This window comes from Hyperolius riggenbachi, chromosome 2, assembly GCF_040937935.1.
Source record: "Hyperolius riggenbachi isolate aHypRig1 chromosome 2, aHypRig1.pri, whole genome shotgun sequence".
In the NCBI taxonomy this organism is placed as follows: Eukaryota; Metazoa; Chordata; class Amphibia; order Anura; family Hyperoliidae; genus Hyperolius; species Hyperolius riggenbachi.
The window spans coordinates 487755409-488818106 of NC_090647.1; the positions used below are offsets into that span (position 1 = coordinate 487755409).

The window sequence follows — 1062698 nt, forward strand, 5'->3', positions numbered from 1 at the left end:
CCCATACCCTTTATAACATATACACAGGAAAGAAGAAAGGAAAATCTTTTTTTTTCATTTATCCCCCAAACATACCGCCTACCCCGGCTATGCCAAAACACCCTAAAATGCTCTATCAATATGAAAAAAAAAATCTGACTTATGAGCAGCAGTTGATGTATAAAAATAACCTCATGGCCTCCAGACCTAAAGAGGAACTGTCATGAAATCCCTAAAATTTAGAACACAAAAGTTAAGAAGTACATTTCTTCCAGAGTAAAATGAGCAATAAATTACTTTTCTCCTATGTTGCTGTCACTTACAGTAAGTAGTAGAAATCTGACATTATCGACAGATTTTGGACTAGCCCATCTTCTCATAGGGCGGTTCTCAGGGTTTTTTTTATTTTTAAAAGCACTTAGTGAATTGCAGTTGCTCCGTCTAACTGCCAAAATAGTGTACAGTGAGCTGGCCAGCATCTTTGTATTAATCATTTTTACAGAATGTCCTTATAAAGTATAAAGGCCCTACTGATAATCCCCCATGAAGAGATGGACTAGCCCAAAACCTGTCGATAATGTCAGAATTCTAATACCTACTGTAAGTGACAGCAACATAGGAGAAAAGTAATTTATGGCTCATTTTACTCTGGGAGAAATGTACTTCTTATTTGTATGTGTTTTACATTTTAAGATTTTTGCGACAGTTCCTCTTAACAAATAGTTCTAACATTTCTATAGGCTAACGGCTCTACCATTTATTTAGTGTGAAATACAACCTATTCTCCTATACATGGGACTTCCAATCTCTCCTTATTAACCAGAATCAGTATCAGTCCCTTAACTACATTATGTACATTTATTAATAAAAAAGACCCTGTATTGTTTATTGGACATCTTACTACAGCACAGCTGAATCTAGGTCAACCTCTATACTCCACTTTTTTCGTATGTCATCTCAAACACTGTACCGAGATGGGGAATGTCTGAGCAATCCTGTTCAGATCGCAGTATCATTATATTAAAAATCTATAATTCAATTCCTGAGCCTCAGCTGTGACAGAAGACCAATGTGTATGTAGGTGACTCACACCCATGTTTCTGTCTTGTTCTTTTCCCAGTATGTACACACTAAAAATTTCTGGGAATTCCCTTAGGCTGAATGATTTCATAAGCCTTAGTAAGAGCGTGCATGTTGTTTTTCCCCATGTAAATCTTTTGAAAGTGGATTTGCTTTCTCACAGCATCTTTGAAGCTAGGGATGAAGTCTATAACAGTGGGATATCTAACCTTACTCATATTTAAACAGTAGAGAACATGCTGCAGCTCAACACAGTAGCACACTGGATGGCTGTGAGTCTGTGACAAACAAACTGCTCACCCTCAGCCGGTCGGCCGTCCTCCATTCCTCCTTAGTCAGGACAACAGTGCTACCTGCTCCCTTCTGCTGTTCAAATGAAGCTGCTGCTCTCCTGCCTCCCCCATGCTCACTCACTGTCAGACTCCTCACACAGCACAACAAGCTGCTTTTCCCCAATGATGACCTTTTCACTAGAGATGGCCCGAACCTCCGATTTTCGGTTCGCGAACTTCTGAAAAAAGTTCGATTCACAGGAACTTTTGAGAACTGCAATAGACTTCAATGGGGAGGCAAACTAGGAAAACTAGAAACATTTATGCTGGCCACAAAAGTGATGGAAAATATGTTTCAAGGTGTCTAACACCTGAGTTTTTCAGTGACTACAAGAGGGAAATTTTTTTTCAAAAAGACATTATAGTTTTTGAGAAAATTGATTTTAAAGATCTCCTTCTGACCGTGGGAAAATTAAACACCCGCCGACTTTAGCGGCTAATAGCAAAGCCCCTTTAAAAGCTAGACACACCAAAATTGCTGGGAATGTTAAGTGGAATAGTGGGAACAAGAGGAAATTTTTTTTCAAAAAGACCTTATACTTTTTGAGTAAAACTATTTTAACCACTTGAGGACCACAGCCTTTCTACCCCTTAAAGAGAATCTGTATTGTTAAAATCGCACAAAAGTAAACATACCAGTGCGTTAGGGGACATCTCCTATTACCCTCTGTCACAATTTCGCCGCTCCTCGCCGCATTAAAAGTGGTTAAAAACAGTTTTAAAAAGTTTGTTTATAAACAAACAAAATGGCCACCAAAACAGGAAGTAGGTTGATGTACAGTATGTCCACACATAGAAAATACATCCATACACAAGCAGGCTGTATACACCATTCCTTTTGAATCTCAAGAGATCATTTGTGTGTTTCTTTCCCCCTGCAGCTATCTTCCACTGAAGTGTCAGGCTGTTTCTTCCTGCAGAGTGCAGACAGCTCTGCCTGTATGTAATTCCTCAGTATGTGAAAGCCCAGCCAGCTCAGAGGACGATTTATCTAGCTTGTAAAAGAGAAGAGAGAAGCTTCCCTAATCTAAATAATACACAGGCAGTGTGCAGAGAGGGGCCTGGAGGGGGGAGATGCATCACAGAACCACAATACTGAAGAACTTGGCAGCCTTCCAGACACAGGCTGACAAGTCTGACAAGAGAGAGATAAGTTGATTTATTACAGAGATGGTGATAGTAGAACGTGCTGCAGTAAGCCAGAACACATTAGAATAGCTTTTGGAACTTGTAGGATGATAAAAAACAGGATGCAATTTTTGTTACGGAGTCTCTTTAAGGACCAGAGCCTTTTTTTCCATGCAGACCACTGCAGATTTAACGGTTTATTGCTCGGTTATACAACCTATTATCTAAATGAATTTTCCCTCCTTTTCTTGTCACTAATATAGCTTTCTTTTGGTACTATTTGATTGCTGCTGCAATTTTTAGTTTTTATTATATTCATCAAAAAAGACATGAATTTTGTCAAAAAAATGATTTTTTTAACTTTCTGTGATAAAATTTGTCAAATAAAGTTAAATTTCTGTATACATTTTTGTCCAAATTTATTGTGCTATATGTCTTTGATAAAAAAAAACAAAAAACATTCAGTGTATATTTATTGGTTTGGGTAAAAGTTATAGCGTTTACAAACTATGGTGCAAAAAGTGAATTTTCCCATTTTGAAGCATCTCCGACTTTTCTGAGCACCTGTCATGTTTCATGAGGTGCTAAAATTCCAGGATAGTATAAATACCCCCCAAATGACCCCATTTTGGAAAGAAGACATCCCAAAGTATTCACTGAGAGGCATGGTGAGTTCATAGAAGATTTTATTTTCTGTCACAAGTTAGCGGAAAATGACACTTCGAGACAAAAAAAAAAGTTTCCATTTCTGCTAACTTGTGACAAAAAAAAAAATGAAATCTGCCACAGACTCACCATGCCCCTCTCTGAATACCTTGAAGTATCTACTTTCCAAAATGGGGTCATTTGTGGGGTGTGTTTACTGTCCTGGCATTTTGGGGGGTGCTAAATTGTAAGCACCCCTGTAAAGCCTAAAGGTGCTCATTGGACTTTGGGCCCCTTAGCGCAGTTAGGCTGCAAAAAAAGTGCCACACATGTGGTATTGCCATACTCAGGAGAAGTAGTATAATGTGTTTACACACAATTGTCCCTTTACAGAGAGATTTCTCCCACACAGCATGGGTATGTGTAAAAATACACCCTAAAACACATTATACTACTTCTCCTGAGTACAGCGACACCACGTGTGTGGCACTTTTTTGCACCCTAACTGCGCTAAGGGGCCAAAGTCCAATGATTACCTTTAGGGTTTCACAGGTCATTTTGAGACATTTGGTTTCAAGACTACGCCTCACGGTTTAGGGCCTCTAAAATGCCAGGGCAGTTTAGGAACCCCACAAGTGACCCCATTTTAGAAAGGCAACACCACAAGGTATTCTGTTAGGAGTATGGTGAGTTCATAGAATATTTTTTCTTTTTGTCATTTTAGGGGCCCTAAACCGTGAGGAGTAGTCTTGAAACCAAATTTCTCAAAATGACCTGTGAAATCGTAAAGGTACTCATTGGACTTTGGGCCCCTTAGCGCAGTTAGGGTGCAAAAAAGTGCCACACATGTGGTACCGCTGTATCCAAGAGAAGTAGTATAATGTGTTTTGTGGTGTATTTTTACATATACCCATGCTGGGTGGGAGAAATATCTCTGTAAATGACAATTTTTGGATTTTTTTACACACAATTGTCTATTTACAGAGATATTTCTCTCATTCAGCATGGGTATGTGTAAAAATACACCCCAAAACACATTATACTACTTCTCCTGAGTACGGCGATACCACATGTTTGACACTTTTTTGCAGCCTAGGTGCGCTAAGGGGCCCAACGTCCTATTCACGGGTCATTTTGAGGCATTTGGTTTCTAAACTACTCACGGTTTAGGGCCCCTAAAATGCCAGGGCAATATAGGAACCCCACAAGTGACCCCATTTTAGAAAGAAGACACCCCATGGTATTCCGTTAGGTGTATGGTGAGTTCATAGAAGGTTTTATTTTTTGTCACAAGTTAGTGGAAAATGACACTTTGTGAAAAAAACAATAAAAATCATTTTCCGCTAACTTTTGACAAAAAATAAAATCTTCTATGAACTCGTCATACACCTAACGGAATACCTTTGGGTGTCTTTTTTTCTAAAATGGGGTCACTTGTGGGGTTCCTATACTGCCCTGACATTTTAGGGGTCCAAAACCGTGAGGAGTAGTCTGGAAACCAAATGCCTCAAAATGACTGTTCAGGGGTATAAGCATCTGCAAATTTTGATGACAGGTGGTCTATGAGGGGGCGAATTTTGTGGAACCGGTCATAAGCAGGGTGGCCTCTTAGATGACAGGTTGTATTGAGCCTGATCTGATGGATAGGAGTGCTAGGGGGTGACAGGAGGTGATTGATGGGTGTTTCAGGGGGTGATTAGAGGGGAAAATAGATGCAATCAATGCACTGGGGAGGTGATCGGAAGGGGGTCTGAGGGGGATCTGAGGGTGTGGCCGAGTGATCAAGAACACAAACGGGGCAAATTAGGGCCTGATCTGATGGGTAGGTGTGCTAGGGGTGACAGGTGGTGACAGGAGGTGATTGATGGGTGTCTCAAGGTGTGATTAGAGGGGGGAATCGATGCAAGCAATGCACTGACGAGGTGATCAGGGCTGGGGTCTGAGGGCGTTCTGAGGGTGTGGGTGGGTGATTGGGTGCCCTAGGGGCAGATAGGTGTCTGATCTGATGGGTAGCAGTGACAGGTGGTGACAGGGGGTGATTGATGGGTAATTAGTGGGTGTTTAGAGGAGAGAACAGATGTAAACAATGCACTTGGGAGGTGATCTGACGTCGGGTCTGCGGGCGATCTGATGGTGTGGGTGGGTGATCAGATTGCCCGCAAGGGGCAGGTTAGGGTCCAATCTGATGGGTAACAGTGACAGGTGGTGATAGGGGGTGATTGATGGGTGATTGATGGGTAATTAGAGGAGAGAACAGATGTAAACAATGCACTTGGGAGGTGATCTGACGTCAGGTCTGATGGTGTGGGTGATCAGATTGCCCGCAAGGGGCAGGTTAGGGGCTGATTGATGGGTGGCAGTGACAGGGGGTGATTGATGGGTGATTGACAGGTGATTGACAGGTGATCAGTGGGTTATTACAGGGGGGATAGATGCATACAGTACACAATCTGGGAGGGGGGGTCTGGGGAGAATCTGAGGAGTGGGGGGGTGATCAGGAGCCCCCAGGGTGCAGTTAGGACCTAAACTATAAAAAAAATAGCGTTGACTGATAGTGACAGGTAGTGATTGATGGGTGATTAGGGGAGTGATTGGGTGTAAACAGGTGTCTGAGGGGTGGGCAGGAGGGGGTCTGAGAGGTGCTGTGGGCGATCAGAGGGAAGGGGGGGCAGGATCAGTGTGTTTGGTGCAGACTAGGGTGGCTGCAGCCTGCCCTGGTGGTCCCTCAGACACTGGGACCACCAGGGCAGGAGGCAGCCTGTATAATACACTTTGTATACATTAATAATACGACGAACATTTGTATAGCGCTTTTCTCCTGTCGGACTCAAAGCGCTCAAAAGCTGCAGCCACTGGGACGCGCTCAAGAGGCCACCCTGCAGTGTTAGGGAGTCTTGCCTTGAACTCCTTACTGAATAGGTACTTGACCTAGCCAGGATTCAAACCCTGGTCTCCCATGTCAAAGGCAGAGCCCTTAACCAGTACTCTTTCCAGCCACCTGGATAGAGTACATAGTGTATTATACTCTTTGTATGCGGCGGTGGTGGGGTTAACAACCCGCCGGCGCTTCCGAACGGCCGGCGGGTTGTCGTCGCGGGTGGGCGGAGACAGTTGCCGAGGGAGGCACGCGTCACCAGTGACGCGATCGCTCCCCGGGCATGCCGAAAGGACGCAATGCCGATGCGCGTATTGCGGTCCTTTCGGCGTCCACTTTGCAGCCGCCCATCGGCTGTGGGCGGTCGGCAAGTGGTTAAAGTTTCAAAGAAAACAGAGTTGATTCATTAAAAAAAGAACCGATTCATTAAAAAGAACCGGATGATTCATGATTCAGTATAGCTTAGAATGTGTCCTGAGCAGGATGTATAGCTGCCGGCTCCTGCTGTACGTGCAGGTGAGGAGGTGGGGAGAGACAGCAGGAGTCGGCAGCTATGCGTCGCAAAGGACGCATTCTCTGCTATGTGGGGGGCGTCGGAGATCTTCAATCAACTTAATTGAAAATTGCAAGATAAGAGGATACTGTATTCGTTGGATCGTCTACTGAGGGTATTGGCGTGGGAAATTTATTTTAAAGGTACAGGTAAGTATTTATGGTTAATTTAGAATAATAAAATACTTTTCTCGTGGTTGTATTTTTATTTCATTTAACCCTTTGTGGAAATGGGTAAGGGGTACTTTTTACCCCATCCTCATTTCTCCTGGGAGGGGGGGTGGGCATCTGGGGTCCCCTTCTTAAAGGGAATCCACAAGTCCGCTTGGAATTGCACACCACTGTCGAGGTGCTGGATCGTAATAGTATACAAAAAACATCCAGATGATCCGCACACTCTGAATGAACCAAGTTCAATGTTTTAATTCAAATAATGTGACACATGCCATTCCACAAACCACCGACGATTCGTTTCGGGGCCCCGTGGGGTCCCCTTTGTCAAGGTAACAAGCACAGAATGGTCACCATTCTGTGCTTGTTACCTTGACAAAGGGGACCCCATGGGGCCCCGAAACGAATCGTCGGTGGTTTATGGAATGGCATGTGTCACTTTATTTGAATTAAAACATTGAACTTGGTTCATTCAGAGTGTGCGGATAATCTGGATGTTTTTTCCACTTCTTAAAGGGGACTCCCAGATGCCACCATGAACCCCCCCCCCCAGGGAGCCCCCACCTCCTTCTAGGGCACCGGAGGTGGGGAAGAGCCCCTTGTCCATGGATTGGACAAGGGCTCTGGGGGGGAGGGGAAGGCTTGGCCACCTCCCCCGGAGCCCCCACATAGCATGGACCATGCGGGCTGGTATAGCTCAGGGTGCGAGGCTCCAGTCGGCCGGGGCTTCGCATTCTGGCTATCCCAGTCTGCATGGGGGACAAGGGGTTACAGAGGCTCGGGAGGGGGGACCCCACGGCATTTTTTTTTTCAGATTTCCCACACTCAGCACATAAAAATAATAAAACGGACTTTCGAGGCCACAAATGTGAAAAAAGTTAAATACCTTTTCATAATCCAGATCCATGGAGGACACCATCCGCGCCCTCCCATTCATTCCGCCATGGCTCCCGCAGTAATATTGGCCCCGGTCTGGTCCCGACCCTCTAAACGGGTCGGGTTCTCATTCCCCCCCCCTCAATATGGCCGCCACAGATTGCCGCGGCTGCGCAGTCCGCATAGACACAATGCGGCTGTGCAGCTCTAGGACCTCCTCCCGCCACATCATCAATATGCGTGCATACATCGGACGCATAAGGAGGTGGTCCTAGAGCTGCGCAGTCGCAATCGTGTCTATGCGGACTGCACAGCCGCGGCAATCTGTGGAAGCCATATTGAGGGGGGAATGAGAACCCGATCCATTCAGAGGGGTCGGGACCCAACCGGGGCCGGTATTACTGCGGGAGCCACTGCGGAATGAAAGGGAGGGTGCTGATGGCGTCCTCCATGGATCTGGATTATGAAAAGGTATTTAACTTTTTTCCCATGTGTGGCCTCAGAAGTCCTTTAAATATTGTTTCCTGCTATCTTTTTAACATATCCTGCAAATTTGGTGTTGCTAGGATGTTAGGGGCCTTTGCTATTAATTGCTAAAGTCAGCGGGTGATAACCAACCAGAGTTATAGGGGTGCAAAAGTGCTGAATTCTGCTATTGGCTTTTATTGGGCTCCCTATTTCACTTTCAAAAATCCAATTTTCTAGCATTCTGACGAACATAAATCACAGCCATGGCCGTTACCAAAGTCTGAATCTCACGACATGTCTCACGCAGGTAGAAGGCATATTGTTGTACTTGCACTCCAATGTTGGGTTCCCTACATCTCTGCAAACCAGAGTTACGGGGGTGCAAAAGTGCTAAATTCCCCCATAGGCTTTCATTGGGCCTCCTATTTCACTTTCCAAAATCTCACATTTTTTCAAAGGGCGATGGCTCAGCAGTAGCACATTTTCTAGCATTGTAGGGACTCTTAGGGGGATCACGATTGGTGAGTTTCGAGCCCCTAGGCCAAAGAGGCCTAGGGTCACAAAAACCTGTTCATTTGGGCACTGTTAATGGTAGTCGATTCTGACGAACATAAATCGCAGCCATGGCCGTTAGCAAACTCTGAATTTCACGACATGTCTCATGCAGGTATAAGGCATATTGTTGTACTTGCACTCCAATGTTGGGTTCCCTACATCTCTGCAAACAAGAGTTACGGGGATGCAAAAGTGCTAAATTCCCCCATAAGCTTTCATTGGGCCTCCTATTTCACGTTCAAAAATATCACATTTTTTCAAAGGGCGATGACTCAGCAGTGACACATTTTCTAGCATTGTAGGGACTCTTAGGGAGATCATATCTGGTGAGTTTCGGGCCCCTAGGCCAAAGAGGTAATAGCCTAGGGTCACAAAAACCTGTTTATTTTAGCAATGTTAATGGTGGCGATTCTATTAGATGCCTGCGTCATTGTATTTTCCGGCTGTTACACTGCCATGCATTATTTCTGATTCACGTCCTTACGTACGTGTATTGGAAATTATGACTGAGGACATCTTGTGGCCAAATAGTAAAACTACATCACAACATATTTTATTTAATAAAAATTCCTACACTTACATTTAAAATTAACTATTTCCCTCCCACACTCCTCCATAGTACTCAAATATTTTATATAGACAGTATATATATATATATATATACTGTCTATATAAAATATATATTATATATATATATATTAAAAAAAAACACATAAAAAATACATAAATAGTTGCCTTAGGGACTGATTTTTTTTTTATATTTATGTCAAGGGGGTATATAACTGGTATTTTTTAATTTGTGAGCTTATAAATAGTGATGGACGCAAAACTGAAATATTGCACCTTTATTTCCAAATAAAATATCGGCGCCATACATTGTACTAGGGAAAAAATGTAAACGTTACAATAACCGGGACAAATGGACAAATAAAATGTATGGGTTTTATCTAGTGTTGGGCGAACAGTGTTCGCCACTGTTCGGGTTCTGCAGAACATCACCCTGTTCGGGTGATGTTCGAGTTCGGCCGAACACCTGACGGTGCTCGGCCAAACCGTTCGGCCACATGGCCGAACTAAGAGCGCATGGCCGAACGTTCCCCGAACGTTCGGCTAGCGCTGTGATTGGCCGAACGGGTCACGTGGTTCGGACCCGAACGCGCTCTGATTGGCCGAACTGTCACGTGGTTCGGGTAAATAAATACCCGAACCACGTCATATCTCCGCCATTTGTCTGTGGGTTTAGCTTTGGGTAGGCAGGCAGGGTAGTTCGCGCTCCAGCCACGCTAGCCAGGGTCCCCCCTGTCATTGTGTCGCTGCTGGGAACAGTAGTACACCGCTCGCTCAGCCACACTATATAGCATTCTGTTTACTGCCACTCTGTGTACCTCGCTCAGCCACATTATATAGCATTCTGTTCACTGTTCTGTGTCTGCTGGGAATAGTGGTACACCGCTCGCTCAGCCACACTATATAGCATTCTGTTTACTGTTCTGTGTCTGCTGGGAATAGTGGTACACCGCTCGCTCAGCCACACTATATAGCATTCTGTTTACTGTTCTGTGTCTGCTGGGAATAGTGGTACACCGCTCGCTCAGCCACACTATATAGCATTCTGTTCACTGTTCTGTGTCTGCTGGGAATAGTGGTACACCGCTCGCTCAGCCACACTATATAGCATTCTGTTCACTGTTCTGTGTCTGCTGGGAATAGTGGTACACCGCTCGCTCAGCCACACTATATAGCATTCTGTTTACTGTTCTGTGTCTGCTGGGAATAGTGGTACACCGCTCGCTCAGCCACACTATATAGCATTCTGTTTACTGTTCTGTGTCTGCTGGGAATAATAGTACACCGCTCGCTCAGCCACACTATATAGCATTCTGTTTACTGCCACTCTGTGTACCTCGCTCAGCCACATTATATAGCATTCTGTTCACTGTTCTGTGTCTGCTGGGAATAGTGGTACACCGCTCGCTCAGCCACACTATATAGCATTCTGTTTACTGTTCTGTGTCTGCTGGGAATAGTGGTACACCACTCGCTCAGCCACACTATATAGCATTCTGTTTACTGCCACTCTGTGTACCTCGCTCAGCCACATTATATAGCATTCTGTTCACTGTTCTGTGTCTGCTGGGAATAGTGGTACACCGCTCACTCAGCCACACTATATAGCATTCTGTTTACTGTTCTGTGTCTGCTGGGAATAGTGGTACACCGCTCGCTCAGCCACACTATATAGCATTCTGTTTACTGTTCTGTGTCTGCTGGGAATAGTGGTACACCGCTCGCTCAGCCACACTATATAGCATTCTGTTTACTGTTCTGTGTCTGCTGGGAATAGTAGTACACCGCTCGCTCAGTCACACTATATAGCATTCTGTTTACTGCCACTCTGTGTACCTCGCTCAGCCACATTATATAGCATTCTGTTCACTGTTCTGTGTCTGCTGGGAATAGTGGTACACCGCTCGCTCAGCCACACTATATAGCATTCTGTTTACTGTTCTGTGTCTGCTGGGAATAGTGGTACACCACTCGCTCAGCCACACTATATAGCATTCTGTTTACTGCCACTCTGTGTACCTCGCTCAGCCACATTATATAGCATTCTGTTCACTGTTCTGTGTCTGCTGGGAATAGTGGTACACCGCTCGCTCAGCCACACTATATAGCATTCTGTTTACTGTTCTGTGTCTGCTGGGAATAGTGGTACACCGCTCGCTCAGCCACACTATATAGCATTCTGTTTACTGATCTGTGTCTGCTGGGAATAGTGGTACACCGCTCGCTCAGCCACACTATATAGCATTCTGTTTACTGTTCTGTGTCTGCTGGGAATAGTAGTACACCGCTCACCCGCCACTGTATAGCATTGTGCTCTGTGTCGCTGCTGGGAATAGTGGTACACCGCTCACCCGTCACTGTATAGCATTGTGCTCTGTGTCGCTGCTGGAAATAGTGGTACTGTATAGCATTTCTGTACTGCCACTGTACTGCTGCCAGTCAGCGTGTACTGTAAGGATAAGTGAAATGAGGAAGAAATCCGGTGAAAGAGGGAGGGGCAAGGGAAGAGGTGTTTCCCCTGACGGTTCACGTACAGGCCACAGGGGAGCACCCAAGAAAACCCACTCAATACCGCCCATGTTGTCCAGGACAACAACCCTCACAAATCCAAAAGAACAGGACCAGATAATTACTTGGATGACCTCTCAAGCGTCCAGCAGTGGGTTAAGCAGCACCAGCACATCACGCACGAGGTCCGAGTCCTCAGCCAGTTACAAGGAGCCAGTGGGCACAAAGCTGACACAACCGGCAGCGACACCACGCACACAACTGCCAGATAACCAGTCCGATGAATTACCTCAGGACACAATGGGGTATTCGCAGGAGCTATTCCCAGCCCAACAAACTTCCACCTTTCAAAGGTCAATGGAGGAACAGCCAGAAATGTTGTGCCTGGATTCACAACCATTAACTGTGGGAAATGCACCGCGCACTGAAATACAAGGCGAGTCCGAGGAGGACTCGGAAACCCAAATCCCAGAGCAATTTGGGCAGGAGGGGTTGCAATTGCAGGAGGTCGGCCGACAAGATCTGGAAGACGACGTTGGAGTGTGCTGCGCAGAGGTTGTTGTGGGGAGCTCTACTCCACGGCGGCGGCCCACAATGACATATGACGAGTTTAAGGAGATGGAAGAGGAGGGTATGGACAATGTGGACAGAGACCCAGATTTTGTTTGTGAACGAGAACATCGCCGTCGTAGCAGCAGCACAGATGAGTCTGTTGAAGAACCCACTGCTGCACGAGTTCGCCTTGTGCCACAAGGTAGGCGGCGCGCAATTTCAGGCACCACAAGCGTGGAAGTTCAAGTGAGAGGCAAAAGAGGAGCAAACAGAAATCGCCAGCAAGGAGGTAGGTGCTCCAAAGTCTGGGCTTTCTTTGAAGACTGCACTGAGGATGTTACCATGGCGATTTGCAAGGTGTGCAAGACCCGCCTGAGCAGGGGGAAAAGTATTAACAACCTCTCCACCACCAGCATGAGCCGTCACATGCTATCCAAACATCCCACTCTGTGGGCAAACGCGTCAGGACAGGGTACCAGCAACAACACTGCCTCCCTTGGGTTCACCAGACTCACCACCAGACCCGCCTCAGCAGCAGCAGTAGCCCAGCCATTGCATGGTTCACAACATTCACAAACATCAGACGACGCTGACACTGTCACTTTCCGGAGTAGTGCTCTTGAGGTCTCCCAGTGTTCATCAAACACAACAACCAACAGCCCTTCCGAGTGCAGCGCTACGGTTCAGTTGTCTGTGTCGGAGATGTTTGAGCGCAAGAGGAAATTGCCAGCAAATGACCCCCGGGCCGTGGCAGTAACAGCCAGCATAGCCAAGCTTCTGGCCTGCGAAATGCTGCCATATCGAGTGGTGGAGACAAACAGCTTCAAGGACATGATGTCAGTGGCCATCCCACGTTACGTGGTTCCCAGCCGCTACCACTTTGCGCATTCTGCAGTGCCTGAGTTGCATGAGCACGTGGTCAGCAAAATAACCCGAAGCTTGAAGAATGCCGTTGCCTGCAAGGTTCACCTCACCACTGACACCTGGACGAGTGCGTTCGGCCAGGGTCGATACATCTCCCTTACCGCGCACTGGGTGAACCTTGTGGAGCCTGGCAGCGATTCCTCACCTGCTACGGCACGGGTGTTGCCCACGCCACAAACAGCTGCACCGCCGTCCCTCCCACTGGATAACAACAGCAGCACCTACCTCTCTGACTCCTTCTCCTCCAACGCATCTCAAAGCTGTACCTCATCCGGAAACGCTAACCCAGCAGCAGTAGGATCGTGGAAGCAGTGCAGCACAGCTGTTGGCATGCGTCAGCAAGCGTTGCTGAAGCTAATCTGCCTTGGGGATAAGCAGCACACAGGGGAGGAAATTTGGAGGGGAATAAAGGAACAGACGGATTTGTGGCTGGCACCGCTGGACCTGAAACCGGGCATGGTTGTGTGTGATAATGGGAGTAATCTCATTCGCGCTTTAAGGTTGGCTAAGCTGACACACATCCCTTGCCTGGCGCACGTGATGAACCTAGTAGTTCAGCGGTTCCTGAGGACATACCCAGGCGTGGACGATCTTCTGTTGAAGGTGCGTCGAGTGGCCAAACATTGTAGAAATTCCAGTACTGCTTCGGGGGCACTCGCCAAGATGCAGGAGCGCTTCAATCTCCCCCACCATCGCTTGCTGTGTGATGTCCCTACGCGCTGGAATTCTACGCTGCACATGCTAGCCTGCTTTTGCGAGCAGAAGAGTGCAGTGGTCCAGTACATGACGGCGCAGTACCGAGGCGCATCCGGCCAGCTGCCAAGCTTCTGTGGATCCGATTGGGCCAACATGTTGGACCTCTGCCAAGTCCTCCAAAATTTTGAGCAATCCACGTTGCTTGTGAGCAGTGACAACTCTTCAGTCAGCATTACCATACCACTGCTGTGTTTACTGAAGAGGTCGATGTTAAAAATCAAGGAAACAGCTGTCATGATGCAACTGGGGGAATCTGAAGGAGAAAACGATCAGCGTGATGGTACCAACATCGGGCCATCCGCCTCAGGGAACGCTGGCCCCAGCAGCTATGACGAAGAAGAGGAGGAGGAACAGCTGGAGTTGGAGCAGGAATTTCATGCCACCACTGACGAGGGCCAGAGCGGTGCACGTTGGACTTCCACAATTCAACGCGAATGGTCAGCAGAAGCAGACCAGGAGGAAGGTGACGACTATGATGCATCACAACAACTATCACAACGCTCACAAGAGGATGATGAGGATTCTGGTAGGACTCTGGCACACATGGCTCAATTAATGCTAGACTGCATTGAACGTGACCCACGCATTGTGCGCATTCTGGACAACACCAATTACTGGGTTTATACCCTTCTGGATCCACGGTACAAACACAATGTTCCAAAACTGCTTGAAGAAAGAGTCAGACAGGTCAAAATGGAAGAATACCAGCAGGCCCTTGTGGAGACTTTAGAGAGGAGATTGACATCCTCCCCCTCCTCTAGCCAGTTGTACGCAGACAGACTGACTTCCGCAAACCCAGGACGACCAGGAGGGCAGCAAACAACGCAAGCCGCAGCTAGTACCCAAAAGGGAACGGTATCGGCAGTGTCCTTGGAGTGGGAAAATTTTCTGACACCCATGCAGCAGCAGCCCACTGAACAGCAAGCGTGCAGATCCACCTCCAACACCGATCGCCTGGAGAAGATGGTCAAGGACTACATGTCAGATGACGTAGCTGTGTCGAACAATCCATCTGCACCCTTCAACTATTGGGTATCGAAGCTAGACACCTGGCACGAACTGGCAATGTACGCAATAGAGGTGCTGGCTTTCCCGGCAGCCAGCGTTATGTCGGAACGCTGTTTCAGTGCTGCCGGAGGCATCGTCACAGATCGGCGTATCCGCCTCTCTACAGAAAATGCAGATCGTCTGACTCAAATTAAAATGAATCAATCCTGGATTGGAAATGACTACACAACACTCCAGGACCCCAACCAAGTAACATGACCAATGAACATCTGGGATGGTGTAGCGTTTCCGGTCCCTGTTTATTGAACCTCTCATCTGTATTACATTTATGACTGCATGGCGGCAAAAAGCATTGCTGCTATATCCGCACGCTTTTTGTCCTCATGCAAGGCCTGGGTTGTTGTGTCTCAAAAACCGTGGCCTTCTCCTCCTGCGCCTGCTCCTGTTCCATCACGTCTGCTGCTGCTGGGTTAGCGTTGCTGCGTGGTCCCTGTTTATTGAACCACTTATCTTTATTACATTTATGACTGCATGGCGGTACAAAGCATGCTATCCGCACGCTTCTTGCCCTCATGCAAGGCCTGGGTTGTTGTGTCTCACAAAGCGTGGCCTTCTCCTCCTGCGCCTCCTCCTGTTCCATCACGTCTGCTGCTGCTGGGTTAGCGTTGCCGCGTGGTCCCTGTTTATTGAACCACTTATCTTTATTACATTTATGACTGCATGGCGGTACAAAGCATGCTATCCGCACGCTTCTTGCCCTCATGCAAGGCCTGGGTTGTTGTGTCTCACAAAGCGTGGCCTTCTCCTCCTGCGCCTCCTCCTGTTCCATCACGTCTGCTGCTGCTGGGTTAGCGTTGCCGCGTGGTCCCTGTTTATTGAACCACTTATCTTTATTACATTTATGACTGCATGGCGGTAAAAAGCATGCTATCCGCACGCTTTTTGTCCTCATGCAAGGCCTGGGTTGTTGTGTCTCACAAAGCGTGGCCTTCTCCTCCTGCGCCTCCTCCTGTTCCATCACGTGTGCTGCTGCTGCTGCTGCTGGGTTAGCGTTGCCGGTCCCTGTTTATGGAACCTCTTATCTTTATTACATTTATGACTGCATGGCGGTACAAAGCATGCTATCCGCACGCTTCTTGCCCTCATGCAAGGCCTGGGTTGTTGTGTCTCACAAAGCGTGGCCTTCTCCTCCTGCGCCTCCTCCTGTTCCATCACGTCTGCTGCTGCTGGGTTAGCGTTACCGGTCCCTTTTCCTGGAACCTCTTATATGTATTACATTTATGACTGCATGCCGACAAAAAACATGTTACCTGTGCAAAGAAAACAGACATTTCCCGCATTTAAAAGACAGTTTTCCCTTTGAAACTTTAAAATCGATTTTCTCAAAAACTATAAGCTCTTTTTGCTAATTTTTTTTTTCCTCTTGTACCCACTCCCAAGGTTCACATACCCTGTAAATTTGGGGTATGTAGCATGTAAGGAGGCTTTACAAACCACAAAAGTTCGGGTCCCCATTGACTTCCATTATGTTCGGAGTTCGGGTCGAACACCCGAACATCGCGGCCATGTTCGGCCTGTTCGGCCCGAACCCGAACATCTAGATGTTCGCCCAACACTAGTTTTATCCACTGTAGAACGTTTTATTTTAACACTATAAAGGCCGAAAACTGAGAAATAATGAATTTTTTCCATTTTTTTTCTTATTATTCCAATTCTTCACAAACAGCAGCAGCCTTCCCGGCCGCTGCTGCCATATAGGGAGATGAAAGGCCAGCTGATTGGTGGAGACTTCCAGGCAGTGACGTATGCACCCTGCCTTCTTAGGACGCAAGCGGAGTTACCGCTCGCGTCCTTCACGGCTCCCTGGCAATGTCTGTGACGTTGCAGGGCCGCCTTCCTTTCAAGTTCCCCATCAGGTCCGCCTGACCGATGGTTATAGACATCTTCTTGCAGCATCGGGCAGGAACTGATTCGTTGCGTTCAGGGAGACTGGATGTATGACACAGGTGGGCTGTTTTTGAATCTATTGGATAGACTACGGTGAAATAAGTTCCCCATCAGGTCTACTTCATATATAGTGAACAGAGATTGGCTAGTCAGTACATTAGCCTGTGATTGGTTTATGCTAGATGATGTGCTATATGATTCAACTGTGTGTGAGTCATATTGAGATTGTCATGGCTTGATAAAGGAGCACGCTCCAATGCTCCGAAACTTCGCTTTTGTACTAGGTACCAGATGACAATCTTTAATAAAAAGTGAAAGAGCATACTGATGGTGCCAGCTGCATTCTTGTGAAGAATACACTCAGATGGTTACTGAGTCAGCATTGGCACATGGATTGAATACTTGTGGGTTATGCATTTCTTCACCAAATGCTGCGCTTATTATTCCAATTAAAATGTGTTTAGATAAAAATAATTCATAGCATAATGTACCTCCCAAAGAAAGCCTAATTGGTGGCAAAAAAACAAGGTTTAGATCATGTCATTGTGATTAGTTGTAATTAAGTTATTGACGAAAGAATGGGAGGAGCGCTGACAGATGAAAATTGCTCTGGTCCTAAAAAGTTAAAAACCCTCGGTGGTCAAGTGGTTAATAGCTTACAGTTCTCCTTTAAAAGGCATTTTATTAGTAAGGCATGGAAATATTACGGAAAGTTAATTGCATATGGGCCATTTGATCCAATATAATTCACTTTTTCTGGCTGTATAAAGGTAAGAGTAATTTCACCGTATGTGGCTTCACAGACTTTGGCCGCCAGCATCCATGAAGTGTCTCTCTGCTCTACAACCAATCACTGTCACAGTACAGCAAGCCACTCTCACATGAGGCTATGAGCAACAGGTAAAACTATTAGACATTCAGATAGCATTAAAATATGTTATTGACCAATTTTTTTATTGTAATTTTGAGAGGGTGGTTTAATGCTGACATTTTATCCAGAAGAAAGAACAGGTTCCGGGCATCAGATAAGCTCAAAAGGTTTTTACCACTTTATTTCTTACCCATCACAAACAGACACATACAAGTTTGTAAGCGCCCTGACAGCCGTTTTGCGAGACTAACTCACTTCCACAGGTGGTCTCTGGGGAAGCGAGTCAATCTGGCGTAAACGGCTGTCAGACCGCTTACACATCTGTATGTGTCCGTTTGTGATGGGTAGGAAATAAAGTGGTGATAACCTTTTGAGCTTATCCGGTGCCTGGTACCTGTTCTCTCTTCTGGATAAATTGGATTGCACTTTACTTCTTGAGGTACAGCAAGTCACCCACCTCCAGAGGTAGCCAGCCTGCATCTAGTGCCGATCCTCCATCTCTTTGCATGTTGATCTTAACGCTGACATGTTTGTGCCCTAAAATATGTATTAGCAAGAAAGAGAGTTACTGGATATGTGAACCGGGGAACGCTTTATCCCTAATCAATTAAATACAAAATGTAACCTCTCTTGCTTTCTATGATTTATGGTTGTGATCTATGATTGGAATACTCTTAATTGGGTATTCATGAACATGTGATACAATTTTTATAGCGACCAACTAAAAACATGTTTGACCTCATGGTGGCAACTGCATGTAGACATTCACCCATATCTCTCTTATATCAATTCTAAAGAGAAATCTAGTGTATTGCCCATAATAAGTGGCTTTATAAACCAGGAGAGGACGGTCATGCCCACACCCTGATGAAGCTCTGGGTTTGGCCAAAACACACATAAGTGGGTGGAGGCACTGAGGTATCCAATAGGGTGCCTGCCCCTTTCTGGATAAGTTTGTCACATGGGACTGTTTGAAACTTTGGTAGAGATGGTTGCACATACTGTATCTCTGGCTTGCTAACCGGGCAATGGACAGCCAAATCTACATTCTCCTTAAAGCTGGGTTAATGTTTGATTCTACATCCATCAAAAGAGGCTTGAGGAATCTGCTTTTAAAAGTGCTGAGCAATATTTTATCTACCATATTGGCATTGAACTGTATTTATTAAAGTGAACCTGAGGTTAGAATGTTATGGAGGCTGCCATATTTATTTTCTTTTAAGAAATACCAGTTGCATGGCTGTCCTGCTGATCCTCTGCTTCTAATACTTTTTAGCTATAGACCCTGAACAAGCCTGCAACAGATCAGGTGTTTCTGGCAATATTGTCAGAACTGACAAGATTAGATGAGTGCTTGTTTCTACAGTAGTGTAATTCAGATACTACTGCAGCCACATAGATCAGAATGGCTGCCAGGCAACTAGCATTGTTTAAAATCCAGCCTCCATATACTTTTCACCTTGGGTTCACTTTAAGTGTAGCCATACAAGTGTTTGTTGGAAGCATCTTTCCTCTCCCTGATTTACATTCTGACATTTATCACATGGTGACATTTTTACAGCTGGCAGGTGATGTCACTGGAAAAAGATGCTGCTTACTTTTTTGGCAGTTGTAAACAGCTGTTATTTCCCACAATGCAACAAGGCTCCCACAGTGTGATGGCAGTACCTCAGTGCTGTGAGGCGCTGACATCATTTGTGGGAGGGGTTTCACCACAAACTGAGCCATACAGAGCCCCCTGATGATCCGTTTGAAAAAAGGAATAGATTTCTCATGTAAAAGGGGATATCAGCTACTGATTGGGATGAAGTTCAATTCTTGGTCACGGTTTCTCTTTAAATCATTTTACGTGTTTTGTATATCAGGTCACATTTGTGTAATAAATGTTAAGCTTTAGACTGAAAGCTCCTGTTCTTTATCCTTTTATAGCATGATAAAATATTACAATGACGTTCTTTAGAAAATTGCAATGTTAAACATGGAATGCATATTGAGGATTTTCATTTTTTTTAATTAGTAAAGGGAACCTGAGACGGGGAGATTTAAAAATTATGCATACCTGGGGCTTCCTTCCGCCCCCTCCAGGTTGATCGCTCCCTTGCCATCCTCCTGTCCTGTGCCATCTGGATCCTCCGCAACTCCTGCTGGAAAGTCTGGGGCATAATGCACAGGTGCGCACGCACGCCTCCGTTACGCTACTGCGCAGAATGCTCCCAGCCACAGGAGTGCTATGGGGGAGCATTCGTGGCCAGACTGCACCTGCGCCGAATGGAGGACTTTTCGGGGGCGATTTGCAGAGCATCCAGACAGCGCGGAAGAACGGCGAGGGTGTAATCAGCCTAGAGGGGGCTGGAGGAAGCCCCAGGTATGTATAATTGTTTTTAAATCCCCCCATCTCAGGTACACTTTAAGCATTACAAATACTTACGTGACATGTTTTTAGTGTTTCACTTGCTAGTTTGACTGACACAATTTGTAACTACGAAAAAAAACTTCACTTGCTGTAGTGCAGCGAAAGTACGATAGCTCCAAAGAGAATAAAGCATTGCATACTACCTAGATGGTTCAAGCATATGTACAGTCCCCCCACACAACCTGATAAATTGTTTCCCAGGAGTATTAATTCTATTATGTTAGACAGGAAAGTTTGCTTTGATATGACTATGATGAGAATGATGTAGATTAACCACTTCCGTACCAGCAGTCTCTGTCCCCTTAAGGACCAGAGACTGCGGGTAATGTACAACAGCACTTACCGACAAATACCGATGAATCGGCGCAATAATCCGTCGCTCCCGCCAGTCACGCCGTTCTGTCCTCGCCACAGACTCCTCTCTCTGCCGTCTCTATGACAGCAGAGTGCTGTGCGCCGTGTCAGGAGCTGCTTTCATTGGCTCCTGACCCTGTCAATCAACTTAAGCCAATGGGATTGGCTTACCATGATGACAGGGGCAGGAGCCAATGAAAACGGCTCTTGACCAGCTCACAGCACTCTGCCGTCCTACAGAGTTAGCGAATTGCGGCGGGTGCAGAGCGGCGAGATCGGCGGGGACACGTGATGTACTGCGATGTAGAGTCTACATCCAGTCAGGGTCACAGCACCATCTGCTGGACGTAGATTCGTACTGCGTCGGTCCGGGAGAGTTTAATGTTTTTGTTTTCACTATTGTTGTTATTGTTTTGCTGTAGATGAGACAGAAACATGTGAGGAATGCGCTGTACGCAGGCGGCACAGTGAAGTAGTAGATAAGCACTCTTGGCTGGAGTGCTGGAACCAAAGCCCAGTCAGGGCACTAAGTCTAAAGAGTTTGTATGTTCCTCCCCTGTCAGTGCATGTTTCCTCTGGGCACTTTTATCACAGGCCCCCTAGTAGCCCGGACCACTCAAAGCCTTCCAATGTATTTCAACCCACAGACTGTTCAACCTCTTGGACATAAACAATGAGCTGAAACAGCTGGAATTTGGCCACAGACAGGCTAGAAGCAAGCTTGTGAGTTACAGTAACACAAACTACACACTATTTCAGGGTACAAAGCTGCCAACACCTCTGTAGAAGGACAGAGGACCTACGCTCACTGATTCTAAGACCTGCAAATAAAAACAGTTAAAACACACTAATCTGGCTATACGGACAGTAGTAGCTCTTCAGAAAGCTAGGATTCATTCTGTGTGGCTGAATAGTAGATGCAGCTGAGAAATAAATTTAATTTATAAAATTAGAAGTCTTTTATTAATAAATGCAATATAAATAATTAATATACGGTATACAGAAAATAATTAAAAATAACGATTAAAGAGAAAAGTAACCCAGTGTAAAATAAAAAGGAGAGAAGTAAATAAATACTTAAGTTCAGATGAAATATGTCCTTTTGTGGAAGCAAGTTAAAGTCCTTTGTTTCAGACCAGAGTTCAAACAAGATAACCGCTAGCTCACTCCTCAGGCTAGTAGCATGCTTTCATGATAGTGGTAATATGGAGGACTGAAGTGGAGCGCCAGCCAAGTCATTTTCAATGAGCCAGTTTTTCGGGCGGGATCTCGGGGTCGACCCCTAGGCTGGATGGGGTGTTAGTTATCTTTTGGGCGGGATGTTTGAGTCCAACAAATATGACATTTCCCATATTTCCTCTCACGCTCCTCCTACACAAATAACAATCAAAGATTTGTAATCCTTAGAATATGACAAATCCTATGATATTAAACATTGCTACCGTGGAATGTACAGTTCCTGAGAAGTTTAATAACTTAATCATAGCTTACCCCTGTGCCTCAATATTGGTATCAAATGTTCAGCAAAATGCCACAACCCAAATGATACAACTCCTATAACTACTCTAGGTATGGTATTCTTTACACAAGCAAAAATCATATACTACATTTATTTCCAATCTGCTCTCAGCGAAGTTAGCAAGTCTGATCTCCTGCCATGTCAAAGCTTTTGTTGGCTTCCTCTACTGACAAAATAGCCATTTGTTTCTGCTGCTGGCAGAGCTTTCACACCTCTGCTTCATTGGCCATGAGGAAACTCCTTTTGAACCAGTTAATTAAAAACAAACATTGCCTTAGCAGAGAGCAAACATATTTCATGAAAAGAAGGCTCCATATCAGCTGCAAAAAAGGCCGAGACCCCAAGGCTCTGCAGTCTGCTAGGACTACACATTCAATTTGGATTGTCCCGTTAAGGGGGCCATACACTAGCCGACCAACTAACCAATTGACCATCCAATTTGATTATTATAATCGAATTGGATGAAAACTGATGCTGCCAAGTGCATGCCGAACCGACAAAGCGACCAATTTCAGGACAGAAATTGGCTGCACGGTTGATCGCGCAAGTTGGAAAATGTCGGGCCGAAGTTGGTTGCGAACGAGCGATGAGACGACGAAACCTCCGCCGCTGCCACCGCAATGTATAAATGTATGCAGCGTAGTGCATTTATACTTTACCTGTCCGGTGTCAGCCTCCACGTGGTTTCCGTCCATCTCGCCGGGTTCCGCATACATGCCGGCGGCGCTATGTCTGACGTCACAAAGGCGCACCACTAGCGTGTATGCGGCTTATCCGGTGAGATGAACAGACACCGTGCGGAAGCTGCTACAGGACAGGTAATGTATAAATGCACTACACTACATACATTTATACATTTTGGGGGCAGCGGCAGGGCAGACGTGGCGGCTCATGCTGAAATCGGACGGGAATCGGCCTGTAGTGTATGGGCAGATTTGACTAATCAGATTCAATTAGAGATAAATTTGTCTCTTGGTCGAATCTGCCCATATTCGTTCTAATGTATGGGCACCTTTAAACACAATCGGTGCAGAAAACCAATTGTGATTGCGTTCTTTATGGCTCTTCTGTGACACCTCTGGTTTCCTCCCATTTCCAAAAAACAGATAAGTTGATTGGCTTCACCCTAAAATTGGACCTAAAATTGGAGATAGGACCATGGTAGGGATTAGATTGTGAGCCCCTCTGAAGGACAGTTAGTGACAAGACTATACTGTATACTCTGTAAAGCGCTGCAGAAGAATTCAGTGCTATATAAATGATACATAGTAAAATAATAATAATATACACTTGGCTATCTATAGGCTGTAAGTTCTGTAGTGACTTTTATCACTGCTAATTATAATTTTGTCTCCTTGTAAACAGACAAAGAAAGTGTGTGACTGATCTTCTCTATCAGGGGTGTAACAATATGGGCCGCAGCCCCTGCACCCGCGGGGGAGTGGGCCCTCCCTGGGGCCTGCTCAGGGCGGTTTTGGAAGGCTGGAGGGGTCGTAGCATGAGGGGAAAGCCATGGCCACATATTGGCGGAGAGGGGGGACAGTCCCCCCCTCACCTCGGGCTCTCCCCTCTGCGCTCCCCTCCAGCATCAATAAGAGACTGTGCAGGCGGCGGGCAGGAACACATACCTTCCTGCGTTCCACCGTGGATGTTCCTTGCTCTAGTCTCTGACGCTACTTCCTGTATAAACAGGAAGTAGCATCAGACACTAGAGTGAGGAACATCTGCGGTGGAACGCAGGAAGGTATGTGTATCTGCTGCTGCACAGTCACGTATTGATGCTGGAGGGGAGCACAGAGAGGAGAGCCCGAGGTGAGGGGGGGACCGTCCCCCCTCCCGACCGATGTGTGGCCATGGCTCTCCCTTCATGCTGCGACCCCTCCAGCCCTCCAAAACAGCCCTAAGTGGGCCCAGGGGGGGAGGGGTAATCAGAACTTGTGTAGGGGGCCCAATGGTTTGTAGTTATGCCCCTGTTCTCTATATTCTTAAAGCCCCAGTCTTTGCATTTTTTATTTACCGTACTTAATAAAATATGCATAAAAACATTTTGTATAAAAATGTGTCGTTTTTGCAAAATAAAGGAAAATATCTCCTCCTCGGAGACCAAAAGCTGTCTGCTCACTCCCAGTCAGTTTGAAGCACTTCCAGTTAAGTCCCAAGGGCAGGCTGGTGATCGGTCCTGATTGCTATACCAAGCTCCCCCTTCCCTACTTTCTACCTACACTGACTCATAGCCTAATTCAGTCTGACTGGTGATAGGAGAAGGCAAAGAGTCATAAGTGGATGTAAAAACTGAATCTGAAGAGCTAAGCATTAGGCCCGGTTCCTATTGGGCTAAAAAATGGTCCATTTAGCAGACCGTAATGAAACAGACCCTAACAGAGGTGAATGGATCCTATGTTATTTAGTAGAATTCGTTCACATTGCTCCATTCAAACAAATCCGCTCACCCCATTCCGCCAAACGCGACACAAGTTTGGGTCTGCATCAACTTTTTCGGGTTCAACTCGTCCAAGGGTGCCTCTAGCCATTTTGTCACTCCAGGCGAGAAAAACCTGTGGCGCCTCCCTCCCTCCCCCGTGGTGACCCCCCCCCCCCATGAAAAGAATTGTAATGTGGCAATGTTTCACCAAAAAATAATCGTAATGCGGCAGGGTTCCACCAGAAAATAATCGTAATGCAGCAGCAGTTAACCAGAAAATAATCATAATGCAGCAGCGTTTCACCAGAAAATAATCGTAATGCATCAGCATTTCACCAGAAATTACACGTATTGCGGCAGCGTTTCACCAGAAAAATACATGTAAATGCGGCAGTGTTTCACCAGAAAATACAGTTTGGGTCTGCATCAACTTTTTCGGGTTCAACTCGTCCATCGCATTGACTACGCTCTAATGGAACGGAGGGTCACAGATGCAAAACTGATGCCTTTTAAAGACTGATTCATTCCTTGAATCAGTTTTTCATCCATGCATGTGTGAACCGGGCCTTGGTGTTGTATTTTTTACTTTGTAAAACATAATGTTCCTAACAAAATGTTTTCAAGCGTAATCAGTTTAAAGGACCACTATCGCGAAAAACTGTAAAAATACATTTAAACACATACAAGTAAGAAGTACATTTCTTAAAGTAATCATCAGCGAAAATAAAAAAAAAATTCACTTTACTTACCTAGGGCTTTCTCCAGCCCCATGCAGCCGACTGTCCCACGCTGACCACTCCGCTCTCTGCCGCCGTTCCGGGCTCCCCGCATGGTGCAGAAGCTGACCTTGAGGTCGTCCTTACTGCGCCTGCGTGAAATCGCTGCTGTCAATCACGGCCATGTTGCGCCTGCGCAGTAAGCCGCGGACATAGTGAGCTTGATTGACAGCGGCGCTTCACACAGGCGCAGTGAGGATGACCTCGAGGTCGGCGTCTGCACCGCGAGGGGAGCCCAGGACGGCGGCGGAGAGTGGAGCGGCCGGTCAGCGTGGGACAGTCGGCTGCAAGGGGCTGCAGAAAGCCTCAAGTAAGTAAAGTGGATTTCTTTTATTTTCGCTTATGATTCCTTTAACCATTTCAGCCCGCAGGGATTTTTCACCTTATGCAACAGAGCAATTTTCACCTCCCATTCATTCGCTAATAACTTTATCACTAATTATCACAATGAAGTGATCTATATCTTGTTTTTTCCACCACCAATTAGGCTTTCTTTGGGTGGTACATTTTGCTAAGAATTACTTTTTTCTAAATGCATTTTCACAGGAATATAAAGTAAAAAATAGAAAAAAATTATTATTTCTCAGTTTTCAGCCATTATAGCTTTAAAATAATACATGCTACCATAGTTAAAACCTATGTATTTATTTGCCCATTTGTCTCAGTTATTACAGCATTTAAATTTTGTTCCTATCACAATGTATGGCGCCAATATTTTATTTGGAAATAAAGGTGCATTTTTTTTCAGTTTTGTGTCCATCACTATTTACAAGCTTTTAATTTAAAAAAAATGTTCATAATGAACCCTCTTCACATGCATATTTAAAAAGTTCAGACCCTTAGGTAAGTATTTATGTGTTTTGTTTTGTTTTTAATAGTAATTTTTTTTTCATTAAACATTTTCTTTGAGTAATTTTTGGTGTGGGAAATAAACAGTTAATTTTAAAGGTAATTATGTGTGTTTATTGTATTAAAAAATGTATGTAGATGTAGTTTTACTATTTGCTCACAAGATGGCCACAGTGAGATTTTTTTTCTTTATAGTCCTTCTCGCTTCCAGGAAGCATGAGGAGGACGGGAAACTTTTTTTTTTTTTCAGAAAAACCGCGGCCTCTGATAAGAAGCCATCGGTTTTTCTGCTGGGGATTTAGATCAATGAATGGGAACCATGTTCCCATTCATTGATCTCTGGGCTACCGGGGGAGGCACGGGAGCACTCCGGCGTACGATCGTGCGCCGAAGCGAGCAGCAGCAAAGCAGCAACCGCCTGGATGTGAGGATCACGGACTGGAGCACGAAAAAAAGTAGCAGCTTAACCGCAATTACATTACTTGACAAGATACGGGTGTTCCAATCCACCGACTGAAGGAAGCGGTCGCCCATTGCTGCAGTTCATGGGGGGTTGGGGCACTATAGAGAGTAATGGAGGTTGATGGTGCAGGCGAAGAGTTCCTATGCCCTAGTGTAGAAGGCCCGAATCCTCCTCCCAGATAGGAGACGGCTGAATAAGCGATGGCCTGGATGTGTGGGGTCATTTGCAATCCTCTGTGCCCTAGATCACAGTCTGGAGCTGTAGAGGAGGTTGAGTGGTGGGATGGGTTTCCCGATTATTTTCTCTGTTAACTTGATAACCCTTTGTAGCTTGTATCTGTCGCTGTTTGAGGAGCCAGCATACCAAACCCGAATGGATAAGCATAGGACAGATTCTATGGTGGCAGATTCTATGGTTAGCTGTCCCAAATATCATCCTCTGAGCCTCTGTCTGCTGTCAGGTTTGACAGCCTTAACAACTCAACTGACTCAAAACAGACTGATTGAATACTGCGTTCTGGCAGTTCACATTTATCCATTCAAATTTTGGACGGGACGGAGGATAACCCCTTCACTACTATCACTACTCTATTGTTAAATCGTTCATTAGCTCGATTGATGTCTCATAGTGTGACAGAGTGTGTGCTCCAGTGCTGCTGGGCCAAGGGCTGTACACAGTGATAAGCTGTTCAGTGATTAACCCCTTCACTTCTATCACAACTCTATTGTTAAATCATTAATTAGCTTGATGTCATTTGTGTGACAGTCAGTCAGTGTGCTGCATGCAGCTGCTATGTGTCTGTGTGTGTGCTGTGCACAGACCAGGCCAGCTGCTGCCTGCTGGCCAGGTATTAGCCTTAAGTACAGGTTACGTTAGGGATTAGGGGATAGGATTACTGCCTTATTGTGTAGTTAGTACTGTAGTACAGCAGTCAGTACTAGTAGTTGTTAGAGTAGTAGTATCACTGTGTTAGCTTTCTACAGAACTGCTGTGCTGTGAGCAGTGCCAGTGTGACAGTTAGTGTGCACTAGTGTCTTCTCCTCTGCTGTCTGACCGTCACTCGGCACTTGGCACGTGTCAAGTGGCACTTGGCACATGTCACGTGGCATGTGGCACTTGGCACGTGTCACGTGGCTCTTGGCATGTGTCACGTGGCACTTGGCACATGTCACGTGGCACATGCCACGTGGAACTTACCACGTGTCACGTGGTACTTGGCACGTGTCACGTGGCACTTGGCACGTGTCACTTGCCAAGTGTCACGTGCCAAGTGACACGTGACACTTCCGAATTGATCCGCTGCTGCTGCTGCATTGCCCTGCTCCTGCTGCCTGTGCAGCTCCCACCGCTAGGCCAGGGTGCCACAGGCCACTGATACCACCTATATTTAACCCAAAACACAATTGCTGCATAATTTTTTGGAGGTGTCTTGGCTGAAAACTGTCATGTCCCAGTTGTGCGGTTGGACTTTGGACACAATGTGGGCTGCACGACCGCTGTCTGGTACCTAGGCCTAATGTTAATTGACAGCCATTTTTTTTTGGGGGGGGGGGATTTTAAGTCCCCCCAATCATCAAAAATAATGATGCTACATGCCTCATTTACCCTTAAAAACATTTTAAAGCAATTTAGAGGGCGCTTCCGGTTTTTCTATCCGGATATCCGAATCTGGCCTGATAGCCTGGATAATGCGTTCAGATATCCGCATGAACGCGGATATCTGAACGTTCGGATTCGGATATCCGATCCGGATCTGGATATCTGGGTATCCGGAACAATTCGGATTTTAAAAAGTACTATCCGAGCACCCCTGCCAGCAATCATGGTAAGCTCCCAATATCAGTCAGCAGTCATGGACATCCCACAATATTGTCCAGCAATCATGGGAAGCTCCCAATATCAGCCAGCAGTCATAGTCATCCCACAATATTGTCCAGCAATCATGGGAAGCTCCCAATATCAGCCAGCAGTCATAGGCATCCCACAATATTGCCCAGCAATCATGGGAAGCTTCCAATATCAGCCAGCAGTCATAGGCATCTCTCAATATTTCAAACACTCAAGTCCAGAAGGACATAGCCCTATAGGTACAAATATAAAAGCGTGTAACTTTAATTGGATACATAACATTTTAAAAGTTGAGATTCCACTGTTGTAGATGCTCTCTTGTGGAGGTATCAAATGATTCACCTCGTCACGCTGGGGGGGTCGTCGCTTATCCCCCTGGGTCCATGCAAACACTGCAGAATCCAGGTGTAGCTATCCCCCAACTAGGCTGGTGCCTACACAATTAATGGGTATGCAGATGGGACAGGTAGGACACTACCTACTGTTCAGTGTGTAGGAACAGATTGGTGTGAACACCTAGAGTCTAGTCCCCCTGCTATCCCATATATAATGGGTGGGTTTACATAAAGAAAAGTTAGTGCGAGGTGCTGTACATAGACTTTACCAGGCGTCATTCCTATAGAAACATTATTTGGGCCAGTGTGGGTGTATGAATAGAGTTTCAATTTGAAACTCTATTCATACACCCACATAACATAATGCCAGCTTGCCTTCATATTTTTATGTGCATAGAAGAAAACTTAGGGAACTTAGCCACTGTCATATAGGAGTACCAGAGACCAGTTACAAACACTTGGATTGTATTCGCCCTCCTCTAATAACCCCCACCCTGTGTATTTATCATTTTGTTGCTTGCGTGGAGATAAAGCTAAATTTCACTGTTTGCTCTACATTGCCACTGTGGAGGACCAGTTATGTTATTTATATGGTTATATCTTCCTTTAGATCATAAAATGGTATTTGACCTTCTTGTGTGTGCTTTTATCTGGCGAGTCACGTCCTGGTTGGAGTGACGTGTGACCTCTGAGTCCTGTTAGGATTTTTTTCCTCCAGTTGTGAGGTTGGTGAAGACAGAGGCATTTTGTGCAGTACATGTTTAACTTATATTTACTTTATTACGCATTGATTTTTGGTTTGTTATTTCAAGTAATTTGTCTCAGGCTTTTTCCTAGTGTAATGATGCATTTATAGTATTTTCTTCTTTATATGCAGAGTTTGGGTATGTTCTTTTAGGGCTGGGATCCACTAGCGCGTTTTTGGCAGCGCTTTGGGATCGCCAACAATCGCTGGCAAATCCCCAAAACGCTTTGCCAATAAAAGTGAGTGGTGGGGAACACACTAGTGCGTTTGTGAACAGGGGTAAGCCTTTTGAACGCATTTGCGCTCAATGCTAAGTATAAAAGCACTTCAAAATCACTTTTGCTTAGCAATTTTGCAGCACTTTGGGGGCCAAACGATTACGATTGAAATAAACTTTATTATACTTACCAGGTGTCTGGATTTCCTGCTTTCATCCACCCCCTAAAGGAAGCGGTCACAGGCACTTCTCTGATTGGTCCTAGAGAAGCACCTATGAACTCTTCCTTTAGGGGTTGGGGCTCCAGATGGAAGTCGGACACCAGGTAAGTATAATAAGTTTTGTTTAAAAAAAAAACCAAGAACAAATGAATCAATAATTGGAAATGCTGTACAGTTCACTGTACAGTGCTTCTAAGCGTCAGGGAATTTCAAGCAGAATTACACTAGGAATCGCTGCACACAGCACTGCTGAAATGTTAAAGGGCTGTAGCAATTTCTAGTGGGTTCCAGGCCTTAGTTGAGGTCTGCTTAGTTTTGACATGAATATCTGCAGTTAGCGTGTTACCAGTAAAAAAAAGTCCTTGTTTGAATCCAGTGAAGCACTATAAATCCTGGCACAGATGTCTGACCTAGTTTCCATGTTTTGATTTTTAATTTGTTAATTGCTGTAATATCTTGAATTTTTTTTTGTAATTCGTTATTCATAAAATGTCCGTGTAAAAGGGTGCAGCTACATTAAGCATGGGAGTGGGATCTGTTCATCGCTTCTTAATGCCAGAGATATAGAGATATTTAGTAAATAACAATTTTTTTTTTAAACTTGATGCACATTTTGTTGTAGTTTGTATGCAGCTTGTAATGAATCCAATCAAATGGAGTTGCTAATATTTTTAATTTTGGCTCATTTTAAACCACATACAAACAACAAAATTCCCATTATAGAGACAATGAAGTCTCGTTTTTTACCTTATTTTCTTATTCAGCCTTATTCAGCATCAAATTCTAAGCTGAATCTCCGCATCCCCGCAGAACAAATTATTTATAGCCCTGAAATTGCCCTGAAAAGGTCATCGACTTTGCAGGTCGTAGATTTTGCTGCCCGGGGGAGGCAGAGCTTTGCGCAGTAGCTCTGCCTCTATTCCAGTCAATCTCCACCAATCTCCACCTCTCCCCTCCCCTCTCAGTGAAAGAAGACTGAGAGGGGCGGGGAGAGGCGGAGATTGACTGGAGTAGAGGCAAAGCTCCTGCGCAAAGCTCTGCGTCTACCAGGAAGATGAATGATGCAACCTGTGAAACTTTGCAGGGCAATTTCAGGGATATAAATAACTCATTCTGCGGGGATGCGGCGATTCAGCTTAGAATTTAATGCTGAAGAAGGCTGAATAAGAAAATAAGGTAAAAAATGGAGACATCAGTGTCTCTTTGACTCAGAAAACTTAGCATCTCATTGATTTTCTCTAAAGAGGAAGTGCGCCATATGGCTGAATTGACCCATCCTACACTCTGCTGCAGCATCAGTGAGCTGAAAAAGTGATACGTACAGGCAAGATTTGTAGAAAGGCCAAATGGGCCCGGGCCTAGGGCAGTTGCTTCCCAAGGAGGCATCAGGACTGCAAATGTAAGAGGAGCCTGCAAATGAAAAACAGAAGCTGAGAATGGGGAGCAACACATGCAAAAGCTGTTGCTTAAAGTGTACCAGAGATGAATAATACTTACTGTTTTATACATACCTGGGGCTTCCTCCAGCCTCATCCGCACGGATCGCTCTCATGCCCTCGTCCTCTGCTGCCTGCAGCTCCGGTATCAGGTCCCGTTAGTTTGGCCAGTCGAGGCCAGTCTGCGCAAGAGGAAGTGCGCTCTGGAGCCGCTGGAGAGATACATGAAAAGTGCACTTCCTCTTGTGCCGACTGGCCAAACTAACGGGACCCGATAACGGAGCTGCAGGCAGTGGAGGACAGCGGTGTGGGAACGATCCATGCAGATGAGGCTGGAGGAAGCCCCAGGTATGTATAAAATGGTAAGCATGATATATCTCTGGTTTCCTTTAAGGAAACTGTCAAAGACTTGGGGGGGGGGGGGGTAACTGCTGTACGAGGATGACAATTATGGAAGAGGTGGCGGCACATGGAATGAAAGGGGGCAACTGCACATGGAAGAAAAGCCAGAAAACAAAATTGCCTGTGGGGCAGGAGAAGTATAAATCCGGCCTCGGACGTGTAGTAGCAGGTTTAGGTTTGTCCACTAATACATCTGATGCTTTCTGCAACATTAAAGCACACCTGAACTAAAAATCAGATCGGAGTGAGGTGGTGCTGAAAACACAGAGACAATGGGAGCCCAGGTAGCACAATATGTCACTGGTAAAGAAATAGGGTGGACAAAAAAGTGGTACTCACAAAGGTGTGTTGCAGCCAGGGCAACTAACTACAACAAGCAGATGAAGAATCATAAACCTGTCTCCACACAGATGGAGAGGAGCTCCGTGATCTCGCTCTACACAGTTCTTGGCACCCCTATTGGCCTGAGGAAGTTGGCATAGACCCACGAAACTCGTTGTCAGTGCAAATAAACTATATTTGACATATTAAATTAGTGTCGTCATAGAGGTAAGTCACCTCTCTTATTTTATTTTAGTTGTATTTAATATAGTTTTAAATTCATATGGCTGCCTCCTAACCCTCCTAATTGAAAATAGTAAATAGAACTTTTCTGCAGTCTCATATTATTATTTTCATTTTATGCAGCTATAATGTGAAGTCTAAATAGCAGCCATGACAGTGTGAGATAGAATCTGGCTAATTTGGCTCCCAGGGGAGAAATTTAATCAGCATGTTTCATCAGGAGTCTTTATGTAGTAAGATAAAAGAGCTCTGCCTACTATTTACTTTTTAGAAGAGAAAGGGCGGCATTTGAATGCTGTTTGACTGCCTCATTTGCATAAATAAAAGCACTGTTATGTCTTATAACTCAAGAAAACTAGAACGTGAACACAGGAAAGCTCTGAGCTGGCTTGGTACTTCTGCATGTACCCATGTTTATCTCATCTTGGGGTTGATTCACAAAGATTACTTATTTTTCACCTTAACTGTAAGGAGTGCTAATGCGGGAGATAAACAAATAAGGAGAGATAATTCATGGGATAAATAGATAAGGACTCGGAGAGCTAAACCATGATTTAAGTCAGTTAAGGAGAGTTATACAATAAATTAAGTCAGTTAAGGAGAGCTAAACCATGGGTTAAGTCAGTTAAGAAGAGCTAAATCATGAGTTAAGTTAGATAAGGAAAGCTAAACAGTGATTAACTCATTAAAGGAGAGATAAATTGTGAGTTATTAAGTAAGGTGAGATATTTTAACCTCCCTGGGGGTACGCAGATGCAGTGGCTGCGTCCGCGGGAGGAATTTTTCTTAAAGGACTTCCGAGGCCAAAATCTGCCCCCAAAATGTAAAAAAAGTTAACTACCTGCATGACTTTGTATGGCACGGAGGATGCCGTATGCGCCCTCCGTGCCGTTCCGCCGGGTCCCCGCCTCTCAATATGACCCCGAATGGCTCCCGACCCCACGGCCAGGGTCGGGCTCTGCTGCCTGTATAAAGATGGCCGCCGGCCCTGGCCGCGGCTGCGCACTCCGCATGGCCGCTACTGTGGCTGCGCAGCACTAGGGCCAACCCCCCGATCCACGCAACAGGAAAAAGCCTGTTGCGTGGATCGTAGGGTTGGCCCTAGTGCTGCGCAGCCGCAGTAGCGGCCATGCGGAGTGCGCAGCCGCGGCCAGGGCCGGCGGCCATCTTTATACAGGCAGCAGAGCCCGACCCTGGCCGTGGGGTCGGGAGCCATTCGCGGTCATATTGAGAGGCGGGGACCCGGCGGAACGGCACGGAGGGCGCGGACGGCGTCCTCCGTGCCATACAAAGTCATGCAGGTTGTTAACTTTTTTTACATTTTGGGGGCAGATTTTGGCCTCGGAAGTCCTTTAATAAAAAATGTTTTGTATTAGTTAGCTAGCACTAGGCTAGCCAACTATGTGCGGCAAGTCCCCCGACACCAGTCTGACTCGGTCCCCCCCTATCGCCGCCGGTAGTATTTACCCGTCCGCGATCCCGCGAGAGCCGCAGCTTCCCAGTTAGCTTTACTCGTCGCTATGGCGACGATCGGACATGACGTCATGATGTCATCAACGTCATGACGTCATGTGCAGTCCCGATCCTCCCCATAGTGAAGCCTGGAGCTGATTGGCATGCTGCGCTATCGTGGGATCCCTGGGGGTATGTATTGCGGCAGCGATCGGGGGCGATCGGAGGGGACCAGAGGCACTTGGGGGGCATAGTTAGCTAGCCATGTGCTAGCTGAAGAATATAAAACACATTTTATTAAAAAAAATCCTCCCGGGGCCATGCGATCCCCTGCGGCTGCTAGCCCGACACTGTGTCTGGCTTACCGCCAGGGAGGTTAACAGAAAAGCTTTGTGAATCAGGCCCCATGTTACATGTCCATTCAGGTATGCTTTAAAGTGACTGTCCATTTGTGCATACTTTACCGATGCTTTCAGCAGGCCCAATTAATTTTATCAAGTCAGCTACTGATCTATTGACCCATATAAGCTAAAAAAGAAGAAAGGACCCAATGCAATTACTTTTTAGAGAAAATATATACATTTGTAAATATGCACAATTGCTTCAAAAGTCACACAGAAAATTTAAATAGAATGCAAAATGTTACATACTGTAGTACAAACAAGCCCATGGTAGGGATGAAGTTTCGTGAGAAGCTATACTATACACACGTGTGTGCGATAAGGGGACTGTGGCAGAGAGGGTCAAGTAACCTGTATTGCCGCCACTTGCCACTGCATGCTGCACTCCATCTTCCTGACACTTCCTACTTCACAGCAAATGTTGCGGTTGTGACGGAGGAAGTGTCAGGAAGATGGAGCACAGTGTACAGTGCAGTGACAAAAGGCGGTGAATGATACAGGTAGAGATAACCCAAACTCTTCTGCCGGCGAATAGTTTGTAGCAAAAAACGCATGTTCGCTTTCGCCCCCTCAGGTGAACACTTGATGTGTTCACCCCGCCCCCTATACATTATAATGGAGCCCAACAATGTATTAGCCCTAAGAAGGGCTTAGCTATTGAGGATAATGTGGTAGCAGCAAGAATCTGCACTAAGGACACAAAACACAGGCCTACCTAACTCTCTCCCCGTCAGCAACACACTGTCCCTCATCTGCCTAGCACAGAAGCCAAACACAGACTACAAAATGGTTTCTATGCTGGCTTTATGATAGGTGGAGGGGGCAGTCCAGGTGGGAGGGAAAGCTGATTGGCTGCCATATATCTCCATTATAATGTATAGGGGCGGATTGAACACGCCATGAATTCGCCTGAGGCAGGCAAATGCGAACACCCCTTGTTCGCCGCAAATTATTCTCCGGCAGAACAGATCAGCCCATCTCTACTTGCAAGGAATGGGGGGAAACAAGAGTTGGGTAAGTATGCAGTATGCATACAGGCTTTTAACTTTATCCCTTAACGTGAACCCAAGCCAAAGCCGGGTACACAAAATCAGATACTTACCTAAAGAGAGGGATTGTCCACTATGATCAATGGAATTCTCTGTCCTCCATTCTGAAAATGGCAATTACCCCTTAACAGCATCCTGGTCAGCACACTGTTAAACTGTAATATCGTCCACTTGAGCTATAAGGAAGCATGAGCATTACCTTGCTCATCACTTGTCCTTTCAGTTATAACTGACAGCAACTATTTCATTTCTGAAAAAATCTTCTCAGACCAGGAAGAAATCCTTGTAGGAAGAAAATGGTGAGCTTCTGAGAGGAACTGACAGCGAGGTAAATATGTAATAGTAATTTGCAGGTTCATCATGTGTTTATTTTAAATAATTTCCTCAGTTCAGTTTCCCATTAATACTCCTAAAGATAGCACAAATATAAGATAATGTAGAATTGCTAAACAGTGTGTTCAGAAACACTGGCTGCATTGTCTGTTTGCATACATTGTGTGCTTTGCTCAGTCACAGTGGGGATTTATTCTGATAAGTTAATTATTTTTTTGCATCAGACACAGGTGGACTTTGGCCCTCAGCATATTGTTATTCTTTTTTACTTTCATACAGCCTCTTGCTTAGAGGCCATGCTGGGACCTGTTCTCCAGCCCATGGCGTAGCTAAGGAGCTGTGGGCCCCAATGCAAGTTTTACATGGGGCCCCCCAAGCCCTCAGTGACTGAGGCGCTACATCTGCTATTGACGAAATTCTGTTTTGTCCCCACTTGTATTGCCTGATGAAGCGGGCTGGACCTGCAAAACGTGTTGCACTGTTTTTGGGGTACCGTATAATAAATGTATTGATTTATATGAAGACAGGATCTCGTGTCTGCTTTTGGGAGGCAAGCCCACCACTTCCTCCAAGCAATTTTTAAAAATGTTATTGACTTTTATCCTGCTGGCACCTCTGTTCTACATACAAATTTCTCATAATTGGATTCACCTGTGTGTGTAGGTCAAGGGTCACTGAGCTTGCCAAGGCAATTTGAGTTCCAATAATTAGTTCTAAAGTTTTTGGAATCAATAAAACGACAACAGTGCCCAAAATGTATGCACCGGCCTAATGTTATTTAAACAATTATTGCGCACTTTCTGTAAATCCAATAAAATTCATTTCACTTCTCAAATATCGCTGTGTGTGTCTCCTATATGATATGTTTAACTGATATTTTTTATGGTAACAACTAACAATTTAAACAATGTTGCATAAAGTTTCGCATTCCACTGTAGGTGCGGGTTTATTGCAATTGCCATAAAAGTGGAATTTACTCCACCAAGGTGTTTCTCTGCCATGCTAGTTAGGTGAAGGCTGAGTGCTTCTCCGGCTCTAAAGCAAGCTTGCTTATTTTATGGAGATGAGTTGGTAGAAAGTTGTTCACATGCTTTTATATAAGCCTGTTCTAATGCTGTTCCTGTGCTTTCCATTTTTTCCTACCACAAGTTAGACTGATCATTTGTCCCCTTAGGACCGCTTTGTGGGCTTCCCTAATTATGTAATCAAAGGACTCTAGGGTTAAGTGAGAAATAATCTTTTATAATGTTGTCAAGGGTAGAGACCATGGAGGGATCCAAGAGCAAGGACTGGTTAAGTGACCATCTCATTTTTAAAGGCCTAGTGATTATAGAAGAAAGGGTGATAGTTATCATATTGTGATCAGACCAGGAGATTGGTTTCATATGGGTGTTAGTTAGCTGCGGGAGCAGGGTAGTGTGGATAAAGCAATGGTCTATCCGAGACTGTGAATGATGGGGTGGGAATAAAACGTGTATTCTTTTTTATCAAGGTGCATTACCCGCCAGCAGTCAGTGAGGAAAGAAAAATTTAAAAGCTCTTCAAATCGCTTAGCATTTTGGATATCCGTGGTGCTCGGGCAGGGAGTATTGAAGTTATCATGGTCTAAATGTTGGCGGAGGCATAAATTAGAGTCTCCACAAGCAACTTCAATGTCTTGGATGGTGCCAAGAAGGATGAGATATCTACCATTTGGGTACTTAATTTCTCTTTTACATATAAAAGTAACGGAGCTCCTAAAAGCTCCTAAAAGCTTTGAGGATACCTCTGTGTTTAGTGAGGGCACTGGCAGTGTAGAATTGGGGAAATGTGCGATGCATGTATTTAGGAACATTCTCTGTTGGGAAGTGTGTTTCCTGCAAGCAAAATATATCAGCATGGGCAGCAGGGAAGTGGGTTAAGGCCTTGGATCTCTTGATTCCATCACAGATCTGAAAGCTGAAGCTTCTAATTTGTTCAGCGCTCTACTGACACAACTTGACCAGGCAGCCCTCAAAACTGTAAGGATACACCGCACACTCACTAGGCCGTGCAACTTGGAATTACCCAGAGATGTTATACTGAAACTAAAACAGGAAGACACCTTAGACCTGATTCTTGCTGCATCTCAGAACCCTTTCCCTCGGCTGGATGTCCCTGCAGCAGTACAAATATACCGTATGTGGAATATATTGTTATTTTACATGCAAATTTGTTGGCATGGTGCATATTTAAGACATGTTATAGGTTTAGATCTTTTTTTAGACTCATTAGTGGCATGATTTGACTTTTCTCTCGGGATCCCCAGCTTGTGTAATTTTGAAACAAATATATGTGGACATCGCTCCCTCCACTATTCTAAAATGGAGATCATTCCAACCAGTGACCCAGGCTCTAAAACAACCCGCTAACCGCTATCAATGGGGATTTCCCTTCTATGCAATGGGGAGAAAATGAAATGGTCGCGCATCTAACCAAGATGCACCTGATAGATACTCACTGCATAGGGTTAAAAAGCCTCTCAAAGGCACAAGTGTGCTCATTGCAGTGAAACAGGTGCATTAAGAACTAATGCATCTCACAATAAAAATAATGGAAGCAAATCCATGCGTTACACATTATCCGGGGACCTTACCCTTCATGATATCGTTCCAGCATGGAGGCCGTACCTACACCTGCAAGTCTTTGGATGATGCACAAAGAGTTCTGATCCACAGGGGCTTTTCGCATGATCTTTATGCCCCACAAGCTTTGCCTCAATGCTCTCCATGGCCTGCACGAGTCTGGACTACTGCTTCTTCGTCTAGGCGTCCGACTCTGGACATGTGAGTAACGAGCAGGTCCCTGTTTCCCTGCCATTGACTGCTTTGATTTGACGCACAGCAGCGTTTTAAGGACAGAAATCACATTGCATTGCTAAACTGGAGGCCTAAAGTGCTGTTTTGTTTATTTTTCAAATTCTTTTTTATTGTGTTAAAGAACATATAAACAATAACACAAAAACACAGAAAATAAAAATTGTAGATCATGACAGCATCAAAGATGTAAGAATATACAGTCCTCCAGTACAGTTCATTCGTACATAATTACTTGAATGTTTGCAGCAAGGTGAATACAGGTGAATATTCACAACAGTAGGAGGGGGGGGGGACACAGCAGAATCACCAAAGACAGGCATTGAGATACATAAAACTTAGGGAAATATTATAACATATCTATAACTTGAGGAGTGATATCCAGGTTAGCAGAAACTGATTCCTCAGAGTCAAGCCAAGGCTTCCAAATCTTAGAGAATTTAGAGACGGCACCACGTCTCTCCCAGGTAAGTTTGTATAGAGGAAGGGCTTGATTAATTAAGCGGATCCAAGTTTGGAGGGAGGGTTCCAAATTGCTTTTCCACTCTATAGCAATAGTTGTTTTCCCATAAAAAAGGAGATACCTCATTAGGAGCGTCTTGTGTTTATTTAGAGGAAGATCCCACAATACACCCAAGATGCATACCTTATAAGATAGAATACAGGGGAGACTCAATTTTTCTTGCATGAAAGAGAGGGTTTTGGACCAAAAGGCCTGAATAGACGGGCAGTCCCAGCACATATGCTTAAAAGAACCAGGGGTGTGGCCACACCGCCAGTAGGCGTTGGAAATGTTAGGTGAAAATTTACTCAATCTGATAGGAGTGAAGTATATCTGGTGAAACCATCTCAGTTGGATCAGCTTATCTCTAGAGGGAATAACCGTTTTGACATAATTTTCTTCAAAATCGGCCCAATCATCAGAGGAGATCGCCTCTCCCCAATCTGCCCACTTATCCCTAGCTTTATTTATTCTGTGAGAGTATTTAGATTCAGTAAGATTGGAGTAGTATCTAGAAATAAGTTTAGAGGGATCATTAAACAGGAGCCATTTTTCAACAGTACCTGGGGAAAGACATACTTCGGAGCTGCCAAATTGACACAGAGCAGCATGGCGAATCTGAAAATACCGAAAGCGAGCACAACGTGGAAGATTAAACTCTAAGGCCAGATGGGACCATGTTTTGAGGCTATTATTATGAAAAAGCTGATTGACATATTTAATGCCTTTAGAGACCCAAAAGCTAATATCTTGCATAACTGAGAATTCAGTGAGATTAGAGTTACACCAAAGTGGAGAACTAGGAGAGAGAACCTGTTTGTTATCTCCAGCAATCTGTTGGGCCTTGTGAAATGTCTTAAGGGAGAAGGATAAAATATCTGTGCCCTCCCCAGAGAGGGGACTACCCCAATAAATAAGGTTGCAGAGGGCTTCATATGAAGAGGCACAATCAGCTTCAGCATCTAGAGCGGAGTCATTTCTTATACTATGTACCCATCTAAAGATGTAGGAAAGTTGTGCGGCCAGGAAATACATTTGAAAATGTGGTAGAGCCAATCCACCTTTACTTACTGGAAGACGCAGAGTATCTAAAGCCAGTCTAGGAGACTTCCCAGCCCAGAGAAAGGATTGAACCAATGAGTTCATTTTGGTAAAATATGACATAGGGATCCAGCATGGAGCCATCAGAAGGATATATAGGATTTTAGGAGCAATGATCATTTTTATAAGATTGACTCTACCCAACAGATCCAAAGGTAGGTTGTTCCATCTCCTAAGTTTCTCATCGATATTAGAAATAATAGGGGAGAGATTATTACTAATATAAGAATTGTTGTGCCTCGCAATCGTTATCCCCAGATATTTGAAGGAGGAACAAATTTGAAGGGGAAGGTCTGGGGGTAAATTATTGATAGATTCTTCGTCCACAGGAAAAAGGAGAGACTTTGACCAGTTAACCCTCAAGCCCGACAGCCTAAAGTGCTTTAAAACATCTTGTAAAAGAAAGAACCGAGAGCCCAATATAGTGTAGTATGTTCAGGCAGTTGATATAATTAAATGAGTAGAGTAATACTCACAAACCAGGGTTACCTCCAGGCAACCACTGTAAATGCAGGTGAGGATATTGTCCTGTCCCCACTCAGGAGTAAGAAGTCGCACTCTGTAGACTCAAGAAAAAATTAAGGGGTATCCCCCTCCACCAAGGGTGGATGTTCAATGTGTAGTAAGAAGGACCAGAGGCGCCAAAAGGATAAAAACAATGATTAAAATGCTTAAAATAGCTTGGGAGGAAGTGGTGGGCTTACCTCCTATAAGCAGACACAACAAGCTGTGTATTCAAAATAAAGGGCATTTATTGGTACACTCCAGGGTTTAGTTGCAACGCGTTTCGCAGGTTCACACCCGCTTCATCAGGCAAAATGTGACAGGAGTACACAACAGCAGTCCGTCCAGAATACACCTGGCGCCTCGTTTAAAACATCTTGCATGTGTATACATCAATCAGATAGTGTAATTAGTGTACTGCTTCACACTGAAAGACCACACTCACTGTGTAACGCACCACAAACAGCTGTTTGTGTAGTGATGGCCGTGCTGGACTGGTGCGCACCATGGCCAGAGTGCAGGCTGTGGCGGTTTTCAAGCCCATATGGTCGCTGGGCTGAGGTAGTTCAATGACAGAACAACAGTGACTGTCCAGTTGATCTAATTTGGTCTGTCCACAATGAAGCAACAACCTTATTATCTTGGGTCAAGTGCGCCCCCCAACACACTCATATAGCCAGTCATTGCTTCATTGTGATACGCAAGCCCCTTCACCGTGGCAAGGTAATGATCACAAAGGGGAATTGACACATGTACATGCCTTTTGTTTTGCTGTTGCACCACAAAAAATTATTATTGTTTGTGGTAACGGCCACTGCTAGCAGCTGCCTTAAAAATTCAGGAATCCACCTGGAGTCCTGGACCTTGTTGGTGGTGGCGGAGAAGGCAGTCAAGTGGCCTGCAGGCAAAGATGCTGTGTGGGGACTGAGGACCGACTTAGTCTTGGGACAGGCAGTCACACGGCATGCAGGCAGAGATTCTGTGTGTGGGGACTGACTTACTCTTCAGGCAGGCCTGATCGTGCTTTGCAGACCAGGCATACATGGTCAGATGGACTCTTGACCCAATGCTGTGTGCCAGAGATGACACCATTTGCCTTTCAACATCACGGTACAGTTTGGGTATTGCCTTTTTTGAGAAATAATTTTGGCCTGGTGTCTTCCACTGTGGTGTGTGGCTTTGCTTTTGTGTGCTGCTTTTCCTTAGGTGGTCATTCCATTGCAGTTTGTGCTTTGTCATCATGTGCCTTCGTAAGGAAGTTATCCCTACGTGGGTCTAGGTCTTTCCACGGCTCAATTTTCGGTGGCAGAGAGTACAGATGGCATTGCTCTCATCTGAGGCAGACAAACAAAAAAATTTCCACACCACTGAGCCTTGGGATGATGGCACTTTGGTGGCTGCTGACTGAGTGTTAATTGGTGTGCCAGAATCAGAGCAGGAGGAGAAAGATATGTTACCATTCCGTGTGGAAGCTGAGGAAGACCCAGCTAACATTCTGAAGTATCCTGGCTTCCCCTGACGGCAACAGCACAGCCGAACTGCACCAGCTGGCAGCAGATATCGCGGGCTCCCTTCCGGTCCCAGATATGACGAAAAGCGGACTCGACAGGGCAGCTGAGGCGGCACAGAAGCTGGCCAAATTTGAACATGGTGCAGGCCAAGATGGCGCTGCTCCGTTCCAGCACGCTGATCCAGCAGCAGACAGCAGCACGGTCCCACCAGCTCCTGAGGCGGATACAGAAGAGACGGCAGTCAGCTCACGCACCAGAGGGGGACAAACTGTGAGTAAGGACCAAGGTCCTAAACAACGAAGGGGAAAACACAAACAAACGAAGGGCAAGCAGGCACAGTCACCTAGCGTGGAGGAGTCAGATGTGGAGGAGGGGAAACCCACTAGAACTGAACTTTTAGAGGCCATTAAAGCCACGCAATTTAGTGTAACCACAAGGCTGGACACTTTACAATAAGATCTTTCTCTAGTAAAACCTGACCTGAGGAATCTACGTGAAAGAGCAGCAGAATCTGACAGGAGGATCAGTGATCTAGAGCAGTGGTTCTCAACATTTTTTTGGTATGTACCCCTTTTAAAACCCTGTACTCACCAAGTACCCCTAGCATAGTAAACATTATCACAAGTACCCCTTGACAAATATATATTTAATCGTAGTACATGATAACTGGTTCTAAACCATTTCCAAGCATTTACCATTGCTTTTAATTAGCTAAACACTAATTTTGGTGTTGTTTAAATAAGATTTATCATTTTCTAAAACCCTAAATTTGTTAATCTTGGTTAAGTATATCAAGCCCGAGTACCCCCTGGAACCATCAGAAGTACCCCCTGGGGTACACGTACCACACGTTGAGTACCTAGGATCTAGAGGACACTGTCAGACCTATACAAGCAGCACAGGGTAACACCCAAAAGATTACTGCTCAACACACTTTGAAAATTGGTGATTTAGAAAATAGATCACGCAGATCCAACCTCCGTTTTGTTGGTTTTGCTGAAAAGTCAGAATACAATTCCTCTGAAAGTTTTCTAGAAGAATGGCTGAAACGCTCGATTCCTAATATGGAGTTATCACATACCTTCTCCATTGAGCGAGCACACAGAGTTCCTGGCGGCCCTCCAAAACCAGGTGCCGCACCCAGACCTATGGTGGCAAAATTGTTAAACTACAGAGACAAAGTTAAAATCTTGCGAAAAGCCAGAGTGGCGCCAGCCCTGGAATTTAATGGCTCTACTATATCCCTCTACCAGGACTTTTCCTCTGTGCCACTTACATGGCGGTGAAAGTGGGACTCAGAGCCAAACAGATGTTATATACCATGATGTTTCCTGCAAAGCTCCGGGTCCAATACCAAAATGAAACTCTCTTTTTTACTACACCGAGTGAGGCTGTTACATGGATGGAAGGGCAGGGAATACCTATTCCTATCTTGCCGGAAAGAAAGAAAGAAACGATAAACACTCCATATAGGATAACGGATATATGTCTTGTTTACTCTATGCAGTTATTACCTGCATTGTTATACCTAGATATGTTAACCTCCTCAGCGGTAAGCCCAAGCTGAGCTCGGGCTAAGCCGCCTGCGGAGGATTTATCAGCCCCTGGTGGGGCGATTTGCACACTTTTTGCATTGTTATACGCAGCTAGCGCTTTGCTAGCTGCATGTACATCGCCGCTGCTCCGCGACAATTCGCCGATACCTGCCGCGTTAGAGGGCCCTCCCCCTGAGACCTCTTGCGCAGCCTGGCCAATCACCGCCAGGCTGCGCTAAGGGGTGGATCGGGACTCCCGCAGACGCCATGACGTTTATGACGTCATCCCGATCGTCGCGATGGCGACGGGGAAGCCAAACAGGAAATCCTGTTCTGAACAAAATTTCCTGTCTGCTCTGATCACCGGTGGCGATCGGAAGGGGTGGGGGGATGCCGCTGCCCAGCGGCTATCATGTAGCTTGCATGATCTAAAAAAAAAAAATGTATATAGACTCCTGTGCAATTTTTGCCTCTGCCTTCATATTTTATACTGGTGCCTGGTGGTGATTGTAAAGTTGTCAATCCTGGTTAGTTACTGCATTTGCCAATTTGCCAGGCATTGCCTTTTTTTCAGTTTGAATATTGGTTTGTAATTTAAGCACAATGCATTTGTATTTATGTGATGATAATGTCCTCTTGTGGTCAGTGTTTATATTCTACTATAACATGCTGAAGTTTATACACGCAGAAATATGTGTCTTTGACATAGAAGCTGGTATCTACCTTCTCCAATATAGATACCTAAATTGATTATTAACCTCTTGAGAACCGCGGTGTTAAACCCCCCTAGTGACCATGCCATTTTTTGTTAATAGGGCCACTGCAGCTTTAAGGCCAAGCTGCAGGGCCTCACAACACAGCACACAAGTGATCCCCCCCCCCTTTTCCCCCCACCAACAGAGCTTCTTGTTGGTGGGGTCCGATCCCCAGTATTATTATTATTATTATTTGTAAATAAAAAAGTTTATTTCTTTTTTTTTTTTAACACCCTGCCCAACCTCCCCCTGCTGGCCAATCATTGTGATCGGCTGACATAGGTTTCAGCCTATGACAGCGGATCACCGCCGACACTCTCCTGCTAGCCCCATAGAAGACTGTTCACGCCAATCGGCGTGGAGCGGTCCTGGGGCTGCCACACTGTTGACGTCAATTATCGTGGAGCAGTCGGCAAGTAGTTAATCACACTGCAACAAATAGCTATCACCATTACACGTGCGTTAGTAATCTGCGCTGTATAAAGTCACGGAAAGTAGTTCTGTGATTTGTCTGATTGGGTTGGACACATAGCGGTCAGTGCAGACCTGGGGCTGTGTAGCTGAAGAGGAGATCGCAGCACCAGTAGAGTAGCACTGCCACTCAGCCATCCTCTTTTGCTGTCGTCAACAGCAAAGAGGATGTTGCAGGAGGAGTAGGAGGAGAAGGAGAGGAGGTAGCAGCAGGCCTGCCTGCAAGTCATGGAGGTGTCACAACTAGGTCTGCTGCACAGCCACGTACTCCCTGCTTGCCAGCGGTCACCAGGTTGATCCAATGGGCTGTGTAAGTAATGAACCTGCCCTGACCGTGCTTTGCAGACCAGGCCTCCATGGTCAGATGGACCCTTGACCCAATGCTATGTCCTAGAGATGACACCACTTGCCTTTCAACTTCATGGTACAGTTTAAGTATCACCTTTTTTGAGAAATAATTGCGTCCTGGTATCTTCCACTGTGGTGTCCCAATCACCACAAATTTTCGGAAGGCCTCAGAATCCACCAGCTGGTATGGTAACAGCTGGCGAGCTAACAGTTCAGCCAAGCCAGCTGTCAGACGACGGGCAAGGGGGGTGACTGGCAGACATTGGCTTATTCCGCTCAAAGATTCTCTTCACGGACACCTGGCTGCTGTGGGGAGGGGAGCAGGAACCGCTCAAGGTGAGAGTGGTGGAGGGTAGCTGTGAAGGTGCAAGGGAGAAAGCGGCTGAAAAAGATAATGCACCTGAAGGAGGAAGAGGAGAAGGAGATTGGCTTTGCTTTTGTGTGCTGCTTCTCCTCAGGTGGTCATCCCATTGCAGTTTGTGCTTACTCGTCTTGTGCCTTCGTAAGGCAGTAGTCCCTACGTGTGTCTTGGTCTTTCCATGGCTCAATTTTCAGTGGCAGAGAGTACAGATGGCATTGCTCTCATCTGAGGCATACACACAAAAAAAATGTCCACACCGCTGAGCCCTGCGGTGATGGCTCTTTGGTGGTGGCGGCCGACTGAGTGTTAAGCGGGGTGCCAGAATCAGAACAGGAGGAGGAAGATATGTCACGCTTCCGTGCACAAGCTGAGAAAGATGAGGTGTTCTGTGTTAAATAGTCAACTTCGTCCTGAACACTGTACTTTGGTCGAGGGCCACACGAAATCACGACAGCGCGACCTCGAACAGACCTGTCAGGTGGCCTGCCTCTGCCTTTTGTTTTGTCCATATTGGGGGGGATGAATTGAAAGGTATGCACTGACTTGACTAATACAATGTGCAGTCACACAGGTGCAGTTAACAGGTATGCACGGAGTGGTATATCACACTACGTGCACTCACGTACGTAGGTGGGTGCACTGAACACAACAGGAACAGGTAGGTATATGCAGTGATGGGTATTACAAATGTGCACCTGTCACACACACGTACCGTGAACAGGTAGAGTGACTGGTGGTGTTAAATATCACACGGCGTGTGCTCACGTAGGTAGGTGACTGCACTGAACACAACAGGTAGGTATATGCAGTGATGGGTATTACAATGTGCACCTGTCACACACAGACAGGTACCCGACAGGCACAGTGACACTGTGTGCGCTCACGTAGTTGGGTGGGTACACTGTGAACAACAGGTAGGTATACAGTGGAGGAAATAATTATTTGACCCCTCACTGATTTTGTAAGTTTGTCCAATGACAAAGAAATGAAAAGTCTCAGAACAGTATCATTTCAATGGTAGGTTTATTTTAACAGTGGCAGATAGCACATCAAAAGGAAAATCGAAAAAATAACCTTAAATAAAAGATAGCTACTGATTTGCATTTCATTGAGGGAAATAAGTTTTTGAACCCTCTAACAATAAAAGACTTAATACTTAGTGGAAAAACCCTTCTTTGCAAGCACAGAGGTCAAACGTTTCTTGTAATTGATGACCAAGTTTGCACACATTTTAGGAGGAATGTTGGTCCACTCCTCTTTGCAGATCATCTCTAAATCCCTAAGGTTTCGAGGCTGTCTGTGTGCAACTCTGAGCTTGAGCTCCCTCCATAGGTTTTCTATTGAATTAAGGTCCGGAGACTGACTGGGCCACTCCATGACCTTAATGTGCTTCTTCTTGAGCCACTCCTTTGTTGCCTTTGCTGTATGTTTTGGGTCATTGTCGTGCTGGAACACCCATCCACGACCCATTTTCAGATTCCTGGCAGAGGGAAGGAGGTTGTCGTTCAGGATTTCACGATACGTGGCTCCGTCCATTTTCCCGTTAATGCGATTAAGTTGTCCTGTGCCCTTAGCAGAAAAACACCCCCAAAGCAAAATGTTTCCACCCTCATGCTTGATGGTGGGAACGGTGTTTTAGGGGTCATAGGCAGCATTTTTCTTCCTCCAAACACAGCGAGTTGAGTTAATGCCAAAGAGCTCTATTTTAGTCTCATCAGACCACAGCACCTTCTCCCAGTCACTCACAGAATCATTCAGGTGTTCATTGGCAAACTTCAGATGGGCCTGCACATGTGCCTTCTTGAACAGGGGGACCTTGCGAGCCCTGCAGGATTTTAATCCATTGCGGTGTAATGTGTTTCCAATGGTTTTCTTGGTGACTGTGGTCTCTGCTAATTTGAGGTCATTCACTAACTCCTTCCGTGTAGTTCTAGGATGCTTTTTCACCTTTCTCAGAACCATTGACACCCCACGAGGTGAGATCTTGCGTGGAGCCCCAGAGCGAGGTCGATTGATGGTCATTTTGTGCTCCTTCCATTTTTGAACAATCGCACCAACAGTTGTCACCTTCTCTCCCAGCTCCTTGCTAATGGTTTTGTAGCCCATTCCAGCCTTGTGCAGGTCTACAATTTTGTCTCTGACATCCTTGGACAGCTCTTTGGTCTTTCCCATGTTGGAGAGTTTGGAGTCTGCTTGATTGATTGATTCTGTAAACAGGTGTCTTTTATACAGGTGACTAGTTAAGACAGGTGTCCTTAATGAGGGTGACTAATTGAGTAGAAGTGTCTAACCACTCTGTGGGAGCCAGAACTCTTAATGGTTGGTAGGGGTTCAAAAACGTATTTCACTCAATGAAATGCAAATCAGTTGCTATCTTTTATTTAAGGTTATTTTTTCGATTTTCCTTTTGATGTGCTATCTGCCACTGTTAAAATAAACCTACCATTGAAATGATACTGTTCTGAGACTTTTCATTTCTTTGTCAGTGGACAAACTTACAAAATCAGTGAGGGGTCAAATAATTATTTCCTCCACTGTATGCAGTGATGGGTATTATAATGTGCACCTGTCACACACAGACAGGTACCGGACAGGCACAGTGACACTGCGTGTGCTCACGTAGGTAGATGGGTGCACTGAAGTGAACAACAGGGAGGTATATGCAGTGATGGGTATTACAATGTGCACCTGTCACACACATAGGTAGTAACTGAATGTGCTGGGACTGGCAGTGGCACACACAGTAGGAATTATCAAGGCTGTCTATGCAACACAAGTGTCTGTGGGAAACACACACACACACACACACAAAAAAAAGATCACAAGAACAAGATTAGCTCTCAAAAGAGCTGTTGAGTGGTGCTTTCTTAGCAATAAGAATAAGCAAGGAGCAAGCTAAGAAGCCTACAAGAACCTAACTAAGCTTTCCCTATAGGTCTCTGCACAGCAACTCTCCCTTCTCTAATTACTGCAGGCACATAAGTGAGTCCAATGCCTGATGCTGCCTGCCTTTTATAAGGGGGGGGGGGGCTCCAGGAGGGAGTGTAGCCTGATTGGCTACAATGTGCCTGCTGACTGTGATGTAGAGGGTCAAAGTTGACCCTAATGGTGCACTATGGGGGCGAACCAAACTTCCGGAAAAGTTTGCGGTTCGCCGCGAACCACCGAAATTCGCCGGGAACCGTTCGCCAGCGAACAGTTCGGGCCATCTCTAGTGCCTAACCCTAACGCCCCCAGTGGTGCCTAACACTAAGACCCCTCCTCCCCCCCCCCCCCCCGCTTGTGTTGCCTAATCCTAACCCCCCTGTACCCCCGAAACAAAAATCTCAGCTATAAAAGGGCGCCCTTTTGTAGCAGAATCAAAAACCTACAGTAGGGTGCCCTTTTGTAGCCAAAAACTTTGTAGCTGAATAAAAAATATGGGCTACAGTAGGGCACCCTTTTGTAGCGGAAAACCTTGTAGCCAAAAAATATGGGCTACAAAGGGGCGCCTTTTTGTAGCCAAAAGTAGCCAAGTAAAATATGGGCTACCAAGGAGTGCTGGCTTGTAGCCTATATCAAAATTCGGGTGCCCTTTTCACCACATTGTAGCCTATATTTGCAGAAATAACATTGATGTCTATGGAGGCACCCTTTTCATACAGGCAGCTCAGGCAACCTTTTCAACTGATCCCCCTTTCCGCCAAGTAGGTGATAACAACAGGAAAATAGTTTCTATCCAACACTATGCACTATCTAACACTACAGTACGTTCCCTTGATATGCAAAAAGGTTTTGCCCTATCTCACAGCTATTCTCACTAAATATGGCTTTTCCCCTAAATTCCTTGGTGCTATAAAAGCTCTAAACTCTTACCCACATGCCTCTTTGAAATTACCAGCGACCTCTATGCCACTTTTTCCAATACTGAGGAAAACATGCCAAGGTTGCCCCCCCTCACCTGCCATCTTTGCATTAATCATAGAGCCCTTAGCTAATGCAATAAGAGATGATCCTATGATTCTGGGGATCACAATTGCTAGTAAGGTCTATAAAATTAGCCTCTTTGCGGATTATGTTTTATTGACGCTCATGAGTCCTCACACATCAATACCCAATCTACTGGAACTCCTCTCTGACCTCTCAGCCTTCTCTGGATTTCACCTTAAGAGGAACTGTAAGTTCACAAACCTATATAAATAAACATACCACATTGATCCTTGTCATGTCCTTGCCCCCTCTGTGCTTTTTTCTCTGCTCCCCATTGCTATCCTGGCTATAAATCAACAGTTTTAGAAACTGTTAATAAACAAGACAGGTGGCCGTGACCCCAGAAGTGAGCAGCATGCTCAGTGAGTTGTGCCTGCTCAAGCGTGTCTGGAATATGACTCCTGAGTCCTCACAACTGTTATTCTGAGCCGTGTGTCTGGACTCTGCACTCTCACAGCTTTTCTGCAAGTGATAGCTCCCTCTGGCTCGCAGATACACTGTGAGCAACTTCCCCATTTCAACAGAGGCAGTTCCTTCCTGTTCTCCATCGATAAGCCTTGACAAAGCAAAGATAAATGGGTACAGTGGGGAGAAGGGGGAACTAGAAGAGGCTGCAGTAAGACACACCACATCCACTGGCGAACGGAGGGGGCTATTCCGGGTGTCTGGAACACCCTCCCTGCACTGAGCTGTGTATTCAGCCAGGGAAGCCCGCATAATATAAACAGCCTCATTCTCCCTACCTTCTTACTTCTGGTGCCTACCTCCAGCTAATAGAATGAGAGAGGCAGCCGAGCTTCCCCCACAAGAAGATGCAGCCTGCAGTGAGAGAATGTTGATTCTGGAGTCTCCAACTCTCCACAGCACAGAAGTGTCAGACATGATGCAATTAGAGGGCAGGCAAGCTGGTAAATATGCACAGCATGATGCAGAGCTTGCCTGGACTCAGGGTCTGTGGGCAAACATTTGTCTGGTCTTTTCCCATTGTTATAATGACTGCATGTGTGGATAAGGTGTTAAACAAGTTGAAAAGTTTTTGACAGTCCCTAGACTCCAGGAGGGCTTCTTTCTGACTTGTGTGGGAGACTGGCAGGGACAGGAGTCCGATTACAGGCAAGTTACCTGTCTGATGTGGGACTACAATACAGATAAGTTCTCTGCTCCATCTCAGGCTATTCTCAATTTTTCCACTCCTCCTCTCTCTGGGCTAGTGCAACGCCAAAATGACAATAGCAATTGCTAGCCATTTGTGAGTTCGATTTTGTGAAGCGATTTTCAGAGCGATTTTTGAATGAATCGCTCAAAAACATGCTACATGCAGTATACGTGCGATTTTGAAAAAGTCACAACGCTGCTGTGAGAACACTGTCATAGGGTAACATTAGCCAAGCGCTTTTCAAATCACTGCTGATTTGAAAAACGCTCAAAAACACTCTTGGTGTGCACCAGCCTCCTTCATTCACCTTTGTTTCCCTCTTCCCCTAGTGCTATCTGTGTCTTCTTGTCATACAGGAAAGCTAAATAAAAGTGCAATTCTGGTGAGGCAAAATATTATTATTTAGTATTTATATAGCGCCGCCATCTTCCACAGATGCATATATCCCTGCATCATATGGGTATCGCTTGCGCTATGTGACACTATGTGGCATATTCCACTGAATTGTCCAAACTAAGTCTATCTCCCGTTCCTCTCTCAGGGAGTTGTTCCAGCGCTGTACCCCGTTCAAATTTGCTGCTACCAGAAGCCCTCAGAAACACTTGTGTCCTTGAGTACTTCCAAAGATAGGCAGCTCCGTAATATGCCAGCGCACTTTTGTGCATGGGCAGTATGGAGCCACCTGTATTCGGAACCACTCGAGGACATAAGTACTTCTGGACCTTTGAGGAATCCCCCCCTTAAAAATCCTGCATTTGCCCCTGACATCAGTACAGGTATTGCTACATGTAGGATATTAGAAATAAGGGTGTAAATTGTGTTAGAGTCTCTTTCATTTAGACAAATCAGAGGTCATCTTGACAGCTATGCCAACACAAAAAGGGAATATTTAGCTTCTTCTCTAAACCTAGCTTATCAGGATAAATTCATTAAGTATCTGATGAAGAACCCCTATGATCTTTATACAATTAATTACCCTAGTACGTTTTCTAAACATGTTAATGATTTGCAAACATGGTCTAAGTTTAATATATCTCTGTCAGGAAAAATACATTCCATTAGAATTATACCACTTCCGAGAATACCGTACTTTATTTGTTCTGAGCATTGCCAATTAGAGTGCCCCTGGGGAACATTGCAAAACTCTAGGAACAACGTGCACACTTCCTCTGGAATGGCAAATGTCCCAGAATTCATAGAAAAATTCTTACTATGCCAAAATCTACTGGTGAAGTGGGCATGTCTCTCCTAGTCAATTATTTTAAAGCCTTGCAGATAGCACAGCTTACTCTAGTTAACACAAACACTCACGCTCCCTTGTGGGTTAGGCTAGAATCTGACCTTCTGTCAACCCTATCACTCAAAGCAATAATGTGGGCCAGACATATTAATATATCTACGATTAGACAGCACCCCCTGACATCAGTCCCATCTCTATCTCTATGGAATGCCTCAAGATATAAATACTCTCTGCAATAAACTCTCTCCCCGTCTCCCTGCTGACGGAACTCTTCCAGAATCCTGGGTTTGAATGTGGACATTCCCCAGGAGTATTTCACTGGTGTTCAACTTATAAACTCAACACAGTCAGCAAATTTGTTCAGCAATACCGATTTATGTCCAGTAAAGATTTTATCTCGACCTTTCACCCACCGGTTAAAAAAGTTTTTAGAATTAACCACATTTTTCACTTTCTCAAATCGCTGGCTAGTTCTGGGCATGCCCTGACTTATTCGTTCTTTGAAGTTTTTGTAAAAATAATCCCCTGGAGAAGGGCGTAATTTCACTACTTTACACAGTACTGAAGGACCCCAAGCTATCTGACAAACCTTCCTTTCTTCTTAAATGGGAGGCAAATTCTAGAAGAGTTTTGTCACTTAAAAGATGGGGACATTGTTGCCAAATTAAATACAGCATGTATTACTCTACTCTTAAATGTTCCATAAAACTATTGCACCATGCCTATTATACTCCCGAGGCTTAATAAGAGGGACCCATCTAGGTTGTCTCTATGCTTTCGAAATTGTGTAACTGAGGGAACACTATGGCATACTTGTTTGGTATGCTCTAGAGCACAACACTACTGGAGGCTCATCTGGAAAACTAATAAAAAGAATAGGTCACATTCTCAGGAACTGAATCTTAGAGAGGAAGCCATGCAGGAGAGATTGCCAGGTGAGTCGTGGTGCAGCCTGGCAGGCTATATCAGAGTCCTTCAATCTTAAAGCACTTACAGGATTACCTCCATGATGGCTTACAGTCGTAAGTGGCTTCTCAGTCTGCCAATATCAGCCAGCAATCATAGATTGCCCCCAATATCTGCCAGCAGTTGTAGGTGGCTGCCAATATCTGCCAGCAGTCTGTAGGTGGCCCCCAATATTTTCCAGCAGTCATAGGTGACACCTAATATAGTAGTTATAGATGGTCCCCAATACAGTGGCTTGCAAAAGTATTCAGCCCCCTTGAAGTTTTCCACATTTTGTCATATTACTGCCACAAACATGATTCAATTTTATTGGAATTCCACATGAAAGACCAACATAAAGCGGTGTACACATGAGAAGTGGAACGAAAATCATACATGATTCCAAACATTTTTTACAAATAAATAACTGCAAAGTGGTGTGTGCGTAATTATTCAGCCCCCTTTGATATGAGTGCAGTCAGTTGCCTATAAACATTGCCTGATGAGAGCAAATGACTAAATAGAGTGCACCTGTGTGTAATCTAATGTCAGTACAAATACAGCTGCTCTGTGAGGGCCTCAGAGGTTGTCTAAGAGAATATTGGGAGCAACAACACCGTGAAGTCCAAAGAACACACAATACAGGTCAGGGATCAAGTTATTGAGAAATTTAAAGCAGGCTTAGGTTACAAAAAGATTTCCAAAGCCTTGAACATCCCACGGAGCACTGTTCAAGCAATCATTCAGAAATGGAAAAAGTATGGCACAACTGTAAACCTACCAAGACAAGGCCATCCAGCTAAACTCACAGGCCGAACAAGGAGAGCACTGATCAGAAATGCAGTCAAGAGGCCCATGGTGACACTGGACGAGCTGCAGAGATCTACAGCTCAGGTGGGAGACTCTGTCCATAGGACAACTATTAGTCATGCACTGTATAAAGTTGGCCTTTATGGAAGAGTGGCAAGAAGAAAGGCATTGTTAACAGAAAGCATAAGAAGTCCAGTTTGCAGTTTGCCACAAGCCATGTGGGGGACACAGCAACCATGTGGAAGAAGGTGCTCTGGTCAAATGAGACCAAAATGGAACTTTTTGGCCAAAATGAAAAACGCTATGTGTGGCAGAAAACTAACACTGCACATCACTCTGAACACACCATCCCCACTGTCAAATATGGTGGTGGCAGCATCATGCTCGGGGGTGCATCTCTTCAGCAGGGACAGGGAAGCTGGTCAGAGTTGATGGGAAGATGGATGGAGCCAAATACAGGGCAAACTTGGAAGAAAACCTCTTGGAGACTGCAAAAGATTTGAGACTGGGGTGGAGGTTCACCTTCCAGCAGGACAATGACCCTAAACATAAAGCCAGGGCAGCAATGGAATGGTTTAAAACAAAACATATCTATGTGTTAGAATGGCCCAGTCAAAGTCCAGATCTAAATCCAATTGAGAATCTGTGGCAAGATCTGAAAACTGCTGTTCATAAACGCTGTCCATCTAATCTGACTAAGCTGGAGCTGTTTTGCAAAGAAGAATGGGCAAGGATTTCAGTCTCTAGATGTGCAAAGCTGGTAGAAACATACCCTAAAAGACTGGCAGCTGTAATTGCATCAAAAGGTGGTTCTACAAAGTATTGACTCAGGGGGCCCAATAATTATGTACACCCCACTTTGCAGTTATTTATTTGTAAAAAAAAATGTTTGGAATCATGTATGATTTTCGTTCCACTTCTCACGTGTACACCAGTTTGTATTGGTCTTTCAGATGGAATTCCAATAAAATTGATACATGTTTGTGGCAGTAATGTGACAAAATGTGGAAAACGTCAAGGAGGCCGAATACTTTTGTAACCCACTGTATATATCAGCAGTCATTTATGGTCCCTGATATCTGCCAGCAGACATCCTTGGCCCCCAATATCTGTCAGCAGACATCCTTGGCCCCCAATATCTGCCAGCAGACAGAAATGACCCCCAAAATTTGCCAGCAGTCATAGGTAGCCTCCAATATCAGCCAATAGTCATAAGTGGCCCTCAAAATTAGTCAGTAGTCATAGGTGGCCCCCAATATTACAAGCAGTTATATATTGCTCCCAATACCTTCCAGTAGTCATATGTGGCCTCCAATATCAGTCAGCAGTAATTGGTGTCTAAACAGGAAGCAGCGTGTGTATTCGCATCTATGCAGAGAGAGGAGACAGGCGGCGAGAGAGCAGCGCTTGGAGCCAGGGAGGTGAGTTGTATACAGCGCTTCCTGGCTGCTCGCTCTGCATCTGAGGGGGGAGCACGGAGGGTGCCCGGGAGAGGAGAGGGAGGGAGAGGTCGGGCTGCCCTCCCCGCGGCTCCGGCTCCCCCCTCCATTATAGGGAACAGCTACCTATCTAACCTATCCTGGGGGCACCTACCTAATCTAACCTACGCTGGGGGGGCAGCTACCTATCTAACCTATACTGGGGGGCACCTACCTAATCTAACATACACTGGGGGGCACCTACCTAATCTAACATACACTGGGGGGCAGCTACCTATCTAACCTACACTGGGGGGCACCTACCTAATCTAACATACACTGGGGGGCACCTACCTAATCTAACCTATACTGGGGGGCACCTACCTAATCTAACCTACACTGGGGAGCAGCTACCTATCTAACCTACACTGGGGGGCAGCTACCTATCTACCCTACACTGGGGGGCAGCTACCTAATCTAACCTACACTGGGGGGCAGCTACCTATCTAACCTATACTGGGGGGCAGCTACCTAATCTAACCTATACTGGGGGGCAGCTACCTATCTAACCTATACTGGGGGCACTTATCTAACCTGTATTGGGGGCACCTACCTAGCTAGCCTATACAGGTGGCAACTATACTGGCTACCTATATTGCAGGCACCTACCTAAAGAACCTATACTGGGGGCACCTACCTATCTAACTTATGCTGGAGGCAACTATTCTGGCTACCTATATTAGAGGCACCCACCTAGCTAACCTGTACTGGGGCACCTACCTATCTAACTTATACCGGGGGCGCCTGCCTATCTAACCTATACTGGGGCCAACTATACTGGCTACCTATACTGGAGGCACCTACCTAGCTAACCTGTAGCGGGGGCAACTATACTGGCTCACCTATGCCTGGCTACCTATACTGGGGGGACCTATACTAAGTGCAACTAGACCTGGCTAACCTATACTGCGGGCACCCATACCTTGCTCGGGGTGGGGGGGGCGCAATTTTTACACCCTCGCCCTGGGTGCACTTTAGCCTAGAAACTGCACTGGTGCTAGACCATTGGTACGACCAAAATGCATGACTTTACATTTTTCAACATTGAATTTCATCTGCCATTTATGTGCCCATATAGCCATCCTATCCAGATCCTGTTGCAATATGACACTATCTTCCTGAGAGTTGATGATTCTGCACAATTTTGTATCATCTGCAAAAATAGCAACATTGCTCACTACTGCATCTACTAGGTCATTAATAAATAAATTGAAGAGCACTGGACCCAGAACAGACCCCTGTGGGACCCCACTGCTAACAGTCTCCCATTTTGAGTACGATCCATTGACCATAACTCTTTGTATTCTGTCCATTAGCCAGTTCCCTATCCATGCACACAGACTCTTCCCCAGTCCTTGCATCCTCAACTTTTGCACTAGACTTTTGTGGGGAACAGTGTCGAAGGCCTTTGCAAAGTCCAAGTATATCACATCTACAGCATTCCCAATATCCATATTAGCATTCACTACCTCATAAAAGCTGAGCATGTTAGTCAAACAGGACCTGTCTTTAGTAAACCCATGTTGATGCTGAGAAATAAGATTATTTTCTACTATGAAGTCATGTATAGTATCTCTTAGTAACCCCTCAAATAGTTTGCATACAACTGATGTTACGCTTACAGGTCTATAATTTCCTGATAGAGAAGATGATCTGTCACAAATGTCCTTTTGTAAAAGATCCATTATTCCTCCTTCCAACATATCGCCGGCCTACAGGATTCGCTTGTTGCTTTAGAAACCCCATAAGTTATTCTCGTCACCTGTTAGTAGTTTTATTGGCGTGCTGATGTGTGCAAACCTACAGCTGCTAAACAATGAAAGAAAAAGAAATCCATGTAATATGGAGATATCTTTGTTATGATATTTTGTAATTTCCATATGTATATTGATATAAATTTACTGTATCATTTCTCAATTTCTGATTGGTCCTCTGCCCATGTACGTGGATACATTCCAAGAAGCCTTCTCTATGGGAACCGTAACCACATATTGTCAAGCTTTGCTGAAGTTTTGGAGGGATCCAGTAACAGATGTAGGCGTGTTTGAGTTACTCCAGGAGGAAATATTATGTACCGTTCACAAAAGACAAATACATGCCGAAACTGGTAACATTTATCTCTGCAGTTGCAAAATTATAGTAAATAAATGTGTTCCTTCATAGGCAAGCAGGCCTAGGTTTCCATGTGTCATAGATGGACTCCTTGTTGAAACAAGACACCGAGTGATCTACTGATGCTGGGTAATGAGCTAGGACATTCAGAAGATGTGCACAATACGCCTCTTGCACCATCTTGCTACTAAACCAGCTGTCTACAAATTCTGTTTCCTGTTTATGAGGATGTCTTGATGACGTCCCTGGGGAACACGTATCAAAGAACTATGCTGATGTAATGATCTGCTTAGCTGTCTGCACAGGCAGACAGCTTTTTGACCATTCTTTAGGTCTGAGTGTTGCAGGTCTCTGGAAAAGAGACCTGTCTTCACTCTGCAAGTTGCAGAGTTGCTCTGCTGGTGAGGAATTTTCATCCACTTGTCATGCAAATTGCTTAGCTACTTCCTTTGATGGCTTGCAGTATAAATGCCATTTCCTCCCAGAATTCCCGGCTGGTCATGATAGTTTGTTCCAGCTAACTTGCCTGGAGTCTCAGCCCTCTGCTCATTGTTGGCTATTATTGCTAGCTTAGAGTAAATACCTTTTGGGAGTGCTCCTTGCATTCCTGTTTAGTGCAGTCAGGATTGTGTATATTTGTACTGCCTATTCTGTCGTGTCTTGTTCTTGCGATTGGTAGCGAATCGTTCTGTCTTTCCTTTGCGATTGTTCTGTCGCCGCCGGCGGCGGACAGAGGACTGATCTGTCTGTTTGGATCGCACTCGCTCTTGCGGAAGAGCAGTGGACCCTTTCAGTTCTGTTCCCGTGTACGGATCGCACTCGCTCTTGCGGGAGAGTAGTGGATCCTATCTGTCCTATTCCTGTGTACAGATCGCACTTGCTCTTGCGGAAGAGCAGTGGATTCTTTCAGTCCTGTTCCTGTGTACGGATCGCACTCGCTCTTGCGGAAGAGCAGTGGATCCAATCTGACTTGTTCCTGTTGTCTGTTTGTCTGGAGCAAACGCTTGCTGTTGCCTGAGGTAAGGCAGCCGATTAGCAAGCATTCCTGTTGTTTGTTTGTGTTTCTAGGTTCATTTGATAGTTAGGGTTGGCGTGTTTTGTCTCTGTTGCGCTTCTCGTGCGGAGACCGCGCCATTGACGTGTTTTGTCGCTGTTGCGCTTTTCGTGCGGCGACCACGTTTAGATAGCGCGTTTGTTATTTTCTTTGGCGTTTTGATCATTATTGTTTACTGTGTCTTTCTTACTACGTCTATGCTCTGCCTTTATTCAGTCTTGTGTCGCTGTTAGCAATCGCCATTCGTGCGATTGCTTTCCCACTTGGTTTTCACTGTTGTGTGTTCACTGTCGCCAGGTGGCGACTAGATTGGTGGACATACATACATTCTATCTCTGTGCTTACTCAGTCTTGTGTCGCTGTTAGCAATCGCTATTTCTTGCGATTGCTTTCCCAGTTGATCTTCATTGTTGTGTGTTCACCGTCGCCGGGTGGCGACTGGATTGGTGGACATACATACATTCTGTCTCTGTGCTCACTCTCTTTCACTAGGGGCTATCTTGCCCTGTATTGCTTCCTCTCGTACAATTCCTGTCTGGCATCTGTGGCAGTGCAGAGGCTTTATTCCTCTGCACTCCACAGCTCCATCTGCCAGTGGGAATTCCTCCTCTACAGGTGCATTGCACCACAGCTGGGTTCTGTTATTCAGACGTTTGTGGAGGATTTCCGTAGTGTCGGTGCACATCTTGTGCGCTGACCACGGAGATAATTCCGCAATCGTTACAGTATGACCAGCCAAACCGAAATTCCCAGTGTAGAGGGAATTTCCAATTTGTATGATTTTGTCAGTTATGGTTCTTATACCTTTAAGAGGTTTAAAAAACTGGACTCTGAAACTAAAGAGGACTTCCTGTCTGAATGTGTAAGATTCTTTTCTGAATCCTACCTTTCAAATTACTGATCTATCCACATGGGCTCTCCAATTGGCTCATGTTCTATTGCAGGGGGATCTGTTTTCGTGGGCTTATGAGGTTTTGAAAAATCATTCCTGGAATGATAATCCTTATCAGTTCCTTACATTGATTTTTTTCTCATTGGTTTAAAATGCCTTGTTTGCCAGTTGTTCTTGATGAGTGCGTATCTGCTAATCAGTCAGCTGTCCTATCCCTTCCATGCAAAACCATTCAGTGTGACAATCAGTGTAATGTTCCTATGTCTAAAGCTACTGAATGTGAAATCTCTGAGTGTGTGAACATTGACCTTGTGCAATCTTAACCTATACATGTTCCTGTTACTGCTTTGGTTACTAAGCGTATGCAGGAGGAATGTATTGACAGCTCTTTTGCATTTAAACAGCAGCTGTTCAAAGCTGCTAAAAAGGGAGAGTCTAAAAAATGCAAATATCTGTGTGAAACACTTCCTTTGGATGTTGTCAATGGAATTGTTCAGCCTGTGTCTAGAAAAGCTTCCCAGCTGAAAAATCCATTGCCCATAGCAAAAGCATATGTGGATCCGGTGATAGGCAGAATTATTCAGTATATTAAAGGAGTAAAAAAATCTATGCATGTTCCTGATTCCAACCCGTATGAGTGTTATCTTGATACAGAGTTGTTTGAGCCTCCATTTGCTCCGTGGGAGATTGGGGCTTTGATTGAGGAGTTCGAGATTGATTGGAAGGCGTTTCGCGATTTTTACATTGCAAAAAGCAAAGAGATTCTTAATGCTTGTGTTGATTCTGTGTACACTTTGATTGAATCTGATGAGTGTGAAGAATGTTTTGTGGATCCGGTGATTTGTGTGTGGCAGACGATTTTGGATGAATTGCACACACACCAACCAATTGACTCCAATAAAGAGACACCGTTATCAGATGATTGTTCCTGCCTTTCTGGGGTAAAGCAAGTGAGTTTAGACACTGTGCGATCTGAAATGAATGGGTGTACTACTGTGGTTGACACCTGTGTGAATTCTGAAAGATTCTCTCCTGCTTGTGTGGAGTTTGAATCTGTGCGATCTAGTGCCTGGTTCTCAGGCGTTCCTGCAGATTGTGATCAACATGAATGTGTCAGTTTTGTCAAAGATATGTGGGATCCCTTGTCATTTAAAAACAGATCTTTTTCTCCCAGTAGTTCTTTAAGATCTTCCATCTATGATCCTGCTATGGGGAAAATTCTTAAACTATGCAAACTCAAGAGTAATGTTAATATGACTGATAAAATTCCTCATGTTGTTGTCACTACTTCTTCTGCAAATAAACCTCACTCTGTTCACACCGTTGAAAGCTCGTTGCCAGATGAAAATTGTTCCAATGTTTCTGTCTTGAACACCTTGCAGGTTGGGCCTCAGATTGCGGAAGCTCGCGCTTTAGAAGCTTCAGTTTCACAACCAAAAATGATCTTAGATGCGCACATTTTGCGTTCTGACTCCTCGGATTCGACATTGTTAGCCGAGTCTAAGGGTGAGACAGCGCTTTGGTTGTGCGAATTTGATACTGAGGGATCTTTGCTTGGTCCAGAGAATATTTCTGTGAGCCTACCCTGTACCATGAATGAATCTATGTTGTCCACTCGCATTGACATTTGTAAGTCCCTTTCTTGCTCTGAAGAAAGTACTGACTTCCCACCCTGTACTCTGGATGAGTCAATGTTACCTTGCAGAAAATCTCCTGCAGGGAGCCCAGAGGCTCGTCTAGGTATTACAACTAGTCTCATCTGTTTTTCTGCCATTTCAGAATAGCAGTCTGGTTTGACTGCTATGAAGGATTCTGCCTGCAGTGGAACTAGACTCAGGGAGTCAGTGTTGGTTCCACTAGATATTCGTGTGCCTCCTGGTCATGAAGATGAAATTCAGTCCCAGCGTATGGTAAAACCATCCCTGAGACATCTGCCCTGTCCGCGGAATGTATTTGATGTTCTGCTCTGTAACATGGATAGTTCAGAATCCTTGATTACTTTGTCAGAAAACTTGGGAAATTATGCTCCTGAGATTTTGTTTGATGTTTTGGAGGTCTCCGAGTTCCTCCCAAAGGGTGCAGAACTTTTGGGAGATGCCTCCTGCCCCACAGGGCCGTCTGAGGTATTGCCCACTTCAGTGGGCATTGCTGTTATACTGACTACTTTGGCCATGCGAAACGGTCGTTAGGCCGTGCACCTCTTGGCACCCACCTCCGCCACCTCCCACCAGCACCCAGCTAAGTATCAAGATACCATGTTGGTTTGTGTCTTTCACTGCTTGATCAAATTGTTGTTTATCAAGTTTTGCTGATGCACTATATACCCACTTGATGCGATACTATTTTTTGAACATTAAACACTATAGTGCCAGACTTCCTTCTATGCCTTTTTTCATTGCTGCAGAACCGTTTCCCTTGCCGGTCTTGAGCACATAGTGTACTGGGTATCTGTTGTTGATTTTGGCTTTATAGCTCTGAGTGCCTGCCAGCTCTCCCACACACTTGTACCAGCTTTTTGCTTTTTGGTATTGAGCACCGGATATGTCCAATACCGAAGAGGACAGCCCCCCTGAGGATTTGGACATTGCCGATCAACCACTAACGGTCCATGGTGATAACGTTATAGCAGGGAGGTCAGATCTCACCAGTTTTTTCACCAACACTGGTGGATCAAGCGGTTCTAACAGTTCTGTGGGTGCCAAGGTGCTGGAACAAAATCTGAGGAGATTATGTGAGAGAGAGGTGGGAGTCTTTTGGACGGTCACTACCTTGGAGAGGTACAAGGGAGAGCAATTGGTGGCCAGGGGCTTTAGGAGGTATCAGGAACCCTCCGAATATAAACAGGATCCGAAGTTTGTCGAAGCTTGGAAGCAAGAATTTTTGGAACATTCAGCTCGTCTACAAGACATTGTTCTAAATAGAAGCAGGATTGAACTTAATCTACTCACCAGTGCTATTTCAGAAAATAAAACAGAGTTCAGTAAGCTAGTATCTGAAGAACACTTTAAAAACTCAGTTGACAAAATCGATAAAAAGCTAGCAACAGTACAAGATAATATTAAAGCACGAAAGCTACAAAAATTCCTTCGTGATAAAGAAGACTATAAGTTTGGAAGAATCTTTTCCTGGGCACAACTTTACGGTTCCAAACCCAAGGCGAAACCTAATTCACCTAAACAACCAAGGGGTTACTGGACCACTGATTCTGAGTCAAGTGGGGAAGACGTCCCTAATCCGCGCCCCAAGCATACCCCAAAGAAGAAAAAACCTCAAACCAATCCAGCTGGTGCCCCTTTAGGCGGCGCATCAGGAGAGGAAGAGGGAGAAAAGGGCAGAAGGGTGACCTGGGAAGACAAATCGAGAGGAAAAAACAAGAAGAGGAAAGTAACCTACTAGAAACCATGCCTTCTAACATCAAGACCAGTGTGGTAAATCTGACCACTGTAGAATTACCAGATGGGGTGGAAAGCTTACTCAACAAAGGCCTGAACTTTTCTTTGACACAACAATTCGACTACTCTCGATTCAAGGTGGATCTTTATAAGGGAATCAGGAAACTGAATATCCAACATTATTTTGGAAAAATGAAGGCAGAGCAGCCCCTGTCCTTAAAAAACCCAGAAGAATTTGATATGAAATCAGTAGGAACACTTGGTTTCAGCACTATGGGCTCATGGAAGGAGACACAACTTGAAGAAATCACAGCTCTGAATGAACTTCTGGTTGATTCAGCATTGGTTGCTGTACCAATGACTGAAGATATTAAATTTAAACCATGCAAATCGATTATGCCTTTTCCCACTCAAGCAGGTTCCTGTATTGACCACTTTGAAAAACAAGTAGACAATGATATCAAGGCCTTGATCTACCCCACAGTAACTCCCAATCTATCCCCTGTTGAAAGTAATGCTTTGCGGTGGCTGAGAAATCGTCCTGATCTCACCATCCGCAAAGCTGATAAAGGGGGATCAGTGGTAATTCTTTCCACTGAGAAATATAAGATAGAAGCCATGAGACAATTGTCCGATACCTCTACCTACAAACCTCTTAAAAAAGACCCCACTATGAGCTACCACTCTGCCCTAAGATCACTTCTTAGAAGAGGGGTTGAAAAAGGCTTTTTGACCTCAGCCTTGGCAAACAACCTTCTCCCTACCTTCCCAGTCAAGCCTGTTTGGTATTGCCTTCCGAAAATACATAAGTCCCTGACCGATCCCCCAGGCCGACCAATTGTCTCAGGCCTGGGGGCGGTCACGGAAAGGCTGTCACGATACCTGGACCACATCCTCCGACCTTTGCTGCATTATATCCCCTCACACCTCAGCGATACTATTGATGTTTTAGAGGGCCTGGAGTCCTCATCGTGGTGCAGAGGGGATCTGCTGGTGACTATTGATGTAACCAGTCTCTACAGCAGAATTCCACACACAGATGGCATTGGTGCTGTGAGGATGTACCTTGACAGAGAGTCCAACAAGGAGGCTTCTCACAACGCATTTGTGTGTGAATGTCTGGAGTTTATCCTTACTCACAATGCCTTTATGTTTGGGGACACTTGGTACCAGCAGGTCTCAGGTACGGCGATGGGGACCCCAGTAGCTTGTACCTATGCCAATTTGTTCTTGGGAGCCTGGGAAGAAATTTATATTCATTCCCCCAATAATCCTTTCCGCTCGGCTCTGAGGATGTGGTCCAGGTATGTGGATGACATCCTGACCTTTTGGTCGGGAGATATTCCACTCTTGCAGTGCTTTTTAGAATATCTAAATCACAACGAGGTCAATATGCTCTTCACAATGGAATGGTCAACAGAAAGCATTTGCTTTCTTGATCTGGAGTTGACCGTTACAGAAGAAGGCATATTGACAAAGAGTTACCGAAAACCCACTGCTTCCAATACCATTCTGCACCGCAAGAGTTACCACCCACAACATGTAACAGATTCTCTCCCCTATGGTCAGTTTCTGCGACTGCGCAGAAATAACACCACGCTCCAGGATTTCCTTAACCAAGCTGAAAATCTAAAACAGAGGCTTCTGAACCGAGGCTATGATGAAAACAAACTTAACCTAGCCATTAAAAAAGCTCTTGATAGAGATAGATCTGACCTTATAAAAAGGAAAAAGCGAGTCAAGTCCACTAAGGGAACAGGAGTCTTCTCTTTTGACTTTTCACCCATGGCCAGTCAGATCAAATGGGCTTTTAGTAGGAACTGGTCCCTACTTTTAGAAGATCCACTCCTGAAAGAATCCTTACCCTCTCAACCTTTAATCGCTTTTAAGAGAGCACCAACTATTGGTGACCTTTTGGTACACAGCGACTTTCGCGAGCATCCACAGCGCACTTGGCTGAATGATCTCACCTCATCTGGTAATCATAAATGTGGCTTTTGTAAAGCCTGCCAGTTTATGAAAACCGGTAAGTCTTACACTTTAGGTTCGATCCATCATAACGTTTCTTTTTTTGCCACATGCAGAACCAAATTTGTGGTTTATGCTTTGTGGTGTCCATGCAAACGTTTTTACGTCGGCAAAACCACCAGAATGGTGAAGGAACGCGTCTTGGAACACGTTCGCCTGCTTCCCAAAAACAAAGGTTGCCCAAGGATCGTCGAGCATATGTCGACTTTCCATCAAAGCAACCCCAATCTTTTGTCTTATGCATGTATCGACATTTGCAATACTCCTCGCAGAGGAGGCGATAGAAAAAAACTCTTGCTCAGACAAGAAGCGCTCTGGATCCTACGCACGGATGCTATGGGTCCTTTGGGTCTAAATGACTACGTAGATCTTGCATGCTTCCTTGATCCTTAGTTTCTCTCCGTGTTCCTGGTTGGGGATCCTTTGTGCCCCCACCCCTGGCCGCCACTTGTTGCCCTTTCATCCCCAGCACGGCAATTTACATCCTTTGATATAATTATTCCTAATCGCCCTTCGATGAGCATTATTAAATATTTAAATTCATTGATATGTTTCTTTATTTTAGATGGATGCCGTGTTGGGACTGAATCAATTACCTCTCTTTGGAATACTGTCCACTGCTCCCACTTCTACTCTCTCTAGTGTACCCACCTCTTTTATATCACCCCTCCCTCTTGCTCACTTTCACACCTTTGGGTTCACTATTCCTCTATTCACCCAATCCCCCTCCGGTGCTATCAACTCTCCTTCCTTGCCCCACAAGATATTGCCATAATACTCTAAGGCTAATAAGCCTGATATGAGATAATTTTCCATATCTAGTCCTGCTAGGCCTTTGCCATATCTTGCCTACTGATGGCTGTTTACCCTGGGCCTTTCTCTGCTCGCCTTTGACGAGCGGGTGGGCTAAGGGTTTTTTATTGCAACCACCGGTACGCATGACTTGAGCAACGTACAGTAGCTCCATGCGATGCAGGTACTTTTTTGCATGCTATTTGGATAGCACGTGCTTGCGTCATTTTTGACGCTTGTGCGCGTCGTTCTTACGCATTTACGCGTTTCTTCATGCGGCATATCCGCGTTCTGGGAGCGTTGTGCGAGCTGTGGGTATGATGAGTCCGCGTGCGCTTACGTCATTTTTGACGCGTACACGCGGCCTTTGCATGCGTACCATTTGCGTTCCACAATGCTCTCAGGTCATAGGGCATGAGTTTTGCAACTTCCGGAGGGGGCGTGGCTTATAACGGCGGACCGGAAGTGCTGTTTACTGCACTTTTAAAAACGCTCCGCTGCCTTTCCAGCACTGTTGCACATTTCACCTTTGAGAAAGCCTGGCGCAAGCCATGCGAAACGGTCGTTAGGCCGTGCACCTCTTGGCACCCACCTCCGCCACCTCCCACCAGCACCCAGCTAAGTATCAAGATACCATGTTGGTTTGTGTCTTTCACTGCTTGATCAAATTGTTGTTTATCAAGTTTTGCTGATGCACTATATACCCACTTGATGCGATACTATTTTTTGAACATTAAACACTATAGTGCCAGACTTCCTTCTATGCCTTTTTTCATTGCTGCAGAACCGTTTCCCTTGCCGGTCTTGAGCACATAGTGTACTGGGTATCTGTTGTTGATTTTGGCTTTATAGCTCTGAGTGCCTGCCAGCTCTCCCACACACTTATACTGACTACTTTTGCAGCTCTTGTAGAGCTCCAGTTATGCGTAGTCAATGATGAGTTCTGGTTAGATACTATTACAGTCACAGAGACTTCTAAGTCTGAGTCCAAGTCTTCTTTTGAAAGACCAGTACTTGTGACCACTACTCGTGATGATTCTCTGCCCGGTCCTGGTTTTGGTCTTGTCGTGATGGACTCTGAGGTTGGCAGTTCCTCGTCATGTCCTGAGGTTTCTCTTGTGCTAGTGTACCCCGATGCGCTCTGTGAGCCAGAATGCCCAAGTGTGTCTCAGTTACCAGCATGCTCAGATGCTTCCTTGGTGGAGACATGTTCTGATATTGCCTGCCTGCCTGCCTGCCCAGAAGTGGTCCCTGAAAGCCCTAATCTTGAGGATTGTCCTGGTAATCCTGAATCCGAAATTGTCATAGGTTCCATAGGGGTTCTTGATAGTTCTCCATGTGAGCCTGCTGAGCATTCTGGCCTCTTGGGATCTCTGCGGAGCTTCAAAGTGTTCTGGGAGATTCTGGGAGAAATTTTTGTTGGTACCCTGGATGGGATCAACAGTGGCTTCTCTGTTGAAAGGGACACTTCGAATAGGTATTGTGGCAAGTTTGGTAATTTTGGACGGTCCCTGGAAGGTGGTGGGTATTGCTCGGAGAGTTTCGATGGGTTCTTCTCTGGCATTCGCGGTTCTGATGGGTGTAACACTGAGACTTGTAGTACTGATGGGCATGTTTCAGTAGGTCCTGCTTCCGATGAGTTCAGTATCGGAGGATTGACTCTGGAATTGGGCCTTGTCGGGCTGCCCCGGCCTTCATGAGTGTTCAATCAGACTGTTTTGTTGGAAATATCAGTTTTGAGGGACGTCTGGAATCCGTCCCTAGAGGGGGGGGGTACTGTAATGATCTGCTCAGCTGTCTGCACAGGCAGACAGCTTTTTGACCATTCTTTAGGTCTGAGTGTTGCAGGTCTCTGGAAAAGAGACCTGTCTTCACTCTGCAAGTTGCAGAGTTGCTCTGCTGGTGAGGAATTTGCATCCACTTGTCATGCAAATTGCTTAGCTGCTTCCTTTGATGGCTTGCAGTATAAATGCCATTTCCTCCCAGAATTCCCGGCTGGTCATGATGGTTTGTTCCTGCTAACTTGCCTGGAGTCTCAGCCCTCTGCTCATTGTTGGCTATTATTGCTAGCTTAGAGTAGATACCTTTTGGGAGTGCTCCTTGCATTCCTGTTTAGTGCAGTCAGGATTGTGTATATTCGTACTGCCTATTCTGTCGTGTCTTGTTCTTGCAACTGCGCTGTCGCCAGCGGTTGGCGGTAGCGAATCGTTCTGTCTTTCCTTTGCGATTGTTCTGTCGCCGGCGGCGGACAGAGGACCACTCTATTTGTTTGGATCGCACTCGCTCTTGCGGAAGAGCAGTGGACCCTTTCAGTTCTGTTCCCGTGTACGGATTGCACTCGCTCTTGCGGGAGAGTAGTGGATCCTATCTGTCCTATTCCTGTGTACGGATCGCATTCGCTCTTGCGGAAGAGCAGTGGATTCTTTCAGTCCTGTTCCTGTGTACGGATCGCACTCGCTCTTGCGGAAGAGCAGTGGATGCAATCTGACTTGTTCCTGTTGTCTGTTTGTCTGGAGCAAACGCTTGCTGTTGCCTGAGGTAAGGCAGCCAATTAGCAAGCGTTTCTGTTGTTTGTTTGTTTGTGTTTCTAGGTTCATTTGATAGTTAGGGTTGGCGTGTTTTGTCTCTGTTGAGCTTCTTGAGCGGAGACCGTGCCATTAACGTGTTTTGTCGCTGTTGCGCTTTTCGTGCAGCGACCACGTTTAGATAGCACGTTTGTTATTTTCTTTGGCGTTTTGATCATTATTGTTTACTGTGCCTTTGTTACTATGTCTATGCTCTGTCTTTACTCAGTCTTGTGTCGCTGTTAGCAATCACCATTCGTGCGATTGCTTTCCCACTTGGTTTTCGCTCTTGTGTGTTCACCGTCGCCAGGTGGCGACTAGATTGGTGGACATACATACATTCTATCTCTGTGCTTACTCAGTCTTGTGTCGCTGTTAGCAATCGCTATTTCTTGCGATTGCTTTACCACTTGATCCTCATTGTTGTGTGTTCACCGTCGCCGGGTGGCGACTGGATTGGTGGACATACAGTACATACATTCTGTCTCTGTGCTCACTCTCTTTCACTAGGGGCTATCTTGCCCTGTATTGCTTCCTCTCATACAATTCCTGTCTGGCGTCTGTGGCAGTGCAGAGGCTTTATTTCTCTGCACTCCACAGCTCCACCTGCCGGTGGGAATTCTCCCTCTACAGGTGCATTGCACCACAGCTGGGTTCTGTTATTCAGACGTTTGTGGAGGATTTCCGTAGTGTCGGCGCACATCTTGTGCGCTGACCACGGAGATAATTCCGCAATCGTTACAGCTGACCTTTATAACTATATACGAAGGTGTCTTCTGATGCAAGAGAGAATCATTTTTTGGGGGGCCTCTGATTATACATGGACTTTGTATGTTCTCCTATGTGGTGTGATCAGCACCCATGCAAGTATAGAAGTGAAGTGTCCAGACCTGGCCGTTCTTCAAGTGAACCTCCAGACTAAAAATCTACTCAGCTGCACTGAAAAGGATTGCTATTTCTTTAACAGTTTCAGCATCAGAACTTTGTTTTTCATACCCAACCCTCATTTTTAGCTACACAGAAGAAAACTGCTCGGGCATTTTTCTCCTGATGCCGTGCAAAGAATGATGGGATTTCTGATGTTGTTGTTCACCTTCTGCTGCTTTGGCGCAAATTTATTTTTTGAAATTTTGAATTTGAAATGTGAAGCCTAGCGTGCGCAGCTGGGAGAGATGATCAGGCCACAGGACAGTTGGAACTGTGTCTCCAGCTCCCTGTCACCTCCTTTCAACCAAAAAGAGGGCTGCCTGCCTGCCCCCATGAAACAGATGGCTGCCCCCATGAAATCACAAACCACTTTTAAAACAGGGTGGGTAAGAGATTATATTACCTATCTATTTTAATTAGCATAACTAATGTAACTTAATGACAGTATGTTTGTTTAGACTGAACTTCCCATTTCTGTACCTCTTGAATGGTAATGCATGATTCCACAAAATGGGTCAGCGCCTCCAACAATTATAGCTCTCTCACATGTAAGCTGGCAGCAGCCCTGCACAGTTTGACACATTTTATGGACTTTTAAATGGATACCTAATAAAGAGAGCTATATTTTACATGTGAGAGAACTACGGTATAATTGTTGGAGGTGCCGAACCATTCTGTAGAATGGTGCCCGCAGTGCAGACATGAAGCATTAGTCTACGTGACGTGACTTGTTCAATTCTCACTGTGCAAGCACATAAAAAATGTTGGTATTATATACAGTAAATATGTGTTAATTATCATACTAATCCACAGTACTTATGTTTTTACTGGTGTGTGAGATATAATACCATGATCAGACAGATTTTTCTTCTGCTCTTTAGCGTTAGCTGCATTTGTCCATCCTTTCATTACAAAATAAGCTAAAGAAAACAGGAAGTGACATCACATCTGAGCTTCTGTGAAAAAGAATACAAGTTTTATTTCAAACTTTATTACAAACTGTGATCGCAATATCCGGGTGGCGATAATTCCCGAGGATATTCAGTGCAAAGTCTACCATGTCCAGTCATTCATATGGGAAAAGGGACATAAAGTGCCGAAATAAAGGGCTTAGAAGAGAATTTGGAGTCTTCATGAGGAGTGCCAACTTGTATGGTTCTCAAGTATGCTTCAAGGGGACAAATCACAGTGGAGTGACTGAGTGCCAATCGCGTGAAACCAGCTTAAACAGTCTGAAAGGAAAAAAGAACCAATGAGATTGTACTTTACAAGAAAAGTTAGATAATAATTGCCAGCATTCTTCAGCTAAACCTGTAACTATTCAGAGGAAACAATATTTCACATTTTAAGAATTAAGAATCAAGTATGTACTTTATCTTTTTTCATACCTCCCAACATTTTGAGAGAAGAAGGAAGGACACTTTAAGACACGCCCTTGCCACACCTCTAATCACGCCCCCACCACACCCCTCGTCATGCATATCACAAAGAATTCCAAAGCAAAAGATGCAGTTTTATCATTCAAAACACACTAGTCCTCTTTATTATCATTAAAGGGGCACTATGGCAAAAAAAATGTAAAATGTAAAATATGTGCAAACATAACCAAATAAGAAGTACGTTTTTTCCAGAGTAAAATGAGCCATAGAATACTTTTCTCCTATGTTGCTGTCACTTACAGTAGGTAGTAGTAATCTGACAGAAGTGACAGGTTTTGGACTAGTCCATCTCTTCATAGGGGATTCTCAGCAAGGCTTTTATTCTTTATAAAGATATTTCCTAAAAAGGATTTAAACAATGATGCTGGCCAGCCTCCTTGCTCGCTACACAGTTTTTTTGGTAGCTGGACAGAGCAACTGCCATTCACTAAGTGCTTTTGAAAATAAATAAAGCACAGAATCCCCTATGAAGAGATGGACTAGTCCAAAACCTGTCACTTCTGTCAGATTTCTACTACCTACTGAAAGTGACAGCAACATAGGAGAAAAGCAATTTATGGCTCATTTTACTCTGGAAAAAATGTACTTCTTATTTATATATGTTTGCACATATTTTACATTTTACAATTTTTCGCCATAGTGCCCCTTTAATTTTCCTTCATTTTAACATTTAGAATAATATATCAATTTAAATGATGGGAATAAAGTTTAGAGTCAGTTAAACACATTTTTAGCAGAAAAAATAAAAATATTCACTTAGACCTGTACATCAATCTGCAAGAGGGACACATGAGGGGGAAAGAGGGACAGGGGGTTTGGTTCCCAAAGAGGGACTGTCACTCTGAAAGAGGGACAGTTTGGAGCTATGCCTTTTTAGTTCAACTCCTAACAGTCTGCACACAAACACAGAAAAAACTTTTTTCGACAAGGCATTGCATCATTGAAAGCTAGGACATAATGGACCGGAATTGCCAAGGACAATATGCCTGCAGGGGCTTAACTAAGGTGCATGCCTTCAATCCACAAAAATGTAGTGGGGACCATATTTAAAAAAAAAATCTGCCCTCTGCAAGTGTGGCCTCCTTATGTGACTCCCAACTTAAAGTGGACCTGAACTTTTGCTCAGGACTGAAGAAATACATAGAGGAATGCCCCCTGTATGTATTTAGAGATTTTAGCCTCTTTAATTCCCCCTCATTTGTGTCTAATCACAAGTTGTAATCTGATTTATCCCCTGTGTTACATGACTGCCAAAAGCAGAGATGGCAGATAAGGCCATTTGAAAGCACAGGAGGTTAACAATATGTCTGCTTCCATGAATCAGGAAGTAGAAACAGTGCAGATCTATTTTAGGATTTGTATCAGCTGTAACAAAGAAATGTTTTTTGTTTAAAGGTCATTATGCTATTGCGTATGTTTTAGAGCAGAGAGGACATTCTGAGTTCAGGTCCACTTTAATGAGAGCAACACAGCATGCACATACATATGTTGCCAGGGCCCTGCTGCCTCCTTTTTACTCTGCAGCACGGCAACATACACTGGCTTTCCTCCATAGGGCTGTGGTGTCACATGACATGAAAAGGGGCCTTGCAGAGGAACACTGGCATACGCTGATACACTGCAGAGTGAAGAGGAGGGAGCCAAGCTGTGCCAATGTGTTTATGTGCATACTGTGCTGCTCTGCATAGAGAGGGGATATAATGACCGCCCCCCTCCCTTTAGCCCCCAGACTCATCCACTGATTACTAGCAAACTTTGGCACTCCTATTTCTCAGATGCTGTCAGCCACAAGAGTGACATTATTTTGGAAACTTACAGCAGTGTGTCCAACTACTCTGTGGGATTTGTATGTCCTAACTGGTTTGGTTGCTCTTCGGAAAAATGTGTAGTTATGATCAACAAGGGGTTTGGAAAAACCATAAATTGCCTGAACTAATAATGGCCTCCATGAGGGTCGAGATGCAGAATGGGAGTAAAGAAGGCACCCCAATAAGTCTAAAATATTTAAAAACAGTTTAAGGTAAGAGGTACTTGTCACAGACGAACCTTAAAGAAACAAAATCAATCGGTTTTCTAATTTTGATTTACGGTACAATCCAGATTGCATGTCTAGGAGTAGCAGAGAGCAAAAGCCTTGGGACTACCCTATTCAAGTGACTGCCATCTTCTCTTCTGGGGTGACAATGTTTTTTTCTTTCATTACCTAGCAGTTAGGTGTGAACTCTAACATGAAAAGAATCTTCCTTCAGCAGGCAGCTCACACAGAGGTGTGAACACCGACTTGAAAAGAAACATTTGGTAATACACTGCAGAAGCAAACTTTCAGCTCACCATGGGGGCAGCCAGATTGGAAGCAAGAGTCCTGGCTATATTTAATATCTATACTTTCTTATTTTGTCCTTTAAAGAGATACTGTACTTGTGATCTATATGAACCGTATATCATTTTACTGCTAACGTCTGACCGAGCATTCTCATATTTCATTTATGAAGCTGACATAACCAGCCCCCAGTTATTAAACTTCTCGGCATGTAAATGTCGCACACTATTCATGTCTGGTATTAATGTGAGCCATATTCTTTGGGGATTGTGAATTTGCTATTATTATTTGTGTGCAATGAACGGGATCTGAGATATGGAAATATCATATATTTTGAATTTTAGTTCCCCCAAATGTATGGAGCCAATTCATCTTAAGGGCAGGGGCTGTACCCTGAGATCCGCCCTCAGAGCAGGTCTGTATAAAAGAAACAAAACACAGCAATTTCAGCAAAGAGTTCTCCATTTAACACCACGTATTGAAGAGCAGGTTAGTATAAAAGGAACACAGCAATTTCAGCAAAGAGTTCTCCATTTAACACCACGGATTGAAGCTAGAAAGAGAACCCACGGCTAACTTCGCTGAATTCTGAAACAAATGAACTTTGAATTTCTTGGTTTTCCACACGAAGGACATACCTCTTCCAAAAACTTTAAAGAGAACCTGAACTGGAAAGTCAAAATAAACATAAACACATCATACTTACCTTCTGTGTAGTCTACTCATTAACCTCTTTCTCCTCTCCTGTGCCCTGTTTGTCCACTGTGATCAATGGAATTCTCTGTACTCCATTTTGAAAATGGCCATTACCCCATAACACAGGAGTCAGGAACCTTTTTGGCTGAGAGAGCCATAAACACCACATATTTTAAAATATAAATCTGTGAGAGCCATACAATATGTTTCAAACTGGGACAGTGCGCATGTGCAGCAGAGGGCCATGTTGCACTGTTACCATGGTGATGTCTATACAGTTGATCCTCAGGGCAGCGGAAGTGTCAGACACATCTTCAGCTTCTTTTGGGTTTCAGCAACATCAGCAATTTCCCCGAGAGCCAGACAGGAGAAATACCGACTAACAGCGCGTACAATTAGCTAGCTGACTTGGGGGTTGATTCACTTTGTAGGACGAGATCTCCGCACTTTGGCCCAATAGACTGCCTGTTAAGTGAAAGGCAGCCTATTGGGCCAATCAAAGTGTGGGGATCTCGTCCTACAAAGTCATTGGACCTGACAGGTCCAGGGTGGGGCAATTGGAGCAGGTGTTCGTTTTGGGGTAGCGCGAGTAAGTTAGTAGTGCATCCTACAGCATTAGTGTACATACTTTGAAAATATTATATGCTCTGCCACACTAAGCTGCGTTGCTTGAGCAGTGCAGCTTAGTGAATCGACCCCTACTGATTTGTATGTGAGCCAGATGCAGCCATCAAAATAGCCACCTCTGGCTCCCGAGCCATAGGTTCCCTACCCCTGACATAACAGTTTCCTGGTCAGCACACTGTTAAACTGTAATATCACCCACTTGAGCCATAGGGAAACATAGACATTACCTTGCACATTCAGTTGTAACTGACAGCAGCGGATATATAACTGACAGCAACTGGTATATTTCAGTTTTGACAAAATATTGTCAGAACTGGAAGGGATCACTGTAAGAGGAAAATGGTGAGCTTCTGAGAGGAACTGAAGGTGTGGTTAGTATGTAATAATCATTTGCAGCTGCGTCATGTGTTTATTTTAAATAATTTTACTCAGTTCAGGTTCCCTTTAAGTATTCACTTTCTTTGGTTTTGGCTCTTTTCCGTTTACCTGTGGCTACCGTCTCCATAATTGTTACTTTTAATAATTTTCGGTATATGTTAAGAATTTTATTGCATTTACAACAAAGGACTTAGGGTAATTTTTTTAAGCACGACAGAAAGAACCCTAGCCTTTCTGAAGATTCGCTACCTGAATTATTGTATTGTCAGACCAGAGTGTTTTAACAATTTCATTCGCAGGTTTAGAATGGTCAGTGCAGGTTCTCTGTCCTTCTACAGAGGTGGTGGCAGCCTTGTACCTGAATTATTGTGTAGAAAAGTGTGTTGCTCACACGTTCCTTTCCGGCTTGTCTGTTTGTCCATTTCCACCGTTTCAGCACATCAGTTGAATCCACAAAATTGCATTGTCCATGTGTTGAAGCAGATTGGGAGGCACTGAGCAGTCCGGCCACTGGGGGGCATGTGACAGTACTTACCTCAGGAGATGAGAAATATGTTCAAGTTAAAAAAAAAAAGGTAATTTTCTTGAAGGAACACAGGACAGGACAGGAATACTTATCGTAAAACACAGTTCACTGAACTAAGGAAGAGGGTTTTATACCCATGAAATGCGTTGTCCATGTTTTTTCAATAAAATAACCTCTTCTTACATAAACTATGTCTCGTCTCCTGAGGTTCATTTCTCTTACAAGATGAAGTTTATATTTCTTCCACATGATGGCAGCAAAACACCAGTTGATAGAACTCTAAAGCCAACCCGTCAAAAGAGAAACATACAGACCACCAAGAACTTTCCACTGAAATGCTTCCATCTTGAGATAATTATTTTGACAATAAAAGTTTTGAGGTCACTGACATAAGCAGGTATGTAGCTTAGGAGTTTAGGCATTCACAAATATCAAATTATTTTAGCAGCCAAATGAATGCTAATAAAATATATGTTCCTTATGCTAAAATATGCTTGTGGGATGCTATCTATCTATCTATCTATCTATCTATCTAATTGTAGTTTCACAAGTGTTAAGCTGGCCATACACTTATAGATTTTCACCCAATGCTCCAAAACAATCAATTCCTTATTAGAAGAAATCAATTCCTACCACACACAGCATATCTATTTTCAATAGATTCCAGCAGAGAATCTACTACATATGGATGTAACCGCAGCATTCAATGTAGTGCAACGCTATGGACCATCAATCTACCACCGCTCCTGCCCCACCCCCTATAGACCTAGATTACCCTTCCTGTCCGATCAATACTTTCAATCGATATTTGGTCAAAATTTAAAGGAAGAAGTGATCAAATCTGCAGGGAATCAAATGGGAAAATTGATGTATGAGCACCTTTAAAATAACCCAGGATACACATATACTTTAGATGGTATATCCCCTGCGCACACACATATACTGGAGATGGTATACTGCGGCATACGTACATGCTGGAGATGGTATACCACCTGCATCCTCGCGTGCGCACACACACACACACACACACACACACACATATATACACACACACACACACACACACACACACACACACACACATATATATACACACACACACACACATATATATACACACACACACACACACATATGTATACACACACACACACACACATACACACATATATACACACACACATACACACACACACACATATATATACACACACACACACACACACACACATATATACACACACACACACACACACATATACACACACACATATATACACACACACACACACACACATATACACACACACACACATATATACACACACACACACACACACATATATATACACACACACACACACACACACACATATATACACACACACACACACACACACACACACATATATACACACACACACATATACACACACACACACACACACATATACACACACACACACACATATATATATACACACACACACACACACACATATATACACACACACACACACACACACATACACACACACACATATATATACACACACACACACACACATATATATACACACACACACACACACACACACATATACACACACACATATATACACACACACACACACACACACACACACCACACACACACACACACACCACACACACACACACACATATATACACACACACATATATATACACACACACACACACACACACACATATATACACACACACATATATACGCACACATATACACACACACACACACACACACACACATACACACTGCTAATTACAATTGAAAACTAATACTTATCAATATTAAACGACAAAAGAAAACTTTGCTGTCCTGATGTACAGTATGTTACAGCATTCCAAAGGCAGTGGATTTTACTTTAAAGGGTTACTGCAGTGAAAATAATTCTGCACTGCATGGGGGGCTATTCCTGTAGCATGAAGATCTCACCTGAATAATGACCCAATGACAGCGCTGACGTCTATGATTCCTCTTCCTCTGCTTCCTCTTCCTCTGCTTCCTCTTCCTCTCCCTGCTCATCATCAGCCTCCCCTCCCTCCTGGGAACAGAATTACAAGGAAATAAAGGAAGCAGTTAATGCAGGCCGCACAAACTCACTAGATCCTGATTGGGAGAGGGATAACTGGCAGCTTGGCCACATAATCCTACAGCATCCTGATTGGGAAATGGATGAGTGTCAGCTTGGCCACAAATCCCTACTGCATTCTGATTGGGAAATGGATGAGTGGCAGCTTGGCCACAAATCCCTACTGCATCCTGATTGGGAAATGGATGAGTGTCAGCTTGGCCACACAATCCTACTACATCCTGATTGGAGGAGGGACGAGTAGCAGCCTGTCAACACAGCCCTACTGCATCCTGATTGGAAGAGGGATGAGTGGCAGTTTGTCCGCACAATCCTATTACATTCTGATTGGCAGAGGGATGAGTGGCAGCTTGTCCGCACAATCCAACTGCATCCTGATTGGAAGGGATTATTTAGCATCCTGTCAATACAACCCTACTGCACCCTGATTGGATGAGGTGGTATGGATTAAAGACATAAGGCAGCACTCCACCACTAGACTCAGGTAAAAGGACGAACTCATCAGCAAAGTATAACATGGGAATTAAGGTATTTAGGATCATTTGTTAAGGATTCATTTATTCTGTACATTACATGACTAGTGGGAGAGAGAGAGGAAGGCTTTGGTGTCAAAAAACTTTCCCTGGAAAATTTAAATAGAGATAAACTAAAACTAAGACTTGGGAGGCCACTTAACATTCCTATCAGAGAGCAGTATGCCCTCACTTCATCTTTTGACTCAGTATTGTGTCTTCACTGTGGCTGGCACTGGCAGGCTGGAGATTGGAACTAGCGATGATCGGAAAGAGCAAATTCCGTTCTGCTGCAATCCGCGGATTCCGCCAGCGCTAAATTCCGTCGCTATGACATTTCCGCCGGAATTTTGCAAAATTCCGCCGGAAAAATTAAAGTAATCGCAAATGAAACCTTGTTTATGCTAAATGGTAGCCCATAGCACCTGTTGGCTATTCCCCTATTCCTTTTTCTTCCTCCTCCTCCTCCGGAGGAGGAGGATCTTGTCTTCCAGGGAATTGTAAGATGTCAAAAGCCAGCTCACATACATTGGCCAGGAATCGAACCCAGGTCTAGTGGTTGGAAAGCAGCTCTCCTCACCGCTATACCACCACCAACACTACATGCTGAAGCCAGCCTAGCATGTACCATTGTGATATATCCAAGAGAAAAATGAGCTTGCTTAGGGATTTGTAGGATGTCAAAAGCCAACTCACATACATTGGCCAGGAATCGAACCCAGACCTAATGCTTGGAAGGCAGCTGTCCACACCATTATACCACCAACACTACACACTACAATGCTACATGCTGAAGCCAGCCTAGCATGTACCATTGTGATATACCCAAGAGAAAAATTAGCTTACTTAGGGAATTGTAGCATGTCAAAACAAAAGCCAGCTCACATACATTGGCCAGGAATCGAACCCAGGCCTACCGTTTGGAAGGCAGATATCCTCACCATTATACCACCAACACTACACACTACGGTGCTACATGCTGAAGCCAGCCTAGCATGTACCATTGTGATATGGTAGGCTGGCTTTAGCATGTAGCATTGTAATGTGTAGTGTTGGTGGTATAATGGTGTGGATAGCTGCCTTCCAAGCAGTAGCCCTGGGTTTCATTCCTGGCCAATGTATGTGAGTTGGCTTTTGACATCCTACAAATCCCTAAGCAAGCTCAGTTTTCTCTTGGATATATCACAATGGTACATGCTAGGCTGGCTTCAGCATGTAGTGTTGGTGGTGGTATAGTGGTGAGGAGAGCTGCCTTCCAAGCACTAGACCTGGGTTCGATTCCTGGCCAATGTATGTGAGCTGGCTTTTGACATCCTACAATTCCCTGGAAGACAAGATTCTCCTCCGGCGGAAGAGGAGGAGGGAAAGTTTGGGGGGAATATGTAAGTCTGTCGAGCAGAAATTATTTTTTTTAGGTAGAAATCCGTTTGGAGGCAAAAAAAAAAGTGCATTCCGCGGAATTCCACATTTTTCCGCGGAAATTCCGCCATAGCGATATAGCAATTCCGTTCTGTCGCAACGGAACCGGAATCACCAAATTCGGTCTGGAATCGCGGAAATCTTAATTCCGCGGAATCCAGCGACCATCCCTAATTGGTACCATGTTGTGTTTGGCAAGTGCAACTGGTCACAAACCTTCTTTCCTCTGTCCCCCTCCCAGCTGTCCTGATAGTAAGGTGCGCAAAAGGTGGATCAGCGCAACACCAGGCCGCCTCCGAATGGCCTCCATCAGAGATGCGCTGAGCCCCCCCAGGAACTACAAACGCACCTTGAACCCAAACAGAAGCTCTGCATATACACCAAAAGCATGGCTGTTAAGTGGGAGCAGCTGTCCAAAAACGAATTACATTAGTACATAGCAAGGATATGAGCAGCGCTACTTAAAAACAGACTAGTGCCTACCTGCAAAAGAGTGCAAGCCCCACTTGTGGGGTCGAATACACACCGAGCATACACATGACCTGTCTACCACTAGAGGAGGATGTTGGTTTCCATTAACAGCTTGCATGCAACCTATTAAGTGCTCGTCCCTCCCACTGCGAAGAAGTCAATCCTCCATGGGAGGGGCCTAACACTAACTAAATCCTAACCTATGTATATGCATAGCATGGGTGCGGCTAATCAAATAAAATAGAAAATTTAAAATTGCAAGTGGGGCTTGCACTCTTTTGCAGGTAGGCACTAGTCTGTTTTTAAGTAGCGGCCTGGTGTTGCGCTGATCCACCTTTTGCGCAATTTTAAATTTTCTATTTTATTTGATTAGCCGCACCCAGGCTATGCATATACATAGGTTAGGATTTAGTTAGTGTTAGGCCCCTCCCATGGAGGATTGACTTCTTCGCAGTGGGAGGGACGAGTACTTAATAGGTTGCATGCAAGCTGTTAATGGAAACCAACATCCTCCTCTAGTGGTAGACAGGTCATGTGTATGCTCGGTGTGTATTCGACCCCACAAGTGGGGCTTGCACTCTTTTGCAGGTAGGCACTAGTCTGTTTTTAAGTAGCGCTGCTCATATCCTTGCTATGTACTAATGTAATTCGTTTTTGGACAGCTGCTCCCACTTAACAGCCATGCTTTTGGTGTATATGCAGAGCTTCTGTTTGGGTTCAAGGTGCGTTTGTAGTTCCTGGGGGGGCTCAGCGCATCTCTGATGGAGGCCATTCGGAGGCGGCCTGGTGTTGCGCTGATCCACCTTTTGCGCAATTTAAAATTTTCTATTTTATTTGATTAGCCGCACCCAGGCTATGCATATACATAGGTTAGGATTTAGTTAGTGTTAGGCCCCTCCCATGGAGGATTGACTTCTTCGCAGTGGGAGGGACGAGTACTTAATAGGTTGCATGCAAGCTGTTAATGGAAACCAACATCCTCCTCTAGTGGTAGACAGGTCATGTGTATGCTCGGTGTGTATTCGACCCCACAAGTGGGGCTTGCACTCTTTTGCAGGTAGGCACTAGTCTGTTTTTAAGTAGCGCTGCTCATATCCTTGCTATGTACTAATGTAATTCGTTTTTGGACAGCTGCTCCCACTTAACAGCCATGCTTTTGGTGTATATGCAGAGCTTCTGTTTGGGTTCAAGGTGCGTTTGTAGTTCCTGGGGGGGCTCAGCGCATCTCTGATGGAGGCCATTCGGAGGCGGCCTGGTGTTGCGCTGATCCACCTTTTGCGCAATTTTAAATTTTCTATTTTATTTGATTAGCCGCACCCAGGCTATGCATATACATAGGTTAGGATTTAGTTAGTGTTAGGCCCCTCCCATGGAGGATTGACTTCTTCGCAGTGGGAGGGACGAGTACTTAATAGGTTGCATGCAAGCTGTTAATGGAAACCAACATCCTCCTCTAGTGGTAGACAGGTCATGTGTATGCTCGGTGTGTATTCGACCCCACAAGTGGGGCTTGCACTCTTTTGCAGGTAGGCACTAGTCTGTTTTTAAGTAGCGCTGCTCATATCCTTGCTATGTACTAATGTAATTCGTTTTTGGACAGCTGCTCCCACTTAACAGCCATGCTTTTGGTGTATATGCAGAGCTTCTGTTTGGGTTCAAGGTGCGTTTGTAGTTCCTGGGGGGGCTCAGCGCATCTCTGATGGAGGCCATTCGGAGGCGGCCTGGTGTTGCGCTGATCCACCTTTTGCGCAATTTTAAATTTTCTATTTTATTTGATTAGCCGCACCCAGGCTATGCATATACATAGGTTAGGATTTAGTTAGTGTTAGGCCCCTCCCATGGAGGATTGACTTCTTCGCAGTGGGAGGGACGAGTACTTAATAGGTTGCATGCAAGCTGTTAATGGAAACCAACATCCTCCTCTAGTGGTAGACAGGTCATGTGTATGCTCGGTGTGTATTCGACCCCACAAGTGGGGCTTGCACTCTTTTGCAGGTAGGCACTAGTCTGTTTTTAAGTAGCGCTGCTCATATCCTTGCTATGTACTAATGTAATTCGTTTTTGGACAGCTGCTCCCACTTAACAGCCATGCTTTTGGTGTATATGCAGAGCTTCTGTTTGGGTTCAAGGTGCGTTTGTAGTTCCTGGGGGGGCTCAGCGCATCTCTGATGGAGGCCATTCGGAGGCGGCCTGGTGTTGCGCTGATCCACCTTTTGCGCAATTTAAAATTTTCTATTTTATTTGATTAGCCGCACCCAGGCTATGCATATACATAGGTTAGGATTTAGTTAGTGTTAGGCCCCTCCCATGGAGGATTGACTTCTTCGCAGTGGGAGGGACGAGTACTTAATAGGTTGCATGCAAGCTGTTAATGGAAACCAACATCCTCCTCTAGTGGTAGACAGGTCATGTGTATGCTCGGTGTGTATTCGACCCCACAAGTGGGGCTTGCACTCTTTTGCAGGTAGGCACTAGTCTGTTTTTAAGTAGCGCTGCTCATATCCTTGCTATGTACTAATGTAATTCGTTTTTGGACAGCTGCTCCCACTTAACAGCCATGCTTTTGGTGTATATGCAGAGCTTCTGTTTGGGTTCAAGGTGCGTTTGTAGTTCCTGGGGGGGCTCAGCGCATCTCTGATGGAGGCCATTCGGAGGCGGCCTGGTGTTGCGCTGATCCACCTTTTGCGCAATTTTAAATTTTCTATTTTATTTGATTAGCCGCACCCAGGCTATGCATATACATAGGTTAGGATTTAGTTAGTGTTAGGCCCCTCCCATGGAGGATTGACTTCTTCGCAGTGGGAGGGACGAGTACTTAATAGGTTGCATGCAAGCTGTTAATGGAAACCAACATCCTCCTCTAGTGGTAGACAGGTCATGTGTATGCTCGGTGTGTATTCGACCCCACAAGTGGGGCTTGCACTCTTTTGCAGGTAGGCACTAGTCTGTTTTTAAGTAGCGCTGCTCATATCCTTGCTATGTACTGATAGTAAGGTGACCACTTTGACGCCAACCCAGCTGGTTTTGCACAATGGAGTCCACGGAAAGGAGAAAAAGGATTCCTGGCCCCATCCAAAGTCAGTGTACTGTTAAGTGGATAATATTCTCTACCTGATGAGCAGGTTTTAGTGCCGAAATTGAGGCTGATCCTACCATTGATTATACAGTCAGGAGGGGTTCCCAAATATCTCCAGTATGGTATAATCACAAATGTATTATTGATTGGGGTATTTTAGTGCCGATATTGCATGTGTTTTGTAAATACACTTGTCTTTCAAGCACTGCCGTTTCTAATTTACCTCCTCTGCTGCTGGTTCCTCTGCTTCTTCCTGTAGAAGTAACACAAAACAATATCAAAGGCTAACAGTACAGGCTAGTGAAATAAACCATTATTACAGTTAAATATTTATTAAAAAAAAATATATTAAATATATTTTTAAATAAAGCCAGTGCCTTGACCTGTTTTACACTAGTGTCCTATAACTGTCTCCTGCACAACAACACTCACACTGTGCTGAAAAGCACTGTGTAGTCCCTGACCTGTCTGTATTGGACAGGACTGTAGTGAAGCAAAGGAAGGTCGTAGCGCTGGCTGTGCCGTGTGGCTACAGCAGTCAATAGCACAGGAAAGGGTGGACAAAAATATTAATGTAAACCTGTGAGTGTAAAAAACTAAAAAGTTGAAATGGTAGTAAATACACATTTATGTGTGAATTCACCCTGCTCTAAAATGTAGCTTTTAAAAAAAATGCCAATTAATCAGCTGTTGGCAACTCGTCTAAAGCCTCCTTCACACGGGTGGCTGCGAACGGAGCAATCTCCACCTTTCAGACGCTCGCATGGATGTGCTGGGCGCTTGCTTTGTGCTCAGCATGTCAACTTTGGAGGTGTTTTTTGCTGAGGAGTAATTGCTTCACATCATGGCAATTTTATCAGTACCTATCCTGTTTGCATAGTATGGGTTGGGCAATTAGTGCAACCTGCGTTTCTTAGCTAAAGGTGGCCATACACTGATCTATATGGCCAACAGAGAGATCCCTCTCCGATCATAATCTGATCAGAGAGGGGTCTATCAGCTCGAATCCCTCCACACACTACATACAAATTTTCAATCAATTTCAGCATGAAATGTTTGAAAAGATGTACCTGCTTGCCCCCCTTCCCCCCAGGCCATGTAGCCCACCTGTCCACATCACGGTTCTGGTATCTGCTCCTTCATCATTCCCAAGTCCCAGGGTATATGTGTGATGTAATGCAGATGCTGCTGTTACGGTTTCTGGGATTTTCTTTTTGTATGAAACTGAGAGTAGGATAAATTTAGAAGGCCTACAGGACCATTTACCTGCTTCTCCTCTGGGCTGGTTACCTCTTGTGCGTTCTCAGCTACCTCTTCTTTCTTTTCAGCCTCAGTGGAGCCTTCGCTGCTTCGCTACAGATGAAAGGAATACACTGGTCAGTATCAAGCAGCATATAATGTAGTAACAAAGAACCTGGTTTGCTGATGCTATCTGTATGTGGGTCAACAAAGGCCAAATGTGACAAGTGCATGGAGGATTTTGTGAGTGATCTCGGAGCAATCGCATCAGTGGCTGCAGAGCCAAATCACGATCGCATTGAAATTGTGAAATTTGCAAAGCGCTCATAGTGGGTCCCTAGCCTAATACTTTTAACCACTTCGCATCCAGAACTTTTTTCCCACTTATGGACCAGACCAGTTTTGACAGTTTAGCTATGTCCTTATTTAATCAGAAATAACTTTATCCCTACTTACTACACAGAAATGAAATATATATTGTTTTTTTCAAGACAAACGAGGCTTTCATTGTATGCCATTTTTTTCCCTTGAACAATTTTGTTTTCTATGAATTTTAATGGGAAAACAAAGAAAAAAATAGAAAAAAACATTTCTCAGTTTTACCGATTCCAGTTTAAAAATAAAAAGTGCTACTGTAGATAAAAAACACAAATTTTGTTTGGCTATTCTTACTGCTTATCACAAAACTAAGATTATGTTCCAGTCACAATTTATGGTGAAGATATTTGATTCTGAAATAATGCTACAGAGTATTTTTCACTATGAAATCAGAAAATAAAAGTATTTTTAATAGTAAAAATCATTCTCATTAGCTCAGGAAACATATATTCCCGTTCACCAATTATTGCTGCATGAGATCTACTGACTTGTGGATAAAGTGGTTAAACACAGACCTTAAACAAGCATGCAGATCAGGTGTTTGACTGAAATCTGACTAGATTAACCACATACTTGTTTCAGGTGTGAGATTCAGATACTACTGCAGCCAAAGAGAATAGCAAGATGCCAGGCAACTGGTTTAACCACTTCACCACCAAGGGCTTGATTCACAAAGCCGTGCAAACAGTTAGCACGTGAAGTGCCGTTCGCGGACTTTTGTGGGCGCAAAGTGCAGCGATTCGCGCGATCGCGGACTTTTGCGTGCATAATTTGCCAAATTGCGTGCGCAAAAGTCCGCGATCGCGCAAATTGTGGCACTTTGCGCACACAAAAGTCGGCGAGCGGCACTTCACGTGCTAACTGTTTAGCACACCCGTGCTAAACAGTTTGCACAACTTTGTGAATCAAGCCCCAAGTGTTTTCCCCCTTAAAAACCAGAGCAATTTTCATCTGTCAGCGCTCCTTCTATTCATTCGCCTATAAAGGTGGCCATACATCAGGCGACTTGGAGGCCGATCGACCATCCAATTTGATTATTATAATCGAATTGGATGAATATCCGTGCTGCCAGATGCATGCCCGGCCGACAAAGCACCCAATTTTAGGACGGATATTGGTTGCATCGTCGATCATGCTGCAAGATATTGGGCTGAAATGTGTTGGTCGAGTGTGCGGTGGTACAGCGGCCGATTTTGTAATGAGCGACGAAACAAACGTGCCTCCACACGGTGTCCGATCATATCGCCAGGTTCCGCATACACGCTAGCGGCGCATATAGTCTGACATCAGCCGCTAGGGTCAATAATTCATAGATTTTAGCTCTGGCATACTTCAATGAAGGTGTCATTGAGCAGAGACATTGAAAAGGTAAAAACTAAAAAAAAATAGATTTTAATATAAAATAAAACTGTGGGATGTCTAAAAAAGTCATTTTTCGTAGAAGGATAGATACAAGTGTTTTTCTCATCATTTTTTTCCACCTCGAATGTCCTTTAAAGAAAAACATTTCTTTGTTACAGCTGATACAAATCCTGCAATAAATCTGCAGTGTGTCTACTTCCTACTAACATCTTGTGTTTACAAATTAGCTGCTCTACCGTGGCTGATGAGATTACTGAGCTGACACAGCTGAGAGATCAAATTACATTTATGATTAGTCACAGATGAGGGGGAATTAGACAGGCTAAACTCTCTAAATACGTACAGGGTGGATTTTTCTATGTTTTCTTCTGTCTTGTGGAAGAATTCAGGTCCACATGTTAAAAAATCCTTTGTTAGTCTCTGATAGCTACTTCCTGTGAACTACAAAGTCCCACTTCCTCACATCAACTTGTTTTCTACTGTAATACAGAAATGCTGGGAAGCATAGCCTTGGCATCTACTGTTCCTAATATTTTAGGTGTCACATGATCCTCCCTGGCTGCCTTGCCCAGCAGCTGAATCCAGAGAGGACAGGAAGCTGTACTGCACCTCAAAGCACATTTGGTCATACAGTTTCCTCCTACACACTATTTAGATTCACTCATCACCCTGATTGCTATTACAGTTTGTTTCAGTTACGCGTTAATCTGTGCTTATGCTAATGCCACTGCAATATAAATAGTACTGCAGCATGTATCAGCAGTGACAAATAACAAAAACACATCACAAAACTGTCACAATGCTCAGGAAAGCATAAATGAAGAGATTTGATGCTGTTATGATATTTCAGCTTCCAAGGAAAAGGTGCACCAATATTTTTTGTAAACACTGACTCATCAGCTTTGCAAAGTTGTTTTCATATCAAGGTAATGCTTCTTTCCAAAGATAGAGGATGAAATATTTAAAATGATACCTTAGTAATAGGAGCACAGCTCTCTAACGATGGAAAACGGAAGAAAGATTTGATGATAAATGTATATGACAAAAAAATCATGTACATGAATGGTAACTAAGTGTGTGTCACATGCATGGCTGTGCATCAGGGGCGTTGCTAGCCCCAAAGATCAGTGGCACGTGCCCCAGATCTATTCAGCGGTGCCCTGGATGTCCCACAGGTAGAGTCAGCTGTGGTGCCTCAATGGCGAGCATGCTGGGAGCTGTGGTGCATCAATCGGGGGTATGCAGGGTACTGTGGTGCTTCTATGTGGGTATGCTGGATGCTGTGGTGCCTTTATGGGGGCATGCTGGATGCTGTGGGGCCTTTATGGGGGCATGCAGGGAGTTATGGTTCTTCTATGGGCGCATGCTCAGAGTTGTGGTGCCTGAATGTGAGCCCCGTGGGAGCGTGAGAAGGGGTCCACTAGAAGGTCAGGGAATGCTATGGGGGAACTGCCAGATAACCATGGCGGCAAGCCAGCCCGCCCAGCAGAAAGCCAGACCAGCCAGCACAGAAGCCGGGTAACTCTGCCTAGTTGTTTAAGTGACACTACCTATTTATGTGATATGCTGCATTTTTTTGTTTTATTGTAGAGGGGGCTTCATTCAACATTTTTCTGGGCAGGCCTACTTAGATCGCTGTTAATTTCCTGTCAATTTAGCCTCAACCATGACCGCACCCACATTCTGGTGCATGGCCACACCCATTTTCCGTCTGGAGTGCCCAAAAGTGCCCCGGATCTCTTAGGATCCTAGCCACGCCCCCGCTGTGCATTGACATGACAGGTGAGCCTGAAAAAAAAAATCACCACGACCATGGAAGAGCGGGAAGGACATAACATGGGGGGGCAGGTGGAGGCGCGATAGGACGATTTCCAGTAGATTTCATGCTGACATCTGTTGGAAATTTGTCTGCAGTTTGTGGGCAGGCAATAGATCCCTCTCTAATCAGACTCAATCAGAGCGGGATCTATCTGATGGTCGATCAGGTGACCATTGTCTAATGTATGGTCCCCTTCGGGGAGAATGATAATCCACCTTCCAACAGGGGTCTAGTCCTGGGAAAAGAGGTGGGAGGAAATGGGCGTGGTCAAGCATAAAGTGGGCGTTGTCATGGGTGAGGCCAAATATACATGACCTTAGCAGTGATGTAAACGGTCTGCTGGGGAAGTTTGAGCTCTACCGTAGTGTATCCCCCCAAAATAGATGTAATCTGACAGCATTTCACCAAAAACACAGATAATATGGAAGTGGTTCCCCCAAAATAGACAATGTGGCAGCAGCAATTCCCCCAACATATACATAATTTGGAAGCAGTTCCCCAAAATATGCGAAACCTGGCAGCGGATCACCCAAAATACACGTAACACCCAAAATACATATAATTTAGCAGCAGTGGTCCCCCAAATACACACAATCTGGCAGCAGTTCCCCAAAATACATGTAATCTGGCAGAAGCCGTTCCCCTAACATACAGTACACATAATCTGGCAGCTGTTCCACAAAATACATAACAGCGGGTCCACAAAAATGCAGATAATCTGACAGCAGTTCCCCCAAAATAGGTACCCCCAGCATAGGTAGCCAGGTCTATAGGTGTCCCCAGTATAAGTAGCCATGAGTATAGTAGTCCCCAGTATATGTAGCCAGAGGTATAGTTGCCCAGTATATGTAGCCAGGGGTATATGTGTCCAGTATATGTAGCCAGGGGTATATGTGCCCAGTATATGTAGCCAGGGGTATATGTGTCCAGTATATGTAGCCAGGGGTATATGTGCCCATTATATGTAGTCAGGGGTATATGTGCCCATTATATGTAGTCAGGGGTATATGTGCCCAGTATATGTAGCCAGGGGTATATGTCCCAGTATATGAAGCCAGGGGTAAATGTCCCAGTATATGTAGTAAGGGGTATATGTCTCACTATATGAAGCCAGGGGTATATGTCCCAGTGTATGTAGCCAGGGGCATATGTGCCCAGTATATGTAGTCAGGGGTATATGTGCCCAGTATATGTAGTCAGGGGTATATGTCCCAGTATATGTAGTCAGGGTTATATCTCCCAGTATATGTAGTCGGGGTTATATCTCCCAGTATATGTACACAGGGGTATATGTCCCAGTATATGTAGTCGGGGTAATATGTCCCAGTATATGTAGCCAGGGGTATATGTCCCCAGAATAGGTAGTCAGGTATCCCCCAGCAGGAGGGAAGCAGCGCAGTGGAAGGAGAGCTGTGAGCAGCATGGGGAAGGGGGGCCATCTCCCCCCTCCTTCCCTCACCTTGGGGCTCTCCATCCCCCGCTCTCCCCTCCAGAACTAACGTGTGGGCGGCTGGCAGCGGGCGGGACTTACCTCTTTCTCGTTCCAGCGCGAGCACTCCACTGCCGCTAGTCTGGTCTGGTCCAGACCAGAGCAGCGGCACGCAGATCTGGCGCCGGAATGAGGAAGAGGTAAGTCCCACCCGCTGCCAGCCGCCCTGCTCTGCTCTCCTCCACAAATGCCAGGGTGGACGGCGTCCACCCTCTGAAAAAAGCAAGTGGACGTCGTCCACCCGCATCCACGCACCACTCGACCCCTGCCTTCCAGACACTCACAGCACCTTATGAACAGCAGAAGCACATATCTGCATCAGGAGGTTTGGAAGTAGTTCAGTAAATGCTTTAGAAATATTGAGTGAATGTTATCAGTAATGTCAGCCACACCTTGAAGTATAGAATATAGCCTGTGAGCCTGGGCACGCCTGATCGCTACTCCCAGGAGCGAGTTTACAGCTTATGCTATCTGGCCTCTGGCATTTCACATCATATGATCTAACCATGTAACATTTCAAAAAAATGCTGAAATGTAATATTAATCACTAATGTATACATTGGTTCTAAACAATGTACAGTTACTTATTTAAAGGACCGCTGTCGCGAAAATTGCAACATTTAAATACATGTGAAAACATACAAATAAAAAGTATGTTTCTTCCAGAGCAAAATGAGCCGTAAATTACTTTTCTCCTGTGTTGCTGTCACTTTCAGTAGGTAGTAAAAGTCAGAACTGACAGGTTTTGGACTAGCCCATCTCGACATGGTGGGTTCTCAGGGTTTTATTTATTTTTAAAAGCACTTTGTGAATGGCAGTTGCCCCGTCCAACTGCCTACAAAGTGTGCAGCGAGCAGGGAGGCTGGCCAGCATCTTTGTATAAATCCTTTTCAGGGAATGTTTTTATAAAGAATAAAGTCCATGCTGAGAATCCCTCATAAAGAGATCGACTAGTCAAAACCTGTCAGTTCTGTCAGATTTCTACTACCTACTGTAAGTGACAGCAACATATGAGGAAACTAATTTATGGCTCAGTTTACGCTGGAAGAAACCTACTTTTTATTTGTATGTGTTTCCATGCATTTTAAATTTTAAAATTTTTCGCAATAGTAGTCCTTCAACGTATGGTGGTTTTTAAAACTTTTTAGTTACAGAGTACCTAGTGGGCTCATGGTGAACCAGAACTCCTAGGAGTGTGTAATGGATTACAATGGGCCTAAAAGCCCTCTTACTAAAATGGTATGGAAAACAAAAGTTTGCTTTCTTAAAACAGAAAGAATTTGCGATAATTCAGGCTGGAGTGAGCTCCGAGATGTCTCCCACGATGCATCACTGCTGAATATATGCAAATTACACATTGTTGTCCCTGGAAACTAGCCACACCTGCATACAGTCTGTAGGTATGTTGGATTATTGTGGCTCTATAATATTAACAAGGTGACACATCATTGCATTCCAGCGGATCTGGAGGTGTGGCTAGCTTCCAGGGACAACAATGGATAATTTGCATATTTCAGCAGTGATGCACTGGTCGGGATACGGCACACCACTGGCTGCAAATCAATAGTTTAACACCTGATGAAGGATTTTGATCCGTAACATGTAGGGAACTTGTTCCTCAATACGTAGCAATAGGGATGATCACAGATATGCAAATTTTTCCAACTTAATGCAAATTTAAGCAAATTCTTATGCAAATATATGCAGCTTGAAAATGGACCAGTCAATTTAAACCTGGGTTTAAACTGATTTGCAGCCAGTAGTGTGCCATCTCTTTACTTTACGTTTCCAGGGCTGTGTGAGCAATCCGGCCTGAGACTTGGCACTGGCCTGTAGCCAGGTATATATACCTGAGGAGCTGTTGTCCTTGCATTACATTGTGTGGCTGCACTGGGAGACATATCAGAGCTCACTCCAACCTGAATAATCACAAATACTTTCTGTTTTAAGAAAGCAAACTTGTTTTCTAAAACGTTTTAGAAACACACACAAAAAATAAATACACATAACACTTTAACAAATGAATTCTATCGGTAGTAAAATGATAGAAATATCGGTGTGCTTTTCTGTGTAAATTTATAGAATAAGAAAAAAATTTAAGCAAAAAAACAAACAAACAATAAATGTTAAAAATAATCAAGTCTGATTTATTAAAATGGAAGATTAAAACACAGTTGCATGTTTTATTTTACCTTCCTAAATAACCAAATACTGGACCCCCATACACCAAATACCAAGCATCTTCCTCTACAGTGCCATGTGACCTCACCTTCCAATCCAACTCCCTATGGATCTAAAGCAACCCTGAGTTACTTTGGTTGCTGTCACGACTCTTCCTCCCTGCAGCTGAATGATTGATAGCAGGGCCGGATAGCAGGGCCGGATTTACCAAAAGGCACTGTAGGCACGTGCCTACAGGCGCCTAAGTGTGACCCACTGACACTGCATATACAGCCCTGTCTGTCGCAGCTGGCCACCGCTAATTGCTATACTGTGCTAGGCTCAGCACATTCAGTGCCTAGTGTGACTGCTGCACATTGTATTTTAATACCAGTCACTGCACATTGTTATACCAGCAGTCACTGCAAGGTTTTCACTGCACCTGTGTGACTGTTGCACATTGTATTATAATATCAGTCACTGCATATGTGTGGCTGCACACTGTTTTATATAACGGTCACTGCATACCTTTCACTGCATCTGTGTGACCGCACGCTGTTTTATATACCAGAAGTCAGTGCATCCATTTTCACTGCACCTGTGTGACTGCACATTGTTATACCAGCAGTCATTGCATACCTCTCACAGCACCTGTGTGACCACACGCTGTTTTATATACCAGCAGTCAGTGCATCCATTTTCACTCCACCTGTTTGACTGCACATTGTTATACCAGCAGTCACTGCATACCTTTCACTGCCCCTGTATGACTGCACATTGTTACACCAGCAGTCACTGCCAGGGCAGTTTCTAGGGTCCTTGGAGACCGGGGGCACCTATGGGCACCAGGTGGGGAGGTATATGGCAAAAAATGGGCGTGGCCATGATGTGAGTGGGCGTGGCCATGGGTGGGGCCAAATGTACATGAACTTAGCAGCGGTGTAAGCTACAGATAACGGGCCTGCCCATCAAAATATTGGATGGGGCCCCCTGTCCTTTATTTAGATAATTTACAATCAGTATAGGCATAGATCAAAGATGTATACGCACATACAATTTTGATTGGTCAATCATTGACCCCCAATTTTACCACCCCCGTGCAGTAAGTAGGCCAACAGACAATGAATTTTATGAACAGAGCTAAAATTGGCTAATCAAAATTGTATGTGTGTACCAGGCTTTACAGCTAATACTGTACATACTGAAAGTAGCAGGGATCAGCATACAATACAGCTGGTTTACAATCAGTAAAGGCACAGAGTAACACCTTACACTGTACACACTGGAGGTAGATCAGCACACAGTGCAGGCACTAGAGAACAGCGTATACTGTACATACTGTAAGCAGCAGAATTCAGCACACTGCAGCTAGCGTGCCAAAAATATGAGGATCACGTTGTGCGGCGTGCTTATCGCGCCGCACCGAAAAATGGGTGGGCCATGGACCAGAATATAGGTGTGGTAATGGGTGGAGACAAATTTACATGAACCTAGCAATGGTGGGACATTAGATTAGGACAGTGGTGGCGAACCTTTTGGAGGCCGAGTGCCCAAACTGCAACCCAAAAGTCACTTATTTATCGCAAAGTGGCAACAGCAATTTAAACTAAATACTGTACAAACGTTTTAACTCATACATGAACATTATGGAAAATCCAAGTTGAAAATAAACTGTGAAGATAAACAATTTCATCCATCCTACTCCTGAAAAATGTATTCAATTTTTTTTAGAACCTCCCAGTTTTATTTTCTGTTTTAAAAAGCTAAAAAAGTAGGTTTAATGCTATTGTCTCATATGATAAGGATTCAGCTTTTCCCATAGTCTCGCAGTTAGCAATCATGTGACCCCCAACAAGACAAATTCAGCAATCGTGTGGGCCCCAACATGACAAATTCAGCAATCGTGTGGGCCCCGACATGACAAATTCAGCAATCGTGAGGCCCCCGACATGACAATGCAATGCACCCGCCCAGGCGCGGCCCTGCGGGCACCCCTGGGGAAGAGATCCGTGAAACCCCAGTACAGATTGGGGGCACGTGCCCCCCCAAAATAGGGCTAGTGACACCTCTACTGCATACCTTTCAATGCACCTGTGTGACTGCACATTGTTATACCAGCTGTCACTGCATACCTTTTCACTGCACCTGTGTGACTGCACATTGTTATACCAGCAGTCACTGCATACCTTTTCACTGCACCTGTGTGACTGCAAACTGTTTTATATACCAGTCAGTGCATACCTTTCACTGCATCTGTGACTGCACATTGTATTATACCAGTCATTGCACCTGTATGACTGCACATTGTTACACCAGCAGTCACTGCATACCTTTCACTGCACCTGTATGACTGCACATTGTTACACCAGCAGTCACTGCATGCCTTTCACTGCACCTGTGTGACTGCAAACTGTTTTATATACCAGTCAGTGCATACCTTTCACTGCATCTGTGACTATACATTGTATTATTCCAGCAGTCAGTGTATACCTTTCACTGCATCTGTGTGACTGTACATTGTATTAGTCAAGTCAGTGCATACCTTTCACTTCATCACCCCTCAATATGTACAAAACAACAGGCAGAGGCAGAGCCAGAGGCAGGCCACTTGGCAGGTCTGTTCGAGGTCGTGCTGACATGATTTGGTGCGGCCCTGGACCAAAATACAGTGTTCAGAAGGCATGTGCCATCAACTCCCAAGATTGTCAGGACGTAGTTGACTATTTAACACAGAGTACCTCATCTTCCGCAGCCACCAGCCCTACTACTAGCACCACATCCGCTCCATTTGACAGTTCGCAGGAGTTATTTGGTGGGGAATTAACTGATTCACAGCCATTATTGTTACAACAACATGAAGGCGCTAAGCAAGTTACACTACACCTCATATGTCTGAGTTACGTATCACTATGGACGTAAGGTGTGAGGATGATGAAGTACCTGCTGTTGGTGCAGTTTTTGAGATGTCTGATACAAGAAAAGCTGTGGAGGATGATTATGATGATGACAATGATGATGATACTAACATGAATGTCACGTGGGTTCCCAATAGAGGAGATGAACAGGGGGACAGTTCAGAGGGGGGGTCAGAGAGGAGTAGGAGGAGACGAGTTGCTGAAAGAAGCAGAGGGAGCCCGTTGTCAGAAACAGCTGGTGGCAGTGTCCGGCGGCATGTATCGCCACCTATGGAAAGCCAGCCAACATGCCCTTCAATGTCATGTCCCTCACCTGCATCAGTCAGGCTACAATCAGGCCTGCTAAGCATAGGCTTATCAGGCTTACTATATAAATGCAACTCTCAGTCGATTAGACCTTGGTCGATTTATGCACCGGTATTTCAAAGTACACCGGTTTCTAAGTACAAAGAGAACGACCGAATTACACCAGAATTAAGACATTCACCATGCACCTCTACCCTCAATCTACTTCTCTGGACTGACATCATGTTTTTGTGTTACAGGTATGATCTGCGCTTATTTGAACTATCGATTTTACTGCAATCCTTCTGTGAACGCAATCTAACTCTTATGGTATGATCTGCGCTTATTTGAACTATCGATTTTACTGCAATCCTTCTGTGAACGCAATCTAACTCTTATGGTATGATCTGCGCTTATTTGAACTATCGATTTTACTGCAATCCTTCTGTGAACGCAATCTAACTCTTATGGTATGATCTGCGCTTATTTGAACTATCGATTTTACTGCAATCCTTCTGTGAACGCAATCTAACTCTTATGGTATGATCTGCGCTTATTTGAACTATCGATTTTACTGCAATCCTTCTGTGAACGCAATCTAACTCTTATGGTATGATCTGCGCTTATTTGAACTATCGATTTTACTGCAATCTGTGAATATTCTGAAGTTCTGTAATACTTTGCATTTTACTATAGCTAAGTGACTGGCTTTGTATATTCCATGAATTAGTCTGCTCTCCTCTGGCTCCATGCTAATTTGGCCCCAACACCTATAGACAATCAAGCAGCTTCCTGCTTAATTACCTGAGTTACTGTGATCTGCTACAGGCTGAGCTCTCATTCCCTCACCTGCATCAGTCAGGCTACAATCAGGCCTGCTAAGCATAGGCTTATCAGGCTTACTATATAAATGCAACTCTCAGTCGATTAGACCTTGGTCGATTTATGCACCGGTATTTCAAAGTACACCGGTTTCTAAGTACAAAGAGAACGACCGAATTACACCAGAATTAAGACATTCACCATGCACCTCTACCCTCAATCTACTTCTCTGGACTGACATCATGTTTTTGTGTTACAGGTATGATCTGCGCTTATTTGAACTATCGATTTTACTGCAATCCTTCTGTGAACGCAATCTAACTCTTATGGTATGATCTGCGCTTATTTGAACTATCGATTTTACTGCAATCCTTCTGTGAACGCAATCTAACTCTTATGGTATGATCTGCGCTTATTTGAACTATCGATTTTACTGCAATCCTTCTGTGAACGCAATCTAACTCTTATGGTATGATCTGCGCTTATTTGAACTATCGATTTTACTGCAATCTGTGAATATTCTGAAGTTCTGTAATACTTTGCATTTTACTATAGCTAAGTGACTGGCTTTGTATATTCCATGAATTAGTCTGCTCTCCTCTGGCTCCATGCTAATTTGGCCCCAACACCTATAGACAATCAAGCAGCTTCCTGCTTAATTACCTGAGTTACTGTGATCTGCTACAGGCTGAGCTCTCATTCCCTCACCTGCATCAGTCAGGCTACAATCAGGCCTGCTAAGCATAGGCTTATCAGGCTTACTATATAAATGCAACTCTCAGTCGATTAGACCTTGGTCGATTTATGCACCGGTATTTCAAAGTACACTGGTTTCTAAGTACAAAGAGAACGACCGAATTACACCAGAATTAAGACATTCACCATGCACCTCTACCCTCAATCTACTTCTCTGGACTGACATCATGTTTTTGTGTTACAGGTATGATCTGCGCTTATTTGAACTATCGATTTTACTGCAATCCTTCTGTGAACGCAATCTAACTCTTATGGTATGATCTGCGCTTATTTGAACTATCGATTTTACTGCAATCCTTCTGTGAACGCAATCTAACTCTTATGGTATGATCTGCGCTTATTTGAACTATCGATTTTACTGCAATCCTTCTGTGAACGCAATCTAACTCTTATGGTATGATCTGCGCTTATTTGAACTATCGATTTTACTGCAATCTGTGAATATTCTGAAGTTCTGTAATACTTTGCATTTTACTATAGCTAAGTGACTGGCTTTGTATATTCCATGAATTAGTCTGCTCTCCTCTGGCTCCATGCTAATTTGGCCCCAACACCTATAGACAATCAAGCAGCTTCCTGCTTAATTACCTGAGTTACTGTGATCTGCTACAGGCTGAGCTCTCATTCCCTCACCTGCATCAGTCAGGCTACAATCAGGCCTGCTAAGCATAGGCTTATCAGGCTTACTATATAAATGCAACTCTCAGTCGATTAGACCTTGGTCGATTTATGCACCGGTATTTCAAAGTACACCGGTTTCTAAGTACAAAGAGAACGACCGAATTACACCAGAATTAAGACATTCACCATGCACCTCTACCCTCAATCTACTTCTCTGGACTGACATCATGTTTTTGTGTTACAGGTATGATCTGCGCTTATTTGAACTATCGATTTTACTGCAATCCTTCTGTGAACGCAATCTAACTCTTATGGTATGATCTGCGCTTATTTGAACTATCGATTTTACTGCAATCCTTCTGTGAACGCAATCTAACTCTTATGGTATGATCTGCGCTTATTTGAACTATCGATTTTACTGCAATCCTTCTGTGAACGCAATCTAACTCTTATGGTATGATCTGCGCTTATTTGAACTATCGATTTTACTGCAATCTGTGAATATTCTGAAGTTCTGTAATACTTTGCATTTTACTATAGCTAAGTGACTGGCTTTGTATATTCCATGAATTAGTCTGCTCTCCTCTGGCTCCATGCTAATTTGGCCCCAACACCTATAGACAATCAAGCAGCTTCCTGCTTAATTACCTGAGTTACTGTGATCTGCTACAGGCTGAGCTCTCATTCCCTCACCTGCATCAGTCAGGCTACAATCAGGCCTGCTAAGCATAGGCTTATCAGGCTTACTATATAAATGCAACTCTCAGTCGATTAGACCTTGGTCGATTTATGCACCGGTATTTCAAAGTACACCGGTTTCTAAGTACAAAGAGAACGACCGAATTACACCAGAATTAAGACATTCACCATGCACCTCTACCCTCAATCTACTTCTCTGGACTGACATCATGTTTTTGTGTTACAGGTATGATCTGTGCTTATTTGAACTATCGATTTTACTGCAATCCTTCTGTGAACGCAATCTAACTCTTATGGTATGATCTGCGCTTATTTGAACTATCGATTTTACTGCAATCCTTCTGTGAACGCAATCTAACTCTTATGGTATGATCTGCGCTTATTTGAACTATCGATTTTACTGCAATCCTTCTGTGAACGCAATCTAACTCTTATGGTATGATCTGCGCTTATTTGAACTATCGATTTTACTGCAATCTGTGAATATTCTGAAGTTCTGTAATACTTTGCATTTTACTATAGCTAAGTGACTGGCTTTGTATATTCCATGAATTAGTCTGCTCTCCTCTGGCTCCATGCTAATTTGGCCCCAACACCTATAGACAATCAAGCAGCTTCCTGCTTAATTACCTGAGTTACTGTGATCTGCTACAGGCTGAGCTCTCATTCCCTCACCTGCATCAGTCAGGCTACAATCAGGCCTGCTAAGCATAGGCTTATCAGGCTTACTATATAAATGCAACTCTCAGTCGATTAGACCTTGGTCGATTTATGCACCGGTATTTCAAAGTACACCGGTTTCTAAGTACAAAGAGAACGACCGAATTACACCAGAATTAAGACATTCACCATGCACCTCTACCCTCAATCTACTTCTCTGAACTGACATCATGTTTTTGTGTTACAGGTATGATCTGCGCTTATTTGAACTATCGATTTTACTGCAATCCTTCTGTGAACGCAATCTAACTCTTATGGTATGATCTGCGCTTATTTGAACTATCGATTTTACTGCAATCCTTCTGTGAACGCAATCTAACTCTTATGGTATGATCTGCGCTTATTTGAACTATCGATTTTACTGCAATCCTTCTGTGAACGCAATCTAACTCTTATGGTATGATCTGCGCTTATTTGAACTATCGATTTTACTGCAATCTGTGAATATTCTGAAGTTCTGTAATACTTTGCATTTTACTATAGCTAAGTGACTGGCTTTGTATATTCCATGAATTAGTCTGCTCTCCTCTGGCTCCATGCTAATTTGGCCCCAACACCTATAGACAATCAAGCAGCTTCCTGCTTAATTACCTGAGTTACTGTGATCTGCTACAGGCTGAGCTCTCATTCCCTCACCTGCATCAGTCAGGCTACAATCAGGCCTGCTAAGCATAGGCTTATCAGGCTTACTATATAAATGCAACTCTCAGTCGATTAGACCTTGGTCGATTTATGCACCGGTATTTCAAAGTACACCGGTTTCTAAGTACAAAGAGAACGACCGAATTACACCAGAATTAAGACATTCACCATGCACCTCTACCCTCAATCTACTTCTCTGGACTGACATCATGTTTTTGTGTTACAGGTATGATCTGCGCTTATTTGAACTATCGATTTTACTGCAATCCTTCTGTGAACGCAATCTAACTCTTATGGTATGATCTGCGCTTATTTGAACTATCGATTTTACTGCAATCCTTCTGTGAACGCAATCTAACTCTTATGGTATGATCTGCGCTTATTTGAACTATCGATTTTACTGCAATCCTTCTGTGAACGCAATCTAACTCTTATGGTATGATCTGCGCTTATTTGAACTATCGATTTTACTGCAATCTGTGAATATTCTGAAGTTCTGTAATACTTTGCATTTTACTATAGCTAAGTGACTGGCTTTGTATATTCCATGAATTAGTCTGCTCTCCTCTGGCTCCATGCTAATTTGGCCCCAACACCTATAGACAATCAAGCAGCTTCCTGCTTAATTACCTGAGTTACTGTGATCTGCTACAGGCTGAGCTCTCATTCCCTCACCTGCATCAGTCAGGCTACAATCAGGCCTGCTAAGCATAGGCTTATCAGGCTTACTATATAAATGCAACTCTCAGTCGATTAGACCTTGGTCGATTTATGCACCGGTATTTCAAAGTACACCGGTTTCTAAGTACAAAGAGAACGACCGAATTACACCAGAATTAAGACATTCACCATGCACCTCTACCCTCAATCTACTTCTCTGGACTGACATCATGTTTTTGTGTTACAGGTATGATCTGCGCTTATTTGAACTATCGATTTTACTGCAATCCTTCTGTGAACGCAATCTAACTCTTATGGTATGATCTGCGCTTATTTGAACTATCGATTTTACTGCAATCCTTCTGTGAACGCAATCTAACTCTTATGGTATGATCTGCGCTTATTTGAACTATCGATTTTACTGCAATCCTTCTGTGAACGCAATCTAACTCTTATGGTATGATCTGCGCTTATTTGAACTATCGATTTTACTGCAATCTGTGAATATTCTGAAGTTCTGTAATACTTTGCATTTTACTATAGCTAAGTGACTGGCTTTGTATATTCCATGAATTAGTCTGCTCTCCTCTGGCTCCATGCTAATTTGGCCCCAACACCTATAGACAATCAAGCAGCTTCCTGCTTAATTACCTGAGTTACTGTGATCTGCTACAGGCTGAGCTCTCATTCCCTCACCTGCATCAGTCAGGCTACAATCAGGCCTGCTAAGCATAGGCTTATCAGGCTTACTATATAAATGCAACTCTCAGTCGATTAGACCTTGGTCGATTTATGCACCGGTATTTCAAAGTACACCGGTTTCTAAGTACAAAGAGAACGACCGAATTACACCAGAATTAAGACATTCACCATGCACCTCTACCCTCAATCTACTTCTCTGGACTGACATCATGTTTTTGTGTTACAGGTATGATCTGCGCTTATTTGAACTATCGATTTTACTGCAATCCTTCTGTGAACGCAATCTAACTCTTATGGTATGATCTGCGCTTATTTGAACTATCGATTTTACTGCAATCCTTCTGTGAACGCAATCTAACTCTTATGGTATGATCTGCGCTTATTTGAACTATCGATTTTACTGCAATCCTTCTGTGAACGCAATCTAACTCTTATGGTATGATCTGCGCTTATTTGAACTATCGATTTTACTGCAATCTGTGAATATTCTGAAGTTCTGTAATACTTTGCATTTTACTATAGCTAAGTGACTGGCTTTGTATATTCCATGAATTAGTCTGCTCTCCTCTGGCTCCATGCTAATTTGGCCCCAACACCTATAGACAATCAAGCAGCTTCCTGCTTAATTACCTGAGTTACTGTGATCTGCTACAGGCTGAGCTCTCATTCCCTCACCTGCATCAGTCAGGCTACAATCAGGCCTGCTAAGCATAGGCTTATCAGGCTTACTATATAAATGCAACTCTCAGTCGATTAGACCTTGGTCGATTTATGCACCGGTATTTCAAAGTACACCGGTTTCTAAGTACAAAGAGAACGACCGAATTACACCAGAATTAAGACATTCACCATGCACCTCTACCCTCAATCTACTTCTCTGGACTGACATCATGTTTTTGTGTTACAGGTATGATCTGCGCTTATTTGAACTATCGATTTTACTGCAATCCTTCTGTGAACGCAATCTAACTCTTATGGTATGATCTGCGCTTATTTGAACTATCGATTTTACTGCAATCCTTCTGTGAACGCAATCTAACTCTTATGGTATGATCTGCGCTTATTTGAACTATCGATTTTACTGCAATCCTTCTGTGAACGCAATCTAACTCTTATGGTATGATCTGCGCTTATTTGAACTATCGATTTTACTGCAATCTGTGAATATTCTGAAGTTCTGTAATACTTTGCATTTTACTATAGCTAAGTGACTGGCTTTGTATATTCCATGAATTAGTCTGCTCTCCTCTGGCTCCATGCTAATTTGGCCCCAACACCTATAGACAATCAAGCAGCTTCCTGCTTAATTACCTGAGTTACTGTGATCTGCTACAGGCTGAGCTCTCATTCCCTCACCTGCATCAGTCAGGCTACAATCAGGCCTGCTAAGCATAGGCTTATCAGGCTTACTATATAAATGCAACTCTCTCAGTCGATTAGACCTTGGTCGATTTATGCACCGGTATTTCAAAGTACACCGGTTTCTAAGTACAAAGAGAACGACCGAATTACACCAGAATTAAGACATTCACCATGCACCTCTACCCTCAATCTACTTCTCTGGACTGACATCATGTTTTTGTGTTACAGGTATGATCTGCGCTTATTTGAACTATCGATTTTACTGCAATCCTTCTGTGAACGCAATCTAACTCTTATGGTATGATCTGCGCTTATTTGAACTATCGATTTTACTGCAATCCTTCTGTGAACGCAATCTAACTCTTATGGTATGATCTGCGCTTATTTGAACTATCGATTTTACTGCAATCCTTCTGTGAACGCAATCTAACTCTTATGGTATGATCTGCGCTTATTTGAACTATCGATTTTACTGCAATCTGTGAATATTCTGAAGTTCTGTAATACTTTGCATTTTACTATAGCTAAGTGACTGGCTTTGTATATTCCATGAATTAGTCTGCTCTCCTCTGGCTCCATGCTAATTTGGCCCCAACACCTATAGACAATCAAGCAGCTTCCTGCTTAATTACCTGAGTTACTGTGATCTGCTACAGGCTGAGCTCTCATTCCCTCACCTGCATCAGTCAGGCTACAATCAGGCCTGCTAAGCATAGGCTTATCAGGCTTACTATATAAATGCAACTCTCAGTCGATTAGACCTTGGTCGATTTATGCACCGGTATTTCAAAGTACACCGGTTTCTAAGTACAAAGAGAACGACCGAATTACACCAGAATTAAGACATTCACCATGCACCTCTACCCTCAATCTACTTCTCTGGACTGACATCATGTTTTTGTGTTACAGGTATGATCTGCGCTTATTTGAACTATCGATTTTACTGCAATCCTTCTGTGAACGCAATCTAACTCTTATGGTATGATCTGCGCTTATTTGAACTATCGATTTTACTGCAATCCTTCTGTGAACGCAATCTAACTCTTATGGTATGATCTGCGCTTATTTGAACTATCGATTTTACTGCAATCCTTCTGTGAACGCAATCTAACTCTTATGGTATGATCTGCGCTTATTTGAACTATCGATTTTACTGCAATCTGTGAATATTCTGAAGTTCTGTAATACTTTGCATTTTACTATAGCTAAGTGACTGGCTTTGTATATTCCATGAATTAGTCTGCTCTCCTCTGGCTCCATGCTAATTTGGCCCCAACACCTATAGACAATCAAGCAGCTTCCTGCTTAATTACCTGAGTTACTGTGATCTGCTACAGGCTGAGCTCTCATTCCCTCACCTGCATCAGTCAGGCTACAATCAGGCCTGCTAAGCATAGGCTTATCAGGCTTACTATATAAATGCAACTCTCAGTCGATTAGACCTTGGTCGATTTATGCACCGGTATTTCAAAGTACACCGGTTTCTAAGTACAAAGAGAACGACCGAATTACACCAGAATTAAGACATTCACCATGCACCTCTACCCTCAATCTACTTCTCTGGACTGACATCATGTTTTTGTGTTACAGGTATGATCTGCGCTTATTTGAACTATCGATTTTACTGCAATCCTTCTGTGAACGCAATCTAACTCTTATGGTATGATCTGCGCTTATTTGAACTATCGATTTTACTGCAATCCTTCTGTGAACGCAATCTAACTCTTATGGTATGATCTGCGCTTATTTGAACTATCGATTTTACTGCAATCCTTCTGTGAACGCAATCTAACTCTTATGGTATGATCTGCGCTTATTTGAACTATCGATTTTACTGCAATCTGTGAATATTCTGAAGTTCTGTAATACTTTGCATTTTACTATAGCTAAGTGACTGGCTTTGTATATTCCATGAATTAGTCTGCTCTCCTCTGGCTCCATGCTAATTTGGCCCCAACACCTATAGACAATCAAGCAGCTTCCTGCTTAATTACCTGAGTTACTGTGATCTGCTACAGGCTGAGCTCTCATTCCCTCACCTGCATCAGTCAGGCTACAATCAGGCCTGCTAAGCATAGGCTTATCAGGCTTACTATATAAATGCAACTCTCAGTCGATTAGACCTTGGTCGATTTATGCACCGGTATTTCAAAGTACACCGGTTTCTAAGTACAAAGAGAACGACCGAATTACACCAGAATTAAGACATTCACCATGCACCTCTACCCTCAATCTACTTCTCTGGACTGACATCATGTTTTTGTGTTACAGGTATGATCTGCGCTTATTTGAACTATCGATTTTACTGCAATCCTTCTGTGAACGCAATCTAACTCTTATGGTATGATCTGCGCTTATTTGAACTATCGATTTTACTGCAATCCTTCTGTGAACGCAATCTAACTCTTATGGTATGATCTGCGCTTATTTGAACTATCGATTTTACTGCAATCCTTCTGTGAACGCAATCTAACTCTTATGGTATGATCTGCGCTTATTTGAACTATCGATTTTACTGCAATCTGTGAATATTCTGAAGTTCTGTAATACTTTGCATTTTACTATAGCTAAGTGACTGGCTTTGTATATTCCATGAATTAGTCTGCTCTCCTCTGGCTCCATGCTAATTTGGCCCCAACACCTATAGACAATCAAGCAGCTTCCTGCTTAATTACCTGAGTTACTGTGATCTGCTACAGGCTGAGCTCTCATTCCCTCACCTGCATCAGTCAGGCTACAATCAGGCCTGCTAAGCATAGGCTTATCAGGCTTACTATATAAATGCAACTCTCAGTCGATTAGACCTTGGTCGATTTATGCACCGGTATTTCAAAGTACACCGGTTTCTAAGTACAAAGAGAACGACCGAATTACACCAGAATTAAGACATTCACCATGCACCTCTACCCTCAATCTACTTCTCTGGACTGACATCATGTTTTTGTGTTACAGGTATGATCTGCGCTTATTTGAACTATCGATTTTACTGCAATCCTTCTGTGAACGCAATCTAACTCTTATGGTATGATCTGCGCTTATTTGAACTATCGATTTTACTGCAATCCTTCTGTGAACGCAATCTAACTCTTATGGTATGATCTGCGCTTATTTGAACTATCGATTTTACTGCAATCCTTCTGTGAACGCAATCTAACTCTTATGGTATGATCTGCGCTTATTTGAACTATCGATTTTACTGCAATCTGTGAATATTCTGAAGTTCTGTAATACTTTGCATTTTACTATAGCTAAGTGACTGGCTTTGTATATTCCATGAATTAGTCTGCTCTCCTCTGGCTCCATGCTAATTTGGCCCCAACACCTATAGACAATCAAGCAGCTTCCTGCTTAATTACCTGAGTTACTGTGATCTGCTACAGGCTGAGCTCTCATTCCCTCACCTGCATCAGTCAGGCTACAATCAGGCCTGCTAAGCATAGGCTTATCAGGCTTACTATATAAATGCAACTCTCAGTCGATTAGACCTTGGTCGATTTATGCACCGGTATTTCAAAGTACACCGGTTTCTAAGTACAAAGAGAACGACCGAATTACACCAGAATTAAGACATTCACCATGCACCTCTACCCTCAATCTACTTCTCTGGACTGACATCATGTTTTTGTGTTACAGGTATGATCTGCGCTTATTTGAACTATCGATTTTACTGCAATCCTTCTGTGAACGCAATCTAACTCTTATGGTATGATCTGCGCTTATTTGAACTATCGATTTTACTGCAATCCTTCTGTGAACGCAATCTAACTCTTATGGTATGATCTGCGCTTATTTGAACTATCGATTTTACTGCAATCCTTCTGTGAACGCAATCTAACTCTTATGGTATGATCTGCGCTTATTTGAACTATCGATTTTACTGCAATCTGTGAATATTCTGAAGTTCTGTAATACTTTGCATTTTACTATAGCTAAGTGACTGGCTTTGTATATTCCATGAATTAGTCTGCTCTCCTCTGGCTCCATGCTAATTTGGCCCCAACACCTATAGACAATCAAGCAGCTTCCTGCTTAATTACCTGAGTTACTGTGATCTGCTACAGGCTGAGCTCTCATTCCCTCACCTGCATCAGTCAGGCTACAATCAGGCCTGCTAAGCATAGGCTTATCAGGCTTACTATATAAATGCAACTCTCAGTCGATTAGACCTTGGTCGATTTATGCACCGGTATTTCAAAGTACACCGGTTTCTAAGTACAAAGAGAACGACCGAATTACACCAGAATTAAGACATTCACCATGCACCTCTACCCTCAATCTACTTCTCTGGACTGACATCATGTTTTTGTGTTACAGGTATGATCTGCGCTTATTTGAACTATCGATTTTACTGCAATCCTTCTGTGAACGCAATCTAACTCTTATGGTATGATCTGCGCTTATTTGAACTATCGATTTTACTGCAATCCTTCTGTGAACGCAATCTAACTCTTATGGTATGATCTGCGCTTATTTGAACTATCGATTTTACTGCAATCCTTCTGTGAACGCAATCTAACTCTTATGGTATGATCTGCGCTTATTTGAACTATCGATTTTACTGCAATCTGTGAATATTCTGAAGTTCTGTAATACTTTGCATTTTACTATAGCTAAGTGACTGGCTTTGTATATTCCATGAATTAGTCTGCTCTCCTCTGGCTCCATGCTAATTTGGCCCCAACACCTATAGACAATCAAGCAGCTTCCTGCTTAATTACCTGAGTTACTGTGATCTGCTACAGGCTGAGCTCTCATTCCCTCACCTGCATCAGTCAGGCTACAATCAGGCCTGCTAAGCATAGGCTTATCAGGCTTACTATATAAATGCAACTCTCTCAGTCGATTAGACCTTGGTCGATTTATGCACCGGTATTTCAAAGTACACCGGTTTCTAAGTACAAAGAGAACGACCGAATTACACCAGAATTAAGCCAGAAGAGACCAGAAGGAACAGACACAAGACTTTAGCAATCTGATTCACGGTTAGTGCAACAATGTTGTCTCTGCTCTTCATGGTTAGCCTGCTTTACCCTGCTATTCTCAAATCTGTACACTCACTGCATCCTCCTGCTGTCAGCAACACGCTCTACATTTCTCCCTCTCTTTTATCATCTCCACAGGTTGCTTCCCACGAAACTTTCTTATTTATACAACCGCGCTATACATTTCATACTCCAACTACCCATAAATCTAAATCCCACCCTATCCTTCGCTCTCTCTGCCTCCTATTACTCCTTGCTGCAGGTGACATTTCACCAAACCCCGGACCCTCTCTGCCGGTTCGCTCCTCACTCTTGCACACTAATCGCACTGCTAACAGCCAACCACATGCACACCGAAACTGCCACAACCTTATTAATATTCCTCTTCTCCCCCCTCCTCCCCCACCTATCTCTGCTGCTCTCTGGAATGCCCGCTCAGTCTGCAACAAACTTCCTTTCATCCATGACCTTTTCAATTCCAACGCCTTCACCTTCTTTGGGGTCACAGAAACATGGCTGACGCCTTCTGACACGGTCTCACCTGCCGCCCTCTCTTATGGGGGATTCCACTTTAGTCACACGCCTAGAAGTGGGAATAAACATGGCGGTGGTGTGGGCATTCTTTTCTCTGATAGATGCTCCTTCAAGCCACTCACCCCCATTCCTTCTCTTTCTCTACCTTCCTTTGAAGTCCATGCAGTCCGTCTATACTCTCCCTCTAACCTCCAGATCGCAATAATCTACCGCCCTCCTGGCCCTCCTTCCTTCTTCCTAGATCACTTCTCTGCATGGCTCCTCCAGTTCCTGTCCTCCGATATCCCTACCATCATTATGGGCGACTTTAACATTCATGTTGACACCAACAATTCTGCCGCCACTAAACTTCTGTCACTTACTTCCTCCTACGGCCTGTCTCAGTGGTCCACTGCTCCAACTCACTCTAATGGTCATACACTTGACCTCATATTCACTCGTCTCTGTTCTATCACTGATTTCACTAATTCTCCTCTCCCGCTCTCTGATCATAACCTACTAAACTTCTCTCTCTCCTCCTCTCTTCCTACCACCCTGCCTCAAGCACGCTCATATACACGCAGGAACTACCGCAACATAGACATGCAATCTGTCTCTGATGCCTTGGCACCTCTCCTCACACAACCATTCACTGACCCTGACTCAGCAGCTGCACACTATCATTGCTCAATCACGCAAGTCATGGATGAAATCGCACCCCTCACCAATGTCCGCCCGCACCGTGTCAGTCGCCAACCCTGGCTGACCAAAGCTACTAAACAGCTAAAGGGGTGCTCTAGGGTAGCTGAACGCCGTTGGAGAAAAACTAATACTAATGAGGATTTCATTACTTACAAAAAAGAGTTGAACAAGTTTAAAACCGCTCTCTCTTCTGCAAAACAATCATACTTCTCCTCCCTCATATCCTCCCACTTGCACAATCCAAAGCGCCTGTTCAGTACTTTCAACTCCCTTCTCCGTCCACCCCCTCCTCCTCCTTCTTCATGCTTATCAGCTGAAGAATTTGCAACATACTTTACAGATAAAATTGCAAAAATCCGTAGTGTGTTTTCCACGCAGACATCAAACTCCATCTCCACTCCTCTTGTTGACTGCTCTCTTTCCAGTTTCTCTCCACTCTCTGAACATTTGCTCTCTTCCCTTATCTCCAAATCCCATCTAACCACCTGTTCTTTGGATCCTATCCCATCACATCTCATTCCACAGCTATCCACATCCCTCATCCCTGCCCTAAAATCGCTGTTTAACCTATCCCTCTCCTCCGGAATTTTTCCATCCTCACTCAAGAGGGCTGTTGTAACACCACTACTTAAAAAACCATCTCTAGACCCCACCGAACTTGCTAACTACCGCCCAGTGTCACTTCTTCCATTTGCATCTAAATTACTTGAACGCCACATCCATGCTGAACTAAGTCAGTATTTATCTGCAAATTCCTTGCTCGATCAGTTCCAATCTGGCTTCCGGCCAAACCACTCCACAGAAACAGCACTCACCAAAGTAGCTAATGATCTCCTCACAGCTAAATCCAAAGGCTATTATTCCATACTCATCCTTCTAGATCTGTCATCAGCATTCGACACTGTCGACCACACTCTACTCCTACAGATCCTTTCATCTATAGGAATAAAGGACCTCTCTCTCTCCTGGATATCTTCCTACCTGTCTGGAAGGTCTTTCACTGTTTCCTATTCAGATCAGGCCTCCTCTTCACATCCTCTGTCTGTAGGGGTACCTCAAGGCTCTGTCCTCGGTCCCCTCCTCTTCTCCATCTACATGCACGGTCTTGGTAACTTAATCAGCTCATTCGGTTTCCAATACCACCTATATGCAGACGATACACAACTGTACCTCTCGGCCCCAGACCTTAACTCCCTCCTCACACGGGTTCCCGACTGCCTGTCCGCTATCTCCTCTTTCATGTCCTCTCGCTTCTTAAAACTCAATATGAATAAAACTGAACTAATAGTCTTTCCACCATCCCTGTCCACCCCTTTGCCTGATATTACAATAAATGTTAACAACACGTCTATAACATCAGTTCCCAAAGCACGGTGCCTGGGGGCAGAGCCGGGACAAGGTCCTCCAGCACCCAAGGCTGAGACACCAAAGTGCGCCCCTCTATCCCTCCACCCCAGCCGTCACACACTGATTACTATTAGACTAAAAGGCACCCCAGGGCCCCCAACACCTTAATCTCTAGTTATCTGGCTTGTAGTCACTTCCATGTATCTCCTTTTCTTATTTCTTTCTGCTTCAAACACAATTAGGAATGACAGCTGAATGAATTGTGTGCCCCCTCCTACACTGCGCCCTGAGGCTGGAGCCTCTCCAGCCTATGCCTCGGCCCGGCCCTGCCTGGGGGTAATATTTGATTCTTCTCTCTCATTTACTCCTCACATTAACTCCCTAACCAGCTCCTGCCATTTCCAACTGAAAAACATAGCACGTATCCGACCTTTTCTCTCCCATGACACAACCAAAATGTTAGTACATGCTCTTATTATATCTCGATTGGACTATTGCAATATATTGCTCGGTGGACTTCCAACTAACCGACTATCACCGCTCAATTCTGTACTGAACTCTGCTGCTCGACTCATTCATCTCTCCTCTCGCTCTTCCTCTGCTGACCCTCTCTGTCAAGCTCTTCACTGGCTACCAATTAATGAGAGGATTCAGTTCAAACTCTTAACCATAACCTACAAAGCTCTCCACAATCTCTCTCCCCTGTACATCTCCTCACTAGTCTCCAGATACCAACCCAACCGCAATCTCAGATCTGCACACGAGCTTCTTCTATCCTCTTCTACAATTACCTCCTCACATTCACGTGTACAAGACTTCTCACGTGCCTCACCCCTCCTCTGGAATGCCCTTCCACAACACATCCGCCACTCTCCCACCTTTGAAATCTTTAAACGCTCCCTCAAAACCCACCTTTTCCGACAAGCATATTCTCTAGCTTAGGCCATGCACCCACTAAATAACCTAATTACGCACTGCCTGTACATATACTGTATACTTCCCCCACCTCTTGTTTCCACCCCATTCCTTCAGATTGTAAGCTCGCAAGGGCAGGGCTCTCACCCTTTTGTGTCATGGAATGTTATTAATTCAATTGCTTGCACACTGTTAGAAATTTATACATTTTAGTCATCCTGTTAAATCAAATTGTAATCAGCAGTGCTGTATCTTGTATCAGTGTTTATATTTCCATGTATATCATTGTCTGTATCATTATGTATCCCTTGTTTGTTTTCTTACATTGTACAGCGCCACGGAATATGTTGGCGCTTTATAAATAAATAAATAATAATAATAATAATAATAATGTCAGCTGCTGCCGCCACCACCACAGTGCCATCATCCCAGGTCTCAGCGGTGTGGAAATATTTTTGTGTGTCTGCCTCAGATGAGAGCAATGCCATCTGTACTCTCTGTACTCTCTGCCACCAAAAATTGAGCCGTGGAAAGACCAAGACCCACATAGGGACAACTGCCTTACAAAGGCACATGACGAAAAAGCACAAACTGCAATGGGATGACAACCTGAGAAAAAGCAGAACACAAAAGCAAAGCCACCCTCTGCCTCCTCTTCCCCCTTCAGGTGCAGCATCTTCAGCCACTTTCTCCCTTGCACCTTCACAGCTACCATCCTCCACTCCGCCTCTCACCTTGAGCGGTTCCTGCTCCTTTGCCCACAGCAGCCAGGTGTATGTGAAGGAAATCTTTGAGCGGAAGAAGCCAATGTCTACCAGTCACCCCCTTGCCTGGCGTCTTACAGCTGTCTTGGCGGAACTGTTAGCTCGCCAGCTGTTACCATACCAGCTGGTGGAATTTGTGGTGATTGGGACACCGCAGTGGAAGATACCAGGCCGCAATTATTTCTCAAAAAAGGCGATACCCAAACTGTACCATGATGTTAAAAGGCAAGTGGTGTCATCTCTAGCACACAGCGTTGGGTCAAGGGTCCATCTGACCACGGATGCCTGGTCTGCAAAGCATGGTCAGGGCAGGTACATTACTTATACAGCCCATTGGGTCAACCTGGTGACCGCTGGCAAGCAGGGAGTACGTGGCTGTGCAGCAGACCTAATTGTGACACCTCCACGGCTTGCAGGCAGGCCTGCTGCCACCTCTTCTCCTTCTCCTCCTACTCCTCCTGCTACATCCTCTTCGCTGTCGTCCTCTTCCTTCTCGGCTAAGCGGCAGTGCTACTCTACTGTTGCTGCGATCTCCTCTCCAACTACACACCCCCAGCTCCCCAGGGCCTATGCTGCATGCCAGGTATGACGGTGTCACGCCATTTTGGACATGTCTTGCCTCAAAGCGGAGAGTCACACTGGAGCAGCTCTGGAGTTCATTCTGAGTGTTCTAAAAATACACATTGCCAAGCACGTCTTCTAGCATTATTCTCCTGACTGTATACATAGCAGTGCTTCATTGTGTGCTATATTATAATATCACCACTAGATGGCAGCGGAGCTCTAGCACTTTCTCCTCTGCGTAGGAATGTAATGTATATCAGGTAAGGTGATATTTATGAAACCTTCAGGGCTCCTTACAGAGAGGTTTATGGCTGTAACAGCATGCTGCTAAGGCTCCAGCGGCCTTCTCTCTTCCTGCAGAGGCAGCTCATGTGATCAGGCCAGCGAGTGACATCGTGGCCATGGATCCAATTATCTGTACTGCAGCTTAGCTCGGTCAGTGAAGCACAAGATGGAGGCCATCTGTCAACACTGAGGCCTCCATATTGTCCGGTTTGTTTGTTTTAGATTTTGTTTTTTTAAAACGTACCAAGTTTATTACAACAGGAGGAAATGGCAATGCTTCCAAATGCATAATACTAATTTTATTGAAGAAAAAGGGCATTACATAATATGTCACAGCAGGTAAAAAAAACTGGTGCGAGCTGTCATAGATAATAGTAAGCAGTCATTGCCAAAGGCTCACTTTCAGGCTGGGTTCACATATTACATAGCGTGAAAAAATAGCATTTTAGGATGGTGCTTTGCGATTTTCTATTACATTTTTACAGCGTTTTTTGGTGCGTTTTCAGGGGGGGGGGTTACGCAGATGCGTTTTTCATGCGTTTTAATGCATTTGCGGTTCGCTAATGTAAAATGCATATGCATTGTGTGCGGGTTTTTTTGTATCTATGCAAATCACTATGAAGACAACAGGAAGCAGAAACACATCAGATCACACAGAGATCTTTACTTTTTAATTAAAAACGCATGAAAAACGCAATGCATATGCGTTACCATAGACTTTCATTATGTGCGTTTTGGCAGCCAGCCTGCGTATTATGCAACACTACCAGCGTCTGCGGAACGCATACTGTACAAACGCATCTTCTTCTGCGTCCCATAGACTAACATTGCTGCATAAAACGCAGCATTTCCCGCTACGCTAGCGTTTCTGCTATGTGTGCACCCAGTCTCAAGGATACATTGAAAAGGCACTCATCATTGGTAAGGGGGAGGGAATCACACGTCTGAAACACGTATCAAAGAAAAGAGAGAAGGTCCGCAATTATCCACAGCGACTGCTTTATTGCTAGACGTATCCAGAGCTCCACAGGAATCACTCAGCTGAGATGTTTCGGATGTCTAGCGATCATAGCTGATCAGAGTGAATTCCTCCCCCCCCCCCCCCCCCTTCCCATATAATGAATACAGATTTTTAATGCCCTTGCTACAGTTGGTCCGCTTGTAATATTGATACATTTTTTAAATAAATGCAGCTTGTTGTATCATAGATAACCTGCAGATTCTATCAGAGTGATCTAATCTACCGGTTAAAATCGATGTGTGTATGTCTAGATTTAGCTCTCAAACATCTAGCAAAGCCAGGCATCTAAAGGCTCATACACACGCTCAACCAAAGTCTTTTAAATGCACGATTATCAAACAACTTGAAGAAGTTGGACAACTTTTGTCAAGACGACAAGGCGTTATCACTAGGGAAGCTCGTTCGGATTCCGCGGAAATACAATTTCCGCATTTCCAATTGGAAATTGCATTTCCACATCAGAATGCGGAAATACAAGTGCAGTAGGCGGATTTCCACGGAAATCGTAGAAATTTTTGCGAAAATTTTTGCCGAATTTAACATCGATTTTTCTCAAAAACTACAAGGTCTTTTTGAAAAAAAAAATTTCCTCTTGTTTCCACTCTTCTGTTTAATATACCTTGAAAATGTTCTAGGACTGGTGTTTCTAGGACCTATGGGGGCTTTGCTATTAACCGCTAAAGTCGGTGGATTTTGACTAATATAAAATGCAGAAAATCTGCATTACCTGATATGCAGTCATTTTAAGCCAATCAGAAGACTCAGATTGAATAAGCCACTCAAAGAATGCAGAAATTTCCGCCTAAATCCACATTCTCTGATTGCTTCATTCATTCTGAGTCTTCTGATTGTCATAAAATTACTCCATATCAGTAATGCGGATTTTCTGCATTTTACATTACAGTCAAAATCCACCGACTTTAGCGGTTAATAGCAAAGCCCCCATAGGTCCTAGAAACACCAAATTTACAGGGTATATTATTCAGAAGTGTGGGAACAAGAGGAAGAAAAATTCAAAAAGACCTTGTAGTTTTTGAGAAAATTGATGTTAAAGTCGTTGGAAATTTCTGCTATTTCCGCGGAAATCCACATTGGAATGCGGAAAGCGTAATCGGTAGCGGTAATCTGCAATGTCGGAAATCGTTTTTATGCAGTCGGAATTTGGCATTCCCATCATCCCTAGTTATCGCTAATAAGAGGCAACCAACGACTGTTGGATTGACTTGAGCTGCATCTTATCGTCTTATTGGTCATTGGTCGCCTCTTATCAGCGATAACGCCTTGTTGTCTTGACAAAGTTGTCCAACTTCTTCAAGTTGTTTGATAATCGAGCATTGAAAATACTTTTGTTGAGCGTGTGTATGTGGCTTAATGTTAAAGCCAGCTATATAGCCTTGTGCTGCATGGAGCAATACAACACTAGTGAGGGCAGCAGATCAATTGTAAATTAGATTTCTGCTGAAATTTGATCAGACGGTGCAAGCTCATAAATGGTTACTACTCTTTGATTTCTAGTTGGGGAGGACAGATTTGCATCACATACAATAAAAACATTTATCTACTCTGTATTGCCTATGTAGTTATCTTACTTGTTTTTGTCCCGAGGTAATGTCTACTGTATAAAAATCACAAGTCTTTCTCCTCACCTTCAGCAGGCCCAGAAACTGCCACTCCAATGGATGTATTACATCAAATTCAGTAAGAAAAACAGTGAAACTTGGTTACCACTTCACTGTATGCAAAATGGACACGGTAACAATATATCGCCACTCGTGTATCCTGGAGCCGACCAGTCCCTCTTTGTACTCAGCCCAAAGGTTGGCAGGATCATGGTACTCTCCATAGGAAGCAATAGACCAATTCACCCTAGCAAAAGGGAGAATTTTCATTGGTCCACCATGAACCAAAGAGCATTTTCCCTTTTGCTGGGAATTCTCATCGGTCTTTTGTAGCCCAATGGAGATCCCCATGTTTCTGCTGGCCACCAGGCTGCATACAGGGGCCAAGCAGCAGCTATCGCTGGCTGGACACTAGTAGCCCACTGTGATCCGGCTGTAGCCCGGGGCAGATGCTTTCTACCATAGGCTTTATGGGGGAACGCATCTACCTGGCCTGGGATTATCGCGGGCTGCACAGAAGTGCGGCCCGCTTACTGCAATGGATCCCACAAATCCATTGCAGAGTAACAAGTGTGAACGGCTTCTTTTTATAAAATACTGTCGGAGCCATTTACTGTCGGTTTTATGATGGGCGGAGAAAAATGCCCCCCACAATTAAATTTGTAAGACTGTGCTTCGGCTTTAACATTGAAAGACATAAAGATTATACCATTAACTTGTTCAAAGAGTAATCCTCGACCTGCTCAAGGCTTTACTCACACTATTCATCCCGTACTTGCCCTTCTTCTGAGATTCTCATGCCCAACAGTCACTAGAATGCACTCAGAATGGAATGAGGAACATGCAGTGAGCAGCAGTTTTGTGGACAGAAAAGTGTTGTTGAGAGAGGTCAGAGGAGAAAGGACAGAGTAAGCTGAGCTGACAGAAAGACTACAATAACTCAGATAACCACTCTTTACAAATGAGATGAGCAGAAAAACGTCTCAGAATGCTCAACAGTTAGAACCATATGAGGTTCCACTCAGTGGTGTAGCAATGGGGGATGCACTGGGGCCCCTGAACCAGAGGGGCGCTCTAGGGGCCCTCCTTCATCCATCCTTTTAGCTTTGAGCATTGAATAGTGGTATAATTAACACATGGTTTGCCTACTCTGATTGCACCACTGAAGATGTCCTTGGTAGCTTTTGAGGCTCCATATCGATAAAGTGCTTGAAGGACCATGTAAAACTCCCACAGGGGTCCCTGGCTCCCTAGCTACGCCTACACCACTAGTTCCACTCCTGTCAGACAAGAATAAAAAAACGAGGCTAACAGCTATAGGAAACCTGGACAGTTGAAGACTGTTTTGAGTGCAAGTGGAGCAGTGGCATAGCAATAGGGGTTGCAGAGGTTTCCACCGCATCGGGGCCCTTGGGCCAGAGGGGCCCCATAAGGCCCTCCCTCAACTGCAGTATTAGCTCTTTATTGGTCCTGTGCTTGTAGTAATCACTTCTATAGATGCTTTAAATGATAATAATCATGAACAAGTTGCTCCCCATGCCCTTCTTGCACATCTGACACTATGGTTGTCCTTGGCAGGTTTTGGTGCGCTGTATCAATTGTTATGTATAAAGTGCTGGGGCGGCCATGTATAACTCGCACCGGGGCCCCTAGCTCCTAAGCTACGCCACTGAAGGGGAGGCTGTACCTAGTATTAGTATAGTGTTCCTAATAAAGCACTTAGTTAGTGTACTTTGTAAATGATATTTGTCACAGCTGACATGAATAACCAACAGATTCCCTTTAACCTGAGACACTCCAGGCAAGAGTCTACAGCTGTAGATGAAGACTCTGAAAGCAGAGATCGCTATTTGTTCCTAAGACCAGAGAGCTTATTTTAATACCACAAAGCCATAAATACCAGGGATGTATGAGCTTCAAAGGGTTTCTGCAAGCTTTTGTTGCCCCAGATACAATTGAATACACACTAATAGCAGACTTTTTACTAGTATTCGGCAAATCACGGTCAATTCCAAAAAGGCTGAAAGCGCTCAAGTGGGCCATAGCCCTAAGGGACTCTAGGTTCAAACAGGTGCATATTCCAGAATGTGCAATTACTACTTAATGGAGGAAAATAATATATATAAATATATATATATATATATATATATATATATATATATATATATATATATATATATATATATATATATATATATTCACAAACTGGTAATAAAATGTGATCTAATCTTCATCTAAGTCACAGTAGACAATCACAGTCTGCTTAAACTAATACCACACAAATAATTAAATGTTTCCATGTTTTTATTGAACACACCATGTAAACATTCACAGTGCAGGTGGAAAAAGTATGTGAACCATTGGATTTAATAACTGGGTGATCCTCCTTTGGCAGCAATAACTTCATATTCTGTATACAGGGAAACAAAAAATAATAATATCCTCTCAGGTGTGCCACAACACCTACATAGACTTTATACTAGTAAAAATGAAGAAACTTGAAGAATGTATATGCAAAAATACAAAAGATTTTTGTTGAAGACAAAACTTGTACAAAAATATTTATAAAAAGTATCTGTCAGGAAACATTTTCCATAGCAAAGAATGGCAAAAATGCATCAGTTATTAACATCAAGATTAGTGCAGTTGTACACACTGAGGCGACAACGTCGACTTGTTTCGGGAAAGACCCTTCATCAGGCCTCCACAAATAGAGACAAATCTAAAAACAATAAATATAAGACCATTAAAACCATATGGTAATGGAATACAACTGGAAAGTGAAACATAATAACTGGTGAACAGAATTAGAAAGTGAGTGTAAGTGAAAACAGTAATACAGAGCACCAACAGGGTGACAGAATTAATGGAACCATACTGTTATAGTGATAGAACCCAAAAAGGAAGATGCCAGGGACCCTGAAAAAAGTGATAACAAAAGCCACCAATTAAATGGTAAACTCCAAAAATGCAAAAGAATTAAACAGGTACCTGTATAGTAAACACATGTTCTTAATAAACATCTGGACAACATGAAGCCAGGTATAACCACCTATAAAATTATAAATATCTATATACTCTATCACTAAACTGATACAAAAAGACCAGCAAACAGATAACATAAAGCGACCAAACAGTGACCATGGAAATTATTACAAACGTTAATTACAATCAGGAATGCCTTCAAAAATGGAACAGGCAACATCAAAAATTACAATGCCATAGATAGAAAGGACAAAAGTGTGATGGCCGTAGTACTCAATACAAATCATGTGCAGTTCCACAGGTCTATCCATATTTACAATACAGCAGTTATCTAAGCAATTAAAACACCACAAGTTTCTACTTACTCATCCAATTTTCAAACACGGGAACCGCGCATGGCAGAAACTGGAGGAGAATGGCAACTAAGGTGAACTGCACAGGGGTTTAAATACCCATAACTCCACCCAAAGGGGCTAGACCCAAGAATTCAGGAGCCAATCACCATAAAACATGACCAAATAAGGGAAAAACGGATTAGAGGGGGTCAGAACACCAGAAATCTGGCCACAAAGCAATAACTTCAACCAAATGTTTCCTGAAGTTGCAGATTAGACATGTACAACAGTCAAGAGTAATTCTTGACTATTTCTCTTTACAGAACTGTTTCAGTTCAACAATATTCTTGGGATGTCTGGTGTAAATCGCTTTCTCGAGGTCATGCCACGGCATTTTCAGCACGCCACAGCAATTTAACTTGAAAAGCGCATGTGATTGCGCACAAACCTTCGCTTATCACACAAAGTAACGCTGTTCGCGCAAATGGTTAGCGCGCAGCAGCTTGCGTGATAACTGCTGTGATAGCAGTTATCACACTTTAGTGAATCGAGCCCTTAGTGTTGTGTGTTTCTTCCAAACAACTCAACTTTGACTTCATCTGTCCACAGAATATTTTGCCAGTACCGCTGTGGAACATCCAGGTGCTCTTTTGCAAACTTTAAATGTGCAACAATGTTTTTTTGGGGGGGAGAGCAGTGGCTTCTTCTGTGGTATCCTCCCTTGAAGTCCATTCTTGTTTAGTGTTTTAGTAGTTAGATTCTCTAACATGAATGTTAGCATATGCCAGAGACTTTTGTATGTCTTTAGCTGACACTCTAGGATTCTTCTTCACCTCATTGAGCATTCTGCACTGTGCTCTTGCAGTCATCTTTACAGGATGGCCACTCCTAGGGAAAGTAGCAGCAGTGCTGAACTTTCTCCATTTATAGACAATTTGTCCTACCGTGGACTGATGAACAGCAAGACTTTTGAAGATACTTTTATAACCCTTTCCAGCTCTATGCAAGTTAACAATTCTTAATCGTAGGTCTTTTGAGAGCTCTTTTTTCTGAGGCAGTATTCACATCAGGCAATGCTTCTTGGGAAAAGCAAATCCAAAACTTGCCTGTGTTTCTATGGGGCAGGGCAGCTGTAACCAACACCTCCAATCTCATCTCATTGATTGGACTCTAGCATTGGTTGTATAGGATCTAACATTTTGGATCATTAATGAGCTATCAGCAACATGTTGTGACTGGCATACAGTTGTGTTCAAAATTATTCAACTTCACTGAAATTGAGTGTTTTGGCCAGTTTGACATTGATTTTGATCATTTCAGTCATCTTGTTTACAATTAAATCAAAGAGGCACTTGTAAGTCAGACAAATATAACATAACATTTATAATGAAATAACCACAAATGTCTTTTCTGTGCTCACATCATTATCAGTTTTATTCAACCCCCAAGTGACATTCATTCTTAGTACTTAGTTAGTACAACATCCTTTTCCAGTTATAACAGCTTTTAAACGTGAAGCATAGCTTGACACAAGTTTCTTGCAGCGATCTACGGGTATCTTAGCCCATTTTTCATGGGCAAAAGCCTCCAGTTCAGTCACATTCTAAGGCTTGCGCGCTGCAACTGCTTTCTTTAAGTCCCACCAGAGGTTCTCAATCGGATTTAAGTCTGGTGACTGCGATGGCCACTCTAAAATGTTCCAGCCTTTAATCTGCAACCATGCTCTAGTGGACTTGGAGGTATGCTTGGGATCATTGTCCTGTTGAAAGGTCCAACGTCTCCAAAGCCTCAGGTTTGTGAGACTGCATCACATGTTCATCCACTATCTCCTGGTACTGAAGAGCATTCATGGTACCTTGCACACGCTGAAGCTTCCCTGTACCTGCAGAAGCAAAACAGCCCCAAAGCATGATTGACCCGCAGCCCCCCCCCCCCCCCCCCCCCCGCCATGCTTCACAGTAGGCAAGGTGTTCTTTTCTTCATAGGCCTTGTTCTTCCTCCTCCAAACATAGCGTTGATCCATGGGCCCAAACAGTTCTAATTTTGTTTCATCAGTCCACAGAACACTATCCCAAAACCAGCTACTGCAGGTGGGCAAATTACCACTTTTTTTTCTAATTTGAGCTCTGGCAATCCCTGGCGCCCAAATTAGTCACTGAGCACCACTATAGCCGTAATGGACATTACAGCCTAAGGCGGCGTCCAAACTATCGGCGCAGCTCTGTGCCAAAATCAGCCGTCTCAGACATTTGCACATAGATTTTAACCGGGCTATCATTCTTTGGTTGTTCATCAAGATGGCGCCGGACTCGGACGCCGCGGCCACAGGGCTCCGGACTTTTTTGCTATTTTCCTCCTGATCCACCCCTGCTGTACTCGCCCGATCTCCTCTATCTATCTGGGGAAGGGGCGAGCTTTGCGTGCTGCCTAGCGGTTCGGGGATGTCTGGAGCTCGCACTACAGGGTAAACTGTAGCAGCCGGGGGGCAGGATGGGCGCCATGCAGCCGAGCGCTGCTCACTGTCTGCGCTGCCTCCTCTCCATCGTCGGTCGGCTCCCGGTGCAGTCCTGAAGAGGGCCTCCGCCGGCATTGTGTCTGCCTCTGCTGCAGACATTGTCAGCCGGCTTCTCCATCGCTACCAAGGCTCCGGGAGATAGAGGTCTGCTGGTTCCTCCACGTGGGCGGCCGGAGGATCAGCGGGTGCCAGGGATCCGTCAGCCTGCTCCACCGTCGCTGTGACCTGCAGCCCCCGGGACAAACTCTGCAGCCCGGTCGGCAGATGCGGGTGGGTTCTTGCTGCCGGCGTGCCCCATCCCCGGATCGAGGTTCAAATGCGGTCCATCTTTTGGACTGCACGGGCCCTCCCACGTGGTCCCACCAGCCGCCGGGGGAGTTTCCGATCCCTCCTGAGCGGTCCCATCCTTGCCCTGGGAGCTTCGCCATGTGGGGAAGGGACAGCCCCTGCACCATCTGCAGGACCACAGCAGCTCTCGGACAGGACCTAGCCGCTGCATCAGTCTCCTGCCTCTTCCTCGCAGCACTCGCATTGCAAGTCCACAGCACAGGATGCTGCCCCCTGAAGCTGCTCCGACCAGTGCAGGCAAGACCTGGTCGCTCTCCATCATCGCTGCCAGGACCAGTACAAGCCTCTGCCCATCCACTGGCATGGTGAGCCACTGACCCCCACACGGCCCGGTCCTAGTCTCAAATAGCCCAGCATGGTCCCCGGGTGCTCTCCTCCACCGCTGCCAGCTCCAGACACTGAACGCCTGGGTCTCTCCATCAGGCCAGGTCTCCTGCGCCCACAGCCCTTTGTGGCTCTCTAGGCCTCCAGCCCAAGGCCATGGACCAGGCCGCAGCCACCCGAGCCTCTACACCAAAGGTACATAAGGGGTGCCAGAGGCCATATGCTCCACCATCAAGCTGGGTGCCCGCAGCCCCTCTTTTGGACCTTATACTGCCAGACTGATCGACCGCACTGACTAATGCCACAGTAAGGCTAATGCCCGGCCACTGGGACATGCAACGAGGGCACCAGCCAGCTACGGCACTGCCGCAACCCACAGGGACTTTTCTTTTTTTTTTTTTTTTTCTCTCCCTCTTTCGTCTCTACTGTCTCTCTACACTACTTTCTCCATAGGCATTCTGGGGGGGCATCCGAATAGCTGCAGAGCTGTTGAGAGCGCTGCAGAGAAGGTAGCGACTCCACTCACATGGCACTTGGATGTCCCCTCTGGACCGTCTACTATGTAACTATGTAACTAATTATTATGTTCCATGCACTGTGTACTCACTACTTACTGTAATGTACATTACTGCTTGCGTTTTGCTGTACCATCACCGACCCTGTATGTGCCAAAAATAATTCCGGGTACAACCCCCGTTGTACTTGGCGAAATAAATGATTCTGATTCTGATTCTGATTCTGGAAGATGAAACTCTATTGTGTGTATATAGCTTATCCGACTCCATACACAAAGTACTAAAACGAGTTCATTAACCAATGGACACACCGTCCTGTAAGAGCATAGCCACTTTCCCTGTGCAGCAGTACTTATAATTGTGGACCAGAGTTCATCAGTAGACTCAGTATAAACCACTCACATAAAACTGTCAGAGAGAGTCACATAAGAGACATAAGAGTAAAAAAATAATTACCTCATCCTAGCCATGAAACAATGAAACATTAACTTACCTTTGGTGGGCACAGACCTAGGAACACATAGATCTCATTTCCTTCTTTGGCATCAAAGAAAGATTCAAAGTCCTAAAAAATGAAATGGAAAAGATCTACATCAAAGCAAAGCTATACTCATCCTTAAAACACAATGTTAAAGAAATAAGTCCTAACTCCATTGAAAATAATGTAATAAAAAAGTTCTTAATTTTTACAATAATTATGTATAAATGATTTAGTCAGTGTTTGCTCATTGTAAAATATTTCCTCTCCCTGATTTACATTCTGACATTTACCACATGGTGACATTTTTACTGCTGGCAGGTGATGTCACTGGAAGGAGATGCTGCTTGTTTTTTTTTTTTGACAGTTGGAAACAGCTGTATATACAGCTGTTATTTTCCACAATGCAACAAGGCTCCAACAGTGTGATGGCAGGACCTCAGAGCTGTGAGGCGCTAACATCACACTGTTGGAGGGGTTTCACCACAGTATCAGCCATACAGAGGCCCTTGATGATCCGTTTGAGAAAAGGAATAGGTTTCTCACGGGAAAGGGGGTATCAGCTACTGATTGGGATGAAGTTCAATTCTTGGTTACAGTTTCTCTTTAAATACCAGTATATAGTATCTCACAAAAGTGAGTACACCTCTCACATTTTTGTAAACATTTTATTATATCTTTTCATGGGACATTACTGAAGATATGAAGCAACCAAAATGTGTACAGTGAAGAATGTGAAAATTGTTAGGGCTGATTCGCACTACACAAGATAAAATTCTGATTGATGGAACAACAAAGCAACAAAGCAATGGACGTGTCATGGATCTCATCTTAAGCCTAATCTACACGGAGCGATCCGGCGGCTTAATTAGCCGCCGGCTCGACTCCGCTGCATCCCCGCCGCATCCCCGCTCGCGCGTCAGATTCGATCCCCCCTCGTCCCCGCCGGCGCCGCTTATCTTCTGCTCGATTCCCTGCCATTGTCCGCTCGTGGGGAACGAGCAGGGAATCGGCCGCGGCGAGATCGGACCTGTTGGATCTTAGCAATCGAGCCGCATCAGCGGCTTGATTGATAAGACGCATCACTCCGTCTAGTAGATGCTCCCAAAAGTTTGGTCTCTCTCTTTCTGTCTCTCTCTCTCTCTCTCTCTCTCTCTCTCTCTCTCTTTCTCTCTCTCTCTCTCTCTCTCTCTCTCTCTCTCTCTCTCTCTCTCTCTCTCTCTCTCTCTCTCGTCAGATAGAATACCAAAAATAGAGGAACTGCCTGACAAAAATCAATTTCATAATGCAGGCAGAGGAACTGACATGCTCACTGAGAAATGAAATAAAAAAGTTTGTAAAAATAATTATTCTTAGCAAGTCAGATGAATATAACTAAATTATTTTGTAATTGTATTTTAGTGAGAAAAATCCTGTGATACATGATGGAAATTGTTGTTGCATTGTATTGTTGTGGGCAGCATGGTGGCCTAGTGGATGTGGTGTTCAAATCTGGGCCAAGACGCTATCTGGGTGGAGTTTGTATGTTCTCCCTCTGTTTCCGTGTATTCTACAATAGGAACACAGTGACAGACTATGGTAAGAATAAAGGTAGCCATAGACCTAACGATTACTGGGGAGAGTAGACAAAGAGACAAATTTATCTCTAATCGAATCTGATTAAGACATACATTTGTCTTTTTGTCAATTCTGCCCATATACTACACGCCGATTCCCGTCCGATTTTAACATGAAATCTTCAGGGAATCGTCTGAGTCCGCACCGCCGCTGCCCACAATGTATAAATGTCCCCCCCCCCCCCCAGTGTGTGCATTTATAAAGTGGGATGCCAAAGTTTGAGCAACCTTGTTAATCGTCGTGATTTTCCTGTATAAATCGTTGGTTTTTGCGATAAAAAATGTCAGTTAAATGTATCATATGGGAGAAACACACAGTGATATTTGAGAAGTGAAATGAAGTTTATTGCATTTACAGAAAGTGTGCAATAATTGTTTACACAAAATTAGTGTGTAAACAGGTGCAGGTGCATACATTTGGGCACCACAAAAAAAGAAATCAATATTTAGTGGATCCTCCTTTTCCAGAAATTACAGCTTCTAAACGCTTCCTGGAGGTTCCAATGACAGTCTGGATTCTGGTTGCAGGTATTTGGGACCATTCCTCTTTACAAAACGTCTCTAGTTCATTCAGGTTTGATGGCTTCCGAGCATGGACAGATCTCTTTAACTCACACCACAGATTTTCAATTATATTTAGGTCTGGGGACTGAGACGGCCATTCCAGAATGTTGTACTTGTTCCTCTGCATGAATGCCTTAAGGTAGCCATACACTGGTCGATGTGCCATTAGATCGACCAGCTGACAGATCCGTATCTGATCGAATCTGATCAGAGAGGGATCGTATGGCTGCCTTTACTGCAAACAGATTGTGAATCGATTTCAGCCTGAAACCGATTCACCATCTGCTGAGCTGCTCCTGCCGCCTGTCCCCCCCACCGTATACATTACCTGATGCTGGCTCCCGGGCATCTTCTCCGCATTGCACGGCTCTGTTCCGGCTCCATCCCGGCGCTTCCTGTGTTACTCCGTGACCAGGAAGTTCAAATAGAGCGCCCTCTATTTGAACTTCCTGGTCACTGCAGTGACACAGGAAGCGCCGGGATGGATGGAGCCGGAACAGAGCCATGCAGCGCGGAATAGACGCCCGGGAGCCAGCCTCAGGTAATGTATACTTGATCGGATCGGCCGCCGCTAGCGACTCGCACTTTACCCGCGGGCGATCGAGGGTAATTTCCCACACGGCGCGATCGGCGGACCGATCCGATTTCGGGAGGAAATCGGATCGGCGGCTGCGTTTACCACGAACGATTGCCAGCAGATTCGATCCCAGGATCGAATCTGCTGTCGAAACGGCCGCGAATCAAGCCAGTGTATGGCCTGCTTTAGTGGATTTTGAGCAGTGTTTAGGGTAGTTGTCTTGTTGAAAGATCCAGCCTTGATGCAGCTTCAGCTTTGTCACTGATTCCTGCACATTGGTCTCCAGAATCTGCTGATACTGAGTGGAATCTATGCGTCCCTCAACTTTGACAAGATTCCCAAACAGCTGGCCAAACAGCCCCACAGCATGGTGGAACCACCACCATATTTTACTGTAGGTAGCAGGTGTTTTTCTTGGAATGTTGTGTTCTTTTTCCTCCATGCATATAGCCCCTTGTTATGCCCAAATAACTCATCAGTCCACAGCACCTTATTCCAAAATGAAGCTAGCTTGTCCAAATGTGCTTTTGCATACCTCAATCGGCTCTGTTTGTGCTGTGGGCTTCCTCTGCATCACTCTCACATACAGCATCTCCTTGTGTGTGTGCCGAATGGTTGAACGATGCACAGTGACTCCATCTGCAGCAAGATGATGTTGTAAGTCCTTGGTGCTGGTCTGTGTGTTGACTCTGACTGTTCTCACCATTCGTAGCTTCTATCTATCCGAGATTTTTCTTGGTCTGCTACTTCAAGCCTTAACTTGAACTGAGCCTGTGGTGTTCCATTTCCTCAATATGTTCCTTACTGTGGAAACAGACAGCTGAAATCTCTGAGACAGCTTTCTGTATCCTTCCCCTAAACCATGATGGTAAACAATCTTTGTCTTTAGGTCATTTAAGAGTTGTTTTGAGACCCCCATGTTGCTACTCTTCAGATAAAATTAAAAAAGAGGAGGGAAACTTACAATTGACCCCTTAAATACTCTCTCATGATTTGATTAACCTGTGAATGTATGTCAGGGGTCACTGAGCTTACCAAGCCAATTTGAGTTCCAATAATTAGTTCTAAAGGGTTTGGAATCAACAACGTGACAACAGTGCCCAAATTTATGCACCTGTCTAATTTTATTTAAACAATTATTGCACACTTTATTTAAATCCAATAAACGTCATTTTACTTCTCAAATATCACTCTGTGTGTCTCCTATATGATATATTTAACTGACATTTTTTATTATAACAACCAACGATTTATACAGGAAAATCACAACGATTAACAAGGTTGCCCAAACTTTGGCATCCCACTGTATGTTACCTGTCCTGTAGCAGCCTCCGTGCGGTGTCCGTAACCACCGGGCAGCTCTCCGTACACGCTACTGGCGCATAGTGTCTGACGTCGGCCCATAGGGTCTGTCACAATGCTCCCGTGGCGTGGACAGAGGGCTGCCCGGAGGTCTACAGACACACCGTGCAAAGGCTGCAACAGGACAGGTAACGTATAAATGTACACACACGGGCACATTGATACATTGCGGCGGGGGTTTCGTCGTCTCATCGCTCGTTCAGGAAATCGCCGCCGTACCGCCGCACACCCGACCAACCAACTTCGGCCAGTCATCTTGCGGCATGCGCGACTGACCGTGCAACCAATTTCTGTCCCAAAATTGGTTGCTTTGTCGGTCGGGCATGCACTTGGCGGCACCGATTTTCATCTAATTCGATTATGATAATTGAATTGGATGGTCGATCCGCGGCCAAGTCGTCTGATGTATGGCCACCTTTAGATTGTGTGCATCTAAGAAATTAATATATTGTTGCCATTTTATTTAAGAGATGAGATAACCATGCTGATGCTGCTTTCTAATCTTATCTTATGATTTACAGCAGATCTCTGACTAAGGATAAACCGCACACAAACATGCTTCTTCTCCCAGGAACACATACTATTTTTATTTCTTCTCTGCTCTCTGAATAAACTTTATTTAACACTTAACTTAACACTTAACACATTTAACTGACTCTAGATCAGTGGATAAGTTGTTTAAGAGCATATAAATTATCACATATCCTAACATACAGGCAGGGCCGGCTCTCCCATAGAGGCAAAGGGGGCATTTGCCTTGGGGCCCCCGACCTCTGCAGAAGCCCAGCGCCTCTGGCCCTGCTAAATATTGTCTGTTCCCCTGCTCTCTCTGCTCCCCAGGGCCCTTGCTAACAAGCTGCAGGAGCAATTACTCACCTCTTCCGGCGGACAGCACAGTTCGGGCACTCTTGCCATGTTGTCCTCCACCTCCTCTATGACCCGGTGCGTGTTTACAAATAACACGTGCCGTTTCATAGAGGAGGTGGAGGACAACATGACGAGTGCCCGGACTGTGCCATCCGCCGGAAGAGGTGAGTAATTTCTCCTGCTAGCAAGGGCCCCGGGGAGCAGAGGTGATCGCCGGGAGGGAGGGTATTCGAGCAGGGCCCCCCCCATTCAATTTGCTTCAGGGCCCCCGGAGCCCCTTAAGCCAGCCCTGCATACAGGTGAAACTCTAAAAATTAGAATATCATACAAAAGTTCATTTATTTCAGGAAGGCCTTGTTCACATCTAAAATCGCAATCGCTGACGCCAGTGTTTTGCGATTTTGTGAGTGATTTTTTTTTAGTGCCTGCCGGCACTTACCTGGCGCTACAGTTTTTTGTAAAGCGCTTTTCTAAGCGCTTTTGCAGAAATATTTGTTTTTTCACTTCCTGTCGCAAGTCAGGAAGTGAACTCTTTGACCCATAAAAGAATAAATACAATGTATTTATTCTTAAAAAGCGCTGGGCAAATCACTATACAAAGCACTTTTTCAAGCATTTTGCGATTTCCCTATGCCTTCCATTGAGGCAAATCGCCCCAAAAATGGTACAGGAAGTGCTTTGGGGAATCACAGACAATTAAAAAAAGGCAAAAACAAAACATTACTGTGTGAACAAGCCCTAATTCAACTTAAATCATGAAACTAATATATGAAATAGACTCATTGGGGTCGATTCACTTAACCGTGCTAACTCAGTCATAGCACGATGCGCTAGTGTTTTGCGCACGTGACAACGCGCATAACGGTTTTCACGCATAAATGTGGCATAACGTGCGCATTTGCACGTGAAAATTCGCATTTGCAGTTGAAAATTCCCGTTTGCAGGAGAGTCGTTATGCGCGTTATAACGCATGCAAAATGCTAGCGTGCCCGTGCTATGTGTTAGCACGGTTAAGTGAATCAACCCCATTACATGCAAAGCCAAATATTTCAAGCCTTTATTTGTTATAATTTTGAAGAATATGGCTTACAGCTTATGAGTTCATCAAAATCAAAATTTCAGACCATTGAAATAGTGTGTAAATGTTCCATATTCTAGGCTCAAAGTATCAGACTCTAATCAGCTAATTAATCCAAAACATCTGCAAAGGGTTCCTATTTCATATATTAGTTTCACCTTTTAAGTTGCATTACTGAAATAAATTAAATTTTGCATGATATTCTAATTTTTCGAGTTTCACCTCTATATACATCATGTGCAAGTGCTACAGAAGATATTGGTGCTATACAGTATAAATGGTAAAGATACAATAAAATACACGATTAATAGGGATATAAGTGTATATGTTGATGAAACATGGGCTAATTTATAAATGTGTTTGTTTCTTTTGATATCGCTTCTATTCTTTTTTCTAAACACCAAGTCCCGTTGTTTTAAATATGCAAAAAGAAATCGAACTGTTATTACTGCACTAGAAAAAGTTTAGTTTCCAATGGAAAATGTGTGCGTTTTTATGCATGAGTGTTAGAGAGTGATATGTCCAACCCAGAGAGGTTTTCCCCAGTTAGGAACCACGCACCTTCTGAGTTAGTATTTCCTTGATTTTCTATTGTTTGTTTACTTTAGAACAACTTTTGCCTATCCACAAGAATCCTAATTACATGTTAAAACAGGGCTAGAAAAAATCTAAAGAGCCAGCTATGGATCCTTATGCTAGGTGCACACAAACCATGTAATTTCCAAAACTGATCATTTCCAACATCTCTGATCTGCTCTTGATATCAGGATTGATTTTAAGATTGTACTGCACATGATCGACCCTGTTATTGATTGGGGCAGAGCGGATATGTCGGAAATGATTGGTTCGACCCATCAATCTGGTGGGAAATTGTTACCTAGCATTACAAGTTACAGCTGGTGCACAAATTTGACTTTTCCTCTAATAGCTGTCAATGGAACTGGCTCCTAAAAATGTCCCATTGGTTCCTGGATTGAACAAACTGGCTCCAGAATTCCATACTAATTCGTCCAGAAGTGCTGCTACCAGCCCATCCCACATAATACTTTGGCTTAATTTCCATTAGATACCCCCAGCTATACAACCCTAGTTGATGTTCTGGATAAATCTGTTAAACAGAAATGCCTCCATCTCATCATTCTATGAAGGTTATCATTTATCCATGTAAACAAACAACTTCATTTGTTTCACATTCATTTGGACACCTTTTTGTGCTTTCAAAGATGTCTTGTCAAGAAAAATCTTCTTGAAAGCAAAAAGGAGTCCTGGTGAAGATATTTTGCTTTACCTTTGGACCTTCTTCCCCTCATTTCTCTTCCAAAGTAGGACTACTTTAATCCTACACTATTCTGCTGCCCAGGGCCGGCACTACCATAAAGGCAAAGGAGGCAGCTGCCCCAGGGCCCCAGAGCTTGTAGGGGCCCCCAGTGGCTACAAGAGGAAAAAAAATTCAAATCGACCTTATAGTTCTTGAGAAAATCGATTTTAAAGTTTCAAAGGAAAAAAAATACACATTTAAAAACCAGCCGACTTTAATGGTTAATAGCAAATCCACCTTAAATTCTAGAAACCCTAAATGTGCAGGATATGTTAAGGAGATCATTGGGAATAAGAGGAAAAAAACAATTTTTCAAAAAGACCTTATAATTTTTGAGAAAATCGATTTTAAAGTTTCGAAGGAAAAAAGTATACTTTTAAATGCGGTAAATGTCACTTTTGGTAGCAAACCTAACGGTAGTGTAATTTTACATGTATCAAAAGAAAGAGCAATAAATTTCCTGACGGGGTTTCCAGGGGGTCCATACGCAGCCGCAGCGCTTTGGCCAGGGATCGCTATACAGCCGCAATATGGCTGTATGAAGATCCCTGGCATTTTTTTCCTATTTTCCCAATTTTTTTTTTTATGTTTAGAGTGTGGGAATTTTTTTTTTTAAATTATGTGGGGTCCCCCCTCCTGAAACTTTTTAACCCCTTGTCCCCTATGCAGGCTGGGGTAGCCAGAATGTGGAGCTCCGACCGATTGGGGCTTCAAACCCTGACTATACCAGCTGCAAAAAAGGTCCCTTAATGCCGATTTTTGCTCCGGGGTATCTGTTGGGGGGGCCCCCTAGGTTTATTTTGCCCTGGGGCCCCATTGTTGCTTAAACCGGCCCTGCTGCTGCCTTCTACAGTCTGCTCAGGACCAGTGCTATCATACGGGCAAAGGGGGCATAGCATCCATAAGGGCACCCAAGTGTCCCTATCACCCCACTAAATTATGTGGCTGAGGCTCCCCCAGCGTGTGCCCCTTCCCTCCCCGCAGTGTTATGGAGGCTGTAAGGACAGGCACACACTTACCTTTCCTGAGTTCCAGGCTCTGGAAGTCCCGCCTGACTCCTCTGTAGTGTAACTGCTTCTCTGTTTGGGCTGTAGCGCCCAGTGCGAGAAGCAGAGAGGACACAGGCTGGACTTCCAGAGTCTGGAACTCAGGAGAGGTAAGTGTGTGCCTGTCCCCACTGCCCCATAACACTGCAGGGGGGCTACTATACTAGAAGGGAGGGGGAGGTCAATAGGGGCACATCTAGCTACAATACTATGGGGGAAGTGGGGAGCACATCTGGCTACTAAACCGGGGGGAGGTCCTTAGGGGGCATATCTGGATACAATACTGGGGAGGGGGGTCATCTGGCTGCTAAACTAGGGAGGGAGGTTTGTTAGTGGCACATCTGGCTACTAGACTAGGGGGAGGGGTCATTAGTGGCACATATGGCTACTATACTAGGGGGAGGGGTCATCAGTGGCACATATGGCTACTATACTAGGGTGAGGGAAGCCGGCAGTGGCACATTTGACTACTATACAGGTGGGAGGGAGGGGTGCACATCTGGCTACTATAGTGGAGGATTGTTAGGGGCACCTCTGACTAGTATACTGTATGGGGGCACAGCTGGCTTTTGTATAATACTGGGGCACATTAATTAGTTATACTTGGACGGGCATGGGGGGGTGCATGAGATGTTGTCAGGGGGGCCCCAAGGTTACTTTTTCCCCAGGGCCCCACTGTAGCTAGGACCAGCCCTGAGTCTGCTGGCAGTTTGGTGAAAAGAACATGGCCTTTCCTTGACACTAAACCCAACAGTGGCCAGGCCTCAAGTGCATAACAATAGTTGACATTAGACCAGTTTTCTTTACAGGTTTACTTTCAGATCCAAACATCCTCCTATGTAGAACTCTTGCTAGTGCACAGAACAGATTGGGACCGCAGTCCACCCATGCAACCATGTGAGCAGACACATAAACACTTACCCCGCAGTATTGCTCCTCATTAAAGATCTGCGGAGGTAGTGGGATTCCGTTTTCTGGCTTTTTTTCACCAGGAACATTTTCTCTCATCCACTTCCTGTTGTCATAGTCACAGGCAATGTCTTTCTCTTCAAAGTCAATCCTGTTAGCCTCCAAAAAGCCTAAAACCTCTTGCTGCTTCTTTTTTATCTGTGGGTAAAAGAACAATACTTCAAAATATGTTTAATACGCTAAATGCATGTGCATCTATGCATAAATATAATGACTGATAAGGACTGAAATCACTGTTCAGTGTATATGAACACAGGAAGTCTGTCCCCTGCATTTTACTTCCTCAGTGTACATGAGAATGAGCTTTGGTTCCTAAGAAAGTTTTGTCTCGCATCCAAGAGTTTTACATTTATGGTTTGCAAATGAAACAAGATATATGGAATGGCGTAGCAACAGGGGATACAGAGATAGGTTTTATTGAAGATGGTAAAACAAAGAATAACACAATCGAGAGCCCTCAATAGTGTATTACTGATGGTGATGAGCGTAATAATAGCAGTAGTAGATTTATACTCACAAGTATGGGTTGCCAAGGTAAGGCAACCACTAAATGCGTTTGGGGGAAATTTAGACCTGTGCCCACTCAGGTTAAGTCGCTCTCCATAGAAGGAAAAGAAGGGTGATCACATCCATCCACCAGGTGGATAACAATACTTTGTAAAAGAACAGCGGCACCAATAGGATACAATATGATCAAAGTTAAAACAATATAAAATGGGGGGCAAGAGTGGACTTACCTCCCCAGGAAAAGCACAACAATTGTATATGGTCAAAAATAACTTTTATTTTTACTCCAACAATATGCAACGCGTTTCACGGGTCTCGAGCCCGCTTCCTCAGGTAAAAATACCAAAAGTAGTAACTCAGAAGTTGCATAAAATTGTACAGCGCTCTTTGTTGTGCTTTTCCTGGTTAGGTAAGTCCACTCTTGCCCCCCCCCCCCCATTTTATTTTGTTTTAACTTTGATCATATTTTATCCTATTGGCGCCTCTGTTCTTTTACAAATTATTGAAGATGGTGTCCACTTATCCTGTCATCAGCATCCTGTGGCTAAAGATGATGAGAGAGATGCATTACGGATACAAAAAAAAAGTAGAATCACAATGCAAGTATATTAGAAAGTTGCATCGTACATTTTCAATTTTTTTTTTCATATAATTTAACCACTTCAGGACCACAGTCTTTTCGCCCCTTAAGGACCAGAGCCTTTTTCTCCATTCAGACCACTGCAGCTTTCACGGTTTAATGCTCGGTCATACAACCTACCACCTAAATGAATTTTACCTCCTTTTCTTGTCACTAATACAGCTTTCTTTTGATGCTATTTGATTGCTCCTGCAAGTTTTACTTTTTATTATATTCATCAAAAAAGACATGAATTTTGGCAAAAAAATGATTTTTTTAACTTTCTGTGCTGACATTTTTCAAATAAAGTAAAATTTCTGTATACATGCAGCGCGAAAAATGTGGACAAACATGTTTTTGATTAAAAAAAACCCATTCAGTGTATATTTATTGGTTTGGGTAAAAGTTATAGCGTTTACAAACTATGGTGCCAAAAGTGAATTTTCCCATTTTCAAGCATCTCTGACTTTTCTGCGCACCTGTCAGGTTTCATGAGGGGCTAAAATTCCAGGATAGTACAAATACCCCCCAAATGACCCCATTTTGGAAAGAAGACATCCCAAAGTATTCAGTGAGAGGCATGGTGAGTTCATAGAAGATTTTATTTTTTGTCACAAGTTAGCGGAAAATGACACTTTCTGACAAAAAAAAGAAAAAAAAAAAGTTTCCATTTCTTCTAACTTGCAACAAAAAAAAATGAAATCTGCCACGGACTCACTATGCTCCTCTCTGAATACCTTGAAGTGTCTACTTTCCAAAATGGGGTCATTTGTGGGGTGTGTTCACTGTCCTGGCATTTTGGGGGGTGCCTAATTGTAAGCACCCCTGTAAAGCCTAAAGATGCTCATTGGACTTTTGGCCCCTTAGCGCAGTTAGGCTGCAAAAAAGTGCCACACATGTGGTATTGCCGTACTCAGGAGAAGTAGTATAATGTGTTTTGGGGTGTATTTTTACACATACCCATGCTGGGTGGGAGAAATATCTCCATAAATGACAATTGTTTTATTTTTTTTACACACAATTGTCTATTTATAGAGATATTTCTGCCACTCAGCATGGGTATGTGGAAAAATACACCCCAAAACACATTATACTACTTCTCCTGAGTACGGCGATACCACATGTGTGGCACTTTTTTGCACCCTAACTGCGCTAAGGGGCCCAAAGTTCAATGAGTACCTTTAGGATTTCACAGGTCATTTTGAGAAATTTCGTTTCAAGACTACTCCTCGCGGTTTAGGGCCCCTAAAATGCCAGGACAGTATAGGAACCCCACAAATTACCCCATTTTAGAAAGAAGACACCCCAAGGTATTCCGTTAGGAGGATGGTGAGTTCATAGAAGATTTTTTTTTTTTGTCACAAGTTAGCGGAAATTGATTTTAATTGTTTTTTTTCACAAAGTGTCATTTTCCGCTAACTTATGACAAAAAATAAAATCTTCTATGAACTCACCATACTCCTAACGGAATACCTTGGGGTGTCTTCTTTCTAAAATGGGGTCATTTGTGGGGTTCCTATACTGCCCTGGCATTTTAGGGGCCCTAAACCGTGAGGAGTAGTCTTGAAACCAAATGTCGCAAAATGACCTGTGAAATCCTAAAGGTACTCATTGGACTTTGGGCCTCTTAGCGCACTTAGGGTGCAAAAAAGTGCCACACATGTGGTACCGCCGTACTCAGGAGAAGTAGTATAATGTGTTTTGGGGTGTATTTTTACACATACCCATGCTGGGTGGGAGAAATATCTCTGTAAATGACAATTGTTTGATTTTTTTTTACACACAATTGTCCTTTTTACAGGTCATTTTGAGGCCTTTGGATTCTAGACTACTGCACACGGTTTAGGGCCCCTTAAATGCCAGGGCAGTATAGGAACCCCACAAGTGACCCCATTTTAGAAAGAAGACACCCCAAGGTATTCTGTTAGGAGTATGGTGAGTTCATAGAAGATTTTTTTTTTGTCACAAGTTAGCGGAAAATGACACTTTGTGAAAAAAAAAACAATACATATCAATTTCCGCTAACTTGTGACAAAAAATAAAATCTTCTATGATCTCATCATACACCTAACAGAATACCTTGGGGTGTCTTCTTTCTAAAATGGGGTCACTTGTGGGGTTCCTATACTGCCCTGGCATTTTACGGGCCCAAAACTGTGAGTAGTCTGGAAACCAAATTTCTCAAAATGACTGATCAGGGGTATAAGCATCTGCAAATTTTGATGACAGGTGGTCTATGAGGGGGCAAATTTTGTGGAACCGGTCATAAGCAGGGTGGCCTCTTAGATGACAGGATGTTTTGGGCCTGATCTGATGGATAGGAGTGCTAGGGGGTGACAGGAGGTGATTGATGGGTGTCTCAGGGGGCGGTTAGAGGGGAAAATAGATGCAATCAATGCACTGGGGAGGTGATCGGAAGGGGGTCTGAGGGGGACCTGAGGGTTTGGCCGAGTGATCAGGAGCCCACACGGGGCAAATTAGGGCCTGATCTGATGGGTAGGTGTGCTAGGGGTGACAGGAGGTGATTGATGGGTGTCTCAAGGTGTGATTAGAGGGGGGAAATAGATGCAAGCAATGCACTAGCGAGGTGATCAGGGCTGGGGTCTGAGGACGTTCTGAGGTGTGGGCGGGTGATTGGGTGCCCGCAAGGGGCAGATTAGGGTCTAATCTGATGGGTAACCGTGACAGGTGGTGATAGGGGGTGATTGATGGGTAATTAGTGGGTGTTTAGAGGAGAGAAGAGATGTAAACACTGCACTTGGGAGGTGATCTGATGTCGGATCTGCGGGCGATCTATTGGTGTGGGTGGGTGATCAGATTGCCCGCAAGGGGCAGGTTAGGGGCTGATTGATGGGTGGCAGTGACAGGGGGTGATTGATGGGTGGCAGTGACAGGGGGTGATTGATGGGTGATTGACAGGTGATCAGTGGGTTATTACAGGGAATAACAGATGTAAATATTGCACTGGCGAATTGATAAAGGGGGGTCTGAGGGCAATCTGAGCGTGTGGGCGGGTGATTGGGTGCCCGCAAGGGGTAGATTAGGGTCTAATCTGATGGGTAACAGTGACAGGTGGTGATAGGGGGTAATTGATAGGTGATTGATGGGTAATTAGTGGGTGTTTAGAGGAGAGAATAGATGTAAACAATGGATTTGGGAGGTGATCTGATGTCGGATCTGCGGGCGATCTATTGGTGTGGGTGGGTGATCAGATTGCCCGCAAGGGGCAGGTTAGGGGCTGATTGATGGGTGGCAGTGACAGGGGGTGATTGATGGGTGGCAGTGACAGGGGGTGATTGATAGGTGATTGACAGGAGATCAGTGGGTTATTACAGGGAATAACAGATGTAAATATTGCACTGGCGAATTGATAAAGGGGGGTCTGAGGGCAATCTGAGCGTGTGGGCGGGTGATTGGGTGCCCGCAAGGGGTAGATTAGGGTCTAATCTGATGGGTAACAGTGACAGGTGGTGATTGATAGGTGATTGATGGGTAATTAGTGGGTGTTTAGAGGAGAGAATAGATGTAAACAATGGATTTGGGAGGTGATCTGATGTCGGATCTGCGGGCGATCTATTGGTGTGGGTGGGTGATCAGATTGCCCGCAAGGGGCAGGTTAGGGGCTGATTGATGGGTGGCAGTGACAGGGGGTGATTGATGGGTGGCAGTGACAGGGGGTGATTGATAGGTGATTGACAGGTGATCAGTGGGTTATTACAGGGAATAACAGATGTAAATATTGCACTGGCGAATTGATAAAGGGGGGTCTGAGGGCAATCTGAGCGTGTGGGCGGGTGATTGGGTGCCCGCAAGGGGTAGATTAGGGTCTAATCTGATGGGTAACAGTGACAGGTGGTGATAGGGGGTGATTGATAGGTGATTGATGGGTAATTAGTGGGTGTTTAGAGGAGAGAATAGATGTAAACAATGGATTTGGGAGGTGATCTGATGTCGGATCTGCGGGCGATCTATTGTTGTGGGTGGGTGATCAGATTGCCCGCAAGGGGCAGGTTAGGGGCTGATTGATGGGTGGCAGTGACAGGGGGTGATTGATGGGTGGCAGTGACAGGGGGTGATTGATAGGTGATTGACAGGTGATCAGTGGGTTATTACAGGGAATAACAGATGTAAATATTGCACTGGCGAATTGATAAAGGGGGGTCTGAGGGCAATCTGAGCGTGTGGGCGGGTGATTGGGTGCCCGCAAGGGGTAGATTAGGGTCTAATCTGATGGGTAACAGTGACAGGTGGTGATAGGGGGTGATTGATAGGTGATTGATGGGTAATTAGTGGGTGTTTAGAGGAGAGAATAGATGTAAACAATGGATTTGGGAGGTGATCTGATGTCGGATCTGCGGGCGATCTATTGGTGTGGGTGGGTGATCAGATTGCCCGCAAGGGGCAGGTTAGGGGCTGATTGATGGGTAGCAGAGACAGGGGGTGATTGACGGGTGATTGACGGGTGATTGACGGGTGATTGACGGGTGATTGACAGGTGATCAGGGGGGATAGATGCATACAGTACACGGGGGGAGGGGTCTGGGGGGGGTCTGGGGAGAATCTGAGGGGTGGGGGGGTGATCAGGAGGGGGCAGTGGGCAGGGGGGGGGGATAAAAAAAAAATAGCGTTGACAGATAGTGACAGGGAGTGATTGATGGGTGATTAGGGGGGTGACTGGGTGCAAACAGTGGTCTGGGGGGTGGGCGGGGGGGGTCTGAGGGGTGCTGTGGGCGATCAGGGGGCAGGGGGGGGGAAATCAGTGTGCTTGGGTGCAGACTAGGGTGGCTGCAGCCTGCCCTGGTGGTCCCTCGGACACTGGGACCACCAGGGCAGGAGGCAGCCAGTATAATAGGCTTTGTATACATTACAAAGCCTATTATACTATTTCCATGCGGCGATCCGGGTGCTAGTAACCCGCCGGCGCTTCCGAACGGCCGGCGGGTTACTACGAGCGGTGGGCGGAGCCAGTCCCCGGCGGCTGATCGCGTCACGAATGACGCGATCGCTGCATAGCCATCCACGCAGCCGCCCCCGCCGATGGGCGTATTGCGGTCGTTTGGGCCCGGACTTTGCCGCCGCCCATCGGCTGGGGGCGGTCCTCAAGTGGTTAACTTATTAAGGAAAAATGAATATTTCAATCTTATATTCCCAACAACAATATACATTGCACCAATTCTTCTTTTTCAAATTATACAAAACAAAAAACTACCCGATTCCCTCCTCCTCCCATATCCACAGACAGAATCCTCATCATATCAGTATCTTATTATCCAAAAGTTTCATAAGCTCCATAATATTCATACATCCCATAAATTTCATTCCCTCCTATAATCCCACCTTACATTTTCCAGAGAGCTCCTCCTCCTACATCTCCGTCATATTCCCATATTCCCTTGTACCCTGAAATTCACTCAATTTTTCCTAAATTAAAACCCTCTAGCTTATCCTGCTGTAATGCAATTTGATTCTCCAACCCTTTCACCATATAAACTCTTTCAACCCATTCCTTAAGGGATGGAGAACTATGGCATCTCCATTTAACCGGAATCAGACTCTTAGCTGCAATCAATAATTGAGACACCAAAGATCTCTTAAACCTACCAATAGATGCACATGTTCCATTCAACAACACATTCACAGCATCCAAATCACCCTCTTCTTCACACAGTCCACATCGTACATTTTCAAAGCAATTTGACACATACAGTGCAGCACACAGTCCACTGACCTATGCTTGAACCGCACTGAGAACTGAGCGTTGCCCAGTAAGCACTGCATGCAGTGCATTATTCTGACGAGAGGATTCACACAGCACCACAAACATGCCAGAGTGAAAACACCATCGGAATATAATTTCATTGCACTTTGATGCCATTATATTGTCTGTTGTGCCATGCGGTTTAGACACTTAACATTTACATAAGAACAACGGGGGTAAGATGTGCCCAAGGTTGTATAAAACTGAGTTAAAAACAAATAAAAATAAAAATTAGGTGGCTTACCTCAAAAACAACAATCTCATATAACAATGAAATGTATTAGCACAGGCAACATGTTTTTGGGGGTCCAAGCCTACTTCATCAGGCCAATCACAGTGCCAGCAGTAAAATTCTCCAGAATAATGAACGCCTCTTGGGTGCCTCTTATCCCTGTTGTGCTGTATTACACACACACACCCCGTCCTTGTCGGCTGGAAGGGTACTGTTATGTTCTGGGTAATTGTTGACCTTTCCACCAGCAGACGGTGCGTTACCCAGACGTGGAATCTAAGTGACCAGGAGTCTTCACCACCGACCCGTGAAGGAAGATGGACTTAGCTGCCTAGTGCGCACCAGGTCACCTCTGGGATAACTCCAACTGGTGGTTAGGAGAACAAGACACCCCAATGTGGAAGTCCAGTATGCTGATGACGAAGGTAGTGGTATTGAAGATTGGCAGAATCCAGGCAGGATAGGTAAACTAGTGGTAACAGAGTAGTCAATATCCAGGCTAGGGTCAAGGCAGGAGGCAGGCAAGAGTAGTCGGTATCCAGGCTAGGGTCGAGCCAGGCGGCAGGCAAGAGTAGTCGGTATCCAGGCTAGGATCAAGGCAGGTGGCAGGCAAGAGTAGTCGGTATCCAGGCAGGGGTCAAATCAGCAGAGAGGTCCAGAGTAGTCAGGCAGGCTGAGTCACAACAGGTGTATCAGCAGATAGCAGGAAAGGCAACAGCAGAGAACCCAGGAACCCACACTATCTGTCGGAACGAACAGCAGACGGATGCCAACTCCAAGTTGCAGGAACGTGAGTATGACAGGTACAGGTTGGCCTCTCTTGTAGAGGTCACCAACCTTTGTTCTCGAGAGAGCGACCGCATCCAGTCTGGGCTGGAAACCCAAGTGGAGTCAGGTTACACATCTCCACCAGCTTCAACTGATCGGTTGTCCCTCATGCAACCCACCTTTGTGAGGAAATTTTAATTTGATCTTTAACACCAAGCTATATTGCGCTATTTGGGCTCCTGTTATCTCTGTGCTTCTTGTTTAAGGTGTCACGGTACCGAAGTACATCCACATCACATTTATATCACAATTTTCTCCTGGCAGACTCAAAGCACTTCAGGGCTGCAGCCACTTAGTTCAAAAGCTCCATTCCAACATAAAAGACAAAAGCCTTACCTAGTACACTATCCAGCTTACTTATCCGATTTACTTTAGAGGTTCCTGACATAGGGTCCTTTTAAAGACCCATGGTCATGAGAGACCTGTGGTAACAGCCATGGGCGTAACAATAGGGGCTGCAGCCTATGTGCCTGCGGGGGGGCCCGGGCCCCTCCCCCCTGGGGCCGACTCAGGGATGTTTTGGGGGGCTGAAGGGGTTGCAGCATGAGGGGAAAGCTACGGCCACACTCGGCGAGGAGGGGGGGCGGTCCCCCCTCCCTCACAATTCGGGCTCTCCTCTCTGCGCTCCCCTCCAGCTTCAATAACCATATGTGTGCAGCGGCAGCTACATACCTTCTGTGCTCTTCAGCATGGACGCTTCTCTCTCTAGCCTCTGACGCGACTTCCTGTATAAACAATACACAATATCTGATGCGCACTAACTGTCTCCATTTGCTCCTTAGTCAGCTTGCTGCTGGTGCGACTCCTGCTCTTTTTTAACAATAGTGCAGTTCAATACTCAGTACAAGCGCCACTCAAATTCATATGAAACAGCAAATTCCACAACATGAAGTCCATGTTCTCCTCTGCAAAGGTTTCAAAGTTCCTCTTCTTGCATAACCCAGCAGATGGACCCCGGATGTGGCAGTGCATGAGTACTGTGCAAGCTGAGTTGGGAAACGGTGAGATGGAGGTTGTGTGCACGGCAGCCAACCATAACCTGCGAGGACAGCAGATCGGGAGGAGCCAGCCAAGGCCACCTCAATGGGGGGGTTCATACATAAAACTCTAAGCTGCTTTGCAAGTCATTTTATGTAAGCGCAATACCCTTTTATACTGTTAAAGTGAACCTTAAGCCAGAAAAAAAAATGAGTATTACACACCTGGGGCTTCTACCAGCCCCCTGCAGCAGTCCTGTGCCCTCGCAGCCACTCACTAATCCTCTGGTCCCCCGCTGCCAGCTAGTTTAGTTTTTGCCGACAGGCCCGTCAAGACTGGCCACGCGTAGCTTTTTCCGCATTCCCGAATGTAATTAACGCTATTGCGGGCCATAACGCGTACAAAAATACGCGTTGCCGCATATCTATTTTTGTACGCGTTGCGGCCCGCAATAGCGCTAATTACAGTCGGGAATGCGGAAAAAGCTACGCGTGGCCAGTCCTGTCGGCAAAAATGAAACTGGCTGGCACCGGGGGACCAGAGGATTAGTGAGTGGCTGCGAGGGCACAGGACTGCTGCAGGGGGCTGGTAGAAGCCCCAGGTGAGTAAAACTCTTTTTTTTTCTGGCTTAAGTGTCTCTTTAACACATTAGCAATATAGTTATCTCGTTTGAGATAAGTGTACTGCTTTTGACCTCAGTTGGCAGAACTCGTGCTGTAAATTCTTAGAATGCTTTGATCTATTTCTACTAACAGAAAAGATAGAAACTGAATGTAGAAGTCATCTGTTATTGTCTCACACTGCCACCTAGCAACAAGTGGACATAAATACACATTACAGCAGTACTAAATAGAAGCCGGGAAATGTAACAAATAAGAAATAAAAAAATGTGGTAAAATAAATTGGCCTGGTGCACTCGCAAGCCTCTAAATAAATTGGCTGTTAAGGGAGTTAAATAGTTTTACAGTATTGCGTTTTTTATTTCAGGTTATCACATTGGCCATGAATGGGATATTGAAGGTGAAATAGGAATTGGATTGTATCTGATCGTGGAGGTCGGGGGTGACCTGGGAATATTCCCAACGCGCTACTAAACCCTGGTGGTCATCGCATCTGGTGAGTGGCCTCCAATTGGGTGTGATGGAGTTGCACTGTTTCGCCCCCTGTTTGTGGCTCCAACTGCAGTCAGTAGAGTGGAAGCCGACGATGCATCACATGCTCTGCCCACTCTGCGCTCCCTGTATGTCCGCACTCTGCTCTGTATGTCAGCGGCCGCAGCTGCAAGTGTTATGGGAATGGGTTCTTCAACATTGCTGCTCGAGCCATGAATGTGGGGGTGGGAGGGGGGGGGGAGCCCATCCAAACAGGGGAACCTATAAGTTATAGGACCTCATACTAAACACATTGTGATGTGTAGTTTTACAATGATGGGATCGGTTTAAATGTGCTTTAAATTACAACTGTAATGAGAGGGATATGGAGCTGCCATATTTATTTCCTTTTAAGCAATACCAGTTTCCTGGCTAGCCTGCTGATCCTATACCTCTAATACTTTAAGACCGTAGACCCTGAACAAGTACATGCAGGAAAAAGGCATTCCGCTACACCAAGGCTGGGTATAAAACTTTTCTTCAACTTTATTGGCACATCAGTAGAACATGTAAAGGCTGACGCGTATCGGAGCTCTAAGAGGCTCCTTAATCATAGCCCACAGAACAAGTACAGTATATATCGGATATGGGCAGCATGGAGGCGCAGTGGTTAGCAGCTCTCCCCTTGCAGCGCTGAGTCCCTAGTTCAAATTCCATTTTTATGTTCTCCCCTTGTCTGCGTGGGATTCCTCCAGGCACTCCGGTTTCCTCCCACATCCCAAAAACATACAGATAAGTTAATTGTTTTCCCCCTAAATTGGCCTTTGACTCAGGTGTTTCTGAGTTTGTTGCCTGATCTGACAAGATTAGCTGCATGCTTGTTTCTGGTGTTATTCAGCCACTACTGCAACCAAATAGATCAGCAGGGCTGCCAGGCAACTGGTATGGTTTAAAAGGAAATAGATATGATAGCCTCCATATTCTTCTCACTTTAGTTGTCCTTTAAAGAGGAACTGCCGCAAAAATCTTAAAATTTAACACACATACAAATAAGAAGTGCATTTCTCCCAGAGTAAAATGAGCCATAAATTAATTTTCTCCTATGTTTCTGTCACTTACAGTAGGTAGTTGAAATCTGACAGAAGCGACAGGTTTTGGACTAGCCCATCTCCTCATGGGGGGTTCACAGAGATTTATTTATTTTCAAAATGCACTTAGTGCATGGCAGTTGCTCTGTCCAACTGCCAAAAAAGTGTACGGTGAGCAGGGAGGCTGGCCATCATCTTTGTATGAATATTTTTCAGGGAGTGTCTTTATAAAGCATAAAGGTCATGCTGAGAATTCCCTATGGAGAGATGGACTGGTTCAAAACCTGTCGGTAGTGTCAGATCTCTACTGCTTACTGTAAGTGACAGCAACATAGGAGAAAAGTAATTTGTGGCTCATTTTAGTCAGAAAGAAATATACTTCTTATTTGTATGCGTTTTAAATTTTAAGGTTTTCGCAACAGTTCCTCTTTAAATATATTTATAAAAAATATAATACTCTACTAGTGCTGTCACAGACTACAATTCCTATGATCTCTAGTGCTGACTGTTGTCTGCAGATAACCAGCTTACAGCACGGAATAGTGATCTCAGTTGGATAATCGGTGACATTAGAAGGAGCAGATTCAGGGTATTTTTTAATGGTCAGTTACTGGCCAGTTTTACCACCCCCATGCACATCCTATTTTTTAATGGTCAGTTACTGGCCAGTTTTACCACCCCCATGCAGGGCTGGCGCTACCATATAGGCAAAAAGGAGGCAATTGCCCCAGGGCCCCAGAGCCTGTAGGGGCCCCCAGTGGCTACAAGAGGAAAAACAAATTCAAAAAGACCTTATAGTTTTTGAGAAAATTGATTTTAAAGTTTCAAAGAAAAAGAATTATACTTTTAAATGCGGTAAATGTCACTTTTAGTAGCAAACCTAACGGTAGTGTAATTTTTCAAAAGAAAGAGCAATAAATTTCCTGACGGGGTTTCCAGGGGGTCCATACGCTTTGGCCAGGGATCGCTATACAGCCACAATATGGCTGTATGAAGATCCCTGGCATTTTTTCCTATTTTCCCATTTTTATTTTTTTATGTTAAGAGTGTGGGAAAAAATTTTTTTTAAATTATGTGGGGTCCCCCCTCCTAAAACTTTTTAACCCCTTGTCCCCCATTCAGGCTGGGATAGCCAGAATGTGGAGCTCCGACCGATTGGTCAGCTGCAAAAAAAGGTCCCTTAATGCTGATTTTTGTTCCGGGGTATCTGTTGGGGGGGCCCCCAGGTTTATTTTGCCCTGGGGCCCCACTGTTGCTTAAACCGCCTCTGCCCCCATGTATTATGAGGATCAACAGATTTTGAATACTATGAAAATATTTTGTAGGTAAGCTGTCACACCGTATGGTAGTAGTAAAACTGTCCATTGATTGGCCAGGCTTTATTCCCTCTCCTTGTCATCCCATATGGGGTGAGCAGCAACTTCTGCAGGGAAATGCAAGAAATAACAATACCTTCATTTAGGTCTACAGCAGAACTGAAGAACTATAAAAAACAAAGTGTTTCACTCATGGGCGTCCGCAGAAAATTTTCCAGGGGGGAGGGCAAAAAGTGGGGAGCAAAAAGCGGGGAGGCGCGCGTAGCGCGCTGCAAATTCGGGCTGGTGTTGTGTGGCGCGCGCGCCAAAAAATTGAGCTACGTAAAAATGGGTGTGGTCATGAACCAGAATGTGGGTGTGGTCGTGGGTGGAGACAAGTTTACATGAACTAAGCAATGGTGGGACATTAGATTAGGACAGTGGTGGCGAACCTTTTGGAGGTCGAGTGTCCAAACTGCAAAGTCACTTTACTATCACAAAGTGCCAACAGCAATTTAAACTAAATACAAACGTTTTAACTCATACATGAACATTATGGAAAATTAAGTTGAAAATAAACTGTGAAGATAAACAATTTCATCCATCGTACTCCTGAAAAAAATTATTCATTTTTTTGAGAACCTCCCAGTTTCATTTTCTGTTTTAAAGAGCTGAAAAAGTAGGTTTCAATGCTATTGTCTCATATGATGATGATTCAGCTTTTTCCATAGTCTCGCAGTTAGCAATCATGTGACCCCCAACAAGACAAATTCAGCAATCATGAGCCCCCCCCCCCCCCCCCATCAAGACAAATTCAGCAATCATGAGGCCCCCAACATGACCAACTCAGCAATCATGAGGCCCCCAACAAGACAAATTCAGCAATCATGAGGCCCCCAACAAGACAAATTCAGCAATCATGAGGCCCCCAACAAGACAAATTCAGCAATCTTGAGGCCCCCAACAAATCATGAGGCCCCCAACAAGACAAAGTCAGTAACCATGAGGCCCGCAACAAGACAAATTCAGCAGTCATGAGGCACATAAATAGACAGCTTTTCACCTAAATAGGCAGAATGCCCCCTTAATATGTAGACACCTCTCACCTGGCAGCAGTTCCCCAAAATACACTCAATCTGACAGCAGTGGTTCCCCAAAAATAGGTAGCCCCAGGTCTATAGGTGTCCCTAGAATAGGTGGCCAGCGGTATAGATGACCCCAGAACTGGTAGCCAGGGGTAGAGATGTCCCCAGAACAGGTAGCCAGGGGTATATGTGCCCAGTATATGTAGGCAGGGGTATATGTCCCAGTATATGTAGGCAGGGGGTATATGTCCCAGTATATGTAGCCAGGGGGATATGTCCCAGTATATGTAGGCAGGGGTATATGTCCCCAGAAAAAGTAGCCAGGGGTATATGTCCCAGTATATGTAGGCAGGGGTATATGTCCCAGTATATGTAGGCAGGGGGATATGTCCCAGTATATGTAGCCAGGGGGATATGTCCCAGTATATGTAGGCAGGGGGTATATGTCCCAGTATAGGTAGGCAGGGGGTATATGTCCCAGTATATGTAGGCAGGGGGTATATGTCCCAGTATATGTAGCCAGGGGTATATGTCCCAGCATATGTAGGCAGGGGTATATGTCCCAGTATATGTAGGCAGGGGTATATGTCCCAGTATATGTAGCCAGGGGGATATGTCCCAGTATATGTAGCCAGGGGGATATGTCCCAGTATATGTAGGCAGGTGTATATGTCCCAGTATATGTAGGCAGGGGGTATATGTCCCAGTATATGTAGGCAGGGGTATATGTCCCAGTATATGTAGCCAGGGGTATATGTCCCAGTATATGTAGGCAGGGGGTATATGTCCCAGTATATGTAGGCAGGTGTATATGTCCCAGTATATTTAGGCAGGGGTATATGTCCCAGTATATGTAGGCAGGGGTATATGTCCCAGTATATGTAGGCAGGGGTATATGTCCCAGTATATGTAGGCAGGGGTATATGTCCCAGTATATGTAGGCAGGGGTATATGTCCCAGTATATGTAGGCAGGTGTATATGTCCCAGTATATGTAGCCAGGGGTATATGTCCCAGTATATGTAGGCAGGGGTATATGTCCCAGTATATGTAGGCAGGGGGTATATGTCCCAGTATATGTAGCCAGGGGTATATGTCCCAGCATATGTAGGCAGGGGTATATGTCCCAGTATATGTAGGCAGGGGTATATGTCCCAGTATATGTAGGCAGGGGGTATATGTCCCAGTATATGTAGCCAGGGGGATATGTCCCAGTATATGTAGCCAGGGGGATATGTCCCAGTATATGTAGGCAGGTGTATATGTCCCAGTATATGTAGGCAGGGGGTATATGTCTCAGTATATGTAGGCAGGGGTATATGTCCCAGTATATGTAGCCAGGGGTATATGTCCCAGTATATGTAGGCAGGGGGTATATGTCCCAGTATATGTAGGCAGGTGTATATGTCCCAGTATATTTAGGCAGGGGTATATGTCCCAGTATATGTAGGCAGGGGTATATGTCCCAGTATATGTAGGCAGGGGTATATGTCCCAGTATATGTAGGCAGGGGTATATGTCCCAGTATATGTAGGCAGGGGTATATGTCCCAGTATATGTAGGCAGGTGTATATGTCCCAGTATATGTAGCCAGGGGTATATGTCCCAGTATATGTAGGCAGGGGTATATGTCCCAGTATATGTAGGCAGGGGTATATGTCCCAGTATATGTAGGCAGGGGTATATGTCCCAGTATATGTAGGCAGGGGTATATGTCCCAGTATATGTAGGCAGGTGTATATGTCCCAGTATATGTAGGCAGGGGTATATGTCCCAGTATATGTAGGCAGGGGTATATGTCCCAGTATATGTAGGCAGGGGTATATGTCCCAGTATATGTAGGCAGGGGTATATGTCCCAGTATATGTAGGCAGGGGTATATGTCCCAGTATATGTAGGCAGGTGTATATGTCCCAGTATATGTAGGCAGGGGTATATGTCCCAGTATATGTAGGCAGGAGTATATGTCCCAGTATATGTAGGCAGGGGGTATATGTCCCAGTATATGTAGCCAGGGGTATATGTCCCCAGAAAAAGTGGCCATGTGTGCAGGAGGAGGGGAGCAGCGGAGAGAAGAGGGAGAGCTATGGGCACTCACCTTAGGGGGCTCTCCCTCCCTCTCTCGCTCTCCCCTCCGGAGTCCGGAATGAAGTGTGCAGCGGCTGGCAGCGGGCGGAACTTACCTCCTCTCGTCGCATGCGCCGGATGGATTAGCCGCTACTCTGGCCTGATCCAGACCAGAGTGCGGCACCAGAACTTCCGGCGCAGGAGCGAGAGGAGGTAAGTTCCGCCCGCTGCCAGCCGCTGCACACTTCATGCCGGAGGGGACAGCGAGGGAGAGAGAGCCCCCTAAGGTGAGGGAAGGGGGGGGAGACGTCCGCCCTTCCCCACTGTGCCCATAGCTCTCTCTCTTCTCTGCGCTGTTCCCTCCTGCTGGCTGCACAGGCACGCGGCCGGGGGGGGGGGGGCAGCGGGCGGCCAGGCTCGGGCAGATGCCCGGTTTTGCCATATGTGCGGACGCCCATGGTTTCACTTACCTGGCGCTTCTGACAGCTCCTTGCAGCCTTCCTGTCCCGCGCCGGTCCTCCACGATCCTCTGTTCTCCCATCACCAGCTAGTTTTGTTACTGTCAACTTATAAGTCAACGTCAACTGCGCCTGCCTGCCCCGAGCCACCGGTATCTTTCTTTGCGTTCCAACCCGCAATAGTGTCCTGCGCTAATAGTGCAAGATGCTATAGCAGACGGGAACGTGAAGAAAGCTACGCGTGGCTCAGGGCGCGCAGGCGCAGTTGCTGCGTCGGCAGTAACGAAACTAGCTGTAAAACAGATGATCGTGGAGGACAGGATCAGAACAGGAAGGCTGCAAGGGCTGGCAGAAACCCCAGTTTTTTATAGTTCTTCAACTCCGCTTTAAAATAAATGGGTACATATATATATATATATATATATATATATATATATATATATATATATATATATATATACAGTGGAGGAAATAATTATTTGACCCCTCACTGATTTTGTAAGTTTGGTAGGTTCATTTTAACAGTGGCAGATAGCACATCAAAAGGAAAATCGAAAAAATAGCCTTAAATAAAAGATAGCAACTGATTTGCATTTCATTGAGTGAAATACGTTTTTGAACCCTCTAACAATAAAAGACTTAATACTTAGTGGAAAAACCCTTGTTTGCAAGCACAGAGGTCAAACGTTTCTTGTAATTGATGACCAAGTTTGCACACATTTTAGGAGGAATGTTGGTCCACTCCTCTTTGCAGATCATCTCTAAATCCCTAAGGTTTCGAGGCTGTCTCTGTGCAACTCTGAGCTTGAGCTCCCTCCATAGGTTTTCTATTGGATTAAGGTCCGGAGACTGACTAGGCCACTCCATGACCATAATGTGCTTCTTCTTGAGCCACTCCTTTGTTGCCTTTGCTGTATGTTTTGGGTCATTGTCGTGCTGGAACACCCATCCACGACCCATTTTCAGTTTCCTGGCAGAGGGAAGGAGGTTGTCGTTCAGGATTTCACGATACATGGCTCCGTCCATTTTCCCGTTAATGCGATTAAGTTGTCCTGTGCCCTTAGCAGAAAAACACCCCCAAAGCAAAATGTTTCCACCCCCATGCTTGACGGTGGAGACGGTGTTTTGGGGTCATAGGCAGCATTTTTCTTCCTTTAAACGCAGCGAGTTGAGTTAATGCCAAAGAGCTCTATTTTGGTCTCATCAGACCACAGCACCTTCTCCCAGTCACTCACAGAATCATTCAGGTGTTCATTGGCAAACTTCAGACGGGCCTGCACATGTGCCTTCTTGAGCAGGGGGACCTTGCGAGCCCTGCAGGATTTTAATCCATTGCGGTGTAAAGTGTTTCCAATGGTTTTCTTGGTGACTGTGGTCCCTGCTAATTTGAGGTCATTCACTAACTCCTCCCGTGTAGTTCTAGGATGCTTTTTCACCTTTCTCAGAACCATTGACACCCCACGAGGTGAGATCTTGCGTGGAGCCCCAGAGCGAGGTCGATTGATGGTCATTTTGTGCTCCTTCCATTTTCGAACAATCGCACCAACAGTTGTCACCTTCTCTCCCAGCTTCTTGCTAATGGTTTTGTAGCCCATTCCAGCCTTGTGCAGGTCTACAATTTTGTCTCTTACATCCTTGGACAGCTCTTTGGTCTTTCCCATGTTGGAGAGTTTGGAGTCTGCTTGATTGATTGATTCTGTGGACAGTTGTCTTTTATACAGGTGACTAGTTAAAGGGAATGTCCAAGCAAAATAAAAAAATGAGTTTCACTTACCTGGGGCTTCTACCAGCCCCATGCAGCCATCCTGTGCCCTCGTAGTCACTCACTGCTGCTCCAGTCCCCCGCTGGCAGCTTGCCGACCTCGGAGGTCGGCGGGACACATTGCGTACATTTTTACGCATTCCCACTAGTGCAGGAACATTAACACATACATTTTTACGCGTTACTGGTTCAATGCGTAAATTTTTACGCATTGAACCAGTAATGCGTAAAAATGTATGTGTTATTGTTCCTGCACTAGCGGGAATGCGTAAAAATGTACGCAATGCGTCCCTGCCAGCGGGGGACTGGAGCAGCAGTGAGTGACTACGAGGGCACAGGATGGCTGCATGGGGCTGGTAGAAGCCCCAGGTAAGTGAAACTCATTTTTTTATTTTGCTTGAACCTTCCCTTTAAGACAGGTGTCCTTAATGAGGGTGACTAATTGAGTAGAAGTGTCTAACCCCTCTGTGGGAGCCAGAACTCTTAATGGTTGGTAGGGGTTCAAAAACTTATTTCACTCAATGAAATGCAAATCAGTTGCTATCTTTTATTTAAGGTAATTTTTTTCGATTTTCCTTTTGATGTGCTATCTGCCACTGTTAAAATAAACCTGCCATTGAAATGATACTATTCTGAGACTTTTCATTTCTTTGTCATTGGACAAACTTACAAAATCAGTGAGGGGTCAAATAATTATATTATTATATACATATATATATATCATTTCTCTTCTATATATACTGTAATACGCCCCCTATTACTGGCCAGCTGCACTGAGAAGGGTTCTGCAGTTAGAGTCCATCAGAGAGCACATCGGAACTCTGCTACTGTACAAGTCATACAGTTCTGGAAGTGGATATTTGATCGTGCTTTGAGGAAAAGTCGAGCAGGAGTGCATGACTGGAGTGGGAGCATGGGGGGAAGGGACGCTGTTTCCTTATATATCCCCACTTGACAGCTGATCTCTGATGAATTCAAGCCCAGCATGCGGCCACTACTCCAAGAGAGTTCTTGTGGTGCTGCTGGAGATAGGCAAGGAATGCTGCGAAACTTCCAGACCCGAGCCTGGCCGGGACAAAGAACTCCCTGCCCTGCTATCTGCAGCCTCCAATCTACAGCTAGTCGGTAAAATATATATATATATATATATATATATATATATATATATATATATATATATATACTGTATATATGTCCCTTTATAGTAAACTTCAAGGGACCTGACCAAGTCATTTACCATATCAGAAATTTACTATAATCTGTACATTTCTGGTCCTATCCTGTCAGTTCTGTATGTGTTTCTATGGGTGTGTTCAGATTTCCGGTCCAATCTGGTAAAACTGATAGAAAACTGATATAATATAAATAACATAAATGACAGGACTGGACCGGAAATGTACAGATTTATGTGTGAATCAAGTCAAAGTATAAGGGCCTGCTTCCATTGGTTGTTTGGGATGTGAGGTGATCCCTGCATCGCCTCACATCCCCCCTCGTGTACTTCCGGTTGTCACGTGAACAACCGGATGCAACGTCATGCGGCAGTGGGGGCTCGGATGCGTGCTGCGGAATACTGCAGCATGCTATTCATAATTACCCCCGCGTCGCATCGCAACGCTTCACGTCGGAAAATTTGCATCAATGGAAACTGTTCCATACCATTGACTAGTAAATGCTGCAGTTTAAATGAGGTGCGATGCAATGATCGCACCGCCCCGCATGCTGTGGAAACAGGCCCTAAAAGTAGCCATACACCAAAACAGTAAAAGAGGACGCATGCGACAAGTGGACTATTTGGGCGCCGCCATAGGCGCCAATGTTAAAGTTCGGTATTTGGGCACCGGAGAGGAAATTTGGGCGACTGGTAAATAGCAGGCGCTGGCACTGCTGGCGTCCAGATACCGATATTTTTAGGCGCCTGCTATATATTGGGCACCACGGGCACCCAAGTACCAATATTTTTAGGTGCATATAGCGACGCACGAGAATTTATGGCGTATTTTTCCACTGTGCGATGCGATGATCGCATTGCATCATATGGCTGTTGGAAATGAGTCCTTAGGTAGCTAGTGTACGGGGGGTTTAAGCAGGTAGTGTGTGTGGGGGGGAGGGGTTATGGGTTAGGTAGGTAGTGGGGGGTTTAAGTGTTAGGCGTTAGGTAGGTAGTTTGTGTGGGTGGGGGGCGGGAGTTCAGTTTTAGGCATTAGGTAGGTAGTGTGTGCTGGGAGGTAGATTCAGGCATCGGGTAGGTAGTGTATGGGGGGGTAGGATTAGGCAGGTAGTGTGTGTGTATGTGTGGGGGGGGTGAGTTTAGGTTTAGGCATTAGGTAGGTAGTGTGTGCTGGGGGGTAGATTCAGGCATCAGGTAGGTAGTGTATGAGGGGGGGAGTTTAGGTTTAGGTATTAGGTAGGTAGTGTGTGCTGGGGGTAGATTCAGGCATCAGGTAGATAGTGTATGAGGGGGGGAGTTTAGGTTTAGGCATTAGGTAGGTAGTGTGTGCTGGGGTTAATTTAGGCATCAGGTAGGTAGTGTATGAGGGGGGGGGGGGGTTTAGGTTTAGGCATTAGGTAGGTAGTGTGTGCTGGGGGTAGATTCAGGCATCAGGTAGGCAGTGTATGGGGGGGGGGAGTTTAGGATTAGGCAGGTAGTGTGTGTGTGGGGGGGGGGGATGAGTTTAGGTTTAGGCATTAGGTAGGTAGTGTGTGCTAGGGGGTAGATTTAGGCATTAGGTAGGTAGTGTATGGAGGGGGGGGGGAGTTTAGGTTTAGGCATTAGGTAGGTAGTGTGTGCCGAGGGGGTAGATTTAGGCATTAGGTAGGTAGTGTATGGGGGGGGGGAGTTTAGGTTTAGGCATTAGGTAGGTAGTGTGTGCCGAGGGGGTAGATTTAGGCATTAGGTAGGTAGTGTATGGGGGGGGTGGAGTTAAGGATTAGGCAGGTGGTGTGTGTGGGGGGGAGTGGGGAGTTTAGGTATTAGGCAGGTAGTGTGTTCAGGAAGGGGGTTAAGATTAGGCGTCGGGTGGAATGGTCCTGACTCCTGAGTGAGAGTAGGGTTAGGTTTGGCCATAGTAAAATACCGGTATTTAATACCCATATTGTATTGTCTTTTATAGTACCGATATTTTACTATCGTCCTTACTGGGCGCCCAAATTTCCAGGCACCTTTATTTGACGGACTCGCCATACAGTTTGATAAGGGTGATACATTTTTAGCTGAATTTATCATGTTGAAAAAAATTGCTGCAGCACTGAAGAATAACCACTACTTCCTGGTGTAATTTATAGAGCCTGTTGACTAAAGATGTGATTTCTAAATCGTTACTTTTCTAGTGCAGCGAGCAATACAACATAGTTGCTGAATAATGTCAAGGGACACCTGAACTGATGCTAGATTCAATGCTAGATTCTACAGTAGATTCAAGCTACTTTCACACTGACACATTGCATTGCAGCTGACAATATCATTGCCTGGCAAATGCGATTCTATTACATTGTAATAGTATGTTCACATTTTGTGTGTTAGCAGTGCGGTGCGACAAATGCTTTAGCATAAGGCAGTGCTTGCAGTACAGTACTACAAAATGTGCTAATTTACAGTGCAGTGAAGCATGTTTTTTTATTTACTGTATGCTTCACTGTATCCACCACTTTTCCCTTCCATTACAATCCTGTTTTTACGTGGTATGCAACGTCCTATTGTGAAACTAGCCTTTTTTGTAAGTCACTCATGAATAATAGACTCAAGTGAGAAAAGTCTATCATCTGTACACAGAACCAGCTGATTTCGGCGCATCGCTGCTTGCCTGATTTTGGCGTCTGCAGTTTATGTTTAAGCCGGGGGCTGCACATATTAGGAAACAAAAAGAGTAATTTGGCCACAGGCAATAGCCTAAATTATGTGTTGTCCCCCTCCCCACGTTGCTACAACTCAGAGAGGGAATAGTAATCAGTGTGGGCCCAGAGTTTGTGCTGGAGAAGGGTGAGCTGTTTCTTTGCTTCACCCTGTGCCTAGATGGCCCACGCTGAAAATAAATAGCCCCTTTGTACAGAGTTTAACAGCTGCACCGCAGTCCCAATACCTAAGGCTTCTTTCACATCTGACAACGCATGAAGGAGCCTGCAGCGTATCATCAAGATGTTGCGGTGCTACGCAATCAGCGGCGGTAGTTATTACGGCGGCTCCCGACGATTAAAAGCTCCCGGTGCGTCGAACCGCAATGCACCAAAACACAGAGTAGGGAAGTGAAAGGTAAAATGAAAGTCTATGGGCCTGATTCAGTAAACGATGCTAACCCAGTTAGCACGCCTAAAGGCTTTGGGCGTGCTAACTAGGGTGCTAAGTAGTTAGCACATGCAAACTACTACTTAGCACCGTGCTAACTAGGGTGCTAAGTAGTTTGCATGTGTTAACTAGGATGCTAAGCAGTTTGCATGTGCTAACTACAGTGATAAGTAGTTTACATGTGCTAACTACGGTGATAAGTAGTTTACATGTGTTAATTACGGTGCTAAGTAGTTTGCATGTGCTAACTACTTAGGACCCTAGTTAGAACGTGCAAAGCATGTTAGCACATGCAAAGTGGCTTTTCACTGGCGTGCTAACACTTAGCACCCTTTTCTGAATCAAGCCCTATGGATTTTCATTCTACCTCAGTTAACGCAAAGTATTGACTTTGCGTTAAACCGCAGAAAACGGGCTCAGATGTGAAAGTTCAAAGTGCTCAATTGTGTTGCAGAATAATTGCACTGCATGTCAGCTTACTGCCAATACAATAGTATAACACAATGTGATGCACACTCCAGTGTGAAACTAGCCTTAGCTACAGCCGCACTAATGTCTGTTGCCCACATCATTTCATGCATCAGGGGTGTAACTAGAAGGGGGAAGGTGTTTTTGTGGCTACACTTGTAAGGAAGGGGCATGAACATTTGGGGGAGGGGTATCAAAGTTTCTCTGAGGGGGGGGGGGGGGGGGGCATGAATTGTAGTTATCACTGTCAGGCAATGATTTAGAAATAAAGTTTGTACAAACATGCTAGGAGGTAAGTTCTGTTGTATCGAGAAGGGAGAGATGCTTCCTTTGAAGTTCCTGTAGGAGCAAAAAGGCTAAGTTCACACTATGTGCATTGCGTAATGCCTGTGCTACACTGCGGGCATAAGGCAATGCGCTCATGAAGAGTTGCTATGTAATTTATCAAGAAACTCCCTGTAGAAATTATGTTTGGATAACAAAATCTGTTACAATGCAGTGTAAACATGCCTATGCAATTATTATATGGACAACGCGTTCACATGCAACAACGCAGAGAGCCACAACACATAGTGTGAACGTGCCCTAAGGCCATGATCACAGTGGGGCATAGCAGTGCTTTGCGTCGGACAATATGATCGCGTTGCTAATGCAATGCAATTATATCGTAATGTGGAGCAGTGCGGTGGAATCCGTTAGCATGACGCGGCCAAGCATGTAGTGTGGAACCAGACAACGTGCAGTGATGCATATTTTATATTAACTGCATGATTTACTGTATGGTCTCAATTCACTAGGCATTACTACATTCGGTAATTTAGTAAACAGCTGATTTTACTGAATACCTTGCCAAGTTCCAGTTCTCTAAACCTATTACCTCACTGAAAAGTAAAATTACCGACTAGTTGTGATGATTTGCTCAGCTGCCTGTGCAGGCAGCCAGCCTTTTGACCATTGTGTAGGTTTGCATGCTGCAGGACTCTGGAAAGAAGAGCTTCTATCAGTTTTGCAGCTTGTGCTTGCAGAGGAATTTGCATACGTTGTCATGCAAATTGCCTGGCCACATTCATTGGAGGCGTGTACTATAAGTACTATGTCTTTCCCACAATGCTTCGCTGTTCATAAGGATTTTGTCCTGTGTAACACTCCTGCCGGGAGTGTCAGCCATGCTCTTTGTTTGAAGTTCAGCTTAGAGTAATTCCTGAATCTGCGCTAGGCAGGTTTTCCCTAGTGCAGTTAGGATTGTATTATCTGTGTGTATGTTCTGTTGCCATTGTCCTGTACCAACGGTGGTCGAGAGGAAATGGTTCTGATCTCTGTTCTTGGAGTATAGCTGGTGCAGCGGTTGCTACCAGCTATCTCTTCTGTTCTGTCTCCTGGGATCGCGCTAGCTACTTTTTGCTAGCGCTGGGGATCCTTCTGTTCTGCAACTCTGTCTCCTGGGATCGCGCTAGCCACTTTTCGCTAGCGCTGGGGATCCTTCTGTTCTGTCTCCTGGGATCGCGCTAGCCACTTTTCGCTAGCGCTGGGGATCCTATCTCTCGCTTGTCCCTGTTTTCGTGTGTCTGTCTTGTCTGCTACGCTTGCTGGAGGCTCAGTGAGGTAACCGTTAAGCAAGCGTACGCGTCCTCTGTTTCATGTTTGTCTGTCAATGGTTAGTTAGGCGTGCTTGTCTCTATTGTGCTTATCACGTGGAGACCGCGCATAACCGCGTGCACTGTTGCGAATGAGTGCGGTGTCCGCGGTTAGCTAGCGGTTGTTATTTTCCGTGTTATTCTCATTGTATTATTTGCTGTGCCTTTGCTACCTCGTATTCTGTTCTGATCTGCCTTGTGTCACGTCTGGCGATCGCACCTCTCGCGATCGCGTTCCTATTTCATATCTGCTGTTGTGTGTGCGCGGTCGCGGGGTGGCGACTGGATTGGCGCACACACATACAACCTGTCCCTTTGCTCGTTCTCATTCGCAATCGCCTCTCTTGCGATTGCGTTCTGCGCTTCGTACAATTCCTGTCTGGCATTTGTGGAGGTACAGAGGATTGGTTCCTCTGCACTCCCCAGCACCATCTGCCGACAGGAATTTCCCTCTACAGGTGCGTAGCACCTTTTGCTGGGTGCCTGCAATTACACGCTTGTGGAGGATTTCCGCCGTGTCAGCGCACGCGTTGTGCGCTGATCACGGAGAAAGTTCCACAATCGTTACACTAGTGAGGTAAATTACCAACTTGTGTGGTAAATACCTCAAGAATTGTCAAGAAATTGCAATCCACAAAGATTAAAGCATTCGGTAAATCTAGTAAAAGTGTTCGGTGTTTTCCTCCAGCTCTGACCAGTCGGTGACTTACAGTACAATCTCCATGCGGTAACATTGACAGATGTAGCCGACAGCCAATAGAGAGAGCCAGACAGCCAATAGGGAGAGCCACACATCCCTGCTTCTCACCACATTTGATCTGATGCTGTGGAGGGCGGGACTTCAGAATGGCAAAGCAGGAGAAAGAGACATTTAAAAAAGCTTTTCTGTATCCCTTTAGATGTGCATATCTATATACTGGTATACAGAAGAGCTTCCTCTGGTGGCTGCAGCACATCTAAAAGGATGCCGGAGATGCACTGGACAGAAAACCCCCCAACTCATGCACACCGCGTTTTTGGTGCGTTTTGCGTTTGTGTTTTTTAATGTAGATGCGTTTTTATGCGGTTTGCGTGTGTTTTAATGCGTTTGCGGTTTGCTAATGGAAAACGCATATGCGGTTTGTATGCGTTTTTTTAATTTATGCAAATCACTAGGAAGAAGCGGAAACAGAGATCTTTACTTTTTTAATTAAAAGCGCATAAAAATAAATGTATGAAAAACGCAATGCATATGCGTTACCCTAGACTTTCATTATGTGCGTTCTGGCAGCCAGCCTGCGGATTATGCAACACTACCAGCGTCCGCGGAACGCATACTGTACAAACACAGCTTCTTCTGCGTCCCATAGACTAACATTGCTTCATAAAATGCAGCATTTCCTGCTGGGCCGGTTCAAGTAACAATTGGGCCCTAGGGCAAAATTAGCCTGGGGGCCCCCCAACAGACTCCCTCGACCAAAAAGCGTCATTAGAGGCCCTTTGTTGCAGGCAAATTTCCCTCCTGGGCCCCTGAGCTGGCTGCTGAACCTCCCCCAATCACCTCCCAACTTAACAGACTCTGCAGAGTCCCCCTGGGGAGCAACAGTTAAGTTGCGGAGGGACACCTTGGGGGCCCCTACAGGCTCTGGGGACCTGGGGCAATTGCCTATTTTTTCCTATGGTAGCTCCGGCCTTGTTTTCCCGCTACGCTAGCAATTTTTCTATGTGTGCACCAAGCCTCAGCGATTTTACCCATGATTTGCGTCTTATCAATCAGTTTTAGAGAAAGCAGATTGCAGTGGGATTGGAAGCTGATCCCACGCTCCATGCCTCCTCACACACCGTGCTGTCTCAGGCCGGCACTTTGCCTTGAGGTAAGGTTCCCCTCAGTTCTCATCAATCATTTTTGTCAGCAGTTATTTTACTTATGAAATGCAATATGGACACCATGTAAAAGTTACTATTGGGACCTGGTGAAAGATACGAGCATATGCTGAGACTGTTTTCGCTATTACAAAAGGATAATACAAATGACTTCCAGGATTACCAAAATGTAACATAACCATACATAGCATGTTGTGCTAGAGCTGCTTGTTACCAATGTTCCTATAAGTCAGTAAGTCAGGAAACTCCTTTGTTTTGTAGGGTTGGTATGGAAGGGGGAGGGGGGGGGGGGTCATGTGCTTTACTGGGCACAGTTGCTATGGGGGGGCAGGTGCTTCACTGGGCACACCTGCCATGGGAAGTGGGGACAGGTGCTTAGCTGTTTACTGGGCACACTAGCTATGGGTGGGGGGGTGACAGGTGCATTACTGGGCACACGTGATATGGGGGGTGAGAAACAGGTGCTTCACTGGGCACACTAGCTATGGAGACAGGGGCTGTTCTACTGGCTGCACTAGCTAGCTATGGGGAGAGAGGTGTTGGCAGAGGATTCCCACATGAGATTTTCCCATAGAGATCCTATGGCTTGTATAACTGCACCTCTGCATTCACCAACTCAGATCTCATTCTTTTTCATTAATCCAGGCTGTTATGGCTAAAAGTCCTCAGGGCTCTATACATACCAGTAGTCCTTCAATAATCCGTTTTTGGAACAAGAACAAAAGTTTAAGACCTAAAATCGCAAATGCAAGCGTTTTGCAATTTTGTGCGCTTTTCCCCCCCTCTCGGCGCTCCACTGCGCACTGCGTTTCAGGTAAAAGCTTTTTTGAGCGCTTTTTCAGAGGGGTTTTGTAATTCACTCCCTGACCCAAGTCAGGAAGTGAACTCTGACCCGGAAAATAATAAATACAATGTATTTGTTCTTAACAACGCTCAAGCAATCTCTGCACAAAGCGATTTTGTGAGCGTTTTGCGTTTTTCCTATACCTTCCATTGCGGCAAAATCGCCTCAAAAATGGTACAGGCACCGCTTTGCTGAGCGGATCGGAAACAAACTGCTCAGCTGTGAACTCTCGCATAGAGAATTATTGCACAAGCGTTTTTAGGCCGATTTTGAAAAAAATGGCAAATACGCCCTTAGTGTGAACGAGCGCTAAGAGGTGGAATCTGGAATCATAGCAGAAAGAGTATTGTAACTAATTTGGTAAAGGTGGCCACTAACGGTCCAATTTCTAGCGAAAAATCGTTCGAGCGATCAGAAATTCGGATCGGACGAAAAATCGTTCACTACACCATCAAATAACCAATCATTGCTTCCTATCTATCATGACCAACAAGAAAATCCAAATTTTGGTTCAATGAAAATTCAATCAGACGATTGTTTTTATAATTGTTCATTATCAATTGTGCCATAAACTGAGATTATTTACAACCAATCCGATCAGAATTTCTGATTGCTCGAACGATTTTTCGCTAGAAATTGGACCGTTAGTGGCCAGCTTAAGATTTATATCCAAAATGGATCAAAATCAATCAAATGTGCTGCTCTGTGCTGCTTCTTTTAGTACAAAACAATTAATCTGGGTCAGATTCTATTGATAATATTTAACTTCCTGTCTGATTATACTTTTTATCAGCCAAATACTCAGAATCGGAAGGTATTGACTGAGTTTAAATGCAGCAGAGACATTTACAGTAATCAACATGATTGATTTAATTAAAAGAGAAATCATTTTGTCTAAAGCCTGGTACACACCTGAAATTTTGATTTGCCAATCCCTGGCCAATTTTACCACCTCCATATAGCATGAGGGTGAACAGATTGTGTATTTAAATTCTCATACTACATGGAGGTGATAAAATTGGTCAGTGATTGGCCAATCAAAGTTGAAGGTGTGTACCAGACTAGATAGTTTAGGACCAATTTAAAGAGAAGCTGAGGCGGTGCATGGGGGGGGGGGGGGGGAAGAGGCAGATAGGACAGAGGCATGTTCTCTGCCTCATCACATGCCTCTGTGTACCCCACTGTCACTCTCTGACACCCCCCCCCCCCACCGTTCTATAGCCCCCCGAAATTAGCGACAATGGTTGTCACTACCTCAGAGGGTAATGGAAAGAGAAGGATTACCTGCTCAAAACGCGTTCCTGCAGGATTTCCAGAGCTGTCATTGGGCTACTCTCTCTCCCTGGCCGCGCCCCCTGCCGCTCCCCCGCCTCCCTGCATGCTGAGAGAGAGAGATCTCTCTCCTTCCAGTGCCGTGACCCCAGAGGTCATGAAAGTGAAAGGGAGACAGTGCAGGCCAACGGAGAGGCAGAGAGTGGAGGGGATAGCAGCTACCTGATCCGCCCAGCCCCTCGGATCAGGTAGCCTAGGTTTTTTTTCTCACAAAAAGTTTTTGTGAAAATTTTTGCAAAATTACAAACATTACAAACATCAAACATTTTATATGAACATTCATATCACACAAAGTTATGCAAGCCTAGGTTTTTTTAATTATATAAGCCCATCTCGGGATCTCTTTAAGGGTGTGTGTAGTCGCACAACCATCAGTATAGCACCAGCAATAAAAACACACACATTTTCTGTGGCACTGTACAATAGACAATAGTTAGGCTGGATTTAAAGCCTAGTACACACTTTCAATTATGATTGGCCAATCAATGGCCAATTTTACCACCTCTATGTTGTATGAGAGTTTGCCTACTCAATCTGTTTACAGTATTTAAAATCTTTTGGCCCTCATACTACATGGAACTGGTAAAATTGGTCGGTTATTGGTCAATTAAAATTGGATGTGTGTACCAGGCTTTAGAGTGCGTACACACATCCAGTTTTGTTTTGGCAAATAATTGGCCAATTTTACCATTCCCACCATCCAAAATTGGAAATACGTATACACCCTTGCTATTGGTAAAACCCCAAGCTCAATAATATCACCACCAGTGTGTTTATGAATAGACTCACAAACACATTGTTCCTGACCGGCGGAGTTTCACAACTACAGAAGGGAAAAATCAGCGCCAACAGGTACTGTACTTCTTGAACTATAAGTGGGGAAAAAAATCACTGTGCCTTATAGTCAAAATGCAGGGAGATCCTGACTTGTGAACGTCTGCCAATATGAACCTCCAACCCACCGCAATGTCGGGGACTCCCTGTACTGTGCCCATGCAGAGGAGAACACAGCAGACAAACGGAGGCCACTGGAGGACACAAATAGGCATAGAGGAGGACACAAGGGGACACAAAGTGGCATAGAGGAGGACACAAGGAGGATAGAGGCAGACACATGGGGGACACAGGAGGACATAAGGGGAACAGAGGAGGACACAGGGAGACACAAGAGGTACAAAGGCGCATGAGGTACAAAGGAGGCATAATCCACAAGATGCCCCTTCACCATGGATGCCCCAGGTTTAGTATTGTAACGATGGGTGTCAGCACACAGAGAGAATCTGATTATTGGCGATCTGCAGTATCACCAAGAATACAGATATATACTTGATTATTGATGATCTGCAGAATCACCGATAATACAGATATATCGCTAACCTCTGGGCACCTGAAGCGTGTAAGTGTTTGGTGTAACAGTATGGATCGGACCACCGGGGTAGCAGGTGGTCCAATAAGTAGAAACAGACTCTACTGCAGTCAAGGACTCCAGGAGGGAGCAGACCTTGACTGGTTTGCAGCAGTGCCCCCTCTGAGAAGCAGGGGACCCCTGCAGGAGGACTGATCTCAGGGGACCCCTGCAGGTCCGTGGTCTCTACACCCTGGAACTAGTCTGAAGTATAACAGAATGATAACACAAGTTCCCTAGTCTGGGTGTGAGGTCCGTGGTCTCTACACCCTGGAACTAGTCTGAAGTATAACAGAATGATAACACAAGTTCCCTAGTCTGGGTGTGAGGTCCGTGGTCTCTACACCCTGGAACTGGTCTAATGAATAACACAGATGATACACAGTATTCCTAGTCTGGGGTGTGAGGTCCGTGGTCTCTACACCCTGGAACTGGTCTAATGAATAACACAGATGATACACAGTATTCCTAGTCTGGGGTGTGAGGTCCGTGGTCTCTACACCCTGGAACTGGTCTAATGAATAACACAGATGATACACAGTATTCCTAGTCTGGGGTGTGAGGTCCGTAGTCTCTACACCCTGGAACTGGTCTAATGAATAACACAGATGATACACAGTATTTCTAGTCTGGGGCAGGGGAGGACTGGCCAGGGGGGAAGGGGGGAGATTTCCCCCCAGGCTGCCTCTCCTTTAATGATTTAGGGCTGGCCGATCCACCAACTGCTTCGATAACTATCCAATCGGATGAAAATCTGTGCCGCCACAAGCATGCCCAATCAACAATTTGACTTATTTTGGGTGGAAAGTAGTTGAATGTATCAATCTGAGATGCTGGGAAATCTCGTGCCGATGTATTCGTTAAGTGCAATAATAACAAACTATGTATGCAATGGAAACCCCGTCGTTTTCCCTCAAAATCTATTATGTACCCCACGGTGCCTGTGCATTTATACTTTACCTGTCATGCTGTCCCTCTAGTATCCTTGCTATATTTCTGCATTGGCATGACCATGTGACTACCGGTATATAGCATGTGGGGCGCATGTGACGTCATTTGGGCTGGGGCTGCCATGAAACCGGGCCTCTAGTTTGTGTTTCCCCTCCAGGCCAAAAGGTCCCAGTTCTCCCCTGGTCTGGGGTGTGAGGTCTGTAGTCTCTACACCCTGGAACTGGTCTAATGAATAACACAGATGATACACATTAAACTGGCTAAGTGTGGATTCCCAGGTCCTCCTGGTTCCACCACACTGAAGGATCTGACTAAGGACTGAGTGCTAACACATAGGTATTCGCAATGCCAGACAACCAGCAACTGAACAGCAGCAACTGTCTTGCGGTGCGCGCGCGCATAGCTCTCCATCTGTGTGCACTACTAGGTCCAGATAACCCAGACGCATCTTGCTGTGAGGAAACCGCCGCTCTGTGCGCGGAAACCGCCGCCTCACTGTCAGCACAAGCGGCGGCTTCTCCGCAATCCTTCACAAGTATTTATTTTTTCCCCCTGTTTTTTTTCCTGTAAATATAGGTGCATCTTATAGTCCGAAAAATACGGTAACTCGAAAGGACCGCTGCTGAGAGAGAACAGAGCAGATCAAAGTGGGTACGCCAGTTCCTATAATAACAATATTCCACTGTGCTTGTCTATGGACCTTCACAGCAAATGGTGCCAACCATCACCAACCAAACCCATTATATGGGCCCAGTATGTAAGTGCACTTTTTATGATTATTCTACTTGTTTGGTATAATTTCAATAATAAAAGCAGTCTGCACTAAGTATTGCTTTCTGCTTTTTATATCGATCACCTGAGGCATAGTTTGCTACCATCTGGAGGACGTTATCACGCTTCTGGTCTTGGAGGAGGAACCCTTTATACTTGGTTACTGCGAGCTTTGCAAACAGCCTTATGATGTGGGTTGTATACAGCTGGTAAGCATATGTCCCTTGGTTGGTGATGGTTGGCACAATTTGCTGTGAAGCTCCATAGACTAGCATGGTGGAATACTGTTATTATTCTGACATACCCACTTTGATCTGTGCTGATTTCTATATAGGAGTTTCGCAACTACTGATTGGCTAACCTTTCCATAACCTCATGGTGCTATATGATATGACTCAGGCGTGTTACAACCTTTTGACACCTAATAGCAGACAACACTTGTTCACAAAGCCAGGCCAGACTCACAGAATCCACCTATGCTCTTCAGAGATGCCGTCACAGAGCTTCAGTAAATCAGGCCCACTATGTCAACACTATATAGAATCTGGTAACAGTTAAAAAAAAACAGGTGAACCTGCAAAACTAGACTGCCTTTTTAATGACATAAGGCGTTTTTAATGATATTAGGCAACAAATCAATTGTAGCTTTCACCTGGGTAATATCAGAACATAGTGGGGTTAGCACTAGAAGATCAATGAATCAGTTTGTGCTATTGCAGTCACATGCAGTGCCCACGGCAAGGCATTATCCTAAATAAATTCAGGACTATCTGAATTTATTTAAAAAAAAATCCTCCTTATGGAGGCTGTCATATTTATTTCCTTTTAAACAATACCAGTTGCCTGGCAGCCCTGTTGGTCTATTTAGCTGTAGCAGGGTCTGAGTAAAACCAGGAACAAGCATGCAGCTAATGTTGTCAGATCTAACAATAATGTCAGTAACACTTGTTCTGCATATGCTTGTTCAGGGTCTATGGCTAAAAGTATTAGATGCAGACAATCAGCAGGATAGCCAGGCAACTGGTGTTACTTTAGGCCTCAGTAAGACGTTGCGTTTGATGCTACGTTAAGGTCGCATAACGTGCCCCTAATGCAACGCATTGAAAGACTATAACTTGGACGTTATTTAGCCCTGCGTTTGGTGCGCCGTTTTCGTCGCACAGTGATAGAACTAAAACGGCGCATGCGTTAAACAAAAAAAAAGAAAACATTACTGAGCATGTGCAAACAGTCTAACGCAGCTAAAAACGTGTATAACGCACAGCATGCAGCACTTTAATTTAACGTGCAGCGTTACACACAACACAAAGTCTGCACTGTGAACAGCCCATTGATTTTTCATTGCTGTAAGTTATTGAGCGTTACATGTTGTTGTAACGTGCGACTTTAACGTCGCACTGTGAAAGAGCCCTAAAAGTAAAATAAATATGACAGCCTCCATACCACTCTCAGTTCAGGTGTCCTTTAACCACAACGTTACTAACCTCTAAGCATAGCAAAACCATATTGGCTTTCAGATCAGCTGTCCACATTTTTTTACTTTGTGTTATTATATTATTTAAAAGTGCAGCCTACTGCCTTTAGCAGAAAAATGCAGAGGTGTCAGGCTAGGTTCACACGGGGACGTTGCAGAGCTGTGTTATAAACTCTTATAACGCAGCTTACCACACTGCAATGATAAGCCTATGGGACGTTCACAGTGGGACGTTAGCGTTGCATTATAACGTATAGCGTTATGGTTACACACTGCTGCAGTGTGTTACCCCTAAACGCACAAGTTACCAGGTACAGGAAAGCATACTTTTCATTGCCTGTATGCTTTACTGTACCTACTGTATGCAACGGTAACGCAGCATTAATGTTTGTTACCACCTTTTTTTTGCATTGTGAACCTAGCCCTAATATTTGTTAGTGCCCAAAAAAGTACACAAACTGTGCACAAAAATGTAGGGGAAGAAACGCATGCCTTATCATGAACACATATTGTAATGTACTTAACACTTCTTTGCACAAAAGTTTTAGTCCACAAATGAGACAAAGAAACATAGATCAGAAAGAATCAATGACCCAAACTTACCGCAGTGGATCCGGCCACAGTGGCGACAAAAACCTTGATGACCATTCTGTTCCTATTTAAGAGATCCCTGTAAATTTGTAATAAGGACCCCGAGTGTGTTACTGGCAGCCAGACGCCCCCAGCACTGTGTGTAACCCTAACCAGCTCTCTCCAGCCCCTCTGCACATTGCAACCTAATCATTGGCTGCAGGATATTTTGGGACGGATTGGCTCTGGCAAGCCATCTGTTGTGAGCAGACTAGCAACTGCATCAGAGCAGGTTAGGTTGGCCGCCTGTCCGTACAAGGCAAAGTAATACAATACACCAATCAGAATGTTCGTGTACTTTCCATTTGATTTAGAATGCTGTAAATCACTCATAGCGAAGAACAAAGATGTGAAAAGAGGATACACAATAGACAAGGGAAACAAAGATGAAAAATGTGACTCTGCAGGTTGTGTTCTTCAGATCAGGTTGTTGGATTATTACATGCAAATAGAGCTATGTACAAGCTTTAAACTTACGTTACCTGAAATGATCATTCTTGATTGCTTCACGCAGCTGCTTAGCACTGATCCATGTAGAGGGACACTACTCGGCTAGTGGCTGACCAGCCTGTTCTGTTCTATGGCGAGAGGTGGGGGACAAGTGAGTTGCAACACTCTAGATCAGTGATGGCTAACCTTGGCCCTCCAGCTGTGGTGGAACTACAAGTCCCATGGGGCATTGAAATACTCTGACAGCCCTATGCATAACTTGGGGACGCAGAGGCATGATGGGATTTGTAGTTTTATCACAGCTGGAGTGCCAAGGTTAGCCATCAGTGCTCTAGATCCTGTAAAAGCAACACACTTGTACACACTGGCGTGAAAATAGCCCCTGCAAGCCCTCCTGTCATGGGGGGCCCGGGGGCAGTGGCTGTTCCTTGTGTGCACTCGCTCCCACCCCCTCTTCACCTCCCTACACCTCCGACATCATAGAGAGTAGTGGCAATGGCGCATATACTTTACCTAATGAATTCTGGCAGGACAGGACCTTTTCATTACTTCATGTGAACCGTACAACCTATTACCTTGCGGCTGCCAATCACATGACATGCTTATATTCTGCATATTGCGGTTACACAGAGTAGTGAAGAGGTCCTGTCCCGCCGGAATTAGTTTAAGTGTGATCCCTTTATGGGGGCATGCAGGGAGCTGTGGTTCTTCTAAGGGGGCATGTTGTGAGTTGTGGTGTCCACTAGATGGTCAGGGAATGCTATGGGGGGACTGCCAGATAACCTGGTGACATTCCAGCCTTCCCAGCAGAAATCCAGATCAACCAGCACAGAAGCCAGGTAGCTGCCTAGTTATGTTTAAATGACACTACCTATGTATGTGACATGCTGCATTCTTGGGGGTAATTTTTGTATTAACGGAGGGCGGGGGGGGGGGGGGGGGGGGGGTTAATCCAACATTTTGCTGTGCAGGGCCACTGTTAAAGTCATGTAAATGTGGCTACACCCTTGACCACACCCACTTTCTGGTGTGTGGCCACACCCATTTTCTGGCTGGAGTGCCCAAAAGTGCCCCGAATCTCTTAGGATCCTAGCAACGCCCCCGGGGGCACGTAAGAGTAATTTGTGGCTCCAGCGATCTACGGAACCTGAATTACACCTCCCTCTGAGTTGCGATGGTTGGGAGTGGGAATAGTATTTAACGCCACCGAGGAGTTTAGCGGCAGCAGGGAGAGCCATCATTTGGCTCACCCTGCACCCAAATCACCGACGATGTACTAATACGTACGTGGCTTGAGGCTGTTGATTCTTTCTTTTTTTTATTTATACAAAAACAGTAAAGAGAGAAAAATTACTGCAGAAAGCATGATTCAGAAATGAGCAATATTGCATTATCACCTCAGTTTGCTGGGAAGCATCACTTTTGCTTTAGGCTGCTTTCACAGTTAGACGTTACAGGCGCACGTTAGTGCAGCCTGTAACGCAGCCCACCGCACAGCAATGAAAAATTAATGGGCTGTTCACAGTGCCCATGTTGCGTTACATAGTAACGCTGCACGTTCTTTTGAACTGCAGCATACTGTGCGTTCTAGCGTGTTTAAGCCGTGTTAGACTGTTTGCACATGCTCAGTATGGGTGAATTTTTTTTATTTTATGGGCGGAGAGGAGGCGGGGAGAGTCCGCTACGTAGCCAGGCACATGACTACTTATTATTCACTGCGCTTGCAGTGTTTACTTCCTGGAGCGGCCGCTGATTGGCTGGCGGGACCACGTGATGCGGAGAGCTCCGCTCACGTGGTCTCAGCAGCTTGTCCGACAGAACAGGCGCACCAAGAGCTGCTTTTAACGCGGCTCTTGGTAGCGTCCTCCTCCACCACCACCACGCGTTGCGTTAGGGGCACGTTATGCGAACTATAACATCCCCTAAACGCAACGTCTTGGTGAGAAAGCAGCCTTAAAGAGAAAAGAACTCGGGAAAAGAAATGGTCTAAACAGTTTTTTTTCGAGCACTGCCGGGCTAAATAATATCTACCATCAGTGCAGTAAGGTTTGCATCAAGAGATTTAAAAACCGCCAGGACTTAACGAGGATCTTTACTGAATATACTTAATGATTAAAATTGATTATATTTTACAATATTTATTTATAAATAATTTAGTCAATGTTTGCCCATTGTAAAATCTTCCCTCTTCCATTATTTAGGAAAGGGTTCTTTACAGTAAGAATGATTAAAATGTGGAGTGCATAATTGATGCGGAGAAGGCATTTGACAGGATCGATTGGAAATATTCGTGCATGTGCCTCCAAAAGATTGGTGTGGGCCCTCGCTTTCTAAATGCTATATGCAGCCTCTATACTTGCCCCTCAGCTAAAATTTGTAACCTTGGCATCTTGTCCAATGAAATCTCCATCAAAAAAGTGACTAAACAAAGGTGTCCTCTCTCGCCACTCCTGTTTGCAATGTGCATGGAACCCTTTGCCTCTAGGGTCCGGGCCTCTCCTAACATTTACAGTATAAAGGTGGGAAATGAAGAGTTCACCATTTCCCTCTTCACAGATGCACTATGTTTTCCCTCTGCTTTCCAGAAGTATCCCTTCAAGGTCTCTTTTTGATGGTCGTGTGAGAATTTAGTAGGGTGTCAGGACTCAAAGTTAATTCTGCCAAATCCGAGGCCTGTACCTATATGCCTCTCTGACACCCAGAAGCAAGGCCTGCAGCAAGCCTTTGGTTTCTCTTGGAAACCTTTGGGTTTGAAGTACTTGAGCATTTTTCTCCCATGGGACATCGGGGATCTTTATAAACGAAACTACTCCCCTACGTTTAAAACTTTGAAAAAACGACTCCCCTACGTTTTGAGAAATCTCCTAGAAGATGTTGGCGCTATATAAATACTAAATAATAATACAAATATTAATCAATAGGCATATGTAAGGGTACAGGCTGGTGTTGTACCTTATTTTCTGCTTGAACTCGATGGACATATGTCTGTTTTCAACCTAAATAACTACACAACTATGGTTGTTCCAAAGTGTGCAGAAACAACACCTGGTCTCCCAGAGTACCCTGGGAAAAGAAGTCTGCATAACTAAATAGCTAAAACTGAACATCACTGGGAGGGCAGAGTTACATACCAATATACAGCAATATATAGATATAGAAAGTGTTTTTGATGCTAAAACCAGGATAATAAACATAGAATTGGGTATCCTGAATAATTGACTGCTTCTCTTACATGTCCTTAATGCTGACCAGTTTTGTAATTGCATAGGGCCCAGTGTGTACTACATGCGTGCCCCTGTTCTGTTGCATTTTCTCTATTAATGTAACGGTGTGGGCCTGTAATTCAGCATTAGCCCAGTAGAGCTTTATCAACTGAAATGATTGCTCTTGATCATTTCTCTCCACTTCTCTTCAGTAGGTGGCTCAGAAGATTTCTGAGGCTCTGGGGTTGGAGTGAGGGTACTTAAAGGACACCTGACTTGAAAACAAACCTATAAAATAAACATATGTACATAATTCTCACTACCTGTACACTCCATCTAGCATCTTCTGACGTCCTTGAGATGTCCTGTTCGGCCACCGCTCCTTTCCGAATTTCCGGCACCATCATATTAAAAATGGTCAAAATGCAAGTGAGCTTAGTGGAGTGAAAAGGGGCTTGAATGGGGCAGGAAAAGGGCATTATTGGGATTGATGGATTCCAAAATCCTGCCTCTTCCTGTTTAAAAGATTATGGGGACCAGGAGAGGTGCACAGCGAAGCAGGTAAGCAGAAAGGCGCAGAAGCTGGGCGCTGTCATAGCATTAGTGCTATGATGCGCGCCCCACACACAAGTAAATTCGGGATCCGGTGATCTGCAGGCCCCAAATTACATCTCCCTCCATTCGCTACAACTAGGAGGGGGAATAGTATTTAACGATGCCGGGGCATTTAACTCACTGGCAGTTGAACAACGCGTACACGCACACAGAGCTACGAACAGTGCAGAGAGGTATGTACCAGTGAACAGAACATACCTCTGCCCTTAATTTAAATAATTCATAGTTGGGTCAGGTATCCTACGGAGCGATTTGGATTGTTCTGTGTGATGCCTGTCCCTCCCTGCCATGAGTCAATAACTTTGCATGCATGACGTTCAACCAGGGAGTCCTCAGATTTTGTTGTTGTTGCAGGGAATGGAGAGGTGTCAGTTGCAATCTCTTGGTTGAACTCCACCACTGCAGAGACTGTCAGTGTTTAGTCTTGGCTGGTCTCCACCTCACTTGAGAGCTGTCTGGACCATAACTGTCCATGAGTACATTTCCAGCCAACATTCTTGTATTTTCAAACACAAGTGAGGCAATTTAAATAATCAGCTCAATCGTATCACTGTTCTACTCAAGGCCCCATCCACGTATCTGTGAGTAAAAGAACCTTCCTACATTAAGAGATATCTGGAACTATAGTTAGATCTGGGCCCTTGACCATCACTGGTATCTCTGTTTTTTGGCAGATCACTATTGTTGCCTGTGATTTACCAGTGGGATCATCATTTGTGGAATTTGCAACATAACAAGTGCACAAAGTTTAGTATAGTCAATGGATATGGAAGACAATTGCAGTCAGCACCTGATACAGTAACGGTGTGCAAACCCTAAGGATAGACTCATCATGTAAAATGGGAAACAGAAATCCCCATGAACAGGCTGCATAACTAATTGAATAATACAATATTATTTATAAGTAAAAAAAACCTATGATGCAAAGATAATAATATTAAGCACAACAGACATCCCTAACCACCTGTAAAGGTGGAAGGGGGAGGGGAGATATGTAAGGTGTCCCTGATGTCAAAGCAGATCCTACAAACCAACCCACAGCTTTAAAGTGATAATACATCCCCGGGTAAAGCATCCAGCAACTTCAGTGAAATAAGAATTGATAGTGATCCCATGTGAATAAAGGGAGTGTTATACGGCTGTGCACATCAAGGTGCAAGTGCAAATTATATATATGTCTATCTATCTATATATCTATCGATCTATCTATCTACCTACCTACCTACCTACCTATCTAGATTTACACCCAACCATAACTTCCAAGTCAATGACCCACGATTGCTTAGCAAAAATGTATCTGTGGCTAAACCCCAGAGATTCATTTATTGTGCATTAGGAAACAGCTGTCCATCTGTGGAGTCACTTTTTACAAAATCAGGCTAAGACTCCAAAGACTGTTTGCCTTGTATTACATTCATGGTCAGGAGATTCTGGATGTCACCTGTTAAATTTGTACATTATGGATTCCAGCTCTGGTAATCTTGGGACAAAGCCCCATCCATTACACTATAGAAAGCAACCAGCTGTCTAGGTTGATGACAGTGGGCTGGATTTGAGGGTACTAGGTTTTATGCAGGTACTACTACCAGCTTTAAGTTGTTTGGTGATGATGAAGTCCATCGGAAAGTCTTTCAGTTTCATTAAATAACTGGCAGTGCTGGAGAGGTGTCAGTCGTCTACTGGGACTCTATCGGCTCAGCGGATCTTTCAAAACCAGCCTTATCAGCTTGCCGACAGACTGTACATACAGGCAAACTGTCGGCAGAATGCGACCGGTCGTTTGCAGGAATCCGGCGTGTGTATGCGCCTTTACTTCCAGATTGGGAGGTGACCCACTACAGGGTGAGATTAAAGAGTGGCACCACTGTGACTTTCTTTTATGTTGGACGTATTTGTTTATTTTAATTTAGCTCTGATTTAATTCGGTGCTATGCAGCTCCTAAAAAGCCATTACTCTAGCAGAATGTAGTAGGTTTAGCAGCTATCAACACTCTGTGAAAATTGGCAGGAGCTAGGAGAGAAGATTTACATGATGAGCAAACACCTTCCTCAGCATAAACCCGTTAAGTGATAGCAGAGACTCCTCTGAGCATAACGGTCTGCCAGTTACTCCTGGAAAGATGTGCAGCATCTCTGGATCATCCAGAAAAGCAGAGGTCCAAAAAGGTAGCAAAGGTTAGCTCAGAGCAAAGTGATAACTTCATAGGGAGAAGAAGATGCCGGACTGCAGAGGTGGCCATGTGTAGATAGTATCCTAGCCAGTGCCCTCAACCAGCCTCCCATCAATAGAGCAGCCCATAGATTAGCTTTTCTCAACCTTCTTGCCCGGAAGCCTTCATTAGTTTCTGGATCCAGAAGAACGAAAATGTAAAAAAAAAAGTCTTCACTGCAACAGCCATCTTGTTTAGCTCCTGGACAATGTGCCTCCTTTACACTGAACATGGGAGAAGACATGGGAGGAGGCGCTGGCTACAGGTGAGAGTATTCGCTGCCCCTACATTCTGCATAACTGGAAGGGCAGGACAAAGATAGGGAGACTTGGAATCACTTGGTGTCAACATTGAGGGGGCCCCATCAAAGTTCTGCTGGGGGCCCATGATTTATAGTTATGCCCTGTTGCTATGTTAGCAGTTTCATGAAATACATTTTAAAAAATCAGATTCATGCTTTAAGATTATGACAGCCAATGTTGCAGCTGAAGGTAGCAAATAGAGATGTCACCGACATATTATTTTTCATTCGCTAGCGTGTACTTCTGCAAATGTTCACAAACATGCAAACCACCATAGACTTCAACAGGCAGGCGAATTTTAAAACCTACAAAGAAAGAAAAAGTTGTTTCAAATGGTCTAACACCTAACCTTGGGGTGCTTTCACAGCAAGTGAGGAACAAGAACTCTGGCCTAGATAATGCTTTCCCTACCTATCGGCAGCAAGTCTGACCATGCGCTCACTAGCAGCCAGCAGAGGATTAATCCAATATGGCCCCCGCAACTGCTTTTTGTTAGGGGGTGAGGGGTCCAGGAGGGGGTGCTAGCTGATTGGCTGCCATGTGTCTGCTGACTGTGAGGTAAGGCGTCAAAGTTTGGCTCCATGATGGATGAGCTGCAGTACGATTAGGGCTGCAGCGAGCATGGGCATGCTGAGACTATAGAGCCATGTTATGTTTAGGCTGTGGTACTGTCAGTCTTTTGCTGTTTTGCAGATGCTGTGGGTAGCTTACCTCAGAGAAGCTGTTGACAAGCAGATGTTAAGGCTGTGAACCAATCAGGTGCAGCTTGAAGGTGATTGGACAGCGCTTCATTCCCTCCAGAAGTCCTCAGCCAATTGGCAGTGAAATAAAACTGTTCCTCTCAGAGAAATCAGTGTTACTTGAGGCAGACCTGTGCAGCTGCCCGCCCACTCGTCCCTTTATGTTATGTTTGTCATGGGCCTCTTTTCTTGTGTACAGACTGTTGTGGACAATTTAACTGGAGTTGGCGATTGAGTCAGGTCCACAGACCATTAATCGCGGTTTATTGGTTAAGAAGTGTGTGTGTTAAAGAGAACCCGAGGTGGGTTTGAAGAATATTATCTGCATACAGAGGATGGATCTGCCTATACAGCCCAGCCTCTGTTGCTATCCCAAACCCCCCTAAGGTCCCCCTGCACTCTGCAATCCCTCATAAATCACAGCCACGCTGCTGACACACAGCTTGTCAGAGCTGGCTGTGTTTATCTCTATAGTGTCAGTCTGCTGCTCTCCCCGCCTCCTGCAGAACTCCAGTCCCCGCCTGCATCCCTTCCCTCCCTGCTGGTTGGAGGGAAGGGACGGGGCAGGGACCGGAGCTATGCAGGAGGCGGGGGGGGGGGCAGCTGAGACTGACACTACAGATGTAAACACAGCCTCACAGCACGGCTGTGATTTATGAGGGATTGCAGAGTGCAGGGGGACCTTAGTGGGGTTTGGGATAGCAACAGATGCTGGGCTGTATAGGCAGATCCAGCCTCTGTATGCAGATAACATACTTTAAACACACCTCGGGTTCTCTTTAAATTACAATCCGAGTTCTACGAATAAAGTTAGGTTGTGTTAACCGCCAATAAACAATGGGCCGCAGCCTGTTTAAATGCCAAAACATGGTTTGTGTTTTTATTTATTAGTGTTAAGTTAATGCTAATGGTAAAGTTGTTTTAACATAATAATGTCGAATGCATTCCCATGATGTATAGGGGCGGGTCGAACACACCATATGTTTGCAGTTTGCTGAGAACGCGAACAGCCGAAATTCACCAGGAACTGATCCCCGGCAAACCGTTTCAGGCCATTTCTAGTAGCAAAACTGCTCGTGGTCAGGAATTTCAAACTGCTCTTTCAGATTTTCCCAGGTATGGGCCCCAGAGGCGCCAGTTAAATCTAGTATTCTCTCTGTCTTGTGATCTCTCCACCAGCGGAAGGCAGCTGGGCTCTAAGCCCCAGGTGGGAACAATCCAATATTGACATCAGTGGTAAACATGGGGACAGAAGCCTTTTTGAGAACCTGCCAGAATCTCAAACGCTAAGGCAATGCCTAAACACTACCTCCAAAGAGGTGGGGCCAAAATGGGGTCTGCATTGATTTGGGCGTGGCTGCTGGTATTTCAAGCAATATCCAATTGGGCATCTGGGTTCCTTTAAAAAAATCAACTAGGTGAGAAGGCTTGGTTGCCTGGTAATAATGAGTCAGGTTGGGGACTCCCAGAATTCCTCTCTGTTCATGCAAATACAACGTGGATCTAGCTACCCACGGACACGACCTGCCCCATATAAAGGTAATTAGTTTAGACAGTATCACCCTTAAAGTGGTCCGAGGTTAACTTTTACTCATTGCATAATTGTGTTCCTTTCCTATTGTTTATAGGGCATTCCTCAAGCCAAATACTTTTTTGTTTTTGTTTTAATACTCTAATTCCCTATAAACTAAATAGACCACGCCCACAGGTTTTCAGAGAGCCTTGGCAGTAGCAAGGGCTCATGGGAGCTCAGTCTGGGCAGGAGGAGAAGGAGGTGTTACTAGCCATTGATTTCAGAGGCAGAGGGGAGGAGGGGGGATTAGGTTTTTTTCACAGGCTGAGTGCTCAAGATACAGATAAGCCTGCCTCTGTGTAATGTTTACAAACAACATGGCTGCTGACATTGTATCACAGGAAGAAATAATCATTTTCTATTAAAGCTGTTTGCAGCTAGATTTGCTGTGTAATCTAAACTTTAGATAAGATATATAGACAAGTTACTTGTTATAGTTAGACTTTCATCTCGGATCCGCTTTAGGAAGCAAGGAGGGACCCGAAGCAAGAGCATCCAAAAACAGTATAAAATTACGTGGAGTAGCGTCAACTAGAATTAATACAGCCTAACCAAGAGATGTTATAGGACGATCAATCTGCCATTATAGTGCCTCATTTTATAATGTCTCTTATTATCATGCTCCTTGATACACTGTTCCCCCTATAATAGTGCTGCGTATTATGCTACTGCCGATTAGTGTATCATATTATACTGATCCCTATTACAACGTTTTATATTACACTGCTGAATGTTATAGAGCCTTCACATTAATGATCAGCCCTCCACTCTCATACAGAGATTTGAATGGCCATGCTTGTAATTGCTATCTGCTTGGCTCCTCTTTATCCTTTTTACTCGCTGTCTGTCTGACCTACGTTTTCCTATGTACAGTACTTGTGCTTTATGACAGCATGGTGATGACATCATGTTCCATGAGCTTGAAAAGTTCAGCAACTATTGTTTGGTGAAGAAGGAGTGCGTGGGACACCAGATACTGGAATGGAAAAAAAATAAAAAATTGTTCAATATTGGCGCCATTCTAGTGCTCAATAGCTTGCACTGTTCCGACAGAAATGGAATGTTCCAACATTCGGCAAGAAATCCTCCACCCAGGGCCGGTTCGCTCATGAAGTAAGGTGAAACATTTGCATCAGGCACAGAGATTTCAGGGACAGTATTTGTGTACTGTGTGAACCTTCCTGAGGAGGAATAGAGTGGCTGAGGGTGAGCAGTTTGTTTGTCACAGACCCACAGCCAGCCAGTGTGCTATTGTGTTGAGCTGCAGCATGTCATGTGAGAACATTAAAGGAAGCAGAGTAAATTGTCGGGTGCTGTGCGATCATTCCAAACCGGGTGAGGGGGGCATCCTTACAAGTTTGCCTCAGGAAGCAAAAAGTCTAGAACCGGCCCTGTCTCCACCACACCCATCTTGGTGAAACTCAACAAATGTATAGACGACCAGGGTCTGACAACGTGTTGTGGATATTCCTAGGTCACCCCCGACCATAACAGACCTGATTAATCCAAGCAGAGAATCTTGAAGCAGAGAAACCAATGATTTCCATGAACCTAAAAAAAAAACATCTTATAGCATGATGATGCAACTTTGTAATTTGCAAAAAAGTATGTAAAAAAGGGTATTACACGCACATGAATCAGGTAAAAATCAAGCATAGAGTTTTAGTACGGGCTCTCCCCATTGGCCACAGTTGGCTCTGCATCTTGTAGGTGTCCTTGCTTTGGATGAACTGCTGCCTCCGGAGGCAGTGCATGAGGCAGGTGGACAAAAAGGGCGCCGCCATTCACTCCCATAATAAATATCGTTTAATGGGTGCCCAACAGGAAAAAAGGGAGCCAGAGAAAAATAACGTTTTACAAGCGGCGCCCGGAGACTTTTAATGTTTTATAACTGCTTATCATGATTACACATTATTTAATGATTTATAATTTTTTAAACATTATTTTTAAACGAAAAACAGTACAATATTTTTTTAAAACATTATATTTAAACGAAAAACAGCACAATATTTTTTTAAAACGTTATTTTAAACGAAATATAGCACAATTTTTTTTTAAATGTTATTCATGCTTATCGTTTAAAACCCTGCGCCCTTTTTTCCCGACGCCCTTTTTTAACGTACGCGCTGCCTCCAGCCTCCAACTAACAGCTCCTCTCACTGGTACTTGTCAATATAGCACATGCCTCGCCACATCGGACTCTGGAGGTGAGTTTCAGCTTATTGGGTGTGGCAGAGGATTTGGTACTATTCCATTAGTCGGGCGCAACTGAGCTACTGTAAGTAATGTACCGATTCATGTTTTTACTGGCCGTCTCACTGCGGACAAATTTATCAAAAGTGAGTTAATTGAATTAAATTAATTATTAATTATTAAATTAAGCCGGCAGCAATGTAACAGATGAAGCCACCGGCTTCGGCTTTCTCTCCTCCCCCTGCCTCTCTCCTGTACAATACTGGCAGCCGGGGACATGCGTGTCCCCCCAGAGTCGTTCGTCGCGGCAGGGAATCCTGCCGTTCGTTCTTGCAGAGTGGGTGCTGGCAGAAGCAATGTCTGCAGCCTCCCCGCTCTGCTTGTTTCTTACGGCGAATGACTCTCGGGGAGCCAGTAAAAACATGAATCGGTACATTACTTAGCTCAGTTGCGCCCGACTAACGGAATAGTACAGAGGATTTTTTGCCGAATGCCTGATGGGGGGGGGGCTGTCATTCTCACGAATTCCCTGGAACTCAGGCACGGAAGGGCACTACTTCCTTCTTAATACTCAAAGATGCGAGATTTAAATTACAAGTGAATTATAAGCGCTACACCAGGGCAATTTCTAGGCATAGGCCACTTTAACCCTATGCTTTGGGTGCCAGCTAGTGGTGATGGTGTTTGTTGCACCTTTTTATTGTGAAATTGAGTTGCCAGTGCAGGAGCCCAGTAGTGTTAGACAACAGAGTTGCCTCTCTTATTGCACATAGCTGGTCTCTAAATGAGTAATTTGGCAGGAAACATCCTTTCCCCCCTCACTGCCAGAGAAATGGTTACTGTGGGGTGCAGATCATTTTAATTCCAACAAAATATCAAGTTTTACTGGTAATATGAGTAAAAAATTTTAAAGCATCACGACACGATACAGTAGAATCTTGTTATAGTAAACTCTGATATAGTAAACTTCTGGATTTAGTACACTCAGTCCTCCAGTCCCAGCAAACGCATCTATATAAATATACAATGTATGACCAATTCTGATAAAGTAAACTTCTGATATAGTATACTACTTTTCCTGGTCCCTTGGAGTTTACTATAAAAGTGATACTACTGTATAACACAAAAATCCGATAACATCTAAGACCACACTAGGGGGCATATACAGTGGGCTGAAAAAGTTTGGGCAACCTTGTTAATCGTCATGATTTTCCTGTATAAATCGTTGGTTGTTACGATAGAAAATGTCAGTTAAATATATCATATAGGAGACACACACAGTAATATTTGAGAAGTGAAATGAAGTTTATTGGATTTACAGAAAGTACGCAATAATTGTTTAAAGAAAATTAGAAAAAAAAAATGAAATCAATATTTAGTAGATCCTCGTTTTCAGAAATTACAGCCTCTAAACGCTTCCTGTAGGTTCCAATGAGAGTCTGGATTCCGGTTGAAGGTATTTCGGACCATTCCTCTTTACTAAACATCTCTAGTTCATTCAGGTTTGATGGCTTCCGAGCATGGACATCTCTCTTTAACTCACACCACAGATTTTCAATTATATTCAGGTCTGGGGACTGAGATGGCCATTCCAGAATGTTATACTTGTTCCTCTAAATGAATGCCTTAAGGTGGCCATACACTGGTCGATGTGCCATTAGATCGACCAGCTGACAGATCCCTATCTGATCGAATCTGATCAGAGAGGGATCGTATGGCTGCCTTTACTGCAAACAGATTGTGAATCGATTTCAGCCTGAAACCGATTCACCATCTGCTGAGCTGCTTCTGCCGCCTGCCCCCCCCCCCCCCCCCCCCCGTATGCATTACCTGATGCTGGCTCCGGGTCCTCTTCTCCGCATTGCACGGCTCTGTTCCGGCTCCATTACGGCGCTTCCTGTGTTACTCCGTGACCAGGAAGTTCAAATAGAGCGCCCTCTATTTGAACTTCCTGGTCACTGCAGTGACACAGGAAGCGCCGGGATGGATGGAGCCGGAACAGAGCCGTGCAGTGCGGAGAAGACGCCCGGGAGCCAGCCTCAGGTAATGTATACTTGATCGGATCGGCCGCCGCTAGCGACGCGCACTTTACCCGCGGGCGATCGAGGGTAATTTCCCGCACGCCGCGATCGACGGACTGATCCGATTTCGAGAGGAAATCGGATCGGCGGCTGCGTTTACCACGAACGATTGGCAGCAGATTCGATCCCAGAATCGAATCTGCTGTCGAAACGGCCGGGAATCGAGCCAGTGTATGGCCTGCTTTAGTGGATTTTGAGCAGTGTTTATGGTCGTTGTCTTGTTGAAAGACCCAGCCCGGGCGCAGCTTCAGCTTTGTCACTGATTCCTGGACATTGAGCTCCAGAATCTGCGGATACTGAGTGGAATCCATGCGTCCCTCAACTATGACAAGATTCCCAGTCCCTGCACTGGCCACACAGCCCCACAGCATGATAGAACCACCACCATATTTTACGGTAGGTAGCAGGTGGTTTTCTTGGAATGCTGTGTTCTTTTTCCTCCATGCATAAGACTCCTTGTTATGCCCAAATAACTCAATTTTAGTTTCATCAGTCCTGAGCATCTTATTCCAAAATGAAGCTGGCTTGTCCAAATGTGCTTTAGCATACCTCAAGCGGCTCTGTTTGTGCTGTGGATGGAGAAAAGGCTTCCTCTGCATCACTCTCGCATACAGCATCTCCTTGTGTAAAGTGCGCTGAATGGTTGAACGATGCACAGTGACTCCATCTGCAGCAAGATGATGTTGTAGGTCTTTGGTGCTGGTTTGTGGGTTGACTCTGACTGTTCTCACCATTCGTCGTTTCTGTCTATCTGAGATTTTTCTTGGTCTGCCACTTCGAGCCTTAACTTGAACTGAGCCTGTGGTCTTCCATTTCCTTAATATGTTCCTAACTGCGGAAACAGACAACTAAAATCTCTGAGACAGCTTTCTGTATCCTTCCCCTAAACCATGATGGTGAACAATCTTTGTCTTCAGGTCATTTGAAAGTTGTTTTGAGACCCCCATGTTGCTACTCTTCAGAGAAAATAAAAAAAAAGAGGACGGAAACGTACAATTGACCCCCTTAAATACTCTTTCTCATAATTGGATTCACCTGTGTATGTAGGTCAGAGGTCACTGAGCTTACTATGCCAATTTGAGTTCCAATAATTAGTTCTAGAGGTTTTGGAATCAATAAAATGACAACCGTGCCCAAATTTATGCACCTGCCTAATTTTGTTTAAACAATTATTGCGCACTTTCTGCAAATCCAATAAACTTCACTTCTCAAATATCACTGTGTGTGTTTCCTATATGATATATTAAACTGACATTTTTTATTGTATCAACCAACGATTTATACAGAAAAATCATGACAATTAACAAGGTTGCCCAAACTTTCGCATCCCACTGTATAGTACATGTGGCTGCAGTTGTAGGGGTGCTAATACTAGAGCATGTCTTTATGGAAAAATCAGAAAAGCAGACATCAAAGAGTCTCAAAGGATACAAAGGGCAACATTCCAAAATGTCATGGAACTGCCATTCCAAAATGTCATGGTACTTGCAAATGTGCATGTGTAAACCCTTCATGCAGAGCACAGATCCAATACAATCACACATCATACATCCATCCATACCTTCCAACGTTTTGAGAGAAGAAAGAGGGACACTTAAACCACACCCCTTCCACACTCCTAATCAGGCCCCTGACACACCCCTAGTCACGCATACCATAAAGATTTCATAGGAAAAATATGTTATTTCATAATTCAAACCACGCTAGTCTTTTCTATCATACGTAGTTTTCCTTCATATTAACATTTGAAAATAAGAAATATATCAATTTAAAGGTTGGGAATAAAGTTATGAGTCAATTAAACACATTTTTTGTAGAAAAAATACATATATTTACATAGATCTGTACATCAGTGGGACTATGTAAATATCTAATATGTCTTAGTGATCCAACAACCTTACAAAGTAACCTCTTACCACATGGTCTGCCATCTTACAGTATGTGTGCATTACATTTATTCTTTACATGAGGACAATCTCAAACTAGTTGCTGTGGGTTATTGACCTTTGCAGCTAATCTGTTTATTGCAGAAATTTGGTAGCCCGATTTCTTGCTTATGAAGGACATGTAAGTAAGATCCATTTAAAAAGAATGTAATCCTATTTAAAAAAAATAATCCACAAAAGACATTTTTAATTTCTGCCTTTTTTTTTATACTAGATGACATGCAAATTGCAGATATTAGTAGACATTTGCCTTTATGAAAAATACTATGACAATTCATTTTCACAAAAGCTTAGATGAAATATACCGTATAAGCCAGCAGCACAGTAGCGTTATCAGTAACGAGGCACAATAGACTGTGTCTGCTCCTGTGGCCACAAGATGGAGTCCTAGCTCCAGGAACTACACCACCCAGCATGCTTAGCTGATGCTTTGGTTCACTGTCTCCCTAGCAACAAGATGCTTTTTTTTGCCAAAGACAACATCTGTTGGAGAGAGTTGGAGGAAGCGGGCTCAGCGCAGGTAATGAGAGATGAAGAATTGTGGTAGCTCAGCTGGGCGGTCACCCTGTGCTCAGGATTCTGCGTCTTATGAAGACTATTTGTTTCAGTTTTAGAGTAATAAGTCATAGATTAGATGAAGCAGATCTGATGATCATAATAATAATAACAATAACAACAATAATAATAATAAATTGAATACAACAATATTTATAGTGTTATTATTGGAATTACTAAATGCTTTCTTGCTAATATTATTCTTTTTATTTAGCAAGTGCCACCATGATACACAAGAATGCACATTATAAGTGGAGACTGAAAATCGGGTATGAAAGTGAACCCGAGGTGAGAGTTTTATGGAGGTTGCCATATTTATTTCCTTTTAAACAATAGTTACCTGGCTGTCCTGCTGATCCTCTTCCTCCAATACTTTTAGCCATAGACCCTGAACCCCTGAACAAGCATATGCAGATCAGGTGTTTCTGACATTATTGTCAGATCTGACAAGATTAGCTGCATGCTTGTTCCTGGTGTTATTCAGACACTACTGCAGCCAAATAGATCAGCAGGGCTGCCAGGCAATTGGTATTGTTTAAAAGGAAAGACATATGGCAATCTTCATACCACTCCAGGTCCGGATTTACATCACAGGAGCCTATAGGCACGGATGTCCTGGCACCTTACACTTCACCCTCCATGAACCTACAACCCCCCCCCCCCCTCCACCCTGCTTAACTGCACCGCTGGCTGGCCCATCTGTCACTTCTACCTTACTTCCCTTGCCCGTCACAGGTAGCTACAAGTGTCCCTTAGCATTAAGTAGCCAGATTCTGGGTAGGGGACTGAGGCGCCTTTCCATCATCAGGCACCATGTGTTTACAGTGCCTTATGGTAAATCCGGCCCTGTATCACTCTCACCTCGGGGTCACTTTGAAGCATCCCTCTACTCTAATTATGGTTGCCTGTGTTTTGTTTTTTTGTCTCAGGATATTGCTGAAGTTACTTTTTTGGAAATATCTTCCCCTCTCTTAAGTCTGTCACCGCTCATCCGCTGCACGCGCATTCGCACACCCACATGCGCGCACACGCCACTCCTGGTCTCCTGAAGCGTCTTTACCCAGCTCTCCTCAGTGTCTCTGCGCCCCTGCACATGCGCACTGCAAATAAACACACACACAGGGACATGGGACGTAGAGACACTTGCGTTTTATTAGGTAGGATTATTATTATATTTATATAACATAAGGAATCTGATCTGTGGTGTGAGTGACGGGGAGGCATGGGGCAGGCATGGCGGTGCAGCACAGAAGCAGGCATGGCACCCATGGTGCTGTGGCACCTATGGCACAAGCCATGCCTGCATGCCTCTAGATACACCACTCAGAGCCGAGGCAGAGGCCAGAGAGGCTCCAGCCTCAGGGCGCAGTATAGGAGGGGGTGCACAACTCACTCACCTATCATTCCCCTATTGTGTTGGAATCAGAGAGAAATAAGAAAAAGGGATGCATGGCACTGACTGCAAGCCAGATAACTAGAGATTAAGGTGTTGGGGGAGTTGGGGGAACTGGGGTACCTCTTAGTCTAATAGCAATCAGTGTGTGACAGCTGGGGTGGGGGGCATAGAGGGGCGCACTTTGGTGTCTCAGCCTTGGGTGCCAGAGGACCTTGTCCCGGCTCTGACACCACTGGTCACTCACTACTGATTCAGTTGATCCAGTTCAGTCCTACTGAAATGAATAGGCTGCTTCTAAATGTGTTGGGAAGGGTTAACAAAATTATGCTAGCAGCTTTTTTGGGATGCCGGATCTGAATCTCCATAGCCGTGCATGGCACACAGCTATAGGGATTCAGATGCGTACTCGCATTATACAAGTGTTGGCGTCCATCTCGGAGATGGATGCTGACACAAAAGGAAGGTAAAAAGCAGGGAGATGTGCAAGGGTTAGTAAATTACAGCAACCAATCTGAAAGAAGTTTCATTACTATACTAGTAGCAAAAAAGTTTCTGTACTGTGTTAGCCAAACAAATTAAGTAGGTAGAAAATACAACGTTTTTTTAAAGTAATACCTTTTATGCTTGAAGAAGGCCAGGGGACTAGATCCCAGAAAGTTTGCATAATTTACCTCTATCAGTTAGCCATTCAAAAGGTGTCATTTTTGCAAAACTTTTTACTACCTGCATAATTACTATACTAGCAACTTTGCCAGTCAATGAAACACATTTTTCAGTAGATAAAATACATAAATTTAAACAGATCTGTACATCACTCCTGAAAGAGGGACAAATGAGGAAGAAAGAGGGACAGGGGGACAGGGTTCCCAAAAAGGGACTGTCCCTCCAAAAGAGGGACAGTTGGGAGCTATGGCTTTGTAGTAGAGAGACCTGTAGTAGGCTGTAGCACAAGTCATTGCAGCTGGGAGTTGGGACTGATATAAACATTTATATACTGTAAATAAATGAATCTTCCCCAAGTGCACACCAAGAGCGTTTGAGCGCTTTTAAAAATGCTAGCGCTTTGAAAAGCATTTGGCTAATGTATTTGAATGGGATGGATCACACCAGAGCGATGTGATAGCAGCATTTCTGAGGAGATTCAGCCTCAATGTTAAGTATAAGAAAGTGGAAAATCACTCTACAAACGCTAGACCAGAGCGATTTTCCAAGCATTTTTGTTACAAAACCAGTACACTAGCAGCTGTACTGTATTAAAAAAATTGATACGCAAAAATTCTCCAAAAATCGCTAGGTATAAATAAAAAAAATCGCTAGACAAATGCCTAGAATCGCTTAGAAAAATCACTTCTAAAAGCGCTGAGCATTTGCGATTATGCTAGCGCTTTTAGATGTGCACTGGCACTTACACCCAACCCAATCTCTAAATTATCACTTTGCATACTTCTATTCTTATACAAAAGAAAAACAGTGAAGAAAGAAGGACTGTATGTGATTTAAAAAATAAACATTTCTTTTGCACATAAATTATTCTCAACCTGCATGATGACTGGAAGTGTGTGTGTGTTCAAACAAATAACTTTTGAGCTACCAGTCGGGGCGCGGTCACTTGTCACTTCTTGTCTTTGCTATGGGCTGCAATCTTCTCAGAGAGATTCAATCTTAGCCTTCCCCTTTGCAGTCTGAAGAGCAGGATGACACAATCTCAGCAGTGGTAGCTCCACAAACAGAGATTGTACCTGCTCTTCTTATACCCTATTGCTGCTGGACATGCAGTCAAAATTTCAATTTTTTAGCCAGAAAAACCTTCGTTTCACACAACATTTAGGTGAATATTTGAGCACCTGTTTGCTACAGTATTTAATGAAATATATTTAGATCTATGGCTGCTGATAGGATTTTAAACAGGCATATTTTTTGTGATTGAATTCCTGTTGACTCCACAGCTAAGCACACAAAAGAATGGATGCTGGCTATTCAGGTGAAGGAGGCAACCACAATCCTACAGACTGTACAAGAGAGGGGCTCCCTAGTCCTCCTAGTAGCCCCAACATCATTAGCCAAAATCCCAGCAGTGATGGCAGTAAACAGAGCCCAAGTGGGACGGATTACACCCCGGATTACACCCCCTTCAGCAGCTCCTGCAATGAGTACTCTTCCTTAGATGACTCTGACAATGCTGAAGAGGAAAAGTCACACTCTGGGAGAAAGGACTCCATAATAAGCCAATCGCCTGCCAAGACAACGAAGACTAAGATCCAGCATCACGTGCCACTGACAGGTAAGCAAGTTATCCCAAAGAGAAATGATACTATGTTTTCATGCATGACACCATTTCCTTTTGATCTGACACAATAATGAAACTGAACTATGAATGTTGGAATTGGAAAGCGGTAGAAAGCCTATATCAAATCTGCCAGCTTGTAGTGGTGAAAGATTTCAGTCCTCACCTGCAGTGGGGGGTCGAAATTTCGCATGTGCAATTATGCATCGTAATCGTAATGCTAAATTTCAGAGAAAAGCATTATTCATTTAATATGAAATAGTAATATTTCATAATTTCACATAATTCTGCGTAATTTTTCTTAATTTTGTGCCGACTTTGGCGGTTATTAGCAAATCCCCCATACATGCTAGTCCTACCAAAATTGCTACATATATTAAAAGGGAAACTCCGACCAAGAATTGAACTTTATCCCAATCAGTATCTGATACCCCCTTTTACATGAGAAATCTATTCCTTTTCACAAACAGACCATCAGGGGGCGCTGTATGACTGATATTGTGGTGAAACCCCTCCCACAAGAAACTCTGAGGACCGTGGTACTCCTGGCAGTTTCCTGTCTGAACCTTGCTGCATTGTGGGAAATAGCTGTTTACAGCTGTTTCCAACTGCCAAAAAACCATGCAGCAGCTACATCACCTGCCAACAGTAAAAATGTCACCATGTAATAAATGTCAGAATGTAAATCAGGGATTTAAAAGATTTTACAATGGGGCAAACACTGACTAAATCATTTATACATAAGTATTGTTAAAAGGAAGCACTTTTTTTTATTGCATTATTTTCACTGGAGTTCCTCTTTAAAGTGAACCTCCAGACTACAAATCTACTCAGCAGAACTGAAAAGGCTTGGTGTTTCTTTAACAGTTTCACAGCATCAGAACTTTGTTTTTCTTACCAAAGCATCATTTTTAGCTGCATTTTTAGCTAAGCTCCACCCATCAAAGAAAAAAAGCCCGGGCTTTTTTTCTCTGATGCTGTGCAGAGCATGATGGGATTTCCTATGTTGTTATTCACGTTGCCTAGCAACTGGGAGAGGTGCTCAGGACACAGGACAGTTGGAACTGTGTCTCATGCTCCCTGTCACCTCCTTTCAACCAAAAAGATAGCTGCCATCATGAAATCAAACATTTGCCTGTTCTTTTAAAACAGTGTGGGTAAGAGATTATATTACCTATCTATTTTAATTAACAAAACTCATGTAACTTAATGACAGTATGTTTGTTTAGGCTGGAGTTCCTCTTTAAGGAAAATAGTGGGTACAAGTAAAAAAAATTTTTTTTCAAAAAGACCTTGTAGTTTTTGAGAAAATTGATTTTAAATATGCAAAGAAAAATGGTTTTTAAACTGTCATTTTTCAAAGTTTAAAAAACATTTTTTTCTTTGCTTTTTTAAAATAGATTTTCTCAAAAACTACAAGGTCTTTTTGGAAAATTATTTTTTAGCTATGCCTATGGCCAGGGTGGGCATGAGACCAGATGTAACAGGCATGCACCAGGGTGATAATATACATTTTGTATTTGGGTAAAAGCAATCGAAGTAGGACCAAATGAGATAGTAAGGGACAATTAAAAAAATAACGCACTATCACGCTCCATCTGTCCTGCACAGGAGTTTCAGGCCAAAACCACATCACCAGATAAAGCATAAATAGCTATCAGTGTTTATTAAAAAGCTGGAAAAAAATGTTATTTTGTACATAAAGGATAAAAGAAATATTCACATTGTGGGTCCTGTACAACAGGAACCTCATATAGATAAAATCCTCAACTTGCACATAAAGTGCTCAATGCAGTGGCATGTCAACCTAAGTAATACCCAATCTCCAGGTCCCGACCGGTTTCGGCCTTGCACCATTGTCAAAGGTCTCTGAGCATTTGTTTTATCCTTCATGTACAAACTTTTCCTGTTTTTCAATGAACATTGATAGTGATGTATGTTTTATCTGGTGATGGTCACCATGTTGGAGTGTTGCGCACTGGGTGACTGCAGGGCAATGCTGGCTTGGACATATCATATTTTGGATATGTTTAGTTTTTTTTATATCTTTAATCTGTTTCTTTCTAGTTTTCTGTTCAAGCAAGGTTTCTTTTTTTTCTTTCTTTCTTTTTTTTTTTTTTGTTAATCAGGCAAAAAGGGATTTTCATGGAGAAATCCAGTTCCTCTGAGACATCCACTTTGCAAGCGCCAGCCGGCCCATCCTACTGATGTTAGAACAAGCAATAAAGGTACACAGCGGATCCTGTCCGCAAGGCTCCACAAAATTAAAGAATTCACCAATAAATTGTGCGATGTTCAGCGTGAGCTGGAGTCAGAAAGCTCTGAAAACAGATTACTGATGCGCCTGCAGCACCGACACACAAAAGAGCTAGAGAAATTTGAAAGCCCAGAAAACAGTCTATCTAAGCTCCTAAACAGACAAAGCAACGAAGTGAGGTTTCTAAGGGACAAACTGAGAGCATCACAAGAGCAAAAGCAACATCTATCCAGCAAACTTACAGGGGTAGAAAGTGATTTGCTGAGGATGAAAAATGAACTGCTCAGGTTACAGAAACTCTCTGAAGACAAGAACCTGGGCAACAAGGAGCATCTTCATAATAAGTTATGCAATCTTTTACAGAGGATGGAGATTTGTGACACGAACATAGAGGTAACGGATTTTGCTTCAAAAAGGGACCCTGAATTACCGTATTTTTCGGACTATAAGACGCTGCTGACCATAAGATGCACCTAGGTTTAGAGGACAAAAACCAGGGGGAAAACATATATACTAAACCTGGTGCATCCATGGTGAAGGGGCATCTTGTGGAGTATGCCCCCTTTGTACTTCATGCCCCCTTGTACCTCCTGTGTCTCTCTGTGTTCTCCTCTGTCCCCCTTGTGCCCTCCTGTGTCCCCCACGTGTCCGCCTCTGTCCTTCTTGTGTCCTCCGCTATGCCCTTTTGTGTCCTTCTTGTGCCCTCCTCTATGCCCTTTTGTGTCCTCCTTGTGTCCTTATCTATGCCCTTTTGTGTCCCCCTTGTGTCCTCCTCCATGCCCCTTTGTGTCCCCCTGGGTCCTTAATTTGTTCCCATGACCTCCTCTGCATGGGCACAGTACAGGGAGTCCCCGACATTGCGGCGGGTCAGAGGTTCATATTGACGGGCATTTACTCCCTGCATTTGGACTATAAGACGCAGTGACTTTTTCCCCCCACTTTTTGGAGAGAAAAAGTGAGTCTTATAGTCCAAAAAATACAGCCAGAGGGATTTTGGATGCTACAATATGACTTCTTAAAGTCAATGTTTACCTAAACTGTACATTTAGACAGTAAGTATTTATGCATGTAATGTAAAGTAATCATGTGCTAGTCTGAACAATTCAGCAACAAAAGAGCTCCATCTAGCCCATCACCCATGGGCCATCTCCTACTTAGCTTATTTGCATGAGTAAATTCAGGGTCTCATGCTGTCAGCAAAGCAAAGCACAGACTTCTAGTTACTGATTATGATAGAAAAGGGAGGCAGTGAAGCAAAATTCATATACCTGTAAGAGAGGAGTGAAGCCTTTAGCTTTGCTCACTCTCTCTCTAATGTCCACTTATATTATACATAGCTCCTGACTTTGAAGGATGCAGCCATAGCACACAAGAGCATAGCAGTAGGAATAGTACACCATACCTCCAAACTTTTTGAGATAAAAAGAGGGACACCTTAAAGGAATACTTAAGTCAAAATAAAAAAAATGATTTTTACTCACCTGGGGCATCCCTCAGCCCCCTGAAGCTGTATGGTGCCCTCGCAGCCTCGCTCCGATCCTCCTGTCCCCGCCGGCGGCTACTTCCGGGTTCGGCGACAGCCACCGACAGGCTGGGAACGCGAGTGATTCTCCGCGTTCCCAACTGCTATATCACCCTCTATGCTGCTATAGCGTATAACGGCTGTCAACGAACCCGGAAGTAGCCGCCGAACCCGGAAGTAGCCGCCGGTGGGGACAGGAGGATCGGAGCGAGGCTGCGAGGGCACCATACAGCTTCAGGGGGCTGAGGGATGCCCCAGGTGAGTAAAAATCATTTTTTATTTTGACTTAAGTATTCCTTTAAGACACATCCCTAACCACACCCCTAGTCACTGATACCAGAAAGGATTCAGAAGCAAAAGATGCAGTTTTATCACACTGTCCTCTCTATCATCATTAGTTCTCCTTCATTTTAACATTTAAAAATAAGAAGTATATCAATTTAAAGGAGATAACAATTAGAGTCTATGAAACACATATTTCAGAAGAAAAATAAATATATTTACATAGATCTGTACATGAGTCCCAAAAGAGGGACAAATGAGGAAGAAAGAGGGATAGAGGCACTGGGCACCAAAAGAGGAGGTACGGTACACAACTAAATTAGAACAGGTCTGACAGTTCCGTTGAAATGCTTTTATTACAAAAGACAAACATACATACTTGATACAGAATTTACTTTGTGTACAATCTACAGTAAAAGTAAGAGATGAGGTAGAAAGATAAAGGCGTGGCCAAAGGCACAATAAATAAATTAGTACAAAACAACCTAATAAAAGAAATGCTAAACTAAACAACGGCAACAGGGTTGTCCTTGATAGACGAATGTCTTTTTTCTACCAAACTAACTATGTAACAGTTCTATAAAAGCTTAAAATATGATTGTCCCATAACGTTCCATACTAGCACCAACATGATGCTAAGACAGATAGATGTTACCTTACACCAGGGCCATAGAGCTCATAACCCTTCTAGGGAGACACAGGATACACTAGGATGCATGATGGGCACCAAGGCCGTGCAGTGCTGTGGAAAATGTGCCAACGCTGCCTACATGCATGCTTCTTATAATTATTATTATTATTTATATAGCGCCGACATATTCCGCACCGCTGTACAGAGTATATTGTCTTGTCACTTAACTGTCCCTCAGAGGGGCTCTCAATCCAATCCCTACCATAGTCATATGTCTATATTGTGTAGTTATGTATCACAGTCTAAGGTCAATTTAGGGGGAAGCCAATTAATCTGTATGTTTTTGGGATATGGGAGGAAATTGAAGTGCCAGAAGAAACCCACGCAGACATGGGGGAAACATACAAACTCTGTGCAGATAGTGCCCTTGTTGCGATTCGAATCAGAGACCCAGCGCTCCTTATACTCACTCTTGATGGACACATAAGTTTATGGGAAACAAATGACTGCAGTGACATTATCATCATATTAGTAGCCATTGAAATAGGAATATTTCTCAGGTTCTTCACACTGTTCCTGCAGATGCTGGAGAAACGTCATCACAGCATTGTTAGATTTTACAACCGGCAGCTGGTTGCAGAGTTCAAGATGGTTTCTGAGGCCCAAGACACAAAGAAGAGGCTTCAGGCAAAAATAGCCTTTGTGCAGCAGAAACTCAAGGTACTGATGCCAATGAACATCTTATAGAAGTGCATATCTTTCTCATATGAAGTACAAGGACAACTCTCAGCAAAAAAAAAGTTGGCAAACAACACCCATCTGCTATACACAGGGTCAAATTTAGAACTAGCCACAATAGGCATTAGCCTAGAGGCATCCTAGAGCTGCACTGACATCCCTATCCCCAGGGTGAGGAGTCCCAGTCAGCCTATCTAGCTCTCTATGCTCCATCGCCATGCTGGGGTGGTGAAATCAGTGTAGCTCCAGTACAGTGGTGAGCAGATAAAGGGGAGGGAAGTAAAAGCCAGGCTGACCAGGGAATGGAAGCACATCTGTATTGTTTGTAGGGCAAGCTAGTGCTAGGATTTACAGATTCGATGAAAGGCAGAGTTTAGAGCACAAGAACTTGTGGTGCTATTGAGCTCCCCAGATGTAAAACCTTCCCTGGCCACACCTCCAGTCACACTTATGCTGGGAATACACAATTTTTGAGCCATTAAGATGGCTCGATTGATAATTTCCGACATGTCCGATATCCTGCCGGATCGATTCCGCACTCGATTTCGCATAGGGGACAATAGGAAATGATAAGGAAACGAATGGAAGTTAAGAGAATCGGGCACGAAATCGAGCACGGAAAACGATCGGGCACGAAATTGAGCGGCAAAAACATACCGTGTATTCCCACCATTATGCCACTTTTGTTACACTCCTGGCACCTACCAAACCGAATCTGGTGTCAGACAGGTGGAGAAAGGACATTAATGCCTCAATTGAAAGGTCAGGTTTCAGAATACAATAAAAACAGGCTCTAATTATAACTGTCTACTGGACTTCAGCCTGGTCACACAAGGGTTGTGTCACATATAGGGGTTGAAAAATGTTTTTGCTGTAAAATTACTTTTGTCCAGGGGCTGCCAGCGCTGAGTCGGGCTGGTTGAGGGAGATGGGGAAACCTTAATTAGGATTCAGAGACTTCCCCCTCCCGAGGTAAGTAAGAATCTGTTTTTATATTTATTTTTAAGGTTTAGGCCCCGTTCACACTTGCGGTTGTTTGCCAAACGGACCGGATGACCTGACCGGATCCGGACCGGATCCGGATCGGAACCGTACGGTTCTGATCCGGATCCGATCCGGATCCGGTCAGGTTGCATCAGGTGTTCATCAGGATGCGATCCGGATCCGTTTGGCAAAAGTAACGTAAAAAACAAAAAAAATGTTGGGGTCTGGGAGGTCAGCAGAAGGGGGACCTGTGGAATCAGGCCCTCTGCTGTTTAGCACTCACCTCCACCTGCGACATGCTGCCAACATCTCCGGATCCGGATCCAGCTGTGCTGCTCCACTCCAAAATGCTTGCCCATGTGTCCCCATCCAATATCGCCGCAACAATCCGCATAGGAAGTGGGGTAGAACATCCGGATTTCTCAGCCAGTGTGTTGTGCGCTCTCCGGTTCCCATTGGTTTGTTTTGGCCGGATGGTGCAGTCCGGCTCCGCCCCGGATACGGCTGCCGGAGGAGCCGGATCAAAAAATAGCGCATGTTGGAACGGAGGCCGGAGTCCGGATCCGGCCCGGATCCGGTCCGGCTCCGGTCCGGCAGAACGGACGCATGTGAACGGACGCATAGGCTTTCATTGCTATGCCGTGTGTCCGTTCCGTCCGTTCTGCAAGCGGTGCGGCTCCGGCACGGCGATTCCGGACGGCCACCGCTAATGTGAACCGGGCCTTACTTTTAACATTATTTTTTGCAAGTTTATTTTGGGGGAAGGGGAAGCAGAACCAAGGGCTCGACAGCAAGTGCATAAAACGGTGAAGAGGGGATATATCTGTCTAGTAACTCTAATTAGGAAAGGCTTACACACTCATAAACATACAATCAGAGCACAATTTTAACACGGGTGCATGGTCTATAAACCGGGCTCAAAGCCCTAAATAATCCATATAAAAGAATGAACCTGCACACCATAAGTAAGTTGCAAAAAGATGTATTCAAAAAGCTACGTACATAAAAAACAGTAGTATAACATCACAATACAAAGAGACAATGGGATACAGTTGGAAAACAGTAGTCACCCAGCAGAAGTTACATATCAGTTGCATACATGCAATATAGCATAGAGAATATAAAGTGCATCACATTAGAGAGACAAAGCAACATGCAGCTTGATAAGCAATAGTGGCAGAATTTGCCAGGCGTTCATTATAGGGTGACCACACAAGTGCAGTCCATTGTACCCTGACAGCGCCGTCAGACAAAAGTCCGTCAGAGGGTATGTGGCTTATGGCTCCTTGGGGCTGCTGGAGATGTCTGTGTGGGGTACTGTTGTTTAAATATCCTAGCCTGCCATTAACTAGAGCCCACACTGGACACTGGGGCCGGCCCCCCTGACATACATGACGTCACGCGCCAACGCCGCGGCGTCATTACGTCACTTCTGGTTCCGGCCGGCGCCGCTCAGGGCTGCTGGTCAAGCGGGGAATAGGATGTCATCCCCACTATGGCCGCCGCTCCTGCGCATTGCGGCGCACGCCAGCCAGGACTGAAGCAGAAACTAACAATAGTAAAGAGCACACTAGAAGCGACAGCTGAGTCCAGTAGGCGGGGCTTCAGTTGTAAATTCAGTGTCCCACGTTGCAGGGCAGACAAAAGCTCTAAAGGGAAAAGTAAAAACAGTGCACATTACTATAGAGCCTTAAAGGGAAACACACAAATAAAACACATAAAGGGGAATATGTATATACAAAAGAGAGTACTTAAAACCAAAGTACAGATTAAATTTAGACAGAGTTTACTCATAGCCAAAATCATCTATCTCAGGAATGGGGTCAAATTAGCATCCTCATTCATTCCATGTGGGGATATAGTATCTAATTTGTACATCCAAAAGAGTTCTCTCTGAAGCATCTTAAACTCCATGTCCCCACCCCTGTACGGTGGGGTCACACCCTCCACCACTCTGAACCTCAACTGGGTGACAATTTTTCTAGCCGCCATGAAATGTCTGGCGACTGGAGAGTCCGCATTAACGCAGCGTATATTGCTGCAATGCTCGCTGATCCTTGTATGAATGTCCCTAGTGGTTTGGCCAATATACAGCTGGCCACAGGGACACATCAAACAATACACAACATTTTCCGTGGAACAATTCGCAAATACCCGCAGGCATATATTTTCCCCAGTGCGTGGGTGGGGAAACGATTCTCCTCGATGTACATAACTACATTGGGCACAATGTCCACATTGGAACATGCCTTTTGGTCTACGAAGCCTAGATAGCCAATTACCTCCAACATTAGAGGGTGGTTTCGCACATCTTGCGTGGACCAGTGAATCTCGAAGGTTCCGTGAACGGTGAAATGCGCATATCGGCTGTTCCTGGAAAGTGTGAGAATAAGTTAGCACCATTGGAATGCGTGATTGTTCAGGTGTAGGATTAAAGCGGAGTAAAGAGGACCTGTCCTTACTGGCAGCCCGTGCAAGAGCCCTATTCAGTGTGGCAGAATCATAGCCCCTTTCCAAAAAAATGTGCAACATAGCCCCAGCTTCCCTAAAAAAAGCTTCATCTGTAGAGGAGATCCTCCTCAGGTGCAAAAATTAGCCATAAGGAAGACCCCTCTTCAGACGTTGTAGGTGGTAGCTCTTAGCGGACATCTGTCTAGTCCCACGGCCAAGGGGAAATGCCTCTGAGATCCAGCCACTACACACCCTAGCCCTCGGGGAGCTATATAAAAGACGTACTCAATTACAGAAGGAATCCCCAAACCTGGCAAGGAACCTTATTAGGTAGGGCCATTCCACAGTATCAAAGGTCTTAGACATATTGAGAGAAGCGAGTACTCGAGAGGTTGGAATATTTAGCCTGTATGTTTGTCCACAAGCGGCAAACATTTACGGCAGTGTTTTTGCCTGGCATATACCCCGTTTGATCAGGGTGGATAGGGGACAGTATTACAGAGTTAAGCCTAATAGCCATTACTTTAGCCACAACCTTTGTCGGTTGGTAGGAGAGAGATTAGGCGATATGAGTCACAGTGTAGGGGGTCCTTGCCAGGCTTGGGGAGGATTATGATCAATACCTCCAGCATGGAATTTGGAAGGGAGACGGACTCAAACGCTGATGTACCATAAGTGTCTGCAGAAGCAGTAGGGCAATATCTTCATCATATTTTTTATATATTTCTATGGGTAAACCATCTAGCCCAGGGGCCTTGGTGTTGGGGAAACTCGCTATAGCGGTAGATATTTCCTCTGCAGTTAGGGGAGAATCAAAGGCATCATGTTGTTCAGGGGATAGGCAGAGCAAGTTAATTTCTGCTTAATATATCTCTCAGATTCTGTAGCAAGTGTGTGGCTACTATATAGGGACCAGGGACGTAACTACAAATCATGGGGCCTTCCTTTGCCTCTCCTTGGTGACCTTCACAGCTTGGGGGCCTATCTTGCAATGGTCATTAAACAAGTGTGGCCATCAGGATCTTCACACCCATAACATTATTAGCCACAACAACTACTGATCTGGAGTATCAGAGAAAGCTAAGGTCGGAGGGGCTGGGGGGATGCCGCTGAGCAGCGGCTATCATGTAGCGAGACTTTGTCTCGCTACATGAAAAAAAAAAAAATTTAAAAAAAAAAGATTTGCTGCCCCCTGGCGATTTTTTAGCAAACCGCCAGGAGGGTTAAGGACTTATAATGTCAGCACAGGTTACCTTGGGGGTCAGAGATATGTGTAATTGCTGGAGGGGAAGTGCATGCCTTCGAGATCTTAGAGACAGTAGAGTACCCACCCTCTTCCGCTGCTCTAAGAAGGCCTGTTTGTTAAAGAATACTTTCCTTTTGGCTGCTTTTTGTATTAGTTGCTTATGCTTTCTTGACACTGCACGCCGTATAGATAAGTTCTCGTGTGGTCTGCAAAGTAATGAACATGCCCATCATCAATGAATTGTTTGAGCAGGTCCTGTTCCGTACATTTTGATTCGCTCTTACATCCTGCCACCGCCACTATGAGCTCACCATGGAGGAAAGCCCTCAAAGCATCCCACACCGACAACATGTTCTCCTCATCTCTGTGGGCAAAAGTGAAATCATTGCTGTGTTTACTGATGGCATCTCTGTTTACTATAGAATATATTTTAACTTAAGGTATTTTAAAGAGAGTCTGAAGTGAGTTAAAAAATCACTTTTTACCTTATATTGAACATGGGCATGCTTGCCCCAGCTAAAACGCCGATATCCCGTAGCAGAACGGGGGGCCTGTACCCCCCAAATCCCCTCCTTGGTGTTCAGCGATCGCTTCCTGTTGAGGCAGGGCTAATGGCCGCAGCCCTGACTCTCAGCGTGTCTATCAGCGCGCATCTCCGCCTCTCCCCCGCCCTTCTCCCTCTTCCTTCACTGAGAGGGACGGGGGAGAGGCGGAGATCCGCCGCTGATAGACGCGCATGGAGGCAGAGCTACAGCCGAAAGCTCTGCCTCCATGAGCAGCAAAATCTACGACCAAGTTGGTCGAGGATTTTGCAGGGGGGATTTGGGGGTAAAGACCCCTCGTTCAGCCGCGGGATAGCGGCGTTTTAGCTGGGGCAAACATGCCCATGTGGAAAATACGCTAAAAAGCAATTTTTTAACTCACTTCAGAGTCTCTTTAAGTATTTAACCTCCCTAGCGGTATTGACAGATTATCTGTCCATACAAAACATGCTGTGAACAGTATAAACGTGCATACACATCAATACTCTCCTGCACTGTATACTAGACCCTTGCTTGACACATTTTGGCAAGTTACAGGAAAAAAAAAGTTATAAAAATTAATTTTATCACTTTTTGCACAGAAATCCTGGGGGAATTGAACGCCAGGGGTAAAGAAAACTAATCTATTTTTGTTTTGTAGTCTCTATGCCAGGTAAGCGCTTCAAACCATAAGTATACTTTTGTGGGAATAATACCACCACCAGGAACACCCTCAAGGATCCACACTCACCAATGTTGGTGGGCCAGGTATTACAGTGGCCTTATTGCGCCTCTGGGGTATTTTCAAGGCTCCCCACACCCTATGGCTGGTCTCTCCCAATCCAATCTGCCTTTTTGTCTTCTTAGAGTAACTTATACCTCAATGCAAACAAACACTATCATTGCGCAGATATCAGTAAAAAATGACACTTTATTAAAAAGGTTCCACTCACATGCCATCAGCTATGGGTAAGCTTGTGGAGTATTGGAACGGGCTCCACCCCGTGCGGCCTCCCGGGCTGACCGACGAATCGATGTTACTGGGGTCCCGCTCGCTCCTCGCACCACCGCGTCCCACGCTCCGGCGTGTGTTACTTCCGCATGTGGCTCCTCCCTATCGATTTCGTCATAAATGACTCATTCAGGGGATGGAGCCACCATGCGGAGATGTTGTATGTATACCAGTCGACTCCTCCCCGTCCTCTACGTCAGGCCTCCTTTCGCGCGTGCGTACCCCATGCGTTCTTCACATCGCGTCATGCGTGCATGTCATCGCGTTATGCGGACATGCCACACATGCTGGACGGCCTGCGTGCCCTGCGTCCCCCACGCCTATTGCGTTTCAGAATGCGTTCCGGAGCCCGGGAGTCTTCAACTTCCTAACCAACTTTATTGAACCATGTCCTCCTCGGACAACCTTGTTAATACATTTTAAAACCATTTTAAAATCACTCATTGTGACCCATATTATTGTCTACTCTTATACATTTTACACATTAGCCATATGCATTTTGTATTACATTTTAAATTGTACACTGCTGTACATTTACCATGTGTATCATATATTATTGCACTTATAATTACTATTATCACATCGCTATCCCTTTTTATTTGCTATCCCCCCTTGAAGTGGAGCATCCACCTCTCCACAAGCTCTTACATCATAAACTTTACATGATACTATAACATATCAAACAAGACCATACTTTTACAAACAGTTTCTACTCATATATCTATCAGGGTCATATTCCTATCCCTACCTCCGACATTATATGTTCACACTTTTTTACTCTGGTGGTCCATATCATCTCATTGATATTCATACTCCCTCTGCACCTTATTGTTCAGCCATAATATTGATCAACCGTATCTCAGCGCTTTATTAATTATAAATTTGTGAATATCCCTCAACTTTCATCAATGATAACTGACTTTAGCAGTCAGCATAGAAGCTTGGAGAGAATTATGTCAAGACATTGGGGAATCTTACTGGAAGATCCCACCCTAAGAAAATTATTACCAGAAAAACCAAAAATGATATACAGACGAGCGAATAATCTGAAGAACATGCTGGCCCCTAGCTGTGTAAACCCGCCCCAAGCACCCAAAATGGCACCATGGCAAAGAAAGGGTTTCTTCCCGTGTGGGGGATGTTTCTCTTGTAGGGGAGCCAGAGGGATGAGAACAGACTGCTTTGTGTCGTTCCACAATGGCAGATCCTTCAAAATTGAGCAGAATATAACCTGTCACACCAAGGGAGTAGTGTACTTACTTTGGTGTGAATGTGGCAAACAGTACATAGGTCGCACCAAAAGGGAATTGACTGAAAGAATTGCTGAACATGTTAGAAACATAAGAAAGGGGGTTAGAGGACACAGTGTCTCTGAGCATTTCAGGAGAGTGCATGACAGAGATCCAAGTGCACTGAATTTTTGTGCCATTGAAAAGGTGAGTATACCTTGGAGAGGGGGAAATAGGATTAGACTCATATCCAGAAAAGAGACGGAGTGGATATTCAAAATGGAAACTATGCAACCAAAGGGTCTAAATGTAGAGGTGGATTTGAACTGCTTCATTGATGAAAGTTGAGGGATATTCACAAATTTATAATTAATAAAGCGCTGAGATACGGTTGATCAATATTATGGCTGAACAATAAGGTGCAGAGGGAGTATGAATATCAATGAGATGATATGGACCACCAGAGTAAAAAAGTGTGAACATATAATGTCGGAGGTAGGGATAGGAATATGACCCTGATAGATATATGAGTAGAAACTGTTTGTAAAAGTATGGTCTTGTTTGATATGTTATAGTATCATGTAAAGTTTATGATGTAAGAGCTTGTGGAGAGGTGGATGCTCCACTTCATGGGGGGATAGCAAATAAAAAAGGATAGCGATGTGATAATAGTAATTATAAGTGCAATAATATATGATACACATGGTAAATGTACAGCAGTGTACAATTTAAAATGTAATACAAAATGCATATGGCTAATGTGTAAAATGTATAAGAGTAGACAATAATATGGGTCACAATGAGTGATTTTAAAATGGTTTTAAAATGTATTAACAAGGTTGTCCGAGGAGGACATGGTTCAATAAAGTTGGTTAGGAAGTTGAAGACTCCCGTGCTCCAGAACGCATTCTGAAACGCGATAGGCGTGGGGGACGCAGGGCACGCAGGCCGTCCAGCATGTGTGGCATGTCCGCATAACGCGATGACATGCACGCATGACGCGATGTGAAGAACGCATGGGGTACGCACGCGCGAAAGGAGGCCTGACGTAGAGGACGGGGAGGAGTCGACTGGTATACATACAACATCTCTGCATGGTGGCTCCATCCCCTGAATGAGTCATTTATGACGAAATCGATAGGGAGGAGCCACATGCGGAAGTAACACACGCCGGAGCGTGGGACGCGGTGGTGCGAGGAGCGAGCGGGACCCCAGTAACATCGATTCGGCGGTCAGCCCGGGAGGCCGCACGGGGTGGAGCCCGTTCCAATACTCCACAAGCTTACCCATAGCTGATGGCATGTGAGTGGAACCTTTTTAATAAAGTGTCATTTTTTACTGATATCTGCGCAATGATAGTGTTTGTTTGCATTGAGGTATAAGTTACTCTAAGAAGACAAAAAGGCAGATTGGATTGGGAGAGACCAGCCATAGGGTGTGGGGAGCCTTGAAAATACCCCAGAGGCGCAATAAGGCCACTGTAATACCTGGCCCACCAACATTGGTGAGTGTGGATCCTTGAGGGTGTTCCTGGTGGTGGTATTATTCCCACAAAAGTATACTTATGGTTTGAAGCGCTTACCTGGCATAGAGACTACATTTGAATTGAAGGACTGACTCAAGCCTTTTTCTAGGAGCGCACCCATAGTCTCAGGAACTGAGTGACACACATTGCTTATCCGGAGTATACACCATATTGGTGCAGACATTGTATATGTTCTTATAATATAAATCATATTGATTGTTGTTGGCATCTGAGCGCTGTATGAAATTGTGGTTTAATTATTTTTGTTTTGTATTTAAGGAAAAAGAAAGGCAGCTGGCCATCCTAAATATATATGCCAGTCGAGCACATCACAGAGGTACATAATATTAAATGATAAAGTTAATAATAACAATAATAATAATATTTGTTAAATAGCAATAGCCTGGGTAGTACTGCCCCATTTAGCATGGTTCACAATAGGGATTTTGTGCTAATATAAAGCCTGGTGACGTGTTTTTTGGTCGAAACTGGAATTACCGGTACTGGGCAAAAGACTCTGTGCTCTAACCCGGGGCAGTTTCTAGGCTAAATAACTCCCAGGGCGAGGGTTTTCGCCAGTGTCCGCCCCCCCCCCCCCCCCCTCGCTTGAAAATGTTATTTATGATGCGATATTTAGCTCCCTAGTATAGGTTAGCCAGCCATAAGTGCCCCAGTATAAGTTAGCCAGTCATAAGTGCCTGCCCCAGTATAAATAAGCCAGCCATAAGTGCCTCAGTATAGGTTAGCCAGCCATAGGTTTCCCAAAGTGTAGCTTAGGCAGCCATAGGTGGTCCAGTATAGGTTAGCCAGTCATAGCTTTCTCAGTATAGGTTAGCCAGCCATAGGTTACCCAGAATAGGTTAACCAGCCATAGATTCCCCAATAGGTTAGCCAGCCCAGGCTCCCCCCTCCATTGAAGAGATGTCTGGCAGTGGCAGCAGGGTGTTAACAATAACTCACCTTGCAGGCTTCAGGAGATATTCACGTGCCGTCTGTCTGCTCTGTGTACATCGCCGCTCACAGGAAGTTACACTACTTCCTGTAAGCGGTGCTGTACAGAGCAACCTGGGCAGCACGTGAATATCGCCTGAAGCCCGCAAGGTGAATTATTGCTAACACAATTTGCAAATAGTATACTGCTCGTTGCTTGGGTAAGGAGCATTATTTTATTTGCATAAAGAACTTTACCATAGCAATGCAAGTGTTACCCAAGTGTACCATAAGTTACAAGTCTCAGGGATGGCAGAACTCCCCCATAGTTCAAACAGATACTGCCATAAGCAGGTGAAACAATGACTTACAATGACAAAAGGTGTTAAAACAAACATTGTGCATTGTAGAGCCTTTGCTGAGCTCACTCCACTGCTAAAAGTGCCTACAATGGGCATTTCAGCATCACAATTGGACCATGCAGCAACTGGAAGAGGGAAGTTTTGTCTAATGAGTCATTTTTGTCTTGAAATTACCAAGATCTTAATCTAATCAAGCATTGTGGCTTTTGCTATAGCAAAGAAAAAAAAAGTCCTATCCATGGAAGCTCCACCTCAAGCTGGTACACAAACAACCAATATTTACTTACAATCAATGAATGATTCAATCAAAATCAATAGATTTTTTCTTGATTGAAAGTCAGTGGAGGTGTTGATAAATTGCAATCGGTCTTGAACATGTCTAGCTAAGTGGATTAACAAGCAAGCAAGCAAGCAACGAGCAAACTGTCAGCAGAGTTGCCCATAAATCTATCGACTTGGCAATCAGGGCCGTATACCATATGGCACTGTAGGCACGTGCCTACAAGGACCTGCCAATGGGAAGGCGGCTCATTCCCCTCCCTGAGTCCCTCCCTCCCACCTTCCCTATGCAGAGTCCGGAGGGTTACTCACCCTGCTCTTGGCATTCAACTGATGAGAACTCCTTTCAGTCAGGGGCAACTCTAGCTAGTACTGAGGTTCCTCTAGCTACCTAATACTTTGAGGCACCTTTAGATACGTTATATTGAGGGTACTTCTGGCTACCTACAGTAATACTAAGGGGCACCTGTAGCTACCTCAGGAGCGCCTTTAGGCATAGGCAGTACAGGCCATTGCCTGGAGTGCCATTGATCCGGGGGGTGCCATGTTGCTGGATTAAGCCCTGCCCCTAAATGAAGCCCCACCCCCTGACTAAGCCCTGCCCCCATGGGTGTTCTACTGTATTACTTGCTTCTGCTGCATCTGCTTAGCGTAAGTTGTAGGCAGCTGCCACTGTGTCCCTATGTGCCTTATGCATCCTTCCCCCCCCCCCTTTGTGCCTGCTTCTGTCCCTTTTTTTGCCTCCTTCTGTCTCCGTGTGCCTCCTTCAGTCCCTTGTGCCATTTCTGACCTCCTGTTTGTCCTTCTGTCTCCCTTTATGCCTGCTATCTCCCTTTGTGCCTCCTTTTGTCTCTATGTGCCTCCTTCAGTCCCCCTGTGCCACTTCTGCCTCCTTCTGTGCCCCTTTGTGCTTCCTTATGTCCCATTGTGCCTTTTTTTGTCCCCTTGTGCTACCCTCTGCCCCCTGTTCCTCCTTCAGTCCCACTCTGCCTCCTTCTGTCCTTATGTGACTCCTTCTGTCTCCATGTGTCTCTTAAGTCCCCATGTGCCACCTCTGTCCCCTGCGCCTTCCTCTGTCCCCTTGTACCTTCCTCTGTCCCCCTGTGCCTCCTTCTGTGTGCTTTTGTGCCTTCTTCTGTCTCCCAGTGGCTCTGTCTGCCCCCCCCCCCCGCACCTCCTTCTGTCTCCCTGTGCCTCCTTACATCCCCCTTTGCCGTCTTCTGTTCCCCTTTGTGCATCCTTCTGTTCCCCTTTGTGCCTCCTACTGTCTCTCCCCTGTGCCTCCTTCTTTCCTCCTGTGCCTCCTTTTGTCCCCCTTTGTACCTAAATCTGTCCCCCACTGTGCTTCCTTTTGCCCCCCTTCGTGCCTCCTTCTGCCACCCTTTGTGCCTCCTTCTGCCCCACTTTGTGCCTCTTTCTGCCCTCCTGTGTGCCTCCTTCAGTCCCCCTGTGCCTCCTTCAGTCTCCCTGTGCCTCCTTCTGTCCTTTTTTGCACCTCCTTCTGGCCCTCATGCCTTCTTCTGTCTACCTGTACCTCCCGCTGCCCCCCATTGTGCCTCCTTCTGCCCCACTTTGTGCCTCCTTCTGTCCTCATTTGTGTCTCATTCTGTCCCCCATTATGCCTCTTTTTGTCACCCATTGTGCCTCCTTCTGTCCCCTTGTGTGCCTCCTTCTGTCCCCTTGTGCCTCCTTATGTCCTCCTTTGTGACTTCTTCTGACCCTCAGGCCTCCTTCTGTCCCCCTGTGCCTCCCTTTGTCCCTCTGTGTGCCTTCTTCAGTCTCCCTGTGCCTCCTTCTGTCCCCCTTTGTGCCTCCTTCTTTCCCCCTTTGTGCTTCCTTATGTCCCCTTGTGCCTTTCTTTGTCCCCTTGTGCTACCCTCTGCCCCCTGTCCTTCCTTCAGTCCCACTCTGCCTCCTTCTGTCCTTATGTGACCCCTTCTGTCTCCATGTGCCTCTTCAGTCCCCATGTGCCACCTCTGTCCCCTGCGCCTTCCTCTGTCCTCTTGTACCTTCCTCTGTCCCCCTGTGCCTCCTTCTGTGCGCTTTTGTGCCTTCTTCTGTCTCCCTGTGGCTCTGTCTGTCCCTCCCCCCCCGTCTCCTTCTGTCTCCCTGTGCCTCCTTACATCCCCCTTTGCCATCTTCTGTTCCCCTTTGTGCATCCTTCTGTTCCCCTTTGTGCCTCCTACTGTCTCTCCCTGTGCCTCCTTCTGTTACCTGTGTGCCTGCTTCAGTCCCCCTGTGCCTCCTTCTTTCCTCCTGTGCCTCCTTTTGTCCCCCTTTGTACCTAAATCTGTGCCCCACTGTGCTTCCTTTTGCCCCCCTTTGTGCCTCCTTCTGCCACCCTTTGTGCCTCCTTCTGCCCCACTTTGTGCCTCTTTCTGCCCTCCTGTGGGCCTCCTTCAGTCCCCCTGTGCCTCCTTCAGTCTCCCTGTGCCTCCTTCTGTCCTTTTTTGCACCTCCTTCTGGCCCTCATGCCTTCTTCTGTCCACCTGTACCTCCCGCTGCCCCCCATTGTGCCTCCTTCTGCCCCACTTTGTGCCTCCTTCTGTCCTCATTTGTGTCTCATTCTGTCCCCCATTATGCCTCTTTTTGTCACCCATTGTGCCTCCTTCTGTCCCCTTGTGTGCCTCCTTCTGTCTCCTTGTGCCTCCTTATGTCCTCCTTTGTGACTTCTTCTGACCCTCAGGCCTCCTTCTGTCCCCCTGTGCCTCCCTTTGTCCCTCTGTGTGCCTTCTTCAGTCTCCCTGTGCCTCCTTCTGTCCCCCTTTGTGCCTCCTTCTGTCCCCCTTTGTGCCTCATGAAAGTGGAGCCGTACCTATGCATATTTTCTGGTGAAACGCTGCCCGCATTGTGTATTTTTGGGTTAAACGTTGCCACATTTAAGTGTATTTTTCTAGTGAAACGCTGTTGCAATAAGTGTAATTTCTGCCCCTTTAGTGGGGCGCCACAGGGGAGTGGGGGGTTGGCACCACAGGTTTTCTTGCCTGGAGTGACAAAATGGCTACAGGCGTCCCTGAGCTACCTATGATGGGCAAGGGAAGTAGGAGAGAAGTGACAGCTGGGATGCCGGAACACTTGCGGTGCAGTTTGACTGGAGTTTGTAGCTGGTTTATGGATGGCGAAGTCAAAGGTACCAGGACATCTGTGCCTATAGGCTCCTGTGAGGTAAATCTGGGCCTGCAGACAACCGACCATCAGATTGGATAATTATTATCGGATGGAAATTGTTGCCACTAAGTGCATGCCTAATAGACGATGCAATCAATTTTTGGCCGCACATGTCGATTGGACATGCTGCAAGGTGTCGGGCCATAGTGGTCGATCGGGTGCGCAGTGATAATGGCGAGTGGTATCATGACGAACGTGACGAAAACCACCACCGCTGTCCCCCCTAATGTCCAATGTGCCCCCCATGCACTATACATTACCTGTCTATGGACACCACTGGCTCCATGCTCTGTCCTCTATCCATACACATGCCCCACGTGGTTGCCGGAATAACATGGGCACGTGTGTAACATCACACACGTGCCAACATGTATGCCGGGAACCTTGTGGGGCTCATGTATGGACGGAGCCGGAAGCCAGCAGTGGCCACGGACAGATAATGAATAGTGCACCGGGCACTGGGGAGGCACATTAGACATTGGGCGAACAGCGTCAAGCCGGCGAGGCGACGGATGCAGCAGCACAATGCCAATTGCAGATCGAATTTAGCATGAAATTGATACGGAATCGTCCTGTGGTGTATGGGCAGCCAACATATCTCTCTCTAATCAGATTTGATTAGAGAGGGATTTGTCTCTTGGTCGAATCTGCACATAATAGCTAGATGTATGGCTACCTTAACTTGGCAGGAAAAATAGATTGGATTGAATAGCCATCATTCAACCATACCTCCCAACTTTTTGAAATGAGAAAGAGGGACACTTAAGCCACGCCCCTGCCACACGCCTGATCACGCCCCTGTCACACCCCTATTCACGCATACCATAAAGATTTCATAAGAAAAATATGGTGTTTTATAATTCAAACCACACTGGTCCTTTCTATCCTGGTTCATTTTCCTTCATATTAACATTTTAAAATTAGTAATATATCAATTTAAAGGATGGGAATAAAGTTTAGAGTCCATCAAACACATTTTTAGTAGAGAAATATATATATTTACATAGAAAGAGGGATAAAGTCCTGAAAGAGGGACAAATGAAGAGTAAAGAGGGACAGAGGGACAGGGCTCCCAAAGAGGGACTGTCCCTCTGAAAAAGGGACAGTTGGGAGCTATGATACAACTGTACATTGTCCAGTCGGGAAATCAGTCATAATAATCAATTTCCAGAAAGATTCCGACTGACTGTGTGTGCCATCTGCTGCAGGGCTGAAAGGGTATGCTGTTGACATCTTGGTGCCCGATACCACAGGAAACCTTCAGGGGTTGTGTGTAGTGTGTGCCTCAATGGGTCACAGCCGTTTTGGCACCATAAAAGGGACCTGCACAGTGTTAGGCAGGTGGTTTATGTTTTCACTGATCAGCATATTAACCTGTGCACTGAGACAACAATATACACAAGAGCTTGTAGCGCTACAAGCAGGGGTGCCACAGCTTGATACACCTCATTATACATACTTCAAGAGCGTCTCACCACAGGCATTCATACTGCGATACTGCAGCTACTGACAAGAGTCACTGACTTGTAACATTTTTCGGTTTCTAGGATTTACTTTAACAAAGAGTACACAGACAGAGAAGGAGATGATTATACAAGAGCGGGAGGATGTGGAGAAGCCTCATAATCTCTGTGACAAGGTAAATGGAACATTCACCATACTATAGCGCTGCACTGTACACTGAACAATTCTTTGCTCACCCATCATACCTGGCCGAACACCAGGCTAAAAGTAGCCAAACATGGGTCAAAAGTGGCCCTATGGCTATGATCCCAAATGGACATTGCGGTGCGACTTAAAGAGACACTGTAATATACTGTATATATTTAAAAAAAAACACCTGGGGACACTTACCTCAGGATGGAGAAGCCTTGGAATCATAAAGAAGCTACCCCATCCTCCTCTCTCCCTCTGTTCCTGCACTGGCTCCTTCAAAACCACAGCTGGCAAGCCTGTTGGCTGTAGCACAGGTGCAGTAGCGTCTGCAATACCTACCTTCCCCTGCTCCATCGCAGGTGCAGCAGTGTGGACCCGGTCAGGCTCGGCTATTTCTGCCTCAGCCCAAACGGAAGGCCCCCTGTGAGGATGAAGATGGGAATGCACAGACTAATGGAGGAGTGCATCGGCCAGGACAGGTGCTACACTGCCAAAAACCCTGCAAGGGCCCCTGGGAGCACAATAAAGTTGGCGGAGTAGACCTGGGGAAGCCTGGCAGCCAGCTTGGAAACCCTAGTGGTGTAAGTTATCAGAAATTAAGGGACCCTGATGCAACTTACGAGGGGGATGGATGGGGGTTGTTAGGGCATCCCTAGGTTAATTTTGCTTAGGGGCCCCATTGTAACTAGAACCGGCCATGCTTGTGGAAAAGGGCTCTTAGTGGCATAAATAAGGGGTCGGTCATCCCTATATAGCAATGCAATGTTATGTAAAGTGACATTATAACAGGTTCACTTTAAACTGTTACCACAACTGGCAAAATAAAGCAATGTAAAATGGGAAGAGTACTGACTATGCAGAGTTGTGTGAAAGATGCCCTAGATAAAAACCCAGCTATCATTACAGGACAGTGAATATGAAAGTGATGCAGTGACAAAGGAAGAATGTAGTTCACAGAATGAAGGTGAGTGATTGAGAGCTCCAGGAAGAAGTCTAATGTAATCAGTAATTATTAGTTCAGCACTGGCAATACTGCACGATGTACAAGACAAACATTTATCACTGTGATAAAGTGGGGGATGCCAGAATGTCTCCATTTTCTTATCACAACTACAGGGGTTGGACAAAATAATGGAAACACCTTGAAAATCAACAAAATATATTTTAATATGGTGTAGGTCCACATTTTGCGGCAATTACAGCCTCAATTCTCCGAGGTATTGATTCATACAAATTGTGAATTGTTTCCAAAGGAATTTTAGCCCATTCTTCAGTTAAAACACCCTCCAGTTCTTTTAGAGACGATGGCGGCGGAAATCGACTTCTTACTTGAAACTCTAATAACGACCATAAATGCTTAATAAAGTTGAGGTCTGGGGATTGTGGTGGCCAGATGAGATGCTCAACTTCATTAGACTGTTCCTTGTGCCATTCTTTAACAATTCTAGCTGTATGGATTGTGGCATTATCATCTTGAAAGATGGCATTCCCCTCCGGAAACAGTTCTTGAACCATAGGATGAACTTGGTTGCCCAAAATTCCTAAATAGTCTCTGCTGTTAATTCTTCCATGAAGGGAAATCATTTGCCCGGCGGATTTCCAAGAAATAGCACCCCAGATCATCACAAAGCCCCCGCTTACGGTTGGGAGAAGGCAGTCTGGATGAAATGCTTCTTTTGGCTGTCTCCAAACGTACACTCAGCCCGGAGGTTGGAAATAAGGTATACGATGATTTGTCAGAGAAAATCACATTTTTCCACTGCTCGAGGGACCAAATCTGATGGTTTCTACACCACTCTAAACACTTTGGAACATTTGTCTTTGAGAGCAGAGGTTTTCTAATTAAATCCAGATTTGTGCAGCTCCCGATGAACAGTTTTTGTGGAAACTGGGTTCTGTAGGTGTTCATTCAGCTCTGCAGTGATTTTAGGAGCTTTTGAGTCTTGCGAGCTTTTCTAACAATTCGATTTAGATTCCGATGGTCTCTCTCAGACAACTTCGACTTTCGGCCACAACTGTGCTTTGCTGATGATGTTTTTCCTGCTCTTTCAAAGGCAGTCATTACTTTTGAGACAGTACCAATGCCAAGCATTCGGGCAGTTTCTGTTACAGTAGCGCCTGCCATTCGAGCACCAACAATTTGGCCTCTTTGAAAGTCTGAGAGATCTGCCATTTTTTAAATTATAACCAACTTTTGTTTAAATATCTGTAAAAAAAACAATTATTTTAATTAAACATATCAAATAACAAAAAATAATAAACAAAAAAAAATAACATATGTCAAGTTTTGATTGCTTAAAACATGTTCAAAGATTATGATGCCAAAATGTTAGGTGTTTCCATTATTATGTCCAACCCCTGTGTATATGACTGGAGGCATGCGAGCCACACTCTAGCAAGCCCAGGGGCATTTTTAGACATAGGCAATACAGGCCATTTCCTAGATTGCCATTGGTCCTGGGGCCACCATGCCCCTGGATTAAGCCCTGACCCCTGAATGAAGTACTGTTTGGAATAAGCCCCACCCCACAGGTGTTCTATCACTGCTTCTGCTGCGTGTAAGTTGCAGACAGCTGCCACTGTGTCCCTCTGTGCCACCTCTTTCCCTGACCCATGCATCCCTCTGTCCCATTGTGCATCCTTCTTCTCCCCTTTGTGCCTTCTTCTGTCCCCTTTGTGTCTCCTTCGGTCTCCTTGTCCCTCTTTCAGTTCCCTGTGCCACCTCTGCTCCCTGTTTGTCCTTCTGTCCCTTGTGCATCCTTCTGTCCCCCTTTGTGCCTCCTTATGTCTCCATGTACCTCCTTCAGTCCCCCTGTGCCACATCTGCCTCCCTGTGCCTCCTTCTATGCCCCTTTGTGTCTCCTACTGTCCCCTTGTGCCTCCTTTTGTCCTCCTCCTGTCTCCCTTTGTGCCTCTTTTTTTGTCTCCATGTGCCTCTTCAGTTCCCCTGTGCCACCTCTGCCCCCTTGCACCAGGCCATTGCCTGGAGTGCCATTGATCCTGGGGGTGCCATGTTGCAGGATTAAGCCCTGCCCCCTAAATGAAGCCCCACCCCCTGACTAAGCCCTGCCCCCATGGGTGTTCTACCGTATTACTTGCTTCTGCTTCATCTGCTTAGCGTAAGTTGTAGGCAGCTGCCACTGTGTCCCTATGTGCCTTGTGCATCCTTTTTCCCCCCTTTGTGCCTTCTTCTGTCCCTTTTTGTGCCTCCTTCTGTCTCCGTGTGCCTCCTTCAGTCCCTTGTGCCATGTCTGACCTCCTGTTTGTCCTTCTGTCTCCCTTTATGCCTGCTGTCTCCCTTTGTGCCTCCTTATGTCTCCATGTACCTCCTTCAGTCCCCCTGTGCCACATCTGCCTCCCTGTGCCTCCTTCTATGCCCCTTTGTGTCTCCTACTGTCCCCTTGTGCCTCCTTTTGTCCTCCTCCTGTCTCCCTTTGTGCCTCTTTTTTTGTCTCCATGTGCCTCTTCAGTTCCCCTGTGCCACCTCTGCCCCCTTGCACCACCCTCTGTCCCCCTGTTCCTTCTTCTGTGCCCCTTTGTGCCTCCTTTTGTATACCTGTTCCTCCTTCTGTCCCCCTTTGTGCCTCCTTCTGCCCCCCTTTGTGCCTCCGTCAGTCTCCCTGTGCCTCCTTCAGTGCTCCTATGCCTTCTTCTAACGTCCTGTGCCTTTTTCTGTCCCCCTTTGTGCCTCATTCAGTCCCCTATTGCGCCTTCTTCTGCCCCCCCTTGTGCCTCCTTTGGTCCCCATGAGTGCCTCCCTCAGTTCCCCGTGCCTCCTTTTGTCCTAATTTTTGGCTCCTTCTGTCCCCTTTTTTGCCTCCTTCTGTCCCCCTGTGTGCCTCCCTCTGTCCCTCGGTGTGCCTCCTTCAGTCCCCCTGTGCCTCCTTCTGTCCTACTTTGTGACTCCTTCTGGCCCTCATGCCTCCTTCTGTTACCATGCCTCTTTCTGTCCCTTTGTGCCTCCTTCTGTGCCCATGTGCTACATCTGCCACCCTATGCATCCCTCTGTCCCACTGTGCCTAGGCTCCTTCTGTCCCTCTGTCTGCCCAGCTGTGGCTCCTTACGTCCCCTTGTGCCTTTATCTGTCCCTGTTCCACTCCTGCAATCCTCCAGCCCAGTGTGTAAATGCAGAGTATAGCAGAGCAGAAGCTGTGATCTCACCTCCCTGCTGGAGTCCAGTGCTGTACCTGTGTGACCATCCTGTCTGTCCCCTGCTTCCTCTAGTGCTGGCACCTCACTCTCCTCATGTCGCGTCTAATTAAACTACATGTTGTATTAGATGCTGGGCACTAGGCCGAGCGGACAGGCAGAAGCACAGTACTGGACTCAAGTGGAGAGGTGAGAGCATCGCTTCTGCTGCGATATACTCTGCATTTACACACTAAGCTGGCAGAGAGCAGAAAGGGGGTGTGCAACAAAATGCGACAGAATCCGCCGGTTGTTTATATCTCGGGGACTTCTTGTGTTAAGAATCTACCTTATACACCACATGGTTCAAATTCTATAGCGTGTGCATGTGTTTTTTTTGGGAGGGCGGGGTAACACAGGACTTCTTGCCTGGAGTGCCAAAAGGGTAAAAAACCGCCTTGAACAAGCCTTATGTACCAGCAGTTCTGACAGGGGCACAACAACAGCTTATGGGGCCCCGCTGCGCAATTGTCATGAGGCCACCAGAAATCCAAACTTCGCCCCACCCCATGCACATACCATGTCCAGACCAAGTGCTTTTGGAGCACTTGACAAAGGGTATATAGCCCAAAATGTTGCGCTGCCCTATGTTTGCTGTAGGACCGCATTTTTGATGGAATAAACAACTTTGGACATTCATTTCCCAGGTCAAGGGTTGAGCCCGGAGTGGATTTTTCTTTATCTGGTTTGAGCCTCCATATCCCTCTCACCTCATGTTCTCTAAAGCCCCATCTACACCATACAATTTTTTGTCCAATTTGATTCGATTCATCGATTCGATTCGATTGAATCCGACATGTCCGATCGGATATGTCGGATTGAATCGAATTAATGAATCAAATCAAATAGAATCTGATAAAAAATTGTATAGTGTAGATGGGGCTTTAAAGTCCGACAATTCTGTGATTTTCACATAATATTTATTCCGTTGGGCTCCCATAAACACAGAAAGGTACGGCTTCACTTGTTTTCAACTGCTTTACTATATTATTATTTTTTATTGTATTGATAAAGCACCAACATATTACGCAGCGCTGGACAATAAATACATAGAATGATAAAAAGGATGACAGACGTAACAAGGTTATACAACATATGACAAAGCTACACAAGGCAAACAGGGTACAAGATACATGATGATGCGATTTTTGGCTGGTTAGCTAGGTCCAATAATACAAGTAAAAGGCAGTCATAGGAAAGGAGCACATGATCATGTAGAATAAACTAGGGAAGGGAGGACCCTGCCAAAGGCATACAATCTAAGGGGAGGGGAGACTAGGTACACTAGGTAGCGCTGAAGAGTAAGTATTCATCAAAGAGTTACTGTGTGGTAGGGGGTGGGCCCAGGGCCGGTTTAACTCCCGTTGTGGCGCCGGGGCAAAAGTAACCTGGGGCCCCCATCCCACTGCCCAAACGCCAAGGCGTGCACCCCGATGCTGCCAGAACCCCGTCCTCCCCCTTATTGATCCACACTGTTAAATATATCCGCAAGCGGGGCCCCAGCACGACAGCAGCACTTGTAGTTTACCTGTCTCAGCTGCTGTGCTGGAGCTGCTTGCCCGTCTTCATTCTATTTCCTGTGTAACCCGGCACATGTTACACATGTTATGATGCACCCAGTCACACAGGAAATAGAATGAAGATGGGCAAGCAGCTCCAGCACAGCAGCCGAGACAGGTAAACTACAAGTGCCGTTGTCGTGCTGGGGCCCCGCTAGCAGTTATATTTAATAGTGTGGATCAATCGGGGGAGGTTGGGGCTCTGGCAGCGTGGGGGGGAAGGGGGAAAGCGACCACATTAATGTTAAGGCAGCGGGAGGCTGGAGGCCCCAGCAGTGCTCGGGGGCCCTGGGGCAATTGCCCCCCAAGCGCCGGCCCTGGGTGGGCCATCTTGAAGAGGTGGGTTTTGAGGGCTTGCTTGAATGGGTTGAAGGAAGGAGCGAGTCGGATGGGCAGTGGAAGGGAATTCCAGAGGGTGGAGGCTACTTTTAAAAAATCCTGCAGAAGCGCATGGGAGGCGCTCTTCTTTTGTTTTTCTTGGGTGGTGGAAGAGAGGGTAATAATAGCCTGATATGATATTTATCTTGTCAGATTGAGGACTCTATGGACAAAGACACTAGTAAGAGACCCAGTGGGCAGAGCATGCTATGCATCACTTGAGGGCTAGATTGATCTTCTAGGATCATACATCAGATTGGTCCGCTTGACATAACTGCCTAATACTTTCTCTGCATCACTAATAGGGATGTCCAATAAGATCAGGTCATTGAGGCATGGGGATTGGCAGGCATCTAATACTCACCTGTGCTCCCGCTACATAGGAATTACTGGTTGTAGCTGATTATAGACTACAACTAGCATTCATTTGGGCACCGGGATTATGAGGTTTGGTTTAGGCACTTAGATGAGGTGGTTAGGGTTAGGCATTAGTTCTCGGGGGGAGGGGGCAGTTCAGGCACTTAGATGAGGTGGTTAGGCTTAGGCATTAGTTGCGAATGGGGGTCAGTTTAGGCACATAGATGAGGTGGTTAGGCATTAGTTGTGGGGGGGTGTCGGTTTAGGAATGTACGTGAGGTGGTTAGACATTACAGTAGTTGTGTGTGGGGAGGGGTTGGGGTTAGGCACTTAGATGAAGTGATTAGGGTTAGGCATTAGTTGTGTGGGGGGAGGTCAGTTTAGGCACTTAGGTGAGGTGGTTAGGGTTAGGCATTAGTTGTGGGGTGGGGGGGTGGGTTTAGGCACTTAGATGAGGTGGTTAGGGTTAGGCATTAGTTATGGGGCGTCGGTGTAGGCACTTAGATTAGGTGGTTAGGGTTAGGCAATAGTTGTGGGGGGCTCTAGGCACTAATAGGGTGAGTTGCGGTTAGGCATTAGATGGGGTATCCAGTTTAGGCACTTAGATGGGAGGGTTCAAGTGGGAATTGGTGCTAAGAACTGCATAGTAACATTTGGTGAACTAGATTACCGTTTTTTTATTACTATCAGCACTACCCAGCGTTGGCACCCCTACAGAAACAGTGCTACTGCAATTTCGTACTCCGAATGAGATGCAAATAATTCTAAGTTGATGCAGGATTATGCAAATATTGTATGCAAATTTGAAAATATGCATATAAAATTGGCAGGATGCTGAATTAACGCTGTATTAATTGCATGCCACTGACCACCCCTAATCACTATCAACTAGGAGCTTGTGAATGGGTCAATGCTACTTTTTATCAATGCTATATTGATGTTATATTTATTGGTCAACTTACAGACACTCCAGTGTATGAGGTGCAACAGACAGAAGAAAAGAGCACACAGAAACCAGACGGCGAACATGAAGTTTTAAGCGAAGAGCAAGATGATAAAAAAGAAGAAGGACATTCAGTTAAAGTAGACACTGACCAGCATGGAAGTAGCCTGGAGTATGAGTTGGTCACTGAATGCGGAGTTCATGCCGAAAGTGGACATTCCGTTGGGATAGCTCTGGAAAAGAGTAATAGAGGACAATATAGATTTACCAAAGCCACTGAGAATCTCCACCAAGGGCTTCCAGCCATAGGCCCATTATCCTGCTACACCACTGCCCAGAACAATCAAAGTCTTCTACTTCAAAACAAAAGAAGCCCTGCTAACCAAGGGCATTTTCCAAAAAATCCCAGTAACAGGCTAAACTATGCAACAGAAGAGAAGACTAAAACTAAAAACAATACAAGGCTAGACAATAAGAACATCCTAATGAAAGAACTTTTTGGACCTGAGTATAACTTGAAGAGCAATTTTTTAACTCCCTCTTTAGCTGCATCCAAGAAGATACCTCCTAGAGGGCAACATGTATGCAAACTTTAGATCAGACTTTACATGCAGCAAAAATTACTAAACCAGTTTTTGATTTCTTTAAGACGTTCCATGAATTTAAATATGCATATGTTTAAGTAAAATTGAATGGATCCATAATAAAAGTTAATTAGAAATCTACAGCACCTACTTCTTGATGCTTAATATATTATATGAATGTACAGATATAATGACTGATAATTCATAGTTGTCTGTTTTCTAATTTATGTTGCAAATCTCTGATTCCTATGCATGGGCTCAGGAAATACAGTGCTGCCCATAATTATTCATACCCCTGGAAAATGTTGACTTAAAGTTTCTTCTATTAAACCAGCAAGTAATTTTTTTCATGGGAAATGACATAGGTGTCTTCCAAAAAAAAAAACATTTCTCAGCTTTTATTTACATTTGAGAAAAAAAGTGTCCAGTCCAAAATTATTCATATCCATCACAAAGTGTCAGTCTGCGGGAATTTACAAAGTTCTATACCATTCCAAATAGTCCAAGCTGTTCTAAAGCATGCTAATTACCCTGATTAATTGGGAACAGTCAACTCAACTGGTGAAAAACAGCAGCTCTCTGCAGTTGGTTTGTAGACAGTCATGGCTAAGGGCCCATTTCCATTTACGAATGGGAGCCAAAGGGATGCGATGCGGCTACGCATCACTTCCGCTCACATTCGCATCACTTCCACATCCCCTGAATGGAGGAGATGCGGGCAGGTGCGGGCGGAATGCGGGCGTGCGAGAATCTTCAGTATGCTGCAGATTCTCTGATGTCTCCGCACCACTCCGGAAAACAAGCATGCAATGAAAACTGTTCCATTGCCGTGCTTTGGTTACAGTTTGGCTGCGGTGTAATGCGGGTATGTAGCCACATTGCACTGCGTGTAGTGGAAATGGGCCCGACTGCGCATTGTGGCTGCTTCCAAGTCAGGAAAGGGCTACAAGGCCATTTCTAAATGTTTTCAAATTCCAGTGGCTACCGTGCAAAGTATTAAAAAATACAAGATGTTCCACACTTTGGAAAATTTCAGAGGACATGGTCAGAAGCCAAAAGTGGCACCTGTGCTGGCCAGGAAAATAGTGAAAGAGGTTAAAAAAAAACGATAACCACCAAGGCCATCCTGGTGAATCTGGGCTCTTCTGGTGGCAATGTCTCAAGGCACACAATCCAACGGACACTGCACACTGCTGGGTTCCACGGATACAGACCAAGGAGGACGCCACTTCTCCAGATAAGGCACACAATAGCCCGCGCAAATCGGGCGAACCGCCATAGACTTCAATGGGCAGGTGAATTTTAAAATATACAGGGACTATTTCTGGCCACAAAAGTGATGGAAAAGTTGTTTCAAGGGGTCTAACACCTGGAGGGGGGCATGCCGGAGTGGGATACATGCCAAAAGTCCCTCGGAAAATTACGTATTAGACACGGAGTAGGGTTATTTTCCCTAAAGGGCAGAAATCACATTACATTCCTAAATTGGAGGCATAAAGTGCTTTAAAACATCTTGCGTGTGTATACATCGATCAGGTAGTGTAAGTAGTGTACTGCTTCACACTGACAGACCAAACTCACAATTTAACGCACCACAAACAGCTGCAAAGGGTTGTCAGGCAGACATCCGTGGTCAGATGGACCCTTGACCCAACGCTGTGTGCCAGAGATGGCACCACTTGCCTTTCAACATCACGGTACAGTTTGGGTATTGCCTTTTTGGAAAAATAATTGCGTCCTGGTATCTTCCAGTGCGGTGTCCCAGTCGCCACAAATTTCCGATAGGCCTCAGAGTCTACCAGCTTGTATGGTAACAGCTGGCGGGCTAACAGTTCCAACAAGCCAGCTGTCAGACGCCAGGCAAGGGGGTCACTGGCAGACATTGGCTTCTTCCGCTCAAATATTTCCTTAACGCACACCTGGCTGTGGGCAGAGGAGCAGAAACTGCTCAAGGTTAAAGGAGGAGTGGAGGAGGGTGGCTGTGTGTTTGTGTGCTGCTTTTCCTCATGTGCTCATCCCACTGGTGTTTGTGATGGGAGATCATGTGCCTTCGTAAGGCAGTTGTCCATAGGTGGGTGTTGCACTTTCCACGACTCAGTTTTCATTGGCAGAGATTACAGATGGCATCGCTGTAATCTGAGGCAGAGACATAAAAAAAAATGCCACCCTGCTGAGCTCTGGGATAACGGCATTCTGGTGGTGGCAACAGCAGGCGTTGAAGGGCGTGTTGGCTGGCTGACCCTAGGTGGCGATACATGCCGTCGAACACTGCCACAAGCTGTTTGAAACGAGCTCCCCCTGCTGCTTACAGTAACTTGTCTCCTTCTCCTCTCTGTCTTCCCCTCTGAACTGTCACCCTGTTCATCTCATCTTCTAGGCTCTCATGTGGCATCCATGCCCACATCATCATCATCCATAGCTTTGCTTGTATCAGACACTTATTTATTTATTTATTGCATTTATAAAGCGCCAACATATTACGCAGCGCTGGACAATAAATAGGGATACATACAATATTTAGGGGTGACATACAGCAAAATGACAATACCTGAATACAAGAAAGAGCAGATCATGCAGCACAGTATGAGTACAAGGTAATGCTTAGTTAGTCACTGGAGGGGAGCATGGAGATTAGGCAAGTTAGGTTCACTCAGATGCATAGCATGGGTTCACAGTAATGGAGGTGCATGATCAGGTAGGACACAAAAGGAGGAGGACCCTGCCCAAAGGCTCACAATCTAGAGGGAGAGGTAAGGACACGGAAGGTAGGGGACCAGAGTTCAGCTGTGGGTTTAGAGCACTTGTGAGGGGTAGTAGGCCAGAGTGAAAAGGTGAGTTTTGAGGGCTTTCTTGAAGATGTTGAAGGAGGGGGCTGCACTAATGGGTGGATGTAGGGAGTTCCATAGTGTTGGAGCAGCTCTTGAGAAGTCCTGGAGGCGTGCATGGGACTGGGTGATGCGGGGGGGCGGTTAGGCGAAGTTCATTGGAAGAGTGGAGTGAGCGGCTAGGTGTGTACCTCTGAGTAAGATCGGAAATGTAGGTTGGATAGGTTTTGTGGACAGATTTGTAGGTCAGACACAGTATCTTGAATCTGATTGTGGACTGGATAGGAAGCCAGTGGAGGGATTCAAGGAGGGGATCCGCCGTGGTGGAGCAATGGGAGCAGTGGATAATTCTGGCTGCCGCATTCATGATGGACTGCAGTGGGGCTGTTCAGGTCATAGGGAGACCAGACAGCAGGGCATTGCAGTAGTCAAGGCGGGAAATTATGAGGGCATGGATGAGGAGTTTTGTGGTGGCAGAGGTCAGGAAAAGGCGAATCTTACAGATGTTACGAAGGTGGAAGTTGCAGGACTTTGTGAGGTTTTGGATGTGGGGAGTGTGGGAAAGTGCGGAGTGCAGGGGGACACCCAGACAGCGGGCTTGAGAGGTAGGGTGAATGGTAGTGTGGTTAACAGTGAAATGCACATCTGGGAGGTTTATGGATGTCCGGGGTGGGAAGATCATAAATTCCATTTTGTCTAGGTTTAGTTTCAGGAACCTAGCGGACATCCAGGAGGAAATGGCTGATAGACCGGAGGAGACCTTGTCCATGGTAGTGGTGGATATGTCAGGGGTGTGGAGGTAGATCTGGGTGTCATCTGCATACAGATGATAGTTAAAACCCATGGAGGAGATAACCTTGCCAATAGAGGATGTGTATAGGGTGAACAGTAGGGGGCCAAGGACTGAACCTTGGGGGACACCCACCGAGAGGTGGTTGGGGGTGGACGAGGACTCATTGAAGGCGGTCGTGAAGGAGCGGTTGGAGAGGTAGGATGAAGAAATACTAGAGGAGTAGGGGATGATCTACTGTGTAAAATGTTGCTGAAAGGTCAAGGAAGAGGAGAATGGAGTATTTACTGTAACGATCCGCTCAGCTGCCTGCGCAGGCAGGCAGCCTTTTGATCATTATTCAGGTCTGCATGCTGCAGGACTCTGGAAAGTAGACCTTCTGTCAGTTTTGCAGCTTGTGCTTGCTGAGGAATTTGCATACGTTGTCATGCAAATTGCCTGGCCACATTCATTGGAGGCGTGTACTATAAGTAGTATGTGTGTCCCACAATGCTTCGCTGCTCATAGAGGTTTGTTCCTGCTGGACTCACCTGGAGTGTCAGCCACTGCTATCTTAGTATAGTTAATTCTTGGGGAGTGCTCCTTGCATTCCTAGTTAGTGCAGTCAGTTTGTGTATAATTTGTACTGCCTATTCTGTCTTGTCTTGTCTGTCGCGATTGCGCTGTCACCAGCGGCGGTTGATAGCGAATCGCTCTGTCTTGTTTGGATCTCACTAGCCTCTAGCGGTAGCGGCTGTGGATCCTTCTGATCTGAGTTCCTGGAGTGTAAGCTGGAGCAGCGGTTGCTACCGGCTACCTCATCTGATCTGTCTTGTTTAGATCGCACTAGCCGCTAGCGTTAGCGGCTGTGGATCTTTCTGATCTGTGTTCCTGCTTGGATCACACTTGCTCTGGCGGAAGAGCGGTGGATCCTTTCTGCCTAGTTCCTGTTTCTCGTTTGTCTGTCTTGTCTGATACGGGCGCTTGCTGTAGGCTCGATGAGGTAACCGTTAAGCAAGCGTTCACGTTCTTTGTTTCGTGTTTGTCTGTTGATGGTTAGTTAGGCGTGCTTGTCTCTATTGTGCTTATCACGTGGAGACCGCGCATAACCGCGTGCACTGTTGCGAATGAGTGCGGTGTTCGCGGTTAGCTAGCGTTTATTATTTTCCGTATATTCTCATTGTATTTGCTGTGCCTTTGCTACCCTCGTATTCTATTCTGATCTGCCTTGTGTCACGTCTGGCGATCGCACCTCTCGCGATCGCGTTCCTGTTTCGTATCTGCTGTTGTGTGTGCGCGGTCGCGGGGTGGCGACTAGATTGGCGCACACACATACAACCTATCCCTTTGCTCAATCTCATTCGCAATCGCCTCTCTTGCGATTGCGTTCTGCGCTTCGTACAAATTCCTGTCTGGCATTTGTGGAGGTACAGAGGATTGGTTCCTCTGCACTCCCCAGCGCCATCTGCCGACAGGAATTTTCCCTCTACTGGTGCTTGCACCAAAAGCTGGGTTCTAGTATCTTGACACGCTTGTGGAGGACCTCTGCAGTGTCAGCGCACATCTTTGTGCGCTGAACACGGAGATATCCCACAATCGTTACATTATGAGCAGCCCAACCCAAAACCCCAGTGTAGACGGAATTTCTGATTTGTACGATTTTGCTGAGTATGGTTCCTGTGTCTTTAAGAGTTTCAAAATATTAAATTCAGAGACGAAAGAGGATTTTCTCTCTGAATGCGTAAAATTTTGTCTGAATCCTACTTTTCAAATTACTGATCCGTCCACGTCTGCTCTCCAATTAGCTTATGTGCTTTTGAAAGATGATCTGTTTGTATGGGCTCATGAAATCTTGCAAGACAATTCTTGGAATGATAATCTATATCAGTTTCTCACATTTACATTCTCCTACTGGTTTGAGTTGCCTTGCTTGCCACCTGCCCTGTATGAGTGTGTAGTTGCTAATGAGTCAGCTGCTCTACCTACTTCATGCAAAACCATTCAGTTTGAAAATGAATGCAGTAACTATTCCCCTGTGTCTAAACAGCAGCCACCTAAAGCAGCAAGGACTAAAAGCAGGAAAAAAAGGAAGACTTCTCAGCTGAAAAATCCGTTGCCCATAGCAACTACAAATAAAAAAATTGTGTCTGTAAAGTCTGAAATTTCTCAGTCTCAGGTTTCATTACCCCAAGAAAGGGCATTTGTGGATCCTTTGATAGGCAGAATTATTTTCTATATTAAAGGAGTGAGAAAGTCTTTGCATGTTCCTGACCCCAACCCTTATGAGGGTTTCTTGGAAACAGAGTTGTTTGAACCCCCATTTGCTCCAGGGGATATTGGAGCATTAATTGAGGAGTTTGAGGTTGATTGGAAGGCGTTTTGCGATTTTTACATCGCAAAAAGCGCAGAGATTCTTTATGCTTGTCTTGATTCGGTGTACGCTTTGATTGACTCTGATGAGTGTGATGAATGTTTTGTGAATCCGGTGACTTATGTGTGGCAGACGATTTTGGATGAATTGCACACACACCAATCAATTGACTTCAATAAAGAGACATCGTTATCGGATGATTGTTCCTGCCTTTCTGGGGTAAAGCATGTGAGTCTAGATATTGTGCGACCTGACATGAATGGGTGCACTACTGTGGTTGATTCTTGTGCGAATCTTGAAAGATTCTCTCCTGATTGCGTGAAGTTTGAATCTATGCGATGTAATGCCTGTTTCTCAGATGTTCCTGCAGATTGTGATCAACATGAATGTGCCAGTTTTCTCAAAGAGATGTGGGATCCCTTGTCATCTAAGAACAGATCTTTAAGATCTTCCATCTATGATCCTGCTATAGGAAAAATTCCTAAACTATGCAGCATCAAAAGTGAAATTAATATGCCTAATAAAGTTTATTCTGTTGATGTCGCTATTTCTTCTGCAGATGAGTCTCTGTCTCACCCTGTTCACACCTGTAAGGGTCCGTTGCCTGGGGACAATTGCTCCAGTGTTTCGACCCTAGATGCCTTGCAGTCTGCTCCGCAGATCGCGGAGATTTGTGCTATGGATGCGTCAGTTTCACAACCTAAAGCGATCTTGGATTCGCAGGTTTTGCGTTCTGGCTCCTCGGATTTGACATTGTTAGCCGAATCTAAGAGTGAGACAGCGCTTCGGTTTTGCGAATCTGACTCTGAAACATCTCTGCTGGGTCCAGAGAAAGTTTCTCTGAGCCTGCCCTGTACCATGAATAACAATATGATGTCCAATCACACTGACATTTGTGAGTCCCTTTCTTGTTCTGAGGAAAGTGCTGATTCTGCACCCTGTACTCTGGATGAGTTAAGATGGCCTTGTTTAGAGTCTCCTGCAGTGTCCCTAGAGGCTCGTCTAGGTATTGCCACTATACTCACCTGTTTTTCTGCAGTTTTGGAGTTACAAGCTAGTTTGACTGCCACACAGAATTCTGGGTACAGTGAGAATGAATTTAGGGAGTCAGTGTGTGTTCCAGTAAATATACCTGCACATTCCCCTCATGATGATGAGATCCAGTCTCAGGTTATGGTGGAACCATTCCTGGGACATCTGCCCTGTCCACAAAATAAAGTTCCAGTTTTGCCCTGTAACATGGATAGTTCAGAATCCTTCCGAGAAAACTTGAAAAAAGATGTTCTGGAGGTCTCCGAGTTCCTCCCAAAGGGTGCAGAACTTGTAGGAGATGTCTCCTGCCCCCCAAGTCCTTCTGAGGTGTTACCCTCTTCCGTAGGCATTGCTGCCTTGCTGGCTACCTTTTCAGCTCTGATGGAGCTTCACTCATATGTAGTCAATGATGATATTATTGTCACAGAAATTTCTGAATTTGTATCCGAGTCTTCTTGTGAAAGTCCAGTGCCTGTGACCTCCACTCATGATGATTCTCTGTCCGGTACTGGTTTTGGTCTTGTCGTGCCGGACTCTGAGGCTGGCAGTTCCCCGACATGTACTGAGGTTTCTCCTGTGCTGGTGTACCCCAGTGTGCTCTGTGACCCAGAAAGCCCAAGTGTGCCTCGGTTACCAGCATACTCAGATGCTTCCTCGGTGGAGACATGCTCTGATTTAGCCTGCCTGCTTGCATGCCCAGAAGTGGTCCCTGAAAGTCTTGATCTTGATGGGTGTCCTCGTAATTCTGAATCCGGAATTGTCATTGGTTCCATGGGGGTTCTTGGTAATTCTCCATGTGAGCCTGGTGATTGTTCTGCCCTCTTGGGATCTCTGTGGAGCTTCAAAAGGTTCTGGGAGATTCCGGGAGAGATTTTGCTTGGTCCCCTGGATAAGATCAATGGTGGCTTTTGTGTTGTAAGGGACACTTCGAACAGGTATTGTGGCAGGTTTGGTATTTTCGGACGCTCCTTGGAAGGTGGTGGGTATTGTCTGGAGGGTGTCGATGGCTTTTTCTCTGGTATCCACAGTCCTGATGGGTGTTACGCTAAGACTGGTAGTACTGATGGGCATGTTTCGGTGGCTTCTGTTTCCGATGAGGTCGGTTTCGGGTGGACTGACTCTGGAATTGGACCTTGTCGGGCTGCCCCGACCTTCATGCGTCTTCAGTTAGAGTTTTTTGGTAACGCCAGTTTTGAAAGACGTCTGGAATTCGTCTCTAGAGGGGGGGGTACTGTAACGATCCGCTCAGCTGCCTGCGCAGGCAGGCAGCCTTTTGATCATTATTCAGGTCTGCATGCTGCAGGACTCTGGAAAGTAGACCTTCTGTCAGTTTTGCAGCTTGTGCTTGCTGAGGAATTTGCATACGTTGTCATGCAAATTGCCTGGCCACATTCATTGGAGGCGTGTACTATAAGTAGTATGTGTGTCCCACAATGCTTCGCTGCTCATAGAGGTTTGTTCCTGCTGGACTCACCTGGAGTGTCAGCCACTGCTATCTTAGTATAGTTAATTCTTGGGGAGTGCTCCTTGCATTCCTAGTTAGTGCAGTCAGTTTGTGTATAATTTGTACTGCCTATTCTGTCTTGTCTTGTCTGTCGCGATTGCGCTGTCACCAGCGGCGGTTGATAGCGAATCGCTCTGTCTTGTTTGGATCTCACTAGCCTCTAGCGGTAGCGGCTGTGGATCCTTCTGATCTGAGTTCCTGGAGTGTAAGCTGGAGCAGCGGTTGCTACCGGCTACCTCATCTGATCTGTCTTGTTTAGATCGCACTAGCCGCTAGCGTTAGCGGCTGTGGATCTTTCTGATCTGTGTTCCTGCTTGGATCACACTTGCTCTGGCGGAAGAGCGGTGGATCCTTTCTGCCTAGTTCCTGTTTCTCGTTTGTCTGTCTTGTCTGATACGGGCGCTTGCTGTAGGCTCGATGAGGTAACCGTTAAGCAAGCGTTCACGTTCTTTGTTTCGTGTTTGTCTGTTGATGGTTAGTTAGGCGTGCTTGTCTCTATTGTGCTTATCACGTGGAGACCGCGCATAACCGCGTGCACTGTTGCGAATGAGTGCGGTGTTCGCGGTTAGCTAGCGTTTATTATTTTCCGTATATTCTCATTGTATTTGCTGTGCCTTTGCTACCCTCGTATTCTATTCTGATCTGCCTTGTGTCACGTCTGGCGATCGCACCTCTCGCGATCGCGTTCCTGTTTCGTATCTGCTGTTGTGTGTGCGCGGTCGCGGGGTGGCGACTAGATTGGCGCACACACATACAACCTATCCCTTTGCTCAATCTCATTCGCAATCGCCTCTCTTGCGATTGCGTTCTGCGCTTCGTACAAATTCCTGTCTGGCATTTGTGGAGGTACAGAGGATTGGTTCCTCTGCACTCCCCAGCGCCATCTGCCGACAGGAATTTTCCCTCTACTGGTGCTTGCACCAAAAGCTGGGTTCTAGTATCTTGACACGCTTGTGGAGGACCTCTGCAGTGTCAGCGCACATCTTTGTGCGCTGAACACGGAGATATCCCACAATCGTTACATTTACCTTCAGCTTTAGTTAAGGCAAGGTCATTGACCACTTTGGTGAGAGCAGATTCGGTTGAGTGGGCAGGCCGAAATCCAGATTGCAGTGGGTCTAGCAGTGAGTTGGCATTGAGGAACTGGGTCAGGCGTTTGTGAACCAGATGCTCAAGGAGTTTTGAGGCAAAGGGGAGGAGGGAGATAGGACGGTAGTTGGAGGGTAGCGAGGGGTCGAGGGAGGGTTTCTTAAGCAGGGGTAGTACAGTGGCCTGCTTGAAGTCTGAGGGGAAGGTGCCTGTGGATAGGGAGAGGTTGAACAGGGTAGTGAGGACTGGGGCCAATTCTGTGAAGTGAAGCTGGAGTAAATCAGAAGGGATGGGGTCAAGGGGGGAAGTAGTGGTATGGGAAGTCTGCAGTAGGTGGATGACTACCTCGGTGGAAGTAGGAGTGAAGGATGTGAGGGGAGGATAGGGTGGAGGAGGAGCTGGTTGGGAGGGGGTGGGAGGTAAAGATTTGAGATTAGATATTTCCTGGCGGATGGAGACAATTTTGTTGGTGAAGTGGGTGGCTAAATCTGTGGCAGAGAGGGAGGAAACGGAGGGTGGGGGGTGGGTTTAAGCAGGGAGTTGAAAGTGGCAAAAAGACGCCGTGGGTTGGAAGCTTGTGCTCCGATGAGCTTGGTAAAGTATTCCTGCTTCGCATGAGCAAGGGCAGTGTGGAACTGCAGCAGGTTGGTCTTGTAATGTAGGAAATCCTGGTTAAGTCTAGTTTTCCTCCATTACCGTTCAGTGGCGCGTGTTTTCCTCTGGAGGTTGCGAGTATGGGTAGTGCGCCAGGGCTGGGGGTTAGGGGGTCGGTTGCGGCAAAATATTGGTGGAGCAGCTTTCTCTAGGGCTGATGAGAGAGTTTGGCGATACTGAGCTGCAGCAAGATTAGGACAGGTTAGGGTGGGGAGAGTGGAGGAGAGGGCATGGAGGGGGTCAGCAAGGATGCTAGGGTTGAGCTTGCGTAGGTCTCGTTGCCATCGACCAGGTGGGTGGACGGGTAGTTTGGAGGTGCCTTCCGTGAGGAGGTTGAAGGTGAGAAGGTGATGGTCTGAGGGTGGAAAGGGTGCGATGTCAAGGTCTGCAATGGTGGTGGATTTAGTGAATATAAGGTTGAGAGTGTGACCTGCAGTGTGAGTGGGGGTGTTGGTGTGTTAGTCCAAGTGAGTTGGCAATGGTGAGTAGCCCGGTCACAGCGGCGTTCTGGGCTTCATCGATGGGAATATTGGGGATGGTGGGGAGGTCCGAGGAGAGGATGTAAGGGAGCCAGGAGGCAAGGTCATCGAGAAATTGTGGGGTGGAGCCCGGAGGACGGTATAAGACCGCAACAATGGCAGGGAGGGGGTGGTAGAGGCGGATGGTGTGGGCCTCGAATGATGTGAATTGTAGGGAGGTAGGTGGTGTGAGGACACGGAAGGTGCAGGATGGGGAGTGGAGCAGACCCCCCCCCGGTCCTGTTGTCTGGTCTGGGGGTGTGACTGAGGTGAAGCCCCCCGTAGGAGAGGGCAGCCTCTGCGGCAGAGTCAGAGGGGGTGAGCCATGTCTCAGTGAGTGCGAGGATGGTGAGGGATTTGGAGAGGAAGAGGTCGTGGACTGCTGTAAGTTTGTTGCGGACGGATCTGGAATTCCAGAGACCGCAGGGTAGGGGGATGGATGGAAATAAGGTTGGAGCGAGGATAGGTGTTGAGGTTATTTGTGGACAGAGGGCTGTGAAGTGTATGAAGCAGGTCAGCAGGGGATGCTTGTCTGGCAGCAGGCTGTGGCCCAGGATTGGCCCAAAACTGCACCAACAACAGGTAGTTGATCATCATCCTCACACTTTACGTCTATGTGTGTTGTGACGCCTAACTGGGACATATGAGGTGGTGTTGGTGTAACATCCTTAGCGGCTTCATCTTGTAACAATAATGGTTGTGGATAAGTAAATTCATCACAGGAATGTGTGAATAACTCCTCCGGCAGCCTAAGTGGAGCGGCTGTGGTGCTAGTAGTAGTGATGGTGGCTGTCGGCTGAGTAGTAAGTAGTTGTGGGGTGCCTGAATCAAGGCAGGAGGAGGAAGTTACGTCATGGTTCCATGCGGAAACTGAGGAAGATGAAGTGTGCTGCTGTGTTAACCAGTCAACTACGTCCTCAGAATTTTGGGGGTTGAGGGTACGTGCCCTCTGAACACTGTGCATTGGTCGACGGCCGCACAAAATCAAATCCAGCATGACCTCAAAAAGACCTGCGGCTTGGCCTGCCTCTGCTTGTCATTTTTTTCATATTGGGGTATGCAGTGGTACTAACAATATTCAATAGTGGTAGACAGTGTGTGTAATCACAAAGAGGCACAAAATCAGTGTCAAATACACAGCAGCTTTGTGTGTGTCACTGGGCTGTGTACTTTAACACACACACAGAGATATGCAGTTGAGATATTACAATGGTTGTAAAAAGGCTGAAGTGCTGTAAAAGCAGTGTGCGCATACAAATGGCTGCATGGACTGTGGGCTGTATGCAGTGTGTCACCCACACAGAGAGATATCCTATAGTACGTTCAATCACAAATACAGTTGAAAGATATGCACTGGTAATAGTGTGCTGGCGGAATTGCAAGGACCAGCTGCGACTGTGGGCAGTATGCCGCGTGTCACACAAATATGCTAGACTTTGATCACAAATACAGTTGAAAGATATGCACTGGTAATAGTGTGCTGGCGGAACTACAAGGCCCAGCTGCGACTGTGGGCTGTATGCAGCATGTCACACAGATATGCTCAGGCGCGGACTGGCCCGGGGGGAAGAGGGACGATTTCTTCCCCGGGCCGCCTCTTTCCCCGTGTTATGGGCCAGTGCTCCAAAGAGTTGGGGGGCTGTGAGGAACAAAGTCCCCTGTCGGCTGAATAAGATGCACACAGCAGCCAGCAGTGCTTCAATCTTATTGGCTCCAGACTCATCCACCCCTCCATTCGCGGCAGCCGCTTGTTCTCCAGTTCCTGCTTCCTCTGCACATCACGTGATTACGCGTGAGGCGCAGAAGACTTGGTGATATAGAACGAGCAGCCGCCGCGGAAGATGGAGGCGGGACAAATCATTGAAGCTTGGAGCCAGTGAGATTGAAGCACCGCCAGCCACTGCGTGCATCCTATTCCGCCAACAGGTAGAAGTCCCCCTTCTACCTGTTGGCGGAATAGGATGTGGTTTGAACACATCTGTGCCCTGCAGACAGTACCCACTGGGGTGGTGGGGGTTTGAGCAGCACTCCTGGCCGGGGGGTGGAAGCACATCTGTGTCTGTGCTCAGCATCTGCTGGGTGTAAGGGGGAAGCACCTCTGCTGACAGGTGTGTGTGTGGGGAGAGTTTGAACACACCCCTTGCCAGCATGCAGCACCCATGGGGGGGGGGAGGTTTCAGCACTCCTGTCCGGTGTGGGCTTTTGGAAGCACCTTTCTGCCTGGCACCCACTGATGTGGGGCGGGAAGCACCACTGCCAACCGATAGAAGGGGGGTTTCATACTCATCTGTGCCCTGTATGCAGCACCCAATGCCGGAGGGGGGGTTAGCGCACCTGTCTGGGGGGGGGAAGGGAAGCACCCTTGTGCCTGGCACCTACTGTTGGGGGGGGGGGGTTGGACGGGCACCACCTTTGTGTCCAGCACCCACAATCTGGCGGAAGGGGTAGGAAACTCCTCTGTGCCTGTCAACCATTGTCTGGGAGAGGGAGAGCACCTCTGTGCCCAGTACCCACTGTCTGGTAAGGGGAAAGCGCCCCTGTGCCCAGCACCCACTTGTGGGGGGGGGGGTGGAGAAGCACCTTGTGCCCTGCACTATGGTGAACAGACATCAGGCTTTACCTGGGTCATTTGTCCTGGGCAATGTCCCAGTTTGGCTGACGACTTTGTGTTGCCTGCTTGCCCTGCTTCCTGCCCACCTCCTGCAGGCTCCTGCCCGGATAATCCTGGCCACATACATTGGCTCCGTCCCCAGCTCCACCCACAGCATGCTGCTTGTTTGTGCATCTGACACAGCAGCCAGGTCACGAGGGGGCAGAGAGAAGAAAGTGGGGCGGCCTCCCAGTGTCACACTGCTCCCACCTAGTATTATCCTCCCACCCCATCAGCACCCAGTGGGGGGGGGACATTTAAGGCATTTATGTCTGAGCTAACATTTGCTGTATTTCATATATGTGGGGTGATTTATGTGCATTTCAGGGAACCGTTTTCCGCATTTAACATGTTTGCTGCATTTCATTTCATGTGTGGGACCTAACATTTACTGAATTTTAACGTGTGGAAGGTAATGTTTGCCACCTTTCCCGTTTGCTGCATTTCATGTGTCGGAAGTATGCCTTATTGCATGTGTCAGCAGTAACAGTTGCTGCATTTAATGTGTTGGAGGTAACGGTTGTCGCATTTCATGTGTCAGAGGTAACAGTTGTTGCATTTCATGTGTTGGGGGTAACATTTGTTGCATTTCATGTATGTATATAACTGCAAAATAAATTGCTGCTTTACACTGCCATTGGTAACATTTGCACACAAGAAAGCTATGCATTTGGGCTAGGGCTACTATAAAAGGGCCTCTGGAATTTATTTTCCCCCCAGGCCAAAAGGTCCCAGTCCTCCCCTGGATAATCTATACTTTGATCACAAATAAAGTTGGAAGATAAGCACTGGTAATAGTGTGCTGGCGGAACTACAAGGCTCAGCTGCCTGTGACTGTGGGCTGTATGCTGTATGTGTCACACAGATATGCTATACTTTGATCACAAATACAGTTGGAAGATATGCACTGTAATAGTGTGCTGGCGGAACTACAAGGGCCAGCTGCCTGCAACTGTGGGCTGCATGCAGCGTGTCACTCACAAAAAAAACACAGCAGAAGAATGTTAGCCCTCAAAGGGACTTTTTTGGGGTGCTTTCAGAAATACATTTCAGCGAGGAGCAAGCTAAACAACAGCCTAGCTAACTGTCCCAGTCTCTGCAGCAACCTGTTCCTTCCTCTCACTAAAGCAGCAGCTGGAGACTGAGAACATGCCCGGCGCTGCTGCATTTTTATAGGGGGGCAAGGGTTCCGTGGGGGAGTGCAGCCTGATTGGCTGCCATGTGTCTGCTGACTGTGATGTAGGGCGTCAAAGTTTAGCCCAATGACGAGGTATAGGGGGCGTATCGAATGCGCTAAGTATTCGCGTCCATTAATTTCGACAGGAACTGTCTCCCGGCGAACCATTCGGGCCATCTCTACTTCTCTATGCTGACTTATCAGCCACCATGAACATTACTCCACTCATACATGTGCACCACATATACGGTAAGACTGTGGATAAATAATCTTTTTCCAAGAGCGCAAGCCTATTGTATATTTGAGGTTTTGTGCACAGATTTGTAGGCCAGGCATAGAATCTTCAAACTTATCCTGAATCAGAGAGGGAGCCAGTGCAGGGATTTACAGAGGGAGGATGTGAAAGAAGAGCAGTGAGAAGAATTAATGAGTCTTGCAGCCATGTTCATAACCGATTGAAAGAGGGTAATGGGTTTTAAGGGGATGCCAGACTGAAGGGAGTTGCAGTAATAAAAGCGGGTGAGCAGCTTGGTAGTGTCCGGGGTCAGGAAGGGGCAGATCTTGGAGATAATATGGAGGAGGAAACTGCAAGCTCTGGTGATGTTTTTGGATGTGGGGAGTGAAGGAAATGGTAGAGTCTAGGGTGATGCCCAGGCAACGGGCCTGGGAGGTAGGGCGAATGGTAGTGTTGTTGATTGTGAGGTGGAAATCTGGGAGGGGTGCAGCACAATAGGGTGGAAAGATCGGGAGCTCAGTTTTGTCTAGGTTACGTTTCAGGAACCTAGCTGACATCAAGGAGGAAATAGCTGAAATACATGAAGAGACCTTGTCCATGGTGGTGGAGGAGAGATCAGAGGTATGGAGGTAAATCTGAGTGTCGTTGGCGCAAAGGTGGTATTTGAAGCCCAGGAAGTAGATGAGTTTGCCAATTGAGGAAGTGTATATTGAGAAAGGTTTTCTTTATTATAATAATAATAGTATTTTTATAGTGCCCTATTTATTTATTTTAATCAATATCAGTTGCCTGGCACTCCTGCCGATCTTTCATGCATCAGCCGTGTCTGAATCACACACCTAAAACAAGCATGCATCTAATCTAGTCAGACTTCAGTCAGAAACTTCTAATCTGCATGTTAGTTCAGGGTTTATGGGTATAAGTATTTGAGGCAGAGGCTTAGCAAGACAGCCAGGAAATAATCATTGTTTAACCTCTCTGGTGTTCAATTTCCCCAGGATTTCTGTGCAAAAATGATCCAATTAATTTTCAAAACCTTTTTCTCCCTGTAACTTGCCAAACTGTGTCAAGCAAGGGTCTAGTATACAGTGCAGGAGAGTATTGAAATGTATGCACGTCAATCCCGTTCGCAGCATGTTTTATATTGACGTGCATACACGTCAATACCACCAGGGAAGTTAAAATAAATTAAATATGGCAGCCTCCATATCCCTCTCATTTCAGGTGTCATTTAAATGTGTCCTTCTTGATGCTATACAAAGCTCTGTACAGCTGTCCATTGCCTGCTGTTCACCCATACACCTCTACCTGCTCTCCTATACACCTCTACCTGTTCACCCATACACCTCTACCTGCTCTCCTATACACCTCTACCTGCTCTCCTATACACCTCTACCTGCTCTCCTATACACCTCTACATGCTCTCCTATACACCTCTACCTGCTCTCCTATACACCTCTACCTGCTCTGCTATACATCTCTACCTGTTCACCCATACACCTCTACCTGCTCTCCCATACACCTCTACCTGCTCTCCTATACACCTCTACCTGCTCTCCTATACACCTCTACCTGCTCTCCTATACACCTCTACCTGCTCTCCCATACACCTCTACCTGCTCTCCCATACACCTCTACCTGCTCTCCTATACACCTCTACCTGCTCTCCTATACACCTCTACCTGCTCTCCTATACACCTCTACCTGTTCACCCATACACCTCTACCTGCTCTCCCATACACCTCTACCTGCTCTCCCATACACCTCTACCTGCTCTCCCATACACCTCTACCTGCTCTCCTATACACCTCTACCTGCTCTCCTATACACCTCTACCTGCTCTTCTGTGCCCACTTTGTCATAGAAGAATGTCCTTTTCTGACTGAGGTTTGATCCGAAATCAATCTACGTACAGTGCTCTAGTTATTAATAGCTTTTTATTATCTTATCGAATCCAATGTGGAATCTATTTAAACAAAAACAAAAAACAGGTAATAGCATATAGTAGGCTTTATGTTGTAGTTCCAGCCACCATAGGTCATTGCACATTTTTTTTATTGAGTCTTTTTTTAGGGGGATGACTATTTTCTAGGGCTGTGCAGTCCAAAAGAACTTCTCGTAGGTGAAATGCAGGTTGTATCACGTCTCCAATCACTGCCCGTACATATGTGTAAGCGGAGACATTTCAGCGGCTGCCCTGGAGATACAAGGTGACAGGCGAGATTAAAGCTCTGCTGGAAATGTTACCGTTCACCGAGAACGCCTGTCCCGCTCTGCTCATTTCTCTCATGTGTTTTCATGTCACTGGCGGCAAAGCTATGCCAACACTCTCCTATCCCCCATGTCCTTCCGCAGCTCAGCAGATGGATCCAAATCTATTAACCCCGTCCTGCCAGCCTACAAACAAACATGGAAGCCATCAAGCCTAAGTCACAAGCCTCCATTTTACTTTAATGCACAGTTGGGATAAACAAATCCTGCCCGGCAGCTTCTCCTGGAACAGCCAATCAGCGATCTGCAGCTCTAATTATGCTGGGGATGTAATTAGGCACAGATCTGCTCGGTACTCGTCATATTCGCTATTGGCTGTGCTCTGAGGGTGAGGGGAGCAGCGCTTGTGTTTTGGGGCAGGGATATAAACCAGCAAGACAGTGCAGTGATTTCTGGCCCTGGTTTCTGCACTGTAATTTCCTGCTCTTCCTGGCTGCTGCTGTTGAGTGTGATTGTTCCTCACCGGTGGCTGCCCTGGAACAGACTGCACATAACACCAGACAATGCCTTTTCCCTGCTAAAATGACACTGCTGCAATGCAGCCTCTGCTCCCTCTCCTTCCCTAGTTTTCTGTCCTTTTGCAGCAGAACTACACTTTTAAATCTTTTGTCTCAGAACATCTTAAAGTGAGAGTCCACTCTTGCGAAAGCCGTGCTATGAACATGTATCCATAGCAGCGACACAGGGAGGTCCTGCTCTGTCCTCACATGAGCAGATGTCACAGACAGACTACAGAGGTGCGGAATAGGGCAGGACCTGTGCTGACATCCATGCCAACTGCACAGACAGAAAGCTGCAGTAATAAATGACCTTTATTCATGCATGGATCAACGTACATCAAATAAAGATGCCTGGAAATTTGGGCGCCCAGTAATGTAGTAAAATATAGATAGTAGATAGTAAAATATCCATATTTAATACCAACGTTTTACTATAAAATGTAAGATATTGGTATTAAATACCGGTATTTTACTATAGCGAATTCTAACCCTACTCTAACACTAACCCTCCCCCCTGCACAAACTACCTACCTGATGCCTAAACTTTAACCCCCCCCCACCCCTGAAACTACCTCCCTGATGCCTACCACCATACCATCGCCCGCTATTTATTGGGCACCCAAATTTCCGCTCCAGGGCCCAAATTCTGATAAAATAGATTGGCACTTATGGCGGCTCCCAATTAACCCACTTGCCACATGTGCCCAAAGCTTCCTGCTGCACAGACAGTCAGGGCTGTTTCTGGATATTTTGGCACCCCAGGCGAGGTACCTTTTGTCTCCCTACCCCAATCTAGTGAACAGGAAGAGGATAAACTATCGGTACATCAATTAGTTTTGTGGGCACCAATAAGAAATTGATAGTTTACATTGAAATCATTTTATTTCTCAAATTAAGTTTGTAAAGGATACACAAAGTAATACCAGGTCATAAACATCTCACTGGCTCAGACTCACTGAACCCATGTAACAAACATTTCTAATAATAGTGTTGAGAGGTGTGCATGGCCGGATTTCAGGCAAGGCCACATAGGCCATGGCCTAGGGCACCAGGAAGCAAGGGACGGGCTGCAGGCTGGCGCACTCATGCAGTCAACCTGTTAACATGTTAACTGCAGCAGTCAGGCAAGTGTCTGGAACTCAGGGAGTGAAGGGGCAGCTCACTGTCTGTGACCTGAGCTGTCACTCATCGCTTTTCGATTCCAACTGCACCAGATACAACTGATCAGAACAGAAAGCATCAATTTGGCCCATAAATGGAATAAAAAATGAACCATTCCAGATATAATCAATTCACAAAACAGACCGATAAAACAATTGACAATTGGTCGTTTGTAGTCGATTGGCACCATCAACACTGTTCAACCCAATCAATCGGAAGGTTCATCAGTAAAATTGCATCGTTAATAAGAATCTTTAAATCCATTGATTACTGGGATCAATAAAAGTATATATGTGTGTGTGCGTGTGTGGTAGGGCGCTAGCTGTTCGTCAGGGGGCGGCTTGTAATAGTGGCCTTGGGCGGTAAAAAGTACAAATCCGGCCCTGGAGGTGTGTATCCACATTATAAACATTTTACTGTGTATGTACAGCCTGGGCCTTTACAGGTTAGAAAATTGGCCTGGAAATCCTATCAGAGTTGCAACAATCGCCACAGCAGTGCCCATTTAGGTGTTGAAATTACTATTCATCCCTCACTTAATGGAACTATAAGAACTCGATAAAGTAAAGCTAAGACTGTTCTGTGGTGCCCCCATTTACAGTTGTCACTCCAGGCATCTGCCTGGTTTGTCTATGTCTAAAATCAGCCCTGCAGATAGGTAACAGTGCTACAATCTAATTACATTAGATTGCTACTACATTCTAATGTAACTAAAAACACTGTTCAATTTAATTTCACAGGCAGCTATGAATTTCCAGAACTGACATTATCATTACTTTTCTAATGTGGATGTGTACTCTGTGCTGTGTTTTCAGCTTAGATAGTCCAGCCGCTTGAGTTGGGTGCCAGGCGGTGCCGCTAGTAGTAAAATATTGGTAATGTAGATTATTGATATTTCACTATGTAGTACCCGGCACTCATTCTCAGTCACCCCTCCACCTAATGCCTAATGTTAACCCCCCTCCTGTAAGTACTTACACCCCCTTCCCTCACCACCACCACTACCTAAGGCATAACACTAACTCCCCTAAACCTAACTACCTGTAAGTGCCTAATCTTACCCTCCACACATAATGCCTAACTCTAACACCCCCCTTCCCGGTAATTAGGTAAGTGCCTAAAAGTAAAGTCGTACCCCCACCACACCTAATGCCTAACTTTAACACCCCCCTTCCCGGTAATTAGGTAAATGCCTAAAAGTAAAGTCGTAACCCCTGCACCCAAACAACCGATAGATGTAGCCTAGCACAGCCAATTGTCTAGCACAGGTGCCCAGATGACCTGATCCGCAAGCACTTTCCCTCCCCGACTGAGTAATTAGCTACATAGAACAGGAAGTATTGTTGCTTGTTTTCCACACCTGCACAGACTGAGTGACTGACAGCAGCTCTAAGGTGCATATGCACATCCAATCTTTGTTTGCCAATTTTATCACTTCCATGTAGTATGAGAGTTTACTTACACAAAATGTTCATAGTATTTAAAACCTATTAGCCCACATATTACATGGAAGTGGTAAAATTGGCCAATAAAAATTGGATGTGTATACCAAGTTTAACACTTTCAGTCCTCAGAGAGTCTGTTACAATCAGTGTAAAGTAGCTGAGCATTTGAATTCTTTTGTACAAGGCATACAATCTCGCTTAAAATAGATCATTATTCCTAACAATATAAGAATTGAACTGAAGGTATTACTTATTTCTCAGCAAAGATTAAGACCTCGTTCACACTTCAAAGCCCAGATGGCTTTGCGATTGGAATGCAATGCCGGTGATCGCACACCATCTGCGCTGCCGTGCGTTGTGCTGCTGATCCCGTTCACTACAGTGAATGGGTTAGAGCTGTGCTTTGCCGAAAAATGCGTGCAGCAGTGCAAAAGTGCATCGCACTGCTGTGCAGTGCATGTAGTCTGATCATCAAACAATGCACTCTGTGCACTTCTGATGTTCTTGCATGTCGCACATTATACGCGTTGCCATGTGCATTTCGGAAATGCATGTAACGTGTGACACGCAAGAACATCAGAAGTATACAGTATAATGTGAACGAGGCCTAAGGCTAGTTCACAGTGCTCAGTTCCGTTGCATAATAATTTCTATGGGTCTGTTCACACCTTAGCGCCCTGTTGTAACTAATCACATTATTCTAACTCGCCGCATGCAGGCTTCGTATAGCCAGTCTCCATTAGAGATGGCCCGAACCTCCGATTTTCGGTTTGCAAACCGGGTTCGCGAACTTTCGCAAAAGTTCGGTTCTCGCGCACTTTCACAAACCGCAATAGACTTCAATGGGGAGACGAACTTTGAAAACTAGAAACACTTATGCTGGCCAGAAAAGTGATGGAAAAGATGTTTCAAGGGGTCTAACACCTGGAGGGGGGCATTGCGGAGTGGGATAGATGCCAAAAGTCCCAGGGAAAAATCTGGATTTGAAGGAAAGCAGAGTTTTAAGGGCAGATATCACATTGCATGCTAAATTGCAGGCCTAAAGTGCTTTAAAACATCTTGCATGTGTATACATCAATCAGGGAGTGTAATTAGAGTACTGCTTCACACTGACACACCAAACTCACTGTGTAACGCACCGCAAACAGCTGTTTGTGTAGTGACGGCCGTGCTGGACTGGTGCGCACCATGGCGAGAGTGCAGGCCGTGGCAGTTTTCAAGCCCATATGGTCACCGGGTGAGGTAGCTGAATTACAGAACAGTGACTGTCCAGCTGATCAAATTTGGTCTGTCCACAATGAAGCAACCCCCGACACACTCATATAGCCGTCGGTCATTGCTTCATTGTGATACGCAAGCCCCTTCACCGCGGCAAGGTAATGATCATAAAGGGGAATTGGCACATGTACATGCCTTTTGTTTTGTTGTTGAAGCTGCAGTGCAACCAGAAAAATTAGGCAGGCATGTACACGCACCAGAAAAAATGTTATAGTCGCCGCTGCTAGCAGCGGCCTTTAAAAATTTAGGAATCCAGCTGGAGTCCTGGACCCTGTTGGTGGTGGCGGAGAAGACAGTCAACCGGTCTGCGGGCAGAGATGCTGTGTGGGGACTGACTTAGTCTTGGGGCAGGCCTGAGCGTGCCTTGCAGACCAGGCATCCGTGGTCAGATGGACCCATGACCCAACGCTGTGTGCCAGAGATATCACCACTTGCCTTTCAACATCACGGTACAGTTTAGGTATCGCCTTTTTTGAGAAAAAATTGCGACCTGTTATCTTCCACTGCGGTGTGTGGCTTTGCTTTTGTGTGCTGCTTTTCCTCAGGTGGTCATCCCATTGCAGTTTGTGCTTTGTAATCATGTGTCTTTGTAAGGTAGTTGTCCTTACGCGGGTCTTGGTCTTTCCACGGCTCAATTTTCAGTGGCAGAGAGTACAGATGGCATTGCTCTCATCTGAGGCAGACACACAAAAAATGTCCACACCGCTGAGCCTGGGGTGATGGCACTTTGGTGGTGGCGGCCGACTGAGTGTTAAGTGGGGTGCCAGAATCAGAGCAGGAGGAGGAAGATATGCCACGCTTCCGTGCGGAAGCTGAGAAAGATGAGGTGTTCTGTGTTAAACAGTCAACTACATCCTGACAATATTGGGGGTTGATGGCACGTGCCTTTTTTCTGAACACTGTATTTTGGTCAAGGGCCACACGAAATCACAACAGTGCGACCTCGAACAGACCTGCCAGGTGGCCTGCCTCTGCCTTTTGTTTTGTCCATATTGGGGGGATGAAGTGAAAGGTATGCACTGACTTGACTAATACAATGTGCAGTCACACAGGTGCAGTTAACAGGTATACACGGAGTGGTATATCACACTGCGTGCACTCACGTAGGTAGGTGGGTGCACTGAACACAACAGGTAGGTATATGCAGCGATGGGTATTACAATATGCACCTGTCACACACAGACAGGTACCGTACAGGCACAGTGACACTGCGTGCGCTCACGTAGGTAGGTCGGTGCACTGTGAACAACAGGTAGGTATATGCAGTGATGGGTATTACAATGTGCATCTGTCACACACACAGGTAGTCACTGAATGTGCTGGGCCTGGCAGTGGCACACACAGTAGGAATTACAAAGGCTGTCTATGCAACACAAGTGTCAGTGGGGCACACACAAAAAAAAATAGATCACAAGAACAAGATTAGCTCTCAAAAGAGCTGTTGAGGGGTGCTTTTTTTGGCAATAACAATCAGCAAGGAGCAAGCTAAGAAGCCTACAAGAGCCTAACTAAGCTTTCCCTATGAGAGTCTGCAGCAGCTTTTCCTTCTCTAATTAATGCAGGCACACGAGTCCAAATCCTGACGCTGCCTGCCTTTTATAAGGGGGGGGGGCTCCAGGAGGGAGTGTAGCCTGATTGGCTACAATGTGCCTGCTGACTGTGATGTAGAGGGTCAAAGTTGACCCTCATGATGCACTATGGGGGCGAACTGAACTTCCGGAAAAGTTCGCGTTCGCCAGCGAACGCGAACCACCGAAGTTCGCTCGGGCCATCTCTAGTGTCCATTGCAGTTCACACTCATTATAACATGTGCGTTAAGCAACTTGACCACTGTGAACCTAACCAGAATGTCATTTTGAAATGAAACATAAGGTAAGTTGGATATTGATTAACTGTGGCTGTTCTGCAGATCATTTGCCCTTTAATACTTATTAGGCCAAACACAAATTAATAATGGCCCTAAAAGGCAAGCAATCCATCACTCCCCAACGAAAATCAGATGAGTAGTAGTAATTAGTCCTACCACATTGTCCATTCCATCTCAAGGCTCTTTTACACTACTTGCAACTCCAATTTCAGATTTTGATGTACAGTATTTTACATGTGATTCCGATTTTTGATGCGTTTTTCTTCTTGTGTTGCTAGCATCCAATGAAAATTGAAATAGCAAATTGGAATCGGAAATCAGAATTGCAATTCACAGGGTAAAAGAAGCCTGAGATCTCTTTCAGATGTACAGCTAAACTACTCACTTGTCAGGCAGTTCAGTGTTCCCCGAACGCCACTGGGTGCAATTTAAACGCAGCCGAATTGCATCGGTTGTAATACCACACGTATCAGCACTTGCCATGCTGTGTCGTTACCGGGCAGCAGACAACCGGCCCCGCTCAGATGTGATTCTAGGGGGCGTACGTTTGTTCAGCCACGGTACCAAGTGCTAACAAGCATCTGGCTGGTGCAGCAGAGCAGAGTACAGGCAGTGGATTTACCGCCTGTCAGCTGCTCGCCTGAAGGAGGCCTTAATGGACTGGCTGCCGGTACTGCCATCAGAGATCCAAGTAGCAAAAGAAAGATCTGCTCACTCAGAAGTAATGTAACGCAGTTATCTCATCTTCTTGGTACAGAATAAAAAAAATGATTGTTTTGGAAATGCCAAAAGTCCACATGCCTGAAACCATTGTCTGCATCATGCAGCAAGAGGAGTAAGGCTAGGTCCACACTTGTCCGTTTGCAGATCGGATCCTTTTCAGATCCGTTTTTCTAAATGTTTTCCCTCTTCCCGCTTTGTAATTTTTGCAGCATTCCCCGCTCGCTGCATACATTAACATTTACGCAAATAGCTGGAGAGGGAGCGGGGACGGAGGGACCAAGGTGAGGGGGGGGGGGTGACCCCCCTCCCCACCACTGTGCCCGCTGCCTGCCATCCTGGTTGCTTTCCCCTCTAGCCTATACCTAGGGACACTTATGCTGAGGGGAGAAGTAGGCAGTTGCAATCCGGATCTCCCTCCGTTTCTGTGTCTGTGTAGAGGGAGATCCGTTTTTGCATTGCCTGCCACTACCCCTCCATGTATCCGAGGTCCGTCTGACAAGTGCTGACTGTCCATTCAGTTTTTCAGCACGGATTCCCTGGAACGCAGACGGATCGTTTTTTGTTTTTTTAGTGAAGACGGCTGGTATTTTTAACAATGGTATTCATGGCTCCGTTTTTGATCTGGGCCAAAAAACTGAGCCACGGATACGTTTTTAAAACAAGTGTGAACCTACTCTAAATCACCGCATTACATTAATTCTTTTTTTGTTTGCAGCTTTGATCCTATATTTTCCTAGCTAAATGCAAAGTCATTCGGCTTGATTCACTAAGCTGCACTGCTACAGCTGCTACATGATGAGTATTTTTGGATTTACTGGTCGTTCAATAATCTGATCGATTTTCCAATAATTTTTCTGATCAATTTCCATTCACTTCTATGAGATAATCAAAAACGCGATTGAAATCAGATCGGACCTGTCATAAATTATCGAGCCATCTATGTGCCAAAAAACTCATTGTGTATTTCCAGCATAAGAGAGAACTTAAAACAACAAACAAACAAATACTGGGGAAGAAAAAAACAACATCAATAAAAAAAACTTAATAACCAAAGGACAGTAATTCATTGTTAACCAGTACTTCCCAGCCCGCCTCTTGTTGTCTGTTGTCCCCAACTGTATCCCAATTTGTTTGTATGGTGCTATGCCAATGACAGGGCCAAGATGCGTTACTTTACATTAATCCACATTACATTTCATGTGCCTATAAATACATCTTGTTAAGATCCTTCATCGTCCAAACCCAGAGTAAGTAGTCAGAGAGCAATCATCCGCCAGTGAAATCAGGGGTTAGTTGCAAAAGAACTCATTAAAAGTGTTCTGTACCAGTAAATGTGCTGTAATGTGAAATAGCCAAAGGTAATTTTGTCCCCAGTATATAGTAGGTAGCCAGACATAGGTGCCTCCAGTATAGGAAGCCAGCTATAGGTGCCTCCAGTATAGGTAGCCAGCCATAGGTGCCCCCTGTATAGGTAGCCAGACAAAGGTGCACCCAGTATAGGTAGCCAGGCATAAGTGCTCCCAGTATAGGTAGCCAGGCATAGGTGCCCCCAGTATAGGTAGCCAGCCTTAAGTGCCCTATACATTTTTCATGAGGAAAGGGGTATCAACTACTGATTGGGATGAAGTCCAATTCTTGGTTAAAGTTCCTCTTTAACAGGGATAGAAAACCAAGTGATTCAGCAAAATAAACAACATCACTGTTTTAGATGATAGGAAATTACCCAGTTTCTTTGGTTGGTAGTGTGACTTAAGATTTGCAGACAAAGAGAACATTGGATCTCTTGTGACCCAAGCATTTCTAGTACCTAAAACAAGCAGCCTTCAGGTTAGCTCAAAGCAGTTTATGGTAAAATGAAATGTGGTGGTTAACCAAGTCTTGCACAGCAGGAGAGAAAGAGGCCTTGAGCAATGTAGGCAGTAGGTTTGGATGAAAGCCGTGATTTACCTGGAATGGACTGAATTGTTATACACAAATTCAATGAACAGAGTGGGCCAATTAGCATGTGCATGCATGATGAAGCAACAAATATACTGCTCTGGAGTCTGATTAGCCTGCTCTGTATGCCTGTTATTTTATGGGCGGTAGGCTGCAGGAGGAGGTTTGATTCATAATGCTTTGTGGAAATTGGTCTAGAAGTCAGAAGTTAGCTTGTCTGGGACACCTTGATGCCAAATGGTTTCCTTGAGCCTAACCATCTGCTGCGCTGAAAAAGGTGTGAAAGCGAGTGGTAAAAAACGCATGTGCTTGTGCGCGCTTTAGTGCGCCTTTCTGTGCGTTGTGCTACCGCTTCTTTAAAGCACATTTTGTTTATTGTAGCAGTAGCAGTTGTCAATAAAACTTTGTTTTTATATGTAAATGTATTTTTTTCTCCAATTAGTGGTAAAAAACGCATGCACTTCTATGCGCTAAAAAAGCGCACCCATTCACTTGCATTGATGTGTGCTTTACAGCTCAACGCACAGAAATGCATGCAACCTTACGTTTTTGTAACGCTGCTCAGCGCAGTGGATAGATGTGAACCAGCTACATTTAGTTACATGGGAAAATCAATACCTTGCTGATCGCACAGGGCAGTGCGCTGTAAAAAGCGCACAGAAACGGCCCTGATGTGAACGAGGCCTTAGCCCACTGACGCAGTTGTGTCCGCTTTTCAGTTGCACATCAGTGTTACAGATGCTGAAATGCAGACAAAAGCAGACACAACTTCGTTAGTGGGCTCAGGCCCTTCGTGAAGGGCTGAACAAGTCCAGGAAAAGAAGGAAGGTCACAAATCAAATCTATTTTTCACGAGTGTGGTGTTGAAATTCTGTGCCAGTAAATCCACTATGAAATCCATGGTGTCATGACTACATAGTCTGAGACCCGTAAAGTGTACCTAAGGTGAACCTCGGGAAAGAAAACACATACTTACCTAAGAAGAGGGAAGCCTCCCTTATAGGTTCCCATTGCTGAGCATGTAACCCCAAACAATTCTGACAAGGGCTTGTTGGAATGAACATGGGGGTTGCGCTCCTCTTCAGGAATGAGCGCACCCAAACTGCGCATGTGCAAGTACAGCCACGAATGTGAAGTAGGCTGGAGCCATTCGTGCACAAGCAACTCTGTGCTACTGCATACATGTGGCTGTGCTCGCATGGGTGCAGCACGGCCACGCTTGAGCAAGAAGAGAAGTGTGGATGCGATGTGCAGGACGGTTCCGTGTAGCGGCAGAAGAGTGGAGGATAGTGTGGAAAGCCTCTGGAGGATCCAGAGCTTTCCCTTTCCTAGGTAAGAATTTGTTTTTTGACACGTTAGCCTCTAGGTTTGTTGTGAAAATCCTTTCAGAGGTTACACAATTCACAAACCTTAGTCAGTCCTGGCCACCAGAATAATAAAAAAGTTTTAGTTTAGTGGTATCCAAAGTTACAAGCAATAGTGATGGAGAATATTACGAAGGCATGGAAAGCTTGATATGGTTCATCAGCTCTATTTTTAGAATGAGATAGTGTTTAAAATTGTCCATGAGTCAGACCTGAACAGAAGAGTGGCCACCTTGGTTGTCTAGGTCTGAGTCATTATGCTAAATGTAAAGGTGGCCAGACATCAGGCAACTTGGCGGCCGATTGACCATCCAATTCGATTATTATAAGCAAAGTGGATGAAAATCGGTGCGGGCAAGTGCTTGCCTGACCAACAATTTCGGGACTAAAAGTGGTCGTATTCTCGATCGCGCATGCTGCAAGATGTTGGACCAACTTTCTCGATCTAGTGTGCGACGGGAACGATGAATGTGACAAAACAACCGACGCTGTCCCCTAAGTATATATTACCTTACCTGCGGAGGCCGCGGACAGGTAATGTATGCTTTATACTGGGTACCGGGTGGACATTTTACATTAAGGGACATCATTGGTGCAGCGAGGTGGCGGATGTGGTGTACAAGGCTGATTCCAGATCAATTTCAGCATGAACTTGATCGGGAATAACCCTGTGGTGTATGGGCAGCTGACAGATCTATCTCTAATCAGATTCGATTAGAGAGAGATTTGTCTCTTGGTCGATTCTGTGTGTACGAGCCTAGACCTTTAGTGTTTAGGCTCGTACACACATGCAACTTTACCACCCAACTATAATCAAAACTTGGTCTGTTGGATGATAGTTGGATATGTGAACGTGTGACAAATGACTAGATGAGTGACTGATAACAGGCAGTTTGCCCAATCCAACCGACGGATCAACTTGCATGGCTGTTGGGCTGATATTGTGCAGATGGCCACATGAATACAAGTCGTCTGAACGATTGGCACTTGTTTTGAATGCACCCATATCGTGCAGTCCATTGTTTGCTTGTGTACACAGTATTCAAATGAGTTGGTTGTTCAGTTGGTTTGTGCATGTAAAAAATACAAATCATGCAATCACTTGGTTATGCAGTCAGTCATGTCGTCGGGTTGGTCATGCGTAAAAAAGTTGCACGTGTGTACGAGACTTTTGGAAACCTTGTGATTTACATTTATCAGTACAGGGTCAACAGTTCTCTCCAAAAGATTAAACCATTCATATAGAAAACAGTTCCTTATCAGTGATGCTGTAGTTTTTTTCCAGCTGGTGCTAGGTTTTATTTGTTAAAAAAAGATTGCGTTAGAATGAAGCAGTTCCTTGGCACCGGTCCTCTGAGAAAGAAGTATCACTACCATAGAGTAAAAAACATCGACTTCAAGGATGTAATGGAGGCAAGGGCTGGGATGTGAGAAAACCAGGGCTAAGGTGAACTGACATTTAAGAAGCAGAGGAGGTAGGGTAGAAAGGCAGATTAACTCCTTAACAACATTTTCATTGCTGTATTCCTGAAACTCTTTTTACTTAGGTAATTGGAAACTTCCTCTAACAGTAATAGTTCTGAATAATATTGGTTTAAGGTTTCTAGTCATGTTCTTGTTCGACCTTATTTTCTGAAGCAGCTTGCTTCACCATCCTCTGATGTGCAGACCTCTGTACTGACCTTGACTAGTTTACTCAACTGCATTATCTCCGCTTATCCTGACCTCAATCGGCCCTTTATGTTGTCTGATTTCTCAGCTTGTCAACTGTGTTGCCTGAACTCTTCCTTCCCTGATCTCAGCTAGATCACCACTTTGCTTGTCCAGAAGTTTCTCACAGAAGCTGACATATTTCAATCAGCAGATGATGCAGGCTTCCCAAGGCAGGGAATCTAAGATGCTCTTCAGTCTTCACCAGAGTACCTCACAAGGGAAGATGATGGACCAGTAACCCTTTTGGTCATTGGATTCTTTGCTGTCAGGGACAGGACTAGACACACTGCGATGTGGAGGCAGTCAGTAGTACGGAGCAGGAGCACAAGATAGTTGCTGTGTTTCCCCAAAAGATGTGGTAGGGCTTATTTTCAGGGATGTCTTATTTTGAAGGTGTAAGTTTTGTATGTTAGTGTATGCCGACCCAACATACAGCGCATGTGCGGCAACTGGGTCAAAGGGTGCCAACTATCTTAGGATACTGAAGCTGGGATGCAGCCACAAGGGAGGTGTGGTAAGAGACTGCACACCTCCTTATACACTAGCATAGTGTCTGATTTTCTACACAGCTAGGGCTCATTTTCAGAGGAGGGCTTATTTTCAGGGGAGTGCTTTTTTGGGGGGAAACACAGTAAGTACCAAGCAGAAGTTTGGCCAGGCAGAGAGCAGGAAATATTGAAGGCACAGGTTGAGGTGAAGGCAGGCTGATAGCAGGCAATATGGAGAGCACAGGTAAAGGTCAGGGTAAGAAGAGAGCAGGCAATACTGAGGTCTCATGCTGAGGCCAAAGCAGGCGATAAAGGATATCCAGGCAAGTCAGGTTGTCAACAGGAGTAAAGATCAGCGAGGCTGACTAGGTAATATCAGGAAGTCAAGATCAAGAATGCAACCACTAGCTGAAAGAACTAGAATGAATGCTGCTTGAAGGGAGTTCAAATAGTGGATAGTTTATAACTAGACAAGAGTCAACATTAATGTAAATGATAGATAGGAGTGCCAAGTCTTGTATGTTAGCATAGGGTTGAAACCAGTAGTAGAAGTAAATTGCAACTTTGATCATACCCATTGCAACACATTTTAAGGGAGCCTAAACTGAGAGGGATATGGATGTTTCCTTTTAAACAATACCATTTGCCTGGCAGTCCTGCTGATCTCCTTGGCTGCAGTAGTGGCTGAATCACACAACTGAAACAAGCATGCAGCTAATCCAGTCTGACTTCAGTCAGAGCACCTGATCTGCATGCTTGTTCAGGGGCTGTGGCTAAAAGTATCAGAGACACAGGATCAGCAGGAGAGTCAGGCAACTGGTATTACTTTAAAAGGAAAAATCCATATCCTTCTCGGTTTAGGTTCTTTTTAACCAAACGTAATATAAGAACAATATCGTTTTAACGAATCCCATTTCTGTGCAATGCAAATAAATTACATTTTTTACTTTATTATTTGAGCTATATAGTTCTAAAAGGAAACTAATAAACACTACCTGTACCAATTAACATAAATTACTTTCACACCAGTGACAAAAAGGAATAAACAGAATGCCAGACAAACAAACAAAGGCAAAGGGTTAATAAAATCAGCCCACTGCAGTGTCTTTGGCTGTAATCCTCTTGGTTTGATGGAAGGTAATCCTCCCAGTATACTCAGAGTCAATTACAATGGAGTTTCCAGAACAAAAACATTATTCTAAGGTTACGCAAACATTTCTCAATTGAAAAAATGAAAAGTTTTCACATGCGCGTTTTGTGGCATGTTCATGCGCATTCCTATGCATTCTTATGCCCCTAAGCGCATGTGTCCACATAACAAAAAGCAAAAAAAAAAAAAATGAATTAGAAAATACACACTGAATAAAGGTTCCATTAATGATACAAACCTGTAACCAATCAATCGTTTCTGCTAATCAATTTGATCAGATTAATGTCATCAATCTGATCGGATTGGATAGCGGGAATTGTCCGTTAATGGGCACAACCGATTGTTTCCCGATCGATTACCACAGCTATCAGAGATAATCGAATGGCCGCCAGATTGCATCATTAATGGCCACCTTAGGCCCGGATTTACCTCAGAGGAGCCTATAGGCACAGATGACTAGAGTTGGGCCGAACCTCCGATTTTCGGTTCGCGAACCGGGTTCGCGAACTTCCGCGGAAGGTTCGGTTCGCGTTAAAGTTCGCGAACCGCAATAGACTTCAATGGGGATGCGAACTTTGAAAAAAAAAAAATAATTATGCGGGCCACAAAAGTGATGGAAAAGATGTTTCAAGGGGTCTAACACCTGGAGGGGGGCATGGCGGAGTGGGATACACGCCAAAAGTCCCCGGGAAAAATCTGGATTTGACGCAAAGCAGCGTTTTAAGGGCAGAAATCACATTGAATGCTAAATGACAGGCCTAAAGTGCTTTAAAACATCTTGCATGTGTATACATCAATCAGGTAGTGTAATTAAGGTACTGCTTCACACTGACACACCAAACTCACCGTGTAACGCACCGCAAACAGCTGTTTGTGTAGTGACGGCCGTGCTGGACTGGTGCGCACCATGGCGAGAGTGCAGGTTTTGGTGGCTTTACAGCCCATATGGTCGGCCTGGCTGATGTAGCTGAATGACAGAACAGTGACTGTCCAGCTGATCAAATTTGGTATGACCACAATGAAGCAACGACCTTATTATCTTTTGTGTGCCCCCCGAGACACTCATCTAGGCGCCGGTCATTGCTTCATTGTGATACGCAAGCCCCTTCACCACGGCAAGGTAATGATCACGAAGGGGAATGGGCGCATGTACATGCCTTTTCTTTTGTTGTTGCAGCTGCCCGCAGTGCAGCCAGAAAAATTAGGCAGTCATGTACACGCACCATAAAAATTATTACAGCGGCCGCTGCTAGCAGCGGCCTAAAAAATTCAGCAATCCGCCTGGAGTCCCGGACCCTGTTGGTGGTGGCGGAGAAGGTAGTGAAGCGGCCTGCAGGCAGACATGCTGTGTGGAGGGACTGGGAGCGACTTAGTCTTTTTGGGGCAGGCCAGGCAGCCAGTCACACGGCGTGCAGGCAGAGATGCTGTGTGTGCGGGGACTGACTTAGTCTTGGGGCGGGCAGCAGCCCTCCGGGATCCATGCCTCATTCATTTTGATAAAGGTGAGGTACTTAACACTTTTGTGACTTAGGCGTCTTCTCTTCTCTGTGACAATGCCTCCAGCTGCGCTGACGGTCCTTTCTGAGAGGACGCTTGCGGCAGGGCAGGAGAGAAGTTGGATGGCAAATTGGGACAGCTCTGGCCACAGGTCAAGCCTGCGCACCCAGTAGTTCAAGGGTTCCTCATCGCTGTTCACAGCAGTGTCTACATCCACACTTAAGGCCAGGTAGTCGGCTACCTGCCGGTCGAGGCGTTGGTGGAGGGTGGATCCGGAAGGGCTACGGCGAGGCGTTGGACTAAAGAACGTCCGCATGTCCGACATCACCATGAGATCGCTGGAGCGTCCTGTCTTTGACTGCGTGGACACAGGAGGAGGATTAGTGGCAGTGGTACCTTGCTGGCGTTGTGCTGTCACATCACCCTTAAAGGCATTGTAAAGCATAGTTGACAGCTGGTTCTGCATGTGCTGCATCCTTTCCACCTTCAGGTGAGTTGGTAACAGGTCCGCCACTTTGTGCCTGTACCGAGGGTCTAGTAGTGTGGCCACCCAGTACAGCTCATTCCCCTTGAGGTTTTTTATACGGGGGTCCCTCAACAGGCAGGACAGCATAAAAGACGACATCTGCAGAAAGTCGGATCCAGTACCCTCCATCTCCTCTTGCTCTTCCTCAGTGACGTCACGTAAGTCAAACTCCTCCCCCCAGCCGCGAACAATACCACGGGAAGGTTGAGCAGCACAAGCCCCCTGCGACGCCTGCTGCGGTTGTTCTCCTGCCGCTGTCCCCTCCTCCTCCTCCTCCTCCCCCAAAGAAACACCTTGCTCATCATCCTCTGAGTCTGACTCGTCTTCTGCACACGACCTCTCTTCTTCCTCCTCCTCCCCCCTCTGTGCTGCCGCAGGTGTTGAGGAAACAGCTGGGTCTGATGAAAATTGGTCCCATGCCTGTTCCTGCCGTAACGGTTCCTGGTCACGCTCATTCGCAGCTTCATCCGCCACTCTACGCACAGCACGCTCCAAGAAGTACGCGTAGGGAATTAAGTCGCTGATGGTGCCCTCACTTGCGCTCACCAGGTTGGTCACCTCCTCAAACGGCCGCATGAGCCTGCATGCATTTTTCATCAGTGTCCAGTTGTCGGGCCAAAACATCCCCATCTTCCCAGACTGTTTCGTTCTACTCCAGTTGTAGAGGTACTGGGTGACGGCTTTCTTCTGTTCTAGCAGGCGGGAGAACATGAGCAGGGTCGAATTCCAGCGAGTGGGGCTATCGCAAATGATTAGCACATTAGGAGCAGGCCGGGCACTGTCACTTTAAATGCTTTTAATTTTATCTTGCAGCCATGTGTACAAACATCGTTGGTAAACATCACATCATTTCCGTCTTACAGCATAACTGTTACAGACCTTGAGTGGTGGCGGTGCTGGGGTGTTGGGGACGTGGGTGACCAGGGAAGAATGGACGGCACAACAGCCGTTTCACGCCTGCAATCGGCGCTTGCTCACGTGCGTGTCCTGTGAAAATGACGGCGCCGCGCGGCTTCCTGAAATCAGGGAGATAGCCGCGCCCTCCGCGTTCGTCATTGGTTGTTGGAGTGGTGTCAGTGGGTTCAGGGGTGAGAGGGCGGAGACAGCCCGCATGGTAATATAAACATATGTGACTATTGGCTGCCTCCATACTCCTACATCTGATAGGAGGGGAAGGCATCCGCCGCACGTTACGTGTTATTGGGTGCCAATCCCCATTTGTGACATAGAAAAGTGCAATTTAACAAATAAAAAAAAAAAAACAACAACATTTCTTTCTGTGCTTCTTCCTTTTCCTTCATTAAAACCAATGTTTGTGCATATTTTATTCACCACTTATTTTAAAGTGCAAATCAGTGCATACTCGTGTATTTTGTGCAAAAAAGTAGAAGTTAAGAAATAGGGCAGTAACAAATTTCTAGTTTTAAGTACCATTGATCAAATTCTTTTTGTTTTCAGATGCTTATCGCCTCCGCTGCAAGGGTATAATCAATTTCAAACCTTTATTTCTTATTACATGATTATACCTCTAAAAGCCCCACTTTTTAGAAAGAACCCATTTAAACCCCATTAAAAAAGACTGGAGGGGGAGACTGCGTATCGAGGAACCTTTAGGGTTATTACCCCAATGCTCTGAATTGCTACTTATTACTACTTATCAAATGAGGAAGGGATTTGACCCGGGAGGTCAGGTTACGGGACCCTTGAGACACTGAGACAAGTACTGGGGCCCATTACTCAAGGGTCACAGAAATCGTCCCTAGGGTAGAGCACACACACAGGGGAAGTGATAGGTCAAATGTATCCCAAAATGGAAGCAAAAGAAAAGAATAGGGGAAATGAAGGGAATAGACAGGGAAAAAATGGAGAAAAGAAGAGGGATAGAGGGTGAAGTCCTCCTATTGGTTATTCCTTCCGGATGCGTAACAGGCTCCGGAGGATAAGCCCGGCTTAGGACCTCTGCATCATTCGATGCGGACATTTTGAGGGGTCCTCTACATTTTAATTTGTTGGTTCCTAACAAGGAAATTGCGGGTATGTACCCACTACATCCCACATGCTCCATCTGTCTATGAGAACGGACCTATAATGGATCACCTATTGGTGGTCCTTTGGTGTATATTACACCGTTTTGCCAAAGGAGGACCTCTCTGAAGGAGGGGGGTCACCGCTTTATGCTTACAGAGCAGAGACAAAAGAAAGAGAGTAGCTTAGAATAGGGGGAAGGAGGGAAGAAGGAAAAAGACCCCATGACCAGTCCGAGGTGGAAGTACAACCCCTGTAATGGTGGTCTTTCTATGCATTGTAGAAATTACATATCTCTGGGCTATGGATCTAAAAAGCAGGAGAGCTCAAGTCTATCATTAAGTCCCAAAGGTCCCAGGGCTTCAGTGCGTAAGATCAGGCGGGACTCCCGCCGGGTCAGTTCCTGATCTCGATCCCCTCCCCGACGAGACTGGGAGACGTGTATTAGCCCCGCAAATCTCAAACATCTAGCGTTTCCATTGTGGACCTCTCTCACATGTTCTATGAGTCTTGGACTTCCCTTTCCTGACTTAATGGATTTGAAATGTTCTTTCACCCTTTCTTTCAAAGGTCGGGTAGTCTTTCCTATGTAAAAGAAAAGGCATGGGCAAAAGATAACATAAGAGATGAATTTGGTCTGGCATGTAATAAAGGCCCGTACCTCCCACTGGGTACCCCCTATTTGGTAAATTGTGCCCTCCCACATATGTGGACAATACTTGCAGTTGCCGCATCTATGATTCCCCTTTGGGCGTGCGGCTGTAAGCCAGTTTGACACCACTGGGGAGCGGTATTCACTTCAGGTTAATGTGTCTCCCAGGGTGGGAGCTCTTCTGAACGCCACTCTGGGAGGATCCGGGAAAACCCTTTGGAGGTCGGGATCTCTTGTGATTATTGCCCAATTCCTTTTAATAATCTCTGTTAATTTCTTAGACATTGGAGTATAATCAAATGTGAAGGTGAAGGGGCCCTTAATCCTATTTCTGCCTTCCGTACTTCTAGACAGGAGTGAAGTTCTATCTTTGCCTCTGGCTCTTTCACATGCTCTTTCGAGAAGGGGTCTATCGTAATTCCTCGCTTCCAGACGTGCAGTAAGTTCGCGAGACTGCGTCTCAAAGGTATCCGCATTGGAATTATTCCGCCTAAGACGCAGATACTGACCGTATGGGAGCGAGGTTTTTACGTGTTCTGGGTGGAAGCTGTTTCGGTGTAACAAGGAATTAACAGCAGTAGTTTTTCTGAACCCCTCGCATATAAGTTTAATACCGTCGGGTTTAATTCTTAGGTCTAAAAAGTTAATAGACTTGCTGCTTATTTCCGAGGTGAAACGCATATTCACCCGATTGTCATTGAGGAGCTCCACAAAAGAGCCAAATTCCTCTGTGCTTCCCTGCCACACCACCAACACGTCATCCACATATCGGGCCCATGTTTTTATGTAACCCCTAAATGGGTTTCTTTGGGTTCTCACATAGTCTTCCTCCCATGCTCCCAGAAACAAACCAGCATAGGTACATGCCACAGAGGTCCCCATTGCTGTTCCAGAGGTTTGGTGGTACCACCTTCCGTCGAACATAAATGCATTATGTGTCAATACATATCTTAGGCAGTCGCATAGGTACTCTTTGTCCCTTTGACCCTGCTCAAGAAGGGTCTAGGGTTTTCACCCGCACAAAATTTTGATTATGTGGACTTCCTTGTGGACCTTTATAAAACCACAAGAAAAATGATGATTACCCAGCTCTATCAAAGTGGGGAGGGGGTGGGAGGACTCCAAGGACAGGATGATGGAGGCCAAACATCCATAGGCCCCATGTCCACTTTAGGGTTCAGTCCCACGGTGGACTGGGATGCCGCAGAGATGGAGGCACTCCGGATACTCGAGGAGCTCTGGGAGGAGGGAGGTTCATGCCACACAGAGGAGGGAGAAGCACCGCTGTGTGGACTTTCTTTGGGCCACCCAAAAGACTTCCGGGCCTGCAGGTCTGTACGACCGATACCCATTCCCCCCGGGTCATCCACGGATCAGTTTTTACACCAGGTCGCTGCAGAAATGAAAGCTCTCTGCTATGACCGAGCCCCCAACAACCTCAATAGACATGATAGGATGGCCCTTAAATGGCTGAGACAGCACCGCGACCTGGTGATAAAACATGCCGACAAAGGGGGGAATGTGGTAATCATGTCTAGTGAGATGTACACTAGAGAAGCCTACAGACAACTAAACAACACGGAATACTATACTAAACTGACGAACAACCCCACCCCCAGATACCAGTCAATTCTCCGTACCCTTTTGAGAAGGGGGGTGGAAAATGGGTACATGCCACAGAGATTGGCGGTTGACCTACTCCCCAGGGCTCCACGATATCCTGTGTGGTATCACCTTCCTAAGTTACATAAGTCTGCAGAGAACCCCCCGGGAAGACCCATCGTCTCGGGGTGTGGTTCACTCACAGAACGTTTGTCCCGGTTTTTAGACCACCTACTGCGTCCTTTACTCGCGGGGGTCCCAGCATACTTGGCCGACACAGTAGATGCTATTAATCTTGTAGAGAGTACAACATGGGAACCAGGTGATAAGCTGGCCACGATTGATGTGGAAAGCTTGTATAGCAGAATACCCCACGAGGAAGGCATAAATGCAGTACGCAGATACCTGGACAGGACGAGTAAGGACGATGGGTACAAAGAGTACCTATGCGACTGCCTAAGATATGTATTGACACATAATGCATTTATGTTCGACGGAAGGTGGTACCACCAAACCTCTGGAACAGCAATGGGGACCTCTGTGGCATGTACCTATGCTGGTTTGTTTCTGGGAGCATGGGAGGAAGACTATGTGAGAACCCAAAGAAACCCATTTAGGGGTTACATAAAAACATGGGCCCGATATGTGGATGACGTGTTGGTGGTGTGGCAGGGAAGCACAGAGGAATTTGGCTCTTTTGTGGAGCTCCTCAATGACAATCGGGTGAATATGCGTTTCACCTCGGAAATAAGCAGCAAGTCTATTAACTTTTTAGACCTAAGAATTAAACCCGACGGTATTAAACTTATATGCGAGGGGTTCAGAAAAACTACTGCTGTTAATTCCTTGTTACACCGAAACAGCTTCCACCCAGAACACGTAAAAACCTCGCTCCCATACGGTCAGTATCTGCGTCTTAGGCGGAATAATTCCAATGCGGATACCTTTGAGACGCAGTCTCGCGAACTTACTGCACGTCTGGAAGCGAGGAATTACGATAGACCCCTTCTCGAAAGAGCATGTGAAAGAGCCAGAGGCAAAGATAGAACTTCACTCCTGTCTAGAAGTACGGAAGGCAGAAATAGGATTAAGGGCCCCTTCACCTTCACATTTGATTATACTCCAATGTCTAAGAAATTAACAGAGATTATTAAAAGGAATTGGGCAATAATCACAAGAGATCCCGACCTCCAAAGGGTTTTCCCGGATCCTCCCAGAGTGGCGTTCAGAAGAGCTCCCACCCTGGGAGACACATTAACCAGAAGTGAATACCGCTCCCCAGTGGTGTCAAACTGGCTTACAGCCGCACGCCCAAAGGGGAATCATAGATGCGGCAACTGCAAGTATTGTCCACATATGTGGGAGGGCACAATTTACCAAATAGGGGGTACCCAGTGGGAGGTACGGGCCTTTATTACATGCCAGACCAAATTCATCTCTTATGTTATCTTTTGCCCATGCCTTTTCTTTTACATAGGAAAGACTACCCGACCTTTGAAAGAAAGGGTGAAAGAACATTTCAAATCCATTAAGTCAGGAAAGGGAAGTCCAAGACTCATAGAACATGTGAGAGAGGTCCACAATGGAAACGCTAGATGTTTGAGATTTGCGGGGCTAATACACGTCTCCCAGTCTCGTCGGGGAGGGGATCGAGATCAGGAACTGACCCGGCGGGAGTCCCGCCTGATCTTACGCACTGAAGCCCTGGGACCTTTGGGACTTAATGATAGACTTGAGCTCTCCTGCTTTTTAGATCCATAGCCCAGAGATATGTAATTTCTACAATGCATAGAAAGACCACCATTACAGGGGTTATACTTCCACCTCGGACTGGTCATGGGGTCTTTTTCCTTCTTCCCTCCTTCCCCCTATTCTAAGCTACTCTCTTTCTTTTGTCTCTGCTCTGTAAGCATAAAGCGGTGACCCCCCTCCTTCAGAGAGGTCCTCCTTTGGCAAAACGGTGTAATATACACCAAAGGACCACCAATAGGTGATCCATTATAGGTCCGTTCTCATAGACAGATGGAGCATGTGGGATGTAGTGGGTACATACCCGCAATTTCCTTGTTAGGAACCAACAAATTAAAATGTAGAGGACCCCTCAAAATGTCCGCATCGAATGATGCAGAGGTCCTAAGCCGGGCTTATCCTCCGGAGCCTGTTACGCATCTGGAAGGAATAACCAATAGGAGGACTTCACCCTCTATCCCTCTTCTTTTCTCCATTTTTTCCCTGTCTATTCCCTTCATTTCCCCTATTCTTTTCTTTTGCTTCCATTTTGGGATACATTTGACCTATCACTTCCCCTGTGTGTGTGCTCTACCCTAGGGACGATTTCTGTGACCCTTGAGTAATGGGCCCCAGTACTTGTCTCAGTGTCTCAAGGGTCCCGTAACCTGACCTCCCGGGTCAAATCCCTTCCTCATTTGATAAGTAGTAATAAGTAGCAATTCAGAGCATTGGGGTAATAACCCTAAAGATTCCTCGATACGCAGTCTCCCCCTCCAGTCTTTTTTAATGGGGTTTAAATGGGTTCTTTCTAAAAAGTGGGGCTTTTAGAGGTATAATCATGTAATAAGAAATAAAGGTTTGAAATTGATTATACCCTTGCAGCGGAGGCGATAAGCATCTGAAAACAAAAAGAATTTGATCAATGGTACTTAAAACTAGAAATTTGTTACTGCCCTATTTCTTAACTTCTACTTTTTTGCACAAAATACACGAGTATGCACTGATTTGCACTTTAAAATAAGTGGTGAATAAAATATGCACAAACATTGGTTTTAATGAAGGAAAAGGAAGAAGCACAGAAAGAAATGTTGTTGTTTTTTTTTTTTTATTTGTTAAATTGCACTTTTCTATGTCACAAATGGGGATTGGCACCCAATAACACGTAACGTGCGGCGGATGCCTTCCCCTCCTATCAGATGTAGGAGTATGGAGGCAGCCAATAGTCACATATGTTTATATTACCATGCGGGCTGTCTCCGCCCTCTCACCCCTGAACCCACTGACACCACTCCAACAACCAATGACGAACGCGGAGGGCGCGGCTATCTCCCTGATTTCAGGAAGCCGCGCGGCGCCGTCATTTTCACAGGACACGCACGTGAGCAAGCGCCGATTGCAGGCGTGAAACGGCTGTTGTGCCGTCCATTCTTCCCTGGTCACCCACGTCCCCAACACCCCAGCACCGCCACCACTCAAGGTCTGTAACAGTTATGCTGTAAGACGGAAATGATGTGATGTTTACCAACGATGTTTGTACACATGGCTGCAAGATAAAATTAAAAGCATTTAAAGTGACAGTGCCCGGCCTGCTCCTAATGTGCTAAACTTTTGTATAACTTGCTTCTGCCTCCATTTTGCCGGTTTGCACGCCACTAAGCTTGTTGGAATAAGCCTCCATACGGGTACAATACTGGGACATGTGCAATACATTCCATGCGAGTGCAGCTTGACTCCCCCCCCCCCCCCCCTTTTCCCTCCAGAAGAAGTTTTTGCTGAGTGCCAAGTGGTATCAAATCCTGCTGTGTACGCTATCGCAAATGAGGCGTCTCACCGGCATGTTGTTTTTACGCTGAATTTCTGCAAATCGTGCCATGGCTGTGTAAGAGCGCCTCAAATGCCCACAGAACTTCCTGGCCTGCTTCAGGACATCCGCTAAGCCAGGGTACTTTGCCACAAATCTTTGAACCACTAGATTCATGACATGTGTCATGCAGGGTATGTGTGTCAGCTTCCCCATGTGCAAAGCGGCAAGCAGATTGCTGCCGTTGTCGCACACCACGTTGCCTATCTCCAGGTGGTGCGGGGTCAGCCACTCATCCACCTGTTTCTTAAGAGCAGCCAGGAGAGCTGCTCCAGTGTGACTCTCCGCTTTGAGACAAGACATGTCTAAGATGGCGTGACACCATCGTACCTGGCATGCAGCATAGGCCCTGCGGAGCTGGGGCTGTGTAGCTGGAGAGGAGAACTGCCACTCAGCCAAGGAGGAGGAGGAGGACAGCGAAGAGCATGTAGCAGGAGGAGAGGAGGTGGCAGGAGGCCTGCCTGCAAGCCGTGGAGGTGTCACAATTTGGTCCGCCGCTTTCTGCTTGCCATCGTTCACCACCAGGTTCACCCAATGGGCTGTGTAGGTAATGTAGCGGCCCTGCCCGTGCTTGGCAGACCAGCCATCCGTGGTCAGGTGTACCCTTGACCCAACGCTCTTCGCAAGAGATGACACCACTTGCCTCTCAACTTCACGGTGCAGTTGGGGTATGGCCTTTCTCGAAAAATAAGTGCGGCCTGGCATCTTCCACTGCGGTGTTCCGATGGCCACAAATTTACGGAAGGCCTCAGAGTCCACCAGCCGGTATGGTAACAGCTGGCGAGCTAACAGTTCCGCCACGCCAGCTGTCAGACGCCGGGCAAGGGGGTGACTGGCCAAAAGTGGCTTCTTCCGCTCAAACATTTCCTTCACGGACACCTGACTGCTGCTGTGGGCAGAGGAGCAGGAACCGCTCAAGGGCAGAGGCGGAGTGGAGGAGGGTGCCTGTGAAGGTGCAAGGGAGAAAGCGGCAGAAGCAGATGATGCACCTGAAGGAGGAAGAGGAGAATGAGGGTGACTTTTCTTTTGTGTGCTGCTGCTGCTTTTGCTCAGGTGGCCATCCCATTGCTGTTTGTGCCTTTTCTCCAGGTGCCTTCGTAAGGCACTTGTCCCTACGTGAGTGTTGGCCTTTCCACGGCTCAATTTTTGTTGGCAGAGCGAACAGATGGCTTTGGTCCGATCTGAGGCACACACATTAAAAAATTTCCACACCGCTGAGCCACCCTGGGATGTGGGCACTATGGGGACCTCAGCAGCTGATGCTGAAGGGCAAGTTGGCTGGCTGTACATAGGTGGCGATACATGGTGCCGGACTCTGCCACCAGCTGTTTCTGACGAAGAGCTGCCCCAGCTTCTTTCAGCAACTTCTATCCTCCTACTACTCTCTGACTCCCCCTCTGAACTGTCCCCCTCTTCATCTCCTCTATTGGGAACATACAGAGGATCCCTATCATCGTCATCATCGTAATCATCCTGCCCAGCTTCGCTTGACTCAGAAAAATCCAAACATGCACCATCAGTAGGTCCTTCATCCTCCTTACACGTTACATCCATAGTGTTGCCGCGTAACGCAGACATATGAGCTGGTGAAAATTCATCTGGCTGTAACAATGGCTGTGCATCAGTGATTTCACCACCACTAAATAATTCTTGCGAAGTGTCAAATGCAGCGGAAGTGGTGCTAGTAGTAGCGCTGGTGGCTGAGCAAGATGAGGTGTTCTGTGTCGCTAAATACTCAACCACGTCCTGACAATCTTGGGAGGTGATGGGACGTGCCTTCTTCCGAGCACTGTACTGTGGGCCAGGTCCACACGAAATTACATTTACACGACCTCGCGCAGACCTGCCGGGTGGCCTTCCTCTGCCTCTGCCACTACCTCTTCCTCTTCCTCTACCTGTTTTGTCCATATCGGGTATGCACGGAGTGGTATATCACACTGCGTGCACTCACGTAGGTAGGTGGGTTCACTTAACTGCACAGGTATGCGCACTGATGCGGTGGGTTCACTGAACAGTACAGGTATACAGTGGCGGGTTCACTGAACACAACAGGTATGCAGTGGCGGGTTCACTGAACAGGTATGCAGTGGCAGGATCACTGAACAGGTATACAGTGGCGGGTCCACTGAACAGAACAGGTATACAGTGGCGGGTCCACTGAACAGAACAGGTATACAGTGGCGGGTTCACAGAACAGGTATGCAGTGGCAGGTTCACTGAACACAACAGGTATGCAGTGGCAGGTTCACTGAACAGGTATACAGTGGCGGGTCCACTGAACAGAACAGGTATACAGTGGCGGGTCCACTGAACAGAACAGGTATACAGTGGCGGGTCCACTGAACAGAACAGGTATACAGTGGCGGGTTCACAGAACAGGTATGCAGTGGCAGGTTCACTGAACACAACAGGTATGCAGTGGCGTGTTCACTAAACAGGTATACAGTGGCGGGTCCACTGAACAGAACAGGTATACAGTGGCGGGTTCACAGAACAGGTATGCAGTGGCAGGTTCACTGAACACAACAGGTATGCAGTGGCGTGTTCACTAAACAGGTATACAGTGGCGGGTCCACTGAACAGAACAGGTATACAGTGGCGGGTTCACTGAACAGGTATACAGTGGCGGGTCCACTGAACAGAACAGGTATACAGTGGCGGGTTCACAGAACAGGTATGCAGTGGCAGGTTCACTGAACACAACAGGTATGCAGTGGCCTGTTCACTGAACAGGTATACAGTGGCGGGTCCACTGAACAGAACAGGTATACAGTGGCGGGTCCACTGAACAGAACAGGTATACAGTGGCGGGTTCACAGAACAGGTATGCAGTGGCAGGTTCACTGAACACAACAGGTATGCAGTGGCGTGTTCACTAAACAGGTATACAGTGGCGGGTCCACTGAACAGAACAGGTATACAGTGGCGGGTTCACAGAACAGGTATGCAGTGGCAGGATCACTGAACAGGTATACAGTGGGGGGTCCACTGAACAGAACAGGTATACAGTGGCGGGTTCACAGAACAGGTATGCAGTGGCAGGTTCACTGAACACAACAGGTATGCAGTGGCGGGTTCACTGAACAGGTATACAGTGGCGGGTCCACTGAACAGAACAGGTATACAGTGGCGGGTCCACTGAACAGAACAGGTATACAGTGGCGGGTTCACAGAACAGGTATGCAGTGGCAGGTTCACTGAACACAACAGGTATGCAGTGGCGTGTTCACTAAACAGGTATACAGTGGCGGGTCCACTGAACAGGTATACAGTGGCGGGTCCACTGAACAGAACAGGTATACAGTGGCGGGTCCACTGAACAGAACAGGTATACAGTGGCGGGTTCACAGAACAGGTATGCAGTGGCAGGTTCACTGAACACAACAGGTATGCAGTGGCGTGTTCACTAAACAGGTATACAGTGGCGGGTCCACTGAACAGAACAGGTATACAGTGGCGGGTTCACAGAACAGGTATACAGTGGCGGGTCCACTGAACAGAACAGGTATACAGTGGCGGGTTCACAGAACAGGTATGCAGTGGCAGGATCACTGAACAGGTATGCAGTGGCAGGATCACTGAACAGGTATGCAGTGGCAGGATCACAGTACAGGTATGCAGTGGGCTGAGGGCTCACTGAACAGAACAGGTATGCAGTGGCAGGATCACTGAACAGGTATGGAGTGGCAGGATCACAGTACAGGTATGCAGTGGGCTGAGGGCTCACTGAACAGAACAGGTATGCAGTGGCAGGATCACTGAACAGGTATGCAGTGGCAGGATCACAGTACAATGCAGTGGCAGGATCACAGTACAGGTATGCAGTGGGCTGAGGGCTCACTGAACAGAACAGGTATGCAGCCAGGAAGAAGTTAAGCCTAACTAATCTTTCCCTATATGAGAGACTGCAGCAGCTCGCCCTACTCTCACTAATGCAGGCACACGAGTGGCCGTAATGGCCGCCGCTGCCTGCCTTATATAAGGGGGGGTGGGGCTCCAGGGGCTAGTGTAGCCTAATTGGCTACACTGGGCCTGCTGACTGTGATGTAGAGGGTCAAAGTTGACCCTCAGGTGCATTATGGGGCGAACCGAACTTCTTCCGCAAAACGTTCGCGTGCGGTACCCGCACGCGAACCACCTACGTTCGCGCGAACCACGTTCGCCGGCGAACCGTTCGGCCCAACTCTACAGATGACCTGGCACCTTAGACTTTGCCCTCTAGGGCCTTGATTCACAAAGCCGTGCTAACAGTTTAGCACGGGTGTGTTAAACAGTTAGTCCGTTCGCGGACTTTTGCGCGCGCAAAGTGCCGTGATTCGCGCGATCGCGGACTTTTGCACGCGCAATTTGCAGCGGTTAGCGTGAATCGCGGCAAATGGCGCGCGCAAAAGTCCGCGATCGCGCGAATCGTGGAACTTTGCGCGCGCAAAAGTCCAAGAACGGCACTTCACGTACTAACTGTATAACACATCCGTGCTAAACAGTTAGCACCGCTTTGTGAATCAAGCCCATGGAATCTACAAATCTCTGCTGAACCACACTGCAAGTGTGTTGGCTGTCCCAGCTGTCATTTCTCCCTTACTTCCCTTGCCCATCATAGTTGGCTACAGGTGCCCCTTAGTATTAGGTAGCCAGACGTACCCTCAATGTTATGTAGCTTGAGTTGCCCCCAAGTAATAAGTAGCTAAAGGAACCTCAATATTAAGTAGCTAGAAGTGTCACCAAGTATTAGGTAGATAGAGGTACCCCTGACTAAAGGGAGATCTTGTCAGTTGAATGCCGAGAGCGTGTTGAGTAATCTCTTATTTACTATCTCATCAGGACTCTGCATAGGGAGGGTTGGAGGCACTAAGGGAGGGGAGTGAGCCGCCTTTCCATTATCAAGCGCCTGTAGGCACGTGCCTACTGTGCCTTATGGTAAATCCGGCCCTGTGCCACCATAAGGAGCTTTCAGATGGGTAGCTGAGAAGCGGTGAATTCACTGCTGTTCAGCTACTTCCCTGCACTGTCCTGGTGCTTCTTAGTCCTTGGTACCTGCACAAAACAGGCAGCCTCTCCACACATCGGCTGTGCTCAGATGCGACATGTCCCAGTTATCTGCTGACTGGCAATGCCACAGCGTGTCAAGTGCTGACGCACGAGGTGGTACAACTACTGCCATTCCGCTGCATTTGAATTACACATGAAGGGCGTTCATGGGCAGCACACGGGATGCTTAACTGCTTGCCAAGCACAAAGTTCAGTTGTCTGTCTGAAAAAGTCCTTCAAAGAAAGAACAGAAGAAGCAAGGTGTCTGCGTTTTGTGAGAACCCCAAAAAATGCAACAGATGTGAAAAAAAAATACATCAATAAACATTGGCTACTGGTTCTAATGCATTGCGGGGAAAATGTATGATTAGGGCCCATTCACACTTAAAAGCGCAAAACGGTAACGCTCAGCTACCGCGCGATTAGCGCAGTAAAGTCACTGTATACTTCACCGATTCAGAGAGATTATGATCAGCACTTGCTTAAAGAGGAACTCCAGCCTAAACAAACATACTGTCATTAAGTTACATTAGTTATGTTAATTAAAATAGATAATAATAATAATAATAATAATAATAATAATCCGAACATTTGTATAGCGCTTTTCTCCTGTCGGACTCAAAGCGCTCAAGAGCTGCAGCCACTGGGACGCGCTCAAGAGGCCACCCTGCAGTGTTAGGGAGTCTTGCCTTGAACTCCCTACTGTATAGGTACTTGACCTAGCCAGGATTCGAACCCTGGTCTCCCATGTCAAAGGCAGAGCCCTTAACCAGTACACTATCTAGCCTTATATGCAGGCATTAAGGGAACGCATTGCATTGCAACATATTGGTGGGGATTCTATAATAGACCTTCTAGGTAGAAGCATCTATCCATGAGAGCTGAAAATGCATGTGATTTCAGAAGGTGGAATCCATTGGAATAGTGCAAGGAATGCTGTGCGGTACCAGACAATGTGCACATTTAGGGCTTGATTCACAAAGCGGTGCTAACCTACTTAGCACGTCTAAAGTCTTTAGACATGCTAACCAGGGTGCTAAGTAGGTTAGCACAGAAATTCTGAATCAGATAATTCGGTGCTAACCTACTTAGCACCCTGGTTGGCACGTCTAAAGACTTTAGACGTGCTAAGTAGGTTAGCACCGCTTTGTGAATCAAGCCCTTAGAGTTGCAGTGAAGCATACTTTTCTGTATGCTTCACTGTATGTGTCGAATGCAACTCTTCACTTCCATTGCATTGCACTTCACTGGCACCCACTGCAGCCTCCCTGCACCCTGTGTCCACATCAAGAAGGATAACTACATTTAAACGTTGCGCTTTTGCATGGTTTGTGTTCATGTTATTGAACTGGATATTAATGCAACAGTGCCAGACTGTGCTCACTTCTCCTTATTTGCTTATGGACTGTCCTCATAGTCTAGAGCATGTTGTTGGATGCTGTGGTCAGTACTTTTGCAGATGAAGTCTTTGTTCTACACCAGTTTCATTGTGTCCAAGTGCCTGCTGGTCCACCATGTGCATTCCTGTGTTTACTGGATATGCAAGCCCCAGTGTGAAACTAGCCAAAAGATTGCTGCTTCCTCCAGGTGAGCAAGAGTACTTGTAATGCCTCCAAATCTGAGAATCTAGCTCATGCAAGAAGATAAAAGTTACTGTAGTAATACTGGACATACTGTAAGGGTGTGCCAGAAAAGTACTCATTTCACGATTTAAGGCCTATTTACACTCTGGAGCCATGGTAATTTCCGATTCGGCATAACCAGTACATTCTGCTGCGTTGCCGCACCCCAAATCCCTAGTTGTGCCATACACGGCTAAGGGCCCTTTCTCACTGGCGTGGTGCGGCATTCTACGCAGCCTACTGCTAGGGCAATGTAAGTCTATGGGGTAGTTCGCATTGCCCGTGGTGCGGTGCGCTGTGCCGGAAGTACCCTATCTAACGCGAGCGCATACCTACATTACCATGCAGCTCCTGCGGGGACCTAGGGCGAAGTGCAACCAGAAGTCATTTAAGTCTATGGCGACGCGTGTTTGTTTAAATGCCAGCTGCAAGTTTCATGCATGTGATGTCCAGAAGCCCATTTTAGCAATACACTTCCGTGCATGTAATCGCTTCGGACACAGGAAGTGAGTGTCACTTCCTGCTTGGCCGGCTGCTAAACAGGGATTACCGCATACTAACGCAGTAATCCCTGAAGGCTTGTTTTGGGCGGTGCAGTGCTGTCCCGCCAATATGCAGTGTGAAACTGGCCTCAGGGATTCGGCTGCGTGCTGAAGAAATCTGCAGCATGCTGTCCAGATTCGCCCTGAAGTGCAATCTGGATGGCAAGCCAAACTACAGATAGGCAGCGTTTCCCTATGCAGCTCACAAGCAGGGAAACACTGTCTATCTGCAGTTAGTGGAAACGGCCAGGCCCTAAGGGTCATTTCACTCTATGTCCATTGTATTAAGGCACAACAGATATTAGAATCACATCGTAACTCAATGCAATCATATTCCAATGTTGCTTCCACACTGGTGCGTTTGCGGTTTGGTATGGCAAACAGCGATGCTCATTGGATGAAATCCAAATGAGTTTCATTAGGTTTTCTTCCAGATAATTAAAGCACCTTAGCGAGTGTGCGAGAGGGGATTAAACTTACCCAGCACACATCTTCTTCAGTCCGTCCCACTCTGCGTTCCAAGCCGCGTCACGTGACTTCTACGCTTCCTCCTTCAACCCGGAAGGAGGAAGTGTTTGTAATCACAAGATCGCTACTTGGAACGCAGAGTGGGACGTGCCGTGGGAAGGGTTAAAGAAGATGCCTGCTGGGTAAGTTTAAACCCCCCCTCGCACACTCGCTCAGGTGCTTTAATTACCTGGATGAAATCCGAATGAAACTCATTTGGATTTCATCCGGTGAGCATCCCTGGTGGCGAATTCCTTCAGAATAACGTGCAGCATGCGGTGCGTTACCGGCCAACACACACGGTAATGGTTGGACTGCAAGCAAAAGTCTATGCACTGCACGCAGCACTGTATGTGTCACATTGCACTGGCAATGTGGCTTTTCATCACCAATGCGATCCTATTTTCAGGATGAACAACACAAAGGGTATAATGTGAAAGTAGCCTAGAACAAATTACTATTTTAATTTTCTGGAAGTTTAGACATTTATAGCTGGCTGCAAATTGAGCTGGAAGAATAATTTTTAATAATAAATTATTTATGATGTGTTTTGCACTGATATTTAATTTGTCGTAACATTTTTAATATTTAAGGGGAATTTCCCTTCAAACTAATAATTGCAGCTTCAACTAAACTAACCTGTTTTTCTATCTCTTTACTGAGCAGCATGGGTAAACCAGTTGCCTAGCAAAAGTGTTAAAACAATTATAAAGAACATTAAAAAAAAAAAAGGTATAAATGACAGATGTTATGCTTACTGAATCTCCAGTCCAAGAACAATTCAGGGATATTTTTTAAAATAAAGTTCTAGGTAAACCTTTGCTTGGGGTCTAGCTACTGTTCCCCACACACTACGTATGGCACAGTTGTAAACACAAAACCTCTTTACTTATGTTAAATGTTAACTAACCTAAACTAAATGTTAACTAATACAATGCAAAGCTCTGTTCCCCCAATGTCAGGCTTCAGTCATCAAAAAAGTAAATGTCTTTCCCTTTCTGAAAGCTTTCACTCAAGGTCTCAAGCTGTCCACAACTGAGTGCTGCCTGCCTCTTCCCCATTACTTTCTGAATAGGAAGAGCTGAGATTCAAACCCTGGTCTCCTGTGTCAGAGGCCAAGCCCGTAACCATTACACTATCCAGCCACCTCAGACAAATGGAGGCGGACCATGTGTGTGACTTGGGATGTTTCCATACAGTCATGGCCGAAATTATTGGCACCCCAGAAATATTTCCAGAAAATCAAGTATTTCTCACAGAAAAGTATTGCAGTAAAACATGTTTTGCTATACACGTTTATTCCCTTCGTGCGTATTGGAACTAGTGTTGGGCGAACACCTGGATGTTCGGGTTCGGGTCCGTTCGGCCGAACATGGGCCAGATGTTCGGCATGTTCGGGCCGAACTCCGAACTCCCCCGAACATGCCGCTTTTGGGGGCCCTATGGGGTCGCAGGCATAAGGGGGGAGCATGCCCCGATCACAGGGGGGGTCGGAAATTCCCTCCACCCCCTCCGCTAGCGCTCCCCCCTCTGCCCGCTTCCCCATAAAAAAAGTTTGATGAAAGTTAAATAGTACCGGTGGCTGGCAGTGGAGTGAGTGAGGAGGAGTCCGACTAGGAGAGTGACGCGTTGAGGCCGGGCAGCGGGCGGTTCAGCGGTAGTACCCTTGTGGTACTTCCGCCCTTTCTCTGACCTCACGTCCTCTACGTGATGACGCATACGAGGGTACGCGTGACGCGTACCCTCGTATGCAGAGGACGTGAGAAAGGGCAGAAGTACCACAAGGGTACTACCGCTGAACCGCCCGCTGCCCGGCCTCAACGCGTCACTCTCCTAGTCGGACTCCTCTTCCTCACTCACTCCACTGCCAGCCACCGGTACTATTTAACTTTCATCAAACTTTTTTTATGGGGAAGCGGGCAGAGGGGGGAGCGCTAGCGGAGGGGGTGGGGGGAATTTCCGACCCCCCCCCGCGATCGGGGCATGCTCCCCCCTTATGCCTGCGACCCCATAGGGGGGCCGTATTCGAGCGAACAGAGCCCTGTTCGGCCGAACAGGGGCCCTGTTCGGCCCTGTTCGGTGGGCATTCAGTAGTTCGGGCGAACCCGAACTAAAAAGGCCGAACACCATCAGGTGTTCGGCCGAACTCGAACATCACCCGAACAGGGTGATGTTCTGCAGAACCCGAACAGTGGCGAACACTGTTCGCCCAACACTAATTGGAACAAATCGAAAAAAGGGAGAAAAAAAGGAAATTGAACATAATGTCTCACAAAACTTAAAAAATGGGCTGGACAAAATGATTGCCACTCTTAGCTTAATATTTGGTTGCACACCCTTTGGAAAAATAACTAAAATCAGTCGCTTCCTACAGTATAATACCATCAATAAGCTTCTTACACCTCTCACCTGGAATTTTGGACCACTTGCAAACTGTTTGTCTCTTACTGGAAGGAATCCTTTTCCAAACAGCAATTTTAAGATCTCTCCACAGGTTTTCAATGAGATTTAGATCTTGACTCATTGCTGGCCACTTCAGAACCCTCCAGTGCTTTGTTGTCATCCATTTCTGGGTGTTTTTTGATGTATGTTTAGGGTAATTGTCCTGCTGGAAGACCCAAGATCTCCGAAGCAAACCCAGCTTTCTGACACTGAGCTCTACAGTGCAACCCGAAATCCTTTGGTAATCCTCAGATTTCATGAAACCTTGCACACATTCAAGGCACCCAATGCCAGAGTCAGCAAACCAACCCCAAAACATCATTGAACCTCCACCATATTTCACTGTAGGTACCAGGGCCGGATTACCGACCAGGCAACAAAAGCAGTCGCTTGGGGCCCCATTCAGAGTCAAAGGGGCCCCATTAGCACATAAACCAGGCCTTGCCATCCTGTCAGCGGTGGCTGGATGGTATAATGGTTAAAGGGACTCTGAGCAGTGCAGTAACTATGGAAAGATGCATATCATTTTAAAGCTCTCTTTCTCCTCTTTCCAATGATATCTAAATGGCTGCTCTATGCCTTTTAGTTTTCGATAGTTTCGCGATTGAAATCGCGGCCACAGGACGACTTTTCTCCAAAGTCAGCGGTGGCTGGATGGTATAATGGTTAAAGGGATTCTGAGCAGTGCAGTAGCTATGGAAAGATTCATATCATTTTAAAGCTCTCTTTCTCCTCTTTCCAATGATATATAAACAGCTGCTCTATGCCTTTTAGTTTTCGATATTTTCGCGATTGAAATCACGGCCACAGGACGACTTTTCTCCAAAGTCAGCGGTGGCTGGATGGTATAATGGTTAAAGGGACTCTGAGCAGTGCAGTAACTATGAAAAGATTCATATCATTTTAAAGCTCTCTTTCTCCTCTTTCCAATGATATATAAACAGCTGCTCTATGCCTTTTCGTTTTCGATATTTTCGCGATCAAAATCGCGGCCACAGGACGACTTTTCTCCAAAGTCAGCGGTGGCTGGATGGTATAATGGTTAAAGGGACTCTGAGCAGTGCAGTAACTATGGAAAGATGCATATCATTTTAAAGCTCTTTTTCTCCTCTTTCCAATGATATATAAACGGCTGCTCTATGCCTTTTAGTTTTTGATATTTTCACGATCGAAATCACGGCCACAGGACGACTTTTCTCCAAAGTTGGCAGCTCGATTCAGCACAATGCAATGAAATATAAGGAACCCAGGGGGATATAATTACAAACATCATGCTGGTAGGTGTGAGGATGTAATGAATTAGTTGTGGGTATGCTTAAAGGCATATCCACAGGCACTGCTTGGAGTCCCTTTAAGGGCTCTGCCGCTGACACAGGAGACCAGGGTTCGAATCTCAGCTCTGCCTGTTCAGTAAGCCAGCACTTATTCAGTAGGAGACCGTAGGCAAGTCTCTCTAACACTGCTACTGCCTATAGGGCGCGTCCTAGTGGCTGCAGGTCTGGCGCTTTGAGTCCACCAGGAGAAAAGCGTGATATAAATGTTATTTGTCTTGTCTTGTCAAATGATGCCGTGCGCTGCTGATTGTCTTCAGAGCCAGGCTCTCCTCCTAGGTCCCCCTCCTGCTACTGTGCGCTCTGCCGCTGCCCACTCCACCCTCCCTTCCCACAGAGAACCACAGCTGCAGCAAGAATGATAGCAGCAGATGGCAAACGCTCACTCACCTATCCATGATCCAAGCAATAGAGATCCCGTCATCTGAAACCCATCTGTCTCTTCTACAGTGCAGCCGCTCGCTCTGAACTTCCTGATTCTCAGATCAGACATGAAGTAGGAAGTAGTAATAGTAGTAGTAACAGAGCGGCAGCACTCTAGAGGAGACAGATGGGCTCCGGATGACGGGACCTCTATTGCTTGGATCGCAATAGGTGAATGTGATTCATCTGGTGCTGTCATTCTCCCCCACTGCGGCTGCCTTCTCTGCTGGACTATCGTATTCACTGGGATGGAGGCTGCATGGTGGCTGTCTAGTTTGGGAGGAAATTGGTTGTTCGGTGGTGGGAGTGGTTATGTAATTCTGTCTGGGGAACGGCTTCCGGTTTGGCGGTGTCCAGAGCTTTCTGCTATTGCCAGGCTGGAGATGCAGGGGGAAAGTGCTGCTGCTGTGATATCTGGCGCCCTCTTCACAGGGGTGCCCCAGCCCCTGAGTGCAAATGTCCCAGCCATTCATCTCTCACTCTGCATTTTGCCGCTGCTATTCCCTGCATTGTGCACCCACAGAGGAAAGCGTGCTGTTGCCCATAGCAACCAGTAGCTCGGCTGCCCGGTGTGTGCGACATATTGCTGTGCAGCTGCATCTTCTGATTCTATTACGACATGATGGGGGGGCCCAAATCAGTTACTTTGCTTAGGGCCCCATTTAGCCTTAATCCGGCTCTGGTAGGTACTGTGTTCTTTTCTTGGTAGGCCTCATTCCATTTTCGGTAAACAGTAGAATGATGTGCTTTGCTAAAAACTCTATCTTGGTCTCATCTGTCCACAAGACGTTTTTCCAGAACAATTTTGGCTTACTCACGTACATTTTGGCAAACTGTAGTCTTGCTTATTTTATGTCTCTGTGTCAGAAGTGGGGTCCTCCTGTGTCTCCTGCCTTAGTGTTTATTTCATTTAAATGTTGACGGATAGTTCACGCTGACACTGATGCTCCCTGAGCCTGCAGGACAGCTTGAATTTCTTTGGAACTTGTTTGGGGCTGCTTATCCACCATCCGGACTACCCTACATTGCCATCTTTCATCAATCTTTCTCTTCCGTCCACACCCAGGAAGATTAGCCACAGTGCCATGGGTTGCAAACAATCCTTTTTATCCACAATTTTGAAAGGGTGGCAATAATTTTGTCCAGCCCATTTTTGGAGTTTGTTGTGACATTATGTCCAATTTGCTTTTTTTCCTCCCTTTTTCTGTTTTGTTCCAATACGCACAAAGGGAATAAACGTGTTACTGCAATACTTTTCTGTAAGAAATACTTTTTTTTTTTTTTTTTAAATGTATGGGGTACCAACGATTTTGACCATGACTGTATATTGTGTAGATGAGGTTTCACAAGGTCCACCCATGTTCCACCCCCAGTATTCCACTGAAAACCGATTTTTCCAACTACTTATTGATACATGGCCGACATAAGACTTCCTCAAAATGTTGGAGATGTGACTGGGGGCACAATAGACAGGTATCAGGTAAGATGTGACTGGGGGCACAGTAGACAGGCATCAGGTAAGATGTGACTGGGGGCACAGTAGACAGGCATCAGGTGTGGACTGCCGGAGGCGCTGACCATCACTCCCCACAAAAGGACATCCATCAGTTTTTCTGAGAAAGGCCTGAAATTGGGATAACTGAATGTTACATTTAGAATTCACCTATCATTCGACAACTGTGACGAAACTGTGGGTGGAAAAGAGCAGGAAACAGGAAATCTACATCAACTGGCCAAAAAGATCAAAGTGCTGAATGCTATGCACCAGAGCAGGATTGGCTTATGAGGTAAGGCGATCCTCAGGCCCAGACATCACAGGAGCCTTTAGAAACAGATGTCCTGGCACCCTAGACTACGCACTCCATGAATCTGCAAATCCCAGCTGAACCGCTACGCAGGTGTGCTGGCTGTCCCAGCTGTCACTTCTCCCTTACTTCCCTTGCCCCTAATAGGTAGCCAGAGGTACCCTCAGTATTTTGTAGCTAGTGGTGCCCCAAACTGAAGGAAGATCTCGTCAGTGGATTGCCAAGAGCTGGGTGAGTAACCTCTTACTTATGCTCTGCTCTTGAGTCTGCATGGAGGAGAGAGGGAGGCACTTGGGGAGGGGATTGAGCCACCTTTCTATCATCAGGCACAGTGCCTTATGGTAAATCTGCCCCTGCTGATTCTAGTAAAGACCTACAATTGTTGCCTAGTGATTTAGTGGCTAGCAGTGTGTAACCTTGTAGCACTAGAGTTTCAGCTTTGATTTGCAGCCAAAACAATGGTTTCTTCCCACAAACAAATTACATACTGGTGGTTTAGTTGGTGAAACAGGCACTAAACTATAAAAATTAAACAGCCCCATCATGGGTCAGAAAGCTACAAGAATGATTCAATGTAGTCTGTGATATACTAAGAGCTATATGAATGGATGAAAATAATACTAATCTAACCATAAATTATCAGACTGGACGGTGAACATCTAATGTCTGTATAGATATTTGGTAAATCCAGCAATTACATGTACCAATCAGGCACAATTAGTATAGAGCATGGAATGAGATATTATACATGCCTGAACACTTGGAGCGCCCTGGATATCTAATGTATAACTAATATATGTTAAATATGAGTAATTGGCTCTTACCTCCTTCAAGAGAGGTGCTCCCTGCTTGCAAAACACTAGTATTAAGGCAATTTGTACTGACCTGAGAAAGCGGGCCAGCACCTGTGAAACGCGTTGTCCACCTTTTGTGGTTTGTCTTTGAAGGAGGTAAGATTCAAAAACTCCTATTTAACATATATTTAACATATATATATGGGCAGCACGGTGGTGTAGTGGTTAGCTCTCTCGCCTTGCAGCGCTGGGTCCCTGGTTCGAATCCCAGCCAGGGCACTATCTGCAAAGAGTTTGTATGTTCTCTCCGTGTCTGCATGGGTTTCCTCCATGCTCTCCAGTTTCCTCCCACATTCCAAAAACATACGGATAAGTTAATTGGCTTCCCTAAAAATCGGCCCTGGACTACAGTACTTACACTACATAATATAGACATATGACAATGGTAGGGATTAGATTGTGAGCTCCTTTGAGGGACAGTTAGTGACAAGATATATATATAAATACACTGTACAGCGCTGCGTAATATGTCGGCGCTATATAAATACTAAATAATAATAATATATTACAGTAGCTATACATTAGGCTGCTTCCAACAGTTTTCCTACAATAGCTTATACCCCTTGGGGTCCATTATTGCAAACCTTGTATTTGAAATAACCCAAGGAGTGTGACCATGACCAGCCAGTACCTGCAAAGCAGACCTGGGATAATGAGTAGGAGCAGTTATTTTATCGTGGCCTCTGGCGGTGGTGCAAGTTTTGCAATCCACCCTTGAGAGTATAATATATGTTCAATTTATTACACCATCTTGTACAAACTATATTGCACCACTGGGATCCTGGTCTCTCATCTACAGAATCTTGGAGGCAACGTACTACCACCGAGAGTCATACCAGAATCATGCAAGCATGCATGACAAAGCCTTAACATTTTATTGTTTCTTTTCAGCAGTTTTATTAGCTGTGTAGAGAACACAGGTGGACTATTTGCATCCCAATAAGCCTTGCAACTACTACACACTGCTTTGGAATAATATTTGGTTCCACATTCTCATTCAACCGCACATTCTATCCCTAACCACTTCCTTTCATATTCATCTCAGAATATATCCTACTTCCATCCCTTCTTCAGAAATAACTAAGATCATGATATGTGCTAATGCAGGCTCAACCTATTATATCCCAACATTCTCTAAGTGGCCTAGTTACAAATAAACTGGCACCTGGCATTCTAAATTCTACCACCCAACTCTTCCACCTCTTATTGCATTTAAGAAATACTGCTCTTCTCTGTCGATCCCTAATTTGCTGCTCCTCTCTGTTGATAACCAGCTGTCAGATAGCTATCCATGCCAACTAGTTCGAAATTCTTTAATTTTCAAAGCTCTCTTCAGTCTTTCCTCTTTATAAATTTCTTTATTAGTTTCCATCTACAACCCCAGTTGCATCCTCTTCTCTGCTCACAATATTCTAGCATCCACTGGAATCATTTGTCCACATTGGGGGGCCTCTTAGTTTTTTTTTGTCTACTCCAGTTATGTTCACTTGTACAAACTGTATTTTGTAATCTTCTGATGACATCATCATTCTAGTGCCACTGCATTATACTTGTAGTAACACTACTGGTAGGGGTTGTTGCTGCCTCTTAAACCAATTTATTATTGGACATACTAAACCTTATTTTAGTGGAATCACTCTGCAATCCCTTCTGCCTAAAAGCCCCAACCACATACTCCAGGGAAAGGTGTGAAGAATTCTCTGCCTTCTTCACAAACAAGGTGTCTACCATCCGTGCCAGCATTACACCAACTACATCAATTGACCACTGGACGTTGCATATGCCTACTACCGTACCACCATGGCAAGTCTTTGACACTCTGAGTGTAGAAGATTTTGGAATTCTCATTCAAAGTCTCCGCCCCACTACCTGCGACCTGGATCCTGGCCCAACTGGATCCTTAATGCAGTGCCCAGAGCTGATCAGGCCAGCACTTCACAAAATCACTCAGTGCTCCTTGCAAAGTGGTCTTTTCCCAGAAGAACTAAAGAAAGCAATCATAAAACCCCTCCTGAAGAAACCATCACTAGATCCTGATTCTGTAACCAACTACAGACCTGTGGCGAACTTACCATTCCTATCAAAAGTTATCGAGAAAGCAGTCGCCAACCAGCTAGAAGCCAGGCTTACAGATAACAACATCTTTGATACTTTTCAGTCAGGATTCAGGAAAAGGCACAGCACTGAAACAGCATTAGTCCGAGTAATGAATGATCTACTTACTGCAAGGGACAAGGGTGATTGCTCAATTCTGATTCTTCTTGACTTGTCAGCAGCATTTGATACTGTGGATCATGAAATTCTTATCCAGCGACTAAAGAATTACTGTGGCCTAAGGGGTACTGTTCTTAGATGGTTTCAGACCTTCCTATCTGGCAGGACACAGCAAGTATGTCTGGGCACACACTACTCTAATCCAGTGCCACTTGCCTATGGAGTTCCACAGGGTTCTGTACTATCACCATTACTCTTTGCAGCCTATATGCTCCCACTGTGCAAAATAATCCAGAACTATGGCCTAGGATACCATTGTTATGCAGATGACACACAACTGTATCTGTCCTTCAAGCCTGGCACCCAAGACCCATCAGCATCCATAAATGCGTGTCTAGTGGATTTACAAAATTGGATGAACACCAGCTGGCTGAGGCTGAACTCTGACAAAACAGAGGTGTTGGTGGTAGGTGGTCCACACATGATGGATAAAGTTCAAAACGCTCACCACCTCAAACTAGCAATTGTGGGAGATACTGTACAGTATAAAGACTCTGTGCGAAACCTTGGGGTGATCCTGGATGGAAATCTAAAACTCAGACAGCAGGTATCAGCTGTCGTCAAGTCTTCCTTCTTCCATCTAAGAAATATAGCGAAAATCAAACACCTTATCCCAGCTGAAGACCTACCTGCCCTGGTTCACGCATTTGTATCCTCCCGCCTAGACTACTGCAACGCCCTGTTCATCGGATCTACAGATAAGGCTCTGCGCCCCTTACAGCTAGTACAGAATGCTGCAGCCAGACTCCTAGCCAATGCCCCCCGCAGCTCACACATCACCCCAGTACTGCAAACTCTTCACTGGTTGCCAGTAAAATGGAGAATCAATTTTAAGATCTGCCTGCTGACATTCAAGGCTCTACACCACATGGGACCCAAATACATAGCGGATCTATTGGAACTTTATGCCCCTTCACGCACCCTCCGCTCTGCCAACAAGATGAAGCTGGTTATTCCCAGGATACACTTAACATTTGGTGCTCGGGCTTTTTCCTATGCAGCCCCTACTCTATGGAACTCACTTCCACAATCAGTACGAGAGGCTCCTTCTCTGGACAGCTTTAAAAAAAGGCTAAAAACTCACCTCTTTTCCCGAGCCTTTGAGACTGCATAATGCAGGGTTCAGCGCTTTGAGTCCCCAGGGAGAAAAGCGCTATATAAATATTATTGTTATTGTTATCTTGAATGGCGTATATGTAATAAAGGTGCCTGAAAAAAAGGGTGCCAGATATTAGCACTAGTAGAATATCGGTAAAATTACTTATATTCTACTACTGAATTAACATAGTAAAATATAGGTAATATTTACTGATATTTTACTATGACCTAACCCTACTCTCACACAGGACACTTCCACTACTGATGCCTAATACTTAACCTTCCCTCTAACGATGCCTGACCCTTAACCCCCCCCCCCCCCCCCTCTACCAATGCCTAACCCTTAATCCGCTGTGGTGCCTAACCTTAAATCCGCCTGTGGCGCCCAACCCTTAACCCCCTCGGTACCTAACTCTACCCCTGCCCCCCAGCAACCAAGGTGGGGCTACTTGCTGTGCAACCTACTGCAATAAATAGTGGGTGCACACAAATTTCCACTCTTTGCTGCTATTCGCGGCTTTTACCTTCGTTCTTTTCCCTTCACTACTGCACAAAATGAATCCTCGTGTCGATCGGGAGAAGATCGGACAGGTCTGAAATTATTGTTATTACTGACCCATCGATCTCATAGGAAATTGCATTGTGTATACCTAGCATTAGCTGCAAGATTGTTGTTAGCTGTTATGCTGGGAATACATAATGAGTTTTTGGGGCAGATTTACTTGGCGATCGATTTTCCGATCGTTTTTCGGATCTATTTTCCGATCGTTTTTCTGATCAATTTCCATTCCCTTCTATGAGAAAATCGATCAGAAAAACGATTGAAATCAGATCGGACCTGTCGGAATTTGTCCATCGAGCTATCTACAGTGGTTTGCAAAAGTATTCGGCCCCCTTAAAGTTTTCCACATTTTGTAATATAACTGTCACAAACATGAATCAATTTGATTGGAATTCCACGAGAAAGACCAATACAAAGTAGTGTACACGTGAGAAGTGGAACGAAAATCATACATGATTCCAAACATTTTTTACAAATAAATAACTGCATAGTGGGGTGTGCGTAATTATTCAGCCCCCTTTGGTCTGAGTGCAGTCAGTTGCCCATAGACATTGCCTAATGAGTGCTAATTACTAAATAGAGTGCACCTGTTTGTAATCTAATGTCAGTACAAATACAGCTGCTCTGTGACGGCCTCAGAGATTGTCTAAGAGAATATTGGGAGCAACAACGCCACGAAGTCCAAAGAACACACCAGACAGGTCAGGGATAAAGTTATTGAGAAATTTAAAGCAGGCTTAGGCTACAAAAAGATTTCCAAAGCCTTGAACATCCCACGCAGCACTGTTCAAACAATCATTCAGAAATGGAAGGAGTATGGCACAACTGTAAACCTACCAAGAAAAGGCCGTCCACCTAAACTCACAGGCCGAACAAGGAGACCGCTGATCAGAAATGCAGTCAAGAGGCCCATGGTGACTGTCCATAGGACAACTATTAGTCGTGCACTGCACAAAGTTGGCCTTTATGGAAGAGTGGCAAGAAGAAAGCCATTGTGAACAGAAAAGCATAAGAAGTTCTGTTTGCAGTTTGCCACAAGCCATGTTCCCCCACAACAAACATGTGGAAGAAGGGGCTCTGGTCAGATGAGACCAAAATTGAACTTTTTGGCCAAAATGCAAAACTCTATGTGTGGCGGAAAACTAAAACTGCACATCACTCTGAACACACCATCCTCACTGTCAAATATGGTGGTGGCAGCATCATGCTCTGGGGTGCTTTTTTTTCAGCAGGGACAGGGAAGCTGGTCAGAGTTGATGGGAAGATGGATGGAGCCAAATACAGGGCAATCTTGGAAGAAAACCTCTTGGAGTCTGCAAAAGACTTGAGACTGGGGCGGAGGTTCACCTTCCAGCAGGACAACGACCCTAAACATAAAGCCAGGGCAACAATGGAATGGTTTAAAACAAAACATTTCCATGTGTTAGAATGGCCCAATCGAAGTCCAGATCTAAATCCAATCGAGAATCTGTGGCAAGATCTGAAAACTGCTGTTCACAAACGCTGTCCATCTAATCTGACTGAGCTGGAGCTGTTTTGCAAAGAAGAATGGGCAAGGATTTCAGTCTCTAGATGTGCAAAGCTGGTAGAGACATACCCTAAAAGACTGGCAGCTGTCATTGCAGCAAAAGGTGGTTCTACAAAGTATTGACTCAGGGGGCTGAATAATTACACACACTCCACTGCAGTTTTTTTTAATGTTTGGAATCATGTATGATTTTCGTTCCACTTCTCATGTGTACACCACTTTGTATTAGTCTTTCATGTGGAATTCAAATAAAATTGATTCATGTTTGTGGCAGTAATGTGACAAAATGTGGAAAACTTCAAGGGGGCTGAATACTTTTGCAAGCTGTAACAAAAACTACAGTTGGAGGTGCCTGTAAGTACCTGTACAACACTTAGAGAGCGCACTGATGGGTCCCACAACTTAGGGAACTCCGATGATCAACACTGGAGAAACCACAGAAGTCAGGGATGCCGGTAGAAACTAAGAGTCTGACTGGTTTCATTTCCCATTTTAAAAGGAAAAAGGCATTGTGGCAGTAATATGACAAAATGTGGAAAAAGGCATTGTGGCAGTAATATGACAAAATGTGGAAAACTTTGAAGGGGGCTGAATACTTTTGCAAACCACTGTATCTGCCAAAGAAAACTCATGGGGCTTGATTTACTAAGAGGTGCTAACCTACTTAGCACGTCTAAAGTCTTAAGGCGCGCTAACCAGGGTGCTAAGTAGGTTAGCATCGGATTTCTCAATCAGATCGCGCGCAAAGTTTTGCGCGCAAAGTTTTACGCGCGCAAAGTTCTATGCGCGCACTAAGTCCCATAGGCTTTAATGGGCACTTCGCGCGGAGCGCCCTGCTGTCTGTGCAGTGCGCGCGCAAAACTTTGCGCGCGGTACTTTGCGCACGATCACTACTTCTCACATTTCAACTGAGTTTAGACGTGCTAAGGGCCAGTGCTAAAGTTAGCACCGTTTTGTAAATCAAGCCCATGGTGTATTCCCAGCATAATATAGCCAGTGTCAGTTGGTAGTCCTCCTTTATTAATCAACTTCTGCAGAAAAATAAGAGACAATCAGAATAGTGTATACTGTACATACAACTTGAAGGCATTAATAGTATACTGCATTACCTCATAAAAACAAATACAATATAGTAACAAAAAAATAATCACACGCACAAAAAATATATCTGTAAACTGAACAGTATTTTATATATATATATATATATATATATATATATATATATATATATATATATATATATATATATATATATATATATATATATATATATACATGTATATATATATGTGTGTATGTATAGGAGAAGAGTGGACTTGTTTTATTTAAGTGTTGTTTGAACCAGTTCCATTTTGCACAGGATTTCCTGAGCCAGCCTCTTCTCGAGTTCGACTCCATTTTAAACATCTCCTTTTTCAAATGAACATCCCTCAGCTCACAGCCTCAACTGCTCTGACTGGAAACAATTAGTAGGATTGCGCAATTAGGAACAATAATGTACAGAAAACAAAATTAGGGTGGCATGAATTTCACTCATGCTAATCATCTCCTTATTAAACCTACAGGGTGATTCATAGCACTCCTCTGTTTGATCCAGTTCATGAAAGAGCAGTTAACGGACTCCATGAAAATTCCTGGTGGCTTCTTGAACACTCCCAGATAAAATATGGGTCAGTCCGTAAACGGCAAACAACCAATCTGTGGCGTCTATTGTTCCGGATCATTCTCCCTTGTTGTCCCCTCATGAAGCAAGGGACAGCAGCTGGCGGCATAATATAAAATCAACATTTTATTCAATGGCCTTTCTTTTGTTTTCTTTACTGTATTACAGCCATAAATTACATAGTCGTGCTCTCTTACTCAATCCATTCATACTAAAGGCAAGCAGTTTAAGATTTCTAAAATTGCAAAATGATCAGAATATGGTATTTAAAAAAAAAAATAATAATTAAAAATATAAATAAAGTCACTGCGAAAAAATGTCTATAATATAATGAAATAAACAAAACAACAGATATTTAGCATATAAAAAATTAGGGGTGGATACTAAACCGATATTAGTGCCATCATCCTCCTTAGTGATTATCTAGGGAATGGATTAAAACTCTCTCTCTCTCTCTACATTTCATCCTGACCTTCTCCTTTAAAAAAATATTTTACTTTGCCCAAAAAACTCCATCAGATTTGTAACTGTATAAGGGGTGATGATTTATTTTTGCAAAGAAATTTTTTATATATATATATATATATATATGTATATATATATATATATATATATATATATATATATATATATATATATATATATATATATATATATATATGTATATATATATATGTATATATATATATGTATATATATATATATATATATATATATATATATATATATATATATATATATATATATATACACAGTATATATTATTGTAATCATTCATTATAAAATATATTCATAAACATAAGTAAACAAGATTGGGTTAAATGGTCCAAAACCACATAACAATATAATTTAAAAAACAAAAAATTAAAATATGTCTAGTAAAAAAAAAAAAAGAAATCTAAATGCTATAATGAGAGATTATTACCGTAGTATTGGTTTACAAAGTGCCAACGTCTCAGGCAGGGGCGTAACTAGAAATCACTGGGCCCCCCTGCGAATATTTGGATGGGGCCCCCCCCCCCATAGGTGCCAAATAATCGTAATGGGGCAGCGTTTCACTGTAAATTAATTGTAAAGTGGGCAGCATTTTACCAGACAATCGTAATGTGGGCCAGAAAATCGTAATGTGGGCAGAGTTCACCAGAAAATCGTAATGTGGGCCTTTAGAAAATCATAATGTGGGCAGAGTTCACCAGAAAATCCTAATGTGGGCACCAGTCACCAGAAAATACTAACGTGAGCAGCAGTCACCAGAAAATTGTAACGTGGGCAGCATTCACCAGACAATCGTAATGTGGGCAGCGTTCACCAGAATATCGTAATGTGGGACAGAAAATCGTAATGTGGGCAGAGTTCACCAGAAAATTGTAACATGGACAGCATTCACCAGACAATCGTAACTTGGGCAGTGTTCGCCAGAAAATCGTAATGTGGGCCAGAAAATCGTAATGTGGGCAGCGTTCACCAGAAAATCGTAACGTGAACAGCATTCACCAGACAATCGTAACGTGGGCAGTGTTCACCAGAAAATCGTAATGTGGGCCAGAAAATCGTAATGTGGGCAGAGTTCACCAGAAAATCGCAATGTGGGCAGCAGTCACCAGAAAATCGCCATGTGGGCAGCAGTCACCAGAAAATTGCAATGTGGGCATCAGTCACCAGAAAATCCTAATGTGGGCAGCAGTCACCAGAATATCGTAATGTGGGCAGCAGTCACCAGAAAATCCTAATGTGGGCAGCAGTCAGTCACCAGAATGTCGTAATGTGGGCAGCAGACACCAGAAAATCCTAATGTGGGCAGCAGTCACCAGAAAATCCTTATGTGGGCAGCAGTCACCAGAAAAATCGCAATGTGGGCAGCAGTCACCAGAAAAATCGCAATGTGGGCAGCAGTCACCAGAAAATCCTAATGTGGGCAGCATACACCAGAAAATCGTAATGTGGGCAGCAGACACCAGAAAATCACAATGTGGGCAGCAGACACCTGAAAATCGCAATGTGGGCAGCAGACACCTGAAAATCGTAATGTGGGCAGCAGACACCTGAAAATCGTAATGTGGGCAGCAGACACCTGAAAATCGTAATGAGGGCAGCAGACACCTGAAAATCGCAATGTGGGCAGCAGTGACCAGAAAATCGCAATGTGGGCAGCAGTGACCAGAAAATCGTAATGTGGGCAGCAGACACCTGAAAATCACAATGTGGGCAGCAGACACCTGAAAATCGTAATGTGGGCAGCAGACACCAGAAAATCGCAATGTGGGCAGCAGACACCTGAAAATCACAATGTGGGCAGCAGTGACCAGAAAATCATAATGTGGGCAGCAGACACCTGAAAATCACAATGTGGGCAGCAGTGACCAGAAAATCATAATGTGGGCAGCAGACACCTGAAAATCACAATGTGGGCAGCAGTGACCAGAAAATCACAATGTGGGCAGCAGACACCTGAAAATCGCAATGTGGGCAGCAGACACCTGAAAATCGTAATGTGGGCAGCAGACACCTGAAAATCACAATGTGGGCAGCAGACACCTGAAAATCGTAATGTGGGCAGCAGACACCAGAAAATCGCAATGTGGGCAGCAGACACCAGAAAATCGCAATGTGGGCAGCAGTGACCAGAAAATCGTAATGTGGGCAGCAGACACCTGAAAATCATAATGTGGGCAGCAGTGACCAGAAAACCGTAATGTGGGCAGCAGACACCTGAAAATCGTAATGTGTGCAGCAGACACCAGAAAATCATAATGTGGGCAGCAGACACCAGAAAATCATAATGTGGGCAGCAGACACCAGAAAATCGCAATGTGGGCAGCAGACACCTGAAAATCGTAATGTGGGCAGCAGAAACCTGAAAATCGTAATGTGGGCAGCAGACACCTGAAAATCGTAATGTGGGCAGCAGACACCTGAAAATCGTAATGTGGGCAGCAGACACCTGAAAATCACAATGTGGGCAGCAGACACCAGAAAATCGTAATGTGGGCAGCAGACACCTGAAAATCATAATGTGGGCAGCAGTGACCAGAAAATCGTAATGTGGGCAGCAGACACCAGAAAATCATAATGTGGGCAGCAGACACCAGAAAATCGCAATGTGGGCAGACGCTGCGGCCAGTTGAGCACCTTGCTGGGGGGTCCAGAGCAGCGCTCCCCCCACGCACAGTGAGCGGGCCCCAGAGCAGCCCCGGGCGGCCGGCCCCCCTGCGGCTGAGAGAGTCGCATCCCCGGTAGGTACGCCGGTGGTGACAGCCTTTCCTCCTCCGGGCCCCTGACTTGCTAGGGGCCCCCCTGCAACTGCAGGGGCTGCAGGGTCTATTCCTACGCCCCTGGTCTCAGGGATAATTCATACCAACTGTACTGCAAGACTTCTTCCAACACAGCCAAAAAGCAAAAACAAAAAGTACAATAATAATTTTTGATTATACTCATTCACATCAATGTGTTATGGTGCATTATGTTATAGAAAAATCCTGCATTCTGCATGTTGCTGGTTCTGTGTGATAATCGGCCTCTTTTCACTTAGTGGTCTTGGGCCAGTATGCAATTCACTTTTACTCCTGAGTTTTCTCCTAGGAGATATTTTCACTTTGTTAATAAAATGCTTTTTCACCCACCTGCAAACAAGAAAATACTCAAAATAATTTTGATAGTACTTTTTCACCTACTTTTTGACACTTTTGCAGTTGCAAAGTGCTGAAAAAAAGAGAAGGAAAAAGGATCTCCTAGGTGAAAACTCTGGAGAAAAAGTTAAATGCATATGGCCCCTGATGTATAAAAGTGATTGCATAAGGTACCTCTAGTTATCTTTTTCTCAAGTTATTTATATCATTACTTTTCAGTAAATAGGAGCCAAAAAAGTCACGCAAAACAAATTATCCCTGAATAGCTAAAGTTTAATTTCACATTTTTACCTTGTTTATAGTATATTGGGGTAAATTCACAAAATAACATTCATTTAAACATGTACAGTGCACATCAAGATAACCGGGATCTACACAATTTATCGTGGCGAGTCACACAAATACCATAACTCGCTATATACATGCACAATTTATGTTGCTTGTTACTCAAGTAATGTAAGTGATGCATGTTTAAAACGAGCCCTTGGTGGGCTCATAGATTAAAAAAAAAGTAGGCTACCTGATCCTGGCTAAGCAGATCAGGTAGCCGCAAAAACCGCCGATCCTGGCCCACTTTCACTTTCGTGACCTCTGGGTCTGGGTCTCTCATTCACAGCGTGCAGGGAGGTGGAGGGGCGGCAGGAGGTGTGGCTAGTAGAGAGAGCTGCCCAATGGCAGCTCTGGAAACCCTGCAGGAAGGCCCCTGGCAGGTGTTTTAAACAGGGAATCCCTCTCCCCATGTTTACCTCCGAGATAGCGACACATATGGGCAGCACGGTGGCGTAGTGGTTAGCGCCTTTCAGCGCTGGGTCCCCGGGTTTGAATCCCAGCCAGGTCTACATCTGCAAGGAGTTTGTATGTGCTCCCCGTGTCTGCGTGGGTTTCCTCTGGGCACTCTGGTTTCCTCCCAAAACATACAGATATGTTAATTGGCTTCTCCCTAAATTGGCCCTAGACTACAATACATACACATACACATAGGCATAGGACATATGACTATGGTAGGGACTAGATTGTGAGCTCCTCTGAGGGACAGTTAGTAACAAGACAATATACTATGTACAGTGCTGCGGAAGATGTCAGCGAATATAAATACTAAATAATAATAATAATATATTGTCGATAATCTCAGAGGGGGGACTATATCGCAGTGGTGGGGTCGAAGAGAGCAGGGGTGGGGGAACATAGAGGCATGTCATGACTCTGTCTACCATCTACCCACCCACAATCCGCCTAGGGTTCTCTTTAACCCCCTTGGCGGTATGAAAAATACCGCCAGGGGGCAGCGCAGCAGTTTTTAAAAAAAAAATTTTTTAAATCATGTAGCGAGCCGAGGGCTCGCTACATGATAGCCGCTGCTCAGCGGCATCCACCCGCACGCTTCGATCGCCTTCGGCGATCTCCGATCAGGAAATCCCGTTCAAAGAACGGGATTTCCTGGAGGGCTTCCCCCGTCGCCATGTCGAGAGGGCGGGATGACGTCACCGACGTCAGCGACGTCGGGACGTCATTGGGAGTCCAGCTCCAACCCTCGGCGCTGCCTGGCACTGATTGGCCAGGCAGCGCACGGGGTCTGGGGGGGGGGGGGGGGGCGCGCGCCGCACCGGATAGCGGCGATCGGGCGCGCGGCGGCGGCGATCGGGGTGCTGGCGCAGCTAGCAAAGTGCTAGCTGCGTCCAGCAAAAAAAAAATTATTTAAATCGGCCCAGCAGGGCCTGAGCGGCACCCTCCAGCGGCTTACCCCGTGTCACACACGGGGTTACAGCTAAGGAGGTTAAAGAGAGTTACGCAATCAACGTAACTTGCTACGTATATTGCATAAATCTGGGCAATAATAATGTGCTGTCTGCTGGTGTTAAGCCTATTTTACATTAAGAGAGGAAAAAAGAAGCTGGTTCAAGCTATCTATGTCTTGCATGTAAGTTTCCCTTGTATGTCTACGTGTCTGTGTGTGCTGGAAAGGCATAGGTGTAAAGTGTAGTTTTCTGTATAGAGCATTCAGTCCCGCCACTATGGGTGAAAACATACGGGCAGAGATTGACAGTGAGTGTAGGGAACAAGAGGTAAGCCTTACAGCTGTTTCATGCCTTATGGTGCTTCTTCCCAGCATTCGTTTACCAGCATCACTTACTTAGGTTGTTACTTATGGGAGAAGAGTATAAAAAGAGATGGATCTGAGAACCCCACAGCGACGCCTCCTGAAGAACGAGGTTCCACGATCCACCTTCCTGCCCACGGGAACACACAACGGCACATGACAAGCATGAACCAGAGTTCAAAAGATTGCGGCACTTTGTGCAGGAGTCATTGGCAAATCTGGTCTGATCTGCTGTGCCGGTCTGTATCGCCGTGCGTCACAAAGCATTGTTCGCCTAATCACACACATGTACCCACCTGGCAGATTGTGGAAACGATCCCTTGTTGTTAAAAATCGGTGGTCATCGTGAATTGCGTGAAGTATCACGAGGTGGGTACGTACCTTTAGTGTACACTGTATAAAACCGTCCAAGTCTTTATATTTGCAGACATCAATTAAATGCAGCAAGAATAAACTTAAAAATATCCACTCACATGTAGACCATTATGTAGGCACCATTACCTTTCCACTGTCCACTCCGCCTGACCAGTTTCGCAGCAATAGCTTCCTTTGTGGCAACGGTGTCTAAATTACTAGCTGAGGAGGTGTGCGATTTGGCTCTGCCTCTTGGGAGTGGCCATACCAATGATTGATTATTTTTGCTGCATTTAATTGTTGCCTGCACTGAACAAATAAAAATACTTGCAGTTTTATAGTGTTATATGGTATACACTTAGAAGTGTGTCTTTATTCCATACACGCTACTCTAGGAATAACCTTGGATAAAGTGGACGGAAAAAGGAATGTGAAATGGAGACTGCAGTGCCTATCTGAATGATTGACATACGCTCAGACCTTATAACCTGGGTCTTTTATTAAATTGGTAAGCCTGCATTGTGATTGGTGTGGTGGTGGACTATAAGTCTAAGAAATAGCACTGAAGCAGAATACAGATTGTTTGATAAAGTCTTTCTCTGAGGACTAAACTTTGGCTGCTATATGATATATGTTTACAAGAACTTTGAAAGAAGTACTGTAGGGGGGTAGGAGGAAAAAGAGTTGAACTTACCTGGGGCTTCTAATGGTCCCCCGCAAACGTCCTGTGCCCAGGCAGCCATTCACCGATGCAATGGTCCTGCCAGAGGTTCACTTTCGAAATTTACAACTTTTAAATCGCAAAACCACTGCGCCTGCGTGGCCACATGCTTGCTCCTGCTGACGTCACCGGGAGCGTACTGCGCAGGGCTGGTCCTTTCCGTATATATGTTACGGCCAGAACCCGAAGTTTGGCCACTTCTAGTTCTGGCCGGCCACTTCGGGTTCTGGCCGGCCAATGTTGCGAAGTGGCCGCTGCGCCGCGGCCAATGTTAGAAACGGATTGATTCCTGCGACATGAATGTATCTTCTGGCCGCAGAGCAGCGGCCAAACGTATAACCACTTAGTTAATTTGTTGCAATTAAGCCGGCGGCAATGTAACAATTCAAGCCGCCGGCTTTTTCTCTGCCTCTCTCTCCTTCTCCCCCGGCCTCTCTCTCCTCCTTCCCCCCGCCTCTCTCGCTCTCCTATGGGCAGCCGGCGGGGACACAAGTGTGTCCCCCCCCGGAGTCGTTTGTCGCGGCAGGGAAGCCTGCCTGCCGTTCTTGCAGAGCGGTTGCTGGCAGAAGCAATGTCTGCAGCCTCCCCGCTCTGCTGCCCCTGCTGCGACGAACGACTCTCGGGGACACGCGTGTCCCCCGCCGGCTGGCCATAAGAGGAGAGAGAGAGGCAGATAAAAAGCCGGCGGCTTGAATTGTTACATTGCCGCTGGCTTAATTGCAACAAATTAACTAAGTGGTTATACGTTTGGCCGCTGCGCTGCGGCCAGAAGATACATTCATGTCGCAGGAATCAATCCGTTTCTAACATTGGCCGCGGCGCAGCGGCCACTTCGCACATTGGCCGGCCAGAACCCGAAGTGGCCGGCCAGAACTAGAAGTGGCCAAACTTCGGGTTCTGGCCGTAACATATATATAGAACATGACATAACCAATAGAAGGCTCAATTGTCCTCCAAAAAATATTCCAGCACACCAGATCTTCTCTTCCTATACATATTCAGTGTTCAGTGTTCTCCCCATAATTTTTTCCCAGCCGGGTGGCATGAAAAAGTAGCTGGGTGGCATGAAGAAGTAGCCAGGTGGGGTGCGAGATGAGAGAATACAGGGCTGGTGCTTCTCTGCACAATTCTGCTTACAGCATAGGAGGAGGTGAGCCAATGACAGCCGGGTGCTCACCAAAACTAGCCTGGGGAGAACACTGGTGTTTGTCTCTGACAACGCTAAACCAATGCAATTCCATGAGGTATTTCATACATGGCACAGTGCAATGTGCCTGAAGTCTCCAATTTGACGCCCGGGCAAAAGCGTTTTAAGGGCTAGCATGCGCGGTGACGTAACACGGCTTTTCTAAACAGTTCAGCGATGGTGCTGTGGCGCGCATGTGCGTAAACTTATTTTTTCAATACACTTCCACGCCAAACCTAATTTCGGGTCCTAGGAAGTGAGCACTAGAGAGCCTAAATTCCTACTTGGCTTGCAACTGGGAGGGAGATTACTATGCATTGCATATTTTTAGCGTTAGCGATCATTGCACCGCAGCGCATCTATAACACCGGTTAGAAGTGTGAAACCGGCCACAGAGTTATGGAATAACACATTTATTCAACATATTCCCCCCTGCGGCTAAAGCTTTTCTTGACCGTTCAAATAAAAGTTCTTTAGTTGGGCCTTAAACCAGCTCTTAGCAGCATGTTTGACATTAGAAATGTCCTCAAAATGATGCCAAAATGATGTGTTTCTGCACATTCAGCAACAGATAATAGTCTGAAGGGGCCAGGTCAGGTGAATCCAGGGAATGGTGGACCAGTTGTAAACCTAGGATGTTCAATTTGGTAGAAACAACGATGGACGTATGCTTGGGCGCATGGTCCTGCAAAAAAGGATGTCTTTGGTCAACTTACCGTCTTTACATCATAATTGCCTCTTTCAGCTGGTCCAGGGAGTTAGCATAATACTGCTTGGTGATACTAGATCCCATTTTTTCATCTTAATTGTCTACTTCAGCTGGTCTAGGAGGTTAGCATACTAACACCCAGTGATACTAAAGCCCTGAGGCAGGAAGTCCACCAAAAGAATACTGTCTTTGTCCTAGAAAATGGACGCCATGACTTTTTTTGCCGATTTTTGGGCGCAGAACTTCTTTGGCCGCATGGGCCAACTGTGGCACCCTTCCTTTGACTGTTCATTGGTGTCAGGATCATTGATGTGGGTTTTATCCTCAGTCACTAACCTATCCAAAAAATCCTGCAGCTTCAAAATGGGCCACAATGGCTTTGGATGCTTCATCTCATTTCTTGTTTTGATCACCATTCAAACATTTCGGCACCCACTTTGCTCAAAGCTTGTACATGTCTAGGATTGTGGTGTTAACAAACCCACCACGCTCCTATCTTAGGTAATGGCACATTCTGGTAAATACTAATGATCTTGCTCATGCAACCAATTAACCAATTAACAGATGACTGTAGTTGAAATCTATGCCCTGTTTATGTCCCTCTATACCTGCCAGAGTGTAGATTTCAACTTCCGCATTTGTACACAACTGCAGCTCCCGTTCTTCATTCCAATACTGCGACACTGTAACCCACAGAGCTCCATATCTCGGACCCTGTGATCACTGCAAGCTAATCAGTGATCACTCCTCGTTTTTAGAAAAAACATTTCTGGTCTTTACGGGGCGAGGAAAGCCGCATCTGCAAGTGGTTAATGTAATGGAATTTGTGGAAAGTTGCTTGAAAGATCAGTCAGGAAAAGCCACCATACACGCTGGTGTAAATTTACTTGGCATTCCAGGCCAATTAATTAGAACAACTTAGACTATGTTCACAGTAGCGCATTGTGTCGGACAATAATGCAATGCAATTATATTGTAATGGCACGCTAGTACACATTCACACTGAATCATTGGCTTAACGTGAGACAGGCAGCATGTACATTTACAGTTGCAGTGAAGCATACTTTTTAGTGATTGTATGCTTCCCTGTATGCATCTGATCGCATGTCTAAGGTGCAATGTGAATGTTCCTCTCAGTTGCATTGTGATCCTATTATTACAGGGAACGCAATGCAACGGCCTCATGTGAACCTAGCCTTATTGTCCGAAAGGTTGTGTACAGTACCTTAGGTGCCAGAGAGGACCAAGCAATGATTTGTTGACACAAGAGATGCTTAATGCTACCTTGTACCTTTTTTATGTAAACAAAAAGTACCCATAAAAATCTGATGAGCTAATCAATCAACCACAGAAACACCTCTAATAATCTGTATTCAAATTTATAGCTTGAAAACATGTTTCTGTCTACCATCAACAAATATGGAAATGGTATAAAAACATGTATTTATATGAGAAGACTTACAAATTGAAATGATCATTTTGGAAAAGTACAATACATTTTTTGATGTACAATAAAACTGATAGGGGCCGTGATCGGACGCACAGGAAATTCAGTTACAGTGCTGGTAATGTAACAAGCGGTGGTTGGGACATATTGGTTGAGAATTTATTGTGAATTCCTATTCTTTAAACAATTCAGAATGACTGAACATGGGCAGCAGCATGGGGGAAAGGTGGTGGTGGGTGATCGATGTCTAAATAGCTTTGAGCTCAATATTCATTAAGATTACTGCCAAAATCCAAGCAATATTAAAGGTGCTCATTCACCACTCAATATTGTGGCCTGATCAAACTTCCAATTCAATAATTTTAGCAAACTGCAAGAGAATTATTGCCGCAACATGGCCACCTGATAGATCATTTGATCAATTTCTGGCTTAAATCATTGAAAAGGATCGATAGGACATGTTGTAAAATCTCAGACGCAAGTGCTCGATTGGTTGCGCTGCAGTCATAGAGTTTGATTGACATACCAAATGGACCCCCAGCTGGTGTCCCCTCAAATGTAAATGCAACCCCTCCCCCCTTCCCTGTGCAGTGTAAAAGTCTCACCTGTCTGCCCCCCCAACTCCAGGGCCCCTTGAGTGCCTGCCGTCACTGCGAGTGTCTGTACCACAAGGCACCAAGTGCATGTGTGACGTCACTACACGCGCCTGGTGCCATATGTCAATTCAGGTAACGCCAAACACTGGAGAAGGCTAGGTATTGCGCCGGTAGACAGGTGAGACTTTACTGAGCACAGGCACTTGGGGGGACACTTTGACACTTGGGGGAAATGCGACCAGGAAGGTGGCAGAGGCACTAGGCTGATTTCTGATTGATTTTATGCTGAAATCTATCAAAAATCAGTTTGTGGTGTATAGGCAGGCAACAGATCCCTCTCTGATTAGATTCGATCAGAGGGATCTGTCTCATGGTCGATCTGTCCATACATGGATCAATATTTGGCTACCCTGAGTGGTAAAGATGTTAATGTACCGTATGTATATTCCTCCAAATTCTCAAAAATATTAATTGTTTCCCATGTCTTGCGCACATCTAATAGCGTATGCTTTGCCTCAGAGATGACTTCAAATTTGGTGGAATCTTCTGCCGGAGAACATACGGGTGAATGAATCGTGTGTGTGTGTGTGTGTGTGTGTGTGTGTGTGTGTGTGTGTGTGTGTGTGTGTGTGTGTGTGTGTGTGTGTGTGTGTGTGTGTGTGTGTGTGTGTGTGTGTGTGTGTGTGTGTGTGTGTGTGTGTGTGTGTGTGTGTGTGTGTGTGTGTGTGTGTGTGTGTGTGTGTGTGTGTGTGTGTGTGTGTGTGTGTGTGTGTGTGTGTGTGTGTGTGTGTGTGTGTGGTTGCTGTGTGTATAGTGTGTGTATGTGTGGCTGCTGTGCGCTCACATGTCCTCACTGAGAGGCTCTGCTAAGGGAGGGGTGTCTCCTCTAAGGGAGGGGTGGCTGCTGAACTGTTTCCACTGACAGGCTGCACGCTGCACATTTTTCTTATGTGGAAGTGGAAGACTGAAAATGCAAAAGAAGAAAAAAAAAAAAAAGTAAGAAAGAAATCCCTCTAAGCATGAACAAACATCTGCTGGGCTACATGCAGGCATGTCTGCGTTCTCCTCTGTATGTGTGTCTTCCTGAAAGCACGCTAATGAGAGTCTGTCTCCTCCTGTGATTGGTGGGTCCATTCTGTGTGCATGACAGAACGTGGAGCCCTATTTTGGCTCGGAGCCATCTCTGCCTTAAAATGGACGTTTGCAGGCGGAATCCTTGCAGGATGGTAATCAGAAATGTCAAGCCGGGCTCGTACGCATTGAGGCAAACCTCATCTGGCCAGATTTCATTACAAGATTTAGGAAATCACTGATTTATTTTAAGGAGGAGGAGTATTTGTCTACTGCTGACACACAATGAACAGAAATATTCAGAGCTGGCTAAATTATTATTCTGTTGGGTTTTTTTTTGTATCTATTTCATTATTGTTGTATTTGTTGATATTGTTATTCTTTCTTTGTAAAGTGCCAACTTATTGTGCAATGTTGTGCATTAAATAAGAGGAGTGGATTATAAACTTGAAACTATTGCAAAAATATGACAAAGGAGGAGAGAATAAATTCCATCAACAGCCACCTTAAATTAACAGGACACTTAAGTCAACCTAAATTTTTTTTTTAACTTACCTGGGGCTTCTTGCAGCTCCCTGGAGTCCTGCTGTGCCCATGACGCTGGTCCAAGTCCCCCCGGTTCAGCAGCAGTGACCCCCACTAAGCTGGCCGGTCACAGCCAGCGGCCTGAGCCACATGCATCCTGTTTGTACTACTGTGGTCAGGAGTGCTTTGCGCATGCGCAGTAGCAATTTTCGCGTAATGCGCATGTGCAGTATGCTCCTGGCTGCGGGAGCGATGAGGAAACGAGTGGCTGGCCAGCTTAGTGGGGGTCGCCGCTCCAGGGGACTGCAAGAAGCCCCAGGTAAGCTAAAATCATTTTTTCAAGATGACTCCGGATTTCCTTTAAAGGTGGCCACTAGAGTTGAGCTACGTGTAGCTCTGCGACTCGTTATCAAAATTATTAGTACAACTTGCTGGGTGTGGCAGAGTGGTGTTGACTTACCCATGTCGCAGCCTATAGCCAATGTGCTTCACGCCGCGTTCACTGGCTTCCACGTCACTCCGATGCTTCTTCAGAGTGGTGTTAACTTACCCATGTCCACATCACTCCAATGCTTCTTCCCATTTCACTTTGGGGTTTGACGCGAGTGAGCACGACATGGAGCACATTGGCTATAGCCTGCGACATGGGTACTGACTACACACAATACATTTTTGTCATATTTTTATGGTTTGTTTTTTTTTTTGAAACTTTTGAAAAATCTCAATAATGTACAACACACGTGGGTTCATTTTTCCCCGATTATGAGGAAAATGATCAAAAGTTCCCAAAAAATGTGCTTGGATCTTTAGGAAATTTACAACCTATTGCACACCATTCAGTTTTCTGAAAGAGTAATCAGAATTTTCCACCACAGATGATATCAAAAGAAAAACCAGAAAGTTCAATTACATTCCTCCATAGAAAATAAATAAATAAAACAATCAATTTTTATATTCAAGTGATCATTTTTATGAAAACAAAAATGGGAATATTGAATATTTTATTATAGTGTGTGTAACCACCTTTACATTAAAAAAAATACTGAGAAAAGGTAATCTACAAATAATGTTTAGTAACAGCAAAAATCATAATGTTCTTGTGTAACAAAATGTTGGGACCCTGTGTAAAGAGGTTTTGATTTGAAAATCATGTAAACTTTATAATTATCCCAATACCCATTTCACATGGAAGGGAGGGGAAAATATTGGGGCCCCCTTGATCTTAGAGGGAACCTGAGATGGGCTGGAGTGAAAATTATACCGGATGGTTAGGGCAATCGAGTCTAAGCCCCTTGACAAAACATGGTCATTTCTAATGATAGTTTGCATTAAAGCCATTTTTACTTTCTGTCTAAAACAACATACTTCCTATGTCTAAAGCAAATACTTCCAACTCGACGGAGGAAGATGGATTCAGCGATGTCTCCCTGACGACAAGCATTCCACGATCTATCTTCCGGCTAGTGGGTATGCACGAAATCACACGATGGGCGTGAATGGGAAGTTAATCGATCGCGGTACTTTGCATGTAGTTATCGTGGATCGTACAGATCCGATCCACCATGATGGTCATTATTGCCGCACGTCACTAAACATCTTTAGCGTGATTGCAAGCCTGTGCCCACATTGCGAAATCGTGATTGCCCGTCACTTAGAAAATCGCTGGTCGTTGCAAAAAACATAACGAAAATTGCGAGGTGGGTAAGAACCTTTATGGTTACAGCAGTTTACAGTTTTAATGGTAGAAAATATTCTTACACAATAATTATTTTTTTTTATTTTTGATGAGGTACACTATCTGCAGAGATAGGGCCTTTTCCACTAGCCGCGTTTTTGGCAAAAAAGCAGCTGATTCACAAGTGCAGCCTTTTTAAAATAAGAATTGTGGGTGGCCTTTTCCACTGCTGTGTTCAGATTTAAAAAAAAAAATGCAAACGCATGTTTGTGTGCATAAATGCATAGAAACGGGTTTGAGTTTTGCATTTTGTTTTTTTTCTTCTAGTCTCTACACTGATCATTTTATTTAACCACTAGAATCAATCTATTTTCAACACAAGACAACTCTTATCAAGGCAACACTTTTTCAGCCAATCAAAGTAAAAATGCCAATGCAAACGCATAAAAAACACACATAAAAATATCTAGAAGCATTGCAAAATAGGTCAAAAAATCGCAAACGCAATGCATGCATTTACGTTTGCGTTTTGCAGCGGAAAAGGGCCCATAAGGAGCTTCCATGGGGAAAGATATTTTTTCTTCAAACTCTATTTAGATTGATGGGAGGAGGTTTACTTTTACTTTTTATTATGGTAGATCCTATAAAGATGACTGGCAGTGGCATATTATATGAAAAGGGGCATAGCAGGATGTACATGTCATGTACAATAGTTTTTTTTAACTCTTTTTATTGAAAAGCAATGAAATATAACCCTACATACATTGGCAGTGAGAGACAGATAACATGAATAGCTCAGCAAGAGTCCATTGCCACTGAATTACATGTGGACAAATTACTCATCAGGAACCCTATGCTGCCAAGTATATGCATACAGCTTTTATATCAGTAATTGCTTCAAAATAACTACTGTACATCTATAATATAAACAGAAAATGAATACTCATGACCAATTCCCTACCCAAAAAAATATCCTAGACACTAATCCATCCTTTATACAGAAAGCATATTATATTACTTGTGACCGCCTGGTCATCGAGTTTACGCTACTATCATGAGTAGGCTCTTCATCCATACTCTCCATGTGTACAGGAATTTACCCAAATACCTCCTTTTTTTTTAGGTAATGTGTTTCAATAACAAATTGGCATTCGTGAGGTTCTTCCACTGCCTAAGAGACGGCAATATGGGGCTCATCCAATTTAGGACTATGGTTTTGCTGGCGAAGGAAAAGACTTTAGGTATCAATGATCTACGTTGGTTTGACCATTGTTCTTCATCTTGTATCCCAAGCAGAGCAACTTGTAAGGTTCAAGGGAACCTGGACCTCGATAATTTCAGTAAGTAGGGTGAAAGCAATGGACTAGAATTGTTGAAGTCTGGGGCAAGTCCATATCACGTGGAAGTAGAAGGCCGAATATAGGTTACATCTAGGGCAGGAATCTATGGAGGGTCTTCCCATCTTAATATGACATTTTGGAAGTTAAATATACCTGTATAGGACATTTCTGGATTAACCTGTCATTGGCCGCTACTGAAACCTTTTACTTCTACTTTATTGGTAAGGTCTGGAATCAACCCAATCTATTTGTCGTAGGCCATATCTACATACATTTTAGCATTAACAGCATAAAAGTAAAGGGTGGAGATCATGCCAGATGGGCCCTAAATTCAAATAATCCCAATCAGTGGGAACTCTGAAATCTCCCTTACCCCAATTGAACATTCAGTGCATGTCTCAGTTGCAGGTATTTATAAAAACCTTATTGTTGGACATTAAATTGGGACAGTAATTGCTTAAAGGATTTGCATACTGAATTGTCATAAACTATTGAAATTAGTGTAACTCCCAGATTAGACCACCACCTTGCCTCCTGAGAACTGAGCAGTTCAGGGAAAGCAGGGATGTGCCGTAATGGGGACTCCAAGAGTATGCCCCACAGCTACCCATTTAATCTGCTTCCAGTCAAATGGCACCATCTATGAACCAGTAGGACTTCTGGGAATTTAGGGGTGAACCTTCTAAGAAGACTTATAACGGCTGTTGGCCCAGTGTCCAAGCAATATGACTTTCTGGCTTAGGAAGGGGACCATCTAGAAACCATGAGGCCATGTACAGAAGCTGTTCAGCAATATAATATAGTCAGGCAATGCTAGGCCTCCATCTGGTTTTGGTCTTTAAAGGGTGGAGTTTCAATTTAGGTCTGGAATTCCCCTATATGAAAGGATATTATAGGGTGTTAAGTATCTTAAATAATTTATTAGGGATTGGCACTGCCACATGTTTAATTACATATCATATTTTACGTAAAATGAGGTTTATACATTCAGCTAAGGAAAGGGGTAGCTTAGACCAGTGTTTCTCAACATTTTATTGGTATGTACCCCTTTTAAAACCCAGTAATCACCAAGTACCCCCTAGCATAGTAAAAATGATCACAAGTACCCCTTGACAAATATATATTTGATTGTAGTACATGATAATTGGTTCTAAACAATTTCCAAGCATTTACTATTGCTTTTAACTAGCTAGAATGTTAACTTGGTGTTGTTTAAATAAGATTTATCATTTTCTAAATCTCTAAATTTGTTATTCTTGGTTAAGTATATCAAGCCCGAGTACCCCCTGGAACCATCAGAAGTACCCCTTGGGGTACGCGTACCACACGTTGAGAACCTAGGGCTTAGACCATGTTTTACATTTTTTACTTACTATGTCTAAAATGGGATATAGGTTTTTCACCAAGATATTTGAGGGTTTCTTAGCTATTATGATTCTTAAATATTTAAGGTCTTCTGCAATCGGACCAGAACATCTCAGTTCACTAGGGCTCAGAGGGGTAGGGCCAATTCATGTGATAACCGACTTGTCCTAGTTCATTTTTAGGCCTAAAACATTCCAAGATTCCACAAGCAACATAGCTCTGGGAAGTGAGATGGTGTTGCTAAAGAATAGAATCATATCATCAGTGTACAGTCCTGTACACTCATCCACAGAACCACAGAACCAATAGGGATGTCTCAATATACTTCATCCTTTCAAATCATCACTGCAAGTTAATTGATAACATGGGCAACTAGTATGGGTCACAGGGGGCACCCTAGATGAGTGACTCTTGCCAGGGGGAAGAGGGGAGATTTCCTATTGTTCATTTTAATACTGGCTACCGGTTGTTTATAGATCATTCAAACTCATTGGATGAAGTTGTCCTCCAACCAGGGATGAGCTCCGGATCAAATTCGGATGAAATCCGAATGACTTTCATCCGGATTTCATGCTCTAATTAGTACAGCTGAGCGGGTGTGTGCAAGGGGGTTAAACTTACCCAGCAGCCTTCTTCTTTAACTCGTCCCATGGTGCGTCCCATGCTGCTTTCCAAGCCGCATCACATGACTACAAACACTTCCTCCTTCCGGGTTGAAGGAGGAAGCATAGTAGTCACATGACGCGGCTTGAAACGCAGAGTGGGACGCACCATGGGACGGGTTAAAGAAGAAGGCTGCTGGGTAAGTTTAACACCCCGCTCCCCTTGCTCAGCTGAACTAATTAGAGGATGAAATGCAAATGAAACTTATTCGGATTTCATCCGTATTTGATCCGGAGCTCATCCCTGCCCCCAACTGAAATCTCTCCAGGCATCTAAACAGAAAAGGCCACTCAATACATCTAATCAATGGTAAAAAGAGTGGCACTCACTCAACAAGAGGGACAAGGGTGCCCAAGACTCAAAGGAACCTCGCACCTCGATCCAAGTAGCAGCAAACACGATGGAGGCTGGCACTTCCAAAAATATAAAGCTCTTTATTGAAACAGCAATTAAAATGGCTATGCGGCGACAGCCCGCCGTTTCAGGTTTCAGCCCTTTCTCAAGCCGTTACAACCATCATTGGTGGTTTATATTTTTGGAAATGCCAACCTCCATCGTGTTTGCTCAATACATCTAATGCAGCAAAGGCCCAAATGTGTCCATTCTCCCAAGCCAGCTGCGAGATAACCTGCACTCTTCTGAGATTGATCAACGTGGATACGGAGGGCATAAACCCTGTCTGAGCCATATCTACAATGTGGGTAGTTACTTGTTTTAATCTATTAGCAAGTACTTTGGTCAAAAGTTTGTAGTCAGAATTTAACAATAGGTCTGTATGAGGCACAATCAAGGTTTTTTTATCTGGTTTCAGAATTACCACCGTGGTGGCCTCCTCCATAGATGGAGAGAGCCCATCCTGGTGCAAAAATATTTTTTATAGAGTTCTTTTGGTAAGCCATCTGGGCCTAGGGATTTCTGGTTGGGCGTTTCAGACACAACTTTCTCCAGTTCCTCTATGGTGATGGGTTTGTTTAACATCTAGGTTAAGCTGATGCTTAACCTCAATAAAATAGGCTCTCATCTTCTGGAGTTCCACAGAGAAGTCGGGAAAAATACAAAGCCTGGCATTTTCAAAGACATTGGCCTCAATTCACTAAGCTTTTCTCCTGTCTTTAATAACTCTTCTAGAGTTGTTACCATGGTGATAAGGCATGTAGTATTCAGGAAACATTTTACCTCAGGCAAGCCTAAAGTTAACTCTTCTGTCTTTAAGTTAACTCTTCAATCCTTAAAATAACTCCAGAGTTAAAGACAGGCTGTTTATTAACTGCATGTAAAAATAACTACAGAGGAGATAAATTAACTACAGAGGAGGTAAAATAACTACAGAGGAGGTAACTTAACTACAGAGGAGGTAACTTAAGGAATGAAGAGGTAAGATAACTCTCTCTTATGTGGAGGTAAGTTTTCTCTTGCCTTATTATCTCCAGCATGATCTTAGTGAATTGAGGCCAATGTCTTGTTTCTGCCGAGCCTTTTGCAGAATTTTGTCTGTCACTGCAATTAAGCAGGAGAGCCAAGAAAGGGCGCAACGGTGTGCCAAGGGAAAGGGGGGGGGGTTTGCAGGAATTCGATGTGTGCATTTCACTGCGAAGACCTTAGAAAAGCTATATTGACCAAATTCCTTAATAAGCCAATTTTTCATTAATGTTGATGGGTCCTTGCCCTCTGCTCAATCAGGAAGACTAAGTATTCTAACTTCATTACGACGCAAGCGATTCTCAAGGTCATCTGCTTTGTGGCACTAGATTTCCACTTTTTTATCAGGTGCGTCATAATTAGCTGGTGTAGGATTAACAGTGCCCTCTAATTCTAAAATTTTGCCCTCTATTTCATAGACCCTGGATCTGATATTTTGTAGATCTTGTCTAATAAGGTTCCTATCCACTCATTTGGGGGCAGGATGGTTGGCAATGTCTCTGCAAAGACATACAGGAAACCTTATTATGGGATTCACACACTTTTGGTGTTCAGCTGTCACTCTTTTGAAACTATTAAAGCTGTACCTGTGAACTTACCAGGGCAAGAAAAAATTGATTGGAAGATATTGACTACCTGGAGGATAGAAACATTCTTGAGAACAAATTTAAGGAGAGAAGTTATCCTAATTGGATTGCTACAAGAGCTTGGGAAATGGTGTCCTCTAGTCACGGGGGGTTGTTAACTCAGCAAAAGAAAGTATGTAGAAGGTGGTGGTACTTATGGTAGCCGATTTTTTTTGACTGCTTACCGTATGCAGTACTAAGAGGTTTCTAAGATTATTAAAAACAGCTTAAAGAGAACCCGAGGTGTGTTTAAAGAATGTTATCTGCATACAGAGGCTGGATCTGCCTATATAGCCCAGCCTCTGTTGCTATCCCAAACCCCACTAAGGTCCCCCTGCACTCTGCAATCCCTCATAAATCACAGCCATGCTGTGAGGCTTTGTTTACATCTGTAGTGTCAGTCTCAGCTGCTCCCCCGCCTCCTGCATAGCTCCGGTCCCTGCCCCCGTCCCTTCCCTCCTATCAGCAGGGAGGGAAGGGATGCAGGCGGGGACCGGAGTTCTGCAGGAGGCGGGGAGAGCAGCAGACTGACACTATAGAGATAAACACAGCCAGCTCTGACAAGCTGTTTGTCAGCAGCGTGGCTGTGATTTATGAGGGATTGCAGAGTGCAGGGGGACCTTAGGGGGGTTTGGGGTAGCAACAGAGGCTGGGCTGTATAGGCAGATCCAGCCTCTGTATGCAGATAATATTCTTCAAACCCACCTCGGGTTCTCTTTAAAGGATACATCCAAGATATGAAAAAAAAAGATCCACTTACCCGGGGCTTCCTCCAGCCCGTGGCAGCCTTCCTGTGCTCTCGCCGCAGCTCCGGTGGCTCCCGGTCTTCTCCGCTGGCACAGCCGACCTCGCCAGGTCGGGTTCCGGGTCGGCTTCTTCTGCGCTCCAGCGTGTGGGTCACGTGGTCTCTCCAACGTCATCAGGACGGTACTGCGCTGGCACAGAACTACTGCACCTGTGCAGTACCATCCTGATGACGTCGGAGAGACCATATGACCCGCGCAGTGAAGCGCAGAAGAAGCCGACCCAGAACCGACCTGCGCCAGCGGAGAAGACCGGGAGCCATCGGAGCTGCGGTGAGGGCACAGGACGGCTGCCACGGGCTGGAGGAAGCCCCAGGTAAGTGGATCTTTTTTTTTTTTTTTTTTTTTGTAGCTTGGATCACTCCTTTAAAGGGAATTTGAGGTCAGAGTGATATGGAGGCTGCCATATGTATCTCCTTTTAAACAATACCAATTGCCTGGAAGTCCTGTTGATCTTCTGGCATCAGTAGTGCCTGAGTCACAACCCTGAAACAAGCATGTGGCTAATCCAGTCAGATGCGAGTCAGAGCACCTGATCTGTATGCTTGTTCTGGGTCTATGGCTAAAAGTATTAGAGGCAGAGGATCGGGGACAGCCAGCCAACTTGCATTGTTTAAAAAGATATAAATATGGCAGCCTCCATATCTCTCACACCTTGGGCTCCCTTTAACTATATTTTTACTGATAGTAAACAAGTTTTGCAGCACAGGTGCAGATCTGGCAGCAAAAAAGGGTTAGAGCTAGTAATGGTGGTGTGCAGACTTGTTAACGTCTGGGTTTTGTTGGTCATGTTTGCCAATGGAACACATTTTTTCCATAATGCACAGCTTGACCTTTCATAAGGTCAGCTGGGCTGGAATGGCCAATAGAGATTGAGGTTCGGGAATGGGCCCAAGTTTGTTTGCCATACATCTGGTGAACCTCACTGCTGGATGTTAGCCCATCCCCAGTTGGAGCTCCATGTTGCTAATTCTTGTAGTTTACGTTCACATTTGTTGTTAGCAAACAGATCATATTGCTAAGGCGTTTTAACCTGTAGATATTGTATATGTAATGAGGATTCAACCTCTGTGACACAGCTATGTTTCTTTATACAACAATACATGAATTGTAACACTGAATACATACGTTATAAATGTTTGTATTACAATATATATAGATATAACTTTTCTCCTGAGCTTTCTCCTAGTAGAAAACGCAAGAGAAAATCTAACTGAATAAGGGCTAATGTGTGTTGTGATGTGACAGACTTGGTAATTAAAGTGAACATGAAGTGATTCATAATCGCTAAAAGTAAATATGCCCCCAGACAGCTAATTCTTTTATTTCAAAAGTCTTACCATTCTTCTATAATCATTCTTCTATAATCTAAGTAAACATTCTCCCTCCACTCCATATTTACCAGTCGCCTAGGAGCTCACCAGTCTCGCTTCCATCACTGACCAGCTATGAACACTTTTTTTTGTCCACCTTGCTCTATTCCTTCCTCTCTCTTGAAAATCACACGTCCTCCACAATTGCTCCGAATAACACAGACATTGGTGGGGTTGTCAGGTTGTGTGGTGATGGGAATGTGTAGATGAGTTTTTCATTGACTGGTGAACCTCCTTTGAGATGGGGTGGTGGAGGATAAAGGAGGGGGATAAAACTATAGCAGTTTAGGAGAGCACTACTAATGCTAGCTGGTGACCTGATTGTTTACTTTAACTTCAGCTTAACCTTTAAGAGAAACCGTAACCAAGAATTGAACTTCATCCTAATAAGTAGCTGATACCCCCTTTCCCATGAAAAATCGTATCCTTTTCACAAGCGGATCATCAGGGGGCTCTGTATGGCTGATATTGTGGTGAAACCCCTCCCACAGTGTGCTATCATGACCATGGTCCTGACATCACACTGTGGGAGCCTTGTTGCATCGTGGGAAATAAAAGCTGTTTGCAGCTGTTTCCAACTGCCAAAAAAAGCGAGCAGCATCTCCTTCCACTGACATCACTTGCCAGCAGTAAAAATGTCACCATATGATAAATGTCAGAATGAAAATCAGGGAGAGGAAAGATTTTACAATGGGCAAACACTGACTAAATCATGTATACATAATTATTGTAAAAATTAAGCACTTTTTTATTACTATATTTTCACTGGGGTTCCACTTTAAAATACACAGCCTGTCCTAAAAAAGGGTCACAACCTGGATTTAACAAATCAAATACGTAGGTAATTACTGCATGGACGATTACGTCATGTTTCCCAAAGATTGAGGTCAGCTGACTAGGTTTAAGGTTACAGTAAATAATTTTAAGGTGGTCACACACATTACTATTTTTTTGTTTAATGTCACCACAATTCGATAAAAGTGATCAATTGTACCGAAAAATCAACTTTTTTATGATCGAGAAATCTAAATTTCCCATTTTCCTCAATTTTGTGTGATTCGTTGTATTGGAAAATTCAGACCGACTTTAGAAAGAATTGTATGGTGTATGCTGGATTGTGAAATTATATTCAATCATCAGAAATTGTAAAAAACTATTTAGTACATACAAAACTTTATTTACTGTTTTTAGTAACAACAAAAATAGATTGAATTCAGTGTGTGGGTTTATATGTATAAAAAATTGAATATTATATAAGTAATTGAAATCATACAGTGAGATTAGGTTGAATATTTCTTAAAAGGGTCGGTAAGGTAGTTTACATTTTAAATATGTTTATCGTTCATGAAAAATGAATGACAGCTTGCAGGGGACAAATTAATGCAAACCAAATAGTTATGTAAGTGTGTATTTGAAATCTAAATGTAGTGAGAAGGCGTGCATGAAAAAAAGAACGATGTTAAAACAGTGCAGGAGATTTGGGCGCCCCATAGACCGTAATAGGATTTACACTACAGCAGGGGTCAGTAAGTAACTTGGGCGCAGTCATAAGACAGGGCACAAATGATGATGAGGGCTCATGAACCAAGCAACAGTTGTAAACATTGAATAACCCTTGACTAACATTTTAATAAAAACATTATAAATCAAAAAAAGATGAAATTAAAGGGTACTTCTGTCCTCTGTGCACAAGTGGTTCATTTTACCGGGCATGCATAGTTCATAAACCTGCACATGCTCACTACAAGTATGCTTGTTCACATGTGTGCTGCAGGGTAGGCTGAGGGTAGGAACACACTAGGCAGAATTGCATATGCATTCTCCACTATGTGCTATGGAAAAAGTATATGCAATTCTGCCTAGTGTGTTCCTACCCTAAGCGATTTCCAAAAAATGGTTGAATTGTCTGTAACAGAGAATGTGAGGGATGCTACAGGAAACCGAGAAAGTCCTGAGGTAAGTTAAGATTTAATGGGACAGCACTACATCATTCGATTTAAAGGACACCGGAACTGATATGAAGGCTGACATTTATTTCCTTGTAAGCAATGCACATTGCCTGGCTGTCTTGCCGAGCATCTGATCCTCAGCTATAGACCATGAACAAGCATGCAGAGCAGGTTTTTCTGACTGGAGTCTGACAAGTTGCATAATTGTATCAGGTGTGTGATCCAGATACTACTGCAGCTAAAGAGATCAGCAGGATGTCAGGCAACTGGTATTGGTTAAAGGAAATTAATATGAGAGCCTTCATATACCTCTCAGTTCAGGTGTCCTTTAATGTTATTTGGTCAGGTCAGGTTCACATCATTGAAAACAACAGATATACATTTCATATTCTACTAGACTTGAGCTTTAAAGTTGTTCCTCCTTCCCATGTCTGAAGGTTGAGAGGTATGGCGTGGTCACTGGTCAGACATGAAGATGGAGGTCAGGTTATGCTTTTGATCCCCTGACTTCCAGTTAGTGCCAGTTAGAGCACATAGCAAGCTTTGCAGTGGTGCACCTAAATAATCAGCAATAATCAAGCCTTATGACGAGATTAGGTTCTGCACACCACAGATCACTTTGTCTGACTCCCGCTGTGTCTGGCTGCAGCTGTGACTGCCTTGTCACCCTGAAGGAAAACCGATGGTCTTTTTTGCTACCGTTCCCCCCACCTCCTCGCTGACTATCCCGGACGACATTAGTAAAATAATATAATTAGGCGAGTCTCCCTCTTGCTGCTGAGGCTGCTCACACAGTCACCCCGTGCTGCATTGTTCCCGAGATTCCGCTGCTCTGTACATAAAGGCAGAGATAAAACAGGCGTCTGAGACTGAGATCATCAGTCAGTTACATCATAAAGTCCTTTCCCTTTACTGCTGCCGGCAGATTGGCCATTTTTATGTAAGCAAAGAATTCATACCAGAGATGGAGTAAACAAAGCGAGATTTGTACTCCTGACATAGTGCAGAAGGGTATTTGGGACCGGCGTAATTCAGGACAGATGTCACTGGTGGCAGGAACTGAGGGAACACATGCCATGTATGATTTTGATTCCCCTGATGATTCTGCAGGCATTTCAAACAAGAGCTCTTAAAGGGATACTCCAATGGCTCTTGGTCAGTTTTATTCCAAGCAAAACTCCAATATTGGCGGTTGCAGCGGCAGTGTGTAAATGTGACACATACTGACAATGATCATTAGTTTCAAGCCACCAACAACTATCTACTGATAGATCGGAAGATGTGAAACAATGCCGACTTCATTCAAATAGGAACGACATCTGAACTGACAATCTTGCTTGTATCAGTGCGCGCAGATCCAGAAATGACGTCAGATATTAGCTAGCAATCGTGTACACACACCAAAAGGCGATCAGTTATTACTTCTGTTTTGGCACATGCCCATATGGCGGTACCGTGGTGTAGTAGCACTCTCGCCTTGCAGCGTAGGTTCGAATCCCAGCCAGGGAACTATCTGGCTGGGATTCGACAGCCACAGTAAGACACAGTAAGAGTGATTAAGATGTGGAATGCATTACCACAGGAAGTAGTTATGGCAAATTCTATACCTGCATTTAAAGGGGGCTTAGATGCTTTCCTTGCGTTGAAAGACATCCATGGCTACAATTACTAGGAATGCCCAATGATGTTGATCCAGGGATTTTATCTGATTGTCATCTGGAGTCGGGAAGGAATTTTTTCCCTTTTGGGGCTAATTGGACCATGCCTTGTAAGGGTTTTTCACCTTCCTCTGGATGAACAGGGATATGTGAGGGAGCAGGCTGGTGTTGTACTTTGTTCACTGGTTGAACTCGATGGACGTATGTCTTTTTTCAACCCAAGTAACTATATCTGCACAGATTTTGCATGGTATCCCCGTGTCTGTGTGGGTTTCCTCAGAGCACTACAGTTTCCTCCCACACCCCAAGAAACATACAGATAAGTTAATTGGCTTCAGTCTAAACCGGCCCTAGACTGCAGTGGACATATGACTATGGCAGGGATTAGAGTGTGAGCTCCTCTGAGGGACATGACTTTATACTCTGTGAAGTGCTGCGGAAGATGTCAGTACTATATAAATACTAAATAATGTCTATCCATAAAAGTGTTATCGGAAAACATTTGCACACATACAATACTAGGAACGGACATCGCCAGAAATGATGTGTCAAGACCGATCTCTTGTTTTGAAAGATATTTGACTGTGATTGCTTAATTTTCACATCACAGGCGCTTTTTTTGATGATAGATAGTTGTACAATTCGTTGTTCCATGGCCATTTACCCAAGTATTTTTTTTTTCATGTGTGTATGAAACTTTAGTGTATTTATGCTTAACCCATGGAGGAGTGTTTCAGACTGAATAGGAGTAAGCAGACAGCTGTAGGTTGAGGAGGAGAGGTGTCTTGTGTCGCTGTTTTTTTTTTCTGTTTCCATATATTTTATTATGAATGCGCATTACAGCAATTTGGGAGGTGTGTAGTCCAGAGGAGTCCCAAGACTTCCTACAGCTACAGGAAAAACACAGAGAGAGACTAGAAGCCCCTTATGGCGTAGTATATTAATGTCAAGTTCTGGATAAATACAAATTGTTGAGGTACTCACAAAGGTGGGTTGCAAGACCAGCAACCACAGTATAAAAACCAGTGAGGAAATCCCGTCCCCACTTGGGTTCTTTGTCTTCAAATGTATAAGTCACACTCCAGAAAGAAGGATTGTTTGGTTACACAAAACAAACAATTGACAGAAACCTCTAATAGCTAGGGGGCTGTAAACAATATCACTGGGAGGGAGATGGCGCCCCAAAAACTAACCATGGATGTAATAAATATAAAATGGCTTACTTCTAATAAGAAGGGGCAATGTCAATGTAAGAAATACATTTTAATTTTGTGTCTGATGATTAACATTTTTGGGGTGTCTTCTCCCTCTTGGTGGCATTATAGCAATTAACATTCAAATAAATTGTGATATGCTAAGAACAGCTGTATAACATAAAAGTATGAATATATATCAGAGTTCCATATAGTTTGGTATTCATGCTTTAGATCACGGTAATGTCCAAGAAGTAGAACTAGTCCAGATATAGGTTCAATGCTCTAAACGTGAACTGTGTAAGCTAGCCATATGAACATTTAGGGCCCTATTACACTTCATGCATATCGTTGAGTTGCGTCACGTCCCATTTCAGCAAACACCATCTGGGTAGGATCTGATTGGTCCATTTTCAAGCTGCCTATATTTGGATACTCCGGCAACAACTCAGGATTTGCGTTTCCTACATCTACATTGCCTTCTTGGAGGAAGGATGTTGAGGAACAGAAGGGTCTAGGATCAGGGGGAAAGAGAGACCAGTCATCCCCACACCCTTGGAACCTAACACTAACCCTCCAACTACCGCTGAGCCTAACTGCTGCCACTTCTACACTAACCTTCCTACACCTAACCTTCCTACACCTAACACTATCCCTCCTCTTACCACTAAACTGCTGCTACTTCTACACTAACCTTCCTACCTCTATACCCAACACTACCCATTGCATAAGATAAACTCTTGCTGATCGTGTTACTGTCGCTTCCCGATGGTAATACCACTGCGCTGTCGCTTGCCAAGTTCCAACGAATATATTGCCGAGTACACAGAATCTAAGCACCCTAGCACACCATAGCCTGCAAGTTATGGAACTGTCCTGAATGCCACCTACCACCCTGCTCCGAAAGCGAGCACTTTGCCTACACACATATACCAGTCAACCTCCCCCTGTGGATACCCTGCCAGCCATGGGGCCCATCTGCGAGGGGTCAGCCAATAAGTGTGCCCAGCACACCCCACATAACCGTACAGTTTCCATGATTCTTTTGACGGCACCCAACTTACTGCCTGAGCGCCACTTTAACCATAATTTACATTACAGCCCAATTTCCAGAGCCCTTTTTGCCTGTCTTGTGTGCGGATATCTTTTTTGTAAATAGATGCCCAAAACTGAACTACGTATTCAGGGAGTGGTCGCACTAATGCTTTGTATAAGGGCAGAATTAGAGCTCTTTCCATCTACATTAAGTTCTTTGGCTAGATTTAAAAGCTGTAGACTGCCATTCCATGGTGTTATAAAGTTCATAATCTGCAAGGACCTTTCTGACAAGCTAAAGTAAGAATTCCATAGTAAACATTTTTCTAATGACTAGAAAGTGATTAATTAGGTGTCAAGGTGGCACTTTCTATAGAGATGGCATCCAGCAGAGTGAACACAGGGACAGCACATAACTGCTGGGTGACCATGAAGAGAAAAAAATAGCATGACTACCAAACAAGAACTTCCTAGGATCTCACCAGAAATATTGTGGAAAATATTGGGATGTTGTTCATAATCTATAAACTTGATGTAACGATCAGCTCTGTATGAGTAATAATGACGCTGTAAATATTTATATAGTCACCAATGGTTCTCAGTTTATAGCCTCGTGCAGCAGACATCTGACTCAAGCCTAGGCAGATGCACGGAATCTCAGGCTGTTAGTGACGGCTCTGTCACAGCTTTAGGGAGTACTCATGACAGTATTAGGTCAAGGGGTAGCTATAGGAATTTGAGGATTCAGTTGAAGAACAAAGTCAGTTCCAGATAATCATCAATGGTATCTACAGTAATGAACCACTGAAAGCCAAACGTCTGGGGTTTGTTAAGGCACAAGACGGGGGCTCTGAAAAACAAAAGGAGGCGGAGAAAAATACAAAATAAAATATTTACCTAAGAAAAAAGAAGCCTATAGATCCTGCAAAAGCTTCCCTCGTCCACCTGGCCACCACCGTTGCTGTGCATAGACCCCCAAAACGTCCGACAAGAGCTATTCCGATCGGTGTATGGGATCCAGAGCCTTCCCTCTCCATAGGTATGTAACTTCGCTTCAGGTTCGCTTTTGTATTACTTTAAAAGTAAATAAATATGGCAGTCTAGAATAGACTATTGGTGAACTTTCAAAGTAGACTTTAAAGCAGTTCTCATGGTAGAACTTTTTATATCAGCAATTATTATTGGTCACATACCTCTGTACCATTCCTGGGAACTGTGTTCATGACCAGGAAATTGATAGGTTCTGTAAACACACTTTTACAGAAAATGTCAAAAACACAGAAGTATTACTTGTGTCTCGGGACCTCCATAGTAAGTGTTCATGAGTTCTGGCTTCCTTTGTCCTAAACAGGCCTGCTAAGCAGCACAATGCATTATGGAAAATTATAATGAAGTTCTTTAGGCACAATTTAGAATTTGGAAAGAGCTGAACTTTGCCTATTAGATTATTTTGCATCCCATGCGCTCCTTCTGTGACAGATAGCCTTCAGAAACTGGGAAGGAAATACACAATGTAATTTTCTTTAGGCCCCGTTCACACTTGCGGTTTTGTCAAAACCGCACCGGATGTCCGGACCGCACCGGAGCCGGACCGGACCTGATCCGTACGGTTCCTATCCGGATCCGGTCCGGATCCGGTCCGTTTGCATCCGGTTTCCGTGCGGTGTGAACACGGTTGCGGTCCGGATCCGGTTTCTTAAGGAGATACCATCCTGTAAATACCTGGGGTCTGGGAGGTCAGCAGAAGGGTCTGGGGTCATTGTTGGAGACAGGTGGACGTGTGGAGACCATCCGTGGATACAGAGACTGCAGTTGGGACCATGGATCCAGGCATTTTTTACTCGTAAACCTGGGAATTCTCTCCTTCCTGTTGTTCGCCTCCTCGTTATCAGACATCAGACATGTTGCTGCCAAAACGAGCTCCAGCATGAAATCGCTGCTGCCCCACTCTTTGAACGCTGGGCCCATGTGGTCCCCATCCAAAATGCATAGGAAGTGGGGTAGAACGTCCGGTTTTTGTAGCCAGTGTGTTGTGCGCTCTCCGGCTCTCATTGCTTTGTATTGGCCGGATGGTGCAGTCCGGCTCCGCTCCGGATACGGCTGCCGGAGGAGCCGGACCAAAAAATAGCGCATGTTGGAACGGACGCCGGAGTCCGGATCCGGTCCGGATCCGGTCCGGCAGAACGGACGCATGTGAACGGACGCATAGGCTTTCATTGCTATTGCCGTGCGTTCGTTCCGTCCGTTCTGCAAGCGGTCCGGCTCCGGCACGGCGATTCCGGACGGCCACCGCTAATGTGAACCGGGCTTAGGTCTATCCAGCAGTCACCATCCCCACCCCACCCATTCCCTCCTTCTGTGACAGATTGTCTGTGGAAACGAGGAGATACAGGTCCTCATTCAATTACCATTTATCCTGGGTTTTCTCACAGGCATGTTCATACCCTATTTACCATCCTTTCAGATACCAGTAAGGAAAAAGGCACTCAAAATAGGCTATCCAAAATTAACTTGATGTCACGGTCAGTTACCTGTTCAGATGAGGCGGCTGGCTCAAATGGATGTCCGCAGACATCCTGGTGCATTCCGCCAGGCAGTGGCGGTCCTAGAGTTCTATGCCTGCACGCGTGAAGTGTCACTGTGTAAGTCTTACCACCACAAGAGTCCCAAGTGTATATGAGCGTAGGCATGTACATGTCCTGAAGGGTTTGTGGGCGTGTCGTGTGCTTGCACAGTTTTTGTTGGTGTGTGCGGCGTGACGCATTATGTGCCAAAATATCAATCTCCAGTGCGGTTGTATTGCAGCTAGTGTGTGTTACTCCCATAACCCGACTTATTGTCTGCCTGTTTACCTGTGGCTGATGCTGATCTTGGCCCGTCTGAATGCCAGTGTCGGACTGGGAGCTGGAGAAGCTGAGGAAATTCACTTGCTGGCCAAACAGCAGTAATCAGGTGTTGCTGCTCACAGTGAGTACTTGCTGCAGATTTCTATTGGGAGTGATAACACAGGGTTTCTGCTGCTTGGCCAGCAGGTGGATTTCTTCAGTTTTTCCACGTCCCAGTCCGACACTGCTGACTGCCCACTTTGGATTTGACTCCTGCTTTGTACGACTACCCACTCTGTTGTAGACGATTGCTTGCCTGAGGACCGGTCTTGTTGCAGACCCTTTGCCTATCCGAGAACCAGCTCTGTTAACAATTTCTGCCTGTCCGAGTACCCACCTGTTACCGACCTTCTGCCTGTCCAAGGATCTGCCTGGTTGTCGGGTCATTGCAGTAGCAGACCCAACCTGTGGGAGCCTTAGGGGTCACACGCCTGCTTATCAAGCTATTGGTCCTGCGAGCGATCCTACCCTTTGTTCACTGGAGATTCCAGTCCAAACTCCAGAGACTCCAGTTGACCGGCTGCAAGAGTTGCTGCCCTCAGAATTCCGGTCTCTATCACCCGAAGTACGTGACATTTATGTTTCATATTACTTCTCTTAACCACTTTTCAGTACTTTTTCATGCAATTAGTACTGACCATGTATTTTGCAAATAAGCTGAGAAAAAAACTCTCCGGTGAGAAAACCCCGTAGAAAAGGTAAATGAATGTGAGGCATGGAGAAAGAAACACAGAGATTCAATTTTCACTTCTCGGCAAAATCAACTTTCAAAAGGAACCCAAGGTGAGAGACATATTGCAGCTGCCATATGCTGATATCTCTGGTCAGTAGTGCTTGAATCACACACCTGAAACAAGCATGCAGCTAATCTTTTTGGTTTATCCCGATGACGGCAAATCGCCGAAACTAGTCAGGACAAGAGCGGCCAGCACTGAACAAGGGTCGATTTCTGAGGTTTTGAGTACCACATTGGGTGGGAAGCGTTGCATGCCAAGGGAGGGTCCTAAGTGGATTAGGACCCTCTGGAAGTAAGTGTGTTACCTTGAATCACCTGTATTGCCCTGTTTTATCCAGAAATAAAAGAACAGATATTTTTCCACTAAAAGCATCCTTGTCTGCTTTGTTTGCACTTTGAGTGCACACAGGTGGTGGAGTGGAACATTACATACCAGAAGAAGGATATACCTGTGCTGTGACTCATTGCCAATATGCAGATAATCTGGCCAGACTTCAGTCATAAACCCCTGCTATGCATGCTTGTTCAGGATTAATGGATAAAAGTATTACAGGCAGAGAATCAGCAGGACAGCCAGGCAATATGCATTGTTTAAAAGGATATAAATGTCAGCCTCCGTATCCCTTACACCTAGAGTTCCCTTTAAGGAATTGGTGGTGATGTGAAGGATTAGCAGCCAGCACTTCCTTCTGTTTAGTAGCACTCACCCCTTCCCCCCTGCCATGTCCTGTAGGTGATTGGTTTGCATAACACGGTTTCTGTCCTCTGGGTGGTGCAAAGCAAAATAGACTGAGCTGAACTCCACCCAGAAGCTTCTCCTCTATCAACTACCATACCCTCCTTCTCTGACTGAGAACCAGTGTAAATCGGAGAAGAAGAGAGAGGAGAGAGCAGGTGGACTTTATGGTATGTAGAAACACTCTGATACATATTCCAATCTCCAACCAGATGGATGCAGAATGAGAACCTAAATATATCAGTGTGAGCAATGCATCATGGGAGTAGGTAGATGTTCTGGTATGTAGAATATCAGTTATCAGATATCGCTGATAGATATTCCAATTTCCATCCGGATGGTGGCAGAACCAGGGCCGGATTTGTACTCTTTAACCGTCCAAGGCCAATGTCACCAGCCGCCCCCCCCCCCCCCCTTTAGTATAGGTAGCAAGATGACCCCCCTTCCCTCCAGTATAGGTAGCCAGATTGACCAGTCTCCTCTTTCCCTCTAGTATACGTAGCTTGATGACCCCTCCCCTCTTTCCCTCTAGTATAGGTTGCCTGATGACTTCTTCCCTCTCCAGTATAAGTAGCCAGATGACTCCCTTAATCCCTCCCTTTCCCACTCACCCCTTTCAGTACAGCTCGCCTCAACACCCCAGCATCCATCAGCATCACTCACTTCTTTGCTTGTCTCCATTGCAGAAGCGTCTTCTTCCCCTCTGTCTCCAATGCTTCCCAAGTCCATAGCCACCCGCCTCAACGCCAACGTGCACAGAGAGCATGGTGGCTGCTGCACACATGGCTGGCAGCAGGGAGATCAGGCACTCACCTGATCTCCCTGCATTGACCAGTTTAGCCTGCTGCTTTGGTGCCCTTGCTCCTGTGGTGCCCTAGGCCATGGCCTAGGTCGGCCTTGGCCTAAATCCGGCCCTAGGCAGGACGGTGACTGCAAAAAAATAAAAGCCTTTCTATTTTAACCCGGAAAATAACTTAAAGAGAATCTGTATTGTTAAAATCGCTCAAAAGTAAACATACCAGTGCGTTAGGGGACATCTCCTATTACCCTCTGACACAATTTTGCCGCTCCTCGCCGCATTAAAAGTGGTTAAAAACAGTTTTAAAAAGTTTGTTTATAAACAAACAAAATGGCCACCAAAACAGGAAGTAGGTTGATGTACAGTATGTCCACACATAGAAAATACATCCATACACAAACAGGCTGTATACAGCCTTCCTTTTGAATCTCAAGAGATCATTTGTGTGTTTCTTTCCCCCTGCAGTTCTCATGCACTGAAGTTTCAGGCTGCTCTTTTCTTCCTGCAAACAGCTTTGCCCTTGTTTGTAATTCCTCAGTATGTGAAAGCCCAGCCAGCTCAGAGGACGATTTATACAGCTTGTAAAAGATAAGAGAGAAGCTGCCCTAATCTAAATAATATAGTATCAAAGCTCTTTTATTCCATCAAGTACGGCTTGGCAATGACAGACGCTGTTTCGGGCGATGCCCTTTATCAAACTGCAGAAGCCTTAGTGAAAACACCAGTGAACAAACCTTTAAATAACCCACCCCCAATAAAAACACCAACCGGTGTCATGCTAGGCGGAGCAACAGGCGGACCTGGTGGGGGACTACATGCCGTAGTATGCAAAGGTACTTTGAGTCATTTACCTGTCACCTGTAATCTAGATGGACGTCATAGCCATCAGCCAATAGACTCCACGAAGTTTCCCGGATGAGCGGCGGACAGAGGGGCGTTGCCCACTCTGTTACCTCCAATGGAAACACAGCGCAGCGCTAATAGTTGGTCGCACTCAAATGACGCGATCAGCTTCATCGTGGGAACACATCCAGTGCGTCCCTCCATGCCAACATCACATCCGGTATAGCCGGAAGTGTCAGACACAACATGTATCCGCATACGTGGAGCGCAAACAATGCGCACCACCATGCGTCCAACCATCGTGGGCATAGTATGTATGTAAGCAACAGCCAAAAGTGGTTGCCAAGTAACACACATGTTTAATCACTGCGCCAGTCACATGTGCGAACGGCCGATGCGCCTGGTTCCAGAGGACGTAAAAAAACTTATAAGGTCAAGGTGTCGTAATGCACCACTTGACGCATAGGAACAAGAATTAATATGGGACCAAAAGTGCCAATATCATCCATAGGACCCACAAACATCGGCCGATCACAACAATGTTCAAAAAAACGTTCAAAAAAACACAAAAATGAAAAATAAAAAATCCGGATTTATACAGGTAAATGAATCCACACCTCACCCTACACCAGGTCAGCCACAGTCACACCCAGGGGTATCTAAAAGCAAGAGAAAAGAGCATAAATAAGTACATATATCAAATCATTAATCAATCATGATAATAATATTAATAAATATGAAGCAATAGGTGGGTGTATCAAGGTAACAATATCCACAGAGAATACACTAACGTGGATGGATGCAAAAACCCAAATCATATTCACGGTTTAAGCCCCGTGGCTCTAATGTACCCAATCTTCTGATCCAAGATGCCTCCCTCCTCAATAGTTCCGTTTCCCTATTCCCTCTCCTCCAATCTGGAGGGACCGAGTCAATAACTATCACTTTTAGTTGAGACACAGAGTGTCTCAACGCCGTGAAATGTTCAGAGACCGATTGACCCTTTAATTTGTGTCGTATAGCCGATTTATGAGATGATATACGATCTTTTAATCTTTGTGTAGTCATGCCCACATACGCAAGGCCACATGGGCACTTGAGCATGTAGACGACATAGCTAGAATCGCAGGTAAAACGTCGGTTCAATGAAAAGGAAGTGCCCTGGGACGGATGGGTAAACTTATTACCCCTCAATACCATCCCACACATGTGGCATCCCAAACAGGGGAACATCCCCGCGTTTTTCCCCACTGTATGGATGTGTTTCTTGGGGGTCAATTTATCACGAATCGTCGGGGCTCGTTTAAACGACATCATGGGTGGGTGGCGAAAATCAGGAATCTGAGGGAAAGCATCTGAAAGGATCCGCCAGTGCCTGCGGATAACCCGAGACACAGCATCGCTGCAGGTACTGTAAGTTGACACAAATGGTAATCGGGGGCCAATCGGTCTCCGTTTGTCCCTAACTCGAGGTAGCAATGTCGATGATGGATACCCCCTTCTGTGAAATCTACTGGACATCTGTTCCCTCCGTATTTCACGGGTAGATTCGTCGCTGACAATCCTGTCAATTCTACCCAACTGGCCAGATGGAATACTATCTTTAGTTCCAGTTGGGTGGAAACTTGCATAATGTAACATTGAATTGCGGTCTGTGTCCTTAATGTATAAATCTGAAGATAAACACTTCTCCTCTCTAAAAACTAATGTATCCAGAAAGGAAACAGATTTAATATCACTGTGGGCCGTCAAGCGTATAAATGGACATGTGTCATGCAACTGAGAGATAAACTCCAGTAGGGTCGAATGCGGCCCCCTCCAAATGCAAAATATGTCGTCAATAAAACGCCACCAGCATAAAGAATGCTGGTGGAAAAGAGAATTCTGATAAACAAAGGCCTCCTCATAGAGGCCCATGTATAAATTTGCATAGGAGGGGGCCACATTCGACCCCATCGCTGTCCCACGCCGTTGTAGATAAAACTGGCCCTTGAATTCAAAGTAATTATATTTCAGGACCATCTGGAGCAATGTCACACAAAATTTCCTTTGATCAGCTGTCAAATCAGTTCTAGTCATCAGGAACCAGTCTGTCGCCTCTACACCCCCATCATGTGGGATGGAGGTGTAGAGGCTCTCAACATCCAGTGTGACCAGGAGGACCTCTTCCTCTGGAAGTTCCACTCCCTTCAATTTATCCAAGAACATTGTTGTATCTCTGAGATATGAGGGAATGGCCTGTACCAGGGGTTGTAATACAGAATCTAGAAATTTCGCTAAAGGTACAAAAATGGAACCAACACCGGCTACAATAGGCCGGCCAGGGGGGTTAACTAAATTTTTATGAATTTTGGGAAGAATATATAATTTAGGTGTAGAAGGATAATCCTCCCTAAGGAACTTAAATAATCCCTGATCAATCATATTTTTCTTAAGGGCCTCATGTAAAACCTCATCAATATGTTTACGTATCCAGACAATAGGATCCCCTGGTATCGGCTCATACACCTCACGGTCAGATAGCTGTCTCAATATTTCAGCCTCGTACATGGTCGTGTCCATCACCACCACTGCCCCGCCTTTGTCGGCCGGGCGGATGGTGATGGACACATTCTGTTGTAATGAAGACAATTGGTCGAATTAGTCGGACAAAATGACAAACCATAATTCAAAATATGTGTCTCTTCAGCAGATAAGATGTATGACGAGATGTTCACAACTAAGGATTCTGTAAGTTCTTCCTCTGCCGCAGGACCCGTGGACTCAGCTTCTTTTTGGAGGACTCTCCTCCTACGGCGCCTCCCCCCTCGATGATGCCTCCTACTACCCCGTTTGGGGAGTCGTCACGTGATGAGGCGCCAGATTCATCACGAGCTGATCCAGATCCAGGGGTTGGTGGTTTTTTGCCACGAGGTGGCTTTCTCCCTCTCGGCATTGGATTCCGTATATTTGGTTTACGTTGCCAGGAATATACATATCCAGAAACATAATCACAACAATCTCGGGTGAATTTTCCTCGTTTGTCTTCCTCAATCGATTTAGTAAGAGCATCCATTTTGGTTCTCATCGTCTCCATGAAGTCAGTGAACCTCTCCGTGGGTAAAGTATCCCTGATCTGTTTGGTTAAGACGTTTGTCATTTTGTCCGACTAATTCGACCAATTTTTTCCTACTGGATCAGGAACTTTTCCGTTTTTTCCGGAACATTCGTTTGAAACACTTTTTTTCTTGTTTGCCTGCCTTTCCCTCGAATTCTCATAATGAGGATGATGGTTGCTTTAGATTAAAGGAACGGGGCTTTAGAAATCCGAGCTCCTTTCTCCCCCCAAGTCACCCTGTCATTGATAGTTTTGTCTCCAAAGTACAGGAGGACATTAAGAAATTGGAGGAGGGGTGTAGAAAAGGTGACTATGTGGTACATCACAATTTAACTAAATCAGAGAGGGAGGCATTGTCTTCATTACAACAGAATGTGTCCATCACCATCCGCCCGGCCGACAAAGGCGGGGCAGTGGTGGTGATGGACACGACCATGTACGAGGCTGAAATATTGAGACAGCTATCTGACCGTGAGGTGTATGAGCCGATACCAGGGGATCCTATTGTCTGGATACGTAAACATATTGATGAGGTTTTACATGAGGCCCTTAAGAAAAATATGATTGATCAGGGATTATTTAAGTTCCTTAGGGAGGATTATCCTTCTACACCTAAATTATATATTCTTCCCAAAATTCATAAAAATTTAGTTAACCCCCCTGGCCGGCCTATTGTAGCCGGTGTTGGTTCCATTTTTGTACCTTTAGCGAAATTTCTAGATTCTGTATTACAACCCCTGGTACAGGCCATTCCCTCATATCTCAGAGATACAACAATGTTCTTGGATAAATTGAAGGGAGTGGAACTTCCAGAGGAAGAGGTCCTCCTGGTCACACTGGATGTTGAGAGCCTCTACACCTCCATCCCACATGATGGGGGTGTAGAGGCGACAGACTGGTTCCTGATGACTAGAACTGATTTGACAGCTGATCAAAGGAAATTTTGTGTGACATTGCTCCAGATGGTCCTGAAATATAATTACTTTGAATTCAAGGGCCAGTTTTATCTACAACGGCGTGGGACAGCGATGGGGTCGAATGTGGCCCCCTCCTATGCAAATTTATACATGGGCCTCTATGAGGAGGCCTTTGTTTATCAGAATTCTCTTTTCCACCAGCATTCTTTATGCTGGTGGCGTTTTATTGACGACATATTTTGCATTTGGAGGGGGCCGCATTCGACCCTACTGGAGTTTATCTCTCAGTTGCATGACACATGTCCATTTATACGCTTGACGGCCCACAGTGATATTAAATCTGTTTCCTTTCTGGATACATTAGTTTTTAGAGAGGAGAAGTGTTTATCTTCAGATTTATACATTAAGGACACAGACCGCAATTCAATGTTACATTATGCAAGTTTCCACCCAACTGGAACTAAAGATAGTATTCCATCTGGCCAGTTGGGTAGAATTGACAGGATTGTCAGCGACGAATCTACCCGTGAAATACGGAGGGAACAGATGTCCAGTAGATTTCACAGAAGGGGGTATCCATCATCGACATTGCTACCTCGAGTTAGGGACAAACGGAGACCGATTGGCCCCCGATTACCATTTGTGTCAACTTACAGTACCTGCAGCGATGCTGTGTCTCGGGTTATCCGCAGGCACTGGCGGATCCTTTCAGATGCTTTCCCTCAGATTCCTGATTTTCGCCACCCACCCATGATGTCGTTTAAACGAGCCCCGACGATTCGTGATAAATTGACCCCCAAGAAACACATCCATACAGTGGGGAAAAACGCGGGGATGTTCCCCTGTTTGGGATGCCACATGTGTGGGATGGTATTGAGGGGTAATAAGTTTACCCATCCGTCCCAGGGCACTTCCTTTTCATTGAACCGACGTTTTACCTGCGATTCTAGCTATGTCGTCTACATGCTCAAGTGCCCATGTGGCCTTGCGTATGTGGGCATGACTACACAAAGATTAAAAGATCGTATATCATCTCATAAATCGGCTATACGACACAAATTAAAGGGTCAATCGGTCTCTGAACATTTCACGGCGTTGAGACACTCTGTGTCTCAACTAAAAGTGATAGTTATTGACTCGGTCCCTCCAGATTGGAGGAGAGGGAATAGGGAAACTGAACTATTGAGGAGGGAGGCATCTTGGATCAGAAGATTGGGTACATTAGAGCCACGGGGCTTAAACCGTGAATATGATTTGGGTTTTTGCATCCATCCACGTTAGTGTATTCTCTGTGGATATTGTTACCTTGATACACCCACCTATTGCTTCATATTTATTAATATTATTATCATGATTGATTAATGATTTGATATATGTACTTATTTATGCTCTTTTCTCTTGCTTTTAGATACCCCTGGGTGTGACTGTGGCTGACCTGGTGTAGGGTGAGGTGTGGATTCATTTACCTGTATAAATCCGGATATTTTATTTTTATTTTTAATTTTTGTGTTTTTTTGAACGTTTTTTTGAACATTGTTGTGATCGGCCGATGTTTGTGGGTCCTATGGATGATATTGGCACTTTTGGTCCCATATTAATTCTTGTTCCTATGCGTCAAGTGGTGCATTACGACACCTTGACCTTATAAGTTTTTTTACGTCCTCTGGAACCAGGCGCATCGGCCGTTCGCACATGTGACTGGCGCAGTGATTAAACATGTGTGTTACTTGGCAACCACTTTTGGCTGTTGCTTACATACATACTATGCCCACGATGGTTGGACGCATGGTGGTGCGCATTGTTTGCGCTCCACGTATGCGGATACATGTTGTGTCTGACACTTCCGGCTATACCGGATGTGATGTTGGCATGGAGGGACGCACTGGATGTGTTCCCACGATGAAGCTGATCGCGTCATTTGAGTGCGACCAACTATTAGCGCTGCGCTGTGTTTCCATTGGAGGTAACAGAGTGGGCAACGCCCCTCTGTCCGCCGCTCATCCGGGAAACTTCGTGGAGTCTATTGGCTGATGGCTATGACGTCCATCTAGATTACAGGTGACAGGTAAATGACTCAAAGTACCTTTGCATACTACGGCATGTAGTCCCCCACCAGGTCCGCCTGTTGCTCCGCCTAGCATGACACCGGTTGGTGTTTTTATTGGGGGTGGGTTATTTAAAGGTTTGTTCACTGGTGTTTTCACTAAGGCTTCTGCAGTTTGATAAAGGGCATCGCCCGAAACAGCGTCTGTCATTGCCAAGCCGTACTTGATGGAATAAAAGAGCTTTGATACTATACTTTACAGCGGTGCCGGTCCTTTTTGATGTTTGGACTGTTGTGGGTCTTTGTGGGCACTCAGACCTTGACCTTGGCACCCGGATACTTTACTGCTGTGGTGCTCCTTCTAGTTGCCATTGTCCCTAATCTAAATAATACACAGGCAGTGTGCATAGAGGGGCCTGGAAGGGGGAGTTCATAGCAGAACCACAACACTGAAGAACTTGGCAGCCTTCCAGACGCAGGCCGACAAGTCTGACAGGGGAAAGATACATTGATTTATTACAGAGACTGTGAAAGTAGAAAGTGCTGCAGTTAGCCAGAACACATTAGAATAGCTTTTGGAACTTGTAGGATGATAAAAAACAGGATGCAATTTTTGTTACGGAGTCTCTTTAAAGTAAGGGAAAGTGTGTTTAAAATGAATTAAATTACCTGACAGAGATGCTTTCATTTAATGCATCTCAGAAATCTCCTGTACGTCACCAAACTTAGAGAAACATACACAACCATAAACAAAATACCAATTTTTCAGTAAAAGGTTTGAGCGCATGTACTTTTTTATTCCAGGTTTCAAAAATTAAAAAAAAAAGCAAACAAAATGTGTAGAGATGTTCGACAAAATCTGGTAGGTACAATGGGCCCGGAGGCATGAAGCAGCGGTAAAATTACCTTGCACAGGCAGCACGGGGGAGGTGGGGGCGGTGCGCATTACCCTATGAATGTGTTGCTATGGTAATGTGTTGTACATGCACATTGTACCATGCGTTACCACAGCAGCTTGTGCATTGGTAACGCGCATTGCACTGATAGGATGATGTACGCAACCCCCTGCCATTAGTTCCGGCAAAATTGCGTTTTGCTGCATGGCCATAAGTATTTTTATGCGGCTTTGTGCATCAGGCCCACTGTTACATATCAACAGCAATAAACAAATACAGTCACATATGACATTCTACAACAGACATGAATAAATAGGTCCTAGACTTTGAGGCTGCAGGCTACACGCCAGCTTCACAGCTCAGTATTCAAGAGACATCTTATAGAGATGTGGTCTCATCTGCACACCTGTGTCCACCTCAGCTGATCGGGTAGAGCAAGATGGCCACCACCTTGTTACACACCACCAGCCAGCATGTAATCCCAACTCCACCTGGAATAACATACATAATGAACTAATTAGTCGACAGGTCATATCACACAGGATCTGAACAACAATCTCCACAGAATAGAAAACTCCAAGAACAATACAACCCATTATAGAAATAAGAGCTAAAAAACAAACAAACATTTAAGTGTAACAAAAGTCTTGAGTTGTAAACATCTGAAAGATTACAAAAAAGTTCATTTTACAGACTTATTAAAACAAACGTGTGAGATTTGCAGTGGCCAAATTTTTAAATCTACTCTAATAAAAGACTGAAGTGGAAATAAATAAACTTCAGATTTTCATTCACAAAGTTCATGGTATCGCCATGGCAATAACAGCCATCCACATGTGGCAAAAATTAAAAACCTGAAGCTGTAAATGGCCTCTCGTCCTCCTCAGTCTATCATAGCTTGTGATATTGGGGTTGAGTCATAAACCGTACTGACCTCAACTTGCGAGGTTAAGCACTGCGAGTTATTGCTAACAAGCGCTCGCTATGAGCGGTCCTGTCAGCTTAGTGTGCGCTCTTCACTTCTGTGCGATACTTCCTAATGCTGCACAATGGCCTCATAGCGTGACCACCATACTTCAGTAGCGCCGCCGCTACTATGCTAATTAATGTAGTAGCAGCTGCACTACTGAGGTATTGCAGTCGCGCTACAAGGCCATTAAGCCATTAGGAAGGATCACGCATAAGAGTACATGCTACGCTGACAGGACTCGTTAGCAATAATCTGCGCTGCTTCACCGTGCCAGTTGTAACCTGCGCTGCTTGAGTGCAGTACTATTTATGAATCAACCCCATTGGGAGGGAGCAATGGCACAGCAGGGTACCCAATGAGTGGGCAAAAAATTATTCAGAGTGCAATTTGGGTTGTCAATTTATATGCATGTTAGCACTTTAAGTACAGATTATATATCAACAGAGGTTGATGTTTTGCATAATGTCTTAACCTGTGAGCCTGGAGTCTCACTTATATTATTAAATAATATTTTATCACATATTTTACTATAACAAACAAATGTCTGTACATCAGCTTTTGCCTCAGCTTCTAGCACAGGGTTTCTACACCATAATCATTTGGGCAGAAAAGTTTTGAGATAAAAAGGTCTCCCGAGCTCAATTTTCAGGGCTACCCTGGGATTCCCAAAGTATCATGAACCTCCATAGTATGCCCTACCTGTAAAACTCAAGCTCAAGAATCAATTCAGGTGGGGTGGAAAGAAAGCCAGCATTCACCCTCACAGACTCTATTTTTTGTTATTACTAGCAAGATGAACAGAGGACGTTGCCATTTCTCATACAACTTTTAAATTTGATTTAGCTGTTCCTGAGAAACAATAACAACAAACAACATTTGTAAAGCGATTTTCTCCCGTAGGACTCAAAGCACATAAGCATGGTTCCGACCAATAATTGGTTGATTGGCAAGTCGTAGAACAGAGGAAGAATTCTATAAGTCTGGAAATGCCAGGTTAAACAGGTGGCTTTTCAGTCTTGATTTGAATAACTCCAGGGATGGGGCTGTCTTTACTGCGTATGGTAGGGAGTTCCAAAGGGAAGGGGCAGCATGACAGAAAGCTCTGTCTCCAAAGGTTTTGAGGTGCACTCTGGGAGTGACCAAGTTTATAGAACCTGCTGATCTGAAGTTGTGAGAGGTGTGGTGCAGCTACGACAAACCCAGGCACCCTGGCAATGAAAAAAATGAATGCAAAAATGATGCATGTGAAATTTGTAAATAAGGAGATAAAAAGAACAATATGCAATAAAAAATATGTGAGCTTAAATGACAGCTTTAAGCGATATATTGATAGGTTTGACTCAACATATATATGTTTCCATATATTTCCATATATTTTTAATCAATTTCTCAATGTTGTTGTGAATGAAATAGTAAAATCACTCCTAAGGAATCTTGCTGGGTGGCTGGAGAGGAAATCTAGGTGTGAGGTGGAGCTGGGATGGTTGCGGTTGCTGAAGCACCAATCTAGAAGCCAAAAAAACGAACTGCCTAATTTGTGGTTGGAAGTTTCTTTTATTGCAGCCACAAAACCTTTATTGCGGCCTCAATAGGTCTCCTCACAGCCAGAAAAATACCACGCTGATGGCTGACTGAATGGGGAGATGCCAGCAGAATAAAGGTCATAACAACAAGCAAATGTTACCATACAAAGCAGCACTATGACAGCGAACAAGTAACACAAGCTCAAAGCTGAACAATCCCACTAGCCTGCTTAAAGTTTAAGTTTACTTTTCATGTGTAAATGTAGCGGAGGGTTTGAACTGTTTATTGAATTTTAAATAATTTCTGCAAAAAAAGTAAAAGAAATGAAAATAAAATATGAAATAGCTTGGAAGAGAGACGAAGTGACTGTTCTTCCTGAAGTAGAGAAGACATCATCACTTGTGCAGCAGCTGCCAGCAGTGTTCTCACTGTACTGAAGGAAGGCGCCAGGCGTACAACTCCAACTCCTGGAGCGGCCTGTTCCCATCACATCAGTAATTCCCTGCTTAAAGGGAACCTGAAGTGACATGTGACATGATAAGATAGGCATGCGTATGTACAGTGGCAAGCATACAAATAAATATGCTGTGCTTCTTTTCTTCTTTCCCTCCTGAAAGAGTGAATAGTCAGCTATGCAACGGATAGTTTTTCTTCAGTCGGGACCCAGTCGGACTATAGTGTCCCACACTGATAATGAATTACAGCTTTAAAATACTTCACTGGCAGAGAACTGGGTTTCTGAGAGCAGGGGATAGATAAAAAAAGGTCAATAGTTAATTTATTTGAGCTCTTTGAGACTTGGGACAGACTGTCATTAAGCTGAGAAAGAAAAAAAAAATCTACTTTTTTAAAGTTTATAAACATAACATAAAACCGTGGAATATCTAAAAGTCTTTTTTTAAAGGAGGATAGATACAACTGTTCATCTCATCAGTTTATTTGCACTGAAGCCCCTTGCAACACAGCAAATGGGCAACCCCCAAATGTGAACATTGGGAGCACGGTGTGCCACGGCGTGCATGCGCAGATCAACGGGAATTCCAAGGACGTACTTCCTGTCCTGCAGGGGCGGGTGTCGCCTATGCATATGACCCTGTCGCTGCACAGTGGCTCAGGATCACATGAAGGCTGATTTCTGCAATGTGATGCAGTACTTGCACCGTTACCACTACGTGGTGACAGCATGTGATGGCGGCACTCAGAAAGCATAGGAGCCCAGGAGCAGCTGGACAATCACGGCAGTTTAGAATTAGGACTGTAGATAATTATTGATTTATAAAGCACCAACATATTCCGTGGCGCTGTACAAAACGTCATCGGTTTATTTTCGCTTCTGGTTTCTTTTGATAGCATGTTCGTGGGCAGTGATGCTCTCACCAGTAATAACGAGTGGTTAAGCACGCAAATTTGTGATTTAAATGAGTTTTAATTAGCTCAGGTGTGCGGCACGGAGTGAAGGGGTTATTTACCCATAAGTACGCTTCCTCCCTGCGCTCCAACTAGCTTGCACGCGTCCTATTGGATGCGTTGCAAGCCTCACTGCTCGCACTTCCTCCTTCAAGCCGGAAGGAGGGAGTGCGTGGTGGTGAGGCTTGCAAAGTGTCCAATAGGACCCATGCAAGCTAGTTGGAGGGAGGATGTGCACTTATGGGTAAATAACCCCTTCACTCCCTGCCGCACACCTGAGTCAATTAAAGCTCATTTAAATCACAGATTAGAGTACTTAAGCACTCATTACTCGTGAGAGCATCACTGTTCATGGGATGAGTGAGGAAAATGGATCAGACAGAGGAAACCCACACAAAACACAAGGAAAGCTTACAAATCAATTGGCTGAGATTTAGTACCTACCATTTACCATTTAGCCACCAATCTTCTGGGTTTTTGCCTCTCCGTGCGTGAGCATTAAAAATTAACACTTTTTAAAATCAAATTTGTATTGACAATGTGATTGAAATTTACAGACTAAGGCCCAAAATTTTCATAGGATATGTTTATTAACTCAAATATTTAGTCTATTAAAAACGTTTTGACCTGCTTGAGGCCTCATTGGGTGGTGTGCTGGAGGCTTCAGCTATTGGAGGATGTTAGAGCGTTGAAACGCCCATTGATTTTTCATGTCCCTTTAGAGGTAAAAGCTGTATGGCAGTCCCCATTCTAACCTCAGACGCTAAGTATAAACATAAATAAAGGCAGAGTTATCATTACCTGCAATCCCTGTAGGAAAGGCTATCAGTCGCTCCAGAGGTGCAATCCACTTACTGGGCAGCTGAGTGACAGGCTCAGAGTAATACTTCCATATAAGGGAGATCATCAGAGCAGCCTGTAAAATAAGTGCACAGGTTACCATGTGATAGACGCGAAACAGAGTTCAGAGAATAAAATAGAGTTAAAAGAAAACCACAGCCTATTTCCCTGCTGAGAATGGAGGAACTTTGCTGGGTTTACTATCATTACAATTACCTCAGTTGGGAGTAACCACGTCCATCGCAGTACCAGCTGAGAGCTATGATGACCCATTGGTGGGCCTTATCTTAGAGCACTGCTTTTTCCAGATAAGGTGGTCTCAGTATGTACTAGTACTAGTAGTATTACCTGTGCGGGTTAATCTTACCTATCTGAAGTCTTCTTAGGTCCGTCCCTCGGCGCCTCCCACGATGCGTTCCACATGCATCACGCGACTACAAACACTTCCTCTTTCAACCCCGAAGGAGGAAGTGTTCGTAATCACGTGACTGCCACTTGGACCGCATCGTGGGAGGCGCAGAGGGACGGACCTAAGAAGACGTCAGATAGGTAAGATTACCACCCCCCCGCGATTTGATTTAACAGGATAAAATCCGGATAACAACTATCCGGATTTCATCCAAGTTCGGAGTTGAGTAGCTCTACTTCTGAGAGCAGAAAAGAGATAAAAAGGGTCAATAGTTCATAGATTTTAGCTCTGGCATACGTCAATGAATGTGTCACTGAGCAAAAACAATAAATCAGTAAAAACTTAAAAAGTAGATTTAAATGTAAAATAAAACTGTGGAATGTCTTAAAAAGTCATTTTAGGAGAAGGAGGATACATACAATTGTTTATTTGATTATTTATTTTCACCTCGGGTGTCCTTTAAGTCTGCACAAAGAAGAAAGTAAAATGTATTGCATCTCTTTTTACCCCTAAAGCTTTGCTGGGATTACTGTAGTGACAAATTAATTCCATCCTACACATCCATGAGGGCTCCGGCTCTGTGTACATGAGAGCTCTTTCACACTTATGGGTGTTGCTGTCCGTCATGATGCACGGCACATATTGTCCGTAACGCAGGTAGCTACCATTCACACTACAGTGTGCGCTCCTGTAGGCTGCTCTATAATGCGGCTGGGAACATCCGAGCGCACGATGCACACATTTTTTCATTGCACGAAAATGGATGGAAGCTGCCAACGTATGCGTTTTAGCGTGTTGCAACTCGCGCTTCCATGCGTTGAAACGCATGCACGAAATTGTGCATGCATTGCCCAGTGTGAATGAGCCCTCAAGGTGTAATCACTCCTACCTCAGTACCAGCTGAAAGCTATGCAAGGCAGATACCCCAGTGAAACACGCAGAACTCTAGAGCAGTGGCCTGAGAAACACCAAAGTAGTTTCAGGTATGTCAGTAGAGTATAGCTTGTTAAAAAACTTGATGTACACAGTAGAATCTAGTGAACTCTGATATAGTAAACATCTGGCTATAGTAAACTCAGTCCTAGGTCTCAACCATGCACTTCTGATATAGTAAACTACTTGACCAGATCCCTTGGAGTTTATTCTACTATACAGAGATGATAGAGGCACAATTGCCATTAGACAAGTGTGTTGTTTCTGTTGGAATACTCCTGGTGGTAACCCCGACCTACACTCGGGGTAGCCACCACAGAGGATTGCATGGCCCAGGGAGGGATTTTTTTTAAATAAAACCTGTTATATTGGTAGCTAGCACCAGGATAGCTACCTGTGTCCCCCAAGTCCCTCCGGTCCCCTCCGAAATACGTACCCCCCAGGTATCCCGCGATGGCGCAGCCTCCCAATCAGCTCCAGGCTTCACTATGGGGAGGATCGGGACTGCGCATGACGTCATGACATCGATGATGTCATGTCCGATTGTCGCCATAGCGACGACTGAAGCTGATTGCGGAGGCTGTGTTTCTCGCAGGATCGCGGCTGGGTAAATATAAGCAGCTGCGATCGGGGGGATCAGAGAGGTGCGTGGGACTTGGGGGACACTGGTAGCTAGCCTAGTGCAAGCTACAAGTATTGCAACAAGTTTTATTCAAAAAAATCCCTCCCACGGACGCAGCCACTGAAACTGCGTACCGCCAGGAGGGTTAAAGTAAACCAGAGAAGAACACTTATAAAAGATTTATACATACCTGGGGTTTCCTCCAGCCCCCTCCGTATTAATCACTCCCACAACGTCTTTCTCCGCCTTCTCCTGGTCCCGGTAGAAGCCTCGTAGGTTTGGCCAGTCAGTGCGCACTGCGCATGCAGTCCCGTGGCTGGGAGTGCTTTGCGTCTGCGCAGTACTACTGCACAGTCGCAGAACGCCCCCAGCAGCAGGAGTCAGATGGGGTGCGCGCTCAGCCGCACTGCACATGCGCCGACTGACCCTGACTGGCCAAACTTATGGGACTTCTACCAAGAGAAGGCGGAGGGAGCTGGAGTAAGCCCAAAGTATGAATAAATCTTTTATAAGTGTTCGTCTCTGGTACACTTTAGGGCCTGGTTTACACATAAATCTGCACATTTCCGGTCCAGTCCAGTACTGTCCCTGTCAGTGTTTTACATCAGTTTTCTATTTATCTAATTTTACCTAGCTGGAATGGAAATATACACCTTTTATGTGTGAACACAGCCATAGAAATGCATAAAAAACTGACAGGACTGGACCAGACTGGAAATGTACATCTTTTATGTGTGAACACAGCCAACTATCAAAAAATGACAAGACTGCACACCTTTTAAACATATTTTATTGTGAACAAGTTAAAGAGGTTCTGTATACAATACAACATTATGGAACTGATAATCACAATGGTTGGGTTATCATGGGTTTGAGACAAGAAAATAAGCCTGCATTTGTATAGTCATCTAGCAAATCTTGGCAGCATAGCTGGCAGTATCCATATTACATATATCTCAGCCTCTTCAGCCTGAACACTATTTTCTTTTCTTTTTTGTTATTCCCCCCTCCCCCCTCCCTCCCCTCCCGCCCCTCCCTCTTTGGTGTATAAGGTATATATTGGCTGAGTATATTTTTGAGGCTTATTGAACTTGTTGGCTCACGGACTATTACAGTAATTATTTCTTACTACTTAAATGATAGGGCTAATCTTCTTTAGCTAATAACATGGTATGGCTCATATTATACGCAAAGGGCCTAGTTTTCCCAGTAGGTCCATGGTGGAGTACCATTCGGTATATTGGAAAGGTTTCATTAAACTTTGGATTTCTGTACGATTGAAGTGGTATCCTATAAAATGTTTCCATTTCTCGAAGAATCTTTTGGAGAGGGCATCTTTATGCAGTAGGGCCTCAGTCTTATCTATATTGAACAAGTGGAGAAGTTCTTGTTGTATGTCCCATGTGGTAGGAGGATCCGGATATATCCATTTATTATAAATTACTTTTCTGGCTGCAGCTATTGTCAAGTGGCAGAGAGTGTTGGGGGAGTCTTTTGTGATGGAGACAGTGGATTCCACTTGTTGTGTTTTATCTGTTGAATTGAATAGGTATAGATGCGGAGAGAGAGGAAGATTTCTTTTGCATAGATTTTTGATAAATTGTCGGACTTTGGCCCAATATATCTTGATTGTCTGGCATTCCCACATGCAATGGAAGATGTTGGCAGAGGGGGTTCGGCATTTAGGGCACCATGGTTGATAATAGGATGGTGGCTGAGCATATTTGATATTGAATGCAAACTTTGCCCTGTGGATGAGTTTAAAATGTGACTCTCTCCAGGTTTCATTTTTAATAATTTGTCTGAAAATTGTATTTCCTGTGATAATATGATTGGGGATGTCACCATCATCTAAGTCTCTACTCCAGGCCTTGAAACTAAGTAGAGCACGGGTTTCTAATTTTTCTTGATCAAGCTTCTGTTGTATTGTTGACAAAAGGAGTTTATGTGCGCCGGGGCTTAAGAAAGTATCAAAGTTGTTTATCTTTTGTTCTTGGGATAGGTTCCTCATTTGTTTTATAACATAAGATTTCACCTGTGCGTAAAACAAAAAGTGGTGCCTAGGAAGGTTGTACTCCTGTCTTAGGTGGTTGAAGGATTTCCATTTGTTGTTACGTAGGTCGAATAACTGACCCAGGTTTCTTAGTCCTTTGTCTTCCCATATGCTAAACCCTGCATGAGATAAACTGGCAGGGAACCCAGGGTGTCCCCATAAGGGCATGTATTTGGATACATGCATGGGTAAATTAAATTTTTTCCGGACTTCTTTCCATGTTACCCACGTGTCTTTTATTAATTTGCTGGCCTTGATTTTTATGGGTAGTTTAGTAAATTTTGTGTGGAGGATTGCGGATAATGACCAGGGTTCAGAAAAAGCTGCTTCTAGTTGTGTATTGGAGTAAGTATTAATATTACAGACCCAGTCCCTGGCGTGTCTAAATAGACACGCCAGCTTATAGTTTCTGATGTTAGGAATTCCCAGGCCTGCCCATTGTTTAGGGAGTTTTAATTTGGCATAGGCTATCCTGGGCTTTCTCCCTGCCCATAGGAATCTGGTGAACATTCTCTCTAGATCTTTCAAATCTTGATGTTTGATTAGTAAGGGGAGGGTTTGGAGGGGGTATAATAGTCTTCCGAAGGAGATTGACTTTAGTAGGGCCGCTCTACCCATGAGGTTTATGGGCAGTGTTTCCCAGTGTGTTAGCTGTTTTTTTATGGATGCCAATAGCGGTGGGTAGTTGAGGGCGTATGTTGTCGTTGAGTCCCTAGCTAATACTATCCCCAAGTACTTTATTGTTGAGGCTAATTTGATCCCTGTACACCCTGGTGGTATCTGGCAAGATGCTAATGGTGAAAGCCATAGCAATTCACTCTTGGATTTATTTATTTTGAACCCGCTGATTTTACCCATGTCTTCGAGTATTTGAAAGGTTTGGGGGATTTGAGATTGGGGATGTGAGAGGAAGAGGAGCACATCGTCTGCGAACATGGTTTGTATTAGTGTTTCGGACCCTATTTTTATGCCTTCTAGCGTAGAAGATAGAATTTTGGCAATGGGCTCAAGAGCTAAGTTGAATAGTAGAGGGGATAATGGACATCCCTGCCTTGTTCCCTTGCTCAGTGGTAATTTGGATGATAAGAAACCTTGTGTGAAGACTTGGGCAGTGGGAGAGTGTTGTAGGGCCTCTATTAATGATAAGAATTTCCCTGCAAATTTCATTTGAGTAAGAGTTGCTCTTAGCCATGACCAATTAACATTATCAAAGGCCTTTTCGGCGTCTAGTAGTAGTATAGCGAAATTCTTAGCTGATTTTGGGTATAATTTTGCATAGTCCATGGCCAAGAGCACCTTCCTTATGTTGGCTACAGCTGATCTGTTTTTTATGAAGCCTGCTTGGTGAGGGCCTACAAGTTTGGGCATGAGTGTTGCTAGCCGGTCTGCCATTATCTTGGTTAATATTTTTAGGTCTTGGTTTAGTAGGGAAATTGGCCTATAAGACTCTGGTAATAATGGGTCTTTGCCTGCTTTTGGCAGAATTTTGATATAGGCATTGTTAGCAGTTTCCGGTAATGTGCCTGTTTGTAAGATAGTGTTGAATACTTTTCTTAGATGGGGGGCTATTTCTGGGCCTAGTAGCTTGTAATATTCAGTACTTAGGCCATCTGGGCCTGGGGCTTTCCCGTTGGCCAGTGTTTTAATCGTGGTTACTATTTCCTCTGTGGTGATGTTGTTATTTAGTATTTGGAGGTCGACCTCAGTTAACTGAGGAAGTTTTGCATTGGTCAGGATCGTCTTTATTTTATTGGGATCTGGGTGAGGGGAGTTTTCTGCGTAAAGATGTGTGTAGAAATTTTGAAATAGAGAGTTGATCTGCCTGGGGTCATGTGTCAAGAGACCTGAGGTGTCTTTCAAAGCAGGGATGTCCACCATTTGACCAGCTTCTCTCGTCAGTCTGCATAGTAATTTCCCCATCTTGTTCCCATATTTATGAAATTTTAAGTTGGCGTGGGATGTGTGTAGTGATTCTTTGGCTTTAAGCCAATTATCTAGTTCAGATTTAGCATTTTGCCATTTTGTTTTATTATCAGTTGTGGGATGGGATTGGAACTTGGAGTTGGCTTTCCTCAATTTTGAGATGGCCTCCATATAGCATTTTTGGGTTTGTCGTTTTTTTCCGGCCAGGTATGCTATTATTTTGCCTCTCAGAACTGACTTAGATGTTTCCCAGAAAAGGAAGTGCTGGTCTGCATGCAGTCGGTTATCTGAGCTGTATTCCATCCACCATTGTTTAATTAGTGCTTTGAATTCGTCATTTTCATAGAGTTGCGTTGGGAATCTCCATAGTATATCATTTCCCTTCGGGGAGATATCTGCTATATCTATGGTGATAGGGGAGTGGTCAGATATTACCAGGTCTTTGATATCAGCATCTTTGATTCTGCTTAATAATGGATTTGATACCAGAAAATAATCAATACGGGACCACATGTCATGTGGGGGTGAGAAAAAAGTATACTGGCGGTCGCACGGGTGGAATACCCTCCAGACATCATGCAGACACAGATCTTCCTTGAAGGATCGACTTTGTTTTATTTTCTTTTTATAAAGGGAATTAATGAATTGTTTTTGGGATCTATCTTCTCCCATATCTAGTATTGAGTTGTGGTCCCCTCCCACTACATATTTGCTGCCTACTGTCGTATTTATTATTATTCTCAAAGTGCGGAGGAAGTCGACATTGTCTTCATTGGGTGCATATACATTAATAATATCCAGGGGCTCAAAACCTTGTTTCACTCTCGTTCTGATCCACCTGCCAGCTGTGTCATGTTCTGTTGCAACAACTTTTTGGGTCAAGCGTTTATGGATTAATGTGATCACCCCAGCTTTCCTCTCTTGTGCAGGAGAGCAAATGACTGTTCCCACCCACCATTTTTTCAAAAAATTTGCCTGGGCAGAATCTAGATGTGTCTCCTGCAGGAGGGCTATATCGGCCTTCAATTTTTTTAGGTGTCTTAGGATCATGGACCTTTTATGTGGGGATCGTAAGCCCTTAACATTCCATGAAACAATGCGTAGAGTCATGTCACAGCTTTAAGGCGGATCAAAGTCGAGAAGCCCCAAATCAAATATCACATATTCGTATCCGTGAGCCAACATAGTTACCCCTTCCCCTGACCCTTTTTCCCCAGAAGACACGACATTATATATGAATTGCATGCATAACAGGCTGTTCAGTTGGCTAACTTGCAAGTATGTAAAACAAATGATAACATAACAGCAAATCTTTACTGCGCAAAGCGACTTCTCTTCTTCCCTGGAGCTACGTTTTAAAAACATTAGCTTGAACGCTGAGAGAGTTCTGTCTCTCTTAGGAGGCTTTAGTTGTCCCATTCTTTGGGGTTTTTACTTCTGAGTGAGTTGTTGTGCTGGCACCCACCGCTTATATCAATTTGGGATAGATTTTAGCTTTCCTCTGCCTCCCCCTCTGCGTTTTCCGTTGGTGTGAAGTGGGACAGAAAGGTTTCTGCATCCTTTGCATCTCGGAAAGAGTGTTGTTTTCCGTTCGGTTCTGTAATCCTGAGGGTGGCGGGGAATGCCAAAGCGAATCTTATGTTTTTATTTATGCATGTTGTGCAGGCTTTGTTGAATGTCTGCCGCTGGCGAGAGACCTCAAGTGAATAATCATTAAACAGTCTAATATGGGTGCCTTGATATTCAAGCTTTTGTTTAAGTTGGCGATAGGCTCTCATAATCATATCTTTTTCGGCATAATCAAGATATTTAATCATTACCACTCTAGGTGGTTTGCTTAGACCTGCGTCGTTTCGCGGTGGACCCACCCTATGTGCCCTCTCTGCCTTGCATGGGGTTGTGATGCCCAGCAGCTGTGGGAGATCTGTGGCGCTGAAGGTGAGCAGCGTGGCGGGATCATGAGATTCTGGGAGGCCTACCACCCTGACATTACTTCTCCGGGATCTGTTTTCCAGATCCTGGAGCTTGTTGTACATAGATGTATTATCCATTTCCAGCCTGCCAATTTTCAACTTACACTGCGTATGCTCGTCTTCGACATTTGATATGCGTTTCTCAGCTTGTTGTAAGCGGCGGGTGTGGGCCTGAACTTCCTTCTGGATTTGCTTCAGGGATTGTGTTATGGCTGAGTGGATCATATCTTGCAGTCGCGGGGTGAGTTGTCTTACTACTGCAGTGGCTATGTCATTGTAGTTGGCTGGGTCAGGGGGTGTTTGGCACTCACGGTTTTCCGTTGGGTCTTCTCCGTCATGATCCCAGTTTTGAGCATGATGTTCGTTTGAGGTGTTCGAGCGGGGAGAGCTGCTTAGGTCGTCTTGGCTGCGCTGGTCGGCGGCCATCTTGGTCCCCTGCGTGCGGTCTCGATCTCCCTTCTTTCTCTCGGATCGCGTCAAGTAGCGGTCCATAATGGCTGGCAGGGCTGTCTGGGTGTAGGGTGGGTATTCCGCGACCTTCTGGTGTATTTGGTAGGTGCGGATGCACGGATAATTGCCTCCTGCAAGAACTCTGTCAGCGGAGCGAGCTGTTAGCTACCCGCTCATCCAGGCGCCGGAACCGGAAGTCCAAGACTGCACACCTTTTTATGTTTGTTACAGGGTCAGTTCCTTAGTCTGTTTAAAGGAACATTATCAATTAAAACAACTTTTTTTATATACTCTATATTAGGGTACACATTACCACTAGTGCTAGGGTTTTTTTTTTTATTTATTCGCCCAGTTCTCTCTCCCTCTTTCCCTGCTTAAAAATCATCCTTCATTCCTCACACAGCTCACAAATATACTTCACTGTGTCACAGCATGCAGGAGACATGATGAGGAGGCTGACCTGAGGAGTTAACTAGATGAGCTGTAATATTGCTGTAGTTATTGCAAGCAGGGAGATGTGCATAACTATTCCTGACTGACTGACTTTCAGTCTTGCTTGTGATGATATACTCCAGGCTGCATCTACTTCATAGGCTGCTATGAGAGGGAGAGATGCTGTTTACAAAGGCATTATCAGGATCTTTATCAGTCAGAGTACAGAAGAAAAGGAACACACATTGCTGGAATCTTTAACCCCTAAAGCTACGTACACACGCCTAATTTCTTCAAACTACGGGTCGTGAGACCCACCCGCGGGGCGGCCGTTCTGACGACAGTTTGCCCGTGTGTACAGTCATAGTTTGAAGAAATCAGGTCGTGTGTATGCACCTTTACCCCCATCTGAGTAAGATTATTTCAGCAAGGTGTTTATTAAACTATACCCTGAGGTGTTGAAAGAACATCCTCCCTCCGTGCTGGAACGTGGTCTAGCTTTTTAAGAGCCCGACACTTTTGTATCTAAAACTGACAGAGGATTTTACTTGTGGTAATGTGTTCCCTAACATACAGCATTTTTAACAAAAAATGCTTTAATCAATAGTATTCCTCTAAGGTTCCGGAGCAGCCGTGTGCCATTGATCAAATGAATGGCAATGGAATCAGACATAGGCTTGTAGGAGGCAGAGAGTGAGCTAGCTGAGAGATTGTGGGTACCAGCAGATGGGGAGGGCCCGCATAATCTCTCAGAGCTTTATGTCATTCTGCTCCTGTGCAAGTTCAATGGGTTTTTATAGCTTTCAATAAAGTACAGTCTTACGCTACACTGGATCACTAAGTGACTGATCCTACTTACTAATTGTGGAATTATAACTGAAACGTGGTTGAAACTGAATAGAATCTTAAGACTGATTGAGCATCAGGACAGGTTAATTGCACTACTCCACATGCGCAGACTTACCGTTAGGCCTCTTTCACAGAGGGACGATGCGTTTGATGCGACGTTAAAGTCGCACAATGTGCCCCTAACGCAGCGCATGTAGGTTATGAAATTGGACGTTCTTTTGCACTGCGTTATGTGTCTCTAGGTGCACCGTTTTCGTTGCATACTGCTGGAACGAAAACGGCGCATGCGTTACATTTAAAAAAAACAAAAAACTTTACATTATTGAACATGTGCAACACACATAATGCAGCAAATGTATTGCTAAACGCACAGCATGCAGCACTTTCTAAATATTGCTACACGTTACACACAACGCAACGTGTGCACTAGGGCTGCACAAAATATCGTTTTAAAATCGAAATCGTGATTTGCGGCAAGACGATTTCCTAATCGTCAAAGTGGCGATTTTTTTCATGCGTACAATTTTATGTATGTGCGCTTTTTACGTGTACTATTTTAAGCGTTTCATGCGTAAAATTGGCCAGAAGGAGCAAGAGTGGTAGTAAGTAGAGTAATGCAGCCAATACGCTGCTTGTGGAGGAGAAGGATCCGCACATCAGACACTCCTGTTCTGCACTTACACCTTGTCTCCCGTGGTCACACAGTGTACTGCACGCTCACTGCCCAGGATCTGTTATCTCTCCACTAGCCTGTCTCCCGTGGTCACACAGTGTACTGTACATCTGCTCACTGCCCAGGATCTGTTATCTTTCCACTATCCTGTCGAGCAAACAACTTGGATCACCACCACTGCCCAGGACCTGCTGTGGTACTCAGCTCTGCATTTATTAATAGCTATTTGTTTTGATAAATTCACAATGCAGTAAAATTTATAAACATGACAGAAAATGACATCATACTGTCAATTTAATAGTATGATGTAATTTTCTGTCAAGGCATGTTTGTAAATGTTACTGTACATTGTGAATTTAAACCTAAAGCTCGATTTAAAGAAAATCGTGAAAAAATAGAAAATCACAATTTTGGACAGAAAAAAATTACGATTCAATCTTTTCCTAAAATCGTGCAGGCCTAGTGTGCACTGTGAATGTCGCACAGACTTTGTACTGCTGTTTGTTAGTCTGCGTTATCATTTTTTATAACGTGCGACTTTAACGTCCCACTGTGAAAGAGGCCTTATAGTGCGGGGGTGAGTCTAGACTGAGACCTTGCTAGGCTACTTTTATTTTGTACGGAATATCTATAGATTATTTAGTAAAGCAGCGCTCCACACTGAAATGGAAAATGCTGGCTCAGCACAATTTTATTGAGCCCAGAGTGAACTGAACTGAGAGTGATATTGAGGTTACTATACTAACTTCCTTTGAAACAATACAGTTTACCTGCCAGTCCTGCTGATCTCTTTGGCTGCAGCAATGTCTGAAGGGATTTTACTGTATAGAGATAATGGAGGCTCTTTTACCATTAGACATGAGTGTTGTGTCTGTAACATGTAACAAACAACTATGGCGATAATCCAGTCAGAACTTCAGTCAAAACACCTGGTCTGCATGCTTGCTCAGAGTCTACGGCTAAAAGCATTAGAGGCAGAGGCTCAGCAGGATAGCTACAGAATGTGCATTGTTAAAAAGGAAATACATGTCAAGCTCCATAACCCTCTCAGTTCAGGTGTCCTTTAGGATGGGAGAATAACTATTACAATCACTGAATGGGTGGAACTGAGCAACACTGATGTGGGAGAGATCAATGGGGTTGTGGCTTGAGCCAATAATGAGCAGTCATGTAGAGCTATGAATTAGTGGTATTAAAATTGACACAAAGGATAGTGGTCAGCAATGCAATAATTGAACATTTGTTTTTACTATATTTTTTGGACTATAAGACTCACTTTTTCTCCCCCAAAAGTGTGTGTGTGTGTGTGTGTGTGGGGGGGGACAAGTCACTGCATCTTAAGCCCCATACACACACTCAACAGCGGTCTCTTATGCTTTCACAACTATTGTTGGGAAACAAGCTGAAACACCTAATTGTTGTGAAACAAGTTGAAACACCTAAAAAAGTCTTTTGCTATTGTTCAAAGAGCTGCTATTGTTCAACTGTTGGATTGACTTTTTATCAGTCTTATCAGCTCTTTAAACAATAGCAAAATACGTTTTTTCAGGGGTTTCAACTTGTCTCACAACAAAAGTTGTGAAAGCATAAAAGACCACTGTTGAGAGTGTGTATGGGGCTTTATAGTCCAAATGCAGGGAGTTCCTGACTTGTGAACACCTGCCAATACAAGGGTCGTCTTATGGTCAGGAGCGTATTATAGTCCGAAAAATACGGTAGGTTTCTAGGCAACTTAGGTACTCTGTGACAAACTACACTAGTAACAGGAACAGGGGCATTACTACAGTTCATGGGGCCCAGTATAGTCATCTAGCTCTAGCAGTGGCACCATACGGCAGAATTGCTCCCCCCCCCCCTCCCTTACCTATTCCATGCAGATTGCACACTGCAGCACTTTTGTATTTCCCTCTCACAGCATGCAGTGGTCCCTTCCTCCTGCCTGCCTTAGTGTCCTTCTCCTAGCAAACATAGCCTTGCTCCAATGTCGGGTTCAGTGCCCCTGTGATGTCACATCAGCACCATATTGGCAGCAGGAGGGGACTGTGAGAAAAGGGAGAGTAAGGCAGATGGAGGAAAGAAATACGTACACAAGGAGAGCTACATATAAAATTAGTGCCAGTGCTTCCCTCCACATTCTGCGTGATGGCTACTAGGGGAATGTCGGAGTTGAAGCCCAGCTGGTACCAGTCTCCCTCATGGAAGCCGCAGTGCCTGCTCACCTAGCAGCTACAACACCAAGCAAAAATATACCACGTGCTCTTAAAGCAGCAAAAGTAAAAATGCACAATTAAAAATAAGCCTGCACTGCCTCACAGTCCGGTGCACCTCAAAAAGAGATAGAGGGAAAATTTTATCGCATAGATTGCAAGTTTATGGATGTCTTCCACCAACTATGGCCCATGTGATGTCTTTTACAATATCACCACTTTGTGTTCCACCACCTATGGGAACCGCTCTCACCTTTAATTATGGCTGCCCAGTCCCCACAGACCGCTTAAATCGCATGAGACTCCACAATCAGCCCTGAGGCCTCTTCCTCAGTAAGTCTTGCCGTATACCTCATACAGGATTAAGAATATAAAACACACATCATTGCGTAGGCTGTCTCAAGATTATATCACTGGAGGGATCCCACTGCCAGAACTAGTCACCGTGTCACAGTTAGTGGGGACCACCCTTGCATGCTTGTGCCCCCACCACCTCTAAGGACCGTGCTCACCTTATATCGAAGCTGCCCAGACCACAGACAGCAACAAACACCTCTATGCACGGTTTGCTATGACCACAGATTCTCCTACTGGCACCAAGGGTCCCTTCTCAGCAACTCCCAAAACAGCCCACTGCAACTAAATAGACTAATATAGTGTAAAACCTTTAATTAAGATTGATAAAACCAGTAACGTTACTCACAAACATAGGAATTATCAGGCACATCAAGTAAAAACTCAGAGGAAGTCTCCTCCGTGCACTGTCACACCTCCTGCCCAGTAAGCCAATCCCTACGCGTTTCGTCTAATGACTCATCAGACTCATCATAGTGCAGTGCATAATGTACCCCACCCCTCATGAATATTCAGTACTCCCATCACATCATCACTAAATACCCTATTCCATATATCATATTACACCAGATTATGGTGTCCGAATGCTGCAAGCCTCATGCTTAACCTCAACGCAACCTAATTGGATATAAAATTTAAACCTAGAGGCTATAAACATACCTCTTACGCTCGCTGTTATATGAATCTGCGCGCGCATCAATCTAGAAAGCGCGAGATCTCGCCGCGGGTTCCAGCCTCTCAAGATCACGCGAGAGTACTCTATTAGATACTTCCTTGCACTCCAAGCGGCGCATCCTACCATCGAGCGCTTGCACTGTTCACTCCAAGCGGTGCCTCCTGACAGCGCTGTTGACACTTGCGCTGTTCGGGCCATCCCCCTCATCTATTCTGTTATCTAACATACCCTAATAGATACAGCCCTCCTTATCAAATCTGCTGCGCACAGGCACTTGCTGCCATTCCCACACCATTTACAATAAATATAAACTTATATCACAACCAAATAGATTTTCCCATTAATGTTATTACTTAATCACTTCACAGTGGGTTTCTCAAAACAAATTCTTTCACCCATATGATTCCTATAACACAACACATAGGAGCAAGTGTGTGATCATCATATGATTGTTATTATGTATACAAGATGTAATTGAGTAAAGATTTGTGATAAGTGTATGTGGGGATATTGATATGGGAGATAACACCTTCAATGGGAGGACGGGTTCACACACAATATTATTATACAGTAATTGTGATATGGACAGCTTCAATTTAGTACACAGTAGTGGGTATATATGTGTGATACACAGTAATAGGGGGTAGTATATATGAAGCGGGTTGTGTTATAGGAATCGTGGGTGAAAAAAAAATATTTTGAGAAACCCACTGTGAAGTGATTACGTAATAACATTAATGGGAAAATCAATTTGGTTGTGATTATTATTATTATTTAGTATTTATATAGCGCCGACATATTACGCAGCGCTGTACAGTGTATATATATATCTTGTCACTAACTGTCCCTCAAAGGAGCTCACAATCTAATCCCTACCATTGCCATATGTCTATATTATGTAGTGTAAGTATTGTAGTCTAGGGCCAATTTTAGGGGTAGCCAATTAACTTATCCGTATGTTTTTGGAATGTGGGAGGAAACCGGAGTGCCCGGAGGAAACCCACGCAGACACGGAGAGAACATACAAAACATGTGATATAAGTTTATATTTATTGCAAATAGTGTGGGAATGGCGGCAAGTGCCTGTGCGCAGCAGATTTGATAAGGAGGGCTGTATCTATTAGGGTATGTTAGATAACAGAATAGATGAGGGGGATGGCCCGAACAGCGCAAGTGTCAACAGCGCTGTCAGGAGGCACCGCTTGGAGTGAACAGTGCAAGCGCTCGATGGTAGGATGCACTGCTTGGAGTGCAAGGAAGTATCTAATAGAGTACTCTTGCGTGATCTTGAGAGGCTGGAACCCACGGCGAGATCTCGCGCTTTCTAGATTGATGCGCGCGCAGATTCATATAACAGCGAGCGTAAGAGGTATGTTTATAGCCTCTAGGTTTAAATTTTATATCCAATTAGGTTGCGTTGAGGTTAAGCATGAGGCTTGCAGCATTCGGACACCATAATCTGGTGTAATATGATATATGGAATGGGGTATTTAGTGATGATGTGATGGGAGTACTGAATATTCATGAGGGGTGGGGTACATTATGCACTGCACACCAATCCTGGCCAGAGCCCCTGATGAGTCAGACGAAACGCGTAGGACGTGGCTTACTGCGCAGGAGATGTGACAGTGCACGGAGGAGACGTCTTCAGAGTTTTTACTTGATGTGCCTGATAATTCCTATGTTTGAGTAGCGTTACTGGTTTTAACAATCTTAATTAAAGGGTTTACACTATATGAGTCCATTTAGTTGCAGTGGGCTGCTTTTGGAGTTGCTGTGAAGGGACCTTTGGTACCAGTGGGACAATCTGTGGTCATAGCAAACCGTGCATAGAGGTGTTTGTTGCTGTCTGTGGTCTGGGCAGCTTCGATATAAGGTGAGCACGGTCCTTAGAGGTGGTGGGGGCACAAGCATGCAAGGGTGGTCACCACTAACTGTGACTAGTTCTGGCAGTGGGATCCCTCCAGTGATATAATCTTGAGACAGCCTACGCAATGATGTGTGTTTTATATTCTTAATCCTGTATGAGGTATACGGCAAGATATACTGAGGAAGAGGCCTCAGGGCTGATTGGGGAGTCTCATGCGATTTAACCACTTAAAGAGACTCTGTAACAATATTTTCAGCCTTTTTTCTTCTATCCTATAAGTTCCTATAGCTGTTCTAATGTGCTATGGATTACTGCAGCCTTTCCTACTTGCACAGTGGCTGTGTTATCTCTGTTATATGATCTAATCTTCTCTCTTCTGTCAGCTTTGTCAGCTAAGGCTGGAATGTGTGGAATGTGCTGTGCTGCTTGTCATTGGCAGAAGCTATACACACACCCTCCACACTCTGTGTGAGTCACAGTCTGAGCCTATCACAAGCTGGTTAGTTTGTTTGTAAACACTGCCTAAAACTCTCAATTACAAGCCAGGATTGCAGCAGGGAGAGGCAGAAACAGCACAGAGGGGCCCAGGAGAACATAAGGAATAGAATGGTATGCTTTTTATTGTAAGAATTTTACAGTACAGATTCTCTTTAAGGACCAGGGGACTTTCCTGATATCGGTGCTGCGTGGGTTCTCCAGCCCGCAGCACCGATCAGGATTTAGCCAGGGCGATCAGACTTCCCCCCCCCCTTTTTTCCCCACTAGGGGGATGTCCTGCTGGGGGAGTCTAATCGCCGCCGGCTTGCTGCGCTTTGTGGGGGGGCTCTTCAAAGCCCCCCTCCGCAGCATTTTCTGCGCCCTCTCCCTCTATCTCCATGGGCTGTGCAGGACAGATATCCGTCCTGCTCATTGTAGGATAGGCTTCAGCCTACCATATGCCGGCGATCCCCGGTCAATCAGAGGCCGGGGATCGCCGATCTGCCTTACGGCGCTGCTGCGCAGCAACGCCGTATGACGGAAACAGCGGGGATTTCTTCCCCGCGTGTTTACATTACGCGTGCGAGCCGCGATCGGCGGCTCGCACACTGTTCACAGAGACACCCTCCGTGAACTGGCATGGAAAGGCCGCTCGTTCGGCCGTTTCCATGCTATACCACTAACGACCCGCCGACTCCTATCGGCGTTAGGCGGTCGTTAAGTGGTTTTGTCAGTGGGGTCTGGGCAGCCATAATTAAAGGTGAGAGCGGTTCTCATAGGTGTTGGAACACAAAGCAGTGATATTGTAAAAGACATCACATGGGCCATAGTTGGTGGAAGACATCCATGAACTTGCAATCTATGCAATTAAATTTTCCCTCTATCTCTTTTTGAGGTGCACCGGATACGGTCTCTTTGGACATTTGTATTTTTGATGCAGCTAGTGGACTGTGAGGCAGCGCAGGTTTATTTTTGATTGTACATTTTATGTAAATGTTGGTTGTGGCATTTGAACCTTGCAGCATACCCACAGAAGATATAGGCATAGTGACAGAGTGTGGAGCGCGCCGAGACACCATTTATGGTTTATACTTCAAAAGTGAAAATGCCACTAAAGAAAAAAACGTGATGTGCAAAATTCCATCAGCACATCCACGTTTTTGTTGACAACATGGATTCCCACTACGGCCTCCATATTGTCTTGGATTCTGAGGTGACAATGGAGGCCAAATAAAACAACACACCGGTATACCAATTTGTGTAATAAAAAAAAAAAATGGCACCATGTCAAATTAATTTGATACAAATGGTAAATTAGCTGCATTGTGTGCTGATCCCTGTTACTAATCACAATATTTTGTTGTCACTTACTGGAATTGTGATCGATTTCTCATTTTTAAATGGTTTAGAAAAGTTAGTTTTACTCCACATGTATCCTGATGCAAATCCCTTAGGGCTCGTTTCCACTGGAGCAGAAACCGCTCCGAATCCGCAGTTTCCCCGCAGGCAAATCGCGCGGGGAAACGCTGCCATAGGAAACTATGGCGCCGCCCGCCGAATCGTTTACCCTAGCGATTCGGCTGACACTGCCCACAGTTTTCGCTCAGGAGGCTGCGAACCCCATAGCTGTGCCTGGCACAGCTTCTGGGATTCGCCTGCGTTCCCGCAGACCCGGTAGTGCAGCTGCGCGTCTCACTGACGGCACAAGTGGAAACGGGCCCTTACTTTTGTATTGGAGAGACGCAATTTTCCCTTTTAATGTCTAATTAACCACTTCCCGACCGCCCACTACACAGGGGCGGCGGGGAAGTGGAGCCCTGCAGGACGGCCTCACCCACAGAGGCGGCGGTCCATTTAAGGGCATGGGCGGAGCGATCGCGTCATCCGTGACGCGATCCTCCGCCGGCGCCTGTCACCGCTCGCTCGCCGCAACATCCCGCCGGCTATACGGAAGCGCCGGCGGGATGTTAACCCCGCGATCGCCGCATACAAAGTGTATAATACACTTTGTAATGTTTACAAAGTGTATTATACATGCTGCCTCCTGCCCTGGTGGTCCCAGTGTCCGAGGGACCACCAGGGCAGGCTGCAGCCACCCTAGTCTGCACCCAAGCACACTGATTTCTCCCCCCCCTGCCCCAGATCGCCCACAGCACCCATCAGACCCCCCCCTGCCCACCCCCCAGACCCCTGTTTGCACCCAATCACCCCCCTAATCACCCATCAATCACTCCCTGTCACTATCTGTCAACGCTATTTTTTTTTTATCCCCCCCCCCTGCTCCCTGCCCCCTCCTGATCACCCCCCACCCCTCAGATTCTCCCCAGACCCCCCCCCAGACCACCCCCCCCTGTTTACTGTATGCATCTATCCCCCTGATCACCTGTCAATCACCTGTCAATCACCTGTCAATCACCCGTCAATCACCCATCAATCACCCGTCAATCACCCCCTGTCACTGCCACCCATCAATCAGCCCCTAACCTGCCCCTTGCGGGCAATCTGATCACCCCCCCACACCAATAGATCGCCCACAGATCCGACATCAGATCACCACCCAAATCCATTGTTTACATCTATTCTCTCCTCTAAACACCCACTAATTACCCATCAATCACCCCCTATCACCACTTGTCACTTTTACCTATCAGATCAGACCCTAATCTGCCCCTTGCGGGCACCCAATCACCCGCCCACACGCTCAGATTGCCCTCTGACCCCCCCTTATCAATTCACCAGTGCATTAATTACATCTGTTCTTCCCTGTAATAACCCACTGATCACCTGTCAATCACCTGCCAATCACCTATCACCCATCAATCACCCCCTGTCACTGCCACCCATCAATCAGCCCCTAACCTGCCCCTTGCGGGCAATCTGATCACCCACCCACACCATTAGATCGCCCGCAAACCCGCCGTCAGATTACCTCCCAAATGTATCGTTTACATCTGTTATCTTCTCTAAACACCCACTAATTACCCATCAATCACCCCCTATCACCACCTGTCACTGTTACCTATCAGATCAGACCCTAATCTGCCCCTTGCGGGCACCCAATCACCCGCCCACACGCTCAGATTGCCCTCTGACCCCCCCTTATCAATTCACCAGTGCATTAATTACATCTGTTCTTCCCTGTAATAACCCACTGATCACCTGTCAATCACCTGCCAATCACCTATCACCCATCAATCACCCCCTGTCACCCCCTGTCACTGCCACCCATCAATCAGCCCCTAACCTGCCCCTTGCGGGCAATCTGATCACCCACCCACACCATTAGATCGCCCGCAAACCCGCCGTCAGATTACCTCCCAAATGTATCGTTTACATCTGTTATCTTCTCTAAACACCCACTAATTACCCATCAATCACCCCCTATCACCACCTGTCACTGTTACCTATCAGATCAGACCCTAATCTGCCCCTTGCGGGCACCCAATCACCCGCCCACACGCTCAGATTGCCCTCAGACCCCCCCCCCTCCCTTATCAATTCGCCAGTGCATTAATTACATCTGTCCTTCCCTGTAATAACCCACTGATCACCTGTCAATCACCTGCCAATCACCTATCACCCATCAATCACCCCCTGTCACTGCCACCCAACAATCAGCCCCTAACCTGCCCCTTGCGGGCAATCTGATCACCCACCCACACCAATAGATCGCCCGCAGATCCGACATCAGATCACCACCCAAGCGCAGTGTTTCCATCTATTCTCTCCTCTAAACACCCACTAATTACCCATCAATCACCCATCAATCACTCCCTATCACCACCTGTCACTGTTACCTATCAGATCAGACCCTAATCTGCCCCTTGCGGGCACCCAATCGCCCGCCTACACGCTCAGATTGCCCTCAGACCCCCCCTTACAATATTTACATCTGTTCTCCCCTGTAATAACCCACTGATTACCTGTCAATCACCTATCAATCACCCATCAATCACCCCCTGTCACTGCCACCCATCAATCACCCCCTGTCACTGCCACCCATCAATCACCCGCTGTCACTGCCACCCATCAATCAGCCCCTAACCTGCCCCTTGCGGGCAAACTGATCACCCACCCACACCAATAGATCGCCCGCAGATCCGACATCAGATCACCACCCAAGCGCAGTGTTTCCATCTATTCTCTACCCTAAACACCCACTAATTACCCATCAATCACCCCCTGTCACTGCTACCTATCAGATTAGACCCCTATCTGCCCCTAGGGCACTCAATCACCCGCCCACACCCTCAGAATGCCCTCAGACCCCAGCCCTGATCACCTCGCCAGTGCATTGCTTGCATCCATTCCCCCCTCTAATCACACCTTGAGACACCCATCAATCACCTCCTGTCACCCCCTAGCACACCTACCCATCAGATCAGGCCCCAATTTGCCCCGTGTGGGCTCCTGATCACTCGGCCAAACCCTCAGACCCCCTTCCGATCACCTCCCCAGTGCATGGATTGCATCTATTTTCCCCTCTAACCACCCCCTGAGACACCCATCAATCACCTCCTGTCACCCCCCTAGCACTCCTATCCATCAGATCAGGCCCAATACAACCTGTCATCTAAAAGGCCACCCTGCTTATGACCGGTTCCACAAAATTCGCCCCCTCATAGACCACCTGTCATCAAAATTTGCAGATGCTTATACCCCTGAACAGTCATTTTGAGACATTTGGTTTCCAGACTACTCACGGTTTTGGGCCTGTAAAATGCCAGGGCGGTATAGGAACCCCACAAGTGACCCCATTTTAGAAAAAAAAAGACACCCCAAGGTATTATGTTAGGTGTATGACGAGTTCATAGAAGATTTAATTTTTTGTCAAAAGTTAGCGGAAATTAATTTTTATTGGTTTTTTTTCACAAAGTGTCATTTTTCACTAACTTGTGACAAAAAATAAAATCTTCTATGAACTCGCCATACACCTAACGGAATACCTTGGGGTGTCTTCTTTCTAAAATGGGGTCACTTGTGGGGTTCCTATACTGCCCTGGCATTTTAGGGGCCCTAAACCGCGAGGAGTAGTCTAGAAAACAAATGCTTCAAAATGACCTGTGAATAGGACGTTGGGCCCCTTAGCGCACCTAGGCTGCAAAAAAGTGTCACACATGTGGTACCGCCGTACTCAGGAAAAGTAGTATAATGTGTTTTGGGGTGTATTTTTACACATACCCATGCTGGGTGGGAGAAATTTCTATGTAAATGGACAATTGTGTGTAAAAAAATCAAACAATTGTCATTTACAGAGATATTTCTCCCACTTAGCATGGGTATGTGTAAAAATACACCCCAAAACGCATTATACTACTTCTCCTGAGTACAGCGGTACCACATGTGTGGCACTTTTTTACACCCTAAGTACGCTAAGGGGCCCAAAGTCCAATGAGTACCTTTAGGATTTCACAGGTCATTTTGCGACATTTGGTTTCAAGACTACTCCTCACGGTTTAGGGCCCCTAAAATGCCAGGGCAGTATAGGAACCCCACAAATGACCCCATTTTAGAAAGAAGACACCCCAAGGTATTCCGTTAGGAGTATGGTGAGTTCATAGAAGTTTTTATTTTTTGTCACAAGTTAGCGGAAAATGACACTTTGTGAAAAAAAACTATTAAAATCAATTTCCGCTAACTTGTGACAAAAAAATAAAAACTTCTATGAACTCACCATACTCCTAACGGAATACCTTGGGGTGTCTTCTTTCTAAAATGGGGTCATTAGTGGGGTTCCTATACTGCCCTGGCATTTTAGGGGCCCTAAACCGTGAGGAGTAGTCTTGAAACAAAAATGACCTGTGAAATCCTAAAGGTACTCATTGGACTTTGGGCCCCTTAGTGCAGTTAGGGTGCAAAAAAGTGCCACACATGTGGTATCGCCGTACTCGGGAGAAGTAGTACAATGTGTTTTGGGGTGTATTTTTACACATACCCATGCTGGGTGGGAGAAATACCTCTGTAAATGACAATCTTTTGATTTGTTTACACACAATTGTCCATTTACAGAGGTATTTCTCCCACCCAGCATGGGTATGTGTAAAAATACACCCCAAAACACATTGTACTACTTCTCCCGAGTATGGCGATACCACATGTGTGGCACTTTTTTGCACCCTAACTGCGCTAAAGGGCCCAAAGTCCAATGAGTACCTTTAGGATTTCACAGGTCATTTTGCGACATTTGGTTTCAAGACTACTCCTCACGGTTTAGGGCCCCTAAAATGCCAGGGCAGTATAGGAACCCCACAAATGACCCCATTTTAGAAAGAAGACACCCCAAGGTATTCCGTTAGGAGTATGGTGAGTTCATAGAAGATTTTATTTTTTGTCAAAAGTTAGCGGAAATTGATTTTAATTGTGTTTTTTCACAAAGTGTCATTTTCCGCTAACTTGTGACAAAAAATAAAATCTTCTATGAACTCGCCATACTACTAACGGAATACCTTGGGGTGTCTTCTTTCTAAAATGGGGTCATTTGTGGGGTTCCTATACTGCCCTGGCATTTTAGGGGCCCTAAACCGTGAGGAGTAGTCTTGAAACGAAATTTCTCAAAATGACCTGTGAAATCCTAAAGGTACTCATTGGACTTTGGGCCCTTTAGCGCAGTTAGGGTGCAAAAAAGTGCCACACATGTGGTATCGCCGTACTCAGGAGAAGTAGTATAATGTGTTTTGTGGTGTATTTTTACACATACCCATGCTGAGTGGGAGAAATATCTCTGTAAATGGACAATTGTGTGTAAAAAAAATTAACAAATTGTCATTTACAGAGATATTTCTCCCACCCAGCATGGGTATGTGTAAAAATACACCCCAAAACACATTATACTACTTCTCCTGAGTACGGCAATACCACATGTGTGGCACTTTTTTGCAGCCTAACTGCGCTAAGGGGTCCAAAGTCCAATGAGCACCTTTAGGCTTTACAGGGGTGCTTACAATTTAGCACCCCCCAAAATGTCAGGACAGTAAACACACCCCACAAATGATCCCATTTTGGAAAGTAGACCCTTCAAGGTATTCAGAGAGGGGCATGGTGAGTCCGTGGCAGATTTCATTTTTTTTTGTCGCAAGTTAGAAGAAATGGAAACTTTTTTTTTTTTTTTTTTTCCTCACAAAGTGTCATTTTCCGCTTACTTGTGACAAAAAATAATATCTTCTATGAACTCACTATGCCTCTCAGTGAATACTTTGGGATGTCTTCTTTCCAAAATGGGGTCATTTGGGGGGTATTTATACTATCCTGGAATTCTAGCCCCTCATGAAACATGACAGGGGGTCAGAAAAGTCAGAGATGCTTGAAAATGGGAAAATTCACTTTTGGCACCATAGTTTGTAAACGCTATAACTTTTACCCAAACCAATAAATATACACTGAATGGTTTTTTTTTTATCAAAAACATGTTTGTCCACATTTTTCGCGCTGCATGTATACAGAAATTTTACTTTATTTGAAAACTGTCAGCACAGAAAGTTAAAAAAATCATTTTTTTGCCAAAATTCATGTCTTTTTTGATGAATATAATAAAAAGTAAAAATCGCAGGAGCAATCAAATAGCATCAAAAGAAAGCTTTATTAGTGACAAGAAAAGGAGCCAAAATTCATTTAGGTGGTAGGTTGTATGAGCGAGCAATAAACCGTGAAAGCTGCAGTGGTCTGAATGGAAAAAAAGTGGCTGGTCCTTAAGGGGGGTAAAGCCCTAGGTCCTCAAGTGGTTAAAGAACGTATTTTGCATAGCCTTCGCAGAGAGCATCATACATATACCATTATTTTATCACGGTTATCGCTGGTTTGTAAGTCATCCCCTCTCATCCTTGTACATTTTCCCACTCCTCTTATTCACCTTGCTTAGACATTTTCAGCACTTCAATAAACACCAAAGATAAAAGTGTCAGATAGGAGTACGGTAATATCTGTAATGTAAATAGCAGTACAGCGTTTCAAACCCGAGATAAAATCAGTAGTGTGAGTACTTTTTTCATTGCTTTCTAGAGCCTCCTTTTAAAGGGATACTGTAGGGTGGTCGGGGGAAAATGAGTTGAAGTTACCTGGGGCTTCTAATGGTCCCCCGCAGACATCCTGTGCCCACGCAGCCACTCACCGATGCTCCGGCCCCGCCTCCGGTTCACTTCTGGAATTTCAGACTTTAAAGTCTGAAAACCACTGCGCCTGCGTTGCCGTGTCCTCGAGCCCGCTATTGTCACCAGGAGCATACTGCACAGGCCCAGTATGGTCTGTGTCTGCGTCATTTTCCCCCGACCCTCCTACAGTATCCCTTAAAGTTTTTATAAAGAACACTTAAGGGCTTGTTCACACTGCAAGAGATTTGTGATTTTAAAAGCTCTTGCTAATGATATCCTATGTGTGTGTTCACACTGGAGCGATGTGATTTTGTAAAAATAGTCCATGGCATTGCATTAGCAAGAGCTTTTAAAATCTCTAGCGCTTAAACTCTTGTAGTGTGAATCAGTCATTAAAGAGGAACTTTAAAGAGAACCCGAGGTGGGATCTAATTATGTTACTGGGGCACAGAGGCTGGTTGTGCACACTAAGACCAGCCTCCGTTGCCCCATGGTGTGCCTCCAGGACCCCCCTGCGCGCCGCTATACCCCCGCAGTGCTGGCGACACGCAGCGTGTCGCCAGCACAATGTTTACCTATGTGCTGTCTGTCAGCGCCGCTCCCCCGCCTACTCCGCATCGGCGCTACCCGCCCGCATCACTTCCCTCCTATCAGCGGGAGGGAAGGGACACGAGCGGGTAGCGCCGATGCGCAGGAGGCGGGAGAGCGGCGCTGACAGACAGCGCATAGGTAAACATTGTGCTGGCGACACGCGGCGTGCCGCCAGCACTGCGGGGGTATAGCGGCGCGCAGGGGGGTCCTGGAGGCACACCATGGGGCAACGGAGGGTGGTCTTAGTGTGCACAACCAGCCTCTGTCCCCCACTAACATAATTAAATCCCACCTCGGGTTCTCTTTAACCAAAGATTGAATTTCATCCCGGTCAGTAGCTGATACCCACTTTCCCACAAGAAATCTTTACCTTTTCTCAAATAGACCATCAGGGGGCTCTGCATGGCCGATATTGTGACAAAACCCCTCCCACAGTTTTATGTCATGACCATGGTCCTGACAGTTTCCTGTCTGTGAACTTTGTTGCATTGTGGGAAATAATATTTTTTTTCCAACTGCCAAGCAAGCAATATATCCCTCAGTGCACAGAACGAACAGTAACGAACATTTCATACAGATCACCTGGCAGAACTAAAGATGTCACCCCCAGTGATGCATTTTAGTATGCAAATCAGGAAGAGGAAAGATTTTACAATGGGAAAACACTGACTAAATAATCTATAAAATGAACATTGTAAAAAAAAAAATAAGCAATTGTATTCATTATGTCATTGTCACTACAGATCCTCTTTAAGTCAAGCCCCTTTGACTCATAAGAAGAGCAAAGAAAGCTGGAAAAGGCTTATTCCATAAACAAGGGGTTTATGGGTATTCGGGAGGCACCCAAAAATTGTGTGTAATCTGGAGCGGGTTACTACACAGCTCTATACCGGCGTCCACACTCCACACAGTTTGTAAAAAAGGTGTTTATGTTGTATTGATCTGAGGAAGCAGGCAAGGACCCATAAAACGCGTTGTCTACAACAAATTTTTTTGAATATTAAATATTTCCTTTCCCAATTTCTGTATTGAGTCATCATAAGACGTAAGTTACCTCTTTTCAAAACTAATTTTTCTGTCTAGTAACCCACTCCAGATGACACACAATTTTTGGGCGCCACCACAACACCCATAAACCCCTTGTCTTTAACAACTCTTGGTAGGTGTTTCTCCACACTATTTTTGGTTGTCCACGAAAAGTAAGGAGCCTAGGAGGAGAGCCACCACCTGGTCCCAGGAAGATCCGGTACACCGAGTGGGAATGGTTATATACCCATATGCGCATACAGTGGTTGCAGGATTGCAACCCACTTTTGTGAGCGTTTATCACCTACAATTCTGTTATTTCTATTTCTGATCTAATGATACTACATCATTAGGCTCCTTGTTTCCTTCATTCCATAGGCTCTGGACTTAGCAGAACCTGACCCATAGCTAATTATTCCATAAACACACTGGGCTTCTAATTGTAATGAATAGCGGAGATGCCGCCGCTATTCATTACAATTAGAAGCCCAGTGTCTGGCGGCGGGGCGGCTGTCTCCGCGTTCAGACCGGCGGTTTCCGCACAGCAGCATGCGTCTGGTTTGCCTGGGCCTTCTAGTGCACACAGATGGAGAGCTGCGCGAGCGCTAGAAGACAGGACCTTTATGCCAGCAGGAGAGGTATCAGCTGATCAGGACGATCAGCTGATCCCAGCGGAACTCCTGATTGGTTGAGTGGCTGGGGGCGGCGCTGAGGAGCCTTGTAGTATATATAGATCTTGCTTGTCAGTTGCTGGTTGCGAATACTTACGTGTGAGCACTCAGACCTCAGTCAGATCCTACAGTGTGTTAGAACCAGGTGGACCTGGGAATTCACACTTAGCCAGATTACGCTCTGGTTATTTACTGTGTTATACTTTAGACCAGTTCCAGGGTGTTGAGACCAAGGACCTCACACCCAAGTTTAGGATTACTATGTCATTGCTGTGTTATACTTTAGACCAGTTCCAGGGTGTTGAGACCAAGGACCTCACACCCAAGCTTAGGATTACTGTGTCATTGCTGTGTTATACTTTAGACCAGTTCCGGGGTGTTGAGACCAAGGACCTCACACCCAAGCTTAGGATTACTGTGACATCGCTGTGTTATACTTTAGACCAGTTCCAGGGTGTCAAGACCAAGGACCTCACACCCCAGACTAGGATTGTGCTTTATATCTGTTATGACCGTTTGCTCTGTCGACCCCTCTTTTGCTTTCTGATTCGGTACCTCTGCCTATCTGCCTACCAGTTGCCAACCTTGCCTGTACCCGGTTACCGAATCAGCCTTCTATCTTTGTACCTTATCTGCTCGTGTGTTGACGACCTGGCCTGCCCGACCCTTCTGGCTGTCACTCATCCCTCGAGTGTTCAGTCTGTCTGTACTACCTGTGACACTATTCCACCAAGTGTCAGTTAGCTGCAAGGACCTCTTGCTCCTCAGAGAGTCCTTCCTGCAGTGCAGCCAGTGGCCTCTATCCCATAGGAGTCCCCTGGCTGCAGTACAGTCTGATTTCCAGTTTACCAGGGAATCACTGGCTGCCAGATTATCTCTATCCCCTCTCTTATGCTGGGTACACACTATGAGATTTTCTGGTCGATTTACTGTCAGATCGATTATTTCCAACATGTCCGATTTGCTTTTCGATCGATTTCCGAGCATTTTCCGATCAATTTCAGTGCACTTTACTGGAAAATCGATCGGAAAATGCTCGGAAATCGATCAGAAAGCAAATGGAACATGTTGGAAATAATCGATCTGACAGTAAATCGACCAGAAAATCTCATAGTGTGTACCCAGCATTAACCTATTTTGGTTCCTGGACGTAGTTTCTACGTCCAGGAACCATGCGCGCTACCGCGCGCCCCCGCGGCCGATCGCGCGCGTGCACGCGCACTCCCGGCCGCGGATTCGGTAGCCAGGGAATCAATGTATCGGTCTACGGTGCCCGATCATTGATTCCTCTCCCCCGCTGAAAAAGCGACAGCTTCTCTCGGAAGCTGCGCCTTTTCTGGCCGTTCCCTCTGCGATGAGTCACTCTAAGCGTGTGTTACGCTTAGAGTGACGTCATGTAAACAAACTCATCTTGTGGCCAAAAAGTAATACTACACCTGTAAAAAATTTTTTTTTAAAATTAACACACATTTACATTATCAATCTATTGTTTACCTCCCACCCTCCCAAAACTACCCAAATAAAATGTTTACAATAAAAAAAAAAAAACCATTACAATAAAAAAAAAAAACATGTAAATATTTACCTAAGGGTCTAAACTTTTTAAATATCAATGTAAAGATGAAATATTTCTATATTTTTTTTATTTTAAACTTGTAAATAGTGATAGATGCAAAACGGAAAAAAATGCACCTTTATTTCCAAATAAAATATTGTCGCCATACATTGTGATAGGGACATAATTTGAATAGTGTTATAACCGGGACATATGGGCAAATACAATACGTGAGTTTTAATTATGGAGGCATGTATTATTTTAAAACTATAATGGCTGAAAACTGAGAAATAATGAATTTTTTCCGTTTTTTCTTATTCTTCCTGTTAAAATGCATGTACAGTAAAGTGGCTCTTAGCAAAATGTACCCCCCAAAGAAAGCCTAATTGGTGGCGGAAAAAACATGATATAGATCAGTGCATTGTGATAAGTAGTGATAAAGTTATAGGCTAATGAATGGGAGGTGAACATTTCTCACGTGAAAACGACGGAACCTGAATGGGTTAAGGAGATAGTCCCTGCACAGCCGAGGGCCACCTGCTCCTCAGGTGGTCTCTGGCCGAAGTTATCTGTGTCTCCCGCCCCACGGGAGATAGCCTACAGTTGCACCAAACACTTACACTTCATTAGGTGTCCAGAGGTTAGTCATACTTGCATTATTGGTGTTTCTGCAGATCATCCATAATCAGGTATACATCTGTATTGTTGATGATTCTGCAGATCATCAATAATCAGATTCTCTCTGTGTGCTGACACCAATCGTTACACTAATTACACTAGAAAGGAGCATGATCATGCAAAGTGTAAAAGGATAGTAGAAAAGTCATGTGATTCATTTGGTATATATTAATTTTTGCTCTGGCTGTGAAGTGGTTAAATAATCCTATAAATCATTTATTATTGCGTTCATATAGGCTGTTGTGTGGAGCCTTTCCTGCTCAACACACTAGCACTACGCCCGTGGCGGTGTACATTTCACTCTTTGCATGGAGACCGGGAACTTCCCTATGTAAAGCCATTGCTCAGGGGGAAAATAATGTAATGAGGCAGTACAGAGACATACAGCCCATTCATAAAGACACTGGAAGCTGCTCTTTTATTTATGTTCCTCATTTATGTCCCGCTGTCACTATTTCCACTAATTATACAGCACTTTATACAGAACACAGTAGTGCCTAAAAACTTGCAGTATGAGGTCTTAAAGGGGCCTTGAACAGAATGGAAAAATGCCATACTGAACTTACCTGGGGTTTCCTCCAGCCGCCTGTAGTCTGTGAGGTCCCTCGGCATCCTCTGGGCTCCCTCCGTTCTTCCACTGGTGGCTCCGTGAGCTGCGCAACTTGGCCAGGAATGTGTGCGCAAATGCGCTTGCGTGGCCTTCCTGCCTGTCGGCGAGAGCATACTGCACATGCGGTGTTCTTGAAAGATTGAACCCCGTGTGTACAGACACGCTCATGGCGTTGGGTGCATGGGGGCTGACATATTTATTTCCTGTTAAACAATGCAAGTTGCCTGGCTGTCCTGCTGATCTTCTGCCTCTGATACTAAATAGACAGGATGCAATTTCCTGTCCGATTGACAGGAATCGGACGATTATTTCCAACATGTCCAATCTGCTTCTGTTCGATAAAGAGACCGATTTTTCCTAAGTTATCATGGGAATATAGATCCCGTTATTGATCGGGAGCAGTTTGGACATGTACACATTATACAACTTCCCGTCAGATTACCCATCAACAGGACAGGAAATTGAATCATGTGTACCCAGCATAAGACCTATAGCCATAGACCCTGAACAAGCATGCAGATCTGACTGAAGTCTGACTGGATTAGCTGCGTGCCTGTTTCGGGTGTGTGATTCAGACACTACTGCAGACAAAGATCAGCTGGACAGCTAGGCAACAGGTATTGCTTATAAGAAAAGAAATATGGCAGTCACCATAGCCCTTCTCAGTTCAGGTGTACTTTAAACACACCTGAACAAGAATCCTACCAGTATGTCCAACCCTCTCCCCAAAGTGAGGCATCTGTACTGCATGCGCCCCTGAACTGTCACCTGAGGGCATCGGACAGTTGCTATTGACACTTTCACAGACGTCCATTGCGGTTCTCTGCACTGCAGTAAAATGCAACCTGGTGCATTCTTCTGGGCAGCAGATGCATTGCCCTTTATCCCATGAATGCCATGCACTCGCACACAGACTGCAACAGCAAACGCAAAAGAACGTGTATGGATGCTGGAATGCATATATGTGACTCGAGCCTTAGCCTTCCTGGCGGTAAGCCCGAGCTGAGCTCGGGCTATGCCGTGCAGGAGTATTTCTCAGGCCCTGCTGGGCTGATTTGCGTAATTTTTTTTTAATTACACGCAGCTAGCACTAGCTAGCGTGTATACCGCGCTCGCCGCCGATTCGCCGCTACCCGCCGCGTTAGAGGGCCCCCCCCCCCGAGCGCAGCCTGGCCAATCAGTGCCAGGCAGCGCTGAGGGGTGGATCGGGACTCCCTCTGACGTCACGACGTCGGTGACGTCATCGCGATCGTCGCCATGGCGATGGGGGAAGCCCTAAAGGAAATCCCATTCAGAACGGGATTTCTTATGGGCAAGCGTGCCAGCGGCGATCGGAGGGGTGGGAGGGACGCCGCAGGGAGGGGGGCATCATGTAGCTAGCGCTAGGCTAGCTACATGATAGAGAATTTTTTTTTTGCAAAAACAACCTTCCCGCGAATCAGACGGCCAGGGAGGTTAAACTAGCCACGCTCTCTGACTGTCTGAAATCATTTGAATCAATTAGACATTTGATTCCATAAATCCGTCAAATTGAACACAAATTAATCAAAAACATTATTCAAGCAGAACATTTACTATCAGTATAAGCACATTACAATAGCTTACAGAAACAGGAAATTTGGGCACCTGCAGGAAATGGACAGTTTGGGCACCGCCACTGGCACTAACGCTAATAGGAGGAAACTGGGTGCCAAACCTGAAATGTGGGCGCTTGGTAAAACGTATCCTTAATTTTATCATTCATTTAATATTTCCTGTTTGCAGTGGATTTGCGGCACGGGTGGTTAAGGTCAGGCATCAGAAAGAGGGTTTACGCCGGGGGAGTTAAGGTTAGGTCAAGGAAGGAGGGGGGTAAAGATTAGGCATTGGGGAGTGGTTAGGTTTGGTACACACATAAATCTGCACATTTCTGGTCCCGTTCAGTACTGTCCTGTGAGTTTTGCATCATTTTTACCTGACTGGACCAGAAATGAAGAGATTTCTGTGTGAACACAGCCCTAGAAACACAAACAAGTCTAATGTCAACTGTCTAAAACTGACAGGACAGGACTGGACACCTTTTGATCTGTGAACCAAGCCTTAGGCATTGAAGGGGGTAGGGTTGTGTGTGAGAATAGGGTGAGGTTAAGCTGCAGTAAAATATTGGTAATATTCACTTAACGCCTATAGAATATGTTGCAGTAGCAGATAAGGTTTTAGTAGAAATCATATCTAGCAGGCAAGTGAACAATAGCAGGGACATATTGATTGTTTATGTGATCCATTACAAACTGTACATTGCACACCAAGCATAATACTTTAACACCACTGCCTTGTAAAATGACACATGTAGTCTGATTTATGCAAATATTATAAGCAAATGTAAAAAAATTATAGATGGAAACATTAAGTCATGCAGCTTGTTTTTTTTTGGGAGGGGGGGGGGGGGGAGTGCTGTTTGTTTTTAAACACAGGAGAGGGATAGTGAGCTGTGTGTAGGGCAGGTGTGTGAGCTTCCTCCAGGAATGTACAGACACGGAGGCTCAGCCTGTGGTGTGCGCAGGCCACCAATGACAAGACAGCTAGAGAAGGGAGAAGAAGAAAAAAAAAAAAAAGATCATTCGAAATGCTGTTTTGTAAGTCAGATCTTGCCAAGGGCAAAAATTTCACCCGCCCAATGCTTTTTCTGCTTGAATACTTTAGCATTAGGGAGGGGCAGCTGCCTGGGCATAAGCTGTGTGCAGCAGAGGGGAATCCGTGATCATACTCCGTGCTCCAGATGTGTACGCTAGGTGTGGCATACAGTACGGAACCCGGACTGCCTGGAAACCAAGGAGACCAATGCCAGAGTAAAACACAGCTTATCACTTCCAGTGAATCCATAAACACATACTGTACATACGTAACAGCAAACACTAGTGACAAGCCTGCCCTGTGAGCTGCACACAGCGCTACATCAACAGTAGTAATTGCACAGCCAACCATTCGCAGAGCACTGTGATTGGTCAGGAGATGCACAGCTTGCTGGGACAGGCTGCAGATTCCTACCCAGAAACAAAATGTAAAATATGAAATGTACACCTGTTGTTGCTGACATTAACCGCCCTGTTTCAAAAGGAGATCTACAGATGGCCAGAAAAACATAATGACAAATGTTACTCTTCTACAAATCTGCAGATTGGCACATTGATACACATAGGGCATAGCTCCCAACTGTCCCTTTTTCAGAGGGACAGTCCCTCTTTGAGAACTAAATCCCTCTGTCCCTCTTTTTCGAATCTGGTTGTTTCAACAACTCGGAGAGGGAATAGTATTTAACGCCACCGGGGAGTATTGCAGCAGCAGGGCGAGCCAACTTGCCAGCAATGCGTACGCGTACACCTCTTTCTTCCTCAATTGTACCTCTTTCAGGACTCATGTACAGGACCACTCCACGCAAATTGGCGTGAATGGCTGCTGGTGGGGATTGCAAAAGATCCCGCGCATCTTCGCATGAATGACAGAGCTCCGCCTTCAGTCTCCCAGCGGTGATAGCCACTTGGAGATTGCTAGACGGTGAAACCGCTGTCTAATAGGACTGTACAGGGCTGCGATCTAAGGCAGCGCTGTACTGGGGACAGCCGTGTGACACAGCTGTCCCCCTGCGGGACACAGAAGCGATCTGCTGCGATAGGCTGAAGAGGGAATGTGAAAGGCGATACGCAGCATGAGGAGTCTAAGGGTGGCCACTAACGATCCAATCTTTTTCATCCAATCTTACCAAATCTATGTACTAGAAGAGTAAACTGAGTGAATATGTTGAATAGATACTATAGGCAGTCCCTTATATTATATAGAAATGGTAAGATTGGATGAAAAAGATTAGATCATTAGTGGCCAATACAATATGTGTGTGGCAGGGGCGTAACTAGAAATCACTCGGTCCCCCTGCAAAAAATTTGGATGCCCCCCCCCCCCCCCCCCCATAGGTACCAAATAATTGTAATGGGGCAGCGTTTCACTATAAAATAATTGTAATGGGGCAGCGTTTCACTATAAAATAATTGTAATGGGGCAGCGCTTCACTATAAAATAATTGTAATGGGGCAGCGCTTCACTATAAAATAATTGTAATGGGGCAGCGTTTCACCATAAAATAATTGTAATGCACCAGAAATTCATCGTAAAGTGGGCAGCATTTCACCAGAAATTCATCGTAAAGTGGGCAGCATTTCACCATAAAATAATCGTAAAGTGGGCAGCATTTCACCATAAAATAATCGTAAAGTGGGCAGCAGTCACCAGAAAATCTATTAGACGCTGTGGCCAGTTCCATACCTGGCTGGGGTTGTCCTAGAATCGGGCGGGCGGCAGCGCTCCCCCCCCCCCGCACATGGATGGTGGGCCCCGGGGCGGCCCCGGGCCCCCCTGCGGCTGAGGGGGTCGCATCCCCGGTGGTTACGCCGGTGGTGTGTGGGATGCAAAAGTTTGCGCAACCTTGCTAATCGGCATGATTTTCCTGTATAAATCGTTGGTTGTTACGATAAAAATTGTCGGTTAAATATATCATATAAGAGACACACACAGTGATATTTGAGAAGTGAAATGAAGTTTATTGGATTTACAGAAAGTGTGTAATAATTGTTTAAACAAAATTAAGCAGGTGCATAAATTTGGGAACCACAAAAAAGAAATGAAATCAATATTTAGTAGATCCTCCTTTTGCAGAAATTACAGCCTCTAAACGCTTCCTGTAGGTTCCAATGAGAGTCTAGGTTCTGGTTGAAGGTATTTGGGACCATTCCTCTTTACAAAACGTCTCTAGTTCATTCAGGTTTGATGGCTTCCGAGCATGCACAGCTCTCTTTAACTCACACCACAGATTTTCAATTATTTTCAGGTCTGGGGACTGAGATGGCCATTCCAGAACATCGTTCTTGTTCCTCTGCATGAGTGCGTTAGTGAATTTTGAGCAGTGTTTAGGGTCGTTGTCTTGTTGAAATATCCAGAACCTGCGCAGCTTCAGCTTTGTCACAGATACCTGTACATTGGTCTCCAGAATCTGCTGATACTGAGTGGAATCCATACGTCCCTCAACTTTGACAAGATTCCCAGTCCCTGCACTGGCCACACAGCCCCACAGCATGATGGAACCACCACCATATTTTACTGTAAGTAGCAGGTGCTTTTCTTGGAATGCTGTGTTATTTTTCCTCCATGCATAACGCCCCTTGTTATGCCCAAATAACTCAATTTTATTTTCATAAGTCCACAGCACCTTATTCCAAAATGAAGCTGGCTTGTCCAAATGTGCTTTAGTATACCTCAAGTAGCTCTGTTTGTGCTGTGGGAGGAAAAAGGCTTCATCTGCATCACTCTCACATACAGCATCTCCTTGCGTAAAGTGCGTTGAATGGTTGAACGATGCACAATGACTCCATCTGCAGCAAGATGATGTTGTAGGTGGACTGTTCTCACCATTTGTTGCTTCTGTTTATCCAAGATTTTTCTTGGTCTGCCACTTTGAGCCTTAACTTGAACTGAGCCTGTGGTCTTCCATTTCCTCAATATGTTCCTAACAGTGGAAACAGACAGCTAAATTCTCGGAGACAGCTTTCTGTATCCTTCCCCTAAACCATGATTGTGAACAATCTTTGTCTTCAGGTCATTTGAGAGTTGTTTTCAGAGGGAAACTTACAACTGACCCCCTGAAATACTCTTTCTCATAATTGGATTCACCTGTGTATGTAGGTCAGGGGTCACTGAGCTTACCAAGCCAATTTGAGTTCCAATAATTAGTTCTAAAGGTTTTGGAATCAATAAAATGACAAATTTATGTGCCTGCCTAATTTTATTTAAACAATTATTGCGCACTTTCTGTAAACCCAATAAACTTAATTTCACTTCTCAAATGTCAATGTGTGTGTTTCCTATATGATATATTTACCTGATATTTTTTATCGTAAAAACTAACTATTTATACAGGAAAATCATGACAATTAACAAGGTTGCCCAAACTTTCGCATCCCACTGTATGTTACTGTTTTCAAGAGATTGATATTTTTCACTATTCTATCCCTACAGAAAGCTGTATAAAGTTCCCAGGACTGTGACCAGGCTCGTTAAATCTCGCTCCTCGCAACATGACACCATATGGCGGCACTGAGGAACATCAGAGCCGCTCTCCCGCCGCCTATGTGCGTTAGGCGTCGCAGAGAGGTTAAGGGACACCTGAAATGGGAGGGATATGTAGGCTGCCGTATTTATTTCCTTTTAAACAATACCAGTTGCCTGGCAGTCCTGCTGATCTCTTTGGGTGCAGTATTATCCAGGGCTGTGGAGTCAGAGTACTTTTTGGGTACCTGGAGTCAGAGTCAGTGATTTCATAAACTGAGGAGTCAGAGTTGGGTGATATTTGTACTCACACCATAGCTCTGCAAGGGCTGTAGAGCCCGAGTTGTTGTCGAGGAGTCGAAGCAATTTTGGGTACCTGGTGTTGGGAGTCTGAGGTTTCATAAACTGAGGAGTTGGATGATTCTTGTACTGACTCCACAGCCCTGGTATTATCTGTACCACACACCTGACACAAGCATGCAACTAATCCAGTCAGAATCATATGCTCTGCATGCTTGCTCAGCGTCTACGGCTAAATGTATTAGAGCCAGATGATCAGCAGCATAGCCAGGCAACTGGTATTGTTTAAAAAAATAAATAAATACGGCAGCCTCCATATCACTCTCTCTTCAGGTGAGCTTTAAAGTGGATCCGAAATAAACTTTTACTCACTGCATAATTGTGTTCCTTTTCATATACTTTATAGGACATTCCTCAAGCCAAATACTTTTTTGTTTTGTTTTCATACTCTAATTCCCTATAAACTAAACAAGCCTCGCCCACAGCTCCTTTTGTGCCTTGGCAGTGTAGCAAGGGCTTATGGGTGCTCAGTCTGGGCAGGAGGAGGAGGTTACTAGCCATTGAGAGTGCTCCATCCTCAAACTGCTAGACCTTTCTGCAGCCTTTGATACAGTTGACCATGACATCTTGATAAACAGGCTACAGGAATACTGCGGCATTGATGGCATAGTTCTTCAGTGGTTCCAATCCTTCTTGAGTGGCAGAACCCACAAAGTGTCTATGGGGCCCTTCCTGTTCACCCCTGTATCACTTAAGTATGGGGTGACCCAGGGCTCAATCCTCTCTCCCCTGCTTTTCACGATTTACATGTTACCGCTGGGAAACCTAATCCAAAAACATGGCTTGACATACCACTGCTATGCAGACGACACCCAACTATATCTTTCCTTCAAGCCTGGTGTGACAGACCCAACTCTAACTATAAACGCCTGCTTACGTGAACTACAGCAATGGATGAATGACAACTGGCTGAAACTAAATGCAGACAAAACTGAAGTCCTTCTGATAGGAGGGCAGAGCATGATAACAAAACAACTTAACTTGCAGTCTTCACCACTGGGAATAGGAGGCACGGATCTGCGCAGCTCTGATCATGCGCGTAGCCTGGGAGTTCTAATTGATTGGGATTTAAACTTCAGAACTCAAATCTCTGCTGTGGTGAAATCATCCTATTTTCACCTGAAGAACATTGCAAAAATCAAGCACCTCATACCCCCAGAAGATCTGCCAACCTTAGTCCACGCCTTCATCACATCCCGACTGGACTACTGCAATGCTCTCTACACTGGCCTTCCAAAAAAGGTCTTGTACCGACTACAGCTGATACAGAATACTGCTGCCAGACTGCTAACCAACCAACCCCGTCACTGCCACATAACGCCAGTCCTGCACTCCCTTCACTGGCTACCTATAGAATGGAGGGTCCTATTCAAGATCGGCCTACTGACATTTAAATCCCTGAATAATTTAGGCCCTGGATACATGAAAGATATGTTGCAGCTGCGTAGCAATCCCCGCATTCTCAGATCAACAGGTTCTAATAATCTAGTCATACCCAGAGTCCACTTGGAAACTTTTGGTCCCAGAGCCTTCTGTCATGCTGCCCCTACGTTTTGGAACTCCTTACCTCAACAGATCAGGACAGCCCTATCCCTGGACGTGTTTAAATCCAGACTGAAAACCCACCTGTTCAGTCTGGCATTTGCAGAAATATAACTTTTGTGTGTGAATACTTCATCCTACTAATTACTGAATCTGAGAGAGCCTAAGCGCTTTGAGTCCTATGGGAGAAAAGCGCTATAGAAATGTTATTGTATTATTGTATTTCAGAGGCAGAGGGAAGGAGGGAGGAGGAGAGGGGACTGAATTTACACACAGGCAAGCTGATAGCCTCTTCAGCCCTCAGCCTGTGACAATGTGACAAACAGAACATGGCTGCCCTCCTTGTATCACAGGAATAAATGATCATAAACTTTTGAAGCTGTTTGCAGCTAGATGTGTTGTGTAAACTATCTAAACTTTAGATAAGATAGATAGACAAGTTACTTGTTATAGTTAGTTTTTCATCTCGGATCCGCTTTAAGTAGGCTGTGCAGGGAAGGGTTCAAATGAAGGAAGGTTTAAACCCAAAACAAAAATCACACCAGCAAGGCTAGCGCTGATTAGTAAACTAATGCTAGATTCCATAGACCGAAGTTAGGTGACACTAACATGGTAAATGTCAACTATTGTTTGTCTATGGGAGCTACTAGGAGGCAACGTTGTCCTATTTCCAACCATTTAGGCAGGTACTTGGAAGGACAGGAGGCTCCACTATACTATGGTACAAAAAATGTGAAGGTGAGCAATGCAAGGCAGTGCTGAACTAGGGAGCAACTAGAAGGAAATGCGTTTCAGTAGTGTCCTCACACAAAGTCTGGAAAATTTCGTTGACATCGACACGCTGGAGAAATTAAAGTTTGCAACCACATTTTTGCTGTTATTGTTCCCTGATGAATATCACTGAAATTTGTTTTTCCCCTGAACTACGCTACCAATGTAACTTTGTAAACCTCACAATTTAGAAGCTAGGAGCTGCATTCAGTTGATGATCACTGAATCTCTGGCCTATCTTGTTTGCTGAAAGCCAGGTGTGAAATCCCTGGAAATCACTGTGATTGGTTACTCTGAATAATATAATGCAGAGAACCTGAAAGTGCAATGTGATTGGCTCCCTCACTATCCATCACATTATGCAGGACAATCTTCAGCCCTTCCAGAATGGAGAGAAGATTGCCCAAAGAGAAGCTCTGACAACAAAATAAATCAAAATCCTTTTTAAGGGTATAGATAAATAAGCTCTATGACATAATTTCCATGGACAGTGTGGAAGCAATCAGGAAGCCAAGAAGGAGTCAGTATTACGTACTTAGTCTACCCCCCTTTGTCTACTCCACTGATGCCATTATAAAGCAATGGTTGGAAATGGTGTACCAGAGGCCACATGTGACACGATGAGATAAACGTGTATGTACAGTGCAAAACCTATTAAAGCGGAATGAAACCCAGCATTTCTTCTTTGCGCTAAAAAGAATATTTACAGCATATTATATACAACCAGCTTTTTTTTTATTTTATTTTTTTTATTAAAACAGCATTCAAAGGGTTATACACAGGGCTGGAAAGTTCAGTGCAGAGAAATGTGGAGGCATCCGAAGTTGTAGATAATGTTATCTTGTGTTTACTTAAATGTATCAAGTGAGGAATGTGACACATTCTCTGACTGTGAAGAAGCTGCTGAACACAGCCAGGAACTCAAAGCATTTCTGCCTTCAATACATAATAAATAAAACCAGTTATGAATAAAATGCAAAGTCAGCTCACAAAGCAAACAACTGTACTTTTGGGAACGTATAACTTCTAAATGGATAATAATACCTATGCACAAATGCAAATATGATAACCATATGGCATATAAAAAGTAGGAAAACATGTTTTTATTAAATATAATTTCAGGGTTTTAGATCACTTTAATAAACAGGCTATTTTACTTGTTTTATTTTGCTGCCTGTAAGAGTTAATTTTCAAGCATGGAAGTGACAGCTTCTGTCTTGGTACCTCATCTATATACTAGCGGACCCGCGGCGTAGCATACACCGCATAAGAGGGTAGCGGGCATAAAAGGTGTGTGTGTGTGCATGTGCGCGAGCGCGTGCGCACACAACTGGGCGGAGCTACAAACAGCAAATCAGATTTCACCCATTCATGTCAATGGAAAAAATGTAAAAGGCTGCCATTTTCACAGTAATCAAGCCAGAGTCTCCACACTTGGCACAGTTGGTCACTTGGTAACTAAGGTTACAAAGCGAGGAAAAGTGGGCGGAGCATAAAACAGCCAATTGAATTTCAGCCATTCATTTTAAATGGGAAACTGTAAACTGCAGCCATTCTTACACTGTTAATCACAGGATTTTCAAACTTGGCACACTTGATCACTGGGTGAATGAGATTAAGATTCAGAAAAGTAGGTGAAGCCTACAACAGCCAATCAAAATCCACCAAAGATTGAAGCTGAAAATCAAATCGCTAGGGATATCAAATCTAACCCAAAAAAGTTTTACAAGTACATCAACTCTAAAAAAAGAAAGTTTGACTGTATTGGACTCCTAATGGATGAGGGGGGAGGGGAACTCAATGGTGGATGACCAAGGTGAGGCAGAGTTATTAAATGCTTTCTTTGCTTCTGTCTTCAGAAGGGAAACATCACTGTTGCAAATTACAGAGGCAGAAGAGTCTCAATCTTCTAACTGTAATATTAAATACTTAACGCAGGAAGAAGTGAAGGCAAGACTAAATAAATTAAAAATAGACAAGGCACCTGGCCTGGATGGCATGCATCCTCGGGTCCTAAGGGAATTAAGTTCAGTTATAGATAAACCCCTTTATCTTATCTTTTGTGACTCTCTTTCAATTGGCAGAGTCCCAGTGGATTGGCGTACAGCCCCGGTTTTCCCTTTTATTTAAGAAGGGCAAAAAATCAGATCCAAGAAATTATAGACCTGTAAGCTTAACATCAGTTGAATGCAAACTATTTGAGGGGTTACTAAGAGATACTATACATGACTTCATAGTAAAAAACAATCTTATTTCTCAGCATCAACATGGGTTTACTAAAGACAGGTCCTGTTTGACTAACATGCTCAGTTTTTATGAGGTAGTGAACGCTAATGTGGACATTGGGAATGCTGTAGATGTGATATACTTGGACTTTGCAAAGGCCTTCGACACTGTTCCCCACAAAAGTCTGGTGCAAAAGGTGAGGATGCAAGGACTGGGGAAGAGTCTGTGTGCATGGATAGGGAACTGGCTAAGGGACAGAAAACAAAGAGTCGCGGTCAATGGATCATATTCAAAATGGGAGACTGTTAGCAGTGGGGTCCCACAGGGGTCTGTACTGGGTCCAGTGCTCTTCAATTTATTTATTAATGACGTAGTAGATTCAGTAGTGAGCAATGTTGCTATTTTTGCAGATGATACAAAATTGTGCAGAGTCATCAACTCTCAGGAAGATAGGGACATATTGCAACACGATCTGGATAGGATGGCTCTATGAGCGCATAAATGGCAGATGAAATTCAATGTTGAAAAATGTAAAGTCATGCATTTTGGTTGCAAAATAAATGGGATACAGTTGGGGACATCAAACTTGGAGAAGGACTTAGGAGTACTCATCGACAACAAGTTAAATAATTGCACTCAATGCCAAGCCGCTGCAGCTGAAGCTAACAAAATTTGGGATGCATTAAAGGGAAATAAAAACTTGAGATGCTAGCATAATATTGCCCGTTTATGGCCCGGTGCACACCAAAAACCACTAGCAGATCCGCAAAACGCTAGCTTTTTCTTATTTTTATGTAGGGTTTTAGCTAGCGCTTTGCGGTTTTGGGTAGCGTTTTTTGTGTAGTAGATTTCATATATTGTTACAGTAAAGCTGTTACTGAACAGCTTCTGTAACAAAAACGCCTGCAAAACCACTCTGAACTGGCGTTTTTCAGAGCGGTTTGCGTTTTTCCTATACTTCTAATTGGAGGCAGAAACGCCTCCGCAATCCAAAAAATGCCTCAGCCCGGGAGTATGCGTTTCTGCAAAACGCCTCCCGCTTTAGTGTGAACCACCCCATTGAAATACATTAACCAAGCGCATCCGCAAGCGGCTGTAAAAATGCCAGAAAACCCGCTCGGTGTGCACCAGCCATAACTCTCTAGTAAGGCCACATCTGGAATATGGAATTCAGTTCTGGGCACCACATTACAGGAAAGATATTGCAGTTTTAGAGCAGGTGCAGAGACGAGCAACAAAATTGATACGTGGGATGGAAGGTTTCGCTTACCAAGAAAGGTTAGATAAACTGGGTTTATTTAGTCTAGAGAAAAGACGCCTTAGAGGGGATCTAATTAACATGTATAAATACATCATAGGGCAATATAAAAGCTTGGCGGATGAGCTTTTTGTCCCTGGGCCTTCTCAAAGGACTAGAGGATATGACCTGCGCCTGGAGGAAAAACGTTTTAGCCGAAAGGGTTCTTTACAGTAAGAGTGATTAAGATATGGAATGCAACACATACAGAATTCTGGGATCATTGGTGGAACACACCCTGAGAATTTTTAAGAAAGTAAATAGTAAGAAGGATATGTCTAGGGGCCCCTCTCCTTTAATGCCGCTACTGGGGAACATTAGATTTCCACCAGGGTGCCAAAAAGGAAGCTATAGAGAGTGGAGGACGGGAAGGAGGCCACAAATTCGCTCCCTGATTTCCAACAATAAGTGGCTGGATGAAAGGGAAATAGCGGAACAACTACAGGTAAGTAGGATAGATACATGGAGTATGATACAGTTCAGACATTTTTTACTCACACTGGGTTCGAGGGAATTGACTCCATTTGAGAAGTTATGTGCATCAGAAGAAAGAACTAAGGGGACCCTGGCAAAGATATATAAAATATTAGAAGAAGAGGAAGATCATACCTCAAAATCTATATATATATAAAATCGGGTGTGTGTGTGTGTGTGTGTGTGTGTGTGTGTGTGTGTGTGTGTGTGTGTGTGTGTGTGTGTGTGTGTGTGTGTGTGTGTGTGTGTGTGTGTGTGTGTGTGTGTGTGTGTGTGTGTGTGTGTGTGTGTGTGTGTGTGTGTGTGTGTGTGTGTGTGTGTGTGTGTGTGTGTGTGTGTGTGTGTGTGTGTGTGTGTGTGTGTGTGTGTGTGTGTGTGTGTGTGTGCCGCGATCACTCGAAAACGGCTTGACCGATTTGAACGAAACTTGGTATGCAGATCCCTTACTACCTGGGATGATAGGTTCTGGGGGTCTCGCGCCCCCCCTGCACACCTGGGCGGAGCTACAAACAGCAAATCAGATTTCACCCATTCAAGTCAATGGAAAAAATGTAAAAGGCTGCCATTCTCACAGTAATCCAGCCAGAGTCCCCACACTTGGCACAGTTGGTCACTTGGCGACCGAGGTTACAAATCCAGGAAAAGTGGGCGGTGCATAAAACAGCCAATCAAATTTCAGCCATGCATTTTAAATGGGAAAATGTAAACTGCAGCCATTCTTAGACTGTTAATCGCAGGGTTCTCTAACTTGGCACAGTTGGTCACTGGGTAAATGAAATTAAGATTGAAGAAAGTAGGTGGAGCCTACAACAGCCAATCAAAATTCAACTATTGATTTTCAAGGGGAATATTTAAACTGCTGCCATTCTTACACTACTTATGGCAGAGGCTTCAAACTTGCTACAGTCGGTCATTAGGTGACTGGGGTTCAAATTCACTAAAGGGGCGGGTCCACGAACAGCCAATCAGATTTGCTTGGTGGACAAACTGCTTCCATTCACACATTTTTGATGCCAGGAACCTGAAAGCTCACAAACTTGGTCATTGAGTGTCTGTGTGTCAAGGTTACAAAAAGTGGGTGGAGCCAAAACCAAATTTCCCTGGGAAAATATAAACTGCAGCCATTCATACACCGTTAACGGCAGGGTTCTCAAACTTTGCACAGTTGGTCACTGGGTGAATGAGATTAAGATTTTGGAAGGTGGGTGGAGCCTACAACAGCCAATAAAAATTCACCTTTTGATTTTCAAAGGGAATATTGAAGCTGCTACCATTCTCTCACACTGTTAATAGCAGATGCCTCAAACCTGGTACAACTGGTCACTGGGTGACTGGGGTTCAAATTCAGAAAGGGGGCGGAGCCACAAACATCCAGATTTGTTTATTTTTCAATGGGAATATACAAAGTATTGATACCAAGGACCCCAAAGCTGATAAAATTGATAATTGAGTGACTGTATGTCAAGGTTAGAAAAAGTGGGCGGTGCCAACAACTAAATTTTTAACATGGCAGGGTTCCCAAGCTTTACACAATTGGCCACTGGGTGACTGGGATGAATATTCAGAAATGTGGGTGGAGCCTACAACAGCCAATCAAAATGTACCTATTGATTTTCAAGGGGAATGTTCACATTGCTACCATTATTACACTGTTAATGGCAGAGGCCTCAAACTTGATACAGTCAGTCATTGGGTGACTGGGGTCCAAATTCACTAAAGGTCTGGAGCCACAAACAGCCAATCAGATTTGTTAGATTGATTTCAGCCATCCTGTTATTGGCAGGGTTCTCAAACTGGGTGGGTAGGTGACACAGTTGGTCACTGGATGACTAGGACTAATATTCAGGAAAGTGGGTGGAGCCTACAGCAGCCAATCAAAATTCACCTTTTGATTTTCAAGGGGAATATTTACATTGCTGCCATTCTTACACTCTTAATGGCAGAGGCCTAAAATCTGCTACAGTCAGTCATAGGGAGACTGGGGTTTAAATTCTGAAGGGAGCGGGCCAAAAACAGCCAATCAGATTTGTTTAATTTCAATGGTAAAATGCAACTTATTGATGCCAAGGACCCCAAAGCTCATAAAATTGGTCATTGAGTGACTGTATGTCAAGATTACAAATAGTGGGCGGAGCCAAAAAAACTAACTTTTTTCATGGGAAAATGTAAACTGCAGCTATTCTTACACTGTTATTGGCAGGGTTCTCCAACTTCACACAGTTGGTCACTGGGTGACTAGGACTAATATTCGGAAAAGTAGGTGGAGCCTACAAGAGCCAATCAAAATTCACCTATTGATTTTCAAGGGGAATATTGAAACTGCAGTCAATCTTACACTGTTAATGGCAGAGGCCTCAAACCTGCTACAGTCGGTCGTTAAGTGTCTGGGGTTCAAATTCAGTAAAGGGGTGGAGCCACAAACAGCCAGATTTCTTTGCTGGATAAACTGCTTCCAGTCACACAATTTTGATGCCAGGAACCCAAAAGCTCACAAACTTGATCATTGAGTGACTGTGTGTCAAGGTTACAAAAAGTGGGGGGAGTTAAAAACAGATTTTTCTTGGAAATTGTAAACTGCAGCCATTCTTCACTATTAATGGCAGGGTTCTCAAACTTTGCACAGCTGATTACTGGGTGACTGGGATTAATATTCAGAAAAGTGGGTGGAGCCTAAAAATGCCAATCAAAAATCACATGTCGCTTTTCAAGGAGAATATTAAAATTGCTGCCATTCTTGCACTGTTAATGGCACAAGCCTCAAACCTGGTACAGTTGGTAATTGGGTTACTGGGGTTCGAAATCAGAAAAGGAGACAGAGCCACAAACAGTGAATCAGATTTCTTTCATTTCATTTCATGTGAAAATACAAATTATTGATGCCAAGGAAAGCTCACAAACTTGGTCATTGAGTGACTGTGTGTCCAGATTACAAACAGTGGGCGGAGCCAAAAACAAATTTCACTGGGAAAATATAAACTGCAGCCATTCTTACACTGTTTATAGCAGGGTTCCCAAACTTTGCCCAGATTAATATTCAGGGAAGTGGGTGGAGCCTATAATAGCCAATCAAAATTCACCTGTTGATTTTCAAGTGGAATATTTAAATTGCTGCCATTTTTACACTGTTAATAGCAGAGGCCTCAAACCTGCTACAGTTGATCATTGGGTGACTGGGGTTCAAATGCTGGAGAGGGGGTGAAGCCACAAACAGCCAATCTGATTTGTTTAATTTCTATTGGAATATGCAAATTATTGATGCCAAGGACCCCAAAGCTCACAAACTTGGTCATTGAGTGTTTGTGCGTTAGGGTTAGAAAGTGGGCGGAGCCAACACCAGTGAAATACATACCCGGGCAACGCCGGGTCATCAGTGGGTGGAGACAAAAAAACTAATTTCCCTGGGAAAATGTAAACTGCAGCCATTCTTACACTGCTAATGGCAGGGTTATTAAACTTTGCACAGTTGGTCACTGGGTGACTGGGATTAATATTAAGAAAAGTGGGTGGAGTCTACAAAAGTGAATCAAGCTTCACCTATTGCTTTTCAAGGGGAATATTTAATTGCTGCCATTCTTGCACTGGTAATGGCACAGGCCTCAAACCTGGTACAGTTGTTTATTGGGTGACTGGAGTTCAAATTCAGAAAAGAGGGTGGAGCTACTAACAGCCAATCAGATTTTTTCCATTTCAATGCAAATTATTGATACCAAAGACCGCAAAGCTCACAAACTTGGTCATGGAGTAATTGTCTGTTAGGGTTAGAAAAAGTATGCGGAGCCAACACCAGCCAAATACATACCTGGGCAACGCCGGGCAATCAGCTAGTATAAAATAAAATGGGAAAGGGATATGGGGAGGGAATGGACGATTTCCCAATGGAAAAGAATAGTCAAAATGACATATGGAGCCTCGATGTCCACCCGGATACAGGAATCTGGCTATAAAATAGTGATGAGGTGGTATTATACACCAGATAGGTTAAATAAGATGAGTGGGGTAAGCCCAATGTGTTGGAGGTGTGGGAAAGAAAGGCGGGATTTCATGCATATTTGGTGGACATGTGAGGGTCTCACTACATATTGGGAGAGTGTAAAAAAATGGATCTGGGAGTTGGCGGGGATACTAATCTCGGCGGGACCTGAGGTATATCTATTACATTTAGTGGAGAAAGGGATTAGAGATTACAGGGGGTCATTAGGGATGCACTTAATTAACGCGGCCCGGATCTTAATTGCAAGAAACTGGAAAAGCCAACAAGCCCCAACTATAAAGGAATGGTTTGCGGAGGTAGACCAAGTGTATAGGATGGAAGAACTTTCGAGCATAATTAAAGGAAAAGAAAACTGGGGTTGGGATAAATGGTTGGAATTCAGAGAAACGGATGAATATTGTAATAGGGTAGCATGAGATTGGTGATAAGAAAGGCAGTTTGCCCCGTGGACAGGGAGATCCTGGAGGGAAATTATGGAGTTTGGAGGAACAGACAAGTGGGACCGGTGGGTAACTATCTTTCTTGGGTGGTGGTGTTACTTTTTTTGTTGTTGTTTTTGTTTGGGAGGAGGTTTCTTTTGCCACCCTAACTTTTCCTTCTCTCTAGGAGAGGATATTTAACTAGAGGACGTGACCCAAGCTCTGGCCCACATATATAAGAATGGATGGGAAGGAGATGGGATTAGTAATGGAATAATAGTGGGAGGTGAGATAAGAAGAAGATTAGCTCCGGGAACAGAGGAAATGGGTCAAGCTTGGGATAAGGTATGATGGGGAGGGAAAGAGATCTCTTCTGGAACAGATTTTGTAAAAATTGTGTATTGGACTTTTTTTTAAGATTTTGGAAAATGTATGCCTTTGGATAAATAAAGAATATAAAAAAAAAAAAAAAAGATATGGAATGCATTGCCACAGGAAGTAGTTATGGCAAACACTATACTTGCATTAAAAGGGGGCTTAGATGCTTTCCTTGCGTTGAAAGACATCCACAGCACGGTGGTGTAGTGGTTAGCTCTCTCGCCTTGCAGCGCTGGGTCCCTGGTTCGAATCCCAGCCAGGGCACTATCTGCAAAGAGTTTGTATGTTCTCTCCGTGTCTGTGTGGGTTTCCTCCGGGCACTCCGGTTTCCTCCCACATTCCAAAAACATACAGATAAGTTAATTGGCTCCCCCTAAAAAAAAATAAAAAAAAAAAAATTGGCCCTAGACTTACACTACACTACTTACACTACATAATATAGACATATGGCAATGGTAGGGATTAGATTGTGAGCTCCTTTGAGGGACAGTTAGTGACAAGATATATATATACACTGTACAGCGCTGCGTAATATGTCGGCGCTATATAAATACTAAATAATAATAATAATAATAATGGCTACAATTACTAGGTAATGCCTAATGATGTTGATCCAGGGATTTTATCTGATTGCCATATGGAGTCGGGAAGGAATTTTTTTCCCATTTGGGGCTACTTGGACCATGCCTTGTAAGGGTTTTTCACCTTCCTCTGGATCAACAGGGATATGTGAGGGAGCAGGCTGGTGTTGTACTTTGTTCTCTAGTTGAACTCGATGGACGTATGTCTTTTTTCAACCCAAATAACTATGTAACTATGTAACCTATGGATTTTCAGGCGGTACATTTAAACTGCTGCCATTCTTACACTGTTAATGGCAGAGGCTCCAAACTTCCTTCAGTCAGTCATTGGGTGATTGGGGTCCAAATTCACTAAAGGGGCGGAGCCACAAACAGCCAATCAGATTTCCTTGGTGGATAAACTGCTTCCATTCACACATTTTTGATGTCAGGAACCTGAAAGCTCACAAACTTGGTCATTGAGTGACTGTATATCAAGGTTACAAAAAGTGGGCGGAGCCAAAACCAAATTTCACTGGGAAAATTTAAACTGCGGCCATTCTTACACCGTTAATGGCAGGGTTCTCAAACTTTGCACACTTGGTCACGGTGTGACTGGGATTAATATTCAGGGAAATGGGTGGAGCCTAAACCAGCAAATCAAAATTGCCCTGTTGATTTTCAAGGGGAATATTCAAATTGCTGCCTGTAATAGATTGCGGAAAAGCCACCACGCGGACTGGCAGTGAGGCGGCTGGTTCCGCATCCAGCTCGCCGGTTTGCATGCGGCAGCGTGCGTCTGATGTGGCTGGGCCTGTTAGTGCACACAGATTGAGGAATACGCGCGCGCTGAGAGGCAGAACCTTTATGACAGACGAGGAGGGATCAGCTGACCAGGTTGGTCAGCTGATCTCAGAGCGAGTGGCTATTGGTTGATTAGCGATGGGTGGCGCCGCGGGGCGCCGCTCTATATATATAGTTATTGCTGGTCAGTCTCAAGTTGTCTGCCGTTGCGAACACTTACGTGAAAGCACTCAGACCATAGTCAGATCCCACAGTGTGTTAGAACCAGGAGGACCTGGGAATTCACACTGAGCCAGATTACTTCTGTGTTACTATTGTGTTATACTTCAGACTAGTTCCAGGGTGTTGAGACCACGGATCTCACACCCATGTGTTGACGACCTAGCCTTGCGAGCTATCCCTCTCCATTGAGAGATTAGTCTCCAGTCCTGCTTGTGACGCCCACCTTCTAGGTGTCACTTAGCCACAGGGCCTTCCTGCTATTCAGCCTGGGGCTCCACCCCTTTGGAAGTCTCAGGCTGTTAAAAGGTCTTCGCACTTCCCAGAGGGAGGTATTTCTCATACTGCCAAGGACCACCTGCTCCTCGGGTGGTCCCACTCAAAGTCATTACTGTTGCACCAAACACTCACACTATATAGGTGTCCAGAGGTTAGTTATACTTGTATTATTGGTGATTCTGCAGATCATATATATCTGTATTCTTGGTGATACTGCAGATCACTAATAATCAGGTTCTCTCTGTGTGCTGACACAGATCGTTACACTGCCATTCTTACACTGTTAATAGCAGATGCCTCAAACCTGGTACAATTGGTCACTGGGTGACTGGGGTTCAAATTCAGAAAGGGTGCGGAGCTACAAACAGCCAATCAGATTTGTTTAATTTCAATGGGAAAATGCAACTTATTGATGCCAAGGACCCCAAAGCTCATAAACTTGGTCACTGAGTGACTGTATGAGCCAAAAACAACAAATTTTTTACATGGGAAAATATAAACTGCAACCATTCTTACACTGTTAATGGCAGGGTTCCCAAACTTGACACAATTGGCCACTGGGTGACGGAGTAAAATTCAGAAATGTGGGTGGAGCCTACAACAGCCAATCAAAATTCACCTATTGATTTTCAAGGGGAATATTTACATTGCTACCATTCTTACACTGTTAATGGCAGGTGCCTCAAACCTGATACAGTCAGTCAATGGGTGACTGGGGTCCAAAACACTAAAGGGGGTGGAGCCACAAACAGCGAATCAGATTTGTTAGATTGATTTCAGCCATTCTGTTTTTGGCAGGGTTCTGAAACTTGACACAGTTGGTCACTGGATGACTGAGATTAATATTCAGAAAAGTGGGTGTAGCCTACAACAGCCAATCAAAATTCACCTACGGTATTGATTTTCAAGGGGAATATTTACATTTCTGCCATTCTTACACTCTTAATGGCAAAGGCCTTAAATCTGGTACAATCAGTCACTGGGAGTCTGGGGTTTAAATTCTGAAAAGGGGACGGGCCACAAACAGCCACTCAGATTTGTTTAATTTCAATAGGAAAATGCAACTTATTGATGCCAAGGACCCCAAAGCTCATAAACTTGGTCATTGAGTGACTTGTATGGAAAGGTTAGAAATAGTGGGCGGAGCCAAAAACAACTAACTTTTTACATGGGAAAATATAAACTGCAGTCATTCTTACACTGTTAATGGCAGGGTTCTCAAACTTGACAGTTGGTCACTGGGTGACTTGGATTACTATTCAGAAAAGTGGATTGAGCTTACAGCCAATCAAAATTCACCTATTGATTTTCAAGGGGAATATTTAACTGCTGCCATTCTTATACTGTTAATGGCAGAGGCCTCAAACCTGCTAGTCGGTCATTAAGTGACTCGGGTTGAAATTCAAGGGGCGGAGCCACAAACAGCTAATCAGATTTCTTTGCTGGATAAACTGCTTCTATTCACACAATTTTGATGCCAGGAACCTGAAAGCTGACAAACTTGGTCATTGAGTGACTGTGTCTCAAGGTTACAAAAAGTGGGTGGAGTCAAAACAGATTTCCATGGGAAAATGAAAACTTCAGCCCTTCTTCTCTGTTAATGACAAGGTTCTCAAACTTTGCACAGTTGGTTACTGGGTGACTGGGATTATTATTCAGGAAAGGGGGAGGAGCCAAAAAGGCCAATCAAAATTCACCTGTTGATTTTTTTTGAAGGGGAATATTAAAATTGCTCCCATTTTTGCACTGTTAATAGCTAGGGTTGCCAGGTGTCCGGTTTTACACCGGACAGTCCGGTTTTTGTGCGCTGTGTCCGGTGCAAAAAGGCATGCTAAACCGGACAATTAAGTTGTCCGGTTTAGAGCCCCCCCGCAGCGCAGGAGGAGAACAGCGCAGCAGAGAGAGAGCTGGGAGCAGCGGTGGAGAAGGGGGGCAATCTCCCCCCCCTTCCCTCACCTTAGGGTGCTCTCTCTCCCCCGCTGTCTCCTCCAGGATGATGTGCAGGCTGGCGAGTGGCTGCAGGCGGAACTTACCTCTGTGTCGCTCCAGCGCCGGAAGTTCTGGTCCCGCAGCCGCTGAGATTCGACTCAAAAAAGATCCGGATCAAAGATCCGAATCATTCATGAGCCGGACAACACTAATCAGTCTGAATAGTGTTGTCCGGCTCATGAATGATTCGAATCTTTGATCCGGATCTTTTTTGAGTCGAATCTCAGCGGCTGCGGGACCCGAACTTCCGGCGCCTGCGACACAGAGGTAAGTTCCGCCCGCAGCCACCCGCCAGCCTGCACATCATATTGGAGGAGACAGCGGGGGAGAGAGAGCACCCTAAGGTGAGGGAAGGGTGGGGGAGATTGCCCCCCTTCTCCACCGCTGCTCCCAGCTCTCTCTCTGCTGCACTGTTCTCCTCCTGCGGGGGGGTGGGGCGGGGGGCACCTGGCTACCTAACCTATTCTGGGCACATATAGCCCCTGGCTACCTATTCCGGGCACATATACCCCCTGGCTACCTATTCTGGGCACATATAGCCCCTGGCTACCTATTCTGGGCACATATACCCCCTGGCTACCTATTCCAGGCACATATAGCCCCTGGCTACCTATTCCGGGCACATATAGCCCCTGGCTACCTATTCTGGGCACATATAGCCCCTGGCTACCTATTCTGGGCACATATAGCCCCTGGCTACCTATTCTGGGCACATATAGCCCCTGGCTACCTATTCTGGGCACATATAGCCCCTGGCTACCTATTCTGGGCACATATACCCCCTGGCTACCTATTCTGGGCACATATACACCCTGGCTACATATACTGGGACATATATACCCCTGCCTACGTATACTGGGACATTTACACCCCTGCCTACATATACTGGGACATATATACCCCCTGGCTACATATACTGGGCACATATATCCCTGGCTACATATACTGGGAACACTGGCTGTTTGTCATTATGTGCATTTAGTGGTGAAAAGCTGTCTCTTTTGTGCATTTACTGGTGAAAAGCTGTCTCTTATTATGTGCATTTACTGGTGAAAAGCTGTGTCTTATTATGTGCATTTACTGGTGAAAAGCTGTCTCTTGTGCATTTACTGGGGAAAAGCTGTCTCTTATTATGTGCATTTACTGGCGAAAAGGTGTCTCTTATAATGTGCATTTACTGGTGAAAAGCTGTCTCTTATGTGCAGTTACTGGTGAAAAACTGTCTCTTATGTGCACTGGACCAGTACTACTGGTGAGGACAGTTAGTGACATGGCTATGTACTCTGTAATGTGCTGCAGAAGATGTCAGTGCGATATAAATACTATAATTTTTTTTTTAAAAAGCCCATTGCTTAGCCCCACTCTACATAAAAGTGTGCTTCTGACTCCGCCCCTAACCCCACCCCTAACTCCACCCCCTGTCCGGTTTTCTCCATCAGCCGACCTGGCAACCCTATTAATAGCACAAGCCTCAAGCCTGGTACAGTTGGTCATTGGGTCACTGGAGTTCAAATTCAGAAAAGGGGCAGAGCCACAAGCAGCCAGATTTTGTGTCATCTCACTGGGAAAATACAAATGATTGATGCCAAGGACCCCAAAGCTCACAAACGTATAGCTCAAAAAATATAAACTGCAGCCATTCTTACACTGTTAATGGCAGGGTTCTTAAACTTTGCCCAGATGGTCACTGGGTGACTGAGATTAAAGTGGATCCGAGGTGAACTTTTACTCATTGCATAATGGTGTTCCTTTCCTATTGTTTATAGGGCATTCCTCAAGCCAAATACTTTTTGTTTTAATACTCTAATTCCCTATAAACAAAATAAACTACGCCCACAGGTTTTCAGAGAGCCTTGGCAGTAGCAATGGCTCATGGGAGCTCAGTCTGGGCAGGAGGAGGAGGAGGTGTTACTAGCCATTGATTTCAGAGGCAGAGGGGAGGAGGGAGGATTAGGTTTTTTTCACAGGCTGAGCGCTCATGATACAGATAAGCCTGCCTCTGTGTAATGTTTACAAACAACATGGCTGCTGTCATTGTATCACAGGAAGAAATAAGCATTTTCTATTAAAAGGAGAAGGTAGGAGGCGCCCTTGGGGTACTCGTGTAACAATGTATATACCACGGGTTAATAGAACCACTATAGGGGCATATATATAAAACAAAAAACTGCAACAGGTATGGAAGGATCCTACCTTATAAAATGTTCACTCAGGGTATCGTGTAAAGAATACTTTAATAAGGCACTTTAAAATTGACAACGTGTTTCGCGGTAACACCGCTTCATCAGTTCGAGTATCATGCCAAATAGGAGAGGTCCCCAATCTTAGGCGCCTATTAAAGTATTCTTTACACGATACCCTGAGTGAACATTTTATAAGGTAGGATCCTTCCATACCTGTTGCCGTTTTTTGTTTTATATATATGCCCCTATAGTGGTTCTATTAACCCGTGGTATATAAATTGCTACACGAGTACCCCAGGGCGCCTCCTACCTTCTCCTATTGCTTTTTTTACCCCCCATTGGTTTGGGGTCACCAGGAGGGTGGTATCTGTAAGGAGCTGCGACCAACGAAGCGAAGCCACAAGGCCGAGTGAGGACGGTACTTCCCCACATGCGATTTAAGATTGGTTGCGCCCCGGCTTTGTGAGTATCTTTGAATATAATTTTTATACTTACCCATCACATCTGCGATAATGCACCAGATCGGGCTCCCGGTGTCCTCCCGCTCCTTTTTTTCTATTCTCTCCAGTGTCCATTTTCTATTAAAGCTGTTTGCAGCTAGATTTGTTGTGTAAACTATCTAAACTTTAGATAAGATATATAGACAAGTTACTTGTTATAGTTAGTTTTTCATCTTGGATCAGCTTTAATATTCAGGGAAGTGAGTGTAGCCTATAATAGCCAAAATTCACCTATTGATTTTCAAGGGGAATATTTAAAGGGAACCTGTACTGAGTAACATTATTTAAAATAAACACATGAGGTAACTTCAAATGAACATTACATAGTTACCTTGCCATCAGTTCCTCTCAGAGGCTCACCATTTTCTTCTGACAATGATCCCTTCCAGTTCTGACAACATTTTGTCAGAACTGAAATATATCAGTTGTTGTCAGTTATATATTAGAGTTGGGCCGAACCTCCGATTTTCGGTTCGCGAACCGTGTTCGCGAACTTCCGCGGAAGGTTCGGTTCGCGTTAAAGTTCGCGAACCGCAATAGACTTCAATGGGGATGCGAACTTTGAAAAAAAAAAATAATTGTGCTGGCCACAAAAGTGATGTAAAAGATGTTTCAAGGGGTCTAACACCTGGAGGGGGGCATGGCGGAGTGGGATACACGCCAAAAGTCCCCGGGAAAAATCTGCATTTGATGCAAAGCAGCGTTTTAAGGGCAGAAATCACATTGAATGCTAAATGACAGGCCTAAAGTGCTTTAAAACATCTTGCATGTGTATACATCAATCAGGTAGTGTAATTAAGGTACTGCTTCACACTGTTCACTGAACAGAACAGGTATGCAGTGGCGGGTTCACTGAACAGAACAGGTATGCAGTGGCAGGTTCACTGAACACAACAGGTATGCAGTGGCGTGTTCACTAAACAGGTATACAGTGGCGGGTCCACTGAACAGAACAGGTATACAGTGGCGGGTTCACAGAACAGGTATGCAGTGGCAGGATCACTGAACAGGTATGCAGTGGCAGGATCACTGAACAGGTATGCAGTGGCAGGATCACTGAACAGGTATGCAGTGGCAGGATCACTGAACAGGTATGCAGTGGCAGGATCACTGAACAGGTATGCAGTGGCAGGATCACTGAACAGGTATGCAGTGGCAGGATCACTGAACAGGTATGCAGTGGGCTGAGGGCTCACTGAACAGAACAGGTATGCAGTGGCAGGATCACTGAACAGGTATGGAGTGGCAGGATCACAGTACAGGTATGCAGTGGGCTGAGGGCTCACTGAACAGAACAGGTATGCAGTGGCAGGATCACTGAACAGGTATGCAGTGGCAGGATCACAGTACAGGTATGCAGTGGGCTGAGGGCTCACTGAACAGAACAGGTATGCAGCCAGGAAGAAGTTAAGCCTAACTAATCTTTCCCTATATGAGAGACTGCAGCAGCTCGCCCTACTCTCACTAATGCAGGCACACGAGTGGCCGTAATGGCCGCCGCTGCCTGCCTTATATAAGGGGGGGTGGGGCTCCAGGGGCTAGTGTAGCCTAATTGGCTACACTGGGCCTGCTGACTGTGATGTAGAGGGTCAAAGTTGACCCTCAGGTGCATTATGGGGCGAACCGAACTTCTTCCGCAAAACGTTCGCGTGCGGTACCCGCACGCGAACCACCTACGTTCGCGCGAACCACGTTCGCCGGCGAACCGTTCGGCCCAACTCTATTATATATCAGTTGCTGTCAGTTACAGCTGAGAGGAGAACTGATGTGTCCATGTTTCCTTATGGCTCAAGTGGGCGATGTTACAGTTTAACTGTGTGCTGACCAGGAAGCTGTTATGGTGTAATGGCCATTTTCAAAATGGAGGACAGAGAATTCCATTGATCACAGTGCACAAACAGGATGCAGGAGAGGAAAAAAGAGATTGAGGCGTAGACTACACAGGAGGTAAGTATGACTTGTGTAGGTTTATTTTGACTTTTAATTTTCAGTTCAGGTTTTCTTTAAATTGCTGACATTTTTACTGTTAAAGAGACTCCGTAACAAAAATTTCATCCTGTTTTCTACCATTCTACAAGTTCCAAAACCTATCCTAATGTGCTCTGGCTTACTGCAGCACTTTCTACTATAACCATCTCTGTAATAAATCAGCTTATCTTTCCCCTGTCGGACTTGTGACCCTGTGTCTGGAAGGCTGCCAAGTTCTTCCGTGTTGTGGTTCTGTGATGCATCTCCCACCTCCTGGCCCCTCTATGCACACTGCCTGTGCGTTATTTAGATTAGGGCAGCTTCTCTCTGCTCTCTTATCTTTTACAAGCTGGATAAATCGTCCTCTGAGCTGGCTGGGCTTTCACATACTGGGGAATTAAAGACGGGTAGAGCTGTCTGCACTCTGCAGGAAGAAACAGCCTGTCACTTCAGTGGATGAGAAATGCAGGGGGAAAGAAACACACAAATGATCTCTTGAGATTCAAAAGGAAGGCTGTATACAGCCTGCTTGTGTATGGATGTATTTTCTATGTGTGGACATACTGTACATCAACCTACTTCCTGTTTTGGTGGCCATTTTGTTTGTTTATAAACAAACTTTTGAAAACTGTTTTTAACCACTTTTAATGTGGCGGGGAGCTGAGAAATTGTGACAGAGGGGAATAGGAGATGTCCCCTAACGCACTGGCATGTTTACTTTTGTGCGATTTTAACAATACAGATTCTCTTTAATAACAGATGCCTCAAACCTGTTACAGTTGGTCATTGGGTGACTGGGGTTCAAATGCTGGAGAGGGGTGGAGCCACAAAAAGCCAGTCAGATTTGTTTCATTTCACTGAGAAAATACAAATTATTGGTGCCAAGGACCCCAAAGCTCACAAACTTGGTCATTGAGTGTTTTTGTGTTTGGGTTAAACCAAGTGGGCAGAGCCAACAACAGCCAAATACATACCCGGGCAACGCCGGGTCATCAGCTAGTAGGGAATAAAGTACACATCACTGATAAGCAAGTTACAGCCATAACAGTTTTCCTGGCAGAATACAACTTCTGAGAGCGGGGGAGATAAAATAAGGTCAATAGTTCATGTATTGTCATTTAGGGATACTTAATAGGCTGCCACTGAGCAGAGACAACAAAACATTCAATCTACTTTGTAAATGTTTAAATATGAAATAAAACAATGGGATAACTAAAAAAAAGTCATTTTTAGGAGTAGGAGGATAAATATTATATATCTCATAAGTTTATTTTCACGTTGGGTTCACTTTAAAGCAGGGCTAGGCTCCAAGTTAGGAAAGCTAAGCCTAATAACTGGAAAGAGTACAGTGGAAGCTCTGCATATACACTGAAACTCATTTCAGTTCCCATAAAATACTCCTCTTTGGTCATATTGGAACATTGGTCCACTTTTATGTACTGATGGTTTCACTTTAAGAATCTCTGTAGGCCTAAGCTGATCATTTCAATCCATATGGTTGCAGACAGATCAGACAATGTTATGTTTTTGATTTTCATGCTTGTTATAGCCTCCAGACACTACTGTCCAGCCTCTCTCAGTTGATGAAACAGAAGCACCACATTTTGAAAAACCTGTATCAGTCGCCTCTAAAATTATCTCTCTACACAAGTTTTTAGAGCAGGGGTCAGGAACCTTTTTGGCTGAGAGAGCCATAAACACCAAATATTTTAAAATGTAATTCCGTGAGAGCCATACAATATGTTTCAAACTGGGACAGTGCACATGTGCAGCAGAGGGCTCACGTCACGTCTCTGTTGCCATGGTGATGTCTATACAGTTGATCCACTGGGCAGCGGAAGTATCAGACACATCTTCAACTTCTCTTGGGTTTCAGCAACATCAGCAATTTCCCTGAGAGCCAGACAGGAGAAATACCGACTAACAACTTGTACAATTAGCTGACTTGGTGGTTGACTCACTTTGTAGGATGAGATCCCCGCACTTTGGCCCAATAGGCTGCCTGTCAAGTGACATGCAGCCTATTGCGCCAATCAAAGTGCGGTGATCTCGTTCTACCAATTCACTGGACCTGACAGGGTCAAGAGTGGGACAATTAAAGTAGCTGCTCATTTTGGGGTAGCGCGAGTAAGTTAGTAGTGCATGCTACAGTAGTAGTGTGTACTACTTTTAAATGTTACTTGCGCTGCCACACTAAGCTGCGCTGCTTGATCAGTGTAGCTAGTGAATCATCCCCTACTGATTTGTCTGTGAGCCACAATTAGCTGTCAAAAGAGCCACATCTGGCTCCTGAGCGATAGGTTCCCTACCCCTGAGCATTCTGAAGAGTTTTGTCTCCATATCAGACCATCCTCTGTTGTACATGGACATCTAAGGCCTCATTTCAATCTATGCGATTCCAGCCGGGTTTTGAAAACGCAATGCAGATTGCAGGGACATCAGAAAGTGCGTAGACTGCACTGTCTGATGTTTCCATCCATGCGTTGCAATTCACTGCCTGGTTGCATGCATTTCAGTGCATTTGCGATGCGATTCCATTCATATATGCTGAATGGAAACGCAAACGCCAGGGCTGCGGAATTGTGGAGTCGGATCAATTTTGGGTACCTGGAGTCGGAAGTTTCATAAACTGAGGAGTCGCATGATTTTTGTACCAACTCCACAGCTCTGGTAAGTATTAGACTAAGGAGTAGGAGTCAAAGAGTTGGAGCAATTTGGGGTACCTGGAAACGGTGGCTTCATAAACTTAGGCATCGGATGATTTTTCTAGACTCCACAGCCCTAGCAATTGCACTGGGAAAATCACAGAGCAATGCAGTGCCATGCATTTTGACGGCCACCTGTGTTGCCCGCAGCATCATATGGAAACGAGGCCTTACTGGTAGATGCTGTGTCAAGCAGGCAATGTCGTGTGGATACAGGATGGTCATTAAAAAAAATAACATTTACAAAAAGTTGCAGAAAAATATCAGAACGGGAAAAACTGCTGCACCCTGGACAACCTGACATGCCACAATACCTGCGTGCCTTATACCAGCTTTATTAAATACCCTGTACACCCTACAATACACCAAGACGATCTCACCATATAGATCAGACAGGTTCGTAGTAGTTTATAAGTACTGCATTTCTCAAACCCTGGCAGGTTATTAAACAGCAACATGTGTCTTCTCATCTACTGAATTAATTATAGCTCTTAGCTGTGTTTCCTAACTTTGCTCAATCATGTTTCCGCATCGAAACAATCACTGGGTGCCATTTGCACTGCTACAACATAGCGCCCACTTTCACTGCCAGCACCCAGCCAGATCATTGCGCACTGGAGCCAACACAAACACTTCATTGGAGGCTACATGATATGAAGTAATCACTGTGCATTGGATAAAAGTTCTGGAATCTATTTTTCAAATGAACTGCTTTTGATATTTCTCTGGTTGTGAGAGATTCAGGAATAACTTTTTTTATACAAGGTTTTTTTGATCTATTTTTATAGGGCTGCGCAGTCTTCTATACGTGTGCACACGATCTAGTGATATTTACATCTAGGAGGGGGAGAGTGGTGGGCACGCCTGGGTGGGTATGTGCATGGATGGGGTGGGGGATGGGTTATATGGTGGGATTTTATCTTGTAGTTTTTTAATAATGAGCATATGTTTGAATAAAGTTTTGTACTTTTGAATAAGACTGATTTGTATTCAATCAGGCCTCACTCCTCCTTCATTCTATCTCATAGTTTGTACCTTTGGAAACTTGTAATTTCTAAATGAATAATAATACTTATGCACAAAAGCAAATATGATAACTGTATGGGATATAAAAAAGAAAACACATTTTTATTGAATATTATGTCAGAGTTTAATACTGCTTTAAGGGTTAGGTTAATCCTGTGCCCGCACAGCCACTCACCGATGCTCCGGCCCCGCCTCCGGTTCACTTCTGGAATTTCAGACTTTAAGGTCTGAAAACCACTGTGCCTGCGTTGCCGTGTCCTCGCTCCCTGCTGATGTCACCAGAAGCGTACTGCGCAGGCCCAGTATGGTCTGTGTCTGCGCAGTACACTCCTGGTGACAACAGCGGGAGCGAGGACAAGGCAAAGCAGGCGCAGTGGTTTTCAGACTTTAAAGACGGAAATTCCAGAACTGAACCGGAGGCGGGGCCAGTGAGTGGCTGGGTGGGCACAGGATTTCTGCGGGGGACCATTAGAAGCCCAGAGTAAGTTCAACTCATTTTCCCCCCGACCCCTCTACAGTGTCCCTTTAAAGGGAACCTTAACAGAGGGATATGGAATGTTTCTTTTTTTAACAATACCAGTTGCTTGTCAGCCCTGCTGACCTCTTTGACTGCAGTAGTGGGAGAATCACAACCCAGAAACAAGCATGCAGCTAATCCAGTCTGACTTCAGTCAGAGCACCCGATCTGCATGTTTGCTGAGGGGCTGTGGCTAAAAGTATTAGTGCTTCCTCCCCTAGAATACTTATTGCCTCTTTTGGGAGGTTAGTTTTTCTTGAAACATATTTTTATTGGAGTGCAAACACCTGACTACATCAAAGGATATTCCCACAGGAGCGGAGGAGGGACAGGAGTTCTACACACGCACTTGCAAAGGTTGCAACCCTGGTTTGTGAGTACCCCTTCATTTACTTGTACTCAAAATCCTTGCAGTAACAACATACACTGCTACTGCCTATAGAGCGCGTCCTAGTGGCTGCAGCTCTGGCGCTTTGAGTCCACCAGGAGAAAAGCACGATATAAGTGTTCTGTCTTTGTTTGTTTTGTTTACAACATATTGTTGGGCCTCTGGTGTGCCGGAGCGTACACAAATTTTGCACTGTGACTGAATCCAGGAGACTGCAACCAAATGATGTTACTAATCATTTATCCAAACTTCTTAGGGTATGACCAAAGCAATGACATTTTAAATACCGAAGACATGTCTAAAAAAAAAAAAAAAAAAATGAATGTTACTGTCTTTGGCTGCGAGCAAGCGTTTTTGTGCGTGTAACAGCTGTCGCCACTATCTCCCCCTGCCCTCCACTCACCTTAGTGCCCTACGATTTTACTGCACACTGCTGAAACTTCAATAAAAGGTATTAAGAAGCAGTTTGGTGCTGGACATTAGTTTCTTTTTTTTTACTTTCGGACCAATGCAGACCAGCAGAAAACATTACTGCCATCAGCAAGTCATGTGACACGTGACTGTAGTGACAGATCTGCTGCATAGGACAATTATTGACTGAAATTGCTACACACAAACTGATAGATTAAACAAGACATTGGTTTAGCAGAAGGCTCCTGTCACCTTCCTAGTAAAGTGTTGTAACTGAAGATAGCACCTAGCATATGTTGCTGCTGCTGGTGTAAATGATGGCAGGGCGACACTTCCTGCTGTGTTTTATGCTGTAAAGTTCATTAGCACTGGTGTCACAGGTCCTCCCTGAGAATTCCCTCCACAGGCTGAAGAATGTATTCCAGGACTTTCACAGCCACCTTACAAACTACATACACAATTATTATACTTTTTCTTATTTTTAAAGGAAACATCCAAGAAGTAAAAAAAAATAAAAAAAGATGCACTTACCTGGGGCTTCCTCCAGCCCGTGGCAGCCGGTATGTCCCTCGCCGCAGCTCCGGAGGCTCCCGGTCTTCTCTGCTGCAGAACCCGACCTCGCTAGATCGAGTTACGGGTCGGCGTCTTCTGCGCTCCACGGCGCGGGTCAAGTGGTCCATCCGACGTCATCAGGACGGTGCTGCGCAGGCGCAGAACTACTGCACCTGCGCAGTACCGTCCTGATGACGTCGGCTGGATCTTTTTTTTGCTTTTTTATTACTTGGACCTTTACTTTAAAGAGACTCTGAAGCGAGAATAAATCTCGCTTCAGAGCTCATAGTTAGCAGGGGCATGTGTGCCCCTGCTAAAACTCCGCTATCCCGCGGCTAAACGGGGGTCCCTTCACCCCCAAACCCAGCCCCGCAAGACTTGGTCGTCAACTTGGTCGTGAATTTTTTCTTCCTGGAGGCAGGGCTAACGGCTGCAGCCCTGCCTCTAGTCGCGTCTATCAGACGCGCATCGCCGCCTCTCCCCCGCCCCTCTCAGTGAATGAAGACTGAGAGGGGCGGGGGAGAGGCGGAGGTACGCGTCTGATAGACGCGCGGGAGGCAGGGCTGCGGCGGTTAGCCCTGCCCCAATGCGGAAGCACTCCCCGGCTGTACGGAGGGGATTTGGGGGTGAAGGGACCCCCGTTAAGCTGCGGGATAGCGGCGTTTTAGCAGGGGCACACATGCCCCTGCTATCTATGAGGTCTGAAGCGAGATTTATTCTCGCTTCAGACTCTCTTTAAGTGACCTGATTATTGTGTATCCCCAATTTCTTCATATTTAATCTCTATGTATTTCAGTTATTTTAACAAGCTCTGTTCTGCCATTCCTGGTGTCCAGCGGCTGAGTACTGTGTGCATTCATGGGTGCAATCCCTCCAGCAGTGTGTGCAGATGCATGCGCTATTTTCTGTTGCAAGATATAAAGGGGAAGCACACTGACCAGGTGTCCCGGCAAGTATGCATGCACATGTGCAAGGGGAACCATCCAGATTTCAGAATGAAATCTATTGAAAATCGATTGAAATGCATTTTTGCACCAACCGATCCAATGCAACTCTATGGGCCAGCAATCTGCTGCCAGCAGCCGATCGACCTAGATTTTCCATCCGGACCGATCAAACAAATCGATCGAAATTGGTTGGAAATTGATCGATTAATTGATCGATCATGCTTCCTGCTGCTACATCGAATTCTAGCCGATTCGATCAGATCGGTCGAATCGGCCGTCAATTGATGGCAGAAATCGACCAGCGTATGGACCCCTTAAGGGGCACTAGACTGTGGAAGGACATTAGGTTGTAAGCTACTTGGGAACATTTCACACTACAAAATGCAAACGCACAGGAAAGGTCATCACATTTGTGGTCGTTTAGTAAGCATTTTGGATGCGTTTTTGTGTTTTCAAACCTCATTCAATAACACTGATTGGGGCAGTATGCATAACAAAACGGAAAGCTGGCACGCAGAGCATGTAAAAATGCGCTGCACCACAACGCATTAGTGGGAGCAGCAGACTGGACTTCTGATGAGCAAACAACACATTGTAATGCCCGTAGGGTCAGCTGAATAGCGGACTGGTAAGGCGGTTGCCTTTGATGTGGGATCTGAGCCCTTTGACCAGGGTCCGAATCCCGGCTCAAGCCAGTACATAAAACACTAAGGAGTCTTTGGGTAAGGCTCCCTCACAATCCTGATGCCCATGGAGTGCCATTAGAGGACACCCAAGGGTGAAAATAAGCCGATGAGAAAAACTATTGTATCTATCCGCCTCCTCCTAAAATTGACTGGTTTTTTAAGGATATTTCAGTATTATTTTGACAGTATATTCAAATCTAGTTTTTAAGTTTTTACTGTTTCATTGTCTCTGCTCAATGCCACCTTCATTGAAGTATCTCAGAGCTCAAATTAATTATTGACCCTTTTTATCTCTTTTCTGCTCTCAGAAGCGATTTACTGACAGAAAAGTGTTTTATGGCTGTAATTACTTATCAGTGAGGGTTATGCTGACCCAGTCCGACCTGGACAGAAACTGTCACTTGCATAACTGATGTATAAAGGACACCTGTAATGAGAGGGATATGGAGGCTGCCATATTTATTTCCTTTTGAACTTTACCAGTTGCCTGGCAGCCCTGTTGTCTATTTGGCTGCAGAAGTGGACGAATCACACCAGGAACAAGCATGCAGCTAATCTTCTCAGATGTGACAATAATGTCAGATGCACGTGATCTGCTCCATGCTTGTTCAGGGTCTATGGCTAAAAGTATTATAGGCAGATGATCGATCAGCAGGATAGCCAAGCAACTGGTATTGTTTAAAAGGAAAAATATGACAGCCTTCATATCCCTCTTGTTACAGTTGTCCTTTAACTCTTTCAGGCAAGAGAAAGAAAAGCAACACAGCCTAGTTATTTGTGTGCTTAGCACTATACATACACGTCTATCTCATCATGTCACATGTCACCTCGGTTGTCCTTTTTAAGTGGCTTCAGCTCTGGAGCTATGTAAATGTTCTGTGGTGTTTTTTTTTTTTACCTCCTTGGCAGTATGATTCTTTCCGGATTTTAGGGTCTAAAAGTGGTACAATTTTTTTGCACACTTTCAGACCCTAAAACCTGTAAAAAAAAAAAAAAATTATGCCGCTAGGGAGTTCTGCAGCAGCCCTGCACTCACTCACCTCCCTAGGATACAGCGCTGCAGTTTTCCCTCCATCCTCTGGGTGGCGCTGTAACCCTATAGTGAGATTGCCGCCTGTCGTCATGACGACAGACGGCAATCTCACCAGGGGGAAGCAGAGCCTCGGAGGACAGGAAGGAGAATGGCAGCCGACATCAGGATCCCCGGGAGGTGAGTTAAAACGCCCGCTGCAAGCTATACTCCGCAGTAACCTCCCGGCAGCTGCCACAAGTTCAGCTCGGGGATACCGCTCCTGGCATGTTTTTTCCACCCCGGGCTGAACTCATGATAACCGCTAAGGAGGTTAATAAGCAGTCCAACATGAACATTTCTGATTAAGTCTGGCAAAACCCCCCACATTTTATGTTGTGGAAAATGCCATTCACTTACCTGTAACACGTAAAACACAATACTGACCACCCACTTCACTTTGGCTAGTTGGGCTGTCCTGCCTTTTACTGTTGACAAAACAATCATGGAAAGAGAAACATTAGTAATAATAAAAGTATATTACATATGGTAGTTAAAGAGGCCCTGTAGTGGCATAGAGTAGAATGCAGGGCTGTAAAAGTCGGAGTCGGGCAATTTTGGGTGCCTGGTGTCGGAGTCGGAGTCGGGAAAAAATGCACCGACTCCTAATGAATTTGTAACTGTAATTAAAATAGAAAATATGATAAAATGTTCTATTTCTCAGATAATAGTCATTAAAAATAATGTATATATACAGTAATAGCTATGCTTAGTCCACAAAAATAAAACAAACCAATCAAAATTAGTTACTTGTGCTACTTCAATAAAGCAGTCCCCGTATTTTTAAGGTCAGATATACATATCTGATTGTGACTGTATATATGATGTGTACACAGGAATCTCTTATATATACTAAATAACATCTATGCTGTAAGAATAAAGCCTGATGTGTAGCTGTGTCACTAATAGAGATGGTCAACGAGATGGAAATAATTCTGCATTGATGCTGATTTATGCAAATGTATGCACTCCCTTTGCTGATGAAATCAAATAATTTGATGTGTTATTAAAATTTGGTTTGGTGACTACAAATTAAAGGGTAACTGAGACGGATGAAAAGTAAAGTTTTATACATACCTGGGGCTTCCTCCAGCCCCCTTCAGGCTAATCAGTGCCTCGCTGTCCTCCACCACCCGGATCTTCTGCTATGAGTCCTGGTAATTCAGCCAGTCAGCGCTGTCCGGCCGCATGCCGCTTCCACAGCCAGGAGCATTCTGCACCTGCGCAATAGTGCTGCACAGGTGTAGTATGCTCCTGGCGGCGGAGTGTGTGCATGCGCACTACGCCTGACTGGCTCAAGTACCTGGACTCATAGCAGAAGATCCAGGTGGTGGAGGAGGACAACGAGGGACTGATTATCCTGAAGGCAGCTGGAGGAAGCCCCAGGTATGTATAAAACTTTAATTTCATCTGTCTCAGGTTTACTTTGTTACACAGTAGTACTATACTCTACATATGCACTCCCCACAGAGCTACAGGGAATCCACTGAGAATGCTGTGCACATTGAACACAGAGGTGTTGTCTGTTTACAATCTCCTCATTCCCCTGCAGAGTACCTGCACATCATTCTTACATGTACCCACACTTACATTGCCTAGGGCCTGATAGATGTTCTTTGTTCCGGTTTGTACCTTTTACAAGTACTCTTACCAAGGACTAGCTTTAGTCTAAAGGGAATAAATATAGTAGTCTACATATCCTTCTCACTTCAGTTGTCTTGTAAAATTCCTAAGCGTTGGCAGTTAAGAGACGAATTTCATGCTACATACTTTTAATCAACAAAATTGTAATATGCAAATTAGAGGAGTCGGAGTCGTGGAGTCGGAGTCGGTGGAATCCTAAACTGAGGAGTCGGAGTCGGTGGATTTTTGGACCGACTCCACAGCCCTGGTAGAATGCAGTAAATTAATCAAGATACACACTTTTACGGTAATTTGTAATTTTCAGCATCAGAATATTTGTATATTTGTATGTAGCTTCACCCCCCAGTGATGCTTAGCCTAGTCTGACCAAGACCATTCTGGGAGATCAGGCATTATTTTCACTGGCTTGGGAGTTCTCAGAAACAAATTTTCCACTGAGCTGCACCTGTCAGGAATATAGATGTCACCACCTGTGATACATTTCAGAATGTAAAAGGGTAAGGAAAGATTTTATAAAGGCCAATCACTAAATACATTTATAAATAAATGTAAAAAAATAAGCAATTTTTTTCATTGTTTATTTCACAAGTTTCTCTTTAAAGTGTAACTGTCGGGCACAAAATCAATTCTTTATTTATTTATCTGGTAAACAAGTAATAAGGATGCTAACCAGGCAATCCAAAAGTTAAAATCACTATTACTTTTCTTGTTGGAAAATGATAAATTTCCCAGTTTACATGACTTATTTGGTACACACAAAATTTGGTACACAAAAAGGAAGTTGCAGGGCATGCTGGGTTGTCCTTTTTTGCTGCTCTACTTCCCCCTCAGACTTAACTAATGCAGCCTGATTGGCTGAAGCCTCTTTCCCTCCGGTTTTCCACTCCCACACCTCTGTTCTTCTCTGATTGGTCAATATTTATCATGCTGAGACAATGCACTTTCTATAGTGAAGGGCGGGCAATGCATACACAATCAGGCGGAGGAGAGTAGGGAGGAAATTACATCAGGATTGACTTCAAAATAGGCACAGATAAATGGGAAATGCTAAGAAGGATTTTCTCTTTTTTTTTACTGTAGAAAAATCGCTACAATCAAAATGTGGACAGTGCACTACATATGTTATGTAAGTAGAGCAAGTATTTATCTACTTATATGTTTGTTTGTTTTTTGAGATAGTATGGCTGACAGCTTCTATTTAAAGCCTATCTGTACTAATGTTATATTCAACCCCTGCCTTCCCACCTACCCTAACTAGCACTATAAAGTCCCACCCATCAAAACACCCTATTACACTCATGCAATGCCCCTGAAGTGGTTCCAAGAATTGCAGTCATCACAAGACCTCTGAACATGAGAACACTTGTAAAGTTAGCATAGGGTTGAGAGGAAGGGGGTTAGTAAAAAAAAAAAAAAAAAAACTAAGAACACAAAAACAACAACAACAAAAACTAAGAACACTACCATCATATTCCTTACTCGTGACAGTAACATGTGTATGTTGTGTTTAACTGTATACTTTAACATATATCTGGAGGTGGGATTTAAAATAGGGGGGTACAATGAATTCTACAAAAAAATCCAGTTGGTGAGAACATTTTACTTCCTTATAGGCATGAGCAAGACTGAAAATATGACGTGGCCACCTGTGGTTGTCATGACTGTTAAGTGCATTTTTTTGGCTAAAGAGGAACTATTAGCTAAAAAATGCCCTCCCGGCAAAACACATATGTAAGTAGATAAATACTTGCTCTACTTACATAACAGTTGTATTGTAGTGTCCACGTTTTTATTCCTGCATTTTTTTAATTGAAAAATTAGATGACTCCTGTTCCTGGCAGGGGCCATCTTGTATCCTCCGGCTGGATCCTTCCCCCCGCATCCCCCTCCTCCCCGCACTGTTTCTGTGCACAGAGGGGAGGAATAAATGCAGCAGCCACAGACTCACCTGCTAATGGATCCAAGCGCTGCCGTTCCCATCTATTCTCTGCACTACCACCGGTGGCAGTGCAGAGAGTATAAAAGGATACTACAGTGCTTGGAACCTTTATTCAGGGACTCTGTGTGCGCCGCCTTTATCCTTCCCCGATGTTCAGTGCGGGGAAGAGAGAGAATCCGGTGACGGTGGGCGGCAGAAGGGCTGGGGGCGCGGACATGCTACTGGAGGAGGGGTGCAGAGGACAGTGAAAGTAGATAGCCTCTGGCCCACCTCCCTGCGCTCTTACAGCTGCTGGACCATGGAGAGAAGGGGAGACCAAGGCGGTCAATCAAAGAGCAGAGAAGGTAGTGACAGAGGCATCAGCCAATCAGGCCGATTCAACATGCCTGTCACTTCTCTTCTGCAGCCGTGCGTACGCTCTTAGAGCCTGGGGGCATAAAGAGAGAAACTGCACATAAAAAAAAAGTAAGAATGATTTTAAACTTTTCAATTACCTGATTAACATCCTTTTTACTAATATATCAGCCTGCAATGTAGAACTAATTGTGTATTTTAATGCTAACAGTTACTCTTTAAGTTCTAAGTAATGTCGCAGCTGTCACTTGGTCCAAACCTCCAGACTTCTGACACCAGTAACTAAAATGGTATTATACTAATCTGTGATATTCTACTTTTGGTAAACAGCAGGACCTATGATAGATCAAGAGCCCCGTGTTGAACAGTACGACACTGCGGTTCGATTGATTTTCAATAGATTTCATGCTGAAATCTACTGAAACAATGTGCAGTGTGTGGACAGACTCAATCCTTCTCTGATCAGATTCAGATTATAGAGGGGACGATCATTTCTCCACATCAGGTAGCAAGTGTGTGGCTAGCTTTGATAAAATCGGCACACGGAAAGCAAAACTGGAGAAGTTCCTCAAAGTCACCAGTTAGAATCCTTGATCTTTGCATCTGCTCTACTTGGCTTTTGTTTGGCATACAGATCACAGATTTGTCTTGCACTGGTTTAGGGCCTTTTTCCACTAGCCTGCGATTTGCGATTTGCTTCTGATCGCAAATCGCAAGGTACATTAAACTAATGGAAACTGCAGCAGCAATTTCCATTAGTGCGATCCGATTGCGATGCGATTTTGGTCAAATCGCAATCGTCATTCTGCCGCATTTTGTATGCGATTGAGCTGGACTATAATGAGTATAGTAGCTCAATCGCAATCGCATGGTGGAAATTGAAACGTGATTGCGATCATTTCATAGTGGAAAAGAGCCCTTAGATAAATCTGCTTTAAAGTGTCCCTGAGAGGACATGTCACATGATGATATAGACGTGTATGTACAATGCAAAGCATACAGGTAACTAGGCTGTGTTCTGTGTTTCTTCCTGAAAAAATTAACATTTAGATATGCAAGTGACAGTTTCTCTCCAGTCGGTATTCAGTAAAGGGGCCCATACACTCAGCCGATTTTCTGGCTGATGGATCGATTGATTGATCGTTTGCAAATCGGTTGGCCAATCGACCGATCGATGGCCGATTTCGATCGATTTCGATGGATTTCCATCGAACTGGCAGGGTGGAAAATTTAGGTCGATCTGATGAGATTGCTTATCAGTTTGCATTGGCCTTAATGGAAATCTGATGGCAAAAAAATGCCATCAGATCAAATTTCAATAGATTTCAAACTGAAATGTATTGGAATTCTATCCTTGTAAAAAAATGTTCTAAAAACGCATCAGATAGATCATCAGATGCATTTCTTATCTATCTGCTGCCAATCTGACGAGTGTATGGGCACCGACTGTAACCTGATCTTCAATGATAAGGAGTTACAGAGAACAGCTTCTGAGTACAAGGAATAAATGAAAAAGGGTCAATAGTTCATATATTTTAGCTCTGTGACACTGAAAGACTGTGTCGTTAAGCAGAAACAATAAAACATTAAATCTACTTTTTACGTTTTTAAACATAAAATAAAACTGTAAAATATCTCAAAAAGTCATTTGTAGTATAGATTAGTATTTTATTTTCACATTGGGTCACTTAAAATTCTCAGTCATTTTGTAATTTAAAGGCCCATCCCCCCCCCCCCCCAAAAAAAAAAAAAAAATCATATTTTAGCTTTGTCTCAGTATGGGTTTGAACGCCTTTCAGATTTTTTTTTGCTATCCTATGTCCACATCTGGAAGTATTTCAGTCGCTATCATTCCAGGCATGAAGTGGGGAAATAGTTCAAAGACTGAAACAGCAACAAGACATATCTTTGTACAGTGGAGAAGAGTTAGCATCCCCAAATAGGGTTTTATTGCTGCCCAAAGAGCTCCATGGGGGTGCCAAGGAAAAAACCTGGGAAAATATCCCTCTAATGGGGGCACAGAAAGTAATAAAATCCTAATCCCTTTATATCCATGTCCCACATGATGCAAGACTAACAAATAAAGAGAATAATTCCTGTAATTTGGAGAGATGATGAGACTTGTTGGATATAGCACCCCGAGATGATGGTTGGGACAAATATTTCCTGATCAGCTACTTTTATAGAACAAAAACAGCTGATGTTTACTTAAAAAATGTTCTAGCTAAAAAACGTGATTGCTAACTTACTAACTTTTCAGCAACCTTTTCTGTGGTCTGGAATGGCCTATGGAATAACTGCAAACTCCCTACCTAATAGACAATTTTTCGCAATCCAGGTTTACCAGTCGCAAATGTTCTCCAGCCTGAAGTTGTAATAACCATTCTCTCATACGGGATGCTAAAGGTGGTGAACTCACCACCTGCCAGCTGCTCCCATACATCAGCTGGGTTTTTAGCAATGCTCGGCATGGACAGTGAAGGTGCGTCTATTTCAGTAAGTAACATCTCAGTGTGGCCGCTCTCAGATGCAACTTGATGGGGTTTTCTGCTTCCGAGCAACGTCTCAAACACTAACACACTTGGGCTTACTACAAACACTGCCAATTTGGCTACATTCAACTGCAACCGGAAAGCATTCGGTGTCCAACTCATGGGAGGATGAAATGCCCAACAAGCTTGCAGTTTAGCCTCCGGTGTGAAAGAGGCAACATTGCTTGGCCAAGAGACTGTACAGATGTGGAGTCAGCCATACAGCTGACGACGTGTTCTGTTGTAATGCGTGGAGGGGGAGAGCCAACAGAGCCGCACAAATGTGATGTCACACGGTGGACGTGGAAAGTGACAAGGACAAAGGTATCTGCCATTGCTCGGCCATGTTTATCCGCTGGGCAGTGGTGAGGGGCTGTTGTACACACACCGAACTTTAATCTAGTGAGTGTACAGGACTTTAGGCTCAAAGTTTCAAACTATCTTATCTATTCACAGATAAAACAGGTATCTATTCTACTAAAAACAAATAGAGATTTAAAGACAGTGAATGGAGTCACACTAATTGACCAATCGATTTTAGGAACCCCCTGAACTACCCCCATTGTCAATGAGGACTCCGAGGTCGCCAGGTTTTCCAGCGCTCGCTTCCTGGGTACCACCATCTCTAGGGACTTTAGGTGGGAAGAGAAACTGAAGAAAAAAAGCCCATTAACAGCTGTTCTTCCTGCGTCAACTGAAAACGTTTGTAATGTATACATTATGCAGATGTCCCCAGTTTGGATCCAACAATCCCTATTCAAACGGATTAACTCCATGATACTTTCCTTTATTTGGTCTGGGTCCTCTCCGCGTATATCACTAGCTACACTTCAACTTCCTCCCGCTTTAGGAGGCCTGGCCCTGCCTAATTTTTTGATATATCACATGGCGGCACAACTAACCCCCATTCAAAGCTGGCTTAGTGATAACAGGACAAACTCTAGTCTAGCGATGGAAGCGGACATTGCAGGTTCCTATGAGTCACTCTGTGGTGCGGTTTATAGATATAAAGTCTCTGGAGGTCTAGAGGGTACTGCCCTTATTCATAATACCATCCGAATATACAAAAAAGCTCGGAAACTACTAGATGAACCCTTAAACTACGTGTCCCTTAGCTCTCCCTTATGGGGTAACCCCAATCTTTCTGAACTACAGACACTGCCCGACATCACTTTCTGGCACACACATAATGTCAAATATATAGCTCAATTGTATGATAATGGGGCCTTTAAAGATTTCAATTTACTTCGTTCAGAATTCGGCCTACCTAAACATGCCCTTTTCCGATATTTCCAATTACGACATGCTTTAAAGGCACAGATTGGACTAAAAGGGGTATGCCTTGAACCCTCGGAACTTGAAAAAGTCCTCCTTAAAAAAGACCACACAAAACAAATATCCACTTTATATAACTTTTTAACTACCCATGGAAATGTCAGGAGGGCTTCAGCCACCAGAAATCGATGGTCGGTCCTCGACCCCAACGTATCCCAAGAGCAATGGTCGGAACATGCCGAAAGCTTCAATAAAGATATCATTGCCTCATATGATAAAATTATAAATATTAAATGGCTCCACCAAGTCTACTACACACCATTAAAACTAGCTAAAATGAGTTCCTCGTATGACGATAGTTGTTTTAAGTGCAAGGCCCCCCATGCTGATTTTCTGCACTGCATATGGAGCTGCCCTTTAGTTAATAAGTACTGGAAATCTGTTACACACTTTTTGCGTGATACTATACAACTACCAGTGATCCTAGATGTACAGCTATGCTTGTTGGGAATTTTGGGTGATCTGCCCTGCAGCAAAAATCAATCAATACTTATCAAAATTCTTTTAATTTTATGCCAGAAAAGCCATAACCTTGAAATGGAAACTACCATCAGTTCCCACTATAAGAGATTGGAAAAAACTAGTAAACTCAGCGCTCCCACTAAACAAGCTCACATACCAATCACGAAATCAATTCAAAAAGTTTGACAAAGTCTGGTATAGGTGGGTAAATGCTGCGGAAACTACGATCCCTAATCTTGACATAAACATAGCTGTTCAGGATCTTCAATGGGTTTAATGACGACTATAGATATATTTCTATGTACTATTACCTTTTCATTGTACTGATCATCAGCGATCTGTGCAAGTGGTGAGAAACTGTAATCTTGTTCTGAAAAATATTTGGGACCTGTTGTACTGTCGAATTTAACCGTATATTGATTATTGTAACTATTTACATGTATGCTGGATTGGCCTTTCTTTTCTCTTCTATGTTTTTCTTTTTTCTTTCTTTTATCTTGATTTTTTTTTGTTCTCTGTATTTTAAACAATAAAAAAAAAATTCTCTTTGAAAACGTTTGTAATGTCTCGCACCCATTGGTCCTTCATGTACTTGAAGGGCAAGAGTGCTTTCTTGGCCTACAAGGGCTCAGAACAATTATTTGCATGGCTCTGCTCTCTGACCTAAAATTATGCATTATTGGAGCAATTTCTGGTGTGATTTCTGGATACCTGTGGGGCAAAGATGATCAGTGAGATGTTTATTTTCCATGAGGAAAGGACCGGGGGGAGGGGGAGGCGAATCCACTGTGGTCTAGGATGCAACTAAATTTGCATCAAAATTCACTCCTCACTCATCATCAATACTGGGAGTGATGGCCAGCAGGTATCTTCTATTTTAGAAAAGCAACATTGTACTACCAGGGAATGTTTATCAGAGGTATCCCAGCTTCACACCTTCTACATAGCTAGTCAGAGAACTCAGTTTACATGTAGATTGCAGGGAAAGAGTAATATTTACATAGCATTGAGATTCTACAGGACAACAAAGGCTTCTCCACTATGCAGCCCTAAAGAATGTTCTTATTGTAATGTAATCATACCAGGCAGACCAAACCCAAATAATTAAGGGGTCCTTTACAGGAGGGTGTTTGCAGAGTCATTTCCTTGGCAGTTTCCTGGCTTTGAAAATGCTAACTAGGTCAGTGCCACTTCAACACATTCATATAAATGCTGGTTAGTGGTCTCCTGGACCTGTATTTTGCAGACATTGTTTACTGTGTATGACCTTGCAAAAAGGGACCCTTTGCAGACCTAAAATAGTAATCATAATGATTATAGTGAATAAAGCCCTCTGGAATTCAGCTGCAAAAGTGTGATGACCCATTCTGTTACTATGTTAAAGGATACCTGAAGTGAGAAAACTCTTTAGGTTTGTTGATATTCACCTGAGTAGAAGGAAGGCTCAGAATAGTATAGGGCCTTTCTGTTCCTCTACCTGGCTCCTCATTACTCCGCTGTACGCCAGTAACAACCTACTCAGTCGAACAGCTTTTCGGAACCACTCATGTCCCCAAATGGATCCAAAGAGGAGTGCATCTCTGCTGTAGATGCTTGAGTCATAAGTCATCACTTATATGAATGTGCGAGTCCGGACTCAAGCATCTCAACGCCACAAGTGGTTCTGAAGAGCTGTTTGGTCAAACAGGCCTACCAGCTGAATGCGGAGGAATGACCGGCCGCACAGAGGAATGGGAAGGCTCTATATTATCCTGAGCCTTCCCTCTACTCCGTAAGTATCAAAGAAGGAAATATTTCAAGGTTAACTTTAATTGTGACAACAATTATTTACATTTTAGTAAATGTCATTCCTTACAATTCTGGAAAGATGTGGTCATTTAAAAAAAAAATAATGAAGTGGTGCTGGGCTATATAGCAGATATGGTAAATGACTGATATGCATTGGATAACGATTATTTACTACACTGCCCCACTTAAACACAGATCTCAGCAGAGATCTGTTTTACATCCCTCTCCCTCCCTATTGCAGCCGCAAGCATTGTACTGCACATTGCAAGCTATGGAGCCATGCCCTCGTGCTGTTCCTCCCAAAGAATGGCCATACCCAATAATTGTTCAATTGACAAAATTATCAGACAAGGACCGAAAGGCTGCATTCTTTAAGAGTTTTTCACCAAAACTAATGTCTAATCTTTTTTTAAAAATTGTATAACAGATGCCCTGCTTAAAGGGACTCTGAGCACCTCTCATGGGTATGCCTTTAAGCCAGACGACTTCCAACAAAGTCGTGCTATGACCCCTCTGGAGGAGCCTCTTGCAATGGCCATGCGTGTCATTTCCTCTTCCTGCTTCATTCCGCGATGCACTTCTCTAACAAAGAAGACAGGGGTGACCCGGAAGTTATAACATAGCCAAGATGGCAGCCGCAATTTTTACATTGAAATCAAACAAAAACTATTTGGTGTAGAACGGCGTCATTCAGGCATCAAATGAAAGAGGAGAGCATAAGCTACAGAGAGGTATAAATCTTTAAGTACTTTGCAGTACTGGTCAGAGTCTTAAAGGCATACCCATGAGAGGTGTTCGGAGTCCCTTTAAAGTGGACCAGAATTCTTGCACAGAACAGAAGGAAAACATATAGAAATGCACCCTGTATATATTTAGAGAGTGTACCCTGTCTAATGCTCCCTCATGTGTGTCAGAAGTTGTAATTTGATCTCTCCCCTGTGTCAGCTGACTGCCACGGAAGATAAGCTCATTTGAAAGCACAGGATGTTAACACTATGTCTGCTTCCATGAAAGCAGGAAGTAGATACACTGCAGATTTATTGTAGGATTTGTATCAGCTGTAACAAAGAAATGATTTTCTTTAAAGGTTATCATGCTGTTGCGCATCTTTTAGAGCTGAGATAAAGTTCTGAGTTCAGGTCCGCTTTTAAAGTGGACCTGAACTCTTGCACAAGACAGAAATGCACCCTGTATGTATTTAGAGAGTTTAGCCTGTCTAAAGACAACTGTAATTTGATCTATCTCATGTGTCACATGACTGCCTATGGCAAAGATGGCAGATAAGCTCATTTGAAAGCACAGGAGTTTAACAATATGTCTGCTTCCATGAATCAGGAAGTAGAAACAGTGCAGATTTATTTTAGGATTAGTATCAGCTGTAACAAATACATGTTTTTTGGTTTAAAGGTTATTACGCTGTTGCTTATCTTTTAAGCAGAGAGGACGTTCTGAGTCAGGTTCGATTAAAGTAACTTTAGTTTATGCTCCACAAGTCAACATTTGCATGTAAAATCTTCTCTCCTTGCTTCACTATCCTAGTACATGTTAGTTGCTAGAATCAAGAAATAAAAAAAAAAAATCACTTCCGAAGCCACTCCTGATGCTGAAAGTAATCATGGTAAGGTTTGTTCAGAGTTTAGCAAAGCTTCCTCTCAATTATTGTGCTAATAGTCCCCATGGCCCCTTTGTTTCAGAAAATACTGGGAGCAGTCCAGAGTACTTGGCCTTAATTATTGCACTACAGGGAGGTGAGGAAAAAACAGGCAGACTAATCACAAGGCTGATAATGGCCATTTGTCCAGACGCCCTGGACTTGGTTTAGTCTTTTGTGGCTGGCACATAACATAATGAAAATGCAAATTTATGGGAATAGAGTCTCAACACTTTATTTTAGCTTCCTATGCAAGCCGACTTACCAGTGTCATTTATGAACTACCAAACAGTTCAGAGCTGTATAGAGATTAGCTTATCCGTGTCTGATCTGACCATTGCTGAATGAATTAAGAAATAATATGATGCTTGTATTATTTATATAGTTCTGACATTTTCTGCAGCACTTTCCAAAGCACACTGAACAATTTTTGTCATTAGACAGTGTGCTCCAGTGACTTTAATATTCTTACCATAGGCAAGGACCAATTTTGGGTAAAGTCACTTAACCTACCACTATACATTTATTTTGTGTGAAGACTGTTGAACACCCTCAGAAAAAGAGCATGCAAACTCTACGCAGGTAGAGTAGTGTCCTGGCTGGGATACAGACCTGGGATTCGGGTGCTGCAAGAGAAGAGAGCTAACCACTTAAAGTATGTAGACGTGCACTACAATGGTCACCCATAGAGATCAAGACTTGATCCGCAGAGTGATAATTCTGGCACAATCTAATACAGAAGATTCCCTCTACTACAGCCCAGCAATGCGTACTGTTGCTATGGGGAGGGACGGAGGTATGGAATTTGTACTGCTTTCACTCCAGTAAACTTACACTGTCATCTCAACAGGAACTCGGCTAGCTGCTTGTTTTCAATATATTTATTCTGAGGAAAATGAACTAGGGCTTGAAAATACAACAGAATGACAGACTACCCAGTTCGTTTATGGAGAATTAGAATTGAAAGGATATTTTGAAGTGGGCCTAAATAAACCCCAATGTCCCCTACTGAAAAAAGACCTTAGAAACAATTACCCATATCCTGTTAACTTTTATCCTGAGTTTTCTCCAAGGAGATATTTTCAAACCATAAAACCTTTTAAGTGCACCTGAGACGAAGAGGCATAACATTTTTATACATACCTGAGGCTTCCTCCAGCCCCCTCTGCGCAGATCGCTCTCTAAAGCCTCCTGATGTCTCCCGAAGGCAGCCTTGTTATCTTAGGCCAGTCGGGCCTAAGCCCAGTCCCCAATATCCAGCACCGGTGGGGATTGCTGGATGCTGGATACATGTGCTTGCCAGTTGCTTGAGTAACCGGCTGAAAAAGCACAGACCTTCCCCTCTGCGCCTGCCCTGGCTGGCCACTGGTGGCTACGGAGCATCTAAGAGGATTTAGACGCCAGCGTGGGAGCAATCTGCATGCGGAGCTGCGCTGTGTGCGGTCTTGAGGTAATTTAGCTGGGAACAATAGTGTACTAATACAGCTATTAGTACACAATCGTTCCCAGCTACATTATCTAAAGACTGTGCACAGTGCAGCTCAGCAGCACGCTGTGCACATAGGAACTAATGGTGGCAAGTGGAGGGGGCGTTACTGATGATGGGCAGAGGAGGAATTACTGACCCTTCCTCCCCACCAATCAGCGAGCTCTGCATCATGGATGAGTAGTGGGGTGGGGGGGGGGGGGGGCGCTAAAGTGGGAGGATAGTGCTGTGACTTTTATGTCACAGCACAACAAATAAAAAAAACATTAACATTTTATCTAAATACGAGGTCAGGGCTAGTTGAAAGTACATACATATGCATGCAAAAACCAGGGCTGTGGAGTCGGAGTTGGAGCAATTTTGGGCAACCGGAGTCGTGGTTTCAGAAACTGAGGAGTCAGGAGTCGGAGTCGCATGATTTTTGTACAAAATCCACAACCCTGTTAAGTATTAGACTAAGGAGTCGGAGTCGAGGAGTCTGAGAAATTATGGGTACCCGGAGTTGGAGTCGTTGTTTCAGAAACTGAGGAGTCTGAGTCGGAAGATTTTTGTACCGACTCCACAGCCCTGGCAAAAACAACAATTATCTGTGCCGAAGTAGAATGCACTATAAATGAATTCGTCCTATGTGGCTGTCACTTACTTTAGATGGTTTAGCCCAATACATCCCCTCATGGAAGATTCTCAAATGTTTCATTTATTTTCATAAAGACTCCCTGAATGTTGGTGGCACAGCCCAATTGCCAAAACAGTTTGTGGGTGAGTAGGTAGGCCAACCGGGGAACTTTTGCAAAATTCCTTGCCAGGTAGCGCTATTGAAAAGAATAGAGGAAACTTTGAGAATCCCCATGAACTAGTCTAAAACCTACCAATGAGAGTCCGAGGACTGCCGGATTAATAATACCTACTATAGGCAACAGGTATATTTGGTCTGCTGGATTTTTTTTTTTCTTTCATGCAAACTTTATTAAGAAAACTGCATTTGAAGCAAAATTAAAATTTGAAAATACTGCATTCAGAGCATATAATAGGTTATTGCAGGTCTTCAAATAACAAAGAGTTAAACATGTTATTTTTTTATTAACACAAAAGGGTCTGTGGAAAGATTTGTTCTTATTACTTCTAGCAACCGGGAATACAAATAAAAATGGATAGATCAAACCATAGTACTACCAACATTTTCCATATCCCTCTGTATTTATTTTCTCCAAATGCAGAATAGGTTTTCTCCTAGGTGATGATGCCCAATGTTTTCTTACATGACACAGCACACTCATTTACCTTGGACGTAAATTGGTATCATTATCTTATAGCTAGTCTAAACGGCAAAGCAATTATGCTTCAAATGTGTTTTTTGTTTTGTGCACTTCTCAAAACAATTGTTGAATGATCTGCTTTTTCTGATAACAGGATTACAGGGAAAAAAAATACGACTTGCTTGGGGTTCTCTTATTACACAAGGTCATATTGGTCTAGACCAAAATATTACCATACGCCAAAACTGCAATTTTCTTTGGTGACAAACGAAACCTTGAATCCTCTACACCACAGGTTTTAAACACAAGGCCCGCTGGCAGAATGCGGCCCGTCATTTTATATGGCCCCCCAGAGCTTTAAATGTGCATCATTTTGTGCAGTAAAACAACAGCATACTGCCTTCCCATCCAGAGGACACCTTTGGCATTTTCTGGTAGAAACCTTATAAGTTTGAGGTGGGTTGCAGCAACATCCTCATGGGACCTCTCAGCAAAATTATCCTGGTCCACTCTCTTGGTATTCAAACCCCCTTGTGTGGCTAGCATCTTACCTTGGGCCACATTTCATCTTGATGCTCTTCTGCCGAAGCAGCCCTGGAGCAGGGACAATATTAAACTGCTCCACTACACTACTCAGAAGAGAGAGGAGCAGCCCCCCCCCCCTTTCATGTTCGCTATGCCACTTCGTTTGAGATTGTTCAATAAATGTTCAATTTTAATAAATAATTTGGTCTGCGACTAAGACCAATTTGTAGATTTTGGCCCCTTACATGATTGAGTTTGACACCCCTGCCCTACACACTTGCAATGTCGGCTGCCTGAGGCTAGTACTCGTTAACAATTGAACGTGCTGAAAAAAACGTGCCTTATCGCTACTGTTTTCACCTGTAACAAAGACTGGCAGCTTGCTCATCCTACACTCTCCACAGAGCAGAAGATGCCAATCAGCATATAACCAAGTAACAAAGGCCTCTGTGGATAATTGCTGCATATGGGTGCAAGCTGCACAAATGTACATGTATGGATCAAGTGCCATACCTGTTCCAAACTCTTGCAGCTGCCTGGCAGTGGAGGGCAGATTCATGGGAGTAGATGATACACTGTAGGTGAAATGCGCTCCAATGTCAATGTGATTTGGCCCTAACTGCAACAACATTTTGCTTTTCCCCAGGACTGTAGACCGTTTCTACTTTCTACTTTGGTATACCAGAGTGATGTCACGATCTGTGTTATGAATCTATACTTCGTATATGTGACCTCACTCCTATGAATGAGGCAGTGGGACCAGTTATTACGTAGTTCAGTCAGACAGATTATTCATTGGAAAGGAGATGTTACTATCAAACCACAGAGAGGGAATGAAAATTATCCAAACTTTAGATCAAAGCAGTACCTAGGTCCACAGTCCAACAGACAAGGACACTCAGCAGACATTATCCCCTTAAATTGGTCAGATTACAGTAAAATCCCAAAATAGAATTGCACCATTTGAGCGGAAGTTAAATGACATTTTGATTCTGCAAAACAAAACATTATTGAGCAAACTTTGTGAGGAGTTGAAAGATCTTGCATATTAAAGAATCAATGGCCTCCACACATGACAGTCTATGGCACACTCATAAAGGGAAAAGAACAGTATATTAATTTAGGTGGAAGACTCAAACTTCAACTGATATAAAAATAACAAAGGCAATGCAACTATTACAGAAACTAGAAAGACAGCATAAAATGTCCCCACCCTTATATATAATCTACTCAGTGCTAAAAAAATCTATGAGGTGAAAAGGCTTGGTGTTTCTTTAACCGTTTCACAGCATCAGAACTTTGTTTTTCTTACCAAAGCATCATTTTTAGCTGCATTTTTATCTAAGCTCCACCCATCAAAGAAAAAAGCCCGGGCTTTTTTTCCCTGATGCTGTGCAGAGCATGATGGGATTTCCTATGTTGTTATTCACGTTGCCTAGCAACTGGGAGAGGTGATCAGGACACAGGACAGTTGGAACTGTGTCTCATGCTCCCTGTCACCTCCTTTCAACCAAAAAGATGGCTGCCATCATGAAATCAAACATTTGCCTGTTCTTTTAAAACAGGGTGGGTAAGAGATTATATTACCTATCTATTTTAATTAACATAACTAATGTAACTTAATGACAGTATGTTTGTTTAGGCTGGAGTTCCTCTTTAAGGATATTTTAGAGGGTAAGTCCGTTGGTCCAGAATTCCTAGAAGCACACATAAGTATAATATCGAAATTCAATAAAGGCCCTAGCAGCTATAAAAGTCTAAATCTAAAGGCTAATACACTTAATCAGTTTTCATACGAGATTAGGCTCTTGATCGAGACGCTCGATCACTATATTGATCTGTCATTGATCAGCCTGACAGAAGAATAGCTTCCACATGTATGCAATTTCACTTCCAATTCCGGTCAGTTTACTGGTTGAATCTCGCTAGAAAAAAATGGAATTAACTTCCCTTGAATCCTCCCACAAATTATGAAACCAGTGTGTAAGCTGGCTAGGACATTTGAGACAAGCTTGAGCTTTTCTTAATCTTCTCTTAATATATTACTCAATGTATCATACACACGTATGGGTCTTTTCAATCAATAATTTACAGCCTGTTCAACCAACTCACAACCAAACAGCAGATTTATAATGTGTATCAAATCAAAAGCTAATTATTGATAAACTTAAATTTTTAGGCTCAATCAACTTTCTTGATCAACAATATGACCAACTGTGAAAATTGTATGGTGTTTACTAGCCTTTAGGCTGGTCTCAGTCTTGCAACATTATTATGGGATATTAGCTAAAATTATTCCTACTAGGTTATTTATTATTATCCTAGTACATATTATCTTCTGAGAGCAAATCAGCCAAACAGCTGATAATGTACATGTTAGCTCTCAACATTAAATACGGTAAGTGATCTTGTTCAGCCTAGACCTAGGAAAGGCCTTTGACACATTGTTACAGGAACACATGGTAAGCATCTTAGAAAATACTGGATTCTTGGGCCACATTTTTTAATCCTGAAAGACTGACCCAACTCTTCTGAATAGTTAGGATTTACATGGGTGCATGGCCCCTCTTCATCTACAAAGCCATTCATTCTGGTTATAGAACCACTAGCTAAAGCAATAAAAGAAAAAAAAATATTAACATTATCAATATTAAAATTCCATATTTAAGCCCTGCGAATGGCTTTAACTATTTATTTACACACCCCAGACGCCTTAATTTATTTGTGACTCTCAAGTTTGCACAAAATTCAGCGTCGCATGTTAATTTGTCTAAAGGTGGCCATACATGGAACAATTTTTCATTTTTTTTATTATTAGATAATTTAGTTCGATTATTCCGTTAGATCGAATATAAAGATTTTTCCAGCATGTCCGATCAGATTTTTCTCGAAAAAACGGGATAATCATTCATATTTCTTGATCAAAAAAAATATTTTCAACTTTCATTCGATTTTATCATTTAGATCGAATAAACAGGAAAATCGAACGTTTTTATTGTATCGTAATATCCTGGCCATACTCAAAAGCTTCTCAAACTAAATCACAGTATTAAATTACAACGTTAGTACAGATATATATTTAAAGAGGAACTCTACTAAATATAGCTAATGGTGCACATACAATAAATACAATAAAAATGTTAGATTTTCCCGTTTATTCGATCTAAATGATCAAACTGAACGGAAGTTGAAAATATTTTTTTTGTTGTAGATCAAGAAATTTGAACGGTTATACAGTTTTTTTGAGAAAATCTGATCCGACATGCTGGAAAAATCTTTATATTCGACCTAACGGAATAATCAAACTAAATGATCTAATCGAAAAAAAATTGTACCATGTATGGGCACCTTTAGAGAGGAAATTTAGCGAAAAAGGAAAAAATAAATCAATACATTGCAAAGTGAGAAGTTAACCACTTCAGCACCACAGGGTTTTTTGCTTAAAAACCAGAGCAATTTTCACATTTCAGCGCTCCTCCCATTCATTCACCAATAACTTTATTGCTACTCATCAGATGTAAATAATCTATATCTTGTTTTTTTTGCCACAAATTATGCTTTGTGAGGGTGATATTTGCTTTTAGTAATTATGCTATTATCTGTGCATTTTAAAGGGAAAAATGAGGAAAAAAAAGAAAAAATACACTATTTCTCCATTTCCATGCACTATAGTTTTCAAATAAACAATGTTACCATAGGTAAAACCCACACATTGTATTTGCTAATTTGTCCTGGTTATCTCAACATTTAAATAATGTTCCTAGTACAATGTATGGCGATAATATATTAGTTTCTGGTTTGTGTTTTTTGTTTTCTCACTGTACTCTATCAGTAATTAAAAGCCTTTATCTTCATGATTAACAGTAATACACTCTCATGGCATACATATTTTAAAAGCTAAGTCCCTAGGGTAACTATGTATTCTATTTTCAATGCTGTCACTTTTGTTTTGTTTTTTACAAGTATTTATTTAGGGGTATAGAGTACATGAAAATAACAGTTTTATTGCTTTTCATTCAGTTTTCCGGTAAAAAAAATTACATGACTTAGCCCTCAGTTGTCAAACAACACAAAATCTATTCTCTCACTTGTCACGGTTAAAATGATACCCTATATAGATGATCAGATAGCTTATTGGGCATACAGCACACTGTTTACCACAAGTACGCCTATCTACTCCCCTGAGCTTCAAGTAAAGTTTTGTGGGGAGTAGATAAGCGTAGCAAGGGAGGTAAAGTGGTTAAAAGATAGAAAAGAGATAAAGAAATGATTGATATTCACCATGTAATTAGTTCATATTGTTTAATTGTGCATAATTATTTGGCCCCCTGAGTCAATACTTTGTAGAACCTCCTTTTGCTGTAATTACAGCTGCCAGTCTTTTAGGGTATGTCTCTACTAGCTTTGCACATCTAGAGACTGAAATCCTAGCCCATTCTTCTTTGCAAAACAGCTCCAGCTCAGTCAGATTAGATGCACAGCGTTTGTGAACAACAGTTTTCAGATTCTCGATTGGATTTAGATCTGGACTTTGACTGGGCCATTCTAACATATAGATATGTTTTGTTTGAAACCATTCCATTGTGGCCCTGGCTTTATGTTTAGGGTCATTTTCCTGCTGGAAGGTGAACCTCAGCCCCAGTCTCAAGTCTTTTGCAGACTCTTTTCAAGATTGCCCTATATTTGGCTCTATCCAACTTCCCAGCAACTCTGACCAGCTTCCCTGTCCCTGCTGAAGAGAAGCACCCCCAGAGCATGATGCTGCCACCACCATATTTGACAGTGAGGATGGTGTGTTCAGAGTGATGTGCAGTGTTAGTTTTCCGCCACACATAGTGTTTTAGCATTTTGGCCAAAAAGTTCCATTTTGGTCTCATCTGACCAGAGCACCTTCTTCCACATGTTTGCTGTGTCCCCCACATGGCTTGTGGCAAACTGCAAACGGGACTTCTTATGCTTTTCTGTTAACAATGGCTTTCTTCTTGCCACTCTTCCATAAAGGCCAACTTTGTGCAGTGCACGAATAATAGTTGTCCTATGGACAGATTCCCCCACCTGAGCTGTACATCTCTGCAGCTCGTCCAGAGTCACCATGGGCCGCTTGACTGCATTTCTGATCAGTGCTCTCCTTGTTCGGCCTGTGAGTTTAGGTGGACGGCCTTCTCTTGGTAGGTTTACAGTTGTGCCATACTCCTTCCATTTCTGAATGATCGCTTGAACAGTGCTCCATGGGATGTTCAAGGCTTTGGAAATCATTTTGTAGCCTAAGCCTGCTTTAAATTTCTCAATAACTTTATCCCTGTCCTGTCTGGTGTGTTCTTTGGACTTCATGGTGTTATTGCTCCCCATATTCTCTTAGACAACCTCTGAGGCCATCACAGAGCAGCTGTATTTGTACTGACACTAGATTACACACAGGTGCACTCTATTTAGTCATTAGCACTCATCAGGCAATGTCTATGGGCAACTGACTGCACTCAGACCAAAGGGGGCTGAATAATTACGCACACCCCACTTTGCAGTTATTTGTAAAAAAAAATGTTTGGAATCATGTATGATTTTCGTCCCACTTCTCACGTGTACACCACTTTGTATTGGTCTTTCACGTGGAATTCCAATAAAATTGATTCATGTCTGCGGCAGTAATATGAAAACTTCAAGGGGGCCGAATACTTTTGCAACCCACTGTATGTCGTTACAGAGCTTCATTAAGATGGCCTATCCTGGCATGGTCATCACCATGTAAAACTCCATAGTGGACTGTAGGAAAATTGAAATTACATGGCCAGGGAAGTTGAATGCTGGCTGACATCTGTTAGAATGATGTGCTTTTGAAAAGCCTTTATTTTATTTATTTAGAGCAGGGGTCCCCAAACTTTTTCGGTCAAGTGCCACGTCAACATACTTCAGGCTGCTGGGGGCCGGAACATACATAAAATGATGTTTAAAAACATTACATTGAATCTAGGTATTGATTCCCCCATCATGCCTGGAGGAGAACTCCCAGCAGCAGCCATTCAGTCATGCGGCGCCCAGAGAACGTCTTTGCGCACCAGACAGAGAAGCATACCCAGGTGACAACCTGCTGTCCAGTTAGACAGCAGTGTCACGACTGCTCACTGGCTTCTACAGTATGTGGATGGGTGGTGCCAGCACTGCTATTCTATGTGGGCCACCGATATTTATAGGTGCAGTGGGCCACATCTATAAGCTATACATTTTGTGTTTGGGGGCCAGTGAAAAAGCCTTGGGGGGCCGCATTTGGCCCGCGGCCATAGTTTGAGGACCACTGATTTAGAGAATGAATCAGAGTAATTTTTTTCCGCACAAAAAAAGTAATTGTTTTTATGCACTTAAACTTTCAAACACTATGTGCCTTTGTCTGCATTACATTGCATGCGTTCTGTCACTGCATCTAATGATTAAGCACACACAGGTCCTTATTCAATTCACTTTTTCTCCTAAGTTTTCTCCTAGGTGATATTTTCACTCATCATCAATAAAATGCCTTTTAAGGCACCAGCCAGCAAGAAAATACACAGAATAATTTTGACAGTACTTTTTCACCTGCTTTTTGGCAGATCACTTCATTTTGGCGCGTGGCAAAGCTGGGCGCCGTCATAGCAGCAATGCTCTGATGCGCGCCCCGCATAGCGATAATTCGGGGCTCTGTCGGCTGCCAGACCCGAATTACATCTCCCTCCAAGTTGCGACATCTCGGAGGGGGAATCGTATTTAACGCCGCCTCAGAGTTTAGCGGAAGTGGGGAAAGCCGTCATTCGACTCTCCCCGCGCCGAACTGAGCGGTGCCGTCATAATAGGTACCCACTTTTTGGTACCTTTTCAATTCCAAAAAAGTTACTTTAAACTGAAGATGGCAAATTATCTCCTAGAACTAAATACTTAAACCAAATACTTAGTATCTGTATATATATCTTTAAATAAAAATTATTAAACTGGGAGCCTAAACTTACTTAATATCTCTATCTAGCTAAATTCTTTAAATTTGTTTCAATTAATACTTGCAAAAATGTTTTATGTTAAATTGTTGAACTGGCCAATAAAGAGCTGAATTTGAAATAGTAAAGAAAGAAAGTGTTTTTGTCTGGTGAAAAACAGATGTGAAAAAGACTGAATCCTTATGCAATTAACGTTTCTTTTGAATTTTCTCCCAGGAGATGATTTTTTTCATCTTATCTAAAAAATAACATTTCATCACTTAGCAATTAAAATGTCATACCAAACTTATTTTGAGTGATTTTTAACTTGAGGGAACATTAAAAATACTTTATTGGTAAGGTATAAAAATATCTTTTTGGTGAAAAGTTAATAGGATATGGGACCATGTTTTAAAGTGAACATAAACCAAAAGGAAAGAAAAAGAGTTTCACTTACCTGGGGCTTCTACCAGCCCCCTGCAGCCGTCCTGTGCTCTCTCTCGTGATCCTCCGTTCCCCTGCTGCGGCTGTTTCGTTTCTGCCGACTGAGAGTCAGCAGGCCACTGTGCCTTGTGTGGCCCTAGCTGCACACATCCTTGTTTGGGCTCCCATTGGCGAGAGCGTCCTGTGCAGTACGATGTTTTCTTACTGCGCAGGATGCTCTTGCGTGAACAAGAATACACGAGGCCAGGGCCGTGCAGACGCAGTGGCCCACTGACTCTCAGTCGGAAGAAACAGAACTAAGCCGCGGGGTGGAAGAACTGAGTATTGTTGAGGACCGGCGCGGGCACAGGACGGCTGCAGGGGGCTGGTAGAAGCCCGGGTAAGTTAAACTCTTTTTCTTTCTTTTGGTTTAGGTTCACTTTAAGATCTTACAGGTGGCAATACAAGATCCCTTATTCAATTCACTTTTTCTCTGACATCTTCTGGTTAAAATAACTTTTCCGTACTCTGGAACTGAAAAAGCACCAACAGGTAGGTAAAAATGTAATGTCAAAATTATTCTCGGTATCTTCTTGCTTGCTGGTGGCTTAAAAGGCATCTTATTGATAAATGTGAAAATGTCAACCAGTTGTCTCCTAGGAAATACATTTTCATCTTCTGTTTAAAATAATTTTTCAGCACTCTACAATTGAAAAAAATAAATAGTAGGTAAACAAAATATTTTGGGTGAAAAAGTATTGTTGAAATTATTCTATATTTTCTTGCTTTCTGGTGGCTTAACCTCCTGAGCATTACGATGCTCAGGAAGTTTTGCATTGTCCGTGTCCCCCCCCCCCCTCGCTTATTAATTTAAATGTGTAATTTAGATACTAGCTAGTACTAGGCTAGCTAGTATTGTTTGCTGGCACCTCCGTCCCCCGTCCCCCCCTATCCCCTGCTGGATACATTACCATGACGGTATCCCGCGATAGGCGCAGCCTCTCCACTCAGCTCCGGTCTTCACTATGGGGAGGATCGTAAATGACGTCACCGACGTCATGCGCAGTCCCAATCCTCCCCATAGTGAGGACCGGAGCTGAGGATTGTGGGCAATCGAGGGGTGCCAGCAAACAATACTAGCTAGCCTAGTGCTAGCTAGTATCTAAATTACACATTTAAATAAATAAATTCATTCCGGCGATCCCCGATTTGCACACAGTGTCGGGCATACCGCTAAAGAGGTTAAAAGGCATTTTATTGATAAGGTCACCTAGGAGAAAACTTAGGAGAAAAACTGAAGTCAGTTTCCTCCTAGGAAATCATTTTTCATCTTCTGCTTAAAATATTTTTTCAGTGCTCTGCAATTGAAAAAAATACCAGAAAGTACTGTCAAAAGAGTATTTTCTTGCTTGCTGCTGGCTTAAAAGACATTTTACTTTAAGTGTAAAGATATCACCTAGGAGAAAACTTACTGTATTTAATTCATTTGTTCTAAGGGTCAAGGGCTCTAATGTGTGACAAATCGAGATATTTGACCAATGTCTTAAGGCTGTAAGCTTGGCAGGGTTCTCTCCCACTATGCTGGGCATAGACGGTTCGTTTTATATTATAAATTGAGCCGCTGATGGATCAATTGATAATATTCAACCTGTCCGATCACCGCGGCGGGTCGATACAGCGCTCGATCCCCGCGGGCGGACAATGGTAAAAACAAAAAGCTGATAAGGAAGTGCCCACGGGGATGAGCGGGGATCGATCCACGCACACGAGCGGTGACGCGCCGGCATCGAGCCGCTGGCTCGATACCGGCGCATAAACGAACTGTCTATGCCCAGCATTACAGTCTAGTACAATCCTTAGGGCCATATGCAATTCAGTTTTTCACCTGAATTTTATCCTGGGTGATATTTTCACAACTTGTAAATAAAATGCCCTTTATACCACCAGCAAGCAAACAAATACTCAAAATAATTTTGACGGCACTTTTTCACCTAATTTTTGGTACTTTTTCCATTGCAAAGTGCTAAAAAGTTATTTTAAATCGAAGATGAAAAATTATCTCCTAGGAGAAAACTCAGGAGAAAAAATGAATTGCATATGGCCCTGTAGGTTTTGTTAATCGCTATCAATTTTCCACCATTACATTCTATATTGTCCACCACTTCTGTTTTATGTACCAACACGCATATGTTTAGATACCTTTGTATGTTTCTGCACAGTGCCACAGAAGATGATGGCACTAAATAAATTATTATTGATAGCAGTATTGACATGCTCATTATTGTTATGAACTCTAGCAGTTAAAGCGTCTACCCGTCTCACTTAAAAAGTTTTCTACCTTCATGCTACCAACATACAGTGCGGCCCATAATTATTCATACCCCTGTTAAATTTTGACTTAGTTACTTTTATTCAACCAGCAAGTAATTTAATGACGGGAAATGACATAGGTGTCTCCCAACAGATAATAAGACAATGTACAAGAGACATTATTGTGGGAAAAAAAAAAAACATTTCTTAGCTTTTATTTACATTTGAGAAAAGTGTGTCCAGTTAAAATTATTCATACCCTTCTCAATAATAAATAGAAAAGTCTTTATTGCCTATTACAGCAATCAAAGGCTTCCTTTAATTACAGAGCAGCTTTTTGCATGTCTCCACGGGTATTTTTGCCCATTTATCTCTTGCAATGAGCTCCAAATTTTTCAGGTTGGAGGGTCTTCTTGCCATCACCTTGATCTTTAGCTTCCTCCACAGATTCTCAATTAGATTCAAGTCAGGACTCTGGCTTGGCCACTCGTTAACGAAAACGTTAATGTTGTCTGCTAACCAATTCTTCACCACTTTTGCTGTGTGTTTTGGGTCATTGTCATGCTGAAATGTCCCCTGGTGTCCAAGGCCAAGTTTCTCTGCAGACTGCCTGATGTTGTCGTTGAGAATCCTCATGTATTGCTCTTTTTTTCATGGTGCCATTTACTGTGATTAGGTTCCCTGGTCCATTGGCTGAAAAACACCCCCAAAGCATTAGGTTCCCACAACCATGTTTGACGGTGGGGATGGTGTTCTTTGGGTGGAAGGCTTCTTCTTTTTTATGTCAAATGAAGGAAACATCATTGTGACCAAACAATTCAATTTTTGTGTCATCTGACCATAACACAGAAGGCCAGAAGTAGTCTTCTTTGTTCCGATGAGCATTTGCAAAGGCCAACCAAGTTTTTGTGTGCCTTATCTGGAGAAGTGGCGTTCTCCTTGGTCTGCTTCCGAGGAACCCAGCAGTGTACAATGTCCGTTAGATTGATTTTCCATGAGACATTGCCACCAGCAGAGCCCAGATTCACCAGGATGGCCTCGGTGGTGATCGTTGAATTATTTTTCATCTCTCTCACTATCCTCTTGGCCGTTACATGTGTCACTTTTGTCTTCCGACCACGTCCTCTGAGATTTTCCACAGTGCAGAACATCTTGTATTTTTTTTTAATAATACTTTGCACTGTAGCCACTTGAACTTGAAAATATTTACAAATGACATTACCTGACTTGTGAGCAGCCGCAATGCGCAGCCGCAGGTCCTCACTGTGCTCCTTTATCTTAGCCACGACTATCCATAAACTGCAGAGAGCTGCTGTTTTTTCACCTGTTGAGTTGATTAAAACAGCTGTTCCCAATTAATCATGGTAATTAGTATGCTTTAGAACAGCTTGCACTATTTGGAATGGTATAGAACTTTGGGTTTTCTCACAGATTGTGACAGTTTGTGAAGGATTTGAATCATTTTGGACTGGACACTTTCCGCTCAAATGTAAGTAAAAGCTGAGAAATGTTTTTTTTCCCACAATAATGCCTCCTGTACATCGTCTGGTTATCTTTTGGGAGACACCAATGTCATTTCCCGTCAAAAAAATTGCTTGCTGGTTGAATAAAATTAAGTCAAAATTTCCCATTAGTATGAATAATTATGGTGAGCACTGTATGGCTACTTAACATATCTCTAAAAGGTAAAGCAGTAGATTCCCCATAGCTGTGCCCTATATCTACAATGAGAATATTAAAGAAACAAACCTTTAAAAGTAGTCAACATTTAGGACTTTGTAGTCTGAAAAGAAGACAGACAATTTTTTCATTTTAAGAAAAAAAGTGAAAAAGTGTCTTGTGCGGCCTACTGCAAATCTGTGGAATAAACTGAACATTGCAGTCCACCACTGGCCATTATCGAATTTGACTAAGCTGGAACAGTTCTGTAAAGAGTGAGCAAATACTGAATAGTCTAAGGGCTGGTTCACACGGACTGTTTCACAGCCATAAACGACGTGAGAAACACGTCATTTGAATTGAATGGACAGCTGTCGGCTAGGGCCGGATTTACCATAAGGCACAGGCCTACAGGCTCCTGATGATGGAAAGGCGGTTCACTCCCCTCCCTGATCACCTGCCTGCCTCCTTCCCTGTGCAGAGTCCCGAGCTTAGTGTAAATGAGTGGTTACTTGCTCAGCACTCCACTGATGAGATCTCCCTTCAATCGGGGTCACCTCTAGCTTCTTAATAATGAGGAACACCAGTAGGTACCTATGACAGGCAAGGGAAGTTAGGGAGAAGTGACAGCAGGGACAGCCAGCAGACTTGCGGCACGCTTCAGCTGGGGTTTTGTAGGTTCATGGAGGGTGAAGTCTGGGATGCCAGGACATCTGTGGCTATAGGCTCCTGTGATGTAAATCCAGGCCTGCTGCTGGCACAATCATTTACTGCCGGTCACGCTCAAACCGTTTCCTGAACTGTTGCTATTTTATCTTTCACTCGACTGTTATAAAGTGTATTGGGTAAATCCTGCTGTAACAATTGAATATGTTTCTTCAATTCAGGCCGCAAAGCAACAAAATCTGAATATTTTGAAGGTGCAATTATGTTCTATGTCCACTACAAATGACTTAGAATAATATTCTATGTATTCTGAAACAAAGACGACTGATCATGAACTGGAGCCTTCGGGTATAACCATAAACATTATTTTTCCTGCAGCTCTGATTCACTTTGATCCAATTTACCAGGCAACATCTCTACTGCTACTTTTTTGATTGATTTAAACTTGACTAAAGGTGGCCACACACCATACAATTTTTTAAAATATCTGTTCAATTCAAGAATTCAATTTTTCTGACTGATTGTAACAATTCAAAAATCTGACCAATCTACCACACACCTAAGTTCAATGTTTCCCCAGTCATGAATAAAGCAGCGGAAAGCTCAGAAAAAATTAATTGGAACTGTACATCAAGTAATTGACAATCCATCACGCACCATACAATTCTTGATAAAGTTTGTCAGAAATTTCCAACATGTCCAATCTTCAAAAATCGAAAAAAAAAAAAAATTCGATCGGATTTATTGATCAAAAAAAAAAATCTCAATTTCTCAGAGACAACCAACTGAAATTATCGAATTGGTGAAAAATTTGATCTTTTAATTATATAGTGTGTAGCCACCTTAAAGCCTCTTCTCCACGGACAGTTGAACTATGTGCTCAGCAAGCAGTTACCAGGCAGCAGTAAGCAGTTGTGAGAGTTTGAGAGGCATTTTACTGCCTATCAACTGCCCTTGAAAAAAGGCCTGATTTTGGCCACTTCATCAACTTGAAATTTCAGCAAGGGGGGCTGGGGGAATACGTGGGGAGTGTAGCATGTCTATACTTTTCAGGCGACATAGCTATATTTGTAGCAGGACTTGGCAATATTTATTAGGGGAATGGCTACATTTGCTTTTGGTGGGAAGGACAATGCTTACTGGGGAAAAAGTACTGGTAGGTAGTACATGATGATGGGGAACATAATTCTTGGAGATCATAGCTATACTTGTCATGGGAGGGGCAAGGCAATAAATTCTAGGAGACACTGTGATATATGTTGGGGGCATACAATATTTGCTGTCTACGGACATAGGAACACTTAGGAGGCATGTTGCTATACATTATTTTAAAGTCATGGCAACAGTTCTAGAGAAGGAGTGTGGATATGGAGGCAACTTATACATAAGCCTTTAAGGCTCGTTTCACAGTGGGACGTTAAAGTCCCACGTTACAGCAGCCAGTAACGCAGCCTAACTCACAGCACTGTAAAATCATTGTGCTGTTCACAGCGCACACGTTGCGTTACATTGTAACGCTGCACGTTTAAACAAAGTCCTGCATGCTGTACGTTATACTTGGCTAAGCAGCGTTAGACTGCTTGCACATGCTCAGTAATGTTGGAGGAGGAGGTCTCCCCTCCTCCTCTGCAGCCAGCCACATGGCTAACTAATATTCACTGCACTGTGGTGACTCATGGTGGGACTGTAGTGTTGTCCGGATCATGAATGAATCGTTCATTTGATCCGGATCTTTTTTGTGAGTCGAATCATCCAGATCATCACAATGAAAGATTCGGTTCACAGTGGATGTCTGTCTGGAAGAAACAAGAACATACAGAATGTACAGTGCAGGGAAAGTCCTGTCCTGCTAGTCATTTCACCCAGTCTGCTTCCCAAGTAAAATGATTCAAATGATTCAGTTCAAAGATCCGTATCTTTTCAATGATCCGAATCCTTAAAAAGATCCAGACTTCCTATCACTAACCTGGAGCGGCTGCTTTGAGAGCTGCATAATGCGGCTCAATCTGACGTCCAACTTCAACACCACCATGCGTTGCGTTAGGGGCACGTTATGCGACCATAACGTCCCCTAAAGCGCAACGTCTTGGTGGGAAAGTAGCCTTAATTTTCAAACTCAAAAGTTAAGGTGCTGACCTATACTCAAAGTCCACATAGTTTCAGAGAATACGGCGATACTGTATTCAGTCTCACAGACAGTGCGGTGGAGCAGCGGGTCTTGGATCATCCTTCTTTGGGTAAGGCGGCCCGGGGCCTGACATGCAATATATATATATTCATCTATCTGGTTCCTCCATTGAGTTGTTTTACACTATTTGACGTCTGCAATACTTGCTCTGTGTAAGGGCCTTCCTATCTAGCATGTACTTACCCTTTGATTATTACATTGGATTATAGGAATTTTGTATTGATTCTTGTCCTGCTGCCCACTGTACTGGTTTTTAATTTAGGGGGGCGGGGGATAAGTCCTTAATAAACTTTTGGGAATATTGAAATTTTGGAATATTGTTCAGTTTCTTTCAGTCATGGATAGCTTTTTTTCTGTCTTTGATGTATTCTATTCTTCTATTCTATACTGTAATCCTTGTTTTTCCAGATACCTCTTATATCTTGTGTTAGAATTGAATGTGCTTTGTAGCCACATTGTCATGTGGTTAATAAAATTATATTTAAACAGAAGACTTCTAACAATTATCAAAAGAAAACTAATCAATTCAGGCCAGGTTGGTAAGGTCTGCTTATGCTCCCCAAGTACATGTAAAAACAATGTGTAAAATTAAAATATGCAATTATTTGAAGAGCAGTGGTGTCAAACCCAAATACAAAGCTGGCAGAAATTAAACAAAGGGACCAAGTAGCAGGCCAATCTCAATATCTAGTGGCCAACTCAGTCTCTCCCTGGTGTTTAAAGGGATACTGTAGGGGGGGGGGTCGGGGGAAAATGAGTTGAACTTACCCGGAGCTTCTAATGGTCCCCCGCAGACATCCTGTGCCTGCGCAGCCACTCACCGATGCTCTGGTACCGCCTCCTGTTCACTTCTGGAATTTCAGACTTTAAAGTCTGAAAACCACTGCACCTGCGTTGCCGTGTCCTCGTTCCCGCTGATGTCACCTGGAGCGTACTGCGCAGGCCCAGTATGGTCTGTGCCTCTGCAGTAAGCTCCTGGTGACATCAGCCGGAGCGAGGACACGGCAATGCAGGAGCAGTAGTTTTCAGACTTTAAAGTCTAAAATTCCAGAAGTGAACAGGAGGCGGGGCCAGAGCATCGGTGAGTAGCTGCACAGGCACAGGATGTCTGCAGGGGACCATTAGAAGCCCCGGGTAACTTCAACTCATTTTCCCCCAACCCCCTACAGTATCCCTTTAATGGTCCCACATCTTCCCTTATAACATTCCCTGGTGTCCCCATACGGTTCCCTGGGGTCTAGTGGCCTCCCTCCCCTATAGTTTTCGGGTGTCCAATGCCTCCTCCCTCCCCTATAAAATGTAATGTCTAATGCTCCCTCCCCATACAGTTCCCTGGCGTCTAGTGGCCTCCCTCCCCTATAGTTTTCGGGTGTCCAATGCCTCCTCCCTCCCCTGTAAAATGTAATGTCTAATGCTTCCTCCCCTCCCTATAGTTTTCTGGTGTCTAATGCCTCCTCCCTCCCCTACACACTTCCCTGGTCTCTAGTGGTCCACCCTCCCTCCCCTACACCATGTCATGTATGAATTATGGGGATAGTTTGAAAAAAAATTGGAAATATGCTTTAACATAAGTAGCTATCTCTAGGCAGACCCAGCTATTCCATTGTCCTTTATGATAAATGTTATCCTTTGAGCCAATTTTCCTCAGGTCTGGTCTATTTGGCCCTTATTCAATTCACTTTTTCTCGTAAGTGATATTTTCACACCTAATCAATGCCTTTTAAGCCATCAGAATAATTTTGACAGAGCTTTTTCACCTACTTTTGGTCCTTTTTTCAATTGCAGAGTGCAGGAACGTTATTTTTAGCTGAAGTTAAAAAAAATTATAATTTAGGTCCCTTTTCCTCTGTCTGCGCTCTGATTCAATGATGCTAAACGCCGGAGATTGATGCCCCAACATACCCACCCATAATATCTATCAATTCACTGCCACAATATATCAAAATAATCAATAAGGCTGTACATCATTTTTTGCCCGCACAGGTGCAGGGCAGCGGTAGATCAACGGCAAGTAGTGTTGAAGTGCTTTAAAGGGAACCTGAGCAAGCAAAATTATTTAAAATAAACACATGACGTAACTGCAAATGAATATTATATACTAACCTCCCCGTCAGTTCCTCTCAGAAGCTCACCATTTTCTTCTTACAGTGATCCCTTCCAGTTCTGACAATATTTTGTCAGAACTGAAATATACCAGTTGCTGTCAGTTATATATCAGCTGCTGTCAGTTACAACTGAATGTGCAAGGTAATGTCCATGTTTCCCTATGGTTCAGGTTGGTGATATTACAGTTTAACAGTGTGCTGACCAGGAAGCTGTTATGGGGTAATGGCCATTTTTAAAATGGAGGATGGAAAATTCCATTGAACACAGTGGTCAAATAGGACGCAGGAGAGGAGAAAGAGATTGAGGAGTAGGCTACACAGGAGGTAAGTATGACTGGTCTATAGTTATTTTGACTTTTTATTTTCAGTTCAGGTTCTCTTTAAGCAGAGCAGCACTGCAGTTTAATAGATTTCTAGATTAAATCTATTTGCAGTAATAGATCCCATTCTGATCAGAGAGAGATCTATCTTTTGGGCATGTTGAGTGTGCCTCTATTCATGTATGGCCACCTTAAAGGGAACCTGAAATTGCCTCAATACAGGTATTAATACTTACCTGGGGCTTCCTCCAGCCCCATGAGGTCCATGGGCTCCCTCGCTGTCCTCTCTGGACACTAGATATCATCGCCGGTCTCTTCTTCGTGGCCTGGAGAGGGAGCCTCATGGGGCTGGAGGGAACCCCAGGTAAGTATAAATACCCGCATTGAGGCCATTTCGGGAACAATTTAAACCTACACTTAAATTCAATTTGATTTCTTATTCATTTGTATTCCATTTTTCCAAAAGCAACACGTTTTATTCACCATCATTAGGAGACCTTTCAGATAAGTTCATGTAACGCCCGTGCTTCAATGTGGGCATAACGTAATACATACTCTTTGTGTTACTTTCATAACATGAATTGCTATGTCACCTGACTGTTTTTGCACACATTATCCACACTGTAGAAAGTGTGTATGGATATTGTAATCCGTTACAATGTAGAAGTGTCAACATGCCCAAAACAATTGTATGGGCAGTGCGTTCACATGTAACTAGGCAATGCGCATACCGTGAACTGATTGTTTTAAATTTAATAGGTGTCAGAGGCAAACTACTCTTCATTCAGCTGCAGATAAACCACTATTCAGATGCAAGAAAAACTACAGCAGCAGTGTAAACATACTCTTGTAGAAGTGCAAATAACTATTTGTCCCCTTCAGTTGATCCCTGCAGTTTTCATGACAAGATCAACATAAAGTCTATGGATCTGAATACATATTGTAGCAAAAAAATTATATATATATCCCTCCTCTTTTTAATTTTCATCAAAGAATGTGCATCTCAACACTAAATTCTATTTGAAGATGATTCTTCTTCATTACAAAAAAAAATAAAATAGATGCAAAATGGACATATGAGACTTCTTTAAATTTGGTTTGCTTGCCTCTTAATCACTTATGTGCATAAAGATGATTCCCTTGAAATCAGATCTAGAAAGTACACAAACTGTAGCTGTATATAAAAAAATTGACTTAAATTGCACAGAAAATTACCATGGGTTTTAAGTTTGTCAGTCATCTTGTTAATTTTGCGTTCCAGTCTGGCGTATCTTGCAAACTCATCCATCATGCTAATGCTGGAAAGCTGCTGCCTCATACTTTGAATTTCAGACCTCATGTGAGACTCCTGTTCTGCATCCTTCTGCAGCAAGCGGGATACCTGAACACAAGAACACACTCTGAAAACACAAGCCAAAGGGCAACCTCTGTTCTGTCACTTAACTCTGAAAGGGATCAAGGCAGAAGTTAACAAAGCTGTAGAATTCCCCAAATTATTAAAAATGTCATGAGTTGTGGAAATAAGGGATTGGTTGCAGTTTCTGCAATATGTGTGGAAGTAACAATGTCTAAAAAAAAAAAAGCAGATGTCTGGGAGACATAATGGTGGCATGGCTGTCTTCTCATCTTGTTCACTTGGGAAGACAACAGCCTCCATATTTGTAGCAGAAGAACATGGCACTGTGCTCCACAGGCTTGGGAGTCAGTGATGCTAAGTGTACTCTCCCTGACCCCCTGCAGATGGTCAGTCAAAGCATACATGGATCAGGGATTACTGACATGTCTTCAGTAAGGACTTTTTTTTTTGTTTAACCAAGTCACCCTGGTAAAGGACTTTGTTTTCTGTACCCCGGAGAGGTTAATTAAGGTGATAATAAATAATCTCGCCATGGAGCAGGGAACACGATGGCAGTCGCACCATTCCAAAATGCTTTTGGAGAATCTCGTGTGCATTCAGTTTACAGGCAAAAGAGAAAGGAGGTGACTATCTCGATCAGATAGCACTATCTGTACTAGCATGTTACTAAACATATTTTACTGTGTCCTATGCAATCCGGCAAGGGAGATCATGAACTAAAATGTCAGTCTGCTCAGACATTTCACTAGCCTTCATCCTAGGAAAGGAGAAGCCCTGTGTAGTGAATAAAACATGGCTGATGGGTCAGGTTCTGCTCTAGGGTCGCTCTGCACGTAGCTGCCTGGTTTACTTACTATTGAGGAAAAGGCAGGAAGCTGGGTTTTAAAGAGGTTGCACATGAACACAGTGCTGAGCACTAGCAGCCACGCACAGCTCTCCGCCATGTTTCCCAGCCCGCGATCGGCGCATCACACAAGGCTTACACAATAGCAATCATAGAAACCCCACCCCTCGGGGCCTCCGAGGTGATCCAGCATGTGGCTGAAATACCCCCGGCTGCAAACACCCCACAACGGCCTCAACTCGGCCTATTTTATTATGTATTTGCATCATTTTGTTCCCCAAATTCTTTATTATTATGGAGGAGCAGCACGCACGCCCGCCCCTCCCCCTTAGTAGAACGCTGGAGCATCTGCTCAGAACGCTGAGAATCGCGACGTTCTGCCGCCGCCAGCCAATCAGAGCGCGCCCTTCTATTTACCACCAGTGATTCAAACCAACGTGAAAGAAGGAGGAAAAAACCCTTCCCCATGGAGGGAAAAATACCTAAAGCCGATTTACTATGACCCCCCCTCTCTCTCATCTCCCCCCCCCCCCCCGTAATGAGGGTAAAGGAAGGGGGGGGCAAAACGACTTTGACTGACAGCCTAACCTACCCAGACAGGTGCCTGTGTTATGGTTTGAAAGGCGCTCTTTAGCCGCGCTCGGCCAGTCAGGGCGCAGATGGGGCGGGGGAACAGGTCGGCCCCGCCCCTTCAGCCCCCCAGCAGGTCGGAGCGGTGAATAGATAAGAGGCGGAGGGATCCTATCCGGTTTGAACTAGTTCTCTGGCTGGCATATTAACCACTTGCAAGCGCTAGGGAACGAGGTAGTCTTTGTGAGCACTCCATCTGCAGGAGGGAAAGGATTCTGTCCTCTCTGATCGACCAGGCGTCCATTGCTGCTGCTGGGGGGCTGCCGAGCGCTGTTGGGCAATTTTTTTTAGGATTTTTATTTGTTCCGCAAGCACAAATCTATCAGCATGCCGAAGAGAAAGGTAAGCTGCTGCTGTAGCGCGGTGTGCGCGTGGCGAGGGAGGCTGCAGCGCGGTGTGAGGTGAAGGAAGCTGCAGCGCGGGGAATTGGCGGGCGCGCGGTATGAGGTTGCAGAGCTGAGAATTGGCGGGCGCGCGGCGTCTTCGCCGCTCCTGATTGGTGGGCTGCTGCAGCCTCTCACGCTTTCTAGCGACTATTGACAATTTTAACTGTTCTCGCCCACCACTTGTCTTTTTTCGCTAATGGCGCGCATTTTTATTAATCTATATATAATCCCACGCACACGAGCCCCCGCGCGCCATTTTGGTAGGAATGCAGCGTGCCGGCGTTTTCTCTGTTGTTGGCTCGGTAATTGGCTTCTCGCTCGGTGTAATGGCGATTGCGGGGATTTCAGAGGCGGGAGGGGGTGTGGAGAGGGAGTAATGGCGCGGAGTGCTGCTAGGAGGAGAGGCTCTCTGCTTGTGGCTGACTCCCCCTCCTCCTCCCCACACGGTGGCGGCTTCTCCTCATAGCTCCCCCGCGCGCTGCCACTGTGCTCAGCTCAGGACGTTCTAGAACGTTCAGGGGCTCGCGCTCGGCCAATGGGAGAACGCGCGGGAGCGCTGAGCATTGTGACGTCACGGCTGAGCGAGTCCCCAGTGTATGTGCTTGACCCTGCTTATGGGGGGGGGGGGGGGGGAAGCGCCTGTCTCCATAGTCAGACACGAACAGCGCGAAGGTGGGGGAGGGGCGGGGAGTGCTGGCTCTTATTTGTTTATAAGGCAGCTTACATTGTTGCGGCGCTCACGCCTCCCTCCCATCTCCTGACAGGGGCGCGTTTGGCGGCACTTCAGTCCGGACTTGCGTGCTTCAGCGCCCTCTGCTGGCGTCTGTGATACTGGAGGACTTCTAGTTTGTTAGGAAGTATAATGGTGGTAACTTCTCCAAGGTCAGCTTCCATAAAGACATGGTGTGATGTGACTGCAGAGTTTTGGGTCTACAGTAACTTTGAACCTATTTTTGTTTATAGCAACTTGTTACCTAATTTTTTTTCAATTAGGTAAACGCAGCTGATGCTGGAGATGCCAAGGATGAGGTAATATTTTATTTTTTTACCCTTTTATGTTCATTTTGGCTTTTTCCTATTAAAACATTTATGTCCATGGTGTCAATTTAAATGTCTCAAACTTTATTTTCTGTTTTAACAGCCCAAGAGGAGGTCGGCACGGTTGTCAGCTGTAAGTATTGATCTGATTAAGAAGAAATTTTAGAGTGTACTGGTTTTCATAAAGAGTCCACTTGCCACCTTATGGGGAGCATATCCGATATTACAGAATTTTAGCATAATTTCAGCCACCACTAAGTGTCATCTTAAAGTGGTACTCCGCTGTAAAAAAAAAAGTGGTACTTCGGGTGTAGCAACATTTTCCAACATCTTTCCTATAGTGGCGCATTACATAACGCACCTTTAAAGAACACCTGAAGTGTGGAGGCTGCCATATTTATTTCCTTTCAAACTATACCAGTTTCCAAGAATCAGTAGTGTCTGAGTAACACTTATAACAAGCATGTGGCAAATCTAGTCAGCACATGGTCTGTATGCTTGTTCAGGGTCTACAGCTAAAAGTAGAAGGTAATTTTGAAGTTTAAAAGTAAATTCTTTTTAAGCAATTTACATTTGCTATTCTACATAACCTCTGTCTAATACTTTTAGCCGCAGACCTGGAGCAAACATGCAGATCAGGTGCTCTGACCTGGCTTTGCCATGTGCTTGTTTCAAGAGGGTTTTCAGACCCTACTGGTGCATGGCAATATGGCAGCCTCCCTATCCCTTGCACATCAACATCTTTATGCATTGGGAGCAGTGTGTATTTTAAACATTAAGCATTTTTCAAGTAGTCGTTAAAGAGAATCTGTACTCTAATATTCTTACAATAAAAAGCATACCATTCTATTCATTATTTTCTCCTGTGCCCCTCTGTGCTGTTTCTGCCACTCTCTGCTGCAATACTGGCTTGTAATTAACAGTTTTAGGCAGTGTTTACAAACAAACTAACCAGCTTCTAATAGGCTCAGCTAAGCATAGTGTGTGTCATTCACAGTATGCAAGGGGCCTGCAGAGGGTGTGTATCGCTTCTACCAATCACAAGCAGCCCTGCACATTCCACACAATCAATCCTTAGCCCGACAAACAGGACAGAGGAAAGATACATTGATTTATTACAGAGACGGTGCAGTTAGGAAAGACTGCAGTAAGCCAGAGCAGATTAGAACAGGCATAGGAACTTATAGGATAGAAGAACTAAGGCTGAAACATTTGTTACAGAGTCTCTTTAATGCAGAGGTGGAGCTTAGTCCATTTTTAAGCTGCATGCATACGCCTGCATCAGCTTGGGGTTTCCATCTCATTGACCATTCCTAACCATGGTTGACAAACCTTCTGTAGGCATTATATTTCATAGCAGTTATTTCACTAAGGCCGGGGTCACACTTGTATGCAATTTCTATGTGCTGTGGGAAACCGCATGCAATTCTGCTAGGCCTAAGATTCTAGAACAGGGAGTTGGATCACATGTAATTTTTGTGGTTTAAAGGACTTCCGAGGCCAAATGTCAAAGCTACATACCTGCATCACTTTTGTAGGCACAGAGGATGCCGTTCTGCCGGGTCCCCGTCGCTCAATAGTCCGTCCCCCCCCCCCCCCCCAAACAGCCTGTTGGGTGGATCAGGGGGTTGGCCCTAGAGCTGCACAGCCGCGCTATGCGGATTGCGCAGCCAGCTCATGCGGCCATGTTTGTGCAGGCAAGAGAGCCCGACCCGGGCCATGAGGTCTGGAGCCGGCCCTGGGGGCTATTGAGCAGTGCCTACAAAAGTGATGCAGGTATTTAACTTTTTTGACATTTGGCCTCAAAGTCCTGAGACCGTTAAAAGCAATTTTTCTTTATGGTTAAAGTGGACCTGAACTCCTGCACAAGAGAGGGGCAAAACCTAGAAAAATGCACCCTGTATGGCCTGGTGCACACCAAAAACTGCTAGCAGATCCGCAAAATGCTAGCAGATTTTGAAACTCTTTTTCTGTAGCGTTTCAGCTAGCATTTTGCGGTTTTGTGAAGCTTTTTTGGCGTAGTAGATTTAATGTATTGTTACAGTAAAGCTGTTACTGAACAGCTACTGTATCAAAAAAAAACCTGGCAAACCGCTCTGAAGTACTGTTTTTCAGCACGGTTTGCATTTTTCCTTTACTTAACATTGAGGCAGAAACGCATCTGCAATCCAAAATCTGCAGCAGCCCGGGAGTATGCGTTTCTGCAAAACTCCCGCTCTGGTGTGCACCTACCCATTGAAATAAATTACCCAAGCGGATCGCAAACCGCAGCAGAACCGCTCTGGTGTGCACTAGGCCTATGTGTGTGGAGCGTTTAGTCTGTCTAATTCTCCCTATTCTGTCTAATCACAAGTTGTAATTTGATCTCTCCCTTGTGTCACCTGACTGTCACAGCAGATAAGCTAAATTGAAAGCTAAGCATGTTAATGTCTACTTCCATAAAAGCGGGAAGTAGAAACGGTGAACATCAGGATTTGTATCAGCTGTAATTTTTTTTTACTTTAAAGGTTATTATGCTGTTGCATATCTTTTAGAGCAGACAGGAAATTTGAGTTCAGGTCTGCTTTAGAGGAACTCTTGATGTAGTATAACTTTCCCACTTATAACATTGATCAGCTGCAAAGTTTTTTTGTTTTTTTTACTAGTCCTCCATCTGTAGCCAGACTTATTGTTGGGTCTGTGGTTCAGCACACAGCAGATAAGCCTGGGCATAGTGAAATGGGGACAGCATGGATCCCTTCAGTTTGTCTGCTGCTGTCCTCATTAGCAGTGGGCATGGCATAGAAAGGCTTATGGATGAGTATAACAAGTTGTTTCCAGGACTTCTCCAGAGCTTACATTTTTATTGATTTAAAATGTCTGGGTTCTTTCTGGCAAACAGTCGCAGAACAACCTCTGGCTTGTCAGTGTTATGCAAATGACTCCAACTTGCATGTAAATTGTCCACATTAAGTACTTGTGGTCCAATTAGGTTTTGTTGCTCTAAAATAGTCAATCACTTAGTTGCACATTTTGACCAGGGATGTATATTACAAGTAGTCGGGTATAATCAAATTTTTGATCGACCAGTTTTACTACCTGAGGGTCAATAGACTTTAATTGCTATGGGCAGATTGTGTTGGTAAACTCTTAAACTACGTGGAGGTGGTAAATTTGGTCAGTGATTGGCCAGTCAAGGGGGTGTATTGGGCTTACCAAGATGTGAAGCATGTTCTGTGAGAACTTTGAGCCAAACCTTTGATTAGCAGTTTAGCTTTTCTGTTCCTTTTGTGCAGAGCTTAGTTATTTCATCTTCACAGAAGTCTCCCTTTAAAGGAGTAATCGGGGCAAAGATCGTAAAATGAAAGGTTGCTCTGCCGTCATCGCCGGGGACTGGGTCGGAGCTCCGGCGAATGACGGCAAGGGAGGTCCTGGGGGCTGGAGGAAGCCCCCGGTAAGTACCACTCATTTTACGATCTTTGCCCTGATGACTCCTTTAAAGAGAATCTGTATTGTTAAAATCGCACAAAAGTAAACATACCAGTGCGTTAAGGGACATCTCCTATTACCCTCTGTCACAATTTCGCCGCTCCCCGCCGCATTAAAAGTGGTTAAAAACAGTTTTAAAAAGTTTGTTTATAAACAAACAAAATGGCCACCAAAACAGGAAGTAGGTTGATGTACAGTATGTCCACACATAGAAAATACATCCATACACAAGCAGGCTTTATACAGCATTCCTTTTGAATCTCAAGAGATCATTTGTGTTTCTTTCCCCCCTGAGGGGGGAGTGCATAGCAGAACCACAACACTGAAGAACTTGGCAGCTTTCCAGACACAGGCTGACAAGTCTGACAAGAGAGAGATAAGTTGATTTATTACAGAGACTGTGATAGTACAAAGTGCTGCAGTTAGCCAGAACACATTAGAATAGCTTTTGGAACTTGTAGGATGATAAAAAACAGGATGCAACTTTTGTTACGGAGTCTCTTTAAGGACTTTTTATTACACAAGATTGTTTGTCAGGGTCTTGTGTTGTCAGCATATTTCTTGTGTCTGCTTCCCCCCCCCCTTCCCCGTTAAAATTTCAGTTAACTTTAAAATATCATGGCCTATATTTTGAATTATTTGCATTTGGTACCAAAACCTTTATTTCCCCCTTCTTGTAGAAACCAGCCCCTCCAAAGGCCGAACCAAAGCCAAAAAAGGAAAAGGCTGCAGCAAAGGTGAGTTGAGTGCTGTAAATGAGGGTTTTATGATCTGCAGAATACTACACCTTCTGTGTTGTTGCTATGAATTAGCGGTTTCCCTGTAGTCTCCAGTCACACACATTCCAGCTGTCACATCTCTGTACGTGTTTGGGTTTGATTGGCTGTTGAGGGGTGGGGTCAATTGTATGACATGCAGCTTTGTTCAAAAGAACACTTGGTGATCTTATAAGGTTTGGTAAACAGCAAGTAAAATAGTTTCCATAGCAACAGTTTTGTGGGTTTAATGTAAGGTATTGCAACTCTTTTGGGCTTTCTAAGAATTAGTGTCCTAACTACCCTACATGTTTGGGATTTTTTTCACTTAGGTGTACGGACACATACTCTTCAGGGGTCTATTACCAGAATATGCATGAAAAGCTGCTCTTTAAGCGCACATTCGCACTTATGCGACTTCAGCATTGATGAAAATCGTTAGCAGTTTGAAAGTATATGGAAGCTTTCTCATCTAAGCGATTTGCTGAAACGCAAACGTGTTGCCTGCAACATTTTGAGCGATTTTTCTGGAGGCTAAATTGTACTAATTACTGGAAAAAACTTTCTATGCAATGAAAAATCACTCGGGGGGGGGGGGGGGGGGGGAGATTCCAGAAAATCGTGCAGCGTTTGCTTTAGCAATTTCTAGTGTGAATGGATCCTAAGCCTTTCCAGTTGAGTAGTTAAAGTATTCTGGGTAAAGTGTGTAGAAATATACCAGACACACTTTGGTGTGTTGTCTTTGTCAAGTGACCTGGCCAAGTAGTTACTATATCAGAATTAACGGGCATATTTGCTGTGACCAACGACTGCGTTTACTAGAAAGAGATTCTAATGTATTAGACCAGTGTTTCTCAAACCTGTCCTTGCGACTCCCAACAGTGCAGTGTTCTCTCCAGGCTCTTTTAGCCGGGTGCTCCACCCAGCTAGTTTGGTGAGCACTCGGCTGTCATCAGCTCACCTCCTCCTATTCTGTAAGGGCCCTTTTCCACTAGCAATCGCTAGCGTTCACGCTGAACGCTAGCGATTGCTGAATCACAATTAGCGGCGATTCCCTGACGTTCGTGGCCGCGATTTTGCTATGCACTGCATAGCAAAAATCGCGGCAAAAGTCGTGGCGCGATCGCAATCAAGTAAAAATCGCGGTAGTGGAAATTACCTACCGCGATTCCTATGTTAAAAAGCAAACCGTAGCGATTGTAAAATCGCTAGCGGTTTGCGATTCAGCCAGCACAAACGCGCTGGTGGAAAAGGGCCCTAAGAGTGGCACAGGCCCTGCATTCTCTCATGTCGCCCCACTCGGCTACTTTTTCATGCCACCCGCCTAATATTTCATGCCACCCGGCTGGAAAAAAATTCTGGGGAGAACACTGCAGTGGCTGGTTTGCAGGCAACCGCCTCTGCACAAAGTGGGATAATACTCCATGTAGCTGAGGCATTAATTACTCCACCTGTGCTTAGGTAAAGTTGCCTGCAAAACATGCACCATTGGGGGGGTCACGAGGACAGGTTTGAGAAACACTGCGTTAGACAATGCTTAGGCAAAACAGAACTTTGACTTCTTAAAGAGAACCTAAGGTGGGTAGTAGGGCTGCACGGTTTTTCGGTTTAAAACCAAACCCGCGGTTCGTGGCAAGACTATCTGCTGATCGTCAGTGCCTTCGGTTTTTCGATCCGCTGTCTGTAATACTTTGCTTCTGGCCCCGCTGTGTGTGGATTGGCCAGAAGCAGTGATGTATGAGTGTTAATGAGCGGGGGGCGGATCCACTCAAGCAAGCGGCCGGGCACATACAGCATTACCAATTACTGGCTAGCGATGGAATGACGGCAGTGGTAGGCGGAGCTGTATGCTCTGTACAGCTCCGCCTACCACTGCCGTCATTCTATCGCTAGCCAGTGATTAGTAATGCTGTATGTGCTTGGCCGCTCGCTCGAGTGGATTCCCCCCGCTCATTAACACTCATACATATTCACTGCTTCTGGCCAATCCGCGCACAGCGGGGCCAGAAGCAAAGTATCAGTCAGCAGGCCGGGCAGTGCGGGTCCCGTTCCCCCCCCCCCCCCCCAGCATTTGAAAAAATCAGGGAAAATCGAAATTGCAATTTCTGAGAGATCGCAATTTCGATTTTCCCCTAAAATCGTGCAGCCCTAGTGGGTAGATGTGACAGGCATGTTCTCTGCCTCATGACCTGCCACCGCTGCACTATAGCCCACCTGAGATTGGTGACATTGTCACCATTTTGGAGGTAAACACGAGAGAGAATCCCTGTTCAAAACTCCCACCAGGGCCTTTCCAGAGCTGCTTTTGGGTAGCTCTCTCCCTGGCTTTGCCTCCTGATGCTCCCCTGCACACTGGATGAGAGAATGAATCTCTCATCCCAGCGTCCTGACCTATAGGTCATGAACGTGGGCCAGTGCGGCCCACTGGAGCGGCAGTTTTTGTGGCTACCTGATCCGCTCATGCCTGTGGATCAGGTAGCCTACTCTAACCCCCCCTCCCTTTTAGGTCAGCCTGTGATACATAGAGCATGCTGGGTACAAGGGTCTGACACTGCTAATGCTGAACATGTATATGTACATTCTCTCTCTCCAGGAAAAGTCTGAAGACAAAAAAGTTCCAGCAAAGGGAAAGAAGGGTGCTAAAGGTAAACAGACTGAAGAGGCTAACAAAGAGGAGACTAAGGAAGACGTGCCATCTGAGAACGGCGAGGCAAAGAGCGACGAGGTGGGTATTGAGTACCTCTTTCCTGTTCTCTCCACTCTGAAGGGTTCTCATGAGTTGTGACAAAACCAAGGCTCTAGGAGCCAGCAGCTGTGGATTAATTAGCCCTGTTATTAAAATAGCCACTGAAACAGTGGTGGGCAAACTTTAAAGGCTGTAGCAGAATTCCTTTGCCTCCTGCCCCCTTCCCCCCCCCCCCCCTCTTTGCAGAGTTGTGCACAGTGTGATACAGGGGTAACTCTCCTAATTGACTCTTCCAACGCCTAGCTTCATGACCTCAGCAGCAGTGTGTCATGACACCACTGGCTTTTGGAGATTGGCACTGCAACTGGCAATTAAGTGTTAAAGAGAACCAGAGACATAGAAAAATTTTTTTATACATACCTGGGGCTTCCTCCAGCTCCATAAGCCTGGATCGCTCCCACGCCGCCATCCTCCGCTGCCTCTGTCCACCGGTACTGGGTCCTGTAATTTCCACCAGTCGACCCAAGCTCAGTGCGCTCCCTCCGTACTGCGCAGGCATACAAAGACGGAGGGAGCCCCTGCGCATGCATACAACTGGTCGCGTCCGGCGGAAGTGACTGGTACCGGTGATGGAGGCAGCGGAGGATGACGGCGTGGGAGCGATCCAGGCTTATGGGGCTGGAGGAAGCCCCAGGCATGTATAAAATCTATATTTTTCTTTTTTTTTTTATTTCAGTTAATCTTGCAGCTTTTTTTGTGCCTACATGGGAATGTTTTTTTTTGTAGGGAGCAGACCCTTGGAGGAACTTTGGCATAGATCCCCAGTACTCCAAACAGTTTTATCAGGCAATGGACTGGATGTGCAAATATCAGCAGGACTGCCAGGCAACTGGTATTGTTTAAAAGGCAACCTCCATATCCCTCTCCGTTAAGGTTCCCTTTAAATCAAAACAGCAAGCAGAGGCCTGAGAGGTGCTAGATAAGGCAGGTGCTGACAGAGGAATGATGTTTATATTTACCCTTGTGGTTAAAGCACATGTCCAGAATATTGCCTACTTCCTTAAAGAGAACCCGAGGTGTGTTTAAAGAATGTTGTCTGCATACAGAGGCTGGATCTGCCTATACAGCCCAGCCTCTGTTGCTATCCCAAACCCCACTAAGGTCCCCCTGCACTCTGCAATCCCTCATAAATCACAGCTGTGCTGTGAGGCTGTGTTTACATCTGTAGTGTCAGTCTTAGCTGCTCCCCCGCCTCCTGCATAGCTCCAGGCCCTGCCCCGTCCCTTCCCTCCAATCAGCAGGGAGCGAAGGGATGCAGGTGGGGACGAGTTCTGCAGGAGAAGGGGATAGCAGCAGACTGACACTATAGAAATAAGCACAGCCAGCTCTGACAAGCTGTCAGCAGCGTGGCTGTGATTTATGAGGGATTGCAGAGTGCAGGGGGACCTTAAGGGGGTTTGGGATAGCAACAGAGGCTGGGCTGTATAGGCAGATCCAGCCTCTGTATGCAGATAATAATCTTCAAACCCACCTCAGGTTCTCTTTAAAACAAAACCTAAAGTGAAAATAACTAAATGTCTTTAAAGTTGACTTTTCTGGGAATTTTTTGTTATTGCTGCATGTGCATACATACCTACAATTGATTGGCCAATTTTACAATGTAGTTTAAAGAGAGCCCGAGGTGGGCTAAAAAAAGTAGGCTACCTGATCCTCAGGGCTGAGCAGATTGGGTAGCCACAAAAACCGCCGCTCCCATGAACTGCAGTGGCCCACTTTCACCTGCATGACCCCCTCGGGTCACAAATCTGCAAAGACTGTCTCTCAGCGTGCGGGAGCAGCTGGAGGTGCCCAATGGCAGCTCAGGAAACCCTGTAGGAATGTGTCTGGCAGGCGGTTTTTAAAAATGGAATTCCTCTTCCCTCTATTTTCCTGAGTTGTCTCTAAACTTGAAGGGGGGGGGCAGAGATCTGTTTGGCATCATACTTCATGGGAAGTGTTTTTAAAATTGGCTGTACGAAGTTGTGTCCTCAAGACTGACTTGAAAGGGTGTGATGCCACCTGTAGAGGTGAAGGATGGCATTTACTAGTACATTCCATATCTAGTCCAGATTAAGAATAACAAGTTTGCTTTCTTAAAACAGAATTTGCGATAATTCGGGTTGGAGTGAGCTTGAGATGTCTCCCAGTGCAACACTGCTGAATATATGCATATTAACCATTGTTACCTTTAGAAGCTAAACACACCTCCAGAACCGCTGGAATGCAATGCTATGTCAGTTTGTTAATTTGTACAGAGCCAGAATAATCCAACATGCATACAGACTGTTTTGGATTGTTTGATCCTCATCAGTGCATGGCATGGATTAATTTGGCTCTATGGAGTAAGGCTTGTAACACCGAGGGGTACAGACTACCCAGCAAGCTCATGGTGAACCAGAACCAGCGGTTCTGGAGATGTGTTTAGCTTCTAAAGGTAACAATGGTTAATTTGCATATATTCAGCAGTGATGCTCTGGGAGACATCTCAAGCTCACTCCAACCCGAAATATCGCAAATTCTTTCTGTTTTAAGAAGGCAAACTTTTGTTTTTCTTAGCATTTTAGTAAGGGGGCTTTTAGGACCATTGTAGTCCCTTACACACTCCAAAGTTCTGGTTCACCATGAGCTTGCTGGTTAGTCTAGTCCAGATTAAGTTTTTTTTTTTTTTTTTTAAGATTTTCTTAAGGTGATCGTGAACAAATGCTGCCGGTTTTTGATTTCAGTCTTTAAGTTAACTCTTCAATCCTTAAAATAACTCCAGAGTTAGACAGGCAACAACCTGTTAACTAGAGGAGGTAACTTAAGGAATGAAGAGATAAGATGACTCTCACTGCATGGTGGCAAGTTTTTCTCTTGCCTTATCTCCAGCATGATCTTAGTGAGTTGAGGCCATTGCTAGAAGTTCAGGCAATGCTATAAAGAGCGTTGCGACGGGGGGCTTGTCCTTGGTAAACCTTCCTTGAGGTTTTACTGCACTTTACAGCACTTTGCTCATCGACGATCAGCAAAGCAATGTGTATGGAGACTGTCATATTTATTTCCTTTTTTAAAGGGAAGGTTCAGGGAAACCTTTAAAAAAAAAAAAAAATCCATATCCACTTACCTGGGGCTTCCTCCAGCCCATGGCAGGCAGGAGGTGCCCTCGCCGCCGCTCCAGAGGCTTCCGGTAGTCTTCGGTGGCCGGCTGGCTATTAATATTGTATTTATATAGTGCCAACATATTATGCAGCGCTGTACAATACATAGGATTACAGACAATAATGGGGGTGACCAACAGCACACTTCAGGTAATGGGCGATAGTTACCATACAGGTAATAAGCCATAAGATACATGGTAAAGGTTGGGGCTATCCCGTTGATCCTCTGCCTCTTAATACGTTTAGCCATAGACCCTGAACAAGCATATGTAAATCAGGTATTTCTGACATGTTCAGATCTGACGAGTTTGGCTGCATGACACTACAGCACTCAAATAGCAGGGCTGCCAGGTAACTGGTATTGTTTAAAAGGAAATGACTATGGCAGCCTGGTGGACTTCTATACCCCACCCACCCCCTTCTTCCTATGTGATTAGCTTCATGCTTGTTTCAGGTGTGCTTCATGCTTGTTTCAGGTGTGATTTAGACCCTCCTGGCCAGAAAGATCAGGACTGCCAGGCCACTGGCCTTGTTTTAAAGGGAAAATATGGCAGTCCATATGGTAGTCTGGCAAGACAGGGAAAGCTTCATAGTAAAGTTTTTTTAATTTATAATTTACTGTAGTCAACATTCAATATTGACTTTAGTGCAGTCCTGATACAACCAGTGGTTAGCAAGACCAGCTGCTACAAAACTTGATTTGCTAATAAAGGACTACATGGGAAGTTGACATTGACATCCCACCCTAGTGGTTAACTGGAAGCAGTCCCTTTCTCACTTAGTGTTTACATTTTATTTACAGTAGCACTATCAGTATTTTTGTAGTTAGTAAAATGTTCTCTTGTAACCTAAAATTAACTCTTCGTTTGTTTGTTATAGGCCCCAGCATCCGACGGAGGTGACAAGGAATCGAAGTCTGAATAACCTACATCTTGTTCCAAGTCTTTTATCAGTGGTTCCTGTACCTCCCTTGTACAATTCAGAGGAATATTTTTATCAACTATTTTGTAAATGCAAGTTTTTTAGTAGTTTAATTCTAGAAAACACATTTTTAAAATAGGAGGGAATCCCACCATGTCTTTCGTTCCGAATATTTTTTTAATTGTGTATAATTTTATGATGTGCTTGGATGGAAGTCAAGTTTTTAAAAGGTGGTCAACTGTATGAAATATTTTTACTGTGGAGAGCTAAAGAAGTTAATTCCATGGGTGTGCTGTGAGATGGATCTTTTTGGTAAATCTTCCCTCCCACCCTATTTTATGATCTGCCCACAACATTGCTCTCGCTAGTAGGTCCTCTGAAGATGAGGCCTGCTCTTTATGGTCTGGCTCGCGGTTTTCAATTTTTATTTTGTCTTAACAGTTAACTGTTCTCTGTACCCATATTGTCTTGCGTACAATTTTTACATCCTAATAAAATGTCCCCCCGGTGATGGATCTCCCTCTGAAAAATTGTGTACTTATCTGTGATGTTACCATTATTATTTTTTTTCCCTATTTTTTTCGGGGTAGTGGTATTTTATTTTCAGTAACTGTAAAAGTGCTGTGAATCTTTTGGAAAACTTCGAGTGTGTAGTGAGTGTGATGTTAAAGTACTGGGAAGCTTAAAATAAAATCGGTTAACTTGTCAACCACTTCACACCCAGAGCGGCTGCATTAATTTCTCTTTAATTTTTTGTTTGGTATCTCCCATCTCCTTTTTACAGAGAATGGGTTAAGCTAACAGCGTCAGATACTGGTACGAGGGGTGCTGTCTTATCGGTTTTATTTTTACGGCCAACTTATTTCAGACTCAAAGTTGGGAAGCCGCTTTAGGGTTTGTTATGGATTCTGACTTTTAATTTTTGACTACATGTTTTTATTCCTAGATTTCCAATCTACTAGAGTTTAAGGAAAAAACAATGTACAGATTGTTCATAGTGTCTGTGTACTGATCACCAAACCAATAAAACCTGGTTGAAAAAGTTAAATAACCTTTTCAGATTGTGATTTAACTAGGCATTGGAGGCCATTGTATTTTTGTAACTGGATGGGGAAGGCTGCACTTTTTTTTTATATTCTTAAATCTACTATAGTATGGCTTTACATCATATTGTATTTGAGACACCTGCCTGGAATAGTTATGCTTCCACTAGACTTGGAGCGACTGCATTTGATTAAAACATTGCATTGCTAACAAGGCATTGAAGCCCAATTTCAGATACAAGCACTACATGAACACGACTAAAGTACTGTATACACACTAGATCGGTCAAGGATGCCTCTGCCAAGAGGCTGTGTATATGGTGGTGGGATAGTCTCTTTGTTGAGGATAGTTTTTTTTTTTCTACCCATCCCACTAAGTTGTGCACTATTTCCCCCCCCCCCCCCCCCCCCCCCCCATCGCTAGCCTGGAGGCTAATCTAATTCCTGTGATCAACAGAAGTTGAATTTGTGCATCTTGACCCTTGCAAATTCAGTAATATTGCGCTAAACCCAAGTGGTTGCATGATTGTAGCTTCTTGGCTCGGGTATTCTGGGAAAGGTAAAGTAGAGCTGCTGTTCACCTACCCCTCCAGTCTTGGATGGTCTGTGAGAAGGGTGATAACGTTGGGTGGGCAGGCTCTCAAATCTGATTCCTTTTCAAGAGGCTGACATTGGTCCTGAATTAGGACCTGCTGCTTATTATTTATAGATGCCAAACCTTAGTCCAGACTCTTCAAATAAATATATATTATTTTTTTCTATATACGGCAGAACTGTCGCAATAGGAAAACTTTTGGCTCGACTAGGTTCCTCAACTAACTCCTCCTGGCTCCCCACAAGAGTATGAAAACTGGGTTGGGCCACATTTTCTTATCCCTGCACTATAGATGAAATGACCAGTCTATGTGAGACTGGTGCTGGACAATTGGATCACAAATTGCTACTGGAAATTAGCCAGTTTACAGTGGCTGTACTTAAACAGATCCCTTGCTGGGCGAATCTTCCTTCTCACCCAGAGGCAGATGATCAGGGGTACTGCCAGGCTATTGGTATTAAAAGGAAATGCATATGGCAGCCTCCATATACCTCTCACTCCAGTTGTCCTTAACGTGTTCTAACTCCATTTCATGTGCTGTCTCCCAGTAACCACTACTGCATCACCTGCAGGACTTGTGCCTGTAAATCAAAAAGATTTGAAATGCAGTGGCCTTACTCAACGGAAGAAACAAAAATGACCTGTTGTGGCCACTGGCCAAGCTCAGATGTGACTCCATTGGAGGCTGGTACTGACTAACAAGAGCAGTTGATATATTACATCAGTATGACAGCGCTCCTCTTCTCATTGTCCTCAACACCTAAAAGAAATAAAGCATAGCTCCACATAGTGCATTACTGTTAGATTTTCATCATCATTTAAACACCCCAACAGTGATAAATAATGTGCTCCTTTGTGCTCCACTTCTAGTGCAAACTGATCACCAACTTTGAGAAAATTACAGGCTCACCAGATGCAGACCACCTCATATACCAGGTGGATCTATCGCACAAATCAATCCACAACGATCTGCTGCTTTCATGTATCACCAAAACTTTTTAATCCGGATTCTTCAATAAAAACATAAACATAGCATAAAACCTTTTTAAAATAGTAACTGTTCCCTGCGCTTAGGCGCACTCACGTCATCCACAGATGAATCTCCGCATATCAGGCTGTCAGCCCTGTGATGTGCCTCCTCCTACGGTCACGGCGTCCCGTTCCCCGCACCGGCGCATCAGTTCCAGTCTAACTTCTTTCAAGCGATGTATGTCCTGCTTCCTGTGACGTCAGACGCTCCCTGCTCCGCCTTACGCGTTTCGTCCCTTGGGACTCATCAGAGGCTCTGATATGCGGAGATTCATCTGTGGTATATGAGGTGGTCTGCATCTGGTGAGCCTGTAATTTTCTCAAAGTTGGTGATCAGTTTGCACTAGAAGTGGAGCACAAAGGAGCACATTATTTATCACTGTTGGGGTGTTTAAATGATGAAAATCTAACAGTAATGCACTATGTGGAGCTATGCTTTATTTCTTTTAGGTGTTGAGGACAATGAGAAGAGGAGCGCTGTCATACTGATGTAATACATTTGTGACTGTGGACTATTTTGATAGCGAACACTCTAGTTATATGATAGACTGCCAATTTGGCTATTATTTTAATAAGTGAACATTCGAGTTATATGATAGATTGTCAATGTGGATACGGTGGGCGCAGTTTGCATAATACGTACGTAAGAGCAGTTGATAGGTGATTTAATTCACTGCCTTCAAGCTCTCGCATAAGAGGCATTGGTGTGGTTAAAATATTTATTGACCTGGATACTGACTAATCACTGCGCATACTTCCAAACACTTTTGGAACAAAGTCTTGCAATTGTGGGCTGTTCTGGTAGTATGGTGACAGCCAGAGGCTAAGGCAGTCAGCCCCTTGCATCTAGCTTTGCAGCATGTCTGCTGCTAAAGTTGTTGCTGCATTTGTTTACTTGTACAATCCCTCACACTAAAGACCAGTTGTAGCTGTGTGAGTTCAGAGAATTTGCTTGTCAGCAATTACATGCAGTGGTGGCAAATAGTCTATTACTATTGCCTTGGGCTGAGGGTGTTGCTGTAGCAGGTTATAAAACCTGAAATTGAATAAAACATTTTAATAAGAGTCAAGTTTCATATAAGTGAATTATGGGTAGTATGCGTCTATTAATGGAGCAGAAATTGCATTGTATCTCCTCTTCCTGCCATAGAGGATGGTATACACATCAATTCGACGTAACTGATGCCCAAATGTTGTACAAAGAGTAGACCATTACATTTATGTATTTCCTAACAAATCATGTCTGTAGGAGGATACACCTATTGGCAGGAAGTGGTGAGAAGCAATTTGAAGACCATGAGGAAGCTACTCATTACTAGCGGGCCAAGAGAAGTGCACAGCTACAAAACAGATTAAACCTAAATGATTCAGTTTTGAAAAACTTGCACTAACATGATTGCTTTGAGGATGTGCCCTGTGTGGTTGGGCTTTAACATCTTAAGGACTGCAGTGTTAAACCATAACCCCTGGTGACCAGTCTATTATTATTTTAAAAAAAAAATTGGCCAATGCAACTTTAAAGGGGAACTTCAGCCTAAACAAACATACTGTCATCAAGTTACATTAGTTATGTTAATTAGAATAGATAGGTAATATAATCTTACCCACCCTGTTTTAAAAGAACAGGCAAATGTTTGTGATTCATGGGGGCTGCCATCTTTGTCATGGGGGCAGCCATCTTTTTGGTGGAAAGGAGGTGACAAGGAGCAGTAGACACAGTTCCAACTGTCCTGATCACCCCTCCCAGCTGCACACGCTAGGCTTCAAATTACAAATTCAAAATGTAAAAAAAAAAAATTGCACCGAAACAGCAGAACGAGAACAAAATCAGAAATCCCATCATGCTTTGCACAGCATCAGTGGAAAAAAAGCCCGCGCAGTTTTCTTCTGTGCAGCTAAAAATGAGGCTTGTATAAGAGAAACAAAGTTCTGACGCTGTGAAACTGTTAAAGAAACACCAAGCCTTTTCAGTGCTGCTAAGTCGATTTTTAGTCCGGAGGTTCACTTTTAGGCCTTGCTGCATGACCATTCAACTTGGCACACAAGTGACTTCCTCCCCCCAATGCAAACACACCCCCCCCCCTTCTGCCCACCAACAGAGCGCTTGCTGTTAGTGGGCACTGATTTCTCACAGGATGTTGTGTTTTTTTAATATTCAGCCTATGACAGCAGATCGCTGTAGTGCCTCCCATGCTGACAGCGGTGTCACATGGCTGTCCCCCGTACAGCGCTGCCGAAGATTGCATCACTGTACATGGTAACTAGACAGCAGTTTCGCTGTCTTAACAGTCTCCTAGCAGCAATTGCTGCTGGGAGACTGGTGGAGTTCCATCATTCATGCAGAGATGCATACAATCTCCTGCAATCCCCGCCCCTAGCACTTCACACCAATTGGCATGGTGCAATCTGTTACAGGTTAAAGCAATCCTGATTTGTCATTGCAAGTATCCCTTGATACTCCAAAATGGTGTATACAATCTGTAAGCATTTAGTATTTAAAATACTCAACTTTTGACTGCATTTAATTACCACAAATCTTAAATTCACTACATTGAGTTTGAATACTAAGTGAGCCCAAGCTAAGTACCCTGTGGAGTATGTGTGGTGAGAACCTGGGCAGTAGAGACAAATAGCTTGTGTATAACCCTCACACCTCAACAGTGCAGGATGCTGCAACAAACACAAATCTGGCTGGTATGGCTTGGCCTTGCTATTTGATGGAGTAGGCAAAGGACTTGGAATGGATGGGTAGAACCTGGTAATTGTTTTTCTATGGGCAGATTCATATGCATCTGTACCATGTCAATTTTGTTTGTTTCAGCAACCAACAATCCCAACTAGTGTGGTTATGTGATCTGATGGTACACATCAGTGGAAGCGGGCATCTGCAATATAGATATGGTACTGCTCTGGCTGAGTAAGGCCTCCTTTTCCATGGGAGATTCACTGCCTGACACCTCCTGTGCTGTCTGGGCACTTAGTAGCTCTCGGCATGGGTGTAAGAAAGATGGCCTCCCAATGGAGTTCCATGTAAGCATGGAAGTTGTCCTCAGATGTAAACATTTTTTTTTTCTGTTGGGTAACTACCACATGTCAAATGATGGCCCATACAGTGTTACAAATGTAGCTGCAGCAGGAAGGATGAACTGCCCAACAAGTGTGTAGTTCAACCTCCTTTGGAAAAAGTGTGGGCTGAACCTTACAGGTTTGGAAAGCCATCCACACCCCTTCCTGGATTAACAGGGATGTAATTGCCTTATCTGTGCATTGGTACCAAGACAAAGCAGCAGTTAGATGGGGAGTCAAGACTCTCCAATGTATGAGAATTTGCAGTCTGCCGCTATTGTAGTGAGGTGGCACAATGTGCATAATTTACCGTAATCAAGGAAGAAAGTGACCCACTACAGAAAATCTTTAGGAGCATTAATCTATGCTCCTATTGTCTAGAGCTGACTAGGGCCTCGATTCATCATCGTCTTTGAGATAACTTTTTCCAGTTTGTTAAATTACCGAATTCGAAGTTTAGCGATTTCTAGTTGTATTCATCAAGGTTTTTCGGCATTCGGTGTGAATTCGATAACAATTCGGTAACGTGTCGATATCTCCATTTTACAGCAGTAATTTAACACAAGGCCATAAGATTCCCATGGAATTGTGGGTAAAAGGCAGTCCTTTGAGCACTACGTAGCAACATTCTGAATAGGGCTTAACACCTGGACCAGGATTCTGGAAGTAGTTGGGACATTCCCACAATTTGATAGGAGCCTTTTCTAAAAAATTATAGTGCAGCTAGCAAAATTAGTTAACCCTGGCACTGCCTGTGTTCTCTTACAAGATGATTCAAGAGAAATGCAGATGTCGTGTTATAGCAAATAAATCTATTCTCTTACAAATTTATATGGTTGCAGACCTTATTCTTACCCTTCTGCGCCTTTGATTCACTCTCAGCTGATACATAACCACTTCAAATGGCTCCATCTTCTCTGTCAGCAATGATCTGACAGGAATAACGACAGAGCAGTGAAGGAGATAACTAATCCTAAATGTAACGCTAAACCACGCCCACTTTCTTTTTCATGAATTGCACTTTCTTCCGTTTTAGCGAATTGTTACCGAATCGTTAACGAATGTTCGCTAACAGCTGTAGATAACTTTGCTGAATCCTGAAATGAAGTTAACAAATTCGGTATTTTACCAAACTGTTGTTAACAAATTTGCTAAGTGTTGATGAATCGAGGCCTAGGTCTTAGAGACTCTAACACAATTTTCAGACTTATTTCTTCTATAAGTTCCTATACCTGTTCTAATGTGGTCTGTTACTGCAGCCTTTTCCAGTTGCACAGTGGCTGTGTTATCTCTGTTATACGATCTAATCTTCCCTCTTCTGTCAGCTGAGGCTGGAATGTGTGGAATGTGCTGCACTGCTTGTCATTGGAAGAAGCTATACACACCCTCTCTAAGCTCTGTATGAGTCAGAGACTGAGCTACTCTCAAGCCTACCACACTAGAGTTAGAAGCCATGTCTTTTGTTTGTAAACTCTGCCTAAAAATGGCAATTACAAGCCAGGACTGCAGCAGGGAGCGGCAGAAGTAGCACAGAGGGGCCCAGGAGAACATAATGAATAGAATGGTATGCTTTTTATTATAAGAATTTTAGAGTACAGATTCTCTTTAAACACTTTTATTAGTATTGCTAGACAGTTGACTCCTATGGAAGTCAAATCACTAATTGGTGCCACCAAAATGGTGCTGAGCTGCTTGTTTCAAACAGTTAAGATCAATCGTTTACATTGTTTCTGTTTGCTGGAGCTGTAAAGACCACCATACGTTATCTGACCAGGTGAACAATTGATGTTTTTCTATTAGGAGGTTGAATAACCATAATGCCATTTAACCTCTATGAAATTGGTGGTGTGTCTAGTGTTTAGAAAGCAGGCCCTCGAGCCAGCAGTGGTTTCATGACTAACGTGAGATATCTAACAGCATTTTCAAGCTGTTACACATGACTTAAGTGATTTCATCACATTTTTATATTGAACATTGATGCATCTAAATGATGCATACGTTTTGTAAAAATAAATAAATTCTAGGGAGCCCTATTCAATTACAGTAACTTTTCTCATGAATTTTTTTACAGAAGGTCATGTAATTTTTAACCCCACAGCAAGCAAGTAAATACTCAATGTAAATGATTTTTTGTTTTTCCAACCTATATTATTTTTTTTTTTTATTTTTTTTTTTCAGTACTTTTTAAACAGACAGAGCAATGAAAGTTCCCCCTTAGGGCCTCCTTTTACATTATAAAAGCACATTATCGCAACACACTGCTGTACAACACATAAGTGAGACTGTCATACAGAGTCTTCACCAGGCCCGGGCAAACTTTATGCGGCGTAGGCATCGTTTCTGGCCTCCCTTCACCCCGCCCCTCGCAGAGTTGGAAGCGGGAAATTAGCAGGTGTTAAAATTTCCACTCACCGCTTCCTGTGTCACGTCTCCATGGTATTGTTACATGACGTGCCAGTGTATCACATGCTGCCAGCTTGTCATGTGAGGATGTGCACGTGACACCGTTAACATGGAGACACGATACAGGATGTGATGAGTGGGTAAGTTCTAACCCCTGCTAATTGCCTGCTCGCGACTCTGCAGGGAGGGATGGGGGAAAGCGGAATCCGGCTGGATACGGCCATATATTGTTCAGCGCTGGTCTATACACTTCAGGTGTTGAGCTTGGCAATACATATAGTATGAACAAGGCCTTAACCTTCATGCCCTTGTGATTAAAGCTGTAATGTTTATGACTGGGTGCGCCAGGTGTCTATTGTTAAAGATGTATAATCTGGTGAAGCATGTTATATTCTCTAAACTTGTGAAAAAAATTGTTCATTCAATACTCAAAATTAATTGTGCCACAGGGCCTTAAAGGGAAGGTCCAAGCAAAAAAAAAAAAAATGAGTTTCACTTACCTGGGGCTTCTACCAGCCCCATGTAGCCATCCTGTGCCCTCGTAGTCACTCACTGCTGCTCCAGTCCCCCGCTGGCAGCTTTCTGACCTCGGAGGTCAGGGCCGCATTGCATACATTTTTACGCATTCCAGCTAGTGCAGGAACAAAAATGTATGCGTTGCACCACTAACGCGTAAAAATGTATATGTTAATGTTCCTGCACTAGCGGGAATGCGTAAAAATGTACACAATGCGGCCCTGACCTCCGAGGTCAGAAAGCTGCCAGCGGGGACTGAAGCAGCAGTGAGTGACTATGAGGGCACAGGATGGCTACATGGGGCTGGTAGAAGCCCCAGGTAAGTTAAACTCATTTTTTTTTTTTGCTTGGACCTTCCCTTTAACCTAGTATCAAGTCATAGGAAGTGAAAGAAAACCTACAGTAGAGATAATTACAAATGTAAAATCCTGACAGGTTTAAAGGACACCTGAACTAAGAGGGATATGAAGGCTGACATATTTATCTTCTTTTAAAACCAAGCATTCCTGCTAATTTTTGCCTGAACTAGTATCTTGATTACACACCTGAAACAAGCATGTGGCCAATCCAGTCAGATGTTACTCAAACACCTGATCTGCATGCTTGTTCAGGGTCTGTGGCTAAAAGTATTAGAGGCAGAGGATCAGCAGGATGCCAGGTAAATGGTATTGCTTAAAAGGAAATAAATATGGCAGCCTCCATATTACTAACATAGCAAAAGGGTAATCCACGAGCCTCAGGTGGGAACCAATTTATGTGGGGAGACATGGATAAAGTCTCTACTATCTAGACAATTGCGCACCTTTTATACAACACCAATAAAAGATAGATTGAAGAATTGTTCCGACTTCAGAGTTGGGTCTGGATTGTGTTTGTTGTACAATACATATTGCTTCAAAGACTTTGTCCATGTCTCCCCCATTGGTTCCCACCTGAGGCCAGTGGACTATTATAGGAATATAATTTATTAGTTTATAGGAATATATTTATTTCCTTTTAAGCAATACCATTTACCTGGCATCCTCTGCCTCTAATGCCTGGTACACACCATGCAATTTCCGATAAGATAGATGGGTCGATAGATCATTTCCGACAGATCCAATTGTATTTCCGATCGTTTTTCTGATCACTTCTATGCAAATTGATCAGAAATCAGCTCGGATCTGTCGGAAATTATCTATTCGACCCATCTATCTGACAGGAAATTGCATGGTGTGTACCAGGCTTAATACTTTTAGCCACAGATCCTGAACAATCATGCAGCAGATCAGATGTTTGAGTAACATCTGACGTGATTGGCCACATGCTTGTTTCAGGAGTATAATCAAAATAGTAATTTGTGTTGCGGTGATATTGCATATAAGTCCAGCACAACTTTCGGGACATGCCATTTGTCAAGTGCTTGACCATCTGGTGCACAATATTCAACTACATAGACAATTAAACCGTTTTGAACATTGGGCTTAATTTATACAACACAAAAGGTAAAGATTGGAGAATTGTTCCCACTTCAAGGTTGAGTCCGGATAGGATTTGTCGTACAAACCTCCATATTACTCTCAGTTCAGGTGTACTTTAATCTAAATCTGGGAGAATCTAAAAGAAAAATGTTGATACTTACCCCGTCCTTCTGGGACCCCCGAAGTTTCCGAGGAGCTCGCCTGCACTGCGCATTTGGCTCACGCCTGCTCAGTAGCACGGAGCCACCACTTGGGTTCCAAAGATTAAGCTGTGTTGGCGAGCCCTGTGAACAAGGGCTTGTGGGGGTCTCAGCGTTGGAACGGCAAGGGTGGAAGCTCTGGAGGATTCTGAGTCTTCCCTCTCCTGAGGTAAGTACCCAAATTGGGACCTTTTTTTTTTTCCGTTCAGGTTTTTTAGCCTTCTAACACTGCACCAGCACTAAAAGACTTGATTGGTGTCCCACTTCAAATGAACTATTCACTGTATCTGTTTGTGTATTTATTTATTTATTTATTTCGCTTTGTTTTATTGTTTTGTAAAGTTTAGTGGTAAGTGTTTAAGTATTTTTTGTCCGGAAAATATTAAATGGCACACGTATGATATCCTATTCAGAGCTCCACCTGTTGGTACGAATGGTAAGCTTTGTAAGTAGAAGAAAGGCTACTTGTTGGTTGGGAGTACAGATTAATTTGATTTTCCGAATTAGAAAAAAAATGTTTAAGTGGTACAGTACTGTATATGTTTTGAATTGTTCAAGCATCGCACCACCACTATCAGCTGCTGACATGGTCTGCCATTTGTCTGCACTAGGACTAGGTTTACAAATACTACTGATATAAAACTGTTGCTTAGAGACCAATAGGGATTATCTACCAGTAATCCCAAGGATCACAAACCGATGTCTAGCAGAGGTGGTGGGTGCAGAACCAAGTAACCAAAGTCCATAAAAGTATCCAAAGAAGGCCCACACACCACTTTTTATTGCTCCATCACGATCATCGTAAAACCGACAATCGTTTTTGTCGACAAAGGGGACCCTGTGTGGCCCCAAAACGACCGTCGGTTTTACGATCAATTGTGTCTATATGGTGATGGAGCAATAAAAAGTTCCTGTTAAAGTGGTGAAGGGATTACCAAACATGGGAACTTAGCTTTTGCAGTATTAGGGACACCTTCACTGTCGAAGGAAAGTAACAACTTTCTTCTGCTTACAAAACATTAACAGGTGGAGCCCCAAAAAACTGTAATATTTGTATGTAATGTTTTGTATGTATCTAATTAAAATAAATATTTTTAACACTGTGTTTCTGTATGATAAAGGCAACTGACAAATAAAAAAGTTTACATTCCATTTATTAAGAACTATAACCTTTTGCTTTGGTTTTCGTCGTCATTAGCGATGATGCAGTTGGCCTCAAAGAGTCCAGTTCCTGTCAGGTGCTGAACAGGAGTTGTTTGTGCAAATCTCCGTGCTCAGAAGTGTGCCCTCAATAATAGGAGTGAGGGTGTGATCCAGCTTGCCCAAATCTGGAGTAAGCAGATAAGAAAGGGGTCAGGAACCTTTTTGGCTGAGCGAGCCATAAACGCTTCACATATTAAAATGTATTTCTGTGAAAGTGGCACAGTGCGCATGCACAGCAGAGGGCTCACGTCCCTGTTTCCATGGTGATGTGTATACAGTTGATCCGCTGGGCAGCAGAAGTGTCAGACACGTCTTCAGCTTCTCTTGGGTTTCAGCAACATCAGCAATTTCCCTGAGAGCCAGACAGGAGAAATACCGACTAACAGCTTGTACAATGAGCTAGCTGACTTGGGGGTTGATCCACTTTGTAGGACGAGATCCCCGCACTTTGATTGGCCCAATACAGGCAGCCTATTGGGCCAAAGTGCAGGGATCTCATTCTTCAAAGTCACTGGACCTGACAGGGTCCATAGTGGGACAATTAGAGCAGCCGTTTGTTTTGGGGTATCGCGAGTAAGTTAGTAGCGCATGCTACAGCAGTAGCGTGCCTACTTTGAAAATTTTATTTGCGATGCTACACTAAACTGCGCTACTTGAGCAGTGTAGCTTAGTAAATCAACCCCTACTGATTTGTATGTGAGCCAGAGGTAACCATCAAAAGAGCCACATATGGCTCCCGAGCCACAGGTCCCCTACTCCTGAGATAAGACTTTAACTCCATATTTATTGACAGCGTGACGGGGTCATGTCACACTGGTGCGAAAGTCTATGGGGTAGTTCATACTCCCCACATTACGGTACGCTGTGCCGAAAGTGCCCTATCTAAGGCGCGGATATACCTATGTTACTGCATGGCTGTTGCGGCAATCTGCATCGGACCGGAAGTCATGTAAGTCTATGGCAATGCAGGTGTATTCAAAAAATGTTGGCGCCAGTGTTGCGGGCGCTCAAGTGTGGAAGCGTCTTTTTACAATACGCTTCCGTGCACTTCCGTATTTCCAAAAAAGGAAGTGACCACACGCGAGCGTCACTTCCTGTTTGGATGTGAACCAGATGGGGATTACTGGGTACTATTTTTGGCAGTGTGCACCGCTGCCGCCAATCCACAGTCAGATGCTGGCCTTAAAGTTAAAGAGTCAATAAAACACATTGGTTTTAATATTTGATTTTGAAGTTTTCAGCTTTCTTGTTTAGGAACCCTGCTGTTTACCTTGGCTGACATGTACACAACTTTTTAAAGGAGTTCTCACTATCAGGCTAAAATTGTCAAAATGAGCTTTACTCACCTGGGGTTGTCTCCAACCCCTTGCAGCCGACCGCTCCACTACCCGCCACTGTGCCGGTCTCCTTTCTCGGTATTCAGGCCGACCGCGGGGTCGGGCTTACTGCGGCTGCGCGAAGCGCCGCTGTCCATCATGGACAGGTGGGCCGCGGCGCAGTTTGCGGCGGGGAGCGGTCGGCGTGGGACAGTCGACTGCAAGGGGCTTGAGACAGCTCCAGGTGAGTAAAGCTCATTTTGACTATTTTAGCCTTGATAACTCCTTTAAGTGTAGGGAATAAGGGGGGGGGGGGGGGTATACTGCTGGTTTATTAAAAAGCGCTGAGCATTTGCGATTACACTAGCACTTTTTGGTGTGCACTGGCCCTAGGAGAAGTTACTGAAATGTTTGTTTTTTGGAGTATGATCCCACCTTAAAATAAGAATTTGCAGGTATTAATGGAATCTGAGAAGTTTGCTGAATCAGCCTCTATTTGACAGTTACAGGGACCACTTGTTTGCAGGGATTGCAGCAAAATGCAGGTTCTAAAGTGAACCTGACGTGAAAATAAACTGATGAGATAAACTATTTTACTGTACTTATCCTTCTATTCCTAAAAATGACTTTTTAAGTATCTCATGGTTTTATTTTATATTAAAACATTCTCAAAGTAGGTTGAATGTTTTACTGTCTCTATTCAGTGGTAACCTATCCATGTCCCAGAGTTAGAAAAAGGTCAATAGTTCATGTATTTTATCTCCCCCCTGCCCTCAGAAGCTGTATTCTGCTAGGAAAACTTTCATGGTGATGTTTACTATATTCCCAACAAAGTACCAAGACAGAAGCTGTCACTTCCATGCCTAAAAAATATTTCAGGCAGCAAAATAAAACAAGTAAAGCAGCCTGGTTATTAAAGGGAACTGAGCACATTCTCTTTCACTGGGATCTCTCCTGGCATAGAAGCTGTCATGTTCCCCCCCTCCCCTTTTCACATTCCTTATTTACAGAAGTCAGAGATGCTATCTTGACACACACACAATGGCTATCATTCATAAAGCATTTCCGCATGCGGAAATGCTTAAAACAGCTGACTTTACCGACCACTCGGCAAAGTCAGCATTAATAAAGCCTCTTTCCGCATGGAAAAATGACACTACCCAGCAGAGTGATAAATCAAAACCTTGTGCGGTGATTATCGGTACAAATGTAGCAAAATGTTCATTCATGAAGATCACCGCAAGCGGTGTGAGGTCGGGAAGTACCGCTCACTCTGATGTGGCGATACCAATGTAAGTGAATGGAGACACAGACCTCCCAGGCAGCTGCAGCAGAGCGGAACACAGAGAAATGTATCAACTCGGCAGCTTCCGTGTCTCCGCAAGCCTACCGCCTGCCTACCGCCAACTTAGTTCGGGGAATCTCCGCACTGCTTCCGCACATGGATACATCTTCATGAATGCCCACCCAGAAGTCTAAAAATCCGCCAGCGGTGTTTTCCCGCACTGATTCTGTTTACCGACAGCCTGTTCATGAATGATAGCCAATGTCTTTGAAGAAACAGTCCTAATTACTCACCCCCTTTGTTGACGAAAAGGCATTGTTTACCTATTGGTAATTAGCTCAATAAAACAATTAGGTTCCTGAAAGCTCTGCAGATGGGGACGGTCGGGCAGGCCTGCTGAAACAGGCTAATAAAAGTACTTTGAAAGTAAAATACAAGGTAAAATGAAAATTTATTTTAATAATGAAACAGATTGTCGGCATGCATTTTTCATGTGCTATAGAAATGTCCTGAGTGATAAAAAAAGGTGCTCGGTCCACTTTAATCCATTTTTTACTGAGCATACACGTTAATCTTATCATGTCACATGTCGCTTCTGGTACACTTTAAGGATTCCATCACTTTTATCTGTGCATTTGCACACATCTGCTAGTAAAACTTCAAGTTTAATCATTCAAGTTAAGATCACAATAACCAGCACAACATCCACATAGGAGAGGAGCATAACAAACAATGCAAAGATCGAGAGCTGTTTCACGTCAACCACTGTAGTTCTTCATCAGGACAATGAGCCCCTTCAAGGTTCTCCCCTTTATACACCCAATAAGCACATCAAATTACCTTAAAAAGAAGGGTAAAAGCAATGCGTCTCGCTATCCATTCCCACGTGCAAGCGCTTGTTGGAAGGTGAGGTGTTTTTAGTTTGCTTTTTTTCCCCATTTACACTAGAAAGCTAATACAAACTAGCAGTCTTGCATGATTAGAGTAGGACTCACCAGATTGGGGACACTTTGGCGCAGTTGGTGAGCTTAAGCGCGTTAAAGCTTGACCAAGAGCCCCTGTTACAGTTTTCCTGTTGTGTGGTGCAGCACCTTTGTATATATATATATATATATATATATATATATATATATATATATATATATATATATATATATATATATATATATATATATATATTGGTTGTATCCTAAAAACTCAGCGCAAGCAGGGTAGCAGACAAACTTCACTGTGGGATGTACAACCAGCTTTAGCAAGCAGAATCATGCAGCCCCCAGTGCTCACAAAGACAAGGTGACCATCACCAGAGGTAAAAACACTGATGAGCATGCAGGTAAGTACTCTACAAACCTTTATTGTAACAACACAAATAAAATGTGGAAATCGTGAATTTTGCACAACAGGGACCCATTCACTGATTGAAAGCCTTGAAGCACTAAAAGTGTTAAAGGAACTCTATCAAACCGAGTGTTCTAAAATGGCTAAATAGCAGTGTAAACTTTTTCCTACTTTTCATGTTAAATATCAGAGGCAAAAGCTTTAATTCATTGTATGTAGATTTCAGCTATGTTTGGAATGTCTCATTTGCAGAGGTATGACTCTCTGCAGTCTGACATGCTAAGAACAGTGTGAGGCTGGGGTCACATATGACATAGCGTGAAAAAGTAGCGTTTTCGGATGGTGCATTTGGGATTTTCTATTGCATTTATACCGCGTTTTTTGGTACGTTTTGCATTTTTTTTTTACGGATGTGCGTTTTGCGTGCGTTTTAATGCGTTTGTGGTTCGCTAATGTAAAACGCATACGCATTTTGTATGCTTTTTTTATTTAAATTTATGCAAATCACTAGGAAGACAACAGGAAGCGGAAACACATCAGAAATCTACAATGTTTAATTAAAAAACACATGCAAAACGCAATGCATATGCGTTACCATAGAGTTTCATTATGTGCTTTTTGGCAGCCATCCTGCATCATATGCAACACTACCAGGGTTTCCGAAATGCATACTGTAAAAAAACGCATTGAAACGCAGTTTCTTCTGCATCCCATAGACTAACATTGCTGCATAAAACGCAGCTTGTCCCGCTGCACTAGCGTTTCTGCACCAAGACTAATATTGAAGCAGAGTTATATGAAAACAAAAGCCTGCCAGGTACCAGGTTTCACACACACACAATTACAAATGTTTGTGTTGCACATAAGATACATTTCCTCTGCTCTGTGAGAGAAAGCTTTGCCTGTCTCTGACTGAGCTCCCTGCACACACAGGGTTAACAGATGAACTGTGAGGGAACTCCCCTCATGGCTCACTCTGGCATCAGATTACAGCAGACTGCCCTCAGAAAAGTGAGAAAGGAATTAGATAACAGTAAACAAAGATATAAGCATTCAAATGTTTACACCAGTACTTAGCAGCACTTCCCAAACATTTCCTACTTCAGTTGAAAAAAACATATTAATCGATAGTATTCCTTTAACCACTTCACCTCCAAGGGTTTATTCCCTTAAAAAAAAACAGAGCAATTTTCACCTGTCAGCGCTCCTTTTATTCATTTGCCTATAACTTTATTACTACTTATCACAACAAAATGATCTATGCCTTGTTTATTTTTTGCCCCCAATTAGGCTTTCTTTGGGGGGGGGGTACTTTTTGCTAAGAATTATTTTATTCTAAATGTGTTTTAACAGAAAAAATAAGAAAAACATGGGAAAAATTCATTATTTCTTATTTTTCGGCCATTATAGTTTTAAAATAATACATGCTACTGTAATTAAATCCCACACATTTTATTTACCCATTTGTCCCGGTTATTGCAACGTTTAACATTTTTCCCTAGTACAATGGATGGCTCCAATATTTTTAGGTGCATTTTTTTTTCAGTTTTGCATCCATCCCTAATTACAAGCCCATAATTTATAAAGTAACAGTAATATACCCTCTTGACATACGTATTAAAAAAAAGTTCAGTCCCTAGGGTAACTTTTTATGTATTTTTTTAATTGCATTTTTTTTTTTTTTTTTTACAAAAAAAAGTTTGTAACTGTCGGGGAGTGTGGGAGGTAGAGGGTTCATTTAAAATGTAAAAATAGGTCTTTTTAGTTTAAAAAATGTTTTTAGATGTAATTTTACTTTTTGGCCACAAGATGACCTCACCCAAAACTTCACTATGCGTAGTTTAACTACGCAAAGAGGAAGCAATGTGTGGCGTGAAACTATCGGGTTTTGTGAACCGGGTTCACGGTTATTCACACAGGGACTTAGATCAATGAATGGGAACTGTGTAAGCAGGTCATGAGCCGCTTTCATTGACTCCTGACCGCATGATCATGGAGAGCCAATCACATTGGCTCCCGTTGATAGACAGCGTCAGGAGCCAATGAAAGCAGCTCCTGACCGGCTGACAGCACTCTGCCATCATAGAGATGGCAGAAAGAGGAGCCTGCGGCAATGAGACAGCGTTGTGACCGGCGAAAGCAATGGGTATGTGCGGCGATTCGTAGGGAGGTGGCGTTTTACCGTACCAGCAGTTTCTGGTCCTTAAGGGGGCAAGACTGCTGGTGTGTGGAATAGAGATGGCCCGAACCTCCGATTTTAGGTTCGTGTACCTCCGCAAACTTTCGCGTATTTGAAAACTTTCGCGAACCGCAATAGACTTCAATGGGGAGGCGAACTTTGAAAACTAGAAACATTTATGCTGGCCACAAAAGTGATGGAAAAGATGTTTCAAGGGGCCTAACATCTGAGTTTTTGCATGGATGAGTGGGATAGATGCCAAAAGTCCCGGGGAAAAATCTGGATTTGACGAAAAGCAGCGTTTTAACCACCCTGGCGTTCTATTAAGATCGCCAGGGCGGCTGCGGGAGGGTTTTTTTTAAATAAAAAAAAAACTATTTCATGCAGCCAACTGAAAGTTGGCTGCATGAAAGCCCACTAGATGGCGCTCCGGAGGCGTTCTTCTGATCGCCTCCGGCGGCCAAAAGTAACACGGAAGGCCGCAATGAGCAGCCTTCCGTGTTTGGCTTCTCCTGTCGCCATGGCGACGAGCGGAGTGACGTCATGGACGTCAGCCGACGTCCTGACGTCAGCCGACGTCCTGACGTCAGCCGCCTCCGATCCAGCCCTTAGCGCTGGCCGGAACTATTTGTTCCGGCTGCGCAGGGCTCAGGCGGCTGGGGGGACCCTCTTTCGCCGCTGCTCGCGGCGGATCGCCGCAGAGCGGCGGCGATCGGGCAGCACACGCGGCTGGCAAAGTGCCGGCTGCGTGTGCTGCTTTTTATTTGAACAAAATCGGCCCAGCAGGGCCTGAGCGGCAGCCATCGGCGGTGATGGACGAGCTGAGCTCGTCCATACCGCTAAGATGGTTAAGGGCAGAAATCACATTGCATGCTATATTGGAGGCCTAAAGTGCTTTAAAACATCTTGCATGTGTATACATCAATCAGGGAGTGTAATTAGAGTACTGCTTCACACTGATACACCAAACTCACTGTGTAACGCACCGCAAACAGCTGTTTGTGTTGTGACTGCCATGCTGGACTGGTGCGCACCATGGCGAGAGTGCAGGCGATAGCGGTTTTCAAGTCCATATGGTCGCCAGGCTGAGGTAGCTCAATGACAGAACAACAGTGACTGTCCAGCTGATCGAATTTTGTCCACAATGAAGTAACAACCTTATTATCTTTGGTGTGCCACCCCCTGAGACACTCATATAGCTGGCGGTCATTGCTTCGTTGTAATACGCAAGTCCCTTCACCGCAGCAAGGTAACTATCACGAAGGGCAATTGACACATGTACATGCCTTTTGTTTTGTTGATGCAGCCGCAGTGCAGCCAGAAAAATTAGGCAGGCATGTACACGCACCAGAAAAATTATTATAGCGGCCGCTGCGGCCTTAAAAATTCAGGAATCCGCCTGGAGTCCTGGTGGACCCTGTTGGTGGTGGCGGAGAAGGCAGTCAAGCGGCCTGCAGGCAGAGATGCTGTGTGGGGACCGACTTAGTCTTCGGGCAGGCCTAAGCGTGCTTTGCAGACCAGGCATCCGTGGTCAGATGGACCCTTGACCCAACACTGTGTGCCAGAGATATCACCACTTGCCTTTCAACATTACGATACAGTTTAGGTATCGCCTTTTTTGAGTATCTTCCACTGCGGTGTGTGGCTTTGCTTTTGTGTGCTGCTTATCCTCAGGTGGTCATCCCATTGCAGTTTGTGCTTTGTTATCGTGTGCCTTCATAATGTTGTTGTACCTTGGTATTTCCACGGCTCAATTTTCGGTGGCAGAAAGTACAGATGGCATTGCTCTCATCTGAGGCAGACGCACAAAAAAATTTCCACACCGCTGAGCCCTGAGGTGATGGCACTTTGGTGGTGGTGGCCGACTGAGTGTTAAGTGGGGCGCCAGAATCAGAGCAGCAGGAGGAAGATATGTCACAGTATTTTATCCACAAACATTACATCTGTACAGGAATATGTGTGATAAATCTTAAGGTGGCCATTAACTATACAATTGTCCAGACAATCAATTGTCTGATTCGATCGTGATATCAATGGGAAACGATCATTCAGGCTCGCTAACTGAAACAATGCTGCTATGCAATTCGATCAGATTGATGACATTGGGCATGATTCACAACGCTTTTTTACCTGTTTTCCTCTGTTTTCACCTTATTTATGCTACATTTTTAAGCTTCCAAAGAACAAAAATATTATATAATTATGGTAAGAAAAGTAATATTAAAATGAAGTTAATCAGGAACAACTTACTTTGAGTGATTATTTTGCTTGTAGAGGTGGTCGTACATCAGGCGACTTGGCGGCCGATCGACCATCCAATTCGACTATTATAATCGAATTGGATGAAAGTCGGTCCCGCCAAGTGCATGCCTGACCGACAAAGCGACCAATTTCTGTCCCAAAATTTGTTGCTTTGTCGATAGCGCATGCTGCAAGATATGGGGCCAAAGTGCATTGGTGGGGTGTGTGGCGGGAATGGCGTGCATTTTCCCGACGATTGACGCAACCATCCGCCACCTCAGGCCGATTCCCAATCAATTTCAGCATGAAATCTCTCTGGAATCGGCCTTGTGCGCCACCTCGCTGCTGTGCCCCCCTAATGCCCGCCGTGCCAAAGTGATACATTACCTGTCCGCAGCCTCCGCTTGTCCCCCGCTTCTCCAGGCGCATTGTCCTCTTCGCATACACACATGCCCAACGTGGTTTCCTGGTAAGGGCGTGCGTGTGAGGTCACACACGTGCACCACATGGAGTGTGTGTGTATGCGAAGAGGACAATGCTCCTGGAAGCCAGCGGGGGACAAGCGGAGGCCGCGGACAGGTAATGTATCACTTTGGCACGGCGGGCATTAGGGGGGCACATTGGCGAGGTGGCGCACAAGGCCGATTCCCGAGAGATTTCATGCTGAAATTGATTGGGAATCGGCCTGTGCTGTTTGGGCAGCTGACAGATCTCTTTCTTATCGGATTCGATAAGAGAGAGATTTGTCTCTTGATCAAATCTGCCCATACAGCGCTAGATGTATGGCTACCTTAAATGTGCAGAATGATTATTTTTCTAAGTTAGTTGATAATAAATAATACATTTATGAGTTTTGTGAATAGAGCCCATTATATTAGGGGAATAAAGAAGTGGTGGCAGAAAGGCGACTGCCTTGTTCCAGAATCTGTTTTATATAATTTCCATACATGGTATATGTTTCACATCTTGCACACATGTCAATAGTGGAATTTCCCACATAAAACCACCTTCCAGATGGAATGTTTGGTGGTCAGAACTGGTGCTTTCAAAGAGGAAATCCAGTGCCTTACTGGTCCACAAGTCAGAGGCAGGTAGCAGGGGTGACAACCTTGGTGTAGAGGAGCACATGGCAGGTAGTGATGGCCAAACATCGCAATTTTGTGTTCGCGAACCCATTTGCGAACCTCTGGAGGAAAACTTCTGAAACCTTCAGGGCATCTCTGCAGCTCCAATTTCTTTAAAGAAGGTGTACAAAGTGTACCAGAACACGGACAGTGGCATGGCGTAAGTGGACCAAGTGCGAAATATTCAGCAAAAATTATGTATCTTACTCGGAAGCTTTTTTTCACATGTAAATGCCAAAAAGTCACATATGATTTCTAGATTTTTTAAAAAAGGTATGGCTGCCATGGTTACCTGACTAAAAAAAGGTTTGACCATGACACTGTAATTTTGTTTTAAAGGAGACAATGACTGTCTGATATCGCCGACACCGACAGTGACACAAATGTCCGACCCATGACACTGTATTTTTTTTAAAAGGAGACACCGACTGTCTGATATCACCTACAGTAAACTCACAGTAAGGTTAGGTGAAACGTGTGACGCTGTGTGGATCAGTGACAATCAATCACTTATGCACAGTGACAGCGGGCTGGAACGGTGGCGCAACCAGCCATACACTACACTGTATACGTGTGTTGGGTTGCTACGACACACTCCACACCACAATGCAACAACTAAATATGAGTACAGCAGGGTCAATGTGAGTCCAAAAAATTACTTTGTGGTCAAAATGAGTCCTCAAACGGACTATTGGGGGGTCCCTAGCTAGTGGACTAAAAAAGCAGCGGACCTAGGAAGTAGCTACTCAGCACAATATCACAAATGCAGCCTGCGTGGTCAGTAAGAGTCCTCAGAAGGACTATTGAGCGTCTACAAGAAGCAGACCACCTAGCAAGCAGCTCCCCTCCCTACACTGATTAAAGACAGACTTAAAATGGCCACCGGGATCGTGCCTTTTATATGGAGGGGGGGGGGCGTGGCTCAGGTGGTGATCAGTTCGGATTGGCCGTCCTATCCCACCTGACTTGAGGGTGAAGGGTAAAAAAATGGGCCTATGGGAACCATTTGCGTCTGCAGCGAACAGTGGAAGTTCCCCGGGAACTGTTCTCCTGGCAAACTGTTCTGCCATCACTACCAGCAGGGGCCTGTCTGTGTCCCCCCTTCCCAATGCAGAGGTTGACATGAAGGGTTGAAATTCTGGAAAACGTATGTGTCTCCAATCATGGCTTTCTGACTTGAGATAGGTTTATTACAGCTGCACTTGACATACTGGACAGACTTCCAATACTGCTTTATTTATTATTATTTTTTAGCAGCATAAAGGTTTGTTATCAGCTTGCATTTATGCATGAAATGACGCTTTTCTGTCAAGTGGGCAGCACGGTGGTGTAGAGGTTAGCGGTCTCACCTTGCAGCGCCAGATCAACATCTGCAATGAGTTTGTATGTTCTCCCCGTGTCTGTGTGGGTTTCCTCCGGGCACTCCGGTTTCCTCTCAAATCCCCAAAACATACAGATAAGTTAACTGGCTTCCCCTTCATACACTACACGGTACATACATAGACATATGACTATGGTAGGGATTAGATTGTGAGCCCCTCTGAGGAACAGTTAAGTGACATGACAATATACTCTGTACAGCGCTGCATAATATGTCGGTGCAATATAAATACTTAATAAATAAGTACAGTTCTAAAGGGTAAGGGGTCCCATTTAATAGGGATGGATGGAAATGGATGGATGGAAATTCTGATTTCTGCCAATGCCGATTACTTATCCCACAGATTTCTGATGAGTCTTTTTTTGGTCATTTTTTTGCGTTCTCTAATTGGTCAAATACTTCTGTGTATCTTATTCTTATGTACCGAACTAATGCCCTTATGTCCAGCACCAGGTCCAACCAACCATCCCCCCCCCCCTTCCTCCCGAGCTATTAGGGATCCCGTGCTACCCCTGCCTAGTATAGCAGCAACAGAGCACACTTACCTGTCCAGCCAACGTTCTTCTTCATGTCTGTCTCATACTATCCTCATCCTCGCTTGTGCCACTGTATAGTACCCGGTGACATGTAGATGAATATGCATATCTACATGCCGCCAGGACATGAAGAACGGGTACCAAATAGAAGGAGACAGACAGGACGGAGCATGAGAGCCAGACACCTGAGTGCGCTTCACTGATGCTATATGCAGTGGCCGCTCAGGAGGAAGACCTGATGCCGGCCCTATATTCGCTTGGGGGGAGGTGAGACAACTTGGAGGAGACCTGGAGCCAGCCTTATCTTACTTGGGGGAGGGGAATCAGCTGGGTGAAACCTCGTGCTAGTTTGAACACTCCAGAACACGCCTCTGCACCTCGTAGGTGCACCTAGTTTATTATTATTTTTTTAGTTTTACTCCTCCAAACCTAAGTGCGTGTTATGGTTGGATGCAGGGACAGATCTAGGTTCAAGCGGGTATCTTGCCCCATGCACAGTTTGTTGAATTCTTAAAAAGGCGGCAAAATGAATGGCAGTTTAGGCGCCAAAACCTGACTTTTAGGCGCCAAAACCTGACCTTTAGGCGCCAAAACCTGACCTTGCCCCAGGCGCAACTTGGTCTTGATCCGTCCCTGTTTGGATGCGTCTTATGGAGCAAAAAATACGATACTTACAAGGTAGCCATGTTGGACTGGAATGTACCATTTACTTCAAATTGAAAACCGATTGGTTGCAGTCCATTGCTTGTGCTGTACTTCCATGAGCACCTCTTTAGCCTAATTACACAATAAGCCTGTAGTTTTGGTTGTCTAATATATTCTAGGTGACATTCTAGATAAAGCAGTAATTGATAGAGGGGATTGCTGTGAAAAACAGCCTTTTCACACAGGAAGTTTAATGTACCAATCCAAGGAGTCAGTAGATGGCACTGTGTTGTCACATATGGGGAGAGGAAGGGGTTAAGCAGGTAAGCTGCACAGTATTAGTTCATCTTACAACTGATGAGGCGGATTATTTGTTATTTTTGGATAAGTGTCAAATGGACACCAACATCCTTTTAGTGTTTGAAGAGCTGCATTTAAGTTTTTATTAAAACATGCAGACTACTGACACCATTTGTACATTTAGGTTTATTTAATTATTTTTGTTTGTATGCTTTCTTTTTATCATTCGAAATGTATCATTACAATTGATTTTATTGTTTAAAGATAAACTTGGAATGCTATTTAACCACTTGAGGTCCGCAGTGTTAAACCCCCCTAAAGACCAGGCCATTTTTCATTAAATTGACTACTGCAGCTTTAAGGCCAAGCTGCAGGGCCACTTGACACAGCACACAAGTGATTCCCGCCCCCTCCTTTTCTCCCCACCAACAGAGCTTTCTGTTGGTGGGGTCTGATCCCCCCCCATGTTTGTTTGTAACCCACCCTCCCTCCCTTCCCCCGCCAGCCAATCCCCGTGATCAGCTGTCATAGACTTCAGCCCATGACAGTTGATCACCTCTGTGCCTCAGGAGGAGACAGCCGTGTCACACAGCTGTCCCCAGTACAGTGCTGCTGTAGATCGCAGCGCTGTACGTGTAATTAGACGGCGGTTACGCCGTCTAACAGTCTCCCGAGCGGCAATCGCTCCGCCCACCAAGCAGGAGATGTGCGCTCACCCTGCGCGCGGTCTGCAAAACAGAGCCCCAGGACTTTACGCTGATCGGCGTTAGGCAGTGCTGGGGCTAGTAGATAAAGGATACCTTAGCTTAACTTAATTTTCAAAACAGGGGAGCAGGTTTGTGTAGCCAGCGTGTAGTCCTCATGCCCCCTGAACCATCCCCAAACCCCCCCCCCCCCCCCCGGTCTCCTCTGGACCTGGCCGTTATGTTGTGAAGGTCCCTTCCATGTCAGCCAGGGTCACGAGCAGTGCGCAGGCGTTGTTTGGCAATGCGCTTCCTTGATCGCGCGCTCTCCACATGCGCACTACGTAGTCATAGCGGAGGGTGACGGAGAAGAACGGGGGGAGCAATGGGCATGAGGACTGTGCGGACACATGCCTGCTCCCTCCCGTTTTTAACATTTATGAGAGCTAAGGTATCCTTTAAGTGTAATGCTATTCTTCCCTAAATCTATAGATTAAATCACCAAATATTAAGGCAATAATTTAATGAATTGAAAATATGAACAAAATATTAATTATGTGCCTGCAGTTGGGATATCCCGACACACTGCATGCAGTGTGTTACCGTAAAACGCGCATGTTACCAGCAACGTTTATTGTGGCATTTTAGATGAAGGAATGATGAGAATAGCACAATGACTTCTAATCTACACAGTATTAGTTTGAGGGCTTTGATTGATCTCAGCCTGCTACTGCACTCCTGGTACCTCTCTACATGGTACGGAGAAGGGTTGTACAGACACATAAGCAGGTATACGAGGTTACAACACTACAACATTACAGTGTAAAGCTGGCCTAAAGTTCATTGTAGCACACTGAAGAGCATGCTGCCACTGCCAATACACTAGTTATCCGATTACAACTGAGCTCAGTGCAAGGGTACGGAGACAATTTCATTTGCTCCTGACCCTGTGATTACTGTGTAGCCAATGACAGTGATCACTGAGAAAATGTAAAAAAAAGGTAAGTGGTATGGGTTAGGTCTCTGGTTTATTGTGGAGTGGGGGTGCAGGGAGAGAGGGGGTGGGTTTGGTAAGACAAATGTTTTACTCTAGTTGTGATGGATTATCATTTTCATAACTTAAAGTGAGAGGGAAGTGAGGTAACTCATTTCAGGTTAGATACTTACCTACGTAGGGGAAAGACAAGACAAGACAAGACAAATAACATTTATATTGCGCTTTTCTCCTTGCGGACTCAAAGCGCCAGAGCAGAGCAGCAGCCACTAGGGCGCGCTCTATTGGCAGTAGCAGTGTAAGGGAGACTTGCCAAAGGTCTCCTACTGAATTAGGGCTGGTGCACACCAAAACCCGCTAGCAGATCCGCAAAACGCTAGCAGATTTTTAAACGCTTTTTTTTATTTTTATGAGGCGTTTTGCTAGCGTTTTGCGGATTGCTGCTGCGGTTTTCAGTATAGTAGATTTCATATATTGTTACAGTAAAGCTGTTACTGGACAGCTTCTGTAACAAAAACGCCTGCAAAACCGCTCTGAAGTGCCGTTTTTCAGAGTGGTTTGCGTTTTTCCTATACTTAACATTGAGGCAGAAACGCATCCGCAATCCAAAAAATGCCTCACCCAGGCATTTTTCGTTTCTGCAAAACGCCTGCCGCTCTGGTGTGCACCACCCCATTGAGATACATTGACCAAGCAGATCCGCAGCCGCAAGCGGATCTGAAAACGCCCAAAAAGCCGCTCGGTGTGCACCAGCCCTCAGGGCTGGTGCACACCAAAACCCGCTAGCAGATCTGCAAAATGCTAGCAGATTTTGAAACGCTTTTTCTTCTTTTTCTGTAGCGTTTCAGATAGCGTTTTGCGGTTTTGTGAAGCGTTTTTGGTGTAGTAGATTTCATGTATTGTTACAGTAAGTGTTACTGAACAGCTACTGTAACAAAAACCGCCTGGCAAACCGCTCTGAAGTTCCGTTTTTCAGAGCGGTTTGCGTTTATCCTATACTTAACATTGAGGCAGAAACGCATCCGCAATCCAAAATCTGCAGCAGCCCGGGAGTATGCGTTTCTGCAAAACGCCTCCCGCTCTGGTGTGCACCAGCCCATTGAAATACATTACCCAAGCGTATCCGCAGCCGCAAGCGGATCGCAAACTGCAGCAGAACCGCTCTGGTGTGCACTAGGCCTCAGTGCTGGTTTACTGAACAGGCAGAGCCGAGATTCGAACCCTGGTCTCCTGTGTCAGAGGCAGAGCCCTTAACCATTACACCATCAGCTAACTGCAAAGGCTTTGGATACCATACCTCTGTCCATCCCATTGTTCCAGTACTCGGTGAAGTTATTTAGACCTGCTAGGATAAATACCTCTTCTGATCTCCAAGATGAGTGCATCCATACTGCAAATGCGTGAGTCTGGACTTGCCTATGCACAGTACAGATGTGCCCATCTTTTGAAATATGGTACTTGCATCCCTGAGTGCTGCCCGAGGAGTACCAAAGACACAGCTGGTCACATGACCTCACTGGGGGACGGGATGAATCTATGTTATTCAGAGCCTTATCTCTACATAGGTGTGTATCTAACCTGAACTAGGTTTCCTCATTTCCAGCTTACTTTACTGGTTATTGATGAACTTGACAGAAAGTTTAGCTTGTTGTGAATTGTTTGAGTCCATGAAATTATACCACCAAGTCCATGTTGTAACACAGGTTTTCCCTGGGCTCAAAGTTTAAGTTCTTTCATTCATTGTTTATTTCCTGGAACTAATTTGCCAATGACGTTATCCCACAATGTAGGTATCAGAGTTTTTGCTGCCTTGAGCACATGCAAAATAATGGAAAACAGATGCTGGCTGCACATCTTACTGTGAAGGGGGTGGGGGAACTAGATACTGGCCACACTAAGTGGGGGGAGGGGTGGAGTTTGTTTCAGGCGGCAAATTGGCTAGAACCTGCCCTGATCCTCAGAGCCCATTTACAGATAACACAGTGCTGAGCAATGCAGTTTAGAGATTGCTGGCAAGCAAATCCCCACATGTGTCTTATGTACAAAAAATGACTGGCACACCAAGCAGTTGCGTTGTACATAAGATACTGTGTAAGACCTCTGGTAGGTCTGGTCTACTGACTGTAGCACCCTCTGGTACTATTCACTTGCTGTTTGAAGGTGTGCATACCTACATCCATTTAAAAATCCCCACATGTGTACATGGTAAGACCCCATGTTGTGTACACATGAGGGGATCTGTGGGCAATCTTTTAGGCATTGACCATTCCGATTTAAAAATGACCATTCCGACCATTCCATTTTTAAAATGAAATCATTTGGCCAGAAAATTAACACCATGCAGACACTTACAATGGCTTTTTCGACTGAACCTTTGTTCCCAATAAGTTCATGTGAGTTTTTGTAAATATTTATTGGATAGCTGCATTTGTACACAATGCAACATGTGCAGAACCGATCAATATTTATCAGCACTTCCAACTGTAATGGTGGCCACTAATGGTCCAGTCTTTTTTCAGAAGGGATTGAACGGCGGCGATGGGGGGCAGGATACGTGAGTATGACTTCACAGCGGCGGCGTGGATGCGGCACTATCCAAGTGAGAGCGGATAGTGTCCGTTCTCATAGGTTTTAATTGGACATGTTTTCCCGTCTGATCAGAGAAAATGTGCCAAATCCGGACTCTGCGTTCCAGCTCACATTCCGCAGCACACGGATCTGTGTACGATCTTTAATAAATGGAAGCAGTCCTTTTTTTAACATAGGATCCACTTCCTGCGTTTGCAAGGAGCTTTAAAAACCTATCTCCTGTATACCTTTTTAAAGCAAGTGTGAACTGACCCTTTATGTGTACGAGTATAGCATTATAAATGCTTCTTGGGCAAAACAAACCCAAAACTGTTGAGTGTTTTTTTTATAGGGCAGGGCAGCTGTAACCAACACCTCCAATCTCATCTCATTGATTGGACTCCAGCTGGATGACACCTCACTCCAATTAGCTCTTGGAGATGTCATTAGTCTAGGGGTTAAGGTGGCCATACACTGGCCCGATTCGCGGCCGTTTCGACAGCAGATTCGATCCTGGGATCGAATCTGCTGCCAATCGTTCGTGCTAAACGCACCCGCCGATCCGATTTCCTCCCGAAATCGGATCGGTCCGTCGATCGCGGCGTGCGGGAAATTACCCTCGATCGCCCGCAGGTAGGGAGCGCGTCGCTAGCGGCGGCCGATCCGATCAGGTATACATTACCTGACGCTGGCTTCCGGGCGTCTTCTCCGCATCTGCTCCGCGCTGCACCCGCTCCATCCCGGCGCTTCCTGTCACTGCAGTGACCAGGAAGTTCAAATAGAGGGCGCTCTATTTGAACTTCCTGGTCATGGAGTGACACAGGAAGCGCCGGGATGGAGTGGGTGCAGCGTGGAGAAGATGCGGAGAAGATGCCCGGGAGCCAGCGTCAGGTAATGTATGCGCGGGGGGGGGACAGGCGGCAGCGGCGGCTCCACAGATTGTGATCGGTTTCAGGCTGAAATCGATTCACAATCTGTTTGCAGTAAAGGCAGCCATACGATCCCTCACTGATCAGATTCGATCAGATAGGGATCTGTCAGCTGGTCGATCTAATGGCAAATCGACCAGTGTATGGCTACCTTTATTATTATTATATTTATTGATTTATAAAGCGCCAACATATACCGTGGCGCTGTACAAAGTAAGAAACAAACATGGGGCACATAGTAATACAGACAATGGTGTACAGTACACAATATACAAGATACATAATTAGTGACAAAATACAAAAAATGATACAAAATACAGAATACAAAATATAGACTTGGTAATGACAGTGATAAAAGTAACATGATGAATAAAATGTATAATGATTTCCAAGACACAAAAGGGGGAGAGAGCCCTGCCCTTGCGAGCTTACAATCTAAAGGGAATGGGGGGAAACAAGAGGAGGGGTAGTATACGATAAAATATATAAAGGCAGTGTGTTTTAGGATACCTAGTTGGATTGCAATTTGGTCTTAGGACAAAGGGAAGTAGCCTAGGGTAGCACATATGCTTGTCGGAACAAATACGTTTTTAGAGAGCGTTTAAAGGTAACAAAGGTTGGCGAGTGACGGATGTGTTGTGGGAGGGCATTCCAGAGAAGGGGTGAAGCGCGTAAAAAATCTTGTAAACGTGAATGTAAGGAGGTGATTCTAGAGGAGGACAACAGAAGATCATGTGCAGATCTGAGATTGCGATTGGGTTTGTATCTGCAAATTAGTGAGGATATGTACCGGGTAGAGAGATTGTGGAGAGCTTTGTAGGTTAGGGTTAGGAGTTTGAACTGGATCCTCTGGTTAATTGGCAGCCAGTGAAGAGCTTGACAGAGAGGGTCAGCAGAGGAAGATTGCCAAGAAAGATGAATGAGATGAGTCGAATATTACCCCCAAGAACCGTGCTTTGGGAACTGAAGTTATGGGAGTGTTATTAACATTTATTGTTACTTCAGGCAGAGAGGTGGACAGAGACGGTGGAAAAATTATTAGTTCTGTTTTACTCATATTAAGTTTTAGGAAGCGAGAGGACATGAAGGAGGATATAGCAGACAAGCAGTCAGGAACCCGTTTGAGGAGGGAGTTAAGTTCTGGGGCTGAGAGGTACAGTTGTGTATCGTCTGCATAGAGGTGGTATTGAAACCCAAATGAGTTGATTAAGTCACCAAGACTGCATGTAGATGGAAAAGAGAAGGGGACCAAGGACAGAGCCTTGAGGAGCCCTGACAGACAAAGCATGAGGAGAAGTGATCTGATCTGAGTAGGAGACTGTGAAGGATCTTCCAGAGAGGTAGGAAGATAACCATGTGAGAGCAAGGCCCTTTATTCTTACATTTGAAAGGGCGGACATTGGCAAGAGGGGCGAAGTCATCCATGATTTTTGTAATGGAGCTGTTCTACTGTATAGCAGCCGACTTTTTCCACCTGCACTGTGAATGTTTACATGGTGTGTTTAATAAAAACATGGAAACATTTAATTATTTGTCTGGTATTAGTTTAAGCAGACTATGTTTGTGTATTGTTATGACTTAGGTGACGATCAGATCACACTTTATGACCAATTTGTGCAGAAGTCCACATAATTCCAAAAGGTTCACATACTTTTACATTTTTCTTGCTACTGTGTATATATATATATATATATATATATATATATATATATATATATATATATATATATATATATATATATATATATATGTATATATATATATATATATATATATATATATATATACTGTACAGTACTACACAGTATTGTATATCCTTACTAGGCATTTACAGTATATGGTGTGATGACATCTTTACACATTTTCACTGTGCTTCTACAGACTAAATGGAATAAAGTTCCTAAAATGGTCATAGAGTTGGGCTAGTTTTTTGGGGGGAGAGAGACAATTAAAGAGAACTTCAGCTTGACTATAAAACAAAAACACATACTTACCTAAGAAGATACTCCAGAGGATTCTCTGTCCTCCTCCAGTCTACCACCGCTGCCCAGGATCCTTTGGAACTCCATCTTTGTGTATAAGTACGGTTGTACTGTGCCTGTGCATGTACAGCCACAGCTGCGCAGTAGCACAGAGCCAATCATGTACAAGCGGCTTTGGTTTACCGCGTACACATAGCGGTAAGTGTGGCCATGAGAACATACTGTATCGAACAAGCTCTTGTCAGATATGTTTCCACAGGTCTGTGTGGGGCAATGGTGGGGGGTGAGGAGGACACAGAAAACCACTGGATTATCCAGAGGCATCCCTCTACCTAGGTAAGTATCTGTTTTTTGTTTTACATTTTGTCTCGGATACACTTTAAAGGAAGCCAAGCAGAATTTTTAGCACCCAGGGCATCTCAACAGTACATTAAAAATGCATGCTAACAATGTGGCTCATTAACAAAAAAACTTCCATTTGACCTCTTCTTTTTACATTTAAAAGTTTAGCAAAGGACTGATGTAATTATTTTACTGCACACATTAGCAGAAGAAAACAAAAACTTTCATCAGCATAAGGGTGGGTTGATAGGACACTGCTTCAAAGAGTTTCGAGAAGTTACACATGCTAACTTCACAGCTGCCCATAAGCGCCGAGAGAAGGGGTGGGAGGACCATGGCAACTCCTGTAGCTATCAGAAACCAGGAGAAACATGAAAAAATGATGCTTTATTCCTTTTACGGCAACCCTGAAGTGTGGAAATTTACTTTAGATTTGATACATACAGTCTCTATGTAAAGGGAGTGCCCTGGATACCATAGAGCCTTCCCAGTCCTTGGTACGTCCCATCGTTCCTGCGCCATCCCTGGTTGACGTTACTTGTCCTGCTACAGTAGGTCACTCATAATGCTGCCTTTGAAACTACTCCCGCCCATGAGTATTTCCAAAGACGAGCGGATCCATGCTGTGCATGAGCAAGCCCGGAATTAGGTTTGCACAGTACGGATACGTTCTTTATAACTATTTAGGTACACGAATAGTTCGAACATCCGAAGTCTGCCCTAAGAGTGTTGAAGAGCCATTTAAAGGGAACCATAGATGAACATGAAAAAGATTTTATATATACCTGGGGCTTCCTCCAGCCTCATACGGTCTGATAGATCCCACACCGCCGTCCTCCGCTGCCCGCAGCTATGAGAACCAGGACCCCGCTCTGCCGTCAGTCGGAGCCAGTCTAAGCGTAAGGGAAGTGCGCTGTTTGCGTATCTCTGCAGCAGCCGCTGGAGAGATACGTAAAGGGCGCACTTCTCCTGCGTAGGCTGGCTCCGATGACGTCAGTGACGGGACCCCGTTCTCGTAGATGCAGGCAGCAGAGGACAGCGGCGTGGGATGGATCAGAGCATATGGGGCTGGAGGAAGCCCCAGGTATGTATAAAATGTTTTTCATGTCCCCATCTCTGGTTCCTTTTAAGCTAGCAGGTCAAAAAAAACTTCAACTGGGGACAATGCAGGAACAACAGGATGGATCAAGGATCAGGAAGACTTTATGCTACCCCTCTACTTAGGCATGTATCAAACTTAAGGTAAGTTTCCTCACTTCAGATGGGATGAGTAAAAAAAAAAAAGTTTCATACATACCCGGGACTTCCTCCAGCCCCCTCAGGCTGATTGGTCTCTTCAACACAAAAAATTAACCTTCCTCTCTTCACGTGCTATAACAAAATTTATTTATTGATGACATGCAAAAAATTCCCAGCAATTGTCAGACGGAACCCTCCCCTAAAACCATTAAAACCAATACTGGCAAGTACATGGAGCCCTTCTAAACATCTCTTCTTACTTCTCCCCACTGTCCTAGTGATGGTAACTCCCCAATAATGATCGCCCAGCCGCAGCCTATGCGGATCACATTGGTCCACCAATCACTATCTGACATGTGTGGGCCCACCACCAGCGCACACCGCGAGGCCTCCACTCACACACTGCTAGATGGCCATCTATACTATATGCAAGGTTGTTAATTCTAGGCTGTTCTCTTGCCGTCACGCTCCACCACATGAATCCTCTGGTAGGTGGGCCGGTAACTTTGCAAATCAGGGCGTACTGTGCATGATCCATTGCGATCCTGTAGTCGGAAGAGTTCTGCGCATGCAAAGTACTACTGAGCAGACACAGAATGCTCCCAGCTGTGGCAGTGCGACTGGGGAGCGTGCATGGCTGGACTGCGTTTGCGCCGTCTTACGAGACTACTGGGCAGCGTAGTGGAGGATCCAGACAGCGGCCTCTTGCACACTACATGCTATTCCGATTTGCAATTTTGACGCGATACATGTGATTCCGATTTGCAATTTTTAATCGGTACTGCATGCTGCGGTTTTTCTGCGTTTTTCTTCTTGTGTTGATATTATCCATAAAATCGGAAATCAACTTTGCGATTTGCAGTGTGCGAAGGGCCTGGAGGGGCTAGAGGAAGCCCCCTGTATGTATAAAACTTTTTTTTTTTACTCATCTCAGGTACACTTTAACTTATCAGTATGCTTTTGGGCTGTAGGAGAAAGTACATAGATAAAACCTATGCAAGCACAGGCATTATACAGTCTCCATGTAGATAATATCCTGGCTGATATTTAAAGCTGTGGTTAAAAATACCACCCACCATGCTATCTAGTTATGCAATTAGTTTACTATTATTGTTTGTTATAACCAGCCCATGCTGTATCTAAAGTTTTTTTATTTGATTTTTAAAAGAACACAAAAAGACGTCACATTAAAAAAATCGTTTATTTTGTTTTTGGTCATGTGAGCTCTACTGAGGGAAATTCAGTGACTCGAATTATCCAATGTATAATGTTGTGGAAAAGTTATTGCTATAGACGTTAGTATTAGTGTAGTGGTACTCTTATTCTCAATAATTGCATTCGCATTTTTCCTCTTCTTATCTCAGCCCTGGATACTAAAACAACCTGCAGATGTATCTGCCCTGAAACTACACTTCCCATGATCGCCAAGCGCTGAAACCTTCACAGGGCTTCATGGGAGTTGAAGTTCGGGCTCCACCATCAGCTTATCCACAGTCAGCTCCGCCCTACGTCACTGTCTATTGTGTTGAATTCTAAGTTCTGTGGAGAGGCGCATCACCGCGCATGGATACTCTCCTGTTCCGCGCCTGATCTCTCATGAAGAGGCAAATAGCCGCGCTTGTTTCGCCTGGCGCGGTGACTGGTGTCGCTGGGAAGCTGATTTTCTCTGTAGCGGAATGTTAGTGGTGTGAGGGAGATCATTCCGCGGGTCTGCGAAGGACTATTTTTTCAGCGGAGATTTGCTCTGGCTGCGGAGGTCCTGAGATCTGTGGAAAGTCACAGAGCGGAAGAGGAGGAGTTAGGAGCGGAGTGTGTTGGTGTGAGGAGGCCGCACGGAGGCTCGGAGGACACATAGGCTGGCAGCCGGCATGGCTCACCCGGCTGGGCCCAGCCACTCCAGGCAGCCGGCAGAGTCAGGTAATGGGCGACCTGGTTTGCAGGCTGCGCTCCATTATTGCCAGTGTGTGCTTGCTGCATGGCTTCCGCCGTCCCCAGTGCTGCGGCTGTGTGTCAGCTTTCCCTGCGCCCACAGCATGATCACACTACCCCTGCTGCGGCTGCACTGCAGTGACAGGTGCCCATGTGGTGACAGGTGCTCATGTGTTTCCTTTATAAGTCCCAGCTGTAAACAAATAGTACAAAAATGTATAATTCGCTCTGTTTTTATTGCTGTCTGTGTCACAGAATTTTCCTGACTTCCTGCCTTCACAGGAAGTGCTTATATTTATGTGATTGCAGCAAATAATATTTATGTAGCCTACAGATGAACAGATATGTTAAAACCTTTATCAACTTCCAACTGTAGGGCGGATGGCTTTCGCTGTGCCCAATCGCTTTTCTGCTTTAGCGCTGAAAAGCATTTGCCCGTATTTTGTTGTGACTTGAGCTCCAGGGGGATGCTGTAACCATGAACTCTGCCAACCCCAGATGCTGCATGCAGTGTCTCTGAAAGTAGACTGCAGTGCTTGAGCAACTGACAATAAATGACTTTATATTAACTGTACCATCCATCTTAATATGCAATTATGTCGATCTGCTGGTCATGGATGCTGGCAGCTGTCTGTCTGAACTGTCTGTCCTAGGGCTGGAACCCACTAGAGGGATTTTTTTATTTGAACGTTTAGGGAGCGATTCAAAATGCTAGCGATTTCCCTAAACGCTCAGCTAATGTTAATAGATGGCCAAATTCCACTGGAGCGATTGCCAAAAGCGCATACGCAGAACATGCAGCATTTTTAGTGTTTAGCGTTTCTGCAATGTAAAGCAGTGTTCTCCCCAGAATTTTTTTCCAGCCGGGTGGCATGAAAAAGTAGCCGGGTGGGTTGAGATGAAAATGCAGGGCAACTCTGCTTACAGCATAGGAGGAGGTGAGCCGATGAAAGCCGGGTGGTCACTAAATCTAGCCGGGTGAAGCACCCGGCTAAAAGAGCCTGGGGAGGACACTGTAAAGTATATAAACGCTGGCATAATTGCTTATTAAAACCTACACAGAATGAGTTGCTAGCGTTTTTAAATTACTGCACACTGTAAAAAAAAAAAAATTAATTGAAAGAACCAATCAGAATGAAAAACGCTAATCGCTACACAATCGCTGGCAAAACGCTTACACTTTTTAAAATCGCTACCAAAATCACCAGAAATCGCTTACAAAATGCTCATTAAAAACGCTAGCAATTGCGATTAGCGATAGCGTTTTGTAGTGGGTTCCAGGCCTTATTCAGAAATTAATGGGAACTTAAATGTTGGGATGGGAAAATAAGAGTAACTCCAGTGAAAATAATGTAATAAAAAAGTGCTTCATTTTTGCAATAGTTATGTATAAATTATTTAGTCAGTGTTTGCCTATTGTAAAAAAATGTAAATCCCTGATTTCCATGGCGACATTTATTACATGGCGACATTTTTACTGTTGGCAGGTGATGTAGCTGCATGCTTTTTTGGCAGTTGTAAATAGCTGTAAACAGCTATATCCCACAATGCAACAAGGTTCACAGACAGGAAACTGCCAGGAGTACCATGGTCCTCAGAGTTTTTCACCACAATATCAGCCATACAGCGCCCCCTGATGGTCTGTTTGTGAAAAGGAATAGATTTCTCATGTAAAAGGGTGTATCTGCTACTAATTGGGATAAAGTTCAATTCTTGGTCGGAGTTTCTCTTTAAATGGGGTCCTCACCCTGATGGTCAGGTGTTCCTATTGTATGCCCAGAGAGCCAGTTTCTCTGAACTGCCTTGTTTTTGATTGATGTACTAACTCTGCCCATAACTTCTGCATGTCATCCCAAAAATCATCACACAAAATCTCTTCTCCCCTTCTCAGCTAGGCTACACGCTAAACACCCTTGCCAATATTTTTGGGGGCGCAAGTCTGAGGGCCCGTTTCCACTATTGCGAATTTGCATGCGTTTGTTGCATGCAAATTCGCATAGCCAATACAAGTGGATGGGACTGTTTCCACTTGTCAGGATTCCTTTGCATTTCTCTGTGCAGAAAAAATCTGCACGGCAGAGCCATCAGAATTCGCATACCGCTATGCGAATCGCATACAATGTATTTAATAGGGAATTTGCATGCGGTATTGGTATGCGTATTTCCATGCAAATTCGCATACGATTTCGCATGGAATCAATGGAAAAGCACACAGGCACTGCCATGGTTAAAGAGACTCTGAAGCGAGAATAAATCTCGCTTCAGAGCTCATAGTTAGCAGGGGCATGTGTGCCCCTGCTAAAACGCCGCTATCCCGCGGCTAAACGGGGGTCCCTTCACCCCCAAACCTACCCCTGCAAAACTTGGTCGTCAACTTGGTCGTAGATTTTCTCTTCCTGGAGGCAGGGCTAACGGCTGCAGCCCTGCCTCTCAGCAAGTATATCAGACGCGCATCGCCGCCTCTCCCCCGCCCCTCTCAGTGAAGGAAGACTGAGAGGGGCGGGGGAGAGGCGGAGGTACGCGTCTGATAGACGCGCGGGAGGCAGGGCTGCGGCGGTTAGCCCTGCCCCAATGCGGAAGCGCTCCCCGGCTGTACGGAGGGGATTTGGGGGTGAAGGGACCCCCGTTAAGCCGCGGGATAGCGGCGTTTTAGCAGGGGCACACATGCCCCTGCTATCTGAGGTCTGAAGCGAGATTTATTCTCGCTTCAGACTCTCTTTAAATTCACATTCATCGTCATCCATGCAAAATCGTATGCGAATTCGCACGAAAACTTGCATATAACTGCATGCGAAATTCACATCCGCATGCAAATTTTTACCGCGCCGATTCCCACCGCACAAGTGGAAACGGGCCTTAAGGGGACCCAGCAGGAAACCTCATAGGGAAATTCTGCACCCTCTCCAACTGCTAGGTTTTAGGTAGGTTGTTGTAAACCACTCCCACACTGTTTGGCCAATCACAACGCTTCGTGCTGTAGAGGGTGCTGTGATTGGAGCAGGGCTGTGGAGTCGGAGTCGGGGAAATTTTGGGCACCCGGAGTCGGAGTCGTTGATTTCATAAACTGAGGAGTCGGATGATTTTTGTACAAAATACACAGCCCTGTTTAATTATTAGACTAAGGAGTCAGAGCCATTTTGGGTACCCGGAGTCGTGGTTTCATAAACTGAGTTGGAAGGTTTTTGTACCGACTCCACAGCCCTGGATTGGAGAACTGTTTCCTATGCGGTTTCCTGCTGGGTCCCCTAAACTAGACTAGCGCCCAGCTTTGATTTAAATTAAATGGTGTATGCGCTCCTCCAAGGAAGCATAGTTGTACACAATTGAAACAACAAAGCGGCTAGCTTTGCTGGTAATAAGAACCTATGGGAGATTTTATTTTATAACTGCAAAACTAAAATAACTTGCTCTGGATCTAGGCTAGGTATACACTGAATCTTGTTGCCAACTATAACGCAACAGAAAATGAATGAGAAGGTATTTTCAATGTTTCCCTCATCTGGCATTTTACAGAAAATTTCTCTCCACTATTGGTACTGAGTGCTAGCTTGTTGGGCAGTATAAAGGCTTGCAGTACACAACGTGTGACAACATACAATTGGTGGGCTCCTTATTTTAATACCAACAGCCAATTCTTCTCACTAACCAATCAAATGCTGTGCTCTGAGCTAACAAACCTAGCTCTCATCTCCCTTTCCTCTGTTTTTCCTGTCGCTGCTGAGCTGGTCATGTGACCTCATGGTATGTTCTGCTGTCAGATGTATTGGGAATCCAGGTCTGCTTTCCGGTGTGCTGTGTATATGGGTCTCCCAAGCTCCTTGTCCCTTTCCTTATCTTTCCCACAGGAAGCCCCTCCATTGTGCGCCACTCATTGTCCCATCGTCCCTTCTTCCCAAAGCAACAGTATGTCAGTGCCACCTGCAAGTCTGTTCTTGATTCTGACCAGATATTTGTTTGTTTCCACTAAAAACACGATTGGCTTTCTATAGGAAAATTTAAGCCTATGCAACATAATGATGGATGGTGGGAATAATCCTTTGGCCATTTGTACAATTTTGTCAAAAAGCAAATTTTCCTTCATTCCATCTTTGCACTGCAGTAAGCATCTGTTCCCTTAGTATGTATGTAACTTCTGAGATGTGTACTTCACATTCTAGGTCCTGAATGTGTGCCTTGTCTTCTCTTGTTTGGCAGGGGGATGTGCTGAGGGCAAGTATACATAGACCCCTTAAACTCCACAAGCAGAGTTCAATAGTGTTGCATACAACAATTCAACCACTTCTCTCTGTGAATGAATGAGCGTTCATGAAGGAGTTTATGATAGGCATATTGAAGGCATTTGTGATTCGCAGTGGAACATTAGGATTTCAGACGCTGCTTGCAATGTCTGGGAGGTGGTTGCTTTTCCCAGTGCCTCTCTACAATCAATGTAGGGTGCGGAACCTACAGGAGTGGCCTTTCTGATTCCGGAAACCATTGCCATTTCCCAGAGTGATCGCAATTTTCCCTTGATTGGGTGGCTCAGGGAAAATGGTGGAATTGCTGCAGGACCCACGATTGTGGGCAATCGCTTCTGTAAAATGAATCAAATTGCTTTATATTAGCCTGGTGCTTTTGGAATCGCTAGCAATTCCAAGGTGCGGGTAAAAGCACTGCTGTTGGCCTCAGCCCTTATGCTTTTAAACGCAACTGCTTAGGTAGGTGTTTGACAGTAACTGGTCTCCTATCAGCTGTTACCTAAAAATGTCTAGTCGTAAAAGGGTGTTTAGATGTGGTTCAAAAGTGGTCATTACAACAATCTATATTACCATCTTTGCTAAACAGCCCTAATAGTGATGTAACTAGCAAGTTCTCTGTTTATATATGAATGGTTTATCACCAGTAGTGATTTTTTTTCCACAAACCCGACATCTTAATCTTCTGAAGAGATGTGAAGACTCTTGTGACGGTCTTGCAACAGTTCATTCTTGGTAGGATAGGAGACACGATCAGGGCTGTTTGTGCCAGCTGACTACATTACCCATACTCTACTGCGCCATACTCACATCTACTTACTCATCCATACTTTTGCTGTTTTGGTGGTATTTTCCCTGATTATGAGAAATTCAGAACTGCTGAATCTTGCTGAGTATACAAACACACTTCCTAAAGGAACCCTGGACAGTCAGTGGAGATCATGAAGTCTGGCACTAAGAAGTTTTATTCAAATTTCAGTAAAGTGCATTCAGTAGTATGGGTTGATTCATATATTCGACACTGTGGAACTGCGTAAGGAAAGGTGCTTATCATTGTCTGCATTAAAACTCTCTCAAGCACATGAAGGTTCCTGGAGTCGTTGCTGTTGACAGCTGCATTCTTTTCGGCGGCATCATTCTTTCATATCCTTGAATCCCAGCCCTGCCTTGCGTTTCTTAAAACTGGTTCTGCTCTAGGAGGATGGAAGTAACATTTGTATGTTGAGTTGTGTTGTACATACTGAACGTGTAGATCAGTGTTCTCCTGAGAATTTTTTTCCAGCCAGGTGGCATGAAATAGTAGCCGGGTGGAGCAAGAGGAGAATGCAGGGCCGGTGCTTCAGTGAGCAACTCTGCTTACAGCATAGGAGGAGGTGAGCCGATGACAGCCGGGTGCTCACCAAAACTAACCGGGTGTAGCTAAAAGAGCCTGGGGAGAACACTGTAGATGAATGGTTTACTTTCTGCCATGCAATATAAACCGTGTTTTCTGACTCGTTACCAGTGTGCTTACAACATTGCATCTAATACTCAGGGCTGTAGAGTTGGAGTTGGAGCAATTTTTGGTTACCTGGAGTCGGAGTCAGGGAAAAATACTCTTGACTCCTGATAAATGTAACATGTAATTAAAGAGACTCCGTAACAAAAATTGCATCCTGTTTTTTATCATCCTACAAGTTCCAAAAGCTATTCTAATGTGTTCTGGCTTACTGCAGCACGTTCTACTATCACCATCTCTGTAATAAATCAACTTATCTCTCTCTTGTCAGACTTGTCAGCCTGTGTCTGGAAGGCTGCCAAGTTCTTCAGTGTTGTGGTTCTGTGATGCATCTCCCCCCTCCAGGCACCTCTCTGCACACTGCCTGTGTATTATTTAGATTAGGGCAGCTTCTCTCTTCTCTCTTATCTTTTACAAGCTGGATAAATCCTCCTCTGAGCTGGCTGGGCTTTCACATACTGATGAATTACATATGGGCAGAGCTGTCTGCACTCTGCAGTAAGACACAGCCTGACACTTCAGTGGAAGATAGCTGCAGGGGGAAAGAAACACACAAATGATCTCTTGAGATTCAAAAGGAAGGGTGTATACAGCCTGCTTGTGTATGAATGTATTTTCTATGTGTACACATACTGTACATCAACCTACTTCCTGTTTTGGTGGCCATTTTGTTTGTTTATAAACAAACTTTTTAAAACAGTTTTTAACCACTTTTAATGCAGCGAGGAGCGGCGAAAATGTGACAGAGGGTAATAGGAGATGTCCCCTAACGCACTGGTATGTTTACTTTTGTGCGATTTTAACAATACAGATTCTCTTTAAGGCCCGGTTCACATTAGCGTTCGCTATCCGGATTTTCCGGATCTGATCCGGACCGCATACTGTACAAACGGAACGTACGTTCCACATAGCAATGTAAAGGCTTTGCGGACGTTCACACGTGTCTGTTCCGTACAGTACGGAGCCGGATCGGATCCGGACTCTGGACTTTTCCAACATGCGCTATTTTTTTGGGTCCGGCTCTCCGGTCCACGCACCCGGACCGGAGCCGGACCTGAGCCTGACAGCACCATCAGGAACGCAGAAACCAATGGGGAACGGAAGGCACAGAACACACTGCCTACAAAAACCTGACGTTCTACCCCACTTCCTATGCGTATCCAAGCGGCCATTTCGGATGGGGACACATGGGCCAAGCATGTCTGGAGTGGAGCAGCAGTGACAGACGTGCTGGAGCTGTTTGGCAGAATGTCGGAGGTGGAGGTGAGGCCTACAGCATAGGAACCTGATTCTACAGGTGCACCTTCTGCTGACCCCAACATTTTTTTTTTTTAAATTTCGCTATTTTTTGCCCACAGATCCGGATGGCAGCCTGATGCATGCCTGATACAAACGGACCGGATCCGGATCGGAACCGTACGGTTCTGATCAGGATCAGGTCAGGATCCGGTCAGGATCCGGTCCGTTTACTTGCCAAAACGCAAGTGTGAACGGGGCCTTAGAGAAAATAACATTTTATTTTTCTTACTTTCACTAGAAATGTACCCATCTTTAGAACAAACACAAACAAACAAAAAAAGACACATTTTGAAGGATCTGGCGCTTGCTTTGATTATTCCTCATGAACTTCTGTGACTGGAAGTGCAACAAATACTGCAAGATATCAAACAGGTCATTTGAAATAGTGGAATTTTACTAGAGGCAACCTCATCGGCTTCAACCACCACCCTACAGCATTCAAGACAGTGCAAGTGATGCTACATTTGTCCCAGATCAAAGGACAAAACCAAATTTATCTGTAATCAGTTCATGAAAGAGAATCTGTACTGTCTGATTTGTACAATAAAAAACATACCAATCAAGTCACTGTGATCTCCTGGATTCCTCTTTGCCGTTTCTGCTGCTCCCCGCCGCAATCCTGGCTTTTAATCACCAGTTTTAGGCAGTGTTCACAAACAAAAAACATGGCCGCTAACCAGGAAGTGGTGTGTGTGTGTGTGTGTGTGTGTGTGTGTGTGTGTGTTTATTACCAGTGAATTATCTGCACTCCTGTCAGGGTTTCTTACAGTTTCTCAGCATAAGCTGAAACAGAGAGCAAAGGCCTGTCTGTGAAAGATAAACAAAGCACTCACTCAGAGCCTGCAGAGGGCATGCATAACTTCTCCCTATTACAGCAGAGGCAGCATTCCTCTCTGTCGACAAAGCCTGACAAAGGAAAGAAGTTTAGTTATATTAGAGAGAGTGCAACTAGAAAAGGCTGCAGTAATCCAGAGCACATTAGAAACCTGTATTGGAATTTATATGATAAAAGAAATAAAGCTGAAAATTTTGTTAGTCTCTTTAAGTTTGTGTACGAATGGTTGGGCAACAAATGCCAGCAGTAAAAGATGGGTCTACACTAATTTAAAATCAAACGCGCGCATGAAATGTTGTGCAATATTAGTTGGATTTTGTAATACATTTTCCGTTTTTGAAAGTTCCTAAGAAAAATACTTTTCTGATGTTATTAGAGCACAAAAGTGTGTTGTATAATATATGTAGATGACCATATTGTAATTAACAGTGTTTTTCAACATCTATTTTTTTTTTCTTTTTCCCTTTTACGATGGGGTTAAACTGACCACGTAGTACTGGTAACATACGTTTTTCATGGTACCAGAGCAGAGTTAATTTAAAACCATGTTAAAAACCTACAAGCCACAGACTAGAAAAACCAGCAGGCAAATATATCTATCTATCTATCTATCTATCTATCTATCTATCTATCTATCTATCTATCTATCTATCTATCTATCCTCCATATTACACTTACTAGAGGGTTTCTTTAATTACAGTTTCACATTACTTGCACTGATGCAGAGGGAAGCTCACACCTCACATTTTGCATATACAGCTGGCTCTCGGTTTATACCAAGGTTGTGTCCCAAAAGAGCCCAGTGTAATTCACATTTAGTGTAAAATGATATGACCAGCCTCTCACTGAAAATTACAACTGTGCTACATATACCTGTTTTGATCCCTAAAGGGATCCTAAACTGAGATGGCTATGGTTTTTCCTTTTAAAATAATACCAGTTGATTGACTCTCCTGCTGATCCTGTGTCTCTAATACTTGTAGCTGCAGCCCCTGAAGAAGCATGCAAATCAGGTGCGCTGACTGAAGTCAGACTGGATTAGCTGCATGCTTGTTTCAGGTGTGTGATTCAGACACTACTGCAATCAAAGATCAGCAGGGCTGCCAGGCAACTGGTATTGTTTACATTACAAGGAAAAATCCACATCCTTCTCAATTTAGGTTCCCTTTACCATCCTATAAGGGTGAATGAGTAAACAACTTCTCTGCACAGTTATCAGTACAGGGAACTCTCAGTTTAGCATAGGCTATGTTCTAGAAACAAAGTATGTAACTGACAATTTTCATTCAGGGTAGGAACACACTAGACAGAATCGCATGAGTTTTCCCCACAGCTCATAGTGGAAACCACATATGCAATACTGCCTAGTGTGTTTCTACCCTCACAGTATTTTATCAACACTTGCCACATTTCGGAATTGATTGTAATGTGCTGCCATCACAAGTTCAGAGCAACCAATCTCAGAGAACCTCCACACAGCAGCCAATCTCGGAGAACCTCCACACAGCAGCCAATCTCGGAGAACCTCCACACAGCAGCCAATCTCAGAGAACCTCCACACAGCAACCAATCTCAGAGAACCTTCACACAGCAACCAATCTCAGAGAACCTCCACACAGCAACTAATCTTGGTGAATCTCCACAGCAAGTTCAAGAAAGACAAAGACAAATGTAACTGGTACTGGGAATACATATGGCAGCATCCATGTCCCTCTCAGTTCAATTGTCCTTTTAAACAAGACTGACTGTAGACAACTACCAGATCTTAAAAAAAAAAAAAGATCCTGCTGATCTTTTATGTATCAGTAGCATCTGAATCACTCATCTGAAACAAGCATGCGGCAAATGCAGTCAAACTTAGGGCTCTTTTCCACTACGAAATGCTATTGCGATCGCAATCGCGTTTCAATTTCCACCATGCGATTGAGCTACTATACTCATTATAGTACAGGTCAATCGCATACAAAACGTGGCAGAACAGCGATTGCGCTTTGACTAAAATTGGATCGCGCTAAGGGAAATTGCTGCTGCAGTTTCCATTAGTTTAATGTACCTTGCGATTTGCGATCAGAATCAAATCGCAGGCTAGTGGAAAAAGGCACTAAGGGCTCTTTTCCACTATGAAATGCGATTGCGATTCCGATCGCAATGGCGTTTCAATTTCCACCATGCAATTGCGATTGAGCTACTATACTCATTATAGTACAGCTCAATCGCATACAAAACGCGGCAGAACGATTGCGATTTGACCAAAATCGCATCGCAATCAGATCGCACTAATGGAAATTGCTGCTGCAGTTTCCATTAGTTTAATGTACCTTGCGATTTGCGATCAGAATCAAATCGCAAATCGCAGGCTAGTGGAAAAAGGCCCTTAGAGGAACTTTTACCAAGGATTGAACTTCATACCAGTCAGTAGCTGATAAACCTTTCCCACGAGGTGGGGGGACGGGAAGCCTGTATATCTGATATTGTGGTGAAACTCTTCCCACTTGTGAGATCATGACCATGTTCCTAACAGTTTGCTGTCTGTAAACCTTGTTGCATTGTGGGAAATAACAGCCTTTTCCAACTGCCTCTGAATGTAAATCGGGGAAAGGAAAGATTTTACAATGGGCAAACACTGACTAAATAATCTATAAGGGCTTGTTCACACTGTGAGCGGTTTCGAGTATTTTTAAAGCGCTGATGATTTTAAAAATAGCTTTAAAAGTGCTTCTGCAATGTTGCTCTATGTGAGTGTTCTCACATGAGCGATGAGCTTCCTTTCCAATCACAAACGCGACTCCTGCACCATTTCCTGAGCGTTTGCGCTTCAATATAAAGTATAGTGAAATTGCAAATACTTTGAAAAGCAATTTCCCCAGTGCTTTTAAGAACAAATGCATTATATTTATTCTGTTCCAGGTCAAATAGTTCCTGAGTGTCATCAGGAAGAAAAGAGAAAATCGCGGGAGCAGATTGCTCTAAAAGCACAGGGAAAAGCGCTCAGTGCTTGCGATTGCACTGGTGATTTATAATGTGTACAAGGCCTACATGAATATTGCTTAAAAAAAAAAAAAAAAAAGCAGTTTTAATTGTTTTCATAAGTTTCTCTTTAACTCAAACATCTGATTTGCATGCTTGTTAGAGTCTATGGCTAAAAGTATCCGAGGCAGAGGATCAGCAGGACAGCCAGGAAATTTGCATTACTTGGCTGTGTCGACTTCAAAGTGTCATTGAGACAGAATTGACCAGAATGACAATACAATTTATTTATTGTATTTATAAAGAGCCAACATATTACGCAGCACTGGACATTATTTTAGACAATATTTAGAGGTTGCATACAGCAATAAGACAATACAGGAATACAAGACAAAACAGATCACGCATCACAGTATGAGTATAAGGTAATGCTTAGTCAGTCACTGGAGGGGAGCATGGGGATCAGGCAAGTTCAGTTCACTCAAATGCATAGCATGGGTGCACAGTAATGGAGGTGCATGATCAGGTAGGACACAAAAGCAGGACCCTCCTGTCTGAAGGCTTACAATCTAGAGGGAGAGGTAGGGGCATGGAAAGGTAGGGGACCACAGTTCACCTGCGGGTTTAGAACCCGGGGGGGGGGGGGGGAGAGAGGGGGGGATGGTAGGCCAGAGTGAAAAGGTGAGTTTTGAGGGCCTTCTTTAGGATGGTGAAGGAGAAACCCTAATGGGGTGAGGTAGGAAGTTCCATAGTTTTGGAGCAGCTCTTGAGAAGTCCTGGAGGCATGCATGGGATTGGGTGATGCAGGGGGCAGTCAGGCGAAGTTCATTGGAGGAGTGGAGTGAGCGGCTAGGTGTGTACCTCTGAGGAAGATCGGAAATGTAGGTTGGACAGGTGTTGTGGACAGATTTGTAGGTCGGACACAGTATCTTGAATCTGATTCTTGACTGGATAGGAAGCCAGTGGAGGGATTCACAGAGGGGTGCCGAGTGAACCAATTGGAGGATCGGATAATTATGGCTTCTCCTCTTCCTGTTGACTGACATTCCCTCAGTCATCATTGGGGACTTCAACATCCCCATCTACACTATCACCTCCTGTGCCTCCAAGTCCCTGTCCCTTCCACCTCACTTGACCTCTCACTTGGTCCACCACTGCAACCCATGCCGACACCACACACTTGACCTAATCTTCACTAGATGCTGTTCCCTATCTAACCTCATCGACTCTTCTTCTTCTTCACTCTCTGATCAGAACTTACTCAAATTCAGCATCCTCCATCCAGTCCCTACACATCCCCATGGCAGACTTCTATACACAAGTATACACAAGCCAAGACTTCTATACACAAGAAACCTTCACATTCTCAACCTCTACTGACTATTGTAACTCTGCTCAGTGGCCTCCCCACTAATAGTTTAGCCCAGCTACAGTCCACCATGAACACTGCTGTACGACTTATCCACATCTTCTCCAGCCCTATGCCCCTCTGTCAGTCCCTTCACTGGCTGCCTGTTACACGAAGGATACAATTTAAAATCCTGACTGTCCTACAAAAGCTCTTTACAATTTAGCTACTTGTCTAATGCTGGGAATACACCATGATTTTTTTTTTTTTTGCAGATAGATGGTTCGATATATGATTTCCGGCAGGTCCAATATTATATTCGATCGGTTTTTCTAATCGATTTCTCATAGAAGTGAATGGAAATTGATCGGAAAAACAATCGTAGAATCGATCAGACAGTAAATCTGCTGAGAAATCTGTGTTTTCCCAGCATAAATAAATATATCCCCAGATATCATCCTACACGCAATACTGACAATATTCTCCTGTCTACCTCTCTGGTCACCTCTTCTTTACTCCAGTTGACAAGACTTCTCTTGGGTCTTCCATCCTCTGGAACACACTGCCTCAGCACACCCGTCACTCACTCACACTTAAGGCTCATACACACATCAGACTATAGTCTTTGGAAAATGAAAGATCACAGACCAATTTTACCCCCTTCCATATAGTATGAGAGCCATACCTACACAGTCTATTCTATGGAGCTGAACTCCCCATCAGAAAAAAATCTTTGCAAGATGCTGCACACACAGATGCTGTACAGACACAAAACATCAGTATCTGCAAAAGATCTGTTCCTGCCAAAAATCCATTCCTGCAAATTGCAATGATAGTCTATGAGATCTGCAGATCATCATACATACATGATTTAACTGACATTCATCTGCAGATCAAGCAATCATCTGCAGATCTGAAAATCCATCCTGGTGGATCTGATCTGCAGATGAATGTCAGTTAAACAAGGCATGTATGAGATCTGCAGATCTCATAGACTATCATTGCAATTTGCAAGAATGTATTTTTGGCAGGAACAGATCTTTTGCAGATACTGATCTTTTGTGTCTGTACAGCATCTGTGTGTGCAGCATCTTGCAAAGATTTTTATCTGATGGGGAATTCAGCTCCATAGAAAAGACTGTGTAGAGTATGGCTCTCATACTACATGAAGGGTGGTAAGATTGGTCTGTGATCTTTCATTTTCCAAAGACAATAGTCTGATGTGTGTATGGGGCCTTAGGCCGTTTACACTTAATCAGTTGCTCTCCGTTATAACTGAAAGGACAACTGATTTTCAAAGTTATTGCCCATGTTTTCCTATGGCACAGTTCACACTTAACACTTTTTTTTAACTGAAATCTTTTTCACAATGCACTGCTATGGAGAAGGAAAAAAAAAGCGTACCAACTGATTAAGTGTAAACGGGGCCGTTGCGCCTTTTTCCACTGCACAGCTGAATTGCAAATAGCTAGTGATTTTTAAATCGCATGAGTTGCCTCTTTATCATAGAAATCATGAGCAGTATTTTCCACTATAGTGATTCAATTTGTAAATTGCAATTGCTTTCTGGAGCGATTTTAAGAGGGATAATGCAATGCAAATGAAAAATCGCTATCGCATAACAAAATTAATGAAAAATAGCAATCGCTGGCGTTTGTGATTTGCGATTGCTATTTGAAAAGGGCCCTTAACCTTTTTAGGTGCAATATGAAAACTCACCTTTTTCCCTATTGCAAAGTTCTGGAGGGGGACCCTCTTCCCTCACCTGCAGCCCTACTAGGTAAAATGTGGTGGCTCTATCATATAGAGAATGTTTCCTACTCGCTGCAATCCAGAACCCATATATTTTAATCAGATTTGGGCTCCTAGGAATATGAAATACCCATTGGGCCGGCCCTCAATTGCTATGTCATAGCCTGTTGTTAAAGGGAAGGTTCAGGGAGGGTGGGTAAAAAATCAAAATCAATTTCCACTTACCTGGGGCTTCCTCCAGCCCGTGGCAGGCAGGAGGTGCCCTCGCCGCCGCTCCGCAGGCTCCCGGTGGTCTCCGGTGGCGCGCCCGACCTGGCCAGGCCGGCTGCCAGGTCGGGCTGGAGGAAGCCCCAGGTAAGTGGAAATTGATTTTGATTTTTTACCCACCCTCCCTGAACCTTCCCTTTAATGCTGTATCTTTGTACATGTTCACTTGTTTATGGTTGTGGGGTTCTCATTAACTACATTGCTGCATATGCTCATGAGTCTTTCACCCAGGTATGATTACCTGTCAATTAGTTTGTTTCATACTGTAAGCAATATGTTGTATCTTCGTTATCTTTATGTTCTGCAAAAATCTTCAAAAAATAAACTAAAGTTAAATAAAATAATTTTGGAAGCTATCTTCTCTAAAGTGCAATTGTTGGATGTTTGGCGAGCTTAAAATATTGGCTGCAGACAATATACCTTTTTTCTCTCATCAGAACTTGAGGCTGATAGTCTGATTGCGTCCTTGCTAGCAGGATGGGGGTTGCTACTGAACTTGAGGAATACTTTCAACATAGCTGTGAGGAGAATACTCCCCCTGTTTTGGGGTGTGCTGCACATAAAATTTTATCAGGGTAATCTTGATTAAAAAGTAAATCGGGCCAAAAAACAAATATCCCTGAAGCAGGCCATAAACTCACCAATTTCTCCTGTTTATATATGGCCGATTTGATCGCTCTGATCAAATAGGTGAGAAATCGGTGCAGAATTTGGTCTTATCAACCAGTTAAACTATTTCCATCTTCAATCGCTGGATTGGGTCAAAAAGGTCCAACCATAAAGTTTTGATCGGCGGATCCAGTGGTCTCCCCAGAATTTTTTTTCAGCCAGGTGGCACCAAAAAGAAGCCGGGAGGGGTGAGATGAGAGAATGCAGGGCCTGTGCTTCTGTGAGCAACTCTGCTTACAGCAAAGGAGGAGGTGAGCTGATAACAGCCAGGTGCTCACCAAAACTAGCTGGGTGGAGCACCCGGCTAAAAGAGCCTGGGGAGAACACTGGGCGGATCAGGAGCGTGTCGCTAATGTCATATGATTCAGCAACCAACAAGAAGGTACTCTCACCTGTCTACCACACCCCCATTCTCTGCTGGTCCCAGTCTCAAGCAGAGAATGGAAGCACCCCCCAGTGTCTTCTTCATTTACTTCCTGTCCCCAGACACCTGTGTAATGCAGGCGATAATAGGGGCCTCTAGTGGTCACATTGCCCCTAGTGTCGGTCCCCTACATTATACTACACAGGCACCCGGGGACACGGAAGTGAAGAGGAGCAGCCAGCAGGGAGAAGCAGAGACCGGGACACGTTTAGAACTACGGGGTGGACTGGACCCTGATGAGCACTCAGGTTTTCAAAGAAATCAAATTAAAATCTGTGCAGAGGCAACCAAACAGATTCTCTCTCTCTCTCTCTCTCTCCAGAACCATGGGAAGCCACACTCCGCCATCAGTAACTGAGAAAGGAAAGATCCGCTATCTAGCTATGACTAAGTAGCGATTGTGAGGCTCCGATACGCATGAGCTATTTGTGCTATGTCCAGCATACCTATTTGTCAATAAAGACTAGACTTTTATTGTACTGGTCAAGCCGATCCTTACTTTCTCAATTATGTCTTGCCCAAGGTCTCCTATTGATTAGGTGCAGGCTTACTGAACACGAAGAGCTGAGATTTGAACCCAGGTCTCCTGTGTCAGAGGCAGAGCCCTTAACCGTTACACTATACCACTTTCAATCTTCCAATACTAAGATCACACACTTAATTACTCCTAGTAGGATTGAACTCGATTCCTTGCTAAATCTAGGGCTCATTTAAAGGACAAACGAGGTGACATGCATAAAGTAGCTTTAATTTGCTGGGGCTTCTTACAGCCCAACTGGTCAGTCTGTCCCTCACCACAGTCCTGGTCCTCTCTCCCCTCCCGCTGGCATGCTCCAGTGTTCTCCCCAGAAATGTTTTTCCCAACCGGCTGGCATGAAGAAGTAGCCAGGTGGGGCTAGATAAGAGAATGCAGGGCCGGCACTTCTCTGCATAACTCTGCTTACAACAGAGGACGAGGTGAGCCGATGACAGTTGTGTGCTCACCAAAACTAGCCGAGTGGAGCACCCAGCTAAAAGAGCCTGGGGAGAACACTGCGCTCTGAATATCGCCAGCCCTTGGCGAGTCGGCGTCTTTTGCACAGGCATGTGCCCGCACCGTTCGTCTCTGTCATCCAGAGCGCACTGTGCAGTAGTACTGCACAGACGCAGTGTGCTTTAGATTATGTGGCCAGGAGGACATGCGGGCACACGTCTGCGCAGGAGACGCTGATCCTCCGGGTAAGTAAGACTACTTTATGGGTGTCACCTCGTATGTCGCATGTTCAAAATTCTCCAAAGCCAGGCTTCTGTTACGAGGTAACAACCCAATTTGCTCGTAAATAAGACATCCATGGCTATAATTACTAGGTAATGCCCAGTGATGTTGATCCAGGGATTTTATCTGATTGCCCTCGGTAGTCTGGAAGAAATTTTTTCCCTTTTGGGGCTAATTGGACTTTGTGTGTGTGTGTATATTGTATAAGATGAATTGAAGTAGCACTAGGGTATTGTACCATGTTAGCCATCAGTAAAGGTAGCCATACACTGGTCGATTTGCCATCAGATTCGACCAACAGATAGATCCCTCTTTGATCGAATCTGATCAGAGAGGGATCGTATGGCTGCCTTTACTGCAAACCGATTGTGAACCGATTTCAGCCTGAAACCATTCACAATCTGTTGTGGTGGTGGTGGTGCTGCCGCCACTTTCCCCCGCCCGCATGCCCGCATACATTACCTGCTCCGCCAGCGCGACTCCAGTCCCCAGGTCTCCACTCTGGTCTCCAGGTCCAGCATGCTTTACTTCTTCCTGCCCGGCAGGAAGTTGAAACAGTAGAGCGCCCTCTACTGTTTAAACTTCCTGCCGGGCAGGAGGAACTGAAGCATGCTGGAGACCAGCGCGGACACGGAGCAGCGGTGACCAGATAATGTATGCGGCTCTATTGCGTTGGTCGTCGGGCACTCGAACGCCGCTAGCGACGCGCACCCTACCCGCCGGCGATCGACTGTAATTTTCCGCACGGAGCGATCGACGGGATCGGACGAAATGGATCGAAATTCGGTGTGTAGCGCGAACGATTGGCAGCAGATTCGATCCGAATGAGCAAATCGGGCCAGTGTATGGCCAGCTTAAAAGATGAATTGACTAATACTAGATTTTTAATGTTGGGTTTTGCTACTAGTAAAGCTTTTGATTCTGTTAATTGGCGATATATGACAGTCTCCCTGAACACTTTTGTGCTCTCTGGCCCTTTCATCTAGGTCATTTTGGCCTTATATGATGACCCCTCCACTACCATATGCATACATGGATCTACCTCTCAACCCATTTGGTCTCAAACGTGGCACAAGACTGGGTTGCCTGTTGTCGCCCCTGCTCTAGCAATGGCCATTAGACAACATCCTGATATATCAGGATATGGAAAGGATAACCATAAGCTAGCATTGTATGCTGATGGTGCCCTTTTGTGGGGAGAACACTCTTGTTGCTCACACGATTGGTCACCACATTACCCAATTTATTTTGTGTCTTGAGCCAGTTTGCATCCTTCTCTGGGCTTGGTGTGAATGCTTCCAAATCCGTGGACATGCCTAGTGATTTGGTGCTAGGCAGGTTTACACATGCTAGATTCTTTGCTGAAACCTCACAAAGTGATCTTTTTTGCCAAGAATTTTAGCTTGTGTATGAGGCTCAATGGCTTGAATACACCAGTGTGCTTCTGCCCTTGGCCTCGGACTGTGTATCAGTCCGAGGCCAAGGGCCCTCTGTAAGTAGCAGTTACACTTTGTGTTGATTTTTTGTGTCATCTTTCTTTGTGTAGTCCAGGTGATTTCAAAGCGCTTTTTAATGTAATACCCGTGATTGTACATCCGTTGCAATTTGTGTTTTTTTTTTTTTTTTTGTTTAGTTTCATATTTACTTTTTGTGGTTTGTGTAAGAAAAATGCTTGTGTACAGCGATTGCAAAGTGATTTTGAAGCAATCTTATACTTTGTATTGGAGCACTACTGCTCCAATAATGCTGTAGGACCCGTAATTGTAATTTGTGGAAATCATAATCGCTCCTGTGGAATCGCCTCCGTTGACTTTCATTAGCCTAGTGTGTTTGGAATTGGGGATTCCAAAGCTCCTGTGGCCCCCGGGCAACCTAATGTTGGTGTGTTGCTGAAAAGCAGATAGCAGCTTGCTAGTGTGTCCAGGCCCTAAGACTTTGTAATTATGAGGATAGGCTTTCATTAATTGACTCTTTATTTCTGTATTAATAAAAAAATATAATGTTTAACTACAGCTATTTAAAGAAAACTTGGCTCTCGTTAGGTTAGATGAGGCCTGCGCAGACCAAAATAAAGTGTTTATTTTCCTGACTCCTCCGTGATGGTGACTTTTGGACTGGATTACTCCTAGTGCTTGGCCTTGTCTTCTGTGCATTGTAGTGTCTTGCATGTGTCTGTGCTGCTGAACTCTGAACATTCAGATCACAGATGACAGCAGTGCCACAATACTCCTGTTAGACAGACCTTTAATAGCTTGCCTAGCCAAAGCTCCTTAAAGGAGTTATCAGGCAAAAAAAAAAAAAAGAGTATCACTTACCTGGGGCTTCTACCAGCCCCATGCAGCCATCCTGTGCCCTCGTAATCACTCACTGCTGCTCTGGTCCCCCTCCGTCAGCTCGTTTAGTTTTTGCCGACCTCTGGGTCGGCGGGCCGCATTACGTACATTTTTACGCATTCCTGCTGGTGCAGGAACATTAACACATACATTTTTATACGTTAGTGGTTCAACACATAATTTTTTTTTTTTAAGGTGTTAATGTTCCTGCACCAGCGGGAATGCGTAAAAATGTACGCAATGCGGCCTGTTCACACTATTAGCGCTTTTTTTTTTTTTGCGCTGGCGATTTTAAAAATCGCTTTAAAAGCGCTGATGTAATGTTGCTCTGTGAGTGTCCTCACGAGAGCGATGAGCTTTCTTTCCGATCGCAACCACGGGCCCTGCACCGTTTCCTGAGCGTTTGCGCTGCAATGCAAGGTATAGGGAAATCGCAAAGTGCTTGAAAAAGCGATTTGAAAAGTGATTTGGTGAGCGCTTTTGCTCACAATATACATTAGTAACATTCAGTTCCAGGTCAAAGAGTTTCCTTCCTGAATTGCTACTGTGCATATGTAAAAAAGAACCGAGAGCCCAGTATAGTGTAGTATGTTCAGGCAATTGATATGATTGAAACGAGTAAAATAATACTCACAAACCAGGGTTACCTCCAGGCAACCACTGTATAGGCAGGTGAGGATATTGTCCTGTCCTCACTCAGGAATAAGATGTCGCTCTCTGTAGACTCGAAGGAAAAACAAGGGGTATCCCCCTCCACCAAGGGTGGATATTAGACGTATTGTAAGAAAGAACAGAGGAGCCAAAAGGATTAAAAACAGTAATTAAAATATTTAAAATTGCTTAAGAGGCAGTAGTGGGCTTACCTCCTATAAGCGGACACAACAAGCTGTGCATTCAAGACAAAGAATATTTATTGGTACACTCCAAAGGTTAGTTGCAATGCGTTTCGCAGGTACACACCTGCTTCATCAGGCAAAATATGACAGGAGTACACAACTGGGGATAAAAAAGGCACATATTGGTGTATATCCGATCAAAACATGTGTATCTATTTTGAGTATTTGTAATCTTAAGAGAAACCTGTTAAACTGTAAAAGTACTGAATCGAGCGTGCGTTTTATACGGGGTGGGGGGAAGAAAGGATTATGTGGGTTTTTTTTTTTTTTATTTATTATGGGTGAGAAGGGAGAGCTATTGCTTGCCTAAAGAGGGGATGGATTTTTTGGGGAGTGAAGTATTTTGGAATTGGGTCGAGTGTAAAGAGATAAAGTGTACAAGTGGATTTGTTGGGACTGTATGATTTAGTAAGCTTCTGTGTGTAATAAAAGGCGATACTAATGTACTGGGTAATGCGTAGGTTAAGGTACATGTATAGAGACAAAAGTGAGTAATCTATTTAATCTTTAGTATGGTAAAGGTAAATAGTTTGTGGTATGAGGGATACGAAGTACAAAGAAGCCATTGTCGCACTTACCAGCAGTACGTCCGGATTACACCTGGCGCCTCAGTGCCAAGGTGTTGCTGGAGTGCTGGTTATATCGTGCGGGGGTACGCCCCCTGGCCAATCAGAGAGTGGAGCGAGTGGTCGGATTCGCGCCATAATGAAATGTGAATGACAGGCCTTGTCAGTGCTACTGTGCATGTGCAGAACGCTTCCAGCTGCAAGAGCGCCATAGAGGACACACACGGCCAGTGCCACGGATTACAGAGGGTGACAGCGGAGGAAAGGTTGAGGGCGCAGTCATGAAGAGGGAGCAGGAGGACTTCAGGGGGCTAGAAGAAGCCCCAGGTAAATGGGCAGTTTTTTTCCCCTTAAGGTTCACTTTACAGAACCGTGCACCATGGCTGCTCAGAAAAGCACTTATAGTGTGGATCCGGCCTAAGGGCTCATTCACACTAGAGGAGTTTTTTGGATATTTTAAGCGCAGGTGATTTGTACAAATCGCCCTAAAAGCGCTTACACTATATGCTTTCCAATGAGATAGTTCTCATTGGGGCGTTCCGTTTGCTTGCCGCTGACAAAAGCGCTGCATGTACCATTTTCAGGGAGATTTGCCCTGAATGGAAGGTATAGGGAAATCACAAAGTGCTTGAAAAAGCGCTTTGTATAGCGATTTCCCCCACGCTTTAATAAATAAATACCGTATATACTCGCAAGCAAGCCGAATTTTTCACCCCCCAAAAGTGGCCCAAAAGTTGGGTGGTCGGCTTGCTTGCGAGTCATGGGTAGGTGGGTGGTGCCCCTCTCCGCTCCCCCCGCGGCCGCCGCTACTATTACCTTAGGCGGCGCCGCTTCCTCTATCCCCGTCCTGCTCCGATAACTAATTCACAGCAGCGCCCCCCTCGCTGCTGTGATGACGGAGGAAACCATAGAGAGCGGTTCCCATAGTAACGGCATCGCCGCTACAGGAAGCCGCTCTCTATGGTTTCCTCCGTCATCACAGCAGCGAGGGGCGCGCTGCTATGAATTTAGTTACCGAAGCAGGACGGGGATAGAGGAAGCGGCGCCGCCTAAGGTAATAGTAGCGGGGGGAGCGAGGAGGGGCACTAACTACCTACCCACCCACCTACCCATACTGGCACTATGCTAGCTATACTGGGGCACTATACTAGCTATACTGAGCACTATACTAGCTAAACTGGGGCACTTTACTAGCTATACTGAGCGCTATACTAGCTATACTGAGCACTATACTAGCTAAACTGGGGCACTATACTAGCTATACTGAGCACTATACTAGCTATACTGAGCACTATACTAGCTATACTGAGCACTATACTAGCTATACTGAGGCACTTTACTAGCTATACTGGAGCACTATACTAGCTATACTGAGCACTATACTAGCTATACTGAGCACTATACTAGCTATACTGAGCACTATACTAGCTATACTGAGCACTATACTAGCTATACTGAGCACTATACTAGCTATACTGAGCACTATACTAGCTATACTGAGCACTATACTAGCTATACTGAGCACTATACTGAGCACTATACTAGCTAAACTGGGGCACTATACTAGCTATACTGAGCACTATACTAGCTATACTGAGCACTATACTAGCTATACTGAGCACTATACTAGCTATACTGAGCACTATACTAGCTATACTGAGCACTATACTAGCTATACTGAGCACTATACTAGCTATACTGAGCACTATACTAGCTATACTGAGCACTATACTAGCTATACTGAGCACTATACTAGCTATACTGAGCACTATACTAGCTAAACTGGGGCACTATACTAGCTAAACTGGGGCACTATACTCGCTATACTGGGGCACTACCTACCCATACTGGGCACTATACTAGCTATACTGAGCACTATACTAGCTAAACTGGGGCACTATACTCGCTATACTGGGGCACTACCTACCCATACTGGGCACTATACTAGCTATACTTAGCACTATACTAGCTATACTGGGCACTATACTAGCGATACTGGGCACTATACTAGCTATACTGGGACACACTAGGGGAATAAGGCGGCCAGCATTTCCTACCCCCGGCTTATTTGGGGGTCAATAATTTTTCCCTGTTTTTTCAGGTGAAAGTTGGGGGGTCGGCTTACATGCGGGTCGGCTTGCTTGCGAGTATATACGGTAAATTGTATTTATTAATTCCTGAGGGCAAAGTCATTACTTCCTGACTGACGTCAGAAAGTGATTTAAATAATTACGCTGCTAAAGCGCTTAAAAAAGCATTTACAACACTCAGAGCGATTTGGAAAAAAAAAATCGCTCAACGCAATGTGAATGAGGCCTCAATGTTCTTTCCCTTTCTGATGCTATGTTTGAACTTGCAAATAGTCTGCACCACGTCTATTTTCATTGGCTGCTGCCATGCTATTTGTGTTAACTAGCAATTGAACAGGTGTACCTAGTAATAAAGTGGCCAATGAATGTAAATGTAGTTTTTTTTTTTTTTAATATTGCTTTGTAATTTGGGGTTGTGTCCAGCAGACTCTGCACTATTGAAGTGTAAAGTCTGCTCTGTCAGAAGCAGTGTAATGCTCTGGTCGCACATTATTATTATTATTATTATTATTTAAAAAGCGCCAACATATTCCGTGGCGCTGTACAATGTAAGAAAACAAACAAGGGATACATAATGATACAGACAATGATATACATCAAATATGAACACTGATACAAAATACAGCACTGCTGATTACAATTGCAAATTTAATATGATTAAAATGTATAAATGTCTAATAGAGTGCAAGCAATTAAATTAATAACATTCCATGACACAAAAGGGTGAGAGCCCTGCCCTTGTGAGCTTACAATATAAAGGAATGGGGTGGAAACAAGAGGTGGGGGAAGTAAACAGTATATGTACAGGCAGTGCGTAATTAGGTTATTTAGTGGGTGCATGGCCTAAGCTAGAGAATATGCTTGTCGGAAAAGGTGGGTTTTGAGGGAGCGTTTAAAGATTTCAAAGGTAGGAGAGTGGCAGATGTGCTGTGGAAGGGCATTCCAGAGGAGGGGTGAGGCACGTGAGAAGTCTTGTACACGTGAATGTGAGGAGGTAATTGTAGAAAAGGATAAAAGAAGCTTGTGTGCAGATCTGAGATTGCGGTTGGGTTGGTATCTGGAGACTAGTGAGGAGATGTACAGGGGAGAGAGATTGTGGAGAGCTTTGTAGGTTAGGGTTAAGAGCTTGAACTGAATCCTCTTGTTAATTGGTAGCCAGTGAAGAGCTTGACAGAGGAGCAGCAGAGGAAGAGCGAGAGGAGAGATGAATAAGTCGAGCAGCAGAGTTCAGTACAGAATTGAGCGGTGCTAGTCTGTTAGTTGGAAGTCCACCAAGCAATATATTGCAATAGTCCAATCGAGATATAATAAGAGCATGTACTAACATTTTGGTTGTGTCATGGGAGAGAAAAGGTCGGATACGTGCTATGTTTTTGAGTTGGAGATGACAGGATCTGGTTAGGGAGTTAATGTGAGGAATAAATGAGAGAGACGAATCAAATATTACCCCTAAGCACCGTGCTTTGGGAACTGAAGTTATAGACTTGTTAACATCTATTGTAATATCAGGCAAAGAGTTGGACAGGGATGGTGAAAAGACTATTAGTTCAGCTTTATTCATATTAGGTTTTAAGAAGCGAGAGGACATGAAAGAGGATATAGCGGACAGGCAGTCGGGAACCCGTGTGAGGAGGGAGTTAAGGTCTGGGGCCGAGAGGTACAGTTGTGTATCATCTGCATATAGGTGGTATTGAAAACCAAATGAGTTGATTAAATTACCAAGACCGTGCATGTAGATGGAGAAGAGGAGGGGATTGAGGACAGAGCCTTGAGGTACCCCTACAGACAGAGGATGTGAAGAGGAGGCCTGATCTGAATAAGAAACAGTGAAAGACCTTCCAGAGAGGTAGGAAGATATCCAGGAGAGAGCGAGGTCTTTTATTCCTATAGATGAAAGCATCTGTAGGAGTAGAGTGTGGTCGACAGTGTCGAATGCTGATGACAGATCTAGAAGGATGAGTATGGAATAATAGCCTTTGGATTTAGCTGTGAGGAGATCATTAGCTACTTTGGTGAGGGCTGTTTCTGTGGAGTGGTTTTGCCGGAAGCCAGACTGGAACTGATCAAGCATGGAATTTGCAGATAAATACTGACTTAGTTCAGCATGAATGTGGCGTTCAAGTAATTTAGATGCATATGGGAGAAGTGACACTGGGCGGTAGTTAGCAAGTTCGGTGGGGTCTAGAGATGTTTTTTTTAAGTAGTGGTGTTACAACAGCCTTCTTGAGTGAGGATGGAAAAATTCCAGTGGAGAGGGATAGGTTAAACAGCGATGTTAGGGCAGGAAATTTAAACTGTTCCACTGCGCTCTCTTAGGAAACCTGAAGCAGAAAAAACATATTGCACATAGCGTAATCCTGCCTCTAATATTGACACCACTCCAAATTGTGCTGCATGGACATGAGTGCACCCTCCACCGACATAAAAGGGGCTCACCAGATTCTGACCACCTCTTTCTTCAGGTGTTATCCTCAAACGAAGCAGGCACACCATCCGTTTCTTGGGGTGCTTGGTGAGGCGGTATAGGCAGTACCAAACTCGTAAGTCAATCTCAAGAATCTCACCAGCACACCGCAATTTAAAGCACACCCTTTATTGTGCCAGTATCCACAAAAGTTCCAACAATTGTTTCGGGGGCCACACAGGGTCCCCCTTTCTCAAGGCATATGGTTACATCGCACATCCATAACAATTCCTTCATATACACTCCTACTACCCAATACCCCACCCGAAAGCTGTGACCTCACAAATGACATCATGGTTATTAACATAGATAAACACAACCTCTATTGACCAACTCCAAGTAATCTATGGGCTGTTCGTACCAAATTCATATCTCAAAGTATGTCTCCTGTAGTTTGTTAACTGCACCTACCGTTATCAGGTGCACCCAGATCGCTGCTGGCACATAGCTGTCCTAATTGAATGCATTCAAACTTCTAATACCTTCCCCGTCCGTCCGTTACCTGTTCATCATCGTCCTGATTCAGCACAGCATTCGCTGCTGGTGCCGCCTGTGGGCGTGGCGTATACCAAAATAACTCTGCAAAGTGTCACCACTGCGCAATGACGCGTAAGCGGCTCACATGTCGCATGCGTCACGCGTCATAGCGACACGAGCTGCATGCGCAGTGCGTGTGGGACCCGGGTGGGCGTGCCTACAGTGCCCGACTCCGCCCTTACTCAGCCCGAACGCTCATTCAGGGAGACCGAGGCGGGCGCATTGCCGGTACAGCTCTGCCCCCATCTCTCACTATGGCAACCACCAACGAACGGTCGCTTAGGGAGATCGGGGCAGGCGCGTCATCAGACGCAGCACAGCCCCCATCTCTCCCAATGTGCTCACCATGGAAACCACTGACACTTCTCACCTATGTGTAATCGCAACTGTCCGCAGGACTAGTTGTATCCATTTAAATGGGTAAAGAGCTAATGTCCGCACATACTAACTATCCCCAGTTCTCAGGGCTATCGTTTTGCACAAGGGGGAGGCAATAGTCTCCCATCTAGTGCACATAGAGCACTTCTGGTAGGGAAGGTTTAGAGCTGAATACATTAATAGTTTAAAATTTACTCACTTACCACCTGCAATCTCGGAGCACCCCATAACATGAAGCGCCACCCCCATACATAAGAGGGTCGAGAGGACTAACTATCGCGGGGAAGTGACCAGGGCAAGTCTGAAAAACAAACAGATTTCCTATGTCAATCTATGAACAAAAACATGATGATACAGTGAAACATCAATAAAATCAAAGATTAAAAATACAAGACATCCTGAAAAAAAGGGGGTTAATATCCATACGACAACACCTATTTATACACTATCTTTCCCCCAAGAAACATGTCAGGGGATTGTTCTTATTCAGACCCCCCGGTGCAACTGCCCCCATCTCAAAAATCCAGAAGGCTTCTCGCTGTAGAAGTTTTCTCTCCCAGTCTCCTCCCCGTTTGGGCTTATTCACTTGTTCAACAACTACCCCTCTTATTTGATGTGCTCTGTGATCGTTTTCCACACAGTGTATGGCCACCGGCTTAGTATAGTCTAATTTCTCACCCTTTTCTTTGGCTACCCATGCCACCCTGATATCACTGCGGTGGTGTTGGAAACGTTTTTTGAAAGAGTTTGTGGTCTGTCCTATATATGCTAGGCCACATGGACACTTTAGCATATACACACAGTGGTCCGTGTTGCAATTAAAGTATCCATTCATTTTATATTTTTTGCCTCTATTAGGGTTCACAAATTCTGGGCCCACTATAATGGAATCGCAAACATTGCAATTGTGGCATCTGTAACAGCCTTTTTTGTTGGAGAATACAAATTCTTTTTTATATTTAGATTGGGGGTCAGCCTGCACTAGAAGATTCCTGAGATTAGTGCTGGACCTGTACGCAAACATCGGTCTTTCCTTTATTTCCGGGGCCAGTGTCCGATCTGCTTGGAGAATGTCCAAGTTTTTAATGGTAGCTTTCTTAACCAAACCTGCATTTTCATTGTGTGTTTGTACAAATGGTATTCCTTTCTTGGGCTTGGCATTTTTTATACTCCTACCATCCGCTATTTCAAGTGCCCTCTTCTTTGCTCTCTCTAACACCTCAATGGGGTATCCTCTTTCTAGAAACCTTGTTTCCATCTCAGCCATGTTTGTTCTGCACATCTCACTGTCCTTACATATCCTCAGAACTCTGAGGAATTGGGATATGGGGAGACCCTCCCTTAAATGTTTAGGATGTGCACTCTGGAAGTGCAACAGAGTGTTCCTATCTGTTGGTTTGCGATACAGTGTTGTAGTTAAGGCCCCTTTATCATTAATCACCATCACGTCCAAAAACGGTATCTGTATCTCTGAAACCTCCGGGTTGAACACAATTCCTTCAAACATACCGTTGAGGAAGTTCACAAACTCATGAAATTCTTGTTTAGTGTCATTCCAAAGGACAAAGATATCGTCTATAAATCTGGCCCACCACATCACATGGAGGCCGTATGGCCCAGAAGTATAGACAAACTCCTCCTCCAACCATCCCATGAAAAGATTAGCAAAGGCCGGTGCGGCCGAACTTCCCATGGCTGTGCCCCTGTGTTGTCTGTACCACTGAGTCTCAAACCTAAAATAGTTTGTCAAGATGAGCTCCAGACCTTCAATAATAAACTCAGCTGGGATCTTCGGGTGCTGGGATTTACTCAGGAAGTAACGTACTGCTTCCAATCCAGCCGTGTTTGGTATAGATGTATATAGGGCCCCAATGTCCATTGTGCATAATAGGGTATTCGCTTTTACTTCCCTTATATTCCTCAATTTGGTTAGGAAATCATTCGTGTCCTTTAAATAAGCCGGCAGACTTCTCACTAATGGCTGTAGAACAAAATCAATAAATTGTGCCAAGGGCTGTGTTACCGATTCTGTTCCAGATACAATCGGTCTGTATTTCAATGGGTTTGTCCCCTTGTGGACTTTGGGGAGTCCATATATTACTGGTCTCTGTGGAAAGGAAATGTGCATATAGTCATATTCATTCTCTGTTACCTAACCGCTATTCAGGCCCAACTTTAACAGTTCCCCCAGTTTTTGTCTAATTTCATTGGTGGGATCACTACCCAGACATGCATAGGTACTGTTGTCGCTTAACATGGTGATTATGCCCTCTCTGTACTTTTCATAATCCATGATCACAATTGCTCCCCCCTTTATCTGCCGGTTTTATAATTATGGTGTCATCATTCCTCAGGCGTTTAATCGTATCCTTTTCTGCTCTAGTCAGATTAGGGCGCGACTTCCTGTCCCCTTCACCTCTTTTGGTGTCAAATTTGACCATATTACTAAAACTTTCAATACTCTGGTAATCCCCGGGTGGTACAAACTTGCTCTTCAACTTGAAGGGACTCACCTCTTCTACGTGGCTCTGTGGCTTCGATGGTTGCCTGGAAAAGAATTGCTTGATTTTTAATGTACGTTCAAATTTAAACATATCAACTTCCAGCTGAAAGTCACTTTTGGGGGTATTAGGGCAAAACGACAGTCCTTTGGATAGTAAATTCATCTCGGCTTGGTCTAGGCATCGTTGCGACAAATTGATTACCGGGCACGGTTGGTCACCTTCCTTGTTTCCATTTGATGTTTTTTTGTTTTTTTTTTACTTTTCCGCTTGCTCCTTCGGGGTCGTCTGCTTCTCCGACCTGTTGAAAAGAACTCGAGGGTCCTGCTTCAGCTTCGCTGTCTGAGCTTGGATTTTCTGTAAGGACATCGCTTTCTATGTTGGTGGGTAAGGCCTTTGGTCTTGGCTTTTGTTTTGGTTTGTATGGTTTCTGCGGTTGTGGCCTCTGCGGTTGTGGCCATCGTCTGTAAGGAAAACATCGCCCGCTTGGGTGTTGAGGAGGTTTCAGAGATACAGATACCGTTTTTGGACGTGATGGTGATTAATGATAAAGGGGCCTTAACTACAACACTGTATCGCAAACCAACAGATAGGAACACTCTGTTGCACTTCCAGAGTGCACATCCTAAACATTTTTTTAGTAGCTTTAGTAGTATTTTTTTTTTAGTAGCTTTTTTCCATGCCGGAAGTGTAGGGGGTGTGTGGAGGCATCAGGCACCAGGGGGAATAGTTTCACAGCCAGGAACACTGGATATACACACAAATTAAAGCAGTGTATCACCTGCAATACTAAAGGAGTGGTATATATCCTGTGGTGCCCGTGTGGCCTGGAATATGTCGGCCGCACCACTAGGGTATTACATAAACGAATAGGTGAACACATAACATTTCAAAAGGCTTTGACTCCCATAGTGTATCCAAACATTGTAAATTGAAACACGGGTGTGACTACACCAAGTTAAAGTTCATGGGTATCGAGAAATGGACCCCAAAATGGAGGGGATCCAGTAGGCAGAGGGACATATCACAGGCAGAGGGGAAGTGGATTTATAACTTGGGTTGTTTTGCCCCTAAAGGTATGAATGTTGAATTTGATTTAAATTGTTTTATAGCAAATGATTAGAAAATTACAGATATATAGGCATATCCTTAGGTATACACTGGAAAATAATCACTAGGGAATAAGGATCATTACCTCACACTATTGTAGTGAAGCTGGCCAATTAGGGGAGGAAAGGTGAGGATTTAGGTGGTGGGGGGCATTTAGGGGGGGGGGGGGCAGGGGGGCACAGGGATGTATAAACAATCTAGGTGATATTGCCACAAGTATGAGGTAGAATAAGGTTGAATCTGGAATTAATGTACTTATTATCAGGACTATTCGATGTTTGACCACATGATGGCAGTAATGATAGAAATGTATATCTCGCAGTGGGTAGAAATTTTAAAAATCGTGTTTTAGCGATATGTATATGCTATTTTATGTATAACAATATTAGTGAGATGAATAGTTACAGAATTTTAGGTAAATAGTGTTTTTTAACGTATGAGCCGTGTACAAGCCAACTTAGCGGTGTACGGCTGAAAGTTAGGTAGAGGGAGATCACGTGGAATGGGGGAGGACCCAGTATATTTGGTTAAAGTCGGGCTGCGCACTGGCTACGCTAGCCCCTGATGAGTCTGATTGGAGGACGAAACGCGTAGGGCGGAGCCAGTGCGTGTGACGTCATTCCGTACGGAAATCCGGAACGGGGAACTGGAGCATCACGGGGACCTACTATAGTGCGGGACGCCGCCGGATAGTCGCAGGTAGACCCAGATGATCTTCAGCCTCACCGCTCAGATGTGCTTTTTATCTTCTTTTAGCTTGTGAGTAGCCCATTGGCGCGAGAAGCGCAAGTGTAATATATGGTGGTTTTGTCATACTACGCCATGAGGAGTTTGTTCTGTTTGTTTTAAAAGTTTTATGAAGAATAAATACATTTTCTACTGCACTGGATGGTGTGATTCACTGAAGGTCCTGGTGAATACACAGATTTGAGCCTGAGCCCCACCTGAAGAAAGAGGTGGTCAGAATCTGGTGAGCCCCTTTTATGTCGGTGGAGGGTGCACTCATGTCCATGCAGCACAATTTGGAGTGGTGTCAATATTAGAGGCAGGATTACGCTATGTGCAATATGTTTTTTCTGCTTCAGGTTTCCTAAGAGAGCGCAGTGGAACAGTTTAAATTTATTGCCAACCTTAAAGAGAATCTGTATTGTTAAAATCGTACAAAAGTAAACATACCAGTGCGTTAGGGGACATCTCCTATTACCCTCTGTCACAATTTCGCTGCTCCTCGCCGCATTAAAAGTGGTTAAAAACAGTTTTAAAAAGTTTGTTTATAAACAAACAAAATGGCCACCAAAACAGGAAGTAGGTTGATGTACAGTATGTCCACACATAGAAAATACATTCATACACAAGCAGGCTGTATACACTCTTCCTTTTGAATCTCAAGAGATCATTTGTGTGTTTCTTTCCCCCTGCAGCTATCTTCCACTGAAGTGTCAGGCTGTTTCTTCCTGCAGAGTGCAGACAGCTCTGCCTGTATGTAATTCCTCAGTATGTGAAAGCCCAGCCAGCTCAGAGGAGGATTTATCCAGCTTGTAAAAGATAAGACAGAAGAGAGAAGCTGTCCTAATCTAAATAATACACAGGCAGTGTGCAGAGAGGGGCTTGGAGGGGGGAGATGCATCACAGAACCACAACACTGAAGAACTTGGCAGCCTTCCAGACACAGGCTGACAAGTCTGACAAGAGAGATAAGTTGATTTATTACAGAGATGGTGATAGTAGAACGTGCTGCAGTAAGCCAGAACACATTAGAATAGCTTTTGGAACTTGTAGGATGATAAAAAACAGGATGCAATTTTTGTTACGGAGTCTCTTTAAAGGACATTTCCACAGCGAACTCACAGCGTCCACAGGCAATTCTATAAGGACTTTTGACAGTATCGGTATTTGTGAATTCTCTTGTACTAATTAGTTGAGTGGCGCAGCCAGTTATATTGAATGTGATGTTAGGGCAGGGATGAGGGATGTGGATAGCTGTGGAAAGAGATGTGATGGGATAGGATCCAAAGAACAGGTGGTTAGATGGGATTTGGAGATGAGAAGAGAGCAAATGTTCAGAGAGTGGAGAGAAACTGGAAAGAGAGCAGTCAACAAGAGGAGTGGAGATGGAGTTTGATGTCTGCATGGAAAATCCACTACGGATTTTTGCAATTTTATCTGTAAAGTATGTTGCAAATTCTTCAGCTGATACGCATGAAGGAGGAGGAGGGGGTGGACAGAGAAGGGAGTTGAAAGTACTGAACAGGCGCTTTGGATTGTGCAAGTGGGAGGATATGAGGGAGGCATGATTGTTTTGCAGAAGAGAGAGCGGTTTTAAACTTGTTCAAACTTGTGGGCGGACATTGGTGAGGGGTGTGATTGCATCCATGACTTGCGTGATTGAGCTGTGGTAGTGTGCAGCTGCTGAGTCAGGGTCAGTGAATGGTTGTGTGAGGAGAGGTGCCAGGGCATCAGAGACAGACTGCATGTCTATGTTGCGGTAGTTCCTGCGTATGTGTGAGAGTGCTTGAGGCAGCGTGGTAGGAAGAGAGGGGGAGAGAGAGAAGTTTAGTAAGTTACGATCAGAGAGCGGGAGTGGAGTATTAGTGAAATCAGTGATAGAACATAGACGAGTGAATATGAGGTCAAGTGTATGACCATTAGAGGGAGTTGGAGCAGTGGGCCACTGAGACAGGCTGTAGGAGGAAGTAAGTGACAGAAGTTTAGTGGCGGCAGAATTGTTGGTGTCAACATGAATGTTAAAGTCAACCATAATGATGGTAGGGATATCGGAGGACAGAAACTGGAGGAGCCATGCAGAGAAGTGATCTAGGAAGAAGGAAGCAGGAGCGCGGTAGATTATTGCGATCTGGAGGTTAGAGGGAGAGTATAGACGGACTGCATGGACTTCAAAGAAAGGTAGAGAAAGAGAAGGAATGGGGGTGAGTGGCTTGAAGGAGCATCTATCAGAGAAAAGAATGCCCACACCACCGCCATTTTATTCCCACTTCTAGGCGTGTGACTAAAGTGGAATCCCCCATAAGAGAGGGTGGCAGATGAGACCGTGTCAGAAGAAGTCAGCCATGTGTCTGTGACCCCAAAGATGGTGAAGGCGTTGGAATTGAAAAGGTCATGGATGAAAGGAAGCTTGTTACAGACTGAGTGGGCATTCCAGAGAGCAGCAGAGATAGGTGGGGGAGGAGGGGGGAGAAGAGGAATATTAATAAGGTTGTGTCAGTGTCGGTGTGCATGTGGTTGGCTGTTAGCAGTGCGATTAGTGTGTAAGAGTGAGGAGCGAGCCGGCAGAGAGGGTCCGGGGTTTAGTGAAACTCACCTGCAGCAAGGAGAAGTAGGAGGCAGAGAGAGCGGAGGATAGGGTGGGATTTAGATTTATGGGTAGAAGGAGCATGAAATGTATAGCGAGGTTGTATGAATAAGAAAGTTTCGTGAGAGGCAACCTGTGAAGATGATAAAAGAGAGGGAGAAATGTAGAGCGTGTTGCTGACAGCAGGAGGATGCAGTGAGTGTACCGATTTGAGAATAGCAGGGGAAAGCAGGCTAATCATGAAGAGCAGAGACCACATTATTGCACTAACTGTGAATCAGATTGCTAAAGTCTTGTGTCTTTTCCTTCTGGTCTCTTCTGGCCACTTGAGCCAGATGTCCGCAGTCAGCCGGAGTGGGCAGTGTAGTATCTGTACTGGTAGCTGGATAAATGGTGCAGAGATGGGACTTTGTATTCCACTGAATGTACTGAATACATTGCAAAGTTGTGCAAACCAACCCTGTTAATAACATAGGATCCATCAACCTGTCTGTTATCCAATCTGTAAAACGGGCAAAAGTGCCTTTTTTTTGAGGCTCGTGTGAACCAAGCCTTAGTGGCAAGGGGCCATATGCAATTCACTTTTTCATCTGAGTTTTCTCCTAGGAGATCATTTTTCATCTTCGATTTAGAATAACTTTCCAGCACTTTTTCAACTACAAAAGTACCAAAAAGTTGGTGAAAAATTATTTTGAGTATCTTCTTGCTTTTTGGTGGCTTAAAAAGCATTTTATTGACAAGTTTTAAAATGATCACCTAGGAAAAAACTCAGGTGAAAAGGTGAATTGGATATGGGCCAGGGAGTCTATAACAGACAAATATATTGCTGCTTAGGGCGGAGTCACACCGCAGAGCGATTTTCAATATGTTTAAACATTCTCCCATTGACTTGCATTAACCACTAGCCGCGTTTGCGGCAGTATGTCTGCATCCTGCGGGAAGACTGTTCTCGTTCCAGCCCAGGGACGTAGGTCCTTCTGGTGAATGCGCAGCTTGTGTCTGTGACTCACTCTCCGTGGTGGTGTACTAGTACTTTAATGCACCTCAGGCTGTTCTTTTGTTTTTACAAATGTAGGGCTCTTATAGTTTAACTAAATGAGTAAAGTAATTTCTCAAAAACTCCACAATAGGTACCGTGGGTAATGGGGGCAAAATATATAAAAATGCATCAAAAAACATAAAAAATAATCACTTTCTGATTTTATCTTCTTTTCTATGCAAAATCAAGACATTTTTTTCCCCCCATGATTTTCTTCCTTTTTTTCCCTCCCATTTCTGAAAAACTAATATTATAATGCATACCATCAAAAGAAAGCCCCATCAGTATTGATAAAATAAACTTGACTAGAAAACCAAGGTACAGGCTTTTAATACATGCCTTGATTGAGAGCCTAAATAATGGTCAAAGTATGTCAAATGGTCAAATACGGTATGTATAATAGTGTAAGGGCCATGTGTACATGGGATACAGCATTAACACACACTGCATTTGTGCTGCAGTTGTAATGCATTTGTAGACGCAGCAGAAAACAATGTGCTGCATTTAGAATACTTCATTGCACCCGAAATGCATTTACCGTAAGCAGCACCTAAACTGGCTGTGTCCACAAACCCTATAATATTTTAAGTAAAAATGTTTTACAGCTGTCTTTATACTAAATGAAAAAGCAGCCATGCGCAGTCAGCAAATGTCAGGAGTATTTTTTTTTCCTGCTTGGGGAAAAAAAATTAGACCCGTGGGTCAAATTTTATGAAAACCCAATTAACCATTTAATGACCGCGGTGTTTCATCAGATAGTGCCAGAAATGCACAGGAGCAAGCCCAATCCTGCACAGCACTGCTTCTGTACAAGTCAGTAGATTCTACTGACTTGTGGCTTAGATGTAGTCACAGAGGACGTATATCTACTGAAGAAAGTGCTCCAAATACCGTAAGTTTGATATTAGTTATTACGTTTTGGTACCAATTGCCAGGTGATGAAAGATTATTTTGTAGAGAAGATGAAAATGTATCTGCTGTGAGAAAACTCATTAGAAAGGTAAATTGAATCACCACCGTAGTCACACAGCTGTAGTCTGCGTAGACCAGAGTTATACTTTGCAAACTGCCATTTCTTCAGCTGTTTGAAAACTGTATTTGGGTTCTGTGCACTTTCTCTTATTTATTTATTTTTTTGTCCTGTCTTGTTCTTTCAGAGCTTTACTTTTTGATAGCCCGATTTCTCTCGAATGGACCCTGTAGTAGAACTACGGAGGTAAGTGTGAGCTATTTATTTCTAGTTTAACCTGTGCTGAACAACATGAAAGTGGATAATAATAGACTACATTCTTCTATGTCACTGGAGTTCCTCTTTAAAGCAGTCATGGCACAGTTTGGAACTTCAGGAGCCTATTAGAGTTTGAAACTTAAAAAGATACCGATTTAGTATTACGGTAACTCTTTTTTGAGGGAGGGGGATAACCTTTTATGTTAGGGAGGTTTTAACTTTTTATAATAATCCAATCACTGACCTATCGCCAAAACTTTTATTAACTAAAACTTAAACTTTATACTAAACTCTACACAGTAACCCTACAGTAATGGTACCTTGAGGCAGGGGTCACACTTACCGGCTTTCGTACGCGTTTTCTGCACAGAAAAACTGACTTCAACTGAGAACTCATGTTAATCAATGAGCTAGGTCACACTTTAATGCAGATTTCGCATGCAGAAAAAAAACTGACATCTTGCGCAATTTGTCAGTTTTCTCTATAAAATACATTAGCTGCTGTAAGGTAGAGGTCACATTTGTCTTTCAGTTTTCTGAAAAGTGTACAAACTGAAAGACAAGTGTGACCCCTGCCTAAACCTAGCACTAACCTCTTCCTTGGAGCCCTGATGCCATTGATTAGGGATGATCAATTAGATGCTAATGGATTTTGAGTTGATGAAGGATTATGCAACTATATGCAAATACAGCATAAACATAGACCTATCAAATTCCACCTATCAGGATGGGAGGGTCCTTGCAATGATGTTACCTGAAGGTTGTGAGCTGATAACTGGGCCTTGAGCTCACTTTTAATGACTGGAGATTTTCTAGAACTCAGGGAAGTGTCTGGACTGTAGCAAAGATACAAGAAAAATACTAGATTTATAAATGTCTGCTAACACTGGAGAACACGTGGCACCGGAATCAACTACTGGATTTTTTTGAAAATTGTCTATTGGAGGTAGGCGTTTGCAACGGGTTATATTGGCACATGGTGTAGATTTGTTTCAGGTTAGTAAATCATGTTGTCCTTTGCACAAGTACTGAGGTGTTGGTTGCAGCACACAATGAGAAAGCTTCTTATGCCCCTTTCACACTATAAATTGTCATCCGCAAACATACATTCGCAATGTGGATGTAAAGTGCAGCATACAGTCCCCAGACCTTATGCTTGCACCATGCTCGTCGCCCAGTATTGTTCTACGTGCCTTGAGTTGTTCCATTGGGGTTTGCTGCTTTGCACTACAAAACTAGCAGTGTGAAAGGCCCTATTGAAATATAATCGCATTGTGTTTCAATGCAATTATATTGTCTGTTGCGTCATGTGAACGGCGCCTAAAGTCAAGAATGTCCTGGAATTTTAATGTACAACTTTCTCTAGATTGCAAAACTTTTCAAATTAGACAGCAGACTAAAAAATCCAGTGAATTCCCTGTGTATTGTGTAGACCTCACCAGCACAAGCACTGTGATTACAGGGCAGCAGATTTGGGTGCAGCCGGCGCCACCATAGACCGTAATAGGAATTATGGCTATAGCAGCGCACAGTCAGTAACTTTGGTGCCGTCAGAAGATGGTGCTGAAGTTGCTTTTAAAACACTGTATTTCGAATGACATTATTCCCCACTATCCACATGGACCTACAGGGGGAGTAGCATTTAACGACGCCGGGAACTTGTGCAGTAGCAGGATAAGCCATGTATTGTTTGCATCCTGTGCCCAAGTCTCCCAGCGGCCAATTCATATGTATGCTCACCAGCTCCCAGTAGAAAGCGTGTTTGTATAATAATGTCACATTTATTTTATGTATACCTTAATGGTGCCCATACACGGTACAATAAAAACGTAAAATTTTCCCATTTATTCAACCAAAGCGATTGAATCAAAGGAAAGTCGAAAATCTTTTTCGATCAAGAAAAACACAATTGCTCAATTTTTTTCAATAAAAATCAGATTGGACATGTTGGAAAAATCTTTATATTCGATCTAACAGAATAATCAAATGAAATTTATCTGATCAAAAAACAAAATGAAAAAATTGTATCATGTATAGGCGCCATTAGTCTTCTGCACATCCAAACAGCATTGAAAGATTAATATCTACCACCACATACAGTTGTTTAGTAGCTGGTGAACACAATTCTTTGTTTCCAATTGGTCCATGAATTTGCTTTCAGCCAGTGCCCAGCCTAATTGTTTTAAAGGGAATCTGAAGGAAAAATAAACTTATGATATGATTTGTATGTGTAGCCCTGCTAAGAAATAAAACATTATTAGCACAGATAGGAGTCTCCTATTGTTCCCAGTACAGGAAGAGTTAAGAAACTTCATTTATCTATGCAAAACAGCTTCTCTGAGCTCTGCAACTTTATAAAGTCATGAACAGCACTGTTCTTTAAAGCACTTATCTCAACTGTTCTTTGTTTATGGTTTTTCTGCAGAGAAAAGTTCAAAGGGTAATTGGCCTGCTCTGTGAAATCATTTAGAATGCTGAATGTAGTGTGGAAACTGCAGTTATTAGAGAATGATGCAATGTTATAAAAAATATATCTATCTATCTAGGAATAAAAATGACTTTTTTTTTGTCCTACTAATGGTCTATTCATTATCCGTACTACACATACACATCAATCATATCATGAGGGTTTTTTTTTTTTCTTCAGTGTCACTTTAAAAGTGAATAATGCCTTGAACTTGCTGTTTTTGTGAAGTGCCACAGGAAGCTCTGAAATATTGACACCTTTCATTGTAAGCTATAATAAATGTAAAACATAAGCTGCAGTGTATTCTGCTTCTGCATGTTGCTTCTTTTCCCCAGTATGCTCCATGAAATCATCAGAAGCAGTTTGTGTGTGAAACCCCTTCCCCCTGGTGTGTTTAAAAATACAGAGTAAGCAAGTTGTCATTTGCAAAGGCATGTTATTGCTTCTGCGTGTCACATGTAATTATGCTCACAAGTGCATTCCAGGTCTCTGGAGGCTGCTGTGTCTGAGAGCCACCTCCGTACTTCATGTCTGAAGGGAACCTGTCCTTTATTACATGGCTGACCATGATGTGGGCTGAGTCTAGTTCCTAGTGATATGGTTGGCTGTATTTGGATCAGCCTTTCTTCCAGGACACACTTTGTGTTTTGGTTGCATGTGTGCTGCAGATCATGTTTAAGAAACATGAATAGTGCTGCTGTGATGCTGAAACAGATGGCCTGTCTGGATGCAGCCTCGTTTCTCTGTCTGAATAAAGAACTGTCTGTGTCCCAGTTGCCGCCTTTCCAGCTGTCATTCTCTTAGTGCGTTTAAATTCTAAAATGAAACGAAGAATTGGGCTGACTATATGTGTTACATTGTTGTCTTGGTTGAAAATAAAAGGATTGTGTTTCGCATTAAACTTTAAAGAGAACCCGAGGTGGGTTCTAAGAATGCTAATAGCACACAGAGGCTGGGTCTGCATATAATGCCCAGCCTCTGTTGCTATACTGCTCCCCCCTGGGCCCCCCCTGCGCTCTGCTTGCCGCCGTGCTAACGACACGCAGCATGTCGCAGCCGGCTGTTTACCTTTGGTAGTGTCAGTCTCGCTGCTCCCCCGCTTCCTCTATGTCGCCGCTCCCTGTCCGTGACCCTTCCCTCCCCGCTGATTGGAGGGAAGGGACGCAGATGGGGAGCGGCGACCTACAGGAGGGGGTGCAGCGAGACTGACACATCTAGAGGTAAACAGCCCACTGCGACACCCTGATTTATGGGGGGCAAGGGAAGGAGCAGTATAGCAACAGAGGCTGGGCATTATATGCAGACCCAGCCTCTGTGTGCTATTAGGATTCTTAGAACCCACCTCTGGTTCTCTTTAAGGTGGCCATATATCAGACGACTTGGAGGCCGACCGATCATCCAATTCGATTAATATAATCGAATTGGATGAAGATCGGTACTGCCAAGTGTATGCTTGACCGACAAATCAACCAGTTTCGGGACGGAAATCGGTCGCATTGTCGATCACGCATGCCGCAAGATGGCGGGCCAAAGTTGGTTGGTCAGATGTACAGCGGCTGATTTCGCCGCTGCAACGTATAAATGTGCCCGGTGTGTGCATTTATACATTACCTGTCCGGTGTTAGCCTCCGTGCGGTGACCGTCCATTTCGCCAAGTTCTGCTTACACGCTAGCGTCGCATAGCGTCTGACGCTATGTGCCACCAGCATGTAAGATGGACTGTCACCGCATGAAGGCTGATACCGGACAGGTAACATATAAATGCACACACTGGGGGTGCAGATGTATACATTGGGGGGCAGTGGCGGGGCAGATGCGGCGGGCTCAGCCGATCCCCTGAAGATTTCATGCTGAGATCGGATGGTAATCAGCCTGTAGTATATGGGCAGCTTCAACCAAGAGACAAATTTTTATCTCTAATCAGATTCGATTAGAGATACATTTGTGTCTTTGTCGAATCTGCCCATAATCGTCAGGTCTATGGCCACCTTTATAAGTTTCAGTAGAGTCTAGTTTATCTGGGGATTGACTGATGCCGGATATGTGTTCTTGCTGGTTGCTTGAGGAGGCAAGCAACCGGCTTTAAATAATACACTTAGCATCCACCCCCCAATGACAGGCAGAGTGAGTGCGCAGTGCAAATCACTTAAAGATCATCTGGGCGTCCAGTCTTCTTCTCTCCTATAGCTCCGAGAGGCTTTGCCGGGTCCTCCGTGCACTTCTCAGATGCTTCATGTGAACCAATGCAGGTCAGGTGACACATCGGGGAGCCATACGAGGACGCCCCAAAGCCGCTGGGAGCTACAGGAGAGAAGTAAGGTGACCAGATGATCCATAAGTCTCTTCTGCTGCGCACCCACTCTGCAAATAGTATAGGAACGCCCCCATTCTCCCCCGCCAGGCATGCTGGTTGCTTGAGACTGCCGGATGCCTGAGTCCCCGTTAACCAGGACTCTACTGTATTAACACAAGCATAGTGGGAGCTCAGATTGTAAGGGGTGTGTTCCGCAATAAAGAGAATCTAAATTGAAAGGTAATATAGAGGCTGACGTATTTATTTCCTTTTAAACAATACCAGTTGCCTGGCATCCTGCTGGTTATTCTGGCATCAGCAGTGTCTGAATCACACACCTGAAACAAGCATGCAGCTAATCCAGTGAGATTTTTGTCAGAAACATCTGATCTGCTGCATGCTTGTTCAGGGTCTATGGCTAAAACTATTATGCAGAGGATCAGCAGAACTGCCAGGCAACAGATATGGTTTAAAATGAAATAAATGTTAACCTCCATATCCCACTCACTTTATGTTCTCTTTAACCTCCTTAGCGGTAACCCTGTGCTGGACACGGGGTAAGCCGCCGGAGGGTGCCGCTCAGGCCCTGCTGGGCCGATTTTCATAATTTTTTTTTTTTGCTGGACGCAGCTAGCACTTTGCTAGCTGCGCCAGCACCCCGATTGCCGCCGCCGCGCGCCCGATCGCCGCTATCCGGTGCGGCGCGCGCCCCCCCTCCCCCCCAGACCCCTGCGCTGCCTGGCCAATCAGTGCCAGGCAGCGCCAAGGGGTGGATCGGGTCTCCCAATGACGTCCTGACGTCGGTGACGTCATCCCGCCCCTTCGCCATGGCGAAGGGGGAAGCCCTCCAGGAAATCCCGTTCTTTAAACGGGATTTCCTGATCGCCTGTCGCCGGAGGCGATCCGCGGGGCTGGGGGGATGCCGCTGAGCAGCGGCTATCATGTAGCGAGCCCTGGGCTCGCTACATGATTTAAAAAAAACCAAAATTTAAAAAAACTGCTGCGCTGCCCCCTGGCGGTATTTTTCATACCGCCAAGGGGGTTAAAGTAAAATCATACACATGAAAACTTTGCTGCATACACAACTTAACAACTTTGGAATTTTAACCAAAATGACAAATCTGAGTGCATGTTTCCCTTAGCATTAGTGGCCTCACCTTAAGCGATCGGCTACGTCACAAATCCATGGCTGATACCACTGTAAGTTCCGCAGGAGGGCACCTCCCACTATCTTTCATAGAACAGAACAAGCTGCTTGGAAAAATGGCATTGGGCAGTATAGCTGTACAGTGATCGTTCAATATCTGTCAACCGAAATGAGCAGGAACAGTAGTTTAGGATATCGGTTATCAAAGATATACCGTATTTTTCGGACTATAAGACGCACTTTTTCTCCCCCAAAATATAGTCCGAATGCTACATATTTTGTCCAGCGCAGCTGTCTCTCCCACCATCCCCCAGTAATCCCTGCAGTAATTTAACAGCACGTGGAGGAGCCTGAGGATAGCGGCGAGGCTGTGAATACAGTAGCAAGTTTTAATTTCAGGTCCCGATGCCCGCTGCCTATCTACTATAATGCCGTTCAGAGGGAAACCAGAAGCTGGGCAGCTAATGTAGTATCATAGCACTGAGGCTGTTAGCAAGATCTGTATTGGGCTTCCCGTAATTTCCTGCCCGCTGCTGCTATGCCGAGTGAATGGGTTAGAGGGAGCTGAATGAAGATCGTGCCTGCAGACTATCATAGAGGAGAGGCTGTAAGCTGTGTCTGCGGCGAGATTTGTAAGTTCTTATAACCTGCCCGTTGCCTATCTGCTGCTATGTCGGGTGAAGTGAGAGAGGAAGCCAGGTAGCTTGTAGCAGCTTACGTGCGTGCCTGGCTTCCTCTCTCACTTCACCCAACATAGCAGCAGATAGGCAGCGGGCAGGTTATGAGAACTTACAGATCTTGCCGCAGACACAGCTCATAACCTCTCCTCTATGATAGTCTGCAGGCACGATCTTCATTCAGCTCCCTATAACCCATTCACATGGCATAGCAACAGCGGGCAGGAAATTACGGAAAGCCCGATACAGATCTTGCTAACAGCCCCAGCGCTATGATACTACATTAGCTGCCCAGCTTCCTGTCTCCCTCTGACCGACATTATAGTAGTAGATAGGCAGCGGGCATCGGGACCTGAAATTAAAACTTGCTACTGTATTCACAGCCTCGCTGCAATGCTCAGGGTCCCGTGCCTGGACCTACCAGGAAGTGGAGGGCGGAGCTTGATGGCGGAGGTGAACAGTGGCGCCACAGTTGAATACCTCTCTTGTGGCTGCTGCTAATGGCTCTCCACATGTGCTCTGAGGGGCTTCTATTTGGTCCCCTGCTGCTGTTGCCAAACGCACCTAATTCCTCCAGGATAAAAGTTAACAGACACTAGCTGGGGTGCCCACCTCTTCATAACCCTGCCTGGTGGCTGCAATTGAATGGCCAGGTAAAGACCTATAGTTACTATAAGGACTGCGATGGGACGATACAAAATGGATGAGTACTGTCAAGAATGCTGATTGTTTGTGCTAGCTGTGTACTGGCTATTTTTGATGTGCTTTCTTCAAGCTTTTTGGTCTTGTGATGGATTTCCATAGGTTGTAGTCCTAGGTGCAGGCCACTGGAGTGTTGCACTTCAATGGAGTACTCCTATGTTGCAGTTATATTGCAACACAAACCTCCTGTTTTTGGTTCAATTAGGGTATAACTGTAACTGGGAGAAGGAAATTATTTGGGGGAAAAGGATAACAGAATTACTAAAACTGCTTGGGTGGGGTGAGCTCCACATAATGCCCCTGCACCATATAATGCACCTAGTTTTATATTTTTTCCCCGATTTGTGTTCTAAATCTAGGTGTGTCTTATGGTCCAGAGCGTCTTATAGTCCGAAAAATACAGTATGTACACTAGCTTCAGTCCCATACACCTCATATTTTCCCTAAACAAACCAGCAGTAATGGACATTATTTTAAAATGGTCTGTGTGCCATATTCATGCTTGCCATCAAATGACAAGTTCTGGGCATTCCACCTTAGAGCCATTTGCCAATCGTTTGCAATCCCTGGGAGCTTGGCTGTCAATATCACACACACCCATCCCCAGGGAGGCTGATTGCTACTTCTGGGGGTGTGTCTGTATCATGCAGTGTACACAATGTGTGCTTTATTGCAAATGGTTCTTCTGCTCTCCTACTCTCTCTGTGAAGGTTGTTGTCAACACTGTAGTAAACAAAAGTGTAGTACCAGCTGATAAGGAACCAGTTTTACTGTAAATACATCTTGTATCTTAAAATGGGACTAAAAATCACTATAGATGTACTGTGCATGTATTACATGTAATCAGTGGTCCATTTTAAGGGTGCTAGTGTATGTGAACACTTTGAAGGTTTTTTTTGTTTTTTTGTTTTTCTTCTTCTTTCCTCATCTGAAAGCAGCTAGTCAGGTGGAGTCGGTTTTGACCTTGTTCTGTGTGTATGCCATAGAGAATTATTCAACATAGCCGCACCCAGAGTAAAGTTATTTTTACTGTTCTGATGTCAATCTAGACACATACAGCGTTTGTGACAGACTCTCCTTCACTTACTGTCCTAGTCTGTGTAATTGCTTCCCATTGTGGCTCTATAAACCTCTCTTCCTGCATGACAGAATTTGGGACACATTCCATGCCTAGCCAGTCACTGGATGATCACATGGAATTAAAAGGCTCATTTTTCCTCTACTGCCTTCTCTTCTGTTGGAAAAATCAGAAATACTAAAAAAAAAAACGACATAAAAACCGGTAGAATTTTTGAGAGCGAGAGAGAGTGCATGGTCTAAAGTCTCGTACAGACATGGGACATCTGTAACCTGAAGCAATCAGTTGTTGTTTTGGGTTACCAAAAAAATCTCTTTTGCTAAATGCTTATTATATATTTCCCTTTCCTGCCTCCCCTCTCCATAGTACAATACATATTGGGCTCTATTCATAAAACGTTCCCCGCAAGTTTTCCGCTCAAAACAGCTGACTTTCCCGTCCATTTAGCAAAGTGGGCATTCATAAAAGCTGTTCCCGCATGAAAATCTACAATCCCCCAGCAGAGCGAGAAATTTCCACCTTCTGCTGTGTTTTTCTAGAGTTATCTAGAAAAAAAGTAACAAACTGTCCATTCATAAAGATTAGAGGAAGCGGTATGTGGACGGGAAATACCGCTTCCTCGGATGTAGCGAGAAGCCTGCGGATTACATACAAGTGAATGGGAAAGACCTCCCAGAGAGAGCAGCGCACGGAGGGACTGTGCCGGCTTAAGTGTTCCCGCATGCCTTCCGACAGCTTACCGCTAGCCTTCAGCGGGAGATCTCCACTCTATCGCAGCTGCCAACATTTTTATGAATGCCCACCCAGAAGTCTAAAATACCGATGCGGTATTTTCCATCCACGAGTATTTTCGCCACATTTTTTTTTAAGAATAGAGCCCATTGTGAGAATGTCTTCTGCCTCACCCTTCTCATGGATTTTTGTTCTGAATGCTGGAAAAGGTAAAGGTGCACTTTGTCTCCTGTCAGGATTAACCTTGATTCTGGGGAAATCGGTGCATACAGATGTATTCTTAGGCTTCAGCCCTAAATGGCTGCCTCAACTAAGTTCCATCTAACGTGTGAATGTAACTGATGTCCCAGAAGATGAGGTTTGTAATGATCAGAGTAATCTAACCCTTGCCCATACATACTCCAATTTCTGACGCCTCATTTTTTTCAGTGGAAAAACTGGTATGCCAGATCAGCCCTGTCACATGTGCGTGCCTACTCAATGCCGCTTTCAAGCAGATGTGTGTGGTAGCCATGTCCAGGAGCCTTGTGCACATGTGCGGGTTTGGAAAGAATTCGAAATGAATTGTGACGACACATGCGCCATAGCTGCAACAGAGCTGGGTCAGAGTTTTTAAAGGGGCGCCATAGCAGCACGACTGAGTGGAGGACAGAGATACTGATAGGCCACTTATATTAAATGAGGCTGGTAGAAGCTTGAGGTATGGCTAAATCTCTTTTGCAATAATGTAATTGTAGTTAAGTCTCTTGGCTCCTGTGTTGAGAGCACCAAGTATTCCCAACAGTTTGACGTGTTCAGAAGTGAGTCTAGGGGTTTAACATGCATTTTGTGGTTCTAAGGACAGAGAGAGGATTTTAGTTTCCCAGGCAAGTCACACCAGGGTTTGGGCTATAGCTGCGTACACACGTACAAGGCATTCAGCCTGGTGAGGTTTGGCACCTGATCCCTCAAGTGATATTGCAGGGCTGAGGCTGTACAGACACTCCACTAGCCTGTAGGCTAGCGACTTGGTGTTTGTAAACGAGTGGGAGTGACTTTGTGTGTAGGCGTTGTAAGTGGAGAGAAATATGCTCTCAGCAGTCACTCAGCTGATCCAATCCACCAGGGAAATCACTTGTCGAGAGAGGTCAGGGGCTGCTGTACACATACTGGATTCACGGCAGAGGTGATAATCGGCCGCCTGGGCCAAGTTTCATTTAGCGTACAAAGCTTAAAGAGAACCCGAGGTGTGTTTAAAGAATGTTATCTGCATACAGAGGCTGGATCTGCCTATACAGCCCAGCCTCTGTTGCTATCCCAAACCCCACTAAGGTCCCCCTGCACTCTGCAATCCCTCATAAATCACAGCCGTGCTGTGAGGCTGTGTTCACATCTGTAGTGTCAGTCTCAGCTGCTCCCCCGCCTCCTGCATAGCACCAGTCCCTGCCCCCGTCCCTTCCCTCCAATCAGCAGGAAGGGGAGGGATGCAGGCGGGGACTGGAGTTCTGCAGGAGGCGGGGAGAGCAGCAGACTGACACTATAGAGATAAACACAGCCAGCTCTGACAAGCTGTTTGTCAGCAGCATGGCTGTGATTTATGAGGGATTGCAGAGTGCAGGGGGACCTTAGGGGGGTTTGGGATAGCAACAGAGGCTGGGCTGTATAGGCAGATCCAGCCTCTGTATGCAGATAATATTCTTCAAACCCACCTCGGGTTCTCTTTAAGGCAAGGGGGAGCAAGCTTCCAGAATTTTCTTTGAATTTCACACCCTCTTTCACAGTATTTCTATGAAAAGTGAATTTGTCCCAAATGTCTTTGTAGAAATTTAATACAGATGTGCACATAAGAACTACCGTATATTGTGGTGTATAAGATGCCCCCCCCCCCCCCCCAACTTTTCCAGTTAAAATATAGAGTTTGGGATATACTCGCCATATAAGACCACCCCTCTTCCCAGCGCACACCAAGTAAAAATGAAAACAAATCATATATTGGTGCTATGGATGCATAGATACAGGTGCTGTACTGTATGTGGTACCCAGTATATAACAGTATACAGGTGATTGACTGTTTGGATTGTTCAACTCTCCCTCTTCATAAGCAGATTGGTCAGCTCTCCCTGTTTATCAGAGCGATAAGGAAGAATAGATTGCGCAGTGCCCATAAAACACGCCTCATTCACCCGTCTGGCCCGCCCTTGTATCCTATTTACCTTCTTCTCTGTCTCTCACATCTTGCACATGTGCGCCTGCGCCGCTTCACTACAGTCCTCAGCAGCTAATCTGAGAGGCAGTAACAGGATAGGTCGGGCCAGACTGGTGGAAGAGGCGTGGTTTTTGGGCACAGCGCAATATTTCTTCCATACCCTGGGCGTCCCAGACCTTGCAGCGTGAGCGATGAGCTCCCCCAGCATGTGCAGCAACCGCCGATTCTCCAGCACCTGTTAATTGAACATCGGTATGTCTTGTATGCGCATCACGTATCGGCATCGTGTGAACATCAGCATTTCCTGTATGCGCATCGCGTATCAGCACTGTGTATCACCCGGCATATAAGACGACCCGGCATATAAAACGACCCACGACTTTTCAGAAGAAACTCAAGGCTTAAAAAGTAGTTTTATATGCCAGAATATACAGTAATTATCCAGCATTTAAGTAGCATAATGGAGATACCCTACACAAGAGATGCATGTACTAAAGCCGTTACTAAATTTAGCATTCTACGTAATCTGCTTCCTTTTCTGAACTGGTATTTGTGCATAATCAGTGCCTGCACAGATTTGGTATGAAATGTTAACTGCTTTTCTTGTTTGGTTGGCACCATTTTGACAGCCTAAGGATTAGTCTTTTATTCTCTCTGCCATAACGTGTGTTTAGAAATTGACTCTGGTTCCTGGTTTTCTCTGCCCAGGTAAACATTTGGCTATGTATCTTTAAAGTGAACCTGAGGGGAAAATAAGCTAATGAGATAAACTATTGTATCCTTCTACCCCTAAAAATGACTTGAGTATACCAGGGTTTTCTTTTATATTTAAATATTTAGATAGGTGGTTGAATATTTTAGTCTCTAAAAATTGGCAGCCTATTAAGTGTCCCAGAGTTAGAAAAGTTCAATAGTTCATATGTTTTATCTCTTCCTGCCCTCAGAAGTATTCTGCCAGAAAAACTTTAATGGCTGTAACTTGCTTATCAGTGAGGTTTACTACTGTATATAACCGAATACAAGTCGACCATGTGTATAAGTTGACTCTAATATTAAACCCTCTTCAGCTGGAATTTTTCATCAACTCAGCCCCAAGTGCAGCAAAATGAATGGCTGCACTTGGGGCTCAAGAAGGGGTTATGACTGCACTGCACACAGTATTGCAGCCATTAACCCATCCTATCTCTTAAGTGCAGGCAATACCTCCTCCAGGCCCCCAAGAGCTGCAATTATTCACTCCCTTTTATGCAGCCCAGTATTTTCCCTTGCCCCTTCCCTTAATTGTTGGGGCCAGAACTTTCAGACCTGTGTTTTCTTGGCATTTCCTTTCCTCAAAGTATCACTTACCACAGGGTAAATTGCTGCAAATGGGAATGCCACTATTAGTACACACATTACTCAGTGTGCTCAGTGTTGCATGTGACCCGTGTATAAGTTGACCCCTATACTTTTATGAAGTGAGTCAGACTTATACTTGAGTATATACAGTATATTCCAGACAAGCAAATGACGAAACCGAAGCGGTCACTTCCATAGCTAGTAAGTAACTCTTTCAGGCAGCAAAATAAAACAAGAGAAAGAGCCCGGTTATTAATGTTTTGTACTGTACACACGCATGTTTATCATCATGTCGCATATCGCCTCGGGTACACTGTAATGGTCTACTTTCCTTGTTATGCGAAATGCTGCTCTTGAAGGCAATATACAAAATATACAGTACAATTTATGGTATTGCAGCTACTGTATATCACCTCCGATAGGCTGACTGGGGGGGGGGGGGGGTTAGTCAATCAAGACTCCCTAACACTGCCTCTGCCTGAAATTCTACTGAAATTTACTGTATTTATTTTGAAATAAGTAAAAAAAGAACTTAATGTGTACATCCCGTTGCAAAACAGACCTATCTGCGAGTCCATCATAATGTTGGTATAAGAATCGCTGCGCAGACTGATGAGAATAGTCGATTTTGAAAAAAGTCTTTTTTACTTTAAAATGTTAAGAGCACTTCCAGGATTATGTGCCAATGTCTTCTCTTAGATATCTCCATGTAGTAAATGGTGCATACTGGCCATGTTTAAAGGAAACTGCCATCCACAGCTATTTGATGGAATGACATTGATACGCCACTCCCAAAGGCTTTCATGGTACCACCTTTGAAAATCCCTGTGTGTGCATGTCAATCTACCCTGCTCTTATGGCCACCACACTATTTCTGAGTCTTTAGATGCTTCTACTGAAATCCTGTAAACTTGGCTAATATTTTGAAGAGGGCGTTTGATGGACGAAAGATTGGGGCAGAACAGCAAATACACTCATGACATTGTTCACCAAGGTTTTCCAAGATTACACATACAGTGATGTGAAAAACTATTTGCCCCCTTCCTGATTTCTTATTCTTTTGCATGTTTGTCACACTTAAATGTTTCTGCTCATCAAAAACCGTTAACTATTAGTCAAAGATTACATAATTGAACACAATATGCAGTTTTAAATTATGGTTTTTATTATTTAGTGAGAAAACAAACTCCAAATCTACATGGCCCTGTGTGAAAAAGTGATTGCCCCCCTTGTTAAAAAATAACTTAACTGTGGTTTATCACACCTGAGTTCAATTTCTGTAGTCACCCCCAGGCCTGATTACTGCCACACCTGTTTCAATCAAGAAATCACTTAAATAGGAGCTATCTGACACAGAGAAGTAGACCAAAACCACCTCAAAAGCTAGACATCATGCCAAGATCTAAAGAAATTCAGGAACAAATGTGAACAAAAGTAATTGAGATCTATCAGTCTGGTAAAGGTTATAAAGCCATTTCTAAAGCTTTGGGACTCCAGCGAACCACAATGAGAGCCATTATCCACAAATGGCAAAAACGCGGAACAGTGATGAACCTTCCCAGGAGTGGCCGGCCGACCAAAATTACCCCAAGAGCGCAGAGAAAACTCATCCAAGAGGCCACAAAAGACCCCAGGACAACATCTAAAGAACTGCAGGCCTCACTTGCCTCAACTAAGGTCAGTGTTTATGACTCCACCATAAGAAAGAGACTGGGCAAAAACGGCCTGCATGGCAGATATCCAAGGCGCAAACCACTTTTAAGCAAAAATAACATTAAGGCTCATCTCAATTTTGCTAAAAAAAAGATCTAAATGATTGCCAAGACTTTTGGGAAAATACCTTGTGGACCGACGAGACAAAAGTTGAACTTTTTGGAAGGTGCGTGTCCTGTTACATCTGGCGTAGAAGTAACAGCATTTCAGCAAAAGAACATCATACCAACAGTAAAATATGGTGGTGGTAGTGTGATGGTCTGGGGTTGTTTTGCTGCTTCAGGACCTGGAAGGCTTGCTGTGATAGATGGAACCATGAATTCTACTTTCTACTAAAAAAATCCTGAAGGAGAATGTCCGGCCATCTGTTCGTCAACTCAAGCTGAAGCGATCTTGGGTGCTGGAGCAGGACAATGACCCAAAACACACCAGCAAATCCACCTCTGAATGGCTGAAGAAAAACAAAATGAAGACTTTGGAGTGGCCTAGTCAAAGTCCTGACCTGAATCCTATTGAGATGTTGTGGCATGACCTTAAAAAGGCGGTTCATGCTAGAAAACCCTCAAATAAAGCTGAATTACAACAATTCTGCAAAGATGAGTGGGCCAAAATTCCTCCAGAGAGCTGTAAAAGACTCGTTGCAAGTTATCGCAAACGCTTGATTGCAGTTATTGCTGCTAAGGGTGGCCCAACCAGTTATTAGGTTCAGGGGGCAATTTCTTTTTCACACAGGGCCATGTAGGTTTTGAGTTTTTTTTCTTACTAAATAATAAAAACCATCATTTAAAACTGCATTTTGTGTTCAATTGTGTTATCTTTGACTAATAGTTAACGGTTTTTGATGAGCAGAAACATTTAAGTGTGACAAACATGCAAAGGAATAAGAAATCAGGAAGGGGGCAAATAGTTTTTCACATCACTGTAGAAGACATCTTGTACCTACACACCTCTCCACATTGTCATGAAGCTGAAACTTCCTCTTTTCATAACCTTAGAAAAGCATTCTCAAGTCTCTTCATGAAAAGGTTATGTACCCACAATTGAAATAAGACTATTCATAAATGGCAGCTTTTACAGCATAATCTAAGAACAACCATTACTCTGCTATTTGTTCTCAGTCTTGCCATGCTGAAAGCTGTGTATGCCCTTTGCTGTGGCTGGAGTTATTCTTTAAAGTTAAAAAGTTATGGTTGGTAAATAAATCTTCAGTTGCTGTACGATTTAGTGGATTTTGGTGGTATTATTTTTAATGTCTGTTCTGGACTTGTGTACTTCCACCCTGTTTGTCTCTTGCCATGACAGCAGTGGTGGGTTAGCCTGTAGCAGTGTTGGGTGTGGCATGCCTAGCGGTTTTCCAGTGCCTCAGGGCTGTCATGATGGCAATTTAACACTTTTTTTTCATATACAGTACTCTCCAACCTGTCCAACTCTCCAATATATTCAGAGCAGAGTTTAACATCAATGTACTTACATCTGTGTGATTAACAGGTCTTAAAATTAAGCTTTATCAACAGAGAAGTATGCTTTGCATTACCATAGTTTTGCTGTTTTAAAATACTTGCATTGTTTGCAGATATTTATTCATCTCTAGCTCTCAGTCTTACTGACGGGTGTGACTGGAGTCCTGATAATATGGGAAGATGGGAATAAATCCATTTTTTTTCAAACCTACATCATCACATACTAAAGCTAGTTTATAGGTACAGAGTAGTGTGTGTATGTTGACAGTATTATAAAATATGGGGCTAAACTCAGTAATGCATTATACTATTGATCCTGTCCTATTTTAGCACCTATGTCCATTAAGCTTGAATTTTTAGTGTTTCTTCGCTTGCGAGCTAGATGGGAAAAAGCTGCCTATTCTGACAATACACCTGCCGTCCGAATTGCATGCTGGTACGATTCGAATGGGATTCTGTAGTTTGTCGCAGCATGCATCCAAATCCCTATAGCCATACATGACACAGATATAGCTATTCAGCTGCGGCTTTACAACAGCACAGGTGCCACGTACGATTCGGAGATGGACACGGCACCCAGTGGAAATAGGTCCTTTAGCACACTCTAAGTACACCAACACTTTAAAGTAACTCTGTATTGGGTCATTGTGTTTTGATCTGAGAAGGCTGCACAGTAGGCACCATTTGCTGCCTCAGTACAACTGGCTGCAGTCACAAACTAAAGCGCCCTGATGACCTGATGAATAGTTAGATGAATCTCCGTTTGTGGATTCAATTCCCAACTGCCTCCTCTTTTCGCACCTGGCAGTGGCTCCCAGCTATGGACTCTGCTGCCTACTCCCTCTTCATCTGACAGTTCCTTTCTGCTTTATTGGTACAGAGTAGAGAGGTTCGTTCTCTGCAGCATGGGTTTCCATCCCATAATGCCCAGCATGACCTGACCTGAAGTCAGCAGGTTAAGGGGTAGGAAGAGGCATGGCTGGGCCTCCTAACCAGGAAGTCTACCCAAACACAGTCACTGGGGTTTATGCTAGGTACACACGTTACGTTTTTTCATTCGATTGATTGAATTTCCGTCCTGTCCGATATTACTCTCGATTGTTTTACCGCTTGATTTCTCATAGAAGTGCATGGAAATTGATCAGAAAAGATAAGAGAATCGAGCGGAAAAACGAATCGAAAATCGATCGAACGGGAAATCAACCAAAAAAACGCATAGTGTGTACCCAGCTTTAGTAGAGCCTTGCTAGGGGCAGCAACCTGGCTGCAAAGGTAAGTTTGTATTAATTATTTTCATGGAATGCTCTACAGGTATTGCTTTAATTATGAAAAATGTTGGATTTTCTTTGGAACAATGTTCCAAATCTGAGCAGCACAGCACCAAGAAAATCCAAATTCTTTGGATCAGAACCCATGTGGACGGTAGTATGGAGTGTTAAACGGAACCTAAACTGAGAGGGATATGGATGTTTCCTTTTTAAAGGGACTCCGAGCAGTGCAGAAACTATGGAAAGATGCATATCATTTTAAAGTTCTCTTTCTCCTCTTTCCAATGATATTTAAACCGCCACCCTACGCATTTTAGTTTTCACTATTTTCGCGATTGAAATTGCCGTGGCCGCGATTTCAATCGCGAAAATAGAGAAAACTAAAAGGCGTAGGGTGACGATTTAGGTGTCGCCAGAAAGAGGAGAAAAAGAGCTTTAACCCCCTTTGCGGTATGAAAAATACCGCCAGGGGGCAGCGCAGCAGTTTTTTTTTTTTTTTTTTTTTTTTTTAAATCATGTAGCGAGCCCAGGGCTCGCTACATGATAGCCGCTGCTCAGCGGCATCCCCCCAGCCCCGCCGATCGCCTCCGGCGATAGGCGATCAGGAAATCCCGTTCAAAGAACGGGATTTCCTGGAGGGCTTCCCCCGTCGCCATGGCGACGGGGCGGAATGACGTCACCGATGTCAGCGACGTCATTGGGAGACCCCGATCCACCCCTTGGCGCTGCCTGGCACTGATTGGCCAGGCAGCGCAGGGGTCTGGGGGGGGGGGGCGCGCGCCGCACCGGATAGCGGCCATCGGGCGCGCGGCGGCGGCGATCGGGGTGCTGGCGCAGCAAAAAATTATGTAAATCGGCCCAGCAGGGCCTGAGCGGCACCCTCCGGCGGCTTACCCCGTGTCACACACGGGGTTACCGCCAAGGAGGTTAAAATATCCATCTTTCCATAGTTACTTGTATTACACAGGACGACTTTTTCCTAAAGTCAGCAGCTCCATTCTGCTGAATGGAGCTGCTGACACTGGGGAAAGTGTCGTCCTGTGTAATACAAGTAACTATGGAAAGATGGATATCATTTTAAAGCTCTCTTTCTCCTCTTTCTGGTGACAACTAAATCGTCGCCCCACGCCTTTTATTTTTCTCTATTTTCGCGATTGAAATCGCGGCCGCTGCAATTACAAAAAAAACGAAAAAGCGTAGGGTGGCGGTTTATATATCATTGGAAAGAGGAGAAAGAGAGCTTTAAAATGATATGCATCTTTCCATAGTTTCTGCACTGCTCGGAGTCCCTTTAACCTCCCTGGCGGTTAATTATTTTTTTTTTTTTTTGCAAATGGGCAAAAATCCTTTCTTTTTTTTAATTTTTTTTTTTTTTTTTTTTGGTTTCATGTAAAGCTATCAGAGTGGTAGCTACATGAAACACCACTAGAGGGCGCATGTGTCCCTCTAGTTTGATCGTCGCCGGCATCAATAGCAAACAGGGGAACGCGTATATAACACGCTCCCTTGTTTGGCTTCTCCTGTCGCCATGGCGACGATCGGAATGACGTCATGGACGTCAGCCGACGTCCTGACGTCAGGCGCACCAGATCCAGCCCATAGCGCTGCCTGGAACTCATTGGTCCGGGCAGCGCAGGGCTCTGGCGGGGGGCCTCTTCCGCCGCTGCGTGCGGACGATCGCCGCAGAGCGGCGGCGATCAAGCTGTGCGCGCGGCTAGTAAAGTGCTGGCTGCGCGCACAGCACTTTGAATGGTCAAAATCGCCCCACCAGGGGCTGAGATCTCCCCCTGCGCGGCATAGCCCGAGCTCAGCTCGGGCTTACCGCCAGGAAGGTTATACAGTACCAGCTGCCTGGCATCCTGCTGATCTCTTTAGTTGCGCTAGTGGCTGAATCACAGACCTGGAACAAGCATGCAGCTAATCCAGTCTGACTCCAGTCAGAGCACCTCATCTGCGTGCTTGTTCAGGGGCTGTGGCTGAAAGTATTAGAGACACAGAATCAGCAGGAGAGTCAGGCAATTGGTCTCAGTTTAGGTTCCCTTTAAGTCACCACTGCCACTGCACTCCACGTCATACTTCAGCCCTCCAGTACTTCCTCGTTCACAGCTGGTTGGAGGGACGTGGAATGCATTGGTTAGAGGCAGCAACAACGGTGAGCTTTACCCCCCCCCTCCCCCGCCACGGTTCGCATGTGTAAAGTTTACAGTAGTTGAAATTCTCCTTGATGAATAGACTGTTACAGTACTGTACATAGACCAGTGAACTAAATGAATATTTTTGTTGTATCTGTGTAGATGCTGATACAGGAGTTGAATGAATATAAGGTAAGTGCAAATTTTAAGAAAATGTATCTAAGGTACTTCTACTCAAGATACTTTGTTTCCAGTCATACTGGCTATTTCAGCAACCAGTCATCCGTTAGAAAAATTACCTTACAATTGCTGAAGGAAAGCTCTTTATCACACAAAGACATGATCTGCCAGGATAGATCCTTATGGTTGGGGGATGACTCAACAGTACTTGTAAGTCAGTGAAGGAGCTTTATCCATTGCAGAGTAAGGTGTTATACCTGGTACACATCATGCAATTCCCTGTCAGATAGATGGGTCGAATCGAATCTTTCCAACAGGTCTGATCAATTTTGTATAGAAGTGATCGGAAATCACATAGGACCTGTCGGAAATAATAGATTCATCCCATCTATCTGATTGGAAATTGCATGGTGTACCCGGTTATGTATCCATTTACTGCTTATCACCTATGTGCTTTTTCTTTTTTTTGGTAACCTTATATCCTGTATAGCATAACAAAGGTGGGTTACATAAATTTCAAGTTGAAAATTGAAATGGTTGCTTTGGATCACAGCACACCTGTCTGTAAGGTAGATATTTAAAGTGTACAAGATTTTATACACACCTGGGGCTTCCTCCAGCCCCACCTGCTCCGATCGCTCCCATGCCGCTGCCCGCAGCTTCTGGAACCGGTCCCCGCACCTCCGTTAGTTGTAGCCAGTCTAGCGTAAGAGAAGTGCGCTATTTGCGTATCTCTCCAGCAGCTGCTGGAGAGATATGTAGAGGGTACGCCTCCTGCATAGCTGACTGCGACTGATGTCAATGACAGGACCCGGTTCCCGAAGCTGTGGGCAGCGGAGAACGGCAGCGTTGGAGCAATCGGAGTGGATGGGGCTGGAGGAAGCTCCAGGTGTGTATAAAATCTTTTTAATCTTAAAGCTCTGAGTACTTTTAAGGCCCTTTTCTGCTATCAGCATTTCACAGTCAGATTCTGATCTGCGGATGGCAAAACGTTAGGTACTAGGAAACCAATGGAATCCATAGGGCTCTTTTCCACTAAAATGCAATCACAAATCACATTTCTTTGTACTTTCCACTACTGCAATCTGTCGGGTGTACAGCGAAACTGGTGTGTTTGCGCCAGAAGAAGAAAAAACGAACGTGAGAATATTTTGAATTGCTGAATCGCTGGAAAATCACATAGCGATGCCATTGCTATGTGATTTTTTTTTTCCTGCGCTCATATACAAAGTATAGGACCTCAAGTGCGCAAAAAATGTAGCAGGACGGCAGCTGCGATTGGGAAAAATTGTATTGCAAGTGCTTCGCACCAATTCAAATAATTGCTGTGGATTCCAGTAGTTTAACTGTACGTAGCGTTTTGTGATTCACAAGCCATCAGAGTCGGATTGCAATAGGCTGGCGGAAAAGAGCCCTTCCATAGAGTACAGAGGTTGTTTTTGGAAGCACAGAAGGCATAGATTGCTATAGGATGTGTGCACATCCTTGTACAAGAGACTGGGGGACTCTGCTTGCTTCAGCCAGGCGGATGGCTACTGTCACTGCTGCAGATGTCTATGCTGCCAATAGACTTCCAGTGCAGTCACAGTTCAGTTTGCTATAAACCTACATGGATACAGCAGGGAAGGCTGGTTTTACTTTTATTGGTAAACGGGGCATCTTTCAGCCAGGGTTTACGTGAGCTGTAACATTAACATAATGAGTCTTGTACAAGACAAATAGCAGAATTATGCAGTCAGTGTGTGTCACTTTTTCTCTTCCACTTAAGTACATGGGAATCTTATCTACCTCCGTTCAGGCCTAGACATCGCTGTGTCTGGATTAAGCGTACAGTCACCTCAATTGAACTGAGGAAATGATCTGGATTCATGTTTTCCTAAGTACAGAAACCAGTCCCTTTACAACTGATATTTCTTTTGATATGTGAAAGTTTCTCTTATTTTCAGAGTTAAATATTTCTTGCAAATATGTGATTTTTTTTTTTCCTCCTCTGTATTAGCTGCTTCCAAACCGATTAGACTGGCAGGGCAATGAGCACAGCAGGACATATGAGGAGATGGTAAGCATGTGGTTTCTCCTGTTCAGTTGTATGACTGCTCTCTGCATGTGAGGTATGCTGTACACAGAACTATCAGTGTCAGGTGTGAGGTATGCATGTGTTGCTGCATGACAGCCAGTTTGATTAATCACTGCTGTAGTGATGGGTGGAAAAGCTAATATTGTTTTAATGCACTTCTGCACCCTATTTTACAGTGGAACGCACACACTGTTTGCTATGCTTGTCCAGTTCCAAAATGGACTACCGATGCTGGAGACGGTCAATGTTTCCCTTAAAAGAATGCATTTCCTTTTAAACAATACCAGTTGCTTGGCATCCTGCTGATCTTCTGGCATCAGTAGTGTCTGAGTCGCAACCCTGAAACAAGCATGCGGCTTATCCAGTCAGACTTGAGTCAGAGCAGCTGATCTACATGCTTGTTCAGGGTCTGTGGCTAAAAGAATTAGAGACATGGGATCAGGGCAACAACCAGGCAAATTGTATTGTTTAAAAGGAAGTAAATAATGGCAATGTCCAAATCACTCTCACCCTGAGTCCCCATTAACATCAAAAACTTTTTCAAATGCAGCGTAGATGCTCCACTGCTGAAATTAACCCAGCTTCCTTTGAAGGTTAAAATCCTGTACGACTTGCTATCAGTTAAAATCCGGTTAGTTGGGTGCAGTGTGTGTGTGTGTGTGTGTACGCCACATCTGTGAAGAAAAACAAAATCTGCTTGGTGTACTCTGCAGCAGCCATTACTTATGGCCCTGGGGCTCCTGTGTGTAAAGACCATCAAACCAGCAGAATCTGGAAAATTGGTGTTGATGACACGGCAAACTGAAGCACAGAAAGGGCAAAAGTGAGGTTATGAAACTGTAAAGGTGCATACACACATCAGACTATAGTCTTTAGAAAATGAAAGATCACAGACCAATCTTACCACCCTTCATGTAGTATGAGAGCCATACTCTACACAGCCTATTCTATGGAGCTGAACTCCACATCAGAAAAAAATCTTTGCAAGATGCTGCACACAAACATGCTGCACACACTCAAAAGATCTGTACCTGCAAAAGATCTGTTCCTGCCAAAAATCCACTCCTGCAAAATGCAATGATAGTCTATGAGATCTGCAGATCATCATAAACACATGATTTAAAGAGACACTGAAGCGAAAAAAAAATTATGATATTATGATCTTTATGTGTAGTACAGCTAAGAAATAAAACATTAAGATCAGATACATCAGTCTAATTGTTTCCAGTACAGGAAGAGTTAAGAAACTAGTTGTTATCTCTATGCAAAAAAGCCATTAAGCTCTACGACTTTCAAAGTCGTGGAGAGGGCTGTTATCTGACTTTTATTATCTCAACTGTAAGTGAACAAATGTCTTTTTCTCTGCCAGAGGAGAGGTCATTAGTTCACAGACTGCTCTGAAAGAATCATTTTGAATGCAGAGTGTTGTGTAATCTGCACATATTAGAGAATGATGCAATGTTAGAAAAACACTATATACCTGAAAATAAAAATATGAGAATATTTGCTTTGCAGCTAATCTTCTAGTAATTATTCATAGTACACAACCAATTCATTATATCATATATTTTTTTCCACCAGGATGGATTTTCAGATCTGCGGATGATTGCTTGATCTGCAGATGAATGTCAGTTAAATCATGTGTGTGTGATGATCTGCAGATCTCATAGACTATCATTGCAATTTGCAGGAATGGATTTTTGGCAGGAACAGATCTTTTGCAGATACTGATCTTTTGTGTCTGTACAGCATCTGTGTGTGCAGCATCTTGCAAAGATTTCTGTCTGATGTGGAGTTCAGCTCCATAGAATAGACTGTGTAGAGTATGGCTCTCATACTACATGAAGGTCGGGAAGATTGGTCTGTGATCTTTCATTTTCCAAAGACTATAGTCTGATGTGTGTATGCACCTTTAGTCTCAATTTTGAGGTATTTTGCCCATAGTTCTTTAAAGCAGAGCTCTGGGTAATCTGAAACATTCCTCTGTGAAAGAAGTCTATGCTCGTCATTGCTGTCTTTGCTGTCATCACAGCCTGCTCCTCCTAGCAGTGACAGCAGGCAAAATCCCAGCAACTAATCCTCTGCCACATATGGCAGCTGCTTTCCTCCCCTGATGGTCACTGTGCCCTCTAATGTTCTTACATTTGCAGTGACTGTCTGGGGACTTAAAAAAAATGCTTGGATTTCTGCTTCCCATTCTCTCATTCCCACAGATGTTTAGATTCGACCTCCTTTAATAGATTGCGTGTGTTTCACAAAATGCATAGAGTGCTAACCTGATGATAGATCAAACATTTCTTGAAAGAAGGGCAGGAATTTGGGATGAGTAGCTCCAGAGTGCCAAAAAATAGTCAACTTGTAGTGCAAGTAGAGCTTGAGAAGAGTTTTGAGGCATTTGCCTCTGAAGGTGCACTGCTTGAGAATTTTTTTTTTTCTATTTACCAATTTGATGTATGATTTAAATGCTGACCAGCCACATGCTTACCTCTGCTATGTGCACCAAGGGATGCTTTCCTTGTAAGGAACACTTATTCATATTAACCAGAAATGGACAAACCTAAGAGCGAGGTAGCCAAGGTTCCTTTAAGTGGACCTGAACTGACAGAAGGAAAACCTATAGAAATGCACCCTGTATGTATTAAGAGAGTTAAGCTCATTTGAAAGCACAGGGTGTTAAAGTAGATCTGAGATAAACTTTTACTCATTGCATAATTGTGTTCCTTACATATAGTTTATAGGGCATTTCTCAAGCCAAATACTTTTTTTTGTTTTACTACTCTTAATTCCCTATAAACTAAACAAGACTTGCCCACAGCTTTTTCAGAGTGCCTTGGCACTGTAGCAAGGGCTTATGGGAGCTCAGTCTGGACAGGAGGAGGTTACTAGCCAGAGATTTCGGAGGAGGAGAGGGGACTGAGGTTGTCACAGGCTGAGGGCTGGAAATGCTATTAGCTTGCATTTCTGTAATGTGACAAACATAACATGACTGCTGTCATTGTATCACAGCAGTGTTCTCCCCAGGCTCTTTTAGCTGGGTGCTCCACCCGGCTAGTTTTGGTGAGCACCCGGCTGTTATCGGCTTACCTCCTCCTATGCTGTAAGCAGAGTTGTGCAGAGAAGCACCGGCCCTTCATTCTCATCTCACCCTACCCGGCTACTTTTTCATGCCACCCGGCTGGGAAAAATATTCTGGGGAGAACACTGCACAGGAATAAATAATCATAAACTGTTGAAGCTGATTACAGCTAGATTTGCTGTGTAAACTATGTAAACTTTAGATAGGATATATAGACAAGTTACTTGTTATAGTTATTTTTTCATCTCGGATCCGCTTTAACAATATGCCTGCTTCCATGAAAGCAGGACGTAGAAACAATGCAGATTTATTGTAGGATTTGTATCTGCTGTAACAAAGGGTTTTCTTTAAAGGTTATTATGTGCACAATGAAGCTGTAAGGCTCAGTGTCTTTTTCATAGCGACTCCTCTTCATTTGTTTAGTTGACTCAGACGCTGCATAGCCATATGCACGTCTGCACGCAAGGTGAACAAATCCATTACAGATTTTTACATAATGGTGGAAGATATGCGCACACACACATTACACAGCATTGTGAGACAAAGGGGCAAGAGTCCTGGCCAATAGCCCTTACAGTCTAAAGGGTTAAGGGAAAGGGCAATAGGTGTTGGGAAGCTGTGTATGAGATTGTAAAATGGTGGTCAGTTGCCAGGGTGTCCTAACTGAGAGTATGCTTGCCTGAAGTGGTGAGTTTTCAGGTTGCGCCTAAAAAGGTTAAGTGTGGGTGAGTGGCTAATGTGTTGAGGGAGGGTGTTACAAAGGAGGGGAGAAGATTCAGAGAAGACTTGTAGGTGAGTGTCAGAAGAGGTAACCAGAAATGAAGATAGTAGAGTATTGATAGTAGATTGGCGTAGTAGCATGGTATCTGGAAATATGTTTAATTAAAAAGGAACTAGGTTTTAAAGTGCTTTGTGGGTGAGTTTTAAAATGTTGAATTGTACCCTTCGAGTAACTTGCAGCCAGTGAAGAGATTGACAGAGTAGGATAGGACTGAAGAAGCGAGAGCAGTAGATGAGTCCTGCAGCAGAGTTCATGATGGACTGTAATAGGGCCAAATGGTTAGCGGGGAGGCCACAGAGCATATAGTTGCAGTAGTCTAGACGTGAGATAACCAGGGCATGCACAAGAAGTTTGGTATGACAGGTGTCCTGTATGAGAAAAGGCCAGATGAGGGAGATGGTTTTTTTTTTTTTTTTAATGTGGATACGACATGAGGATAGTTTGTCGATGTGTAGTTTGAATAAGAGACTTGAGTCCAGTATTACACCTAGGCAGCAAGCCTGGGTTTTCTTAAAGTGCCATCAACAGAGATTTTGATGTGAGGCAGGGGTGTTAAATTGTGGGGTGGAAAAATTAACCATTTTGGTGTTGTCCATGTTGAGTTTCAGAAAATGGGAGGACATGAAAGTGGAGATGGCATTGAGACAATCAGCAACACGAGCTGTTAGAATAGACAAGTCAGGAACTGAAAGGTAAATTTGTGTATAATCAGCGCATAGGTGGTACTGGAAGCCGAAAGAACTGATGAGCTGACCACGTTAAGTGTAGACTGAGAAAAGGAGAGGTCCGAGGACTGAGCCTTGGGGAACTTCAGCAGTGTGGGGATATGGAGAGGAGGTGGTGCCTAAGTGAGTGACTCTATTTGTGAGATTATTATGGCTCTGTACAAATTAACAAGCTGACACATCATTGCATTCCAGCGGTTCTGGAGGTGTGTTTAGCTTCTAAGGGTACAATGGTTAATTTGCATATATTCAGCAGTGATGCCTTGGGAGACATCTCAAGCTCACTCCAACCTGAATTATCGCAAATTCTTTCTGTTTTAAGACAGCAAACTTTTGTTTTTTTTTGTGAGCTAAGAAGAAAGCCAGAATTTGTCAAGATCCTGAATGCCCATAGATGAGAGGATTTGGAGAAATATTGGATGGTCTACTGTTTTGTAACTGGAAAAGGGATCTAGGATGATAATCGAGTAGAGGCCTTTCGATTTAGCAGTTGCCAGGTCATTTGTTACTTTGATTAGGCCCGTTTCAGCTGAGTGGCTGGGGCAGAATCCAGATTGAAGGTCCGCAAACCGAGAATTAGCGCTGAGATGATGGACTAAGTCTAAGTAAATGTGGTGCTCAAGTAGTTTGGAAGGGAATGGGAGAAGAAATATAGGACAGTAGTTGGGCATGGAAGATAGGTCAAGAGAAGGTTTTTTGAATATTGGTGTGATGAGGGATTGCTTGATTTTGAATGGAAAAATTCCTTGGTGAGTGATGCTAATTGGATGTACAGTATTATCTTGATAAAAAGACCATACAAGTTTTGCAATGTTGGATTGTCTTGTTTTGCATGCAAATAAAATTTGGAGTGCAGACTCTACATTTGTATTTTTATGTCTTGAAGAAGGGTGGTCTCATCCAGACAGAAGAGCGGTTGCACCCAATATCGTCATACGGATTCATGGCTATACAGGGCCACATACAGAATTACACTCTTATTGTGGGCTGCGGGCAGGTTTGGGCCATTGGGAACCTACTCTAGGAGATCAAGAGGGGGGAGGGGGGGAACAATGGCAAGCAGAAGAGGTTCACAGCACAAGTGACTAAACCAAACTAAAAGTAAAAATAAAATCAAAAGCACACCACTTGTGTTTGAGTTGGACAGCAATGGGCAAATAAAAACAGTCCTTTGGAATGGCACTTTAAACGAAGTAACCTGTTGATGGTTTTGTACTGTAAATGAATCATGTGCCTCTTCCTACTTGAAATGTAACACCTCCCTCCCATGTAGTTGGCAACCCTCACAAATCAGTTTTTGGAATTCCAGGCCGTCTTGGCTACTCAGATTTCCCTGCCGGCAAGCAAATTCATTCACACTGGATACCGATCTCGGTGCACCCCATGGCCTGCTTTCTAAAATAAGCATGGAAGAGAGAGAAGATTGTAAATCACTAAACAAGTTCTGCTTGAAAGCAGCTGTTTTCACACTTACCTTTCCTCACGTTTTCGGAAGCTACAAGGAGATTGAGTTCTAAATTGTCAACCAGAAATTAAGCACAGTAAGATTAATTCTCTACAACAACCAAAAGACTGGAAACCTATCTACAAAAGCTTTGATGATATGGTAGTCACTACTAGGTGCTTTGAAGAGCTGTCCTATGCTAAACAGTAGAAACCCTTTATAGTAAACTCCAAGGGACCAGGAAAAGTAGTTTTATGATCAGACGTTTACTATATCAGAATTGGTCATATATTGTATATTTATGCAGAAACATTTGCTGGGACCTGAGGACTGAGTTTACTATATCCAGAGGTTTACTATAACGAGATTGTACTGTATAACATACCTTATCACTTTATTGACTTCATATATAAAAAGATCAGATGAAAAAGAGGGGAGTTGGCCTGCTTAACATATTACAACGTTTTACACCAAAAAGGAATACAATGGTTACAGCAGTAGCTTTTGAAAAGTGTGAGTAAGAGTTTCTAAAGTACTTAAATGTATTTGTATTCTTGTATGTGTATATACAGTGGGCTGCAAAAGTTTAATTGTCATGATTTTCCTGTATAAATCATTGGTTGTTACAATAAAAAATGTCAGTAAAGTATATCCTATAGGAGACACACACAGTGACATTTGAAAGGTGAAATTAAGTTTATTGGATTTACAGAAAGTGTGCAATAATTGTTTCAACAAAATTAGGCAGGTGCATAAATTTGGGCAGCACAAAAACAAATGAAATCAATATTTAGTAGATCCTCCTTCCTCGCTGCAGAAATTACAGCCTCTAAACGCTTCCTGTAGGTTCCAGTGAGAGTCTGGATTCTGCCTGAAGGTATTTTGGACCATTCCTCTTTACAAAACCTCTCTAGTTCATTCAGGTTTGATGGCTTCCGAGCATAGGCAGCTCTCTAAAGTGAATGGGAACCGCATTTAAAAAAAAAAATTAAACAAATACTTACATAAGGAGAGGGAAGGCTCTGGGTCGTATAGAGCCTTCCGACTCCTCTCTCTGTGCTCTCTATCCTGTGCTGGCTCCCCCGCCCCCCCCCCCCCCCCCCCCCGTTTAAACCCCCCACTGAAAGGGTATTTGGAAGTCTTCGGGAGCCATGTCCTTCCAAAGACGTGCAGCTCCATACTGCACAGGTGTGAGCGTGCAAGAGAGCGTGCTTGCGCTGGTGCTTTACAGTGCCGCCCTTCTTCAGGAGCACTCGGGCTCCCTGAAGACTTCTGAAGTCTCCTTCGGCCGGATAAAGCAGTATTTGACTAAATTAGTCAAATACTGCTACCAGGCGAGCTGGCACTGGAACGAGGGGACCAGGAGAGGAGCGGGAAGGCTCTATAGGACCCAGAGCCTTCCCTCTCCTTGGGTAAGTATCTGTCTCATTTTTTTTAAATGCGGTTCCCATTCCCTTTTAAAGCGGATCCGAGATGAAAAACTAACTATAACAAGTAACTTGTCTATATATTGTATCTAAAGTTTAGATTTACACAGCAAATCTAGCTACAAACAACTTTAACAGAATATGATTAACCACTTTGTCCTCCTTGACGTATAAAAACGTCAAGGAGGACAGGCGCGCTCCCGCGGCCGATCGCGCGCGTGCACGCGCACTCCCGGCCGCGGAGTCGGTAGCCACGGAATCAATTTATCGGGCTATGGAGCCCGATCATTGATTCCTCTCCCCCGCTGAAAAAGCGACAGCTTCTCTCGGAAGCTTCGCTCTTTCTGAAGCTGTGTCCCTCTAAGCGTACATTGTACGCTTAGAGTGACGTCATGTAAAAAAAATCGAGATTGCCATCTTGTGGCCAAAAAGTAAAACTACAAGTAAATTCCCAAAAACATTACAATACACCAATATTTCCCCAAATAAAACACTTTTATATCCCACCCTCCCAAAAATGCCCACATAAAATGTTTAATAAAAAAAAACAAAAAAAACATTACTATAAAAAACAAAAACACATAAATATTTACCTAAGGGTCTAAACTTTTTAAATATCTATGTAAAGATGAAATATTTCTCTCTATTTTTTTTTATAAGCTTGTAAATAGTGATGTATGCAAAACGGAAAAAATGCTCTTTTATTTCCAAATAAAATATTGTCGCGATACATTGTGATAGGGACATAATTTAAATAGTGAAATAACCGTGACAAATGGGCAATAACAATACGTGGGTTTTAATTATGGAGGCATGTATTATTTCAAAACTATAATGGCCGAAAACTGACAAATAATGCATTTTTTCATTTTTTTTTTCTTATTCTTCCTGTTAAAATGCATTTACAGTAAAGTGGCTCTTAGCAAAATGTACCCCCCAAAGAAAGCCTAATTGGTGGCGTAAAAAACAAGATATAGATCAGTTCATTGTGATAAGTAGTGATAAAGTTATAGGCTAATGAATGGGAGGTGAACATTGCTCGGAAGCATAAGCTGAAAACGACTGAGATGTTAAGTGGTTAAATTCTTCCTGTGATACAATGAGAGCAGCCATGTTGTTTGTAAACATTACACAGAGGCAGGCTTATTTGTATCTGGAGCAAAAAAAACTAATCCCCCCTCCTCCCCTCTGCCTCCGAAAGCTCTGGCTAGTAATACCTCCCCTTCCTCCTGCCCAGACTGAGCTCCCATGAGCTCTTACTACTGTCTGAAAGACAAAAAAAAATTTTGGCTTGAGGAATGCCCTATAAACAATAGAAGATCACAATTATGCAATGAGTAAAAGTTCATATCGGGTCCACTTTAACTCACACCACAGATTTTCAATTATATTCAGGTCTGGGGACTGAGATGGCCATTCCAGATCGTTGTACTTGTTCCTCTGCATGAGTGCCTTAGTGGATTTTTAGCAGTGTTTACGGTAGTTATCTTGTTGAAAGATCCAGCCACAGCGCACCTTTAGCTTTCACTGATTCCTGGACATTAATCTCCAGAATCTGCTGATACTGAGTGGAATCCATACGTTCCTCAACTTTGACAAGATTCCCATTCCCTGCACTTGGCCACACAGCCCCACAGCATGATGGAACCACCACCATAGTTTACTTTAGGTAGCAGGTAGTTTTTCTTTTGGAATGCTGTGTTCTTTTTCCTCTATAAATAACGCCCCTTGTTATGCCCAAATAACTCAATTTTAGTATCAGTCCACAGCACCTTATTCCAAAATAAAGCTGGCTTGTCCAAATGTGCTTCAGCATACCTCAAGCTGCTCTGTTTGTGCTGTGGGCAGAGAAAAGGCTTCCTCTGCATCACTCTCGCATACAGCATCTCCTTGTGTAAAGTGCGCCAAATGGTTGAACGATGCACAGTGACTCCATCTGCAGCAAGATGATGATGTAGGTCTTTGGTGCTGGTTTGTGGGTTGACGCTGACTGTTCTCATCATTCATGGCTTCTGTCTATCCGAGATTTTTCTTGGTCTGCCACTTTCAGCCTTAACTTGAACTGAGCCTGTGGTCTTCCATTTCCTCAATATGTTCCTAACTGTGGAAACAGACAGCTGAAATCTCTGAGACAGCTTTCTGTATCCTTCCCCTAAACCATGATGGTGAACAGTCTCTTTGTCTTCAGGTCATTTGAAAGTTCTTTTAAAGAGACTCTGAAGCGAGTTAAAAACTCGCTTTTTAGCTTATAATCATCATGGGCATGCTTGCCCCAGCTAAAACGGCGCTATCCCGCCCCCAAATCCCCCCCCCCCCCTGCAAAATCCACGACCAACTTGGTCGTAGATTTTGCTGCTCATGGAGGCAGGGCTAACTGCTGCAGCCCTGCCTCCATGCGCGTCTATCAACGGTGGATCTCCGCCTCTCCCCCGCCCCTCTCAGTGAAGGAAAACTGAGAGGGGCGGGCGGTGGCGGAGATACGCTCTGATAAACGCGCATGGAGGCAGGGCTGCGGCCATTAGCCCTGCCTCAACAGGAAGCGATCCCCGGCGAGCACGGAGGGGATTTGGGGGGTAAAGACCCCCCATTCAGCCGCGGGATAGCGGCGGTTTAGCTGGGGCAAGCATGCCCATGATGTTTATAAGCTAAAAAGCAAGTTTTTTAACTCGCTTCAGACTCTCTTTAAGACCCCCATGTTGCTACTTTTCAGAGAAAATTAAAAGGAGAGGGAAACTTACATTTTACCCCCTTAAATACTCTCTCATTGGCTTCACCTGTGTATGTAGGTCAGGGGTCACTGAGCTTACCAAGCCAATCTGAGTTCCAATAATTAGTTCTAAAGGTTTTGGAATCACTAAAATGACAACAGTGCCCAAATTTATGCACCTGCCTAATATTATTTAAACGATTATTGTGCACTTTGTAAATCCAAGAAACTTAATTTCACTTCACTCCAATATCGCTGTGTCTCCTATATGATATATTTAACTGACATTTTTTTTATCGTAACAAGCAATGATTTATACAGGAAAATCATGATCATTAACAAGGTTGCCCAAGCTTTCGCATCCCACTGTAGACCAGAAGCTTCTGCTGTAACCATTATAGTCTTTGTTGGGGCACAGACTTAAAAAGTGAGGGGCTGAGCCACTTTAGTTTCTCTGTCGGATTTTATCTGTAAAGTCAATAATGAGCTATGGTACCAGTGTCATTAGCACATTGTGGGTTTGATACACCAAGCATTGGTAATATTGCTGTGTGCAGACAGTGCACAGCAATATTACCGTTACTACTGCCATCAGTGTACCATGAGTCACGCTATTGGCTGCAACTTGTTGCTAAAGTAATGCATGTGACGAACAAGAATTACCATAGCAACGCTCGCAGTACTCTAGTACCATGAATCCTGCTAATAGCATAATTTTCTGTACACTCCTATTACCCCTGCTTTGTGCATTGACCCCTGTAATCTCTTCATTACGTTCACTAGTGATTACTAAATACTGATATCTATCTATCTATCTGTCACTATCTATCTGTCTCTATCTCTACCCTCTATCCACAAGTCTGTGTAAAGGGCACTTATGAAATAAAAATATTGGACCTTTCACACTGCATACAAGGTATGCTGCTACAATACCAAGATGTCTAGATTACCAGAGGAGCACATTTCTTCCCCTTTCTTCAGTTTCTTCTCTTCATGGGATACCTTCATGTGAAAATGCACAGCTGTGTATGGAGACTCAGGACCAACCTAAATTGTGCTCACCCTTTCCTGCCTCACTAAGCTCTGCCCATTGGTCAAATGTCTCAATATGTAACCATGTGATATTGGTGACCGGATTAGCAGGAGCTAGTTTAGTGGTATTTGGTCAATGGGGGCTTGCTTATTGAGGGAGGAAGCCCCTCTCCAATATTCCACCACTTTAATATTGCCTGGAGCTCTGCTTTAAAATTAAAATTAGCTTTTATAGAAACCGCAAGTAAGTTTTGACCACTTTTAAAATTCCTAATAAAAGCCTGTTTGTGCTGCAAATGGACAGAAATAGCTCACTCTGGCTTTAAAACGAAGCTTACTTTAGTGTTCTTCATTTGAATCCTAGTTTACACTGACATTTTCACAGTGCTAAAGCACCTCATTTTAATGTCCCAAAAAAGCTCTTGTGTGAATTATCCGTTCATGTAATGCCAGTATACACACAAGTTTTAGGCTGTCAAAGAAAGCATTACCATGTAGTCTGGTGAAATGTCAGAAACAGCATGTGACAAATCAGAACTGCCAAACGTGAATTCTTAAATAAAAATGTTGCATGATAAAAAAAAAAGTAAGGAAATTAGTATCAATCGAGTCTGATATTAATGCAGTGAGAGTGTTAGTCTAATGGTGGCAACTAATGATACAATATGTTTTGTTCAGTCTTACCAAATCTTTGTAGTAGAAGAGTAAATGAGGGAATATATTGAATGCTTACTTTAGGCAGTCCCTTCTATTACATAGAAATGGTAAGATTCTAGAAAAAAGATTGGATCATTAGTGGGCACCTTTAAGGGCAAAGAGAGAAAATTGTGGGCATAAATCAATTTTTATGTATCAAGGCTCGCCAGGTTTTTTTTTATGCTGGAGGAGCCTCAGTTATCCATGTTTGAAATTATAGCTTTCTAGACTTAAAGGGGCACTATGGGGAACTGTTGTAAAATTTAAAATATGTGCAACATAGACAAATACGTACGTTTGTTTCCAGAGTAAAATGAGCCATAAATGACTTTTCTCCTATGTTGCTGTCACTTACAGTAGGTAGTAAAAATCTGACAGAAGCAACAGGTTTTGGACTAGTCCATCTCTTCATAGGGGATTCTCAGCAAGACTTTTATTCTTTATAAACATATTCCCTAAAAAGGTCAAGGAAGAATTTCACAGACTCCGGCACTCCATAGGATAACTTCTGTTTATTGAAGCCACACAGCAACAGATACAACAGATGCCCCTTCTGTCTACAGCTGTTTCACGTGAGTTTCACGCCTCTTCAGGACATGTGGGGCCTAACACCTTCACTTCCTACCCCACCTATAAACAGGTAACCCCTCCCCCTCTCCCACCTCTCTCTCACAGGGCAGGATTAGGGAGGAACGGACAAGAACTGGAGTATAGGTGACAGTGTAGTATATACAAAATTCCTACTAAGGACCTATTTAAAAAAAGCATTAGCCTCAGCTCTCTCATTAAAACCCAGATTCCCCAGAGCGTCAGTGTGATAGATCATCCAGGCTTCTCTTTTGGAGCGCTTATCATCTCTTAAGGCTAGTACACACTAGCAATTTTGATTGACCAATGATTGCTCAATTTTACCACCTCCATGTAGAATGAGGGCCAAACAGATTTTCAATTCTATGCAGCTTATATAGGTAAATGGTCATACTACATGGAGGTGGTAAAATTGAGCAATCATTGGTCAATCAAAATTGCTAGTGTGTACTAGCCTTAAGTCCTCCCCTGGGGTCGCACTGTATGACCTCCAGCCCGGCAAAGGAGAGGCAATCAGCGTCACCCAAATGGGTCTCATTGACATGTTCAATCAAACGGGTAGCACCTACACCCTAAAAAGGATTTAAACAATGATGCTGGCCAGCTTCCCTGCTCACTACAGTTTTTTTTGGCAGTTGGACAGAGCAACTGCCATTCACGAAGTGCTTTTGAAAATAAATAAATCCCTGAGAGTCCCCCATGAAGAGAACTAGTCCAAAACCTGTCACTTCTGTCTGATTTCTACTACCTACTGTAAGTGACAGCAACATAGGAGAAAAGTCATTTATGGCTCCTTTTACTCTGGAAAAAAAAATGTACTTCTTATTTGTATATGTTTGCACATATATTACATTTTACAATTTTCACCATGGTGCCCCTTTAAAAGAGCTCTTGCCACTGCAATGTCTCTGTGAGCAACACGTGCCAGTTGCTCCACTGAACCCAACATGCGCTACTCCATCCTTTGTAATGGAGATTCCAAATACCTGATCAACCAGATCCAATACATGTATCCAATATCTGTACTATTTTAGGCGTGTGTGAGATAGATGCAACCACTCAAAAATGTGAAAAACATTTGCAAAAGTGCCTGCAAAGCTGTATGCATTCTTCATAAACATTTATGTAAGTTGAGCCTAGCTTAAAAAAATCCTGTACTGCATTTTTTTTTTTTTGCGTATTTTGTCAGTCCCCTGCTTTTCTGATCCTCAAGTTGGGGCAAGCATGTTTTGAGGGTGAAGGGGGTTCTGGAAAATGTGTCCCTTCTGATCCCATGGAACATGGTAGCTGTAAGAACTAATATGGTGAACAATGTATTATAGGACCGGAAATGAATTATTGCTTTGTTATTGGAATACCGGTAATTATGTGAACATCAGAATGTTTAACGAGACCCTTATTCCGTCTTCAGTCTTTTTTTTTTTCTTGTGAGATATCCATGTAGATGTTTGCTTTTCTCCTTTGTCTTGTGAAGACTTCTTTTCTCTCTATTTCTAAATGTTGGATTTTGATGTAACAAATGAATATATATATATATTATCTTTTCAATCTCAGGTTTCGGCTAATAAGTGTGTATCACCAAACCACTTGCTGAAATTATGTCAGAATTTAACCTCTGTTCTGGATAACCACTCTCCAACCAACATATGCAGAGCCAGCTCACTGCTTGGTCTTGTGAAACAGTGCTCACTACACACAGATAAAGGTATGCATGCTCTTGGTTGTGTGCTGCTTCTTCCTTGTGGAGCACATCTAGGCTAAGGCACAAATGGGGGGAAAAATCTTTACCAGGGCCAGTGCTGAACTAGTCAGCACTAGCCCTGATTTGTAGTTAATAGAAGGAAAGTGGGGGACAATACCTTCATGGGCAAGGTGAGCTTGCCATTGCACTACCGTTTGCATGCTCTCAAGATTCAGCTACTCTGATCAGTCTGATATGGCCATTTGACCACATATTTAGTACTTACTAATGTGCTGCAGCAATTTTTCCATTCCTACACTACTTACTGTAATACTAGCCACATGCAGCTCATTTGTGGTTCAACAATGGGTTACGCCAATTTATAATAAAAAAAACGGTTCTGTAGTAATGATCTAGGTCCCTTATTGGAGCATTTGCACCTGTGCCCTACTAGCCATGCACTGCTTGACAGAGTATTTTATTCTTTTATATGGCTCTGATGTCTTCAGCAGTGCATCTACTGAGAACATAGTCATGTCATTATCTGTCCCTCAGTCTAATCCCCACCACAGTCCTATTCTAATGTCCCTACCATAGTCACAGGCCACATTTTTTGGAGGAAAGCAGTTAACTTTGTAGTAGGTTTCTAGAATGTAGCAGGAGCCTGCAGTGCTTGGAGGAAACCCACTTAAACCTTTGGAGAACATACACACTACATGTAGATGGTCTCCTGGCAAAGATCTGATAGCCCAGCAAAGCTGCTAGCTGTTTTGCAGGTGTTGATCAACCTACTGCACCTCCTAGCACCTGCTCCCCCAAAAAGTTGCATCGCCTTCATCATACTTTCCATCACTACTTGGGAAAATTTTTCTCTCGAGCCTAATTATAAAGTGGTGAATGGTAAAATTACAATATTGCCAGCATCCAGAAGATGTAGCTGTGTGTCTTATCATATCTGTCCACAAGAAGAGCTTTGCCACCTGAATGAAAGGCTCTATTCATATCTGTGGAGGCACAGAGGAGCTTGTAATAGGCAATAATGGCACCTCCTTCCACATGGGCCCTGACCCTTGTCAGTCACTGGCCACCTATCATGACCATTCCTTTCATTGAAGAGTGTGCTTCCTACATCATGTGACTTGCTTCAGTAAATGTAGAGCTGGCAACCAGACAACAAACATCACTGTACATTGCAGTCTTCTTTCTTTGCAAAAAAAAACAAAAAACTATCCTTTGATTATAACACAGATGTTTCTTACTTTGCATATTCTTTGATGATACTCAGCAATGCAGGGTGAGCTGTACAGCAGCAGCAATCTATCATCACTTCATAAATAGGCCCCTTTGTGTAAATGAAACCTAAAGTCACAAACAGGCAGAGGTTCTAACATTGATTGAATAGTGTCTTAAGGTAAGCTTTAAGGACTTTGGTAAATTGACTATGCAGAATATTTTTCTGAAGACAACGCCCTTTCTATGTGTTCAGGCCACAGGAAAGCTCAATGGAGCAAGAAATTGTTTGCTACACTGCAACGTGGGAGACCCCCAGAAGTGCCTGTGAATGTGAAGACTACTCCCAGTGTTGGTATGGCAAAATACAGTCAGTCCTGTCTGTGAGCTTGTGTAATATAGCCTGCATGATTTCCTTCCATTCTTTGATTCCCTTTTGTATTTCAGTGGATGTGCATTATGGGAAACATCTTACGGGCGCCACAAAATTCTCAACGGCATTTCCTGTATGCACGTACCAGCAGATCAGGATGCAGAAGAGGATTCTCGGCCATCTCTCCTCTGTCTACTGTGTTGCCTTTGACCGTACTGGCCAGAGGATCTTCACTGTAAGTAGGCTTGATTCTGATCCTCAAATCAAACTGTCAGCATAAGGGACTTCTTAAGATCTGTTGATAGTTTTCAAATGGAAAGACAAAAGGCAAATTTCAGATCACCATTTCCTGTATCTAGGCACCCATGTGTGCGATCTCCAGACAGATTCGAAAATCTGATTACGCCGCTTTTACTTATTACTAGTAAATAAACAAATGCTCATCGAGGAGTGTTCTAATACATGTGCAATGATGTACCCTGACAATAGTGACACTTGGTCACCATTTACTAAGCTAATCTCTGATCTTTAATAACGATTCTGAGCTGCTATCACCATTGTGATAAAGTATTTAGTATTTACTAAGTAATTTACCGCCTTAAAATAAGGATTATGGCCTCAATTCAGATTCACTTTATAGTTCTCATCATTGCATGGCATGGATTGATAAGGCTGAGATAGGGCTTGGACCAGTACTACAGAGTGCCCAGATAGCTCCTGCTGACCCAGAACCACTAGGATAGTCTCAGAGCCATATGAAGCCATGCCATGAAATAAGGAGAACCATAAAGTCTGAAGTGGCTGTATGCATGTTGGATTGGTGTGGCTCTGTAAAATGTACAAGCTATGTTCTCACTATATATGTGTGCCTGGCTTCCAGGGGCATAAAGAGATGATTTGCAATAGTTGGGAGAGATGCATCATGGGAAAAAATCATACTTGCTCACTGAATTAGTGCAAATACCTTCTGGTTTAAAGCACACCTGAACTGAGAGGTATATCTAGACTGTCATTTATTTTCTTTCAAACAATGCAGATTACTTGGCTGTCCTACTGAGTTTATGCCTCTAATACTTTTAGCCATATACACTTAATAAACATGCAGATCAGGTGTTACTGATACTACTGCAGCCAAAGAGATCAGCAGGGCTGCCAGCTAGTTGGTATTGTTTAAAAAGAAGTAAATATGGCAGCCTCCATATCAGTCTCACTTCAGGTTCCCTTTAAAGCAGAGGTGTCAAACTCAAATACAAAGTGGGCTGAAATTGTACTTTGGGAACTAGTCGTGGGCCAACCTCCATGTCTACTGGCCACCTTCTTCTCTTATAAAGTTCCCTGGTGCCTAGTGGTCCTCCCTTCCTTATACAGTTCCCTGGTGTCTAGTGTTTTCCTCCCTACCGCCCCATATGGCTTCTATGGTATTCTAGGGCTTCACCTCCAATATAGCTTCCCTCTCAATCTAGAGTGGGCCAAACATAATGTAAAGTGGTGAAACCCCTTGAGGGCCAATTTTAATGGCTCTGAGTGCCAAATTTGGCCCGCGGGACGGAGTTTGGCATGTATGCTTTAAAGTGATACTTAAGTCTGAGAAAAAAAATGACTTTTACTCACCCGAGGCTACCCTCAGCCTCCTGCAGCTGAACGGTGCCCTCGCTGTGTCCCTCCGATACACCTGGACTCGCCGCCGGCCACTTTCGGTTTGGTCGTCACCGGCCGACAGGCTGGGAACGCGGCTAATTATCCGCGTTCCCGGCCGCAATAGCATTGTAAAGGGCGCTATTGCAGCTGGGAAGCGGGTAATCAGCCGCGTTCCCAGCCTGTCTGCCGGTGACGACCAAACCGAAAGTGGCCGGCGGCGAGTCCAGGTGTATCGGAGGGAGACGGCGAGGGCACCGTTCAGCTGCAGGAGGCTGAGGGGAGCCTCGGGTGAGTAAAAGTCATTTTTTGAAATCAGCCTTAAGGTTCCCTTTAAAGGGAACCTGAGGAGGCACGAAAATTGTAAAAAAACAAAACAAAAACACCATACTACCTGCTCCACGCCGCCTCCCAGATGAATCTGTGCCACTCCCCGCCGCTCTCTGTGGCTCCGTTCATCCACCACAGTTGGTGTAATGTCTGATCACTAGCGTAAGAAATCCAAGATGACCGTGAACCGGAAGTACTTCCTGGGTCACGGCTTAGCCCTGATAGGAGTGAGGAGGCGGAGGTATGAGGTGAGTGAAGCTGGAAGGGGCATTCCTAATGCTGGTGTGGGCGTATTGCAGGAGTGCCCTTCCAGCAAAAAAGGCTAGGGACAATCAGATTGTCGATTAGCTTTGAGGGGGACTGACAGCGGCACCAGGACACAGAGGCATGTCATTCGGCAGAGATCATGCCTCTGTGTCCTATAACCTATATACAATCCGCCTCGGGTACACTTAAATGATTACCTCTATGTGTAGTAATGTCAGGCAGGAGGGAATGCTGTTTTATCTTCTGTTTTTCTCTTCCAGGGCTCTGATGATTGCTTGGTGAAGATCTGGTCTGCACTTGATGGTCGGCTGCTAGCCACACTAAGAGGTCACTCAGCTGAGATCTCTGAACTTACTGTGAACTATGAGAATACACTGATTGCTGCTGCAAGCTGTGAAAAGATTATCCGAGTCTGGTCACTAAGAACGTGTGCCCCTGTGGCTGTGCTCCAAGGTCACTCCGTGTCTGTTAACTCCTTACTGGTAAGCACACAAGTCTTCCATAATCAATCGATTACATTTTGCTTTTGTGTCATGACGTGCAAGAAATCAAAGTTTGACCTTACAGCTGCTAATGGCAGTTCTTTCTACCGAAATTTTTATTGAACTGAAAGCAAATTTTGTGTCTGCAGCCTGATGTTAGAGTGGTATAGAGGCTGCCATATTTATTTCCTGTTAAGTAATACCAGTTGCCAGGCTATCCTGCTGATCCTCTGCCTCTAATACACACATAGGAAGAGAAAACGCAAGTGCTCTGAACCAAGCAGCACCTGTCCTCCTATATATGGGTGAACAAAAGACTACTGGAAATGCACATACTAAGCTTATGCATGCAGATAAAAGACACTTACAGTCAAGTTGCAGCGCCCACTTAACCTGCCTTAGCATCTGGCTGCAACTTGACTGTAAGTGTCTTTTATCTGCACAATAAATAATCCCAATTGCAGTGCTGGCTTTACTCTCTCTCTCTGTTGCTACAATATGACCATGTACTTTTTCATTCTGCCGGAGCACGCAGTTTAAAGGGACCCATACCCTTGCAGTCCATAGCTCATCACAGCCTAGCCTAGCCCCCTGCTGTAATCCATTTTGAGTGCTGGAACTCCACTTTTCTTCTCTTGATACTAAGCTTATGCATGCTTTAGCACACATACATAGGAGTTGAAAACTGCATGCAATGGAGACATCAGTTCCACATAGCCATAGACCCTGAACAACCATGCAGATCCGGATCTTTGGAGACACTACTGCAGCCAGAAAGGTCAGCTGGACTGCCAGGCATCTGGTATTGTTTAAAGTGCACCAGAGCTGGTATAAAGAAAACGTTTTATACATACCTGGGGCTTCCTCCAGTCCCATACGCATGGATCAATCCCACGCCGCCATCCTCCGTCTTCCTGCAGCTCCGATACGGGTCCGTCAGTCGGAACAAGTCTGATGTAAGAGAAGTGCGCTGTTTGGTATCTCTCCAGCAGCCGCTGGGGAAATACGTAGAGGGCGCACTTCTCCTGCGTAGAACGGCCCCGACTGGCTGAAGTGACAGGACCCGGTACTGGAGCTACATGCAGCGGAGGACGGCGGCGTGGGATTGATCTATGCGTATGGGGCTGGAGGAAGCCCCAGGTATGTATAAAACGTTTTCTTTATACCAGCTCTGGTTTCCTTTAAAAGGTAATAAACATGGCAGCCTTCATGTGCTTCCTACTAAATCTGTATATTGTGTTTAAGTGTAATCTCATGTAAAGGAAGTCACAAACTCATCTAAAATGCATCTTATGCCCGGTACACGGCATGCAATTTCCTGTCAGATAGACAGGTCAATAGATTATTTCTAGCAGGTCCAATCTGATTTCCAATCCTTTCTGTTCATTTTTTCTGATCACTTCTACTGTATACAATATCAATTAAAAAAAAAAATATTGGAAATCAGATCTGTGTGAAAACTGAGGAAATTGATCCACACAGACCTTGTAACACAGAAGAAACTGCCTGTGAATGCATTCCCGAGCTTTGTGGAGAGTTGGTGACTATGCCTTCCTCTGCTGGATTATGGAGGACACCATCTGTCCCTTCATCATGGCGTTCCTTCAGATAAACCAGTCCATCAGCACTGTATGGAGGCAGCTGTGACACGTAACTCTGTAAATCCATAGAGGAGGCACCAAAAACAAAAACCTAATGCAGGGATGGGAACTGGCCCTAAACCTCTTTCTTTGCTTGTTTTTTAAACAAAGCTTTTTTTATTCTCACTAAGGGCCCCTTTACACTTAAAACCGCAGAACGCCGGCGATTACCGCCGGCGTTCTGTGGGAGTGATTTTCCCGCGATTAGCGCGGAAAAATCACTGGACACTGCGGCGGGTTTGGAGCGATCGCGATTAGCGTGCTATGCACGCTAATCACAATCGCAAATCGCGGAACGCTCGTCGCCGGCAAACCGCTGCATGCAGCGCGGTTGCGGTTATCGCTAACCGCAACCGCGGCAGTGAGAACACTGCCACTCGCGCTACATTGTGTAGCGGTTCTTGCAGAACCGCTAGCGGTTTGCCGTGAGCGGGAATCGTGCGATTCCCGCTCAGGTGTGAATGGGCCCTAATGGTGGCCACACGTGTATATGTTTATGTATGTATATATTAACACACACACACACACACACACACACACACACACACACACACACACACACACACACACACACACACACACACACACACACACACACACACACACACACACACACACACACACACACACACACACACACACACACACACACACACACACACACACACACACACACACACACACATTATTAGGAACACCATACGAATACGGTGACCCCCTTTCGCCTTCAGAACTGCCTTAATTCTATGTGGCATTGATTCAACCAGGTGCTGAAAGCATTCTTAAGAAAAGTTGGCCCATATTGATAGGATAGCATCTTGCAGTTGATGGAATTTTTTGGGATGCACATCCAGGGCATGAAGCTCCCGTTCCAAAGTAGCCATCAGAGGATGGGAACATGGTGGTCATGAAGGGATGGACATGGTCAGAAACAATGCTCAGGGAGCCCGTGGCATTTAAACAATGCCCAATTACGTCCCCCACACCATTACACCACCAGCCTGCACAGTGTTAACAAGGCATGATGGATCCATGTTTTCTTTCTGATTACACCAAATTGTGACTCTATCGAGACTCATCAGACTGGGCAACATTTTTCCAGTCTTCAACTGTCTAATTTTGGTGAGCTCGTGCAAATTGTAGCCTCTTTTCCTGTTTGTAGTGGAGATGAGTGGTACCCGGCGGGGTCTTCTGCTGTTGTAGCCCATCCGCCTCAAGGTTGTGCATGTTGTGGCTTCACAAATGCTTTGCTGCATACCTCGGTTGTAACAAGTGGCTATTTCAGTCACGTTGCTCTTCTATCAACTTGAATCAGTCAGCCCATTCTCCTCTGACCTCTAGCATCAACAAGGCATTTTTGGCCCACAGGACTGCCGCATACTGAATTTTTTTTCCCTTTTCACACCATTGTTTGTAAACCCTAGAAAAGGTTGTGCGTGAAAATCCCAGTAACTGAGCAGATTGTGAAAAACTCAGACTGGCCCGTCTGGCACCAATAACCATGCCACGCTCAAAATTGCTTAAAGGGAACCTTAACTGAACGGGGGGTAAAGAGTTTTAATTACCTGGGGCTATTACCAGCCCCCTGCAGCAGTCCTGTGCCATCAGAGCCGCTCTGGAATCCTCCTGTCCCCCGCTGTCACTTAGTTTCGTTTTTGACTACTCACCAGTTGGCCGGCCGCCATGCGTATTGGACGCATTCCCTACTGCAATTAGCGCTGTTGCGGACTGCAACACTTAAAAAAATACGCGTTGCCGCATATCTGGAATGCGGAATCGCGTATTTTTGTATGCGTTGCGGTCCGCAACAGCGCTAATTGCAGTAGGGAAGGCGTCCAATAATACGCATGGTGGCCGGCCGACTGGTGAGTCGTCAAAAACGAAACTAAGTGACAGCGGGGGACCGGAGGATTCCAGAGTGGCTCCGAGGGCACAGGAGTGCTGCAGAGGGCTGGTAATAGCCCCAGGTAAGTGAAACTCTTTACCCCCCGTTCAGTTAAGGTTCCCTTTAAATCACCTTTCTTCCCATTCTGACATTCAGTTTGGAGTTCAGGAGATTGTCTTGACCAGGACCACACCCCTAAATGCATTGAAGCAACTGCCATGTGATTGGTTGATTAGATAATTGCATTAATGAGAAATTGAACAGGTGTTCCTAATTATCTTTTAGGTGAGTGTATATACACAAATATACATACATGTTTCCCCATTTATGAAAAACAGTGAGAGAAAACTGAAAAAAAATTCTTGGGTCTATAAATCAAGAAACTGACAATCTGTCATACACCATTCAGTTTTCATAAAATTGAACAGAAAAGCAGCCACTCCAGATTGACTTGTATCGATAAAAATGGAAAATTTGATCAGTTTTCCTACTCCATAAAAAAAAGTTTTCGATTTTTCTATGCAACCAATTGTTTTTATGGCATTGCTGTAAGAATCTCTATATTATATAGTGTGTGTGTGTGGTCACCTTAACGGCAACTACATTTTTTTTTTTTTAATAGACTAAAGGTACCCATATATCTAACGATAATGGCCAAATCTAATTAGAGAGAGAGAGAGGTGTCTGCTGCCCATACATTGCTGGCCAATTCCAGAACAATTTCAACATGAAATCTCTTGGGAATTGTCCGAGCCCGCCACATCCACCGCTGTTCTCCTAATGTATAATGTGCAGTAAGTGTGCGTTTATACATTACCTGTCCTGTGACACGGTGCCAGTTTGTCTTCTATTAGCCACATACTGCCGGCGTGGTGTGTGTGACGTCTTGTGCTGGCAGCGTGTATGCGGTTAATTGTATAGTGGTGGCAGACGGACAGGCACTGCATCACAGGATGGCTAATGTATAAATGCACACTTACAGCACATTTATACATTCCGGGAACATCTGAGGGTTTTGTCGCATTTTCCGCTCCTCCCGATATTGCGCACAGTTACCACTGTGCACCGATCAAGAAAGTCAGACCTACATCTTGCAGCATGTCTGACCTAGTAATGTGACCAATTTTGGCCCCATAGTGGTCGCACCGCCGATCGGGCATGCATTTGGCAACACCGATTTTCATCTGATTATAATGTAATTGGATGGTCCATCGGCCGCTAAGTTGCCTGATGTATGGCCACCTTTGGCCATAGACCCTGAACAAGCATGCGGTTTAGATGTTTCTGACTGGATTAGCTGCATGCTCGTTTCGGGTGTGTGATTAGACACTACTGCAGCCAAACAGATTAGTAGGACCGCCGAGCAACTGGTATTACTAAAATTGATATGGTAGTCACTATATCCCTCTCAGTTCTGATGTAAAAACAGATAGTCCCAGGACAGTGTTAAAAACTAGTTGTAGATTCTAATGCTTCCCCAGTCTACATGGGCTCTTTCTCTTGGCGATGTTGCTAGAGATTTCCTCACTTCCTGTGTGGATAAGAAGTTGTAGAAATTTCCTCAGATATCCTCCGATACACACAGGGCAGCAAAACACTCCCAAAATGTCTACACCCCCCTCCTTTCTTTCTTTACTGAATGGGTGCTTACAGTAAATAGTATATTCATCCACAATCTAACAACCCCCAGACTTTGCATTGTTTTGGCACCACACATGGACCTCCTTATCAGTGTAGACTAGAATATAAAACATTGGTTTGATGGAGTACTGCAAAGTTCCTGAAACGTTGTAGACCTTGTTTACTTCTGGGTGAATACATTCAATTTAAGGGCCCTTTTCCACTAGCAATCGCTAGCGTTCGCGCTGAACGCTGATTGCGATTCAGCAAATGCACAAAATTTTCGCTGCGATTTCACGACGTTTGCACTGCATAGCAAAATCGCGGCAATAATCGTTCCGCCGCGTGATCGCGATCAGGTAAAAAACGAATCGCGGTAGTGGAAATGACCTACCGCGATTTCTATATTAAAAGCAAACTGTAGCGATTTGAAAAATCACTAGCGATTTGCGGTTTTGCGATTCAGCCATCGCAAACGGCGTAGTGGAAAAGAGCCCCAAAACTGAAGCGCTGGCTGTACGTTAAACTGGTGCCAAGACACTAAAGACACTTTTTTTTTTTTTTTGTTTTTTGCTGATTTCACACACAATCTTGAGCTTGGCAGACAAACAGTAAGCCTATTGTGCTAGTTGTGTTACAAGATTTTTTTCCCCTGCTGTTTGTGAATACACTTTGTATGTTTGTCCTTGTGCCCATTTGACGACATTCAAAGGAAACACTTGGTCAAGGTCACAGTGTGATCGTGTAGTTGCTTAAATTCTTCTGTATGTTATGAAAAGCATGCTCTATATTTTAGTGTTTACTTTATGACAGACAAATGCGTTGTAGTTGCTTTGGTTACTTCTGCGCTGTTGCTGTTCTCACCATGTTCAGTGTAGTATTATTATTATTATTATTGACTTTTGGCATTGACTCTGAAATAAAACAAAGTGTTTTTGTTGTCATGTAGCTGAACCCTGTTCTCCACTACCTGGGGAATATTGGGGAGCAGGTGTTTGCTTGTGTAATGCCGGGTACACACCATGCATTTTCCAGATGCATGGTCAGATTAACAGGTCGAATCCATTATTTCCGACATTTCCAATATGACTTTTTAATCGTTTATTGGATCGATTGTCCGATCACTTATATACAAAATTGATCAGTGAAACGATTGGAAATCAAATCGGACCTGTTGGAAATAATCGTTTTGACCCATCTGACAGGAAATTACATGGTGTGTCCATATATCAATTTACAGTACTGTCATTTTATTTAATCCCTTTCAAAAGCTTAAATAGACACTGAAGTGAAAAAAAAATGACATCATGAATTGGTTGTGTAGCAGGGGTAATTACTAGAACATTGGTAGCAAAAAAAATATTCTCATATTTTTATTTTCAGTTATACAGCTTTTTTTTTTTTTTTTTTTTTTTTTTTATATAGCATTGCATCATTCTCTAATATGTGCAGTTTACACACTACTCAGCATTCTAAAAGTTTTTGCAGAACAGGCAGTGAACTTTTGACCTGTCCTGAACTGTTCTCTGCAAAAGAAAAACCTAATACAGTTGAGATAACCTAATCAGAAGTCAGAGCTCTCCAGGACTTTCAAAGTTGCAGAGCTCAATGGCTATTTGCGTAGATAACTGGAGTTTCTTAACTCTTCCTGTACTGGAAACAAATATTAGACTTATGTCTCTGCTCCTAATGCTTTATTTCTTAGCTGTAGTACACAACCAGTTCATTATATCATATTTTTTTTTCCGCTTCAGTGTCTCTTTAAGGCTTGCCGACAATACGTTTTAAACAGGTTTTGTATATCAACAGTGTTATGAGTTACAGTACATCCTAACAGAACAGAATAGTGTATACAGAAAGTCAATGGTTTCCTGTTTAGTTACTGGCAAATCAAAACCATTCTTTTTCTTTTCTTTTTTTTTTTTTTTTTTTTTTTTTTTTTATAGTTAGAACAGTTTATTCTTAAAAAGGCATGGCCTAATCAACAGAAATATACAAAACATTGGAAAAGGTTTGTTAGTGTTAGTATGCATTGATATAGAGAGTATTATTTAAAAGGAACAGTTGCGAATTGAAAGGGACTGTACAAGAAACCAGGGCTGTGGAGTCGGAGTCTGAGCCGTTTTGGGTACCTGGAGTCGGTGGTTTCATAAACTAAGGAGTCGGGTGATTTTTGTAAAGACTCCACAGCCCTGCAAGCCCTGAATACACGTGTACACCTCTGTGTTCTGAGTGTTAGGCTGCTTCTCATAGCGTCGGCTATGTACAGCTTTTTTTTTTTTTTTTAAGTCAGTGTTAGCTTTAAGCCTTTTGAATGGATGAAATTAAATCACACATTATTTTCATGTGTTCTGTACAAATGAATGCATTTAGCTATAAACCTGATATTCCTTGGATGTTTTTATTCCACATTTCTTGGCTTCCTTCTTGACTGGCCAATCTGTATTGCTCATGCCTGAGCGCACTTTAGTGCATGCAAAGTAGGGAGACATCCATCTTTGTAAACACTCGGGGACACAAGTGCTTCCGAGGGCTCCTGAAGGCAGCAAACCTGAACCGGGGACAGTGCTGAACCTGGGGACCCCCTGCCTAACATAGTGTAGTTCCCCTTTGTGTTGACCCTCTGAGGCATGTATTCCGCTAGACCTCAATGGTGTCTGGCACCAAGACATTAGCAGCAGATCCTCAGTGATATTGCACTGTTTTGAATTTTTTTTTTTAATGTACAGACAGCGCTTCAGTTTGAAAGTAAATGCATTCACGCAGAAGTAAAATTTTTTACTCTGCCCAAAGGGCTCCATTGTACTGCGAAGGCCCAAGTTCTTGTATACATAAGGGGAAGCATGACCACAAACAAGAAAAGTGTCGTAAGTCTTAGGGCCCGTTCACACTGCACGCGTTTCCAGCCGCGTTTTGGAAACGCGTGCAGGTGGCCAAAACGCACGACATCAGACATTGCATATAGTGCAATGTCTGATGTTCACACAGCATGCGTTCCGGACCTGTGCGGTCCGGGAACGCATGCTGCACGCAGATTTTACAAAAACGCGCGGCTGTCCCATTCACTTTTCAGTGATGGGATCAGCCACGCAACGCATACGAACGCGGACATGCGTGCGTTCGTACGCGTTGCGGTCCGCATGCGTTGCGGTCCGCATTTTGTAGTCTGAACGGGCCCTTAAGTTAGCTCAGATTTAATTAAACCCTTTCCAATATTTTGTACTAGCTGCTGCTAGAGGCACTGGTGCCGGATACAATTAAACAATAACTGTAGCGAGAGGGATATGGAGGCTGCCATATTTATTTCCATTTTAATAATACCAGTTGCCTGGCAGCCCTACTAGTCTATTTGGCTGCAGTTGTGTCTGAAAAGCACCAGAAACATGCATGCGGCTAATCTTGTCGGATCTGACAATAATGTCAGAAACACCCGATCTGCTGCAAGCTTGTTCAGGCTCTATGGCTAAATTTATTAGAGACAGAGGATCAGCAGGTCTGCCAGGCAACTGGTTTTGCTTAAAAGAAAATAAATATGTCAGCCTCCATATTTCTCTAGCTCCAGTTGTCCTTTAATGTCCTGTTTAATGTGAAGGCCATTGGGAAAATTCAATGGGCTTCCCCAAAAAGTATTAGTTTGTACAGATTCTCTCCTCTCCGAGGGGAAAAACACTTTCCATACCCTATAAGGAGAAGGCAGACATGTCTCCCCGATTTATTTTGTAAGCATGTTTAGCAATGTCCTAAACCGTTCTTGTTTGCTAAGAGGAAGCCAATTGTCTTGCAGTCAAAATGTACCTTTTTCTACTTACTTCCAACACATCTTCAGGACAGACCACTTGCCCAATGTATCCCGATTCCTGACAGGTTCCATGGTAAAAGGAGGTCCTTCATCATACTTGTCAGTGGTTGTGGCTGATTAGTGTATATATATTATTTTTATTTTAATGATACTTGTTTACAGCTGAGCACTTACCCAACTTACTGATTCTTTTCTAGTTCAGCCCACTGGTGAAAGGTTCTGTGCGGTACCTGGTGTCTACAGGAGGCGATGCAACAGTCTGTCTGTGGCAATGGGATGCGGATACCCTACAGTTTAAGTAGGTAGCTAAAAAAGATTTTTTTTTTTTTTTTTTTTTTCAAAAACTCTTAACAAAAAAAGCGTGCTGTAATATGTACGAACAGAGGCGCCAAGCAGAGTAAAACAATGTTCTAAAAATAATAAAGAGGGAAGTCGAGGTGGACTTGCCTCCCTCTGGTAGTGGACATATACTCAAATGCAGAGTAAAAAATATACAATTTATTCACAGCTCCATAAAATCGCAACGCGTTTCGCGGTCAACAATCCCGCTTCATCAGGCAGTACAGGAGCATATAAAACTGGTTCAGGTCCATAAAGCGTGTGAGCGCCTCTGTCTGTCAGAGGCGCTCACACGCTTTATGGACCTGAACCAGTTTTATATGCTCCTGTACTGCCTGATGAAGCAGGATTGTTGACCGCGAAACGCGTTGCGATTTTATGGAGCTGTGAATAAATTGTATATTTTTTACTCTGAATTTGAGTATATGTCCACTACCAGAGGGAGGTAAGTCCACCTCGACTTCCCTCTTTTTATCATTTTTAGAACATTGTTTTACTCTGCTTGGCGCCTCTGTTCGTACATATTACAGCACGATTAAGTCCACCCCTGGTGGAGGGGTTCTTTCCCCATTTTCCTATCTACAGAGAGCGACTTTTATACCTGAGTGGGGTCAGGTACTAATACTCCCCACCTGCCTGTCAAGTGGTTACCTGATGGTAACCCACCTTTGTGAGTATAAGAACCTTTGACATTACATTATATATTGAGCTTACCAGACAATATTGCACTATTGGGCTCTTGGTGTCCTCTGTTTTGTTTTTACAAGTAACAAAAAAAAGCAGAGGACTTGGTTCATAGGTAACTCCAGTTTTAGGGGGGAAAAAAACACTATTTCTTTCAAACACATCTATATGCATTGTAATGATTTCAACTGTAATAATAATTATGTATTTATATAGTACTGATCATTTGACACACTTAAAGGTGGCCATACATGATCCAACCAAAATGAATTTCTCATTTTTTTCACATTTAATATCCCTTCCATAATGTTATATCTGTATCGCAGTCAAATGTGGCCAGACGATACAATAAATAGATTTGATTGTACGGCAACAGTGGCCCGTTATAAAGAAACCTCGAAAAACAGTTTTTTGTTTTGTTTTATTCGATATAAGCTGATTAGGAGTGGCTTTTCTAATCAATTTTTATAAAAAAATTGAGTGTACAAGTATTTCCTGTCTGCAAAACCAACTGCAAATAATGAAATTTAGTTACTGTAGATTTGTATTTTTCAGACTATATAAGACACTCCGGACTATAAGCTGTACCTAGGTTTAAAGGGCAACAATTGGGGGGGGGAACGACTAGACCTGGTACATCCATGGTTCAGGAGTGTCTTGTAGATGTTGTTCTCCAATTATTGTCATCCTCCTCCTGGCCCCCCTTGGGGTCCTCCTCCTGGCCCCCCATGTCGTCCTCTTGGCCCTCCTTGGTGTCCTCCGCCTGGCCCCCCATGTCCTCCTCCTGGCCCCCCTTGGTGTCCTCCTCCGTGCCTCATTGTCCTGCTCCGCTTCCCCTGTGTAATTGCAATTAGCAGCCGCATGCATCGCTCATCTGACCCCAGGGTGCCCATGGCGATAAAATACTTTTCCTCTCACGCACTCTTCATCCTAGTGCCGGTCGCGTGTGTAAAGACGTGACCAGTAAGTGCCAGCACTAGGAGGAAGGAGTGAGAGAGAGGAGAATCAGCTGATCGCCGTGGGCATCCTGCAGGGGCGTAGCAATAGGGGTTGCAGAGGTAGCAACCGCATTGGGCCAGAGGGGCCCTGAAGCGCCCTCCCTCAACTGCAGTATTAGCTCTCTATTGGTCCTCTGCTCATAATAATCACTTCTATAGATACTTTGAATAGTGGTAATTAACAAGCTGTTCCCCATCCTCTTCTTTCACCTCTGACACTGTAGTTGCAATTGGCAGGTTTTGGTGCTCTGTATCAATTGTTATTTATAGAGTGCTTGGAGGGGCCCCATTGTAAAACTTGCATCAGGGCCCACAGCTCCTTAGCTACGCCACTGGCATCCTGGGTCAGGTGAGTGATGCATGCGGCGGCTGCTGCTGCTACTTGCAATTACACAGGGGGAGCGGAGCAGGACACCGGGGAGTGCAGGGAGTCCCTGACATGTATCAGTGGGCGATAGTAATCGTATTTGGATTATGAGGTGCAAGGGCTTTTTACGGTAAGTGCTATTTATTGGCTGGTTAAATTACAATAGCAACATTTTGTGTTGTGATTTCTTAGTTTTAATCTGTTTCCAAATACCGTTAAAAAGCATAATTTACATGCTTCAAGTGGCTAAAATGATGTGTAACACTACTACAACACAGAATAGTATGCAAATATTGTTATATTTTAATTTTTTGCTGCAATATTTTGCTATACCATGTGGCAATGGGTAATTGGAGCCTTCTGCACCACCGTTAGGTGTCCTTATGCCTGGTACACACCATGCAATTTCCCATCAGATAGATGGGTCAAAATGATTATTTCCAACAGGTCCGATTTCTTTCGATCATTTTTCTGATCAATTTTCCCATCACTTCTATTGCAACATAGATCAGAAGAACAATCGGAAATCAGATCGGACCTGTCGGAAATGATCTATCGACCCATCTATCTGACAGGAAATTGCATGGTGTGTACCAGGAATTAGAGACCACCTAAAAGCAGAGCTGGCATTTTAAGATTCATTTACAACCATTTTATTACAGCAAGATATTTTACTCTTAATCTAATCTGGTCATAATTTCATTCTGTCCAGCACTGATGGCAAACCTGTATCGAAATTACAGTCCAAATGTCTCCTGTTCTCCAGGCTATATTAGCCAAACCATTGTACCCTCTGTACCACATAGGAAATAGCCACACCATTATACTTTTATGATTTCTAAGAAATGTCTCTTTTTCAGTGTATAAAAGGGTTTACAGTTTTACTTTGTTTACTCTTCCCCTGAGCCTTGTCACTGAGCTGTGGCTGACACTGTTCTCTCTAGGTTCTTGTAAAGGGTTTTGGCTCTGTACCAGTATATGGCTCTGCTTGCTTGACATTATGTGACAGTATGAGGAAAGAGTGATGGGATGCTGATACCTCTGCTCTGTTCCATACACACCATTGATTGATAAAATAGGTACAGGCAGCCCTCAGTATTTCCTTGTATGCTGTAACCAAACTACCCCCCTTCCCCCCCCCCCCCCCCCCCCGAGCCCGCGCTTGTGCAGCCTCTCCATAGCCTCCAGGGGTTGTTATGGCGGCGATCAGAACTGCGCATGCCGTCGACGTCAGACATCATGCCCGATCGTCACCATAGCAACGCCTGAAGCTATGGCAGAAGTCTCGGCCATCACGTAATTGCGGCCAGGTAAATATCGCCGGCGGCGAGCGGAGGGAGGGGGACAGTGCTGGGGGACTTGAGGGCAAAGTGTAGCTAGCCTAGTGCTAGCTACATCAACGTAGACACATTTAAAAAAAAAAAAAAAAGCCACCCATGGCCGCAATTAATTGAACGCCAGGGTGGTTAAGCAAAATGATTGTGTTTACAATTGCTTAATGGGATTTTTTTTTTTCTTTCCCTGGACCAGTGATCGTCCTGTGAAGTTTATAGAGAAGTCTAGACCTGGCGTTCAGATGCTTTGTTCTTCCTGTAGTGTGGGTGAGTAAGGGGACTTGTCGGAGTGAGATTGCTCCTGCCTGGTGTGGAACAATTGAAGGGATCCAAATATTATTTTAATAAATTATAAATGCAAGAAATGACGTTGCTGTCGGCACTTGGGGCTAAGGGAAGGTTGATGATGATGCTGCTTTACTGTGTCACAAGTATAATGGCTGCAGCATTGTCACATCAATCCGTGTGGTTTTGGGAAGAGAGGGTGAAGATGTTGCTGCAACATGGAGTGTCGCTAGGAGAAGAGGTGGAAAGTTGTTACATGACATCAGTCCATGATATTGCTGTTTTCAGCTAACGTTCTTATTGAGCCTATGCCTGCTAATTGTTACATACCCAGATAATATTACATCACTAGTACAGTGTCCTCCTCAGATTGCTGACCCAAACTCTGGGTTCTCTGCATTATGTGGGGTACAGACGGCCAATTTAAAAGCTTATTGCAAGTTCATACACATTACATATGGTTTTGCAGCTTGGAACTGGAATTGTATCAATCAGACTGTTCCACTACTGAATTTCAGTTCCAAGTGGCATAGATTTACATGCAGTTTACCTAAAATTTGCAGCCCATTGACAATCTGAAATGTGTGCTCAACAATGACATCAATGAATTTCTCTTAAAATCTGCTTTACCTGTGCAAATGGGTGTATGTAGAATCATATTGGGGTGTGAGAGGTAATCTGAGTTAGAGGAAGCCTACACAGACATGGGAGAACATACAAGCCCAAACTGCAGATAGTGCCCTTGACTGAATCACAACCAGTTCACTATGTGCAGTTTGGGCTTGTATGTTTCCCCTGTGTCTTTGTGGGCTTCCTCTGGGCACTCCGGTTACCTCTCAAGGATGGACACGTGGGAGAACATACAAGCCCAAACTGCAGATAGAGCCCTGGTTGGGATTCAAACCAGGGCCCCAGCGATGCAAGCCAGGTGTGCTATCCACTTGCTATGGTGTTCATTTAGATACTTGATGGGTGCTTGCATACTTACCCAAGGGGATCATGCTTTCTCCTTTACTTTGTGTTCTTCTTTGGCATATACATCTACATCCCTTATTGCTCCTAGCCTGCCCTCTCCTTCCATGCCTGAGAAATTCTTACTTTATGATTTGGAATTGAGGGTATGGGAGGAAATGTGAGAAGAACTAGTCATCCCGTCTCATCCTCTTGTGTGGGTATCTGCTCTTCACCTTTCAGGAGCATGGACAAGAGGGTCTCGCAAGGTATCTTTTAGAGACTCACACATCATGGACAGTAAAATTACAAAACAAGGGGTTTAGAACTCATTCGCACTGTGAGTTGTAGTGAGTTTTGACACACTGCACATACTGTGCGTTAAACATGGTAGCCTGAAAGTCCATGGACTTTCATTTTCACATTCACACTACAGCAGTGAGTTGCTGAGCAGTGCATTTCAACTTGTTGGGAGTACTTAAAAATTCATAGAAACGCATTGGTAATGCATGGAAGTGCATAATGAAATGCAGAAAAACTCACTGACCAATTCATGAGTTGCATTTTAATGCATTTCAAAGTTTTTACTAGTGCATATGAGCCACATGCATAAATGCGATTTTGTGCAAGCGTTCCAACACACATTATGCATGTTACAGTGCAGACGTCAGCAACCTCATTACAATTTTACCCGAGGGGGAACCTGTGCACTAAGATCTTACCAACCATGTTACAACGCAATGCGTGGGGAAACACTGTACTGTGAATGGTACCATGGAAATCTGTGGACTTTCTTGTCATCATCTATAATGGACACTCTGCAGTGTGTCATGACTGACAGCAACACAGATAGTGTGAATGAGCTCTTTTGCTTTACATCCTCGATAATAAAACTTGTGTGTGTGTGTGTGTGTGTGTGTGTGTGTGTGTGTGTGTGTGTGTGTGTGTGTGTGTGTGTGTGTGTGTGTGTGTGTGTGTCTGCGTTTGCACTACTGCGCATGTGTCACAGGGACACTCTTTGGACAGGGAGTAGGACGGGCCAGGGGGCACGTGTGCACTTACTGTGCGCGGTGACGGTGGTCACAGCAGAGGAGAGGTAAGGGAGGGGGCACACAGACCTAGAGCCAGTTTTTAAACTGGCTTAGGTCTACTAGTCTCTATATAAAACGAGTTTTGTGGCTAATGAGAGCACAGTCGGAAAGTGGTTCTTGTACTACACTCTGCACTTTGTTTTACAAAACCATGCTCCCCCTCCTAGTTCAGAAGATGTAGGTCCTCTTTAACTTGCATTGATTGATATCATTCTCTCCTTTACGGTATACACTGTAACGTACCATATGTATTTTAGGAGGAATGTTTATGGCTGTCGGGGGCAGTGACCACGACATCAGAATATATTATTTTGGCAATGAAGCACCAGAGAAAGTGTCCGAACTTGAAGGCCATACAGTGAGTATCGATCATTGACTCTTTTTTTGATGTTCACAGCTCAAGTTAAGGCCGCCTTTAGGAACGCCATGGTGTGTTAAAGGGACACTGAAGCAAAAAAAAAAAAATTATGATATAATAAATTGGTTGTGTAGTACGGATAATTGCTAGAACATTAGTAGCAAAGAAAATAGTCACATTTTTATTTTTTATTATATAGGTTTTTTTTGTTTTTTTTTTATTATAACATTGCATTATTCTCTAATTTCCACAATACACATTAACTTTCTAAATGATTTCACAGGCCAGGCTAATGAACTTTTAAACTTTTGTCTACAGAAAAAAAAAAAAATGGTGACAGACATTTGAGATAATAAGCTTTAGAAGGCAGAGCTCTCTGCGACTTTGAAAATGGAAGAGATCGGTGAAGCTCTTTTGCATAAATAACTGGAGTTTCTCAACTCTTCCTGTACTGGAAACAATATTACTCATATGTCTGCTGCTAATGTTCTATTTCTTAGCTGTACTACACATACAAATCCTATCATAATGCAACCCCAGCCCACTCCCACCTCGCCTGACACAGAGCATATGATAGCGTCACCTGGAACCGGTGCAAGCCTAGCTTTCTCAACCATGCTTCCTTGAGGACCCTGCAGAGACTCCCTGGCTTTTTTGTGATATTGGCTCAGTTACCGAAGAGAACGTTTTCAAATGTCTTCCTCAGCTCCTGTATTCTCAATGCACATTGTCTATCCAAACATACCTGTCTGCAGGGTCAGTGTGACCATGCATACACCGCCCATGCCCGCATGCTGCTGTTAAAACCTTCGACATTATAGGCACAGATAATACCGCAAGAGGCCGACCCTGTCACTCTGTCCCACCCATCTGCCCATCTCCGCCCTCTTCTGTGTAACATAGGCTACTCCGTTTGCCCCTTTGTGTTGCTGTCCTGGCCTATAATGCTAAGTGAGCTGGGATGCACCACAATACATGTGAATAAACATGGGTGTGTAGTGTGGCAGACACACACACACACACACACACACACACACACACACACACACACACACACACTATCACCCTCACACACACACACACACACTATCACCCTCACACACACACACACACACTATCACCCTCACACACACACACACACACACACACACACACACACACACACACACCCTATCACCCTCACACACACACACCCTATCACCCTCACACACACACACCCTATCACCCTCACACACACACACCCTATCACCCTCACACACACACACACTATCACCCTCACACACACACACACCCTATCACCCTCACACACACACACACACACCCTATCACCCTCACACACACACACACACCCTATCACCCTCACACACACACACCCTATCACCCTCACACACACACACCCTATCACCCTCACACACACACTCTCTCACTCTCTCTCTCTCTCTCTCACATACACACACACACCCTATCTCACACACACACACACACTCTCTAGCTCTCACACACACACACACACACACACACACCCTATCACACACACACACACACTCTCTCTCTCTCTCTCTCTCTCTCTCTCTCTCTCTCTCTCTCTCTCTCTCTCTCTCTCTCTCTCTCTCTCTCTCTCTCTCTCTCTCTCTCTCTCTCTCTCTCTCTCTCGCTATTCCCTCTCTAGCTATTCCCTCTCTCTCACACACACACACCCTATCTACCTCTCTCTCACACTCACTCACTCACACTCTCTCTTTTTTTTCTCTCTTTATGGATTGAGTTTAATCCCTCTCTGCCGCCATGCTCACCGGCTGGTAAGTTAGGGTTTTTTTCTTATTACCATGTATGCGTAGGTATGCTTAATGCATACCCACGCGGTCTGCTCAGAGTCCCTCTACAGTGTTAACACCCAATCCTCTGCAGCTAATAATGTTTGACGGACAAAAACATTTTAAAAACTACTAATGACCGATCTGATAAAACGTCATAGTTCCTTACATTGTATGGACTGGTGAGATAGAGCTGGCTGTGAGCGCAGATGCAGGAGATTAGAAATGTGATAACTACTGGATCTAGCTTTCTGTTCATAGTTTACTCCTGTACCTTTACTCTGTGTTTAATGCCTTTTATTTTTCTTGTAGGATATTATTGACAGTATACTCTTCTCGCACAAAAGTGAAAGGTATGACTTTATAATGTTAAATTATTCTAACCATGTACTCATGAAAGGTTTGTGTTTACTGGTTTTGATAAATGTGTGAAGTAAGGCCTGGTATACAGCCTAAACTAGCCTCAGCATTATAGACCAAGTCCGGCGGGAGTACAGTCATACTGATACTGTTCTGAAAGATCCAGCTCCCGGATCATCTTGGATGAGCACATTGTTCCTTATTTTACCCACCTGCTGAAATCAATACAGACAGTACATATTGCTCTGATATACCAGATCAACATGTCTTGACAGTATTTGTACGCACCTTCAACCCGAAACCCGGACCCGCATGACCTTTTTTGGACGTTATTATGACATGTCTGATACAGTGAACATACAGTGACTTGCAAAAGTATTCGGCCCCCTTGAAGTTTTCCACATTTTGTCATATTACTGCCACAAACATGAATCAATTTGATTGGAATTCCACATGAAAGACCAACACAAAGTGGTGTACACATGAGAAGTGGAACGAAAATCATACATGATTCCAAACATTTTTTACAAATTAATAACTGCAAAGTGGGGTATGCGTAATTATTCAGCCCCCTTTGATCTGAATGCAGTTAGTTGTCTATAGACATTGCCTGATGAGTGCTAATGACTAAATAGAGTGCACCTGTGTGTAATCTAATGTCAGTACAAATACAGCTGCTCTGTGAGGGCCTCAGAGGTTGTCTAAGAGAATATTGGGAGCAACAACACCGTGAAGTCCAAAGAACATACAAGACAGGTCAGGGATCAAGTTATTGAGAAATTTAAAGCAGGTTTAGGCTACAAAAAGATTTCCAAAGCCTTGAACATCCCACAGAGCACTGTTCAAGCGATCATTCATAAATGGAAAGAGTATGGCACAACTGTAAACCTACCAAGACAAGGCCATCCACCTTAACCCACAGACCGAACAAGGAGAGCGCTGATCAGAAATGCAGTCAAGAGGCCCATGGTGACTCTGGACGAGCTGCAGAGATCTACAGCTCAGGTGGGAGACTCTGTCCATAGGACAACTATTAGTCGTGCACTGTACAAAGTTGGCCTTTATGGAAGAGTGGCAAGAAGAAAGCCATTGTTAACAGAAAGCATAAGAAGTCTCGTTTGGAGTTTACCACAAGCCATGTGGGGGACACAGCAAACATGTGGAAGAAGGTGCTCTGGTCAGATGAGACCAAAATGGAACTTTTTGGCCAAAATGCAAAACTCTATGTGTGGCAGAAAACTGCACATCACTCTGAACACACCATCCCCACTGTCAAATATGGTGGTGGCAGCTACATGCTCGGGGGGTGCATCTCTTCAGCAGGGACAGGCAAGCTGGTCAGAGTTGATGGGAAGATGGATGGAGCCAAATACAGAGCAAACTTGGAAGAAAACCCTCTTGGAGACTGCAAAAGACTTGAGACTGGGGCGGAGGTTCACCTTCCAGCAGGACAATGACCCTAAACATAAAGCCAGGGCAACAATGAAATGGTTTAAAACAAAACATATCTATGTGTTAGAATGGCCCAGTCAAAGTCCAGATCTAAATCCAATCGAGAATATGTGGCAAGATCTGAAAACTGCTGTTCACAAACGCTGTCCATCTAATCTGACTGAGCTGGAGTTGTTTTGCAAAGAAGAATGGGCAAGGATTTCAGTCTCTAGATGTGCAAAGCTGGTAGAGACATACCCTAAGACTGGCAGCTGTAATTGCAGCAAAAGGTGGTTCTACAAAGTATTGACTCAGGGGGCCGAATAATTACGCACACCCCACTTTGCAGTTATTTATTTGTAAAAAATGTTTGGAATGATGTATGATTTTCGATCCACTTCTCACATGTACAGCACTTTGTATTGGGCTTTCACATGGAATTCCAATAAAATTGATGCATGTTTGTGGCAGTAATGTGACAAAATGTGGAAAACTTCAAGGGGGCCGAATACTTTTGCAACCCACTGTATTAGAATTTTTGCTGTTTCTTGGTTTCTAAATGGGTATGTGCTGTCAACGTCCATGGCACTGAACCCTGTAGTGTGAACAGAGCCTCAATAGTGAAAAGAGCCCTGTTTGTTAGGGCAGGTTATTTTGGCACCACCGGATTCGGCTGTAGGACCGCCCAGTAAATTGTGCACTGGACTTTTATAAAGGGATTAAGTGCAGAAAGGCATGGGAAGTGTTAAGTGTAGGGTAGCAGAGGGGTACTAGGGCTAGTTCATAAGGGCTGTTCTGCAATGCTAAACGACAGCTGCGGCACTTATCGCTTAAAGCTGTACATTTAGAAGAATGGACAGCCATTGGTACTATTGTTTACCGTCTTTTGTGCAACAGCCATGTTTTCCCGATTTTTGCCATGGTCTTCGATTTTTGCCATCGTCTGCCCAGTGCTTAGCCGATCCTGAAAGAAATATGGTGTTTCCAGGATCATTGACTGTCATGCTTCTATGTTCCCCTGCACTTATGAAAAGCTCTGCATGTTGGGAAGCAACGCTGAAAGCCGACAAATGCTTTTCTGCAAGCTTGCAGAAAAGTGTTTCAAACAAAATGCTGGGCTGTCCTTAGTTTTAGGAGTAGCTAGGAGGACGGTTAGTGTTAGGAATAGGTTGGAGGAAGGGTTAGTGTTAGGAATAGGTTGGAGGAAGGGTTAGTGTTAGGAATAGGTAGGAGGACGGTTAGTGTTAGGAATAGGTAGGAGGACGGTTAGTGTTAGGAATAGGTAGGAGGAGGGTTAGTGTTAGGAATAGGTAGGAGGAGGGTTAGTGTTAGGAATAGGTAGAAGGATGGTTAGTGTTAGGAATAGGTAGGAGGACGGTTAGTGTTAGGAATAGGTAGGAGGACGGTTAGTGTTAGGAATAGGTAGGAGGACGGTTAGTGTTAGGAATAGGTAGGAGGACGGTTAGTGTTAGGAATAGGTAGGAGGAGGGTTAGTGTTAGGAATAGGTAGGAGGACGGTTAGTGTTAGGAATAGGTAGGAGGAAGGGTTAGTGTTAGGAATAGGTGGGAGGAAGGGTTAGTGTGCGAAGGTTAGGTTGAGCATTAGTAGAATATCGGCAGTATTGCCAAAATCCTGCTAGCGGTTTCACCTGGTGCCCTTTTTACCATGTACGGCTATGTGTTGCTACACCGATTTATTAAATAAATGCGATGTCCATTTAACAAAAATAAGTCAAAGTAAAATTATGCTTTCTCTAAAGGGCTTTTATGTTACAACTGGACACGTATGTAATGTAAGTTGCATAGTTAGATATTGATGTTGAAATTCCATGACAGACATTTTAAAAAATGGAAGTGCGGTTGTTTACAATAAAAATAGTTTATAAAAGAGCTCCATCTGGTGGCCAAGAGAGCGGTTGCTAATGTACAAGAATCTTATCTTCTGCAGCCTTTTGGAGAAATCTAGTATAAGAGCCTGCTCTCATAGGCCTTGACACTGAGCAGTGCACATAGGTCGGCCTAGCTGCAAACCACAACAGAGTGCAGAACGGCACAGTTCCACTTAATACAAATGTATGGGGCTGTCCCTTGTGTAAAAATGCTCCCGAATCCATTTTTCATGATGGCACAGTAATAAATGGAGAGCCCAGGCAATGTTAGGGAAGAGAACAAATGAGCCCTTAGTGTTGGTCTCATTGTAACCATAGAGCACTAACTTTATTGCTGGTGCTTTTTCCACAGCAATTTATATAAAACATTGCACAGCCACATAGCTAACTGTCCCTCTGTGGAAAACAGTGGATTTGGGCCCCACGCATAGGAGTTGGGCACCACCATAATTCGCGGTGTAAATTACAACTATAGTCTCATTCATGGTGTAAATTGGGCTTCGGCAATGTCCACTGCCCAAATTACGATAATGTGTAATTTGGGCATCGGCAAAAGCATCATTTGGCTTAACCCTGAGCCCAAATTTCCCTGCGGCCTTTTCACATGTACACCCCTTAGAGAGGCTCTGGCCTAATGACCTGACCACAAGCTTAGGACCCATTCCCTAGTGAAACACACAACTATTTTTGGAAATCCATCTACCTGGTGGGCCTCCCGCTCTGTTGGGTGATGGCCTTTAAAATGTGTAGAAAATTATAAAACCGTGGAAGTCACAAACTTTTTTTTTTCCTTTATGTTTACCATGAGTCTGTGTACCCTCCTTGAAGTACCTCAATATAGTCTCTGTGGTTAATCACTATAAAATTATATTTTTTCCTTTTTAGATTTGTCAGTGGAAGCAGCAGAGATGGAACGGCTCAGATATGGGGTCTGAAACAGCAGGAATGGCATAGTGTTAAACTCGATATGAGCACTAATCTGGATGACAGGTATGTGATGGTTGTGCTCTCTTTGGGTTATTTTTCCTGCTCATAGCCTAATTGGCCTCTGGCCCATCACCTCTTGTTACCTACTGGTAAATAATACAATTAACAAATGGTAGTGCTTTATGCACAGTGAAGCTTGTGCAAAGTTAGCACTGTCCTTCAGTTCTCACTGTTCTTTGACATTATTTTCTATGGTATAGAGGGGTGTGCTGGCTACTCCCTCTGCCAGGCAACCATCCCTTTTCTATACATGAACATGGTACCACAATCTATTTCTGGTTGTCCTAGCTTTTCTAGATTAACACCGGATTTGCAGTTTTTTTCCAGCAATATAAGACACACCTAGAATTAGATAGCAAAAACCAGGGAAAAAAGAAAATATACAAAACCTGGTGCATCCATGTTCCAGGAGCATCTTGTAGATGTCCTCCCCCTATTATTGTGTCGTCCTCTGTCCCTGTGTGTCCCTTTTTGTCCCCAGTGAGTCTCTGGCTCCCCCTGTGAGTCTGTCCCTAGTGAGTCTCTACCCATATACTGGTGTTGATAAGTCGGGGACTCCCTGTATTTGGCATATAAGACGCAGGGACTTTTTCTCCCTATTTTATGGGGTGAAAAAGTGCATCTTATATGCCGAAAAATACGGTAGCTGTGACTGCCAGAAATATATTGTAGTCTTAGACAAGAGTAGCATTGTATGCCTGGCAGGAAGAAAAGACTGCACACACCACAGCACTGCAGAATATCACAGCAGTGAGGGGTGAGCAGGAAGGGCTCATCTAGTCACTAGGAAGTCATTCATTCTTTTTGAATTTATTGGAGCATTTTAGTTTATCGACTACCAGTGTCCAGATATTTGTAGCTAAGCAATCGATCATGTCCTGTTTGGGCTGCAGCAGTCATGCAGTTTCCCTCATATAGCAGAGCCTGTAGCTAAGCCACACTGAGATTAACCTAAAGTGGTCACGAACCGTCATTTCAGGTGACAAAAACATAGTGCATGCCCATAGCTTTAGGCTACAGGACTAACCATGTAGTCACATCTGTAGTATATTTATGTGACTAGATTGTTTGCATCTTTCATCCTTTATTTTATATCCTTGTTTATCACACTGTAATTCAGACTGTATTCCATATGGAAATAGTACAAACTGCTTTAAAGTTACTCAGTGATTTTATTTCCCTCAATCTTATCCTTCCAGATACCAGGAGAGCGATATTCCGCAGTTCTCTAAACCCAAGGTCCTCATGATTGCCTGGGATCTCATTGACAACTTTGTGGTGACGGCCTGCAGTGCCCACCTGCTGAAGGTCTGGGATTCCCACACTGGCCGATTGATGCATGTCCTGGCGGTGAGTGTCAAACCCACATGCTACTGTACATCATGCCTTGACAGTAAACTATGACCTCCCTTTACCTAAGATAGGAGAAATCCCTTTTCTTGCAGCCTCTGTATAGTATTTAAAGGAGTCGTCAGTCAAATCATGCTGCCCCATGATATACTTACCCAGGGCTTCCTCCAGCCCCTTGCAGCTGACATGTCCCATGCCACAGCTCCGCTCCCAGCCGCTGGCCCGGGGTCCCCACTGGTGCAGAGGCCGACCTCAAGGTCGTCCTCTACTGCGCCTGCGCGAGCACCACTGTCAATCAGGTCCACGTTGTCCGCAGTGTACTGGGCAGGCGCAGAACTACACTGTGGACAATGTGGAGTTGATTGACAGCTGCACTTGTTCAGGCGCAGTAGAGGATGTCAGCTTCTGTGAGCAGAGATGCTGCGAGGCACGTGTTTGGTGCAAGGGGCTGGAGGAAGCCCCGGGGAAGTATATCATGGGGAAGCATGATTTGACTGACAATTCCTTTAAAGGGAACCTGAAGTGAAAGGTATATGGAGGCTGTGTTTTTCCTTTTAAACAATACCAGCTGCCTGGCAGCGCTGCTGATCTATTTGGCTGCAGTAGTGTCTGAATCTCACCAGAAACAAGTATGCAGCTAATCTTGTCAGATCTGCCAATGTCAGAAACACCTGATCCTGCTGCATGCTTGTTCAGGGTCTATGGCTAAATGTATCAGAGGCAGAGGATCAGCAGGGCTGCCAGGCAACTGATATTGCTTAAAAGGAAATAAATATGGCAACCTCCATATCCCTCTTGCTTCATGTTCCCGTTAACACATTCATTTTATAGGTCACATCCTTGTGTTTCTCGTGGTGGCTTCCCTACACATTACGCTGAAGCTCTGCATATGTTTCTCTGCAAAAGCTGCTTGCATTACTGAAATGAGGGGTTACTCCAAACTGCCACGAACATACATTGAATAACCCCGAACAAGTTTTGACATGGCCAGTGGTGCTATTTTGTGGTAAAGGCAAAATGTGGCACGAACACGCTGCCCATTTTATACTTACAAATAGCATGGCAGCATTTTTTTTGTTAACAATTATGCCCCGTGCAGTTATCATTCTTAACTTTTTTTTTTTAAATTACTAATGTGGTGCCCAAAGTAATAAGATGGGCTGCCTAGCTGCCTAACCAACACTACTCTTAAAAATAAGGATTCTGACAAAACATTTTTAGCCAATACACAGGTGAAGTATAACCCAACACTTATACAATACAGTAGATAGAAGAAAGAAATAGGTCTAGTGTACCGGTAAGTTGATATGAACTTTATTGTTCATGAGTTAGCATACAAACATGCAAATATAACATGCCCCAAAGAATGGGCGTAAAGTGCAAACAGATTAGGTACATATGCTCTCATTCTCCATGGAGATAGTAAAATCGGCCAATCACTGGCCAGTACAACAGTACACACCCTAAAAGTATGTGGCAGCCTCAATGCGTAGAGCGATTCCTAATCTGAAGTAGAAGCAGATATTACCTAATGGCTGCAAACACAGTCCCTCCTGTGTAATTATTTGAATTAAGCACAAAATTGTGATCATGTGACCAGACCGATCTATCAGGACAGGTATCTGGCTGCATTCTTACATTAGTATATATGGGACATGACCGGATAGACAGATTTTTGTATTACTTGCATGGACTTGGTTTTTAAGTGCATTTAAATGTAATTATTATTTTTTTTTGTTTCTCAGGGCCATGAGAATGATATTTTTGTCTTGGAGCCACACCCATTTGACCACAGAGTGATGTTATCTGCCGGATACGATGGGAACATTGTTATATGGGATATCATAAATGGTGTTAAAGTCATGCAGTGTTTCAATGCGGTAAGATCTTTATAGGAATCTCTACGGTCCCAAATTATGCATAGAGTGACTGGTTAAAGGACTGTTGCAAGTTAAAAAAAAAGAAAAAGAAAACTGGATCTATTTACATCTAGATCCACTCACATGGCACGGAGCAATCTGCACAGGCTGCAGGCGCAGAAGATGCTGACCTGGCGAGGTCAGCATCTGCAACTGAGGGGATCCCGGGACACCGGAGCTGCAACGAGGGACAGATAGGCTGCCAGAGGCTGGAGGAAGCCCCAGGTAAGTAGATCCTGTTTTGTTTGTTTTTTAACTCGCACCTGTCCTTTAATGTATAATTGTTAAAATGCTCCATAATTGTTGTCCAAGATGAGTGTCTTGCACATTCCTATGAATGTTGTCTATAGATTTGCCCTGTACCTAGGTTTTTGAACTTTCAGACCAGTTATGTAAGAACCATCCAACTGACAAGGTAAATCACAGGTTGTGTTAACTTACAAATACACAGTGGTACGTATGTGTGTATACTCATCCTAAGGCCGGTTTCACACTGGAAACCGGCATTGTAGCAGGCATATGATGCAGCGATCGCACTGGAACATTAAAAATAGCCTTAGGGCATTACCGTTGCAATGCGTGATAATCCCCCTTCTGGCTGCAAGACAAGCAGGAAGTGAGGCTCTCTAGCCTTCACTTCCTGTGGCCAGAATTTGAATTCCGCAGAAGTGTATTGAAGTCCTGCATCACCATAGATTTGCATGACTTACGTTCGGCGCATGTCACCACGCATGTTGGGCGACTATGTGCTGTTGCCTGTGCATCAAATTTGCAACTTCCAGTGGTCTGCAACACACACACCTACAAACCCATATACAGACCTCAGCCACCATGTGTTTTTCAGTGGAAACATGACCTGCACACTGAGTCAGTAGTGTAGCTGCAGTCATTTTTCTTTTGATGCAGTATCCGTGATGCCCAGTGCCTTATTCTAATTTTCTCATTAGTAGATAACTTTCAATTTAGTAGATACTTTAATATTGTATAAAGCATTCAGCACTGCATAGGTGATATCTTACATTCCACCCTTGGTTATGGGCTGGGACTCTGTTTGTTACATAGTTACATAGTTATTTTGGTTGAAAAAAGACATGCGTCGATCGAGTTCAACCAGTACAAAGTACAACTCCAGCCTGCTCCCTCACATATATGCCTGTTGATCCAGAGGAAGGCGAAAAAACCCTTACAAGGCATGGTCCAATTAGCCCCGAAAGGGAAAAATTCCTTCCCGACTCCAGATGGCAATCAGATAAAATCCCTGGATCAACATCATTAGGCATTACCTAGTAATTGTAGCCATGGATGTCTTTCAACGCAAGGAAAGCATCTAAGCCCCCTTTAAATGCAGGTATAGAGTTTGTCATGACGACTTCCTGTGGCAATGCATTCCACATCTTAATCACTCTTACTGTAAAGAACCCTTTCCTAAATAAATGGCTAAAACGTTTTTCCTCCATGCGCAGATCCTGTCCTCTAGTCCTTTTAGAAGGCCTAGGGCAGGGGTGCCCACACTTTTTCAGCTCGCGAGCTACTTTTAAATTCGATGAGTCCAGGAGATCTACCGATGTTTCAAAGGCAACCGTTCTCCCCCCCGGAACCCCCCTGCAAAGGTAGTTAGGTATAGGTGCCTTCAGTATAGGTTAGCTAGGTATATGTGCCTTCAGTATGGGTTAGCTGGGTGCCTTCAGTATGGGTTAGCTGGGTGCCTTCAGTATGGGTTAGCTGGGTGCCTTCAGTATGGGTTAGCTGGGTGCCTTCAGTATGGGTTAGCTGGGTGCCCTTAGTGTAGGTTAGCTGGGTGCCCTTAGTGTAGGTTAGCTGGGTGCCCTTAGTGTAGGTTAGCTGGGTGCCCTTAGTGTAGGTTAGCTGGGTGCCCTTAGTGTAGGTTAGCTGGGTGCCCTTAGTGTAGGTTAGCTGGGTGCCCTTAGTGTAGGTTAGCTGGGTGCCCTTAGTGTAGGTTAGCTGGGTGCCCTTAGTGTAGGTTAGCTGGGTGCCCTTAGTGTAGGTTAGCTGGGTGCCCTTAGTGTAGGTTAGCTGGGTGCCCTTAGTGTAGGTTAGCTGGGTGCCCTTAGTGTAGGTTAGCTGGGTGCCCTTAGTGTAGGTTAGCTGGGTGCCCTTAGTGTAGGTTAGCTGGGTGCCCTTAGTGTAGGTTAGCTGGGTGCCCTTAGTGTAGGTTAGCTGGGTGCCCTTAGTGTAGGTTAGCTGGGTGCCCTTAGTGTAGGTTAGCTGGGTGCCCTTAGTGTAGGTTAGCTGGGTGCCCTTAGTGTAGGTTAGCTGGGTGCCCTTACTGTAGGTTAGCTGGGTGCCCTTACTGTAGGTTAGCTGGGTATAGGAGCCCGGGTGCACGCAACTTACCTCCCTCCAGCTCCAGCGATGGCGTCCTGGCTTCACCCCCTCAGCCGCAGCTGCCTGGAGGGCAGATATGCAGTTCGGCGGCTGAGGTAGGCTCCGGCGGGCAGCGTGAGTGGAGGCGGAAGTGTTGTCTCCAGCGCCGCCCCCCAGCCATGACACTGCGTCACCACCCCTGGGCTCTCAGCCACGCCTCGCGCCTCTTTTCTCCTCGCGGCCAGCAGCAGAATCTGACAGGACGCGGCCGAATGGCCGCGTTCTTAAGCTGCTGGCTGCTAAATTCAATGGGACGCGGCCACGGGGCCGCGATCTACCAAACAGGCGGTCGCGATCTACCGGTAGATCGCAATCGACCTATTGGGCAGCCCTGGCCTAGGGACAAAAAGCTCATCTGCCAAGCTATTATATTGCCCTCTGATGTATTTATACATGTTAATTAGATCTCCTCTAAGGCATCTTTTCTCTAGACTAAATAAACCCAATTTATCTAACCTTTCTTGGTAAGCGAGACCTTCCATCCCACGTATCAATTTTGTTGCTCGTCTCTGCACCTGCTCTAAAACTGCAATATCTTTTTTGTAATGTGTTGCCCAGAACTGAATTTCATATTCCAGATGTGGCCTTACTAGAGAGTTAAACAGGGGCAATATTATGCTAGCATCTCGAGTTTTTATTTCCCTTTTAATGCATCCCAAAATTTTGTTAGCTTTAGCTGCAGCGGCTTGGCATTGAGTACGATTATTTAACTTGTTGTCGATGAGTACTCCTAAGTCCTTCTCCAAGTTTGATGTCCCCAATCCCATTTATTTTGTATGGTGCTAGACCATTGGTACGACCGAAATGCATGACTTTACATTTTTCAACATTGAATTTCATCTGCCATTTATGTGCCCATATAGCCATCCTATCCAGATCCTGTTGCAATATGACACTATCTTCCTGAGAGTTGATGATTCTGCACAATTTTGTATCATCTGCAAAAATAGCAACATCGCTCACTACTGCATCTACTAGGTCATTAATAAATAAATTGAAGAGCACGGGACCCAGTACAGACCCCTGTGGGACCCCACTGCTAACATTCTCCCTTTTTGAGTACGATCCATTGACCACAACTCTTTGTTTTCTGTCCATTAGCCAGTTCCCTATCCATGCACACAGACTCTTCCCCAGTCCTTGCATCCTCAACTTTTGCACCAGACTTTTGTGGGGAACAGTGTCGAAGGCCTTTGCAAAGTCCAAGTATATCACATCTACAGCATTCCCAATATCCATATTAGCATTCACTACCTCATAAAAGCTGAGCATGTTAGTCAAACAGGACCTGTCTTTAGTAAACCCATGTTGATGCTGAGAAATAAGATTATTTTCTACTATGAAGTCATGTATAGTATCTCTTAGTAACCCCTCAAATAGTTTGCATACAACTGATGTTAAGCTTACAGGTCTATAATTTCCTGGATCTGATTTTTTGCCCTTCTTAAATAATGGGAAAACGTGGGCTGTACGCCAATCCACTGGGACTTTGCCAGTTGAAAGAGATAAGATAAAGGGGTTTATCTATAACTGAACTTAATTCCCTTAGGACCCGAGGATGCATGCCATCCGGGCCAGGTGCCTTTTCTATTTTTAATTTATTTAGTCTTGCCTTCACTTCTTCCTGCGTTAAGTATTTAATATTACAGTTAGAAGATTGAGACTCTTCTGCCTCTGTAATTTGCAATAGTGCTGTTTCCTTTGTGAAGACAGAAGCAAAGAAAGCATTTAATAACTCTGCCTTACCTTGGTTATCCACCATTGGGTTCCCACCCTCATCCTTTAGGAGTCCTGTACAGTCCACCTTTCTTTTTTTAGAGTTGATGTACTTGTAAAACTTTTTTGGGTTAGATTTGATATCCCTAGCGCTTTGATTTTCAGCTTCGATCTTTGCCAGCCTAATTTCTTTTTTACAATTTTTATTGCACTCCTGACCTTTAATGACCTTTAAAGAAAAACATTTCTTTGTTACAGCTGATACACATCCTGCAATAAATCTGCAGTTTGTCTACTTCCTGCTTTCATGTAGGCAGAGATATTATTAACATCCTGTGTTTACCAAATAGAACTTTGCCATAGCAGACAGCTGACACAGCTGAGGGATCGAATTACAACTTGAGATTAGTCACAGTTGGGGGGGGAATAAGACAGGCTAAACTCTCTAAATACATACAGAGTGAATTTCTCTATTTTCTTTCTGTCCAGTGCAAGAGTTCAGGTCCACTTTAAAGGGGAACTTCAGCCTAAACAAACATACTGTCATTAAGTTACATTAGTTATGTTAATTAGAATAGATAGGTATTCTAATCTCTTACCCACCCAATTTTAAAAGAACAGGCAAATGTTTGTGATTCATGGGGGCTGCCATCTTTGTCATGGGGGCAGCCATCTGATTGGTTGAAAGGAGGTGACAGGGAGCAGGAGACAAAGTTCCAACTGTCCTGTGTCCTGATCATCCCCCCCCCCCCCCCCCAGCTGCGCGTGCTAGGCTTCAAATGTCAAATTCAAAATGTAAAAAAAAAAATTGCACCAAAACAGCAGAACGAGAACATCAGAAATCCCATCATGCTTTGCACAGCATTAGGGGAAAAATGCCTGGGCAGGTTTTTTCTGCGCAGCTAAAAATGAGGCTTGTATAAGAGAGAAAAAGTTCTGATGCTGTGAAACAGTTAAAGAAACACCAAGCCTTTTCAGTGCTGCTGAGTCTATTTTTAGTCTGGAGGTTCACTTTAAGGGCCCATAAACACTATTACCAGTGTCATGTGTATCCACTAGTAACCAGGGGTTTGCCTGGAAGGAGACGTGCATAACAGGTAGTAACTATTGATACTATTCTTTTTTTCATAGAATATCAGAAATCTAATTTTAAAATGTAATTGTGATATGTTGGTGACATCCCGAGGATGCATGCCATCCGGGCCAGGTGCCTTGTCTATTTTTAATTTATTTAGTCTTGCCTTCACTTCTTCCTGCGTTAAGTATTTAATATTACAGTTAGAAGATTGAGACTCTTCTGCCTCTGTAATTTGCAACAGTGCTGTTTCCTTTGTGAAGACAGAAGCAAAGAAAGCATTTAATAACTCTGCCTTACCTTGGTCATCCACCATTGAGTTCCCACCCTCATCCTTTAGGAGTCCTAAACAGTCAACCTTTCTTTTTTTAGAGTTGATGTACTTGTAAAACTTTTTTGGGTTAGATTTGATATCCCTAGCGATTTGCTTTTCAGCTTCGATCTTTGCCAGCCTAATTTCTTTTTTACAATTTTCATTGCACTCCTTATAATTGCTTAGTGCAGCCTCGGTCCTCTCCTGTTTTAGGACCTTATAGGCATTATTTTTCCTGAGGGAACTGAGAAGCATTCTATCTCCTACTTTTCACCACCTGATTATTCCTGTGTGTGGCAGGAAGTAAACAGGAAGCAGAGTTCTGATGAGCATGGCAGGAAGTAAACAGGAAGCAGAGTTCTGATGAGCAGATTATGTAGCTGCTAAAACATAGCTTTACAGCATCAGGGAGAATCCTGGCTCTGCCCAAGCGTGCTAAGCCAATTTTCATCTGACAGAAACTACCTGCCATAATACAGGCCGCCTCCAGGTCAAACCCTCGGCATAGATAAAGCTAGGGCTAGGCAGAGAGGCCTTCATCCTGCTGTCTATCCGGAAATAGAGCAGGTGTTGGGGAACAGGAACGCCTACGATCTCTGTTTGGGGCCACTGGGGGTGGGGTTAGGGAGGAAGAGGTATGGCGGCGACTGTCGGTTTTCCTGCGATAGACCCAGTCGTGCAAGGATGTCTGGTATGGAGTCCGGATCAGAGAGCGACAGCTGTCTCCTGTTGTGCAATATTACTAGCTTGAAAGGGAAACCCCATCTATAGCCAATCTTGTGACATATGAGTACAGAGGTTAGTGGTTTCATGTCACTTTGCTTCCGCAAGGTGATAGGAGACATATCCAGGTAAAGCTGTATACGGGAGTCTCTAAACCGGACCTCCGGAATGTTTCTTGCAGCAAACAAAATTTTGGGGGGCTTTTTAATAGTGCATGTGCGCAATCACATGTTCTGATCTCTGTCACAGTATGGTTGTGGGAGGTCAGAGACCCAGGTTTGCAAACAGCTTCTGTAGATCTGCTTTGGTCACTGCGTCTTTGGATGCTGCTGCTTCCCCACAGGCTGACAGAGGCGCCATTTTGGATGTAAAGACCTTTGTTTTGGGAGTGAATTTCTCCGTGAAACCGCCGTCTAGCTCGGCTGCCTGCTTCTTTAAACCTATAGTTACCAGAAGCAGGATCTGGGGATTGAGACTGATGACTTTGCAGGCTCGGCGAGGAGTAAAGAGGTGTGTGCAAGGCTGTATTCGCCGGAGCTAAGGAGCCATGTGACCATGAATAAGCATGCAGATCTGGTGCTCTGACTGAAGTCTGACTGGATTAGCTGTATGCTTGTTTCAGCTGAGGGATTCAGACACTACTGATGCGGGAATGATCAGCAGGACTGCCAGGCAACTGGTATTGTGTAAAAAAGAAATAAAAATGGTAGTCTCTATATCCCTCTCACTTCAGGTTCCATTAAGAAATGCCATTATACTGCATTAATGATCAGGACCTTAGTTTATTGATCATTTTCTTTGATCTCACTATATGGGCCAAGTTTACAGTGTCCTTGACTTTTGGTAATCGATAATAAAATATGCTACTACTGATGTATGACTGTCCTTTCATAAGTGATTGCATTCTTTATTTTCATTCCTAGATTGAAGGACAAGGTCATGGTGCTATTTTGGACTGCAAATTGTCCTTTGACGGGCTGCGTATGGCAGGCACTGACTCTCATGGGCACCTACTGATTTTTGGATTTGGCAGCAGTAAAGCATATGACAAGGTGGGTCTGCTAATAAAGTATGTGGACAGTTTTTTATAAAGTTTTTCTACCCCTCATCCCCTGCTCACTGTAAATGGAACATATCTGTGGTATGGCCCCGAATCACTGTAACATGGGTGGATGCCCAGCAGAGTAGAACCACTCACTAACCTCTTGCTCACCTTATGGTTTACAAGCTGTTTGAGCTAGGCTTAGTTGACAAGGTATAGCTCTAGTGTCCTTGCACAGTATCACTCAACTGGTTTTAAAGAATATCTGAGCTGAAACAGTGGGAATAAAAGAGGCTATAGAGGGGTAGGGGAGCAGTGCACAGGCTTACCACTCCTCCACTGCTTTTCCGTGCCCTACCGTTCCACTGCAAAAGGCCCCGTTACTTTGACGACTCAACCGACTTGGGCAGGCACAGTAGGTCCTCTTCCCCCTGTGGCTGTGCTCCACAAGCTCCTGCATCCCCTGCACATGCACTCCCATCCACACTGCAGCACAAGGAGGTGGATTGAAGATACTTATGTCCGATTCACCTCCTTGTATTGTGGTGTGGACAGGAGCGTGCGCATTGGGGATGCAGGAGCTTGGGGAGTGCTGGGAGGAGGACCTGCTGCGCTTGCTGAAGTAACAGGGCCTTTTGCAGTGGAATGGTGGGGTACGGAATTGCAGCAGAGGAGTGGTAAGCCTCTGCACTGCTCCACACTCCCCTCTCTATAGCCTTTTTTTTTAATCCTTCAGCTTGGGTATGTATCCTTTAAGCACACCTGACTATCATTGATTCCCGAAATTGTGTGCATACATTTACTTTTTCTATGTGATTTACAATTGCTGAGATATCCTCGTGTCTTTTCTCATCAGTTCAGTATTACCAACTCTGCCCCTGATCCCCTTGTGTAAATTGTGTGTGTATTTCAGATCCCAGATCAGATGTTCTTCCATACAGATTACAGGCCGCTCTGTCGTGATGCAAATCATTATGTGGTTGATGAACAAACCCAACAAGCTCCTCACTTGATGCCACCACCATTCCTAGTAGATGTTGATGGCAATCCCCATCCAACCAAGTATCAACGCCTGGTGCCTGGGAGAGAGAACTGTGCAGATGAGCACCTGATTCCTCAACTGGGATACATGGAAACAAGTAAGGGTGGTCTCTGCAAAAATTAGCCCAACTAAATGTCATCTGACTTTGATTCTCTGTATTAGATGATCCATCGTTGGTTAAAACACTGTTGCGCACTTTTACCCGGAATGTGTCCTTAAAGGATATCCGAGTTTAAAAAGAAAGATTTGCATCTTCTATATTTATCCCTACTTTGCAATCTGTGCACTATTGTTTGTCTTATCATTATTTTGTGTAATGCCCCTGTGTGCCATTGTTTAAAGTTATGCCTCCACTATCCATTGTACATTACTGAGTAATATGTTGGCACTTTATAAATAAAGTTTTATAATAATGGAACTTCTTTATTTGTAGTAGAGATTTATCATTGGTATGATTCACAGCAATCCACTAAAGTCCTATTAAATTAAAAATTGAACATGGCAAACTTTCAAAGCAGCTATGTTGATTTGTGTAAATTATGTAATGTTACCTTTGGAATAAGGTTCAAAATGCTATGCACCTGTATAGGCTTAAAGCAGTCCTGAAGTACAAAGAGAAAACCCAAAAGTTACATACTTAGCAGTGGGAAGTCTTTGGATAGTCCAGAGTCTGGACTACGGAACTTCTACGGCCCACCGTTCCAGTGCTGGGTCCATCTTTATCTTCCGTCCATGAGCGCAGCTGTGAATGAGTTTTGGGTTTAGATGGGCTTTAAAGCCAATGGGTACCGGATTCAAAAAGAAAAAGTCAGATACTCACCTAAGGAGAGGGATGGCTCGGTCCTAATGAGCCTTCCCTCTCCTCTCCCGGTGCCCTCGGTGCTGCGCTGGCTCTCCCGTTCGCGTCCACCGCCGCAGGGACTTCGGAGGTCTTCGGGAGCACTCGGGCTTCCGAAGACGGGCCGCTCCATACTACGTACGCGCGAGTGCGTCATAGAGGGCGCTCGCGCATGCGTAGTATGGAGCAGCCGCGTCATCGGGAGCCCGAGTGCTCCCGAAGGCTTCCGAAAGCTCCCGAAGGCATGCGGAAGTGGCAGTATTTGACCGAACTGGTCGAATACTGCCTTGGGGGATCCTGCGCGGGACCGGGCACCGGGAGAGGAGGGGGAAGGCTCATTAGGACCGAGCCTTCCCTCTCCTTAGGTGAGTATCTGACTTTTTCTTTTTGAATCTGGTAAACATTCACTTTAATGAACATGGTCTGCTGTAGTGGATTGTTATTGTGCATGAAGCTGACTACAACGTCTAAGACTGTCCCGTGGATCATATTGCAGCCTGTGTTTTTGCGCTTCTCAGGTGATGGAGAAGTCGTGGAGCAAGTGATCAGTCAGCAGACAACTGATGATGATCAGAATCCGGAGCCCAGCATCCTGGATGGAATGATCAGACAGCTGCAACTACTGCAGGACCAGAGGCAAGGGGTGGACCAAGAGCCCGGCTCTAGTGGGCAGGCACATGCTGGAGATGCAGGTAGAAGAGGTACGTTTCATAGATTGCCTTCTGTTGGGATGGGGGTGTTAATAGTGGCAGCAGGAGGCTTGAATCTAGAGACAGCACATCTTCCACTAGTGCTGTTCTGCATGACAGTCGTCAGAATGCTTAAACTGTTAAAGCCTCCCCTTCAGGTAAATCTGATTTATTAGTATGTCCCACGCTCCTCCACTACAGTAGATATATAGATGAAATTGTTTACAAATAGGCAATATTTTTATGTTTAGGATGCTTTTCCTTGTTGTCCCCACATTGATTTTTGTAGCCTGTGAGAGTTGTCACCATCAAACCCTTCCACTGGACCCCACCGTATGTCAGCCCCACCTCCCTCCACTGCCCTCTGCAGGACAGGAATTGAGTAACTGCTTTGCCAAGCTCCCTTCCCCACCTTCTAATATCGATATATTATATGGGTGGTGAGCAGCAAATTAGTCACGCCTCCCTTTCCAAAAGGGCAGTACAGCTCAGACTAAAGGTCTATGGAGCAGCAGTGACCACGTAACCCTTAGGCTTTACTAAAAATAAGTGGTTTCTGGCCCTTAATTTTTTTAACCTATATTGTTCCCCATTTATTGTCCAGTGCTGCATGTTGGTGTTTATTAAATACAGTAAATAATAATTATTGTAGTAGGACTGAAAGGGACCTGTTATTTTAATAGTTATTGGCTGGTGTAAGGGTCTTTGTTAAATAATAGTCTTTTTCTTTTACCCTATGATGTACTTAGAAGTGGGATTACTGCTCTTAAAAGAACACTTGAATGCATTCGTTATGTGTGAAACCATAGTGCAGAAAGCACTAAAAGCTTGCTTATCTGTAGACATTGGCAAATGCAATAATTGCTGGCCTGGAGACACTCTGTCTTCACTCTGCCCCCCTTTTTTTATGTGTCTGTGTTGCTAGGACGATGTGTCTTTTCAGCAGAGTGAAGGCACAGGCAGAGCACTTCAATCGGCAATGATTACATTTGCCGATAACCAGAGATAAGCAAGGTTCTACTGCTCTTTGCAGTGACAGTAAAGGTGGCCATACACTGGTCGATTTGCCATCAGATTCGACCAACAGACAGATCCCTATCTGATCGAATCTGATCACAGAGGGATCGTATGGTTACCTTTACAGCAAACAGATTGTGAACCGATTTCAGCCTGAAACCGTTCAAAATCTGTTGTGGTGGTGCTGCTGCTGCTGCCCCCGCCCGCATACATTACCTGCTCCGCCGGCGCGACTCCAGTCTCCCGGTCACCGCTGCTCTGTCTGCGCTCTGGTCTCCAGATCCGGCATGCCTCACTTCTTCTAGCCCGGCAGGAAGTTTAAACAGTAGAGGGCGCTCTACTGTTTAAACTTCCTGCCGGGCTAGAAGAAGTGAGGCATGCCGGACCTGGAGACCAGAGCGCAGACAGAGCAGCAGTGACCGGGAGACTGGAGTCACGCCGGCGGAGCAGGTAATGTATGCGGGCTCTATTGCGTCGGTCGTCGGGCACTCGAACGCCGCTAGCGATGCGCTCTTTACCCGCTGGCGATCGACTGTTATTTTCCGCACGGCGCGATCGACGGGATCGGACGAAATGGATCGAAATTCGGCGTGTAGCGTGAACGATTGGCAGCAGATTCGATCCCAGTGATCGAATCTGCTGTCGAAACGGGCGCAAATCGGGCCAGTGTATGGCCAGCTTAAGTGTTTTTACCCACAGAATGCTTAGGAATGCTTTCATATGTTTTTATGTAACGAAGTGTAGTTACTGAAATTTTAGATTTGGGAGTATATCCGCGTAAAGATTGCTAAGAACAGCTTTTGTTAGCTTATTGATGGGTTGTTTCTAAACTCAAGAACAAACAGCCTTTCAAAAGGTTTTTTACACCACTTGCTGTGTTAATGAGAAATTCTCCCCCCCAAAAAACTCCTCCATACAAGATATTTACTCACAAGTATCTACAGTAGCTCATCGGATTGGATTGAATTGGACTAATTGAGAATGATTATACAACCACATATGGTAGAAATGCAAGAATGTACATACTTTGGATGAGAGTTTGTACTTGGGCTTCTTCATTACTAAACGCCCCTATCCCCAAAAATCCCTTGCACACCTTGCTAGGTCTCCCATACCCACGCCTGTCATCAACACAAACCGCTTTGGTTAATTTCATCTTTACAGCTACTAAGCTAACAATAGCGGCATCTTGGCGCTCCGCCACACTTTCTTTCGAGCTGGTCAAACATAGACCTTGCCATATTTTATTTTTTGGGTAAATTGAGAGCCAGGCTTAGACACTGAAAAAATTTGATAAAATCTGGTCTCCACTGTCCAATTATATACTGGGTACAGATGTAAGCGCAAAACTTAGGCATCTTTAGCCTGGGCTTAAAGCTAATGGGAACCAAAATTTAAATAAAAAAGTCAGATACTCACCTAAGGAGAGGGAGGCTCTGGGTCCCATAGAGCATTCCCTCTCCTCTCCCAGTCCCCGCTGTTGCGCTGGCTCCCCCGTAGCAGTATTCAACCGTTTTGGTCAAATACCGCTGTTACCCTGCCGAAGGGAGGCTTCGGAAATGCTTCGCGAGCCTGAGTGCTCCCTAAGACGGGCCGTTGTACACTGCGCACACGCGAGCGCCCTCTATGACGCACTCATGCATGCACAGTGTGGAGCCGCCTGTCTTCGGGAGGACTCAGCTCCCGAAGACTTCCGAAGTCCCCGCGGCGGGGGATTTGACCGGGGGAGCCAGCGCAGCACGGAGGGCACCAGGAGAGGGAAGGTTCATTAGGACCCGAGCCTTCCCTCTCCTTAGGTGAGTCTGACTTTTTTTTATTTAACCTCCTGGGCGATAATCCCAAGCTGAGCTCGGGGTATATCGCGCAGGAGGATTTCTCAGGCCCTGGTGGGCCAATTTGCATAAATTTTTTTTGTTACACGCAGCTAGCACTTTGCTAGCTGCGTGTGACTTCCGATCGCCACCGCCGATCCGCCACTACCCGCCGTGCCGCGCAGCCCCCCCAGACCCCTTGCGCAGCCTGGCCAATCAGTGCCAGGCAGCGCTGAAGGGTGGATCGTGACTCCCTCTGACGTCACGACGTCCATGACGTCGGTGACGTCATCCCGCCCCGACGCCATGGCGGCCGGGGAAGCACAGCAGGAAATGCCGTTCTGAACGGGATTTCCTGCTTACTCTGATCGGAGTGGGTGGGGGGATGCCGCTGTGCAGCAGCTATCATGTAGCGAGCCCAGGGCTCGCTACATGATTTAAATTTTTTTTTTTTTTTTTTAAAGTGCTGCGCCCCCTCCTGGGCGATGCAATTGTATCGCCCAGAGGGTTAAATATGGATTCCCATTAGCTTTAAGACAAGTCTCTCTACTTTACGAAGGCACAAACAGGCTCCTTACTCCCATGGTCCTCTTCTTCTTTCCTTCTTTCTTCCTCTCTTTTCTTCTTTTTTTTCCTTTCGCACTTCAATTTCTATTGTACATATAGTTTGAAAGATAGGTATATATTCCCATTATGATTGATAGAATTGGCTCAACTTTAAAGAAAAGTTCTTCGCTTCCTTTGATGCTGTCAGTCAAGCTCTTTTCAGTCCAGAATCAAGTTCCAACCTCGCTGGAGATTGGATATCACAAGCTCCCTGAAGCATTTAGTAGAGAATAACTACCCAACCATATTTGGTCTAGTTAACGGGTAGTTGCTGTTCTCGTGAGTTTTGCTTTAAAACGTTCTATGTATTGACCTTTCCTACTCGAAATTAGTGATTTAATGTTTCATTGCAATACAAAAGCTGTTTATAGACCTAAAAGTGCTGCTATCTTTTTTTTTTTTTTTTTTTTTTTTTTTATTGAATTTTTATTGTTGTGTCTTTAAACATCTATGTGTAACTAAGATATAGTTTAAGGCCATTATGATTTCTTATGTTATTATGAAATCGCGCCTTATGTTCTTTTGTTTTATTGTCTTTCTACTATTTGATGAAAAACCAATAAAAATTATTGAATATGAGAACGATGAATATTTTGTTAGCGGCTTCAGAAGCATAGCCAGGGGCGTAAAATCAGTGGATTGGACCCCCCAGCAAAATTATTGTGCCTTCGCCTGGACCTAATACTCTCCCCCCCTTTAAGCCCCTAATCAATCTCCTCCCCCCTCTAAAATAAATCGTGTTTGTAATTGTAATTAACAAAAGCTTTGTGTTTGTTTGTTTTTCTTTTCCAAAATGAGCTGTGCACACATGGCCCAGGTTTTAAATGCCTAGAAGCTTTATATTGCACAATTCTTCACCTGTTAAAGTGTTCTTGGTGTATGCAGATATCATCTCCCCTCCAAATATTGGGCTAAGGCGCAGTGGACAAGTAGAAGGTGTCCGTCAAATGCATCATAACTCACCTCGTAGTCAGATTGCCACAGAAAGAGATCTGTTAGCCTGGAAGAGGAGAGTTCTAGTGCCAGAGATACCAAGCAGTGTCTTCAGGTAGGTTACAAATGATCTGCTGTTCACAGTCCATAAGACAAAATAGTTAAGCTTTTTCTGAACTAGGGCTTTTAATTATAAACAAAGGCTTGTTTGATATGTTATCATGACTGAGCTTCCTGTTTTATATGAGTGGGGCCATGCCAGGGGTGCTGCTAAGGTTTTTGTGGCCCCAAGCAGTACACATGTGGCCTCCCCAAGGGTGCTGCTGTTGCGTGGGTCGCTTGTACCGTTGCTGCGACCCTGGGCCCATGCTAGGTTTACTCTCCCCGCTGTGCATGACTACAGTAAATTGATGTACTGTACACATGCATTAGGTTTTCAGCCCTAATAGCTGCCTTGGCCAAGTTTCATTTAGTGTATGCACATAGTTTAAAATGGGGCAAATATGCTGCTTCTGTCTGGGAGTGAGGCCGTGAATGAGCACAGGCACACCGGCATATGTGAGTATTGCCCCGTGCATGCCCAGTAGATGGAAGTGTTTGTGCATGAAGGGAAAAAGTCATCCACAAATGGCTTCATTCTACTGCACATGCGCGGTCCGTACTCTCATAGGCCCTGTACAGATGTGCCCATCCATTGCCGCGCTCCCAGACAGAGAATTAGGAGGGACCCAATGCTGGAATGGTGGACATGGGAAGCCTCTGAACCACCCAGAGGGGCTTCCCACCACTCAGGTAAGTCTCTAACTTTTTTATGTTTTTATATCAGGATTGTTTTAGGGCTCCTCTCACACTATGTCCACAGTGTTTTTAAAATGTAATTAAATTTTAATGGCGCTTTCACACTGGCTTATTTGAGCTGCAGTGCCACAGATTCCAAGAGGTTACCCCATTGCATGCAGTTTACCGGGCGATATGGGTGGTTTTAGTGTGCGGTGTAAGCATAAGTCTATAGATTGTTTGCAGCACTGTATGTGTTATATTGAAATTGTGTGATACAACTTTCCATCAACGTTGCATTGCAATTCTATTTTTCTAGGTACGCAGTGGATATAATGTGAAAGTAGCCTAAGAGTCTGTAATGTAGAAACCTACCGTACTATGCTAGGAAAACATTAGTTCTCCATTGGAAGTTGAAAAATAACCACATTGCAGGATTGGAAGGCACTAGTTAATAGATCACCATCTTTGTGTAAACTAACATATCAAGTAAGAGGCCATCAACAAAAATTTGATATTGTGTAACAGTTGGATTGAATCTTGAGGGCCCTTTCACTGGGGCAGTGTCAAACCGACGCACTGCTACCGCAATCCAGTAAAAACTACATTACTGCACGTACTTGCGTCGCTCTGCATCGGACCAGAAGTCGTGTAAGTCTATTGTGACGCATTCTCTCCAAAACTCGTTGCATTGCGGGACACATGCGCGGAAGCGTATTTTTACAATATGCTTCCATGCACTTCCATGTTCCAAAAACAAGAAGTGACAGCAAGCACGCGTCACTTCCTGTTTGGCCGGATGCCTACCAGGGAATACGTGTAGTAATGCGATATTCCCTGAAGGTCTGTTTTTGGCGGTGCAGCGGGCCTGCCGCAGCGCACTGCTGACGCCAGTTTACAGTGTGAAACCAGCCTCAGACTCCACTAACCCCAACCCTAGATATCACTGTTGGTAATAATTTGCCAGATGGACAGTTTAAGTCGATGCTTGTGTTGGTTAGTATAAAGTAATGTCACCTTTTGTAGGGCCTTATTTAAGGCTTTTTTGTGGATTGTGAGTGTACTGGTTGTTTCACTCTCTATGTATCTTACATATTTGCAATGTGAAGCTGATGTATATTTTGTTTTTTGATTTTCGCTTTCTTTGTGTTTGTATATTCAATGATGATCTATGCGAAATTATGCAGAATACAGAATGAAAATTCTCTTTAAATTAAAAAAAAAAACCTGTTGAGGAGGTGGGGGACAGACAGTTTGTATAGGGCAGTATTCTGAGCCTCTCTGTTACTGGACTGCAAGGTGTCTCCGCTCAAACGTGTAGTTACATTTCCATATGTGAAATGCTTGTGAAGAGTCATACATCATATAGCTGCCAACCACTGGGTTGGTGCGGGGAATACTGATGGTAAAGATCAATATCCACTTTGCTTGTAAAATCATTCTACCTAAGTAGAACTACTCTGAGTCCCAGCAGTGGGCCCTTAATATAAATCTGTGCCCACTGCTGCCTCCCCTTGGTAATAGTGATGTTGTGAAATATGACCTGTCAGGAAAGGGGGATGGGAGCAGGTGTATGATGGGAGGTATATGATGTGGCAGGTAAGCAATAAGGGGGTGTGACAGGAATTTCATATGAGATCTATATTACTACAGTGACCTTGTTGAGGTTTTGGTAAGCTTTATCAGAGTAAAATAAGACTGAAAAAATCGGGAAAAGCTGCCAGAGTCTGTAACAAGCCTCTCTTTAAAGGAAGTCTTTTGGAAATGACTACACCTTTTGACTACCTTTTCAGCTTCATTGTGTGAAGTAATTGCTCAGCAGTCACAGAATAGCGGCTGCCATCAGAGATTTATACAATGAGTTTTCCTGAGGGATTCCCTGCAATGTCTGCCACTCCCCTCCACACAGTCAACAGATTTCCCTTTTGTTGTCATGGTATGATGTCTGCTGATTTCACCATAACCTTTGTTGCAGAACGGAAGAAGATCATAGAATCGCGAGAGGAGAGCAGGAGAAGCTAGTTTTTGCAAAGCATAAGCGGAGATGCAGAGACTCTTCTCAGGAGGTAAGAAATTCTATCCTTGCACACTTTCTCACCGCAAATAGCGCTCGCCTGCAATACTGTACCATATGTCCTCATCCTCTGAAACTAACCTGATTAATGTGGAGCTCTGAGCATTAAGCCAAAAATCTCTTGTATGGAGAAAACCTGGTAATCTCTTCCCCAAGCAGGCACATGGTCCTTAGTGCTCTACTCCTTTATTTTCACGCCCTCTTGTCCATAGGCCCCACTAAATAAGTGTTGATACAGCTATGTCTTCTAAGGTCATGCAATGCCTTTTAGTAATAGGTACTATACTAAAGGAAGTTAAAGATAATGGTTAATTGATAGGGCCTATCCCTGGTATGGGCAAACCAGGGCTGTGGAGTCGGAGCAATTTTGGGTACCCGGAGTCGGAGTTTGTGATTTCATAAACTGAGGAGTCGGATGATTTTTGTACAAAATCCACAGGCCTGGTAAGTATTAGACTAAGGAGTCGGAGCCATTTTGGATACCCGGAGTCGGTGGCTTTATAAACTTCGGAGTTGGAAGATTTTTGTACCGACTCCACAGCCCTGGTGCATACATATATGCCATATCTGTCTCATTTAGTTTTTAAATCTGGTCTGCCGATTCTGAAATAATTTCAGTAGCAAGACCCCGAAATGAATTATACTGCAGTGTCACTCACCTCTCCAGCTGGGTTTCCCCCCCCCCCCCCCCTCTGTGCGTCCCAGCAGTTCCATGTCCCCCATTCACAGCCGTTTACATGGCACTTCAGTGTGCACTGATGTCACATGACCGTGCGTAACTTGTCAGTGCTGAGTTACGAAAACCTGATTTTTGACCTGCTAGAATTCTGCATTGGGCCCCAGAGCTCTGTAGCTATGCCACTGTATCTGACTGGAGCGCAGTTGAGGGTTTTTGCATACTGGAGGCCTGATCTTCTCTGTTAAATACATGGTAAATGGCCCTTAAAGTATTCCTGAATTGGGGGGAAAACCTGTTGATTGAAGCTCATTGTGGGCTAGATTACTTACTCCAGAGTGTACTGGCGCTGCTCATTGTAATTTTTACATGTAGGTGAAACTTTGCTTTTAATGAGGAATAGGCAGAAGTATCTTTATCTTGATGAAACTTAGTGCAGCCCTATGACCTTGTTGCACTTCTCTACATTTTGGGAGAAGTAGGTGTGGCCATACTTCAGTTAGGATGTGGAAAGTATGGTTTTGTGGGCAGGCGCACAAAAGTCCACAGAACAGTCATGTGACTGCACTGCAAATCTGGAGTTAAAGATCCATCTGCTTATTTTCCTACTAGGAGGGGGAAGCAAGGCATGGGAGGCCACTCTTCCCTGTCCTTGACATGATGTAGCTAGTACTATTATTCCACCCAAAGTATGTCACTTGGGAGACCACTGCTTTACTTTCCCTGCTTGGGAGCTTATAATTAAGTTTGCCACAGTGTTAACCCACTTTTTTTTTGTCTTAAGATTCCATAAATTTGCATGACTTGGCCTACCAGGCAAAAGCACGTTTATGCCTTCAAGTCATGAGAATCATGTTATTAAATTAATATGCTGTGTTTTTGAGGAAGCAGATCATAATCCCACGAAACGTGTATCAAGCCGGGTTCAATAATAATAGTCTGTGTGCAATATAATGTGTGTTCATATAACTTGTGGTTATGTTTATGAACTTGTTATATTGCACTGGATGTGTTATAAAGACCAATGCTATTTCCATACATGGCAAGTCTTTATAGTAGAAAGGTCTATTTATTTGTATTTTTTTTTTTTTCATTTTTCTTCAGTTATTACTGTGGGTGCCTAAAGGTGGCCACTAACAATCCAATTACTAGCGAAAAATCGTTTGAGCGAACGGAAGAAAAATTCCAAAATCCAATCGGACGACTATTTGTATAATTGTTTGTAATCGATTGTGCCCATTAATGGAGATTTGACAACCAGTCCGATCAGAATTTCTGATCGGATGATTTTTCGCTAGAAAGTGCACCGTTAGTGGCTACCTTTAAGTTTTCACTTTGGAAATTGTAATTTTATTGCCCTTAAAAATGCACTCTTGACAACTAAACAAACTGTAATTCTGTGTTTAGAGTGCCTACTCCTTCCCCAGTGTAAGGACTCGAAAGAAGGTGACGTTTCGTACCAGACCATCACGCCGTGAGGTGGAGGAGTTCTTCGATCTGTCTTGTGAGGAGAAAGAGGAAACCATGTCTTCTGTGTGCGAGGAAGAAGAGGTCTGTTGTGCTAGAATATTGTTGACGTCTCATTTTGTGCTTTTTCCTCTCGCTTTTTGTTGCCTTTTTCATAGACGTGGATACCTGACAGCCTAATGTACTTGGTTACTTGCAGACATGGCTAGGCTGCTGAAACTGGGGGAGCAATCAGTCTGACGTATTGGGAAAGCATAGTAGAAGGTGCCCAAAGTTATAAAATGTGTAAAAGGAGAGGCAAAAGATTACCTTACCTCGCTATAAAGAATCTAAGCAAAATCTTGGATGATAAACCACGGTGGTGTAGTTGTTAGCTCTCTCGCCTTGCAGAAATGGGTCCCCGGTTCGAATCCCAGCAGGGCACTATCTGTATCTACATGGAGCTTGTATGTTCTCCCCATATCTGTGTGGGTTTCCTCCCATATCACAAAAACATACATAAAAGTTAATTGGCTTCCCCCTAAATTGTCCCTTGACTATGATACATGCACTGCATGATACATCCATAGACATAAGACTATGGTATGGGTTAGATTGTGATCCCCTCTGAGGGACAGTTAAGTGACAACACAATATACCCTTTACAACGCTGTTGACAATGTCGGTGCAATATAAGTACTAATTTGCGCACATTTTCATTTGCTTTTCATGGGTCATCCACTAACCTTTTTGGGGGGTCAATCACGAGCAAGTGCCTATTGGCTCAATATGATCATACAGGACCACCTCTGTTTTTGAAGGGCTATCAAACTTTTTTCCAAAATGACAATTTTTAGAAAATGTATTCCATTCAGATTAAAGGTGCAGAATGTTCAGGTTTGCAGGGCATTGTATCTAAGTACACAAATGCAGTTATTATTTGACAAAAATAGGATAAATAAAAACGATTGTGTATAAAGGAAGCCATGCAAAAACATTATACAATGGCTTCTAGTAGTGATATTATGGCAGCAGTACCCAGACTTCGACCCTGCAATACCTGACAGGAGAAAGCATCATTGGCTTGCATTGGTTATCTGCATGATCATCATGCAGTGCAGACCCGGCAGCGTTTACAATTATGGAAAGTAGTCATGAAGGAGTCCGCACACAGACTTCACGGAGCAATTTACATCAATTTATTGTCCCATCACATGTGTGTAGATACATAGTCTGACCTGCATAGGCCGACGATCGTTTCGGGGCCACTCAGGGTCCCCTTTATCAAGGCAGATAGCAGCAAAGACAAATACATTGTGTCCATACAAAAACCACAATAAATACCCCCAAACAGAGATTACTGATCCCACCCATAGGCGTTCCCATCAATCAATAAAACGTTACATTTTCAAAATACAACACTGTGCAATGCTATTTGGCTCACCCCATTGTCAATCAGTCTGCTCCTCTCCAGGATTCCATCAGCCGCGCTGTAAATTCCCACACGCCGCTCATCTTCCGTGAACATAATGGGCGTCATGCTCGGCATCATGCCCAGCCAATCAGCCACTCCGAGAATACACCAATCAAAACGCAACAGCGTCATGCGTCACACGTACGCACCTCCGCATCGTCATATGGCATACCAATGTACGCCATGACGTGCGCATAGCCCAGCCGCTCAATGCAGTCTCAAAGGGGCGTGTAATCGTAACGTCGCATACTGCCCTGCGCCATAGTAACAGAAGTTCACGCGGCCACATCACATTGAATTCTACGCGCATGCGTGCGCTTCGTATCGCGTTGCCATAGCAACAGGTCACAACCCACCGGGTATAGACCTGTTTGCAGTGACAAAATAGGACCTCACAAGCGCAAAGTCCTCCAAATGGGTACCTGGACTATAGAGCCTAGCAGACTGAAGGACTAAACTGTTATATAGAAAAAGGACTAAACTGTTATGTAGAAAATTTCCACCATAACCCGTCCAGTCACCTGCTGCCAAATTACTTGCAAATATTCATATTGATGGAGAAAAAAGGATATACTGCAGGAGATATCAAGACAACCATTAAAGTGCACGTGACCACCCTTGTGTCTAAGGTGAAATCACTTGTGGATATGGGTTTAACTAATGGCTGGATTGATGAAAATTTGAGTAACTATTTGGTCAATGACTATCCACAAATACCGGTGATATATGGTCTCCCCAAAGTCCATAAGGGTACCTCCCCATTAAAATATCGACCAATTGTGTCCGGGACAAATTCAGTCACACAGCCGTTGGCCCGTTTAGTGGACCAAGTTTTGCAACCATTTGTGAGGTCCTTGCCGGCTTACATTAAGGACACTGAGGATTTTTTGATTAAATTGGGGGCTTTGGGGAGTATGGGGGATAATGTGTATTTGTGTACCATGGACATCTCTTCCTTATACACATGTATTCCGAATCGGGAAGGACTTGCTGCTATTAGACATTTCTTGGTTAAGGGTTTGGAACCTGATGTTCAACAGGAATGTCTACCTGCTGAGTTCATTCTGAGTTGTCTTGAATTGATTTTGGAAAATAATTGCTTTAAGTTTGAAAATATGTGGTTTAGACAATGCAGGGGGACTGCCATGGGAAGTTCGGCAGCTCCTGCATTTGCAAACCTTTTTGTGGGTTTTCTTGAGGAGACCATGATTTTCCCGAGTGCACCATTCCGGGAGGGTGTCGTCAAGTGGCTGAGGTTTATTGACGACATCTTCCTGGTCTGGAGGGGTGATGAGAGTGCCCTGACGGCATTTATCGGGTTTTTGAATGGCTTGACCAATGGGATTGTGTTCAATCCTGAATGGTCCCCTACCAGTGTCACATTTTTGGACGTGCGTGTCATCATTGAGGACTGGGGTTTTCGCACGACTTTGTATCAAAAGCCAACGGATCGTAATAGTTTGTTGAGGTATGAAAGCTTCCATCCTGAACATTTGAAAAATTCCCTACCTGTGTCACAGTATCTTAGGGTGCTGCGAATTTGTAACGATGCGTCCGACCGGTTGACTCAGCTCTCTCTGATGACACGCAGGTTCAGGGAGAGGGGTTACCCCGATGACATCTTGAAGGTTGCCTTGGGCAAGGCAGAGGACAGATGGAGAGGCTTGGACCGACGGGAGCGCAATAGAGAGACGGGAATTCCCTTTGTGCAGACGTACAGTCTTGCATCTAGGGGAATACAGCGTGTCGTCGAGACTCATTTACCAATATTAACAGAAGACAAGTCTCTTCCGAATCTGATAAAGAAAAAACCTCTGCATTCCTATAGGTCATGCCCTAATCTTAGATCTAGACTAGTGGAGGCTGACCCCTGGCAGAAATATGCCAAACCCCAAGTGGTGTTATCTCATAGAACTGGGTGTTACAAGTGTTTCAAATGCAATGTGTGCACAGCACTGAACACAGGAGGGTACTTTGTACATCCCCATACTTGTCAGAAGTACAATATTAAGCAATATCTTAACTGTGACTCTGACTTTGTGGTCTATCTCTTGAAGTGTCCCTGTGGCCTTGCCTATGTTGGGAAGACCACGGGGCCATACAAGAAACGATTTCAGAGGCACCGCAGTGACATCAAAATGGCACTTGAGGCAGAGGGGAAGGGTAGGAAACCCGATGCCACCAAACCGGTCGCATTGCATTTTTTGGAGGCAGGGCACAGCATGCATAGTTTAAGGGGGATGGCCATTGAACAGGTAACGGCCCCTAGACGGGGTGGGGATCGTAAAAAGCGTCTACTGCAAAGGGAGGCGTTTTGGATCTTTACATTAAATACTGTTAAGCCTAATGGCCTCAACAGCAATAATGGGCTTGCATGCTTCTTAGGTGAGCGATGATGTGTTTTTATTATGTTTTGTTGCAACAAGTTGTTTTTAATATTTTTATGAATGTTTATATATGTTTGATATTCTTTTAGGGTGGTCACGTGCACTTTAATGGTTGTCTTGATATCTCCTGCAGTATATCCTTTTTTCTCCATCAATATGAATATTTGCAAGTAATTTGGCAGCAGGTGACTGGACGGGTTATGGTGGAAATTTTCTACATAACAGTCTAGTCCTTTTTCTATATAACAGTTTAGTCCTTCAGTCTGCTAGGCTCTATAGTCCAGGTACCCATTTGGAGGACTTTGCGCTTGTGAGGTCCTATTTTGTCACTGCAAACAGGTCTATACCCGGTGGGTTGTGACCTGTTGCTATGGCAACGCGATACGAAGCGCACGCATGCGCGTAGAATTCAATGTGATGTGGCCGCGTGAACTTCTGTTACTATGGCGCAGGGCAGTATGCGACGTTACGATTACACGCCCCTTTGAGACTGCATTGAGCGGCTGGGCTATGCGCACGTCATGGCGTACATTGGTATGCCATATGACGATGCGGAGGTGCGTACGTGTGACGCATGACGCTGTTGCGTTTTGATTGGTGTATTCTCGGAGTGGCTGATTGGCTGGGCATGATGCCGAGCATGACGCCCATTATGTTCACGGAAGATGAGCGGCGTGTGGGAATTTACAGCGCGGCTGATGGAATCCTGGAGAGGAGCAGACTGATTGACAATGGGGTGAGCCAAATAGCATTGCACAGTGTTGTATTTTGAAAATGTAACGTTTTATTGATTGATGGGAACGCCTATGGGTGGGATCAGTAATCTCTGTTTGGGGGTATTTATTGTGGTTTTTGTATGGACACAATGTATTTGTCTTTGCTGCTATCTGCCTTGATAAAGGGGACCCTGAGTGGCCCCGAAACGATCGTCGGCCTATGCAGGTCAGACTATGTATCTACACACATGTGATGGGACAATAAATTGATGTAAATTGCTCCGTGAAGTCTGTGTGCGGACTCCTTCATGACTACTGTGACTTATGGCCTTGGGGCCCGGCACCAGCATACCCTCTGACGTGAGTGCGGTCCTTGGATTGAATACAATTATGGAAAGGGTTTCTGTATCTATAAAGTGATAAGTTGGGTAGAACAAATACCATGATAACATTTAAGACTGGGTAAAAACTGATATTGCAATGATAAATATTGCTGCTTTCTAGATTTTATAAATAAGCCCCTACGGCTACAAGATAGCCATGCTCTCAGTTTAATGGAAATATTACTGTTTATGGTTCCCCATAGTGTAGCTTTATAATACAGAAAACATTACTCCCACACTGTCTAACATAAGGTGCAGTAATACAAAGAGATCCTCGGTGCTTCAACCCTAATTATGCCGTACCCGGGAGTCAAACCAGCCCCCGGATCCACCAAAAGGTGCACATTCAAGCCAAACAAAAGAATTGACTAGGTCTCCACCTGGGTTTGGGCCTGCTTACGCTAATTTATTAAATGAGTATCACAGTACAAAGCACAACTTTACGGTGTATCCCAGCGGTCCCCAACCTTTATTGACCCAAGGACCGCTTCGACATTAGGCACTTTTTCCAAAGACTGGCGTGTGCAGTAAGGGGGGGGGGGGGGGTAGTTCTGGGATGCTGTTCTATGGACAGTGTCAGTACATAAGCAAGCCCTGGAAGCCCCAACCCCTAGCCACCAACCTAAATCACACTCAGCACTTTGGACTTTTATTTTTTTGCTGATGGGGCAGTGCTCACTGGTGGAGTATAGAGATACAAGATACATTTGGTGTGCAGGTGGAGAAGGTGAGTGGGTACTGCCTGGACTTCCCTATCTACTGGTGCAGTCACTTCCAGCCTTTCCTGCCCTCATATGCCTCCCAACCATAGTCCCCAACCGTCCCGTTTTCGTCGGGACTGACCCGATTTGGGAGGGCTCTCTCGCTATCCAGCTATGACCCCCCAGTGTCCCGGCTGGCTGGGGGGGTCAGATGCAGGAGCGGACTCACTATTGGTGCAGGAAGGGAGGCAGCCAGTAATAGGGAGCTGGTGGCAAAGCGGCGGAGAAGGGGGGAAGTCCCCCCCCCCCCCTTCCCTCACCTTGGGGCTCCCTTTCCTGGCTCTCCCTTCCGGATTTATGCATCTCCTCCTGGCGCAGCGGCTGACAGCGGGCGGGGAGGACTTACTGCTGTTACGCAGCCGCCGGAAAGAGCTGTGATCTGTGCGCCGCAAGTCTGGTCTACTCAAGACCAGACTAGCGGCGCACAGATCACAGCTCCCCCTGCCGGCGTCTGCGTAACAGCGGTAAGTCCACTCCGCCCGCTGTCAGCCGCTGCGCCAGGAGGAGAAACCTTAATCCGGAAGGGAGAGCCAGGAAAGGGACCCCCAAGGTGAGGTAAGGGGGGGGGGGGAACTCCCCCCCCCCCCCCCCCCCCCCCCTTCTCCGCCACTTTGCTTCCAGCTCCCTTTCACTGGCTGCCTCCCTTCCTAGGGGCACCTATACACCTGGCTATACTGGGGAGACCTATACACCTGGCTACATATACTGGGGGCACCTATACACCTGGCTACATATACTGGGGACACCTATACACCTGGCTACATATACTGGGGGCACCTATACACCTGGCTACATATACTGGGGGCACCTATACACCTGGCTACATATACTAGGCACATATACCCCTGGCTACATATACTGGGGACACCTATACAGCTGGCTACATATACTGGGGACACCTATACAGCTGGCTACATATACTGGGGACACCTATACAGCTGGCTACATATACTGGGGAGACCTATACACCTGGCTACATATACTGGGGAGACCTATACACCTGGCTACATATACTGGGGAGACCTATACACCTGGCTACATATACTGGGGACACCTATACACCTGGCTACATATACTGGGGACACCTGGCTGCATATACTGGGGACACCTTTACACCTGGCTGCATATACCGGGGACACCTATACACCTGGCTGCATATACTGGAGAGACCTATACACCTGGCTGCATATACTGGGGAGATACTTTAAATTGATATATTACTAATTTTAAAATGTTAATATGAAGGAAAATGAACCAGGATAGAAAGGACCAGTGTGGTTTGAATTATAAAACCACATATTTTTCTTAGGAAATCTTTACGGTATGCGTGACTAGGGGTGTGACGGGGGCGTGATCAGGGGTGTGACAGGGGCGTGGCTTAAGTGTCCCTCTTTCTCATCTCAAAATGTTGGGAGGTATGCTCCCAACATTCACTTATACACTTCCCTTCTCCTCACATTTGCTTTTACCCATTACCTCTTCCCCTAACTCACTTCTACCCTTCCCTTCTATTTACATTAACTTTTTGCCTCAGCTGATTGCCACCATGCAGACTCTGTGGCTGGCAAGAAACCAGAGCGTCTCATCATTCTCATTACTGCCACCCGGTGTCCGTACACACAGAAAACATGCTGCTTTACAAAAAGCAGAAAGCATTCCTAGAAAACATTTCAAACTTAATCCTTCATTAAGTCCAAGAGGGGTCAGTGTACCTAAATCGTTCATCCATCTTCTCTCCTGTCTTAAAAAGGTGTGGTTGCATAAAGTTACCTTCTCCAGCATGCACCTTTTCAAATCGCCAACCACATGCTTGCATTCATGAAAATGTCAATTTACAGGCGAGTCAAATTTCATTTTATTATTTATTGTAATATAAGGTGCACAGTCTGCCTTAGGGCTGATTCACACTACAAGAGATTGTTAATTGCTAAAGATTTAAAGGAGTTATCAGGGAAATTACCTAAAATGAGCTTTACTCACCTGGGGCTTTCTCCAGCCCCTTGCAGCAGACTGTCCCACGCTGACCGCTCTGCTCCCCGCCGCTGTCCCGGTCTCGCCGCTCAATATTAAGGCCAACCCCGTGGTCGGCCTTAATACTGAGCGGCGAGACCGGGACAGCGGCGAGGGAGCAGAACGGGCGGCATGGGACAGACTGTCCCATGCCGACCGCTCTGCTCCCTCGCCACTGCAAGGGGCTGGAGAAGCCCCAGGTGAGTAAAGCTCATTTTTGGTAATTTCCCTGATAACCCCTTTAAAAAGCTCTTGCTAATGCAATGCTGTGGGGGATTTTTACAAAACCACATCGCTCCAGTGTGAACACACATATAGGATAAAATTAGCAAGAGCTTATAAAATCACAAAGCGCTTAGAAAAGCTCTTGTAGTGTGAACAAGCCCTTAAGGCTGGGTGCCCGTCATCCGATGACATTTTCTAGTGCGGTCTGTACTGGAAGCACTGCATAGTGACATTATGCCACTCTGCCTCGGGCCACTGAAATGTCTGTGTTCATAGATATAGCCCCCAATGACTTACCCGCTGCCTACAGGACCATCACTGCACAGGCCAGGCAACTTAGGTTGAAACATCACTTTAAAGTACCTTGTGTAGCCATATTGATACTGATCTCTGTTCTAGATTGAAGCTGTGTTAAAAAGGTTCTTATGGTATTGTTAGCTGAGTTATATTACCATATATTTCGAACTATAAGTTGCACCCAGGTTTAGAAGACAAAAACCTGGGAAAAAAATATCTGTGTCCATGGTCCAGGGGCGTCTTGTAGATATTTTACCACTAATTATTGTGTCCTCCTCTTTTCCCCTTTTCTGTCCTCCTCCTCTCTCCCCTTGTGTCGTCGTCCTCCTCCTCCTCCCCCTTTGTGTCGTCGTCCTCCTCCTCCCCCCTTGTGTCGTCGTCCTCCTCCTCCTCTCCCCCCTTGTGTCGTCGTCGTTGTCCTCCTCCTCTCCCCCCTTGTGTCGTCGTCCTCCTCCTCCTCTCCCCCCTTGTGTCGTCCTCCTCCTCCTCCTCTCCCCCCTTGTGTCGTCCTCCTCCTCCTCCTCTCCCCCCTTGTGTCGTCCTCCTCCTCCTCCTCTCCCCCCTTGTGTCGTCGTCGTCCTACTCCTCTCCCCCTTTGTGTCGTCGTCCTCCTCCTCTCCCCCCTTGTGTCGTCGTCCCCCTCCTCCTCTCCCCCCTTGTGTCGTCGTCCCCCTCCTCTTCTCCCCCCTTGTGTCGTCGTCCCCCTCCTCCTCTCCCCCCTTGTGTCGTCGTCCCCCTCCTCCTCTCCCCCCTTGTGTCGTCGTCCCCCTCCTCCTCTCCCCCCTTGTGTCGTCGTCCCCCTCCTCCTCTCCCCCCTTGTGTCGTCGTCCCCCTCCTCCTCTCCCCCCTTGTGTCGTCCTCCTCCTCCTCCTCTCCCCCCTTGTGTCGTCGTCCTCCTCCTCCTCCTCTCCCCCCTTGTGTCGTCGTCCTCCTCCTCCTCTCCCCCCTTGTGTCGTCGTCCTCCTCCTCCTCTCCCCCCTTGTGTCGTCGTCCTCCTCCTCCTCTCCCCCCTTGTGTCGTCGTCCTCCTCCTCCTCTCCCCTTGTGTCCTCCTCCTCCTCTCCCCTCTTGTGTCCCCCAGCGTCGTCTTCCTCTACTCCTGTGGAATGTAATTAGCAGTGGCAGGTATGTGCATATCTCACCTGACCCAAGGGTGCCTGCGACTGCCAGGTGACCCGATGGTGATGCATGCAACCGACACTAGGGAGAGGACTGAGTGAGAGAAGCAGCAGTTGGTTGCTGTGGGCACCTTTTGGGTCAGGTGAAAGATACATGCATCTGCCGCTGCTGATTATATTCCACAGGAGGAGCGGAGAAAGACACGGGTGGAGCAGAGGAGGGCACGAAGACAATACAGGGAGTCTCTGACATATCGGTGGTGTGTATCGGCGTGTGTTCCTAAGTCGGGGACTCCCTGTATTTGGACTATAAGACGCAATGACTTTTTCTTCTCACTTATGGTAGAAGCAGTAAAGTGTTGTACCGTGTTAGCCATGAGTAAAAGCAAGAAGTTTTGAATCAGGGTGATACCATTTATTGGCTAACTTAGAGATGGATAAACAGTGAGCTTTCGACTTATAAAAAGCCTTCGTCGGACTGGTTCCTGGTTTTGGTCAGGAACCAGTCCGACGAAGGCTTTTTATAAGTCGAAAGCTCACTGTTTATCTATCTCTAAGTTAGCCAATAAATGGTATCATCCTGATTCAAAACTTCTTGCTTCTTCTCACTTATGGGGGATAAAAAGCGTCTTATAGCCTGAAAAATACAGTATAACTTGGTGTTTTTTGCCTTATTGAAGAATGGCTGTTTTGATTATGCAGACAGAAAATCAAGCAGAAAATTCCAGCGAGGCCCTCACTGATGAAGACGACTGGGGAAATAATACCAGGTACGGTATGGGCACAGCTTTTAAATTTTAATCTTCAAGATCGCTTTACTAAAGCCCCTCTCAATGGACATTTAAAACAGTATTCCAGGTGCTTAAAGGGAGTTATCAGGGAAATTATACAAAATGAGCTTTACTCACCTGGGGCTTTCTCCAGCCCCTTGTAGCTGACTGTCCCAGTAAGCCGTGTACCCAACGTGGGCTTGATTGACAGCGGCAGTTTGCGCAGGCGCAGTGAGGACGACCTCGGGGTCGGCCTCCGCACCGTGCTCGGAGGCCGGAACGGCGGAGCAAAGCGGTTGGCGTGGGACAGTCTGCTGCAAGGGGCTGCAGAAAGCCCCAGGTGAGTAAAGCTCATTTTGTATAATTTTCCTGATGACTCCTTTAATTTAAAAAACATTGTTTGTATCCCTTGTAACGTATCTTTATCCATATGTCTTTATCCCTTACCTCACTGCCAGAAGAATTATCACTGTCATGTTATTATTATTATTATTATTTATTGTATTTATAAAGCGCCAACATATTACGCAGCGCTGCACAATAGATAAATGGGTTAACATACAGGTAGAACATACGGAAACTCACAACAAAACAAGATCATGCAAATGATTTGATAACAATACAGTATCATAGGTCAAAATAGAGACAGTTCGAGTCTACAAGAGGGGTGGTTGCGAGTAAGATTGCATAATCAAGCTGGATACGTTAGGGAGGAGGGCCCTGCCGGAGGCTTACAATCTAATGTTGAGCTCTATTCAGTTACAGTGGGTTTGTCAATGGATTAAAATCTGATTGGAATCCAACCAGTCCCAACCCACCTGACTGCTGTAACGTGTCTCTATCCTTGCAGAAAGAAAACCCGTAAATTCAGGCACATCACCTCAAGTTAGGATATTTAAGTGAGTTATTAGGGAGGTGCTAATGGGGGTATGGGCAGAAAAATTAGGGAAACCGTTAACCATTTGCACACTCATGCAATTGTTCATACAAATGCTTTCACGGAAATCAATCATCCAGGAAACACTGCAATCCCTAAATCTAAGTTAAGTTTTAATTACTAGTATTAGTCTGATGCACTATCTGTCCCAGGAGAGGTTGTCAGGATATGTGCTCCTAATCTTTAGATAGGTTTTATGCAGTGAATGTTTGCATGTCTGCACTATGCATGTTACAGGGACAGAGTTGGGTCACCTACGAATACTGGGGTACCTCTGTGTGGTGTAGATGACGACACAAGAGAATTTATTGGTGCAGAGGCACCTCTCTCTGTCATGCTTGGAATGGGAGTGACCTATATTTCTTGCCTGGAAGTCCAGCTAAGGGGGCTCAGTTGTGTTCAATATACTTCTGTTTTGCACTACTGACTGGTATAAAGATCTATGGGATACTAGAGAGTCTTATTACCCAAAGTATGGAATACTATGACTTTTTTTTTTATTATTATTGCAAAAATGAAAGATACTTCTGCCTTTTTTGAGCTATAGCCAACTAAAAGTTAGTGAGATGAACTTTCAGGTGACCGAACGTATGTCAACATTTAATCGGTTACCTACGAATGTCCAAACTGTATCTACAATACACAGGCTGTTGTGTTGCTAATAGCAGAACCAGAACCTCCATACAATTTTTTTTTTTCTTTTCCCCTGGTGGCTGCAGTGACTCCTCCAGTGAGTACTCTGACTGGACCGCAGATGCTGGAATTCACTTGCAACCCCCTAGCAGAGTGTCTACAAGAAAGCGCAGACCTCGCAAATTGGTGAGCAGCTCGGAGGAAGAGAGCTCCGTGGAGGAGAAGTCTGCAGAGGAGTCCTCATCTCCAAGGAAGAGGTCTGCAGAAGAGTCTTCATCTCCGAGGAAGAGGTCCCCCAAATGCAAGACACAGAATGGGGTACGCTGCATGCTCACATCCTCCCCTCAATCAGTTTAATGAATGATTCCCATTCTTCAGTGTCTGAGCTTTGTTCTTTCTGCTTATAGACAGCAGAAGCTGGTGAGAGACCACCAGTAAGCAGAGAGATTTTGCCTGAATGGCGTCCATCAGTTTGGATCACAGATACAACTCCTCGAAGGTCCCCTTTTGTTCCTCAGATGGGAGATGAAGTAAGTTCTTCATGAGCTGTAAGTGAATTCATATAGTGTTACAGAAACCTTGCATTTGCAGCATGAGATTATTCCACCTTGTCACTATTGGAGATAACTGAGACTAAATCACTCATTGCCTATTTGTATGTTTTGGAGACTTGACCGTGAGAGAGGTCTTCTCTCGTATTCCCTCCCTGGTCTAGTGATAGCAATGCTCAAGTGCCGCAAACCTCATGGAGATCGATGGGATCAGTTTAGTTAGGGAAAGATCTGTAAACTTGCTGTTCATGATCATTAGAGCAAATCAGAGATTTACAAATTTGACTGATCACATGCTCCTCTCTGCAGTTCTTGCCTGTCCAGTTAGGAACCCCTTCTTGCAGTGTTCTAGCACTAGTCATCTCTTCTGACTTGGGATGCTTGCCCCATACATTTATGGATGGTAATGAATTTACTGACAAAACAACCTATTAGAGGAAGTTATGGTAGGAGATGCAAGAAACATTTGTTTGTTGACCCTGCACTCTACAGAGTCATGGAGCTAGCCTTAAAGAAATACTATTGATTCACATATTTTTTTCAATTGACACAAGAATTGTTTGGGAAGTGCTGCTAAGTACAGGTGTATACATTTTAGCAGCAACTTCTTTGTTTACTGTTAGCAAAATACATTCGAAGTTTACTGACACCAAAACTGACAGCTGACTGAGCCATGAGGAGAGGGGAAATTCCACTCACACTTGATCAGTTAACTCTATGTGTAGCTCTGTGTGTGACAGAGAGAGACAGGACACAGGAGCTGCAGCTGTTGGGAGCTTTGTTTCTGTCTGAAGAGAGCAGAGGAAATGTAACTAATTCTCACAGCTTTTTCATATTGTTTTTGCTTTTAGAGTTTGATATGTTTGATATTTGCTTTCTGCAGTCTGATATGCAACTCTGGCTGTGCATTGAAGCAGACACCCCTTCTGCAATTGATTTGTCCCAATATAGCTAATTCCTACCCTCAATAAATTACAGTTTTTGCCTCTGATATTTAACATGAAAAGTAGGAAAATGTTTACACAGCTACTTACACGTTATTTGTACATTGTCATTTTAGAACACTTGGGGATCGATAGTATTCCTTTAATGCTGTAATTGTGGTTTTGGATAAAAGGAAAAGGGGTTGTAAAGGTTTTGGCAATTTTCCCCCTTTCTGTTCCTATTGGAGAGATTTCCCTCAATTCCGGTTTCTTGGACTTCCATAAAATTTTGTGGCATGAATATGAAAGCTAAGTTGTCCAAGGGACAGGAATTGAGGGGCAGTAAAACAAGTCTGTAATTCTAATTCTTCCCCTGCTACATAAATATTTTCTATTAACGTCTCTGTTCAAAATATTTTATCTGTTGCCGTCTCTATTGTTTTGGTGGAGGCAATTTTCTACTTGGCTTTTAGCGTCTACAGTGTTGAATGTTAGTCTTTTGTATAACTTCTTAATAAACAAATTCTCTAGCTTATTGTATAGTTGTTTTTCAATTATGTCTTCACAGGTAGTGTACTTCCGACAAGGTCATGAAGCATATATTAATGCTGTGAGAAGAAGTAATCTTAGTATCTTAAACTCCCTGAAAGAGCCATGGAGAAAGTGCATGCTGCGGGTAAGTTAATCTTCTCTCCAGTCTCTGTGATTTGGGGGATTCCGGTTATGTGGCAGAAGTACATTGCCACTAGACATCTACACTGCGTGTCAGAAACTTGCCAATACCCTGTCATTTAACATTTCTGAGATGTTCTCTAAATGTAGGTGATATCTTTTCTTGTTTTAAAGGACACTCAAGCAGAACAGATTTGGCATGAAGGCTACAGACGCATCTTCAGTGCAAAGGTTTACCGCTCCTCCTGATCACCCCCGTAATGCTCTTTTCCTCTGCAAAAGGCCCCATTAGTTGCCACGACTTGTCAGTCGCTGACCTTTAACCCAAATGTACTCGGCTGCGCACACGCAGTATGTTTGATCCACCCCCAGTGTTACTGCTCTCCCCTAGATTCTGTGTGTTCCTTTTGCACGTGCTCCCGTGCAGACTGCAGTACATGGGGGTGGGTCGGACATGCTGAACAATACACAGCCGAGGATCTCCGTGTTAAAGGTCGGCAACTCAGCCAAGTCGCCTCCTGCTAACGGGGGGTGACTTACACAGCAACAGAGTGTCACAGTAAAGATTGGAAGGAGCAGTAAGCCTCTGCACTGATGCAGACACATGTCTGTAGCCTCCATTTTAACATACCTTATATACTCGCATATAAACCTAATTTGTCAGCACAAAAAATGTGCTGAAAAGTTACCCCCTCGGCTTATATGCGAGTCAGAGGAGCAGAGTGGATGGTGGGGCAGGTTTTGTTACTGGCAGAGGAGCGTAAGGATCATGCACTTGTGAACCTGCTCTTGCCAGCAGGCTCCCTGCTGTGTTTGTGCCTCTCATCCCCTGCAACATGGTGTGCAGAGTGCGCTGCTCAAAACTACCTGTGTCCCCTGGCTTGTGGAGCAACATTGTCAGCTGTGCAATGATCAGGAATTCTTCCTGTGTGGAAATTGCTGTTTCTCATATCTATGACACCATCTAGTGGCGTCTTGAGACACAGCTGTATCATCCTTGGGGCACATCTGGTTATGGGGAGGGGGGCTGATTTGTACTGGGGGCACATCTGGCTACTGGGGAGGGGGCTTATATGCAAGTCAATTACTTTTCCTGGTTTCTGGTGGGAAAGTGGGTACCTTGGCTTACACGCGGGTCATCTTATATGTGAGCATAATACTATACCTGTTCAGCTCAGGTATCCTTTAAAATAGTTTATAAACATTCTTCTTGGTTTCCGATTGTCCCCAGATTGCTATATCTGCTGTTTGTAGTCTAAGCTTATGGACTGTCACTGTTGTGTTTAGCTAAAATATTTTTTGACCCTTCTTGCAAGTCCTTCTCAGTGGTGGGATTCAAGTCAGATGACTAGGCAAGGCATTGAGTGGTAGATAGGACTCAGATTACTCTCCTGTAATGTTTGAGGTTGTAGCTTTGTTGGACGGTAACTTTGGCACCGAAAGACTTATAAGCCTAAGGAATGCCATAGTTTTGCACTAATGAATGACAGTTTTTCTTGTTTAGGAAGTTTTCAAACCATACAATAATTGTGACATTTTCCAGAAGTGCTTTAGAAAGTACACTGAATAATTTATGCCACTAACTGCTCCTCAGAGGGGCTTTCAATCTAATGTCCCTACCAGTATCTGAACAAAAGAAAAAGATGTCCAACTATGCTTATAATGTCTATTTAAAGGGCCTTTTTTTTCCAAATAAAGGCTTGTGTGTACCAAAAACAATTTCAGACGCAACCCCTGGTGAATAAAGTTGATTATTTTAAAGAAACATTTCAGATATTTGATGTATATCATAGTCTGTATCATGTATCTCGTTTGTTTTCTTACATTGTACAGCACCACGGAATATGTTGGCGCTTTATAAATAAATAATAATAAATATAGTTTCAGACCCTATTGCCTTAGGATACTGCATTGTCTGTTTATTTTATACTGGAACAGGTTCATCAGTTTTCGTCCCTGCCATTGTTAACTTCCCTACCATAGACTAGGGCCATATTGGCACAGAAACGAGTTAACCTACCAGAATGTTTTTGAGTTGTAGAAAACCATCTTACCCATATGGAACCCACGCAATTATGGTGAGAACATACAAGCTTTATGCGGATGGTTTGCTAACAATGAATAAAACTTGGGGGCTTAGTTCTACAAGAACCGCTTACCACCATGCTCTCAAATTACTCCCTAGAGTAGAACACAGTCACTTCCATGAATGACCTCAGCTTTTGCATATTTATTCCATGTACAACCTGCCGTCAATGCAAAACAAACGATATGTAAATGTCACTTTGGCTGGTTAAGAAACATTAATACTTAATTACTTTTTTTTTCTGGGGTGTGTCAGAAATTAATAGCTCAATATATTGTAGTAAACAGCAATAACATACTTATTTCTCAGATGTTTTAAATGACAAGGTATTTGCAAACTTCTGACAGTCTATTTGACTGTTTTCTGAGGCATGATATCTTAATGTGTGTTATCTTCAACCAGGACCAGGAACTGGTGAAAATTGTTGGGATCCGATATGACATTGGACCTCCCACTTTATGCTGTCTTAAACTTGCCTTGATTGACCATGTTAGTGGAAGGCTCATGGGACAATCCTTCTCTCTCAAGTATGTTTGTTTTTCTTTTTGCTTTTGTTTCATGACTTGTAAGCGAATCAGAATTCACACTAGTGTAAGGCTGGGGCTACAGGGGTGACATAAGAACTTATTGAGGTAAGCAAACTTCCCCATTCACATTTATGGAGGAGACTGAAGATTACTTGCAGACCTTTTCATTTTATAGAACTCAAATGCACTTTTAAGTACACATACCCAACCTTAATTGCACTGTGGAGGTTTAGGTGTTTAGCCTTGATGCAGAAATAAATACAGGCAATTAGGGGTTCCTGTGGGTATCTTCCCATTACTTACTAAGTGCACCGGGAGCTCAGAAACCCATGGTGCTCTGAGTTGCACCCACCATGTGGAAGCTGCACATTGCTGTACCTTATTATTGGTGCATAATTATGATGGGCTACCTCATTGAAAAATAAGACCTGGAAGGGCATCATAAGGTAAACCTACTACACAATACATTAGTTTGTAAAAGTCTAAGCTCTTGACTGTACAATGCCTTTTTCCTTTTAAAATGGGAAATGAAACCAGTCACACTCTTAGTTTCTACCGGCATCCCTGACTTTTGTGGTTTCTCCAGTGTTGATCATCGGAGTTCCCTAAGTTGTGGGACCCATCAGTGCGCTCTCTGCAGTACTTGCAGGCACCTCCAACTGAAGTTTTTGTTATGTCTGGAAATATATTGCCAAATCACAGTTGACTAAATGCAACTGCAGATTGCCCATGTAGCCCTAGCCTAACAATACTGTGGTTTTTATTCCTAAATGAACTGAGGTGGTGGGAGTGCTAATGGTAGCTGATTTGTAAACGTATTGTTTACTCTACTTTTCCTACTTTTTTTTTTTCTTTACACCACACCCTAGACAATGGCCTCAATTCACTAAGCTTATCTCTTGTCTTTAATAACGTTTCTAGAGTTGTCACCATGGTGACAAGGCATGTCGTATTCAGGAAACATTTTACCTCAGGCCAACCTAAAGTTAACTCTTCAATCCTTAAATCAACTCCAGAGTTAAGGATAGGCTGTTTATTAACTGCGTGTGAAAATAACTACAGAGGAGGTAACTTAAGGAATGGAGAGATAGGATAACTCTTTCACTGTGTGGAGGTAAGTTTTCTCTTGCCTTCTCTCCAGCATGATCTTAGTGAATTGAGGCCATAGTCACACCTATGAACCTATAGCTAGTGGATGCTTCTGAAGCGGTTATTTACCACACAGCATTACAGCTATTGGTGTTTCCAAAGGAGGTGATTGTTGGACAGAAAACTGGACTGTGGCCTGACAGTAGAAACCAATTTCTTTATTGAGCATAAAGAAAAAAATCCTGTTGCTGTGGACTGTAACTTCCCTGAGGCCTTGTTCACATTTGGCAACGCGTATGGCTGTGTGTCCGGAACGCAAGAGCACCCGATCTCACGCCATCTGCATTGCCGTGCGCTGCGATGCTGATCCCATTCATTATAATGAATTGGATCGGCGATGCGCTTTGCCATAAATGCATGCAGCAGTACGATAGCGCATCACACTGCTGTGCAGCATGCATAGTCTGAACGTCAGAAGGTCTCTATGTACTTCTGATGTTCTTGATGATCGCATACTATACACGCTGCTGAAAAGCTCACAACAGTGTGTATAGTGTGAACGAGGCCTGAAGATGATACCGCAATCAAACATGGTTAATGCTTCTCAAGCATTTTCCAAATGTGTATTATCCTGATTCACTTTGCAATGGGGATCTCACAGATCACAAGTACCCCTCTACCTGGGGCCACCTGTAAGTTACTTGCAGAGTGTTAAGCAGCAGTAGACTCCGGTAATATGATCCAGCCAGAAACCGTGGATAAGACTGCACAGACAGTGTGTGATTTCCAGTCAAAACAAATTCTACCAAGGGTACATTAACGAGATATACCATATCTGTACTATACAGTTTGCAGAAGGGTGGGATTGTGCAGAAAAATGTAAAAAGTATTTGGGCATGGTAAAAGGGCAAAGAAGCAGACCAAGTAGAAATAGACTGGGAAAAGATATGTGCCCATACACACAAATCAGAGCTGGACTAGAACCATACAGGGCCCTAGGCAGAGTAATACGCTTCTCCCCTCAGTATAGGTAGCCAGATCCCTCTTCGCTATATGTAGCCAGATTCCCCCCTTCAGTATGGATAGCCATATCACCCCCCTTTCTTTCAGTATAGATAGCCAAATTTGCCCCCTTTAGTATAGGTAACCAGATTACCCCCCCCCCCCCCCCCCCTCTTTCATTTTATGTAGCCAGATAACACAAACCCCCCCCCCCCCTTTTTTTTAATCTTCCACTTCCTCAGTCAGTGAGTAACTTATCTGCTCCACTTCGCTCTCTGCTACTCAGGGATTTAGATCATCCTAAACAGCTGGTCACCTACTGCAACATAATATTCGAACCACGAAAGTGCTGTGACTTCTCTCATCAGCGTAACTGCTATACACTTTGATACTCCCACTCCACAAGTGCCTACCCCCCACTCCCTCTCCACAAACATGATTGTGAACAAACCAGTAAACCTCACCCAAATAATTAGAAACTATGGCCCATAAGCAATTCAATATTCCTCCTGAATTATTTCCTAGGTGATAGTTTTCATATTCTCTTTAAAATTCCTTTTAAGGGCCCGTTCAGATCACAAATGCGGATGGCCATGCGTGCGGAACGTGTGCGGACCGCAACGCGTACGAACGCACGCCATCGGCGTTTGTGTGCGTTGCATGGCTGATCCCATCACTGAAAAGTGAATGGGACAGCCACGCGTTTTGAAAAAATCTGCGTGCAGCATGCGTTCCCGGACCGCACAGGTCCGAAACGCATGCAGTGTGAACATCACACAGTGCACTCTATGCACTGTCTGATGTCATGCGTGTCGGCCTCCTGCACGCGTTTCCAAAACGCGGCTGGAAACGCGTGCAGTGTGAACGGGCCCTAAAGGTAACCTAAACCGAGAAGGATATGGAATACTTTTAAAATAATACCAGTTGCCTGACTCTCCTGCTAATCCTGTGTTTCTAATACTTTTAGCCACAGCCCCTCAACAAGCATGCAGATCAGGTGCTCTGACTGAAGTCAGACTGCATTAGCTGCATGCTTGTTTCAGGTGTGATGTCCAGATACTACTGCAGCAAATTGATTAGCAGGAGAGTCAGGCAACTGGTATTGTTTAAAAGGAAACATCCATATCCCTCTCCGTTCAGGTTCCCTTTAAGCATTTCACAATTGGAAAAGTACCCAAAAGTTGTTCAAAAAGTACTATCAAAATTATTTTGAGTATTTTCTTGCTTGCCGGTGGTTTAAAACGCATTTTATGAGAAGGTGTAAAAATATCACCTAGGAGAAAACTCAGAAGAAAAAGTAAATTGCATATGAGCCTAGGTATGTTTAATACAGATGCACTAAATTTGACGCAGGTATTGGAATGTGCCCTTTTCCTTATTGTAACTGAGGTACCTGTGTAGAAATGTTAAACATGGGGAGCCTGGTGACAGGATCTGCTTACACAGCCTATTTGATATTATAGGTACTTTTATCAAACTGCTTATACAAGTGAAACTTGACAAATCAAAATATCATACTAAAGTCCATTTATTTCAATAATTTAACTCAAATAGGTGAAACTAATATATGAAATACTCATTACATGCAAAGTGAGATAATTCAAGCCTTTATTTGTTATAATTTTGATGTTTATTGCTTACAGCTCATGAACATCCCAAAATCAAAATCTCAGACTATGAGAATGTTGTGAAAATGTACAATATTCTAGGCTCTATTAAAGAGACACTGTAACCTCAAAAAGATCCCCTGGGGGGTACTCACCTCGGGTGGGGGAATCCTCCGGATCCTAATGAGGCTTCCCACGCCGTCCTCTGTCCCACGGGGGTCTCGCTGCAGCCCTCCGAACAGCCGCCCGACAGACCCGACTGTTGATTCAATATTTACCTTTGCAGGATCCAGCGGGGGGCGCTGTGGCTGCTTTCGGCTCCGAAGTAAACGGAAATACCTGATCTCAGTCGGGTCCGCACTACTGCGCAGGCGCTGGAGACTTGCGTCTGCGCAGTAGAGCAGACCTGACGACGATCCTTTTTTTCCGCCTACTTCGGAGCCACCAGAGCGCCTGCGCAGGAGCCGGGAAGGTAAATATTTACATCCCCACTGTACGGAGGGCTGCAGCGAAACCCCCAAGGGACGGAGGACGGCATGGGAAGCCTCATTAGGATCCTGAGGCTTCCCCCGCCCGAGGTGAGTACCCCCCAGGGGAATTTTTGAGGTTACAGATTCTCTTTAAGCTAATTAATCCAAAACACCTGCAAAGGTTTCCTATTTCAAATATTAGTTTCTCCTTGAATTACTAAAAGAAATGGACTTTTGCACAGTAATCTAATTTTTCGAGTTTTACCTGTAACTGTTGGCACAAGTAAGTTACATTTTACTATGTGTGTTTTATATTACGGATTATAAAAGAGAGATACCGAGAGCCCGATATGGTGTAGTATGTATTGGAAACAAGGAGGAATAGTGATAGTAAGTGATATACTCACAAACATGGGTTACCACTCAGGCAACCACTGTGTACGCAGGTGGGGAGATTAGACCTGTCCCCACTCAAGAATAAGATGTCGCTCTCTGAAGAAGGAAAGGAGGGTGTATCACCCTTCCACCAAGGGTGGAAATCTTGACAAATAGATGTACAGAGGCGCCAAAAGGATAAAAGTATGCTAAAAAGTTTAAAATATTCGGGTGGCGGTGGTGGGCCGTCCACTCCCAAATAGACACGATGCTGTCGTTTTGAATTTAAGACAATTTATTCACATACTCCCAGAACAATGTCGCAACGCGTTTCACGGGCACAATCCCGCTTCATCAGGCATTAAACAAACGGAGTATCACTAAAAAATGACAGAGATAACGGTATATCAGAACGCAACAGGTGTATGGTTACATCAAGAGAAAAATCATATCTATTATATATATTATACATGCAGTAATAGATTACATCATATATTGTAATGGTACAGTGCATTTCAGGCTGAAAACCATATTGAGCCCAGGACCAGTTTTCTGTGTGCATATGGTAATGGACATGAAACTGTACTAGTGAAATGTGCAAAAACGTGGAGGGGGTAGAAAATGGAGTGGTTGAAAGGATGGTAACATAATATGGCGATAGGTTAGTGAACCTGGTACTGAGGGGGATATATACAAATATGCAGACAGATGCATGAGTATCACCCCATTCATACGAATGTGTGTACACACTGCACACAGACCTGCACACAGTGGGGACTTCTAGGAGGTTTTTTTTTTCTTTATGTCAGGGAGCGGGGGCTTATTAAGGGGTAATGGTGTGAAAAAGATGGGTAGTGAGGTGGGCGGAAGAGTAGGGGGAGGTGAGAGAAGTATCTGGGATACAGTAAAAATCAAATTCAATATCAAAGTACCTTTGAGCAAAAAGGTTTTCGTGTGCATATGATTAGAAGCACTTACCAGCTAGTGGTCCAGTATACGCTTGGCACCTCTGTAACCATGTGTCAGCGTAGGACCTTTAAATAGCCATGCTGTGATTGGATCGGCGAGTGGGGAGTGTGGGGACAGGAAGCGCTGATAGCCTATAGTGGACTGCAAAGGGTGGGGATATCCTGAGTGACAAGACGCAGTGCGACTAGGGAGCCGCGTTGCTGAGCGGCAAGAGAGAAGAGGGGCGTGACGTCACGCTGTGGGCGTGTGATGCTTTGAGTGTTTAGGTGCATGCGCATTACGTGAGCGTACCCACGTGTCTGTTAGACGGTGGGTAGCTCGTATGTGTTATACATGCGCATGCGCAAATGGTAACTTGTGCGGCGAACGCCATATTTATTGTGGGCAAGACGGCCAGAGGATCAAAGGGTGATAATATAGCCTAGAGAGGGAGTATGGCTATTAGGTATATGGAGTTCTATAAGTGCAAGATGTAGGCTATTAATGAACAGTGATGGGCAATTGTGTAAAGGGAGAAAAAGGTTTTAACATTGTGGGAATGTATGCTATAGTGGGTTGCTGCCATCTGATGGCGAGACTTGAGAATGCATGTTGCAATGCATGGTTACAAGAAAAAACATTACTGCACATTGTGTATAAATACCTAAATACAAACTGACATGAATAAATAGGTAAATTCATAAATATTAAAGTAAGGATGGATAATATTTCATTAAAAGAGGCATAAAAAATAAAATATGATACTACTGATAATAACGATAATAGCAAATGTCCATGAACTTAAAATTCATAATACTAGTAGTAATACAATGAAAATAAAAATAATAAAATTAAAATAAAAATAAAAATGAAATAAAAATAAAAGATCTAGAATGACTGCTAAAAGAGAGGACCGAATTAAAAAAGAGAAACTGATTCGCTGTTGGTGGGATGAGTTAGTATATTTTTTCCAGTACTTCATTAAGACCGTCTGGAGTTAAAGTTCTAATCCTATGCAAACGAAAACCTTTTTGCTCAAAGGTACTTTGATATTGAATTTGATTTTTACTGTATCCCAGAGACTTCTCTCACCTCCCCCTACTCTTCCGCCCACCTCACTACCCATCTTTTTCACACCATTACCCCTTAATAAGCCCCCGCTCCCTGACATAAAGAAAAAAAAACCTCCTAGATGTCCCCACTGTGTGCAGGTCTGTGTGCAGTGTGTACACACATTCGTATGCATGGGTTGATACTCATGTATCTGTCTGCATATTTGTATATATCCCCTCAGTACCAGGTTCACTAACCTATCGCCATATTATGTTACCATCCTTTCAACCACTCCATTTTCTACCCCCTCCACGTTTTTGCACATTTCACTAGTACAGTTTCATGTCCATTACCATATGCACACAGAAAAATGGTCCTGGGCTCAATATGGTTTTCAGCCTGAAATGCACTGTACCATTACAATATATGATGTAATCTATTACTGCATGTATAATATAGATAATAGATATGATTTTTCTCTTGATGTAACCATACACCTCTTGCGTTCTGATATACCGTTATCTCTGTCATTTTTTTTCGTGATACTCCGTTTGTTTAATGCCTGATGAAGCGGGATTGTGCCCGTGAAACGCGTTGCGACATTGTTCTGGGAGTATGTGAATAAATTGTCTTAAATTCAAAACGACAGCATCGTGTCTATTTGGGAGTGGACGGCCCACCACCGCCATATTTTAAACTTTTTAGCGTACTTTTATCCTTTTGGCGCCTCTGTACATCTATTTATATTACGGATTGTTCATAAACACTGGACTGAGTGTTAAAACAATCTGACTTTCAGGGATATATTTAAATACTAAATGTTGGGTGTTCCAGAAATCTGAATACATTATTTTTCCTTATGTATGAATAAGTCTGTTTCTACAAATAAAAATAAGATGCAGGGAAAAAAAACTTGTACAGTTGTGATTTTATGACGAAAATTGAGTTTTCTTTCAAACTGTTATTTTGATAGATTTAGCCTCTTGCCTGCTTAGGATGAATCTAAACAGGCCTCAGTGACAAATGATTTTTATATTCTGTAAATCTTTCTCTATAGATATCATGACATGCCAGACGTGATAGATTTCCTTGTACTAAGGCAGTATTATGATCACGCCCGGTGCACCAACTGGCAGTCTGGTGAGTTTCTTTTCTTAATCCTTCAACTGGGAATGACATTATATTGTGTTGTTATAATCCTTTATAAACTGCCAACAGATTATTCATCCCGGATATTAAGCCAAGTAATACAAACACTGGTCTAGACCAGTCCTAACTAGTTCAGCATTGTCCTAAAGGGAACCTGAAGTGAGAGGGATATGGAGGCTGACATCTTTTTGTTTGTAGTGCCTCATGTTGTAGGCTTGGCTTCTATACAATAGCGTTAGTAGGTGTGTTCCCGCAAACTGTGGTTAGTACTGCTTCAAATCAAGGTTTTTATTCTTATGGCTTAGATTGGCTTTAATCACTTCGCATCCAGACCTTGTTGAAATTGAAAAACACATTATTTCTCAGTTTTACCGATTCCACTTTAAAAATGTGCTACTGTAGATAAAAAAAAACACAAATTTTGTTTGGCTATTCTTACCGCTTATCACAAAACTTAGATTACGTTCCTGTCACAATTTATGGTGAGGATATTTGATTCTGAAATAATGGTACAGAGTGTATTTATCACTATGAACTGAGAAAATAAAAGTATTTGTATTGGTAAAAATCAATCTCATTAGCTCAGAAAACATAAATTCCCGTTCACCAATTAGTGCTGCATCTGATAGTGCCAGAAATGTGCACAGGAGCAATCCTAATCCTGCACAGCACTGCTTCTGCTACAAGACTTATATCTACTGACTTGTGGCTTAGATGAGGTCAAAGAGGACGTACATATACTGCAGTGGTGGATAAAGTGGTTAAAGCAAATATTTAGCATAAAAATCTGATGCTTGCCTATGGCGAGGGGAGGCTGTGGACCCTGTTGAGCTTTCCATGACACCTCTTAAAGAAACACTGAAGCGGAAAAAAAAATATGATCTTATGATTTGTATGTGTAGTACAGCTAAGAAATAAAACATTAAGATCAGATACACCAGTCTAATTGTTTCCAGTACAGGAAGAGTTAAGAAACTCCAATTGTCATCTCTATGCAAAAAAGCCATTAAGCTCTACGACTTTCAAAGTCGTGGAGAGGGCTGTTTTCTGACATTTATTATCTAAACTGTTATTGAACTATTTTATTTTTCTCTGTCAGAGGAGAGGTCATTAGTTCACAGACTGCTCTGAAAGAATCATTTTGAGGCTAGATTCACAGTGGGACGTTGCGTTTTGATGCCACGTTAAAGTCGCACCGCAATCTTACAACGCAACGCGCCCAAAAAGTGGCAACGCAGCGTTACCGTCGCATACAGCAGATACAGTAAAAAATACAGGCAATGAAAAGTATGCTTCCAAGTCATTACTGAGCATGTGCAAACAGTCCAATGCAGCTAATAACGTGTATAACGCACTGCATGCAGTACTTTTACTTAACGTGCAGCGTTAGACACCAACGCAACGTGTGCACTGTGAACAGGGCATTGATTTTTCATTGCAGTGAGTTATTCTGCGTTAAATGCTGTTTTAACGCGCGACTTTAACGTCCCACTGTGAACTTACCCTGAATGCTGAGTGTTGTGTAATCTGCACATATTATAGAATTATGCAGTGTTAGAAAAAACACTATATACCTGAAAATAAAAATGAGAATATTTTCTTTGCTGCTTATCTTCTAGTAATTATTCATAGTACACAACCAATTCATTATATCATATTTTTTTTTCACTTCAGTGTCTCTTTAATGTTCTCTGTCCCTGGTGAAGTTAGGCCAAGTCCGGGTGCACCCCGGAAAGCTTTGGGTGCACTTGTGTCCCTGGTTGCTCTCCGTACTGCACAAACATGCGCTCCTGCATGTGCAATATGGAGCCTCTCGTCTTCACGAGAACTCTGGGGTACAAGTGCTCCCAAAGACTTCTGAGGGTCCATGAAGGCATATTCCACCAGGTGGTTGAATACATGCAATGGAAATAGCCGTGCTGAAAAGAGGGGGGATTGAGAGGGAACAGGGAAGGCTCAATAGGGTCCAGAGCCTTCCCTTTTTTTTTTTTTTTTTTGCCTTGCTTCAGTTTTACTTTAGTTTCAATTGTTTTTATTTTAAGAAAAACAGATAAGAAACATCATACATCCAATATACGTGGAGTTTCACCACAGCCATAAATTAATAAAGTGGAATGGAAACAATAGTTTTAGGGTACAGTCACAGAAGCTATAAGGTGCCTGGGGTTTCCACTGTAACACCAGTCTGAACACTGAAGACATAAAATAAGCATTGAATGTAGAGTACCTGAGTATGCCTGAAACCAGAAAGAATATCATAACCTTGATGAGAAAAAGCCACAGCACCACACGTAGTCCCAATCTAGAAACAAGTATCCATCCAGACCGAGACACTGCAAGATTCCATGGCGAAAGGTTCGTGGGCTAATACCCACTGCAGAAACTACTGCCAAATCTCATCATGTAGCACACACTGCCTATCCGCCCAAGGGTCTCAGGTTTTATAAAAATTATCAATTTTATCGGCAACTGTAGCATTGTTTTTTTTTCTGACAGATGTTTAGTATCCAGCCTGGTAAGAACAGGCGGAATACTCGAAATGGGTTTTGTACCATTGTGAAGCTAGATAGACTTTAGCCGAAAGTAGGACATGTTTGATCAATCTAAGCTTTGGGTGTTTTGTTTAATCCGCCTTAGATCCTAGTACGAAGATTGTTGAAAAACATTACATTGAATCTAGGTATTGATCCCTAAAACATGCCCGGAGGAGGACTCCCAGTAGCAGCCATTCAGTCATGCCGCGCCTGAATAACATCTTTCTGCATCGGACAGTGAAGCATATACCTAGGTGATAACTTGCCATCCAGTTGGACAGCAGTGTCACCTGATGTAGAATTGGATTGGAAGCCAGCGAATTACTGCTCACTGGCTTCTACAGTATGTGGATGGATGGCGGCAGTACTGCTATTCCATATGTGGGCCGCCGATATTTAAAGGTGCAGTGAGCCACATCTATAAGTTACACATTTTGTGTTTGGGGGGGAGGGGGGTGCAGTGAAAAAGCTTCAGTGGGCCGCCCTTGGCCCACGGGCCATAGTTTGAAGACCACTGCTCTAAAGCCTAGGGGGATTTTCCAGGTATGTTACTAACATGAAGAGCCAGGTATGTCTGGTGCAGGAGTTTCAAAGAGGTCTCGAGCTCAGAGGCCTGATGGCTACCTTTTGAAGGAGTCTCAGCACAATGCAATCATTGAACATACGAAAGAGAGACATTTAAATATTTTTCCCACTGCAGCATAAAGGGTCATTTGTTGTCCCGAGGAGGAGAATTGAAGTGAGCATAGAGGAGGGATAGTACACCCTTTCTCAAAGGGTCATGTCTACAGATTGCCTCAAATTGAATAGGTTTAGGGGCTTCTAAGGGATGAGGCAGGGCCGCCAAGAAGTGATAAATCTGTCTAGAACGGAAATATTCCGGCCTTGGAATAGAGTGGGAAATTATAAATCGTTGCAAATTGGTTAGCTTGCCAAGTTGGCCAAAGGTATCGAGTTTAGATGCTCTACACCAACGAAAGAAACGGGAGTCTCTCCCGGCAGCGAAATCTGTTCAGTTTTACTTTAAAGGGATGTTGTGGAGGATTGTATGCCTCAAATTGGTGGTACGGCTTTATACTAGGCATATATAGATGGCAAATTAATGTAGTAGTTAAACCCGTAGGTGGATTCTTATGTGAATATGAGATTTAGCAAAGCCCTATAAGAGAGTAGCCAACTACTGAGGAAGTATCCTCTGCATAGTGACATCCTTACCAAATGCAGGCCTGGGGGCATTAAAAATTTGAGGCAAACAATCCTAAAAACATGACAGAAGGAGGATTTTCCTGCCTGCAAAAGAGGTGCCGTATCGATGTAAATTAAGGACTTTGCTGCGAAATACATTGGTAGTGAACTCTGTAGCCCATCATGATTAGCAAGGGTAGTGGCTATCTATTCACAAGGCAGCAAATTGTAGCTTCTCTGTAAGTCTACAGACCTGTTTATGTCTTGTGGTGAAAGCCTGCTTAGGGCGCTAGAGTAACACAAGTCTGTCAGAAAAGTTTTGGTTGTAATGAGATGGAGTAAGTGAGGAAATGGGTGCTTGAGAAAACACTTGTTTATAACGAGGTCCTCTGTGCACACAAGCGGATTTGAGACTCATAACAACCCTTGTATGAGCAAGCAGGATTCGCAATGGTCAGATTAATAGACCAATGGGAAATCCTGCAAGGGGATTTATAAATGCTTTCGCAGAGATCTACTATGACAATAAGAGGTGGCAAGAAGGAAGCCCAAGCAAAAGCATCTTTGCAATGACCTACCAGGGCTGCGTACATTTGAATTGGCTGCCGGGAGACTTGGGCGGAAAACCTAGCCGGTATATGGCTTACCCTGCTGCTGAACAAGTTGCCGGTGGCATAAATACTATTCCCCCTCCACGTCCACGTGGATAGTGGGGAATGCTATAATTCGGCTACCAGCTATTGCTTGAGGCCGAATTAGTGTTTCAAGAGCAACTTCAGCTCCGTCTTCTGACTGCGCTGAAGTTACTCACAGTGCGCTGTCTACAGTGGTGCGCCTAAATCTCCTGCGCTATTACAGCGCTCAACCAGGTCTACCCATTGATCTACTTATATAATCAATGAGAATCCTTGCCAGTGGTGTTTCATTTCAGTTTACTGTGAACTATGTGCATCCACATTGCTCTTACTGCTACTTAGACACTGTAAGCGTTGAGCTAATACACTGCAAACTATAGGGAATAAAGAAAGTGTTGTTACCAACTTTGTTGGATTTTGTTTGTTTTAGGGGATAAGTTCCGTTCCATTATAGATGATGCCTGGTGGTTTGGGACAGTTATGAGTCAGGAGCCGTATCAGTCCGAGTATCCAGACAGCCTGTTCCAGTGCTATACTGTGAAGTAAGTTCTCTGTCGTTGTCCCCCCAGTGTCACTTATAGGATATCTGAGCTGAAAAAAAGTTATGTTTTTTACGTACCTGGGGCTTCTTCCAGCCCCTAGAAGTCTATCTGGTCCAGCGCTGCAATTCTGCTGCCCTCCAAGTTGTCGCCCCTCCGTATGTTTGCCGACCACAGCTTTTGTCATAGGCTTCTTCACATGCATGGATGTGCTGCGTGCCTCTTAACTCTCTGTGAATTGCGCATGCTCAGAATGCTCCCCGCCACAGAACCACGATTGAGAGGTCCATGCATGTGCAGAAGCCTATTGCCACAGCTGTGTGTTACCGAGGGGATAATGGCACCCTGGAGGCCAGCAGAACTTAAAGGGACTCCGAGCAGTGCAGAAACTATGGAAAGATGCATATCATTTTAAAGCGCTCTTTCTCCTCTTTGCAATAATATATAAAAACCACCACCCTACGCTTTTTAGTTTTCGCTATTTTCGCGATCGAAATTGCCGCGGCCGCGACTTCAATCGCGAAAATAGAGAAAACTAAAAGGCGTAGGGCGACGATTTAGGTGTCGCCAGAAAGAGGAGAAAGAGAGCTTTAAAATGATATCCATCTTTCCATAGTTACATTGTATTACACAGGGCGACTTTTTCTGCTGAATGGAGCTGCTGACTTTGAGAAAAAGTCGCCCTGTGTAATACAATATAACTATGGAAAGATGGATATCATTTTAAAGCTCTCTTTCTCCTCTTTCTGACGACCCCTAAATCGTCGCCCTACGCCTTTTAGTTTTCTCTATTTTCGCGATTGAAGTCGCGGCTGTGGCAATTTCGATCGCGAAAATAGCGAAAACTAAAAGGCGTAGAGCGGTGGTTTATATATCATTGGAAAGAGGAGAAAGAGAGCTTTAAAATGATATGCATCTTTCCATAGTTTCTGCGCTGCTCGGAGTCCCTTTAAATGCTGGACCAGATAGACGTCTAGGTGTTGGAAGAAGCCTCAGGGTAAGAAAAGCTTAACATTTTTTATTTAATCTTGGACATCCTTTAATTTTGTGTCCTGCCTTTAACTGTGTTTTCATTATCTGTAATATGTTTATCTTTTTACAGGTGGGATAATACAGAAATTGAGCGGTTGAGTCCCTGGGATATGGACATCATTCCCAATGATAGTAAGTTTCTTTTATTATTATGTTTCTCTCATATAAGGAGTTATTCCAGGCAGAGATATTCATGTTTATTAGTAAATCAGCTCCTTGCTGCTAGATAAAAGCTCCTCTTCTTATGCACAGACAACTGTCGGCTGTCATTAGTCGAGTATGAAGAGTTCATTTTGAATGTTGTAAGGTATCATGGACAACCCCACCACAGGTATTGCAAAATGAAGGCTAGAGACACTGAAGCAAAAAAAAAAAATTGATATGAATTGGTTCTGTAGTACGGATAATTGCTAAAACATTAGTAGCAAAGAAAATATTCTCATTTTTGTTTTCAGTTAGTTTTTTTTATAACACTACATCATTCTCTAATATTTGCAGTTTACACACTACTCAGCATTGTAAATGATTTTACACAGCAGTCTAGTGAACTTTTGACCTGTCCTGAACTGTTCTCTGCAGAGAAAAAGAAAATATTTTGACAGACAGTTGAGATAACAAACAGAGCTCTCTGTGACTTTGAAAGTGTGGAGCTCAATGTGAATTTGCATAGATAACTAAAGTTTCTTAACTCTTCCTGTACTGGGAACAACATTAGACTTATGTCTCTGCTCCTAATGTTTTATTTCTTAGCTGTACTACACATACAAATCATTATATCATAATATGTTTTTCGCTTTAGTGTCTCTTTAAGTATAGTTAAGCTTAATGTGAACTGAGCACCATTTTTAGCATCCGTTAATAAAAAATAAAAAAAGTTTACCTTTTCTTTTTACATATAAAAGTTTAGCAGAGGCGTTTATTAACCTACTTCCTCCTACTTCCATTGCCAAAGTTTCAGGTATAGAAGGACTGATGTAATTCTTTTATTGCACTCATTAGCAGAGAGCAAACAAAAGCTCAGCGGGGGGTAGATAAAACTCTGTTCTTCAGAGTTTACAGAAGTCACAGATGCTATCGTCACACCTACCCCTAGATAAATAATGGGCAGCTAGAAGGGGAGGGGGAACATGGCAGCTCTCATAGCTATTATGCTGGGCATGCACGGCTCGTTTTTGCCACTCTATTCTCCCGTTCAATCCTCTTGCCGCTTGATTCTGCAATCAATTCTCTTATCTTCCGCTTGTTTTTCTTTTTTCCATTCACTTCTATCACAAGTCGAGTGGCGAAACGATCAAGCTGGAGATTGGACATGTTGGAAATTATCTATGGAGCCATCTAAATGGCTCAAAAACTATATCTTCACACCTTCTCTCTGAATAAACTCTATGAAGTAGTTGTTCTAATAACACCCCCCCTCTGTTGATGAAAGGCATTGCTTACATCTTACTAATGTGTGCAATAAAACCATTACATTAGACCTTAGCTGCCTGAAACCTCTGCGGTCAGGCAGTCTGGCTGAAGTAAGCTCATAAAACCTCTGCCAACTTTTAAATGTAAAAAGAAAAAAGGTAAAATAGAAGTTTTTCTTTAACCACTTCCCAACTGAGGGGTTTTACCCCTTGAGCACCAGAGCAATTTTCACCTTTCAGCGCTCCTTCCATTCATTCGTCTATAACTTTATCATTACTTATCACAATGAAATGAACTAGATCTTGTTTTGTTTTTTTTGCCACCAATTAGGCTTTCTTTAGGTGGGACATTACGCCAAGAATTATTTTATTCTAAATGTGTTTTAACCTCCCTGGCGGTAAGCCCGAGCTGAGCTCGGGCTATGCCGCACAGGGAGATATCTCAGCCCCTGGTGGGGCGATTTTCACAATGTAAAGTGCTGTGCGCGCAGCTAGCACTTTGCTAGCTGCGCGCACAGCTTGATCGCCGCCGCTCTGCGGCGATCGCCCGCACGCAGCGGCAGAAGAGGCCCCCCCGCCAGAGCCCTGCGCTGCCCGGACCAATGAGTTCCGGGCAGCGCTATGGGCTGGATCGAGTGCGCCTGACGTCAGGACGTCTGCTGACGTCCATGACGTCATGCCGATCGTCGCCATGGCGACAGGAGAAGCCAAACAGGGGAGCGCGTTATATACGCGTTCCCCTGTTTGCTATTGTTGCCGGCGGCGATCGGACTAGAGGGCCACATGCGCCCTCTAGTGGTGTTTCATGTAGCTACCACTCTGGTAGCTTTACATGAAACAAAAAAAAAAAAAGTTTTTTTTCACTATTCGAAAAAAAAAAATTAACCGCCAGGAAGGTTAATGGGAAAATAGGAAAAAATGTGGGGAAAAATTTATTATTTTTCAGTTTTTGGCCTTTATAGTTTTTAAATAATGCATGCTACTGTAATTAAAACCCATGAAATTTATTTGCCCTTTTGTCTCGGTTATAAAACCGTTTAAATTATGTCCCTATCAAAATGTTTGGCACCAATATTTTAATTGGAAATAAGGTGCATTTTTTTTTCAGTTTTGCGTCCATCCCTAATTACAAGCCCATAGTTTATAAATTAACAGTGTTATACCCTCTTGACATAAATATTTACAAAGTTCAGTCCCCAAGGTAACTATTTATGTATTTTTTTTATTGTAATTTATTTTTTTTTAATTACAAAAAAAAAATTGGGGAGTGTGGGAGGTAAGGAGTTAATTTTGTGTGTAAAACTAATCTATTTGTAAGTGAAAAATGCTTTAGGGTGTAGTTTTACTTTTTGGCCACAAGATGGCCACAGTAACATTTTGTTTATGCGACCTGCAAGCGTCCGGAAGGACGCTTGCAGGAAGTACAAAGAGGCTGGGAACTTTTTTCTTTTTCACAATGATCGCGCTGCTTATCGGAGAAGCAGCGGATCATTGCGGGGCTTAGATCAACGAACGGGAATGTATTTTTCCGTTTATTGATCTCCAGGCGAGTGGCCGGCGGCGTGTTTACGAGCGGGAGTGCGCGCCTGAGCAAGCGGGCAGCGGCGGGAGCGCGGAAAGTACGCATTTCTCCGTCCCTGGTGGTGAAAGGATGGAAAAAGGGACGGAGAAATGCGTACGCATGGAGGTAAAGTGGTTAATAATCACACATTGTTGGCATGCATTTTAATGTGCTATTGAGATGCCCTGGGTGCTCAGTTCACTTTAAGTGCTAACAAGGTGGGTTAGGCATCTATAAGAAAATGCTGAAAAACAAAGATCCCAGGTGCTGATAAATAAAGGATGGTGAAAGTGCCAAAAGCAAGGTTGAATCCCACACCCAAGCTCTACATATGTCTTTCAGCTAGCACTGTGCAGAGGAAATCGGAGAACCTGAACCTACAGCTCCATACTGCCACGTCTGCCATAAACATGCTAGAATTACTGTATATTCTGGCGTATAAGACTACTTTTTAACCCTTGGAAATCTTCAGAATAATCATGGGTCATCTTGTACAATGAGTGTCATTGATGCAGGGTGATACGCCCCATCCTGCTACCGCCTCTCAGATCTTGCTGCTGAGGTCTGTAGTGAAGCTGTGCAGGCGCACATGTGCAAGATCTGAGAGGCAGAGGAGGAGGTAAATAGGATACAAGGGTGAGCCAGAAGGGTGAAAGAGGCGTGTTTTATGCAGGGGCGTAACTAGAAATCACTGAGCCCCCCCCCCCCCTGCGAAACTTTGGATGGGGCCCCCTCCCGCCAAACTGCTCCTAGCATCAGCTTATTACACTCACTCTGTCCATCTCTGATGAAGCAGAACTGGCTCTGCAGCCTTCTCCAGCATCAGTACAGTACAGAGCACTTGGGGAGGGGTAGAGAGGTTGGGGGTGGGGTGCTGTACAGAAGAGCCTGCTAGACACTGAATAGGGAATGTCTACAAATCTTTGTCTGCAAAACGTTGTATGATTCCTTATCAGTGGCTGAGCAGATGCAGTCTCTCCTCCTTAATTGTCAGTCTCTCAGGACGGGGCCCCCTGTGGCTTCTGGGCCCCCCTGCGGCTGCATCCCTTGCAGGGTCTATTGTTACGACCCTGGTTTTATGTGCACAGCACGAACTATTCTTCCATACTGCTCTGATTAACAGGTAGAAAAGGAGAGCTGACCAATCCACTTAGGGAGAGTTGACCAATCCAACCAGTCAATCGCCTATATACTGGGTACCACATACAGTACAGCACCAGTATCTGTTCATACATTGCACCAGTTTATGATTTCTTTTCATTTTTATTTGGTGTGCGTTGGAAGAGGGGTAGTATTTTACGGCGAGTATATCGGCGTAAAATACGGCGAGTATATCCCTGTCTCTTCTCTCTGCAGTATATCCCAAACTCTATATTTTAACTCGAAAAGTTGGGGGGTCGTCCTATACGCTGGAATATATGGTAGTTGTCCTCCCTACTTATGCTGCATTGTACAATTTAATGGCAGGTGTTTTGCTAGGATAAAGGACTGACCAGACAAGGACTTGCCTTTGGACGTTGGTTAGCTTAATTAGATTCTGCAGTAAACCTATGAAGAAAATGTCTTTAATTACTGTATATACTCAAGTATAAGTATAGAAATTTAGGTTGGATTCACTTCATAAAAGTATGGGGGTCGACGTATACACGAGTCATGGGCAACATTGAGCACACTGATGTGTGTACTAATAGTGACATTCCCATGTGCAGCAATTTACCCTGTGGTAAGTGATACTTTGAGGAAAGGAAATGCCAAGAAAACACAGGTGTGAATGTCCTGGCCACAACAATTAACAAGGAAAGGGGCATGGGGGAAGTACTGGGCTGCATAAAAGGGAGTGAATATTGGTAATTGCAGCACTTGGGGGGCCTGGAGGAGGCATTGGCTGCACTTATGGACAGGAGGGGTTAATGGCTGCAATACTGTATGCAGTGCAGTCATTCGCCCCAAGTGCAGCCATTAACTTTGCTGGGTAGACTTATACTTGAGTCAATAAAAAATTCCAGCTTAAGAGGGTTGATTTTTGGAGTCAACTTGTATTCGAGTATGGGTAGTTTTTTGGCACAATTCCTGTTGATTTATCCAACATAGCTTGTTCTGCAAATAGTCTGGCATCTACTTGCCATGTAGGATCCCTGTGTCTAAATAGTAGTTTGATAACCTACCCTGATTTTATGTAAAAGCAGCTGTTGGTTATATGAATAGAGTGCTGAGGTTTCATTTGCCACTTTCTTTTTAGTGTACAACCACACACTAATCTTTCAGTCTTTTCAGATTTCACTGTTTCATTACCCTCATTTACCCATAGCATACTTTATTGAGGAGCCTCTTTCCATTTTGTGACCAGGCCCAGAGTGTAACTGGAGAGGCATACCAGGCCCAGAGTGTAACTGGAGAGGCATACCAGGCCCAGAGTGTAACTGGAGAGGCATACCAGGCCCAGAGTGTAACTGGAGAGGCATACCAGGCCCAGAGTGTAACTGGAGAGGCATACCAGGCCCAGAGTGTAACTGGAGAGGCATACCAGGCCCATAGTGTAACTGGAGAGGCATACCAGGCCCAGAGTGTAACTGGAGAGGCATACCAGGCCCAGGGTGTAACTGGAGAGGCATACCAGGCCCAGGGTGTAACTGGAGAGGCATACCAGGCCCAGGGTGTAACTGGAGAGGCATACCAGGCCCAGGGTGTAACTGGAGAGGCATACCAGGCCCAGGGTGTAACTGGAGAGGCATACCAGGCAGATTTCACACACCCCTATGAAGAATTTGGAGATTGTGCAAGTCCATTAGTGTACCGTATGTTTTTCAGCTGTGGAAGAAATCTGGAGCTCCTGGGGATTTTCCGACAGGCCTCAGTTTACTAAGGGCAGTTTGGTAAAATACTGCATTCAGTATTTTACACTTTTTCCAAATTCACTAAGATTACCCGCATGTAGTAGAAGTTTGGTAATATGCTGAAAAAAACATGCTTTAATTCACTAAGCTCTGCTCAGTAAGGGCTCGTTCACACCTAGGGCGTTTTGTGTTTTTTTTTTTTAGCGCTGGCAATTTTTTTAAAAACGCCCTAAAATCGCTTGTGCAATGAATCCTTATGGGATAGCTCATATCAGCGCATTTCGTCTGCTTTTCGCTCAGCAAAGCGGTGCCTGTACCATTTTTAGGGCGTTTTTTCTACAATGGAAGGTATAGGAAAAGCGCAAAACTCTAACAAAATCTCTTTATGCTGCAATTGCGTTCGCGCTTTTAAGAATAAATACATTGTATTTATTCTTTTCCGGGTCAAAGAGTTCACTTCCTGACTTGTGTCAGGAAGTGAGGAAGTGAACTCTGCAACAGTGCCTTGAAAAGCGCTTTACACAGAATTGTAGCACGCAGGGTGTAGCACGCAGGTAAGGCCCGGGAGGGGAAAAAAAAATCACTCTCAAAATCACAAAATGCGGCAGTTGTTGATTTCGATTTTAGATGTGAACAAAGTCTAAGTCTCACTAGCTGTGGAGCAGGTCAGATAGCAAGCTATCAGTCTTCCCTTACAAGTTTATGCATGAGCTGTTCTATTTTCTGTTTATTGCATCCCCAGCACCCTTTTAAATGTGCATCTATGCTAACTACAGAGAGCTCTTCTGTGTATCAGTAAACAGATATGCACATCTACAGTGATGCGGAAATGAATATATATATTAAAAAAAAACAGTTTCACTTACCTGGGGCTTCTGCCAACCCCTTGCAGCCTTTCTGCCCCACGCCAGTCCTCCACGATTCTCTGTTCTTTCGCCGCCAGCTGCTTTCGGCGTATCTTCTTATGCATTCCCGTCCGCAGTAGCGTCCTGTGCTAATAGCGTAGGATGCTATTGCGGAGAAAGATACGCATGTTCAACGGCGCGCATGCGTAGTTGCCGCGTCGGGGATACCGAAAGTAGCCAGCTTCGGGAAAACGGAGGATTGTGGAGGACCCGAGTGGGACAGGGAGGCTGCAAGGGGCTGGCAGAAGCCCCAGGTACGGTAAGCGAAACTTGTTTTTTTAATAGATATATTAAGTTCCGCTTTAAATGTTTCCTGCTCTTCTAATCTGAAATCAATGATTCTATCTAATCAATTGGGTTAAGAAGCAGGGCTGTGTGGCTCCCCCTATTGGCTGTCTGCTACATCTTTCAACTTTTACCACATTGAGGTTGTGAGTTACCGGCTGGTCAGAGCTGGAGATACTGAACACTTTTACTCGATTTACTGAATGCTTTAATCTCTGTGAATTTCTTGAAGCAGGAAAATACCATAATAATTCCGACAATCCTTTTTTACCTACTTTTTCAATAACTGAGTGCTGAAAAGTTATTTTAAACAGAAGATGAAAAATGATCTCCTTGGAGCAAACTTAGGAGGAAATGGGAATTGCATAAGGGCCGTGGTCTCCCAGAGTGCTCTGGGAGGAGAAGTCTTTGTAACATCATAGACTAGGCTAAACCTCACTGGGAGGGGGCAGGGTTACATACTAATATACAGCAATAGATAGATACAGGAAGTGTTTGTGATGCTGAAATCAGGATAATTAACATAAAACTGGGTATCCTGAATACCATATACATTCTTCTTGCCGCTAGTCTACTTTAGGGGACCCAGCAGAGGCCTAGCTAGGCTTTTCAGCACCCGGGGACAGACTGTTTTTGCACCCCCCCCCCCCCCCCCCCAGTGCTGTGCCTGGGGATATCTGTTCCCCCTTGCCCACCCATAGCTACACCTCTGGGACCCAGCAGGAAACCTCATAGGCAACAGTTTTCCAATCAAAGTACCCTCTACACTACAGTGTTGTGGTTGGCTGATTAGCGTGGAAGTAGTTTGACAACCTGTTGGAAACCTAGCAGTTTGATAGGGTGCCGTTCACCCAATCACGTTAGCTGAATTTCCCTGTAAGGTTTTCTGCTGGGTCCCCTAAAGGAGACTAGCGCCTACTTCTTTATGATCTTGCGGTGCCTCTTTAACTCAGCCTATGATTTCTGGTTTCCCTCTTTCTAGTGCTTCCCCCTGAGGAACCAGGGTCCAGCGTCTCCATAACACTTGATGAGCTGGATGCTTTGCTCTATCGCCCCCAAGAGGGAGAATGGGGGGATAGCGACCAGCATAGTCAATGTGAACGAATTATTTGTGGCATCGATCAGCTCCTTAACCTGGGTAAGATATTAAGACAATGTTAAACAACTTCATTGTGTTCAAATAGTGAGTGGTGGTTATAGGAAAACCATATTCCCTGTAATGAAAGGGCAGAAGAGGTGAAGTCCACTGCCTGACACACTCGCTCATATATACGGTATGTGTCACATGGTGCTTGATATGGCGTTGCCCATAACTGGGGTTGTCTAGACAGGATAGACTTTGATATTGGAGTATATGCTATAATAATGCTGAGAAACATGGGCCTGTGGGGTACAGCACAATGACATTTGTGAACACAATATGGTGATTGCTGATGGCTCCTTTAGGAATACTGTGATCATCACTACTTTGGTGATCTGAAATAGAACATTATTTCAGTACAAGTTATTTTTGGTCATCATATTTTATAATCCTTTATTCCTATATAAGTATATTAAACTGTATTGTTTGTTTTGCCTTGATAAAGGGGACCCACAAGGGCTCTGAAAACAAAAATTTGGCATCTACATTGTTCATGCAATAAAAGGATTGGAACTTTGATTGGGCTTGATGTGTGTAAGTTTCTATACTTTTGCTGATTTCATTGATCTACTCCAGAATTGGACAGTCCTGCATCCACCAAAGGTGTGCAGCTGCTAGCCACTAACATACAATTGTATGTTGCAGTGTAGTGAAGTCATCTCAATTATTATTCCACTTTTAGTCCACCTTGTTTAGCAGAAAAATGAAAATTTGTACTGTTGGTGCGCCATCTAGTGGCTGCCTAACTACATAAAACTTTTTCAAGTGAGGCAAACTTTTTTTTCCGTAACAAATGTATTTTAAGAAAGTTTTTAATTGTACTGAAATTGATGTTTTTACAGATATTGCCGCACCTTTTGCTGCTCCTGTGGACTTAAATGCGTACCCAGCATATTGTATGGTGGTGTCCTACCCGACAGACCTCAGCACCATCCGCATGAGGCTTGTGAACCGTTTCTACCGGTAAGATTTTATATATTATTTTATTATTATTTTATTTATATAGCGCCAACATATTCCGCAGCGCTTTACAAAGCACAATAGGACGACAAGGGGCACATAGATACACAAACAAAATGTACAACAGAGTTCCAAACAGCACAAATATTGTGACAAAAACAGTAAACATTAGGAGGACCACCCTGCTCTTGCAAGCTTACAATCTAATGCGTAGTGGGGGACACACTAGGTAAGGTGGTGGTGGATGGATGAGGCAGTGATTCTTTGCCTCTGATTATATTGTGTCAGATAAGTAAATAAGGGCTATAGAATGTTATAAGCTTGTTTGAAAAGGTGTGTTTTAAGAGTGCGTTTGAAGATGTCCAGGTTTGGAGCATGGCGTACAGGCTGTGGAAGAGAGTTCCAGATAAGGGTTGATACTCGTGTAAAGTCCTGGATGCGAGCATGAGAGGAGGTGATCAGCTTAGAGGCCAGGAGAATTTCTTGGGAGGAGCGGAGGTTGCGGGAGGGACAATATCTTGAGATTAGTGATGAGATGTATGGAGGGCACAACTCATGGAGGGCTTTGTATGTTAGTCAGGAGTTTGAACTGGATCCTTTGGATAATGGCTAACCAGTGGAGAGAACGGCACAGTTGGGGCTGCATCGGAAGAACGTATGGAGAGGTGAATGAGGCGGGCCGCTGAATTTAGAAGGGATTGGAGAGGTGTTAGCCTTTTTTTGTGGTAGACCACAGAGCAGGGTGTTGCAGTAGTCTAGGTGGGAGATGATTAAGGCATGTACAAGCAATTTGGTGGCCTCTTGTGTGAGGAAGGGACGGATACGGAATATATTTTTGAGCTGGAAATAGCAGGTGGTGGTTAATGAGGCAATGTGAGGTTTAAAGGAGAGCTCTTAGTCAAGTATAACCCCCAAGCAGTGGGCCTTAGTGGTTGAGGTTATTGGGGTGTTATCTACCGTTATGGTTGCAATTGGTGGGGGTGTAGATAGCGATAGTGGAAAAATCACAATTTCCGTTTTACTCATGTTGAGTTTGAGGAAGCGGGAGGACATAAATGCAGAAACGTTTTAATCAGTAGACAGTCAGGGACTCTAGATAGTAATTAAGTAGACAGTTTGGGACTCTAGATAGTAGTGATGACAGATCAGGAGCTGAGAGATAGATTTGGGTGTCATCCGCATAGAGGTGATACTGGAAGCCTAAAGAGTTAATTAGTTGTCCCAGGCCATGAGTGTAGACTGAGAAAAGAAACGGCCCAAGAACAGAGCCTTGAGGAACACCAACAGACAGTGGGCGTGGGGAGGAATTGGTATTAGAGAAGGGCACAGTGTAAGAGCGTCCAGAGAGATGAGAGGAGATCCAGGAATGTGCTTGTCCCTTGATTCCTAAAGATGACAGTGTCTGCAGAAGCCGAGCATGATCAACCGTGTCAAAGGCAGAGGAAAGGTCAAGGAGTATTAGAATGGAGAACTGGCCTTTGGATTTAGCTACCAGTAGGTCGTTAGCAACCTTTGTGAGGACAGTTTCGGTAGAATGGTGTGTGCGGAATCCAGATTGAAAGGGGTCAAGTAAGGAGTTTGTAGAGAGAAAGGCAGATAATTCTGAATGGATGTGACGTTCCAGCAGTTTAGAAGCAAAGGGGAGGAGCGAGACAGGACGGTAATTTGATAGAGAAGTTGGATCAAGAGAGGGTTTTTTGATAAGTGGTGTGATGATAGCTTGTTTGAATAAGGAAGGAAAAGTGCCAGTGGAGATAGAAAGATTGAATAGAGTTGTTAGAACGGGATTAAGGGAGGAGGAAAGCTGGGGGATTAGATGAGAGGGAATGGGATCCAGGGCACAGGTAGTGAGATGCGCTTTGGAGATTAGTGAGGAAAGACACTGTTCTGTGAGTGTGGTGAAAGATATTAGAGTGGGAGAGTGGTCTTGTGGGTTGGGGGGAAGGCAGTTAGCAGTGGGCGAGGGTGCAGGTGGACAGAAGGAATCTACAGGTGATGATTGAGCTGGTAAAAGTGTTTGCGTGTTGAAGCTATTACGTATTGCATCAATCTTGCTTGTAAAGTATGATGCAAAGTCATCAGCTGACAGACATGTGGTAGGGGGAGGAGGTAGGGGACGAAGTAGGGAGTTAAAGGTGTTGAACAATTGTTTTGGGTTGTGGGACTGTGAGGAAATAAGCGAGGAGAAATAAGACTGCTTAGCAGAGGTGAGGGCATCCCTGAGCTCCTGCATAGTTTGTTTGTAGTGGTGGAAGTCCTCTACAGCAGTGCTCTTTCTCCAGCACCTTTCTGCCACCCTGGAGCGCCTTTTCAGCTGTTTGATTTGTTCAGTGAGCCAGGGCTGCCTGTTAGTTTGGCGGGGGCAGGTGGTGGTGAGTAGGGCAGCTGAATTCATAGCAGAGGAGACTACACTAAATAAGTGACTGGATGCTGCCTCTGGGTCAGTGTAGGATGACAGAGTACTTAGAGGTTGCAAGGCCTCAGTCAGGGTATTCAGATCCAGGTTGCGGTAGTTCCTGCGCATGACCGTATGGTGTAGTGTTGGAGGAGTTGACGGTAGAGAAGAATTGATTGAGAAGGTAAGAATGTTGTGGTCTGACAGGGGGAAGTAGAGTGTTTTGGAAGCTTGAAATAGAACAGAGGCGGGTAAAGACAAGGTCAAGAGTGTGGCCGTCTTTGTGGGTGGGAGTGGAGGACTATTGGGCGAGGTCAAACGAGGAGGTGAAAGAGAGCAGTTTGGTGGCAGTAGGGCAGTTAGTGTCGATGCGTATATTAAAATCTCCAATGATGATAGAGGGTATATCAGTGGAGAGGAACTGGAGAAGCCATGCTTAAAAGTGATCAATGAAAGTGGAGGCTGGACCGGGCGGGCGGTAGATAACCGCAATCTGAATGGTATGGAGAGTAGAGACGGACAGCATGAACTTCAAAGGATGAGAGTGAGAGTGAGGGCAGTGGTGTGAGTGGCTTAAAGGAGCAGTGTTCAGAGAGGAGGATCCCCACCCCGCCTCCCTGTTTGTGGCCAGGTCTAGGGGCATGACTAAATTTTAGACCACCATGTGTTAGAGCAGCTGGAGACGCCGTGTCTGATGGAGTTAGCCATGTTTCAGTGAGCTCCAGAAAGGTGAAAGTGTTGGAGATGAACATGTCATGAATAAAGGCCAGTTTATTACAGACTGAGCGGGAGTTCCATAGAGCCCCAGATATGGGGAGGGGAGAGCTGGGAAGAAGGGGGATGTCAATAAGGTTGTAGGTGTTCTGGGAGGGGAGGTGGTGGGGTTTGTTATTGGTGGAGTTGTAGTCTGAGCAGCGTGAGGTCTAGGAGTGGGCCCTGGGTTTGGTGATATGTCCCCAGAAGCCAGGAGTAGTAGTAGGCAGAGCAGAGAGATGTGGGGGTGAGACTTGTGTGTATGCAAGTTAGGTTTAGTGAGAGCAGAGGAGGGGTAGTGTGAGCAGAGAAATAGGAATAGTTTGTGGCTAGAGAGAAGGTGAGACGATAGCAGAGAGGGAGCAATGTGTATAGTGTTGCTGGCAGTGGGAGGATGAAGTGACATGTGAATTTTCAGGAGCAGAAGGCAAAATGAAATGGTTGAGAGAAACATCTTATACATTCTGAAGTGCTATATAGGGAGATCGATAGCTGACAGCAGAAGGGTGGGGTATGTTTAGAAACCGGAATTGCAGAAACAAGCCAGCATATGGTGAAACGGATAAAAAACAGTTAAAGGGACACTGTAGGGGGTCGGGAGAAAATGAGTTGAGCTTACCCGGGGCTTCTAATGGTCCCCCGCAGACGTCCTGTGCCCACGCAGCCACTCACCGATGCTCCGGCCCCGCCTCCGGTTCACTTCTAGAATTTCAGACTTTAAAGTCTGAAAACCACTGCGCCTGCGTTGCAGTGTCCTCGATCCTACTGATGTCACCAGGAGCATACTGCGCAGGCCCAGTATGGTCTGTGTCTGCACAGTACGCTCCTGGTGACATCAGCAGGATCGAGGACATGGCAACGCAGGCGCAGTGGTTTTCAGACTTTAAAGCGGAATATAACCCTGCATTTCAACTTTGCTCTAAAACATTATTTACAGCATATTATATGCAAAAAGCAATTTTTTTTTTTTTTACTAGACCAGCATTGGAAGGGTTAAACACAGAGGTTTAAGGTTCTGGGAGATATATGCAGAAGTTCAGATTGTTACATTCTATTTAGTTATATGTATCTATTGAGAAATGTTACACACTCTTTGGCTGTCCTCCAGCTCCTGAGAGAGTCACATTCAACACTTAGATACATTTATGTAAACAACATGTATCTTTGTCAGCTTCCGATGGGTCTGCAGAAATCTCCAGGAACTTTAAAGCTGTGTGTAACCCTTCCAATGCTGGTCTAGTAAAAAAAAAATGCTGGTTGCATATATTATACTGTAAATAATGTTTTAGAGCAAAGTTGAAATGCAGGGTTATATTCCGCTTTAAAGTCTGAAATTCTAGAAGTGAACCGGAGTCGGGGCCAGAGCATCGGTGACTGGCTGTGCGGGCACAGGACGTCTTTGGGGGACCATTACAAGCCCCGGGTAAGTTCATCTCATTTTCCCCCGACCCGCCTACAGTATTCCTTTAAGTAGCAAACCATGTAACCGAAGTGCAGAGTCTCCTGGCAGTTCCCTCTGTTCCCTTCTGGTCTAATTCGGGTCTTTTGCTGTGCACTTTAAATCATGTACTTAAAATTAATGCACATCTGACTACAGTCATATCTGACTTAGGGACTAAATTAAATAGACAGCAGAAGGGATGGAGATGTGTGCTGGAATGAGGGCCAGGTGTGAATGGTCAGGCATGGGCTGTGGGAGGCTGGGTCAGTCTACAGACATGCAAATTATGACTTATTATATAACATCTGTCTTGGTGGTTGTGTCTTTGACATGTTGGTTATTGTCTTTGCAAGTTTACCATATAAACCAGTAATATGTATCTTTCCAGGCCCCTAATTTCAATCTATTACAGTAGTACATCCTTTGTACCATTGTACGTATTTATTGTCCAGTGCTGCGTAATATGCTGGCGATTTATAAATACAATAAATAGTGAAAGAAAAGCCAGCACCTATTGGTATTAATATTATGACATCTTCCGCAGTACTTTACAAAGGACATTTGACATGTCCATGTTTGTCATTTAGTGGAGCTGACAAGGCCGCTACACACTTGCCATTCCTAAACATTAAAGCACTTCTGAAGTCACAAAAAAACCCAGAAAATAAACTTCTATTTAAAATGCTTAGCTCTCATAGATTCATACATAGATGACATTCTCATTGTCCTCCCTTCTTCCGTTTTCCCACTTTTGTTGCTTTAAAGTTGACGCCTCCATTTTAAAGATGGCGCTGATCCTGGAAGCTTTTGGGTCCGTGCTCTGTTAGAGCATACTCTGCGATGTAGGCGGGAACTATTATGCATGGGTGGCTAAGGGGCATGGACTGGGGGGAAATGGGCGAACTAACAAGGATATGGTGTGGAAAGACTGTACATAGCAAGGAAATGAGCAGCGCTACTTAAAAACAGGCAAGTGCCTACCTGCAAAAGAGTGCAAGCCCCACTGGTGGGATATAATATACACCGAGCATACACATGACCTGTCTACCACTGGAGGAGGATGTTAGTTTCCAGTAACAGCTTGCATGTAACCTATTAAGTACTCGTCCCTCCCACTGCGAAGAAGTCAATCCTCCATGGAAGGGGCCTAACACTAACTAAATCCTAACCTATGTATATGCATAGCCTGGGTGCGGCTAATCAAGTAAAATTGAAAATTGCGCAAAAGGTGGATCAGCGCAACACCAGGCCACCTCCGAATGGCCTCCAATCAGAGGTGCGCTGAGCCCCCCCAGAAACTACAAGTTTAGTTAGTGTTAGGCCCCTCCCATGGAGGATCGACTTCTTCGCAGTGGGAGGGACGAGTACTTAATAGGTTGCATGCAAGCTGTTACAGGAAACTAACATCCTCCTCCAGTGGTAGACAGGTCATGTGTATGCTCGGTGTGTATTGTATCCCACCAGTGGGGCTTGCACTCTTTTGCAGGTAGGCACTTGCCTGTTTTTAAGTAGCGCTGTTCATTTCCTTGCTATGTACTAATTTATTTCGTTTTTGGTCAGCTGCTCCCACTTAACAGCCATGCTTTTGGTGTATATGCAGAGCTTCTGTTTGGGTTCAAGGTGCGTTTGTAGTTTCTGGGGGGGCTCAGCGCACCTCTGATTAGAGGCCATTCGGAGGCGGCCTGGTGGTGTGGAAAGACTGCCTCTTCCTCCATGCCCATATTCGGCCCAGTCAAATAATAGAAGTTGAGATTGCGGAGGCCTGGTGAGGAGCAGAAGGTAGGGATGAGCTCCGCAGAGTACAACTTGCTGACAGCGGTGGGAGGATTTAACTTACCTTTGTAGCCACCTATAGCTGATGCGCTACACCTCATGTTGCATCTCGTTCCCATCCCTCCGATACTTTCTCCTTCAAAACCAGAAGAAGGATGTATTGGGAGTGAGGTGGAGCACATCAGCTATAGGCGGCTACAAGGGTAAGTTTAACCCCCGCCGAGGCCAGAAAGTTGTAGCCGGAATTCAGATTCCAAACTGATGAGCTCTATGGAGCTCAACCCTAGCAGAAAGGTACGGAGGGTGCTATGAGCTATGGCACACCACCAAGAACATAGCTCTATGTTCTATATTGATTTGGTGGAACTCCATTCAGGGGTTCTTTAAGTGACTGGAAACCGTGAAAGACATAGCCCTAAATATTGTGTACACTTTTTTTTTTTCAAAGGCACCTGTGGAGTAGAGGTGGTGGGGGGGGGGGGGGGGGGGGGGGGGGGTTGTACTTTTTTCTTTATAGGCAGTTATTCATTTGTTCCCAGATCTGAACTTCCTCTCTGCTCTATAAGATGAGCAACAGTAGAATAACGTTAAACAAATCCTGCAATAAATCTGTAGTGTGTCTGCTTCCTGCTCTAATAGATGCAGACATGTTGTTAACATCCTGTGTTTACCAATTAGCTGCTCTGCCATGGCAGTTAGCTGACACAGCTGCAAGATCAAATTACAACTTGTGATTAGTCACAGATGAGGAGGAATTAGAGAGGCTAAACTCTCTAAATACATAGTGTGCATTTATCTATGCTTTCCTTCTGTCCTGTTTAAGAGTTCAGGTCCACTTTAAAGGGGTTCTTACCTGGGGCTTCTTCCGGCTTCCTGCAGAAGTCCTGTGCCCGCGGCAGTACTCAAGGCTCTTCCGGTCCACTGCCGCGGGTCTCTTTCAGTTTTGCCGACTCGCCTGCAGGCCGTGGCAGAAGTTTTTGCGTACTGTGCCTGCGCAGGATGCTCCCAGCAGCAGGATAGAGGACGGCCACGCAGGTGCAGTGGCGGTCGACTTGTAAATCGGCCAAACAGAAAAAGAGCCATGGCAGGGGACCAGAGGACCCTTGAGGATTGGCGCGGGCACAGGACTTCTGCAGGGGGCCGGTAGAAGCCACAGGTAAGTTAAACTGAGAACATTTTTTTTAAAGGTATACTTTATATATACATGGCTTTCAGCATTGTTTATGTACCTTCTAATAAGGCTGTTTGTGTTGCAGGAGGTTATCTGCGCTGATTTGGGAGGTCCGGTACATTGAACACAATGCTGCGACCTTCAATGAGCCTGACAGCAACATCATCAAATCCTCTAAGAAAATCACAAACCTGCTGCAAAAATTTATTATGTAATCTATCCTACATTCTTACCTATTTCAGTGTATGTTTTTGACAAATGAGTGTAATTCCACTAAAAATAATCTGATCAGTTCAGCTATGCACATGGCTTGAATTAATGCAGAAGGTTCATACTACCTACCTACATACTGACCACACAGTTACCCAGCCCCTCCATGATGATCCTAACTCAGTCTGTTGCTGCCGCCATTCACTTTGTGCAGGAGAAAATAACTAGCAAGACCTCCTGGATTTTGAAGCCAATTACTCATGAGGACACAGTGAGAGGCTACTGATTCCAGCTTCTATGCAAATTGTATTTAGTCCAAACTTTTTCATCCAAGGGCCATATCACTGTTGTTAGGGGCTGATTGCCCCTTGGCACACTATGCATATTGTACTGGTAGTCCCTGATTAAATGGCTAGGTAGGGACTGTAGGTTCTGTGACTTCACTGTGCCACCATTGCCCCCTCTGTCATCCTCCTATCACCCTGTGCTCCCTCTGTACACTCTCCTGTCTTATAGTGTTCCCTCCTCTCCCCCTAACCCTCCTTCAAGCTCTCTGTGCCTCCTCTTCTCTTTCTGTGCCTCCTCTGAGTCTCCCCATCCTTCTATGCCCCCTGTGTGGCGTTTCCTGAATCTCCTCATAAGCCCCTTCTGTGCCTCATGTCTTTCTCTGCCCACTCTAGTCACCCTGTGCTCCTGTCTATTGTGTCCCCCCGGTCACTCTTCCTGTACTTCTATGCACCCTTCTATCTCCCTGTGCCCCCTCCTGTCCCCCTGTACTCCCTCTTCCTCATCTGTGTGTCTTCTGATCTCCCCATGCCACTGCTTTACCCTCCTCTGTGCCTTCTCTCCATCTGTTGCCTCCTCATGCCCTGGACCCTTTTTTTTGCCTCTTTCTGTCCCCCTCTGTGCTTTCTCTTCTCCATCTCATGCCTCCTCTCTGCTGAGGAGTGCTTGATTTTAACATAACTTTATTCTTTCATGAGTTATTTACAAGTTTCTGACCACTTATAAAATGTGTTCAATGTGCTGCCCATTGTGTTGGATTGTCAATGCAACCCTCTTCTCCCACTCTTCACACACTGATAGCAACACCGCAGGAGAAATGCTAGCACAGGTTTCCAGTATCCGTAGTTTCAGGTGCTGCACATCTCGTATCTTCACAGCATAGACATTTGCCTTCAGATGACCCCAAAGATAGGTCTAAGGGGGTCAGATCGGGAGACCTTGGGGTACAGTCAACTGGCCCACGATGACCAATCCACTTTCCAGGAAACTGTTCATCTAGGAATGCTCGGACCTGCCACCCATAATGTGGTGGTGCATCATCTTTCTGGAAAAACTCGGGGAACGAGCCAGCTTCAGTGCATAAAGAGGGAAACACATCATCATGTAGCAATTTCGCATATCCAGTGGCCTTGAGGTTTCCATTGATGAAGAATGTACCCCACTATCTTTGTACCCCATATACCACACCGTACCATCAATTTTTTTTGTTCCAACAGTCTTGGAGGGATCTATCCAATGTGGGTTAGTGTCAGACCAATAGCAGTGGTTTTGTTTAACTTTTGTTTAACTTCACCATTCACATAAAAGTTTGCCTCATCACTGAACAAAATCTTTTATGTAAACTGAGGGTCCTGTTCAAATTTTAGTTTTGCCCATTCAGTGCGCCGATCTGGGTCATCCTCGTTGAGATGCTGCAGTAGCTGGAGTTTGTAAGGGTGCCATTTGTGAGAAGCTAATATCCGCCGAAGGGATGTTCGACTAATGCCACTCTCCAGTGACATGCAGCGAGTGCATACGCTGTGGGCTCTCACTGAATAAAGCTAGGACAGCCACTGAGGTTTCTTCATTAGTGACAGATTTCATGTGTCCACATTTTGGCAAATCCAACACTGAACCAGTTTCACGAAACTTAGCAAGCAGTTTGCTAACTGTAGCATCGGAGATGGGTGGTCTCGTAGGGTGTCTTGCATTGAAATCTGCTGCAATGACCTTGTTAGACCCTTAGGCTTCCCCCTCCCAAGGTAAGTATCCCCCAGAAGGCTTTTTTTTGGTACAAGTTCTCTTTAAAAAATCTATTTGAATTGTGTGGCAGGAACAGATCCCTCTCTGATCAGATTTCAAGCAGAGAGGAATCTATCTTTCGTGCATGTTTGGTGACCATCAGTCAGTATATGGCCACCTTTACATGAATTGCATATTATCATATCATAAATATCATCATTATAACTATTTAAAAAAACACAAAGGTTTTTGTTCTCTTGCAGGGACAGCAGCTGTACCAGTATTACAGACTTGTGCAATACTACTGAAGAGCTAGACTCCTGTGATGGACAGGTACGCCAGACCCTGACAGAGCCTCACACTGTGATTCTTGTGTGCAAAGTGTTGCAGAAAATGGTATTGTTGCCACAACGTATTCCAAACGTTATCCAACAGTAAAAATGTAGCAGCATTATGTACCGTATTATCATTGTCTTTTATACAGTTTGTTTTCAAGATTCCTTTTCCAGAATATGTAAATAATTGTATAGTTTGGCCACACCAAAATAACTCACCCTGCACATCTGTTCTATATCAATGGTTTGTCCTCTTTTGAGGTGATCATGAACTTTTCTGACAAGACAAAGCTGCAGCAGACTCAAAGCGCCAGAGCTGCAGCCACTAGCACTAGGGCGCGGCTGTGTTAGGGAGACACTTGCCCAAGGTCTCCTCACTGAATAGGCGCAGGCTTACTGAACAGGAAGAGTGGAGACTGGAACCCTGGTCTCCTGTGTTAGAGGCAGAGCCCTTAACTATTACACTAATTATAAACATTGTTTAACAATTTCCAATCCTATATCGGACTACGTCCGACATTGGCATTATCCTCTGTAGGACCAATGTTGACACAGCAAAAGTGGCTGCCGCTAGAGAAGCTGTTGCTGGATACACTACCGCCGGCCCCATCCCCCCACTGTTGCTGCATGTAATAAAAATATGTGGGCGCATTTGGGCCTATCACTATTGGCACCGCTGCTGGGTCTAGTCAGGCACAGAGTCACTGTATGTAAATCAAAATGTCAAAGTCTCACTTTGATCCTGTCCAGCAGAATAATGCTGTGCAACGTAATAATGGTATTACACTGGTGTTTGTGCAAAGGGGGGGGGGGGGGGTGCGTGGACAGATTTACAGCTCAAGAGCGGGCACGCATGTAAAAGAGGGGGGGGGACGCTACATCATGCACGCTGGTGCTGGGCCCACCCACCACTCATGCCAGGTCACCTCCTTGCTCTAGCACGAGAAAGAACAGACCCTCCGGATTGCCACTACCACAGAACATCTTGATCACCTACTTGCCCCCTCTCGTGGTGGATGTGGGTGAACAGATAAGAGGATTGGAAGGGGTTAAAATGGGGGGGGGGGGTGTGCGTGGACAGATTTACAGCTCAAGAGCGGGCACGCATGTAAGGGGGGGGGGGCGGGGGAGCTACATCATGCAAGCTGGTGCTGGGCCCACCCACCACTCATGCCAGGTCACCTCCTTGCTCTAGCATGAGAAAGAACAGACCCTCCGGATTGCCACTACCACAGAACATCTTGATCACCTACTTGACCCCTCTCGTGGTGGATGTGGGTGAACAGATAAGAGGATTGGAAGGGGTTAAAATGTTTGCAATCATTTACCTGTGAACAAGAAATATCTCCCATATATGTGTAAAATGTATATGTGTAATATGTAACTCATCTCTTTGTGCCCCAGAAAGCCAGGCAGACATACAGGACCACTGGTGTATAGTGAGCCTATAGCTTATGAATTTCACAAAGCCGCATCAATCCACATGCATACAGCTGTTTCTGAGTTTCTTCATCTCATCAGTGCATGGCATGGATTAATGCGGCTCTATGGGATAGGGATTTGACTATTATGGCATACCTAGTGAGCTCACAGTAACCCAGAACGACTAGGCAAGTATAAGGGGCTCAGAGGTTCTAGTGTGAATGAGCCCAGAGTAAATATTTTTTCATAAAAGTTAGATACCTTAAAGAGAATCTGTACTGTCCGATTTGTACAATAAAAAATATACCAATCAAATCACTGTGATCTCCTGGATCACTCTTTGCCGTTTCCGTCGCGATCCTGGCTTTTAATCACCAGTTTTAGGCAGTGTTTACAAACAAAAAACATGGCCACTAACCAGGAAGTGATGTTTGTGTATGTGTTTGTGTGTGTATTTGTGCGTAGATATATGTGTGTGTGTGTGTGTGTGTGTGTGTGTGTGTGTGTGTGTGTGTGTGTGTATGTATGTGTGTGCATATATATATATATATATGTATGTGTATGTATGTATGTATGTGTATATATATATATATATATATATATATATATATATATATATGTGTATATATGTATATATATGTATATATATATCTCATGTTACATTATACTACAAGTTATTATTACATAGTGAATATCTCCATTCCAGTCTGGGATTCTCAGTTTCTCAGCATGTGACAGGCAGCTCCCTCCCCTCCAGCCTCACAAACTGCATCACAGACAAACTGAAACTGAGAGCAGAGAGTTGGGAGTAAACAAAGCACACAGAGCATGCAAGGGGCGTGCATAACTTGTATTCATGACAACAGAGGCAGCCCATTCCTCCCTGGGTCCACAAAGCTTGACAAAGAAAAGATGATTAGATATATTACAGAGACAGTGCAACAAGAAAAGGGTGCAGTAATCCATACCACATTAGAACATGTATAGGAACTTATAGGATAGAAGAAATAAGGCTGAAAATTTTGTTAGTCTCTTTAAAAGACGGAATCCTCTGGATAGTCCTGATCCTTTCACTTCATCCTCTACTTCACCAATCCAGTTCCAGGACCCTCTAAGCAAATCTGCCAAGGGTTTGACACATAAGCCACGCAGCGGCTCCCCTGAATTTGTAGCTGTCCTAACTCTGGCCCTATAACATACATAATGCAACATGCAAGCATCCAGTACATTCATTGCTGCTTCCCACATGAACTTGAATCAGAAAAATAACAATCGCTTGGCAGATAAAGCTGCTGTCTTCCCGTGTATGACTAGCTTTACCCTTCAGACTTTCAGTGGTGTTGTGTGCAGCTCACATTTAGCCTCTTGCACGCTGTTCCTTCTCTGACTCAGGATGACTGTGCTGTGCATTCGTTTTCTGTGTAGCAGCCCATTATCTGTCGCTTTTTGTTGTCTTCCAGGAAAATGAAGGCAGCCAGCCTAGAGCCTCTGGAAACAATGTAAGTAAAACAGGTTGAAAACTTTACAGAACTTAATGGCAGGAAATGCGACTTGGGTTTTTTTATTTATAAATAGCTGATACATGTATATTGCTAAAATTTCAATGTCTACTCTTTTTGTAATGATGTGATGTCACATTACACCTGCCATTTTGTAACTCACCCGGAGAAAAGCTTTCCTCCTTAAAAGCACTAATAGAGCTTAAATTGTACCAGAGACAACATATACTTACCTTTTTTATACATACCTGTAGCTTCCTCCAGCCCCATAAGCTTGGATCGCTCCCACGCCGCCGTCCTCCGCTGCCTACAGCTCCGGCACCGGACCCGTAACTTCCTCCAATCGCAGCCAGTCTGCACACGAGGAAGTGCGCTCTTTACATATCTCTCCGGCGGCTGCTGGAGAAATACGCAAATAGCGCACTTCACTTGCGTCAGACTGGCTGCGACTGAAGGAAGTTAACGGAACTCTGTACCGGAGCTGCAGGGCTAATTCACAGTTGCCCAGCTGTGTTGCAGAAAAATTCTGCCTGTCAACTCACTACCCATACAACTATATAGGCCTGTTAATAGAACTACATTGTAACTGATTTGTTTTATTCTACCTCACTGCATGCAGGCTTTGTATTCAAGTCTATGTCCAGTCTCCGTTGCAGTTCACACTCTTAATGCGTGCATTATGCAACTGACCACTGTGAACCAAGACTAGAGTGTTCAATTATAAAAGGCAAACTGCTGTATCACAGAGCATGGCATCTATACAGTTGATAGGAGGCAACAAGGATAGCTTTGCTACCTTTTAGATTATGAATGCTGTTTGATTATATGTTCCTGAAGCTTGCAATTGGCAGCAAACAAAGCTGGCCACACGCTATTCAAGTATCACGTGGTTTTCTTTTTTCTTTTACCATTTATATAATTTATCTTACGAACGACTAAAGACCAACATTGTGGATCAATCCTTTGATCAATTAATGTTTAAATCCACTTCAGTTTATGAACTATATCAGTTAGGAGTTTGAATTGAAGGTCTAACTGGGCAAAAATTGTATATATGGTTACATTAAAAGTGCCCACTATTAATACAATCTTACCACTTCTATGTAATATGAGGGTCTGCCTAATGTATTCATTCAAAGTATATTTACTCAGTTTACTCTTCTACGACATAGATTTGGTAAAATTGATCAAAAAAATATTATAAGTGGGTACCTTAATTCCTCCCGCAGTCAACCCACCCCCACCAATCAGTCAGTCTGAAAGAGAGCAATACTGTCTCTAAGGCAGGGGTAGGGAACCTATGGCTCGGGAGCCAGATGTGGCTCTTTTGATGGCTACATCGGGCTCACATACAAATCATTAGGGGTTGATTCACTACGCTACACTGCTCAAGCAGCGCATCTTAGTGTGGCAGCACAAGTAAATTGTTCAAAGTAGGCATGCTACTGCTGTAGCATGCCCTACTAACTTACTTGCTCTACCCCAAAACGGATGCCCCCCCCCAGACACACACACACACACACACACACACACTTTGATTGGCCCTTGACAGACAGCCTATTTGGCCAAAGTCCTTGTCCTACAAAGTGAATCAACCCCTAAGTCAGCTAGCTTATTGTAGAAACTGTTAGTCTGCATTTCTCCTGTCTGGCTCTCAGGGAAATTGCGGATGTTGCTGAAACCCAAGAGAAGCTGAAGACATGTCTGACACTTCCGCTGCCTGGCGGATCAACTGTATACACATCTCCATGGCAACAGGGACGTGAGCCTTACTGTCCCAGTTTGAAACATTTTGTATGGCTCTCACGGAATTCCATTTTAAAATATGTGGAGTTTATAGCTCTCTCAGCCAAAAAGGTTCCTGACCCCTGCTCCAGGCCTCGTTCAGACTATGCGCACTACCATGCACATTTTTGGCAGCGCGCATAGTGTGCGACACGCAAAAATGGTAGAAGGGCATAAACCGTTCCCATAATATGCGCTGCACAGCAGTGCGATGCGCTATCACACTGCTGCATGCATTTTCGGGAATCGCAGTGCAGATCCCATTCACTGTAGTGAATGGGATCTGCAGCGCATAGTAGCATAGATGGCTGTGCGATCGTATACGTTGCGTTCCAATCCTACAGCCATCTGCGTTGAATGATGTGAACAAGGCCTTAGTCTCTTGTTTGTCAGTCCTCTCACGTGTTCGCAACATTATGTGATTTGAACTAGCCAACTGGAAGCCAGCCAGGAACACTACTGCATACTGCAACAAAGCTCTTTATAAAAAAAAAAATCAATCTTTTCCAAATAGACCCTGAACAAGCATATGCAGATCAGGTGTTTCTGACATTGTCAGATCTGACAAGATTAGCTGCATGTTTGTTTCTGGTGTTATTCAGACACTACTGCAGCCAAATAGATTAGCAGGATAGCCAGACAACTGGTATTGAAAAAATATGGCAGCCTCCACAGTCTCACTTCAGTTGTCCTTTAAGTTATCAATTCAGAATTCACACCACGTATTGTAGTTAGAGGGTACATTAATCTCAATCTCTCATTGGTCAGTCAACCTCACATAAGAACACAACTAAACCTCTGTTCTACAAATACCGGCAGTGCATGACCATGCTGGGATCTTCCCTCCAAAGTGCATTTTAGTAATGGCTGAATGCAGCTCAGGTTTAGATGACGCACAGCCTTCAGTATATCGATAACCATTTAAGGCTGTGCAGTGCTGGAATGGCTGCTGATTGATTTGGTAGAGGTGAGGAGGTTCTACTAATTAATCTAAACTTGAACCTCTGTTTATTTTCAAGCAGAAAAATATGAAGAATGCAAACAGCTGGAAAAGGCAGTGCATGAACCTGGTGGACTTCATTATAGAATGTGAAGATTCTCAGCCGTTCAGGGAGCCTGTGGACCTAGAGCAATATCCGGTAAGCAGAAATAGGTGTTTGTAACGACTGCTATCAATGAAGTGTTTTCTCATACAACTGTGTTTGAATTTTAGCTAAATAACTGCAGGGATTTTTGTTTTGGCGACTCCATTCTTTACCATTGTACTGAGCAATGAATATGAAGAACCTGTCATTTGTTTTACTTTTTTCAATGTGTAAAAAGATATTCACTTCAAACACTATAAGCCCTTTCTGTAGCCGGCTGGCCAACTCACCGATTTAAATGGAGATTAAAGGCCTAGAATGTGGTGATAAAATGCCTTGAAATGGTCATTCAAATGCAAATTTTCCAAGTTAATGCAAGTTTTGATGCAAATCTGTATGCTGCTTGGAATTGGACCAATCCAAATGTTCAACAACTGCGTTTGATTGGCTCAGTTCGAAAGCTGCATGACATTTGCAATCAAATTTACAACATTGAACAATAATCTGCATTCACCTAATGTGCAATTTAATTTCCTTTAGTGAATCACCATGAATACAGAACAGCAAACCCAGGCATGACAGCAAATCAGTACAGCTGACACATTTCTGACCCTATGGGGCCCTTGGTTGTAGTCATGTTGACACTGCACTACACACATACTTGTATACCAGTTATTCCTCCTCCTACAACCACTTCCTTGTCAAGCGTAAGGGCTCGTTTCCACTTGTGCGTCTCGCAGACGCACGCCGGCACTGAGCGGTTGGGCGGGATTGCAGGCGAATTCCATCAGCCGTGCCATGCACGGGTATGGGAATCGCAGCCTCCTCTGTGGGGGGTTCCGACCGAATCGCTACCGCAAGCGATTCGGACGGCGGCACCGTTATACCCTATGGCAGAGTTTCCCCGCACGATTTGCCTGTGATATTCTGTCCCTCTCCGGGGCAGTGCGATGGCCATGTTTCCTGCTGAAGCTTCTTTGAAATCTCAGCCCGCATGGCAGCAGCCTGCTATGAGATCCGGCAGCCTTTAATGAGGGGGGCAAGTGAGCACCTGTCCTGGAGGGGGGCCTCAGGACAGGTGGGTATTTAACCCTGCAACACCACATGACAGGCTGTGTCATTTTTGCTTTAGCTACTCTTTAATCTGCTCTTAAAGGGTCAGTGGTCCTTTAATTTCTGTTCACTTTATCTTACATTTGATGGAAAATTCCAATCAGTATAAGGTGGAAAAAGCTTTGAATACGCCTCCTGGACAGTATTGAACCTTCTTAAGACAGAGGGTATCAGGTTGGAGCGAGGTCTGAGGTGTCCCACAGTGCACCACTGCTGAATATGCAGATTGGCCCATTGTTGTCCCAGATAGCTAAACACACCTCCAGAAACACTGAAATGCAATGTCAGCTTGTTAATTGTACAAAGCCATACTAATCCAAAATGCATACAGACTGTTTCAGACTAGTTGATCCTCACCAGTGCATGGCATGGATTAATATGGCTCTATAGGGTAGGAGCTGACACATCATTGCATTCCAGCGGTTCTGGAGGTGTGTTTAACTTCAGAAACAGCAAAGGGACAGTTTGCATATTCAGCAGTGATGCATTGTGGGTCATATGCTCAAGCCAACCTGAATAATGGCAAATACCTTCTGTTTTAAGAAGGCTAAAATTCTGTTTTACATATTTTAGTAAGAGGGCTTTTTAGCCCTTTACACACTCCTAGGAGTTTCGGTTCACCATGATTGCCATGCAGTATGTACCTCCTGGACAGCTTACTGTAAATATCACAGAAATCTAACATTTTGTTTTGTCTGTAGGATTACCATGATGTTGTAAAGACTCCTATGGATTTTGGGACCATAAAGGAAAATTTGGAAGCAGGGTATTACAGCAGTCCGTTGGAGTTTTGTAAAGATATGAGATTGGTCTTTATAAACGCCAAGTTATATACGCCCAACAAGAGGTCCAGGGTAAGAGCAATTTATTTACATTCTGCTCCATCACAAGAATCCCCCTGTCCTCAGTGTTTATCAGCATTATTACAGCATTTACCCTTTTATGACCCATATATATGTCATAGGAATACTTAATACTGTATTTGTGTAAAAATGCTTTTCCATCATTCATTTAGGCTTTTAAAGAGACACTAAAGCGAAAAAAATATATGATATAATGAATTGGTTGTGTACTACGGATAATTACTAGATTAGCAGCAAAGAAAATATTCTCATATTTTTATTTTCAGGTATATAGTGTTTTTTCTAACATTGCATCATTCTCTATGTGCAGATTACACAACACTCAGCATTCTAATGATTTTTTTCAGAGCAGGCTATGAACTATTGACCTCTCCTCTGGCAGAGAAAAAGAAAAGTTTTCACTGACAGTTGAGATAATAAACTTCAGAAGACAGCCCTCTCCGCGACTTTGAAAGTCGTAGAGCTTAATGGCTTTTTTGCATAGAGATAACAACTGGAGTTTCTTATTTCTTCCTGTACTGGAAACAATTAGACTTATTATTATTATTGATTTATAAAGCGCCAACATATTCCGTGGCGCTGTACAAAGTAAGAAACCAACATGGGGACATAATACAGACAATGGTGTACACTAATATACAAGATACATAATTAGTGACAAAATACAAAAAAAAATGATACAGCATACAGAATACAAAATACTGAAGTGGTAATGACAGTGATAAAAATAACAGTAGTTGGGAGTGCAGTGATTGGCCGCAATGACGAGCATAGTCCTGCCCGCGGGACTATCGGGTGGTGTAACAAACCGGCAGTAGCGTGAGCGCTGTGATTGGCTGTATGGGGCAGCGCTCCTCCACCTGATTGGTCTAAGGCTTCTTCGTCATCTAACTTAAGGTGGCCACTAACGGTCCAATTTCTAGCGAAAAATTGTTCGAGCGATCAGAAATTCTGATCGGATTGGTTGTAAATAATCTCCATTGGTGGACACAATCGATTATGAACGGGTGAAAAAAAATGTCGTCCGAATGAATTTTCGTTGAACCAAAATTTGGATTTTCTTGTTGGTTGTGATAGATGGGAAGCAAAGATTGGTTCATTGATGGTGTAGTGAACGATATATTACAATATTTCACTTCCAATCAGAATTTGATCGCTCAAACGATTTTTCTCTAGAAATTGGACCGTTAGTGGCCAGCTTAAGAGAAAGCCGCATGGTAGCGGTGGCATTCGCGCTGCAATTTCTTCCTCTTTGGTAAGCTCTCCAAAGTTTCTGCAGCGATCTGTCATCTTTCCTTACGCACGTCCTTTTCTCTCACTCAGCGCTGGTTCAGTGCCCTGTTTACATCACTATATCACTATTCGGGGGTCCTTTATTCACTGATGTTAATGGGAAAAGCAGACTCCACACACGGGGACACCACACACAGGGGGACAGAGAATGACACAGGAGGACATAGAGGGACACGGGGACAGAGAATGACAATGGAGGTAAGGACGCACCAGTTTTAGTTTTTTTTTTTCCCCCTGGATTTTGTCCTATAAAAACAGGTGCGTCTTATAGTCTGAAAAATACGGTAATCTAGGCACAATCTGATGCCCATTCTTGTTGATGTCAGAAGTAAGTTCTGACCCTTTGACCTTTGAAGCCTATTGGTTAGTACTTAAATGTGATTGATGACTTCACTGACCAATAGAAAGGTCAGCTTACGTTACCCATATCCTCTTGATTATTACATCTGCTGCAGTCTAAAGACAAGCCGATTTTACTGAAAGTGCTTGATTCAGAGACTTTGTAAAGCTAATCTCTGGATACATACCTACATCCGCCTTCCGTGGACCAGAAGAATGGCTGCCAGCATCTGGAACCCGGAGGAGGTGAGTTCGAACGTGCTGTGCTTCAGGCTCTGCAAAGACTTCCTGGTGGCTACCCCGAGTCAGGCTCGGGAACACCGCCCCTGGCTTCTTTTTTCCACCCCGAGGCTAAGTGAGGTTAACGCCAGGGAGAAGTTAAACATTGTGTGTTGATAATATTGGTACATGGCAGCTGAACTACGGTAGTTAATGGGCGGCACCATGAATGAGGCTGCTGCTGTCTGGATTGCATCATCCTGCTGTCTAGACTCCAAGGGGGTGGAGCTCAGTCCAGAGGCGTATCTAGAGGGGTACAGACATGATTCATGCCATGGGCGCCACAGCACCATGGGCGCCATGCCTGCTCCTGTGCTGTGCCCCCATGCCTGCTCCTGTGCTGCGACCCATGCCTGCTCCTGTGCTGCGCCCCATGCCTGCTCCTGTGCTGCGCCCCATGCCTGCTCCTGTGCTGCGCCCCCATGCCTGCTCCTGTGCTGCGCCCCCATGCCTGCTCCTGTGCTGCGCCCCCATGCCTGCTCCTGTGCTGCGCCCCCATGCCTGCTCCTGTGCTGCGCCCCCATGCCTGCTCCTGTGCTGCGCCCCCATGCCTGCTCCTGTGCTGCGCCCCCATGCCTGCTCCTGTGCTGCGCCCCCATGCCTGCTCCTGTGCTGCGCCCCCATGCCTGCTCCTGTGCTGCGCCCCCATGCCTGCTCCTGTGCTGCGCCCCCATGCCTGCTCCTGTGCTGCTCCCCCATGCCTGCCCCATGCTGCTCCCCCATCCCTACCCCTGTGCTGTGCCCCATGCCTACCCTGGTGCTGCCCGCCATACCTACCCTGGTGCCTCCCCGTCACTCAGACCTCTGAACAAATTTATTTTTATCTGGGGAACATGGCTACTTAACTTATGTATGCAGGGCGCACTTGGCTTAGTTTTACAAAAAAGGACAGAGAGGGAATAAAAAGATATTTCTAAAAAAAAAAGTAACTTCATCATTATCCTGCGCCCAAAAACACAGGCAACCATAACATGTACTTGCGAAGGGATGCTGTTCTTAGACGGAAAGGGGCACTGACCGGGGCGTGGGGCACAATCTTAGTGTTTGCCATAGGCTCTACGTTACCCAGATACGCCCCTGGCTCAGTCTGAACTCTGAGGCTGCAGTCCCACCTAATATTCAGGTTTTTGCGCTCAGGTTTTCACATGTGTTAAAATGCATGTGAGTGTGTTGCGGCTCTACCGTGCACTTTAAAGCGGAATATAACCCTGCATTTCAACTTTGCTCTAAAACATTATTTACAGTATATTATATGCAACCAGCATTTTTTTTTTTTACTAGACCAGCATTGGAAGGGTTACACAGAGCTTTAAAATTCATGGAGATTTTTGCAGACGCATCCGAAGCTTACATAGATACATTTTGTTTACATAAATGTATATAAGTGTGTAATGTGACTCACTCTCTCTGACTGAGAAGGAGCTGGAGGACAGCCAAAGAGTGTGTAACATTTATCACTTGCTACATTCTATTTAGTTAAATGTATCTATCTGAACTTCTGCATATCTCTCCACGGAACTTTAAACCTCTGTGTTTAACCCTTCCAATGCTGGTCTAGTAAAAAAAAAATGCTGATTGCATATAATATGCTGTAAATAATGTTTTAGAGCAAAGTTGAAATGCAGGGTTATATTCCGCTTTAAGAAATTTGAGCACTGTGCTGATAGAAACCTCTTGCTGCTAAAAATTACATAAGATGGGAACCAACCCATTGATTAACGTGAGCTTTCAGTCTAATGCTTTTCCACCCCTCCCCCCTCCCCCCCAAAAAAATGCCTAGTGAAATAAGATGTGATGACAGCACTAGCTTATAACAGCACGTGATCTGTGGGGAGGTGCCTATGATTGCAGAATATGGAATTGGGTTTACGTTGGCAACACTTGCTATATGAAGGAGGAGGGAATCAACATTGTGCAGTGGGGTCCTATAACTTGTAGTTACCGGTAGTTTGTTTCTCACTCTATCCATAAGCCAAGAGCTTTGTGCTTTAATACTGTATATAGTGGCTATGTCTTTACTAAAGTGTGTTCTAACTTTCTCATGTAGATCTACAGTATGGTGTTGCGGCTTTCTGCACTTGTAGAAGAGAAGGTAAAAGTTATCCTCTCTAACTATAAAACTGCCCAAAAGACCAGAGAGAGGATGGATAATTCAGGTTCCGTGAAGAGGCCTGGGGTGAGGGAGAGTCAGACTGGGAGAAACTCACTCAGGTAGGTTGTTGACATTGTTATACCACTACTCCTTGCTTAAAGTAAACCCGTGAGATATTCTTGATTGATGTGAAAACTCTGAGACTGTAATCCTAATTTTGGCTTGATACTATAGGACAAGCATGCAGTGTGGGAGTTCAACTTGTTCCAGATCAGTGAATATTAGATAGCAAAGCCCCTAAATTATCAATTTATTTGCAGTAGGCATTTATTTAAAAATAAATTAAGGACTTGGAAGTACATAAAGTAAACGTCTACATAAAGGATACAGGTATTTCCTCCTTCCCGAATGCCCGACACACAAACTACCAGCCGTTATGGATACCAAGCCCGATGCTGCCACTTATGCAGAGAGCCTCTTTAAGTGCTGTGGGACATCGTCAGAGGTAGGTAAAGGGCATGCGGGGGGGGGACGCAGAAGGAGGTTACAAAGGGGCATGGGTGAAATCAGGTTGGATGGAAGGATGCACAGAAAGGGGACAGGAAGCAGCAAAGGGGGGTGACGGGGAACAGGAGGAGGCACTGTCTGGTACAAGGGACACAGTAGGGCCTCGTTATGATCATTTAGAGCAGATGACTGTGAGATCAGAATGCAACGCGTACGATCACACACACCATCTGCGCTACTGTGCACTGCGCTGCAGATCCCATTCACTATAGTAAATGGATCTGCACTGCGATTCCCGAAAAAATGCATGCAGCAGTGTGATAGCGCATTGCACTGCTGCGCAGCGCATATGATGGGAACGGTAGAAGGGCTGTCTATGCCCTTCTACCTTATTTCAGAGAAGTGTATGCGCTCAATACGGTTCCACAGGATCGTTCCCCGCTCCACAATTTAGCAGTTCCAGTTCAATGGATAAGGCCAGACAGTAACTATTCCCATCCACTTGATGATACGTGTCTCCGTTGTGTCTTTATCAATACCTCACGAAAACATGAAAGACAAAGAATGACCACAATAGTGTAATATGTCTTTAACTACACCTCCATTTCTATATCAGAGATCCCCTTTTATTGGGTATCCACTAAACAGTATTGCCAACCGCTCACCAGATGGAAGTGCTGCCCAATTACAAACAGCTCACAGCGCTTATGTCATACTTCGCTTGTCCTCCTCTGGGCTGCTTCGTTCACCCTCAGCGACTCATTAGTGGATATTGCCTCACAATAAACAGAAACACAATGGCCTCGATTCATAAAGCATTTCCGCATGAGGAAATGCAGAAAGCCGCTCGCTTTACCGACCACACAGCAAAATATGTATTCATAAAGGCTTTTTCCGCATGAAAAGCCGACATCCACAAGCAGAGTGATCAATCACCGCCTTGCGCGGTGATTATCACAGCAAAAGTAACAAATGTCAATTCATAAAGATTAGAGGTAGCGGTATGCGGACGGGTATTACCGCTACCTCTGATGTGGCGAGAAGCGTGCGGAATCCGTTGCAGTGAATGGGACAGACCTCCCAAGCAGCTGCAGAGAGAACACCGCACGGAGGGATTCCGCCTGCTTCTCCTGTTTCCGCATGCGTAGGACAGCCTAACGCCTGCCTACAGCGGAGTATCTCCGCACGCCTGTCACAACAGGCAACATTTTTATGAATTACCTCCCTGAAGGCGGAAATACCGACAGCAGTGTTTCCCCGCTCGACTTTCCCCGCTCGCAGGCACTTTTATGAATCGAGGCCAATAATGGTGCAGGATTTCCAACCAAGCTTTAACCACCACCATGGATATCCCTCAATGGCAGTGTACTTCCCAGTATATCAGTCTACCACACCGTGATATAATCCAATAATTTGGGCCACCCGGGTGTCACTGTAATTCGCACTCACCAAACTCTTTGGCTGCTGAATCACAAACAGCACTTTCACATGTGGTAGTTACACCAAACAATCAGGTCCCGGATCCTTTCCTCAGCATAAAAAGCCGTCCTCCTTAAAAACTAAAACATACGCTTCCATAGCGCAATAAAAGACTTTTTAATAAGTTAAAAAATGTGATATCACACTCACGTTTTCTCAAAGTTAAAACCGCATTGTACAGATTAATCCAGCGTCCTGGAAACAGTTCTCTTGACCTCCGTGTGTCGTCCTAAGCTCCGCCCAACGCGTTTCGTCACATGGACTCATCAGGGGCCCCTGATGAGTCCATGTGACGAAACGCGTTGGGCGGAGCTTAGGACGACACACGGAGGTCAAGAGAACTGTTTCCAGGACGCTGGATTAATCTGTACAATGCTGTTTTAACTTTGAGAAAACGTGAGTGTGATATCACATTTTTTAACTTATTAAAAAGTCTTTTATTGCGCTATGGAAGCGTATGTTTTAGTTTTTAAGGAGGACGGCTTTTTATGCTGAGGAAAGGATCCGGGAGCTGATTGTTTGGTGTAACTACCACATGTGAAAGTGCTGTTTGTGATTGAGCAGCCAAAGAGTTTGGTGAGTGCGAATTACAGTGACACCCGGGTGGCCCAAATTATTGGATTATATCACGGTGTGGTAGACTGATATACTGGGAAGTACACTGCCATTGAGGGATATCCATGGTGGTGGTTAAAGCTTGGTTGGAAATCCTGCACCATTATTGTGTTTCTGTTTATTGTGAGGCAATATCCACTAATGAGTCGCTGAGGGTGAACGAAGCAGCCCAGAGGAGGACAAGCGAAGTATGACATAAGCGCTGTGAGCTGTTTGTAATTGGGCAGCACTTCCATCTGGTGAGCGGTTGGCAATACTGTTTAGTGGATACCCAATAAAAGGGGATCTCTGATATAGAAATGGAGGTGTAGTTAAAGACATATTACACTATTGTGGTCATTCTTTGTCTTTCATGTTTTCGTGAGGTATTGATAAAGACACAACGGAGACACGTATCATCAAGTGGATGGGAATAGTTACTGTCTGGCCTTATCCATTGAACTGGAACTGCTAAATTGTGGAGCGGGGAACGATCCTGTGGAACCGTATTGAGCGCATACACTTCTCTGAAATATCATTGATAACCACTGTGTATGCGAACCGGTAGAGGACTAATTATTGACTGATTATTGAATAATTCCTGGCTGGGTTTATTTGGAGGAGCGCAATATCTATTCTGTATAATTATGCCCTTCTACCGTTCTTGCATGTCACACATTATACACGCTGCCAATATGCGCACTCTTTCTCTAGAATATATTATCAGCACCTTTTTCGGACTGCTGCTGGACACGCTACTTAAAGGAGAACTGTAGTGAGAGGTATATGGAGGCTGCCATATTTATTTTCTTTTAAGCAATACCAGTTGCCTGGCTAACCTGCAGATCCTCTGCCTCTAATAATTTTAGTCATAGACCCTGAACAAGCATACAGCAGATCAGGTGTTTCTGACATTTTTGTCAGATCTTAAAAGATTTAAAAGATTTAAAAGATTAGCTGCATGCTTGTTTCTGGTGTGATTCACACTACTGCAGCAGGGCTGCCAGGCAACTGGTATTGCTTAAAAGGAGATCAATATGGCAGCCTCCATATACCTCTCACTAGAGTTCTCCTTTAAGGAACAATTTCAGTCTGTTTTTTTTGCCTAAAATAGGCAAAATGCTAGTGCGGCATTGCTGACCCAGTATTGTTTAATGCTGATCCGGTATCACTTAAATGCTGTTTTGTTTTGGGGGCAATTAATTACTGCAGCAGACAGTTACTGTGAATGTTTTCTACTTCTGTAAGTAGTATTTATTGTAGTGCAAGTCCACTGCCACCTTTAAGTTGGTGAGCACTGGAAGAGAATCTTGGATGGAGCAAACCGACAGCTGTGATTTGTGGTGTCATTGAACCTAGTGCTGTTAGCCAGTAACTTGGCAACGAATGTCTCAAAGTGCTTTTCAGTACACTGCAATGTCAAAGCCAGGGGGCTGTGATGCAGTTTGTAACTCTTCATCATGAAACGTCTCTCATGTTTTGCAGCGCTGCTCACCAAAAAAAAGGCAGACAGGGAAGGACCTCTCCGAGTCGGCGAATAAACGGTTCCCTTCTGCAAATGACTTCATCACGACCTACCTCAAGTGGAGTAAATTCTGCTGCCATCCAGACAAGCACAGGCAGTTCCTCTGCCAGACGTGCACGTGGACAATCACCAGATGGCGCTGCTGCACCACATTCTAAATCTCACACTGCTGCTAGAGCGAGGGACGCCTCAGCAAACTCCTCTTCAGGTGGGACTCATAGGAGGCTTTGTATAATAACACTGACTGAACCAATATATGTTGTATTAAAGCCCTAGTTCACCCTTCCAGGTTTCTAATTGTTAATAAAGCTGAATAGGGGACTGTGCCATTACTCACATAATTTTTTATGTTTAACCACATGAGGACCGTAGGCTTACACGCCCCTAGTGACTAGGCTATTTTTTCAATTCAGCACTCTGCATCTTTAATAGCTCTCTGCAGAGCCATACAAATTAGCACACAAACGAATCGCCTCCCCCCCCCCTTTCTGCCCACCAACAGAGATTTCTGTTGGTGGGCTCTGGTCGCTGCTGCAGGGCTTTTATTTTTATTATTTTTTTTTATTGAAAATTACTTTTATTCTTTTTTTTCCCCTCCCTCCCCCCGCCAGCCAATCACGGCGATGTTCTCTCGTAGGCATCAGCCTATAAGAGGGGATTGCGATCGGAGCCTCCCCAGGGGATAGCCGAGTGACACGGCTGTCCCCAGTACAGCGCTGATGTAGATCGGCAGCGCTGTACAATGTCAACAGACTGTTTCGCCATCTAATAGCGGAAATCGCCGCTGGTAGACTGATGATGGAGCGGATGCGTGGGAACCCCCTGCAAAACCCCACCCCATGATTTGACTCCTTTCTGCTTTACATGGTCTTGGGGCTGCCACCTTTCCGACGCCTATCGGCGTTAGGCGATCACGAAGAGGATGGCGTTACATAGTTATTTTGGTTGAAAAAAGACATACGTCCATCGAGTTCAACCAGTACAAAGTACAACACCAGCCTGCTCCCTCACATATCCCTGTTGATCCAGAGGAAGGCGAAAAAACCCTTACAAGGCATGGTCCAATTAGCCCCAAAAGGGAAAAATTCCTTCCCGACTACAGATGGCAATCAGATAAAATCCCTGGATCAACATCATTAGGCATAACCTAGTAATTGTAGCCATGGATGTCTTTCAACGCAAGGAAAGAATCTAAGCCCCCTTTAAATGCAGGTATAGAGTTTGCCATAACGACTTCCTGTGGCAATGCATTCCACATCTTAATCACTCTTACTGTAAAGAACCCTTTCCTAAATAAATGGCTAAAACGTTTTTCCTCCATGCGCATCTCCTGTCCTCTAGTCCTTTGAGAAGGCCTAGGGACAAAAAGCTCATCCGCCAAGCTATTATATTGCCCTCTGATGTATTTATACATGTTAATTAGATCTCCTCTAAGGCGTCTTTTCTCTAGACTAAATAAACCCAGTTTATCTAACCTTTCTTGGTAAGCGAGACCTTCCATCCCACGTATCAATTTTGTTGCTCGTCTCTGCACCTGCTCTAAAACTGCAATATCTTTTTTGTAATGTGGTGCCCAGAACTGAATTCCATATTCCAGATGTGGCCTTACTAGAGAGTTAAACAGGGGCAATATTATGCTAGCATCTCAAGTTTTTATTTCCCTTTTAATGCATCCCAAAATTTTGTTAGCTTTAGCTGCAGCGGCTTGGCATTGAGTACGATTATTTAACTTGTTGTCGATGAGTACTCTGAAGTCCTTCTCCAAGTTTGATGTCCCCAACTGTATCCCATTTATTTTGTATGGTGCTACACCATTGGTACGACCAAAATGCATGACTTTACATTTTTCAACATTGAATTTCATCTGCCATCTATGTGCCCATATAGCCATCCTATCCAGATCCTGTTGCAATATGACACTATCTTCCTGAGAGTTGATGATTCTGCACAATTTTGTATCATCTGCAAAAATAGCAACATTGCTCACTACTGCATCTACTAGGTCATTAATAAATAAATTGAAGAGCACTGGACCCAGTACAGACCCCTGTGGGACCCCACTGCTAACAGTCTCCCATTTTGAGAACAATCCATTGACCACAACTCTTTGTTTTCTGTCCATTAGCCAGTTCCCTATCCATGCACACAGACTCTTCCCCAGTCCTTGCATCCTCAACTTTTGCACCAGACTTTTGTGGGGAACAGTGTCGAAGGCCTTTGCAAAGTCCAAGTATATCACATCTACAGCATTCCTAATATCCATATTAGCATTCACTACCTCATAAAAGCTGAGCATTTTAGTCAAACAGGACCTGTCTTTAGTAAACCCATGTTGATGCTGAGAAATAAGATTATTTGCTACTATGAAGTCATGTATAGTATCTCTTAGTAACCCCTCAAATAGTTTGCATACAACTGATGTTAAGCTTACAGGTCTATAATTTCCTGGATCTGATTTTTTGCCCTTCTTAAATAATGGGAAAACGTGGGCTATACGCCAATCCACTGGGACTCTGCCAGTTGCAAGAGAGTCACAAAAGATAAGATAAAGGGGTTTAGCTATAACTGAACTTAATTCCCTTAGGACCCGAGGATGCATGCCATCCGGGCCAGGTGCCTTGTCTATTTTTAATTTATTTAGTCTTGCCTTCACTTCTTCCTGCGTTAAGTATTTAATATTACAGTTAGAAGATTGAGACTCTTCTGCCTCTGTAATTTGCAACAGTGCTGTTTCCTTTGTGAAGACAGAAGCAAAGAAAGCATTTAATAACTCTGCCTTACCTTGGTCATCCACCATTGAGTTCCCACCCTCAACCTTTCTTTTTTTTTAGAGTTGATGTACTTGTAAAACTTTTTTGGGTTAGATTTGATATCCCTTGCGATTTGATTTTCAGCTTCCATCTTTGCCAGCCTAATTTCTTTTTTATAATTTTTATTGCACTCCTTATTGCTTAGTGCAGCCTCGGTCCCCTCCTGTTTTAGGACCTTATAGGCGTTCCTTTTCCTCCTCATTTTATCCCTAACCTTTCTATTCATCCATAGAGGCCTTTTTTTTTTATTCCTAGACATTTTGTTTCCATATGGGATATACATACTACAATATTGATTGAGAATAAGTTTAAAAGCTTGCCATTTCCCTTCAGTGTCCTCCCCTTGTAGTACATTATCCCAGTTCACCAAACTTAGTGCCTGCCTAATTTGATTGAACTTAGTGGTCCCGCTGCCCCGTGGCCTATCAGTCACCAGATCAAACGTTATCATGTTGTGATCACTATTTCCCAAATGTTCTTGAACCTGCCCATTTGATACATTATCTGGTCTATTAGAAATGATCAGATCCAGTAACGCATTCCCCCTAGTTGGTTCCGTTACCATTTGAGTCAAGTAATTGTCCTGTAGTGCTGCCAGAAATCTGCTGCTTTTACCAGAATGGGTAGCCTCAATACTCTAGTCAATGTCTGGAAAGTTGAAGTCACCCATAACTATGACCTCATTTTTACTTGCAGCTTTTTCAATCTGCTGTAGTAATCGCAGTTCTGCAGCTTCATTAATAAGAGGTGGTCTGTAGCATACCCCAATAAGCAATTGGCAACTTTTATTTCCACCATGAATATTTACCCAAACGGACTCCACATCTTCGCAATCTTCTTCCATCTCATCGTTGAGGACAGCTGTAAAAGAATTCTTAACAAAGAGACAAACCCCTCCACCTTTTTTCCCTGTTCTATCCCACCTAAACACATTGGCCTCAATTCACTAAGATTTATCAAACACTTTATCAAACGTTTGATAATTTACCTCATGCGTAAAATCTAATTTTGAATTCACTAAAGTGTTAAATATTTATCAAATATTTTATTGATAAAATGTTCAATAAATATATAACATAATATAACACCTTAGTGAATTCAAAATTAGTTTTTACCCATGAGGTAAATTATCAAACGTTTGATAAAGTGTTTGATAAAGCTTAGTGAATTGAGGCCATTGTATCCTTTTAAATTAGCTATCCAGTCATGGCTTTCATCCATCCATGTCTCGGTTACTCCCACAATGTCATAGCCTTTGTCATTCAGAATGAACTCTAGTTCATCTATTTTATTTGCAAGGCTCCGAGCATTGGTTACCATGCACTTTATATTTTTACCACCACATTTACCAATTTTGTTTACATGAAATGGGCTACTTGAAGCTTTACCAACCTCCTTAATCTTTATACTGTCCCCACCCCCCTCTCCACCCCCCATAATGGCTGAATGGAGTAATGGTTAAGGGTTCTGCCTCTGACACAGGAGACCTGGGTTCGAATCTCGGCTCTGCCTGTTCAGTAAGCCAGCACCTATTCAGTAGGAGACCTTTGGCAAGTCTCCCCAACACTGCTACTGCCTATAGAGCGCGCCCTAGTGGCTGCAGCTCTGGCGCTTTGAGTCCGCCAGGAGAAAAGCGCGATATAAGTGTTCTGTGTTTGTTTGTTAATGTTAGGCTCCCACTGTCTTTTTACCTTATCTTGTCTACATATTGAGACTTTATCCTCCCGCCTCCCCCCAGTTGTCCCTATTAATATAAAATATTTACTGGAATGATGAGTCACGTGACCCAGAGGCCTCTTCAGCTCCCCTTTCTGCTGCTGAAAGATTATCTTTGTGCTCAGCACTGCAGCTACTGTAACTCCTTTTATAAGACTCTGCTGTATCTGCAGTGCTGCCTGCAGAGGATTGATCTCTTACCAGCTGAGGGAGGAGTCAAGCAGGGTCTGATCATCTATTCTGAAGCTGGATACACACGTTGCGTTTCCGCGTCGATGCGGCGTTCAATTCGCGTCGATTCGATTATTTCCAACATGTCCGATTCGCAGGTCGATGGATCGTTAGGTCGATTTGCCATACTTTACATGGCATTCGACCTAAAAATAATCTAAATGCGCTCGGAAATGCTCGGAAATAATGAATCGACGCGAATCGAACGCCGCATCGAACGCGGAAACGCAACGTGTGTATCCAGCATGACAAGAAGAGACTGGCTGCTGCCTCATTCCAGCTCTTGAACTCCTCCATTTGTCAGTGGATATGGCATTGAAATGTGTGTAGACAGTTTTCATTCTAGTAAAATGGCACTGACACTTCAGCAGGAAATTAAGCTACAGGACTCACCCAGCCAGGAAATGTGTATATTTTTAGTGCAAAACTTACTGAAATACAATCTGCAAAGCATTCTGCATGGCTTATTTATGCAAATGTACTATAGTATGCAGGGGAGGAACTGCAAATCATGGAGCCCCCACTTTTTACACCCTTTCCCTTGGTGACCCTCACAGCCTAGAGACCCCTCTTTCAAGGGTCATGATCTTCATATCCATAACAAGTGTAGCTACAGAAACACCTGACCTGGAGGGATAGATCCCTGTATCAGAGGGAGGAAGGTTAGTAGTTAGGAGGCCCTAACTTTGCCTCTGAACATGTGCACTAAAAATTGACGTCTAAACAAGCGCTTTAAATTAGGCTTGAACTCTGCATATAGTCCAATCCAAGTTGATGCAGGATTATGCAAATGTAAGCCCCAGTGTACCAACTAGCACACAATAGCAAATCGGATGGAAAGGTCGGCACCACCAAAATGTAACTAAAAGCTCTTTGTTATAGCTCTTAAAGTGGACCTGAACTCAGAACTCCTCTCTGCTCTAAAAGCTACACAACAGCGTAATAACCTTTAAACAAAACAAAAAAAAATCTTTGTTACGGCTGATACAGATCCTAAAATAAATCTGCACAGTTTCTACTTCCTGATTCATGGAAGCAGACATATTGTTTGCAGCTTGTACTTTCAAATGGGATTATCTGCCATAGGCAGTCATGTGACACGAGAGAGATCAAATTACAACCAGTGATTAGACACAAATGAGGGGGAATTGCACAGGCTAAACTCTTTAAATACATACAGGGTTCATTTCTGTTTTGCTTTCTTTGTATCCTGTGCAAGAGTTCAGGTCCACTTAAAATGCTGTCATACAGCCAGCAACAGGATACAAGCACAGAGGCAAAGCAACAGCCCTGCTGTTTTGGGCGTTAACCTATTTTCAAGCTGTGCTGAAGTGCATAAAACCTGACACTGAAAGTGCACTTAAATAGTCATAAAATGGAGGAAAACAGACAATCAAAATAAACCCCTCCTGCCAGACCTGATAGAGAACTAGGAAAAATTAATTTGCACATATAAGTATAAAAAAGCATCATGCATCACATAGGTGCATCCACACTATGGTAACTGGCTGCCAGAGTGTAAAAAGGTCATCCTATACTATAAAGCCCCTGTGTCGCTGCGTCCAGCGGTTTTCCCTGTGTCCCTGTTATTTTCTACTGCACATGTGCGCAGTAACGGACACAGACAGCTGGACGGGACCAGGGAGCGAGGCGGGCGGTTGCGTGCGCGCATGCGCACTGACTGGCGGCGGCAGAAAAACAGACCGAGAGCCCGTTTTTAAACGGGCTTAGATCCACTAGTACCTGTCATAAAATCCATCACCCATGCTGTCAGGAAGCAAACCGGCAGGAGAGGGGCTCTTTGTTCGGCCGTTCTCTTGTGTACTTTTTTCCCCTGCCAGTTTGCTTCCTGACAGCGTGGGATGCCTCTTGGGTTTGGCTTGCAATCGTTAGTGTGGTGGTAGGTTTTGGGCTACAGGCTTTGCTTGGTGCTGTTTGACTACATTGTGGCTCAGCTGTAGAAGTAGAATCAGGAAGGCATATTTGACTCATTGTTCAGAAGATACTTTTGCTTTAACGTGCTGTGAAATGTATTGACCGGCTTATTCCCTAGTCTTTCCAGAGAGTGACACGGACTCCTCTTCATCCTCCTCTACCTCGGGTTCAGCACATTCCTCCCACTCTTCATCTTCTTCTAGCTCTGATGTCCGAGTCAATAATAAGGCTGATGGCAGCTCCAACACAGACAGGGAAAATGGGTCCAGACCAGCTAAAAAGCGACGGAAACACAAGCCAGCTGCTTCAAAGCGCGGTATGTGCATGTGGTGAAGTTTTAAAATGTGCCGTATATGTGTCATGTTCTGTAACTGAAATCTGTATTTCTCTTGCTAGTCATTTGGGTGAAAATATAAGCCTTGCCAATATAGAGCGTGCCGCCAAATAATAGTTGCTTCTCCCCGTTCAGTCAGTAATAGTATGAAATTAATAGACTTGGCCATCCTTAAATTGGGGACACTTTGTGAAATATTGAGGTGTGCCATTTCTTAACTCCATAACAATTTATACAAGATTCATCCGGAAGATAACGGACGTTTGCTTTTACCTGTCACACACTGTATTCTCTTCTGTGTAATTTAACTTGCTTATGTCAGTTTAAAGAGAGCCCGAGGTTGGCTCAAAAAAAAAAAAAGTAGGCTACCTGATCCGCAGGGCTGAGCCGATCAGGTAGCTACAAAAAACGCCGCAATTTGTGCCAGAATGGCCCAGTTCCACTTGTGTGACCCCTGGGTCATGACGCTGCACTGAGAGACTGTGTTGTCTCTCATAGCGTGCAGGGAGCGGCAGGAGGCGTGGCCAGGGGAGAGAGCTGTCCAATGGTAGCTCAGGAAACCCTGTAAGAACGCCCCCTGGCGCGGTGGTTGGGGGGGCACACAGGCATGTCATTAGGCAGAGGACATTCCTCTGTGTCCCATCTGCCCCCCGAAGATCCACCTTGGGTTCTCTTTAATTTATTCTCTCCTTGCATGGATTGTCACATGGCTGCAGAACACCTATCAGGGCTGACCAGCGGTTTGCACAGCATTTGCATTTTGGAAAACGCTTTCTCGTTCACTGGAACTAGACTCTTTTGCCACAATCGTCCAAGTGAATGAGAAAGCATTTTTCAGAACGCGAACACTGCAAAATGCCGGCCAGTGTGCCTCAGCCCTAAATCTTTGTTCAGGAGCGTTAACTTAGAGTACCTAAATTATAAATTACAGTTTGCTTTAAACCTAATAAGTTGTCAAGATATATGAAATCACACATGATAAAGTGTGATTTTCTCACTCCCAGGGTCCATATTCCACATATGGTCTAGAAATCCCCACCACCAGTGTGAAATTGGGCCCGGGCATTGTTTTTTCTTTCTAAACCATATGTGCAAAGGATGCTGGGGGATTTATGTGATAACTCCACTCCTCATGTCCATGTGATCTAATCCAAACAGACAGACATCTGAAATAAGAATTATAGCAGACAGACATAAGACAGGCTGCAGCAGTTTTCCAGTCTCTTCTCTCTCCTACACACTGTGAAAAGAGAAGTAATTTGATCCAGGCAGGCAGAGAGTAGGGGAGGGAGAGCAGGGGAGTTAACCAGGCTGAAGAGGGCACAATGCTTTCAGCTTCAGGAGAAAATAAGGAAGTGCTACTTGCAGATATAGATGTGACTCTGTTCTATCCAATATGATGTACCAGATGTAAACTTTATACGTTCATCTAACTGTACACAGTGCATAGGCTACATCAATGTATGGCCATTCTGGCTGGAGGTGGTCTTTAACGCACCCCAGTTCCTTCAACCCATTGGTGAGGACTGTGATACTACAAGAAAGGGATTGAAAACCTTGTAAAAAGATATAATTGTTTAAAGGAAGTGATTATGTGGAGGAATAATAATAAGTTACAGTGGGCCATATGCAATTCACTTATGCAATTTATGACCCATGGTCCTGACAGTTTGCTGTCTGTGAACCTTGTTGCATTGTGGGAAATAATGTTTTTTTTTTTCTAACTGCCAAGCAAGCAAAATAATATCCTTCTCTGTGCATAGAACTCTCAGTAATGAACATTCTGTACAGATCACATGGCAGAAATAAAGATGTCACAACCAGTGATAAATTTCAGAATGTACATAAGGGAGAGGAAAGGTTTTACAATGGGCAAACAACGCTGACTAAATAATTATACATATATTGCAAAAAATAAGCAATTTTATTCATTGTCATTTTCACCACAGTTCCCATTTAAAGTGTACAAATGGAACACAGAGGCATGTTCCCTGCTCCATGACATGCCTCTGTGTCCTCTGTGCCGCTCTCAGCCCGCCCTGCGCCCGGCTGTGAATCCCTCCCCCCAGGAATCTGACATCTAACTTGTCAGTAGACTAACAGGGGAAGGGGCGTCCCTTGCATGAGAGGCACTCCTGCAAAACACCCTCTCTGGCGTTAGGAACGCCTTTCCTTCAGTTATGGCCCTGGAAACTGTAGAAACCTTGTAAGAATAAAGGTAATATTTGGGCACTCTGCTTACTAAGCTGTTACATGGTATTTTTAATAGTGTTATTATTTGGAGGATATGCATGCAAAGTATGATTCAACAGAAATCCTCCAGAACCTGAATTTAGTCATATTTGGAAGCGACTGATTAACTGGCAGAAGATTTACTAAATGGCAGTTGTTTAAACAAATCACCCTGTCCTAATCTCTGGTTCTTTTGGTTTGGCATTTATATATTTGTCAGTTTTTGATTGTTACTGATATTTAGATCTGTGTCTGGAGTTCATCTGTTCATCTTTGGTCAGAGATGTCTTTGCAAACCCTATAAAGGAATAATTGTATGGGTCCATTGAACATATATATAAATATATATTTATTTTTTTTCTTTTACATTTTAGCATCTCAGGGCAATAACCAAAGGAGAACTACATCCAGCAAGAGGAAAATTTCAAGTTATTCCGATGAATCAGATTCTGAGACACGTTTTCATCGGGGAACAAGGAAGAAGACCCTTCGCAAGAGTGCTGCCATGGCAGCCAGTAAGATCAAGTGTATGAGCGACGTTGAAGGCAGCGGCTCCACCTCAGACAGCGACTGTAGCGCAGGCAAAAACAGCAGGAGGTTGCCCCCAAGGACGGCTGCCGCAAAGGCAAAGAGACGTCTGTTGGATGGTAGCGAAGAGGAGGCCACTCTTAAGAGCGACAGTGAACAAGAATGTCGATCAAGGAGAGTAAAGACTCCACTAAAATCTACAAAGTCATCCAGAGCTCCACAGAAGCTAAAACATGATTCTAGTATCTACAGCTCAGATAACAGTGTAAAATCCCCCTCTCCAAAACACTCAGTGAGTGGTAGTGTGAAGGAAAAGTGCCACGTAAACGGTGACAACCAAAGTACAGATGAGCACTCTGAATCGCCTTGTGCTCCTTCAGCCACCAGTTTCCGTAGGTGTGTTGTGGAATCAGATTCCTCCTCTTCCTCCTCAGAAAGTGATAGTGCAGTATTAAATAAAGCCAGGGGCCTACTCAACAACAGACCACCAAAAGACTGTAGAGTGGTTCTAACCAATGTTTGTCTAGCTGGTGCTAATGAATTCTTACGTAGTCCTTGTCTAGATAGGCCATCTCCCCAGGCAAAATCAAAATCCTTAGATTCAGACTCTGAGTTTGAAACTTTGCCCAGAAAAAGAGTTTTGTCTTCATCAGTATCTCCACCCACTAGAAAAACAGTATTAAGTGACTTTGAGGCCACCTCCGTTTCAGGAGCGGAAAATAGTGCCAAGTTCTCCAATTCTGGAGAGAGCTCTGTTGGTAAAAAGAACGGTGTTTCATGCTCTGATTCAGAGTCCTCACTCTCGGACAATGCAAATGTTTCCAAAAACAGAATGAATGGAAAAAGTTCTTTAAAACCTAGAGAAAACGATAGAAAGAGGAAGCGTACAAAGAACAGCTTAGATGACGACTGGGAAGAAATGGATGCAGGATGTCAGACTAAGATCCGGACAAGAAACCAGGGCAAAAGAACTGTGCGCTACCACGATGAAGCGGAAAATGCAGCTCAGAGTGATGAAAACGTGGACAGGCAGTTTAGAACTACCTCTAGGAGGAGGGCGAACCCCCGAGAAAGGGCCAGGCAGTTTCTACGGTAACTAAGGAGGCGAAAAATGTATTGACTTTTCTAAATGCAAAAATTCAGGGAATATACGTCTATTTTTCTACAGAGAAGATACATTTAATGAATGTGACTAAAAACAGTATGTGTTTGACTTGCACTTATTCTATGAAAGCATTACTAGCACAGATGTCGAAAGGGGCCTCAAGATGGCACAGAAGGGCGTCTGCGTGCAGATATTATTTGTGTTATAAGAAGTTTTACAACCGCAAGCTTAGAGAATTTTGCAGTGAGAGATTGTTACTTAGAGACTCCTTTTTATGACTAGATTGATCAGCCATTGAACTCTAATTTGCACACTTTAAGTTTACAAGTGTTTGAGGGTTTTTTTTTTTCCTTTTTAATTTTTTTTTTGAGTCAAATAAATTAGGTGCAGAGAATTTTAGTATGTTTTTGCTCCATTTCCTTAAAACTTGAACTAAACTTTCTTCCCAAAGTATGTACAGTACTTGTGCCATTAATTTATTTTTAATCACAGCTTCATTTTCCTTCTTCTTTGTCTGTTTTATTTTTTATTTTTTTTGTTTTTTTTTGTTTGTTTTTTTCCAGCGCACAAATGTTGTTTCTTCTGTTTTCAGAATAAAGTCAACCAGAGATGAGGGTGACCTAAGACAGTGGTTAGAAAAGGGACTTAAAGGAAACCTGAGATGAAACTAGTACCAGCATTTATACTTACCTGGAGCTTCCTCCCTCACTGGTTTCCCGCAGTCAGCTGCGCGGCCTTGGTCGCGCTCCCGGCTACAGAAGCGTGATCAGGGGGCATGCGCGGCCGGGACTGCACATGCACAGTGTAGGGCAACTGGGCCAGTCAATGAATTTACCGGGTAGCACTGTGGGAGAGTGGGTCGGTCTGGGGGGACAGCTAGGAAGCCCACGGGCTGCAGGGGCTGGAGAAAGCCCCGGATAAGTATCAATGCTTGTATCTGTGTCATCTCAGGTAGACTTGTAAGTGCAGTAAATAGTTGCACATAAAGTCACTGCCCTGAAACAGACATGCAGCACTGTTTTGGAAGGGTTCAACAAGTTTCTCAAAAAAACATATATTTTTCCAAGTCCCTATAAAGCTAGCTCATAGTGTATTGCAATTGGCAAGGTTTTCCTGACCTCTATCCGTGCTCATAGGCGCTCCTTCCCCATTCATGCCTCCATTTTGTCACAATATCGTAGAGCTGCACCAGTACAGAGGCCAGGCAGTGGTTACATGTGGCGGAGGGCAGACTAGTAGTTAGGTGTGGAGTAGGATCAGGATTGAAACGAACCAATGGACAAGAGAACCTTTCTAGTGTCAGTGGACTAGCAACACTGAGTTAAAAATGTAGCAGAATATGTATAGTAATTCACCAACTTTATAGCAATCCACTAAAGGGTTGTTTTAAACCCAGTTCCAACTTTTTTATTTTATTTTAGTTTTTGAATGGTGTAGAAAGAAGGTTATAGAAGGTGTTTTATTGTTTGTGTCTCCATTGTAGCCATTTCCCCTGCCTTCCAGTACCTGGGACCTCCATGAGAACTGGTACTCTAAGAAGCAGAATATAAGACCAGACAATGAACACTAGTTGGAAGTAATATTTACTTCTCAACAAAAAAAAGTTAGTTTGTCACTTGTGGAGAGATTTCCCCATTTCCAGTTTGAACAGGAAATGATGAAAATTCTCACAGATGGAGATTCAGAGCAGCAATAAAATAAAACTTCTAGGTTTCAACCCTGACTGAGCCACACTATCCAGAAGTAAAATGATTCCCCCCACCCTTCCCCTGGAACTTGGTGGGTCTGTTCATCAATAAAACTGACTTATTCTTCAGAAACACACATGTATATTGTAAAGCTAGCCTTGCCCCTTAGATCTCTGCAAAGTCTAGTGGTTCTAGCTGATGGGAATGGAGGCATACCTGGCCATTTGCTTATGTTGAACAATGCCTTTATTAGCTTGTATAACATATTCAACTCTTAAAGTCTAGCATCCCCCTTCAATCTAGCATCGGGTATTTTCGGTAGCAAAGCAGCAAGACCTTAAAACTCCGTAAACTGGCTTCTGGTCAGTCTAAAGGTGTCCATTAATGGTACAATATTTTCATCAGGTGCGATCTTTTGATGAGATATTTATGATCGAAATGTACAGAAAACAGCGCAGTGTTTGGTGAAAATGGATGTGAATCTATTCTTTGGTCGATTGGAACTGAAAATTCCATCAATCCGAAAGCTGGATTTTACATTTGTATCTAAAGAGAGATAATGCCCTAATCGACCTGATTATGGGAACATTCGATAATTACCTTCCAATTTCTTTCGTAAAAATTGCGTCGAAATATCGCATGTTATGAAAAAATTGTACCGTTAATGGGCACCTTAACAAATGCTTGTTCTTCTATTTGATTCTCCGCACAAACATCTGCTCATCCCTCCAGAACCTTCATTTTCAACAGGAATTTCTGGTCACATGATTCTTTTTGATGGCCATTGTTACATTGCCATAATTAATTTAAAGATAAACCAAGGCATATATAAGTAAAAAAGAAAAAGTAAATACTTTACCTAGGGAGATCCTCCAGAGGCTTCCCACGCGGTGCTCTGGTCCCCACCTCTCGCCTGGACCCTCCTTAACATCGGGGCCATGCACCTCTTCAGGCATGAGCGTAGCCAGGCAGTACCATGGAGCCGCTTGTGTCTGAAGAGGAGTGCAGCCCCACTGTGATTACCGACAAGGCTGAAGTGAGAGCAAATTTCTCCCAGAAGAGGTTTTGTTCCTTTTCCAAGTCTATGCAGAACTAAATAAAAGTTTAATTTGGACTTGGGCAGACACACCAGAGAAGTAACATGATGACAAAACAGATTCCTCCTCTCCTGATGGTGGCAGTAAGTATTCTCAGAAAACTCAGACGTGCTACTACATGCAAACAGAGAACAGGACAGTGTTAAAAACATGAAGCCCACACCTCAGCTCCACAGTCAATGCAGACCCCAGACCCTAGATACAGTGTGTAGCCTCCATTTCATCATCTAGAAAACTAGACTGCTACTATAAGGGCTTGTGCACAAAGGCCCTAAAAGCAGAAATGAATCAAGTACCCATAGTAGATAGATCAGGTTGTATTAAAGAGAGTCTGAAGCCTAAAAAAAACCTATGTTTACTGTTCAGCAATAAGGCCATAGCTGAAACGCCGCATTCCCACGGCAGAGAAATCAATACCACCGAAATCCTGGGGCAAAATTCCACGACTTTCCAGGTTGTGGATTTTGCTGCCCGGGGAGGCAGAGCTTTGCGCTGTAGCTCTGCCTTCAGTCAATCGCCACCTCTCCCCGCCCCTCTCAGTGAAAGAAGACTGAGAGGGGCAGGAGGAGGCGGAGATTGATGTGAGCAGAGGCAGAGCTACTGCACAAAGCTCTGCCTCTTCCAGGAAGAAGCCCTGATTTTTCCCCCAGGGGATTTCGGGGGTATTAATTAATCGTTCTGCCGTGGGAATGCAGCGTTTCAGCTATGGCCTTATTGCTGAATAGGACTGCCCAGTAAAAAGAGGTATTTTTTTAGGCTTCAGACACTCTTTAAGGACTCTTTCAGCAGTCCAAGTACTCTTAAGCTATTCCTCCCCCTTTCCTCCAAATCACATGTCGCTAGTTAGTCCTCCCCCCCCCCCCCCCCCCCCCCCCCCGCTTTCTGACATGCCCGACACAAACCAATTTCCCCTTGTTTCAGTTTCCTCTTCCCTACCCAATATTAATTGATGGCTAAACATGACTAGAACCACAGGAGAGTTCCAGTATCTTCTCTTGCAAGGTGTCCTTCAAAAGGACCCCAGAGATTGAGATTCTTCAAATTTTTACTATGTTGAATCCACTTTTTTCACACTAAATGTTGTTTCTGAATAAGCTTTGATAGACACCTGACCTTGTTTTAAGTCTGCCTCCAATCAGAGTGTACAGAAATCATTTTTTTGGGGGGAACATTATGCTTATTTATCCAGGGAGTCATCCTGTAGTTCCACTTTTTTAATAGTGACCCCCTTTTCACCCTAGACCAGGCATGGGCAAACAGCTGTTGAGGAACTACAAGTCCCACAATGCATTGCAGGAGTCTGACAGCCACAGTCATGACTCATAAAGGCAAATGCATTGTGGGATTTGTAGTTCCTTAACAGCTGGAGGGCCAAGTTTGCCCATGCCTGCCCTAGATGCTACTTTTCCTGGGCAAAGATCACCATCGAGGTGCCTACATCCTGCCTCTTTTGGGACACTGAGCTGTAGGACGTTGGGGAGAGCCACAATGAAGTTTTATTACTGTTTAATATGTCTTCCATTTTCTGATTTCTGATAATAAACAGCGATCTCTGTTTGGTATTTGTAGATGACAAATATATTTTAGTTGGGGTGTTCTGGCCAGTCTTCCCTCTCACCCCCCCCCCCCCCCCCCCCCCCCCCCCCACACACACACACACACACACACACACACACACACACACACACACACACACACACACACACACACACACACACACACACACACACACACACACACACACACACACACACACACACACACACACACACACACACACACACACACACACACACACTGCATTGGAAACAGATTTGGAATGCAAGCAGTGCAATGTGAATCACTACTTTCTAAACAAATTTATCAAGGGCATGTAACCAATATGGTGCAGCTTTTACCCTAGTTTTAAAGGGTGTGGATTCCAACTTGTTTAGTGAGTGGCTCACAATAGAACTCTGTAACCTGATTTAACTTTTTAGTGGCATGTGTACCTGTCTGAGACCAGTTCCATAAGGACATTTTATTACAGGGGACTAGGTAAAGCATACCAGCACTGACGGGGCCAACAAGAAACACACCCCTTCTGATTGTACAATAGAGAGTTGGAGCCTCCTGAAAAGTTCATGCCTGACCCTCATTCCCACCAGAGTTCTTATTAAAGCCGTAAAGGTCAATGATTGATCCGGCAGCAGAAAGTGAGTGAAAATTGCCCCACTGGGGACAAAGATGGGGAGGCCCTTGCTACTTTCCACTCTCTCCAAAGCCTTTTTTTTTTTTTTTTTCCCTGCTTGAATGGGAATCTAATGTTGAGTACACACAATGCGTTTTTTCGGTTGATTTTCCGTCCGATCGATTTCCGATTCGATTTTCCGAGCGACTCTGTTATCTTTTCTTACCTATTTCCATTCACTTCTACGAGAAATCGATCTGAAAAATGATCGAAAATAAGATCGGGCATGTCGGAAATTATCTATCAAACGAACACAAAATTGTATGCTTTAAGGTTCAGTCCAAAATAAACATGGGGCCAGTGAAGTCAGAAGATGCCTGATCCCGGTTTGTTTCAGGTAGTGCATTTATATGTAACTAGTTGGCCTACGCCCATTTAAAAACTGTCTCTAGGTCTCTTCACGCCGCCAGTCAGTGCGCACGCACCTGCCTGTCCGCCCGGCTCCCTGGCCCGTTCTCCTGTCCCAATGGTTGTCTGTACTGCGCACATGCACAGTACAAAAAACCCACGGACACACAGACAGGGACAGGAAGGATGACGCAGGGACAGTTAGGTTTTATTGTATAGGATGAGGCCAGAATAAGCATGACATCCCCAGAACTTGCCCTTTCAGGAATATCAGCAGTAAGAGCTGCCAGATTTTTGTTCTGCCAGGTTCCCTTTTAAACAACCCTGTCATGAGTAACCATACCTGCAGGAAAAGCAGTCTCTGTTATTCTGCTGCAGTGGATACATCGCTGGCATACCTATGAATATGCTACTGGTTCTTTGGGCGCAGGATACAGCCGATCTACGGCTTACCCTGCTCCTGTACAAGTCCCGGCGGCGTTAATTACTATTCCCTCTCCAGGTCGCTGTGGATTTTGGGAATGATGTAATTCGGCTACCAGCTATTGGTGGCAGACGAATTGCAGTGTTTTAAAAGTAATTTGCGCTCCATCTTATGACGGCGCCCTAGTTACTCACTGACTGCTGCTATAGCCGTAATTCATATTACGGCCTCTGGTGGCGCCGGCTGCGCCTAAATCTCCACTGTTTTAACAGCGCTCAAAATCGCTGACTGCCCATGGTGCACCCCTGGTCTTCATTAGACATAAGTGCCCTAAAATCATTACACTGCTCAGGCAGTGCAGAGTGGCCGGACATGTGGAGAGGATTGAAGGTTTATCTCCCATTGGTATTTTTGCTCCGGGTGAACTACTTTCAACAAATTTGTTAAATGTTAACTCCACCCAGAACTGCAGTGCAAGGGCATCAGTGTTGAAAGATTATCTGCCTGTTTCTTTTAGGTCTAAGAAATAAAGATTAAGTTACTTGTTCAGTTCTGACTTCCTTCAATCCTCTGTACCCTCAACCCCTATCCTTTTACTCCTTTTCTCCTCGTCTTTTTCCCACTTCTCTTTATCTCTCCCTGTCTTTTGTTTTCTGTCTGCAACCCATTTTCTGTTTTCTCCATCTTCTCTTTATGCTGTCCTCTTTTGTCTTTCTCCTCTCTCTCCTCCTCCAGGTCTTCTTGCTTTCTGCTTCCCCAACCCACCTAGTCTTTCACTACGCTTTCTCCATTCTCTTTTATTCCTCCTAACTATCCATCCAGTCCCTTCCCTCTTATGTTTCCTCTCTCCCTCCCCATTCTCCCTCACCCCATCTCCGCCTCCACCTTTCATTCCTTTTCCCGCCTGCCTTCTCTCTGTTGGAATCGCTGTTTGGCATAAACTATAAAAGGACAAAAAAACAGTTCCAAGCAGGTAAATCTATCCACGTTATCTCCGTTTCCGCGTGGAGGTTTTGCAAATGTCTTAACTGTCGTCCTGGAAGAATTGTAGAAGTGATCAAAAACAAAAAAATGACAAATCAAAACTGTGAACAAAAAATTGTGTTTGGGAACTTCAAAAAGCCACCATTGATGCAATTTGCCAACAGTTTTGAAAAACTAAAATGTCGGTTTTGGGTGGGCTTGGCTTTTATGTTTCAGCAGATGTACAGTGTTGTCTTACGTTTGATGTAACGGGCCTGGAAATGGATTTTTGCACGGTTTGCAGTTTTGGGCCTCATGATAATTGTACGTGTTGCGTATAAGCTGCTGTTAAGTACGGAGTTATCTGAATTTGGGCAATCTTAATTTATACCTACGTGTTTTCTGCTACAAAATAAAGTTTGTGCAATTTCTGGACTTTATTGTCTGTTTTTATTGGTAAAATATGTACAAGAAATGGTACAATAAAAAGAATAGATGCATAGATTTAGGAAAAAATTTTTTTCTTAGGCAATACCTTTAATGACTAGCTGTACAAGATTTCTTTGCAAGCTTTCAAAACTTTGAGCTGCTTCTTCAGGCATAATACAGAACTGGATCAGAACTGTAATGTATGTTCTGATCCATTTCTGTATCATGCCTGAAGTAGAAACTTAACTGTTTTGAAAGCTTGCAGTGAAATCTTGTACAGATCGTCTTTAAAGGTGTCGCCTTAACTTATGTCTTCAGATTTTCTCCATGACTAACTCTAGCCAAATCATCATTAGTTATCATAGGAAAGTGACTCTAGGAACAGAAAAGGTCCATATAAAATATATTTGAATTCAATTAATGAGATTTGAAAGCCTTTCATTCACTAATTTAAATAGGATAACTAGAGCCATATTCTGGATGTAACCAATTCAAAACTACCATGACTGAGAGTATGATGACATAGGCCCATGTGCAATTAACGTTTTCTCCTTTAGAGATCATTTTTCATCTCTTTTCTGCACTCAGCAATTGAAAAAGTACCTAAAAGTAGGTGAAAAAGTACTATCAAAATTATCCAGAGTGTTTTCTAGCTTGCTAGTGGTTTTAAAATGTATTTTACTGTCTAGTTGTAAAAATATCACAAAAGGTGAGAGGGCTCAGGAGAAAAAGTTAATTGCATATGGGCGAAGGTTGCAAAATATTTTCACATTTCGTTTGACTTAGTCTATGCATAATATAGATTATAGGCACCATAATGATGCATGGTAAAGTGTAATACATTTTTCAGGATGCCCAACTTTACTTTAAACTATTACGGTTTTTTTTTAATTTCTTTTCATAATTGAGGAAAAAAAATAACCATTGTATTGTATATGCGCAGAACACTCCTGGCTGCCGGATGTGGTGGGTGGAGGAATGAGTGACGCACGATGGGGCAGCTTCCCATGGGTAGAGAAAGAAATGATTGGTGATGCTGGGGGGGTAGTTAAGGATCCAGTATGTCAGATGTCTTGTGTGGCATGTGCAGAACACTACTGGCAACGTGAGTGCGTGAGCACAGAAGTTCACGGCCTAGGTTGGCAGCCTTCCGATAGAAACAGTGGGACCCTGGGGGGTGGCAGGTTGGGATGATAGCAAGGGACCAACTGCATAGACATCTAGGGGCTTGAAGACCCAGGTGAGCTAACTGTAATGTGGTGATGTGGTAGTGTAGCACAAAGGCAGTGGGCCTAAGTTTCCTCCCAAAACACAGCCAAAGATGACCCTAAAGGTAAATGGACAACATTTTCCTTCCAACCACATATAAGGCAGCAATTTTTTCTAAAAAGCCACATAACAAAACTAGCATTTTCCCCCATGATGTGGTGGAACAGAAGATTAACCACTTCCCGACCGCCTAACGCACAGAGGCGGCCGGGAAGTGGAGCCCTTAACCTCCCTGGCGTTCTATTAAAATCGCCAGGGAGGCTGCGGGAGGGTTTTTTTAAATTAAAAAAAAAAGTATTTCATGCAGCCAACTTTCAGTTGGCTGCATGAAAGCCCACTAGAGGGCGCTCCGGAAGCGTACTTTCGATCGCCTCCGGCAATCGAAAGTAACAAGATAGGCCGCAATGAGCGGCCTATCTTGTTTCGCTTTCCTCGTCGCCATGGCGACGAGCGGAGTGACGTCATGGACGTCAGTCGACGTCCTGACGTCAGAGCCGCCCGATCCAGCCCCTAGCGCCGGCCGGAACTGTTTGTTCCGGCTGCGCTGGGCTCGGGCGGCTGGGGGGACCCTCTTTCGCCGCTGCACGCGGCGGATCGCCGCGGAGAGGCGGCGATCGGGCAGCACACGCGGCTGGCAAAGTGCCGGCTGCGTGTGCTGCTTTTTTCAGAATACAAATCGGCCCAGCAGGGCCTGAGCGGCGACCTCCGGCGGCATACCCCGAGCTCAGCTCGGGATTACCGCCAAGGAGGTTAAGGACCGGCTCACCCACAGAGGCGGCGGTCCATTTAAGGGCATGGGCGGAGCGATCGCGTCATCCGTGACGCGATCCTCCGCCGGCGCCTGTCACCGCTCGCTCGCCGCAACATCCCGCCGGTGTAGTGAAAAATTTTGCTACCCATCAGATTTTGCATCTTGCCATAGAGGACAGTGTATGACTGTGTAGGCGTGGCTCCTCTCTGCTAACACGCCTGTAATTTTTTGCAACCACAGATCTAATTGAGCTAGAAGGGGGATTGTTCCCTCCAGGGGGGGTTATTAGTTGAGGAAGAGGGGGGGTTATTAGTTCAGCAAGAGGGGGGGATTGTTCCCTCCAGGGGGGGGGGGGGTTATTAGTTGAGCAAGAGGGGGGATTGTTCCCTCCAGGGGGGGTTATTAGTTGAGCAAGAGGGGGGATTGTTCCCTCCAGGGGGGGTTATTAGTTGAGCAAGAGGAGGGATTGTTCCCTCCAGGGGGGGTTATTAGTTGAGCAAGAGGGGGGATTGTTCCCTCCAGGGGGTGGTTATTAGTTGAGCAAGAGGGGAGGGTTCTGTGTGAGAATAGGGTTTGGTTGGGTTGCATTTTCTGATACAGATAGGTTAAAGTCAATGGTTAGGTTGCACTTTCTGATAGCTATACCTATAAATAAATGCAACCGGTTGCAAAATCTGATAAAGTTGCAAAAAATTTCACCACACCGGCTATACGGAAGCGCCGGCGGGATGTTAACCCCGCGATCGCCGCATACAAAGTGTATAATACACTTTGTAATGTTTACAAAGTGTATTATACAGGCTGCCTCCTGCCCTGGTGATCCCAGTGTCCGAGGGACCACCAGGGCAGGCTGCAGCCACCCTAGTCTGCACCCAAGCACACTGATTTCTCCCCCCCCTGCCCCAGATCGCCCACAGCACCCATCAGACCCCCCCCCTGCCCACCCCCCAGACCCCTGTTTGCACCCAATCACCCCCCTAATCACCCATCAATCACTCCCTGTCACTATCTGTCAACGCTATTTTTTTTTATCCCCCCCCCTGCTCCCTGCCCCCTCCTGATCACCCCCCACCCCTCAGATTCTCCCCAGACCCCCCCCCCAGACCACCCCCCCCCTGTTTACTGTATGCATCTATCCCCCTGATCACCTGTCAATCACCTGTCAATCACCCGTCAATCACCCGTCAATCACCCCCTGTCACTGCCACCCATCAATCAGCCCCTAACCTGCCCCTTGCGGGCAATCTGATCACCCCCCCACACCAATAGATCGCCCACAGATCCGACATCAGATCACCTCCCAAATCCATTGTTTACATCTATTCTCTCCTCTAAACACCCACTAATTACCCATCAATCACCCCCTATCACCACCTGTCACTGTTACCTATCAGATCAGACCCTAATCTGCCCCTTGCGGGCACCCAATCACCCGCCTACACGCTCAGATTGCCCTCAGACCCCCCCTTATCAATTCGCCAGTGCATTAATTACATCTGTTCTTCCCTGTAATAACCCACTGATCACCTGCCAATCACCTATCACCCATCAGTCACCCCCTGTCACTGCCACCCATCAATCAGCCCCTAACCTGCCCCTTGCGGGCAATCTGATCACCCACCCACACCATTAGATCGCCCGCAAACCCGCCGTCAGATTACCTCCCAAATGTATCGTTTACATCTGTTATCTTCTCTAAACACCCACTAATTACCCATCAATCACCCATCAATCACCCCCTATCCCCACCTGTCACTTTTACCTATCAGATCAGACCCTAATCTGCCCCTTGCGGGCACCCAATCACCCGCCCACACGCTCAGATTGCCCTCTGACCCCCCCCCCCCCCCCTTATCAATTCGCCAGTGCATTAATTACATCTGTCCTTCCCTGTAATAACCCACTGATCACCTGTCAATCACCTGCCAATCACCTATCACCCATCAATCACCCCCTGTCACTGCCACCCAACAATCAGCCCCTAACCTGCCCCTTGCGGGCAAACTGATCACCCACCCACGCCAATAGATCGCCCGCAGATCCGACATCAGATCACCACCCAAGCGCAGTGTTTCCATCTATTCTCTCCTCTAAACACTCACTAATTACCCATCAATCACCCATCAATCACCCCCTATCACCACCTGTCACTGTTACCCATCAGATCAGACCCTAATCTGCCCCTTGCGGGCACCCAATCGCCCGCCTACACGCTCAGATTGCCCTCAGACCCCCCCTTATCAATTCGCCAGTGCAATATTTACATCTGTTCTCCCCTGTAATAACCCACTGATTACCTGTCAATCACCCATCAATCACCCCCTGTCACTGCCACCCATCAATCACCCGCTGTCACTGCCACCCATCAATCAGCCCCTAACCTGCCCCTTGCGGGCAAACTGATCACCCACCCACACCAATAGATCGCCCGCAGATCCGACATCAGATCACCACCCAAGCGCAGTGTTTCCATCTATTCTCTACCCTAAACACCCACTAATTACCCATCAATCACCCCCTGTCACTGCTACCTATCAGATTAGACCCCTATCTGCCCCTAGGGCACTCAATCACCCGCCCACACCCTCAGAATGCCCTCAGACCCCAGCCCTGATCACCTCGCCAGTGCATTGCTTGCATCTATTCCCCCCTCTAATCACACCTTGAGACACCCATCAATCACCTCCTGTCACCCCCTAGCACACCTACCCATCAGATCAGGCCCCAATTTGCCCCGTGTGGGCTCCTGATCACTCGGCCAAACCCTCAGACCCCCTTCCGATCACCTCCCCAGTGCATTGATTGCATCTATTTTCCCCTCTAACCACCCCCTGAAACACCCATCAATCACCTCCTGTCACCCCCCTAGCACTCCTATCCATCAGATCAGGCCCAATACAACCTGTCATCTAAAAGGCCACCCTGCTTATGACCGGTTCCACAAAATTCGCCCCCTCATAGACCACCTGTCATCAAAATTTGCAGATGCTTATACCCCTGAACAGTCATTTTGAGACATTTGGTTTCCAGACTACTCACGGTTTTGGGCCTGTAAAATGCCAGGGCGGTATAGGAACCCCACAAGTGACCCCATTTTAGAAAAAAGACACCCCAAGGTATTCTGTTAGGTGTATGACGAGTTCATAGAAGATTTTATTTTTTGTCAAAAGTTAGCGGAAATTAATTTTTATTGGTTTTTTTTCACAAAGTGTCATTTTTCACTAACTTGTGACAAAAAATAAAATCTTCTATGAACTCACCATACTCCGTACGGAATACCTTGGGGTGTCTTCTTTCTAAAATGGGGTCACTTGTGGGGTTCCTATACTGCCCTGGCATTTTAGGGGCCCTAAACCGCGAGGAGTAGTCTAGAAAACAAATGCTTCAAAATGACCTGTGAATAGGACGTTGGGCCCCTTAGCGCACCTAGGCTGCAAAAAAGTGTCACACGTGGTACCGCCGTACTCAGGAAAAGTAGTATAATGTGTTTTGGGGTGTATTTTTACACATACCCATGCTGGGTGGGAGAAATTTCTATGTAAATGGACAATTGTGTGTAAAAAAATCAAACAATTGTCATTTACAGAGATATTTCTCCCACTTAGCATGGGTATGTGTAAAAATACACCCCAAAACGCATTATACTACTTCTCCTGAGTACAGCGGTACCACATGTGTGGCACTTTTTTACACCCTAAGTACGCTAAGGGGCCCAAAGTCCAATGAGTACCTTTAGAATTTCACAGGTTATTTTGCGACATTTGGTTTCAAGACTACTCCTCACGGTTTAGGGCCCCTAAAATGCCAGGGCAGTATAGGAACCCCACAAATGACCCCATTCTAGAAAGAAGACACCCAAAGGTATTCCGTACGGAGTATGGTGAGTTCATAGAAGATTTTATTTTTTGTCACAAGTTAGCGGAAAATGACACTTTGTGAAAAAAAAAACTATTAAAATCAATTTCCGCTAACTTGTGACAAAAAAATAAAAACTTCTATGAACTCACCATACTCCTAACGGAATACCTTGGGGTTTCTTCTTTCTAAAATGGGGTCATTAGTGGGGTTCCTATACTGCCCTGGCATTTTAGGGGCCCTAAACCGTGAGGAGTAGTCTTGAAACAAAAATGACCTGTGAAATCCTAAAGGTACTCATTGGACTTTATGCCCCTTAGTGCAGTTAGGGTGCAAAAAAGTGCCACACATGTGGTATCGCTGTACTCGGGAGAAGTACTACAATGTGTTTTGGGGTGTATTTTTACACATACCCATGCTGGGTGGGAGAAATACCTCTGTAAATGACAATCTTTTGATTTTTTTACACACAATTGTCCATTTACAGAGGTATTTCTCCCACCCAGCATGGGTATGTGTAAAAATACACCTCAAAACACATTGTACTACTTCTCCCGAGTATGGCGATACCACATGTGTGGCACTTTTTTGCACCCTAACTGCGCTAAAGGGCCCAAAGTCCAATGAGTACCTTTAGGATTTCACAGGTCATTTTGAGAAATTTCGTTTCAAGACTACTCCTCACGGTTTAGGGCCCCTAAAATGCCAGGGCAGTATAGGAACCCCACAAATGACCCCATTTTAGAAAGAAGACACCCCAAGGTATTCCGTTAGGAGTATGGTGAGTTCATAGAAGATTTTATTTTTTGTCAAAAGTTAGCGGAAATTGATTTTAATTGTGTTTTTTCACAAAGTGTCATTTTCCGCTAACTTGTGACAAAAAATAAAATCTTCTATGAACTCGCCATACTACTAACGGAATACCTTGGGGTGTCTTCTTTCTAAAATGGGGTCATTTGTGGGGTTCCTATACTGCCCTGGCATTTTAGGGGCCCTAAACCGTGAGGAGTAGTCTTGAAACGAAATTTCTCAAAATGACCTGTGAAATCCTAAAGGTACTCATTGGACTTTGGGCCCTTTAGCGCAGTTAGGGTGCAAAAAAGTGCCACACATGTGGTATCGCCGTACTCAGGAGAAGTAGTATAATGTGTTTTGTGGTGTATTTTTACACATACCCATGCTGAGTGGGAGAAATATCTCTGTAAATGGACAATTGTGTGTAAAAAAAATTAACAAATTGTCATTTACAGAGATATTTCTCCCACCCAGCATGGGTATGTGTAAAAATACACCCCAAAACACATTATACTACTTCTCCTGAGTACGGCAATACCACATGTGTGGCACTTTTTTGCAGCCTAACTGCGCTAAGGGGTCCAAAGTCCAATGAGCACCTTTAGGCTTTACAGGGGTGCTTACAATTTAGCACCCCCCAAAATGTCAGGACAGTAAACACACCCCACAAATGATCCCATTTTGGAAAGTAGACCCTTCAAGGTATTCAGAGAGGGGCATGGTGAGTCCGTGGCAGATTTCATTTTTTTTGTCGCAAGTTAGAAGAAATGGAAACTTTTTTTTTTTTTTCTCACAAAGTGTCATTTTCCGCTTACTTGTGACAAAAAATAATATCTTCTATGAACTCACTATGCCTCTCAGTGAATACTTTGGGATGTCTTCTTTCCAAAATGGGGTCATTTGGGGGGTATTTATACTATCCTGGAATTCTAGCCCCTCATGAAACATGACAGGGGGTCAGAAAAGTCAGAGATGCTTGAAAATGGGAAAATTCACTTTTTGCACCATAGTTTGTAAACGCTATAACTTTTACCCAAACCAATAAATATACACTGAATGGGTTTTTTTTTTATCAAAAACATGTTTGTCCACATTTTTCGCGCTGCATGTATACAGAAATTTTACTTTATTTGAAAAATGTCAGCACAGAAAGTTAAAAAAATCATTTTTTTTGCCAAAATTCATGTCTTTTTTGATGAATATAATAAAAAGTAAAAATCGCAGGAGCAATCAAATAGCACCAAAAGAAAGCTGTATTAGTGACAAGAAAAGGAGCCAAAATTCATTTAGGTGGTAGGTTGTATGAGTGAGCAATAAACCGTGAAAGCTGCAGTGGTCTGAATGGAAAAAAAGTGGCCGGTCCTTAAGGGGTAGAAAGCCCTAGGTCCTCAAGTGGTTAACATCATAGACGTGCAACCAATAAATTTGCAGTATGTAACTGTATGATGCTATTATGCCAGTATGGAACCAAAATCTCTGAGGAATGACACAAGGAATTCAGACAATTCTAAAGGCAAAATACTAAATGCAAATAATACCACCATCAAATAATAAATGCAGCAGCCATTACCACACATAAAAGAAGCAAACACTACTCCAGATATGAAATGCAAAAGATGTAATCCCACATATGAAATGCAGCAAACATTACGTGACGTAAGATATGCAGTCATTACCCCACATATGAAATGCAGCGCACGTAATCTTATGTATGAAATGCAGCACTCATTAGGCCTCATAATATGCAGCATACAATAGTCCACATATGAAATGCAGCATACATTAGTCCACATATGAAATGCAGCATACATTAGTCCACATATGAAATGCAGCATACATTAGTCCACATATGAAATGCAGCATACATTAGTCATTATATGAAATGCAGCACGTTACCCAACATATTGGCATTCAAAAGGCCTGAATGCAACATGTGTAGAAGAAACGAGTAGCTGACCCTACAGAAGCAGGGTGGAGGACAAGGTTAACTGGCATCCACTACTTGGGTCACAGCGTGCTCTGGACAATTAGGAGTCGATCATCAAAATCTGGAAAGAATGGTGGTCTGGCATTGTTTGTGAAACTTTATTGATGTGCTGCAACATCATATCTTGTTTTTTTCAACATAAATTAGTCTTTTTGTAGGTGATATGGTACTTGTTTTTAGTAATTACTTTATTTTCAATCATTGTAAAGGGGAAAAAAAACAAGGAAAAATGTCTCCCATTCCATCCATTATAGTTTTAAAATAAACAATGCTACTGTGGATTAAACCACAAATTCAATTTGTATTGGCTATCACATTTAATGTATGTTCCTAGTACAATGTATGGCGACATTATATTATTTGGAAATAAAGGTGTATAGATATTTGTTTATCACTGTACCCTATTAAAAATTACAGACCCTTATTTGCAAATATAACAGTAAGATATCCTCATGACACTACGTAGTAAAAAGGAAGGAAACTATTTACAGTATGTATTTTGTTTCAAATGCAGTCACTTTGGCTTTTCTTTTTACTGGAGGGGGGGAGTTCATTACCTGTAGGGGATGTATTTTAATTTTACTTGTTCACTACTTGTGATTGCACAACTTATCTTGTGTTCACCAGAAGTATTTGTTAATGGTTTTACTTTACTTTTTACTTTCATTTTAATGAATGAGCTAAAGCCATGATCATTTATTCACAGGCACTATGGCTTTTGGAACACATGTTCCCATTCACCAATCACTGCCACCCCTGATTAACAGAACATGCCTGTACAGGCCTGGATTTACCTAAGAAGAGCCTATAGGCACAGATGTCCTGGCACCTTAGACTTCGCCCACCAGGAACCTATAAACCTCCAAACTGCACCACAAGTGTGCTGGCTAACACGCCGTCCCCCCCCCCCCCCCCCCGTCACGTCTCTCTTACTTCCCTTGCCTGTCATAGGTAGCTACCGGTGTCCCTTAGTATCAGGTAGCAAGAACTACACTCAGTATTAAGTAGCTAGAGGTGCCCCTGACTGAAGGGAGATCTCGTCAGTGTAATGCTTAGAGCAGGGTGAGTAACCTCATTTACACTATCAGGACATACTGGTAGGAGAGTGAGCCGCCTTTCCATCATTAGGCGCCTGTAGGCACAGTCCTACAGTGCCTTATGGTAAATCCGGCCCTGTGCCTGTATGTCCTGTTTGCCGTAACAAGCTGCAAACTAGACACGTAAATCCGTCCATTTTGCCGTAACTAGCTTCATACTAGTCCATGTGGTTTAGGATACATCTTGTGTGGACTCGGTAGATGATGGGCAGAAATACTTACATTTTCCTGCTTAAGCCATATATTTTTTTTAACTATTACATTGTTTTTATTTTGCATATGAGAAATTTGACAACATTGTACAAAAGACCTTCCAGGTCCAAACAATCATACAATATAGTCCCAATGAATAGTGTCACCATAGCATAAAGCATTTATGAGTAAACTGCAAACAATTCACAGCACGTATGTTTAAAGACATAAAGAGGTATAAAGACCCTGGACTCCAAGGGAGAAAAGGACAGGAATGAAAAGCGTGAAAGATGGAGACTGCTTCTCAGTAGCATACCTACGGAATTTGACACTCAGTGCTGATTATTTACAGACCCCCCCCCCCCCCCCCCCCCACACACACACACACACACACACACACAATCAACCAATTTTTAAGATGGGGGGGGGGGGGGGTCATAGTTTGGGGCGCTGAGCATGTTGCTGCAAATTTTGAAGGAATTTGGGGGGAAGAGGAGTCTTCAGCATGTGGACGGAGCTAACCGTTATGAAACTCTGTACTCTGCACAGTGCTGCAGAAGATGGCCATGCTATATAAATACATAAAAATAATATGGTGGGACATTAGACTATCACTCAGATAGCATTAGATTGTGAGGTCAATCTGTGACATAAATATGTAATCTATAGAGAGGTAGGGTGAACATTTCCTTTATAACTTCACTTTGTGTGTGTGTGTGTGTGTGTGGGGGGGGGGAAGCAGAGGGTATTCACTGTCAGCAGTTGTATCACTGGCTTCCGCAACAGCAGACTGACCTGCAGTATTCATGAATTACTCAGGATAAATAATCAATAGTCCTGGGTACTTTGGTATCACAGCAGCCAGTGCATATAGCTAATAATGAGAGCCAACTTTTGTGCAGAGTGAAACATAGATCTTATCCTTCCAGCTCCCTGCTAGTGTCCCGGCTGCAGCAGAGCAATCCATTCTCTCTACTCACCCTGCTGCTCTGTACATTCATTCACTGCAGGCTGTGTGTAGAGAACGAGACACATTGGCTATCATTCATAAAGTGTTCCCGCATGCGGAAATGCTAAGAACAGCCGACTTTACCGAGCACTGAGCAAAATTTGTATTCATAAAGGCTGTTTCCGCATGCGAAACGGACTTTTCCAAGCAGAGCGATAAATTACTGCATTGTGCGGTGATTCCATGCGGAAATGTAACAAAATGTAAATTCATAAAAACTAACGCAGGTGGTATGCGGACGGGGATTACCGCTCCCCTGGATGTAGCGATAGGCATGCGGAGTATATGTAAGTGAATGGGACAGACCTCCCAAGCAGCAGCAGAGAGAACACCGCATGGAGGAACTCGGCCAGCTTCTCCTGTTTCCGCATGCCTACCGACAGCCTACAGCGGGATATCTCCGCACTCCTATCGCAACAGGCAACATTTTTCTGAATGACCACCCAGAACGCTGAAATACCGACAGCGGTGTTTCCCCGCACAGATTTATTTTACCGACAGCACTTTCATGAATGATAGCCATTGCCTGTGGGACAGGAAGGGGGCAGGGTGCCACATCTATTGCAGGAAGTAGTACAGTCCTGTGCACTGCCTTCAGCTATTTGCCTGAAATATGAAAAAAGTCCCAGGTGGAGGAACACAGTGGCTGAGCACCGCCGTTGCACCCCTAGGCATGGCTACACCCGGGGCTGGAAGCACCTGCTGCCTTATGGTAAGTACGCCACTGCTGCTTCTTCTAAATCAGCATATAGTAATCCATCTTTTTAAACCAAGCAGTCAGGGCTGGTGCACACCAGAGCGGTTCTGGAGCGTTTTTTAAAACGTTTGCAGGAGGAAAACCGATTGGCTAATTTAAGTGAATGGGATGGTGCACACCAGTGCGGGTTGTTTTTTTTCCACAAACGCAAACTCGGCTGCAGTAGTTTTTTTTAGATTTCTGAGGCGATTCTGCCTCAATGTTAAAGTATAGGAAAGTGGAAAACCGCTCTGAAAAACGCTAGATAAGAGCGATTTTCCAGGCGTTTTTGTTACAGAAGCTTTTCAGTAACAGCTTTACTGTAACAATATGTGTAATCTGCTACACAAAAAACGCTCCAAAAATGCTAGGCATGTTTAGAAAACATCTCTAAACATACCTAGAATCGCTCTGAAATCTGCTTCTAAAACCTAGCATTTTGCAGAACTGCTAGAGGTTTTTGGTGTGCACTGGGCCTTAGTGTGGGTGGCGAAGCAGACTTCCAATTTAAAGGGATCAGAGAGCAGGGAGTACTAATTAAATGTATCAAAATGGATTTCTTATAGGACTTAAATGATAGGTGTAGTTAGAATATCCCTGGAGGAAACCACATTTTACAACATACGATCTTTTTGACCATCTGGTGGACTTGACTCCAAAACTGCTGTAGCCATGGACAAGACCAAAAAATATGTAAAATGGAACTCTCCTGACTGCCACATGTTAACCATTTAAGGCAATCTGGAGGAATATATTTGTCCAAAAATCACCACTCAGAGGAAATCTGGACGAATATATTCGTCCAGCCGTGTTGCAGCGGTTGCATGCATTATGCATTGTGTTGCATAGACAGCCTTGATAATTCATACTGTGTGTGTGCCACTGCAAGGCCCAGCACATTCAGTGACTACCTGTCTGTGTGTGACAGGTGCACATTGTAATACCCAGTACTGCATATACCTACCTACCTGTTGTTCACAGTGCACCCACCTACCTACGTGAGTTGAGCGCACGCAGTGTCACTGTGCCTGTCCGTTACCTATCTGTGTGTGAAAGGTGCACAGTGTAATACCCATCACTGCATATACCTACCTGCTGTGTTCAGTGCACACACCTCATCACTGCATATACTTACCTGTTGTGCTCAGTGCACCCACCTACCTACGTGAGTGAACGCAGTGTGATATACCACTCCGTGCATACCTGTTAACTGCACCTGTGTGACTGCACATTGTATTAGTCAAGTCAGTGCATACCTTTCACTTCATCCCCCCGATATCGACACAATGGACAAAAAAGGTAGAGGCAGACCCAGAGGAAGGCCACCCGGCAGGTCTATGCGAGGTCCTGTTGATGTGATTTCGTGCTGCCCTGGCCCAAAGTACAGTGCTCAGAAGAAGGCAAGTCCCATCAACTCCCAAGATTGTCAGGACATGGTTGTTTTAACACAGAAGACCTCATCTTCCGCAGCCACCAGCGCTACTACAAGCACCACTTCCGCTGCATTTGACACTTTGCAGGAGTTAATTGGTGGGGAATTAACTGATTCACAGCCATTATTGTTACAACCAGATGAAGGCGCTAAGCAAGTGACACCACCTCATATGTCTGAGTTAGGCGACACTATGGGCGTAACGTGTGAGGAGGAGGATGATGAAGTACCTGCTGTCAGTGCATTTTTGGAGGTGTCTGAGGCAAGCGAAGCTGGGCAGGATGATTATTATGATGATGATTATGATACGGATCACATGGGTTCCTAAGAGACAAGATGACCAAGGGGACAGTTCAGAGGGGGAGTCAGAGAGGAGTAGGAGAAGACGAGTTCCTAAAAGAAGCAGGGGGAGCTCGTCGTCAGAAACAGCTGGTGCTTTTCTCTTTAGGCATGCTCGGGACTGGATTATGGGCACAGAAGAATTTTCTAACATGACCTTGGAGCGACATATAGCCGAGCCTTTAGACCTGATAGGTCTTCTCCATGCCAATTGGGGCCACATTACCCCTACGTCTAAAACGTAGCATAATTTATAGGGATACCCTCATAGCTTGGAGGGAAGTGAGAAAATGATTTGGTCTACCATGGAGAATTTCTAAGTATATTCCTTTTGAAGGTAATCCAGGGTTTCAACCAGGATTAACTCAGACAAATTTTGTAAGGTGGGCGGATCAAGGTATTACCAAATTGGGTAATTTATTAGACTTGAAGAAGCATAAATGGTTGACCTTCCTGGAGATGGCTCGTGTTATGGTGTCCCAAGGTCGGATTTTTTGGCATATGGACAGGTGAGATCCTATGTGAGGGCTCGCATAGGGGAAATAGCAACTATAGCCCGTATTCTTCCCTTTGAAAGATTTCTGAGACCGGAAGGGGGCAGAAAATCATTATCAGAAATACAAAGGGAACTAACTAGTCTTGCAGCACAGAAACTGGCCGCCAGAAATATGTCAAAATGGAACAAATATTTTACTGTACCAGATTTAGAGCAAAGAATCCTGGAAGGTAATAATTGTGTCAGACAAGCAATTGTTAGTGAAATATGGAGAGAATCTCACTTACTTATGATTTTCCAAGATAAATACGACTTTAATATAAAATATTGAACGCCTAGACCAGGATACATTAACCATTGCCCAAAGTGTAAACTGGAGCTAGCTGATATGCTTCACTGTATTTGGAGCTGCCCGATAATACAAGATTACTGGGATAGAGTATTAAGATATGCTAATAAACTTGGTAAATGTACAATACCTAAAGACCCTATGATTTTACTATTTAACTCGGTTAAGAAAGATGACAACTCGATTAGTATCTCCATGTTGATCCATGTTTTGTTAGTAGCGGCGAGAAAGGTAATATACAACAGGTGGATTTATCCTGCCCCACCATGTGTCTGGGAATTGAAGGAAGAATTAAGACATTTAATGATGCTGGAAAAATTGGGTGCTACTTTCAACAAAGAGAAAGGCACCAAGAAGTTCTTTAAAAAATGGAAACCTTACTTATTGGACACCTTTACTTCCACGGAACTTTGTAACATTGTGACGCCTTTCAAATATACCAGATGGTACCTAAAAGCGCATATTGCTGGGCCATTGAGACTTTGGTGTATAATCAATAGGTCGGTGGATGAGACTGGAACCATTGGATCGTCTGAGGAGGTAGACAATCGTTAGGCGGAAATAGCATGATCAGAGAGTGGACGGGGGGAGGGGGGGGTGAATGGGTTGGGGAAGTTGTTCACATTAGTTAAGCGGACGCCTGTTGCGTCGAGACCAATGACCTACCTGATGTGTACAAATTGTGGATTTATATTTGAAAATTTAATAACAACAAAAAAAAAGAAACAGCTGATGTCAGTGTCCGACGCCATGTATCGCCACCTATGTACAGCCAGCCAACATGCCCTTCAACGTCAGCTACTGATGCCACCATAGTGCCATCACCCCAGGGGGGCTCAGCGGTTTGGAAATGTTTTAATATGTCTGCCTCAGATCGGAGCAATGCCATCTGTTCTCTCTGCCTCCAAAAATTGAGCCGTGGAAAGGCCAACACTCACGTAGGGACAAGTGCCTTACGAAGGCACATGGAGAAAAGGCACCACAAACTGCAATGGGAAGAGCACCTGCTCAAAACCAGCACACAAAAGAAAAGCCACCCTCCTCCTCTTCCTCCTCCAGGTGCAGCATCTTCAGCCGCTTTCTCCCTTGCACCTTCACAGCCACCCTCCTCCACTCTGCCTCTGCCCTTGAGCGGTTACTGCTCCTCTACCCACAGCAGCCAGGTGTCCATGAAGGAAATCTTTGAGTGGAAGAAGCCAATTTCTGTTAGTCACCCCTTGCCCGGCGTCTGACAACTGGCATGGCGGAACCGTTAGCTCACGAGCTGTGTTACCATACAAGCTGGTGGACTGAGGCCTTCCATAAATTTGTGGCCATTGGGACACTGCAGTGGAATATACCAGGCCGCAATTATTTCTCTAAAAAGGCGATACCCAAACTGTACCGTGAAGTTGAGAGGCAAGTGGTGTCATCTCTGGCACACAACGTTGGGTCAAGGGTCCACCTGCCCATGGATGCCTGGTCTGCCAAGCACGGTCAGGGCAGGTACATAACTTTCACAGCCCATTAGATCAACCTGGTGACCGATGGCAAGCAGGGAGTACGTGGCTATGCAGTGGACCAACTTGTGACACCTCCACGGCTTGCAGGCAGGCCTCCTGCCACCTCCGCTCCTCCTGCTACAACCTCTTCGCTGTCCTCCTCCTCCTTGGCTGAGTAGCAGTTCAACTCTACTGGTGCTGCAATCTCCTCTCCAGCTACACAGCCCCATCTCCCCAGGGCCTATGCTGCATGCCAGTTACGACGGTGTCGCACCATCTTAGACATGTCTTGCCTCAAAGCGGAGAGTCACACTGGACCAGCTCTCCTGGCTGCTCCTAACAAACCGGTGGATCAGTGGCTGACCCCGCACCAGCTGGAGATCGGCAACGTGGTGTGTGACAACGGCAGCAATCTCCTTTCCGCATTGAATTTGAGAAGGCTGACACGTACCCTGCATGGCACATGTGCTCAATCTAGTCATTCAAAGATTTGTGTCAAAGTACCCAGGCTTAGAGGACATCCTGAAGCAGGCCAGGAAGTTGTGTGGGCATTTCAGGCGGTCTTACACGGCCATGGCACGCTTTGTGGACATTCAGCGGAGAAACAACTTGCTGGTGAGGCGCTTGATATGTGGTAGCCCGACTCGCTGGAATTCGACCCTGGTCATGTTCTCTCGCCTGCTAGACCAGGAGAAAGCCGTCACTCAGTACCTGTACAATTAGAGTAAAAGGACACAATCTGGGGAGATGGGGATGTTGTGGCCCAACAACTGGACACTGATGCGAAATGCATGCAGGCTCATGCGGCTGTTTGAGGAGGTGACCAACCTGATGAGTCGCAGTGAAGGCACCATCAGCGACTTGATCTCGTACGCTTACTTCCTGCAGCGTGCCGTGCGTAGAGTGATGGATCAAGCTGTGGAGGAACGTGAACCGGAACAGTTATGGCAGGAACAGTTGTGGGAGCAATTTTCATCAGAATCCGATGTTTCCTCAACACCTGCGGCAGCACAGAGGGGGGAGGAGGAGGCAGAGTCATGTGGGGAAGAGGAGTCAGACTCGGATGATGAGGAAGGTGCTTCTTTGTAAGGGGGAGGAGGAGGAGGCAGCGGCGGCGGCAGAAGAACAACCGCAGCAGGCATCACAGGGGGCTTGTGCTGCTCGACATTCCCGTGGTATTGTTCGTGGCTGGGGGGAGGAGGAGGACTTGCCTGATGTCACTGAGGAAGAGCCAGAGGAGATGGATAGTACGTCTGGATCCAACTTTGTGCAGATGGCGTCTTTCATGCTGTCCAGCCTGTTGAGGGACCTCTGTATAAAAAAACTCAAGGGGAATGAGCTGTACTGGGTGGCCACGTTACTAGACCCTCGGAATAGGCACAAAGTGGCAGACATGTTACCAACTCACCAGAAGGCAGAAAGGATGCAGCACATGCAGAACAAGCTGGCAACTATGCTTTACAATGCGTTTAAGGGTGATGTCACAGCACAACGCAATAAAGGTACCACTGCCAGTAATCCTTCTCCCATGTTCACGCAGGCAAGGACAGGACGCTCCAGCGATCTCATGGTGATGTCGAACATGCGGACATTCTTTAGTCCAACGCCTTGCCTTAGCCCTTCCGGATCCTCCCTCCACCAACACCTGGACCGGCAGGTAGCCGACTACCTGGCCTTAAAGCGGACCCAAACCAAACATTTTTTTAATAAAAAATATTTAGTTGCACCACTCTGACACATACAAAGATAAATAAACACTCCTTCAAACCTATGAGCATTTCAGTGCATGCTTTTCACCCTTCTCTTTTCATAACTAGGGTTATACAGGTGGCAGCCATTAGCAATTCCTCCATTGCCAAACACCATCTACTCCACCAGTTTGCCGGAAAAATGTCGGCAATTTGAAAGGAAGGGAGGAGTTCCTCCAATAAATGTAAAATATTTTATATTTGTCATCATGCAGCTGAAAAAAGGCTGCTATTTATTATTATAATTTAGAAAATAGATTTTATTTCTGAAATCTTGTATTTTTAATTTGGGTCCACTTTAAGTGTGGATGTAGACACTGTGAGCAGCGATGAACCCTTGGACTACTGGGTGCGCAGGCTTGACCTGTGGCCTTAGCTGTCACAATTTGCCATACAACTTCTCTCTTGCCCTGCCTCAAGCGTCCTGCCAGAAAGGACCTTCAGTGCAGCTGGAGGCATTGTCACTGAGAAGAGAAGTTGCCTAAGTCACAAAAGTGTTCAGTACCTCACCTTTATCAAAATGAATGAGGCATGGATCCCGGAGGGCTACTGCCCGCCCGAAAACAAAGTCAGTCCCCACACACAGCATCTCTGCCTGCACGCCGTGTGACTGGCTGCCTACCCCAAGACTAAGTCGCTCCCAACACAGCATCTCTGCCCGCAGGCCGCTTCACTGCCTTCTCTGCCACCACCAACAGGGTCCAGGACTCCAGGCGGATTCCTGAATTTTTAAGGCCGCTGCTAGCAGCGGCCGCTATAATAATTTTTTCTGGTGCGTGTACATGCCTGCCTAATTTTTCTGGCTGCAGTGCAGCTGCAACAACAAAACAAAAGGCGTGTACATGTGTCAATTCTTGCCGCGGTGAAGGGGCTTGTGTATCACAACGAAGCAATGACCACCGGCTATATGAATGTCTCGGGGGTGGCACACCAAAGATAATAAGGTCGTTGCTTCAATGTGGACAGACAAAATTTGATCAGCTGAACAGTCACTGTTGTTCTATCATTGAGCTCCCTCAGCCGGGCGACCATATGGGCTTTAAAACTGCCACGGCCTGCACTCTGGTCATGGTGCGCACCAGTCCAGCACGGCCGTCACTACACAAACAGCTATTTGCGGTGCATTACACAGTGAGTCTGGTGTGTCAGTGTGAAGCAGTACTCCAATTACACTCCCCGATTGATGTATACAGATGCAAGATGTTTTAAAGCACTTTAGGCCTGCAATTTAGCATTCAATGTGATTTCTGCCCTTAAAATGGTGCTTTGCGTCCAATCCAGATTTATCCCCGGGACTTTTGGCGTGTATCCCACTCTGACATGCCCAAACCAGCCTCCCCCCCCCTTCAGGTGTTAGACCCCTTGAAACATCTTTTCCATCACTTTTGTGGCCAACATAAATGTTTCTAGTTTTCAAAGTTCGTCTCCCCATTGAAGTCTACTGCGGTTCGTGAAAGTTTGCGCAAACCAAATCAGAGGTTCGGGTCATCTCTAATGCCTATGAGAGACGATCACCGGGATTGGCTGTCGGGGGGAGGGTGAAAAAATAATAGTAAATTTTTCCTTTTTTTTTTTTTAAATTACAGTTAAATTAAATTAAAAAAAACAAGACTGCAGCAGCGATCAGAGCCCACCAACACAAACCTCTGTTGCTGGGCAGAGAAGGGGGGATCCAACTGTGTGCTAAGTTGCATGGCTCTGCAGCGAGCTATTAAAAAAAAAAAATTAACCCGGTCACTTGGGGTGGGCCGAGGGGGATTGGTTGGTTCGGGAGGGGCAGGCTATAGTCATTAAAGGGAACCTAAACTGAGATGGATATGTATTTTTTCTTTTACAATAATACCAGTTGCCTGACTCTCCTGTTGATCCTGTGTCTAATACTTTTAGCCACAGCCCCTCAACAAGCATGCAGTTCAGGTGCTCTGACTCAATTTAGACCGCTTTAGCTGCATGCTTTCAAGTGTGTGATTAACCCCCCCACCCCAAAACTGCAGCTAAAGAGATCAGCAGTACTGCCAGGCAATTGGTATTGTTTAAAAGGAAACATCCATATCCCTCTCAGTTTAGGTTCCCTTTAAGTGGTTAAAGATATCAATTGCAATCTTCCAAATGATTTTCTTTTTCAGTGTCCAATCAAATAACCCACCATGGTGTTCTGCTTGAAGGTTACAGTCCTATCCAAGTTTGTCCAGGTAACCAGTGACTGACCAAAGTATTTTCATGTATGAGATGCTGACTATCTCTCTTTAAAAGTCTCATCTGGTGAAATGATTGGAACAATGGGAGGGAACAAAGCACCAGCTTTATAATAATATCTTTCTAAGACTGAGCCATTGCGATTACAGAGACAGGTGAGTGCCTGATTCTTCCTTATATTCTGTCTTTTCATATGTGGAGTAAGGTCTGTAGGATCAGGACAGAGATTGTGCATGTTGCTCATGTCAGTTAAAGGGGAACTCTATTAATTTTCATTGGATTTGGTATTTAGGAATAACATATATGGTTTAAATGTTTAAATGTTGTGCTTGTTTTTACCTTTAAAGCTACAGCAGCTAAAGTGTTCAACACTTTCTCTAGCCAACTGGCTGTTTCACCGATGTGAACGAGTTAGGACATAACTAGGCACATAGATTATTTGCATTTCAGATCCATACTCCATACGGCCATACATCTAGTGATTTGGTGGCTGATCGACCAAACGATTCGATTATTATCGAATCGGATGCAAATTGATGCCGCCACAAGCATGGCCAATCGACAATTCAACCAATTACGGGGCGACGTGGTCGATCGGTTGCGTGGTAAAGGCATGCAGTAGTTGCAAGGGCGGTAAACAGGATGAAACCCCCGATGCTGTCCCCCTAAATGTAAATGTGCCCCCTGTCTGTGCCTCTATCCTTTACCTGTCTGCTGATGCACTCCAAGGTGCCCATCCATCTTCTGCATTTGCGTCACCCCCCCCCCCCCATATGCTACATGCCGCTCGTGCTCCTGGTGATGGGACCACCAGTGGAGCAGCCGTGCGCATGCAGGGACTGCCACCCTGGTCAGATCTGAGAGCAGAGCTGTGGCAAGGGACACGTAGGCTTCCAGGGGCTGGAAGAAACCCCAGGTAAGTAAATCTGATTTTCTTTTAAATGCGGGATATATCCTTTATGATTTTTTCCTGATTTTAGGGTCTAAAAGTGGTAGAATTTTTCAATTAGCTTTTAGACCCTAAAAGCAAGAAAAAAATCATGCCCCAAAGGCCTGCAGCAGCCACTGCACTTACTCACCTCCCTGGAATCTAGTGCTGCAGTTCTCTGTCTGTCCTCCGGGGGGCGTTGTAACTCTATACAACAGACGACGATCTCACCAGTGGGATCCAGAGCCTCCGAGGACAAGAAGGAGCATGGCTGCTGGCATCTGGATCCTGGGGGGGGGTGCGAGTTACAAATCCCGTTGCAATGACCTCCTGGCGGCTACCACAGGTCACTAAGGAGGTTAAGTGTCCTCATTGCGGAGATTAGCTTGGATTCTATGGCCCATATGCAATTAACTTTTACTCCTGAGTTTACTCTTAAAGAGGAACTGTAACGACAAAACGTCCCCTGGGGGGTACTCACCTCGGGTGGGGGAAGCCTCCGGATCCTAATGAGGCTTCCCACGCCGTCCTCCATCCGTCAGGGGTCTCGCTGCAGCCCTCCGTGCAGCGGTGACGTAATATTTACCTTACTGGCTCCTGCGCAGGCGCTCTGACGGCTGTCGGCTCCGAAGTAGGCGGAAATACCCGATCGCCGTCGGGTCTGCTCTACTGTGCAGGCGCAAGTTTCCGGCGCCTGCGCAGTAGAGCGGACCCGATGGAGATCGGGTATTTCCGTCTATTTCCGTGCCGAAAGCAGCCACAGCGCCCCCGCTGGAGCCAGCAAAGGTAAATATTGAAGCTACAGTCGGCTCTGTCGCCGGCTGTTCGGAGGGCTGCAGCGAGACCCCCGTGGGACAGAGGACGGCGTGGGAAGCCTCATTAGGATCCGGAGGCTTCCCCCACCCGAGGTGAGTACCCCCCAGGGGAGGTTTTTGTTGTTACAGAGTCTCTTTAAGAGATAATTTCTCAACTTCTTTTTCAATTACAACATGCTGAAAAGGTATTTTAAAAAGTACCAAAAAGTAGGAGAAAAAGTCCTATCATAATTTGAGTATTTTCTCATTTGCTGGTGGCTTAAAAGTCATTTTATTGACAAGGTGTGAACAAATCACCTCGCTAGTGGCGCGTATGTAATTACTTATTTCACCAGTGTTTTTTCCTAGGTGATATTTTCACAACTTGTCAATAAAATGCCTCTTAAAGAGAATCTGAAGCGAGTATAAAACTCGCTTCTTCTCTTATATTCAGCAGGGGCATGTGTGCCCCTGCTAAACCGCCACTATCGCGCCGCACAACGGGGGTCCCTTACCCCCCAAATCCCCTCGTGGAGTCCCGGGGATCTCTTCCGCATTGAGGCAGGGCTAACGGCTGCAGCCCTGCCTCACGCGCGTCTGTCAGTGCGTATCTCCGCCTCTCCCCCGCCCCTCTCAGTCTTCCTTCACTGAGAGGGGCGGGGGATAGGCGGCGATGCGCCGCTGATAGACGTGCTGTAAGGCAGGGCTGCAGCCGTTAGCCCTGCCTCTAGGAGCAGCAAAATCTACGACCAAGTTGGTCGTAGATTTTGCAGGGGGGGAATTGGGGGGTAAGGGATCCCCGTTGTGCGGCGGGATAGCGGCGGTTTAGCAGGGGCACACATGCCCCTGCTGAATATAAGAGAAGAAGCGAGTTTTTTACTCGCTTCAGTGTCCCTTTAAGCCAGCAAGCAAGAAAACACGCAAAATAATTTTTGATAGCACTTATTCTTTGATACCTATTCAATTGCAAAGTGGTGAAAAATCATTTTAAATACAAGATGAAAAATCATCTCTTAGGATAAAATTCAGGAGAAAATTCATTGCATGTGGCCCCTCACACATCATCGGGCCTGAACCCCCCCCCCCCCCCCCCGCCAGTATAGGTGCCACAGTACAGGTTAGCCAGTATAGGTGCACAGGTGTCACAGTACAGGATAGCCAGTATAGGTGCCGCAGTACAGGATCCAACCCGTCCCCTCCCCCTCCCTCCACAGCGATAGCGGACAGCCGGTGCTGTTACTTATGTGCCTCTCGCCCATGCAGATCGCACCACCACTTCCAGTCCTCTCTGTCTACAGTACCGGGGCGCAGCTTGATTACATCATCCAGCCGTGCCCCCTGGTACCGTGGACAGAGAAGACCAGGGCTGGTGGTGCAATCTGCGCGGGCAAGAGGCACAGCGAGTAACCGCACCAGCTGCCCGCTAACACTGCGGAGGGAAGGAGACGGGAAGATGTTAAAAAAACGCAGCTTTGACGATCATGTGATCATCACAGAAATATAATTAGCACAGTCCCCATACAAATTTAGGCAAGAATTCCACATCAGTAGGAAGGGACATCTAGTTGCAAATTGTATATCTGTGCATTTTTCTACAATTTGGCACAATTAGCACAACAACATGTGTATGGTGGGGTGATGAGAAAAAAAGCTCCTTTTGCACTCATGTCACAAACAGATGTGCTTGTATGTAAAGCTCATTAGGAAAAGCCAGATTCATTTTAGAAAAAAGTGCTTTGGACTGATGAGACAAAAATCGAGTTATTTGGTCACAGCAAAAAGCTCTTTGCTTGGTGGAATAACACTGAACTCCAAGAAAAACACCAGCTACTACAGTGTAGTATCAAATCTGTTGGCGGATCCATCATGCTGTGGGGCTAGTTCAGGGACTGTTCCCCTTGCGGAAGTTACGGGTCTGATGGATTAGACCAAGCCTGGGCAAACTTTACATGGACCACGCTGCATGCTGCGATCCACTGCCTGCATTCCTAAAAGTGTAATACGCTGACACGTCCTGACGGTATGTCATGTGACACCCAGTAGCCATGGAGACTTGACGCTGGAATCGGCGATCAGGTGAGTTTTAACCCCTAATTATCACCCACTTGCGACTCTGCAGGGAGTAGGGGAGGAGAGGAATCGCCCGCCTATTGGCGGCCCGGATGTACAGTGCACATGGGCTGGGCTGTAGTTTTTCCAGCACAGGATTAGACCCAATATCAACAAATTCTGTTGGATAATGTTCAAGCATCAGTCACAAAGTTGAAGGTGCGCAGGGGTTAGATACTCCATCAAGACAATGACCCAAAACACAGGTCGAGATCTGCAAAGGCAATCATGCAGAGAGAGAAGTACAAAGTTCTGGAATAGCTGTCACAGTCCCCTAACTTAAAACACCTATGGGATGCTTTGAAGCAGGCTGTCCATGCTCGGGAGCCATCTAATTTATCTGAACTGGAGAGGTTCTGTAGGGAGAAATGGTCACAAATACCTCCATCCTGAATCCACACACTCGTCAAAGGCTATAGGAGGGGTCTTGACACCGTTCTATTTGCAAAAATAGGCTACACTAAGTACTGATTTCATGTCTCTGTTCAGGTGCCCAGATTTATGCATGTGTCTGATGTTGTTATGATGCACACTGCATAGTATTTTCTGTTAATCCAATTAATTTCAGTGTAGAAATACTGTTTCAGTACAGAATGAGATATGTTAGGAAGTTCCTACTTTGAAAGCTTTGCCAATGATATACAAAAATACTTGTTTAATTCGACTAGAATATCCAGGCTTGTGTGGCAGCGGAAAGTTTGCACAGATCCCACAGAATTTGTTGTCACTTTGGCATCTTGTCAGAACAAATAGGAATATTTTTAAGTTTTGTTTCTATGGAAGAAGACTGTGAAAGGAGGAAGTGAAACTGATCTGATAATTATGATACCATCAGAAAGAAACTAAACTGTAACCTCTGTGGTCTCTTTCCCCACCACAACTACCATCCCAACCACAACTTCTGTTCTGTACACAACGTTCCCTAAAATCACCTCTTCCCATCATTAGAGATGTCGCGAACCTCCGATTTTCGTTCGCGGAAGGCTCGCAAACCGCAATAGACTTCAATGGGGATGCGAACTTTGAAAAATAGAAAAAATTATGCTGGCCACAAAAGTGATGGAAAAGATGTTTCAAGGGGTCTAACACCTGGAGGGGGGCATGGCGGAGTGGGATACATGCCCAAAGTCCCGGGGAAAAATCTGGATGTGACGCAAAGCAGCGTTTTAAGGGCAGAAATCACATTGAATGCTAAATTGCAGGCCTAAAGTGCTTTAAAACATCTTGCATGTGTATACATCAATCAGGGTAGAAAACCCAAGACTGCACAAACTCAACCTCGTCGTGTAGCCTGCAAACTGCAAAGCAGGAATGACGTCACAACAGTGCCAAATTAATAAAAATGAAAAAAATGTTCCATCACTCAGCAGGCTGCAAAAGTATAACAAACTTTATTGTTGGAAAACACACACTGGGATAAGCCAATTAAAACAACTGGAGCGCTCCGTGCCCAGACAAGCCGCAAACACACTCACTCAGTCCATCCATACAGGGGTACCGGTACCAGGACAAGGATTCGGGGTTCTACCCTGCAGGGAAAGAAGCAAGCGGAGTGGAGATGCAGGCTGTCCGGAAAGTGTCAGACTACTAAACCGGGGTGAACAACAACAATGGCTCCTGGGATAACAGCATAGGGTAAGTGATAATCTTCACCCACATCGCGGGACTCACCACTCTTCCTCCCTATGTCCTCCTCCAAGCATAGCTGTGCGCACAGCAGGAATCTTCACTCCTTTGCCGGACCTCAATCCGTGAAAGAGAGGTCTCCGGTCGGCAGGACTCCGGCGGCACGCGTGCAATACCAAGGGTGTACCCGGCTGAAGACACTCCAAGCAGCTCCAGTACAGATTGCGGGTTGAGACCCCGCCCACCTACGCGTTGCGCCCGCCTTCTACGGGCTTCAACTGGGTGTAGCTGGTCAAAATAAGGCACTTCCCCTTATATATGCGTTTCAAACTGGTTCTTCCTGCCTCTGCCTGTCTCAGCCTCTTCCGGCTGCCAGATACAGCAGACCTCCTCATTACTTGTATGCACAACACAGGATTCCCACACGTCTTGGATGCGACCAAATCCCCCTCACCCTCAGGCGGGGGCAAAAGGAGATAAATAGGGAAAGGAGAAAACCACAACAGCTCCACCAGATATATATATATATATCTCCCTCCCTTAAGGGTAAGCATTGTCCCACATAACTTTTCCATACATAGTCCAATACAGGAGTTTGTAAAAGTTTGTAAAGGTTTTAATGAGAGATTTTTGTGGAAGGTTTGTGGAGAATTCATAGAAACGGTGCGAAATCCAATTCACTATTGAGGCCAACAGGTTCTAATGAGTTCAGTGTATATATCCAGCGACTCTCTTTTTGCAGGAGGTTCTTCTCTCTATCACCTCCTCTTCCTTTATCAGGTAGTCTGTAAATGCCCCTAAATCTAAGACCAGTGGGATTACTTTTATGCGCCACTCCAAAATGCTCCGCTACCGTACTTCTATATTCCCCATTCTTTTGCTTTCCACACCTGATGTCACTTAAGTGTTGTCCAATGCGTTTCTTCAACGCTTTTGTGGTCATACCTACATATATCCTTTTGCATGGACAGGTGAGCTGGTACACCACCCATTCAGATTTACAATTGATAAAGCTTCTAATTTCCCACTCCCTGTCCCCTGCCGAGTTCAGAAAGGTCTTTGTGACATCCACATACGCACACACTGAACACCCTCCACACCTAAACATTCCATTCGGGATTCTACTCCCTAACCAGGTGTCAGGCCCTTTTATGGTCACCTGAGAGTGTACCAAAGTATCACGTAAGTTTGGGGCCCTACGTGCCACCATCAAAGGTCTTTCACCCACTATTTTAAACAACTCAGGATCCGTCAGTAGAATGCCCCAATGTCTATCCAAGATCTCCCGAATTTTATGCCACTGGGCATTAAAGGGGCTAATAAAGCGGGTGACGTCTGAAGACCTCTCCCTGCTTTTTGCCCCACCTTCAAGAAGACTCTGTCGGGGTGTGTTAGTGGCCCTATTGATACTGGAGCACAAGGTTTCATGCCGATACCCTCTTTCACGGAAACGGTCGTACATAAGTCTAGCCTCTAACCCGAAATCATCATCCCGCGAGCAATTACGGCGAATCCGCAAAAATTGGCCCGTGGGTATACCATTCTTAAGGCTGCGTGGATGGTGGCTGGTGGCGTGGAGGAGAGTATTTCCCGCCGTTGGTTTGCGGAAGGTCCTGGTAACCAGGCTTTCCCCTTCCATCCAGATCCACAAATCCAAAAAGGAAATACCCAAACGGCTACATGTATAGGTAAGGTTAATATTTCTCTGGTTCTGGTTCAACAAATCAATGAACATCTCCAACCTCTCCTCACCTCCACTCCACACCACCAACACGTCATCCATGTATCTAAGCCATACCCGGACGTAACGTTCAAACATCTCCATAGGATAAACGTCCTGGCGTTCCCACAGGCCCAGATGTAAACAGGCATAGGCAGGTGCGCATGCCGCGCCCATCGACGTGCCACGCACCTGCCTATAGTGGGAGCCGCCAAACAGAAAACAATTGTGCTCCAATATATATCGCATCGCCCGGGAGATAAATTCATTGTGGGCGACCAAATCAGGGTGGGCATCCTGTAAAAAGAAATCCAGGGCCGCCAAACCTATCTCGTGGGGAATAGACGTATATAAGCTCTCTACATCTATCCCCACGAGAATATCACCCCCCTCAATCCTAACATCCTCCAAATTTCTCAATCTTTCTACATCAATCAGGGAGTGTAATTAGAGTTCTGCTTCACACTGGCACACCAAACTAACTGTGTAAACAGCTGTTTGCGTAGTGACGGCCGTGCTGGACTGGTGCGCATCGTGGCGAGAGTGTAGGCCGTGGCGGTTTTCAAGCCCATATGGTCGCCGGGCTGTGGTAGCTCAATGATAGAACAACAGTGACTGTCCAGCTGATCAAATTTGGTCTGACCACAATGAAGCAACAACCTTATTATCTTTTGTGTCCCACCCCCACCCGAGACACTCATATAGCCGGCGGTCATTGCTTCATTGTGATACGCAAGCCCCTTCACCGCGGCAAGGTAATGACCACGAAGGGGGATGGGCACATGTACATGCCTTTTTTTTTTTTTTTTTGCAGCCGCCCGCAGTGCAGTCAGAAATATTAGGCAGGCATGTACACGCACCAGAAAAATTAGTGCTAGCAGCGGCCTTAAAAATTCAGGAATCCGCCTAGAGTCCTGGACCCTGTTGGTGGTTTCGGAGAAGGCAAGCGGCCTGCAGGCAGAGATGCTGTGTGTGGGGACTGACTTAGTCTTAGGTCGTGCAGTAGCCCTCCGTGATCCATTCCTCATTCATTTTGATAAAGGTCAGGTACTGAACACTGTCGTGACTTAGGCGACTTCTCTTCTCAGTGACTATGCCTCCAGCTGCACTGAAGGTCCTTTCTGATAGGACGCTTGCGGCAGGGCAAGAGAGAAGTTGTATGGCAAATTGGGACAGCTCTGGCCACATGTCAAGCCTGCGCAACCAGTAGTCCAAGGGTTCATCGTCGCTGCCCGCAGTGACTACATCCACACTCAAGGCCAGGTAGTCGGCTACCTGCCGGTCCAGGCGTTGGTGGAGGGTGGATCCGGAAGGACTATGGCGAGGAGTTGGACTAAAGAATGTCTGCATGTCCGACATCACCCTGAGATCGCTGGAGCGTCCTGTCCTTGCCTGCGTGGACTTGGGAGGAGGAGGGTTACTGCCAGTGGTACCTTGATTGCGTTGTGCAGCCACATCACCCTTAAACGCATTGTAAAGCATCATCGACAGCTTGTTCTGCAAGTGCTGCATCCTTTCCGCCTTTTGCTGAGTTGGTAACAGGTCCACCACTTTGTGCCTGTACCGAGGGTCTAGTAGCTTGGCCACCCAGTACAGGTCATTTGCCTTGAGTTTTTTGATACGGGGGTCCCTCAACAGGCTGGACAACATGAAAGAGGCCATCTGCACAAAGCTGGATGCAGACGTACTCTCCATCTCCTCTTGCTCTTCCTCAGTGACGGGACGCATCTCCTCTTCCTCCCTCCAGCCACGACCAATACCACGGGAACGTGGAGCAGCAGAAGCCCCCTGTGACGGCTGCGGCGGTTGTTCTTCTTCCGCCGCCTCTTCCTCCTCCACAGAAACACCTTCCTCATCACCATCATCAGAGTCTGACTCCTCTCCTTCCCCACACGACTCCTCTTCTTCCTCCTCCTCCTCCCCCCTCTGTGCTGCCGCAGGTGTTGTGGAAACATCGGGTTTGGATTTAAATCGCTCCCACGACTCCTGCTGCTGTAACTGTTCTCGTTCACGCTCCTCCACAGCTGCATCCACCACTCTATGCACGGCACGCTCCAGGAAGTAGGCGTAGGGGATCAAGTCGCTGATGGTGCCCTCAGCGCGACTCACCAGTTTGGTCACCTCCTCAAAGGGCTCCATGACCCTGCATGCATTTCGCATCAGTGTCCAGTTGTTGGGCCACAACATCCCCATCCTCCCAGATTGTGTCCTTGTACTGTAATGATACAGGTACTGGGTGACGGCTTTCTCCTGGTCTAGCAGACGAGAGAACATCAGCAGGGTGGAATTCCAGCGAGTCGGGCTATCGCAAATCAGGCGTCTCACCGGCAAGTTGTTTCTACGCTGAATGTCCGCAAAGCGTGCCATGGCCGTGTAAGAGCGCCTGAAATGCCCACACAACTTCCTGGCCTGCTTCAGGACGTCCTCTAAGCCTGGGTACTTGGACACAAATCTTTGCACGCCAAGATTCAGCACATGTGCCATGCAGGGTACGTGTGTCAGCTTTCCCAAATTCAACGCAGAAATGAGATTGCTGCCGTTGTCACACACCACGTTGCCGATCTCAAGCTTGTGCGGGGTCAGCCATTGCTCCACCTGTTTGTTAAGAGCAGCCAGGAGAGCTGCTCCAGTGTGACTCTCCGCTTTCAGGCAAGACATGTCTAACACTGCGTGACACCGTCGTACCTGGCATGCAGCATAGGCCCTGGGGTGCGGGGGCTGTGTAGCTGGAGAGGAGATAGCGGCACCAGCCAAGGAGGAGGAGGAGGATGACGACAGCGAAGAGGTGGTAGCAGGCAGAGAGGAGGTGGCTGGAGGCCTGCCTGCAAGCCGTGGAGGTGTGACAAGTCGGTCCGCTGCGCAGCCACGTACTCCCTGCTTGCTGCCATCGGTCACCAGGTTGACCCAATGGGCTGTGTATGTAATGTAGCGGCCCTGCCCGTGCTTGGCAGACCAGGCAACCGTGGTCAGGTGGACCCTTGACCCAACGCTCTTCGCAATAGATGACACCACTTGCCTCTCAACTGCACGGTACAGTATGGGTATGGCCTTTTGTGAAAAATAATTGCGGCCTGGTATCTTCCACTGCGGTGTACCAATGGCCACAAACTTACGGAAAGCCTCCGACTCCACCAGCTTGTATGGTAATAGCTGGCGAGCTAACAGTTCCGCCACGCTAGCTGTCAGACGCCGGTCAAGAGGGTGACTGGCAGACATTTGCTTCTTACGCTCAAATACTTCCTTCACGGACAGCTGGGTACTGCGGTGGGCAGAGGAGAAGGAACCGCTGAAGGGAAGAGGCGATGTGGAGGAGGGTGGCTGTGAAGGTGCAAGGGAGAAAGCGGATAAAGACGATGCACCTGAAGGAGGAAGAGGAGAAGGAGGGTGGCTTGTCTTTTGGGTGCTGCTTTTCCTCAGGTGTTCTTGCCATAGCTGTTTGTGCCTTCTCTCCAGGTGCCTTCGTAAGGCACTTGTCCCTCAATTTTTGATGGCAAAGACAGATGGCTTTGCTCCGATCTGAGACACACATGTTAAAAAATTTCGAAACCGCTGAGCCCCCCCCTGGGTGATGGCGCTACGGTGGCATCAGCAGCTGACGTTGAAGGGCATGTTGGCTGGCTGTCCATAGCTGGCAATACATGGCGCCGGACACTGCCCCCAGCTGTTTCTGAGGATGAGCTCTCTCTGCTTCAATCATGGAGTCGTCTCCTCCTACTCCTCTCTGACTCCCCCTCTGAACTGTTCCCCTGGTCATCTCCTCTACTGGGAACATACATGGCATACGTATAATCGTCATCATAATCCTCCTGCCCAGCTTCGCTTTCCTCAGACACCTCCTCAACTGCACCAACTTCAGGTGGTTCATCATCCCCCTCCTCACACGTTACGTCCATACTATCGCCACCTAACTCAGACGTATGAGGTGGTGTACCTGCGCCTTCTTCTTGTTGTTGCAGTAGTGGCTGGGAATCAGTGATTTCAACACCACCACCAAATAACTCCTGCGAAGTGCCAAATGCAGCGGATGTGGTGCTTGTTGTAGCGCTGGTGGCTGCGGGAGATGAGGTGTTCTGTGTTAAATAGTCAAGCACGTCCTGATCTTGGGAAGTGATGGCACGTGCCTTCTTCTGAGCACTGTATTTTGGGCCAGGTCCGCACGAAATAACAGCAACACCACCTCACACAGACCTGCCGGTGCCTGGTGGCCTTCCTCTGGGTCTGCCTCTACCTCTTCCTCTACCTGGTTTGTCCATTTTGTCCATCTCGGGGATGCTAAGTATATGCAGTGAGCTGGGTTCACTCAACACAACAGGTAGTTATATGCAGTGAGGTGGGTTCACTGAACAGTACAGGTAGTTAGATGCAGTAAGGTGGGTTCACTGAACAGTAAAGGTACTTAGATGCAGTGAGGTGGGTTCACTCAACACAACAGGTAGTTAGATGCAGTGAGGTGGGTTCACTGAACAGTAAAGGTAGTTAGATGCAGTGAGGTGGGTTCACTCAACACAACAGGTAGTTAGATGCAGTGAGGTGGGTTCACTGAACAGTAAAGGTACTTAGATGCAGTGAGGTGGGTTCACTTAACACAACAGGTAGTTAGATGCAGTGAGGTGGGTTCACTGAACAGTAAAGGTACTTAGATGCAGTGAGGTGGGTTCACTCAACACAAAGCTAGGTATATGCAGTGATGAGGTGGGTTAAGTAAACACAACAGGTACTGGGCATATGCAGTACTGGGTAGTACAATGTGCAGCTCCCTGTCACACACACAGGTAGTCACTGAATGTGCTGGGCTGCTGGCAGTGGCACACACACTATCAATTAGCAAGGCTGTGCATGCAACAAAAGTGTCAGTTTGACACACACTTTTGTCCATTTTGTCCATCTCGGAGGATGAGCTCTCTCTGCTTCAATCATGGAGTCGTCTCCTCCTACTCCTCTCTGACTCCCCCTCTGAACTGTTCCCCTGGTCATCTCCTCTACTGGGAACATACATGGCATACGTATAATCGTCATCATAATCCTCCTGCCCAGCTTCGCTTTCCTCAGACACCTCCTCAACTGCACCAACTTCAGGTGGTTCATCATCCCCCTCCTCACACGTTACGTCCATACTATCGCCACCTAACTCAGACGTATGAGGTGGTGTACCTGCGCCTTCTTCTTGTTGTTGCAGTAGTGGCTGGGAATCAGTGATTGCGGGAGATGAGGTGTTCTGTGTTAAATAGTCAAGCACGTCCTGATCTTGGGAAGTGATGTCACGTGCCTTCTTCTGAGCACTGTATTTTGGGCCAGGTCCGCACGAAATAACAGCAACACCACCTCACACAGACCTGCCGGTGCCTGGTGGCATTCCTCTGGGGTCTGCCTCTACCTCTTCCTCTACCTGGTTTGTCCATTTTGTCCATCTCGGGGGATGCTAAGTATATGCAGTGAGCTGGGTTCACTCAACACAACAGGTAGTTATATGCAGTGAGCTGGGTTCACTCAACACAACAGGTAGTTATATGCAGTGAGGTGGGTTCACTGAACAGTAAAGGTACTTAGATGCAGTGAGGTGGGTTCACTCAACACAACAGGTAGTTAGATGCAGTGAGGTAGGTTCACTGAACAGTAAAGGTACTTAGATGCAGTGAGGTGGGTTCACTGAACAGTAAAGGTACTTAGATGCAGTGAGGTGGGTTCACTCAACACAACAGGTAGTTAGATGCAGTGAGGTGGGTTCACTCAACACAACAGGTAGTTAGATGCAGTGAGGTGGGTTCACTGAACAGTAAAGGTACTTAGATGCAGTGAGGTGGGTTCACTCAACACAACAGGTAGTTAGATGCAGTGAGGTGGGTTCACTGAACAGTAAAGGTAGTTAGATGCAGTGAGGTAGGTTCACTCAACACAACAGGTAGTTAGATGCAGTGGGTGGGTTCACTGAACAGTAAAGGTACTTAGATGCAGTGAGGTGGGTTCACTTAACACAACAGGTAGTTAGATGCAGTGAGGTGGGTTCACTGAACAGTAAAGGTACTTAGATGCAGTGACTGGGCATATGCAGTACTGGGTAGTACAATGTGCAGCTCCCTGTCACACACACAGGTAGTCACTGAGTGTGCTGGGCTGCTGGCAGTGGCACACACACCATCAATTAGCAAGGCTGTGCATGCAACAAAAGTGTCAGTTTGACACACAGAAAAAAAAAAAAAAGTACAGGATGAGCTCTGAAAAGAGCTGTTGAGGGGTGCTATAAAATCAATAATAATCAGCCAAGAGCAAGCTAAGCAGCCAAGAACCTAACTAAGCTGTCCCTAGAAGAACAAGTCTGCAGCAGCTGTCCCTAGTCTGTCTCTAGCAGGCACACGAGTGAGGCTAATGGCCGCCGGAGCCTGCCTTATATAAGGGGGGGTGGGGCTCCAGGGCTTAGTGTAGCCTGAATGGCTACAATGTGCCTGCTGACTGTGATGCAGAGGGTCAAAGTTGACCCTCATAGTGCATTATGGGGCGAATCGAACTTCCGCAAAACCACCAAAGTTCGCCTGGAATCATTCGCCGGCGAACCGTTCGCTACATCTCTACCCATCATACATGCAAGATTTCTCATGAACTTCTCCCCTCCTCTGCAGTACCCTTCCTAAACACATCCGTCACACCAGGGCAGTTTCTAGGCTATGCCGCTCCCAGAGTGAGGGTGTAAAATTGTGCCCCTTCCCCCGTAGACTCGAGTACACTGTTGCGATGTGGAAGGCAGAGGAGTCCCCATTATTAAGTAGCCAGATGAAGCCCACTTCCGCCCACTATAGGTAGCTACAGAAACCTCCAGTATTAGCTAACCAGAGAGTTTATCAAAATAGGTAGCAAACCCCCAGCATAGTTAACCAGAGAGTCCCTCCACCCCATAGGTAGCCAGAGCGAGCGCTGTAAAAACAGCGCAGGAGATTTGGGTGCAGCTGGCGCCACCATACACTATAATATGAATTACGGCTATAGCGGCGCTCAGTGACTGATTTGGGCGCAGTCAGAAGACGGAGAACAAATCACTACAAGAACACTGTAATTTGGCAGAATTACGCTTTTCTCCCACTATTCATGGCGGCCTGGAGAGCCCCTCCGTCCTCTTATAGGTAGCCAGACAGTCCCCCTCATATAGGTATCTAGAGAGCTCTAGGACAGTGGGCTGTGGTCACATGCGATCTTCTGCCCAGGTACCCCAGTGAAAGGGAACCTGGGTGGCGGAGCCTGTGACAGACTCCAGCTCACATCAAGTGCGTGCAACACTCACTGGCTCCTCGTCACCGTCACTGCTCTCGGACTCTGAAGACAGGTCCCCGGGAATCTCGCTGTCCGTAGATTACTCAACGAGTGACTGCTCACTGTCGCTTCCCTCCAGGACATCCAGCAGCTCCTAGTCACACAGACGCCTCCGGGAGCTCGAGGCCATGACCCCAAGCAGGATACAGGGTCAAAGGTCAGTGACAGGAACAATGCAGTGAGGGGCCCAGGGCTTCTGGGGCCCTGGGCCCCCCCAAAAGCGCTGGAAGGGCCGCATGTGCTGGCTGCGGGCCAGTGGCTGACTAAACCGCACACCACGTTCCAGCACTGAGAGAAGAGTGACATCAGTGCTTGATCGTGGGTAGCAGATGAGTGAGCCCACTACAGCGGACTTTCTATACTGGGGCACCACCTATATCTGGCTACAGGCTACCTGTACTGGGCCACCACCTATACCTGGCTACCTATACTGGGGCTGGAACCACCACAGGTAACACAGGGGGATAAAAGAGGCACAGGGGAAACAGAGGCGGACAAAAGAGGCAGAGGGAGAAAAGAGATAAGACGGGAACATGAGGTCACACAGAAGGACACAAAAGAGACACAAACTGAGGTGAGACAGAGGGGGACAAAAGAGGCACAGGAAGAAAAGAGGGGGACAAAAGAGAACAGGTAAAGGATAAGAATGGCCCTATAAGTCCCTATCTCATTTGTGAACCGGGGACTACCTGTATTTTGCTAGTAGCATGGATGCAGAGGTGCCAAAGGGATAAAAGAATGTAAAAAGTTTAAAACATGAGGAGGCAGTGGTGCACTTACCTCCCTGGGCAACCAGTGGAAGGGCCGGGGGGGGGGAGGCATACCTGATGATGTGTGAAGGGCCCCACAATTTCTGATGGCGGCCCTGCAGAGATTACAGCAGTCTTTAGAAAGACTAGAACTGCAATACTGTATGAAGCAAAGGCAGGAAATCACTATCAAAGCACAGAAATCACAAGAGTTAGCTGACGAGCAGACTAGCAATTGGACACAGAGGACTCTGAAAGAGGAAGAAGTAGTAACAGCCCACCCTTTTTATACTGTGTACAGGTGTTTGCTAACAACTTTGAATTACAGTAATGCGATTGGATTTACTGTGGCTGTGTGTACTGAGGTAACTACTGATGTAATTTATGTGCCGCCCAGCAGGGGGCGCATGATCGGCGTCATGGGAAGGAGCTGGGCATCGCCATCTTGCCTTTAAAGAGGAACTGTAACGACAAAACGGCCCCTGGGGGGTACTCACCTCGGGTGGGGGAAGCCTCCGGATCCTAACGAGGCTTCCCACGCCGTCCTCCATCCGTCAGGGGTCTCGCTGTAGCCCTCCGTGCAGCGGTGACGTAATATTTACCTTCCTGGCTCCTGCGCAGGCGCTCTGACGGCTGTCGGCGCCGAAGTAGGTGGAAATACCCGATCTCTGTCGGGTCTGCTCTACTGCGCAGGCGCAAGTTTCCGGCGCCCGCGCAGTACAGCGGACCCGACGGAGATCGGGTATTTCCATCTATTTCCGTGCCGAAAGTCGCCACAGCGCCCCCGCTGGAGCCAGCAAAGGTAAATATTGAACTGACAGTCGGCACAGTCGCCGGCTGTTCGGAGGGCTGCGGCGAGACCCCCGTGGGACAGAGGACGGCGTGGGAAGCCTCATTAGGATCCGGAGGCTTCCCCCACCCGAGGTGAGTACCCCCCAGGGGATCTTTTTGATGTTACAGTGTCTCTTTAAGGTGATCAGGCCGGAGAAGAGGGAAGGGGAGCCCTGTAGGGAGAAGCCCGCAGAGACTGCAGCAACTGCTGGATGCAGCGAAAGCGCCGCTGATCAGAGCGGTGAGCAGAGCAGGGACAAGGTCCTCCAGCACCCAAGGCTGAGACAACAAAGTGCGCCCCTCCATCCCTCCCACCTCAGCTGTCACACATGGATTGCTATTAGACTAAGAGGGCCACAGGGCCCACAGACTCCCCAACACCTTAAAGCGGAAGATAACCCTGCATTTCAACTTTGCATTTACAGCATATTATATGCAACCAGCATTTTTTTTTTACTAGACCAGCATTGGAAGGGTTACACAGAGCTTTAAAGTTCCTGGAGAGAACTGCAGACGCATCCGAACCTACATAGATACATTTTGTTTACATAAATGTATCTAAGTGTTGAATGTGACTCACTCTCTCTGACTGAGAAGGAGCTGGAGGACAGCCAAAGAGTGTGTAACATTTATCACTTGTTACATTCTATTTAGGTAAATGTATCTATCTGAACTTCTGCATATCTCTCCACGGAACTTTAAACCTCTGTGTTTAACCCTTACAATGCTGGTTTAGTAAAAAAAAAATGCTGGTTGCATATAATATGCTGTAAATAATGTTTTAAAGCAAAGTTGAAATGCAGGGTTATATTCCGCTTTAATATCTAGTTATCTGGTTTGCAGTCACTGCTATGTATCCCCTTTTCTTATTTCTTTATGCTTCATACACAATTAGGAATGACAGCTGAATGAATTGTGCGCCCCCTCCTACACTGCGCCCTGCCTATGCCTCGGCCCGGCCCTGGCGGTGAACGCCTGACACTGCATGACGAGCTGAGCTCGTCTGTAACGTTTTCAGCAACTTTTGTTTGGACGAGCTCAGCTCAGAAATGCCTATTTTTTTTTTTATGCCTCCCCCCACCAGCCAATCAGTGCGATCGGCTGGATCCGCTGTCCCCAGTACAGTGCTGCCGTAAATCACAGCGCTGTACAGAGTAAATAGACAGCGGTTTCGCCGTCTAACAGTCTCCTAGTGGCGATCGTGGAGCAGTCGGCAAGCAGTTAATGAGCTCTTTTGATTTTCAATATCATCTTTATGCTGATGACAGCCACATTTTTTCAGTGACATCTCTACACTTTTATCTCAAGACCCTGACTATCTGCTGTGTCAACATTCATGTCATCACGTTTTCTTAAACTTAACATGAGCAAAATGGAGATTGTAATATTTCCACCTTCTCTCTCTGTTCCACCTCCAGGGCCGGATTTGTACTTTTCAGGGCCCTAGGCCTGCTGTCACCAAATTCACCCGGGGGCATCTCTAGCTACATAATACTTGGGGGCACCCCAAGCTACTTAAGATTGAGGGTACATCTTTTTACCTAATACTAAAGGGCACCTGTGGCTACCTACGCCGTGAAGGGGAATTAGAGGGGAGGTGAAAACGGGACCAGCCAGCACACTTGCAGTGTAGTTTGGTGGGGGGTTTGTGGGTTCATGGAGGTTGATGTCTAGCGCAGTGTTTCTCAAACCTGTCCTTGTGACTCCCCAACGGTGCATGTTTTGGCATCCACCAAGCTGAGACACTAATTACCCCACCTGTGCATAGGTGAGGTTGCCTGCAAAACATGGACCATTGGGGAGTCACAAGGACAGGTTTGAGAAACACTGGTCTAGCGCAGTGATCTGCAAACTCGGCTCTCCAGCTGTTAAGGAACTACAAGTCCCACAATGCATTGCAGGAGTCTGACAGCCACAGTCATGATTCATAAAGGCAAATGCATTGTGGGACTTGTAGTTCTTTAACAGCTGGAGAGCCAAGTTTGCAGATCACTGGACTAGCATGCCAGAACATCTGTGCTAAGGGCTCCTGTGATGTAAATCTGGGTCTGTGCAGACTCGTGTGGCAGCAAAAAGGATCCACAGAATTGTCACTTTGGCATCTTGTCAGAACAAATGTTTCGTTTCTAGGAAAGAAGACCGCGAAAAGAGGAAGTGAAACTATCTTGATTATTAAACCATCGGATGCAGAAAAAGACATCATTCTGCTAGACGAGAGCGGACAACACGGGTGAGTACTGACCACACACCACCAATGCCCTTTATAGAAACAGGCACTAATATTAACACTTAGGACTCCACAATTCATGGACACAGCAACCTGGGACACAGACAGCAATAGAAGATACTAATATTATAGTTAAAAATGAAGATCTAAGGCTAGGTTCACAGTGGTCAGTTGCATAATGCATGTGTTTTAATGAGTGTGAACTGCAATGGAGACTGGACATAGTCTTAAAGCAAACCTAAAGTAAAAAATAAACTAATGAGATAATGTAGAGAATTGTATGTGAAGTACAGCAACGAAATAGAACATTAGTAGCAAAGAAAATAGTCCCATATTATTTTCCAGTACAGGAAGGGTTAAGAAACTTCAGTTGTTATCTATGCAAAAGTGCTTACCTGAGCTCTTTGACCCAACTTGGGTCGAAGACAGTCCTTTTTTCTGAAGCACTTATCTCAACATGTCTCTCATTGTTTCTTGTTTGCATTGTGAACTAGCCCTTAGTTGACGAAAAAACTGCAGTGCTTTGTGCAAGCCAGTCCACTGCAACAAGGTATCTTCGTATGAACTGATACCTACATGCTTTCACATCATGCACAGCACACAGTCTTTTCCTGCATAATACTTAACAGGGTGCGCATTGGGTTCTAAAGCTTTTATAAGGGAACACACACTTTATGATTCCAAGCCAATTTTTTTTAAACAAGTTTTATTGATGTTTTCAAATATTTCAACATGTCCATGTGTGTCATATTTTCCCATATACTAGCTAATAATAACTTGGGCGGTTCCCCATAATAACATTGACTCTTCCAGAAAAACAAAAACAGTCATACAAATAGTCATACAAAGAAATGATTAACCCCATCCCTACCCACCCTCTTGTCATCTCTGGTACCTCACATTACTAACAAAGTCATACAAATTATTAACCCCCTCCCTGCAATAGCCATAGCTGCCATAACAGCTGCTATGGGGCCCTGGAGCATAGGGGGCCCAGGTGGTACTTACTGTATTCACCATTAATTTTCTTGTGTTCCTCCACCCTCTGACTTTGTCTCAGTGCCCATGAACTATGTGCAGTGTTGATTGCAGGAGAATGTAAATTGCCCACATAACTCATATCCATAGGGTAGGGGCAAGTGGCTTTGCTCATGAATGTCTACATCTGAGGGCCCCACAAAAGTTTTGCTATGGGGCCCAATGATTTCCAACTGATCCCTACCCACCCACTTGTCATCTCTGGTACCTCACATTACAGTTGGCATCATGAGATCTCAAACTTCCCCAAGGAACAGTGCTACAACTCCATGTTATACAAGGCTGTCTTTAGGCATAGACAACCCAAGCAGATGATTTGGTCTGCACTGACTTGTGCAACTTCTCTGGTCTAAGCTGTAAAGACCCAGGCTGTACAAATGCAGCATAATATGTCTGGAATAACATGTCCCTTTTTGCTACACAGTCATACCACACTCAAAAACATAATTCACTAGAGACAAGTGATGAGAAAGAATTAAAAGTTGATTTCACTTACCAAATTCTTTGGCGAAATTGCCAGATGATTTTGGATTAAAATTTCCCATTTACACTGAGGTCAATGGCGTTAAGACGCCGGATTTAGCAGTTAATCGCAAGTGCCCATACTTGCTAACATCACCAAATTTGCTAGGTATGTTAAGGAGAATAGTGGGAAGAAGTAAAAAAAAAATTCAAACATTTCTTGTTGTAGCTTTTGAGAAAATATTAATAGTATATCTTACGTATTGGTATTTCAGCTGTACATCCTGTATATCCCCATCAAAAGCAGTGAATTTTCTGCTGGGGTTTCCTGTTGGTCAGTACACTGACAGTGCAATAACAGGATGTCAGGAACTATGTACTGCCATTTCCTGCCTGCATGTTGACAGTATTAACTTGGCAACAGAAAAAGATGACTTGGTCTGGACCTGGATTTATGCACTTATAGCACTGTTTATTCAAACCATAGTCGCAAAAAGACAAGTTTCGGCAAGAAGACTGTTGGGAAAGGCCAAAAATCCAGGTTGAGACCCAGTCCTATTTCTCTGTTGCTGAGCTTCTCCTGCACCTTTGGTGGATCCAGGTGTGTCCTGGTCATCTCCCTGGTGTGTGAAACTTTACAGCAGTGTGAGCCTGGGGACTTTGCTTTTTCTCCTAGGCAGTATTAACTTGGACTGCCCTGGACTTCCACTGTCCACCAGCAGGTGGCTTTATCCTGTTTCTGGCAGCTCTGGACTTCCGCCATCCACCAGCAGGTGGACTTTTTACTATTATTATTTAGTATTTATATAGCGCCGACATCTTCCGCAGCGCTTTACAGAGTATATATATAGTATTGTCACTAACTGCTCACAATCTAGTCCCTACCATAGTCATGTCTATATTGGGTAGTGTATCTATTGTAGTCTAGGGACAATTTTTAGGGGGTAGCCAATTAACTTATCTGTATGTTTTGGGAGGAAACCGGAGTGCCCGGAGGAAACCCACGCAGACACAGGGAGAACATACAAACTCCTTGCTGACCTAGCTGGTATTCGAACCGGGGACCCAGCGATGCAAGGCGAGAGCGCTAACCACTACGCCACCATGCTGCCTATTACAAAAACTTGCAGTTCCTGGTCTGGCCTGCACATGGCGTACATACAAGTATGCCGCCCAGTCAGTTTGGCACAGGTCGAGATGAATGATGGCTCACCCCGCTGCCGCTAAATCACCGGGCGGCGTTAAATACTAATCCCCCTTTGAGTCTTGCAATTTGGAGGGAAAAGTAATTCAGGGTCTAGCGATCACCAGATCCCCAAATTCGCCTTTTGCGGGGCGTGGACTATAGCATTGTAGCTGTAGCCGCGCCATAACCTGGCTCTATCCATCACTGTATGTGCCCAAATTACCTGCTTCCTGTAGATGGCTCCAACAGAACTCTCATTTCATTACTTATCACCAGCTGCATCCAGTTACTGATTGCATAGCCTAAATGAGGACTGCCTTTATCTCCAGCCAGTTCCAGACTTTTGTTGTTCACAGGCCTGAGTCTCTGGACCTTTTCTAAATGCGCGTACACACGCCTGATTTCTTCAAGCGACAGGTCGTCCGACCAGCCCGCGGGGCGGCCTTTCTGGCGACAGTTTCCCTGTGAGTACAGTCTGTCGGCAGGCTAATAAGGCTGGTTTTGACTGATCCGCTCGGCGGATCGGTTAAAACCAGCCTTATCAGACTGCCGACAAACTGTACACACATGGAAACTGTCGCCAGAACAGCAGCCCCGCGGGCGGGTCTGACGGCCCGTTGTTTGCAGGAATCCGGTGTGTGTACGCGCCTATTACCTGTCTTTGCTAACCTGTTGCCGTACCTGCTTATCCTGTCTTTGACCTTGCTATTTTGCCTGATCGTTTGTACTGTGCCTTATCTGCTAAGCCTGTTGCTGCCCCTTGTTGACCCTGCTATTGCCTGCTCCTTTGATAGTATGCTGATTGTATATAATTGTAGGTTTTGTGTGTATATATATATATATATATATATATATATATATATATATGTATATATATATACACATACACACACAATTTTTTATATATATGTTTTATATATATCCCATGTTTATATTGCTGTGTATATAGTTAACTATATACAGTGGCATGCAAAAGTATTCGGCCCCCTTGAAGTTTTCCACATTTTGTCACATTACTGCCACAAACCTGAATCAATTTTATTGGAATTCCACGTAAAAGACCAATACAAAGTGATGTGCATGTGAGAAGTGGAACGGAAATCATACATGATTCCAAACATTTTTTACAAATCAATAACTGCAAAGTGGGGTGTGCGTAATTATTCAGCCCCCGAGTCAATACTTTGTAGAACCACCTATTGCTGAAATTACAGCTGCCAGTTTTTTAGGGTATGTCTAAAAATGTTAGCAAATACATGCTTCACCTCTGCTGATGACTTCCCAAACAGGTCACGCGCCTTGCAGAGTGTTTTTGCGTTGTAAATATGCATATGCTAGTCAATCCCCCCTCCCTTTTCCCAAGTCTTTAGGTTACAAAGATATTTTTTAATGATGAGCATTGCTTTTCCAAGTTTTAATGTTGATGACATAGGATTGATGAGGGGATTTATTTCATATCTTAAAGGGGCCCATACACTGGTCATTTCAGCCATCGATCGACGGATGATTCCACCGCTCTGATTGAATCGGCTAGAAATCGATGCAACAGGAAGCGTGATCGATCAGCCAATCAATCGATTTCCAGCTGATTTTGATTAATTCGCTCAATCGGTCCAGATGGAAAATCTAGCCGATCGATGGCCCACAGAGTTGCATTGGATCGAATGGTGCAATAATGCATTTCATATCCTTTATGATCATGAAGATTTCGTTCCAAAAGGGTTGAAGTTTGGTACAGCTCCAAAACATATGAAAGAAAGTGCTCACATTATTGGAGCATTGCATGCATTTTGAATTTGCTATGGAGCTGCCCTGGGAGTTCAAATGATGCTCAGTTGGTTTTTTACAAAACTCCAGCAAAAGGTGTTTACTCAAGACTCCAGCAAGTCCCCAGGGCTATTTGCTGAGACTGAATACCCACAGGATAGGAAAGTACAGGTTAGTAAACACAAGATGCTGACACTATGTTCTAGCAGTTTCCCATGGAGACTGCATACCCAAGAAGATTTCAGGACAGCAGAGAGCAGAAAGTGCAGGACAGCACACAGACAAAATCTGACAGATATAAACAGCGGCAAGCAAGGTGACACTGTACAGCTACAAGATAAGCTAAAGGTGGCCATACACTTATAGATTTGCAGCAGATTCGACCATCAGACAGATTCCTCTCAGATGCCTCTCAGGTCGAATCTGACAGGAATCTAGCTCATGTGTGCCACACACTAGGAACAGATTTCCAATAGATTTCAGAATGAAATCTATTGAAAATTGATCAAAATGAATTATTGCACCATTCGATCCAATGCAACTCTATGGGCCATCCATCTGCTGCCAGCAGCCGATCAACCTAGATTTTCCGTCCGGACCGATGAAACAAATCAATCTAAATCTTCTGGAAATCGACCGATCGATCATGCTTCCTGCTGCATCGATTTCTAGCCGATACGATTAGAGCGGTAGAATCGGTAGTCGATTGATGGCTGAAATCGACTACTGTATGGGCCCCTTTAGGGAGGGGGAGGAAGACTGTGCTTCAAATAGATAAGTTACACTTGATGAACTTCATACCAACCCTGAATAATAGCAGTGAAAAGGCATTGGGTGGTTACCTTCTCAAACATGGCATCCCTTTCAGCTAGTGATGGCCAAGTAGATGCAAATAACTTTGTGTTGATGCAAATGTATGCAAATTTTGTGCAAATTTATGCAGGTGGAAAATTAACCAATCAAATCCTGCTGAGGTAAAATTCAGTTGGTTCAATTTCAAGCTGCATACATTTGCATAAAATCTTGCATAAATTTGCATCAACTCAGTTATTTGCTTCTACTTGACCATCGCTACTTTCAGCTATTAAAAGCCGCGAGCTGCTAAGATCCCTTTAACACCTGTGGGAGACCACAGTCGTTCACTTAAAGCTGAATTATTGCAAATACCTTCTGTTTTAGGAAGGCAGCCTACACAGAGCATTGGCTTTTTAGTAGAAGGGCTTTTCGGTCTCTTTTAGTCCCCTATACTTTCCTAGTAGTTTTAAGTCACCCTGAGATGCTTAAAGGGAACCTAAACTGAGAGGGATATGGATGTTTCCTTTTAGACAATACCAGTTGCTTGACTCTCCTGCTGATCAATTTGCTGCAGTAGTATCTGGACCTCACACTTGAAACAGGCATGCAGCTAATCCAATCTGACTTCAGTCGCCTGATCTGCATGCTTGTTGAGGTGCTGTGGCAAAAAGTATTAGAAACACAGGATTAGCAGGAGAGTCAGGCAACTGGTATTATTTTAAAGGATACCCAGTGCCGGATTTGTACTCTTTACCGCCCAAGGCCACTGTCAGCAGCTGCCCCTTCAGTATAGGTAGCCTGACAACCCTTCCCTCTAGTATAGAAAGCCAGATGACCTTTCCCCCCCACCTCCAGTACAGGTAGCCACATAACCCCCCTCCAGTTTAGATAGCCTAATGATCCCCCTTCCTTTCCAGATGACCCTTCCCCCTCTTCCCTCTATCTTAAGAAGCCAGGTGACCATCCCCTTTTCCCGTATGGACAGCCTGATGATCTGCCCTCCCTCCACTATAGGTAGCCTGGTGACCCTACTGCCCACCCGCCCTTGATCCTGTGGTGCCCTAGGCCATGGCCTATGCGGCCTTGGCTTAAATCCGGGCCTGAGGATACCTGAAGTGACATGAGACATGATGAGATAGACATGGGATGTAAGTGGCTGACTCAGTCCTGACTCAGACATGAAGTGACTATGGTGTGACCCTCACTGATACGAAATTCCAACTATAAAACACTTTCCTAGAAGAAAATTGCTTCTGAGAGCAAGAAAGAGATAAAAAGGGGGAATTTCTTATCAGTGAGGGTCACACTGTAGTCACTTCCTGTCAGGACTGAGTCAGCCACTTACATACCTGATATTTAACTCTTTCAGGCAGAGAAAGAAAAAAAGGAACACCGCATAGTTATTTGTGTGCTAGGCACTGTACATACACATGTCTATCTCATCATGTCACATGTCACTTCGGGTATCCTTTAAAGGAGATCTGTAGTGAGAGTTATATGGAGGCTGCCATATTGATTTCCTTTTAAGCAATACCAGGTACCTGGAAGCCCTGCTGAGCTATCTGCCTGCAGAATCACACCAGAAACAAACATGCAGCTAATCTTGTCAGATCTGACAAAAATGTCAGAAACACCTGATCTGCTGCATGCTTGTTCAGAGTCTAGGGCAAATAGTATTAGATGCAGAGGATCAGCAGGATAGCCAGGCAACTGGTATTGCTTAAAAGGAAATCAATATGGCAGCCTCTATATACCTCCCACTACAGTTCTCCTTTAAAAAGAAAAATCCATATCCTCAGTAGAGTTGGGCCGAACCTCCGATTTTCGGTTCGCGAACCGGGTTCGCGAACTTTCGCGAAAGGTTCGGTTCGCGTTAAAGTTCGCGAACCGCAATAGACTTCAATGGGGATGCGAACTTTGAAAAAAAAAATTAATTATGCTGGCCACAAAAGTGATGGAAAAGATGTTTCAAGGGGTCTAACACCTGGAGGGGGGGATGGCGGAGTGGGATACATGCCAAAAGTCCCCGGGAAAAATCTGGATTTGACGCAAAGCAGCGTTTTAAGGGCAGAAATCACATTGAATGTTAAATGACAGGCCTAAAGTGCTTTCAAACATCTTGCATGTGTATACATCAATCAGGAAGTGTAATTAAGGTACTGCTTCACACTGACGCACCAAACTCATCGTGTAACGCACCGCAAACAGCTGTTTGTGTAGTGACGGCCGTGCTGGACTGGTGCGCACCATGGCGAGAGTGCAGGTTTTGGTGGCTTTACAGCCCATATGGTCAGTCACCTGGCTGATGTAGCTGAATGACAGAACAGTGACTGTCCAGCTGATCAAATTTGGTCTGACCACAATGAGGCAACGACCTTATTATCGTGGGTGTGCCCCCCGAGACACTCATCTAGGCGCCGGTCATTGCTCCATTGTGATACGCAAGCCCCTTCACCACGGCAAGGTAATGATCACGAAGGGGAATGGGCGCATGTTCATGCCTTTTCTTTTGTTGTTGCAGCTGCCCGCAGTGCAGCCAGAAAAATTAGGCAGTCATGTACACGCACCCGAAAAATTATTACAGCGGCCGCTGCTAGCAGCGGCCTAAAAAATTCAGCAATCCGCCTGGAGTCCCGGACCCTGTTGGTGGTGGCGGAGAAGGTAGTGAAGCGGCCTGCAGGCAGACATGCTGTGTGGAGGGACTGGGAGCGACTTAGTCTTCTTGGGGCAGGCCAGGCAGCCAGTCACACGGCGTGCAGGCAGAGATGCTGTATGTGCGGGGACTGACTTAGTCTTGGGGCGGGCAGCAGCCCTCCGGGATCCATGCCTCATTCATTTTTATAAAGGTGAGGTACTTAACACTTTTGTGACTTAGGCGACTTCTCTTCTCTGTGACAATGCCTCCAGCTGCGCTGAAGGTCCTTTCTGAGAGGACGCTTGCGGCAGGGCAGGAGAGAAGTTGGATGGCAAATTGGGACAGCTCTGGCCACAGGTCAAGCCTGCGCACCCAGTAGTTCAAGGGTTCCTCATCGCTGTTCACAGCAGTGTCTACATCCACACTTAAGGCCAGGTAGTCGGCTACCTGCCGTTCCAGGCGTTGGTGGAGGGTGGATCCGGAAGGGCTACGGCGAGGCGTTGGACTAAAGAACGTCCGCATGTCCGACATCACCATGAGATCGCTGGAGCGTCCTGTCTTTGACTGCGTGGACACGGGAGGAGGATTAGTGGCAGTGGTACCTTGCTGGCGTTGTGCCGTCACATCACCCTTAAAGGCATTGTAAAGCATAGTTGACAGCTGGTTCTGCATGTGCTGCATCCTTTCCACCTTCCGGTGAGTTGGTAACAGGTCCGCCACTTTGTGCCTGTACCGAGGGTCTAGTAGTGTGGCCACCCAGTACAGCTCATTCCCCTTGAGGTTTTTTATACGGGGGTCCCTCAACAGGCAGGACAGCATAAAAGACGACATCTGCACAAAGTCGGATCCAGTACCCTCCATCTCCTCTTGCTCTTCCTCAGTGACGTCAGGTAAGTCAACCTCCTCCCCCCAGCCGCGAACAATACCACGGGAAGGTTGCGCAGCACAAGCCCCCTGCGACGCCTGCTGCGGTTGTTCTCCTGCCACTGTCCCCTCCTCCTCCTCCTCCTCCCCCAAAGAAACACCTTGCTCATCATCCTCTGAGTCTGACTCATCTTCTGCACATGACCTCTCTTCTTCCTCCTCCTCCCCCCTCTGTGCTGCCGCAGGTGTTGAGGAAACAGCTGGGTCTGATGAAAATTGGTCCCATGCCTGTTCCTGCCGTAACGGTTCCTGGTCACGCTCATTCGCAGCTTCATCCGCCACTCTACGCACAGCACGCTCCAAGAAGTACGCGTAGGGAATTAAGTCGCTGATGGTGCCCTCACTGCGGCTCACCAGGTTGGTCACCTCCTCAAACGGCCGCATGAGCCTGCATGCATTTTTCATCATTGTCCAGTTGTCGGGCCAGAACATCCCCATCTTCCCAGACTGTTTCGTTCTACTCCAGTTGTAGAGGTACTGGGTGACGGCTTTCTTCTGTTCTAGCAGGCGGGAGAACATGAGGAGGGTCGAGTTCCAGCGAGTGGGGCTATCGCAAATGAGGCGTCTCACCGGCATGTTGTTTTTACGCTGAATTTCTGCAAATCGTGCCATGGCTGTGTAAGAGCGCCTCAAATGCCCACAGAACTTCCTGGCCTGCTTCAGGACATCCGCTAAGCCAGGGTACTTTGCCACAAATCTTTGAACCACCAGATTCATGACATGTGCCATGCAGGGTATGTGTGTCAGCTTCCCCATATGCAAAGCGGCAAGCAGATTGCTGCCGTTGTCGCACACCACGTTGCCTATCTCCAGGTGGTGCGGGGTCAGCCACTCATCCACCTGTTTCTTAAGAGCAGCCAGGAGAGCTGCTCCAGTGTGACTCTCCGCTTTGAGACAAGCCATGTCTAAGATGGCGTGACACCGTCGTACCTGGCATGCAGCATAGGCCCTGCGGAGCTGGGGCTGTGTAGCTGGAGAGGAGAACTGCCACTCAGCCAAGGAGGAGGAGGAGGACAGCGAAGAGCATGTAGCAGGAGGAGAGGAGGTGGCAGGAGGCCTGCCTGCAAGCCGTGGAGGTGTCACAATTTGGTCCGCCGCTTTCTGCTTGCCATCGTTCACCACCAGGTTCACCCAATGGGCTGTGTAGGTAATGTAGCGGCCCTGCCCGTGCTTGGCAGACCAGGCATCCGTGGTCAGGTGTACCCTTGACCCAACGCTCTTCGCAAGAGATGACACCACTTGCCTCTCAACTTCACGGTGCAGTTGGGGTATGGCCTTTCTGGAAAAATAAGTGCGGCCTGGCATCTTCCACTGCGGTGTTCCGATGGCCACAAATTTACGGAAGGCCTCAGAGTCCACCAGCCGGTATGGTAACAGCTGGCGAGCTAACAGTTCCGCCACGCCAGCTGTCAGACGCCGGGCAAGGGGGTGACTGGCCAAAAGTGGCTTCTTCCGCTCAAACATTTCCTTCACGGACACCTGACTGCTGCTGTGGGCAGAGGAGCAGGAACCGCTCAAGGGCAGAGGCGGAGTGGAGGAGGGTGCCTGTGAAGGTGCAAGGGAGAGAGCGGCATAAGCAGATGATGCACCTGAAGGAGGAAGAGGAGAAGGAGGGTGACTTTGCTTTTGTGTGCTGCTGCTGCTTTTGCTCAGGTGGCCATCCCATTGCTGTTTGTGCCTTTTCTGCAGGTGCCTTCGTAAGGCACTTGTCCCTACGTGAGTGTTGGCCTTTCCACGGCTCAATTTTTGTTGGCAGAGCGAACAGATGGCTTTGGTCCGATCTGAGGCACACACATTAAAAAATTTCCACACCGCTGAGCCACCCTGGGATGTGGGCACTATGGGGACCTCAGCAGCTGATGCTGAAGGGCAAGTTGGCTGGCTGTACATAGGTGGCGAATCTGGCGATACATGGTGCCGGACTCTGCCACCAGCTGTTTCTGACGAAGAGCTGCCCCAGCTTCTTTCAGCAACTTCTATCCTCCTACTACTCTCTGACTCCCCCTCTGAACTGTCCCCCTCTTCATCTCCTCTATTGGGAACATACAGAGGATCCCTATCATCGTCATCATCGTAATCATCCTGCCCAGCTTCGCTTGCCTCAGAAAAATCCAAATGTGTAGGTCCTTCATCCTCCTTACACGTTACATCCATAGTGTTGTCGCGTAACGCAGACATATGAGCTGGTGAAAATTCATCTGGCTGTAACAATGGCTGTGCATCAGTGATTTCACCACCACTAAATAATTCTTGCGAAGTGTCAAATGCAGCGGAAGTGGTGCTAGTAGTAGCGCTGGTGGCTGAGCAAGATGAGGTGTTCTGTGTCGCTAAATACTCAACCACGTCCTGACAATCTTGGGAGGTGATGGGACGTGCCTTCTTCCGAGCACTGTACTGTGGGCCAGGTCCACACGAAATTACATTTACACGACCTCGCGCAGACCTGCCGGGTGGCCTTCCTCTGCCTCTGCCACTACCTCTTCCTCTTCCTCTACCTGTTTTGTCCATATCGGGTATGCACGGAGTGGTATATCACACTGCGTGCACTCACGTAGGTAGGTGGGTTCACTTAACTGCACAGGTATGCGCACTGATGCGGTGGGTTCACTGAACAGTACAGGTATACAGTGGCGGGTTCACTGAACACAACAGGTATGCAGTGGCGTGTTCACTAAACAGGTATACAGTGGCAGGTCCACTGAACAGAACAGGTATACAGTGGCAGGTCCACTGAACAGAACAGGTATACAGTGGCGGGTCCACTGAACAGAACAGGTATACAGTGGCGGGTTCACAGAACAGGTATGCAGTGGCAGGTTCACTGAACACAACAGGTATGCAGTGGCGTGTTCACTAAACAGGTATACAGTGGCAGGTCCACTGAACAGAACAGGTATACAGTGGCGGGTTCACAGAACAGGTATACAGTGGCGGGTCCACTGAACAGAACAGGTATACAGTGGCGGGTTCACAGAACAGGTATACAGTGGCGGGTCCACTGAACAGAACAGGTATACAGTGGCGGGTTCACAGAACAGGTATACAGTGGCGGGTCCACTGAACAGAACAGGTATACAGTGGCGGGTTCACAGAACAGGTATACAGTGGCAGGATCACTGAACAGGTATGCAGTGGCAGGATCACAGTACAGGTATGCAGTGGGCTGAGGGCTCACTGAACAGAACAGGTATGCTGTGGCAGGATCACTGAACAGCTATGCAGTGGCAGGATCACAGTACAGGTATGCAGTGGGCTGAGGGCTCACTGAACAGAACAGGTATGCTGTGGCAGGATCACTGAACAGGTATGCAGTGGCAGGATCACAGTACAGGTATGCAGTGGGCTGAGGGCTCACTGAACAGAACAGGTATGCTGTGGCAGGATCACTGAACAGCTATGCAGTGGCAGGATCACAGTACAGGTATGCAGTGGGCTGAGGGCTCACTGAACAGAACAGGTATGCTGTGGCAGGATCACTGAACAGCTATGCAGTGGCAGGATCACAGTACAGGTATGCAGTGGGCTGAGGGCTCACTGAACAGAACAGGTATGCTGTGGCAGGATCACTGAACAGCTATGCAGTGGCAGGATCACAGTACAGGTATGCAGTGGGCTGAGGGCTCACTGAACAGAACAGGTATGCTGTGGCAGGATCACTGAACAGGTATGCAGTGGCAGGATCACAGTACAGGTATGCAGTGGGCTGAGGGCTCACTGAACAGAACAGGTATGCTGTGGCAGGATCACTGAACAGGTATGCAGTGGCAGGATCACAGTACAGGTATGCAGTGGGCTGAGAGCTCACTGAACAGAACAGGTATGCTGTGGCAGGATCACTGAACAGGTATGCAGTGGCAGGATCACAGTACAGGTATGCAGTGGGCTGAGGGCTCACTGAACAGAACAGGTATGCTGTGGCAGGATCACTGAACAGCTATGCAGTGGCAGGATCACAGTACAGGTATGCAGTGGGCTGAGGGCTCACTGAACAGAACAGGTATGCTGTGGCAGGATCACTGAACAGCTATGCAGTGGCAGGATCACAGTACAGGTATGCAGTGGGCTGAGGGCTCACTGAACAGAACAGGTATGCTGTGGCAGGATCACTGAACAGGTATGCAGTGGCAGGATCACAGTACAGGTATGCAGTGGGCTGAGGGCTCACTGAACAGAACAGGTATGCTGTGGCAGGATCACTGAACAGGTATGCAGTGGCAGGATCACAGTACAGGTATGCAGTGGGCTGAGAGCTCACTGAACAGAACAGGTATGCTGTGGCAGGATCACTGAACAGGTATGCAGTGGCAGGATCACAGTACAGGTATGCAGTGGGCTGAGGGCTCACTGAACAGAACAGGTATGCTGTGGCAGGATCACTGAACAGCTATGCAGTGGCAGGATCACAGTACAGGTATGCAGTGGGCTGAGGGCTCACTGAACAGAACAGGTATGCTGTGGCAGGATCACTGAACAGCTATGCAGTGGCAGGATCACAGTACAGGTATGCAGTGGGCTGAGGGCTCACTGAACAGAACAGGTATGCTGTGGCAGGATCACTGAACAGGTATGCAGTGGCAGGATCACAGTACAGGTATGCAGTGGGCTGAGGGCTCACTGAACAGAACAGGTATGCTGTGGCAGGATCACTGAACAGGTATGCAGTGGCAGGATCACAGTACAGGTATGCAGTGGGCTGAGAGCTCACTGAACAGAACAGGTATGCTGTGGCAGGATCACTGAACAGGTATGCAGTGGCAGGATCACAGTACAGGTATGCAGTGGGCTGAGGGCTCACTGAACAGAACAGGTATGCTGTGGCAGGATCACTGAACAGCTATGCAGTGGCAGGATCACAGTACAGGTATGCAGTGGGCTGAGGGCTCACTGAACAGAACAGGTATGCTGTGGCAGGATCACTGAACAGGTATGCAGTGGCAGGATCACAGTACAGGTATGCAGTGGGCTGAGGGCTCACTGAACAGAACAGGTATGCTGTGGCAGGATCACTGAACAGCTATGCAGTGGCAGGATCACAGTACAGGTATGCAGTGGGCTGAGGGCTCACTGAACAGAACAGGTATGCAGCCAGGAAGAAGTTAAGCCTAACTAATCTTTCCCTGAGAGACAGTCTGCAGCAGCTCGCCCTACTCTGACTAATGCAGGCACACGAGTGGCCGTAATGGCCGCCGCTGCCTGCCTTATATAAGGGGGGGTGGGGCTCCAGGGGCTAGTGTAGCCTAATTGGCTACACTGGGCCTGCTGACTGTGATGTAGAGGGTCAAAGTTGACCCTCAGGTGCATTATGGGGCGAACCGAACTTCTTCCGCAAAAGGTTCGCGTGCGGTACCCGCACGCGAACCACCTAAGTTCGCGCGAACCCCGTTCGCCGGCGAACCGTTCGGCCCAACTCTAATCCTCAGTTTAGGTTGCCTTTAAGTATTCTGTTGTTCTGGTCCAAACACCTTTGTGGGTGGGTAGCCGCGCTTGCTATAGGAAGGAATAGGGAGTTAAGGTGCATATAGGAGCTGGGGTTACCACAGGAGTGGTGCACCTTGATTAGGTGACCCTGTAAAATATTCGCAAGGGGGCCCCATTATTTATGCCCCTGGTTCCAGAGCCTACACTTTCCCTAATACTGCCCCAAATAAATAAAAAAAATCTACAAGTTCTAATGATTTTTTTATGATTTCTCTCATTTCTAGTGGTCAACCATTCAAATTCTCACTTGCTACATTCATTCCACCACTAGGATCAACTATGGCACAATGGCCAAAATCTTTTCCGAAACCATCACTTCACAGAAATCCAGACTTGAAGGGCATTGGAGTGATACATGGTACGTATCTGGAATGAGTTTTCATGCTCAAGTGCAATGAGGGGTCCTGCAGATGGGAAGAGGCTGATGGTATGATATGGCAAAGGAATGATTAGAGCAGCGGTAGGGAACCTTGGCTCTCCAGCTGTGATAAAACTACAAATTCCACAATGCATTTGCCTTTATTAATCATGTCTGTGGCTGTCAGACTCCTGCAATGCATTGCGGGAATTGTAGTTCTGTAACAGCTGGAGAGCCAAGGTTCCCTACCCCTGGATTAGAGGTTGAGTGGAAAGGTTAAAGTACCAGACCAGTAATGGGGAAATATCTATGCCTCTTCCTTCTGCGCCTCATCCTTACACAATAAAGGTCTCCTTATACCCATTCATATTTATCCATGGGACATTTAAGTGCAGGGTCATATGACCACCCTCTCCCCAAACAGACCACATTATTTCTCCAACCAGCAGGGTTAGGCATAGGGTAGCATAGGGATGGGGTTAGTTTACCACACCTCTCCTGACATCACACGCATGTGCCAATCACTTCTGGCCTCGGGTTCCGTACTGTAGTACGCATTCCAGCAGCCCGTCCAGAAGGATGCAATGCTTTCTGACCCGGCCGTCCATGAGACGGGGCCACGGGGCCATTCCAGCTACAGGAGGGGGCAGAAAAGAGAATGGGGGGAGCGGTGAGCATCAGGACAGTTCACCATACATGCCTGCTCCCCCCGTTTCTCATATATTATTGGGCTCTGGTATCCTTTAAGCATTTTACGTTCTGCACCATTACATTATGCTCGCTGATTTGACAACTCTGTAAAGAAACAGACTGGAATGACAGTGGTTCAAACATCAGTCCCCTGAAGAAAAACTTTCACTAATTGCTGACCTGAAAAAATATCAAACGCTGATCAACAAAAAGAAGTCCTTATTCCTGTCTCATGAGATTTCAAATGCAGTCAACAGACCTGTCCAACTTTTCCGCACAGTTGACAATCTCCGCAATCTTGCCGGAAATCAGTGTTGCCAACCTCAGAAATACATTTTTACTGACAAAGCACAAAAAATGTACTGACAGAACACTTTTTTTTTTACTGACATCTAATATTATTGAAATTAAATGAAAGATCTCACACATGCTCCCTTACGTGCAATACACCGGCAACCACATGGAGCGCAATTGAGGAAGAAGAGTGCAGTGGCGGACACCGGACAGGTGAAGTAATAATGCACGGCATCTGGGGGGGGGGGGGGGAGAGACTTTGATACATTTACATTTGGGGGATGCGACCAGGGGTTTCCGTCACATTTGTTCTCGATTATCGCAACCCTTACCACTGCACACCTTATCGATTATGCCAACCTGAGATTTTCCAGCATGTCCGATTGTTACATGTGATCGATGCATGTAACCGATTTCGGCCCGAAATTGGTTTGATTGTCAACTAGGCATGCTCTTGATGGCACCGATTTTTATAATATCAATAATAATCGTCTTATCTGATGGTTGATCGGCCACCAAGTCTACAGATGTATGGCCACCTTTAGCTAGAGCAGTGTACATTCCAGAGTGATATGTGAACTGATAAGCGGTAAGTGCTGTGATCTTCTAAGAAAGAGAGAGGTTTTTTTTTACTGACACCACAAATTTTTTCATGGACTTTACTGACAGCCCAGATTTGTTGACTTTTTTACTGACTGTCAGTAAATTTGCTGACGGTTGGCAACACTGCCGGAAATCCAGTATCAAGCCTTCGCAGGACCTGTGCGAAAAATTTTCTCACTTATTCTCAGACAAAGTCTCCTCCATATGCTCTGCCATTCAATTCACAGCCCCGGAAACCTATGCAGAGCCATATAATGGATGCAAGAATAGCCTACCACCATAGTCTGATTTCAAGATAATCACTGAAAAATACATCTTGGATATCCTCTCAAACCTTCGTCAGACTACCTGCGATCATACCAGAGACTTTTGTAAGTCTTTACCTGACTCTCTAGGATGCTTCTTCACCTCATTGAGCATTCTGTGCTGTGCTCTTGCAGTCATCTTTTCAAGACAGCCACTCCTAGGGAGAATAGCAGCAGTGCTGAACTTTCTCCATTTATAGACAATTTGGACTGGAATGATGAAGCAAGGCTTTTGGAGAAAATTGTATAACCCTTTCCAGCTTATGGAGCTCTTTTGTGCAAGGTATCATTCACATCAGGCGATGCTTCTTGGGAAAAGCAAACCCAAAACTAGTGTGTGTTTTTTATAGGGCATGGCAGCTGTAATCAACACCTCTAATCTCATCTCATTAATTGGACTCCAGCTGGCTAACACCTCACTCCAATTACCGTATATACTCGCATACAAGCCGAATTTTTGACCCCCAAAAAGGGGGTCAAAAGTTGGGGGGTCGGCTTGTATGTGAGTCTTCCCTGGTGGTCTAGTGGTGGGTGGTCCGCGCCCCGCTCCCCCCCCTCCCCGCTCCCCCCGCTGCTATTACCTGCTTAGGCAGCGGCCACTTCCTAATCCGCGTTCCCCTTCTGTTTCAGAGTCTATCACAGCAGCGCGCCCGGCGCTGCTGCAGTGACGATGCAGGGGGCAGGAAAGAGCGGTTCCCCTGGTAACGGCGATACAGATCGCCGCTATAGGGAGCTGCGCTCTTTCCTTCACTCTGCATCGTCACAGCAGCAGCGCTGGGCGCGCTGCTGTGATAGACTCTGAAACAGAAGGGGAACGCGGATTAGGAAGCGGCCGCTGCCTAAGCAGCTAATAGCAGCGGCGGCCGCGGGGGGAGGGGGGAGCACTACCTACCTATGCTGGGCACTATACTGGCTAAACTGGGCACTATACTGCAGGCGCGGAGCTAGGGGGGGTCGGGGTAGGACAAGTGCCCCGGGGCGCCTGGTCCCTGAGGGCGCCCTCAGCCTGGCTGAGCTGCGGGTTTTTTTTTTTTTTTTGCGGCGGAGGGGAGGGGAGCAGCGCAGAGAAGAGGGAGAGCTGTGCGGACGGTGGGGAAGGGGGGCCATATCCCCCCTCCTTCCCTCACCTTAGGTGCTCTCTCTCTCCCTCGCTGTCCCCTCCAATGTCCGGGTGGCTGGCCTGGCAGCGGCGGGCGGAACTCACCTCCGTCTCGCTCCAGCGCCGGCCGGAAGTTCGAGTGCGCAGCCGCTGCTCTGGTCTGGACCAGACCAGAGTAGTGGCAGATCCATCCGGCGCTGCGACGAGACGGAGGTAAGTTCCGCCCGCCGCTGCCAGCCTGAGCCACCCGGACATTGGAGGGGACAGCGAGGAAGGGAGAGCAGCTCTTCTCTGCGCTGCTCCCCTCCTGCTGGGGAGGGGGACACCTGACCTGGCTACCTACTCTGGGCACATATACCCCTGGCTACATATACTGGACATATATCCCTGGCTACCTACTCTGGGCACATATACCCCTGGCTACCTACTCTGGGCACCGGAGCAGTGCTTTTCAGCGCTGCTAGATTTGGGCGCAGCCGGCGCCTCCATAGACTTCAATAGGAATCATTCCTATTGAAGCGCTCAGTGAGTAACGTCGGCTCCGTCAGAAGACAGAGCCGAAGTTGCTTAAAAACATAATAATTCGGCCTCCAGCAATCGCTGGAAGCCGAATTATTTCATTCCCCCACTATCCATGTCGGCCTGGAGGGGGAATAGTAATTAAATCGGCCCGGACTTGTGCAGAAGCAGGATCAGCCATATACCGCTGTATCCTGCGCCCAAGTCTACCGGCGCCGATTTCAAATGTACGCCTGGGCACATATACCCCTGCCTACATATACTGGGCATATACCCCTGGCTACCTACTCTGGGCACATATACCCCTGGCTACCTACTCTGGGCACATATACCCCTGGCTACCTACTCTGGGCACATATACCCCTGGCTACCTACTCTGGGCACATATACCCCTGGCTACATATACTGGACATATATCCCTGGCTACCTACTCTGGGCACATATACCCCTGGCTACCTACTCTGGGCACCGGAGCAGTGCTTTTCAGCGCTGCTAGATTTGGGCGCAGCCGGCGCCTCCATAGACTTCAATAGGAATCATTCCTATTGAAGCGCTCAGTGAGTAACGTCGGCTCCGTCAGAAGACAGAGCCGAAGTTGCTTAAAAACATAATAATTCGGCCTCCAGCAATCGCTGGAAGCCGAATTATTTCATTCCCCCACTATCCATGTCGGCCTGGAGGGGGAATAGTAATTAAATCGGCCCGGACTTGTGCAGAAGCAGGATCAGCCATATACCGCTGTATCCTGCGCCCAAGTCTACCGGCGCCGATTTCAAATGTACGCCTGGGCACATATACCCCTGCCTACATATACTGGGCATATACCCCTGGCTACCTACTCTGGGCACATATACCCCTGGCTACCTACTCTGGGCACATATACCCCTGGCTACCTACTCTGGGCACATATACCCCTGGCTACCTACTCTGGGCACATATACCCCTGGCTACCTACTCTGGGCACATATACCCCTGGCTACCTACTCTGGACATATATACCCCTGCCTACATATACTGGGCATATACCCCTGGCTACCTACTCTGGGCACATATACCCCTGGCTACCTACTCTGGGCTGGGGCGGGGGACACCTGACCTGGCTACCTACTCTGGGCACATATACCCCTGGCTACATATACTGGACATATATCCCTGGCTACCTACTCTGGGCACATATACCCCTGGCTACCTACTCTGGGCACATATACCCCTGCCTACATATACTGGGCATATACCCCTGGCTACCTACTCTGGGCACATATACCCCTGGCTACCTACTCTGGGCACATATACCCCTGGCTACCTACTCTGGGCACATATACCCCTGGCTACCTACTCTGGGCACATATACCCCTGGCTACCTACTCTGGGCACATATACCCCTGGCTACCTACTCTGGACATATATACCCCTGCCTACATATACTGGGCACATATACCCCTGGCTACCTACTCTGGGCACATATACCCCTGGCTACCTACTCTGGGCACATATACCCCTGCCTACATATACTGGGCATATACCCCTGGCTACCTACTCTGGGCACATATACCCCTGGCTACCTACTCTGGGCACATATACCCCTGGCTACCTACTCTTGGCACATATACCCCTGCCTACATATACTGGGCATATACCCCTGGCTACCTACTCTGGGCACATATACCCCTGGCTACCTACTCTGGGCACATATACCCCTGGCTACCTACTCTGGGCACATATACCCCTGGCTACCTACTCTGGGCACATATACCCCTGCCTACATATACTGGGCATATACCCCTGGCTACCTACTCTGGGCACATATACCCCTGGCTACCTACTCTGGGCACATATACCCCTGCCTACATATACTGGGCACATATACCCCTAACTACATATACTGGGTACATATACCCCTGGCTACATATACTGGGCATTTATACCCCTGGCTACATATACTGGGCACATATACCTCTGGCTACATATACTGGGGACACATACCCCTGCCTACATATACTGGGCACATATACCCCTGGCTACCTGTTCTGTGGACATCTCTACCCCTGGCTACCTGTTCTGGGGACATCTATACTGCTGGCCACCTATTCTGGGGACACCTATAGACCTGGGGCTACCTATTTTTGGGCAAGCATTGCTGTCAGATTGAGTGTATTTTGGGGAACTGCTGCCAGGTGAGAGGTGTCTACCATATTAAGGGGACATTCTGCCTATTTATGTGAAATGCTGTCTATTTATGTGCCTCATGACTGCTGAATTTGTCTTGTTGGGGGCCTTATGTTTGCTCATGATTGCGGAATTTGTCTTGATGGGGGTGGGGGGCTCATGATTGCTGAATTTGTCTTGGAACATGCTGGAAGATACATACTGAGGAAGGGTGGGTGAGCGTGAGCCTGCTAACCTCCATGTACATTTGAAGGGGCGTGACCAAATGTGGAGTACCCATAACCACGCCCACATTTGGTCACGACCCTTCACCTTAGGGGGCGCATTAATAGTCTTTGTCCCCGGGCGCTGAAAACCCTAGCTACGCCTCTGCTATACTGGCTAAACTGGGCACTTTACTAGCCATACTGGGGCACTATACTGGCTAAACTGGGCACTATACTAGCTAAACTGGGCACTATACCAGCTAAACTGGGCACTATACTAGCTAAACTGGGCACTATACTAGCTATACTGAGGCACTACCTACCCATACTGGGCGCTATACTGGGCACTATACTGGCTAAACTGGGCACTTTACTAGCCATACTGGGGCACTATACTAGCTAAACTGGGCACTATACTAGCTAAACTGGGCACTATACTGGCTAAACTGGGCACTATACTGGCTAAACTGGGCACTTTACTAGCCATACTGGGGCACTATACTGGCTAAACTGGGCACTATACCAGCTAAACTGGGCACTATACTAGCTAAACTGGGCACTATACTAGCTATACTGAGGCACTACCTACCCATACTGGGCGCTATACTGGGCACTATACTGGCTAAACTGGGCACTTTACTGGCCATACTGGGGCACTATACTGGCTAAACTGGGCACTATACCAGCTAAACTGGGCACTATACTAGCTAAACTGGGCACTATACTAGCTATACTGAGGCACTACCTACCCATACTGGGCGCTATACTGGGCACTATACTGGCTAAACTGCGCACTTTACTAGCCATACTGGGGCACTATACTAGCTAAACTGGGCACTATACTAGCTAAACTGAGGCACTACCTACCCATACTGGGCGCTATACTGGGCACTATACTGGCTATACTGGGCACTATACTGGCTATACTGGGCACTATACTAGCTATACTGGACACTACCTACCTATACTGGGCACTATACTAGCTATACTGGGACACACTGGGGGGCTGCACCAATCCAGCATTTCCTACCCCCGGCTTATATGGGGGTCAATCATTTTTCCCTGGTTTTTCAGGGAAAAGTTGGGGGTCGGCTTATATGCGAGTATATATGGTAGCTCTTGGAGATGTCATTAGTCTAGGGTTACACATGCTTTTTGCACCTGCACTGTGAATGTTTACATGGTGTGTTTAATAAAAACATGGAAACATTTAATTATTTGTGTGGTATTAGTTTAACCTCCCTGGCGGTAAGCCGCCGCTCCGCGCCGATTAGCCGCGCCCCCCCACCCCCCCAGACCCCGTACGCTGCCTGGCCAATCAGTGCCAGGCAGCGTTGAGGGGTTGATCGGGACTCCCAATGACGTCACGACGTCTGTGACGTCATGCCGCCCGTCGCCATGGCGACGGGGGAAGCCCTCCAGGAAATCCCGTTCTTTGAACGGGATTTCCTGATCGGAGATCGCCGGAGGCGATGGAAGAGGGCCGGGGAATCCGGTGCACAGCGGCTATCATGTAGCGAGCCCTGGGCTCGCTACATGATTTAAAAAAAACAAAAATAAAAAAAAAACTGCTCTGCTGCCCCCTGGAGGTTTTTAATAGACCGCCAGGGGGGTTAAGCAGACTGTGATTGTCTATTGTTGTGACTTAGATTAAGATCGGATGCACAGAGTATGGAATCGCACACCACAGTCGAGGTGCTGAGCCAAGTAAAGTCCACAACAAATTTCCATAAGGTTCGCACACTCTTGGATACCAAATCCTGTTTATTCAAAATGCGTGACACACCATTCCAGAAAACCAACGAATCATTTCGGGGCCCCTCGGGGTCCCCTTTGTCAAGGTAACAGCACAGAATGGTTAGATTAAGATCGGATCACATTTTATGACCACTTTGAGCAGAAATCCATATAATTTCAAATGGTTCACATACTTTTTATTTCTAATGTAAGTGGCGTAGGGACCCATACTGTTAATGGGGGGACCTCATCGCTGGTGTGAGGGTCTAGTGCACAATCATATTGTATGTAATCCATTTGGGAAGCTAATGTCCCCTTTCTTCAAACGCATACTTTTGCAGTCTAGTTGTTTTTAATGCTGCTAGTGTTCCAGCTTGATGTGAGGATCATGAGTGCAGGGTTAATGATCACTTATTTTTAACCAGTGTTTGGTGCTTCAATAAAAGTTTTACTTTCATTTTCTCATTCTTATCATTTTTGAAAAATATTACCACACATTCGCCAAGCCAACACAGCTCAAAGAAAAACAGTATTTAGGTACAATTGTCAAAATTATATACTTTCCAAGAAAAGGACCCAGGGAGATACGTATAGGGCGCACTTCTCTTGCACAGACTGGCAGCGACTGGCAGAACTAACAGGACCTGATACCGGAGCTGCAGGTAGCGGAGAACAGCAGCGTGGGAGCAATCCGTGCGCATGGGGCTAGAGGAAGCCCCAGGTATGTATAAAACTTTTTTTTTTTGTCTCTGGTTTCCTTTAATGCGCAAGATATTGAGACTGATGGAGAGAAGGCAAGGAGGAACAACAGATCACACAGACAAGGAGGGTCAAAAACTAGTCAGGGTCATACACAGGCGATCATGGAAATGAACAATCTCATAGTCAGTAAACAAGTAGAGGGTGGTACAGGCAGCAATCATGATTGGTCAGTGGTACAGGCAATAGGTTGGGCCAGGCAGAGAACTAGATAGGTCAGCGGTACAAGCAAGAGGTCAGTCTAAGCAGCAAACAATGGGAAGTCAAGGTTTAGGGTAAAGGTCAGTAACAAGCAAATCAATCCACAAGAAGCAATCGGAGTAGCACTCAGCAACTAGCCATAGCTAACGCTATCACGGACAATGAAAAGTGAGGACAGCTATGATTAAGGAGCCATACCACTCCGATACGCGTAAGCTTTTTTCTGTATGTTTTGATATTGGATTGAAGAGTAAAGATTTTTCTACTTTCACCGACTATCTGGTGCAGCGGGATATTTCTTTGGTTACTATCTGAAAAGTGAGGGGAGCCAGGCTTAAATCCCCCAAGCATCCAAATAGTGGCCGGCCACTCACACAGTGCACCAGTCATTCAGCAACAGCAGCCCTACCTGTGCATCAACTGACTCCAGGCTGTCAGCTGATGCTAAGTTCGCCGATGCCTAAATGCCTACACTGGCTGGGATGCGACACGCACCCGACCACTACGTCTGCCATCACGCGCACGCTGCTGACTGGGAGAGACTCCGCCCTCAGTACGCTGTGCCCGATACCCACAAGTATGCGGAACATCGTGGGCACATACATAAGGTAAGATTATGACAACAATGTTTTGGAAAGGTCATATCCAGAAAGATTTCAGCCTGTCACTGTTCAGAGCAATCTTTGGCATATCCAATGACAAAAGGGATAAACACCTGCAAAAAATTGTCACCCTAGTAGCCCACTGTATCATAGCCAAAAACTGGAAAAAAAGACCTGTTAGGCCTAGTGCACACCAAAACCGCTAGCAGATCCACAAAACGCTAGCGGTTTTGGGTGCGGATGACAGAGTTTAGTCCCAGTACACACCGGGCGGATCTTGATGCGATCCGCCGGGTGTTCACCGGCCGCATCCGCATCAGCATCCGCGTGGCTAATGTATCTCTATGGGCTGGTGCACACCGGCGGTTTGAGGTTTTTAGCAAACCGCAAACGTGCAGCAAGAGGGGGATGGGGATGTTACTAAAGGGGATGTTACTAAAGGAAACCCCAGGTAAGTTCTAGGTCTATTCAGGGTTCCTTTAAACAAGTCGTCTGGTAATAATGGTGAAATGAAGCTAAGTTTGGGAAATAAAAATAAGTACCATTTGAATTGAGATTCTGTGTTAGTACTGAAATCTGTACTCCATTTATCACTAACCTTCTACAGAATTCTGAAGAGAGTTACACCTACCGTATTTTTTGGAATATAAGACTCACTTTTTCTCCCCCCAAAAATGTACGAACACTCGCCAATATGAACAGCCAACATGTCGCAGTGTTGGGAACTCCCTGTATTGTCCCCTTTGTGTCCTCCTCTGCTCCCACGTGTCAGCAGTGGCTGAATAGAGTACTGGTTAAGGGCACCGCCTTTGACATGGGAGACCAGGGTTCGAATCCTGGCTAGGGTCAGTACCTATCCAGTAAGGAGTTCAAGGCAAGACTCCCTAACACTGCAGGGTGGCCTCCTGAGCACGTCCCAGTGGCTGCAGCTCCTGAGCGCTTTGATTCCGACAGGAGAAAAGCGCTATATAAATGTTCGGATTATTATTATTATTATCCTCCACTCCCTCGGTCTATATAATAGTAGTGGCAGTGCGTCTCTCGCTTCATCCATAGGATCATGCAGAGATCAGAGATATCTCCTCTCCCTCACTGTTCCCCTAGTAGTGGTCACGTGTAATGACACAATCAGCAGAAACGGTTAAGGAAGCAGTGAGAGAGGAGAGAGAGGTCTCTTATCGCTGTGGGCTCCGATGGAAGAGGTGAAAGATGCACTGCTGCTGCATTCATCTATACATTGGGGAGCAGAGGAGGAGACGGGGGAGCGAAGGAGGACACAAGGAGAGCAGAGGTCACAAGAGGAGGAAGAGGACACAAGAGGAGGAAGAAGAGGACACAAGAGGGGGCCGAGGACACAAGAGGAGGAAGAAGAGGACACAAGAGGAGGAAGAAGAGGACACAAGAGGAGGAAGAGGACACAAAGAGGGGGTCGAGGACACATAGGGGGGCAGAGGACACGAGGTACACAGGGGGACACATGGGGGACACAGGATTGCACATAGGGACACAGGAGCACACATGAAGGACACAAGAGGTACAAGGGGGACACAATAATTGGAGGGAGAACATTTACAAGATGCCCCTGGACAATGGACTCACCAGGTTTAGTATATTTTTTTCTCTGGTTTTGTCTTCTAAACTTAGGTGCGTCTTATAGTCCAGAGCATCTTATATGCCAAAAAATATGGTATATAGCTTCTGTCCTCCACAGAATTATATCTTAGCTTCATATATGTTCACCTTCTGTTTCTTGTTTTTCTTTTTAGGTCTCACACCTGATGTTTCTGCAGGATTCAGAAGTCCGCCTAACAAGGTAATATACTGTACAGGACATGCTTTTATGTAAAGGATACTTTATAAAGAGCACAAACAGGCACTTACTGCTTTTCGGCACATAAGCCTTACTTCTTCAAAATACTGGCACTTTTCAAACAAAATTATAAATATGGTGATGATCACTCAGCTTAAAGCACATACGAGCTGACATGTGGCATGATGAGATAGATATGTGTATGTACAGTGCCAAATAACTATACTGTATCACTGTAAGGAACTTACCTGTACGATCCCGCGATGAGAGCTCCTGCAGGAAGAGACAAGCCGCTCCGTCCTCTACCTCCTCTGCGCGCGCAGCTCGTAGCAACGCGGGTGTCCTTCCCGACAGGGCTGCGTGTGCCACTCCAGGTCCTCTGCATTCTAGCGCTGAAGGGAGTATGCGTCCGTCCTATTCTCTAAGAAAACATAAAAGTTATTGTCAGCTGACACATAGGTAGGATTTGTAATGTTGTGTCAGCTGATCTGTTAGTCAGCTGACACTCAGGCAGGGTTGCAATGTGAGTACCGGGTTGCTGTGTTGTGTGGCCGGCCACTGATTGGATGCTGCCAGTATTTAAAACTTGCTGTGACACTCACATGTTGCCCGTGATAGCTTTGGCTGTATGCTTTTGCTGGGTGTGATTATTTGTATTGGATTATCCGTGTATCGACCTTGCCTGAAATCTGACCACTCTCTGTCTGCCGCTTGTACTGACCCTCTGCTTGGAATCTGAGTATTCTCTGCCTGCCGCCTCTACCAACCCTCTGCCTGATAATTGACTACCCTCTGATTGCCACCTAGATTGAACATTGGATTGCCTGACTTTGATATTGCCTGCTCCTTGTGTACCTCGATACTTCTGATATAATGTGTATGACCTTGGCTTGTTACTGGACTTTGCTTATCTCCTGTTAGGTTCTGGTGAGTTACATAGTTCACTACGTTCAGCTCCTATACCTTGCACCTACAAGGCCTGGGTGTAACCGAAGTCGGGCAGGTGTTGCTCTTCACCTCCCGTTCAAGCGGGGACGCACCACATAGGGTGAAGAAGGTGGTGGTAGATTGGGGCATAGGAGCTGAGCTGTAAGCTGATAACTTGCCAAGCCTGACAATCACTTTACTTACAGCTATTTACATATTAGTGGAATCTACTAGCTAGGATCATATGCCAGTTTTATTAAGTTTGGGAAGACATACAGACTAACCTTCTCAATCCACTCAACTGGGAAAATGTTTTATTATTGCTCATGAAGGCACTACCAACTCCAGCATTCAATATATGAGCTGCCTACAAGATTAACTCTCAATGGCATAGAATTCCTACACAAACTCACAAAATATTCCCTGACCCACCAGACAAATTCAGGAAATGTGGTGATGCTATAGGCACATTTGACCACATTTGGCGGGATTGCCCAATTATTGCGCAGTGTTCGCAGGAGGGACACAATTGGTCCCATTGGATCACAGGCCTTCAAATACCTTTCAAAAAGAGACCTCTATCACTCCACCACAATGAGCTTTTGATGAAAATCTGTGCACTCCCTAATCTCCAGACTATAGAAAACCTAATTGAGATCTTTGATCAAGGGCAATAGGTTGTATGAGGTTCTGAAGACTTTCCAAAAGGGAGAAAAACACACAAAGAAAAACCACTGGAGCCAGGGCCGCAACTAGAAATCCCCGGGCCCCCCTGCAAAAAAAAAAATCACGCCCCCCCCCCCCCCTGCGCTCAGGGCCGCCCCACTCCCCCCACCTCAGGCTCTCCCCTCAGTGCGCTTCCCTTCCTGCAATTATCAGTGGAAGCAGGCGGGCAGCGGCAGGACACATACCTCCATCCACTGCGGAAGACCATCTGTAAGTGCTTCATGCTACTTCCTGTTTAAACAGGAAGTAGCATCAGACACTTAGAGGAAGCTTTGGCGGTGGAAGGTATGTGATCCTGCCGCTGATAATTGCAGGAGGGGAGCGCTGAGAGGAGAGCCCGAGGTGAAGGATGTGTGGCCACGTTTTCCTCTCATGTTGCGACCCCTCCTGCCCGCCAAAACAGCCCCGAGCGGGCACCCCGCGGGAGCAGGGGCTGCATCCCCTATTGTTACGCCCCTGAGTCTGGAGCCCCTTATGGTGTAGTATCTCAAGAAAACAAATGTGAATAATATATGTAAGAAAACTACTCACAAAGGGGACATGGAATTGAGCAGGTGAGGCAATACCATCCTCACTCGGGTCTTTAGAATTTGATGAAGGAGTGGGTCAGAAGGGCCATCATGGAAATGATCCAACATTTACATCACACTATGCCATGTTACAAAATCCAGTTTATTATGTTCTAATTCTAGTTACAGATGCTTTTTGCACACTGCAGTGTATAAGACAGTTACACCATTACATGTTTATATTTTTCATTTAAAAAATAACAACAGAATAACCCTTCTATCCTATTGAACTGTCCACTTTTAAATCTTTACAACAATAAAGATTACATAAACCCTCTAATTTTAAGAAGAAAGCCTGTAGTGTATGCTATAAACAGCTCATACATGTATCTGAAACATAAAACTTTAAATAAATGAAAATGATTAAAAAAGACCAAGACGGTACTGGAAAAAATGTTTATGAAATGTTTGATATTTAAATATAGTGTGTTAGCAAAAGTTATAGGTATATTTATTTTGCTGTACTGTGTTTTAAGGTTCCTCGTGGTCAACAGATATACGCCGTTTACTCTGATCTTCCACTTAGCAGTGATGATGAGTTGGAAGAGCGACCCCAGGCTTGTGATGCATATTGGTCTAATAGTAAGAGGGTAAGAAGAGCAGCAATGAACCAGGAAACAAAAGCAAATTTAGAGGATCTGTGTGCTATTGCAACATTTTCGGTGGGCCTGAATTTTCCATAAGGCACTGTAGGCAAGTGCCTACAGGTGCCTTATGTGGGAAAGGTGGCACCCCTCCCCGAATGCTCCCATCCTCCAGTCTTCGCCCTCTCTCTCTATGCAGAGACGCTAACAAGCTTACATGCAGTGCCGTGTCAACCACTGACTCTCAGCACTCCATCGGTGGCATCTCCAGTCGCATGTCCACGTAGTTATGGCTACAGAGGCATCTCATGTGACCTGTTAGTACATGCCACAGGACACACGAGATGCCGCAGTAGCCATAGGGAGGATGCTGGATATGTATCTGGAGTTCCCATAGCTGGAATCCCAAGAGCCGCATTATGCTCATGGGTTCTATTGCACTGCTAATGCTACGATGCGACTGTATCATGATAATACAATTGCATCATCATTATATCATGATTAAATTACACCAAGGGAAGGATAGGAATAGATGGCCTTCCAGGAATATACTGCCCCCCCCCCCCCCCCACACACACACACACACACACACACACCACCACCACCACCACCATATATGTTAGTAACTAAAAGGGAGTGATACCTACTGAGGACAAATGATCCTACATTTATATTACACTACATTCTGTAACATAATCCAGATTATTATGTTCTAATTCTAGTTACAGATGTTTTTTGCATGCTGCAGTGTATAAGACAGTTACACCATTACTTCAGAACAGAATTATCCACAAGGCTTACCAAAGAGATCAAAAAGGGCAGCCAAAGTTCCTTCTTTGTCTACGGGAGTACATACAAAAACGCAGCCGAAAAACATCTCACCCTGCTCCTGCAAATGTCCCGGCAGCGTTAATTACTATTCCCCCTCCAGGATGCCATGGACTCGGGGGGGAATAAGCTGTAATTTGGCTGCCAGCTATTGCAATTGTATGTCATGAATCTGTAGCATTCATGAGATACCTCAACCGAATTACGCTGTTTTTAATCATTTGGGCTCCGTCTTTTGACGGTGTTCAAATTACTGTCTGAGCAGCGCTATAGTCGTAATCCACATTATGGCCTATGGCGGCACGTAACGGTGCCAAAATCACCAGTGCCGTTTTGCACTGTTAGGATTTAGCAATGCCCAGCATGCTCTGCTATTAAAGGAAACCTGTACGAAATAAAACGTGCCCCTGAGGAGTACTTACCTTGGGAGGGGGAAGCCCCTGGATCCTAATGAGGCTTACCCTGTCCTTGGCAGTAGCCCCGATCCAGCGTAGAGACCCCCGGACGGCTCCACACTCATAGCAATGTCTTAATTCGCCTCACACAGGCGCAGTAGTGGCTTTACCCCGATTTTCCATGCAGCAGTGATGAGTTCTGAGAACCACCCCAGGCTTCTCATGTATTTTGGTTCAACAGTAACAGGGTGAGCACTGCAGGCACCCCGGTAAAAAGGGCCTAATGCTAATTGCTGAGATTAATGACTAGCAGTGGTAAAAAGGATGCTAAAGCCACCTAATAAAATAGCAGTTATAGCAATTGCTTGCTTAGCGGTTATAGCGGTTGCTCAGTATTTGTAGCCGCAATTTGCTTGTTTCTATATGCGCCAAAACTATCTCTATCCCTAACTATTTATTATGAACTACTATATTGCAGCTACAAGAAACTGTTGAAAAGGATAGTTGGGGTTAAGGTTAGGCACCATGGGGGGGGGGGGGGGTTAAGTTTAGACACTACCGTGAGGGGTTAAAGTTAGGGACCACCATCGGAGGTTAAGGTTAGTTGCCGAGTGGAGACTGGTTAAGGTTAGGCATCACCACAAGGTAGGGCACCATGGAAGGTTAAAGCTAGACACGGGGGGGGGGGGGGGGGGGGAGTTAGGTTAAGTTAGATACCACCATGGACAGGGCTGGATTTCTGGAAGGGTCACAAAAGCCATGGCCTTGGGTGCTGAAAAAAACAGAAGGACGGCAGGACTTGGGGAGAGATAAGAGGCCACATGTCAAAATGAATCATCTCTCCTGCTCTTAAAGGAGTCATCAGGGCAAATATAGTAAAATGAGCGGTACTTACCGGGGGCTTCCTCCAACCCCAAGCTCCCAGGACCTCCTTCGCCGCAGCTCTGCCCGCAACCCGGTCCCCGACGATGACGTCAGAGCGACCTGGAGGTCGCTCTGTACTGTGCCTGCGCGATCGGCGCTGTCAATCACCACCATGTGGGCCGGAGCAGACTGCGCAGGTGCAGAACTACTGTGTGATTGACAGCGCCGATTGCGCAGGCGCAGTACAGAGCGACCTCCAGGTCGCTCTGATGTCATCGTCGGGGACCGGGTCGGAGCTCCGGCGAACGGCTGAGGGCAGAGCTGCGGCGAGGGAGGTCCTGGGAGCTTGGGGCTGGAGGAAGCCCCCGGTAAGTACCGCTCATTTTACTATATTTGCCCTGATGACTCCTTTAAGCTGCCTTACTTTGCTGCACACACAGCCTGAATTCCAGAGCTCCGTGCATCTTCCTTACTTCCTGGTGTGCGATGAGACAGTGCTATCTCCTGCTGATCCAGGAACATACAAGCTTCAGTTTAGTGCCAGGGTTGTAGAGTAAAAATTCTGATCTGGTAAAGTTTACATTCATGGGAATATGAGCTACACTTTACAACTCAAGCTGAGCTGATCAATATAGCTGGTCAGATTCTGTTAATGATTTAAGTCATTCCTTCTTCTCTCCCTTCTGGACTCGTAAATCTTAAACAGAAAGAGAAAATCTTTTTCTTTACCCTAGAGAAATTTATGGCAGTCCCTCCTAAGCTAAATCTTAACAGCTTGCTGGCTCATTTTAAAGATAGCAGTATTGTGGTAGAGGGTAGCAGGATATAAGGGAGCCGACAGCTAGTGGAGGAAAAGGGCGCCGCCATAGACTCTAATGCATTTATCATTATTACGGCGCCTAAAGCAGAAAAAAGGGTGCCCGATAAATCCTTAACATCATTATAACATTAAAGTTTTTGAAATAGGTTATCGTTTTAGAAGCTTGCAACGTTATAGTTTTTGTCATATTATTTCATTTGTATGTACAGATTTTACTTTATCAAATATATTATTGTTTCTATGTGTGTAAGGGTGTTTCTGCAGGGGGAGTGGTTAGGGTTAGGCACCACCAAGGGGGGTGGTTAGGGTTAGGCACCACCCGGGGGCGGTTAGGGTTAGGAAACACCTGGGGTAATTAGGGTTAGGCACCACTGGGGAAGGGGGGTGGTTAGGCGCCTCCCGGGGGCGGTTAGGGTTAGGAAACACCTGGGGTAATTAGGGTTAGGCACCACTTGGGGGGGTGGTTAGGGTTAGGCACCACCGGGGGGTTAGGGTTAGGCACCACTGGGGGGGGGGTGGTTAGGGTTAGGCACCACCGGGGGGTTAGGGTTAGGCACCACTGGGGGCGGTGGTTAGGGTTAGGCACCACCAGGGGAGTGGTTAGTTTTAGGCAACACCAGGGGAGGGTTCTTTGTGAGAGTAGGGTTAGGTTAAGCTGTATTGTTGAATTACATAACGATTTTTAACGTTAATATCTTTTCGTTATCATCTCCCATCTGTGTTAAAATGGTATTTATCGTAAACCAATTTTGTTAATGATTTTTATAGTTGAAATTTTGTTATCCACCAGCGCCAATTCGATATCCAGCTGGGCTCTTTTTTTCTGGTGCCTTTTTTTCATGAACCCCAGTAGAGTATTTGTACCGTGTTAGCCATAAGAAAAAAAATCAGTAAAAGCATTACTAATAAGTCTGAAGAATGCATAGCAATAAAATCAGCATTTCAGCATGCATGGATGCATCTTTTTTTTCTCAATAGCCTTGCTAAATTCCAGTGTTATCAGGTCAGCAGCAGTGGATTTGGCTACCAGATTTTAACAGAACAGACCATGTCAAAAGGTAAACAGACCGTTGAAAAGATACTATTGGGTAAGGTCCTTTATATCGTGAAGGATCAAAACACAGTCCTTTTTAAGGGCAGTCCACCTTGCCCACCATGACTAATGTATTTCTTTAGAGAAGGACTCATATAATTGATGCAATCTCAAGATCACCGAAAATTCCTTATAAAAAAGCTTTATTGACACATATACAAAACAGGTATATCCAAAAATAGAAAATGTATAAAAATACAGTTCTTGAATATCAAACAGTGGGTCCTCATAGAGCCAAAAATAGGGACGATATCTAATTTGACTTGGAAAATGATTGTAGCTTAATGGGTATTTATATTGTTCAAAGCCTTGAACAATATAAATACCCATTAAGCTACAATCATTTTCCAAGTCAAATTAGATATCGTCCCTATTTTTGGCTCTATGAGGACCCACTGTTTGATATTCAAGAACTGTATTTTTATACATTTTCTATTTTTGGATATACCTGTTTTGTATATGTGTCAATAAAGCTTTTTTATAAGGAATTTTCGGTGATCTTGAGATTGCATCAATTATATGAGTCCTTCTCTAAAGAAATACAATAGGTAAACAGAAGACACATTAATGGTTAATTTATTTAGAAGATAGATAACAGATAAAAAGCTGCTTGTTGAAAACAACAAATAACATTTATAAAGTTTTTTCTGCCATAGGACTCAAAGCGCATAAGCATGGCTCAGACCAGTAATTGATTGATTGGTAAATTGTGGTACATTGGAGGAATTCTATAAGTCTGGAAATGCTAGGCTAAACAGGTGGCTTTTCAGTCTAGATTTGAATAGCTCCAGGGATGAGGCTGTCTTTACTGGATGTGGTAAGGAATTTCAAAGGGTAGGGGCAGCATGACATAAAGCACTAGCTTCAAAGGTTTTGTGGTGCACTCTAGTCAGTTCTCTGGTCACTAGGATGCCAGTGTCTCCAGCACTCTGAAGCACACTGAATGCTCTGCACTCTTTATCCCTTTCTCCTTCAGCTTCTGGCAAAATATAGCTTTTAACAGAATGCATCACAGTAACACAGTTTGGAGGATTATTTAGCTTACAGTAATGTTTGTTTATAAATCCCATGTAGTAATTCATTGAGATGTATAGAATGTAAAACACACCCACCCAGCACTCTGGCAATAGTCAGCTCTTAGGACGAAACCAGTGGGTATATCCTCCCGTGTTTAAAGGGGAACTTCAGCCTAAGCAAACATACTGTCATTAAGTTACATTAGTTATGTTAATTAAAATAGATAAGTAATATAAACTCTTACCCATGTTTTCAAAGAACAGGCAAACGTTTGTGATTTCATGGGGGAGCCATCTTTTCATGGGGGCAGCCATCTTTTTGGTTGAAAGGAGGTGACAGGGAGCATGAGACACAGTTCCAACTGTCCTCTGGCCTGATCACCCCTCCCAGCTGCGCACGCTAGGCTTCAAATCTCAAATTCAAAATTAAAAAAAAAAAATTGGTGCCAAAACAGCAGAAGGAGAACAACAACATCAGAAATCCCATCATGCTTTGCACAGCATCAGGTGAAAAATGCCCGAGCAGTTTTCTTCTGTGCAGCTAAAAATGATGCTTGGGTAAGAAAAACAAAGTTCTGATGCTGTCAAATTGTTAAAGAAATACCAAGCCTTTTCAGTGCTGCTGAGTAGATTTTTAGTCTGGAGGTTAACTTTAAGGAGTTTCCCTATGCCTGGACAAACACCCGAGGCAAAACCGTTGTAGCGTCCTTCCCACTTTCCCCTGTGACCCTGCCTACTTCCACATGTCACATTCCAGACACTTGCTACCACATGGTTTTGTATGAATAAATAACAGCAACAGTGACAGTTCCCAGATCTTGAGGCCACATCCTGGAAGGTTGACCAGTCTCCAAGATTTGAAATGTTTTAACCATTTTTGCAATTTGAAACTGTTGACACAGGAATATCAATCTGTTTAGATTTGGTCTTATGTCTGGTGCACACCATGCAATTTCCTGTCAGATAGATGGGTCGAATTGATTATTTCTGACAGGTCCGATCTGATTTCCAATCCTTTTTCTGATCGATTTTGTATGGAAGTGATCAGATAATTGATCAGAAAAACAATCGGAAATCAGATCAGACCTGACGGAAATAATCGGTTTGACCCCTTCAATCTGACGGGAAATTGCATGGTGTGTACCAGGCATCTCCACAGACAACATTCTCCTTTGTTTTTTTCTGGTCTGTGTTCAGTGTGGGATACTGAGCTGTAACGATAACGGTACACAGCTCTGTATTTAAGTGACCAATCAGTTTTAAAGTAGAATTTTGCTTAATCTCTCCCTGCAGCCACTGGAGGAAAATCTTCTGGCTAACAAATTTGAAGACAAGATTCGTCCTTGTATTGATCTCATTGACTCGCTGAGGTCACTTGGGGTGGATAAGGACTTGCCCTTGCCGGCCATCGCTGTCATTGGTGATCAGAGTTCAGGGAAGAGTTCTGTACTGGAGGCTCTGTCCGGAGTGTCTCTACCCAGAGGGAACGGTAAGGAAGTTAACACAACTGCCTTTACTGACCCCTCCCCCCCCCCCTTCCCTTGTGTTATCTACCCTCTACTTGGTCAGGCGGCTGACACCACCCCAGCAAACAACAACCACAACTTTTGCATCGAGAGAGCAGCCACGCCCAGCTTGACTGGACACCCAAGTGGAGTCGGGTTTTTGCATCTCACCTGCCTACAGTGGTTGGTTGCCCTTCTGCAAACTTCCTTTGTGATTACCTTTACCTACTCTACCTCAGTTTTCTATTGTTATGACTTACTGCACCATCGGGGGTCAGTTGTCTCTGTCCCATTATCTGTGTTTTTGTTCCCCTCCAGGGTGTTCTCAGTTCACCCTACCCACCTGTATCTATGATGATATGACTCTGAAATGCTTCTTCCCTCTGTGGCTGTGTACCCTCTGCAGGGATTGTCACACGATGCCCCCTGGAGCTGAAGTTGAAGAAAAACCCAGAGTGGCTAGCAACTATTTCCTACCGTAATAAAAAGCAAAACATCGAAAGCGCTTTGAAGGTTGAGCAGGCAGTAAGGATGGGTAAGCTGCACCAATGCTGATCTAAGATCTATTTTTTTTTATTTTTTGTCATACAAGTAAAAATAATGCAGCTATTTAAAAACAGAGTCGCAGTAAAACCCATACCGTGCTTGCGGCTGTTTAAGCCTGATACGGTGTAGATTTAACTGCACTAGCTCTTTCACTCCTGACGCACATGCGCCCGCAGTCACTAAACTCAGCTGTCTAATGACAGACAATTGTGTTCAATGCAATCTTCAGGAACCAATTTCATTGTCTCCTGAACCTGTGATCACTGCCAGTCACAGTGGTCAGAGTGCATTTTTTTTCTTACAGTCTCTGGTCCTTAAAGTGAACCTGAGGGGAACCTCAGGGTCAGAAATTAAATACTTATCCAAGAAGTAAGCCTCTCGATCAGGGGTGTAACGGGACAAGGGGGGGGGGGGGGGGAGCAGCCGCTGCGACTACAGGGGGGCCCAGAGGTGAGTGTGTGAGTGTGTGTGTGTGTGTGTGTGTGTGGGGGAGGGGGGGGGGGAGGCAACTACTAACCTTCCCTTTCTCTGATACTCCAGATCAGGTGTTTTTGTGACTACACATGTTATGGGTGTGAAGATCCTGATGGCCATGTTTTTAAAACATATTTTTATTGGCACAGCAAGAAAGACATTGCTTACAGTATTCTTCATCACATCAGAAAAATATGTCAGGTTCTCATTACTGAGCGAAAAACATTATGAGAAACAAATGTTCCCATTTAGGAAGCAAGGAAATTTCCTCTCCGTCCATTTGTCCAGGGCTATGAAAAAGAGTAGGGCTTAATGAGATGTTGTTTACTAGAGATATTATTGGCAAAAGCCAATAAAACTCACCAAAACTTCTGGATGTTATCACATTGCCATTACAAATGGTTCAGATATGGAACTTGATCACCACATTTAGGACATGTCACCAAAATGATCTTCCTAGTATGGCGATATGGACCTTTGGTGGGATATATGCCCTATAAACAGTTTTAAAATACATTTCTCTCCAAACCTCTCCAATCATAACCTATCTAACCACTCTCCATCCTTCTGAAACAAAATCAAAAATTTCATCTTTGGCCACACTTGTTTTATGAGCCTTGTAAGATGGGTCCCCAGGCTGTGGGGTCACCAAGAAGAGGCAAAGGGAGGGTTGTGAACATTAAAGTGTCGCATCAAAGTTTTGCTGGGGGGACTCCATGATTTATAGTTCTGCCCCTTGATCCTCTAGTGGCTTACCATGCTGTCCTCTGGACCACCGCTGCTGCCCCAGAACCTTCTGCACATTGAAACCACGCTCCTCTTTGTGCACGAGCACGGCTGCACCGCACCCGCGCAAGCACGACCGCCCCTATGCAGTAGCACAGAGCCACTTACCATCATGCACATGCTTGAAGAGGAGCTTGATTACGAGCTTGAAATCCAACCAGCTCCTGTCAGTTTTCTTTGTGGGGTCCATGCTCGGCAATGGTGGACCTGAGGACAACGTGCTAAGCCTCTACAGGATCCGGAGGCTTCCCTCTTCTTAGGCAAGTCTTTACATTTCTGACCTGAGGCTCACCTCGAGGAAACTTTAAAGGAGCATTATGGTGAAAATCATGAAAAATAAGGTATAAAAATTACACCGTACAATCACATATATAGCAGATAAATATAAATCATTATTGAAACCAAAAACATCAGCACTAATTTTTAATCAATCATGAAATTACACTTACACTTATTATTCACACTTCAATAAGGCTAAATGATAAGATTCCTGGTTGCATGACAAATTATTATTAAATTGTGTTGTAATTAAGTAATTACTGTGCAAAGTAAGCAAAGTTCTCTGCTACAGCTCGCCCCCCCCAACCCAAATATAGCTGAAGATTTTCTGCATTGTGTACTCAGCTTAGCTGAACATAATATGATAATTTAGGTATGGCAACAGCGATCTTATCAATTAATTGCCCATTTGTCCCGGTTATTACACCATTTCAATTATATCCCTATCACAATGTATGGCGCCAATATTTTATTTGGAAACAAAGGTGCATTTTTTAAATTTGCATCCATCACTATTTACAAGCTTATAATTTTAAAAAGTATAGTAATACACTCGCTTGACTTGCTTATTAAAAAAGTTCAGACCCTTAGGTAACTATATGTTTTTTTTAATTGTAATTTTTTTTTTTTTGTTAAAAATTTTATTTGGGTTTGTTTGGACTGGGGAGGTAAACAAGGGATTTAAAATTAAATCTATTGTGTATATTAAAAAAAGAAATAAGTAGATGTAGTTTTACTATTTGGCCACAAGATGGCCACAGTGAGTTTTTGATTTTCCGTCCTGCAAGCGAGAGCTCTCGCTTGCAGGAACAGAAGGGGTGACGTGGGACACAGAAAAATCGCGGCTTTCCGGAGAAAGACGTAGTTTTTTCTTAAGGGAACACAGATCAATGAATGGGATCTGTATTCCCATTAATTGATCACAGGGGCAGCGAATGGCGGTGGGAGCACGCACGGCCCCGCAGCAGCTGTGCAGTCTATCTGGACGGATATATCCATTCAGATAGACAGAAGTGGTTAAAGGGAACCCGAGGTGAGGGTGATATGGAATCTGTCATATGTATTTCCTTGTAAACAATGCCAGTTGCCTGGCAGTCCTGTTGATCTTCTGGCATAAGTGGTGTCTCCGTCAAAACCCTGGAACAAGCATATGGCTATTCCAGTAAAACCTGAGTCAACTGAGTCTCAGAGTACCTGATCTGCATATGCTTGTTCAGGGTCTATGGCTAAAAGTATGAGAGACACAGGATCAGGAGGACTGCCAGGCAACTGGTATTGTTCAAAAGGAAATAAATATGGCAGCCCCCCTATTTCTCTCACAGTCTTACAGCAAATACTAATTATTGTTAGTTATTATTATTATTAGTAGTAGTAGAGATGTGCATATTTGTGTATAGATTTTTATTCCCAATAAACATTATTGTAAATATAAATCTATATATACAAATGTGTGCATCAATCATCTTATATCATCATATCATCTTTTTATACTAACTAAATACACAATAAAAATAAATATATATAAATGTACAATATGGCTAGAGCTGAGCTTATATGAGATTCTGGTACAAGCTCAGGCTGTTAATTAGATAATACTATCTGACTTGATGTAGTATATTACTATAAGCAGATGTCTTCACGTGTCTCTTGTTTGTTTGTCTCTGTCAGCCCAGGACAGCCTAGTTGGCACGGGGAAGGGGATCAGCGATGAGCTGATAACGCTGGAAGTTTTTGCACCGAATGTTCCTGATTTGACACTTATTGATCTGCCTGGGATAACAAGAATCGCTTTACCGAATCAACCTATAAACATCGGAAAACAGGTTAGGAGCATAAGAGTTCTTCCCTCCATACTGGTATAATCAGTCCTGCATGTAACTCATAGTTATGGTATATGACAGCTATCTTTCATGAAAGCAGGATTGTCAGCCACAAAATCAAATTCCATTTACCCACTGCTGTGTTTATTATGTAGTCTTCATGCAGTCTACATTGCAAGCATTCCAGTATAATCATACATATGTCTGTAATGAATCTTATCTCAGCCAGCATGGCTCTATTCTGGTACATTGCCGAGGAGAGGGAAGCTTGTTATCTCCCCTCCCGTATTCCTGCTCTTCTTTGATTGGCTGAGGGCAGTTCAGTAAGAGAGGCTGAGAAGGGAAATACAGCTCTCCCCTCTGCAGAAGCTGCTGAAATACGATCTATGCTGTGCTCACAGGTGTTTACAAAGCAAGCTAGATATGACTGTGCAGTTTCTAGGAGAAAAAAAAAATGAAGGGAGGAAATTACATCAGGATTGGATTCAGTCAGAGGCAGTAAAGATGGAAAATGCCTGAAATAGTTTTCTCTTTATTTACTAAATAAAATTCACTGAAATCAAAACCTGGACAGTACAATACATATGTTATGCAAGTAGGACAAGTATTTATCTACTTATATTTATGTGTTTTTCCTGGGATACTATGGCTGTCCTGTGTACATTTGAAAAGGATGCCTGATATAGATGAAAAAAAGCCAGATTCAGCTACAAAAAAAGCCTGGTGTAGCTGAGATGCCAAATTCAACTACAAAAGGTAACTGGTGTAGCCGAAAATCTAGTTTTAGTTTATAAAAAAGGGTATAGCCGAAATTTGTTAGGCTATAAAAGGGCGCTGGATATAGCCGAGAAAAGTGATTACTATGACCTCACTTCTCCCTACTCTCACACAGAACCCTCCACAGGTGGTGCCTAACCCTAAGACCCCCCTGGTGGTACCTAACCCTCACAGGTGGTGCCTAACCCTAAGACCCCCACTGGTGGTGCCTAACCCTAAGACCCCCCCTGGTGGTGCCTAGCCCTAAGACTACCCCCTCCCCCGTTGGTGCCTACCTCTAAGACCCCCTAGTCATGCCTGACCTTAAAGCGGAATATAACCCTGCATTTCAACTTTGCTCTAAAACATTATTTACAGTATATTATATGCAACCAGCATTTTTTTTTTTTACTAGACCAGCATTGGAAGGGTTACACAGGGCTTTAAAGTCCCTGGAGATTTTTGCAGACGCATCCGAACTTCAGTTAGATACTTTTTGTTTACAAATAAGTATTTATTGTGACTCATCTCTCTCACTGAGAAGGAGCTTGGAGGACAGCCAAAGAGTGTGTAACTGTTTGTCAATAGATACATCTAACTAAATAGAATGTAACTATCTGAACGTCTGCACGGAACTTAAAACCTCTGTGTTTAACCCTTCCAATGCTGGTCTACTAAAAAAAAAATGCTTTTTGCATATAATATGCTGTAAATAATGTTTTAGAGCAAAGTTGAAATGCAGGGTTATATTCCGCTTTAAGATCCCCCTGGTGGTGCCTAATCCTAATGCTGGATACACACCATGCGTTTCCGCGTTTCGATGCGTCCGTCGATACGCGTCGATTCGATTATTTCCGACATGTCCGATTCGCGGTTCGATGGATCGTTAGGTCGATTTGCCATACTTTACATGGCATTCGGCCTAAAAATAATCGAAATGCGTTCGGAAATGCTCGGAAATAATCGAATCGACGTGTATCGACGGACGCGTGCGACGCGGAAACTCATGGTGTGTATTCAGCATAAGACTGACCCCTTGGTGGTGCCTAACCCTAAGACCCCCTTGGTTATTACTATGGCCTAGCTTCTCCCTACTCTCACACAGAACCCTCCGCTGGTGGTGCTTAGCCCTAAAATTCCCCCCTGGTGGTGCCTAACCCTAAGACCCCCATGGTGGTGCTCAATCTTTGCCGCATTTAACCACTTTACCCCCACGCGTACGGATTTCTCCGCCCCTTTTTTCCCTCCTAAAAAAACCAGGGACGGAGAAATCCGTACCTTCCGCGCTACCGTCGCTGTCCGCGCTCCCGCCGCTCGTGCGCGCGCACCTGCTGCTCGTGCACGCCGCCGCCCGCTCGCCCGGAGATCAATGAACGGGAAAATCCATTCCCGTTCGTTGATCTAAGCCCCCGCAATGATCTGCTGCTTCTTTCAGAAACAGTGAGATTATTGTGAGTCTCCCAGCCTCCTACTGCTTCCTGTAAGTGTCCTTCCGGACGCTTACAGGTCGCATGTAAACAAACACTCTGTGGCCATCTTGTGGCCAAATAGTAAACTACACCCTAAAAGCATTTTACATATACAAACATTACATTTACACAATAAATTAACTGATTACCTCCCACACTCCCCAATTTTTTTTTTTTTTTTGTAATTAAAAAAAAAAAAAATACAATAAAAAAAAAAACATAAATAGTTACCTTAGGGACTAAACTTTTTAAATATTTATGTCAAGAGGGTATAACACTGTTACTTTATAAACTGCGGGCTTGTAATTAGGGATGGATGCAAAACTGAAAAAAATGCACCTTTATTTCCAAATAAAATATTGTCGCCAAACATTGTGATAGGGACATAATTTAAATGGTTTTATAACCGGGACAAATGGGTTAATACATTTCATGGGTTTTAATTACAGTAGCATGCTTAATTTAAAAACTATAATGGCCGAAAACTGAAAAATAATAATTTTTTCCCACATTTTTTCCTATTTCCCCATTAAAACACATTTAGAATAAAATAATTATTGGCATAATGTCCCACCTAAAGAAAGCCTAATTGGTGGCGAAAAAAACAAGATATAGTTCATTTCATTGGGATAAGTAATAATAAAGTTATAGACGAATGAATGGAAGGAGCGCTGAAAGGTGAAAATTGCTCTGGTGGTCAGGGGGTAAAACCCCTCAGTTGTGAAGTGGTTAATATCAAGCATATATGTTATTTTGAACAGATATAACTGAATTAACTGATATAACCGAATTAACTGATATATCCAAATTAAGTATAATAACCTAATTTAGTCACCTGCTGATATATCCAATGTTATAGTCACATTTATAAAGCCTAAAAAAATCTCGGCTATATCCCGCACCCTTTATAGCTGAAAAAATCTCGGCTATATCCCGCACCCTTTATAGCTGAAAAACTCTCGGCTATATCCCGCACCCTTTATAGCTGAAAAAATCTCGGCTATATCCCGCACCCTTTATAGCTGAAAAACTCTCGGCTGTATCCCGCACCCTTTATAGCTGAAAAAATCTCGGCTATATCCTGCACCCTTTATAGCTGAAAAAATCTCGGCTATATCCCGCACCCTTTATAGCTGAAAAAATCTCGGCTATATCCCGCACCCTTTATAGCTGAAAAAATCTCGGTTATATCCCGCACCCTTTATAGCTGAAAAAATCTCGGCTATATCCCGCACTGTTTTTATAGCTGAAAAAATCTCGGCTATATCCCGCACCCTTTATAGCTGAAAAAAATCTCGGCTATATCCCGCACCCTTTATAGCTGAAAAAATCTCAGTTATATCCCGCACCCTTTATAGCTTAAAAAAAATCTTGGCTATAAAGGGGCACCCTTTTGTATCCGAATTAAAAATCTTAGCTATGAAAGGGCGCTCTATTGTAGCTGAATCTAAAACCTTGTAGCCAAGTCGAAAACTCGGGTGCCCTTTTCACCACCTTGTAGCCGAAAATAACATTGAAGTCTATGGAGGCGTCCTTTTTACACAGATGGTTCAGGCGTCCTTTTCAACTAATACCAGCAGTCCCTGCTGCTATAAAGCACCTTTGCAGACATAAGGTTTTTTTTTTTTTCTTTAACAAACAACAACAATTCTGCTCCAAAGTATATATTCACCCCTCTGTTACTGTGTCATTGCTTCAAATGTATGCCTTCTATTCTACAGTATGTCATACACAGATAAAAGGTGAAAAATCCTTAAAGAGACCCTGTACTGAAAAAGACGTCCCCTGGGGGTTATTCACCTCAGTAGGGGGAAGCCTCAGGGTCCCAATGAGGCTTCCCTCTCCCTTGTTGCTGCAGGCAGTCCAGCGCTGTTTCCCATGAAGTCTCCCGCAATCCTGGCTCGACAAGCCTGACAAGGCTTGATATACTTACCTTTTCTGCGCAGTAGAGCGGCCCGACAGCGATCGGCTATTTCCACCTATCTCCGAGTGGAGAGCCGATACTGTGCCTGTTCGGAGGGGCACAGCAAGACCGCCGTGGGACACAGGAGGACGGGGGAAGCCTTGATAGGATCCGGAGGCTTCCCCTACCCGAGGTGATTACCCCCCCCCCCCCCCCCCCCGGGGCACTTTTTCTCGTTACAGGTTTACTTTAAAGTGTCTGAGATCTGGCTATACATTAAGATGGAAAACAGGCACTTTCAATACATAACACTGTGATTTTTTAAACTGTTTATAATTTCACAGATCAAGCAAATAATAAAGAAATATATTACAAGACAAGAAACCATCAATTTGGTTGTGGTCCCCGGTAATGTGGATATTGCTACAGCAGAGGCTCTGGAAATGGCCCAAGAGGTGGATCCCAATGGAGAACGGACCATAGGTCAGTAAAACATTTCTGAAACCAATAATAACCGCTATGGCGCGTCACACATATCATAACGATTTCATAAAAAAAAGATGTTTGATAATTCAAACCACATTGGTCCTTTCTATCCTGGAGCATTTTCCGTTTTATCAACATTTGAAAACAAAAAGTAATATATCAATTTAATTGATGGAAATACATTTTTAGAGTCAGTTAAACACATTTTCCAGTACAAAATACATGTATTTATTTATTGTGTTTATAAAGCACCAACATAGTTACATAGATCTGTACATCAATCCTGAAAGAGCGACAGATGAGGAAGAAGTAGAGACAAAGGGATTGAGTTCCCAAATCGGGACTGTCCCTCCGAAAAAGTGACAATTGGGAGCTATGAATAATCTGTAAATGGATATTGTAAAAAAAAAAGCAATTTTATTCATTGTTATTTTCACTACAGTTCCTCTTTAAAGTGAACTTAAACTAAATGAATAAAAGCCAGTTTAACTTACCTGGCGCTTCTATCGGCCCCTGCAGCTGCTCTGTGCCTGCACCGTGACAAACTGATCCTTTCGTGTCGCCGGAAATGAAAGTAGGACGCTGCGGGGGACCGGAGGATTGGCTTGTCACGCTGCAGCCATTTAGTTTAGGTTCAGTTTAAGGCAGTGAGGGAATATGCAAACCATCCATTCCTCTACAAAAAACCATAGTGGTTCTGGTTCTCTATTACCTACATTCAACATGTAGTACAGGTGCCCATGGGGGTTTAGTTGGTTGGTTCTTGGACGTGTCATTTATATGTGTGTGTGTGTATACAGTGTGTATATATATATATATATATATATATATATATATATATATATATATATATATATATATATATATATATATATATATGCATGAATATATACATACTAGCTCATGGCCCGGCGTTTCCTGGGTATGTATTTGGCTGGTGTTGGCTCCGCACACTTTTTCTAAGCTTAACACATAATTAGTCAACTACTCAATGACCTAGTTTGTTAGCTTTGCGGTCTTTGGCATTAATAACTTACATCGAAATGAAACAAATCTGATTGGCCGTTTGTGGCTCCACCCCCTTTTCTGAATTTGAACCCCAGTCACCCAATGACCAACTGTACGAGGTTTGAGGCTTGTGCCATTAACACTGCAACTGCAAGAATGGCAGCAATTAAATATTCCCCTTGAAAATCAATAGGTGAATTTTAATTAGCTTTTGTGGGCTCTATTAACTTTTCTGAATATTAATCCCAGTCACCCAGTAACCAACTGTGCAAAGTTTGAGAACCCTACCATTAACAGTGTAAGAATGGCTGCTGTTTACATTTTCCCAGTGAAATTTATATTTGTCTCCGCCCACTTTTTGGTTACGGGGATAAAAAGTATCCTATATGTTATTCCAGGTAATGTACTATGTGTGTGCCAAATTGCATTCAAATCCGTTCAGCCATTGTTGCGTGATTAAGCAACGAACATCCAAACTTTCACATTTATAATATTGGTGAGATATATACAGTATGCATCAATATGATAGACCTCCTCCCACTGTAAGGGGGTAAGGTTGCCTCGAAGAAGTTCTCTCTGTTTTTTTATCTCTCTCACCCCTTCGCACCTCATTATGGAGTACTGTGAAGTCTCCAGAGAACAGACACGGTGTAACCTCAGATTACCTGGTGCACCTGTGTCTTATGTCTCATCCTTTTGTGTCTGAGAATTTTTTATTCATTTCATAGCTTGCACTCTGTTATACATTTGTAAACATTGTAATCATCACCAGTTCTGTATTTTGTACCAGTGTCCATATTTGATACATATCATTGTCTGTATCATTATGTACCGCTTGTTTGTTTTTCCACTTTGTACAGCGGCACGGAATATGTTGGCGCTTTATAAATAAAAATAATAATAAGAAGAAGAAGAATAATGCACCGACTAGCAGTAAGCTTGATGTGTGCAGGCAGAGCATGGGAATTTTACCGTTACTAACGCCAGAAGCACCGTCCGTTAACCCATTAGCGACACGCATGTTACCGCGGTAGCACGCATGATGCTAATGGGTTAATGGGCGGTGCTCCCCCAGCATTAGTAACGGTAAAGTTGCCTTGCCTAGCGAGTTTTTGGTTATGGGCATAGTTACCAGGCATAATACAGAGACATGTGACTATGGCCATTGATATACAGTACATTGCTTAAATTCATTTTTTTTGCATGAAGAACTGCTTTTAAACTTAGACATTCAGGCAAGATGAGCAGCTGTTGGTCTTCTTCCACAGGAGTTATCACCAAGCCAGACTTAGTTGACAGAGGAGCAGAGAAAGAGGTGTTAAAAACAGTCCGGAATGAAGCATATTGTCTTACAAAAGGCTACATGATGGTGAAGTGTCGTGGCCAGAGAGAGATCCAGAATAACCTTTCCCTGCAAGACTCTCTGAAAAACGAAAAAACTTTTTTTGAAGAACATGATGAATTCAGGTAAAATCTGTGTCAGAACTATGAACCCACCTAAGAAGAAGGAAGGCTCTGGGTCCTATAGAGCCTTCCTGTTTTTCTCCTCATCCTGTCATTCCAGCGCTGGCTCTCCCGTTAGCAGTCTCCAACCCATGGGTTGGAGACTGCTCTCTTGCGCTGCGGAAGGGCTTCAGCAGAAGTCTTTTGGAGCACACGGACTACCAAAGACAGGAAACTACATAATGCGCATACGCTAGCTCTCTTTCTCGCACACTCGTGCATGTGCAGTACAGAGTTTCTCACCCTCTGGAGCATTCAGGCTCCCGAATACTTCCAAAACCTCCCACAGTGGGAGATTTGAACAGAGGAGCTTGTGGGAGTATGAGAGGGTGAGGAGAGGAATCGGAAGGTTCTATAGGACCCAGAGCCTTCCCTCTCCTTAGGTAAGTATCTGGTTGTTGGTTTTTTTTTTTTTTTTTTGGGGGGGGGGGGGGGGGTTCCTTCTGATTCACTTAAATAGAAAGTTTAACATGTTCCCAAAAAGACATCATAGATTGCAAAAAGTATATCATATTCTTGCCATCCGATTGCTAGGGGATCCATACTTTTTTCTGTTTGTAACAAGCTTGTAAAATAGGATATTGCTACTTGAAATGTTAAAGTTCTCACCAGCTAATTCGGGAATAGCGCTTCTCATGGCTGGACAGAAAATTCCTGAGGAGAAAGGTGGGCAGCCGGTGGCATAGTGGATAGCACTCTCGCTACTATCTGCATGGAGCTTGTATGTTCTCTCTGTGTCTGCGCAGCGGCAGTTTCCTCCAATTTTATTTGCAATTCTAATTTAGAGAGCGATGCACGATCCCTGAACAAGAATTGCGAACACATTTTTTAGCATGAAATAAACAGGTTTTTATACTGTGTTATTTTCATACCACAAAGAATGAATGTGCAAAATAACAATCTAGCTTTCTATAATAACTATGTTTACTTTATATTATCGTTTTAAAATAAGCAATACATTAGTTTAGAGGATGGGAATAAATAAAGTTAAACTCTCATAAGCATGTTTTTAGTAAAGAAATACATATACTGTAGTTATACAGGTATGTACATTAGTTTTGAAAGAGGGAAAACCAAGAAAGAAAGAGGGACAGAGGGATTGAGCAGCAAACGAGGTATAATAATAGTAATAATATCAATCCAAACATTTATATAGCACTTTTCTCCTGTTGGACTCAAAGCGCTCAAGAGCTGCAGCCACTGGGATGCGCTCAGGAGGCCACCCTGCAGTGTTAGAGAGTCTTGCCTTGAACTCCTTACTGAATAGGTACTTGACCTAGCCAGGATTCAAACCCTGGTCTCCAATGTCAAAGGCAGTGCCCTTAACCAGTACTCTAGTGGTATGGTACCTCTGAAAAAAAAGGACAGTTGAGCGATAAGGTTTAATGGTTTAAAGGTTTAATGCTTAATACTTGTGTGTACTTGTCTCTGCCCCTATCTCTCCCCCCCCCCCCCCCCCCCCCCCCCCCCATCCTCCATATTCCATACCCCTGTATTACCCATGCTGAAATGCTGGGACATGAAGCTTCTGCCTGAGGATAGAGTGGACTGAAAGAATGACAGGACCACCAGGGTGGAAGAACCCCTTATCTGGAAACAGCAGTTGGAGAATGGACCAGGATTGATGGGTACATGGAGAACAATGGGTACAGTGAGAACAGCAAGAATGCTAACAAGTGTCAGCTGAATAGTGTAATGCTGGGCATACACGGCTCGACTGCTCCTTATCAATCGAGCCGCTGTTGGCTCGATTGATCATTTCCGATGTGTCCGATCACCGCATGGATCGATTCCCGGCTCGATCCCTGTGGGCGGACTATGGGCAAAAACGAAGCGCAGATAAGGAAGCGCACGCGGACGAGGGACATTATCGCACCGTGTATGCCCAGCATAATGCTGGGTACACTCTGAGATTTTCTGGCCGATTTACTGTCCGATCGATTATTTCCAACATGTTCGATTTGCTTTCCGATCGATTTTCGAGCATTTTCCAATCGATTTCCATGCACTTCAATAGGAAATCGATCGGAAAATGCTCGGAAATCGATCGGAAAGAAAATCGAACATGTTGGAAATAATTGATCGGAAAGTAAATCGGCCAGAAAATCTCATAGTGTGTACCCAGCATAATGGCTCTGACATAGGAGACCTGTGTTTGAATCTCCGCTCTTCCTATTTCAGTTAACCAGCACCTATTTAGTAAGAAGTTCTTGGGCGAGACTCATGCTGGGCATACACGGCGCGATAGTTCTTATCAATTGAGCCGCTGATGGCTCGATTGATAATATCCGACGTGACCGATCACCGCGGCAGATCGATACCGCGCTCAATCCCCACGGGCGGACAATGCAGAAAACGAAGCGCTGATAAGGAAGCGCCCGCCGGGACAAGCGGATATCGATCCGCGTGCACATGCGGACGAGCGGTGACGCGCCGGCATTGTGCCACTGGCTCGATTCCGGCGCATTATCTCGCCGTGTATGCCCAGCATCAGACTCCCTAACACTGCTACTGTGTGTGCTCTAGTGGCTGCAGCTCAAGCGCTCCGACGGGAGAAAAGCGCCATACAAATACTGGAATTATAATTATTCCTAGAATTATTAATGCCAGCGCAATCCTCGTGCATGAGGCTGAACCTGGACAAGTCAGTGGTTCAGCTGGCAATCAGCAGCAAAGCAAGGTGCTTCGATGTTCTGGGAGTGGAACTTGATGAACAAGGGATGTCACCAACATATCACGATTACATCTTAAAATTAGATTTCTGATATTCTATGAAAAAAAGAATAGTATCAATAGTTACTACCTGTTATGCACGTCTCCTTCCAGGCAAACCCCTGGTTACTAGTGGATACACATGACACTGGTAATAGTGTTTATGGGCCCTTAAAGGGATACTGTAGGGGGGGGGGGGGGTCGGGGAAAAATGAGTTGAACTTACCCGGGGCTTCTAATGGTCCCCCGCAGAAGTCCTGTGCCCGCGCAGCCACTCACCGATGCTCCGGCCCCGCCTCTGGTTCACCTCTGAAATTTCAGACTTTAAAGTCTGAAAACCACTGCGCCTGCGTTGCTGTGTCCTCGCTCCCGCTGATGTCACCAGGAGCGTACTGCGCAGGCACAGACCATACTGGGCCTGCGCAGTATGCTCCTGGTGACATCAGCGGGAGCAAGGACATGGCAACGCAAGCACAGTGGGTTACAGACTTTAAAGTCTGAAATCCCAGAAGTGGACCGGAGGCAGGGCCAGAGCATTTGTGAGCGGCTGCGCAGGCACAGGATGTCTGCGGGGGATCATTAGAAGCCCCGGGTAAGTTCAACTCATTTTCCCCCGACCCCCCTACAGTATCCCTTTAAAGTGGACCTGAACTCTTGCACTGGACAGAAAGAAAACATAGAGAAATTCCCTCTGTCTGTATTTAGAGAGTTTAGCCTATCTTATTTCCCCCCCCCCCATCTGTGACTAATCTCAAGTTGTAATTCGATCCCTCAGCTGTGTCAGCTGTCTGCCATGGCAGAGTTCTATTTGGTAAACACAGGATGTTAATAATATCTCTGCCTACATGAAAGCAGGAAGTAGACAAACTGCAGATGTATTGCAGGATGTGTATCAGCTATAACAAAGAAATGTTTTTCTTTAAAGGTCATTAAAGGTCAGGAGTGCAATAAAAATTGTAAAAAAGAAATTAGGCTGGCAAAGATCAAAGCTGAAAATCAAATCGCTAGGGATATCAAATCTAACCCAAAAAAGTTTTACATCAACTCTAAAAAAAGAAAGGTTGACTGTATAGGACTCCTAAAGGATGAGGGTGGGAACCCAATGGTGGATGACCAAGGTAAGGCAGAGTTATTAAATGCTTCTGTGTTCACAAAGGAAACAGCACTGTTGCAAATTACAGAGACAGAAGAGTCTCAATCTTCTAACTGTAATATTAAATACTTAACGCAGGAAGAAATGAAGGCAAGACTAAATAAATTAAAAATAGATAAGGCACCTGGCCCGGATGGCATGCATCCTCGGGTCCTAAGGGAATTAAGTTCAGTTATAGATAAACCCCTATATCTTATCTTTTGTGACTCTCTTTCAACCGGCAGAGTCCCAGTGGATTGGCGTACAGCCCACGTTTTCCCATTATTTAAGAAGGGCAAAAGATCAGATCCAGGAAATTTAGACCTGTAAGCTTAACATCAGTTAGCAAACTATTTGAGGGGTTACTAAGAGATACTATACATGACTTCATACTAGAAAATAATCTTATTTCTCAGCATCAACATGGGTTTACTAAAGACAGGTCCTGTTTGACTAACATGCTCAGCTTTAATGAGGTAGTGAATGCTAATATGGATATTGGGAATGCTGTAGATGTGATATACTTGGACAAAAGTTTGGTGCAAAAGTTGAGGATGAAAGGACTGGGGAAGAGTATGTGTGCATGGATAGGGAACTGGCTAATGGACAGAAAACAAAGAGTTGTGGTCAATGGATCGTACTCAAAATGGGAGACTGTTAGCAGTGGGGTCCCACAGGGGTCTGTACTGGGTCCAGTGCTCTTCAATTTATTTATTAATGACCTAGTAGATGCAGTAGTGAGCAATGTTGCTATTTTTGCAGATGATACAAAATTGTGCAGAATCATCAACTTTCAGGAAGATAGTGTCATATTGCAACAGGATCTGGATAGGATGGCTATATGGGCACATACATGGCAGATGAAATTCAATGTTGACAAATGTAAAGTGATGCATTTTGGTCGTACCAATGGTCTAGCACCATACAAAATAAATGGGATACAGTTGGGGACATCAAACATGGAGAAGGACTTAGGAGTACTCATCGACAACAAGTTAAATAATCGTACTCAATGCCAAGCCGCTGCAGCTAAAGCTAACAAAATTTTGGGTTGCATTAAAAGGGAAATAAAAACTTGAGATGCTAGCATAATATTGCCCCTGTTTAACTCTCTAGTAAGGCCACATCTGGAATATGTAATTCAGTTCTGGGCACCACATTACAAAAAAGATATTGCAGTTTTAGAGCAGGTGCAGAGACGAGCAACAAAATTGATACGTGGGATGGAAGGTTTTACTTACCAAGAAAGGTTAGATAAACTGGGTTTATTTAGTCTAGAGAAAAGACGCCTTAGAGGGGATCTAATTAACATGTATAAATACATCAGAGGGCAATATAATAGCTTGGCGGATGAGCTTTTTGTCCCTAGGCCTTCTCAAAGGACTAGAGCAGTGATGCTCGGATGTGCCTCATCCACGAATTCGGAAATCCGCGTGGTTGAAAAAAAAATCCGCATTCGGCCCCGCCGCATGCGGATTTTCGTTCGCGTCCACGCAACCACGCGGATTTTCTGCCGTGAATGGCGTAATCACGCGTGGATTCCCGCCCGGAGGCGGATTTTCTTTTAACGTTAATAACAAAGCCCCCATACATGCTACAATCCCCCAAATTGCATGGATTATCGAGGTGATAAGGGGCAACATAACTTCAACATAAAAAATTCCTAAAAATTTTTTTTTTTAGAGAAAATGGATTTTAAAGTGAAATCAACACTTTAAATGGGGCTATTAATTGGTAATAAGTGGTTTTAAAAAGGGATATACGCGTTAAGCAGTCAAAGAGGTGAAGGCGAGTTCCAATGGCACTTGGCGGCGTAGGTACCGCTGGAGGAGGATGAGTGGCTGACGCCAAAAAAGCCCCAGAGAGGTTTTTGTAATTTTTTTTTTGTTTTTTTTGCAGCAATTAGCAATGACATCGCAGCAGAGTTGTCAGTGGACACGGGCAGTGTGAACGCAGAGTGCAGTGGTGGTAGCGACTGAGTCAGGAGAAGGACTATGCGGGCGGTCAGTTCAGCAGCACAGAAGGACCACGGCAACATACTGGTAGTAGTAGTAGCAGCACAGCGTCATAGTGCTGGCCAAAAAATTAAATGCACCCGGTGACCTGGGCAGTGTGAACGCAGACAGAGTACATTGGTGGAAGCGACTGAGTCAGGAGGAGGAGGACAATGCGGGTGGTCAGATCAGCAGCAGCAGCACAGAAGGACCATGGCAACATACTGGTGGTAGTAGTAGTAGTAGCACAGTGTCATAGTGCTGGCCAAAAAATTCAATGCACCCGGTGACCCAGGCAGTGATAACGCAGACAGAGTACATTGGTGGTACCGTGGTAGCGACTGAGTCAGGAGGAGGAGGAGGACAAAGCGGGCGTTCAGTTCAGCAGCAGCAGCAGCACAGAAGGACCATGGCAACATACTGGTGGTAGTAGTAGCAGTAGCAGCACAGCGTCATAGTGCTGGCCAAAAAATTAAATGCACCCGGTGACCCGGGCAGTGATAACGCAGACAGAGTACATTGGTGGTACCGTGGTAGCGACTGAGTCAGGAGGAGGAGGAGGACAAAGCGGGCGTTCAGTTCAGCAGCAGCAGCAGCACAGAAGGACCATGGCAACATACTGGTGGTAGTAGTAGTAGCAGCACAGCGTCATAGTGCTGGCCAAAAAATTAAATGCACCTGGTGACCCGGGCAGTGATAACGCAGACAGAGTACATTGGTGGTACCGTGGTAGCGACTGAGTCAGGAGGAGGAGGAGGACAAAGCGGGCGTTCAGTTCAGCAGCAGCAGCAGCACAGAAGGACCATGGCAACATACTGGTGGTAGTAGTAGCAGTAGCAGCACAGCGTCATAGGTCGCTGAAGGATGCAGTGGGCACAGTACAAGGTCACTGAAGGATGCAGTGGGCACAGCAGTGGGCACTGGATATACAACTAGGTCACTGAAGGATGCAGTGGGCACAGTACAAGGTCACTGAAGGATGCAGTGGGCACAGTACAAGGTCACTGAAGGATGCAGTGGGCACAGCACAAGGTCACTGAAGGATGCAGTGGGCACAGCAGTGGGCACTGGATATACAACTAGGTCACTGAAGGATGCAGTGGGCACAGTACAAGGTCACTGAAGGATGCAGTGGGCACAGTACAAGGTCACTGAAGGATGCAGTGGGCACAGCAGTGGGCACTGGATATACAACTAGGTCACTGAAGGATGCAGTGGGCACAGTACAAGGTCACTGAAGGATGCAGTGGGCACAGTACAAGGTCACTGAAGGATGCAGTGGGCACAGCACAAGGTCACTGAAGGATGCAGTGGGCACAGCAGTGGGCACTGGATATACAACTAGGTCACTGAAGGATGCAGTGGGCACAGTACAAGGTCACTGAAGGATGCAGTGGGCACAGTACAAGGTCACTGAAGGATGCAGTGGGCACAGCAGTGGGCACTGGATATACAACTAGGTCACTGAAGGATGCAGTGGGCACAGTACAAGGTCACTGAAGGATGCAGTGGGCACAGTACAAGGTCACTGAAGGATGCAGTGGGCACAGCAGTGGGCACTGGATATACAACTAGGTCACTGAAGGATGCAGTGGGCACAGTACAAGGTCACTGAAGGATGCAGTGGGCACAGCAGTGGGCACTGGATATACAACTAGGTCACTGAAGGATGCAGTGGGCACACAAGGATGTCACACTGTGTAATGAGATGCTCATATGCCAGCGAGCGAGCAGTGGGCACTGGGCACGGCACAAGGTCACTGACAGAATGAATGAACAGCGCTGGCAGAGAGTGGCGGCGCCGGCGGTGTGACTGGCTGCCTGCAAATAGTACAAGTGTATAACTGTCACTGGAATATACAAGTGAACACTGCAGTTGCACTAACCTGCCTGCCTGCACTACACACAGATAATCCCCACTCCCACTACACTGACTACACTGCAGCACTGAACCTGCCTGCACTACACACAGTTAAATAATCACTAGACTCCCACACTCCCACTACACTACACTGACTACAACTAACTACAGCAATCACTCACTGACTAGCTAACTGTGTACAGTATAAGAGCAGTGTTAGCAAAAAAACCGCTTTGTTTTTAACACAATAAATGCACTTGCTCAAACAACAATGGCCTGGAGATAATCCTCTCAGCACCACAGTGTAGCAAGGACAGAGCTTTTCCATCATGGCCGCCGCTTTATATTCAGGAGGGGAGGGCATAGCTCCCCTCCTGTGATTGGTTGCTAGGGCCTGGCTGGGGCACTCTGATTGGCCTGCAATGTGTCACTTCCGCATAGTTTGACGCATTTCCGCAAACCACGACTTCAGCGCCGGGTTTCACGAGCGTGAATGCGGATTTCTGTTCGCATTCACGCGAAGCCTAAGTAGATTTTCGCGGTTGAAAATCTATTCACGGATTTTCGTGTCCGAGGCGGAATGCGTCAAAATGGTCGTGAATCCACGCGTAAGCGTGATCACGACCTGGCGGTGAGCACCACTGGACTAGAGGACATGATCTGCGCATGCAGGAAAAAGTTTTAACCATTTATTTAGGAAAGGGTTCTTAACAGTAAGAGTGATTAAGATGTGGAATGCATTGCCATAGGAAGTCGTTATGGCAACTCGATGGACGTATGTCTTTTTTCAACCAAAATAACTATGTAACTATGCTGTTGCATATCTTTTAACACAGAGAGGAAGTTCTGAGTTCAGGTACGCTTCAATAGATTATGGCACAATCATGGTGACAAAACTGTTCTTGTGGAGTGGTAAGAACCATTTACGGAAATGCAATTTATCTTAAATACGAGACTTTATTCCAATAAAGAAGTACGGTATTACTCAAACTGACTTTAAGTTAAAGGGGCACTATGGCGAAAAATTGTAAAATTTCAAATATGTGCATACATAGACAAATAAAAAGTACTTTTTTTCCAGAGTAAAATGAGCCATAAATTACTTTTCTCCTATGTTGCAGTCACTTACAGTAGGTCGTAGAAATCTGACAGAAGCAATAGTTTTTGGACTAGTCCATCTCTTCATGGAGAATTTATTTATTTTCAAAAGCAATTAGTGAAATTCAGTTGCTCTGTCCAACTGCCAAAACACTGTGTAGCGAGCAGGGAAGCTGGCCAGCATCATTGTTTAAATCCTTTTTAACGAATATCTTTATAAAGAATAAAAGCCTTGCTGAGAATCCCCTATGAAGAGATAGACTAGTCCAAAACCTGTCGCTTCTTTCAGATTTCTACGACCTACTGTAAATGGCAGCAACATAGGAGAAAAGTAATTTATGGCTCACTTTACTCCCTAATTCTTATTTGTTTATGTTTGCACATATTTAAAACTTTAAATTTTTTTGCCATAGTGCCCCTTTAATATTGCATATCATAGCAGCAGTGTATATATATATATATATATATATATATATATACTAGCTGGTCGCCCGGCGTTGCCCGGGTATGTAATTGGCTAGTGTTAGCTCTGTCCACTTTTTCTAATCCTAACACACAATTACCTAGTTTGTGAGCTTTGCGGTCTTTGGCATCAATAATTGGCTGTGGCTCCACTACTTTGAAAATCAATAGGTGAATTTTGATTAGCTTTTGTAGGCTCCACCTACTTTTCTGAATATTAATCCCAGTCACCCACTGTGCAAAGTTTAAGAACCCTGCCATTGACAGACAGTGTAAGAATGGCTGCAGTTTACATTCTGGCAGTTAAATTTTTATTTTTCTCCACCCACTGATGTCCTGATGTTTCCCGGGTATGTATTTGGCTGCTGTTGGCTGTGGCCACATCTGATTCGCTGTTTGTAGCCCCACCCCTTCTCTAAATATTTAACCCCAGTCACCCAATGATCAACTGTACCAGGTTTGAGGCTTGTGCCATTAACAGTGCAAAAATGGCAGCAATTAAATATTTGCCTTGAAAATCAATAGGTGAATTGTGATTGGTTTTTGTAGGCTCCACCCACTTTTCTGAATATTAATCCCAGTCACCCAGTGACCAACTGTGCAAAGTTTTAGAACCCCACAATTAATAGTGTAAGAATGGCTGCAGTTTACATTTTCCCAGTGAAATTTGTGTTTGTCTCCGCCCACTGAAGACTCGGCATTGCCCAGGTATGTATTTGGCTGGTGCTAGCTCCGCCCACTTTTTCTAACCCAAACACAAAATTACTTAATGACCAAGTTTGTGAGCTTTGAGGTCTTTGGCATCAATAATTTAAATTGAAATAAAATAAATCTGATTGGCTGTGGCTCCACCCCTTTTCTGAATTTGAACCCCAATCACCCAATGGCCAACTGTACCAGGTACAGGTGATTAACAGTGCAAGAGGCTTGTGCCATTAACAGTGCAAGAATGGCATCAATTAAATATTCCCCTTAAAGATTAATAGGTGGATTTTGATTGGCTTTTGTAGGCTCCACCCACTTTTCTGAATATTAATCTCAGTCACCCAGTGACCAACTGTGCAACGTTTGAGAACCCTACCATTAATAGTGTAAGAATTTCTGCAGTTTACATTTTCTCAGTGAAATTTGTATTTGTCTCCGCCTACTGATGACCCAGCATTGCCCGATTATGGATTTGTCTGGTGTTGGCTGCGCCCACTTTTCCTAACCCTAACACACAATTACTCAATTACTCAATGACCAAGTTTGTGAGCTTTACGGTCTTTGGCATCAATAACCTGCATTAAAATGAAACAAATCAGATTGGCTGTTTGGGGCTCCACCCCCTTATATAAATTTAAACCCCAGTCACGCAATGATCAACTGTACCAGGTTTGAGGCTGGTGCCATGAACAGTGCAAGAATGGCAGCAATGAAATAGTCCCCTGAAAAATCAATAGGTAATTTTTGATTGTTTTTTGTAGGCTCCACCCACTTTTTTGAATATTAACCCCAGTCACCCAGTAACCAACTGTGTAAAGTTTGAGAACCCTACCATTAACAGTGTAAGAATGGCTGCTGTTTACATTTTCCCAGTAAAATTTGTATTTGTCTCCGCCCACTTATGACCCGGCGTTGCCCACTTATGTATTTGGCTGGTGTTGGCTGTGCCCACTTTCCTAACCCTAACACATAATTAATCAATTACTCAATGACCAAGTTTGTGAGCTTTGCGGTGTTTGGCAACAATAATTTGCATTGGAATGAAACAAATCTGATTGGCTATTTGTGGCTCCACCCCCTTTCTGAAATTGAACCCCAGTCACCCAATGATCAACTATACCAGGTTTGAGGCTTGTGCCATTAACAGTGCAAGAATGGCAGAAATGTAAATATTCCCCTTGAAAATCATTAGGTGAATTTTGATTGGTTTTTATAGGCTCCAACCACTTTTCTGAATAATAACCCTAGTCACCCAACGACCAACTGTGCAAACCCTACCATTAACAGTGTAAGAAAAACAAAAGTTTGCTTTCTTAAAACAGAAAGAATTTGCGATAATTTAGGTTGGAGTGAGCTTGAGATGTCTTCCAGTGCATCACTGCTGAAAATATGCTAATTAACCATTGTTACCCTTAGAAGCTAAACACACCTCCAGAACCGCTGGAATGCAATGATGTGTCAGCCTGTTAAATTGTACAGAGCCATAATAATCCAACATGCATGCAGACTGTTTTGGATTGTTTGACCCTTATCAGTGCATGGCATAGATTAATTTGGCTCTATGCAGTAGGGCTTGTAACACCGAGAGGGACATGCTACCCAGCAAGCTCATGGTGACCCAGAACTCATTGGAGTGTGTAAGGGACTACAATGGTCCTAAAAGCCCCCTTACTAAGATGTTAAGCAAAACAAATGTTTGCTTTCTTAAAACAGAAAAAAATTGCGATAATTCAGGTTGGAGTGAGCTTGAGATGTCTCCCAGAGCATCACTGCTGAATATATGCAAATTAACCATTCTACCCTTAGAAGCTAAACACACCTCCAGTGTAACAGTGTATGGCTGCAGTTTACATTTTCCAGTGAAATTTGTATTTGTCTCTTTTTGGTTATGGGAATAAAAAGTATCCTATACTTTATTCCAGGTAATGTACTATGTGTGTGCCAAATTTCATTTAAATCCGTTCAGCCGTTTTTGCGTGATCGAGTAACAAACATCCAAACATCCGAACTTTCCCATTTATTATATTAGTAGGATATATATATATATTAGAAAACACACTTTGGAAGCAATCCAGTTATTTCTAAAACATCGACACACTTTTAGTGTTTAGTAGTACCCTTGGCACTGACAGTAGTAAATATTTTAGAAGCTTCAGTGAGGATTGAGGAACTTCTGAAACCGTTATTCAGCAGCATAATTATAAGGAGTCATTTAGAAAAGTAGTCTACACCTGGTGAAGTTTGTCCCTAGACAGAGTGACAAACTTAAAAAATGAATAATTTAACATAGACATTTGGTTCTCTTTTGATGAGTAAGCTGTTATGTAATTTGTGAAAATGACTAAACCATCAGCTTCTTCCTTATGAGGTAAAGATCCCTCCTCTTTTCTCATCAGTGTTTTCAGTGGCTTTTGTGCTTATAACCTGACTCCTCAGGGCTATAGCAGTGAACAGGTATTACTCATGGACTGCTTTCAGGGTTGCTCTAATCAATAATAGATGCTTTCCTAAACTTTATTAAATTGTACCTTATTTTCTTTTCTTTCACTTTTAGCACTCTAATGAGAGATGGTCTGGCTACAATCCCCATCCTGGCCGATAAACTCACCAGCGAGCTTGTGGCCCATATTTTTGTAAGTACCTAGCTTATTATAGAACAGAAGACACTGTGGATTGTCCCAGAGTGTAGGGAGAGAAGGGTGTCTGTGTAAACCAATGGCAGATTTTCTGTTGGGAATAGGTGGGGTATACTGTGTAATCTCTAACTTGCCATAATGTCTTGATTATTCCAGAGCATATGGCAGGAGTCCTATTCCTTGTCGTAAAGTGGAACGAAATTTAGAATTTCCTCTCTGCTCTAAATGTTTAGCCACAGCATGATAACTTTTATGGAAATCATACAAAAACCTGAAGTTTTACTTGGTTTTAGTTTTGCAGGGAGCAATAAAAGGGTTAAGCCTCGGTGTTTACTATATGGAGAACTGCCTCTGCAGAACTCTCCTGCAGTCTATTCACAATTGCTGATAAGACCTAATTAGAAATGTTAATCTGCTTAAACAAGCACAGAACAATGAGAAGTGGATTTCTTCAGAAACCATATGTGGAATAAAGACTTTTTATTGTGTGCTGTGCAAGTGTTTGGGTCCGCTTTCTCCAATGGCTATCTAGTTGTCGTCCCACGGGCAGTATATCTATGCTCTGCAGGACTTCATCTAAAATCCTAGGGGCCCCCCGCGTGCGTTTTATACAGTTCCCATTCACTAATCGATGTGCCTGCCGTGAACAATGAGCAGCGGCATCAATCAGATGCTGGTGGTCATTGACAAAGTGAAAGTAAACACACACACGCATTACTTCCTATGTACTCTTCACAGTACACAGGAATATAAAGTGGGTGGACATCTAGTGGCCAAATAGTAAAATTTCACCTATATACATAAAATTAACTAAAAATTAATAAAATCCCCCATTAATTAATTAACCCCTTACCTCCCCCACTCTTCCATAGTTACCAAAACAAAAAAGTGACATAAAAAAAAAATAGTTGCCACATTTTTAGTATGTATTTCATGAAGGTATATTATTGCAAATAAGGGCTTGTAATTATTCACAGACGCAAAACTGAAAAATACAATTTTTTTTCCAAATAAAATATTTCCGCCATACATTGTACTAGGGACATATTTTAAATATTGTAATAACCGGGACAAATAAGCAAATAAAATGTGTGGGTTTTATCCACAGAAGCAGGTTTATTTTAAAACTATAAAGACCGAAAACTGAGAAATATGGAATTTTTTTTTCTTATTATTCCTGTTAAAATGCACTTAAGGTGTCCATACATTGTACAATTTTTCATTTTTTTCGATTAGATAATTTAGTTTGATTATTCCGTTAGATCAAATATAAAGATTTTTCCAGCATGTCCGATCAGAGTTTTCTCGAAAAAACAGGATAATCGTTCCAATTTCTTGATCAAAAAAAAAAATATATATTTTCAACTTTCATTCGATTCGATCATTTAGAATGAATAAACGGGATAATCGAACATTTTTATTGTATCATGTATGGGCACCATTAGACTGATGGACTGCAAAAGACCTCTTAGGCCTGGTGCACAGGCCTAGCAGATCCGCAAAATGCTAGCAGATTTTGAACCGCTTTTTCATATTTTTATGTAGCGTTTCACCTAGCATTTTGCGGTTTTGGGAAGCGTTTTTGGTGTAGTAGATTTCATGTATTGTTACAGTAAAGCTGTTACTGAACAGCTACTGTAACAAAAAACCGCCTGGCAAACTGCTCTGAAGTGCCGTTTTTCAGAGCGGTTTGCGTTTTTCCTATACTTAACATTGAGGCAGAAACGCATCCGCAATCCAAAATCTGCAGCAGCCCGGGAGTATGCTTTTCTGCAAAATGCCTCCCGCTCTGGTGTGCACCAGCCCATTGAAATACATTACCCAAGCGGAATTGCACCCGCAAGTGGATCGCAAACCGCAGCAGAACCGCTCTGGTGTGCACTAGGCCTTTGACCTCATCTAACTATCTAATCACCTCAAAAATGAACCGTGTATTCCCAGCATTGTAATAAAATATTTCTTAGCAAAATGTACCACTCAAAGAAAGCCTCATTGGTGGCAAAAAAAACAAGATATAGATCATTTTGTTGTGATTAGTAGTGATAAAGTTATTGGCAAATTAAAGGGAGGAGTGCTGGGATGTGAAAATTGGTCTTGTCTATAAAGGGAAAAAATCTTAGTGGTGAACTGGTTAAGAAGGGGCGGGAAATACAGTGGATTTTACAAACTACCCCAATGTCACATGATGGAAATGTTTATTTGTCATAATGGCTGGAGTTGGATGACACATGCATCCCTTTAGATGCATTATAAAAAAATGTTTACGTTGCCATATTTTTCTTAATCAATCACTCTGACCACACTTTGTTTTTTCTTCAGAGGTCACTGCCTAATGTAGGTCACCAGATCAGAAGCAAGCTCCAGTCAGCAGAGGACGAACTGAATATAATTGGCATGGGCGTTCCAGACTCAGATGATGACAAACTCCAGTTTCTTGCTACTGTACGTATTGGTGACATTTCTCATGTTTGTAAGATGGCTAATGAAAACAAAAAATATGGGGAAAAACGAAGACGCCAACGTACTTGATTGCCAGTATGAGTATTTACAGAAAAAAATTGGATCCCCTTGGGCAACATCGATGAGCCGGCCAGTACAGACGCGTGTCAGCTGTGTTGCTGACATTGGGTTTGATTCACAAAGCCGTGCTAACAGATAGCACGGTCACACTAGCGTTTTGCTTGCGTTATAACGCGTGTAACGGTTTTCGTGCAAAAATTCGCAATTGTGCGTAAAAACGTTATGAGCGCAAAACGCTCGCGCGACCATTCTATGAGTTAGCATGGCTTTGTGAATCAAGCCCAATGTGTCACTCATGGGCTGGGGGTTGCCGTACACATCCATGATTATCGGCCGAGGTGTTCGTTATTAGCTCTCAGCTGACTTTAGTCAAGTATGTGTATGAGCCTTTACTGGAACTAGTGGTAGTGTATACAGTATAAGAGTTCCATAAAGCCCCGTGTGCTAAGAATAGCTCTGTGGTGCCCCCTCCTGCAGCTGTTCCCCCAGACATCTGCGTGGTTTCTCTATGCCTAAAAATGGCCCTGCTTCATCAGGTACATAACAAGGAATAAAATAGTATCCAATATATACAAATGAGTCAAACCTCATTAACGAAGAGGTTTTCCCAATCCATCCAACCCCTTCGGGTCACAACATAGTGGTTGCCTTGAATAAACACATGAATGCATCATTATCATTGGTTTCTAAATTTTGCAATACATTTAATCTTAATCGTTAAAACTGTACCTGAGATGATTAAGATACTTGAGATGATTTTTATACATACCTGGGCCTTCCTCTAGCCCCCTTCCGGATTGATTGGTCCCTTACTGTCTTCCCACGCCGCCTGGATCCTCTGCTAGGCGGCCTGGTAATTCTGTCAGTCGGTGCAGGCTCAGTCCGGCCCCTCGAAGCCAAACTAACTCCATTCCACCACCTCAAGTGCATATAATACTGCACAGTAAAGATAGCTGGAGAATAAGTGAGGACTGGAAGGTAGAAGTGCTGTGAAAGGATATAAAGGGATATGTTGGGAATTGTGGGTACTTACATGCTATCTGTTTATACTGTCTATATTTTTGTTTTCTACCAGAAAATTAAAGCATTTTCAAGCATAATCACACGCGTTGTGAATGGAGAGATTGAAGGAAACAGTGAAGACTTAAAACTTTTCAAAAACTTGAGAGCATTGTTCAGTGAATGGGAGAAAATGATGAAGAATTCCAATTCACGGTGTAAGTATGGAACAGATCACTACAGTACAGAATCTGGATAGTTGATACTTGATTTCTGAATGGAAAGCTATTTATGTTACTGGGAGTAACTAGTAAAGGTGGTCATACACTTATAGATTTGCAGCAGATTCGACCATCAGATAGATTTCTGTCAGATGCCGGTCAAGGTGAATCTGACAGGAATCAATCTGATGTGTGCCACACACTAGGAACAGATTTCCAATAGATTTCAGAATTAAATCTATTGGAAATTGATCTAAAAGCATTATTGGACCATTAGATCCAATGCAACTCTATGGGCTATCGATCTGCTGCCAGCAGCAGATCGACCTAGATTTTCCATCCTGTCAGATAGATCAAATTGATTGAATCGGACGCAAATTGATCGATCGATAAATTTGATAGAATCGATTTCCGACCAATCAATCGATTCTATAGAATCGATCAATCGATCGATGGCTGAATTCGACCAGTGTATGGGCCCCTGACAGAGGAACTGATTCCTACCACAAACAGCACATCGATAAACAGTAGACTTTAGCAGGAAATGGTTTGAAAACATATCTAACCACAGTGATGCACCGCTCGATATAGTGCAATGCTATAGCCCGTTGACTGACCACCTACTGATCGATGCAAATCTTCTGTCCAGCCCGATCAATAACATTGATCAATTTTACATAAAAATTTGATCACTGGACATGTCGGGGCACTAGATTTAGATTAGATCATGGTGTCTGTCCGGAATCAAACAGGGAAATACGATAAGTGTAAGGCCACCTTTGAGAGGCACTGTCGTGACATATAGTAGAATGCAGTAAATTATTCAGGATACCCACTTATACAGTAATTTCCCTAGTTTTAGCATCAGAAACACTTTCTATGTCTATATATTTCTGTATATTGGTATGTAACTGTGCCCTCCCAGTGATCCTTTAGGACCTATTTACACTTAATGCATTGCATTGCGTCCCATTTTGGCAAGTGGAATGCAACGCGATGCAATGCGATGGAACTCAACGCAACGCATTAAGTGTAAATAGAGCCTTAAAGAGGGATTGTCAGCGACAAAATGAAACTCCATTTAGCCACTGATCTGTGATTATTATGCTGCCAGGAATCTCACCCTGCAATGCAAGTGCTTCAATCTAATCAGAAAAGTTTCTTCTGTAATAAATCTTATCTCAAGCAGACTGGCTCTATTCTCACCATCGCCGAAGGCAGTGAGAGAGGGAAGCTTGTCATTTCCCCTCCCACATTCCTACTCCTCACTGATTGGCTGATTGCAGTTCAGTTTGAGCAGAAATACAATCTCGATGCTGTGTTTTCATGTGTTTACAAAACAAGCAGCTTGAAGATGTAGATAGATATATGTGCTAAATGCAGAGAAGAAGAACCGCACACCTTAATCCAGCGAGTGCTGGTGCAGGATCCTCGGCAATTGTAATCCACAAATCAAAGTATGGATCCGTACACAGGCTTATTCAGAAACAGTGAAACCTTTATTATCCCATCACACATGTTACAATCATTATGTTACATCAGGTATGTCTATCCATGCCTTGACAAAGGGGACCCTGCTGGCCCCAAAACGATTGTCGGTGTAATGGTCAGATGATTGTAACGTGTGTGATGGGACAATAAAGGTTTCACTGTTCCTGAATAAGCCTGTGTGCGGATCCATACTTTGATTTGTAGATCTGAGCGCTAGACGGCAATTACATAGCTGCCAGAGGTTCCCAATCCACAATAGCAGAAAAACACGTAAAATATAAAATCCCCTGATGAAGGTGAAGGCTGAAACCTGGCCGGGGAGGGCTATTTCCTGATAGGACCAGCAATCTGACTGTGTTTGAATAAGGTGAATTTAACATTGTTGTCTATGCAAAAACCTTATATGTGCTTTCGATGTAATCAGGATCCAGTGTACATGGACCCTGGATGTATCTTTTTTTAAAATCTGTTTTATGCATTATAATACATTTCAATCCCCTGCCTGCAATCTATTTAGAGCCTATTTGAGCTTTTGTGCCCTGGTGGTGGCCACGGATGTTTTGTTTGAGAAGTCTGGTGACTGCAGTCTAACTATTGGGGAAGCAGCTATGACAGATTCTAGTAGAAAAAAAAACCAGGGAGGAAATTACATCAGTTTAGGTTTCAGTCAGAGGGAACCAAGATGACAAATGCTAGGAACAGAATTCTTTTTATTTGCTATATTAGATTCACTGAAAACAAAACGTGGACACATAGCCGGCCTTTGATATGAGCAACCGGAGCGGTCGCTCAGGGCGCCGGCTTCCAATGGGGGCACCTATAGCTGGCTAACTATACTGAGAGCACCTACACCTGACTTCCTATATTGGGTGCACCTATAGCTGGCTACCTATACTGAGGGAGTGCATCTACTCCTGGCTACCTATACTGAATGCACCAACACCTAGCTACCTATACTGGAGGCACCTAAGCCTGGCTACCTATGGGGGGAGACCTACAATTGACTTTCTATACTGGGGGAACCTATGCTTGGCTACCTATATTGAGGGAACCTTACACATGAGATCCTATACTGGGGGCACCTATACCTGGCTACCTACATATACTGAGTCTGATGGCGTTTTTTTTTGGGGGGGGGGGGGGGCGTGCTGGGGCAATAACGTGTGGTGCTAATTGTTGGTGCCGTGCTATCGTTCCAAATTGGGGGGGCTAACTGTCCCATTGATTGTTTTTATTAATATTCCGGAAGGTTCTAGCCTTCATTTTTTAAGTGTATTCAGGATAATGCACTCTTTCCATCCATTTTGTGGTTATTAATATTTTTTTTTCTATTATACATATGTGACATGTCATGGAGATCTGAGCATTTGGCGTGATGTGTCACGACTTCAGAAAGGTTGGGAACCACTGTCCTAGGAGTTAACTCAGGAGAGAAGTTAAATTGTGTGTGTGTGTGTGTGTGTGTGTGTGTGTGTGTGTGTGTGTGCGCGTGCGTGCGTGCGTGCGCGTGTGCGCGTGTGTGTGTTCGCATGCATGCGTAAGTGTGTGGGCACGCACGCAGCAGATGAAAGGGGAGGGGGCACAAAAATCAGATTTCGCTCAGGGCGCTGTGAAACCTAAGGCCGGCCCTACAGTACAATGCATCTGTTATGTAAGTAGAGCAAGTAGTTATTTGGCATAATATGGCTGACCCTGCTGCATTAAGAGAACTATTCTTAATGTTTTGAACTTCCTATTTTAAACAATCTTTAATATTTCAGTCGTAAAGGAATTGGAAGATAAGGGAATTTTTTATGAAGAACGGTGCCGTGGTCGGGAACTCCAGGGATTCATCAACTACCCGAAATTTGAGGATATTGTGCGTATGCAGACACACAACTATGAAGCGCCAGCTATCAGTCTCCTCCACTGTGTTAAAGGTGAGATTCTGCTCATATAAACACATACATTTAGGAAGGCAAGTATATACCATATTTTTCTCACCATAAGACAAACCTGACCATGACACCCCTAGGTTTAGAGGCGAAAAACCAGGGGAAGAAAATATTCTACACCTGGTACGTCCAGGGTGCAGGGGCATCTTGTGGACCTTTCCCCCAAAGCTGTCTCCTAAGCTACACTGCTCCCTGGGTCAATATCAAAGCAATAAACATTATTATTATTTAGTATTTATATACTGCCATCGTATTCTGCAGCGCCGTACAGAGTATATTGTCTTGTCACTTATAATCATTTATTTCGCCAAGTACAAATGGGGGTTGTACCCGTAATGGGTTTTGGCTCATACAGGTTCTGGAAGGATGGAGAGATAATTTCTAAAAGTCAAGAGCCAAGTCTGCCATACTACGGCACCACCAGTAGCCCTCAGCAATCATCTGTCATCCCTAAGGAGACATGGGGGGAGGGGGACAGAGGGAGGTGAAGGTTCAGTGGTGATGACCCAGTACTTCATGAAAGAAACCTGCGGTGTTGGCTGATGCTGCTGAGATCCCGATTGCTGACATCTGGCAGTGCTGGCCAAGGTGTTCCAGTTCAAAAGGTGCAGTAGTGTTCATTTCTGTTGGGCAGCATTTAACAGAGATGGTCAAGATAATCTGGATGTCACAGAAGCATCCGGCTGTGGTGGCCTCATGGAGGGGCTGAACCAGAGGTGTCCCTGCTGCGGTGGAGCAGCAGCAGGCGATGGATGGATGGAGCCAGCATCCGGCAACAAAGCCAAAAGTGTCCTGATCAGCGCAGTGTCTTCCTACCTCAGTGGAGCCCTGATCTCCTGGGTAATAGCGGTGGACTCCACAAGGCCTGTACTTGCACAGACAACGTACCAGGCAGCGGCAAGGTGGAAAAACCTTCAGGTCCTGGACTCTCCATGAACCGCATCAATGTACCAGGCTACACCGGACAACACTGCACACCTTCAGGTAGGAAAACTAAGAGAATTGGTAGAGAAAGGGGCCGAAAAACAAGAAGAAGACAGAATCTGTGGCCATGGCTGCCAATTAATGCGCCATCTTCCTGAACACTTATAAAGTGTATATGCAGCTCTGCAGTGCTGGAGCTGGCTTCTCCAAAGCATAGGGACAGAAACAACAGTCATGCATAAAAACAAAACAAACAAAAAACCCTGTACCTTTAAATTGATAAAGCAGGGTGTTGGAGAAGGCACATGCACTGTTATAAAGCTTGGGGGTCCAGTATAGGTGTGCAGTAGCTGCCCAAAAGCATTCTGAGACAATTCCAAATTTGCAGCCGAGTTACCCAGGTGTAGCCAGGGCCTTGCAGGATTTTGTTGACCGAAAAAAGGCCACAGTCAGTGCACTACTCCTGTCCAGAAAGCGGAAAGTGGAGCCAAAGCCCTGGAGGTAGTGCCTGAAGGGCCTGTGTGAAGGGGTCACCCACTGAAAAGAGCGCTGTAGCAGCGGATTAGAGTGCCCGCAATGAAGACTGGGGAGGCAGGACAGAAATGAAGCTGCCATTCTTGTCAGTGCCAGGCCACCCCCCTCAAATTGTTTTATTTGGACCATAAGACTCATTAACTTTTCCTACCCATTTTTTGGAGATACAAAGTGTGTCTTATGGTCCTTTAATATGGTATTTTACAGGTCATTATAAACAAATACACGGGAAAAGAGACCTTAAAAATGTGAGTGATATGTGGGAAGAGGGAGGGTGTGAGGGGGTTGTAGTGAAAATGGTGGCGTTCTATATCTTGCCGCTCGAATGAAAGGACTGTCTCTCCTGAAATGTGGTCTGTTTTCCAGTGCACCTGTCCTGAGTGATTAATCTGACTTGTCCCCAGTTACCAAATGATGTCTTGCCATGATACAGTATTTACAGTATGGAAAGCAAGAGATTTTCAGTTGGAACATGCCACATTTATCAAACATATAGTAACCATGCAGTTGCTCAGCCACCAGAACTCAAAGGCCTCGATTCATAAAGCATTCCCGCATTCGGAAATGCTGAAAACGGCTCACTTTACCGACCACACAGCAAAATCTGTATTCATAAAGGCTTTTTCCGCATGAAAAGCCGACATTCGCGAGCAGAGTGATAAATCACCGCCTTGCGCGGTGATTATCATAGCAAAAGTAACAAGTAGTCAATTCATAAAGATTAGAGGTAGCGGTATGCGGACGGGTATTACCGCTACCTCTGATGTGGCGAGAAGCGTGCGGAATACAGTGCAGTGAATGGGACAGACCTCCCAAGCAGCTGCAGAGAGAACACCGCACGGAGGGACTCCGCCTGCTTCTCCTGTTTCCGCATGTCTCCCGACAGCCTAACGCCTGCCTACAGCGGAATATCTCCGCACGCCTGTCACAACTAGCAACATTTTTATGAATTACCATCCTGAAGGCGGAAATACCGACAGCGGTGTTTCCCCGCTCGAGTTTACCTTACTGACAGCACTTTTATGAATCGAGGCCATAGTGTTTATGGACAACCAATTTGGTGGTATATGGCTACTAGGGCCGGTTCAAGAAACAATTGGGCCCTAGGGCAAAATTAGCCTGGGGCCCCCCAACAGACACTCCGCGACCAAAAAGCGTCATTAGGGGCCCTTTGTTGCAGCCAAATTTCCCTCATGGGCCCCTGAGCTGGCTGCTGACCCTCCCCCAATCACCTCCCAACTTAACTGTGCTCCCTAGGACCTATGCAGTGTCAGTGTAGTGTCTCACCTGCCCGCCAGCACAGATGAGACGCTACTCTGCCAAAGACTGCAGAGTCCCTGGGGAGCAACAGTTAAGATGGGGAGGGACACCTTGGGGGCCCCTACAGGCTCTGGGGCCCTGGGACAATTGCCCATTTTTTCATATGGTAGCTCCGGCCCTGATGGCTACTGTATGTGGGTGTATCATGATGGTAAGGTGACTGAAATTATGCAGCCAACTATAACAATAACAATAATATTTCTATAGCACTTTTCTCCCTGGGGACACAGAGCGCTGTGACCCTGCATTATGCAGTCTCAAAGGCTCGGGAGAAGAGGTGGGTTTTTAGCCTGTTTTTAAAGCTGTCCAGAGAAGGAGCCTCTCGTACTGATTGTGGAAGTGAGTTCCATAGAGTAGGGGCTGCATAGGAAAAGGCCCGAGCACCAAATGTTAAGTGTATCCTGGGAACAACCAGCTTCATCTTGTTGGCAGAGCGGAGGGTGCGTGGAGGGGCATAAAGTTCCAATAGATCCGCTATGTATTTGGGTGTAGAGCCTTGAATGTCACACTATATGTGTGAACTAGGCCTTAAAGGACAACTGACGTGAGAGGGATATGGAGGCTGCCATAGTTATTTCCTTTTAAGGAATACCAGTTGCCTGGCAGCCCTGCTGAGTTATTTGCCTGCAGTAGAGTCTGAATAATGCCAGAAACAAGCATGCAGCTAATCTTGTCAGATCTGACAATATTGTCAGAAACACCTGATCTGCTGAATGCTTGTTCAGGGTAAAAGTATTAGAGGTAGAGGATCAGCAGGACAGCCAGGCAACTGGTATTGTTTAAAAGGAAATAAATATGGCAGCCTCCATATCGCTCTTGCTCCGGTTGTCCTTTAAACAGAGCTGAACAAAATGCATTGTGCTTTCGTCAGTAAAAGTGGAACATGCTTCCTATCAGTACAGTAATGCTGAGATATGTCATGTACTCATTTCACATCCTTTTCTTTTTTTTTTTACAGAACTGGTCCTCAGATGTTTTAAGAATGAGGCATCACAATGCTTTGAACAGTTTAAAAATCTACATTCTTCTGCTGTGGTAAGAGACTAAACAGTAACCAATATTGGCTAAAATCATAGGGTGTAACAATAGACCCTGCAAGGGATGCAGTTGCAGGGGGGCCCAGAAACCACAGGGGGCCCCATCCTGAGAGACTGACAACTAAGGGCATGGAGAGAAAAAACTTTCTGCTCTCTGCACAATTGTTCTAATGACTGCATCTGCTCAGCCACTGATAAGGAATCATAACAAAGTTTTGCAGACAAAGATTTGTAGACTCCTTTTCAGTGTTCAGCAGTGTCTTGTGTACAGCGATTTTCTACCCCCAACCTTTCTACCCCTACCCCTCCCCAAGTGCTGTGGGAGGGGGCCCCATCCAAAGTTATGCAGGTGGGCCCAGTAATTTCTAGTTACGTCCCTGGTAGGGTTCTAAAGGATGAAAGTATTAATTGGTTTAGATAAATTAGGGGTCACTGAAGCCTCCAAAATTTAGTACAGAAAGCAAGTGGAAATCCGCACCACCTCTCAGGATAAATCTTGTTTTATTAGTAACAAATTAACATATACATTAAAAAGAACCAACAGGCAAGACAGTCCACTGTTTCGGGCTCCTGCCCATCTTCATGTTGCCATGAACCTGGCAACATGAAGATGGGCAGGCGCCCGAAACAGTGGACTGTCTTGCCTGTTGGTTCTTTTTAATGTATATGTTAATTTGTTACTAATAAAACAAGATTTATCCTGAGAGGTGGTGCGGATTTCCACTTGCTTTCTGTACTGAAGTCCCTGTAGTATCCTGGGAAACAATTCTGCACACCTCACCCCCTTGATTTGGGTGGTTTGCCAGAGAGTGTGACTGGACCTTGTTTGCCTCCAAAATTTAGGGCATAACATGTCAATAGGTTGATCTGCCATAAAAAAAGAAATGGTCACACATTAAGGGTACTGTGTCTCAGACATCTATTGTTCACATACTGCATTGTAACTGATTGTCAAATTGGTTCCTTCTATCAATGCTAATGGCAATGATTTTCTCATATATCATGAATGTACATACCTTATGTATCTCTAGATAGATCTAGACATAGCTGTGGGTCTTCCCACTTCGCTGCTATGTGTGATTTAGCTATTATGCAGATAAACGGTGATCATCTGTGTCCCGGCTATTTCACTTTATGATCTTTGTTGCCTAAAATAAATATAGAATTTTATTTTCTCTGCAAGATTTTAGATAGAAGGTTGCATATATCATCTCATACACATGATATGATAGGACAGCACCACCGCAAATGAATAAACGTACCTTTTTCCCTACATCCTTAGAAGTTAAACTTAGAGACCTTAGCATCACGCTTATGCATCTTGACTGGGTTGCTGGGATGGATTGACTATAAGGCACTGTAGGCACATGCCCATAGGTGCCTGATGATGGGAAGGCAGGTCACTCCCTTCCTGCCTCCCTCCTTCCCATCTCAAGTGGAGCATAAATGAGAGGTTACCCACCCAGCTCTCTGCATTCCACTGACAAGATCTCCATTCAGTTGGGGGCGCTTCTAGCTACTTAGTATTAGGTAGCCAGAGGTACACTCAGTATTAGGGGACTCCTGTGGCTACCTACCCCAGGCAGGGGAAATAAGGGAGAAGTGACAGCAGGGCCAGGTTCATGGAGAGCAAAGTATAGAGTGCCAGGACATCTGTGCCTATAGGCTTCTGTGTTGTAAATCTGGGCCTGCTGAGGTGAGATATGCCCGATGCAGTATCTTGTTTCCAAAATGGAAGAGATGGAATAGTACATACTGCCCTTCATCAAAATAGTGCAGCAGTGCGACCATCTGATTGTAGAAGACCCTAATTTACAGTCTCATTCCCAGCCATTGACTTATGTATTAGTAAAAGACATGGGGTTGATTTAAAAGTGTAGATATGATAAAACTCCCCATTCGAGTGGGTACATTAAACACCAGTTCTCAAATGAAGCAGCTGAGGTTTCTTGAGTTTCAAAGATACTGATCTCCAGTACAATTTAACTGATTCAATCACCCTGATCACATTTATTAGTAATCTATTTCTCTCACATATTTAATCATCACAGTAACCAAGCAGCTTGGGGTGACCCAAAAATACAAGGAAAGTATAGGGGACTAAAAGAGACCGTAACAGCCCTCCTACTAAAAAGCAATCCTTGGTGTGTTTTGCCTTCTTAAAACAGGAGGTATTTGCGAAAATTCAGCTTTAATTGATCCGAGATAAACTTTTACTTATTGCATAATTGTGTTCCTTTCATATAGTTTATACAGCATTCCTGAAGCCAAATACTTTTTTTGTTTTGTTTTAATACTCTGATTCCCTATAAACTAAACAAGCCTCGCCCACCGCTCCTTTTGTGCCTTGGCACTGTAGCAAGGGCTTATGGGAGCTCAGTCTGGGAAGGAGGAGGAGGAAGTTACTAGCCATTTATTTCAGAGGCAGAGGGGAGGAGGGAGGAGGAGAGGGGACTGAATGTACACACAGGCAAGCTGATAGCATCTCCAGCCCTCAGCCTGTGACAATGTGACAAACAGAACATGGCTGTATCACAGGAATAAATAATCATAAACTTTTGAAGCTGTTTTCAGCTAGATATGCTGTGTAAACTATCTAAACTTTAGATAAGATATATAGTCAAGTTACCTTGTTATAGTTAGTTTTTCATCTCGGATCCGCTTTAAGTGAACATCTGTGGTTACCCACAATGAACCGCTACTGAATATGCAAATGATCTCTTTATGCCTCTGAAGCCAGGCTAGCATCCAGAACCAAACAGGAAAAGGAAAGGAGCGCTCTCTGGTGCATTAACCTTTTTAATCACTCTTTCGCAAGATATAAAATAAACGTACACAATATAAATATCAATAAAACTTGTCACACTCTAGGTGTATGTCACCATGTCCTGGAGATGGTATCTCTGCTTAAACGCCTCCACGCTATGGCCAGTAGCAGCAGGAATCCGGGATTCCTGCTGCTACTGGCCATAGCGTGGAGGCGTTTAAGCAGAGATACCATCTCCAGGACATGGTGACATACACCTAGAGTGTGACAAGTTTTATTGATATTTATATTGTGTACGTTTATTTTATATCTTGCGAAAGAGTGATTAAAAAGGTTAATGCACCAGAGAGCGCTCCTTTCCTTTTCCTGTTTTGTTCTCTATCAGCATAGTGCTTTGGTCCCAGAGTACATTGGAGCAGCTGCTGGTGAACAACCTGTCACATCCTTGTGGTTGGATTACGTCTGAGCGCAGTGGAAATACGTGTTTGTTAGCATCCAGAACCGCTGGTGTATAGCAAGACTATAGCTTTAAATTTGACAAAGTCACACCAACCCCACCTGCAGACAGCCTGCTTCTGACTTTTGGTCCTCATCAGTACATGGCAGGGATTGATATGGCTCTATGGGATAGGGCTTGGACCAGTAAAACAGAGTACCTAAGCAGCTTGGGGTGACCCAAAACCACAAGGAAAGTATAGGAGACTAAAAGAGATCGAAGAGCCCTCCTACTAAAAACATAATCAAGTGACTTTTAAACTATTTTGTGCAGATGATCAGTTAAAAAGTCTGGTTAATCTGGCCACTATCTGATCAAATTCCAGTTGGACGGGATTGATCAGCTTGGCATATCTGGCCATAATCGATTTATGTATGGCTAGCTTTACAGTAGTTAAAGTGGCTGGATAGTGTACTGGTTCAGTAAGCCAGCACCTATTCAGTAGGAGACCTTGGGCAAGACTCCCAAGCAATGCCACTGCCCATAGAGCTTTGAGTCCGCCAGGAGAAAAGCGTAATATAAATGTTGTTTCTTTGTGTGTTAACAGTAGGTTAATCCAATACAGCCTGACCATCCTGCAAGTTGCAGGTTCTCATTTCTATGACTTAAAGAGAAGAGAGTGGGGATATGGGGCAGATGGGACACAGAGCCATGTTCTCTGTCTAATGACATGGCTCAGTGTACCCCAACCACCACTCTCTGCCCCCCCTCCACCGCGCTATAGCCCCCCAAGATTTGTCGCTAACTCGGAGGTAAATAGAGGGGAGAGGAATTCCCCGTTTAAACCGCCCGCCAGGGGTGTTCTTACAGGATTTCCTGAGCTGCCACTGGACAGCTCTCTCCCCTGGCTGCACCTCCTGCCGCCCTCCGCCTCGCTGCACGCTATGAGAGACAACACAGTCTCTCAGCGCAGCTACGTGACCCAGGGGGTCACCAAAGTGAGAGTGGGCTACTGCAGCCCACAGAAGTGACGGGGAGCAGCGGTTTTGTCGGCTACCTGATCCGCTCAGCCCTGCAGATCAGGTAGCCTAGTTTATTTTACATTATTTGAACCTACCTTGGGTTCTCTTTAAAAGAACACTATCGATTAACATGTTTTTTTCAATTGAGATAGGAATAGTTTGGGAAGTGCTGTTAAGTACGGTTGTATACTGTTAAATGTTTATCTCTTTGTTTACTGTTTTCAAATTCCTTTCACACTTAACCTATTTTGGTTCCTGGACATAGAAACTACGTCCAGGAACCATGCGCGCTCCCAAGCGCTCCCGCGGCCGATCGCACGTGTGCATACGCGCTCCCGTCCCGCGGTTCGTTAGCCACGCAATCAGTGAATCGGGCTATGGTGCCCGATCACTGATTCCTCTCCCCCGCTGAAAAAGCGACAGCTTCTCTCGGAAGCTGCGCCTTTTCTGGCTGTTACCTGACCCATGCGTCGCTCTAAGCGTATGTTACGCTCAGAGTGACGTCATGTAAACAAACTCATGGCCGCCTTCTTGTGGCCAAAAAGTAATACTACAACTAAAAGTAAAAAAATAAATAAAAATGAACACACATTTACATTATAAACCTATTGTTTACATCCCACCCTCCCAAAACTACCCAAATAAAATGTTTAATATAAAAAAACAAAAACATTACAATAAAAAAAAAACATGTAAATATTTACCTAAGGGTCTAAACTTTTTAAATATCAATGTAAAGATGATATATTTCTATATTTTTTTTATTTTAAACTTGTAAATAGTGATAGATGCAAAACGTAAAAAATGCACCTTTATTTCCAAATAAAATATTGTCGCCATACATTGTGATAGGGACATAATTTTAACGGTGTAATAACCGGGACATATGGACAAATACAATACGTGAGTTTTATTTATGGAGGCATGTATTATTTTAAAACTATAATGGGTGAAAACTGAGAAATAATGATTTTTTCCGTTTTTTTCTTATTCTTCCTGTTAGAAAAATGCCCCCCCCCCCCCCCCCCCCTTAAGAAAGCCTAATTGGTGGCGGAAAAAAACAAGATATAGATCAGTTCATTGTGATAAGTAGTGATAAAGTTATAGGCTAATGAATGGGAGGTGAACATTTCTCAAGTGAAAATGACGGAACGCGAATGGGTTAATGACAGCAAATGAGGCGAAATTTGAGGAGACTACTCATTCATGAAGAAAGGGAGATTCCCTCACACTGCCTCTGTTAACCCTGTGTATGAAAGAAAGCTCTTAGGCCTGGTGCACACCAAAAACCGCTAGCAGATCCGCAAAATGCTAGCAGATTTTGAAACGCTTTTTGTTATTTTTCTGTAGCGTTTCAGCTAGCGTTTTGCGGTTTTGTGTAGCGGTTTTGGTGTAGTAGATTTCCTGTATTGTTACAGTAAAGCTGTTACTGAACAGCTACTGTAACAAAAAACGCCTGGCAAACCGCTCTGAAGTGCCGTTTTTCAGAGCGGTTTGCGTTTTTCCTATACTTAACATTGAGGCAGAAACGCATCTGCAATCCAAAATCTGCTGCAGCCCGGGAGTATGCGTTTCTGCAAAACGCCTCCCGCTCTGGTGTGCACCAGCCCATTGAAATACATTACCCTAGCAGATCCGCACCCGCAAGCAGATCGCAAACCGCAGCGGAAACGCTCCGGTGTGCACTAGGCCTTACTGCCTATCTCTGACTGAGCTGTCTGCAGAGAGCAGAGGAAATATAACTTGTTTGTAATTGTATGTGAAACCTGATACCCCTTTTCATATGCAGTCTGACAGTGTAATGTTGAAGCAAACCTTTGCAAATGAAATATTCCAACTGAACTAAAATCTACATACATGAATTAAAGCTTTAACATGTAAAGTTATTTGATAAGTACTTTGTCATTTTAGAACACTTGGTTTGATAGCAGGGCTGAGGAGTCGGAGTCGGAGCAATTTTTGGGTGCCTAGAGTCCGGGAAAAAATGCACCGACTCCGACTCCTAATGAATTTAAACTAATAAAAAAAGAAAATATGATAAAATGTTCTATTTCTCATAAATAATTTATATATACAGTAATAGCTGTGCTTAGTCCACAAAAATGAAATAAACAAAAATTAGTTACTTGTGCTGCTTAAATAAAGCAGTCCCCGTATTTTTAAAGTCAGATATATACATCTGATTGTGACTGTATATATGATGTGTACACAGGAATCTCTTATATATACTAAATAACATCTATGCTGTAACGCCTAATGTGTAGCTGTGTCACTAATAGAGATGGTCAATGAGATGGAAATAATTCGGTGCTGATGCTGGTTTATGCAAATGCACTCTCTTTGCTCAAGAAATCAAATAATTTGATATGTTGTTAAAATTAGATTTGATGACTACGAATTAAAGGGTACCTGACACAGATGAAAAGAAAAGTGTTATACATACCTGGGGCTTCCTCCAGCCCCCTTCAGGCTAATCAGTCCCTTGCTGTCTTCCTCCGACTACCTGGACCTTCTGATACGAGTCCCGGTAATTCAGCCAGTCAGCACAATGCGGCCGCATGCCGCTTCCACAGCCAGGAGCATTCTGCATCTGTGCAATAGTGCTGCGCAGGTGTAGTACGCCCTGGCGGCGGAGTGTGGCATGCGCACTACGGCCGACTGGCTCAGGTACCTTGACCCATAGCAGAAGATCCTGGTGGTGGAGGACAGCAAGGGACTGATTAGCCTGAAGGCGGCTGGAGGAAGTCCCAAGTATGTATAAAACTTTAATTTCATCTGTCTCAGGTTTACTTTGTTACACAGTAGTACTATACTCTACATATGCATTACCCACAGAGCTGCAGGAAATTCACTGAGAATGTTGTGCACATTGAACACAGAGGTGTTATCTATCACCCATAAACCTGGTTCAGATTGTACCCGAAGAGTGTATAATAGAGGAAGAATCTCCTCATTCCCCTGCAGAGTACCTGCACATCACTCTTACATGTACCCACAGTTACATTGCCTAGGGCCTGACTCACGTTCAGGTTGTGCATGAAGAATGTGTAATAGAGGAAGAATCTCCTTATTCCCCTGCAGAGTACCTGCACATCACTCTTACATGTACCCACAGTTACATTGCCTAGGGCCTGACTCACGTTCAGGTTGTGCATGAAGAATGTGTAATAGAGGAAGAATCTCCTTATTCCCCTGCAGAGTACCTGCACATCACTCTTACATATACCCACAGTTACAGTGCCTAGGCCTGATTGTTCCTGTCTGTACCCTCTACAAATACTCTTACCAAGGACTAGTTTTAGTCTAGAGGCAGAAGATCTGCCAGATATAATCCAGGTAACTGGTATTGTTTAAAAAGGAATTAATACGGCAGCTCCAGATCCCTCTCACTTCAGTTGTCTTTTAAAATTCCTAAGCGTTGGCAGTTAAGAGATGCATTTCATGTTACATACTTTCAATCAACAAGATTGTAATATGTAAATTAGAGAAGTCGGAGTTGGTGGAATCCTAACCTGAGGAGTTTGAGGATTTTGTACCGACTCACAGCCCTGTTTGATAGTGCTCCTTTAACCACTTAAGGACCAGAGCTTAAAGAGACTCAGAGACGACAATAATAGATTTATACACTCCTACAGCCCCATCAGCATGGATCGCTCCCACGCCGCCGTCCTCCGCCGCCTCTATCGCCGGTACCGGGTCCCGTCACTTCGGCCAGGCAGGGCCAGTCGATGCAAACACAGTGCGCTCCCTCCGTACTGCGCAGGTGCATGCGTAAAGCAGGCGCCGGTGAGACAGATCAAGTCCCTGCGCATGCATGCAACTGGCTGCATCTGGCGGAAGTTACAAGACCCGGTACCGGCGATAGAGGCAGTGGAGGACGGCGGTGTGGGAGCGATCCATGCAGATAGGGCCTGTATACAGGTATGTATAAATATATTATTTTTTTTTCATCTCTTTAAACCCCCCTAGCGACCAGGCTATTTTTTATAAATTAGGTCACTGCAGCTTTAAGGGCTTGCTGCAGGGCCGTGCAACTCAGCACACAAGTGATTCCCCCCCCCCTTTTATGCCCACCAACAGAGCTCTCTGTTGGTGGGCTATGATCGCTCCGAGGATGTTTTTTTTATTTATTTATTTTTTTTAATAAATATTTATTTTATAATAAATTTGCATTTTTTTTTATTTTTTTCCCATTTACCCCCTCCCTCTGTCCCCACGCCCCTACCTCCATTCCCTCGCCAGCCAATCACCGTGATCGGTTGTCCCCAGTACAGCGCTGCCGTAGACTGCATCGCTGTACAGTGTAAATAGACGGTGAAACGCCGCTGGGAGACTGATGCCGGAGTGGAGCTCCGTAATCCAAGCGGAGATGCGCGCACCGCTGCAAATCCCTGCCCCTGGACTTTACGCTGGTTGGCGTTGGGCGGTCCTGGGGCTGCCGCCGTGGTCACGCCCGTCAGCGTGACGCGGTTGGCTAGTAGTTAAAGGATACATAAGAAAAAGTATATAGAAAAATGTATACCTACATGGGTAGCCCAGCCTTGCATGCAACACCATTGCGCTACCTGCGCAGGCGCAGAATGTTCCCAGCGACAGGAGTGTCATGAGGAGAGGCATGCGGCTGAGTACTTTTGTGAAATTTAAGAAAAAATGTCTGCCCCCAAGTCAAAAAGTTTTCCCACCCATGCACTAGATGCTTATTATTCTGCTGTATTGTTATCTTTTTTTTATCTTTAACAGGACAAAGTTGAAAATATTTCCCTTTCACAAGAGAGGGAGGCTGCAAACGCACTCAAACTGCAGTTCAAAATGGAGAATGTAATCTTCTGCCAGGACACCATGTACTGCAAGTCCTTGATGAAGGTAAAGAGCGGAGGGGTCTCTATAAATGGAATGCCCATGCATGACCCCAATCAGCCATCCAGGGAAGAACTCCTATGCCACCTACAAGCCTATCTCAAGGCAAGTAACTCTGCCTGAATATATTCAAATGCATCTGATGGGAATGTACACTATTCTGATCAGCCATAACAGTGAAACCAATAACCTAATTGTGTAGGCAGGGCCGGTAGACTTTTTTTCTCCCCGAAGCAGACTTGTGAGGATTAGCCAGGTATAGGTACCCCCAGTATAAGTAGCCAAGAATAGGTGCCCCCAGTATAAGTAGCCAAGTATAGGTGCCCCAGGTATTGCTATCCAAGTATAGGTGCCTCGCCCCCCCCAGTATAGTTAGCCAGATATAGGGATGCCCCCAGTATAGGAAGCCAGGTATAGTTGCCCCCGGTATAATTATCCAAGTATAGGTGCCCCCAGTATAGGTAGCCAGGCATAGATGCCCACAGTATAGGAAGCCAGGTAAAGGTGCCCCAGTATAAGTAGACAAGTATAGGTGCCCCCAGTATAGGTAGGTAGGTATAGGTGCCCCCAGTATAGGTGCCACTGTGGGTGACACTACGTGAAGGGGGGCTGACATCATTCCTCCCTCCGTCTCCATGGGCCCCCCTCCTGTGCACCTCTGCAGAGCTGTTATTAACTCACCTGCTCACTCACTGCATGTGATGCGTTCACTCCATTTGAAGGCTCCTCTCTAGCCGTCCGCTCTCCCTAAAGTACCCACATGTACTGCACTCATACTACTTGCTATAGTGATGCCTTCCTTATAGTGTCCATCCATAATGTTCCATTATTATAGTGCTTCCCTGCAGTGCTCCCCTCTGGTTCTCTCCTCGTCACAGTGCCATCCTATACTTCTCCTGTCATCATAATGCTCCCCTATAATGCCCTTCATCTCATAGTACCTTTAGCAGAGTTCCTCCACTCATAATGCCTCAAGCTAGTGCTCCCTTATAGTGCCTGCTGCCACTAGGCTTCACTTCTCATAGTGTTCCTGTCATCATGGTGCCTCCCTATCAGTCTCCTGTCATAATATCATATCATAGTTTTCCTCTCATCATAGCCTTCGCATCATGTTCCCCTATTCATAGTGTCCACCCCCCTATACTGTTCCCATCATCGTAGCATCTTCCTGTAATGCACCTGTCCTCATTGTGTGCCCTTGTAGTTTTATCATCTAGAGCAGTGTTTCTCAACATTTTATTGGTATGTACCCCTTTTAAAACCCTGAACTCATAAAGTACCCCCTAGCATAGTAAACATTATCACAAGTACCCCTTGACTAATATATATTTAATCGTAGTACATGATAATTAGTTAAAAACTATTTCCAAGCATTTACTACTGCATTTAATTAACTAAAATACTAATTTGGTGTTGTTTAAATAAGATTTATAATTTTCTAAAACTCTAAATTGGTTATTCTTGGTTAAGTAAATCAAGCTGAGTACCCCCTGGAACCATCAGGAGTACCCCCTGGGGTACACAAACCACACGTTGAGAACCTCTGATCTAGAGCCATCCTGTAGTGCTACGCTCCCCTCCCTAATATTAACATCATCATGCTGCCTTACTGTAGTGCTACTGTCATCATACTGCCATCTAATTCCATGTTATCTTGAGTTGTGGTCTGTGACTGGATGTCAGTAGTAGGACTTCTGATTGGGCGAAGGGCCTGTCACTCATGCTTAGTGCTGCTGCTGCTCTGCTGAATAGTGTTGCTACACAATGCTATGCTGTCAACCAGGAGTTAGGACTGTGCAATCTAAGAAATTAAAAGACCACTATTGTGAAAGAATTTTAAATGTAAAATACATGTAAACACATACAAATAAGAAGTACGCTTCTTCCAGAGTAAAATGAGCCATAAATTACTTTTCTCCTATGTTGCTGCCACTTACAGAAGGTAGTAGAAATCTGACAGAACCAAGTTTTGGGTTAGTCCATCTCTTTATGGGGGATTCTCAGCATGTCCTTTATTCTTTAGAAAGACACTCCCTGAAAAAGATTTATTTAAAGATGCTGGCCAGCATCCCTGCTCACACTTTTTTTTTGCAGTTGGACGGAGCAACTTCAATTTGCTAAGTGCTTTTGAAAATAAAAAAACCCTGAGAGCCCCCATGGGCTACTTCAAAACCTGTCAGGCCTGTCAGATTTCTACTACATACAGTAAAAAAATGACAGCAACATAGGAGAAAGGTAATTTATGACTCATTTTACTCTGGAAGAAATATACTTCTTATTTGAGTGTGTTTACATGTATTTTAAATTTTACGATTTTCACAATAGTCGTCCTTTAGCCACTTCAGGACCACAGGCTTTACCCCCCCCCCCCCCCCCCCCCCAAAGACCAGGCCATTTTTTGTAAAATAGGCCACTGCAGCTTTAAGGCACAACAAAGCATACAAGTGATTTCCTCCCCCCCCCCCTTTTCTCCCCACCAACAGAGCTCTCTGTTGGTGGGGTCTGATTGCTCCCCCAGTGTTTTTTTTTTGGGGGGGGGGTAAATATTTTTTGTATTTATTTTTAAATAAATTTTCTTATTTTATTTTTTTAACTAAACCCTCCCTCCCTCCCCCCACCAGCCAATCACTGTGATCGGCGCTGTACATGGTAATTAGACGGCGGTTCAGCCGTCTAACAGTCTCAGAGCGGCGATCGCCGCTGGGAGACAGAAGGCAGAGCAAAGCTCCAACTACCAAGCAGGATATGCGCGTGCAGTGTGCGCACAATCTCCTGTAAAACGAAGCCCCAGGACTTTACGCCGATTGGCGTTAGGCGGTCCTGGGGCTGCCGCTGCGGCCATGCCCATTGGCGTGACACGGCCGGCAAGCAGTTAAAGTAACACTGAAGCAAAAAAAACACCCCTATGATTTAATGAATTGTATATGTAGTACGGATAATTAATAGAACATTAGTAGCACAGAAAAAGAGACTCATGTTTTTCTTTTCAGTTATATAGCTTTTTTTTATATAACATTGCATCATTCTCTAATATTTGCAGTTTACAAACTACACTCTGCATTTTAAACATGAACTTCCCTGAAGTAAAATCTTATCTGATGTGATGTGTAAGTGCTTCAGAAAACAGCACTGTAGCCAAGTTTGGTTGGAGAACTCAGAGAAGCTCTTTTTGCATTGATAACAACTGAAGTTTCTTAACTCTTCCTGTACTGGAAAACAATATCTTTGCGACTAATGCTTTATTTCTTAGTTGTACTACACCTACAATTCGTTATCTCATAAGTTTTTTTTTTAATATTAAAGAGTAACTGTTAGCCCCCAAAATGAAATTTAAATCTCTATTGCAATGTTTTATTTAGTATTTAAGTGAGCCAAAAAGCCAATGCAGAACTTAAAAATCAATCTAATTTTTTTACTATGTAGCCTTTTGCCCAAGCTCCGGACGCAAAGCCGCATATCAGATACTGATGAGCATGCAGAGCATGCCTATGTCTGCCCGACCCCCCTCTCCCCCCCAGGACCAGGTGCCAATATATTCTCACATCAAACAGCTGACCGCTCTGACACGGAGAGAGAGCGGGAGCACTTCCAGCGCCGCCACCGCAAACACGGAGAAAGAAATACATTTACCACCCAACCAGAATTTATTAGCTGAGGTCAACCCCCGCTCCCTCCACCAGGAGAATTCCTTAGGACTATGAAAAGCACAGGGAAACCGAGGATTCCTTAAAAAGGACAAACTAGAGGAAGGAGTGGATATTAAATCAAATTGAGGGGCTACAGACACCCACAAATTAGCCAAAGATGACACTATCGTGTTTTTGCGACAGAGTAACCAAGCAGCTCAGGGTGACCCAAACCACTAGGAATGTATAGGGGGATAAAACAGACCGAAAAGCCCTCCTACTAATAAGCAATGCTTGGTGAAATTTGCCTTCTTAAAACAGAAGGAAATTTTCAATAATTCAGCTACATGTGAACATTAGTGGTTACCCACAATGCTCCACTACTGAATATGCAATTTATCCCTTTTTGCCCTTGTATGCTAGGCAAGCATCCAGAACCGCTGGTGTATAGCAAGCCTATAGCTTTAAATATTACACAGCCACACCAACCCCACATGCAGACAGCCTGTTTCGGGCTTTTGGCCCTCCTTAGTACATGGCAGGGATTGATATGGCTGTATGGGATAGGGCTTGGACCAGTACAACAGAGTAACCAAGCAGCTCAGGGTGACCCAAACCACTAGGAATGTATAGGGGGATAAAAGAGACCGAAAAGCCCTCCTACTAATAAGCATGCTTGGTGAAATTTGCCTTCTTAAAACAGAAGAAAAGTTGCAATAATTCAGCTATATCAGCTATAAGTGAACATTTGTGGTTACCCACAATGCTCCACTACTGTTTTTTGCGAGAAAGGGAAGTTATGTCACGACCGGTCACCACTGTAATTAAGGAAGGCAAATAAAAAGAGGAAATGGATGATAATTTAAATTGGAACCATAAACGAGGAGTAGATTCTAGGCCCCAATCTGACCCAATTTGACTGCCAAGTAATAATGCCATAGGCTAGGGAGGCCAACACCTCCCTGAAGAGAGTGCTTATACATCACTTATACATCACTTGAGACCTAACTCTGGCTCGCCTATTACCCCAAACAAATGTATTTATCTGAGACTGTAGGCCTGACAGAGAATGTTTCGTAAGAGTAATAGGAAGCATGCAAAATAAGTACAATAGCTTAGTAAGTATAATCATTTTGCAAGCAAGACATCTACCCAGCCATGAGACCTTATATGAGGACCAACTCTTTAAAAATTGAGAAATCATTTTGTAAGTAGAGGGAAAGTTGGCCTCATACAGGTCACGATAGCGAGGAGTAAGAAACACACCGAGATATTTAAATTTGGAGTTAGACCAAGTAAAGTCAAAATTTGCTTCCAATAATTTCAACGTGTGTGGGAGAAGATTGACCGGGAGAGCGGTGGACTTAGAAGAATTAACTTTGAGGCCTGAAATGTAGAAAAATGGTCTAATAATCTAAACAGTTAGGGAGAGTGGTGACTAGTCTGGTTAAAAACAGAAGAGTGTCATCTGCATGCAAGGCAAGCTTAATATTATCTGAACCATAACCAGTAATATCAGGATGTTGTCTGATGGCGACTGCCAATGTTTTTGAAAGAGGACAACCCTGACGAGTACCTCTTCTGAGACTTTTGGGGGGGAGTGAGGGGGGAGGAGAGGTGGCACCTGGGATGCGTATCATAGTAGAAGGATTATTGTATAATGCTAACACTGCTGATATAATAGGACCAGATAGGCCGAAGCCTTCCAATGTTGTGGTCAAATATTGCCATCCAACGGAATCAAAGGCTTTACTAATATCAAGTCCTAACAATAAAAATCTAGAATTAGTCAACTCTGCATACTGTAAAATGTTAACAGGTCAAATCCTTGGCGTGGCTTCCCCGCCCCTGGCCATCTTCCTATACCGCCCATCTCCCAGCCCTCTCCTCGCCCACGTAACTTCTACGGAACATAACACTGTACACGTGGGTGAATATTGGCAGGGCGCACTCCCACCCTCCTGACTTTTTCCGTTTTCAATTGGGCACCCATCTCCCCGCCCACACTCCTTTCCCCGGCCCCCAATCACTCAATTATTCAATTCACTCTCCCCCAGCTACGTATTTAAACGCAGTTCACACATTAGCCAGCACAGAGGTGCCAAACTGACATTGGACTCCTTGCTGGTAAGTGACATTTTTTCATTCTAAATCTCTTATCAATACTATAAGCGGTTTCATCCCCTTAATACCCCCTCTTACCACACAATAATCTGTTTGACATTCTTCTACACTCATTTTCCAGACCCCGTTGTTACACCTATATGAACACTTACCACGCCACTACCATACACCTCACACTATAAGGGAACTCTAGGTCCCATATCCTTAGGGATCACCGTGTAGACCCGATATTGCACTGTGTTTACCAACTGGTTACATCCCACATAAACGCGACACTGCAGATCTTACACATCAGCCCACTCCATTCCTATTATGCACCAGAATTGCCCCATTAGCATTAAATTCTGTTGTAAAGCATTATTTGTCAATATCACTATACACAGCAGACTGATTGTACTTCTTTGGTTTATCTCTGTCATTTTCAGTGTATTGCTCCTTTTGTGTATTGCCTGATGAAGCGGGATTGCCCGTGAAACGCGTTGCCAATTTCTATAGGAGTATGTATGAATAAATGATTGCTTCCAGAATCAACAAGCATCGTGTCTGTGTTGAGTAGCTGGTCCACCACCGCCTACTTACCGTTTTTAAAAATTTTAGTCTTTTTTATCCTATTGGCGCCTCTGTACACTCCTACAAGACAAAATCATCCACCCTTGGTGGAAGGGTGAATACCCTTTTTTCCTTCTATCTACAGAGAGCGACGTCTTAATCCTGAGTGGGGACAGGTTTAATCTCCCCACCTGCTCATACAGTGGTTGCCTTTGCGTACTTACCCACGTTTGTAAGTATAATACTTACCTTTCAATTTATCTCATTATCCAATACATATTACACTATTTTGGGCTCTCGGTTTTTCTACTTTATATGGACATTGTCAGAGACCTGTCTTATCTGATATAAGACTGCCTGCCATAGAGCCCAAACGCACTGCCAGAATTTTTGAAAACAACTTAACATCTTTGTTAAAGAGAATCTGTATTGTTAAAATCGCACAAAAGTAAACATACCAGTGCGTTAGGGGACATCTCCTATTACCCTCTGTCACAATTTCGCTGCTCCCCGCCGCATTAAAAGTGGTTAAAAACAGTTTTAAAAAGTTTGTTTATAAACAAACAAAATGGCCACCAAAACAGGAAGTAGGTTGATGTACAGTATGTCCACACATAGAAAATACATCCATACACAAGCAGGCTGTATACAGCCTTCCTTTTTAATCTCAAGAGATCATTTGTGTGTTTCTTTCCCCCTGCAGCTATCTTCCACTGAAGTGTCAGGCTGTTTCTTCCTGCAGAGTGCAGACAGCTGTGCCTGTATGTAATTCCTCAGTATGTGAAAGCCCAGCCAGCTCAGAGGAGGATTTATCCAGCTTGTAAAAGATAAAAGAGCAGAGAGAAGCTGCACTAATCTAAATAACACACAGGCAGTGTGCAGAGAGGGGCCTGGAGGGGGGAGATGCATCACAGAACCACAACACTGAAGAACTTGGCAGCCTTCCAGACACAGGCCGACAAGTCTGACAGGAGAGAGATAAGTTGATTTATTACAGAGATGGTGATAGTAGAACGTGCTGCAGTAAGCCAAAACACATTAGAATAGCTTTTGGAACTTGTAGGATGGAAGAAAACCGGATGAAATTTTTGTTACGGAGTCTCTTTAAGGTGGCCACACATGATACAATAAAATGATCCGATTTTACAGTAATTTGATAAAAACGATTGTATCTCTCGAAAAAATCGAAAGCTTTTTCTTCATTCGACTGAAAAATCCGATCGGATTTCTAGTTTTTTTCAATTTAAATCGATCCGGAATGCCAGATATTTCTCTACAATTTCTACTAAAGATTGCATGGTGTGTGCTGGATTGTTAATTTATTAATATACACACCCTAGCAAATTTCTCTGAGTTTCCAATAAGTTTTATCATAATTGAGGAAAAAATTGAACATAGATGTGTGGTACATTGGTCATATTTTTGAAATGTTACAATCAGTCAGAAAAAATTATTGCAATTCTTAAATTGAACAGATATTTTAAAAATTGCATAGTGTGTGGCCACCTTTAAGCATCAAGATAGGACGAAACCCAGTTGGGAAGAGTGGTCAGCACCAGGCTTAGGGAGTAACGTCATATTGGGCATAAGCATTTCAGAAGGGAAATATTCCCCTTTAAGAACACCATTAAACAGAGTAGCAAGAGGTTCAGAGAGAATCTCTGCAATTTTTTTTATAATAGATTGGAGTGAACCCATCTAGGCCAGGGGCAGTGGATGGAAGACTTCAGAGATTTAATAGCAGTAACAGCCTCAACGACCGTGATAGGAGCGTTGATGTGCTCAAGTTGGTCTGAGGTCAATACTGGCAAATTAAGAGTGAAAAGCCAGGACTTAAGTGCGTTGGAGTCTGTGGAGACCTCTGTACCTAAAAGTTTGTGATAATACTCCTCAAAATGTTTTAGCACACTGGAGGAAAGAGTTTCCATAACGCCTCTAGCACTGCGCAATTTATGAACATGAGGAGGCTTGTAATATTGGTTACGTTTACAGGCAAACTGGGTCGAGGAATTCTTGCCTCTCAGTAAAAATTTAGCTTTGAAGAACTTCAATGCTTTTGCGTGGGAATTAGTAAGGAGATTATTAAGCTCCACTCTTTTAAGATTAATCTCATGCAATACACTATTATCTATAGCATTAAAATGGCATCTGTAGAAGGCATCTAAGTCAGCAGCAACTGAGGAAATTCTCTGAGATCTCAGTTTTTTAGCATGAGCTGCCTTGGCCATGAATACACCTCTAATGACCGACTTGTGAGCTACCCACCTAAGGGCTGAAGAAGTATTATCGTTATTATTAAAGAAGAAATATTCCCCCAGCTCCCCCGCCACTTCCATTCTATCTGAATCATCTGCCGATAAGGAATCATTAAGCCTCCAGTTACTGGGACAATATGGTAAGCCAAAACCCACCAAAGTAGTCTTCGGAATGTGATGGTCAGACCAGCTGCATATCACTATGTCAGAGGTGATGAAGTTGGATGCTAGCACAGTAGACAGAAATATATAATCTGGGCGAGCATAGGATTGTCTAGGGTGTGAGAAAAAAAGTATACTGCCTGCAACCAATATTATGGGCCCTCCAAATAGCCAAAACTTCAGACCTAGACAGGAGATTAGTAAGTCGCCTTGGAAAACTTTGGGCAAAGGGAGATTGTGTGGATCTATCTAGACCAGAAATAGCAACCGCATTGAAGTCTCCTGCAATAATCATATGAGGTGAGGAAAATTGTTCTAGCAGGGGTGACAATTGTTTCAGAAATTCAGTTTTAGAGACATTGGGAGCATAACAGTTAATCAACGTGACCAATTTACCCTCCAGTGTGCCCTTTAACACCAAAATCCTTCCCTCAGGGTCTACATAGGAGTCAATAAGAGAAAAAGAAACCGTGTTATGAAAAATAATAGCCACACCTTTGGCCTTCTTGGAAAATGTGGACAGGTAAACTTTCTGATAGTGCCTATGCATAAAAGTAGGGGACTTATTATGAACAAAGTGAGTTTCCTGTAAGAACAGAACCGAAGCTTGTTATCTCATAAGTTTATTTTCACTTCAGGTTCCCTCTAAAAGGGCATCCCAGGATGCAAGAAGGGCAACTTCATGGTACTCACTGCCAATCCATGACCACTGGACATTATGGAAGGGGGTATTATTTTTATTCTGGACCGATTTAAAAAAACAAAGACCTCTTCTGGCGATGGAACTGTGACCACGAGCGACGCGGCCACGTGCTCCCGCATGCGCAGTAGCCACCGACTTCATCAGGTCAGAAGCTGCTAAGGAGGGGACCCCAGGTGACACGCTGAGAGTGGAGCTATGGCGAGGGACATATAAGCTTGTAGGGGCTGGAGGAAGCCCCGAGTAAGTAAATCTGCATTAGCTTCATTTCCCTGATGTTTCCTTTAATGTAATTGGCTAAAAATCCTAATTAGGTATTCACTGAAAATATGAGTTTTTGTATATGCAGTCACTTTTTTTTACTTTTTTCTGGAGCAAGGTGCACCTGTAAAAAAAATAAATACATTTTTATTTATCCATCAATGTTTTTTCCTTCTAGGTTATGACCTATCGTCTGTCTAACCAGATCCCACTCATCATTCAATACTTTGTGCTGCGAGACTATGCAGACAAATTACAGGACCAGATGATGCTACTCCTACAGAGCAAACAGTATACAGTTCTTCTGGAGGAAACAAATGAACTTTCACAACAAAGGCAACAACTTAAGAACCAGAAAAGGCGTCTAAGCCTGGCACTGGAACGATTAAATAAATTCTCAAGATACATTTAGAGCATCCTGATTTCATATTGTATTTACCCAAGCTAGACCGATATTAGAAAGCATAATTATCATTATCTTACCATGGTGATCCTAATGACACAAAACACCATACAGTAGAGTCAAAACACCATACAGTAGAGTCACAGTTATTCGGAACTCAACCAACCAGCACAAATCACCAGCAGTACTTAGTGGTGAAGGCCAACTTCTTAGGCTGTTTGTGGCCTCTGCTGTGCTTAGAGACTTTAGAGACTGGGTTCCACAGTTCCCCCAAGATTAATACACTTTCAATGACTGCATTTTAACATTTAATACAGAGTTCATGGTGTGTATATAGAGTGGGGTATGGTAATCTATTATCTGGGCTTATTTTTAACATTGAGCCTCAAGCAACTAGAAAGCACACTTATCCGGCATCATCCAAACCCCGTCAGTGCTGGATAACCGAGACTCTACTGTACTTCTATCACCTAGGGGAGGTAGAAACCACACTTTAGGCCACTCTGGGGAACTATAGGTCACAGGATGAACAAAATGAATCTTGTTGAATTTAGCATATCAGCTAATATATTGATTTGCAATAATGCCATCTCACTGAAATACAGGTTTATAGAGAATATTAGCAGCAAGGGTGGATGCACCTAATATTCCTAATTTGAGTGAATAGTTCTCTGGCTCAGCCTATACTCTGGAAACCAACCTGTTTCCTGTGATACAAAACCTGCATAAAAGCTCCAGCTCTAGCAGATTGATACACATGGAGCACATTGTACATATACTCCAGGATGTACTTAGGTCGGGCCCAGGGTGAATGGGGGGGGGGGGGGGGGGGTACCTGATCTATCATAATCAATGCATTAAAATAAGTTTTCTGATTAAGAGGATAAATCATATATGAAATGCATTTATACACAGTTATGGAGTACTCATAACAAATATATACGCATCAAGTGATGCTTGAGATGATGTCACCCACAGCAGGGGTACTTGGCCAGCCCAAATAGAGTCGGCCCACAAAACAGATTGATGAAACAATCAATGAATCAATCTTTTGTTGTCAATTGGAACCATCAACACTATTCAATCCGATTCATCAATCTTTCGCTAAATTTTTATTGTTAATGGCCATCTTAAATTACAGAGGTGAACTTAAAGAGGAACTTTAGCGAAACGGGGAAAAAAATACATTGCTAAGTGAGACATAAAAAAATAGAAGATAGTTCATGTTGTTTGATCCACAATCAGCCTGCATGTCATCATCTTTACTTCTGGCAGACAAGAAAAAAAAATAGACAGCACCAACTGCCATTATTTATAACTACAAACACTAACATTTCAAAAGGCTAAAAGGCTGTTTTTTTTATAGATATACATATCACAGAGGGAGATACTGGTTGCTTGGTAATTGGAAACAGCTGTTATTTCCCACAACGCAACAAGATTCACAGACAGGAAACTATCAGGACCTATCCTAGGTCCTGACATCATACTGTGGGAGGGGTTTAACCACAATAACAGCCAGCAAGACCCCCCCCCCCCTCACAATGATTTATTTGAGAAAAGGTAAAGTTTTCTTTTGGTAAAGGGGGTATCAGCTACTGATTGGGATAAAGTTCAATCCTTGGTTACAGTTCCTCTTTAATATCAAGTAATCTGAACTGTCAGAACGCTGGAACCAAGGACAAAAGGAAGCTTAGCCTCCCTGGTGGTAATAATTTGAGTACTTTTTATTACATATTTTGTGATTCTTTTTCAATCTCACAAAGTGCTGAAAAGTTATTTTAAAGAGAAGAAAAGAAAAATTCTCTCCTAGAAGAAAATCTGGGAGAAAAAAGTTAATTGCATATGGGCTCATATGCAATTCACTTTTCACTTAAGTTTTCTCCTAGGTGTTCATTTTTTTTATCTTCTCTTTAAACTAATGTTGCAGCACTTAGCCATTGAAAAAGTACCAAGAGTAGTAGAAAAGGTACTATCAAAACTATCAGCATAAGGCTCCTGGGCCCAACAAGCAAGAAAACTAAAACATCATTTTGATAGAACTTTTCAACTACCGTACTTTTTGGTATTTTTTCAGTTGCAGAGTGCTGAAAAGTTATTTTAAATAGAAGATGAAAAATTATCTCCTAGGTGAAAACTCAGGAGAAAAAGTGAATTGCATATTGGCCGTGGGCCCATAATATGCAATTCACTTTTTCTCCTGAGTTTACTTCTAGGTGATATTTTCACACCGTGTCATAAAAAGCCTTTTAAAGGGAAGGTCCAAGCAAAAAAAAAAAATGAGTTTCACTTACCTGGGGCTTCTACCAGCCCCATGCAGCCATCCTGTGCCCTCGTAGTCACTCACTGCTGCTCCAGTCCCCCGCTGGCAGCTTTCTGACCTCGGAGGTCAGAGCCGGATTGCGTACATTTTTACACATTCCCGCTAGTGCAGGAACATTAACACATACATTTTTATGCGTTAGTGGTGCAACACGTAAATTTTTGTTCCTGCACTAGCTGGAATGCGTAAAAATGTATGCAATGTGGCCCTGACCTCCGAGGTCAGAAAGCTGCCAGCGGGGGACTGGAGCAGCAGTGAGTGACTACGAGGCCACAGGATGGCTACATGGGGCTGGTAGAAGCCCCAGGTAAGTGAAACTCATTTTTTTTTTTGCTTGGACCTTCCCTTTAAGCCACCAGCAAGCAAGAAAATACTCAAAAATAATTTGGTAGTATTTTTTCACCAACTTTTGGGTACTTTTTTTTAGATTGTAAAATGCTGGAAAATTAGTTTAACCACTCTGCTGTGACCACCTAACGCTGATCGGCGGCCGCAGAGTGGCTCCCCCTGGATCGGTGGGCAAAGATTAGAAAGGAACACTCGCGCAAATCCGCGAACGTTCCCTGCCGAGATACGGAGCGGAGCAGCCTGCCAGCCACAATATTGTCAATCCACCCTGGGGATGAGTTACTTCGCCCTATTTTCCTTATCTATGGAGAGCAACTTCTTGTACCTGAGTGGGGACAGGATAAGTTCCCTACCTGCCTATACACTGGTTGCCTTGGAGGTAACCCACCCTTGTGAGTAGTTATCTCAGAACACAATTGTTTTATCCATCTTTCTTTATATTAATATACAACACTATAGTGGGCTCTCGATTTTTGTCTCCTCTTTTGTAGGCAACTGGCACAGTTTAAAAATAAATAAATATGGCAGCCTCCATATCCCTCTCCCTTCAGTTGTCCTTTAATGAGGGTTCAGTTCACATATTCTTTCTGTGCGATTGCCACTCTTGCATTAATGCACATTTTTGCATGCGGTTTTACAGTTTTGTACCTTTTAGGGTGACTCCTCCCCATCTTAGGGGTGAGGTTGGTAATGGCATTTTGCCCATATTGTATTGTTCTGCTTCAGTTGACTGAGCACTTAATAAAGCAAAACGTTGTGCCAGTCTGTGCTGTATATTCTGCTGCAAATCCTGAATAAAAGTTTATCCTATTCTGTTGAGCCTGAATATCTCTGTGTGCAATATCGTACAAGCTAAACTGCCACTTATAACTTACAATGCAACTTATTGGCACCGTTGGGTTATCCGCAATGTGCTTAGTATGAAAGGAGGCCTATGGTGCCCACTAATGATACAATCTTTTTTGTCCAATCTTACCAAATCAGAGGGTAAACTGAGTGAATATACTTTGACTGAATAAGATTGGACAAAAAAAGACTATGGGGTTGATTCACTATAACAAATAGCATGCCTTATCAGAGTTGACAGGCCTTATCAGAGTTAATGTGCCTTATCAGAGTAGCATAGAAGGCACAGGCAGCTTATTGGGCCAATCAAAGTGTGGGGATAATGGACGCGCAGGGGCTCAGTGCGAGAAGAGTGGATCTCTCGTCATTGCCAATTAGCAGGCATAAGTTCGTAGTGCTCGCTCTGCTACTCTGGTGAGGCACGCTAACTCTGATAAGGCACGCTAACTCTGATAAGGTATGTTAACTCTGATAAGGCATGTTAATGCAGATACGGCACATTAACTCTGATAAGGCATGTTAACTCTGATAAGGCACGCTATTTGTTATAGTGAATCAACCCCTATATCCTTAGTGGGCACCTTAAAGAGGAGCTCTGAGTTTAATTTAAATAAAAAGCAGATAGATACCGTATTTTTTAGACCATAAGACACTTCAGACCATAAGACACGCCTAGGTTTAGAGGAACAAATATACTAAACTTGGTGCGTCCATGGTGCAGGGATGTCTTGTGGAGCTTTGCTTCCACTCACAGCAATAAACCTTCTGTTTCCGTCCTGCTCAAAAGAAAGGATGATTGATCAAGTGGCAACTGCAGGCTCTGGGCAGCTTCTCGTGCAAGCAGGTAATCTGTACAGATAGAAGAAAATAGAAGTGCTAACATAGGCTGTATGTCACAGGGGATGCCCGCAGCCTGCAGTAGCCATTTTATCGATCAAACTTTCTTTTGAGGACAAGAGGGGAAACTGAAGGTTTACTGCTGTTAGCGTTTCCCACTATATGCAGCCCGAGGAACCCCTCACTTAGCCTTGCTTTGCCAGCTTAAGCTCCATTCACCTGTTCCCAGGTGGCTGAGGATTGTGCTCCACTGCACTGTATTAGTGCACAGAAAGTCGAGTCATACAGATGCAGATCATGGAGGTTCAGACAGAGACACTGGATGCTGGACATCGGAGCTACCTCTGCCAGCACGTGAGCTAGACCCCCAGCAGGGCACTGTACATACAAGGTATATACGGTGCTGAAAAGGTCAGATGGGGGTTGAGCACAGGACATTGGATGCAGACTTCCCTCCGAGAGTACAAAAGTACCCTGCAAATTTGTGGCAACTACCGCGCTGGCTGCCACGTGCAGGCCACCCTTGGACGCAGGAAGAGGGCCGCAATCCGTGGCTGAGTGCAGACAGTGTGCATGCTGATCCAGCCTAGCTTTCCACTCTCAAGCTAAAGCTGCTGCTACAAGCCTCCTGAAGGTCTGCATGCTGATCCAGCATTTCAGCTGCTCCACATCCAGGCTGCACTGCTGTTACAGGTTAGACCACATGGGGAGCTGTGACTGTGCCATGCTGGGAAGCCTTGATCCATGGGCTGCAAACAGACACCAGCTTCAGATGGAGTTGCTGCGGTGAGAAGGGGGGGAGGGAACAGCACATTCAGACTATAAAAGTCACTGACTTCCCCACCACCACTTTTGGGGGAGAAAAATTATGTCTTATGGTCCCAAAAATACGGTACCTCGGGAGAGGGAAGCCTCTGGATCCTAATGATCCATCCCTCCGTTTCTAGTGGTGGCAGCCCCCCCCCCAAAGTATATAATATCAATTACATGCACCAATATGCGCATGCACAGAAGGGGCTTTTCCCTCATGCTCTGGCGGAAATAGCCGAGCCCCCCAATCGGGTCCACTCTACTGCACAGGCACGAGGGGGCGAAACACCGTATTAGTATGGTGTTCCTAATAATCCTTTAGGTGAGAGTTTAGCTCCCAACTGTCCCTCTTTTGAAAGGGACAGTCCCACTTTGGGAGCCCTGTCCCTCTTTTTTCCTCATTTGTCCCTATTTCAATGTAAATATATATATTTCTCGACTAAAACATGTGTTTGATTGCCTCTAAACTTTGTTCACATGCTTTAAATTGATATATTACTAATTTTAAAATGTTAAAGAGAACCCGAGGCGGGGTTCTCACAACAAAATCCCCCTACAGAGGCTGGCTCTGCCATATCGAGCCCAGCCTCTGTTGCTAATCAGATCCCCCCTAAATCCCCCCTGCACTCAGCCAGACCCCATAAATCACAGCCGCGCTGTGCGGCTGGGTTTACCTTCCGAGCGTCAGTCTCGGCGCTCCCCCCGCCTCCTGCAGAGCTCCGGTCCCCGCCCGCGTCCCTTCCCTCCAATCAGCGTGGAGGGAAGGGCCGTGGGCGGGGACCGGAGCGATACAGGAGGCGGGGGAGAGCGGAGACTGACGTTAGGAAGCTAAACACAGCCGCTGCTGACACGCTGTGTGTCGGCAGCGCGGCTGAGATTTATGGGGTCTGGCTGAGCGCAGGGGGGATTTAGGGGGGGATCTGATTAGCAACAGAGGCTGGGCTCGATAGGCAGAGCCAGCCTCTGTAGGGGGATTTTGTTGTGAGAACCCCACCTCGGGTTCTCTTTAAAATGAAGGAAAATTAACCAGATTAGAAAGGACCAATGGGGCTTGAATTATAAAAACAACATATTTTTTATATGAAATATTAATGGTATGCATGACTAGGGGTGTGATGGGGGCGTGATCAGGGGTGTGGCAGGGCATGGCTTAAAGGGAAGCTTCAGGGAGGGTGGCTAAAAAATAAAAATCAATTTCCACTTACCTGGGGCTTCCTCCAGCCCGTGGCAGGCAGGAGGTGCCCTCGCCGCCGCTCCGCAGGCTCCCGGTGGTCTCCGGTGGCCGACCCCACCTGGCCAGGCCGGCTGCCAGGTCGGGCTCTTTTGCGCTCCAATGCCCGGCACTTCTGCGTCCCACGCCGGCGCGCTGACGTCATTGGACATCCGCCGGGCTGTACTGCGCAGGCGCAGAACTACTGTGCCTGCGCAGTACAGCCTGGAGGACGTCCGATGACGTCAGCGCGCCGGCGTGGGACGCAGAAGTGCCGGGCCTTGGAGCGCAGAAGAGCCCGACCTGGCAGCCGGCCTGGCCAGGTCGGGTCGGCCACCGGGAGCCTGCGGAGCGGCGGCGAGGGCACCTCCTGCCTGCCACGGGCTGGAGGAAGCCCCGGGTAAGTGGAAATTGATTTTTATTTTTTAACCACCTTCCCTTTAAGTGTCCCTCTTTCTCATCTCAAAAAGTTGGGGGGTATGCTAATAATAATAATCAGTATGGGGCAGATTAATAATCAGTATGGGGTATGCGGAGATACCTCCCCGCCCGGACCCTCCGTTCCTCACAGGAGACCCTTTTGTCCTCCAGCCTAGTCACCTCCTCTCACTCTCGCATCCAATACTTCTCACGGGCTATCCCTTTCCTTTGGAACTCTCTCCCTTAGCCGGTTCGTCATGCCACGAGTCTGGAAACCTTCAAACGTACTCTAAAAACACACTTGTTCAGACAAGCCTATAATTTGCTATAGGCAGCACTGAAGGCACACTGGCTCACCCACTAATCCTTGTGTTTCCTTCCCTTTTGTTTCCTCCCTACTACCCTCTAGATTGTAAGCTCGCAAGGGTAGGGACCTCCTCCTAGTGTTTCTCATACTGCTGTAATTTTAACATATGTACATGTACCAACTACACATCAACTATGTATGTATTTGTATTTTTAATTCTATTCAATGTCATGACTGTACAGTGTCTTGTATTTCTTATGTATATTTGTTCCCCATAATTTGTTTGTACTAGGTACAGCGCTACAGAAGATGTTGGCGCTATATAAATAAAAAATAATAGATGTAAGAAGGGTCAGCACACAGTAAATAGAAAGCAGCCATATAGCAATTCTTCATGAGACAGGCATAGGAAGGGCAGCTGTAGGTGTGATGGGGAAACACGTTTTACATAGAGACAGGGCCGGCCCGCCCATGAGGCGGGGTGAAACTTTTGCCTCAGGCGGCACTTCTGGGGGGGCGGCACCCGCCCGTCCATGTGTGTGGGGGGCCGCCCGAGCTGGAGGGGATAGCGGGCAGGAAGGGGGTATTGGGCCTAGCGGCGGGGAGGGGGGTCGGACCCCCCCCTCCCTCGCCTGGGTCCCCCGTCCTCCGCTCCCCTCCAGCTTTAAAAAGGTCCGTGCTGTGGCTGCAGCTATTCGTAAGAGGCAACGGGCGGGGATTACTCACCTCTTCCTCGTTCCAGGCCAGCGTGCGCTCCACTGACGTCACTTACTGCTATGCCGCAGGAAGTGACGTCAGTGGAGCGCACGCTGGCCTGGAACGAGGAAGAGGTGAGTAATCCCCGCCCGTTGCCTCTTACGAATAGCTGCAGCCACAGCACGGACCTTTTTAAAGCTGGAGGGGAGCGGAGGACGGGGGACCCAGGCGAGGGAGGGGGGGGGTCCGACCCCCCTCCCCGCCGCTAGGCCTAATACCCCCTTCCTGCCCGCTATCCCCTCCAGCTCGGGCGGCCCCCCACAACAACGGCTTGGGGGGGGGGGGGGGGGGGGGGGGGGGGGGCGGCGGCGGCGATTTCACTGAAAATTGCCTCAGGCGGCAAAAAGTCTAGGGCCAGGCCTGCATAGAGACATATAGTAACTAATATAGAGAAGGTATAACCCGGGGGAGCACATCACATGGGTTATAGCCATACAGGTGGAAGCTAATATTGGGCTCAAGTCAGGAAGAGACAGCAGGCGGTGTTACAAGTAGCCATATTGCCATACAGTGGTCACATGAGGCAGGAATAGGAAGCGCTGCTTGTAGAGAATAACAATGTAACAATATATAAATGAACATTAAGGAGTTGATAAGAAAGGAAGCTGCAGGTGTGTTTGGCAGAGACGAGGCTACATAAGACTACATTTCCCAGCAGCTCCCCCAGTGACCAGAGCGCCACTTCCGGTGCTGCGTGATTTCCGGAGCGGATCAGAACCCGGAGTGCGGATCTGGTCTCCCCGCGGTGGGGGTCGGCGGGGTAAGGCAACAAAGGTACGGGAGGCAGGAGGAGAAGGGGAGGCGGGCGCAGGAGGTAATAACAGGGGAAGATGGAAGTCGCTAAGCGGGCTCTACTCTCCATCCGCTCCGGAGGCCAGGCCGCCTGTTACGTGTAGCCGGAGGGGGGCGCTCCTCCTCCGCTCCGGGATGCTGAGAAAACCCGGCTGTGCGAGGAGGCCCATTCCCGGCCGGGATCACCCAAATCCCCTCCCTTCCTCCTCCCCATCCACTGATAATACATGTGTGCTGCCCGTGTCCTGATAGCCCAGCACTGCCTTCCATTGATCATACATGTGTGCTGTATATACACCTGTGTCCTGCCATCCCAGCACTGCCTGCTACCCATCCACTGATCATACATGTGTGCTGTATATACACCTGTGTCCTGCTATCCCAGCACTGCTCCCCTTCTACTGATCATACATGTGTGCTGTATATACACCTGTGTCCTGCCATCCCAGCACTGCTCCCCTTCTACTGATCATACATGTGTGCTGTATATACACCTGTGTCCTGTCATTCCAGCACTGCTCCCCATCCACTGATCATACATGTGTGCTGTATATACACCTGTGTCCTGTCATCCCAGCACTGCTCCCCTTCTACTGATCATACATGTGTGCTGTATATACACCTGTGTCCTGCCATCCCAGCACTGCCTGCTACCCATCCACTGATCATACATGTGTGCTGTATATACACCTGTGTCCTGCTATCCCAGCACTGCTCCCCATCCACTGATCATACATGTGTGCTGTATATACACCTGTGTCCTGCCATCCCAGCACTGCTCCCCTTCTACTGATCATACATGTGTGCTGTATATACACCTGTGTCCTGCCATCCCAGCACTGCCTGCTACCCATCCACTGATCATACATGTGTGCTGTATATACACCTGTGTCCTGCTATCCCAGCACTGCTCCCCTTCTACTGATCATACATGTGTGCTGTATATACACCTGTGTCCTGCCATCCCAGCACTGCCTGCTACCCATCCACTGATCATACATGTGTGCTGTATATACACCTGTGTCCTGCTATCCCAGCACTGCTCCCCTTCTACTGATCATACATGTGTGCTGTATATACACCTGTGTCCTGCCATCCCAGCACTGCTCCCCTTCTACTGATCATACATGTGTGCTGTATATACACCTGTGTCCTGTCATTCCAGCACTGCTCCCCATCCACTGATCATACATGTGTGCTGTATATACACCTGTGTCCTGTCATCCCAGCACTGCTCCCCTTCTACTGATCATACATGTGTGCTGTATATACACCTGTGTCCTGCCATCCCAGCACTGCTCCCCATCCACTGATCATACATGTGTGCTGTATATACACCTGTGTCCTGCCATCCCAGCACTGCTCCCCATCCACTGATCATACATGTGTGCTGTATATACACCTGTGTTCTGCCATCCCAGCACTGCTCCCCATCCACTGATCATACATGTGTGCTGTATATACACCTGTGTCCTGCCATCCCAGCACTGCTCCCCTTCCACTGATCATACATGTGTGCTGTATATACACCTGTGTCCTGTCATCCCAGCACTGCTCCCCATCCACTGATCATACATGTGTGCTGCTGTATATACACCTGTGTCCTGCCATCCCAGCACTGCTCCCCTTCTACTGATCATACATGTGTGCTGTATATGCACCTGTGTCCTGTCATCCCAGCACTGCTCCCCATCCACTGATCATACATGTGTGCTGCTGTATATACACCTGTGTCCTGCCATACCAGCACTGCTCCCCATCCACTGATCATACATGTGTGCTGTATATACACCTGTGTCCTGCCATCCCAGCACTGCTCACCTTCTACTGATCATACATGTGTGCTGTATATACACCTGTGTCCTGCCAAACCAGCACTGCTCCCCATCCACTGATCATACATGTGTGCTGTATATACACCTGTGTCCTGCCATCCCAGCACTGCTCCCCTTCTACTGATCATACATGTGTGCTGTATATACACCTGTGTCCTGCCATCCCAGCACTGCTCCCCTTCTACTGATCATACATGTGTGCTGTATATACACCTGTGTCCTGTCATCCCAGCACTGCTCCCCATCCACTGATCATACATGTGTGCTGTATATACACCTGTGTCCTGCCATACCAGCACTGCTCCCCATCCACTGATCATACATGTGTGCTGTATATACACCTGTGTCCTGCCATCCCAGCACTGCTCCCCTTCTACTGATCATACATGTGTGCTGTATATACACCTGTGGGTACTTATCCGTCAGCCGGGCGCATCCGGCAGGTGGCGCTAATTACTATTCCCCCTCCAGGCCGACATGGATAGTAGGGAAAGATGTAACTCTGGTGGAGTTTTGTCGCCACCTAGAGGATGAGCCCGGCTAACGGATAAGTACCCACCTGTGTCCTGCCATACCAGCACTGCTCCCCATCCACTGATCATACATGTGTGCTGTATATACACCTGTGTCCTGTCATCCCAGCACTGCTCCCCATCCACTGATCATGCATGTGTGCTGTATATACACCTGTGTCCTGCCATCCCAGCACTGCCTGCTACCCATCCACTGATCATACATGTGTGCTGTATATACACCTGTGTCCTGCCATCCCAGCACTGCTCCCCATCCACTGATCATACATGTGTGCTGTATATACACCTGTGTCCTGCCATCCCAGCACTGCTCCCCATCCACTGATCATACATGTGTGCTGTATATACACCTGTGTCCTGCCATCCCAGCACTGCTCCCCATCCACTGATCATACATGTGTGCTGTATATACACCTGTGTCCTGTCATTCCAGCACTGCTCCCCATCCACTGATCATACATGTGTGCTGTATATACACCTGTGTCCTGCCACCCCAGCACTGCCTGCTACCCATCCACTGATCATACATGTGTGCTGTATATACACCTGTGTCCTGCCATCCCAGCACTGCTCCCCATCCACTGATCATACATGTGTGCTGTATATACACCTGTGTCCTGCCATCCCAGCACTGCTCCCCATCCACTGATCATACATGTGTGCTGCTGTATATACACCTGTGTCCTGCCATCCCAGCACTGCTCCCCATCCACTGATCATACATGTGTGCTGTATATACACCTGTGTCCTGCCATTCCAGCACTGCTCCCCATCCACTGATCATACATGTGTGCTGTATATACACCTGTGTCCTGTCATTCCAGCACTGCTCCCCATCCACTGATCATACATGTGTGCTGTACATACACCTGTGTCCTGCCATCCCAGCACTGCTCTCCTTCTACTGATCATACATGTGTGCTGTACATACACCTGTGTCCTGCCATCCCAGCACTGCTTCCCTTCTACTGATCATACATGTGTGCTGTATATACACCTGTGTCCTGCCATCCCAGCACTGCTCCCTATCCACTGATCATACATGTGTGCGCTACAGGTCCGTCTCAAAAAATTAGCATATTGTGATAAAGTTCATTATTTTCTGTAATGTACTGATAAACATTACTTTCATATATTTTAGATTCATTACACACAACTGAAGTAGTTCAATTAAGCCTTTTATTGTTTGAATATTGATTATTTTGGCATACAGCTCATGAAAACTCAAGATTCCTATCTCAAAATATTAGCATATTTCATCCGACCAATAAACAAAAAATGTTTTTAAAACAAAAAAAAAAGTCAACCTTCAAATAATTATGTTCACTTATGCACGCAATACTTGGTCGGGAATCATTTTGCAGAAATGACTGCTTCAATGCGGCGTGGCATGGAGGCAATCAGCCTGTGGCACTGCTCAGGTGTTATGGAGGCCCATGATGCTTCAATAGCAGCCTTAAGCTCATCCAGAGTGTTGGGTCTTGCGTCTCTCAACTTTCTCTTCACAATATCCCACTGATTCTCTATGGGGTTCAGGTCAGGAGAGTTGGCAGGCCAATTGAGCACAGTAATACCATGGTCAGTAAACCATTTACCAGTGGTTTTGGCACTGTGAGCAGGTGCCAGGTCATGCTGAAAAATGAAATCTTCATCTGCATAAAGCTTTTCAGCAGATGGAAGCATGAAGTGCTCCAAAATCTCCTGATAGCTAGCTGCATTGACCCTGCCCTTGATAAAACAGTGGACCAACACCAGCAGCAGACATGGCACCCTAGACCATCACTGACTGTGGGTACTTGACACTGGACTTCAGGCATTTTGGCATTTCCCTCTCCCCAGTTTTCCTCCAGACTCTGGCACCTTGATTTCCGAATGACATGCAAAAGTTGCATTCATCTGAAAAAAGTACTTTGGACCACTGAGCAACAGTCCAGTGCTGCTTCTCTGTAGCCCAGGTCAGGCGCTTCTGCCGCTGTTTCTGGTTCAAAAGTGGCTTTACCTGGGGGATGCGGCACCTGTAGCCCATTTCCTCCACACGCCTGTACACGATGGCTCTAGATGTTTCTACTCCAGACGCAGTCCACTGCTTCCGCAGGTCCCCCAAGGTCTGGAATCGGTCCTTCTCCACAATCTTCCTCAGGGTCCGGTCACCTCTTCTCGTTGTGCAGCGTTTTCTGCCACACTTTTTCCTTTCCACAGACTTCCCACTGAGGTGCCTTGATGCAACACTCTGGGAACAGCCTATTCGTTCAGAAATTTCTTTCTGTGTCTCACCCTCTTGCTTGAGGGTGTCAATGATGGCCTTCTAGACAAGCCAAATTGCAGAGAAGCACCAACAGTCGTAAAAGTATGAGTGTGCCCAGGTCAAGGTCTCAGTGCCCATAGAGACCTGCAGTCATCCAACATCAGATAAGACCGGCACCACTCCAAAGTAGTATTCAAAGCTCTTTTATTAGATCAAAGAATGGCTTCAGCTGAAGCCATTCTTTGATCTAATAAAAGAGCTTTGAATACTACTTTGGAGTGGTGCCGGTCTTATCTGATGTTGAATGATGGCCTTCTGGACAGCAGTCAGGTCGGCAGTCTTACCCATGATTGCGGTTTTGAGTAATGAACCAGGCTGGGAGTTTTTAAAAGCCTCAGGAATCTTTTGCAGGTGTTTAGAGTTAATTAGTTGATTCAGATGATTAGGTTAATAGCTAGTTTAGAGAACCTTTTCATGATATGCTAATTTTTTAAGATAGGAATTTTGGGTTTTCATGAGCTGTATGCCAAAATCATCAATATTAAAACAATAAAAGGCTTGAACTACTTCAGTTGTGTGTAATGAATCTAAAATATATGAAAGTCTAATGTTTATCAGTACATTACAGAAAATAATGAACTTTATCACAATATGCTAATTTTTTTAGAAGGACCTGTATATACACCTGTGTCCTGCCATCCCAGCACTGCTCCGCATCCACTGATCATACATGTGTGCTGTATATACACCTGTGTCCTGCCATCCCAGCACTGCCTGCTACCCATCCACTGATCATACATGTGTGCTGCCTGTGTCCTGCCATCCCAGCACTGCTCTCCTTCTACTGATCATACATGTGTGCTGTATATACACCTGTGTCCTGCCATCCCAGCACTGCTCACCATCCACTGATCATATACGTGTGCTGTGTACACCTGTCTCCTGCCATCCCAGCTTTGATCTCCCAGCACTGCTCCCCTTCCACTGATCATCATACATGTGTGCAGTGTACACCAGTGTCCTGCTATCCCAGCACTGCTTCCCATCCACTTATCATACATGTGTACACCTGTCTCCTGCCATCCCAACACTAATCATACATGTGTGCTGCCTGTGTCCTGCCATCCCAGCACTGATCATACATGTGTGCTGTGTACACCTGTGTCTTGCTATCCCAGCATTGCTCCCCATCCACATATTATACATGTGTGCTGTGTACACCTGTGTCCTGCTCTCCCAGCATTGCTCCCCATCCACATATTATACATGTGTGCTGTGTACACCTGGGTCTTGTCATCCCAGCACATTATGACTTCTGTGGAATTGGAAAGTCACTTTTTGGAAAGCGGAAATTTCATTGGAATCGGAAATCTGCTTTTCCGGCCATCTGTACTAGAAATCTCACCGGTGCTTGCAGGCATTATCCATTTATCCTCACTGAGGTCACACCGCTAGCCAATATTACCAGTGTGCTTCCAGAGTAAAAGGTGGCCACATATTATTCAATCTAGATGGAATCGGTCGTACAGTTAAATGCAAGTTGTCAACATTAAATTATCTTTTTATTGTCTTTTTCAAAGAGTCAATTAGAACAAGGGAGAAATTATAATTGTTCAATAGAGAAATCTTTTGTGTGTGACTGATCATTGTGGAGCCAGTACAGAAATCATCCGACTCTGTCTACTCAGTTTATGAAACCACCGACTCTGATTCCAGGTAGCCAAAAATGACTCTGACTCCACAGCCCTGGCAGGGCTTTGAAATCAGTACAAAAATAATCTGACTCCGTAGGCGAATGCAGGGGGGGGGGGATTACTGCTACCCAGAATTCACCCTCAGACCAGGGCTGGTGCAGAGTCTGGGGAAGGGCACAAGTTGAGACACCAGAATATCTGCAGGCATCCTGCAGCTCGCAGCACTGTGCTTCTGCCTGCACTATATGCAGCCCCACCCCCTTTCTTTCCCTGCTACCAGGGCTGTGGTTGGTTTATGAAACCCTTTGACTCCAGGTACCCAAAATTGCTCCGACATCCGACTCCTTGACTCCGGCTCCTTAGTTTAATTTTTGCAAACGCTATGGATTTGGTTTAAAAATCATTCGACTCCTCACTTTATTTAACCTCCGACTCCAGGTACCCAAAATTGCTTCGACTCCGACTCCATAGCCCTGCCTGCTTCAGTTGACTTTGGATGGAGCAGCAGCGTGTATACAGAGCATGGAGCAGCTTTGGGGAACTTAACAGAGTCTGGTATGAGCACAGCCCTGTCCCCTGCTGTGTGAATGCTTCATTTTCCCCTTCATTAGCAATGTCGGCTGTCCTCCTTATCTGTATCCAAACTGCTCCTGATCGATCCCGTTGTTGATTGGGAACAGATCGGACATTTAGGAAATAATTGTCAGATCCTGTAATTCAGACGGGAAATTGCATTATGTATACCGAGCATTATGTCCTACAATATTCTACTGTATCGTGAGTGGCTGAGGGAGACCTTTCAGGAATCCCACCCCCTTGAAAATCCTGGGTTTACCCCTGGACTCCAACTCAGACTTTTCAGTCTATGAAGCCACTGACTCTGACTCCAGTTACCTAAAATTGCTCCGACTCCAACTCCACAGCCCTGGATGTACTTGCATAATGCTGGGAATACACGGGTCGATCCGGCGGATCGACCCCCACCGCGTCCGCGCGGATCGATTACCGCTCGTCCCCACCGGTGCTCCTTATCAGCTGCTCGATTCCCTGCCATTATCCGCCGGCAGATCGGTTCCAGCACGTCCCCGTGAGCGCCTGGATCGATTCCCGCTCATCCCCTTGCAGGGGCGTCTCTAGCCATTTTGTCACTCCAGGCGAGAAATCCTGTGGCACCCCCCCCCCCCCCCCCCGTGATTGCCCCCAGTCCCATACCCCGCACCCCTCATGGTGAACACCACTCCTGTGGTGAACCCCACCCCCAAGACCCCCGAAAATCATAATGCAGCAGCGTTTCACCAGAAAATGTACTTATTGCGGCATGGGTTCACCAGAAAATAGTTGTTATGCAGCAGAGCGTTTCACCATAAAATATACTTATTGCGGCATGCACTCACACACACCACACACAGTACACACACACACACACACTATACACACACACACACACACAGTGTACACACACACACACACACACAGTACACACACTGCACACAACATACACACTATACACAGTACACACACTCACACACACACACACACACACACACACTAGACATGCACAGCACAGTACACACACTATACACACACACACACAGTACACACACTGCACACAACATACACACACACACACAGTACACACACTGCACACAACATACACACTATACACAGTACACACACACACACACACACACACACTTTAGACACGCACAGCACAGTACACACACACACACACACACACACAGTACACACACTGCACACAACGTACACACACACAGTACACACACTGCACACAACACACACACACACACACACACACACACACACACACAGAGAGCACACTATACACAGCACACAGTAGACATACACTATACACATACAGAGATAGGAGGAGTGGAGTGAGACTGAGAATAGCCTGAGATGGAGCAGTTTATCTGTATTGCAGTCCCACATTACACAGAGACTAGTTACTGGTAATAGGACTGCTGTCCCTGCCAATCTCTTACACAAGTCAGCAAGCAGCCCTCCTGGAGTCTAGGGACTGTCAAAACTTTTCAACCTGTTTAAGACCTTATCTGCACATGCAGTCATTATAACAATGGAGAGAGACCAGACAGATTTTTTCCCACTGACCCTCCAGACGAGTTCTACATCATGCTGTGTATATTTACCAGCTAGCCTGCCCTCTAATTGCACTTTTATCAGCTAGCCTAGTATTTTACATTGCCTTACATCAACAAACCTGAATACAGCAGACACAGGACCAACCCTAAATCATTGAATGAAAGGCGGCCTGGGGGGAAGTCAATGCCTGGCTGCTACACAGTCTCTACATCCACGCAGTTAGCAGTAGCAGAGAGAGAGGGACTGAATTCTCAGGAGTTGGACTCAGGAGCTGATGATGCTGTACTCCTCGGATCCCTGACTAGGATGAGTGCCTTCTCTCACTGACTCATTCATTACTGTGGTTCTTTGAATCATTGAGCTGAAGTCCAGTCAGCCCCGCTGCTGCTGTGTAAACTGACACCTGAGTCAGCTGAGAGGCATTTCTTCTCTCACTACTCAGTGCAGAAGCGCCCTTGCCTCTTCCTGTCGCCTTAGGCGAAAATTTATAGCTGCCTAATGGCTCGTTCGCCTCTGTCCCCTTGGACGCTTCTTATCTTCTCCGCGTTATCTTCTATTGTCCTGCCCGTGGTATCGAGCGGGGAATCGCTCCGGTGGGTGATCGGGCACGTCTGATTTGATCAATCGAGCCATCAGCGGCTCGATTACACGGTACAAAACGTACCGTGTATTCCTAGCATTACACCTCTATTTCTGTATAAGGACTCCTTCTTCTTAATGTGGTGTGAACTGGTGGACACTGCTCGGGCACCAGACTCTCTTACATGCTTCCACTCATAGTAATTAGAGATGGTCAATCAGAGGCTAATCATTGACTTGCATGTAGTTAGGAATTGGGGACATCAGAGATAACGGGAAGTGCATTTCATTGTTCTAATTCCAAGCCTCATACAATTTGCTTTCAATTTGCATGCAGTCTGTAGTACTAACGTGGCCATACATCAGATGACTTGGCGGCCAATCGACCATCCGATTCGGTTATTATAGTCAAACTAAAATTGGTGCCGTCAAGAGCATTGCCCGATCAATGATGCTACCAATTTCAGGCCGGAATTGGCAGCATGAATCAATCGGACATGCTGCAAGATGTGTGGTGGTAACGGCAAGTGATATTGGGACGAACGTGATGAAACCGTCGGTGCTGTCTCCCCTTGTGCAGAATGTACCCCCTGTGCCCCGTTCAGCATAATTTACCTATCTGTGTCCACTGCTGGCTTCATCTCCGATCTCTTCTGCACCTACATACGCCCCATGTGGTTGCCGGTGTATATGTGGGTGCGTGTGTGACATCACACGCGTGCACACGTTACGCCGCTACCCCATGGGGCGTGTGTATGTGCACAAAGATCGAGCACAGAGCCAGGGGTGGACACAGATGGGTAAATTATACTGTGTGGGGCACATTTTGTACTGGGAGGACAGCGCGGGAGGTGGCATCATAAGGCCGATTCCCGAGAGATTTCATGATCTGGGCAGGCAACAGATCTCTTTCTGATCGAGTTTGATTTTGATGCAGTGGCTGGGTTGACCCTATTTATTTAAAGGACCACTATTGCAAAAAAATAAATAAATAGGCAGTTAAAATCTGACCGATCCGACAAGTTTTGGGCCAGTCTGTCTATTATTTGGGGATTTGTTTTCAACAGCATTTCCTGAACAGCAATTGCAAAGTCTAACTGACAAAATAGCGTGCCAACGAGTAGGGAGGCTGGCTGGTATCTTACTATTTTGGCAGTTAAACTGCTGTTCAGCAAATGCTGTTAAAAACAAAGAAAACCCAGAGAATAACCTATGAGGAGATGGACTAATGTCATTAGTCCAAAGCCTGTCGGTTCTGTCAGATTTTAAAGAGGAACTCCAGTTGACATTTTAATGTTGGCAGGTGATGTAGCTGCTGCATAGTTTTTGGCAGTTAGAAACAGCTGTAACAGCTATTTTCCACAATGCAACAAGGTTCACGGACAGGAAACTGCCCAAAAAGTACGCTTTTCTTGTGGGAGGGGTTTCACCACAATATCCGTCATATAGATTTCTCATGTAAAAGGGGGTATCAGCTGATTGGGATAAATCTCACTTTTTGGTCGGAGTTTCTCTTTAACTGTCTTCTTTCTTTTTTTTTTTTTTTTTGCAGTAGTGGTCCTTTAAATGGCATTGGGTAGTGCCACATTGTGCACTAACATGACCAGCAGTGGAGCAATGCAGTCTGCTTCTAGTGAGAATGGTAACTGATTGGGGCAATTTGGTTATGTGTAGCATAACTACTGTATAATTCCCACTGCTAGCTATTGTATTGTTACCTCTCTTTCCTTCTTTTTCTTCCCCAGGAAGTCATAATGGCACAAGGACCATTGGATGAATCTGTATTCATATGTGAGTTTCCAGACTTCTCCAGCCTTCTGGTATTCGAGCACAGGGTAACAAAACAACGTTTAGATGAGTACACGAGCTGCCTGTTAAAGAGAACCTGAACTAAACATAAAAAGTCAAAATAAGCATACACAAGTCATACTTACCTCCTGTGTAGTCTACTCCTCAATCACTTTCTTCTCTCCTGCATCCGATTTGTACACTGTGATCAATGGATTTCTCCGTCCTCCATTTTAAAAATGGCCATTACCCCATAACAGCTTCCTGGTCAGCACACTATTCAACTGTAATATCACCCACTTGAGGCATAGGGAAACATGGACATTACCTTGCACATTCAGTTGTAACTGACAGCTGCTGATATATAACTGACAGCAACTGGTATATTTCAGTTCTGACAACATATTGTCAGAACTGGAAGGGATCACTGCAAGAAGAAAATGGTGAGCTTCTGAGAGGAACTGACAGTGAGGTTAGTATGTAGTGTTCATTTGCAGCTATGTCATGTGTTTATTTTAAATAATTTTACTCACTTCAGGTTCCCTTTAAGGTTGACATCATACTGATGGATGCTATAAATGCCTGAAAACGGCATATGGTGGTTTTAGGGCATTCGTGAGGCATAGTCAGCAGGCAAACCATGAATTTAGGCATTCTCTTACTATTTCCATTGCCTAATTCTCGCTGCCCCAATGAGGAAACTTGTGTGACTCACTGCAGCCTTTACACACACATAGGGCTGAGAGCGGCTTCTGCTCTTCAGATGCTGCATGTCACATTACTATGACCACCCGCAAACATGCCACCCCCTCTTATTGCATATACAGTGGGATGCGAAAGTTTGGGCAACCTTGTTAATCATCGTGATTTTCCTGTATGAATCGTTGGTTGCTATGATAACAAATGTCAGTTAAATCTATCATATAGGACAGGGTTTCTCAACACGTGGTACGCGTACGGGGGTACGCAAGATCACTGCAGGGGGTACGCATCGTTCTCTCCCCATTGTCTAAAGCTACATTCAAACATTCCCCTATGTTAATGACAGGACATGTTTGTAGTGCGGAGAGCTGCTATGAGAAGTGCATGTAGTGTTGTTTTTGCCTTCTGGTCCACTTTTTTTTTTTTTTTTTCTGGGAGTCAGTACTTCCTAGTATGACTCAGTACAGTCTGTATCGTTAATCTGCTATAGATGCAATAGTATGTTGTGCACAGTGTGTATCAGTATACATACAGTATATATAAAGTTCCATCTCCAGAGATCTAAGCTGCTGCTGCTCTCATCTGTCACTGCCTTATCTTTTTGCCTCTCCTTCTCTGCCATAAACCCCCCTCTTTGGGATTCCTGTTTACACACTGGACACACAGCCAGGGCCTCAGCAGTGCAGACACATGCTGGAATGAGATCTTGTATTGTCCTTTCTGACAATATTCATCCAGGCAATCCACAAAATACACATTCAGATGTAATAGTTGGATGCAGTCAGAGCTCCAAGCATTTTCTGAGGGACAGTCTGTCTTTGGAGGACCCAATCCTTCTTTATTCCTTTCAGGACTGATGTACATTTTCTACTGAAAAATGTGTCAGAAGTAAGATTCTGAGACTTAAAGGAGTTATCAGGGAGAAATTAATAAAATAAGTGCTACTTACCTGGGGCTTCCTCCAGCCCACAGCATGTCCCTCGCCGCAGCTCTCCCCGCAGCCGTTCACCGCCTCTGCCTCTCGGTCCCCTGCGATGACGTCAACTGCGCCTGAGCGAGCGGCGCTGTCAATCATCACCATGTGGACCGGAGCATACTGCGTAGGCGCAGAACTACTGCGCCTGCGCAGTACGCTCCGGTCCACGTGGCGGTGATTTACACAGGCCGACCTCCAGGTCGGCCTGACGTCATCACCGCGGACCAGGAGGCAGAGGCGGCAAACGGCTGCGGGGAGAGCTGCGGCGAGGGACATGCTGGGAGTTTGGGGCTGGAGGAAGCCCGGGGTAAGTAGCACTTATTTTCTTTTGGAATGCCTGATAACTCTAAGCGGGGAGAAAATATTTTTTACTTCCCTGGGTCTTCCTCCAGTCTCCTGTTGGGTCCCTCGCCATCCTTCTGGTCCCCTCTATTGTTCTCCAGTGAAGAACGCGATCCAGCTGGGTCATGGACTACTGCACATGCATTGTCCAAGCTGTGCACACTCTCCGATCGCACTTCAGAGGCCAGAAGCTTTCTGCACAAGGGCAGGTACAGTCTTAATGAACTGTGCAGAGCGGTCACAGGAGCGCAAATATTTCTCGCGTGTAGCCCGGACTCAGCAGTGCTGTCAGCAGCAAAATGGTAGGGCCCAGCCTCAGTCAGCACCCTCACCTGCCTCTCACCATCCATCACCCCCTGCCAGCCGCAGCCAGCACATTTACCTGTTCCTCACCACCCATCAGCCTCAGCCAGTACCCTCCCCTTTCTCTGACCACCCATCACTCTCTGCCAGCCACCTCACCTGTCTCTGACCACCCATCACCCTCAGCCAGCACCCTCACCAGTCTCTCCACATTTAGCACCCTCAGCCAGACTCACCCAGCACCCTTATCCTCCCAAACGTGTGTTTGTTTTCATCATATAGCTTGCGCAGTCGCTGGGGGTACTTAAGGGAGATGGAGTAGCAACAAGGGGTACTTGGTTAAAAAAAATTGAGAAACACTGATATAGGAGACACACACAGTGATATTTGAGAAGTAAAATGAAGTTTATTGCATTTACAGAAAGTGTGCAATAATTGTTTAAACAAAATTAGGCAGGTGCATACATTTGGGCACCACAAAAAAAGAAATGAAATCAATATTTTGCAGAATTTACAGCCCCTAAACGCTTCCTGTAGGTTCCAATGAAAGTCTGGATTCTGGTTGAAGGTATTTTGGACCATTCCTCTTTATAAAATATCTCTAGTTCATTCAGGTTTGATGGCTTCCGAGCATGAACAACTCTCTTTAACTCACACCACAGATTTTCAATTATATTCAGATCTGGGGACTGAGATGGCTATTCCAGAACGTTGTACTTGTTCCTCTGCATGAATGCCTTAGAGCCTATTTCCACTACACGCAGGTTGGATGCAGGTTGGATGCAGAATGGATTCAGAAAAACTGACTCCAATGAATGCCTATGGGAAAATCTGCATCAGAAAAATCGCGTTTAGTGGAAACAGGCCCATAGGCATTCATTGGAGTCAGTTTTTCTGAATCCATTCTGCATCCAACCTGCGTGTAGTGGAAACAGGCCCTTAGTGGATTTTGAGCGGTGTTTAGGGTCGTTGTCTTGTTGAAAGATCCAGCCCCGGTGCAGCTTCAGCTTTGTCACTGATTCCTGGACATTGGTCTCCAGAATCTGCTGATACTGAGTGGAATCCATGCATCCCTCAACTTTGACAAGATTCCCAGTCCCTGCACTGGCCAAACAGCCCCACAGCATGATGGAACCACCTGCATATTTTACTGTAGGTAGCAGGTGTTTTTCTTGGAATGCTGTGTTGTTTTTTCCTCCATGCATATAGCCCCTTGTTATGCCCAAATAACTGAATTTTATTTTCATCAGTCCACAGTACCATATTCCAAAATGAAGCTGGCTTGTCCAAATGTGCTTTAGCATACCTCTGTTTGTGCTGTGGGTGGAGAAAAAGCTTCCTCTGCATCACTTTCACATACAGCATCTCCTTGTGTAAAGTTTGCCCAATGGTTAAACGATGCACAGTGACTCCATCTGCAGCAAGATGTTGTATGTCTTTGGTGCTGGTCTGTGTATTGACTCTGTACTCACCATTCGTTGCTTCTGTCTATCCGAAATTTTTCTTGGTCTGCCATTTCAAGCTTTAACTTGAACTGAGCCTGTGGTCTTCCATTTCCTCAGTATGTTCCTAACTGCGGAAACAGACAGCTGAAATCTGAGACAGCTTTCTGTATCCTTCCCCTAAACCATGATGGTGAACAATGTGTGTCTTCAGGTTATTTAAAACCCCCATGCTGCTACTTTTCAGAGAAAATTAAGAAGGGACGGAAACTTACAATTCACCCTCTTAAATCCTCTTTCTCATAATTCGATTCACCTGTGTATGTAGGTCAGGGGTCACTGAGCTTACCAAGCCAATTTGAGTTCCAATAATTATTTCTAAAGGTTTTGGAATCTATAAAATGACAACTGTACACAAATTTATGCACCTGCCTAATTTTATTTAAACAATTATTGCGCACTTTCTGTAAATTCAATAAACTTCATTTCACTTCTCAAATATTACTGTGTGTGCCTCATATATGATATATTTAACTGACATTTTTTATCGTAACAACCAACGATTTATATAGGAAAATCATGACGATTAACAGGGTCGCCCAAACTTTCGCATCCCACTGTATGTACACAGGAAAAATCAGGTTCCATTACTGTTTACAGGCTTGAAAGCACACCTGAAGTGCGAGGGATATGGAGGCTGATGTTTCTTTTTAAACAATGCACATTGCCCGGCTGTCCTGCTGTTCATGTCAAGCACTGACAGCCGTTAGGACGTCCTGGGCGAGTGGGCCGGCCGAGCGGGCGGGTATGCGCCCATACGGTGATGACAGACCTAGAGGCCGTTTTCAAACTGGCTTAGGTCTCTAGTATATATACAGTGTTCTCCCCAGAATTTTTTTTCCAGCCGGGTGGCATGAAATAGTAGCCGGGTGGCATGAAAAAGTAGCCGGGTGGAGCGACTTGAAAATGCAGGGCAACTGTGCTTACAGCATAGGAGGAGGTGAGGAGGTGAGAAGGTGAGCTGATGACAGCCGGGTGGTCACCAAATCTAGAGCCTGGGGAGAACCCTGATATGTATGTTATGTATGTATGTATGTATGTATAATTTTTGTTTTCTCTTTTTTTCTTTTTACCTTGCCTCTGTAACCTGTAACATTCTGTGTACAGGGTGTGAAGACTGTGGCCAGTACCATGATTCGGAGTGCCCAGAACTGGGGCCAGTGGTCACTGTCCAGGACACGTTTGTGATGAGCAGAGCCAGGTGGGTAGGAGGAAGACGTTGTGTTGAGATGTGCAGTGGTCTGTATTTACAGGCTTGTGACATAACGCTATTCAGAGCACATTCTAGAAAACCACTGCTGACTCTAAGGGCTTGTTTCCACTAGTGCGGTGTGCGTCTCGCAGACGCACGCCGGCACTGAGAGGGTGGGCGGGATCGCAGGCGAATCCCATGAGCCGTGCCATGCACGGCTATGGGATTCGCAGCCTCCGCCGCGAATTCTGCGCAGGGTTCCTGCCTAATCACTCCCGCAAGTGATTCCGCCGCGGTGCCGTCATCCCCTATGGCATAGTTTCCCCGCGCGAGTCATGTGCGGGGAAACTCTGCGGAAACCGCGATGGTGGAAACGGGCCCTAAGGGAGCTTGCGGTTTCATGTCATCACCACACATGTGAGCCTAAACTGCAAGACAAACCATCTCTGGCTAACTGATTGGCAGCTGGTAGATTTGATAAGCTAATACAAGTAATGGAGAGGAACCTCTTCTGTTACCTTGTGCTTTGGCAATTACAGGAGGATTACCTTTGAGGGTAATGTCCAGTAAGATTGGGCGCATACACACATCCAATTTTAAAACTTTCAGGTAATATGAGGGAAAACCATTTTTTTAATACTATGGGCTTGATTCACAAAGCCGTGCTAACTGTTTAGCACGGGTGTGCTAAACAGTTAGCACAGCTTTGTGAATCAAGCCCTATGTCTTCAATTCCCCAAGCATTAACGCATTTAGTAAAACAGAAAACAGCTGATTTTACAAAACATACAGTATTGTGAAATGTCAATTCATTAAGGCTGTTACTGCATGGAAATTGAATTATTACCAACCAGTGAGGTAAATTACTGACTTGTGTGGTACATATCTCAATAAATGTAAATTAATAAAGAATGTGGTAAAACGCGTGAGCTTTTAGGTTTTTTATCTCCAGCAGGATGTTTTTGGTAACTAACAAACAACCATTTGGTAAGGTTATAGAAGGGAGGAAACAGAGCAGAAAATACTGAATGATATGCTGCATGAGGTAAACATCTTAGTGAATTGTCATGCAGATTTATGGTAAATTACTGAAGGATCACCGCATTACATCTTAGTGAATTGAAAAATGTCTAAAACTCAAATTAGGTTTTTTACCGACCATTTATTTTTTTACCAAACATCTTCGTGATTGTGTAGTTAACCCTTTGGGGACTGGCTGCCTAACCCCTAAGGACCAGGCCATTTTACATGCGGGGGGGGAGTGGTGCATTTGGGGGGCGGGGTCAGGCAGCCGGATCCCCAGTGTAGCCCGGTGTCCCCTGAAATGCCAGCAGCCATTACTCACCTCCCAGGCTCCAGCGGTGTGCAGCCCCCCTCTGCTCTTGCCGGCATCCCCGCTCGCACTGCCGCTAAGTTCTGGATCGAGCCTTGATGACGTCATTCAGCTGAGACCCGACACCTGCGTCAGAGCGAGCAGAGATGCTGGCCAGAGGGGACCAACGATCGCCAGGGGAACATGAGGAAGGTGAGTGGATTTTCCTCTTCCCCTCCTACCGCCACTGCTCTAATAGTGATTACTATGATCTACCGTTGATCGTAGTAATCAGGAGCCAATCGCGATGGCTCCTGATCACTGAGGGGATGTGTCAGCTGTCACATGACAGCTTAATCTCCCCTCTTGGGTGCGCACAATCCTGTCGGGAGCGGAAACTGCATCAGGCTTAGACAGCCACAAGTGCGGCGTAGGATTTACAACCAGCAGTCCCCAAAAGGTTAACAAAGCGGTAATCCGCGATACGTGTGGAGGGAGAGCACACAGGGGGTCACCTCGTATATCTTTCACTACCAGCCATCAGGTAACTATACTCTTATTCATTTACTTTTCATTCCTTACTCCTCTCTACTTGTCTCGCTAGACGCTTTACGGCTCACTGCTGCACATTAAGAGGTCTGAATTTGATAGTTTTATGGCAGTGTTCCTGGCCTACAGCCTTATTTGTTATCACTAGCAGTCCCTTGACAACGTATGAGAGGTATTGGTTTACTGTTCGTACATATTATTTAATTTTTTTGGTTTCCTAATGTGCTGTTGTGTTCATTATTGATTGTATGGTTATTACTGACCACTGTTTACAGTGGTCACTTACATTGTATATGGATAATATATTCATTGTTTGACCTGTGCCACGCCATTGTTTTTAATTGTTTTTAATGTTGTTTGTAGATGTCCCTAATAAACTTATTATTCAGTGTCAACTGGTTGTTGGGTATATACTTTCCTCTATACAGAAGCTCTTTTATTTTGTATATGCGTCATGGTTTTCTTCTGTTGAGGCACTTATCATGGTGCTATGTATTAGACCCACTTCAGGTCAGTGCCCAAAAGGTTAAGGTCTCAAACTACATAAAAGTGGTAAAATTGGCCGATCAACAGTGGATGTGTGTATGCACCCTTACTTTCTTGGTGTTAGACATACCATTCCCAAAAAATGTATACAGGAGGTCCCTGACTTACGCACACCCAACTTACAAACGACTCACTGATACGAATGGCCAAAAATGTGAAATTTCATTTTGTGGGAGCAAATAAAACATTTCTTCAAAAACACCTTGTAAGGGAGAGGGAAACCGAGGTGGCACACCACTGATGGCGCAAGGAACAGGTGTGACACAGATGGGGGACACTGGAGGCACAGGGGGCATACAGGAGGTAAGGGGACAGATGGCACAGTGTTTCGATTCAGGTTAAGAACAAACCTGCAGTCTCTATCTCTTTGTTAATCGGGGACTTCCTGTGTATACATTTTTCTTTAGCTGCCTCCTAACGAAGTCATATGCTCAGCCCAGCCCGAGGTCAGGGCACCTGTGTCGCTTTCAGGTGCACATTTGGAGGACTGTAAGTCTTTATGCTTTCACCTGAAAGCCAAATTTGTGCAGCTATCCATATGTGTAGAGATCGGGCACATTGGGGCATAGTTAAATGGTGTCACATCTTGTTTCCTGTGCGACCTAGAGGACATAGAGTAGACTCCTTTTGAGGAGTGTGGCATGACCTAAGGCCAATCCAGTTAGCTTGCTTATTTCTGGAACCACAATGGTATATTGAGCCCAATCTTCATACCTTTTCCTATAGATCCTCTCTACCAACCAACCTGGAGATCAAAATCCTTGGCGATGGGACAGAGGGGGTGTTCGCTCTCACGTCGCTGGTCAAACGTACACAGTTTGGACCATTTGAATGTAAGAGAGTTGACAAACTGGACAAAGAACCAGCTTTTCTACTTAAGGTAATGAATTTTATTCTGTATTTTAACTTCAGTGGTTCTGACATGGGGGAGAGAAAATAAAAGCTAAGATGCCCTTTGACTGAAGCAATTTTTGTATGTATTTCAGCTTGCCAAAAATTGGTATAAAATTGTGCTTCTGAGTGCTGTATAGAGAAGCCCGGACTGTCCTATAGAGAGGGAAGGGGAAAGACTAGCAGCAGTGGTCACATTGCAGATGCAGTTGTGGCAGCCCAAGATTTTCCACTCCATGGAAGAAGCAATCAATCACCTTTACAGATTGTTGATTACCACCTTAAATGATCAAGAATGAGCTTAAAGCTTAATTAAAAAAACAAAACATATAGCAGGGCTAGTGCTGACTGGTTCAGTACTCCCCTGCTAGTCTAACTGCTCTTTGCTGCTGTTATCTAGAAAGTAGAGGGTGAGTGATCTAATCCTTCCAGCATCCATACCCTGCACTCAGAACTAGGACTCTGTCTTGCTGCCTAGTTCTACACAATCCTAGTTCCCAAAGACTCCTGGCACTGGGCACCCTTCCTTCTGCTGGATAGTATAGTTTTCCCAACATTATAAGGGGAGGGCTTATTGCTTGAGCTACTGTGCCCCCAGTGACTCCACTGAAAGTTTTGAAATCCCCATTTTTAAAATGTAAGGTTCCATCGGTTTCCCAAATATCAGAATATTTGTGTTGGTTGTCAAGAACAGCAAGGGCCGATCCGTGAGTAACTCCGTTTCCATAGCAGCTAGAATGCTATAAGTTGAACGAGTTATCCTGATTTTTAGAAGCCGGCTAGTATATTTGTTTTCTATCTGATAACCCCATCTCGAATTCTTAATGAATGTGATTTTTGCATTGATCTAACTTTGCTTTTGGAGGGAAGTTTTGGGAGGGAGATTCTGATCTGCACAGCTCTGAATGGTACTTTTTTAAGAGGTACTTTTAAAAATGTAAATGACAGTAGCTCTCCTGGACCATATGAAAATCGTTGGTGATTATGCTCGACTTTCTGTAATGTTCATCACATTGGTTCTGCACAAATCCATGCTCCGTTTTTGTGCACAGGCTGTGGTTTGATGTGTGCAGGGCTAGATGCATGTGTTCACTAGAATGGTTGAACCTGACAGGCCTCAGCAGGAATCCCAGGATATGAACATAAAATGTTTGCTTGCGTTCTGACTGGTATAGGTGGAGTAGGGACCCTTACCGTTAACGGGCAGCTCGCTCTAGGGCTCACACCACGCAGAAAAAGCCATCTACCACCTGTCTCCAAAGCAAAGAAATGTAGTAAAACAGCAGCAGAGGAATGTGTGCATCAAACACCAAGTAAACCTTTAGTTTTAGACCCTGCATATTTTGGCATGTGAAAGCAAATGCAAATTTGCATGAGCATTACCTTGTGATTAAGCCAATTAGGCCATATTTGCAAAGCCAGATCTATCCGGTTTTAACTTAGTGTTTGATGCACACATCCCTCTGCTGCTGTGTTAGTTTAACCCTCCTGGCCGCGCAGGAGGATTTCTCAGGCCCTGCTGGGCCGATTTGCATAATTTTTTTTGCTACACGCAGCTAGCACTTTGCTAGCTGCGTGTGCGCTCCGATCGCTGCCGATTTGCCGCTACCCGCCCCCGGATTTCCGGACGGGCTTGATCACCGGAGGCAATCGAAGAGGGTGGGGGGATGCCGCTTCACAGCGGCTGTCATGTAGCGAGGCCTAGGCTCGCTACATGATTTAAAAAAAATAAAAAACTGCTGCGCTGCCCCCTGGCGGTTTTTAATAGACCGCCAGGAGGGTTAAAGAACAAGCGACACCCATGCTAACCTATAAATAAAAAACACATATATAGAAGTAGATAAATACTACTTCTACTTACATAACAGATGTATTGTGCTATCCACGTAATGATGCTGACATCATATCCTCCCTGACTCTTGTTTTCCCCCCTCCCTTCTCTTGCTCATTGTGTATTCATTAGCTGCCCTCCTCCCAGAGTCTGCAGACACTCCCACTGAGGTGTATACTAACAACTGTTCTGGTTTTTTTTTTTTTGTTTTTTTAAAAGTTTTATTGAGTTTTTAATATATAACAGGAGGTAAATATAAAAAGATACATCTGGTATAACAAAGCTTGGTACAAAATGAATATACAAAGCGAGATTCATGAGGACATTTAGGATAAACGTAAAGCTTGGGTCATAGCTAAATGTATGCCCTGAATTTAACTATGCAGTGGAAGCAGATCCTTTCTAGAAGGAAAAATAGATTGAGCTCCTAGGAGCTTAGCGGATCTGGGATCTACTACATCCTGAGTAATTGAGGGCCTATAGGCCTTCTCTGGCAGTTGGGAACATATATTTCAAGGGTTACGCTGTAGTTTGTCCTTGCTTTATACATTCACCATCATTCCTCCCTTAGATAACTACCCATAACGGGTCTAACCCCCCCCCCTTCCCTCCCCCCTCTCTTTGCTCTCCCTCAGGTCCCAGGGCATAGGTTTTAAAGTGCTACATTGACTTTAGTTGGACTCAGGTCTGAGTAGGATTAGAGGTGATTTCCAGGGCCCCAAGTGTCCCCAATAGCTGATTGTAGGCGTACCATTCTGAGTACTTGAAAGGTTCCATAAAGTTATTGATGTCTTTCGAAGGGACGATATGCAGTATGTATGGCTTCCACATCTTGAAAAAGCGCTTAGTGCCTTTAGATATATTTAAGATGGCGTCCAGTCTCTCCAGTTTCATTAGGTATGAAAGTTCATCGTGAACGTCCTGTAAGGAGGGGGGAGTTGGGTATATCCATCGGTTAAATATAGTCTTTCTTGCTGCCAGTATGATTAAATGTGCAATGTCCGGTATTGAAGTTCTAGGAAGTCCTTGTTGGGACACATTAACATAGTTGAATAATAAAAGTGTTGGTTGCTGTGGTTTTGATTTTTTGCAAATAATTTTCAAAAGAGAGTCGACCTCCTTCCAGAAAAGCTGGATTGTGGGGCAAGTCCATACGCAATGGAATAGTCCAGCATTTTTTTCAGAACAGTTGGGGCGCTGATTTTTATAATGAGCCGGGGTTTGGCATACCTAATATCAAAAGCATATTTGGCCCTAAACATGAATAATAAATGTGAGTTCTCTCCATTTTTCACTGGTCATAATGTTTCTGATCGTGTTATTACCCCCTACTATTTTGGACGCAATTTGCTCATCTTCCATATTGGACACCCAGCTTTTAAAATTCTGTTCTATTCTGGCCTCTATCTTTAGTTTTGCTAATGCTTTTTGAAGCTCTGAGAGGGATAGTTTAGTGCCTCCTGGTTTAAGAAATGAGTCAAAAGGTGTAAGTTTGGCTATATGGGATACATTATGTAGGTGTGATTTAGTGTATGACCTAACTTGTGCATACATAAAATGATGATGATTTGGGAGCTGGTGTTCGCGTTGTAGTTCTCTGAAGGTGTACCACCTATGCTCTTCGAGATTTAGAAAAGTTCCCAACTTCACTAGGCCCTTGTCTTCCCAGATACTATAGGTTTCGTGCATCATACCTGGTGTAAAACCCGGATGTCCCCACAGAGGCATATTTCGAGACTGACCAGGGGAGACCAAAGAGCTTGCGGATTTCTTTCCACGCAGTGATTGTGTCATGTAGTAATTGGCTATGTTTGATTCTGGTTGGTAATGTTGACCAAGGGGAATGAAGAAGGCCTCTAAGGTGCCAGGGTTCTGCCATGGCACTCTCTAGCTTATAGTTTGAAAAGGAGCTAGTCTCCGACACCCAATCTCGGACGTGTCTTGTTAAGCAAGCCAAGTTGTATCTCCTAATGTCTGGGAGGTTTAAGCCACCTGAATCTTTGGGAAGCTGTAATCTAAGTTTTATTCTTACTTTTTTGCCTCCCCATAAAAAGGATGAAAATGCTTTATTTAATTTGCTTAGATCCTTGTTTGAAGAGTAGCGGAAGGACCTGCATTGTGTAAAGCAGTTTGCCAACGCTTATCATTTTGATCAATGCAGCTCTTCCCGCCAGTCCCAAAGGAATGTTGGCCCAGCCTTCTAATTGAGTTGTCACCTTACTGATCACTGGTGTTCTATTATCTGAGTATAGTTGGAAGGGATTTTTATTTATTTTGAGGCCTAAGTATGTGATATAACTATGAGCTATCTTCACTCCCAATGTGTGCGTCTGGGCAGTATCTGCTTTGTGAGAAAGGAAGAGAAGCTCGCTCTTGTGGGCGTTGATCTTGAATCTTGATTCCCTACCCACTTTTTCTATTATATTTAGTACAGTAGAGACTTGCTGGTGGGGATCGTCTAAAAATAGAAGTATGCCATCTGCAAATAGTGCAGAGGAAACTGTTTGCCTATCGCTATGCCCCTGATATTATTGTCTAGTAGTCTAGCTAGTGGTTCTAAGGCAATGTTGAAGAGCAGCGGTGACAAAGGGCATCCCTGTCTTGTGCCTCGGCACAAGGGGAATGGTTTGGAAAGAAAGCCCGGAGTGGCTATTCTGGCTCTTGGGTTTGCATAGAGGAGATGGTAAAATTTCATAAAAGAATCACTGAAGCCCATTTTGACTAGGACTTGTTCAAGCCAGTTCCACTGTACAGCGTCAAAGGCCTTTTCAGCGTCTAACGTGAGTATGGCCGCATTTTTGTTTGTGATGGGATACGCTTTGACGTGCTCTAGAACTCCCAAAAGGCGTCTGACATTTGTCACCGCTGCTCTTCCCCTCACAAATCCCACCTGGTTGGGATGAATTAGGGATGGAATTACCTGCGATAATCTATCCGCCATTAGTTTAGTGAGGATCTTCAGATCCTGGTTATCAAGCGAGATTGGGCGATAGGAGTCTGGCAAAAGAGGATCTTTTCCTTTTTTCCCAATTAGCTTAATGTATGCTTCGTTTGCAGAATCGGGGAAATTTTTACCTGTTAGAATTTGATTATAAATCTTAGCTAGCGTCGGGGCTATATCTTGCTTAAGGATTTTAAAGAACTCTGCGGTTAAGCCGTCAGGTCCTGGAGCTTTGCCATTATGGAGGCTTGTTATCGTTGTCCGTACTTCCTCTACTGTTACTGGGGCATTCAGAAGATCTGACTGCTCTACTGTGAGTTTCGGAAGATTTATGGTGGAGAGAATGGAGGTTGTAGAGGTGGGGTCAGGTGTTAATGGGTTTTTGTAAAATTCACTATAGTAGTCAGCAAATAGCTTATTAATATCTTTGGGGTGATGTACGATCGCTCCATTTTCGTCTTTAAGTCTGTATATGCGCGAAGGGTTTAGATCCCCACCAGCAAGTCTCGCTAAAAGTCTACCCGACTTACTCCCATGTTTATACATAAATAAATCCCTATATGATTTTTGCATGGAATTCCCTAGTTTTTGCCCACATGTCCAGAGATTTTTTTGCTTCCCACCAAGCCTTCCTATTTATGTCTGTGGGGAGTGATCTGTACAATGTGTATACTGTTCTAACATTGTTCAATGCCTGTTTATATTGTGCTTCACTCTTGCTTTTTTTTCCTTTAACATAGGATATTATTTTTCCCCTGAGGACCGCCTTTGCAGTTTCCCATAGCAACGTGGGGTTAGATGCATGGGCTCTATTATCGTAAATGTATTCTCCCCACCAATTAGATAGAAGTTGGTGGAATCCTTCATCTCCATAGAGGAATTGTGGAAAACGCCAGATAATGTCTGTGCCATGCGGTATTACTTCAGTTAAAGTTATAGACACAGGGGCATGATCCGAGATAACTAAATCGTATATCTCAGCTTCCTGGAGTCTAGCAGTCATGGAAGCCGGGAGGAACAGATAGTCTATGCGTGATTGTGAGTGGTGGGCATGGGAATAAAAGGAGAATTCCCTGTCATAGGGGTGAAGATATCGCCATGAATCAGTGAGGGATAGGGTCTCAATCATTTCTGATAAAGGAGTGCTAGTATGTGAGATCTGCAAAGGCCGTGCCCCATGTATGGATCTGTCTTCAGCAGGTGATATGACATCATTCCAGTCACCGCCTACTATCATATTTTCTCCTGTCAGGTTAGCAGTTTTCCATTGTATTGTTTTAAGGAAAGAACGAGTTTCTGTGTTAGGACCATAGACATTACAAGTACATAGGCTTTCCCCAGGTAGTTGTATAGTTATGCACACCCATCGACCTTCATCATCATGCACAATATCAAGCATCTCAGCCCCTATAGATTTATTGATTAATATCACTACTCCTGCTTTTTTCCCCCTTTGCTGGGGACCCCACACAATGAGCCACCCATTTTTTTTTCATAAATTTGATTTCATTTTGGCCTAAGTGTGTTTCTTGGAGCAGAGCTACGTCAGTATGCAATTTTTTGAGGTGTCTTAGAACCTGGCCCCTTTTAACAGTCGACCTGAGTCCTTTAACATTCCAGGATACTACCTTTATTGCCATGATGATTTAGGTCGAGATGCGATATAAGGTATTCTCCTAAGTACAGTCAACATAATGATAGCCCGGTGAACAAGCGTCTGAACCCTGAGAAAGGGCAAAGAGAGACCCCAAGAACTATTCCCGCTTAAACTATAAAAACATACCCAAGTATGGAACAATTCAAAGCTTAAACATAGGCTTTGTGGGAGACCTAAACAGCATCTGTCCCAAACATGTCTAGGGACATACTCGCTGTCCTCGGAATAGGAACCTTCCCTCGGTGGTGACTCCACTTCCCGGTAGGAAATTTTCTTCTCCCCCCCTCCGTAACTTCTTTGATTTATCTTGAGCAACAAAGAATCACATTTTTAGGTATATCATGCCTAAGTGGTGGAGCGGACAAGTTATGTATATAAGTGAGAATAAAAGTCCAGAGTAGTTCTGGGCAGTAATTGGGCTTTAACTTTGGGGTGGGTCGGTTGATCTTGATCCCGATATGCTGAAGTGTTTCTTCGCTTCCGAGGGCTCCTTGAAAAGAAGCACTTCGTTGTCCTCTGTTGTCACACGAAGAATGGCAGGGTACAGCAGGGCGAACCTGATGTTTCTATGATACAGCTCTGTGCATACCACGCTGAACAGCTTACGCTTCTTCGTGACTTCGACTGAGTAGTCATTGAAGATTCTGAATTCCACGTCTTGAAGTCGTAACGGTTCTTTACGTGCCTTAAAGGCATTAATGACTTTGAGCTTATCATTATAGTCCAGGTATCTTGCCATAACAACCCTCGGTAAGGACGTGTTGGTTTTGGGCGGGTCTACCCTGTGCGCGCGTTCCACTCTGAACGGGCCCTGAAGGCCTAGTAGGTCTGGGATGACGGACTCACAGATCTCCTGTAAGTGCTCTGGCTTATGTGATTCCGGAAGGCCCACCATCCGAAGGTTGTTACGCCTAGTGCGGTTCTCAATGTCCTCTATTTTCTCCTTTAGATCCTTGTTTTCCTGGAGGGCCGTGGCTAGTTTGTCACTATTTTGCTTGGTGTTCGTCTCGCAGGATTTAATGCGTGTTTCTGTCTCGTCCAAACGAACAGCGTGCGATTGCAGCGTTTGTGTAATGGCGGATAGTGAGCTCGTGACTGCTGTTTCCACGATCCCTTTCAGGTCAGGAGCAATCTGCGTGGCTACTTCTTTAGCTATCTTGCGGTAGTCTGCCGCTGTTAAGTGTACCCGAGGCCTCTCTTCGTACTCGTCGGGATCTGTCTCCCAACCTCTAGCTTCTGGATCTTGCTGCGAGGCCCTTGTCAGTCTTTTCTCTGGCGGCGCCATTTTGTTTTTAGGTCCTTCAGGACTAAGGCTTTTCCGCGCCGAGCCGGTAACGTATTTGTCCATTAATTGCTGGTAATGCGTTCTGTGTGCTATGGGCCACCCTCCTGGATGATCGGTGGGTGTGTGATTGCGGTGGTTAGCCGTGGTTTAGGAGAAGCTGCACGGAGCTCTTCTACTTCTCAGCATTCCATGCCGGCGCTGGAACCGGAAGTCTCAAGTTTTGCAAGTTTTGAATGCAGGATTAGCATCTTTATCACTTAATACACATTATGGTGACAATACTGCTTTAAGTTCTTTAAAAAGTTGACAGCAGGGAATATGTAAGCACCCTCTCTAGCCAGCGGTTTGACTTGCCTATCTGCATGGTTGGGAAACTACTAGCACAGCAAATATAACCCCCCCCCCCCCCCCCCCCCCCAAAAAAAAATCCCGATGTGTGGTGTTCAGTAGCAGAAAGGATGTTTTTAGAATCTTTCAAGCAATATTCTAAGCAAGTGGAAAAAATTGCATTCAGTGTTGCTTTAGTTTGTACTTGATGATATACTACTAAATGTATTTATGAGAAGGGTAATTACATTAACTCGACCTGAGAAGGTAAAAGTGCCTGTAAAATTTAATCAGGAATGTGAGCGCCTGAAAAAAGCTTTTCAGGAGTTCGCATTCCTTACCAAAAGTTCTACAGGTACTTGTATTGACCTGAGGAAGTTGGCCAAGACCTGTGAAATGCTTGGTCTACCATCTAAGATTACTTTTTCCATTAAATAATGATTTGTCCTTGAGAAGGTAAGAAATTGAATTGCACATCTTGTGTATATACACATCTAGTAGTATCATATCATCAATCTATATATAACATTTCCCTTAGTCCTCACTGTCAAGAACCGGCCCGCGGCACGCCTGCGTATACGGTTCCCGACTGCGGGTTTGACCAGATTAAGCGGGGAACAGCCTTATTTAAGCTACAAACAAGGCTGGAACCCCTCAAAACACCTCTCACTGCCACCACTAGCGTTGCTAGACACTTCCACTCTGCTGTCGAGTCCTCAGCGCGCACTCCGCGTTTTCGTATTTGGGTCAGCTTTGCGCTTAGGCCAAATACGGGAACGCCACGCACCCACACACACACACAGTTGCAATCTTACACTGTCGTGAAGCAAAGACCCACTAACAGTCGTTCCGAACGATACTGTTAGCTACTCGCACTGGCGTTGTTCGTACGTTGGGTCAGCTGCGCGCTTAGGCCAACGTATGACAAACGCCCCCACACACAATGCAATTACAATTTCCTACGGTAGTGTTGCTCAAGCGTACAATTAGGCATGAACTTATACACGGTTACACTTCAGTCTCTTCTAGGCTATGAGTGTTAGTTTAGTACGGCAGAAGTCAAACTTATTAAATAATAATTTAATATTCCAGAAAAAACATAGAACAGTGCAGAACTGAATATATACAAAAAGATTACAAAAAAACAAAGTAAAAATAGTTACAAGATAAAATGTACAAAGATAACACACAAAGCGATTTTGCTTACCAAAATAAACGGGAAATAAACGTACCAGCGTATCGATCTGGTGTTGTTGCGGGCGGTACGCACTTCTGGTCAGGAACCAGGTTAGTTCTAGCCGTGTGAGCTACCTCCAAGAACTACCAGTTGTGGCTATCCTAGCTGCGGTTTTATACTATGAAATACGCCTAGAGGCTGCAACTTCCTTGGGGAGGGGAGGACTAGTTTTTAATAACATCCTCAGACATAATTTAATTTCCCAGAGATCTGACATCCGCATGTGAACAGTGTCCTATAGCACACACACAACAAAAGACTTTGTTAACCTCCAATCTCCCCAGGTTACAGGTGACAATTGATTAAGGCTTTCACATTGCTGACAGTACTTCCTAGCTGATCAAAGATAAGGAGGTTGCACCTCCACCAATAATTCAATTTCCACAGGTAAAAAATGGTATCAAAAGGACTTCACCCATTTCTAATAGCCTGTCATGTACATTTCAGAGGTTCCTGTGTTAGTCTCCAGACACTGGTCCTCTGGCTTAGTGTATTGAGACAATGGGCCATCTCCTGAGTTCAAACAGCCAGGCAGATAATCCCATTAGCACTCTCAGAGGAACTGCATACAGACTCAAAGCACCTCATGGTCAAGACAATCACCCATTTCCTGGCCCCAAGCAACTCAAGGTAACAGCTCCCTTCTGGCAGACTTACACGGAACACAGGCAGAAAAATGAAAGAATATATTCCTTTATTCCTAACATCATCAGCACCCCAATATATCACCACAACTCCCCTCTTTAGAATGGGGCAAGGCAGATGATCTTCCCAGATTATCCTGCCAGCACCTACATTGTTGGTTCTGCTTGACGGGACAGTCCATCAGCATTCCCATGATTGCTCCCCTTCCTATGTTGAATGGTGAAGCTATATTGTTGGAGAACTAAGCTCCATCTCAGCAGTTTTCCATTGTCCCCAGAAACCCGATGTAACCAACTAAGAGGGTTGTGGTCGGTTACGACGGTGAATACACGACCGTAGAGATAGTGCTGCAGCTTTTGTAGGGCCCATACAATTGCCAAGCACTCCTTCTCTATGGTGGCGTAAGCTACCTCCCGGGGTAGCAGCTTCCGACTTAAGTACAGAATCGGATGTTCTTCCCCAGTTTGGTTTACCTGGCTTAATACAGCACCTAGGCCAAAGGCTGAGGCGTCCGTCTGGACTACAAACCGTCGGCTGAAGTCTGGCGCTTGCAACACGGGAGGGCTGGCTAGGGCCCTCTTCAGAGCTGTGAATGACTGTTCACATTCTGGTGTCCAGAGAATCTGCTTGGGCAGCTTCTTTTTTGTGAGGTCTGTCAAGGGCTTGGCGAGGGCACTGTAGCTGGGGACAAACTTTCTATAGTACCCCGCAGTCCCTAAGAAGGACTGAATCTGCTTCTTCGTGTGGGGGGTGGGCCAGGACACAATGGCATCTACCTTCCCAGTATCTGGACGAAGCTCTCCCCCCCCCACCACATGTCCCAGGTACTGTACCTGTTTCATGCCTATCTGACACTTGCTAGGCTTGACTGTTAGTCCTGCTGCAGTGATGCGCCCCAAAACCTGTGACAGCTGCGCTAAGTGGTCGTTCCAGTTGGCGCTAAACACGGCGATGTCATCTAGGTAGGCGACAGCGCAGTGTTCCAAACCTTCCAGGAGACCATTTACAACCCTTTGGAAGGTGGCTGGGGCGTTTTTCATCCCAAAAGGCATCACATTAAACTCAAACAGACCTGAGGGGGTGATAAAGGCAGACCTCTCCCGTGCCTCAGCTGTTAGAGGGACCTGCCAGTATCCCCGACTCAAATCCACGATTGTTAGATATTGCGCGCCAGCTAGCTTATCTAACAATTCGTCGACCCTCGGCATTGGGTAAGCATCTGATGCAGTTATCAAATTTAGTTTTCGATAATCTACACAGAACCGAGTGGTCTGGTCCCGTTTGGGTACTAGCACTACAGGTGATGCCCATGCGCTGTGCGACCGTTGGATCACCCCTAGTGACAGCATTTCCTCAATCTCCTTGCTGATGTGGGCCTGAACCTCAGGGGAGACTCTATAGGCTGACTGTCTAACCGGCTTGTTATTTCCGGTGTCAACATGGTGTACAGCCAGGCTGGTCAGACCAGGGCGGGCTGTAAAGGTACCACGGTAAAGGGTCAGCACATCAGATAGCCCAGCCTGCTGCTCTGCTGTCAACTCTGGATTGATCTGCACCTCGGTAACAGAGTCGGTTTCCTGGGTGGATGCCAGGATGTCAACCAGGGCCTCTGCTTCACCGTCCGGTAGCAAACTGCAGACAGGGAGAGCGCAAGCGGTTCTAGCATGATGTTCCTTTAACATATTTACATGGTATGTTTTCAGCTGCTTACCTCGGTCATCCAGCGCGACCACATAGGTCACATCACTAATCTTCCTATGTATGGTATAGGGCCCATCCCAAGCGGCCTGCAGCTTATTCTGTCGCATCGGGTTTAGGACCCATACCTTGCGACCTACCTCATAAACTCTCTCCCTAGCCCCGTGGTCATACCACTGCTTCTGGGTGGCCTGGGCTTGAGTCAGATTCTCTCGCACTAACCCCACCAGGGTGTCCATCTTTTCCCGGAACTTCAGAACGTATTCCACTATGGAGACCCCGGGGCCCATATCCTGCCCCTCCCAGACCTCTCGAATGAGATCGAGGGGTCCGCGTACCCTCCTCCCATATAATAGCTCAAAGGGCGAGAACCCGGTGGATGCCTGGGGCACCTCACGATAAGCAAACAGTAAGTGGGGCAGGTATCGCTCCCAGTCTCTCCCTTGCGATTCAACAAACACCCTTAGCATCTGTTTTAGAGTACCATTAAACCGCTCACATAACCCATTTGTCTGGGGGTGGTAAGGGCTGGCCATGATGTGTTCTACCTGCATCTGCTTACAGAGGCATTCCATTAGGCGCGACATGAATTGCGGGCCGTGATCGGTGAGCATTTCGCGGGGAAAACCGACCCGTGAGAAAATGCGCACCAATGCGTCCGCAACCTTGTCTGCCCGTATGGAGCTCAGGGCTACAGCTTCAGGGTAGCGAGTGGCATAATCTACCACCGTAAGAATGAAACGTTTCCCTGTGCTGCTGGGTACCGCTAGAGGCCCAATTATGTCAACAGCAACCCTTTGGAAGGGCTCCTCTATTATGGGTAAGGGCCTCAGTGGGGCTTTGTCGGTGTCACCTGCTTTGCCGACCCGCTGACAGGCGACACAAGACCGGCAAAAATCAGCAATATCTGTCCCCATGTGGGGCCAATAAAAATTGTGGGCAAGCCGGGATTTGGTCTTGCGGATCCCCAAGTGACCAGCCAGGGGCACCTCATGTGCTATTCTCAATAGCTGCTCCCTGTACCTGTGAGGAACAATCAACTGCCGGTCGGCCTCCTCCACTTCAGACGGCTCAGAGGGAATAACCTCTCTGTACAGTCTGCCGTGTTCCCAGTACACCCTCACTCTGTCGCCCTCCACCGGTGCCCTGTCCGCCAGACTCCTGAGCTCTTCCAGGCTGCTATCAAGTCGCACAGCCTCGGAGAACTCAGCGCTGTCGGCCACAGGCACCAGGGAGGTGGCAAACTGAGAGGCCTCTGGGTTCTCAGAGCCAGGCTCTGAAGTGGAAGAGCCCGACCCAGTGACATCAGCCCCTTCAGTGGACAATTCGTCTGCTGCAGCCCGGTGAGCACTGCGGGTCACCACTGCAGCTGACGGAACGTTCACGGTACACATGTCATTATGCAACACATCACATTTTACATCAACATTATCTGCATTCATGGTAACAACATGTCCTCCTCCAGGCCTGGGTACTGGAGACTCACTAGGGCTGGCTCCTAGTACACAGTCCGTAGCCCCTGGGGCCTCACCAGCACTCCCCGCTTGCACAGCATTATCACACAGTACCTTGCAAGAGTCCTGAACTTCTGCGGGGGATGCAGGCTCCATGGGGTGTGGAGTAGGCTCATACCGGGCCACTAACCGTCCCAGGTCAGTACCCAACAAAACGTTTGTGGGGATGGCATCCGTTACCCCCACTTCTTTCATTCCGCTGCCGGCCCCCCAATCCAGGTGGACCAAGGCGGTGGGTATGGCGGGGGTGACACCCCCAACTCCTTTGACAGCCATAGTCTTGCCAGGAATGTACTCCTCAGGGTTCACCAGCTGGGGGTGCACTAGAGTCACCTCTGCTCCAGTGTCTCTTAGACCGGTGGTAACCGTATCCCCAACTGTGACAGGTTGCAGATTCTCTGCATAGCTACCTGCATTCCTGGTGGCACACAACGCATTCCGGGCCCCGCCAGAGTTTGGGGCTTCCTTCTTCTTTTCTGGGCACGTAGCACTGATGTGACCCGGTTTGTTACAGGCAAAACATCTCCGAGTGTCAACGGTGGCTGTTCTACCTCCAGGCGGCTGCGGGACCTGGCTTCGCTGGGTGCTCAGAGGAGAAGGTCTCGCAGGCTTTTCTCCCTTCCAGCTGGGCGCCGTAGTCCTCCGAAAATCAGATGCTCGATTGGACGTGTAGGCATCAGCAACTTTCGCGGCCTCATCCACGGTCTTTGGCTCTCGGTCCCGTACAAACTGCCGGACCTCAACAGGGCAAGTGTGGAGGAACTGGTCTTTTATTATCAGTTCCTGCAGGGCATCAAAGGTTTCAACAGCCAGTCCTTTTACCCACTGCTGGAAGGCAGTGCGCAGGTTGCAAGCATGATCCAGGTAACTGTCATTAGGACCTCGCTGCACTGTCCTGAAACGTTTGCGATACACCTCTGGCGTGAGGTGGTATCGCGCAATGATGGCTTTCTTAATTGCCTCAAAGTCTGTTTCTTCCTCCTGGGGGAGACTCACAAACGCCTCCAGGGCCTTGCCTCTCAGCCCTGGTGTGAGGTATCTTGCCCACTGCTCACGGGGCACCCCATACTGCCGACAAGTCCTTTCAAACCCCTGTAGGAAAGTGTCTATGTCAGAGTCCTTGTCCATAGCGGGGAACTTATCCAGGGGGATTCTGTGGACTCGCTCACCTTCGCGTTCTGCGGGTCCAGCAGACCGGTTCTGCTGCTGAAGTTTAGCCAGCTCCAGCTGGTGTTGCCGTTCAGCTCTTCCCTCCTCTGCCCGGAGTCTGTCCCTCTCGGCCTGGAGTCGCTGGGCAGCTTGTTCCCTCTCTGCTTGTCGTATTTCCCTCTCTGCTTGCCGATGTTCCAGAATCAGCTTTAGGCGCAGTTCGGGCTCAGCCGAACCTAGTAGCTGTAGGTCGGCTTCCAGAGATGTCATCTCCGTGTTAGGTGGATCATCCAGGACATCGTCTCCACTCGCATCCTGTGGCGGGAGCGATTCCTCCTCTGGCGTGTCGTGAGCTGCATCTGCTGACGTTGAAGCACGGGCTCGTTCTGCCTCATCATGCTCCTCGAGCGCACGAACTAACTGCTCCTTAGTCTGGCCGCTCACCGTCTCGATGCCTTTGTGCTCACACAGGTTGAGTAGTATCTCTTTGTTTTGCCTTGCATAGCTGGATGCTTTCTGAGCCATCGTGTTGCACAAAATAAAAAGAAAAAAAAAAGGGGGGGAGGGAAAGCAAACACCAAGTGTGTATCTTTGAACAAAAAAAAAAACGTATATAGATTCTGCACTGAGTAGACTTCTGTAGGCTAGTTGCTTCTAGCAAGCTTCCAGCCTTTAGTACTCAGAATAGCGAGCTAAACTGCGTACTAATGTACTAAACGATGCCACCACTGCCAGCCAATTATGTCAAGAACCGGCCCGCGGCACGCCTGCGTATACGGTTCCCGACTGCGGGTTTGACCAGATTAAGCGGGGAACAGCCTTATTTAAGCTACAAACAAGGCTGGAACCCCTCAAAACACCTCTCACTGCCACCACTAGCGTTGCTAGACATTTCCACTCTGCTGTCGAGTCCTCAGCGCGCACTCCGCGTTTTCGTATTTGGGTCAGCTTTGCGCTTAGGCCAAATACGGGAACGCCACGCACCCACACACACACACAGTTGCAATCTTACACTGTCGTGAAGCAAAGACCCACTAACAGTCGTTCCGAACGATACTGTTAGCTACTCGCACTGGCGTTGTTCGTACGTTGGGTCAGCTGCGCGCTTAGGCCAACGTATGACAAACGCCCCCACACACAATGCAATTACAATTTCCTACGGTAGTGTTGCTCAAGCGTACAATTAGGCATGAACTTATACACGGTTACACTTCAGTCTCTTCTAGGCTATGAGTGTTAGTTTAGTACGGCAGAAGTCAAACTTATTAAATAATAATTTAATATTCCAGAAAAAACATAGAACAGTGCAGAACTGAATATATACAAAAAGATTACAAAAAAACAAAGTAAAAATAGTTACAAGATAAAATGTACAAAGATAACACACAAAGCGATTTTGCTTACCAAAATAAACGGGAAATAAACGTACCAGCGTATCGATCTGGTGTTGTTGCGGGCGGTACGCACTTCTGGTCAGGAACCAGGTTAGTTCTAGCCGTGTGAGCTACCTCCAAGAACTACCAGTTGTGGCTATCCTAGCTGCGGTTTTATACTATGAAATACGCCTAGAGGCTGCAACTTCCTTGGGGAGGGGAGGACTAGTTTTTAATAACATCCTCAGACATAATTTAATTTCCCAGAGATCTGACATCCGCATGTGAACAGTGTCCTATAGCACACACACAACAAAAGACTTTGTTAACCTCCAATCTCCCCAGGTTACAGGTGACAATTGATTAAGGCTTTCACATTGCTGACAGTACTTCCTAGCTGATCAAAGATAAGGAGGTTGCACCTCCACCAATAATTCAATTTCCACAGGTAAAAAATGGTATCAAAAGGACTTCACCCATTTCTAATAGCCTGTCATGTACATTTCAGAGGTTCCTGTGTTAGTCTCCAGACACTGGTCCTCTGGCTTAGTGTATTGAGACAATGGGCCATCTCCTGAGTTCAAACAGCCAGGCAGATAATCCCATTAGCACTCTCAGAGGAACTGCATACAGACTCAAAGCACCTCATGGTCAAGACAATCACCCATTTCCTGGCCCCAAGCAACTCAAGGTAACAGCTCCCTTCTGGCAGACTTACACGGAACACAGGCAGAAAAATGAAAGAATATATTCCTTTATTCCTAACATCATCAGCACCCCAATATATCACCACACTCACAACTAATCCAGGAGAGCGACCGACTAGCATCTGCACCAACAGACCTGGGAGACTGAGCAGGGATGGTTATATTCCCACAGGCTCAGATGGTGGTTGCAAGTTTTGCAACCAACCCTTTTGAGTATAATCCTTACATCTTTGTCTTTTGATACTACACCATTGGGCTCCTGGTCTCTCTCATTCACAGAAACTTGTAGGTTACGGGTAACCATCAAGGATCAAAACTTTGGTTTGGTCACACTGTGTGACGTTTATGTTCCCTTTATTATTAATCTGTCTCCGCATCCTGCAGGTGTTCCAGAAGGATGGGCTGGTCTTGCTGTTTGACACATCTAGCGAGTATGAATGTAACTGGATGATGCTGGTGCGGCCAGCCACAGACTTCACCCACCAGAACCTGACTGCGTTTCAGCATGGAAGCGACATCTATTTCACTACCTCCCAGGACATTGCGCCTGGCACAGAGCTGCGTGTGTGGTACGCCGCTTTCTATGCAAGGAAGATGGAGAAGCCTCTGCTGAAGCCACCCATGCCGTGTCGCAATGGTAGGTCACTGGATGACTAGTTATGTTTCAGCAGATAGCGGGGGGGAGGGATGGGCAAACATGTAACATGTACCCCAGTATGCTGCTAATAGCCTGGCCATCAGGGGAACTTCTGGGGAATTGGACTCTCCCTGTAGTCCCCTGCACGACAGAGATGAGAAAGGGATTAAAGCAGGATAAAGCTCTGACATAACATTCAATAAAAATGTGGTTTCCTACTTTGTATTACCCGTAAAGTTATCATATTTGTTTTTGTGCTCAAGTAATCTTGTCTGTTTACAAATTACAAGTTCCCAAAGTACAGTTTATCTGCTCAGAAAGCTGCCATTACATTTTTATTGCATAGCTTCTGTATTTATATAATAAAATCTATTTATCATTTTTCAGTTGTCTCTGCTTTTACTATATGTGGCAGCTCAGTTCCAACACACTGCTAATGCTTACATTCCTTTGTGAGCTACAATTAGTAAACAAAAGAGAAGATATCACATCCTCAGATGCAGCCAGAAGCTGCCCACTGAAAAAGAAAGTGCTGTGTTAACTGTTTGAATCCTGTTGTATCAATTTTTTTGTGGTAATAGGTTTTTTTTTTGGTGTAAATAATCTTTTAGAGCAAAGAAGAAATTCTGAGTTTCATACAACCTTAGCACAACATTGCTATTACATTATCATTATTTTATTATTTACTATTTCATGAATTTCATTATGTGATTCTTTATATGAGGGCAGAGCACAGTGTTGACTGCGGATCTGCACAGATCTATCTACGTAATATTTCAAATACTTAAAATGACAACTGTAAATATGCACAGACTATGGGGGTAGGGGGGAGAGAGAGAGAGTTACATGCCTCACTACAGGTAGGTAGCAAGGTAAAGGTGCCCCCTGTATAGGGCAGGTATAGTTGTCCCGTTATATGTAGCTAGTATAGTTGCCCCAGTATAGGTAGTATAATTGCCCCCCATATAGGCAGTATAGTTGCCCCCAGTATAGGTAGCTAGTATAGTTGCCCTGTATAGGTAGTATAATTGCCCCAGTATAGGTAGTCTGTAGAGGGTAGCAGCCAGCAAGGGGGGGGGGGGGGGGTAGTAGGCACAGTGTTGGAGAGGGGCTGTCAGACCACCACCACCCCCCCCCCCTCACCTGGGTCTCCCCGGTCCGCACTCCCCTCCAGCTAGTAGCGATGTGTACAAGTATCAGACATCACGTGGGGAAGCAATGACTCGCCCACTGTATTTGCAGGAAGTGATGGTGCCCCCCCCCCCCCATGGCTAGGCGGGCAACTGCAAGCTTTGTCACGGCAGGCCAAGCACATTTCCTGGTCCTGCATGTCACCACTCCCAGACTTCCACCGCCTGAGGAAGACACCTCACCTTGTGTCTGTTATAAAACTGTATCCACTTGTAAACCTGAAGCGAAGAAACTCCATGTTAAATACTTGCCTACGTAAAGGGAAGGCTCTGGATACCATAGAGCCTTCCTGATCTGTGCTCCATCACCTTTTTCCAGCATTGTACCCCATTGAAGTTGTGCAGCCGGCTGTGTCTCCGGTACTCCTTGGCAGCCTTTGGAAGTGCTTGTGTCCCCGAGTGCTTCCGAAGACTGGTACATTCATACTGCACATGTGGGAGCCTGGACTTGTGCGTGCGCAGTGCGGATGTGCTAATCTTCAGACATCCTCGGGGACACAAGTACTTGTGAAAGCTGCGGTGTGCTGAAGAGGTATTCTACCTCTACCTAGCAGGAGGAATAACTGGTGACCGCGCAGGAAGGATGGGACATGCAATCCTGGCAATGGGTGGATGTCGGTATAGTTGCTGGGCAGACCAATCAGCCTGCTAGAGTTGTCTCCTCCACTGTGCCTACTAAAAGTGACTATAGTTGACATAAAATTTGGTGATGTGTGGCAGAGAACAAATCTCCACCTGAATACATGGATCCAATTCCAATGACTGCTTGCTTGGTGTAATTTACTTCAAAGCAGCACCAATCCTTTAAAGTGAACCCAAAGTGAGAGTGATATGGAGGCTGCCATATTTATTTCCTTTTTAGATAATACTAGTTGCCTGGCAGCCCTGCTGATCTATTTGGTTGCACGAGTGTCTGAATCATACCAGAAACCAGGATGCAGCTAATCTTGTCAGATCTGACTATGATGTCAAACACCTGATCCGCTGCATGCTTGTTTAGAGTCTGTGGTTGAAAGTATCAGAGGCAGAGGATCAGCAGGACTGCCGGGCAACTGGTATTGCTTTAAAGGAAATAAATATGGCAGCCTCAATATCACTCACACCTCCGGTTCTTTAACCTGCTACCAACTTATATAGTGCTCTAACACACCTTCAACTTGGGTTGTCTGAAACAGTCAAAGAATGATCATTTCATGTGTGCTTTGAAAGTGTGAACAGGTGTCCCTTGACACCTACCTGTTGTTGATTAGTAATCCAGCGTGCTGGTAAAAAATAGCTAGTTGTTTTTTTGCATTTGTTTAACTTAGTAAAAAGGAAATACATAAAGAGTCATGGGCAGCACGGTGGCGTAGTGGTTAGCTCTCTCGCCTTGCAGCGCTGGGTCCCTGGTTCGAATCCCAGCCAGGGCACTATCTGCAAAGAGTTAGTATGTTCTCTCCGTGTCTGCGTGGGTTTCCTCCGGGCACTCCAGTTTCCTCCCACATTCCAAAAACATACAGATAAGTTAATTGGCTCCCCCTAAAAAAAAAAGAAAAATTGGCCCTAGACTACAGTACTTACACTACATAATATAGACATATGGCAATGGTAGGGATTAGATTGTGAGCTCCTTTGAGGGACAGTTAGTGACAAGATATACAGTGTATATATATATATATATACATTGTACAGCGCTGCGTAATATGTCGGCGCTATATAAATACTTAATAATAATAATAATAATGAGGAAAGGAGCCAGATAGCGAAGTTACATGCAGAGCTAGGACAACGTCCTCCAGCACCCAAGGCTGAGAAACCAAAGTGTGCCCCTCCATCCCTCCCACCCCAGCTGTCATACACTGATTGCTATTAGACTAATTCTGGGTACGCACACGTTACGTTTTTTCGTTCGATTCTCTTAGCTTTTCTTATCAATTTCCATTCACTTGAATTGAAAGTAATATCAGACATGACGGAAATCATCTATCGAACGTAAAAAGGTAACGTGTGTACCTAGCATAAGAGGCGTCCCAGGGCCCCCAACCCCCTAACGCCTTAATCTCTATCTGGCTTGCAGTTACTGCCATGTATCTTCTTTTTCTTATTTCTCTCTGCTTCAAACACAATGGGGGAATGATAGTTGAGAGAGTTGTGCGCCCCCTCCTACACTGCGCCATGAGGCTGGAACCTCTTTCGCCTTTGCCTCGGACCGGTCTTGATGTTGAGACATTCAAAAGTATTTCACTCTGCTTGCTGTTTAGAGGTCTTCTAAGGCAGGGACCTTTTTTGGCCTGGGGACCGCTATCCAGACCAAACATTTTTTCCCTGGGGGTGGGGGGGGGGGGGGGGAGGGAGAATGTGGGTGGTTGTGGTGGTTTCCTGGGGTGGGGGGTCGGGTGCGGCACCAAAACTATTTGGAGTGCGTGAGTATGTAGATGGCCAAGTACAGGTCGGGTATCTAGGTATAGCTGTCCCAGTACAGGGATTATAGCTGTCCCAGTATAGGCCAGACAGGCCCACTAACCGGTAGTGGACTGGGGGTTGGGGACCCCTGTTCTGAGGGGTTCAATGGCGTACATGCAAAATTGACGTTGCGGAAATGTGGATTCTGGAAACAGCAGCTATTAGAATATGGGTAGATATTCTACTATTGTATCGGGCAGTGGTAATTTCATTAGTAAAATATTGGTAAATTTTTTACTAATCGCTAAACTTAACCTTTATTCTCATACACGCCCTCTCTCTACGATGCCTAACCGACACCCCAACTCCCCCACCCACTGTTGCCTAACCGAACAACAACCTTTCTTTACCGATCACTAACTGACCCCCTTTCCAATGCCTAGCCCTAATGGCCCGCCACAAAAGCACCTTTTTTTTTTTGTAGCGACAGTTTGTATATTGAATGGCCCTGGCACCTTCTATTTTATCAGGTGCCTCCTATGCCCAAATTCCGATTTATAGCGACTATTAAACATGAGAGCTTATGGGGGTGCCAAAACTTTAGTGACGTCTCTGGTGCCCAAATTTCCTGGTTCTATTCAAGTTTTTCTTTGGATGCTACCTAGGTACTCCAAACCTTCTCAAATTCCTTGGCACATCATGGTTTTTATACCCTTTTTTTTTTTTTTTTTTTTTTTCTCTGGATAAAGGAATCGAAGAATTTCTTAAATGCTTCCATTGCGAGGATAGTGAGGAATTTATCATAGCCAGCCAATCAATATTTCCCTCTATAGCCTGCTCCTGCTCATCCTGCCCCTCGCTTTCCGCTCCATGGTGCAGATTGCAAATGAGTATAAAAATGTATTTGGGCAACCATTACTGCTAGTATGTACACTTCTTTATTGACAGATACTGGCATTAATTGGCTTAGTGTCTTTCTTTTCTCGCTTCTGTGGAAATTTTCATATTAGGATTTTTGGTCATTGCTGGTGCTGATTGCTCTGCATTTATTGGGTGTGTTGGGCGACAGTGAGATCTAATTAATTTGCTGTGCAGTCTAGCTGGTTGTCTACAGTCAGGAGAATGCACAACACTGGCTGGACACAAGGGCAAATATCTGGCAGATGAGACATGTTCTTTACATTGGTCCTATACAGGTGCAAGACAAACTGCAACAAAACCATGGCACCTTTCAGAGCAACCTATCGCATTGCAGCTTACTGAACCAAGTATACTGATTGGCCATCCCAAACAGCTGCTCCATTGTTGGTAGATCAGCCACAATGTATTACAGCTATTATCTAGGCGTTTGGTTTAAGTTCCTGTTAAAGAATATTGGTTTCTTCCCCTGGGTGTCACTGTGCAACTAGGAATAAAGCTTAAAGCACACAGTCTAAAGTTAGTACCTCAGGAACTAATACAGTGTTGTCATAACCCACGTTTTGTTTACTCTCCAGAGGTGGAATTTTTGGCAGCTGAACCTGTTAAGGAGCTCAATCCAGCATCTTCAAAAAATGACCAGATCACCTCAGTGGCTTCCAAGAAGTTGAAGAGTGTGCGCACTCCAGCAGCGTACACCTCAGGTAACCTTCAGGCTAACACAGGCATGGGCAAACTTGGCCCTCCAGCTGTTGATAAATGAATCGAAGGAACGGGAACTACAAGTCCCACAATGCATTGCTGGAGTCTGACAGCCACAGTCATGACTCATAAAGGCAAATGCATTGTGGGATTTGTAGTTCCTTAAAGAGAATCTGTACTGTAAAATTCTTACAATAAAAAGCATACCATTCTATTCATTATGTTCTCCTGGGCCCCTCTGTGCTGTTTCTGCCACTCCCTGCTGCAATCCTGGCTTGTAATTGCCATTTTTATGCAGTGTTTACAAACAAAAGACATAGCAAGTGATCGGCTAAGAGTAGCTCAGCATGTGAGTCATACAGAGTGTGAAGGGGGGCCTGGAGAGGGTGTGTATAGCTTCTATCCAATCACAAGCAGCACAACACATTCCAGCCTGACTGCCTGAGCCTGACAGACCCGACAGAGGAGAGAAAACTAGATCACATAACAGAAATAACAAAGCCACTGTGCAACTAGGAAAGGCTGCAGTAAGACAGAGCACATTAGAACACCTATAGGAACTTATAGGATAGAAGAAATAAGGCTCAACATTGTTACAGAGTCTCTTTACAGCTACAGGGCCAAGTTTGCCCATGCCTGGGCTAGCACAATGATCATAAGAGCCAAATTGGTGATGTGGGGATAATGCTACTGTGATGGTTTTAAAAGCTTAATTCCTTGGCGGTCTGATTCTTTCCAGATTTTAGGGTCTAAAAGCGGTGCAATTTTTTTCCACTCTTTCAGACCCTAAAACCTGAAAAAAATCATTCTGGCAGGGACATCTGCAGCAAAAAAAAAAAAAAAAGTACCTTCCTGGGCTCCTGTGCTGCAGTTTTCTCTTTGCCCACAAGATGGCGCTAATATACATATAAACGAACTTCTCTATATTTCTCTAATATAGAGAAGTTTGTTTTCAATATTAGCCCCGCCCCCGATGACGTCACGCTGCCACCACCGCTCTGCTGCTGCCACCACGGCTGCGCTGCTCTAACTGGCTGCCGGGTCCCCGGAAGAATAGCGGGGACATGGGGGATCCCGGCGGCCAGGGAAAGACCCCACACTGCCGGGGAGAGAGGCTGGAGTCCCGCTGCGCAGCGAGATCGCGCACGGGACTCCAAAACTACAGGTAAAGCTCTGCAATGCATACCCCGACCTGAGCTCGGGATCACCGCTAATAGCTTCTTTTTTCTACCCCGAGCTCAGGTCGGGAAAACCGGCAAGGAGGTTAAAGAACTATCAAAGAAACTGTTTCTCTGTAAACCCCACATACTTATAGAGCGTTTAGCCAGCAACACAAAATGCTTTTCAGAGGTTTATCAGCACTGAGTGAAAAGAAAAGCTGTGTTTACCAGCTGTTTTATAACAATTTGTGTCAGCATTGGGAGGAGGGGGTGGCAGAGCTGCACTGTAACCTGGCTGTAAACTGTTTACACTGTTTGGCAGAGAGACACAGACAGGAACACAGAGCTTCAGCTGATGATTATTTACACACATTTGAAGCTATATTTCTGCTTTCTATCATTCTGAACAGATTCAAGTCACAGTATTAGAGCCAGTGAAGATTGTTTTTGTATGCTGGATGTGCGGGGCACAGTCCTCCATATTAATGCCCACAGTGAGAACTGTTCTCTGTAAATGTCATTTTCTTCATATAAAACATGAAAAGATGAAAAAAGCCTTTGTATTGCTGTTTGCTAGTAATTACTGGAAATATGTGCCATTTAGAAGTTTTAGTTAACTTTGATAGTTGTCCTTTTTAAGATTTTTTTTTTTTTTTAATGTATGGTTTAACCACTCCCATAAAAAATGGCTTATTTAATTTTTTTGCCTTACACAATGGTTGCAAGAGAGGTTGCTGCTAGGTGATCCACTGGTTGTCCTTGCCACTGATGGGTGATCCTATCCCTCTGTGCTACAGATCCTTACCTTTTACTTTTTTTCCATTCTATTGACTGTGCAATTTGGGAACGTTTAAAGCAGCTTATGCATGCTCTTCTGTTGTCATACTGCTTGTAGATTTATAGTCTATACTAAAATTGTTGCTGTCTTTATAATAGTTTTTGTTTATGCTATTTTTTTTTTTCATTCTGAAAATAAAAAATGTTTAAAAAAAAAAAAGTTGATGGGAGCCAATAGATGACAATGATTCTGTTTTAGTGAAATACTTTTTTTTCACTTTATACAATCAATCATTCTGTATCAATGTTTTCGGATTGTGGCGCATCTGAGTTCCCATTAATCCATATAGGGAAATTCGCTTTGATATGAGTGCTTTGGATTACAAGCATGTTTCTTCAACAAATTATACTCGCAAACCAAGGTTCAACTTTAATCAAATCGAACATTCTATAAATTAAAAAAAAAATCAAATTAGACAGATTCTTAATGATCTATCAAGATGGCAACTTCTCACTTTGTGCATGGGTAGAGAAGTTTCTTCCTTTCAGTCTGGTGGAGCTATCGATCTTATTGTATCTGTACCGATATGCCAAACTTCACATTATGTGACTGAAATGTGGAATAACGTTCTTTTATTAAATAATGATCATATAAAAAGTTAGACATATATTCATTTGTAAGCCATTTTTTTCCTCTCAGTTACTTGTCAGGAGAACAGTGATATCATCCATGTGGAGACGTGTGAGTGGGCATGTAAAGTGTGCAATACAACCTTCATTGAACCCAATCTGCTAACCGGTATGTACTTCTTCTTCCCAGCTGTGTAATGTAGTGGCATTGTACTGATCACATGACTGGTGTTGAATGCTTGGATAAGAGAACCTATGTGTGGGTGTATGTTGTCTGTTTTGTTTTGTTCTTTTTGTTTTTGTTTTATTTTTTACTACTTGCACATTTGCTGAGTGAGAACTTTAAAGTGAACCTCCGGTTTTATTTACAAAATGAAAATAAGCCAGAATGACATGGTTTTCCCCCAAGCTTATCCTATAACCTATGTTTCTTGAGTTGTGGACAATCAAGACACCTAGGGGATCAACAAAGACACTGTAGGAAAGTACAAATTCCATCCAGACGTTGTCCTGTTTGATATTCAGAACTTCAAATTTCCATAGCTCTAAAGTCTCATACACATCCTGGATTAAACTCAGAAGAGGTGGCCAGCTGGGGCATCTCAAATCTAGTGTACAGCTGCCCTGATGCATTGTTTAAAGATCCATTTCTGTAACATTTTTTTAAATGATGGCAACAAATGAGGACAACCAAGGTGACATGAGATAGACATGTGTCTGTACAGTGCCAAGCACACACATAACTAGGCTGTGTTCCTTCTTTTTTCTTTCTCTGCCTGAAAGCGTTAAACATCAGGTATGCAAGTGACAGTTTCTATCTGGGCCGGGACCGGGTCGGACTGGGCCAGACTACAGCATTACCCTCACTGATAAAATATTTTCCTGTCAGTAAATGGCTTCCTGAAGCAAGAAAAAAGATAAGGGTCAATAATTCATAGATTTTAGTTCTGGCATACTTGAATGAAGGTGTCATTGAGCAGAGACAATGAAACAGTAAAAACTTAAAAACTAGATTCAAATCTAAAATAAAACGTGGGGAAAAAAGGTCATTTTTAGGAGAAGGATAGATACAATTGTTTGTTCTTATCAGTTTTTTATTTTCACCTCGGATATCTTTTAAGACTCGCCTTTGTACCTCTACCTTCCTCCATAGCAGCAGTACATGTCCCTTGGCTGTAGCCAAAAGAGTCCTTTGTTCAGCATTTGGGTTCCAAACTGTTGCCCTAGGAATTGAGGTATATGGAGGCTGCCATATTTTTTTTTTCAAACATACATAGCTCCAGTATAATGCAGGCTCACAAGCGCGCTCTGATTAGAGTGGTTGCATGCTGCTTTTAAATCCCATACACACACTTTACAGTGTGGGGGAAACATAAATGCGCTAATTTTATTCACTCCTGATAAAAGCGTTAAGCTGAAACATGTCGAGTCTGTTTACAGTGCAAGTGCATGAAAAACAACAAACACCCCCCACCCAACATATTAACACACTGCCAGCAATTCAGCCCCTGTCAGAGTTGGCGGGCCTTACTGGACACAATAATAAAAAAAATAAAAAAAACATACATACATACATACATACATACATACATACATACATACATACATACATACATACATACATACATACCTCTATCAGATGTCACTGTTACCAACTGAGTGTAGTAATTGGCCCGATGACTGTGCCGTGGTCCCGCCTACGAGACCATCAGCACCAATTAAAAAGAAACAGCAGGCAGCTGTGATTGGCCGGTCTGGTGCCAGCACCCCTGTCTGATTAGTCACAGCAGGTGCCACTGGTTGAATGAGGATATGGTTGGGTGGGTGAGGGTAGTGTGTGGGCGGGAGAGTGGAGATGAGGCAGGTGCCAGGTAGCCCAAACTGTTTGTCAAAACGCCGCCCCCCTGCATTTTGATGCCTGTATCGTGATTCAAGTAGTTTCATGGTAGGTCCGCCCCTGCTGGCCGCCTCTTCAGAGTGTAGGAGGTTTAACTTTCTGAATGACATTTAGTCCTGTGCAAAGTTGTTCTTAAGCCCAGGGACGTTCAAGCTCCATTGTAGAGCAAGACTAGCTTTCTTGTTGTATTCCACTTCATAACTCTAATGGGTATTTTGCCATAGCCTTGAGCTTCCTAATCAGTGCTACTGTCCTCCTACATCTGCTACTGTCATTAATGGTGCAGTCAGAACATGTCCAGCTGATCATCATCTTACTCTTGTTGCACTTTTCAGAACATTTATTAAGCCACTTGGAACAAGCAAAGGGGGTTTCACCCTCCGGGTCCTGTGAGCCACCGTACACAGAGGGAGACACAGGAAGTGTGCCACCAGAGCAGCCGGTCATTTGCAGTGCCCCGCCTGTCACTGTGGAAGTAAAGAAGAAACAGAAGAAGCCAAGGAAGTCCAAGGCTCCGAAAACAAGCATTCCCCTCGTGATTGTAGAAGATGACAGTCCTCCAGGTGAGGAGTCATTGCTGATATCTCTGTATTGGGATAAACTCATTACATTGTAATGTATTCTGTTCTTCTTCCTACTTTTCTGCTGTAAAGTCAAACTTATCTGTTGCTGAGAAAAAGACAAGATGTTTAATGTATACGCTGGTGATAAAGGATGGCAGTACATACATACAAATGTAATAGTTTTGCACTTGTACTCCAAGGTCTTGCAATACTAACTTTCATTTAACACCGTTATTGAGCTGAGGCCCATTCCACCTCCCAGTCTGTAGTTTGTGCATCACTCCATAACTCCCTGTAGTGCTAATCCTGTATTGTGTAGTCAGGAGAAGCAGATCATGTTGACGCATCATGCCAATGTTAGTGGTGGAAGGTGTTGGTTTGTGCAATACATTATCTGCAATGTCCAATGTTTGGTGGCTTTGCAGAAACTATCGGCACCGTTGGGGGGGGGGGGGGGGGGTCTCAAAACCTTATCAGATGTAGGAGGAGGGATTGGGTGCCTAAGACTGAAGCAGAAACCTACAACAGAAACTTGGTTTTAGATAGTGTCATATTTTAGGCTTAGGAGAGCTAAGAGGTGATGTATGGGGAAGTCTGCATTAGTAATAGGTGTTAGAAGTGCAGGGTTAGGAATCAGAGGGGATTTAAGTACACATGAGAAGCCAGCACTGGGCATCATTGGAGATTTCTGTTGAGTGAGGAATGGGGAAGATTTGCCAAAAATACAGACAAACCAGTTTCGTATCGAATAGTTAAAAGTACTAGCAATCATTTCACAGATTTACCTCAGGGCAATGATGTATGGACTGTTCACAAGGATATGGCACACTGACCACAGGGCCACAGACACTGACTGACTGACTGACCAACCACAGGGCTGTAGTACACGGACTGACAAGCACAGGGCCATGGCACACTGACTATCTGACCACAGGCCTGTAGTGCATGGACTACAGTGACACACTGTCTGACCAGAGGACTGCGGAGCATGAACTTACTGACCACAGGGCCATGGAGCACTGATTTACGGACTGACAAACACAGGGCCATTGCATTCTGACTGACCACAAAGCTATGGAGCACTTGATTGACTGACTGACCACAAGACTGTGGTGCATGGAAGGATTGAACTACAGGTCCGTGGCGCACTGAGTGACCACAGGGCTAAGGAGCGTGGACTGACTGACTACAGGGCCATAGTGCACAGACTAACAGTACTAGCCCAATGCAAGGTTGAATCTCTGATCTAATTAAGGTTCCTGGGTGATCCAGCTCTGCGGTCCCACTTACAATGTCATGCAATTTCAGATGTCACTCCAACAAGGTACACGTGAAGGCTTAATACGAAATGGTGTTGGAATTTAGCAAGTTTAATCATAGAATAACTGCATGTAGAGTTCCCCGATTGTGTGTGAGTAGATGAGGGTGACCGAGAACAGGGGATTTGCACCTGGGCCCCATAGTCGTGGCTGTGACTATTAATAATGCTCATGATGGCTCCTTACTTCAGTCAATGATTGGATCTGACAATATGCTCCTTTTAAAGCTTTTGTTTGTGGCTTTTATTGTATATTTGACTGAACTGTGCAGCTGCTACTGTACTGTGGTGGTCATCTGGGTCTGACTCTTTTTAATGTGGTTTTTGTTTTGTTTGTTTTTTTATTTTCATGCCTCTCCTCCTTTACTCCTACCCAGTTCATACTATTTACAGCCCAGTTTTTCCACCTGACCGAGTGACTGAAATAATCACTGAAATCCCCCCAGATGAGGTTCCTCTGCCACATGACTCTGATGACAAGTTCATGGAGCTAATGTTGGGAAAACTGCCCTCTGCCAACAGCAGTGTCACCCCTGTCTCCAAGTAAGTAGCACTTAATACTCAACTATATTTCTGGTATGAAAGACTGATGGTTGGACAATATCTATGATGGGTACAGCCTTAACCAGACATGGGTGGGTGTTGGCCGGCCATAATGAGTGTTTGTGGTGATTTCAGACTTTTTCAGCTGGGTGAAGTTATGCAGTGATTGGGTGATCAAAAAGAGTATGACCAAAAGTTGGTAGAGCATGGACAACATATGTTATGTACCAAACTGGTGCACCAAGTAATGTCACAGACTGCCACATTGCCCCCCTCTGTTTCCAGTACTTTCTCATGTGTGTATGTTTGTGTACAATAGCCCAGGACTGGCATGCTGTCCTGCACTCCTGCCCTGCTATCAGGACCATTAGCAAGGGTAGGTGTGGTCATATGGAGGGAGGGATCAGACGGGAAGCATGTCATGTGAGAAGCAGAATTTGCACACTGCCCTGCAAGTGTAAAGCATGAGTTTAACCATTGCAAACCAGTCAAATGGTTTTAGCTGTTAATTTAATGCTGTTTTTAATGCTTTAGACTATAGATGAACTTTGACAATACCACTTTAAGGTATGTACAATTGTTTACACACTTCCCCCCCCCCCCCCCCCCTTTCCTCTCTTGTAGGTTTGCCTTTCACCAGGGAAATAACTCTCTGAAACGGGGCATGCTGCTTTCCAGCACACGACACAACATGAGACGGAAATTTGTGCGCCAGCTTGGCGACCACAAGCGCATCTTTCAGTGCAACATCTGCACAAAGGTATTCCGAAACAGCAGCAACCTGAGCCGTCATGTCAGATCTCATGGTGAGTGAATCAAATTGTTTAAACTAATTCCCACAATCTAAAAGGGTACCACAACTGGCACATGACTTGCCTACATAGATTTAGGTTGCCTTCCTATCTTCATTCACCTGAGACAATAAATACTTTACATTTTCCTTTTTAGCTTTTTAACACAAAATAAGATTGTGAGATTCCAGGAAAGTCCTATCTAGGCGTAGGAGCCATGCAAACTAAAGATAAACAATACAAACAGGTGTAAGTGATCTATGCATTATAGCCGTTTCCCAAACGTGTCAAGGTCCATCAACAGTACATGTTTTCTGGAAACTGCACATATTCACAGGCAGGATAATTCCCATATATCAGACGCTTTTAAATATAATACATACATAGATTAACAGGGAAAAATACCAGGGGGAAAAAAATGTACTAAACCTGGTGGGTAAACCTTTCTCTGGTTGAACTCGATGGAGGTATGTCTTTTTCAACCCAAATATCTATGTAGCTATGGTGCGTCTATGTTCCAGGAGGGTCTTGTAGATGCTCTCCCACAATCTGTCCCCTTCTGTCTACCTTGGCTCTCCCTGTTTGTCCCCTTCTGTCCCCAGTGTGTTCCCCTTTGTCCCCTCCTGGTCCCCCTGTGTTTTGTCCTTGTCCCCCTGTGTCTCCTCCAGGTCCTTCTGTGTCTCCTTCTTATCCCCCTATGTCCTCCCTGTTCCCCTCTACTCCCAATGTCTCCTCGTCTACCTATTTAGCGGCAGCGTGGCTTACCTTCCTAGTGATTTAAAAGGCAGGGAATGCTGACATCTTGGCGGGCCATCGTAAATCGTGGATTCCTTGTCTTTTGAATATACTTGGATTATATTTTTGGGGGAGAATAAGGGAGTCTTGTATTCCAGAAAATTCGGTAGTTTCTTAGTAGAGCTGATTAGCTGTGGATTTCCACAGAACATGTACTGTTGGTGGGCTTTAACCACTTGAGGACCACAGTCTTTTCGCCCCTTAAGGACCAGAGCCTTTTTTTCCATTCAAACCACTCCAGCTTTCACGGTTTATTGCTCGGTCATACAACCTACCACCTAAATGAATTTAACCTCCTCTTCTTGTCACTAATACAGCTTTCTTTTGGTGCTATTTGATTGCTGCTGCGAGTCTTAGTTTTTATTATATTCATCAAAAAAGACATGAATTTGGTCAAAAAAATGACTTTTTTAACTTTCTGTGCTGACATTTTTCAAATAAAATAAAATTTTCTATACATTTGAGCACGAAAGTTATTCTGCTACAGGTCTTTGATAAAAAAAACCCCATTCAGTGTATATTTATTAGATTGGGTAAAAGTTATAGCGTTTACAAACTATGGTGCCAAAAGTGAATTTTCCCATTTTGAAGCATCTCTGATTTTTCTGACCACTTCTCATGTTTCATGAGGTGCTAAAATTCCAGGATAGTATAAATACCCCCCAAATGACCCCATTTTGGAAAGAAGACATCCCAAAGTATTCAGTGAGAGGCATGGTGAGTTAATAGAAGATTTTATTTTTTGTCACAAGTTAGCGGAAAATGACACTTTGTGACAAAAAAAAAAAAGTTTCCATTTCTTCTAACGTGCGACAAAAAAAAAATGAAATCTGCCACGGACTCACTATGCTCCTCTCTGAATACCTTGAAGTGTCTACTTTCCAAAATGGGGTCATTTGTGGGGTGTGTTCACTGTCCTGGCATTTTGGGGGAGCCTAATTGTAAGCACCCCTGTAAAGCCTAAAGATGCTCATTGGACTTTGGGCCCCTTAGCGCAGCTAGGCTGCAAAAAAGTGCCACACATGTGGTATTGCCATACTCAGGAGATGTAGTATAATGTGTTTTGGGGTGTATTTTTACACATACCCATGCTGGGTGGGAGAAATATCTCCGTAAATGACAATTTTTTTTTTTTTTTTTTTTTTTTTTTTTTTTACACACACAATTGTCCATTTACAGAGATATTTCTCCCACTCAGCATGGGTATGTGTAAAAATACACCCCAAAACACATATTACTTCTCCTGAGTATGGCGATACCACGTGTGGCACTTTTTTGCACCCTAACTGCGCTAAGGAGCCCAAAGTCCAATGAGTACCTTTAGGATTTCACAGGTCATTTTGCGACATTTGGTTTCAAGAATACTCCTCACGGTTTAGGGCCCCTAAAATGCCAGGGCAGCATAGGGACCCCATTTTAGAAAGAAGACGCCCCACGGTATTCCGTTAGGAGTATGGTGAGTTTATAGAAGATTTTATTTTGGTTTTTTTTTGTCACAAGTTAGCAGAAATTGATTTTAATTGTTTTTTTTTCACAAAGTCTCATTTTCCGCTAACTTGTGACAAAAAATAAAATCTTCTATGAACTCACCATACACCTAACAGAATACCTTGGGGTGTCTTCTTTCTAAAATGGGGTCACTTGTGGGGTTCCTATACTGCCCTGGCATTTTAGGGGCCCTAAACCGTGAGGCGTAGTCTTGAACCCAAATGTCTCAAAATGACCTGTGAAATCCTAAAGGTACTCATTGGACTTTGGGCCCCTTAGCACAGTTAGGCTGCAAAAAAGTATCACACATGTGGTATCGCCGTACTCAGGAGGAGTAGTATAATGTGTTTTGTGGTGTATTTTTACATATAACCATGCTGGGTGGGAGAAATATCTCTGTAAATGACACATTTTTGATTTTTTTACACACAATTGTCCATTTACAGAAAGATTTCTCCCACCCAGCATGGGTATGTGTAAAAATACACCCCAAAACACATTATACTACTTCTCTTGAGTACGGCGATACCACATGTGACACTTTTTTGCAGCCTAGGTGCGCTAAGGGGCCCAACGTCCTATTCACAGGTCATTTTGAGGCATTTGTTGTCTAGACTACTCCTCATGGTTTAGGGCCCCTAAAATGCCAGGGCAGTATAGGAACCCCACAAGTGACCCCATTTTAGAAAAGACACCCCAAGGTATTCCGTTAGGTGTATGGTGAGTTCATAGAAGATTTTATTTTTTGTCACAAGTTAGTGGAAAATGACACTTTGTGAAAAAAAAATAATAAAAAAAATCAATTTTCGCTAACTTTTGACAAAAAATAAAATCTTCTATAAACTCGTCATACACCTAACAGAATACCTTGGGGTGTCTTTTTTTTCTAAAATGGGGTCACTTGTGGGGTTCCTATACTGCCCTGGCATTTTACGGGCCCAAAACTGTGAGTAGTCTGGAAAACAAATTTTTCAAAATGACTGTTCAGGGGTATAAGCATCTGCATATTTTGATGACAGGTGGTCTATGAGAGGGCAAAGTTTGTGGAACCGGTCATAAGCAGGGTGGTCTCTTAGATGACAGGTTGTATTGGGCCTGATCTGATGGATAGGAGTGCTAGGGGGTGACAGGAGGTGATTGATGGGTGTCTCAGGGGGTGATTAGAGGGGAAAATAGATGCACTCAATGCACTGGGAAGGTGATCGGAAGGGGGTCTGAGGTGGATCTGAGGGTTTGGCTGAGTGATCAGGAGCCCACACGGGGCAAATTAGGGCCTGATCTGATGGGTAGGTGTGCTAGGGGGTGACAGGTGGTGACAGGAGGTGATTCATGGGTGTCTCAAGGTGTGATTAGAGGGGGGAAATAGATGCAAGCAATGCACTGGCGAGGTGATCAGGGCTGGGGTCTTGAGGGCGTTCTGAGGGTGTGGGCGGGTGATTGGGTGCCCTAGGGGCAGATAGGGGTCTAATCTGATAGGTATCAGTGACAGGGGCTGATTGATGGGTGATCAGTGGGTGATTAGATGGCAGAACAGATGTAAACAATGCACTTTGGAGGTGATCTGAGGGTAGGTCTGGGGCAATCTAATGGTGTGGGTGGCTGATCAGATTGCCCGCAAGGGGCAGGTTAGGGGCTGCTTGATGGGTGGCAGTGACAGGGGTGATTGATGGGTGGCAGTGACGGGGGGTGATTGATGGGTGATTGACAGGTGATCAGTGGGTTATTACAGGGAAGAACAGATGTAAATAATGCACTGGTGAATTGATAAGGGGGGGTCTGAGGGCAAGCTGAGCGTGTGGGTGGGTGATTGGGTGCCCGCAAGGGGCAGATTAGGGTCTAGTCTGATGGGTAACACTGACAGGTGGTGATAGGGGGTGATTGATGGGTAATTAGTGGGTGTTTAGAGGAGAGAACAGATGTAAACCCTGCACTTGGGAGGTGATCTGATGTTGGATCTGCGGGCGATCAATTGGTGTGGGTGGGTGATCAGATTGCCCGCAAGGGGCAGGTTAGGGGCTGATTGATGGGTGGCAGTGACAGGGGGTGATTGACGGGTGATTGACAGGTAATCAGTGGGTTATTACAGGGGGGATAGAGGCATACAGTACACAGGGGGGGGGGGGGGGGGGTCTGGGGAGAATCTGAGGGGTGGGGGGGGGGGATGATCAGGAGGGAGCAGGGGGCAGTTTAGGGTTAGGGTTAAAAAAATATCGTTGACAGATAGTGACAGGGAGTGATTGATGGGTGATTAGAGGGGTGATTGGGTGCTAACAGTGGTCTGGGGGGTGGTCTGAGGGGTGCTGTGGGCGATCAGGGGGCAGGGGGGGGGGGAAATCAGTGTGCTTGGGTGCAGACTAGGGCGGCTGCAGCCTGCCCTGGTGGTCCCTCGGACACTGGAACCACCAAGGCAGAAGGCAGCCTGTATAATAGGCTTTGTATACATTACAAAGCCTATTATACGCGTGTCATGCGGCGATCCGGGTGCTAGTAACCCGCCGGCGCTTCCGAGCGGCCGGCGGGTTACAGCGCGAGGGGGGCAGAGCGATCGCCGCATAACCACGCCCACCGCATATTGCGGTCGTTTGGGCCCCACCCATCGGCTTAAGGCGGTCGGCAAGTGGTTAAAGCAAACCTGAAGTGAAAAAAAAGTTATGATATGAATTCTATGTGTAGTACGGATAATGAATAGAACATTAGTAGTAAAGAAAAGTCTCACATTTTTATTTTGTTATATAGCTGACAGTTGGGGGCGCTGTCTCTTTGTTCTTCCAGGTGATAAGCTCTTCAAGTGTGAAGAATGTGCCAAACTGTTCAGCCGTAAGGAGAGTCTGAAGCAGCACGTGTCCTACAAGCACAGCAGGAACGAGGTGGGTGGCTCTCCACATAGGAACGCCTACTCCATGCCCTGATAATGGATGCAGTTTTATTGAATGTATAAAGTGGGTAACAAAGTTACAATAAAATAAGAAAACAAACACAAGATTGTTATCAAAATGGTCAAAACCACAAGACCGCTATAGGTAAACACATATAAACATATTCATACAAAATGCATAGAAGTACACCACCAAACAAAAGCAAGGCAATAAAATCTTTTTACAATATTTATAATTTATTTAGTGTTTGCCCATTGTAAAATCTTTCCTCTCCCTGATTTACATTCTGAAACGTATCATTGGTGGGGACATCTTTAGTCCTGCCAGGTGATCTGTACGGAATGTTCGTTACTAAATGATCTATGCACAGAGGGAGATACTGCTTGCTTGGCAGTTGGAAAAATGCATCATTTCCCGCAATGCAATGAGGTTCACAGACAGCAAACATGTCAGCACCATGGTTGTGACGTTGCACTGTGGGAAGGGTTTTACCACAATAACAGCCACGCAGCCCCCCTGATTATCTATCTAAAAAAAAGTTAAGGATTTCTCTTTGGGGGGTATCTGCTACTGATTGGAATGAAGTTCAATCCTGGATTAAAGTTCCTCTTTAAAGTGGATCCGAGATAAACTTTTACTCCTTGCATAATTGTGTTCCTTTCATATAGTTTATAGGCATTCCTCAAGCCATATACTTTTTTGTTTTTTGTTTTAATACTCTAATTCCCTGTAAACTAAACAAGCCTCGCCCACAGCTTCTCCAGAGAGCCTTGGCACTCTGAGCCTTAGTAGCAAGGGCTTATGGGAGCTCAGTCTGGGCAGAGGGAGGATGAGGTGTTCCTAGCCAGAGATTTCAGAGGCAGATGGGAGGAGGGGAGTGAAGTTTTCAAAGTTTGAGGGCTGGAAATGCAGATCAGTTTGCCTGTGTGTAATGATCACAAACAGAACATGGCTGCTCTCATTGTATCACAGGAATAAATAATCATAAACTGTTGAAGCTGTTTGCAGCTAGATTTGCTGTGTAAACGATCTAAACTTTAGATAGGATATATAGACAAGTTACTTGTTATAGTTAGTTTTGCATCTCAGATCCACTTTAAACAGCAGATATATTATCTACACCATTCCACTGTGCTTTCATCCATCTACCCCATATTTTGTTAAATATTTTCTCAGCTCCTCACTTCATATGCTAACTTTTTTTCCCGAAAGAAAGAGTACAATACAGTAGTTTATAAGAAAAGGTTTGTATCTCTACCACTTGTCAGATTTGATCTGATATGAACCTTCCAGGAAAGCAAGATGGGTACACACCATGCAATTTCATTTCAGAACAGATCCAAGCTAGTGATCAGTTTGATATCCAGATCCGACATCAATTGGATATAGAATAAAGCTTGGTTACACACATCCAGTTTTGGTTTTTCAAATTCAAATCAAAATTCCCATCCTATTTCCAAATGGAAATCGATCTAAAATTAATTGAAAGGACATACACACGGAACAATAGCCAGTATTTCAATATTTTTCTGCATTTCCAATCGAGAAAGAGATCCATTTTAAACTCAGGTAGGTTGCTGGCAATAAGCATTTGTCCTATCACATCTTATCTCTAATTGAGAAAGTGATAGGAAGTGAAAATTGCATTGTGTGTACCCAGCTTTTATGCTAGGAACACACCATACAATTTTGTGTTAGATAGATGGTTCGATAGATTTCCGTCATGTCCGATATTATTTTCGATCGTTCTGGTCGATTTCTCATAGAAACGAATGGAAATTGATAGGAAAAGATAAGAGAATCGAGCGAGAAATCGAGCAGAAAAGCGAATCGAAAATTGAACGGAGAATCGACCACAAAAACGCGTAATATGTTCCTAGCATTTGTCCTAACACTTATTACGAATATTATTAATATTTAGCATTTCTATAATGCCGATGTATTCCATAGCGTGGAGAGTATATTGTCACATAACTGTCCCTCGGAGGAGCTCACAATCTAGTCCCTACCATAGTCCTATGTCTTTGTATGTATCGTGTAGTGTATGTGTCATAGTCTAGGGCAGGAGTGTCAAACTCAAATACAAAGTGGGCCGAAATTGTACACTGGGACCAAGTCGTGGGCCAACCTCAATGTCTACTGGCCACCCACTTCCCTTATCAAGTTCTCTGGTGTCTAGTGGTCCTCCCTCCCCTATACAGTTCCCTGGTGCCTAGATACCCCGACCATACCTTATATGGTTCCCTAGTGTTTAGCGCTTTCTCCTACCTTCCCCACATGGCTTCCCTGGTGATCTAGGGCTTCACCTCCATTGTAGCTTCCCTGGTGGTCTAGAGTGGGCCAAACATAATGCAAAGTGGGGAAACCACTGGAGGGCCAAATTTAATGGCTCTGAGGGCCAAATTTGGCCCGCGGGCCGGAGTTTGACATGTATGGTCTAGGGGCAGCTTTTTTTTTTTGTTTAGGAGGAAGCCAATTAACGTTATGCTTTTTGGGATGTGGGGGAAACCGGAGTGCCTGGAGGAAACCCACTCAGACATGGGTAGAACATACAAACTCCTTGCAGATAGTGCGCTTGCTAGGATGGCATTGGCACTTGCGTGTCTTTTTTACATGTAGGCCATTTTATCTTGCTGGCAGAAATCTCTTAATTGCAGCACGGTGACATAGTGGTTAGCGCTCTTGCCTTGCAGCGCTGGGTCCCTGGTTCGTATCCCAGCCAGGTCAACATCTGCAAGGAGTTTGTATGTTCTCCCCGTGTGTGCGTGGGATTCCTCCAGGCACTCCGGTTTCCTCCCACATCCCAAAAACATACAGATAAGTCAATTGGCTCCCCCTAAAATTTACCCTAGACTACAATACATGCACTACACAATACATACATAGACATAGGACTATGGTAGGGATTAGATTGTGAGCTCCTTTGAGGGACAGTTAGTGACTAGACTATATACTATGTACAGCACTGCGGAAGATGTTGGCACTATATAAATACTAAATAATAATGATTATAATAATAATAGCACATCTCTGCTGCACTAAGGACACTGTGTGATATTAATAACTCCTTCTTATCCACAGATTGACTCAGAGTACAGGCATCGGTGTGCCACCTGTGAGAAGGCCTTCCGGGTAGAGGCCTTCCTGGAATTCCACAACTGCCGGACAGGTAAGTAAAGCAGATGCCAGCTCTGATATCTGGAACGGCTCACATTTCTGTGCTCCCAGCTGATCTTTCTACAGCTGTACAGAGACCTGCCCAATCAGAAAAATGACCAACCTGCTGGGATCTAATGAGAGGCACAAACACTGGTCCACATGACAGCCCAGGGGCCCCAGGTCTCTCTCACTCACTGGGGCCCCCAAACCACCATGCCACACCTAGAGGGAAGTGCGGGCAAGCCCTGGACCTCTCACCTCCAGGGAACTCACCCCACCACCTCTAAACTGAATGCCAACTGCAACAAACACAATTGCTAACTTCCAGTCAGAGCAATATCCTGCCTCTATCTGGCCAGCAGACGCTTGTCAGCCAATCAGGTGCACTGTCATACACCGTTTGCCTGCTGTACCATACCTAGCAGGAATTACATAGATTAGCATTCAGGTGGGAGGCTTCGGTTGGACGCAATCGTGAATTGCGTCGTTTAACAGGGACTCCCCGTGTAGGCACATCTCCCACACGGTCCCCTCCCTAACCACTCACCTGTCAACCGCATCGTAGAAGCTGCAAAAAATAAAATTTAAAATCACAAACACTGGTCCACATGACAGCCCAGGGGCCCCAGGTCTCTCTCACTCACTGGGGCCCCCAAACCACCATGCAACACCTAGAAGGAAGTGCGGGCAAGCCCTGGACCTCTCACCTCCAGGGAACTCACCCCACCACCTCTAAACTGAATGCCAACTGCAACAAACACAATTGCTAACTTCCAGTCAGAGCAATATCCTGCCTCTATCTGGCCAGCAGACGCTTGTCAGCCAATCAGGTGCACTGTCATACACCCTTTGCCTGCTGTACCATACCTAGCAGGAATTACATAGATTAGCATTCAGGTGGGAGGCTTCGGTTGGACGCAATCGTGAATTGCGTCGTTTAACAGGGACTCCCCGTGTAGGCACATCTCCCACACGGTCCCCTCCCTAACCACTCACCTGTCAACCGCATCGTAGAAGCTGCAAAAAATTAAATTTAAAATCACAAACACTGGTCCACATGACAGCCCAGGGGCCCCAGGTCTCTCTCACTCACTGGGGCCCCCAAACCACCATGCGACACCTAGAGGGAAGTGCGGGCAAGCCCTGGACCTCTCACCTCCAGGGAACTCACCCCACCACCTCTAAACTGAATGCCAACTGCAACAAACACAATTGCTAACTTCCAGTCAGAGCAATATCCTGCCTCTATCTGGCCAGCAGACGCTAGTCAGCCAATCAGGTGCACTGTCATACACCCTTTGCCTGCTGTACCATACCTAGCAGGAATTACATAGATTAGCATTCAGGTGGGAGGCTTCGGTTGGACGCAATCGTGAATTGCGTCGTTTAACAGGGACGCCCCGTGTAGGCACATCTCCCACACGGTCCCCTCCCTAACCACTCACCTGTCAACCGCATCCTAGAAGCTGCAAATTATTGCTCTGACTGGAAGTTAGCAATTGTGTTTGTTGCAGTTGGCATTCAGTTTAGAGGTGGTGGGGTGAGTTCCCTCTAGGTGTCGCATGGTGGTTTGGGGGCCCCAGTGAGTGAGAGAGACCTGGGGCCCCTGGGCTGTCATGTGGACCAGTGTTTGTGATTTTAAATTTATTTTTTGCAGCTTCTAGGATGCGGTTGACAGGTGAGTGGTTAGGGAGGGGACCGTGTGGGAGATGTGCCTACACGGGGCGTCCCTGTTAAACGACGCAATTCACGATTGCGTCCAACCGAAGCCTCCCACCTGAATGCTAATCTATGTAATTCCTGCTAGGTATGGTACAGCAGGCAAAGGGTGTATGACAGTGCACCTGATTGGCTGACTAGCGTCTGCTGGCCAGATAGAGGCAGGATATTGCTCTGACTGGAAGTTAGCAATTGTGTTTGTTGCATCTAATGAGAGGCTTCAGCTTCAGAGATGGCCAATAAAATGCATATAATTGCATGCAGAATTCAAGCAAATGGGGTGCGGCTTGCAATTGGGTTGTTCTAATGTAAATCTGCATACAATTTGCATATTTTATGCATTTTGTTGACCATCTCTGGCTTTATTAATACTGGAGATACATTTTATGCTGAGATGCAGTCTTTAAAAAAAAAAAAACAACTACTATCAGTATGCAGGAGTGCTACTACCAACTACCCCAGGTCAAACACACATCTGACCAACTGCACTCCTATTATAAAATGAAAATATCGAACATTGGACATGTATTGCAGCAGATACACGTGGGGGCAGGGCTATATAAAAGATTATTTTCTCTTCCCTCCAAGGGCACCTTATTAGCTGCTGCATGTACCACTCTCTCAAGCTCCTCAATCCAATAATGGCCATTTGACAAGCAAGTATGTCATACATGCTGCTGAATACCACTAGATGGAGTTCACTTTTTTTAACCCATTAGCAACTTCAAGAGTTATCTTGTTTGAGATAAGTGCGCTGCTTTTGACTTCAGTTAGCAGAACTCGTTGTGCTGTAAATTCTTGGAATGCTCAGATCTCTCTACTGAGCAGAAATTATAGAAACTGAAAGCTGAAGTCCTCTGTTATTGTCTCACACTGCCCCTAGTGACTAAGTGGCCATAAATACACATTGCAGCAGTACTAATTAGAAGCAGGGAAATGTCACAAATAAGGAAAAAAATGCACTAAAATAAATTGTCCTGGAGCACTTGCAAGCCTCTAAATTGGCTGCTAAAGGGTTAAAGGCCATGTCCAGGTTGTAATCAGTCAAGTTAATATTGTGATCCTCCCACCTCTTATTTACCTGTTAATGTGTTTATTGAAGGCAGATGGCACTTCGCAATAGTACAACAAGTTTGAGTAGGCACAATAATATATTCTCCAAGCAGCAATAGGCAGGAGGACACTGGATACAGGCATGCATTGCAGCAATGGGGAGGAGGACATTGTATACGGGCACCAAAGGCAGCAAGAGGGAGGAGGACACTGGGTACGGGCACCAAAGGCAGCAAGAGGGAGGAGGACACTGGGTACAAGCACCAATGGCAGCTATAGGGAGGAGGACACTGGATACAAGCACCAATGGCAGCTATAAGGAGGAGGACACTGGATACAGGCACCAATGGCAGCAAGAGGGAGGAGGAAACTGGATACAGGCAGCAATAGGGAGGAGGACACTGGGTACAGGCAGCAATGGAAGCAATAGGGAGGAGGACACTGGGTACAGGCACCAATAGCAGCAAGAGGGAGGTCAATTGATACAGGCACCAATAGGGAGGAAGACACTGGGTACAGGCACCAATGGCAGCAATAGGGAGGAGGACACTGGGTACAGGCACCAATGACAGCAATAGGAAGGAGGACACTGGGTACAGGCACCAATGACAGCAATAGGGAGGAGGACACTGGATACAGGCACCAATGGGGAGGAGGACAGGATACGGGCACCAATGGCAGCAAGAGGGAGGAGGACACTGGGTACAGGCACCAATGACAGCAATAGGGAGGACACTGGGTACAGGCACCAATGACAGCAATAGGGAGGAGGACACTGGATACAGGCACCAATAGGGAGGAGGACAGGATACGGGCACCAATGGCAGCAAGAGGGAGGAGGACACTGGATACAGGCACCAGTAGCAGCAGTAGGGAGGAGGACAATAGGTACAGGCACCAATGACAGCAGTGGGGAGGACACTGGATACAGGCAGCAAAGGCAACAAAAGGTGGAGATAACTGGGTATAGCCACTGATGGCTACAGTAGGAGATCATAGAGTACTGGGAGCAAGAGCAAGACTTTTGAGGAGGAGGTCACCGGTTAAGGACAGCGATGGAACATGCAGAAAAACAGCTTCTAGTTTGGTTTCTCCTGATCTGCACAGTACAATCAGTATTTGCTCATGAGACTGCCCTAGCGATAGCAGTCCGGTTTCTAATTACACTTCACCTGTGCAATCACCTGTGTACCTAGAGCCATACTTCTGCTAGCTTGTCCTTGCATGACCCTCTTCTTCCTCCCTCTCTGACAGATGACAAGTCATTCCAGTGTGAAATGTGCTACAGATTCTTCTCCACCAATAGCAACCTGTCCAAGCACAAGAAGAAGCATGGTGAGAAGAAATTTGCCTGCGAGGTGTGTAACAAGCTGTTCTACAGAAGAGACGTCATGTTAGAGCACCACCGGAGGCACCTGGAAGGTAAGACATTTTATAACGTAAGAGTTGTTTTGGGCATCAGGCTTTGTTAGGCACCTTACCCACATACTGCAATTTCCACCGTCTTTTCCAAACCGCTACACGATCTGCAGGGACATCAGAAGTGCATAGACTGCACTGTCTGTCCCCATGCACGCGTTCCGGTTCACTGCGGAATCGCGACGCATACCTGCCAACAGAAATATGCAAACCCATTGCAATTTGTATTTATTAAATAGATTGAATGGCATTGCCGAAAATCGCATCGGAATGGAAGTGTCATGCGTTGCGTTCGCACTTCAGTCTCCCAATGGGTTAAAGTGGGGAAGGGGCCTTTTTCACTTGCTATGATTCACTTAGAAAAAACTGATTGCTTGCATTTTGACTATCGCAAGAGCACTGCAATAACATATCGCTGTGCTCTTTATTTTTTTTTCCACTCATGCGTTTTGATTTTTCCCAAGAGCAACCAGCTCCCTGCATGATTTTTGATTCATTTGTACATGACTGATCGCAGCGCCATTGTGGGTAGTGGAAAAGAAGGTCGTACAATCACATCACAGCGTGATTTTACATTTCCTGGTGGAAAATCAGCCTTATGGTGACCATACGCGGTACAATAAAAGCGTTCAATTTCCCTGTTTATTCAAACAAAACTATCAAATGAAAGTCGAAAGAAATTTTTTTTTTTCGCTCAAGAAAAACGAACGATTATTCCTTTTTTTTTTCCCCAATTAAAAATCCAACTGGACATGTTGAAAAAATCTTCATATACGATTATTTTTTTTCTGGCTTTTCTGTCAAATTAAATGTTTGTGTATGGTACCTCGAACAACTGTGAAAACAGACCAGATTTATTTGTAAATCCTTTACTGTCCTGACCTCCCACCTATTAATTTTCTGAAACTCAGAGCAGTATATCCATCCCACAAAGTCTGGCAGCCTGTTCTACAAGGCATTCAGGTCAGAATACAGACGGGCAACATCACAGCTATGCTCCTTGTTAATCAGGAGCTGGGCAAACTCAGCATTTGGGTAAAACATAATGGGGTTGATATAAATTCCTTGTGCAGGCTCGTGTCTCTCTCAAAAAACAAGCGACACCCATGCTAACCTAGAAATAAAAAACACATATAGAAGTAGATAAATACTACTTCTATTTACATAACAGATGTATTTTGCTATCCACGTAATGATTCCTGTGATTTTATGAAGGAAAAGCAGAAAATCCTATTCTAGGCAGTGGCCATCTTGGCAAGCTAATGCTGACATCATATCCTCCCTGACTCTTGTTTCCCTCTCCCTTCTATTGCTCATTGTGTATTCATTCGCTGCCCTCCTCCCAGAGTCTTCAGACACTCCCACTGAGGTGTATACTAGGAACGGCATTGTTTTTTTTTTTTTCCTTCTTCCCTTTCTTCCTTTTCTCCTCCAATCGCTGAGTCACCTCAGCCTTGCTTGTAAACACAAGTGAGCAGTGGTGTTTCAGATAAGAAAGCTAGGCAGGGAAATAAATGGAAGAGGAGGAATATATTATAGATAAAAAGAACTCCCAGCATTCAACTCTTTGGCACTCTTTGGCACTAGGGCCAGTGCTCCTAAAGTATGTGATAACTATAAACCATAACAGCAGAAAAAGTTTTGCTAGTTTTGAATGCAGGATTAGCATCTTTATCACTTAATACACTCAGACCAGTTGCTGTTGAAATTTGATTTTTATGGTGAGTACCGCTTTAATGCATACAGTAGTAAAGGCCCGTGCACACACTAGATTGATGTTGCCTGATGGGTATTGGAAACTGATCTCTAGGGGTGACATCTGTGGGCTGAGGCTGTACAGACGCATAGTCGGCCTAAGGCTGATGGCGCATTTGGTTGCAATGGGGAGGGAGGGTAGACGGAGGGCCGACAAATGGCCCATGTGTGACGTCACACGGGGGGCTGGACGAGCAGCAAGAATAAACCTTTTGGCTGAAATGATGTGCTGGGTGTTTCTGGACACACCCTGCATTATCGGCAGAGGCGGTCATTACTGGCTGCCTTAGCCAGCTTTAATCTAGCGACTGTACGGGCTTTTATTTTGTATTAATTAGCAATACACACAATGAGATGAATACATATTTTTTTAAATGGCTGGGTTGTGTAGCTCCATTTCCAATTTTTTGGGAAAAGCAGCTGTCCAGACGCTCCTCTCTGTTCTATTATTCAACCACATGATGTGGTCACAGATGCTTGTAGGGGGCAGTAGTCGGAATCTCCCTGTATACACATATGGCGTGACTCCACCCACCTCTTCCACTTACTGAAAGATTAACTCTGTGGCCAGCACTAAAGCTGAGCAATTATTTCCTGGTCAGTCTGTCAGTAACACATTTTTGATCATCCTGGGATGAATTTAATACATTTATTGCTACACTTATCCTTTAATGATGTGCAAGAGTATATAACACGCAATTAATTGTTTTTTTTTCTTCTTGTTTACAATGGGGCCCCCAGCAGGTGTGAGACGGGTAAAGCGTGAGGCTATCCAGCAGGCAGCAGATCATTCCATAAAGTACAAGAAGGAGCCCTCCGGCTGTCCCGTGTGTGGGAAGGTGAGCCCTTGGTTACGATATAGCAGTGATGGCTAACCTTGGCACTCCAGCTGTGCTGGATCTACAAGTCCCATGAAGCATTGCAATACTCTGACAGCTCTAAGCATAACTCAGTGAGGCAGAGGCATGATGGAATTTGTAGTTTTGTCACAGCTGGAGTGCCAAGGTTAGCCATCACTGCGATATAGCAATGTCATATTGTTGACTTCTTCCTTTTCTGACCAGACCCACCAGTGGACCCAAAGGAATTTAATAGTCCTTTACTGACAAAGGATTGCAAAGAATACTATTGTCTTGTTAAAACAAAAGGTCCCATATATGCAAACTTCACCTCCATGTAAATGAAAAGCAACACTCCTTATTCATCACTTAAAGGATAACTGAAGCGTGAGGGATATGGAGGCTGCCATATTTATTTCCTTTTAAGAAATACCAGTTTCCTGGCTAGCTTGCTGATCTAATACTAATACTTTTAGCCATAGACTGTGAACAAGCATACGGAGATCAGGTGTTTCTGACATTGTCAGAGCTGATTATCTGCATGCTTGTTTCTGGTGTGATTTAGACATTACTGCAGCCAAATAGATCAGCAGGACTGCCAGGCAACTGGTATTGTTTAAGAGGAAAAAAAATATGGCAGCCTCCATATAGTCTTCACTTCAATTGTACTTTAATGATTTTGAGTGAAATATACAAATGCATTTCTTTGTACCTCTTAGCCATGTATATGTGCAGATTCATCAGTTTATGCTATACTGATAGCCTGTTAAGGTTATAAAAGCATGAAATCCAACTTGCAGGCAACTGTTTTAAACTTTCAAATTCATCCGCTCAAGATTTTGATAGTTATAGATCTGATGGACTTTGTAGATAAAGGTATTGCTGTATATCTAGTTACATCACAGAGAATCAAAACCACCAGGGTGGTTTTGTACAGGATTTCCAAAGCACAGGGCAAGTCCATTGTTCTTTAACTTGCCCCGCTTGCTCCATTTTGCCAAGTTGTGCGCCATGCCATTGGCCCTCTTCCATAGCAACAGAGCACGTCACAAGATTGCAGCCTAGCGGCGGGATTGTACAGCCTTGGCCCCCAACTGTCTCCTGAGGGATCATGTCCCGATCCCTGGCAGTTTAGTTCAGACATCAGCCAGATTTGTTGCATCTAATATGCTGGTGATATGAGATTCATGCTATTATTGGCACACTGACTTTGTAGTCTTGAAGTTCTAGATCCAGTACCCGACACTATTGGCAAAGAGTTCATATGTTGGTTCTGCCTTTTACATAGGATTTTTCAGGTACTCCAGTTCCCCAGTACCAGATATCGACACAAAAAAAGAATAAAAAAATCAACCTCTGTATGGCCACTTTAACGTGCTCAAAATTAGAACTTTTTGTGGCCGATTTTGCACCTGGCAGTGCATTTGTGGCGGTATGCTCCGCTCCTATCGCATTGTGCAAAATGTCTTTCATATGAAGTGCCGCCCTCCTGCACGCTCCTCGCCGCCCCTTGCTCAGTGATGTACTCCCTGCTGGACTGGAAGTACGTCTCTAGGATTCCCGTTTTTCCCCGTTTTCCATGCATGCGCGCCGCACTGCTGCCATCAATATATTTAACATTTCTGCATTGGCTTACATTACTTCTGCTGCCACTCCATCGCTGCGGAAGTCCAACAGTAACGTGCTGTTGACTTTGCAGCTGATCTGGCCCTTCCAGAGCAACGCGACGCTGTAAGTTTGCTAGACCCCATTGTCTTGCATTGTCGTTGGCTCGTTGCGTTACCCTGTGGTAAAACAGGGTAGCACAACGCATACTTCAAAGGCAAGTGTAAAAGGGGCCTAACTGTTAATACTGAATAGAAGAATCATTCCTGCCTTTCCCCTGCAGATGTTTTCCTGTCGCAGTAATATGAACAAGCACCTCCTCACTCATGGAGACAAGAAATACACCTGCGAAATCTGCGGACGCAAATTCTTCCGCGTGGACGTCCTCCGAGATCACATCCACATCCACTTCAAGGTATTTGTTCTGTAAGAGCCTGTGTATTGGATGTTAGAGCCAGCTCTCAGCTCTCCTAATACTGATTGTCTATGATTAGGATATCGCCCTGATGAATGACCAGCAGCGGGAAGAGTTCATTGGGAAGATTGGGATCTCTTCTGAAGACAACGATGATAACTCAGATGGCAGTGCTGACTCTGAGCCCCACAAGTATGCCTGCAAGAGGTGCCAGGTACGACTTGCCCTGCAGATTACAGTCCATAGTGGCCTAAAACTGCAAGATTCAGCAAATTACTAGTTTGGACTACAGTATCTTGTCATTAACAGTTTTGTGCTTTCGATACTGCAAAGTGCATGTAAAAACTAGTTGGTACGGCATTTTGGGCAATTGCCCTATCTCAAGTTGGACACTTGAGTGGCAACAGCCTGAAACATTGTGCCAAGTCGCAATGTGGTACTTTGCTGCAGTCACAGTATCGCAATAAAGGGCACTACACCTGCTAAGTTAAGGCAGAGTAATTTTGTGTTGGCTGAACTTACAGTTCATTGACCTAAGCAAACTGTGGGATGCGCCTCCACTCTTGGGGAGGGGGGGGGGTGGTTGGTTCAAGACAGGAAAACTATTAACTGTATTTTAGTGGTCACACTTGTCTTTGAGGCAAGGAATACACTTGCTAGAATCGTACACGTTTTCACACGGACAGCAAAGTGAGCACGGCTGCACTGGCCATTCAAGTCAATGGCCTCACTCAGAAAATGGGCATTTGTTGGCGTTCATTTGCCTTTTGCAGTCGTGTTCACCAAGTGTCTCTAAATCACACAGCTTTCTGCTTTTTCCTGCAAAACGTGTGCATTGACAATTACAATTTAGCTTGCAGCATATGAAAAATTACGGGCACAAAATTGGAACGCACTGTGATGTAGACCCATAGGTGCACTATGGCGAAAAATTGTAAAATTTAAAATATGTGCAAACCTAGACAAATAAGAAGTATGTTTATTCCAGAGTAAAATGAGCAGTACATTACTTTTCTCCTAGGTTGTTGTCACTTACAGTAAGTAGTAGAAATCTGACAGAAATGACAGGTTTTGGACTAGTCCGTCTCTTTATAGGGGATTCTCAGCAAGGCTTTTATTCTTTATAAAGATATTCCCTAAAAAAAGTTTTAAACCATGATGCTGGCCAGCTTCCCTGCTCGCTACACATTTTTTTTGCAGTTGGACAGAGCAACCGCCATTCACTGAGTGCTTTTGAAAATAAATAAATCTCTGAGAATCGCCCCATGAAGAGATGGACTAGTCCAAAACCTGTCTGTTCTGCCAGATTTCTACTGCCTACTGTAAGTGACAGCAACATAGGAGAAAAGTAATTTATGGCTCATTTTACTCTGGGGAAAAAAAGCATACTTCCTGTTTGTCTATGTTTGCACATATTTTAAAACTTTACAATTTTTTTTTGCCATAGTGCCCCTTTAAGGAGTCTCAACCAAAAGAACTCCTTGCTGAATAGGTGCTACTGAACAGGAAGAGCCAAGATTTGAACACAGGTCTCCTGTGTCAGAGGCAGAGCTCTTAACCATTCCACTACCCAGCTACTGCTTGAGAAAACCGACAAGTGTGACACCTAATACAATATGTGTGATTGCAGGAGGGATGTGCATCTCCCCAGGCTGAACAGCAGATGAGTGCATATTACAATTCACCTATTCCTTGACAGAGACCTATATCTGTCTGCAGATTTGCTTTAAAACAACATTTACAGTCTTAAGCTGCTGTAAAAGTGAATTCAGGTTGTTGGGCAACCATAATCTTGCTGGCTGTCACATGCCACATAGCAATGCCACGTAGTAAGTGATAAATCATAAGGCCCAGGAGATCTCATGTGAATCCCTTTGTCAACACTTTATGAATGAAATCTGATGTTCTGCCATAATTTATTCCAGATCTCATTTGCTCGGGGGAAGGAATATCTAAAGCACATCATGGATGTCCACTCGGAAAACGGCTACAACTGCACTATTTGTCATCGACGATTCGCTCTCAAAGCAACGTACCACGCCCACATGGTCATCCACCGTGAGAACCTCCCAGATCCAGAGGTGCAAAAGTAAGCATCCTGTAACCAAATTCCTACCGTACTGTAATTTGTCACGGACAGATCATAAAATTAAATTCCATTTACCCCCTGCTCTATGTTTATTATGCAGTCTACATGCAGTCTGCATTTCAAGCATTCCAATGTAATTATAAATGTTTCTGCTGTAATGAATTTTATCTCAGTCAGCCTGGCTCTATTCTGGTACATTGCTGGGGAGAAGGAAGTTATCTGCTCTCCCACATTCCTGCTCCTCACTGATTGGCTGATGGCAGTTCAGTGTGATACAAGGCTAAGAAGGGAAATACACCTCACCCCTCTGCACAAGCTGCTGAAATACGATCTATGCTGTGCTCACTTGAGTTTACAAAGCAAGCTACATTTTGTCAGTGGAGTTTCCAAGGAAAAAAAAAAAAAAAAGAGTAAGGGAGGAAATGACAGCATGGTTGGCTTCAGTCAGAGGCAGTTACGATGCAAAATGCCTGGAACAGTTTCCTCTTTATTTACTATATAGGATACACTGAAATAAAAATGAGGACTATACAATACACATATTATGTAAGTAGAACAAGTATTTACTTATATATGTGTTGTTTTTTTTTGGGGGGGGGGGGGGGGGGGCGATGACTCCAATATTATTGATCAAGGGCTGGCTGGACATCAAATACACAAATCTCAGATACTTCAACTTCAAATACACAAATCGATATAAAGGCAGTTCAGCATGTTGGTGCTGGAATTTCTTTCTGATCTAATTGTGTATGGTCACCATAAAGCCGGCATTAAAAACATACCTTTGTATATTACTTGTTATGCTTCTCCTGTGCATGACCTATTACTGTATGCTCACGTTGTATGTTTGTGCTGTATTTTTTGTTTTGTGCAGATATATACATCCTTGCGAAATTTGTGGCCGGATTTTCAACAGCATAGGAAATCTGGAGAGGCACAAACTTATCCATTCAGGTATCAGATTTAAATGACTTGCTATAGTGAGTTCTGTAGAATCTTTGGAAGTGATGAGCAATCTTTAATAGTGGAATTCTTTTGGACCAACACTACCTTAAGGCACCTCTGAATGGGGAAATAAACTATTGAATTAAGCAAAAAAATAAATAAAAAGCGGTTTTACTTACCTGGGGTTTCTTGCAGCCCCCTGCAGTCCAGCCTGTGCCCGTGCCGTCCAGTTAACCGCACTGCTCCTCTCAAAGCTGGCTGGTTGCAGGCTACTGTGCATGTGTGGCTCCCGTAGCAGAGAGCGTTCTGTGCATGCGCCGTAGTGATTGTTACATACTGTGCATGTGCAGAACTCTGCTGTTCATGGGATTGCGATGAGGAGGTACTAGGCTGTGCATACAGCTGTTCGAAGGGCAATACAGCTGACCACAGGATGGTGGAGTGATGGCACGGGCACAGGACAACTGCAAGAGATGGAAAGAAGCCCCAAGTATGTTGAACTGAGCTTTTTTTTTTTTTTTAATCAATTTAGATTTCCTTTAACATACACCTGAATCCATAAAAATAACCTGTCAGGGGAAAAACATGACACAGTTACTTACCTTATTAGGATTTCCCTTGTTGTCGTATCGGGCACTCCTGCTCCCTCGCTCTTCTGTAATTACACATCTCAATTTCTGCACACGCACAGTAATTGCACTGACCCTCTGCTTCCTTCCGGGTCAGCACCAACTTCTGTAATACATTAGTTACATCTGTTCTTTAGGGCCCTTTCACACTAGAGGGCTTTTTCAGCGTTTTAACGCCACGGCCATAGTTGGCGTTTTCCAAGATAAAATGAAAGTCCATAGACTTTCATTTTACCTTTCACACTCAACGCTGCGTTTTGGAGCGTTGCGTTTAGAAGCTCCCAGGAGCTTTTTTTTTTTATGGCTGACCGCGGCGTTCCTCATTACAATTGATAGTAACGTGTTGGAGTTAAAACGCCTTCAAAACGTCTTCAGCCAAAACGCAGCGTTTTAGCCTTTTACCGCTGCCTGTAGTGTGAAAGAGCCCTTAGTGTAGAGCAGTGGACAGGCTGTAATGTTCCTGATTGCCACAAGAGGGCGCACACATGCAATATTAGTGCCACTGTTTCAAAATGTATCCATATGCAGTACCTGGCTGGCTCTGCCTGCAGTCACGCTTCACAGCTCTCCTGCTGCATAGTGAGAGCTGAGAGACAGGTGGTAACCATGCCTCTAGCAAGGACGAAGGAGAAGGTGGAGAGGAGATCATAGAGGCGGCGAAGGGGTTAAACTGCCGCTTCCTCTCCCCTGCATCAATATTCTGTCAGAAGTCGAAGATCACGGGACGGCAGAGCGGGGGCAAATGATGGTGAGGTTTGTGCTGTGACTCGGTCACAGCACATGCAGCACAGAAAAACACTGTTCTTAATTAAAACACAGCATGCGGTTCAGGGGTACTTTAAGCCCATGGATGACTGGGATTACCTCATCCTGAGAAGCCTGTTGCTGCTCATTATCTTTGGGGCAGGGCCGGGCCGAGGCATAGGCTGGAGAGGCTCCAGCCTCAGGGCGCAGTGTAGGAGGGGGCGCAAAATTCATTGAGCTGTCATTCCTAATTGTGTTTGAAGCAGAAAGAAATAAGAAAAGGGGATACATAGCAGTGACTGCAAGCCAGATAACTAGATATTAAGGTGTTGGGGAGGTTGTGGGCCCTGTGGCACCTCTTAGTCTAATAGCAATCAGTGTGTGACGGCTGGGGTGGGAGGGATGGAGGGGCGCACTTTGGTGTCTCAGCCTTGGGTGCTGGAGGACCTTGTCCCAGCTCTGCTTTGGGGTCCATCCTTTTCCCGGTCCTCTTCTGTCCCAAGCCTCCTGGAAGTTCCCCCGAGCGGTGCCAAGCAATTTGGAACTGTGCAAGTTCTGAACCGTACATGCGTAATGACAGAATGCATAGTGGATGAGGTTTGTTTTTTTGTTTTTTTTGCTGTGCATGCACGGTTCAGAATTCATGGATGCGCATCGCTAGTCACTGCTGGAGGAAAATCTGAGAGGGTTTTCCACAGAGGCTGTCAAAGAAGAGGGACTGGTATCAGGAGGGACGTCAAACAATGGGCAGCACCAGGCTTTGCAGGGTAAGGTCATCTAGGCCACCATGGGCTTGATTCAATTTTTTTTCCCGGATTCAAAACACCTTGAAATTCTCCCTTTTTTCTGGATCTGCATAGATACTATAGAATATCATTTTTACTGTTGTACACCTTACATGTTGGTATTGAGAAATCCTTTCATTCCAGCTCATTACATTGGTGTTTTGTTCCAGGGGTGAAAAGCCACGGGTGTGATCAGTGCGGAAAGTCATTTGCCAGGAAGGACATGTTGAAGGAACACATGAGAGTCCATGACAATATCCGAGAGTATCTCTGTGCAGAGTGCGGCAAAGGTAGCGTGTGTAGCTCAACTGAACCCAATACTAAACAATGGCTGTCAGACTGATGAGTATAATCCGTGTGTAGAAGCAAAGTTGTGGGCAACATATGGTGCTCATGAGTCAGATTTGCTTGCCAGTGCAATATATGTTTTATGTTTAACTGAAAATGGATAAAGTAGAAGAGAAATATGTAGATAAGGAAAACAAGCTTCATCCATGGCACTGCCTCTGACACCACCTTCAGGCCTCTTTTCCAAGAGCAGCTGAAGATAGTAGCAATTCACCTCGAAAACATCAGTGTAAACTTAGTCTTAAAGGATTCCTGAACTGAGAAGGTGAATATACTGCTGACTCTGTTTCAGAATTTTTTTCTAAAGGGGCTGTGACTCCAGTGGCTGCATGCTTCCTCTAGGTATAATGCTGCTAGAGCATGACAGCCAAGTAACTGGCTAAGGATGGCAGCATGTATCCATCTTTTCACTTCATGTAGCTGGTATATTGATTGTCCATGTCACCTCTGATCCCAAGGAATGAAGACGAAACACGCTCTGCGCCATCACATGAAGTTGCACAAAGGCATCAAGGAGTACGAGTGTGTAGAGTGCCACCGCAAGTTTGCACAGAAGGTCAACATGCTGAAGCACTATAAAAGGCACACTGGTAAGTGACCTCCCATTGTGGATTTCTCAGCGTCCGAGACCATTAACTATCTAATGCTGGGAATACACTGTTTCTGCCACAGATAGATGGCTCGATAGATCATTTCCGACATGTCCGATCTCCCGTTTGTTTCGCCGCACAATTTCTGATAGAAGTGACTGGAAAAGGATACGAGAAATGAGTGGAAGATAAGAGAATCGACTGCAGAATTGAGCGGCAGAAACGATCAAGCGGCAGAAATGCATCGTGTATTCTCAGCATTAACAGCAAAGTCTGAGTTGTGAATTTGCATAGCTGCAACCTAGACTATTTTAATAACAAATGTATGTTCAATATGTTAAATGCCCCTTTCGACTTCCAACATTTTTAAGTAGTGTATTTAAAGTGTACGCGAGACGAACCTCTGGTAATAGGATACTTAAGCATGGCTGTACTGCGAACAAGATCTTGCACAACCAACTGTAGCTTACTGCACAGGCGTAGTACGGCCGGGCTTATTTCGAAAAAAGGAGCACGGCCCCCAAGGTTCCAACACTCAAGGCCTTGTCAGTATTTTTTTTGGGGGGGGTGAAGGGGCTGGTGAGTGCGCTCAGATTTGGGGGACCGGAGGACAGTATAGGAAGCTTCTATTGGATCAAGTGGCTTGCCTTGTCTTGGGTATTTATTTATTTTCACCTTATATTCTCTTTAAAGAGACTCTAACAAAATGTTGAGCCTTATTTCTTCTATCCTATAAGTTCCTACAGCTGTTCTAATGCGCTCTGTCTTACTTCAGCCTTTCCTGGTTGCACAGTGGCTGTGTTATATCTGTTATATGATCTAATCTTCTCTCCTCTGTCGGGCTCAGGCAGTCAGGCTGGAATGTGCTGTGCTGCTTGTGATTGGATAGAAGCTATACACACCCTCTCCAGGCTCCCTGCACACTCTGTATGACTCACACACAGAGCTACTCTCAGCCTATGACTTGCTATGTCTTTTGTTTATAAACACTGCCTAAAACTGGCAATTACAAGCCAGGATCGCAGCAGGGAGTGGCAGAAACAGCACAGAGGGGCCCAGGAGAACATAATGAATAGAATGGTATGCTTTTTATTGTAAGAATTTTACAGTACAGATTCTCCTTAAGGTTTCCCCACTATCTCAATTGTTACTTAATCCACATCTCCTGATATCTGTTGCCAGTTTGACGCTAAGCAACTTATTACCACCGGAGTAAATCCAGCAACCCTATTAAATATATAAGGCATTTTGGGAGCCTATTAAGGTAGCTACATGGAGGCATGTTGATTTTTACTACTGAAAAACCTCTTCAGGAACACTTGGGTGATGTTTCAACGAGTGTTCCTGTAAGGCTCTGTTTCCGCTAGCTACGACCATCTGTTTGTTTCACACATAAAAAAATGCATTAGAACTTACAGACCATGTTAAATCAATGGGCTGTTTCCACACACTTGCAGACTCAATGGGCGTTCATGCTATAAATTAGATTGTGTGACTGGAACACTCAAAACTGTTTGTTGCATGTGGTTGTCTGGGAAACCATGCACAGATAGATGCTCCCGGTATTCTGCACAAGTAGAGTTTTTTGGCTTTTAGCTAAAGATGAGGCAGTGACATGGAGCACACTCTGAGTCTGCCTGATGCCTAAATAACCGCAAAACATTATATCCATCCTATATAGTATATACTGTAGTTGTGCCAATAGTTTCCCACTGGATGTGCCTTATTATTGCAGCCCCAGAGTATTACATGAGCCTACTAAAGTCTGACTTGTCCTGCAGGTATCAAGGATTTCATGTGTGAACTGTGTGGGAAGACCTTCAGTGAGAAGAACACAATGGAGACCCACAAACTGGTTCATTCAGGTGAATATAGCTCCTTATATGGAATGAAACCAGGTTTACACAAAGCGTGAGTGTTTACTGCAAGCAGTATCTCTAGAGATCATGTGATCCTAATAGGCCACAGGATGTCTCTTCCAATGGCTGGCAGCATTTTGCACCAGCCGCCACTTGTTACTGAAAATGGGTGGCCATTTGACTCCAGGGAAGGGGCTTTATGTTTCATACAATGCCATCTGCCCCTATTGATAAAAGCCACAACATTAAAAACTGAAAGGTGGAGTTAATAACAATGATTATTTCATTACCGTGATCCTTGTCATGGGGTGGGACATATTGGGCAGCAAGTGGACTGTCAGTACTTGAATGTAATGTGGTGGAAGAAGACAAGTGCCAAATTGGGATGGCTAGATGACTGGTTTAGATCATCCCTAAAATGGTTGGTCTTGTGTTTAGTTCCCAGTATGCATTGGTTAGTACCCACCACAGCTGGTCCAAGGAAGTACAACTGGTAGCTGGTATGCGGATCATGGGCACCCAAGTCTTATGGATCTTGGGGCAGAGTGAAGGCTCGGCTGTCTACTCTGATCCCACAGTCTTGTGTAGCTTCTCTAGCACGCATTGCTGAACTAATTTCCTGGTCCTGAAAGAAAGGTGTTGGCAAACATTGCACTGCATAGCCAAAGACCAGTCACCTTACCCATACATAGTGGCTAATGAGTACTGAATAAGGGCCTGATTCACAAAGCGGTGCAAAGTGTTTGCATGCCTGTGAAAAGCCCTTTATCACGCCTAAACTCAGTTTAGGCGTGATAAGAAGAAACTCGCGCGAATTTTCCGCGTGCAAAGTTTTCCGTGCGCAAGTGCGCAGCACCCGGCGCTTCGCGCGAAGCTCCCATTAAGCCCTATGGGATTTTGCGCGCGCGCGCTTACGCGCGGTAGCTTCGCGCGATGAGCAGCACAAATAGGTGATAACTCAGTGGTGCAAAGGTTATCACGCCTAAAGTCTTTTAGGCGTGATAACTGAGTTATCACCGCTTTGTGAATCAAGCCCCAAGACTGCAGTCACACCAACCTTTCAGCAAACTCATTAGGTTCCGCTATAAACCAGGGGAGGGTTACAGACTCTTGCCACCTACCGCATATAATGCAATAAAAAAAAAAAGGGGGGCAGTATTTGAAATGTGAGGAGGATCTGTTTGTTGGTAGACCACAGAGAAAGGTGTTACAGTAGTCCAGTTGGGATATGATGAGGTGAGTAGCTGCGAGTGATATTAGTAGATATCTTACATGTGTAGTGTTATGGCAACCTCCTTTCCTAATTTGCTGCCTGCTCTTTGTTACCTCTTTGCTATAGTAGGGAAGCAGTGGACGTGTGCGGTCTGCGATAAGAAGTACGTCACGGAATACATGCTCCAGAAACACGTCCAACTCACGCATGACAAAGTGGAAGCCCAGACCTGTCATCTCTGTGGAACGAAGGTCTCTACCCGAGCGTCCATGAGCCGCCATCTGAGGAGGAAACACCCAGGGGTAGGTGCTGCAAGAATGTTACAATGGTGACTCATTCCTTCCCCTTCCTGCTCCTCCTTTCATTTTTTCCCCTTCCATCCCTTCTTTTTCCCTCCCCTTACTCTCTTTCCCTCCCCTTCCTGCTCCTCTAATTATGGGTTTTTTAAATCCACTGGCAGCTGCAACACCACACACATCCTTGGTGCAGTCTATAAATACAATTGTGGACATTCAGAAAAAAATGATCCCTGAACTGTGGTTTTAAAAGCCAAAATGATGTTTCTGTGGTCTTTTAAACCTGTCAGTAGAGTTGTGCTTTCATGATCATATGATAGACGCAGTCCTCTTTTGGCTGGATTATTCATCCTGTCATTCTGTAGCTGGCAGAACAGGGTTTAAAATGACACTACTGAACTAGATGTCTTCTCATATGTAGGGGTGATCAATGAGATGAAAATAATTTCTCCTTGCTTTCAAATTTCATGAAAGTTTTATATGCACCTTTGAAAATGGTCCAGTCAGAAAAACTTACTGTCAATTTTTGTTAATCGAAGGTCAAGCTGCATAACCATTACATAAAATGATCTGCATCACATTGATCATCCCTAGTCTTCCGTAGAAAGAAACCACTAGGTGGCAGCAGTGTAAAACGGAATATTGCTAAAGCCTGATGGAACATTATAAGGTCTGGCTTTCTTTCTTTAACCCTTTTGGGACTGGCCCCTTAAAGGACTTAACAGTGCAAGGGGCCTAAAAAAAGTTATGTACCTCATAGCAATTGCAGACCTCAGGGCAGATGATCAGCAGCTTCCTTTTCACTTTGTTCTGCTCTGTTATGTAAATCCAGGTTTCATTGCAGGGCCCAACCCTCCCCAGGGTCGCCTTATCTGATGACCGCTGTGAATCGGCGCTTTAAAAATCTATTGCCTGCGCAGTTCACCGAGCCGCTTCAGCGGCTGCGCAGGGTTTCAGCCCTGTCCCCAGGCCGTCTTCTCTCCCACCGCTCTAATTTGCTCTGATCTACGCAGCCGCACTAGCGGCTCGGCGAACTGCGCAGGCAATAGATTTTTACAGCGACAATTCAGAGCGGCCATCAGATAAGGCGACCCTGGGGAGGGTCGGGCCTCTGCAATCAGCGCCACCTTAGACTAGTATAGGAATCACATATATAGCAGCGCTCAGTGAGTAACGTCGGCGCCGTCAGAAGACTGAGCCGAAGTTGCTTAAAAAACACAATAATTCGGCCTCCAGCAATCGCTGGAGGCCGAATTATATCATTCCCCCCACTATCCATGATGGCCTGGAGGGGGAATAGTAATTAACACAGCCCGGACTTGTGCAGAAGCAGGATCAGCCATATACCGGCTGTATCCTACGCCCAAGTCTACTAGCACCGATTTCAAATGTATGCCCTGCAATGAAAGCTGGATTTACATAACAGAGCAGAACAAAGTGAAAAGGAATCTGCTGATAGTCTGCCCTGAGGTCTGCAATTGCTATGAGGTACATAACTTTTTTTTTTTTTTTTTGGCTCCTCGCATTGTAAGTCCTTTAAGGGCCAAAGCCATCCTTTCCCTATTTTTACATTGTGATTACTGTGAGCCAATCACAGTAATCACGGGTCAGGAGCAGAACCGCCAATACACATCATACTAAACTGTCAAGCTGTGATAATTTGGCCTTGTTTTTAAGCCACAGAAACTCGACAATTTAGTCATTGAGTAATCCACAAATTCCTACGTAAACCAAAGTATTCTAGGGTCTGTGTGGCCATCTTTGCCTCAATTAAAGCTTGGCTGAAATTGGGTGGCACAAAAAGACAATGATCCTAAGTACTAAAGCAAATCTACACCAGAGTGGATGAAAAAGAAAAGACTTGAGATGTTGCAATGGCCTAGTCAATGTCCAGACCTCAACCCAATCAAAATGCTGTGGTAGGAACTAAGAGAGCTGTGTATAAACAAATGCCCACAAACCTTAGTAAACTGAAGCAGTGTTGTAAAGAAGAGTAGGCCAACATTCCTCCATAATGCAATTATAAGGCTGTTCAGCAAACTACTAAATTATGGGGTGTACTTAGCTTTCCACATATGGCTTCTACATTTTGTATTAATTTATGTTGTGATCTTTGAATCGTTAGAACGGAAAGAGGGCATAGTTTATATTTCTTAAGAGTGTAACGTTTGTGTTATTCCTGCTGTCTGTGCTTCTACTTTAAAGCATACTCGCACTCAAATGAAGTTGTGTCCATCGCCCAGGGATTTGAAAGTGAAATTCCACCTTTGTTTGAAATAAAAAAAAAAAGTGGCATGTATGAGTGGAGAGCAATCCCTATTTAGACTTGCACTTATACAAATATAGGGGTTAATGTGGGACTGGGGCAGGACTGTGTACTCTATAAAATGCTGCTAAAGATCTCCACACTATATGAATACACAATAACCGTAATAATTGGGTGCAGCAGGATCCATCTATGCCACGTGCATTTGAAACTAATACAAAGGATCAAAGCTCATCTCCTAGTGTCCTTGTGTCATCTGTGTATGTTCAGTCCATTGTTTACTTTGGAATTGAGGCTCCATTGGGGGCAGGAGCTTTTAACATTAAAGGTGCATACGTATGCTATATGAGACCCAGTTAAGGCGGCCACCTCTGCCGTGTATACAGGTGTTCCCTAAGCACATTAAAAGATCTGGAATGCTGGATCCTTAAAAGCCAACCCTCAAGGACATTGTTATCTTCCTTTACCCTCTTGCCAAAAGCCACTCTTGCGCCATGCCACCTTCCCTCCTCTGATTTTCCCAAAGAAACTGTACCCGAAATTCTGATATGCCAGAGTGAGGCGTCTGTACAGGACTCCACCCCCAAACTATTCAGTACTGATACCTTTGGGAGACCACCACTGTGCGTGTGCACCTCTGCGTGGGGTCTTCTCCCCATCGATGGCCCTCAATAGATGTAAAAAGCCGGAAGTTCTCAGCCCACAGAACTTTTCCTAGAATGAATCTGTAACGTTTGTGCAGACTGACCCTGTAATAGAACATCTAAGATTTGACAAGATAAACCTGATCTGCATTAGGTATTTTGTGTGTGGGTTGAGGAGCTGAACCATCTCCAGGAATATTCATCCATGCGAGCAGAGTCATTAAGCATCATCCAGGTAACCAGCTCAGAAATAACAAGCTATTCACTGTTTATTAACGGATGCCAGGTGTGGTACTGTGCCAATACAATCACCTGAACTATTGGCCAGCTAACACACTTGGTTTCGTTTGGTGTAGTCAGTGATTCTCAGCCTATGGTGTATGGACTATGCTAATGTGTCAAAGATGCTGAAGCCCAGCTATAGTCTCTACTTATTGTGTGAAGAAAATCCTACAATTAATGTGCAGTTACAAGTGGTAAGTCAACCCCAGATTGCCCCATGATCAATAAAGCAATTATGATTTAAGACTGGTTCCTTCCCTGAAGAGATATGAGGACCCCCTGACTTGTATTGTTTTGAAAGTCTTTTATATCACCAGCAGTCTAAAGGCTCATACACTCGTTCAGCATAATGCACAACCAACCCCACAACAAGACCAACTGCACAACAAGTTGTTTACTTGACAAATACGTACACATGCCAACCTGCATGATTATTGGGCAGGTTGATCCACCAGATGGATCTGGCAAACAACCTGTTATCAGTTGGACGTCTTGTTTGCCAGCCTTGCACACGCCCAACTATCTTCCAACAGACCAAGTTTAGAAGATCGTTGTGCGGATTGTTTGGACATTGTAATTACAATATTGATCTGGAGGCAATTTGGTTTTAAATTTAGCATGTTTAAATTACTAGTATACTTGACTAATGCTTCTGGCAGTGATCAAATATGATTTGAGCAGATATTCAAGTCAGAGCTCTTGGCTGGCAGTTACCAATCCGATGCCAGAGGACCACCAGAGTTCCATGGACCACAGTTTGAGAAACACTGCCGTAGGTGATGGGTCCACTCTTAGTTCTTTAGTGTTTGTGGGTGTTGAAATGTGGCTTATGATTTATTTGGGGATGTTGGTAGCTCACACCTTTTTGAAGGCACCAATTTCGCATGGACTGAGACCCTGCAGGTCATCCACACTATCAGAAATACATTAATTAGCTCTTCAGTCCTGGTAGCTGCATCAATTGAGGCCTGTAACATAATTGGTCGTCTGTCTCTTGCAGCCAAATTTGGATGTAGAAGATGATGAAGATATGCCACCGAGCAAGCCACATCGGCTGAGCTCCAGCAATTCAGATCAGGACAAAGATGGTGAGGAGGAAGAGATGGCCCAGGAGGAGTTCTCACAGTACAGTAACAAGGTGGAGTTTGCTGGTGGAGCTGGGGAAGAGGATGGCTCTGCTGTGGAGACTCTACAACAGGTAAGACATTAGAGGGACCAAGACAGGTTCTTTAAATCATTTTCTCTAGTGAAAAATAAATTAAAGATGGCAGACTACACATTCCTCTTGGTTTTCTCTAAGACGTCAGTTGCACGGCTTTCATGCTGATTGATCTTTTGCCTTCAGTGGTATATTAGATCCAGGCCTGGAACAAACATGCAGCTAGTGGAGTTAAAGTGATCCTGTTTATAAAGTGATCTGTAGGAATGTACAGAGGCGCCAATAGGGTAAAAGAGACTAAAATTGTTAAAACGTTCAGTAGGCGGTGGTGGACCAGCTACTTGAAACGGACACAATGCTTGTCGATTCTGGAAACAATCATTTATTCACATATACTTCTATAGAAACTGGCAACGCGTTTCACGGGCACAATCCCGCTTCATCAGGCAATATATAAAACGCAGTAATACACTGAAAATGACAAAGATAAACAATGCGCAATCAGGCTGCTGTGTATGGGGATATTCATAAATAATGCGTATCAAAAGTTTGATAACAATGGGTCAATTTTGGTACATGTGGAGGAGTGGAGTGGGCAGATGTGTCAGATCTGCAGTGCAGAGTCTGTGATGGATATAACAGGTTGGTAGATAAAGCGTGGTATGGGGTCCAAACAGTAATCACTATAAGTATGGGATACAGAGTTCACTTAAATTATAGGGTGTATGGTAGCAGTGTGGTCAGTGTTCATATAAGTGTATTTGAGGGGTGTGAGTAAAAAAGTATACAGGAAAGAACGTCCAGGAGGGACAAACAGATGCTTATTCTATGGTGAGAGGAGGGTATTTAGGGGGTGAGACTGCCAAAGTATCGACCAGAGATTCAGAATAACCAGAAAATAGAAATGTCACTTACCAGCAAAGAGTCCAATATCCGTTTGGCACCTCTGTGCTGGCTAATGGGTTCGCTGCGTTTAAATACATTGCTGGGGGATAGTAGATTGATTGATTGATTGATTGATTAGGGGGAGGGGAGTGGGGGCGGGGAGATGACTGCCCTATCCAGAAAGGGAAAGAGATCGGAGAATGGGAGTGCGCCCTGTCAGTATTGTCCCACGTGTGAGGCTCTACTGTGTTCTGCCTCGTACGAGTGCTATGGGCGGGGAGGGAGCTGGAATGGTGGGCGGTATAGGGAACTGGCAAGGGGCAGGAATGTGGTGACGTGGCGCTAGGAGTTTGTGTGCGCATGTGCGAAGGGCGCGTGATGCGCGCATGGTGTGAGGAGCATAGAGCCTCTCACCCACTGCGCAGGCGTGCCCTTACATGTATGGAGGCGGCCATTGGGGTTGAGGGCGCTCTCCGGGGATATGAGGGTTATAGTGGGCTTATGTCGTTCAAATCAGTGCGCAAATAAGTTTCATCTATTCATGACTCAACTTCCATAAAAAGACCTGTGTTGCAGTGTCTAAAACAAAAATATAATAATAAATAGAAAATATACGTGTATACTATTTCTAGTATATGTAGTATGGAATCATGTGCTATGATGCTGCCCTCTAAAGGGGACAGAAAGGAAAAACTAGAAAGGAAGATGCATGGAGATGTCTTTATTATATTGGATACATTATATTTCATAAAAATATAAATATGCAATAAAAAATAATAATAATTAGACTGAGGTAAGCAATATAAAAAGAATATCATGTAAAAAATGTCATCGACCACTCTTAGCCCCCAAACCTGCCATCACATTCAGACGGGCGCCCAACCTCCGCAGTATTCTAGCCCCCAGCGAATTACGTCAGATACTGACAGAGACTACACAAAATTCCTCTACCGCAGTTCCAGGTTGCACTCCTTGCAACCATAAAAGATGCTTAGCCTGTCAATTCATAACACCCACCTCCTCTTTTACCTCCCAGATCACTAATACCGAATACCAAATCAAGGATCATCTAACCTGTGAAACCAAGAATGTCATTTATGTGATCACCTGTCCCTGTCAGCTGCAGTATGTGGGTAGAACCACCCAACAAGCGAGGAGTAGAATAGGGCAACACAAAAGGAACATACTCAATAAATACCCCCTACACAGCGTTTCACGTCCCATCACAGCAGTAATCCAGAGCTGTTTAGCATCAAACTTATCGAATCAGTTCCACTTAATCGATCGGATTCTTTTGACATTTTGAAAAAACGAGAAATGTACTGGATTCAAATACTAAAAACCCTGACTCTAGATAATTTTCTTCAGTAATTTATTTAAACTATCTGATTTCACACACCCTGCAATCAAATTTGTCTCTTTTTAAATAGTCGCCTCCTTTTTATTACGTTCGTTTATGTTGACCTTTTATGTAGATGTTTGTACATTTTAACCTCATTCTCATAACCTCCCTTATCTTCTTCAATTTTATGCTTTAATTTATAATTCAAATTTATCAATATCATTGTTTTTATCTCCCAGCCTGTTTTTACTTTTTACATGATATTCTTTTTATATTGCTTACCTCAGTCTAATTATTATTATTTTTTATTGCATATTTATATTTTAATGAAATATAATGTATCCAATATAATGAAGACATCTCCATGCATCTTCCTTTCTAGTTTTTCCTTTCTGTCCCCTCTAGAGGGCAGCATCATATCACATGATTCCATACTACATATACTAGAAATAGTATACACGTATATTTTCTATTTATTATTATATTTTTGTATTAGACACTGCAACACAGGTCTTTTTATGGAAGTTGAGTCATGAATAGATGAAACTTATTTGCGCACTGATTTGAACGACATCATAAGCCCACTATAACCCTCATATCCCCGGAGAGCACCCTCAACCCCAATGGCCGCCTCCATACATGTAAGGGCACGCCTGCGCAGTGGGTGAGAGGCTCTATGCTCCTCACACCATGCGCGCATCACGCGCCCTTCGCACATGCGCACACAAACTCCTAGCGCCACGTCACCACATTCCCGCCCCTTGCCAGTTCCCTATACTGCCCACCATTCCAGCTCCATCCCCGCCCATAGCACTCGTACGAGGCAGAACACAGTAGAGCCTCACACGTGGGACAATACTGACAGGGCGCACTCCCATTCTCCGATCTCTTTCCCTTTCTGGATAGGGCAGTCATCTCCCCGCCCCCACTCCCCTCCCCCTAATCAATCAACCAATCAATCAATCTACTATCCCCCAGCAATGTATTTAAACGCAGTGAACCCATTAGCCAGCACAGAGGTGCCAAACTGATATTGGACTCTTTGCTGATAAGTGACATTTCTATTTTCTGGTTATTCTGAATCTCTGGTCGATACTTTGGCAGTCTCACCCCCTAAATACCCTCCTCTCACCATAGAATAAGCATCTGTTTGTCCCTCCTGGACGTTCTTTCCTGTATACTTTTTTACTCACACCCCTCAAATACACTTATATGAACACTGACCACACTGCTACCATACACCCTATAATTTAAGTGAACTCTGTATCCCATACTTATAGTGATTACTGTTTGGACCCCATACCACGCTTTATCTACCAACCTGTTATATCCATCACAGACTCTGCACTGCAGATCTGACACATCTGCCCACTCCACTCCTCCACATGTACCAAAATTGCCCCATTGTTATCAAACTCTTTTGATACGCATTATTTATGAATATCCCCATACACAGCAGCCTGATTGCGCATTGTTTATCTTTGTCATTTTCAGTGTATTACTGCGTTTTATATATTGCCTGATGAAGCGGGATTGTGCCCGTGAAACGCGTTGCCAGTTTCTATAGAAGTATATGTGAATAAATGATTGTTTCCAGAATCGACAAGCATCGTGTCTGTTTCAAGTAGCTGGTCCACCACCGCCTACTGAACGTTTTAACAATTTTAGTGTCTTTTACTCTATTGGCGCCTCTGTACATTCCTACAGATCAAATCATCCACCCTTGGTGGAAGGGTGAATACCCTTTTTTCCTTCTATCTACAGAGAGTGACGTCTTAATCCTGAGTGGGGACAGGTCTAATCTCCCCACCTGCTTCCACAGTGGTTGCCTTTGCGGTAACCCACGTTTGTAAGTATAATACTTACCTTTCACTTTGTCCCATTATCCAATACATATTACACTATTTTGGGCTCTCGGTTTTTCTGATTTACTGTTTATAAAGTGAGACTCCATCCCGAGTCAATAAAACTTTCTTCACTTGCTAAGCTGTTCCCCTGTATAAAGCTACATATTCACCTAAAGATGTCCTGCAGAGCTCTGACGCCCAACCCTGGCGGGCGACAGAGCACACAACTCCTTATAAACTTCAGCCTCCGGCTGGCAATGTAAATCTTATGTGGGGGAAGCGGAGGGATGGCTTGGGGCGGAGCGGCTTCCGGCGGATGGGGTGGTGGAAAGAACAATGTTGTGTGGTGTTCAGGTGTCGTGCTCCGCTAAAGATTAAACATGCCAGATCTTTGGCAATTGTCAAGCGGCTGTTGTAACCACACTGGTCTGACTGCCCGATTCGCTGCCATGGAGGTCGTTTTTGTTTGCCACAGCCGAGTTCAGGCCAGTGTGGTTATGGGCCTTAGCTGTCACCATCTCCATTCATGTGATATTGGTGATGGCCATTGATTAGATCAGTGCCTACTAATCCAAGGAAGGAAGCAGGAGAGAGGGAGTAAGGGTTGCATAAGTTATGAGTCAGGGCTGATTCTCTATCTATAGACAGACACTGGTTCCCTTTAAGCTTAACTCCACCCAAAATTTGTATTTGGCGTTTGGACAGAGCATAGAATGTAAACAACCAATGCCAGGTTTTTATTACTGTATTGGTACATATTGTGGAGAATTTTACTCATTTCCTGTTTTGGGCAATGGGTGCCAGAAAGGACAGGTAATGAGGGTGACCTTTTCCAAATGTAAGCTTAGACCACAAGATGGACACTTTTTTTTTTTTTTTTTTTTTTATTTCCCAGAATGGAGAAGTGTTGGAATTTCTGTTTACTACTGTTACTTCTCATGGGGAAATCTCACTCCCCTCCTGTGAATTTCACGGGTGTCCCAAAATTCAGTAAATAAGAGGAAATCTCCACAATGGAGACAGAAAAATCAAACTGGCGGTAATTGTAACCCTTCCCCATTCTATATTTAAAACTTTAACAATAAAGGTTTACATACACTAATAGGTTTTTGGTTTTTGTTATCCATAGTTTAGACATTCGATTACAGTAATCATCAAATCCAATGGAAATCTTGAAGCTAAAGCATTTTTGATTAATGGGGCAGTTGAAATATTGATCATGTATAGATTGAAAATGCCGATTCTCTGCTGGATTGATCCAGCCAGATGGGGCGGCAGTAGCACCCGATCGAGGCTCAGCATAGCTTTGTACTGAATGGGCAAGTGCTTTTGGCACTTGTTCTCACTTCTTTTAGTTGAATCCTTTGAGGATATATTTTGTTACAAACTATAGGCCTTTTAACTAAGGATGTGGTTTTAGGAGACAGCTTGGGATACCGGTATATATGACCTATTTTATTTTTTACATATATTTAGTGGCACTGGTATTCACTGGCTTGCATTTGGTTTTGATTTGTGAATGTATTGGACCCATTTTTCTATTACCAGCAGCCCTCTCCTGCTGCACTTGGTTTTTTCTTGCGTTTATAATTATCACTTATCTAAATGAATGTAAACCTGTCACAAACTACATATCATTATGACCAGTGATTTTTGCCTGCTGAGATATTGTGAAAGAAATCCTGTCTCAAGGATCCCCATAGACCTCCAAGACTTTCGTATAAAACCTGTTGGTCCTTTTATTGCCATCGCAAATGGTTGATGGCAATAAAAAAACCTGGAGTTTCTACTCTTACCCCATGCTACAAAAAGTTGTGAAAAGCTTGGTACTGCTAACGTTGATTTATTTCTGATGCACTTGAACTTGTCTTGACAAGCATTACTGGAAATGCAATTCATATCCAAACAATTGACATTCAGGATAATACCTATCGTGCATAAGATGGAAAGGGTGTGAGATGGGCATTGGGTGCCAGCGGATGCACCAGTGGGTGTGCCGTGCACCAGTTGGCACCCACTGCCCATCCCACACCCCCTCCATCTTATGCATGGTAAGTATTATCCTGAATATCAACTGTTTGAATAGGAATTGAACTTTTCTCAACAAGAATGGAATGCAAGTGCATCAGGAATAAATCAACGTTCGTGCCGAACTTTTCTTTTGTCGCTCTATATTGCTTCAGCTCAGAGCACACTAACAGACTGCACATCGCATTCTAATTTGTCCTCTCCACGTGTGTTGTTTCCGTGTGCCTGCCCACTACTCTTGTTGCTACAAAGGTGTACAGTGCTTAATTACTGTCTCTGTCACAGTTGGAGAGATTTAATCCACTTCCTGTTAGTACAGGAAGTGAAGAATTTGTAGCTCCTATAAGGTGGTTTTGGAGAACTGGAAATTAAGGGAAAGTTTCCTCTTGGGCAGAGATGGTAATAAAAGCCTGAGCAGTTTTATTTATCTTCCACACTAGCCATATTTCCTGTTTGAGTTAGAAATTCAGTTAGGGAAATGGGTTTTAACGTCCCTCATCATTTGATTCTTCTTGTTGTTGCAGGTTGTGGTAACGATTAGTGATGGCAATGTCACTGCCCCATCCAGTACTGTGGGATTGACCAATATAACTGTGACTCCTATCACCACTACAGCAGGTGCACAGTTTGCCAGCTTGCAGCCAGTGTCTGTAGGTCACCTGACTTCTTCTGACCGTCAACTTCAACTGGATAGCTCCATCCTCACTGTGACTTTTGATGCTGTCAGCGGCAGCGCCGTGCTGCATAACCGACCAGCCGAGCTGGCCATCAGCGCAGCCCCTGAGGTTCCAGGCTCCCACCCTGTAGCACATTTTATTAACCTCACCACCTTTGTGAACTCTATAGCCCCCCTTGGAGGCCAGATTGCCACAGATGGACCTCTAACTTGGAGGGTGGTGCCAGTGGATGAAACTCCACCTCCTATAGAGGAAGACCCTCCCACAGAGCAGACTGAGCAGGCTCCTCCGGCTTCCCCTACACATGCCGGCCAGAATGGCGAAGCAGACACCCAGGAGCCAATGTACAGTTACTGATCTGTGAACTTGCTGCTGACCACACTCTGAACTGGAAGGATTGTTACTACTAGGCCTATTTAAATTATATGAACTTTTTTTTTTTTTTTGAATCTTTTTTTTTTTTTTTTTTTTTGTGGATATGTGACAATGTATTGTGATGAGAAGAGGGGCAATTTATTTCTCAAACTGGTTTAACAGTTATGAAGGTCTCATAAAAATTGTGTAAATGATCCACAGGTAGAAGGGAAACGAGGTTGACCTTTTGTGGAGCCATTTTGTTTTTGCCATGGCAGTGTAAGTTCTGTGTCTGTTTGCCAAAAGATGTAGCTGGACAGTTGGAAACCCACTGAAAATAAATATTCTGTTATTATGCATTTATAGTGCAGATGTTGTTTTTTTTTATTATTTTTTTGCAGTGCTATGCAGAGTATATGGAGTTTTTTGAAAGAACCAGCACACTTCACAATATATTCTGATGTGCACAAGGTTATGGCTTGATAATGGGCGAATAGCCCAGAACAGCTTGTGGCCAGAGTCAGTCACCGTGTTTCATCAGGTGACACGTGGGACTTTGTAGTGCTGTACTTCAGGCCTGATTCACATTAGTGGTGAGCGGAACGTATACTGTACAGACGGTCCGGTATGCGAACGGATCCAATGTTAAACCAATGGATCCGTTCACATCTATCCGCTTGTATGGATCCATTGTCCGTTCCGCTCAGCGGACAAAAAATTCTGCAGGACCCAATTTTCCGGACTGTTTCACTTAGTAGAACGGAAACGGAAGGTTTTGCAGCTGCATAGGAACAAATAGAAAACTGACAGTTTACAGCACACTGGCAATAAAAACTGACAATTTTTACCTGATCCTGATGGCCGGATCCATACGGCCGGCTCCGCAAAAAAAGATAATGTGAACCGGGCCTTACTGTCCTTTGATCAATGGGTGCTGGCTATTTAAAGAATATTGTGATTCTATATGGATGATCAAAACTATGCTGATTGAATCCCATGGATGGTCACCGTATGTTTGCACTTTTTACATTCTGAATAAAATAGAAGTTTATTCAGAAGAATATATTGTGAAGTGTGCTGGTCATTTTTAGAAACGACATTGGCCTCAATTCACTAAGATCATGCTGGAGATAATAAAGCAAGAGAAAACGTACCACCACACAGTAAGAGAGTGATCTTATCTCTTCATTACTTAAAGCGGACCCAAACCAAACTTTTTTTTTTAATTAAAAATTCTCAGTTGCACCACTCTGACACATACAAAGATAAATAAACACTCCTTCAAACCTATGAGCATTTCAGTGCATGCTTTTCACCCTTCTCTTTTCATAACTAGGGTTATACTGGGGGCAGCCATTAGCAATTCCTCCATTTCCAGACACCACTTACTCCATCAGTTTGCCGGATTTTGTCCCGGCAATTTGAAAGGAAGGGAGGGGTTCCTCCAATAAATGTAAAATATTTTATATTTGTCATCATGCAGCTGAAAAAAGGCTGCTATTTATTATTATAATTTAGAAAATAGATTTTTTTCTGAAATCTTGTATTTTTAATTTGGGTCCACTTTAAGTTACCTCCTCTGTAGTTATTTTCACATGCAGTTAAAGAGACACTGAATTGGAAAAAAATATATGATATAGTGAATTGGTTGTGTACTATAAATAATTACTAGAAGATTAGCCGCAAAGAAAATATTCTCATATTTTTATTTTCAGGTATATAGTGTTTGTTGTGTAATCTGCACATATTATAGAATGATGCAATGTTAGAAAACTCAGCATTCAAAATGATTCTTTCAGAGCAGTCTGTGAACTAATGACATCTCCTCTGGCAGAGAAAAATTAAATAGTTCAGGAACAGTTGAGATAATAAAAGTCAGAAAACAGCCCTCTCCACGACTTTGAAAGTCGTAGAGCTTAATGGCTTTTTTGCATAGAGATAACTGGAGTTTCTTAACTCTTCCTGTACTGGAAACAATTAGACTGATGTATCTGATCTTAATGTTTTATTTCTTAGCTGTACTACACATACAAATCATAATATCATATTTTTTTTTCGCTTCAGTGTCTCTTTAATAAACAGCCCGTCTTTAACTCTGGAGTTATTTTAAGGATTGAAGGGTTAACTTAAAGACAGAAGCGTTAACTTTAGGTTTGCTTGAGGTAAAATGTTTCCTGAATATGACATGCCTCATCACCATGGTGATAACTCTAGAAACGTTATTAAAGACAGGAGATAAGCTTAGTGAATTGAGGCCATGGTCTGCCTGGTGCTCTGGTGTATTAACAGTGGCCAGGGGTTCCACATTGGTCACTCATCCCAACATCACATGCCTTTACTGCGGCGCACCCAAATTGACCAAGTCGACCTGAGATTATCCAGCATGCTCTATGCATTTGACCGATTTTGGCCCTAAATTGGTCAAATCAACGATTAAGCATTCTTGTTGTGCCACCAATTTTCTTTCGATTTGCTAAAATATCTAATCCGGTTGATCTGGCTGCACCAGTGGCGTAGCTAAGGAGCTGTGGGCCCCGATGCAAGTCTTACAATGGGGCCCCTCAAGCACTCTATACATAACAATTAATACGGTGCACCAAAATCTGCCAATGGCAACTACAGTGTCAGAGGTGCAAGAAGGGGATGGGGAACAGCTTGTTAATGATTACCACTATTCAAAGTATCTATAGAAGTGATTATTATGAGCACTGGACCAATAGAGAGCTGATACTGTAGTTGAGGGAGTGCCCTTCGGGGCCCCTCTGGCCCAAGGGCCCCGATGCGGTCGCTACCGCTGCACTCCCTATTGCTACGCCCCTGGGCTGCACAATCACTAGATGTATAGCCAGCTTAAAGCGGAATATAACCCTGCATTTCAACTTTGCTCTAAAACATTATTTACAGTATATTATATGCAACCAGCATTTTTTTTTTTTTTTACTAGACCAGCATTGGAAGGGTTACACAGGGCTTTAAAGTCCCTGGAGATTTTTGCAGACCCATCCGAACTTGAGTTAGATACATTTGTGTAAACAAAAAGTATCTAAGTGTTTATTGTGACTCATCTCTCTCACTGAGAAGGAGTTGGAGGACAGCCAAAGAGTGTGTAACATTTCTAAATATATACATATAACTAAATAGAATGTAACTATCTGAACGTCTGCAGGAACTTAAAACCTCTGTGTTTAACCCTTCCAATGCTGGTCTAGTAAAACAAAAATGCTTTTTGCATATAATATGCTGTAAATAATGTTTTAGAGCAAAGTTGAAATGCAGGGTTATATTCCGCTTTAAGATGCCTTCATGACAGCAGTTAATTAGGAAGCTTCCGGGCACCAGTTGCAAAAAGAAAACTCCTTTATTTCATCCTCCGTACAAATATTAAAAAGCAGATGTTGTAGCCTTACAGTCTGTTTCGCAGAGTCTAGCTCTGCTTCCTCAGAGGCAAAAAGATTTACAGTATGGATTTATGGCAAATCTTTTTGCCTCTGAGGAAGCAGAGCTAGACTCTGCAAAACAGACTGTAAGGCTACAACCTCTGCCTTTTAATCTTTGTCCTGAGGATGAAATAAAAGTGTTTTTTTCTTTTTGCAACTGGTACCCGGAAGCTTCCTACTTAAAGGGGCACTACAGCGAAAAACTGTAAAATTTAAAATATGTGCAAACATATACAAATAAGAAGTACATTTTTTTTTCCAGAGTAAAATGAGTCATAAATTACTTTTCTCCTATAATGCTGTCACTTACAGTAGGCAGTAGAAATCTGACGGAGTGACAGGTTTTGGACTAGTCCATCTCTACATATGGGATTCTTATCAAGGCTTTTATTCTTTATAAACCTATTCCCTAAAAAGGATTTAAACAATGTTGGCCAGCTTTCCTACTCTCTACACAGTTTTTTGGCAGTTGGACAGAGCAACTGCCATGCCATTCACTAAGTGCTTTTGAAAATAAATATATCCCTGAGAATCCCCTATAAAGAGATGGACTAGTCCAAAACCTGTCACTTCTGTCAGATTTCTACTACCTACTGTAAGTGACAGCAACATAGGAGAAAAGTAATTTATGGCTCATTTTACTCTGGAAAAAATGTACTTTCTATTTGTATATGTTTGCACATATTTTAAATTTTACAGTTTTTCGCTGTAGAGCCCCTTTAACTGCTGTCATTTTGGACCTTTTTTCCGGAGGCACAGTGGATACACCACTCCCTCAGTGGCTCTAACCAGTGCTCCAGTGCCAGTCCAAAAACTCTCTACTATACTTAAAGAGTCTGAAGCGAGAATAAATCTCGCTTCAGACCTCATAGATAACGGGCATGTGTGCCCCTGCTAAACCGCCGCTATCGCGACGCTAAACGGGGGTCCCTCACCTCACAAATCCCCTCCGAGCAGCCGGGGATCTCTTCCTGGTTGGGGCAGGGCTAACCGCCACAGCCCTGCCCCACGCACGTCTGTCAGCGCGTATCTCCGCCTCTCCCCCGCCCCTCTGCCTTCCTTCACTGAGAGGGGCGGGGAAGAGGCGGCGATGCGCGTCTGATAGACGCGACTGGAGGCAGGGCTGCAGCCGTTAGCCCTGCCTCCAGGAAGAGGAAATATATGACCAATTTTACGACCAACTTTTGCGGGGTGGGTTTGAGGGTGAAGGGACCCCCGTTTAGCTGTGGGATAGCAGCGGTTTAGCAGGGGCACACATGCCCCTGCTAACTATGAGCTCTGAAGCGAGAATAATTCTCGCTTCAGAGTCTCTTTAAAGGAATACTATCGATTCACATATTTTTTTTCAATTGACACAGGAATTGTTTGGGAAGTGCTGCTAAGTACTGGTGTATACATTTTAGTAGCAACTTCTTTGTCTACTGTTAGCAAAATACATTCAGAGTTTACTGACGCCAAAACTGACGGCTGACTGAGCCATGAGGAGAGGGGAAATTCCCCTCACACTTGATCAGTTAACTCTGTGTAGCTCTGTGTGTGACAGAGAGAGACAGGACACAGGAGCTGCAGCTGTTGTGAGCTTTGTTTCTGACTGTAGTGTCTGAAAAGAGCAGAGGAAATGTAATTAATTGTCACAGCTTTTTCATATTGTTTTTGCTTTCAGAGTTTGATATGTTTGATATTTGCTTTCTGTAGTCTGCTATGCAACTCTGGCTGTGCATTGAAGCAGACACCCCTTCTGCAATTCATTTGTCCCAATATAGCTAAATCCTACCCTCAATAAATTACAGCTTTTGCCTCTGATATTTAACATGAAAAGTGGGAAAATGTTTACACAGCTACTTAGACATTATTTGTACATTGTCATTTTAGAACACTTGGGTATCGATAGTATTCCTTTAAGATGCCTTCAGAGGTCTCATGGAGTTCATATATCAATCTAGCAGAGCTGTTTTGGCGCCACAAAGAGGTTGGCCCCCTATTAGGCCAGTGGTTTTATGTTGTTTTGGCTGATTAGTGTAGGGTTGCACAATTTCATTCAGTGCTGTGGTATTACTGAGGGTGAGAATTTCTTTATATTCAGCGCAGCCTTCATGTCTTTTGTGTGTGTGGTGTGACACCTGTCACCTCGTCCCGCCTGTGGGCTGATCTGCAACTGACTAACGTGATAAAGGGTGAAATATAACGCAGGGTGGAAGTACCTGCATCAGCTAATTGAGTGCTTCTATTTCTGTGCTCACATTGCCTGGAGCCATGGCTGTGAAACACCAGATCTGTGTGCTGCAGACAGTCACCCTATTGTGCAGCCTCTCCTGGGTCTACCAAAGCACCTGTGTGCAAATAGCTCTGCATCAGTGCTTACTTTTTTGACAAGCATATATTAAAATGTCTCTAAGGGCTAGTTCGCACCAGAAATCGCTAAGCGTAATCGCAAGTGCATAGCGCTTTTTGTAGCGATTTGCAGTAGTGATTCCCGGCATGTGCCAAGTGATTTTTTTTTTTTTTATTTTTTTATTCATGCCTACTGATTTTGTAGCATTTGCCACAAGATCTACAAAATCGCTAAATGCAAACAGGAAGTACACTTTGACCTGGAAGTGAACAGCTTTTGGGAAAGAATGCTTTAAATTTGCTCTATTCAGTGATATTTTTGTTGTAAAAGCCATTTTACAGTTTTTGTATACCCCTGTTTGTATTTGGGGGGAAAATGACCTCGCTCTGGGGTGAACTAGCTCATACAAACACAGAATCCCATTTCACTACATTCACCATTTTGCTTACTTTAGCCTTATTTTACAAGACTATTGTCAACACCATTGAGTCCCATTGAAGAGTAAAGTAATGGTGGCCACTTCTGGCTAACTACTTTTTAGGCACTTTTTTTAAATTTTATTTTTTATTTCTTTATTACAAATCTGATGAATTTTGGTGGTCAAAGAAAATGTAGTTCATCAGGCTGGGTTATCCCTTGCCCCATTACTTCATGTTCCAATTCTGACATTCGCATGCCCCACCGTAGGTAGAGACAGATCAACATGAATATCCTATATAATAAAACTGCCGGTGTCCCTGCGTCATTCTGTCCCTGTGTTGTGGTACTGCACATGTGCAGGACGGACAGGAGGACGGGGCCAGGGAACTGGGCGGACGGGTGAGTGTGCGCGGTGGATGGGTGGGCGTAAGCGGGGCAGATGGGCGCATGCGCACAGACTGGCGGCGGTGACAGCATGAAAAGACCTAGAGCCCGTTTTTAAATGGGCTTAGGCCAACTGGTTCTAATATAAACTTACCGTGAAGGGCAAAGTCGTGTGATCATCATGACTTTGAAACAACACTTAATTTGTATTGCTTTCATACTGAGAGCAAGTGCAGTGGTTGGAAGCAAGGGCAGTGTGTTCTTTTCCTTGCACCATATGATGCATAGGTGTAGCGCTCAACATTACCTACTTCCAATAATATAAATAATATGCGAATAGTATGTAAATTCTATGAATAGTCCAGCACACAGAGCACATATAACTAGTAGAGATGTAGCGAACGGTTCCCGAACCATTCGCTGGCGAACATCTCTGAAAGCATGGGGCTTTTACTACTTCCGGGTCGCTCTGTCCCGGAGTAGTACGCCTGCGCTGCCCGGCAAAGCGCGTCCTAGATCGCGCTCCTGTTGCCGGGCACTCTCTGCGCATGTGCGTGACGTCATGAACGACGTCACGCACATGCGCAGAGAGTGCCCGGCAACAGGAGCGCGATCTAGGACGCGCTTTGCCGGGCAGCGCAGGCGTACTACTCCGGGTCAGAGCGACCCGGAAGTAGTAAAAGCCCCAGAGATGTTCGCCGAGCGAACAGTTCGCAACATCTCTAATAACTAGCATACATTAATGTCCCAGTGTTGCCATTCTGTGCTGATACTTCAATCTGCACTTTATACAACAGCAGTTCACACAGTTCAGATTACTCCAACACCAGCTTGATTGATTCCACAAATAGATGTCAAAACACCCTTACCAACAGGATTGGCTGATCAATTGACAAATCAGCATAAGCGGTTTATGAAGTGAAGAGATGCAATCCACCTTTCTCATGAACCACCTTCTTCCTAGATGTCACTCAAAATAAAAGCAGTAGAAACATAGCGTGACCCTGTTTCAACTTCCATATAATCACCACAAGTGCTCAGTATGTAGCTCCCCACTCGTGTCTCCACCACCGTGGAAATGAGAAAAATGCACGCTCACCAGCTTCTATGGCTGATCCAGTATTGACCAGCTACAATCGCTTGTTTGGGCTATCCACCCTGACCGAACAGCACTCCACCTTAAAGAACTCAGAAACAGGCCTCCATAGCGTAATTCCGTTTAATATGTGTATAAAAACAACAGTATTGCACTCACATGTCATCAGGATTAAATGTGCATTTAAAAGTTAGACGTCCCCACTGCTGCCGTTCGTATCCAGCGTCTCCGCACACTGCGCCTGAGGCTCCGCCCTACCGGTTTCGTCATCAATGACTCATCAGTTCTTTTCCTTGTTTACGGTTTAGGGCTGATTCACACCAAGAGTCCTTTAAAAAAAAAAAAGCATTTCAAAAAGTGCTTGGAAATAATTTATTTGACAGTAAATCTGTCAGAAAATTGCATTGTGTGTACCTAGCATAAGAGGCAGAGGAGCAGCAGGACTGTAAGGCAACTGGTATTGTAAATCTGTCAGAAAACTGCATAGTGTCTACCTAGCCCAGGCATGGGCAAACTTGGCCCTCCAGCTGTTAAGGAACTACAAGTCCCACAATGCATTGCAGGAGTCTGACAGCCACAGTCATGACTCATAAAGGCAAATGCATAGTGGGACTTGTAGATCCGTAACAGCTGGGGGGGGGGGGGGTTCTGAGATTTTCAGATCTGACAAGATTAGCTGCATGCTTATTTTTGGTGTTCAGACACTACTGCAGCCGAATAGGCCAGCATGGCTGCCAGGCAACTGTTATTGATTAGAAGGAAATAAATATGGCAGCCACAAGATCCCTCTCGTTACAGTTGCCCTTTATCCAGTTGCCCTCAGTTCTAAGGATGACTGATTTTTAAAGTAATGTCCATGTTTTTCTTTGGCTCAGTCAGTTCCCTCTATATGCTTTTTCACAATGCACTGCTATGGAAAGGTAAAACACATCAGTTTAACTTCTGGTGTAAAAGAGACCTGCTAAGCAGGGCTGTGGAGTCTGAGTTGGAGTTGGGGCAATTTTGGGCACCCAGAGTCGGAGTTGGAGTCTGAGTCGTTGATTTCATAAACTGAGGAGTCGGGAGTCTGATGATTTTTGTACAAAATGCACAGCCCTGTTAGGCTAAGGAGTCTGAGTTGGAGCCATTTTGGGTACCCGGAGTCTGAGTTGGAGTTGGAGTCGGAGTCGTGGTTTCATACACTGAGGAGTTGGAGTCGGAAGATTTTTGTACCGACTCCACAGCCCTGCTGCTAAGTTCACAGTGGGGTGTTGCAGTGCGATGTGATGGAATTTAACACAGAAAATTGCACTGCTATTATAAGTCTGTAACATTCAGGGTGCATCCGGTGCAATGTAATCCAATGGACTACGGTATCCCAACGCAGTGCATTACTGCATGACGCACACATTAACGGTGGCAGTGAAGCATATTTTTTATTGGCTTTGATGCAACTTTTCCTTCCATCGCGTTACATTGTGTTTTTACAGGGAACGCAACACAGCTCACACTGTGAACTTAGGCTTATGTGCACATTGTCGCATACAATTATTAAAAAAGTATGCCTTAATCATAAGCAAATAATTTGTTTTTACAATTCATTATACAGTATAGCTATGTAGGCTCCTACCACTTATTTCTTGAATCATCATTACTTCCTGTACAACAAATAAATGTATTCTTGTCCTTTTTCGACTTACTAGTCTTGCGTGCAAGATTCTCCTTCAGGGCACTTAAGACATTTTTCCCTTATGTGCCCCAGATGCAGAGAGGCTGTTTTCATGTGACTTTTCAGAATGGGGATTTCAGCAGACCTAAGAATGTAAGAGACCAAGATTCTATTTATTGCAAGGTTTCTTTAGGCCATCTAAATAAAAAGAAGAGTAGCACCAATGCCTTGGGCAACATCTAAAAATAACAAAGACAAAAAAAACTACGCACACCAAATAGAACAGCCACGTCAGTAGACCCATTTCTGAGATTTTGTGACGCCAATATTCTGCTCTCTGCCAAGTTGAGTTATGGTCAGGGCCATCTTTGTAATCCCTAAACCTTTTCATGGCCCCATACAAGATACAATCCAGGGCTTCTCATGGGGTCCATTGCAAAGTTCAGGTCTGGTGTTTCTTCTTTTGTACTGGATGCTGAAGTACTGCCTACACTTCTCTGATGAACTGGTTAGAGATTTCTGCTAGGTAACTGCTCACTGAGGATGCACTTCAGCTATATGTGGGAAAAGGTCCTTCCAGCCCAATGCCATCTTATCCCTTCTCCCACCCAAACTAACTGAATGCAGTACTTCCAAACGTCCACCTACCTTACCCACCTACAAAGGTCCTCAATTTCAGGATCAGATAGCCACAATCCTTAAAGAGAACCTGAGGTGGGTTTGAAGAATATTATCTGCATACAGAGGCTGGATCTGCCTATACAGCCCAGCCTCTGTTGCTATCGCGAACCGCCCTAAGGTCCCCCTGCACTCTGCAATCCCTCATAAATCACAGCCACGCTGCTGACAAACAGCTTGTCAGAGCTGGCTGTGTTTATCTCTATAGTGTCAGTCTGCTGCTCTCCCCTCCTCCTGCAGAACTCCAGTCCCCGCCTGCATCCCTTCCCTCCCTGCTGATTGGAGAGAAGGGACGGGGGCAGGGACCGGAGCTATGCAGGAGGCGGGGGAGCAGCTGAGACTGACACTACAGATGTAAACACAGCCTCACAGCACGGCTGTGATTTATGAGGGATTGCAGAGTGCAAGAGGACCTTAGTGGGGTTTGGGATAGCAACAGAGGCTGGGCTGTATAGGCAGATCCAGCCTCTGTATGCAGATAACATTCTTTAAACACACCTCGGGTTCTCTTTAAGGGGCCCATACATTGGTCGATTTCAGCGTTTGATCGAATTTGCGGCTGATTTCAATCGATTTGATCTGACCGGATGGAAAATCTAGGTCTATCTGCTGCTGGCAGCAGGCGATGGCCCATAGAGTTGCATTGGATCTAGTGGTGCAGTAACGCCTTTAGATCAATTTTTAATAGATTTCCCATTTCCAATAGATTTCATTCTGAAATGTATTGGAAATCTGTTCCTAGTGTGTGGCACACATCAGATAGATTCCTGTCAGATTCGACCTGACAGGCATCTGACAGAAATCTATCTGATGGTCGAATCTGCTGCAAATCTATCAGTGTATGGCCACCTTAGGTTTTCGATGCAAGTGGCAGACAACATAATTTGAGTCATCAACTATTTAGAGTATAATTCGAATGTTACTGAACAAACCTTGTGTTGGTTGTGCACGTTAGATGTGTGTATGAGCCTTTACTCATGACAGACAGATATACCTGACCAGTCTTAATTTACATTTAGAAAGAAAGAAAAAGGGTGAAATCTCCTACTGGTTTTGGTACATCGTCATAGAATATTCACATTTTGATGGATCTTTATAAAAACCACAATTGCTGGAAGTATATAGTACATAGTAAGGTATAGGTAATACTGTATGAGGGCACTGAGAGCCAACAACCTTACTGAAACCTGAGCGTGGGAGAATTGGTTCCAACTTTATCAATACGGTGATGTAGTGCACCCCACCCCCCACCCCCATGCTGAAATTGCCTGTTTCGTCTTCTATATACACTGGTTCCCTCCGACGTCCCAAAAACATATAGGCAGGTTAATTGATATTCAAAAGACAATGACTGGCTATTGTAGGCATTACATTGTGAGCTCCTCTGAGGAACAGTTTGTGACATGACTATATACACTAAAAAAGCTGCTGAAGTCAATGCTAAATAAACCTCACAATAGTAATACATTTTTCCAAGTGTGACAAAAGCATTAACCGTTCTTATCCATTCACTGCAAATGGATTCTTTTAGCTGTATAAAATATTTTCAAAAGGTGTCCACACCCAAGTGGACATCCTCAAACTCCTTATTGGTTTCAGGAACCAAATAATGCTCCTGTGCAGTTTTAAACTTATGAGAGGAAGGCCCAGAAATGACATGCAGGGTTTTATAGTCTAAAAGTGTTGTTGGAATAATTGGGAATTGCGTCAGAGGGTTGACTGAGATGAGGGTTGTAACTGTCAGAACAGGGTCAGAGAGTTGGTTGATATGATATGGTAGTACAGAGTCAGAGTGTAAGAATATGTGATGTTTGGAAAGGGTGTGGGAGGTCTACCATGAAAATAGGGGAATGCTACATTTAAGCCTTCTACACACGGCTGAGGTGGCTGGTTGATAACCCTCCATGCGTTTGTGAAGGGTCTTACTGATGAATTGCCACTAACTGTATAGCAGTCCTAACGGTGGTCTGCTAAACTCCTTGGGAAGGGCTGCAAATGTTTGCAACCTAACTACAGTTTTTAATAAAGCTACAGTAGGTTTGCTGAATCAGTCATGGATCTCATAAGCAAATCATTTTACAATTCATTTTGTAGCTATAGATTCAAGCACTTTATTGCCAGGTATTTTAAATATTTAAACAATTTGTACCCTGTAAATTATTTCTGAGAGGATTCAGGGTTTATGAAGTTTATGGTAGATGGGAAAAAGCTGGTTTTCAGTCTGTCTGTGTGCAGATTGATCTTAGAATGTCAAACCTAATGGAAGGAGTTCAAACAAGGTGTTTCTGGGGTGAGTGTTGTCCTTGATGATGTTTTTGGCCCTTCTCATACAGCGAGTCTTATACAAGAGTTCCAGTGATGGCAGTTCATTGCCAATAATATCTTCTGTTTTAACAACTTGCTGCAGGGCTTCTCCAGCAGCCTTGGTGCAGCTGTTGTACCAGGCCGTCATGCAGCAGAGCCGGGCCGAGGCTCCAGCCTCAGGGCGTAGTGTAGGAGGGGGCGCACAACTCACTCAGCTATCATTTCCCAATTGTGTTTGAAGCAGAAAAAAATAAGAAAAGGGGATACATGACAGTGACTGCAAGCCAGATAACAAGAGATTAAGGTGTTGGGGGTCTTGGGGCACCTCTTAGTGTAATAGCAATCAGTGTGTGACGGCTGGGGTGGGAGGGATGGAGGGGCGCACTTTGCTGTCTCAGCCTTGGGTGCTGGAGGACCTTGTCCCGGCTCTGAGTTTGGTCAAAAACATTTTCTATAGTGCATCTGTAGAAATTAACCAGCAGCTTCTGTGGAAGGTTAGTGCTACTTAGTTTCCTCAAAAAGTAGAGGCGGTGTTGTATTTTGTAGTATATACAGGCGCTGATCCAATCTTTATCTCATGTGTATGTTCCACCAGCTGCTCAGGATCAACCACATCCACAATCGGTTCCAAGAAAAATTGCATACAAATCCACAGCGCTTGGTACTCAGATCGGCATCTGCAGTAACCCCACAGTGCTCAAAATCATGTTTCCATAGTGACCATCACCAGAAATAAATCGAGAAAGGTCATTTCTCCATCCAAGAAACATATAAACATTTATTAGAAGCTGAATCTACATCACATATACAATGACTTACTTCCAGGGTCCTTTTGACAGGGACCCTTAGTAGTTAAAAGCATATAGTGTAACCCAGTACACATTTAAAATCCAAAAACGATCTCATATAAGTTGCCCAGTCTCCAGTTCCTACCGGTTTCGGCCTTGCGCCGTCATCAGGGAACACTCAGTGTGGAATAAATGGAAGTTTTTAAAGTGATGGTGAGCTGCTCCTGGAATCTGTACCCTTCTCCTTGAAAACAATGAATAATCTATGCAATTGTATCCGGTTGATGCACCACTATTGTTGAAGTTATTACAGTGGATCCTAACTTGAGTGCACTCGCCACTTTTTTTCTCTACCTGAAACAAATTTACAAACCTTGCTGCCTTTTTTCTGTGGCTAGTAGTTGCACTAGAGATTTTGAATTTATGAGAGTATACCATTATGGCACATGCAGCATTAATAGAAGGACCATTGTTTGAGAAAAAAATGGATGTGTTATGGACCGCGTTTAGTGTGCCTGTCCTTGAACACAAGCTATTGCGAGCTTTGGAAAAGGAAATAAGGAAATATTGGACTATAGTCTTCCTTAAACAGTACATAGAGGTGCAGAGGGCCCCAAGGGGCATACGTATAATTAAGAGGCTGGCCCAAGCTAGGGTCAGACAGTCATCAAGGATCAAATGTGAAACGCTTATGCAGGAATTCACGTTGAAATTCCAAGAGGTGGTCCTGGAAGAAAACCAACTGGACTATGAGGAGATTGAGGGGGAGATTTCCAGTATTAAAGCAGCCATCATTGAAAAAACGGATGAAGCACATTTGACTAAATGTCTTGAGCGATTCAAACAGCAACTTGTGAATATCCAAGAACAAGTCAAAAAGGAAAAGAATGACAAATTCCTGAGGGACAAAATGGATTACCAATTGAAGCGCGCTTTTGATTGGCGGAATGTGGATGATTCAGGGTATCGCCCGAGAGGAGGCAAATGGCATAATCCGAGAGTACCACCAAGACGTCCCCCGAGGGAATACCCTAAAAATCCTAAGAACCCGAGGAATCCGAAAAACCCAGCCAATCCCAAAAAGAACCCTAGGGGGTCCATTCCAGAGTCGGGGGATAGCTCTCCGCAGTCGGCTTGGTTTGGAAGCCCCAATACGAGTCCTGACGATCGATCTGGCTCAGAGGAGGATTTCCCTTTGGAGGATGCAGACCCAGTAGGCGCAGTAGGAGGACCAGAAGGCCCAACAAGCAAGGGAAGTGGCAGGGGAATCCTGAAAAAGAATCAAATAACCTGGGATCAAAAGGAGTTGAGACGATCAGAGAGACGACACAACAGAGTTTAGATATAATCAATCTTTCTGAACTGACGTTGAGCGAATCTTGTATGTCCCTACTTAGGAAAGGACTCAACTTTTGTCCGACGGTAGATTTTGATGAAGTGGAATTTGAGGTGGAGTTGTTCAAAAATGTTCGTAAAATAGCATGCTATAGATACTTTGAATCACAAAAAAGACTGGGATTATATAAAGAACCAGTACCAGCAAAAGAGGTTACAATTCCAATGATTCTGAGTGAAGAGTTCACTAGTGAAGAGCAGGGTTGGATAAGAGATGTATGTGAAATGGAGGGGTCAGAGAGAATGGTGTCATCACATCTGGGACTGGAAGTACCACCATGTATTGGATTAGGATCCAGATTTAACCCACAACTTACCCCTGGCTCAGCGTTGGATCTCTTTTACAATAGAGTTAAACAGGACGTAAAGGCCTTATTATACCCAAGAATGGAACCAAATTTGACGAGGGAGGAAAGGGCATCATTGAAATGGCTTAAAGAGCAAAGGGAGGTCGTAATTAAACCCTCTGATAAAGGGGGCAACATCGTGTTGTGGCCGGTGTCGATGTATGTAAAAGAATGTAAAAATCAGTTGGAGGATGGGGTCACATATAGGAAATTGAAAGGTGACCCGACCGAGAAGCACCTCCTTACGCTAAAACGAATTTTAAGAACAGCAGTTGAGGAAGGGGCCATGACCTGGAGCTCGGCCAATAAGTTGATTCCTACACACCCTAGAAAACCAATATGGTACTGTATACCTAAGGTGCATAAGAACATGGTCTGTCCACCAGGCCGACCAATTTGCTCGGCAATTGGTTCGGTCTTTGAGAACCTTTCGCAATTTTTGGATTACAAATTAAGACCATTAGTAGAGGCCCTACCGTCCTTTTTGCTTGATACGACACATGTATTGAATAGATTACAAGAAATAAAATGGGAAGATAGTTTTCATCTGGCAAGTGTGGATGTAACCTCTCTATACAGTAGGATTCGTCATGAAGATGGTCTAGCAGCAGTGAGGTCCTTTTTACCAGCATTACAAGAAAACCCCGAGGTGGTCGGATTCATCATGGCTGGCCTGGGGGCGGTCCTGACCGGGAACTCCTTCCTCTTCGACGGCCAGTGGTACCATCAGGAGGTTGGCACAGCGATGGGGACCCCTGTGGCCCCCACGTTTGCCAGCCTCTTCATGGGGCGCTGGGAGTTGAATCAGGTTTTTTCCGGGAGGGGGGGAGTTGCCGCTCGGGTCCGCCTCTGGGCCAGATATATTGATGATATCCTGATCATCTGGGAGGGGGAACAGACAGATTTTGAGAACTGGGTGACAACACTTAACCATAATGATGTCAACCTCCACCTGACTTCAGTGTGGGGGGGGGGGGCACCAATTGGATTTCCTGGATTTAAGAATTGAGATAGTAAATAACAGGATCACTACAAGAACACACAGGAAGGAAACTGCCTCTGAGATGGTTCTACATGGTGAAAGCTATCACCCGGAGAAATTGAAAAACAGTCTGCCATATAGCCAGATGTTGCGGATGAAACGCAACAACTCTGAGGAACAGGAGGGAATTAGACAAATTACTGAGGTCAGGGGTCGGTTCGCACAGAGAGGATATAAAGAACAGACGTTGAGGTCTGCTGAGAACCGTGTACATCAAGTGCAAAGATCATCACTCCTGCAACCGAGCACAAAAAAGAGAAGGAACTGTTTCTTCATGCATTTTTCACATTCACCACTGGGTGATTTGATAGCGAACTCGGTGAAGAAAAATTGGAGTATCCTACAAACAGATCCCCTTTTGCAGGGGAGGTGTGGGGAGCTGCCCTGCATTTCCTTCAAAAGGTGTAAAAACATTAAGGATGAGCTTGTCAGGAGTGAGTTTCACACACCACAAGAGAGAACTTGGTTGAATAAGTCCAAAGTGGTAGGAATGTACCCCTGTACCAATTGTATCTTTTGCAGATTTGTGAGGCGAGGTGATAGCTTCACACATATGGGTAAAATGTATAGAAGTAGATATTTTTTCAACTGTTCCACTGAAATGACTGTCTATGCAGTAATATGTCCATGCAACTTCATCTATGTAGGAAAAACAACAAGGGCCATGAAGGAGAGATTTTCGGAGCATCATAAGTCGGTCAGGAATGGCAGGGGGGCTAAGAGATTAATAAACCATGTTAGGGAACAGCACAACTCTGATGCGGACTGCTTGAGGTTATTTGGGATCGATAAGATAGTACCAAGTGTCAGAGGAGGTGTGGACTTGGAACGTCAGCTTCTCCAAATTGAAAGTAGATGGATCATGAGGCTGCAAACAGAGGGGCCGATGGGCTTCAATGATAAATTAGATATGGCAGTGTTTTTTGTAATCTGGTGTGGGTTGTATAATGATAATTGGGACTCGGAGCGGTTTGTCCACTCTAAGAGGTCTCAGATTGATGACAACCACTTGTTAAGAAATGTTGATGTATTAGTGCATATAGACGTTACTAATTTCTGTGGTAAATGGGTTGCAGGTAGTACAATGATAATGGTGGATCTAAGGGTACAGTACGTTCTGACCCGAGTAGTCTACCCAATTTTGAGTCTATAATAGCCGGATCCATTTATCCTTACCACATTATTGTTATCTATCCTCTTTTCTCTCCTTTTTCCGAAATGGCAGTTTGCAATGGGTAGTGCAATGATAAGAAGTGACATAAGTGGGATGGGGGATTACTCCCAGACTGGTCACGGTTTGAGACTACCTAATAAGGAATTTACAGAGTAATATATTTATGGTTAAGAGATATTTAATTGAATTATCCAGCTATTGAATTTCACTAAATGATTCCTTGATGACTGTGATTGTTTTTAACAGTTATTTGGTGGAAGAGCAGTGTGTTGTTCCAATGCTTTTTGGTATATGTATGTCTTTTGTGGAGAGGGGGGCTGTGTGGGTGGGGCCAGCTCTGTTATTGTCATATATTTTCCCCACATTTTTTGTATTGCCGTCCTTAATATGCCATGTATTTCCCTTTACCTTGAAAGCCCCTTTTGGTTGGGTGTGTTATCAAAATTGACCATTAGATGGCAGCATTGCATCCTCTCCGACATCTTGAGGATATGCAATGTACGTCCTCACGTAGCATTCTTTGAGACACGCAGCTGGAGCGCATTACGCACCAGCGCTGGGGGTGGCCGGACATCCGGCCTGATACGGAAGCGGCAGTGATAGGGTGGGCTGGGGACGGCGGCGCCGTGTTCCGGATTCCCATTGGCTTAACCCTTACTGTTAATACAGGACAGGTGAGTCCACAATGTTTAGACAAGTAGAGATGCGTGGATTGGATGGCAAGCATGTGGGGCGGGTGCGTTGGGGACGCACCTGGGGGCAATTGGAGCTGGTGCATCAGTACATAGCCTGACTCTCCACGGGAAAGGGGGTGTTCGGTCTCGAGAAAGCCCTAAGTGGGGGCGAAACGGCCGTCGACTCATCCTCTGCACCTCTATATTTGCTGATGTGCCTGATAAGTATATTATTATTAACAGTGTGCTAAGTTTGTCATTTTTAATGATGTTGGAATAAATGGAAGTTTTTAAAGTGATGGTGAGCTGCTCCTGGAATCTGTACCCTTCTCCTTGAAAACAAAATCAACGAACAAATTGGTCGTAAATTTTGCTCTTCTTGGAGGCAGGGATAACGGCTGCAGCCCTGCCTCTCAGCGCATCTATCAGACGCGCATCGCTGCCTCTCCCCCGCCCCTCTCAGTAAAGGAAGACTGAGAGGGGCGGGGGAGAGGCGGAGGTACGCATCTGATAGACGCGCGGGAGGCAGGGCTGCGGCGGTTAGCCCTGCCCCAATGCGGAAGAGATTCTGCGATGTACGGAGGAGATTTGGGGGTGAAGGGGCCCCCGTTAAGCCGCGGGATAGCGGCGCTTTAGCAGGGGCACACATGCCCCTGCTATCTATGAGGTCTGAAGCGAGATTTATTCTCGCTTCAGACTCTCTTTAACCACTTCCCGACCGCCGTATAGACAATTGGCGGCCGGGAAGTGGACCCCACAAGGACCGCCGTATTGACAAATGGCGGCGGTCCTTGTAGGGGCATGGGCGGCGCGATCGCGTCATTCGTGACGCGATCGGCCGCCGGGTACTGGCTCCGCCCACCTCGCGCTGTAACCCGCCGGCCGTTCGGAAGCGCCGGCGGGTTACTAGCACCCGGATCGCCGCATACAAAGTGTATAATACACTTTGTAATGTTTACAAAGTGTATTATACAGGCTGCCTCCTGCCCTGGTGGTCCCAATGTCTGAGGGACCACCAGGGCAGGCTGCAGCCACCCTATGTCGCACCCAAGCACACTGATTTCCTCCCCCCCTGCCCCAGATCGCCCACAGCACCCCTCAGACCCAGCCCTGCCCACCCCCCAGACCCCTGTTTGCACCCAATCACCCCCCTAATCACCCATCAATCACTCCCTGTCACTTTCTGTCAACCCTTTTTTTCTATCCCCCCTGCCCCCTCCTGATCACCCCCACCCCTCAGATTCTCCTCAGACCCCCCTCCCCCCCCCTGTGTGCTGTATGCATTTATCCCCCTGATCACCTGTCAATCACCTGTCAATCACCCATCAATCACCCATCAATCACCCCCTGTCACTGCCACCCATCAATCAGCCCCTAACCTGCCCCTTGCGGGCAATCTGATCACCCACCCACACCAATAGATCGCCCGCAGATCCGACGTCAGATCACCTCCCAAGTGCAGTGTTTACATCTGTTCTCTACCCTAAACACCCACTAATTACCCATCAATCACCCATCAATCACCCCCTATCACCACCTGTCACTGTTACCCATCAGATCAGACCCTAATCTGCCCCTTGCGGGCACCCAATCGCCCGCCTACACGCTCAGATTGCCCTCAGACCCCCCCTTATCAATTCGCCAGTGCAATATTTACATCTGTTCTTCCCTGTAATAACCCACTGATCACCTGTCAATCACCCATCAATCACCCCCTGTCACTGCCACCCATCAATCACCCCCTGTCACTGCCACCCATCAATCAGCCCCTAACCTGCCCCTTGCGGGCAATCTGATCACCCACCCACACCAATAGATCGCCCGCAGATCCGACGTCAGCTCACCTCCCAAGTGCAGTGTTTACATCTGTTCTCTACCCTAAACACCCACTAATTACCCATCAATCACCCCCTATCACCACCTGTCACTGCTACCTATCAGATTAGACCCCTATCTGCCCCTAGGGCACTCAATCACCCGCCCACACCCTCAGAACGCCCTCAGGCCCCAGCCCTGATCACCTCGCCAGTGCATTGCTTGCATCTATTCCCCCCTCTAATCACACCTTGAGACACCCATCAATCACCTCCTGTCACCCCCTAGCACACCTACCTATCAGATCAAGCCCTAATTTGCCCCGTGTGGGCTCCTGATCACTTGGCCAAACCCTCAGATCCCCCTCAGACCCCCTTCCGATCACCTCCCCAGTGCATTGATTGCATCTATTTTCCCCTCTAACCACCCCCTGAGACACCCATCAATCACCTCCTGTCACCCCCTAGCACTCCTATCCATCAGATCAGGCCCAATACAACCTGTCATCTAAAAGGCCACCCTGCATATGACCGGTTCCACAAAATTCGCCCCCTCATAGACCACCTGTCATCAAAATTTGCAGATGCTTATACCCCTGAACAGTCATTTTGAGACATTTGGTTTCCAGACTACTCATGGTTTTGGGCCTGTAAAATGCCAGGGCGGTATAGGAACCCCACAAAGTGACCCCATTTTAGAAAAAAGACACCCCAATGTATTCTGTTAGGTGTATGACGAGTTCATAGAAGATTTTATTTTTTGTCAAAAGTTAGCGGAAATTGATTTTTATTGTTATTTTTACACAAAGTGTCATTTTTCACTAACTTGTGACAAAAAATAAAATCTTCTATGAACTCACCATACACCTAATGGAATACCTTGGGGTGTCTTCTTTCTAAAATGGGGTCACTTGTGGGGTTCCTATACTGCCCTGGCATTTTAGGGGCCCTAAACCGTGAGGAGTAGTCTAGAAAACAAATGCCTCAAAATGACCTGTGAATAGGACGTTGGACCCCTTAGCGCACCTAGGCTGCAAAAAAATGTCACACATGTGGTACCGCCGTACTCAGGGAAAGTAGTATAATGTGTTTTGGGGTGTATTTTTACACATATTCATGCTGGGTCGGAGAAATCTCATGTAAATGGACAATTGTGTGTAAAAAAAATCAAACAATTGTCATTTACAGAGATATTTCTCCCACCCAGCATGGGTATGTGTAAAAATACACCCCAAAACACATTATACTACTTCTCTTGAGTACGGCGGTACCACATGTGTGGCACTTTTTTACACCCCAAGTGCACTAAGGGGCCCAAAGTCCAATGAGTACCTTTAGGATTTTACAGGTCATTTTGCGACATTTGGTTTCAAGACTACTCCTCACGGTTTAGGGCCCCTAAAATGCCAGGGCAGTATAGGAACCCCACAAATGACCCCATTCTAGAAAGAAGACACCCAAAGGTATTCCGTTAGGAGTATGGTGAGTTCATAGAAGATTTTATTTTTTGTCACAAATTAGCGGAAAATGACACTTTGTGAAAAAAAACAATTAAAATCAATTTCCGCTAACTTGCGACAAAAAATAAAATCTTCTATGAACTCGCCATACTCCTAACGGAATACCTTGAGGTGTCTTCTTTCTACAATGGGGTCATTAGTGGGGTTCCTATACTGCCCTGGCATTTTAGGGGCCCTAAACCGTGAGGAGTAGTTTTGAAACAAAAATGACCTGTGAAATCCTAAAGGTACTCATTGGACTTTGGGCCCCTTAGCGCAGTTAGGGTGCTAAAAAGTGCCATACATGTGGTATCGCCGTACTCAGGAGAAGTAGAATAATGTGTTTTGGGGTGTATTTTTACACATACCCATGCTGAGTGGGAGAAATCTCTCTGTAAATGGACAATTGTGTGTAAAAAAAAAAATCAAACAATTGTCATTTACAGAGAGATTTCTCCCACCCAGCATGGGTATGTGTAAAAATACACCCCAAAACACATTATACTACTTCTCCTTAATACGGCAAGACCACATGTGTGGCACTTTTTTGCAGCCTAACTGCGCTAAGGGGCCCAAAGTCCAATGAGCACCTTTAGGCTTTACAGGGGTGCTTACAATTTAGCACCCCCCCCAAAATGTCAGGACAGTAAACACACCCCACAAATGACCTCATTTTGGAAAGTAGACACTTCAAGGTATTCAGAGAGGAGCATAGTGAGTCCGTGGCAGATTTAATTTTTTTTTTGTCGCAAGTTAGAAGAAATGGAAACTTTTTTTTTTTTTTTTCGGTCACAAAGTGTCATTTTCCGCTTACCTGTGACAATAAATAATATCTTCTATGAACTCACTATGCCTCTCAGTGAATACTTTGGGATGTCATCTTTCCAAAATGGGGTCATTTGGGGGGTATTTATACTATCCTGGAATTCTAGCCCCATTATGAAACATGTCAGGTGGTCAGAAAAGGCAGAGATGCTGGAAAACGGGAAAATTCACTTTTTGCACCATAGTTTGTAAACGCTATAACTTTTACCCAAACCAATAAATATACGCTGAATGGGTTTTTTTTAATCAAAAACATGTTTGTCCACATTGTTCGCTCTGTATGTATACAGAAATTTTACTTTATTTGAAAAATATCAGCACAGAAAGTTAAAAAAATCATTTTTTTGACAAAATTCATGTCTTTTTTGATGAATATAATAAAAAGTAAAGATCGCAGCAGCAATCAAATAGCACCAAAAGAAAGCTTTATTAGTGACAAGAAAAGGAGCCAAAATTCATTTAGGTGGTAGGTTGTATGAGCGAGCAATAAACCGTGAAAGCTGCAGTGGTCTGAATGGAAAAAAAGTGCCTGGTCCTTAAGGGGGATAAAGCCCACGGTCCTCAAGTGGTTAAGGCATGAGGGGACTACATCCAAGGAGAGAGAGAGAGAGAGAGAGGTTGAATGCCTGTTTAAAAACTTCCGTTAGTTGGCCAGCGCAGGCCTGGAGCACACGTCCTTGCATACCATCAGGACCCGCAGCTTTCCTATTGTTGATATTTTGTGAGTGCCTGACGCATGTACTGCATATGAAGGACTAAAGGCAGTGAGTCTGTTGTCGGCCCAAAGTTGACTGGAGGCTGATTGATGTCTTTTTCAAATCTAACACAGAAGGTAAACAGGCATGTACCAATGATTTCTTGAATCATTACTTCCTGTACAACACATGAATGTATTCTTGTCCTTTTTTCTACTCTGTCTTACATGCAAGATTATCCCTGAGGGCACTTATGAAATTTTCCCTTTTTGGCACCCCAGATACAGAGGGGTTGTTCCTATGTGAATTTTTAAAATGGGGATTTCAGCAGACTTAGGCATGTAAGAGACCATGATTCTATTCTTCACAAGGTGTCTTTAGGCCATCTAAAAGAACAAATGCCTTGGGCAACATCTAAAAATAACAGACTGCGCACACCAAATAGAACAGCCACGTCAGTAGACTCATTTCTGAGATTTTGTGATGCCAATATTCTCCCTCTCTGCCAAGTTCTGTTGTGGTCAGGGCCATCATTGTAATCCCTAAAAAAAAATGTCATGACCACATACAAGATATAATCCAGGGTTTTTCATGAGGTGCATTACAAAGTACAGGTCTGGGGTTCCTTCCTTTGGCTGCTGAAGTATTGTCTATACTTCTCTGATGAAGTCTCTGGCTAGAGGTTTATCACAAAGTGCAAGACGTGTATGTCCTGCAGAAGTTCTGGTAAAGCCCAACCCTAACTAACTTAATGCTGTACTCCCAAAGCTCCACCTCCCATACCCACCAACAAAGGTCCTCAATTTGAGGAGCAGACAGCCACAATCCTAATGCTGGGCATACACGGTTAGTTTCTTATTATCAATTGAGCCGCTGATGGCTCGATTGATATCAGACGTGTCCGATGACCCGCCGGATCGATTCCGCGTTCGATACCGGCGGGCAGGACAAAAGAAAAAACGAAGCGCAGATAAGGAAGTGCCCGCAGGTACGAGCGGGAATCGATCCGGCCGCACGCGGGGGCACGCCACAATCTATCATGCAGCTCGATACACGGTACAAAATGTACCATGTATCACCAGCATAATGCTGGGAATACACCATACAATTTTCTGTTAGATTCTTCTGTTATGCTGGGCATAGACTGTTAGATCTGGTGGCTCGATTAGCCCCGGAATCGACTCTCGCCGCGTCCCCGCGGGCGCTTCCTTATCTTCCGTTCGATTTCTGCTATTGTCCGCCCGCGGGTATCGAGCGGGGAATCGATCCGCATGGTGATCGGACCTGTTGAAAATTATCAATCGAGCCATCTTCGGCTCGATTAATAAGAATAAACGCACCGTCTATGCCCAGCATTAGATTTTTCTGTTAGATTTTCTGTTCGAATGCATAAATAGATTATTTTCTGTAGAGAATAGTCATTATCTCTGGTGCATTTCTGTTTATCTCCTGCTCAGTAGAACAATGCCTAATTGCTCGGCCAATAGATGGTAAAGGTTCGTATACACGTCCGATAAAGATCGTTCGTTACGAACGATTCGTGACGTTTACACGATATTCAAATTAGACGGAAAAGATCGTTCGTAATGAACAATTGTGTACACACGTGAACGATATAAGTATAAAGTACTGAACGACGAACGATTAAAAAATGCGTGCGCAAACGGAAGTGACGTTATGACAGGCAATAAGAACATGCGTTATCGGACGATCTTTGTACACACTGCAACGATTGAACGATTATCTTTCGAAAAAATCCGCCGGGTTGGGTCCCAAAAAACGATTGTTGGAAAATTTGGAGCGCACGATTATCGGTCCAATTGTCGTTATCGTTCGTTTTTGAACGATCGTTATCGTACGTGTGTACTCAGCTTAAGATGGATAAATTTCCAACATGTTATCTATCTGGCAGGTAAATCTAATGCTGGGGATACACGGTACGTTTCTGTACCGTGTATCGAGCAGCTGATCCGGCCAGCTGATAATATTCAGCTGGTCCGACCGCGCTTCTCGACCCCCGCCCGCTCAATCCCCGCCAGCGGACAATGGCAGGGAATTGAGCGGCTGATAAGGAGCGCCAGCGGGGACAAGCGGTAATCGATCCGCGCGGACAAGCGGGGACGCGGCTGGGATCGATCCGGCGGCTAATCGGCCGCCGGAACGACCCGTGTATTCCCAGCATAACAGAAAATTGTATGGTGTATTCCCAGCATAAGAGCCACTTCAAGTCTAATCATGTTGTCCTGAGTACGGCTGAATTTCAATAAAAAAAAACCCATGCTGATCCAACTTCACTATGTTGTATCTGCTCCTTGCCACTGTGGGAAGTCAATGTGATTGTAATGGCCACACTTCCCGTCTAATCTTGTGACTGACTCTTGAATTCCAGTTCCCTTTGAACTGTGGTGAATCTCATTCCGGCCAAGACAAGGTTCTCCAGCACCAAAGGCAGAAATTCCAAAGTGCACTCCACCGAAGTGTGCCTGCTCCAATACAGTTAGCATCTAGCCATTTTGTCACTCCAGGCGAGAAATCCTGTGGCGCCCCCCGTGATTGCCCTCCACCCCCGTGGTGAACCCCACCCCAAGACCCCCAAAAATCATAATACAGCAGCGTTTCACCAGAAAATCAGAAAATGCACTTATTGCGGCATGGGTTCAGCAGAAAATAGTTGTATGCATTACAACTATTTTCTGGTGAACCCATGCCGCAATAAGTGTATTTTCTGATTTTCTGGTGAAACGCTGCTGTATTATGATTTTCGGGGGTCTTGGGGTGGGGTTCACCACGGGGGTGGAGGGCAATCACGGGGGGCGCCACAGGATTTCTCGCCTGGAGTGACAAAATGGCTAGAGACGCCCCTGGAAAAGGTGCAAACATTGGGAAGGCCCAATGCTTTGTAGTTACGCTCCTGATTTGGAACATTACATTTTCACGTTTTTTTCAACTTTTGAAAAACATGCTGCAATAAGTATATTTCACCATAAAATATACTTATTGCAGCATGCACACACACACACACACACACACACACACACACACACACACACACACACACACACACACACACACACACACACACACACACACACCGCACACACTATACACACACAGCACACAGTAGACATACATTATGCTGCTACCAGGGGAGGACTGGGACCTTTTGTCCTGGGGGAAACATAGACTTGAGGCCCGTTATCATGGCAGCCTCAGCCCAAATTATTAAGTCGCATTTGCAAATTGCTAGCGATTGCTATTGCGATTTTGTCGTGCACTAGCCCAGAGAGAGGAGGAGTGGAGTGAGACTGAGAATAGCAGGAGATGGAGCAGAGAGCTAATCTGTATTGCAGTCCCACATTACACAGAGACTAGTTGCTGGTAATAGGACTGTTGTCCCTGTTAGTCTCTCACACAAGTCAGAAAGCAGCCTCCTGGAGTCTAGGGACTGTCAAAACTTTTCAACCTGTTTAACACCTTATCTGCACATGCAGTCATTATAACAATGGGGAGAGACCAGACAGAGTTTTTTTCCCACGGACCCTCCAGGCAAGCTCTGCACCATGCTGTGTATATTTACCAGCTTGCCTGCCCTCTAATTGCACTTTTATCAGCTAGCCTAGTGTTTCATATTGCTGTACAACAACAAACCTGAATACACCAGACACCAGACCAGCCCTAAATCACTGAATAAAAAGCAGCCTCAGGGCCCTTTTCCACTAGCGGCGTTTGCGATGCTGAATCGCAAAAACGCAAACCGCTAGCGATTTTACAATCGCTACGGTTTGCTTTTTAACATGGGAATCGCGGTAGGTCATTTCCACTACCGCGATTCGTTTTTGCGGGGAACGCGAACGCGCGGCGGAGCGATAATTGCCGCGATTTTGCTATGCAGTGCATAGCATAGCAAAATCGCGGCCGCAAACGTCGGGGGAATCGCCGGTTTTGCGATTCAGCAATCGCTAGCGTTCAGCGTGAACGCTAGCGATTGCAGGTGGAAAAGGGCCCTCAGTCTCTACATCCAGGCATTTACCAGTAGCAGAGAGAGAAACTGAATGTATCAGTGAATCAGTTAAAGGGGCACTATTGCTAAATTCATCTTTTTTAGATCCTTTAACATACATATGTCTTGTTAAAGTAATGTTATGGCACAGTATATAGTCTAATATAAATGTAATTGTTCACTGCCAATAATGATTTATAGCCAGGCAGTCACGTCAGTAGCTTTAGCTTGCCGACGCCAATGCAGACTATTTCATTGTATAGTAGGGAGGGATCTGTTATTGGTTGTAGAGCTGCCATCATTTGCCTCCCCTCTGGCCAGCTCATTTATCTTGTTCCACCTTGTAACTGCACTAACGTGCAGTTACTCTGCTCACAGCAGCCGTCGTAAAGCGTAGGACGCAGCCTCCTCCGTACAGCGCTGGCTGTGTGCGCTGTGTGTTGATACGCTGCCCGGCCGCCAAGGACCCCTTTCGCTAAGCTGGCAATGAAACGGACACCTATTGTTGTCCGTTTCTATGGCAACTTGACCGGCTTCTCAACTGCGCAGTCCTTGGCGGCCGGGCAGCGTATCAACACACAGCGCACACAGCCAGTGCTGTACGGAGGAGGCTGCGTCCTACGCTTTACGGCGGCTGCTATGAGCAGAGTAACTGCACGTTAGAGCAGCCTGTAACGCACACCCCACCGCACAGCGATGAAAAATCAATGGGCTGTTCACAGTGCCCACGTTGTGTTACATAGTAACGCTGCGCCACTAGACAACGTACTGCATGCAGTACTTTCTAAGCGGCAGAGCCGCGTTAGACTGTTTGCACATGCTCAGTAACGTTGGGGAGGAGCGGAGAGCGGCCAGGCACATGGCTAATTAATATTCACTGCACTCAGTGACGTGCAGTGTTTACTTCCTGGAGCGGCCGCTCTGTGCAGCGATTGGCCGGCGGGACCACGTGATGCCGCATGCGCACAAGAGTACGCATCACGGCATCACGGACGCCAGAGTGAGCTGCACAACGCGGCTCACTCTGACGTCCAAAGCAGGGAGCACCAGGCGTTGCGTTAGGGGCACGTTATGCGACCATAACGTCCCCTAAAACGCAACGTCCTGGTGTGAAACCAGCCTTAGGAGGTCATATTTACTGAATTAAAAAGCTCTTCGAATAAAAAAACATCTTAACGGGTCAAATTACATATTAACATGGACCCCTTATTTTAGAGCCTCTTCACAATTCTTGCATCCATTGAACTTGTGAGTTTTTGGATAGGCTCTGCTTGGATTTCTTTGCAGAATGTCAGAATAGCCTTCCACAGCTGCAGTTTGGGTGTAAATTTTGAGGTCATGGGAGGATGGCGGCCACACCATGGGTTTCTCTTCTTTTATGCTGATACCAACTAATCCTTGCAGCATGAGATGGTGCATTGTCATGCATGAAGATTGTTTTGTCACAGAAAGCACATTTTATTTATTTTTTTGTACCATGGAAGAAAGTGGTCAGTCAGAAATGCCACATACTTTTCAGAGATAATTTTCCCATCTGCATGGACCCTAAAGGAGCTGACCAGCTCTCTCCTCATGATTCCGGGCCCGAAACATGACTCTGTGACCTCCTCACTGATGTTGCAGCCTTGTTGGAGTATGGTGGCAAACCATCCATCATTCCATCCATCTGGATCATACAGGGTTTTATAGCACTCTTCAGTAAACAAGACTTTTCTGTTTTCTGCGTCGGGATCTCTTTTTGGCCACATCGCAGCATCTTCTCTCTGACTCCCTCCTGTGGCATCATGGGAAGACTGATATTGCATGTATGAGACATGCCTTTCTGGGGGAAGAAAGCTTCTCCTCATCTTGTATTAGAAACACTGTCTCTCCTCTCTCTCCTCCTTGTTAAGGTGCACGTATCAATTTCCCTGTCTATTCCTGGCAGATTCGATCACTGCCTCAACATTGAAACCAACTAAATGGGAGTGGATTAGTGTGTGTGTGTGTGTGTGTGTGTGCGTGCGTGCGTGCGTGCGTGCGTGCGTGCGTGCGTGCGTTGACGCAAGTGGCAGCCAGCATTATTTTGAGTCATAAACTATTAGAGTTTAATTTGAATATTGCTAAACAAACCACCTGATGATAACGGTATGTTTTTCAAAAGTTGAAAAAGACGTTAAAATGTAATGTTCCAAATCAGTTTGTATGTGGTCTTATTTGTGGTCTTATTTGCAATAAAATAATAAATGTACCAACAATGCCTTAGGCAACATCTAAAAATATAAAGGCAAGAAAGCGTGAGCACAATATAGAGCAGCGGATTCTAATTTTATTGCAGTTTCTTTAGGCTATCTAAAATAATATATGTAACAACAACAATGCCTTAGGCAACATCTAAATATAGCATAAAGATAAAATATATATATATAAAGGCGACAAAAAGTGAGTACTAGATAGTATTTTTTAGATTTTGTGAGGCCAATATTTTGCTTTCTGCTAGTTCTGTTGGGGTCAGAGCCATAATTATAATCCCTAAAGGTTGTTGGCCTCATATATATACTCCAGGACATCTCATGGCTCCCTTGCACAGTACAGTTCTGGGCTTCCTCCTTTTGAGGATGGATTACTTTCAAGAAAAATAGATTTACCAGCTAACAACACTGACATGTACCAGTCCATGCATCTTAAATATTTCCTGTTAATGGTAACCTGATGTGATAAAGACATGGAAGCTGCCAAATTTACAGTATTTCATTTTAAACAATGCACATTGCCTGGCTGCCCTGCTGATCCCCTGTCTCTAATACTTCTTGCCACAGACCCCTGAACAAGCATGCAGATTAGATGTTTCTGTCTGAAGTTTGACTGGATTAGACCCATGCTTGTTTTCAGGTGTGTAACTCAGACACTACTGATGCCAGAATGATCAGCAAGATGCCAGTCAACTGGTATTATTTAAAAGGAAATACATATGGCAGCCTACATGTATCCATATACCTCTCACTTCAAGTTCCCTAATACCAGGAATATATTTTATTTAACTAATACCTACCTCCATCCTAACTTAATGCTGTCACCTCCCCCCCCCCCTCTTTTGCCAACATCCACCCCCCAACACTCCCCTACAAAGGCCTCAATTCATAAAGCATTACCGCATGCGGTAATGCTGAAAACCGCAGACTTTACCGACCACTTAGCAATGTTTCAATTTATAAAGGCTGTTACCGCATGAAAAGCTACAATTACCAACCAGGGAGATACATTTCTGACTTTGCTGTAGTTACCTCCAACACATGTCAGTAAATTGTCAGCAATTGTCAATTAATAAAGCCTTCAACAAGCGGTAAGCCTGACGATAGTTACCGACACTTCTGGTGAGGTCTTAACAATGCAAAGTGCAGGGAGCCAAAGTCTGTGCGAGCCATCTGTGCAGGCAGGGAAAGTCTGTGTGAGTCGTCGCGAGTCATCTGTGCAGGCAGGGAAAGTCTGTGTGAGTCGTCGCGAGTCATCTGTGCAGGCAGGGAAAGTCTGTGTGAGTCATCTGTGCGAGTCATCTGTGCAGGCAGGGAAAGTCTGTGTGAGTCATCTGTGCAGGCAGGGAAAGTCTGTGTGAGTCATCTGTGCGAGTCATCTGTGCAGGCAGGGAAAGTCTGTGTGAGTCATCTGTGCAGGCAGGGAAAGTCGGTGTGAGTCATCTGTGCAGGCAGGGAAAGTCTGTGTGAGTCATCTGTGCAGGCAGGGAAAGTCTGTGTGAGTCGTCTGTGCGAGTCATCTGTGCAGAGAGCTGTCTGTGTGAGTCATCTGTGCGAGTCATCTGTACAGAGAGCCGTCTGTGTGAGCCATCTGTGCAGAGAGCCATCTGTGCAGAGAGCCGTCTGTATGAGTGAGATACAAAAGTGACATGAATGTCTGATTGATTGATTGATTGATTGATTGATTGATAAGAGATTACTGTTCACGGTATATATGTTAGCTTCTTTTATAAGTATTGGATGTGGTAAGATAGTTCATTACAACACTGGCAGTTATAAAATAACACAAATGTGTTCATTTCCATCAAAAACTGGTAACACTCTCATCGAAGATTGACCATGAGAGTGTTGCTATATTTTCATGGAAGACTGACCATGAAATGCAGCTAGTCACAACACTAGTGGTTATTTTAGTAAACATGTTTTTTCATTCTCATGGGATACTGACCATGGGAATCTTGCTATCTCAAAATATGAGATATTGTGCAAAGTTCTCACATAAGCACGTGTTCTGTGACACCTCTAAAGCACGTTGTGATCATGCAGTCATGTGCCTTGTCTGCACAGGCGCAATGAAACAAGCACATGGCGGTCACGCACCCTTAACTGAACAGGTGCATGGATGAAACATGTTCTGCGCCTGCGCAGACATTGAATTCTGTCTATATAAAGGAGGGAAAATGCTTTCGAGTTGGGGGCTTTCGAAGGACAAGCAGACATGCCGTCTGTTGGTGTAGCCAAGTATTTCCCCTCCGAGGTCGCTGAGGTCCCCCGATCTTCTCTGGGTGATGTTACAATACTTGGTAAGAATATTGGTACTCACTAATTACTCAAATACAATGTAACTATGATTCTGCAAACCTAGATAATTATTATAACAGGATTGTAGCTCAATAAATATTACTATTGAACCTTTCCTCATGTTTTGCTGCAATTCATTTTACCCACTATGGTGGTGAGCGAAGTTAGAGGGTTTAAAAACCCTTCCCGTGAGGCAAAACAGTGAGTCATCTGTGTGAGTCATCTGTGCAGAGAGCCGTCTGTGTGAGTCATCTGTGCAGAGAGCCGTCTGTGTGAGTCATCTGTGCAGAGAGCCATCTGTGCGAGTCATCTGTGCAGAGAGCCGTCTGTGTGAGTCATCTGTGCAGAGAGCCGTCTGTGTAGAGAGCCATCTGTGCGAGTCATCTGTGCAGAGAGCCGTCTGTGTGAGTCATCTGTGCAGGGCAAAAGAGAGATATCGCCACACTCTACGCTCAATGGGCTGCGGTAATTTACTGACCTTCAATGGCTGCTGGGAAAATCTTTATGAATTAGCACACAGACTCCCAGATTTTTTTTATCGCACTGCTTTTTATGATTCGAGGCCAAAGGGTCTTATTTTTAGAAACACAACTGATGATTACACAGCCACAATCCTCATCGCTCAGATCATGCTGTCCTGAATCCCCTTTGCTCCTCCTTCTAAGGAAAACAAAATGTTGCTTTCTTAAAACAGAAAGAATTTGCGATAATTCAGGTTGGAGTGAGCTCCGAGATGTCTCCCAGGCACCACTGCTGAATATATGAAAATTAACCATTCTCCACCTCCACTCCACCTACTAGAAACACCCATGCCATACCGCCCAATTTTTCTAAAAGAAGAAAGACAGACGTTTATGGCATGCCCCTGTCAGATCTATAACCACGCCCCCACCACACCCCTCATAAGTGGCTGGATAGTGTACTGTTTTAGGGCTCTGCCTCTGATACAGGAGACCTGGGATCCAATGTCAGCTCTTCTTGTTCAGTAAGCCAGCGCCTATTCAGTAGGAGACCTTGGACAAGGCTCCCTAACACTGCTACTGCCTATAGAGCGCATTCACTCGGGTGCATTGTGTCTGCCAGGAGAAAAGAGCAACATAACTGTTCTGTGTCATGCCATGCATACTACAAAGAATTTATAAGCCAAAGATGTAATGTTATCATTCTAACCACATTGGTCCTTTCTATCATCATTAGATTTCCTTCATTTTAACACTTAAAAATAAGAGATATATCAATCTGAACCATGTGAATAAATTAAGTCAACTAAACAGATTTTCTCAGTAGAAAAAATGCATATATTTTCACAGATCTGTACATCAGTCCTGAAAGAGGGACAAATGAGGGACAGAGGGATTTGGTACCCAAAGAAGGACTGTCTCTCTAAAAAAAGGAACAGTTGGGAGCTATGCCCATGCTAACATGACATCACTATTATTATGGTGTATTTATGTAGTGCTGACATCTTTCATGGCACTTTACCGAGTATATAGTTATGTCACTGACTGTCCCTCAAAGGAGCTCACAATCTAATTCAACTATAAAGCCGGGTCTACACGGAGCGATCCGGCGGCTCGATTAGCCGCCGGATCGACTCTGCCGCATCCCCGCGCGTACCCACTGCGTCCCCGCTCGTCCGCGTGTGCGTTGGATTCGATCCCCCGTCGGCGCCGCTTATCTTCCGCTCGATTCCCCGCTATTGTCCGCTCGCGGGGAACGAGCAGGGAATCGGCCGCGGCGAGATCGGACCTGTCGGATCTTATCAATCGAGCCACATCAGTGGCCCGATTCAAAAGACACATCGTGCCGTGTAGACCCAGCTTTACCCTCTTATGTCCCGATCATAGTCAAAAGATACAAACACACTGGATTAAACTTGACTGTGGCGACTGATTAAAACTTGAGCAAGAATCTCGTATGTGTATGGGAGCCGCCCTACGTTGCCTAACGGTCAGACATGTTGGATCTTTATCCAAGTACAACACTCCACTAATCCCCAAGTGCATTGTTCACCTATCCTCCTCACCCTCACTGTCAACCCGCCTGCCCTCTATGTTAGTGACGTGGCCCCGAACTTCGGAAAGGAATCGATTCCTACCAAACACAGCACATTGGCAGGGAATTTATTCAAAATCGATCAAACTGCTGAGATACACATTCGATGCAGTGCAACGCCATAGGTTGCCAATCTGCTGCAAATTCTGCGTCGCTACAGATCAACCTAGATTTTCCGTCCTGTCTGATACCTTCAATCAATTTTTGGTGAAAGTCGGTCAAAATGTGATCGATTGGATATATTAAGGGAAATTATTTTAATCCAATTTGATCATAGTTATCGAATCTGCAGGAAATTGAATGGTAAAACTGATGTGTGTTTGGGCACCTTAAAGAGAACCTGTACTGAGTAAAAATATTTAAAATAAACACATGAGGTAACTTTAAATGAACATTACAGAGTTACCTTGCCATCAGTTCCTCTCAGAAGCTCACCATTTATTTCTGACAATAATCCCATCCAGTTCTGACAATATTTTGTCAGATCTGAAATATATCAGTTGCTGTCAGTAAAATATCAGTTGCTGTCAGTTAACCTGCCTGGCGTTCTATTAAGATCGCCAGGCAGGCTGCGGGAGGGTTTTTTTTTAATAAAAAAAAAACTATTTCATGCAGCCAACTGAAAGTTGGCTGCATGAAAGCCCACTAGAGGGCGCTCCGGAGGCGATCTTCCGATCGCCTCCGGCGCCCAGAATAAACAAGGAAGGCCGCAATGAGCGGCCTTCCTTGTTTTGCTTATATCGTCGCCATAGCGACGAGCGGAGTGACGTCATCGACGTCAGCCGACGTCGTGACGTCAGCCGCCTCCGATCCAGCCCTTAGCGCTGGCCGGAACTTTTTGTTCCGGCTGCGCAGGGCTCAGGCGGCTAGGGGGGCCCTCTTTCGCCGCTGCTCGCGGCGAATCGCCGCAGAGCGGCGGCGATCAGGCAGCACACGCGGCTGGCAAAGTGCCGGCTGCGTGTGCTGCTTTTTATTTCACCCAAATCGGCCCAGCAGGGCCTGAGCGGCAGCCTCCGGCGGTACTGGACGAGCTGAGCTCGTCCAGACCGCCCAGCAGGTTAAAAATGAGAGGAAAACGGATGTACCAGGTAATGTCCATGTTTCCCTATGGCTCAAGTGGGCGATGTTACAGTTTAACTGTGTGCTGACCAGAAAGCTGTTATGGGTAATGGCTATTTTCAAAATGGAGGACGGAAAATTCCCTTGATCATAGTGAACAAATAGGACACGGGAGAGGAGAAAGACACTGAGGAGTAGACTACATGGAAGGTAAGTATGACTTGTGTATGCTTATTTTGACTTTTATTTTCAGTACAGGTTTTCTTTAAGTTTATGGGTAAGTACACTGTCTACTGCACTGTCTAAAGCAAACCTGAAGTGAAAAAGAAAAGTAAAAATAAATATAAACACATCATACTTATTTCCCGTGTAGTCTATCCCTCAATCTCTTTCTCCTCTACTGCATCCTGTTTGTCCACTGTGATCAATGGAATCCTCCGTTTTGAAAATGGCCATTACCCCACAACAGCTTTCTGGTCATCACAATGTTAAACTGTATTATCACCCACTTGAGCCACAGGGAAACATGGACATTACCTTGCTCATCAGTTGTACTCTCAGTTATAACTGACAGCAACTGATACATAATTGACAGGAACTGATATATTTCAGTTCTGACAAAGGCTTGTCAGTACTAGAAGGAAACATAAGAAGAAAATTATGTGCTTCTGAAAGGAAGTGAGGGTGAGGTAAGTATGTAATAGTATGCAATATTCATTTGCAGGTATATCATGGGCTTGATTCACTAAGACAAATAGCATGCCTTATCCGAGTTAACACGCCTTATCAGAGATAACACACCTTATCAAAGTTAACATGCCTTATCAGAGTAGCATGGTGAGCGCTACGAACCCGCAGGGGCTCAGGGCAGGATGAGTGGAGCTCGTCATTGCCAATTAGCAGGCATAATTTTGTAGCGCTTGCTATGCTACTCTGATAAGGCATGTTATTTCTGATAAGGCGTGTTAACTCAAATAAGGCATGCTATTTGTCTTATGGAATCAAGCCCTATGTGTTTATTTTAAATAATTTTACTAGGTTCAGGTTTACTTAAAAGAGAAACCCTAACCAAGAATTGAACTTCATCCCAATCAGTAGCTGATACCCCCTTTCCCATGAGAAATCTTTTCCTTTTCACAAACGGACCATCAGGGGACGCTGTAGGGCTGATATTGTGGTGAAACCCCTCCCACAGTGTGATGTTAGGACCATGGTACTGACATCACACTGGTGAAGCCTTGTTGCATTGTGGGAAATAACAGCTGTTTACAGCTGTTTCCAACTGCCAAAAAAGCAAGCAGCATCTCCTTCCACTGACATCACTTGCCAGCAGTAAAAATGTCACCATGTGATAAATGTCAGAATGTAAATCAGGGAAAGGAAAGATTTTACAATGGGCAAACACTGACTAAATCATTTATACACAGTTATTGTAAAAATGAAGCACTTTTTTATTACATTATTTTTACTGGAGTTCCTGAGTAAGGTGTCCATACAAGTATCCCAATGTGGCAAACAGATGCCTTTGTGATCGGAACCTGATCAGAAAGGGATCTAATCCCTCCACACACTGCACATAGATTTTTAATACATTTCACCATGAAATCTATTGAGAATCTGTTGAACTGCTAGGTGCGATTTGATGCAGCATGGGCCGCCAATCTGCTGCTGTTTTCATGCCACCAATCGATCAATATTTTCAATCCCATCGATAATTTTTATCAATTTTAGGTGAAATTCTGTCAAAATTATGGTTGGTGAGGCCTGCTGTGTTATAGATTTCTGACAGATTTGATCAGACTGAAAATCATTGCGTGTATAGCCTGTTTTATTTGTGTTTTGCTTCTCAAAAATTACTCTAATTTTGTCTCTTGAGCACCCATTCACGGCTTGTACACAGATAAGACAGTCTGATTTCAATCTAAACTATATCAGCACAAATATCAGATGTAGATTATAAACTGGGTTTTGCAGACAATATCACTGGTACTCATACAGCATTGTTGTGCAGCTTCCCATTGTTTTCTGTTGTGTATTGTGACAACAGACTGTCTGATAGGGGAAATCTTTGTGTGTATTCCTCGCATTGATAAGATTAGGAGGACTATAGCCTTTCAGCTGGAATATTGTTGTTGCTTTTAGGAACCATGTTGCAGTCTGTCTAAACGAAAGGAGTGTATACACGCTGTACTTTTTCAAACAACGGGTCCGTCAGACTCTCCCGCAGGGCGGTGGTTCTGACGACAGTTGCTCATGAGTACAAGCTGTTGGCAGACTGAGAAGACTGTTTTTGACTGATCCGCCACGCGCCCTTACTAGGAAACCACGTGGGGTGCATGTATGGAGGAAGGAGTGTGCCCAGAGCAGCAGAGAGACAAGCGCAGGCTGCGGACAGGTAATGTATACTTTACACTGGGCACTGGGGGGACATTTTTCATTAGGGGGGTTCGTCGCATTCGTCAATCATTGCGAAATTGCAAGCCGTTCCCGATCGAACAAGCCCAACATCGTGCAGCATGCGCAATCGACCATGCGACCAATTTTCGACCCGAAATTGGTTGAATTGTTGGTCGGACATGCACTTGGCGGCACAGATTTTCATCCAATTCGATTATAATAAGCGAATTGGATGGTCGATCGGCCGTCAAGTCACCTGATGTATAGCCACCTTATGCTGGGAATACACAATGAGATTTTTCAGTCAATTTACTGTCCGATCTTATTTTCGATCAAATTTTTTTATCTTTTCTTATCAATTTCCATTCACTTCTATGAGAAATCGATCAGAAAAACGATTGAAAATAAGATCGGACATGTCGGAAATGATCAAACCTGCTGAAAAAACGTATGGTGTATTCCCAGCATCAAGCTATCTCATTTATTTTGTGATCTCTTGACAATTGCAAGTGATAAGTGGGGTAGACAAACATTGACCTGGTGTGACAGCTTAGCAGGATCTATCAAATACTTGTCACAGCTAATCAGCTGTGCAGCCAGGCCCTTGTCCTGAGGAGGTCATGTTTGCACTCAGGCACAAGCTTTGATGTAAGGATTAGACTGGGAAGGTTACCTGTTCACTTTTACTGCCCACCTTATCAGAATACCATTGTCACATCCTGCTTGGCTGCTGGTGAGCACAGGGCTGATCTCCTGCATCTCTTATCATGTCAATAACAATACACAAACCCACATATACAGTCCTCCATTCCAAGGCAATTTCCCATTGTATGCCTTTTCTCAGTGTTGTTTCCTTATTTCAATTTTTAACATTAAGACATCAAGATGAACTTAACACCTACACAGTCTTGTGATAAGTCATCAGCACTGAACCTTTATAAGGGCTCTTTTCCACTATGAAATGCGATTGCAATTGCGTTTGCAATCGCGATCGCAATCGCGTTTCAATTTCCACCATGCGATTGCGATTGCGATTGAGCTACTATACTCATTATAGTAAAGCTCAATCGCATCCAAAACGCGTCAGGACGACGATTGCGTTTTGACCAAAATCGCATCGCAATCGGATCTCACTGATAATGGAAATTGCTGCTGCAGTTTCCATTAGTTTAATGTACCATGCGATTTGCAATCAGAATCAAATCGCAAATCGCAGGGTAGTGGAAAAAGGCCCTAAACGAGCACAATTAAAGTGGACCCGAACTCTTGCACAGGACAGAATGAAAACATAGAGAAATGCACCCTGTATGTATTTAGAGAGTTTAGCCTGTCTAATTCCCCCTCATCTGTGACTAATCACGAGTTGTAATTTGATCCCTCAGCCAGGGACGTAACTAGAAAACACTGGGCCCCCCTGCAAAACTCTGGATGAGACCCCTTCCTGCCAATAGCCGACCCTCCTGGAGGCTGGGGGTAGAACTGCGCTGTACACAAAACCCTGCTAAATATTGAATAGGGACTGTCTAGTCTACAAACCTTTGTCTGAAAAACTTTGTATGAGTCCTTATCAGTGGTTGAGCAGATGCAGTCATTAGAACAATTGTGCAGAGAGCAGAAAGGTTTTTCTCTCCTTGCCCTTAGTTGTCAGTCTCTCAGGATGGGGCCCCCTGCAGATTTTGGGCCCCCCTGCAGCTGCATCCCTTGCAGGGTCTATTGTTACGCCCCTGGCCTCAGCTGAGATAGGTGACTGTCACAGCAGAGAGGGTAATTTAATAGCACAGGATGTTAACAATATGTCTGTTTCCTTGAAATCAGGAAGTAGACACACTGCAGATTTATTGCAGGATTTGTATCGGCTGTAACAAAGAAGTGTTTTCTTTAAAGGTTATTATGCTGTTGCTTATCTTAAATAGAGCAGAGAGGAAGTTCTGAGTACACGTCCGCTTCAAAGTGTACCTGAGAGAAGGGGACTACAAATTTCATACATACCTGGGGCTTCCTCCAGCCCCCTCCGCACAGATCACTCCCACGCTGGCGTCTAAAGACTCCTAGATGCTCCAGTAGCAGCCCTGTTCTCCGCGGCAAGTCAGGGCCAGTCGGCGCAGTGTGGCTAAACCTGCTTCCCCAACTCGCTGGGAAGTGAGTGCGGTGGGGCGGGTGCACGCAGCCAGGCCGCGCATGTGCAGTACGCCCGACTGGCTGCGGAGCACGGGGCTGCTACTGCAGCATTTAGAAGGATTTAGACGCAGTGTGGGAGAGATCTGCGCAGAGGGGGTTGGAGGAAGCTTCAGGTATGTATAAAAATTTTAGTCCTCTTCATCTCAGGGTCTCTTTAAAGGATACCCGAAGTGACATGTGACATGATGAGATAGACATGTGTATGTACAGTGCCTAGCACACACATAACTATGCTGAGTTCCTTTTTTTCTTTCTCTGCCTGAAAGAGCTAAATATCAGGTATGTAAGTGGCTGACTCAGTTCTGACTCAGACAGGAAGTGACTATAATGTGACCCTCACTGATAAGAAATTCCACTTTTTACCGCTTTCTTGCTCTCAGAAGCCATTTTCTGCTAGGGAAGTGTTTTATAGTTGGAATTTCTTATCAGTAAGGGTCACACTGCACATGCACGGCCTAGGCACTGTACTTACATATGTCTATCTCATGTCACATGTCAGTTCGGGTATCCTTTAAGGCAGGAGACACACTAGAGTCTACACTAGAGAGAGTTTTTGTGCATGTTTTCTGCACAGAAGAACTGATTTGAACTGAGAACTCATGTTAATCAATGGGCAAGTTTACACTAAATGCGTTTTTTGCTTGCTGAAAAAAAACCTGACATCCTGCAGGATAATTCTGCACAATTTGTCACTTTTCTCTATCAATTACATTAGCCGCTGTGAAAAAAAATTGCGCGTTTTTCTGCATACAAACACACATAGGGCTTGATTCACTAAACCGTGATAACTCATATCAAGGCCATGCTGGCGTTTTCGCGTGCATTTTCGCGGTTTTGTGCGCGTCTTCGTAAATTTTCGCACACATATGCAAATTTGCAAAAACGCTAGCATGGCCGTGATATGATTTATCACGGTTTAGTGATTCAGGCCCCTGGTGTGCAGACAACACATGCAGAAAACTGGCACAGAAAACTGAAAGACAAGTGTGTCCCTTTTCTTTATCTGACATGGAAATCTGTGGTCATGTGCCACGCTGTGGCCCCTCCTCCAGCCTCCATAGGGACAGTATACGTACCTCGGCTGTAGCCTAGCAGCATCCTTGTACAGCATTGGGGCCCTGCAGTGTCAACAAATTCGTCTGAAATGTTTTGTGTACACACATTTAGTCCTTGTTCACATTGCGTACCTTTCGCGTCTCCGTCCGCGTTGGGCTGTTTTTGAGGTGTCTTTTTTTCCGATTCCCGGCGCTTGGGTGGGCAATTCGTTTTTGTGCTTAGCAGTTTTCTAAGCGTTTTTTCCGAGCGGTTTTGTAATTCACTCCCTGACGCAAGTCAGGAAGTGAACTCTTTGACCCGGAAAATAATAAATACAATGTATTTATTCTTAAAAATGCGAACGCAATTGCTACACAAAGCGATTTTTATCCGATTTTGCGTTTCTCCTATACCTTCCATTTAGGCGTAATTGCCTCAGAAATGGTTAACGCACCGCTTTACTGAATGAAAAGTGCACGACCCATGCTGATATGAACCTTCTCACATTCATTGTCCACGCGGTCGGGGGGCGTTTTTAAAAAACGCATGCGGGTGAAAACAAGACGAAAACACCTCTTGTGTGAACAAGCCCTTACTGCTGACTGGTCAATCCGTTGTAAAAAAAAAAAAAAAAAGATCTTTCTCACTAGAGATCATTCTGGAGCAACACACACACACAGGGATAAATGTTGCATGAAACAATCTTTCACAATAATTTTGGGTGACAGTTTACCTCTGTATCAGTATGCAGATGGCCTGCTCAGCTGTTTGCAGACAGAGAGTTGGCTTGTTTGTTATCTCCTTTTATTTTTTGTTCCTTGAGGCAGTCAATGCTCCCGCCACATCCCACCACAACGCAAAAAACAATCATATGACCCTGTGGCAGAGTGCACCGATAGGATCATATGCATAGCACCGCCCCCGTTCAATGACCTACTCCCTGCTGGCGAGGAAGTACGTCACTAGGTGTCCGTTTGTTCTGCGCATGTGTGCCATAATGCACCGTGTTCTGTTGTCTACACTATGTTCGTCGCCCATAGACTTACATTTACCAAAGCACTGTGCATTTAGCGCCGCTGTGCTTGTAGTAACATGTTGCGGCCCTTGCGTCGGCTTGGATACTTCTAGCGCACCACAATGGAAAGTGTGAAAGTCGGTAAAATAGCACAGGCAAACGCGGGGCGGGAGGCAGGGGGATTACAGCTGCCCAGAATCCCCCTCAGACCAGAGTCAGTGCAGTGTCTGGGGACAGGCACAAGTTGAGACACCAGAATATCTGCAGTCATCCTGCAGCTCACAACACTGCCCCCTTTCTTTCCCTGCTACAGTTGGCTTTGGATGGAGAAGCAGCATGTGTACAGAGCATGGAGCAGCAGTGTGTGTACAGAGCATGGAGCAGCAGTGTGTGTACAGAGCATGGAACGGCAACGTGTGTACAGAGCATGGAGCAGCAGCGTGTGTACTGAGCATGGAGCAGCAGTGTGTGTACAGAGCATGGAGCAGCAGTGTGTGTACAGAGCATGGAACGGCAACGTGTGTACAGAGCATGGAGCAGCAACGTGTGTACTGAGCATGGAGCAGCAGTGTGTGTACAGAGCATGGAGCAGCAGCGTGTGTACAGAGCATGGAGCAGCAGCGTGTGTACAGAGCATGGAGCGGCAGTGTGTGTACAGAGCATGGAGCAGCAGTGTGTGTACAGAGCATGGAACGGCAACGTGTGTACAGAGCATGGAGCAGCAACGTGTGTACTGAGCATGGAGCAGCAGTGTGTGTACAGAGCATGGAGCAGCAGCGTGTGTACAGAGCATGGAGCAGCAGCGTGTGTACAGAGCATGGAGCGGCAACGTGTGTACAGAGCATGGAGCGGCAGCGTGTGTACAGAGCATGGAGCAGCAGCGTGTGTACAGAGCATGGAGCAGCAGCGTGTGTACAGAGCATGGAGCAGCAGCGTGTGTACAGAGCATGGAGTAGCCGCGTGTGTACAGAGCATGGAGCAGCAGTGTGTGTACAGAGCATGGAGCAGCAGCGTGTGTACAGAGTATGGAGCAGCAGTGTGTTTACAGAGCATGGAGCAGCAGCGTGTGTACAGAGCATGGAGCAGCAGCGTGTGTACAGAGCATGGAGCAGCAGTGTGTGTACAGAGCATGGAGCAGCAGTGTGTGTACAGAGCATGGAACGGCAACGTGTGTACAGAGCATGGAGCAGCAGCGTGTGTACTGAGCATGGAGCAGCAGTGTGTGTACAGAGCATGGAGCAGCAGCGTGTGTACAGAGCATGGAGCGGCAACGTGTGTACAGAGCATGGAGCGGCAGCGTGTGTACAGAGCATGGAGCAGCAGCGTGTGTACAGAGCATGGAGCAGCAGCGTGTGTACAGAGCATTGAGCAGCAGCGTGTGTACAGAGCATGGAGCAGCAGCGTGTGTACAGAGCATGGAGCAGCAGCGTGTGTACAGAGCATGGAGCAGCAGTGTGTGTACAGAGCATGGAGCAGCAGCGTGTGTACAGAGTATGGAGCAGCAGTGTGTTTACAGAGCATGGAGCAGCAGCGTGTGTACAGAGCATGGAGCAGCAGCGTGTGTACAGAGCATGGAGCAGCAGTGTGTGTACAGAGCATGGAGCAGCAGCGTGTGTACAGAGTATGGAGCAGCAGTGTGTTTACAGAGCATGGAGCAACAGCATGTGTACAGAGCATGGAGCAGCAGTGTGTGTACAGAGCATGGAGCAGCAGCGTGTGTACAGAGTATGGAGCAGCAGTGTGTTTACAGAGCATGGAGCAACAGCATGTGTACAGAGCATGGAGCAGCAGCGTTTGTACAGAGTATGGAGCAGCAGCGTGTGTACAGAGCATGGAGCAGCTCTGGGGAACGTAACAGAGTCAGGTATAAGCACAGCCCTGTGCCCTACTGTGTAAATGCTTCACTTTCCCCATCATTACCAAGGTCGGCTGTCCTCATTATTATCTGTATTCAAACTGCTCCTGATGGACCCCCTTTGTCGGTCAGTCGGACGGGAAATTGCATTAGGTGTACCCAGCATGATGTCCTACTATATTATTATAATGTATTGCGCGTGGCTAGGGGAGACCTTTCTGGAATCCCCCCCTTGAAAATCCTGAGTTTGCCCCTGAAATACGGTAATACAATGTAGGAATTGCCCTTAATCTGAATAGCAGAGCATATTCTAGCATGTGCGTAGATGGGATTCTCACCTTCCCCCCCAATACTTCAGGGGGCTGCTTCCCCAGTAGCTGCACCTTTTCCCTTCTTCCTGACAGTGTGTTGCCCCTGGTGCGTTTTTTTGCAGACGCAAAGTCGCATTGTGGAGCACTGTTGCAGGGAAACCAGGCAGGGAAGCATTTAGTAAATGAAAGTATGCATCCCTGACACTGTAAACACGCAGTTTGCCCTGTAAACGACTGCATGCTATGCGTTATCCTGAGAAAATGCACCCCACCAAAATCACTGTGGTAGCCCCATAAGAATATCATTGCATCTCAACGCAACACAACAGACACAGTGTGAATGGACCTCCCAGGCTGGGGCCCACTAGGGGTGATTTCTAATAATTGGCAATCAGCAAATCTTTAGCGTAGTGTCTCGCTATGGGAGCATTCACACTGCAGGGTTGCATGTAGCATTTCAGGAGTGATCGCGAAAAATTGCCAGCAATACATTATGAAACGACCTTTAGCGGTTTTGAGAGTGATTTTGCACTAAACGCAGAGCTTTTTCCAGAGCGATATCAGGTGAATGCAATTTTGGACTCTGCATTCTCAGAATAAAATCACTCCAAAAATGCTGCAGCCCGATGGCTAACCTCAAGCATTAGCGATTTTGTGAGTGGAATCACTGTCATAGGGTTCTATTGGCATAGAGCTTGTGGAATGGTCTGCAATTCCAAAATGCTGCTGATAGAGCTGGAGTGGGTCCCAAGGCCTTTGTTGACCTGGTGACAATCATGTAAACGTTATGTGTGCTTTACACTTTGATTTGGTCAGTAATCCCATCCAGACAGGAAGTCAGGTAAGGAGTCTCATATTTTAAGTGTCGTGTGATGAGTCATCAGCAGTGTGGTTATAAATTATCACTGTAAACATAGGTCTTCTCACCCTCTGGTGTATTGGCTCAGTTGTTGGCGATGTGACGTCGTTTCCTCTCCACAGAAGGGACGAGTCCTGTACACAAAATGAAAGAGGTTGTTTTTTTATTGTTACCGAGGATGAATATTACCTCACATGCCCAGGAAACAGGATCTACTTTGTCATTGCTAGAGTGGGTAATTAAGTGGCCTGTTCTATCATGGCATCAAATCAAATTTCTCCTGCTTACGGGCAAAGATAATGATCCTGCTGTTTAATATTTATTTTACCCATCATATACTGACAGTCTATACTGCAGACAGGCACCACTAACTTTACAGATGCCGGTCATATCAGTGTTATGCTGGATACACACGCACTCGATGCACCGCTCGATTCACGTCGACTTGATTATTTCCGACCTGTCCGATTCGCATTTCGATGGATCGTTAGGTCGATTTGGCATACTTTACATGTGAATCGACCTAACAATCATCGAAATGCGCTCGGAAATGCTCAGAAATATTCGAGTCGACGCGAATCGAGCGGTGCATCGAGTGCGGGAACGCACCGTGTGTATCCAGCATTAGGAAAGCTTGCAGTCTGATGTTCCTGCCTCAGTAAATCATATTCCTTCTTTACAGAACTCAGCCATTAATGCTAAGTTCAGACTACTATTGATTGTAACAACAGATAATTAGCAGACGAACGACCACTCGCCAACTGACTTTATGTTCAAACCACCGATCATGAGCGATTATTGCGCATGCATACAAAAGTGATGTCAAAGTTTGTTGGGTGATGGATTCTGCGCATGCGCGAACGATTGCTCTGTATCGGCATCTATACAAACTTTTATTTTCAAACGATTATCATTCAATATTATGCATTTCAGCTCATATTTTTCTCTTACTGATATTGCTTGTTCATCGTTGTATTAAATGATCTTCACTAAAAATTCTTCCGCGATTGTCGGCCGAATGATCGTTATCTGCTGCAATGAATGACTATAGTCTAAAGTCTGTACTTTGCACATAGCTCCCAACTGTCCCTTTTTTGGAACTCTGTCCCTCTTTCCTCCTCATTTGTCCCTCTTTCAGGACTTTGTCCCTCTTTCTATGTAAATATATGTATTTATCTACTGAAAAGGTGTTTAATTGACTCTAAATTTTATTCCCATCCTTTAAATTGATATATTTCTTATTTTAAAATGTTAATATGAAGAACAATGAACCAGGATAGAAAGAACAAGTGTGGTTTGAATTATAAAACAACATATATTTCTTATGAAATATTTATGGTATGTGGGATCGGAGGTGTGCTAGGGGTGTGATCAGGGGTGTGGCTTAAGTGTCCCTCTTTTTCATCTCAAAAAGTTGGGAGGTATGGCTTTGCATTACTGTGGTCACAAAGATGCAGCAGCACTACCATAATTTATATGTGGTACGCTGATTCTAGCTTCTTCTGAGTCAAGTGGTTCCCAACCTTTTTGAAGTTGTGATTCGTGACACATCACGCCAAGCGCTCAGATCTCTGTATCACATATGTATAATAGAAAAATACCAATAATAACCACAAAATAGATGGAAAGAGTGCATTATCCTGAATACATTAGTGGTGGGGATTGCGGCTCCCTGAACCAGCCAGCCCCACGGATCAGGTAGCATGTTTTTTGTTTTTATTTTAGAAATATCCCCACCTCGGAATCCCTTTAAAATGAAGCCTAGAACCTTTTAGGAGTAGTAATAAAAGCCACCCCTTATCACGCCCCCGACGACTTCCCTAGTCATGCAAATCATAAAGATTTCAAAAGAAAAATCGGTTGTTTTACAGTTCAAACCACACTGTTCCTTTTTATCCTGGTTCATTTTCCTTCATAATAAAATGAAAATAAGAAATATATCAATTTAAATTATCAGAATAAAGTTTAGAGTCAATTAAGCACATTTTTCAGTAGAAAAATACATATATTTTAATAGATCTGTACATCAGTCCTGAAAGAGGGACATATGAGGAATGCAGAGGGACAGAGGGATTGGGTTCACAAATAGGAACTGTCCCCCCCAAAATAGGGACAGGTGGGAGCTATGGGTATAGCCATAGAAATTGGCTATCCGATCCGCTCACCAAAGCGCTTTCATGAATAAATACATGTAGTAATATCTAAGCTTGTGCTAACATTGCTGGACTGCATCCGCTTTCAGCCCTTGTCCCCCTCCTTTGTCTTTCTTCAAGTGTGGACACTGCATGCCGATCGCATGCAACTGGATGTACCTTCTGTACAACATTGTCGCTATTAGGGTTAGATGCCGGCGTGTGGTTGCTTGTATGGTTAGTGATCTGAGTGGGTATGGCCCATCCCATGTACTTTTAATATATATTTTTTATGGTTAAAAATTCTGGAATAATAAATTTTGATACGCTTTTGGAAATTGACATGTGTTTCTTGCTTATTGAGAGTGTATGTCCTACCATTCAGGTTTGCCACTGCCACATTTTTGATTAGTACATGTTCATTCATATTCATATATTCATAGTACATATTCATTTTCAGGTAGGGTCGGGAAGTGTAATGCTGGGCATACATGCTCGATGCCGGCGTGTCACCGCTCATCCGTGCGTGCGCGCGGATCGATTCCCGCTCGTCCCCGAGGGAGCTTCTTATCAGCGCTTCATTTTTTTCTATTGTCTGCCCGCGGGGATGAAGCGCGGTATTGATCCACCGCCGAGATCGGACAGGTTGGATGTTATCAATCGAGCCATCAGCGGCTCGATTGATAAGAACTATCTAACCATGTATGCCCAGCATAAGAAGAAAATCGCTCTGCAAAAGCGCTTAGTAAATCGCTTTACAAAAAAATCGCTAATGTGCAGGTAAGTGCTAGTAAGTGCACAAAAAGATGTGAAGGCATTCGCGTAGGAACTATCTAAAGCTAATAATGCCTGCTTGTAGACTGCTACAACTATCCTGGGTTATTTACCCGGAAACTGCAGTTAGCATTTTTGGCCAGCAGATGGCGAGGTTACTCTCGCTACAATGCCAGCAGCAGCAGCTCTAGTAGCAGCGGCTTGATTGAGTGCATACAAGGTGTATATAGTCAGGAAATGATGTCAGCTGCTGGCTGTAGAACACACCTTAATTACCTGGGCAGGGAGCTGCAGGCAGCACACAGTCAGATCTGCTGCAGAGGCTCGGGGGAGAGGACGCAGGCTGAGCGGCATGGACAAGGAGGGCGCCTCCCCGTGGGACATGGGGCTGCTCAGGACTTTTGACTCCAAGGAGTTCACTGGTTGGGAGAAGATCGGCTCTGGTGGATTTGGCCAGGTTTATAAAGTGAAGCACCTTTCCTGGAAGACATGGCTGGCCATCAAATGCCCCCCAAGCCTGCATGTGGATGAGAAGTAAGTGCAGACTGGGGGTCCCGCACTGTGCACAGGGGATCCCATCATAGGAGAATTCAATGATCTTTAGTATATAGCCTACCGTGTGGCTTGTGACTTGCTTTCAGGAAGTTGCGCCTCCTGTTGACATGTATTTACATATTGAAACCTTGCAATCGATTTTAGATTCCATAAATATGTTGCAATTAGTTATTGTGCAAAAAATGCAATGTATATGCTCTTATTGTAGGGAGTGATCTCTTTAAGATTATATTTTATTATATGACGAATGTGTTTTTGCTTTGCTTGTGCCAGGGTGTGAGCCTGGCACGTTTATGGTGCCCGTGTTGATTAGTAAGTGCTTTGAATTTTAGCAGTGTGTGATTTATTTACAATATTGTAGAAATCAGGTTCGTAATATATAATGGCCCTGTGTTTTATTTTACAATATGTAAGGATATAGAGCCTTTTTTTTGTGTTTTTTTTTGTATTGCTGTTTATTGCTATGTTTGGCAAAGCAGCTGGCATTCTAGTCCTGCAGAGCTGCCCAGATTCAAACTTACATAGATCATGCTGTGACAGTGGAGGAGAGTAGTTTATGCCCAATGTGCCCATTAACAGTACAATTTTTCCTTTAGATTTGATCTTTTGATGCAATTTTTATGCTTTGAATTGCATAGAAAACTGGGCTGTGTGGCGCAAATTAAGGTGAAATGATTCGTTGCTCAGTTGGAAAATGAAAGCTAATCAATCTGAGAGTTGGATTTTTCTGATTGCATGTAAAACCTTTTGTTCCATTAAGGAACAGTTGATAATTGCCTACCAATTAAAAAAAAAAATTCAGTCTGAGTATTTTAGGGGCAAAGGACAGATATGTATTGTCAGCTGTGAAATTAGAAGTTGAGTTTCTGTGTTGTATTGCTCATACTGTAGATTAGTATTCTTGCAGGAAAATGGCACATTATCCGCACATTGCTTAGGGTAACAATGGTTAATTTGCATATATTCAGCAGTGTTGCTCTGGGAGACATCTCAAGCTCACTCCAACCTGAATTATCTCAAATTCTTTGTTTTTAGGAAAGCAAACTTGTGTTTTACATTGCATACAGTCAGTGAAAAGTATGCTTCACTGTTAATATGCACCTTTTTGTGGTAACTCACTGCACTGGGTTGCACATGCTGTTCTGCAAAGGGCACACTGAGTGTGGCATAGGTGGTGTGTTACAGTGCGGCTGTGAAGGTATCTGTCCATAGTGCGTTGCGCGGTCTTAATTTTTTTTAAAGTTCTCACCCAGGTCACAGATCAGGGCTAGCCGGGCACTGGTAGGCTGTTTGTATATAGGAGCTTGGGTCACACAGGTCAGGGATTATGGCTAGCCGGGTACAGGTAGGCTGTAAATTTGAGCTAGAGTCAAAACGAGAATTGCATTTTAATGAGGGCTATTGGTCTATCATTAACCAACCACCCTGTAAACTGTGAACCAGTAATCGTTCAACTTGTGTCAATCATTGTCAGGCGCTATATGGGATACATTAATAATCCAATTTTTGTGAGTGAGTAGTTTATTATTGTTAGGGAGCGCACTGCACAATACCAGTCTTTATGCTGTATGACTACTATAGCTAGAGAAAGCTTTGTCATGTGACATTTTTGCCTGTTTTTAACCAAGCTTTAGAATAGATGAGGCAGTGTTGCAGTTGACGATTTGGTTTTGTTTTGTTTTTGGAATGCATTTTAGAAGAACATTTTAAAGTGGACCTGATCTCTTGCACAGGACAGAAGGATAAGCGAGAAATGCACCCTGTATATTTAGAGTTTAGCCTGTTTAATTCCCTCTCATCTGGAACTAAGCACAAGTTGTAATTTGATCTTGCAGCTGTCAGCTGGCTGCCTTGGCAAGGCAGTTAATTGGCACACATAGGATAACAATGTCTGCTTCCATGAAAGCAGGAAGTAAACACATTGCAGATTTGGTGCAGGATCTGTATCGGCTGTGAAAAGTCTTTTTAAAGTTGGTCATATGCTGTTGCTTATCTTTTGGAGCAGAGAGAAAGTTCAGGTCCGCATTAAAACCTGTTTCACAAATGACAATGGGCTCTATTCACAAAGACCCAAATTTTCCGCAAAATTTTACCGCTATATTTCCACCAGCGGTAAACCCCGCATGTTTTCCGCATGCGGGAAAAAAGATGCGGAAATGGCTATTCATGCGGTAAAAAGGTCGCATAAAAAAAAGTGTTAAAAAAAAATTAAAGTCCAGCAAGCACAGCCCTTAAAGGGATACTGTAGGGGGGTCGGGGGAAAATGAGCTGAACTTACCCGGGGCTTCTAATGGTCCCCCGCAGACATCCTGTGTTGGCGCAGCCACTCACCGATGCTCCGGCCCCGCCTCCAGTTCACTTCTGGAATTTCTGACTTTAAAGTCAGAAAACCACTGCGCCTGCACGCCCGTGTCCTCGCTCCCGCTGATGTCACCAGGAGTGTACTGCGCAGACACAGACCATACTGGGCCTGCGCTGTGCGCTCTTGATGACATCAGCGGGATCGAGGACACGGCAATGCAGGCGCAGTAGTTTTCAGACTTTAAAGTCTGAAATTCCAGAAGTGAACCGGAGGCGGGGCCGGAGCATCGGTGAGTGGCTGCGCCAACACAGGATGTCTGCGGGGGACCGTTAGAAGCCCCGGGTAAGTTCAACTCATTTTCCCCTGACCCCCTACAGTATCCCTTTAAGCCTCCAGACTTCATTAAAGTCAATGGGATGCGGAATATATCACCTATTTGTAGGTGATAAAAAAATCGGTAAATAATGACGAAATGATGCGCCTGAACATTTTTGAGAATTGATTTTTTTTTTATTGCGGAAAACACCGACTTTTGCGGAAATTTTTCCGCATGAATCCCGCACTTTTTCCGCATGCGGAAAAAACATGCGGAACATTTTGAGAATGTCAACTTGACGGTATTTTGGTCGCAAACTTCCTGCATGTACTTTACCGCATGCAGGAAGTCTTTGTGAATAGAGCCCATTATGATACAATATCCGCCATTGTCGATCACAAGCCATATTCTCTCATTCATGTGGTGAGTCCATGAGGCTGTGTGGGAAATGTTACAGGTGGTGTTTATAATGGGAAAGTTCACTGTACAGAATGAATAAAGACTTTCAATTCTAACTTGAAGAAATATATAATTTTTGTTCCTTAAGCATACATTATTCTATTTTGTATTTCTATAGCGCTGACCTCTTCATCAGTAGTTTGCAGAGTAAACCTGGTCATGCCACTCATGCTGGGTACACATGATGCGTTTCTCCGTCGAATGCGCCGCTCGATTACATTCCGAGTGCATTTCGATAATTTTTAGGTCAAATGCCATGTAAAGTATGGCAAATCGACCTAACGATCCATCGAAACGCGATTCGGACATATCGGAAATGAATCGAGCGGCGCATCGAACGCAGAAACGCATCGTGTACCCTGCATAAGGGCTGGAACCTGCTAGATCGCGTGTTTTTTTTTTTTTATTTAATTTTTTAATTTTTTTTACATTTAGGGATCGCTAGCAATTGCTCCAAACGCTCTGCCACTGTAAATGCATGGGACAGATTCCAACACAGCGATTGCAATTAGGCAAACTGCAATCGCTGGACATGCAGCATTTTGGGAGTGTTTCCATTGTAATGTATTGTATAGGAGCAGGGAAATCACTTGCAAAACCTTACCACAGTGATCGAATCTGCTGTATATCGGCGGGAAAATCGTTAGGTGTATGGGCCCCTTAACTGTAAGGGCCCTTTCACACCGGGGTGATGCGGTATTTTTGCCCTTAATGCAAATTCTATAAATTCTGTTTTCTCTAACTTACAGATTTTACTTTTTTTTTTTTTATGCCAATTGCTTGCCAGTCTTTTCACTTTGAATACCTACTGAGCCAGAACCTGTATGCAGATATTGTGATTCAGCTGGCTGCCTGCTTGTTCCGGATGGGTAGCTGCCTGCTTGTTCCGGATGGGTAGCTGCCTGCTTGTTCCGGATGGGTAGCTGGCTGCCTGCTTGTTCCGGTTAGGTGGCTCCAACTATGATGCCATCATTGCAACATGACAGCCAGCTAGTTATCTATGAAACAAATGATGGCCTTTTGAATGTAAAAAGATCACCCGACAGCAAGCAATATAGGCGTAGCATAGCAATGGCTTTTTTTTTTTTTTTTTTTTTTTTTGTATATACTTGACTATAAGTCTAGAAATTTAGGTCTGACTCCCTTCATAAAAGTATAGGGGTCGACTTATACACGAGTCATGGGCAACGTTGAGCACACTGGATAATGTTTATACTAATAGTGACATTCCCATTTACAGCAATTTACCCTGTGGTAAGTGATACTTTCTTGATAAAGGAAATGCCAAGAAAACACAGGTCTGAAAGTCCTGGCCACAACAATCAACAAGGAAAGGGGAGGGGGGAAATACTGGGCTGCAGGAAGGGGAGTGAATCATTACTGTATTTGGGGGTCTGGAGGAGGTATTGGCTGCACTTAAAGAGGAACTCCAGCCTAAACAAACATACTGTCATTACGTTACATTAGTTATGTTAATTAAAATAGGTAATCTTTTACCCACACTGTTTGTTTTAAAAGAACAGGCAAATGTTTGATTTCATGAGGGCAGCCATCTTTTTGGTTGAAAGGAGGTGACGGAGCATTACACAGTTCCAACTGTCCTGAGCACCTCTCCCAGTTGCTAAGCAACGTGAATAACATAGGAAATCCCATCATGCTCTGCACAGCATCAGGGAAAAAAGCCCGGGCTTTTTTTCTTTGGTGGGTCGAGCTTAGTTAAAAATGCAGGTAAAAAAAAATGATGCTTTGGTTAAAAAAAACAAAGTTCTGATGCTGTGAAACTGTTAAACACCAAGCCTTTTCAGTTCTGCTGAGTAGATTTTTAGTCCGGAGGGTGACTTTAAGGGACAGGAGGGGTCAATAGCTGCAATGCAGTCATTAACCTCTCCTGGGCCCCAAGTGAAACCATTAACTTTGCTGGGTAGACTTATACTTGAGTCAATAAAAAATACCAGCTTAAGAGGGTTGAATATTGGAGTCGACTTGTACACGAGGTCGACTTGTATTTGAGTATATACAGTGAGTATGTCCATCAGAATCCTTTATTTTAGCAGTTCCCTTGTCCTTTTTTAAATGTTTCATTTCTGTAAACTGTGTAGCGGGGGTCCAGGACTGGTGGAGAGTACTTGGGGAAAGTCCAAGACAGAAATAGCAAGCGTTCTGGGTTTTTTTTTGGGGGGGGGGGGGGGGGGGGGGAGAGAGGATGCCAGCAGTCATAGGTGGAAAAACATCCCTGCACTGTAAAATAAAGATGTCAGAGAACATTCTGGTTGGTACGCCAATGACCTGTACTCTTTTGATATACCTGACCTCTGCTAAAGCGGACCTGAACTCAGAACTTCCTCTCTACTCTAACAGCAGCATCATAGTTAAAGAAAACATTGCTTTGTTATAGCTGATAAAAATCCTGCAATAAATCTGCCACGTCTACTTCCTGCTTTCATGGAAGCAGACCTAGGGTTGACATCCTGCATTTATAAATTGGCAGCTCTGCTGTGGCAGTCAGCTGGCACAGGTAAAGTATGAAATTAAAACTTATAATTGGACATAGAGGGGAAGTTAGACAGGCTAAACTCTCTAAATACATACAGGGTGCATTTCTCTTTTTTTTGTTTTTTTTTCCCCCACTCGGTAGGAATTGCGTTTTTATGTAGACAGGCCATATAGAGAAGGCCGATCAGCAGGGCAACATCCGCCGTCTTGTTTTACAGACCGGAGTGCTCTTTATGTTTATAAGAACATAATTACATGGAGGAATATGAGCCGTGGCTTGCAAGGGTAAAGTACTACTAATTATGTCATTTTAAGATTTGTGAATTGCCTCTGGCTTTGCCAAATTCCCTGGAAGCCTTTCAAGTGAATATTTGTATTCCAGACGTGGTGCCCGGAGAGGGCAGAATGCTCTGCCATTGTCACGCCAGTGGTCCGGCTTTAAGGGGAACTCTGGAGTCGCTCGTGGTTTCGCAGTTTTTGTCAGACTTGCAGCCAGTCAATGTGCTATTGTGTTGAGCTGCAGCTTGTCACGTGAGAACATTCAAATAAAACAGAGTAAATTGTTGGGTTCTGTGTGAACATTCCAAATTGGAGTACGCATCTCCCCTGAAACCCCATCCTTCCCCATGTCCTCTGATATTGGCTAAGTTAGACTTGTTTACTAAGTAAAGTAATTATTTTTTTTATTTTTTTACTCTGAATCTGTCACTCATTATCTTGCACGTTAATGGGCAGCAGCTAAGCAGCCTGTCTGTTCAACACTTGTTGTTCCAAAAACATTGCCTTAATTATTCATAAGTCATTCATGGTGAGAGAAGTTGAGTGTATGTACAATCTCTCTAAATTAACTATGTACTATATGCACATTTTTACAACCTTTACTTTGTGTAGTTCTCCTAGGTTATTGGTGCAATTCGGTATGGCTGCACGTGGGCTTTGAGCAGACACGTATCTTGAGGAATGCCCAATTACGTATCTTGAGGAATGCCCAATTTTGTGAACTGTCCTACCTGAGTGAGTCTCTGCAGAAATCACTTCCTTATCCTGTGGTTCTGTTTTAAGGCCCAGAGCACACCAAAAACTTCTAGCAGATCCGCAAAACGCTAGGTTTTTGAAGCAGATTTCATAGATTCTAGGCATGTTTAGAGACTTTTTCTAAACATGCCTAGTGTTTTTGGAGCCTTTTTGTGTAGCAGATTACAAATATTGTTAGTGAAGCTGTTACTGAACAGCTAATGTAACAAAAACGTCTGGAAAACAGCTGATCTAGCGTTTTCTTCAGAGCAGTTTGAGCTTTTCCTATACTTTACATTGAGGCAGAAACGCTTCTGCAAACCACAAGTGCTGCAGGACCCACGTTTGTGGTGTGCACCACATTGAAATACATTAGCCAAGCGGTTTCTTAGGCGGAAGCTGTTTGCTGGACGCTTCAAAAACCGCTCGGTGGGCACCAGGCCTAACATGGAATTTTGAGAATTTAGGTGCCAGTTCAGATAAGTGGAAAGCCCATGGCTCATAAGGTTCCTCCAGCCCCTGGATTATGCACTTGTTGTTTGGTGGGTGGAAATGTTCATGTATATTTGCTGTCACTCATCAGCACAGATCTTATCTTCTGTTTATGTATCTTGTTTTGGACTTTACTAAACTCAGTCTTTTGTTATTTCTCATGTGTGCTTCCTGTATGCAGTGTGACTTGAGTTCATTATGAGGCTGGGCCTTTTACCCTTGCCCTACAGCACATCTACGGTACCTCTACATTCAGAGGAATGCAGGTACTCCTGGCTGGCGGTTTTTGTATTTCTGGGCACGGAAGTGACCTAGTACTGCTTTCCATGTGACCTATTGCAAATTACCAAATTATATTTAACAGTATTGTCAATGTTGCCCCCTAAAAACCTTTTAGCAATCTGGGAGGCTGGTTTGTTAAACGACATCAATGGACGTGCTTATTGTTCTTGCTACACCTGCTTAAGCTACTTGCTCATGCTCCTCCCCCTTTGCACTGGACAGTATACGCAGCATGGATCTAGCCGAGTAGCATGTCTGTGTAACGCTCATGCCCTGCAGTGTCGCCTCACTCCGATAGTTAAGAATGGCACAAAATGGTGTGTGTGTGTACACAGTATATAGGGCTTCTGTGCTCTTTTGTCCAAATACCTTTTCTTCTTTTTTTTATGTTGGGATGGATCAGCAGTAGCAGAGGTCCCTTTTTGATCAGCCAGTGTTAAATAGGTTTTAAAATTCTTTGTGCTTTAAAATGGGATCCTAATTAATGATGCATTGTCAATTTTAAGGCTCATTTTACAATACCGGCTTGTCCCCTCCAGTGGATGCTGGTATAAGCCATTATTTTTGCACCTGTACTGATAGGATCTGCACATACTGCAGCTAATTTACTTTATCAGCCTCCCTGGCAGTATGGGATTTTTGCATTAACAATGAGTCAATGGGAGTCATTTCCATTGTATGCGAATTTTTCACATGCGGTACAATACAGAAAAAATATGAATGGCATGCTGCAGATTTCTGCACTATGCATCAGTTTCTCATGTATTGATAAGACGCATATGGAAATTTGCATATAAACATTTGCACACGGAAATGTATACAAAATGTAATATCAAAGTGGAAATAGATTTTATCATCCAAAATGTGTATTAGATACTTGATACATTTTTGTAAGTTACTGGCTAAAATGTCATAAAAATTAATTACCACTTTTTGCACAAATTGAACACCAGGGAGATTAAAAAATGGGGTTCAACCTCCACAATGCTAGGGACACACAGCACAATTTTCGGACAGATTTACTGTCAGATCGATTATTTCCGACAGTTCAGATCAATTTTCCGCTCACTTCTATGGAAAATCGAAATCAGTTTGGACCTGTTGAAATTATCTATTCAACATCAATCTGACAGGAAATTGCACAGTGTGCTGATTAACCCTGTGCAGGTGTCGTCAGCGCACAGAGCCACTGCCTAGTGATTAGTCATTTCTTGGTGTAAACAGATCACTGGAATCTGAAAACGGAGCAAAAATTGGCAGTGTTTGTGTAATCAATTGGAGCCTAATTCCGAAAACTTATTGGATGGTATATTTAGATGCTTGCAGTAAATTCAAGGGCTGGCTGTTCTCTTTTTTTTTTTTTTTTTTTTTTTTTTTGTACTTTTTGTTGTGAACAAAATGCAGCCTGCCTTTAAATGTCTGGGATCTTCTGGGTTTTAAATGTGTCCACATCTGCCCGGGCATGTCTTGGCGTTTTGCAAGGATGATGCATGTGGCTCCCAGCGGGGGAGGAGGGATATTTATCCCGGGACCCACCCAACAGGTTTCCCAATAAAGCTGATGTTGACATGCCGTGCATGCAGAAGACAAGGCGTATGGAAATCATCTGATTGAAATGGAGATGTTTGCCATGTGCTGTATAGCAGCTCCCAAATGACAGTGGGTCATTTACTGCCAAGTGAGGGAATCCTGGTTTTAAAATTGTATGGTGTTCAAGGAAAAGAACAGGATAAATTGGTGTTTGCACAATGATGCTATTAGTAGTAGGAGTAGAAAACCAAAGCTACACACAATCTGCTTGTCGGAGCAGTGTTAATGACCTGAGCTGCTATTTCAATTTTTTTTTTTTTTTGAGAGGGTATGTGAGTTTACGGAGTTAATAAAGGTGGCCATACACTTGTAGATTTGCAGCAGATTCGACCATCAGATTTCTGTCAGATGCTTTAGTCGGATGTGTCAGGAATCTTATCTGATGTGTGCCACACACTAGGAACAGATTTCCAATATATTTCAGAATGAAATCTATTGGAAAAAGATCTAAATGCATTATTGGACCATTAAGCCCTATCTACACCATACAATAAATTTTTTTTATTTTTTGTGCGAATTGATTCAATCTGACATGTCCGATCGGGATTCGATCGGTAGTATGATTGATTTGCCATTGTTTTGCAATGATTCGACCACACAATCCAAATCCCGATTTGGACATGTCAGATCGAATCGCACAAAAAATTGTATAGTGTAGATGGGGCTTAACCTCCCTGGCGGTAAGCCCGACAGTGCAGTGTTCGTTAAGCCCCCCCCCTCCCTGGGATCCTGCGATGGCGCAGCCTCCCAATCAGCACCCAGCTTCACTATGGGGAGGATCGGAACTGTGCATGACATCTGACGTCATGTCTGATCGTCACCATTGTGACGAGTGAAGCGAATTGGGAAGCTGCGGCTCTCGCGGGATCGTGGACGGGTGAGTTGCCGGCGGCGATCGGGGGAGCAGATAGGTTGTTGTTGGGGGGGGGGCACAATTAGCTAGCCTAGTGCTAGCTAACATAAAAACACCACTTCGAATTAAAAAAATCCCTCCCGCAGCCACCGCATCTGCGTACCGCCAGGGAGATCAAGATCCACTGCAACTCTATGGACCATTGATCTGCTGCCAGCAGCAAATCGACCTAGATTTTCCATCCTGTCAGATCAAATTGATCGCCTATAGAACGCGCCCACTGGATGCAACTCTGGCACGGAGTCTGCCAAGAGAGAAGTGTGATGTAACTGTTCTGTGGTTTGTATTTTTGTTTTTTGTTTTGTTGGAGTAGGAGATGTATAAACACCATGACACATTTTTATCAGTAACGTGGAATCTGTGGAGGAGTAACAGGGGATTGAATGGCTGCCTAGTGCATCTAGCAGTACGAGTGAGTCTGATATTGGCACACAAAATACAGATCCATAATAGAGGGTTGGGAATGCGCATTGTTGGCAGTATAGAATCACAGCGGACTCACAAGCTGGCTTGTAGCACTGTAATGTACACATCTAGTCTAGGTGGCTTTTCTATGCATGGGATCTGGACCTGCACAATAGCAGGCTGGACCTTGTGTGGGCGTCGGGTACAGCTTGTGGCTTTCTCATGGTTTGGCAGAACTTGAGATATCTGAGAGCTATTCAATGCAGAAATAATTGTTAGGTGCACAGCGGGAGTTCTATTGTGGCATATCTGTAGGGGAGAACAATGCACACCACAATATAGAAGGTAACTGGGATTTGCATGCCTTAATACTTAGGGTTTTTTTTTTTTTTTGTTAAACACCTGGGGAAAAGAAATGTCATTGGATGAACTTAAAGTAACCCTGTAGTATTAAATTGCTTGCAGCTGTAGTTTTTGCCCCATTAGGGGGAATTCTCCATGTAACGGGGCTCTGTGGCTTCATGTAAACCCAGAACATTTATGAAGTAGAACTGATTGCAACTATCACTGCGCCTCTCTACTCTCTAAAGGTAATTCAATGAATTATCGAATCGATGAAAATCTGTGCCGCTAAGAGCATGCCCTATTGGCGATGCAACCAATTTCAGGCTGAAATTGGCCACATGTATTGATCAGACATGCTGCAAGATGTTGGGCCTCTGGTGGTAAAGGTGAGCACTATTGAAGACTATAGTTGCACGCTTGCACCCCCCCCTCCCCCCAGTTTATGCCACGCCCTGCACATCCGCCTTCTGGTTCTTTCTTCTCCATTTGAGCCTCACGCCGCCTCCATGTAGTGCCAAATGCTGGTGGTGTGAGGTGTAAATGGAAGGCAGTGGGTGATGTAAGACAGGTAATGTATAACTGCTCCCCAGGGCGGCACATTTATACACTGGGGGCAGCAGCGGACTCCGCCGATTCCCGAGAAAGTTCATGCTGAAATCGATCGAGATTGGCCTGTGGTGTATGGGCTGTGGTGTATGGGCAGCCGACAGATCTCTCATCAGATTTGATGAGAGAGATCAGTCTTTGTCAAATGTACCCCATCGTTAGATGTACGGCCGCTCTGTACTGATTTTTCTTTTCCAGGCTAAACAATTGTTCAGATCATTTTGACTGATGGTTTGCTGGCAGCTAGTGACTGTTGTGCCTATCCAGATTGGCTGAGCTGCATGCATTGCCCAATGAGAAGATGGAATAAGAGAGGAGTCTTCCCACAATGCAGAGAATTTCCGATTGGCAGTTTCCTCCTCACTGTTTTGATGAGTGCATACTACAGGGGAAATCTGAGCAGACCTCAGACTGATGACAAATGGTACCAAATGATCACTTCAACTGGGATGTTAATTTCCTGTATAAGGGTTCTTCACTCTGTGTAGTTTGGAATAATAGACCACACACGTGCTGTAAGCCAGGACAGCCTACACTCTGTGGAGAACATTTCTGTGTTTTGCCCCCCATCTAGTGTAATGAATGAGGTCACAGCAGACAGCACTGCAGGTGGCACTGCATTGTGGTACAATACATTAGCTCCTACTGTCCATTGCAAGAATGAGATCTCTGCACGCTATGTCACAGCATGCCACAGGCTGAGAGGAGCATAAATTAACTGTAAACCTAAAAACGTCCATGAACTGCTAACCCACTTTACCTCTACCCCACCCCTTCCATGCCCCCCCCCCCCATTTCCCCCTGCTTGGGCAATGTTAAGAACCAACCACAGTCCCTATCTCGTTCATTAACTGGGGACTACCTGGGGACTACCTGTAATCAGTTTGCAAAGTTACATAGTAACATTTCCAGGGTGTTTATTTCTAGGTTAGGTTTGGAAATCACTCAGTTGGTGAGTGTCTACTGTACAGAGTTAAAATAAAATGCCCCATGAAGAAAGTGTGTGTGTGTGTGGTCACTTTTTGCACAGAAATCCTGGGGAAATTAAACGCTAGGGAGGGGTAAAGTCTCTATTTTTGTTGACTGTAGTTGGTGTGGCAACTGGTTTAGTAAATAAACTCAGAACTTTCTTTGACAGCGATGAACAGTTATTTGGAAGCGCTCTGGCTCTTGGGTAACAATCTTGTCATTCTTCCTGTTAGGCGAGTGGACCAACGAGTTTTGAGTGTTATCAGAAAAATATTCTCAAAGATTCTATACATTCCTCACTTTAACAATGGGCTTTCTGTATGGAAAGTAGGTGTACTTTTGGGACTGCTTGTTGCCCTGATCGACCAGTCAGTCTTTCTTTAATGATTCTTCTCTTGGGAGAATTTTAGTCGCTTCGGGTAAAAGTTGCTTCTTCCTGGAGCCAATGTGGCAGTTTTGTATTTAGTTGACTCCAGGTTTCCAAAGAAACAAGAAATCAATAATCCAATAATAATAATAATAATCCGAACATTTGTATAGCGCTTTTCTCCTGTCGGACTCAAAGCGCTCAAGAACTGCAGCCACTGGAACGCGCTCAAGAGGCCACCCTGCAGTGTTAGGGAGTCTTGCCTTGAACTCCTTACTGAATAGGTACTTAGCCAGGATTCGAACCCTGGTCTCCCATGTCAAAGGCAGAGCCCTTAACCAGTACACTATCCAGCCACTGCTGGATCAAATCAAGTTGCTATAGGCAACAGCTTTGCTTTCTAAATAACTGAAGCCTGGTACACACTTTCAATTATGATTGGCTAATCACTGACCAATTTTACCACCTCCCATGTAGCATGAGGGGCAGCAGATATTGAATACTACGCACAGATTGTGTATGTACACCCTCATACTATATGGAGGTGATAAAATTGGTCAGTGATTGGCCAATTGTAAATGGAAGTGCATACTAGGCTTTAAAGTGTGGCCTTCATGCCCATAACTTGTGAACCTTGATGCTTGTATTGAAGTAGATTTGGAGGGAAAGGACAAATCTGGTTTCCTGCACAAGAAAGAGCTCCTTGCTGCATAGCGACAAAATGCACTTGCAATCTAGCGCTACCCACATGGAAGACAGATATGGAGGCAGCTATATTTCCTTTATAAACTATTCCACTTTCCTAGCAGTCCTGTACTAATGTCTGACACACCTGAAAAAAGCATGTCGCTAATCCAGACTTCAGTCAAAAACTCCTGATTGGCATGCTTGTTCAGGGTCTATGGGTTTAAAGGGACACTGTAGGGGGTCGGGGGAAAATGAGTTGAACTTACCCGGGGCTTCTAATGGTCCCCCACAGACATCCTGTGCCTGCACAGCAACTCACTGATGCTCCTACCCCGCCTCCGGTTCACTTCCGGAACTTCAGACTTTAAAGTCGGAAAACCACTGCGCCTGCGTTGCCATGTCCTCAATCCCACTGTCACCAGGAGCGTGACCCGGTATGGTCTGTCTGCGCAGTACGCTCCTGGTGACATCAGTGGGATTGAGGACATGGCAACGCAGGCGCAGTGGTTTTCCGACTTTAAAGTCTGAAGTTCCGGAAGTGAACCGGAGGCGGGCCGGAGCATCGGTGAGTGGCTGCGCGGGCACAGGATGTCTGTGGGGGAACGTTAGAAGCCCCGGGTAAGTTTCAACTCATTTGTTCCCCCCCGCCCCCCTTACAGTATCCCTTAAAGTATTAAGCCCCCTTTACACCGTTCAATTCCAGGCGCGATCAATCGAATTTGATTAAATCCAACATGTCCGATTGGGATTCGATCGTGTAATCGTTTTTTGGCTAGTTTTTAAATGCAAATTGATCACACGATCGATCGGACATGTCTGATTTAATGGATCTAATCGAATTTGATCTAATAAAATGCAATCGATCGTGCCTGGAATTGAATGGTGTAGAGGATCAGCAAGATAGCCAGACAAATCTGCATTATATAAAAGCACATGTCAGCCTCCCCATCTCTCGGTTCAGGAGTTCTTTAACCTAATTGATCGAAACTATATCTGTAATGTAAATGTAGTAAGTGCCCAGAGATTTTGGCAGACCTGGAAACTCTGGTCCAAGACCTTGCTGCTGGGTTTCCTGAGAGGTGTGAGAAAATATAGAGCTGGCCATGATGCGATTTTCAATGTTTGCACTTCAGACATATATTTACAGTTGTGATTTTTAGGATATGCTGTTCTGCTCTCTTTTTTTTGCTTTTCGTTCTAGTTTACTCTGCAATAGTAGATCTGCTGACATACACATGTGTGTGTATGCTGTGTGTGTTGTGCTTGTCATAGTGTGTAAGAGTGATTTGGGTGGATCATGGATTGCTCAATATTAAATATTTAAAATCCTGTAGGCTTTGACTGTCCCTTATTTTTAAATTACTAGTGTGCATTGAGGAGATGGGTGTAGAGCTCCTTGGCACACTGACATTATGGGGAAGATCAAAGATAACCAAGCATTGAATAACATTTGTGATGCCTGCCTAATATATTTAATCCTTAAAGTTTTTTTTTTTGTTTGTTTGTTTGTTTTTTTTTTGTCATATGCTGGGCCCACACCATACAAATTTTTTTCTTTTTTTTGGGGGGGGGGGGGGGGGGGGCGGGCAGATTTACCCTCCAGATCAATTATTTCCAGCATGTCTGATCTGAGATTTATTTTTATTTTTTTTAATTTATTTTCACCCTGACAGATTTCCATTAGTTTCTACAGAAATCTGTCAGAAAATCGCTCCAAAAATTGATTCTCAGATCGGACATGCTGGAAATGGATCTGGCAGGTAAATCTGTCAAAAAAATTGTATGGTGTGGATCCAGCATTACCAACTGTTGTCTCTTATCACCTCTGACTAGTCAACAAACGTTATTTACTATGCAATGGTGGCTCAATGAGCTGTCATAGTGGCTGGATACTGTACTGGTTATTTTGCCTCTGACACAGGAGATCGAGGTTTGAATCTCTGCTTTTTCTGTTCAGTAAGCTGCATCTGTGAGGAAACCTTGGGCAAGACTCCTGAACACTGCTACTGCCTACAGAGCGCGTCCTAGTAGCTGCAGTTCTGGTGCTTTGAGTCCGCCTGGAGAAAATCACAATATAAATGTTCTGGGTGTTAAGAACTCCCTGATCAGAAAACTTATTATTTTACCACCTTGAATCGCTGGTTTAGCAGAAGTCTTTGGATTTAAACCTTTGCTGTCATTTTATATTGCTTGATGCTGTACAGAGCTATGCTGCCATCTGTTCACCCACTGCTCTTCCTTTCACTCCAATGTTCATTCTCAGTTTGACTTTGAATTTATCTAAGTGCCATCATTTTTTAGTTTGATATTTTAATAGATTTTGTAAAGTCATTCCATGTATGGCTAGGATAAGGACAGTCGTATTTCAGTGGTAGCATTGTAGCAAAATTAAGCTTTTATTCAATGCAGAGGAGTTCTTCTGTAGAGCAATTCTGCTTCCTGTACAGACTGAGATCTTTGGACTGCCCCCCCCCCCCCCCCCCATGAAAACAACGCTAAGTTATGAATTATTGAATTATCTTTGAATTCCGCCCCCCCCTTCTTGCTTTATAATCTATTTTTAAAAATCACTGAAAGCTTTTATCTGTAACGGTTTGTTAGGAATCTCTTTAGAAATCCATAGTGCCGGTTATGCACCATGCAATTTCCCATCAAATGGGTTTAATCAATTAATTTTCAACAGGTCAGATATGATTTCCTATATTTTTTTTTTTCTGATTTTTCTATAGAAGTGATCAGAAAAACAGTCGGAAATCAGATTGGACTTGTCGGAAATAGTTTTGTCCCGTGTCTCTGATGTGAAATTGCATGGTGTGTACCAGGCATTGGGCATTTTAACTCTGCCATGGCACACAGGAATGCAAATTGTTCCATGACACGCCCCTCTATTGTTCCTCGAGTTGATGCCTTCATCCTTCATATCTAATAATGCAACGTGTCTTGCTACTTACGGTATATCTCTGATCCTATGTATTAGTCAAAGAACTGACCAGATAGTTTAAAGAATATTCCAAAGCTTTTTTTTTTTTTTTTTTTTCTTCCCCCCTGTTTATAGCTAGGTTGTAGACTCCTCTTTATAAGACAGTCCTATTGGTGACCCATATGCCTGTCTTATTTACGGTGAAATGGGGTTCTAGTAGACACAATGTTAACAATGGCACATCATGTTGGCAATTTTTCTAATGACTGCTTCTCATTCCTCCCAGGGAGCGTATCGAGCTGGTTGAGGAAGCCAAGAAGATGGAGATGGCCAAGTTCCGCTGCATCTTGCCAGTCTATGGGATCTGCAGTGACCCGGTTGGCCTCGTTATGGAGTATATGGAGACTGGATCTTTGGAGAAACTCTTAGCTGCTGAGCGCTTGCCTTGGGACTTGCGATTCAGGATCATCCATGAGACAGCGGTGGGAATGAACTTTCTCCATTGTATGAACCCGCCGCTGCTCCACCTGGACTTGAAGCCAGCCAATATTCTTGTAGATGGTCATTATCATGTTAAGGTATGTGGTTCTTATAATTTTCAGCTTCATCCTAAATATTAGTGAATACTTGGTTGATAGACAGATATATTATACATGTATGTGAAAGTGTTCGCTTAATGCGTTTATAACTCCAAGGATGGGATGCTTTTTATAGTGATTTAAAAACAATTTTGCAGTAATCCTATACTTTGTATTGGAGTGCAAACACTGCAAAAATGCTGCAGGACCCACAATTACGATTTGGGGCAATTGCTACTGTTGGTTCATCTCCATTGACTTTCATTCGCTTAACGTTTTTGGAATCATTGGCGCTTCCAAAGTGCAGCTGAAACAGCTCCTGTTGGCCCCAGGCTTTACTAGAAAAACTTGTGCGAATGAACTGCACTGGATTTCCATGTCTCAGATTGCTATGTGCAGTAGTCATTGGGGGGGGGATTCTATTACATTTTCTGCAGGACACTACTTATGAGAGATCTGCTGAATGTGTTAATGATCTTCTCGTGAGGGAGGCATGCAAAGTAAGGCAAAAAAAGTTCAGTGATTGCCAAGTTGACCATGAGTTCCCCTTTGATTTCCATTCTCATAGCAGGTCTGCAAAAATCTGCTGGTTAATCCATGAGAACTCCAATATTAAATATGTATGCCTGCAGACACCTGAGATGCAAGGCTCACAATGGCTTGTGTACTTTATATACAGTATAGCCAGTAAGGTAACAAGATCTTACATGCTCAGTGGAGACTAAGGACTGGTATTTTTGCAGAACTGATGGAGAATGTTGGGTTATTCCTGAGTTTTTCACATATGATTTTTTTTAATCATTTTTAGTGTTGTCCCCATTAGACATATCTATGCTTAGTAAAACATTTAAAAGCAGGAGGCTTCTGGCTTTGGTGGAACACTGTAGCACTGTCCTCAACATCAGCCTGGCTTCTTGCTATTTGCATGAAGAGTATTCAAAACAGAGGACTATATTCGCCTGTCCTAGTATTGGATTGGAAGAGGGTGGAGCTACTAACGCAATGTGCCTGCCCCTGGCTTGTCTCCCTAGGCCATGGCCGTTGCGGCCTTCCCTCATATCTGGCCATGTTCAGAGTAAGAGTTGGTGCCACATGTGCATGCTCTGACTTGGGAGATGATCAGCTGTCATTTGCTTTCTGTGGCCCATGCAGTTGACCTTACATGAGTCAGTATTGGATATAAGGGCCCACATGGTGGAATTCACTTTTCCGCCTTAGTTTTTTCCAAGTTGATATTTTTAAATTTGTCAATAAAAGCCACCAGAAATTGCATATGGCCCAAGGATAAAACTGGTGCCTGGGGAAGCCATAATAAGCCTAAATAATAAATACCATTGTGAATTGAGTGCCAGATAAAAATGAGAAAATATTTCGTGGTAATGACGATAGTAAAACTTTGGACTTTTTTTTTTTTTTTTTTTTTTTAACTATAACCCTACTCTCAGCACCCTCCTAAATGCTGAACCCTAAAACCGTATGCTAAGAATAAAAATGCAATATTAAAAAAATTTTAATTAGAAAGTTAATTTTTTTAAAAAAAATTGTTAGACAAAGGCCAAACATTTAAATAACTACAACTTTCGATGTCTAAACTATAACGTTCTGAAAATGAAATATATTTCAAACTAGAACGGTCCCATTTTCAATACTATATATTGGATGCCCAAATTACTGCTTTTGGCGCCCAATAGCCTACGGCGGTACCCAAATCACCCACTAGCCGTGGCGGCCAAATTCCCTGCTCCTGTTTGGTGACAGTATGTGTATCGGGTATTTTGACCTATCTGTTCACTGACCAGAAATTTAGTAAATTTGGTACCTATAAGATCTGATCACATCTGGATATCACATCTGAAAAGTATACTTGCTCTCATGATTCCGTTCTGTAAATGATTCCCCTTTTTAATTTGTTTCCTCATGTAACACTGTGTACTGACCATATTTAACAACCAGCTTGGTATGTTTGGAATGCTCTTCAGTACTATTAATTTATCAGTGACTTTTTGTAACCACGGCATCGTGAGTCATCTATAATAGGAAAGCCATTGTTTGAGGTGGCTTTCCCAGCATGCTTTGCAGTGCTGTCCCATGCTGTCAGAGTAGTGTGATGTCTTCTCTTCCTGGAATCCGGGAACAGAGATGGTTGTACAATTACTGTAGTCGGTGTCGCACAACGCTGCCCGGGCTGTGAGCTGGCCACATTGCTCCTTGCCATTGTCATCACCTCATGCTTCCTCCATGTCTGCAATACACAAGAAAACTGGGCCAGCTGACATAATTGTTTGCTTAGTGGTTGTCAGATGATGTCAGTGAACCACAGCCAAGACTTGAACTCTGTCATAACTGAAGTGAAACTTTCATAGAAAACTGTGTGTGTGCTAGTAAGTAATAACTGCATTATTGACTTAAAGGACCACTATCGTGAAAGAAGTAGGCAGTTAAAATCTGACAGGTTTTGGGCCAGTCCTCCTCCTCCTCATGAGGGATTCTTGGGATTTTCTTAGTTTTTCAACAGCAATTCCTAAAAAGCAGTTGCAGAATCTAACTGCCAAAATAGTAAGATACCAGCCAGCCTCCCTACTCACTTGCACACTATTTTGGCAGTTAAGCTGCTGTTCAGGAGATGCTGAAAACCGTGAGAATTCCTCCCCCATGAGGAGATGGGACTGGCCCAAAACCTGTCGGTTGTCAGATTTGAACTGCCTACTTTTCCCTGCAATAGTGGTCCTTCAAGCCTTATTTTATTGTACAGAGATCCCCCATCCCCAGTACGGTATAAATTACCATAGAAAACTATAACAACCCTGGTGTTGTGCTTTTTGTATGCATGGCAAGGTATTGAGTCTGCAGTATGCTCTGCTACCTATTTCCCAGTCTTTTTGCTGATCTCCAGGGAGACCTGCAGCTGCAACAGTTTAAAGCACCCGCAGCCATTTTGCTGCCGCATTGCATGCTGGCAGATGAAGTCCTTCCATGAAGTACCGTATTTTCCGGACTATAAGATGCACCTAGTTTCAGAGGACAAAAAACATGGGAAAAAAAAATGTAACCTGGTGCATCTTTAGTGCAGGGGCATCTTATGGTCCTTTACCCCCCCCCCCCCCCCCCAAGCTGTCTCTATCTAAACTACACTGCCCAACTAAACTAACCACTGATGTCCCACTACCTACACTAACACCTGCTTTCCCCACAACTTACACTAACCTACACTGACCCCACAACCTACACTAAGCTACACTCACCCCCACAACCTACACTAAGCTTCTGTCCCCACTACCTACACCACCGTACATTTACCGGCAGTGGAAGGGCTGCAGTGTGCTGCTGTTCCAGGCAGAGATGGAAGCTGCCTTCAGTGAGATCTGTCAGGGTCTCCCTTCTGCACTGGGTCTTAGCAGTGGTGAACTTTGAAGATGGGGCCACTTCAGATCAGCTGGGCCGTCTGGGTGAGAGGCCATCCCCTGGAGCTGCTGTCGTGGTGCGTCCGGGAAATGGCCATCGGTCCTGGTCTCGGCGGGGGGAATCCCTCTCAGCGGCGGTGAAGCTGGAGCGGCTGCTGAAACCATGTGGGCCATCCCTGGAGCTGCCTACATGGTGCGCCCCAGAAACGGCCATTGGTCCTGGTCTCGGGGGAGTCCTGTGGCGGTGAAGCCGGAGTGGCTGCTGGAGCCACGTGGGCCATCCCTGGAGCTGCCCTATGGTGCGCCCAGGAAAAAGCCATCGGTCCTGGTCTCGGCGGGGGGAATCCTTTTTAGCAGTGGTGGCGCTGGAGCCGCTGCGGATGTGTTGCGCTGACAACCACAGAGCAAGCACAGTACATCCAGGGAGCCAGAGTGCCACTCATCAGCCATGTGGAAGAGCCAGAGAACCTTGCAGCCTGATCCATCTCAAGCTGGATGACGTACAGACGCAGGATGCAGGACTCGGAGCCCGCTGCTGATGGGTGAGTGCTTCCACTATGTCCTGCACCTGCCTGTGGGGGACACTTGGCTGCACATTCGGACTAAGACGCATGGACTTTTTCCCTTCATTTTTAGGGGAGAAAAAGTGCGCCTTCTAGTCCGAAAAATATGGTACATCTCCTGGCATGCACTCTGGCAGGCAGGAGTATGCAGGAGATTTTATACATATAAAGCAACGGATCACCCCCTGAATATTGTATGCAAATTTGTCAATTTTCAAGCTGCATAAATCAAAATTTACCTCAGCAGGATTTGATTGCTAAATTCTTCAGGCTGCACAAATTCTAATACAAAATTTGCATAATCTGGCATCAACTCAACATCTGCATCTTATTGACTTTAAACAAAAAATTTCAATCATTTGATTTGCTACTGCTTATGTATAGTAACATAGTAAGATTCTCCTCCCACCCCACCTACATGATTGTGGTGTTTGTTTTTTTTTTTTTTTTTTTTTTTTGTACTGGAAAACCTCCAACTTTTTTTAAGATGCTTACACCAGCACTGAAAATGTCACCTACATCATAACTCTCAGGACACAGTTTGGGGCTAAGTTCTGTTCGGACATGTTGGGAAATATTCCCTTTTCCTTATCCCCCTCAGGACATGACTAAGCTTGCAGGAGCCCAGTGTCATAATGAGAACCTGTCGCTTGGCAATGCTCATTCTGCTGTTGGAGCTCTTGGCTGTTTGCGTAGTTAAGCCTTTGCTTGACCCTGTCCAAGTCCATGTGAGCATGAGTCAGGCTTGAAACCAAAAATAAACATTTCTTCGTGCTGCAATAAGACTTGTTACTGCCTGTCCCATGCGACCTGCGTGTACGTTGTGGAGCGGCACTCCTACCTGCTCATGTTCTATGGTCAGGACTGCTTCCCTGGGACACAGCTCTCTGCAACAGTGACTTCCAATAACTGCAATTATAAGTGGAGTACTGCCAATGATGGCAAGAACATGAGGGCACAGTTCTGTAGATCCTGTTCGCTGAAGAGTCTTAAAATAGACTGGGTAAAAAAAACTTGTACAAAGTACAGAAAAATGATTTACTTATAACCCTTTTTAATGCTCTTGTATATCTTATGTAAGTAAATTTGCAAAAAAAAAAAAAAAACACCGAAATGCAATGCCCAAAACGCTGAACAATGCTAACCAATATCTAGTGATGACCACAAATTTTGCATAGATGTAATTTTGCATCCATATTCACAATTACAATGTGTAATCATAATGCAAAATTTGGGGGAAAAAATGTGTCAATTTTTTAATCCTTTAATGTAATTTTGTGCTGACTTTAATAGTTAAAAGCCCCCACACACTAACCCGCTGAAACCAGATTTGGGCGCAGCCGGTGCCACCATAGGGCGTAATAGGAATTACGGCTATAGCAGCGCACAGGGAGTAACTTCAGCGCTGTTAACGACTGAGCTGAAGTAACTTTTAAAACAATAATTCGGCTTCCAGTTTGCGGCAGCTCCACAGATTGTGAATTGATTTCAGCCTGAAACCGATCACAATTTGTTTGCAGTAAAGATGGCCGTACGATCCCTCTGATCAGATTTGATCAGAGAGGGATCTATCTGTTGGTCGAATCTGATGGCAAATCGACCAATGTATGGCCACCTTAAGACTGTTCTGCTCTGCTGTGCTAACCACAAAAGGTTAATCTCTCACCAGCAGAAAGGAACTGGAGAGAGTGCCAATTGACTAGCATTGCTAGTACTCTGCTGACAGCTCTATGCTTTCTAGAGGGATCTCTGGAACTTTTCTGCAATGCTTAATGTGACCCATTTAGAAAAGATTCAGGTTTACTAACCATGACAAATCTGAGGTGTCACAGCTGTGTAGGTCTGAAATGTTAGGTGATCTCTCCTACTGTGATGCTGTGGGAGGTTTCCTTGCACTGTATGTACCGGTACTTGTGTGAGCTGGAAAGTGAATTGGCCCTAAGGTTGTTTTTTTTGTTCTTTTTAGATCTCGGATTTCGGTCTTGCCAAGTGGAATGGCTTATCCAACTCCCATGAACTGAGTTTAGATGGGATCTGCGGGACCATCGCTTACTTGCCTCCTGAGCGCTTCAAGGAAAAGAATCGAAGTTTTGACACCAAACATGACGTCTACAGGTGAGGAGACTTTGAGTACTGGGGCAGTCTCTATACCAAGCTTGTGCTGTTTCAGCCTTTCTGAGTAACTCTTGCCTATGCCACAAATGTAGCTTATGTCCGTCAGCCCTTACGTGTTGGCGAGAGATCTGGAGTGCCAGATCGGTTTGATTGCGCACAGGCTGAACCTTTCATTACCCTCCTCACTCTTCCCGTTTAAAGCCACTTCATGGTGCTCTGTGCCATCGTTCAACCTTAATAGCAACAGATTGCGCCACTAGCCTTTAGACTAACAACTTATCAGTAAAGAGCTCTGCCTCGAACTGACGCCCAGTGCAACATTCTTTAACAGTTACTAAGAAAAGGACATGGCAAGTTTTGAGGGGGGGGGGGGGGGGTTAGGGACATGCACAAGTCTACGGTCAGACGGCTTGGCTAGTGAGTACCCAGATGTTAGTTTTATTTCCAGTGAGGATTCTGCTGGTGTAATGGTCAATTAACAAGACAGTTGTATGAGCTTAGCTACCACATAATCTTGTATGGATTGTTAGTGATTTTTTTTTTCCTTTTTCTTCCAGCTTTTCAGTTGTGATTTGGGGCATCCTTACCCAACAAAAGCCCTTTGCAGGTAAGTCTCTTTCATATGAATAGATCTTCTTCTATTTCTCCATTGTGGAATTTGTATGTGTATTTTTTGACATTCAAATGGCACCAATCAAGGGGTGGGCTATATTGGGCAGCAGGTGAACAGTAACTTCTTGAGTAATTGTGGAATGCAAGAAAAAATGTCAGGCAAAAAAGAAAATCTGACCAACTTTGACAATGACCAATTTGTGATGGCTAATAGACCATTTCCAAAAGGGCAGGTCTTGTAAGATGTCCCTGGTATGAACTGGCTTGAACCCACCAAACATGGTTGAAGGAAAGAACAGCCAGTAACCTGGTGACTGGTCATGCTCACTGTTTTGGCACCACCAAAGGTGCCTTACACAGTGGGTTTTAATGCTTTCGGGAAATCTGTGTAGAACAATCCTTTTATAATGCAAAACTTTTTTTTTTATTTTTTTTAAGCCAGAGTATTAAAGATCTCTCCATAAAAGCTTTTTAACTCTTAGAGTCGAATTTGGTCTCCCGAAACCGGCTCTATTTCGATATTTCAAACTAAGACATGCCCTGAAAATGCAACTTGGTCTAGTAAATGTAACCCTATCCCCATCAGAATTAGAGAAATAACTTTTAAACAAAGACAGATCCAAGAAGATTTCTACTTTTTTTTTTTTTGTTTGTTTTTTTTTTGTTTCCTGATGACAAATAATACCTCCTGTAAACCATATCCTACTAGAGAAAAATGGCTAATAGCTGATCCTACGATAACAGAGAACATTGGGAGGAACATATGGATTTTTATACTAAAACAGTTATTGCTTCCCAGGACAAACTAATAAATACCAAATGGTTCCACCAGGCATATCTCTCCCCACTGAGACTTTCTAAAATGCAACCTATGTCGAGTAGTGGATGCCTTAAATGTAAACTGAGTAATGCAGATTTCATACATTGTGTATGGTCCTGTCCAATGGTCAATCAATACTGGAAGTCAGTACTGCACTTCATGAGGGACTCCTTAAATCTACCAATTACTTTGGACCTAAAACTATGCCTACTGGGGATTATAGGAGATATTCCATGTAATAAACATCAATTGTCCTTAATCCGCATACTCCTATACTACGCTAGGAAATTAATAATACTTAATTGGAAACTTTCTGTGCCACCTTCCCTATCCAACTGGAAAAAGTTGATTAATGATGCTTTACCACTATACAAACTCGCATATCAATCACGTAACCAGTTTTAAAAATTTGACAAAGTATGGAATAGATGGGTAAGAGCAACAGACTCCATTATCCCGAATCTTAACATCACGGCCACTCTACAGGACCTTATACAAGCTTAATTATGGTGATACTTATGCTGGAAACGCATCAAATACTGATTCTATAATCAATATACCTCTGATGTAAATCTTTCCTGAGACCTAGCTCTTCAATAACTATTGAATGTATCTAGATTTTGTCACTGCTCTGATTGATGTCACGGTAATTATAATGCATTTATGTAATCCAGCTGAATTACCAAACCTTCTGAAATAACATGATTTGTTACTTGTTTAAAAATTTAATAAAAATTCTTTAAAAAAAAAAACTCTCCACGATGGGTTAATGCTTAAATTCTTTAATCTGTTAGGTACATCAAAAATGCGCAACAAAGAGTGCAGCCTGACATTCGTTTCACAGGAACCCATCCCCCTTTTGGCCTCTGAAGCGTGGCTTCCCCTGAATCTGCTGTCAGGCCTTTCCTGTTGCCTGTTTTTGATGTACCTAATACTATCGTGAAAAAAGTAGGCAGTTAAAAAAAAATGTGACAGATGACAGGTTTTGGGCCAGTCCATCTTTTTAAGGGGGATTCTCAGGGCTTTCTTTTTCAACAGCATTTCCTGAACAACAGTTTAACTGCCAAAATAGCAAGATACCAGCCAGCCTCCCTACTCACTTGCACACTATTATGTCAGTTAGATTTTGCAACTGTTCAGGAAATGCTGTTGAAAACAAAGAAAGCCCTGAGAATCCCCCTTAAAAAGATAGACTGGCCCAAAACCTGTCATCTGTCACAATTTTTTTTTTTTAACTGCCTACTTTTTTTTCCGCGATGGTGGTCCTTTAAATAATTTAAGCAGTAATCCATCGGTGCCGAGATCTTTAATACTCTGGCTTAATTGGATTACACTATTGCTGTGAGCACGGTGTAGCTTGGCAATCCGGAGTGAGCTTGCCAGTCTGTTTTTGGGTGACAGTCTCATCTCTCTACCTTCTGTTTTTTTATATGGAATTTTTATTTAAGCCCTTTTTGTATTATCCTTGTCTGTACAATCCATGTTCCTCCTTCTCATTTGTGATCTCAGCGGTTTCCCTTCTGTACAGTACAGGTGGTGATTTATGTTTGGCTCAGTTGGCTGACCTAGCTCCTCTTGTGAAGGTTATGCTCTATTTGGCTCCACGGTTACGTAAATGTTTTTGATATCAAAGGAGCTGGCTGATGAAACGCCAGCACTTGTACACACATGAGACTGCTGCATACACGAGCGGAACAGAGAAAAACCTCTTCTACTACCTCACCCTGCTGCCTGCACTGCTTCAATCTGAAGCCTATAAATCACGGCATAACAAAGATCTTATGATACAGCTAAAACCATTGAATAGAGACTTTGTAGGGTCTCTGATTTTATAAAGGCGTTTGCATGCAAATTCCAGTTACTACTACATAGTTTCTCAAGTCTCTGTCTCTCGGGTTTTCGGCCAGGTTGGTGTGACACGCTTCACATTGTCAGTCATAGACTTACGGCCTCTTGCCTGATTCCTTCCCAGGCAAGCCGGGGCACATCTAGCCTGCTGCTTCCAGGCTATGCTTGTGGTTTGCCTGGTGGTTTAATGACTCTGCGTGGGAGGAAAAATGTTGTGTGCAGAAGGTTACAATGCAGGGACGGGTGTCTTCAGACTTCCTGTCACACAAGGAGAAAGTAGAAGTGAGCTGAATGGGGAGGGAGCTATTTGCTTGCCTGGACGTTGTGCTGATCCTCTGCTTTCGCTTTGTTAATCGCTGACCCAGAACAAGTATGCCGATTTAGGTGTTCTGTTATCGGAAATGCTATTTTCAGCATTCAGAACGAATGCTAAGCTAAAGAAAATGATAAAAGTCCCACTTTGGGAACCAAATCCCTCTGGCCCTCTTTTCTCCTCATGTGTCTCTTTCAGGACTGATGTACAGATCTGTGGAAATCTATGCATTTTCTCACGTGAATTTTTTTTTTTTTTTTTATTCTCTCCAAACTTTATTCCCATCCTTTTTACATTAAAATTTTCTTACCAAATGCAAAAAAGTAGGGAGTGGAGGAGCACTCAACAAAAGAAGTTCCAGTGTGCCCTAGCCAGAGGTCTCCATACCAATGAGACCTATCAAACATGCGTACAAAAAGTCTGGCACCCAGAATAAAAATAAGCTCTTTATTGAAATGCCATTAAAATGACAATTGTCAGTAAAAAAAATAGGCTTTGGCGGCGACAGCCTGCTGTTGATAGCTCTTTCTCAAGCCACTCCGCCTAAATTCAATAAACAACCACACCTGCTTATGTAGTCACAAGTGATCATATTAGCCAATCAATTCAAAAAGGCCATGGCCAATCATATCCCACAGAGAAGTGGACCTGATGGGGAACTAGATTAGAAAGATACACATACCATGCCAAGAGCCTGTCAGACGTCCCCCACTGCAGCACGCCGAGAGCGTCTGTATTTCCGCATAGGAGAGCGGAGAATGCCGGTCATGACATCGGGGGGGGGGGGGGGCGCGCGGAGAAGCACTAAATCATAAATAAGTAGCCAATAGATACAAAGGCTGACAGAGCACCAATCAGGGCGCAGCTCATGCATAAGCATACTGTTCAGCCTACTAAATAGAGCACAGTGCCATGACAACAGGAGTAAATATAAACATTACCAGCACGTCAGATCCAACGGCGCTGGTACAGAAGTGATGGCATAAATCGTTTACAGCACAAGGAATGTGCTAAAAGAGGAAAAATGTATCTCCCACCATGCTTCCAGTAACAACCATCTGCGGCTACGCTAGAGGGGGAATTTAAATCCACCTCATGCAAAAAGGCTATGAAGGGAATATAAGAAGTCCCCATAAAGTACTTCACCTTCTGATCAATTACAATTAACCATAACTATACATAATTCCTACACTGAATCAACATGCAATACAGTAATTCTCCCCAAAATAAATGTTAACCCAATAATTAAATACAAAAACTCAGATCATAATCTCGATCCTAAAACGTGAGGCATGGTGGATTAGGAAATTGAATGTTAGGGGAGGGTTATATCGAGCTTATGATCTGAGTTTTTGTATTTAATTATTGGGAACGAATAATTGCCTGGTGCTGGCGGCGGGGAACGAGTGATCGGCGCGGGACATGACAGCTACAGGGGGCTGATGGAAGACCCAGGTAAGTGTCAGATTTTATTTTCAAACCCCCTCCCCAGAGAGCCCCTTTAACTCAAAGTTGGGAGATATGAATTTGGAACTGAAATATGAATTTATTTCTAGGGCATCAGATCTTTTTGTGGAATTCTCCTGCATTCAGATTACAGAATATCTTTGTTTATTTTCTGTCAGATTCTCTTCATTTTTGTTTTTTTTACTTGTGTCTTAATAGAGGAGAAGAACATTCTGCACATCATGGTGAAGGTTGGAGGTGGCCTGCGGCCCGACCTGTCTCTCATTCCCAGGGGTAGACCCCAGCCGTGCGAGGATATGATCAAACTGATGCAGCGATGCTGGCAAGATAAACCCAGCAAGCGGCCAACCTTTCAAGGTAAGGCTCACTGCCGTGCGACTCTGTACACCGCTGTGGCTGCTGTAATGTGGGGAAAGTGGATACTGAGCATGCAATCCTTTTTACAAAACTATTGAGCAGAAGACTCTAAACAATGACACAGAAATGTTTCTGCATTGTAATATGCATAAAGCGTATGTTTTAAATGGAGCAGACAAAGGTTCACAATTCGGTGAGTGGAGTGCCTGTAAATACATAAGCTGAGATTCTTTATAAAAGTGTAAACAGACCTCTTGCCAAGCACTCTGGCGGAAGTGGGCCGAGCCTGCAGCATTGTGTTTTGTGTGTATGTGAACATTCCCTGCAGTTGGATGGGAGTTGAAGGCCTCTGTTGTGTAGCTGATTCTACACTCAGGAATGTGGCCGACCCACTGCCTGCAAGTCCTGACAGTGCAGCTACGAAGGCTGCTAAATGCTAATGTTGCAATAGCTCCGAACAGTAGATTTTGTAAGTCCTGTGTCATTCCAGCCGTCAGGTTTTCTGAATCTAGAGTGAACGTCTGAGACCAGTGGCACAACTACAAGCCCGGATGTTCACATCCTCCTCTCCCATAGTGACTTCATTACCAGAGGGCCTACCTGCCAGTGCCAGGGGTCATATTAACAAATGTTGCCAACATGACTCCTCCCCCATCCATAATGAGTGTGATCACAAAATCCTCTCTTGGGGAGGGGCTTGTGTGTCGGATAGCAGGTAAAGCCTTGTACACCATTACGAAAACTGTAGTTTGTTGGGCATTGAGACTTGCTCCCTCAGGCAACAGTTTGTAGGCTAGTGACATGCTTTGTTATGGAGGGGGTAGGAGCGCCGAAGGTGTGTTGTGTGACAGTGGGCGGGGTTATATAAGAACTATTCTTTTGGCCTGCACTCAGCAGAGACCATCTGCCAGGCTGATTGCTTGTGACGCATCACTGAGAACCGAGGAGGCAGCAGCCCCAAGATAGAACCATCGAACAACAAGACTTAAGAGGTTGGGGTTCCTGTTGGCCCTAGGATTCCATGTAGAAGCTGCTCCCGAGTAGTTATGCCTCAGTGAGACTTGTGTACATCAGACCTCGCCCACACTATCCCCTCTATGCTCCTCCACCAGTAAGTCACAGTATGAGTGACAGAGGCGCTGCAGCAACTGTAAGGGGGAAGTCTGCAGGAAGGGTGCCCCTTAAGTGGTGCCCCCCTGGAATGCGTACATACCCATGCTATGACTATGGCAGGATTAGATTGTGAGCTCCTCTGAGGACAGTCAGTGACATGACTATGTACTCTGTAATGTGCTGCAGAAGATGTCAGTGCTATATTATAAATACATAATAATATGGTAGGACATTACACTATGACTATGGGAGGATTAGATTGTGAGCTCCTCTGAAGAGTCAGTGACATGACTATGTGCTCTGTAATGTAGTTCAGAAGTAGTAAGTGCTATATAAATACATAATAATAATATGGTAGGACACTAGACTATGACTATGGTAGGATTAGATTGTGAGCTCCTCAGAGGACAGTGACATGACTATATACTGGTAGCCCTCGCTATACGAACACCTTATGTCTGGACATGCCATTACAAATGTCAAGTCCAGCCTGGTGATGTCATTATGGCGAAGAAGGCGATGAGGATGGAGACCGCGGAGAGCTTCCTGGAAAGACATGGGATATTTTCGGAAGTGTGGGGTAGCCCTTGTGGCACAGGAAAGGGATGTTAGTGCTGGCAGGCTGGGGCAGAGAGAAACAGCTGGTACAGAAAGACAGGAGCCTGAGGACAGGATGAGGAGTACAGGGGAAGATAAGGAAACAAAGACATAAGAGGGCACAGAGGGAACACCCCTTAAACTGCCCCCTTTCAATCACACGGTTTCAGCACAGGTTCAATTGTACAGCACAGCACTCAGAAGAAATGTGTGTCCCTTCAACCTTCCTCCCCCTTTCCCTTTGAAAGCCACCTGAATGTTCCAGATGCATATCACATGTATCTCGCTGAGACACTCTCACATCTGTTCTGCAGCTGGCTGGCTGAATGCACAGGGACAACAGTGTGATGCACAGTGATTTACAGACTCGCTGAGGCATGCCTGTGCCGTCCCGGCTGATTCTGTGCTGCTGACATTACACAGGCTGCTTACGCTGTCCTCGGCAGAGGGGGATTGACAAGGCAGCAAAACACGTCCTATCTCTCTTCACCGCAGCTGCTGAATAACGGGGCAGCAAACTCCTGAACAGTGAGCTCACGAGGCAGGAGGAGGGAGGGCGGATCAGGGCGGCAGCACTGCAGGAGTATAGGAAATAGAAGCGAGGGAGCTACTGAAGTGAGAACTCTCCTGAGCATCTGCAGTTTCAGGTCCTGGAAGGGCCCACATGATGCCTGTAAAAGAAAGGGGGTTGCTAGAGCATCCAAAGCACCCCCCTCTGCACGTGCCTGCTTGTGTAGTCAGTTGAATAGCGTACCTGTAAGACTGTTGCCTTTGAGGATTTGGGCCTTTGACCATAGTTCGAACCCAGCTTAAGCAGTACGTTTAATCAATAACGAGTCTTTGGGCAAGGCTCCCTACAGATCCTGGTTGGCCCATGGAGCGCGGCCAAAATGGCTGCAGCTCTGAAGCGCTTTGAGTGCCAGGGGAAAAGTGCAATTTAAAAGTTCTATGTCTAGTCTGTAGTCCTTTTAGGTGTGATTGTGCCAATACCTGCCTATTTTGAGTAGGTAATACACGGGACAGGTTGAGCAGGCTGCTTAGTTTGACATTTCTGAGTATTCTCTTACTGAAATTCATTTTGAGTAATGCAAATGTAAACTCATTACCTATGTTTGTAGTAACAATGTCTTCTCCCCCACCAGAGATCACCTCAGAGACAGAACTACTGTGTACTAAACATGACGACGAAGCCGGTTCCCTGCCAAGTGTGGAAAAGATGGAAGAGGCCACCCAAAACACAAAGTCTCAGGTAACTGAACTGTAGGACAAGTTGGTCTGTAGACAGTTGAGCTTATACCAGTCATTGTTCTTTAAACATGTGACAGCTAAAAAAAAGGTTGGAAAAGTGACCTCGTTTTAACCAGAACTAACCCAGCAGCATGTGGCTGCAGCTCAGATTTGGCCATCTTAAACCACTCACTTGAGGGGATTAAAGGACACCTTGAAGCGAGATGAGTATGTTGGCTGCACATCTTTCTTCCGTTTTAGAAATGGCTGTGCTGATGCTGTTATGATCTCTGAATCTTGATCCAAGTGTGAACAACATGGGAGCTGGGCAACGTGCTCCTCAATCCTCCACCCCCATGGGGATGAAAATGTGCCAGTCGAATGTTCTTTTTTTTTTTTTGTTTCAGTGTCAACTTGGATCCATTAATTTCTTCAGTTTGGTGTGGGGGATTGATTGTATAAAATGTATGCAATAAAAAGCTATGTGACAAAGTGGCAGCACAATCAATTCTTGAAATGGAGTTGTGCAAGACTGTAAAACAATTGCAACTTTCCAATTGTTTTCCCATAAGGGATATGTTGGTTTGCCAGTTCAGGTGCCGTCACACAGACTACATAAAGAAGCCAGGTGAATGGTGGGTTTCCCTAATGTCCTAGTGGATTATTATGCATGAATATGTATACATTATGTTGTCAAATCTATGTGATGCCAGGAGCTAATGGCATATCTGTATATTTTTATTTTTTATAGGATTTGGCCGCTCAACCTGAGCGTAAGAAGAGTCCCATGCCCATTATTAATGATTGCAGCTTGTCAGAGTTGCTCTCTCAGCTGGATTCTGGCATCTCTCAGACCATGGAGGGACCGGACAGCCTTTGTCACAGTGAATCGGAACCACAGCTGGCCACCAGCGACAAACGACTTTCTGGGATCTCTTCGATTGACTCTGCCTTTTCCTCCCGAGGGTCCCTCTCCTTGTCTTTTGAAAGGGAAGGATCTGTCACTGGTAAGTTGTCTGACAATGGCTGAAAGTTAAGGCCCGTACACTTGCTCAACCAAACAGCCCTGACTGTCATCGGCTTTTGGCCTGTTGGATGAAAATCAGGCGTGTGTACGCGTGGCAGATAACTAGACCAGTGAATGGTAACGGGCGGTTTGCCCGATCTATCCAATGGATCAACTCACACGACTGTTGGACTAATATTGTGCAGTTGGCACGTGTGTACAGCATTTGAACGGTGTACTTGTTTTGAATGAGGGGATGTAGTGCAGTCCGTCAATTCGCTTGCGCACGCAGTATGTATAAGAATTGGTCAGTCAGTTGGTGTGTGGAAAATACAAGTCATGTTGTCGTGGTGTTGGTTGTGTACTTTGTTGGATGTGTACCTACATTTTTGATTTGTGATGGCTATGTTCCGCTTCCCCCCCCCCCCCCCCCCATATCGTTATACTAAAGGCCTTTTCCAACGTCACCCATAGTGCTCTAGTTTTAGGGCCCTGCAGCTGGCCACTACAATTTTCCAATCATGCCCACCATAAAATGACCGGAGGGTATGCCAGTACTTCTAAACCCTTTTCACAGCTTAATAAGACCATAATTTTGTAAGGTGCTAGCACTAGACTAGCAACAAAGATCCACATATACCGTAACTGCTTTTAGTTTGAGAAATATCACCAATACGCTCCTTCCCCCAAAGGACTGAAACTGAGCCGTGTTAAAATATGCCCATTGCGAATAGTAAGACAAATAGTAATTAGGGGTTATGTTTTTTTTTTTGTAGTTTTATTCTTCCTCAGTTTGTTTTCCATTTAGCTTTTTGGTTTTTCCTTATTTATGCTTGTCAGATACAGCACTAACCTTCTCTTATTTATTTTTTTCTGCCCAGATCTGAGCACCACAGAGATCCAGAAAAAGAAGCTGATTGATGCCATTGTAGCTGGAGACAATGCAAAGCTACTAAAGATTCTACAGCCCCAAGATGTGGAGCTGGTATTGGATGGAAGGTCCAGCCTCCTCCACTTGGCCGTTGAAAATGAGCAAGAAGAGTGTGTGAAGCTGCTACTTCTGTACAACGCTAGTCCTAACTTGAGCAATGCCAAGGGCTCCTCACCACTCCATATTGCTGCAGAGAAGAGGCTGAAAGGTATTGTGGAGTTGCTTTTGTCCAAGAAAATCAACATCAACGTCAAAGATGAAGACCACTTTACTGCTCTGCATTTTGCTGCTCAGAACGGAGACGAGGCAGTCACCCGTCTTCTCCTGGACAAGAATGCTTCTCTCAGTGAAGTAGACAGCAAAGGTCGAACACCACTGCACATTGCTTGCCAACACGGCCAGGAAAGTATTGTGCGGCTCTTCTTAAGGCGAGGTGCAGACATTGGGGTGAAGGGTATGGACGACTGGGTGTGCCTTCATTATGCTGCTTGGCAGGGTCACCTAAACATTGTGAAGCTTCTTGCTAAGCAATACAAAGCTGACCTCAATGCCCAGACATCTGATGGAAGGTCCCCCTTACATCTGGCTGCCCAAAGAGGACAATACCGTGTGGCTCGTATGCTGGTGGAACTTGGCTGCAATGTGAACATTCCCAATGCACATTTAAAAACCCCTTTGCATATCGCAGCGGAGACCGGTCACACCAGCACAGCTCGCCTTCTCATTCACCATGGTGCCAATGTCAACGCTGTTACTCGAGAGGGTCTAACTGCCCTTGATCTTGCCAGCCATAACCGCCATTTTTCCACCGTTAAACTTCTGGATGATAAGTCAACAATCAGATATGAGGAGGAGTCCATTGCGTTTGTAGAAAATATCTGATAAGGATCTTCTGTTTTTGATACTATTTTAGGAGTTCCTGAAGTGGTTTGTAAAGAACTAAAGTATTGCTGTTGCTCCGTGAGTGTATAAATTTCACCCTTGTTTGGTTGATAAAAGAAAAAAAGCTAGAATGTATAATTTTTATGCTTGTCAATATTTTTTTTTTTTATTTTATTTTTATCCTGAGGAAAACCAGGTAAAGGACTATACATTTTTTGAGCTCCTCTTGCCTCAGATTTTTTTTTATTTCTTTTGGAGGGTAGATTTCCGTCCGTTTATTGGATGAACTGTCCTTCTAGGAAAACATTTCTGCATCGGCCATGAATGGACTTGTTTTGCACACCCATCTTGTCCTTTGTGAGACTCATTCATTCAGTGTTGCATTTTTATTTTCTTGTGTTTTTTGGTTCACCCCTTTCCCTTTCCAAGTCCCCCCCCCCCCTTCCCCTTTCAAATCCCTCCTAAATTAACTAGTGAAAGGCACATGAACAAAAATGTTCAATTATGTAAATCTGTATGGCCAATGGTCTTGGTTAATAGTTTTGTGCTTTATATCTTTAGTTTAATCAGAACTTAAACCTATTATAGATCCTGTGGAAGAATTCTGGCTAACTTTGAGGCACACAGCGGAGTACAAGTGCAGTTTCTCTAAAGGTGGCCGTACATACACTGATTGCCACCTAATGTGGCAAAACGATTCATCCCTTTAACTGTCATCTGATCAGAGGGATCTGTTCTTACCACACACAGCACATCAATTTTTCAGCAGGATATCTGTTAAAAGGCAATTGCTCTGCTGCTGTGTGCAACACAACCACTCTACTGCCCCTCCTGCCCAGCCACCAACAGACGGGAGATTTTTCTGTCCTGTCGGATCAATAGTTTTTGATTTATTTGTGATGGATGTCCCAATACAGACATTGGCTGTCTTATGCTGGATCCACACCATACTATTTGTTTTTTTTTTTTTTGTTGTTGTTTTTTTTTTTTGGCAGATTTACCTGCCAGATCGATTATTTCCAGCATGTCCGATCTGAGAATCCTTTTTTTTTTTTCTGACAGATTTCCGTAGAAATGAACAGAAATCACTAAAAAAATCGATCGATTCTCAAATCTCAGACATGCTGTAAATCAATGTGGTAGGTAAATCTGCCAAAAAAATTGTATGGTGTGGATCCAGCATTAGAAGTATGTATGAGAGAGCTTATGAGGAGATTATGAGGAGATTGAGGCCTCATGCTGTTGGGGGTTTACCAATTGGCCCAAAAAAGTGAAATGACTTGATAGCTAGTTTCCTCCCAAACAGGAGCAGATGCAGAGTGGGGATAATCGTACAGATTTTACGGTCACCCAGAGAAGTGGTTTAAACCAGCAGAGGTCTATTTGTCTGTATTAAGATATGCAGCTGAAATGTACAGTTACACTTTTTTTTATTTAATTGCAATTTTAATGCTCAGATTTTTAGAACCGATTCCTTAGTGTTTTATGAAAGTTATGTCCCTATCCTTGCTCGATCTGTATTGTGGAAGAGCAATGAATGTGTGTTTTTATGAGGGTCACCCTTCCTCTGAGATCTCCCTTACGCTAGGGATGGGTGCAGTGTTCTCCCCAGAAATTTTTTCTAGCCGGGTGGTATGAAAATGTAGCCGGGTGGCCTGAAAAAGTAGCCGGGTGGGGCAAGATGAGAAAATGCAGGGCAGGTGCTTCTGTGCACAACTCTGCTTACAGCATAGAAGGAGGTGAGCTGATGACAGCCGGGTGCTCACCAAAACTAGCCGGGTGGAGCACCCGGCTAAAACAGCCTGGGGAGTACACTGGGGTGCTGTGCAATTTCAGTATATTACTTAAAAGGAACCTGAGGTGAGGGACATATGGAGGCTGCCATATTTATTTCCTTAAAGAGGAACTGTCGCGAGAATCGTAAAATTTAAAACCCATACAAATAGTACATTTCTCCCAGAGTAAAAGGAGCCATAAATTACTTTTCTCCTATGTTGCTGTCACTTACAGTAAGTAGTAGAAATCTGACATTACCAACAGATTGAGAACCCCCCTATGAGAAGAAGGGCTATTTCTAAGTTTTCTTTATTTTTAAAAGCACTTAGTGAATGGCAGTTGCTCCGTCCAACTGCCAAAATAGTGTGCAGGGAGGGTGGCCAGCATCTTTATGTAAATCTTTCAGGGAATGTCTTTATAAAGAATAAAGGCCATGCTGAGAATATCCTATGGAGAGATGGACTAGTCCAAAACCTGTCAGAAATGTCAGATTTCTATTACCTACTGTAAGTGACGGCAACATAGGAGAGAAGTAATTTATGGCTCATTTTACTCGAAAAAACGTACTTCTTATTTGTAGGTGTTTTAAATTTTTAAGATTTTCACGACCCTTCCTCTAAACAATACCATAGTCCTACTTTTTGTCTTCAGTGTCTGAATCACACACCTTAAATGGGCATGCAGCTAGTCTTATCAGAATCCTCTGGTCTGCATGCTTTTTCAGGGGTTATGGCTAACTGTATTGGTAGCAGATGATCAGTGGGACAGCCAGGCAATGTGCATTGCTTAAGAGAAAATGTCAGCCCCCCCCCACTCCCCCATATGTCTCTCCTCCGGTTCCCTTTAGAGCCCAACTAAGCTCCAAACTGAAAAATGCAAATTCCCAACAGTTGTCAGTTAGTGTAAGTTTTAGGGCCTGTACACTTCTGCGCTTGTGCAGGGTTTGTAAAATCGCATGCGTTTTTTTTTTAATTGCAAGGTCTCTTGAAGAATATCATGAAAATCGTGAAGACCTGTACAGACTGGTGCAATGCGATTTTTTTTTTTTTTTTTTTTTTTTTTTTTTTTTTTTTTTTTTCTCCATGAAGGCTTTTCAATCTTAAAATATGATGCGATTTTAAGAACACAGCGCAAGCGCAGCAGTGTGTATACAGGCACTAAAAAGTATTACTTTGTGGAACAAAATTCTGTTAAAATTACTCAGGCAGTGTCCCCACAAGGGTCCTTCCAGCCTGACAGGAGCTGAAGACTAGAAAAGCAATACAATCAAAAACGGGGAAAAGTTTCAAGTTGCTGAAATCTCAAATCGAAGACTGGACATGATAGCTTTTCCTTTTTTTTTTTTTTTTTTTTTTTTTTAATGAATTACTATGTGCCCATTTCCATTAGATGCAAGATTTGCATCCAGAAGAAAAGCTGACAGCGGGGTTACTATTTTGTTGACGCTGCATGCTGTTATAACGTGCGTTTTCGCATGCACATTTGTTTGCGGGTGTTCGTGCTCAATGTCAATATGACTTCCTTCCTAAATCTCCTTGTAGAGAAACGGAAATAGAAAAAAATGCAAATTTGCATTAAAGGGGTTCCTTGGTGGTGATTGAAAAAAAAAAAAGTACCTGGGGCTTCTGTCGGGCCCCCTGCAGCTGTCATGTCCCGCGCTGTCCTCCTGCGATCCTCCTTTCCCCGCCCCCAGCCAGTCCCAGTCTAATTGCGTGTCTGCCTAGACTGCGGCTGTGCTTGCGCAGTAAGCTCCCGATGACGCACATGGGAGCGAGCACTATTCCTCCATTTAGACGAATATTGGACTGGCAGTGGGGAACGGAGGATCGTATAAAGAGGGCGCAGGACATGTCAGCTGCAGGGGGGCCGATAGAAACCCCCACCAAAGAACCCCTTTAAAGAAAACTGCTTATAACGTATGAATTTGTATTCATATGTGAATATCCAATCTGGAAAATGACATGCGAAACAAACCTTAGAGTACTGGTTGCTTCTACTTGCCGATACTCTAACCCCTGAAACTGCTTTACGGCCCCATTCACACTTACAATCACAAAGAGCTAGTGATTAGCGCCAGCAATTTTTACACGATAGTGTTTTTTCTATGGCCATTTTTACGATTTTTGAGTGATCACAATTCGCAATTGCGGCAGTGAGATCTTCACCGTATAAACATTGCAATAGCGCTTAACAAGCGCTTGCAATTGCCGGGGATTAGTGGTAAACACCTGCTAAATGCCTGAGTGTGAATGGGCCCTTACGTTAGCTGTGCAGTAGTCACTGTGGGTTATCTGTGATCATGTACTCTAATATATTGCTGGATTATTGGGTCACTGTAATCGGTCATTAATGCGTTGCAGTCAAACACCTGGAGAGGCAGGTGATCACAGCATGCTGGGAAGTGATATTGATACAGATAGATCTGACCTCACCAAGTGTTTTACTCCTAGCACTGAATTGGTTAATGAGAACCACCTAGCTTGCTAGCAGCTCCGTGCCTGGTAACACCTTATTCACCAAATTACAGGCCGCGCCTAAACACGTCCAGAGTGCCACAGCTGATCTGTCCCAGCACGTGACTGCTGTTGCAAATCCTCTCTGAATTATCTTCATTCCTTTAACCATGTTCATCATTCTGGGATTGTTCATTTTTTTTTTAGCTGTAAATAGGACTGTTATTTGAAATGTACATTTGGCAATAATATACTGTGTATATAACTCTTCCTATATTATCATTGTATGGCTCTTTCTATGACAGAACATAAGTGTAATCTATGGATTGTGTATGTTTTAGTACACATATATTTTTCTCACATTCTAAGTTGTTAAGCATTTTTTGTGTTTTTTATAAATAAACTATTTTACTACCATTGTGAGTGTACGTTTTGGTAATTCAACTTTTAAAATGATCAAAATCACTTTTTAAATTTTATTTTGCAAGTAAGGCTGGGCTTACACTGAATCAGCTGTTGGCTGTGACAACTGATGAGCAGCACAAGATCGAGAAATTTCAGTGTTTAGGTCTATGCATTGTATAATTGAAAGCTTTTTCACAATGCACTGCCTGCAGCATTTTTATTCGTTACTAGTAAAAAGGCCTGCCCGTTAAAAAAAAGGCGCTAGGTCAAAGCCGCTACCCCCCGCAATGACACACTTACGTGTCGTGCTTGCTTGTTCCCCACCACTATCTGAAGTATATGCACACAGGGAGCTGCTTGCTTGGCAGTTGGAAAAAGCTGTTATTTCCCACAATGCAATGAGAACCTCTGTGAACCACAGACAGCAAACTGTCAGATCCGGCCCTGTCCTAACTGCCCTGGCTGCGCACATGCTCAGTACAAAAAAAGCCAGGGACACACAACCAGATAAAAACAAGGAACACCAAGAGCCCAATAGTGTAATATGTACTGGTAAATGGTTACTAGATAGAGTAAATATTAATACTCACAAACCAGGGTTACCATTAGGCAACCACTGTAAAGGCAGGTGGGGAGATTTTCCTGACCCCACTCAGGAATAAGTCGTCGCTCTCTGTAGATGAGAAAAAGGGGGTTCAACCCTCCACCCAGGGTGGACTAAATATTATGCAGGAGAACAGAGGTGCCAAAAGGATAAAAGGAAGCTAAATGAGCTTAAAAACCAAATTCTTGGTAAATAGAGGAGGCAGTGGTGGACTTACCTCCTCCAAGCAGACACACAACGACTGTAGTAAACACAGTCAATAGATTTTATTTATGAACTCCAAATATGCAACGCGTTTCGCAGGTTTGATCCTGCTTCATCAGGCAATAACGGAGCAATAGCATATGTGGTCAGTAGAAGAGCCAGGCAGCCAGGGACACCCAACCATTCAGTTGATGATGCAGGGAAACTTGCATTTTATTTTATAGGATGATCCCAATACATTGAAAAGCTGATGAGTGCAGAATTGATTGGTTAAAATGTATCAGTTGCCAGTGTAAACTCAGCCTAAGGGCCCGTTTCCACTTGTGCGGTGCGGAATCGCCGCTGATTCCCCGCTGACAATCACATGCGGGTGCGATTCCGCATGCGTATTTTACCGCGATTTCGCATAGGGTAGTATTTATGCACTTTTAACCATATCACTGCCTGTGTGATTTAACATTAGTTTCTATGCGAAATCGCTGTAAAATACGCATGCCAAAACCGCATGCGATTTCCCTATTAAATACATTAGCGGCGATCCACATAGCGGGGTGCGAATTCTGAGGGCTCTTCCGTGCAGATTTCTCCTGCACAGAAAAATGCTCAGGATTACTGACAAGTGGAAACAGGGCCATCCACTTGTATTGGCTATGCGAATCCGCATGCGGACAACACATGCGGATTCTCGATAGTGGAAACGGGCCCTTACACATTTAATACAGGGGCAGATGACTACTTTTTGGAAAGCTCTTCACTTTAACAAAAAAAAAAAAAAAAAAAAATACACAAAGCGCTGTTGGTCAGAAAAGCACTCAAAGTGCTCATAGGGCCATTTTCCACTGAGAGCAATTCACTTAAAATCGCAAAAAAATGCTAGCAATTTTTAAATAGCCAGGTATGCTAATTTAACATGGGAAGAGTGAAAAGCATTTTCCACTACGCGATTCGATTTTTGCTAAAAATCCCAATTTTTTTTTTTTTTTTTTTGTAATTTGAAGTGATTGTGCTTCAATGGTAAATGCATGTAGGTAGAAATTTGTTATACAATGCAATTTTGCATTTCACATTAGCAGTAAAAATGTTTCTGTACCGTGTTAGCTAACCAATATTTGTAGGTAGAAAGTCTTGTAAAAGTAATACCTTTTAATGGCTAACTGATAAAGTTAAATGATGCAAGCTTTCTGGGATCTAGTCTCCTTCTTCAGGCATATTTCCAGATGTAAGCTGAAGTAAAACACTGATGCAGGTAAATGGCAAACATGACATCTGGAAATATGCCTGAAGAAGGGGACTAGATCCCAGAAAGCTTGCATTATTTAACTTTATCAGTTAGCTATTAAAAGGTATTACTTTTACAAGACTTGGGTTTTTTTCTACCTACGTATACAGTGGTTTGCAAAAGTATTCGGCCCCCTTGAAGTTTTCCACATTTTGTCATATTACTGCCACAAACATGAATCCATTTTATTGGAATTCCATGTGAAAGACCAATACAAAGTGGTGTACATGTGAGAAGTGGGACGAAAATCATGATTCCAAACATTTTTTACAAATAACTGCGAAGTGGGGTGTGTGTAATTATTCAGCCCCGAGTCAATACTTTGTAGAACCACCTTTTGCTGCAATTACAGCTGCCAGTCTTTTAGGGTATGTCTCTACCAGTTTTGCACATCTAGAGACTGAAATCCTTGCCCATTCTTCTTTGCAAAACTGCTCCAGCTCAATCAGATTAGATGGACAGCGTTTGTGAACAGCAGTTTTCAGATCTTGCCACAGATTCTCGATTGGATTTAGATCTGGACTTTGACTGGGCCATTCTAACACATGGATATGTTTTGTTTTAAACCATTCCATTGTTGCCTGGCTTTGTTTAGGGTCCTTGTCCTGCTGGAAGGTGAACCTCCGCCCCAGTCAAGTCTTTTGCAGTCTCCAAGAGATTTTCTTCCAAGTTTGCCCTGTATTTGGCTCCATCCATCTTCCCATCAACTCTGACCAGCTTCCCTGTCCCTGCTGAAGAGAAGCACCCCCAGAGCATGATGCTGCCACCACCATATTTGACAGTGGGGATGGTGTGTTCAGAATGATGTGCAGTGTGTGTTTTCCGCCACACATAGCGTTTTGCATTTTGGCGAAAAAGTTCAATTTTGGTCTCATCTGACCAGAGCACCTTCTTCCACATGTTTGCTGTATCCCCACACATGGCTTGTGGCAAACTGCAAACGGGACTTCTTATGCTTTTCTGTTAACAATGACTTTCTTCTTGCCACTCTTCCATAAAGGCCAACTTTGTGCAGTGCATGACTAATAGTTGTCCTATGGTCAGAGTCTCCCACCTGAGCTGTAGATCTCTGCAGCTTGTCCAGAGTCACCATGGTCCTCTTGACTGCATTTCTGATCAGCGCTCTCCTAGTTCGGCCTGTGAGTTTAGGTGGACGGCCTTGTCTTGGTAGGTTTACAGTTGTGCCATGCTCCTTCCATTTTTGAATGATCATTTGAACAGTGCTCCGTGGGATGTTCAAGGCTTTGGAAATCTTTTTGTAGCCTAAGCCTGCTTTAAATTTCTCTAACTTTATCCCTGACCTGTCTGGTGTGTTATTTGGACTTCATGGTGTTGTTGTTCCCAATATTCTGTTAGACAACCTCTGATGCCATCACAGAGCAGCTGTATTTGTACTGACAGATTACACACAGGTGCACTCTATTTAGTCATTAGCACTCATCAGGCAATGTCTGTGGGCAATTGACTGCACTCAGACCAAAGGGGGCTGAATAATTACACACACCCCACTTTGCAGTTATTGATTTGTAAAAATGTTTGGACTTGTGTATTTTTTGTTCCACTTCTCACGTGTACACCACTTTGTATTGGTCTGTCATGTGGAATTCCAATAAAATTGATTCATGTTTGTGGCAGTAATGTGACAAAATGTGGAAAACTTCAAGGGGGCCGAATACTTTTTGCAAACCACTGTATTGTTTGGCTAACACTGTACAGAAACCTTTTTACTGCTAATGTTAAATGCAAAATTGCATTGTATAACACAATTGATGAAAAACCGCAATTGCTTGTGATTTTTCTTTTAGACCTCTTTTTCCCCAGACTGTTGAGCTGTGTGCTCAGCAAGCAGTTACCAGGCAGCAGTGAGCAGATACCAGGCAGCAACAATCAGTTATCAGGCAGTTGTGAGAGTGAGAGGCATTTAGCTGCCTAATGATCGCTGGTGGAAAATGGCCTAAAAGGCTCATACACACATCAGACTATAGTCTTTGGAAAATGAAAGATCACAGACCAATTTTACCCCTTCCATGTAGTATGAGAGCCATACCTACAGTCTTTTCTATGGAGCTGAACTCCCCATCAGATAAAAATCTTTGCAAGATGCTGCACACACAGATGCTATACAGACACAAAAGATCTGTTCCTGCCAAAAATCCATTCCTGCAAATTGCAATGATAGTCTATGAGATCTGCAGATCATCATACATACATGATTTAACTGACATTCATCTGCAGATCAGATCCACCAGGATGGATTTTCAGATCTGCAGATGATTGCTTGATCTGCAGATGAATGTCAGTTAAATCGTGTGTATGATGATCTGCAGATCCCATAGACTATAATTGCAATTTGCAGGAATGGATTTTTGGCAGGAACAGATCTTTTGCAGATACTGATCTTTTGTGTCTGTACAGCATCTGTGTGTGCCGCATCTTGCAAAGATTTTTTCCTGATGGGGAGTTCAGCTCCATAGAAAAGACTGTGTAGAGTATGGCTCTCATATTACATGAAGGGTGGTAAGATTGGTCTGTGATCTTTCATTTTCCAAAGACTATAGTCTGTGTGTATGGGGCCTAAACTGTAGCCATACATCTAACGATGATGGGCAGATTCGACCAAGAGACAAATCTCTCTCTAATCGAATCTGATTAGAGAGAGAGATCTGCTGGCTGCCCTTACCCTGCAGGCCGATTCCCGATCGATTTGCAGCTAAAATTGATCAGGAATCAGCCTTGTGACGCCGCATCCGACTGCCTCGCCACCCAGACGTTATCCCCCTAATGTCAAATGTCCCTAACCCCCAATTCCTGGTGCCCAGTGCAAGTTATACAGTGCTGCTCATGATTATTCATACCCCTGGCAAATTTTGACTTTTATTCAACCAGCAAGTATCTTTTGGGAGAAACCCATGTCATTTCCCATTAAAAAATTAAGATCATTTCTCTAGAACATCTGCTTCAAATATGACCATTGTGTAAGGTACTACGCAGTCCCCTGAGTCAGAGTTTTTAAGGTGATATTAGACTTACAAGCTGATGAATAGAAGACTGCAGCAGTGGAATACATGTATAAAAATGCTTTGGCTGTTTGGAATAGAGCAGCATTAGAATCTGGTGAGTGCATTTGTGTACTGGTGGTTGAACCACGGGGGTGAAGTGCACGAGTGCTGTGTTTGCACCAGGGAGAAGGTGGTGGTGTATAAAGCTTTGAGATACTGCACTATGTTCTGTTTTTTTTTTTTTTCTTTACATACATACGAGAGTAAAGGCTATCCTAAAAATCAGAAGCTACTGCAGCCGGGACAGATCGAGTGTATATATAAAACAGACCTTTATTGCTGTTTGTGAACGAGCAGCCACTGCATCTGGTGTGCGCATTAGATTACTTTTATGTGCTACACTGGGTTGAAGTGTGCTGCATGGAAGTTGGTGGTTATACAGTATTTGATGGTATTACACTATATGCTGTTTCTTTTTTTTTTAATGCACATCTCGTCTCAAGGTGATTGTTTGAAGAGACACCGTGAATGACTGGAAGGATTCAGTGACAGTGTTGAACTTTGGACTCATAACCCCAGTATACCGTCTGAGCGCATACTGTACATTACATGTCCGTAGCCTCCGCTTGTCCCCTGCTGGTTCCGGGCGCATTCCGCTCGCCATACACGCGCGCTACGTAGTTGCTTGCTAACGTGGCCACGTGAGTGATGTCTGACGTCGCACACATGCCATTACATTTAACATTCGCAGAGACAGCGCCGGGGTTTCGTTGCATTCGTCCATCGTCCCAAAATTGCACGCAGTTAGTCGCTCACCTGATCGAGCAAGTCGGCCCTACATCTTGCAGCAGGTCACATTGTCGGTCGGGCATGCACTTGGCAGCCCCAAATTTTTTCCGATTTGATTATAATCATCGAATCGGATGGTCGATCGGCCGCCAAGTCGCCTGATGTATTGTTCACCTTTAGTGTGTCTACAGCCTTTATTTGGCCATTTCACATGAGCACCTTTGTATGTGGACAGGGCTCAGGTCAGCTTTGTAGGCTGGAGACATTCCACAGAGCACTTTTTGGATTGTTTATAATTAATAAAAAAAAAGTCCCATTGTCTTGCATTTCCATTGCGGCAAAATACTCATGATCGTGATTTTTAAAAAAAATAAAAATGGTAATTGTGGCAATTTTGTTGCATTTTTACAGTGTGTAATGCAAGTCAACGGGAGCATTATTTTATTTTTATTTATTTTTTAAATTAAAACTATTTGAAAAGCGCTCTGTGGTGTGTCTCCATTTGAAAGAGGTGCTTGGCATTGCTTCTGAGATGTAGGAAAGGGAACACACTGGCATCTGTTAAGCATTACCACATGCAGGAAACTGATTTTACCAAACATTTATTGAAGTGTGCGTTCACAAAAGGTGGCTACTAATGGTCCAATTTCTAGCGAAATCGTTAGAGGGGTGAAATTCCGATTGAATTGGTTGAAAATAATCTCAGTTGATGGGCTCAATTGATTATGAACGATTATAAATAAAAAATTGTCAAACCAGAATTTGGATTTTCTTGATTGGTTGTGATAGGAGCAAAGATTGGTTTGTTGATGGTGTAGTGAACGATTTTTCTTCCGATTTAGAATATCTGATTGCTCTAATGATGTTTCGCTAGAAATTGGACCATTAGTGGCCACCTTAACCACTTGCCGACCGCGCACTCATAACGCGCGTCGGCAAAGTGGCAGCTGCAGGACCAGCGACGCAGATCTGCGTCGCCGGCTGCAGGCTAATTAATCAGGAAGCAGCCGCTCGCGCGAGCTGCTGCTTCCTGTCAATTCACAGCGGGGGGGCTCCGTGAATAGCCTGCGGGCTGCCGATCGCGGCTCGCAGGCTAAATGTCAACACAAGCGGAAATAATCCGCTTTGTTTACATTTGTACTACGCTGTTAACAGTAGCAGCGTTGTACCAGATCAGCGATCCCCGGCCAATCAGCGGTTGGGGATCGCTGTGACATGACAGGCAGGAGCCTGTTAGAGGCTGCACAGGACAGATCCGTTCCTGTGCAACCTCCGATCTTTAGGGAGGAGAGGGAGAGGGGGAATCCTGCGGTGGAGGGGGCTTTGAGGTGCCCCCCCCCCCCCGCCAGCCACACGCAGGCAGGAGCGATCAGACCCCCCCAGCACATCATCCCCCTAGTGGGGAAAAAAAGGGGGCGATCTGGTCGCTCTGCCTGGTGTTTGATCTGTGCTGGGGGCTGTAGAGTCCACCCAGCACAGATCTGTGAAATCAGCGCTGGTCCTTAAGGGGGGGGGGGGGGGGTAAAGGCTGGGTCATCAAGTGGTTAAGGCTGCATACACACATCCAATTTTGCCAACTCCATGTAGTAGAACTGACAGATTGTAAATGCTATGAATACATTGTTAGATAAGCTAACATACTACATGGAAGGGGTAAGATCGGAAGCGTGTTCCAGTCATTGCACAAGCATTTTTAGGCTTGCAAAAAGGGCAAAAAAACGCCCTTAGTGTGAACAAGGCCTAAGTGTCTATCACAGCTTTCATCAGTTTTCCATGCACTGCAATAATCCTCCAAATCCTAAGGGCTCTTTCACACCAGAGCCCACTTCTGGCGTTTTAACGCAAAGTCTGTACTTTGCGTTAACCAAGGTAAAAGGAAAGTCTATAGACTTTCCTTTTACCTTTCACACCCGACGCTGCGTTTCGATACGTTGCGGTACGACGCGTCCCGGCGCATTTTATCGTCGGGAATCGGCGCTTCCCCTTCGGGGTAATTAACTTCCACCGCCGCTACTCAGCGTCGCACCGGAGTTTCCCGACGACACGCCGCAACGTGTGCAGGAGCCGTTCTCCTGCACGCTTTTGGTGTGTAACGAGCCTAAATGAAATACCGCACGGGGTAAAAAAAACTTTTTGAATTTTCATGCATTTTTGGGGGGTAAATTACCAAACCATTAGGGCCCGTTTCCACTAGAGCGAATCCACATGCGTTGTCTGCATGCGGATTCGCATAACTAATACAAGTGGATGAGACTGTTTCCACTTGTCAGTTTTTTGGTACGTTTTTCTGTGCAGGATTTTTCTGCACGGTAGGGCCTGCAGAATTCGCCTGCGTGTGGAATGCAGGCGATTCGCAGGCAATGTATTTAATAGGGGAAAACGCACATGTGTTTTTTGCTGCGATTTCGCGTGCGAAATCGCACTAAAACGAATGTACATTGAGCCAGGCAGTGACATGGTTAAAATCGCTAATAGCCTGCCTATGCGAAATCACGGCAAAAATCGCATGCGGAATCGCATCCGCATGCGATTTTGTCAGCGGTGGAATCCCAGCGATTCGCACCGCACTAGTGGAAACGGGCCCTTACTGCATGTGTGAAAATATTAGTGAATTTGGCAAAAGTCCTGGTACACGTAGCAATATCCCTGTCAGATCGATGGGTAATTTCCCATTGTTCTATAAATTCCCACATGTTTAGTCTGCTTCCGATTAAGAAAGGGCTCTATTTTGAGATTCGTATTGCATAGATCAAACATGCTGAAAATTGATTGAATGCCGGAAAATTTCCCATCAATCTGACAGGAAAATTGCATGGTGTGTACCAGGCATTAAACACCACATGCTGTATTTTACCAACATTTTTTGCTGAACTGTATAGAGTTCCACTCCCACACATCGGTATATATTTTTTTTTATCAATTTGATGTTCAATATTACATCACATTATTTAAACATTAGGATTGATTGTTTTGAAATAGTCGTAATTTGCTTTGTCATGCTGCCCCTACCCTTTGGAATTCCCTGCCACACCCAATAAACAGCTCCATCCCTGGAGTTATTCAATTCCAGAATGAAAAGCCACCTGTTTAGCCTGGCATTTGCAGACTTGTAGAATTCTTCCTCTGTACCACAATTTTACCTATCAATCAATTACTGGTCTGAGCCCTGCTTATGCAGTTTGGCTCAGCGCACACCAAAAACCTCTAGCAGATCTGCAAAACACTAAAGGTTTTTGAAGTAGATTTCAGAGCGATTCTAGGCCTGTTTAGAGAGATTTTCTAAACATGCCTAGCGGTTTTTGGGAGCGTTTTTGTGTAGCAGATTACAAATATTGTTACAGTAAAGCTGTTACTGAACAGCTTCTGTAACAAAAACGCCTGGAAAACAGCTCTGATCTAGCGGTTTTCAGAGCGGTTTTCCACTTTCCTATACTTAACATTGAGGCAGAAACGCCTCAGAAAACTAAAAAATGCTGCAGGACAGCAGTTTGCGTTTGGGGGGAAAAAAAACGAGCCGCTCTGGTGTGCACCATCCCATTCACTTTCATTAGCCAAGCGGTTTTCCCCCTGCAAGCGTTTTAAAAAATGCTTCAGACCCGCTCTGGTGTGCACCAGCCCTTTGAGGGCTCAAACCCACTAGCAGCCTTTCCTAAGCGCTAGTGATTGGAAAAAGCTCTTGCTAATGCAATGCTATGGGGGATTTTTATAAAATCACATCTCTCCAGTGGGATCACATCACACCCAATTGCATTACATAAGCAAAAGCTTTTCAAATCACAAAGCGCTCCTAGCGGGTTCCAGGCCTGAATCATATGCAGTGGCAGCTCCAGGATTTTTTAATTTTTTTTGGGGGGGGGGGGGGGGGGGGTGCTGGACCAACTTCTGGGGTAGCTGATGGCTGGCAGAAAAATGGGTGTGGTCATGACAGGATGAGGGCGGAGCTAACTGTAATTTAATGTGAACCCGAGGTGAGTGATACGGAGGCTGCCATATTTCCTTTTAACCTCCCTGGCGGTTTATTTATTTTGCCAGGGAGGCTGAAATGGGTTTTTTTTTAAATTAAAAAAAAAATATTTCATGCAGCCAACTGAAAGTTGGCTGCATGAAAGCCCACTAGAGGGCGCTCCGGAAGCGTACTTTCGATCGCCTCCGGCAATCGAAAGTAACAAGATAGGCCGCAATGAGCGGCCTATCTTGTTTCGCTTTCCTCGTCGCCATGGCGACGAGCGGAGTGACGTCATGGACGTCAGTCGACGTCCTGACGTCAGAGCCGCCCGATCCAGCCCCTAGCGCCGGCCGGAACTGTTTGTTCCGGCTGCGCTGGGCTCGGGCGGCTGGGGGGACCCTCTTTCGCCGCTGCACGCGGCGGATCGCCGCGGAGCGGCGGCGATCGGGCAGCACACGCGGCTGGCAAAGTGCCGGCTGCGTGTGCTGCTTTTTTCAGAATGCAAATCAGCAGGGCCTGAGCGGCGACCTCCGGCGGCATACCCCGAGCTCAGCTCGGGATTACCGCCAAGGAGGTTAAACAATACTAGTTGCCTGGCAGCCCTGCTGATCTATTTGGTTGCAGTAGTGAACTTAATTACACCAGAAACGAGCATGCAGCTAATCTTGTCATGTCTGACAATATTATCAGAAACCCCTGACCTGCTGCATGCTTGCTCAGGGTCTGAAAGAATTAGAGGCAGAGGACCAGCACGGCAGCCAGGCAACTGGTATTGCTTAAAAGGAGATAAATATGGCAGCCTCAATATTATTCTCACCTCGAGTTCCCTTTAAAAGTGCAATGCAAAGACAGTGGGCCCAAGTTTTGGTGAGCCTTTCCCCAGAAAATTCACATAATTGTGCAGGGTGTCTCAAGAAAATACACATAATGGGAGCAGATTTGCCCAGAAAATACGTTCAATCACATTGGCAGATTTGCCCAGAAAATACGTTCAATCACGTCGGCAGATTTGCCCAGAAAATACGTTCAATCACGTTGTCAGATTTGCCCAGAAAATACGTTCAATCACGTTGTCAGATTTGCCCAGAAAATACGTTCAATCACGTCGGCAGATTTGCCCAGAAAATACGTTCAATCACGTTGTCAGATTTGCCCAGAAAATACGTTCAATCACGTCGGCAGATTTGCCCAGAAAATACGTTCAATCACGTCGGCAGACTTGATCAGAAAACACTTCAATTGTGTGGCAGATTAAACCAGAAAACACTTCAATCATGTGTGGCAGACTTGCCCAGAAAATACACTTGTTAATGAATAAAAAAAAAAAACATTTACTACTCACCCGCTGAAGTCCTCCTGTCCCGGCCTGCGTCAGGCACGCAGCTCCCACGGTCCTCTGCAGCCAGCAACTGAAACTCCTGCGCTGAGAGCAGGGCTATGGGAAAATGGCACCCGAAGCCCTGCACTGCAGACTCGAAGTCTTCAGAGCAGGGCTTCGGGCGCCAATGAGCCATTTTACTGTAGCCCTGCTCTGCCGCTGCAGGCTGCTGCTGCCGGTGAACTGACACGGGGTCTATCAGACGCCGAAAGTCGGTTCATGCTAGTGGGTGCTTTAGGGGTGCTTGAAGGGGTGCCACTGATCATATGGGAGAAAAGCGCTTTACAAATGTTAATCAACGTAATTTGGATTGATTGAGAAAGGGGGGAGGGGGGTAAATTGCTGACTATATAACTGTATTGTATTAATCATGTATTGCTATCACATGAAGCAGTTCAATCAATTCTCCATCAGAAAACTCAGATCCAAAATCAAGTATTCAAGTATTGCAGGGTGAATAAACAAATGTTACCCCCTGATTTACAATTGTGACACAATTGTTGAATCGGGTCACCAAGTATACGGCCACCTTAATTGTTGAATGCAATTGTATTCTTAAAGGGATACTGTAGGGGGGTCAGGGGAAAATGAGTTGAACTTACCCAGGGCTTCTAATGGTCCCCCGCAGACATCCTGTGCCCGCGCAACCACTCACCAATGCTCCGGCCCCGCCTCCGGTTCACTTCTGGAATTTCAGACTTTAAAGTCTGAAAACCACTGCGCCTGCGTTGCCGTGTCCTCGATCCCGCTGATGTCATCAAGAGCGCACAGCGCAGGCCCAGTATGGTCTGTGTCTGCGCAGTACACTCCTGGTGACATCAGCGGGAGCGAGGACACGGGCGTGCAGGCGCAGTGGTTTTCTGACTTTAAAGTCAGAAATTCCAGAAGTGAACTGGAGGCGGGGCCGGACATCGGTGAGTGGCTGCGCCAAAACAGGATGTCTGCGGGGGACCATTAGAAGCCCCGGGTAAGTTCAGCTCATTTTCCCCCGACCGCCCCTACAGTATCCCTTTAAGCTTGTGTGTGGAGCCTTAATGCCAACCTGAGATGAAAGTAAAGAAGAAATGTAATCATACCTGGGGCTTCCTTCAGCCCCCTTCAGGCTGATCAGTCCCTCACTGTCCTCCGCCTGGATCCTCCGCTATGAGTCCCGGTAATCCTGCCAGTTTCCTGGAAGCATTGTGCGGGAGCACGCGCAGATGGCCTGCGCTGACTGGCTGGATTACCGGGAGCTGTAATGGAGGAGGATTGCGAGGGAGTGATCAGACTGGAGGAAGCCCCAGGTATGTATAATTTCCTTCTTTACTTTCATCTCGGGTTCACTTTAAGCCTGGTACACACTTTAATTTATGGCTGGCCAATCTCTGATTTTACCACCTCCATGTAGTATGAGGGTTTACCAACACAATCTGCTCATAGTATTCAATATCTGTTCATTTGCATACTACATGGAAGTAGTAAAATTGGTCAGTGATTGGCCAATCATAATTGAAAGTGTGTACCAGGTTTAACATGGTAAGTACAAATGTACACTCGCCCTTTTAAAGTAATTTCTGAAAAAATAAACCCCAAACCTTCATTTGTCAGCCATGTTGAATGAGTGTGTTGCAGCCTGTATTGCAGCTCTGCGGATATAGCCACGTGAGGCCGGATAATGAAGGCTGAACTCATAGTGGCTGCGGGCGATATTACTCCGCACTAATAAAACTCACATATGGGATTATAGACCGTGGAGCTATTCTAGAGCTGTTTATAAAGGAAGGTGTAGCTGCTTGTCTGGCACACACTAATTTGGGTGCTGTGAGTTTGACGCTCGCTCAAGTCACAGCAGGCCTGTGCTGCCTCCCTACTCACGTGTTCTCACACAATCCCTTTCCTGGGCCTGGAGTTTTTTTCCCCCTAATTTAAAGGGATGTTAGTCAGATCTAGATCTGTTTATCAGGCAAAGGTTAACCAAATGACATGACTCAGTGCTAGAGCACTAATTAAACAGGAAAAAAGGTGCAGTGCTTTGTTTAAAGGACATCTGAAGTGAAGTATATCAAGGCTACCATATTTATTTCCTTTTAAGCAATACCAGTTGCCTGGCAGCACTGCTGATCTATTTGGCTGCAGTGGTGTCTGAATGACACCTGAAAAAAGCATGCATCTAATTTTGTCAGGTCTGATGACAATGTCAAACACCTGATCTGCTGCATGCTTGTTCAGGGTCTAGGATTATCGCTAATCGCAAACCTGTTACATGCAGCATTTTTCCGGCGATTTTGGAGCGATCACCATTAGCATATATAGAAACGCTAATCGAGATCGCACCAAAAACGTGAATTTGTACAGTGATCTTTCTGCGTTAAATTGCTGAAAAATCACCCACGGAAAACGCTACCGCAAATCGCTAGTGGTTAGCCCATTGGCGTGATGCGGTTGGCAATATGTTAAGCAATACCAGTTACCTGACTATCTTGCTGATTCTCTGCCTCTAATATTTTTAGCCATAGACCCTGAACAAGCATGCAGCAGATCAGGTGTTTCTTACATTGTCAGATCTGAAAAGATTAGCTGCATGCTTGTTTCTGGGGTGATTCAGACACTACTGCAGCCAAATAGACTAACAGGGCTGCAAGGCAACTGGTATTGCTTAAAAGGAAACAATATGGCAGCCTCCATGGATGCAAAACGGATGGAACGTATCCGCCTAGCGGATGGGCTTACCGTTTCCGTTTTGCATCTGCTCTAGTGTGAACCGGACATAAGGCTTGGTTCACACATAAAGTGCCCTGTCCTGTCAGTTTTTGACAGTTTGCGTCAGTTTTGTATGTTTTTTATGGCATTCACACAAATCTGTACATTTCCAGGCTACTACTGTCAGTTTTGTATGTGTTTCTATGGCTGTGTTCACACACAAAAGGTCCTTTGAGGAACTTGGAAGCTTTATTTGTTTTTTGCAATGAACGTGCAGAGGCGGAGTTGTGTTTAGGCCTGGTGTCTTGTGTCACACAGAGTGTACAGCTTTACTGACATTGGTTTCTTTCTCAGCTATTAGCCTGCCTCTTCTACTAGCTGTATATAGCTGTGATCATCTTTCTGTAAGGAATAGTTGGTGGCTACCATATTTTTTCTTTTACACAATACCAGTTGCCTGGCAGTCCTGCTGATCTTTCTAGCCTCAGTAGTGTCTGAATCAGACACCTGAAACAAGCATGCAGCTAATCCAGTCAGACTTCAGTCAGAGCATTTAATCTGAATGCTAGTTCAAGGTCTATGGTAAGGGCGTGCGATTCCCACTAATCGCTAAAGTGGTAGTGTTTTATAAAAACTCCAGTGTTAGTCTATGGCAGTGTTCACACGTGAGCGATTATCGCTGGCGTTCCGCGATTATCGCTAATCGCAAACATGTTACATGCAGCATTTTCCCGGCGATTTTGGGGCGATCGCCACTAGCATATATAGAAACGCTAATCGCGATCGCTCCAAAAATGTGAATTTGTACAGTGATTTTTCTGCGGTAAATTGCGGAAAAATCACCCACGGAAAACGCTACTGCAAATCGTTAGTGGTTAGCGCCCTAAAAGTATTAGAGGCAGATGATCAGCAGGACAGCCAGGAAATTCGCATTGTTTATAAGGAATGGTCTGAGAAGAAATAAATGTGTCAGCCTCAACCATATCACTGTCAATTCAGGTGGCTGTATCAAACGTCTAAAATGACAATTCACAAATCATGTCTAAGTAGCTGTGCAAACCTTTTCCTTTCATGTTACATATCGGAGGCAAAAGCTGTAATTCATTGTGTGTAGATTTTAGCTACATTTAGAATATCTGATTTGCAAAGGTGAATCTCTGCAGTCTGACATGCTAAGAACAGTGTAATATTGAAGCAGAGTTATATGAAAACAAAAGCCTGTCAGGTATCAGGTTTCACACACACACAATTACAAATGTTTGTTGCACATAAGATACATTTCCTCTGCTCTCTGTGAGAGAAAGCTGTCTGTCTGTCTCTGACTGAGCTCTCTGCACACACAGGGTTAACAGATGCACTGTGAGGGAATTCCCCCCTCCCCTCATGGCTCATTCTGCTATCAGATTAGAGCAGACTGCCGTCAGAAAAGTGTGAAAAGAATTAGAGAACAGTTAACAAAGAGATAAGAATTCAAATGTATCCACCAGTACTTAGCAGCACTTCCCAAACAATTGCTATCTCAATTTAAAAATAAACATGTTAATCGATAGTATATTCCTTTAATAAATCAAGCGACACCCATGCTAACCTAGAAATAAAAAAACACATATATAAGTAGATAAATACTACTTCTACTTACATAAGATGTATTGTGCTATCCACATAATGATTACTGTGAATTTTATAAAGGAAAAGCAGAAAATCCTATTCTAGGCAGTGGCCATCTTGCCAAGCTAATGCTGACATCATATCCTCCCTGACTCTTGTTTCCCCCCCTCCCTTCTCTTGCTCATTGTGTATTCATTAGCTGCCCTCCTCCCAGAGTCTTCAGACACTCCCACTGAGGTGTATTTTTAACAACTGCACTGTTGTTTTTTTTATTTACACATCCAATCACTGAGTCACCTCAGCCTTGCTTGTAAACACAAGTAATCAGAGGGTGTTTCTGATAAGCAGCAAGGCAGGGAAATAAATGGAAGAGGAGGAATATATTATAGATAAAAAGAACTCCCAGCATTCAACTCTTTGGCACTGTTTGGCACTAGGGCCCATGCTCCTAAAGTATGTGATAACTACAGACCATAATAGCAGAAAAAGTTTTGCAAGTTTTGAATGCAGGATTAGCATCTTTATCACTTAATACACTCAGACCAGTTGCTGTTGAAATTTGATTTTTATGGTGACAATACCGCTTTAAAGGGAACCTAAACTGAGGTTATGAATTGTTCCTTTTAAAATACCAGTTGCCTGACTCTCCTGCTGCTCCTGTGTCTCTAATACTTTGTCTTAGCCCCTCAACAAGCAATGCAGATCAGGTGCTCTGACTGAGGTCAGACTGGATTAGCTGAATGCTTGTTTCAGGTGTGTGATTTAACTAGTGCTGCCAAAGAAATCAGCAGGACTCCACACCCTCTCAGGGCTGGTGCACACCGAGCGGCTTTTTCAGCATTTCTGCAGCCGCTTGCGGCTGCGGATACGCTTGGTCAATGTATCTCAATGGGGTTAGACACACCAGAGCGGGAGGCGTTTTGCAGAAACGCATACTCCCGGGGTGAGGCATTTTTTGGATTGTGGATGCGTTTCTGCCTCAATGTTAAGTATAGGAAAAACGCAAAACGCTCTGAAAAACGGCAGTTCAGAGCGGTTTTGCAGGCGTTTTTGTTACAGAAGCTGTTTAGTAACAGCTTTACTGTAACAATATATGAAATCTACTACACCAAAAAACGCTTTACAAAACCGCAAAATGCTAGCTGAAACGCTACAGAGAAATAACAAAAAGCGTTTCAAAATCTGCTAGCATTCTGCGGATCTGCTACCGGGTTTTGGTCTGCACCGGGCCTCAGGCCCAGTGCACACCAAAAACCTCTAGCAGATCCACGAAACGCTAGAGGTTTTTGAAGCAGATTTCAGAGCGATTCTAGGCATGTTTAGAGACGTTTTCTGGTACTTATCCGTTAGCCGGGCGCATCCGGCAGGTGGCGCTAATTACTATTCCCCCTCTAGGCCGACATGGATAGTAGGGAAAGATGTAACTGGTGGAGTTTTGTCGCCACCTGCCGGATGCGCCCGGCTAACGGATAAGTACCCGTTTTCTAAACATGCCTAGCATTTTTTGGAGCGTTTTTGTGTAGCAGATTACAAAAATTGTTACAGTACAAGCTGTCACTGAATAGCTCCTGTAACAAAAACGCCTGGAAAACCGCTCTGAGGTCTCTTTTCCACTTGCAATCGCTAGCGTTAACGCTAAACGCTAGCGATTGTGATTCAGCAAAAGGTGAAAAATTCCCGGCGATTTCCCGACGTTTGTGATCGCTATTTTGCTATTTTGCACTGCATAGCAAAATCGCGGCAATAATCATCCGGCCGCGCGATCTTGATCAGGTAAGAAACGAATTGCGGTAGTGAAAATAACCTACCGCGATTCCTATGTTAAAAGCAAACTGTAGCGGTTTGGAAAATCACTAGTGGTTTGCGTTTTTGCGATTCAACCATCGCAAACATCGTAGAGGAAAAGTGCCCTGATCTACCGTTTTTCAGAGCAGTTTTCCACTCTCCTATACTTTACCATTGAGGCAGAAACGCCTCAGAAATCTAAAAAATGCTGCAGCGCCTGAGTTTGCATTTGTGGAAAAAATTAGCCACTCTGATGTGCACCATCCCATTCACTTTCATTAGCCAAGCGGTTTTCCCCCTGCAAGCGTTTTAAAAAACGATTCAGAACCGCTCTGGTGTGCACCAGCCCTCAGTTAAGGTTCCCTTTAAGGATATCTAAGCTTAACAAAAAACAGAAGCCCCACCCATATACACTTATATCCGGTTTGATACCCACTCCTGGACTGTGTTGTCCATTACCCCCCTCCCCCCGCAAGCCTCCGTTTGTCCACTATCCATCCCATACTAGGCCCCGACTAGTAGTGGTTTGGACCTTTGAAATGGATGCTGTGTGCCTCGTGCATGCGCAGTTGGTTGCTTGTGGCTGCTCTGTCCGCACTCCCAGTGGCTTCCTCTCAGCAGCACAGGAGCACAAAAGGAGTGGCCACAAGGAACCAACTGCGCACGTGTGAGGCGTATACATCCTTTCAAAGGTCCCGACTACTACTAGTCGGGCCTAGTATGGGATGGATAGCGGACAAACAACTCAGTCCAGGAGGGGGTACCAATCAGTATGGAAGTGCAAACTGTTTTTGGATTTGTTTGAATTTAGTTTTTTAGTTTTTTTTTTGGGGGGGGGGCGCTATTGTTAGCCCAGATATGCTTTGAATTTACAACTAGTTTATGGGAAACTTGAGACGGGGGAAACAGCAAAATTATACATACCTGGGGCTTCCTCCAGCCCCCTCCAGGCTAATAGCTCCCTCGCAGTCCTCCTGCGCCGCATGAACACTCCCAGCCACAGGAACATGACGGGGGAGCATGCGCGGCCAGACAACGCCTTCGCTGATGGGAGGACTTTCTGGGGCCAATTGCGGAAAATGCAGGCAGTGCAGGATCATGGCGAGGGAGCGATCAGCCTGGAGGAAGCCCCAGGTATGTATAATTTTTTTTCTCTCTCGGGTACACTTTAAAGCACCAAGCAAATAGCCTGGCCATTTACATAGTTTTATGAAATAATTCCTGTGCATATTGAATGAGCCTACAGAACTGCTGTTGTTTACCGGGGTGACTGGAGCAGAGGAAGAAGCTTGGAAAAGCTTTGTTGTCTCCTTATGGGAGAGAGGTGATTGGCGCTCTATGGGGTTTAGTCAGCAGCACCTGTAGCTCGTGCACAAGTCAGAGCAAGACACATGATGTGGAACACTCACCTCCACCACCCAGGAGAGGGTTTGTCTGAGAACCAACTTTCCCACCCAGTCCTGTTCTGGTAATGTATGCACTCCGTCCTGCTGCAATCTGGGTTAGCATACATGTTCTGGATAGAATCCCAGCTGCAGGAGCTGCTCAGCCAGAAAGTAAACAAAGAGGAACAGTCTGTGTGTTCTCCGCCACGCCAATCATATCCTTCCTTTCATTTTTTTTTAAAGGTATTAAAGGACACCTGAGGGATATGGTGATTGCCATATTTACTTCCTTTTAACCCCTTTGGCTTTATGATTCTTTCCGTATTTTAGGATGTAAATGCGGTGCATTTTTTTTTTGCACCCTTTCAGACCCTGAAACCTGGAAAAAAATCATGCTGCCTGGGAGATCTGCAGCAGTTCCACAACCACTCACCTCTGTGGCTCCAGAGCAGCAGTTTTCCCTCCATCCTCTGCGTGGTGCTGCAACGCTAAAGTGAGATTGCTGGCTGTCGTCAGCAGAGCCCCAGAGGAGAGGAAGAAGAATGGCGGCTGACGTCGGGATCCCCTGGGAGGTATGTAGAAACGCCAGCTGCGTGTATTGCTCTGCACACAGCCTCCGGCAGCTACCCCGAGCACAGGTTGGGATTACCGCTCTGAGCTGCGGTTTTCCTCCCCGACCCTAGCTCGGGATTACCGCCAAGGAAGTTAAACAATACCAGTTACCTGGCAGTCCTGCTGATCTCTTTGGGTTCACTAAAATTTGGGTCACACACCTGAAACAAGCATGCATCTAATCCAGTCAGACGACAATCAGAACCATGTGATCTGCATGCTTGTTCAGCGTCTATGGCTAAAAGTATTAATGGCAGAGGATCAGCAGGGCAGCCAGGTAATGTGCATTGTTTAAAAGGATATAAATGTCAACCTCCATATCTCTCTCAGGTTAGGTGTGCTGTACGGTGCCAGATGTGATCGTTCAATCAGATTTGCGGGTTGGTAAGTAATGGGAAGGTAATTATCACTTGAAGCGTGTAACGGTTGCACGTAAACGCATCAGGTTAAGGCACTTTCTCTCATAAAACCAACATGGGTCTCATAAAATCTAACATTATGAACAACCATATAATCGTTTCATGATGATTTTTTTCCCACGTACTGCGTGATTTTTGGTACAATTCGATCATAACAATCAGATTGACTGTATCTGAAGAAAATATAATGCTAATGCACAAATCCAGTCCATGTTTACTTGACCATTTATGTTATCCTTAGTCCTCCAAACCTACAGAGTTAATCGTACCTAATATGTTACCTTGAAAAGAAATACAGTCCTTTTCAAGGTAACATATCAGGTACGATAGAGGGCTGGTGCACACCAAGAGCGGTTCTGAGCGTTTTTAAAAACGCTTGCAGGGTGAAAACCGCTTGGCTAATGAACGTGAATGGGATGGTGCACACCAGAGCGGTTCTTTTTTTTCCCTAAACGCAAACTTGGGTACTGCAGCATTTTTGCGGATTTCTGAGGTGTTTCTGCCTCAATGTAAAGTATTGGAAAGTGGAAAATCGCTCTGAAAAGCATTAGATCAGATCGATTTTTCCAAGCATTTTTGTTACAGAAGCTGTTCAGTTACAGCTTTACTGTAACAAAATATAAAATCTGCTACACAAAAACGCTCCAAAAAACGCTAGGCATGTTTAGAAAATCGCTCTAAACATGCCTAGAATCGCTCTGAAAAACGCTAGCGTTTGCGGATCTGCTAGCGGTTTTTGGTGTGCACTGACCCTAACTCAGGTTCTGTAGGTTTGGAGGATTAAGGATAACGTGGTCAAGCAAATATGGACTGGATTTTTTTTTTAATTCTTAATGGGCAGCAAAAAGTTGCAATCTTTGCCTGGGTCATATTAGAATATATAGTTAGGGTTGAAAAAAACGTGATTTCACTTTTAAATTACCTTTTCAGAAGCCCAGGCACTGTCCACTTGCTGCTCCACAGACTGTCTGTGCTTAAGGCTGCAATCTTCTTAGACAGATTCAGTCTGTGCCTTCCCCCTTGCACAGTGGGGGTGGATGCAGTCTGATTAGCAACAATTCCATCCACAGAGACTGAAACACTGTTTTTGGACTCAAGTGCTTTTGGTCATGTGATCAAAATTTCAAGTCATGGATTTTTAGCTACAATAGCCTCATTTCCCATTAAAAAAAGATACTGTCTAAACATTTTGATTACTAATTTGGTACATTTAGATCAATGTCTTGGAAATGGGCTTTAAGGGCATGTTAGCATGACATGGCAGAGGTTTGAAGTGTGTTTGCTACGATTATGGGGGTGGCAGAAAAATTGGGACGGGGAGAAAGACCAGGGGGGTTCACAGGGCCGAGTTTCTGGAAAGGCCACAAAGGCCCGAGCCTTGGGCGACAGCTGACTGAGGGGCGGCTGGACATGGAAGAGGGGTTGCTGCCAATGGAATACAGAGGTTGCGAATAAGGAGCAACAGATTGAAATAGGGAGCTACAGCCCAAGGGATTTGTGTATAATAACATACAATTTAGACATGGAAGAGGGGTCTGCACAGGGAATAGAGTGGAGGTTAGTGTTGAGCCGAAATTTTCGTAATTTCGTGTTTCCTTAATTACGGACGCAAATTTTGCTGCTACAACGCAAATTCGTAATTTCGTAATTGCCATACAAACCTTAATTTGGAATTCCGTAAGCGAAATTTCAGTTTCGTAATTTCACGTTTCGCCGCAAATTTGTGTTTAACACGAAATTTCGTAATTTCAGGTTTTCTATAGAAACGCAGTTATTTTAGTTACGAAAATGGACAGAATTTCATTTCTAATAGTAATTATGCACGTTTAGGTAATGACTAAACTCAGGAAAGTCACTCATTGATTGCAATTACTAATAATGCAAAGGCAGGAGGCTCTATCATAACCACTTCTGAGACAGGTGCACTTTGCCATGAAGCACTTAGCAGTCATGATGAGACACTTGGTTTTGGTCCTTGCAATATCTGATAATGCAACGGTCCCTGCACATGCTGTCACTTTAAATGCATCAGGAGGCTCTGGACTGGAACACAATTTCGGGAACGGACGAATTTCCATGTTAAACATGAAATTCTGATTTGTTTGTGTTACGTAAATGATCGTAATTATGGAAAACGATCGTAATTCCGAAATTCCCCCAAAACGTGAAATTTTGCAGTTTCGTGAATACACGTAATACGGCCGTAATCGTAATTTTTACGCCCGTAATCGTAATTTCCTGAATTACACTAAATTTTGCGTAATCCTAATTGGGTCATTAGGCTCATCACTAGTGGAGGTGCTGAACATGGAAGTGGAGCTGCAAGAAAGTTGGCCTAGAGGGCACAAAAAGTATAAATCTGGCCTTGGGGTTTGGCTATATTAGAAGGGCTGTGCTTGGGATGTGTGGCGATACTGAAAGGACAATACTGAGGGGCTTATACAAAGTAGGTCAATTGAAAGTAAAACTGAAGCGACCTGAAAAAAAATAGACGCTAACCTATGGAGAGGGAAGGCTTTGGATCCCATAGAGCCATCCTGGTCCTCTCTCCCTGCCCTCAGTCCACCCCACTACCTGTTAAAGATATTCGACCAACTGGTAGAATACGTCTTCAGGAGTCCAGGGGAAGACTGCCCATGTTTGGGCTCTGCACATATATGCAGCTGGTTAAATCGGGTGCAGCCTATACTTGAAAGTGCTGCCATTTCCTCCTGTTGTACAGGGAAGGCTGTGGAAGCACGTGTGTCCCCGCACTACAATGCTGCCCGTCTTTGGAAGCATTCGGAGAAATGGGGAACTCCCGAAGGCACCATCTTTCAAAGGGGACAGTGGTGGACCAAGTGCATGGAGAGCCTTCCCTCTCAAAAGTTTTTTTTTTTTTTTTTATAGCTCACTTCAGATTTGCTTTAAAGCAGCAGGAAAAGCCATACTATTCCAGGAAATAAAAACACATAAATAAGTAGATACATACTTGTTCTACTTAACATATGTATTGTACTGTCCAGGTTTTTATTTCAGTGAATTTTATATAGTAAATAAAGAGAAAACTGTTTAAGGCATTTTCCATTTTTACTTTTTTCTGACTGAAGCCAATCCTGGTGTCATTTCCTCACTTACTCTTTTTTTTTTCTCCTAGTCATATCTAGTTTTTCCCTTCTCAGCCTTGTGCTGCTCTCAGCCAATCAGTGAAGAGCAGGAATGTGTGTGGGGAGATGACAATCTTCCTTCATCGGCAATGTACCAAATAGAGATGGCCTGCACAGTTCCCCCGGCGGGCAGTATTCTGTGAAAATTGGCCTGTTCACCGTTCGCCTTGGACACAATTTTTGGGGAAAAAAATTTGCGTTTGCATTTTCCCCATAGACTTTATTGGCAGTCGAACGGCCGCCAAATGTAACGGTTAATAGCAAAGCCCCCTTATATGCCAGAAACACCAAACTTGCAGGGTATGTAGATAGGGACAGTGAGTACAAGAGGAAAAACATTTTTTAAAAAGACCTAATAGTTTTTGAGAAAATAAATTTTTAAAGTTTCAATAGGAAAAAAAGTATTCATTTAAATGCGGTAAATTACAGATAATGTAGCAAACCTAACAGGAGTGTAAGAGCAATGAATTTCCAGGAGGTCCGTACGCAGTGCATACTGCTATTAACTGTTAAAGTCGTCGACCATTCGCCTGCCATTAAAGTCTATGGAGCCCACTGAGAACAGACGAGTTCACGAATTTTTGAGGAAATTCTATGTTTGCTACATCTCTAGTACCAAACAGAGCCAGGCTGACTGAGATACAATTTATTACAGCAGAAACTTTTATGATTAGATTGGAATGCTTGCAATGCAGGGCCAGGTTGCAGGCTGCATATAAACACAGAGCAGTGGGTAAATGGAATGGGATTTATGGCTGGCAATTCCACTTTAAATCAAATTTTTCTGCACATTTGTATGTTTTAGTACTGAACACTAAAAAATAACGTTGAGCTGTCACAATTATGGAGTAATCAACTTTTTTGTGTGTGTGTTTAAAATGACTATCATAGTTAGTGGATCCGAGATGAACTTTTACTCATTGCATAATTGTGTTCCTTTCCTATAGTTTATAGGGCACTCCTCAAGCCAAATACTTTTTTGTTTTAATAATCTAATTCCCTATAAACTAAATAAGCCCCACCCACAGTTTTCAGAGAGCCTTGGCAGTAGCAAGGGCTCATGGGAGCTCAGTCTGGGCAGGAGGAGGGGGAGGTATTACTAGCCAGAGATTTCAGAGGCAGAGGGGAGAAGGAAGGAGGAGGGGGGATTAGGTTTTTTTCAGTCTGAGTGCTGATGGTGCAGATAAGCTTGCCTCTGTGTAATGTTTACAAACAACATAGCTGCTGTCATTGTATCACAGGAAGAAATAATCATATTCTATTAAAGCAGTATGCAGACAGATTTGCTGTTTAAACCATCTAAACTGTACATAAGATATACAGACAAGTTACTTGTTATAGTTAGTTTTTCATTTCCGATCCGCTTTAAGTAATGCATAGCAGACTATAACATAATGAGCAAAGGAATCCATATAGACAGTATTTAGGGTACTTGGATCAGCTACATAGGACAGACAAGTATGTTGCCACATCTGGGATAGAGATAAGTAAACTATAAAACTTAATGTCCCAGAATCCTTTACTACAGGTCACCAAATTATCAGGTCCAGGATAAGGGGAATTTCCCATCCTTCGCTATCTCAGGCTGGGATAATAATTAATGTGTGCCTGCGTTCCACACCAGAGATGCCTGGGGCGGGGTTATTGAACTTATGCTCAGTAGTAATAAACAAATAAAAATTAAAAATAACTCAATAAAAAAAGCGTTTGTACATTTGGGTCAATTGTGGTTAATTTACTAAGTCTGGAGAGCAGGGCAGAACATTGCAGAACTGAAATGATCCAGCAAATGTAGACTGGATTTTTTGTTAAACTTTCTGCAATAGCTGGCAAAGTTTACTGCCCTTGCCTGGGTAAGGGCTGGGACACACCAGAAATCGCAAAATGCAAACACTAGTGTTTTGTGTAAGCGCTTTGCAGGCGATTGCAACTGCAATTTCCAGTGATTAAGGTAGTGATGTGTACATAATAAAAATAAGAAAAAAAATAAACAAATTTATTTGAAAATAAATGAAATAAATAATTATAAAAACAAAACAAAACATCCTGGGAGCGATCATTGCCCACCAACAGAGAGCTCTGTTGGTGTGCAGAAAGGGGGGGATCACTTGTGTGCTGACATGTGCGGCCCTGCAGTGAGCCCTTAAAGCTGCAGTGGCCTGATTAGTGAAAAATGGCCTGGTCTTTAGGGGGGGTAAAGACTGTGGTCCGGAAGTGGTTAAAAGTGCCAGCATATCTCACTCAAAATTCACTCAAAAAAGCGCTGTAGTGTGCCCCAGGCCTCATGCCAGAGAGTAGTGAGGATTTCAGAAAGGTTAATGAATCGGAGTTTACGTTACTGCAATCACATATAACACCAACAGCAAGAACTGATGAGTAATAAAGCCCTTACACGGGTCTTTAGGGTAGAAGTGATCAATGCACCAACTTACCCACTTGATTTTGAATCAGAATCAATCGAAATGCTGCTAGCATGGTGCTTCTCCATGCTTTGCAAAGCTATGCAGCTGGCGATCCTTCACTGAACCCCCATCCCCTGTGCACCCATGCCTGATCACCCTTTTCACCAAATGGAAATTATTTCATTAAATGTGTTGGGGGCAACAGATCACCAACAGTTTTGAATTTACTGGAGAAATTGAACCTGTATGGCTTGGCCAAATTAAATCCAGAATAACTTGCGGATGGGCACTCCGGTTTCCTTCCACATCCCAAAAACATACAGATAAGTTGATTGGATTCCCCCTAAATAGGCCCTAGACTACAATACATACACTACACATATATACATAGACATATGACTATGGTAGCGATTAGAGATGGCCCGAACGGTTCGACCACAAACTTATTCGCGTGAGCTTCGGTCGTTCGCGGTGAACCGCAAACTATATGCGAGTTCGACCCGCCCCCTATACTACATCATTAGGGTCAACTTTGACCCTATACATCACAGTCAGCAGACACAGGGTAGCCAATCAGGCTACACTCCCTCCTGGAGCCCCCCCCCCCCCCCTTATAAAACGCAGGCAGCGTCAGCCTTTTCACTTACTTGTGTGGCTGCAGTAAATAGAGAAGGGAGAGAACCTGCTGACATAGGGAAAGCTTAGTTAGGCTCTTGTGTTAGGCTTGTTAGGTTGCTCCTTCTTGCTGATACTTATTGCTAAAAAGCACGCCTCATCTTCAACAGCTTTTTTGAGAGCTAATGTTGTTCTTGTGATCTATTTTTTTTGTGTGTGTGTCCCACAGACACTTGTGTTGCATATACAGCCCTGTCAGTCAGTCGCAGTTGCTGGACCTTGGCCCCTTGGTAATTCCTACTGTCCCACTGCCAGGCCCAGCACATTCAGTGACTACCTGTGTGTGTGACAGCTGCACATTTGTAATACCAATCACAGTATGCCCACCTGTTCAGTGCACCTATCTACCTATGTGAGCGCACGCCCTGTTATATAAAAGTCAGTCGCTGCACCTGTTCACGGTACCTGTGTGTGTGACAGCTGCACATTTGTAATACCAATCACTGCATACCCACCTGTTCAGTGCACCTACCTACCTACGTGAGCGCACACAGTGTCACTGCACCTGTTCATGGTACCTGTGTGTGTGATAGCTGCACATTTATAATACCAATCACTGTATACTCACCTGTTCAGTGCACCTACCTACTTACGTGAGCGCACGCAGTGTTATATACCAGTCAGTCACTGCACCTGTTCACGGTACCTGTGTGTGTGACAGCTGCAAATTTGTAATACTAGCCATTGCATAATTGTTCACAGTACCTTTGTGACCACACGCTGTGTAATATACAAGTCCGTGCATACCTATTAACTGCACCTGTGTGACAGCTGCACATTGTATTGTAATACCAGTCACTGCATACCTTTCACTGCACCTGTGTGACTGCACATTGTATTAGTCAAGTCAGTGCATACCTTTCACTTCACCCCCCTTCAATATGGACAAAACAACAGGCAGAGCCAGAGGCAGGCCGCCCGGCAAGTCTGTTCGAGGTTGTGCTGCCGTGATTTCGTGCGGCCCTAGCCCAAAGTATAGTGCTCTGAAGAAGGCACGTCTCATCAACTCCCAAGATTGTCAGGACGTGGTTGACTATTTAACACAGAAAACCTCATCTTCCGCAGCCACCAGCGCCACTACAAGCACCACATCCGCTGCATTTGACACTTCACAGGAGTTATTTGGTGGGGAATTCACTGATTCACAGCCATTATTGTTACAACAAGATGAAGGCACTAAGCAAGTTACATCACCTCATATGTCTGAGTTAGGCGACACTATGGATGTAAAAGCAGCAAGAGAGTTCATAACGCTCTACCCCCAGACATCATACCAGTCGGTGCAGGATCAAGCAAGCCAGGCCCCAGCAGGACAAATGTAGAAGAAAGGATCCGCAAACCAAGACAGGTTGAAGTGAAAAAGGCTTGAAAAGTTTATTTGAAAAAATCCACAAGATATGCAATAAAAACAGGATCAACTGACGCGTATCGGGCCTACCATCTGCCCTTAGTCATAGTTAAAAGTGAACCTGCACAGGAGGAAATTTATATGAGACCGGGGAGGGAAAAAAAACCCCACCCCCGGAAACACACAAACCACCTCTTAAAGGAACATACATCCATAAGAAATGCAATAAGAAAATTACAATAATAGCATTGGAGATATCATATATAAAAGATGTAAAAATGTTGTCACTGAAAACTGCTGGAGTAAGTATAAACATACCAATGAGTATATGCAAGGAAAATAGTGCGAACTAAGAGAACAGAGGCAGCAATGGTAATACATACAAGTAACTAGGTACATACAATGTATATATAATCCAATAGTAAAAATAAAGCTTCAATATGTATAGACTAGACTCAAGTCCCACTTTTTGTTTAAACCATATGGTACACGAGTGCCCAGTCTATGGATCCAGAAAGCTTCTCGTTTCAACAGCAACCTTTGCATATCACACCCCCTAACTGGATACACCACCCGCTCCACCCCCTGAAAGACAAAGGAGGATAGATCCTTCTCATGTACCGTCTCAAAATGTTTAGAGACCGCAGATTTGCGGAATGTGTTCCAATTTGTACCACAATAATGTTCCGCTATGCGGGCTCTAAGGTGACGGGTGGTACACCCCACATATTGTACACGACATGACATGCAAGAAATGACATAAATTGTGTTTTTAGTATCACAATTCACATACTGCTTAATTGGAAAGCTCTTATTGTGTGCAAAAGAAAATATAGAATTATTGGTTCTATGGCACTGGCAGTACTTGCATGTAGAGAACCCACAAGGGTAGGAACCTACTGTCGCCAACCATGTGGGAGTGCGGTGGAGGGAGGGAGACCGGAAAAGGCTGGGTGAGAGAATGGACCCCAAGGTGCGGGCCCTCCTGGCAGAAAACCGGCACCCTCTGTCAAGGATGGTTTTAAGTTTTGTATCAGGGTACAGCACAGGGATATATTTTTTAATAATGTTTGTAATTTTGTTGAACTCAAGGCTGTAACCAGTGACAAAAGTAACCCGGTCCTCTCCGGCTCCACTACCCAACCTACTTTTCAATAGGTCCGAGCGCGGTCGCCTAGTGCTCCTTTGGCGCCCCACTGTCAACTGTCTTGCAGTATAGCCTCTCTGTTTGAGTCTAGCCTCAACTAGATTACATTCCTGTTCAAGATCAGTCGGGTCTGAGCAGTTACGCGTCGCCCTAATAAATTCACCTGTGGGGATGGCATTTATGGTGTGTCTAGGGTGGCATGAATTGGCAAGTAAGATGGAGTTCCCTGCCGTGGGCTTACAGAAAGTACGGGTGGAAACTGAGTGAGATGAAGGGTCCCCCCTAAGAGTGAGATCCAAATAGTCAATCTTGACCGGATCCGAGCACATTGTAAAATTCAAATTAAGATCATTGGTGTTGACGTAGATCAGAAAATCCTCCAGGAGGGCCGGAGGACCTCCCCACACTAAAAGTAGATCGTCTATAAACCTGCCATACCAGATAATATGGGAGGCAAAGGGGTTGTCCTCCCCAAAGATGCGGAGCTCCTCCCACCATCCCATATAGAGGTTGGCAAGGGAGGGGGAAAATTTCGCCCCCATAGAAGCTCCGCATCTCTGGAGAAAAAACCTCAAGTCAAACATAAAATAATTGTGTGTGAGGAGGTACCTCACAGCCCTCCCAAGGAAAGCCTGTAAGGACACATCAAAAGAGGAATACTTGCGGAGATGAAAGTCCATGGCCTCCAAAGCCAGATCATGTGGAATCGAAGAGTAAAGTGATGTGACGTCCATGGTCACCCACAGAAACCCGTCCTCCCAGATGAAACCATCCAAACTGGAGAGTACATGACGGGTGTCCTGCAGGTAGCCAGGAAGTCTAACAACCAAGGGCTGCAGATGAGCGTCGACCCATTCCCCCAGACGCTCACCCACGGAGCCAATGTCGGCCACAATCGGCCGGCCCCGCGGGGGAACGTCTGGTTTATGGATCTTCGGGAGATGGTGGAAAACGGGCACAACCGGGTGCAAAGGACACAAAAATTCAGACATGCGTTTGGTTAAGACACCCGTGCTGTGCCCTAAGTCCAGCAGCGCCCGAAGATCTTGAAGGAAAGCCTGCGTAGGATCCCGAAGTAAAGGCCGATATACATTCACATCCCCTAATTGTCTAAGGGCCTCTGCCCGATAGTCCAGGGCATCCTGGACCACGACCGAACCTCCCTTATCAGCCGAGCGTATTACAATGTCATTGTTGCTCTCAAGAGCAGCTAAAGCTTGTTGCTTGGATGTTGTGAGGTCGGAAGGGGCCCTGGACGCCCTGGACAAAACGGTCAGCTCCCTCTCTATAAGGTCCTGAAATGAGTCTATCTCAGGAGATCTAGCATTCACAGGATAAAAAGATGGATTAGAGATTTTGACAGGGACAACTTGCTGTAAATCTACCCTGCCAGAAGTATGTTCGTCGAGGTCCCGCAATGCAGTAAGGGTCCTAATGTCCCGAAACGGGGAAACATCCCCAATATGATTCCGGAACAAGGGCAGTGCATCACCGGACTCCGCAGAGTCAAGATTTTCCGACAGGAAATGTTTTCTCACCACTAGATTTCTCACAAATTTGTTTAGATCCAGGATGGTGTGAAACAAATTGAAATGACATGAGGGAGCAAAAGATAGACCCCTGGACAAAAGGTTGATCTGATCAGAAGAAAGGGTACAACTGGAAAGATTGACAACATTCTGGAAAGGAGGATCTGGAGTCCCTAGTGATGATTTAAATTTGTTATGTTTACGGCCCGCTCGGCGGGTGCGTTTCTTTTTTGTCTTCGTTTTTTTGATTTGGTTGTGCTCCTGGGTGTTTGATAATAAGGTGTGGAAGGAATGGGAACACCTGATGTCTGGAGTATTGGGGGGACCCCTGATGTGTGGGGAACTGTAGGGAAAACAGATTGTAAATTAGTACGGTGTGTGTCAGATACTTCTGAGGTATCAGATAGGGAGCCTAGATTATCCGATGAACTAAAACTCACATTCTTTTTCGGAGTAAATTTTTTAAGAATGGATTTAGGTGACCTGTAAAAGGATTCCCATCTGCCCCATTCGTATACCACATTTTTGTTATAATCATTTGTATCTCTGAGGAATTTGACACGCTTGGTCTCCATGATGATTGTCTCCAACTTATTAATATTTGTCTTCAATTTGGAATGCAATTCATCATAGAGAGACAAAGTGTCAAACGCCTTCAGATCTTGATTGGTTTTGTCTATCTGCAATTTCAAATCCGTGAGTTTTTGCTCCTCATACGTCACTATGAGTCTCATAAGTTTTAGAGAACAGTCGGACAAAATCTGGTTCCACTCTAAAATGAAACTGTCGGAGTACACTGTGGTGGGAATCTTTTTAATGCGTAAACCTCTGGGTATAATCCCTTTGCTGATATAATGTTTTAAGCTAGTTACATCCCACCACAGACGCACTTCCTTATCCATCAAACACTCCAGAGTGGTTTGCAGAGAATGCAAGGTGAGTTCTGGCTGCAGGCTAGCTGCATTGAGATTGCCTGAAAACACTGATATAAATTTGTTCTTGCGGTCAGTGTCATGCAGTAAGGGCAGATGGTAGGCCCGATACGCGTCAGTTGATCCTGTTTTTATTGCATATCTTGTGGATTTTTTCAAATAAACTTTTCAAGCCTTTTTCACTTCAACCTGTCTTGGTTTGCGGATCCTTTCTTCTACACTATGGATGTAAGGTGTGAGGAGGAGGAGGATGAAGTACCTGCTGTTGGTGCAGTTTATGAGGTGTTTAAAGCAAGCGAAGCTGGGGAGGATGATTATGATGATACGGATGCCACGTGAGATCCTAATAGACAAGATGACCAAGGGGACAGTTCAGAGGGGGAGTCAGATAGGAGTAGGAGGAGATGAGTTCCTGAAAGAAGCAGGGGGAGCTCGTCCTCGGAAACAGTTGGTGGCAGTGTCCGGCGCCATGTATCGCCACCTATCTACAACCAGCCAACATGCCATTCAACATCAGCCAGGCCACAATTATTTCTCCAAAAAGGCTATACCCAAACTGTACTGTGAAGTTGAAAGGCAAGTAGTGTCATCTCTGGCACACAGCAGTGGGTCAAGGGTCCATCTGACCACGGATGCCTGGTCTGCCAAGCACGGTCAGGGCAGATACATTACTTACACAGCCCATTGGGTCAACCTGGTGACCGCTGGCAAGCAGGGAGTACGTGGCTGTGCAGCGGACCTAGTTGTGACACCTCCACGGCTTGCAGGCAGGCCTGCTGCCACCTCCTCTCCTCCTGCTACATCCTCTTCACTGTTGTCCTCCTCCTCCTCCTTGGCTGAGTGGCAGTTCAACTCTACTGGTGCTGCAATCTCCTCTCCAGCTACACAGCCCCAGCTCCCCAGGGCCTATGCTGCATGCCAGGTACGACGATGTCACGCCATCTTAGACATGTCTTGCCTCAAAGCGGAGAGTCACACTGGAGCAGCTCTCCTGGCTGCTCTGAATAAACAGGTGGATCAGTTGCTGACCCTGCACTAACTGGAGATCGGCAACGTGGTGTGTGATAATGGCAGCAATCTCATTTTGGCTTTGAATTTGGGAAAGTTGACACATGTACCTTGCATGGCACATGTGCTGAATCTAATAATTCAGAGATTTGTGTCTAAGTACCCAGGCTTACAGGACGTCCTGAAGAAGTCCAGGAAGGTGTGTGGGCATTTCAGGCGGTCTTACAAGGCCATGGCATGCTTTGCCGATATTCAGCGGAGAAACAAATTGCCTTCGAGATGCTTGATTTGCGATAGCCCGACTCACTGGAATTCAACGCTCCTGATGTTCAACCTCCTGCTACAACAGGAAAAAGCCGTCAAACAGTATCTCTACTACTACAGTCAAAGGACATGCTCTGGGGAGATGGGGATGTTCTAGCCGAAGTACTGGACACTCATGCGATGATGTCACAGCACAACGGAATAAAGGTGCCACTGCCAGTAATCCTCCTCCTCCCATGTCCACACAGGCAAGGACAGGACACTCTAGCGATCTCATGGTGATGTCGGACATGCGGACATTCTTTAGTCCAACGTCTTACCTTAGCCCTTCCGGATCCACCCTCCACCAACGCCTGGACCGTCAGGTAGCCGACTACCTGGCCTTAAGTGTGGATGTAGGCACTGTGAGCAGCGATGAACCCCTGGACTACTGGGTGCGCAGGCTTGACCTGTGGCCAGAGCTGTCACAATTTGACATCCAACTTCTGTCTTGCCCTGCCTCAAGCGTCCTGTCAGAGAGGACCTTCAGTGCATCTGGAGGCATTGTCACTGAGAAGAGAAGTCACCTAGGTCACAAAAGTGTTCAGTACCTCACCTTTATCAAAATGAATGAGGCATGGATCCCGGAGGGCTACTGCCCGCCCGAAGACTAAGTCAGTCCCCACACACAGCATCTCTGCCTGCACGCCGTGTGACTGCCTGCCCCTTGACTAAGTCGCTCTCCACACAGCATCTCTGCCTGCAGGCTGCTTGACTGCCTTCTCCGCCACCACCAACAGGGTCCAGGACTACAGGCGGATTCCTGAATTTTTAAGGCCGCTGCTAGCAGCGGCCGCTATAATAATTTTTCTGGTGCGTGTACATGCCTGCCTATCTTTTCTGACTGCACTGCAGCTGCAACAACAAAACAAAAGGCATGTACATGTGTCAATTCCCCTTTGTGATCGTTACCTTGCCGCGGTGAAAAGGCGTATCACAATGAAGCAATGACCAACGGCTATATGAGTGTCTTGGGGGGGGGGGGGGGGGGGGGGGGGGCACACCCAAGATAATAAGGTCGTTGCTTTATTGTAGACAGACCAAATTCGATCAGCTGGACAGTCACTGTTCTGTCATTGAGCTAACTCAGCCCGGCGACCATATGGGCTGGAAAGCCACCATCACCTGCACTCTCGTCATGGTGCGCACCAGTCCAGCACGGCCATCACTACACAAACAGCTGTGTGCAGTGCGTTACACAGTGAGTTTGGTCTGTCAGTGTGAAGCAGTGCACTAATTACACTAGCTGATTGATGTATACAGTGGTCTGCAAAAGTATTCAGCCCCCTTGAAGTTTTCCACATTTTGTCATATTACTGCCACAAACATGAATCAATTTTATTGGAATTGCACACGAAAGACCAATACAAAGTGGTGCGCACGTGAGAAGTGGAACGAAAATCATACATGATTCCAAACATTTTTTACAAATAAATAACTGCAAAGTGGGGTGTGCGTAATTATTCAGCCCCCTTTGGTCTGAGTGCAGTCAGTTGCCCATAGACATTGCCTGATGAGTGCCAATGACTAAATAGAGTGGACCTGTGTGTAATCTAATGTCAGTACAAATACAGCTGCTCTGTGACGGCCTCAAAGGTTGTCTAAGAGAATATTGGGAGCAACACCATCATGAAGTCCAAAGAACACACCAGACAGGTCAGGGATAGAGTTATTGAGAAATTTAAAGCAGGCTTAGGCTACAAAAAGATTTCCAAAGCCTTGAACATCCCACGGAGCACTGTTCAAGTGATCATTCAGAAATGGAAGGAGTATGGCACAACTGTAAACCTACCAAGACAAGGCCATCCACCTAAACTCACAGGCCGAACAAGGAAAGCGCTGATCAGAAATGCAGTCAAGAGGCCCATGGTGACTCTGGACTAACTGCAGAGATCTACAGCTCAGGTGGGGGAATCTGTCCATAGGACAAATATTAGTTGTGCATTGCACAAAGTTAGCCTTTATGAAAGAGTGGCAAGACGAAAGCCATTGTTAACAGAAAAGCATAAGAAGTCCAGTTTGCAGTTTGCCACAAGCCATGTGGGTGACATAGCAAACATGTGGAAGAAGGTGCTCTGGTCGAGTTCAAGGGGGCCGAATAGTTTTGCAAACCACTGTACACATGCAAGATGTTTTATAGCACTTTAGGCCTCCAATTTAGCACGCAATTTGATTTCTGCCCTTAAAACGCTGCTGTGCGTCAAATCCAGATTTTTCCCGGGGACTTTTGGCATGTATCCCATTCCTCCATGCTAAAACTCAGATGTTAGACCCCTTGAAACATCTTTTCCATCACTTTTGTGGCCAGCATAAATATTTCTAGTTTTCAAAGTTCGCCTCCCCATTAAAGTCTACTGCAGTTCGAAAAGTTTGCACGAACCCCACTTTTTTGCGGAGGTTTGCGTTCGAAGTTCGCGAACCTAAAATTGGAGGTTCGAGCCATCTCTAGTAGCGATTACATTGTGCGATCCTCTGAGGGACAGTTAGCAACAAGACAATATACTCTATACAGCGCTGCGGAAGATGTCTAAATGCTAAATAATTGTCTCGCCTTCAGCAACCTCTGTTATGTTCCAGTATGATCAAGTGGACGGCTGCAATCATTACCCCTAAGGCGTGGAACCCACTAGGAGCACTTTTCTGAGCGCTTTGTGATTTGAAAAGCTCTTGCTAATGTAATGCTATGGGTGTCATCCCACTTGAGCAATGTGATTTAATAAAAGTCCCCCATAGCACTGCATTAGCAACAGCTTTTCAGATCACCACCAACCCTCACATTGCAGCATAAGATATATTGGAAATTGACCTAGCACTGCTGCCTCTGCTTGCCTGCCCCCCTTGTAATGTTTATCCCCCTGCGCCTGTGGTGAGTGTGGAAGCAACTCACCTGTCATACCAGAGTGTCTTCACTGCATTGTCAGGGGCACCTATACCCCGAGATGGGGTCAAGGGTTACAGGCGCTTCTGGTCGCAATGGAGAGAAGACGTTAGAGGAGGCGGGAGGTTTATAGGTGAGCTGCTACCACACATACCACGGGTGTGTGTGGGGTCTATATATTTAATGCCGTTACCAACGCGGACCCGAATGAGCCCTTTAGAGTGAGGTCTTTCCAGCAAGCCAATTGATCGGACGGCCATGATATTGTAGCCTCGATCTCTGCGAGATATCGATGCCGTTATGATTATGGCCCTCCAGGGGTGTGAGAGAGCAGAGAAAGAGGTGGGAGCTTTCCCAGGGTAAGCTGTCACTCTATTGTTATTTATTATACTGTAGTGGTAATGGATTGCACTGCTGGGGATAATTGGCTCCACAGGAAGATTATCCTGGGGCTAAAATTGCACTGGAAGAGCTCCCCCAGAGCGATATAAAGATCTAAATCCTTATTTAGGATCCAACTAAATAATCCTATTGACTGTACATTCACCCACCACCTCCCACAGCAATTACTACCCTGAAAAGGGTTCATGGGATTGAAATGACAAATTCCTCACTTCACTCTTAAACTAGTATAAAGTTCTTCTAACCATTCCATGAAATAACTTGCACCTCAAAGGACTCCGTTTCCATTTGACATGTTTTTTTCCCCTATAGCTGCTTAATTAGCATTGAATAGGAATCTCCTGATAATTCTACACTATTCATTGACTGGGTGGGCAGGATGGTTATGTTATGTGGTTAGAGCTGTTACCATCTTGAAATAATACCAGCATCTCTGTCTCCTGTATAGTTTATTGTTTACTTATAGGTCCAACATTTCAAGACCACACTGAATCTCTTTATCAAAGCAAAGGCTGAACAAGCCAAATCATATTATGCAGTGTCCGATAACATGCTGCACATTGCAGGGAGTGAGTGCAGGACAGGTGCGTGCTTCATGCTCTTCAGAAGATTTCTCTTACCATGAGCATTGCTTGTGCTACAGAGAGATTTGGCCTGTTCAGCCTTTGCCTTGATAAAGAAACCCAGCATGGTCTCGAAACGTTGGACTTATAGTTCATATCTAATGCTGGGCATACACGGTACGTTTTGTACCGTGTAATCGAGCCGCTGATGGCTCGATTGATAATTTCCCACGTGTCCGATACCCCGCCGGATCGATTCCGCGCTTAATACTGGCGGGCAGGACAAAAGAATAAATGAGCGGAAGATAAGAAGCCGCCCGCGGGGACAAGCGAGAATCAACCCGGGCAGCGCCTCGATTACACGGTACAAAATGTACCGTGTATGCCCAGCATAATGACTTCCGGGTGGGTGGGGTGGGGGACAGAGCTGTTAGGGGGCCCCAACTGCTACTTCACTCCCTCTGATAAAGGCGACTATCTTTCAGATCAAGTGTTTTTGTGTTTTGTTTTTAAATTCCTCTCGATCTCAGTCACATGGAGCATATGTGGGACGTGCTGATATAACAAATCCAATCCATGGAGGTCCCACCTTGGACCTTACCGGTCTTAAAGCGTACACGAGCTGAAGATTGCGTCAAAAAAGAAATAGAAGAGAAAAGCCTCTGGTTCCAGTGTAGAGGCTTTCCACAGCGTCTTCTTGTCCCTTGTTGCTGCTCGCGGACCAGCCAAAGATTTACAACAAGGGCTTGTTTGAAACCTGATTGGAGCTGCGCTCCTCATCAAACACGAGCGTGGCCATGCTACGTCTGCGCAGTAAGCCGGAGCCGCTCGTGTATGAACCGCTCCATGCTTTTGCTCATAGGGGTGTAGCACAGCTGCGCTTGTGCCAGAAGAGGAGTGCAGCCTCGATGCAAATTAACAATGGTTAATTTGCATATATTCAGCAGTGGTGCCTGGGAGACATCTCGAGCTCACTCCAACCTGAATTATCGCAAATTCTTTCTGTTTTAGGAAAGCAAACTTTTGTTTTTCTTAACATCTTAGTAAGTAGGCTTTTAGAACCATTGTAGTCCCTTACACACCCCAATGAGTTCTGGGTCACCATGAGCTTGCTGGTTAGTCTGTGCCTCTCGGATTTATAAGCCCTACTCCATAGAGCCAAATTAATCCATGCCATGCACTGATGAGGATCAAACAATCCGAAACAGTCTGTATGCATGTTGGATTATTATGGCTCTGTACATATTAACAAGCTGACACATCATTGCATTCCAGCAGTTCTGGAGGTGTGTTTAGCTTCTAAGGGTACAATGGTTAATTTGCATATATTCAGCAGTGGTGCCTGGGAGACATCTCGAGCTCACTCCAACCTGAATTATCGCAAATTCTGTCTGTTTTAGGAAAGCAAACTTTTGTTTAGCCTCGATGTTAAGGAGGGTCCCTGCGAATGGCAACAGGAGCAAGGAGGACCTGGGAACTCTCTGTAGGATAGAGAGGCTTCCCTCTTCTTAGATATGGTATTTCCTTTTTGACCCGAGTTTTGGATCAGGTTCATTTTAAGGATCTGCTGCTGTCGGCTTGGTGTCAGATACCACAGAACACCTTTTGAGGTCTTGTGCAGCCGGCCATGCCTCAATCAATCAAAGCTGTTCTGGTGGCTCAAGGGCAACCTTAAATACAAAAGGTTAGCTAGGTGCTGATCAATGTATGTACCCTGAACGACCTATAGCGTGCCACTAACAATATTCAGAGCCACTGCTTTCTCCATTGCTCCCCATATCAACAATAAAGACCGCAATCAGCAAATATGCCCAAATATTTAATCAGTATGAGCTTCTAAACTTAATTAATGTATTATACAGCAAAGTCACCTCTGCTTATCATTAGCCGTTTACGTCATATGTGTAAATTGTATGGCGCTTTGGGGTGACTAAGCAGTTCTAGAATGTTTACGTTGCTGCTGTATCTCATGTAACCTGTGATTATTTGCATAGTCACAATGTCACTTCTAGTTGGTGCTTGTATATACTGTTACCATAGCATCTGTTCAACCTTAAACAATGCTTTGCTACAGGAGAATGTTTAAGGATTAATGAGCAGGTATAAGCACTTCATGCCTGTTTTTTTTCATAATTATTGTCTAACCTTAAAGAGACTCAGAGGCGAAGTAATGTGATACTCTGATACTTACCCGGGGCTTCCTCCCGCCCCATAAACACGTCTAAGTCCCACCCCGTCCACCCACGGTCTGCCGTTCAGCCGCGGTGAGCCCTGGTAACAGGTTTAGTCAATGCCAGTCTGGATCTACTGTACACACGCAGACCTCCCGCGCATGCGCAGTAGACCCAGACTGACGTCACTGAGTCTATTACCGGGGCTCACTCTGGCTGAACGGCAGACCGTGGAAGGACGGTGTGGGACTTATGTTTATGGGATGGGAGGAAGCCCAGGGTAAGTATCAGAACATCACATTACTTTGTCTCTGAGTCTCTTTAAACCCATCCCCAACCTTAAAACTCCCCTTTCTGATGGCTAACCTTAACCCCCCTCCACCCACCTTCCCTGCAAACAGCTAAAAAATTAGTTTTCAACAAAACAAAATTTTTTAGAAATGTCGGTTACAGAGGGAAATTTGTGCGCCTCAGACACCCTATAAATAGCAAGTGTCCATTATTAAGTTTCCTTCTGTAACTGAAGTTCTTATGGGTGCCTATGGCTATGTCCGTTCGGGCTCAGATTTTCTGTTTCCGGCAGGGTGGGCATCATTTAGGGTTAGCTTATCGATAGAGAAGAGCGATGAAAACTGTTATGAAAATAGAACACATTTAACAGCACTTTACTAGTATTCTAATTCTAAAATGTTGATAGTGCTCCCTGCTCCAGCTATACTAGAGCAGTTATGCCCTTCCTATCCTCTACTAGGGGGGATCGCAAATGCCGATTTCCGATTCCGCAGAAATTCCGATTTCCGCCAATTACCGATTCTGCGGATTTCATCTTTCCAATTTCCGAGTAGCGTTTTTATGGGTCATTTTTTACATTCTCTGATTGGCCACATACCGTTTTTTTACTATAAGACACTTAAACCTAGGTTTAAAGGACAGAAACCAGGGGAAAATAATATGTACTAAACCTGGTGCACCCATGGGGAACGGGCCCCCTTTGTACCTCTTGTGTCTCCTCTGTCCTCCTTGTGTCCTCTATGCCCCTTTGTGTCCCCCTGTGTCCTCCATTTGTTCCCCTGTGTTCTCCTCTGCATGGGCACAGTACAGGGAGTCCCCGACATTGCGGTGGGTTGGAGGTTCATATTGGCAGGCGATTCAAAGTCAGGAACTCCCTGCATTTGGACTATAAGATGCAGTGACTTTTTCCCCCACTTTTGGGGGAGAAAAAGTGAGTCTTAGGCCCCGTTCACACTGCACGCGTTTCCAGCCTCGTTTTGGAAACGCGTGCAGGAGGCCGACACGCACAACATCAGACATTGCATAGAGTGCAATGTCTGATGTTCACACTGCATGCGTTCCGGACCTGTGCGGTCCGGGAACGCATGCTGCACGCATTTTTTGTAAAAATGCGTGGCTGTCCCATTCACTTTTCAGTGATGGGATCAGCCACGCAACGCACACAAACGCGGATAGCGTGCGTTCGCATGCGTTGCGTTCCGCATGCGTGGCCATCCGCGTTTGTGATGTGAACGGGGCCTTATAGTCCAAAAAATACAGTACTTACGAGTTGACTCTGCATCCTCTGATTGGTCCAATGCTTCCGAGTTCTGTGATGGGGCTAAAATTACCGAATTGCGGTAATGTGGTATTTCCACAGAAATCCGATTTCCGAGCTCCAATGGGAAATATGGAGTTCCGATCGGAAATGCGGAAATGTCAATTACTCGAAATCCGAATGAGCATCCCTAGCCACTACCCTAACATACAGAAACATAAACACAAGTGTCTAGTGGTCGCACATTAGAGGTACATAACAAATTAAAAAGGCCACTGAAGGTTAAAGACGGGCAGTGCTCCTATGGCTCCTGGTCTTCTCAGCAGTCTCTATGGCTTCTAAAACTATCGCTACACTTCAGTCAGGGCCGGATTTAACATTAGGCACTGTAGGCACGTGCCTACAGGCGCCTGATGATGGAAAGGCAGCTCATTCCCTTCCCTTAGTGCCTCCTTCCTTCCTTCCTTCCCTTTGCAGAGTCCTAATGAGAGTGTAAATGAGAGGTTACTCAGCCTGCTCACTGCATTCCACTGACAAGATCTACCTTCAGTCAGGGGCACTGCTAGCTGCTTAATACTGAGGGTACCTCTGGCTCCCTAATGCTAAGGGACATCTGTAGCTTTAACGGACAAGGGAAGTAAAGGAGAAGTGACAGCTGGGACAGCCAACACACTTGTGGTGCAGTTCAGGGGTTTGTAGGTTCAAGGAGAGCGAAGTCCAGGGGTGCCAGGACATCTGTGCCTATAGACTCCTGTGATGTAAATCTGGGCCTTGCTTTAGTAAAGAAATGTTTTTATTGCAGAGAGTGTAGAGCAATACATGTATTTACCCAATACCATCTGCAACACAATTTCAACAGTGTTGTGTAATTTTGCATTCTTGCACCCAGACGATGGAAGAATGCAGAATTACACAACACTGAAAAATTGTGCTGCAGGTGGTATTGGGTAATCTGAATACATGTATGCCATTGCAGTCACTCTTTAAGCTCTAGAAATAGTTCTGAAATGTGCATCCTCTGAATATATGATAGGTTACATCAGACAAGTAATACAAATAGCTAGCGTGTATTTGAGGTTTTGGTGAGGTCACTGGCACAATCTCCTACTCATCATTGTTGGAATTGTAATGGAATGAAATAATGTCTCAGTGACATACATTCTGCAGTCTTGCACAGTAACTAGGAAGACGCTTCAGCTGTTGTTTGTTACTCAGCTTCAAACTACTTACCTGTGTTTGTACTACACTTACTTACCTCTAAGTGCCATTATTCTGAGATGGGCATGGCCGGATTTGAAGCAAGGCCACAAAGGCCATGTCCTAGGGCACCAGGAAGCAGAGGGTGGGCAGCGGGATGCACAATTACCTATTTTGGTTCCTGGACGTAGAAACTACGTCCAGGAACCATGTGCGCTACCACGGTCGATCGCGCGCGTGCACGCGTGCTCCCGGCCCGCGGTTCGTTAGCCAGGCAATCAGTGAATCGGGCTACGGTGCCCGATCACTGATTCCTCTCCCCCGCTGAAAAAGCGACAGCTTCTCTCGGAAGCTGCGCCTTTTCTGGCTGTTCCCTCCCGATGCGTCACTCTAAGCGTGTGTTACGCTTAGAGTGACGTTATGTAAACAAATTAATGGCTGCCATCTTGTGGCCAAAAAGTAAAACTACAACAAAAAGTAAAAAAAATTAAAATCAACACACAATTACATTAAAAAACTATGGTTTACATCCCACCCTCCCAAAAATACCCAAATAAAATGTTTAATATAAAAAAAACAAAAAAAATTACAATAAAATAAAAACAAAAACATGTAAATATTTACCTAAGGGTCTAAACTTTTTAAATATCAATGTAAAGATTAAATATTTCTATATTTTTTTTATTTTAAACTTGTAAATAGTGATAGATGCAAAACGGAAAAAATGCACCTTTATTTCCAAATAAAATATTGTCGCCATACATTGTGATAGGGACATAATTTTAGTTTCAATCAGTTTTATTGAAGATAGCAAAATAGTTACAAACAATCCCAAAAGGGATAAAGAATATAATAACAAAGATTCAAACAATTGGTGAACATAATTCAGCCTAAATTAGCCCCTCCAGGAATAAGTTGGAAGAGAAATCTAGATACACATATAAAAGATTTCGTTATAATTACAGCATATTGACCTGACTAAAAGAGCCCAGTCCATTAGATCAGGATGGCCTAAAGTCCAAAAAGAGTTGAGGTCTGGGACATCCTGGAGAGAGGCATCTAAAGTTTATATGTTCTAAACCAATTATTGTGCAACAGTTATTGCTAGCAGTTAGTGGACAGGTCAGCAACCTAAGCCAGGAAAATCCTAGCTGTTACCCTTCCTGTTCCACTTAAAGGAGAGCCAGTGTTGGAGTTTTGTAGAATAGGTTTAGTTAGCAGCGGTGGGATTATATATCAGTATAGTTATGTGGAGGAGGTGAAGGAAGGAACTGAAGTGAAGGAAGATGACTGATTATGTTAAGTAGGGATGGGAGGTATGGGTCAACCTAGGACGGGGGGGGGGGGGGGGGGGGAAGACAAGTTATTAAATGCAATGCTATCCCACAGGTCATGAGATCAACTAAAGTATATAGCATAGTGAAGACCCCTATTGTCTGCATACTGTATCCAGGGATCCCACGTCTTTTGGAAGTGGTCTACTCTGTCCGAAGAGATAGCTAGCATTCTCTCATAGATCATTAGTTGGTGAATTCTATTAATAAGGGGTCTAATTGGTAGGGCCGGAGACTTCCAATTGGCAGCTAGATATGATTTGGCTCCCATAGTGATATATTGAACCAATTTATGGGCCTGGTGGGTAAAATGTATAGGCTTGTGACCCAAAACTAAGATTTCTGGATCCAGTCCCGTCGTGAGTGAGGTAACTTTATGGATTAATGTTGTAACTTTATTCCAAAAGGATGAGACTAGTGGGCACGTCCACCACATATGAGAGAAAGTGCCAGTTCCTCCACAGCCCCTAAAGCATAGCGAAGAGGGGTTTAAGTTGGCCTTATGAAGGCAATATGGGGTAATGTAGGCCCTATGAAATACTTTGATATTTGTCTCTATTAGAGAATAGTATAGGCTTCCCTTTGTGAGAGTAGTGAAGCACTCCAGCCAGTCCTCTTGGTCGAGGGAAACCCGAAATTCCGTGGTCCAAAAATTTTTAATCTGCTCAATTCCTGAGGAGCTATTCTCTAAAATAGTGGCATAAAGTTGAGAAATAAGTCCCCCTTGCAAGGGTGAATTAGCTACCCAGGTTTCGAAATAGGTTCTCTGAGTGGTGTAGCCTCGGGGGGTGATTGATCTAAAAAAATGAAGAATTTGGGTAATTTGATAAGAGTATTTCGGTGGGAGTTCTGCTTTCTCCAGGACCTCTCGGCAGGTGAGTAGTCTACCACCTGACCAAAAAGCTGATAAATTTGTCATATTTTTTTGAGAGGTCCAGGAGAAATCTTGAAGATAACCCGGGGGAAAGTCGGGGTTCCCTAATAGAGAAGTTAATGATGAGGGACTGGAGGAAAGCTTCAAATGCTCCCTAGATCTTTTCCACAACTGAAGTGTTAAAAAAGTTGAGGGGAGAACCTGCTTATAAAAAGATGACCAGGGAATCGAGGACCAAACCAAGGACTGTAGCTTATATGGATCACACATGGATGCCTCCAAATCCACCCACAATGGAACTCTAGGTCCTGCAAAGATAGGGGCAACCTGGGCCAACTGTGCTGCCCTGTAGTAGCCAAATAAGATAGGGACATAATTTTAACGGTGTAATAACCGGGACATATGGGCAAATACAATACGTGAGTTTTAATTATGGAGGCATGTATTATTTTAAAACTATAATGGCTGAAAACTGAGAAATAATGAATTTTTTCCGGATTTTCTTATTCTTCCTGTTAAAATGCATTTACAGTAAAGTGGCTCTTAGCAAAATGTACCCCCCAAAGAAAGCCTAATTGGTGGCGGAAAAAACAAGCTATAGATCAGTTCATTGTGATAAGTAGTGATAAAGTTATAGGCTAATCAATGGGAGGTGAACATTGCTCAAGTGAAAACGACGGAATGCGAATGGGTTAAGGTAGATAAACTGCCAAACAAGTGAACTGCAGCAGTCACAAACCCAGTCTGCAGCTGCCCTGCTTCCACAGGGGTGAGCGGTGGAGCACTGGTCCTGTCCTCCCCCTATCCTGTGCTATGGTCCCCCCCAAGCAGAGAGCACAGGACCAGAGAAAAAAACGAGACGGGGGAGCACACAGGAGGAGGTGGTTGGGGGCGGAGCTGGTGACAGTGGGCCATGGGCGGTAAAATGTTCAAATCCAGCCCTGGAAATAGGAAGCCTAAAACAATTATTGTTGTAGTGCAGGGCCGGCCTTAGCTTTCACAACGCCCTGAGCGTAACCAGATTTATGGTGCCCCCCCCCCATTCATCCTCTCGCATGCACACACACACGCCCATGTGCAAGACCCCCTTTAGTGTATATAGGCAGATCCCCCTTTAGTGTATATCGGCAAATTCCCCCTTTAGTATATATAGGCAGAATCACCCCTTTAGTGTATATAGGCAGATATTCCCCCCTTAGGGTATATAGGCAGATCCCTCCTCTAGTATATATAGGCAGATCCCTTTTAGTGTATATATGCAGATCCACCCCCCCCCCCCCCCCCGCTTTAGTGTATATAAGCAGATTCCCCCCCCCCCCTTTTAGTGTATGTAGGCAGATCCCCCTTTTAGTATATATAGGCAGATCTCCCCTTTAGTGTATATAGGCAGATCCCTTTTGGTGTATATAGGCAGATTCCCCCCACCCCCCTTTAGTGTATAAAGGCAGATCTCCCCCTTTAGTATATATAAGCAGATTCCCCTTTTTGTGTATATAACTTGGCAGATAAATAGTGTAGTATACAAGCAGATCCCCCTTCAGCGTATATAGGCACCCCCCCCCCACTTCCCCAACCGGGAGGCAGTTGGGGAATCTTACTTTTCTGCTTGTAGCTGGGGACAGAAGATGGCTAGGAGTCAGGAGTGACGAGCAGGTCTCTCTCTGATTAGTGCGCAGCGCAGACGTCGCCTGTGAGCGAGGGGCGGTGGGCGCTGCTGGCACGCACAGCTCACACAGACTCAGCAAGAGGCAGCAGCAGGTTCCTGCAGTCTTTGCCCCCATCACCCCCGTGACACCAGGGGGCGGAGCTACCACTTTTGCAGCAGCCACAGATGGACCCGGAGCCCGCAGCTACAGCCAGGCAGAAGAAATGCGGCCAGGGCCAGTTGAATGCATATCACGCGTGGTGCTCCCCCCTGGAAGCCGGCGCCCTGAGCGACCGCTCCGGTCGCTCAGGTCAAAGGCCGGCCGTGAATGCAGTACCTGGATCAGAGATGGATCAAGGTGAAAAAACGTCCCAGGCTAGTACCCTCTTTGTTTGCTATCAGTCATTATAGGTAGGGATAAGAGTGTGGGAGAGGGATCAGAAGAGGTGGCAGCCAGACCCTGGAACACCCACCAGGCCCTGGGTATCCACCTAGGTTGCCTTGTGGATGATTTGACGCTGAAAACATAAGGTCACGCATACACAGTCACATTGCTGAGCAGCACATATCAATATACTGTATGGACATAAGACAGAGCACAAAGAGCACTATCTGATTGGCACACACGTATCGACGCTATGATAGGACACTAGTGCACGCATTATGTGCGCAACCCAGAGCTGTACTCTTTAGTACAGTTGAATGGGGAAAGAACAGGTAAGTTATTTATACTTGCAATCGACAAATCTATCTTAAAGCGGAATATAACCCAGCATTACAACTTTGCTCTAAAACATTATTTACAGTATATTATATGCAACCAGCATTTTTTTTTTACTAGACCAGCATTGGAAGGGTTACACAGAGAGCTTTAAATTTCCTGGAGAGAAATGCAGACGCATTCGAAGCTTACATAGATACATTTTGTTTACTTAAATGTATCTAAGTGTGAAATGTGACTCACTCTCTCTGACTGTGCAGGAGCTGGAGGACAGCCAAAGAGTGTGTAACATTTCTCACCTGTTACATTCTATTTAGTTAAATGTATCTATCTGAACTTCGGATGTCTCTCCATAGAACTTTAAACCTCTGTGTGTAACCCTTCCAATGCTGGTCTAGTAAAAAAAAAATCTGGTTGCATATAATAAGCTGTAAATAATGTTTTAGAGCAAAGTTGAAATGCAGGGTTATATTCCGCTTTAAAGGGATACTGTAGGGGGATCGGGGGAAAATGAGTTAAAGTTACCCGGGGCTTCTAATGGTCCCCCGCAGACATCCTGTGTTGGCGCAGCCACTCACCGATGCTCTGGCCCCGCCTCCAGGTCACTTCTGGAATTTCAGACTTTAAAGTCTGAAAACCACTGCCCCTGCGTTGCCATGTCCTCGATCCCGCTGATGTCATCAAGAGCGCACAGCGCAGGCCCAGTATGGTCTGTGTCTGCACAGTACACTCCTGGTGACATCAGTGGGAGCGAGGACACGGCAACGCAGGCGCAGTGGTTTTCTGACTTTAAAGTCAGAAATTCCAGAAGTGACCCGGAGGCGGGGCCGGAGCATCGGTGAGTGGCTGCGCGGGCACAGGACGTCTGCGGGGGACCATTAGAAGCCCTGGGTAAGTTCAACTCATTTTCCCCCGACCCCCCTACAGTATCCCTTTAAGTTATTATTATTATTGAATTATAAAGCGCCAACATATTCCAATGCACTGTACAAAGTAAGAAACAAACGTGGGTTACATAATACAGACAATGATATACACCAATAAACAAAGTACAGAGTTAGTGACAAAATACAGAATTGATACAAAATACAGAATTGGTCATTACAGTGACAAAAGTAACACATACCTTCCAACTTTTTGAGATGAGAAAGAGGGACACTTAAACCACGCCCCTGCCACACCCCTGATCGTGCCCCCGTCACAACCCTAGTCACGCATACCATAAAGATTTCATGAGAAACATATGGGCTTGATTCACAAAGCGGTGCTAACCTACTTAGCCCGTCTAAAGTCTTTAGACGTGCTGACCAGGGTGCTAAGTAGGTTAGCACCGGATTTCTCAATTGATTAACCTACTTAGCACCCTGGTTAGCACGTCTAAAGACTTTAGATGTGCTAAGTAGGTTAGCACCGCTTTGTGAATCAAGCCCATGTTGTTTTATAATTCAAACCACACTTAAGGGGCCCATACACTCAGCCGATTTTCTGGCCGACCGATCAATCCCGATCGATCGATCGATCGATAGATCGATTGCAAATCGGTTGGCCAATCGACCGATCGATGGCCGATTTCGATCGATTTCGATGGATTTCCATCGAACTGGCAGGGTGGAAAATTTAGGTCGATCTGATGAGATTGCTTATCAGTTTGCATTGGCCTTAATGGAAATCTGATGGCAAAAAAATGCCATCAGATCGAATTTCAATAGATTTCAAACTGAAATCTTTTGGAATTCTATCCTGGTAAAAAATGTTCTAAAAACGCATCAGATAGATCATCAGATGCATTTCTTATCTATCTGCTGCCAATCTGACGAGTGTATGGGCACCTTTATCCTGGTTCATTTTCCTTCATATTAACATTTTTAAATTAGTAATATATCAATTTAAAGGATGGGAATAATGTTTAGAGTCAATCAAACACATTTTTTAGTACATAAATACTTATATTTACATAGAAAGAGGGACAAAGTCCTGAAAGAGGGACAAATGAGTGGGAAAGAGGGACAGGGCTCTCAAAAAGGGACTGTGCCTCCGAAAGAGGGACAATTGGGAGCTATGGTAACATGATGCATAAAATGTATAATGAACTTTAATACACAAAATGGGAAGAAAGCCCTACATACCTAGGGCTTCCTCCAGTCCCAAACGCACGGATCGCTCCCACGCCGCCATCCACCGCTGTCCGCAACTACGAGAACCGGCTCCCCGCTCTGCCGTCAGTCTGAGCCAGTCTAGCAGTGTATGGAGAGATACGTAGAGGGCGCACTTCTCCAGCGTAGCCCGGCTCCGATTACGTCACTGATGGGAGCCGGTTCTCGTAGATGCAGGCAGCGGTGGACGGCGGTGTGGGAGCGTTCCGTGCGTATGGCGCTGGAGGAAGCCCCAGGTATGTATAGAATCTTTTCTTTAGGTTAGCTCTGGTTCCCTTTAAGTGTCCCTTTAAGAAGTAAATGTGTACCTGGGCTCTGTATTGCAGCACGGTGGCGTAGTGGACAGCTTTCTCTCCCTGCAGAGCTGGGTCCCCAGTTTAAATCCCAGCCAGGGCACTATCTGCACAGAGTTTGTATGTTCTCCCTGTGTCTGTTTCCTCCGGCCACTCCAGTTTCCTCCCACAATCCAAAAACATACAGATAAGTTATTTGGCTTCCCCCTAAATTGGCCCTAGACTACGATACATACACTACATAATACATACTGTACATAGACATGTGACTATGGTAGGGACTAGATTGTGAGCCCCTCTGAGGGACAGTTTGTGATGAGGCAATATACTCTGTACAGCGCTGCGGAAGATGTCAGCACTATATAAATACAAAATAATAATAATAATATTGCAGCACCAAGTACTAGTGAGCTATTGTTTTGGATCTCTAATACATAGAATAAATTGCTCTCAGATATAACATTCACAGATCCATTGTTCAGGCAGCACAAGTGAGCTTTTGGGAATGTGTCAAGAAAGCTAGAAATGAAACAATGAATCATGTATGTTTATAAACAGCCATATCACAGGCTGGCGTTTCATGTGGGTCTGGTAGCTCCCCTAGACGTGTCTCCAGAAGGCCGATCAAACGTGCTAGAAAAGGTGTAGCAGGTTTGTTGATGTTTTTGCCGCGTAGCTGTGATCTTAGATGGAAATGTGCCCAGGAAAACGATTCCTGATGTGTTCTATAAATTCCATTCTTTTTGGTAATCATCAACCTGGGAACAGGAACTTGCAGTGCACAGATGCTTCGGGGATGGGGTCATTATATAATTGTGTGGGTGGGTGCTGAGTCTATGCCAAGCAACAGTGGCATGCTGTTAGTTCAGCCTTGAGACTTGAATCTATCTAGATGTGAATATGAATCTCCTAGATTGTAAGCTGCATTGGGTAGGGCCTTCTTCTCTTTTTCTGAGTCATAGTGAACATACATTGTCTTAACACCTTCCAAGATTATGCCTCATACACACGCTAGACTGGTTGGGGTCATCTTGGTTGAGAATATACTATGCATACAAGTGTCCACCTTCAAGGCCTGGTGAGGATCTGTAGCTGACAATCGGTGACCAAGTCCATTGTTTTGTACATGGGAAGAAGGACATAGAAGAGGGTTTTGCTGTGCATGGGGGCTGCATGCAGAGGAAGGGACTGTTGTGCATGGGGGCTGCATGCGGAGGAAGGGACTGTTATGCATAGGAGCTGCATGTGGAGGAAGGGACTGCTGCTGTGCACGGGGGCTGCATGTGGAAGGACAACAAGCGTGTGTGATGGAGTGGCTTACAGCAGGCCAGGTGGCGCGAGAAAAATGGGGTTGTGGTGGCATTGTGTTCTGGCATCGTTAAAGATCCGACATGTTAGAACTTTAGTAATGGACATGTGGTCACTGTAACCACGCTAGTCTGACCACCTAAGGGCTGTTTCCAGCCACGTGCCGTATGGTAAAAACCACGTGCCGTATGGTGGATGCATAATACAAGGAAACCCCGAGATACAAACAGCCCGCTGATCCTGTCGCATTTGTTTGCACACCACCTTCCGGCACTACCCCAGCTTAGTGTTTAAATGCAGAGTGTATCGCTGCAGGAGCTGTGCTCTCATCTCCACCAGAGTCCAGTGCTGTGCTTCTGCCTGTAGGTTCACCGCTCGGCCTAGTGCCCGGCATTTCCTACGGCATCTAGCATGATTACACACAACATGAAGAATGAGGAATGAAGTGCCAGCACTAGAGGGAGCAGGAGACAGGCACAGCGCTGAACTCCAGTGGGGAGGTGAAAGCACTGCTTCTGCTGCACTATTCTCTGCATTTACACTGGGCTGGGGGAGTGCAGGAGGTGGATGGGGAGAGATAGTGGCACAAGAGGGCTGAGGGAGACACAAAGGGGGACAGATAGCTGCACAGAGTGGCACAGGTGGCACAAGGGGACTGAAGGAGGCACAAAGGGGGACAAAAAGGTGCACAATGGGGGACAGAAGTAGTGTTGGGCGAACAGTGTTCGCCACTGTTCGGGTTCTGCAGAACATCACCCTGTTCGGGTGATGTTCGAGTTCGGCCGAACACCTGACGGTGCTCGGCCAAACCGTTCGGCCATATGGCCGAACTAAGAGCGCATGGCCGAACGTTCCCCGAACGTTCGGCTAGCGCTGTGATTGGCCGAACGGGTCACGTGGTTCGGACCCGAACGCGCTCTGATTGGCCGAACGGTCACGTGGTTCGGGTAAATAAATACCCGAACCACGTCATATCTCCGCCATTTGTCTGTGGGTTTAGCTTTGGGTAGGCAGGCAGGGTAGTTCGCGCTCCAGCCACGCTAGCCAGGGTCCCCCCTGTCATTGTGTCACTGCTGGGAACAGTAGTACACCGCTTGCTCAGCCACACTATATAGCATTCTGTTTACTGCCACTCTGTGTACCTCGCTCAGCCACACTATATAGCATTCTGTTTACTGCCACTCTGTGTCTGCTGGGAATAGTAGTACACCGCTTGCTCAGCCACACTATATAGCATTCTGTTTACTGCCACTCTGTGTACCTCGCTCAGCCACACTATATAGCATTCTGTTTACTGCCACTCTGTGTCTGCTGGGAATAGTAGTGGTACACCGCTCGCTCAGCCACACTATATAGCATTCTGTTCACTGTTCTGTGTCTGCTTGGAATAGTGGTACACCGCTCGCTCAGCCACACTATATAGCATTCTGTTTACTGTTCTGTGTCTGCTGGGAATAGTGGTACACCGCTCGCTCAGCCACACTATATAGCATTCTGTTTACTGTTCTGTGTCTGCTGGGAATAGTGGTACACCGCTCGCTCAGCCACACTATATAGCATTCTGTGCACTGTTCTGTGTCTGCTGGGAATAGTGGTACACCGCTCGCTCAGCCACACTATATAGCATTCTGTTCACTGTTCTGTGTCTGCTGGGAATAGTGGTACACCGCTCGCTCAGCCACACTATATAGCATTCTGTTTACTGTTCTGTGTCTGCTGGGAATAGTGGTACACCGCTCGCTCATCCACACTATATAGCATTCTGTTCACTGTTCTGTGTCTGCTGGGAATAGTGGTACACCGCCCGCTCAGCCACACTATATAGCATTCTGTTCACTGTTCTGTGTCTGCTGGGAATAGTGGTACACCGCTCGCTCAGCCACACTATATAGCATTCTGTTCACTGTTCTGTGTCTGCTGGGAACAGTAGTACACCGCTCGCTCAGCCAGAGTATATAGCATTGTGTTTACTGCCACTCTGTGTACACCGCTCAGCCAGACTATATACCATTGTTTACTGACACTCTGTGTACACCGCTCAGCCAGACTATATACCATTGTTTACTGACACTCTGTGTACACCGCTCAGCCAGACTATATACCATTGTTTACTGCCACTCTGATTCTGCTGGGAACAGTAGTACACCGCTCGCTCAGCCAGACTATATAGCATTGTGTTTACTGCCACTCTGTGTACACCGCTCAGCCAGACTATATACCATTGTTTACTGACACTCTGTGTACACCGCTCAGCCAGACTATATACCATTGTTTACTGAAACTCTGTGTACACCGCTCAGCCAGACTATATACCATTGTTTACTGCCACTCTGATTCTGCTGGGAACAGTAGTACACCGCTCGCTCAGCCAGACTATATACCATTGTTTACTGACACTATATAGCAGACTATATAGCATTGTGTGTACACCGCTCAGCCAGACTATATACCATTGTTTACTGACACTCTGTGTACACCGCTCAGCCAGACTATATACCATTGTTTACTGCCACTCTGATTCTGCTGGGAACAGTAGTACACCGCTCGCTCAGCCAGACTATATACCATTGTTTACTGACACTCTGTGTACACCGCTCAGCCAGACTATATACCATTGTTTACTGCCACTCTGATTCTGCTGGGAACAGTAGTACACCGCTCGCTCAGCCAGACTATATAGCATTGTGTTTACTGCCACTCTGTGTACACCGCTCAGCCACACTATATAGCATTGCGTACTCTGCCAGTCAGTGTGTATATTGCTGGGATCAGTAATACTCCACTCACCGTCAACCACTATATGAGCTCAACATGAGTTCCCCAGAGACCTCCGCTGTGAGCAGCACTCCCAACAACAGCAACAGCCAACGCCCCACGCAAGCTATAACATCCACCCCAGCAGCCAGTGGTCAGCAGCAGCCCTCCCCGGAGGAGAACGTTGTGTCCATCAGTCCGTCGCCAGAGCGATTAATGAGGGCTGCCATTGAGGAGATGATGGGGCCTGATGTGGAGGAGGAGGTCTGGCTCAGGCCAGCATCCCAAGTTAATGTTGAGGACGATGAGGGGTCTGTGTCTGGGGATGTTGGGGTGGCAGAGGTGGTGGGTGGGTCAGACTCAGGAGAAGAGTTGTATGATGAGGATGATGATCGGGACCATCTGTATGTGCCTCAGAGTCCGACCCCGGAAAACATGTTGTATCGTGTGTTTAGGTACTAAAATCTGCGTTCCCTCCCAGTAGTGTTGGGCGAACAGTGTTTGCCACTGTTCGGGTTCTGCAGAACATCACCCTGTTCGGGGTGACTATATAGCAGACTATATAGCATTGTGTTTAATGCCACTCTGTGTACACGGCTCAGCCACACTATATAGCATTGTGTTTACTTCCACTCTGTGTCTGCTGGGAACAGTAGTACACCGCTCACCCGCCACTGTATAGCATTGTGCTCTGTGTCACTGCTGACAATAGTGGTACACCGCTCACCCACCACTGTATAGCATTTCTGTACTGCCACTGTACTGCTGCCAGTCAGCGTGTACTTTAAGGATAAGTGAAATGAGGAAGAAATCCGGTGAAAGAGGGAGGGGCAAGGGAAGAGGTGTTTCCCCTGACGGTTCACGTACAGGCCACAGGGGAGCACCCAAGAAAACCCACTCAATACTGCCCATGTTGTCCAGGACAACAACCCTCACAGATCCAAAAGAACAGGACCAGATAATTACTTGGATGACCTCTCAAGCGTCCAGCAGTGGGTTAAGCAGCACCAGCACATCACGCACGAGGTCCGAGTCCTCAGCCAGTTAAAGTCTGGGCTTTCTTTGAAGACTGCACTGAGGATGTTACCATGGCGATTTGCAAGGTGTGCAAGACCCGCCTGAGCAGGGGGAAAAGTATTAACAACCTCTCCACCACCAGCATGAGCCGCCACATTCTATCCAAACATCCCACTCTGTGGGCAAACGCGGCAGGACAGGGTACCACCAGCAACACTGCCTCCCTTGGGTTCACCAGACTCACCACCAGACCCGCCTCAGCAGCAGCAGTAGCCCAGCCATTGCGTGGTTCACAACATTCACAAACATCAGACGATGCTGACACTGTCACTTTCCGGACTAGTGCTCTTGAGGTCTCCCAGTGTTCATCAAACACAACAACCAACAGCCCTTCGGTGTGCAGCGCTACGGTTGAGTTGTCTGTCTCTGAGATGTTTGAGCACAAGAGGAAATTGCCAGCAAATGACCCCCGGGCCGTGGCAGTAACAGCCAGCCAGCATAGCCAAGCTTCTGGCCTGCGAAATGCTGCCATATCGAGTGGTGGAGACAAACAGCTTCAAGGGCATGATGTCAGTGGCCATCCCACGTTACGTTGTTCCCAGCCGCTACCACTTTGCGCGCTCTGCAGTGCCTGAGTTGCATGAGCACGTGGTCAGCTAAATAACCCAAAGCTTGAAGAATGCCGTTGCCTGCAAGGTTCACCTCACCACTGACACCTGGACGAGTGCGTTCGGCCAGGGTCGATACATCTCCCTTACCGCGCACTGGGTGAACCTTGTGGAGCCTGGCAGCGATTCCTCACCTGCTACGGCGCGGGTGTTGCCCACGCCGCAAACAGCTGGATAACAACAGCAGCACCTACCTCTCTGACTCCTTCTCCTCCAACGCATCTCAAAGCTGTACCTCATCCGGAAATGCTAACCCAGCACCAGCAGCAGTAGGATCGTGGAAGCAGTGCAGCACAGCTGTTGGCATGCGTCAGCAAGCGTTGCTGAAGCTGATCTGCCTTGGGGATAAGCAGCACACAGGGGAGGAAATTTGGAGGGGAATAAAGGAACAGACGGATTTGTGGCTGGCACCGCTGGACCTGAAACCGGGCATGAAGCTAGACACCTGGCACGAACTGGCAATGTACGCAATAGAGGTGCTGGCTTGCCCGGCAGCCAGCGTTATGTCGGAACGCTGTTTCAGTGCTGCCGGAGGCATCATCACAGATCGGCGTATCCGCCTCTCCACAGAAAATGCAGACCGTCTGACTCAAATTAAAATGAATCAATCCTGGATTGGAAACGACTACGCAACACTCCTGGACCCCAACCAAGTAACATGACCGATGAACATCTGGGATGGTTTAGCGTTTCCGGTCCCTGTTTATTGAACCTCTCATCTGTATTACATTTATGACTGCATGGCGGCAAAAAGCATTGCTGCTATATCCGCACGCTTTTTGTCCTCATGCAAGGCCTGGGTTGTTGTGTCTCACAAAGCGTGGCCTTCTCCTCCTGCGCCTCCTCCTGTTCCATCACGTGTGCTGCTGCTGCTGCTGCTGCTGCTGCTGCTGGGTTACCGTTGCCGGTCCCTGTTTATGGAACCTCTTATCTTTATTACATTTATGACTACATGGCGGTACAAAGCATGCTATCCGCACGCTTTTTGTCCTCATGCAAGGCCTGGGTTGTTGTGTCTCACAAAGCGTGGCCTTCTCCTCCTGCGCCTCCTCCTGTTCCATCACGTGTGCTGCTGCTGCTGCTGCTGCTGCTGGGTTACCGTTGCCGGTCCCTGTTTATGGAACCTCTTATCTTTATTACATTTATGACTACATGGCGGTACAAAGCATGCTATCCGCACGCTTTTTGTCCTCATGCAAGGCCTGGGTTGTTGTGTCTCACAAAGCGTGGCCTTCTCCTCCTGCGCCTCCTCCTGTTCCATCACGTGTGCTGCTGCTGCTGCTGCTGCTGGGTTAGCGTTGCCGCGTGGTCCCTGTTTATTGAACCTCTTATCTTTATTACATTTATGACTACATGGCGGTACAAAGCATGCTATCCGCACGCTTTTTGTCCTCATGCAAGGCCTGGGTTGTTGTGTCTCACAAAGCGTGGCCTTCTCCTCCTGCGCCTCCTCCTGTTCCATCACGTGTGCTGCTGCTGGGTTAGCGTTGCCGCGTGGTCCCTGTTTATTGAACCACTTATCTTTATTACATTTATGACTGCATGGTGGTACAAAGCATGCTATCCGCACGCTTCTTGTCCTCATGCAAGGCCTGGGTTGTTGTGTCTCAAAGCGTGGCCTTCTCCTCCTGCGCCACCCTCCTCCTGTTCCATCACGTGTGCTGCTGCTGGGTTAGCATTACCGGTCCCTTTTCCTGGAACCTCTTATATGTATTACATTTATGACTGCATGCCGACAAAAAGCATGTTACCTGTGCAAAGAAAACAGACATTTCCCGCATTTAAAAGACAGTTTTCCCTTTGAAGCTTTAAAATCGATTTTCTCAAAAACTATAAGCTCTTTTTGCTAAATTTTTTTTTCCTCTTGTACCCACTCCCAAGGTGCACATACCCTGTAAATTTGGGGTATGTAGCATGTAAGGAGGCTTTACAAACCACAAAAGTTCGGGTCCCCATTGACTTCCATTATGTTCGGAGTTCGGGTCGAACACCCGAACATCGCGGCCATGTTCGGCCTGTTCGGCCCGAACCCGAACATCTAGATGTTCGCCCAACACTAGACAGAAGGAGTCACAATGGGTAACAGAAGGAGTTACAATGGGGGACAGAAAGAAGCACAGGGGAACAGCAAGAGGAACACAGGGACAGAAAGAGGGACAGGGGGACAGAAGGAGGCACAGAGAGACAGAAGGAGGGACAGGGGGACAGAAGGAGTCACAATTGGGGAAAGAAAGTGGCACAAGGGGACAGAAGGAGGCACACGGGAAAGAGGGAGGCACAGAAGGATGCCCAGGGGAGCAGAGGTGGCACAGGGGGACTGAAGGAAGCACAATGAGGGGAAGAAGGAGAAACAAGCAGACAGAAGGAGGCATACTGGGACAGAGGGAGGCACAGAAGGATGCACGGGGGGGCAGAGGTGGCAAAGGGGGAGTGAAGGAGGCACAAGGAGACAGAAGAATATTGATTATTGGCACTTAAATCTAATTTATAATAACTTACATCAGTTACACATTTATATGGTAGCCGAGAAGCATTTTTTTCCTATTGCTGAAATATTATTTGTTAGTGTTTTTCACAATAAAATTTGGTGCAGCATATATTATTAAGGATCTCTCCTGAAATCACAGGTGCAAGTAGGATAGCATTGCAGACCTATGAAGCTAAGATTATTGGAGAGGGACTGCTTGTTCTTCGTGTGGTTTTGATTGTTTTTCATTTTGTGGTTTCTTTTAATTTACATAAATGACTTCTATTATGTATACATTTTCAATTGTTATGAAAGATTTACAATAAAGGTTTGCATTGCAGGGGACTATAATGGATTACTCTTTTTTGTGCAAATTATGAGAAACAACGGACAAACGAAAGGAACTAGAAAGAGATCAGGTCACTCCCAGTTTAGGGGGCCTGTGCTGAAATTTGGTGAGATCAGGAAATCATCATCTGAAACATGTTCTGTTACCTTATGCAGTACACTGGTAGAAAATCAAAGCTAAGAAAACTGGGAAAACTGCCTATACCGCTTTAGACTTGAACTCTTGAGAAAGCTGGCGCCCATCTTCATGATGATCTCTGCAGACTTCCCGTCCTGATTGTAGCACACATGCGAAAGTCCTGTAACGTTTATGAGTGGCCTGAGAGCACTTTTGCACTGACCGCATTCTAATCTGTGAATTGGATGGGACACGATTTTCCAGCGCTCAGGAAATAGCAGGGGCACTTTGCTTATCACTGTAATCACGGTGCCTAGTTTTGCTGCGCCTGCATTTAGGCTGTAGTCATTGGGAACGCACAAAATGTATTTCTTGCGATCCATTTGGGTGGGGTGAAGCTCATCCATCTCCTGAAATTTACTCCTGCGCTGGACAGAAGTAGAACATATAGAAAAGCATCCTTTATGTACTTAGAGAGTTTTTTTTCGTTTAACACAAATTTTTATTGATGAAATTCACATAGCTTAAACAACTGAATAAGAGATAGTGCATGATCAATGTATTTTAAACACATACAAATGCCTCTTATGAGAAACAAAAGGGAAAGCAATGTGAGTAGTAAAAGATTATGACATATTGGTATCATTCTAATAGTAATTATTTCTGCTCATATCGAAATGATATTTAAAGCTATGGAGACTTATAGTACTCTAGCTCAAGGGAGAGCAATATAGAAAAAAAAGAAAACTGAGTAAGAAGAGAAGAAAAAAAACAAAAGGGATAGAGAGATAGGTCTATTTATGTGGGTCTGTCCGTTTGTCTATTATCTGGTATTTTAAGACGTAGTTTCTTCAGGTCCTGGTTGATAGAGCAGATATCTATTATAATCATGGAGGGTTGTAGTTCAGGAAGTATGTTTCCCATGGATCCCATATTTTATCATGCTTGGGTTCTGTGTCTCGCAGTATAGCTGTTAAAAGTTCCATCAGTTTAGTCCATCTAATTTTGGCCATAATTTCGGAAGTTGAAGGAATAGAGAGACTTCGCCAGTGTGAAGCCAGGGCGAGTCTGGTAGCCGTCAAAATATGGGTTATTAGTCTCATGGTGTGTTTTTTGGTTTTAGGAATGGGTTTACCTAGCAGCATATATATAGGATCCATGGGAATATGAGTACCCGTTACGTTTAGGATCAAGGTTTGAATTTCTATCCATAGAGGTTGAATGACAGGGCAGGCCCAGTAGATGTGTTCGAGTGTGCCTATATGTCCACAACCCCTCCAACAAGTATTAGGAAGTTCATGGTAGATCTTAGCCAATACTTCAGGGGTTCTGTACCATCTAAACAGTATCTTGTAAATGTTTTCTTTTATCTGTGTGCACATAGAAGTATGTTTGGCGTTTTCCCATATAGAGGACCAATCCTCCAAGCTTATGGGTCGGCCTAAGGCTTTTTCCCATCTTGTCATGTAAACATGTTTGGGTTTAATGGAGCCAGATTTATCAAGTAACAGAGTGTATATTGATGAGATGAGGCCTTTTTGATGCCCTTTGTGATCACATAGACGTTCAAATGGGGTATATTCGAGTAAGGGACTTTTGCCTTTGGAGAGGGATCTTAGAAAATGATAGGTTTGATTATATTCCATATTGAGCTTAGCTGTGAGTTGTATTTTGCCTTCTAGTTTTTCTTTAGTCACAATATTTCCCGATAGTACATCTATCCAATTGCTGAAGTTAGTGTATTTAAGAGTATACCATCTAGCCATAAAGTCTTCTGCCATCCCAGGGATAAAGGCTGAATTTCCCAATATGGGATATAGTGGAGATATGGGGGATCTAAGATTGGCCGTTTTTGCAGTTGCCCGCCATATTTGTAAGGTAAATTTGATGGTAGGGAGTAGCTGGTCGGTAGGGATCTTAGGTGGAATCTGGGGCCAAATTAATGCTGGGAGGGACATTGGGAAGATGCTCATTGCTTCAATGAGACCCCATTTGGTATATACCTTGAGGTCGGACCATTCAGAGAGTTGCCTTAAATGAGCCGCCTGGTAGTACAGTTTTAGGTTGGGTAATCCTAGACCTCCTTGCTCCCGAGATGCCATTAGAATAGTGGAGTTAATTCTGGGATGGGAATTATTCCAAACAAATTTTAAAAAGGCACGTTGTAGTATTCTGAGTTGTGAGGGTGGTACTCTAACAGGGAGGGTCTCAAATAAATATAATAGCCGCGGTAATATGTTCATTTTGAGAGAATATATTCTGCCAATCCATGATATTTTAAAAGCAGTCCATTTGTGCAAATCTGAGAGTATAGACTGAATTAGAGATGGGAAATTCGCTTTATATAGGGTAGAATAAGAGTGGGTTAGGTTGATACCTAAGTATTTAATGGCCTGTGTCTTCCAATTATAATGGAAGGAGCTTTGTAAGATATCAAGTGAGTTTTGTGGGATCTTGATAGGGAGAGCTTCAGTTTTTTCTTGATTGAGTTTGAAGCCTGAGATGGACTCAAATTTCCTTAATATAGTATGTAGTATGGGGAGTGAGGTGAGAGGCTGAGTCAAGGTTAACAGGATGTCATCCGCGAAAAGCGAGATTTTATATTCTCTGGTTCCTTGTTCAACTCCTGTGATGTCCGGGTTCTGTCGTATTGCACACGCCAGTGGTTCGATACTAAGGGCGAATAATAAAGGGGAGAGGGGGCATCCCTGGCGTGTACCATTAAGAATGGGAAAAGGTATTGGGGATGCAAAGGGTAGTTTAACTGAGGTGGATGGGGAAGAATAGAGGAATCTTATAAAGGTTAGGAAAGGTCCGCTAAATCCCTGATGTTCCATAACTTTGAACAAGAATGACCAGGAAAGCCTATCAAAGGCCTTCTCTGCGTCCAAACCCAGGAGCAGAGAGGGCCGGTTGGACCTGTTCATTAGTTCTATCAGATTGATTGCTTTCCTCGTATTATCACCTGCTTGACGGCCCATTATAAAGCCCACTTGGTCATTGTTGATCATAGTTGTGAGGATCGGGTTCAGGCGATTAGCTAAAGTTTTTGTAATAATTTTAAGGTCAGCATTCAAGAGGGATATTGGGCGGTAGCTTTGTGGGAGTTGTGGATCTTTCCCTTCTTTAGGGATCATAGTGATTAGGGAGTTTAAGAATGACTGAGGAACAGTTTGTCCATCCATAAGTGTGTTGGCTAATATGGTCAAATAGGGAGCAAGGATGTGTTTAAACTTTTTGTAGTAGGAGTATGTTAAGCCGTCAGGGCCAGGAGCTTTAGAGGAGGGTAGGAATTTGATTATTTCTGAAATTTCCTCTGTTGTAATAGGGGAGTTTAAGAGCCGGATATTATCTTCCGTTAATTTTGGTAGGGACAGTTGGCTTAGGAATTCATCAATTTTAAGTAAATGCGCAGAATGGTTGGGCGGTTGGGGGAGATTATAAAGTTGCTGATAATATTCTGTGAAGATTTGAGCAATCTTTTGAGGATGAAAATGTGTAATTCCCTGAGGGTCTTTTACTGAGTGAATGAGTGGTTGGGATGATTTCGGGTTGAGTTTCCTAGCAAGAATGGTGTGGGGCTTATTGCCTCGTTCAAAAAAAAGTTGTCTGGTCCATCTCAGGCTTTTTCTAACTGTGCGGATTGGAGAGTTTGAATTTCATATTTTACAGTTTGTAAGGCAGTGTAATGTGTTTGGGAGGGGTCGGCCCTATAGAGGTTTTGTGCCTGTTTGAGTTTTGAATGAAGATTTAGGAGTTTAGATGACATTGTTTTTTTACGCTTAGTAGCTTCTGAGATGAATAACCCTCTAATAAAAGCCTTGTGTGCTTCCCAGAGTGTCCCTACAGAGGAGACCGAACCATCATTTGTATCAAAGTATGCTTGCAGCTCCTTTGTAAATTTGGATAAGAGTTCTTTGTCTTGTAATAGGGTTTCGTTTAGTCTCCAGAAATTCGGCTTGTGACTATAGGAATATAAATCAATCTCTATGACAACTGCTTGGTGATCTGACCATGCAATGGGTTGTATTTCAGCCTCTCTCAGCAGGGGCAATATGGTAGCTGTTGAGAACAGGTAGTCCAGTCTGGAATGAGATGCATGAGGTGGAGAGAAAAAGGTGAATTCTATAGAGGTGGGATTGGAGATTCGCCATAAATCTAAAAGTCTATATTGTCTCAAAAGTGTTCTAAATTTGCGGGAGTTACGGCTATGTAAGGGTATGGTAGTTTTATTGGGAGGGATATGTCGGTCTTTTATATCCGAGAAGGCTAAATTAAAATCCCCTCCTATCAGCAAAGTGCCCTGAGTTACTTTAAATAGTTTCCTAAAGAAAGTTGTTAGGAATGATATTTGATCCTGGTTAGGGACATAAACGTTAGCTAGAGTAATGGGTTTTCCTAGCAAGGTGCCTGATAGAATTAAATAGTGGCCTTTAGGATCAGGGGTGATTTTAGAAATCTGTACAGAGAATGTTTTTTTGTATATAATGGCCACCCCTGCTTTCTTCTTAGGACCTGAGGCTAAACACACCTCAGAGTATAGTTTGTTATAGAGACGTGGTGGGTCTTTTTTGCATATATGAGTCTCTTGTATAAAAGCTAGGTCAATATTTAGTCTCTTTAAGTCTTTAAATAAAGAGAACCTTTTCTGAGGTGTGTTTAGTCCCTTAGTATTCAGAGTCAGAAAATTAACCATAGTCTAAGATGATGTGAAAGATTGCCGATAATCCAAGGACAGACCTAGTAGACCTAAAAACATAAACTAGCATATACGGAGAGATAACAATAATAAGAGAAACATTTAACATAACAATTGCAGTGAGCTGGTAAGAGATGCCACCGTTGTTCCAGTGGCGATGTATAAGGGCAACATAAAACTGTTGCCTATATGGAGACCTCTTCAGGTTGACCAGCCGCGGGGGCGGTTGATCAAATTAAGGAAGGGTCCCCCGGAGGTACATGAGGAGTCCCAGAAGAAGGCAATAAACATCAGTCATTATCAACACAAATGGAAAAGAAATACTCATTCCACTGCCTGCATAAGAAGCATAATCAGTTCAATGTGGAATTTGAGGAGTAGACATTTAGTTAAGGTATAAAAGTCATAAAAGGGGGAGAACAGGGAGCCCAGGTATAAAAAATAAGTGGGCATGGTGAAGGTATTTTCATTTCTTCTATGAAAAACATATAGATTGGAAAGGCTGAGGCCTTTGGTCAAGTTCCAGATGGTTGGTCTTCCATGTTGTCAGCTCTGTCAGGGTAGGTGATACTGCGAACTGGAACTTTCGACCATTCTGAAATGTGTCGCACCTTCCGTGGGGGTGAAGACGTAGGTGATGAGCGAGATATAGCTGTGTTCGGAAGTTTTAGCCCCATTTGTTTGAGGAATAGAGGGGCATCATCAAAGTCAGATAAAGTGAGGATCAGGCCCTGTTTGTTTACAATCAGACGAAAAGGAAAGCCCCACTTATATGGGATATTAGCGTCTCTGAGAAGTTGTGTAACCGGTCTGAGGGCTCTGCGCTTTGCCAAAGTAATCAGTGAGAGATCATTGTAGATGGAAATATCATCTCCTTTAAATGAAATAGTGGCTGTATTTCTAAGAGCTCTGAACAGGGCGTCTTTAGCTTCATAATAATGTAGTTTCGCTATGATGTCTTTAGGCCTTTGAGCGCCAGGGCGTCGTTCACCTAGAGATCTATGGGCTCTGTCAATCCTCCACATTTCCTCTGGGATGTCAGGAAGAATGGTGTGAAACAGTTCTTTCAAATGGGCCTCAATGTGTTCACTTTTCAGAGACATGGATACCCCTTTAATGCGAACATTTTGCCTCCGTTCCCTGTTTTCCATGTCCTCCTGTGCTGTGCGTATTGATTTTATGTCATTCTGCATAAGTTGCTGCTCCTCAACTAAGTCGGCTTGCTTTAGAGTTATGGCTTCCATCCTATCTTCTAGTGCCTGTGTACGCTCCCCCAGCCCTGATATGTCAGCCCTCACCTCCTGTATAGCAGAGCGGATAACGTTTTGTAGGGAATCATGGAGGCTGTGGTAATGTCTGGCCAGTGTTTGTTCCAGCAAGGCTGCTGTGAGAGGCTGTGTGTCCCCCCCTGCACTTGCCTGATCAGAGGGATGTGCTTCTGGGAGGGCTGCGTGCTCAGCGCCATCTTGGCTGGGAGGAGGGCGGAGAAATTTCTCCATGGTCCCCGCTGTGGTCGCGGTTTTCTGGGCCCCTTTGCCGGTCATGTGGTGCTGGAGGTGTTGCGGGGATCGTCCCCTACGAAACCGCCCGTCTGTGAGGCTGGGGGAGCGGAAGGAATCGCTGTTAGCGGCGGCGGTGGACGGAGCTCTCGTCCTATGCGGCCATCTCCCGCGGCTCGCGCATGCGCCTCTCTTACTTAGAGAGTTTTGCCTGTCTAAAGGTGGCCATACACTGGCCCGATTCGCGGCCGTTTCGACAGCAGATTCGATCCTGGGATCGAATCTGCTGCCAATCGTTCGCGCTAAACACACCCGCGGATCCGATTTCCTCCCGAAATCGGATCGGTCCGTCGATCGCGCCGTGCGGGAAATTACCCTTGATCGCCTGCGGGTAGGGAGCGCGTCGCTAGCGGCGGCTGATCCGATCAGGTATACATTACCTGACGCTGGCTCCCGGGCATCTTCTCCGCGTCTTCTCCGCATCTTCTCCGCGCTGCACCCGCTCCATCCCGGCGCTTCCTGTGTCACTGCAGTGACCAGGAAGTTCAAATAGAGGAAGCGCCGTGATAGAGCGGGGGCAGCGCGGAGAAGATGCGGAGAAGATGCGGAGAAGATGCCCGGGAGCCAGCGTCAGGTAATGTATGCGCAGGGGGGGGGGGGGGGGGGGGGGGGGGGAGGGGGGGGGGGGACAGGCGGCAGCGGCGGCTCCACAGATTGGGATCGGTTTCAGGCTGAAATCGATTCACAATCTGTTTGCAGTAAAGGCAGCCATACGATCCCTCTCTGATCAGATTCGATCAGATAGGAATCTGTCAGCTGGTTGATCTAATGGCAAATCGACCAGTGTATGGCTACCTTAATTCCCCCCTCATCTGTGACTAAGCACAAGTTTTAATTTATCCCATAGCTGTGTCAGCTGACTGCCATGAGAGAGAGCTCATTTGTAAACACAGGATGATAACAATACGGGCTTGATTCACTAAAGCGTGATAACTCAGTTATCACGTGTAAAGGCTTTGCACACGCAAACGAGTGCGCAAAGCATTATGCGTGTGAACAGTTTCCACCATTCGTGTGTTAAGTTTTATCGGTGCGAACGGTGTTACGCTTCGCTCGCTAAGTTCGGAATGCCATTGAAAGCTATGGCGCTTCACGCAATCATTAGATAGAGTTTGGCAATGAAATCAGCAATGGTGCTTACATTAACAGCGCAGCACTTTAAACTTTTTTTTTTTTAAATCCTGTAGCTAGCCTAGCGCTAGCTACATGATAGCCACATCCCCACACCCCCTCCGATCGCCTCCGGCGTTCAGCGCAAACAGGAAATCCCGTTCAGAACGGGATTTCCTGTTTGGCTTCCACCGTCGCCATAGATCATCATGGACGTCATCGATGTCGTGAAGTCATCAGGAGTCCCGATCCACCCCTCAGCGCTGCCTGGCACTGATAGGCCAGGCTGCGCAAGGGGTCTGGGGGGGGCGGTGGGTAGCGGCGAATCGGCGCGGTGCGGCGGCTATCGGGAAGTACACGCAGCTAGCTTACCACCAGGGGGGGTTAACATGTGAGTTAATGTAATACGGCGTGCGCAAAGTTTAATGCGCGCCACTTTATGTACTGTATACCGTAATAATTCATGATCTACATTCCGTTTGCGTGATCTGCAGTGACTTCACATGATAATGATACTTAGCACGTGATAACGATACTTTGCATGCGAAGCGTAACGCCATTCGCGTGAAGTCATACCTTTATGAGCGCAAACCTTTGCGCGCATGATATTATGCTCAAAGCGACTTATTACTGTCGTGCTAAGTGTTAGTGAATCAAGCCCTATGTCTGCTTCCATGTAAGCAGGAAGTAGACGAACTACAGATTTATTTCAGGATTTGTATCAGTTATAGCAAAGAAGTGTTTTTCTTTAGCTGCTGCTTATCTTTTAGAGCTGAGATGAAGTTCTGAGTTCAGGTCCGCTTTAAATTCTAAATTCAGGCCATACTTCAGCTCTGCAGCCATTATGGATCCTGCAGATTGTTTTCTTCCCTGTTTTTTTCTTTTCTTTTATCACTGTCTAAAAATAGACCTGGTCTTAATGATTTACTGATTTTTATCTATTAACTTTCCTGGCATATACTTTTGAGGTACTAATTGTTGTTGTTTTCACAGTCACTGCAACAGTTTAAAAAGGACTGAGGTATAAAGCATGAACTTAGCAGAGCCATAAAAATTAATAATGCGGACTTGTAGTCTTGCGTCATTGGTTCTGTTATTTCCCAGACTATGTGTGAGCCTGCCAACTCTCCTCACATGCACACACCATGGCGGGGCGGGCCCAACTGCGCGGGTTCTTCATTTAAAGGGCAACCTTTTCTAATCAACTGACAACTGAAACGATCAGGAAAGAGTTCTGTCTTCTGACATGTACAAGACTTTAGTGCAGTGGTCCTCAAACTAAGGCCCGCGGGCCGAATGTGGCCCCCTGAGGCTTTTTCACCAGCCCTCCACACACAAATTGTATTACTTATAGATGCAGGCAGCTACATCTTTAAATATTGGTGGTCCGCATATAGAATAGCCGTGCTGGCACCACCCATCCACATTGAAGCCAGAAAGCAGTATTTCACTGGTTTCCAATCAAATTCTGCATCAGGTGACACTGCTGTCCACTGCAGAGTGTCACCTAGGTATGCTTCATTGTCTGACCCGCAAAGACTTCTACATCATTTTATGTATACTCCGGCCCCCCAGCAGCCTAAAGTATGTTGACCTGGCCCTCGGCCCAAAATGTTTGGGGACCCCTGCTGTAGTGCGTGCTAAACTCTCAGCTCTGTAATCAGCTCAAAGGTTTCACATATAATTAGCGTCTCCTTAACTGGGTATAGTAGAGTAGGAGGAGCCCTTGGTGGTGAACGTATATACAGTGCGGTGCGAAAGTTTGGGCAACCTTGTTCATCGTCATGATTTTCCTGTATAAATCGTTAGTTGTTGACAAAAAATGTCAGTTAAATATATCATGTAGGAGACACACACACACAGTGATATTTGAGAAGTGAAATGAAGTTTATTGGATTTACAGAAAGTGTGCAATAATTGTTTAAACAAAATTAAGCAGGTGCATAAATTAAGGCACCACAAAAAAGAAATGAAATGAATATTTAGTAAATCCAATTTTGTACCCGAGATTCGGCTCACCTACACTTTAAGGCCCATACACACTCCTGACTTTGTAGTCTGCCCGTCTGATAAACTCTGAGTCTTTTCAGGAGAGGAGGGAGGGGGACTAGAGTGAAGAGACCAGGCAGAGAGCTTCTGGCTGGCATGGATTACTTTTTCAGATTAGCAGAGATCAGTAGGGATGGTCGGAAATGCCAATTTCCGATTCCGCGGTAAATCCGCATTCCGCCATTGCCAATTACTGATTCCACTTTCCGTTACCAATTTCCGCATTCCGATGCAATTTCCGCCGGAAATCACGGAAATTCGGCCCGATTTTAACATCGATTTTCTCAAAAACTATAAGGTCTTTTTGAAAACTTTTTTTGCATCTTGTTCACAAGTTCTGTTTAATAAACCCTGAAAATTTGGTGTTTCTAGGACTTACAAGGGCTTTACTATTAACCGCTAAATTCGACTGATTTTTACTGTAATGTAAAATGCAGAAAATAGGCAGATGCAGATTTTCTACATTTTAATTACAGTAAAAATCCGCCGAATTTAGCGGTTAATAGTAAAGTCCTAGAAACACCAAATTTTCAGGGTTTATTAAACAGAATCTTGTGAACGAGATGCAAAAAAAGTTTTCAAAAAGACCTTATAGTTTTTGAGAAAATCGATGTTAAATTCATGCAGAATTTCCATGATTTCCGGCCGAAATTCCGCATCGGAATGCGGAAATTGGTAGCGGAAAGCGGAATCGGTAATTGGCCAAATTTGTGAACAAGATGCAAAAAAAAGTTTTCAAAAAGACCTTATAGTTTTTGAGAAAATCGATGTTAAAGTCGGCGGAAATTTCCGTGATTTCTGGCGGAAATCCGCCTACTGCACTTGCATTACCAATTTTCACATTCCGATGCGGAAATGCAATTTCCGATCAGAATTTTGGAAATTGCATTTCCGCGGAATCCGAATGAGCATCCCTAGAGATCAGCAGAATAGGACAAACTTGTATTGACATAACTGATAGGGTCACCCTTCAAGTAACCCTGTAAAATTAGGAGAGAAAAAAATGAGATACACTGGCCCATATGCAATTCACCTTTTCACCTGAGTTTTCTCCTTGGTGATATTTTCATGGCTTGTAAATAAAATGCATTTTTAATCACGGTCAAGCAAGAAAATACTCAAAATAATTTTGATAGTACTTTTTCAACTACTTTTTCATACCTTTTCAATTCCAAGATGATGAAAAGTTATTTTAACCACTTGAGGATCGCAGTGTGAAACCCCCCTAAAGACCGGACCATTTTTCTCAAATTGGTCCACTACAGCTTTAAGGCCAAGCTGCAGGGCCACACAACTCAGCACACAAGTTATTCCCCCCCCCCCCCTTTCTCCCCACCAACAGAGCTCTCTGTTGGTGGGGTCTGATCGCTCCCTCAATGTTTATTTTTTTTATGATAAATATTTATGTTATTATTTTTCTATTAAATTGTACCATTTTTTTTAACATTTATTTTTCTAGACCGCCCTCCCTCCGCCAGCCAATCACAGTGATAAGCTGTCAAAGGCATCAGCCTATGACAGCTGATCACTACAGTGTCTCCTAGTGTCACACGGCTGTCCCCAGTACAGCGCTGCTGTAGATCGCAGATCTGTACTATGTTTCGCCGTCTAACAGTCTCCTAGCAGCGATCGCCACTGGGAGGCTGATGGCGGAGCTCCGTCGCTCAAGGGGTGATGTATGCGCACGTGCGATCCCCTGCAAACTCCGCCCCAAGGACTTTTCACCGTTAGGCGGTCCTGGGGCTGGCGCCACGTGCACCCATTGGCGTGATGCGGCCGGCAAGAAGTTAAATTCAAGATGAAAAATTATCTCCTAGGAGAAAAAGTTCATTGCATATGGGCCACTATGTCACAGCATGCCACAGAATTAGAGGAGGAGCATAAATGAACTGTAAACATAAAAATGTCCACGGAATGCTTACCCACCCCTTCCATGTCCCCCATCCCCCCTGCTTTGGCAATGCCTGTATGAATCTTTGTCATGCCAATAAAGCAATTTTTGATTTTATTTATTTATTATTTTATATTAAGTATTTATATAGCGCCGACACATTACGCAGCACTGTATTTGATTTGATTACTTACCTCAGGAAAAGATCCAGAGGCTTCTCCCGCCCTCCTCCACTAAGCCGCTTGAGACCACGGACCCCTGTAGTGCGGCCACACTGCGCCTGTGCAGTAGCATGGACCTGCTTGGGCTTTAAAGCGGGTCCAAGATGAAAAACTAACTATAACAAGTAACTTGTCTATATATCTTATCTAAAGTTTAGATGGTTTACACAGCAAATCTAGCTGCAAACAGCTTCAACATTTTATGATTATTTATACCTGTGGTACAATGACAGCGGCCATGTTCTGTTTGTCACATTACACACAGGCAAGCTGCTCTGCATCTCCACTCCTCAGCCTGTGAAAACTTCACTCCCCTCTCCTCCTCCCTCTGCCTCTGAAATCTCTGGCTAATAATCTCCTCCTCCTCCTGCCCAGACTGAGCTCCCATAAACCCTTCCTACTAAGGCTCTCAAAGCGCCAAGGCACTCTGGAGAAGCTGTGAGGCTTGTTTAGTTTATAGGGAATTAGAGTATTAAAACAAAAAAAAAAGGATTTGGCTTGAGGAATGCCCTATAAACTATAGGAAACGAACACAATTATGCAATGAGTAAAAGTTTATCTCGGATCCACTTTAAAGTACAGTAGTATAGCTGGACTCTACCTGGGTAACGTGCATATTTTTTTTTTTACAATGCAACAGTAGTAATGCCTTTTTGGAAGTGCATATTAATTCAGAGCTTAATACAAAAACACTGCAGTGATAGAAAATGCTATATTTTGATGATTGTACAAATGGGATTACAATCAAGTGAAAGGAACATCTTTACAAATGAAGTGCTGTATCTGATATGACTTGGAAACCACCTAATTTAATGCATTGTGCATTAATTATATAATGTACAGCCAACTAACAATAGCAGGTTGACCTCATGTTTCTTTGTCAAAGTGTCAGCCATAAGTGTTATGTTCATACAGCCATTATTCTGTCTTCTGTGTCCATTAGACAAGACACTGACTGTGTCATAGTTATTATCCATTTATTATCCTGCCCTTTTGGATAGCACGCTAAATTGGTATATTATATTACTTTTTGGAACAATACACCAAAAGCCCTTTAGGAACCCTGGCTGCAAACTCATCCAGTTTTACAACAGAACAAAAATTGTAATGACTATGCTTTGTATTGAAATGAAACCTACACAAATGCTCCCAAATCCACCCCCACTCCTCCTGTAACCAACAAATGTCCTCCTCACTCATAACCTCTTCCAATTGTAAGTGTCCCATACTGATTTTGAACACTTTCCTTGACTTGGGCCTCGATTCAGTTAACTTTTCTCATAGGTTTATGGTTAACAGTTGGGCCCATATGCAATTAACTTTTTACCCTGAGTTATCTCCTAGGAGATACTTTTCATATTCTCTTTTGCATATGGGCCCTGCTGTTCTCAATTTCCCTACAAAATAATTTTTTTTTTTTCGTACCGAGCAAGTAGGAGACGGTAAAAGGTAGGAAAGCAAAGTCCTATTAAAGTTAAAGAGGAACTCCAGCCTAAACAAACCTACTGTCCTTAAGTTACATTAGTTATGTTAATTAAAATAGATAGGTAATATAATCTCTTACCCACACTGTTTTAAAAGAACAGGCAAATGTTTGATTTCATGATGGCAGCCATCTTTTTGGTTGAAAGGAGGGGGAAGGGAGCAGGAGACACAGTTCCAACTGTCCTGTGTCCTGATCACCTCTCCCAGTTGCTAGGCAACGTGAACAACAACATAGGAAATCCCATCATGCTCTGCACAGCATCAGGGAAAAAAAGCCCGGGCTTTTTTTCTTTGATGGGTGGAGCCTAGATAAAAATGCAGCTAAAAATTATGCTTTGGTAAGAAAAACAAAGTTCTGATGCTGTGAAACTGTTAAAGAAACACCAAGCCTTTTCGGTTCTGCTGAGTAGATTTTTTGTCCGGAGGTTCACTTTAAGGAGATTTGGGACAGTCCGTTTTGATTGCTAGTGGCTGCAAAAGATATTTTACTTATGCAATGTGAAAAATATCTGCTGTGATAAAACTCAGGCGATAAAGTTAATTGGAGATAAAGTTAATTGAATAAGGGCCCTAGTTTAGAGTTCCCATGTTATTTGTAGCAGGAATATTATGTCCTTATGCTATTGGAAAACCTTGACTGATTACCATTGTTCTTCCCAGGTTAGCTGGTGCCAGGGATGCCACCTTATCCCTTTGAATACCGACACATCTAAGTGATACAGTGCCTAAACTGCATCTAACCAGCCACAAGGCATGTATAATGAATACGTGTTGGTATTTAAAGGCATGAGGTGGCAACCCTGGCTGGTGCTGGTTGTCTGTGCTTGGTTGTTTGCAGCTGTATTAGCAGTTCCAGTGTTCTGAGGGTTGTCAGTTCATAGGTGTGTACACACCTCTGACTGTTGTCAAAGGACCTGATCCCCTGGGCGACATTGCTGGCCTGGCCAGTACAGATGCAGAGTCAGTTGTGTAGCTAACAATGCATTCTGTTGCAGTGTGGGGAGGCGGAGAGACGTGGCAGGTGGAGGAGTGGCATGCATAAAGGAGTGGCTGTCGCTCAGTCGAGGTGATCCGATTGCGGAGCGGCAGTTTCGGGGGCTACTGTACACTACTGGCTACTGACTATCGGCTGAGGTGATTATGATCAGCTGCCTCAGCTGACTTTAGCCATGCGTGTGTACGAGGCTCATGTCTACACTACTTTTTTCTTTAATAACCTTTATAATTAAATTACCAAAAACATGTTTGTTGACCAAATAGAACACTATGCAATCATGCATATAAATAATATGCTCACAATCTTAATTAATATTATGTTTTTCTTTTTGAGGGCCATATAGCAACTGGTTTAGGGAATGCAATGTAAGGAACAAGGAATCGCATGTTGTCCTGGTATCTTCGTGTGCGTACACATGCAAAATCAGTGTTGTCATTGGATCATCATTAAGGTGCATACACACGTCTGATTTTATGCCTGATTTGTCGTTCGAACCGGAAGTTTGAATGACTTGTCATTCAAACCAAAAGTCGTCCAGACTCCTTGGACACATAGACGACAAAACGTGAAATGCTAATTACAGCTAATTTACATGTCGTTTGACTAGTCAATGGACTGGATAGAACAATGGACTAGATCAAATGACTGATCAAAGGACTTGTTGTTTGAAAGTCTATTAGTGTCAAACTAATAGACTTTTAAACAACAAGTCGTTTGTACACATGTACGGACCTAACTGTCATTTGAACGACAGTTAGTCCACGGATACGCCAAGCGGTTAAGGTTCATACACACCTACCAACTATCTATCCAACTATTTACTGAACTTGTCTGTTAAGCCCCATACAACTTTTGTTGTGAAACAAGTTGAAACAACTAAAAAAAGTATTTGCTATTGTTCAAACAGCGGATAAGACTGATAAGAAGTCAATCCAACTGTCGGATTGACTTCCTATCAGTCTTATCAGCTCTTTGAACAATAGCAAAATACTTTTTTTAGTTGTTTCATAACAAAAGCTGTTTGACAAGTGTGCTGCATAAAAGACCGCTGTTAAGCATGTAAATGGGGCTTAACAGACAAGTTTGGCAGATAGTTGGACAGATAGTTGGTAGGTTTGTCTGAACCTTCAGTCAAAACTGCTACTATCAACGAATGATGATCCAATGATTGACAACACTGATTTTGCATGACTATGTCTGTCTGACATTTGCTCTCCCTTGGTTGTCTTCCTCCACATTTGATTTCTTTGCACCTGGTCTGTACAGCACATGAAATAATACATGGTAAATTACAAACATGAGAAATACAATCTTGAAAACAAAACAATGGAAGAGGAAAGAACGCCACCCTAAAGGTCCTACAGCCATTCATAGGCCTCAATTCACTAAGCTTTATCAAACACTTTATCGAACGCTTGATAATTTACCTCATGGGTAAAATCTAATTTTGAATTCACTAAGGTGTTATATGTTTATCGATAAAACTTTCAATAAATCTGTAACACCTTAGTGAATTCAAAATTAGATTTTACTCATGAAATAAATTGTCAAACGTTCGATAAAGTGTTTGATAAAGCTTAGTGAATTGAGGCCATTGTCTGTACAACATTTGTTTCACGCAGTGTCATCCTCCATCGACAAATATACAGCAAAAAGTGTTCACTCACAAATTGACTCCCACAGCCATCTGGCTCTAAAGGTACGTACACACGTCTGATATTTCTGAACGACTTGTCGTTCAAATATCAGACAGAGACAACAAAATTAGAGGCGTAACTACAAATCATGGGATCCCCAGCAAAACTTTGGGTCCCCCAATGTTCACACCCTTTCCCTTGCCTACTGTTAGTGACTCTCACAGCCTGGGGACCCATCCTGAAAGGGCCATAAAAACACCTGAACTTAAGGATGGACCCAGTGGCTGGATGGTGTAATGGTTAAGGGCTCTGCCTCTGACACGGGAGACCAGGGTTCGAATCTCAACTCAGCCTGTTCAGTAAGCCAGCACCTATTCAGTAGGAGACCTTAGGCAAGTCTTCCTGACACTGCTGTTGCCTATAGAGCGTGCCCTAGTGGCTGCAGCACTGGCGCTTTGAGTCCACCAGGAGAAAAGCGCAATATAAATGTTATTTGTCTTGTCTTGTCTTTATCGGAGGGAGTGAAGCTGTAGTCGGTTCCCCCTTACAGCTCTGGCCCCCCCTGCGGTCGCTGGAGCTGCTCCCTTCCTTGTAGTTATGCCCCGAACAGAGTGGTGAAGAGACAGTAAAAGGCAGCAAAGCGTCAGGGAGAGATAAATCATCGGAGAGAGGATATGCTATTTTTATTTACTTAGTTTTCATAAAGAAGTATTCACCGGTCACTATTTGTTTCCTTTTCAATGTTCTTTTTTTTTACCACTGTCTAAAAATAGACCTGGCTTTAATGATTTACTCGTTTTTTTTAATCTATTAACCTTTTTGCGATATACTTTTAAGGTACTGATTGCTGTTTTCACTGCACCAGCTCGAAGGATAGAAGTATAATTAGAATGAACTTAGCAGAGCCATAAAAATTAATAGCGCAGATTTGTAGTCTTGCGTCATTGGTTGTGTTATTACCCAGACTATTATGTGTGAACCTGCCAACCCTCCTCACATACACACACCATGGCGGGGTGGGAGGTGGGGGGGTCCAACCTATATAATAGTGTGCAGAGGGTTTTCATTTACAGGGCAATCATTACTAATGAACTGTTACTTGAAGCTCATGAACAGAGCTTTAGTGCCTGTTTCCATTATCTTTCATCTAGATCACAACAACTTTTTATTTTCATTATTAGTTAGTATGGATATAGTGCTGACATCTTCCGGAGCGCTTTACAGAGTATATATAGTCTTGGCACAAACTGTCCCTCAGAGGAGCTCACAATCTAATCCCTACTATGTCTATTGTAGTCTAGGGCCAATTTTAAGGGTAGGCCAATTAACTTATCTGTATGCTTTTTGAATGTGGGAGGAAATTGGAGTGCCCAGAGGAAACCCACACACATACGGGAAGAATATCCATATATGCTCCCAGTATTAGGTAGCTCCCTCCCCAGTACAGATAGCCAGATGAGCCCCCAGTATAGATAGCCATTAGCCAGATGTGCCCTCAGTATTAGGTAGCCCCTTCCCAAACCCAGTATAGATAGCCAGATGTTCCCCCAGTATTAGGTGGCCACTAGAGGGAGTCATAGAGATGAGGCTGTGCAACAGACAATGGCTGAAGAGGGATCCTGGCGGCGCTGACTGGTAAGTACACTGTGCTCGCAGATCAAACGCGTTTGAAGGAACGCATGGTGATTTCGCATTCCTTCAAATCGCTCTGGAAATCTCAACGCAAACTGTGGTCTTTTAAGTGTTATTTTGGTTTGTAATTTGCAATTCCTAGTGGGTCCCAGCCCTAAGGCCTTTTTTGTTGTGGCGGGAGGGAAGTATTGTAACTCCCATCAAGTCTTCATTATTGACCCTTATTTCCTGTCTCCAGGACTGCTAGACCTGCAAGGTCCATGGAGTTCGAGAATAGAGAGTGATGAATAGAGGCACAAACAACAGTAAATACCCAAAAGAAGTACAATCCCAATATCCAAAACGAAACTCCCCTTTTTACTTTAGTGGCTGGATAGTGTCAAGGGCTCTGCTTCTAACACCAGCAACCTGGGTTCAAATCTCGGGTCCTCCTGTTCAGTAAGCCAGCACCTATTCAGAAAGGAGTCCTTGGGCTAGACTCCCTAACACTGCTACTGCCTACTGAGCACGCCCTAGCGGCTGCAGCCCAAGCGTTTTTAGTCCGCCAGGAGAAAAGCGCAATATAAATATTATTTGTATTGTCTTATACTACGATATATCCTGGATAAATGAGAACCTTCACAGAAATACTGGATCATTTTACCACCTGGACCTACTGCATATTTTAGCTAGCACTCCAATGCATTCTGGTAAATATCTACTTCCTGTGAGCAATACAACATTGACTGTTATCAATATATTATTCTATACACTGACCTGTAAAATTATAATCTAGACTAAGAATGGCCTGGAGCGACACATGTAATCATCAGCCTGAGGGGGCCATTCAGAATTTTACAGCAGGTCAGAATGACATTCGGTAAGTGTGGGCGTGACGTCAATGCTCCTTCTTACCAAGGAGGGGTTCCTTTGTGACTCTCCATAGGAATTTAGAATCCAGTGCTTTGAAGGCTTTAGGCAACTTCTTTTGATGGTTTAAATGCCATGAAAAAGTTAACCCTCTAAGGGATGTTATTACCTAAAACTCTTCTCTTCCATCGTGACTTTGGTCTGTAATTAGTAAACCCAATCCTTGGAGGCAGAATGACTTTGTGGACTAATCCTCCAGGTGTCCTTTCAGTTGTAGCTTTTATCCTCACCCTAATCGTCTCAACTATAGCTCTTTGCTTCTCGAGTGAGCACATTATGTGTTCTGTAAGAACAGTGGGGAGCCACTAACAGTGGGGAATACTAACAGTGGGGACACATAAGTTCTCTAGAACATTGGGGAACCTAGAGGTGCCCATTAAAGTGTACCTGAGATGGTACACTGGCCCTTATTTCTACGTAGAAGAAGTAGAGGTCAGTGTGGGTGCTGTAGGAAGGGGAAGTCATTGTGGGTGCTGGGGGAGGCAAAGGTCACTTGGGGTGCTGGAGGAGGGAAGTCATGATGGGTGTTGCTGGGGACAGTCAGGAAGGGTGCATTGGGGAGGGAAAGGGTGCTGGGGGACGGAGAGATCAGTGCGGGAGCTAGGGGATAGGTATGGTCGGAAATTCCACAGAAATTCCAATTTCTGCTGATGCCGATGACCACTTTCATTTCCGATCGGTGTTCGATTTCCGTGTTTGGATTTCCGAATCCCGAGTAGTGGTTTTTGGGTCATTTTTTTGCATTCTCTGATTGGCCAAATACTTCTGAGTTGATTCTGCATTGTCTGATTGGTCCAATGCTTCCGAGTTCTGTGATTGGGCTAAAATTTCCGAGTTTTGGTACTGCAGTACTGTATTTCTACAGAAATCTGATTTCCAAGTTCGGATTTCCAATTTCGGAGTAGTGTTTTTTTTTGTAATTTTTTTGCACTCTCTGATTGGCCAAATATTTTCGAGTTGTTTCTGCATTCTCTGATTGGTCCATTGATTTTGAGCTCTGTAATTGTGCTAAAATTACCGAATTGCAGTAATGCAGAAATACAATTTTGGAGTTCCGTTTTGTGATCGGAAATTTGGAAATTTTAATTCTGCGAAATCCTACTAGGGGAGGCAGGATCACTGCAGCGCTGTTGCTGGGGAGAGGTCAGTATGGGTCCTAGGTGGAGGGAAAGGTCAATGCGGGTGCAGGTTGAGGGAGAGGTCACTGTGAGTGCTGAGGGAGGAAGAGGTCACTGCTGTCAGGGAGACACTATCTTACCTGCTCCCACACAGCTGCAGGGATGGTTACACTCGGATTCCTGTATGGGACCTCTTTACTCCAAAGTGTCTTAGATGGGGAGGAGCTTCCTGCAGGCAGTGGGCGGGGCTTCCCGCATGCGGTGGGCAGAGATTATCACGGCAGCGGGTGGAACTTCCTTTTCGCAGCCAAAAGGGCCTTTTTATGGGTATTTAAAAAGGGGGAGGGTGCTTGGGCACCCAGAGCTCCCGCCTTCCCCCTGCATGTGCCTGAGCTGATATGCCTCTGTTCTTGTATGTTTGTTTTAGTGTGTGGTGTCCAAATAAACCTAAATTTGTTAAAGGAATACTATCGATTCATATATTTTTTTCAATTGACACAGGAATTGTTTCGGAAGTGCTGCTAAGTACTGGTGTATACATTTTAGTAGCAAGTTCTTTGTTTACTGTTAGCAAAATACATTCAAAGTTTACTGACGCCAAAACTGACCGCTGACTGAGCCATGAGGAGAGGGGAAATTCCCCTCACACTTGATCAGTTAACTCTATGTGTAGCTCTGTGTGTGACAGAGAGAGACAGGACACAGGAGCTGCAGCTGTTGGGAGCTCTGTTTCTGACTGAAGTGTCTGAAGAGAGCAGAGGAAATGTAACTAATTCTCACAGCTTTTTCATATTGTTTTTGCTTTCAGAGTTTGATATGTTTGATATTTGCTTTCTGTAGTCTGATATGCAACTCTGGCTGTGCATTTAAGCAGACACCCCTTCTGCAATTGATTTGTCCCAATATAGCTAATTCCTACCCTCAATAAATTACAGCTTTTGCCTCTGATATTTAACATGAAAAGTAGGAAAATGTTTACACAGCTACTTAGACATTATTTGTACATTGTCATTTTAGAACACTTGGGTATCGATAGTATTCCTTTAACCTCCACACTGAGGTTTTTGTGGGCCTCCTCCCACTTCATACTCTTTTCATTCTGTCACACTTTTGTGATGCTACCTCTTGAGATTGTGATCAGCACCCCTTGTTATTTATTGTGTAATGAGCATCCGCCGTATAAATATAGGACAATAAATAATAGTAATAATACAATGCAATAGGGCAGTAGTTGTTGTTGTTTTGACCTAGTTGCGCCAGATGAACGTGGCTTGTGCTTGCTGCATCTCCTCAGGGCAGCACATAGCCCGACAGGTAAATATTGACTCACTACATGTCAGAGGCAATCAGCTGTTACAATCTGCAGTGACAGCACAGGCCGGGTGACACAGCACTGTGTACACACCACATCACACTGTTCCTGTAAGCTGACACGACTTCTTCACAGCAGCAGGCTAGACTGGCAGCTATCAGCTCACGTCCCACAGCCTGACTCACCTGTTGTGTCTTTTGAAGTCAGTTCATAGGGCAGTAAATTGTCAACTTAAACTCCCATCAGTTCTGAGAGATGTGTGGTAATGTACTGACCACAGTCAGCCGCACAGACATTTATTGTGCCATCAAACATTCACTTTGTACTGATTTAGCATATTTGTGAGCCACACTGTCACAATGGCTTGATTGTGCCTCCCCGCTGCAGCCTTTGTTTTGCACGTTTCAACTTCTTCAGAATTCCGGGAAACACAGAAGGTAATTGCACAAGAAAGATTAGTAGGTGAAGCTCTAAAATGATTTATCATTATTATTATTTATTGTATTTATAAAGCACCAACATATTACGCAGCGCTGGACAATAAATAGGGATACATACAATGAAAACAAGGGGTGACAGAGAGGTAGCACATGGTTATACAACCTAGCACAAGGTTATACATGCAGACAGGGTATAAGATGCATGATCATGCAATTTAAGGGCTAGTTCACATTAGGAAATGTATCCGTGGCTCTGTTTTTACAACCTGATCAAAACCGGAGCAACGGATAGCAATGTTAAAAATAGCAGCAGTCTTCACCCAAACAAAAAACGGATCTGTATGCGTTTGCGGGGACCCGTTTTAAAAACCTGAACGGAAGGTCCGGATCTGCTGCATTTTCCCACAACGCATCTGGATCCTGATACATGGAGGGGTAGTGGCGGGCAATAGGAAAACGGATTCCCCTCTACACAGGCAGATTTGGACACAGAAACGGATCCGTGGGCGGGGGTGGCTCTTGAGAAGTCCTGTAGCGTGCATTGTAATGATTTTGTAACATGGTGATTAAAAAAGGTGGTTAAAGGGAACCTGAACTGAGTAAAATGATTAAAAATAAACACATGGCTGCAATTGAATATTACATACTTACCTCAGCGTCAGTTCCTCTCAGAAGCTCACTAATTTCTTCTTACAGTGATCCCTTCCAGTTCTGACAATATTTTGTCAGAACTGAAATATGGCAGTTGCTGTCAGTTATATATCAGCTGCTGTCAGTTACAACTGAATGTGCAAGGTAATGTCCATGCTTCCCTATGGCTCAAGTGGGCGATATTACAGTTTAACAGTGTGCTGACCAGGAAGCTGTTATGGGGTAATGGCCATTTTCAAAATGGAAGACAGAGAATTCCATTGATCATAGTGGATAAACAAGACGCAGGAGAGGAGAAAGAGATTGAAGAGTAGGCTACACATGACGTAAGTATGACCTGTTAATGTTTATTTTGACTTTTAATTTTCAGTTCAGGTTCTCTTTAACCTCCTTCTTGGCATTCTGATTAGTTAAAGATTTTGGGGTCTATAAGCGGTACATTTTTTCCCCTACTTTTAGACCCTAGAATTGAAAACTAATGATGCTCCAGAGAGCCCCCACAGTTTAGGCAGCCTCCCTTCCCAGAACTCACTTCCCTGTGATCCAGATCAGCACTGCGTTTCTTTCTCTTGCTCTACGGGGGACGCTGTATCTTTATGGTGAGATCGTAATCTGTCATCATGTGAACGATGACAATCTCACCGAGATACAATTGGCCAGTCGAGATTGGATGTGTGTATGCACCTTTAAGACTGCTATGTAAGCGCCTGCAATAATTTGATTCATTACAAAGAATGGCAAGGTTCAGGTCAGTAGTGCGTTTAATATTTGTGAGACTGAGCATTTGGAAAATGTTGGTCGCAAAGGACAATGAGAGGGATATGGAGGCTGCCATATTTATTTCCTTTTAAGAAATACCAGTTGCCTGGCAGTCCTGCTGATACTCTGCCTCTAATACTTCTAACCACAAACCCTGAACAAGCATATGCAGATCAGGTACTGTATTTCTGACATTATTCTCAGATTTGACAACATTAGCTGCATGCTTGTTTCTGCCGTTATTCAAACACTACTGCAGCCAAATAGATCAACAGGGCTGCCAGGCAACTGGTATTGTTTAAAAGGAAATACATTTGGCAGCCTCTATATTCTGCTTACGTCAGTAGTCCTTTAATGGATAATTGTTGGGCTGCCATTGTAGTGCAGGTGAACAGGAACAGATTACATATCACATCACCTCCAACTTCTATGGCCGTTTCAAGAGGGTCTTTTAAAAAAATACTAGACACTAAAACTATAGAATAGAGTAGAATAGCTGAAATACAGGAAAACATAATAAATGCTTACCGAGTAACTTTAAAGTGTAGCTGTTGGGCATAAAATCAAAAACCAATTCTTTATTTTTATCTGGTAAACAAGTAATAAGGATGCTAATCAGGAAATCCAAAAGTTAAAATCACTATTACTTTTTTTGTTTATAAATGATCATTCCCCAGTTTACCTGACTCTTATTTGGTACGTTGCTGCACAAAGGAAGTTGCAGGGCATGCTGGGTTGTCTTTTTCTGCTTCTTTATTTCCCCTCAGACTTAACTAATGTACAGAAGCAAAAAAGGACAACCCAGCATGCCCTGCAACTTCCTTTGTGCATCAACGTACCAAATAAGAGTCAGGTAAACTGGGGAATGATCATTTATAAACAAGAAAAGTAATAGAGATTTTAACTTTTGGATTGCCTGATTAGCATCCTTATTACTTGTTTACCAGATAAAAATAAAGAATTGATTTTTGATTTTATGCCCAACAGTTACACTTTAAACACACAAAAACAAATTACCTATGCTGTGAAAAGGACATAATTGTTTACAAGACATTTGTTTACTTTTTCTTTCCAATGTCTATTTGAGCACAGCCTAAAGGTGTGTACACCCACTCACAAAGTTTTTAGATATACTTTGTGTGCCAAGAGCAACAGCCCAAATAAGGGCCCTTTTCCTCTACCGGCATTTTGAGATCTGATCGCAATCGCAAAACATCAGGTACGCTTGCTTGCATGTGTTCCCTATACGTGTTCCCTACTACGGAGGAAACCTCAATGCTGGTGAAAGGGTCCAGTACAGAATGTTATTGCTGCTTGCAATCCATTTTGAAAGCTAATATCTTCCATTTTTCAGCCAAATACAATTTTGCAACCTAGTTGTTTTTATCGCTGCTCGAGTTCTAGCTTGCTGTGAGTGTTTTGAGTGCAGAAAGATCACTTTACACCTTTTTTTGCACAACAGTGCACTACCTTGTCAGCGTGATTAATGGTAAAATTGCTATTCCCTCTCTGCACAAAGACTTAGGGCCATATGCAATTCACTTTTTCACCTGAGTTTTCTCCTAGGAAAAATTTTTTTAACTTCGATTTTAAATATCTTTTTAGCACTTTACAATGGAAAAAGTACAAAAAGGTAGGTGAAAAAGTACTGTCATGATTATTTTGAGTATTTGTTTGCTTGTTGGTGGTTTAAAGGGCATTTTATTTACAAGTTGTGAAAATTTCACCCAGGAGAAAACTCAGGTGAAAAAGTGAAATGCAAAGGACCCTTGGTGAGATAAAAGTGTGAACTACTTAGGGCTATGGGGTTTCTGGATTTTTCTACTGGAAATGTATTTAATTTAAGCAAAATGTTATTTCCATCATTTAGATTGATATATCCCTTATTTTCAAATGGTAACATGAATAAAAAAATGACGCTAGAAAGTACCATGTGTTTTGAATGATAAAACTATGTCTTTTGTTTATTAATTTTTGGTGGTATGTCACTGTGACTAGGGGTGTAGGGCAGGGGCGTCTCTAGCCATTTTGTCACTCCAGGCAAGAAATCCTGTGGCGCCCCCCCCCCCGTGATTGCCCCCAGCCCCATACCCCCCACCTCTCGTGGTGAACACCACTCCTGTGGTGTACCCCACCCCCAAGACCCCCGAAATCATAATGCAGCAGCGTTTCACCAGAAAATACACTTATTGCGGCATGGGTTCACCAGAAAATAGTTGTAATGCAGCAGAGCATTTCACCATAAAATATACTTATTGCGGCATGCACTCACACACACCACACACAGTACACACACACACACACACACACACACACACACACACACACACACACACTATACACACACACACTATACACACACACACACTATACACACTCACACACCGCACACAACATACACACTATACACAGTACACACACACACACACTATTCACACTCACACACTACACACACACACACACCGCACACAACACACACACTATACACACGCACACAGCACACACACACACACCGCACACAACATACACACACTATAGACACGAACAGTACACGCACACACTATACACACGCACGCACGCACGCACGCACGCACGCACGCACGCACGCACGCACACACACACACACACACACACACACACACACACACACACACACACACACACACTATACACACGTACACACGTACACACGTACACACAGAGCACACTATACACAGCACACAGTAGACATACACTATACACACACACACACTATGCTGCTACCAGGGGAGGACTGGGACCTTCTGGCCTGGGGGGAAACACAGACTAGAGGCCCGTTATCATGGCAGCCACAGCCCAAATTATGTCACACACTCACCCCATATTGTATAGGCCAGTAATCACGTGGAGCGCCAATGCGGAAATACAGCAAGGACTCTCTGTGAACAGTGTGACAGGTAAAGTACAGGCATCAGGGGTGCACAATACATTTTGAGGGACAACGGCCCGGGGTTTCCCGTCTTGTCTATAATTCGTGTTTATCGCACGCCATGATTATCGCACCTGACAACCACATTGGCCCAAGATTTCCCAACATCTCAGATTGATACATTAAACCAACTTCCACCCAAATTTTTTTATCCGATTTGCTAATATCAAAATGGTTGGTCGATCGGCTATCAAGTCACCAGAAGTATGGCCACTGTAATTCCCTCAAGGCCAATCCCTTCACGCCCCCCCCCCCCCCACATACACATACCTATGTCCTCCCCTTCACCACCATCTCTACTAATCCCGGTTTTCACTACCTTATAGTTTGTCTGATCCCTTATGCAGAGAAATAACGAGGAGAGAAAAGCTGAAAGAGAGGGAAGAAATATTTGCCTCACCAGGATTGCACTTTTATTTAGCTTTCCTGTATGACAAGAAGACACAGACACCCAGCACTAGGGAAAGAGGGAAACAAAGGTGAATGAAGAAGGCTGGTGCACACCAAGAGTGCTTTAGAGCGCTTTTAAAATTTACAGCGATTTAAAAAGCGCTGGGCTAATGTTACCCTATGAGGGTGTTCCCACAGCAGTGTTGTGATTTTTTAAAATCGCAAACATGCTGCAGGTAGCATTTATTGGAGCGATTCTTTAAAAAATCGTTTCACAAAGTTGCATTCGTGAATTGCTAGCGATTGCTATTGCGATTTTGTCGTGCACTAGCCCAGAGATAGGAGTGGAGTGAGACTGAGAATAGCCTGAGATGGAGCAGAGAGCTAATCTGTATTGCAGTCCCACATTACACAGAGGCTAGTTGCCTGTAATAGGACTGCTGTCCCTGCCAGTCTCTTACACAAGTCAGAAAGCAACCCTCCTGGAGTCTATGGACTGTCAAAACTTTTCAACCTGTTTAACACCTTAACTGCACATGCAGTCATTTTAACAATGGGGAGAGACCAGACAGATTTTTTCCCAGGGACCCTCCTCTGCATCATGCTGTGTATATTTACCAGCTTGCCTGCCCTCTAATTGCACTTTTATCAGCTAGCCTAGTGTTTCACATTGCCTTACATCAACAAACCTGAATACAGCAGGCACAGGACCAACCCTGAATCACTGAATAAAAGGCGGCCTGGGGGGCAGTCCATGCCTGGCTGATACACAGTCTCTACATCCACACAGTTACCAGTAGCAGAGAGAGAGAGGGACTGAATGAATCTCAGGACTCAGGAGCTGATGCTGTACTCGGATCCCTGACTAGGATGAGTGCGTTCTCTCACTGACTCATTCATTACTGTGGTTCTTTCAATCATTGAGCTGAAGGAAATGAATGAATCAGTCAGTGAATCAGTTATGAGTCGAGTCAGGCGCTGCTGTTAGCTGCTGCTGTGTAAACTGATACCTGAGTGAGCTGAGAGGCATTTCTTCTCTCACTACTCAGTGCAGCAGCGCTCCTGCCTCCTCCTGCTGCTCTAGGCAAGAATTTGAACCTGCCTGATGGCTCAGACGCCTCTGGTGTAGGGGGTGGGTGGGGTGTAAGGAGATAGGGCAGGGGTGTGCCACAAAGATGTCCCTCCTTCTACATTCAAAAAGTTTGAGGCCGGTTCCACACTTCTGGCGCATCGCATCACACCGCAGTAGGTATGAAATCCCGTATTGGTTTTCATTGCTTTAGCATTACCCTCTGGTAAAAAAGGGTAACACAATGCAATGAAAACATCCCAGTGTGAAAGGAGCCTGAAGGAAAGCATTACTACAGGCATAGTTAGATCAATCATTGACATGATATGGACCACCTTAATTAACCACGATGATTCATCCATATCATAGAAATTCAAATCATAGGAATGATGAATTAACTGACTACATTAATATATTTAAGGAAGATGACCATAACCATGCAAATGTTCAAGTGTAATGAAAACTTCTGACCACAGTGGGCATGGTCAGGACAGTGTGTGGGTAATGGAAAAAAATGTAAGGGCTGGAACCCACTAGAGAGATTTTTTAGCTTTTGGGGAGCGATTCAAAACGCTAGTGATTTCCCTAAATGCTCAGCTAATGTTAATGAATGGGCCAAATTCCACTGGAGCGATTGCGATTAGCAAAATCGCAATCGCAGGACATGCAGCATTTTGGTAGCGTTTGCGTTTCAATGTAAAGTATATAAAAGCTGGCGTAATCGCTCATGAATCGCTACACATAGCGATTTGAGAGCGATTTGAAATGACTGTAAACTGTAAAAAAATTATGATGAATTGAAAGGACCAATCAGAATTAAAATCGCTAATCGCAAATCAATACACAATCACTAATCACTGGCAAAAAGCTTACACTTTTTAAAATTGCTTCCAAAAGTGCTGGAAAATGCTCATGAAATTGCTTATAAAACGCTAATTAAAAATGCTAGTGATTGCGCTAGCGATTTGCAATTTGTAGTGGGTTCCAGGCCTGAAACAAACAGCCATATGATAGGTAAGAAACTATACTGTGTATAGTTTGCTGCTAGTAAAGTTAGCGATAATCTACTACTGGATTTTGATAGTAAAATATGGGTAATATTTACCGATATTTTACTATGGCTAAACCTAACCCTGCTCTCACACAAAACCCTTCCCTGATGGTGCCTAACCATAATACCCCCCTTCCCCAGTGGTGCCTATCCCTAAGAACCTGCCCCCCCCTCCCCCCTCCCCAAGACACCTCGCCCAGTGGTGCCTAACCCTAAACCCCCCCCCCCCTGGTGGTGCCTAACCCTAAATCCCCCTCCTAAAGCTAACCCCATCCCTTCTGCAAAGCTGCAATATGTGGCTATGAAGGTACATAATGAAGTCCAACATTTAAAAAAAATAAACTATAAAATTACTTTTTATCTTGTCGCCAACAAGAACTTATCTTGAACAACACTGTATGCAACAGAGAAAGTGTTGCTAAAACAGCAGATTCTTTCCAACATTGTAAACAAATTACTTGATCAGGTAGTTTTTGCATAGAAAGGGACTCCTATGAATTACAGGTATCCGCATCACAAGTTTGACTTTATGATAGATAATTCTGCAACAAATATGCTGGAAGACAAAAGAGAACCATCCTGATCCTGGGAAAAGCATCTCCGACTGACCGCCGGGTATAAATATTTTGCTTCAAACAAGTTCAGTTTGTCTGATGTCCTTTCTCATAGGACCCTGTTATAGGATAGGGTTACAGCCACATAGTCACAGTGACAGTGAGGACACTACATGTATAGGTTTGCCACAGGGGCTTTCTGGGTACGGTTACCTCTCTGCCAGTGGCCCTGCAGCTCCTGTTCCCGTGCCAGATAGACCAGTATCAGTATAAGATAGATTTGGAGGATCATATCATTTCTAACTCCCCGTCTTATTGTGGCGTCACATTCTCAATGTGGATTTTCAATTCCCACCAGATAGTACCATTCAGGAATGTCTGTGTTACTTGAATTTTAACACAAAGTACAGTTCTACTTTCCCTAAAAACTGCTATAAACATGTTTCAGTCCTGCACAAATAATTACTATTCCTAAAAACTTAAAACAGTAAGGCCTTGTTCATACTATGGGCTTGAATCACTAAACCGTAATAACTCAAATATTACACCTTATGAAAAGATATCACACCTTATGAAAAGATATCACACCTTATCAAAGATATCACACCTTATCAAAGATATCACGCCATATCAGAGTAGCATCGCGAGCACTACAAACTTATGCCTGCTAATTGGCAATGGCACTCGTCCTGCCCTGAGCTCCTGTGGGTTCGTAGCGCTCGCCATGCTACTCTGATAAGGCGTGTTAACTTTGATAAGGTGTGATATCTTTGATAAGGTGTGATATCTTTGATAAGATGTGATATCTTTTCATAAAGGGCTTGATTCACAAAGCAGTGTTAACTGTTATAACGCTGTGAAAAGTGCTTAGCGCGAAAATTAGCGTGAAACCGGTTATCGCGCGCAAAAATTCACATTTGAATTTGAGCGTTAACGGTCCATGTGCGTGTGATAAATTTGTGTTATCACGCGAACGTTAGCGTGCAAAAATTCGCTTTCTTGCACAAACTCGAATTTGTGCTCGCGATAACCGTTTTTTTCACGCGCAATCCTTTTTCTCGCGTTAAAACTCGCGCACAGCACTTTTTCACAGCCGTGATAACAGTTAAGCCCCAGGTGTGATATCTTTTCATAAGGTGTGATATTTGAGTTATCACGGCTTAGTGAATCAAACCCAATATCTTTTCATAAGGTGTGATATCTTTGATAAGGTTATGATATTTGAGTTATCACGGTTTAGTGAATCAAGCCCTATATGTGTTGCAGTGTGCAACACGTATATTGCGCAACATGCAGAAACATCAGGAGTGCAAAGACTGTCCTTTCTGAAATTCAGACTATGTGCACTGCGATGCTGTACGCAGCGCTATTCTCTTCGCTATTGCATTGCTGCACGCATTTTTTTTGCAAAGCACAGCGCTGATCCATTCACTGTAGTACAATATTGGTCAAATTACAGATATTCTATTATTGTTATTTCACGCCCAGGGCCAGTGAATCCATAAAAATGCGGTAAGCTGTCAGTTTTAACCCTCCTGGCGGTAACGTTCGGGGTAAACCGCGCAGGAGGATTTCTCAGGCCCTGCTGGGTCGATTTGCATAATTTTTTTTTTTGCAACACGCAGTTAGCACTTTGCTAGCTGCATGTGCACCCCGATCGCCGCCGCTCCGCGCCGATTCGCCGCTACCCGCCGTGCCGCCCCCCCCCCCCCCAGACCCCATGCGCTGCCTGGCCAATCAGTGCCAGGCAGCGCTGAGGAGTGGATCGGTACTCCCTTTGACATCAATGACGTTGGTGACCCCTAGGCTCGATACATGATTTAAAAAAAAATAAATACAAAAAAACCCTGCTGCGCTGCCCCCTGGTGGTTTTTAATAGACCGCCAGAAGGGTGTATGGAAAGATGCATTTGATGTGAATGAGTCTATTGTTTTACATGGGCTGTCAGTTCCAAATAACCCATTTCAATTTGCAGCCATCTATTAGTTTCCAAAACTGACTGTATCCACAAACTGCATTTCT

The 1062698-nt window shown here is 44.6% G+C and overlaps 8 protein-coding genes and 2 long non-coding RNA genes across 22 annotated transcripts; 6 read left to right on the forward strand and 4 right to left on the reverse strand.

Annotated features, from left to right (window-relative positions):
- Nucleotides 1–69828: 69828 nt before the first annotated feature.
- On the reverse strand, nucleotides 69829–179880 carry SH3BGR (SH3 domain binding glutamate rich protein). 2 transcript variants are annotated; one of them, XM_068270371.1, is made up of 7 exons: nucleotides 179753–179880; nucleotides 130666–130851; nucleotides 121332–121403; nucleotides 83740–83826; nucleotides 82697–82726; nucleotides 76839–76947; nucleotides 69829–70106 (listed from the first exon to the last, which is right to left on the reverse strand). In XM_068270371.1, the coding sequence occupies exons 1-6, from the start codon at nucleotides 179861–179863 to the stop codon at nucleotides 76870–76872; spliced, it is 564 nt and encodes a 187-aa protein (XP_068126472.1). In that variant the 5' UTR covers nucleotides 179864–179880; the 3' UTR covers nucleotides 69829–70106; nucleotides 76839–76869. The 2 variants fall into 2 exon arrangements, with proteins under 2 accessions (XP_068126472.1, XP_068126473.1); XM_068270372.1 differs by lacking the exon at nucleotides 179753–179880 and adding an exon at nucleotides 164108–164279.
- Nucleotides 179868–212625, forward strand: LOC137547134 (lebercilin-like protein). 2 transcript variants are annotated; one of them, XM_068270369.1, is made up of 8 exons: nucleotides 179868–179967; nucleotides 183345–183679; nucleotides 185812–186332; nucleotides 188957–189094; nucleotides 198360–198417; nucleotides 204367–204458; nucleotides 205382–205439; nucleotides 211922–212625. In XM_068270369.1, exons 2-8 carry the CDS (start codon nucleotides 183361–183363, stop codon nucleotides 212494–212496), a joined length of 1761 nt encoding a protein of 586 aa, XP_068126470.1. In that variant the 5' UTR covers nucleotides 179868–179967; nucleotides 183345–183360; the 3' UTR covers nucleotides 212497–212625. The 2 variants fall into 2 exon arrangements, with proteins under 2 accessions (XP_068126470.1, XP_068126471.1); XM_068270370.1 differs by lacking the exon at nucleotides 205382–205439 and having other exon boundaries at nucleotides 211922–212088.
- Nucleotides 212626–315044: 102419 nt separating this feature from the next.
- GET1 (guided entry of tail-anchored proteins factor 1) lies at nucleotides 315045–418938 on the reverse strand. Of its 3 annotated transcripts, none has more exons than XM_068270374.1 (5): nucleotides 418876–418938; nucleotides 416150–416315; nucleotides 383715–383782; nucleotides 319867–319981; nucleotides 315045–315655 (listed from the first exon to the last, which is right to left on the reverse strand). In XM_068270374.1, the coding sequence occupies exons 1-5, from the start codon at nucleotides 418903–418905 to the stop codon at nucleotides 315582–315584; spliced, it is 453 nt and encodes a 150-aa protein (XP_068126475.1). In that variant the 5' UTR covers nucleotides 418906–418938; the 3' UTR covers nucleotides 315045–315581. The 3 variants fall into 3 exon arrangements, with proteins under 3 accessions (XP_068126475.1, XP_068126476.1, XP_068126474.1); XM_068270375.1 differs by lacking the exon at nucleotides 418876–418938 and adding an exon at nucleotides 417728–418600; XM_068270373.1 differs by lacking the exon at nucleotides 418876–418938 and adding an exon at nucleotides 417146–417587.
- HMGN1 (high mobility group nucleosome binding domain 1) lies at nucleotides 417827–431246 on the forward strand. The gene is made up of 6 exons (XM_068270376.1): nucleotides 417827–418107; nucleotides 419145–419180; nucleotides 419293–419322; nucleotides 423338–423394; nucleotides 426006–426137; nucleotides 430154–431246. Exons 1-6 carry the CDS (start codon nucleotides 418093–418095, stop codon nucleotides 430196–430198), a joined length of 315 nt encoding a protein of 104 aa, XP_068126477.1. The 5' UTR covers nucleotides 417827–418092; the 3' UTR covers nucleotides 430199–431246.
- A 33118-nt stretch (nucleotides 431247–464364) lies between these two features.
- Nucleotides 464365–660038, forward strand: BRWD1 (bromodomain and WD repeat domain containing 1). 3 transcript variants are annotated; one of them, XM_068270377.1, is made up of 40 exons: nucleotides 464365–464709; nucleotides 499652–499710; nucleotides 519077–519106; nucleotides 521094–521153; nucleotides 535202–535352; nucleotides 536815–536913; nucleotides 537006–537166; nucleotides 539424–539645; nucleotides 548787–548887; nucleotides 552508–552578; nucleotides 554896–554996; nucleotides 557123–557163; nucleotides 561376–561480; nucleotides 562677–562827; nucleotides 564573–564707; nucleotides 571882–572010; nucleotides 572914–573139; nucleotides 574399–574581; nucleotides 578889–579051; nucleotides 581689–581779; nucleotides 583871–584014; nucleotides 593982–594049; nucleotides 595706–595937; nucleotides 596027–596149; nucleotides 597662–597769; nucleotides 600254–600378; nucleotides 607980–608062; nucleotides 612856–612967; nucleotides 614067–614128; nucleotides 621973–622128; nucleotides 622974–623094; nucleotides 630710–630835; nucleotides 633105–633174; nucleotides 636059–636097; nucleotides 638902–639021; nucleotides 640782–640934; nucleotides 644902–645065; nucleotides 649012–649259; nucleotides 655862–656059; nucleotides 658684–660038. In XM_068270377.1, the coding sequence occupies exons 1-40, from the start codon at nucleotides 464661–464663 to the stop codon at nucleotides 659931–659933; spliced, it is 6030 nt and encodes a 2009-aa protein (XP_068126478.1). In that variant the 5' UTR covers nucleotides 464365–464660; the 3' UTR covers nucleotides 659934–660038. The 3 variants fall into 3 exon arrangements, with proteins under 3 accessions (XP_068126478.1, XP_068126480.1, XP_068126479.1); XM_068270379.1 differs by having other exon boundaries at nucleotides 655871–656059; XM_068270378.1 differs by having other exon boundaries at nucleotides 638905–639021.
- On the reverse strand, nucleotides 594599–706967 carry LOC137547142 (uncharacterized). The gene is made up of 4 exons (XR_011026501.1): nucleotides 706897–706967; nucleotides 706671–706801; nucleotides 635919–636086; nucleotides 594599–596165 (listed from the first exon to the last, which is right to left on the reverse strand). It is a non-coding gene; the product is annotated as an uncharacterized lncRNA (long non-coding RNA).
- Nucleotides 705130–794671, forward strand: LOC137547141 (interferon-induced GTP-binding protein Mx2-like). 2 transcript variants are annotated; one of them, XM_068270380.1, is made up of 16 exons: nucleotides 705130–705139; nucleotides 719646–719779; nucleotides 730727–730773; nucleotides 733469–733582; nucleotides 739886–740081; nucleotides 740504–740632; nucleotides 743851–744005; nucleotides 748475–748613; nucleotides 750893–751091; nucleotides 763646–763724; nucleotides 766047–766169; nucleotides 767323–767464; nucleotides 770719–770877; nucleotides 774629–774705; nucleotides 783673–783894; nucleotides 793645–794671. In XM_068270380.1, exons 2-16 carry the CDS (start codon nucleotides 719701–719703, stop codon nucleotides 793876–793878), a joined length of 2094 nt encoding a protein of 697 aa, XP_068126481.1. In that variant the 5' UTR covers nucleotides 705130–705139; nucleotides 719646–719700; the 3' UTR covers nucleotides 793879–794671. The 2 variants fall into 2 exon arrangements, with proteins under 2 accessions (XP_068126481.1, XP_068126482.1); XM_068270381.1 differs by lacking the exon at nucleotides 733469–733582.
- A 7753-nt stretch (nucleotides 794672–802424) lies between these two features.
- On the forward strand, nucleotides 802425–889964 carry PRDM15 (PR/SET domain 15). 5 transcript variants are annotated; one of them, XM_068270384.1, is made up of 24 exons: nucleotides 802425–802486; nucleotides 813271–813316; nucleotides 818246–818339; nucleotides 821464–821617; nucleotides 838377–838629; nucleotides 843698–843823; nucleotides 846459–846557; nucleotides 848621–848848; nucleotides 850544–850709; nucleotides 851334–851515; nucleotides 856556–856650; nucleotides 859741–859828; nucleotides 863845–864012; nucleotides 866506–866603; nucleotides 868492–868623; nucleotides 868703–868837; nucleotides 870549–870712; nucleotides 871587–871666; nucleotides 873986–874105; nucleotides 874622–874753; nucleotides 876535–876618; nucleotides 877952–878127; nucleotides 882314–882511; nucleotides 889099–889964. In XM_068270384.1, the coding sequence occupies exons 2-24, from the start codon at nucleotides 813280–813282 to the stop codon at nucleotides 889606–889608; spliced, it is 3519 nt and encodes a 1172-aa protein (XP_068126485.1). In that variant the 5' UTR covers nucleotides 802425–802486; nucleotides 813271–813279; the 3' UTR covers nucleotides 889609–889964. The 5 variants fall into 5 exon arrangements, with proteins under 5 accessions (XP_068126485.1, XP_068126487.1, XP_068126484.1 ...); XM_068270386.1 differs by having other exon boundaries at nucleotides 802439–802500; XM_068270383.1 differs by lacking the exon at nucleotides 802425–802486 and adding an exon at nucleotides 813138–813167 and having other exon boundaries at nucleotides 866509–866603.
- A 7345-nt stretch (nucleotides 889965–897309) lies between these two features.
- On the reverse strand, nucleotides 897310–936933 carry LOC137547146 (uncharacterized). Of its 2 annotated transcripts, none has more exons than XR_011026504.1 (4): nucleotides 936636–936933; nucleotides 933522–933587; nucleotides 898954–899067; nucleotides 897310–897603 (listed from the first exon to the last, which is right to left on the reverse strand). It is a non-coding gene; the product is annotated as an uncharacterized lncRNA (long non-coding RNA). The 2 variants fall into 2 exon arrangements; XR_011026503.1 differs by lacking the exon at nucleotides 936636–936933 and adding an exon at nucleotides 936473–936562.
- On the forward strand, nucleotides 936597–973744 carry RIPK4 (receptor interacting serine/threonine kinase 4). Its single transcript, XM_068270387.1, has 8 exons — nucleotides 936597–936893; nucleotides 953361–953652; nucleotides 959583–959731; nucleotides 960289–960338; nucleotides 964990–965148; nucleotides 968001–968107; nucleotides 968837–969092; nucleotides 969973–973744. Exons 1-8 carry the CDS (start codon nucleotides 936712–936714, stop codon nucleotides 970902–970904), a joined length of 2127 nt encoding a protein of 708 aa, XP_068126488.1. The 5' UTR covers nucleotides 936597–936711; the 3' UTR covers nucleotides 970905–973744.
- Nucleotides 973745–1062698: the final 88954 nt, after the last annotated feature.

Coding starts and splice junctions, on each gene's coding strand:
- LOC137547134 (XM_068270369.1), top strand. CDS start 183,361: ATGGATGCTGGCTATTCAGGTGAAGGAGGCAACCACAATCCTACAGAC. Junction 189,095..198,359: donor TTGTGCAGCAGAAACTCAAG/GTACTGATGCCA, acceptor TTTGTATTTAAG/GAAAAAGAAAGGCAGCTGGC. Junction 204,459..205,381: donor CTCATAATCTCTGTGACAAG/GTAAATGGAACA, acceptor CTATCATTACAG/GACAGTGAATATGAAAGTGA.
- HMGN1 (XM_068270376.1), top strand. Junction 419,181..419,292: donor CTGGAGATGCCAAGGATGAG/GTAATATTTTAT, acceptor CTGTTTTAACAG/CCCAAGAGGAGGTCGGCACG. Junction 419,323..423,337: donor GGTCGGCACGGTTGTCAGCT/GTAAGTATTGAT, acceptor CCCTTCTTGTAG/AAACCAGCCCCTCCAAAGGC.
- SH3BGR (XM_068270371.1), bottom strand. CDS start 179,863: ATGCTGGGTGGTGTAGTTCCTGGAGCTAGGACTCCATCTTGTGGCCAC. Junction 130,852..179,752: donor CTGTGCTGCTGGCTTATACG/GTATATTTCATC, acceptor TTTTACCCACAG/ATAAAAAAGAAGCAGCAAGA. Junction 121,404..130,665: donor ATGAGGAGCAATACTGCGGG/GTAAGTGTTTAT, acceptor TTCATTTTTTAG/GACTTTGAATCTTTCTTTGA.
- PRDM15 (XM_068270382.1), top strand. Junction 818,340..821,463: donor TTTGTGATGAGCAGAGCCAG/GTGGGTAGGAGG, acceptor CTTTTCCTATAG/ATCCTCTCTACCAACCAACC. Junction 848,849..850,543: donor AGAAGATGACAGTCCTCCAG/GTGAGGAGTCAT, acceptor ACTCCTACCCAG/TTCATACTATTTACAGCCCA.
- GET1 (XM_068270373.1), bottom strand. CDS start 417,235: ATGGCGGAGAGCTGTGCGTGGCTGCTAGTGCTCAGCACTGTGTTCATG. Junction 383,783..416,149: donor TGACAAACTTAAAACCCATG/GTAATTTTCTGT, acceptor TTTTGTCAACAG/TAAAAGGCAGGACAGCCCAA. Junction 319,982..383,714: donor TTGTGTTTTACGTGTTACAG/GTAAGTGAATGG, acceptor CTTATTTTACAG/GCTGCTCTGATGATCTCCCT.
- RIPK4 (XM_068270387.1), top strand. CDS start 936,712: ATGGACAAGGAGGGCGCCTCCCCGTGGGACATGGGGCTGCTCAGGACT. Junction 936,894..953,360: donor AGCCTGCATGTGGATGAGAA/GTAAGTGCAGAC, acceptor CATTCCTCCCAG/GGAGCGTATCGAGCTGGTTG. Junction 969,093..969,972: donor AAGGGAAGGATCTGTCACTG/GTAAGTTGTCTG, acceptor TTTTCTGCCCAG/ATCTGAGCACCACAGAGATC.
- LOC137547141 (XM_068270380.1), top strand. CDS start 719,701: ATGGCACAATGGCCAAAATCTTTTCCGAAACCATCACTTCACAGAAAT. Junction 744,006..748,474: donor CTATAAACATCGGAAAACAG/GTTAGGAGCATA, acceptor ATAATTTCACAG/ATCAAGCAAATAATAAAGAA. Junction 751,092..763,645: donor GAAGAACATGATGAATTCAG/GTAAAATCTGTG, acceptor TTTCACTTTTAG/CACTCTAATGAGAGATGGTC.
- BRWD1 (XM_068270377.1), top strand. CDS start 464,661: ATGGCTCACCCGGCTGGGCCCAGCCACTCCAGGCAGCCGGCAGAGTCA. Junction 557,164..561,375: donor TTCTCGCACAAAAGTGAAAG/GTATGACTTTAT, acceptor TTTCCTTTTTAG/ATTTGTCAGTGGAAGCAGCA. Junction 596,150..597,661: donor TTCCTCAGATGGGAGATGAA/GTAAGTTCTTCA, acceptor ATGTCTTCACAG/GTAGTGTACTTCCGACAAGG.